This window comes from Colias croceus, chromosome 20 (assembly GCF_905220415.1).
Source record: "Colias croceus chromosome 20, ilColCroc2.1".
Lineage (NCBI taxonomy): Eukaryota > Metazoa > Arthropoda > Insecta > Lepidoptera > Pieridae > Colias > Colias croceus.
The window spans coordinates 122323-1148001 of NC_059556.1; the positions used below are offsets into that span (position 1 = coordinate 122323).

A 1025679-nucleotide genomic window follows, 5' to 3' on the forward strand; every position below is an offset into this window, starting at 1 on the left:
CGATTGATCGATTGATTAATCGATTCAATCGATTGATTGATTGATCGATTGATCGATTTATTGATTTATTGATTGATCGATTGATTGTACGATTCAATCGATTGATTGTTTGATTGATAGATTTATTGATTGATTGATCAATTTATTGGTTGATTGATTGATCGATCGATTGATAGATTCAATCGATTGATTGACTGATTGATCGATTCAATCGATTGAATGATTGATTGATCGATCGTTTGATCGATTGATTGATCGATTCAATCGATTGATTGATTGATTGATCGATTCAATCGATTGATTAATTGATTGCCTATTGATCGATTGATTGATCGCTTGATCGATTGATTGATCGATTGATCGATTGATTGATCGACTCAATCGATTGATTGATTGATCGACTCAATCGATTGATTGGTTGATCGATTGATCGATTTATTGATTTATTGGTTGATCGATTGATCGTTTATTGATCGATCGATTGATCGTTTCAATCAATCAATCGATTGAATTGATCAATCATATTGATCGATCGATTGATCGATTGATCGATTATTGATCGATTGATCGATTGATCGATTATTGAGTAACTTATTTTTGTTCGAACAATAGATGTAATAAATTCCTAATGATCAAGTTGTAAAGGCTCTAAAATAAAAAAAAGATGGCGCGTAACGCAAAAATGGTACACTAAATTTTTGTCTAACCCCGAATCCCGATAAAGAAGTTTCACTTCAATAAAAAGTGCAATTACAGCCATTGCTCAAAATGATCTCCGCGATGTTGCAGGCATGCTATTATTGAAACATGATTTGTAGATCGCCGGATCATATCCCTATCTTCTCGTAATTCGTTCCCAACTTGCATAATTTTTTTCAATTAGTTCTTCTCGCGTATTTGGCACGTCGACATACACTTTTTGTTTCATTGTACCCCACAAGAAAAAATCAAGTGGGGTTAAGTCCGGTGAACGGGGTGGCCAGGCGATTGTTCCACCACGCCCGATCCATGGAGTATAATTTTCATTTAGATAATTATGCACATTTACTGCAAAGTGTTCACTGCACCAGCGCTCCTGAGGACAAGCCGCCTCTGGAGTATTGATAATAAAATATTGCTACCTACTTTTTCATAATAAGTATATTAGGTAGTACGTAGGTAATCGAATTCAGATAGGTATAATGTTGTAAAGGAAAATTAAGTGGACGAATTTTCCTTTAAAACCTTTTAAGCCAAGATTATACTTAAAATGGCAAGTAAAGTTTGAAATATTTTTTTATATAATACGATGAAAGAGATTGAGCCCCACAACACATGTGGGGTTCATTGCGGCATATGCAACTACATTATGTATAACATTTTTGGAAACTAATAAAGAATTTTTTCATTTTCATTTTCATATAAGTAAATATTCCATTAATTGCGTATTATAATATAGTATTGTTCTATGAATGCGAATAGTGCTGCTCATATTGATTACTTACCTATTATGACAATGGATTACATACAATTATTGAAATGTTAGTAGGCGTGCAAGGTGCATCATGCATCGTTATAGGCAAGTGAGGGCGAATATTCGAGCTCAGCCCATTCAAGGCCAACCGCGCGACTTAAAATAACCAGATACGTATCTAAAAAATAGCACAAATAAAACCACGATCGGTGAAAGTGAAGGTTTCTTGTAAGGCATTTGGACTAGGGATTTGAACAACAGGAATGTGCCCTGATAATTTGACTGCAACTTCTGACTTCTAATACATTCTCATTGGTAAAAATATATAGGTAGTATAACTAAAATATACAATAATTTATATAGGTAATATTATGGCTTTTATTCATCATGAAAATGTTTTTATAAGATAGGTAGGTAACTAGGTAGGTAGTTAACCGCTATACCAGTTTGAGCTAAACAACATTAATTTATTTATTTAATTACTCGATTAAAAGAATTGGATACATTTGGGATTACAGGCCGATTAAGAAGAGCTGGAACGTAAACACATTCACACATTGCACATGTGTAGTGTCTATGAAGACGCGCGTGGCGTGACGTCATACTGCATACGCATTCGATATAGTTCTGTGATACGCATCATGAAAAGTCTGCCCATCTCTCTCGCGCGCAGATTATCATATGAGAGTGAAGGGGACAGTTATTGTTTTTATTTGCTGATGTTATTTAAAATATAAAGACATTAGGTATACTACTAACTACATTCGACGAGATAACTAGGTACTTCGCGGCACGCGGATTAGAATAGATTAGATTTTTTTACTTTACCTAGGTTAAAATTATGTAACAATTTTTATAAGTTTTGTAAACTAAATGTAAACGCAGTAAGTTAAAATTTTCATACATAGCTCAACAATACAGCTTTTATTGTAATGTAGCCTTATCTCTTACGTGCTAGGGTTTCGCTTGTATTTTATTGGGAGTGAGCGCATGTGTTATTTGTATTGTTTATATCGTTATTTAGATTAAGACATGAAATTTAATTATTATTTGATAACTGAATGATTATTATCAATACTGTATTACAATAAAATTCATTAGGTATGAGAATAAATAATTAAGTTCATCGATTGAGATACTTTTAAATAATAATTGTAATTTTACATATAAGTTAAGAGAGCTTTCATATTATCTACAACGCACCCATTTTACAATTATTCAAGTCTAGGTATACTTGAATCGCATTTATTTTTGAACATACTGTATAGTAAAATTGCATAAGTGTGAGTACTGTGAACATGCCAGCTTTCCTTAATCGACCAGTATCGTTTTAACGTCATTTTTATTATAGGTAGAACCACAGACTAATAATAATATACTACGTATACAAGTAGAACTGTGTTTAAAATATCAAAATATGTCCCGGCGGGAAGCCCTGTTCGTGTATTGTGCCATCTAGTGTGTACAGAAGATACTCAGTGTGTAGTGAAAGTTAAAGGTCGCAAACAATGGTAGTACGCGATACTACCGCAAGATGACACTCCCTTCACCACTTGGTCAACGGAAACTAACTTGGATTGTAGAAATTGGAGAAGTTCCTCCATACAGAAGTGGGCCATATGAGAAACACCTTAATTACAGCAAAAGTGAGTACCTATATATTATAGGACCTATATATATAGACCTTTTGATAAAATAAATTTCAAACAACGATGACTTGTTTAACAACTTGTCGAAGCTTACTGTAATTTAAATAAATTGAATTAATTAATAGCATAATATCCTTAATTCCTATAAAGCATGCCATCAAATTCTTTTATCATACTTAACGTATTGTAATAATATTATTATTATCATGTCCATGTATTCGTTCAGTTAATATAATATTATTTTACTAAAATAACTTAATGCTAGGTAGTATTTGTATTCTCTTTGTGTCTGTGTCTTCGTAATGATTTTGAAATATAAATGTTCTACCTTCATAACTCATAAGTCTGAAAGAATCTAAAGTTTATAGTACCCAACGTCATATCTTATAGTACCCAATTTTATAGTACCCAATTAACTTTGTTTTTTATCATTAACGCTAAGGACGGAAGAAGACAATCTATAATATAAAAATGAATCGCAAAATGTGTTGGTAAGCGCATAACTCGAGAACAACTGAACCGATTTCGTTAATTCTTTTTTTATTACATTTCTTGAAGTACGAGGATGGTTCTTATGGAGAGAAAACGTAAAAATGTACCACGGGCGGGCCGGGGTGGACCGCTAGTACTTAATAAAATCAATATTTTTAACCATGTAAAACGTTTGAACGCCGCGGCCGCGGGTCGTTTCGAGCTTCCACTTGAATCTGTGACATGAATAGATATGACGAGATATGACGTTTGTACTTTGTAATGTTATCTGTGGATAGATTTCACGAAAGAGTTCCCCTGCCGTTATGTTGGCATACCTGACTGTCAAAAACGTCAAAGAGCTTGGAAGCGTTAGAGAGTTGTCGAGGTTTTCCGAGATTTATAAATGTTTTAGAGATTTGGCATCTCATCATCTGGATTTATAAATCTCGGAAAACCTCGACAACTCTGTAACGCTTCTAAGCTCTTTGACGTTTTTGACAGTCAGGTATGCCAATATAACGGCAGGGGAACTCTTTCGTGAAACGCACTCTAGCGCCACTGACGGTGACGGCTGCGGGCCGCGGGTTTCGTGAACGGTGAATCGTGTGTCATCTAAAATCTTGTTTCGACCGACTTTTCGAGTTGTTTGTAGTTTCGTTTCGCTGCTGTCTGCGGCTCGTCCATCCGCATTTTTCTGTTTTTCGTGTACTTAATCAAACAAAAGTTCAGAAAAGTATTTGTAAAACTAGTGAAAGTGTCTAGCGCTCGCATGAAAAAGTTTTCATCGAGTGAAGTGTGACAGAAAAAGTTTTAACAAAGTTTTTAACTTGGGAGTGGCGGTGTGTGTTTGTCATGTCTCAGAAAGTTTGGATTATAACTTAAAGTTGATCGGAATTATAAGGAGAGATCGCTGGTGATTATGGAGTTGAATAGTAGCGTCGGTGAGTAAAATACGAGGGCGTAATAGCCTGAATTGGGTGGCCTCGGTGGTTATAAACATTACTTGAAGTAGACCTTGAAGTTATCGTAAGATTCAAGTAATCAAGTTGTGATGCAATTAGGTATGATGTCTAATTCTTTTTACAGGTTTTTAGGTGATTCTAGTGTGGTGTTCTCTATGTTATCTTATCTTTTGCTATGTACACAGACGTGATAAAGTTTAAAAGCAAACTTCTCGTAAATATTACGGATTATCCATTATGCGATAACACCGCATACTTTCACCGAAAAATATATTTAGAGGAGTTTGTAGGAGCTTACTTAATCAATTACTTATTCTTATTTGGGTAAATATTTAAGTTTTTTATACAATATACCTGAGTTGTCTATCTCTATAGTTAAGTAAACAAACAAATAACAAACAAACAATACCTTTATGTAGGTACCTATGTGGTTAAAAAAATATATTTAAGTAATAAAAATTAAAAAACTTTACTTTACTCATTATTAAATTTTGATCCTCAGTGATCCTATAGGAAGGATCCTACTTGGACCTAAATGTACTAAATTTTTATGAATTATTTATTTGTTGCTATTTATAGCAAAATGCAAATATAACAACATCTTGAAGTTTTTTATTTTAAAGATAAAAATATTAATGTATACTGTAAGTACAATATTCATATTATGTTTGAGGTCAATATTTAAAATTTGAATAAATGTTTCTTACTTTTTTATTTAAAATGTTTTTAAATTTATCAATTAATTAATAATTAACACATACAAAAAATAGTAATATGTATATTATAATTATAAATTATATGACAATGAATTGCTTTTGTATATGTGACATTGATATTATATTAAAAATATAATTATACTATTGTACTTACATTTTGATGAAAAGGTATCATGAAACAAAAACCTGATTAAAAATGTAAATTAAAAACTTACAATATTTATTATTTTTTAAAATCCTTTTATGGAATCTAATCACGAGCTTTGAGTGAAAACTAACATCAAATTATTACAGCACCATTTGAAATCCTTTCTAATATTTTCAAGTACGTATTAGCTAGCGACCCGTCTCTGCTTTGCACAGGTGCAATGTTGATAGTAACTTTACCACACTATATTATGCAAGTACCATACCTATAATTATTAATGATATGAATGTTTAAGTACTTCAATTGTAAATTTAGAGACAAACAGTCTGACAGCGGAAAAACAACTTTGTTTTAAATTATGGAGTCATCCATATGTGTGATTCTTTGTAACTTTTGTTTCATTTAGATATTTTATTATTTCTAGCTATGTAGCTTAAAACTAAATATGCAACATAAGTAACAGCTTCAATAATGTTTAGTCATCCAATCAACCAGCTAAGTAAATAACTTTGATCTATAGCATTGGGCTGCTTTAGATTTTGATTATGAGTCTTGCCTTAATTCAGGGTAATGTTGAAGTGTGGATTGTAAAACAATCAAAATATACCTAATTAATCTTCTGTTCTGCGTTTATTCTACGAGCCATTATTTCAGCATTAACACACATCATTTCTCACACAATCAATCGAGACGATATGAATTCACATCCACTTTTTAAATTTCATGAACATAATATATTTAATGTTGCTAATGTGGCTGATCGTTAATGAATTATCTGCGTTGATAACATGCAACACTTGCTACGTATAAATGTGTTACGCACTAATTGGCGCAAAGAAAGCTGCATGAAATCTTAGACGCTCTCGTATTTCAGTGGATCGACTCCAGCGGATTTTGATAACGTGATCTGTTTCAAGTTTCCGACACGACTTCTGCAAGTAGCAGCCAAGCTTTGAGTGTTTCGGCGAAAATATAATATGAATACGAAGGTTTTGAAAGTCATACGGCGCTTGTCATAAATGAAAACCTATAGTTATATAGGTATATATAATATTATATATACTAACTATAAGTAACAAAAATGTAAAAATGCATACTAATGATGAATGCTGTGAACTTGTGACTTGTAGTCTATGTGTGCGAATCAATTACATAGATGATGTCATGACACTAATTTCTATTGGTTTACGAGCGCGCACGCACATTCCTAATTTAGCTCTAACGCCAATTGTCTCGTAAAATAAAATTTAATCATTTAAATTTTAAAATATTCGAGTAATATCTCTGGGAAATGTTTATAATAGAATCTCTGAAAACAAGCCTTTATGACATTTTTACATCCATCAACCTCCTAAGAACATTAATAAATAACTATTATCCTACTAGTTAATATTATAAACTCGAAAGTTTGTGAGGATGGATGGATGGATGTTTGTTATTTTATCCCGGAAATCCCACAGGAACGGGAACTATGCGGGTTTTCCTTTGAAAACGCGGTCGAAGCCGTGGGCTATCTAGTTCTTATATAAAATTAAATAATTCTATATTGAAAGAAAGAAAAGAAATTTATTGCCAAAAAAAACACAGCCAAACACATTATAAAATTTTCTTACAATTACTTAATATTAAGTTACTTCATCAGTTTTTTTCAGAAAGTTCCCTTTATTAATAAAATTTAGTAACTTAATTGTTATTTTCTTTATCCACATTTTATCTACACATCACATGAAATAGTCTAGAGGTCAAGGAGGTTCAAATTACTTATTCTAAAATAAAGTACCTAAATTATCTAATTTAACAATACGGTATGATTATGAAGCAATTTACAGCTATGCGACGATGTTGAAGTCTGAAAATTACTTCTCACGTTTCTTCATTAAACTTGAGAAAATTCAATTTTGAGGATAATAATTTTATGTATCAATTTCTACTTTCAAGGAACTTGTTTAAGTAAATAGCCACATAAGCGTAATAGTTAATTGTAATTAATGAATGAATAGGATTTCAAAAAATGTTAAAAATTAGTGGTGAGACAAAATGTAAATTTATGTTGTGTACATTACCGTATTTGCCTGGTTTGACACAAAATCAATATAGGTTTATCTATAATATTAACTTGAAATTGTATAATTTAACAAATCATCATAGTGATGCATTTATATATTTTGACTTAAATTCCTGTATAAAATCTTTTTGTATGACAAAGAATACAGTGTATCTGCCATTTAGATATAAGAAAGAACTTGCTATGTTAATAGCATATAAAATTATTAACCAGTCTGGTACATGTTCTGTATCAGACCATCGATCTACTATAATTTTATGTAGTAGTAATTATATACACCAACCTAGGTTAAGTGTTGACAGAAAATTTAGCCCTAAGCTAGATTTAAACTAGTATATAAGACAACAGCTAAGCAGCCTTTTTCCATTGTACATCAAAATATTCAAGGCTTGGCTAGCAAATTATTAGAAATAGAATTATTCTTAAATCATTATAGTATTAAAGTTTTTTGTGTAACAGAACATTGGCTTAAACAATGTCAGTTGTTAATAAATGTTGATAATTATGAGTTAAAAAGTATATACTTTAGGAAACATGCTATTCATGGAGGTTCTCTTATTTTTGTACACAATAGTGTAAAATGCAAAGAACGAACTGACATTGTTAGTCTATCTGTAGAACGCACCATTGAACTGTCCTGTGTTGAACTTGAGCGTTACATTATTGTTTGCGTTTATAGGCCTCCTTCCAGTGACTATAATATGTTTGAGACAGTCATGGAAGAAATATTAAAGCGTTTGAGCAGAAGTGAAAAGAAGGTTATAGTATGTGGAGACTTTAATATTGATTTACTTTCACACACACAAACGGCAACACAAATAGTTAATTTATTTCAATCATTTAATTTACATAAACTTTTTGATGAACCCACACGAATTACACCTAGTTCTGCAACTTGTATTGATAATGTTTACTGTGATTGTAACTTTTTAGAAAAAAATATTCTCAATACACTGACTTCGGATCACTGTGGCCAGAAAGTAGTTTTTGAATGGGATTGCATACCTACATTTAAAAGAATTAATGTTAGGCCTATAACTAAAAAAGGCATTCATAAATTTAGAGATAATATTAATAATAAATTGCCTGGCCTGAATGATCAATCCTTTCATAATAATCCTTGTGAAATGTTTACAAATCTTTTTAATTTAATTCATAATGAGTTTGAAAAAATCTTTAAAGTTAAATCTTTAAGTATTACCAAGGATTTACCATTTAGCCAATGGGCAACACCTAGTATACACAGATGCAGGAACGTTTTATATGAGTTATATGGCATGAAGCAATATAACAAAGACATGTCATTTCTTAGTTATGTTAGAAATTATTCAAAAACTTTTAAAAAAGTTTGTTTCACTGCCAAGTGCTTGTATGTCAGAGATAAAATACGCAACTCTGATAACAAAGTTAAAACGGTTTGGTCAATTATTAATGGTGAAATGGGCAAAAGCCAATCAAATAGTACCATAAAACTTGTTAATGCTGGTAGGGTCATTGACAAAAGTGCTGATGTTGCGCTTGCTTTTGAAGATTTTTTTAGTAGTGTCCCTGTTAGTATTACCGAAAAATTAAATTCGTCATCAGCGCTTGCGGAGTCCTACTTGAGGGACCATGTTGCTGAGTGTAATGTATTATTTGAATTGCGACATGTGACTGCAGAGGAAATTGTTAAAACTTTTAAAACATTAAACTTAAAAAAAACATGTGATCTCTGGGGAATGTCTGTAAATTTAGTAAATAATATTATAGAAAACATTGCCAACCACTTAGCGTTTATATTTAATCAATGTTGTGACTGTGGTATATTCCCTGATTTATTAAAGTTAAGTAAAGTAATTCCTTTATTTAAAAGTGGTGACCAAGAAGACTGTAATAACTATAGGCCAATTTCCATTTTACCAACTTTGAGCAAAGTCTTCGAGAAATTAATTTTAAACCAATTATGTAGTCATTTTGTATCAAATGGTTTACTGCACGCCAAACAGTTTGGTTTCACAAAGGGGCGCTCTACTACTGATGCTGGAATAGCTCTTTTGTCACATATATATAAAGCATGGGAAAATTCAAAGAATGCTTTAGGGATATTCTGTGACCTTTCTAAGGCTTTTGACTGTGTAGAACATACCACTCTATTACGGAAACTAAATTTTTATGGTATTAAAGGTTTATCTCAGGACCTCATAGCTTCATATCTTCAGAACAGGGTACAAACCGTTGTTGTTAATGGAGAGAAATCTCGCGGTGCGCCGATTAACATAGGTGTTCCGCAGGGATCTATCTTAGGACCGTTTTTGTTCTTAGTATATATTAATGACCTACCTTATTATTTGCAGGATATGTGTGAAATAGTACTGTTTGCAGATGATACCTCATTAATATTTAATGTGGATAGACATGACTCAAACGTTGACGAAGTAAACTCTGCTCTTTTACGCATATCCAATTGGTTCACTGCTAATAATTTATTATTAAATGCAAAAAAAACAAATTGTGTAGAATTTATCCTTCCAAATGTAAAAAAGGTAAAAAGGGATATTATTTTAAACGGGGAGGTATTATACCCTGTGGATTCTACTGTTTTTCTTGGATTGACACTAGATGAGAAGTTACAATGGGGGGCCCATGTTGCCGCCACCGCTGCTAAGCTTAGTTCAGCTGCATATGCAGTTCGAAGAATAAGGCATCTCACCGATGTAGACACGGCTAGATTGGTTTATTTTAGCTACTTTCATAGCATTATGTCCTATGGAATTCTTCTATGGGGCAGGGCTGCAGATATTGAAACTATATTTATATTACAGAAAAGAGCCATACGCTCTATATATAATTTACGTGCTAGGGACTCACTAAGAGATCTCTTTAAGAATACTGGTATCCTCACTGTACCATCACAGTATATATTTAATAATATTTTATATGTACACAAAAACGCAGACTTACACACAAGAGTAGGAGATAGACACTGTTATGGCACAAGGAACAGAAATAAAATTGAAATGCCATTTTACCGGTTAGCTAAAGTTAAAAATTCATTTATGGGTCAAGGTATACTTTTTTACAACAAAATTCCTCATAGTATTAAAGAGTTTAGTAGTGCTAAATTTAAGAATTATGTAAAAAACGTCTTAGTTCAGAGAGCCTATTACAGCATTAAGGAATATATGGAAGATAAAAACCCATGGAGGGTTGTCGCGTGAGAACCGCAGGACAGTTCTTTGGCATATTATGATAATATATACGTACGGTTACTTACATATTTTGTAAAATTAAATTGTAATACTGAAATGATTTAAAAGAGCAACTATGGAGTTTCTTGCCGATTCTTCTCCATAGATACTGCTTTCCGAATCGGTGGTAAATGATAAAAATATGTATTGACGTTTCAAAAGTGCTTCTCGAAGAAGTCTAATTGAATAAATAAATGTTTGAGTTTGAGTTTGAGTTTGAGTTTGAATGCAAAACTTTTTACATTTCTAAGAAAAAATAACTATAATAACTAGATTGGTTTTAGGACTAGCAATAGGCAATAGAGACAGGTGTAAATGTGGTTGTCACGGGAAATAGTTAGCTACTATTTACGTTAAATAACAACAAAGGCCCTCATGCGTTCGTGATATTCAAAGGTATAACTATACGCCCGCACCGGTTGCTTAGCAGCCGTCATTATTTATAAAGGTGACTTCATAATTGTATAGCCTCCACGTTTTATTCGATAATACCTAATTTATTTTCATTTTAATTAAACGAGTTACTGAACTTTCATGAAAAAGAAAATCTGTTAAAAATTGGCACACGTATCGATCATGGTGTAGGTACCTATAATATGAACGAAAATACTTGAATTTTCTGTTTGATTTATTCTATTATTATTATTTTTTTTATGTGTATCTCAATCCATAATACTCGGGTACCATCATAAGGAAGATACCCGGTCCTTTGGAAGGCTTACGTGGGGACACGTATCCAACACGCAGAGGCCCTTTAGAGAACTTTACTGTGTTGTGGGACACCAGCCGCAGCCTGCCCATGACTGCACTATAGAGATACAGTCCTAGGCAGTCCGCGGCCGATGTAGGACTATTTCGAGATATGGAAAGCAAAATAAATTGGGCTATGGAATGGGATGTTAAATGGGCCGGTATTTGGGGACTATTGGAAACTATGGCACCCGCCTTTCTACTCAAAGAAAGTAAAAATATGTTGGCAGGTGGTGACTCGCCCTCTCACTGTATGGGCCCCCGAAATAAGCCGCTGCAATAGTGCGACAAGGGGGCAACATATTGTGAGCAGCTAAGGGTGGAGAGGCGTCCCTGGACTTTAAACGACGATCACGCGCTCCCTGAGGGTCCAGCATCACGTGCCCACTCGCCACTTACGCTTCGCATCCACCCTTCGAGCTAAAAGCTCTCGCGACTCCACTCTGGCCGGCCGGTTAAGGCAAGCCAGAGGTGGGGGTCCTGTCCTCGTCAGGCTTCACTCCGACCGGCCGGTGAAGGCAAGCCGGAGATGAAGACAGGGGCCTCCCCCGGGAGCACTCGGTTCCCGCGGGGTCGCTACTCCCCGACACCCCGCCACAAGGTGTCCTGCGGGTTGACTGATTGCACGGGTGGAATATCTGTTGTCACGTAGACAACAGATATTCCAACCGTGGGCGATGGGGTCGTCATATCCCTACGCCCTTATTTTTTTTATTATTATTCAGCCATGGCTGTCCCACTGCTGGGCAAAGGCCTCTCTTCCCTTCATCCACGTTTTCCTATTGTGAGCAATTTTTGTCCACTCCTTGCAATGAGAGTCCAGTTCGTCGCGCCATCTGATTTTGGGCCTTCCACGCAGCCTTTTTCCATTGTAGGGGATCCACATAGTGGTGATTTTTGCCCACAACTCTTCGGACATTCGGCAAACATGTCCAGCCCAGTTCCATTTGAGCTCGGCAGCTTTATGGGCTACGTCGACAATCTGTGTTTTTGAGCGCAGCGTTCTATTTTGTAGGTATACGATCAGAAAGCTTTACGCCCAAAATGCTGCGCTCCAGCCTCCATTGATCTTTGGCAAACCCCAAGTGCGGACTTTTGGCGATCAGTCAATGACCAAGTCTGTGCACCGTAGGTGAGGATGGGCAAGATGCACATGTCAATGAGCCTTCGTTTTATTCTAAGGATTTATTATTAAAATTTGTATGCCGTTGTGAACGCAGCATAACATATGCGGCTGCTTACATGTGGGCTGCATTTGTCGTTAACGAAAATGGAAAGTTATTTCCAAAAAGTTTCCAAATAATATGTAGATGCTTGTCCAAATACCCCCCCCCCCCCCTAAAGTGAGCGATGTGTGAGTATCGCGCAATGGGACGCTTCCTCTACAATAACAATTAGCGCCTGTTTTAGCGAGGGATGCATTGTTATTAGTTAGTTTTATTTGAGGAATAATTAACGTAGGTATCCTTTGACTCTATTTAAGAGGCCTACACCACCGAAACTAGCGCCACCGAACATTTTATTTTTTTACTCCTTAGCCAGATCAAATTTAAAAAATCTAGCTCGGTACTTTGCTAGTATATTACTTGTAGTATTTTTGGTATTACTTTTCACTATTCTAACTGTTCATTATTCTAGAGAACTTTTGATTACCGCCAAAAGTGGCCACTTTTGGCGGTAATCAAAAGTTCTCCTAATTTACCGAATGCAAAATAATGAAAAGTAATACCAAAAATACTACAAGTAATATACTAGCAAAGTACCGAGCTAGATTTTTTAAATTTGATCTGGTTTAGGAGTAAAAAAATAAAATGTTGGGGGGGCGCTAGTTTCGGTGGTGTAGTCGCCTTAAGTATTTTCTTATATAATTTGACGTTTTATTCGGTGGTTTTAATAATATGTTAGTAAGTTATGAGCGCTATCATAATTAGGGTAATTAGGCGATGATGTGCTGAGTTAAATAACTGCGGCCGTACAGGAGATTTCATGCATTCCATAAAATAAAAGAGTTCTCATAACATTTGATGGGAAGTTACATGATTCGTTCGTAAGTTACCGCAGAAAGAAGTTTCTCATGTATGTTCTGTCTACCAATTGTTTTGGTTAGCCACAAAAGTTAAATTCATGAACAAGACCAATTTTGTTTATGTGGGAAATATTCTTCGTCTGAAATTTACATTCCTTACCTACGTACAAAAAATTTCGCCACCGTTTATCGTTTGTACTGAGAAGTGTTATCGATTAGATTCACTCAACAAAGATAAGGTGAGAGTTAAAGATTAAACAAAGATTGACCTAATTTTTAATATCAACTCTCTTTTAGTACAGTTTTCTAACTCCTACGCATTGTGTCTACAAAAACACTGTTTTGAATTTAGGCAACGTTGCGGTAGTTTGTTGATTGTCTTTCTGGTGGTAGGTTAGACAAAGTAGGGTAATTGCGCTGGTTTGCCGTCCAGCTTCTGTTTTCGTCCATTTGACTGACCTGCTACAATCACGTGCGTAAAACTTGAATACAAACCTACCTTCCCGCGCAAGTTTGCACTTTTTACGGTCCATAATGTTTAAGCAACAGTACTATCAACATTAAAATTTGATTTGACAAGAAGAGAGTTCAAAAAATTAACGTAAAAGTGGCCGCTTCGCATACGTGCCTTGCAGATGTCATCGCGCGAGAGAAAAATTTGCCGGCGAGAAAAGTTCATGGTAAGGTAAATCACTGTTTTAGCTAGTTTACGTAATGTTTTTGGTACGTATGTTTATTTATAAGCATAATAAACGCAATTATAAGTGTTTATCATACATTTTTATAATACTCTTCGAAATATTAAGTGGACGGATACTAGGTTACCAAATTCTCAAAATATTTGGTTTTCGTCCAAGTGGACGGAAACTCAAACAGCTACGTGAATATTTGTTAGGGTCATTTTACTTTATCGGACCTTTAAAATACTGAATAGTTTCTCCCGAAGTGATCTTTATTGCTATTAGTTTAGTTTTTTTGGTTTCCGTCCACTGCTTTGTCAGTGCTGCCAAAATAAAAAAATATTTAAAGAAGTGGACGAAAACTAAATTTAGCTTTAAATGTTTTAGTTTTCGTCCATGAATGAGTATTGGAGTATCCAAAAATTAAATATAGCCATTCTTTTGCATTACTTTTCGTCTATTTTTACGTATTGAAAAGTTTTCTATTCAGTATCTTCCTTATAAATAATTGGTGAGGGCCAGAGTGTTGTAGGTACCTAATATTGTCATTCATTCAGTCATGTATCATTCTCCTTATGTGAAGTAGAGTCAATTATTCGTAGCATAAATGGGGGTAGGTCAGACATAATACACTGTATTTTTCTTGATTATCATTCACTTGAGTATCATCTTTTATTCTAGGTCTGTTTTGCCAATGCAGTATTTTTTTATTATACTTACTCAACGTATCCTCAGAAAGATCTTACTGTTTTTAGATGGCCTCGAAGGAGTCTAAGAAATCTAGAAAAAAAAGACGCTGCGTACACTGAAGATTCTGTAGCTAAAACTTATTATTATGGCTGTGTGTTTATAGTACGTTTCATTTGATAAACAAAGTATTAGAATGAAAATTTTTGTTGTTAGAATGAATATTTCTGTTTTTTTATGTTATTTCTTAGTCCTGTAATTATTACTTGTTTCATTTACATTGTAAGGAACGCATTCCTTTCTTTATTACGAATGATTATACAGTCATCACTAACGCCTATAAGGACTGCCAAGTGCTACATAGATCTCAGTGTTGACTAGTTATATTGATTACTAGCTGTTGCCCGCGACTTCGTCCGCGATTAGGTCGTTTTTCGTCATTCGTTGTTAAAAAAAAATACGTGACACTTTATTTTAAAATTTTCTTAATTATTGTCTCTTATAAAATTTAACTACATTAAAATTGAACACTCTGATAAGAAAATCTTAAAATCTGAAGAAAACATGAATGTGGTTTAAATTCTACATTACTTAGTATCAAATAATAATCTAAATTAAATGTAGATTAACAGTTTGAGCACACCATTATAGAATATGTACCTAGTAGTAGTATTAAATTACGTTAGTTTACATAGTAACTTTACTAAAAACACGATGACTATCTTTCGCGCTCGATACCACAAACTAAGCATGTTTGTGGTACGTGGCCCGCGTAACTTGACCCCCCGCGAGTTCCCCTCCGTTGCTATGCGAAAATACATTCGTCGCCCTACTGTAGGAAAAATTGTAATACTGTGGCCTGGGCGTTATAACACGTCCAGGGAGTTCCTGAGTGCCGATATCACCATCTTGAGGAAAAGCTTCTAATGTCGATTTAAAACTGCATACATACGAATTAACCTGTTCTAAAATTGTGAAATGAGTTCAGTTTTAAATTTGAGAAATATTGATTTCTTGTATTCCACTATTCGTTGTAGTCGAATACAAAATATATTTAAACAAACTTAGCTTGGCCTTCAGGCAAAAGGGATCCTATCAAATGGTAATCTTGACCTTGTATCTTAAAAGTAAGCATGAACGGATCTTCTGATAATTATTGAGCACCAAAGGATCATTTGAAACGCACTACTATAAGAGCGAATATTGCCTAATAACAGTTTACATTGCACCACAGAATACATAATAGTAGCTAAACGCTAATTGCACAGTATGTTCCTCTAAAAGTAGTGATTTCAAAGGTTCCGGTGTATCTTCAAACGAAAGCCGACTCGCCTTACTACACTTTAAAGCATTACAAAAAGAACATACTACGTTAATATCGCCTATACAGAAGATGATCTGTAATCAATTGTGAGGTTATAAGCAAACCCACTTTTATATTTGTCAGACCACACCACCGAATTCGTAAATTGTTTACCTCAAGACATTAAGACTATGACGAAATCTGTCTGCAGTAAGACGGGCCTCTCGCTATTCGTACGTTTCCAGAGACCGAATAGTTTCAATTCTTAATCTTTCATTAAACAAACTTATTAATCGTTCTTGTCTCATATAATTGTAATATTCGCGTCCCTACTCTAGTCATTGCTTATGCTCATGTTCATCTTATTATGATGCACCCTATCATTTGTCAAACGGTCTTCATATTGAGTAAAGTTTCAGATTCTCGAGATAAGATATGACTGTCGTGATCAGTAGTGTGACGAAATTCCCTCTCAGTGAGGGTTTCGGTCTCACGGGATAGTACAATATGCCGTTTGCGATCAGCTGTGAGACGTCATACCCTCTCAGTGAAGGTTTCGGTCTCACGGGATAGTAGGGGAGACCGGGTTTGGTTGTCTCACGGGTTGGATGTCACAGCGGTCTTAATACAAAACTGAACTAACGAATAAGTCTGTTGACCAGCGTGGCTAGAGCGATACAGTGACAACGCTGTCCCCACTTCGCGTCAGACCGCCCCGATCTGCCGTGAGGGCCTCACACGTGTTTATTGTTTTCGCACAGATTTTTTTATGATATGAGGACCGAATATGCTCCTCATAACATCACTTTTTGTGAACGAAACGACAGCGCGGTTTAATTCAATGCCAACACCATCAGAAAAAAGGATTATTTTTAATTCTGAAAAAATGTATTATGATTTACACTACATATTAACACTCTTTTAACATTTAACATAAAATATAAGTCTGTGAGTGTGTAAAAATAAATCCAGCTAATTACATATTAAACTTATGTTTATAATTTGGTATACGACATGAAAATATATTTTTGTTTTATAATTGTCAAGCAATAATAATACAGATAAATACTGAACATAAGTATAATAGATATTAAGTAGTATTAGTTAAAATATACTTTGACTACTTTGACTGTTAGTTAAAGTTTATTTTTACTAACAACATGTAAATGAAGAAGAAATAATAATTACCAACGAACTAACCTTTTCTATAATACTTAACACGGCACATTTTTCAAATTATCTTGCTCAACTCTACTAAAAAATTTGAGGGTTTTGTTGGAACTTTAATATGTAAAAACTATGATATATCTAAACTACGATACAACTTGCATGCGGAAATGCTCATTACAATTGTGAATCTAAAGAATAACTAACAACATACTGTTCAATTTTATTGAGCTGATGAATATCTTTTGCCTGGAAGAAATCAACGTCACCTAACAAAATATATAATGTGTTTTCTTATAAAACAATTACATAATTTATTTTATCTACTTAAATAATGAAAATGATATATTTATAAAATATAAAACATATTATGTAAAATGATTAAAAATAAATAAATGAAGCAACTGCGATTCAAAGAAAACATCTTTTTCAGTGTGAAAATGCTCTAAGCAATCCTGGATGATGAACTGTATATCATGTACCTACTCTGATCCCAGTACGGTCGGTACGTCGATAGCCATAACGATATATATTATAATCAGATAACCGCAAAGTCAAAATAAAAACATTACTTGTAAAGTTGTGAGTGCAAAATTTACGTTTCATTTGGCAATAACATTTTTTTCGGTACTAAAACGTAGTAGTGTGATATGTGGTTGGCTGCCCCTCCTCTCCTTCCTGAAAAGTATCCTCCAAAATTTCCCGAGATACTTCCAATGATTGAACCATTGGACGTTGGACATTAACTTCAGTCAAAAATTGACGAAGCGGATGATTACTAATTTCCACTTAATCCTCGCTGCTACTGTCTTTATCATCAAATCATCAATTTTCAAGTGGTGTAGTAAAAATATCAGCAGAAATCGTCTTCCAAAGGCGATATAATTTTATTAGCATTGAATAAAAAAATCAAAAGTTAACTGTAAATCTATAAAAAAAGCTACTTACAAATAAAATTTTATCAAAAACTTCTGTTCCCAATGCACCTCAAAATAATAAAAGAATCATTCATTTCATTTCATTTCAATAAATACCTGTAAGTAACAACTTACCTTTTGTGGGAACGCATGATGGTGAAAATTCACAAAACACGAAGATTGCATTTGATATTTTTGGTTTTATGGCATTCAATTGCTTTATAAATATCACTACATAGTATAAAAAAAGTCGCTTTCTGTGTCCCTATGTCCCTATGTCCCTTTGTATGCTTAAATCTTTAAAACTTCGCAACAGATTTTGATGCGGTTTTTTTAATAGATAGACTGATTCAAGAGGAAGGTTTTAGTACATAATTTATTAGGTTTTAGACAAAGCGGACGAAGCCGCGGGCGGTAAGCTAGTAAATTTATAAAACACGAAGATTTTAAAAATTGTAACTAATGAACACAACAATATATTATTATACTCTTTGGAACACAATCATTAGATTAACTGTAGATAATGGTGTCTATTTTTAATTAAAATAATAAACATCTAAGTACCCTCACTTTAAAAAAAATGTAGTTTATTATTTACACGAAATATATCTTATAGGGAACGGAAGATATGGGTTAAAGAGTTAAATAAATAAATAACATAATTATATTTAAATTATTAATTTTTAACATTGTGTTCAGTAGTGTTAACATGTAAATTGATTTGATTTTTACGAAATCTCATAGATGGCGCTGTTACAAAATTAACATTATACAACTTACATTCTTTAAGCTATGTTTCTCTTCCCAAGTTACTTAAATGGCATAATTTTTATAGTGTCAATCTAGATATTGTCAAACAACATTTATATATGCGTCATTTGATTATTAACTTCCAATAGTTAACGTGTAAATTGATTTGATTTTTATAACATTTAATAGATGGCGCTGTTTCTAATTTGTCTTTATACTACTAAATTCATTAAACTGTTTCTCTGCCCAAATTACGTAAATGACATAGTTTTTATTTTGTAAAGCTAGATAATAGCATGGCTTACTCGAAACCAACATTTAAACATGAGTCTTTAGATTGTACGCTGTCGTAATACACGGAATACGTAAGAAAAATAAAGGTTCACAGCTCCTCCCCCGTAGATGATAGCTTGATAATATGTAGCCTATAGCCTCACCCGACCTGTTAGTAATATTCATGCAAAATTTGAAGTCAATCTATGCAGTACTTTTCGAGATTAGCTCGGACAAACATACAGACAAACAGACAAACAGACAAACAGACAAACAGACAAACAGACAAAAATTCTAAAAACTATGTTTTTGGCTTCTATATCGATTATAGATCACGGCCCAGGTATTCTTTTAAAAAAATATTCAATGTACAGTTTTGACTTTCCTACGATTTTATTATATGTATAGATTATTAGTAAAACCACAAGTAAAACTAAACCTGGGTAGTGAGAAATTGTAATGTTAATTAAATAAACGTATATATTTACCTGTAATTGATTTTAAACTTAATAGTTGACCTACCCTCCTTTTTCTACACGGTGGTCGAAAACTAGCTTACACTAGGACGAAAACCAGTTTTTTTGGACGAAAACTAGCATTTACCCTACTTTTGCAGAAAATAATTTAAATAAAAAGATACATCAAAATGATTTATTTTCCCTTAATATTATCTTAAAGAAGACTATATAAGGACTTAAAAAAAAAATTATATGTTTAAGGTAGGGTGCTCCAAAATATTTATTTCGTATCACAAAGTTGGCAACTCCTATAATTGGACGAAAACCAGCGCAATGACCCTATTAAATGTTAAATTCAGTGTTAGTGTTAGGACATAGTTTAAGGACGAACTATAATTATTATTGCAGTATTAGTATAGAGACTTCTGAATATTTTGATAGCTCTACATTCTACCCGCGAAAATTACCTACGTTGCTTGAAAGGAAACCCTTTGAGGAGAAATCAGCGCAGCCAATAAAACAGATAATGTATGAGTAGAGTGACAAATGGGAGGCTCGGTCGCGGACGCGCGCATAAGGAAACTTGATGCGGCCAGCGCGTGTCCACATTACATCGACTGTCATCGTTTAACGAGCGAGAGCATTTATCTATATTTTCCTTGCCTATAAAATAACAGTTATAGTAAATCTTGCAGCTTGATTCTATTCAACTTAGTATATGTTACATACATTTTGATTAGGTAACTTTATTTCCAATTTAATAGCTTACAATAAGACGTGCTATTTATGGTATGTCTACAAGATAACCGTGTCTAAAACTACCTATGTAAAATTACGTCACGTACGCTATCATTTATCTATGTAGTCTGTATTCACTATTCTGTACCCAATCATTCAGATCCTATCAGCTGTTTTGTGCGATAGATTTCCTCACAATTTTTCATCAATTGAAATATATTAGTAGGTTCTCAATCTCGACACCGCTGTCGACAAATATGGCTAAGTATAATATTATTTTAAATGAGGTGAGCCTTACCTCATAACCTACAAATAAGCGTTACATCAGCTCGTCATTAGCATCAAGCTTATACTCATGGGATCAGACCTTATTCCATTGTTGTGCGTATTGCTTAGGCTGATCATTTTGTCACCCACTTTTGAAAATAACTTGCCTTTATTGTCTTATAAATATTTATTTTGGCTCTTCTGTAACTATCGAACTATATAGACTCTATATCGTACTGAGTATGCCTTACTGTAAGGCAAGGAAGTGACATTGAAGTTGATCAATGTTTGCAGTAGCAGGTGTCTATAATAATCTATACCTACCAAGCAAAAAAATATAATTGTATTATCTACTGGAGATTTAGCAGACACACATTAAATAGTTTTCATTCAAAAACCACCACTGTCAGTGCATAATGATCAATAGTACATAGGGTAATTGCGCTGGTTTGCCGTCCAGCTTCTGTTTTCGTCCATTTGACTGACCTGCTACAATCACGTGCGTAAAACTTGAATACAAACCTACCTTCACGCGCAAGTTTGCACTTTTTACGGTCCATAATGTTTAAGCAACAGTACTATCAACATTAAAATTTGATTTGACAAGAAGAGAGTTCAAAAAATTAACGTAAATGTGGCCGCTTCGCATACGTGCCTTGCAGATGTCATCGCGCGAGAGAAAAATTTGCCGGCGAGAAAAGTTCATGGTAAGGTAAATCACTGTTTTAGCTAGTTTACGTAATGTTTTTGGTACGTATGTTTATTTATAAGCATAATAAACGCAATTATAAGCGTTTATCATACATTTTTATAATACTCTTCGAAATATTAAGTGGACGGATACTAGGTTACCAAATTCTCAAAATATTTGGTTTTCGTCCAAGTGGACGGAAACTCAAACAGCTACGTGAATATTTGTTAGGGTCATTTTACTTTATCGGACCTTTAAAATACTGAATAGTTTCTCCCGAAGTGATCTTTATTGCTATTAGTTTAGTTTTTTTGGTTTCCGTCCACTGCTATGTCAGTGCTGCCAAAATAAAAAAATATTTAAAGAAGTGGACGAAAACTAAATTTAGCTTTAAATGTTTTAGTTTTCGTCCATGAATGAGTATTGGAGTATCCAAAAATTAAATATAGCCATTCTTTTGCATTACTTTTCGTCTATTTTTATGTATTGAAAAGTTTTCTATTCAGTATCTTCCTTATAAATAATTGGTGAGGGCCAGAGTGTTGTAGGTACCTAATATTGTCATTCATTCAGTCATGTATCATTCTCCTTATGTGAAGTAGAGTCAATTATTCGTAGCATAAATGGGGGTAGGTCAGACATAATACACTGTATTTTTCTTGATTATCATTCACTTGAGTATCATCTTTTATTCTAGGTCTGTTTTGCCAATGCAGTATTTTTTTATTATACTTACTCAACGTATCCTCAGAAAGATCTTACTGTTTTTAGATGGCCTCGAAGGAGTTTAAGAAATCTAGAAAAAAAAGACGCTGCGTACACTGAAGATTCTGTAGCTAAAACTTATTATTATGGCTGTGTGTTTATAGTACGTTTCATTTGATAAACAAAGTATTAGAATGAAAATTTTTGTTGTTAGAATGAATATTTCTGTTTTTTTATGTTATTTCTTAGTCCTGTAATTATTACTTGTTTCATTTACATTGTAAGGAACGCATTCCTTTCTTTATTACGAATGATTATACAGTCATCACTAACGCCTATAAGGACTGCCAAGTGCTACATAGATCTCAGTGTTGACTAGTTATATTGATTATTATTAGTAAAACCACAAGTAAAACTAAACCTGGGTAGTGAGAAATTGTAATGTTAATTAAATAAACGTATATATTTATCTGTAATTGATTTTAAACTTAATAGTTGACCTACCCTCCTTTTTCTACACGGTGGTCGAAAACTAGCTTACACTAGGACGAAAAACAGTTTTTTTGGACGAAAACTAGCATTTACCCTACTTTTGCAGAAAATAATTTAAATAAAAAGATACATCAAAATGATTTATTTTCCCTTAATATTATCTTAAAGAAGACTATATAAGGACTTAAAAAAAAATTATATGTTTAAGGTAGGGTGCTCCAAAATATTTATTTCGTATCACAAAGTTGGCAACTCCTATAATTGGACGAAAACCAGCGCAATGACCCTATACCGAGGCCGAAAGCATTGTGCCAAGGATAGTGAACAGTGCTCTGCGAACGTTTTGCGTAATGGCGGCGGTAATGATGTGTTGAATCGTTGCAATTATTGGACAACTCATGATTGTGAAAATGCTCTGAAAACGAGATACTTTACACGTAGTAACAAAGTACTTTAAATCTGTGACTTTACATAATACGGTCTAGATAACAATTTGAAATGCGTAAAGGAGTGTTCAGAGGCCGAAAGAGTTAAGTTTTAGTTAATTCATACAAATTTCAACATACCACGTCATACAAATAAACAATACAAAATATGTAGAGTTATTTTGAAAAGCGATCGGACTATAAAATATAAGCTTTCACAAATAGAATTAGATGTATCCATTAGCACCAAAGCGACAAATGATTCATCGTCACATGGTGGCTGGTGCACCGATACTGGGTCATGCAGCAATTAAGTTCAATAAGGGAGCATAGCGGCAACTTTCATGTGAGAGAAAATTACAAAAAATCGCGCGTCTGAGAAAGCTGCGCTATACATTTTTGTGTACAAATGTGAAATTTAGATTATGTTCCTGTAACTGCGGTGACAAAAGGCTACGAATTTTTATTACAAAGAACTCAAATCATCAAATATTAATTTTTTGTACATATTTTGATAGATAATATCATAATATTGTTGTTGTAGTTGTGTTATAAAAATTGTTATAGCTATTAATTATATATATGAATACGTGAAGCAAAAACTTTGCGCCCTATGAAACAAGGTAACTATCTGGTTATGAAGTTAGTGTTAGAACGTGACTGGAGGATGCTAATGATATTTTAACGTGGCTAGGTCATTTATTCCTCGTTATAATATTTATCTTGTAATCTACCTTACCTGTTTTTTATTGGATTGAAAGATAGAGGACTGCAGCGTATCGAGTCAGCAGTTAGCAGCTTTTGTTTATGTTTAAAATCATGATAAATGCGGATTAATTTTGATGCACTTGGGTAAATTTTAAGCTCTTATTTCCAAAAAAAGTCTCTAAACATTCAAAACTACATGTATAGTGTTATATTGTGTTTATATAAAGAAAAACTGGGCCTTTTATGGAGTAAATAGGATGTGAGATTTTGTAGCTGAATGATAAAGGCATTAAATTAGAGGAACTGTACGTCTATTAGCATAGCCCATTACGAGATACGGAAGGTGCATGTCAGCGTGTCGTAAGTGCGGCGGGGGCGCGTGCGCGCGTGCATCCTTGATGAGCTCCACGCCGCACGCGGCAGCCGGCAGCCCACCCAACATTGTAGCGTGGTCGATGAACCAGCCTACTGTTCGCCCATTGCTCTACTCATGTGCACGACGAATTATACTTATTGTTAAACAAATGGGAAAATATAAACCCAAAGTTAACTGAAAGTTTAACGTATTTTCTAGATTAGAAAATAATTATATTTAAACATCTTTATTTCTTGTATATATCTTACTACAATATATTTTAAAAAACAAGTTAACTACATAAAATACGAAATCGAAAGATGTAAAATTTTAATCTCGTTTGCACTGAAATAAAGCATTAATGGCTGGCAAGGAAGTTTATTATAAAGTAGAAAGCTCATATTCATTTACAATAAACTAATTTTACTCTCATAAAAAAAACTTTACGTCCTTTTGTTTATTCAAATTAAGTAATTTCGTAAGTACCAGTAATCAGAAGCTTTTGCTCGTGTTTTCTTTCAATGAGCTTTGAAATGTAGCAGATCAATGTAGTGTTATCAGGGGGTTTTTCATTCAGTAAATGAATATGTTGTAGTTATGTTACATTTCGCGTGATGATTTGATTCTTCAACCAATCAATAAAAATATATTATGTTCATTTATTTATATATTTATGTATTATTATGACAAAGGCACGATAGGCACATTATATAACGGAGTTTGTATGATGCATCCTGCAATTATGTTCACGGGTGTTGGCAGCTATCGACATTGCATTTGACGTGCTCGTGCGCTACCAACGGGTCGAGTTAACGAGCTGCCTCCACTTATATTTGTCTAATAACAAATGTGTTTGATGATTTCTTGCTTTGTCTACTTGTGAATTTCCTGAGCTACTAGCTAAAGATAATGTGTAATTGATCAATGAAACACGAGCTTTGTGTTAACTAACCAAGAACAAAAAATTGAAACAGAGTAGTTAAAGTATATAGTATATAGTAGCTACACACATAAACCCAGAAAATATGCATTTTGGACAGTCGAGTAAACGACACATAACAATGCATCCAACGTTAATTTTATGGCATAATTTGAACGCTTTAAAGAGACGCAGGCGCACAGCATCGTTTGTCAAGCACGTGTCATAACATACCCTTCCGGCTGCACTAGCACCGCCGCGTGTTCTGACACCAGGGTCAATGGAACGGGGAACATTCATGTGCCATAGTGATGTTCCAAATATGTAGTGGGATAGTGTGATTTCTGCGTTCTGCATACAATTGATTAGCTGTAATAACTATTTGCGTGGCTTTGTTGACTTTTAATTTTTTATATTCGAGTGCAAATGAGTGTAAGCAATGTTCACAACCCATGAATCAAAGAAAGAGGTTTTTTGAAGGTGTTGCCGTCTTAAAATATTCTTTTAATACTGTATTCAATATTATACAGAATCTAGTTAAATGGTTGCTCCGGTGTAACATGCTAGAGGAATTATCCACTAGACACGTTTTCGCATGTATAACACAAATATGGTTTATGAGTCATTAGTAACTACGAGTATGATATAACTAATGATAATAGTTTCTTATCTAAATGTGTAACATATTATGCATTATGCTCTTTAATGTTACAAAATTTAATATCTGATATAGGTACCTACTACCTACTAATAGTTAGTAGTTAACTATTGTTAAGAGTCTTTATATTAGAGCCAGAGCCCAGAAGCAATAACGGTGCACGGGCTTAATACTAATAAGTGCTTTATTATACTAATAACTAAGTGCTTTATTAGTGTTTGGCACCGACTTTAAACCTATTTAATAAATAGCACATCTAAATAATATAATAGTAAATTAGTAATATACAGTAGTAATTAATAATATCAAATCTTTTTTATTTTTTACTTTTCCGTTTTTGAAGTCGATTGTTTTTAACGCTGTTATTTTTATTTAATAATTTTTAGTGTATTTTTCAACACAAATCAAACGAGCCCAAACTCGATAAAGTTGAGTCAACATAGTTATTACTGAGTTCCTATGGCCACCTTCAGATTCCATCATCAAATCAGCTCTATGTCATGATAATGTTTCATCGCTATCCAATTTACTACGTATTCAGCTCAATCGGTTACCGGGAAGTGAATCAAAGTTACTTGCTACATTTCAATTAAGTCGAGTACAGACAAAAATGCTCATAAAATAAAAACTACTGAGCCTATCTGAATAAAATTTTTATAGGACCAATTCGACACCATCCCGCATCGAACAAAAAAGAATCACGTAAATCGGTTCAGAAACCTCGGAGTAATCGGTGTACATACATAAAAAAAACCGGCCGAATTGATAACCTACTCCTTTTTTTGAAGTCGGTTAAAAATGAACAGTTAAATATATTTATTTTGTTTTATTATTTTTTTCTCATATATTTAAAAGAATAGACAAGAAATATAGATTTTACGCTATTGAATAAATGATATAACTAGGTAATCTAATGTAGAGCCTGTTATAGTATGGGTACTATGTGGGTACTATAATTATTATACGCTACCGATTCCTTGCGATGTAGGTAATATTGAAGCAATGCAATAGCAATGAATATTATCACACTCATGATCCTCGAATTTGGGTGATAATTTACAAAAAAACGACCTTCACACATGACGTGCTTAGCGGCAACTTGGTTACTAGATGAAACAAGACACTTGACGTAATGAATGATATGTTATGCACAACAAATTATTTGTATTTTTTCAAATTTTTATTTTATAATATAAAAATGAATCCCAAAATGTGTTGGTAAGCGCATAACTTGAGAACGGCTTAACCGATTTCGTTAATTCTTTTTTTATAATATTCCTTGAAGTTCGAGGATGGTTCTTATGTAGAGAAAACGTGAATATGTACCACGGGCGAAGCCGGGGCGGACCGATAGTCTATAATATAAAAATGAATCGCAAAATGTGTTGGTAAGCGCATAACTCGAGAACGGCTGAACCGATTTCGATAATTCTTTTTTTATTATATTCCTTGAAGTACGAGGACGGTTCTTATGTAGAGAAAACGTAAATATGTACCACGGGCGAAGCCGGGGCGGACCGCTAGTATATAATATATATTCGAAGACTACTCATACCAAATAACAGGCAAATAACAAATTAATGTCACAAAAAAACTGACATAATAACAAATGTGAAATTCCACCTATTTTTTAGCTGTTACAAAAGATTCGACTGTAAACGAAGTCAATTTGCAAAGGTGAAACTAAAATGAGCGTAATTAACTTTGACCTTCACATTTTGAATCTTATACTGAAAGACATTTTTTACATCTCCGTTCTTGCATTACTCAGTGTTTACAAAAATGTAAGTCAGGGTATGGGGTTTCCCAAAATGTCACGTGTTGCGTCTTACATCAAGACGATAGCGCGAGATACGTCATACTTCAGAAGATCCTTTGGGAATGTATCAAAATGACAAAGTCTAAGTCTAATTGCTTGCTTTTGTACACGTACATTATGGAGTTTAAATGCAAAACGAGCAAAGTCACAGAAAGGTGCTAGTTCTTCATATGTCTTCCCAAGGTCGAACTTGGCAAGGGAGGTGCGGCGAGCATTAAACTGCTGGAGCGTGTACGGATGGTCCTGTGGAACAAATATTAGTGCATTGTAAGAAGTGATAGTGATCACAAGACGGTGGTTATCTTATTAGCGGTAATTGGCGTAGTTATAGTTTAAAGAATTTCGTAAATGTTCATGAAAAGAGCAGTCTCTTTCATTACAAAGAAAAGCTATTCAACATCCTCTGTGTTCACAATACATATAACGAAATGTAGGACTCAGTCGACTGGCACTAAACAAAAGTATATTCTTATCATTATCACGGTATAGCTAATGAAAACCATCGACTGCCAGTCACAACTCACTCATCGCTAAATACTTCTAAAGCACTATTGTCTATAAACACGCAACAATACCTATCGCTTGTGAATAAATAATTATTTTACAATAATAGTGGTTAGATCCAATACCGGTTTGCGTCTCAATGAGGTGTTCGAAATGAATAAGTGATAAGATAATGCTGACGCTGCTGAAAACGGTCGAGGCGTTTGTCGGTGCTCCTTGTGAATGTATGTATGGTTAGACATCTGAAATTGTAGTATAGAGGATGAGTGTAGGAACTCGGAAATATTGGCAGATGTAATAATTGTGTGTTTCGTCTAGATTTCTGTTTCAAACCGACATCAAAAAAGGGACGAAGTTTTACAATTTGATCGTTTGTGAGTATGGCCGCCAAAAATTGTACATTCAAGAAAAAAAAAATGTCCTTGTCATTTTATATAGCACCAGATTTTTTTATATAGTAATTATGGTAGTTTTTAAATAGTTTCAGCTTCACTATGTTATATTTATCATTATATTAATAATTTAAATTAATTTTGAGTGCCTTTAACAAGCTCAATATTTTTTTTTTTGAAATGCTTATTTTCCTTTCCATACTAAAATCATGTGTCCCACTTAGTCATCTCACACTTTGAAGTCACAAAATTATGCAAAAATCTATTGATACCTGTAAAATTTTGGTATTTCTAAATTATTCTGTAAACTTGTGGATAGTTTTAACAAGTTCTAATAAAAATAACATAAAAGAAATTAATATAAAACTCACTTAAAACTATGTCTCACTTTTTTTCACGAATGATACTTCACGCACAGTTACCATAAAATAACACCCTAAATAACTAGATATCCAAGCCACAAAAATATTTTTAAGTAGTGGCAACACCGATTTACATGTTGGCCAACCTTTAGAAAAAAAATCGCCATTTTGTTACTGTCAAAGTTAATCGAAAGGTAGTCGGCATTTTTGCTTCGCAACATTTTTATAATTTTGAGTGAGAATTATGCAAGGTAAGAATACAAATTTACTATATTATTTAAATTATGTGTGTAGCTTTAGTATTCTAGTAACAAATAAAACTATGCGGCGTCTTATTACTACAATACTTTGGCGAATAAAGGCTTTTTAGGTTATGTCCAACCATATTTTTATTCACGAATGATACCATGTGTTACTATTGTGTTACGTAACATCCGTGAGCGGCTCTTAGGGGTAGTACTCACTAGAGAATCTAAAGTTAAAAATTTACTTTTTTACATAAAGAGAACCCACTTCAAAAACTATATATGTTTCGGAAGTTAGTAACTTTTTTACTATAATAATTCGTATTCGTAATTAATATCATAAGTTGTGAATGATTCTTGCATTTGTAAGTCTTATAGAAATACAAAATTTGAGAAATAAAACTTTTTCTTTAATATTTAAATTTGTTTTATTGAGTTTTAAAGTAATTTAATCAAATAATTTAATTAACAATATAAAACAGAAATGTAAAAAAAATCTCCTGCATTATTAGTTGTAATGTACACTACGCTTAACAAAATCACGTATGTTACTATCAGTCACGTATGTTACGGTGTGTTACGATTTCACGACTGTTATTGTACAATATTTGGCGGCCATACTCTTGTATGTTTTTGAGCAGGAATCAAGCATAATTATTAAATCGATTAAATACAATAAGAATTTTTTATCGCATCATCATCATCGCAGCAATCAACTACAAAATTATCAACACCTAGAGCAATTCTCTGGGCTTTATGAAATGTAATTTTAATAAATTTATTAAGAGAATTTATTTAGAGAAGTTTTCATAAATTTATTAATTTATTGAAATGTTTTGTTAACATAACATTTTTTATCTATTTCAGATGAAAGAGAAGACGTGCAAAAGAAAACTTTCGCGAAATGGATCAATTCACAACTAGCCAAGGTGAGTGACGCAGTTTCTCCAACATACAACTAGTTTTATGTTTCATCTACTGAAATTTGTATAATACCAAAAATTTTGTTCGCGGCAAAGTTTTGGATTCATTAAAAATAAAAGTTAATTTAATAAAAAGTACAACAGTTTAGTTACACTTGTTGTCAGACAATCGGACAATAGATTTTCTTTTCGGTTTTTATATGGAATTTCAGGTAAATAAAAACTGAATATGAAGTGGCTATTGAATATAGCTGGTAAAATCTCACAGTGTTTTTATTTGACTTTAACTTGATCATTTAACGCCTCATAAATCTTATTTATCTGGGACACCCCGAAACGGAATGTTTAATAAGCAACAAATGAAAACAGATCTAGAAGTAATTAATGGAGTAGAGATAATCGTATCAGCTGAGAGTCGGAACGGCTCCGGTGAGTTATCGGCTAATTGAACTGCAACACGAAATGTTTACTGTTATCGCCTTTATTATAAACTGTTTTACATGCGTCTCAAATCCGTTCTGTTTCACTCGGTATGCGCCCGATTTGACAGCGAAACAGAAACATAACATAAACTCTATGTTCAAAATTCGTATTTATTAGTTCTGCGAGGTTTTTCTATGAAACCTTTAGAAGCGTCGCAATTGGTTATACTTGCTGCAATTACTTAATTGAATTAATACAAGTTTATTCCCAAGAACAAACATAAGAAAAATCTGTATGTACTTAATAATAATCATATGTAAATAATGGCGCATACAGAAGAATATAAAGGAGCGGCAAATTGTCTTGTCAATGATTGAGTTGCATTGATTTAAATATCCATCAATGACCAATGATATCTGATACTAATTCCAGCTGATTTATCTCCACGCTCGCAACGTATAACAGCATTTAGATCTCTACTGCGCCAGATTAAGGATCAAATTCCCCCGTTAATGACTGTTGCTTACGATGCTGTGACAGGCCATTGACCTTCGTTAATGAGAGGAGTATTTTAATTGGTGCTTAATAAGCTCTTTATCAAGTACAATGTTATGTAACTGATTAAAGATGAGTTTAAATTGTTTGAGCGTGTAGATTTTTTATGAATAAGTACGAGATTATTTTTTGTATTGGGGTCTAGTCTAGTAAATGGACCCTGTTAAAATCAACATTCGTTGGTATTGCAAATAATTTTTAGTTATCAAAATAATTAAACAAACAAATAATGAATAGTAATCAAAATTAGATTGAAGATGATATTGAATGCTCTTGTCTGTTGTATTCCAGCATGGCAAGCCGCTCGTCGAAGACCTGTTCCAGGACCTGCGGGATGGCGAGGTGCTGCTCTCCCTGCTCGAGATCCTCACCGACCAGCAGTTTGTAAGTTACTGTATAATTATTAATTACCTATTTCAGAATAGTATATTCTAATTGATGCTTCCGCATTATGGAACTACGAGATATTTTTCCAGATAAAAATGTACGTCCATCAATGGACATACATTGTCCATCTTAATATTACCTACAAATAAAATTCGTTATAGTTACTCGTATTTATGAATCCATCACTAAAAAGTATAAATTTTCAGTGCTAAATACTACATACGGTTGCATTTTGTTTTGTTTTCTTCAAGATTACCTAATGATGATTTCAATGATATTTAAATAAATAAAAAAAAATGTAAGCACGGTGGTACCTACATTGCAGAAACGCGAGCGCGGGCGCATGCGCGTGCACCACCTGAACAACGTGAACGCTGCGCTGCGTGCGCTGGCCGCGGCCGGCGTGCGGCTCGTCAACATCAGCAGCGGCGACATCGTCGACGGGAACCCCAAGCTGGTGCTAGGTGAGCTACCACTGTCATAACAGAATGGGGTTAGGGTGTAGAACATGCTTTCTGCAGAAAAAAATGAGTTCATGTGAAAAATGTTGAATTAGAGGCCCTTGTATTGAAATTAAAGTTTAGGTGAATTTGAATTTCTTTTAAAATAAATAATGAATGATTTCAGGTTTGGTGTGGAGCATAATTCTGCACTGGCAAGTACACTACCACCTCAAGGAGCTCATGTCGGAACTGCAGCAGACCAACCTCGAGAAGACGCTGCTCGCCTGGTGCCGAACGCACACACAGAAGTACGCGGGCGTGGACGTGACGAACTTCAGCAGCTCGTGGGCGGACGGGCTGGCGTTCAACGCGCTGCTGCACCGCTGGCGGCCGCAGCTGTTCGAGTGGGCGGCGCTGGCGGCGCGCCCGCCCGCGCAGCGCCTCGACCACGCCTTCCGCCTCGCGCACACGCACCTGCACATCGACCGCCTGCTCGACCCCGAGGGTCTGTGCTATTCATTACTATTTTTCATATAGCTTACAATAAAAAACAATATACATATATGTAATTCTTTTAGATCAAATTTTTTATGCCACTGACGTACAATTAACAACAATAATTCACGAACGCTTATTAAAAAATCGCCAAAAATATACAATTCAAAATATGATTAGTAAACATTTATATATTCATTAAAAGTAAAACTCTGTCCAATGTATATGTCGTGGTCATATCGTAGATTTGATCATTTCATGATATGAGTGGCCATTTCACGAAATGGTCGCATATCGTGAAATGGCCAACATAGTTTGATCAGATCGTTAAATCGTCAACGTTTCACGATTTGGTCATCCACATTTGGCCAGATCGTATAAAATATAAAGAGTCCATAAAATATTAAAAAAATTCAGAATATATTCTAAAAACTTGTTTAATGTCATTTAAGTTAGTGCCGCGGCTGCGGCCGGCGAATGCCAGAAGCGAATCGTTTTTGCAATAGAAAACAGTTAGGTTAGGTTAGGTTAGACTTTGATAAACAACGCACGAGCCGAGCGAGCAAAGCGAGCGTGCCGCGGCAGCGGCCGGCGAGTGCCTGAAGCGGATCGCTTTTATAAAAACAAACAATTATAATAATATAGTAGTAGTTTCTTAAATTATTTTATTTAAGTCGCATTTTTTCTTAAATACATATAAGATATCCACATTTTCCATAGTACTCGTACCTCTTCGTCGTAAATTCTTTGCTATGATTTTCTTCATAATATTGTTATTAAACGAATTATGAAGTTTTTAACTGCGAATAATTTAATTTTCGCCAGCGGCCGCCATCTTATCACATAAACACAGAGCTTGCAGCGCCTCTACCAACGATTAATGTAACTATTTTACGATATGATCAAATAATTTTGATCATTTCGTGAAAAAACCGTGCGTTAATTGGCCATATCGTGAAACGATTTCTTATCATTGATCTGCCCAAACCACATCATGATGTGGCCAAACTAAATTGGCCATTTCACGATATGCGACCATTTCGTGAAATGGCCACTCATATCATGAAATGATCAAATCTACGATATGACCACGACATATACGTAAACAGAGTTTTGCTTCGGACAATTTTTGTGCTCGTGCTTTTCGATTGTATGTCAAAATACACTACAGTTCTCCCAAACTAATAATGCGCATAGAAAAATTCGTCACTGTTCGGCAAATGTCATATTCCCCGAGCCTCCGAAGACGGTATCTATATAGAGTGGTTAAATGTATTTTCTTCATGCATAATTTATTAGTAACTATTAGGTATATATGATAAGTAACGAATTTTTTTTCGATAATAATTCAATGTAAGTTAATAGCGAGGATAAGCCACACGATTACGAATATATATTTGTTGTATTGATTTACTTGGAAAATTCTATACTTCGAACTATTAAAGTGTCTTACTGAAGCTGGCGTAATGATGGATGTATAGAAGGTTAAAATAACCAATGATTGAAAAAAATATTTTCAATCATTGGTTTACATTTAAATTGTAGTAATCTAATCATTATAAAATCTCAGTCCAAAGGATTTACAGAATCTGGGATTATCTCTATTTCTGATATCGTAGAATGATCAGAATTTTTACTATACTCTTATTAACTTTCACTTTCCCCACTGCTATCTGCTACCTGCGTAAATAATAATTTCATCGGAAAATTCAATTTTGAAACAAAACTAAGAAGGGTATGTAACAGCAGCTCTATATAATTCCATACAGAGATAATACGTGCGGTCACCACCAATATACAAAGACGACTGACGGATTTTTGAATTTTTTGACTGACAGGCTACCGTCACCTACCGCCTGAATTGTTCTCCATTGTATATGGCTCTTAATTGACTCCTATTTCTTTCGAACAAGGTGCAAGATGCAAGTGCATTGTTTAGGGCACTTACGATTCAATGATTCGGGGTGATTCGGGTGTTTCTGGAAATACGATAATTAGCTAAGATCTGCATGCGCATTATTAGTTTTGGAGTACAGTACATTCCTTTGTAATTTCTAATGAATATGTTGGATTATTCTTGTCGTTATTTTATAATGATAATTCGTATCAATGTAGCTAACTTGTGTATAAATTCATTTAATTTAATTTCATTTGAAAACATGGTCTTATGGAATATCGGTATAATTACAGACGTGAACACGCCGAACCCGGACAAGAAGTCGATAATGATGTACGTGATGTGCCTGTTCCAATCGCTGCCGCACGGCGAGGCAGGGGGTGAGGGGGCGGAGGGCGAGGCGGGCGAGGCGGGCGAGGGGGCGGAGGGCGAGGGGGCGGAGGGCGTGGCGTCGCGGCCGCTGTCGTGCGCCACCACGGGCTCGGCGGAGCTGGGCGCGTACGGCGGCGCGCTGGAGGAGGCGCTCACGGCGCTGCTGGACGGCGAGGAGCGCCTGGCCGCGCACCCGCTGCCCCAGCGCCACGACTACCCGCACCCGGGCGACCATCTCGCCGCGCTCAAGGAACACTTCCATACGCATGAGGTCATCATAATTTTTTCCTTTGAATTAACTTTGAATGTAATATATAATAGGGTAAAACCCTCAAATTTGCCACTCACAAAATAATACAATAAAAATTAAATCTAAATGGAAACAAATCGATAATGTTACCACTATAATAAGTTACTGTAAGATGTTATACGTTTTAAATATTGTAAATATTCTCCATTAAATTGTACTTTCCATTACAGAAATTTCTCCTAGAATTATCGGAGCAGCAGTGCCGCGTGGGCGCCGTGCTGGAAGAGGGCGCCCGGCTCATACGGGACGCCGCTCTTACCAAAGAGGAGGCCAACGAGGTCAGTTGTTTAGTTGTTAGTTATAATGTGTAATAATAACATATTCTTTATTTTTTAATAATATAAGGTTTGTAGAGAAGAACAACGCAAAACGTCGAATTGGCTTAAACAATATTTATTTATCATAATAGTTATTTAAATCAAAGCAGTACGTGCTTTGATTTTAGTTATGCGTATTTATTATGAAACAAAATTTTCTCCTACAACTTGAATGAAATGAAATAAATGAATTGTGTGCAGGTGCGGCTCCAGATGCGGCTGCTGAACGAGCGGTGGGAGGAGCTGCGCGTGGCGGCCATGAGGCGGCAGGCGGCCGGCCACAGCGAGCTCATGCGGGCGCAGCACGACCACCTGAACGCCTTCCGGTCAGTGCCGTTGACGATACATCGACCAAAAATAATAAATAAAAGTAACAAAGTTCAAAAACGGAAAAGTAAAAAATGAAAATAGATTTGATATTATTACGCTTATAAAGCTCAACCTTTATATCGACGTATGAAAAAAGCTCAACCTGTTTATCGACGTATGATAAAATCTCACTTGTATATCGACGCATAAAAAAAACCTCAACTTGTATATCGACGTATAAAAATAACTTAACCTGTATATTGAATTATGATAAAATCTCACCTGTAGAATGACGTATAAAAAAGCTCATCAATCAAACGAGCCTAAACTCGATAAAGTTGAGTCAATATATTACTGAGTTCCTATGGTCACCTTCCGATTCCATCATCAAATCAACTCTAGTCTCTATGTCATGATAATGTTTCAGCTCAATCGGTTACCGGGAAGTGAATCAAAGTTACTTGCTACATTTTAATTTTGTCATCGAGATCGGACAAAAATGCTCATAAAATAAAAACTAGCAGGCCGAATAAAATTTTTATGGGACCAATTCGACACCATTCCGCATCAAACCAAAAAAGAATCGCGAATCAATAAAAAAAAATATACCGGCCGAATAGATAACCTCCTCCTTTTTTAAATCGGTTAAAAAGAGCGTGTGTGCCCAGCACACGTGTCAGAAGTGACACTTCTTTGGCAAAATTCAAAGATATCAAAATCGTCACCTTCACTTCGTCACGTGACGGTATAGCCATGAAATTTTGCTCTGAACGCGCTTAATAAAGAAGTTTTACTTCAAAAAATTGGTCTGAATGTCTATACAGGGTGTCCCGTATCGCACATGTGGACATAAGCAAAAACAACTTGTACAATAAAGTTTGGTAGCCTGTATTTGTGTGTATAAGGAAGTGATGTAATGATGTGTGCGCACTGCGCAGGCAGTGGCTGACGGCGACGGAGGACCGCATGTCGCGCATGGAGGCGGCGCGCGAGCCGGCCGCGGAGGCGCTGCGCGGCGCGCAGGCGCTGCACGCCGACCTGCGCACGCAGCAGCCGCTCGTCGACGCGCTCGCAGACTGCGTCGTCGTCGTCGATGATGACCACGATGCGGGTGCGCACTTACTGACATGCGTATATATGTACACTTATAGTGGATTCATTAATTATAATTTACACTAAAGTAGTAGAAGTTGGCATGCTTTAAAAATAAAATAAAATAATATTTATTTGCTAAAAACATGGTACAGAGAGATGTCAAAAAATTGTAATCGTCCATCATGTTTCGCTAGTACAGAGTATGCAAATATTGTGTGAAATTAAATTAAATACAGGCCATGTTGAAATTAAATTCTATTACGATTAATTGAAATATTATTCCATATTTCCAGTCTTTTTAAATCTACACACATTTTGGTCAAAAAAATCTTTTTGGCTATAAAAACAATTTATGATCAGTTATTTCCTCAACTTATTTTAAAATACATTAAATGTTTGGTTACGTATACATTTGGGAATACGGCTAAATATTTATATGAACGTGATAAGTGCAGATTAACAAAATTAACAAAACAAATTTTATTCAACCTTCAATATATAATAACGTCAAACGACACTAATGTTATTTCCACATGTTGAATATAAAGCTTGTAATTGATATGAGGGGTACGTGTGTCAGGCGTGACGGAGATCGAGGACCAGCTGCGCGCGCTGGGCGAGCGCTGGTCGCACGCGTGCCAGTGGACGCTGGCGCGGCTGCAGCGCTTGCAGGCGCTGGCGGCGCTGCACGCGCACAGCCACTCCCTGCACAGCGCCGCCGACGAGCTCGAGCGGGAACTCAAGCAGGTGCTACTGGAACTGCGTTATTACTACAAAATATTCGCTAATAATTGCCTTTAAAAGGTCGTCAATAAATATCTGAGCGACGAGATATTTATTCAAATTAACATCGCTATCGCTAAACGCGCTGTGTGTAATTTAGGTATAGACAGACTAGCGTCCGATGTGTCTAGGTCCGATATGCACGACATGTGCGCATATTTTTTGTGCAGTTGTGCCATACTTAATAACGGACAGGGTTATTGATATTTTTTCTCTGTTCTTATTAATGGATCGATAAATTTTGACGTTTATAGTCAAATCTACTTAATAATAGACGTAGGCAGACTTTTGCTTCGGACAGTTCTTGAACGTGATTTTGAGTCCAATTGTATATTATACGTAAATGGTATTGTAATTTGTAATTCCTTCGGCAGATGGAAGCGAACCCGGTGAGCGAGATCGGGGCGGTGCTGGAGCGCATCGCGGCGCTGCAGCGCTGCAAGCACTCGATCGGCGTGCAGCGCGTGGCGCTGGGCGAGCACGTGCAGCGGCTGGAGGCGCTGCAGGCGTCGGACGGCCCGGCGGCGGACGGCGAGCTGGCCGAGCGCGCGGAGGCGCTGCACGACCGCCTCGACGCCACCGAGATGATCCTGCGCGTGCAGGTCGACCGGGTCGGTGTCGGCTTTTATTTAACTCATAAAAATATGAATTTTATATGAGCACTTTTATGTGTAAAAAATAGAAATAGGACATTCATTGTTTTGCCATCGTTCCAGATCAAAGAACTGGGTTTCGAGCTAGACATGAGCAGCACGGAGTCGTCCCCCACGCCGACGGCCGGCGACGCGCGCAGCGTGACCACCACGGTGACGGTCAGCCACAGCGCCGCACACAGCGCGAGCCACAGCAAGAAGCCGCGCCTCGACCGGCCCGGCGACTTCCAGCTCGGCTACTCCGTGTTCGAGACCTGGGCAGACGAAACCGAGCGGGTGCTAAAAGAGGTGAGCGTCATGCATGCGTGTCGAAGTTTCAACATTTTGAAGATTGTTTTATAATTTTCTCATAATAATAACAATCCGTATTGTGTGTGTGCAGTGCTCGGAGCAGCTGTCGCAGCGCGGCGGGGCGGAGGGCGGGGCGGCCCGTGCGGCCGTGCGCGGCGCCGTGCAGCGCGTGCAGAAGGAGAGCGAGGAGCAGCGCAGCGACTTCGCGCACGTCGAGGAGATACACGCGCGCCTCGCGCAGCAGCACGCGCTCAGAGGTACCGCGTTGTGTTCCACCACTCGACCCTACGATCCGCACTCACCGACTGCAACTCATAGATATTTTAACTGACATTATTATTAACAAAACAACAAAAACGAAATCAGGTTTCAATAAACGGTTTTTTCCAATTTCAGAGGAAGCCCAACGACACGCAGAGAGCATTGAAGTATTGAAACGACGGTGGGAGGGGATACAGCGCTCCCTCCTCGAGATACGGAACACGATGAACCTCCTCGAGGACAAGGAGAACTTCGATGAGAACCTCGCGGCGATACAGAGGGACATGGACGACATCCACGCGTGGAAGGACAAGATGTTGAAGGAGAAGCCCTCCAACAACCAACTGATTCACCTGCGGAACAAAATTCGACTCATGAAGCAGATCGAGATGAAACTCAAAGAACTGAACGCCCAATCGATCATTTTGCTGACGAAAGCGATACCGACGTGTCACAAGGACGACATCGAAGCTGATACGAAACGAATAAATAAAGCATTCGAAGAGCTGTTCACTCACCTCAGCGGCAAGGAGGTGGAGATCAAGCTGGCGATCAACAAGAAGCCGGTCGACAAACACGAGGACGAGTACAAAATGGTGCAGAAGAAGGTGCAAGATATGGAGAACCAAATCATCGCGGAACACGCGGTTATATCGTCTAAAGAGGATATGGAAAGAAAACTAGAAGAATTAAAGCGATTGAAGAAGGATTTCGAAGAAATACAATCGACATATGATAATGTCGTCAAAGACAGGAAACAGAATTACGAAAGAGGAAGCGTTGAGGAACTAAACTTCAGGAGTAGCGTCGAGAACTTGGTGACCAGGTTCACGGATTCGCAAGCGATCCTGGGACAGAAGATACAGAAGTTGGAGAAAGGTAGTTTATAATAATTTTCATGACTTCTTATTACATTTATATAAATAATTGCAAACTTGCGGAAAAATAAAGCTACTAACTTGCTGAATTAATTTTTATTGTACAAATGTAGCATTACAAATAGCGCAATTTTCAGGTAGTTTTCAGCTCTATAATCGTAATATTTCCTTAGGTATCGAGCTGCTAGACGCCCTGAGCTCAGAGACGCGCGAGGTGAGCACGTGGGTGCAGCGGGTGGGCGGGTTCGTGGCCGCGCGCGCTGACCTGCCGCTCGGGGACGTCGCCGCGCTCGAGGACCTGCTTATTGAGAGCAATGTGAGCGGATACAATATGTTTATAGTTCTGTCTTTATTCAATAATTTCTCCCAATATTTTAAGATTTGAATTTTTTTCGGTCTTTCTTTTTTAATTTGCAAATTTATTTGAGTCCGATTTTTTTGCAATACAAAATGAAAATTAACATAAACTGCGTTTGTTTATTCAAAATCATTTTATTTACACGAAATAATTTCGAATAACATATAATTTCATATTATGTTTTACAGAATTACGATGAAAGCAAATCAACTTACAAAGTGAAACTCGACAAAATAGAATCAATAAAGAATACGATACTGGAGGATTGCGACGAGACTTTATCGAAGCATCTCAAAGCCGAAACCAAAGAGTTGCAGAAACGTTTCAATGACGTCACCAACGCGTCGTTCAAGCTCAACGAGAACTTGCGGCGAAGCCTCGAACGGGTGGAAAATGTGATTCGACGTATAGATGAGATGGAGAAGTGGTTGGAAGAGATTGAGAATGAGATCCCGAAGGAGGAGGAGTGCGAGATCCGGGACAGCGGCGAGCTGTACCAGATGAAGACGCGCTTCCAGACGTTGAAAGATAAATGCGATGACAAGACTACGGAGTTTAGGAATTTGAACGAAGCCGGTAAGTTGAACTGTTTATTTATTTCTTAAGGTAGTTAGTTTATTATTTTTGATGTCATCAAGATTCATTTTTTGATGTATTTTTTATTGCAACGCAAGCAATGGAGCGGACGATTCACTTGATGGTAGGTGATAGTTTCCATCCATGATTATTTGCAGAATTGGGAACATCGTGAATGTATTGCCGGCGTTTGTAATTGGCTTCAGTGCCCTGATAAAAGTAGAATATAACATCATGTTGAGAAAGTGATTCACGTGGTAAATGCATTATTTATTTGTACAACAAACATGGATCACAGTATCGTTCTATATTGTGGTCCTTCGAGCCGGATCTGAATTCAACATTTATATTTTGCCTTGTATTTCCTGAAATATGTAATTTGGAATATATAATTCTGGTTACTGTTTCATTTGAAATAATAAAGTGTGTATAGATAATTATAGCGTGGCACTAAAGTGACGCGATATAAGATATGTGTCGTGTTGGCAGGGCACGACATCCTGGTGTCGGCGGAGGGCGCGTCGCAGCTGGCGCGGCGCCTCACGCAGCTCAGCGCGCACTGGACGCGCGTCACGCACTGCATCTACGAGCGATACAAGTACACAACCACACTTGTAGTATTTGCTTTTGTTCCTTTGTGGCTATAATGTTTATTATCGAGTTATTTTTGTTGTCGTTTCACTTGACAGCTAAAATTTGTTATAAATTGAAAGTTAATAATTTGGAATTGTCATTTTTGAGGCACTTTAAATTTGCTCCACTTTTGATGAAATTGTTTAAGAAAATTTTACTGTTTTTTTTATGCAACAGCATATTTACAGTGGTGGACGTTTAATTAGAAACAGTAACACAATGAAGTAGTCATCAAGTTTATTTAACATTTGTGTATTAACGTATTAGAGATTAAGCACTATTTCATATGTAATAGAACACCCGTTTATCTAGCTTTATAAGAAATTGCTTAATTTTAATCAAACGTTAGCTTAAATTAATAAAATTAAACAACTTTAAGTGCAGTCTGATTTCCGAGTATTTTCAGTCTGGACAACAAATTAGAAACAGCATGTTTCGAGTGTTCCAAAGTCAAAACCTGTTGCAATGCCGCCAATATTTTTTTCTTATACAAATATTTGCACCGTTTTTTAAACATTCTATTTAAAAGTTTCTGAAAATTAATTAACTTTGCAGCAAAAATGGATAAAAGTAAGATTTGTGACCCATCAACAAGAAAAATAATTTTATGTTTACATTTTGACAAAAACTGGAGTTACACGAAAATTGCAAATAATTTAGAGTGTTTGATAAAAAGATATTCAATGCTATAGTTTATTTCAAAGAGCATGGTACTTCTGATTAAGTGCCTAGAAAAGCTCGACCATGAAAAACTACTGCTCGCGAGGATAGGCAAATTATTCTTCTTGCAAAGATGGATCCATTTAAGGGTTCCAATTCTATTAGGAAATATGTTTTTGCAAACGTGTGACAATCTCATACAATCTAAGCCACGACGTTGTAAAGCCGTTGTTGTCTATAAAGATTATATTGTTATAAAAATAACCCCATACTATAATGTTTCCTCCGCCATGCTTAGCTGTTGATTTATTATCTAAGGTATGGTTAACTGGACGACGCGCGAATCCTTTGCCATCAGAATTGATTAAATTAATTTGTTTCGTCCCAAAATAAAACTTTATCACTGGCGGACTGTCCACAAGCAATATTTCTTAGTAAATGCAAATCGTCGTTCCCTGTACTGCCTAATAAGAAGCTGTACTTTCCTGGCGTCTCACAAACAATTTTACCTCGACTTACCACCTGCAAATCGATCTCATCGACACATGGCGTGGTTCATCTTCGGAAAAAAACTAATTTTATAACAGAATTTGAGCTTTTAAATAGATCCATCTTTGCCAAAAGAATCATTTGCCTATCCTCGTGAGCAGTGATTTTTCATGGTCGAGCTTTTCTAGGCACTTGATCAGAAATACCATGCTTTTTTAAATAGACTATAACATTGAATATCTTTTTATTGAACACTTTAAATGATTTGCAATTTTCCTGTAACTCCAGCTTTTGTCAAAATGTAAACTTAAGAGTATTTTTCTTGTTGATGGGTCACAAATCTTACTTTTACTCATTTTTATTGCAATATAATTAATTTTCAGAAACTTTTAAATAGAATGTTTAAAAAACGGTGCAAATATTTGTATAAGAAAAAAATATTGGCGGCATTGCAACAGGTTTTGACTTTGGAACACTCGAACCATGCTGTTTCTAATTTGTTGTCCAGACTGAATATACTCGGAAATTAGACTTCACTTAAAGTTGTTTAATTTTATTAATTTAAGCTAACGTTTGATTAAAATTAAGCAATTTCTTATAAAGCTAGATAAACGGGTGTTCTATTACATATGAAATAGTGCTTAATCTCTTATACGTTATCATACACAAATGTCAAATGAATTTGATGACTACTTCATTGTGTTACGTGTTTCTAATTAAACGTCCACCACTGTATATATTTTCGGTCCTTCGAGCCGCTCTACTTTCGATACCGGTATGTGAGTTGTGTCTATGTGCGTAAGGGTGCTGGCGGAGGCGTGGCACGAGTCGGGCGAGCTGCGCGCGTGGCTGGCGCAGCACACGGCGTGGCTGGACGGGCTGGCGCGGCGCCTGCGCGGCTCGCCCGCGCGCGCCGACGCCGAGGAGATCTCCGACGAGCTGTACGACCTGGAGAACTACCTCGCCAACCGCAGCACGGAGCGCGAGGCGCGCATCGACAGCATCGGCCGCGCGCTCATCGACGCGCACATCATGCCGGCCTGGATCCGCGCCGAGCTGGACCGCATCGCGCAGCGCGGCTCCGCGCTCGCCGACCAGGTGCACACACACACACACACACATGCCGGCCTGGATCCGCGCCGAGCTGGACCGCATCGCGCAGCGCGGCTCCGCGCTCGCCGACCAGGTACACACACACACACACACACATGCCGGCCTGGATCCGCGCCGAGCTGGACCGCATCGCGCAGCGCGGCTCCGCGCTCGCCGACCAGGTACACACACACACACACACACACATGCCGGCCTGGATCCGCGCCGAGCTGGACCGCATCGCGCAGCGCGGCTCCGCGCTCGCCGACCAGGTACACACACACACACACACACATGCCGGCCTGGATCCGCGCCGAGCTGGACCGCATCGCGCAGCGCGGCTCCGCGCTCGCCGACCAGGTACACACACACACACACACACATGCCGGCCTGGATCCGCGCCGAGCTGGACCGCATCGCGCAGCGCGGCTCCGCGCTCGCCGACCAGGTGGGGTCTAAACAACGTGCAAAAACACTATAACACGCAAACACACGCCATGGCAAGCATCAACACCCTATAAAACGTCACACCACGCTATAACACGCAACAACATGCCATAACACGCTTCAACATGGTATGGCAAGCAACAAAACCCTATAAGACGCAAAAATATGCAACAACACGCTATAACACGCAACAACACGCTATAACAAGTACCAACATGCTATGAAATGCTGTAACACGTAAAAATACACAATTGCAAGCAACAAAACGCTGTAACACATAAAAACACACTATGGCAAGTAACAACACGCTATAACACGCAATAACACGCTTCAACACGCTATGGCAAGGAACAAGACCATATAAGACGCAAAAATACGCAACAACACGGTTCTCCACGCAACAACATGCTATAAGAAGACACTATAAGACGCAAAAATACGTAACAACACGCTTCAACGCGCTATAACAGGACACTATAAGACGCAAAAATACGTAACAACACGCTTCAACACGATTGAACACGCAACAACACGGTATAACACGCACCAACATGCTATAACACGCAACAACACGCTATAACAAGCACCAACACGCTATAACACGCAAAAACACGCTTCAACACGCTATAACATGTAAAAACACGCTATGGCTAGCAACGAGACTCTATGCGACGCAAAAATACGCAACGACACGCTATGGTAAGCAACAACACGCCATAACACGCAATAACAGGCAACATTACACACCTTCACTACTATAATGAAAACGACACAGAACCGTCATACTTATTGTTATTTACAATAACCATAAAAATATATCAAACAGGCTGCAGCTCGCACGCGGGAGCTGGAGGCCGCGGCGCAGGAGGCGGCCAAGAGTGAGCTGTCGCTCGACAACCTGCACCAGTGGCTGCTGCGCCTGCGCACACAGCCGCCCGCACAGGATCAAGTATGGATCATTACAGTTTAAATTGTATTTTTTTTGTCATGAGTATTTTACTCATAATCCGCTTTAAAATTGTACCTAATTTGGCTTTTTGGTTGTAAAAGGGAATTATTTATAATATGACGTGTAACTATTGTATATGGTTGTTGTGTTGCGCAGGTGGAGGCGGAGTTCTCGGCGGCGCGCGAGCTGGTGCGCGAGGTGCAGGCGCAGGTGGCCGCCTACCGCAGCGCGGGCAAGCCGCACGCCGCCGACCGTCTGCAGGACCAGCTGTTGCTCGCGCAGGTATGTGTTCAAATTTGTTAATTTTTCATTTATGGTAGATTAATATAGTGTAATAAGTTTTGTTTTCTATAAACCTTATATAATTTTGCTCATTCACCTTTTTTAAATATTTCTCCTTACTCTATATGGAAGCGGTTACTGTCTAGTAGTAAGGCGGCCATTTGTACATGTTTTTTTTTCCTTTTCTGTTTGTTCGGTGCAATGACCACCGAACATCCAGAAAAGAAACTTTCTGAATTTTTGCATCTACTATATGTGTAAAAAGGTGTTGATAAGTTGCAGTTTGATTCATAATAATTTGTTGTAGTCGAAAAAAATTCCACATAAATATTGTATTGTGCAGAGCAAGTTGGAGGAAGCGGAGCGGCAGTACCTACAAACGGGCAGTGAAGCGGGCGCGGGCGGGCTGGCGGCGCGGCTGCGGCGCGCGGACGAGGCGCTGGCGGGCGTGCAGCGCGACGCGCACGAGCTGCAGCTGCGCGCCGCCGACCCCGACACCGTGCGCGCGCTGCTGCGCCGCTGTCTGGTGCGCACCCGCACACCCGCACACACGCATCCCGCCATACACTACCCACGCACATACTTCTCGTAAACACTGCACACACTTAAATTGAAATTTGAAAGTATAACTGTCTAAAAAAGTAACTACGTTAAGAACAACCGACTTCAAAAACGGAAAAGCAAAAAATAAAAAAGATTTGATCTTATTAATTACTACATATTATATAATATAAAGTTGAGTCAATATATTACTGAGTTCCTATGGCCACCTTCCGATTCGATCATCAAATTAGCTCTATGTCATGATAATGTTTCATCGCTATCCAATTTACTTACGTATACAAAATATCAGCTCAATCGGTTTCCGGGAAGTGAATCAAAGTTACTTGCTACAATTCCATTAAGTCATCGAGATTAGACAAAAATGCTCAAAAAATAAAAACTAGCAGGCCTATCCGAATATAATTTTATGGGACCAATTCCATTCCGCATCAAACAAAAAAAGAATCACGTAAATCGGTTCAGAAACCTACCGGCCGAATTGATAACCTCCTCCTTTTTTTTGTAGTCGGTTAAAAATATACATATACCGGCCGAATTGATAACCAACTTCTTTTTTGAATTCAATAATAAATTCAACCTGTTTAATGACGTATAAAAAAAACCCATCCTGTATATCGACGTATGAAAAAAATCAACCTGTATATCGACAAATAAAAAAAAGCTCAACCTGTTTATCGACGTATAACAAAAGCTCAACCTGTATATCGACGTATAAAAAAAGCTCGACCTGTATATCGACGTATAAAAAAAACTCAACCTGTATATCGACGTATGAAAAAATCAACCTGTATATCGGCATATAAAAAAAGCTCAACCTGTATATCGACGTTTAAAAAAAACTCAACCGGTATATCGACGTATAAAAAAATGCTTAACCTGTATATCGACGTATGAAAAAAAAACTCACCTGTATATCGACGTATAAAAAACACTCAGCCTGTATATCAACGTATGAAAAAAATCAACCTGTATATCGACAAATAAAAAAAAGCTCAACTTGTATATCGACGTATAAAAAAAGCTCAACAAGTATATCGGCTTATGAAAAAAACCTGAACCTGTATACCAACGCATAAAAAACAACCTCAACCTGTATATCGACGTATAAAAAAACTCAACCTGTATATCGACGTATGAAAAAAATCAACCTGTATATCGACGTATAAAAAAAGCTCAACCTCTATATCGATGTATAAAAAAAATGCTTAACCTGTATATCGACGTATGAAAAAAAACTCACCTGTTTATCGACGTATGAAAAAAGCTCAACCTGTATATCGACGTAGAAAGTAGAGTCAATATATTACTGAATTCCTATGGACACCTTCCGATTCCATCATCGAATCAGCTCTATGTCATGATAATGTTTCATCGCTATCCAATTTACAAACGTATACACAATTTTAGCTCAATCGGTTACCGGGAAGTGTATCAAAGTTACAATTTTAAATTGAAATGTAGAGATTGATTGAGATACTCTCAATTTCAGCAGAAATATTTATAACCGATCACAACTTTTAAGAATCCACATAATTAAATTTTTATCGAAACATGATTATACTCGATGTGTCTCGCTTTCAAATACACAACACAAACTATAAAATATCATGCGTAACAACACGATCAACAAAAATGTTACAATTACATAATATGACCTTATTCCCAAAAAACGGAAATTCTTTTTGAGGATGCTTTAAATGAAAAATAAACGTATGCTTTTTTTTGCTAAAAAAAAAAAAACTATTCCTATAAAACTGTCTCGGCAAAGAATTTCACGTGACAGTTGATAAGGTATTGATTCAGCGGTAGGCATATTGCAATTACGGCTTAACGTAAGAAGATAAACCGATTTGCAAGTCGCGTGTTTTGATGTCCAGTCGCCAGCCACTCGCGGTAGTGTCGCCTCAGCACATGACGATTACGGTTTTGTAACAAACACGTAAGAAAATTGATAAATATCTAAACATGTGGTATACATGATAGTGTTGTGTTTATGAGAGAAGTTAAGGCGATACTGCGGATGGGTTCCCGTCGTGTGAAGTAGAAGGTGAGGCGGGACTTAATCCCTTAATCCCTTGATCCGCTATGCGATTGTGTGAATGTTTCTGGTTACAGGATTATACACCCCTAGTGTTACGGGGAAGCATTGTTTAACTATGTAAATATGTGTTAAACGCACGTTTAGTGTGAAATGTACTGAAAAATTAATCAGTTGAAGTTAAAATGACTTTACAAATTTTGTGTGCGTGCGTCGCCTCCTCGCGTGGAGGCGGCACTTACCTATACGCGATATACCACTATAAGAAATCGATATAATAAAGACCATAAAATAACCACATTAATGATATAATTGCTTGTTCTAAACTAAAACTTGGCAAAGTTGACAATTTTCGTTACTCAGATGTCCATTTTCTTTTTAGCAGAAGGATTGGTTAAGTTGAAAGAACGTTTAAAAATATTCGTACAAATCGCACTTTTCGGCAACGAATTTTTAATCGTATGCTATTTGTATAATGTTAAAAAAAATCTGACATACCAGATATATTACAAACCCAAAATATAGTCTCAATGTCACGTTGAGATGATTCGTAAGTATATAATATTAACTGTAGCGCAATAATCTTGCGACTACACGTGAGCAATTTGACACAATGAGGGAAACATCGTGTTCAGCGAGTTGTAACGTTCAATTTCGTACAGACAATAGGTAGGTAATGGATGAATTAGACTATCGATTGTCAGTCACTATGTTACATTCAACTATAATAAAACCGAATCTGCGTATGATTTATAAAAATAAACTAAATGCATTATTTTCGATGAGTTATCATTGTAAGTTACTGGTCGGCGGTAGATTTGCACCTTTAAACTTCACTCTGTCACGTGATTTTCATTTTCTATAAAGAATTAAGTCCCTCTGACATTTTGTACGGCAAATTTTGTTTCCTTATGAAAAAAAAAAATAACTGCTCAGCCGGTTTATTTCATATTTGTTAAAAAATTGTTGCATTTTTTGTATCTATTCGTCCTTCCTAGATAAGTACACTGTACAGTTTATTCATACTTCGGCAGCGGCCGATTGATTCAGTTCTCATCGCGTGCACTCGTTAAATTACTTTCAGTTCTTTTATACATACATATAGACGCACCATGAGCAATGAACATGTTGTTTATTTCTTTGTTGTATTTTTATTTTTACTATTTAAATTTATTGTGAGTAATAGGATGTTAAAATTTTAGAATTTATCTCATAAAATAACAAAATTATAACATTTAAATGTTCTTTCCCGCAGAAATTCTATCGAACGCTCAGTGAAATCAAATCGGAAGTGGAGTCTATCATAAAGACTGGACGAAAAATGGTAGAAGAGAAATCTGTGCCGGAACCGCAAGAATTCTCCAAGAAGATCGACACGCTCAAAGAGCTGTACAACAAGCTAGGTGCACATATAACGGAGTCAAAAACGAGATTGGAAACCGCTTTACTGACAGCGCGGGAAATACAAAACGACCTGCAATCGCTCACTTCCTGGCTCCAAGGGCTCGGGAACGTCGGCAAGCAGACGCTGGAACTGGAGATGTCCAGAATGGAAGCTATCAAAGACAAGTTGAACGCAAATTACGTCGAGTTCACCAAGATCTGTGACCCCGTGCACTTGGAGAGCCTCCGCAACCAGATCGACGATATTAACGAACGCTGGGAACATTTGAAACGACACGGTTTGAAGAAGGAAACCGAGGTGGAGACTCTGCAGCGATACCTCAATGACATCGACCAGGAGCTGGATAGTCCCGAGACGATGTCAGCGGCGAAACTAAAACTGTTGAAAACTGAGGTTCGAGCTAAAGCGAGCGAGGTGGAGGCGATGGACAACAAGGCGCTCACCAAACAGTGGTCGAGAATTGTCGAAAAAATCACGGTAAGTGCACCTCTTGCATCATTGATAATATATTTACAGAAGTTTTGTTATTCCAATAATGATTCATCTTGTTATTTAATGTATATAATTTATTCTAAACAGTACAGGGATCGTTGACGAAAAATTTGTAAAGTTTATCGTGAATGAATTGGTTATTTTGCTCACTCGCTTTTGTTGTTCTATTCACTGTTTATACACAATAGCACATGGTCGCTTCGTCTCGCGGTGTTTCATGACGTAAGTTTGGTTTTTCATCCAGTGTGTGATTTTATAACCGTGTAAATACTAAAATATTAATGATTTTGACGTGTTTTCCCTCTAATGTACAAAACACTATACGTGGAAATTGAGTGACTTGTAAATAAATGATTTGGTGTTGGTGGTGTGTGGTGTGAAGAGCTTTATGTATCACGGCATAAGAACCATTTTACGTCGACACCTCGGGCTTGAGACTTGTGGGGATCATGCTTTCACTCATCGGACGCTTTGGCATCATGCTATGACCATTACATTCATCATTCAGACCGGACTGTTGACTAACACGTAAATAACAAGCGCCTAACATTAACTCGAAGCACTAAGCGGCCGGTTTGTTGCAGGCTAAAGAATCTAACGTAGATGCGGTCGTAGTTTCGTACGAGAATGTGACTGACACCATTAAGAGACGATTAGAGAGTCCGGTCAACTCGCCTGACACAGAGCGGCCTGAGTTGAAAAAATCTAAAATTCCCCTCGCGTTAAAAAGCCCTGTGCCTATAAAGAAAGAGATCAAAGAAGGCGGCAATAGAAGTAGAGGGTCTTCTTTGGAAAGAAGACAAAAGAAAGCTGATAGTCCAATGTCGGAAAGTGTAACGAGTAACATGTCTACAGATTCTATTGAAGGTTCCATATCAGTAATGAGTTCATTGCCTTCCACTCCCGGCACGCCTAAGAAAGATAGTAGCACGTTTAATTTATTAAAAGATAGCGACTTATTCACTCAAATATCTAATAACAAAATCGAAGCAAAAGCTCCTGTTGAAGTTGAAAAACCGAAAGAAGATCCGTGTCAAGTTGTAGAAGTTAAAGAGCATGAAATTATGAAGTCTAGTGTCAGTCCGATAGAGCCAATGGAAATATATCCATCAGACACAGTTGAAAGTGTTGTCGAGTTTATACCGCACACTGTGGAAACCGTGGAAATTCTCGACGATACTGAAGGTGAGTCTATGGGTGAATCAGATGATGACAAAGATGGCAAAGAGGAACAGAATGGGAAACGATCCTCAGTTGACTTGGGAACGGAGCCAAAAACATTCGTTATCGAAGTAAAGAAATTCGAGGAGCGAATGAAGCCAACTCTTGGTATATTAAAACACAGAAGTAGCAGTGAAGAAAAGAAAAAGTCTGTGACAGTAAACGATGTTCCTGATTTGATCCCCACTCATGACGTAGAAGACAATGACGTGTCGCTGAAAACGCCGCCACCAACGCCCATGGATGAGTCAGAAACTCTTGAATGTCCTCTTCTCTATGACTTGGCATTACGACAGAAGGAAGTCCAAAAAAATCTGTTGCGAGATGAAGTTAACGAGTATTTGATTCTTGATGAAGTGCCTAAAGATCAAGCGGCGCTTCCTGAACCGTCTGCTACGGAAGTGTTAGCCAGCGAAACCATAGACGTTATTTGTAATGATATACCCGTGAAGGTCGGTGTGGGTATAAGTGGGTCAACGTTGGAGAGATTGCGGCGGAAGTCTGGCAGTAGCGGAACGGAAGAGGAAGTCATTTACTCTGAAGTCGAAGATATGCCGAAGGTAACGTATGCGGTTGTTTGAGATAGGTTTTAATGGATATATAGGTAAACCAGAATCTGATGGCAATTAGGGAAATCAAAATTTAGAGTGTGCAACCCTGGGGAAAATGGACTGAACGATCTTGATACTGCTTATTTTTTATTTTGATCTCAATATAATTAGTCACATTACATAAGTGGACAATACTGTTCTTAATAATGAGATATCCACTTAATATTATGTAGGTACATACTTACATGTATAATATACAATTATACATATTACTTTTATACAGGTAATACATATTATTATTTACACATACCTATATTTGTATATTCATTACCAGTATGTCATGTGAAAATATCGATATAATGATATAATGTAGATCAAAACTGCTTATAATTTTTTATAAAATAAAATAAAACTATGTTTATTTTCGTAATTATTAACAGATACACACATTATAAAATTGACTTGGACAGCTTGGACTTGACGAATAGCCGTATTGGAAACTCCTGTAATAAGTTTTCATAAAATTATATTCTAATCAACAAACAATATTATAGTTACCTACATATAATATTTTGTAATTTAAAGTATCAAAACGGGTAAGTCCAATTTACCAATAAAATCTTCAAAATTGAAAATTGTGATGTGTTTGACCCTTCTTCATCGAATGTTTTTCTATAGACATTATAAACAAGACCTCTTGCTTGTGATCGCAGCGGCTTTTTCGACATTTTCGAAGATTTTTTAGACAAAATCCTAAAAATTATTCATCAACTGCAAAAAAGACAAATAATTTGACAAACAATTTGATAGTTGTCAAATAAGTTGCCACATGAAAATCTTTTATTTCTTAAATATAAATATGCCATCAGATTCTGGTAGACCTATAATATGTTTAGGATCATGTTCTCTTTTATGTTTAGGTAGGTTGGTAGAAGCTTTATAAGGATCTGTATTTTTCTTCATTTAGTTTTTGTTATGACAGTCATTAATTAATTATAATTAGGGAGGGAAAAACTTTGTGAACATCCGGATTAAATGAACAGGATACTTTCGGGTGTTCTATTTAAGATTAGTTATAAATCAGAAGTACATTTCCGTTAATATATTTTACATTTATAGCATATTTTATTAGTCGAGGCTAAATAATTGATGAATATGATTATTTATTTATTGAAACAGAATCATTCTTTGTACTTACAGTAATAATACCAAAGCGTAAATAGAATTTAGTAACAATATGTTAACAAAAATACAAACAAAACGGAGTTACAAACTATGTGCATCCAAGTACCTGCATCCAAGTAATGATGTCATAAATAGTAATGTACATTGACACTAGTTCATATTTTAGGTACGACTGTCGTCATCAGATTTTGATGATAGAAAGCCTACGGCCACCTCTACGCCGATCAAAGATTCAAAGCAACAAGTACAAGTCGTTGCGATGTCGCCCAAGCCGAGCCCCGAAAGCGAAGCTCTGGAGGAAGACAAGCACGTGTCGGCCAGCCCCGCGCCTGCGCACAAGTCGCACATACCCGTCAGCAAAGACAGAAGGGGCGACAAATATAACAAAATTGATGATTACGCACAGGTGAGTCGGCAGGGTAATAGTACATATTTTGAAAATTGTCGAACAGTCGACCCACTTTTTTGCACACACACATACATTTTTTTGGTACACATTGTGGTTTTTTCTTTTCGCGAAATGATAATTTTACCATGACAGGTGTGCGAGGAGAGTGAGGGCGGCGAGGTGCGTGCGGTGGGGGCAGTTAGTGCGGGGGCGGGGGCGGGGGCGGGGGCGGGGGCGGGGGCGGGCGGCGACGTGGAGCTGGCGCAGTTCGAGGGCGAGGCGCAGCGCATGTCGCGGCGCCTGCACGTGATGCTGCTCACGCTGGGCGGCGTGGCCAGCGAGCGGGACCCCGCCAAGCGGCTCGAGGTGATCCAGAGATTATAATCACACGTTTTTCACTAATACGTTACTCAAAAATAAACTTAAAAGCTTCATAATAAGTAACATATTATTTTCATCACGTGGTGACGTATCTGTACATTTGTAGATCCTGAAGAACCAGCTGGGTGCCATCGCGCCGGACGCCGCGGCGCTGATCTCGCGCGGCGACAGCCTGGTGTACGCGCGCCACAGGGACAACCCGCAGCTCGCCGAGTACATCCAGACTCACTTCCAGGACAAGCTGCGCAACAAGTGGTCGCTCGTCATGTCCGAGATCGAGCTCAAGCGCAACGCCGCCATCAAGGCCGAGGACGACATCAAGGAGCTCACCGGGCTCGTAGAGAAGCTGCAGCGCTGGGTGAAGGAATTCGAGCAGAAGATCAAGGCGGGAGACACGAAAGCGGACATCGCGGAAGGGGAGAACGAGTACGAGAGGGTGCAGGAGCTGGTGCGCGAGCTGCGCGCGCAGAAGGTGGCCTTCCCCGAGCGCGCCGCCGCCGACGTGCTCGCGGCGTTCGGCTGCGTGCGCGACGCGTACGACGCCGCGCTCGTCAAGAGGGACAAGAAGGGCAAGGTGGGTGCCTATATTGGCTAATATTTTGTAATCCTTAATTATTCCCTTTTCGTCGTATTTAATTATTTATTTTAATCTAGTATTTGAAAGCCGATTACTACGTAGTTACATTAAGTTTCGTTGTCGCGTATTAAGCCGTGGTTAACTGAGAGCAATACACCCAGCAAAGAGAAACGAATTGAAACATAATGTTTGATGGTGCAGGAAGCGGAGGGCGCGGAGGCGGTGCGGCGCGTGGGCGCGGCGCGCGCGGCGCTGGCGGCGGCCGGCGCGGGGCTGCGCGCGCAGCCGCTCAGCGGACCCGACTACCTCGACTTCCCGCTGCAGGAGGACGCGCTCGCCGTGCGTTCTTAGTTATTTACACTTATGCAGTTGTACAAGCAGGATACCTTGCTTTCAGAAAAAGACAGAATTGAACTTATTTTGTGGCTTTACCACTTTTACCAAGCGACCAGAGTGAAAGTTAACAAACAAAAATAGCACTATTAGCGAAACGAGAACAGAACAAAAAAGAATAATTAATAGCGAGAAAATAACAAGAATTATTTATCATACAATTTAAATTAATTAATTTCGAAATATAAAAACTTCTTAATATTTTTAAATAAATAATTGAATTTGATGTGTGCAGAAGATAAAAGCGCTGATGTCGGAAGCGGAGGTGCTGGTGGAAGAAGCAGAGGCAGCCCGGCGGCGCTGCGGCGCGGAGCGGGCCCGGCGCGGCGCCGCGCGCATGCGGCAGGAGTGGGCCGCGCTGCAGGCTGCCTACAGCGAGCGGCACGACAGGTTAGCCCCTTGCTTTTGCTTCAGACATAAATATTAGTGCATAGGCGGCAACACTGTTTTATAAAATACTAGCGGTCCGCCCCGGCTTCGCCCGTGGTACATGTTTACGTTTTCTCTCCATAAGAACCATCCTCGTACTTCAAGGAATATTATAAAAAAAGAATTAACGAAATCGGTTCAGCCGTTCTCGAGTTATGCGCTTACCAACACATTTTGCGATTCATTTTTATAGTATAGAAGATATAGGTCACTGGTCGAAATCCGGCTCGAAAGACCACTTAATATACGAGCCTTTGATGAATTTTAAATTTTACCTTTGAATACATTTGTACATTTTGCTTGTACAATCTGTACAGTAAAGTAATTGACATGATGTGTTTGCATAAACTCAACATGAATAATGCCATTTTCAACACTAACATGATGTACTCGTTCCAAACATTCAAAATATACTTTAAATCTGTTTAGAAACAAAATATTTATTATATGGTGTGTTCGTCCAGATGGAGCCGTTGCCAGGCGACGTGGGCGAGCCTGTACGCGGCGCTGGAGAGCGGCGGCGAGGAGCTGGACGCGCTCGAGCAGGAGTTGGTCGAGCCGCCCGCAGACCCGCAGCAGCGTAGTGAGCTGGAGCAGAGGGTACGTGGCAATGCGAGCCTGTACGTGTGAAACGTATCAGTTATTTTCGATTCACAGTCGTTCGACAACAAATGCAGAAGTGACTTTTTTGATCCAAAAACCTTTTTGACCTGCCTGCAGCATTTGACTCTGTAGATCATTTCAGTTTGTCGTGGAAGGGCATTTAATTTGAAATAAAAAGTTTAATTTAAAACCTTACAGCTTCATACGTTCAGGATATTATATAAATGTTAGTTTGCCAAGTGAAAAAGTTGTTCCGGCGCTTCGATTTACATCGGTGTTCCGCAGGGGTCTATCGCAGGTCCCACATAATATAATACAAACTGTCCGTCCGCAGGTGGTTGCCGCAGCAGCTGCGGCGGCGCGCACGCAGGCGGCGGGGCGCGGCGTGGTGCGCGCGTGCGGCGGCGCGCTGGCCCGCGACGTGCTCGACCAGCTGCACGCGCTCAGCGACCGCGCGCACGCGCTGCTGCTGCGCCTGCGCGCCGCCGACACCAGCCACGCGTTAGTGTACTGTGACTTGTTTTAGTTTCACCTGTATCGACGAGTTAAACCGATTTAGAAAGAAAGAAAGAAACATTTATTTATCAAGGACAGCACAACATACACGCACACACATAGACATAAAACATAAAGAACCGTAAAAGTTAAATAAGAAAGCACCATAACAAGAAATACTACATTACTACTACTACTATTACTCCTGTGGCGCTGAAACCCCGAAGTGGGTCTTGGCCTCCGAGACGAGAACTCTCCACCTTCCCCGGTCCTGAGCGGTCACTTGCCAGTTTTCACTGGCTTGAATCGCACTCAGGTCCCTCTCCACTTGATCGCGCCAGCGATACTTGGGTCGACCCACCGGCCGACGGCCCGAGGGACGGCCCAAGTATGCTCTCTTCAGACCTCGCTCCTCACCCATTCGCTCTACATGACCAAGCCAACGCAGGCGATGCGCTTTTATTTCCCCAAGTATATTTGGCTCGGCCATGAGTTTTTCTAATTCGGCATTCTTCCGGATTCTCCAACTTCCATCCTCTTGTCTGATAGGACCAAAGATCTTCCTAAGAAGCTTTCGTTCTGTGACTAAAAGGTTACGCTCTTCGTTCTGGGTTAGGGTCCAGGCTTCATGCTGATAACAAGAAATAGCAACAATAAAATGATAACCAGTATTTACAGACAAAAAGGAGACAGCTCAGCATATGCTGCAACGTTCATGAACATTGCCAGCGCTATTTTTCAGTGGCCCCTTTTATTATGAAGGCTTCGAGTAGGGACGAACGATTCGATTTAGACCTACTTTAAAAGACCCATATTTAATTGAAGCTAATAGTTAATAACATAGTGTATGCGATACAGGAGCGGGTCGGACGGCAGCGCGGAGCAGCTGGCGCAGTTCGGCGCGGCGCTGCAGCGCGCGGGCGAGCTGCTGCAGACCACGGCCGCCAACCCCGCCGACCGCACCAGCCTCGCCGTGCGCCTGTCGCTCGTGCGGGTCAGTGCACACACCCGCACACCCGCACACACACACACACACACACACACACACACACCCCCCCGCACACACACACGCGCACACACCCGCAAACACACGCACACGCACTCACACACAAAATAAACAAAGCCAATATCCGTCATATCGTCGACATTCTACACACCGAAACTGCATACTTAATCAAACATTCTTCAATATGTAAAACTAACACTAGAATTATTACACCACCATTATTTTTACTGAAAAACTCACGTGAATTTTTTAAGCAAAAATAAATAATATTATGTTATAAATAAAAGTATTTAAACTTGTCTGGTACATTTTACAACTAAAGCTTCGCAGTCCGTAACTTTGGCAATGAATAAGTAATATAACATTTAATAAAAATTAATGGAGGGAAATTAATTCCGACAGTCAATTTAAACTTTTTTCAAAGCACTAATTATGTAACAGAAATTAGTGTAATAACTTAAAATAAGTGTTCACAAAAGCTCGGCTCGGTGTAATATTAACGATTTAACTTAGTGACGCTAGACGAGCGGTGATACGGACCTTTAAGTTTGGCAAAATGCCAGAACGTAGACCAAGTCAAAATGGATCTTATTTCCTAATAATACGGACGAAAACTAAAAATGTTGCTTTCGTTATGAAGATGTTTGATATTTGAGTCTTATTTAGATTGCGTTAAGGTTGAATTTAGCTTGTGTTTGTTTATTTCGTTGTTTAGGTGTCAATGTCGCGTTTGGTCTTTTGGAAAGCAATTGGTTAATATCGAATTAATTTTGGATAAGTGACCTCATCTTTATTGAACTAATACTCGCATTAATTGGGTATTTTGTGAAGCTTTGAGCTGGTTTATACCGCTATGAAGCTGAAACAACTATATACCTATTTATTTAAGAGGCATATTGTTGTATACAGAGTTGAATGGTTCGAGAATTTAAATGAACGATTTTTGTTTAAATAAAAAGGTACGTAAAAATAGATATTTGAAGTTGAAATTTACAACCTCGGGAAACAGATTAGATTCACTCATGCAACATATCTGTTATTGGTTACCTGTTATAGCAGAATCTTTAACGCGGTGGCTATTGGCCGGAAGCCAAACAGACAGACAGACAGACAGACTAATGGCTGCAGCCGGCGTCGCGCAACGTCGCGGGGATTTGTTATGGGGGACACTGCTTCGGAGAAAAACGTACTGATATGATACGAAAACGATGTTGATATTTCTAGCTAAGGATTATCTTTAGTTTTGTAGAATTTCTTCTTGTCACGAAGTTCCTTCTGTTTAAGTACTTTGACGGAATAAGCTATATTAGAATTATTTTAGTAAGATTGCAGCAATCCACTCGTGAAATAATTTAAAAATACCTGCAGTATAATATGTTGCAATCAAATTTTACTACCGTTTAACAGGATACAATCTTCATCATAACTCGTTTTGTACATTCAAAAGGAAATGCACCAGGTTACATCATTTGATCGTTGATACAAATGAGTTAAAAAGCAATAAAATGAAATGCAAAACGAATCCAAATGTCGCGGATGTGTCGCCGCCGGCGGAAGGGGCAAGGGCGCGCAGACTGGGCGGGACAACTGCTCAGCGGTGATTACAGGCGATAGGGAAAAACGGACAATTATTGGCCAATCAATTACGTAGGAAATCTCTAACTACCCCAGTTAGATAATGTTATTGGAACGCTAAAGGAACTTAGTGGAAAAGATAGTAAATATTCTGCATTCTATATGTATGTACGTGATGTGTTTGTGTATTCACTACCTACCGGTCAGGCACTCACTTCAGTAGTATTATCATAAAAAAAAAATGTCACAGGTTATTTATTCCGTAAAAAGAGAATAAGATTTCAATCCCTCTCAATTTCGATATACTATTGAAAGTGAGATGAAATAAAATAGTGTAATATATATATGTAGGAAAGTTTTTTGTTGGTTTGCGTTCCCCGGGGAGCTCGGTTCGGTTTCCATCTGGCACAGTGAGCTGCTGAAGTCTGCGTTAGGACATTTCCCGCGAGAAATTTAGAAATGTTCGGAAATTTTATTTAAGAGGTGCTGAGTATGAACTATTTTTGCTAGTTTTTCAGGTTTTGATAGTAGTTTTTGAAATATTCAGTAGATTAATTTTTTAATAATACACATAAATATTGCAGCAAATTAAACCATCAAAATAACCGTATAATATTTGCATCCTGAAATAAAATTATACAACGATGAAGTAACACCGGCTTTAAATCGAATCGCAGGTCGCTAGCTGCGTTTCAAAATAAACAAATATCTTTCCCCGGCTATTAAAAGCGATCTGTATATGGAAGCAAATAGTGTGAAGTATTTAGATTTCCTCGCATTGTAGAGACACGGGCTATTTCTGGGACGTACGAATATCCCTGTCGCGTGCCGCCTGCGCAGCGCACTAACGTCATATAAACCGCACTACTGTGCTAGATCAAATACATCCTTATATCTAGCGGGATTAAATTGATATTCAAATAATCATTACTAGTTTTGGGAATTCATTCCCCGTGTTCGTAGAGACGTAAGTTTGTACACTGTAATAGGGCAAATTGGATTCTATTGCTAAAGTTTTGGGTTGAATATAGGTCTTATTGTTTCCGCGAGTAGATTTAATGAATTTTCGTTGGATAGCTTTAGTCTGTGCATCGCTTCCGTGTGTGTTTGTTTTGTGGCGATTTTCGTGAAATTCGGTTTAATTGTGTGGATTATTATCGGTTTAATGTATTATGTGTAAAATAAAATGTATTCAATTAAAAACGTTTAGTTTACCAGGTTAAAAGTGCACGTAGGTCGTATATTTTCATATGAGAGATGGTAAAATAGAGTGGATAAATCTGGATTTAATAATTTGTGTGAGCAATTTCAAAGGTGTTGAAAGTTGTTTGAATATCACGTTGAAAAGCGAGTCGAGTGTGATTGTTGACGCGTGTTATATTCACTACACATTGTTGTGGTTGAGTTTAAATTACAGTCTGGTCAAACATCATAGTGGGTAAATGTAACCAACACAAAATGTTGGATTTTGGTGATTTTGTTTAAATTTCTATATTAGTATACGTTGTGTTTTACAGTAAGGAAGTTAATTTGGTTGATAATTTTTATTAAAACTTGTTATTTTCATGATTGTAAACATCATTATAGTTTAACAACATAGCCCAAATACAAAAATTAATCTCAAAAGTAGAGTATGGAATTTAATTGTAGACACATTAATGGCTTTTTATTTTGATGATTTTATAGATTACAGTAATAGTCTACTATTGAACTTGTTTCTTTGGCCGATTTTTTTATATCATGAATGTAATAGATAATACAATTTTTTTTGTAATCGATCGATTTGCAAAAATACCAATATAGTTTTAATTTAATTCAAATCTGTTACAAAATAGCAAGTCGAGGCCAGAAATTCGAAAACTAAAAGCCGGCTAGTGTTTACGCTGTAAGGTCAACAGCGATCGAAGCCAGCCCACGTTTAACGGGCTCCGGACAAACAGACAAACGGACAAACAGTGTTTGAGTCTAATTGTGCCAGCTTTGGTAACGTTACGCACGGTTTGCTTTCATTAGCGTACCATTTTCACTTGTTAGGGAGCGTTTTTTTTTATTATTTTTGGTCGGTGTTAAATTTGTCCTTTTTGATCTTTTAATTACTACAGCATAATATAAAATGCTGGTTTTTACTTCGTATCGTGTTTCGTTGTACGAAAATCTATGTCTAGATAATTAGATGTTATTTATAATGTTCTGTTCCTCTCAGTGAGTAATTATTTTACTTATGAATTTAGTTATTATTCGAACTTATATTAAACTAGCTTCCGCCCACGACTTTGTACGTGCATCCCCGTTTTTCCCCGTTCCCGCAAGAATTTCGGGAAATCCTTTCTTAACGGATGCATACGTCCTAACATCTACCTGCATGCCAAATTTCATCCCGATACGTCCAGTGGTTTGGGCTGTGCGTTGATAGATCACTATATCAGTCACCTTTGAGTTTTATATATATATATATATAGATTATAAAATTTCATTAATTTAGATCTCGATACAACTATAATATATTTATTTGCTTGGATAAGGTAAAACTGTAAAAGTCTCAGTACACATGTAATGGCCTACGATACAGAAAATAAATTGAATAAGCCAATTAAATTGGCCGACCCGTGATGGCGAAAAAAAAAACAAAATTAACTTTTAAATGATTTATTACATAAAAATTACATTGAATAACGTCCTTCGGATTCGTTGTTAGAACCAAGAGTGGTGTTTCTTGGGCGGGGCGGGCTCCTCGGACGCAAGTCGCTGGAATCGCAGGTGTGCGCGATGTCGAAATCTGTACGCGATATAAATTATAATCCCTCACTGGGTGGCACTTTGCGCTTTTTAATAATGAATATATGTCGTATGTAGGTACTTAATAAGCCATTTAATAAAAAAATCAAAATTCAAATTCAAATTCAAAATTTATTTATTTTTTCACAATTGTTTTACATAATTTCACATAAGTTTTAAATCCCTGGTTAATAAATAATTGTGTGTGTGCAGGCGCGGCAGGAGGAGCTGAGTGCGAGCGTGTCGCGCTGCGCCGCGCTGCCGCACGCGCGCTCCGCACCACTCGCGCTCAAACTCGCTGAGGTAACCGCGCGCGCACACACACACACACACACACACACACACACACACACACACACACACACACACACACACACACACAGACACACACACACACACACACACACACACACACTGCTACACGATGCCACGCCATACCACATCGCAGCACACCACGCCACACTATATCACACCACTTTTAGCACCGTTCTTAGGGTAAAACCGGGATAGATGCCCCACTTTTTGAAATAGCCTCATAATTTAAAAAATATGAATCTTATACGAACACTTTGCATGAATATAGCTAGCTTAATTATCTATTTTGAATTGTTGTGTAGATTTTTTATCCTATCATTTATAGATAAAGTGTAATAACAATTTTTGTAGAACACCTTTTTTGGGGATAGATACCTATATAGAGTTACCCCACCATGAAAATACTAACGAGGATAGATGCCGCACTGGGACTGCCGCCTATAATTATATTCTCTACACTACGATATTTGAGGGTCCCAATCGTGAATGAAACACTTATACAGATCAAAAGTGACAGCTATAGAATTATTTTACTTATTCACAATTTAACCAATCAGAAACTCTACATATTCTCAAAATTTATATAAGTACACAAAGCTTTTATATTGAGATTATTTACAGTCTACACTTATTAGCGACAAACCACTGAAGCAAATAGGTATAATTACAGCAGTTAGCAAGTACTCGCAAACCGCACACGGTCGGCCATCGAGCTGCGGTTGCACGATACTAAGTCACTATAATATACTCCTTATGATAATATGTAAATAACTCGATACATAATATACAAGTAATTGAAGTAAACATGAGTAAAAATATTAATGCATAAATTCTTGTTTAGGATCGGAACTGTATTTTTGCTCTACCTAAGTAAATGTATCCAAAGAAATCGCGTTACGTACGTTTATTTATATGGCGTTGCATGGGATTCCGAAGCAAGTGCTTATTTATAAATTTTCAAGCAATCTTACAATTTAGTTTTAAAATTACCTAAAGTTACTAAGAATGAAGGAACATCATAATATGATTACTACATAAAAATTTGGTAGAAATATTTTAAGCTATCAGCTACGAATGAATAGTTCTGGAATTATGAGTAGAGTAAAGCTAAAATTAAACTCAAATTATAAATTAAATATCGTTTATTGCATTCGTTAATAGAACAATGGTAAGACAACAGCGCGAGCGGCTAGACGGTCGCTAGAGGGCACTTCCCCGTTGCTCGCGAGACGATATGCCGACCCCACACTTGTGGTGTTGGAAAATATGTCCCATTCGTTTTTGTACCTTTGTGTAAATGATAAACAAATGTGTTGCCTTTACGACTTTACATTAGGAAATTGTAGTCTACTTTACGTTACATTATATGTATTAAATTTGTAAAAACACAAATAAATGTTTTCAAAAAGAATAGGTAAATGTTATTAGTTGTATTATTATATTAATAGTTGTATTATTACTTCAAAAGTATCGTCGATAATGATTACCGTTTCTAATGCGCTCGCATTTCGCGTATTTGGTAACAGCGTAGACATTTTGTTGCGATGTTATTTACGAGCTAATAAATAACTCCCACGGCTATAAGTGGCTATAAGAAACAAACATAATGCGTACATAGTCATTAAATTTCACAATATCGGTGTCGAGTTCGTCTCTCAATGTTATGTTACAATTTCATGTTGCTTTACAATTGGCATTTTAAAAACAACATGCACGTATTGTATGCGTACGAGACGTTCATTCCATGTTGACATTTCATTAAACTTTATTATTACTATGAAAAATATGGAAAGTAAATAAAACATGCTGTGAATGTTCATCTCTTAAAAATACAGTCGGTAACCGCGAGCTCCGAAACAGTAAAACTTCGAGCGGTGGAAAGTTAATTATGATCAGTGTGTAGTGCGCCGGCCGGGCTGCGAGCACGCGTGTTTACGAGCGGAACTTTCCCAATATGTCTACGGGATACGGCTTATTCAAAAGCCTTTGAATTATTCCATTTTAAGGAACTTACAAAGTTGCACGAACCGAATGCGTTCCGGAGAACTTTGTTAACTTTGTATCTGAAGAAATCGTATCGTCTTTTACGATGTCGGCTGTTATGTCTCGAATAAACGTTGGATACAGCGTTTATTTTTATATACTTAAGTTTTCTTCCACATTTAGTCTAACACGCCAGACATGCGTAAAGAGACGTTTTGACAGACCTCACTATAAAAGTTCTCGCAATAAAATATTTTGTTTTTTCATTTTCTGTTCCATATCCTCGTACATAAATATAATTTTAGTAGTTCTTTTATGTCATTGAATAGGAGCAAAATATCATATTATTGATACAAAACATTATTATAATTGAATTAGAACTGACAATAACACACGACAAACGTATGTGAGGGTCCCCAGTATAGAGTATAGATACTGTATATAAGATCGCGGGGTGGTCTCGGCCGGACGCACGGCTCTAAATAACGCATCGAGTGAACCGCGCGAGACAGCCGAATGTATGGGGAGACTCGCTGTCTGGGATTGTGGGAATTGTTTTAGGTATCATTTTATGAGATTATAACGTGGTGTAGGTGTATACTTGGTTATGTAGAAATTACTGGATCGTCGAAGTTGATTACAAGGCATATTTCAACATATTTTTTAAATCAATCCGGTCGTGTATAATATCTCTTTATTAACATTATCTTACACAACTGAAATATTTGCTCCAGTCTATCTAGAGTTGATTTGATGCCATAATGAGATAAAACATCAACTTGTTACTCATATCACAATTGATCCTCCAAATGTTCATCTGTTACGTATAATGTACGTGACACGCGTTGTCTGTCAGTCTGTCAGTCTGTCACGCGCGAGGCGAGGCGCAGATCCGAGCGGTCTGACACGCCGTGACTGGCGGGACACTGTATAATGCATCGGTGCAGTGATATGAGATATGGGATAGGCTCATTACACTCTGCATGTAATCCTTAATTAATACCTAAGAATTACTCGAAAATATGGAAAAAAGAAAGTAATTCTCTCCTATTTAATACTTCGAGATATTCTGTATCATTTATTTGTTAAAAACGAACACTGTATTGTATTGTCCCTCATAAAGTATCAGTAATTCCTGAGCTCGATTCCAGTCTAGCTTTCTCTAGTGGATTGTATGAGCACAACGTTTAGTAACTAGATCGTGCACATTGGAAAACCCGTGGTACGCTTGTAGAATAAAATTTATAAATTAGAAGTTATCCTGAATCTAAGAAATTTTATCTGTTTCTTACTAAATTAAAATTGAATTTCGCTTATTTGAAGAATCTCTAGCTGAAATGTTACTTCCAAAATTATTCGAGCACAATATTGAATTTCCCTACCGGCTATGTCCCGTGTATTTTTCCCACATGGCAGACGGGATAATTCGCCATCAATCTGTATGTGATTATGCGGAGGGGATCTCACTAATTTGCAAGATAATGCGGTAACAACACATTAGTGGGGCTAGGGGGGTAGTGCGTGTGAGGGGGGAGGGAGGGACTTCATCTGTGGACAGTTAATGACGCTTTGTGTCCCCGCACCGGCCACGGCTATTAGTGCCACTTGTTATACGCATTTGAATCACGATAGAGACAATTCGATAAATATAGGTAGATCAGAGTTAGGTTAGGTTTTTTATTTCTATTCTCTATAATGGTCAATTTAAACTTAAATTAACTGTAAATATATTAGTATCTGTTTAGTTGTGTCGGAAAGACTTGCCGCAAATAAAGTTTACTTTATTATTATTTTAAAACATTTATTAACATATGTATCATAAATGTATAGATCTTTTCTTATTGTTTACATATAACAGTCCAAGACTGCTTAAATTAATTCGTTAGCAAAGTACGTTAAAGGTGTAAAAACAAACAAAATACACGCAAAGTCGGGATATTATCACACAATGGTGTATCCCTATCTTGATGTCTGTCCGGGCGCTAATCGTCGCCGACCCGCGCGAGGGCCGCACACCATTTAGGATAACTACGCATTTACCGACAGCTTACACACGTACTTATAGATGTGGACAGTTTGTTGGCTACTTTTGTACGCTTATCTGATAAGTGATTGGCCAGTTATAAGAACGTTATTTTTTTATTATAATTTTACTACCAAATTGTTGTTTATATTTTTTCCTGAAAATCAAAATTACTCTGATTACGCAATGTAATGAATTCATGTCGATGATGTATTAGCTGGTATTACATAATTTAAAAATATGCTGCTTATTAAATTCGTTTAAACTTTAAACATTACAAAACTTGATCCTTTACCCCAAAATCGTAGAAACCACTTTGGCATGTAGTTATATAATATTATAAGACGTAAATATTGGTTTAATATTTTTGTGGATGAATATTAACATTGTAACATAAAGTGTGTGTATGTGTGTGCGCAGGCGCAGACGCAGCTGTCGCAGCACGGCGAGTACGTGGAGCGGCGGCTGGCGGCGCTCGCGCGCTTCTCCGCCAGGCTCGACGCCGCGCTCCAAGCGCTTGCTGCTAACCAGGTGAACACTCATTGATATTGGTATTCAATTAAATTATAAGAAATGCAATGCAGTATTTTTTGATATTTTGATTGTTTATAGTTGTGTACCTGTAATTAAACAATGCTATCACAAGTTAAAACGCTCAAGTGTGTTGGCTATACTTGTTCGGTGCAATGACCACCGAACACCCTAGTCAGCAATACTAGGTATCGCGGGCGGCGTTTAACATAAATTTAGGTCAGTCCACAATCAACAGTCCACAAAATAACATATTACCGTCGCGACGAGTAACATTAACATTAACAGTAACATTAAACATATAACATAATATAATTAACATATAATATAACAATTAACAATAACAGTAACAATTAAGTAACAAGTGAAAGTGTAATAGCAGAGATTTTAGCAATAAATTAATTAGTGTACATTTTAGTTTGATTTTATAACAAAATCCCTCCAACACTAGCCACGCAGCCCACCACTGGGTCTATCGCCCTACAATACTAGATATTTTTAATGTATGCATCTAGATTTTAGACTAATCATAAAGTTTCGTTTCTATTAATCAAACATACCACAAACCGATTTTCCCCAGTTTAAATCCATAATGTACTATTTTAAGTGTCAACGTTATTTATCAGAAATCGGAAGAGCTAGACGTCGAGGTGGGCTCGCTGCTAGAAGAGTACGAGGCGATGGAGCGCGAGTGCAGCGGCGCGCGGCACAGCGTGGCGCCCGACGTGCGGGACCGCGTGCTGCGGCTGAGGGACCTGCGGGGGCCCGCGCGCAGGGCCCCGGGCGCAGAGGCCCCGGGGGCCACAGGGGCCCCGCCCGGTGAGCCGGCCCGCGACCAGAGCCCCGCGTCCGGTGAGTCGCATGCCGGGTGGTGGGGCTACACACGCTGGGGTTCCCGGGTTTGTGTGGACATTAGATACAGATTTGGTTGATGTTGCATTTATTGTTGTTATTTTTTCATAGGCCTATGTCCAGCAGTTGTCCTAGTAGGATGATCTAAAATATGAGATGGTTTTGGTGTGTTGTGGTGTTGGCGATGGATAGAGGAATTGAATGTTTGATTATAATTAATTAATTAAATACAGTTTTGTGAGTTCTGATTATGAAATGATTTATGAGTTGAAGGTGATAGAGTAGACGGAAATGTGTTATGAGAATAAAATTCACTAGGTACGCTAAACGAACGTCGACATGTAATTAAACTAGTTTAACCTACATTTTCTTTGTTTACATAAACATTTGTTTGTGTTACAATATTTTTCTGAATTCTATTATGCATGCAGTTTGAAGTTGAATGAGTTTTGGTAAATGGTAAAATAGAAGACTGATTTGATGCAATTATATTTTTTTACCAATTCAATTTTTTTATTTAGTATTGAAGAGTTTGTTTGTTGTCAATTTACTTATCTTTGATCTATAAATACGTTTCAGTTTTGTGTGGCAATATTTTTAACATATAGGTAATAGAAAGTTATAGAAAGGCAAGAACAGACGTCGCCTTACTACATGTAAGCTTAATATACATATACTCATAAGTACGTATATTTTCAACAGAGGCGAATTATTCTGGTCTCTGTACCACATCAGTTAGTGTGGTGAGCTTCCATCTCCTTATAAAAGTGGTAAAAATAGATTTGTTTTGTGAGAAACATAACTGGAACGAATCCACAACCTCTGGATTGTGATATTCCTTAATCCTCCCTTTATCATAAGAATAAATGTTACAAATCCGACAGGTAGTTACAGAAATTAATACAAACATACTCTTCATTATTATGTAGTTTAGTTATTTTAACAAACTCAAAGGGAACCTCAGCAGCCAAGCTATATATTATTTGTGTAAATATGTGTGTGCTGGGAACAATAAACGTGTTGGTCTCTAACGCTTGTTTTATTCGCTAACCTCTAACTGTGTGGGCTTGCTGTCACAATCATATCATTAACCAAACATTAACATTATTCACTAATAAGGCTATTTTCAAGAAAAGTGTGTAAAGCGTCTGCACAACGATCTGAAGTGTCTAGGTACGGAAGGTGTCTACAGTTCTACGGAGAAGTGTTAATTATGTACATAAAGGTTTATTGTTGGAATTTGAAATATTGTGTGTTTTATTTATGATAATAAAAAGGTACCTATGTTTTAATATTCAAAATGGATCAACAGAATATGTGACTGGTCACTAAACTTATACAAGATAAAATGTCGTTTCAATTCTAGTGAAACAAAAACTTAAAAATTATAATTCATCTCATTCTTTACTCGTAAAAACTTTACTGCTAGAAGTTGTATGGAAGTAAAAAAACTACGCTTTCATAATATAAAATGCAGAACAGTTGGATTATTATTCGACAATCCCATACATTTTCATTTAACTGCAAGGCATGACCCATATTATAGTCACTCAATGTAGATCAACTTTTAATAATATAACAAAGTTCCAGTTTTATAATAACTTTTCAAAATCTTGAGACAGAATTGAAAAACTAAAGAGTATTCACAAATATATACTTAACCATTATACATATAACTTAAAACCATTATTTTCAATGTCTTAAAAGTAATCAAAAGTGATAACAAATAAACAATGCGCTTCATCTCGAAGAGTTCCCATGGCCTAAATGTTGTCGAAATTGTGGTCTTTCACACTGCAGCCTCAATGCGCGGTATCTGGGTTCCGACCTACATCTCACTACTCGTCACTGCATTATTGATACATGGATCAACGTTACTTAACATCATTCTGCTTTTCATCTTTTAATGGATCACTTGATTACCCATTTACCATTATAGTAATGAAATTCTGTTATAACAGTAGTGGATATATGCTTGTAATATAACAATGCAATGGGATAAGACTAATAATAATCTTTGTACCAAATTTCATACAGATCCGATCAGTCATGCGCGTAAGAGGGACAAACATTATTTTATACATTCTTACAAAACTTTCGCGTTTATTACGTGTTATACTACCATTGCTATATTTTATGCCTCTAAAATTTAAGTGTTATAGCTGGTATTGCGACTATAAAAATGTATAATATGAGATTTAATATAACTGTTAAAATCTACGCAACTACGTGGTCGCCCATATCCAACCCATACGGCACATCCGATGCTTTTTCCCTAAAATAGGCTTGTGACGTTAAATTATAAAAGTCGGTATGAATTATGCAGCAAGTGAACGCTCTGTTCTAAACATCGTCTCATTGAACGTCAAAGAGCGAGTGGAGTCGGGCAAGTTAATCGCTAAATTAGCCGACAAGTTTTTTCATTAGCGCTCCGCAGTTTGGACTTTGCCCTCACGCACACACACACGCTCTTCTTATGTACACGTCTCGAAATTTTTGTGTGCACGTGTGTGTGATGGTTAGCAAAAGGGACTAAATAATTAAATTTATACGGAATTAATTATGCTAAACAACTGGTTTGTATTAACGCTATGTAAAAAAAATATTCAAATACTACGGAATACACAGATTATATACATACGTAAATTAATACCCAACCAGAAATTGATTTCATAATAATATATATATATTATAGTAATGCTATAGACCTAAGATTACACCGAACCCTTTGATAGGATGCTATCACTTACCACTGCGCTGATTATCTTGATAGCGAATGCTAATCTACATTCGTAGTAATTTTCTTAACACAATTATACGCATTACAAATACAATTAATACAAGTTAAAAATTACTTTTGGAATTTAAATTTAGTTCTTTTGCTTTGTTTTAGTTTAAAAAAGAGTATTTCAATTAATTAAAAAACATCAGCCGGCCACAGAGAATTCAGTATTTTTTTATTAAAAATGCCATCTATTTATAAAGACTACTACACGGAATTTCATCTGGAATTGCAAATAAAATGTTTTCTTTGGAAAGTTTGTTTATTTGTTCGGTATAATTTGGCAGCCGGCGCCTGCATCGCCATACATTACCGAGAGTATACCGGCAACGTGAGCCGCATGTCTATGAGCCAGCGAAATTACTGACACGCGTACATGTTGCACGAACATATACATTTCTGTAGATTTCCTATTGAAACCTAAAAATATTTATATTTTGATGAATCAAGTACCTATATTACAAAAATAATGTATATGGTAGGGTTAGAATTAACTAATATAGTATGTAAGTATGACCTTTTCCATTTATTTTCGTATACTAAATCGTTTACTGGTCGATAACTACTATGAAGTAATGCATCGATATCTTTATCATCGAGTCACACGCAAAATATGAAACCTCTGAATCGATTTTTACCGAATCGGTAATTCTGTGACGTGATTATTCAAAATACGCATTTGCGTGATGTGTTCTAATAACAAAATAGCAACGCAATCATTTCAGCCGTTAAATTGAGTTAACTGCCATAACGGAACTAATCAAAAGTTAGCCACTAACAGCGATTAATATACGTGCTACGAAATTAATACGAATATTCCTCACGCGTGGCACCCAAAAACTGCTGAGCGATATGATATCACAAGTTTTATGAGTAACTATAAACTTCTTATATTTTTGTTCCATAAATAACTATATTTTTATTTGTATTAAAACCGGAATCTCATCGGGCGGTCAACCTTTCAACTCGTGTGTCATTCGGACTTGTTGTTCGAAAGCGACCTACTTGCAGAGAAAACTGCGAGTGACAATAGAGCAGTATTGTAAAGACGAATCACAAAGCTGCTTTCTGGGCCGCGGCGATGAGCCCTAGTGCGGCGCTACGTATCGAAACCATCCAGCTTTTGTAGACACGACTAAATTAGAATTTCAGTGCCACCGTAAGAAATAGAGTGGTAGGAATGTTTTGATCAAAGCTTATTTCACAAAAATATTCCTTTAAAACATTTTCAAGAACTTAACTGAATATACCTACACTCCAAAATATTACTGTTTAATAAACCAACTGAAATACAAATTAATAAAAAATATTTTATATCATCTATGTATCGATAAATAATTTTTCTATAAATAATGATAAATACATAGTTGATATCTGTACATCCCTAGAGCGGTGGGTTGTGCGGAAGTAGGCCAATAAGAAAAGCGCAAAGCCTCAAACGGGCTTTTTTGTGCGACGCTCCATTTGCAATGTGGATCATTCGTTACATCTAGACACGCGGCAGCGTGTCAAGCCGAGTTCAAGCGAAGAGAACTGGCGAGCAGCAGCCGTGTGTATATTTACACGAACCATTTCGAGCCACTTTTCACCCCCTTATAACTCGAAAACTATTTAAGTTAAATAAACCAAATTTGGTACATATCAAGAGGACCTCAAGATAAACAAGAACCTTAAATGTCATAAATACAGATTAAACAGTTGCGTAGATATTAATATCCAAAAATCGCAATTTTTAAGACTGACTGACTTATAGACATATACAAAACCTAACCCACTTCCAGATGACCTAGAAAGTTCAAATTTTGTAATCAGCTAGGTAATAGTGAGTGTACAAAGGAAAAAATCAGAAAATACTGAATTTATTTGTATTTAATTTTTTTTTCAATGACATTAATTTTGTTTGTATGGAAAAATGGAAAAGTTTAAAAAAATAGAAAATAGTATATTCACCTTACTAGTCTTAAAAAATAGATCAAAACTAGTCAGTGGCCGAAAAAAATTTTGAAATCCATCAATAAATGACTGAGATATAGATTATTGAAGTTACATATTTTAGCGCGAAACATCTGTAGATTCGATGCGCCTCTGACATCACACTCACTCGCGCTAGTATCGCTAGGGCGGATTACTTCGATTGCATGATTTCTTTATTCAAAACTATTATTAAACGTAAAATAAAAGAAAATTGTAATAAAAATATTGCTCATACAGTTAAAAATAATATATAATTTTACAAATTCATATTTCTTTATTCTTTATTTATGAGTGTTTAGTTTATTTTTAATTTCAGTGTAATGGAAGAAGGCTTTGTCGAAGGTCGAAATGATTTAATTTGCGTAATATTAATATTAATATAAGTGAAACATCTTTAGGCGCGTTTAGAGTAAAATTTCAAAATCTCGTCATGGCAATACCGTAACGTCATGGAGTAAAGCGACGATTCTTCTACAACGATCTTTGTATCTTTGTAATAGTGTGTGTACATATTCACGCTGGATGTTTAGAAAATCATGTAATCTTTTAAACAGAAAACGAGTTTAAAAAATTGCAGATAATGACGGGGCAATGTGCGCTGACATTCATAACATACAAGAAAATATAGAAAATAATACTAAACAAACCATACAAAGAATCCGCAAGAAAAAATATAAAAAAAATCGTAAGTATATAAAAAGTATAATTATATTCATAAAGTAAATCAAATTTGCAGAGTAATTTTCTGTACAAAAAGTAATGATATCCCACCAAAAACATAAATGTAAAATTTGGAGCCGAGTTCAATCGTTGACTTAATTTGCCAAAAAAAAGAAATGAGATCTAAATGTGTGCCAAGTTCTGCAGACAGTCCAGAAATTTATTTACAAAGATGTATTAAGTTCTTAGGTTGACTGAAAACTCAATTGTTTTATTTTCCCTTAGAGAACAATGATTATTCCAAAATATAACTTTTTAAATTTGAATAATATAATTATTTTCACAAAGCAAACAACTAATGACCTATTGAACCCCATAATTTGATGAGGCTAGTTTTTAGAACCTCACAAAATATAAACAGTATGTAGAACTAGCCTCATCAAATTATGGGGTTCAATAGGTCATTAGTTGTTTGCTTTGTGAAAATAATTATATTATTAAAATTTAAAAAGTTATATTTTGGAATAAACATTGTTCTCTAAGGGAAAATAAAACAATTGAGTTTTCAGTCAACCTAAGAACTTAATACATCTTTGTAAATAAATTTCTGGACTGTCTGCAGAACTTGGCACACATTTAGATCTCATTTCTTTTTTTTGGCAAATTAAGTCAACGATTGAACTCGGCTCCAAATTTTACATTTATGTTTTTGGTGGGATTCATATAACTCATTGCGGATGCATCTAACACCATTCTAATTATATTCATTTCATCGTGTATGTTCAATTGACGTCCGTATGAAGAAATGCTATTTTGAAGTGTAACTACAGTGTTATGGTATGATATAAAGGTATAAGACCTAAATTGGTAAGTAGATTTTTCAATAATTTTAATTTGTCAATCCTATAACAAAAATATTTGCAGAAGGCTGCAAGACTAGGTAAAACGAAAAAAGTAATTCTCATTTGAATATATAGAGTTAGAATTTATTTTCATACATAGTGTAAAAAATTCTAAAATATTATGTCGCGTCAAAGATACCTAAACATAAAACTTTGTAGACAGTATTAGCTCGTATATTAAGACATGCCAGCTCCAAACCTTTGAATTGTTTCGTCATCATCGGTTGACAATTTTAAACTTTATTTCCGTTATAATATGATTCATTTTAGTAGAGTTTTAAACTCTGTGGTTAAAACTTAAAAAGTTCAGAGACGACGATGGTTATTCAACGGGTGCTTGCTACGGAGCACCGTAGCGGTGTAGCGGTGTAGCGCTACGTAGCATGCTACAGATATTATGTAGCGGAGAGTTTAAATACATAGGCTTAACCACGAAATATAGACACGTCTAGAACAGATATTTAGCACGTCATGTTCAGACTTCAGGTGACACGTGTTTAGGTATTATTAGCTTCACGATAAACCATAACAATGTGCTAATTACAAATCTACTCGATAGTCAATTAGCATTATGGTGTTTCATCTTAATTACTCAATCGATCTTGTTAATTTAATTGAACCGACCTGAATACATTTTCAACGTAACGTTTTACTTTTTAGATAAATGCGACTGCCGACTGCCATGAAGAAGTAGGCCGCTTCATCACAATTGTTTTCATTCAACATAAACATTCATAAAATCACAGAACAAAATACATTTAGATATACGTTTCAGGATTCGCATAAATAACGTGGATTAGGGAAAACGCAGGGACGCGTCGAAAATAAAATAAATGATCACCATCAGTTACCTGCGTGATGCGCCGTACATCAGCCGAACACGCCCGGTAGATAAGGGAAATCCAACTGTTTCCTTTGGAAAACTAGCCACGGATCGTTTCAGCTTAATATATTACAATTTGTCAGGCTAATGCGTCTGCGTTATTTAATAGTCGTTATATTATGAGTGCTTTGTGCTTAATGTTGATGAAATCCTTATGATTTACTTGATTTGATAATTAAATGTCTTCTACAAATTGTATTTGAATAAAATGAACTATACATATACCTACTTAGTTAAATATATGTTGCACTGACCGACATATCCTTTCACAAAATGAATACTCACACCTTCTCATCAGAATTATAATGAAACCGATTCCGAAATTCTCTCACGAACTTATTACGCTGTCTGTAATTAATATGACCCTGTTCATCTCGTTATTAAAATAAATACGTGATGGGAATGTCATAAAAAGGCTTTATATCGTGTCTCAGCTAAGCAATTAAAATATCTCTGGAATATAATATTTAAGCATATAGTTATAATGGTGTCTTATTCATATAATAAGCTAAAATAAATAAATGATATAATTAAAAGTACTGGTATTTATTTCACGTGTGGTGACGTATACCTATATATAATACTTACTCCTAATTCTAACTCTGCAAACTATGTTTTGCTTAACCTTAACCTTAACCTTAACCTTACTCTTATGATTTAGTAGTATCTATGAAAAATAGATGTCGGCCGATTCTCAGACCTACCCGATATGAAAACAATATTTCATAAAAATAGGTTGAGCCTTTTCGATGGAGTTTAGTACAAACACCACCACGACTATTTTTTCACTATTACTACATAGTATAAAACAACGTAGCTTTCCACCGTCTGTATTCTAAAATCTTTAAAACTACGCAACGGATTTTGATTTTGTTTTTTTATAGATAGAGTGATTCTCGAGGGAGGATATTTACGTATGAGGTTTTATACAAAGCGGGCGGAAAGCTGGTATAGCTAACTAACTGATACACAAACTAATGAAAGCTAGGTCACGCTTTACGATATGCTTAAAGCGTTGATGTGGGCGACATTCCGCGCCGTAAATAACAAAGTTAATAAGTTCAGTCGCAGGTCACAGCTGCGCCTGGTGCTATGTGCCGTTACTGTTACTTAATGCCTTCTCTGAGAGAAAATATTCTCAACTATTTGTTAGATTAGATAACTAAAATATCTCATTACTTTGCGACTTACGGAGGGTTTAAAATAAATTAAAGAATTTTAAATTTATTTTCAAAAATATTTTATATTTGATTTCTGTCCTAGATGGATACATCGTTAACAAGGTTAGCTTTCTTTAATGATGAAAACGCAAATAATTTTTTAGGTTCGTGATACGTCTTGTTAATCCTTTTAAATCATAATCTAGTTCGTCCCCTTTATAATAACCAGCTAGCTTTGATAAAAATGCATTAAATCAGCGTCACGGCTCCTTGCAATATGCATATGCATTATAATTAAGGATAAAATTAACACTATAAACGTGGACTTCATTCGTATTCATAAAGTGATGTTTAAACATGAATTTTTCCTGCATCATTTAACTGAGATTTAAATGAGGAAATATGCTACAGTTGTGTCAAATAACTAAACAAATACGACATCGGGGTCTAGTCGGAAATTTTTATATTGCAACGGCCGCGGCGGAATGTCGCCGTTCCCTTGGTTTAGTGGGCGTAGGGGAGAGACGTGGAATGGTCTTAATATCACTTGCTTTGCTAGTTTGAATAAAATATAAAGGGAAAGTATTTGTCGGTTTAGTCTAGGCCGATATCGCGCATGGTAGTGGAAGAACTATTTGAAACAATGGTATCAAAAGTTGCGTGTTACTTCTTTTTTAATTTATTCTCAAATAAACAACATACAACGAAATATGTGACAACTGCATTTAATAGCTACTATGTTGATCATAATGAGAAATGAATGTTTAAATCGCAAATTGATGAATTTAACACCAATATCCTAAAATAATTTAGATCGGTTATAGAAGATAGAAGCGATAAATCGTTTGGCGAATCAATTTCAATTTTGTGGGATTAGGGAAGGAGTGGGGAGGCTCGGGGAGGTGAAGCGGCAGCGCCTTGGATACTAAAACGGTTTTTATGAATATTTCGGCGCATTCCTGCAAATTGCTCCGGACTTCGACCGAACGTTCTGGAATTTAAACGCGATTTAACCTCGTCATATTCTGTTGAATTACATTATTGTTTGTTGTACATGTACAAGCAATTTAGAAGGCGTAGACCTCTGTGCAGTTAGTTTGTTTTAATTGGTAGGTCAATATATTATTTAATACAAAATAAATGATTGGAATTTTTGTGTAAGAAATTAATAGGAAAGTATTTTGTCGTAAGCAACCTTAAGGCTTTATTATCAAATGCAATTTATACAAAAAAACGAAGACAATGCTAATTATTGGCGATATACAAACGATAAATCATAATATTAAAAAGTGAACAACATATAACGTATATTTAATATCAATAAAATCTAGAAATAGAGTCGTAGCTATATTATAAAACTGGACAGAAATGCTTTTAGCTGTAGTTTGCTATAAAAGCGGCAATACATTTGTAGCACTTATCTGCAATTTCTATTCCTTCGCAAACTCAGAATTGTTTTATTGCGAAGTATTTCTGTTGCAGGAATTACAATGCTCTGATATGAACCTGGAGAATATGAGATATGCTCAAATTATCACTAAATGTAATCTTTTATCCTTAAAATAACAACTGGACCGACTTTTCTCATATTTACTGATGAGATCATAATATGTAGGTAAATTCATTAACAGAATACATTATAAATCTGATGCAAGCATTTTTAGAAACAAAAGCTTACATCACTATAACTAATAAACAAAACTATGTTAATCTCTCTCACAGCCTCACAGGTCCCCTTAATACAGGTTATACCTAGTAAGGGGGCCTGAACCCCAATCTATTGTAACATATTAATGTATGAATTCAAATAAAGATTTTATTTATTATTATTATTTAATCTGTAGAACTTAGAAGTACTACCAATTTGTCTCTCCAATATGTCTCTCCTACCAATTTCAAGTAGCAAAATATCCTTAAAATGAAAACGCTTGGCAGCTATTAAATCGAAATATTCTAAAAATAGACTCAAGATCGGATTAATTAATTCAGAATGTAACTCCACAATCACATTACATTATCTTGTTCTCTCGCTGCTTCATTACGCACTATAAGTAGGCTTACGTGTGGTTATCGTTTACAAGACATATTGTAGCCTACGGGTTTATGCAACATTGAGTACGGCATATATGACGATAATATCGTGGGTATAAAGTACCTACTACAGGGTAAATTTTGACAAAGCACGTAAAAAATTGATCGATAAACATTTTACCTATGCAAACCACATATTACAATGTGTATTGGAGAATCATAATAGGACTTAGGATTCTTAGTACATATTTGTTGGTTTGATGACAACGTGGGACTGAAGATTTCACCAACTCCGTCTGTTTTATAAAATTACAAGAGTTGTACGATTTATTTCATACATGAAATCCTACAGTTAAAAAAATTTTATATCGAAGCAAGAAGGTTTCATTTTAAATATATTTTTTTAATGAAGTATTAAAAACACCGTCACAAGTCACAGCGCTGTATAACGCCGTCCGCGTGCCGATTACACATTCAGATGTTTAATTAAAGAGCGACAAGCCGTGAATAGTCGTCATCTGTTAGCGTCGTGCCGGGGTCGTGTCGTCGCTACGATTTCATTAAACCGTCCATATTAATATTGTAAATGCGAGACTAAACTGTCGATCAAATCAAATACACATTACGTGTAAGGTACAATGTATTGGTTTTCATTGCTTGGAGAATTGGAACTTAAGCTGCTGAAATACATGTTTGAAATACAATCTTTTAGTAAATAGTCGTATAGGAGGTAGCAACGTTGACAAGTGAGCATTTTAGTATAGTTGGTTCTTTGATATGCTGTTCCTCTTGCTATTTCGGTTACAGTCCGGGCTGTCTGGCTGGCCGCAGTGGTTGCGTTTATTAGTGCGCATCTTATCTGCACAGGAAAATATCCTTAATTTAAAGTCATTTTTTAACGCGTAATTTTTAATCTTTTGCCTTTAGATAGATCCAACAGACATAAATTTTTTATTGCAAGACGTTTTATTCGTTGTTAAATAGGTGCCAGACGCGATTTTTTATTAAAAATAATTAAAATGTCATCGAAATGAGTGAAATTCTACAAAGATGAGTCCCCGTGAAGGATAAGTAATCACTGTGTTACTTATACTATATATAATATTCATTTTACTATTTACAATTTTTTTGCAACAATCTACCATGTTGCGTTCTTTTCCCAACGAACCACAAATAGGACGTTAATGTAAACTTGATAAAAACCAAATATCATCAAGAAATTAAAGACTTTTTAACGGATTTTAAATGCGATTTATTCATTGTGTTATTTTCCCGAGTCTTTAATTTCTAAATGTATAATACTCGCGTAAAATCAAACACTAGAAAATACAAATATCATCAAATTCATATTTATACCCAAAAGTGTAATAAATATGAAACCATCTATTAAAAATATGTATTAGTTTACTAATTATTCAATATAAGTATTAAAAAAGGATAATATAATATAAATAATAAAGTTATTACTTACCTTATAAGCGGACTCATGTTGATGTATTTCACTTATTTCGATGACATTTTAGTTATTTTGAAATAAAAATTGCGTATGGCACCTATTTTACAACGAAAAAAACGTCTTGCAATAAAAAATTTATGTCTGATGGATCTATCTAAAGGCAAAAGATTAAAAATTACGCATTAAAAAGTGACTTTAAATTAAGGATATTTTCCTGTGCAGATAAGATGCGCACTAATAAACGCAACCACTGCGGCCAGCCAGACAGCCCGGACTCTAACCGAAATAGCAAGAGAAACAGTATATCAAAAACCCAACTATACTAAAATGACTTTTTTTAAAACGTTGCTAGCTCCCGTACCATAGTATATTGCAAATTACTACTTAATGTCTGTGCATTACAACTTATATTTCTCCATTTTTTCTTAGAGCAATGCATCAAACTTACGTCAGAATTTTAACACCTCGTGTTGAATTTACATAAGTTTCGATTGATTGTAATAATATAAAATAGTCTAAAATTCGATACATTTGTATAAGTATGAATTGCATCTATTATTTCATACCTACTATATGATATACAGACCCTTGCTCTGCAACCTGTCACCCTCACGGATCGGAGGAGCGCACTGAACTTTTATGTTCGACTATTGACGGCATATTATATTGCAAGAACAGCATTAAGGTGAAATTGGTATCATAAAATTTACATATTTTTTGTCACACATAAAAACATCGAATCGCTTATTAGATATTTTTTAAAGATAAAAATCTGTCTGTTCTTTATTATTATTAAAATAACAGCATATGTGAGTGAATTTATATTTTAATACAATAGAAGTGACGGACAGTCACTCAATTCTTTTTAATTTCTCGTTGTTATGTGTGCAATGCACGTGCATACTATTATAAACGTTTATAATTTTCAACGTTTTCATAGAGCATAACCTTTACTCTACCTTTTCTCCATACAGGAGCGGAAAAGCTCCGATATCATTAATCATTTTGAGGATTATTTTACAAAGTCAATACTAAGGATAGATGAAAAAAGATTTTTAAACCTGCGTATAAATAACAAAGGTGGCAATTGGCATGTTTTCATAGATCATAAATGCGATATCTGCTATAATATATGTAAAGCTTTTTTTTTGTAAGCTTGAAGAAAAAAATATTTTCACTACCCTAACCAAAATTTCAAATCAGATTTTTACACACTAAACACATACTACAATCTCTATAAGAAAATATTATTCATTTTAATCGCCTTTCTCTTAATTCAATTATATTTCATCGCTTCATTCTTCAGATATTATTTACTATGTAGTCCCCTTTTTCAATGCTAGCAACCACGCACGCCTTTAGATTTTATTTTTTTTTTAATTGAGGGTATTACGACCTGACAAGTATTTGCTTGCTTTGTACGATATTCATTCCTTTTTCGTGCGCCGCAACGTACGGACGTCTTAAATAAGTGCAAGTTTCGTCATGTTGGAGAGAAATTCAAAGGAGAAAATTGATTATTATCGTATGAAGTTTGTGAAGTTGAAGAAAAAACATCGTCGCATAAAACCTATAATATCATCTTCGGAATCCGAAGACGACACAAGTAAGTACTTTGGAGTTCTTAAGTGTCTTTGTTTCGATCTGTAATACGACAAATGAAAGTTTCTTATAACTTACGAAATTGAAGCGTTGAAAAATATTCAAATATTTTTCGTTTATACCTGGAGGTTGTCCGAGATGGCATCACGAAGGTAATCATGATTTCTAGAAGTGAAATAATATTTATATATTACTCAACTTATACCGGGAGGATGTCCGCGATGGCATCACAAAGGTTATGTAATTTTTTACTTTAGAGTACATACTTATGTATCATTAATGTATTGATATACATATTTATACCGGGAGGATGTTCGAGATAGCATCACAAAGGTAATTTAATAGCTCACGATTTCTAGAAGTGAAATAATATTTATATATTACTCAACTTATACCGGGAGGATGTCCGCGATGGCATCACAAAGGTTATGTAATTTTTTACTTTAGAGTACATACTTATGTATCATTAATGTATTGATATACATATTTATACCGGGAGGATGTTCGAGATAGCATCACAAAGGTAATTTAATAGCTCACGATTTCTAGAAGTGAAATAATATTCATATATTACTCAATTTATGCCGGGAGGATGTCCGCGATGGCATCACAAAGGTTATGTAATTTTTTACTTTCGAGTACATACTACATACTTAAATATCATTAATGTATATATATATACATATTTATACCGGGAGGATGTTCGAGATAGCATCACGAAGGTTAAAATCGAAAATTTTTAATAGAATAAGAAATAAAAATAAAAGCCGGGAGGATATCCGCGATGATATCACAATGGTATTGGAAAATTATAAATCTTTATTGGTATATAATTACTTATTTAATAATTATTGCCAGCTTACCAGGAGGCTATTCGAGATAATAGCACGATGGCTTGTTAGTTGAATTTCAACTTATGTAAAAAATAAAATAACCCTAAATCATAATTTTATAAGTACCCTCGATAACAAAACTTTTTGTTACCGGATCCAGATATCCTAGTAACTGATACACCGACAAATTCTTTGCCGGGAATTATGAACAATACGGCTGATCCAGCTGTACTTCAAGCAAATGAACCAGTAACAGTTGATACCACGGCCCCTCAATCGGAGCCTGTCGACTTAGAACCTGATATCTTAGCAGCATTGGGTGAAGCTAATGATGTGATTCCAGATATGTTGAAAAAATTCACGAAAGTCTCGTCAAAATATGGTTGCCGAGCCTTAAGAAAGGGTTGATAGAGGAATCAAGGGAAAGTTTTCTAAAAACTTGTTAGATTCCCGAAAATTGCGTATTGCTCCAGGCTCTTACATAAAATCCGGAGATTCAGGCTGCTACCCTATGCTGAATCCGGTAAATTCTGGGATAAGAAAATGGCGAATTCACAGCAACAATTGGGGGCCGTTATAACAGGCGTTAATAGGGGCTTAAACGTAGTTGGCTTGCGTAGTTACAAAAATAAGATGGAGGCCAATAAGTTTATAAGGTATATATGTCGCATATTCTCGGACCTCCATCATCGACAAACTTTTTTGCAAGTTGTCGATCATTCTGAAAGGTATATTAATGCATTGTTTGGAGACAATTTATCTAATAAAAAGCTTCGAAGGTTACAAAGCAAGGTCAATAAATAAAGATAACATCCTCTACACCAAAACCTTCTAGTTCACATGCTTATGCAGCACACACATCTCGCAGTAGTTTCCAGGGAAACTGGCAGACACCTTCTCGCTTTCAGTCAAACAGAGGGGAGGGGGGAGCGAGGAGGTTACAAGAGGAACATACAGAAGACCAACCCCCTATTCGTAGCCAAAGATGACCAGCTCGAGCTAATATTGTGCACCAAAATAACAATAAAAAATTACGTTATTTTACAATTGTTGACGTAAAATTACTAATAATACAACCGTTCTTAAATGGGTTAAAGACGGTGTGGATTTACAATTTTCTAATGAAGTTTTTCAAAATTCAGTGCGTACTCAATTTTGGTCGGGGCAAGAGAAAGCTGACGTGTCTGTGGCAATAAAATATAACCTTATAGACTTGGGAGATATTGATGTTTGAAACCCAGTAAAGGGCAAATATATCTCAAATATATTCTTAGCACATAAATCAAACGGCGGTAAAAAATGCATACTTAATCTTAATAAATTTATATCAAAATATCACTTTAAAATCAAAGATCATAGGACGCAATAGACCTTAAAGAAGCCTACCTTTTAATGCCAATTGAGCCGGTATTTCGCAATTTTTTTCCGTTTTCATTTTATAAATAACAAAGGTAATAGTGTAAAACTTAAGAGTTTAAAGGTCTTTTCTATTGCGCTAAGAGTGTTTACTAAATTAATGAAGGAAGTTATAGCATTCTTAAGCCGAGGTTTTTAAGTCTGTAATTTACCTCGACGATATTTTATGTATAGGTAAAAATTATACAGAATGCCTAAATAATTTAAACGAGACAATAAAACTATTGTCTTGTTTAGGCTTTGTAATCAATATTGAAAAAACTTCATTGATTCCAAGTCAAAAATTTAAATTCCTTGGGTTTATATATGATTCATGTAACCTAACTTTCTTTGTCTGCTGATAAACGTAAAAACATTGCACATTCAGTTAATAAATTTCCAAAATTACCTATTTGTACAACCCGAGAATTTTCACACCTAATAGGTGTCTTGGTTGCTACCAAGCTGCTGCTTGTCCTGCTATTAAATAGGGTGGCTATAAACTAAGATATTAGAACGTCAAAAATATTTATTTTTAAATCATTATAACAATAATTATGATTCCAAAATTCAGTTATCAAATTATATTCTGTGTGAATTAAATTGGTGGTCACAACAGATACAAAACAAATTTTATGAAATCTCCAAAATTTACATTAGAGATTTTTTCAAATGCCTCAAGGACAGGTTGGGGTGTCGTTTGCAATAATAAACATGTTGTTTTGAGTGCATGGTTCATGGAAAAAAGGTGAAAAAATCTGTCTCATAAATTATTTAGAGCTGCCTTTTTAACTTTAAAAACATTCGCAAATACCTATTCTAATTGTGCAATATTACTGCTGTTAGTGCCTAACATAAATAGAATGGGCGGCATAAAATTTCCCCACCTTAACAAACTAACAAAGCAACTGTGGCAATGATGCGAGCATCGAAACATGGTGGTTCGCGTCTTATATTAATAATAAAGAATAAAGATAATGTCGACACTGACACAGAGCCAAGAAGAATAAATCCTCATATCGAATGTAGTTTATGCAATGAAACATATTAAAGAATTTGGAAGAGCATTTTAGGTACTAATGCTAAATACAGAAAGTAAGTGTCGTGGCATCCCGACCCTGATGCGTCATGTGTCGACGCATTCACCATAAATTAGAATAATATAAATTTTCACGCATTTCCCCATTTACTTTTATTTTGAGATGTTTACAAAAAATAGTTAATGATTAAGCGTGTGGGATACAAATTTTACCGTGGTGGCCTTCGCAGCCTCTCGTCAGAGAGTATCATCAAACATAATATACATATTTGAAAACAGATACGAATCTAACGCATTCTCATCCCAGTCACCTGTCGTGCCCACTGCACCCACATCTTACGCTGGCTGCAGCGAGGCTCTCCGTGAAGCCTTCCTATGGAGAAACACCCCATCGGAAGCTATAGAACTAATGTTGGCATCGCTTTCCAGTAACACTAAGAAGCAATATAACGTAACATATAATTTATGGTGGCAGTTTTGTCTAAATTGGAATATCTCCAATTTTGAGAGTACAGTAGCGGCTGTCATATCATTTTTAACAGAAGAGTTTAACAAACGGGCTTCGTATGGTACTTTGAACTCGCACGTCTGCCTATTTATAATATTAGGAAATAATATCGGGTCAGATGAATGCCTAAATACTCTTGGGAATACTCTTGTGACCCTAAAATTAGTTTTGAACCATATCTCAAGCTGGTTTCCTTATAGAAACGTAAATTTGGAAGAATTGAATAAAAAATTAGTAATTTTATTAGCGCTGTGTACAGCACAGCGCGTGCAGACGTTATCTCTTATAAATATTAATAATATTTATTTCTCAGATAGTGGAGCTAAAATTTTCATTACTTACCTCGTAAAAACTTCGGCTCCAGATAGAGATCAACCTCTTCTTATACTTCCATATTTCAAACAAAATATAAGTATTTGTCCACTACTGTACTGTCTGATTACATCTAGGTATGTCACAAACATTTTAGGAAGGATGAGGAAAATAGGAGGAAAATAAATGAGGTTTATTACTTACGTTAACAAAACCGAATAAACCTGCCGCAACTCAAACAATCAGTCGTTGGATCAAAAACGTGTTATCGGAAAGTGGTGTAATCATTTCAATATTTAGTTCACATAGCACAAGACACGCTTCAACTTCTGCTGTTTGTGCTAGTGGTGTATATGCGTTGATAATAATATACGTTAAACTGCTGGTTGGACAAAACATTCCAAAACCCTTGCAAGGTTCTATAAACTTAATGTAATTAATGCGAACGAATTTGCATAATCGATTTTACAGAAATAGTATTTAATTATATTTTTGTTAATTTATAAAACAAAATTAATAATATTTACGTTTTATTCTAAACTTGCACCCAAAATGGTTCTTACAAAACTTTTATCTCTTAACATCTACATAGTAAATAATATCTGAAGAATGAAGCGATGAAATATAATATATGATCAAACGAACTTCAGAGTGAAGTTCGATCATTATTATATGAATCGCTTCATTCGAAGATATTAACACCCACCACACCCTAACCCAAAGTTTTGTAAGATAATAGGCTCTAAAAATAATGAATATCGTACAAAGCAAGCAAATACTTGTCAGGTCGTAATACCCTCAATTAAAAAAAAAATAAAATCTAAAGGCGTGCGTGGTTGCTAGCATTGAAAAAGGGGACTACATAGTAAATAATATCTTCGAATGAAGCGATTCATATAATAATGATCGAACTTCACTCTGAAGTTCGTTTGATCATATATTATCGTTTATAAAGCACCATAATGACGATTCGTAAGTGCTACTAAATAGTAGTCTAATTGAATAAATGAATGTTTGAGTTTGAGTTTGAAAGTTATCAAGACAGCTCAGTCGCGTGGCAAAATAACTTTCCGGGTTCCACGACTCCGGCCATTGTTTCTGATGAAGTGGTAGCCCTATCTTAGAAATAACCAAACAGTGCGTACGATATCCCATAAGCCTAGGGTCGGCCGAGGGCCTTGTTCAGGGCTGTCAGCGACACTGAAGGGCTCGCCACTGAGGTGTCCGCCCTTGCTCTACTGCTTTTTGTGTGGAGAGCTTTTGTAGAGCACAAGTTTTATTGATGAATCAAAATATGAAAGGTAGGGATTTGAGTCATATATTGTGTATGTTAGAAGCTATGATGAGGAAAACGTGAAATAAATAATGAACGTTTAAAGTGAGAAATATATGCGAAGTTAAAACGTTACCTTAAATTATTTATTGATGACCAATTCATTGCGCAGTTTCAAAATAAGATAAATAAGTTGACTGCATAACTAACTCACTTTGAAACTGCAGTATACAAAGAGTTTTTAAAAAGTTATGAACGAAACCGTAAACATCGTAGAGCCTCTACAGCATAACGTAGAGGCCTATAAGGCTATCGTAGCGTCTACGAATGTCATATTTTCTAGATCAGAAATTAAAAAATGGAACCAAAACAAAAACGGAAGTTGCAGTTGCAAGTGCATGATCCAACCATGCTCTCGACGCAATAAGCTAAAGTCGTCGTTTTATCTTCCCACGTACGATCCATTTTCATACAGAGATAGCACCCTTCTAATCGGAAATATATTACGAAGCGACGACTCTGAAAGAAAACATCCTGTAGCAGCGTCAATGGACACATTAAAAGGCCGGGAAAGCGTAGAGCGAAAGGGAAATATACCGCTATGTACGTAGGATAGGGACGGATGCCCTAGGGGAAAAATTTCCCTCTCGTTAAAACGTTAGTCTGACCCTAACGTCTGAGGCGGGCGGACGTGGGGTGACTTTTTCTTATAATTAAAACCACGTGCTTCGATCGTAATTCTTGTGCCGTGTTGTGTGTGTGAGTTTGTGAGTTTCAGGGTGTTTTTGAGAAAGAGTTGTTAAGGTATTGTGTCTATTATCGTATTGTGTGCGTTTGACAGGAATTTCTTTGTTGTTGTGATTTATGTCGGTATCACTGCACGCTATGTGGCGGCGAATAACTTTGTTTTATGCGGAATGGCCTGAAATTCTGCCAAAATATATTGTGAGCGTGTTTTAAAGGCGTGTACGTTATTTTTATGTAGTGAATATATTTAATAAAGTAGAGACTGAGCTTGATAGAGACGAAATAATATAAATATGAATATTGTTAAATCGTTAAATGCTGCTGTCGTTCTTAACTAATTTATATTTGCCCTGTATACTAAATTGGACTCGTTTTACGACACAAGTCTGCATACCTAAGCGACGTTGACATTCATCACATTGTACAAATTCTTTGAGCCTAGAGAATTAAAGCAACGCGACTGACATTCGAGTTTTTATTTATTAATTCTTCATTACTTCTTTAACGTATTTAGAGCAAGTTACTTGTTGTTTTCTTTATTGTAATATACGTAGAGCAAGTTACTAATTACTAAGAAATAATTAAATGTAAAAAGTTTCTCATCATTAAAAGGCAAATGATGAATAAAAAAGGGAAAAGTAGAGATTGTAGAGCGAATAGAAGATAATATTATATTGTAAAAAAAAGTTATTCAAACAAGTCGATGATTATGTTATGTGCTTCTATGACATATGAGCGAAAGCATTTCCTTAAAAAAAATCACAATAAAACTTTGCCTATAAAATCGTCAACAGAAATATATAGAGCAATATTCATATTTATACAATTTAAAATCTTTATATTAATACTAGCTGCTCCGCGCGGTTTCACCCCCGTAACTCCACTCCTGTTGACCGTAGCGTGATGATATATAGCCTATAACCTTCCTCGATAAATAGGCTGTCTAACACCGAAAGAATTTTTCAAATCGGACCAGTAGTTCCCGAGATTAGCGCGTTCAAACAAACAAACAAACAAACTCTTCAGCTTTATAATATTAGTATTAATATATTGAAGTTCCAAGATGTCTCTACATGCTACATACATGTTGAATTCATAATCTTGAAGGCGGTTAAACACACTGACTTACACCGTCGTAAAGTTCGTCGTTACTTTGGATGACGTCATTACCTTATCCGCAGAAAAAGTCCAAAACTTTCACTCGATCCAGCTACAGAGCTACAGCTACAGTTTACTTCAAGTTGGAGCGAGCTGTTTGTTGTGTGGAAGTTGGCGTGTGTCCCTGACTGACAATACGCTTTGGACTTAATTAGATATAACCCTTTTGTTTTAATTTTTTTATGTAGTCTAGAGATTAGGGTTTAATTAACATACCTACACTTTATTTATTTATTTATTTATTTATTTATTTATCATTACATCAAATTACCATTACAGGCTTAACCTAATGCGGTATTGACTTACACTAAAAACTTTACACAGAAACTAAACTAATAATAAAACAACTTAAACTAACAAACTACATAGTAATTAATCTAAGGAATAAATTAACACGATAATAATTATATAATTAATAGCTAATAATATACAGAAGAACCTTTGCTAATTCACCCAACGGGCACGTAAAAATGTCCACTTTGCCATGGAGGTCATTAAGGATGCGTAGTGCTCGCACGAGAGGAGACTTCGCGAGCAGCATGGTTCGCGCCTGAGGGACGTAAAGTAGCGGCGGCCTGTGACGCTTCTCAGTGTACTTGTCCGGTACACATAATGAGAGGGATTGCAGCATTCCAGGGTTATGTGCAAATCCCCGCAATAATTTAATTAAATACAGCGCAATGGAAAATTCCCGTCGCACTCTAAGTTCATTGTACCCTACCATACCCAGTATGAATAAGGTAGGATACATTAATGGGTAAAAGGGGTATACCCCGTAAAGTTTAAAATAAAGGTGTCTTACGAATTTATTTTGAACCCGCTCTAACATCACATTATATTTTTCTTCATGTGAAGACCAAATATTGGAGTTGTGCTCCATGTGGCTGCGTATTAACGCGTTGTATAGCACTTTTACAGTTGCTACATTTGTAAAGTCCCTTACGTGCCGCAGTAGAAACCCAAGATTTTTGTAAGCCTTTTTGCAAATATTTGTGATGTGCTCACGAAACATCAGGTCCGGTGTGAAGTATACTCCTAGATCACGCACCTTATTCACCCGTTGAATAGGTACGGATCCAAGCGAGTAGTTGTAGTGTATACTCTTATTCGCGCGAGTGAAACTGACTACGGAGCATTTAGCTATATTGAAATGTAGCTTGTTTTGCTGACTCCAGCTGAAGATGTTTAGCAAGTCACTTTGTAGATGCTCACAGTCCGTCTCCTCGTTTATTCGGAGAAAAACTTTCAGGTCGTCGGCAAAAAGTAGGCACTGACTGTACTCCAGAACATCCGGTAAGTCGTTAATCATTAGAACGAACTCCAGAGGACCGAGATTGCTGCCTTGACTTACGCCAGATCTTGTAAAGAAGGGCTCGGACTGACTTTCATTGTAAGAAACATACTGCTGCCGGTCCTGCATATACGATGCCCAGAATTGCAAGAGCTTCGGTGTGCATCCTACTTCCGCCAACTTCCTCAATAAGACATCATTGTCGACGGTGTCAAATGCTTTTTGGAAGTCCAGGTATACTACGTCTACCTGCACTCCTGCATCCACCGCCGGAACTAAGTTCGCCATAAGATTGAGTAAGTTAGTGGAAGTACTACGCGCCGGCCGAAACCCATGTTGTGCATCGCACAGCTGCCCCGATACTTGCTCGTACACCCTGTGATGTATAGCGGCCTCAAAAACCTTTGCAGGCGTTGATAGTACTGCAACAGGTCTGTAATCTTGTACGCTGGTACACAATTTAGCCTTGGGCACGGGTATCACTCGCGTAGTTTTCCATAGTGTTGGAAATGTATTTACATTCAAACACGTATTGAAAATATGCAGCAGTGGCTCAGCCAGCACTCGAGCACAATCTTTAAAAATAAAGGCTGGTATACCATCCGGGCCGGCTGAACGCTTTGGCTTCAACCGTGTTAGCGCCTTCCTCACGTCGGCAATGCTAAGAACATCTAGACTTATGCGCGCGCTGCTGGCTCCGCACTGACTCGCTACCTGGGTGTCAAGAACTGGTGGCTCTTTGTTATAAACCTTTTTAAAAAAGGCTGCGAATTCTTGAGCACACTCTTCATCCGTTAGAGGTATACCTTCTTTCATAATAACATTAGCCCTATTTGATGAACCACGTCTCGACTTTATATATTGCCAAAATTGCTTGGGGTCCTTAGAAAATTGATTTTGAATTTTATTTACATGTGCTTTATAAGCATCATCAATGCTATTTTTTACTATTTTCCTATACAGTGAAAATTCTCTATAATCACAGTCTAACTTTGTTTTTTTATATTTTTTATGTAGTAGAGATTTTGTTTTAATATTTTTTATCAAGTCTACAGTGTACCAATCTGGATAATGATATTTTAAGTTGGTGCTCTTTTCTGTTTTTTTGGGAACACATTCCTCTAGTATACTGTTAATTGTAAGATAAAAATAATTTAGAATATCCTCCATATCGTGCATTTTATACAGTGCGTCCCAATTTACCGACATTAGCTTTGAGTATAACGTGTTATAGTCAGCTTTATAAAAGTTCCACCTCGGCCGCAAATCATGAGCTCTCGAATCCGTCGGGTGGCGGACAGCGGGCGCAACGGGCGCGACGTGGGCGAGGCTCACGCGCACCGCGAGCGGTGGGTGATACGCGTCCACCGGCACGAGCGTCTCGTCCGCCGCCGACACAAACACCGGCGGCTTCGTTCCCGCGTCGAAACCCGTACACAGCACCAAGTCTAACTGACGGCCTAAGCTATTCGGAACGTTACTACATTGGGTGAATTCGCAAAAGTGTATAAAATATTCAAAATAATTTTTAACATTCACTGAGCACGAATACATATTGAAATCTCCAACAATTATTACTTTCCTATACTTAGTACAAAATTCTTCCAGTATTCTAAATAAAAGTAAATAGTCCCGGTCCGGACTGTTAGGCGGAATGTATACTACACAACACAAACACAAATGATTATTATTTATAAAAATGTTTGCACAGGCCATTTCAAACTTACAAGAGTCTATAGACACGAACGGTATACATACTTGTCGCAGCTCGTACCGCGGCGCGGCCACAAGGAGCGCGCCGCCCTGCTTGCGCCCATCAGCCCTGTCGCAGCGCACTATGTGGTATCCCGCCGGTACAAGTTCCAAGTCGTGTATGGAATCAGTGCAGCCAGATTCGGTGATCGCGAACAAATCGGCATTCATCAAACCTAGGTTATTTCTAAATTCCGTTACCTTTGTTCGAAGACCCCTTGCGTTTTGATAGTATAAGTTAATAGTTCTATTTAGTGGCACCTTTTTTTGTTGATTTCCGAAACCAAGTCCACTCACTAAATTGTGCATTCATTGGCCAAATTTCCGGCTGGTTTAATTTGTTATACAGTGACTCTGGTAGACCAATTATGAACGATGCGTAGTCGCGTTGGGATTTATGAATGATTTTTTCAGTTTTAATTCCAGCATCGGAACCACATATACTTTCCACGTAAGTAGTTACGGCTTCTAGTGTTGTTTCAGGTTGCAATCTCCAAACATGTAAGTATTTCTTTCGCTCCATACCTTTTAATGCTAAACATTCCGCATTTTTCCCCACTCGTACGTTACTCAGATGCTTCAGATTAGATTTTTGTTTTTTTGGTACGGTCTTCCAGTCGTCTTTCTTGCTATGCTCCTCATTTCTGGGGCTTTCATGGTCTGGTATCGAACCCTGGGTTACATCTGTAACTGTGCTTAAATAAGGCTCCGTGCGACTTTTTGTAGCCCCTGTGAGCTTGTCTTCTTGTCTTTCTATACTGCTGTTACGTATAATATTCCTATTATTATCAGAAGATGACTTACATAACTCAGTTGATGCGATATTAGAAGTTGTTTCCATTAAATTATTGGTAGTTTTCATTTCTAAAGCGCGGACTATGTCCAATATACATCCTAAACTAGACTTTGTTTCATCAAATTGTTTTTGGAGATACTTTATTGCAGTGTCTTGGCTTTCCAAACGAGAAACGATTTCGCTACGCAGTTTATGTAATTCTTCTAACAGCATAGCATCCGTACTACTCGGAGAAGAACTTATTAATCGATTCCCGCGCTGAGTATTAACAAAAGTGGGCGAAGAGAAAGTACTCAAATTCAAGGAATCAACACATTCCGAACATACCCATTTCTTCCTATAATCTAACGTAAATGCCTTAAATAAATCGCGCTCAATGTTCAAACATTTTAAATCATATGTTTTCTTGCAATATTGTTTCGAGCATTCCATAAAACATTCATCGCTTATCGGTGATCTACAGCTGTTACATCTATTGTGACTCATCGTGACCGTTAGTTCAACCGGTTTCTTCGTGCGAATAATGTGCGTAAAGGACAAAGGTATCAAACGCTGAATAAATCGTAGCTCGTCCTTGTCCCCCGAGGTGAGGCGGAGCTTTCCTCCGCAACGTAATTAGGTCAAGGTCGCAATTAATTAGTACGAATCTTCAATTGACTTTGGTTCTTATAATCACAGGATACAATTTCCTTTAAAGGCAAAAATTGCGTGAGGTTAAACTGGGAATTTTTAAGAAACCGAAAAACACGTCCACTCTGCACAAGATACAAACAACTTTTTTTTACACAAAAAGTATCGTATGAAGCTCTCTTAGTTCAAAACTATTTGGACGCTAAAATTGCTAGAAGTTTGATGAAAATGGAACATACAAACGTATAGTACCTAGTATTTAAACATGGAGTCAATAGAAGGATTTGAATAATAGGTTAGGGCTTACACATACTTGCTTACTTTATTATAATTTTACGGCATTATGGCGGCAATTTTTGCATATTTCAACCAGATATCTATAAATAGCGTAATAGGAAATGAAATCATGTTAAAATGTACCGAATAACAACAATGAATATACATGAAATTTAAATACACTTCCATAAGAATACTTATTTTATCCTCGCGTGTAATGTAAAGGTGATTAAGTTGAGTATTCATTGTGAGTACGGGTTGAGTGGACGGCGTTCGCAAATTGCAGGAGAATACCAAGAGCCCTCACCACTCGGGGAAAAATCCCTCTTTATTTAACTAGCTTACACTCTAACTTGTATAGAAATAAAATAAATGTTAAATCGTTGTCACAAGAGCGCTCCAGCTCCAATCAGCTGTGCTTTTTGTGACGTTCCGAAGACGAAGTGACGCAATTTACACTGGAAAAGAGAATAAATAGGTATTGGAAAGTATTTGTTTTTACTTGACGCTTAAATGCTCGATACGACAGTGTTGTTTAATGTTTTCTTTGCGATGGTATTAAAGCCCCATACAAATAATAAAACAATTCCATAATTTTTTGGCAATACTGCAAACAAATATGAAATAACGGTAATGTTTTTCTTCATAGTTAACTAAAAGCTGAAAAAGGTAACACTGATTAAATTAATGTTTATATTTTTATAAGTAAATTATATGCATACGGTACATTAAAACCAATTTTATTCATTATACTAAAATAGCAGATGTTTTGAATAATTTACAACGAGAAAGAACGTGTGACGTAAATTAAAGCAACGCTGAGATTAAGGAAAATACGCCAGGATGAACTCTCTCGTACTTTCATTTTAAAATTCGTTATGTTTATAACCGTGTAAATGTTGAAAGAAAAAGAATGTACAAGTTAACATATTTTCCATCATTTCCATTATTTAAATTATGTAAAAATATTTAAAAATACCACATTTTAAACGTAATTATTAGTTGAATACGGCGTGTGTTTTAAGATGGCGGCGAAGGGACTGAACCCCTTGACTTCTATTATCCGAATATTTATGGGCAGAGTCTAGGCCTTGGGGTGCCTTTAAAATATAGCTACTGAGGTATTTCACGTAACTTCGCGAAAATTGATATTATTTTTCCCTTTGTGTGCGTTTAATGAAGTTATTTTTAGTGCAAATAAAGCGATTTATATGGACAAAAGATAAGATCTTTAATTGAATTTGTTTTCAAATTCTCAAGAAGATTTTATAGCGTAAATTAAGAAAGAGCTAATTATCTTTGAATTGCATTACAGTTTGTAATGCAATTACCGATATATTCGGAAGTTACAAAATAAATACAAAAGCTTCAACATCTTCTACTTATGACGCTAATTTGTTTTGATTGAGTTATAATTATGAAAGTAGCAAGTACCTACTACTAGAATTATTCTCACTAAATAAAAATAATTTATTGTTATAGCACAATAAATTGTCGGTAGGTGTCAATATTTTATGTATTTATTGGAGGTCCCTCCCTTTTTATTAAAATGAAATGATACAAATAAACAAACGGTTTGACCGGAAAGTATGATAATCCACAAATTTCGATTTACATATTGCTTTTTGCGGTTTCAAATAATTTGATGCAAACAGCTTTAGGCGCTTTCATTTGCATTCGACTGTTTCGAGATTATTTCTAGCAATGTTTTATATGAATAAACAATTTATATGTTTAAAAGACGTTACTTTGATAACTTACTAAACATTTTTTTATTCAAATATTACCTGACAATAATTTATCCAAAAACGTCTAGGAAATCCATATTAGTATGAAAGCGTGTTTCTAATTACTAAAATAGTAAACAACTGATTTGTGGCTGTTGTGAATATAAATTAATCATTTTAATTAAATACATTTCTCTCTCTCGCTCTGTGAAGAAAAGGGCAGCTCTCATACAACCAGTTACAAAACTTTATAATGACGGCGTTAATGAATTAGAAATCCAGCTGATATCATCTAATGGGACCACAAAATGTTCCCCGTCCCCGGGGTATGGGGTATGGGGCAGGTGCATTTCACTCTTTGATCGATGATAATGTGTGCGGGATATTCAAGTAGAATTCTAATTCTTCTAAATTATATATCTGTGGCCAGACACATGACATGTGCATATAGAGATTTATACATTTGTTTCCACCAGATTTCGTTCATAGGACCGCTCATATAACTTCCACAGGGAGCATCGCTACCTGAAACAGCACGCAAAATAAACATGCAATTGTGGCTTATCAAAGTTCAACATTAGGCTGGTTCACACAGAGCGAGCAGCCTCGCGAAGCAATGCTTCGCTGTACATAGTGTGCACGTGGTTTGGGTGAGGAAAGCGCGTATGCCATTTTCCTCGGTCGAGCCACGTCCACACTGACCTAGATACTCCTGCAGTAATAGCTGCACGAGGCTGCTCCTTCTGTGTGGAACCGCTTTATCACATGTTAACATCTGTGTAGGCTACTTCACGCAGTATTACATGTTAACTTCTGTGTAAGTTACTTCGCGCAGTTATGCTTCGCGAGGCTGCTAGCTCTGTATGGAAGAGACAATCGACCATTGGTCACTTACGGCTCACCACGACAATGCTCTCAATGACGCACAATGACAAAACGATGTATCTAGGCAGTAGTGAGTAGTGACTATATAAAAAATATTTATGATATACTGTGGCCATAAACTCGCCGTGTGCTTTTTATTGCCCTCTGCAGTCGTTTGCCAACTTTATTGCGAGGTTCGATTCCCGCTGATAGTCATTTTTGTTTGTGCATAATTTTTCGTAGTTTTGATTCTATTTTAAAGTTTATTTAGTTCTATAAAAAATCAAAATTTATAAACCTAAACTGTACCATTTAATTATATTCAACGTATTTCTATCAACGGTAGAGTTATATTGTATTCTATAAGCGACTAAAAGATCTTGATTTAGTTGTAAAATTTAATAATGAATTCATCATTTGTAATATATGAATTATAATTATCATCTTATAACATAAACCACAATGACCACTTGCATAAAAATTGAAACACCAAAATTGCGAGTCCTTCCGGGTGAAAAAAGCAAATTAAATAAAAAGAGCGAACACGCGATCACGTGACTTTCGAATAAATCATGATTAGCTTGTGGCAGTGGGTTCGATTCCGGCCAATTAAGATAACGTCGGTTCATATCAAGTGATAAGAGAAAACTTGAAGAAAACTTCACTTTGAATAATTTTTGTTGATTGAAAGTTTTTTTATCAGCGACTACAGGATCTTAATTTGCTTTCGTGTTTCGATCATTATCATTTCCTGACCCACTGGTACAAGCATTATGAAACATGAAGGTTCTATGTTCGATAATCTTTGAAAACAAAGCACAAAAAATGAACAAAACATAGGTACTGATACGTAACCGCTTCAGCAGCTTCAGAGAAACTACATTAACATCATACGTGCAAGTAATTACATTCTATTGAAATGTAATCAAGTAATTAATAATTATCTGCTCGGAATTACATATTTTTATGGATAAGGTGAATTTTTGAAAGCACTGAAGAGCCATCAACCCGTCGTGATCCCGCACAAGTGACGGCCCCTGCAATGCGGTGTTTGGGCTAATTGCGCCGATTACTGTACGAGTATTAGGAATATTTGCATTATTTTCGATAGTTTTTGCCAAAAAATGTTAAATAAATAAATTCAAATATTTCATGAACATGAACATGAAATTCATTGCGGTTGTAGAGCTGATAAACGAAGCAGTTGTATTCTAACGATAGGTAAAATATTCGCAATACCTAATAGGTAGTTTTGTTATGATGGTTTTCCATCCTTTAAGCAGTTCGGTATATATTTTCATAGAAAACAAATAATAGCAATGGCTATAATATTATGCCTGTTATATTAGTAAATTAAATATAATGAAGTCTACATCAATAACTCAGACAGCTTTTATAACATTAGTTCATTCTTGTACAATTAAAAGCTCCTGGTTCGATTCCCAGTAGAGACTTAAACTTTCAGCACATTGTGAGGCGGTTATTGAAATCTATTAGCTACGTATACTTACTAAACCTACGTTTACTTCTGTCCCAGAAGAGACGATAGTCTAGTCTAGAGTTCAAATACTGTGATATTTAGTATTTGCAGCATTCTACAGTACGATACTGTTACTGTGACACTTCCATTACATTCGACAGAAAGTACTGTTGCAATTGCATAGAAATAACGTCATATGCAATATTTAAAAAGTCCCATCATGAGGATAGGATAACCCCAAACGTTTGATACGGTTGTTATTTTCTAAAAGTTGTTGCTTCATGCCGCGGCTTTTCTTCTCGCAGAGGCTGTTTCTGGTAGTTATTACTGAGAAGTTAAAGAGAAGTTTGTTCTCTATTCAAAAATTACGTTAATCCTTTTTTCAATCACAATTAAATAATTTTGGAAATTTAAAATAACATTTTCGCATCCATAATATTAAAATAAATGAAAATGAAGACGAACATTGGAGAAGTGAACATTAAGCTCATAAAACATTTTACGTGACGTCCCGAACGAGCAGCCACTCGAGACGCCTTTTGTTCCAAGCTGAGATGTTTGATCTTATGTTAATGTAGACAGATACTGCTGCCTCGTCATACAACTAGCACTGTATGATACTAAGAATTAGGTATTCTATATAATGCCTAGGCAATGTCTGGAATACCTGCGATAGTAGAGTTGGAATGTTAAAAAATATTTATATTATGCGATTTAGGTAATCTACATAATGCGATATTGTATCTATCAGATTGCAAATGATAACTTGCTGAAATTCGTACTATAATTAATAAAAAAATATGAAATAAGTGATACGAATACGAGTAGGTATACTAATTAATAATACAAAGCTTTAAAAAGCTTAACGAAGTATATGTTCATTTTACAAGTATATTTTGTTATTATGGTAACAAATTACCCTACTTTTATAGTAGGTATAGTTTCATATTATTCGACGATTAATTATTTATGATAAATATACCCTACCTACGAACATATTTACATTACCAACCAACATTATTGATTACCTACATTTATAAACGGTACAAAATATATGCACAGTTAATAATAGGTATAAACTAATCGATTAGAAGAGGATTGGAAGGGGTAGCTCAGCTCGGAGTAATGAAGACCATTCTCTGAGGGTTTGGTCATTCAATTACCGTCAACAAGCCTTAACACTTGCTGTCGAGGGGCTTTCGTGTCTTGTTCCTGCTTTAAATGATTTAATTGTCGGAATTATAATTTAAATATTATAATGTAAAATAATTCTGATGTGTAGTTATTACTGAAATCTATACAAATATTATACAGCTGTAGAGATTGTTTGCTTAAACTCGCTAATCTCAGGAACCACGGATCCGTTTTGTCAATTATTTCACTGTTAGATATTCCATTATCGAGTAAGGATATAATATTCTAAGAAATAACACGCGAGGCCGGGTTAAATATTAGTTTGAATGTAATAAGAATGTACTGCGATTCTACACAGCTACCTAATTGATGTAGGTACCTAGTTGATAACAAAACGCAGCATATCAACGACTATTAGCAAAGTGAAGGTAGTTGGGTCGAACGTCGTATAAACAACGTCCGAGCCCCTAGGCACGATTCGTACGAATGCGCCACGAGACAAAGGAAAGCGGCTTTTTATAATATTCGACAGCTAAGCATGTTCACTTGAAATAATGACAACTATGTTGACAACTATTCATCCACAAAAATATTAAATCAAAAGTTACGTCTAACAATATATTATCATCACGCTAAGATCAAATTATAAACCTGTCATAAAGTTTACGATATGATCTGAATCCTATAATTTTAAAATGAAACCTATTCATTTATTATTTGACTATAGAATGTGTGTTTACATCACCATGTGTTATAGGTTAAGGTCAGGTGACAACACTCGGAGAACATATTATTCATATTATGCTCAAAAGAATTTAATGAATATTTAATATGTCTATGAGAAGTTTATGAAAAATCGATAACTATAAATTTGCATCCAAATATGACCTACTTTCTTAGTGTAGTCCAGCTTCATATTTTAGGAGATGCATTTTTTTAAACATTTTCTATTTTTACCTGGTATACTATTATTAGTACTTCACAAACCACCTGAACAGATTTGGTTACAGTAATAGGTAGGTACATACTTTATAATTCGCTTAAATACCTTGATTAATTGATATAAATTACAAATAGGTATATCATTACAATTACAATATACGACAATTTAATTCCATACATACCCAGATATACCTGGACGCCTAGTTATTTTACCTTTACCTTATGGAATGTGTAAGTGGTAAATACGTGAAGTGAACAGAAATTGCTAGAGATTCCGGGATAATCTCAAGATTACGACGCAATAACCCAAACGTACTGCTCTGAGTCTTTACAAGTTCGACTCAAATATTTACTTTCCCTTTTCATTTGGATGTATTCCACGAATGGAAATTAAATATTTTCGAAAAATTGTTATATTTGTGAAGGAAATGGAGCTTTTTAATGATTTGTAAATAAAAATGATAAGTTTGTGTTTCGGTATTTGATACTCGTTTGTTGAACGAATTTAAATGAAATTCGGTACCTGTCTGTTTGTGTTTAATCTGTCTCTTGGTCAAATAATAATTTGAGTGATAACTAATAACAATAAAAATAGATTGAAAAGATATCGAATACAAATTTTAATTTGAAAACAATTAGCTTTAGTAACTCATTCACCTGCCCGTGAAATTCCAAGCGCTTTTATTTATTTAATTTATATGTAACTTAGATATGTAAGTACTGACACATAAACACAGATGAGATACCTACTAGACATAATTAAATCTATTTACTATAATTTCTCACCTACTCGCGTTAAATTAAGCACAAGGGAAAATATTTTGTTTCCGTATGTATTACCTACAATTCCCTTTATGGGAACGTTATATCAAATTGGATTGCATTTAATGTCGATTTTACTAATGTGATTTATACGTTGCCTTGGCAACGGCGTCTGAATGGCGAAAATAAAACCTATTGGATTAGTGCGGTCCCTCGCTTTCAATAACCTATCGATTTCGATTGAAATATCATTTATTTTCAATATGTTTGGCGAAGTTGTGGTTTGGTAATGGTAAGGAGAAATTATTTCTTGTTTTCTTCAGTTTTAAGAATTGTGATATCCAAAAGAAGTTGTTACTTATATGTAACATAGAGCCCTAAATTGGTTTATTTTTAAAGAGCTTTTAAATAATGTGCGCTAGACTTTCAGTGTGTAGCACGGGTATGTAGTAAGTCGCTATCGACATGGGGTTTTTAATAGTTAATAATTTTCATCACAATCGGCTTAAGCATCATATAAACACTATACTATTAATATACAGGCATACGAGTAACAGTAATTAGATGGAAGATCTCATTCTGGCAGACAAAAGAAAAATTAGGTAAACATATGTACACTGCATTTGACCTACAAAGGGACAAACTACAACTATTAAGTAAAAGGAAAAGTTATAAATAAGTAATGTTACATCGTAATGTCACGAAGCGTGTTTAGCTGCCATTAGTGACGTCATCGGACACAATGACGCTGAAAGGGCGATCCAATGAAATGTCAGAACGTTATAATGCCTATAGATGGAGTTTTGCCTGAAAAGGTTGATAGCAACTTGTATAAGATTTTAATATTAGTAGGTCAATGTATTGTGAACTGGGTTAAGTGTGTTATAGGTCTACCAGAATCTGATGGCATATTTATATTTAAGAAATAAAAGATTTTCATGTGGCAATTTATTTGACAACTATCAAATTGGTTGTCAAATTATTTGTCTTTTTTGCAGTTGATGAATAATTTTTAGGATTTTGTCTAAAAAATCTTCGAAAATGTCGAAAAAGCCGCTGCGATCACAAGCAATAGGTGTTGTTTATAATATGTATAGAAAAACATTCGATGAAGAAGGGTCAAACACATCACAATTTTCAAATTTGAAGATTTTATTGGTACATTGGACTTACCCGTTTTGATACTTTAAATTAAAATAATATTATATGTAGGTAACTATAATATTGTTTGTTGATTAGAATATAATTTTATGAAAACTTATTACAGGAGTTTCCAATACGGCTAATAGTCAAGTCCAAGCTGTCCAAGTCAATTTTATAATGTGTGTATCTGTTAATACTTACGAAAATAAACATAGTTTTATTTTATTTTTTATTTTATTTTATAAAAAATTATGAGCAGTTTTGATCTACATTATGATTATATCGATATTTTCACATGGCATACTGGTACTGAATAATATACAAATATAGGTATGTGTTAATAATAATATGTATTACCTGTATAAAAGTAATATGTATAATTGTACATTATACATGTAAGTATGTGCCTACATAATATTAAGTGGATATCTCATTATTAAGTAAAGTATTGTCCATTTATGTAATGTGACTAATGATATTGAGGACAAAATAAAAAATAAGCAAAATCAAGATCGTTCAGTCCATTTTCCCTAGGGTTGCACACTCCAAATAATTTTGATTTCCCTAATTGCCATCAGATTCTGGTTTACCTATAGTTTGTTATAATGTTTGTTTGATGGGTTTTGGCTATGTTGATATTTTGATATTATGTTTGAAAAGAAACGAAAGTAGTGAAGGATTTTAAATAAGGGCTAGAAAATTAATTTTAAAGAATTGTGTAATATCGATACTTCTACAGCACATAGATATAATTAAATGCAAAATTCTGTTACTCTTAAATAAATAAGTGCAGTTCTATAAAACTCCATTTAACTGCAAACTAAACAAAGTGCATACAAATGGAACATGTAATTAAATACAAACAATAACGTTTAATACGCATGTCCTACATACATAGACCCAGACCCAGATCTAAACTAGAATAAAAGTCGACTATAGCTTTACGCAAGTTCTGAAAGAATTGAGTGCATACAAAGTTTCTCACAATGAAAATTACCATTTTCAGCTTTCATCCTTTTTATTATTGGTTTAACTGGCTTTTCATCCGCTTTTTCTAATACTATAATATTACACTATAAATTTGAAATTAAAGATTTTGACGGAATTTTATATATATATAATTATTAAATATATTAATGTTTAAAAAATATATTAAACAGACAACGGGAAGCGACTTTGTTTTATTCTATGTAGTGATAATAATTAATTGTAATAACTATGCTGCTTACGCGTCTGGGTCTGCGTCTGAGTCTTAATGACAGTAATTGCTTCTACGGGGTCGCGCTTAACGGCCACCCATCCAATCACTAACCACGCGTAACGTTGCTTAACCCACAGAACTATTAACTGCAACTCCACGATAGCTCATTTGACTAATGAATTAATATGTTCTATATATAAGCAGGATGGGGTTCTGTCACAAAGGTAGATGAGCTTGTCGGTCTGTGATGTGACGCTGAGTCGGCAAATAGGGCGTGAGTCGGCACATGTCGCCTATTTATAGAGGGAAGGGTGCTAGAGGTTGATTTTCATATGGAAATAGGCTTTCGATTATAAAATATATCGATTGTGATGATGACACAAGCTATCTTCCTTTGGTAAAACTCTATATAATGAATCTTATTAAAAAACAATGCAATTAAGGTTGTCTGACATACCTATGCATGTCTATATGCAAAATACATAGCAGGGAAGCATATCATCCAATCCTTTGCCGCAGTATATAAATAAAAATGTTTTAAAGCGTTTAATTAAAACAACAGTTTACACAGATGACAGTGGGGATATCTTAAGAGTGCTCGAATGTAACGCAGTGTGCTCGCATCCTGGAACTCGCAACTACGCCGTGATAATGCGGGATTCATTTAAATGTTTAAAGCTTGCGGCACAATGGGGAACTTTTTAAATAAATTGATTCAAAAAGATATTGTGGGCTTTAATTTAAAACATCGTTTTTGTAGATAACGGTTGCATTGTCATTTATGTGTTACTTTACAGTTGAATGAGAAAAGCTTAACTATATTATATTATGTATAATAAATTAATGTAGTGTGTTTGTAGTCGTTGTTTGTAGTCAAGTGCCTTGACTAATTTTAGCAACTGAATACGTGCTATAATAGAAACATAAATATTACTCGTGATACAGTTTACCTAGTGAAGCTCTAGCATATTTATAATAGATATACATATTTATAATAGATAGCTGGTTCTTTAAAAGTAATTAGGAACTCAGTACAGTAGAGAATGCTTTACAGAAAAGTACCTATTTAAGTGATTAAACTACTCGTAAGCTCAGTGTACCACCACCTTTACTGTTCGGTAGCAACTAGCATACTCTACATACTTTATCAGTCCGAACAATTTACGCTAAAAGCATCGCTGTTTAAACTGTCTTTTCTACTGAATTTAAATCGAACCATGTTCTGTGGAACACGTTTTATTGGATTTACAGAAAGCGAATTTTAAATATCGGTTTTCCATTTAAAATCTATAATATTATATTACCTATATTGAGTACGCAGTGGCTCGGAATATCGCGTATTTCAGGATCGGGATGATACATAAAAGGTTCGTTGTTTTGCTATTATACAAAACGGATTTGCCAAATGTATATTTCATCGCTACATGTGCATTGGAACGCAAAATGGGATTGGTACTCAAGGAAGTTGCGGTTCACCATTTGTATGATAAAGATGTACATTAGTACATTGTACACATATTATATTGTTAAGTTCAAGCTGTGGTACAAGAAAGTCGTTACTCAAGAATAGCTGAACAGATATTAATTATTATTAATTTGTAAATACTTTAAATTTTTTGAAAACTTAATAAAAAAGGTTCTTGAGGTTAAAAAAATTTGAATTGCATAAAATAAAAGTTTGTAAGTGATTCGAGTACTACCTATTTAGTTCTAGAGTATTTCCTGTTGTTGTTTATATATTATCTTCAAAACGACCTACATGCGTGTATATAACATTATAAGCCTCTACAAAGGCGTATTTTATGAAACTATTCACTACAAAATTCACAATTCCCACGTTATTAGGTGCAGTCAAAGCGCTGAGACACAATATAATGCGGACAATTTGCGGAGGTTATTAATCTTGTGGAGCGATGTCTAAGACATCTCGGGAATTTTAATCCGGCGAAAAAATGTAATAATACGAGAGTGAATTTGTTTAACGTATTGGAGATTTTGTTGTTCGGTGTGGGAAGGGCACGTGCAAGTGGAGATGAAACAATTATTGTTATTGCTTTGAAAGCGAGTATTCAGGCTAAACTCCATACTTTTGTGTTTTTTTTTTAATTCATGTTGGTACTTATGAGAAAACATCTCTAAACTTCTTATTCAAACCCACTTTGTAATTAATGTAAATTTTGACACTAAATTGTTTATGTAAGTATTTTTTTAATAGAAGCGATTTGGAAATATACTACTACTACTACCTTCAGGGATTCGTCTCAACATAAACAGATAATAAGAAGGGTCACTTTCCTTCATACTGGATTCGTTAACCTTTCACTATATTATATTTAACAATATAAAAAAGTAATTTATATACAATATGTGTATGTGGGGGTCGAGTTCTTTCGTTTTTGACGACGCTAGTTCTATTCCCCAATGATATATTTTTTATCCTTTTGGAAACTAAACAAAAAGTTAATACATTATTCCAAAATCGTCTTCAATCTGTAGGCTTAGTTCAATAAATTTTACATGAGCGAGAAACGTGAGTTACAGTATTAGGATAATAGATTTATTACATAAATGTTTATGAACAATTGCTAGGTACGTAAGTGGTATAGGAAGACCTATACGATAAATCTTAGAATTATTTAGGCAAGTTAAACAATATTCATCCATGTCTCAAGCACATTATGATTTAAAATAGTAGTGTTAATAATTATTTGTGTAATTTTAATACTAACATAGTTTTTAAGGTAAAAAGATACTAACAATTATATGGATGCAATTATCTGAAATAAATCAAATAAATAAATAAACCCAAGTTTATGTAACATTTAGAGCAGCTAGCGTGAAACTTAGCCGTGTCGAATTTCCGCACCGCTTAGTGCGAGAGCTGGTCGATGTAGTTTGTGCTTTATCAGTTTTTTTAAGAATTCGTCTATGATGAAGCGAGTTAATAGAACTACCACGCAAGTTTTAGAAACGTGTCTAAGTGTACTGTAATTATTTAAAATTAAAAAACAGCCTTACAAATAGAACAGAATAATCAGTATTATGACATATTTTTCATTTAATTAGTACAAATAAGTATTAGTAAAATAATTTAATTACTACTAGAGCATCTGACCAGTTTCTTTTTTCCAAATGATGAAATATATCTAGTATTTGGAGGAAAGTAAAGCAAGCATAAAAATGAGTTAAAGATCGAGTATAGATCGACTATAGATAAGAAAAGTTTTATACACATACGAAAGATCGTGAGCGAGCTCCTGTAGTGTAGGAGGGCATTTCGCATTTGTCTGCCGACATGCGCTAATGAGGATCGTGCCTGCGATTCCTGTGGCCTGTAGTCTTGCTTCCAAACGACTTAAAATACTTTTACATTTCATTTGTTATCTCATGTTCAGAATTTTTATAATATTTTAAATGCACTTGATTTATTGCTCGCACGTACTCCTCGTTCTTGCAAAAAATCACGCCGAATTGCATTTCATATTTTGAGTTTTTAGGTATTATTTTTCAAGTTGAAAATGTTTGAGCTTTGAACTTAAACAAGCGATGTGTCATTTAAATCGGTTCAGTGAGTTAGCTCTTAAAGTGATAATAGCAGCAGTAGCAAATATGTAGTTTTACTTAACTTTTACCTCATTATAGTATTCTTGTTGCAAGTATTCGTCATAGTAACTATATAGAAGGTAATCTGTGGTATCAGTATGTCGGTATTTCTTTATTTAATTCTTCAACAAAACAATCGATCCTTTAAATCAAAATATATGACTGATTCCACTGAATCAGAAAATTGATATATAGAGAAATATTTGGCAGCAGATTTATTTATCCTTGTCTATATTACAATTACGGTTCAAATATCTGTGTATTGATTTGAAATATTTGCATTTTCCCTTTTCGTATTTCGCATTTTAATGTTCTCGTTCTTCAACAAGAAAATTACCCAATATATTATGTGTTCTTGCAAAAGATCTTTAGGTTCGTACGTAACGAAAAACTATTTGAAATTTTCATAAGATTAAGAAATACTTACAGTTTCTTGCCGTCTCTTCTCTCGACTTGACTCGGTGGTAAAACAAATCAGTTTAAAAGCGCATGTATAAGAAGCCTTCTTATTAAATTTTCTTTTAAAAATAAAATAAATGAAATATCTTCGAATGTCAATAAGATTATGTAGATATAGCTACATTCGCGGAAGGGTTCGTCAGATTAGCGACGGCTTAACCGGAGCCTCCATAATGCTTTGCGGCTTGTCGGCTTTGTATCGCGGAGAGATTTAAAATAAACGGCTATATCAAAAAAGCTTTCGTTACTTTGATTTATAACTATATCGGACTTTTTGAACATAACTATGCAAATCTGGATTATAGATTGGTTGACAGGTTGTATAAATCCGATCAACAGCTTTTGCGTGGTTGAATAAAAATTTATAAAGAAAACATGGAGTTTTTATTCGATCGAAAAAACTAAATGTATACAGTTAAACAAAATTTATTCAATTAGATTAACCAATAATACAGTCAGTAGTATAGGGTACAATATATTCAAGTGAATTAACCTCCTGAGACCCAGGATTTTTTTTTCTTTCTTTTTTAATAAAAATTAGCTGTATCTGTTCTAATGCAATTATAGATATGCAAAAAAATGGAAAAAAAAATCTTTCGTGGAAAACTTGGATTTTCTTTATGTCATGTATATATTACAGGGGGTCCCAGTTCCAAGTGTAATAAGTTTATGAAAATGAAGAAAAACTACATGTTTTTTTAGTTATTATATATTTTTAAACTTGAATCCAAATATCTATTATTCTATCCATTGTTCTGTGTCAATTTTTTGTACCCTGGTTCAAAGATATGTATTTTTAAGGGTGAGCAACGGCCAGTTCAAGTATTTTGCACTGGCGCGGCGGTGTATTTATACTGTCACGTCCACCTCTAGGTCTTATTTCTAATCCATCCTCTCGGTCAGCCTCTTATAATACTTGGTCCACGTCATGTGCGTCCCCGAGATGGTCTGCCAACAACTGAAGATGACATACATAGTGACGATTCCATTCTGACGTGACTCATACTCATAGGACGAATGGAAGAAGAATCAATTTCTGGTTATTGGGCGGCTTCATCGGTATCATTTGGGGGATTATCTTCATCTCAAACATTTATTTATTCAATTAGACTTCTTCTAAAAGCACTTTTGAATCGTCATAACAGTAAAAACATTTACCACCGATTCGGAAAGCAGTATCTATGGAGAAGAAACGGCAAGAAACTCCATAGGTCCATCATATAGGTCAATATTTGACTCATCCAGGTGTTGGTAGATCTCAGTATCTTATAATCCTTGTAAATTATAATAATATCTGTAACATAAACTAAAGAATGTCATATAGGTAATACATGGGGTCTTTGTAACCAATACCAATTTGGCAAGAATTGAGACCAAATGTCCTACCAGTATGACATAAAAGTAAACATTCATATTTTTCACAAGTTTTAGATTTATCTTACAAAATAACTATTGCGGTTGCAGAAATCATATCTATTATAATTAGATATACAAAGATATACTGCAATATACTAATGGTTCCACTAGAAATCTAAGATTACTGACCACGTGTTTACCGTCGCACAGCCACCATCAACTTTGAAATGAGAATACTTCAAATCACTGACACTTATAAAACCAAAAACCGTTTAATATAGCGGATGACATACCACTACATCGATTTGAGGTATTATTCCCGCATATACGCAAAAGATGGCGTTCAAATATTTTTTTATTGTCTATGTAATATATATATGACCGCAGGCCCCAGGAGGTTAAGTAAGCTTCAAATATATGAATGGAAATAGCATACAAACAGGTGAAGCTAATAAAAGAGCGTTAAAATTGCGGGGAAAGTCGCGGTATGTGCGCAGTGAAATACAATATATTAGACATCACAATCGCATTAGAGGTCGAAGGGTTAATCTTGTTACCGCCTGGGAAGTACTGGTATACTTTCTGGTCATGTCCGGTTTCTATTACCTACCTCACTGTATATATTAAACAATTATTTGTATGTTTACTTGCTAATAAGGGGCTTATCGAACTGCTGATCCGAATTGAAACTTTTTATTGGAATGATATTGCATCGTTTTTTATTAAAATACACTTAATTACATATTTACCTTATATAGAAATTAATACAAGGATTATATCGATATATAGGATAAATTAAAGGATATATTAAAATATTCACTATCAATTTATTGGGAATATAATAAAGTACATGGAAAATAATAAAGTATTGAAATACATCTGCCACATAATCCCGAAGGAAAGATTAAAGATTTTAATTTTTTTGTTCCCTGTTCTACCTTTTGTTACCTTATTTGCAAGAAAACCCAATGTAAATGCTTTCTATTTAATGCATAAGTAAGTAAACTTACATTATGTAGGAAGCGAAGTACTTAACATTAAACTCTGTTTAAAGTAAACGACTATTAATTTGCATAATTCCATCGGGTTCTGTTCCGCGAGTCGCAGTCTTGGAAACTTTTGCGAATAAAACGAGAAACTATTTCTCTTTAAGACGATTTCGTTGCTTTCATTATTGCCAATAAAATTGTTTCAAAGCTTTTTAATTAAATTAGATTGCGTTTATATTAATAATTAATATACTGATAGATACTTTAAAAAATAAATAATAAATATTAATAAATAAATAAATATTATAGGACATTATTACACAAATCGACCTAGTCCCACAGTAAGCTCAATTAAGGCTTGTGTTGTGGGTACTAGGCGACGATAAATATAATATTTAATAAATACATATATAGATAATAACACCCAGACCTAAGAACAAATAATTGAGTTCATCACACAAATATTTGCCCTGACCGGGGATCGAACCCGGGACCGTCGGCTCAGTAGGCAGTTAGTTTACCACTGCGCCAACCGCGTCGTCAAAACTAACATAAAACGTCAAAATAACTCATCATTTCTTTATTTAGGTATATTGATTGATTAAAGATTCTCGATTTCTCAGAAAAGCTTTCCAATCAGTAAGAAAATATGGTTTTCCATTTTCTATTTCAAACCATTATGAAATTCTGCGAAAATAACGAGCTCTCCTAAGTGTTATTTTATATGAATGTTTTTATTATAATAACAAGTAGCTTATTTTTTTCTCGCAGAAGTATTATATTGAATACTAGCTGTGACGCGCAGTTTCACCCGCGTGGCTCCACTCCTGTTGGTCTTAGTATGATGATAAATAGCCTATAGCCTTCCTCAATAAACGGGCTATCTAAAACCGAGAGAATTTTTCAAGTCGGACCAGTAGTTTCTGAGATTAGGGCATTCAAACAAACAAACAAATTCTTCAGCTTTATAATATTAGTATAGAAAGTTAACAGAGTAAAACACAGAGTAAACAGTTTTAGGAACCTACACAGATGAGAAAATTTAGACAAAACAAACACTGGAGCCTAATTATTTTCTTACATACCCATTATTAGTCTAATCGATCTTCTATTTGACATGTTTTTGAAAACCTTATTTAACCATCATTTATAAAATTAATTGTTATTTCATGAATAATATTTTATAACTTTCGATAGTTAAGTTAGCGCATACTTGTAAGAAAATGCATGTTCATCATCATGTCACATGCGACAGTATCTACATAAATATATAATTAAAAATGATATTGCATGAGATTATTGTTATTGGCGAAGGCTTTAATAGGTAGGTATGCTAAAGACATAGGTGACTGTAGCGTTGATGGGATAGAGCTTAAATAAAACACACAATATTACAGATATTGAAATTCCAATAACGAGACCTTTTTTATCTAAATTCACACAAACATATTATAAAATAGTTTATTTTTAAACTGCCTTCCGAACGACATCACGATTCAAAAGTGCTATAATTGATTATAAACTAATTTTTTATACACCTAATGTTCATAATGTGTCTTACATACTGTTATAGAAGTCGAGTTAACAAATAAATAATTAGTCTATTGTATGTAGGTAAATAATGTATTTGTTTTTTGTTACAGATATAAGCGCGCGGGTGGGGTCGCGGCGGCGCTCGTCGCAGGGCTCGCCCGCCGCGCTGTTGGCCAACTTCGACACCAGCGTTCTGCAGGTTTGTATGAACATACTAAAATAATTATAAGTAAACAGAAAAATGTTTTAATGATAACACATAATCAACTAAACAGTGAAATATGTTTATTATAGAAGACAGGTTTTATCATATTATTTTAGAAATTAAGATATCGTAATAATTAAGAAGATGGGCTACACAAATATATTTTTATGTTTTATCACATAGAATAGTGTGTATGTTATTTGTTAAAGAAAAATGCGTTTTTCAAAATACAATATTGTACAATTTATACATTAGGTATGCATTTTACTGGACTTTGTTGTTATTGCTAATATTTTTAGTGATAGATATGTTTATTTCACAACAACAAAGTAAAAAAACAAAACTCTACACAAACGAAGCAAGTACAATACCACAATACTGTCATTCAATAATAAACTTAACTTAAAAATTCACTCGAAGAGCGCTTTATTATGGAGAAATACTTTTAGAAAAAAAAACAGAACAGTTAAAAATGTCTCTACTTTGTGGGATTTAATGAATTGATTTACAAAATTGTGGATTGTGTATTCAAAAGATAAGACGCGACGAAACGGTGCAAGTGTTACAATTCAATTGAGCGCTTCGTCAGGCGAGCCTTCGTGGTCGGCAACGGCTAGGACACACCGGGCTGAAAAGAAAAGAAATAAAAAAATATTATTAAAGTAGAAAACATGTGAATTGTAGAACATAGTAGTAATTGAAAGTCCATTTTAACAATGTTAACGTTGATATAAGTCTCGCTAGTAATAAACAGTAGATTTGAAATATTTTATTTTGAACAGGTTCTTGAGTTGCATTGATAAATTTATCGTAAATGTGAAATTCGTCTGCACAATAACAATCTGTCTGATAGACATCAGGGACATTATCAGGTAGCCGAGAAACTCGCCATTAATCTTGTAGGTAATATCTAAAATTACAAAATATATTGTATCAAAAATAAAACAATATTTATAAAAAATGCTCATTGTGCCACCAGCCCAAACAAAGGCCCAATAAAATTAATTCAATAAGCCCAAACCTGTCTTTATTCAATTCCTTAGTCTCAGATTTATTCAGTAAATGCTGGACCCGATTTAAACCCTATTTAAATTCAAGAGGGCTCTTGTAAGAGTGCCATTTTATTGATTTTAAATTTAGTACTAAGATATACGATGGTAGAGACTTGAGTACGATCACCAGACTTGTATAATAGGTAATCTTAATGTTTGAAAATTAACCTTTTGTGTAAGTTTTATAGGCGTTACAAAATTGTAGTATACTTGATTGAATTTTTAAACGGACATCGTCGTAAAATCTAATTATTAATTTAAAACACATCTGTTACAAAATAGTTTCGGGCATTATAAAAAGTCCTTAGATATAATAAATATAAAATAAACGAAAGCAACAAATATAGTCTATTTCTACCATAAACATGAATCCTACCGAAATCCATAAAAAAAACTAAAAATAATAATAATTTCCGCAAACAAACCCAGGTCACAAGCATATTCAAAGCAATGATATTACAGTAACAAAGATCTGAACAAAGACGCACCGTTATCAATATATTTTTAATCTAAACCATGAAACCTTCGAAATGGCGTAACCTTCACCCTTGAAATGGCCGCCCGAAACCATTCAGCCTGCTCATATACTTGACGTGGAAACATACGGGCGGAAAGTGGGTGCGAAAACGCGGTGGTAAATTGTGGCGGTTTATTTTAAATCTGCTAACATGATTTAAGCTGTTTTTTGTGTGGTGTTTGCTATGTTAAGGCTATGATTTACATATTCAATTTAAAAATATTAAAAATCGTCATTCAGTGACAATGTAATTTTTCTGTTTTAACCACGTTATTGCAACCACAGCTCGTAGTAGTTTAATCAATACGTGCTCAGAATAGTTTAAATTATACATTGTATTTATACAATTGTTTATCCAAAAATACAGATGTACCTTTTTAACATTTTTCACATTTTGTTTATCTTCTCAATACTAAAACCTCTTATCCTTTTCCATTACTAGCTTCGTTTACAGAATGTACCCACGTCTCAAGTCTTCCAAACAAGTGTGTTATACCCGACATAAATCTGCAGAGAATGTCACAATGCGGGGTTAGGTGTTGTGTTCCAATGAATATTGTTTCGGCCTATATTGTTACGGGAAGGTTTCGGTCAGTAAAGGGTTTATGTAGATCGAACTGTAGCGAACCGTTCTCAACCTTCGGGATTGGGTGTTATTTACTTTCATGGCTTTTGTTTCGTGTTCTAGTTATATCTGTGAATCTGTTGAATTCAAAGGTTTTAGTAAAGTATTCATAGTGAGAAGAATAGTGTGGTTTATTTTATTTTTTAAATTGAATAAATGTATGATGTAGATGCTTACATAAACTTGTAAAAAATTAAATTACGTTCGTATTTTCGTAAGAAGCGCTCTTTACATGTTAATAATTTAAATGGATGTTGCAAACAGAAATTCTAAGCTAAGTTTTAATTTTACCATGCAATTATATGAAATGTCGGTTTTCTTATGAACAGTAGGAAATAACAACTAAACACCACATGTATAAGTTGCATAATATAAGTTACCATTTATATGATTTGAAATGAGGAATCACATTATAATATGTAGTACTAATAATAAAGTCACCTTCTTTGTTGAAGAATAAAATGTGAGATAGATGGAGCTAAACACTGAACCTCGTAACCTAACTAATTTATTTCACACGCAATCCCATAACCGTAGCGTTCCCCGCAACATCTCGTAACTGTATATCACGACACCAAAAACTTGTTGTATAAATCAGTATCGGGATCCGTCCGATCGATCTGTGTGGCCGATACAGAATATTGTTCCGGCCGATATTGCCGCCGAAACTGCGGGACTCGAGGAGCCCAACTGTGGACGATTTCGCTCTTGTTGATTAAGATATTTGCGAGTTTCGTGGTTAGATTGGGACGATATTGCTGTCGATTATATTATTTTGAGTTAAAATAAAGTTTCATGGTTTTGAAAAATGAAATGAGATTTTAAAAGGATTTTGCGTATTCTCTCACTGTGGAGGAAGGAAGGTGGAATTCCTCCACAAACAATACCTTATGCTTACATGAGTAATTTCAGATCATAAACTAAATAAGATTTCGGCCGGGTTTTAAAATATTAAATCTTATTGGCTTTCTCCTTTTTTTGCTTTAAATATGTAATTACTTCGACGTAACATTTTATAGCACAGACTTTATGTACTTAAATTCAATTCCAGTCCTTTTAGTATGGTCATGAAATGAAGCTTAAAATGCAAGAATACGTGCGAATTATAGAATATTTATTATGTTCGTGGAATATTGCTTTTTCCCTGCTTCGTTCTATTCGAAATTAGAGAACATAATAATATACCTAAACATGTAACTAATTCATAATCTACATCAATAGGGTACATTGATGATTGAATTAATTTAAAAACAATTCTAGAATTTTCCTCTTCAAAATATTATTTCACTACCAAAAAGTAGAATTTGGATTTTATCTATTGTAATTTAGGTTTACACATAATATATTTACACACAGATCCGTGACTGGGTGTCCGTGGAAGTGGATATGTTGCGAGCGCAGCCGGTCGCCGTGGGCGACGTAGACGACATTCTGCAGCAGCTCGACAAACAGAAGGTTAGACTTTTTATATAGATTACTACCTTAACATACGCGACTTCTCTCGCATAGTTAGAAAATAGGAGAACTTTTAACGCTTGGGGCATGCTTTCTACCCGTGGCTGCGATTGCGTAGTCTGAAGAGTTGCGACCTTTTAACGCAGTAAAAAGTAACTTATGCCTACAGACAAAAATCATAAAATCGTGATGCGACATGCAATAAAGACAGATAACAAAACACACAAGACGTTTGTTATATAATTTGTAAACATTGCTGTGTTGTACTTTTTTATAGAGCATTATTTGAGAGGTAAAGAACGTGGTTATTATATTAGGTACTATCTATGAAAGAACTATGAAAAGAACGATGTTTTGCTTAAATAAGTTAAACAATAAACAAATTACGACTTATTGAAAATGTTCACTAAAATAAATCAGCTTAAAATATAATATTATTTTAAGGGAATAAGAAGATTATTTTCCTAAGTGTAATATTTTACGCTAGCTATAGCTTTCCGCCCGCGGATTCGCTCGAGTGCACTTCACATTATCAGGCGACAGCTATTCTCCATAAAAAAATGCATCTCATATTTTATCCTTTCACCCGCACTTTTTAACCAACTTCAAAAAAGGATGTTCTCAAATCGTCGGAATCTTTTTTTTGGTAGGTAACAAAAAGTATCTGGTATTTTTCAGTATGTTTTTTTGACGTAAATCCATTACAAACAGACAGAGAAATTTTAGTATACACAGTAAAAATACGCGTTGAAAAATATCGCAAAAAGCCAAGTGGTATCGGAAAAAAATTGGCAGTTCTATTAAAAGTAACGCAAAATAATACATTATCCCGACGACCGTAATACAAATCTTATTATTTGCGAGGGATCTCCATCGATCCTTATGAGACAGACGTGACTCGAATGGAAATTAGTGGGGTTCCGTACCACGATATGGCATTTCACACGGATACTGTACAGGTACGCTGTATTTTAACAATTTAAAGTCAACCTTAAACTTAACTTAAACTCAATCACAACAATTAAATATACAATTGAAACTAAAACCGAAACAGAAATCGATATTCACACTCACACTCAACCTTATGTCTTTTTTTTATTATATTGTATGAAAAAAAATAGGACAAGGATTTCTTTATTATATACTTAAGTTAATAAAATCCCTGCCTTTATCCTAAAGATGAACAAAAACATTTTATTTCTTCGTAATAATAAAAAACGTTCACACTTTCCATATAACAATATTATTCTTGTAATTTTTCCCTGTCTTCATCGACTCTTTGTAACAAAAGCTTTTCCGGTTCGAGTTTATATACAGCTTTTTCATCATCATTAGAAATTCTTTAGAATCCATTTTCTATGTTATACATTTTGTATTTAGGGCTGATTTGCCAATCCTCGGTTAAATCTTATCCGTCCAATAAAGTATTACTTACACAATAATATATATACAGGATATCACCTAAAAACTGTCAAAAAGTGGGCAAGTAACACATTTTTGAAATGGTTGTTTAGTACGGTATTCAATTTATGTGTGCGGCAAGAAATATATTACTCTCCGTGTGAGTAGTATATTTCTTGCTGAGCCCAATAATAGATTCTCTCGATTTATATACCAAGATGGGGGCTTTACTGCGCATGCGTGAAGAATAGTGAAGTCTTACAGTTTTATCGATACTCGTGATATTATGTAAATGAAAATGTTTATGGCAAAAACATCGATATTATCATGTTTTCATTTCTTAGATTAAATATTACTATGCAAAGATTAAATATTTTATTTTGAACATTCATTTGTTTTTTTCAAAACTTGTGGAAATTGAACGAATTAAATATTTTTAAAGTGAAACTTTTGTTACATCGTCTCAAACTTTTTGGTCTGTGTAGCGCATGTCGCGTGACGCAGGATACGTACGACAATTATCGTATAAATACGATAATTTTTAGTTAAATGTCTATAGTGTGACAAAAAGTTTCACTTTTACCGTGGTTTCATAAAACAACACAACATTTTTTTGATTTAGTTAGTTAATGCCATTTATTAATTTAGTTCCTAAATTTTCACTGATACAATACTATATGTTATACTACTAAACAATAGCCTATTATAAACAAATTTAAATGTATCATAAAAACAGAGATCTGGTTAAGAAAATCTAACACAAATATTTTTAAAGGTAACATGCATATTTTATAATTTGGTAGAAACATTATATTATTCAGAAAAAAAGTATTTTAAAATTGAAAATTTTGTTACATCATAGGCAACTATTTATCCCTACTTTGCGGCCGACCGTCGTGCGACATGCAACACAGACGAAAAAGTTCGAGACGACGTAATAAAAGTTTCACTTTATTAAGTATTATTAATAATAATAATTTGTTTTTCACGCCATATCATAAAATTCAAATTTAGATACTACATACATTTTAATTTTTAAAATATCTTATGGATTAACAGCTAGAGGAGATAGTACAATACGTATATCATTACAATATATATTACAATGTATATAGTAATGCTCAATACGTATATCATTTTTATAGATTTTATTTATAAATTTGTATATAATAAAAAATAAACATTTTTATCGACAAATTTACACTTACACATCACTACACCCCCACCACTTTCACGCATGCGCAATGCAGCTCACAGTAAGCCGGGCGGTTGCTAGGCAACCTGTAACATGACACACGCTTGTAGTACTCAATCTTGATTGTGTTGTAAATTTTTCAGTCCGCTCACGGCCACGGTTAAGGGTGGACGTGCGAAATGATTTGCGGATGTATTTACAGGAGCATCGACTTTTACAACTCGTTTTATTAACTTGGCATAATATATTATATCTCTCTCCATAATACACGGGTATCGCCGTAAGGATGATACCCGGTCCTTTGGAAGGCTTACGTGGGGTCACAGGTCCAACACGCAGAGGCCCTTTAGAGAATTTAATGTGTTGTGGGACACCAGCCGCAGCCTGCCCATGGCTGCACTATAGAGATACAGCCCTGGGCAGTCCGAAGCCAATGTAGGACTATTGCAGAAAAATGGAAATGAATAAAACTGGGTTATGGAAGGGGGTGTTAGATGGACTGGTATATTGGGTCTATGGGGACTATGGACGTCTGCCTTTCATCATTATCATCATCAGCCCATAAACGTTCCCACTGCTGGGACACGGGCCTCCTATGAGGGTACAGGCCATAATCCACCGCGCTGGCCCAGTGCGTGTTGGCGGATGACACATGTCGTCGAACTTTTTAATTCTTCGACATGTCGGTTTCCTCACGATGTTTTCCTTCACCGTTCGAGCAGTGGTGATGTTACAACATGCGCAGATAAATTGAAAAATCAATTTAATTCCTGCGCGCTCGCCTGGTCTCGAACCCCGGACTTATCGATTCGAAGTCCGAGGTCTCACCACTGAGCCAACACTGCTCTCCAACTGTCTGCCTTTTCAATATTAAAAATTGAAAATTATGGCAGACGGTGACTCGCCAGTTCGGTTGATGGGCTCTCAAAAAGGTTACCGATAATGGCAACAAGGGGGCAACATCAGCTGAACGGCTGGGGGTGTAGAGAAGTGCGGCACCGGTTTCACCATCGCGGGCCCGCGGGCCCGGAGCGGGTTTCCCCGCTATTACGCCATTAGACACTTCCACCCCCGAGCATATAGCTCTAGCGGCTCCACTCTGTACGGCCAACAAAGGCAAGCCAGAGGTAGGGGATCCTGAACCTCGTCATTGTTCACTCCGAACTGCCACCGGGACAGCCCAGAGGTGAGGACAGGGACCTCCCCCGGGAGCGCTCGGTTTCCGCGGGGTCGCTACTCCCCGACACCTCGCCACAAGGTGCCCTGCGGGGATATATTATATATTATAATATATTAAAAGTTAGGATAATTAAATATATATTGATAAAATGAAAAATGAAAAAATATCTTGCGTTGAATTTTACTTGTAAACTTCTATAATTGTATGGACAATAATTAGAACATCCTTACGGCGATACCCGTGTATTATGGAGAGAGAAATAATAATGAGCTAAGTATTTGTACTTTCTACTAATATTATAAATGCGAAAGTTTGTATGGATGTATGGATGTTTGTTACTCTTTCACGTAAAAACTACTGAACCGATTACAATGAAATTTAGCACACATATAGAAGGTAACTTGGATTAACACATAGGGTAGTTTTTATCCCGGAAATCCCACGGGAACGGGAACTATGCGGGTTTTCCTTTGCAAACGCGGGCGAAGCCGCGGGCGGAAATCTAGTTATCTTATAAAAATACAGGACAATCATTGTGGGTTCAATAGAGATATCGAATAGATATAGATTATCTATATTAGTCACTTTCTACGCTTTTACTCCGAGAGCGGAGATGCGGTCTAACTCTAACATAGGAATATTAGAATTCTCACATAGAAATTTGTTGTATACCTCCATATAATATGAATATAGTATTTCGAAACGAATGTATTGCAACAAAAAGGATTTTCAAAGAGTGCTTCGCATGTAATTTGCGGGAAATGCAGTTTGGAGTGAACAGGAAATTGTCGTCTATATGCACTATGCACGTAAGTTGAAATATATACAAGCTGTTAACCGTGACTGCGCTTGAAAATACCGATTTCAACTACTGAATTTCTTGCCGGTTCTTCTCCATAGACTGATTTCCGAATCGGTGGTAAACGGAAAACTATGTTATGACGACTCAAACGTGCTTCTAGAAGAAGTCTAATGAAATAAATAAATGTTTGAGTGTTTCCTTCACATGCAATTTATTTACAAAATGATAGGTCAGTATATAAATTAATTAATAAATATTTGAAACGTTAAGTATTGAAATACATTTTTATCAAAATAAACACAGCCAGAACATTGAAATCGTATAATTTCTTCCACTAATGGCATATTTGGAATTCATGTTGTACAGATATGTCTTTAAGTACAAAATACAGTAAGAAACGAAAATAAATAACTTGCAAGTGAGAATTAAAACAGTTTTTGTTGCATTCACGGGCAAGAGAGAGCTTTCACATCGTAACCTCATTAAGAAGAGCTTTGTTCGTAAATTAATTGAATTTTTTATAAGCTCAGTCGTAATTTTAATTTTAACCTTCTTTTACTGTGGTTAAGTGGAGTAATGTTATATGAACTATTTTTATCATTTGCTAACATAATATTACCTATAGACTGAGGCTGTAAAATGGTTTTGTTTGTTTGATGTGATGTATGGTTTTTTCTGAATAACTAAATGAGATTTCGCTGAAATATTTATGTGTAGCTAGATTAAAGTCAGGCATAGAATATAATATACTTAGTCTTTATTCATGTGAAAAACGCCCAGTGTTAAAGCTATGAGGAATGAGGATTATAAATTATGTAGATCTTTGAATTTTTTAATAAATTATGTTATTAGGTAATCAGCATCAGCATTACATCCAGCCGCTATAATTTCTTGGTTCGTTTATTATGGTGATAACTAAAAACCGGGTTGAAACATGAATTTAATACGCCTAAAATTTAGGCGTATTATTTTTATTAGGTTAATACTTAATATCTCTAGTGATGTTTATTCTTCTCATTCTTCACATATTTAAATAATATTTATCAGAAATTAAATGGGGTTTACTATACGCACAATATTAGACATGTTCCCACGCAAATAGTCGACTCTGGTATCGGGAAATTTCCAGAAATTCGCACAAGATCGACTTTATTGGGTGACTTTATTACGCGTGGTGACCGTAAGCGAGGCTTGCAATCAGCGCCTGTGAGGGCAACATGTCTTTAGATACATACATAAGATATATATTATATACTTTAGAGATACGTTGTAGTGGAGTATTTGATGTTCTGTAATTTTTTTCTCACAGAGTGTAAGGCCTGAACTGAAGCATATTCTTATATTATATTCAATCGATTAGACTACTTCTAGAAGCACTTGAATCGATATAACATTAATTTACTACTACTCGTTAACCGTTACTTCGCTTGTAGTTCGCTAAAAAAATCTGCATAAGTAATCTGTCTGCATGACTTTATTTTGACAAGACGTATTCTGTTGATTGGAAAAAAAGCTTTAAAAACCTTATGTACATAATATGTTTATTTCAACTAGATAGAGACGTTTTATATATTATATACCTACTGAAGTACATTGTTTATATTGAACTAGTATCCCTTTTAATCTCTTCAATTATCCTTTCCGAATTTTCCTTCTATCAAATAAAAGTATAAAAGTAGAACGATATAATATTTTATTAGTCCGTCCGGTCAGATCAAATATTGTTATATAAATTTTACGGTCAAATAAATTCGTTTCGTTAAAACCCGCGCAGCGCTGTTATCATTTTACTGGCGTCTGTTTGCGCACTACGGGTTTAGAAACGTTATTTGGGTAATTATTAGGCACAGAAATAATGAAATCTTCGAATTCAATCCAACTTTAAGAAAAAAAAAATCACGCAATTTTTTAGGATGTGTTTAAAAATAGTCAAATTTTATAAAGAATAATATTGTCAAAACAATGCACACTGTTAATAATATTATAATTTATAAATTAACAATATTTCATCAGATTTTAGCTTAGATGATTTCAGATTTATTTATTTAAAAAATACGCATTGAACGATAATAATTTCAGAGTACGCATCATTATTGTTTTCTTAAACCATCGACGAAAATTAATATCGATTAATCGAATCGCCGAAGACTTTCTCCGTTTCTCAAATATCTTTCTTCGTGAAGCAACAGTGCGAATGTAGGTATATCGTGTAGAAATATTCCGGAGCCCCGGAGCCTCCGGGCGATTGTTCGAGATAAGTAGGCTGTATCGATCCAAGCAAATTACTTACGAGACGGTATTTTTCCGCCAATCCAATATTATTTCTAGGAAAAGCTACCTGTGTGCTCATTTATTTTCTTACCATTTATTTATTCATGCGATGTTGATAGTTGATACAGAGAGCTACGAGAATATTTTATATTTTGTTTTGTTAAGGATATTATTAGTGTTGAAATTGCCTTATATTGGCTTTGAACGGTTGAACAAAATGTACTACTCTGTCTTCCTACTTATATAAAAATTGCAAAATTAACATATTTCAATACCTTCTTAACTCATATTAATTAAACTGAAACTAAAACTCAAATGTACGTTTAACAATATGTAGAAATAATTATTTAATTCGGAACGCAGTGTCTACAAAGTAGAGCCGTCAATATGTGAATTGACGTGACGTGACGTGACGTGATGTGATGTGATTTGACGTCACGTGACGTGACGTGACGTGACGGTATGCGTTTTGAAAACATGATTTTTAAAGATTTTGCTCGATTTTGCTAGAGCAGCATTTATTTCCGGAATCTTGAATGATGATATATTTATATTCAATTCAAGTTCATATAAAATTAAAAGAGTGGATGGGTCACAATAATAAAACAAGACGTATGTTTAAATACTACTAACTCTCAGACTTAGGTAATAGATTTTTTTATTAATTATAGTTTTAATATTAATGTCCAGGGTGTACTCCGGGAGTTGGAGCAGAAAAAACCCCAGTTGGACGAACTGCTGCACACTGCTGAGAGTCTGAAGGGCACGGAGAACAGACAGCAACTACATGGAAAAGGTACGTGTTTATTTTATAAGTGTGAGATTATGGGCACAGGAAAATTGCGAAATGAATGCTGTGTATAAGAATATTAGGTACTTTACTATTATATTATTATGGTGGTGTTAAGACGTCTATTTTGGTGTGTGCATTGGGACTTATATTATGCAATTGAGTGAACGACCAAGAGATGGCGTGTTCTATTGTAAGTTGTAACTGTCCTATAGTAGATAAGTATTTGGATTTGAAGAAGTTTCGATACTAAGAAAACATTTATTGGTGTTATGTGGGGTATTATTTGTATTTATTTATTATGCATGTACTGTGATTTAGTTTCTTTTTTATTCATATTATACAATATATTATATTTTGACAAATTTAAATTCCAATTATATTAGATTTTTTTTAAGAAAACGAAATATGAATCACATCTCATAAGCCATTATAAGATATGAACACTAGTATTAAAATGTTAAATATTACAAAATAATACATGAAAAATTAAAAAAAAAAAAAACATGCGTCCGAACACAGCAACATCACTTCGGGCATCGCGTACCAAAAGGTAGTTTTACTTTTTTGTGTCGGAAGATTGATGGAATTATAATTACCCTCGAGATTTTCGACTCGTTGACAAATTACATTTTAGACGTGAATAGTTTGGGGAATAAAGTCGAAAGCCGCTATTATGTCCTTAACCGTGGCGGTAATGAGAGCGTAATTTGGAAATGGTGTTTATGCCATTGTGAAACCTTTTTTATATTTTGATGTTGAATGGTAAGTAGGTATATGTATAACAGCTTTTTTGTGTTCTGTTTAATTCAATAAAATTTTGCGTGAATTTATCAACGTTTTTAACTATTTGAAAAATAATTTAAAGTCGTATGAAATACATGTTAAAATTGGAAGTTAAGTTTCATAACATTTTTTTCTATACTGAAAAATAATTTTTATATGATTCATCCCAAATTGTCTTTGTTTTTCTTAATTTTATAAGAAACATATCAATATACACATTTCCTTTATAAAATAACGAAAAAAAGACTAAACAGTAAAAGGGAACAAAGAGTTGCCCGTCCGTCAGCTGAACCTTAGGTACCTACATCCAATACAAGTTGCTAACTTTATTACATTTTTCTAATCTAATGAAAGGAAATCCCGTGATATTCAGCGCTTCGTAATACGGATTTGTTCAAGCAACACTGAACCTGAATGAAGGAATCTAAATAAGGCTTGCTACAGAATAAATTGAATTCGAAAGGAGACAATTATTAGGTGATTACGTGGTGATGCTGTTTACAAATATCTAGATAGGATTAGCTGTCTAAATACAAATATATTTCAGTACATATGTGAAGGATTTTACCCAGCAACTTTCATACGTACACAGAAACTTAAATAATTTCGAAAAACGTACTAATTTCAGGCATAAAATTACTCTTATTTTACGTAATAATATATCAATTTATGGACATGAAAGTCGTTCTTCACACATAGTATAAAACAAAGTCGCTTTATCTGTTCCTATGTCCCTTTGTATGCTTAAATCTTAAAAATTACGCAACGGATTTTGATGCGGTTTTTTTTATTCAAGAGGAAGGTTTAAGTATATTAATTTATTAGGTTTTAGACAAAGCGGGCGAAGCCGTGGGCGGTAAGCTAGTACTTTATATATCCGCAAAATTTACATTCCGTGTTATCTAAAAAATACCATAAATCCACAAACTGGGCATTGTATTTAAACAGTACTTTAAAAAATTAACAAACGGCCCATAAAACGTATCTGCGAGTCGGTTCCCGGGGGGTGCAATTAATCTCTTGCGTTAATCTCCGGAGTGTTGCCAATTAATTGATATCCACCATTTTGTTTTCTGTCAAAATAATTGCTTGAAGCAATGTTTATTTTCAATGGTTATTGTATGTAACACAGTTTCATTGTAAAAGCTGGTTCGGGCTTTTCATAAAAGGATGGTAATTTGGTTTTACTTTACTATTATGCATGCTTGTTTTTGTTTTATCACTACTCTATACGGTTTTACCAAACTATTACATCAGACGATATTATGTAGTTCGGATTCGTCTCAACTGAAAAATATAATGCAATGAACAAATTATTTAATAATAAACTCATTTTAAGCCCAATTTTCACCACAGACGCTTCGTTCATGTGTTGTGTGAAAACATCTGTGACTGATTTTAATTAAGCGTCTTCATCTCCTAGTTACATCTTAATCTAGCGGAAAATATGAGTTCTACTGCATTATCTTCCAACACGTCTCTGAGTTATAGCAAGTCTCTTCTGTGATCCACAGCAGGTTGGTATAAAACAGAAGTTGATAAAATAATCTTCATTGTGATACGAAAACTACCATATACATAATATATACCTATGTGTGAACTATGTGGATGAAATACAGTTAAACACGCCAGAAAATGGCCTTAATTATAAGTATAATTGTGTTTTATACGATTGTCATATAAAGAGTAAAACCGAACGTCAAAACTAGTCACACAAGAAAATTTATGGTAACGTTCAGGAATGGTAATAAAGATCAATAATGATTATATTCGTTCTTTATTTGTTTGCGTGTATGTGCATGTGTGTGGGTTTATGAATGTTTTTATGGTAAACGTTTACGAGCGGAGCGCGGGGTTTACACCTGTTGTGAAATATGGCCATGAAACTATATAACGGAGGAACTTAATATTAAAAACTGAAAAAGTATCTACAGAAAATGAACGATGGCAGGTTTGGATACAATAGACGGTTGGGTATTTTGTTTGTATTATTGTGTTTGGGTGGTGGTTGAAAAATTATTTCAATTACTATAAAAAAATGACTTAATGTTGTCATTATGTAACTCTCTTTTATGTAAAAATGTTACTAAAATTATTAAAAGTAAATGTTGAATTACTTTATAAACTCACTAAAATTGTGGTGTGGGTTGGCATGTTTTACATTTTTGTTTAGAATTCAATATTTGTTGCACAACCCAATGCGCTGTTTTCGTGGCTCCAGCCGACTAAATAAGCTGTAATGCTGCATAATGTTCTACATTCTGTGTGTATCACTTCATTTGGCAAACTGTTACAAAAATGTGCCAACTGTAGACTGTGTTCTTTGCATATCTAGTTGTTACAAGTACTGAGGTGTGGAAGGCAATGAAATTGAAAATCAAACAGTTATTTGATTTCGGGTGTGAGAAAAGTACTCTTCAATAGTACCTACTAATATTTAACAAATAACTCTACCCGTATTTTTTGTTTCTAATGTAATATCTATCTTTTTATACGGTGGAGTTATACTTAGTTTTTTTTACGTGAAGGATGCCATACTTATAATGTATTCTTTTCTATTGTATCGAAACATCTAGATCAACGACGGCTGCGTAAGTACGAACGGTGCGGAGAAATATTTCTTGTTGCTATGGTAGCGTGAGGATCAGACATAAGTAGGTACTGGCTAAAATGAATGTAAGAGAGGAAAATTTTGGTTTTTGGTATATTCGTAACTAGATTTCCGCCCGCGGCTTCGCCCGCGTTTGCAAAGGAAAACCCGCATAGTTCCCGTTCCCGTGTAATTTCCGGGATAAAAACTATCCTATGTGTTAATCCAAGTTACCCTCTATATGTGTGCTAAATTTCATTGTAATCGGTTCAGTAGTTTTTACGTGAAAGAGTAACAAACATCCATACATCCATACATCCATACAAACTTTCGCCTTTATAATATATATTATAGATTAACAAACTCAAATGTAGTGTATCGATTTTGAAATTTTTTTGAAGACTGATTTTGAAGACAAATACAGTGTTTTGATATACGAGTTAATTATGATTATAGGTATATCTGTAATTAATAAACTCAAAAGCAGTGATTTTGAAAATTGTTTCATAAGAAGACAAATACACTATTCTTGATATGTACCTTGACCTATATTTTATTTTTATCCCAGCTAAAGTCAGGGCAAGGGACTGTCTTACCTGTATAAAGGATGTAGACATAGTTGTACGTTAAGTCTCTAAAATGAATTGGGGATTATCAAGAAAGGAATAGAGGATAATACAAAACATGGCTATTTTACCATTCTCAAATCATTCATTATGCTACAGATGTTTTAATTGTGTAGTAACTAGTAAGCAGTCAAAGAATACAACAATGACAAAGTGACTTAAAAATGGGTATCGATGGTTATGTCTATTCTTCGAATGAATAGTATTTTTTTTACTTGCAAATCATTAACAATCATTGCATCATTTTTGAGTTTGAATTAGCGCTTTAATACAGCTTTAGTTTTAAGTTTAGTAACTTTCTCAATATTCCGTACAATTTCAAAATGGTACTTCAACTGCGCAAGTCATCATTTTTAACGCGTAATAAGAATTGGCCTATTCATTTTATCCTGAAGTGGCGAGTTACATAATTAAATGATTAAAGAAAACAAACGAAAATGGTCTCTATACCTCCATAAGTTAGGAAGCCAGCTCATTCCATATTCTGTCCTTTTGTCTATCTGTAGGAAAGTATTTGAATCTATTGACCGTCAAGTTATTCCCGTTTCCCTCTCAGCTCATTATTTCATGCCTCCAGGCTGGTGTTCTTCTTCGAACGTGAGTTAACATTATGTATTAATGTTTAGTTTACTGAGTTTCATGTGGAATATTCAGTTATTGAAATGTGGGATATTTACTTGTGTTTTATGGGATTAATAAATTATTGAAACGCGTGGAACAAATAAGTAAGCTATAATGAGATACATTTATGAAGAAAGTGGGCGAAAGAAGCAAGTTAAAACTTTGTTACCTACTTATTTACGTAAATTTTTCTTTGAGAAATCTAAAAAAAGTAAACGTGTGTGAATAAATCACATGAAATAATAACGCGTCAGTTTATATTACCTGTTCGTATTATACGTACTATACGTCATACAATTTCACGCTTCGTTACAATTTAATAATTTCAACGAGGAATTAAATGTAAATAATTTACAAACTATCGTGAACATTATCATAAATAATGGTTTGAATTGTACGTTTTCATCGCATTTGTGCTAAATGTATTAACACCATTTTGAAAAGTAGAAAGGTTTGTATTTTGAATTTATTGTATTTACTTATGAGTTATGACTGTAGTTGTTACAATATAATAAAAAATACATAATATTGAACTTTAAAGTATTTCAATGGGTACCAAATTCTTGGTCTCTTACAAATTCCGATAAAACTGTATACAAGAAACTATAATAGAGTTTCAAACAGGTTTAATTACACTCCACCCGTTTAATAAAGCAGCAAATAAATTAAAGAAAACCCCTTTTATCGTGCTACGAATTCGAAATATTATGCTTAGAGCGTAGCGAGTCGTAGAGGGGTCTACGGAAGGGTCGTAGAGATAACGCGTAGACGGCTACGGCGCGGCTCGAAGGGATGAGAAGTGCGTCGATAAAGTGTCATTGTTTTAAGTGATTGTTGAAATTTTGTCTCTCGACTTCAAAAAGATGGAATATATTTAAGAAATTTTGGGTAATTTAAAAAAAAAAAAAAACGCTCTCACAGACTCCGCCGCTGTTTTCACGAAAAATTTGTTTTTATTCAAATTTTAAACACGATTTTTGAAATTTCAATCATCTGCCCATAGCTTAAAATAAAATTCTAACAGCAAACGTACAAGTTTCATATTTTAGTACACTAGTTGGATATTTTCTCATGTTAAAAAAATATATTTTACTATGAATGAAAAATTGTAGAATTTTAGTGAAAATAAAGCTTAAAAAGTATTATAATTACTGTCTGTAATATTGCGGCGTGTTGCGATTGATGTTTTTCTTTTGTACAAAGTTCTGCCTTAACAAAGGCGCCATATTGTACAAGTGAAAACTGTGATTTTCATTACTATTCTATAGTTAATGCCAAAAATGCCTTTCATAAAGGAAATATATAAAATATGGAATAAGAATTTTAAAATACTGACATCGCTATAGAAAACTCACTTATAAAATTTAACCAAAACTTGAAAGAGGAATGTAAAAATAAAGCCCCAGTACGAATTTGATTTAATTTTATGAATATCGATATCTAATCGAAATAGCACATCCCTAAAGCAGGCGCGGTCGTGTCGATATGAGCAGTGGCCGCAGTGACCGTCCTTACTATTAACCACTGCTTGTAACAGAAACATTCCTATTTCATTACAAACAATATTTCTTAACACATAAGGACTAGTTTCATTTGTTACTCTAAAGATTTATAACAATTCTACATTTTGAACTTTATCACACCGCGTTAGAGATCAATTTCGGTTACAATCAAATGAACATAAGGATACAACGATTGTAAATCTTGAGTAGTTGTGACGGAGGTTTTAATGGTATAAACAGGCGGAAGAGGTTATGTATGCTCGCTATGAAATAGACTCTATTCCTTTTGAATAGAACACAAATTATTAGATTATAGATACAAAAAGTTATTTTAAGACAGTATTGGAAATCGTGTCTATTGTCTTTAATCTTTGTATCGTATCATTCCTTATTCCTTATGGTAAGTTAATACTGTTACTATTTATTTCATTTCCTGCAACCTCTACTGCGACCGTGTTGTGTCGTTTTTACGAGTTATCTGCATTTTTTTCATAATAAATACCTATCCACAGATGGCAATCCCATCTATACAGATACGTCAGTTAAGTAGATGGTACATTATAGACAGGTTATATGTCAATCCACTATTTTTTTTAATTATGTATTATCACGTGATTATCACTGACCGCGTATATAACCCAACTAATGTAAAATCATGCTTGATCGTATCTTTAAACAAATAATCCGTAGCAAGTTGAAGGCAATATTATGAATTTTACCTAAAGGAGGGATAGATAGACACTCTTCACATCATGGCTGACACAGCGCGTTGACTCTAATATTATATAACTTTACTGCATTTACATTTATGGTAATTTTCGCACATTTCGAATAGAACATGATCGATGCCTCTCAAAGCAGAGGAGTAGACATCATTACTAATTCAGACGGGTCGGCCGCGGCCTGACGTCACGTTCCAAACTTTAGCCTGTCAACATCCTAATACTAGCTTATTTTACTTCCAAATACAATCGACCAGACAGTAGCCTAAACTCTGAGCTGTATTAGGTATGTTTTCAGATGGCGATAGACCTCGTAGTTTATGGACCGCGTGGCAAAGAAAAAAATACTAAGTTCCACTGGACATATCACGTTGATTACAGATCTTATTTAATTATAATAATTATTTGTGCAATATAGCTGCAAAACATCTAAGCTTGCTTTTACTTTATTTCTAAATCATAATTTGTATTACTTAAATAACAGTACACGTAAAAGTTTGTACAAAATATTACAGTACAATTGACATCCAAATACGTAAACAGTGGTTAATATAAACTTCTTACCATGTTCATTAATTATAATACGAAATATAAATTAATTTTACTTAAAGAGGAAATGTAAGAAAGCTTATACAGAAGTCGTCATACAATAACTTACGACTATTAGGTAATTACCAAGTTTCGAGTAAATTACACTTACGAATTACCTAAATACAGTCTTAATATCATAATTATCTGAAGGATATATTAATAAGAGGCGGGAGGCTGGTTATCACGCAATCGTTAACCTATATCAGATGGGCTTGGGCGGCTAGGGCGGCTAGGGCGGGGGGCAGTAGCTCGCGCACTACGCGGCCGGCTGCACGTCGCGTCGCCACGATACATATCAACATTTAGTGTTTTAGTGTAATGTTAGTGATCTGCCTTGGAATGTTCTGTGTAAAATTACGTGTTTAGGGAATAAGCCGTGAATACAGTGTGTTCCAATTATTAGCGCTAAATTCACAGTCAAATTTGATTCGAAAATATTGAAGCGTTTCTCTTGTTGCACGCCACTGTTTGTACAATGTTTGCGCTAAAAATCTAGGTTACAAACATAGTATAGTGCGGTTATAAAAACGGAATATAAATTGAATATTGACGTTTATAGGTGAAGCGCATCCGACACTGGTTTCATTATTTTTCAAGCTTTATACATGGGTTTAGCGGCTATAAAACGATATACAGGCTATTTGGTTTTTGTTAGCTGTGCTATAGTGAATAAATGGGACAAATTGACGGATGCATTTTTACAAATATACAAAAATATAAAAACACAGGATGTGAATAGCTTTTTGAACCAACGTTCAATTTTTTTTAAGCAAGGAAAGCATTTCAACTTTTACGTCTTATTACCCTTATTTATAGTTATGGTTAATTGTTTTTGTTTCGAATGAGCTCTGAATGTTGTTATTTTTTTAATACTGAATAAAATAGATATCGATAAATCGACAATTCAAATCCAATGTAATATTTGTTATTTATTTGCTAGGGAAAACGGCTGAACCAATTTAAAACAGGTTTATAGCTTGGATAAGTAAAATTGTATCCCGTTATATTCCTATCAATGAATCGCTCGACGCCGGGGCGCTAGGTTAGTTTAAAATATTGATTAACTCAGACACAGTCGCGGCTACACGCTATGCTAGGAACAGAGGTTTCTAAAATATAATTTTAACTAGCTCTTACACTATCTGAATATATATCAAATGGGAAATATGAATTGCCGACGCGCAAATTTATATTAGGCTGTTTTTTGAATGAGCTATAAAGAGAGATTTAAGTAACTAAATACAAATTAAAAAATTAATCTATACAAATATTATTAAGCTGAGTTTGTTTGTTTATTTGAACGCGCTAATCTCAGAAACTACTGATCCGATTTGAAAAATTATTTCGGTATTAGATAGCCCATTTATCGTGGAAGGCTATAGGCTATATATTAACACAATAAGACCAATAGGAGCGGAGCAATGCGTGTAGGTACTACAAGGCACAGCTAGTGTTACATACAAGTAAAATTTTAGAATCATTATTGTTATAAAATATGAAATAAACTAGTTAAATTGCGCTTAACGTTCGTAATTTTAAGTTACAAATACCCAGCGGAGATTTTAGCTCCCAATTAGTGAAGGATTTTCTGAAATTGCATCGATAGTTTAAGAGCAGCTCGAATTTACTAACAAACTTTGATTTATTTCTCCCCACGTAATTCCCAAATTCCTGTATACATTGTGCAAAGTGCTGACCCCACTTAGCGCTAGAAGTTTAGTGTAACAAGAGTATGTATGTATAATCTATGTATTCATTTAAAACACTTGAATAACGTATTTGATACTAGATGGCGCTGTTGGTCAAGGTGTTTAAATCTATATAATAAGATAATGTTATAAAGAGGAAACATAAGTATTAATTACGTAAATTACTGGGCTGTTTTTAAAAATTCATTCACCAAAAGAAAGTTCCTTTTTCCTAAATTGCATAGGATATATTATATTTTGTGTTGTTTATTATTTATGTAAGGTCAGACGGAGCCGGGACAAGCGGCTAGTAAAATAATAGATTCACCTCTCAATTTCATATTCCGATATTTAATAAAAAGAACATTATTCAGCCAAATTCATAATGCAGACATCATATTCAGTAAATAATACTCCACTCGAGGGTTTAAGGGTCCACATGAATAATTCCAATTGTTCCGAAAGGGACGATATTTAAAAATACAAAAATTAATCCCAATAAAAATAATTGGTGGCCGTAATCTGAGTAGGGTCGGGTCATCATCAACGGTCAAGTCGTACCTTGAATTATTTCACAACAGGGTCAATGGGAAGGGTTGAATGGCTTGTCTTTTCATATTATAATAAAACTAGCCGTTACCCGCGGCTTCTTCCGCGTGAGCAAAGGTAATACCGATGTGTAATGAAATGTTTTACCGCGGTAAAAAGTATTATTCTACGCTTTAGCTACTACAAAAATTATAAAAAAAAATATCCATATGATTGTGATATGAAAGAAAGGCACACAAACGAAATTCTTCGTTTATCATATTTGGTGAGGATAGTAAGGCTTTTAAAAATAACAAACTTAAATGAAGGATTGATTTTCTTAACAATAGTTTAACTATGTGTGGGTAAATGAAGGATTGATTTTTTTAACAATAGTTTAACTTTTAAATTTGATTTAAAAATATTTGGCTCTATCTAAAACTTAGCTGAACAGAGTGAAGTTTATAAGGCGGCCTTATCACGTCTTTATAAACTCAAGCAGGGAACATTACAGTGCCTATAAATAATAACTAATAGAATGAAAACAATAAAACTTTATACCAAGTACTATCTCAGTATAAAATCTAAAACAGAACTCAAAACTAACACAAACTAGTATAATTTATAAATAAGTAGATTTTTATCTTTGATCTATTTCGTTTGTACGTAAGTACAATAAATGTTAATAAGTAGGAAAATGTTACAGAAAACAATTCATAACGTTGTTTGAACTTGCTTTTGTGTTCATAATAATTTCCTTTTATGTTCAATAATCACCCTCCATTTGAATATAATTTCTCTATCTTATTATCTAGTATAAATATTTTCAGTTATTGTTATTTCTTATTAATTAATATTGCTAAAATAGCCATTTAACGAAGAATTAAAATACTAGATAGTAACCAATGAAAGGTGTATATACAAGATTGTATATATAAATATAATTGTTTGCAAGAAGGACCAACGTTTTTCATTGATGTAATTATTATTAGTCTTAGCTAACAACGCAACGACCTATCTTAACAAGTTTATTATGAACCTTCCTTGATTAATTCCTAATATGTAAATGTATCCCTATAAACTCATATTATATTCCGCGAAATCCAAAGCGAAATAACGTTTATTTTACACAGCTAAACACACATAGATACATAGTTAAGACACACATGCTCACATCACCCCTTTTTCTTCGAGGGAAAGAATCATATAAAACTGGTGACAATGTATCGAAGGCGTGTAGTGGAGTTTGATTTTGGGAACATATTTTTCGCTGCATCGCAACATTTCGCCTTTAGCTCTGGGCGTATTCTTGATATTGTGTAGGGGTGTGCGGTTATCGATATTTTTTTCGTATTTTTGATAGTATGTTAGTGATGTTTGCGATAGTAAAAAGTATTGTTAACATAAAATGGTTTATTTTTATGAATATGACGTAGTATCTTAAAGTTAAGTAAACTTAAAGCATTCTCTGTAAAATCTGAAAATCAATTTAAGTATTAAATAAAAATTATTTTCTCATCCTCAAAAATATTTAGGTATATGTAGGTATATTTGATATGATTTATGCACACAACGTATAAGGATAGCATACAGCGCTAACAATGCCATAAATCTTTCCTGGATATTAGCTCATGACGTCACAAGTCCCGTTAACCCGCTAACTAAGCTAACTACGTAGTCTAGACAATGCGAGAGGAAGCGTTACGTTATCTCCTACTTGTGTGTAACTCGGGGAATGAAGGGAAAAATGCTTGTACGAGTGGCATTGTCACAGTTGTGAGATGATAACATTGATTAATATTGATTTGTCTGGCCAAATATTTACAAAATTAATTAAATCTTGTAAAATTTTTATTTGAAATTGTGTGACCTTTCCTTTTTTTACATTCAGATAATGAAAAATAGGGAACACTATTTCCGGAATAAAAGTTAACATGACTCTACTAAGAAGATGGTATAAAAACGCGAATCAAAAGCAAGTTTAATTTTTTGCAATATCATAAAAAAAATATTACCTAGGTACCATTCGAAATACCTTTTAGAAATTACAGTGTATTCATCAGATTTATTACCACTTCATTAATAAAGTCAATTGCCATTCCATCAAGTAGGAATCATATCATGACATAATTATTGTAATTATTAATTGGCGTAATGATACGGCGGAGGGAACGTCATTAGTTGGATGGATGAAATATCGCGGCCTTACAATTATAACTGAGTCAATTGTCATTTATTATTTTGTTTTGTTGTTCGCGGATAATGAGTGATTGAGATTTTTCAATACTTGTCCCAGTTTTGTATTGTTTTCGACCTGTTTTCTTTATTTGCGAAAGTGATTTTAAAATATAGGTTTAGTGCTGTCGTTTTTCTTGTTTACATATAATATGTGCATGGGCTATTAAGAACTTTTAATCGCAAATGCTATTTAGGGTCAGTTGATAAAAATGTTATTTCTATGAAAACTACATATAATTTATTGCATTTAAATTTAATAGAAATAAGGGCCTATATTACGAAACTGCAAAGTTCAACAAAAAAAAATAACAAAGCAAATTTTCAATATGTATTCATAGACAGAATTCATTTTGAACGACGTTGTAAAAGAAAATTATCGATAATGGCGCTTACAGCACTACGCTTGGACGGGATCCAAGCGAGCGCAGTCGGGTCAATAAATATGTATGAACGACCACTTGATGTTTTGTGTGATGCAATTATTATAGCCTATTTATAATATGCGTAGTGATTAGATATCGAAAGGATGTTTCGATTTTAGGACTATGTTTCAAGTAGATATCAAAATATAAATTTTAATGGAATGAAAAGAAAGTATGTAAATAATTAGTTTAAAGAAAGGTACATCTTTATGGTGATTTTATAAGAAGTAAATAGGCGTATTATTTCTGTGGAATTGACATCTCGCAAAAATGATCACTAAATGTAAACAAAGTCGAATACGATTGTAAGTGTAATGAAAAATAGTTATTTAATGCTCCATGCGTTATTACGCAACAAGAATGCATTTGAAAGTACTTAAATCAATGAGTCTATACTATTGTCTGTCAAATATCCGAGTATACGATACTCGATATTTAGAATTCACAGCCAGATATATTCATTTTCATTTTCAAGGTGTACGATCTCACAACACAGACAAATCCCTTATTCCCAAACCAATAGGCCATAGGCAGAAATACTAATATCTTATAGTGAAACAGGGACGAACTAAATCTATACCTTTTTATGAACACCTCTCGTTATAACTTACATTATCTATATCTCTTATTAAAATCAAACAGATTTAAACAGAAAAAAGATCTGTAAGAGTTTTAGAAATCATAATATCACCTAATTCAAAAAGGAAACTTAAAATAGTGAAAATATCTGAAGTCGTGTTTTATGTATGTTCGTTCGAGCTCATAAACGCGTGTATTTCTGTCGCGTGCCATCGTAAAACATATTTTGATTGCACATTATTTATACACGATATATATGTCACTTCCCGTCGTATTAGGTAAATCACATTTTAATGTATGTCGATTGATGTAAATACAGAAAAAAATATTGTTTATACTCGTAGCAGTGGATTATAAATGAAAAAAAAATCTGCAATGTTGAAACTATAATATAAGAAATATACATGATTTTAAACGATTATTTCCAACATGCAGCTTAAAATCTTTTTATTTAGCTGTTATTCTTTAAATAATTCATGCAAATTCAAATAAAATATATTCAGATAAAAATTTCTAGTCGATAATGATTGCAATATTATTTGCATATTTTATAAAACTCTTGTAAAACGATCGACGCAGCTCCACGCGTTCAGAATATTGAGAGAGTAAAAAATTAAATGCACCTTTGGAATATTATGCAGTTTTGATGAATAAATAATTACTAAAGTATGTATTGATTTTGATTTGTTTTGTCTCATCTTTCAACTCATATTGAGTTGAAAAGAGACTCGATAAACACTTTTTTTAATTAAATTCATTCTGAGGCCTAATCATAGTAATTCTAGGTATCATGTAATTTTATATAATAAGTAATAAGTAATACTACTACTGATTTACTACTAAGACTAGTCTTAAAGGTTCATAAGGTTTTCGCTGTGTCTCCAAGCAATTTATTGCAAATTGCAATAGCACTGCATTTTATATTTAATTAAATTAAAACATAATAAGATAAAGAAAACTGTTACTTCATGATTTTTGTTATACTTCAGTCAACACAAGCAATTCTTAAAAACACTGCCAGTTTTAAAGATTCATTCTTACCTCCGGCTACCTCTAAGAAGGTATTTCTTAATTTGTCGCTACATTACCCTTGGAGATACGGTTTTCCTTAAAAGCTTCTATAATTTAAAGCCAGTAATGAATAAATAAAACCTTTATAGTCTTGTTCAATGTTTAATGCGCCGTATCATTATATTGTACTCAAAAGTAAAATAATATCTTGTATAATTACTGTTCTCTACTAAAAATACTGATTTACAGTACTCCAAAATTAATAATGCGCATGCAAATCTTCGCTAATTGTCGTATTTCCAAAATGTATTTCATTTGCCTAAACAAATTTTACTAAATTATGCATGAAGAAAATGCATTTAACCACTCTATATACATATTGTCTTCAGACGCTCTGGGAATATGACAGTTACCGAACTGTGATGAAGAATTCTATGCGCATTATCACTTTTGGAGTACTGTAAGTGGTTTGATTGTTTTCGTCTTAAATTTTAAATTATGTATTAATCTTGGATTTATAAAAGTTACGGTGAATATACTATTATTATTTGCACAAATTACTTAATATAACGTGACTGGATTTTTGAGAATATTTAAAATAGTTGTTTGTTAAACTTTAATCAGGAATTAACTTTATAATCAATTCCAATACAATTAAAGCAGTAAATTGTTGAAAATTACACGCGCGAATACTAAACAACAAACAAAATTTATTAAAACACTCAGCAAAAAATAGAAATACAAGAAAAAACTTTTCAATTCGCTCCAAATTCGGTCTCATGGGGCATTAGCCATTATCCGATTGATTTTCTTTACAAACATTATTTATACAGAAAATAAATTAAAAGGAAGTATTATCAAAAAGTCAAGCGATAGTACTAATACTAGGTTTAGATGTCTAGGATATAGCGATAACCTGGATGAGAGCCAACATTGACCGGTTAGAACTGTCGATTAGTCGGCAAAAATGTCTGTTCTATGTAAAGTCACATAATAGATAGGTATAGTAATAAATATACTATGTAAGGGACATTCAAGGTTCATTGAAAGTTACTATTTAAAATCTCTATGTTAAATATGTAAATAAAATAACTGGAAACATATTTTGTCAGTCAGTTGGAACGGCTTGATCGACTCAATGGAATTTTTGCTGGATGAGTTAATTGTAACAATAGGAGAAATCTCTATTCTGACACAATTAAAAAACAAGGATACTTATTGCGTAAACAAAGAATATTTTATAGCAACTATTTTATTCAGTCGAGTTGCAGCACGCCTCAACGTCCTCAATGTTTTAGTTTGAGAAAGTAACATATCGGTAAAACTACCAACTCAACTAGTACCAGTACCACGTCAAACGGAACTACAGCTTAACGTAGTGCATAATAAAAACAAACCAACTTTAAATATATAAAATTCGTCAGCTTAAATCTTAATACATAATACATTTTTGTACCACAGAGTTCGTTGCCATACTCTTGAGAGTCGGCTTGACCGATTTTTATTAATCTTTATATATTCGTAGGTTTGAGATTGGGTTGTAATCTATTTTTCATACCCTTAAGTGATAAGGGTGTACAAAACAACGTTTACCGGGTCAGCTATCGATTGTATTGTATATTTATACAATCGGTTTGTTATGTTAATATTCACCTACACATTTTGTTGTTTATAGAAATGTTATTAAACATCTTACTTTAACTCAATAAACTTTGTGGCTTTTGAATGAACGCACTGTATTCAGATTTTATGAAAGTCTGTCGTCAAGTTAGTTTTCTGTTCTTTTAAAATACAAAACACACTCTGAGGCAGATCTTCTTCGAGGTAAAGCGAAGTGTTGGTGAATCAGCATTAAATAATAATGAGCTTTTTGTTTCAGTCCACACGTATACGGTTGTGATTTTCTTTCCTCTGTAACGCATTTTAAATGTGAATTAACTTAGTGTTTACTCAATTTTGATAAGCTTTGTGTAGTCAATTTGTAAGTGTATACAAACGTTTTGATGTCTATATAGAAATGTCACAAACACAGGGTTTCGCGCCAGAGAAGGCGCAAGAATTTAATCCGCGCGCTGCCCAAAATGACAAACGGGTTCAGGGCAAAGAGCCGAATCAAAACGACGCCGATAAAGCCGGCGAGAAAGCAAAGACTGAAGACAAACAGGAGGTGAACCTCCGTCAGAATGCTGACAGCAAAAATCCATTTTCACCTAACTTTTATAGAGGCAGAACGACCGGTCACTTCGAGATGGGACCGCGTGGTTTGGATTATTCTCCTCACAGGATGGGACTAGAATTTTCCAATCGTCTCCGGGAATACGGGCCGCAGAGGTCGTCATCTATTCACGGGCACGAGTTGACAGATGGTCCGCAGATGAAGCCAGAATATTTGGGACATAGAAGTCATTTCGGGAGTCAGATAGTGCCGGGTGGGATTCACCCAGACGTGGTGTATAGGCAGGAGTACTACGGGCAAGTGGGGTTCCCTCCATCTAGAACATCGAGATTTTCATCACAGGAGTACTTGAATGCGCCCGCGCAATATGGCCGGTGGCCGGACTACCGTGCGGAGTATCGACAACGACGCAGATCTCAACAGGACTTGCATTCGCTCGGTCACAGCCCTGAGTCAGGTATGAATTTGGTAAAAATTAAGCTTATTTTTAAAAATAAAGTAAAAAAAGATCCGAAGTGACTTCCGTTAAGGGAATTTACAGCAAACAATGGCCGTATTATGTGTCACATAATTGCCAGTTCTAGGGTTAACGCTATTGTTTTATTCTTGTTTATGTGTTTAATATAAGAGAAATTTTCACTCATTAAACTATTAAATAATAATGAACGATTACGTGTTGTATGAAATCGTTTATATATTACCAACAAGAACTGAAAGTAGGAAACATGAAGGATATTGTATTTCATTACATGCATTACGTACATTTTTCTTTAGATTAGAAGCTTTTAGAGATTAGACGTTACTTCCGTGTAAGCATTTCCTTTAATCCATTAATAAAGCCATATAAAAAACACACCCACTTTTAGAAGTATACTTACACACCACTTATAAAAGCAAACTCTCTCATAACAATCTTATAAAAATTTAAAAAGTCCGCGATAAAAACACTTCTAAACATTGGAATGAAACCGTCAAAATTCACACAGGCTCGTTAGAGGCAAGATTTCTCCCCAAAATGTTTACCTGAGCGCCAGCGGGGTCATTCACCCCGATCGATCCACTCAACTGAGTGTAGCGTACTACTCATTATACTATTTCCTTCGTAGTATTAGCTTGCAGCGTGACTTTCGTTGTTACCGAACGTGGTGTAGCTTGGAATAATATTGTTTTGGTTATGGGGTAGTTATGTTTAAAATCTTAAATTATAGAACGTGTAAAAAAACGAACGTTAATTTTTAACGTGTAGAGTAATATTTATTGAAATATTTTTTTCAGTGCTTTCATTTGTAAATGCATTCTGATTTTATTTCATTGTAATATTTAAGGTTAATATTCGAAAAGCTTTACATTTCATAATAAATTGCTCAAATAATGTAGTTAATATTGCAGTCGAATCAAATTATTCTAACTACCTACACGAATAACGTTTACTAAGTTATAGATGAATGAAATAAGCTTTAAAACCGTTTGATCGTAGAACTTTGACAAACAAGACACAATTGACCAATTAAGATAGTCGGTTGATAGCAAATCTCAGCTCGTCTGACTATTAACTAAGTGAGGGTAGTTTGCTCGTTTCTATTGACAATCCGCAAAGCAAACACGAATATGAAAGCAATAGGGCTGTGACATTGAAATTTAAAACGAAATACGAAATAAAAACTTGAGCGATGTCAAGGGACATCCGAATGGAACGAAGTGTTAAGTTAGAGAGAGAGACAGAGAACCACGGGCACGCCGCACGGCTTACAACTCTAGCAAAAAGTGTCGTGACAACTTTTCGTAAGAATTTTTTTCCGTCTAGCCCTCTTTCACAACGCGCGATAAGGAACTTCGTTCCAAAAATAAGAAAAAAAAATATTTTCACTGTTAATGAATAAAATAAATCTGTACGTATAAATAAATAAATTATGAACAATGGTAAGTTTCATGTTCAGTTAATTTCACTCAATTGATTAAATGTTTCGTGTGTGCTGAATTATTTAAACTCACCAATAAGGTTTAATTGTATATGTATAAAGGAAAAGTCAACCTCACAAATACGTTCAAAATGTGTTTTTGTGAGCAGCAAAGTAATCTCTTCTAGGTTAGTAATTGCTTCTAAATAAATAACGAATAATAATTGTTACATATACTTTTAAAATCTGTTAAATAGTTCCACAAAAACTTTATAATATTAACTAATTATGATAAGTAAATAAATAAATCTTTAGCTTGACTGGGACGCGGACGACATAAAATACAAACTTTCGCATTTATAAGCTGAAATATTATCGATACCTATAGGCAATAGGTATATATTATAATAATAAACCAATCAGCATAACGTTCAAAAGTTACAAATATAAAATAAAAATGTTCCTGCATATTGGAAACGCTTTCAATACAAATGTTCAATAAATGTGAAAGTGAATAATAATGATGTTACATGAAGGAAAAATGCAATAGAATTTTGTTCCGATACGGTAAGTTATAAATTCGCACGCGGTGAGAATTCTCTGGAATTGATTGAGCACTAAAAATAGTCTAACCTCAGACGGGACGGTGGCCATGATTTATCACCACCATTGTTATCGAAAAATGGGAAAAATTATTTGAATTTAGTACCTACTCATCGTAATATTTTTCGTAATCTATATAATATATAAAACTCAAAGGTGACTGATATAGTGATCTATCAACGCACAGCCCAAACTATTGGACGTATCGGGCTGAAATTTGGCATGCAGGTAGATGTTAGGACGTAGGCATCCGCTAAGAAAGGATTTCCCGAAATGCTTGCGGGAACGGGGAAAAAGGGGGATGCACGTACAAAGTCGTGGGCGGAAGCTAGTTAGTATATAAAGTTTGTGGTAGATGTAGTTTCCCAAACTAACTGTTACTTCGAACTTAACATGTAAATTTTGCCATCACTTTACATACATACATATTTTAATAAGTTCGCCGACTTATTCGCAAAAGATTTAAAAATTAACAAGCCTATAAGGTACTACACTATGTTTGCTATTTAAAGTGTTTTCCTATCGTAAACTAAACCATTAATGACTAGTAATGTGCACTGGTTAAGCAATTTAGCGCGGTCAGTCTGATGGGTGGCCGGTTTGTGGCATTAATCCTTGCATCCGTCGATACTAACGTGTATTCGCTCATGGGTGTAGATAGACATGCTTGTACTATTTGAACTTTGGCACTAAATTAGAATTAATTATCATCAACTACCTACTCTTTGGAAAAGACACAGTTCACCTAGGGAAAGATACATCGACGTATATGTAATACATAAACATAAACTGTCAAAAAAATACCAACAATTTATGACAATCACAATAGATGGGACTGTCCTACAGATTCCGGACAAATGGTCACCGAGTCGTGTATTTTTGTTTTGCATTGAGCTGCATTTCCCGGCATGTCCTATCTGTTCCGTGTACTTTGAATTGAGCTGCATTTTTGTAAAAACTGTACCATTTACGTTTGAGCTTTTGAAAGGGCTTTTATGCGTGTATAAAGCGAGTTTCTTTGTTAGTTTATGTACGAATTAAAACTATAACATTGCGATCGTACTTGCTACTTTTTATGCGTTTTATATGTTTATTATAGATGTATTATCTAGTAACTTTGTTGCTTATTTTTTCAAAAAGTTAGAATTACGTATAATAAAGTATAATCGATATTGCAAATGCGACAGATTTTTTTTTGTATGAAACTATATCATATCTTAATTATTATAGATATAAGTAGTATAAGCAGCTTATTTAAAGATAGGTAATGATTTTTTTTTAATTTCAGAAACAAGTTCATACTCTACACGATAAAAGTATGGAGGTAGTAAACTTCCTCTATATATCCCTTTACCTACACCAATGCCGCGACAAACAACTGGTTTATGAATAACAGAAATATCCCAAATGGATGTCGCTAACAATAACTTTGATAAAAGGTCGTTTGGAATTGCATCAAAGATCAAAGTATTGTCGTAAAGGGACTCGAGTTGGAATGGTACCAAGATACAGTCGAATGCGTTATTACATACGATATTTCATTATTTATTTATTTTATTTAATCCTTTAATAGTTGTACAAAATATGAAACCTTAGAACTACTTACAGATAGAACAGAGTACAACTATTTTGGCGACCTTATCACTAAATAGTGATCTCTTCCAGGCAACCACGGTAAAAGGTAAACAAGCAAAAAGAACGGGATAATAATTGATATTAGATACAACGTAATTGGCGGGACGAGGACAGAAAAAAGAATATTTTTTATAAATAACTCCAACGTTACATAGGTTTTAAAATATTAACAGACATACATCTAAATACGTATTAACGGTTTCTTATTACTTGTTTTTATAGTATAGACATACTATAATAATATATAAATAAAAAAACATATTATAATTGAAATCATGTCAAGTACAAGAATAAAAACTATTCAAAATAATATAACTATCACAATGTGATATTAAGTAATAAGTCTTCATTTTGTCTTATACTATGTTACCGATTTCAAAATTACGGGTGTAAATTTTAACAGAAATTTAATAAACGTTTAAATTGAATGCAAGCTTTGGCAGTAACAAGCTTCCCTTTAGTAGACGAATTATTTGTGAATAATGTAAAATTAACAATAAATTAAACCCTTATATTACACAGTACATGTTTATTATTTTCAGAAATAATAACAAAATATATAAAACATATTAAAAAACACAGCTTTAAAGAGATTTATCGTTACCTAACTACATAGAGAGAAAGAAGAAATAAGGCTTTGATAAGAATAATATTAAATAACATAAATTCTCAGAAAATCCTGAATAAACAGAAGTAAAAGGAAAATATCTTATATTTTCCGGGAAATGTTCAACACTAGAGATACCGTGCTTCTTCGTTTTCGAGATTAAGAAATAATTTATAATAACCAGTATAAAAAGAGCTCTCTTGTATAAAGCGGTGAATAGATATCAAAGGCCAAATATTAACTATGGTCTTTGCTATTCTTTCAAACATATTTTATTCATTCAGGTGGACTGCTTAGAAGTGCTTTTGATTCGCCATGATACATAAAAAAATATTCGAAGAAAACTAATATTATCTATAGCTTTTAGTATTTTTCTTTGTATGAGTGTTACATATATGTGTTCTGGAAAACATTAACTTCAAGAATAGTCATGTTTTTGTTACTACCACGAAAAATATACGTTTATGTTAAATTTAAACTATAATACCTAAACATATACATTTTAATCATATTTTGTACTAACTTTCCGCCTGCGCCGGAAACCCCGAATAGTTCCCGTTCCCGTGGGATTTCCTGGATAAAACCTAGCCTATGTTGGTCAGTGAAAATGCAGGTTTTTAATGGTGAAAGAATTTTTGAAATCGGTCCAGTGGTTTGCGTGAAAACCATACATACATACATACATAATTACAAACCTTTCCTCTTTATAATATTAGTATAGACAAATACGAAATAGCCAGAAATGCAATTGGTGTTATTTTATACGAATTCTACTAAGAATTCCTACCTTTGCATGAGTCTCCTAGAAAATAACATTATCTTTTCTCCTTTGAAGTATTCAGTACACCTCAAGATGAAATGAAATGAAATGAAATGAAATCATTTATTAGGTACACCACATTGACACATAAAACATAAGTAACAAAATTAAAAAAAAAAAAGAAGAAAGAACAGAACGCAAAACAGAGAAAATAATAATAAATTTGTGTGGCGACCTAAATGGTGAGGCCCTCAGCATATGTCATGCCGACATGGTCGGCATAACGCTGGTTTTCAGTGCCCCCCACAAGACAACAGGGCAGAAGCCCAAAGTGTCAAAAAAAAGATACGAGTGTTATTATGAAATGAAACCTCTATTATGTTTGCTTGTTATATTTTACTCGGTACTCGCTTCAAGTCGTCTTTTCAACTGATGTGTTTGCGAAATTTCAAACCTTCTGCGGTCAATTAGAGAGTTTCAGAATAAAAATTAATAGCAACTTATTATGAGAAAGTGTTGTTATTTTAATGGTATACAGAATTAATGTTTCTTATCGTATTATTCTTATAAAATTTATCATTTCTTATTTTCCGTCTTCTGGTTTTGCTTTTGCGACATAATATTTTAGCATGATTTTAACCTATCAAGTTCAGTGTTTTAAGGAAAGTTTGTATTTTCATCTTATTTTTTAGATCTTACTATGTGTGTATATTATTGTATTGTTTTACTGTATTTTACATATTTACCTACACAAAACGACGGAGTTCTACATAATATAGTCTAAACTAGCGGTCCGCCCCGGCTTCGCCCGTGGTATAATTAATTTCGCAATAAAAAGTAGCCTATGGTCCTTTCTCGGGTATCAAAATATCTCCATACCAAATTTCATGCAAATTGGTTCAGTAGTTTAGGCGTGATTGAGTAACAGACAGACAGACAGACAGACAGAGTTACTTTCGCATTTATAATATTAGTATGGATTAACACATACTTGAATCCCAATTCAATCCGTACTAAAGTTTGAAGCAAGTACGTGACACAAATGTCATTTGTAGGTATCATTAGTGCACAGAGATTGTCTGGTGGCGGTCGGGGACCTCCCAGTCCCAATGAAAATCAACGCAACTGATTTCCTAGAAATATTGCAGTAAATAGTTCGATCGGGCTTTGAAATAATGATGGAATAAGCGGGTTTGTTTATTCTAAAGTTGTGTTGTGAGTTGATATGAATGAAGTTTTAATTAATCTTGTTATTGCTTTAATACTCATGAACAGGTTACCGGAATAATTAAATATTTAGTGTAATTACGAGTATTAGGAGAAATCGTCAAAATTTCCACAAGAACCGCCGCTTAAAAACTAAATTTAGGTATGTTATCTATGAAAAAATCGAAGCATTAAACTCAAACTCAAACTCAAACATTCATTTATTCAATTAGACTACTATTTAGTAGCACTTTCGAATCGTCATTACATAAGTATTTTTAATATTTACCACCGATTCGGAAAGCAGTATCTATGGAGAAGAATCGGCAAGAAACTCCATAGTTGCTCTTTTAAAATCATGTCAATATTACATAATATGTAACTTATATCTAACTTATACATAATATGCCAAAGAACTGTCCTGTGGTTTTTACGCGACAACCCTCCATGGGTCTTTATCGTCCATATATTCCTGAATACTGTAGTACGCTCTCTGAACTAGTACATTTTTTATGTAAGTTTTAAATTTAGAACTACTAAACTCTTTAATATTGAGAGGAATTCTATTGTATAAGCGTATACCTTGACCCATAAATGAATTTTTAACTTTAGCTAATCGGAAAAATGGCATTTCAATTCTATTCCTGTTCCTTGTGCCATAATCGTGTCTATCTCCTACTCTTGTGTGTAAGTCGGCGTTTTTGTGAACATGCAAAATATTATTAAATATATACTGTGATGGTACAGTAAGGATACCAGTATTCTTAAAATGATCTCTTAGTGAGTCCCGAGCACGTAAATTATATATAGAGCGAATAGCTCTTTTCTGTAAGATAAATATAGTTTCTATATCTGCAGCCTTGCCCCACAATAGAATTCCATAGGACATAATGCTATGAAAGTAGCTGAAATAAACCAATCTAGCCGTATCTTCATCGGTGAGATGCCTTATTTTTCGGACTGCGTATGCAGCTGAACTGAGCTTACCTGCAGTGGTGTTGACATGGGCTCCCCACTGTAGTTTCTCATCCAATGTTAACCCTAGAAATACAGTAGACTCAGTAGGATGCAATACCTCCCCGTTCAAGGTAATATCTCTGTTCAACTTTTTTACATTAGGAAGTAAAAATTCAACACAAGTGGTTTTTTTGGCATTTAATAATAAATTATTGGCAGTAAACCATTCAGATATGTGTAAAAGAGCACTGTTCACTTCGTCAACATTTGGGTCATGCCTATCCACATTAAAAATTAATGAGGTATCATCTGCAAACAGAACTATTTCACACCTATCCTGCAAATAATAGGGAAGATCATTGATATATACCAAGAACAAGAAGGGACCTAAAATGGACCCCTGTGGAACACCAATGTTAATTGACGCACCGCTAGAACGTTCTCCATTAACAACTACAGTCTGTATCCTATCATGCAGGTATGACGCTATGAGGTTCTGGGCTTTTCCTGTAATTCCATAGTGATTAAGTTTACGTAACAAAGTACAATGTTCAACGCAGTCAAATGCCTTGGAGAGGTCACAAAATATCCCCAGAGCATTTTTTGAGTTTTCCCATGCTTTATAAATATGTGTTAGAAGTGCAACTCCAGCATCTGTGGTTGAGCGCCCCTTTGTGAAACCAAACTGTTTGGTGTGCAGTAAATTATTAGATGCAAAATGACTACTCAATTTGTTTAATATTAACTTCTCGAATACCTTACTTAATGTTGGTAAAATAGAGATAGGTCTATAATTGTTACAGTCTTCTTGATCGCCCTTCTTAAATAGAGGTATAACTTTACTAAGCTTTAGTAAATTAGGAAATGTACCATAGTCACAACACTTATTAAATATGAAAGCTAAATTTTTCGCAATATTTTCTATTATATTATTAACTAAATTTACGGACATTCCCCAAAGATCACAAGTATTTTTTAGATTAAGCGTCTTAAAGGCAGTAACAATATCACTAGCAGTTACGTGTCGTAATTCAAATAATGTACTGCACCCCGCAACATGGTCCCTCAAAAAGGTTTCTGCAAGTGCTGAAGACGAATTTAAACTATTAGTAATAGTAGCAGGGACACTACTGAAGAATTCTTCAAAAGCAAGCGCAACATCAGCACTTTTGTCAATAACCCTGTCATTATTTACAAGTTTTATGGTATTACTTGATTTGCTTTTACCCATTTCACCATTAATAATAGACCAGACTGTTTTAACTTTATTATCAGAGTCGCGTATTTTTTCTTTGATATACAAACGCTTTGCAGTAAAACAAACTTTTTTAAAAATTTTTGAGTAATTTCTAACATAACTAAGAAAAGATGGGTCTTTATTATATTGCTTCATACCATATAATTCATAAAGAATGTTCCTGCACCTATGTATACTAGCTGTCGCCCATTTACTAAATGGTAAATCCTTGGTAATATTTAAAGATTTAACTTTAAATATTTTTTCAAATTCATTATGTACTAAATTAAAAAGATTTTTAAACATTTCACAAGGACTATTAGGAAAGGATTGATCATTTAGTACGGGCAGGTTTTTATTAATATTATTCCTAAATTTATTAATGCCTTTTTTAGTTATAGGCCTAACATTAATCCTTTTAAATGTAGGTATGCAATCCCATTCAAAAACTACTTTCTGGCCACAGTGATCCGAAGTCAATGTATTGAGAATATTTTTCTCTAAACAGATGCAGTCACAGTATATATTATCAATACAGGTTGCAGAAGTAGGTGTAATTCGTGTGGGTTCGTTAAAAAGTTTATATAGATTAAATGACTGAAATAAATTAACAATTCGTGTAGCCGTTTGTGTTTGTAAAAGTAAATCAATATTAAAATCACCACATACTATAACTTTTTTTTTACTCCTGCTTAGACGCTTTAATATTTCTTCCATGACTTTCTCAAACATATTATAGTCACTGGAAGGGGGTCTATAAACGCATACAATAATATAACGCTCCAGCTCCACACAGGACAGTTCAATGGTCCGTTCTACAGAAAGACTAACAATGTCAGTTCGTTCTTTACATTTTACACTATCATGTACAAAAATAACAGAACCTCCGTGAATAGCCTGCGTCCTAAAGTATATACTTTTTAATTTGTAATTTTCAATATTTACTAACGACTGACATTGTTTAAGCCAATGTTCTGTTACACAAAATATTTTAATATTGTTATCATTCAGTAACAATTCTATTTCTAACAATTTGCTAGCCAAGCCTTGAATATTTTGATGCACAATGGAAAAAGACTGCTTAGCTGTTGTCTTATATACTAGTTTAAATCTAGCTTAGGGCTAGATTGTCTGTCAACACTTAACCTAGGTTGATGTATAATATAATTACTACTACATAAAATTATAGTAGATTGATGGTCTGATACCGAACATGTACCAGACTGGTTAATATTATATGCTATTAACATAGCAAGTTCACGCTTATATCTAGATGGCAGATACACTGTATTCCTTGTCAAAGTAAAAGATTTAATACATAAGTTAATGTCAAAGTAAATAAATGCATCACGATGATGATTTGTTAGGTTATACAATTTTAAATTCATATTATGAATTAATCTATTTTTTTCCTGTGTTAAACCAGGTAGGTATGGCAATGTACACAACATAAATTTACATTTAGTCTTACTACTAATATCTAACATTTTTTTAAATCCTACATCAATATCCTTATTATTTATATTTAAACTGTCCCCATATAATATAATTACAATATTATTCTTATTAAAGCTGAAATGATCCAGTGATTTGATTATATATTTAAATGAACTGTTAGGCGTACAAACATTAGTAACTTTAAGCCCTAAGTTGTTAAGCATAGCGCCAAATCCCTGACCAATATTATCCGACAACACAATAATTTCCTGCTTTGAAAGGTATTTAGTATTACTGGTTTGAATTGTGGTAGTGGGTTTAACACTATGTATGTCTGTGTAGTCAGACTTATGGGGCGACGGTTGCTCATTGTCACTGTTTGAACACTGACATACATATTTATTGGTCAGCGACTCAAAACGATCCATATTGTCATTGCTCAACTTAATAAGATAATCTGCCTCTTGTATATGCTCGTTAATTTGCATTTGGGCAGAAGAGTATTTCTGGTTCACATCATTTAACATTTGACTTAAGGAGTCTATCTTCTCCTTAAGTTCAGTTGTTTCTACATCATACAAGATTTTATAATATTCTAGATCCCTATGATATTTATCTAACTCCTGAACAAGGTTTTTGTTGTCTTTCTCTAGTTGAACTATATTTTTTTAACAATAGATTGCGTGCGCTTGATGAACTTACTTAATCTAAGATATTTTTTTAACTTCTTAAGCGAAGAGAAATTGATTTTTTTAAAGTTTATAGAGCCACTTAACTGTCCACATTCAATTAATTCATCATGAAGACTACTTGGTGTGTTGCATTGCCGCTTGGGATTGTCCTCTTGCACTTCCATTAAGCTACATTCCAACTCAGCGATACGGCTAAGAGCTTTCTCATGGTCACTAGAGCACTGCTGGAAGCTGTCCACAACGTCTTGTAGGGTTTTGCACTTGTCTTCACTATGAATGTATTTCATGTGTAGTTCAGCCAGCTCGGCCTTTAGAAGAGAGTTCCTTTTTATAATTTCTTGAATCTCTAATTCACTTTCATCCCGCTCTTGTATGAGTTTTTCACATAAAGATTGTGAAGCTTTTAAATCATGGAGTGTAGCTTTTAATTTATTCTCCATGTCTTTAGCTACTGCCTTGCGGGTCAGCATATTGTACTTTACATTAAAATTAAGTATCTTTATCACGCTCCAAATATCACCCTATGCAACAAAAATATCTCTTCAAAGACTTTAATTATATTTACACTCGCTTTCGTATTTCTAGAACTTACTGAAACCTGACAATATCATGACATGAAAATCACACTAAAACTAGCTGATAGCTAGAATATGAAGACATTTCTTACAGCTCCAAGCTACGACCATAACATCAATAAAAGTGATGTAAAACACTGTTTAAATTAAGCCTCAGGCCCGGCATAACTGCCAAACGGCTGTATGAAAAAGGGCCAACGCGAAATTTCCTTACGGCACTCGCGATAAAAGAAAATTAGATTTTCGCAAGCGGGAATTACTTTGAGAACTCACAAATGGTTTTCTAAGGCGTATATTGTCTATGAGCCTTTTGTCAAGGGTAGACAAAATATAAACAGAGTGAAAAATAACAGTTGTTACAGATATGCATATGGCACTAAAAAGCTTTATCGCCCGTATGCATATATAACATGGTATAAAGATTGCAGATGGGTGTTTAAAATGCGATAATTGAAATAAAGTTTTCACGGCGCAGTTTGAATGACCACTTGCCCAAAGTAGGTATATAGTTAAAATATTTGTACTTTCTACAAAATCTAGCATTCAAACAAATATGCAAAATTAAGATATATAATATTATCTATCTATGTTATGTTCGACAAAAGAAAGAACGGTGTAAGTTTTACGACTAATAACTTTTTTGCCTTAAAAATAAAAGACCACAGTATAAACTTATAAGTTTATTTGTATTTCCACAAGCTATTTGTATAAAATAAATACCTACTAACTCACAGAAAAAATAATCAGATTTTAATGCTTTTTGGTTCGTTGTTCGTTAATTTATCACCGCTTGAATTAGGCTATCAGATGTTTAATATTTGAAAAACTACAAAAAAAACACAATCAATTGATCAATTGATTTCTCAACAATACCAAGAAGTGATATAGATCTTTCTTTAAAAACTGAAGATTCCTAGAAAATGTTTACTACTCGTAAGCTTTGAGAGCACTAGTGCAGACTTTGATAAACCGTAGAGGATGGTTCATAAATGCTTGTGCTTTTCGGGAAATATTTAAAACGGAATTTCCTAAATATTCCACGCGGAATTTCCTCCTCTATTATTTCCATCTGTCAAACAACACGTGAATATATCTTCCGTGCAGTGAACAATCTAAAAATACGCGCACACACAAAAATAATGGCATCTGATTTCGTAAGTACAATAAAATTACTCGAGTATTGTTGGGAACAACGCGGTCGACGCATGAATATAACTGTTTTATAACACTCTTTTTGTTTTATGCGTTCAGAAATAGATTAAAGCTCGGCCATTGAAGGTTTCTTAATTAATGAGTTTGTGCGACTTCGAGCAACGTGACGTTCGCAATGTTTTTGTGTTTTTATTTATTTTTAACATCTGTCATTTCGATGACACCTTGATACTCTGATGAGAGCTTTTGAGAGGAATTTATTAACACTGAAAATTGGGACTCGGTAAAATAATTTGAACTGATTTATGAATATGTTGAGTTTTAACCATAATACAACGCTACCATACTTTAATTAGAAATTATGTTGATCTTCGTAGAAAGTTGTAGAATGCAATAAAATGTTCGATATATTCTAAAAAGTAAACAAAGAATGAACCAGCTACTTATCACCTCGGGATTATTCCGGGATTGGGTCGCGGTAAATAATTGGAAGTCCAAAACAAACGTAGAAAATTTCACATTAAAAGAAATCCCTTTTTCTTAAAATTTTCAGTGTCCGACTTTATATTGCTTTGTCGGTGTCGCCTTTTATTTTGATAGTTGCTTATTGTTACAGTTTGCTAAGTTTTTCTCGTTTATTTTGTGTAAAATATCTCATCGTTTTAATTTTAGACCGTTTTATTTTTTTAATATTGTGTTGGATAGCTATACTAATATAATAAAGCTGAAGAGTTTGTTTGTTTGTTTGAAGGCGCTAATCTCGGGAACTGTGATTGAATGTAATGTAGGTACTTATTGACTTAACTGTATTGTATGTGATTGAATGTAATGTAGGTATTTATTGACTTAACAGCTGTATTTTATGTGATTGAATGTAATGTAGGTATTTGAAATGAAATGAAATGAAATGAATCTATGAATTGTGCTAAATAATGTAATTTTTAATATATTTTTTTTTAACCTCAATTGTGCTGTGTATACACAATTTGGCTGGCATTTTACCGCAACATGATTGTGATTAAACTTGTGTATAATTAGTCAAAATTGTCAGCTGTGATGTGTACCTATTTAAATAAATAAATAAATAAAATAAATAAATAAACTGCTGGTCCGATTTGAAAAATTCTTTCGGTGTTAGATAGCCCTTTTATCGAGGAAAGCTACAGGCTATATATCATCTCGCTAAGACCAACAGGAGCGGAGCACTGCGAGTAAAACCGAGGAGCAAAGCTACTTCTTTTTAATATTTGTAATAAAATATACATCCAAAGCCTTCTAAATAACTAATTAACCTGATTTTGAAAGACAATAGGAAGCCCTGGAGCGTATCCAATGGTAATATTATAGTAATAATGAATTAAAACGGCAAAGTTTCGGTGTTTATCGATTAATTATAAATAAATACACACTTTACATAGCAAAAGTAATATTTGTAATGTTTGTAACATACTTATAGATAGACAGGAATGTAGTGCTCGGAAATCTTGCAAATCAAAAGCACTCACTTTAGTACTTTTTAAATATACTTTTAAATTTAAACTCAATTTCAAATTCTACCTCAAAATTAAAGCAAACTCAACAACACAAGGTCTAACTCAAATTATTATGTATAAAAATATTATGTATATTATGTATATAATTATTATGTTCGAGTTGAAGTTTGACCTTGTGTGTTTGAGTTTGCTCAAACATAATTCATAACAAGCCTTTATTAGCGCTTTATTTATTACTAGCTGTGTCCCGCGGTTTCATATGGGCATTTTAATTATAATTTCATTTTCACGGAGTACAGGGGAAACAGAACGTTATATTTTCATATTTTATGTATTTCTATTCCCTGTAAATTAAAATATTGTAAGGAATACTAGCTCTTATTTCTATTCGAGGTTTAATCTTATTCCCTGTTAAAATCAATCAATATCTGAACGACCATAACCGCAAAAAGTGAAATAAAAACTGTTAGAAATAGAGGTACTAAATATACTATAAGGATAGTTTCCATCTAGCAACATTATATTATTCCCGCGAAATTTTCTCGATTTTACTAATGGATCGTCTAATAACGGATATCGGCTTTCATTATAATATTATCTATATAATGGCCCTAATTGGATATAACCGTTTTTACACGATCATTATGCTTTCTTAGCGTTTCTTTGTTTTGTTAATCTGAATTTTGAACAGGGTCTTTGTAATAAAAGTTATGTTATTAACATAATGGGCAAGCTTTACGTTTTGGTTGTTTTTAAACTTCTTGATGTAATATATTTATATTACTCTTATTTTCTATAAGTAATATTTAGTAAATTAAAACAAATGAATAAATGCTATCAATTTGATTGAAACCTGGTTGAATGCGTAGACCATACGAAACGTAAACATTTGATGTGCTTTGTGTTGCGGTGATAAGAAGATAGAATATTCGTACGTACAAAAAAAAAACATAATATTAAAACTAGTAAAACATCTAACGTGTCTGTAACAAGCTGATTATAATAATTTATTTCTGGCATTAAATTTAACTTTCCTACATCTTTTTTGACGCACCCCCGTCACACTGTCAAAAGTCAGAACGTCAAAAAGGGAAAATGGAAAAATACGAGTCGTTTAGTGTGTTGTGAAATCAGTCACTTTTGTAACGAAATCTGTCACAATTATTATTCATACATACCGTAGTCATGTTTCATAGTTTTTTATTGTTATGTTAAAATATTTTGACATTTTAGTATGCGTGTACTGTAAGTAATACGGTAGGTTTTAGTTTTTCAGAATATGCGAGTAAAATTACAGATTAAGAAGATTTTTTATGTAGTATGGAATAGACGTAGAAGAGATTAAGATTAAAAGTATTCATCAGTTATACTACTGTACGTATTTGTACAAAGCTGGTTTTTAAGTGTAAATATTATTCTGGACTTTAATTACGATCGAACGATAGAATGAACGGTTTTAATTGCAAAATAGAACTTGTGAACACTTTAAAAAGTTATGGACACTAAATCAGTTTAATTGAAATACATTTTTTTGACATCCTTAATTCAACTCATGTAGGTAAAAAATATTTAAATTCCAATAAAAAATTTTTCTTAAAAATAAAGTTTTCGACCTAATCTTGAATGAATAAAGACGTAATTAACATTGATCAAACCTACAGAACCTTGTAATCCCATAATGTGATCACCGGGAGTCTGATTTATCGAGATCTGAAATACCTGTTGATGAGATTTTAATGTCGTTTTCCTATGTTTGAGTTTCAATTGTTACATTGAAAAAGTCTCGGTAAAATTTTTGTTACATTTTAATACATGTAAACTGTGATGTAAACTATCTATCTGATTGACCTAATACAAATTAAAATATTTTATGTTTTTAAACGATGCGATGTAAGAATGTTTTTTGAAGTGAAACTTCTTTTGCGTTGAGAGTAAAATTTCAAGGTCGCGTCATGGCAATAACGTCACGACATGGAGTAAGGCGACGATTTTGTTATCTTTGAATCTTGCCAAAGTTTCACTTCTGGCACGTGTGCTCGGCACACACACTATTTTTTATGTAGTTAATAAGTTTGTATTTGTAAAGAGAAATATTTTTTTTAAGTAAAATGAAAGCATTTTTGTTTAAATCGGTAAAAATATTCACTATCTGTTCAGTGTTTGAGATGAAATCAATCGATACGATTCAAGATAGTTTTCCGTTTATAAGTAGGTAGTCTGCGTTTACCGTTCAGCTATTCCTGGCTATGATTGATTGTTGTTGTTTTTAACTCTATAAAAATATGCCGATTCTCTTTATACACATGAAACAAACTTACAAGAATTTTATAAACTTCCGACACAGATAATGAATGAATTTGTATTTTAGTAAATAACACAAGTAAGCTACAATTACCAAACTAGAATGAGATACTTTTTGCTTTAAACAAGTGTAAAACATTTTTAGCAATACGTAAACAATATTATTCAACAGAAAAAAGACTAGTAAGTGGTCTTAGGGCCGATTTTTCAATGCCCAGATAAACAGTCTAATAACTACCCCTCGAATAGATTTATTCAATTGCTTATCTAACTCATAACGGCTCGCCTATTTTTCAATCGTGATTTATTTGATGAATAACTATCTGACCAAATATTTCCATATTGGCAGCTCTGCTCTTGGAGTGGCGAAACAAACATATTAAATTAGTCAGGTTAGAGCGGGATAGAGTCAACTTGCAATATGTCAACAACCGTCATTATGACTCACGTCAGGAGTGCATTTTAAGTTTATCTTGTGTTCTATGATTGTTGATTATTGTTTTGATTCGAGTAAAGAGTTTTGATTAAATTTGTGTTAAAATTTATATATTTTACGATGGAAACGACATAAAGGCAGCGTCCGGCAAATTTTCAATGGCATGATCATCAGTACTATCAAAAACATCAATTTCAATATGATTTTAATTGATAATTATTTTATAGAAAGAGGCTTTATTGTAAAAATTCTACGCTCTATGTTATTACATACGAAAATATCCCAAATTTGATGCGTCAGTTGTCAACTCAAACGTCTAATCGTCGAATAGCACGCTATCTGGCCGTTGGAGCAGCAGATAGATTTATTCCTCAAATAACGTAGTTATTCGATAGATAAGTCCTATTCGTCTATTGAAAAATTGAATATTTTGTTAACTGAAGAATAAAGTCTATCTAGCTGTTTATCTGGGCATTGAAAAATCGGCCCTTAATTATATAATTTTTAGCTTCACACTTTATTCAAAGAGAACTGATCATCTTCGAGAGTTCTTCTATTTATTGTATTGTTGTGTTTCTAGTACTAAATCCTAATAATATAAATGCGAAAGATTGTGAGGATGGATGTATGTGTATTGTATATGTATGTTTGTTACTCTTTCACGCAAATACTACATAACCGATTACAATGAAATTTAGCACACATATAGAGGGTAACTTGGATTAACATAGGATAGGTTTTATCCCGGAAATCCAACGGAAACGGGAGCTATGCGGGTTTTTCTTAGAAAACGCGGGCGAAGCCGCGGCCGGAAAGCTAGTATCACGTAGGTATATGAACCAGCTTCAGTGTATTTAACTTAAACACCCCGGGTTTGCTTAATATATGATAATCCTTATTTATTCCCGCAAATTTGTAATATATTTATTTATAATCAAGACGAATGGGTGGATTCATCAATCAAGGGGACTGGATTTTCATAACGCGAGTTCCATGCAATAAGACGGATTGTATCGAGACATGGAATGTGTTCTTAAGGAAATTAATTTGCTTTTATTTTGATGTGCAAGGTCATGAATTTGAGGGTTTTAATGACTATAATAAACGGGGTATGGGTTAATACGATGATTAGAATATTTTATCGATTTTTTTAATGTGAATAAAATAATCTAGTACTTATGTAACAATTAATATCGATATCTTGTTCTCTTGTGTGAAACTACAAAGATTAAGATACATTCAAGTAGAATGAAAACATGAAATCAGAATTAAACCTGAAAATTGAAAGAAAATAAAATGGTTAAACCTCCTAGCTACTAGAAGTTATATTATATTATATAGGTACTGATGGCCATGACTGATACAATTCTTCTTTTCAAAAGTATTTCGATTATAATATTTACCCCCTGTTTGTTAGTATCTATAGAGTTCAATGTGTTATTTCATTTAACTATACGAAATATATAAAGCCGCTACAAAAATAACTCAGAAATAGTCTTATTTTAACGACGATCTATTTTATGGAAACTAGATACTATCCGACACGTACCAAAGTGATTTTAAACCCTGGGATTGATATACCACTAGTTTATAGCGGAAATAATGCAATTCATTGTAAGTTATATGACTGGTATGAGGGTTGGAGTCGTTATTAACACGGTATCGCGATCTGTGAGGGTAACAACCCCGGTGTGTTCCAACTTAATGTTCTAGGTAAAGTTCTGTTTTTGATGTTAAATTTTGGGGTTTTGAGTGAAGAATTTTTCGATAAGTATATATTATGAATTGCAAAATATAATAAAAAAATGCGAGGTTTTTGAGGTTTTAAATAATAATTTTATGTTATAAATACGAAAGTAACTCTGTTTGTCTCTTACAATTTTACGAAATCATGGAATCGATTTTTATGATGTTTAGGGAGTACAGTGATAGATTAAAAATTAGAAAAGGACACAAGCAAGAAAAGGAACATATCTTTTGATACAAAAACCATACTTGAAGGGAGTAAAGTAGGGGGTGGAATTAAATGCGAAGAACGGCTGTCGCGCGACATCGTTTTTACGCGAGAGAAGCCGCGGTCACTTAAAGCAAGTTACTTTTTTACGTTTGGTATTACTTCAAACATGTAGAATCAAAAATAGTTTATAACCATATTATTATGCTCCAAGTATCTTGCAAAAGTTACAATTTTAGCTACACAATTTGCGTAGGTACTATAGCGTGAAAATTACAACCACGTAACACCGCGACCGGGGCAAGCAACTATTCATTCTATACTTTAACAATTTTATACTGATTTTTAACCGACTTTAAAAAAAGGAGGAGGTTATCAATTCGGCCGGTATATTTTTTTTTTTTTTTTTTTTTATGTATGTACACCGATTACTCCGAGGTTTCTGAACCGATTTACGTGATTCTTTTTTTGTTCGATGCGGGATGGTGTCGAATTGGTCCCATAAAAATTTTATTCGGATAGGCCCAGTAGTTTTTATTTTATGAGCATTTTTGTCTGTAGGTATTTGTAAATTTTGCAAGTGCAAGTTTGAAGTCGGTTGTTTTTAACGCAGTTATCACTTGTGAAGATAAATATTTGAGCTTGAGTAAGGCGATAGTTGTGTAATAGTAACTCAATAAGTTCTGTTACTTCTTGATTGTAATTCGGTTACGGTATTTGCTGAGCTTCCAACTTGTAACTTTTGTGCTCATGTATACTTGCTCACTTATAGTATCGTTTATTTAATCAATTTGTGATGTAAGCTGTATGCGATATAGGGAATAATATACCGGGAAGCTTGTAGACGAATGGAATTATTTAAATTTCAAAAATTTCATAAAAAAATCCGTAATCTTAAACAAAATAGAGCTTATAGCATGAAGACATATTTTGTATACATATACGTAGGAACACTATAATTGACTATTCAGATACTAGAAAAAGACAACGTATACAATCATTAATTAATGTAATGTTTCATTTCACATGAATATTATTTACGTAACTATTTCATCGCCAATTTAAATATTATGTTCAATTACCTTCAAAATAAGACTTCAGTCCAATTGGGATAGAAAATTAAACCCGAAAAGGCTATCGTAATAATATGAAACATCTGCACAAAGATAATCATATACATGTATTTATTAAAACACCACTGGTCTTATGAGTCGCAAAAATTTCGATTTTATTCCATTTCCTTATCATATTATAACTACGCCAGAAGTTTCACGCGTGTTGAATTTTAATCAGAAAATTCTCAAGTTGGAAACGTCGAAACAAGATCTATAAATTTTCATTTACAACTCTTGCTATTTGGAATGAAGTTGGGAAATTTCACATGGTTTATATTGAGGAGTGTGTATCGTCTCTAATTGTAAATTAAATTTAATTACTTATAAGGAGTTTATGAGAATATCATTTTTATGTTTTGATAAAAATCTGGAAAAACACGTGCTATTTTATTAACAACACGTTTTCTATTATGTATATTTTTTCACAAATGTTTCACCGTAAAATAACAGTGTACTGGTAGTAAAGTGAAAACGTAAAAAAAAATCAAACAGAATAAATTTATATTCAAATTTTCTGTTCAAAGAGTGAAAAATCAACAGACGTGACTAAATAGATGGTACCATCAACGCGATTTCTATCGAATCGATATAACGAACCAATCTATGAATTTAGCGAGTAAGCGAAGCCATTGGGGCGCTTAACTGTAATCTCCTATACCCATTTGCGCTACGACCGCGACAGGCATCTACTGTGCTTGCCAAAGATTAAAGTGTAGATGTGCTATTTGAGAATAGAAAAATCTATTTTAAAATTTGATCAATAAATGGTTTATTTGATATATAATTTTATATAAGTGCAATATTATTAAATAAATATGGTTGAAATTAAAAATAAATATAATTATGTAATATTTTTATTTGTTTGTTTTGTATTATTTAAATAATGAAATCCTGAATTTTCACCACTTAAATTAATTGTTATAAATTGGTAACGCCAATATAATTAAAATAGTAAATGTAGAAATTAAATGTTTATTATTTGTGGTGTATTCCTTCATCCTTCCCTACATACGAGCACAACCAATCATCGCGCGCTATTTAGCGCTCGTCACGTGACCTACCTATGTCACGAACGACAGCCAGTAGTTCTCTCCGATCTTTCGCGAGGATCGGGACTCACCGCCGGAGAGCTTCCACGAGGCTCTCTAGATCATCAGGCATTGTGCTTTTGTAACACCACCGGGGTATCCCGTGCCCCGGCCCGTGGTCGCGCTCACCGCCGCGTGTGTGTTTGTGTGGAGTGTTGGACTGGACCCGTTCTTGCCCGCCGCGAGCTGGAGGACCCTGACCGCGTGGCGGCCGCGCGTGTTCTGGACGCTACTCCCTCCGACGAGGTATGTGCCGTGTGTTCCCGTCTTTCCCCTCTTTGCTAACACCACGTTGATCTAAATACAGTCCACTTTATATCGAGAATATATTTACTTATATTTTTTTATATTGGCGCGACCATTGAGTGGTCCATTACGAACCGGATAAAACCTGATGATTCCACCGCCCTTATTAGGATACTCATTGTGTAGGCCCTAATAAGCGTATTAGTAGTATATTCAATGCGAAATACTATCTAATTTACCGCGTAGAACGACAATGCGTCTTCTACTATTCATATAAAATATATTTTAAACCCGCCCTTATTAGGATACTCATTGTAGGCCCTAATAAGTGATTTAATAGTACATTCATTGTGAAATAACTATAATATACCGCATAGATCGACATTGCGTCATCTATTATTTTCCGCTTAAAATATATTTTATTCCGCCCGTGACAATAAGTTACGCGTATATTATTCTTAAAATAGTTAATTAAAACTATATTCATATTGTTTATCCGCAGTTATAACGCTAAAATCATTATAAATCGAACATATTTCATCATATTTATCTACGGTCTACCCGCACTCGAAATTTATAACGTTATCGAGTACATTCCGCGATCCGCTGTTATAATCCGACCATATTGGAAATACATACTCTGTTCTTATTACGCTTGCGTCACTGACCTACTTTATTTGGTCGTATTACTTGTTATTGTAACTTGTTTTGTAACATTCTCTGTTTGAATATTTACTTTTGTTATTAAAAATGCCGCCTAAGAAAATGACTAAGTTACCTGATAGTGACGCTTCGGATGTTAATGATTCGGAAGATATAAACGATTCGCAGTTATCCATGTTATTGGCTAAACGCGAAGTTATATTCGAAATGGTGCAACAAATGTATGATTTGTCTTTAAACGTTCATAACAACGCCTCGCTTATGGAAAGTTTCCTTGACGAGTCCGCGCAGATAGAATCACTACGTGAAAGATTTGAAAAATGTTTAGACGAATACAATACTCGCTTATTATCGTTAACACCTACCGCGAAACCTGATTATAAAAGCCTCGTTGCATTCGAGTCTTTATATAGCAGAGTTATAAGAATTAAATCTCAATATTCGCAACCATGTCCGTCACATGGAGATATTAATAATTTGCATAAAAATAGGCCTAAATTACCGCCTATTGAATTAGTACCATTTTCGGGTGATATTCGCTCATTTCCGCTGTTTCTTTCGAATTTTGAATCAATTGTTCATAACAATCCCGGCCTTACAGATGCCGAGCGTTTATATTATTTACTAGGTAAATTAACGGGGAAGGCCACAACTGTTATAGCTGGTATAACCCCCTCCGCTGAAAATTATAATTTAATTTTACAAACTTTAAAAGATAAATATGATGATAAACGTATGTTAGTTTCCGCGTATTTAAATCAAATGTTTGATTTTAAACCTTTGCATTGTGCGTCCGCAACAAACTTTGATTTATTTACTGATAACTTTATTAGCGCAGTGCGCGCCTTACAAAATATAAAGTTAGATAATATTACAGATTTAATGATTGTTCATATCGCGTTGAAGAAGTTAGACTCAGATACTGTTCGCGCTTTCGAGACTGAGTTTGGTAGTGAAATGCCTACTTTTGATAACTTAGTTCAATTTATTCAAACTCGTGCGAAGGTATTAGAACGTATTCATCCTTCCACAAATTCGGGAATAAATAAACCGCCTCGAAAGAATAATTATAACCGCAGTTCAAATAATACTTCTTCCGCACCGCCTAAGACGTATCAGTCTTACGTAACAACAGCTGATTCCGCTTATAGTTGTCTTTGTAAAAATATTACGCATCAACATTTATATAAATGTTCGAGTTTTCATAAAATGAGTCCGCAGGAACGTTTGAAATACGTAAAGGATAGAAACGCGTGTATAAATTGTCTCAGTATAAAACATCGAGTTTCTAGTTGCTCATCTTATTCTAATTGTCGCGTTTGTAAATTAAAACATCATACAATGTTACATTTGAAACGCGAATCTTCCATACCCGCGCCTGCGTCTCATCCCCCGCCGCGCAGCACACCGCCGTTGCCTGCGCCGTCGCCGCCGTCGGGCGAGTGCGTCCGCTCTGACGTAGCGCTATTTACCGCTAGCTATACAGCTGATACTGATAACGCATTTCTATGCAACGCGCCCGCGAATAAACAATGTACTATTTTATTATCAACCGCTGAAGTCGTAGCTTATAATTGTAAAGGCGAACGGCTTATTATTCGCGCGCTTTTAGACTCCGCTTCGCAAAGTCACTTCATTACGAATGAATGTTGTGAACGCTTAGGTATTAAACCGCAGAAAACCGAACGTACTATTATTAAGGGGTTCGGTGGTTCAGAAAAAATTATAGATAGTAATTCCGTAAATATAAAATTTTATTCGCGTCTTGACAACAACATATCTTTTAATATTTCACCGCTAGTTGTTGATCATGTTACGGATTTATTACCGACCGCTGTTGTAGACACTACTGTCTTATCGCATATTTCGCATTTACCGCTCGCAGATGAGAGTTTTGGTACGCCAAATAAAATCGATTTATTAATCGGTGCTTCTCTGTTCCCTCATCTGCTTCTCCCCGACGTAGTTCATGCATCTCGTGACTCGTCGGCGCCCGCTGCATTGCGCACGGTGTTAGGCTATGTAATAATGGGTTCAGTACCCACCATACCTAACATACATAAACCGCCCTTGACGTGTTGTCACGTTCAAGAGACCGCCGCTATTGACTCATTAGTCAGGCGTTTCTGGGAGCTCGAGGAGCTTCCTACCGCACCGCCCGTTCAACATCCCGATGATGTTGAATGTGAAGAATATTATAAATTAACTACAACCCGCGACCCCGTGAGTGGCAGATATATCGTTTCGCTCCCATTTAAGGATGATTTCTACACTCTCGGTGATTCATTTAATATTGCCCGCAAACATTTCATGTGCCTTGAAAGAAAGCTACAGGCTTCACCTAAATTAAGGTTGGCATATGATGATGTCATAAAAGATTATCTAACGAAGAATTATATTTCACCCGCGCCTCCGTATGATCCGCGTGACCCTACATCTATTTATATTATACCGCATCACGCTGTTCTGCGCGAGGATAAATCGTCGACTAAGCTGCGCATGGTTTTAGATGCTAGCATGCCAACTTCTGGAAGCCAGCGTTCGTTGAATGACCTTCTGCATGTTGGGCCGAATCTACAAGGCAATTTGTTTACAATAATTTTAGGTTTTCGTCTCCACGCGATTGCCATGACCGCCGATTGCCGCCAACAAATTCTGCAGATTTTCGTGCGTGAGTTTGATCGTCGTTTTCAATGTTTTTTATATCGTTTCAGCCCGCAGGATCCGCTACTTCTTTATCAATTTAATCGAGTTTGCTTTGGCATCAAGTCTAGTCCTTATCATGCACTGCGCATGGTAAGACAGCTCGTAGAAGATGACGGCGCGAAATATCCGCTCGCGAGTAGCATTGCGTCTTCCTCGTTGTATATGGATGATATCGCCTTCTCTATTCCCACGGAGTGTGAAGCAGTTTCCGCGTCGCAGCAGCTCATCGATTTGTTTAAGGGAGCTCAGTGGGATCTAGTTAAATGGAATAGTAATAGTAGAAATGTGTTAGATAATCTTCCCGCTTCGCACAAACTTTTACCCTCCGCGGTGGAGTTTGATAAGACCGTGCAACATAAATTACTTCGTCTGCATTGGTCTACCGTTGATGATTGTTTTTATTTTAAAATTACTGCACCCGCCGATGTGACGTGCACTAAGCGCTCCATCTTGTCAATTACCGCCCGTCTGTGGGACATGATGGGCTTCGTTGCTCCCACAGTCGTGTATAACATCCCATCAGATAATTTCTACCATGTTTCTGGTATTGAAAATCCCGCTGACGTTCTTTCGCGTGGCATTACGCCACAAAATCTCGTCTCGCACCCTCTGTGGTTCAAAGGACCCCAGTGGGCTCGTACGGACCCGTCTGATTGGCCTCTTCGGGGTCTCGATGGTGAGTCTATTGCAGACATTCCCGAACGAAAATTATTAGCGCACACTGTGTGCCCGCCTATAAAGCATTGCGCTTTATACGATACCGCCCTTCGCGTCTCGTCGCGTCGTGTATTTTATATTTATAGGTTCCTTATATTATTACCCCGCCGCGGTGTTATGATGACCGTAGAGGAACCTAATTTCGCTGTAAATAAAATTATTCCCGCCCTGCAAAATAAATATTTTGCAGAGGAGTATTCTGATATACTCTATTATAAATTTTATTCGCAGGCCTTCAACCGCTTGAAGCCTTTTACTCGCAACAGACTTATCCTCATCGGACGTCTAAGCGATACCGCCCTGGAATATGCACATAAGCATCCAGTGATATTACCGCGCAATGATCACATAATTATCATGATCATTGATTATTATCATATTAAATATATGAATATTATAACGCATTTGTTTCGTGTTATTTTAATCACCGCGCTTTTATTAGCATTACCCGCGTCGCAAGTCAAATCTGATCACGTCAGTTTGCTTGATAGGCATTCGCTACTGAACAAGTTAGTCCAGTCGTTTTGGAAACGTTGGAGAATGGAATACTTACACGGTCTGCAGGTTAGGCAGAAATGGAATACGCCTTCCACACCTATTACTCCTGGAACGGTCGTGGTTGTGATAAATGATAATGCACCGCCCCTAACCTGGGCTTTAGCCGTCGTAGAGAAAGTACATCGTTCAAAGGACGACGTCGCGCGCGTTTGTACAGTTAGAACCGCCAAGGGAACTTACTTTCGCCCGGTCGTTCGTTTATGTCCGCTTCCAAGACAATAGTTATATCGCATTAATATATTACCGCAGTTAGTTAAGTTTAATTTTAAGTTTTGCACCGCTTTCGATATAATTTCTTAGTTATAAATACCGCCGTGACTTTAGGAATTTTTTATACCCCGCTCGCATTACGCGATCCTAGAGTCATAGAATTTGTTAGTTATATTTCCGCCGTGACTTTTAGGAATTTTTATTATCCCGCTCGCATTATGCGCTCCTGGAGCCATAGAATTTGTTACTTATATTACCGCCGTGGCTCTTAGGACTTTATTAACCCGCGCGCATTATGCGATCCTAGAGTCATAGTTTTTCGCTGTATCTTATGATTGGTTTTAAATGGTGACCCATTTAGGGCGGGTGGATATGGTAACGCCAATATAATTAAAATAGTAAATGTAGAAATTAAATGTTTATTATTTGTGGTGTATTCCTTCATCCTTCCCTACATACGAGCACAACCAATCATCGCGCGCTATTTAGCGCTCGTCACGTGACCTACCTATGTCACGAACGACAGCCAGTAGTTCTCTCCGATCTTTAGCGAGGATCGGGACTCACCGCCGGAGAGCTTCCACGAGGCTCTCTAGATCATCAGGCATTGTGCTTTTGTAACACCCCCGGGGCATCCCGTGCCCCGGCCCCTTGGTCGCGCTCACCGCCGCGTGTGTGTTTGTGTGGAGTGTTGGACTGGACCCGTTCTTGCCCGCCGCGAGCTGGAGGACCCTGACCGCGTGGCAGCGGCGTGTGTTCTGGACGCTACTCCCTCCGACGAGGTATGTGCCGTGTGTTCCCGTCTTTCCCCTCTTTGCTAACACCACGTTGATCAAAATACAGTCCACTTTATATCGAGAATATATTTACTTATATTTTTTTATATTGGCGCGACCATAAATAATACAATAATGCATCACATAACGTAATTAAATCAAACTAAAGCCAAACACAAATGTTGAATAATTACACTTACATTAAATGTCTAATCATGTAATTAAATGTATAATATACATTCAATGCTATGTCACATCTGCGCATCAAACTAATTAGTGTTTGATGATTTGCACTTCCCACAGCGTCAACTGATTTGAAATTTTCAATTAAAACTTGTCATCCACGATATTAATTACTCAACTAAGCTGCTAACTTTGCGATAAAATAACAAGGTATGTGTGGAAATTGGGTAATACAGAACTATTGAAAATGTAGCCATATCATTTTTAATATTTTATTTATAAATACGTTATCAGGTGATTGATTTTTTAATATGCATAGGTCATGTATTCAAAATCAAATCAAAAATATTCATTGCGTAACAAATATGTTCACAATTTTACCAGTCATTGATATACCCTTCTAGTTTTATATTTACGAGAAAAAAGAGAATACAGCTATTTATTTACAATGTTCATTGAATTCATTGAGTTTTTTGTTGTATCGTTAAAAAGCTTCGCCATGTGTGAAAAAATAATAATCACTGAATATTATTGTACGAGAAATGTTTTTTTTTTTACTTATAATTCTCTCCAATCACTACATAGTATAAAGTCGCTTTCTCTGTCCCTATTTCCCTATGTCCCTTTGTATGCTTAAATCTTTAAAACTACGCAACGGATTTTGATGCGGTTTTTTTAATAGATAGATTGATTCAAGAGGAAGGTTTTAGTATATAATTTATTAGGTTTTAGACAAAGCGGGCGAAGCCGCGGGCGGTAAGCTAGTAATATACAAAACCATGACGAATAGAAGTAAAAGCACTCGGCCAAGTGGATAATAATTATTATAAAATTACAATAATTTCCAAGATGGAACCCAAAACAATTTGAATGCAAATATTTTAAATTGAATTAAACAAAGTAATAAATTTAGCGAACGCTGGATAGAGTCTGCCATCTTTAAAGGGTTGAATCTTTGGAATTACGAGCTTTTAGAATATTACTAACTTAAAAAAACCTTTTAAATTAATTATGAGATAGTCTCTCTGATTACTCTTTTGTTCTTTGTATTTAACTGGTTGCTTACCCCGGTTCTCTCCGGGAGGTACATTTACTTTCAAGTTATAAACTAAACTACAATATATAATTAAAACAGAGGTTTGATCTTTTCGTCTATTTAATACGTAGTTCTACTGAAATAATTTATCCGATTAATTTCATTTAATAGACTATGGAATACTAAATGTAATATTTAAGTCGGTTATTGTTTGAAACGGAGTATTTCATTTGGTTGTATTAAAGTATATAATATAAAATCTCAGGTTTTACTCACAATACAGATATTCCAAAAACACGCAGACTACACACAGTTTTTATGAAAGCGCGAACAACCGTTTACAACAACAATACATTCTCGCGAGCGCCGACATACTCCCATTTATTTTGTCTGTATGTCTGCGTCTCCCTTCTTTTGTGGGTTCGTTAGGGCTGTCGATGAGGAGAAATTTTTGTGTCAATTTTATTTATTATAAATCATAAATGACATAAGAATAGCTCATGGATTAGTTATTAAATATCTAAATGACATCTATACTAATATTATAAATGCGAAAGTAACTCTGTCTGTCTGTCTGTTACTCAATCACGCCTTTACTACTGAACCAATTTGCATGAAATTTGGTACAGATATATTTTGATACCCGAGAAAGGACATAGGATAGGTTTTATCCCGGAAATCCTACGGGAACGGGTTTTTCTTTGAAAACGCGGGTGAAGCCGCGGTCGGAAAGCTAGTAGGTACCTAATATAATTATTTCTATGATAAAATTTTAACTCCATGATTAACAATTTATAGGCAAGTTACTGTCTTCATTTTATAGGATTTACTTGTTTTTTCCCATACAAAATTTTAGAATTAGGAGATAAGAATATTAGACGATGAGACGATGCCGATGTAATAAAAGTTTCACTTTAAAAAAATCTGACTCGATATTTCTATACTTTAAAATGTTTCTCAATATGTATTTCTAGAAATTGACAGCCCTATCTCAAATCACACTTTGCAAGACTTCCAAAAGGGACGCCAACAAATAAATTCCCATTTGAAGTATTAATTCAATTCAAACTTTCCGTGAGTGTTGGATATTTTCACGGCATATTGAGTAATAACGTCATAATACAAATTTATGAAAAGCAGAACATTTCTGTTTGTAGTTATAGTTTCTTAGTAGCGATGTTTACTATCTGTTTTTACCCGACTGCGGTTAAGGGGTTAATGTTTTTCGAATTGATGTATTCTGTGTATATACTGTGTGTATATTATAACTGTGTGTTCTTTTGAAAACGAATTGATATAATATTGAGAAGTGTCGTTAGATTTGTAATATTTGCGAAAGTTTTGCTATATTATTATGAAAATTAATTGGTGGATTTTTTCAACCGCCTGCCTTCATAATTTGTGTTAATCTTAATGACCTTATTATTTTGTTTCAGGTATGAATTAAAATTGATGATGGCGTAATTGGTAAGATTAATTAATATAAAACCCTTAACACATGATGAAGCCGCCATTCTACAGTTACTATAATTTAATATATAATATTTTACAATGCTACGAGGCAAGTATGAACTTAAATTATTATATTATAACTTAACGATATGACAATACAGGCCTTTGATGGATTTGGTAAGTTTATAACAGTGGCGATCGTTCATGTAGAACAAACAATATTAACAACTTTAAGTTATATGCTATTAAACTCAACAATGCTTTAAATTTAACACCTCAGTATTAAGCGATATCCAGCCAAAATTGATCTCGAAATTTGCAAGTGATTTTTATATCAAGACTGACCGGTTGGCTTGGTTGGTAGTGCCTTCCAAGCCAGAGGTCGTGGATTTGATTCCCTGGGTGGGAAATATTTGTGTGATGAACATAGGTGTTTGCTCTGTGTCTGGGAGTAAATTATCTATATAAGTATTTATTTAAAATTATATATGTATGTTTATCAGCCATCTGGTTTCCATAACACAAGCGAAAGCTTAGTATGGGATAAGATCGTGCCGTGTGTGAAAATTGTCCTGAAATATTTAGTATTTTTATATTTATATCTAGGTACATTATGTTTATAGCTGACCAATGACCATGTAAAACCTTGTTTTTTTTACACACTAATTAATTATGGCTACTATTAATGGTTTATATTCAATCATACTGAATATATAAAAACATCATAACCATCGGTCAAGTCGTTTTAAAGGAGTTTGGTTACAAATATAAGAATTTCATACCTACATGAATTTATACACACAACATTTTTTACATGGCAATTTATCATATTATGATAAGGGTAACATAATCTGTTAGTTCTGGGAACAAAAAGTGAAATTCCTTGAGAATAAAAATTGTATGATTATATTGAACCATAAATGTAAGCCAGGAGCTAGGGGTTGTTTATGATCACCCATCTTATTAGTATTCAGCTCCCGTACTATACTTTTTGGTATGCGTAATTTTCAACGTGTTTTTATTGTACCGGATCGAACGCGATTTTACGATAAATCTTTATGGACAAAATAATATGTTCCTTTAGATGTTTTTATTTTATAAATTGTATGCTTATTATTTCACTCTTAATAATCAAAGGTGTACTAAAAATAGTTTAATTTAAGCTTTTTAATCGATACATATTTTCTTTTATTGCAACTGAAATAAAAGCAAAAAAAAACCCTTACTAATACACACTTCGTCATTCATAAAATAATATAACAATTGAATAAACAATTGGACCGATATTCTGTTCAAAGATCTTCAGAACAACGAATACTGAAATTAAAGCCAAAAAAATTCCTAACAAATACATACTTCCTCATACATAAAAATATAATTGAATAGGTTCTTTATAATTATTTTCAAAGATCTTCAGAACAAAGAATAATAATGTTTTATGTACAAATGGACATGGAAATACAAATGGACTCTCATCGACATGAAAGAAGTAGAGTATCCATTATAAAGGAATTAGGGGACACTTAACAATTCCTTTGTTATCAAATCAATATAATATTGTAATTAAGAATATTCATATTGTATGTATTGTTTTCTTTTATTAGTTTTTGGGACATACCTATTCTAACAAAACATTTTCATGTAATATGTTGCCAAGACGTGACTTTGGGATTTGCACTCTTGAAAAAGTTATGATTTTTTTTTATAGGTAATTTGTAAATTTTTAGTAAATAAAAATAACTACTTAATATACCCATATTTAACCCTAAAAGGTTTTAAAGCCCTTTTGTATGTTCCGAGTTCAAGGTAAAATAACTGAAGAGTTAAAAAGGAACATTATGCATTGTTGTTACTTATTGTATAGATTAAATTGATTCTTTGAACGTGATCAAGAAATACATTAAGCTATATCAATAAAATATTATATTTTCCCCTTCGCAGTTATTTCTCTCATTATTTGAAATACAACCCAATCAACAATAAGTTGAAAATTAACACGGAAAATTTTAATTGAATTATCAATAAAGATTCGCCGTAATATAATATCAAATTTTAATATTCGTAAAGTTGATACTATCGTCAATCAAATGCCTCCATAATTCATGAGTTTCAAAGAAAATTCACCGGCACGCTGCCCGCCTGAGCGCTGTATTTAATTAGAAATTAATATTATACCGTTTAGAGTGAGATTGCAAAGATAACCGTGTTTTGAACGGAGAGAATATGTAGATACAAACGTGGTTAGACGTTTTACTGAACCATTTGTTATGAAAATGAGGAAAACATTACATTAGAGGAAAACGTGGCGCCTAAGTATTTCATCAACAGTCGTCGATTGTGTTAATGTGTGCGCGAACTAAAATATTATGTAAGAAACAAGAACCCGTTCAAAATCAGTTACACATTTTAAACAATATACGATAATATTATAAATACACGGTACTACTTAATTGATATAAAATTAATAAAAATTCCACTTACCATATTGTAACAGCCATAGAAGTACACACAAACTGATGAAACACCATAGTGAAACATTCGTATTTCGTATCAATAATCACACAGTACCATCTCTTATGAGCGCGTGAATCAACTGAAGCGTAACACGACGACACAATATAAACATATTCAAACTACCCTCAATAAAATGTATAAATTTTTCGTAAAAAAATATCTTGTTTATAGACTTAATGTAAACAAGATATTTGTAATAATCGAGAAGCAATAATATAATCAATGTTTTTTTAAGCATTTCTAAATTTTGGACATTGGACGTAGTCTTTCATCCCTTTTTAGACGAAACCTTTTCAAATCACAAAATTTGTAAAAACGAAAGTTTACACGAGCAATATAACGGATATTCATAATTTTACGATAACAACCAGCGGATATGACGTCACAAAGGTCAACGCTTTTGTTACTTACAGGAAAGTGGGAAGTGCTTCCATGACAAAAGACATTGTTTCATTAATGGTTTTTTTGTTATAATAATACTTTTTTAATCGAGATATGACATGAATAGATTGTTCTACAAGGTACAGAACAAAGGAGCGAACGATTTTTTTTCTTTCGTCTTAATTATCATATAATTATGTTATTGTATCATATTATTTAAATTTAACATTAATATAAATTTTATTTATTAAAAAAATTTAAATAAAATTAGGTAGGTATAATTATTATGTTCCAATTTTCCTCCTCAAGCACGAGTACACGAGTAATCTCAAGCAATGTTTTCAAAAGAACTACGATAAAGATTCTTATTGTGTGTTGTAATATAATATTGTATATATGTGGGGATGGTGTAAATAAAAAGCCAAAATCGCCCAATCGATTTATTTCCCAGACACCGGTTACATATCAAAAATACATTTCAACAATCCTCCATTACAATTACATCGTACCAAAAAACACAGTCAAGTCATAGACAACATAGATCGTTCTACAGTCTACAGATAACATATCCATAGATTAAATAATAGAAAAGCACAGACTAAAAATAAAAGAAGTTATGAAATACAATCTTAATTATTTATCCTATTCCCACACGGTCATCCTGCAGAATCATCTGTCCCAGATGAGTCAACAGTCGTAGATGATCAATATGGTAAGTAGACAATGGTAAATCACCTTTATCTATTACATGTAGAAATCCTTCCTTCTTTCCTCTTTTATTTGAATTAAGTATACATTCCACGCAATTATCAATGTTTGTTTTAATCTTTTCTTTTAAATTCTCCATATAATAATTTCTATTTATTAATTCCTCAGTCTTAACACAACCAAAATGTCCGTTTTCATGATGTTTTCTTATAATTTCATCTTGCATTTTCTTAGGTACAACCATTAATTTATTTCCATCCTTTTTTTTTTTTTTTTTTTTTTTTTTATTGTTTGATAGGAAAGCGCTTGACCACTATCTCGCCTGATGGAAAGCTGAGATGTGGCCTAAGATGGAGCGCGCTTTCCTAGAAGGTACCTGTTCACTCTTTTCTTGAAGACCTCCATATTGTACTCGTCGGGGAACACAGACTCAGGAAGCATGTTCCAGTCCCTCGCGGTTCGAATGAAGAATGTCGATCCGAACCGCTTTGTCCGGGTACATGGAACGTCCACCATATGGCGGTGCCTAGAGTCTGTGCGCCTCGACGAACGATGGAAAAACGGGGATGGCGGAATTAGATCGTGCAATTCCGCAGCGCACTCACCAAAGTGTATCCGATAAAATACCGATAAACTTGCCACTCTGCGACGATGGGCGAGGCTCTGGAGTTTTTTGCCTACTAGCTCATCGTCGTTTATTAGCCTCTTGGCACGCCTCTCTATCGCCTCAAGCGCCTCCAGCTGGTACTTGGCTGATCCATCCCAGAGGTGAGAACAGTATTCAATGCACGAACGGACTTGTGCTTGATAGAGATTGAGCAACTGTCCCGGACTGAAATACTGTCTCACCTTCGCCAGAATACCAAGCTTTTTTGAGGCTACTTGGGCTTTTGATTCGATGTATGAACCAAAATTAAGAGTAGGCGTTAAGGTGATACCAAGAAGCTCGAGGTGGTCAGTTATCGGCACAGATACACCTTGGAAAGACGGAGTCAGGTTGAAAGGACTCCGTTTAGCGGAAAATAGACACGCCTGGGTCTTAGTCGCATTGAACTTGACCAGATTGGCCTCGCCCCAATCGGAGACTGCCTGTAAGGACAAGTTCAAGCGATCGACCATCGCCTCCCGCAGAGACTGGATTTGTGCCGTACTAGCACGCGCGTTGGATACGTATCTCTCCACAACAGTGCTATCGTCTGCGTACCCATAGATACCGGGTTTCAGCAGATCGTTAATGTGTAGCAGGAATAGTGTTGCGGAGAGAACTGATCCCTGAGGGACCCCGGCGTTTATAGCCAATTGGTCGGACGAGCAGCCGTCGACGACTACTCGTATCGACCGGTCTCTCAGAAAATCTGTGATCCATGCGCAGAAACCAGCAGGCAGACCGTACGATGGAAGCTTGCCAATAAGGCTATCATGCCAGACCTTGTCGAAGGCTTTCGAGATATCAAGGGAGACAGCAAGTGCTTCCCCATGATTCTCTATGGCCTCGCTCCAGATATAGGTAGCACACGCTAGAAGATCCCCAGTGGACCGATTTCGGCGAAATCCGTATTGGCGGTCACTGAGTAGATCGTTCGCTTCTAGGTGTGCCATAAGCCTGCTGTTCAGTACACGTTCCATAGTCTTGCAGAGTATGGACGTGACTGAAATTGGCCTATAATTGGAGGGGTCGGCACGACTGCCTTTTTTGGGCACAGGCTGCACATTAGCAAGCTTCCACGATTTCGGTACTTTTCCAGTCGTCATCGAAAGGCGAAAGAGGCGTGTCAGAACAGGAGCGAGCTCAGGCGCACAGGTTTTTAGTACTATGGCTGGAATACCATCAGGGCCACTAGCTTTATTCACATCAAGATTCCGCAGCGTTTTAAGAACCTCAGTCTGACGGATGCGAATTTCCGGCATATTCGCCTCGCAACCAGGTAGACTGGGAGGTTTGGCGCTTGCAGGATCCAGACGCGAATTTTCTGCGAACAGAGTAGCAAATAGGTTCGCTTTCTCTGCGGCAGTGTGAGCTAGCGTCCCATCCGGTCTCAGCAGTGGAGGAAGTGAGGGGCGGCAGAAATTCGATTCAACCGACTTTGCCAGGGACCAAAACGCTTTACTACCGGAGGGGTAAGAAGCCAGTTTGTTCCCTATACGGCTAACGTGGTCAAATCGAGCTTTCCGTAGAGCTTTCTTGCAGGACTTGGCGGCCCGGTTAAAGGCTTTCTTCTTCTCTGATACGTCCTTGGCCTTGCGGTGTCGAGCATCAGTCCAAGCCAGATATGCCTCATGCTTAAGCGCTTCAGCGCGTTTGCACTCGGCTCTGAACCAGGACTGAGCTTTACTGGACGTGGCTACATCGGAGAATGGAATATAGTACTCCATTCCCTGCCGCAGCACATCTGTCACAGCATCCGCACAGGTCGAAGGGTCTTCGGAAGAAAAGCAAACAGACCGCCAAGGATAAGACGCAAAGAAGGAACGCATCTCGTCCCAATCTGCTGACTTGTATCGCCACACGCGCCGAGAGCCCCTGGGACTGGGATCGGGCGGCGAGTAGACAGATACAGACTTCACCAGACAGTGATCGGAGCTGCCAAGCGGCGCGGAAATCGCAACCGAGTAACGGTCCGGATCTGTTGTCAGCAGAAGGTCCAAGCAATTGGCTGTATGGCTCTCAACATCAGGAACCCGCGTCGCTCCTTGGACCAGCTGGGTGAGATTTAACGCTATAGCGAGCTTACGCGTCTCTCTCCCAGCGAGATCAGTGCTCTGGTACGGGAATAGCCACTCCTGGTGGTGGGCATTGAAATCCCCCAGTAGCACTAGCTGAGCGGAAGGGAATTTGTGTTGAGCAGCATCCGCCGCCTCACTTAGGTACTCTGTGAGCCTGATAGTCTCCTGGTCTCCGCTGTGCGCTCGGTAGACACAAGCATAGACAAGCTTCTCTAAGCCTGTGTCCACCAGCATCCAAAGTACAGAGAAATGGGGGTCTTCAAGAAAACGGAGACGCCGACAGCAGATGTCGTCTCGGACGTACGCGCACACACCTGATCGAGCTTTAAAATTTTGCTCCAGTGTGTAGCCGGGGTAAGTCAGGTACGCCAGATCAGACGGACACCTTATCTGCGTCTCCGTGAGGAACAAGATACAAGGATTGCTAGTCTCTAGGTGGAAGTGGACTGAAGCGAGGTTGGAGTGTAGACCTCTGATGTTAGTAAGGTCTACTTTCAGCGAGAGGGAGTGCTGCCGCTGTACAACTGTGTTCCTGTATCTTGCTTTTTTCATCATTTGTTTGGAGAGTGAAGTAGGTGTGAAGACGGCAGTGAATCGAGGCGCTTTACATCTGGACCTGAGACACACACTTAGAAGCCGCAATGACGGGGACTAGTCTGGAGACTGCGGGGACGCCCGAGCCCCCCCAAGTTGTCCATAGGGCCCCCTCATCCGGTCGCCAACCGGCACTATGGCGCAACTTGGGATTTTTCGCTGGTTGGCGGGGCAGCCTTTCACATGTGGCTAGCACGCTACTTGGGCCCCCTACTGACCAGCGGTCGGCCAGCGGTGCACCGTGCCTCGGATCCCGCTACCCTCCATGACTAGCCACCGGAAGCAGCAACGACAGTGAGCGTCAGATCGTCCTGATTGTAAAAGCGCAACTGATTCGACCCGTCTTCACTAAGGCTACATCAGCTTCTTAAATCCTTAATCTTCCATAACATTCCATTCTTCTTTTTTGCAAGCACAATTGGACTAGCATAATCAGACTTACTTGTTTTTATTATTCCTTCATCAAGCCATTCTTTAATCTGTTTGTCAACAATGTTAAGCTCCAAAGGTGACAATCGTCGTGGATTCTGATAAACTGGTACATCATCGGTTAATAATATTTTAAGTTTTACATTTGATTCTTTAGTACATCTTTTGGGGTTATATTCTGTATTTTATTCTTATATTCTTTGTTTTCAATATTTGTGATATCTTCATTTTCATTCTCTAGCATTGTAAGGTGTAATATTCTTGTTGCAGTGATAGTTCCAGATTTAAAATTGATTTCTACTTCTTTCAGTACAGGATTTCCTAATATAATGTTGACAGGGATAGCGCCATCATCAACAACATAAAATAAAGTTTCAAAATAACAATCATCAATTTCAATTTTTGCTGTGAAAGATCCTTTTGTATAAATTTCCTTTTCAGCTATTCCAGTTAAAGTTTCTGTGGTTCCTGAACTATAAGATAACAATTTTTCACCTTGAATCTTCCTAAAATAAGACATAATTATTAAATTAGCATCGCTTCCGGTATCAATCAGGGCTTCTACATCAATATTGTTTATTTTCAGCTTCTTAAAAGGTCTCACATCAATATTATTTTTAGTTGACATAATTTCCAAACTCTTCTTAACACTTTTAGAACATTCAGTTGATTTATGGCCAAACAAGTTGCATTTAAAACATTTAATGCCTTTAGTACAATTAGGCGACTCATGATCTAAATCTCCACAATTGAAACATCTCTTTACTCGTAGTGTTTTTTGAATTTTCATGCCAATGGACTTTGATACTGAATTACTTTGAATCTTATTAGGTGAATATGATTTTTTCTTAATTTCTGAATAAATGTCCAATTTCTTTCTGAATTCTTTATTGTTACAAGCGCCATATAAAATATTTTTGTTGGACTCACTGTCTTTAATACCGTCGATGACATATTCCATCAGGGCTTCATCTTCAACATTCCCAAGTACTGCAAGTTCCTTCATATGTAAAAAATATTGCTGATGAGTCTCATTCGGCTTCATCCGGCGTGTTGAAAGTCTCTTGTGAACAGTTGCACTGTTCAACTTTTTACCAAATTCCTCACGGAGCTCAGACTTAAGCTTATCCCACGTGGTGGTCCCACTTAGTGAACGTAAAAATAGCTTGGCGGTTCCCGCGAGAAGCCGCTTCGAAAATATGAGTTTTTCTATTTCGCCCCATTGCATTAAAGAGGAAACATCTTCAAAATCTTTTACGAATGTTTCGATGCCATAAGCATCATCACCCGAAAATGGCGTCATTGATTTCTCTAAGTCATTGAAGGAAATACGCGGCGATGGTTCACCACAATCATCATCATCTTTTACTCGTTTCGGCGGCATGTTGAATAATGTAAATAAAAAGTTTTATAGTCTTCAAGTCGTAATCGTATAATCATAAGCTTCTTTAAATCTTAGTCTTCGTTCGTAATTCGTAAATTCTTAATCAGGTTAAATCACCGGCATCATAGTCTTCGTCTGTTTTTTCTTTATTCCACCATCCCGTATCCCGGACGCGCCCCAAATTATGTGCGGATGGTGTAAATAAAAAGCCAAAATCGCCCAATCGATTTATTTCCCAGACACCGGTTACATATCAAAAATACATTTCAACAATCCTCCATTACAATTACATCGTACCAAAAAACACAGTCAAGTCATAGACAACATAGATCGTTCTACAGTCTACAGATAACATATCCACAGATTAAATAATAGAAAAGCACAGACTAAAAATAAAAGTAGTTATGAAATACAATCTTAATTATTTATCCTATTCCCTCATATATATTTCTCGATTTATTTTTTAAAATTTCCTGGCATGTTCCGGGCATTTCCCAGGTATTTACCGAACATTTTCTTGGCATTTCCCAGTCATTTTCCGGACATTTCCCTGGCATTTTCCGATAATTCCCAGGCATTTACCGGTCATTTTCCGGGCATTTCCCAGGTATTTTCCACGTTTTTTCCGGAAATTTTCACGCATTTTTCCGGGAATTTTCCAGGTATTTTTCAGGAATTTTCCGGGCATGTCCCTGGCGTTTTCCGGGAATTTTCCAGACATTTTCCGGACATTTCCCAGGAATTTTCGGGATTTTCCGGGCATGTCCCAGGCGTTTTCCGGAGATTTTCCGGCAATTTTCCGGGCATTTCCCAGGCATTTTCCGAGGAGTTTCCACGCTTTTTCCAGGCATTTTCCACGGTTTCCCGGTCATTTTCACGCATTTTCCCGGACATTTGGGAATTTTCCTGGTATTTCCCGGGCATTTCCCAGGTATTTTCCACGCATTTTCTGGACATTTGCACGCATTTTCCGGATATTTCTCGGGCATTTTCCGGACATTTCCCAGGATTTTCCGGGCATGTCCCAGGGGTTTTCCGGGGATTTTCCGGCAATTTTCCGGGCATTTCCCCGGCATTTAACAGGAATTTTTCAGGCATTTCCGGATTTTCCGGGAATTTTCCGGGCATTTCCCAGACATTCTACGAGAATTTTCCACGCTTTTTCCGGAAAATTTCACGCATTTTTTCGGGAATTTTCCGGTCATTTTCAGGGATTTTCCGGGCATTTTCCGGGCATTTTTCGGATATTTTCCGGGAATTTTCCGGACATTTTCACGCATTTTCCGGGCATTTCCCCGGCATTTTACAGGAATTTCCAGGCTTTTCCGGATTTTCCGGGCATTTCCCAGACATTCTACGGGGATTTTCCACGCTTTTTCCGGAAAATTTCAGAAAGAAAGAAAGAAAGAAAGAAAGAAAATACATTTAATCCAACACACTTAGAAAAAAACAGTAAAAATATAAACAATACAGAAATACAGAAAAAAAACAACAACAATGCAACATGTAACAAACAAAAAAAAACAGACAATGAAAATCACGCATTTTTCCGGGATTTTTCCTGTCATTTCCCAGACATTCTACGGGGATTTTCCACGCTTTTTCCGGAAAATGTTTCCGGAAAATTTCACGCAATTTTCCGGTCATTTTCAGGGATTTTCCGGTCATGTCCCAGGCATTTTCCGGGCATTTTCCAGGCATTTCCGGATTTTCCGGGCATTTCCCGGACATTCTACGGGGATTTTCCACGCTTTTCCCGGACATTTTCCAGGCATTTTCCACGGGTTTTCCGGAAATTTTCACGCATATTTCCGGGAATTTTCCGGTCATTTTCAGTGATTTTCCGGGAATTTTCCGGGCATTTCCCGGATATTTTCCGGGAATTTTCCTGGCATTTTCCGGACCTTTTCACGCATTTTCCGGCAATTTTCCGGGCATTTCCCCGGCATTTTCCAGGCATTTCCGGATTTTCCGGGAATTTTCCGGGCATTTCCCAGACATTCTACGGGGACTTTCCACGCTTTTTCCGGAAAATTTCACGCATTTTTGCGGGATTTTTCCGGTCATTTTCAGGGATTTTCCGGGCATGTCCCAGGAATTTTCCGAGGATTTTCCACGCTTTTTCCAGGCATTTTCCACGGTTTTTCCGGTCATTTTCACGCATTTTCCCGGTCATTTTCCGGGAATTTTCCTGGAATTTTCCAGAAATTTTCACGCATTTTCCGGATATTTTCCGGCGAATTTTACGGGGATTTTCCAGGAATTTTCCGGGGATTTTCCTCGCTTTTCCGGACATTTTCCACGGTTTTTTCCGGACATTGACAATATGAAAGATTTTAGCTTTTTCTTTCTTTTTTTGATTTTTTCCTTTAATTATTTCGCAAATTTGAAGGGAAATTCATTTAGAAACTGTAAATAGAGCGCCTCATTGTATTACACAATGAGTACGTCACTTCGAAAATCTGCTATGAATACAAAATGTGGGAAATAAATTGTATGGGAGCGTTTAATGTTACATTTTTGGATATTTTTCGTGATATTTTTAAAAAATTATTCATTTATTTATTTGGCCATTTTACTCATCAGGTTAAGTACTATCGATATCAGTTTAAAGTTTTTTGATATCTGCAATATTTACGGAATAATCGCTTGTGCACACTTAACGATTACACCCTATATACAAGATCACTACATAGTATTCAGCAAAGTAATAATAATAATAATAAGGGCGTAGGGATATGACGACCCCATCGCCCACGGTTGGAATATCTGTTGTCTACGTGACAACAGATATTCCACCCGTGCAATCAGTCAACCCGCAGGACACCTTGTGGCGGGGTGTCGGGGAGTAGCGACCCCGCGGGAACCGAGTGCTCCCGGGGGAGGCCCCTGTCTTCATCTCCGGCTTGCCTTCACCGGCCGGTCGGAGTGAAGCCTGACGAGGACAGGACCCCCACCTCTGGCTTGCCTTAACCGGCCGGCCAGAGTGGAGTCGCGAGAGCTTTTAGCTCGAAGGGTGGATGCGAAGCGTAAGTGGCGAGTGGGCACGTGATGCTGGACCCTCAGGGAGCGCGTGATCGTCGTTTAAAGTCCAGGGACGCCTCTCCACCCTTAGCTGCTCACAATATGTTGCCCCCTTGTCGCACTATTGCAGCGGCTTATTTCGGGGGCCCATACAGTGAGAGGGCGAGTCACCACCTGCCAACATATTTTTACTTTCTTTGAGTAGAAAGGCGGGTGCCATAGTTTCCAATAGTCCCCAAATACCGGCCCATTTAACATCCCATTCCATAGCCCAATTTATTTTGCTTTCCATATCTCGAAATAGTCCTACATCGGCCGCGGACTGCCTAGGACTGTATCTCTATAGTGCAGTCATGGGCAGGCTGCGGCTGGTGTCCCACAACACAGTAAAGTTCTCTAAAGGGCCTCTGCGTGTTGGATACGTGTCCCCACGTAAGCCTTCCAAAGGACCGGGTATCTTCCTTATGATGGTACCCGAGTATTATGGATTGAGATACACATAATAATAAGGACGTAGGGATGTGACGACCCCATCGCCCACGGTTGGAATATCTATCGTCTACGTGACAATAGATATTCCACCCGTGCAATCAGTCAACCCGCAGGACACCTTGTGGCGGGGTGTCGGGGAGTAGCGACCCCGCGGGAACCGAGTGCTCCCGGGGGAGGCCCCTGTCTTCATCTCCGGCTTGCCTTCACCGGCCGGTCGGAGTGAAGCCTGACGAGGACAGGACCCCCACCTCTGGCTTGCCTTAACCGGCCGGCCAGAGTGGAGTCGCGAGAGCTTTTAGCTCGAAGGGTGGATGCGAAGCGTAAGTGGCGAGTGGGCACGTGATGCTGGACCCTCAGGGAGCGCGTGATCGGAGTTTAAAGTCCAGGGACGCCTCTCCACCCTTAGCTGCTCACAATATGTTGCCCCCTTGTCGCACTATTGCAGCGACTTATTTCGGGGGCCCATACAGTGAGAGGGCGAGTCACCACCTGCCAACAATTTTTTGCTATATTTTAGTAGAAAGGCAGGTGCCATAGTCCTCCATAGTCCTAAATTCCGGTCCATTAACATCCCTTTCCATAGCCCAGTTTATTTTGTTTCCTTATCTTGCAATAGTCCTACATCGGGCGCGGACTGCCCAGGGCTGTATCTGTATAGTGCAGTCATGGGCAGGCTGCGGCTGGTGTCCCACAACACAGTAAAGTTCTCTAAAGGGCCTCTGCGTGTTGGATACGTGTCCCCACGTAAGCCTTCCAAAGGACCGGGTATCTTCCTTATGATGGTACCCAAGTATTATGGATTGAGATACACATAATAATAATAATAAACACATTTATTGTCAGAATCATAAAATGATTACAAAAATTGATTTACAAAGGAAAAACAAATAAAAGATAAATAATAAGAAGCTTATTCCTAAGAAGCAGTAGGCAATGTGGCAGTGAGTGACCTGACAAATGGAGCCAACTCAGTTTATGATGGCAAGGTGATTAATACCTTACCACCACTGATTGAAGTCGCTTTCCACCGTCTATGTCTGTATGTAGATCTTTAAAGGTAAATTGATCTTATGTGACATAATATCAAAACGATTAAAAAAAAATATCCGTCGCACTGAATAAACACTAAACATAACTAAAGTTATCCTTTTCAACAACTATTCAGAACGAAATAAATACATTTTTAACGGATTAAAAACGCGATATATCACCCCTCATTCCAAAACCATTATAAAATAACGCAACGGATTTTGATTGTGTTTTGACGTGACAACGTCTTATAATTCGATAAAGCCGGCTGCACGCACGAAAAAACATGACTCATGCGGCGTTACCTCGCTCTGACTCATCTGAGGCGTTCCATGTAAGGCTTGAAGTGCGAGCGAGAGCGCGGAACGAGCGATAAAGAAGTACAATCGGACGTTGTCACATTCAACTATCGTCAGTAACCCAACTTTACAGACAACCAATTCTTTTTAGATAGATCGAGTGATTCAAGAAGAAATGTTTAGTATATAATAATTTTAGACAGAGCAGGCAAAGCCGCGGGTGGAACCTATTACACATTAAATAAATACGTTTACGAGTTAGCTAATCCAACATAAGTAAAATACAAGCCAATTTTCGCTAACCAGTCCGTTCCTTTTTGTCCACGACATCCCAACTCCCGACGCAGCCGTAAATTGAATTCACGTTAATTGACTGAGGTTTCTTACTGTGTTAATTAGACGGCCACAATAAATGGTCTCGCCTTGTTTAGTGGTTATATGTTACGATGTTGAAATGAATTTGTCGCCCTGATGAAGGGAAGGGATGTATTGGGTTGAAGTACCTTCTAGGCAAAAAATAAAACGCCGTGATTTCTTACGGATACTACTTGAACACTTTTGATTGTCTGACGGACTTTACAAACTTAATCTACCTCCCTCTTTCATAGTAAGAAAAAAAATCAAAATACAAAATTTCGTGCTTCATTTGGTAGGTATTCTTTTCATAGTCACTCACATCAAAACACATCACATAACAATATAACACGTCACGACACGTCATTCTCGTCACGGTACGTCACGTCACGGCACGTCAAGTCACGGCACGTCACGTCACGTCACAGCACAACACATCACATCACATTACAATTTCATCAGTTTTGTGCCAAGCAATTTATATTAAACAGTCGTACAAAGAAAGCCAATCGATACAAAGGGCACAAAGATTCAATGAATAAGAAATGCGCTTTAATAAGTCGCGATCACAAAGAATATTTAATAACTTCGACAGTTGCCTGATAACCTTGTCAGTGGATCACTTGTGTTTCTCTAATGGACTCTGTGAATCGATTTGTATGGTACAATCCGATGCGACTCAATTTATATAGGTTTATTTGTATAATATTATGTAGTCGATAGACGGTTTCGTCTTGAAAGGGAAACTTAGATAGATAAATTATTATGTCAGCAAGTGCAAGTGTTCTACATGAAAAATAGTTTTTAAAATTGCCAACAATTTTTGAGTTTCAGCTAGCTTGTTCGTTAGTTTTAAATCTTTACAAATATTATAAAGCTGAAGATTTTGTTTATACACGCTAATCTCAGGAACTACTGGCCCGATTTGAAAAATTCTTTCGGTGTTAGATAGGCTATATATTATCATCATGCTAAGACTTACAGGAGCGGAGCAATGTGGGTGAAATCGCGGGGCACAGCTAGTACTTAAAAAATTGAAAGAAAAGCACCCAAAAATCTCTGCCTAGTATTTAGAGGTATTATTTTTTATTAGTCTCGTATGGGTACCGTTTTCCATACTAATGTCGAGCATTTAAACTCGTATTTTCTCATAATTATTAATGAAATGAATCCACTCGACATGCAACAACAAACGATACAATGACACAATTTGAATGCTTTGTCTCACTGAAATGTTAACTATGCCGCAGTTGTATTGGAGAAGCGATACTGTGTCAATACTAATAATTGTATTTCATTTATTGTTTCACTAGTTCTTCGCCCGCTTCTACAACCTAATCTACACTAATATTATAAAGAGGAAAACTTTGTTTGTTTGTTTGTTTGATTGATTGTAATGAATAGGCTCATAAACTACTGGACCGATTTTGATGAAATTTGGCACAGACAATCTTTAGACCCTGAGAAACAATATAGGCTACTTTTTATTGCAAAATATGTACCACGGGCGAAGCCGGGGCGGACCGCTATTGAATTATACATATAAACCTTCCTTCTTCAATCATTCTATCTATTTAAAAAACTGCATCAAAATCCGTAGCGTACTTTTAAAGATTTAATATATTTATAGGCACAGAGAAAGCGACTTTGTTTTATAGCTATGTAGTTATGAAATACGTATATTTGAAGTGAAAATCTTGTGTCCCCTTGTGGGATATAGGGCACAGGTATTTAACAAGATTCAGTGATCGATATTCTTTCCCTCATTGAGTATGCATTTAACTGTTTTGTTTTGCGGTTTTCATTAGTAGAGGTAATATTATGTGGATGTACTTATAGTGTTTGTCTTGTAAGACAAATGCATAGAGAAATTTTTTAATAAGGAACGTTTTAGAAGTGTATCTATTTTTTGGAATCAAGTTTGAAATAAATCATATGCGTTAAAATTATTTTTGAATCTTAGTAGGTACACATATTTTAGCATATTTCTATTATATTTATATCGTAACATAATACTAATTCTGTAAGACACAAAACGATCTATTTGTGTTTGATACCGAAATTTCAATTCAGAACATCCTACAAAAAAAAAGTCCCAACAAAGAAGCAAATTTTAATAAGCAACGGAAAGTCGAAATTAGTATACAAATGAACAAAAAACTCATTTTGTCTCGACGTTTATCTTATACAAGCTCCACAAGACTCTCGTCAAGGGAATCTTATACAAAACGAAGATGGTATATTATACATAATTACGAGATGGGAATGTACTAATTAATTACTCCTAGCTAATTAACTACCTATGATACCTGTATTTTCAAAGTAATTTATTAAAGCTCGCTACAAGTTTTGTTGTGTTTTAGGGTTTTCTTTGTCAGGTTTTTAGAAATCTGGTATTTTTACGTGACTGTACGTGAGTGTGCCACAAAAAAGTTAGTCAGTTCTGATATTATAAATGAGAAAGTAACTCTGTCTGTCTGTCTGTTACTCAATCACGCCTAAACTACTGAACCAATTTGTATGAAATTTGGTATGGAGATATTTTGATACCCGAGAAAGGACATAGGCTACCTTTTATTGCGAAATATGTACCACGGGCGAAGCCGGGGCGGACCTCTTGTTCTTTATAAAATATAACGAGCTAATAGAAAATACATCGTTAATTTGCTGAGGTATCGAGGAATATTGCAAGCGCTGATATAAAGGTCTTCTTGAATAGGTTTCTCTCATACTAATTTCAAGTTTATTAATATTTTCAACGAGAAAATCTAAAGAGACTATGCATGCCGTGAAATTGTATTAGATAGATGGCTCAGGGATTCTCACGTTTTGAAAATTAATATATATTGTAATAAACATTGATTTATTAATTTCTAGAAAATTGACAAACATATTATAATATTATCAGGTTAATTTGCAGTAATTGCTTTTTAACAATAATTATTTTTGTATGTGTATTATTAAAAATACTATTTCATACCTTTTTTGCTTTTATATTTCTGCTATAAATACAATAAGAACCAAATAATACTTGATTTCGTACATGCACATGTGACCTAATTTAACACAAGACATCTATACTAATATTATAAAGCTGAAGAGTTTGTTTGTTTGTTTGAACGCGCTAATCTCGGGAACTACTATCGAGGAAGGGTAAAGGCTATATATCATCACGATAAGACCAACAGGAGCGGAGCAATGCGGGTGAAACCGCGGGGAACAGCTAGTTCCTAATATACACCTTAGAATATTGGAGTAAACATCAAGCCTACAATTTCGATAGAGTTAGGTTTGAAATTTATAGTCAAGTAATTGGAATTCTGGTAAATATACCACCATGCCAACCAGGTCGTTTCGTTTAAATTGGACGAATTTCCCACTTATTATTCAAAAGCTTAACAAGAAGAGATCATTAGGAAAGACATTTTAGCAGTGTCATTTAAAGACGAATACTTGTTTGCCAAAAGTTTATCATCGTTAATTAGAAGAGGTTACACGACTTCGGACGTTTTTTGTTATTTAAATTGCTGCTTTTTTGAACTTTTGTGAAGCGTTTAGTAGGTACTTAATAGGTCTTTTAATCATTTGTGTTCTTGTGTTATGAACTTATGAGTGTTTGAAAGATGTTGTTGTTATTGAAGTAGGTGGGTGTGTCGCGTCGATCATTTAATTAGTATTTCGAGATATTTTATAGTTAGTGTAGGAATTTAAGTAATTTGCATGCCGTTGAATGAAGGCTAAACATGCTGTAATAATGTATTTTAACACCTATGTATACCATGTTTACTTGCAAATAAACGATTTATTTATTTAGGTGTAAGGGCTATATCAATATCACAATTACAACAGTATGTTATCACATATTAAAGACAGATTTGTATTTCTTTACCGATAATTCGAATTCTTACACTTTCAAGCCCAATCCATCAATAATAGCATTCATTCTTGCAAATTTTAAAAAAGAATTCACATAAAAAGGAATTTCATTGTTCCGCATAATCTCGTTTCCAATGAAAAAACATCTAAAGGTAATCTGGATGGTACGCGTCACGGTTGAGGCAAATCTTTTTTTAACGAGGCCAAATCGAGCAGGGCTTGGCAGGGCGCGACTAGGAGGGTTAACATTGATCGGTATGGGGGCTATGTGGTCATTTGGTTAGTCATTAGTAGATAAATTTTGAATGCTGGTCAGTTAAATGGTTGAGAAGGTGGGTTGGCAGAGCTTTGAGTTTATCAATAATTTTTTTTTTTATGTTTTTGTATTTTTTATAAGACGATTTGTACCAATTTAAAGTTCATACAAATGGTAAATATATATATAAAAAAAACATAATTATTCATGTTGCATGTTAATGTGTATGATTTATGTATTTTTATCTGATTGAGTAGTCATTTACGACTATATCTTAAATATAAGCCTTATAAACACGTACCTAGATATTATATTGTGTGTATTATAATATTATTTTAGAATAAAAAATTAGTACCCTTCAAGATTACCTACTGTTTGTAGATATTTAGTTTATGTATGTATATGTATATATTTTTATCTATTGCAGCTGATATTACCGGTTTTCCAGTATCAAAAACCAGTGCTCAACTATTACACTTGAGAGCACTGCTCAAAGGTTTGACGTTTATTTTAACCCTCTCACATACATTGCTTGCTATATTAGGTAACTTATTTATGCCCTCATAGTGCTTCGTATGTGTAGAGCAATGTACGTCATACATCATCATTCAACAGATTAACAAAATATAATATTATGCTTTTAAAAATAAAACGTATCATAATTTATAAATTTATAATAATCATAATTATTAAAAGTATCATAATTTACCAAGTGTTTTATTTTTATATTACAAGTAAAATTTAACAGTTTATTAACAGGTTTTATTGAAATTTATTAATAAATAAAAACAAAATAAGCAAATATCCTTATAACACACTATATTTTAATACCCTGCACTTAAAAGCTGCTTGCACTTATTGTATTAGTAGGCCAATGTGCTTGCTAGCAACAAAATTTATTATTTTATGGAAAATCATTTTTCTCCAAATAGGTAGGATTTTCTCATAAGTGAGAAAAGCACATTTTTTTTTTATTTATAGGCTGGCAAACGAGCTTGCGCGTCGCCGGACAGAAAGCGCCGCCCATGAACATCCACAGACACGGTCACAAATATAGCGAAAAATATTATATTTTTACTATCAAATTGTTCAGCTTTCATTTAATTAGATACAAAGCCTGAAAGAAAAGATACCGACATAATATTATAAATTCTATTTATATTTATCTACATCTCGTTACAAATACTTGTTACATATTCATATAAATCCAATATTTGTGTATTAGGTTCTACTTTACATTTCAAACAATTATACGCATTGTAGAAAAACAACAAATTTTGTAAACATAATATTATATTGTTACTATACAGGGCGCTCCGCCCGAGGGATTTGACAACATATTATACACAGATGGCAAGTTAGGATTGTATAACACTACAGTTAAGCAGCTATAGATATAACTAGCTTGTTTCTAAAGGTCAGTAAAGCAGTACGACACTTTAGTGTGAATTTTACCCAACACCAAGTGAAATGTCCGTTCGCATAAAGAAAATAAAGAAGAAATTAACTGGCGGCGTCAGTTAGAAATATAGGATAACGTAATAAGGATAAGATTAAACAGTTAAAACTATAGGTATTTAGACATTAAATTTAACAGGTAAATATGTAAAATTGAACTTAAATCGGCCGAAAAACTACGAAAACATTACTCTATAATTTATGAAACATAGAACTGATAACTCTACATGCTATATATTTTTATTTATCGTGTTATTCCACATTTTTTAACAAAATTACAATTTATAGCTATAGCGACGCTCTTTCATGGAACTTTACCTTATCAAGTAACTCAATATCCTCAGTTACGAGCAAAGTGAATTTTTAAAACGTCAACACACTCTCAGATAGGTTTCTTAGGTAAAAGCTACGTAAGGCTTTTGTAATACTGTTCACTTTATAATGAGAATTTTCTATTAGTTTGCATTAGACTTACATTTCTTGATAAAATGAAAAAGAAATTTCAATTTAATTAAAAGTCATGATGTACTCGTATAGTTAGTTTGTTCAAGATGTTGTAAGTTTTTCAATTGGGTTGAAAACGAATGAACTTTTTTATGAGTTAAAATTAATAGGAGAAACTAGGGTATTATAGTTTTAAAATGACTTATACTTAATTAATAATATTGATTGGGAAATAACGTGAACACCCGTTCGTTATTTATTTTAATATTTTATTACAGCTGAATAAAACGTATCGCTTGTTTTGCGCTTCAGGGCTTCTCTAAAATAAATGGATACAACGATTTTTATGTTGCGGATCCGTTTTCATTGTTTCTTTAGCGCGATATTTTTATTGGTGACTATTACACAATGAAACTACAGTTTCAAAAATTATTTGATTCATTATTTTATTGTACATGGCGTATACAATTATGAATAGCTCTAGTTACTCCACAATTACAAATAGAGTTACTGTATATAAAATTGCAAAACTCTGTTACTTTAAGCGATGCAAAACGTTCTGGCCCAAACCCAATTCTAATCTTTAAACAAAAAATAATTCTATCACCTAACCCTATAAAAAACTTTCCAGTGACAGCCCTACGCGAGCACTGGGATGATGCGAACGCGCGTGTGCTCCAGCGCAAGGCGCAACTCGACGCGATGCTCGGCGACTCGCAGCGATACGAAGCGAGGCGGCGTGACGCGGACGCTTGGCTCACGCGCATGGAGACAAGACTGGCGGCCATGACACCGCCCGGACATACCGCAGATGTACTGGAGATGCAGTTGAGGGAACAGAAGGTAGTGATATACATAGTTATATATAGTATAGGTTCTTAAAAACTTTAGAAATTTATCATGTATTAAAAGCTACGTGTCTTTGTGTACATTGAATCATTTATATAGTAAGCTTATAAGAATTCTACAACGAAAAGTGTTTAGGATATTTTAGTAGGTACTGAAATATTGTAGGCTTTTCAATGTGCGAAATTTAACACAAATCTTTAGAATTTCGTTTCCAAGGCGTAGACTGTTTTTATTTAAAATAATGTAGAGCTAATAAAAAAAGCGTATGATTTGTTCATCCTAATTATCTATAATTCTGTAGAGCAAGTCAATGTTTAAAAGAGTGTAATTTCAATTTGTTTGGTAAATATTATGTAAACAGGTTTTAAAAATCACAGGCTATGTTTTTTGTCCTAATTTTGGTAGTTAGTTACATGTTTTAAATAGAGAGAATAAAAGCCCGAAATGTCTTGAAGCAATACATCCTTCGTGCAATTAAAAGGGGTACTGTCATGAACGTAATTGGTAGAAAGTTTTGATTGAACAAGTTACGAGTTGGCTCGTAAGGACTTGGCGGAAGCTCAGTGCGGACGTCGCTAATCACCGCCTTGTAGAGACATGTTTGGGAGCTTTAAACATACCGGCCGTTTAATATAAACTTTAAATTAGTATAGTATAACTATTGCAAGGGGCAACAGCATAAATTAAAGGTGTAGGACGTGATGTCTCTACATTTTAAATATTGAAGAAAAGCTTAAAAATCTTTATCCGGCCAAAACCCAAGATTTTTTTATGATTATTTGTATGTTTGTATATTGTGTACTGTGTAAACTACGCTATTCAATAGAATCACATTTTTTTTTCGATATAATACTATGGGAGCTTAAACTATATTTCCTTTTTTGGGTGACATTAAATGTTTTATCTTTGTGCTCGGAATTAAGCACACAAATGAGAACATAATATATTTAATTATCATGTTTAAATGTTTCTAAATATTCATCTCAAATCAAATTTAAGAAAATTCAAAAGAAACGTTGTGACACTACAAAATAAACGCTCATGCATAACGTGCCTTAGCGTAAAAGCAAGGGTTGTCGCGCAACGGTAAATTTTATTTCCCGTCGCTCGTGTTTTCTCTGTATAAATATTGACAGCTGTTTGTTTTATCTGTGCCATGCTTTTTTACGTTAGGTATTTGGATTTAGTACGAAATAGTATTTTTCTTTGGCAGAATTTTTATATTCCAATAAGTCATACAGTATGCTTTAAAGTATTTTTTTATGATTTATATTTTTATGTAGGCATAAATACAAGGTGCAAATAATGCTACTTTTATATTCTGTGCAAATATTTTACCAAAAAAACAATGACAGTCCAAATCACAGTATAGACTTCCATATTATAGCAAAACATAATTCTCAAAGTTACTGCCACTACTACAAAGCTACCTTACCTAATAAACGACAATAATTGAGCTTTTAAAATACATAGCTTAAAATATACCTACTTCTTTTGTCATAATATTTTTATCGCTATCGTGTAACAAAAATGTGTGTGACATGATAGCGATAAAAATAATGTGATGGATCTTTAAAAGTTCTACAAAATTTTCGTTCACTTATTAACTTCAGCCTAAAAGTTCCCGCAACAAGATAAATATTTATTTATCATCTATCACACTTCGTTCTTGTATCGATTTTTCGACAATTTTGGGGAGACCATAAAATGTAAGAGGGTTTTCAATCTTAAAATTACTGCCATCTATATTTTTCTACTGGTCGTTAAATCGTGAAAAACCGAGATGTTTATGGTACGATTCTTGGTAGAGCCCTATTGAAAATTGCATTTAACTTATGTTAAACAAAAAGATATCCTCTCCTTGTTTACTACTATGTAGGATGAACTAATTAATATGTTGATTAAAGAATAACACAGAATAGAAAATTTTAATGTTTGAATTTACCGAAAATAATCCTACATTTACCTCTTATATTTATGTTATCAAGTGAATCATACATGAGTATCACAATCCATACATCAATTCTCGAACCCTCTGTGTTAAGCCCCCGTGACGTCACAACTAACTCACCATCTATCTTGCAGTCATTCCACGCGGAGGTCCACCAATACAAGCATCAGATCGAACTATTCGGCCAGCTGACCCAGCGGCTGATCGCGGTCTACCGTAACGATGATACCACACGCATCAAGCGAGCCACTGAGGCCATCAACCATAGATATAGTGAACTTAATAACAGGTAATAAACATAATAAAAAGGTAGTGAATTTAAAATTGGTTGGTTTAGTAGTACAGTATAAAGAGAAGCATACCTAAAAAGAATGTATGAAGATATGAACAATTTTAAGGAAAAAGAGTGAGAGCAAGGGTGGTTCTTTAAATATAAGATAATGTTTCATTAATTAAAAGAAAGCGTTCCTCTAAGAGCTAGAATACATTATAATAATGTTATATAATGTAGAAATGTCTATCTTCTTTATATACTTGTAGAAATTGCCATAAAAGACATGAATGTTACTCTAAGTTATAATAGCGTGAACTCTACACGGGATATTTTCCTTATAGCTCTAGATAGAGCTGTGTTTCTTGATTTTCGAAATATAAATAAACTAAATATGATAACGTAGATTGGTATATCCTACTTGTATTACTATTTATTATTTTATATTTAAAATCGTGTAATTTGAAAAAGTATCGCAGAATTTGATTTTGCTCAACGCAGCATCAACATTATGAGTCTTATAGATAACTTCCAAATCATTCAAATCTCTGTGAAATATTGTTCTTCCTAAAAGCCTTTCATAAAAAGAACTAACTACCATCGTATTACAGTATCATAGCTCGAGGTAAAGCGCTGCACTCAGCGGTGTCGTCGCTGCAGAATTTCGACCGTTCACTGGAGAAGTTCGTCGCGTGGCTTAGTGAAGCGGAGTCTTTGCTGGATGCTGCAGAACGGGATCCACATCTACTCAAGGTACTTATAATTTACAAAAGAATAAAAATTAAGCTTGAAATTAACAGAAAATCAGGGTAATTTTTTTTAAACGCTGTTTTGCTTTATTGTTGCAGACCAGTCAAAACGATGTTATCCATATTATAAATGCGAAAGTAATCTGTCTGCCTGTTACTCAATCGAACCAATTTTCATGAAATTTGGTATAGATATATTTTGATACTCGAGAAAGGACATAGGCTACTTTTTATCTCGGAAAATAGGGTAGGTTTTATCCCACGGGATAAAACCTACCCTAATCCCACGGGAATGGGAACTATGCTGGTTTTTCTGTGACTGCGCGGGCGAAGCTGCGGGTGGAAAGCTAGTGTATGAATAAAATAATAAAATTTAACATGAACCTGAAACCTGAAAATATAAGTAATAAATTATTATCCATGGCCTATAAGTTTATCATAGAGCATCCACTTAATATGTTACAACACCTGAGCTGTGTTTTTGTTATCATAAAGACCTATTCGTTTAGTCAATGCCATCTATATTGTGCAAAAGACAATCATAATGTTATGTACTTCTAAAGTTCTATTAAATTTCACTGGCCCAAACAAAGCAGCGCCCTCGTACATAGCTCCAAAGCAATACATATTTTATTAATATCATTATTTGAATCAGCGCCATCTATGCGAGGGCTGCGTAACAAAGATAACTATTAAACTTGTTCGGATTAATTATATAGATGGCGCTTATACAACATCCCTGAAACTAAAGATTTTACATAATTCGTCACCAGCGCCATCTATGCAAATTACAGTGTATTTCTAAAATTACACGTATTCATTTGTTACATAAATAAAATCCGTTATAGCGCCATCTATGATAGGGTGAGAGAACTTAGTTATTTTTGTGCCTCTCGTCTCAGTGCCATAATAATATGTTTAAGTAATGCCATCTGTACCAGAGTTGTTGAACGAATTTTATTTCCTAATAACATGAATGTTGAAGTACAGTCTAGAAACAGCGCCATCTATGATAGGGTTACAGAACGAACTATATTTTAATAGAGTATTCAGAGTAATTATTATGATGTTAACGCCATCTGGTCGGTCGTGGTGATACTTCAAGAAAATTTAATTTTAAATGGTTGAAAGGTCAGGCGTAGGGCCCACGAATTTTCTGAAAAACGTGGGTTCGAATCCTGCCTCATGCATATATTGTGTTTAGTGAAGGTCGATTGATTCATAGTGTAATTTTACTCGTTGTATCAAAAATTTATAAACGTCATTGCAAATCACTGAATAAAATGATATGCTTGAACTTTCGACAAATATAACTCTATCTATTAAAAAAGCGCATCAAAATCTATTCCGTAGTTTTAAAGATTTAAGCATACACAGGGATACAGGACAGAGAAAGCGATTTTGTTTTATACTATGCAGTGATATAACTTAATTCTATCTGCAAATCCCGTATATTTATCTAGACTTCCCTCGCATCCATAATGTTAACCAAAACTCTTGCATTTAACGCGAGCATAAGCGCAAAGCAGCTAATGTGTTTCACAATCAAAACTTTGTAGTTTTAAATTATCCGACTGAAAGTTGGCGCTTGTTTCGCTCGGGAATCTCGCGATTATTTGCACTTGAGAAATTATTTGTTTTGCCGTTTTTAATGCTCAACTTTGTTGCGAACTTTACTGGGTGCTTACCTGAAATTAATATTTAGTAAAAAGAGGTCATCATTTTCTAGTCTTTTGATTGTAAAATTACTTTATCATTTTTATTATGAATTTTTTATTACAACAATTGAAAAATAACTGTTGTTTTCTTTGCAGGTACGTTTGTACACCTTTTTGTCACTTACTGGTAGATAATAAAGGTAAGAACAGTTATGTGCAATGTGCATAAATCCGCATCTATCTAGACATACATATAATAAATCTGTAGAAGGGTCAATTCTGTACATTGAAAATATTGAAAAAAATAATTAATAGCACTGTGTTACTGGATTGATACCAAACCCAAATGTGATAAAAATTTTTTTTTATAAGATGTCATTGTCAGAGTTACTCAAAATGGAGTTAACAAACCATCCACGCGAAGACCGACGTCCGCGCGGACGGAGTCGCGGGTGGAAGATAGTTTTAAATATTTCTAATAAGGGGAAAATACCTCATCTCTACTTATTCTATACATTTTATATTATGAATTTTATTTTAATTTCAGGTTTATTACTTTTAGCTGATAACATATTATGGACTAAATTATTTGTTTAAAAACTTTTCTTCTTTTCGAGATACAAACGAACGATCAAGGTTACAATTATACTTTATTCTAGCAGATACGTTATAGATATTTGCTACAAGAAATTATTCAAGTCTCTCAACAGGATCCAGTTAATATCATCATATCAATAACGTCCACAGAGAAAGACGCGTGCAACCAATACCTTATAAATAATGTGCATATTCTCACGTTCATATCTTACATGTCGGTGTGAAATGGCCCTTATTGAGTTTATTAAGGACATGTTTTATTTCTTACTGTCATGTGAAGTTAATTAATCGATATTCACACTACTTGCCTTATCAATGCGTCTCTCAATTACACTTCATCATGTGATACTTAGTAGTTTGTATAGAAAAAAGGTTATAGTAGGAAGCCTCTACTGACATTTCGATGGTGTTTGCGCAAAATAAACGGATTTTGCTTTTGGGTTGATTTTGGATTTTGGATCTAAGTCATCTATATATACATTAAATAAATTTCCAATAGTTTCCATGTTTTCGAAATCAGTAGGTACATAACAAAAAAAACAGAAGCTATGTTATCATTAGTTATCATCTGTCAACGGACTGCGTAAAGTGTACAAGTACATTTTGAATGTGCTAATAATTGGCGTGTAAACAAGTCTCACAGTGATTTATCGAGTGTAATTTGTGACTAATTTTGATCCCATGTTTCGGACTTTTGAGTGAGTAAAACTTATAACACTGCTCGCACAGTATAAACCTGAAAATTAACATAGTTTCACTCTATAACACTTTCAAGAAGAGGGTAAAAACACAAGAAGAATCTTTGAACAACCTAGTTTTTCTACAACAATTAACAACTGACAATAACATCTGCAACTGTCATAACTCACTGTCAAGTGTCAACTGCCAATTCACACAAAAGTTGCCATAGATAAAAAAGTTATATGAATATTTTCTGCTAATGCTGTGTCTACACGATCATTGATTAATTATGGCTGGAGAATGTTTGGCATGTAATTTGAGCGTATTAGTGACGCATAAGAGAATCAAATGCACTAAATGTAGTGCACTTTATCATACGGAATGCGTTCTATCAACCAATTCCTCACAAGTGGCCCGCACTAATTGGGTGTGTCCCGGTTGTGTTGCTGCTTCTCGAAGGGGTGGTGACAACACGAACACTCCTATTAGGCCTTCTCCTGGTGCAGTGACGTCTCCAGTGGCTGCTTCCTCCGCGAATGCTCATTCCGCGAATTTTTCAACCATCTTGTCTGAGCTCAAATCTTTCCGTAGCGATATGCAATTGAGACTAGACAAACAAGAAGAGAAGATAGACACCTTCAGCGGGGCTCTTGATTGTTTACAATCTGAAATAATCGAAATGAAAAAGTGCTTTCAGTCACTTCGCACCGATCTAGACTCTGTAATGGAATGCAACAGTAAATTAAAAGATATAAGCAATCGTAATGAGGCCGCTCTAAAGTGTACGAAGAACTCAATTGTGGACATTAAAAACAAACTGGTTGAACATGAAAGCTCACTAGAATTTCTCTCGAAGAAGTTCGATGATATGCAAGCTGATTCCTCATCACAGACATTAACTACAACTGAACTAAAAGTCAGTACTTCTACTATTGACAATAATTTGAAAACTCTTCAAATTAAGGTTAACCAATTGGAACAAATATCCAGAAGACATAATTTTGAATTACATGGCGTACCCGAAAAAAAGGATGAGAACTTAAGTTCAATTGTGTCGAACTTGTTGGATAAAATATCTGTCTCGCTTCCCAATGATGCTGTTATTTCGTGCTACCGTGTGGCCAAACGGGTGAAAAGTACTGACCGCCCACGCACTATTTTGGTTACATTGATGACTCCTAGGCATCGCGATTTGATATTATCAGCAGTGCATCGCTACAACAAATCTAACTCCAGGAATATGTTGAACTCGCTTGACCTTGGTGTTGTAGGTGAAGTTAAACAAGTTTATGTAGCTGAAAATCTCACGCCAGAAATGAGACACATTTTCATGGAGGCTAGACAAGCTTCTAAGACACTTGATTACAAGTTCGTATGGGTTAAATTTGGGAAGGTCTATATGAGAAAAAACGAACATTCTCCAGCTGTACTCATTAATTGTCTAGATAAGATTAACAAACTGCCTTAGTCTTTACATAAATATCTTTATCTACATTTTTTTTTTTTTTTTTATTGTTTTTTAACCGCTGCATTATGCTAATATTTTACCAGAATGTAAACAGAATTAGAAGTAAGCTTCAGGATTTCTTTTTAAATGTACTAAACTGCAATTATGATATTATCTGTTTAACAGAAACTAATCTCAATCCTTCAATTAAAGATAGTGAAATATTGGATAATCGCTATAGGATTTTCAGGAGAGATCGGGATAAGTGCACTAGTCATAAAATTTCTGGTGGAGGTGTTTTAATTGCAATAAAAAAAGATTACATAGTTAATAGAGTTTTTGAATGGGAAACTAATGTGGAATGTATTTGGCTAAGCTTAATTAACTCTAAAAATAAACACATCAACAAAATTATAAAAATATGTCTGGTGTACTTACCACCGGACCTTTCCATAGATAAACTGAAAGCTTTCTATAATAATACTACTGAGATTCTGTCAAGATCCGATGATTCTTTTATTTTACTGGGTGATTTCAATACTCCTAACTTAGATTGGATTAATTGTAACGCGACGAAAACTGCTACTCCTAGACCTTTGTTTAATGACGTTAAAGTCAGCTTAATCTTAGACTTGATGACTTTTGGCAACCTTAACCAGTACAATTTTATCAAAAATAAAAATAATCGCACTCTAGATTTATTTTTTGCCCGTTTGATTCCTGTATCACTTGAACCCTCAATCGCACTTAGTAGAATAGACGTTCATCATCCACCTTATGAGGTGTGTGTGAATGACATTCACGTCCCGTCCCTCGAACCATGTAAGAATAATAAAATCTTAAATTTTAGAAAATGTGATATAAATAAATGTAAAGATGAACTTAGGAATATTGATTGGAAGGTTCTTCTTTCCTCCGCGGATATAAATGAAAATCTAACACAGTTCTATAGCACTCTAAATTTCATCATTAAAAATAATACACCTTATAAGCAACAAAGAAATTCATCAGTACCTATTTGGTTTAGTAACTCCCTAATCAAATGCCTACGGGAAAAAGAGAAATTTCATCATAAATTTAAAATGTATAAAAACCCGCGTGATTATGACACTTTCTCTCTTTTGCGTAAAAGATCTAAAAAGATGATGAAGGAGTGTTATAACAAGTATTTAAAAGATGTTGAATCGTGTCTACATAAAGGTAACATTAAATTATTCTGGAATTACGTAAAGAGTAAAAATAAATGTTCAAGTTTTCCCCAACTAGTTAAATATGATAACATTATTGCCACTAAGGGTAGTGATATCTGTCAAACATTTGCTAAATATTTCCATTCTGTATATGAAAATAATGCCATTACTGAGGATCCCGTCCACAACGATTCGCCTAATTGTCTTAACAAAGTTGTAATTGAAGTGCGTGATGTTAATAAACTTCTAAAACAATTAGATCCGAACAAGGGTCCTGGACCGGATGGTATTCCATCTCATTTTGTTAAATCTTGCTATAACGAACTCACCTTACCACTGTATATAATATTTAATAGATCTCTATCTTCTGGTATCTTTCCTGACTTTTGGAAGATCGCTCACGTAATTCCAATATTCAAATCCGGTGATAGATCGAACTGTTGTAACTATAGACCCATCTGCATACTAAATTGCTTCGCTAAAATATTTGAACGTGTTATATACAATCAAATTTACAATTTCGTTAAACCTTTACTTATTTCTGAACAACATGGATTTGTCGCACGTAAATCAACAACATCTAATTTAACTGAATACGCTGACTATCTCCTAGAAACTTTGGACAACAAAGGACAAGTGGATGTCATTTACACCGACTTTCAGAAGGCTTTCGATAAAGTCAACCATGAGCTCCTGATTAAAAAGCTGATGATCTGTGGTATACATGGGAACTTATTGCGTTGGATCATCTCGTACATTAAAAATCGCACTCAAATAGTTGCTGTCAACGGCTACCTATCTGAACCCTTTTCTGTTCCTTCCGGTGTTCCCCAAGGTTCCCATCTTGGCCCTCTTTTGTTCGCGGTTTTTATAAATGATGCACCCTTACGATTTAATATAGGTAGTAAATGTCTACTTTATGCGGATGATCTTAAACTATATAGAAAAGTCGAAAATATTGCTGACTGTCGGTTACTTCAAGAAGACTTAATTGCTCTTCATGCCTGGTGTGAGAGAAATTTAATGAAATTAAACACCTCTAAGTGTCATGTTGTCACATTTACTAATAAAGTAAACAGCATTAACTTTTCGTATCAAATTTCAAATATTATCATAGGTCGTAAAGAATCCATACGTGATCTAGGGGTGACATTCGATAAAAGCTTATCATTTATCGATCATGTCGAATCTACTGTCAAAAAAGCCAATCAAAATTTAGGTTTTATATTACGAATGTCCAGATCTTTCAAAAATAAAAATAGTGCCCTAATTCTTTATAAATCTCTGGTCCGTAGCACCCTTGAATATGGCTCATCAGTGTGGTCTCCATTCTACAAAACACATATCGACAAGCTCGAATCGGTACAAAAACGATTCCTACGTTCTCTATGCTATCGTGAACACCTTAGGAGATCCTTGCCCACCTATGACGTTCGACTTAAATATTTCAATTTGGATTCTCTTGAAATGCGACGTAAATTCATTGATTTAATTTATATGTTTAAAATTATCAATAACCTAATTCACACCGATATGCTTTCTAAATTCTCTTTGTATTGTAACGCTCGTGTCACTCGGAACCCTAAACCCTTCTATATACCCGCCACTCGCTTATGCATTTCGTACAATAACCCAGTATATAGGTTATGCCGAAGTTATAACGAAATAGTTAATAAAGATAACACAATTGACATATTTTCAAATAGTCTAGCCAGTTTTCGTCGCTTAATACTTACTGCTCTGCGTAGCAACTGAAACATGCGGATTTATGCCGAATCTTGTAAGCATTCCTTTGATTCTATTTTTCTATGTTTTATTGTTATGGTAACAGTATTTTGAAGTGCCATCTTTCATACTAAACATATTTTGTGTATCCATATAATAGGTTTATGCATAGAACTTTTTAAATTGTACTTTTATAATTTGTATGTTATATTGTTGTATAAGCTGTTTGGAAACTAATAAAATAAAATAAAAAAAAATAAAAATTCATATTATAAGTACGAAAAAATATTTTGGCACACTTATTTCACAAAAAATTCAGCAGCCAAGATGTATTACTTTATTTTCGCCAAGAAATAAAAGACTTTCAAATTAAAAACATCCTGACATTCATCCTGAGAATAAGCGGAGGAGCCATTTCAAAGGGACAGACAATGCGATGTTCGAACGTCAAAGAAAATACGTTGAAAGAAATCAAAAACAGGGGTAGGTATAAATGTGATGACGTCACCGGCCGCGCCGGGTGACATAACAAGTGTTGGTTATTATCCGGAGCCTGTGGGGCGGAAATATTGGAAAAAATGGAATTCTTTACTGTGTGACGAATAATAATGCTTTAATTATCGTTAACTACCTAGCTTGCAGCCCTGACTTTGAAAAGGGATATTTTTTTGAGATATCGTTCTATGTTAAAATAAATTCTTAGATCATGGATTTGATCTTTTAACTTGCTAGAGAAATACACTTTGAAATTTTCCCAGCCTCTTACGAAATTCCAGAAAACATACAAAGAAGCCATTTTAAAACTACAATTTTAACATATTTTGATCAGTAAGTTTTCAGTCTCTTTCACATTCAATTTATTTTAATAAAACGTCTCAACGTTGATAAGAAAATTTATGCGAAAATTTGTAAAATTTGTACCTGTACATTTTATTTAGCGCCTTGCTATTTAGTTGCTCACCCTAAAAATGCATTAATCGATTCTTGCTCAATCATGTTGACATCCCTAATTCCACACTGGAGCTCGGTAAGTGGTTGGCTATTAAACGCGGCATTTTGAATTGTCGACAATGTTTCACGTCGGGGCGGCGTTTCTGCACGAGCGCCTCACTGAAATAGTGATGGGCTTCATTGATATCGACATTTTAAAGTGGAGTATGAAACGGTTATAAAAATAGAACCCTCTCGTATAAAGCTGCAATTTAAAAGTCACGAGAAAGAAAGATCAGTGTAGAAAGAAATATTTTAGCGATTATTGACTACCTATTTTACAAAATAGGGTTATAAATGCTCTATCTAAATAATAATCTTCACAAATAGCTAGGGGGAAGTGGTTACCATTCGTACAGTTTTTAGATATTTTTTTTTTACTTTATGATTAATTGTCGAATTTATCTAGTTAATGTACCTAAGTATACCAAATATATTGTAGTTTGTTATGAAAAAGTTCTGAACTTATATGTCAAAAGGTTAAAGGGTTATAGCCATTTATCTATGATAAGATATTTGTACGAACGTACCCCACGTACGGGGTACGTTCGTACAGTAGGTGGGGTACCTTCATACGGCATGGGGTAGATTCATACAGGAAATTAAAAAGCCAATTAAAGATGTGAATTTTTTTATTATTTATTATAAAAATATTAATTTATCAAAGAACTAACTTAATAACTTGTGACTTGACTCATAGTCGATAAATTTTTCTTTAGAAAAATAACAAAAAATAAAATTGTTCATCCTTAGTTTACTTATAACGATTCTATAAGCTTTACAATCAGTCAAAATGAGGTGTTTTCAATCATTGGATAACAACGTTGTACAGTCTTTGACAATTTAAACTTAAAATGCGTTCTTTGGAACTTATTGCATATTATACATACATATTTATTTAAATTCACTGTAAAAGTAAGAATTCTAGCCATTCTGGATGTAAAGCCCGTTCGTGGTTGAGGATCAGGGAGAATCATGGCGACATCGCTGATATACACAGTATGTATGTCTTCTATATCAGGGAAAATGAAGGACCATGACAATCCCGGTTTCTTCTGAAGATAACTTATATCATCTCTGTATCCGAATAATGACAGAGAACTTTTCCGACATAATAGAAACAAGAGACAATAGAAGTCTTTTTTTCAAATTTTACCAAAACATAACAATTATCTTTGATTTTCTCTGGTGTCACATTTAAATAGTTATTGATACTACGATCATCAGTCTCTTCGTCCATTTCTAAATCAACTGGAGATGTTGAACTCTCCCGCAAGCTAAATTGCGATCCTTCAGATTCACTTGAATCATCTTTGCTTTCTATTTTCTTAGCTTTCTTTTTCTTTTGTTCTGAATTAAGTTCCTTTAAACTACGTTTCACTGCTTTGGCTCTGGCTTTCCTTTCCTGTTCTATTCTTTTAAATTCTTTACATTAATGGGAGCAAAATCTTCATCGCTGAAGGCCATTTCATTGAACGGCCATATACCTGGCTTTTCAAATCCACTTGTAATATTTTTTGCGGTGAATGATTCAAAATATGCAAGTTTTACCAGTTTAGGAATATTATAAATGTTGATTGTTTTGCCAGGATTCGACATGCGCCAATTATTCAACGCTATTTTCAACTTTGGAGCATTCGTACGCGTACGAATGTGCCCCTTGTCTGGGTGTCCGAATGCACCCCATGCCTTTACACAAAATTAAAATAAAGCTTTATACAAATTCCAATTTGTTTTTATAAATATAACAATTAAAGCTCAAAATAAACAATGTTATCATTAATGAACCATCACCATTTTATCAAAAACATAACAATTCTACTTACAATTTCCAACGAAGTTTACGTAAAAATTTTACACACCGCGTGCGAAAATGCGTCACGTCTTATCAGCTCATGCACCGTAGTATGAGTGGCGCGTCAATCCGCTAGCAACATGGCGACCGATATGTCTACGCACACAGGCAAAGGCGTGTTTGTGCGCCTTTTAATTTTTCTGTTATACTGACTGTACGAATGTGCCCCGCGTACGAATGGTGACCACTTTCCCCTAAATACAATCATGCAAACAAAAATACAATTAATATTCATACCATATTTGTACATATTATATTGGGACAATAATATGTCTAACATAAATCGACTATTATTACTTACATATTTTCCCATAATTTTTATGTTTCCCCATGTGTAAGCAAAAAAAGACCCCAGCACGTATTATTTCTTAGAAACGTGTGAACATGGATAATATGTTTTTGTATTTGTGGGAAAATCCTTATAAATAATCGTAATATTAGGTTCGTACCTAATAATATTTCGCAGTTCCAAGAATATTACATACTTAAAAATGGCGTCATTTTTTGCAGTATCATAAAACGATACGATTTTATAGCAATATGTTTTCATTTAAAGATGATTTATACAATTTTAAAGGTTATTTATTATATCAATCTCAAAGGGCGTTAATACACAATTGTTTCATCAGAAATTCTCACAGCTCGTGAATAATAAATTGCATTATCCGTTCATTTCCCTTCTTTTGAATAATCATTACGAATGTTATAATCCTTTCGGGTTTTTACTTTCGCGTGTGCAAATTAAACAATAAATACAATATGGGGATGTTTGGGGAAATAACTTTTTTTTTTAAATGTCGAAGATATACCTGTCTGTCTCGTACATTATTCTATGACGTGTATAAGACGAAAATTCTAACGACGAACTTTATAATATTTTTATGGCATTCAAATGCTTTTTATAAATATAATATTATTTTCTGTTCTTTGAAAAAAAATATATTAAAAACGAATGTCAATACATTTTATAGTCTACAGTCTGTAGGTATAGTTTCAAACATTGGTTTCAAATGTCGATCCTACTCTATTCATTTTACTCTATGTAGCGTGTCACGATTCATTATGCGCGGGCATTATGACAAATGTCGCTATTTGTTACTTGCCCTATAACATATATACCTCATATAAATCAGCAACTACAGAGTTTCTTGCTGACTGTTATGTATTGAAACTTTCCGAACCGGTGGTTAATATTTTTGACTATTTCAAAGCGCTTTTAAAGAAGTCGAGTTGTGTAAATGTTGAGTTTGAGTATTGAATTTCAATAGCGTGATGAAGGATACTATTATTTCCACACATTTTAGTATCCCTTTGATCCCCCCTTTCATTTATGATTGGGATTAAAATAAATTCCATGTGAGTGCGTGTTTGAGGAAAAACTTTCCGGCCGAAGATTGGCAGGAAATGTTATTGTGGTCTGTTTTGTGCGTTTCATTTGCTTTTATTTCTTTCTGTAGTTTTCATCTTTTTCTGTTGGACAATGATTCGTTTCGATGGTAATGATTTGTGAGGAAGTGTTGTTACTTGTTTTTTGTAGGCATGATAGAGATAGAGATGTTTGTATATTGTAATTAATAATATTCACAACCTTTTCGTTCATGTTCACCACACTTCATTGTGACACAAATACAATGTATAGTTGCTTATGTCAAGATTGTTTATAATTAAACATCATCAAAATGCATTCATCCGTTACGTAGAAGCAAATATAACCCTCCAAAAGGCACATAAAAAGTTACATGCCAAAGGAACTAGTACCGAATTCCTTCTAAGCAAGCGAGCATTCCGGCGCGAATACAAAATTGGCACAAAGCTGAATGTTTTCAGTTGGAACAGAATTCAGAGCATTTTTGAAACACGTCGAACAAAACGTGGCGTTTACGTCAAATAAAGTACAGAAAGCACAGTGTGAATGCAGATTTAATTTGAGAAAAATTGGTAGTCACCAAGTGTAAACGCAGCTTAGGATTTCTTTTATTTTTGTTACTTAAAACCAACAAAGATGAATGTAGGCAATCCTAAGCTGGAGGAAGGAAAAAATGTATGAAAAACCACTTGATTAGAAAAAAATAAAATCATATGAGCCAATAGACATAATATGTTTTAACGTTAAAAATATTGGCCAAAATCAATTTAATAAAGCTTTATAAGTTTCATAATTTAAATAAGTTAGCGCTCTACAAAAAATAAAGATAACCAACCACTTCCGAAATCAATTCTCTATTTATATGTAAATAAACTAAACATTGTAACAGAAGTAAATTGGCTGAAACTGTGAAGTGCACTAGTGGTAACACCAGGCGCCGGTCGATCCATTCACGCCCGAAATATCCAAACTTAAATGCGTTCAATGCGCGTTATTGAGGCCGTGGTTATGGAAAGAGCGGGAGCGATGTTTTATAAGCGATTTTTTATTATAAATTAACAAACTAACATTATACATTTTTAGGTTATAGATATTTATATTCGTATATTGTTAGGTATAGAAGTCATGTGACGCTACACGTGCGTTTGCTTGGTAAAATGACACCTATACATTAAGGGCGTTTGTGCACTACAAGGAATTTTACTGTCCGACATTCCGATTTTTTACGGTCCGGTATGGCACGCCATAAATGATGCGATCGAAAACATCAAACGTCGTCTTCAAAGAGCGATTGGACAAAAATAAGAAATGATTAATGCTCGATTTTCTATTAAAATCAATGCTTTATTTCTATTTGATAGAAATCAGCACATATCAGAACTTTAAATTCCATATCATTAAATTATTAAAAACTGAATAGGTACTATAAATCTTTAATTGAAATATAGCATGATACAAAATCTCACTCCAACACTAACACAAATTTTATTACTTTAAGCATATTGTATTCATTCAAGAAAATAGTTACTCAATAACAATCACGCCACACGTTTCACCAAGTAAATCGCTTCAGCACAACAACCCGCTAGCGCCCATCACAGCATACACCCGAAAAGTTCACTGCATCCAGAAGCATTGTACAGCTCTTAAATGGTCGGGTTAATATTATTCTCCATAAATAAATAACCCGGGGCGAGATAACGGGATCAATATGGTTCAAAGATACACTTGAAGAGTTAAAGTTATTTTAAACTAGCGTCACCCCCGGCGTTGCTCACGTGTTAGGAAACATGATATAGATTAACTTAAATTCAGACGAAAGTTGAACTGTTATCTTCCTAAATGTTAAAATAAGACTTAGAGTTCAAATCCAATTTTATTGAAGATTTAAAAAATAAAGAAAGGACTCTACATATTTTCAAGTCTATTTATAATAAGTCAAATAATGTTATAGGTAGTAACTTTTATAATAATAATAATTTTAAATATTCTTTAATGAAATATTATAAATAACTAGGGATGTAACGATACATGATTTTGCCGATACGATACCGATACCGATATTTGTAGTAATGTATCGGCGATACCGATACCGATACCGATATCCATGGCTTGGTAGAAAAATAAATAGTGAATTATTCATAAACAACTGTTTACTACCAACTGGTAACTACCAACATTTAACAGAGACTCAACTGTTAATCGTATTCTTTTAAATAAAAATGCCAAATTAAAAAACAACAAAACCATTTATTTTAGTATTATTATTTTACAAAGTCAAAAACTTTAAGTAATACGCATACAATCAGTACCTAATAAAAGTTTACTATTGGTAGATTTTTTCAGAAAACAAAGTGCGCACGCGCGGGCGTCCTCCCGCATCGTTCAGTGGGCGCGGTTTTTTGAATTGTTTGATATCGGTATCGATTGTTTTAATATCGGCGATACCGATATATCGGCTTACATCCCTATAAATAACTATACAATATTGAAAGAATTTAATAATTTTAAAAAGAATTAGCTCATAAATCTAAAATTATTATGTTAAAATAGCAAGCAGTTGTCTTGTTTCCATTTCCAAGTTATGATTAGTTTTGAATTAAATAGAATTGTTTGAAATGTTCGGGTTTGTTTATTTATATATATTAACAAGTTTAGCAATCTGGTAAGTGAAGAGAGGATGGGAGATATTATATTTTTGGTAATTACAAGAACAGATTATACGTACAAGGAACAAATAAAATATAATTCTATGAATCCAAATAAGAATGTTTCATATTAAATAAATAATGTATGAGACATTCATGAACTAAGCGTACTGGCGACTCTATTTCATATAGTCTTATATTGTGATGTTAAACGTGGAGCTTTTTATTAAATTTTTCCTATGGTATCGAGAAATTGTGTTAAAAGTTACTTTATCGCACAGTTTGGAATTTTTAATATCCGCGCATATATTACTTGCTCTTCTTTAAAAATAGATTGAACTTACAATTTTTAATTCAACGTACTTTTTAATAAGGGCACTATAATATATAATATACTATAATGCAGCACTAAACCTACGAAAGCGCTATAATAAAGAGAAAAATCGTAAACTCTTGATTTACGACGGCTCAATATAGACCGTGTACACCAGAAATTTATTGCACACATTGAAACCGACATTGTTTTCACATTTTAATACTTTAAGGAGTTCTCGATTCCCACCTTTGTCGCGTTTGACGCGCGGAACTTGAAATCTTCAGTTAATTACGTGAACGTGTCACTGGCTCTAACAAGTTTACGTGAAACCGACTTCACCTCAAAATTCGTGTTCCATTTACCTATGAAAGTAAACTCGACGACGCACGGCTGAACCAAAACACGGGCGCTGCAGGGGGGTAGTGCAAGCGACAGCGCGCCTCCGCCAGTCGGCCGGCGGACGCCGTGCGCGACGCACGCCTCGCGCCATGTGACCCTGCCGGCGGCGGCCGCCATGACCGAGGGGGCGGGCAGGCCGAGGCCCGCGCCGCCCCGTAAGCCGGACTCCTTGACCCTTACGTGGCCCCGCTGGGACGACCCTCCTCCGCCCGCACCAGACACCAAGCCGCCCCAACCGATAACTGACGACTTCGGCGGCTTCTCACCTTACACTCCTCCTACCCCTATCCAGCCGGACCGCCGCCCTCGGCGACCGCAGAGCGTGGTGTCGCCGCGGCAGAGCATCCCCGAAGTCACCAGGCGGCCGCACTCGCTGGGGTCGATCGAGGATGACTGGCCCGTGCCTATCCTGCAGCCCGTCCCTCGCCGGCCCGTGCCGAATGTGCCGATTCGCGCGAGTTTCTTACCGTCCTCGAGAAGTGATTATCAGTTGCAAAGACCCGCGATTATGACGAACGGTTATGGTGCTGTGCCGCCGTCGACGTCGCGTAGGTTATCTTTACCGGGTGGTGTGCAAAATAATGCGCCGAAGATGTCAGCAACTTTCCACGGCCTGTCGGGGCTGATGGGGCCGCAGCCCACGCTGGGGACCCCCATGACCCCGAGCACACCAGCGGCCGTGAGGGAAGCTGTGCGGCATCTTTTGCAGCAGCCTCGAAATGGATTTCCTATTATGGATCACAAGCTTTCCCTATTTATAGATATATTGGACGCCCAAGAGAGATTTTCACAGGTGACTTGTGATAACTTTTCACTTACCGCATGTGACTTAGGATTATAATAATAATCTTTTATTTTCCTTAGCAAAGTTTCGGAATGTTTTTATTCACATAATATTGCGAATGTTCCACGTGATGAATCTGACGATAAGCAAATCTGTGAGAACTAGAGCAATCCACAAACAAGATCTAAAATAATTAAATATAGAGCAGAGCAGGTTCACAAGTGTTTTTCCTACGTCTATATGGATACATTTCAGAGTAATAATTAAATAGTGCACAGCGTGTGCTTTTTAATTAATTTGAGCGTCTAAATTAAAGTAAACGCGTCGAACAAAGCGTATTTTCATAAGCTAAGTAGGCAAGAGCCAGCTTTGTAGGGTCGTGTTGATCGTTAGTATGTCTGTGAGTATTTAAATTCCATGTTTATTTTTCACATTTCTGAGTTAGGGTTGTTTGCGTGGGGGTTATGTCCACTTTCCGCAAATATTTGTCTTATTAAGCTTGGCTGTAGGATTTTATATACCTGAAGGTTATGAAAATATCTGTTGAAAACTGGCATTTAAATTAATATTACACAAATTAAATACAAAAGTTCAATATTAATTGTTTATCACAAATACATGCATTATTTTCATTAGTCTTTTTATGTTTTGCAAAAAAAATAGATACTCGTATTAATATATAACCAATAACTCTATAAAGAGTATATATATCTTTTTTTTAAGTTTCATCAAAAAAGTTAAAACTATTTTTCAAATGTTTACATAAAGTCATCACTTCACAGGTGAACATTGCTCCATATATCTTACTATCACAAAAAAAAAACTATAAAAAATTGTCCAGCATTTTCCGTGATATTTTGCGTGAATTTCGCATAACTGCGTGCTACAAACTACATATGTAAATAAACTGGGCCCCGCTGATCGAACGAACTGCGAAATAAATCCAACACAAGTCGGACACAGATTTATAACTAAAAATGTTTCATCTAAATTGTTTGCTCTGCAGTTATTTGTATTGTTTAAATTTTTTATCGGATTGTTATTGCACTCTGACTGACTGCGTATTGCTTGTTTAGAATATTTGAGTGAGAAAGGGGATGGGTAGTAAAATAAACAAATAAATAATTATAATTAATAATTGTTTTGAAGATATTGGGTTGACAAAATCCAGTAACGAAAGATGCATTTGCATTTGCAAGATTTTATGAATCATCACTACATAGTATAAAACAAATTCGCTTTCTCTGTCCCTATGTCCCTTTGTATGCTTAAATCTTTAAAACTATGCAACGGATTTTGATGCGGTTTTTTTTAATAGATAGAGTGATTCAAGAGTAAGGTTTTAGTATATAATTTATTAGGTTTTAGACAAAGCGGGCGAAGCCGCGCGTGGTAAGCTAGTTAATAATAAACTAATAATAGTTTAATAGTAAAAGTGAACTGGAAACTTGCATTCTTTTATTTATAAGTCGCTCTATAAATAAGAAGAAACAATGCTTTGCTTTAAATAAAACATCAAAAGATCTTGACGAACAAACAGATTGGTTTTGTTTAGTTTATGTAGACTATTATGATGTTTTTCGTATTTATTTAAATGCTTTATTGATAAGTATCGGGTTGAAATTAAAAAATTAAGTAAATAATTAATTTTATTAGTATTAACAATATTTTCATACAACATTATCTTAACATTATTATTAAAATTTGCAACTTAATATTCATAGCATCTTATTATAATTTTCTGTACAAGGATAATCTCTGCGTTAGTTGAATTTTGATACCTCTGTGGACAAAGTGAAAAAATATAGACTGAAAAGCTGTGTCGAGACTTTTAGCGTCATAATTCGTGACTCAAACTTTTATTTACTTATGATATAAAAAAGGTTTGCTGCAAGATTTTAATGCATTTCTTAAACTTTACTACCTTTTTGTTTCAAGAAATATTTTTTCCCTATACTTTTTTCCAGTATCTGTAATGCATGTTCCTATTCACTATCTCTAATTCTATATTAATCGATTTTTTTTTGCTTATTTATCAATTAAACAAGTGATACAAATACGTCATATGCAGAGAGAATTTTATTAAAACTCTTTGTGATAATCGACGCTTATCAGAAGTTAATGTCTATCTGAACTATTTATTTTCGATATACATATTATATAAACTAATTATAAAATCAACGAGAGGTTAGTACAATTGAATCAGCCAATTAATTATGTATTCCGCGGTAACAGATAAGTTTTCGCACCTGGACCGTTCCAGTTAATTTGCATTACACAGTTTATAACTTTAAAAATTCTAATTATGATAATGTAAGTTAATTTATGTGTAAATATGGGAATTCTGCGAAGTTTCAAAGTGTTAGCTGTGTGCGTCTCGCGTGGATTTTTATGTATAAACTTCTGGTTTTATTGCTTATAACTTATGCATGTGCTAGTGATGCAAATTTATAATTACTGCTTTTCGACTAGATTATGGAGCTTAAATGAAAAGATCAAAGATAACACATATGACGTTTTTCCTTCGTGCAGCATAGGTGATGTATCATGCAGCTAGTTTTATTGAATTCAGAGGAATTTAAAAAACTTAATTTTTTACTTCAAAAAATTATCATCGTTATATCAATAATGGTTCCTGATTTATAGCAGCTTCCAACGATATATGTACAATATAAATGGTTGAATATTTTTAAAACTTTTAGCATGAAAAATGAATGAAAAATGCATTTATTACGTTTTATAATAAAACATCATAAAACGGTACTCTCATTATTCCACATTACGCATAAAGAAATACTTTCTTCAGTGTAAATTAAAAAAAAAATTCAAAAAAATTAAAGTCAGAAATGAAACTGCCATTAAAAATATGATTTCACGAAGCACTTAGAGTATACACGGGTGCAGTCATGGCTGGGCGGTAGCGGGAGCGATTTATGCGAATACTATTTTATTAAGAATAACGAAATCCGTTTTTCCGATGGTAATTCAAAATTCATTTGAAAATAACTACTAATTCATTCGGATTAGTTTTGGAATACCAGTCAAGTTTACATGTGGGGATTTAAATTTGTTTAAAAACTAGTTTAACGAACACATTATAAACTAAAATAATTATGCACATTTTATACTCTTTGAAACTTATAACCTATCGCATGTACGTTTTTCCAATATTTAAAGTTCAAATCGATACTAATATTATAAGCGAAAGTAACTCTGTCTGTCTGTCTGTTACTCAATCACGCCTAAACTATTGAACCAATTTGCATGAAATTTGGTATGAAGATATTCTGATACCCGAGAAAGGACATAGGCTACTTTTTATTGCGAAATATGTACCACGGGCGAAGCCGGGGCGAACCACTAGTTTTAAATAAAAAATGGGAAATCTTTCCCCACAATAGCCTCACAGGCCCTACCGCTACAGGCACACAGGGCACACCCTTACAAGTGTTTCGACCGCAGAGGTTCAGGGACCCATTGACCCGTTTCTGAAGACTCCCCTTTGTTTCAATATGAAATATCACGGATCGTGAGAAACGTGATATTTTGTTAAATTTTCCAGTTATTATATTATTTATATTAAATGTTTGTTTATGATGCAATGTACTTCTATTGTTAAACAAATGTTATTTTAATTATATATAATTACTCACATATTTTTTTAATTTGAATAAATAAAATATAGTTTTAGTAAATTAAAATAATATCATGGTAGTACGTCACTGGTTATAGCGGTATCCAATGTCTACAACATAACGTAGCTTCGTAGCGCGGGTGCTACGCGATACGTAGCTCTGCCTACGAGCTACGCAAAGTATTTCTAAGTTACGACTTTTTCTTGTTGCTATCAGTGATATTTATATAATCTACTAGATCTTAAATAATACAATATTAGGGAAAACAGGTAACATTACAAGAATTTTACATTCAATTGAAATAAATAACTGTTTCCAAGTTGTAGTAAACCCAAATGTTCACTGTTATTACTATTGCGAAAGTGGGCTTGTATACAAAAGGTAAAAATGTTAACAGAAATTAAGAGTCGGTTCGCGATGCCTTAAAAGACTGCAATGAATCTAAATGGAGGTTGTTAGGGTTTGTTTAGAAATGTCCGCCGTAATTATGAGCTGTCTTTTAGAACCTACGATATTTTATCGTTGTGTACATGACCTATATCGTTAGCTGGATTATATAGATCTTAATCAATTGTAAAAATAATAAAAATGCTATAAAACATGTGATAAAACAAATGATAACAAAACAAAACGAATATGTATGAGAAGTTTTTCATACGAGTGTTACGATGTCATACAGGAATTTTGCTAAAAATCACATGACAAAGTTTGTTGAGAGAAATTAATTAAACCTAATATTTATCGATATTTCAAAGATGTTTATATTGTGAAAGCATTGCATTGTAAAGGAAAGAAGAACTAGTACATATTTATTCATTTTTACAATATAAAGTTTATACACTTTGTTACAATTTGGTTTGAGTTTATTTGAATAAAAATGTGAATTTTAGCTTAATAAAGCAAATGAAAATGTCGTGTCGCTTCCGTGCACTGTAAACGATGTTTTTTAACGAATCTAATTTTTTTTTACTCGAAAGCTCAAATTAGTATTCTTCGTGTTTAGCGGTATTTTTTAAATCACCGTGTATTATGTAAAAGGAAATCTTTTGTGCTGTGTGGACTCGTTATTTGCATTATTTAAATCAGACACATAATACAATAATATATTTACAATTGCTTGATAGCCCAATATTATACGTAATTCGAGATACATTTTATATTTATGAAACTGCAAATATACATATTCTTACGATTTATGTAAAATAAATGTAACTTCACATAATATTATATAAGAAAAATATTTATGTATTAACTAATATTTTCTTCCGTTTATTTTTATATGATTTTTTTACTATAAGGTTTATATAGTTTGCCAATGACCATATCCGAAGCCTTGTATCAAATATTAAAATGAATAAATCCCGCTTTAAATCCGTTATAAGGTCATTCATTTACTGCTTTCCGAATCGGTGGTAAATTTAAAGAATGTAATGACGATTCAAAAGTGCTTCTGGAAGAAGTCTAATTGAATAAATAAATGTTTGAGTTTGAGTTTGAGTTTGAATTTAAGAATAAAAATTAGGGACAACGTGTGTAAAATATGACTTAATAAAGTCTGGGTAATTTATTCAATGAAATTTTATTAAAATTTTAAAGAGAGATTTTATTCAATTATATAAAGTGATGGATCGAGGAGGCGTGCGACTTAGAGCCGAGCGGGGATCGTTAAATACGCTAGGTTTCATCTATGATGTATGCTCTCGTTTTTTATAGTTTTTAGGATAGATAGAGTCTAGGTAGAGTATTTTTTTGTAATAATTGAGTATTGCTTGAAAAAAAAAACTCTATCAAGAGAAAAGTGTCTTGGTTACCTTCGTAGAGTATCTTTCGTGATTGAGTATTGTTTAAATAATGAAAATCAAGAGGCAATTAAACTTTACCTAATAAAAATGTAATGTGATTTTTAACCGACTTCAAAAAAAAAGGAGGAGGTTATCAATTCGGCCGGTATATATATTTTTTTTTTATGTATGTACACCGATTACTCCGAGGTTTCTGAACCGATTTACGTGATTCTTTTTTTGTTCGATGCGGGATGGTGTCGAATTGGTCCCATAAAAATTTAATTCGGATAGGCCCAGTAGTTTTTATTTTATGAGCTTTTTTGTCTGTAGGTATTTGTAAATTTTGCAAGTGCAAGTTTGAAGTCGGTTGTTTTTAACGCAGTTATCACTTGTAATCTAGAGATTTTCAATACTTTGGTAAAAATAAAATCAAAGATACAGATATTAATATTTTAGTGAGACTATAAAGATTTTCGCGTGGGGATAATGGAGTGATAGAATTATCAAAAAGGGATCAGTACTTTTCCAGATAATCTCCTATAGTTATTCTTTTTTCTGTAGATACTTATATTACTAAATATATAAAGAAACATAAATGTATAAAGGCTGAATACATTATACTTCATTTGGCACATTCATGTTCTTTGTTAAAATCTGCGATGTATTACAGCCCTAAGGGCTTAATCTATCAAATTTGAGATTGAATTTCTGATATTGAATTAATTGAGAAATAAATACAATAAATAAATAAAAGCGAGTGTAATTATGGCGCCTTTCATGAAGTTAGCGATATAATTAAGGGCAGATTTCCCTCCATTTGGCGCTCGTAATTTGATTTCCGAATAAAATGCCGAATTGATTATTCAAACGCAATATTGATAAGCAAGTTGGGGCGTTATTTCTTTTTAATTAATAATTAATATGCTCTTTTATTACACACAAACATAAATTAGAAATAACATGTGTACATATTTATAAGACATAAATTTGATAACCTTATTTAGGATAAAGTTCTTATGCAACGTATATCTTTAAGTTGGTAACTGCTGCAAGCTAAAACATCTATCATCGATTTAACAATACACGAAATTATTTAATATTTAACCCATATTATTTTATAAGTTGTTAAGAGGAATAAACTTATAAATAATTCTCTCCATAATCATAATTCATGACATTTTTTTAATTATACTTTCAAACACATTTCGAACAGCGCAAACAAAACGCCGTCGCATTTCATTAAAAACAAAAGAAGGCTACGGCTAGAACATCCTTAGACAAGTTAACTCGAGCGTTGTGGAAAGAGTCATCGTAAGTATTTATTTCTAGCTGAAGCCAGTGACTTTGTTTGCGTTTTATCACCACCATACACATTATTTTAGACCACTTCTCAGCTTAACATCAGGCGAGATTGTGGTGAAGCGCTTCCCTATTCCCAATAAAAAAAATACAAAATACAAAGCTTTTCTTTGGATATAAGTAACCTGTTTCTAACAGAAATTTAAGAAAAAATCTGTTAGCAACATCGAAACTGTTTCGTAAAAACGAAAGAAATTAAGTAAGAAGTTTGGTTATAATTTATAATGCTGAATCATGGTCAAAAATGATGTCTAAATACATCTTTCAATAAAAACCTATGAAATGAAGAATGTATAGTATTTATTAACAAGAATATAAGCCTAAAGTCGGGTGTAAGACCTGGTAAATAATATTTTCTATAGCTTCACCGCCATTTGTCGGCAGAAGCGTTCAATAACACATGAAATGTATGGGCTCGCGAGTGGCCGCCGATTTAAGAAAAATAGCCAGAATTCTGGAAAAATATCGAAGGAACCGTGCGGTATTTATTTTCATAGCGTTTTGTGGAGTTTGCTTTGGGATTTACTAGGTTTTCTTCTTATTATTTGGTATTTAATGTTCGTCTTGGCAAGAATATAATGAAAAAGTTTATAGTGGTTGTGTGAAGTAAGGACGGGTTATTAAAACAATTATTATCAGTTATCATTGCGTTAATAGAGTTTATTTTATTTATTATATTACGATCAAGATTCTATAAAATCGTTTCTTTATTTGATCAGATTTTGAACAAACAAAACGCATATTCAGAAAGTATTATCTAACATATTGGTATTTTTTATCTATACTATTATTTTATAAAGAGGAAAGGTTTGTAATTATGTATGTATGTATGTATGTATGGTTTTCACTTTTCACGCATAAACTATTGGACCGATTTTGATGAAATTTGGCACAGACAATCTTTATGAGAAAGAACATTGGCAACCTTTTATTGCGTTATGTACCACGGGCGAAGCCGGGGCGGACCGCTGGTCTTTTATATGTTTAACAATGAAAACCTCAACAAGTCAACCTTTCCTGTAACTTTGATATTAAATACAACTAAGATTGTTTTGAAATAACTTCCTATTTTCATGGAAAATATCGTCGAATACCTCCGGCGACAATTCACTTCGTTCAGTAAAAATTGTATCAAATGGCGGGAAAATTAATAATATCATAGTTCCTTCGAGACGGTTCTACACTTCTCGGTTCTAGAATTTTATAAGTTGAGAAAATATTTGTTGAGATAATTTTTAGTTTCTTTTTAAACATAATTGTGTTACCTCGTGTTTTTACTGGAAAATCTTATGTGTTAATTTAGACTATCGTGTGCAAAATAAGATTTTATATATCTACGATCAATCGTTTGTACTAGAGGCAATACACCTGAAGGCTTACAAACTTTTACTTAGAATGGAAGAAAGAAAGAAATAATATTGTAGGTACATAAAAGCATATTAAAACGAGTAAAATCGATCACTAAACAGAAATTTCATCCCCCACTCACTCAGGGTCACAAATCACTTATTAAATAAGTACAAAAGAATTTACAAAAGGAGCCTTGAACACAATAAAGGTTATGAAGCTGCGTCGTTTTTTCCATTGTCAAAGCTGATCATATTCCGAGATAGAATACCATTATGCAATATTGACTCATATATCTTGTCAATAAAGTACACAGTCCTTTGAAACGCAGAAGGGTCAGGTCAGATCGGCTGAGATAAGGAGACGGCGTGTATGTTGATTTAGGGGCCGTTTCGCGTTAGCCACCGTGCATTTGATACTGCGGTACGGCTTCAGGAGTCATTATATTTTGGTGTATCAAATGTGGAGGGGGCAACGTGAGTGCTGTTTGACATAAGTTTGTAAGGTAGGATTGTAGGAAATGCCTCTCGTAACTTCTGAAATCTTCCAAGTGGGACAAATACCTAACATGCTTTTATGCGCATTTTTATTAAATAGATAGAGTGATTGTACATGTACTATATTTATCCCAAATTTCATTTTTTTTTATTACAGTTTAGAAACTAGAGTTAAATATTAACACACTTTCTAGCGTCTGATTGAAGTTTCACTCTTTACGTTATGAAAGCTTTCATGTTCTAGTGTTCAACTCAACTATCTCTATAACATCATACATCAAAATGTGCTCAGCAATTTAACCGCTATAAAGCAACAATCACAATACATAAAAATATAAAACTATTTTTTCTATTATACACATTTCAAATACAACATTACAGGTACTTTTAAAAATGCGGCATATTCAAAACTCATTAGTATCTCATTTCAAAAAAAACTCTAGTTACTCTTTATACCCATTGTGGAAGTATGCAAATTGGTCCCGGGTTCAATTACCGGCGTGTCAGTAAACTAGGTAAAAATCCAAATTTAATGAAAACACCGCTTCGTCTGAATGAATAAGCGATGGAGGTAATACTACGGTAACTCGAACGTGAAGGAAGATCGAGTTATGTTCGAGAATATTTAAGTATTATTATGCCTGTATATAAATGCATGATATATGCAATAACAAAATATGTTATGTTCCCAGTGCATTGAAGAAAATAAAGGAAAATTTTTATTCTATAAAATGAGTTGGAGTAATTGAAATTACTTCTTACTCTACGTACCTGCATCCTACAAGTACTGCAATGAAACATAATTTAATATACTTCAAGTGGGAAATCCAAAGCAGCACAAAAATCGGTGCAGTTTTTACATTTTATGAAAATTAAAGATAACAAAATGTTATTTACAAAACTAGTTAAAAAAAAACGTTAAAGTATCGTATTATACAAAACGAGCACTAAAAATAAACCGTAATAATAATTTAAACGTTTTCTTAATATCCAACATGGACGATAGCGCTGTAATTTTAAAGGTTTCATTTTTCCTTCCATAATTAGGTTGAGCGTCACGAGATTTTCATGTTTTTAATATAAAAAATATCCCATTTTATTCCTAGATTGTGGCTTTTTATATCCAGCCGTGATTTTATTAAATGTTTTAATTTGTTGTACAATATTTTGCGAGGTTTATTTGTATAGTTTGATGGAAAATGTTGTATGGAAAAAACGGTTTTTAGCTATATACAATGCGTTGCAAAATTATTGGGACGCACGTTTAATATTAATGGTTTTTAATATCGTGTGATGAAGTGACTGATGCATTTAATATTATGAATTCAAGAATTATTATTATTATCAACTACAGGTTTTTTAAGCCTATCCATATTTCTGTATTAATTTTATTAACTGGGCTGTTGAAATTAATATAAATTACATCTACCACGTAAGAAATAGCTATTAGAAAAAAAAACAAATATAACCCTCATACATGCAACACGCACTCGTTACAACATCATGCTATCGTTACCGATGCAGCAAGGCTCGATGTGCCAACTAAAGTGGCAGGCACTGTACCAATTAGTGTATTTATTAAATTTTGCGAAGTCGCGGTCGTCCCAGGTTAAGTGAACACTTGAGCAATGTTCAACGAACTTTCACCCGTAGTGGAGGGTTGATTTCATTACATTTTCACGTAATTGTCATCTTTGATAGATTCCGTAGTGCGCGCGGATAGAAAAGTGATACTTTTTATTGTTTGCACTTGTAATGGAACGAAAAGATACCTTTTATAATATACGCATGCGGATAATTTGAAAATTAATATATTTTTAAATAAAAATTCACATATTATGAAATTATATACCTACGTCTATGTTAATAATTGACATAAAGCAAAAAAAAAAACACAATAAAAAATCTCTAAAAACGATCAAGCCACATTACACATGCTTTTCACAATCAAATGAACACAATAAATCAATATAATTATACAATGACGATCCAAAAGTACTCTGGCAAGCCTAAATAAATAAATAAATGTTTGAGCTTAAAACAATTAATCAATCCGAAGCCTTATAAATCTTAGTAATCAGTGTTTAAAGTAATCACTTTTGTTTTTTTTCTTATTCATTTCAGTTAATGATATAAGATTGATCAAAAGAATCAATATTCAAGTATTTTTAGTAATACCGAATTCTCATTGCAACGTCTCATAAATTTAACAGAAATACATGTATTAAAATGTAAGCATCTGTCAGGACAATCTACCTCACCTTCTTACATGTGAAGATTTTGTGGATGTCTGTTTGTTACTCTTTTACGTTAATCCAGCTGATCAGATCTGTATGAAATTTGTAACAGAGATAGATTATAGTTTCGACTTATACGTAGGCCTGGGTAGGTTCCAGCTAATTTACAAATAGTCCTATCATTGGTTAATGGTTAACTCTTATCATACTATTCAGAAGCTTCTCCAATACTTAAACAAAAATACTTACGAATCAATTAGCACTTGAGCGATGAGTCAGCAGTTCTGTCGCGTCATTAGCTGACCCCAAATTGTGTGGAAAATTCACGCAGCCTTAATTATGCGAGATGTGTTGTTTCTACGCGTCATCCTGGGGTTTTTATAATATCTATTGATGTATGGAATTGAATTTTATTTATGCTACAATTGTTGATTTTGTAACGCTTTATGGCAAAAAGTACTCAAGTAGTCAAGTAGTTCGTCTTTTGATTGTAGTTCTTAAAACTTGTTAAAGAACATTTTTTTTAGTAACGGAAGTAAATTAAATATATTACTGATGTAAATGTATTCAGAAAAATAAGATAAAGTTATCCGAACAACATTTAATTTACTTTTGAAGCTTGCAGACTTGTCATAAATAATGTTTTTATTTGTCTCTACATTTCATGAAGATTGGCCTATACTTAACAATTATAATTCCCACTTTCAAATAAGTTAAAACAGTGCCTAAATTAACGTATTTCTGTAAAAAAATGCTCTAGTTAGACTTCAAGCATTTACAAATAGTGTAACCAAAACTATGACCTAGCCACTTATAAAATAGTGCTTCAAGATCAATAAAGTCAAGTGCTGTAAGTAGAAACTTGCTAAGTTTATTTTTCAACTCCTGAGCGCCAGTTTGTACCAATCGAAGGATTAACTTTTTCATTTCAAATTCAGTGTACTTTCTCGAAGTTTCCTCTGGATCGGACAGTTTCTTCGGCGAGTGAAACAAGTTTGTGATTTAAAATCTTGTATTTTATGTACATAATGATATTTTGTTTAATGGCAAGGCCGTGAATTGCTTGGCTAAGAAATAACTAAGTTAATAATTGTATTTTAATAATTTTTGTCAAATCCATGTAGAAGTATGAAAAAGTAAAAAACCTCTGTACTTTTATCGATAAAAACTTTTGGCTGTATTTATGCTTCTATAAATTAATTTTTAAAACATTTTTGAACGTCTCTATTTCCTAGGTGATTTTAAACAAGTTACATTATATTTTTGATTCCACTCTCAAGAACTTTTTCCAACCATAGAGCGAGGAAATTGTTCATCTTAATAATAAATAATATTACGCATTAACCTTATATTAAAGGTTACATTTTCTGTTACAATATTGCTCGAGAGAGGTTTTTCTAAACTTATATCTCACCTGCGCTTCACTTTATCGCAAGATGTATTGCTGCTGTAGGTACTTTGACACTTTTCTTGAATACGCTATTATGAACTTTTTCTTTATAAACTTTGTGAATAATTTAAGATCTAGGCTTTATTACGATGGGATAGAGTCGAGTTTATAATGATATGGAACGTTGTATGGATTTGCTTTTCATGCGTTGTAGAGACACGAGTAAAGATGTAATGTCTTTTTTAAATAAATATTTCAGATGAATATCAGTAGGTGTTATTATAATACATGCAAAAATTATAAGAAAACTGTTAAAATAATGTTATCTTCTTACTATTAAATTAAAGTATTTTGTATCAAATTCAAATTGATTTAAATTTTAATCTTTTTAACTAAAAAGTATAAACACAATAATGAACCTACTTGTAAAAAATACAAGCAAACTATTACAACAATTGTATATTACATTATAGTTGTTTAGATTATCATATGTAGAAAAGCTCAATTTGCCTAATGATGGTCGATATATCTCCGGAACCCGTTTTGGACCTACGAATAAATAATTGTCAGAGTCCACAATGGACGTGTCAGTGAGTGATGCGGAACCCTAAATTCGGATCTTTTGTCCGAATTTGAAAAGAATTTGTTTATTGTGGCATATTTTGTGTAATTTAGGGTTGCTTGTATGGGCGTTGTTATTGATATAAATGTGTTTTATTTTTTAATTGGCAATGTGGTAAAAGTGAAACTTAATGGTAATGCATTCTAAAATGTATGCGATACCAGCTATACATTTACAAGAGAAAGATGAAGTCGTCAAGTTCTTCACTTTTGAATTATTATAATATTATTTTAATTATGTGTCACAAACAGCTTTATTTAACGTAGATTTATATAAAGGAGTGATTTCTAAATAAATGAGGCACATTTATTTTGAACGAATAAAATTTCTACGAAAAATGAGAGTAAAATATACAAGAGCAACTTCAAACAAGCGAAAATATCTTTTAAAGTTGAAATGACCATTGTAAGAAGTTCCAACTAGTGAAACAAATGTATTTGTTCAAACAATTCAAACGAGTTAAGCAATTTGCTAAAAGCTATCTTATGTTCTTGTAATACGGTCGGTAATTGCAAATGGGGTGATATTAAAATTGAAATTCCGATAGTTAAAAGTTGGTGAGCAACTATTTTGGCGACAAACCAATGGGAGATTGTGAACGGGCGACTTTTCCGCGACTTTTCCACGACTTTTCGCGACTTTAGTGTTCCTGCGCTTGTCTACTTAGTGATTTTCAAGTTTGTTATAGGAAATTTGAAGTTAAATATTGGAAGCGTTTTTGTTATCAGTTTGGTGATAGATTTTCGAATGATTTATTTTTAAAAGATAGTTCGTGATTTGCACGAACTAGTAAGTTTACGTGTGCAGCCAGATTGAGCCTTTTTCTTTTGAAACACTGTACCAACTTAGTATATCTATCAATTATATTTCACATTACAAAATTGTCATAAATAAAATATAAAAAATATTATCTGTAATTGATAATCCACTGAGAACTTTTAAGTTAATTTAAAAAATCTATGTTTATTTCATAGAATTTTTAACAAAAAAGCTTCCTTCAAAATAATCGATTATAATATAGAAATAGGACATTAAAACATTTCTGTAATCAAGTTACACAATTATTTTCAATTCCACGTATTAACTTCAGCTTTGCGACGAGAGAAAAATTACAAAATTGTTGCAAGATTTCCCGGTTTCATCGTTCATTATATGAAAGCTTAATTTTTTCCCAGTAAAGTGGGGACGGGTAGGGGTGCAAAGAGAGGAGGGGGGGGTAATTAACCGCTCATTTAGCTTGTTCCATATTAAGGTCACTGCTCTTAAGGTTCAAATCTCGACGAGATTTTTAATCTTTTCGACTAATTTAATCGTCGTGGTCTTATTGTTATTAATTATTGAAAAAGTTTGTGAGAGGTTATGATGTAGATACTTATGAATTGATTTTGATTAGAAACTTTGATTAATGTAATTTTTATGAAATATTACAGAATTCAAATTGTTCTTCTATCCGTGATAAGAAATAATTATTGACTAGGAAACTAACCTGACTTTGTTCTACACATTCGTTCATCTTTTACACGAAGTATTATATTACAAAACTGAAAACACTAAGTTATTAAAATATAATTAAAAATAGTACAGTGTGTGACGTCATGTTATCACAGAGGAATGAAAATAATTTATTCATCTTCTTGCCTACACCCGAATGTCCATCCCTACGAGGTCTGATAATTAACTGGGACCCTTCAGGCATCATTATGGCCTCATTCGATTATCATCACTTTAACCAATGTTTAACTCAGGGGCTTAAACCTTTGTTAACTACTACCCTTTTTATGTGTGTTGACATTTTGTTTATATTACAATTCTGTTCCCATTATTTTGTGTGTAGGTAATATACTATTTATTCATTTAAAAAACAACTTTTCTTTTACAAGTTTCAAAGTTCATCAGAAACAGATTCTTAATAGTAATTTAAATCTATCTTATATTATGTGTAATGAAACAATAGTAAAATAACAATATCGAATGCAATAAACATTGCATATACCTAACTTTAAATATTACATCGGTAATATTTACAAAAAAACTTCCATTTTCGTATACAATAAATGAAAGCTACAGAGCAATAGTTTTTAAATAACTGCAAGTAATATCCAGTAGAAAATGTTTCAAATTTCCGTACTTCTGCTATTATCTTTATATTCCATATTTCAATAACGAAGCGCCTTCCGTCCGAACTGCATTGTAAACCCGTCAGAGAGTGTTTGCATTAATTTCTCTGCAGGCGCTTAATTTTAGCCCACAATCGATCGAGCTCCGTTGCGGGATCTAAATGTACTTTCACAGTATCAATTTGGTTTATTTTCGATGTCTCTTATATTAATTAATGTTCTAGTGAAATTTGTAGTTTGTTGACTTTAGTTATGTAAATTGGAAGTTTTGTTCTCTTAACAGTTAACTGGATATCAAACTCAATATAAACTATTTTATTTTCTCTACTATAATATATTAATTTCTCTGTAAGTAAGGATATATTTTTATTATTATGTTTCCAACTGTATTATAGTGTCGGGTTTAGTTTTACCATTTTAGTCTTACTACTTACTTTATAAAAAGTTTAATTAAAAATTCAATTTAAAAGCGCATCAATACTTATAAAGAATAGTAAAATATTGAAAAATATAATCTAAAGTGGGCGAAATATTTAATAAATCTCTTGCTGATAATAAACAACATTGTTTGGCAGGGAAAAATGTAATTTCCCCGGATAACGGGCCAACCGCACGCACAGCTGGCCAGGATTAACTCCGGTTACGCGCTAACCGCCCGATTTAACCGGGTTTAACTTTTAAACACTGTTTAGTTGAATGGTATTTAAACGGAGTTAATTGACTGTTTTATGTGGAGGCAGTATTGTAACTATTTATAAGTATCCATGTAATTATTATCCTATTGATGCAAAATTTATAAAATAATTCAATAGGTAACTTTACCTTTGATATATAATAATGTAATAATTTTCCTTTTTACAGGTAATTAACATAAAACTCTTTGAAGTTTCAAGCTTGTGGTGTAATCGGTAAGAATTTAAAATGCAGTCGTTGCTGAATAACAACTCTACATTAATTTATTACATCATTCATTTTGTATAAATCATCACTTTTTTTACCAGTGATATTCCCTTTCAATGCATTTATTTTTTTAAAGACACTTAAATGGTCTTTTCTTGTTAAAGTAGTCAATGAAATACGACAAAACGTCCCATACTAAAGTGGAACTTTCATTAGAACGAGTCGCAAGTATCCGCTAGCCAATTATCTGGAGAGTGGGAATTTAATCTTGCTGCAAAAATATCTAGAGATTCAGGATAATGAAGACTGTATTTCTTTTATCACCGACTTCAAATTCGTAGGACATTTGTATCAACCGTTGTCTGTGTATTTTTGGAAAAAATACATTTTTTTTAGTTCATCGTCTCAATCCTTTTCATCTGTGTTGTATGTCATGAGATCGGCGCTGTGAAGTGATAGAATCGATTGTTATAGGTACCCTTAATCGAACATTATTCTGAAATTGCTTAATTTAATTTTGATAATGTGAACAAAAGTTTCACTTTTACACTGGTTTCATAAAACAAAATAATACCTTTTTTTCCTTGCGGTTGGTAATTTTTTTGTAGGAAGCCGCAGGTAGAGGCTATATTTATGTATAACTAACGTGCGAGTGTGACTCATTAGTCATCAAGCGAAGAGCGTACATATAACAAGTCTAAGAAAGGTTATCTAAACACTAGCTTCCGCCCACGACTTTGTACGTGCATCCCCGTTTTTCCCTGTTCCCGCAAGAATTTCGGGAAATCCTTTCTTAGGGGACTCCTACGTTATGACATCTACCTGCATGCCAAATACGTCCTATACGTCCAGTGGTTTCGGCTGTGCGTTGATAGATCACTTATCAGTCACCTTTGAGTTTTATAATATATCAGTTTACTGTCGCGTTCCGTACGGTGAGTGAGGGGTCCGGAGGCCCACATCCCTTCCCATCCCCTACCCATCCTCTCCTACCCCATCCTCATTCCCTCCCATCCTCGCCCCTTCTACCTAACTTCTTCCAAATCCCTTTGTGGACAGCAACACATCCACTTCCCAGTGGAGCTGATGCTTATGGGCGGCGTGTATCGCTTAACACCAGGCGACGCGTCTGCTCGTTTGCTGTCCAATAGCATAAAAAAAAATATAGATATTTTATAATATATATATATATTATACTGTGATGTTATATCATACTTACATTTGGTATGTATTTTTAATTGAAACAACAACATATTTCAATGAAATACAGTAAGAAGACACATATGGGCTAATTATTATGCAAAAAAGCATGTTAATTCTAGGCTAGAAATCTTTAATTGAAACTGTGAAAAGAAGGGCAAAAATATTAATCATGTGTTTGAGTTTCAATTTAATTTTATACTAGTATATTGAACTTAATTTGCAGCTTATTCCAAATAGCTATTTGATCTAGAAACAGACGGGCTGATTAATTGCATGTAGCGAGTAGAAATTTCAATTAATTGCAGACGCTTTGTGCAAAATGCGTGTTATTTTATCCATTACACATCTAGCTGGGAATTAATTCTCTATTGAGATACAAATTAAAAGACAGCACTCTTTTAATTTCTTTCGAGTTAAAGTTAATTAATCGGGTTAATATTCGGGATTAATTATTATTATTGATAGAATATTTACTGAGAAAAATTTATTGATTTACTTGTATTTAATGACTTATTGCTATTATCATAATATTATTCTATAATATATAAACTCGTACTAATTATTGAATCCTTAATCAGCACTGAATATTATCTAATAATTTCTAAAATAATATTTACCATACGTCATATGCATAATTAATATTCATGTTACACGATAATTTCAAAACGATATGTAGAGTCATAATAATAATTAGCCGTTTCATATTATGTAACAGAGCTAATAACTTTTAGACCCTCATAAAAATACAAGTTAAACATTTTCAATCCTCTAGCATTGGATAGTCTATAAAAACTAACCCTCTCTGGCCGAACTATGATAAAATTATACGAAATATTTTGCGCATTTGACAACCCTATCCCCTCGTGGTAGACACGTGTTATGAATTTTTAAAAACGTATTTCCGTGTGCGGCCCTAATGGAGTGCCGTTAGTGACTTGTTTAGTCCTTTGTAGGGCGGGACAATGAACATTACGAATTATGTGCGAAAACATAAACGTCTAAAGATAATCGATTCTAAAATCGGAGTATTAATTATTACTTCTTACTTTACAAATTAGCGCGAAGGTGGTTGAAATGAAATCTTCTTATACTATGTACCACCACCTGCGTTTCGTATAGTTATGAAAAGTACGTTCAAAAATGTATTTAATAACGGAAACAACAATGAGTCCCATTATTTGAAGGACACTCGAAAATACGTTTGAGAAGATGAACTATTACGTTAAACCCAACTACGACTTTTTAATTGTTATCTCTATACTTTTCCTATTTTTCAAAATGCCACAGTGGCGAGCAAAAGCTCTAGTTCTAACTGAAATGCAAAGCTAGTTCGTAGCTAGGTAGTAGTTAAAACAAAACGCATTTTGAATTTTTAAAAGCATGATTTCGGTGACCGTAATGGAGTTTCGCATGCCATCCCCTTTTGTGGTCTGTTGATAGCTTTTTGTTGTTAATTTTGTGTTTTATTGTGGGATATAAATTGACAGTTTTATTTAAAACGCTTTAGAATTTATTTTATGTTTATTATTTTTTGCTAGCGACTTTTTCCGCGTATTAGGTAAATAAGTCTTTTAGAAATATTTCCGTGAAACCGTATTCTATTTAAGCTAGTAATTTTGACGTATTACATTAATAAAAAATATACAGTGTATATTAAAAATTTTTTTGAAGCTCTATTAAATGTATTAAAACCTATCAATACTGTATGATACTTGTGATGATACTATGATAATATAAGTAATTGTTCCATTGACATCAGCACTTTTATTTTCGATCTGTGATATGCTGTCTTTGTCTCCATCTTACAGAATAACTATTAAAACATTGCAAACTTTCATGACAAAAAATTACAAAGAAAATTCATAAGAAGTTTCAAAGTTCAACGGAAAGCTCAATGTTGAGACAAAATATAATAAAGTGTCTCAGGCTACATGACAAATTAAATTTTTAGCCTTCAATATAATGTAAGGCTAAGAAGTTAATTAAAGTTTTATAAATTCATATTCCTACGTCTTACCATCAAAAAGTCGTAGTACAAATAAACTTTATTGTGTACAGCAGGACGTTGCCAAGGTTTCACCTCTAATATAGTGTTTGCCAGGGTTTTGGTTGTGGCAATGAAACAACGAGACAAGGTGTTATAATGTCTACATGAATAGTGAATACTATATACTATAATATGTATATTGACTCTATAATGACTAACTTATTTTACATGCAACATTGCTTATATATACTATGCACTATGTGCTGTTACAATTTTATTTTTTAACATATTTAAGTAAAACGTGTGTTAATCTATCTACGTGACAATATTACATAAATACAAAATATATGTAGTCGCTAGATAGTTTAATAAAAATACGTAAAAAGTATAATATTCCAAGGTAAAAACTATAAAATCACATAATATTTTTTATATCCATACCTGATTTACCTAATCTTTACGATCAATCACTTGTTGCGTAGGCTCTGCTCATCTTCCATAATATTGGCAATAAAGGTACTTTATGAGGTTTCATAAATTTTAAGAGCTTTGGATAATCGTGTTAGGTTACTAGTTTTAGGATATAATATTATACACTAGCGAGCAATAAATACGACCCTTTTTTCGCAATAAAAATGAATGTTGCTGTTTTTACATATCGTACGAAAGATACAAGAACTTTCATGTTAAACTTTTGTCGAAACTGTATGTTGTGGATTATTTATTCCCGTTTTTGCAAAAATCTTCTTTGCTGCTCCTTGACTAAGTCGTCGTGTGCCTAGAGCTTAAAGCTTATCTTCGCTCTCTCATCTAAATGAACACAAAATATAATTAACTATTCGAATTCGAACCACAAGTTCCTGAGATAGGCGCGTTCAACCAAACAAATACTACTCCAGTTTTATATTTATATAGATTTAATAATAACAAAAAAAACTTTGCCAAAACTCAATTTTTTCCTGTTTGTCAAACTTCTCAACTACTGACCCCATCAATGAATTTGTCACGGCTTCACCAGTACAGCCAAAGGGTCGATAATGAAAGGTTTTTTCGGGTAAATATTTTTTACGAAGGGTCCGTATCGCTGAGTCAGCGTGTTTACATCAACGTCTTTATGCGAAGGGAGTGAAGTCATGTTGAGTGCTTCGACAGTTGCTTAATATGAGATTTAGGATGGCAAGTGAAAGATGTAGGTAAAAAAACAATAAGGGAAAATGGTTCTGAAAGTCAATATTAACTGAAGCTTTAATGCTATTTAGGGGCGATTTTTCAATCCTTGGTTAAAATTTTTCCGTCCAATAAAGTATTACACGAACATTTTAAAATGTCACCTGTAAACTGTCATATACGGACAATTAGAATACATTTTTGAAATGGTAGTTTAATACGTTATTCGATGAATAAGTTTTAACCAAGGATTGAAAAATCATCCCTTAGGGCTACGAGTATTTATAATGGAAAAATAGTCAATGATATCTATTGTAACTGTTTCTCGTAGCCATCTCGTAGCACGAAGCTTTAAGATCCTCTAGCTGGTTTTTCAAATACGAAGAAATTATGTTAGATATCTTTCATGCAAAGCTCCAAAAACCTTGCTTAAACAACAAAAAAGCAATACTGCAGATGCATTAGAGCCATTAGTAAAAATTTCACGTCAATATTAAGAAACTAAAAAGTAATTTATTCGCTCGAATTCACCAAATTTCAATTTTGCCGGAAATAATTGGGGCCAGCCAATTTTATTGTAAAAATCTTTGAAATGAGTCGCTCGAGTGAAAATTTGACTTTCCCCTTGATCCCATTCGATGTAGACTAAGAGCCAGCTATTTTTAATACTTTCTTAATTATAAATATTTATTTATGGAAATAAGTAATGTGTACAGTTTAATTTTTACTACAAGTTTTAACTTGAAGTTAATATAACAGCATGTTAACGTTTTAACTTATTTTATTGTTTCATTTTAACTTTTATATTGCTCTTTTTATTGTTACTTTTTGATTGAATTTCACAATCCTTTTGGGACATAAGTCTTGAAATTTAAAATTAAAAAACTTCATAAAGAACCCCCAAAGAAATCACAAGTATGGTAATTTTTGTTTTGAAAATTGAATTGTCTTTTATAGTTTGTCGAATTTACTACTAAATAGGACAATAATATTAAAACGTACGTGATCTGATTTTATTTTTACCACTCAGAAAAATTCAGCAATTCTTAAACTAAAAGGTGTTACAATTCTTTCAAATTATATAAATCGTTCCGTGACGAGCTGTCTGATAAGGGTGTCAAGATTTGGGGGTAAAAGGGGGGAAGGGGGAGGGATAGTGCTCTTTAACACGAATAGAATTGGGGCGGTAATCCCATATCTGATTGACATGTTAGTCTTAGAGGTTTTGTAGCCAAGTCGAAAAGTTTTCCTTATGTGAGTTTAAATTTTGTACGGTGGTTTGGAGAGTTTTTCTCGTATTTATTTGAACTAGGTAGGTATTGGTAATGTAGAGTATTGTTAATGTATAATAAAATAAATATTGTATACAGAAGTTAAGTTCGATTATTAGGATGACATTCACGACAGATAGGTGGTAACGAAATCATCACAATATTGTTATACAAGCAGTTTAAAATATAACATTATGTGTATTTTAATGATATATTTTAACATTCAACAGCGATAGTCCTGTAACAAGAGAATTTTATATGAACAGATTACGAAGGAAAACGTATTCTGTAAACGTAACGTATCTTAAAATAATTTTACGTTTTTATGCATTTGTTATGACTACGCTTTGTATCATGTCGTTTTCAAAGAGAAGTTTTATGTTATGAAAGATATTTCCTGTTTGATCGTGTAAATAGTAAACACTATTTTGTGTTTGTGTTAAATCTATCCGGTATATTTTATCCTTTCATGTTTAAAACTGCTGTCAGATTAATTTTTATTTTTAACGCATCCATAGTAATCAATGTTCTGTCATTCAATTGTTTTATTATTATATTATTGTGTTTTAAAGTATACTGATGTTGTTTTTAGTTTAAAGAAAAAATAATTGCCTTTTGAATAAAATATATTGACTGGTTTATGAATCCTCAACATACACTTTTAAAGTCGAATTCGTTCACTAACGCGTGAATTATTAGGATTTTTCAGTTTCACTGCGATAAAATGAAATACATAAGATCAAATCCAGCCTCTCTATTACTTATTTTAATGTCTGTACAGAACGTTAGAAAAATAGAAAACCAATTCCAAAATAGCACATTCAATCGCCTTCACAACAGCCATGTATATTTTCCAAACTTCTCGAAGTTTCCAGAAAACACGTTTGTAAACATTCACACCAAACTTGTCAGCACTTTGAGCTTGGACATTCAAATCGATTCAAACTCTAACACTCGGTGTCAAAGTTCAAAATGCAATGGACGGAAAAGCGCTTAAACCTCAACTTGTCGACCGAATACTCGAACGAAGTTATTCACACTACGGATCGATAGATGCGATTTTAAATCTTATTCCCATGCATTGTGTTTCATATTCCAATTAACTAAAATATAATTCGCCACTATAGGAGCTAATAAATTAAACCTGAATTCAGTTGGTATGACCTAATTAATCTCAGGAATAAGTAAGCGAATTTAGATGTGGTTTTTACGGCTTCTCGTCCTAGTTTTGCGTGGCTAACATTAAAATTTATCTTTTTTCTCCTTTTATTTAGTAGAGATAGTTTGGTTTTTATATCGTTTGGTAAACAATTCAGTTTAATCTATTATTTTGTTATAACTTGAGGGACAAATCAACTAACAACCACACCATCGCATAAATGTGTTAGAATTCTCTTTACCTAATCCGAAAAAAATATATCATAATATTTTTTTAGGTTTTGAAAATTCGTTCATCACTACATAGTATAAAACAAAGTCGCTTTCTCTGTCCCTATGTCCCTAATCTCTATGTCCCTTTGTATGCTTAAATCTTTAAAACTACGAAACGGATTTTGATGCGGTTTTTTTTAATAGAGTGATTCAAGAGGAAGGTTTTAGTATATAATTTATGAGGTTTTAGACAAAGCGGGCGAAGCCGCGGGCGGTAAGCTAGTATTGTATAAAAATACATTTCCTTAAATAAATACGAAAACGGTCAAATACCTTTATAATGAAAATAAGCGAAAATAACATATCATTGTATTGTAGGCTTTCATGGCAACAAATGGAAAGGCTCAAAAGACGAGTAATTGTGGTATATTTGTTTAGATGCCCCGTTAATGTGCGAGAATGTTCCTTTGTACGGTCGACAAGATGTAGGGTTGTAGACATACATACAATACTGAATGTATGGTTACGTTATCTACACTAATATTATAAAGAGGAAAACTTTGTTTGATTGTAATGAATAGGCTCATAAACTACTGGGCCGATTTTAAAAATTCTTTCACCATTATATAAGGCTAGGTCGGTAGACATCATATAGGCTAGGTTTTATCCAGGAAATCCCACGGGAACGGGAACTATGCGGGATTTTCATTGAAAACGCGGGCGAAGCCGCAGGCTGAAAGCTAGCAGCTTTCAAGGTCGCGTCATGACAATAATGTCACGTCATGGAATAAGGCGACGGTTTTGGTATCTTTGAATCTTGGCAAAGAAGTTTTACTTCTGACATCTGTAGGTACTCGGCACACACGCTCTATTTTTCTTAGATACTTTTTTAAATAACGATGCTGAAATAGCGAATGTTGTTTTGATTCTTGTATGAATTCTTTTAAGCTTTTATATCACATAACTTTTCCATTTTAGCTTAAAGCTCACAATATAGTACATTTATTAAACTACGAAATAAGACGATAATTGTTTGTGGTTAATTCGTGAATCTATTATATTAATATCCTAATATACACAAAAGCAATATCGTTCGTTTTACTTGATCGAAATTTATTGTAAAAGCAGTAATTGACTGAATAAATACGAATTTGAATTTGAAAAAAACGCGTTTCACCTGAGCAAATTTATCCCCGGCTGAGGTATGTCAAAATTGTATTATTTATGTCCGTTAAGTAGGTTAGGATTTTGGGGAATGCAAGCCGCAGCCCTGTGAGGGGAATTTTAATGAAGGTATATATGCGCCTTGACTCTCTCATTGTTTCGTATTTTGTGGCGCCTTTGTGATTTTCAAATGCAATAACGCTTAATGAATTTTAATTAAAAGTTGTAGGCGCTCGGTTTTGTTATGATGCAGGGATCGCGTTCCTTCCGAGTTGTTAATACTTTGGTTGTTAATGTTTTTAATTTCACCTGCCGTTTTCTTGTGAATTTTCGAAATGAATTCGTAAATGAAAATAGCTTTGTACTATGTGTTGAAAAGTTGGTCAGTTCGAAAGTTGTTATCAAATATTAATTCAAATAAATGAACTTGTCAACTAACGTATACATATTATATGAACAATGAACTTATTAGAATGTATTTACCCAAAAAGTACTTAACCCTTTTCGAAATTTCAATGTTTTTGCCAGTAGATCGCTATATGCTGGCAAAGTCTATATTATTTTAATCCCAAGCGGCTTTATCGTATAAATTCTAATCCTACAGAAATAATAAACAATTTTACATGTATGTTATTTTATGTAACCAGTCACGGAGAATGTATTTTAGGCGTACTAGAGGAATACACAAGAAAAATACGCAATAACAAGGTTCGGCCAAAACTCCGCGTGTTGTAAACATAATAAGAATGCCAAAATATTTGCACAATATGCAGGGAGAGGCTTACAGGGGAAATAATAATAATTATATAGTTTATGGTACAAGGACCAGGCCTATAAATATGGAAAATAATCACGTAATTTTCTCTTGTATTGAAACCCTCACTTGGTAAAGGTTATTTAATAAAATAAGAATAATGTACAACATGTTTGTTTAATAAGTATAGATAAGTACTATGCATTGACAATAATATTATACACTTTTATTGATATTAAAGATTAAAAATAGCTTAAAAAATCCCTACTATTATAAATGCGAAAGTAACTCTGTCTGTCTGTCTGTTACGCTTTCCCGCTTAAACCTCTCAACCGATTTTGATGAAATTTGGCACAGACAATCTTTAGACCCTGAAAAAGAACATAGGCTACCTTTTATTGCGAAATGTATACCACGGGCGAAGCCGAGGCGGACCGCTAGTTGTTATACTTATATTTTATAAAAATCCAATTTATTCAAAGTATATATAGGTATAAAGTAGGTATATGTTACAAAGAAGTATAATTATTTAAATAAAGGTATTATTTAAGATTCTCTGCACACAGAATTTCGTTTATTCCTGAGATCTAGCCATGAACCAAAAAGTAAAGAACGAATTTTCATTACAACTTATACAGAACGTATGAGAACCTCTGAAAGGGTGTGTTTTTATTTCCTTTTAAGTTCATATCTATGATAACTTTTTTGGGGTTTGAATAGCTCGTGTTATGTTGGCTTCACATTTCTATGTTGTGGTATATCTTAGATACAAAGTCGTGTCTTGCAAGCTTTTAAAAGTTTATTTTTTAACCTCCAAAGAGTTCATATAATTGGTGAAAAGACAGTGTTATTGGCTATGTGCGAAGTGGGTGGTAGGGAACGGCAAATCGACCGTAGCGCACGACGTGGCAGAAATGTGAATTAATGCTGGGCTGTCATGTGTCAAATTGCTTTATTTTCATAACTTCCTTTATAATTTTAAGTAAAAACATAAAAATTAGCGATATGGGACATAGTACATGCTGTGTCGTAAATTGTAAAAGCAATGGGAAAAACAGTTCCTACAAGTTTAATTCGTTTCCAACATCAAAGTGAACATTACAGCAAAGACAAAAATGGATAGCTGCTGTGAAGAGAAAAAATTATTTTTCACCAGGAAGAAAATAGTACATGCTGTGTCGTAAATTGTAAAAGCAATGGGAAAAACAGTTCCTACAAGTTTAATTCGTTTCCAACATCAAAGTGAACATTACAGCAAAGACAAAAATGGATAGCTGCTGTGAAGAGAAAAAATTATTTTTCACCAGGAAGAAAATCGCTAAGTATAATATACACACTCACTTTTTACACTATTTTTTTCAATTTCGTTGAAAAACTAGTCGAAAATCAATATCACAAAAATATCTTATCATCTAGTTGACATCAGTTGAAATGATTTGACAGATGACAAGTCCTGAATAGTTGCGGCCACTAGGGGCGCTGTCATCGCGCACACAACGAATACGTTAGCGATGTGAAAACATTCACATACGAAGTCATTGATATTATCTATATAATAAAAAGGAATCCCCAAATGTGTTGGTAAACCCAAAACTCGAGAACGGCTGAACCGATATCGTTAATTCTTTTTTTATAATATTCCTTGAAGTACGAGGATGGTTCTTATGGAGAGAAAACGTAAACATGTACCACGGGCGAAGCCGGGGCGGACCGCTAGTCTTAAATAAATCCGATATAAGTAATAAAACGATACGTTAATAAATTCAACATGAAATCCAAATGAAAATATACTCAATTGTAAATACGTATTTAATTCAAAGTCATGTAACCGGGAATTGTATAATTTGCACTCAAATGGGTCGCTAAAAGTTTACCAAAGGGGTATTTGCTCTGTGGCGGGAGGTGGGAGGGGGGGACTAATACCCAGTAGGATGCAATTAGCTCAGCTAATCTGTCCTGTAATGATCGAAGTTTTATGTATGAATATGATATTATTGTATTCAGTTTTAATTAATGCTTTCGTGTGTTTTTTTTTTTCGTTTTGACAGTGTAATATTATATTGGGGCAAACCCCGGTTTTTGTCTTTGTAGTGTAAATGGCAAAATACGTTGTTGTGTTCCGAGTATATCCTCCTTTATAATATTATAAATGCGAAAATTTGTGAGGATGTGTATGTTTGTATTTGTTACTCTTTCACGCAAATACTACTGAACCGGTTACAATAAAATTTAGCAGACATATAGAGGGTAACTTGGATTAACACATAGGATAGTTTTATCCCGGAAATCCCACGGGAACGGGAACTATGCGGGTTTTTCTTAGAAAACACTGGCGAAGCCGCGGGCGGAAAGCTAGTTAATATTTATTTTTAAGTCTTAAAGTATGTGAATTTCCTTTGCTTTTAAAATTGATTTAATTTTATATAACTTTACAGTGAAGTACTATAAATTCCGTGAACAATTTTGTATCGTAAGTGACGTATATTGAAATTAAAGACCCTAGAAATGTTAAAGCGTTTGATAGACTGACCAGGTTCGCTGTCGAGTACCAGAAATATTCAGTTAAAATTATATAATGAATTTCGATTTAAAATAAGATATACGACTATTTTACAACATTTAAATTAATTTAAAGAAACTCAAATCTAAAGTTTATTTCAATACTGGTACCTAAAATAAAAGCATATTTTTTTGCAATTACAAGTTTACAAATAAATAAAACGAAAAGGTAAACAATATTTCAACATTTCTTTTGTTACTACTAGCCTTAAGTGCCGGCTCTGAGGTACTGGCAAATAGAGTCTGTAACTTTAGAAATGAAGTAATTTTCAAAATCTTTTATGTCGTTTTCGCTGGTACTTCTAAATAAATCAATTTAGAGACTCGAGTTAATTCCCTCTATGTAACATTAGTATACGCTTGAATTTAATCCTTGTATGACCATCACTTGAAAACAATAGTTTCCACTGTTCACACAGAATCGTAATACTAGGAAACAGATGCAGGTAGCATGGGGTCACTAGAACTACAATGTTAGTTACCTTTGTGAAGTTTGGCTCGTTACCACGCTTTGTCTAACTCATGCTTTGAGGTTTGTTCCAGGAAATGCTAATTTGAACATTATTGTGTAATGTACAAGGTCTAAATATAGATTTTGGGAAGAGGAGAGGAGGCATTTTTTGTGAAAATGCATGATTTTCTCCTGTTTGTGATATTTTATTGCTATTCAATATTGTTCGAATGATTCCGTAAGATATTAGTATTATTATATTGACTTCTGCGAGAATTCCTTGGCTGGTTACTCAATAATTAATGGACTATATTATTTACTTTGCTTAGTTTTTGATTGTATAGCGAAATATAGATAGTAATTATTATCAATAATTATTATTACCTACATTAATTCATATTTTAATGCGTTACTCTAGCTTGCTTTAAAACTCTATTTCATAAAGCTTTTGCTATTATTTTCTATAACATTTTTTGAATAGCTGTTTCTGCGAATGAAACATAAAGCTCTAGTAATTGTTCATTTTAAAATTCATTCATTCATTCCAATGTCTGTGTACCGTCTGTTATCATTTAATTTTTGAGCATTCCTGAACCCGGGACTCTCGTCATCTCAGTTATTTTTAATAAGTAGCCTTCAAAGTGTTTCGAAACGATGCGTCTCGTAAGAAATGTTTTAGGGATGCTTTGAGTTTTTATAGCGGGACTGAAATGGAATAAATAAATACATGGAGATCTTGTATTTTGCTGGTAAAATGTCTAAGTGACCTTATCTTAATCTTGCAAGAACTAGGGTTATGTTTTGTACAGCTAAAAGGTTTTTTAGGTCTTCACCGTTGAGCTTTTTTTGTAGTGACAACATTTCTTGCTGACTCTTCTTTGTGAAGTCAAATTTTCAAATAAGTGTCTATTAATTTCTATATGATATTCATACCTTCTAGAAGGTGTCTAGTGGAGTACAAGCAAACGTTTGATTTTAGTGAAGAGATCAAGACTTCCTCCTTCTAGAGAGGGGTAATGTTACAACTCATCAAAGTTTATAGCTCTTGGATATTTTATTATGATTGATCGTGAGGTTTTACTTCAGTCATTATGGAGATGATTTTTGGTGTGCGCTCGTTTAGTTGAGTCCTTATGTGAACCACAATATAAATGTGAAAGAAACATATAAATAGATATGTAAAACACCATAAATTATATTGTAACAGACAGCACGTTTCACCGTATAATGGGTATATAAAAACGGCAAATTTGAATAAAAAAGGAATTAATCTACATTGTGTCAGGGATCTTACAAAAATGTGTGACGGCAATATGTGTAGATTGGTTAAATTTGCTTCCGCGAAGGTACCCGTAAACGCTAGCTTGGTTATGGGGTGTGTTAACGATATAGGTATTTTGAAGATACGTTTAGAAAATATAATTCTACGCACTTTTTTCACGCGCAATTTCAGTTGTAAAGAAAATGTTTAGCCAAAATTTTGGCACTTATTGTGATTGTGAGTGCGGTTTATTTTTATGACTGAACGACTGGATGGCTTTGGATAAAAATAATATATAGGTATATGGGTCGGAATAGGGAAGTAAGGGATTACTTCCATTTTGAAATGAAGCCTTAAAACGCTTTTAAAATGTGATTTATTATTATTTATTAGTCAAGAAAATACAGCGTCTCTTAAATATAAGTAATAGATTTAGCTACGTTTTATTTCCGTAATAAAACATATTTATAATGTTGAAGTGAATCACAGCTAAATAATTATACAATTCATATTTACACAAACACGTCTGGCCCATACCACTGGGAGTAACTTTTCACAATACCCAATACATAGCTATATACACATATAAAATTCCGTATTTTCAGAGTGACGTATTCAAAGTATAAAGTGAAATAGTCCCAGGGGCAAGTCTATGCCCCATTCCTCGTTCGTGACGATTCTAAAGGAATACATCTGTGTAACTGAGCGATTTATTTACTTAAATGAATTGGTGATTTGCGAATGGTTTACGTAATGGCCGCCTTTTAGCGTAAAGCGGTGGAACGGTGTGGTTGGTAAAAAATAACGTTAATGTTGGCGATAAGGTAACGATTGTTTTAATGTTAATAATGAATTAGAATAAGCAACAAATATTATGCCTACTTAATATCTTAAAGGCAGGAGGAGTCAGTGATATTTCGCAAATTTCAAATTTTATTTAGAACTAGCTTCCGCCCGCGACTCCGTCCGCGCGGATGTCGGTCTTCGCGTGGATGGTTTATTTCTCCATTTTGAGTACCTCTGACAATAACATCTTATAAATATCTATTGGACCCAATTCCCAAATACGGCTAGGCCTATAATAATACGCAACGTGTGTTCGCGGTTCTGCGGAACAACGTCTATGGATAAAACTGAAAAATTAAGATTAATTTTTTCTACGTATTTTTCCAGGATAAAAAGTATCCTATTTTACGCCCAGGATAATAAGGTATAATTATACCAAGTTTCATCGAAATCGAACCGCTAGTTTTCACGTGATGCCTTCACATACAGACAGACAGACAGACAGACAGACAAAAATTTTTTTAATCACATATTTGGGCTTGGTATCGATCCAGTAACATCCCCTGGTATTTATTTTTTCAATATTTTCAATGTACAGAATTGACCCTTCTACAGATTTATTATATGTATAGATAGAGCAAATTAATAATTTGTACAAAGCTTTTATCGCCTTGTATTTAAAGCTACGATAGAATTGCTTTAATTTGCTATATTTTTCTATGTGAAGTGTCATCATAATATTGAATACAAAGTGCTTTTTATTCTAATTTATTTAGTAAGCAATACATGAAATTAGTAAACTGATTTTGAAACAAGATTGGAAGCTGATCTTTTTTCATTTCTATATTACGCAGTTATATCTTGTTTTAGAAAGCCGTTTGCTAATATTATAATGAGTACCTATGTATTACATAACCTAAAGCAAAACATATTATTCAAAATATACATTCACGTGTGTTTTCCTTGCTTCTATTTCCAGGCTTATCAGTTGCGATCAAAATTAAATTTTATCTACAAAGCTGGAGCGAGGAAATTCGACTGCCTTGTGTAAAGTAAAAACATTTGAGCGAACCAATTAAGGAATATGGGAGTAACGTTTATGTTTACATTTTACAAGTTACTAGCTAGCTTCGGTTATAGAGTCCAACAGTCACATTGTGTTTTTGTGCAAAAGTTTATCAAAAGTCGGTCAGCAGTATTGATTTTTCCGTGTATTTATATGATGAAAATGAATCGCTAAAGCGTAGAACAGCACTATTCAATACGTGGCAGACCAACATCTACTGGGGCATCTAGTTTCACGTTAATATTTTACAAAAGCTGTACAATGTAATTTATCTTTAGAAATCTATTCTTATAAGTGTATGCGTTACTTTAAAGCCAATTAAGTGAAGTATTACCACACTAATCTCATAAAATTCTAGCCAAATGGTGCTACAAATTCACCAATTATCACGGGATAAATTCTATCAAGATCGCGTGCCAAAAAATATTTCACCAGTTGAAGGGATAAGCTTCGTCATAACGGGGCCAATTTCCAATAAAGCCTGAAGGTGTTTTAGCGAGAATTCACTACTGGAGATACTATTATTTTTGGTATAGGCTTGTGGACACTGAATCGTGTTGGTTTATGAGTATTGCTGTCCTTTTTAGTCTTTTACGTGTGGTGTTAGGAAATAGATGTATTTTTACAACGACTGTATTGATTAGAATTCTATATTAATTTCTGGTGTTATAAAGGTATAGTTTTAATAAGTAGTTGATGAAAATACTGATTGTAAAAAATAGCAATGTTATTATGTTCCTTGCGATACCTAGGTTAAGTTAACATCTTAAAATAAACAGAAAGATGCGGTGTAATTTGTTAAAATATTAAAACGTTGATGTTTACCAAAAATTCATCGAGTTTTAACCCAATGAAAATTAAGTGCCTACAGTTTAACTTTAAAATAGTTAAAAATACAATGACGAAAATGGATCCCTGACTAACTATTTTTTCTTCGCTTTAAAACTAGCGCGAATATTAGATTCACACCTAATTCCATAGACGTTCGAAATTGCTATTTCAAAAGAAATTTCCCATCGTATGATATTCCATTTTCACCTTTTATTTAATTTACGATAGTGGCATCGCGGAGTATACTGCTCGCGAATAAATCCAATATTTGGTGTTATGGCGCCGTAAAAGATATTTTACAATCTCGTTTATTCTAGAACATTTTACTATGGATATTGTGAAGGGCATAGATAATATATTGGGGTGACGCTATACGCGTAGTTTGATCTTTAAATATAGGTACCTTATAATAATAAATAGGTACTCTATCGTTAACGATGCTGTTTTCACATTCATGAAGCTATATACTTGTACTATTATAGTCAGTGACATGTTATCATGTATTTCTATTTACTATTGTGTACTGACACGTTTTTATTGATGTTATAAACTTTTACAAGAGTTAAAAACTTTTTAACATTCAATATTTTTGTACTATTTATATTGCTTATATTATATAGAGGTAGGTACTTAACCAAACAAAAAATTTACTTGAGTGAATCCAATTATTTATTTATTTTATCTGCTGGTCTTTTCTATTTGGTCTATTTCTGATTATATTAGTTCAGTCCTATTTGTAGAGTCTAGCTCGTATTCGCAATCTCGTCATGAAGTTATATTGTATAGTTTAAAACAAAATATTCATTAAATATAATATTTAGACGTAACCACTTTTACTATAATTATTATAAATGCGAAAGTAACTCTGTCAGTCTGTCTGTCTGTTACGCTTTCCCGCTTAAACCTCACAACCGCTTTTGATGAAATTTGACGAAAACAATCTTTAGACCCTGAGAAAGAACATGGAAAGAACATAGGCTACCTTTTATTGCGAAATATGTACCACGGGCGAAGCCGGGGCGGACCGCTAGTTAATTATAAAGCTCATTCTGCATACCATAGATAACTCGATCTTTTAATTTAATTTTTAATTTTTTAGACATATCTAAAAACGGACCATTTCACTTATTTCGAGAGTAATATTTGTCTCCATTCAAACCATCATAACAATCAATAACCCATAAGTTTACTTCCGTTTCCAGGACCCCGAATACATACAAAAAACTCCATTCAAATACTTTACTGTCGTTGAATATAACCCGCGTTATTCGACTAAAAAAAGGACACAATAGATCCTTTTAAAAATTTACTTAATTTGAGAAAAACCAGAGCAGTGGTGGCTCAGTGGTGAGACCTCGGACTTCGAATCGATAAGTCCGTGGTTCGAGACCAGGCGAGCGCGCAGGAAATAAATTGATTTTTCAATTTATCTGCGCATGTTGTAACATCACCACTGCTCGAACGGTGAAGGAAAACATCGTGAGGAAACCGACATGTCGAAGAATTAAAAAGTTCGACGACATGTGTCATCCGCCAACCCGCACTTGGCCAGCGTGGTGGATTATGGCCTGTACCCTCATAGGAGGCCCGTGTCCCAGCAGTGGGAACGTATATGGGCTGATGATGATGATGATGAGAAAAACCTCGCATTGTTCGAAGTTGGAAAATTTCACCATTATAAATGTACGGCCCAGTTTCGTTTCAGTTCTGTTAAGTTTATTGTTTTAATCTTTGTTTTACAATAAACAATTGTTTGTTTTTTTCGACATTTTTGAAGAGTTTTATCGATATGTAAATATGTTAGGAAAACCGGGAGATTCGTAAGTAAGTTTTTGTGAATAAAATATGTATCTTTGCTTTCTTCTTATAACCAAGTAAAAATTTTAGATAGTGTTTTCGGATTAAATGCACATTGTAGAGCGCTGTTTTTCCTATTTTATTAAGATATCTATAATATAAAAATGAATCGCAAAATGTGTTGGTAAGCGCATAACTCGAGAACAACTGAACCAATTTCGTTAATTCTTTTTTTATTACATTCCTTGAAGTACGAGGATGGTTCTTATGGAGAGAAAACGTAAAAATGTACCACGGGCGAAGCCGGGGCGGACCGCTAGTTTAAAATAAATATTTCATAAGAAAGGAGACAAATGAAAAATTATATACATAATAATTGTAACGTGTACGCCAAAAGTACGTCGTAAAATAGCTTCTTTTACGTCGAGGTCCATTTGAAAGGGCTTTGTATCTTTATTTATGTGATATGAGATATGAATACAGTATACGTCCTCCTGAAGGTTCAGTCTTTGTTAGTAAGAGTTACAATACTTTATTATATTATGGTTTATTATAATTTAACATTGTGGAATCAGATTTGCGCGTATTTTTATTAAGACTATAGAGGGACTCGTACTACTATGCGCTTGTTAATAAATTATTCTAATATTTTCACGAAATTAACCTTCATTTTATGAAAATTAAAACATCCTTTAATTTTTTTCCTTTCTATAATGAAGGTAGCCATGTCCTTTTGATAGATTGGAGTCAGTATTTCAAGTATGATTTATGAAAACTGTTGTACGTCTATTTTTTTTAATAATCATGCATATTGTACAACATGCAATTTTAATTATATTGCGAAATAAGAACAAAAAGCGACTCTTCATACATATAGCTAGCTAAAAATATTATTTTCTTATCGCAACTGCTTGCGAAATTGTTAGCAGCAGCCGGAGGGGAAATAATATTCATTTTATTAATATTATAATGCCTGGAGGATAGCCGCTTGTGCAGTAGTTACTGCTGTAGCTTTAATAATAGGTTCTAGATTCTATTGTCGAGTTTATTTACTAATTTTGCTTGCGCTTCGCGTGGTAAAAGTCTTTATACAGTACATAGGCAAATCTGCCTATGTATAAAAATAAGTAATGTTAAATCGAAGTAAATAGCTAATTCTGGTGACAAACTTCACTTAAATCGGTTCATCTGAAATTGTAAACTGAAGTTATAGTCGAGCCATTTTAATAGGCAACATTTGACGTCTATCAACTTTATCTTCGAAGAGAGGTAACCTGCTTAAAAACATCGATTAAAGTGAATTAATCGATACGGATTTGAAACATTTGTCAATCGAATTTACTAATTTATGATGATTTTTATTCACAAGTAATCAATGCATTCGATTCTAGATGTCAGATTTCGATTTTTAGAGTAACATCTCTGGTATTTAAAAAGAAAAAAGGTTTAATGACACAAAATTGTAGCGACGTCAGTTCTTCAAGTCAGAAATTGTTCATTATGTTTAGAATGGTTTATCAGTAAAATGAAATCTTAAAATTACTTCTATCGGTCATTATTATTATAAATATGTAATCGTAATTGAAAAAAGTTAAGCAAATGTGCAGATCTAACAAAACGAAATATCATGTTATTCTATGTCGTCGTTACTAGGTTACGTTTTTGAATTTAGTTGAACTGTCAAATGTTGCCTATTAAAATGGCTCTACTATAATTTATTGTAAAACATAATACAAACTAATAACTGTCATAGGAAATCATAAGTAGGTACTATAGCCCCTAGATCTCATAGATCTAAAATAATATAGATTTATGTATGTGACTTTTTTTTAAATCTATACAGTTGTTTTTTTTAGTTTATCCAATACAAAGAATCTCTTTTCTCTTTTAAGTTTGTATACATTTTTATTAAGACGTATCCCGCAGAAAGGGTAGCATTTTCAACTGTAACTGATTTGAATGTGGGTCCAATAGTTTATATGTGTGGGGCATGCCCCCGCAATCTATTTAGTGACAAAAACTGGGGACGTTGCAGCGTGTCTAATATTTATGAGGATTTCCGTATGGTGCATGCAAACGGAGATAGCGGGTTTTTATTTGTTAGCTCTATCTCTAATATTATTTGTCTAGACTTTTTATAGAAGCGCTTTGTATTCATTAGACTATAGTATTAATAGACTATACTAGTAGTCATGTTATATATTTGAGAAAAGATGAACATGATTTACATAATGAAGGCCTATAATTCAACTTTAGTATAAATTAACAGAATTAAAAACAAAAACTAGCTTATACGTATCTATTTCATAAAAAAACAGTAAAAAAAGCTAGTACAAAGACCTAGAAAAAGTTTCACCTAGACCAGACAGTATACGGGGATTAAAGTCAGGTCAAAGGTCGGAAATAAGGCTACGATAGTACACTTCACACACTTGTTCTCGAGGAGATGTTGGCAAACTGGAAGCTGGGTAATGAGATTGCTATTGATGCAAATCGTTTGATGATGGATGGACTAGTTAATTACTAGCTGTGACCCGCGGTGTTACCCGTATTGGTCCCCTCCTGTTGGTCTTAGCGTGATGATATATAGCCTTTAGCCTTCATCGATAAATGGGCTATCTAACGCAGAAAGAATTTTTCGGTGTTAGATAATCGGATCAGTAGTTCCTGAGATTAGCGCGTTCAAACAAACAAACTCTTCAGGTAGTTTTGTTTTACTTGTTAAAAAGAAAAAAACACATCTATCGCTTATTGTTTCTGAATTGAATTGACAAAACTTATGCCAAATTAAAGAAAATATATAAGCAGCACTGTTCTTAACGTCAAATTAAGTATTTTATTTTATTCAGAAACCTTAAAATTGAGTCGGGGACCGAATCGAGAAATTCCGTAAGGAAAAAACCTCACGCTCCCCACTCCGACGGGCGGAGGTGTGGCTTGAAGGCATAGCATGCAATCGCTTTACCGCGGCAGTCCCCGAGTGCCACACGTCTTTTTTATTCAAGATTTAACTATCAAAATACCTTAATAAAAAATTATTTTATTAAATAAAACAAGACAATGCTACAAAGCAATGCTAAAACTTAATTAAAATAGCTTCAGTAGCGCAGTAAGTCGCTAAAAGCAACCGGAAGGGAAAATCATATTTTTATATATTTCTACGTTTATGTACAACTATTTGCACGTGATATGAGAAATTATAAAATTTACTAAATATTATCATATTATGTATTGTTGATTTTCATTTATTCTGAAATATGGGTGATAATAAAAGTTGAAATCTATAATTTACACCTAGCATACGATATGCAAATAAACCCGTAATATATTGTAATAACTAAGTATGTACATAACAATAATAAATTTTATAGTTTATTTCAAGTATTTTTTAGAATTGACATTTACAATAATTTGTATCCTCTGGGAGCATCAATCTTCCTCTTAACTTAAACCTCAATGCGTGCCCAGGGAGCCATCATAATTCCTAAAAACATTAACAAAAATCTCTTGCAAAAGCTCATAAATATTAACTTTGGTATCTTTGTAAAAAATGACTAGATTTATTGCTGAGTAATCAAAGAATTGCTGAGGAATAAACATTTTAAAATGAGTTATTACCGCGGGCTGAAAGTTTATTTGTAACTTCAATTTGAGTTTATTTTTAAAGCAATAGGACGACTTTTTAAACAGATAATATTACTTGGCTAATTTCATATTATTATTTTTTGTCAAATAGTCGAGATATTTAACAAAAAATCATCTAGAGTCTAGGCAACTATCACATATCTGAATCTCTTTCGATATTAACTCTACCTTCGGTAGAGTTTAATAAATATTTATTTATTTATTTATTTATTTATTTATTTATTTATTTATTTATTTATTTACATCACATAGAACTTACTATCATTACAGGATTCTAACCTAATTCGACAGTGTTCTTTTATAAATTAACAAAAACAAATCTCATCTCATCAAACATCAACATCATTAAAATTAAAAATAAGTACTACTTAACAATTATAATCTCAATACAATTAACATTCCCGATAGCATAAAATATATAAGAGCACCTTTGAAAAATCACTCAAAGTACAAGAGAACACATCTATTTTATTGTGTACTTCATTAACTGTACGGAATGCACAAAAAAGAGGGGATTTGGCTAATAGATTAGTCCTCGCTACTGGAACATACAGTAAATTGGGTAAGATTCTTCTTCCTAAATAGTTGTCTGGAACCTTAAAATGCAATCTCTGTAATATTCCAGGATTGTATTCTTTGCCCCTTAAAACCTCCACCAAGTATGCCACCAGCTTAAATTCGCGCCTTACCCTTAACTCATTATATCCCACCATTCCCAGTACAAACAGTGTGGGATACATTAGAGGATAGAAGGGATACACGCCATAAAGCTTCATGTACAGGTGTCGCATGAATTTATTTTGTACTCTTTCCAACATAACCGTGTACTTTGCTTCGTGCGGTGCCCATATGACCGCACTGTGTTCCAAATAACTCCTGACAAGAGCATTGTATAACGTTTTGACTACCGTTATGTTGGTGAATCCCCGCGACTGTCTGAGTACAAAGCCCAAATTTCTATACGCTTTTTTACAAATTTGCGTAATATGTCCTCGAAACGAAAGGTCCGCCGTGACACTTATCCCCAAATCACGTACTTCTGTAACTCTTTTCAACGGCACCGCATCTACTATGTACTCATAATTTAAGGGCACGCGTGCTCGAGTAAAACTAATCATGGAACATTTAGTTACATTAAAATACAGCTTGTTACGATGACTCCACTCCACTATACTATCTATATCTTGCTGGAGTCTTTCGCTATCTGTTTTATTCTTTACCTCGAGCAGCAATTTAAGATCATCTGCAAATAATAAACATACTCCGTGCTTAACTACCTGCGGAAGATCGTTTATCATTATTATGAATTCGAGAGGTCCCAAATTACTGCCCTGGCTTACTCCCGATTGGGTATTATATGAGTCAGATAAGCAACCCTTGTAGTCAACATACTGCCGTCTATCCTTTAAGTAACTGCAAAAAAAATTTAAAAGATGTGGGGTACATCCCAATAGCGCAAGCTTCTTCAATAAAATGTCATTATCTACAGTGTCAAATGCTTTTCTAAAATCAAAGTAGGCAACATCCACCTGATGACCAGAATCTACTGCAGGCACTACATTTGACATAAAATTTAGAAGGTTAGTAGTAGTACTACGACCAGGCCAAAATCCATGTTGGGCATCAGATATCAGACTACTAATTTGCTTCTGCATGGCACGATATATTGCAGCTTCAAATACTTTTGCCGGCGTGGACAATACAGCCACTGGTCTGTAGCCACTGATATCTGATTTAACCTTTCCTTTAGGAACTGGAATGACTCTTGTGACCTTCCATTGAGCCGGAAAGGTCTCGAAGCGCATGCACGTGTTAAATATATACTGTAAAGGCTTCGCTAGTATCCTACTACAATCCCTAAAAAGAAACGCCGGTATGCCATCCGGACCAGCCGATCGTTTTGGCTTAAGAGATGCTAGTGCTTCTTTTACATCCTTTAAACTAAACTCACCAATATGCACCCTAGTGCTAGATGTTATTTCTCCTGAGGAGCTTGATACTGCCGCATCTACACTTAATTGGGGTGGTTCAATTGAGTAAACAGATTTAAAGAACTCAGCAAACTCTCTCGCACATTCCGCATTGGTCAAAAAATTACCATTTTTTAAAATAACCTCCTCCCTAGTACAACTCGACGTCGACTTACAATAACTCCAGAAAGATTTTGGATCATGTGCAAATTGATTCTGTATTTTAATTTGATAATTTTTATACGCCGTATCTATAGACTTTTTGATTCGCGATCTACAACACGAGAATTCATGATAATCGCTATCTTTTTTTGATTCTTTATATCTCTTATGAAGACTAGCTTTCAGTTTTAAATCTTTTATTATGCTATTCGTGTACCACGAGGGATATGAACGTGACGAAGATCTATGTTTTCTCCTCGGAACACATTCTTCAAAGATATTATTAAGAACAGTATAGAAATACGAAATAATTTTATCCACGTCCTTTGTCTCGTACAGGGCACTCCAATTAACTGCTGTGAATTTAGAATAAAGTGCGTGATAATTTGCTTTATAGAAATTCCATTGAGGTTTTATATTGCGTTCATAGTGTTCACTGCAGTGATGGAAACGCTCCAATGAAGAAGCGCTTACACTTACTACTAGTGGCGGGTGGTATACATCAACCGGCACAAGCGCCTCATCTGATGCAACCACTAAAACCTCTCCTCGAGAACTCAAAACTAAATCTAACTGACGATTCATACAATTAGGTACCTTGTTACTTTGAGTGAGTTTACAATAGGCTAAAAAACATTCGTAATATTGCGTAATATTCAAAGGACATGAATGTAGATTAAAATCTCCTAATACTATTATACTCGTGTATCTACAGCTTAGATCTTCAATAATTTTAAAAAGGGTCATGTAATCATTCTCCGAACTACCAGGTGGAATATAGACAACACAACATAAATACAAAAATCGATGATTCAAGTGAACCGTAGTACAGACCAATTCAAAAACACAGGAATCTACCGAAACATTGGATATTTCCACACGCCTTAATTCAATTCGCTGAGCAGCCGCTAACAGCACACCACCCTGTTTGCGACCATCCAACCTATCACAACGTATTATATGATATCCAACTGGAACTAAAAAAATACTTTAAAGCATGTGTATAAAGTTGTACGAAGTTATATTTATACGCAAGGTCGGGTTTATTAAAACATGTTGATTCAGGGCCCAGCATATTATATTTGTTGAGGCTGTGAGCTGAACATTTTTCATCTGTAACTGTATTGTTTGATTTCAACTTTTGTGATATTAAATGTTTGCTAACCTTTGACAAAGTTTAATATTTGGAATTTATTTGTATCCTGAAGGGATGAATGACTTTTAATTGTTTTTATTAAAAAATTGTTTACTGTAAAGATGATTCTCTAGAAATAGAATGCGTGGTTTCGAAGTTATGCTTTAAAAAAATAGAACTAAGAATTTGCAAAAATATTAGTTTATGTGTGTTTTTCATATTGTGTAGGTACTTATAAGATACATGTTTGTTTCAAGTAATTTTTATTTTTAATTGACCAAAATTGCATTTATGCATTTTAAAATCCTACTTTAATCAATTTATTATTTCGTTACAGGTAAGAACCCAATCTCGTACAATACGGACCATATTACATCCATGTAAGTTGTATAAATCTATTTTAAGATACAGTAATTGAAACAATATGTCTGCCATGTATAGCTCTTCAAAAATTCGCAAAAGAATCGAAGTATACCAAGCCAATATGAGACGTTTTGCTAAGGAATAAGGTTGAGTTTAGATTAGCATTCGCAAAATAAATCGTATAGAGTATTGCGGTCTCGACAAGGGATGTTTATTGAAAGCGTATTGAAAATCAGATGAGACTCGTGTCACAGATTTGGTGGACTAGATGCCGCAAACATGGAAGTGACCGTAAGTTCGTGATTTGCGCAACTTTTCTTAATCGAAGTTCGGGCATAGAATGAACTTGAACAATGGATATGACGAAATCAGAATATAAATTACTAGCTTACCGCCCGCGGCTTCGCCCGCTTTGACTAAAACCTAAATACCTTCCTCTTGAATCATCTATCTATTAAAAAAAACCGCATCAAAATCCGTTTTTAAGATTTAAGCATAGGTACAAAGGGACAGAGAAAGCGACTTTGTTTTATACTATGTAGTGATACGTAATTATTGAATACAGATGGAAGGACTATTTATATTTGTCTTTCTGTTTTTCTAAGTCCTGCCACTGAATAACGCATCGCATGATGGCTTTAGTGTTATTAAAATTAATAACTATCACTCTTAATTCCTCCTGAAGGAAATTTCTAAATTTATTTCAAGATTGAAACGTCGTAGCTTTTATTCCATGCTGCATGAACATAATCATCTTGGCATTTTTATCGAGTAAAAAATAACGAATGCTTAACTAACAAGATGTTGAAAGCTTTGAAATCTAATGTGGTTGAGGTGTGGACAGAGGCTGCGGGGTGCGGGGTGTAACCGCAGGGGTGTGTTGATTACACCCCAAATTAGGAGGTTTGTTAGGAAATTGCCATATACATTAGTGTATACTTTTTAGGAAATAAATCTGATTATGATTGCTACACGCCAATTGGGAATTTACAACACAGGATAGCTATTTTTGCGTGAAAGAATAATAAACTTACATCCACACATTCTTATAAATTTAAATTTTCGCAATTTTATCAATATGTATAAGTTCTTTGGCATATTATGATAATATATACGTACAGTTACTTACATATTTTGTAAAATTAAATTGTAATACTGAAATGATTTAAAAGAGCAACTATGGAGTTTCTTGCCGATTCTTCTCCATAGATACTGCTTTCCGAATCGGTGGTAAATGTTAAAAATATGTATTGACGTTTCAAAAGTGCTTCTCAAAGAAGTCTAATTGAATAAATAAATGTTTGAGTTTGGGTTTGAGTTTGAGTTTAAGTTTTATAATTTAGTAGGATAGTAGTAATAAAAAAGTTTGTAGAAAATTTTAAATAAAAAACAAATATTTAGGTCCCAATACTATGTTGAAGTTAATTATTGACACCAAAGCTAAAGTAACATATGAAATGTGTTAATTTAATTAAAACAGACTCAAAACCTTTAATTATTGAGTTTAAGAGTTAATAAATGAAAATATACACGAGCAACGCCACACAAAACAACTAGTATACGTTACACTATCCATACAATATATCGTGTTTTAAGATCTTTTACGTGTATGCGGAAAAGATTCAATTTTCCAGCTGATTTCGCGTCAAAGCCTTTCGCCTATCTTATATTGGTTCCGTTGACGGCACATCACGTGAATTGTAATTGACTATAGATTTACATATTACAAGATGAAACCGCGGCTTTGTCTGCTTTTTGTGGGGATAGATCAGAGAAATCTTCTTTTTTTTTTAAGCTGAGCAATCTCTACATCTTTTTAATGTAGTTTATAAGCTAGTAAATAGCATTAAAATGAATGCAGTCGTTGTGGACGTTATTATTAATGAACAAAATATACAAGTTATAAAAATAAAGTAAGTATAACAACATAATTCTGTTACAGTCGCACTATAGAATACCGAAAACTCTATGTGAAGGAACTATTCAATAAAAAAAAATCTTCTGCTATTGTACCCTCTTATGGTGTATATAAAATAAAAAGAACAATGAAAGCATTCTGAATATCAAAGTAAAATGTATCCTATAAAAAACACCTGAAATGTTACCATATTAAAGGCATCGAGACAAACAACATGTCTGCTTTACATCGATACAATTATTATTAGTCGCTTCAAAGACTATGCGGGTCTGTATTCTGTAACGACTGGAAACTGTAGGGTGTCCATTCTGTTTCAATACCTAGGATTTTTTATGTGACAACACGTTTTGGAAAATTGGGACTTTTTTATCAATTTATTTGAATGTATGCTTTATAAGTGCATGTAATTGTTATGATTACTTTCAAATTGATTTAAAAGGTTTCTTCAAATTAGTTACTTAGCTTTGATCTCATTTGTACGCCTGTACGCTCACACGGTTGTTACATATTACAAGAAAAATCAAATTACATTTAGAATTAATTTTAGCAGTATTTTTCATTGATCACATTCGTATGAAATACGAGAGAATAAGGTAAATCTGTATAGTTTTATAACCCACACGACAAATTGGTACACGGCTAAGAATTTTATAAGCCTTTTATTTCTTTGTTCATTGAATTGTGACGTCACAAACGTCCCCGCGGTAAATCTTTGCTACACATCCATTAATCGTGCGAGAGCTAGTAATTTGTCATACAATACAATGATGGCTCCAAAACGTTTTATACAACCTTATTACAACGTGATAAAGGAGCTTTTTGTTTGTTTTTCTGAGACATCGTTAAGGGGGATTATGCGCTTTATGCGCAGGGATTAGAGGAGATTTTCGTTTGAGACAGTTTTAGGGTACCTGCCATTGAAATTTTGGGGACGTTTACACGGAAATATAATTGTAGTTTTGTGAGTTACAGATGATAGTTTTGTATGTGAAGTAAACTGTACATTTTTTGTGTATTTGTTTTATAGTTCTTTGTAGACTATGTTTTAATTATTTTTAGAATGATCTTTAAGAAATTGTTGATTTTGTAGGTACCTAATGATAAATATATAATCAGAACGGAATTAGGATTTATAATCCTGTATTTTTTGTGTGCAATAAAGAATTTTTTATTCATTCATTCATCATTTTGATTTTGTGACTGACAAAAAAAGAGTTTTATTTTGAGATAAGTACTACTTATTAACCGACTTAAAAAAGGAGGAGGTTGTTTGTTTCTTGTAGTATGAATAAATGCCTCTAAAACACTACGGTACCTCTAAAATTACATCAATTCACCACATTTTTAACAAACACCGTTTCACTTAAAAAAAATGTCTATCCATACCTACAGAACCCATAGTACTTTCAGCATTGTGCTGCAGGTAAAATGCATCAGTTATACAAGTGCTTTTGCATTCCGTTAATACCAGGTGCGTCTGATGGGAGTGTAATGAGATCCTCCATAACACTCTGTTTAATTGACATTTTAGTGCAATTCTTACAAAGACACTACTCGCTACGCATCCCGGGTTTTGTTCTAGGTGAAAAAATCCTTTGAACACTATAAAACATTGAACACATAATAATATAAATCTATACTTATAGTAGAGCCATTTTAATAGGCAACATTTGACAGTTCAACAAAATTCAACAACGTAACCTAGTAACGACGACATAGAATAACATGATATTTCGTTTTGTTAGAACTGCACATTTGCTTAACTTATTTCAATAACGATTACATATTTATAATAATAATGACCGATACAAGTAATTTTAAGATTTCATTTTACTGATAAACCATCCTAAACATAATAATCAATTTCTGAATTGAAGAACTGACGTCGCTACAATTTTGTGTCAATAAACCTTTTTTCTTTTTAAATACTAGAGACGTTACTCTAAAAATCGAAATCTGACATCTAGAATCGAATGCATTGATTACTTGTGAATAAAAATCATCATAAATTAATAAATTCGATTGACAAATGTTTCAAATCCGTATCGATTAATACACTTTAATCGATGTTTTTAAGCAGGTTACCTCTCTTCGAAGATAAAATTGATAGACGTCAAATGTTGCCTATTAAATTGGCTCGACTATAATGTTATAAAGTTGAACGTTTGTTTGAACGCGCCAATCTCAGGAACTACTGGTCCGATTTGTAAAATTCTTTCGGTGTTAGATAGCCTATTTATCGAGAAAGGCTATTGTGCTATAGGCTATATAGCATATATATATATATATGTATATATATATATATATCATTACGCTAAAACCAACAGGAGCGGAGCAATGCGGGTAGAACCGCGGGGCACAGCTAGTTTTTAATTATTTTATATGATTAATGTGTGATGGTAGGATGAGTAAGGCGTCACATTAAGATTTAATTGATAAAAAAAAATAGTGAAATTCGTGATAGCCAGTCTCTCTTCAAATCAGACGAATCCAATGGAACCTCTCAATTAAAATTCCATCACGCTTACACGAAAAACAATTCCCTTTGGCATAGTCAGGTTCACATATTCACGTTAAATCAAACAAGACTGTTTTACCTACATAACGTACTATAATAATATCTCTTTTAAGTTTTATGTATATAATTTCATAGTCAGGTAAAAAATAAAACGTAAGAAATCAATACACTTTTTAATATAAATCTCAAATAGAACTAGAGCTGTCTTCAAGCGTGGAATCCTCGGTTTTGGAAGACTTGGAGGCGACTTTGTAATCGTAGAAGAAGTGCAGACCATGTGGCATCTCCCGGGTACTGTTGGCGCATCTGTTGTCGTGGATCTTGACGAACACTAGAAATTAATTACTTGTATTGTTATAATAAAGTTTAAAAAAGGGAAAATTTATGGTATAAAGTGATAGAGTTATTCTATCTGTAGTTCATCCGAAAATTACTGAACCAATTTTGACAATACTTGGCTGTGACATCACGGGTGGATTTTTTTTTAAGAATAGATGGAAACTATGTCAAATTATGGTCATTTATTACGTTCATTTATTTTTTAAAGCCTTTAATTAACTAATTTTACGAGTGTATAATTATCTTGTTGAAATAGAGCAGTAGTAGGTACATCTAAATAGTTTAATTTTAATAAGCAATTTATAAACATTTTGATGTGAAACTAAATGCGGGCTACAATCTAATAACACGATCTAATGTTTTAAAACATTTGTTTATTTTAAAGTGTGTAATTGAGTCTACTTTTATTTATAAACATAATTAAGTGGTTATAATTTTATATAACCGCTGAAAGTGCGTAGGATAATTATGGAATAATTATTTCTTTGAACCAGTTTGTTTATGTAATTTTAGAGTTGATTAATTTCTAAAAATATCCTGGAATATTTACACTCAAAATATATTTTGTCATGTGGTAAAATAATTATTGATTCAATAATTTATAAGCATCATCTTATCGTCTAAGTAGTAATAACTTAAAATACACACTTCTAACTTAAAATACATAGTGATTTATAAAATTACTTACCAGATTTTGCGCGCGGTTTATTCGCGTTATTGTTATGTAAAGTTTCATCCAAATCCGTCCAGTAGTTTTTTTTTTTTGAAAGAGATACAAACATGCGAGTTTGGATCACACAAACAGAGACACACTTTCGCATTTATAATATTAGTAGGATAAGATATAGGATTCATACTTGTCCCATCCTGGCAGTTCCTATAATGCATCATGCAGGTACTCTTAAAGGAGCGCCTGGCGCGCTGATACCCCCCGCAGATCCACATTATGGAGGGGTCGTTCCATTTCTTGACCATGTCCTCGGGGCATGTGGGACATTTTCGGTGCCATTTTCTCCTTGAAATATTGTTATTTTTAATGTGTTATGTTATGTATGATTCAATAGGCAAATTTGTTGTGAAGGATAATGGACTTTAAAAAAATATATATTGGATTTTCCGGTTAGAACATTTTTCTTCTATCTTATACCCATAATAAAAATATAGAAAACAACGTGTATAGGTTAGTACAATAATATGTATAAATTAAATGTTACCATCCTCTCCTTTCCACAGAAGATTTTGGGTGTTTCTTCTCCTCTGTAGATACATCGGAAGATGACAATAACTCTAAACTGTCGTCGACATCATCCCTACTGTCTGCTGCTAAAATCAATAAGTAATAATGTTAATTAATTTGTAATCTTGATCCTTTTAGCCAATATTGATTAATTTACCAAAGAAAGTATGCGTAATTAAGGTACAAGTCCGAGACGGGCCGCAGACTGCAACCGCAGGCGACACTGTGGCTACCGGCTGCGGTTACCGCAATGCTGCCTGCGGTCGCTATTCCAACTGCGGCTGCATGCCGTGGCTGCACAATGCACAGAACCGTGTCTAAATGATATAAACAAAAAAGACAAAGATAGTTTGTCACTTCCGCGCAGGTGGCATTTGCATACTGCAGTCTGCGGTCGCTGCGCGCCGCGGCCGCTGGCTGCGCGTTGCGTCTGCAGGCAGCAGTGTTGCCGCGCTTGGAATCAATTTCATAGATGTTCATAGAAACAAGTGGTGTCGCTTGCAGTTTGCGGTTGCAGTTTGCGGTCTGCGGTCCGTCTCGGACTTGTACCTTTAAGATCATTGTTGATACACAATACTATGGAAATTGTAGTCCAATATACTTATACGTAATGTATTGAGAAGACGTTGATCATTATTGATACACAATACTAAAGAAATTGTGGTTCAGTATGTAATATGTATTGAGAAGACGTTTTAATTTATTTTATTCATAATTTTTGAATACAACTATATATTATAAAGAAACCATTTCAGTATTATTTACAAACAATCAGTGAGTATAGTTAAGCGTTATCTAGTATATTTTCATATATGAAACTGGTAAATAAATATGATTCCAATGGTCATATAAATAAGGTTTAATCTCAAGAAATAAATGACAATATCCGTTCAGCCGAGACTGTCCTTAACTAGACACCTGACCACGTGCTGCGAATATAGTAGAAAAACGTGCAGAATCAAGAACGTCTAGTTAGCTAAAGCTTTGAGCTTTCAATGCAAAGTTTTATTGACCAAATGAGGTTTGTCTGAGTGAGAATACTGAATTCGTTTGCTGTTTGCTTGAGCTGTGGCTTCAATATTATGATTTCTATGAAATTTGAAATTTGAGTAGAGATAACTTTTTGATCACTTGAATTTAAACCGAAAATAAGATAAAGAATATCGAATTAGAATGATTGTATTATGTGCATATAAATAAAATTGTGTCGCAGGAATGTTTTCGAAGATGTGATATTACAATTTTAAATATATTACAGATTCCTATAGATTCCAGTACATATTAATTAAATAAATAAGTATTTACACAATTGAACACGAATTACCAGAAAGTCGATGCCCTGAAGAAGATGAAGTTGATCTATCCTTTCTTTTGTCTTTTATCCTTCTTCTTGTTTCTATTATTTCTTCCTCTTTGAGATCATTTTCAATATCTTTTATTGTTGTATTATCTTGTAGGGAATTTGTGAGGTGGACTGAAAATTCTAATTTTATTTAACGTTTACATAGAAACTCAAATTCACTTTTTAAACAAATGTTTTAAAATCATAACTAATGTAAATGTTGTACTAAATAATATAAAGTTAGTTAAATTTAAGAACTTAATAACCATGTTTAAATAAACCTAGATAGCAGCGCTACTAAACTAACATTTATTAGGATAATCCTGAACAAAAACAAAACACGAAAATTCAAAATAAACAACATAACGTACCGAGAATTATTAAAACGCCTATCTCAGCGCACAGCCGCATATTTTTCGATTCACTTAAAGCCCTTAAAATGTATGAAAAATCATAAATTCGCTCCATAAAGTGTTATCGATGGAAAATATATTATTTTGAGAAACACTTCCAATGCGATTTTATTGGTGCTCGCTGCCAATTCTGTTTATTGAGGCCTGTGTTGATGTTGCTAGTGTACATGTTTGATTTCATTTATATGGAAACAAGTAAAAATGCCTTTTCGATTATTAGTATTCTTAGATAAAAGTTTAAATATTGGTTAGTTTAATAAGGGCCGATTTTTCAATCCTTGGTTAAAATTTATCCGTCCAATAAAGTGTTACACGAACATTTTAAAATGTCACCTGTAAACTGTCATATACGGACCATTAGAATACATTTTTGAAATGGTAGTTTAATACGTTATTCGATGAATAAGTTTTAACCAAGGATTGAAAAATCAGCCCTAATTGTTAATTATGTAGAGTCATAAAAAATGTAGCGTCATAAGTAAATTGATGTACATCGGGTATTATTGGGGACATGATTCATCAGAACACTTACTTACCTATCACACCTGAAACATCTCTAATTAACAGCCAGACCCTTATTGTTAAAAGGATAACGTTAAAACAAATAAATTCTTCCAATTATTATGAAACATTTCACCAAAAATTCAATAATGCGTTAATCGTGTCCAACAAGAGCATGATTTAAAATGTTCCCAGCAGCAAAGTGCCAAAAATAATGGCGTCAAATTAATCGTCCTTGTTTAATTACGAACAGCCTAAACAAAGGATTTCAATTTAATCCCGTAATATCACCATTACCTACACATGGTGCTTAATAAATACAAACACGGGTTGCTATTTATCAAATATATTTGACCCATTTACTTAATACATTATATTATATTGCGTAATCTTCGAAAAGCCAATAATTAATAAGTGAAGCTGTGTTAGTTTAAGGGGTAGTTTAACCAAACAGTCTGTTAACAACGATTGTTACAATATTTACAAGACGCGTTACATTAAATTCTGTTAGTTATCCTAACTAATAATATTATAATTATGCGAAAGTAACTCTATCTGTCTGTTTGTGTCTTCTTCACGCCTTAACCACTAAACCGATATGGATGAAATTTGGTTTTGGTTTTATCACGGGAAATCCCACGGGAACGGGAACCATGCGGTTTTTTATTTGACTACGCGGGCGAAGCAGCGGGAAAGCATATTATTAAAAACACATAAATCATTCATTCATATAATATTCTTTTATTCAGAATCTATATGTATGTACCTACATTAAAGAGTTCGTAAAATTAACTGAATAGATATAAAGTTAAAATATAGAAGCTTGTAAAACTAGTTATAGTTGAAATTAGTTTAGGACAAAACTAAATTATTTGTTTAATCAAAGTTATTTAACAGGGAAAAATAAAGTTTGAAAGAAAATTAAGAAGTTTTTTGTAAATACTTAAAGAAATTGCTGAATTCGTTATCTCAGTTATTATGTAGGAGATAAATAAAAAACATTTTTCTTATAAACTTTATTAAACTCTATAAATGTAGAACCAGTGTCTCCCGTGATATGTGCTGTTCCTGCATCGCTTGTCGGATATTTTCACAAACACTAGAAAAATAAATATTGTTCTTAATTTTAAGTAATTTTGATTGAAAACGTGACCTTTCAATTCGTAGTTAAATGATACTAAAATACAAAATATAAAACCAAAATCTTATTCAAAAGGCATTACGTAGCTACTTATACACATTAATTATTTCATAAGTACCTAGCTTTCTGCTTACGGCTTTACTCGCGTAGTCGAAAACTTAAAGAAATATATACTAAAACCTTCCTTGAGAACCACGCTATGCATTGAATAAAAATCGGAGCAGTAACTTCGACTTTTATAACTAGCTGCGCTCCGCGCTTTCACCCGAGTGGCTCCGCTCCTGTTGGTCTTAAGCGTGATGATACCTTCCTCGATGAATGGGCTATCTAACACTGAAAGAATTTTTCAAATCGGACAAGTAGTTTTGAGATTAGCGCGTTCAAACAAACAAACTCTTCAGCTTTGTAATATTAGTGTAGATAATTATGTAGTGAAGAATTACTAGTTCCATCCTGACAGTTTCTATACCGCATCATGCATTCGCTCTTGAACGATCGTCTGGCACGTTGGTAAGCAGCACAAATCCACTTTATACCGAAATTAGTGTATTTTTTCATCATATCCTGGGGACATGGTGTGCATTGACGGTACGTTTTAGTCCTGAAATTAGATATTTAAATGATTATTTTCTCAAGGAATTAAGGACTAACTTTTGCCTAAGTAATTTTCTGATTGTTTTGGTCTCAATTTATACGTTTAAGATAGATTCCATCTTCAGGTAATTATGGATGTAACATTTAACCTTTGAAGTTGAATTGTGAGGGGTAATAAACGTTTGTAAACAATTAGAAACAAAGCAAAACCCTAAGATATTGATAGTTTTCATCTTCAAGGACAAAGTTTCATTAATTTTTAATATCAGTTAATGGACGCTTGGAACTACCATAATTAAACTGATTTTCACAACTCAAATATAAATGAAGGAATGTTAACAACGGACGTATTATGTTTTAATAAGAAATTATATATTAACAAGTTCATAAATGAACAATTAAAAGAAAACTTACGCTCTACGTCTTTCTTTAGTTTCAATGGAGGATGCTTCGGAAGATAAACTTGAAGACACGCTCCCTGATCCGGACGAGAGAGAACTGAAAATCGCTACTGAATATTAATATACAAAATGTTTTATCACTATTGAATAGTATATTATTAATAGTAAAGATAGTAGACATCGCGTGGAGTATAGGAATTTAAATGCGTTGGTAAGAAGTCAGTACTTTATTGAATAGGACAAGAAATATGCAGTTTTCAATGAATATTATGTTTGTCACTTTGTAGACTCGAACTCTTTACGCATATGTTTGTAAGATGGTTATCATGATAACAATAATTTTATAAATTATATGTAACGTTTTATATGCTTTATATCATTTTGACCGCCTCGTTGGTACAGGGGTTGATGCGGTAGCGTAGCGCCGTTTGATTCCCGGCGGAGACGAAGAAAAAAAATGTCTCGGTCTGGTAGGACACAGAAGGCTGATTACCTACTTTTCCCTAAAAGAAAATCGATCAGTCAAACAGATGTATAATGCATCTGCCCCTTACCCTACTAGGGTACATGGGACATGGGACATGGGAACATGGGACTTCACTTTTATATCATTTTCAAGGCCATGATTTAGTTTACTAATTGCACCATTATCAATCAGAAGAAGATATCTTTAGAATAATGTACATTTAGTGTCTCACAGACCTGCTTCGAATATCACCGCTGGACCTCTGATAGCTGCCACTCTCCCCAGAGTTCTGGCTTTCGTACGCGTACCAGTTCTGACCCCTGTGTTCAGCGTCTCCATACGCAGCCAGGTTTATATGCTCTCGGTTGGTATCATCGAATAGTGATGGGGTTAGCTGGCTTCCGACTGAAAGATGTTGATTGAATGGAAGAATGGCTTTAACTGAAGTATGAAAGGTTTAAATTTTGAATACGGTGTATGAACGGAAGGAATACTGAGCTGGTGTATCAAACACATTTATTTATTCAATAGGACTCTTCTGGAAGCAGTTTTTCTCACATAAAATAGTATTGTAGGGAGAAGAACTGAAAAGAAAATCTGTAGTTGCTCTTTTAAAATCATGTCAATTTTAGATTTTAATTTTATACTAATCTTAGTAGGATGCAGAATAGCGCTTTTCAATAATTAGAAATGTGGTCTTTGTAAAGTCAGTCAACATATTCAGCGTAGGTTTAGATAATCATTGACGATATCAAATCGGTTCCTCATTATATTTTTAATATAGCAATCCAATCAGAACGTAATAACCTTAGAGATCAATAAATGAGTCCATAATACGATAAAATCAAGCAATCGGATCACAAAAAATATACAGCAATTAAAACTGATTTCCCCAGAGAATGCAATATAACTGTGATACAGTGACTCCTGAAATATTCTAGTTTGTAAATAATCCGGCGGTCTATTGGGAAATTTTGTTATCTGAAAGTATAGTTGGAGGACTCGTTTATTAGCGTACGAGGAAACTAGCTTTTGACGTTTTTGTTTGTAAGTACATGTAATTAACAGAAATTTGGATACATTAAAAGTAACCAGCTATGTGCTTGGATTTTATATGATTTAGATGATAAATGATAAAACTTTGCTACAAACAAACCTTTATATTTAAGAAGGTTAAAATACATTTCACCACTTGAAAATGCAATAATATTACAAAATACATGTTTTAGATTAAAGAATATTATGCACACTTGAAAATGTAATATGAAAAATACAATACCGTCAATTGAAAATAATATGAAATTCCATACAACACACGCTCGGCGCTCCATTACATTTTTACGTAATGCAAAATTTAATACTGAACATTTATATATCCAATATCGGTTTATAGCTATATGAAATATTACAAGATCTTCCAATGCAAATATATTTTAGTGCATACTTTATGAAATATGTTTTAGAATGTAACATTTTGTACTTGATATTTGAATGCTGTTATCGCGCTTGAATATTTTCATTCGTGGCATTCTTTGACAATTTGTTAAGCTGATATTTTGTGTTAAATGCCTTGAGATAAAGCATGTGTAGAATACGGCTATGGATAATAGAGAATGCTATTTGATTAGTAGTAGTAGACAGTTTCAGACCTTCTAGACGTGATGAGTCTGCTTATCTATAGTATAATATGTCGGTTGTTATAAGAAACTAACTGTCCGCCCCGGCTTCGCTCGTGGTAGATGTTTACTTTTTCTCTCCAAAGGAATCATCCTCGTACTTGAAGGAATATTATAAAAAAATAATTAACGAAATCGGTTCATCCGTTCTCGAGTTTGCACTTACCAACACTTTTGGCGATTCATTTTTATTATAGGTATAGAAGATTCTTCTATATACCTAATAAAAATGAATCGCCTAGTTCTTTAAATATATATTTATAGATCATAATAATAATGAAAACAAATAACATAGGTACAAAATAATTATTATTATAGGTAATCAAAAGCTGTTAATTAGTTGAAGTTTTTCATTAACCCTACACGTTCTTCTTAACGTTCGAACATCTTTTTGACCTAGATCAAATCTAGAAATCTATCTTTCCTCTGCGAACAGAGTTGTATCTCTCGGGCTAGAATCAGAACTGCTCATTACGCGGTCTACCATATTGCAGAAGTTGTACCAAGTTTCACTGGCATTGCTAGAACTCAAAATTTAAACTTAAGCATCTAGATCTACTTAATAATCCCAGCTTTGTCTGCTTTGAATCAAAATTGAAGCATTTTTCTATGTGGTGTTATTTACTTTAATCAATAAGAATACAGTTAGATTCGGATGCAGTTTTTTCTTTACAGAAGTTTTGTCATGTTTAATACATAAACGTAAAATAGAATTTCTATACTTTAAAATGTTAAAAAAAATAGGGAAATATAGGAAAATAAAAAACCGTAACGCCTGGTAGGTATTTATTAAAATCGATACGTGCTTTGTCTTAACTTGCTACTTAAATAAGGTAATATAAAAAATTCTTAAATAATCGAATCCGTTTTCATTGCTTGTCGTTGTCGTTTGAATCTGAAATAAAAATAAATGAGCTTTTAATATTTTCTCGCAATACAATTTGTTTGGAAGAACTTCCTGTATAATAATAACGGAAATTATAAAATCTATAGAACATCATGCAGAATAAAATTCCATAAAAATGAGGGTTTTTTTTTCGTGTTTCATATTTACTCCATACCTAAGTATTAACGTTTGTTAATTTATACTTTGTAATTACTCAATTTCGCAAAAAAAAACGGCTGCAATTTTTTTTTGTAGTAATTTCACTTTTTTTACGTTAGAATCTATCTTTTATAATATAACTTGAAATCTAACCAAAAATAAGATCTTTACCATCTTTCAATGACCACATTAGATTATTACATAAAGAGCAAAGATGCAAATAGGTGTAAAAACATACCTCAAATCAATTGAAGTTATGCGCAAGGGTTTCCCAAGCAAAGGGTGAACAGACTTCCACCCCTATCCTTGAAGCAGAAGCAGGCTTGGCAGTTGTGGTGGTACTTGTCACCACTGTACTTGCAGAGACCGGGACCTGTTTATCATTATATCTATGTTAATATTATTCTGTATATGAAACGGCTGGTCAGATTCTAGTGAAATTTATATGTTGGAGAGTCAGCATATTGCCGCATATTTATGTACCTTCTGCATGTTAAAGAAATTTTGAATAGTTAGATAGATTCAAGAGCTTCATTTTTATTTATACAACAATGTATAAGATTTTTCTTATAGTTTTTTCGTATACAATATTTTCAAGGCAAAGGATTCTCAAACAAGACTCGGACAATAACGAGATTTGGAACCTTTAGGATATTGGTTAAATTTAATAATATTAGCTTCTGTTCTGAGTAATGAGAAAATATTGCTTACATAAATAATTTCTAATAATAATAAATAAATTCTTATGTTAAAGAAAATAACTACTTTCTGGTTTGGGAAATAAATAAATAAAATATGTTAGATTATATAGAAACCAGAAAAAATGGCAAGGACTGGAATTTCGAAAACTATAAACACTAAAAACTTTATATATACATAGTTTCAAAGAAATTATCTATAATTCTTTTAGGTGAGAGAAAATAATTCAGATACGAATTTCTTATTTTTACAAAACACATGTTTAAATCTATCCATGCATGCGTGTCACACATACATATGCACACAAAATACGAGTAAAGGCACAACTCTCGACAAACAGATGGGCATCCATAGGAATTCGAAACAAAACCTGTGGGACTTAAGAAGTTTGATTAAACAGAATTTGCATGAGATCCGCCATCTGTTCTATTTTTTAATTTATACCCTAAACTTTGCACCGCAGGGCATTCACTCAAAAATTATATGAAACTTGGTTATTTTTATTAAAGAATGCCTGTGTCGTCTTGAGTTGTGATTTTAACACGAAACTGTACTTAAGGACTTACCAGAACGGATCAACGGTCGACCGGATGCCGTTGAAACTTGCGCCAGGCTTTGGGCACCTAAAGAATAAGGTTATTGTATTGCTCGCCCTTTCAGAGATTTCCAGAACATTCCTTGCGCGTATAAATTGAAAAGCGATATTGTTAGTGCGGTTTTTCTATTACCTCATTTTTAACGAAATCTTACATTCAGTATTATATGCCCATTCTTGACCAGAATCTTACATTTTATTTTCAGTATTGTGGATCGTTAAGTCTGTTACCAAATAAGTTAATCATTTTTCATATAATGGGATCTATTGTCATGCTATTTACTCGCTTTTTCATTAACGTTAGAGGTTATATGGAGGTCCTTAACACCTACTTCAAGATGAAATATGATACTGAGTAGAGTTCTCACCTAAGTTCACTTTATGAGCAAGTGTATGAATAACCTTTTATGCCCTCTACACATATATTTTTATAAGTCTGTACCTTGATTCCTTTTATAAAGCTCACTTAATATGATAGAAAATTATTCACATATTCTTAATAATTTAAATTATTTTTTAATACAGCCATAACTACTTCGTACAGTGAAATACCATCGTATCGTTCAAACTATTCAAATCAAGAAATGACCACAAGTAGCAATGTTTAACCATTCCTAACAAGGTATACACTGTGTACATTTCATTCGCTGTCACGCGATGTCTCGTACCGTCTGTGCAAATGTTTTGTTTCGTTTCGTAAATAGCACCCGTCAAATATATTCAGTTAATGGAATTTCGGCGTCAACTTGCGTTATGCGATTTACTCTCTTACACGTGTTCCCGGAATGGGGGAGATGATTAAAAATGGGGTACATATTTAATATGTTCCTGGATTCAGTTGTTTATGTATGTTATGCAGCTGATACGCATGATTTATCATTTCAGCACGATTATGGATAAAAATGTTTACTTATTCTTAAGGTTCTTAAGGTTATGTTCTACCTTAATTATAAACATCCTACAACTGATATATACATCAAATCAAATGTTCTTAGTGTTCGAAAATCTTATATTTACCAGTGCATCCGCAGAAAACATCGCATGATAGATCTTTCTAATACAGAGGTAAAAAGACTCAATCGGCTACCTATCCCCTCAACCTCATCCAAATTCGCTCAACATCAATATGAATTCTTAGCAACAAAATTGTATAATTTGTTAAATAGTAAATACAACGTTAGGGTTATAAATCATAATAAAATTAAACGAGTTGTGAAAGATTGGCTAAAAGATATGGATTACGAAGAAACAGAAAAATTAATGATGGTAAATCACTAGGACGTATTCACCCACCCGCCCACATGTCATACGTACTAACATACTCACATGCTCTGCACAAACACACACATGCACAAACACATACACACACACACACACACACACACACACACACACACACACACACACACACACACACACACACACACACACACACACATATGCGAACAGATACAAGCACACAATATTTATAACGGGAATGACTTCTTAAAATTGAAATATTAACTTCAGTTTGTCCTTTTTTTTTTGTATAAACAAAGGTATATATATATTTGTTTTTCCTTTTATCTATTTTTACTGTTTAAACATAAAACTGTGAGTTTGCAGAAACATATATAATATAGATATAAAGACTGGGAAGAAACTGGCCTTCGAAACACAGTTTACCACTAGTTCGAAGGTCAGGGTCTGAACATAATGCTGTACCTGTTTCTTGAAAAATAAAATTTTTTTTATTTTTTATTTTTTTTTTTTTTTTTTATTATACGGATTCCTGTTTTGAAAATAATACGTTACTCTTCTTGTCTCGAATAAAATGCATTACATTGCAATTTATATTAAATGTACAGAATACAAAACTCTAACTTACTTGCACCGCCTCCCAATTGTCCCAGTAGTGCAGAATTGTCCCATCCAGCTATTCCAGGCTGATACAAACCTGTAACTTTGCCAAGCTGGTACTGGTATAGTGATGGGTATAACTGTGTCGCTGCAATCGCACTAGTTTGTGCCTGTGCGTTTTGGCCTAACCCAGGATATAGTTGTGATCCAGCAAAAGCATTAGACTGTGCCTGCGCGTTTTGGGCTAACCCAGAAAATAGTTGTGAACCCGCTATCGCATTAGACTGAGCCTGCGCGTTTTGTCCTAGACCAGTTAATCCAGGGTACAAGGGATAGTTACCATAAATTCCTGGGAAATAAGAACTAGTTTGCGAATTAGCCATTGCTTCAGCAGAACTATAGGACCCTGGCAATGTATAGGGGCTTTGAGTGACAGTAGGTAATGTTGGAGTATAATTGGGAACTGTAAGCGCTGGACTTTGAGGCTGAACTAATCCTGATGTGTCACCATAATAAGGATACCCATTAGTAAATGGAGAAATATTCATTAAGCTAGATTGAGCGTTAGCTGTAGATTCAGCAGAAGCGGTACTACTTCCTGGGAATACTACTCCAAAAGGATATTGATTTGTGGTACTGCTTAGACCTTCTAGAAATTGTGGGTTTGCTAGATTGGGGTTTAATTGTGACAGTGCATCCGCTATAGCGACAGCTTCAGAAGAAGCTGCGTTAGCAAATGCAGATGCTTCGCTTTCAGCTTGTGCAAATGCCGAGGATTGACCAAAACCGTATGAATTGGCCAGAGCGCTGGCACTTGCTTCGGCGCTACCATAAGATCCATAAGGTTGGATCAATGGCACATCTGAAAGTAAATAATGTATTAGATACATTTTATGTACATAAATACTTCGTTTGATATGCGAATTTGGTTAAACTGACTCGTTTGTCTAAGTTACAGTCTGTAATTAAATAACCTTATTGCAAAAAAAATCTAGCCTACAATCATTTGCATTGTAAACGTATTTTTGAAATGGGATATAAAAAATGAAATGTTCAACAATCGAAAAATCAATGAAACAGTAAAACAAATAACTAGTTAAAATAAATACCGCAGTTTGGTAGGGGAGTGCAGCGAGCGATCACGTAATTAAAAACTGGCTGACAAGAACACACGTTGCAATCTACAACGAATGGCTGATTCGGCATTCGATAACGACATTTCGGCTCTGAAAGACGTAAATTTTTAATCAGATTCGATGTTGTTTACACAGCTATTAAAACAACATTACTCATCCAATTTGTAACGCGGCAAAGCTCACCGATATACACCAGGTTGTCATAGGGGGCTGGAACTATAAAAAGGCAACGTCAGTCACTTGTACCAATAAAATATCCTATTTCACAATGAACGTTCGCTTACCCGGAGAAACCGCACCTGAAAGCAAGAGAAAGGGATCAAACACAATCGAAATTGGGCCGGTCGTAGCGTTTAGGGGCTATTTTTCTATGAATGGTCGTGAAAGCAATACACTTAGCCCGCGGTCAATGATTGAACGTTAGCGCGTTTGATTGTTACGATGATTGCTTCTCGATTTCCCGGGGCAATTCTGTTGGTTTCACCCCTCACCTAACTTAACGTGTACTTATAAATACTTTACGCAAGGGTGCGTGTGGTTTTTTTAGAACGATTTCGTGGGAATTGATGAAGTTTACATATTGTACACTTAGTTTACATAGTGTAGATAAATTTTAATGTATTGACGATGTTATTATAATATCATCCATACATTAGATAATATATTAAATTATTACATTTCAAGATTACTAATAAAAGCTTTAATTTGGATCATGAAACCAACAGATACATATTGAATAGGTATGTCTCGATAAATTTATTATATAGGCATTGATGTCGGGATGGTTAGATGATTTATCCCAGACATGTTGGAAATTAAAAGTTGTTTTGCTGCAGACCCTAAAGGTCCTTATTGACCGGTCTCTGCGAAATAACCGCTATGTTTTCGCTTTTAACGGCACCTGTGGTCCGTAATACCAGTTTTTGCAACCGTTTGTCAATTTTGACGCCTGCGTCGTGCGACGCGTCGTAAATTTTTACTTTTATTTTTTTTTTTGTTTTCACATCGTTCGTCAGTTTGATACGCAGTTTTTCTCCGAAGTATTGTTTGCTATTTCGGCACGGCCTTTCAGTTATGTTTCGATGATATTATAGGTGAAGGGTTGTGAACTGTGAACATTTAAAGGTCCCTTTTTGTGCGTAAATGGATCCGCTTTGAAGTGAAATATTACATAATCAGTTAAACTATTCGAACATTCCCAACTACACAACTTATAATTGGGTCTGCCGTGAGTGCTAATTCAACAACAAACACGATATTAGATAGATTGTTCTAATAGCTGAAGTCTTTAACAATTCTAGTTGTATTTGACCCAATTCAAAAGAACACAGACTACGAAATCTAAATTAGTTATAACAAATGGTTAGCTACTATAGAGTATAAGACGAATGGCGACAAGAAAAGCAATTTAGCAAGCGAGACACGAAATTAGAAAACTGGCAGAAAATACGAAGTCGGTACTTTGTTTCATAGATATGTCCCGCTCCATTACAAATGTAATGGAATCATTTAATTTGGTAATACTTTAATAAATAACGTTTTTATACCTCATGGGTTTGGAAATCATTTTATATTATGTTCTTTTTTAAATTGGGAAAGCTGATAATTAAATTTTCTTAAGTAATGAATTGCCTACTTAAAAAGAATTAATTTGGAATTCATGAAATATCATTAGTTAAAATCGGATATTTTATTGATATTATTTTCCATTATGACCGATGTTTGAGTTAAGACAGCTGTGTCATTTATTAGATAGGTACCTACCTACGTATTAAAATGTTTACATACGACGAGGTCATGTTATTACCGATTTGTACATTAAAATTTTAATATACTACTCTTCTTACTTCTATTCCAACTTAATATTTATGCTTTATTACACTAAATTAGTAAATTAAACTTACATTCAGGTCTCGAAGATCGTCTGCAAACGGGCGCTACGAAGACTCCAAATTGTTCGCAGGTGCAAATCTTACAAATATCCTCTGGGCTTATGAATTCTGCGCCGATAGCCTGGTATTGGCATGACTGATCTGAAATTAATTATTCACATTTTTAAGGATATTATTATCGATACTAGATTAAAATAATGAATAAATTGAACGATTGAAAGTTGAAAAATATAAAGAAATTAAAGATATAATAGAAATTATATATATTGATATTTACCTAAATATTGAAAAGGCTGTGGAACTGTAAAATAAAATTGAAATTAGTGAATTAATTAAGAATATTACATGTAGATTATTAGAAAATAAATTCAACATACTTGGCGTTGGTTCCGGTATTGGAGGGAACGGTTCGAGCGGCCAAAGCCCTTGATCTACGAAATAAAATAAAATTTCAAAATATGTGTAGACTTTCTAGTTATCTGCAGAACAAACTCTTATACTATTATAGTATTTTTATCATGTTAATTTTATGAATGCATAAGCTATTTAAATGGTGTATAATTTTTCGCTTAAGTAATTTAAAATTAAAATGTTAGGAGAATACGGGAAATGTTTAATAAAGAATTTCACTGTTCGTTATGTTATATTCAAGTTTACCTATTATCTCACTGGTATAATATAATAAGACATAAATTCTTACCCGGTATTGGTGGCAAAACTAGAAAAAAATAGAAATACCATTAGTAATATTGAAAAATAATGAAAATTTAGTTAATACGCTGACGTACTTGGCTCAGGCAACGGCTGATAGGGGAGTAGGGGGTAAGGTTCTGGTCGTGGTTCTGTAACAAAAAGTATTAGTTTGAGAAATCGAAAAAGATGACATGAAAAATTTCAATTCGAATTTGAAAAATTTCGTTCATTTATTAGTAGTTATTGTTATAGTATTTTATATATTATAAAGGACGAACGTTTGTTCCGAAACTAAAGATTGAATAATAGCTTTAATAAATCTTATTATTGTAAAAGTAAAGCGGAAAAATAAAGAGAAAGTTAATATTATTATACAAACCTGGGAATGGCAGTTCAAGGCCTGAAAAAAGAAACGTGTTCTTACATGATTTAAAGATAAAATTTTCCATAGATAACTCACATTATAGTATATTTGTCTCTAATGATAATATCGCAAAAAGCAATCACATTGAATACAACTGCTTAAAAAGAGATAATAATATTAGTTGATATAAATAAAATATTAACTTACAACAAGTTGGCTTGGTGTAACAATTGACTTCGATATTGATGACGCCAACGTCGTAGTATTCGCTGCAGACACATACTTGACACTCGTCCCATGGATGTTGGAACTGCTGGTTCGGGGGGTAGGGTCGGCATGAGCGATCTGTAAAATTATATATTATAATCATTTTTGTGTTGAGGATTTGGAACATTTAAAGAAAATTTTCCTAAATATGGTTTTGGGCATTTTTGCATTGAATGTGGCTTATAATCAAATACGTGTAATATATATTAGATAAAATGAAATTTACTATATGAACTACTGTTCGTTAAATTAAATATTTTATTCATTTATTACGAAGTAATAGAATAAAATTTGAATTAAAGATAAAAAATACTGAAATATTAGTTATTAGTGTGATTAAAATGCTCGCAGATTATAGACGATATTATATTTAAACATTCCTTTTTTGTAGCTAAGCGAATACGTACTTAATATTTCATATTATACTTACGTGGAGGTGGTCCTGGTAGCGGACTAGGTGGTAGGTCTGGTATCAACGGTGGCCAAGGAACTAAAAACCATTAAAAATAAATGTAACAACTTCTTCTCATAATATTTTTTCCTCATGACAAATTATCAAATATAACGTACTTTACGTTAGACATAAAAAAAAACATCATAAGAACTATAACTATTTGTCGAAATATACCCAATTATTTAATCAAACAGTTTGGACATGCCCTAGAATGATTTAAATAGACTATATTCAAAGGGTACGAAGCCGGCTGTGTCAGAGTTACGATCGCAATCTTGTCCGAACAAGTTGCAGGATACATGCAATGTGACTCGTGTGCTAATGCACTTCGATATTGGGAATAAACTATCCTAATAACTTAAGGGTATTAAAAGTTATGGCGGATGTCGAACTAGAGTTTTGGTTTTGAAATTTCCTTCACAGAATGAAGGAAATTTGTTAATTGAACGTCGTCTTTGAATATTTTGTTAGTCTTTTTTAGTAATATGTCAATGTTACAACTATTTTAAAAAGCGGTGTTTGTCAACTGTATTTTACTGCTATGTGGTTGCGCTCATGTTTCATGTGGATAAATTTTGATCTTGATTTTTATTTTTGTAGTACATACTCAGGTCTGAGTGACATTGAATCAAATGCTGATTTTGTTTATTTGTGTAAGACTTACGTGGCTCGGGTTCAGGCGCCGGTATCGGTAAAAGTATAGGTTCTGGTTGTGGTATCCAAGGTTCTGGTACAGGCCATTCAGGTATCGGTGGGAACGGTTCTGGCATCGGCTGTATGGGTTCTGGAATCGGCCAAGGCTCTGGTATTGGTGGGAATGGTTCTGGAATTGGTGGCAACGGCTCTGGAAGTAGTGGGAATGGCTCTGGAATCGGCTGAATAGGTTCAGGGAATGGGAACGGTTCAGGAATCGGTTGGATAAATTCGGGGAATGGGAACGGTTCAGGTATTGGTTGAATAGGTTCGGGGAATGGGAATGGTTCAGGCATAGGTGGTAGTGGCCAGGGCTCAGGCAGCGGTTCCGGGAATGGCCATGGCTCTATCGGTTCCGGGAATGGTGAAAATTCTTCTGCAAATAAATAACATTTTTATGAAGTATTTCCATTTCAGAAGGAACTAGAAATTATTTTATTAAAAATATTTTTTCGAAAAATATTGCCCTCATAACGTATAATTATTGATTATTATTAAGATTTTGAAGATGTGACATTTAGAATGTTCTTCTATAAAAGCTAATAGTTATTTACTGCCATAACAAATCAACTAGGGTTATTAATCAGAGTGATAATCTATTGATAGAAAAAATCTCATTAGCGCGTATCGGAGCTATGAAACGTAAATGCACTTGAAGTGCATACGCTAATTATTTCGTTACACTCGGTTGTATAATAAAATCGTCGTTTGTACGAAAATGTGGTGCAAATGTAATAACATTAGAGTATTATCCATACTAATATTATAAATGCGAAAGTAACTCTGTCTGTCTGTCTGTTACGCCTTAACTACTGAACCGATTTGCATGAAATTTGGTATAGAGATATTTCTATACCCGAGAAAGGACATAGGATAGGTTTTATCCCGGAAATCCTATGGGAACGGGTTTTCTTTGAAAACGCGGGCGGAAAGCTAGTTTCCTATAAACTCATTAGTATATTCTAATATTACCGAAAAAGTAGATAGAGATGATGATGAAATGTATGCATTTGTTAACATATTTTCATCATATAACTATCATACCATTTATATTTAATACCAATTTTAATATCCCGTGCATATAACAATCCAAGCGTATATCAAACTGAAATATAAAAATACGCGCACGGCTCAAACTTAAAATGAATAGCACATAATTTCAACAGCTGCAATATTTAATAAGAGATTCTCACCGCATTCAGGGCTCGGAATGCATATGATACGTTGCTCAGGTATACCGAACGACAGGAACTCGACGACACACTCGCAAATCTGGCAAGCCTCGTACGGGTGAGGGAAAGGCACATTCGGAGGGAAGTTCTCGCACAAAGGCACTGGGAATATTAAAAATCTCATAAGTGATACATTTGTGACTTTAAAACAGCGTTTGTGCCGAGCACAGTGTCAGAAGTGAAACTTCTTTGGCAAGATTCAAAGATAACAAAATCGTTGCCTTACTCCATGACGTGAATGTATTGCCATGACTTGACCTTGAAATTTTACTCTCAACACACTTAAAGAGGTTTCACTTCAAAAAAACTTATTAAAAGACATATTTCAGACGAGCCTACCTATGTTATAATTTCCACCGAGAAAATACGTTATACATGGTCCATTAGATAATGGTCTGCGATAACAGAATCAGGGTTTACAGAATTGTATTAAGCGATTGGGATTAATGATAATATTGTATGTTAATTGAAGAGACCGAGTGTAATGCGAATTAAATTAATTATTGGTGATTATTTAAATATCTGATGTTGTCGTGATTTTATTGCACCTCTTAATATTATTTCACTGACATAAATTATATGTGTACGAATTTTTTATGCAAATTAAAATTTAAATTTACTGGAGATAATAACGTTACATAATTACGCTTTTTCAACATAAATGCTGAAATGTGTTTGCGCATCCATAAAATTTTAGTAGCCGTGTGTAGGACACAGATACCCCAAAAATGTTTGGGTCAATTCGTTCATGAATATTTATCTGACCGTGCAAAATTTTTCATTAAATCAAGTGTTTATGAATTTCATACTCACTTGGTACAGGTTGTGGCGGGACAGGTATGGGCGCTGTAAAAGAATCAATGAATAAGAAATAACATTGGATACGTTTTTGCATATTTTAATATATTTGCGTAATCACTTACGTATCGGGATGATGTCGGGCGGCAGGCCTGCAACAGTGTTTTATTTTATATATCATTTTCGATCTTTTCAATTCAGGAATATTTTTCTATTTTTTGTTCCGTGTTTTGTCTATTCGATTCGATAGTTATTGAAAATTTTAGAGAGTCGCTTTGTTAAATGGTAATGGTAAATGTTAAAATATGTAATGACGTTTCAAAAGTGCTTCTAAAAGAAGTCTAATTGAATAAATAAATGTTTGAGTTTGAGTTTCAGTTTAACGTAAGTTCTTTGTCTCCATTATTTGTCTTTACTAAAAAAAATATTATCTGGTAGTTTAAAGTGAGTACGATTCGCGTTAATTAGTTTTGACCAATTAAAATATGATCAAATAGTTTAGAAACAATCTAGGAAATAAAGAATAAAAAAGCTCACCACATTGCGGAATATCCTGACATTCAATGAATACGTCAGGTTGACCAATGGGGTTGAACACCTGGCTGCAGACACACACTTGGCACGGGTTCAGCGGATTTTGAAAAGGTGTATCTTGAGGTAGCGGGGAACATGACACTGTGAAAATAATAAAAATTAGGTACCAAAATGAGAGAGAAAATTTAGTGAAATATAGAAACGAATAAAGATTGCAACGAATTGCAATTGTATGTGCTGCCTGTACCTATAGATTATAGTTTAGTTTATATAATTATATTACTTGATTGTATAGGTAAAGTATCGAATTTCCACCAGAATATGAATATGAATAACATAAATAGACATTTAACGTACATTAAATAATTAAAATAAAATCTATATGGTAATGTGAAAATTAAGTTTAATTTTCCTTTAGTCAATTATAAGTACAATCTCCTTAGATAACATATGTATGAAATCCAAAATACAGATTAAAAAATTGACTCTCACCTTGCGACTCCGGTGGTGGTAGCGGTGGTATCGGTATCGGTTCCGGTATTGGTTCAGGTATAGGCGATGCTGCGCAACTGTCGCATCCAACGCAAACCGGTACCAAATCAAAAAGCACATACTGACAAGCACAAATGAGACATTTATGGTCAATTGACCATATGCTATACATCTCACCAGGGTATGAACATTGTATATCACTTTGTCCTGAAATAAGGAGAATAATTATTGTTTAATTTTATTTTTATGACAACTCACCTGGAAGGCCTATAAATTAAAAAACCATATTACATATTCTTAAAAGCCTGGCCATATACTGGCCTTAATTTTCAATCACAAGAAACTATATAAATTTTATTCACAAGAAACTAGTTTCCCAAACAATTCCTTTAATAATTATTAATTGAATAAAGATTTTCAAATCTATATGAATCTGCAAGATTTTAAAGTTATACGATGTCATCAAAGTACACGATGAACTCCAAAGGTATCAATTAAAATTAACTATTCGAATTTTCATGAACAATCATTATTAATTCTGTTTATGGTAACAAAAAATATATAAATGACTTACCAGTTATTGAAGTAGGTATGATGAAATTTTGTGGCGATATTGGCATCACATTTTCTGAAAGATAACACTTAATAAAGAATTAAGTTTCATAAAGAAAACACACAAATGAAATAAAATCAAACCTGGACTATATAAAGCTATTGATGATGCTTGTGATTCGGCTGATGCGTAGCTTAAACCAGGATTAAAACTAAATAAAATAAAAAGTAAATAAGTATTAAAACATATTAAACTGAAACTGTAATTAATTTTGAAATCTACATTTTCCAATTATTGATAAACGATTTAACGTTTTTCATCATAAAAACCACCCATTAACGACAATTGTCGAAGTTAAAATAACTACAACATAATCTTGGAAATTGTTATTCTTATTAGAATTGAACAAAAGACGTACCCTGACCCATAGGGGTTCCAACCACCAGAATTCGCTAATGCTTGAGCGGCCGCAGATGCATAACTTGAATCACCAAGTCTGAGTAATAAGAAAGAAATAAAAAAAATCACATAATATTATTCGCATATGCCTTTATTATATAAGTACCAGATTATTTTACGACATACTTGTATTAGAACAATTAAAACCTTTTAATTCCTACAAATAAAACAATTCGATGAAGATGCTAAAATATATGGTGAAAATGAACAAAAAAGCCTTTAAATTATACAATAAATAAATAGGATAAAAAATTATATACCCAAGGTTAAATGGAGTCCATCTTCCAGCGTCGGCTTGAGCTTGAGCTTGGGCTTGAGCTTGAGCAAAAGACGACCCATAACTAAATGATTGAAATGGCCAGTCACATCACATGAAAATAAAAAAAACAAATAAGTTACATAATGCATTATATAAAAAAAACAAAAGCTCAATCTACAATGAAGCTTACCTTTATCTTTATTGTATTTACAAAAAATATTGGCACTAATTGCAATTAGTTATAGAGTTTGTTTTCCTTTTTTATAATTTAATCATATTGTAGTTTGAGTCAATGGAATATACAAAGTTTCGCATTTTGAAGTAATAGATATAATTGTAAAGGAAGTAACGCTTACCTTGAACTGTACGGACTCCATCCACCAGAATTAGCTTGTGTTAAGGCATCCGCCGCGGAAAAACTAGATCCCATGAAGGGATTTGACGGAGACATTGGTTGTGCAAACCCTGAAAATGAACTTGATCCTGTCGATGACATAGCTTGAGCGTTCCCAAAAGCTTGTGCTGAACTTGAAGCTAAATTCGGATATAATGATCCAAATGGAGATGGGTTACCAAAGTTCTGTGGTAACCCACCAGAATCTGAATGGGATATCGCTTGTGCAAAGCCATTGCCACTGGCACTTGCAAAACTAAAACCAGATTTATCTTCTATTTCATCTTCAGCATCATCGGTGGTTTTTAACTGCTCGTTACTTTCGCGTCTACTGGAAGGAGCCCCGCTACGAAGATTATGAAAGAATCCATTAGGATTTTCCTCTGAAACATTATCATTTGTGTCAGTTGCATCATCATCTTCTATTATGCTTGATCTAGCTTCAACTTTTGGAATTTGTGTTGTAGTTTCGCCGCTATTTGTAGTGACACTTGCTGCAGACTTTTCCGCCGCTACTTCGTCATTAGAATCTAAGGTTTTTTAAAGGTCACGGTTATTCTTAATTGTAACTTATATAACATTAAATGAAGCATCATAATTTAAAAGCTAACACGCGTGTGAGTCTTACCAGAAAGTGGATTTTGTGTAGTTACTAAATTTTGACCATTCGTGTTTTGGAATATCAGGAAGGCAAGGAAGCATATACTTCCGATAGCGCCTCCCCGCATTCTTAAATCTCCAAAGTCGATCCACTATATCCGACAACAGCAGCCTTTATTTCGAATATTTAGCACAACTGCGCCTATTTAGTTCTTGTACCTCATTATAAATGCATGATAACTTTCCGTGAAAATTGTCAGACATATTGATTTATAGGAAATACATATGTAATTGAAGTATCGATTAGGAACGGTGTTGCTAATTTGTTCCATCATTGTAATTTGTTATAGACGCCCAACCATAAATTGGCAGTGCCTGACCCGTGTATTAAATATGGGTGCTTTTCTTTTATTAGGATAATTAATTTATAAAGGAGGTAAAATAAAATACAATATTATATCCCACTAAATTTATTTTATGAGTATGAAGCGTACGTTTTGCCATTTTACAATGCTCTCTTAATAAATGTTTTCATTGTCCGAAGTCGCGCCATGTTCTGTGTGGAGATCACTAGGAATCAATCGTAATCTGAAATGAAAAAAGAAGTATTTGAATAGGTACATTTTTAAGAATTTTAATTTTTACGTAACAATTACTCAGTGTTTCATAAAATATTTTTTATGATGTAAAAAATAAGACTTTTATAAGTAGCTCTTTAATTTATAAATAAAAATTTCATTAATAGTTCGATTCAATAAATATTAACCCTTAATCAATTCGAAAGTCTACAAACTTATTATATGTAGAAACGTCGCTTAGTTTCAATAGAATTACCTTTATTTACTCATCAGCCTCGGCGTTCTTTCCCCACGCGCTCGCTTGCGCGAGAGCCTGAGCGGAAGCGTCGCCCCATCCGCCCAAACCACCATAACCGCCCGCAGCAGCGTTGGCTAATGCTTCAGCCGATGCTGAGGAACCTCCGTATCCTCCTAATCCACCGAGACCTCCGAGCCCTCCGAGCCCTCCGAGTCCTCCGTATCCTCCGAGTCCTCCGAGCCCTCCTAGGAGACCACCACCTCCATTAGCGTTTGCAGAAGCATCAGCGATAGCGCTTGCCCAACCGTTTCCTGAGCTGGCTGCGTTGGCTTCAGCGTTGGCATTGGCCCAACTACCTCCATAGCCTCCTAAGCCTCCCATACCGCCCATACCACCTAAACCTCCTAGTCCTCCTAGTCCTCCTAATCCTCCTAATCCTCCCATGTCGGCGTATCCTCCTGCATTTGCAATTGCGTTCGCACTTGCGTCAGCACTTGAATAGCCGCCATATCCGCCTAGGCCTCCTAAACCTCCGAGACCTCCGAGGCCACCGAGGTAACCACCGCCGCCGCCGTAAGCATTGGCAGAGGCATCAGCTTGAGCTTGAGCACTGGACCATCCGCCTCCAAGACCTCCGAGTCCTCCGTATCCTCCCATTCCTCCTAAGCCTCCTAAATCTAATCCTCCGAGTCCTCCGTAGCCGCCGCCGCCGTATGCGTTGGCAGCCGCCTCTGCGCTAGCTTGAGCATTTGACCATCCGCCGCCATACGGTCCTAGGCCACCTCCGCTATAAGCGTTAGCATTAGCTTCAGCATTAGCTTGAGCCCATCCACCGCCATAACCTCCGAGGCCACCTAATCCTCCGAGACCTCCCATACCGCCAAGGCCGCCTAATCCTCCGAGGCCACCATATCCTGGATATCCACCGCCTCCATAAGCGGCGGCATTCGCTTCGGCGTTCGCTGATGCACTTGAGCCACCTCCCCAGCTGTTGGCTGCAGCATTAGCCGCTGCGGATGCGGAAGAACCTCCGGGGAAGAGATCTGTATAAAAAATAATTAACGTTTTTATTCGCTGCATATTAAATTAATTAATAATTATTATCTTAAGATTCTTCAACTTACAGGGATAATCTGGAGTATAGGAGTTGCCTGAAAAGAATGACGCCTTAGTTAATGCATGCTTGTAAAGTTCAGTGAATATCTAACTTAAACAACAATTTAGATTATTATAAGAAAAATTCATCGTAGCAGGAAATGTAGTAGTTTGTGTATTAATTGTTTTTGTAGAAAGTTGGTTGGCAAAGAAATAGTGGAAATGTTCTGTATTTGTGTGGAATACTTACAGTTGGGCAAGGTCTGCGATTCAATGTATACATAATTGTATTTGATTCTGCAAATGTGTACGTGACAATAGTCGCCTGGGATTTGGAAGGGTACTAACGGAGCCTGTCCACGGCACATGGGTGCTGTAAAAGAAAATATAGATCAATTCATTCTTCTCTATAAAATGCAATTTTAAAAAGAATATTATGTGAAAAAACACCTCATAATTTACTGTTTTAAGAACATTGCTAACTTGACAGACGCTATATTAATTGAAACAATTGTTTAGGTATACTTATTAGTAACAAAGTTTCAACTTACACACATAAATTATCACAGGTACGGGGTAGTATTTGTTTTCTGAAAAAAAAAAACATATTATTTAATAATCTTTCAAACTATTATTGAAATAAACAAAAATTCATACAATAATCATGGAATAAACTTACGAGTAACAGGTACAGGTACAGGTACCAAACGATCAGGTCCTTGTACGGGGATGTATCTGTTGATCGGTATTGGGAAAGGTACGGGTACGGGTGGTGATGGTACTGGCACTGGTACTGGTACATCTCTAGTGGGTCCTGGTACAGGAACTGGGATAGGCACAGGTGGGGATGGAACTGGAACAGGTACTGGAATGTTCTTTTCGGGTCCTGGTACTGGAATCGGTTGCGGTACGGGTAGTGGTACAGGCAAGATTCTTGGTGGTGATGGTACCGGGTATGGTCGGTTAACTGGAAAAGGTACGGGTACAGGGCGCTCTACAGGGTATGGCCTTGGTGGACCAGGCACGTAGATCTTTTCGGGTGGGGATGGTACCGGTACGGGGACGGGGACGGGGATGGGTCTGCCTGGCACTGGGACCGGGATGGGGATTGGTCGTGGGATCACGATCGGTGGTGGGCCTGAAAATATGTGAGGTTTTATTCTGCTCATTATCATTGCTAGATGGTTTAATTTCACAATTATTATTCTACATAAGATATTTCAAACGTCTCGGTCTAATGCAAAATTTTAAAGGATTTTTTTAATTCGATTAAAATATGAACAGAATTAGATCTTTATAATATTATAATGATTTTATAAATGTTGAAATACTTACATGGGTTGATTGGTATCGGTCTCGGAATCGGCCACGGTTCAGGAATTGGCTCTGAAATGCACAAAATATAAATTAACTTCCTATTTTCTGGTTTGATTTACTTGCAATAACTAGATCTTTCAAAATTATCGTCAATGAGGAACAAAATTCTTCTGTTGTCTTTTATTTTTATATCATCCTCTTCAAGTTGCTGTCATTTTTGCCATAACTTTGATATTATGTAGCGGTTTTTAATAATAATAATTTAAGTAACTTTTTTATAATATTTGCGGCACTTTTTACCTTCAAAATAAGAGTTTGCATTTTCCCATATATGCGATGTTAGGCGCCTTAGTCTTTGGTCTGTAAAAGTGGTTTCATTTATTTCGAAACCAGAATTTTGCCATCTAGCTACTATTTTTAATAAAATATTCATTTACTTACCCTTGTTTTCACGTATTCATTTTATATTTTAGTTGGATATGTTATTTTATGTCGTGTTATAGATGGTTAGGATTGTGAAGTGAATAAATATAATTAACAGTATGTAGATGAGTTTTGATGTCATTATATGATTATAATCAAGAGTAGTGTTGCCTTGAATGTTTTGAATAGTCCTTGTAATATTATGTCTAGTTGTTCTATTTATATTTGTTGAGACACCTTTTTAAAATATACATACATAAAGTTTTACCTGATGTCTGTGAAATAAAATGGTAAAATTAACTTTAAGATGGATTGGAATAGTTACATATAAGTTGGTAGTGTTTTCCGTTTTCCTTATATGTGTGCTACGATGAATTTTCCTTCGTAAGAAGATTTTAAAAGATAGAATAGACAATGAAAAGGCGTGAAATAATTTTGTATTCCCCTTCAAAACTTACCTGGAACAGGAGGGAGATAGCCTGAAAGAGTTAGGCCGTTTATTTTAATATTAATACATATTTATAATTGGATTTGTCTGTCTGTAATATATACTTTTCTAGTGAATTTAGCTACTGCATTTTTATAAATCATTTGTGTTAAGTGTTTTACTTATGTATTTTATGCCTTTTTCTGTTATACTTTGAGTGCAGAATGTTAGAGCAAGGTTAGAGACGATAATGAGTAAGTATGTAGCTGTTTCCTCCAATGTCACAATGTAAAAATGTGTCGTGTTTTTGTGTCTTTCGTAGCGAACATGTCAAGTGCTTTACTTACACGCTTCACAGAAAGTGGTGATAGGGCTGTCAGCGAAATATTTTAATATTATGAATTCTACATCTACATGGTTAAATGTATGATGGCTTCATGTTTTTAAATTAGAACTTGCGTGTTATGGATATTGATGTAGGGTTGTCGCAAAGGCCCGGTACGTTTTACTCGTTTGCTAGGGTTGTCGCAAATTGTGCAAAGGTCGCAGATATTTCCACGTTTGGTTGCTGGGGCTGTCACAATATTTACCTCCACAGCTTTCACTGCAGGGGCGGCACCTGGTGTAAAGTGAACCGTAGGGGGTGCTGAAGCATCCGCACACGAGACAGCCACCCAGGCTGGGGACTGAGAACATGTCTCCTTCGCGGTTGCAGTTGGAGTCTGGGGAACATTATGTTGTGATATTAATGATAATACTGTACAAATATTGTGAATAATGGATTTAATAGAATGTTATCCGGCCACTTATTTAGAATCTAGATCATGGTTTAATAAATGTTCTGGTTACGAAAAATTTCCTTCGAAGTCGAGGGAGAGCAATAACCGTTAGCATAATTTTTATAAACGTAATTTTGTGTCGAGATTTTTTCACAATAACTTATTTGATTATGTTTTAACCGGATACTTAAGGAATAAGAAACACTTTCTTCACATACACATCACATTAATACCTTCTTATATACATTCATATTCATTTTATCATATCAAGATTCTTTAAACTTACAAATGGGGTTAGGGAAGTAACCTCCACCACCGCCCGCCTGCGCAAGCGCGGACGCTTGCGCGCTGGCGAAAGCGCTGCGGTCTTCTGTAAATGGGAATTAAAAAGTAAATTAAAACACACATTTCCTTAATAAAAGCAGACTTATAAGAATGATTGATTATTATTTTTTTTGTAAGTTTTGCAAAAGAAAACACGGGTTGCACTTGGACAAAAACAAAAATATTCAATAAAAAGTAATTCTAATTGAAGTTAAGTCTTTTAAATGCAATATATAACCGATATACTAGATTATTGACTAAATTTATGTAAGATATCAAAAACGAAAATCTTTTCAAGTACACACATAGATTATGCTACATCTTAACCATACTATATAAATCACATGTTTTTCTCAAATACAACACAATCACTATAAAAAAAAAATTGTAAATCTATCCATTTTCAAAATCTATTCAATCTATTCACAACCAGAAATTCTACAAGCTATTGAAAAAACATCTTACCGTCACCCCATACTGAGGCGATCAAGCAGAATACCACCAATGCTCTAACGGTCCACATCTCGGGAATCGAACTCTGGACCCTGTGAGCGGAGAGACCACCCACAAAAGATGTCATCTCCACACCATACAACTCTATTTAAACCAAACAGTTTTACGCGTTGATAGGTATGAACAATCAATTAACTTATTAAAAACCTTAATATAATAATAAACGAGCCGTGAAGATATGAATTTTAATATCGACCGAATTACATTTTTTATTGATTTCCAATATTTCATATTATGTAAAGTATCGTGATACGCGGTTGTGTGCTCTATGGTCAAGGTGGTAGGAGTGGGAACGGGGTGAAGGGTTGTGAAATTGTTTCATTGTATGTATTTATGGCATAGCAACAGTGTTTTATTAGTGTTTACTTTGGCATTTGCTTTTTCAGTTTTTTCCTAGTGACGTAAAACTTCTCCATGAAATAATCAGCCAGCTGGTTACATGTAAAATATTTTTAAGTAGATAAACATATACACGTAGAACTGCGTTTTATAAAATCGCAGAACTTGACCTTTAGTTACGCGCTATCAGCAATTTCTTCATAGTTATTTAATTAACAGCATAGAGGTCGTATAAGTGAAACAGTAAGTATAGTTAGTATGTACAGTGTTTTAGGTAATACATAAGATAGAGACGATACTCGGGACATTTTGTCCTTTATCGCAGGAATTTCAGCAGTGTGAATTTACTAATTGTTTTCTATAGGATTCGGTATACATACGAATTTTAATAAAAATATTGAAAAATTTTTGATACATGATAGTAGATATGTAAATTAACATTGATTTTACAACAATATGACCATGCGATAACTAACAGATACATAACCGTACGGAAACCCATTTCAACCCAGTAATTAATTTAAAAAAAGAAGCAAATAGGTTAAAAAGGAAAGTGACGCTAGGTGACGTTACTGGGTCGCACTTCCGGTACGTAGGTAGCGCTCGCTTCCGGCTGCGGTGCGAAGCTTCCATTGTGAAGCTTTTGTTTGAACTTTTCCCAGGTAACGTCTTGGTATATAATATTTTTAATATACTAGCTACGCTTCGCGGTTTCACCCGCGTGCCTCCGCTCCTGTTGGTCTTAGGCCATAGCGTAATGATATATAGCCCATAGCCTTCCTCGATAAATGGGCTATCTAACACTGAACTAATTTTTAAAATCGGAGTATTTCCTGAGATTAGCGCGTTCAAACAAACAAACTCTTCAGCTTATAATATTATAGTTATAAAGATCGGTATGACGAATTTCGACCTTAATCATTAACTAACATTTTAATTGCGGTAAAACCACAGAACAGTAAAAACATTGTGTGTTATAATTCTATATCTGACATTATCTGTTTGTCTGATTAGCGGCTAAGCAACATGATTTCAATAATTTGGAATGAAAAGGTTATTGGGTATAGATATTTATACGTAAATTAAACGTTGTGTCCTATTATAAGTACATATTATATATAATATTATAAAGGCTTTACTGGATAAAAACAAATAGAAAAAGTGTCAATTTTATTTATTTATTTATTTATTTCATTAAGGATCACCAACATGACATACACTGATACAGAGATAAAAGCATTAAAGTAATTACAATCGTAGACATAGTGCTGTCACAATTATAGGCAACCACCACTAACAAATACAACATTAAATTCAAATCTAAGACACACAGTCTGCAGCTAACTGCAGATTAGGTAAAAAATACACATATACATAATACATAAAACATAAATCCAATTTTGACGGCAAAATAATCAAATTAATGTTAAAAGAAAACTACATTTGATCAACTGGGTTTTGGCAAAGGTTCAATCGAGAGCAATTCCTTTTTAAATTTATGTACAGTATTTGAGAAAATGTCAATAGTCTTATTATTGCCAGAAACTATATTATTATATTCTTTGGTAAGGCGAGAAATGCCTCGTAAATTTTACTCGTACTACCTTCTTGTTCCAACTTGTAATTGCGATTAGGTACTGCAGAAAAGCATTATATTATAATAATTATAATGTTTAAAAAACTGCATTGCAATACGGAAACGACCTAAGTATATGTATCAATTAAACTTTTGAAAAAATACATCGCGAAAGATACAAACCACATTTTCTAGTAATAAAAACGTTTAGTCTTCTAATTCTCTATCTATTTCAAGTCATAAATATATTCTAGACCCATTACGATGTAACGCTCGTAAATATATGAAATAAATTCAAGAAGATACAGTAAGAGATACAGCACTTGTAATAAAGTCGCTATGTCAGGCTCTCTATCTATAAAATAATAATGTACTGCGGGTCGTGCGTGTGACAGATCAGCTTATAGGCAGGGAGGCGGCTAGCGTATTTGTTAACTATGTAGATTAATTATTATTATGCGTACAGTTTATTCCTGTGAATAAGATTAGAATCTAATAAATAAGGTAAGATTGCAAATCAATTGATTTGCATTCTTTCAAAAACGATTACTAGATGTATCAAATAAATAATAGAATATATTATTCCATGTACACGTCAATCCTATATTTTAATACTATCTATATATATCCTAGATTTTGAAAAAGATTATGTTATTAATATCAAAGGAAATTAATTTCATCAAAACAGATTTTTAATTTAAATTATATTGTATTCATGTAGTACATTTATAGCTTTTAACACATTTTTCGCTTTTACGTTTTCTTTAGGGCTCACATGCTGCTATTGTTCGTTATAAAATCCTACATTCTTCATGACAAAGTGCTGTCCACTGTCCAGTGCACTTAAGATATCACGTTACATATAAAAATGATAGTGAAAATTGAAAAATACAACAACATCAACGATAAATCACCGCCGTCTCTCGGACTACAACAGAAATGTTCTCTTAAATAAACGCGCGGGTTCCGAGACTTCGTAAATATATGAATGTGCAGTATTTATTGCTTAACTCTTTCACTTTGCTGTTTCACTTCTCTTATTTTGATTATTTATTCCATTTGCTGATAAAAGTGATATTCTATTTTATTATATAATCAATCTGATGATTTTCATTTTTCATTTGTTTTAACATTTTCTAGTTTTATTTGTTGACCGTACTTAAAAATTGCATTGTACTCATAATGTCGTATTGTGTTCGTTGTTTAATGCATATGCATATTACAATCGGGTGCATCTGCCCCCGGGCTCGAGGGAACCGTGCTCGGACAATGTACAACAACCCAGGGGACTAACTGTTTTGATTTCTTTATGTGTTTAACAGTAATGTGTTATGTTAGATTTTAATTTGTTTTAGCATTTTCTGTTATAATGTTCAGTTCTAGTTTTAATAATGTAGTTTAATCCGGACAATAAGTGTTTGTAAATCGATGGTGTATTTTAAATCGGTGCTCAGATTTGTGACAGATCAGCTTTCGAGATGTAGGTAGCTAAGAATATTTTTGAAACTATATTGTTTTGTAGTTCTTCATACCAAGCATCTATAATTGGTTATATTATACCGATGTGTTAATAATTTATATTATCTACACGTAATTTACGTACCTAAGTAAGCACCTTACTTGAACCCTAAGGTTAACTAGTTAACTACAGTGAGACAAAAAGCGGTTGGTTGCTTATTGCTTCGCTCTACCAGTAAATACTATCGAATTGATGTATTATGCAGAAGTATCTACAAATATTAAAACAAAAAAAGAGTGTGTGTACTTATGTACACGCGTTAGAAGTTATACTTCAATGGCGTATGGAAAAAATACTAGAATATACAACCTGAACATAGTTATCAATTTTCATACCACCTAGAACAAACTTCATGCTGTTAAATTTAGGTGTCGGTGTGCGCGTGCATCGTAAAAATTCACTCTCATCATTTTTCTCCATCGCGCCAAAAGAAGTATAACTTCAATGATTATTTTCCGACAGCAAACAAATTGTTTTCGGTATTCCCTAATCCAAAACACAAACGTTCACACCTACAGGCTGAGTCTATACACAACTAACTTGAAGTGGAATTTAAGTTGGTAATTAAGTTGCATACAGTCCTGCACCTGTGGCCCTGAGGGGACAAAACGTGAACACCCCAGAAACAAGATAGATGGTTGGTCTGGTCACTATCTATTTACTTAATGATTCAATTTAAATTATTTTTGTAGATAGTAAATTGGATAAGGTTTTTGTAGTAAGTATGTAGTTTTTTTTTTTATTATGACGTCAGTTTTATAAAAGTTATATAGAAGGTTTACTGAAAATTAAGCTATTGCTAGCCTCGGCTCTATACAATTTGATAAGTGATAAAAACAAAATAAGATATAGGCAATGTCATTCAGGAGCATATTTTTTTTTAATTAGTATACTTTCAAATTATAATAATCGATTATATTCACAATGGCTGTTGAATGATAGAATACAAAGTGAAATAGGTCATTTTAGAAATCTCTTACAAAAGGCCATTTCCCACACAGGTGAAAAATAGTTTATATAAAGCATAGGATACATTAAAAAATATATTCCTACACTACCAATGGGCTCTAATTAAAAAATAATCGCAATGAGAATAGCTCTCGACTTTATTTAACAAATTAATCCACGCAGACAAAGTTGCGGGCGAATTTATAACTTTTTGAAATAAATTTAAACCTCATTTACATTTTTAGGAGCTAAAAGTGTATGTGGCGGTAAACTAACACATTTTTAACTTAAATTATGACCGTTGCGGCAGTTTAAACTATGCTTTATTGCAGCGGTATAAAATTTAAAACTTCTTGCACTTATTAATTTAAATTGTACTTTGCATTTTAAACTTTATCTTGAAGGGAGAAAGGTGTTTTTTGTGTGACATGCGGTATTATTTAAACAATTTGTCGTGCTTTGTAGCGTCCGTTGTTTCCTAGTGATCTATGTTTCAGATATTTTCACGTTTCTCGTGGCGTCTGTAAATACATATACTTTTAAGGCAGCGCCATCTAGTAGCGCGTCAGCAAAACTTTTATTGTGTCCACGAACTTTTTAACAGATTGGTACGGGAGCTAGCAACGTTTAAAAAAAAAGTCATTTTAGTATAGTTGGGTTTTTGATATACTGTTTCTCTTGCTATTTCGGTTAGAGTCCGGGCTGTCTGGCTGGCCGCAGTGGTTGCGTTTATTAGTGCGCATCTTATCTGCACAGGAAAATATCCCTAATTTAAAGTCATTTTTTAACGCGTAATTTTTAATCTTTTGCCTTTAGATAGATCCATCAGACATAATTTTTTTATTGCAAGACGTTTTTTTCGTTGTAAAATAGGTGCCATACGCAATTTTTATTTCAAAATAATTAAAATGTCATCGAAATAAGTGAAATTACATCAACATGAGTCCGCTTAAAAGGTAAGTAATAACTTTATTATTTATATTATATTATCCTTTTTTAATACTTATATTGAATAATTAGTAAACTAATATTTTTAATAGATGGTTTCATATTTATTACACTTTTGGGTATAAATATGAATTTGATGATATTTGTATTTTCTAGTGTTTGATTTTACGCGAGTATTATACATTTTGAAATTAAAGACTTGGGAAAATAATACAATGAATAAATCGCGTTTAAAATCCGTTAAAAAGTCTTTAATTTCTTGATGATATTTGGTTTTTATCAAGTTTACATTAACGTCCTATTTGAGGTTCGTTGAGAAAAAGGAGGCGATACGGTAGATTGTTGCAAAAAAACTGTAAATAGTAAAATGAATATTATATATAGTATAAGTAACACAGTGATTACTTATCCTTCACTGGGACTCATGTTGATGGAATTTCACTTATTTCGATGATATTTTAATTATTTTGAAATAAAAATTGCGTCTGGCATCTATTTAACAACGAAAAACACGTCTTGCAATAAAAAATGTATGTCTAATGGATCTATCTAAAGGCAAACGATTAAAAATTATGCGTTAAAAAATGACTTTAAATTAAGGATATTTTCCTGTGCAGATAAGATGCGCACTAATAAACGCAACCACTGCGGCCAGCCAGACAGCCCGGACTGTAACCGAAATAGCAAGAGGAACAGCATATCAAAGAACCAACTATACTAAAATGCTCACTTGTCAACGTTGCTACCTCCTAGAATAGATCACTGTCTCAAATTTATTTATAATAAATAAGAAGATCTTATGCAAAGGTTATTCATATAAGTTGTTGTTGTTAAGTATATTATTCAAAAACCCACGCTATGAACTATATTTTTAACAATTTGATACGCCATTCCAACTACAACCTGTATATTTTTCACTACAGGGATTTGTATTATTTTATATTTTTTATTAATAAAATAATGAATACCTGACTAGCTGTACCAGAAGATACTCATAAAAACATAAAATAAAACTGCCCCACAAGGGGCACCGCTCACAGAGCACATTAAAAGGCCTTCGTACATTGAATCCCACCAAAACATAAATGTAAAAATTGGAGCCGAGTTCAATCGTTGACTTAATTTGCCAAAAAAAGAAATGAGATCTAAATGTGTGCCAAGTTCTGCAGACAGTCCATAAATTTATTTACAAAAATGTATTAAGTTCTTAGGTTGACTGAAAACTCAATTGTTTTATTTTCCCTTAGAGAACAATGTTTATTCCAAAATATCACTTTTTTAATTTGAATAATATAATTATTTTCACAAAGCAAACAACTAATGACCTATTGAACCCCATAATTTGATGAGGCTAGTTTTTAGAACCTCACAAAATATAAACAGTATGTAAAACTAGCCTCATCAAATTATGGGGTTCTAGGTCATTAGTTGTTCGCTTTGTGAAAATAATTATATTATTCAAATTAAAAAAGTTATATTTTGGAATAAACATTGTTCTCTAAGGGAAAATAAAACAATTGAGTCTTCAGTCAACCTAAGAACTTAATACATCTTTGTAAATAAATTTATGGACTGTCTGCAGAACTTGGCACACATTTAGATCTCATTTCTTTTTTTGGCAAATTAAGTCAACGATTGAACTCGGCTCCAATTTTTACATTTATGTTTTGGTGGGATATCATTACTTTTTGTACAGAAAATTACTCTGCAAATTTGATTTACTTTATAAATATAATACTTTTTATATACGATTTTTTTTTCTTGCGGTTTCTCTGTATGGTTTGTTTAGTATTATTTTCTATATTTTCTTGTATGTTATGAATGTCAGCGCACATTGCCCCGTCATTATCTGCAATTTTTTAAACTCGTTTTCTTTTTAAAAGATTACATGATTTTCTAAACATCCAGCGTGAATTTGTACACACACTATTACCAAGATGCAAAGATCGTTGTAGAAGAATCGTCGCCTTACTCCATGACGTTACGGTATTGCCATGACGCGTTCTTGAAATTTTACTCTAAACGCGCCTAAAGATGTTTCACTTATATTAATATTACGCAAATTAAATCATTTCGACCTTCGACGAAGCCTTCTTCCATTACCTACACCATGGTAATTATTTTTGCATGCTTGTATTGGCTGAACATGTTTGTGGTGTTTGTGCTTTATTAATATAATTATTGTATCACCATTGAATACCATGTTTAAAGCAAAATAAAGATTTTATTTATTTATTTATTTATTTACACTGAAATTAAAACTAAACTAAACACTCATAAATAAAGAATAAATAAATGTGAATATGTAAAATTATATATTATTTTTAACTGTATGAGCAATAAAGAAAATTTTTATTAAAATTTTCTTTTATTTTACGTTTAATAACAGTTTTGAATAAAGAAATCATGCAATCGAAGTAATCCGCCCAAGCGAATACTAGCGCGAGTGAGTGTGATGTCAGAGGCGCATCGAATCTACAGATGTTTCGTAATAAAATATGTAAACTTCAATAATCTATATCTCAGTCATTTATTGATGGATTTCAAAATTTTTTTCGGCCACTGATTAGTTTTGATCTATTTTTTAAGACTAGTAAGGTGAATATACTATTTTCTTTTTTTTTAAACTTTTCCATTTTTCCATACAAACAAAATTTATGTCATTGAAAAAAAAATTAAATACAAATAAATTCAGTATTTTCTGATTTTTTCCTTTGTACACTCACTATTACCTAGTTGATTACAAAATTTGAACTTTCTAGGTCATCTGGAAGTGGGTTAGGTTTTGTATATGTCTATAAGTCAGTCAGTCTTAAAAATTGCGATTTTTGGATATTAATATCTACGCAACTTTTTAATCTGTATTTATGAAATTTAAGGTTCTTGTTTATCTTGAGGTCCTCTTGATATGTACCAAATTTGGTTTATATAACTGAAATAGTTTTTGAGTTATAAGGGGGTGAAAAGTGGCTCGAAATGGTTCGTGTAAATATACACACGGCTGCTGCTCGCCAGTTCTCTTCGCTTGAACTCGGCTTGACACGCTGCCGCGTGTCTAGATACACATGACACCTCTAAAGTCAGAATATCTAAATAAGAGTTAGCTTGAGCTAGACTGGAAATGCCCGCGAGGCTTCCGTTAAGTGTTCCAAGAAGCTTTTACACAATATAGGCGCGGCGTTCACTTGACAAGACAATTTGATAGTACATATTTTATTGCAAGAAAAATAATGAAAATTGTACATTTATTAATGTACATAACACGCATGTTCTTCATTTATTTATGACGCATGCTATGGTGGGTAATGTTGGAAAAACTCAGCTTTGAAGTCGTTAAAATTAATTTCTATCATATTATTATCTAACAAAACACACGCAATCAAAATAATGAAGTAAATTTTGGTTCACGTTCACGGCCTTTAATTCAATTGTTAAAACTCGTGACTTGTAAGTGTAGATATATAAAAAAATATTATTATTATGTATTTTGTAAAGTGCATTAAAATACATGTATAGAAACATGCATAAACATAATCATACATTGAGATGATTAACTTGAACTTAACTTAATCTTAACAAGTTAAGTGTGAGTCAAACTTTACGTAGCTTTTTAGTATCTATTTCATAAAGCTCACTGAAAACTGAGGAGCCTTTCAGAATTTAGGCGAAAAGTTATATTTATGCAAGTGCAAAGTGCTTTTAAACTAAAATATGAAGTCGTAGTTTGGTAAGTTTTATCAATTTCGCAGTTTCACTTCTGCTTTTGAGAACAAACTTTAATAATACAAAAACTTGAAATATGTACTCAGTTGTTGTCAGAATGTTTGTTATATTATTAATATTATTTACTAATTATAATTTTAACTAACTTAATAAGGGAGAAGTTGTGTTGATTACCTTTTAACAACGACATTTCAATATCTTATACATATATCTAATATCTATTTAATTTACTACTGTATACTGATTGCACGTGACTTCATCGCTTGAAAAAAATACTAGGTACCTATAATAAAACCCTTACCTTCCTGAATTCTTCAAAGACGACGTTTTCGGTTTTTCAGCTATAAATCACCTTCAAATTGCATGTTCAGACGTGGTATTCGTGTACCTACAGTTGGTGAAATATTTTGAGTTTTGACTTATATACTATACACTAGCCGTGCCCGGCGGTTTTACCCACATTGCTCCGCTCCGTCTTAGCGTGATGATATATAGTACCTATATGATATATAGCCTTCCTTGATAAATGGGCTATCTAACACCGAAATAATTTTTCAAATCGGACCAGTAGTTTCTGGGATTAGCGCGTTCAAACAAACAAGCTCAACTTTATAATATTAGTATAGATAAGCCTGTTCATTTACATACAAAATAGCACACAATCCTCCATACAAAATTAATATCCAATATTTCAAACGTTATACTACAGAAATATCGTCCCATGCTAAGAGACGCCCCTTGGCCCAGCTGTAGCACACAGGTGCGACTTCCCTGAAATATTCGCTTCAGATATTGTCAACCTCACGGTTTATTTTATTCGAGAACTTTCCTATTTGATTTCTGGTTATTCTTTTTGCTGCGACAATTTATACGTGTTCTAAAGTTATTTTTTTAGGAATGTAGTCATAACAATGACGTGATTGCAATAGTTTGTGTGAGTATGTGATATATTATAATTATGTTGAATTCGAAACATGGATGGTTTGAGGTAAAAAAATTAGGAAGATTAGAATTTAAAGATAGAAAAAGGCTATGTTTTATTAAGTGAACAAAACTTTAACATAGAGGCAGGGAAGGAGCATTATTAGTTAATTTTTACATTAAAAACTTTCCGGAATCATCATATATTGTGTACATATTTTAGAGGTACCCACTATTGTTTGTAATATTGGTATCACACAATCACATCAAGATAACTTTACTTAGTACCAACATTAACAACAAATGCAATATTTAATTCCTGGAGTCGACGAATTACCAAGCAGTGCAATGTACACCACAAACATAATATTATGTCCACAAATAGGTAGTGTATTAAATCTGAAATATAACTGATTTACAGTGAAATAGCGAACTAGACCGGAGTTATTTTGGAGCGAGCTGAAACATGGAAGCAATCAGTAAAGTGGGGCATGTTTTATGTCCAGCCATTCGCGGCCTATACCCCAAATTGATGTATCGAACATATACAGTATATCTACACTAATATTGAACCGGGTTATACTCCATTTGGAGTACACCGCGATTTGGCTGGTTTGCTTTTGTAAGGCCGTTGGAAGAATTCGAATTTCTAACTGCGCTGTGATTGGTTGGTTTTTTGAGTAATTACGATATTTGAAAATTTGTTAGATCTATATTTTTGTGCAATTTGTGGAATGCCTGTATCAACAGATAATATCATATTGTATAAGGTTATTAATTATAATGCGTCAAAAAACTACTGCATAATTAATAAAACTTCAGTACCTCACTAGAAAACGAAGCCTGTTTGTGTCCATTTTGATAAAATTTTGCTCTACATCTTAAATTGCAATTTAAAATTCACAACCAAATTACTTATTTTTACGTTGACAAATTGCATTTAAATCTTAAATTACCCGTATCCTTTTCACCCAAATTTTCCGTCTCTCTCCAACATAGAGGCCACTCCTTCGCACTTACAGCAAATAGCCTCATTATCACAGACAGTATCCGTACAAACTTTCAGCTCGTTCTATCTTGTTAAGGTTTTACAAAGAACTCGTTTATGCAGTCTTGAAATTCTAAATTTCATACAATTGTCACGTTCTTGGATTCGCAATTAGTTAAGGTATTATAAAATTGGAATTTAAAATTGAAATTTCTACTTAATGCGCCTCGTGATTTTAACCACGAAAACCTCGGCAGTTCCCATGGGATTTCCGGGATAAAAACTATTCTAGATATCCTTTCTCACATCACAAACTATCTGTGTATTAAATTTCATCCAAATTCGTTCAGTGATTTAGGTGTGAAGAAGAGACAGACTACAGACATACAGTCGTAACAGATTTTAATATGCAATTAAACTTAATTTATTCAAACCAAAAAAATTATTTAACTTTGAATACACACAAAATAATTTTTTTTTTTAACTTTAAGAGAAGCATTGCATTTCAAAGATATTGAAAAACAACTTTCATTCATTGATAGGTTTTATTGTAAGTAACATAAGCTTACCTTCATACTCAACTTTGTCTACCCTCGTCTACCCTTTCAACCCTTTTTATTGAAGTGCACTGCCGTATATAGGAATAAGTATTGAGTTTATGTTTTTGTTTTTGTGATGGCAGCACATGGTACAGTGGTTATAACATAAAGAAGTATCGCGGGTTCAGGTTCTGATGAAAAGTAAATTGTATTTGCAAGAGACAAGATATAACGTGACAGTTTAAAAAATGATATAAATACAAAAGTAACTCTCTATATTGGTTTAAATATGAATGTTGGCGTCGGATATAAACTAAAAACCTTGCAGTCGCTATAAGATTACTATCTGTTTGAAAATATGCGTTGAATTCCTCGATCCATTTCAAAGAAGCGGCGGCTATCTAACGAACTTTAACATTTATAATATTTTCCAACTTTAACAACCTCGCCGACCTTTATTTTATTATAGTACCAAGAAAACGTTTCCACATTCAAATGGTACACGAGATAATTACGGCACGTCAAACACTTCATATTAATTTAGTTCACAAAAGCGCAGCGAGGCCCCAAAACAATGCCGTGTGATTGTGGACACGGCGACCCATTTCCTTGCTCTGTTCATTTGTGGAAAAGCGCGGGGAAACAAAAGGTTTTTCTAAATAGAAATGTATAGCGGAGTGAGGCATGCTTTGCTATGAATTGGGTCACGCTGAGTTATGGTTGTTAACTCGTATAATTGTATAATGACATGGTGTGCTGCGGGACCGGGGCCTCAAGTGTTAACAGGGACGGACTTAGCACGGCGCTTCATTGTTGCAGGGGCCCCGTGAAAAGATATGTAGCAAAACCTGAATAACAGATACATAACATAATATTATGTTAAACATAATTACATTTACTACACACATTTTTTTCACATTTAAGCTGCGTAGACTTAAAACATTCATTTCGACTAAAATATAGCAAAGAAAAACATATTTATCGTGCTTGAATATAGAACTTATTATTATTTGTAACTAAAAACAAACACTAAGCTCATATAATTTATTAACAATAATAATATTAGCTTAGGATTAAACAAAGTAGAATTGAAACAGATATTTATTACTCAAAATTTATTATTCCTTTATACTTTCAAAGTCAATACCTACACTATAATTACATTCATCATCCAATTATTACAGATACTATCAAGTTTAACACCTACGCCATTAGCGCAATGTTGATTGACCAAGATTTTCATTGAACCGCTTTATCGTTACTATGTTTTAAAATTTAATAACTCGAAAGAAAATCACTTATAATTATTAAGTGTGTACTAGCCTAGCGTGTACTAGATGAAAAAAAATATAGCTTATATGTCATTCTGGCCAAGAATCATGAATGTACGGTGTTTTTCGCGTAATAGAATAATTATTATTCATCCATACATTCTATAGACTTTTGTGTTTATAAAATTAGTAGAATAATGGTCTCAAACTAAAACAAAATAATAATGGTCAGGCTCACCTGACCATCAGAATTATCTGTCTCAACAGATAATTTAGACAAAACAGGAACAAGTATGAATCGGAAACTCTCTAAAATTTATTAACGACTCTACGTTAGTTACTGAATTTTATATTATGAAGTTTTCTTATATTTAAATTGTTTGATCTATTCATTGTTTTGTTAAAATGGATGTTTCTTATACATATTAAATGGCGGAGGTTTGTTTTATACTTTTATTATATTTTATAGATTGAGTATAAAAGCAAGTTTTATAGTTTCTATGAACTTGTATGAACCAAGGTCGACAATAAAACATTCTATTGTATCATTTTAATTAATTACCCATTACAGTTATGTACTTCCTAGATATTCATGTTTGGAAAAAAATGTACAAGAAATTATGTGTTATTTATTACTACTCTATTATTATTCCTCATTATAATCGAGTAATATAAATCTTTCGTGATAAATACAAATACAAGTCATTGATATATAATTATTGATAAAAGATAAGTTTCTATATTTCAATTATCATTTGGGTACTCATTATTATATTATGTACTCCTAGTTATAAAAATAATATAATTTCCCAGAACATTAAAACTAAGTATAAGACTGGTGCCTTACCTGTATACACACAACCTACTTGCATCTAAAACTCTAGCATTACTCCATTAGGGACTTTGGGATTTCTAAAAATGGAACAGCTTACCGACGTGACGTTGGCAAGTCGATTCACTTACATTCGAGAACAGATCGAGTTGCAATAGTAGGGGTAATGCATTTTCATTCACAAACACGGCCGTGGGCGATTGACGGCATACCGTTATGTATTTTAAATTCATTCGTTTGTTTATTTTGCCTAATCTTATCGATACCTGTTTTATTTCAATGTTAAGGTGCTCTTTGGCATGACTTGCGTTTTATCTTTACGAAATCACATTAATTCTTGATTATGTTGTAACGTTTAATTAAGCTTTAATGCATGTTATTTGTTGTGTACTATTTTGTGTACATGTAAGAAATCACGATTTAAATTCACTTTCAAGTGCTTTCAAGCTTACAAATGCTTTGTATAGTGTAGGTAGTTTAATTAAAAGTAAGACTGCAAATATTCCTAAAAAATAGTAACTGTTAAGCTACATGCAAATTCTTCGTATTTATAAAAGCAACGCCTAAACACCTGTACAAAAGAAATCGACATCAAAGTTTTGAGTTTGAGTGCGAACAGGTATTTTGACTAGAGATAGTAGTGTGGGTGGGTGCAGTTATTCACCCATTACAATATGTTTGGGTGGCGCATTTTTGTGTTGGAGAAAATTTGTAATTTAACCTGATGTGTGGAATCAAATTCCATTGGAAATTTATTATATTACTAGCTTCCGCCCGCGACTCCGTCCGCGCGGATGTCGGTCTTTGCGTGGATGGTTTATTTCTCCATTTTGAGTAACTCGGACAATGACATCTTATAAATATCTATCGGACCCAAATACGGCTAGGTCTATAATAATACGCAACGTGTGTTCGCGGTACCTACTACAGAACAACGTCTATGGATAACTGAAAAATTGAGATTAATTTTTTTTCTACGTATTTTTCCAGGATAAAAAGTATCCTATTTTACGCCCAGGATAATAAGGTATAATTATACCAAGTTTCATCGAAATCGAACCGGTAGTTTTCACGTGATGTCTTCACATACAGACAGACAGACAGACAGACAGACAGACAGACAAAAATTTTTTTAATCACATATTTGGGTTTGGTATCGATCCAGTAACACCCCCTGCTAGTTATTTTTTCAATATTTTCAATGTACAGAATTGACCCTTCTACAGATTTATTATATGTATAGATGTTTTGATTGTAGTGGAATTTTTTATTGTTGCTCAAGCATGTAAAAAGTGGAACATATTTGTTGCAGTGTTTTTTTTTTGTACAATGTTGATGTAAATAGTTTCTTGTATGTTGTAGACTATAATTATTCACATATCAATGCCATGTTTCAGGCTTACGATCGATTTACATGACAAATACTTCGTTTTTTGTTTTGATTAAATGCAGTGATATTTATTTACAAACGTTAAGACAAATTGTTTGCTACCAAATTAAATTAAATTACATGTTTATAGCTACGATGCTGAGCTTTTTGAGCTTCCATTCATAAAAAATACTTAAAACTAAATGGACCACTTAACATCAAAATAAAAGTAATATCAAGTGCTCACGAAATACGGCTAAGCACGAACCTGTCAACGTCTATAAGTTATCAATATGTGCCTACGCTTACGCTCGTAACGATATAATACCTAGAGTAGTGGCAGCGAAGCGAAAGCGATAATATATTCGATTGAGATTTTTATTATGACTCGAGTAAGAGATAATAATTATGTTTTTTTTTTTACTTATTTAGTTACGATCCATAAGCCTTTTAAGCCAGTTTTTTGTAAAGTCAAACAATTTATTTCTTACGCATAATATATTATGTATTTGATTACAACCTATATGCTACGGGTACATTTGACAATAATTGTCGCCCTTATCAGATGAGAGATATAGCTATTGTATAGCTTAGCATTAAGTATAAAAGGCCCTTATCTACGAGTGCAGCGGTGTGAAACCAAAGTTCTAGTGGTTCGGCTTTTATGGCGAAGGAATTTCATTGTTTTTAGCTCAGGCATTTTAATTGCGGCTTCTTGAAACGTTTACACTTAATTATACTTACCGTTGCTTACTTGGTAACTTAGTTATGTAATTGTAAGTATTTCATAATTTTCTGTTATTGTTCCGCTATGTGAGGGAAAGTTTATAACGGGTTGAAAATATTTGATAAATGGGTACTAAAATAGTAGCTTGACAACGCTGGAAAGGGCTTGCAAGCTTTCGGTTTTTTTATCAAATATTATTAAATTTTTTCACTGAACTAAAGAATTTAGAATCGTAAAATTAAGTCATCACGACGAGATTTTATAACAAGCAAGTGAAATTTGTGATAATTAGTTGAAATTTTGTTTTAAATTTACAAGAAAAAGCCATGAAATGCCTAATTAAAAATATTTCCCTGAGAACTTAAAAAGGTAAATTCACATAATTTTTTTCCCTAAAAAGACAATTACATAATTGCACCAGTCACGTGGTACAATTAAAAATGAAAAAATAATTAATTCCAATCAACGATCCCCATTCCACGAGCAGATCGTAATTATAGATTTAAATTGGTTCCGTATAATTAGTGTAACAGGGTCTTGGGTTTAAACGCTTGCTCTATCAGATATTCTTGTTAGAATCATTTTCTTAGTGCAGTATTCCTATAAGTACATAGAAAATAAGTATAAGTACAAGAAAGTATTTTTTTATTGATTGATACGTATGATATTATGAGCCTATAAAAATTGGATAACATTCTTTTTTAAGGGAGTAAAAAGTTGGAGAATTTGTACGAAACTCGGTCAGTTTTTCAACAAAACCTATAAAATATAGTTTGACGCCTATCGATGTGGGTAGGGGTCAGCTAGTTCAAATATTTCAAATAGGTTTTAGTTGGTTTGATAAAGCTATGTTTTCTAAAGCTTCAATGATAACGTACATAATATCATATTATGAATCTATAATATAAAAATTAATCGCAAAATGTGTTGGTAAGCGCTTATCTCGAAAACTGAACCGATTTCGTTAGTTCTTTTTTTATAATAATCGTTGAAGTACGAGGATGGTTCTTATGGGAAGAAAACGTAAACATGTACCACGGGCGAAGACGCGGCGGACCGCTAATATTGTATTAAAATCTATAGAAATAGGTTTGTTTATCAGATGCCATGTTTCCTCAATATTTTCTTAGTTTGGTACAAAATGCCATTAGGCAGATTTTTTATTTGTAAAGAGGACAAAATATTAATCTGATCTTGATGTTCTTTAGGCCTAGCGCGCATAGCTGCTCGTCCGTGACCTCAGAGGTCAGGGTTCGAGTCATGGCGTAGTAGGTACACAACTATAGACTCTATCGTGATTCCGAATTTGCTACGCCATGACAGTTGGCTAATGCTTAGTTTTTTAAATTACTCATCGACTTGTAATGTTTATGGTTAGTTAGTCTGGAGGTCTTTTATTCAATTGTGATTAGCTTAAAGTTTCTGCACGATATGATTTGGAAAATAGATAATTATTTTGCTTCTGAGTTCTTTTTTTTTCTTTAAGAATTAGATTTAATAACGATTTTTATGAAATTGTACCTATTAGAACGTTAAATGTTATTTATTTATTTTTTATTTATATACGCATTATGCGTATATAAAAACATGTAATTATAAGATATACTATAAAATAGTTATAGTATATTTATCCCGTTCAGAACTGTGTAACTTCAAAAAAACTTCCTAAACTCTATAATGAAAGTGCAAGATGTTAGATTTCCCTACTTAACTCTTGCTCTAACACGTGCAAAACCTCATCAAATCCATTCAGCCGTTACTAAACCACAGACATTTCTACATTCGTAAAATCACAAATTTATTCACTCGTTTACTCGCGGCTAGTTCACAGTAAGTTATGGCCAGTGACTGGGGATAGTAATGTGAGCGCGTGGGCGGTCGGCCTCAACGCGTTCAAACAATGGACCGTTTTAAAACTAATTCCGTGGACATTGCATTTGTTTTATGTTTTATTTACTAAAAGAAAATGTAATGCGCTGTGTGTTATGTAGAGTTGTTGTTGTCTTATGTTCTTTTGATGTGTATTAAGAAATTCAATAATTTGCGACAGATTGTGGCGAAGCTTCGACACTTGAAAAGGAGCTTATTAGTTATTTTATTAATTTGAAATAAATTTCGTAGTGTTTTCGCAAGTTGGTCAATTTGCGTCTTAAAATCCCAAAAGGAAGGATACTTCAACATCCCTAAGCAAAAATTGATTTTGGTACGTGACGTGTGGCACTCGGAACCTGCCGCGGTAAAGCTATTGCATGCTATGCCTTGAAGCCACACCTCCGCCCGTCGGAGTGGGGAGCGTGAGGTTTTTTCGTTACGGAATTTCTCGATTCAGTCCCGGCGCTCAAGGCCCGCGATAGAAGCTATGCAATAGCTTAATAAACTCATTTAGTATAATACTGAGGCTTTAAAATCCCGTATATAATTAAATAATAAGCAAACACTGCAAATAGCTAGTTAGAGTAATTGTTACATATTGTGTAATGAGAATGATATTCCCAATTCAGTACTGTTATTGCATTCACTATTTCATAGTTATGTTTGTAAACTTGTGAATAAAATTGTATTTTGTATTGTTAGTTGTTACGTACTTAATTTGATATGTTTATATTCATAATATTATGTTTGCGAAGGCGGGTTAGTTGCACCATTTCAAGAACGGTTGGATTACTTTTTTATTTTTGCTTGTTTATTTTGTGATATTTTTGCTCTGAAAATAGGAAAAATGTTAAGAATTTACTATGAAATAAATTTATTTTAAAATTACTTCACAAACTTAATCAAGATTATCGGAAAATTACACTTTTGAGGTCTATAAGATTCTTAAAACTCAATTATTGTAACGTAAACATTTTTGGTAGAGACAAAAAATTAGTTCTTTCTTTTTGTAAAAAGAAAAACCACCTATATCTCCACCTACACCATTTGTTTACTAATTACTCTTTCCCCAATTATTATCATCAGCATTTAATACCAATCAGTATTGTCTAGTTCACACGAAGTTACCGTTCAAACCACTCCATTCCCCGTTAACATTACGCAACGCACAGCGAGACGCACGGACGGACAGTTAGTCAACGTGCCAGCGCTCAAAACGACGCGCGCGTAGAAAAAAAAAACAAATAAAAAATAAACACGCTTTTCTTCGCGCCAGTACTGGAAAGCGCGCGAAATTTAAATTTCGAATTTCAGTGTTGTGTGTGTGGTGTGCTTTTTTTTTCTTTTTTTATCTGTGAATGGAATAGTTTTTACGGAGATGTGTCAATGGATAGTGCGTATGCGCTTGTCCATTCATAAAATTGTATTAGGTCTGTATCACTTTCAAGGATTTGTTTACGTCATTTGGCAAGGTCTTGTTGATAGAATGGGTGTTTTTGGTGAATTATGGACCTTTGATAATAGAATTACCTAATAATTGATGTTATCTAAGTATGTTTTTACAGGCTGTTTTGCGAATGCATTGAAGAGCATTTATAGAGACATGCTCTTTGATTAAATATTTAATGGTTGCATTATATTAATAAACATTTACGATTTATTTCACATAAATAATTTTATTTTTAATATACGCTCAAATCATTTTATAGAGAAATATGTTAGAAGTAGTCTGTAAGAGATCGATGAACTATAGAATAATCTATCAATAGGTACATAATCATAGTGTAAAAAGGTTTTTTGTTTGTCATCGTTTCAAGGCTATATTACTGAATCGATATAATTGAAACTTAGCGGTTTAGTAGTCCCCTATTTCATGGTAAATAGGAACATAGCTTAATTTTAATTTGAAATAAATTAGGAACATAAGTTTCTAGTGATAATTAAAAAAATTGAATGCATTATCAGCGCTTCTGAAATAAATCTACTTACATAAATCTATACTAATATTATAAAGCTGAAGAGTTTGTTTGTTTGAACGCGCTAATCTCGAGAAATACTGGTCCGATTTGAAAAATTTTATCGGTGTTAGATAGCCTATTTATCGAGGAAGGATTATAAGCTATAAATCATCTCGCTAAAACCAACAAAAGCAGAGCACTGTGGGTAAAACCGCGGAACACAGCTAGTAAATAATATTCGGTATTAAGTTATGTCTGTTTTTTTATACTTACTTGGTTCAGAAATGGATCGTGATAAACAATTTAAAATTTCATAACGTTCTCCGAAGTACGTTATAATTTTCAGCAATTTCCATACATTAGCATTCGAAATGATAATAATTACAACTAATTACCCATTATTAATGACAGTGTTCCGCTATAAGATTGTAATAATGCAACACCATTATGGAGAGACTCAGTGGTTAAATTGGCCGTAGAAGGTATGCGATTCGGTTCCCGTGGGAGACGAAAATATGAATTTGTAGTATTTCGAGTTAATTTTGTATTTTTATAACCTCCATAGACTAATTTTTTACCAAACACATATTATATAATTTGTATGATTTTAAATATCAACAAAAAGTGACAACATGAAAGCACTTGAATTTATCTGAATGCGTCAGCCTGTTGAACTTCAGGAAGTTGTTTCATAAAAATCGCATTAAAACTAGAACAGCATTTGGCATCAACAACACTCTTTAGTAGTAATCGTTTCGCAAATAAACCTCAACACAGACAGACACGCATCGGCTATTATAATAATAAATCAATATGGGGAAGTGTTTGGAAATGTAATAATAATTATTTATTGCTGTAGTAAATAAAGTTTTTATTAATAAAGAGTTGTAATTAACTACTAGGTAACGCCTGGCGTCTGTTTTGTTTTGACATTTAATTGTCTGAAACAACTTTCTATTATTTCTGTAATATTCATTAATTTTATTAATTAATCTAACTAGCTTTTCGCATCCGGTTTTCCACACATTATGACAATTCTATATTTAATATTATAAAGCTGAAGAGTATGTTTGTTTGAACGCTCTAATCTCGGGAACTACTGGTTCGATTTTAAAAAAAATTTTCCGTGATAAATAGCCCATTCATCGAGCAAGGCTATATAATATCATCTCGCTAAGACCAAAAGGAACGGAGCACTGCGGGTAAAACCGCGTAGCACAGCTAGTTATCATGATAATAGTCTATCTTTAGAGCTTAGAATTCATTAAAATCGGTTCAGGAATTTTGGCGTAAAAATCGAACACGCTATTCGAATTTATGATATACCTAAGTAAGACAGGGTTGCTGTCTAGTCTAACTTAATAAATTAATAAAAATAGATTTTTAATGATAGGTTATTAAAAAAATTTAAACTACTCAAGTTTTAATGCGAATATATAGTTTATTAGAAGTCTCTAGGAATAGATATGAAAATATTACAGCAGTTTATAATAATACATTTTTCGCAATCGGGAACCCAAAATTCCTCATGAACCAAGAAACTAGTGGTCACTCATAAATATTTTATATACAACAGGAAACAGCCACAAAATGTATTACAATAGTTTATAATTGTACTATTTCAATACTAGTTGTCCTATTTGTCTGCATTCGACATGGTCATTATAATGAGGTATGTGCCAAATAGCAGTGGTACTAGTTAATATATTATTTGTGGCAGTGGTGACTCAGCGGTTCAAACTTTAACTCAAACTCAAACTTTAAACTACCTATGTAATTCATAATTACTTTTAAAAGTCTACATGACTTTTTGAGATTGAGCTCATCTATACTTTAAGAACTGTTTATGAATAGTCATTTTTGAAACAACCACTGAAATTCACAATGGTAAGCTTCAGAAAGTTCCTAATCAAATTTTTTTCAACAGAGCATTTAGGTAACATAATATTATTATGACCACAGATATAAATCCATACTTAATATTATAAATGCGAAAGTAACTCTATCTGTTACCCAATCACGCCTTAACTACTAAACCAATTTGCATGAAATTTGGTATAGAGATATAATGATACCCGAGAAAGGACATAGGATAAGTTTTATCCCGAAAATCCCACGGGAACGGGAAATATGCGGGTTTTTCTTTGACTGCGCGGGCGATGCCGCGGGTGGAAAGCTATTATAATATATACTAGATAATATTACTATAAGTACATCAAAATCTATTTTAAACTACTTTCAACTACGGCCAATTCCAACGGAGTCTAGCCACCTAGAGATTAGCGCATATGTGTTTGTTTTCAAGTAATACTTAAAATGTTAGGGACAACTAATGCACTAAAATAAATACCTACCTTTATTAATTTTTCAATTACTTAAAACCATAAGATAAATTTCATCTAAATTAGTTCAGCGGTTTTGACGTGACTACGAAAAATAGAATACTAATCTCTACACTGCATTTGTCCCTTTCCAATTTATCAATTTAATTTAATTTCCAAAATATCAATTATCATTTGAAAAACATCAAAATGAGTTCTGCAGTTATTTAAGTTACAACTTTCCATAGGACAAACGATCTCTACTTATAGCTAGATTCGACCATTGTTTCAATTAAATCTCCTTCAAAATTTCATCAAAATGGGTTCAGCAGTTTTCTAACATAAATATTCATATTAATAATATCCCGCACAGTGATTCAAATCAATAGGGCCTTCCGTTCACACTTCACCAATTTGGCCATAAATCATACAGGATGCTCCGAGGCCGAATCTGTTAGATACAGGATGTTGTTATTGCTTCTCATACGCCTATTTGTTTTATTGGTTATTAGATTTGACTAGATTGAACACCTGGCGATGCCTGTTATTATAGTTCTATTGAATAGTTGAAATTGGTTTAAAATAGGCAGGACTTCAGATCAATTGTCATAATAATATATCATCATTCATCATCAACAGCCTTGCAAATTTTAATACTGCGAGCACCATCGCGGTGAAGAATAAAGAAATTGGCATACATTTCATCAAGTAAAAACCAGATCGAAACCTATCCAAGTAATTTTCGATAATAGCATCCACTTGCAATCTGTATCGATATGCACATTTCTCTATTTATCCCGTATTTGCCCAATTTTAATCACAAACATGAATACCGGCTGTACTCATCCGAATTTTTTGAATAACAGTAATCTGAATATGAAATTGTAAATAGTACCTACTCGTTCCGTTGGATCATACAAACACGGTTCCTGGTTTCCAAATGAAAGCGGAAAAAAATTCCCGCCTCAAAAGAGCATGTCAAAACTAATGATCACAACCTTTAAATTCTACGAAATCACTCCACGGGATTTTAACCCATATTCCATGCACATACAATCGGAAATCCCAAACCCCATTTAATGTATAGATCTGCCTTTGACTGCAACTGTTCTATAACTAGAGTTGACATGTCACGCAGAAATGAGCTTTCGAGCGCAGACGTTTTGGTTGCTTTTCGAATGGCACGAGCGGGAAAAACTAAAATAAGATAATAGAATTTCTAGTATAGAATCTGACATGCGATATTTTGACGTCAGAAGTTGGGGAAATATCCGCAGAATGATTTATGTCCGCGTAATAACTTGTATCGCCATATCAGATATTGAACAAAAATGGAAACAATTTTTGTTCAAGGAAAACTAAACACGAAACGTTCAATGTTAAAAAAATATGATCATAATTTTTTTAAATTAAAAGACAGAAAATTAGGGAAGAATTTTAATAAAATATAGTATATTTTCCCGTTTAAAATCTAGGAATATAATCATTTAAAACGAAATATAGGCTTTTAAAAAACAAAACACGTAAAACTAAATGTAGTTAAATATCTTATTACATAGATAGCGTAAAATCTGTAAAAAAGTCGCTATCATAAAAGTTATAGATAAATTCCAATATCATTTTAAAGAGCTGTTAATTAATATTGATGAAGTTGGAAGTCTAAATCTTGGAAATTCTCTAATTAATTGTTCCACAGCATTTTATGAGTTGAGTAAGAATTTAATACCTGTAACCAATTACCGAGTTTTTAATACAGTTATTAAGTTCTAAGTGTTTTTATTTGCCTTTAATCGAATGAAAGTATGAAGGTATAAGAACGTAATATAACTTCCAATCAATTAATTAATTAGAAGCATTTCTTCTATTTTATACATAAAATAGGGATCTAGGTTCAAGAATTATAATGTCCTCTCTTTACATAATGTTATTTTAACATGGATAGATCTTATGGAATTCACCTAATACTAATGTTAACTTCTTGATTTAAAAACTACTGTTTAATAGATTTTGCGTGACTGACTGACAAACATTCTCTTCCAACTAACAATACTATAAATGTGAAAGTTTGTTTATGTGTCTGTTCATTTCTAAATCATTCAATTAATTTAACTCCAGACATAATTCACTCGGTACTAAACGAAATAACATTTTGCTATTATATGTATGTATACGATGCATAAACTCCGAATTGCTGAACCAATTTTAATGAAATTAATGGCAATATAATTTTAATTTGAACAAAAAATAAATTTGCCGTTACGTAAGTAGCTATTCGAGTGTTATAGCTTTATAAGTGTGACTTTGACAGAAATTATTCTAATCGCGTGTGAATCCGCGTGTAACAACTAGTTAATTCCAAGATAAGTACAGGATCAAGTTGTTAAGATATTCGCAGTACAATAGATACAAGGTATAATTGTCGTCGGTTGTCGCGAGCATTGACCCCAATTGTTCAGTTTTTGCCGACACCACCCGCCGACAATCAGTAGGGTTGTCAACGAGAGAATCAACATAAATAAATAAATCATTTATTGCATAAAAACATTGTACCTACTAAGATATTTAGATTAAAATTATAAAACATTCATGTTTTTACTATAACTTCATAGCATACATCATAGAAAAAATAGTAGTAAGATTGACATTAATTATTGTAGTTTGAAAGAAGTATGAATAAAATTGTTTTGTGTTTTGGAATTTCTGCACATATTGTTTGGATTTCTAATGACGTGTTAATATAATGATATTTAATGGTACCATGTACATTTAATAAATTTTGATGGGTGTGTGTTCGATTCCTTTATAGACTTGTATTAATTTTATTTCTAATAATTTCGCAGCTCATTTATCAGCGAAGCTTCTTATATTATATTGCTTACTTAGTTAATACAATCTCATCACATTATATCCCTTTTATAACGACACTGATAAATTTATTGTTCTCCACCGGAGAGATATCCCAAAGTCGATGAAAAATAAAAAAATTCTAAAAAGTATTTATTTTTCAAAAGCAACAACCCTAGCTCACAAATAGTGGAGGCATTACCGCGTTCTTGTCCTGTTCATGAACTTGATTGTAATTGCCGATCGAGTGCGACTCGCGATCTTGACGACAGTGGGGCCCTAATTTTGGGGCCTCGTTTTGGGGCCTCCAATGTTTACCTGTAAAAAAAAGATTCATTAATACATAATATGAAAATTAAAAAAAAACAAGGTAATTAACAGTATTTATTTATAAAATTAGCATTAGTTATAATAAGTAGTTAACATTGTAATAAACTGTATTTTTTGTTAAAATATAACCTTTACTCGTTTATTTTATTATGAGTAAACAGTTAAAATTGCATTAAGCAGTATTAGTTTTTAAAATGACTTGCCTTGTATTTACAAGGTCTGAAAAACTTAAAGACGCAAGAAAAAAATACAATATCTAAATCATTAAAATCGATTGAGCCGTTTGCCAACCACAACACACAAACACACCAACTTAGAAACTAACATCATTACCATTAAACGAAAATTTAACAAAACACCAAGAGCCGCTTCTGTGCAAATAACTTAAATCTTTTCACGGCTTCATTTTCGACAAAAACACATCCGTAGTTAATTATTATTCTTTTAAATATAATGACGATAATGATCCTTAAATTGTTGCCTTTTTATTTAACCACCAATGGAGTCGCTTCAAATGGGACTGGGTTTTTAATACAAGCTGTTTTCCCTGACTTTGAATGTGGTAAAATTGAGATTTTCGAGTCGAGTCGAGTTTTAGAAAATGAAACAGGAACATTGTAGATTAACATTTAAAATTTTACTTCTAACCGTGCTATTTAAAAATAAGTAATTCAGGTGTGTATTAATATATGTGTATAAATTTAACTTTATGTTAAATACTGAAAATTTAAATACTTATTTGTCACTAGCTTTCCACTCGCAGCTTCGCCCGCGCAGTCAAAGAAAAACCAGCATAGTTCCCGTTCCCGTGGAATTTCCGGGATGAGACCTATCCTATTTCCCGGGGTAAAAAGTAGCCTATGTCCTTTCTCGGGTATCACAATATCTCTATACCAAATTTCATGCAAATTGGTTCAGTAGTTAAGGCGAGATTGAGTAACAGACAGACAGACAGAGTTACTTTCGCATTTATAATATTAGTATGGACTAAGGAAAAGCATAGAAATAATGAGAAAATCTTACAATAACTCCTCTATAATATAAAAAACCGCCTGAAAAAAAAAGTATCCTAGCATAAATATTGCGACAATATTTCCAAAATCTTGTTCTAAATTATCAATCATATTTCCCAACAAGATGATAAATTCCTAGCTCAGCTGTCTCTTCCTCTCTCACTATAATTAATATGTTTCATCCCTTTCGCACGCTCATTAAAATTAAGCTTGCTTATTAGATTAAGTTATGAGGTGCACTCATATCTACCGTATAATCTGCTATTAACCTAAATCCAATGGTTTTGGGTTATTTTCTTGTGAAATTTTCAGTTTTCAGTCATACCATATTTGAAAGAAATTTTTAATTCATAACTGATATTAAGATGTAATATAAATTAGCTTACATTAATAAGAAATTAAATCTTAGTTGTAACCATAGATTTTTTATATAATTAATTATAATATACAACAGTATAGAGGAATCTAACGAAAATTAGGAAATTATCTAGTTTTACAAGTATGTATAGTACTCAAAAACCATAACCCTTCTGTTGGCATAGTCGGATAGACCAAACCAATTTCTTACCTCCCGGAAGTCAGTAAAATTCTTAGTCATTAATAAATGACTCAATGCGTGACATATGTTTTATATTTGGGGTTATTAGTAACAAATATTTTAAGCAACCACTAGAAAATATACATTGATACTTATATTATTATGATTGAAGTATTTGTCTGTGATTGAAAAAATGTTTGGTTAAGAGCTTATTGGCATTTAAGTACATGACACCAGGATATACAAAGATACATTTTTTTGTACAAAGAAAAAAAATTGTGTGTACCTACAATTTTTTTGTATAAAACTTTAGAACGGTTGAATCGATTTTGATAGAACTTTCACTACTTAATAAAAAAGTTATTTAGACAAACTATAGATATTTATTTTTTCCAAAAACTACTGCGAAATTCTGAAATGCCTTAGAACATGAAGTCCACATTATCGTCAAAATACAGCTTCGTTCTTACTTCCTCATATGAAATAACTCTAAAATGAAAGAGATAGAACTCATTAAACTATCAACTATAATAATAAATGAAAATCTTCAAGGTTATATCAGTACCTTGATGTGATTCACACCTTGGTGTTAACGCTAGTGTGAAGGTCTAGTGCTGTTCACAACTTGTTGTGTTCGTGAGAAATATCGTATCTACATGTATCTATGAGTTTTGGTAAACAAATAATAGGGATTTTAAAAACGAATACTAATAGTGGTACCACGTAGTACGTAGGTTTATGTAAAAATAATTGGGATAAACTTAAAAGAATTGAAAATTGAGTCATACAAGTCTTCATTGCTTTTTGACGAAGTCATATTATATCCCATTTGTAATCTAATCTTATATCATTTCCATAAAGTACCTACAATTTAAAAACTATATTAGCTATCCGTCCACAGCTTCGACCGCTTTGTCTAAAACCTAATAAATTATATACTAAAACCTTCCTCTTGAATCACTCCATCTTTAAAATAACGCATCAAAATCCGTTGCATGGTTTGAGGACATAGAGACAGAAAAGGCGACTTTGTTTTAAACTATGTAGTGAAGTATAAACTAATATCGTATGCTCTCATTTACACAAATCTATTTCACAGTAATTAATATTCTACTAATTGGAATATAACATAAAAAAACATAATTCTATTTAGTGCTATAATCACGAATCCATTTATATTTTCCGCCGAATTACATCGCTTAATGACTTTTTACGGGACTTAATGGCGTTTCGGAGTACATAATGATCGAGTCGTTAAATATAAAAATCTTAGTTTATGGTTTTTAAATGACATTTTTACATTATACCTTGTTAAGTGTTGTTCGGATGTTGATACATATTTTGAAAACATTTATCACATTTTTTTATGGTTTGACAAGTTATTAAAACATACGTTCAAATTTTACGAGTTGCATTCTTTATTAATGACGTTTATTATGATGAATTTTTAATGCTCAATTTCAAGTAGCCTTTACACCTTAACAACATTTTAATTCAGATAACGGAAAAAAATATGAAATTTATTATGGTGATTTACACTTTGATTAATTAACACCAAGTTTTTTGCAGTTTCCAATAATTATTTATTCTAACTGAAATTCCCAAAGATATTTTTCCATTTACAATAATATTAAACAATCAAATTTTTAAAAACATACACGCGTGATGCTTGACATGATAACAACGTAGCTATTACTATAATTTGTTCACCTTTTTTCCAGTAGTTGTTATCTACCACCACATAATCAACATTACGCAAGAAACAAATAAAGAAACAGTTTATCGTGGATGTTCCAGCCCATGTACAATGTACATTGTTTTATCGTCGCACCATTTCCTCTATTCCCAATTTCCTTGTACTAATTCATAGCAATTGTTCCTAACATTAGGGTACAATGGGCGAATGTAGCGAATTTGTAAGCTTCTTGTTTGTGACTAGTGTAGTTTTTCATATCTGTTTCTTGTTTACGGTCAGTTTATTTTAAGTGGCAAAACGTTACCTTTTTGTAGTAAATACTGTGGTTGTGTGTATTTTATTCAAGCACAGATAGGACTTATCTGCTTACTAATCTGTGATGATAATAATTTATTAAAAACGTAGGTTCAAGTATTATAATGAATGAACGGCGTTTTAACAGGAATGCATTTTTTTTTACTTTTCCGTTTTATTTTCTTCTTTATTTAATTTAATTATAACGTTGGTAGATTTCAAGTGGCAGGCTTTTATTATAACTCTAACTTAAATTGCTACTCTAATAGTAATCAAAATGTATTTTGAATCAATGAATCTTTTAAATATACGATAGATCTAATAAAGCAATATGATCAATAAATTCACCACAAAAATTTTCCCTGATAGCGTTCGTACCTTGATTAGTGTTCATAGATATTTATCAGTTACCAAATTCCTAATTCAGCTACACATGACATCAGCGAAAATTTTATTGGCTCCAGTCAATAAATATTTACTCGATTGCAAACGGTTTAGTTTACACGATCGACGATCATGCGTGTATGTTTGATTGATGTCCAATCCGTAACTAGTTCAGAACCCAAATCGTGATGAAAGAGACCACTGTTTACGCGAGGTTATCAAATGCTTTAGGGAAATCTATCAAATTATAAGTGAGGAAGTAGTGGTACTTTTCTATGAGAGATGTTGTGAAAGAGTGTGTTTGGTTAAAATTTAAATTTTGTTAAATTACTGTTATAGTATTAGTACGCTTCTAAATTTCAGATCGCATGATGTCACATTTCTATGTATGGAGTATGCCGCTGAACTTTACGTAATTCTTAAAATTAACCTCAGCTTGATTGTTTGGATGATGACTACGTATAGGCATTTGAAACTTTTTCAAATGTTCATAAATAGTCATACAAATTGTCCAAACAGCCGCTAAATGAGAATACGTCTTCAATGAGCATATGAAATTGAAATTTAAATGATATGACTAGCGCTAGTAAAAGTACAGAAAATGAAATACCTATACTATTATACCAAAAATTATTGAAAAAAAAACTGCTAATTTCATAGCATAGCATATAGTTTTGGTAAGATGGTTAATAATAATTAATTATTGTGGTGTCACCCAAGGACCAAGGTACTGTCAATGGTCCACAAGATTATACATAATATTACGTAACTGGGACACCCACAATTCTCTGTAAAGTTCGAAAACTTAATCGATTCTGCTCATGTGGTTAGTCAAAGTTAGGTCAAAGGTTATCTGATCTTTGATAGAACCGATGCGGATCGTTCTAAAGCCGTCTGCGTACAATTATTACGGTAATTGCGAAGTCTGGATGGATTTCAATGGCCCTGTTTGTAAATTTAACAACTAATAATACAAGAAGTTTGTTAAGATTTGCGGCACGTTTAGTTATGAGTTCTGGAGTTATATTTTATTTATATTATGATGCCTATAAAAAGTTATTTTATAGGTTTTTCAAGAACGAGAGAGTCAAATGTTTATAAAAAAGGCATCACCATATTTTATTAGTAAAACATTATGAATATTAGATTTTATGCAATATGAATAAACAGCTTAATCTAAACATGTATTTTGGCTCCACTTCAAGATCATAAACTATATTATTAATACGAATATAATTTTCTAGTACATAATATTTAGAACTAATTTAACTGCTTTTCATAAGCTAGATGACCTACTTACCTAATTAATAAAACCTCAGCCTAATTTTTAATTTCAAATAAACTAACTTCATAGACTACCCCTTTTCTAAGTCAATCAATTAACAGGACCATTAATTATCTGTGGAAACATTTAATTGGTGAAATAACAGACGAAAGTCGAGTTCACACGCTATAAACAAATTAAGTAAAACCCTTCTATCGAGTTGGTATCGGGCCAAATATTTAAATAGCTTTCCTTGTGGGCCATTAAACACGCGTCGTGAATTCTAATGTGTCCCGTCACCCTTTGAACTCGAATTAATAACATATCGACCCATATCTCTTAGGATTGTTTATCATTGTATTAAGAATGATTGGTGATGATGCTCATTGCTTATTTCGATTGAATTATCACATTATATGACACACACATTATATTATACTATTCATTTATACAATGTATCAAAAGATGGTAATGAAAATCAATGACGAAATAAACGTTTGAATTTTCCAAATAATTCTCTAATAAGTAGACTAATAGTTAGAATTATCTTGTAATGGACATCTTAATCAGTTGGCTAAACGTAACCAATTCATTGCAGATGTTTAATATATAATATGTAAACTTTTTTGTGTATTATGACCTTATATTTCATGTCTCTTGTATCGCTTATCGTAAAAATCGCTTCAGCTTATGTTTCAAATCGCTCGTTCTCTGTCCTTCTTTGTTCTAACACCAACAACGTTGTAGTTACAAGATAATATGGCGACTGTTCTTATCTACGTTATATTGTATTAATACTTCAGCCTTAGTTGGAAACTTGCGACTTAGTGGCGATGAAAAGTTTTTGCTACAAATCTGAAGGTTTGAAGACGGTACATACATACTTTAGCATCAATTTATGTAAGGTTTAATGCTGTAATTTATTAAAAAGTATACTAACTAAATAGCCCTGACTACGTTCTTTAACTAGTGCAAATAAACGAGTGACTATTATATATTTAAACTAGCGGTCCACCCCGGCTTCGCCCGTGGTACATATTTCGCAATAAAAGGTAGCCTATGTTCTTTCTCAGGATCTAAAGATTGTCTGTGCCAAATTTCATCAAATCGGTCCAGTAGTTTATGAGCCTATTCATTACAATCAAACAATCAAACAAAGTTTTCCTCTTTATAATATTAGTTATTATTTCAAAATAAATGATAAATTCGTAACAATTCATACGTATTACAATGAAACAAGATTTTAATTGTTACGGTCGGTATTATAATTAGCATTGAATAAATTATGCAATTTCCTTTATTCTTGCACAAACAAACATGAGGTTATACATTCTAAATATAGTAATATTAAAAATCAAGTACAAGTTACCTAATATAATATTAAGGATAACAATATAAGGAATATAATTATAATGATATTGGATAATGACATGATGCAATAAGATTTTTCTACTTGTAAATCCACATCTATTTAAACTTTGAAGAAGAAAAGCAATAAAAATAATCATCAAATATAATATTATAACAAAAAACCGCAAATGACACAATATATTTACCATAATTCAAATAATTATTATCACCAACATTGATCATAATAAAACCCGCAGATGATACATAAACTTTACTCTCATAATCTTTTTTATTTAAATTTTATCAATGCTCGTTTCGTGGCCCCACTGCAAGACTACGCTAAGTCCTATACACGCTCTCAACTTGGTTATTGTGATAACGCTTAGGTGTTGCTTGTTGTGAACTTGGGAAATTCTGATCGTATTAGTTTAATGCCTTTAACATTTGGCTAAGTAGCTTAGGCAAATATTAAGAGGTTTAGATTATTAGGAATAATAAAATCAATAGATGGTAATATAAATAAGATATAAACAATATAATGTATATCATTGTTTAGAAAAGTCACCAATTAATTTTATGGTCTTTTTATTTTTGTAAATAAGGTCCAGAAAAATAGCCTAATTGATTGAGTTGATTTTGATACTTATGTTTAATTTTAGGCTGTACAAAAAATGATCTTAAAATATCATATTACAAGTTACATTAAGAAATTTTTAACAGCATTTAAGTCAGGAGGCTATTTTTGTTACAAAAACATATAAACAAAATAAATATCCATTCAAATGGAAGCGGTTTTCACACCGCTGCGAAAAGTTAGTTTTACTGCGTAAGTGTGCAACCTGCATAACTGTTTTAGTTATCAGTCGGTGAAATGCGGTCCATTGACCCTTTTTTAATGAAAAATGAAGGGCTATCTTAATTTAATTTGTGCTAAGCCAAGCTAAGTCATTTTTAGATAGCTTACTTTCGAAATTGTATACAAAATAAAAATAAAAAATAAAATAATATTTATTTGCTTAAAACAAATTTTTATAAATAACATATTCTGGTCACATATAAAATTAAGATAGCCCTTCATTTTTCATTGAAGTCATTTTTTAGATAGCTTGTATAACACAACCATATAATGCAAGCACTTATGGAAGCACTTTGGAAATTACCCAGCACATAATTCATGAAAATAATTTTTTACAAAATTATCACAATATTCATATAACACTAAATGTATGCTAAAGTTTTCATACCACCTCACCCGCTTCAGCTAAGCGTGCAAATCTTCTGATCTCATGGCCCCACAATCTAACCACTAATGCTACTAAGAGACGTGATACCGTTAATACTGTGCTGAATACTGTGCCTCCAGTGAATAAGGGAGTAAGACGAGTTATTCCCTTTGGTTTTTATTACACCATTGGATTCAGCTCGTCAAAATACACAACATATCAAAAGGACATATCTCTAGCTGCATCCTAACCCATTTTTTCGAATGACCCAAACGGTATAAGTAGGGTGTGATTAACGGTGTAAGTTACCTTATCCATCATTTTAGGCAATCGCAAAGGAACTATTCGTCTCGAGTCAAAATAACCCACGAACACAAGGACGTATGTGTAGTTATACTTTTTGAATAAAGACATAATTCATTTTGTTCCATCCGTGCTAACACTATTTTAGTATATGTTCAAGTGACGACATGAGACAGTTTCGCATTAATGCCGTATTGTAATTGGTCTATTTGAATACTGCACGGAAACAACAGACACTATTTCTTTTTGCTTAATAATATTTTTCAATCGTTTTTTCAATAAATATGCAACAGTAAATCTTTATATTTAAAAAAAAAGGTATTTATCAATCAACTTGGAATACTAATAATATTTCTATGGAAATTAACTATTTTTTGCAATAGATAAAAATACAGTTTTAATTAACACATTAAGTGCATTTAATGATATTATACTCTTTGTTTATATAAATACAGAACGATAATTGAATTGTCTAAAAAAGCCAACAAAAATGTTAAACTTATATTTTCTTCTTTTAATTGGGTAAGTTTTCTAAAAAATAACTAGTTTTTAATCTTTTTTTTTTAATTTAATCTAACCAATAATACTATAATTACCTACAGACGCATAGAAAAAAAATTATAACCAGTCTTGTAAAGTCTCTTCAAGTCGTATTTGCATCCAAGGCACCTTCAAATCTGTGCTTAATTTTTTCATAAAATCTCTGCGGCTCATTGTTTTTTCTTTATTTATCTATATTATTTTGATATTATAAGATATAGAAATTGTTAAAATTTCATAACATGCCGTAAAATATCGCCACAGACCACCTATAACTTTCCCTGTAAGGTAACTGAACATACAGGAATATGGTTTTCGAGCTTCTCTTAACTCTTTATAGTGCTTGTATCCTCAATGTATAACACATATTCGTTTATAACCACCAGACAACATCTCAGCCACCCAATCCTCTTTCTTGGAGTCCAAATCCAGCGGAGGACAACAGTCATTTACTAAAATTGAAGGTTTTTCGTCCTAGTGTTAAAGTTTTCTGGATCCTATTTTATACTCAATATATACTTAGTATATAATACTATATCATGTAAAACGTGACTTGGAAAAAAAAATATTCACATAAATCACAAAATAATTTTTTTTAAACAATCGTAAAAGTTACGAAAAGCCCAATTATACGTCAAAATGACGTACAACATCCTCTTTACTACAAAATGGCGGAATTTACCGGGAAGAGCCAACTATGTACTGCTAGGTCTCGACGGCTAATGAGTTGTTTCTGGATTTCGAAGTGATTCGATGGTAAATATAGAAAAGACAAAGATATTTCGCCGCGGTGTACATCAAATTTACGTAGATTGGACTTCTAGGGTTAAATGCATAAACACCTAAATGTTGTTTTGTTTTTATTATATCTAATAACGTTAAAAAATCCGTTGATTTCACTCGTTTTTCAAGCTACATGCATGGTTGTTCCACTAAAAGGCTTCAATTGAGTCATAAAGTACACAAAGGAGAATGCCCATTTTTGGTACTGGTTTTTCTCATGCATCAAGACAACAATACTATTAAAAAAATCTCTTCAATTTAGAGGCCTTCTGACCATCGGAAAATATATTTTGAACAGGGAATGTTTTGTAAAATCTAATAAGACATGTAATTGTTTAGATCCGTTATTATAGATTTAGTGTCCGTTTACATTTTTGGTACTTACAGGTTTTTCTTATGCAGCAAGATAAAAATACTATGTATTAAAAAAAATCTCGGCAATTTTGAGGCCTTCTTACTATCGGAAAATATATTTTGATCAGGGAATGTTTTGTAAAATCTAATAAGACATGTAATTGTTTAGATCCGTTACCATAGATTTAGTACCCATTACTGGTTACCACGGTAACCAAGCGGTAACTATTATGACATTTACTATGGTAAATAGCTAAATGTATTAATATCGATTATTGTTTTCATTGAATTACAAAAAAAATCAATTAACATAAAATCACTCTGTAAGGTATTGTTTATACACTGTAGGTTGTTTTAACATAATATATAGTGAAGTAAAATAATATAAATATATATAAAAAAATATTATTATGACATAGCTTGGTAGGTAACCAGTTATTTCTTATTTGTTTCTTTCTTCGAATATGTAGTGAAAAAATGAATCAAACAACAACAACAATATGTAAACCGAATAAAAACGCTATTGGCATTTTTTAAATATATTACTTAATATATTTACCTAGGTTTTCTTGAAATCCGTCCCGAAAGATTTCTGGTGCCTACCTACACTAGCCGATGAACAGATAGACTGTCTGAAAGCATAAGCTCTACGTATAGATTAAATATGTTAAACGAAAAATAACCTTCAGACGATAAAATACTACCTAAATCACACATAAACCTAACTAAATCGGGTTTATTTAAGTTTTGAGGTTAATTCACATTTTTCTCAATATCTTGAAAACCCCTGTTTTTATCACAAAAAAATCAATTGGTAAAAATCTTTTGAATATCGAAGAACCCTCCAAAACCACTCTGGCATTGATGCAACACTATACTGTGGTCCATACTTTCATGGGCATTCTCCTTTCAAGCATGATAAGTCGCATTATTTCTATAAAACCAAAACTGGCAATAATATAAGTCGTGTTATGCGACTATGAACATAGTGCATTAGGGCATAAGTCGTTATATTGCAAAGAGCAAAAAAAAAATTATGTGAATACATTGAGTTATTCCATGAAGTACTCGTTCATAAGGCCACAACTACAAAAAAACACGAAAAAAGTATATTTATGGGGTTGTTACAATATCTGTTCATATGTAAAAATAAAATCTAACATCATATCTTACCCATAAAAGCTTAAAAATTTGAAGTTATAAAGATTTAGTGTTGATATATAGTTTTTTGTCTCTCCTGAAAAGTGCTGTTTTTGAGTTATTCCCTTATTCACTGGAGGCACAGAATATTGAGATAATATTCAAAATGGCGCATGGATGTTGTATGGAAAATATTTAGCTTACTACTTTCAGTGGAAAATCGCCTTGATAAATTGTTTTATTAAAATTGCAATTATAATTATTTTATGTATATAAAAGTATTTAGATAAAAACTAATGATTTATTTGTATTTGTTTCAGGTATGTTCACTAATGATGCCTACTAGAGTGCAACGTAAAAGTGTAAGATAATTTTAATACCTGAAAAACGACAAAAATAATATAAATTATTATATTATTAATAATTAATAAGTAGGTATAAACCACATAAGCAAAAATGAAGTTTTTTTATCATTTCTTAAATTTTCAAATCGCTCTCATATCAATCAATGTTCATCAAATCTGTTAAACGATCCCGGTATAATATACAAATATCCCAAATTTCCTAGACTGTACCCAAAAACAAGATCAATAAGAACTTAAAAATTTTACATTAAAAGTTGAGTAGAGTAAGCTTTGTATAGAGATTAGAGATCTAGAAATTATCACATTATAATCTACGAAAATTTAATCATAGGTAGAAATGCACATTTTTTCAAAGTCGGTAAAGTGGTGTATGGATTATCGATTACATTCCGCAAATAGGCAGGTCAGTGATCGCTTGAGCTCTAGTTACGGGAATCGAACTCGCACCACAGACCACAACCGACGTGGATTGTATACTCTGTTAGAAGATACACTTTCTCTTTTAGTTTTGTTATTGATAAGTATAATAGACTAAAGTATGCATAATGTTTATTAAAATTATTAATTAGGTCATTCAGAGTGGCAAATTGTAATACGATGCATATTTTATTTGTTTCAGTAAAGTTTAATAAAAAATTCACTGTTGATCAAAATTTGACCAACAGTGAATTTTTGTTATTTAATTATAATAGGTATTTAATACCTATTTAAAAAACTATTCTAAAAATATTATCAACGAAACCATTTCATTAACGAAGCAATAAAAAATAATTTGTTGAACTCGCAACATCGTAGGACAACAATTATTATAGTTTGTTTGCGACAAATAATAATAAAACCTATTCTGGTGTACTAAAGTCCAGTTTCCCATCAGATGCTCCAATAGAACAATACTCCAAATACGGATAAGTTATTTGACACGCATGAAATATTGTCACCCGACGTATAAGGTGTAGGGAATGAGTAAAAATAACGGTGTATAATACAAGGGCCATAACGAGAATCGCATACCGCTTCTTATCAAGTATCGGGGGAAAATCCGTATAGTATAGACTAAAAATATAGATAAAATTTTTACATATTCTATTTACACCTAAATTACAATTTTTATGTTTAAATTATGAAAGAAGGGATATTATAAGTAGGTAAAAATGTATATGTGTATATTTCTTTTAATTTGTTAAGTACATATAAAACACATCAATTATTAGAAGAAATTATTATTTCGGCTTTTTGCACTTCGTGGGTCGGTCAATTTAATTAATATATTAATTTTACATTTAATCAAACAAGAAACAATAAACACGATCAACTAATCAATAATAACATAGTATTTTTAGCCGTTTGTTCCATTCCCACATGCATGCATATAATCACTCAAATTATGTATTCAGCGTATAATAATTTCACATAAAATTTAATATTTATGAAAGATAAATAAACATAATATTTTGCAACGTACACCGTGTCATTTACCACAAGTATCTATTATAATCTTTAACGATTATCGAATGTGACTGTTCAAACCTGTCAGGCAGTATCTTATAATTTTGCATATACTATCGCTTCAAGGGATTCTCGACTCTATCTCAGGTGAGTAGAGATCAATTTCATCTTGCAAGTTATTGGCCACGAAAAGCTATTTATCAATGTCGGGAGATGAATGATGAGTGTGACAAGCTTGTGTTATTAGTTTATGAAATTTGAGGGAGAAATACTGCGGTTAATAGACTGGAAGTAAAAATGTCCAAATTTATAGTTAATTTGAGGAAACAAGTTGGGTGTTCAGAAAATGTTGGTATAATAACGGGAGAATTTATTGAAGAATAATTATGATGTTACCTACATTAATATCTTTAGGGAATATTATTAATAGCTCTTTTGTAAAAGAAAACGTCTTGTTGCATTGTTAATGTGTCTGTTACTGTTAGTAGTCTAATATCAATGTTATGAAGGAAACATTGAAGCTCTTCCTATCATAATTTTTAATTGTACTTTTCCCTTGAGTCATCTGTGTAATTTTTTTGTCTTTATCAACAACAAAACCAAAACAAACAACAGCCTAAAAAATTCAACCCTTAATAAATTATGCGTCAGTCAATTAACGAGTATCATGTAGAATGTAAAATGCAGTCCCATTTACGCTTTGCGACTCATTTAGGAGACAATAAAATTTCATATTCTACCCTATATTTTCGACAAAGCGCTATATTAAGAATATTTAACGAAATTCTATCACGTCCCTATCATAACAGACACAAATCATGCGACCCCATCGAGTCCACAATAAATTTCGATATTGAATATACTATCCTACAAAATCAAATTCAACCTTCAACCAATGTCGCATGGTACAATTTTGCACATACGCAAAATTTACTCCAGCACGCAACTTTAATGAAGCCAGAATTGAAGTCTAGTTCGATTAAATGTAAATTTTAAATTCTAAAAAATAAAGTCCACATTCCGTTGATTATGTTTTGCGTTCGGATTAAAAATGTTTTGTTGCGTTTGGAGTGAGTTTTTACTTTGAGTTGTTTAGTGATAGAAATGGATTGAACTCGTTCACGGTTTAACTATGACCTATGTCATCTGTGGGATTATAGTCGCTGCGGTATTTTTATTGACAAATCCCATTCTATGGAACAAGTGCTGGCGTTTGTTTGCGATCGTCCTTTTGAAAATATTGATATGCGCTGGTATTTACATATTGTGGAATACTTAAGTGATCTGCAACTAAATTTTTCAAACATGTCGGTATGATTAAAATAATAATATTATATAATTATCATAACACGACATATCATTTAAAAAGTTTAATTTGATGAACTCCAAAAATTATTTTTAAGACTTTACAGAAGTCTTAAAAATCATTTTAAAAATCAATAAACCAACAACACAACAACACACCATACTATATGACAAAATAAATTTCTATAACTAGGTACATCGAATAATTTATGTAACACAAACAAAAAAAATTACATTATTAATGACGAAATTTCAATAATTAAATAAACAGAAATAAAATACATCAGCACGTCTGTCCGCGCCGACGTCTGTCAGCAGCACACTGCCACATATTTCTATCTACCCTCAAATCACGTCACTACGGCTTATCCTATATCCTAGTGGGATTCATAATCCCGTGATTAACACCGGCCCTTAGGGACCAAATAAGTTTCCGTAACATTTGCGGAATTGCTTGCGGTCCGGGGGCCCGGTGTTAATTTTTGTAATCACTTTCTATATTAGTTTAGGCGGGATTGGGAAATTCTTCGCGCGCTTTTGTTTATCTGAGATTCCCAGCGGGATACAACGTATTTGATACCAGATTTATTTTGGGGTTTAGCAAGAGTGTTTGTAGATGCTGTGGAGATATTTATAATTTATTGGGCGAAACGTAGTAGTGCCTATTGATTACATTCAGTTCCATTGTTTGCTAAATTAAAGCTATTTATGTCTAAAATATCATATCTGCAAAAAACAAAAGGAACAGTAGTACGACTTGCTCTACAATAACTTTGAGTTTTATTTTAAAAACTATATTATAACCTTCAGACAATAAAAGTAACAAAGTACTTACCTACTGCTTTTTCCAAAAGAGGCATTCTAGCAAACTACTAGGTACTATTTTATTCTGTTTCACAATACTATTGTAAATTACAAGGTTACATTAAATGGCCCATTATACGACCTCAGTCTAATTGTTAATTTATTTACTTAAGTGTACCGTGTAGTGGTGAGCAGTATTGATCAACCAAACGTACTAAGTAATTAGATTAACTAATGCAAATATAGAATGTAATAATATCTTAACAAATTATCCTGTAACATATTAACTGTTATCATCCGTTTTGGAATTTTTCAGAAAAAAAAACTGATAGAGCGAGAAACCTCTTATTAGTTAGCTATTATAAAGTAACAATGATGATAAATAAAAACAAACCAAAAAATATAAAAAAACAGTTCCACATTTAAAAACCGCATGTGATTATCTTTCACATCTAGTCTTTCAAATAATCAATATATCTGTTATTAAATTTTAATTAAATATGATCAAAGAAATATACCTCATTCCAATATCTCTATTATAATCCCAGTCGTAACAGCTGTTGTTACACAAGGCTGTTACTTATAAACGATGAAACTGTAGAATATTAAATTTGACTCTCGACTTTATTAAATGCTCCACAAAATAAATAACTTCGATTAATTGAAAATCACTTGGCCCAAAGCTTAAGATTTGGCGAAATAATAATCGAATGACTCTGTATGTTTCCTTTATTCTTAAAACTACTTATATTACATTGGTAAAAGAGTACGAATAGTTAAAAGTTTATTTCCAACTTCTCACGACACTGACTTTCGCGGCAAGTCAGAAGTACAATATTTTGCTATGATAGCATTACAATTACTTGTAATAGTGTATCGAGATAGCGTTTTCAGCGGTAGTCGCAAATGGTATCACAAATATTAGAAAAAAAAGCTGAGGATGTAATCTTTTAGCCGAATTGATCCTGTATTTTTCTGAAAGAACAAGAAACATTTCACATAGCACACTTATCCATCACTAATCAATACTCTACTTCAACAGTAATTAAATTCTGTGATTAAACTAAAAATGTTCACATCAATAGGATGTTCCACACATTATAATATTACCACAGATAGAGTAAATTTCGTCGGATACAACATATAGGTTATAAAATTAGGTAATGAATCCGAACTGTGCCGAGTGCTAAGCCACTCGATTTAATTAAATTAATTAACGGTTATGTTTACAACGGTTAAGTAAGGTAAGGTGTGGCGCAAAGTACTTAGCTTAGCTTTTAGAAATAATATTAGAGATTATTGTTACTTATGTTTTGTGTTTACCCTCAAGGGCATTAATGTTGACTCCTAATTATAAAATAATTACTTACTTTTGTTGCTCAAAATTAAACATCGGAAATCGTATATCGTTTTTTTCTTACAAATTGAAATTTGTTAGAAATAAAAAGGCTCCATTATAGTTTCTATCCTTTTCTTTTTTTTTCTATTAAGTAATTAAACACTTATGATATAAAACTGATTCATTTATTGAAAAATACTTAAGTATTCCTCATAGTTCAATACCATAGAAGTATTATAAACATTCAACATTTATATATAACCATCTAATATAAATGAAAGAAAGCATTTTACATACATTACTTTAAGAGATCCCGAACAATTTCTGCACGTCTTTCAGTCGTTTCATATGAAAAATCGCTTCCGCTTATAACTTGTACCACACATAACAACCCCAAACTAATCCGCCATTTATTACACGCCATGTTATGTTCCTCTGAAACGTTACAGCAATGTATAGCTGATTGATTGAGATCGCTAGAGACCTGGCCAATATCTTTGACTTATAAAGAACCAATTAAAGACACAATTACCACAGATGATAATATTATACTGTGCTATTTATTTTCATAAAGAACACGATTACTATTAAGGAATAATCTAACAAAATATAGCCGATATGTGGTTTCATCTGCAGAGGAATCAGCGGGCAATTATATTATATAATTCAGATACATAAGATACAGTGCCAAGTATGATCAAAATCCGTGCTGTGATTTTCGCGTGAAGGAGTAACAAACATACAAACATACAACCATTTTAAAAAAAATTATCCAAAAAAAAACATGTTTCTTCCTTGTTTTCGCTTATATAGACACAATCTTAAATGTATACTGTATATGCTAGGCTCTAAAAAAGTAATTAATAAAACAGACGCTTCAATTTTATTTATTATCGTTTGAAGAATAAATCACGTTTTAAATCCTTTGCGAAATCTTCAATTTCTTTACGTTTAATATAATTCATCTTTTGATTAAATAATCCCAACGTGATTCATTATAAATTAATTATTTTGGCTTTGATAATCTTCAACTTTGTTAATGTTAATCGTGTTTTAATTTTATCCATCTGTAGATTACAAAATTACTGAAAAATATTTATTTATACATATAAAAAGTAAAACAAAACAAAAAAGAGCAATACCATCGCCGCTTAACATCGTTATTAACCGCCGTTTAAATCGATCGTTTAAAATTAATTACGAGCCAACAATTAAACAGGCTCAAACATTAATCCATTGATTCGAACAAACACCGAGTACCCGCAAAATGGTTTACAATCCACTGCGGTCCCTGATAACCGAATGGCGACGCTAACAAAATAAAACGGATTTTCACTTTTACTGCAACCGTTTCATTTAAATAACGCGGTTTATCTGCCATATTATGAATGCGTTTTAAATATTCCACTTTTGATTGTTTTAACGTTAAATTTTCCGAAATATTCCGTGCACGGATTCAATTTTAACCGAATTTTGAATTGTTGGAAGCAAGAGTTTAAATGTTACACAAATGTTGCCTTATAAAGCGCTGCTTTTAGTTCGGAATACGAAATCGGCTATCGATTTGAGTAAATTATATTTAGTGTTCATTTCTTGTGTCCAAGTTACAGCTCGTTGAATGTATTTGAAGGTACATTCAGTAAGCTTATGAAAACATTTAACATGTCATGTGCACGATATCCTTCTGTACGATACTAAAACTTTTTTTAAGCTTGCTATGCTTAGTACAAAATGATTATTTTTAAATATTTAATTGAAGTCCCATGTCCCCTAGTGGGGTAAAGGGGCAGATGAATTATACCTACATCTGTTTCACTGATCGATTTTCTTTAAGGACAAGTAGGTGATCAGCCTTCTGTGTCCTGCCAGACCGAGACATTTTTTTTTCTTCGTCTCCACCGGGAATCGAACCCAGGACCCCTCGGTTCTATAACGCTCACGCGTTAACCACTGCACCAAGGAGGCGGTCTTTTAAATATTTAGCGTTTACATAATATTAAAATATCTATTAAGCAACTCACAAAATATATACACACCTCATATATTAAAATATCAATGCAGTTATTTAAAATAAACTACGAAATATAATAAAAGCTAAATACTATTATCTATCCCAAAAAAGGTTTGTTGATGATTATAAATAAAGGCCCGTTCAAAAGAGTCATTTTCCATTCGCATTACTTTTACCTCCTAAAAATGTATCCATTTCAAATTAAAATTTATTCGCCCAAACCCATAATTCTCACACCATTACAACCGCACTAAATCAAAGACTGAAATCCATTTAGCAGTCACCATCGATCGGGCCGGTGTCACCGCGGTAATCAGAGCTTAACCGTCTAATTGCTGGTGGTAATGACGCGCCGAGTCGCGCCGTCAGCGACTCGCGCGCCTACTGTCGGCTTGATTATGTCTGCATTTGGATATACTGCTGAATAGTGGATAGTGTTAATTGTTCTTGAAAAGACATGTTGTAAATGTTATTAGTACGATCGGCTGCTGAGATCAGATAGTGTGTTCTCTGTCTCTGAATCGTTATTCTGTAAAAAAATTAATGATTATTGTTCTATTCGCTATTGATCCACAAATAATGTAAAAAAGGTAACATCGTTTTTAAATTTATTGTGCTAAGTTGGTTCGGCTAAGAATAGATACAGCATATAATAATATCTATTCCATTCCATCACAATTTTATTTAAGAATAATAGGAAAAGAAAATTTCTGTCAATATTTAAATAATAAGCAGCGCAACGAAACGGTATCCAACTACTAAACTAACAAAAGCTCAAGCCATAAAAAGGTGGATTAATGAAAAGTATTTTAAAAAGTACAAAACCCCGAACTCAACCTACAAGGGGCCGAGTAAATTTTTGTTCTACAGCAGCCCGGATTAACCTGTCCGCAACCGGGACTATTTCGCTTTGACGTCGGCCCCGGATACCCGGATACCCGGATACCCGGATAGCCGCTACAAGTGTATCGTTAACGGTGTGTTTAATGTAAACGTTTTAAGTTAAACGATTTAAAGTGGACAGAAGAGATTGTCCCATGTAATTTGGAGGACCTTTTCGGATTAGGTTTATCTCCAAATAGATTTTTCCTCGCAAGATTAAGGGATTTGTTTGTTTCAGTTGAGCTTTTGAAATGTTATAATTATTTAATTTGGTATTTGTAAAGGTCGCTGTTAAATTTAATACATGTTTAATTAAATTTAACAAAATTCTGACGTTTCGGAAGCCAGGTAGTTTGTTATGCTAAAAGAGGTTTAGTGAGTCTAATTCCAGTAATTACATTTAAAGCAACGCGAAGAACTTAGAAGTCTTTGTTAGGCGGGATTTGTACCGTAAAACACAACGATCATTTATTTTCATTAGACATCTTACTTATCTGCTAAACTTCGCGGGAGATAATATATTAAAGTACAGAAATAAGCGCGTAAAGAAAATTTTCATTATTTTATTACTCAAAGTGCAATGTAATAGTAACCGAGGAGATATCATCACAACATAGTTCTATAAGCCATGAGACTCCAAGCTATTAAAATTAAGCTGCTATATCTCGATGTGTTGTCCAACATCCTAACCACTAGACTAGATAAACAAAGCAGTCAAACATGAATGTAGTAGATACTATATTGTAGAATTTCCAAGAATATATACAGGTAAGATAATCAACATAAAATCTCTATCTACGTTAAACTCATTCATAAATCAAGAAGCACATTATTAAAAAGCCACCGTAAACAGCTGGCGTCTTACAATATAATAATGGAGTAAAGTTATGTCTGGGAGAGCGTTGAGCTCCGAGACTCCGAGTGCACCATTATGTCTAAACGTGGAATATTACAATACAATTATGTCATGATGTAGGGTGCCTGCTTCAGATGCGTTCATTCCCTGTCTTGTGTACTAAATGTATTTATTATCTCAAATTTACGTATAATATAATATTATCACGTAATTATAGTGCACATTAAATTCTGCGACCGAATTCTCAAGTGACGGTTATATTGTACAAAGGCTGAAGGAGGAAAATTGGTGATTCATCACTTTCGACGTCTTTCATTTCATTGTTTAGTGGTAATCGATCGGTTCTCGTTTTTATTAAAGTTCTTATACTTTAATTTATCGTCTCATCTCTCAATTATTTTTGACAGCAAAAAATCTCCAAATAATATTATTTCATAATTATGGAAAGTTTTTTCACTATTATTTCTGAAGTTATTTCTTCAAATATATTTTTAGACAATCTAAATCTAGACAGGTAGTACGAACCTTGCTGTAGGCTGTCGCTAACATGCCTGAATGGCCTGATACCTAGCTCTAGGCATTGTGTAATTTCTACGTCAGAGACATGAATTCAGATAGGTAGGCATATTTTCATGGTGGGCTGAGCATTTACTGATTAATTACATGGCTAGTAATTAAAAGAGGTAACATATAAATATATTATTTAATACTGATGATAGAAGTACAATATTATAAATCTGTAGGTAGTATAAGATAATCAAAATTTATAGAGGAATAACAGAATGTGGTAACCACCGATGAAAATTTTTGATAATGGTGAACAGTAAACGTAAACTTTTCTACTCCTTTAAACTATCACAAAGTTATATTTATAATATGGTTAACAATAACAATGTTTCCAATTAATTAGTAAAAAGTAATAGGTGTAAGAATTTTAAAGAATTTCATAAAGTAAATAGACTGTATTCTTATTCTTCTGCCTTCAATTTAATTTGTTAGTATCTAATACATAAATATAAAATTTGTTATCAGACAGAACTTTCGCAGAATTTGCATACGAACATACCTTTTAAAACGAGTGAGTCCCACAAATGAGCAAGCGAGGTATCAAAGCCGCTAATCGCTGGCCGATAGCTCGGTAATGACGTCACTGACTTACCGGACGTTTATGATTAAACTCGGGTTAATTGTGGCAACTGCCCGATTTGATATGTAGTATTCCATATTCTACTACTAGACTAGTTTAAGGGCCGATTTTTCAATGCTTGGTTAAATCTTACCCGTCTAAAAAAGTATTACACGATAATATTAAAATGTCACTTAAAAACTGTCAAATACGGGCGATTTGAATATATTTTTGTAATGGTTGTATAATACTTTATTCGACGAATAATATTTAAGCAAGGATTGAAAAATCAGCCCTAAGTTTAATTTACGTCTGTGTAATACCTTCTAAAGTTGGCAAACTATAATATGTTGGTGTTCACGTCATAATTCTTTATTACAATCACAATGGAAGATTGATGAATTTAAAAGTAAATAAATTTTTTATCAGAAATGAACACCCTGTAGTCGCCTGGGACATTATAGGTCCAAACAACTCAATAATAATAAATTCAATTATAGGTTATTCCATTAATCTTACTTTACGAGTATTTATTGGCTCTCATCCTGTTTGTGTAACATGATTGATGGGATTTTCATGATAAATAGATGCCAATGGATGATTTATTCGATTGATTGTATGTGCGACTTTTAATCGCTGTAATTTCATTGTCTGGCTGGATGTTTAAAATATTATAAAGTTTCAGCGCATACAGGATGTTTCTTTTTCCTTTTTTTTCTAATTTGATAATAAGGGAGGCATTAGCATTGTATTTAGACGTCGTACCGGTCGACCGTTGCCGAATATAAATATTTTTTCATGATAAAAATAAGTTTTTATCGCCTAGTTTAATAAGAATTCACACAATATAGGCTCTACTACCCTATTAGTACAGGAAAAGTTATGGCGAGAAACTAGTAAACATAACATTATTATTTTAAAATTAATAACATTATACTGTAATGTAAAACACAACATAAATCAAGTACAAGAAATACGATCCGTGGTCATCTGTTAAGTGCGGGTTCGGTTCCCGACAGGGGGAGCGAACAGGAGCAACCGCTATCAATCACCCCCCCTCCCCACCTCCTCCCTGCATACAATGCGATTTGTCAATTCATCTCATAGAAGCTTTGTTTGGTTTAAATTGATTTCGAGGGTAGTTGTAAAAATGTATGTAGTGTTTGAAACGGTTTTGGACTTTATTACTTAATGGTAAAGTTGGAATTTGTCGATATTGTATTAATCACTTATTATAATTATCTACTCTAAAAATAGACATAATGTTATGTAATTTTACGATAATCTGAATACTAATGGAGTATGTAGGTAGTATTTATGTATAATAATAATTATGTATTCGCTTAGTAGGTAATTAAACCGCGATAATTCAGCTTGACAAAGAGCATAATTAATTAAAAGTACAAATTTACTGAATAATTTAAAATTGTAATTAATCAATTTATTTTGAAATCTAAATTTATTAAATTTTCACTTGCATTGTTTATTTACAATAAATCAAATTAAATTATTCTATTAATTACTAGCTGTGCCCGCGACTTCGTCCGCGTGGAATAGCGACTGCATAGTAGTTACTACTTTACATAGGTACAATTATTTAGTAAACACGTACTACCATAAACAATTCATAGAATTGTTAATAGAATTTATTACTAATCTAAGCTAAAAACTTACGTACTTTCCGGAAATCCGGGGCATTTTCCGGGGATATCCGGAAAATGCCTGTAAAATGTCTGGAAAATCTCCCGGAAAATGTGTGAAAATGTCCGGGAAATACCCGGAAAATATCCGGAAAATGCGTGAAAATGTTCGGGAAAAGCGTGGAAAATGCCTGGAAAATCTCCGGAAAATGCCAGGGAAATGTCTGGAAAATATCCGGGAAAAGCGTGGAAAATGCCTGGAAAATCCCCAGAAAATGCCTGAGAGATGCCCGGAAAATATTAAAAAAATGCGTGAAAATGTCCGGAAAAGGCGTGGAAAATGCCTGGAAAATTCCCGAAAAATGTCAGGAAAATGCCTGGAAAATCTCCGGAAAATGTTAGGGAAATGTCAGGGAAATGTTCAGAAAATGCCTGGAAAATGCCTGGAAAATATCTAGAAAATATCCGGAAAATGCGTGAAAATGTCCGGAAAAAGCGTGGAAAATGCCTGGATAATCTCCGAAAAATGTCAGGGAAATGTCAGGAAAATGCCTGGGAAATGCCTGGAAAATATCTGGAAAATATCCGGAAAATGCGTGAAATGGTCCGGAAAAGGCGTGAAATGGTCCGGAAAAGGCGTGGAAAATGCCTGGAAAATCCCCGGAAAATGCGTGAGGAATTGCCCGGAAAATATCCGGAAAATGCGTGAAAATGTCCGGAAAAAGCGTGGAAAATGCCACTTCAAATTTGCGAAGTAATTAAAGCAGACAACCAAAATAAGAAAAAGAAAGCTAAAATCTTTCATATTAAATGTATACGGGATATTATTATTATTATGTTTCTCCTCTCCATAATACTCGGGTACCACCAGAAGGACGGTACCCGGATCTTTGGAAGGCTTACGTGGGGACACGGATCCAACACGCAGAGGCCCTTTCGAGACTTTTAATGTGTTGTGGGACACCAGCCGCATTATTATTATTATATTTCATATTATGTACTTAATGTATGGGAGGTTTTAAAGATATTTTTTTTGATATTTCTCGATTTATTTAAAAAAAATGATTACGGCCATTATTAGGTTAAGTACTTTCGATATCAGTTTAAAGTTTTTTGTTATCTGTAATACTTACAAAAAAAATCGCCTGTGCACACTGAACAATTACCTACACCTTGTACATGAATGCCTTAGCAAATGTTCGCCGTGATTATTTAAAATATGATCATAATTTTTTTTATTAATGAACCAATTGACATGAATTAAACACTAAATGACAAAAAAAATTAACTACAGTTTTGGGTTCGGGATCAATTTAATAATTACACCTGCTAATATTTTTTTACATATTTTCATTGTATAAAATCGTAACATAATTTCCTTTATGTATTGTTCTATTAACACATAGATAATATCTTCCCAAGGTACTAAATTTTAATAAAAAAGTTGTTTTTGTTATTTATATCTAAAAAAGAGTATTAATATTAGACAGAAATAAACATAAAATTTTTATAAGTTTTATGGAAGCTGAATGTAATGCAAATGGGCAAATATAAAAGTAAAATTAGGTATTTAAAATAAATAAATGAAACAACTACCAATTACAGAAAAACTTCTTTTTCGGTTGAAAATTGCTGGATCATGAGTATAATTCTTTATCTCTTACCTTGGGCAGTCTGGAAGAGATCGCTAGTAAGCGATAAGACCGCCTTATGTACATACCGTGTTAATCCATTTGGTATGATTGTAAATATTTTACTTGGTGTGGTACGTATATTACCTCACCAATTGATAAATAATATGTACTCTGATCCCAGTACGATCTGTACCGCGATAGCCATAACGATAATAAAACAATCAGATGACAGTAAAGCAGGATTAAAAATCATACTTGTACAGTAGTTGTGAGTGCAATATTTACGTTTCAAAATAACATTTTTTTTGGAACTAAAACGTAGGTAGATTCTCACGCATGCACGCTGATACGTGGTTGGCTGCCCCTTTTCTCATTCCCGAAAAATATCCTCTAAAATTACCCAAGATTCTTCCAATGATTGTACCATACGTTGGAAATTAACTTTAGTCAACAATTGACCACGCGCCAGGATACTTATTTCTACTACATCCTCATGCAAATCGTTAATTTTTATGAACATTGAATCTGTAAATAAAAAAAATGAAAAGATTACTTTACCTAATTTTATTAAAAAGCTACTAACAAATAAAATTCTATCAAGAACTAAAGTGACCTTCTTTGGGCGTTTAATATAGTCTTGTAAAAGTTATACATAAAAATAAAATTTCATCATTTTCTTATTTTGTCGTAACTTCAATTCTAATTAAAAACATGAGTCTAACTATATAATTAATTAATAAAGAATAAATATAAAAGCTACAACTTACCTTTTGTGGGAACGCAAGAAGGATTTTTTAAAATGTCACAATTAACTGTTAATAGTGTCTTGTTTGACATCAAATAATAAACATCTACCCTCACTTGTAAAATTTTATTTAGTATATTCACATAAAATATAAGCACCTGAAGTGGACTCTGGGAAGACATGGGTTAAAAAGTTAAATAAATAAGTACAATTAAAAACCCCACCAACATCATATTATTTAATTTTTAATTATAAATTTGCAAGAAGCGTTAAACATGTAAATTGATTTGATTTTAATGAAGTCTCATAGATGGCGCTGTTTCAAATTTGTCTCTAAACTACTAAGATTCATTAAACTGTTTCTCTGCCAAAATTACGTATATGACGTAGTTTTTATAGTGTAAAGCTAGATAATAGCGTGGCTTACCCAAAAACAACATTTAAACATGAGTCTTTAGATTGTACGCTGTGTAATACACGGAATACGTTAGAAAAATAAAGGTTCACAGCTCCTCCCCCGGAGGTGATAGCATGATAATGTGTATATAAAGCCTCACCCGACCTGTTAGTAATATTCATGCAAAATTTGAAGTCAATCTATGCGGTACTTTTCGAGATTAGCTCGGACAAATATACAGACAAACAGACAAACAGACAAACCGACAAACAGACAAAAATTCTAAAAACTATGTTTTTGGCTTCTATATCGATTATAGATCATGGATTATGTATTCTTTTAAAAAAATATTCAATGTACAGTTTTGACTTTCCTACGATTTTATTATATGTATAGATTAAAATTAATAAAATTGATATCATAAAGAAAACAAATATTTCCTAATTATAAAACTATCCCCAAAATAACTGTACCACGAACGGTTTCGGCTAATAGATTCAACACAAATCTTGGCCCCCAGTCGAACAGTGTCAAATGGTCATCGTCCATTGCTCGCTGCGTTAACTTATGTGCCAATTTCACCCCCACTAAATCACCGATGGACTGCGCCGTCGGAATAAATTGCCCGTAAATTTTGTTATAATCTCGCCGAATTTCGCCATAGTGCAAATTCAGTTTTCGATGTGTTTGTTCGAGTGAGATATTCTAGATTTTGGGCAAAATTCATAGTCCTAAATTGTACAGTTTTACAAAAGGAAAATAACGTATTAAGTCATTTTGTGGAATCTTCACTTACCTAGTTATCTACGTGTTTTTTTTTAATAAAACAAATAAAATAAGCTTATCTAGTAAGTATCATTTTCAAAATAATGATATAAAATAGTTGAAACTTCTTTCCTTCGATATACTTAACATCTTATAAAATACAAAATACGCAGTCTATTCCTCACAACGTTCATAAAAAAATATGCCATAAAACACCCCTGTATATAAAAAAGACACACACACACACACACACACACACAAAATCAAGCTAGTACAACACTAGTGAAATTTCGGTAATCGAATCCACTGTCCATATCCGTAAAATCGTTGAACACATTTCACCACCACTAAGTGCAGCGTGGCTAACATCTTAATGTCGGGCTAGTGATGTGCTCGATGTTTGTCCAGCTATCGATGTTTGCTCAGTCGTTGGTTGTAGCGAGCGATAAGATCGAACTGTTGTTACGGTGTAGAGCTGACTTGTGTATGGTAATAATTGATGGATGCTTCTCTTCGTGTGATAGGTAGCTAATTAATTTACGGCATATATTTACGGTTGTGGTTATTAAATCCTCTTAATATTAAGCCTGTATAATGTTTATTCATAATTGATTTAGTTATTACCTTTTATACGTAGGAACCTCACCTACAAAGCTTGTAGTGGCTCCTGATGGACTGAAAATATTTATTATTTTTTCCTTATGCAGTTATATTCAGCGTAGAAAGATACTGGAAATATGTCTTCTATAATAACTTCTATTGTGTCGTGTTCTATAATAATATTCTTATATTTTTATTAATATATTTTATCGATAACGCACATCACTAGCACGGCGCTCAGATGTAGTTGCGATCAATTAGTCGATAAGCGCTGTGCGAAGAGCCGGTGTGTAGAATGCATTTTCAAGCCCAACTGCGATTTTGAGCTTTGTGCAGTTTTGTAAAGGGATGCTAGCTTCTACATCACTATTAGATAAATTTACGTAAGAAGCAAATGTCCCTTATTCAAATCACATTTAAATATATTATCACAATTAGCGCAACTTAGCAATATAAAACCATTAAAATGATTATTAACCATTACATTAACATTATGCGCTATGGCTTAATAAATATAACGATTTTACTTTGTCAGATAAATTACTGCTTTCAGCTTTGTCATACCTTAGTATAGGTAAAGACACAGTCCATACAATTTAATTCTTGCTTCCAAACACAACCAGCCCACCCAGTTAAAAATAACTTAGTTCGCAGGCCCATAATGCCTGTCAAATAACAGGAGACTCGTTCTTCAAAAAAATAATTTCATTTCGCAAATTCTGATAATCCGGCACAATCGAACGCACACACGTATTCCAAAAACTTCCAAAGATACGGATTAAGAATCCAGCATTAGAGGGATTATCAGGCTATCTCGTTTCCCATTTTTATTTCTCATCTCGACGAATCAAAATACCTACGGGGCTAAATTTATTCATGGTGACATTTTAAGAGATTATTGGAATGAGATTTTAATGGGATTGAAATTATATTCAGCAGTAATCTTGGAGATAAATCGGGTTGGGCATTTCCTGATTAAACTTTGTGATTTTGAGTGTACACAGTCTACGGGATAACCAGAACACTTAATGTTGAGTGAAATTGGGAGATTAGATAGCTTCCGATGAAAACCTCAATATTTTCGAGGCGAGACAATGGCGTTGGTAATTGAAAATGAAAATACACAAGCTTTTACACAAGTTGTAAAAGTATATTATGTACTAGTGAAAATTCCTTGCTTGTAAAATATAGACAACTGTTCTGTCCTTATATTACGACATCCATTATCATGATCACATGTCTGATCATGATTATAAAAATGATGCTTTGTTTTTACATGTTATTGTTTAAATTAAATAAAGCTTATATTGTTGTTCTATCCATACCTTCTCTAGAATATATCGATTGGTAAATACAAATTATTTTTTAGTTTAGGTATACGTATTGTATTTGCCATCGCAAAATTACCAAAAGTACTTTCATAACCTCTTCATTTGATTATTTAATATAACTCTATAACATTTTAGAAAATAACAATTATACAATATACTAAAACTATTTACAATAGTTACAACACAGTAATACGAATCTATTGTTACACAATACCAAAGACAAATGAGGTGTGGCTTATCAGTTATATCCTTGTTCGAGATGAATTAACTGTCTCAATGGTAACCCGTAACATACACGCTTTATCGCTATTCGATAATTTAATGACGTGTAAAACGATATTATGCGTACATTTTAGTAGTAAGTATTATTATTTATTATAGTATAATCATAATCATCGTCATCATCATCAGTCCACTACGTCCTTCTGGGACACAGCCTGATCCATAAATTATAAGACGCAAATAAAGAAGTAGTAGTAAGGTACAGCTTGCTTATGACAAGTGATAACTGCGTTAAAAACAACCGACTTCAAACTTGCACTTGCAAAATTTACAAATACCTACAGACAAAAATGCTCATAAAATAAAAACTACTGGGCCTATCCGAATAAAATTTTTATGGGACCAATTCGACACCATCCCGCATCGAACAAAAAAAGAATCAAGTAAATCGGTTCAGAAACCTCGGAGCAATCGGTGTACATACATAAAAAAAAAAAAAAATATACCGGCCGAATTGATAACCTCCTCCTTTTTTTTGAAGTCGGTTAAAAAATAATAAATGAACTTATTTTCTTTTAATTTACTGAAACGACATATTTAAAGAGTATTATAAAAAGTTTTATCTTGTTATATGTATATAAGATTTGGCTTACGCTTGTTATTTCTTGTTTATTCAGTTGTTAGCGAATCAGTCGTTGTTAATATAACTTACTTTCAAATGATGCCGTTTCAGCTGGTTAATTGAAAATTGTAAAGAATAATACAAACACATAAAAAGGTACTTAATATGTTGGTATAAACATAATAAGTTGTACAAGCAAGCAAGGTTTAGTTAAAAAAATGTATTACTGTCAGTGCTATTTTCTAAACAGATCCAATACCTAGAATAGTTTCAAAACAATTTATTTATTTTATTTCAAATATTTATGTGACTGCAAGGAAACATAATATTTTTTTTTTCATTTTTTATAAATTCTGATGTAGGGACACACATATTATGCAATTCGCTGATCATCAATTTGTTTGTAAAAAATTTATCGATATTCCGTCAATCGTCACATCACTAAACAGCAAAAACATCGCAAGAGTCTAATCCAGCGGAGTTAATACGAATTTGAATGGAGGCAAAACAGTTTTATTAATGCAGATAAAGCCGAATCGTAAACTTATTGGAGCGGATACGGTTACGGTTTTTACGGAACCATTTGGGTTACGAGTACTTCATATTTTAATGGTTATGTTAGATTACTCTGTTAGATGGTATTTTCGGAAAGAGTGATATCAGAGGTTTTTTAAAATCGTATTTTTATCGTGAAGAATATGCTAGATTTTATTTATTGTGAGTTGTGAAGACAATAAATATAATGTGTACATCGCATATTACAACATGAATTCTGAATAGAAATGATAAATATCTGAAATATTTTTCATCTTTCAGTTTTTCATAAAAAGAAGAAAAGATTGTTGGGTACATGAAAAGTGCGGATTTATGTTTTAATATCACTCAGATATAATAAATATGCACCTGAAACACTTTACATCTTCATAGCATAAAAGAAAGTGATTTTTCAAAAACAATTTCAATGTTTTCTATCCGCCTTACGGGAAAATATTATGAAGACGTAGTCTCTCAACATTGCATGTAAAATTTTATCAGGCGTTATTTTCTGCAGCTGTTATATGGCGTCCGCGTCGGGTGGAGTGAGCGATCGAGTTCATAAATCAAGCTAAAGCAAAGAAGAACTAAATAAAGAATAATATTAACAGTAGATTTTTTAAAATATTACAATACAGATGGGGAAATGCTTTTGTTAGGAATAGATTCAATCTTTTGACACTACTGTATGTCAGTTAAAGATTTATAATATTACTAGCTTAACGCCCGCGGCTTCGCCCGCTTTCTCTAAAATGATTTGAAATTTAAACTATCCTATCTCTCAAGTTGGATTGAACTGCACATGGTGTGCGAATTTTATTATAATCGGTTAAGTGGTTTAGGAGTCCATTGAGGACAAACATTGTGACACGAGATTTATAAAAGATAGCCCTGGTTAACCATTAAGTTCTTGGTTTCGTGACTAAAAAAACTCCCTATATAATTCTATACATATAATTTAATTCATTCATTCAGCTAGAAAGTATTTCATTCAGTAGAAAAAAACATTACTGCAACATTTGCCGACGACACTGCTATCATGGCCACAGGCATTACTTATCAGGAAGCAGGAGATAAAGTTCAAGAAGCTGTGAACCAGGTCTACGAATGGACTCGGAAATGGCGGATAAGATTGAACGAATCCAAATCCGTTCACATAAATTTTACAAACAAAAGAACACAGATTGTCCCGATACTCCTTAATGGCCAACAAATACCTTATGCTAACACGGCGAAATACCTCGGTATGACGCTTGACGCTAAGCTACGCTGGAAGGCTCACGTCAAGAAGAAGCGAGAAGAATTAGGCTTGCGCTATAAGAAATTGTATTGGCTTCTTGGAAGATACTCCCAGTTGTCGATACATAATAAGCTACTCATATACAAACAAGTCCTAATGCCAGTATGGACGTATGGTATTCAGCTGTGGGGCTGTACCAAAAAAAGCAACATTGACATTATACAACGTTTCCAAAATAAAGTACTGAGAGACATTGTAAATGCTCCATGGTACATCCGTAATGGTGACCTCCACCGTGACCTAAAAGTGGACACCGTGGACAAAATTGTTCAAAAACATGCAGAAGCTCATCAACATCGACTTCATCATCACGTGAATGTTGAGGCTATCCAGCTCCTTGACACCACGGACCTAGTGCGAAGACTAAAAAGGACTAAACCTTTTGAGTTAGTGTAGTGATAAGTGAAAAGTGAACAGTGACAATTATCTGTATACCAAAGCACACGAGCAAAGTGACTTACTTCCCCTTAACAGACACTAAGCAAGTGACAATGGACACTCTCTTAGAATAAGTTATTTAGAAATTTAGGTTAACATAAAATTACTTATTAGTCTTGTAGGCTAGATTGTAATTTGTATAAGGTGCTATTTTAATTAGCAACCTTATTTAATTAAAAAAAAAAAAAAAAAAAAATTCATTCAGCTCCTTATAGAGGTATAGTGTGTTATACAGTTGTATATACCTACAATTCCTCGACTCAACCAAACATTATTACCAAAAAATCCCATGTCATTACTTGCCTTCGCAAATGTTTTCTATCTATAAACTATAAAAACACAGGAAAGGCAACGCTGGTGATAATGATCAAACGTAACTGTCAGTCAAAGGGACGAGGGTCGGGAAGTCGCGATGGTCGTACAAATTGAGCGTATTTGTGATGTTCAAATGTTACTGTGTCTGCTGGTTACGTTAATTTTATCACGTAGGTATTCTTAACGTGGGTACTTGTTTCCTATTGACATTCTGGTTTTGGTATTTGTATGTAGTTTTCCTGACTTCAGAGGTATAATATAGTCGAGTTGAAAACTTGCTTATTTGAAGTGGGTTTAAAACAAATATATTTCTTAGTCAAGTAATCGATACTCTATTTTTAATTCTGCTCCCTGACTTACTAACTAGTACCTAGATAGCTTTAGAAATTTAGAATGACACATATAATCTCCCAAAATCTACGACAAGCATTCAGAATATGCGGACAATATACAATGACGTAAGAAAAGCGGAAACCATGACTCGGTATAACGTGTATGATATATTATCCATAACAACAGCATAAATAAAAGCTATAATAACAAATCTGCGGTTTACAAATGCGAATACAATAAATAATTGTAATTGCACTGACTCGGCTAATCAGTATCGTTTATTGCGTATTTCTATTAATATACAGGTTTTAACGCAATCAACTAATTACGGTAATGAGTTCGAAATGAAACTATGTTAACGGATTTAAGTATCGATTTAATTCAGTTTGGAAATTAGTGCGGATTTATTAATGTACTGTTTCGTAAATTGCATTGGTTGTGACGTAATAATGATATAGCTAATGTTTGTATGTGCATTTATGAGATTTAACTGTCCCTTTGTAGATTTTTGGCTTTGAAAGTTCGATTAAAATGAAGTAATATAGTAACTATCTATAAAAAAGAGAAATATCTTGTAGAAAATAGCTCCATTTATCTTTTTCCATCTCCAAACACAATACTGCATTCTGGCATCACGATTTCTAAGTAAATCAAACGATGAACTATACAAACTTTTTGATCTAACACAAAAGTAAGCATATAATATTAACGACTATATCTACAAAGTAAATAGACTATTTAAACATTTATTTAACCTGACCTAAAAATCAAGATAAACATTACCACATAAAACAATTAAACAACACGAATCACATACATCAAGCGAATGTCAGACAACGTCGGATGTGGAGCTAGTGTGTGTAGAAGAATGCGGGAGGAAGGAGGGAGTAGCGATGTTGGCGGTATTGTCGAGTCTTCGAAATAGCAGCCGGGTAATGGTCTATGTGTGGTACAAGATCAGAGAAAAGGTTTATTATAAATAACAATGTATAGTATCCTACATTATAAATGCGTTTGTATGTATGTTTATTTGTTACTACTTCACGCAAAAAATGATGAACTGATTTTCATAAAATTTGGCACACGCGTTTTATGTCAAAAATGATGCTTAGGTATCAAAGAAATATGATCGTTATCCTATTTGCCTAGGTGTTGCCTTGTGAATATTTTTCCTATACTTTCATAATAATCGATCGGCTTACCATATAAATCTAAAGATTGGAAATTCATGAAATTAACTATCTTTTACTTAATATTTTTTTTTTTATAATAAGTAGACAGTTTTATTAGATTAATAGCTGTCTTAGCAGATTTTGTTTTTGCCTTAATGCCTATCTTTCGTAAGAACCTTCCTTGTGCCTTAACAAAACAAAAATAACAGAATTGGTCGAGCCGTTCTCAAATTTTTCTTAGCACACATTTTCTTGTAATTTTTACTACATAGAATAGATAAAAAAATCCAGATAGTTCAAAACGCTTCCGCTTATAACTGAAACCGGTCGATAAACAGGAAATAGCTGGGAAGTGGATGGAAATAAGAGCTAAACGGTACGAAGACAGATTTGTTTTATTCACATTTAGGATACGTTCAGCTTTCAGTATATAAACATTGGAATTGTTGAATGCTTAAGCAAAGCCTTCCGTATTGGGGATTCAGATTTTCTCTCGCTATTACGGGAATCGGTTTAAAATTGGACCGTTTAAATTCTGTAAGATAGATTTTGGTGAATTTTTAAAGAGTAGTTTAAGCAAGCAGATTGTTTTGTTCAATAAGGAAGGTTGATGAAACTGAACACAGAAATAAAGAAATTGTCACTTTAGAAATAGGAATCGTGTCTTAGCAGTTGGACCAAAATACACTGATATTGATGATAATGATGACTGTTAAATGTTATTGTCATGACAATATTATGTTAATACCAAATTCTGGAAAAGTCACCATAATGGTTGTCGTGTTTTCTGCCTCATTGCTGATATTGTTGTTGTAAATGATTGATTAAGTTTTAAAACTTATTCACATAATATGCGTTTGCATTTCATGAATTTGTCATTCCACTGAACAAACACAACAAAATAGTACCCAAGCTGAACCGTCGCGATGAATTAGAAATACTTCATCTTAGAACAACACAACACGGGATTTAGTTACATGTGTTGAATCTTAAACTTCGGTCGGAATGCCGTTCATAACCGTCTCAGGGATTACACTCGAGTTTACACAGCATCCGGATCTTGGTATTAGTTCAGCTCCACTGTTTGATATTAGAAGCGGAATGCGATTTCAGGATTTAGTGCGGTTACGGATGTTTCATTAACAGTTACTCTTTGGTAAGGGTTTTATTGGATTTTGAGGCGCGTTTGGTACAGTGTCTTTTTTAAGAAATAGGTAGACGACCTTTCAATTTTCGAGGAAAATATATCGTCAAGTAAGTTTAGAATAATGTATCACTATCAATGAAAGAGCAATAGCTTACAAAAACAAAACAGACATCTTTCAAATTTATTTTGATGTTAACAATTCCATATTCATCCGAATTGAATTTAAAGCCTCATACAACAAAAGCCAAGTAATAAATTATATCGTAGTTTTATATGTAAATTTAGTGGCGACGAAAACGTAATAGACATTAAGGAATATGAAGGTATTTCAAATGTGATTGCCGGGCCCGGGCGTACCCCAAGGGTCTGTTATAGGCCCGCAAGTCCTAAACATTGATAGTAATGAAAGCGTCGTAAACAGTTGATGTTATTACGTGGAGTTTTACGCCGAGCTTTATATTGTAATTGCGCGAATGTAGCTCTGTCATTCCGGTCGACCTTAACGGCTAATAGTAGGAGCTGTTACTTTTATATGAGGCATTAAGTGAAATTGCGGATCACTTGTGATTATAAGACTATTATTTTTGGATGGGCATATCTGGTTTAAAGGAATTATCAGTAATTGCCTATGGAGTGAACTTTATATATCATTTATAAAATAAAGTCGCTTTCTCTGTCCCTATATCCCTATGTATTTTGATGCAATTTTTTTAAATAGATAGAGTGATTCAAGTGGAAGGTTTCAGTGTATAATTTATTAAGTTTTACACAAAGCGGGCGAAGCCCCGGGCGGAAAGCTAGTATAAAATAAAACTAACAAATTAATGTTGATTAATTTATCATATGAATTATCTAAAACAAATTATTATACTTTACGAGACTGGTAGTCCTCTGTCATTAAAACTTTAATGCAACTAATTAAACTTTAGCATAAAAATTTTACACTGAACATTCCACAGAATAAATTTGAAATCTCATATTCCACACAATAAATAGCAAACGTGATTGCGACGATTTTGTTCAAAAATATACAGAGGATATAGAACTCGCGAAAAATTCAGGAGCTGATAAATTTAGTAGGAGTGATGTCCGCTGGGAATCCGAATTTACAAGATTTTTAAATCTCACAGGACCCTTGCCGCTATTTATTTTTATTGAATGACTTTCCAGATTGCGGAATATTTGATGTGTATCAGAAACGATGGTTCCAGTTTTTTAAGCGACTTTATGATAATCGCGACCTGTGACATGATAATTTTCATTCGGTTTTTGTCGAAGTGAATGCAGATCGTTATTATTAATATTATTCACAGCATAATATTTAAGCTGTAAAAAATATCTAGGACATTAAAATTTGTATGTGTTATTCATAGTTATAACGTATCTAATCATATTTGTTTTTGTTACAGGTACACAAATATAAAACGAATTGTCGCTCAGCAAAACGTGTAGCGTATGTATATAGCTCAATATAATATGAAACATAGCTATTTGGCTATGTACATGAATAGTTATGAGTAGGTATCTCATATAATATTTTCTTCCGACAACTGTAGCGCAGGGTCTACGACTTAGCTCGTAGCAATATGATAAACTCTACACCTCTACGTAGAGCTGTGAGCTCTTCCAACGTTCGCTTATTAGTCTTTTACGTGGAAAGGTGGATTTAGATGAAATTGTGTAACTATAAAGATTATAGACTTACAACCTTGATTTAGGGAGTATACTTCACGATTTTTTTTACTTTAATCAAATTGAAATAACATATTGAATTCTATTAATAATAATACTTTTTTATTTGTTTTTTTGTCTGTTTATCACGTCGGAATAAACCATTTTTTGTCTCTGAAGATAGTTACGAGGCCATAATAATATGTCATAATTAAGCTACTTTTACTACTACTACTGGGATACTAAATATACCGCGGTAAAACATTTCCCCATCAACCCCTGGAAATTTCTTTAATTTCGCGGATGGAGATAAATCGAATACTTGTATAGAAAATAATATAATTTCACATTATTTATCTGTTTATTGTTCCCATAACTTCATCAAACTCGAGTGAACTGATCGGTTATCTGAAATCATTTTATCTTATGATTTAGCGCCGGCTTTGTCTTACATTTGAAATTCAACCAACTGTCCGCAACTTATTGTTTTGATGCATCGATTTTCTGTTTATCTAAATTGAATCAATTTTGAGATATGACTTTCGTATACCGTTCTATTTTGTGAAGACAGTTGGATGAATAGAAATCGAGAAATGTTATTTGACCTAGTTCAGTTGTTTTAGAAGCCCTTTTTACATGACGTAAACTTACCTACATTAAAACAAGTTTTTGAGTTAATCGTAACAAATTGAAAAACAAACAATGAAACAATGAAATCTTTCCTTATTATAATAATACTAGCTTACCGCCCGCGGCTTCGCCTAAAACCTAATAAATTATATACTTAAACCTTCCTCTTGAATCACTCTATCTATTAAAAAAAACGCATCAAAATCCGTTGCGTAGTTTTAAAGATTTAAGCATACAAAGGTACATAGGGAAATAAGGACAGAGAAAGCGACTTTGTTTTATACTATGTAATAATAAGTATAATAATACGTATATTTAAAACGTGATTTATTCAAACATAATGTGTCCACGCAGTAAAAGTCTTAATTTCAATAGAAAGAGGACAATAAAGTTGAAGCGACAAATGTTCGAATCTCAAGGCAAAGTTTATACGTTTTAATTCTTAAAGATTTCGAATCGCCTGTTCAGTTCATGCAAACTTTGTAACTTGGTTATAACTTGTTACTCAATTTATTGTCATTGAATAATTTTACTTTTGTTGTTTGAAGTTTAATAATAACAGTTAAATATATTACACTCGTGTTCAATAAAGAGAGATATTTTAAAGAGCATTTGAATGCTATTGTTATCTTCTTTCTCGTGGTAAATATATTTTTTTGTTTTCACTAACAAATAACGATAACAATATTCGAGATATTGTATTAAAAGCATAACGTTTGTATACTAGGAATGTGTAGGTACAATATCTTCAAACTTTAAACAAACAAGTGATAACTGCAGCTGCGTTAAAAACAACCGACTTCAAACTTGCATATTTGCAACATTTACAAATACAGACAAAAATGCTCGTAAAATAAAAACTACTGGGCCTATCCCAATAAAATTTTTATGGGACCAATTCGACACCATCCCGCATCGAACAAGAAAAGATTAATCAATCAGTGTACATACATAAAAATTAAAAAAAAACATACCGACCGAATTGATAACTTCCTCCTTTTTTTAAGTCGGTTAACAAGATAATACAAAATGAAGAACTAAAAACGTAGCAAAAGCAATCATTTTCTAAGAAACGACTGGTTGAAAATAAAAATGATTACAAACTTAAGATCAAAGTCGCCCTCTAATTTCCCAACGAAGTTTGAACTAAAAATGGCGGATTAAAATCGTGGTATTCAGTAAATTGTAGGGAGACGTCTGGTGTTTAATTAGGGCTAGATTGGTTAACCATCGGTTAAACTCCGGTCGAAAACGTAAATAAAGTAAACGCAAATTATGATCCAATTTCCGTAATTATAGGTACCTATTGAAACGTTGCTTAAAATGTATTTTAAACATTCTCTTTGCATACAACATATTCCATGTACTAACAATTTTTTTTTTAATTAAACATTTTATTATGATATCCTACTTCGATACATTTATTTATAAGATTTTTTATAAAAGAAAATAATACACATTGCCAGTGTTTTTGTTCCTACCGCACTAGTTCTTTAAACCTCTTTACTACATTACACTACAATTATTCTAACACCAGTTTTATCGTTACAAATGGACAGAGAAACAAAACCGTGGGAACATCAATAAGAACGAGTGGTTAATGTAAGAGACGGTTAATCTAGCCACGGTTCAGTTGCCACGGTTACGTCCCGCTAGTCAGCGATATCTCGGCCCAATCAATTGGTTAAACTAATGGTTAAACTGCGGTTACATTTGTTGGGATTGCCGGGCTTTTATTGCATTCAGTTTATCTTGGATTGTCGTTCGATGAATTGAGAAAATCCGTCTTGAATTCGTTTTTAGTTTTCTGTAGTTTTGAACAAATTTATAGTAAAATGGAATAAAGTGAGGAAGGTGATAGTAATTTTGAAAGCTCTCCTTTACTCGTAAAATCAAAATGAAGTAAAATATAGTTATTTGGATCTTTTATTATGCGGCTTGTAGCATATGCGTATTTAAATTTTTAACAATATCTACAACATAAGTATTTCGAAATAAATTTATAATTTATTTCAGGTGTATACCTAATAGCCGCTTAAAATCAAACCAAATAAGCCTAATACCATATTTTGATAAAACATAATTTAATTGCCCTAAACATGCCCTGTATTTGTAACTTCATTTTCAAGTTTAAAGTGTCGCCAGTCGACTGTTAGAAGTCTTAATCTAGAAAGCAATCTAGATTCGCGCCATATTTGCCGCGAAATCTACTCGAAAACATTTTCATCGTAAAATCCATTAGTTGTGAGTCCGGAGCGGACTTCTTAATTTCCGTCCGTTTGTTGACTAATATTCTTCGCTAGTCGAAAGAAATGTAAGGGCACGTTTCGACTACGATTTCGACTTATTCGTAAATCGAGGAAGTTGTTGTTCTTAGAGATTTAAATACTTTTATTCTGATTTAATAACTATGTAGTTAATTTTTTGTGTCATAAGATTGATTAAATAAATCAAAATATAAGAATTAACCAAATTATTATTAATGTACTTATGTACGTAGGTATATTTTTTTATTTCTATTTACAAATAGAAAACTAAAGTCACTAAGTCGATATTCGTAGGATTTCTATCGGAACGCACATTATTTGTTATGCGAAAATCAAATTTCCTTTCCCTTCCGTATGGGTGGGTTCATATGTGAATATATAAAAAGACCTTTATCTTAACTAGGGTTCATCCTACAGTTTTATTTTGTCGGCTTACGCAAATATCTGGACATAAACATTGTATAAAAGCTAAGAAAATGACGGTCGTGGAATTTCGTTTAGGAATATATGATATACTGTTTTTTTCAAGAAAATTAGGGTTAATAGAAAGATCTATCTATACTATTATTATAAAGCTGAAGAGTTTGTTTGTTTGAACGCGCTTATCTCAGGAACTACTGATCCGATTTGAAAAATTCTTTCAGTGTTAGATAGCCATTCATCGAGGAAGGCTATATTATATTACCATCTTGTTAAGACCAACTGCAACAGTAGCAGAGCCACGCGGGTGAAACCGCGGAGCGCAGCTAGTAGAAAATAAGAATGATGATAATTAATTAAGTGGTTGTCTTACTTCAACGACTCATCGACTAGGTATAATAAATATATTATAAAATGTAGAATCGTATATATATTTAAACAAAACTGAGATATTCTATATTTAAATGCGAAATCTAATATCTTTTTGATTTTAAATATAGAGTAGTTTAGTAGCTTACTTTAAGAAGATGGTGCCACCACATTTCACCCAATGCTAAATGCATTTGGCAAAATAAACCTAAGTAGAAGTTAATGAAGGGAACAAAAACGATATAAAAACATTACACTCGTTCTGGCGCAGTCGGGTAACAAATGAGACGTATAATATATAATAGTGAAACAAAGAGAAATGTAACAAAAACAATTCAATGATACTTAATTAACAGTTGCAGTTAAGCATACAAATCGGAAGAGCGGGGCCAGGGAAACGACTATTTTATAAGCTTTTGTTTCTGTTACTAGAAGTGTAATGTAGAATGATGCAAGGACACTATGATCTGAAAACTTACATCTTATGAATGAATGAATGAATGAAAATACTTTATTACATTGAAAATACATGAATACATATAACAAACACAAGACTACAGAAACAGCATAGGGCGGCCCTATCGCTACGTAGCGATCTCTACCAGGCAACCCAACAATCAGAAGAAATATAAAATATGATGTGGTCTTAATGTGTAATTATAGATTTTGATTATGAATAGCAGCAAATTTGGATCGTATTAGTTAAATTCAAAATAAAATACCTACAACAATAAAAAATATTATTAGTAAAAAGGTTCGTGTCCAACTATCACGCAAATATAAAACCATTTTTATCTACATTGTAAAAATCTACTTGCGTTATGAAAAAAGAAACATGATAATATTCAATTAATATTTTCTAATTTTAAAACCCGCCACTACATACTAATAAAAACTAGATATACTAATATAGTAATAATATTACCACAGAAACGCTCATTTGCTAGCCCTAGTAACAATAGTTTGACAGCGGAACCATAATTGTCGCGAGCTGGCGCACCGCCATGCATTCTGCCATCCTAGACTTGAAGCAAGGATTTAATTCTATTTTTGCAGAATAGTAATATATATATTAAATGGAGTGCTCCTTGAATTTTCTCCGTTTAAACGTTACGAGGCTATTTGGCTGGGCGTAATGGAAACCAGGGTTCGGGCTTTTAAAATGATAGTTTGGTGGTTGTACATGGTTTTTCGAAGAGGGATAATGTTTCAGGGTTTAAGTATACCAACGTGTTTAACATAAATGGCTATTGTGTTGCGGTATTTAAAAGTACTTAAAAGTAAAAAAGATTTTGGATGTTTATTAATCGTTGCTAAAACTTTTTCAATTTAGGCATCTATGAAAAAAATATATTGTAAACTTTACTGCACAGGTCATCAAACTCATGTAAATCTCTGAAAAATGAAAACAATTACCTAATTCATAATCAAAGTTCCATTTACTCTATATTCATCTTCTACGAAAAGCCTCGATAACTACAAAAAATATCTCAAACTAACGCATCACGTCACAACACGACACGTGTACACATAATGTGACGTCATAAACACAAGAAGCCCTCCGTTCGAGATCCTCTCAAAACGTCGCGCCTGACCCTCGCACTGTTGCGTTGCAGGCCACTTCTGTTTGATCTTTGGAAACTTTTAATTTATATTAAGAATGTGAAATTAACTCTATCTGTCTGTCTCCTCATCACGATGTAGTCGATGATCGTCTAATGAACCGATTTGGATAAAATTTGTTACAGCGACACGATATAGAAAAGACATAGTTAAGATTTTATCTCGGAAATCAGATAGGAACGGGATTATTGCTTTTTCTTTGAAAAAGAGGCCAAAGCCGCGGACGTAAAGCTAATATGATTATACAGGCACTTACGACTAACAAAAACTAAGGTACGCATAATGTTCATAACTATGTAGATCTGATTTGCGTCAAAACCAAAAAAATATTCTTTATAACGTTTCATTCTTCGCTCTTGCATAAGTCTTTTTATTAAAGTAAACGAAAATTTACTTCATAGTCGCTTCTTATCGTTAAATGGCACTGAAATGGATTATATGAAATTAGGAGAAAGGAATTAAACCTTTTTTGTAGTTTTAAGATAGGTATTATCTTTATCATGTAATGTGTGTTACTGGTACAATAAATACCAAATCTTTATTTCCTTCAAACGTGTTTGATATGGGAAGATAATTAATTGCCCATCATCTAATAGAATAGCAGTATCTCCAAGGCCTACAATTATTCATCTTGTATCTCGGATCCCGCTAATTACCGATTTCCTAATTAATCACAACAGTATTTGATTAATAGGACTCCGATAGCCCTTTACAAAGGGCTAAGATGACGCACAGTTTCCGCCAAAACTCTCGGATAAGATTTCCTCATAATTAATAGACAGAGATTTTGGCGGGAAACTAATTGGAAAGCTTCTTGAGAATCATTGTGGTTGGTGAAATAGGATTATGGTTGTTAATTATATTTTTTAAGTACCTAGTGACCCGGCTTCACGCGTAGCATAAAATATAATAAAAAAAATGGCTAACTGTATATCTTAACTACCGATAGCTTATTTTTGATGATATTTACATAATTTACAATACAATATATATCAATTACAATATATATCATAGTATTTAAAGTTTAAACAATATAACTTATATATAAATACTATATAACTTATATTATAAATTTAAATCAAACAATTTCTTAAATAAAAGTGATGGCATTGTTCTGTTGTTCAAATCGAGCTTACAAGTTGAGAATCACGAACCTTCGTTTACTGATGCCAACTGCACGGTTACCGTTTTGAATAGCAACATGGTCATTGTGTCGATATATAGATCCCCGTCTGTTCACAATATTGACGAGTTTTTAATATCACTGGAACGGTTGATCATATCGTACCAAAACAAGTCCATATTTATTGTTGGGGATCTCAATATCGATATAAGAAACTCCAGTTCTGATACCAGAGTCCATAAATATCTTGATCTCTTGGCTTACTATGGAATAACTTCAGGTCATAATCTGCCGACACGGGGTGACAGTTGCTTAGACCATGCTCAAATAAAAAGCCAATACTCTTGCCGGGTTGCTGTTTGTCCTTCATCAGTTTCTGACCATGACGCTGTTTTAGTGGGTGTTACTTTCAAAAATTCTGAACCATCCCCTCCTTCACAGAAATATAAAAAAATCCATTTTGATAATCTTCGCAATGATGTACAAAATATAGACTGGAAATTCTTATACAGCATCGACAACATCAATGAAGCAGTGGCAGCTTTTGTTAATCCACTTCACACAGCGATCGAAAACAATACAAGCTGTTGTACTATTCCAAATTCTAAAGCCATTAGAAAACAATGGATTACACCAGGTCTACTTCGTTGCGTTAGACGAAGAGATCGTCTCCACAATATTGCTAGGAAGCGCCCTAAGGATGTCGTACTGCAAGAAAAATACATACGTTACCGTAACTATTGTAATAATATTCTTCAAAATCTTAAAAACCTTCATGATAGTGAGAATTTAAAGAAAAATAAAGGCAATTCAAAGCGCTTATGGTCGACTGTTAAAAATATATGTTGCTTAAACTCGCCCAACTCTAATTCTGATGATTTATTAAAATGTTCTGACTCTATCGACGAGTCACTATATAACACTAATGAGTATTTTACTAGCATAGGTAAAAATCTTGCAAATAAAACACTACAAAAACTCAATACCTCTGAGAATCTTCTTGCCGATAAATTATCTATACCAAATTTTACAAAATCTTTTTTCATAACACCGACCGACGAACTCGAAATTGCCAATTTAATTAGTAGCCTCAAACCCTCTGCCAGCTGTGGATGGGATAACATTCCTAGTAAAATGATTATAATGTCAAAAACCTGCCTTGGTGCCCCGATTACTTACTTATGTAATCTCAGTATTACTACGGGTACATTCCCAGATGACTGGAAAATTGCAAATGTCATCCCAATTCATAAATCTGGTTGCAAATTAATGTTCTCTAATTATCGACCCATATCTCTTCTGCCGACGCTATCCAAAATTTTGGAAAAAGTCATTAAAAAAAGACTTCTTTCCTATCTGGAAAAAGAATCGTTACTTGCTTGCAACCAATTTGGCTTTCGCCAGAACAGGTCTACTGATGGTGCGGTTTCCTCCCTTGTTGATTGCATTAGCAACAAATTAGACTCGGGACAGAAATGCATCGCGGTATTCCTGGATCTGGCGAAAGCTTTCGATACTGTCTCGCGGCCCATTCTTTTACGTAAGATGGAACTGTACGGAGTTCGAGGCATCGCTCTGCAATGGTTCACTTCTTACCTTACTGATCGTCGTCAAAGAGTATGCATAAATAATCAACATAGCACTCTAATGAACATCCCATATGGCTTACCTCAAGGCAGCGTGCTCGCTCCTACATTATTTTTAATGTACATGAACGATCTTTGCTCCATTTCCCTTCTTTATACTAATTTATTCTCTTTTGCAGATGACACAGCTCTCGTATTTTATTCTGACTCTTGGAATGAAGTAAAAGCTGTAGCACAAAATGGTCTTTTCACTGTCGCTTCTTGGTTACAGGACAACCTTTTAACCTTGAATATTGACAAAACTAAATTCATTAGCTTCAGTATAACGAGTCGCTCTGTCCCACCTTCGCCGCTAGATCTTCGAATCCATTCGTGTACAAACTCTTCTTTTTGTGTATGTCCATCAATTGTAGAAGTTAACGAAATCAAATATTTAGGAGTCATTATTGATTCCAAACTTTCCTGGGAACCTCAGATAAACACACTGTCCTCCAGGATTAGAAAGCTTATACACATATTTAAAAAATTACGTTCAGTTGCCGATGCCCATACAATAAAACTAGTTTACAAAGCACTCTGCGAATCCATTATTTCTTATTGCATTTCAGTCTGGGGAGGCGGTGGTCTCACCCTGATGCTTAAAATTGAGCGCGCTCAACGGGCAATACTCAAAGTTGCTTACAAGAAACCTTTTCGGTACGCTACTACTGCACTATACACCGACGCAAAAGTCCTGTCAGTCCGTCAACTTTACATCCTGGCTACCGCTCAAAAGTTTCACAAAATGTCAAAGCAAACCTTTACACCAATATCAAGAGCCCCAAGACGAGTCAATTTCACGCTTCCGAAATGTAATACCCATTTTGTCAAACGTTTTTATAGTTATAGGGGCCCTTTCCTCTACAATAAGTTTATTAAAAGATTAAATGTAAATATCATAAATTCATCAATATATATTTTTAAAAAGAAATTAGAGCAACTTTTACTCAACTTAAATTATACTGAAACTGAAGCTTTGCTTGTTAGTGAAAATTAAAACACACACACACACACACACACACACACACTCACACACACACACACACACACACACACACACACACACACACACTCATACACTGGAGTTTGTTAAGTATTTTATTTTTTGTTTCTTTGTACTTCTTACACTGCAATAAATAATAGTCTTAATTTTGTAAAATCAAAATATATTTATGTAACATCGGAAGAGACTAGTTTCCCACAACACAGGGTATCCTAGTGTGGGGACTAGGGTATCTTTATTACGTGCCCATTATTTTTATACGCAATTCTTACTGTAATCAATTTTATTGTACTACACTTTGATAAAACAAATAAATGATTTATTATTTATTATTTATTATTATTATTATAACGACATTTCATTAATCTGTTCGAAGAAAATAGCATAGGTTCCAAAATATATGCAATATCGCTACTTATTCCGGTATCTTCTTATACTTTCAATTCATATCGATTACAAGAAATAATCAAAGGCAGCACATCCATTGACACATCTCTCATAGTCTGACACAGGCAATGAAAACGAACTCAAACGATAAAAGGACGCCATTGCGTGGTGCAAGATACAATTAGTAAACCGCCAGTAATCTGAATAAGTGATCTCAAAGTGGAGATGGAAGCCCACAGCTGATAGACCCAGCGAGGAGTGGAAGCTGCAAAGGACCCCCCGAGGGTCCAGGGTCGACAAAGCGGCAGGGACATGGCCTGGCCGTCCCCGGAGACATTTGGGGACGGCCAAGCAAACCTGGGAGAAGTTTATCACGAAAGGACTGTGTTACGGCTGTGGGGGTGACTACAGGTTCAGGGGGGCGCTGAAAGTGGACCTCAATAGTTCGGAGTATGCGGGTTATAGATATTATCATACGCGACCTGGATACCGCGTCAGGACCAGGCCGTGTGAGGATGCAAGATACATACATATTAGTTTTGTTCTGCTGGCCGAATTTCGACATTTCGAAAAGGTAAGTGTTTAAAAATAAGAGAGAGATCAACTACTGTAATTATTAGATATTGTTGTTAAAAAGCTGTATGCAATTCAAAAAGCTTAATTGTAAAGTGGTTAAATTATTCCTATGTGTTAATGATGCCTTTTATATGATATGTTGCTACAAATAATGGAAAAACAAAACATTTCCGCATGCACAGTATTAGTACATTGATATCAGTAAACGCACATATGAAATGCTGCTTTTATCAGCAATATTATCCCGTTGAATTTTATGCAAAACGGTCGCCATATTTAAAACTTATGATGACAATATCATGCGATTCCATCCTATCGCAGTGGACCCAGCAGATAATTCATTTTAATTTTATTTAGAGTTAACCTAAATCCTTTTTGCTTGTTTTAATAATAAATGATGTTGAATTTTCAGATGTTACTATTAGGTATTATTCTAAAATTTTTCACAATATAACCTTTGTTTCAAATGAAAATGAGAGAGAATAAAAGAATGATAATTTTATTGTTGTACGAGAAATAAGTATAATGCTATAGAGGATTTCTTCCAAATAAAATGTATTACACTATGACTCCAGAAGTTCTGAATGTGCTCACTAAACAACTTAGAAATAAATTGATTATTTTTATCATTCAACTCCTGAAATAGGTACCCGATGACTTGTTAACCAAAGCTATTCTACGTCTTCGTCTACTAAGCATTGAAAGTTGCACATACAGGGAATCAAGTTAATTAAAGAAATACATTTATTGTGTGAAAATGTCATTATTTCAGCAACAATAAATGTTTAAAATAGTTTGGAAAATCCAAAAGTGCACGCCTCATAATCTCATCCTTTACAATAAAATTGATTATTTATAAAGAGTACACTATAAATATAAAAAAGAAATAAAATAAAACAGTTGGAAAAGTAAAGAAAGCGGTACCGTAATAATTGAGCTATTTTTCTTGTGGCCCCACCTAGATGTGAAACTGCGCTGGTTTAAGGGACTGACTACCAACTTATTTTTTTAAACCTTGGCTTATAGTGTAAAGAATCGAGTTTATAATGGTGAATTTTGAGTACACTATAAATATAAAAAAATATATAAAAAATAAAGAATATATATATAGATATACTAAAATTATGGAGAACAGTCGATATTTTTTTTTGTTTATTTAATAACAATTAAACCACATCGAATCAGACCCTGAAAAATGAAAGGGTTCTATTCCTGAGCATACTCAAGCGTATGAGAAAAAAAAGACTCGATTAGTAAAGTATTTCGGTCGCTATCGTGTTAACAAGAAAATCCTCCGCACATACAGACACACGGACGTCCAAGACAGAACTTTTTTAAACTGTTTTTTAACTAGTTTAAATAACAAAAATGACATCAAAAATATCATGAATGTTAAAAATAAAGTTTTTTCTTAATATGTGTGTGTATGTATTATCTTACAAGTGTTATGTATGATACATAAAGACATTTTAAGTTTGAAAAATCCAGATGTTTTGCGCGAAGTGACAGTAGTACCCACCTCAACGCTTCGCTTATGAGGCGTGCAAAAATAAAAATCAAACAATGATAAATTAGCTACGTTCATTTGCAGTCATCATTTTTGAAATTAAATGAAATTTACATCGAAAATAGTCGAATTAAATGTAAAATTGAATTTTTAAGTCCTACCCTCAATTCCAAAACCATAATATTCGTTAAAACTCGAACAGGAAACACTTGATATTTTCCAGCTTCGCTTTTAAAGTTTAATTGAAACGATACTTGACCTAATTCGCTTTAAAACCATTTTTAAAACATTGTGAAAACAACTTAATACTGTTTATTTAGAAATAGCGAATGTTTCTGATTTCGCCCGCTTTTTAAAAGAACTTTTCGGTTACAGTATGGTCGGGAAATTAATTTCGGGGCCAAAATGTTACATTTTATTCTATACTTAACACTCTTTATGATAGTGGGACAGTATACTTAATTCTGTGCCACTGTCATAAAGTTATTAGGTACATGAAATGTAAAAAGTTGGCGTTAATTTTAGCAACTTCACGACAATTACACTTATAGCTATTGTATGAATTAAAATAATAAAATACTTACCATAAATTGGCATTAATTTCTATCACACCTCAACTAATCGACCATCACGCACCACTCTAATCAAATGAACACCTAATAACACATGCTAGTAATCCCCTTCGAATGATTAGCTCAATTTTGGCTGCCGACTGTACACTGTACAGAGTACCTAGGCACAGAGGCTAGACTGTATCACAGCCAGTGATAGGATTAAATCTATCAAATTGTCTGCCGTCAGTCGCCTCTGGGCCTTCATTTAATAAACAACTCGGTTGGTTCATCTGGGGATTCTCCTGAAGCTATTTTTTGTATTAAAATTATCTCTTTAGTGTTCCGTTTTGTGTAGCTATTTCCGTTCTTGAAAACTTTAGCACTTTTATATAGTTTTTGCTTGGATATTGCTGACAATAATAAGCCTGAATAAATTTTAAACAGAATTTAGAATGACATTATTATGTACTTTAAAAACTCATTATATTTAGTATGTTCTCTAAATGCTATCCTACAATTGTAAGAACATCAACTGCTTCAAGTGTATTTTCTAGTGCCAGTATGGATTGAATTCCAGTAAGAAAGGAAAGATAATCACCTATCAGTCAAACTGAGAATGTTCTCAGCATTTCACAGTAATCTAGACTTAGATGGATGGGCTGAGCGCTCGTGTGGAAAGCGACAAATTCGAAAATACCCGCTTTTTATTATTTGTTCGAGAATCGATTTAACTTGGCTTTATTTTACCTTCAATAACATGTTCTTGAAGTGACTCATGACTGTGTTGTTTGTGGAATACGTTTTCAAGGAAAAGAAGGAAATTGTTTAAATTGTTTTGCACATTATGCTGATAATGATGATGATGTTCTTAAAAACAAATCAACTAATTTATAAATATGATTTAACGGTTAAGTATAGGGATAGTTATTGAGGACGAGTCTACTCGTTGTCTTCTATTAACACACTGGCTTTTATTTATGTACCTTTCATGAAACTATAATAGTAACAGATATCGAAGACTTTAGTGATATAGTTAGTGATGAATGTCCGCGATTCATGCAGGACATTAACTTTTAAAAATCTGATCGACATTGTGTTCAATCTTGGACCCCGGTTAATAGTAAAGCTGTGAATACAATTGTTAATAGTGCAAAAGAGCAAAAACAATGTATGATGAGAAGTAGTTTAGATAAAACGTAAATCCTGAAATAGCAACAATAGAGCTAATAAGCCTAACCTCACTACCTATTATTACTATTGTTTGAATTAACATGACAAAAGATAGCGTTCATTCAACCTAACTACATAGTACTTAGTGTACTGTAACTAGATATCTACTACAATTATTATGCTTAGTATAATATTCAGGCAACAAACTAAATTAGAATTTATTTCAAGTAGATTGGGAGTGATACATACATGTTATGTTTAATTAAAACCAAAGGAAAGGTACACTTAGTTTAAATCACTTCATGTCATAATATTTAGATACAAAATAATAATAACTATTATATTAAAAATGAGGTAATTTAAAGGAACAATAAGGAATGTCATTCTGAAGTTTCTGATATATTCTTTGTTGCTCACAACTTATAGGACAAATACCAAATATTTACTGCTAAAAGTAACAACCATTTCTCTTCCCCTAATATATAGAAGGGTTTAAAAGTGAAACAGAGTCGCAAAAGCCAGTATACACACGGCTGTCAATAAATCTTTCCAAATCTTCAGCGGTACCAATAAGTTGGCCAAACTCCGATATAAATTCGAGTGAACCGCAAAGCCAGCTTATCGAAACAAGACGAACAAGACGCAGGTCGTTATCACAGGTGCCCGGCCCGACTATATCCACTTAGATCCGGCTAAATCCAGTTACAACCGGTTACTACGCCCGTATTACCGCCTTGATCCGCTTGTGCGCGGGTTGCACCGCAATTTATTGTTCTTTTTTTAGCTGCATATATGCATATGCAGCTCAGATTTTGGTAATTTTGTACCGTTAACATTTCTATTTGTTAACAGGATGAGATATTTTATATTTACATTTTAAATTTAGCTGCTGCGGTACGAACTATCATCCTTTCCAAGTGTACTTTCTGTTTTAGAGGCATTTTTTCAACTTTATTTCTATTCATTAACGGCGAAATCTTTGGCATATTTAAAAATGTTCCTATAATATACTTATTCAATTTTTATTCCATTAATGTTAAAAAGGTAATGGATGAAAGAGTATAACTATTAATTTATGTAACCTTCTTATATTATGTACCACCGGTTAGAAGAGGAAAATTTTATCCTCTTTTAACTGGTGGTGAGTATCATAAAACTAATTGCAGATCTAACCAAGTTATCCCAATGAAATAATCAAGCAGCCACCGAACTCGATTAGCATTTTTACCTCACTCACGTGCCTTATCAAAGAAATGACACGGCGGCCATCTTGTCCGGCCGAAACCGGCGTAATTCAGTTGGATCCAGTTTAATCCGGCCGAAACCGGTTCATTTGGTATTCACTGCACGGCTCACGTTTGACAAATGTACGATTAATTTTCAACTCCTTGTGCTACCGTCATAGGATTCTGATTTGCATAATTCATACCCCCGTCTTTGTTTGAGTTGAGGCATACTGCTGTGGTAATTTTAGCTGCCGTTGTTTTAATTTTATTACATTGTTTCAATTTGGGTTGTGAATTTTTAACTGGTTTAAACGAGATGCATATCTTAACTTAATCATGGAATCGGATAAAAATTTCGAGAATTTGTTGAAACCGAATTAATTCTCGACATTCTTTAAACTGATATCTAGGTTATATTATTTTACTTTAAAAATAATAGTCATCTGTAGTAGTGTTTGATTAGAGATCTTAAGATACCAGGAAAAAGTAGAGAAAAAGCGAACCTTAGGACTTCTTTCACGATTATTTAATTATTTTATATTTTCTTCAGTTTGTGCATATGTGTAGAGTTATTGAAACGATTTAGTTTGTATTTCTCCGAATTCTCAGTGGGTATTTATTGAAAAGTTCGAAGTATTTAAATCCGTTGCATCTTATGACGATCATAAAACGTTATATACGCGTATAGAGTAATAAAAGGGTAGTTAAACTTTTCGTTTATAGCTTTGGATAGCTTGCTGGTTTTGGGTTTGATGTCATATTGAAAAATAAACTCCGTATAGTTGACGGTTTTCCGTTCCAATTCGTTCGATTGATAGTGGAAGAGCAATTCCAATTTACAAACATATAGCTATTAAGTTCCATTTTTTTTAAATCTATTCTAATATTATAAATCTGAAGAGTTTGATGTTTGTTTGTTTGAACGCGCTAATCTCAAGAACTGCTGGTCCGATTTGAAAAATTATCCCACTATTGGTATACTAAGCGCGAAGGAACTTATAGTTTTGCATACACTGATCACGTAAAAAATACTTTGACAAAAAAATTACGTCCAAAAAATTACGTACGCAGCCGGCATATACCGCTTCTCTAATGTGAGCGTTTTGTCTATGAAAACATAATCTTAAACGATAGGTCACGTGCTGGTGGCAAAGTTGGGCAGCTCGCTTGTTATGGGTGTACACATCGTCGTTGGCCTATACGTCTATTACAGACGGTTTATGGTGCTATGCCTGAGCAATGCTTTACACACATAGAGATTTAAGAATTCATCTATTTGAAAAAAAATGCGTCTTATATTTATTATTTTTCATACTCAGCGTATGCAAAACTATAACCTCCTTTGAGCTTAGTATACCAACAGTGGAACACCCTGTATATCATTACGCTAAAAGACCAACAAGACGGAGCCACGCGGGTGAAACCGCGTATCTCAGCTAGTTGATTAATAATATATTTTTTTGTATGTTTGTATTGGATATATTCATAATCACCAATACAAAGCCACATTGACATTTTTTCCTTTTCTACCTACGATATCGGTTCTGACAGTTATAAAATCCCACTGGTGGACAGTTTTAAGCCTAGGTTCTGTTAAAATAGGTCTATTTTCAAAGCGAGCCTAAAATGTAGAGGTAATAAATTTGAAGAAGCCTCGCGATACCATTTCACGCAAACTTTAAAGGCCTAACAGATTACTGTTGGAGCGGTTACAAGTTTTTAATTAAACCAACATAATTGTTAAGGGTATTACACGCTATTTGGTAAAGGTTTTGTAAATACATTCTAAATAAGTCTATGAAAATCTATATAGTAAAAATGAATTGCTAAATGTGTTGGTAAGCGGAAAACTCGTGAACGGCCGAACCGATTTCGTTAATTCTTTTTTTTATAATAATAGTAGGCGGAGCCGAGGCGGACCGCTTGTATAATATAATAATGTTCGCAGGTTAGCCAGAATAAAAACAGAAAGAAATAATTATCATATCATAATAAAGTAAAAAAACTATTAAGCCATATTAATTTTCTTGCACAGCTAAATACTAAGGCTAAATACACCGCAATAGAAAATCATACTATGTCGTAACGGTAATACTTCTAAAGAAAAAACGCAAAAGTCAAAACTACCCTCAACGAACAAACGGGCCTTACAATTGTATTTTTAATTAGTGCCCATTGTTTAAAGTTTTCGCGGCCGATTGCGCTGTTTTCCATCAGATGAATTGTGAATGAATGAATAATTCCATTCGACCTGATACTTGTGCAATTAATATTGCTTTGTTGGGAGTGGAGCTTCAATATTGAGTTGGTAGAGCTTGTATGAAGATATTTGTTGTAATTTGCTAGTAAATGTAATTTTTGGGTATTATGGTTATCTATACTAATATTACTGTAAAGCTGAAGAGTTTGTTTGTTTGAATGCGCTAATCTCGGAAACTACTGGTCCAATTTGAAAAATTCTTTCGGTGTTAGAGAGCCCATTCATCGAGGAAGGCTATAGGCTATATATCATCTCGCTAAGACTAACAGGAGCGGAGCACTGCGGGTACAACCGCGGAACTCAGTTAGTCTGGTATAAAAGTCAATTTTTTGCCATTGCAACTAATACACCATAACTACGAAATGTGTTAAGACTAATATAAAGTCTTACAATAATCAAAAGGCAAACTAAAAATGCTCTTGAAAACTCCATAAGCATTTTATTACAATTAACCAAGCATAATTCACGACAAATCTCAAATCAGTCGTCGATTTTCTGAAACAACTTTTTATAAGAGACCGAGTTCCATTCTCGCTTTTGACGTATCATAGTTTTCTTTTCCTAAGTTCTAAATTGTTAAAAATTTACGTACCTATACACGATGCAAAAATAATAAATACCTACGTGTGTCTTATTGCAACGATAAAAAGTTTTATACTATGAGAAATGCGTAAAAGATGTAGAGAAAGAATCCCAAACATAAATTTGTTGGGTTATTCCGTGGGATCAAGTTAAGGAGCAAAGTTATTTGCTTTACGGCTAGGCTTAGTAAAGGATAACTTCAAGTATATAACAGCTAAGTCATTTATTTTCATTTATACAAAGTAGGTGGTGACAAAAACTTTACAAAACATTGATTTGTTTTACGTTTTTACTTTATTTTAACTCAAAAATTATTCAATATGTAAGTATTTTTATATGGATACTTATCAGGAACTGCAAGAAGCACGAATTTGTGTACTATTTTGATCGCTTTATAATATTACGATTTTGATCGCGATATATCCCTATAACAATAGTAGCGAAATATTTAGCCTATATTTTTCTGTGTTAACAAGTGAAGAACGATGTGTGGCATATAATCTATTTAGGCAATATAATAAATACGACCTCAATCGTAAAACCCTTCTCATAATTCGTATCTTGGTTTTGCTCAGTCGGTAGCTTTCTCTTGATCTGTATAATAATTTATGGTAGTCTGATAAAGGCATCGCACTGTAATTCTGTTTCATTATTATCTTTATGATAGACTTCTTATATATTCTATAGTCTATTGTTTATGTCTTCAATATATATAAAAATGTATATTTTATCTCTTCTTCACGCCTAAATCATTGCACCGAATTAGTTGAAAATTGCAGTTTAATCCCAGAAAACACCACAGAAACAAAAACTAGCTAAGTTTCCTTTGATAACGCGAGATAATCCGCGGATGGAAAACCAAATAGCAATAATTATTACCCATTCAATAAGTAATGATGATTAAGACAAGGAGGCCATAAAACAGAGTAACTACTGCACAATATATCATTCTCAGCAATATTCTTAAGTATCATTACAAATAAGCGCACTTATTAAACAAGTTATGAAGTATTATCGCCTTGGGCTTCTATAAAAGTAATTGTTCCCGTAAATCAGTGCGTAATAAGCCATAGTATATCAACGCAGAACCGACACACCATTCATCTTGTCGGAGTGCCCTTAAGGTTTATTACCCACCTGTATATTTTTATCGTAATACAAAGACTATGTTGCAGATGCGACAATGTAGTTGACGCATTTTATAATGTTGTGGTATAGACGTTTTATAGGATAGTTTATTGGCTTGCTTGAAGAATTGGAATTTGCTTCTTTATTCAGTTTATTCATTTTATTCACACACTTATATTTAAAATTGCTATGAGTGAATAAATTTAAATATAATTGCAACAACTGCTGCTGTTGTTATCCATTAAAATATGACCCGAACATATTTTGTAAAAAAAGTACAAATAACTAGTACTTAATAATAATAAGATTGTTTGTGATAGATATTACAAAAAAATAGATACTCAACAATTGTTTCATTAGTCGAAATCTCATGATTCCTGGATAACATAAAATATTTGTATTATTGTAAATGCAATTTAGTATGTAAATAAAATCCACGTAATAATAACTAGCTTTTAATCATTCTTCAACAACATAAATATTAACATCATTTAAAAAATTTGCAATTCAAACACATTTATCATATTTATTATTATTTATGCCTTAATCTATGGTCGGTCGCAGGTGTGTCAAAACTGAATGCTATCTTATACTCAACTACCTGAGTCCGTAGCTTACCGCACTTTACTTCACGTTTAATACTCAAAAGCACTTTGAAATAACTTAATAATGTTCAGACCTCGCAAATATATTGTTTTATTTTTTAATATTTTTATAAATATCCTAGTAATTATGGATTTATACCAGCGTAGGTTAACAGACATAATTTTAATATATTGTCTAAAATGCAACTCGAATAGAAAATTGGAAGAATCAACGGGACAAGCTTTCAAATGACAGATGAATCATCAATATCTATTCATCCAGTCGAAAGTTCTGATGTAACAAACCCAAAAGTCTGATGTATTGAGTTCCTTTTCCGTTTTTTAAGTCAGTTAAAAGGCTAACTTGCAAAAAAAAACCTTAAGCAATATGTGGCCACATCTACAGTGAAATGCTAAACCAAATAAAAATAATCAAACCATTATTATAAAAGTGATAAGTACTAAATATATCAAAGAAAGTGCATCTCCATTACACTGTATTTGCTCTTATATATTGCGTTCTCGTTATAAACATCTTCAAACAATGTCTCGAATATATTATTTGAAGTTTGAACGATCTTGAAGAAACGTGGATTTTTATTCTTAGAATTATTATGAAAATGTAAAGCTGAAGGATTAAACAAGATTTTCTAGAACGTCTGGTTTTGATGATAATAAATCGCGTTTATAAACTGCTAAAGAGTCTTTTTTTTTAATTAATAATCTGTTCCGTTATAATAATCTCTCATCCTATTACTGTAGGGAAAAAAAGTAAATTACCTACCTAATTATTTTACTTACTAAACGTTTTAAAGATGAAGAGGATCGACGTAGCGTTTATTGACTACTTATATGTGTTAATTTAATAAATTTTCAGTCGAAGCAATAACGTTTTTATTTAAATTTTATGCAAGAGTCAGTCAAAACCGTACCTATATATGTATAATATCCACAAAACGTTTATAAGCAAATCGTCCTTTCCACACGATACTCGACACATGAAGGCTCTAATATTACATTAATTATCACATAGTATATTTCCTCTATTGTATACAATAAATAACCTTAAAAACTTACTTCCAGGACCTGCAATCAGAGATAGAAACGCATCGAGATGTGTACGCCTCGCTCACGGGTACAGGGCGGCGGCTGCTCGGCTCGCTGTCGTCGCAGGAAGATGCTGTCATGCTGCAGCGGCGGCTGGATGAGATGAACCAGAGATGGCACCATCTGAAGGCTAAGAGCATGGCTATAAGGTGAGGATGAGTGACAACTAAACGCTGTGTTGTCTGGGCTGACAATATAAGTTTGGAAAACACGGCTAGGCCGTTCTGACTCTACCGCTTGGTGACTAATAAATCTGTTTATAAAGTAGAAAGTAGCAAGTAGTAGGAAGTAAAGAGGTATAGAATTGAAATTAATAAAAAATATGATTTAAGTAGGGATTTATGAAAATTCTATATGATTGAAATATGATTTTTCAAACCTTGGTTACAATTTATCCGTCCAATAAAGTATTACAGGTCAATTAAGGAAAGCTGGCATGTTCACAGTACTCACACTTATGCAATTTCACTTACAGTATGTTCAAAAATAAATGCGACTCTAGTTTCATTTTTTTGAACACTTCTCTGAGAAACACCAGTCGCCTCTGATGTCAAACCATACAAATCCTTCATTAGAGGATATCCACCATCACTTTTTTTATTATGATGCATGAAATAGTTAAAAACATTGTACACTATTTCACGAGATTGTCCTGTTAAAGTTTTGCCGGAACCAATTCCTTCTGATGACATTTTATTCTAATCTCCAAATAGATTAATAAGGACAAGCACCGCACGTCAATCACACGTAACTGTCGCTTTAAATTCAAAGACACCAAAAAATATTTGTTTTGAGAAAATATTATCTATTCTTAGGAATGCTTTTCCCTTATGTCCGAGATACAAAAAGCTAGTTTTTTATGCTATGATAGCAAGCTAGTGTCAGTCAGCTAGCAAGCTTCTGGCTTCGTGTAGACAAAACTAGATTCGTTTCTAAGCTAGAAAACTAGTTAGCTAGTTGACAAGCCAGGACAGTTTCAATAGGATTCGGTTCTATTTTTTAGGCGAACAGCCACCCCAACCACTGATTTTACTATCTTAGCTTATGTACTGTGTTTATGTGACCGATGAAGCTAGTTTTCAGTAATTGATGAGAGCGTTTAGCATATGTGGTGCAAGTTGACGCCTTTGCTGTTATTTACCAATGATTCCGGTTAGGTTTTCATCCGGATCCACGAAGAACACGAGCCGGAGAAACGCTTGAGATAGTTAGCCATCTGTGGCATCCTCAGGAGGTACATCTATATCATCACGGGAATATCATAATGTGGGTCCGGATCAGGAGTCTACTTTGGCGCATGAACCCAGCGCATTTGTTGGTTACAAAGGTAGTATAAAAACACGAGGAGGTAGTAAATTAAAGTAGTAAATTAAAAAGTATTGTCTCATACAAAGTAAAAATGGACCAGAAATTCTTACGCATGAATGATAATGTCCCTTCGCATACGACATGACAGGGAACGGCCGCTCTTCGAGACCAAAATATTCAAGTTTTAGACTGGCTTGCATATTCGCTCGGCTTTTAATTCTATTGAATATGCTTAGGATATGTCACAACTAAGCGCTCTAAAAGATTTTCCACAAAATTTAATTACGGATCAACAACTTTACGAACACTTCCAAAGAACACATACCGCAATAAGACATTGGTATTCAATTTTAAGTAAGAACAACCGATATCGTTTGTAAATTAATGTAAATGGTGATAACTCTGATTATTAATTAGTAATTTGATTTTTGAAAAAAAAAATGCCGATTTTAGTCAAAATTTATATTTTTCTAACAAGATCCTTATCATCCAAATTTCCACCTTGGTGAGAAAAATTGACATTTCTAATGAAAATTAACAAAAAATTAAATGATTTTATTAAATACTGTAAAATAGTATATAATTCTTCCATTTACTGTATCACAAAATTCTTCATAGATTTTTAGATATTCGTACTACACCAATTACATCACCCTGTATTTATAAACAATTGCAAAATATGACACATACATAGGCCGGGAGATACTGACACAAAATTTCGGGTCATTTGTAACAGAATGGCGGTTCTACAGAGGTCTTATTACGCAATGACAAGAAGAAAAATGATGGTCAGAACGCTGGTACCGGCGGACTAGTCGCGTGGGCGTAAGTCACACTCGTCGGATAAGTAAGACCCCTCTAGACCGCCATCCTGTTACAAATGACCCGAAATTTTGTGTCAGTATCTCCCGGCCTAACATGTGCAATGTGTAAATGTGTTGACGTTCCAGCTCTTCTTAATATACTTATACACGAACATTTTAAATGTCACCTGAAAACTGTCAAACACGAACAATAATACGAATCATAGATTAGAATACATTTTTGAAATGGTAGTTTAATACGTTATTCGATGAATAAGTTTTAACCAAGGATTGAAAAATCAGCCCGTGATGAATATTGATTTGATTGCGATTTCAACACAACACAACAAGATTATGTTATTTACGCGACAACACGACAAAAATCTATTTTATTATTTTTACCAATCTGTAGTTCCAGTTATTATTGTGTACTACTTTATGAATTAAAATAAGCCTTTCACGGGCATGCACATAAAATTGTTATAATATCCTTTACCTACAAATATTGTATTATCTATAGCGTATCGGTTTTGAAAAAGGAATTAAATGGCTGCCGGTGTCTGCGACTATACAATTACCACAATTAAATCCGGCTTCGATGAAGTGCTGTCAATTAGGGATAACCTAGTTAGCTTCACGTGAACGGGAAATCTTCACTTGAGACCTACGTTAGGTCTCCTGTTATTTTAAACTTCTTTTTTTTAATAGAATAATCTTAGATTAATTAAAAAAGTAAAATTGAATTTGGTGATATAACTATCTGTCTGTCAATTAGGACTAACCTAGTTACCTTCACGTGAACGGGAAATCTTCACTTGAGACCTGCGTTAGGTCTCCTGTTATTTTAAACTTCTTTTTTTTAATAGAATAATCTTAGATTAATTAAAAAAGTAAAATTGAATTTGGTGATATAACTATCTGTCTGTCAATTAGGACTAACCTAGTTACCTTCACGTGAACGGGAAATCTTCACTTGAGACCTGCGTTAGGTCTCCTGTTATTTTAAACTTCTTTTTTTAATAGAATAATCTAAGATAAATTAAAAAAGTAAAATTGAATTTGGTGATATAACTGTGTAATAATGTATTTATTTTCATTGAACGCGTTGAACGCGAACGAACAAAATATATTAAATGTTGTACAAAATAATTTTTGAATTAAAATCTTTATCACTAAATCTAAATCTTTATCTTTTTCATTTTTCTTTTGTAATTTAGGAAGATTTACTTGTAATTGCGTGCAAAACTTTCAAATGTCTACAATGTGTAGCATCTGAAAGTTTTGCTCACATTAGGAAGTTACAGTTTTTTTAATACCTAAAATGCAATCTGAAATCGATAAGAGTTTTTGCATCTTTTATAAACTACACCGTCAATCTTTGTCTGTATTATAGCTCGCCCTGTGGCGCCGGCTGCATGCCGGTGCGTTATAAATGACGTCATTTTTAACGCTTGATTAAAAATTCTTACACAACAGTGAACTTGATTAAAAGCTCGCGTAAAATCAAATATTTTGTAATTAATGATTTTCGGTGCTGCCGATATTAAACGGTTTTTTTTATGAAAATTAATTCCACACGTTGTTTAACAAAAATCTACTAAAACGGTTAAGTATATAACTGAGAAATGTACTTTTACATGTTTTATTTTATTAGAAAATACAGTGTTCATATCGCACCTTCGGTAGAACAAGGGCATAATTGTCATAAATTGCCAAAATGACTTAAATATGCAGAAATGCTTTAAAAAGGCCCTTTCAACTGGAGGGACAAAGACATTCGTTTAATTCCTACAAAAAACAGCCAGATTGAAATAGTGGCATTGTCATTTTGGCGCTATTTTGTTTCTCTCTTGGCGAGACAAAGTCTCATTGGTTAGTTGTGCCATCGGCGGGGACTGAGCTAGCTGTCACTTGGAGCGCTAACGTCGTTTATGTAAATATGCCCTATAATGTTTTTGATTTCTGGAACGACAAGGCCATATCTGTCACACTTATGCCTAGTTTACGATTTAAAAATTGGGAGGACAAAGTCGTTCAGACAATTGTGCCCTTGTCTGTCCAAGATTTGTTATACTCCATGGTCTTAAAAGTAACATTTTATTCCGATAATTGCTGTAGAGAGCAAAAAAACAAGTTAGTTTTTTAGAAATTTAAACGATAGGACTGCCAATCAAAATACAACAAACATACCCTCACACCCACAAATCTATCCTCAAAAACTTTCGAGTTTACATAATAAATAATAATATTAGTAAGATATTTATTCGTAAATAATTATTTTTCTTTTTCAAATTTGTTTTTGGAATGTATTATTTTGCTGTGAACACATTGCCTATAAAATCGATCATACATAAATTAGGGGACCCAGCATAAAGCCGATGCCGTCCATTCTGGAATGTAAAACGTGCAAAGAAAGCTGGCCCAATATCAATATGCACTCCGGCAGAATACATAAGCCTTATAAAAAATGCCACGAAAAAGGAGGAATTATTTAATGTCAATGAATTGAATTATGATTCTTTCTTGTTCTGTTATCTTAATATAATATTATTCCAATTTTTAAAGCGATTCCAAAGAATTTTGCTAGGAAACATAATAGTTTCAGATTGTTGAAGATGTGTAATGGCTGATTAGTAAGTTTTGATCTCTATTTTTGTGATAAAGTACTGCGGCTTTCTAAAGTGTTTAAGAAAATAAAACATTTATACAAAAAAACACGTTATTATCATTCCAAAATTATTAACTTAAAGCTTTAGATATGGCCATATTTACAAATTAATTTTCTTGTTGGTGGAACAAGGGCACAAATGTACACCTACTTAAGAAAAAAATATTATTAAAAAAAAACTAGCAGTTTTTAATATTTGTAAACGATACACCTAAAAGAATATAGTATATAGTTTATGTCATACAAAGCAGAACAACCATAAAAAAATTATTATCATAGCTAGACCACATTAAGTACTACAAATATCTTAAAATGGCTCTCCTGTAAAATTGCAAAAACTGTAATTGTGCCCTTGTTCTACCGAAGGTGCGATATATCTGTCACATTATTCCGGTGTAAAGAAAAAGCTGGTCCGATTCAGCTTAAATTTGGAATTCAAGTACTGCATAGATTACAGCTCATAATTACAAAAAGACTATATTTTTATAAATAGCGTACAAAATTGCTAATTAAAACTAATATTCAATTGAATCTTCACAAATACTTAGATTGTTTTCCAATATTATGTATTAAAAACAAATAAAGATATACAACAACCTAACAGATACATTGCACTCGTATATAATATATTTTATTTATTATCAGCCTTAACATTTTTACTGCTTTTATATTGCATATAAAATTCTACGTCGCGTCGTCGAGCTCTCAGCGATTTATGCTATTTGCACTAGCTTTAGCCCGTGGCTTTGCGTGATATTTACTTAAATTTACTCATTTGATTGTTTTGATAATCTGAATGGACAAATATTAATTTTTAGCCACACATACATGATATTATTACCTATGTTTATTTATTTTATCGTTTAATTACCACCCTTTTTACATTGGTGTTAAAACCTTCTCAAAACCAACACTACCCATTATATTTTAGACTGCTTACTTTCGCCCGCGTTTTCAAAGGAAAACCCGCATAGTTCCCGTTTCCGTGGAATTTTCGGGATAAAACCTATCCTATGTGTTAATCCAAGTTACCCTCTATATGTGTGCTAAATTTCATTATAATCGGTTCAGTAGTTTATGCGTGAAAACCAATATATGCATACCTCATAAAGCTAATACTATGATTTGATAGTGAAATAAAAATAGCCATAAATTTTTAACAGTCCCGTTTATATGAAAGGGAACATATATTTATATCTGAATACGATATTGAAATGGGGATTTAGATCTTTGATAACATTTTATCTACATAATATAATCTAAATATTAGATATAACATACTACTTACATAGTTTCTCGCCTCAGCTTGCCACGGTTTTCAGTTTATAAACTGTTATATTATCTGTTTAAACATTTTTATAAAATAATCGGTCTGTATGTTTAAAATAATCAAATAATAATTATATATTAAGTAGAAGAACACGTTACTCTTATTTGTATAAAAAAAAACTATAGAAAAGTAAAAGATAATATTATTAAAAATTGCGGCAAAATTAATCATGTTTCAAACCCGTTACAAAGTGTTTACTTTGCTTTATTACCGGCATGATGTAATTCGGTAGTTGTCCACAAAGTACAACGTTTGTCGGGGACTGTTTGACTTGCCGCGGTCGGCGCCAGGTGGGGTCAGGGTAGGGCTGCCAACGATATTAAATAATAATTTGTAATTAATTCAAAATATTTTAAGACAAAGTGTAGGCTATAGAATCGCAAATAAAATAATGTTCAAATACTTACTCAAATTTGATACGATATGCATCCGCTTTAAAAATTGATGTTAATTAGCATAATGGCTGGTAAAGTAGAAACGAAATTTAAATAAATCGTACCATAAAATGTATTTTAAAAAATGAAAGAAAAACCTTAAGCATAATTTTCCCACGTTGTTTTTATGAATTATGTATAATTATTTATGTTGGTAATAATACAATGTATGTTCTCATAAAACCTAAATCAAATGATTCATATTTAAAAAGTAGCGATACGGACTGATAATTATTACAAAAAAAATCATACTAAATTAATTAAAATTTCTTAGTGCCACCCCTAGGCTCTTGTAGCCGGCTTCATCGCCTTTGATGGATTCCTGCTACGCGGGGCGAAATAACTTAGGGGTATTTTTTTCGCTAAATCCTTTACACATGCTTGTGTGCTATTGTTTAATATTATGTGCTTGGGACAGCCCTTTATTTATGACGTCATTATTGTTCTTTCTTTACCATGTTTTTTTCAAGAACAGTATCAATATTTTATAATCTTATTGAACTCACAAATTAAATCCTTATTGAAATCATAATAATCAAAATATTTGGATTCTCATAGTCGGTAAAGCTTTCTAATAATATTATGCAAAGTAATATTATAATTTACTAGCTGCGTTCCGCGGTTTCACCCGCGTTGCCCCACTCCTGTTGGTCTTAGCGTGATAATATATAGCCTATATCCTTCCTTGATAAATGGGCAATCTAACACCGAAAGTATTTTTCAAATCGGACCAGTAGTTCCTGAAATTAGCGCGTACAAACAAACAAACAAACTCTTCAGCTTTTGTAATATTAACATAGATATTACGTCTCTAAAGGAAATAAATATTCCCAAGACACAGCCTAAGCAGTGTGTTCGATAGATTTAAGTTATGACTTGAGCAGAACTTTAGCTGAGCAATTAAGAAGTGTAATCCATTATAATAAGATACATTCCACTTTACGTTCACAAAGTTTAAAGTGTACGAATAAAATTCTTAGCAAATGCTGAGATTTATACGTAGTGTTGTGCAGTGCTTGTCGATAGATTTATTTGAATGTTTAATTTAACAAATCTATGAAATATTTTTCAGTAGGTGTAAGTAAAGGGTTTGATTTCAAATTAAGTCTTTATTTATTAAAATAAATTACTTCTGAATTCCTTAATAAATGATTAAATTCGAAGCTTACTAGCCAAATTATTGAAGTTATTATTTTATGCCATACTCAAGTAAGACTTTCATCTAAACACATACTTTACATTACACATATGTATTTAAATATCATATTTTCCCCCATAAGTAAGTTGAAACAATTATTAAACCTAATAGTAAACATTTTACATTTCTTTGTACCTAACTATAAAGAAATTTCACAATCGCATTATTTGCAGCTAAAATTGTTATTATAATTCTATCGATAAAACCAGCCAGACATCACTAATTTTATCTAAAGTCACCGGCTTACCATACAAAGTAGCTGCGCTCTGGCCAAATTTCAACAATTGTAGTCATCTTGGCTTTATATCGCAGCCAACTTCGAGAATTATTGTTCCGTAGCTTTATACAGTACTCACTTATTAATTACTTGAATCGTATTTAAGCACTTCTCCAAGTGTAATTACTTAATCGCGGATATGGGGGATTGAAATTTTCGTATTTACATTTTAAATGTACCTAGGATAGTAAATTAGTTTAATAGATAGTCAGTAAAAATATGGATAACTAGATACAATATTGTATGATCGGAAATTATATTTTAGACTCCTTAAGGGGGGTTAGGCGGTCAGCGAAAATTCAGCTATTCGGGCCTGAGGTAAGCGGTGAGGGGGTCCGCGTTTAGTATGGAATCAACGTGCTCGAAACTAAAAATCGTAAGCGCCATTCACATTTTTTTCAAAAAGTGTATGAAAATATTAAGTATTTTCTAAATCTAAAACAGTCACGAAATCGAGAAGGTAAATGCCTATGTACTTGTGATTTTATACAAATTATTATCGTAAAATACGGTTTTAATGAGCATTTATATGATATTTTAGAGGTAACTTCAGGATTTTTTTTTATCGAGCAAAATTTTTCCAATCGTGTTTTGGAAACAGTCATCCCATCACACATACGTTCTGTAACACATATTAGAAATTTCAGTGCGTAAAAACTTCAATATTTTCAATTATAGCTCATAGAAAACAGTCCATTTTGCCGTGTTCACCTACTAAGGGCCCTTAATAATACACCCATTTCCTTGTAAAATAGTTGGAACTACTAGTACCTACTTGACAGATTTTTATAAAATACTGGTACTCACCCCACTTAGTTCAACTTAGGGTACACTCGCACCCTAAGTTGAACTAAGAATTTTTTTAAATACAAAATAGAACGTTGAAGAAGGGATTTTAAGAACGTGGAAAAATCCACGATGCAAAAAATACTTCTAACGCAATTATGTTATCTATCCCCTCGTTGCTTGATTGGTGGGAAGCTAACTCACAAATGATTTAACTCACTCACTCATTATTTCCAGAAACCGCCTCGAGAGTAACGCAGAACACTGGTCGGCGTTGCTGCTGTCACTCAGGGAACTCACTGAGTGGGTGATCCGGAAGGAGACCGAGCTGAACGGCCTCGCGCCGCCCAGGGGAGACCTGACTGCGTTGATTAAACAACAGGTATTATAAATTTAACATGTGAGAAAAAGAGCGAAGACATAACTTCTTAATTAAAATGTTTGTAAATATACATATACATAATATACACAGTATATATTATAGGTACACGGGAAATACCTAAATACAGAAAAAATCTAAAACAAATTAACGAATTTGTGTAAAAGCTAAGTAAGTGTAATTAAACAATATAAATAATGAAATATCGTGTTCTCCTCAAACAATCTCATAAATTCAATAATATCTATCTTGTCTGTCTGTCTTGTTATTTAGACCTACTTGCTGGTTTTCACAATACGTACCTTTGGAAGACGTCTTACTGATGAGCAATAACACTTCAATGCACTACAATAACGAGTGCGTTTCTTTTCGCATTGTTAAACGTAAAACAAAAACATTTTTACCTTTATTGAACATGACGTAATAACAAATTTCTCCCGCATTTGCGTTTAAAATAGGAGATTATGAATTTAGTAATATTTTTTCCCGCTTAATTTATTACTGCGTGATAATTAATCAGGAAAATTTATTGTGGCTTATCCGGTGGTCCCTTTACATTCGTAACACCGGAGATTTAACGATTTATCACAACTGCATATCAAAATAATTTGGCAGGCATATTTAATTACATAATTCAATTTGAAGTAACGCGTGGAGAGTCATGTTCGCGCGTTAAATCAGCTGGCCACAGGCGGCCATTTTCCTTTTACACACACCACAAAATGGGGGGTTGGGCTAATTGTCGCACGAATGCATAGATTTATTAAAATTATACATTATTCATGTTCTACGATTCTATGAGCCGCGGATTAAAATTAGCAATTGTTGGTGAATTCGTCGTTTAAGACTAGATGGGTCTCAAATTTTGTTTTCAGATTAGAATATATGCAAACGCTTTATTCGTATATTTTAAAGTGCTTTACTGTCACGAATTAAATGCATAATATCTTATTTTTTTGTAATTTAAAAATAAAAACCTACGTGCAGTTGTTGTTCTCAGGCTATTCGCTATGATAGTATACGCTAGGTCTCATTTTTTCCGGTTAAAATATAATTTTATAATTCAATAATTACACAGTTTTGATCTTTGCCAAAATTGAACTGTAAGACTAATGAACAATCAAATTCTTGTTCTTTGTAATATTAGATAAGATTAAAGGCATTGGAATTTTTGTAGTTTTCAAAGTTTAATCATATTAACAAATATTATTTAGGTAAATAAAGCACCCATTTATGTGCACCGCATTTGAGCAATATTTTATTCCAAGACGACGATTAAACACATATATTGTGATTACATTTGCAATTAGTGTGCGCATATTCGATGTTCCCCACAATTTACGAGCAAACCAAGTTACCTATAATAATTTTATGACTCCATTATTGAGATACTTCTTGATTCCTTTCGCAAATTACTTTATATTCCAATACTAGCTGCGCTCCGCGATTTCACCCGCATTGCTCCGCTCCTGTTAGCTGTTAGCTCCTTAGCGTGATGATAAAATAAAGCCTTCCTCGCTAAATGGGCTATTTAACACCGAAATATTTTTTCAAATCGGGCCAGTAGTTCCTAAGATTAGCGCGTTCAAACAAACAAGCAAACAAACTCTTCAGCTTTACAATATTAAGTATAGATAATTGAGATACTTCCTCGATTACTTTTATTTGCGGAGTTGACTTCGGAAATCGCTTTTGTAAGGGATAACGGAACCTGAGAAGACGGTTTTTAATTCCTTTCGCAAATTACTTTTTATTCCAATATTAATGCATTTCGGATTTGATTTTACTTCTCTATAGATTTTATTACATTTGTATTATGAAAATAACTAAACCAGAGCATAAAAATAATGACGTTCTAAAATTGTTTGCGATTTTTAATGTTATTGATAATAATTTTCCAATAAGTATTAAAGTCTTTATAAATATTGACATATTATGATTTATATTATATTTACAATATAGGTAAAACATATTATATTTAAAAATACGTACTTACTTCATTTAATTTAATAATCACTTGTCTAATGAATTAATGCAAATTGATTAGCTAGTAATTAGTATCTATTATTATTAGTAGGTATGAATAATTATATTTTATCCTTTAATTCGTAATTCGAAATTCGAACGAGGGACTTCTTCCACCATTCATAAAATTATCTATCGCCATTCTTATCATTCCAATTAATGTTTGCCATTAGCCTATCTCTTTCTTGCACGGGTCAATGCGCCGATTCATTTCGCGCCATTCTATTAATTCTTTTAATATTATTGTGGTTTATGAATATGAAAAAAAAATAAACTATTTCTTATTTCAAATGTTTTCGTGTTCTGATGGTGATCATGTTTTTATAAGTTTAATATTAATCGCAAAATAAATATGTTGTTACTTCATAGTTCATATTAACTGTAAGTTTTGATATAATATATACCTATTTTTGAATGGAATATTATTCTTCTATTTGTAATACATAATATTATACTTAGTGGTGCGAAAAAACGTTTACATTATCCGTGGTTATTTTGTTTTATTTCGTAGAGTTAAGATTTTTATGAATGAGCATATTTTTAACAAATAGGTACCTATAATATGAAAATACACTTATATGGCGCCTAATGACATTACTGATACATTTTTAATGTTTTATAATTAATTATTTTCGCTATAATGTAACATCAAAATTCAAATTAAATAAGTTAATGACCGACTTACCTTTTTCGATTGTTCTTCTTTTAATCAGCCTTTTTTATATAATTAGCTGCTTTTGTACACACGTATTTACAATTTACATACTTCCATAATATTATTATCTTTATTGTTTTCTGTCGTCTTATATTTTACTGGCTGTGCTCCGCGGTTTTAACCCGTAGTGCTTCCGTTATCCTTGTGTCATGATTGATGATATTATATTATAGCCTTCCTCGATAAATGGGCTACCTATCTAACATTGAAATAATTTTTAAAATCGCACCAGTTCCCGAGTTTAGCGCGTTCAAACAAACAAACTCTTCAGCTTTATAAATTATAGCTAATATTAAGTATACATAATAAAATATAACTTTGTTCAAGGATGACCACCGCGCGTTCCGTCGCCAGCTGGAGGACAAGCGGCCGGTGGTGGAGAGCAACCTGCTCAGCGGGCGGCAGTATGTCGCCAACGAGCCGCCGCTCTCCGACACTAGTGATACTGAACGTATGTATAACCTGTAGTTTTTGGGAGGAAATTATTTTTGTGCTAATACAAAATAGGTATATTTTTGAAAAGTTCGAGACAAATCAAAAATAAAAGATATATCAACGCACAGACACAGATAACTAGTAAATGATAATTATTATTAAATCAGGGGAAACTAACGGCCGGTTCACACTTGTCTCCGTTTTACTGTTCCGTTTTATCGTATACGTTTTTTTTTCGTCGATGGCGTAGGTATGTAGTTGTATGAGCGTCTTCAAACATGGCACAGTTTACTGTATACAGTAAAAAATATCGTTCCGTAAAAAAATTACATTCCGTTTTGTCATCGAATACTGGACGACGGAACAGTAAAAATATACGGATACGTAGAATTTTAACGGATAGGTCCTGTATGCGTGAAGAGCGGTGTGTGCGGGGTGTAAAAGGGGGAGTGATGCGACAGATTTTGACTCGCATTTTCTATTGTACATTCAAAGAGAACGCGTGCGTGCATTGTGTGTAATAATTATTATAATCATTGATTTGTAGAATAACGCCGGTATACTGCGAGAGATTTCTGTTCACACATCGGATCCAGTAATGACGGATCCGTTGAACGTTATACGGTGCCTATGTCTGAACAGAGCATAAATTTATGACGTATCCGTTAAAAACGTACAAGTAAAACGGACTCCCATGTGTGAACGGGCCGTAAGGTAACTGACATACCTACTTATCTATGCAGAGCTAAATAGTTACTTGACACATCTTGAACCACAGAACATATAAACAGAGGACCTCTTTATATTATGTTCTGTGGGGTCTGTCTAACTAATGGGGATAAAAACTTGAAATTTTACACCATGGTCTTTTTTGCAGCGTAGATAGAGAGTAAGAAAGGATTTTGTAAGTGGGTTAGATAATATTTTTACTGGTGTAAATCTCAAATTCTAGTTATTATATTATCTTATTTTTAATTAAAAAATAGTCTGCCTAAAAGAGTGACGCGAATTAATACGAATATTAAAATTATGGATTTAGGTACCTACCTACATGTGTAAAATTAGTTTGACAAGAAATAACATATTAGGTACTGACTAGGTACTTATCTAGAGTTACTTATCCGTGTATCACTAAACCGAATCCACAAAAACAAATTGAAGCTAGGTAGTAGGTACAATCCTAATTTCGAACAGAACTTCATTTTTCAACAATCCAATAACAATCCCATACAATCATACCGGCGTCCATCAATTTGCATCATAAGAGCAACATAGCAACAGACCAATAGAAACACAGCAACATAGCGAACATTCTGGAAGGTTCGAAACGATTCAATTACAGCGCGCTGATTGGTCGGCTCCAGTCGGAATTCGCAATTAGTGATACGATTAAATGTAGCTTTTGTTTATCGGGTGGCTTGAAAGAGAATCCGGGATGTCAACGCATAGTCTGTTTTAGTGGCCATTTGTGTTGATGAAACATTGTTGTGAAATGAATTTTTGAGGGTATTTGTTTGGAAATTTTGGGATCATTGTTATGTTTGCGTAAATGTAGGTGTTATCTGGTATTCTAAATCTTAGTTCTAGTTACCAAAGATAATACAAATTACAAATACTACGTCTAGTTACTCATACATGCAGACGTAATTCTACTGTTGTCATAATATTATATTATTTCAATGTGTGCTAAATTTCATGTATATGAAGAACCAAACATATTGAAAGTTGAAACCCAGCTGTTCTTTTTGTTGTGTATGCTTTCTACGAGCATCGAACTCACACTACAAACGCAAGCTCCCTGCACAGTGCACAACTAATTAACTATGCGCATACCACTGTTTTCCCTGAATATTGATATGTGTAACGACTAACGAACTATATATGGACAGAATACAATAGATACAAACAGGCATACAATATTGATTAAATTTTAATTTTTATTACATTTAAGTAAAATTAGTGATATACCTAGGTAGTAAGTAGGTACCTTTATTTTGTATCATAAGCTTCCAGATATTACCTACACTATATACTACATAATATAATGTTGTTTTATTTGTGAGAATAAAGTGTCTGAACAAAAAATGTGTCATAAAAATAATAATTTAAAACGGCGTCCTTTTAAAAACAAGCAAAGCAAAGCTTAATGAATTCCTAGACTGACCTACATTGGGCGCGTTTGAATGAAACCGACTTTGACTAAAGAGGGTTCTCTCTCCCACTGGGTGGTTTTTGTGTTATTCAAAACTTCGGATCCGTTTGTTGAATGAATTCCTGAATAACACGGCCTGAATAGAAAAGTGCGATATAAGATTTTATGGGGCTATTCCATGTTGTAGCGAGGAATCTCGATTTAGGTTTTAGTGTCTCCTAAAGAACAGGTAAATGTAGGTGTACGGACACAGGTACTTATGTTCTTATTTGTATCCTTTGCCTATTTTGTGGTATAATAGTTTTATCGAAAATACTACTGTGTTTCTATAATGTACATGAAATAAAGTTAATTTCATAATGATAAATGCACGTCCGTAGCCGTGTGACATTTCTAGAGATATTTTGGAGTCTTGAACCTTCAAAGAAGACAAAAAAAGAAGCATCTCAATAAGGAATACGCTTTTCAATTGACATTATTAACCAGCTACGTGAAACTTCTTTAGGCGCATAGTCCGTTGCGTACCGTCACGTCATGGAGTGAGGCGACGATTTTGGCATCTTTGAATATTGCCAAAGAAGTTTCACTTCTGACACTTTCATTTTTCATCCTGTGTAAAGTATGACTTGTTACGATTATTTTTATTATTTTCCTTCATAGCGAGTCGGGAAAGCGAAGGCGACTCCCGAGGCTACCGCTCGGCGGAGGAGCAGGCCCGCGAGCTGGCCCGCTCGATCCGCCGCGAGGTGGCCAAGCTGGCTGACAAGTGGAACACGTTGGTGGACCGCAGCGACGCCTGGGGACGCTGCTTGGACGACGCAGTACAGGTATGTGTATATAGTCATCTAGTCTATACATATAGTCATATACACTATATTTATAAACTATACTAAACTATAATTATTACTGATTCCTTATAGCTAATTTTATAATAATTACATTTAATAACATAAAAGTAAGGTTACAATGTATATAACTAATTAATAAAACACTAATGAAATTCAAACGTTTTGAAGTAAATAGGAACATTTTTATTACAACGCCATCTATAGTCACTACATGTAACATCGAGAACCGATCGATTTTAATCTTGCAGTTACGCTTTAAGACAACAGATGGCGACTTAGTTCAGTTAACGTGTTTTTCATATTAACAGTCGAAATTATTAAAAAATGTTTATAAAATAATTAGGTACTTGACACATATTAAACTAATTTGAGAGAAAAAAATGCAAACGAAGAAGAAAATTCGTACCGTGAATTATTCACTTTTTTAAAATTGAATACCAATACCATTATTTCAGCATTCGATCAAATTAAAAAACTAACTGAAAATATTTCAACATATTGATACTGTTGATTTCAACAAAGCGATTTCAATAGGTCACGATATTATACTCGCATATAAGATAATAATATGTCGTCACGACCCTTTGTAGATCGACTAATACCGGATATCCGTCTTAAATCCCAACAAAAGGTTATTCTTCTTGGATGTGCGCACCCATGCGCCTGCGACGGTCAAAGATTATGTTGACAGACACTAAACAACGTATATAAACTAAATTAATATTGAGATTATAACGGTTAATTGATTTGTGTTGAACAAATATTAAAATCGCTATTTGCATAACAAGTGTGAGATTAAAATTCTTATTTGTAATAGTTAAATAACGGAGACAGAGTGAATATTGACATTGATTGATTAAAATTGGAGAGGTATTTATGCTCATAAATTAACATAAAGAATTAATGTGTACTTGGTATGGCTTTGTTACTTTAAAAAATAGCATGTTCAACAAAAAATAAGGTGTTTCTCCCGTTAGAAATTTTGTGTCCTTACTACCTACTTTGTTTCGATTTCCTTACGCAAAATTAATTGAACATAAAAGGATTAAACGTAGGTACAAAACTAAAGACAGTCGTAGCAATACATTTATTATGGGTGTTATTTAAACGGTTAGCAAAGTAATGGTATATGTGAGTAGAAATACGTTATTGGCAAGCTAAAATAATTGATACCTAGTTGGAAGTTTAAACGGAATAGGTACACAGTTAATTACTTCTCATTTATTATTGTGGATAAAATAAACTACAAAGTAGGTTGTGAGAAAAACACTTCCAAGCCTATACTCAAATCCAAAGCTCTGATGCATCATGCAAGATGAAATGAAAATTATTCTATGACGCTATGTAAGGTCTGTCGATTAATATCGATCTTAGATTCGGGATCACGCGCGTCGCTCTGAATACCACGTGTTCAATGGAGCTAGTTCAATGGTTCAGTCATAGATGTAATTATCTGTCGCGTTTGAACCTTATCATAGTTGGCTAATGAATAGTGAAGTCAATATTATGTATGTGGTATTTAAATAGTTTGGAAGTCATGAAAATGTTGGAAGTCTTCTCATAGGAATTTTAAAGTATTCCCTTCGTGTAGGTACAGTGATAAAATCGCGATGTTAGAATAAGAAGCTGTAATGTCTTCAGGAATTTTGACTATCGGATGATTCTAGTTACATAAAACAGTGTGCCTAGTGCGAGTTTTCATCGAGTACGAAACGTTACTGTCGCGTTTGCGTCACAGCCGAATTAGTATGGGAAATCGAACAGCGCCCCTAGCGGACGTATGGGGAAGCTTTGATTCTCCATACAAATTTCGCTGTGACGCAGACGCGATAGTAACGTTTCGTACTCGATGAAAACTCGCACTAGGCACACAGGTAGCAATAGAGAATGGTAACGGTCGTCATTAAAAACATTCAAAATCAGTAACTAGATATTCCAAACCCATGTATTAGTTGCATTTCCAATAAAATAATATAGCACATCAGTATGTCAGAGGGTACTCATATGGACCCATAGACATTGTTCAAAATGCAGGCGAAAATCATAAGAATACGCGTATAACCTTTTTATGTTATGTAGTACATAAACACACTACTATTTATGTATTTCCTATACCTACATATTAGATTTTCCTCTAATGAATCAAACATAAACTACGTCCCTTTTAGCTTTTCGTATTCATGACCTTTTAGGGTTTAGACCCAGATCAATAAATGGGTCCGAATCTAGATTAATTGCTTCAATTATAGTTCAATATTTATGTAACTGGGACAGGCATGAGCACTGCATGCTAAGAGATTAGTTACGTAATTGAAAGTAGGTACTGGGTTCAATACCAATTGAGAAGATTATAGGGATCTGGTAATCTGATTCGTAAGATAAAAAGTTCTACCTTCCCATGCTACTAAGCATTTATCTACAATTTCTTCTGTGTTATGTTTCGGAATAGGTATGAGTTCAACTCACGTTAGTAACGTGAGGTAACGTGACGTTACACCACTTAAAAAATAAGTATGTACTACATACTATCTTTCATTATCAATAATATAAACCTCACAAAATTCTATCACCGGTACCCTAAAACACGTCATCCAATAAACCAATTACGGTTCCGTACAAATGTATTCAAAGCTCAACTGCACAGTTGACAAAGCTCATGCAAATACTCCAATTATTATCATGATTGGATTATGGTCCTTATTGTGTTGGAATAATGACGTGTGTCGTGTGTAATATTTATATGTTGCGGTGTACTGTATAATTGGTGGAACAATTTTCTGTATTTATATTTATGAGGAGTTACGGTTCTGCAGAATGTACTTTCACTTGAAGCTGTATTTACTAGCTTTCCAATGTTTCTTTGCTCGCGTGTACAAGTTATATGGCATTAGCCAATCCCTATATCAATTTAATGCTAATTGCTAAATTGAGTACAATTTTCAACATTTATTTTTCTTCAAGATTTTCTTCAATATTGGTGAATACAGTTCATTATTTCCCTGAAAATATAAATAATGATTTTAAACTTACCTATATCAGAATAAAAATTGTGTGCTCGATAAAAATTAAGTCAACGTGAAAGTAATAATATCTTAAAATTGACTCAACTATTTTATCATCGTTCTAACCCTAATCCAAAGCCCAAGAATCCTATCCATCATTTTCATAGTGAAAATATCAAAATTAATATTATATCGAGCCTCAAATGTAGCCCATACGAATTCCGAACGATTAAGCCAATCAATATAACCATTATAACATTCCAGGCTGTGGTGAGTAGCTCCTAACTATGTTAATTATGAACCTTAGTTTGCGAACTTTGAGTCAAGGATATTATAAACTACCCGCCACTTGGTATATGTGGGTAGTTGGAAAAATAATATGTTGGAAATTGAAGATTTTAGTGACATATCTCGAATTAAAACCATTTTAATTAATAATTTTAGATTATCATACACGTAAACTGTGGTGTAAAGATTTGTAATTATGTGTACATCTAGATGTGATCTAGATTCTAGCCTAACAGTACGCTAAATTGCATCTAAATCCTTTAAGCCATTTCCGATTCAATTCGTGTGATATTTTTATTGCTCTTGTAAGTTGTAGGTACATCGATAGTATTCTTAATATTAATGTCTTACTCAAGAAATTACTATAGAAGTTATTATTGTAATAAAAAGACAAATATTTATACCATAATAATTAAACAGTATCAAAGAAATATGTTTTAAAACGATTAAAAATAAAATAATCTGAATCAGTTACGAATCGATTCGTTTGTCGACAACAATGCCGCGACTTCGTTATCGACATCGTTACGCGAGCACTTGCGATAAGTACTAGTGATGTTCGCTTGTCGATATATTTTATAACATAAATATGACATGAAGCATAACAAAACATTTATTATCTACTAAGAAATTAAAAATGAAATTGTGAAGCTTGTGTGATGAAAGAATTATAACTATAAATATTATGTACATATTGTCATTTTATTTTATTTTTAAAACTTTCCGCTCATCTGATATCCTTAAAATTATAAAAATATAATAAAAACAAATAGATATTTAATGAAACTTTATAATTGTCTATCTATTCTATATATTGTCTATATAATATTATTATATCTTGTCTATCTTATGAATATATTTCATATTTTTGTAAATTTCGATGAAAAACACACATTAAAAAGCAATTAAAATATGAATTATGATGGTATTGTAAAATTGCTAACGATCAAAACCTTTAACATTAATAATCAAAAAACAAATCGCCGCATGCACAACACAACTCAGATACGCCAGCTATTAAAAATTTTAACTGTTCGCAAAATAATAAATATCGATAAATAATAAAATATCGATAAAATAGTACGGAATATCGATAAAACGTAACCGTTTCAATGCTAACGAGCAGCTGCTTGAAACAGATCGGGTTCAGACTTTTGACCAGCACTTTATGACACGTGTTTTAATTTATCCTTTGACTGAAAGAAAATATAATAAATCCTGAATTAATTCAAGTATTTATTTTATTTTAAAATAAAAAAAGGTCAAATAGGTAGTATAGGATCTTGCCCGTTGGCTAGCTGTGGTCCTCAGTATTATTGTATGCTTGTTAGAGATTCCTTCCTTCGGAAAATATAGTTTTGATACAAATGCTGTATATTGAAGATTTGAACTATTCTTCCAACGATATTTACGCTGGTTTTCGTGCAATGTTTATTTATCCGTCTGTCTTTATCATGACTGCACATCACGCTAAAACTACGTGTCTAATGAAAAGTAGTTAAAAATAGAGCTAATTTTGTTGAAATGATAACACGAATTATGTCACAATATTGATTGTTCTAAATAATTAGGTACGATCTAGAATATTCTTATTACCTATAATTTTCATAAACAGCGCACGGTAATGCACTAAAACCAAAAATGTTAATATACCCTCAACCTGTAGTGATTTTGAAAACAAACACAGTTTGATGGGAGCGTGCAAGTGAATATATTAAGCGATGCTGTGTCGGCAGTTTTGCGGGGTCGATGACTGGCGGAGTGTTGAGATAATGAACGGTAAGGACACACCGGGCTGTGGGTTTTTGGTAGTTAGCTCTGTGTGTCCGTAACACTAATTTGAGTAGAAATAGGTAGAAAATTGTAACCTCTTTTTTAATCGATAAATTATAAGGTACGGTATACTTTTTTTCATTAAGCTTTAAAATTTAGGTTCATAGAACAAGAGCTGCTGTTCATCAGAATAGATAATTTTAAGTTCAAAATTTAACGATTTATTCAAATAAACTGGAATCATGTTCATAAGTAATATTATGATACCGGTTATAACCTTTTTCAAAAGAAGAGATATGTAATTAAAAACAAAGGAAATTAAGCGATACCAGAATGTGATAGCGAAGCCCTAGTAATGTAAAATTAATATAAAATCAGGTAACATTACCATCCCGGTTTATTTGCAACTAGGGCTGTCCAAACGACATTTTATTACATTGCAAATGCGGTAATCGGATTGACTGATTAATTAGTGCAAAATGAATTTTAAATAGGCTGCATTATTGGGAAATGTACGATGATTCTTTCAATCAAAATATTATATCAATAGCGGTAATAACTGAAGTCTGAACCCTTAATTTTGTTTTTAAAAATATGAGATAATATTATAATATTGTGTTTCGTTTTACATTCATTTAATGGAAACAATTAAACTAACATTGAAAGCCAAAGGCTTAAATCTAAAACGTCTCTTGACTACATATTGATGTAAAAAATAATAAAATGTTGTTAACGGTTTGGAACATACTTATAGTGAATAAACTGCCTAAGCAAAAAAATGTAAAATTGAATGTTAAATTATTTAATATCATTTCGTGAGTGTGACAACCCTATCGAATATAAGCCGCGGCCGCGTAGACCTGTGGTCAGTAGTGGCTACAACTATGCGAATTACCCTGTCATGTACTTATTTTATGCAAACCAATATTACATTAGGCATTATAACTGGAATTATTTAGTTAATACTTTTTCTGGTATTGTTGTATACTATAAACCGTTTAAAATCAGTACCTATATAGATCTTTTCTTTTTACGAGATGTACCTACGTAACTTTTTTTCTATAGAATTTATAGGTTTAAATTAATTATGTCGGACATTTAATTCGATGCAATCCATTACAGTGATAAACACTAGTGATGCAACGAATACGAATACGAATATTCGTATTCGCCGAATAGTAGACATTTACCGAATATTCGTATTCGGCGAATATACCAATTTTTAAAAACGAATATTTTCTTACGCAACTATTTACTACAAATTTAAAAATCACGCGAAAAAATATGACGTGTGCAGAGACTGCTGATCCACTGGCCTTTTGGCGAGAAGATGTCCAATTTCCAAGTCAGAAAAAACTCGCCCAACAATATTTTTCACTGAAGCCATGTACAGTCGCTTCGGAAAGACTTTTTTCAACGCCTGGAAACATCCAGACTGAAAAAAAAATCGCCTAAAACCAGAAAAACGTATATATATATATACAGATAAACTACGAATTTTATGTTTATTAAATAAAAATTTGCCTATTGTAAATTTTAATTATTAGAAGAGTAAACATTCATTAAATAAATAAGTCTTTTATTACCAAGGCTAGATATTCGTATTCGTATTCGTATTCGTATTCGCCGAATAGTAGGTTTGATATTCGTATTCGTATTCGTATTCGTAAAAGTAGTATTCGTTGCATCACTAATAAACACATATTGACTGAACACACAGCGGTTATTTACTCGTGGTTAATTAATATTTATTAGTCCCTAATTGGAAGCTATCATTTGTCAACTACTCCTGAAAGTTATGTGTGTGTTCATCATCTAAAAATATTAATTGAATAGATAACAATAGAGAATTAATAAATATTTTTCTTACAATTAGAAAATTAGTATCTACCTGTCTTCTATACAGTCTTCACCTTTTACTAAAAAAGGATACCATATTTAATTCCTATAACAAAATCCAACTTTAAAAATAATATACTACATATCTTCACACATTTCAGAAAATCAATCAATTTTGCGTAGGCCAATATCGATGCAGACTACTGTATAGGTATTACAATGTAATCCACATTTTAATTTATAACCCTTACAGAGTTATTTACATACATTACTGGAATTATTAATAACCGCAAACATTTCACATATTTGCTAAGAGGAACGTCGGCGCCGGGGACACGCTAAATCTTTCAATTAATGTGAAGCTTAAATTAGAAGTAGCTAAATATATAGATAGTAGGAGTAAATAATATTGAAGTGAATGTTCGTTTAAAAATAATACTGATTTCATAAAAAAGTGTGTATAAATTTTAATAGATTGACCGTTTTCCGACTTATTTTCGAAGTAAAATGGCTGACTAGTGAAAATACTAGACACTTTCCCAGTTTGTTTTAATTATTTTATTTCCTATAGAACTAATTCAAATGTTTTTGTTTCAGGTAAGACAAAAGTCAAAGAGATAATTATTATAAAACATATATTCGTTGCGGACGTAAAAGGTAAGAGTATTGTTTTCTTATACCTAATCTAGGGGGTGATTTAAAAAAATATCAGTAATTATTTTTTATAAAAAGCTTGTACGGGATGGAAAAAAATGGTAGATTAGATTATAAGCTAGTGTTCCCTGATAGAGAAAATATTCTAAACGTTATGTAGGGTAATTATAAAAATTTGGCAATTGGTGATAATAATAATATAAAGCAGCTAACAATATTATATTCTCTTATACGAAAAGAATGCAGCGCTTCTTTACTGAAACTTAATTAAAAAAATTAAGCTTTTACGAGCATCTAGTTTCTCTAGCAAATCGCCGCATGCACAACACAACTCAGATACGCCAGCTATTAAAAATTTTAACTCTTCGCAAAATAATAAATATCGATAAATAATAAAATATCGATAAAATAGTACGGAATATCGATAAAACGTAACCGTTTCAATGCTAACGAGCAGCTGCTTGAAACAGATCGGTTCAGACTTTTGACCAGCATACTTTATGACACGTGTTTTAATTTATCCTTTGACTGAAAGAAAATATAATAAATCCTGAATTAATTCAAGTATTTATTTTATTTTAAAATAAAAAAAGGTCAAATAGGTAGTATAGGATCTTGCCCGTTGGCTAGCTGTGGTCCTCATTATTATTGTGTGCTTGTTAGAGATTCCTTCGGAAAATATAGTTTTGATACAAATGCTGTAGGTATATTGAAGATTTGAACTTCAATAGAAAAATTCTTCCAACGATATTTACGCTGGTTTTCGTGAAATGTTTATTTATCCGTCTGTCTTTATCATGACTGCACATCACCCTAAAACTACGTAGTCTAATGAATAGTAGTTAAAAATAGGAGCTAATTTTGTTGAAATGATAACACGAATTATGTCACAATATTGATTGTTCTAAATAATTAGGTACGATCTAGAATATTCTAATTATATACCTATAATTTTCATAAACAGCGCACGGTAATGCACTAAAACCAAAAATGTTAATATACCCTCAACCTGTAGTGATTTTGAAAACAAACACAGTTTGATGGGAGCGTGCAAGTGAATATATTAAGCGATGCTGTGTCGGCAGTTTTGCGGGGTCGATGACTGGCGGAGTGTTGAGATAATGAACGGTAAGGACACACCGGGCTGTGGGTTTTTGGTAGTTAGCTCTGTGTGTCCGTAACACTAATTTGAGTAGAAATAGGTAGAAAATTGTAACCTCTTTTTTAATCGATAAATTATAAGGTACGGTATACTTTTTTTCATTAAGCTTTAAAATTTAGGTTCATAGAACAAGAGCTGCTGTTCATCAGAATAGATAATTTTAAGTTCAAAATTTAACGATTTATTCAAATAAACTGGAATCATGTTCATAAGTAATATTATGATACCGGTTATAACCTTTTTCAAAAGAAGAGATATGTAATTAAAAACAAAGGAAATTAAGCGATACCAGAATGTGATAGCGAAGCCCTAGTAATGTAAAATTAATATAAAATCAGGTAACATTACCATCCCGGTTTATTTGCAACTAGGGCTGTCCAAACGACATTTTATTACATTGCAAATGCGGTAATCGGATTGACTGATTAATTAGTGCAAAATGAATTTTAAATAGGCTGCATTATTGGGAAATGTACGATGATTCTTTCAATCAAAATATTATATCAATAGCGGTAATAACTGAAGTCTGAACCCTTAATTTTGTTTTTAAAAATATGAGATAATATTATAATATTGTGTTTCGTTTTACATTCATTTAATGGAAACAATTAAACTAACATTGAAAGCCAAAGGCTTAAATCTAAAACGTCTCTTGACTACATATTGATGTAAAAAATAATAAAATGTTGTTAACGGTTTGGAACATACTTATAGTGAATAAACTGCCTAAGCAAAAAAATGTAAAATTGAATGTTAAATTATTTAATATCATTTCGTGAGTGTGACAACCCTATCGAATATAAGCCGCGGCCGCGTAGACCTGTGGTCAGTAGTGGCTACAACTATGCGAATTACCCTGTCATGTACTTATTTTATGCAAACCAATATTACATTAGGCATTATAACTGGAATTATTTAGTTAATACTTTTTCTGGTATTGTTGTATACTATAAACCGTTTAAAATCAGTACCTATATAGATCTTTTCTTTTTACGAGATGTACCTACGTAACTTTTTTTCTATAGAATTTATAGGTTTAAATTAATTATGTCGGACATTTAATTCGATGCAATCCATTACAGTGATAAACACTAGTGATGCAACGAATACGAATACGAATATTCGTATTCGCCGAATAGTAGACATTTACCGAATATTCGTATTCGGCGAATATACCAATTTTTAAAAACGAATATTTTCTTACGCAACTATTTACTACAAATTTAAAAATCACGCGAAAAAATATGACGTGTGCAGAGACTGCTGATCCACTGGCCTTTTGGCGAGAAGATGTCCAATTTCCAAGTCAGAAAAAACTCGCCCAACAATATTTTTCACTGAAGCCATGTACAGTCGCTTCGGAAAGACTTTTTTCAACGCCTGGAAACATCCAGACTGAAAAAAAAATCGCCTAAAACCAGAAAAACGTATATATATATATACAGATAAACTACGAATTTTATGTTTATTAAATAAAAATTTGCCTATTGTAAATTTTAATTATTAGAAGAGTAAACATTCATTAAATAAATAAGTCTTTTATTACCAAGGCTAGATATTCGTATTCGTATTCGTATTCGTATTCGCCGAATAGTAGGTTTGATATTCGTATTCGTATTCGTATTCGTAAAAGTAGTATTCGTTGCATCACTAATAAACACATATTGACTGAACACACAGCGGTTATTTACTCGTGGTTAATTAATATTTATTAGTCCCTAATTGGAAGCTATCATTTGTCAACTACTCCTGAAAGTTATGTGTGTGTTCATCATCTAAAAATATTAATTGAATAGATAACAATAGAGAATTAATAAATATTTTTCTTACAATTAGAAAATTAGTATCTACCTGTCTTCTATACAGTCTTCACCTTTTACTAAAAAAGGATACCATATTTAATTCCTATAACAAAATCCAACTTTAAAAATAATATACTACATATCTTCACACATTTCAGAAAATCAATCAATTTTGCGTAGGCCAATATCGATGCAGACTACTGTATAGGTATTACAATGTAATCCACATTTTAATTTATAACCCTTACAGAGTTATTTACATACATTACTGGAATTATTAATAACCGCAAACATTTCACATATTTGCTAAGAGGAACGTCGGCGCCGGGGACACGCTAAATCTTTCAATTAATGTGAAGCTTAAATTAGAAGTAGCTAAATATATAGATAGTAGGAGTAAATAATATTGAAGTGAATGTTCGTTTAAAAATAATACTGATTTCATAAAAAAGTGTGTATAAATTTTAATAGATTGACCGTTTTCCGACTTATTTTCGAAGTAAAATGGCTGACTAGTGAAAATACTAGACACTTTCCCAGTTTGTTTTAATTATTTTATTTCCTATAGAACTAATTCAAATGTTTTTGTTTCAGGTAAGACAAAAGTCAAAGAGATAATTATTATAAAACATATATTCGTTGCGGACGTAAAAGGTAAGAGTATTGTTTTCTTATACCTAATCTAGGGGGTGATTTAAAAAAATATCAGTAATTATTTTTTATAAAAAGCTTGTACGGGATGGAAAAAAATGGTAGATTAGATTATAAGCTAGTGTTCCCTGATAGAGAAAATATTCTAAACGTTATGTAGGGTAATTATAAAAATTTGGCAATTGGTGATAATAATAATATAAAGCAGCTAACAATATTATATTCTCTTATACGAAAAGAATGCAGCGCTTCTTTACTGAAACTTAATTAAAAAAATTAAGCTTTTACGAGCATCTAGTTTAATTTATTCATAAAATCCCCTGCACTCGGCCATTACTGCAAAATGCAAAGCGTCTAATGTTACTGCTAATTGAATCGTGGTTCCAACGTACAGCCGATAGATGGCGGCGATAACAATTTTACGATTATTGCCAGTTTCGCGGTTTAGTACTTTTTTTAATTCTGTTTTAGTAGTGCATGTAGTTTGTGGTGTATTTCACGTTTGGAAGGAATTTATCGTATCTTTGTCTTTGGTTCGCATGATGAGTGACGTATTTGTTGGAAAATAAGAAGTGGTCATGCAGATAATATGCAGCTTTACTCTCAAATTGGACTGGGATTTCAGCCAATATCATAATATGTCTAGTGTCTGCCTGTGCCACCCATCTGTCTGATGTTAGCAATTGTTAATTCATTTTGAAGTGATATTGTTTTGCTCTCGGCTTAGAATATAAAACCGAGTGTACACCGCATTGTGCAACTATGAATACAGCAATTAAAGCCATCCAATGAACCGTAGCACTTTCCGTTGTGTTTATGGGTTAATAAATTGTATTTAAACGGTCTGTGCCCACAGGGGACAATGCAGAAACTATTTCATTGTTCAAATACACTGTGATCCATGTAATTGTAAGTATATTGAGATTTTCACCCACGTATCCTATTTAAATTATAACAACCCTAGACTTGATCCAAGAAGACATTACTCTGTCCGATCATTTATGTCAAAGACTTTAGACTTCAAGGGTGTTTAAAAATGTTGAAATTTTAATCAATCGACCCAATCGTCGAAGAAATGTTGTCATCAGACAGATATATCCCAGTAATATATGTTTGAAAACATGCTTTATATACCGTCTAAAAGAAAAAACAGACTTCTTAATAATACAGTTAATAAATGATGTCGATGATGATGTAGCATACAACTAACGATACTTCTTTAAGTTCAATATGAAAGAGAAATCTATTGTCTCTCCCTGCTATATCTACTAGCCTATTTACTAGTTATGCTCCATGGATCCGATTACATTAAATATGTCCAAATACGACGTAGGAACATCCATTATTTATTTAGCTCACAGTAAGTGGCACTTGAAACACTGTCTTAATTAACCAGAAACTGCGAGAAGAGGGCTTGCTATGTGGTCTGGCCATGGTAATGCGCGATCGCGGAAAATGACTAACTACATATTTTGTGTTATTTCATGAGTTTTGGCATTTGCGGTAATGCACTTTGTATTATTTGTTACTTTAATAATTTGAATAAAAATAATAAAAAGAGTGCGGATAAACTTTTGCAGGTGTGTATAAACGTACCTAAATAAATATTGCCTTGTCGCTTTGATGGAAGTGAGAATTAAAATGTCGCCCAATGAAAATCGTAACCTGTTTTATATAAAGAGATATTACATTCAAGTTATTACAGATATTACATTCAATTCAGTCTAGCCTTTCTGCTGACCTATTTCATACTGTAACGGAGTATGATTTTAACCTAACAGATTAACTAAATAACAAAGTTTCCTAACAAAAACTAGCAAATCTCTCCCGCTCCCGCTTCCGCCTATCACCGTCCGCACCCGAGCGCTGAGTTTGAATTTTCCACGATGTTCATAAATCCATAATTAAATAGCGAACTAGCTCCGGTTCGTTACTGAGGACTTTATTTAATTTTTCCCTCAACCCTCTCAATCGGCTTGCGGCTTAGATCCTAATAATGCGATTATGAACTATCATTAATAATTATAGCCTTGGTATTATGGAGGTAAGAATATGATAAATAGTATGCTACCAACCTATAATTTGGGCTAATAAATAATTGAAGTAGCACCAGTTGATAACTGATTGGCGTGTAAATATTACGATAAAATATATTTTTGAATTGAATATAAGTAGGTACATATTTATGTTATGATCAAAATAATAAGCTATATGTAATAATTCGCTATTATTTTGATTAAATAATCACTTAATAACAACTAGATATCGTCACTTATCATAAATCATTTTGGTGGAAATTTGAAAATCATCTAAAAATTTCTAATGCTCAGTTTTGTTTACCATAATAACTTCTGATTATAAAATTAATTTTAACAGTTTAAAATACATTTAAAAATAATAAATTCATAGTTTGAAATTCAATACCTACCTACATTGTACAATTATGAAATCTTATCTAAGTTGGGAACCTCGCAGCACTTAAGGAAGCGCTGACAAAGGTGTTAAAATTGCTAATTGCAAGATTCAGTTATCTGGCGACAGTTGAAATTTATTTTAGAATATTCTACTCATTATTAAAGTGTTTTATAGTCTGTATTGTTACTCGATAGAACTGCATTTCAAAATCTTTTTATTTGCCTGAACTAATTAACAGATTTGAATCATTTTTTGCAATTTTTCGTGAAATAAAAAAGATCCGATAGGTATAAAACGATGTTCAAAAAGTGATAATTTATAGATTCTCTCAAAAAATGTTGTAATAGAGCATTTTTTTATTTATATAGGTACTTGTTTTTCAATATAAAAATATGTACTAGCAAATAAATTATTTAAAACATAATATAACATCGATATGCGGGAAACGTCAAATTGACAGTTCAAAGAATTGGAATGAAAATGTCGCGTTGAGCACAATTTGTTTCGAAATGAAATACATTCTATTGCATTTTTCGGATATATTGTATCATTGTATGCCGAGTTTCATATTAAATTTATATAGAAAAATAGGAATAAATTCCAAACTGAATATGTGTACTTAAAGGTTATTTTTATCTGAATAAGATTATATTTATAGTATCATACTACCTAAACCATGCAACTTCGTCTGCATCATTACCATTCATTTTTTTTTCTATTGCCTTTCTCGAAAAATTAACTTTCCCACAAAAATAAAATATTTTTCAATACGAACCCTCCCTAAGATAAGCGCGTTCAACCAAAAAAACAAACAAATTCTGCTAATAACAATGGTAAGTATTCTCGTCGCATATTCATACATTTTTAAATTCATAAAGTGTGAAATGGTGAACATTACTCACCTTTCCGCAGTCGGTACGAATGCGATCTTATTTAGTTCATTAAAAAAACATTGCCGCTAGTTTATTTGTGTCTCGCGGAATCACTGCTTCTGTCTTTAGCGGCTCTTAAATAGTGATGTTGAGAGCATTGTCGATATCGATACGTTGCTATATTGTTATAAAAATTAAAAATAGTGTTACCAAATATAAATCATAAAGATGAAGTACATGTTTACAAATGATAAGGAATATTACATAGGTATGTAAAAAGATAACGGTAAAATAAACTTTTTATAGCATATTTTTAGGAAACATTTTCATATAAATACTTATTGAACTATTTCAAGCAAGATTAGCAAGGAGGTATCAGGTATCTACAGGTACATAACGGCATACAATCCATATTTGTTATTTAAACCCATTGACGCATTCGCAATTCATATTACTCTAACACAAATCTGATAAATCCGCGCTAAGTTCACCGACACCCAAACGTGATTCGCACATCACTACCCGACACGCACAGGACGACAGGACCATGATTATGTAAATACTGCGCCGGCGCAGCTAGCTTTTGCATTTTACGGCCAGTGTAATGGCCGCCGTGCGAGGAGCGCACGCGCGCTCGAGTTCCACGCAAATTCTAAATTAGAATAACCAGTTTAAAAAACGAATTCGGTTCAAATTTTGGCGGTATCCGTACATTGATTATCTGTGGTGTGTTTGACAGTTGTGTTTTTTATTTTTCAATAATTGTGCAGTGCTGTTGTGTGCGGTCTGTTGGCGATTTCTAAATCACGGTTTTAAGTTACAATGTACAAGTGCAGCTGACATGCTATACATGTATAAGATCGTGGATTATGTATCAACATGCTTGAAAATTGAGAAAATATTTCGTTTGTACAACCTCGTATTTGCTTATGACACTTGAGGAAATGAAATAATGACTTATGAGAGAGAAATGAAGAGAACTATTAAATTTTTCCAATTATATATTTCAAAGCAATTTACCGTAGACTCAAGTCCAAGTTCCTAGTTTATAAAAAGAATTTCCGAGTAGCTTATTATAAAGTTTCAAATTAATGGGTTCAAGCTTTCATAAACTTTTATTAGTGGGTAGTTAATTTATTGTTGTTTATCTACAGCTATCTATAATGTGCAAATATTGTAACCATACAAATAAATACATCCCTTTTGTGAGTGTCGGCAAAAGAAAATTACGAAATATGTATAATTAAAGGACCATTACATACCTACATCAGATTATTATTAATTAACTCTGCAGCACTTGTTGCAGAAGTTAAAATATTTTTATATAATTATTTCTTATTAGATACAAGGTACCTACTTTTATACAGTACAGCAGTAGTAGTAGTACAGTATAAAATATATTAAGTACTTAATAAAAAAATGTATAAAAAATAGGTATACACTAGTGATGCAACGAATACTACTTTTACGAATACGAATACGAATATCAAACCTATTATTCGGCGAATACGAATACGAATACGAATATCTCGCCTTGGTAATAAAAGACTTATTTATTTAATGAATGCTTACTCTTCTAATAATTAAAATTTACAATAGGCAAAATTTTATTTAAAAAACATGAAATTCGTAGATTTTCTGGTTATAGACGATTTTTTTTCAGTCTGGATGTTTCCAGCCGTTGAAAATGGTCATCTTCTCGCCAGAAAAGGCCAGTGGATCAGCAGTCTCTGCACACGTCATATTTTTACGCGCGATTTTTAAATCTGTAGTAAATAGAGTTGCGTACAAAAATATTCGTTTTTAAATATTCGTATATTCGCCGAATACGAATATTCGGTAAATGTCTACTATTCGGCGAATACGAATATCCGTATTCGTTCATCACTAGTATACACTCATTTTATTTACATGCAATTTTCATGATGCAAAGTTTGCAATTTACACAAAGATACCTAGATAGGTATCGTAAATAGGAATAGCAGAGAGATACATAAACCACAGAAAACCTTAATTAAAACATTGAGAATTATAAAATTAAACAATCCACATTATCGCTTTCGACATGTCTTCAAAGTTACGTAAAAGCGAATAATGAACGTGTTTAAAAATTAGTTTTAATTTGAGCGCGTACTATGCGTTCCTGATATACTTACTGATAAACGGCTTTACACATTAAAAAGCAATGAACTCACACAATGGGCCTGACTCATGCCCATGCGCAACTCTTTCCGGCGTGAACCTTGTTCCTCCATACTTCCATACATGCAGATTTTTATATTGCTACTGTGTTTTGAAAAAAAAAGTTGTATGGAAAATATCTCTAAAACTATGCTTATAACCTAAAGCGTATCTTTTTTGTAGCGATCTTAATGTAAAACATTAATTATTTTAGTCATGGAATTAAAACCGATAAACTTCACCTATATTCACATACATATTCAATCTTGTAGCTCACAACTCAGATAATGAATGGCAGCATATTTGCCGCAAATTGACGCATTTCCTACGATGATTGAAGGGTCCCCATGCTCATATTCCTTGCCACTCTTCGTATCATTACTCTTATCTGGATAATCTGCAATCATTTTTCAGGATGGCATCACGACCTTAAGTAATATGGGGGCGAACGATCAAACGAGTGTGTTTCATCTCTATGATATGTTAGCTGTGCCGCGCGGTTTCGCTGCTGTTGGTCTTAGCGTGACGTTAAATAACCTTATAGCCTTCCTCGATAAATGGGCTATTTAACACCGAAAGAATTGTTCAAATCAGACCAGTAGTTTCTGAGATTAGCGAGTACAAACAAACATACAAGCTCTTCAGCTTTATAATATTAGTACCTATAGATTAGAGCAAGGTTCTGTAGGTACTATACCGCTTATAGATATCCTATCATTTCAGATTAGAAAGTCTAGGGCTTGAATTTATAATCATCTCAGTCTCTCTAAAATGACGTGATCATAAGCAAGTTTCTGTATAATTTTGCAATCTAAGGACAACCATAAAGTACACAGAATTACTGCACCTTTCAAGCTTGCGCGACCGAGTGCACTTTCCCTTAAAGTTATATAATCTGTGCTTAAGTCCCTTATCGAATTTATTATCTTGAATAAACATATGTTGCGTTGCTTAAGCATTAAGTTGTCATTTATCCTGACACGCAATAATTAAGACTTTAGTTATTACAATAAAAAGAAGAAAGTTGGCTTTAATGTCCAAGTAAAATTGAGAAGAAATTAACAAATATTCTTAGTCCAACTTTCCGATTTTGTGAACGGAAGTGTCAAATGTCTGGCGCGAAACACGAAGACACACCGTAACGGCCATTATTTTCGATTTCGTTCAAGAAAATAGATTGTTTCGAGTAAACTGAGCAGAAAGTGAAATTCCCTTGAAAACGGGTGAAAATAAATCGGTCGACATTTGAAACGCGCCTGTTTGGAATAAAGATGGCCCCCGATTTGTATGCGAAAAGAGGTGATACTGGGCACTCGCGCGGGAAAAATGACAGCTCATACGCCTTTTTATCCGTGGTGTGACATTTGTTGGCGCACGTGACACTAAATTTCGGAATTTGCATATAAATATGAATAAATTAGGTTATTTAATGCGTTAAATGCTGGCTCGGATACAATTATGTTTTTGATTGCGTTATAGAAATTTGATACGCCGCCAGATGGCGAGAGGATGATGATTTGTTTATATATTTTATTATTGAGAACAATATTAGTGTTATTATGTTATAATAACACAGAGGTTCGTCGTATTAAATTAAGTTAATTATGTAGAAGTATTCTTTTCCATTCCGTGCATTATAAAGTACATGTGTAGTTAAAATCTGACAAAGATGATAATGTATCGATACTTTTAAAGAATATGGCAATAATTCAGTGCATTGTCAACCAAAAGGAATAAAAATTAATACTTCCATTAAAACAACGAAATATATTATTATTATCTTATATCCATTACCATCCATTATTTAGTATTTAACGACACATCGGTCTCACTTAAAAATGACAGCGCTGCAGTAGCAATTATTTTATTAACATCTTTCCTGTGGGCTCCATTAATTATTTAATTGTAAATTACACATTTATAATGTCCTACTGTTATCTTACAAAACCTTCGTGGAGCTGTGAAAGATCGTGTGATGTGAAAGATGTTTTGTAAAAAGTTATCCTTTTGTTTTTGGATATATTTTACTAAAATCGACACCTTAAATAAAAAAAGTAAACCTACATAGGAATTACATGTTTTTAAAGAGACATATAAAATAATAGCTTTCTGCCCGTGGCTTCGCCCGCGTTTTGAAAGAAAAATCCGCATAGTTCCCGTTCCCGTGGGATTTCCGAAATAAAACCTATCCTATGTGTTAATCTAAGTTACCCTCTATATATATGTGTGCTAAATTTCATTGTAATCGGTTCAGTAGTATTTGCGTGAAAGGGGTAACAAATACACAAACTGCACACATCCTCACAAACTTTCGCATTTATAATATTATGTTTTAGTAGCGAATGTAATGACTTATGAGTAATTAAAAATAAACATTCTTCTTTATGACAACTCATTGAGTTTGTTTATAAACAAGTAAGGTGTTGTTTCTACTACTGAATAAAATATATAAAATTATTATTTTTATCAACGTAGTTAAAACTAGGCTGCTAATGTCTATTTTAGAAAGTTTAAACAAATAAGCAAAATGTTAACATTTTCCAGACAAAAAATATAATGTAGATACTGTTCGAGTTCAACTAACACATAAACATAGTATTTTTACCATCGACTCATATATGTATATCTGGTTCACGATAAATTAAAACAGACGTGAACTAGGAAATTTATAGATTCGCAAATAAATAAACAAATCAGGTATTTGGATATTTAAAATAACCACGTGTTTACTAGTTGGAAGATAGATTATTGCGAGCAATGAACTAATAAAATGCTATTTTATTGAATACCTGGAATGAATGCACGTGAAGTATCTAATGACATATTTCATTGGTGTAGTTTAATTGTTTAGAAAGTAAAGTAGGGGATAAATAGCGACGTAAATATGTTGTAGGTTAAAACTAATTATTATAAACACAATTATAGGTGCATATTCATTGTTTGTCCTTTATTCTTTCTGTACCTAAGCGAATAACATGTTTTTTTTTTATTTAGTAAAGTTTAAGGAAGTGTAGAGTAAAGCGATATATTTATTATCTAATTGTAAGACAAAAACTTGAAATTACGTTCCTAATATATTAAGTTTAAAAAAAGAGACCGGACTTAATAATACATTTTTGAATTCCTTCATTTTTGGGTATATTAATTTTAACAAGCCGTTTTTTTATAGAAATATGTATAAATAAAACTTGCACAAAGTCAGGGCACAAGAACTAGTATGTGCAAATGTTCCAGGGCGTAAATAATAGCCTGGACTATAAGTCTGATTTACGTTCGCGACGCTAATGAAGCTATCCTTTGGCTATTTGCAGACCTAGGCTAGGCTACGCCAGGCTAGGATTATTTTAGACGCGCGACGGAAATCTAGAAATATGCTTGCATGTTTCAATGATATTATATATAGAAACAAGATGACACGTTTATGTTTTGTGCATTGTGTTTGACAGTAATTTTATTAATGTATGTTGATCCTTGTCCAAATGAATTCGCAAATTCGGAATATTTTGGTTAATAACCAAAGAATATATTATAGTCGGTACTACGTATATGACTTTATATTTTACTAGCTTCCGCCGAAAAATTAAGAAAAATTAAGATTTTTTTTTTCTACGTATTTTTCCGGGATAAAAGTATCCTATTTTATGCCCAGGATAATAAGGTATAATTATACCAAGTTTCATCGAAATCGAACCGTTAGTTTTCACGTGATGCCTGAACATACAGACAGACAGACAGACAGACAGACAGACAGACAAAATTTTTTTAATCACATATTTGGGCTTTGTATCGATCCAGTAACACCCCCTGCTATTTATTTTTTCAATATTTTCACTGTACAGAATTGACCCTTCTACAGATTTATTATATGTAAAATATAGATTTTCAATGAAGTTGTTCACGATTTAAGGAAAATTAAATTGAAATTTAGTTAGTAAGGATGTATTTACTTTCATAAACTATTACTAGTATTGATTACTGAAACTGTTCTGGACGAATTTTGATAAATAAATTGGACCGTAGTCAAGTCAAACATAAATATTTATAAACAACTGTTTACATTATGTTTAGGTACAATAATTAATGTATAAATCCAATTAAAATCGTTAATGCAATTACTAACACATGCTTAAATAATTAAGGAAGGAAAAATATACCATTGAAATAATTAAAAATGTATATAAATGGTAATTTCAATGAATAACGGCTATTTATTGACAATATTTTCTTATACGACCAATTAAGTAATACTTTTTTATAAGATCAATTCAATATCTGTACAATTCTAGGTAATGACTGCCCCTTATTTATGTATAGAATCTATCCCAACAGGACTTATCTATTTAGTCTTAGCCACGTACACACAATATAAATTCTATCCCAACAGGACTTATCTAATATCAATTTAATTCTTGATTTAGTCATAGCCACGTACATATGAGGTTGTCATACAAACGAAATATTTGAGCATAATATATACAAAGAGTAACTAAACGAATTCCTTTATAGTTTTAACAAACAAAAAATAAAAGTGAAACTATAAAAATAACTAATACAAAAAATGTGAAATCACAGTGAAATATAGCAGTGATAAATAAGAGTGGTAGCAATGATTGAACAGTTGTAACATGTGATTGACAATGCACATACAGACGGAAATCACCTGTGATATCAGCCGAAAGAGCTGTGACGTGGAAAAGGTGCAAATATCTGAGGAAGCTGAACTTCTGTACTATGAGCTGATCAGGGCTTTGGAGGAGGAGGAAACGGTAGGTTCAAATACGTGTACGATAATATGAATTGACTCGTTGGAATTGATAGGTGCTTGTAAATAGAGATAGAGAGCTTTCTACAGGTTTTGATTAGGACAATATAGTGGTACTAAGTTTACTTATTGATTATAATAATTATATACCTACTACATTAGGTAAGAAAATCTTAAAAATCATAACACCTCCTTTAAATTTATTCATTGTTTTTGAGACTTTCATGTTACTTCAAAGTTTTGTCCTACAGCATTAAAATTTAAAACATTGGATTTGAAGATATTGGGATAAATTAAGAATAATATGATCTATTTAAGATTTGTGTGATCCGTGTTTAACAAAGCGGCCGACAATCGAAAGATGTTCAGGATAATCTTATATGAAAAATGTTATTAAGTATCAATCAAGGCAAGTCCCAATATCCTCAATTTTAGCGTATAAAAAGAGCATGTGTTTTTACATGGCTATTATAATATACGGGTCTGCTCGAAGCGTGTCGAATTTCCAAAATATTCCCACACCATGACACTCGGTGTCATATGACTTGAATAGCGTTTAGCACTTCACTTGTAAACTAGCTGACGCTCCCGTCTTGGCTTGTAATATCATATTTTTTCAGGAAAACTAATAATTTTTCCAAAAAAAGCATATTAAGATACTAAGTTTTTACATAGACTTACCTTGCAGTACTCAGTAGGTACTAGGTACTGCCAATATCAACACAATCAGATACATAAAAAATAGAGTTATAACATGCAAATATTGGAAATAATATTATGTTTGTATAGTAGCCGGATTCTAATAGGTATATCGTTTGCTAAATTCTTTTTTTAATGGTATTTCCTGACATGTCCCGATATTTAAATTCATTTTTATATAAAGGCAGTGTTGAGAAATTGACAAGAAAAACAGTTAATATATTCACATAGGTACCACCTCTCTGATAATGAACTGGTCTGGTATATTTTGTTTTTTGCATCGAAATAAGATCAAAACTCGAACGGGAATCAGGAACAGGTTTTGAAGTATTCATATGGTTTGCACAGTGTACTATGTAATATAATATGTATTTTGTCGGGTATGCAATTATGTAGATTTTAATTTCACATCAATATCAGATTTTATATGTCGGTGTGTTTGTTCATAAAATCGTAACATGTGTGAGTCATTATTTAATATTATTTCACATATCTACCTAATTATAATTAATTATGGCGAGTTATGTTAGTATTAAAAAAACACACACATCATCATCATGATGATGATGTACACACATCATGAATCATGATGATGATGTGTGTGCTTGAAATTTTGGGATTAAGTTTGTGCACTCAGTCGATGACTGTTAAATATTCAATTGAAATATCGATTCAAACTGTTTTCTAATAAGAAATGTCATTAGCAAGAAAATCCATTGGTAGGAAAGCTTTTCTGCCTGAAACTTGGTTGTGAATAAATCTAAAATGTTTTAATTATATTGAAACTTACGAAATTTCAATATGACATAATATTCGACATTCTCTGGGATACATTTTATAAACTGACAAAATTTTCGCTCATAAATTAAGAATTTTAATAAATGTATAGGCACTCATATTTCGGTAGCTCTTATAAAAATTTCGAGAGTTCCTAAAAGTTATTTCTTTAATATTACAGGACTTTGCATGTGAGCTTTGAGTTGTTAGCTTTTATTTTATTTTCAACGAAGCGTAAAAGTTACAAGCAGTGGCGGATTACCATTTATTACAAATTGTACAGAATTTAAATGAAACAATATATTTCGTACAAGTTATATTGATTAGAAAACAACGCTCACTTATTTGAATTATTCTTCATCTCGAATATAGAGGTATGTATAAAAAATTAGGTTGATGAACTGAAGAAAATCAAAGATTCCGACGAATTGATAACCTTTTTTTGAAGTCGTTTAAAAAGTCGACAGTATTAAAATATCTTATTGAAAGATATACAAGAAAACGTTAAGTGCTTAATACATATTATGCAGTCGATTATTACTATTAGTTTTTCACATCACATAGACTTGATTCTATTATCCACATAGACTAATATATTTTACCTACGAACATCTACAAATTCTGCTTTTCTGCTATTCGTGTCTCTAACAGCTAAACCATTGTCTGTTCAACTTTAATAGCAACAGATCATCGCGCACACTTACATCTTACATTACTGCAGCGCTGTGAAAACAATTTGCAGCAATTTTCTGAATCGCTGCAGCGCTGCAGCGGTGAGTGTGCAACAAGGTGCTACATGCTTTCACGATGTTGCAGGGACGGATTCGAGTAGTTTGGGGCCCTATAATTTTAAAGCGGAAATATTTGCACGACTTAAAGGACCGTAGGAAAAATCGGAACGAATTTTCTTCTGATTGGTTCTGATTACAAAATTTGCATTTTGACTTTAAAGACATCATGCTTCTATATGTATATCATTAGCGCTTATGCACAACTAAAAAATTACGTGTTAATGAAATAGTTTACACATAGTTCGATAGCATCGCATTTTGGGGCCCCAAAAAGGATGGGGCCCCGCAAAGCTTTAAAAGCTCTTCAACTTGCACGTTCAAGATTTTCCATTACCTACTTATGTAGTGTGGCGTGAAAGGAGTTTCTTTTTGAAACTCGCATTGAAAGTATAACGAATAAATTCTTGAAAACTTTATAAAAGCACTGCGCAGTTGATTAAAAATTATGTTTGAAATTGCTTCACGTGTCTGTTCGTAATTAAAATGTGGTTTGAATGAGGTGCATTCTAATACCTATATGTATATAGGGCTACAAGGATGGGAACTTAATTATTTTAAAAGTAAATTTGTATAGGTATAGATTTTTATTTCACTCGATAAAAATATTCTGTGCGTGAGATTTTGCGATGATGTTACAATATTGGTAGCTGTTATTGACCTTTATGTCAAGATGAGAAAATGTAACAAATGTTACTAGCCAGTTTTACTTGCCTTTATTACGGCTCTACACTACACATCAGATGAAACTGACCGAACTAACTACCTCCCTTATGCCCAGTCGAGTTTATCCAAGAACAATGTTAAAGTAAAATGGAAACAGATATTTAAACGTGGTAACAAATGAATACATTCAGTTATGACGCCTACGTGACGGGAGTAACAAACGACGTATTGAAAATTTAAATTTTACGTGAACGTGCAGGTTTGTAAAAAGGCTATTGCGATTTTTTATGGCTTTATAACGGAATCCGTTGGATTTATTTATGCAGTCCGAGCTTTATATTTTCGTTGTCCAGTTTGGACTTTAAAAGAAGAAAATACTCATTTAAAGTTTTTTCATTACATCACTAACTACAACAGCTTGATATAGATACTGGCAAATAATTCAATAATTTGTGTTACGAACTCAAGAAAAATAGTCTATTAATAATAGAAAAATAGACAACCAACATTAAAAAATATTTCTTCTGCGGTGTAAGTCACCGCGAGTTAACTTGAGTTTTAAACAAGAGACTCGATAGTCACTCCTTGTTTATGAAACATATTTTTTCTGTCACAGACCGTTAAAGTGTTTTAAGTGATATGGTGACGGTTGTACGTTAAGCTGACGCTAATTTATTCATAATTTGATGATAATAATTATAATGGTAACGGTGTTAACTGTTAATACAGGCCGTTTTTATAATGAGACTTTTAAGACCGGCTGTTACAGTTACAGTTATTTGTATAATGGGGTTTAATTATTTGTTTTTGTGTCAGATTCCTGCATGATTTATTTTATTTATTTCTATACTGCGACGTCTGGTAGGTATGTGAGCTTGTAAAACGAGCTTACTTTCTCATTATACATTTAAAAATACTTTATGGTTTAAATTTTCATTCTTAGATCCATCCCTGTCTTTATGTTTTATTAATTGTTAAAGAGTCTAGTTTTATTTCACACAATTCTAATAAGATATTTTGAAGCTAATGTAAGTACTAAATATACACTATGTAATATTATGTATAAATTGGTATGTTATAATAATGTGTAATTTTATTTGTTACAGGTAATAATCAGATAATTTAAAATGAAAGTGGTATGTTGGATGCGGGGATAAGTCGTGGTAAGGTTAAACTAATAGTATCATTAACAAGATAGTATATAAAAGATAGATAAAAGGTAAAGTATTACGTTTTTATGGGTTCTCTTGGAATGTTTAATTATACTTTTTGAAATTTGATATTTCCGTATGAGTTTTCGAGGAAACATTTCTATATTTTATTTGTCACAGAATTTATTCGAATTGATGAAAAGTGAAGTTTAACACAATATAAAGCATTTATCAAATAATTATTTAATTGTCTGGAATTATTATTTTCCCATAAATATGTTTTCATGGTAATTTCCAAGTAAAAACACGGAAGAATAACCATCGGGGTCAAAGATATCATAAGTCATAACTTCTTGTTAAATCGATTTTACTAAAGCCAAAGATGTAGCCATAAGAATTCCAAGATTTCATCTAACATAATACCAGAATTTAATGCTCATTTAAATTGACGTATGTCATAGTGACAGCCAATAAATTATATTATTCATAGGTATCTCGAAGGCTGCCGATAAAGCGGCCGATACGCTAAGTGCGTAATACATTGCATTATAATAATAGCGTGTAATATAACTCGGTTTCAATCTTCGATAACGGCGCGCAATGTACACTAGTGTATCTGTAAATTACATTTACATCGATTTTACATGGTACAAGCGATAAAGAAAGAGCGATGCTGAAAAATAATATGAACATCTGATTTCCTTACAATATTTTAAGTATTTAAGTGTTTACTTAAATGGTTTATTTTAATTAAGCTAAAAGTTGACTTTTAGTATCATCTTGTCATGCTTCAGTACCTTTGTTGTCTGTTTTCATAATTTATTTTCATTATAAAGACTTTCTGCATGTGTTTATTTGATTTTGCGATTTTTAAAAACATTATTAATATGTGTACTTGTCGTTCATAAATAAATAGTCAGAAAATAGAATAAATCGCTTCAGCGTATCACAAGGGCTATACGCCAATCGCTAAGCTGTCGTGTTATGGTGATAAGGGGCTGTACTGTTAGATTATTTAGCGGGCTAAATAAGTCTATCTAGGTTTTGCTGAAGTTAGTATAAGCAGGCAATCGACTGTGCGTCACCTGATAAGCGGTGACCATAAGCTTTCATGATATTATTATTCTATTTCCAAACAGTTTGCATTATCCGTGTTTAAGACTAAACGACTCAAGATTAGTCTTAAACACGGAATTAAAAAAAAATATTTTAAAATACGTAGAATGATGGAGAAGGGTAAAAATTAAAATTTCCTTTAAGTCGCGAGAACAAATATTTAAACAGAAAGAAGTTAAGACATAGACTGGAAATTCTTTTGAAATGTAAATGCTAGTAGATAATACATATTTTATTATAGTTAAAAAGCTCAAAAATTATTATTAACAAAAATGTGAAGTATTCAATCCATACATATTGCAAGTATTAGCTAAAGAAAGTAAGAAAAAGTCTAAAGTATTATTTTCCTAAAGCTTCTTAAAGCTTCTATAACCTATGATCGCTAAACAATGTGGATCCAGCCAGCTAACCTTTATGTTTGACATTACAAAAATGTCAAATTAGATGTACAACGTACATGCATTGCGCAAGAGCCTGAGATATGAGATGGTGTATCGGAATACATATTTCTGAGCACGGAGGGTTTCCGGTTTTCTTTTCAATAACGAATATAAGTAGTTATTGTAATCTTGTAATAGTATTGATTAAATGAAATTTTTGATTGAATAGTTTGATGAGCCAACTGCTAAACTTAAGGCCTTATTGAAAAAATATTTTGTCTTAGATAGTTCATTTAAAAATGCTTAAATGCCTTATATAGAATATTCAAATTACATCACGTGTGTGACATTCGTATTTCACACCTTAGTCACCAGATATAAATATTTGCGAAAAAAAATCCCGCAGCGCCCGATAAAAGGCACAAAGGGATTGAGTCATCTGCTAAAAATGGTAGAGATGTAACCAACAATAACATGCTTAATCACAAGGATGTAAAGTTGAAATTATATTTACTTTACGATATAAAATTATGGCGGAATACCTACATGGTTACTTTTGAAGATTCTTTTGACGCGGTATGCGAAAATCTAATAGAGATAAATAATAATAATATTGTTATTTCTCTTGATGAAATCTTCTGGATGTCGATTTATTATATTCATATAAGTATATGTACGTAAATAATTTGACGATTCAAAAGCGCTTCTAAATAAGTCTTGTTAGATTAGAAATAGAAAATTCATTTGCGAAATTATAAAAATTCATCCGCATCCGTTTTCCAATAATGAACGGGATATTTTTTATTAAAACTTTATGCTGTTAGAAAACTAAACGGTCTGCAATACAGAATGTTGGTCTTGAACAATTGTTTAACGAAAGCAATTGAGTAATTATTATACCCCTATAGTGATGTAGGCCGAGAGCTTACGGTGTAATTCATTAACTTATCTTATACGTATGTTATAAGAAACAAACATGCATGCATGTCAGACTGCAAATTACTGATAATTATAATTAATTAAATTGAGACTTTAATTACAAACGAGAAAAAACAGATATTAAAATGTCACGTTAGTTTTTCAAATTATGTACCTACACAGATTTACTAACAAGAATAAGGTTAAAAAGTTTATTCTTCCGAACATACCGCTATCCGTTTTTCTTGTTAGAATAGTTAGAAAGTTTGGAGAGACCATCTCAAAGTAGGAAAATTCAATTTTAGTCTGGAATAGTACTTATATTATTATCTATCGAGGAAGAATTCAAAATAATAAATACATGGATTAGAAAGTTTATTTAGTTATCAATTATTATGGCATAGATAATAAGTTATAACTGGGTTAATAACACAAAATATTTGTTGAGGGTAAGTATAGATAGACACAGTCAACAGGGCATTTAATAAAAAGTGTTAGTTAAAGAAACTCAAATAATTAAAAGTTTTTTAATATTACTTTTAGTTTCACTCAAATTCACTAATTTGTGTAAACTATAAAAGTATTAAAATATTTTCTGCCCATACTTACAGTACTTTTTTAACCCGTACAGAAAAAAACACTTACCACAATATACATTATATTAGATGTCATATCAATCATAATGTAATTTAGTTTTAATATTTTATGTATTTTTTTTTCTCATTCTTTCAAAGAATTCTCGACCGTGACTCTTGTTCAAAGAGATTCCTTGCAGCTTGCTTGCAATCAAGCTGTAATGGCGAGCTCGAAACAAACAATAAAAGAAACAGCACTTAATTAATTCACTGTTTGTGTTGTCGGAGGAAGCAATTTTTATTTATTTTCATTTAACGCCACTTAACGGGAAATGTCTGGAAATATTTCATAGATTGTTCTTGTTATTTCTAGAATTTTATATTTCAGAACGGAATAATGAAAGAATATATTAATATTTTATTCCTGTTAAAACGGGATAAAAATTGTCTTATTGTTTTAATACAATTTATAAGCTAACTAGACTTTCGCCTACGACTTTACTCTTGTGAATATAGTAAACTAGCTGTGCCGCGCGGTTTCACCCGCATTGCTCCGCTGCTGTTGGTCTTAGCGTGATGATATATTGTATAGCCTATAAGCCTTCCTCGATAAATAGGCTATTTAACACCAAAAGAATTTTTCAAATCGGACCAGTAGTTCCTGAGATTAGCGCGTTCAAACAAACAAACAAACTCTTCAAATTTATAATATCTATTATATTATAGTAATAATAATAATATCATCTCTAATATTCCCTCTGGGATTGCTTTCGGAACAAAAATAGCGTTCTTTTCTAAGCTTCCATCAATCTTTTATCTTTATTCATTAAAAGCCTATTATGTTTTCTACACAAATAAGCCAACTTTGTTGTATGGTCTATTATTATTTAAGTAATAAATGAAATTCAATCAGTGCTACACATTTTCTGAAGTTAAATCAATGTTTTTCCGTGTCGTATTTATTCGGGATTTCCAAAAATGAATAGGCATTTTTTATGATAACTAACTGGCACATGAGAATACACTTATAAGGGTAAATCCTAAAGCTACTTGCATTATGAAAAATAATTAGTCCTGCCAAAAATATTAACGCCGGACAAAGTGGCGTACATTCACTAGGCTCAGATGAATCCCTAAGTATTCTGCAGTTAGGTTACATTGAACTACTCTAGTCATCTGTACCGCCCACTCGCATTCCAATGGTGAATCAGGGTTCGATTCCCGGTTTTTGAATACGAATTATCTGTTTGTTTTCTTGTTTTACGTTGCTGAATTTAGACTCTTTCATCTTTTTTGTTTTTGCTAGAAAAACTGTACAGCTATTTCTTCATTTGTATCATAGTGACAACATTTATGAAAAGCGCTACCTATGGAATTTTGAAACATCTTTGATCAATTTTTACTAGTAATTTACCAATTGATATACATAATATTATATCATTTCTAGCACTGAAGGTGATAATTGGTGTGCCATTTGTAAAAGTATCAAGTTTTTTTACAATCTGTTTAACATAAGTTCATTTTTTAATCGTCGAAAATATTTTATCTATATAAATATTATAAAGCTGAAGAGTTTGTTTGTTTGAACGCACTAATTAATCTCAGGAACAACTGGTCCGATTTGAAAAATTTTTTCGTTATTAAATAACCCATTTATCGAGGAAGGCATAGGCTATATTATATCTAGGGCATGCACCCGGGTTTACCCGGTTCCGAAAAACCCGGGTAAACCCGGGTTTTTTGATGGTCTTGAGAACCGGGTCTGAATAGTATGAAACCCGGTTCTCCCGGTTCCGACCAAAATATTAAAATATAAAGTATTATTTATATTTTGCTGCATTATTTTAACAAATTTATTCTATCTGGCAACGTCAGACTCACGTGCATTGCGAATTTTCGTGCCACGCTTCAAGCGTGGCTCTGATTGGTTGTCTAACCTTAGATGCTATAAGTTTCCTACGCGTGTATTACTAAAAAAAAATTTTTTGGCTTCGAAAATGCCAAAAATTAGGCTACTGAAATATTTTTATTAGATTTGTCGTGAATTTGAAAAGCTGTTGATTTTACTGTTTCATATAATGATCCAGTCATGTTTTTGTTTTTGGTATCGAGCTGAAATTTATATCGAATACTCAAGTCTTCGGTCCCTTGATGCTGTGAAAAAGTCAAACTCACAAGCCAACGCATCAAAAGATACAGCCATAAATGCTGAAAATTTTCGCAAATTTCGACATTCGCATGGGACTCAAAACCTACAGGGTACTTCTCATGAACACAGAGCCTTTAAATTTGGTAAAAGTAACGTCTTATAACACAGATAAGGGAAAAATTGCTAGAAACATTTACAACATTATAAAAAATAGGTTTGTTCGGAGCCCTCGGAGCGCGAGTCCGACTCGCACTTGGCCGGTTTTTTGCTTTACAGTTTGCAGTTAATGAATAAGGTTTAAGTTTATATGTGATACCTAGTGCACACTAAAAGTTTTGCGTTTCTAGCCACTCATAAATGTTTGAATTTTGAATGTTATATTTTTTTAACCTATGAAGTCTCATAAGTTGAGGAAAAAAAAATTTGGCTGGAAGCTCGTGTCAATTTTTTTTTATCTCAAGTTGAAGTCCGTTGTCCGTAGCAAAAACGGAACTAACACGAAACAATTTTAGGGCGATGATTTTTGATGATTTTAAAAGTTCGTTTTCTCCGAAAGCTTGCACTGCACGCCTTCAAAATACTTTTGGGAGGGAAGCACCTTATTTGAGCACTGTAAGGCATTGATATGCTGAATTTCATCGCGGCCGTGTTTCTCTTCATGATGAAAGTCGTGAAGGTCGACCCTCAACTGCGATCACGGAGGAAAATATGGCTACCATCAGACGACTAATTTAAGAAAATTGCCATATCACTTATTAGGAGATTCGAGGACATCTGGGGATTGGTATGAGACAAATTCAGAAAATTTTACATGAACACTTCAAAGTTAGGAAGCTTGGTTGCCGGTGAATTGCTCCCAAACTCACTCCAGAACAAAAACGACATCGAGTAGATTGGTGATAAGAAATGCAATTAAAGTACAATTACGGACATTCTAATGCCATGTATAATATCGTGACAGGACATGAAATATGTATATATGGTTATATTCCAGAAAGAAAACACCAATATTCTTTGTGGGTGTTTGAAAGTGACAGCAAACCAACCAAATTGAGGCAGGCGAGAAGGGTTGGCAAACATATGATTGCATTATTTTTCTCTTAGACGAATCCTGTCTGCACTATCCCACTTGAGTAACAAAAGACTGTTAATGCCGAGTGGTACACCACTATTTTTTGCCCAATGTCTTAGAAAAAATAAGAGAAAAGCGACCTAGAAGTCGCATCTTGTTGCACCATGACAGTGCTTCGGCGCACACCGCGAACAAAACAAAGTCATTTTTGGCTACTGAAAACATAGAGCACGTGACTCATGCCGCACGCAGTCCTAACCTAGAACCTTGCGATTTCTTCCTTTTCCCAAAAATCTATGATTCAATGAGTGGTTCGACATTTACGAGGCCAGAAGAGGCCGTGGTTGCTTTCAAACAGCACGCAGAAAACATACCCTCAGACCAATGGTCCTCATGTTTCCAGAAATGTTTTGAACGGATGAAAAAGTGTTTTAAATGTAACGGAGAATACTTTAAAAAGTAGTAAATATAATATTGGACAAATAAATTGTTTTGTTTATTAGTTACGCAAAACTTTCAGTGTGGCCCACGTACATATTATGATAACAAGGTACTTTTATAAGACTGATAAATAAAGAGAAGTCATGAAATTTTGTTTCTTTGTTAAAATAATAAAATAAGACACAAGCCGCGTAAAATAAAAGGCCCATCAGGTACTTTTACAGTGACTTTTGTTTAATTTCGTATTTTTTCCGAGGCATTATAAAAGAACCGGGTAACCCGGTTCTACCCGGTTCTGAGCTCGATTTGGAACCGGGTTTCAGAAACTTGGAACCGGACTCGGTTCTGCATGCCCTAATTATATCATCACGCTAAGACGAACAGGAGCGGAGCAATGCGGGTGAAACCGCGGGGAACACGAACTAGTATTTAATATTCTTTCCGTTCGAATCCATCCATACCTTCATAAAACGGTCTTAAACCATTACGTATATCGTAGTACAAGATAGTTTATAAGTACAAATGGATGATTACTATTTACTCGTTATCGCCTTCTAGATACACAGCGTATATGGAGATGTTGACTCGCCTTCAGAATTATAGCAGTTCTTCTGTTTTTATGTTTGTTTTTAATGCCAAGGGTAAATAACTGATAATCCGTGTGAGTAGCTGCCCGTGACTTTGTGCGTATCGGATGTTTTTAACCGACTTCAAAAAAGGAGGAGGTTCTCAATTCGACCGTATATTATATTTTTAATTTGGTTATGGTTGGTGTAAAAATCATAATATTAAAAAAATAGGTGCAAAACAATAAAGAGATGGGGCGCATAAATACTTTTTTACACGCTTTTTATTAGCTTCACCTGTATGTTTGTATGTTTGTTTGTAACCGACTTCTTTGGGCGCGATTTTGACCCACTTTAAACGGCCAGATTTCGTTTAAACTTTGTAGATTTATTGAGGACCGATGACAATACACTAATTTGATAAAATTATTCCATTTTTCTACCAACATTTTCACCCCACGCTTTTTTTTAAATAAAATACTTTTTTTTACTCACACTATTATTAATTTATATTAATTGAAATTTTTAACACTATTTTCCTTAGATCATTAAGCTATTTTCTTAATTTAAATTCATTTAAATTTATTTTCTATTTTTTAGTTCGGTTTTCTATAAAAAGCGTGTTTTTTAGTTTTTTTTTAACTATTATTTTTAATTTGTATAGTATCTTCACATTGTTATTATATCCTAACATACCGCAATCTAACGACTCTTCTCAATTTATAATTCATCAAAGCTTGGCGTGCCAAATAAATTCGCAAACCGGTTTCATCATAGTTATTGACCCATAGAAGAGATAATTTAAAATATTTAATTGAAGAACGAAAACTTGATTATAGTCTATACATATAATAAATCTGTAGAAGGGTCAATTCTGTACATTGAAAATATTGAAAAAATAAATAGCAGGGGGTGTTACTGGATCGATACCAAGCCCAAATATGTGATTAAAAAATTTTTTGTCTGTCTGTCTGTCTGTCTGTCTGTCTGTCTGTCTGTCTGTCTGTCTGTCTGTATGTTCAGGCATCACGTGAACACTAACGGTTCGATTTCGATGAAACTTGGTATAATTATACCTTATTATCCTGGGCATAAAATAGGATGCTTTTTATCCCGGAAAATACGTAGAAAAAAAAAATCGTAATCTTTCTTAATTTTTCCGCGCGGACGGAGTCGCGGGCGGAAGCTAGTTTATAATAAAGGTAATATAAATCACTACAAAGATATGGTTTAATGATAGGTACATAATATAGTAAACAAGCAACATATTTCATTTTACTTCGCATTAGATTTATTTGCAAGTAAAGACTACTGGTTATTATTCTGTAGTAAAGATAAAGTACTATAGAAGTAAGTATTAATATAGTAGGTATAATACCTATTTATAATTATGTCTTAAAAATATTTAAATCAAACATACAAACACACATAATATAAGCATTTAATATAACAGTGGTTGATCTCTAATTAGTTGATATCTTATCAGTCCCGATAGCTTTGTAGTCTTGCCTTTGATATATCGATATTGGAACTCAACACATGTGACATGTATTGGCATATTCATTTATTTTTGGACATCTTGATCATCCTAGGTTTCGATTATATTGCGACTTGAGAAAAGAAAATGTTTTGAGTTTTCATGTGATTTAAAATTTTGCACAATATTAATTCATGGTTGTAATCAAATAGGCAGAAGTATTAAGTTCGATTATCACTACATATAAAATAAATTAAGTTATGTTCGTATGCTTTCCTGCTTGCAATCGCAATTTTAAAATATTTCTGTCCGTTTCGGAGATCAGCTGGAACAAACTTTCTAAAACTTATAATAATATCTTTACTAATATGTACATAACTGAAACTCATAATATTTAGGCTTTAGAAACTAACATATACCTAATTCGATTAATTAATTATTATCGATACACATTAAGGCTGTCCTTAATTAATAAATAATTATACGTATCTGTATACGTACGATATCAATCGTCCAACACATAACAGCAAGTCAATAATGTACATCGTAAATAAACATCACATAAGCAATAATATTGTGTAGCAATCACACATAACATAACCGTTAAATTAGGGCGCTTCACACCCGTCGATCGTGTGTGTACACCTTAACAGGGCAGTGACCCCGTGACTCACGATTGATACGTAAATTATAGCCTTGTTTTAATTAGATTTCTATGGCGAAGTTCAAGTGAAAAATCTTCTAATGGATTTTCTTGTGAGTGGAGGTCATTGGATGGAGGCTTATCAATACAATGTATTTCCCAACTTGGAACATCGTATTTCTAAGTTCGATTCTTATTTCATTTTTTAATAAAGCGAACTAGACATGAAATCATACAAAAATATCAAACGTAAACGAACACCCATAGAGCATTAGTCTGAATTAAATAAAAAAAATATAATTATTATAGCATTTATGCCGTTTTTACTACAAGTCGTAGAAATATTATTTCATAAAGAGAAATAAGTAACAATTTCATAATTTTCATATTTATTATATCAATTCATGAAGCGTTACCACATTGATCCACGATTGATACCACGATCCCTGAAAACGCTTTTTGCGTAAAGTAATATTTAACGATTGACCGAAAATTGACCATAAATATTATTATTATTGTTTTACATTGATTATAACGTATGATGGAATAAAAAGACTCATAATAAATACGGATAAATAAGGCTCCATCATTTTAATTTATTAGATTTTATGTTTAAATACTATACCATTGTTTCCAGAAATAGAAACGATTAAATACTAAAATACACAATTGATTTAGTTTGGTCGTGTCTACAATCTAGATGACTCAATGTTACAGTAATTCTGCTATCGACACGTGCTTCAGCAATATCATTATAAATTATTATAATAATATTATATAAAAGAGAATGGTGAATAATAATTAAATGGTTGTGGGTTCCGTAACATAATTAAAAATTATTGATGTAGAAAATTTCGAGAAAAATGCTGTTATCGAGTTTATAAACATGGAATATGTGTAAGTAGATGGATCTGTCTATTACTCGTTCAGGAAAGAACGGCTTGTTAAATCGAGGTGAAATTTTTTACATAGATAGCTCTATTTTGAATGATCTCATAGATTAATTTTCAATCCGTTCTCACTGAACTAAAATTCTGTTTCGGCAGATTTAAATTAAAATTGTTCCCTTAGGTATATTACATATAATCCAGGAAGCACGAGATTTATTATATAAACAACAAAATATACAGATAAAAAATTCTAAGCTATCAAGTAATAAGCCAGGTTACAGGTATAGCTTATACTATGGACGCTATATTTGATAAGCAAACTTACAAACAGATTGGCGAGAAGAATATCTACTAGGTATTGATGTTAATTTATAAATAAATAATAAAACAATAATTATTATTGCACAGGGTGCCTTAATCGCTCTGAGAGATTTCTTCAATGCAAATACGTAAATAATTGGAAACATAATATTATTAACAACTTCCTGTCGTGAAAAATATATGTAGCAACCCTGAATACCTATGTTATTCCAAATTATGCAATATAACCTATAAAACTGTTTAATCACGCACTGATTAATTTCGAAATCAAAGCCCGAAGCCGGCAAGTTGTTATGAATTTATATTATTAAATTTATAAATAAACCGCGGAGAATGCAGTTTCAATTATTTTGTAAGCCTTTACCTGTTAAATGATAAAAAGACTCAAAAGAACTGAGTTTAACGACCAGTGGCTTATTTTAACCCAAATAAGGTGTATCACGCTTCATTAGGGCATGTCTAGTCGTTCCGGAGATTAACCGTCACAAACAAACGATCAGACAAATCGTTGTTTTATCATAGATCCCGTGTATTCTTACAAATATTTCATTAGTGTTACAAGTATTATTGGTGTTAGTGCTTTATCTATTGTTCTAATTAGTAAGATGTTACTACATGAATATTTTTTACATATACTTACGTTATTGTCTGAAATTTATCAACTATTGATGCGCAATTAGTATATAACAACAATATAGAAGTAGCATACCATCACTACATAGTACATAGTATAAAACAAAGTCGCTTTTTCTGTCCCTATATTCCTACTCAAACTCAAACTCAAACATTTATTTATTCAATTAGACTTCTTCGAGAAGCACTTTTGAAACGTTAATACATATTTTTACGTATGTTTAAATCTTTAAAACTACGCAACGGACTTCGATGCGTTTTTTTCAATACATTGATTCTCTAGGAAGGTTTTTAGTATATGATTTATTAGATTTTAGACAAAGCGGACAAAGCCGCGGGAGGAAAGCTAGTTCTACATAAGATAGAATCACAGTACATTTTGATTAGCATTTAATCTATGTTAGCCTAGCCCCCGATATATCGAACAATATATAAAAAAAAGCCGTGGGTTAAAAGTAATATGAAGATAAAATGGGCCGTAATGTAATATCATACGTCCCAGAAGAGGGACAAAATATCTTTGCCCCAAAATAGACAAGCGCTGATAATCCTTATTATGCGATGCGGAAAATTATTTTTACGATCGCTATATTTTATTTTGTTTTGTGCTGGATAGTTTTAGATACCTATATAGGTCTAATGTTATGATCAATTTTAAGACGTCAAAGAATAAATTAATAACGTATATTAGATAATAAATAATTTAACTAGGTAAGTAGTACTGAACTAAAAGACAATCATAGATTCAAATTCGAATTTATGAAAAGGACGTATTCATATAATAAAACATTGAGGATCAAATACCACGGGTTCAAATTTAAATATATTATATTATATTACTATATACTATAATCTATAGGTACTTCTATACTTATATTATAAAGCTGAAGAGTTTGTTTGTTTGAACGCGCTAATCTCAGGAACTACTGGTCTGATTTAAAAAATTATTTCGGTGTTAGATAGCCCATTTATCGAGGAAGGCTATAGGCTATATATCATCACGCTAAGACCAACAGGAGGGGTGCCACGCGGGTGAAATCGCGCGGCGCGGCTAGTATAGAATAAAATTTCTAATCAAGTTTCAAAAGCTCAATTAACGCTTATAAGGAAAATGTATTTGATGCGACATTATTAAATTGATAATTCGTCCAGAAAAGGTCACGCTAAGACCTGGTTTATTAATATAAAACTGTTTGATCCTTTATTATTGGAATAAAAGATCAGAGGATTGTCTAAGAGGATACTTCAATCGAATTGAAAACTATGGAGGGTTTCTACTTGGAAATCGTACAATAGATGATTTTACAAATTAACGTTAACTCAGAGCTTATGATACATAAGTTTTAATAGTATTAACTATAAACAATTTATTAAATAAGCTAAGCATAGTTATAATTAAGAATGTTATTATTATAGACTGCTTGTTATGTATAGGTTCCTTAATAATACTTAAATCGTACTTATTTATTAGGTATTAAATTTCGCAGTGGTTGCTGAATGGTTATCCCCTTTGAAAAATTAGGCAGAATTTCATACATTTTTATTTATTTTTTCACTTTTTAGGACAGTATAATTATTGTATATTCATGCATTCTCCTGCCAAATGCTCTCAATAAAAGCATTATAAATTTAACAATGAGAAAAAAACAATGTCTGGTTTTGAAGTATGCATTATGCAGTCTATTTCATTCGTTTTAATACACTTGTTATTGTAAAGACCTTTTCAACAATGAAAGGGTATGGTCTCACATCGTGACTGGTACCGTGTGGTCTGGGTATCGGAGTCGTGGATCATTTCCAAGTTCCTAGCCCTGGCTGTAGGGCTGTCACCATATATGTTATAGTGGCTTTGTGATTTCATTCTCATTTGAAATTAATTCATTCTCAGTTGACGACGCGGTTGGTGCAGTGGTAAAGTAACTGCCTACTGAGCCGACGGTCCCGGGTTCGATCCCCGGTCAGGGCAAATATTTGTGTGATGAACTCAATTATTTGTTCTTGGGTCTGGGTGTTATTATCTATATATGTATTTATTAAATATTATATTTATCGTCGCCTAGTACCCACAACACAAGCCTTAATTGAGCTTACTGTGGGACTAGGTCGATTTGTGTAATAATGTCCTATAATGTCCTATTTGTCATGACTTATGAAATAATTAGTTAATTGGTAGATAGAGTTGTTGTAAATGCTCTATATCCTTGTCAATGTTCGAGGTTTATAGCAATATTATTTTATTATGCTTAGGAGTTAGGGACGAACGATAGGGTTGTCACTATATCGGTTTTAAATGATTTAAACAATGATCTCATACAAACTTGAGATTTTTAAAATAATATAGTATGCATAATAATAAAAGATCCATTCTATAGTACACGAGCGGTCCTTTTCTATACTATTTTATGTCTATTCAACAAGACAAGGTTTTTCTCTAGGCAGGTAATGTTAATATATAAACTCAAGGCTTTACTTTCACAGATGTTGTTGGCATTTAATCAGACAGTGAAAGTTTGTATTTGCTAGGGTTTACTTTGAGTTTCCAGAACTGTTATTGTAGGTACTGTTCTTTAATTTGCTACGTAATAAACTTTAGAATAAACTTCTTGTAATGTGTTTTAGGAACTGTGTAAATACTTAATAGCTGCCGCTAGTCGTCGATAAGTCTTTATTGCGATGACTATTACAATAATGAATAAGTAATTTATTATTTATCATTATTTTTTACTTCATAGTAATAGACGTAGAAACACTTAGTATCAAGTATTAGATATTGAAGGTAATCAGACAGAAATCATAAAAAAAATTACGCAGTTTAAAATATTTTTGTTAAATTGAAATACCTATCTAATCTGTCTTCCTAATATGACATAACTGTCCCCAGCATAAATAGGGTCCATCCCGCGTGTGGCGCCCATGCGGCAGGCATGCGCATGCTGCTTGAATACCAAGCATGCTAACATAAGCATGACATACTGTGTCGATTGACGCTTTAATGGGCGCGTGATACGAATTGTGAAATAATTCTCTGAACGGCGTTAGGATTTTAATAAAAGTCACGTTCCGATACAAAATACGTTTGGTTATTGCTAATTCACGTTATTTACGAAATATTGTAGTCGTTTAGAAAATTATTTTGAAACGATTTTTGTTCATTTTCAGGGTTATTTTATAGCGTTTTGTATGAGACCTTTTCCTTTTGTACTTATTATGATGTAAAGGTAATTTTTAAAATACTTGTATGTACATATTTATACTTTTAATATAGCTGTGAGAGTGTAGGTATTCATTCCAATCTTCCTTATAAATATTAATTTTCAAACTTACATACAGTAATACATATACGTATTAAATATCCTCTGTGAACCTGAAAGTACTGGTCGTGCAAGTTATATCCAGACGACCTAGGAAACTTAAGATGTCACCCAAGGCTTGACACACAAGGTTATAATGACTTTAACCATTCTATTAATAAATAAATGTACCGAAGTCTATAAATAATTATACCTAGGTTCTACGTTGGCTAATAAAGATCTCTTCCAGGCAACTTCGGGATATAAACGATACGATTATACAGGCGCAATTCATACAAAAAAATCCAACCCTGATTATTTATTTTTATATCTTTTAATGACTCCATTAATCACAATAAATGTCGTCGGAAAATGTCGATATCTAACACATTATTTTAATAAAGGTCCTACACTAATTTATACTTAATAGCTATTAGTAATTATATTATCTTTTAATTAGGTTTTCTCTCGTGTGAAATTGTTGGTATGTTTTATTATTACCTAACGTCTAAAATCTTGAGATTAGATTTAAAAAGGCTTTCTTCCAATTTCAAATTGTACATGTATTTAATTTATTTTTTACCTTTCTAAACCAGCATTAAATCAATTAATACTTTTCGTTTGCAGCGCGTTCGTCAATTCACAACATCGCTCGATGAGCTTGCGTCCCGCGTGCAAGCGGCCGAAGCAGCTAGGGCGACATGGAGGGCGCCGGGCGACGCGCGGGATGCGAGGGCGCAGCTAGACGCCGTGTCGCGGGCCAGGGCGCAGATCCCGCCGCTGAGGAGACAGGTGGACGAGCTGAGGGCGCAGGCGCAGGCGTTGGCCAGGGATAACGTTCAATTGCCTGAACATCTTGTGGGCAGATTGGATGATTTGAATACGAGGTTTGTTGGAATACTTTATTGGTGTCAGTTTTTGACAGTAAATTTTATAAAAATACATATCTAATTGATGCTAATCTTTATTCATAATTAATATTTGTTCATAAAAAAATATATGTGATAAGTTACTTTGAATTTCCGGATGTGTGGATATTAATCAAGATTCAAGAGTCTTTCATAAAGCTAGGCTACCTACAACATTTTCTTGTCAAAACATTAACGTGAATCGAATTGAAAAAATTTAATTCACTAACAAAGACGTCTTTTACTTTTCCAAATTATCATTCTAACCTCCTCCTGAATTTCAGAAAAGGTATTTCCTCAGCTAATGACACTTCTTCAACCATACTATTTTACCTTTTCCAGGATATCAGCGCTAACCTCCGGGGGCGAGGAGCGCGCGCGGCAGTTGGCCGGCGTCGCCCGGGACGGGGGCGCGGGCGCGGCGCAGGGCTTCCTCGCCGGCTCGGTGCGCCCGCCCTGGGAGCGAGCGGTCACCCCGGCGAACGTACCTTATTATATTAAGTGAGTTTTTTTTCAAAATGTTCTAGTGAAGATTGTTTATTGAAGTCATTAATAACATTAACTTGTGAAAGTTCTTTACGTGTAATATTGTGACGATTATTGTGTCTACCATCACTATTGTTACATTCCTATCGTATTTAATAGCAGTATCATCTTTATATTTGAAAGAAATCGTATAATCGTAATTTGAAGTAGAAACATTACCTGTTTATTATAATCACTATTAACAGCATCCTAGTCATAAAAAATAACATGTTCATTCGAGTTTTTGTTATGATCATCATTATTTAATTTGTTATCATCAGCATCATTACTAACTTCATCTTTGTCATAATCGTTATGAATACCTTTATTTGCCTCATTAACTCTATTTTCTTCATCATCATTATTACAATTATTACCGTTGTTAGTACATCAGCCTGTTTTATTTCCACTACAATTAAATTAGGCTACAATGACAATACAGGCGTGCTACTTGTATTAATGACTAACTTTTATGTTTGTGTGTTTCCACAGCCATGAACTAGAAACGACTCATTGGGATCATCCCAAAATGATAGAACTAATGAATTCACTCGCCGATTTGAACGAGGTTCGATTCTCGGCGTACAGGACAGCACTCAAATTAAGAACTGTGCAGAAAGCTTTGTGCAGTAAGTATTGTGTATATAAGTGTATAAGTGAAAATATTTAATGATTTTTCTTTTTCATTTTCTTCTCATGCCCCTGCCATGATCTCTCTTGATTAGAAATTAGATTCTGAAAATAGACATTCTAGAAATTACATTTGACTTACTTTTCAAAGCCAAATTTTCAATTAATTGAAATAGATTTAAAAAAAAATAATTAATTATAGTATTTTTGGTGTCATAGCATTCAAAGCAGACGATGGAAGAAGAATTTGCAAATTTTAAATAATAAAAAAACAGCGATCAATTTAATTTTTAACCGACTTCAAAAAAAAGGAGGAGGTTATCAATTCGGCCGGTATATATTTTTTTTTTTTTTTTTTTATGTATGTACACCGATTACTCCGAGGTTTCTGAACCGATTTACGTGATTCTTTTTTTGTTCGATGCGGGATGGTGTCGAATTGGTCCCATAAAAATTTTATTCGGCTAAGCCTAGTAGTTTTTATTTTATGAGCATTTTTGTCTGTACTCGATGACTTAATTTCAATGTAGCAAGTAACTTTGATTCACTTCCCGGTAACCGATTGAGCTGAAATTTTGTATACGAATGTAAATTGGATAGCGATGAAACATTATCATGATATGGAGCTGATCTGATGATGGAATCGGAAGGTGGCCATAGGAACTCAGTAATATATTGACTCAACTTTATCGAGTTTGGGCTCGTTTGATTCGTGTTGAAAAATACACTAAAAAGTATTAAATAAAAATAACTGCGTTAAAAACAACCGACTTCAAAAACGGAAAAGTAAGAAATAAAAAAGATTTGATATTATTAATTACTACATATTATTTTTATGTGCTATTTATTAAATAGGTTTGAAGTCGGTGCCAAACACTAAGCACTTAGTATTAAGCCCATGCACCGACATCAAACCTTTTTAGTAAATAGCACATAAAAATAATATGTAGTAATTAATAATATCAAATCTTTTTTATTTCTTACTTTTCCGTTTTTGAAGTCGGTTGTTTTTAACGCAGTTATTTTTATAAAATCCATGCTTTACTCTGGCAACACCTTTTTAATATTTTATGTTGCCTTAAATGATCAAAAAATTTAATTATTTTTAAAAATTTCCCTAGTGCACATGCTCCAACTACCCGCAGCGTTAGAAGCGTTCGACTCGCACGGTCTGCGCGCGCAGAATGACCGCCTCATCGACATACCCGATATGATCACTGTGCTCACTTCTTTGTATGAGGTATGTTATTAATTGGGTTTTGGTATAGTCTGTGGATTAAGACGTGAGATTTTTTTTTGCTCGTAGCCTACGAAAACCTATGGATATTCATTCTTTAAATGTAAAATAAATATTGGAATGTTTCTCATGATATTTGTACAGAGTTTTTTTTTTTTTATATTCCGGAAGTTCCAAAATATCGCTGTCAATTAATAGTTCTATTACTCAATTTTAATAAAAAAACAAACTTTCCACCTAATTACAACATAGGTTGTTATTCGTGTACAAATATAATTCCTTAGGCAACAAACACTAAAAAGAAACAAAAATTTACACATTTTTTTTTAAGAATCACCTATCAGGTTATAATTACAGTATTCCAAATGACACATTAATCAATTTCTCCGTTCATCCAGGTGATAGCAGCAGAAAACCCGAGTCTAGTGAACGTGCCGCTGTGCCTGGACCTGTCCATCAACTGGCTGCTGAACGTGTACGACAGCCAGCGCACGGGGCAGATCCGCGTGTTGAGCTTCAAGGTGGGGCTCGTGCTGCTCGCCAAGGGGCATCTGGAGGAGAAGTACCGGTGAGTGTAGGGGCAAACTGGTTAGAGAAGTCGACGTTTTGTTTCATACTACATACTATACAAGTAACAATTTCAGTGCAAATAGCTTTTGAAACATTGAAAATTATAGTAGGATGTAGTAGAATTACACTAACTGGAAAAGGAATATTATGTAACAAAAAATGCCTGATATTTTATAAAATAATGGTATTAATGTGATAGATCAAGAAATAGACGAAAATACATATCTGGATTTTACAAAAGCATTTCACAAGGTGAGTCTTTTGCTGCTACTTAAAAAGTTGACAAATGGTAGCAATTATGGACTTACGCTATAGTTGTGTGCAACTTACTTAGACAATATAACGTTAAAAGTTATAGTTAATGACGTTGAATCATATCCCTTTGTATTAATTTGCTTGAAGCCACTTTGGGTGTTCGCCAAGGTTCGGCCCATTTTATTTTTAATTGATTGCTGATTATATCGATTTATATTTCAGGTACTTATTCCGTTTAATAGCAGACCCGTCGTGTCGCGCTGATCAAAGGAAATTGGGACTCTTGTTACATGACTGTATACAGGTAATTATTTTCACATGTCAAAATTATTAATTATTTTCAGCCTATACATATAAGATACATGTTATCGATGCATCTTTGTGATCAGTTTCTGCACATGCCAGTTTCGTGTAGATGTTTTCTTTTATTAATTATTCATGAATAAAATTTAACTGGCTTTTTTCAGTTTGAATCACCGACTATTTGTTTTTTTTTTATTCAAACCTCTTATTTAATTGACTCACAGTTCAGAATAGAATTATTATCATTAATTTTAAACCCTATCTTTACAGGTACCACGACAACTAGGTGAAGTAGCAGCATTCGGAGGGTCGAACATCGAGCCCTCCGTGCGGAGCTGCTTCGAGCAAGCCTCCGTCGCGGCCAAGGAGGGCAATAAGGGCAGCACTCTTGATAGGAAGACTGGTGAGTTCTCTTCATGGGAAAAAAAAATTGTTGGAGTATTAAGAGGTTCTATGTCATGGAGATACATCGTCGTCACAAGCTTTAAAATTTTTTCATTAGAGAATAACTTTGTTCGACCATTCCGATACTGTTTCGAGCAGCGATAAAAGTTGATCGATTGTTTCCTTTTTTCACTTTTTCGTTTTGTTCTTGTGTTTTTTTTTTGTGGTGTGTTCTTTTTCATACATTTTTTTTTATTTTTCTCCAGTGGACAAAGAAAAAGACAAAGAGAAGGAGTCACAAGAGAAGGAGCGTACCCTCGAGCGCGACGCGGACGGCCAGGTGCAGCACATAGAAGCGTTCCACTTCCTGCAGTGGCTGCAGAAGGAGCCGCAGTCCATGGTGTGGCTCCCCGTGCTGCACCGCCTCGCTGCTGCGGAGAGCGCCAAGCACCAGGCCAAGTGCAACATCTGCAAGGAGTACCCCATCGTGGGCTTCCGGTGAGCTTCCACCTGCTGCAGGAACAACACAGAAAAGGAAGGCAGCCAAGTCAAGTCTAACATGGCTATATTTAACCCCATTGAGTTCCCTAATAGAGAAAATACCAAGGGCTGACATTACTACATAATACTGACCAGACTGTCCTTTTATTTTGTTCCATAGCTCCATAAGTTCGAATTAGTAGCGCGTACACTTCCATACCAATAGAAAATTGTATTAAAATGATGTTTATTACCTACCTGTTTATCCCGTTTTCACCCGACCCGGACAAAAACAAAAGATAGCAAATTATATCACCACAAAATTCCTACTTGTTATAAAATTTTATAAATACAATATATTATACAGTATATCTATTAAAAGCAAGCTCGCCAATAATTCAACTTTCTTCTTTTTTACAAACAATAACATGCGAACACACATACACCCACACACACTCACACACACACTCACACACACACACACACATCCATTCTACCAATTTTTAGAGTATTTTTATTTTTATGTATTACCTTATTTTTTAAGCTTTCTTTTAATTGTTAATGCCTAGTAATTGTTATGGAAGAGAAGCGCCTTCTAACACAAGTGAAATTTATCACTTAAGTCTTAAATGAAGGCACTTACCTCCAACCCGAGATGAAAACTTGTTTAAAAGAAATAAACAATTTTATTATTATTTTATTTTATTTATAACTTTCATCTTTATAACATTCTCAATCTTTTTCAGATACCGCTGCCTCAAATGTTTCAACTTCGACATGTGCCAGAAGTGCTTCTTCAGCGGCAGGAAAGCAAAGAACCATAAGCTCACTCATCCCATGCAGGAATACTGCACTGCGGTAAAGATTTTTTAACAATTAATTCTTAGTTATAGCTGTTTTCCAAAAAAAATGCGCTCACATCAGCTGCAAATTACTTATGAAATGAACAAATAGAACCATATTATAGTGTCTTTCGTTCATTCATTTCTGCTTCTCTTAACGCAATATCTACGAGATCTGTGTTAACACAAGCTTTAAAGCTTAGCCTGTTAAATTAATTTGTTTCTCTTTCCAGACCACATCAGGAGAAGACGTTCGTGACTTTACCCGAGCTCTGCGCAATAAGTTCAAGTCTGCTAGATACTTCAAGAAACATCCTAGAGTTGGATATCTTCCTGTTCAAACTGTACTTGAAGGTAATTTTCAGTGATATTGTTAAATTTATACGAATCACTGTCATGATCATTATCACTTTTGCCAACACATTTTCATCAATACAATTATACTACCTTTGTCATTTACATCACTTCTATCATAATCATCATCATTGTCATGATCATCGTCCCCCTTATTGTGATTATTATTGTCATCATTTTCATCGCATTTACTGTTACCATCATCATCACCATCATCACTATCATTTCTTCCACTATGTCTACTTTTACTTTCATCACTACTTAGTAGTAGTAATAATTTACTTCTGCTATAATCTCTATCACCACTTATGATATAATTTCTTTTTCTTTTTCTTTACCGCTGTAGTGTTTATAGTGGTGATAAACACTATCGTTATCACTATTACCACTATCATCATCATTCCAGCGATCATCATCAAGAGTCACCAAAACGTAAAACCATCTCGAATAAATAAATAAAATCTATATTATAAAAATCTCTCCACAGGTGACGCATTAGAATCCCCGGCCCCCTCCCCGCAGCACGGAGCGGGCACTGCGAGTGCGGACGACATGCACTCGCGTCTCGAGCTCTACGCGACACGACTTGCGCAAGTGGAACTCGGCGCACGACCTGCTGATACACCGGATAGGTGAGATAATTAACTTTTATTTATTATCTGTGTGTCTAGTTGATAATCGTCTATCCGTGAACTATTTGTGATAGTATAGGTAGTTAAATTCATTTTTAAACTTTTGGTACTAAGTTTTTTTAATTAGTAACTGATTGAATTTTTGCCAATGATGACATTTTTTTATAATTATTGTTTAACTCAATAAATTTCCATTTATTACGTGTTAAAGTTATTTCATTAGTCAATAATTATGAAACAGTTGAATTCGAAAATTGAGTGTCAATTTTTGAATAATACCACTTGATATAATAACGAACAATACCACCATAATTACACTTTTTTCTATTCTTTATAAATTTATATTTATAAAGCATTTGAATGTCATAAAACCAAAAAATATAAATTAATACCACTTGGTCCTTCGAGCCGGATCTTACCTTTATTGTTGGTCCTTCGAGTCGGATCTGCATATTTTTTAGTTATTTAAGCTAGTCAGTCGTCTAGAATACATTCAGTTCTTCCTCTCGATGCTCGCCAGCTGATCTAATTTGATCCTTCGAGCCGTATTAAATAAAGTTGAATTTGCAGCGACGAGGAGCACCAGCTGATCGCTCAGTACTGCGCGTCGCTGAACGGTGGAGCTGACGGCGAGGAAGCCCCGCGCTCGCCCGTGCAGGTCGTCTCCATCATACACCGCGAGCAACGCCACGAGCTGGAGGCCATGATCCGGTGCGTGTTGCTCTGCAGTACTGTGGTCAATGCCAATGCTATAGTCCTTTTCAGCTATGATGATTCCTGTGACACTTCATCGTGTTCCGAATTACGTATTTTATATTTAAAACGCCAAAATAATTTTAGTGCATAATATTTTTATTTTATGGCGGCATTAATACCAAAAATATAAAAATGAGACATCTTAAGCTTATAAATCAAAAACAGTATTGTTTAGTTTAATATAATGAAAAATAAAATAAAATAACACAAAAATATAATACCTACGCAACTTGTGTACATGAAATGGATCGTTGAAAAATCATAGAGTTGGAAAATCATATAATCGGCGCCCATCTTGTGATCGTTTGTCAATCGAGTCAATCGTCTGTAGGAGTGCGTCAGCCTTGTATACAAGTTGCATTTTTATATTGATACTTTCCGTGGTATTCTGCTATTGTTACTAATTGTTATAATTGTTGACTTTTTGTTGCTGTTGTTTGCTAAGTTTCCTTAGTTAATTGATGGCGAAATGCCGAAAAAACTAATTTTGGTACATTATTCAAATCGATTTCATTTCCATATAAAATATTATCGATTATCGGAAACAATTGATATGATTTCAGTACAGACATCTCTACACGTGTCAAAAATCGATGTGTCACAGAAATCATCTTAGGTGGAAAGGACTATAGTGCAAAAATTGGACCCCCCAACCTTTAACCGCCTCCTTGGTACAGTGGTTGACGCGTGAGCGTAGCACCGAGGGGTCCTGGGTTCGATTCCCCGTGGAGACGAAGAAAAAAAATGTCTCGGTCTGGTAGGACACAGAAGGCTGATCACTTACTTGTCCCTAAAGAAAAAAATCGATCAGTGAAACAGATGTATGTATCATCTGCCCCTTACCCCACTTGGGGACACGAGACTTCACACAACCTTCGTGAGATCGCGCACTTCGCTGAAGATCATCATAACATGCAAACAAACGTTCATTTTTAGATAATATCCATCGGAGAAAGGGGCTAAGCAAACATTACACACAGATTATAGAACAATTAAATTAATGCATTCACTGTCAAACACATTTTAACAGGTTAAAGACACGACAGTATTTTTTAACCATACCACTTTAAACTTATATGACCACAAAACGTCGAAATCGAACTAAAAACATTTGTCTAAAATAAATTCTAATTCAACACCATACATTTCCAGGGAGCTAGAGGAAGAAAACGCAAGTCTGCAAGCTGAGTACGAGCGGCTGAAGGCCAAGCAGACGCCGGGCTCCACGCCTGAGGAGCAGCTCAACGTCAACGAGAATAGGAATGCACCTGTCGATCAGGTAATAAATATACATTTATGTGTACCTATAGAATTATCTATATCAAAATCAACAACGCTAACAATTAAAAAATGATTTAAGCTCGAATAAACTATCAGAAGACAGAACCATTTAACTTGACTCGAACACATCTTAAATTGTAATTGATACCAATATGAAAATTTAACTTCTCTATGCATAACTTCAGGTTGACCGTTTGATTGTACCAAACTACCATCACAATTGATTGTAATAAACTACCACCATTCCTGTACCTCCCATTTTTATCAATAATCGTTCAAAATTTATTTCACTTTTAATAAAAACTTAATCCTTATTTACACATAAATTAAATCTACCTCCAGGACATGATGGCGGAAGCTCGTCTCCTCCGTCAACACAAAGGAAGACTGGAGGCCCGAATGCAGATCCTTGAGGAACACAATAGACAACTTGAAGCGCAACTGCAAAGACTTAGACGCTTGCTTGACGAGGTACTGTGTAGAACGCTTGATGTAAATTTATTTTATATTTAATTGAATATCGTTCTATGTAGAATGAATATTGGTTTTTGATTATTTATATAGTAGTTTAAACGATAAATTGTTTACACGGTTATGATACTATGTGCTAATAAAGACATTAAATTCACTAATATTTTCCATTGATTTCTAAATTAGGAAACCATTCTTTCATTTCGATAATTGTTGTTTTTTTTTTCGTTAAATGATTCATCTGTCATTTTTTAATGTTACAGACATATACATATATATTAATCTTAAGATATTTTTTAAATTAATTACTATACTTACTTTGGTAACTAATAATAGTTGTCGCTACAATTAGTATCAGTATAAGGTGTGAATATATTATACATTTTTATTTCATCATTTTAATGTTTTTTTACCAAATTGCAGCCAACGCAAGGCTCGCCGGCGGGTCGCACGGGCACACTGCAGACGCGCTCGGTGACCGCATCACAGCTGGCCACGGACTCGCCCGCCAAAATGCACAATGGACTTTACCATGATGGACATGCTAGTATGTATTTATTTGGTTAATTTTAATTAATGTTAACCAGGGTATTATAACGGAAATTTTGTTATATAATATACACTTATTACACAGAATATATTATTAAGTACTATTTATAATAATTATATAATATATTTATAATTGATTTTATTATAATGACGTTGTGTAAAAATATTGACACATTTGTAGATAGGGTCGTTGTTAAAATCGTTAGTGAAATAATTTTAATTTTAGTATTCTGTCTTAAGTATTTCTCAGATTTATTTATTAAAGTGTCTTTTTGGATTTGTCATTAGCACAAAGAAATGTTCACATATCGACACTAACAATAGACAATAATTGTCTAATTGAAACTAATTATTAGTTATTGTCACCGTCATAAAAACACCCTATTGTCTGTCAAGAACTGACATATGCCACTGGCACAAAACAAATCCCCTCAAAAAAAAAAGCAAACTAGTTCATACCGAAAAAAACCAAATAATGAGTAACGTGTGTGTGTGTGTGTGTGCGCGGCAGACGGGGCGCGCGGGCGCGAGCGCGACGCGCTGGAGCGGCCCCCGCCGCCGCCGCACGCGCTGCACTCGCTCATGCACTGCGCAGGTGCGCCATCCCCACAGACATACAGACAGACAGACGTGTGTGCTGCTCGAATGTTCCATACTGACATACAGACGGGTGTGCTGCTCGAATGTTCCCTGTTTTTTTTTGACATTGTTAATAGTCCGGGAACCAGGTGCAAATTTGGTTAATTATTTCCTCTCGAGAGATAATTCGTCAAACGCATCAGAGTATAGTATTACAAAGCCGAGCTACCTGAAATACAAATTAACAAATAATCCCTTAACTAATTCAAAGTTCATTTTTTTTTCTTAACTTATTCAATTGTTTTTAATTTATTTTTAGCGATCGTTCATTGTCTCCCGTTTAAATAATAGCACATTGATAGTAATATCCATCATTAAACTTGTTTAAAAATCAATTAGCAAAATGTTCTTTAACCAATTTCTACACTATTCATGAGACCATTTCATTAAATTCGTTAAACGTGTAAAACACGCTTTATATTCAAAGTTTATTATTGAACTATTTCTCATGAAAAATCCAAATGTCCATTATAACGTATATTATATATAACATATAGTATATTTTTATCCTTTATTCCTTATTTAATTCCGAACTTCGAGCAGCAATCGACACTTGTTGATAGATAGTTTTTGTTGTTGTTGTGGTTTTTTTTGGTTTTCGCTTCCTCCTAGCTTAGATTGGAGTCGTTTATTTGCAGTTTTATAGATTTCACAATTATTAGTGTAGTTATTGTGTTTGCATGGAGCACGACATGTTGTTTTTATTTACGTCGTAATAAAATATTAACAGAGTTTTTATGTTCATGCTCTCAAACACAGGACGCATACCTTGAGGTAATATTATTAATAGACACTACACTACATTTTAAAACATTCATATTTTTTTGTTAATACATCTTCATACATAATCCAATAAAACATATTTGAATAATAAGCTGATCGTTTTGTTTACTATTTTAAATCATATAAATTATTCATCTTTATTTTCATCATTTATAATAATAGAATCACATTGATTAAATCATTATTTAACTGAGTTACTCTAGAATTTCATCCGTTATCTATTCTGTAAAAACTACTTACAGAATCGTCATACTACATAGCAAATTTTTTTTAAATTTCAATAATTCAAATAAAAAAATAAATATTAATCTATAAATATTATTTACAGATGATCTTGGTAAAGCGGTAGAAGAACTAGTGTCAGTGATGACGGAAGATCAGCAAAACGCACCCCCACAATACACCAACGGGAAACCTGAAGAAAACCATAAATAAACTAATATATTCTATGGTTAATAAATAAGACCATCGACAACGCGCTATGGTGCTCGCTAATGTTGCCAATTAGCACGGTTTCCCTTGTACAGCTCTGGCAGCACTGTTGCAACTTGGACCAAAGACAGTTCCACTTTTTTATATCAATCAACACAATAATATTTTATATTCACAGTTCCTACTAATTTTCGACTCATCACTAACAATGCCTGCACACTGAACCTTTACTGTGCGAAACAAATAAAAATAGGAAAGACGTGTTTATCAATTTCGTGATAAATGTGATTTGAAAAATCATTTTTGCATGTCAAAACGGATTACTTTATTTTTCCTGACATAAACAAAATTAAATACAAACGTTATTACTCTACTTAGATTATTAACGTCAATGTCAACGTCAACGACGTCACAAGATGGCGCCGAGTCGATCCTATTCTTATTTGAATCGTCGTTATACAAAAGCTAATCTCACAACATTCCACAACCGAACCGAGCTTTCCACCGCTTTGGGCATTTGATCCTTACGGGATCGGTCGCAGGTCGATCAGGCGCTTCCTGATTATTTGGCGATAGCGAGGGTTCGTACAAACGATTATCGTATGCAACGCTTATTGTATTAATAAGGGCATCCCGTTGTTGCAGTACGTGTCGTGATTGAGTCATTTTCCTCTTTACCTTTTTATTTCACAAAAAACTTATGCCTCGTGCCAACAGCGCTGCCAGAGCGAGCGTAAACAACGAAAAAGACATTTGTACGGAGCATTTATACATTTAAAATTGTACCAAATTTTTCATAACTTGTTAAAAATATTATCGTTTAAGTACATATCTAGTAGTACAATCTTCATTGTATAATCATATCACTTCTTGTAAATTGTCATATCATTTTTGCTGTGTAAACACCGGCGCGTATTGTGTAATCGTGTGACACGTGAAACGGAACGCATTCGACATCGATGTCGGCGCGAAACTTCGCGTCGCCGTCGACAGAGAGCTAAGCTTTAATATAATCACAATTTTAGCTTTAAATAACCAGTTTTGAGACATTTTGACGCGGACCGGTAGAAACCGGTCGAGGGCCTAACGCATCGGAAGCGAATCGTTATAGTTACACCGTTTTCTGCGTATATTATGCCACCGGTCACCGGAGTGCGGCCGTAGTTAATGAATTCGTTAAAGTTTTCGCAGTAGTTATAGATGTAGCCAAATGAATATGGAGCATGTTAAGCGCATATTATTGTGTACGTTATCATATATCGGAAATATGTATTTAGATGATGAAATATGAATAATCCAGCTTGTAATTAGAGGATTGGTTTGTCCCGTAGTGCCGCGTGACGTCACGCGCCCTTCCTAGCGCCGCTCGCCCTTGTGTCTCCGGACCTTTTATATCGTGTGTCTATATTTAAGATGACGCCTACCTTTTTAGATAAGATTATATTGGAGAGATGACTTTTATACGAATGTTAAGTGACTGTTAAAACTAATTTTACAATAAGGACTTCCGATTTTACCATATCACGATTGTTGTTTTGAATTTTTCGTATTTGTGTAATGGCAGGAACGAAATGGCTTCTGTTACGGATTGTAAATTCTTTTATAATTAATCAGAATGTATCGTGGCGTTTACAATATTGTACCCTTTGTATCGCCGCCGTTTCTCTGACGCCATTACCGTTTGTTTATCGATGCCGAGTTTTGGCAGCTCTTTGTTTCGACTGGCAACTATGAAATTTCCGTTCCATTTTACGAAAGTTTAGTGATTTAATTTGGCTAATATAGATTTTAAGAGAACGAAAAGCACAATTTATTATTACTTAACAAACGAAAAATATTAAATCTACACTAATATATTGTTAATAATTTTATTATATTTGTTTAACATAAAGGACGATTAGTGTCCCCTTTCGTTATGAGAAAATTTAACTCTTTGGCAATTATATAAAGTACTACTACTTTCGCATTTATTTGTATATTTTACTGTGTTTATAATGTTTTAGATGTTAAATCCAAATAAACATTCTGCATAGTGAATACTGTCTTTTTATTTTCACCCAAACCTACTCATTTAAATCAGAAAAACTTTATTTGATTATAGCACCAAGAGCATCTGTCTAGATAATATTACATATTTTAAAAAGATTAAATTAATCGTTACACCACTAAATTAATAACTCAAACAAGAACGGCTGAACAGATTTTAGTAGTACTATGCTTGTGTCCGTTTGATTAGGGTATTTTTTGTAAATGTTTTTATATTGCAAACTAAATAAGCAGAGCGGGGCAAGCAATTACTACAATACAATATAGACAGTACTTACAATATAGACAGTACTCTAAAACGAAGGACAACGCCACCTGTCGGTGTTAATAACTACATACCTAACAATTCGTGTTTTTCAACAAGATTATATTTTGTGTATGTTCGTAGTTACATGGATTTATTGTACGTGTGACTTTCTACAGCAAAACATATTTAAAAAAATAACAAATTATGATAAATAAAAGAAAAAATACCGTAGCCTCCAAAACATACAATTCGTGACGATTCTATTAATTTTTATAAAAAGTTACCTGCTGACTGTCTGTGCGTCTGCTCGCAAAAAACTCAAAAAGCCTTGCTTGCTTGGACATAATTATTATAAAGCGCGTCACACACGGTGAACCGTGAAGATACTATAATATTTTATGTTAAGATTCTCTAATATAAAACGTTATAATTATAAGTAGTATCTTAAGGTATCCGGTAGGTATCAGCGTTCTGACCATCATTTTTCTTTTTGTCATTGCGTACCCCTGTAGAACCGCCATCCTGTTACAAATGACCCGAAATTTTGTGGGTCATTTGTAACAGGATGGCTGGATTGGATAAAATATTATAGTATCTTCACCGTGTGTGACGCGCTTAATACTATGTACAACCCTCCCTCCGTCGTTGCCTTGCTATTTTTACCATGTTCAAACTTTTTATTCCAACCCACGTAGGAACCATGGGAAGATGCAATAATTATGATGCGTCTTGATGCATTTTTAAACACAAACATTTTTTTATAAATTCTAATAGATGGCGCTGTTATTGTTTGCATGTTATGCGTTTTATCACGCGGCTGTGGCCTGTGGGGCAAAACGCAATGCAATTTTTATATTAATTTTCCTACGTAAAAGCAATATAAGTTATCGTTATCAGCAGAAACCAGTATCTTTATATTCTATGAATTAACCCTTGTTCGTTATTGCAAGGAGTCCTTAATTTTCATATCTGGTTTCTCGTCTAGTGGAAATTTAGGCCACAATTAAGATAATATAAAAATCGAAATATTAAAAAATAGGCAATAAATCCATATCCGCTTCATTGATAATATCATTTTTTTTAAATTCAATAGATGTAAGCTTCGTAAGCGGTAAGGTAAATTAAGATCGCTCGGCAAAAGCAATTTTGCTAATTTTTTGTTGAATGATCGAACAAAACATGCATTACTCTGTATTGATCCTACTTCATAATTAATTAATATCTATATAGGTGAAACTCATTAAGATAAGGGATAAATGGATAAATGAATAAATAAAAAAGAAAAAGTATTTTTAGTTATTGGTTTATTGATAAAGCTTTACAATACAAAATTCTTTGGGTATCAATATCTTGTTTTGAAAAACTTAATAGACTACCTACGTTGAACATTTAACTTGTAAATAAAATATACAATATTAATTCACAACTTATTAAATATTATTTTCAGTAGCTAGTACATAAATCACAAGTTGCATGCAGCTTAATCAAGGCACTAGGCATTTTGTTGTATTACATTGATTTAACAATATGATCACATCTACCAAAGTACATACATAGTGATAAGAGAAAAGTTATTATGGCATTACCGAGTATAGAATATAAAAATGAATACCTATCATATTATACAATAAAAGTAAATGCAAAATTCAATTACAATTTATCAAAGAATATAAAACACAGGAGGAAATATTATAATAATGCCGTTTTTTTAGGCCAAATGTGTACTGTAATAAAAATTATTCTGCAATACTTAGATAAAAAAATGTTTTGAATTGAGAAAAATTCTAAAAATTCAAAAATTGTTTTTAGGAATGTCATAAAAACAGAACTAAATTAATGTGTAGGTAATAAAATATAAGAAATCAGTAACACTCTCTTGTGTTTTATATTCCATGAATCTCTAATAACCATCAATAAAAATAAACAATTTGTACTAGTACAAAGCCAAAATCAATCATTTTCATTTAGATAATGTCCATATTTACTATTATATATACAATATATCTAGAAGCCTAATAACATAATAATTTTTGACAAATAAAAATTATAATGATGTTATATTTATGTACAAATAGTACTAAATTCTTTTTCACTAAATTAAATTAATATATTATGTCAGTGCATTTAGACCAAACAAACATAAGAGGAGCTAGAGCAAGAGAATTCTTTCGTGATCTTTTAGTGTAAACGAAAACGCGTATTCAGTGTTCTTCAGTATTAGAACATTGCTTAGACTTTTGTCTTTTCGAATGCTCTAAGAACAACGAAATAATGCTCTACACCTGTTTACACTAAAAGAATTTGACATAGCAGGGTTAGAATGAGAATTTGCTCATTTAATCTAAATGCCCCGTCAGACACCAATAGCATATTAGAATATTAAATGCCACATTTTAATAGAGATTTTTAAGACTCTGTTTCAGTAATATCACCTGTGAATGTGAATATTACTGAAACAGAGTCCTGTTATATTTCAGTTTGAAACTACTCAACATTAAGAATAAAAATAATATACATAGATAGTAACTGCTTACTGTTTGTACATTATTAAAATGATTACAATTATTAAAAATTAATTTACATTTGTTAAAAATTCACCAATTTAGCTTGATTAAAATTTGAATCATAACAGTTATCTTCTAAAATAACAGCAATTAAGTATACAGTAGGCTTGTTAACTTTCTTTGCAATACATTTAGTATAATATACATCTATCTAAAGTAACTTGTTATACAAAACATTATAAATATTTTCATTGCTCCAACGCAGAAACATAACAATGAATATTTTAACATACAACTAACCAGTCATTTTTCTTAGTATTTCAGTAAGTTAATTAATTATAATTTCGATTAATAAATCCAATAGTTTATGAAACAAGACAACATCTGTTGCTTTTTCACTAAAATATTATCTTAATGGCTCAAAAGGCCATAGGCTGAAGTCACATGTTGAAGTCATGTTGTTTAAAGTTTAAACATTGTCTTTTTTCCTTGAGGAACTTCCCAGTAGCTTCTTGTCAATGATTTTCTTCACAAATATGTACAAATATGTACTTGATTATACATTATACATTGTTATATTATACATTGTTTTGTAACCCAAATTTTGACTTATTGGTCTATTCATTTAGTTAAAGAACAACATATTTTTACTGTACAAAACTTTGAATTTACAACTTAGATTAAGCAGTATGACCACAATCATAACAAACAACTTTTAAAGAATGCAATATGACTGGACAATAAATAATAAATTATTTCTAATCATACTCGTACTGTGGAACTAGTATTAGAATCTAAGCCGTTGACTGGAGCAGGTATATCACTTCTGGGTCTCCTAAAGAGTAGGACGTGAGGTTCAGGGTTGTGCACCATGAAGTGGAGCCAGCCAGGGCTCTGCTGGACACCGAGATTCCGCCATTCTGTCTCCGTCATGAGGTGGGATTTGGGAACTAGGCGGGCGATGTCTGGAGGCAGAATTACATGCCTGGAACACAAATATTAAAAATGTAATTAGAAATTTTATTGGCTAGGTTAAAAATTTAGTTTTTGAGTTGAGACCACTAAGGATATTAATTTTTTCAGCTATTGTGCCCCTATGTTCTAACGAGTAGGTACAGTTAATTAAGGAAGGAGTTAAGAAATGTTTTAAACATCTTAGATGAACTTCAATATTGCATGGATTAATTACATAACTAAATGTATGCGTGAAAACCTCATCAAATAGGTGCAAATAGATATTACAATAATTGTAACATATGTTGTAATGAGTATTTCACGCTTTTAATATGCCATAAGATTTAAAGAATTCGAGAAAATGTTTCCTATAGTTGAGGGTTGCGATATAGCCTAATCGGAAACCCATACTTATGTAATCATTAATTACATTAACTTATAATCACATATAACGTATTTTAATTGAATAAACTCATTTTTCTTACCTATATTCATAGATGTCATCGCTGTACCTTTCTGAATATTGTATTTGATCCACAGGCATTTTGAATGAATTCTATTAAAATTTACTATGAATGTTCACTTATGAAATACGTTATTATCTCAATATTTACTCAACGTTAAGAAATAAAAGCACAAATCAAGAAATACAAGCAAGAACGGCGAAAAATCGAAGTCGACAGAAGGACAGAATCAAAAATTAAATCATGATTAAATCCAACTGTCAGAAATCAAAATTAAAATGTCAAATGTCAACCGCCAAATTTTCGTTCGTAAACCAAATTTTATTTCGATCAAGAATATTCAGCCTAGTTAATATATATACATATAAATTTATCTTGTACATTATTTTTTTAATTTAAGATGTATTTAATAAGTATTTCTTTCAATATCACGATAAAATTTGTGATACTTATACATTTTCATTCCCAATTCAAACTAATTTGCGTCCAAACTGGTACAAACCATCTTTAATAATTGTATTTGGATACTAATTGAAACAATAATTTAAAAATGAATTAATTTTCATAGTTACATAAATATCACTAAGCAGTAAGCATGTTAAAATCAGATCGGATTTAATTTTTAGATTATAGTATTCCAATTTTAAATGTTATCTTATAAGATTATTGTATTTTTTATATAATTTCATCATTAATAAAAAAAAACGCAGAAGTTGCTCATTTAACCACGTTACCTATGTACCTAATAAATAAGTAACAATATATGACAATCTACGACGAAGAATTACTTTTAATAATTACACTTACTCTACATAATTAACAATTATTAGCGTCGAATTCGAATTTACACTGAATTTGTATTCAAAATTACTACGAATCTTCAAAAAACTAACAAACATGATAAAAATATTAAAAGATATGCTGTGCATTGTTGTACTTCTTATTTATACAGTGTTACATAAGCGCATATATTTACCCATGCATCGCAACTATACACCCGACTCATTATCCAATATACGGACCCCACTGCCTGTTGCAATTCAATAATATAATATATAACCCCATGTTTAGAGTAGCCATGATTCGGTTACTTCTCATGGACTATTGGGATTTGGGTCTATAAAAGCATTCCAAATTTTTTTATTGTTGATAGAATTATGTACTTAACTTGATGAACAATTTAATCAATCTTTACTTAATCACCTATTTAATTTATTTTATATTATAATATTATGTCAATAGATACACATATTTTATTGAAATATGTTTTAAGAGTGACATAATATTTAACATTTATTACAAAGTTTGAATTATGATGTTGATTTAATCACAGGAAAATGCAACATGCATTTATTTTAGTAGGTATTACCTAGTATATTATTATTAGTCTGTGGTATTACATTAGGTTAAGAATTATCGTATTTTAATCTTAATAATTAATCACTGTATCAATAATGAGTCAATTTACTGTACATTACTTAGTACTTACTACTTGACGACAAAGTCTTATTATTCAGTTATATGGGGGGACGGCGCGTACGCAGTCCCCACTACCAAAAATTACGCGTCCGAGTTATCCACATTAGGGATAATCGCAGAGGTCAACCCCGCCGCAGTGCAATGGCGGGGCCTCGCTCTGGGGGAACCGCCTTCCTGATCACGGTGTCCCCTACGCCAGGTAAGTATGCTTTCGGCAGCGCTCCAGGGGGTTGTCATTCTTTGGGAAAAAATTTCTATAGCGCGAACTACAAACCCTATTTACACTCTTAGTGACATCTATTTTTTGCAAAAGAATTAATTTGTGCACGCCATCTATATTGTATACAACGATATCTATCGATCGTTCCGTCGATCAACTGGAGCTTAAAACGTAGAATGAAGGAATCTATACAAGGGAAACAAAATTTGAAAAAATGGTCAACACCACGTCAACACTGTCTCGTTTGTATTAATAATACGGTTGATTGTCGTTGTTTATGAAACTACGAATTATTTACATAAATATATCATGGTCTAAGATCCCGCGCTGACAGACCTTAGTTAAATAATAAAAGCTGTTTATAAGTCCCCTGCCCAGTGCCCTCTATGCCAGGTAACAACAATCCTGGGCTAAAAACTTCGAACGCGTAGGACTATGTAATAAACGAAATACTTTAAAACTAACTATGATACTTAAGATTCGATTTAAAATAAATTCAACAATGTTGATTTGTACATACAAAAACTATACAAAACATCTTTAAACGAGTAAAAATACAAGAAAAAAATAATAATTAAATAAAATTCCCACAAAAAATCACTACATTAAAAAGCGTAGATTCCCTACTCCCCTATCACTGCCGAACAATGATTATATCAGTAAAAATCATTACAATCAGAGCCGATTCCCTAGGCAGTAGTCGATGTCCTAGAAACAGCCGATATGTCAACGATCACACTACCATTCCTACAGGATTTACTGAAAGCAGAGTACCCTGATGTCTCTATTGAAGAGTATGAAGTAAGTAAAATTTATTATTCAATAAATTATAATATTTCATACTGTATATATAATAACTTTATAGTTTTCCGTTCATGTGTAATATTTATTCTGACTTTTTATTAATTAATTTAATATCATCTACATCATTGTTGTATCAGTGTAATTATAAATAATTTTCTTTGAAAATATGATTTTTAAGCAAAATTTATCGTGATTTTTTTCGTTTTGCATTTTGAATAAAATAATTATTGAAGATGTGATCTTATTTTTTGTTTATTATTTTAAATTATTTAAAACATATATTTTTTATCGTTTTCGACTGAGCCATATTTGAATGAACGAATGAATAATTATATAATAATTATTGAAACAAACTAGAGTGCGATCCATGAATTAAATTTAACTACTTATTATAATAAAACGGTCTAACCCATTTTAGTTTTGCAAAAAATAGATGTCGTTATGAGTGTAAATAGGGTGTATAGTTCGCGCTATAGAAATTTTTTCCCAAAGAATGACAACCCCCTGGAGCGCTGTCGAAAGCATACTTACCTGGCGTAGGGGACACCGTGATCAGGAAGGCGGTTCCCCCAGAGCGAGGCCCCGCCATTGCACTGCGGCGGGGTTGACCTCTGCGATTATCCCTAATGTGGATAACTCGGACGCGTAATTTTTGGTAGTGGGGACTGCGTACGCGCCGTCCCCATAAATAAATAGTTAATATTTCTAGGAATATGAGACTTGTATTAGTAAACTGATCAATTCAATCAATTCATTAGTTTTTTACACGCTTAGCTAATATTGTCTACTTAAGTACTTGATACGCTGATTTTCATTCATAAGTTATCGTAACTTACAGATAATCTAAACTGCACGTACATCAGGAAGCAACGGGCCTTAAAAATAATTTTCTATATATATATCCCCTAATTTATTTTCCCAGGGAGCCCCCGGATCAAAACGGGGTGACAACTATACTTCAATGGTATATCGGATCACTCTAAAGGGCCACAGAAACCCAGACACCGAAGAAAAACAACCGTGGACCGGCTCCATCATCTACAAATGCCTGCCAGAAAGTATTTTACGTCGAGAAGCGTTCAAAAGCGACGAGCTTTTCTGCAACGAAGTGGCATTTTACAACAAAATATGGCCTTCCCTTTCTGCATTTCAAGATCAATGGAATCTAGCGCATCCGTTCAAAGCTATACCTAAGTGTTTTTTGGCACAGAACGATCTAGTAATCCTAAAAGACCTAAAGGAACTAGGTTTTGTGATGCCGGACAGGAGACAGGGTCTGACGGTAGAACAATGCTATTTTGTTCTGAAGCATTTATCCCATTTCCACGCTTTGTCTCTCGCTATGAAGTGTTACAATCCCGAGGGTTTTTATGAGCTGTTGAACATACAGGATGGGATTTCAGAAGGTGAGATTGATTTAATTAACTATCTGGTGAATGGTGATAAAATATACCAGTTTACATAACGAAGCATTGATTAGTTGTTGTTTTTATGGAGTATTCACTAGTTTTCAAGTAGGCGAATTCTTTTAAAAACCATTAAAATAAAATATATTAATTATAATTTCTATGGATAAATAGCGTGTGCGCTTATCTTACGGATTACAATTTTTCGGAAGTTTGCAAATTCGCGAGTCAGATTAAAAACAAACGGTTTTGCACGCCTCTTAAGCGAAGCGTTGAGGTGGGTACTACTGTCACTTCGCGCAAAACATCTGATTTTTCAAACTTAAAATGTCTTTAGGTATGTATCATACATTGCACTTGTAAGCTAATACATACACACACATATTAAGAAAAAACACTATTTTTAACATTCATGATATTTTTGATGTCATTTTTGTTATTTAAACTAGTTAAAAAACAGTTTAAAAAAGTTCTGTCTTGGACGTCCGTGTGTCTGTATGTGCGGAGGATTTTCTTGTTAACACGATAGCGACCGAAATACTTTACTAATCGAGTCTTTTTTTTTCTCTTACGCTTGAGTATGCTCAGGAATAGAACCCTTTCATTTTTCAGGGTCTGATTCGATGTGGTTTAATTGTTATTAAATAAACAAGAAAAAAAAATATCGACTGTTCTCCATAATTTTAGTATATCTATATATTATATTCTTTATTTTATTTTTATTTTATTTTTATATTTTTAGTGTACTCAAAATTCACCATTATAAACTCGATTCTTTATACTATAAGCCAAGGTTTAAAAAAATAAAGTTGGTAAGTAGTCAGTCCCTTAAACCTGCGCAGTTTCACATCTAGGTGGGGCCACAAGAAAAATAGCTCAATTATAACGGTACCGCTTTCTTTACTTTTCCAAATGTTTTATTTTATTTCTTTTTTATATTTATAGTGTACTCTTTATAAATAATCAATTTTATTGTAAAGGATGAGATTATGAGGCGTGCACTTTTGGATTTTCCAAACTATTTCTAACTCTCGGCGACACGCACCTTTTAACTATTCGCAATATTCATTCTAAACCGCTTAATTTTGATCAACAAAAACCCGTCGATTACTTACAGTATTCTTCCTATCCGAAAACGAAGAATACTACAGAAGCTATTACACCGAAGCCATTCAGAACGCCATAGCCATGGTAGAACAGGAGCTGCAGGACTGCCCTGACAGAGAGAAGTACCTGGCCAGGTTCAAGAGCTTCTGCAGCGAAGACACCTTCTTCCAGACCATGGTTGACATGGTGGCGCCACGAGAACCGCTGGCTGTCATCTGCCATGGCGACTGCTGGACTAATAATTTGCTGTTCCGATATGTTAATGGCGATATTGCTGAAGTAAGTATGGGTTCGGAAAATGACAGGCTCTATCCCATAGTGGAAATAATACTGCTTAAAAATTAAAACACCATGGTAAACCCGCCGATTTTGTTAAAACAAGGTATTTTTTATTACTTATTTTATTCACAACAAGGTATTTTTTATAACTTATATTATGATTTAATTATAAAAGTTGGTTATTTAAGTTTGAAAGATAAATAAAATACGATCTGAAATACCAGACCTAACCGTATCAAAACCGTAACTTAACCGTAAAACCGTAACCGTAAAATACGCATATCGTTCCTTTTGACGAATAACCAACTACCACTACAATTTCACAGATGTACATAGTAGACTTCCAGCTGGCCCGCTACTCGTCCCCCGCCCTGGACCTGGCCTTCCTCCTGTATCTGTGCCTGGACCGTCAGCAGCGGGCAGAGCACATGACGTCACTGCTGGAGTACTACACGGAGGAGCTGCACGCTAGAGTAACGGAGATGAGCGGGGAACATGCCCTGGATAGAGATACGCTTGCGTCTATGTGAGTATTTTTGAATATATTTTAAAGGTACAAGTAAAAACGTTTGTATATGTGATAAAACACGTAGTATGTTAAAAGTGTATAAGTGTGTATCTATGTCGCAGTCGCCGTTGAAAAAAAGTACACTAGGTAAGTACTTTTTTTCAACGTACCTAAACGGATTATAATAAATGTTTATAATTATTACAATCCGCTAACTAGTTAGACGTTGAATGACGCTTATTAATTCAACGTTCGGCCTAGTCATTCAATTAAATCAAAAAGCAAATTCAATCATTTTTTTAGCTACATACTAAACATTGTAGGTAATTATTAACATTTGAACTGTTTAATTTTATAGGATCCAAGAAGAGTTCCGAGAGAGCAGTCGCTTCGGTCTCGGCATTGCGTTGGATATGTATCCCATTATGACTTGCGATAGTGATGAGGCACCCAACTTATATCAAGCCAAGGTAATTTTAAAATTTTAAGGCATTAGGCAACATTATGTTTTAGTGTTTTAAGTGAAGTAGGTACATATTATATCGCACCTTCGGTAGAACAAGGGCATAATTGTCATAAATTGCCAAAATGACTTAAATATGCAGAAATGCTTTAAAAAGGCCCTTTCAACTGGAGGGACAAAGACATTCGTTTAATTCCTACAAAAAACAGCCAGATTGAAATACTGGCGTTGTCATTTTGGCGCTATTTTGTTTCTCTCTTGGCGAGACAAAGTCTCATTGGTTAGTTGTGCCATCGGCGGGGACTGAGCTAGCTGTCACTTGGAGCGCTAACGTCGTTTATGTAAATATGCCCTATAATGTTTTTGATTTCTGGAACGACAAGGCCATATCTGTCACACTTATGCCTAGTTTACGATTTAAAAATTGGGAGGACAAAGTCGTTCAGACAATTGTGCCCTTGTCTGTCCAAGATTTGTTATACTCCATGGTCTTAAAAGTAACATTTTATTCCGATAATTGCTGTAGAGAGCAAAAAAACAAGTTAGTTTTTCAGAAATTTAAACGATAGGACTGCCAATCAAAATACAACAAACATACCCTCACACCCACAAATCTATCCTCAAAAACTTTCGAGTTTACATAATAAATAATAATATTAGTAAGATATTTATTCGTAAATAATTATTTTTCTTTTTCAAATTTGTTTTTGGAATGTATTATTTTGCTGTGAACATATTGCCTATAAAATCGATCATACATAAATTAGGGGACCCAGCATAAAGCCGATGCCGTCCATTCTGGAATGTAAAACGTGCAAAAAAAGCTGGCCCAATATCAATATGCACTCCGGCAGAATACATAAGCCTTATAAAAAATGCCACGAAAAAGGAGGAATTATTTAATGTCAAGGAATTGAATTATGATTCTTTCTTGTTCTGTTATCTTAATATAATATTATTCCAATTTTTAAAGCGATTCCAAAGAATTTTGCTAGGAAACATAATAGTTTCAGATTGTTGAAGATGTGTAATGGCTGATTAGTAAGTTTTGATCTCTATTTTTGTGATAAAGTACTGCGGCTTTCTAAAGTGTTTAAGAAAATAAAACATTTATACAAAAAAACACGTTATTATCATTCCAAAATTATTAACTTAAAGCTTTAGATATGGCCATATTTACAAATTAATTTTCTTGTTGGTGGAACAAGGGCACAAATGTACACCTACTTAAGAAAAAAATATTATTAAAAAAAAACTAGCAGTTTTTAATATTTGTAAACGATACACCTAAAAGAATATAGTATATAGTTTATGTCATACAAAGCAGAACAACCATAAAAAAATTATTATCATAGCTAGACCACATTAAGTACTACAAATATCTTAAAATGGCTCTCCTGTAAAATTGCAAAAACTGTAATTGTGCCCTTGTTCTACCGAAGGTGCGATATGTATCGATTATCAAATTTTGTAATAAATAGGTAGCATTTGTGTAAATAGGTACAATCTGCAAAATCAAATAAGTTTTTAAATAAATTCTATATACCTAACCATAATTCTACTTTTCATCAAAATTATGTGTTGTAAGAAAATCGGCTCTTAATCCAAAATAGAGTTTTTATAGGATTCCTGAATACTTTATTAATTAGGTAATATTTGTCTTTTTCGACCTACTATCCTAATATTTTTCTAGGAGAGTGAAATAACTCCATCTCACGAATGTGTCAAGCCAGTGTGGACTTCAAACGCGGCGTGCAGAAAGAAAATGGCCGACCTTGTTATAGAGCTAGTTGATGAAGGATTGTTATGAAAATAGATGTTAATTGGAATATTATATGCGAATTTATTATCGTAGTTTTAATTTAAGTTTATGTGACTATTTTTATCCAATTTAAAGTTGATTGTGTTTAAAAATTATAGTTTTCATATTGATTCTAAATTCTTTACATGTAAAGTTATTTGCGTGTGTTATGTTTGAATGTCGAATGCATTTGTTGTGATTATCATATAATAGTGTAAAAACACTAATGTTTATTTTTGAGAATGGATGAAACTATTATAATAAAATGATTGAGATTTTAGTATGGTTGAAATGAAACAAAAATAGTCGTATATAAACTTTATTGTATCAAGTTAAAACACATACAATAAATTTGTGTTAATCTTACATTTATTTTATTAGAACCTTTGTAACCTGTGTGATAACATTTACCATTTCAAAGTCATGCTATCTCTTTTCATGCCTATATTTTATACAAGTTAGAGTGAGATGCACAACTGTAATTCTTGCATTTGTCAAAATTATTGCATAAATGTATCACACAGATTCGATTTTTGTGACGTATTTTAAGATATACCTAGTTATCAGATCGTGTGTGTTTGTGCGTATATGGGAAATATAAAAACGTGAATAATAATAGAAAATTTTGAAATTCCGTGGACGGAGGTGTAGAAGCATATGCTGAAGGCACGTTTTATTTTAATTTAAATGGTAATCGATTATTGTAAAAAAATACGTTTTATTTTTATTTATTTTTGTCAATAAATTATTAAATCGACTTCCGCGGAAATGCTGATTAGATTTTGTTGTATAATAAAATATTATTACTGGAAAATTGTATTTTTTAACTAAGAAATAAAAATACCAATATTGCTCTCAATAAAACGTATTTTTCTTTTCCCCCTCCAAAATTATATTTTGGGAATCATTTTTCCAAAATAAATTCACTGGTTTTTCTATGCTATACCCGTACTATAACCGTGGCACAATAATTCATATAAAATATTTTTTGGATTACACATGGAAGAAAGTATGACACAAAATTTAGGAGTCAGTAAAATAAAATATTTTGTCTTTATCGTGAAAGTAAACAGTATTATCGTCTATAAAAAATAAGAAAGACTCCATAATAGACGTCGATACACATTTCCTCATGATTTAATTTAATAATACAAAATATAAACCGTACGGGATCGATTAAAAACAGATCTTAGTTAAACTTAAACTAATATATCAGTCATTGAAACCTTCAGATGATCGTTGAGATTCGTAGCACCATATATCTGAAGCCTCCAATAATAATGGTTAATCTAAAATACTAATAATGCCAAAATGGCGGGTCGATGTCCAACTCAACATATTTTTTATCTGTTCGCCGCGACGAACTTGGAAAAAATATTTGTGTAACACCATAAGTCTTTGTCATTCGAACGCGTTATTTTACGTTTTTAACGTTCGGTTGGGGGGTGGAGCCCCTGATTTTAGATGCCTGGGTTGGTCGCATGAAATTCGATGTTCTATTTGGAGTTTTTACTGGGGGCCTGGATGCGATCGAACTGCCACTAGAAGAAGATCTGGAAGCTGGCATTCGTGATATCGGCTTTGTGATCGGTTTCGGTACTGGTTTAGGAGCTACTGGTGCTCTCTTCACAGTCGCTACTGAAGCAGAACTATTTAAAGAACTCCTGGAGCTCCTTAATGATGCTCTCGATGTAGACCTCTCGACGCGCAGGGAACTGGCTCGGTTCGAAAACGACCGATTCAACGGCGTCCGGGGCGGAATTTTAACATCTTTGGCTGGGATTTTCTTTGGAATGTCCGGCGATTTCTTGGGGATCGGCGATTCGCACTCAAGGTTACAGCCGGAGGACGCGCCCTGTGATGCGCTCTCTGAATTTAAACTCTGCGTTTCTTCAAAACCTTCATCGTTCAGTTCGTGCTCGCTTTTCACTTTTGGTATCCGTGGAGATGTTGTTCGTTCTTCTTTTTTCGTTTCGACTTTAGCGTTCATCGATCTTCTGTACGCGTTTCTCGACCAAACACCGGTTGGACTTTCTGTTGGGGATTTTAACTCCCGTATCGCCTTTTGCACGTCCTCTTGGTTGATTGAAGTTTGCCGCCTCATTCTAGAGTACGGGAGCTTCTCTTTAACCGGCGTTTTGTCTGTGCTTTGGTTTTTTAATCTATCTTGCCACCGTTTCAGCCGGCTTTCCTTTTCATCTTTAACTACTTGTTCGACTGGTTTTGCTACTTCTTTGGGAGTTTCAATTGCGTATGAGGTTTGCACTTCTAGTTTAGAAGGACGTATAACTTGCGTCTCCGCGACTAGTTCGCCAACAACTTCCTTCTTCTCTTCCTCAGGCGAGCTCGCTTCTGTGCTTCGTTTATATCTCCTCGTTCTTCTCGCTGCTGAAAATCTGTCAAATTGTCCATCACCCAATATTTCTTGACACAGATCTTTCATTTCTGTGTTTTTCTCGATTATTTTAGGTGTCTGGAGGCGTCTGCAGGGTTCTTTCTCTTGCGGTGGGTTGAATAGCTTTCTATGGACGGGCGGCGTCTCTATATTGTCCGAGTCGATTTCAATTCTATCATTTTTGTCGAGTTTCGCGTCGGTCACGGTGATGTCTGGTAACTTTCGTTTCTCTTCTTCGGAGATGGAGACTAGCGGTTGGGGAGATTCTATCTGCGGCCGCGATCGTTGCCTTCTGAGCCGTCTCATCTCTTCGTTCTCTTCTGTCTTCCTCCACGGCACTCTGTCTTTCGCTGGGGGTTGCACGTCTGAAAATAACATTAATTTGGTCATTTATAATTATTTTTCTCATATGCGTTGAAAAGTTTACAATGCACATAGGATTTATGTTTATAGCAGTGTCACTTGAACAAACAAACGCTATTTTATTATTTTTCAATTTATAATAGACCTAGGAAATATATCACCGAGCTAGGAGTGGTATAGTTGCACTACTTGTTAGATTATTGGGCTCATTATCGGTAAATATATAAAGCAGTGAAAGCATCCAGAATAAATGAAACCATCCCTTTGAGTTTTATAAACATATACTAGCTGGTGCGTTGTGCGCGGGCTGCAAGCAGCCCGCGAGCCCCTTTTGCCCCTGGGTTGAAGCAATAGGGCAGTCATTAGAAAATGTGTTAGAATTCCCAGTCCATTTGTAATTTTCTGATAACAGCGATTCCACAGTCAATCGGAAGTGCTTATAAATTCCCAATTCAAATATTTTCTATTCTGGAATGCTGTCGACCTTCGAGGGTGCGTTGTGCGCGGGCTGCAAGCAACCCGCGAGCCTCTTTTGCCCCTGAGTTGAAGCAAAAGGGCAGTCATTTGAAAATAAATTCGAATTTTCTGTCCATTTGTTACATCTGCTAACAGCGATTCTACAGTCAGTCGGTAATGCTTATAAATTCCCCATTCAAGTATTTTCTATTCCGGGGGGCGGTTCACCTTCGAGGGTGCGTGGTGCGCGAGCTGCAAGCAGCTCGCGGCTCATCCCAGGGCAGAAATCTTCAGTCATTTGAAAATGCATTCGAATTTCCTTTCCATTTGTAACATCTGCTAACAGCGATTCTACAGTCAGTCGAAACTGCTTATAAATTCCCCATTCAAATATTTTCTATTCCGGGGGGCTATCCACCATCGAGGGTGCGTGGTGCGCGGGCTGCAAGCAGCCCGCGGTACATCCCAGGGACAAAAATCTTCAGTCATTAGAAAATGCGTTAAAATTCCCCGTCAATCTGCTAACAGCGATTCCACAGTAAATCGTAAGTACTTATAAATTCCCCATTAAAATATTTTCTCTTCCGGGGGGCTGTCCACCTTCGAGGGTGCGTGGTGCGCGAGCTGCAAGCAGCTCGCGGCTCATCCCAGGGCAGAAATCTTAAGTCATTTTAAAATTCATTCGAATTTCCTTTCCATTTGTAACATCTGCTAACAGCGATTCTACAGTCAGTCGAAACTGCTTATAAATTACTTATTCAAATGTTGTTAAATTTTTGAAACGTCTTATCGATAGCGGGCAGTGACTTTTCATAATAAACTGTTCAAGAGTTAACCTAACACGCTCGTCGCTTCGCTCCTCGCTACCTATTTGAATATTTAGGCCGGCCGCTGCCGCGACTCGCTCGCTTCGCTCGCTTGGCTCGTGCGATAGGTAGTTCAAAAGTTAACCAAACACGCTCGTCGCTTCGCTCCTCGCTACCTATTTGAATATTTAGGCCGGCCGCTGTCGTGACTCGCTCGCTTCGCTCGCATGGCTCGTGTGGTAGTTCAAAAGTTAACCTTACACGCTCGTCGCTTCGCTCCACGCTACCTAAACTGCTTATAAATTACTTATTTAAATATTGGTAAAATTTTTGAAACGTCTTATCGATAGCGGGCAGTGACTTTTCATAATAAACTGTTCAAGAGTTAACCTAACACGCTCGTCGCTTCGCTCCTCGCTACCTATTTGAATATTTAGGCCGGCCGCTGCCGCAACTCGCTCGCTTCGCTCGCTTGGCTCGTGCGATAGGTAGTTCATAAGTTAACCTAACACGCTCGTCGCTTCGCTCCTCGCTACCTATTTGAATATTTAGGCCGGCCGCTGCCGCAACTCGCTCGCTTCGCTCGCTTGGCTCGTGCGATAGGTAGTTCATAAGTTAACCTAACACGCTCGTCGCTTCGCTCCTCGCTACCTATTTGAATATTTAGGCCGGCCGTTGACGCGACTCGCTCGCTTCGCTCGCTTGGCTCGTGCGGTAAGTAGTTCAAAAGTTAACCTAACACGCTCGTCGCTCCGCTCCTCGCTACCTATTTGAATATTTACGCTGGCCGCTGCCGTGACTCGCTCGCTTCGCTCGACTGGCTCGTGCGGTAGTTCAAAAGTTAATAAATATTTTCTACTCCGGGAGGCTGTCAACCCTCGAAGTAGTGCGGTGCGCGGGCAGCAAGCAGCCCGCGGCGCCGTTCTTTGCCGTTGCTTTTCAATCACCCTTCCTACTATGGAAATTTCCATACAAAATTTTCGAAAAAAAAAATTTCGCTTTTTAGCAAAAATTGTTATATGCCTGGAAGCGGACCAAGTTTTTAAACATTTTTTACTTCGGTGACCCCAACCTAGGTGCCACCAGTTCAGAGAGCCGTTGAATTTCGTGATGTATGGAAAATGGAAACCGGGGGTCGGAGAGAAATTCTGAGTATGCAGTTTTGTAAATCTGGCCGATCAAAGCACAGAAGTCAATTTTTAGACCGATCGTAAAGTAACCGGCGCCACCATCTTGCCTCGAAAAATCGACCATTTTTGAAAAAAAAATTACGTCCAATTTAAAATTTCTCCATTGCCCTGGTAGCGCCCCATCTTCCTGATCATATTTTAGTTCTACACCCCCCACCTATCTTGCGCCGTTTCGGAGAGCCGTCGAATTTCCCGTTGTATGAAACTCGGAAACCAGCGGTGGAAACTCAAGAATGAGTATGCCAACTTAATTTGCGGCTCGATTAAAGCCCCTGTGCCAAGTTTCAGCGCGATCGGACCAGCGATGGCCGTTTTAGAATTTGTATGGCGGCGGCCATTTTTTCCGCCATTTTGAATTTTTTTCGCACTCTGTGGTAATTGCTCGAGGTCTACTACAAGTTTAGTTCGATCACCCCAGATGTAGCTGCTACCGTTTGCGCGGGCCGTTGACCGTCTCCGCGGGCTGTGAGAAAGTTCAAGATTTCGGATTTTTCTGGATATCCTGGGAGCTGGGCGAGTACAAACGTGGTGAGAGTGTGTTTCCGCGTTGCGCCACCTCGGCTAAATTTACGTTTTTATGTTTGCGCCAAAAATGGAAAAATTCCAAAATCGAGCGTCCCACTACGGCTCCCTGGTAGCGTCCCAGGGTGGTGATCATTATTAGTTCCGGGACCCCCCACCCAACTCGCACCGTTTCCGCGGGCCGTTGGAGTTTACGTTGTATGGAAGTTGGAAACGGGGGCCCGGAGCCACTCGAACGGGGCACCGATCGATTCGCCGGCTCGAATAGAGCACGTGTGCCAAATTTGAGACGTAAGGATTCATAAACGGCGATTTTGGCAAAGTACGGCGGCCATCTTGTTTTCGCGAAAATCCCCATTTTTCCACCTCCCCTGGTAATCGCCACCAGTTCTGAGCATTTTTTGTTCAGACACCCCCCCTCCAGGTATCACCGTTTTTGCGCACCTCCAGGGGTCCACTCTCTTGTCCAGGGTGTTGGAGATGTCAATATTTTTCCGGTGGTCACTCGGCGCACCTCTACACGATCACGTCGAAATCCCCCCAACTTTCCGCGTAGTTTCCGAGAAACCCGATGTCAGTGAGTGGTAGTGTAGCTTTATAGTATATAAAAATAAAAATAAAAATAAAAATAAAATAAAACTAGCTGGTGCGTTGTGCGCGGGCTGCAAGCAGCCCGCGGGCCCCTTTTGCCCCTGGGTTGAAGCAATAGGGCAGTCATTAGAAAATGTGTTAGAATTCCCAGTCCATTTGTAATTTTCTGCTAACAGCGATCTCACAGTCAGTCGGTATTGCTTATAAATTCCCCATTCAAGTATTTTCCACTCCGGGAGGCTGTCCACCTTCGAGAGAGCGTAGTGCGCGGGCTGCAAGCAGCCCGCGAAGCATCCCAGGACAGAAATCTTCAGTCATTTGAAAATGCATTAAAATTCCCCGTCAATTTGCTTTTATCTGCTAACAGCGATTCTACAGTCAGTCGTTAATGATTATAAATTCCCCATTCAAGTATTTTACACTCCGGGAGGCTGTCCACCTTCGAGGGAGCGTAGTGCGCGGGCTGCAAGCAGCCCGCGAAGCATCCCAGGGCAGAAATCTTCAGTCATTTGAAAATGCATTCGAATTTCCTATCCATTTGTTACATCTCCTAACAGCGATTCTACAGTCAGTCGGTAATGCTTATAAATTCCCCATTCAAATATTTTCTATTCCGGGGGGCTGTCCACCTTCGAGGTTGCGTGGTGCGCGAGCTGCAAGCAGCTCGCGGCTCATCCCAGGGCAGAAATCTTCAGTCATTTGAAAATGCATTCGAATTTCCTTTCCATTTGTAACATCTGCTAACAGCGATTCTACAGTCAGTCGAAACTGCTTATAAATTACTTATTCAAATGTTGTTAAATTTTTGAAACGTCTTATCGATAGCGGGCAGTGACTTTTCATAATAAACTGTTCAAGAGTTAACCTAACACGCTCGTCGCTTCGCTCCTCGCTACCTATTTGAATATTTAGGCCGGCCGCTGCCGCAACTCGCTCGCTTCGCTCGCTTGGCTCGTGCGGTAGGTAGTTCATAAGTTAACCTAACACGCTCGTCGCTTCGCTCCTCGCTACCTATTTGAATATTTAGGCCGGCCGTTGACGCGACTCGCTCGCTTCGCTCGCTTGGCTCGTGCGGTAAGTAGTTCAAAAGTTAACCTAACACGCTCGTCGCTTCGCTCCTCGCTACCTATTTGAATATTTACGCTGGCCGCTGCCGTGACTCGCTCGCTTCGCTCGCTTGGCTCGTGCGGTAGTTCAAAAGTTAATAAATATTTTCTACTCCGGGAGGCTGTCAACCCTCGAAGTTGCGCGGTGCGCGGGCAGCAAGCAGCCCGCGGTGCCGTCTTTTGCCGATGCTATTCAATTACCCTTCCTACTATGGAAATTTCCATACAAAATTTTCGAAAAAAAAAATTTCGCTTTTTAGCAAAAATTTTTATGTGCCTGGAAGCGGAACAAGTTTGTAAACATTTTTTACCTTGGTGACCCCAACCTAAGTGCCACCAGTTCAGAGAGCCGTTGAATTTCGTGATGTATGGAAAATGAAAACCGGGGGTCGGAGAGAAATTCTGAGTATGCAGTTTTGTAAATCTGACCAATCAGAGCACAGAAGTCAATTTTCAGACCGATCGTGACGGAACCGGCGCCACCATCTTGCTTTGAAAAATTGGCCATTTTTTGAAAAAAAATTGCGTCCAATTTGAAATTTCTCGATTGCCCTGGTAGCACCCCATCTTCCTGATCATTTTTTAGTTCTACACCCCCCACCTATCTCGCGCCGTTTCAGAGAGCCGTCGAATTTTGCGTTGTATGAAACTCGGAAACCAGCGATGGAAACTCGATTATGAGTATGCCAACTTAATATGCGACTCGATTAAAGCCCCTGTGCCAAGTTTCAGCGTGATCGGACCAGCGATGGCCGTTTTAGAATTTGTATGGCGGCGGCCATTTTTTCCGCCATTTTGAATTTTTTTCACTATCTGTGGTAATTGCTCGAGGTCTACTACAAGTTTAGTTTGAGCACCCCAGATGCAGCTGCTACCGTTTGCGCGGGCCGTTGACCGTCTTCGCGAGATGTGGGAAAGTTTAAGATTTCGGATTTTTCTGGATATCCTGGGAGCTGGGCGAGTACGAACATGGTGTGAGTGTATTTCCGCGACGCGCCACCTCGTCTAAATTTACGTTTTTATGCTTGCGCCAAAAATGGAAAAATTCCAAAACCGAGCGACCCACTATGGCTCCCTGGTAGCGTCCCAGGGTGGTGATCATTTTTAGTTCCGGGACCCCCCACCCAACTCGCACCGTTTCCGCGGGCCGTTGGATTTTACGTTGTATGAAAGTTGGAAACTGGGGCCCGGAGCCACTCGAACGGGGCACCGATCGATTCGCCGGCTCGAACAGAACACGTGTGCCAAATTTGAGACGTAAGGATTCATAAACGGCGATTTTGGCAAAGTACGGCGGCCATCTTGTTTTCGCGAAAATCCCCATTTTTCCACCTCCCCTGGTAATCGCCACCAGTTCTGAGCATTTTTTGTTCAGACACCCCCCCTCCAGGTACCACCGTTTTTGCGCACCTCCAGGGGTCCACTTGGTTTTCGAAGATGATCGAGATCGCTATATTTTTCCGGTGGTCACTGGGAGCACCTCTACACGATCACGTCGAAATCCCCCCAACTTTCCCCGTAGTTTCCGAGAAACCCGATGTCAGTGAGTGGTAGTGTAGCTTTATAGTATATAAATAAAATAAAACTAGCTGGTGCGTTGTGCGCGGGCTGCAAGCAGCATTATGATAATAATAATAATAATAGATAGACTAGATTTCCGCCCGCGGCTTCGCCCGCAGTCAAAGAAAAACCCGCATAGTTCCCGTTCCCGTGGGATTTCCTTGATAAAACCTAGCCTTTATTACTTGTGGATAATGTAGCTTTCGAATGGTGAAAGAATTTTTAAAATCGGTCCAGTAGTTTATGAGCCTTCGTTTATATCGCCTCGTACAATCAAACAAACAAAGTTTTCCTCTTTATAATATTAGTGTAGATGACATATTGTTTAAAGTACATCCTACTAATTACCTTCGACCGCCTCGATGGCCCGCACGACGTCGGTGTCCCGCAGCACGTGGGGGCGCCACTCCGCGCGGCTCTCCGGCAGCGTGTCCAGCGCCGCTCCGCGCTCGCTCTCTGACATTGTATTATATTATTATCATGGACGTATAAAAAAAAGACGGACGGTATATCGCCTAAACATTGAGTGAAGCCTAGTAATGGCGGCGAAACATCCATGTGTGTGTGCCATGTTGCCATGGCAACAGCTGTCCTGATGACAATGGCGGCTGTATTTTTTTCTATAAATTTTGCCGTAATAATTTTGTCATTAAAACATAAAAGAAATAACTTGCTTCCCTGTGGAATGTAATCCCTTGTGTTTTGTTATTTAAAATTGTACTGTTGCGACACCATTTAACCACGCAAGACGGCATTTTAAATATTTTTTGTGAAACAGTGACGCAGTTAATCAATCGGTAGTTCACGACGTAATGGCGGCCGACTAGCTTACTATGGTGAGAGTGTGTGCGTGTTTATTGTCTTTACACGATCGCTAGCTTACTATGGTGGCTTCACGTTGTTTGTTCGTAATACGGCGTCCGTCTTTTTTTATACGTCCATGATTATTATGTTAATAATAATTTTCTGCAATAGTCCTACATTGGCCGCGGACTGCCCAGGGCTGTATCTCTATAGTGCAGCCATGGGCAGGCTGCGGCTGGTGTCCCACAACACATTAAATTCACGATCACGAGATCACTCTTAAATGATAAGGCCGCCTTCTGTGCTAGACTAGTTTTAAGTTTTAATTTTAAGAATTTATTTGTATGCCAGCACAATAAAGTGTTAATAAATAAATAAATAAAATAAATAAATAAATTCTCTAAAGGGCCTCTGCGTGTTGGACCTGTGTCCCCACGTAAGCCTTCCAAAGGACCGGGTATCTTCCTTACGGCGATACCCGTGTATTATGGAGAGAGATATAATAATAAATAAATACACTTTATTCAGCACCAAGTATATACATGTAAAAAAAAACAGACAATATTTTATAAAGCTAAAAAGGCGGCCTTATCACTACTAAGCGATTTCTACCAGGGAACATATGGGTAGGATTTTTAATTATAAGAAAGACGTGAAAAACAATAGGTGGTGCAGCAATGAAAATAAATTACACTCTGTGATTACACTATATTTAAACCATATAACTACTCATATTATAAATACAAAATACAGTTAATAGATAGTATAATATGCAAATATACAAGATAAATAGTAATAAATAAATAGAAATAGTATAAATAGAATTATTTATCGCTATCTGGGATGTGAATGGAAAGAAGGAAAGATTTGTTTTATATAGACACGCAACAAATTATAAAAAGACGTAAAATTCAAACGCTTATATGTGGATATATTTTCTTAGAATGGAACCTAGACCCTTACTAACAGTACTATAAACAATATTCACAATTGAATTTAATATTTTTGGTTTTATGGCATTCAAATGCTACAAATTAAAACATTCACAATTGCCTATAAGATAGTCAAAAATGAATAAGCAGAGTGTAACATTCATTCACACATTCATTAAAACCTTATTTCGTGGCAGTAATGTCCAAATTCGAATCGCTTGAAAAAACTATGTCAAATGAATGCGTAGGCAGACCTTTATTTTGGACAATTTTGAGCATGTTTGCGAGTCCAGTTATTTTTGTACGTTAATTAATAATATTGTTATAAGATATTTATTTTTATTTTATTTATTTATACTACATATAGATAGTATGATAAAGAAAAAAAAATATTGTATACACACACGCAACAAATATTAAAAGTATGTAAAAAGATAACACAAGTATGCATGAAAATTAAAGGATTCAAAAAATAACACTGTATATAAAAAAAAACAGCAAATAATTACCGGAGTCGTTTTCCAAGGAGCGTCGATGCGCGAGTCGGCGCGTGCGCAGCTCGGCGTCGCGTTTCTCTTCCTGGCTGTTGGCGCGCAACCACGACTCGATCTTTTGCCGCCATTCCCTGCAAGTTATTTCATTTTTAGTTACACCACACCCCGGACACTCCATACAAAATTATTGTTTTGACCTTAGGTTTTGACAGTCACACTGTAGAGACTGCAAATGTGTGTGTTAACGCTTTATGGTTGGCACATTTGTGACTAGCGTAAAAAAAAAATTCGCGTCTTTCTGATGAAATACATCCGTAAACAGCACAATATTTAACCATTTTCTACGAAAAACGATAATCACAAATCCAAAATAATAAAATTCGTCTTATAAATTAAATATCGTCCTTGCGGGAAATGGGTACCATAACATGTCTGATCGTGCGGGGTGAGGTAAGTGTTTAATTTTGGCGGGAGGCGGAGAGTGTCCGTTCTGTAGCGTTTAGCTACTACATATTATGTATTCTGTGGTTACATAGAGTAAAGACGGTACATAGATATATAATAATGTAAATGTAAGGAAAGAGGCAACGTTTTCGTTGTTAGCTGGGACTTCAGTGTCTGGACTGAACTGGAGTGTCTTTTTATATATGTAAATAATAATGTTAAACAAATAATCATGCTTCTTTACGATTCCCTTATTTGTTTAAACTTGTTTAAACGTTGTTGGTTATCTGTCTGATGAAATATTTCATTAAAAGTAACTTATAGTACAGTATTAAAAGATATGAAATACAGTCAAATTCAATTAAAATAACGCCTATACCAAGAGAATTAATTGATATTGTGGGAATGAGCATTCGCTCGTTTGATGTAAATGTACTGTTCAAAAAACTTTTCAAATTAGTTATGTATGAAATTATCTAGGTATTTTCTTTAATATTTAAGTGGCAATGTAACTTGTTGTATTTTGATTAAATATAATTACATAAAAAAACAAGTGCATACTTAGGTTTATCACTAGTGTCCTGCGGTGCGGGTGAGGGCGGTGCGCGGGGCGAGGGGGCTCGCTCTCGCTCCGGGATCTCTAGCTTTGCACGAACTGCACCACGACGGGACCAGGAACGGTCTGAAGGTAGTAACATTATATATTTATTACTACACTAGCTTCCGCCCGCGACTCCGTCCGCGCGGAAAAATTAAGATTTTTTTTTCTACGTATTTTTCCGGGATAAAAAGTATCCTATTTTAAGCCCAGGTTAATAAGGTATAATTATACCAAGTTTCATCGAAATCGAACCGTTAGTTTTCACGTGATGCCTGAACATACAGACAGACAGACAAAAATTTTTTAATCACGTATTTGTGCTTGGTATCGATCCAGTAACACCCCCTGCTATTTATTTTTTCAATATTTTCAATGTACAGAATTGACCCTTCTACAGATTTATTATACTTATGTATAGATATTTAGTAGTGATTTTAAGAAATTATTTCGAGATAAAAAAATACTTTGATGAGACGGGATTCGATCCCGTCTCTTTTGTCTTACGATAGTGACCGAGACGGAGTGATTATTGGGTCGGATGATTAAATGTTATTATACACAGTGATAAAACAAATTATAGTTATAATGACACATTTTCAGATATTGGACACACTAAATAAATAAAATTCAATACAAAACACAGCATACGAACAAAAAAACATTTAAACATAAAATGTTTCATAATCAGAATACATCGTATACATAAATCTATATGATCAACTAGCTTTCCGCCCGCGGCTTCGCCCGCGTTTTCATAGAAAACCCCGCATAGAACCTATCCTATCTCTCAAGTTGGATCAAACTGCACATGGAATTTTATTATAATCGGTTAAGTGGTTTAGGAGTCCATTGAGGACAAACATTGTGACACGAGATTTATATATATTAAAGAAGAAGATGTAAAAATTACTAACCCAAACTACCCCAAGCGCTTCGCTCGCGCAGATCAGCGGCCGCGGGCGAAGCGTGGCGAAGGAACTCTAACAGACCCTCCTCGTCTTCCCCCGGACTTGCTCTACTGCGTCTCCGCAAACTACCCGTGGGGGTCACATCTGGGAAATAGGAGAAAATGTTAAGAATGCCTAAATCGATGTTGTTTTAGTCCCTTTATCTGGAATAAAGGAAAAACGAAGGACGTTTCATGGTAGTTTTTAACCGACTTCAAAAAAAAGGAGGAGGTTATCAATTCGGCCGGTATGATTTTTTTTTATGTATGTACACCGATTACTCCGAGGTTTCTGAACCGATTTACGTGATTCTTTTTTTGTTCGATGCGGGATGGTGTCGAATTGGTCCCATAAAAATTTTATTCGAATAGGCCCAGTAGTTTTTATTTTATGAGCATTTTTGTCTGTATTTGTCAATGTTGCAAGTGCAAGTTTGAAGTCGGTTGTTCTTAACGCAGTTATCACTTGTTTTAAATATCTTAGTTTGTATGCAAAGAATTTTGCCTTATGAACGTATAGTTAGAGTTTGTGTGCAAAAAATCTTAGATTGCATGTTTGCACAATACAAGGATATGAAATAATAACTGAAGGCTAGGAAACATGGGTTGATATGAATTTTATAAAGTTTTAGATTAGTGTAAATCTGGTCAGTTTATCATACAATCACAATCACAAATGCATTTATTAAAATTAACAACTTATTTCACCCGTAAGTTAAAGACATACTTTTACTATTTATTATTATACCTGGTGAAGGAGAAGGATCCCTAGACTGCTTTCTCAATGACCGTCTGCCTAGGCCGTTCCTTATATCCAGTAATAGAGTCTCCATTAGCGACTCGGACTCGGACACCGGCGTACTGCACATACTGCCTCCTGCTATAAAATGATATATGATTAATAAAAAAAAATATAGAGGTTTTACTAGAACTAGATAAAAAGTCATTTAGTTGATCGCCTGCGACGAGACAAAAACATGAGTTGATAAATAAGAGTGTTGTTTGACTGTTTGTTATAATTTCACGTCTAAACCACAGCTTAATAAATATATAGTTAGTTATCATTTTGTTTTTTGTACGTGTTTTTTTATGTTATTAATTTAAGTGATTGCCTATTTTGTTGTTACTTTCTTGTTGTTGGAGAGCAGTGGTGGCTCAGTGGTGAGACCTCGGACTTCGAATCGATAAGTCCGTGGTTCGAGACCAGGCGAGCGCGCAGGAAATAAATTGATTTTTCAATTTATCTGCGCATGTTGTAACATCACCACTGCTCGAACGGTGAAGGAAAACATCGTGAGGAAACCGACATGTCGAAGAATTAAAAAAGTTCGACGACATGTGTCATCCGCCAACCCGCATTTGGCCAGCGCGGTGGATTATGGCCTGTACCCTCATAGGAGGCCCGTGTCCCAGCAGTGGGAACGTATATGGGCTGATGATGATGATGATGATGATTTCTTGTTGTGGTGTTTTAACTTTTACGTTTTTATGTCTATGTATGTTGTGTGTGTGTTGTGCTGTCCTTGATAAATAAATGTTTCTTTCTTTGTTCTTCCAATAAGTTGTCTCACCAGTCTTAACCCTGTTAGCAACAGCGGCATCCCTGGCCCTCCGTCGCAGCGCGGCCTGCTCCTCGTGCGCGCGGCGCCGCTCGTTGTCCTGCACGGCTGAGCGGAACTTGCTGCAGAATGACGCGAACGTCTGCGGGGATTTTATAGATTTATAATACAGTGAAACCTGGTTAAGTGAGACATCAAGGGACCTGCAATGTCGTTTCACTTATAGAGGTATTCCACTTACCCAGTGTCTCAGATATACAGGTATAAATAAATATCTGTCTCATTTACAGAGGGTTCCATTAATAGAGGTGAGAATACAGTTTCATAAACGGATATTAACTTCAGTTTTTCACGTAATGATAACGATTGTAGCTTTCGTTTTGACATTTTTCAAATAAACATCTGTATGATAGTAAAGCGAAACTAAAACTGAAGGTAATTGAAGCTCAAAATTTGTATGTACTTACGTACTTGTAATTACGTGTGGAATTTGTAAGTAGAATAAGAATGAGTAAACAAACATGTTATCTCAGTTACAGAGATTTATGCATATAAAATTTACTCGCTGTCTCAGTTATAGAGGTAACTATGATGATAAATCGAAAGAACAAATCCCAGATATAGAGGTTTACCTCGTCCCACTAACAGAGGTAATTCAGTGCCAAAGTGTTGGGACCTCAACATGAGTTCCAGTTATGGAGGTTTCTTATCCAGGTCCCACTTAACCAAGTTTCACTGTAGTTGGATTTATATTTTTTTGGTTTTTATGGCATTCAAATGCTTTATAAATATAAATTTATAAGGAATAGAAAATTTATAGTTTGAAATTATGTGTGTTAAATATATGATGAATGTATGACAAATTCTTTATTGTACAACTAGCTACGCTTCGCGGTTTCATCCGCTTGGTTCCGCTTCTGATGGTCTTAGCGTGATGATAATTTTGTATATAGCCTTCCTCGATAAATGGGCTATCTAACACCGAAAGAATTTTTCAAATCGGACTAGTTCCTGAGATTAGCGGGATAAACAAACAAACTCTTCAGCTTTATAATATTAGTTTATATATAACACTAGCATTCCGCCCGCGGCTTCGCCCGCGTTTAAAAAAACCCGCATAGTTCCCGTTCCTGTGGGATTTCCGGGATATACATATATGTTTATCCAAGTTACCCTCTATATATGTATACTAAATTTCAATGTAATCTTCAGTAGTATTTGCGTGAAAGAGTGAGTAGGTACATCCATCCTCACAAACTTTCGCATTTATTATAAGTATTACATTTCCCAACGTGTAGAATCAACAAAGCTAAAAACAGTGTAATATTTATGGCTATTAAAATATTATATAATATTAAATAATACATCATTTATTTTGATAAGGGTTAATACCAAGGTACAAATAAAGAGCTTTTTGTAGCGGTGGTATTTTAATTTCTTTTTTTCAATAAAAAAACGCTTATTGTGACATGACTGTAATAGTTAGAGATATGCTGCCGCTGATTTTTTGTAGACAATGGTGTGTTCTAAAAAAATGTAGTATATCATTTTGTTCTATCATCAACAGTTTTCGCAGCGCACGCGATGTAAGGTAGTTTTTTGATATTTTTTTCACACCTTGGATTACGTTATCGTAATTTTAGTAAGGATGCCTATTTTTTTTGAAAATGAAATATAGCCTATGTCACTCAGAAATGATGTAGCTTTCCAACAGTGAAAGAATTTTTCAAATCTGCCAAGTAGTTTCGGAGCCTATTCAATTCATACAAACAAACAAACAAAAAATCAAACCTTTCCTCTTTATAATATTTGTATAGATAAGAATAAGAATTTGAAACCTTGTAGGAAACAATTTAAAAAAATCACATATAGGTGACTCGGATATGAGAAAATTAATTCGTGAATCTGTAAATACGTTTTAAAGCTTTCAACTGAACATCGCGTGGCCTAATTTCTATGTCTTTATGCTAATTATTATAATTTGTACCTAACTAACTACTGTACTGTTATTTTTATTTCAATACTAATGGTTGTTTGAAATAAGACGCAATTTTAATGGACACATCGAAAGAGAAAGTAATAAATAGCACCTATTAAGCTATGAACTATCTATAAAAGTTTATAAAAAAATTACTGTATGTTTATAATTTACCTTAAAGCACTCTTCCAGTTTAAATGAAACAGGATCCTCACAGAAGAACTCAGCGAGCTGCTTCCGCATGCTCTCCACCTCATCCATGTCCTTGTTCAACGCTGATATCTCTCTTTCTGCTACCTGAAATGTTTGTACATTACTATGTTAGCATTTATGAAAAGTTTAAAAGATCTTTGAACCTCAAAATATACAATTATTCGATATATATAACTTCTTTATTGGCGACATTCATAAAGTTTTTTATTTAGGAAAGAAGTAGATTTTTATGCTTGGTTGGTGATTCTACATGGAACTCAAAATACCAGACGTCATTTTTTGTCTTTAGAACATGAAAATAATATACCATTTCAACCATTCCTATTAGCCCTTTTGATACCTTATCGTAATATTAATTGACCTTGTATTTTTAACCGACTTCAAAAAAAAGGAGGAGGTTATAAATTCGGCCGGTATGTTTTTTTTATGTATGTACACCGATTACTCCGAGGTTTCTGAACCGATTTACGTGATTCTTTTTTTGTTCGATGCGGGATGGTGTCGAGTTGGTCCCACAAAAATTTTATTCGGGTAGGCCTAGTAGTTTTTATTTTATGAGCATTTTTGTCTGTATTTGTAAATGTTGCAAGTGCAAGTTTGAAGTCGGTTGTTTTTTAACGCAGTTATCACTTGTCTGATATCTTCTATACCACCTGTACGGGCTAGCCGTACATCCTGACTCAGCGCTTTACACGATCCTATTTCATTACGGTGACAAGAACATCGTCACCCAGTCAGTCTGCGCTCGCGGCTCGTGTAAAGCGCTCGGGGTGTATGCGCTATATCATCTATCAATATCATTATCAACTATCAATTAATATCATCAACTATCAAATATCATTAATCATTTATATCATCATTAGTTTAGAGTATCAATCAACAATAAAGTAGTGATCAAAAGCTATATCTGGTTTTACATCATCCTATCAAACTATCAATCTATCAACTTATCAAATAAAGGAGTGTATGGGATATCATATCATATCAACTCAGCAGCCCATACATCTCTCTTTTTGGTCCTTCGAGAGAAAAATCATCATTTAATCATCATAAGGATCTCTCTTTTTGGTCCTTCGTAGCCTTGGACCTCGCGTGTGGACAAATTGTGTGTGTGATCAGTGTTGTGCTAGTGTTCACAAGTGAGGATTGAATCAAGGAAGTATCAGTATCAAGCAGTGAGTCTTTAAATATATATATTTATCATGTCTAACGCCGAAGATTTCGCCTCTCAATCATCTTCTAAGGTACTAACTGATCAAAAAATTAGTAGCAAAACGGACGAAATGATTCGGAGACAGATAAGTTACTTTAAAGCCTTTGATCATACCATATCCAATATCATTTTAGATGATATTAACGAAAAGTGGGAATTTGATCATTTGTTAAAATCGATACAGTCGCGCTGGTCTCTAATAGACTCTCTCCATTGGGAGTTGGACAGTGAGCTTGGGGGTAGAAACTCGGAATACGAGAATACCTTTATATCATACGAACAGAAATATAACAATATCACCAAATCGCTTAACAAAAAATTATGGTCTATATCACACAGAGAACAGTCCACACCACATATAGAAATACCAGTATTTAGTGGTAACTATCATCAGTGGTGCTCTTTTAAAGATGTATTTAAAGAAACAATTCATGAAAATCCATCATTATCATCGGCGCAAAAAATGCAGTTCTTGAAAACAAAAGTTAGAGGAGAAGCGGAAAGGCTCATTCAGCATCTACCAATAACCTCGGATAATTATTTAATATGCTGGGATATACTCAATAATCGCTATAATAACAAGTCATTAATTTTCCGTTCGCATATTGATATTTTATTAAATATACCTGTCGCTCAGCAAACATCATTAAATCATATCAAACGGATACATGATACGACCATAGAAACTATCAATGCTATCAAAAACTTAGGTGTCGACGTAGGATCGTGGGATCCATTAATCGTACATTTAATCGCCCAGAAATTGGACTCCGAGACGCATAACGCATATATCAATGCCTTAAAACAGCCTCGAGAATTAGCAACATTAAATGAGTTTTTAACATTTTTGGAGAATAAATTTACATCATTAGAATCATTAAAAAAGAAACCTGAGATCAAGAATTCATATCAACCAATTTATAAGTTAAACAAAAATTACAACAAGCAATCTTTTCCCACAAGTTCGTTTATTTCCCACCAAAATAGCAAACAGGCAGATATTAGTTCGCAGAAACATTATAAATGCGAACTCTGTAAAACCAACGAGCATTGTCTATTTTACTGCAATAAGTTTTTGAATATGACACCACCTACAAGACGCTGCACAGTTACAAGATTAGGTGTGTGCAAAAATTGTCTTTATTCACATCATGGTAAGCCATGTTTTTCTGAAAAAAGATGTGTGAAATGCCATGAGAAGCATAACACCATTTTACACGAGGCGTATGAGATATCAAATCACAGTTCTTCGAAAACAGCAAGCAAACAGTTTCTGAAACATGAGTCGCCGCAGGTGCAAAGTAATTCACACGTTTCGTTGCAACGTGACATATCAGAGATTATCTTAGCGACAGCCATATTAAAAGTAAAAGCAAAAGATGGATCATTTATCAAAATGCGTGCTTTAATTGATCAAGGTTCTCAAACCTCACTTATCACAGAACATGCCGCTCAAATTTTAGGACAACCTCGACAACAATGTCGTGGTGTAATATCAGGTATAGGTATCAAGGAGAGCAATTGCAAAGGAGTCATATCAATCACATGTGCATCAATCAATAATAATTTTCAATTTGAAACGGAAGCATACATCATGAAAAACCTAGTTAATAACCTGCCTAATAGCACTTTTTCGAAGCCAAGTTGGCCGTATATCAATAATATCAAATTAGCCGATCCTGACTTCAATGTAAGTCGCCCCGTGGACTTGCTATTGGGGGCAGACATTTATTCATTAATTGTTATGGAAGGGATTTGTAAAGGTAACAATAATATGCCTATAGCACAAAACACACAGCTAGGTTGGATTTTGATAGGTAGCGTGAAAACTTTACAATGTAACGTCGTCATCAATAATTTGGAAGAAATTCAAAAATTTTGGGAAATCGAGGATATCATTGAGGAGTCGCAATTATCAACCGAAGATCAGCAATGTATCAACTACTACAAAAATACAACAACAAGGCGAGAAGACGGCCGTTACGAGGTCCGTCTTCCAATGCACAACAATTTTTCGGAAAAATTAGGTGAATCAAAATTCAAGGCTGTAGCACAATTTAAATCGTTAGAAAAGAGATTTATCAAAAACAATAACATACATACACAATATAAATTATTTATGCAAGATTATCATTCAATGGGTCATATGATACCGGCTTCTAATACGTCTAAGCCGGAGTGTTTCAATACTCATCATTGCGTGCGCACAGATAGCGACGTAAATTCGAAATTTCGAGTTGTTTTCAATGCATCATGTAAAACTTCATCAGGATATAGTTTGAATGACCTTATGAAAACAGGCCCGAATCTTCAGCAAGATTTACAGTCTTTAATCATTAAATGGAGACAATATCAATTTGCTTTTACAGCGGACATAGAAAAAATGTTTCGCCAAATTTGGCTACACCCAGACGATCAGAACTTATTAAAAATAGTATGGCGGGACTCTAATTCGGACCCTATTCGTGAATATCAACTCACGACGGTTACTTATGGTACGAAAGCAGCTCCATTCCTAGCTATGATGACCTTAAAACAGCTGGCTAGTGATGAGAGAAATAATTATTTACATAGCTCCGCAATCGAAGTCTTAGAGAACTCATTTTATATGGATGACGTCATACACGGTTGTCATTCCATAGAGGAAGCTAAGATATTACAAAGCGATTTAATTAAGTTATTGCAATCAAGTGGCTTTAACTTACGTAAGTGGAAATCAAATACTACGGAATTATCACAAAATATAAAAGAATCCAATAACAATTCTAGTGATTTTAATTTTAAACAATCAGAAACAACAAAAACTTTAGGATTAGGGTGGAATCCCGAAGAAGATATTTTTACATTTCATTCGCAACTAGAACCCTTGAAATCATCAAAAATAACAAAAAGAATGCTTTTATCAGATATATCAAAGTTATTCGACCCTATCGGATGGCTATCACCGTTATCAACAAAATTAAAAATTATTTTTCAACAAGTGTGGGCGGCGCATATAGAATGGGATGATCAAATACCAGAAGAAATATATAAGGAATGGATCAAAGTTAGAAATGATATTAGCATGATCAAAGATATAAAATTACCACGCTGGATTCACACCCGTAATTGCCATAGTATTGAGTTACATGGGTTCTGTGACTCGTCTATGAAAGCTTATGCATGTGTTATATATTGCCGAGTAAATAAAGGTGAAGATTCACATAATATAACATTATTGGTTGGAAAAACGAGACTTGTGCCGACTAGCAAGGTCGTTACATTGCCTAGATTAGAACTGAGTGGAGCATTACTTTTATCAAAATTAATGAATAAGGTTAAGGAATGCCTTAAATGTAATGATATCAAAATGTATGGATGGGCTGACAGTACAGTAGTTTTAGGTTGGTTACAAGGGAATGCAGCAAGATGGAAAACGTTCGTGGCAAACAGAGTGCAGCAAATAACAAAGGTCATGCCTCCAGATTGTTGGCGGTATGTCAAATCAGAAGAAAATCCTGCCGACTGTGCAAGTCGAGGTTTATCAGCATCACAATTGAAGGATCATTCTTTGTGGTGGCAAGGCCCCAAGTGGCTATCAACATTTAGTGATCAAACAAAAAAGGTCACATATTCAACAGATCAAGAGTTGAAAGTATCAAAACAAGTTACCGCCACGGTAACAAATCATCGAAATAATTCTATCATAATAGATATATTATCAAAACACAGCACATTCCGTAAGGCTGTGCGAATTGTTGCATGGATGTGTAGATTCACCAACAACAAGAAGAAATATCAAAGTTATTTATCAGTGGAGGAATTGAAACATGCAACATTGCTTATTATCAGAAATATTCAACAGTTATCATTTGAAAAGGAAATATCAGATTTAAGAAGTGGTAATAATATACATAGGAAAAGTAAATTGTGTGAGTTAAATCCTTATATCGATCAACAACAAATTATCAGAGTAGGAGGAAGACTGCGACATGCTTCCCTTGACCCTGACATGAAAAATCCTATCATCATACCGAATAACAGTCGTCTCTCGGAATTATTAATTAATGAAGCACACCAATCTACTTATCATGGAGGTGCAAGGCTAACATCATCATATTTAAGGCAGAAGTATTGGATTATGGGTGGCTATAGGGCTGTTAAAAAGATAGTACGGCAGTGTATCAAATGTAGGAGGCATAATCCCAGCAAGCATCATCAAATTATGGGAGATTTACCAGCGGCTAGAGTAAACCCATCAAGATCCTTTTACAATGTGGGAGTCGACTATACAGGTCATGTATTTATCAAATCAAGCGCTGGAAGAGGTATCAAGACAACAAAAGGTTACATTGCAGTATTTACTTGTATGGCCACCAAGGCTGTACACCTGGAACTGGTATCAGATTTATCAAGTGCAAGTTTTATATCAGCCCTGCGTAGAATGTCAGCTCGCAGGGGTAAGCCTGGTCACATCTACAGTGATAACGGCACTAATTTTATAGGAGCAAATAAAATATTACAACAAGAATACGATGAAATACTTAAAATATTTAACACACAATTTCAATCAGAGGTGGCGGATATGGGTATAACATGGCATTTTAATGCCCCATCTTGGCCTTCAGCGAGCGGTCTTAGTGAAGCAGCCGTCAAAAGTCTCAAATTTCACCTTAAGAGGGTGGTTGGCGAGCAACGATTAACATACGAGGAATATAGTACAATACTAGCTCAGCTGGAGGCTTGCTTAAATTCAAGGCCACTTTGTGCTTTAACAGAAGACTCAGAGGAGCTCGATTATTTGACACCATCACATTTCCTAGCTAGCGGTCCAGTATTATCAATATTTGAAACAGAAAGAGATCTACGAACAAGATTACATTTAGCACAAAAAATATTTCAAGACATATGGAAGAGGTGGCAACATGAATATTTAACAAATTTATCAACGAGAAGCAAGTGGAGACAATCAAAAGATAATATCAAATTAAATGACATTGTAATCATTCATGACAGCAATCTTCCCGCAGGAAAATGGCCTCTAGGGCGAGTGGTGGAGTTGCATCCTGGTAGTGATGGCTACGTGCGTGTGGTCACATTAAAAACTAAAAATGGATATATCAAAAGACCTATCATAAAATTATCAATTTTACCCGTCCATCAAGAAGAAACAGTATCAAACAATCATACAACCACGAGAAGGACAAATCAAAAATACAATTTTGCAACCGTCGCAACAACAATTCTTCTATTTTTTATGACATTATTTACAAACACAACCGCCTCATATACTATCACTCCGCTACAAAATAATACTAGTTTAGTTTTCGACGACATTGCAAAAATGCATTTAATAGCAGATGACTGGAGACTCATTGTTTACTACGACATGAACCCGTATTGGCATGGCGACATGGCGTCTCGCAAGTATTTAGAATACTTAGAAACCATCTGTGTTAAGATAAAACAACATTCACATTGCGAAGGTGTCATGTATCAATTAAATCACGAGTACTCCGAGCTACAACATTACAATAGATTGTTGCTAGATCAGCGTCTGGACGGGCACGCGCGCAGACGGCGCGGCCTTATCAACGGTGTAGGTTACGTCGCTAATCAGTTGTTTGGGATACTCGATAGTAACTTTGCCGAACAGTACGAGAAAGATATCGAATTAATTAAAGTAAATCAGCGACACATGGCTAGTTTATGGAAAAATCAAACTTCCATTGTAGAAGCGGAATTTAATCTTATCAAAAGAATTGAATCAGTTATGCAAAATCATCATAAAACCGTTACCAAAAAGTTAAATGAAATCGACATTGCAATGGGCGTATTGCAGTCGGAGATGCAAAACAACACCTATATCAGCGAGTTTACGATGACAGCGCTAATCGTTAATAATATTTTAATTAAACTAAAAAGCATTCAAGGTTATCTATTAGAAACTATTACAAATATATTTAATGGGAAATACAACATACACTTTTTAACCCCCAAGCAACTGCAGGAAGAGTTGAACATAATATCATCCCAATTATCAAAAGATTTATCATTACCCACTGACCCCACGAATCCTTCAAGTATTTACAAATTGCTAAAGATCAAAGCTAGACTATCAAAAAAGTTCCTTATATTTGAAATATCAATACCTCTAGTTACTAGAGATACATATGATTTACTCAAGGTCATTACTATACCAAAACAATTTGGAAAAAATATGATCAGTATAGTACCTGTTAGCGAATACCTGGCGCTAAATATCAAGAAAGACTCATTCATAATGCTATCAGAGATCGAATTACATGTTTGTGAGAATCAAAACATAGATACAATGTTGTGTCGCATTAACAAGCCTATTTATCATTTTAATAATGAAAAAGATTTATGTAAGAAAGCAGAAAACTCCAACAGCTGTCTAACTGTTGTGAATAAATGCAAGAATATTTTAGTATCAATTAACAATCCCAATAAATACTTTTATTTTTGCTGCAACAGTTGCCAGTACAAGATATTATGTGAACAAAAACTTATGGCCATCCAATTAAATAACACCGGAATCATATCGATTGATCAAAATTGTTTGATAAAATCATCTGAATTTTATATTCAAACTTATAGAAAGAAGAACAATATATTACAAATAACACCTGATATGAACACTTCATTAATATCACCTATCAATAATTTAATAAATTTATCATTAACGGACCTGCCAGCCGATGAGAGTACAAATAATATCACATCAAATATTATCAAGATTGAAGAGCAAATTAACAACATCAAAAATATTGATCCAGTCATCGATGGTATATCATATCACGATATTCATCACTATGCGATGATTTATCTCGCCATGGTCACTATGCTGGTGATCGGTGGCATCTTATTCTGGCGGGCAAGGCGGCGAGCACAGGGCTCACCGTCTCAACAACAGCAGCAGGGGTCTCCCGCGCGAGCTAGAGGCTCGCCACTTCAGCAGTCGCCGGTGTCGTCGGTGCGAGCCAGAGGCTCGCCCCTTCAGCGGCCGCTGGGGCCGGTGGCGCGAGCTAAGGGCTCGCCATTGCAGCATCAAGTGTTAGTGAAAAGTGATAGTGAAAGTGCAAAGAGCAAAAAGTGTGATCGGTCCACTTCCCCAGTTAACACTCTATCAATTTTCAATGTATAGTATTCCCCTGTGTTTAGCATTTAAGATCATAATATATTGTTATATCACCATCATTAGATATAAGTTCTTATTGTTTATCACCTTGTTTAGTTTTAGATCATTATCATATTATCATCAATATCATCTTTTTGGCCTGGGAGCATGTACGGGCTAGCCGTACATCCTGACTCAGCGCTTTACACGATCCTATTTCATTACGGTGACAAGAACATCGTCACCCAGTCAGTCTGCGCTCGCGGCTCGTGTAAAGCGCTCGGGGTGTATGCGCTATATCATCTATCAATATCATTATCAACTATCAATTAATATCATCAACTATCAAATATCATTAATCATTTATATCATCATTAGTTTAGAGTATCAATCAACAATAAAGTAGTGATCAAAAGCTATATCTGGTTTTACATCATCCTATCAAACTATCAATCTATCAACTTATCAAATAAAGGAGTGTATGGGATATCATATCATATCAACTCAGCAGCCCATACACCACCTATAACATGTTTTAGCAGTAGTTTCTCTATTATTAAAAAAAATTGCACTCATTCCCCATATAAAAACCTACAATTCATAAACACTTGCCTGCAAGAAATCCCCCATTTGCTCCTTAATATCATGCTGTGTAGTTAATTGTATATCTTTTTTCAAAGTATTGATCCTTGTTGCTAAGGTTTTGATCTCATTGGTTAGTTGTTCGACACTAGCTTTAGCGGCCTCTTCTAACACTCGTATATCGTCAGCGAAGTGTATCAGTTCTTTGTTTTTGCGTTCTGCTTGCTGAAATTAAACATAAAAGCATTTTACAATGATTTTGTTGAGTACTAAGAAATTGCTAAAAGTAATGTTTTTAAAGAATGAATATTTAGTCACAAGGCATGATTTGAGCCCGCGTTTTTTGCCAAAAATTTATATTACGTTAACATTACACCTTTTTGAAATATTATTATCAATAAAATCAAATGAAATAATATAAAATACTGCTCAGCGATTCGGCTGGCCGTAAATGCTGTTAAAAGTGTATTAACAATTATTAATTGAATTAGTATGAAACCTGTAGTTTATTTTTATTGAATATTATTTCGTCTAGTAAAATAAAATATAGCTTAAGCGACTCGGTAAAGATGCAGCTTTCAACCTTGCAAACTTATCAAACAGAATCTTTCCTTGTTACTAATTATAGCAGCTCTATACAATAATTATATTAATCTAATGCAATTTTTAAAGTGAAACTTCTTTAGGCGCGTTGAGAGTAAAATTTCAAGGTCGCATCATGGCAATATGGTCACGTCATGGAGTAAGGCAACGATCTTTGATTTTTGCCAAAGAAATTTCACCTCTGACGCGTGTGCTCGGCACATACGCTCTTTTTTATAAGCATTGTTTGGATGTATAGTATATTTTCTAATTAAATAATAATATTGTTAATAACTTACCATAGCGACATAATGCATAAGATTCATCCCGGGTTTGTTCGCTCTTATATCAGCAAGTTTCTGCAGCGAAGCTAGCTTCACTCCCGCGGCTCCGCCTGCGTACCCGCCCGCGTTCAGGAAGTTGCCAGCTATTAGTGCTATGTATAGCACTTCCTGTGGAATAAATTATTTTAATGTAGTAGGTTATTTTGTCATTTTCATTTTATAAATTTTAAGTGTTACTTTCATTAAAAATATTAATGTTAAAGTTATACAACTACAGGTAAGGGAGAAATGGTGATTTTGAAAGATTGACAAAAATAAAATGCTTTCTGAACATAAATAACCCTAAAAATGATCAAAATTATATTCGTTAATAATTTTTCATCGTTCGTTTAAAAATAAAAAAATTCGACTTCTAAACAATTTGAATCTGAATTCACAGTTAACACTATTTTTCTCATGAATTTCACATACTTATAAACTTAATGAAAAAAAAACTTAAAAACAATGTATTTTTTCTATCTATCTTATATAAAAGTTACCTGTATAGCTCTAGAAGACATAAGATCATCTCCAGCAACCAATATCGCATTGATGGCGCTCTCCAAGTAGCCCGCAGTAGACGCCCATTCTTCCTTTAGTAGCATGCACTCGATTCGTAACTTGTAACTGGGAAATACAATAGTTGCTATTACAAATCTATACATATAATAAATCTGTAGAAGGGTCAATTCTGTACATTGAAAATATTAAAAAAATAAATAGCAGGGGGCGTTACTGGATCGATACCAAACCCAAATATGTGATTAAAAAAATTTTTGTCTGTCTGTCTGTCTGTCTGTCTGTCTGTCTGTCTGTATGTGAAGACATCACGTGAAAACTACCGGTTCGATTTCGATGAAACTTGGTATAATTATACCTTATTATCCTGGGCGTAAAATAGGATACTTTTTATCCTGGAAAAATACGTAGAAAAAAAATAATCTTAATTTTTCAGTTTTATCCATAGACGTTGTTCCGTAGAACCGCGAACACACGTTGCGTATTATTATAGACCTAGCCGTATTTGGGTCCAATAGATATTTATAAGATATCATTTTCAGAGTTACTCAAAATGGAGAAAATATAAACCATCCACGCGAAGACCGACATCCGCGCGGACGGAGTCGCGGGCGGAAGCTAGTTACAAATATTATAAAAGTATAAGTAAAATATGGAAAATAGTGTTAGTTTGTATGTCTTTCACGACATAACGGGGTACCGGGGTAATATACCTATTTGTTTTTTTATTTTTTTTTATTTGCTGATGGACAGGAGGCTTGTATATAAACATCTCTTTCTCATGGAAATTTCTTTTGACTACGCGGGTGAAAAACAAGGAACTCATAAGAATTAACTAAATTCAGCGACGAATTAATGATTCTCTTACAATATATTATGCCAAAATACACAATATTATTACCTAATGAACTTTAAAAAAAAGCAAAAACAATTTGATTCTGAATTGTCTGATTAATAAAGGTTTTTATTACATCATGTCAGATAATAAATATAATTATTTCAGAAACACAGACCTCTCTAATTTTACTTGATAACTTAAGCCACTAAGACATAACTGTTCCCATTTTTAATTTAGTTTAGTTCATAACTTAACTTACTTAGGCAGCTGTATAAGTTGCAACAGAAACTTCTCAGCATTTCCCAGTTTGTTGACGTCCCCAGAATACGCTTTCAGCATTTCACATTCATCTATTTCTGGTAATATTTTGAGAAGACCACGTAATTTCTCCGTGCCGATATCGTCGTGGGCACCTTCGCGAATTAGTTGGATTATGTCGTCGTTTGAACTGAAAGTAATTGGAAAGACATTTTAATAAATATAAAGAGCTTGTGAGACTTTTAATCAATTAAATATTCACAAAAAATCTAGATATTTCTTTGAATGTTTAGCAGAAATTAACAAGTACCTAGGTAGCATGTTTAGTGTGAAACTCGATTATTATTTATTACTTGGACAGCAATGAAATTGAGTTTTAACTAGTTATAAAAGTCAGTGATACCACAAATAGGGTTTATTCATGTTTTTCGTAAATGCATAGGTAATAAAAAAATAAAAATTCGAACAAATCTTTAACTTGTAAGATTTCATGCTAATAACTATTAACTAGGCGAAAAAAGTAGAAACTTATGCATATCAAAAATAAGTAAAATATAAACTATTCTCTCACCTCCGGAATTGCTTCAAGAATATATTAACATTTAAGCTCCGCTTTCCATCTAGCAGGGTGATTTCAGAGGGCTCCTTCCTTTGTTTCCTTTCGCCGGAACTATCACAGATAGGGCTTCGTCCTAAACGGGGAGATGAACCTGCTGACCCTGGCGGCTGTACCTAAAAGAGTGAAGTTTTTAATTATTGATAGGCTGGATTTGATTTAAAGCACAATGAACTGCAATATTTTATGGTTAAATCAAGGGAATTGTTATGATGCTCATTGCTTATAACTTTTTCGGTATTTTTCCTCTTCTTTCTTCTTTATTTTTCTCATAAAGGTAATAGAAATTTTCTATGAAACTCGAAGAGATCGTCAAATAAATTATAATCTAACTAGGATCGTAGCTTAACAAAGTAAAAAACTTACTTGTTGACAAAATAGATTTTCTATTTCGCTCCAATCCAACTCAGCTTTTGGTGAGTGTTGGTGACTTGATGCGACCAACGACCAGATGTTGTTTTGTCCCACTACCTGAAGAATTAAAGAAATAAAATAAATTAAATGAATTTACTGTCTCTTCCATTATAATTTAAAGTAGTCAGACACTAGTAGATGCCAAAATTCGTAATTTAGTAGACTGCCTGTAACTGTACATGCTATACAATTATGTTGCAATATTATCTTAATTACTGTGTCATATTATGTGCCTATTTCTAGCACACTTTTTATCAATATGTATTAGTTTTTGAGTGCAATTTAAAAAGTGTTAAGAAAAACTTTTCGACTTCACACAATAATTATACTTATTTTAATCTTGGGAAGAATCTCCGTTAACATCAGAAAGTGGAAGCAGAAGAAGGAACAAGTATAAATTAAATAAAAGACGTGTGTCACTCGGGGACTGCCGCGGTTGCGCTATTGCATGCTATGCCTTCAAGCCACACCTCCGCCCGTCCCCGTGGGGAGCGTGAGGTTTTTTCGTTACGGAATTTCTGGATTCGGTCTCCGCGCTTAAGGCCTGCGATAGAAGCTACGCAATAGCTTAAAAAAACTTCGTCAACTTACTTTACTATTCGGTATTTTGTTCCAATTGATCGTTTTCATCTTAGTCTTGGGCAGCGGTGTCTCCTGTTGGGGCAGTTTAATGTTCTCTATGTTGTGTCCGCTGCGGGGTGCGGGGGGCGCGCCGGGGGGTGGCGCGGGGGGAGGGGCGGCCAGCGGGGGCGGGGGAGGGGGGCCGCGCGGCGCGGGGGGAGGCGCGGGCGGTGCGGGGGGGAGCGGCGCCGCTGGGGAAGGAATAAATAACAGTTAAATAGAGAACATTTTTCTGAATTGTTTATTGTTCAATAAAAATTATATTTAAACAATTAGCTGCGTTCTCTGTCACTATGTATCTTTTTGAATTTTTTTTTTATAAGTACTTATTTATAACTATCTTATTTATGAATTTCATTATCATATTTTATGTCGCTACATTAAATCGAAAAGCGAATAAAAAATTTGTTTCTTTAAAAATGCAGTATTGAATTACTTTTTGTCATTAAAAATTGTCAAATCTCATTTTATACAAATGTTTATCAACTTACCAGGTGGTGGTACAGGGGCAGGCGGTGGTGGGGGAGGGGATAGTGCGCGCTGTAGACTCTGCTTGCGAGCATTGCCTGATAGGTCCCTGTGTTGGCAGGTACACCCGACTTTCGCCTGGAAGATGTTGAAATATACGAATTTTAGCTGAGTTACTCTATCCTACTAATATTATACAGGCGAAAGTTTGTAAGTATGGATGTTTGTTACTCTTTCACGTAAAAACTACTGAATGGATTTGAATGAAACTTTACCACAATATAGCTTATACATCAGAATAACACATAGGATAGGTTTTATCCCGGAAATCCCACGGGAACGGGAACTATGCGGGTTTTCCTTTGAAAACGCGGGCGAAGCCGCGGGCGGAAATCTAGTACTTAATATACTTAATAAAGCTGAAGAGTTTGTCTGTTTGAACTCGCTAGTCTCAGGAACCACTAGTCCGATTTTAAAAATTCTTTCGGTGTTAGATAGCCCATTAATCGAGGAAGGTTATAGGCTATATATCATCACGCTAAGACCATCAGGAGCGGAGCAACGCGGGTGAAACCGCGGAGCACAGCTAGTAAGTAATAGACAAAATAGTAATTATAGTAATTAAATATTTTTAACATGAGTACACGAGTAAAATATAAAGAAGAGCCAGACTGCTAATTTATGTAGCTCATATCTCTTTATTAGCTGTAGGTCGTATCAAAGAAATTTAATAAATATAGTACATACGTCATACATAAGTACATATGTACCCGAAAAACATAAGATTACCTACTTCGTTCGGTGTCGGGTAAAAATAATTGAATAATGTTGTTAATGGACAGTTTCACTATTATCTTGCCTATAAAATATCCGATATCAGTGTTGTATATTTAAATAAAGTTAATGATGCCTTACCTGAACACTAGGCGCTCTCAACAATTTAGCTGCATCTTCCCTGGTCTCCAGAAGCGTGGCTCTATGGACCAGCGTCTCCGCGGTGTCCCACACGATGTCACTGACAGCTTCCTTGGGGTCTATCCTGAGGAGATGCTGCAGAATGCTGAGGAACGGGATCTCTTGGGGGGTGTCGGATACCTGGAATATAAATAATGTTTTCATAGACATAGACATTTCATTTTCTTGTTGTAAATAGCGTATCAAAATGGAAAGGTGGTAGAAAGTTGTATATGCTTATCTGTACTAATATTATAAAGCTGAAGAGTTTGTTTGTTTGAAAGCGCTAATTACAAGAACTACTGGTCCGATTTGAAAAATTATTTCGGTGTTAGATAGTCCATTTATCAAGGAAGGCTATAGGCTATATTATTATATCATTTCGCTAAGACCAACAGAAGCGGAACCACGCGGGTGAAACCGCGGAGTGCAGCTAGAGTGTAATAGCTCGTAAGTTGCAATTGTAGACACTGATATAGATATTGTTGTATTATATATTACATTAAAAATTCAGATACCTACGGATGTAAAAACACAGTACTTAGCTATGTTGTTATAATACTCTATTACTACTGAATCATGATAAATATTTAAAGACACCGAAAGAAATATTTGATTTATATAATGAATTGTGTTCATAATTGTAATTTGTACAATAAGACAAACACTGAAATATATTAAATATTGATCCGTTGGTCGATTTGATGTGCTCTTAAAATGGATACGTTCAACATCATCGCTTAATATCTCGCTTCTAAGTATTTTCATTTATTTTATTTTATTTATTTTTTTATTTATATCAGGCAGCATTGCCCATATATTGTTACTAGTACTTATTCTAGTGTTAGTAAAACTACATATACTTTATCCTCTTACCTGTTTAAGAATAGCATAAAAAACATCCAAATGTGAGTTCAAGTTGATCCCTCCAGGGCCCTGTGCCTCGTCGCTCTCTCGCTGCTCTTCGAAGACATCCAGCTGGACTCCAAGATCTGGATGATTTGCTGCTTCATGTCTAAAAGTAGAGTTTATAAGAGCATTAAGCATATGTAGCAGTATATTATAATGATGAAAATCAATTTAATTGATTTATAACTACCTTTACGTAATTAATTATTATGTATAATATTGTGTATAATAACTATTTTTTGTGTATAATTGAAATTTTGTAAAATTCGGTATTGTATGTCTATGTTGCCTGAATAAAAAACTATTACTTTAAAGCAAACTGCTTTATATTGTGAAGATAGCTTGTAACATGACGAAACGAGACACAATTATGTTTTCTGTGATTGTATCAACACAATGTATACAGGGTTAGTTTTCAATGACCAGCCAAAATTTAAAATTAAGATCTAGATATTAAACCAAAGGTACATTTGATACATTATTGTCGAATAAAATAAAATAAAAATAATAAGCATTCATTAAAAAATGTCTTAAAAATTTCCCAAATCATAAACACCGCCAGAATCAATGCATTTGTGTGCGTGCGCCAATCGCCAAATTTATGTGTGTGCTAACTTCTACCAGCTACCTATCTAGGTTGTTGAACTGAATTGTGCTTTTGTAATGTCCACACGTTCGCTTTTTAGTGGCGGACACTTTTTTCATTAGATCTAAAATGTTATCGATTATGAACCATTTCTTAAAATTTGGCCAGTCATTGAAAACTAACACTGTATATTATATATTAAATAATTTCGATTGACAGCGCAATTTTGTTGTGAAGACTAGACATACTTACAATATGTTTTCTAAAATGTATAAGCACAGTGTATACATTAGAAATAATTAGGATTAGTGAATGCGCCCGGCGCGCGCCAACGTTTCAAGCTTTTTCTACACGCTTTATATTAGCTTCACCTGTATGTTTGTATGTTTGTAACCGACTTCTTTGGGCGCGATTTTGACCCACTTTAAACGGCCAGATTTCGTTCAAACTTTGTAGATTTATTGAGGACCGATGACAATACACTAATTTGATAAAATTTTCCTTTTTTTAGTTCGGTTTTCTATAAAAAGCGTGTTTTTTAGTTTTTTTAAAGTATTATTATTTACTATTCAAACTACTGCATGTTTTTGTTATTTCTTACTTTAGTGATTCGTCTGTTCTTATTTGGTAGGTTTAAGCATGCATTGTATTACAAATTACAATGCTTTTATAATATTATATAAACTTTATATTCAAAATATGTGATATCTGCAAAAGCGCTAAATTTATTGATGTGTACTAAATGTACACTCATAAAACAACTAAACAAGACTGTTATACAAACAAGTGTTAATGTTTAGCAACATGTCGTTCAGTAACGCTATAATTTAAATCTATAAATAACTACAATATAAAACGGACGTTGTTTACGTATTAATCATAATCGAGTGAACCATTCGCGGCGCCTACGCATGCCTTTTTAGTCGTTTTCTACTGGCGAGTTTGAGTGAATAATATCGCTGAATTTGTATTGCTTCTGTGTAGCTAACTGTATAATATCATCTTGGGATTATTAATAGATTTACATGACATTTAAAGGGTTGTTTCCTTTGTTTGTTTCCTGAGTCTTTAGCGTCTAAATATTCCAGATTATAATATAGACCATGACAATGTTTATGAAGTTTTGTTCTATGTAAGTAGTTTTTTGGCTGTAATTTTTTTGGAATTTAAGAATATCACTTATGTAGATGGAAGAGGTCATCCCCCAACTCTTATACAACTAAATATTATAATGTAGGTACTCTTGTAAATTTTAAATATACCTACAGCCGAGTTAAGAGGCATTGTCCACCTTATTCTGTAAACTAGTTTGTTGTTAGCACCAAAATGCGTAAATTTTTGGTAAGTGAATCGCATTTGTCAATTTTTAGATGTTATATTGTTATGGGCTTGTTATGGGTGATGTTATAAGTCTACTACAAAAAAATATGCGTAAACATGACAGTTTTCTAATATGTAGGTGTTTCCAAGTCACACATACATAATGTATTTATAAATTTAAAATGTTTTCTTGCGCCACAGTTTTGCTTGGTTTGAAATAAGTTGTAATGTCTGATATTATTTATGTATTCGAGCGAGTTTGGGCATAATTGGGACTTTATAACGTACCTACAGTAGTTAATGACTGTAAAACGTAATAGTTAATTTTGAAAATATAAATACGGTTCAGTGAAAAGATTTGAAGTCACACAGCACACTCCTATAAAAGACTTGAAAATAAAATATTGTGTATCCATGATTTTATTTTATTTAAAACATAGAACATAGTATTGGAAGCCCAGATACAGATTACAGAATGAAGTTAAGAAAATTGAAGTTAAAATTAGGTACCTAGTTCTCTATAGGTAAAAGTGCTCTTAGATTTGATTTGGTATTCAAGCTTTTTGATGTACTCTGTGATCTTAGCTATGCCCTACAGTTTACAATGTACGATGTTATGTGTGATCGATCTTTTAGTTATTCTACAATCGATAATTATTTACCTCTTAAAAATGTGGGTAATTAAATACAATACAGGTGTTATTTATTGTCCAATAAAATGCAAATGTCGCAACATAAGGACAGGTTGTTGAACAAATTGTCGATTAATGCGATCTCGATCTATGCCTAAATTAAAATGTAGTTGCTGTTGACAGCTCGCTCAACCGCTTCGCAGACTAGTTGTGGCAGCCGGATTTTAATGAGATTGTGGGCGTGAGGTTTTGTAAATGAATGCTATTAGACGTAGACATATTTACGAACGATTTTAAGCACTTAATAGGGTTTGAGACTTCAGTATTCGTTAAGTAATGTCCATATAAGTGTTCAAGAGTCAAGACCCACCACGTTGCGTCTTTATTTAGCAAATTCTTGTGTCCTTTTGTTTTTTGAGAGGGGTGCGGTTTTAAATATTTCGGGAACCGAGTTATTGAATGTAAAAATATATTTTGGATGATGTGTCCATCTTTCTTCATTCTTTATTCCTAACTAAGTAGTCTTGGAAAACTTTCACTTATACAATTTATAATGATTTTTTTTAGACTATCTATTTGAATATCCTTGATCGTAATTCATAATATAGTATGTTTCTCACCTTAAGTTACTCAACGTCGATAGCAGGCCCAATCCTGAAAATAAAATTATTATATATCATTTATTGTAAGCTCTTATATTGAACTATACATGAATAAAATTGTTACAGATAAAAAAAGAGTGTGTGCACTTATGTACACGCGTTAGAAGTTATACTTCTTTGGCGTATGGAAAAAAAAGACTAGAATATACAACTTGAACGTAGTTATCAATTTTCATATCACCTTGAACTAACTTCATGCTGTTAAATTTAGGTGTCGGTGTGCGCGCGCATCGTAAAAATTCACTCTCATCATTTTTTCTCCATCGCGCCAAAAGAAGTATAACTTCAATATATATCTTACCAATGAATTCGTTCCTAACTCGAATTCTATCTGGCAATCTTGGAGCGGATATTATCAGGCAGTTTATAAATGCTACTAATGCCGTTTTGTAGTCGATTGTGGTTGCATTCTTCAGTTCCTCCACCACCACGCTGAGACGGTATCTGTCGTTTTTTAGCGTCTGTAATTATAACAGGTAATAAATGTTAAATGTATATTGGAATGTGTTTGAGAGAAGTGGTTGGACCAAGAGGGTCCTTTTTTCAGGATTTTTTGTCACAACCGTCAGTATGGAAAGCTCATATTTAAATTTATATGACTAATGAATATTCGGTTAATAGATATCATTTATTAGGTAAAAAAAGTATTTATAGAATTACAAATATTAAAGCATCAATATATTATCTTCCGTCTTGTTACAGGTTACAACCTATTTCTATTGTAAGTAAATTAGCTTGGAAATTTAGCTTTCCAAAAAACTGTAGAACATTAAAGGGAAATATACTAATCAATAAATTGATAAGCCATCAATTTGTAACATAACAATTAGGTCACAAATTGTTGACTTCACCTTGACACCCTAACCCTTCTAGACCTATTGGTTATTACATACCTTGTATCGATCTAACGTGTCAACCGCCCTTGCGTAGCCATCTGCATTGTACACACAAAGGGCTGACAGAAGCTCGAATACCTGCATAAGGGATTAAGTTATTAATACTACTAGAAATATAACATGTAAAACTGAAAATTCATTTAGAAGTCGTCGGTTAAGTATCTATGTTTAAATCATCTGTATGTTTGTAAAATAATCCGAAATGTTTTATTATAATCTAGTTATCATTCATTTAAATAGTAGATCACGAAGATGAAATCCACACTGCTATTTGAAATTAATTTTATACAAATGAGTTAAATTGATTCATTTTAATTAATCATCTAAATATATTAGGGGTGCCGCAAGGATACTAGCTTGGGCACACGTTATTCTTTATTTACACGAATGATAAATTTAAAAATAAATAAATTTAAATTACAGAAAATGGTTTTTACTTGTTTCTTAACTGCAGCAGTAGGTGAAGTGAGGGCCGCTGCGAGCTTGCTCGCGTATTCCGCATGCTCCACGATATAGTCCAAGCCCACGCGACTCTCCATTGTCATTCTGTGAACAATATTTATAATGTAATTTGATACGAAATTTTGTAAGTTACGTTGTTTGAATATTGCATGATGAGTGTTTAGTTGCGCCATGTTTTATCGTAGATATATTCAGATGTACATGAATCACATAGGTAGTTTTTTATTTATCTCTGAAAGGGAAAAAGTTTTATAATCCGCTTCATATATAGAACTAAGGCTATTTTGTAAGTAAGAAGAAATATTAAATTCTTAATTAATTTGAATAAAAATTGAATATAAGACAGGAAGACATTTAATTATACAAAGTTCTGAATGAAGACGTAAATATCGTAAAAGAAAACGAGTTTTCTTTAAACTATTTTTAATCTTTAATCAAGATATTTATCGGCACACGAATTACTGATTAAACGAATTTATAGCTTGTTGCACTCAATTATATGAATAATTAAAATAATTGATTTGATAAATACAACTCAATTAATGTTAAAAGTGATGAAACTTTTAAGTTTCGTGTGTTTTTAGGTATATTTAAACGTAGGTATAATTTAGTTCAAGGATGAAAATACCATATAAAAATTTACAATAACTACATAACTTTAGTATGTACATATTAAAAATTGTAAGTTTCATTAATTTTCTTCAAAGAAAACAATGGAAATTTCTTTAATAACAATAATTTTTCAGCAAAAATACAACACAATCTTCAAAAATATCTAATTTATATATTGCGTGGTAAAATTTCGTTTACAATATCTAAGTAAACATTTAACCAATTTTTAACAGCCTACTGGTCAACACGCACCAACTTGGTTTAACCCCTTCACTTTCAAAGCTCCTGAAATATTTATCACTACTACTTATACGTAGTATATTATTATTAGTCTGTGCTACTACCGATTACCTGCACGCACGCTATGTTTTGTTCCATTAGGGTAAAATTTAGGGTTCCGTATAAAAGCAGTATTTAAATATTTCGGAGAAAAACTTAAAAATTAAGCTCGCTTAAACAATGGAAAACCAAAGATAGCTCTACATACCTCTACTACTTTGCATAATCTTGAAAAAAAGTCTTTGTCTTTAAAAAGATCTCAGTTTCAGTCACTTTTCAGAGGCCCGATTAAGTTCTATCGAATTTTATATACAATTGTTTATAAGTATGGCCGGCTCTACCTTTAGCTTCACAAGTCAATTTCATAGTTTAATATATAACTCAAAGGCGTAACAATAACGTCTTCAGGATCGTAATTTTATTCACAAAGTTACATAACCTGCATTCCGGGCAAACCCGGGGCGGTTGTATTGTATAATAAAACTATCGTGACTCAGCATTATTTCTTGTATTTATTACAAAGGGCCGTAATTACATCATGTATTGTTATTGACATTGAACTTTCGGAATGAGGCCGAGCTTTTTAGCCGACTTCGAAAAATGCGGTTGTTATTATAACAAGTAATGTTATTATTGGAACTTCTTTACATCTACGTAAAAATTAAATAATGACCTATCGAATTTATAACGTATTTTCTAACAATTAAACAAAAATGGAATATTGTATAAAACAACCGAGTTCATATGCCTATCTAAACACCTCGCCAGTTCTAAATATATTGAATTAAAAGTATCTACTAGTGTTCCATAGTATTTAAAAATATGTTGTGTGCAAAATATGTAATAATCGAATCTTATAAGTTAAAACAACGCAAGTATAAAAGGTTCATATTTCAATAAAGGAGAAAAGAAACAGCAAATGCCAATCTTTCAACAGCATTAAACAATTGGAGCCAGCAACTAAATTTCATACCAACATTTCTATGAAGAAAATAAACAATACCATTCCATCAGCATTAATACTTATGAAACCTAGATTGAGATATCATCAAACGATTCTTGTTTACGCTAAGATGTTCTAGGAATACTAAATCAGCATCTAGTTGAGTGCTTACATGTAATTAAGAGTAAGTACTTGTCACATGATAGGTGTACATTATGAACAACTAGCTGTGCCCCGCAGTTTTACCCGTGGAAAAAGGACAAATTTTCGAAGAGCAACTTCTTTAGGCGCGTTGAGAGTAAAATTTCAAGGTCATGGCAATAGTGTCACGTCATGGAGTAAGGCGACGATTTTTGTATCTTTGAATCTTTCCAAAGAATTTACACTTCTGACACGTGTGCTTTTTATTTTGAAAATAGATGAAAACACAGGTTTTCATCTTTTTTCATACCAATTATCATCGAAATCTGTGTCGTGATTTAGCAGTGAAAGAGTATCAGACAGACAGTCACATTTATGATAAATATTTATGTTAATAATTCGATGAAGATTGTCGTAATGCAGTATACAGACAGAAATTGATACTCACTTAAGGTTTTTAATCAATCTTTTCGGAGAATAATTTATTTATGTCTTATATTAGAGTTGAGTCATATTTCACTTTGAATGAATGTGACTGTTCTTAAGTTACAATTATTGAGAGTAGATAAAGTGTATTGTACTTAATGAAACTATTTTGCGGAAAAATAGCAAATGCTATTGTTAAAGAAATGTTGAGGGATCTGGATGATTTTCTCATATGGTAAATGACATAATATTATGAGACCTAAATACCCTATTCTGCATAAGTATATAATATTACACAGTAGCAATCTACCTGAGAAGGTAGGTACATACTTGACTAGCACTAACAAAGAATTAATTTGTCGCAAAAAACTGTTTTTCCAATAGTCGCATGGCGTTATTAATTATAACATAACAACACAAAATAAATAATAAAAACGTAATCTCGTTAATTGCATTAGACAAATTCCATATATGGTCTAGGAGCTAGTCGATAAGTCAGCATTCCTACATAATTACTGTGTACTTGGCTAGAATTCCAACTTATTCCGGGAAATGTAAATCTGCACCTGGCCTGTGTCAAACTTATGGCATAGATTGCTAAGTTATTCTAACTTATGTGTGGTCGTGACTTAAATACAATTATGTAACAACTTTAAAGTAGAGTATAGGGAAGATATTCCATAACTATTTCAGTGATTCTGATCTTCTTCTACGAATCACTTATTTCCTTCTAAATCACATATGAAAATACTTTACAAAATTTTGTCATGTGGGTAGGTATGTACAACTTCTCTTCTACCTATCTGCGGTTTTTGCGAATCTATACTATAATAAAATATTATAAAGCTGAAGAGTTTGTTTGTTTGAACACGCTCATCTCAGGAACTACTTATCCGATTTGAAAAATTCTTTTGGTGTTAGATAGCCCATTTATCGAGGAAGGCTATATAGTATAAATCATTACGCTAAGACCAACAGGAGCGGAGCCACGCGGATGAAACCGCGAAGCGCAGCTAATATTTTTTATACGAATAATATAAAGAGGTAAGCTGTTTTAAAGCTTATTTTCCTGCACATATTATACATATATTGAATTTCTGCCTTAAGATGCTTTACCAATTATGAAAACATTAATTGGTGTATAATATCAATTTTGATTTTGTTTTTATCGCGTTTCAATCGTTTGCCTATTCTCATGTACATGTAAATATGGTGCATATAGGCCTATAGTAGTGTAATACGTCCAATGGCCCAATAGTCAGTTCGTGAGTGACAATTATTACCCAGTGACCTTTCGAAGCATGGCTCTTTTGTTACTCGCCTGTTACGCCTACCTTTTAACCTTGGCTGGTTTAACATTTCTTAGTATTCGTAATATGCTAATGTTTTTAATGGGAAGATAAGTCTTGTTTTTAAGTTACGATCAAGTTGGATCGAACTGCACATGGTGTGCGAATTTTATTATAATCGGTTATGTGGTTTAGGAGTCCATTGAAGACAAACATTGTGACACGAGATTTATATATATTAAGATTAAGATAACATAAGATGTCATAAAGATCTTTTTCTTTATACCGATTCCTATGTCCTATTATTTATAATATACTTATGGCATTAAATAAAACATAATATTATAGTACATAGCCACAGAGGAAAGTTGGTATTACATATATATTACAGCAACGAATAATTTAACTAGATACATATATAAATGTTGTACTTTTCTTTTGCAAAATTATAAAATCATAATGTTTGTTCTGCGCTTGAACCCGTCTATTTTTAAATATTAGCAAAATTAATGACATTTTTAGTAATATAACATTGAATGCACATAATCCATCATTTATAATATTATAATTTATAAAATATAGATCTAATTTCATGATGACTCACAAATGGCACTTAATTTTAGACTTGACCTTTCAAGCTTGGCTAAATTATTTTTGTCGTGTAAAATTAATATTCGATAAGTTATTTAAGATTTTACTGTCTAATACCACAAAAAACTTTAGACAGGGTTTAACTTTAAGCGCGCGGGTTCTCTTTAATCTGGTTTTGTCATTCACATACATTGTTTTATGGACCAATATATTTTTAAAAATTCCACATAATGAAAATTTTATTCACACGTTATTTTACATTTGTCCTACAATAAAAATCGATAAAAGGGAATGGAGATAAAAACATGCAAATAGCAGCTAATAAAATCCCAAATAGGTTTGGGGCCGGCATGCAGATATAATTAAAGAAATATAATTAACACAGTTAATTAATACCATGAGTCAGTGTCAGGTTATGCGTTAAAAATCTCACTTGTGTCGACCCTGTGTGTGTCCTAGGGCTGTGATCATAGTGATAAGCGGTAGCGACAAGCGTAATTTAGCGCTATATCTTGTTGGCTCCTGTATGTGTAAATATATTTGTTTAAAGATCAATTTTTTGCGGATTGAAATCGCGACTGGTTATTTATTACAGTCTATATTTAGGCGAAAATTAAGGAGAAGATGTCTTAAAATGGAAATTGAAACGTTTTGCTCTCCAACAAGAAGAGCAGCTGTTAAATTGTCATCAAATCATCCCCACAAATTTTGAATTAAACTTGTGCATATATTAATGTTTGAGTTTTTTTTTCTAACCTTTCTCATTTTAAAATACAATATGTTACAATGAACACACTTATTAGGTGCTTAATCCACTTTAAGATATTATGTTTTATATTCGCCCCGCTACCGCTTATACTAAAATCGCGTCCGACCTTTCGACAAGGCCCTCCCGATTTGGTCAGGTCGCCCGGTCGGCCCTACACGGCTGAGAACTTACGGAAATAAATGCTGTAGGAAGCGTTAAAACTGGATGATAGAAATACTTTATTGAATTGTAACGTTTTATTTTCTATAATAAAATTCTAGTGGAATAGTGTTTATAATCAAACTGCTCCAAAGCATAGTAATTTTTTATTTTTATGACATTATTATAATCAGGTTTTCTGTATATGAATTACTTTGTATGCCTTGAGGTCTTACCACCATGCAATTCAAAGCCGTGCGCTTGGATCTGTGTCTGTCTGTCTCTAACTTAACACATCGTTCCATCCGGATGTCCCTTGACATCGCTGAAGTTTTTTTATATATTTTAGATGTCTTGTATTCTACTCTACTACGACCATTCTAATCAGAACAATGTTTACCGGGTCAGCTAGTATAAAATGTAACTTATAAGTGGAGATGGAGTAAACCTGCGAGGTTAAAGCTTTGATGTACATTTTCATTATTAAATTAGAAGCAACAAAAAGAAGAAAAACATGTTAGAAATCACGCCACCATTATTTACTATTTTTACTAACAAAGAAGGATTAAATAAACGCAACAAGTCATAGAGCGTGTAACTTTTATGACTTTTCACTTGACCCGTTTATGTTAATTACATAAGATAATATGATAAAGATGCTGATAGCGAGATAAACGCTACTTACACAAGCGCAGGATGTTATCCAATGTATCCTTTGTAAATTACAATACTATATTATGATGAAATTTTAAAGGCAAATATTCCTATGCCTAGTTATAAGGGGGTAGTTCGTAGTATACTGATAAAAAGGGGTCCCATTATTTTGGGCATGTTCGCGTGTCACAGCTGCAGCGTAGTTCTGCGTTTATGTGCTATTACATGCTTTTTCAGCCCCCCTAGCCAAGTGCCTAGCCTAGATACGTTTATCTACAGCTTACGTCAACCTCATACATTCGTAGTCTATTCTATTGAACGCTACGCTAACAGAAAGCCACTTGGCTGATCTTTTAAGCACACGTACTTATTTAACATCCCTGGTTAAAGATTTGTGTGATTTTTAAAAGTCAATATTTAGCCACGATGCCTTTTCGGTTATAAATCTTACAGCTGGCTTCTGATATAACTTACTTATCTTGTGAAATGATTTTATCAAAGAAACGGTTTTAAAACGTAAAATGAAAGAGAATATTAACCATACTCTAGTACTTTTTAGTATTATTCTCTTTCATTTTTATAGATTTTTTTTTTTCATAGTATTAAAATTGACATATCTTCAAACTAAATAAGATATCAATCCAAATACAATCATAGAGTAGTTATAGGGCATCCAGGAGTGTAGGTCGTTGTTTCCGGTGAACGCGAGTCGCATGCAAGTGCAGATTTCCGGTGGAGCAGGGCTGCTGATTGGATGCTTTTGTGAGGGTGTGGGAATTTGAGATACGCAAAATGTAAGGAAGAATAGATTAAAATTGAAATAAAAATTTGGGTCTTCATTATTACTTGCAGTTTATGAAATAAATAAAAAAAATACTTATAATGTACTAGCGGTCCGCCCCGGCTTCGCCCGTGGTACATATTTCGCAATAAAAAGTAGCCTATGTCCTTTCTCGGGTATCAAAATATCTCCATACCAAATTTCATGCAAATTGGTTCAGTAGTTTAGGCGTGATTGAGTAACAGACAGACAGACAGACAGAGTTACTTTCGCATTTATAATATTAGTATGGATGAACTGAATTCTAAATTGAACACAAATCTACCTAGTTAAATTTTGTAAAAATGATACACATACATATATTTCGTTGTGTGTAAGTATATAATGTTGTCGATACAAACAGAATTAGTAGAATTATTAACAGGTTCACTATGAAGTGCAACCCTATAATAAAACCAAATAAAACTAAATCTCGGCGTTTTAAATAACGATAGACTATTATTTTTTTCTATGAATTCGTTATTGTCAAAATCTCTATATTTCATCATAATATATTATGTTAATGTAATTTTTCATATTCAATAAAAAAACGGAAGCCTATTTGGATCTTTTATTTTTATATTTAACCATTAGTGGCAGCCCTAGCTTCCTTAGAAAGTACGTGATTGAAACAATAGGCCCTATCCGTAAGTGTAAGTATAGTTCTGTGAGTGTAAGAACCGTTAGCTTGGTGCCCACTGCACGGGGTTAGAGTATACCTATACTGTATAATTGTATACTATGTGTATACTATGCGCTAACATTATAACAAGAACATAATTTAACTTTTTTTAAAACATGACATTTATATTGTTGTTTAATAATGATTTCTGTTTCTTACTTACTACTTACTTATTTAGGTTATAAATAATAAAGGCGATTTTTTGTTACATATCAAATGTCTTGTTGTTTAAAAATGATTCCTGTTTTATTATACATACGGTTATGTTTTAAAGAAAATAAAGTTGCAATTTTCATAATTACAAAGACGACAAACAAATGCAAGTCCTATAATTAAAATAAAGATATAAGATGTAAGTTTAATTTAATGATTCTTTAAAACATTCAATGTTTAAGAATTTGACAACAACAATGAATGTCTAAGCCATAATTTATTCATACACTTGTGTACAATAATTACTAGTTTTTATACATTATTCTAACAAACATACTAACAGCGCATACCTACGTCACCTACGTGATGGAAGCGCGTGCGCACAAAAACTCGTACCTCAGTGGCAGTGACCTTGAGATCTTATGCAATCAGACTTGCAGTTTTGTGATTAAAGTTATGAATCTATACTAATATTATAAAGCTGAAGAATTTGTTTGTTTATTTGAACGCGCTAATCTCAGGAACTACTGATCCGATTTAAAAAATTCTTTAGGTGTTTGATAGCCCATTTATCAAAGAAGGCTATATATCATCACGCTAAGACTTACAGGAACAGAGAAATGCGGGTAAAACCGCGGGGCATAGCTAGTGAATATATAAATAACACAGTTTCATTAGATTTACAATTTATGCTAACTAACTAGCTAACTAGCTATGCACCGCCAATAAATGGGCTATCTAACACCGAAATAATTTTTCAAATCGGACCAGTAGTTCCTGAGATTAGCGCGTTCAAACAAACAAACTCTTCATCTTAATACGATAGATTTCCACGAGACCACTTTAAAGATCACCACTTTTAATAAATAAACTTTATCGGGATATCGGGCATAAAAGCTATATTTTTATCCTTGGAACAAATCAAGCGAAGACGGGACAAGCGGTTAGTAGATGTTTTTTCCATCTTTAATCGTAAGTTTTAACTTTAACTTGTATGTACCTATGTATTACAGTATTAGACAGTTTGGATCCATAGAAGATAAGCTCGGCCTCTATTTTGCATGGGCTGCTATACAATAGAGAGTTCTAACTTAACTGGTTCAAAATATTTATTTAATCATATTTTAATTTTTAAACTTCGCAAGAAAAGCGCATAACTTCAACATTTTGAAATTAAATACTTAGTTTAAAACTGATTTATTGTTACTATAGTTTACGAACATTTATATCCAGATACCTACGTTAGAAAAATGTACCTAATGCATAGTTTGCTATTTTATACAACACTATCAGAACTACACCATAAGCAAGGTGTTTTATTTTAAAGTGTACCTAGGTACTCTAGACAAATGCACCTACTATAGAAATCTTATCGTAAATACATAAGTATTTAATTTTTGAATAATTGTTATCATTCAAAATCCTGCTTTCTTCTACTATTCGGTGAAAAGTGAAAACGCGCTTGAAATTCAAATATTAAGTTTTGACACAGATAGAGTTAGAGATCAGAATATTCATTAACATCGATGCTATTTTTTCTTTTTATCCCTGTATTTTCTCAAGTTATTTCGTTTTCCTTACAATAAAAATAACGTAAATTTTCCTTCAATGGTACTTATGCATTGTTTAAACTTTAAAGATATCTTTAATTAAACATTCGATTTTTTGCATGTGATATCTTTGTTAAAAACTTGAAAACTACGGAACCGATTTTGAAAATTCTTTCACCAGAAGACAGCTACATTATTAATCTCTCCCATAGGTTATATTTTAATTATTTTATCCCGGATTAATCTGGAAAAAGGGCTAATTTATAAGAAGTACTTCTCCCTACGCATGTGCAACCCACTATACTAAATGGACAGACAGACGTATCGGATAACATTAATATACAGGCCGTTACACTTAGGAAATGGCTTGTTGAAGCGAAACATACATATATAAACATATATATTATATATCATTACTATTGTATTTGTTACAATTTTAACGGAAATAAGGAATGCTAACAACGTAATAACCTAATTATTTTAACAAATTTAACTTAGCATATTAATAGGACACAAGTAATTGAAGGCTCTTTAATTAATTTTAACCGCGATTTTTTAATGTTTATCTCAACGGCGACGATTTGAACACTATACTGTGACCCGGTAATAAATTTAATAAATCGTGTGTAAAATGCTATCCTATGATATTCTACTATAAATGCGAAAGTTTGTGAGGATGGATAGGTATGTGTATGTATGTTTGTAACTCTTTCCGGCAAATACTACTGAACCGATTACAATGAAATTTAGCACATACATAGAGAGTAACTTGGATTAACACATAGGATAGGGTTTATCCCGGAAATCCGACGAGAACGGGAACTATGCGGGTTTTCCTTTGAAAACGCGGGCGAAGCTGCGGGCGGAAAGCTAGTTCATCATAAATCTTTCATTTCAAAATGACGTAAATCAAACAAGGAAATACTTATTACGTTTCAAAAATAATTGATGTTATATTCTAACATATAGCTCTATTCTCTAAAAAAAGTGTATTTAAATGTAACTACATAGATAATATTATTATGAACACTTTATTGTTTGTATTATTTATGTTAAGCACATAACTTAAATATTTATTGCAAGTATAAGTAATGGTATGAATTTTATGCAAGGCTTACAAACTTGAATATTTAGCAGGCATAAACAAATCGATCACTAGCTCTAGCACACGGCTTTACGCGTGTTAAACGGTTAAGAAAAGCCTTTATTATGTTTTAAAATTTAATTTATTTTGTTGATTTCATCCAAACTTGTACAAGAATTCAGGTATAACTATAACATAAAAATTACCTACTGATTTGTCATTTACGAAAAATTCATTCAATTTAGAAATATGTAATTCCGAAACACGTTTTAATCCATACTAATATTATAAAGCTTGTTTGTTTGTTTTTTTGAACGCGCTAATCTCAGGAACTACTTGTCCGATTTAAAAAATTATTTCGGTGTTAGATAGCCCATTCATCGAGGAAGGTATAGGCTATATGTCTATTGTCTATATATCATTACGCTAAGACCAACAGGAGCGGAGCCACGCGGGTGAAACCGCGGAGCGCAGCTAGTTGGAGATATAGAGAACTTTTCAGGACCACATGCAAAGCTGTTATAACCTTCTGGTAGTTCAATCATATAATCAGTCCAATAATCTTTGTCAAAATCAGTAAAACACACATAAAGACAAACGTATCACGTAATTATTAATATCGATCAACACATATAAATCAGTCGCCCCTGAATCATGCGCCGGCGCCGATTCGTGCTTCATGGTCAAGCGTATGTCGCCTTAATAGGGCTGTTTCACACGAGATGATATTTTTTGTTTTTTTATGTTGATAATTAGGGTTGTCAGTGCAAACCAAGTGTTTGTTAGGTTTGTATATGCGTGCCATAATATTATATTTAAAATGTTAGATGTGAAGATTAATTTAGTGGCAAGCCTTATAACAATTTATAACGAGTTTATACTAATATGCAATGTCAACATGTTTATTTACATTTTTAGAACAGTTATTTTATAATTCTATAATGAATAAATCAATAAACTAAAAATTTTATTTAATAGTAGACTAGACAATAGACATGCTTTACCTTAGATAATGTTCATATATTTTTTAATTGGTCCATGTAACAAGGATGGTATGGATAAAAAAAGCTTTTTGTAACCATTATGTATAGTGATTTCAACATTGTTTCAACGGATGATCGACAATCATTAAATAATAGATGTAATTGTGGATGTAAAGAAAAAAGTTCTATGTCAAGGATTCTGTGATTTCAATTGTTTTATAATTTTGTGAGTATGTTTTTTCTATTCGGTAACGAATTTAAAACGTTATTTTATGAAAATGTGACATGATATCTTCTCAGATATCTACTTGAATAAACTCAAACTAAAACATAGCAAATTGCAGCCACGCATACCTCAACGCAAAAATAAAGTATTTTAACACTTGTAGTTACTTTTAACACTATATACAGAACAGATACATAGATATATAGGAAATACTTTTTAAGGAGCGGTATGTAAGCCTTCCGTGTCTCGAGGTATGCGCAAATCTCCTCTTTTGTACATTTATTAATTATTTTTTTAAAAGGCAATGTTACTTACAATTATGGGCTATGATACTGCATCTGAAACAATATAATATATTTAATAAGTAAAGAATGTGTGATATATATAATGAGGAAGGATTATTAAGAAAATATGTAAGACACTTATTATTATGTACCCTTATTACTTGTGTAACTGAGATAAACACTTAATTAAATAATATAATTGAAATGAATAACATAGTTTTATTTACTTTGTTTATTATCGCATAGATTCTGTGATTTTTATCAATTAATTATATGATTTTATCTTATTGAAATATGAAAGTAAACTTAAATAATTATACCACAAAACATCGGAAGCATAAATTGTATTCAAAACTAATAATAGTTTAAATAAGCTGTATAAAACCACTGGGACAAATTTACAGAGAAAATTGTGTCCGTTCCATTTTTGTAACTCCCCAAGAAATAGTATTGCTTATAATATATTTGTATAGTAGTATTTTATTATATTAATTCAAATTATTAATTGTATGCCAATTTAATATACCTACAAAGCCTTATATGTTTCAAGCCTTACTGTACCGAACCCAGGTCCTCCACATTACAAACATCAACCACTGCACCACGGGCCCATTTCCCAATCCACTCTTCCTGATACGGTGTAGAGAAAGTATTGTTATCACCAAGTTTGGAGCTGCCCTTTGAACGGGATTGCATCGTGACTAGGTTCAATTTACCGACTTCGAAAAGGGAGGAACTGTTTTGAAATAGTTCCTAGGTAGGAGGCAATAGTCAGTAAGTTAAGAGATTTCGATATTGAAAAATGAATATAAAAAATAGATTTACTAGGTAATGCTGAATTGTTTTTCTAAATTATTTTCGAAGTAGGAATCACAACACTGCGTACTTACGAAAACGGATATGTATATATATATATATGTTTTATTTGTATGTGGATATTTTTATATGTTATATGATAGGTATATCTCGTTTTAACGTTCGTAAGCAATACAATAAATTATTTTAAGACATATAGAGCTAGACATGTTTTGTAATTTCTTTTACACTAAAAACTAATTAGCAGTGTAAAACACTATCACAAAAGATAAAGCCACTCGGCACTCCTTACAGTTTTAAGGTTAGTGACAAACATACGGAAGTGTGTAAATTTATCTAACCTTAACGTTTTCGCACATTAGCTATCAAACAAAAATGTCACGTAACTAAAATAAAAAGAATCGATGTTAACGAAAATACCCACATTTAAATGCTACAATATACCTGAACTGATTTGATAAATGCTTATGTAGATGCCGTGGTCAATTTATGGATGGGTGACCGGTAAGTGAAAGAAGAAGCCTTCTTACTGTATAGCTTATGTGAGTAGGATTACTTTATAGATATCAAGAGTAAAGAAAGAAAGAAAAAAAATTATAATCAACCTTCCCTGATTTGCCCTTAATCGTCTAAAAGCAAAAAAAAATTCGTGCCATCATTATGAATTATTATTATAGTATAGTAATATTTAAAGTTATACAAATTAACTGCAATGTCCTTTAACGTCCGTGCCGAGAGCGTCTAAATATTACAGCTAGTGTAAACATGGACGAGCTGTTACACACTATAAGCTATGATATATTTTCTTAAGCAGGAAAAAAGTTAACAACCACATATTTAGTCAAATTTCTTTTATATCCACAAGATTTTGTCTTCAATATAAAGTTTCTGAGTCTTTACTTCGAGTTCTATCAAAGAAACGTTGTTTTTCTTGTTTTATAATCTGTATTATTAAGTTATTTTCAGAATTACTGAAGTCAAGGTATTTTCTTTGGAGGTAATAATAATTATTATTTTTGTTATTCTTTAACAAACACGACTATAAAAAATAAGTTAATAAATAAAAAATATTCGTGATATCTTCGGATAGCCGTCATAATAATGCTATTTAATTTTTGATATTATAGCTCGCACTGAGAATCGAACCTGCGTCCGTTAGCAAACAGATGTGTTTAAATGGGTCAAAAACGTATCTCATGGCCGACTCCTGCGACTTAAACGATTTTGTTACTTGTACAATAAGTACATACATACATACAAACATACATCTATAGGTATGTACACAACATGGATAAAATAGTTGAGTTTGAGTTGAGGATTTTCAGTATAATTTCTTGCACTTTGATTAAGTATTGATATAAGATAAAATACACGCAATCCTTGCAAATACGTCCCTGCCCAAACTTTAAAAAAATTACCCTTATCAGCACCACACTCATTACAAATAATCCGTACTTGACAATTTTGCAATTTTGTTAAAATTCAACATTAAACCGATGACCTTGTCGTGACGTCCAAAACATTTGCCTATCTCGACGGCTACGTAAGGTCACTTCCTCTGTCTTGGCGACAAATGACAATTTTCCTTTCCTGAATAGATACTTTCTTATAAAAATGTGTAACGCCTTTGTTAACTGACCTTCAGGGTTATTTTTAAAGTATGAATAATTATAACATGAAAACGAATTTTTTATCTTTTGCCTTCATGTTTATATAGAAATGACAAATACATTAGTACCAACTGATTAGAAACTTTCGCTTTTATGGAAGTCTTTTTAAAAATAAACCAAAAAGTTGCTAATACATATTTGATAGTATTGTACCCAGATGCAGTTATAAAACAGGAATAAAATACGTTTAAAAAACGTAAATAATACTTAAACGAGTATGTTTATAACAATGATAAATCTTAAATTAACGGAGAGAACATAATATTATGTCACGTTGTTTCTTATCTTATTACGCTTACTTTTAACTATATTTTCAAAATTTCCTCATTACATAATGTGTAGTTAAGTAATAAGTTCGTTGCCCGGATCATATCTTTATCAAACACTGATAAGAGATTATAGCCTCATTACATCTATGAAACACTAGCTTCTAATGCGTATAAAATAGGTATCTGTGTACAGATTTTCAAGCAGAGAGTGTTTTTATATAATAAATTTATCGACATTGGTATTGTATTATCACTACATAGTATAAAACAAAGTCGCTTTCTCTATCCCTATGTCTCTTTGTATGCTTAAATCTTTAAAACTACGCGACGGATTTTGATGCGGTTTTTTTAATAGATAGAGTAATTCAAGAGGAAGGTTTCAGTATATAATTTATTAGGTTTTAGACAAAGTAAGCTAGGAGTTTTCTATTTGTTTGCTGTAAATTCATAACATACTACTGTAACTGAAAAACGTATTGTTACAATATTCTTCCAATAATCGAAACATTGGAATAAAAAATCTTTTAAACCAACATTCCTTAATAAGGGTGTGGTTTTCTCACCTATGACAGAAACTACAGTTAATAATTATGGCCAATTATCGCATTTCTGTAAATATTTGCCCAATATCTATAGAGACCATAGAGTCCATGTAAAGTGGACCAATATGTATGATTAACATTCCAATATTTGTTTACACCTACGCGTGAGTGATGTCCCACGGTACTTATCGGTACATTCTAATACAGAAAAATGTAACGAAAGCGTCTTAAATTTGAAATGAATGAATTGGTTTAAATCGATCAAAATAAAAGAGGAAATTTGACCATTTCAAATAAGTTGGGGTGAAATTGCGTAACAGTTTCTGATGAAGCTACATGCAATTTCATTTTTTAAAATCAAAAAGCAAAATGTTAATTCTAATTCAGATAATAATTCTTTTAAATAATTACCTAACTTATATTCTTTACCCTGCAATGTTTTATTTTTAGAAATTAAAGACTTTTTAACGGATTTTAAACGCGATTTAATCATTATATTATTTTCCCGGCGTTTCGAACACTTTACAGCGAGCGTGGTCACGGGGAGACAGTTGTCTCCCTGTAAAGTGTTCGAAACGCCGGGAAAATAATATAATGATTAAATCGCGTTTAAAATCCGTTAAAAAGTCTTTAATTTCTAAATGTATAATACTCGCGTAAAATCAAACCCTAGAAAATACTATGTTTTATTTTGTCAAATAAATTTAGTATAATATGAAAACTCAAATTACAATACACTTATGAATATGTAATATTTCGTATTATGTATGTACACAAATTAATTCTAGCATAAAGATAAATTTAAAGGAAATGTTTATCTCAAAATGTCTGTAATTACCGTCTCTATGAAATCGTTTGATTGTAGCTTTTGTCAAACATGGCCGCTGGCAAAATGTATTGAACGATGAATTTGCGTCGCAAATAAATTTCTAATTAATTAAACATACTTTCTAGTAAAACGTTCTTTTGTAATTCAATTTAAATACTTTCAATTTTAATTATAATTTGGCTATAGGCTATATTTTTTTTCTATTTTGCTAAAGAGTCACAGAGGCTCGAACTTATTCTAAACAGCTAGGTAGTTATTAGCTATAGTTATTTAAATTAGATCTAGATTTTAATGTTTGTTTTCGTATAATTCTTTTAAACTTAAAATAGTCTTAGGCTGGTTGCTTAGGATGGTCGGTCGAGCTCTGCAACCAGCCTTAGTCTTCCTCTATTGTTTCTTTTATTTTAAATCCAAATTCATCAATTATTTCTATTCGGTAGTTCCTATGTGATAATGTATTAACAGACATACAGAAATATTGTCGCATTTAAAATGAAAGAAGATTAAAATATGTATAGGTAAGTATGTAGGAACGAATCTCAGCAACTCATAAATCATAATCATTTAAAATCTAAATAGGAACTATACGCACGTCATATAAAATATTTGTATGCTCATTAGCACACAATATACAGACAGACGTACATACAAAACAGGTTGACAATAATGAATAAATTGATAACTATTTTGGCAAAACAATTGTAGAGCTGGTTGTAATGTGACGAGCGACGCCAGGTGATAAAACTTGTATTTGTCTGTTTGTCACGCTTTCATGTTATAAAATATAAAGCTGAAAAGTATAGCTGATAAAAATATGATTTTCTCACTTACAAAATTTATGGAGCTTTTTGATTTTAAAATCAATGCAAAAATGAAACCTAACGAAAAACAGTTTGAATGAAAAATAGTGAAAAACTATAAATCAATTTGCTTAACAGTTCAAATATAAGTTTGGGTATATATTTTTAACGTAGTACATTATAGAGAAAATCAATGTATAATTGAAAAGCAGACAATGTCGCGGTCAATCAATATATCAGTGTAAATCAAAGCCAACATTTGTTTAAGCAAATCGTTTTTATATTGTTTTATGGTGCTCGTAAAATTCGAGGCCAGTGGGATAGGGTCATGTACACTATGGTAACACATAATCAATTTGAATGACCGATGAGTCCATGGAATTGAACTATAAAATAGAGCCATGTTTATTTAGTGTACTAGATCATTCTTGTCTTCACTCTTCACCCAAAAGGTTTTTGCCATTCTATTACAGTCTTCCTCGATAAATTCATTATTTTACTGCTTAAAACCTGTAGAATTAGTCAATTTAATCGATCTTTTCAGCTTCAGCGAAGACGAAAAGTAAGTTATATATTTTCTTAGCTTTAGCTTTCCGCCCGCGGCTTCGCACGCTTTATTTAAAACCTAATAAGTTATATACTAAAACCTTCGTCTTGAATCACTCTATCTATTTAAAAAAATCGCATCAAAATCCGTTGCGTAGTTTTGAAGATTTAAGCATACAACACGGACATAGGCACAGAGAAAGCGACTTTGTTTTATACAATGCAGTGATAGGGACTACATACAAGCTTTTCTGATTTTACGAGTACGCGTGTTTTTATTTTTTCTTTTGTAAATTGTCTATGTTATTCCTTTTTTAAAACAATTATCACCTAATGGTAAACTTGATGGTACGCCCTTCCCTGTTTACTTGGCCATTATCTACAATATTATAAAACACATCAAAAGATAATTGTTTAATGACGTCAAAGCATTGTGCATGATTCAATAGAAAGTCGTGGGTGTGCTGTCAATGAGGGTCGTCACTGTTCACTAGTTATTGATATACTTAATGCATCAGTTTAATGCGTTTTTAATGAGCTGTACAAATGTTAATGTTTTCTTTTATATTGCAAGGATATCGGGACAGAGGAAGCGGATTTTTGACTAGCGTTATTTCGTTATTCCGCTCGTTATTCCCGCGTTATTCCGCTCCTATTGGTCTTAGCGTGACATAAATAGCATTATTCCTTGTTAAATGGACTATCGGACACTGGAATAATTTTTCAAATCGGACCCATAGTTCCTGATTAGTACGTTCAAGCAAACAAATAAATTCTTCTGATTTGTAATTTTCTCGGCGCACGGCCTGTCCCCCGCGCGGTGTTGTTTGAATCAAGCTTTTACAGAGAAAATTTAAAGTTTCACTAGTATTACGTATTTATAATTTTTTTGGTCTAATTTATAGAGGATTGAATACACAGGGTCGTCGTGCCTGATCAGTCACTTGACCATCCGGGATGTAACCCCACACCACGGTCATTGACTGCTCTCAAAGCTCCATTCATAGTTTTTGTGTACTATGTATCGTACTACATGCTTGGATTATGTTTGATTTGACCTGATTTTATTGGGTTTGACGATGACTTTATCATTCATAGAAAACTTATAAACACTTATTTTACTTATAAATTAATCACGTCTCTTTTAATTTTTCCAATTGAATTGTCTATTAATTTCACCTAATAATAAACCTAAATGCTGTCTCCTCAGTGTTTTTCGGGAATTAATTAATTTATTTTTTCTAGATAAGTCCTTTTTATTAGCAATCTTTGTAAAAATAAGTCTTTCTTCCTTCTTTAAAACACGAATTCTGAAGGGATAGATTTTTAATTAATAACTTATCTACTGTACTCTTACAGTTTAAAAATTAGAACGCGAAAATATCGATATTGTTAATATTTTGTTAGTATATAATATTTCGCAAATATTTATGAATGCCTGCTAATTGATAGGCATACCTATTTAGTGTGTACTCGCATATATGCATACCCTATAATTTATGGATTTCATCACATTCAGTCCAAAGGTCATTGGAGTCACTTTCTCACAATCGGACCCTTGACACAAGACAAATAGAAACGCAAGAAAACACTTGATTGTGTCAGCCATTTGGCATCGAGATTCTTCTATACGTATTTGCCGCGGCTTCGCTCAGATTGGCGTAAAAATACATAATCTGGGATAATATAAACTACTGGTGGAATTACCTATTTGTAGTGATTAATCTTTCTTCAATTACAACAAACAGTATTATATTTATTTCTTGGTTTTGTTGTCGCCGAAACTCGTTTATATAATCGAATGACAGAGATGCTGTTTTTTTAAAATTCAAAATATGTACGTTTATTTATAGCAAAGAAAATGTAATAATATTTCATATTCATACTATGTATTGTTATTAACAATACATAGTATGAATATACACATGTTTTACAAGGCAACTGCGCAGCACGATGTTTTGCACAAAGATTGCAATTTACATGAAAACAATAGCTGGAGAATCACTTTCCCCTTTAAAGCGTTTCAAAAACACTCCTGTATGAGTTGTTTGCTAATATTTTAGGAATATTATGAACGACCTTTTAAACTAAAAATAAATAACTTCATTTAATTGAAAATATCTATTTAAACAGAGATTAATAAGGTTTTTATTATCTTGAAGAAGGTATGAAAGAATACTGCTAATCAATGAATCTTCAAAATTGTACAATATTATGATTTACAACTACATATATTTTGTAATCTACATTCTGGGCAATCCATATATTTCACAAATGCTAAAAAATAAAAGTAACTGTTTGTATGCATTTTACGTTTTGAAGCGTGAACGGTTAAACGGATTCCGATAATCCTACTTCTTCAGAAGGGCAACGGCTTCTTATTGTCTCGCAATTGTACTTGAAGGTGATAGAGATCTGAGAAAGGTTATAGCACTAAAAGAATGGAGAAAATAGTTTATTTATTTGTTTATTTCCTCAGTTGCTTCATATTGTACAAGTTAAATTGGTTGTTTAATTATTATAGGACATGGATAGAGTGAAAGCTGGAGCGAAGCTTGTTTTATATAAGTTTTAAATACATGTGATATTGATTTACTTTTTATTTTTAGCAATTACTATTGACTACAGATTAAAGAACTTGTTAACTAGGGAATAAATCAAGGACTTGTGAAATTTGCGACCTTAAATTACCATTAACAAATACGGAAATTTCAGTAGTTAATTAACATCGTGGCGTTAGACACGCTCGTGACTAAACGGCCTTAAATAGTGATAACACTTGCTAAAGCGTGAGAAAACTTCATTTGATATCGAAAATGTATACATTATAATTGATGTACGGTATGCGTGGTTTTGTAACATGAATATTAATTACTTTTGAAATGACTAGGAATTTATTTATTTGTTTTTAAATAACAGAAACTGTCTTCTCATAGAAATTGTGTTTTCCCACTTATTATTTTTAGATAGATAGATAGATAATTCTTTACCTATTGCACACACACAAGATTTACAATAAACACAGAAAAAGACAAATATCCTTAGGCAGTTTCAAAAACTGTTTGTTCTATTCACAGCTATTTCTGTGTTTTATTTAAATCTCGTGTGTGTGCAATAAAGTATTATCTAATCTATCTATCTTTCTAAAAAGACAAATAGATGCAAGCATGATGCAAGTATGTACAAATGGCGGCCATATCGCCAGGCAGCGATCTCTTCCAGACAACCATTAATATTAACAGGGAAACACATTTAAAGGAGGTGGGTGAGCGAAAATTATTTTTTTACTTGTATAAATACGAAACATTCTATCATTTTTTCATTTCAATTCGTCACTTTTCCATAAGAACAAACATATATTTTTATCTTTCTTTCTATCTTAACACAATGAATACTGGTCCCCTTCGCCACACGATCTAATTATCTGAACAACGAGCATTTAATATATTCCATCTTGAAATACCATCCAACGTCCTCACTTTCAAAGGTTTTGTAACAGAACCGGATACGCAGGATATTTGAAACATATGTTTGTAAATCTAAAACATATGCGACATATTGGCTAGATGATAAAGCAGATAAACATATGAAATTGTCCGATCGGAAACCTTATGATCGATTCTTATGATTTTAGGTAGGTTTGGTGATAAGTCGTTAAAACTGTTTATACCATCGCATCCTACTAATATTGTAAATGCGAAAGTTTGTGAATATGGATGTATGTGTATGTGTATTTGTTAGGTACTCTTTTACGCAAATACTACTGTGCCGATTACAATGATATTTGGCACACTTATAGATAGTCACTTTGATTAACACATATAGGATAGATATATCCTGGAAATCTCGCGGGCTCGGGAACTATAGGTACTTTGAAAACGCAGGCGAAGCGGAAAGCTAGTTCGAGATAAAGATATCCTCTCAGTATTTGACTTCTGCCATCACTAGTAACTATGTATCTTATTGTATATTATATCGAACAGTTTGATTGTATGTGTGTTGCTTTGCTTTATAGAACGACGTAAACTAATTTTATGTAAAAAAAAATGTGAGAAAATAAACTCTGTTTTATTTTCTCACATTGTTTGTTACATATGTGTATGTGTAAAAACTATTTTTTTCCTCTCAAAAATTCGAACCTGCACCCTTTTTCAGAAACAGGGTATATCCAATGTTGATAGCAACGCAATATCCATGTACCAAGTGTTTCAATTACTCACACTAATTAATAACATCGATAAGTGATGATTCACTTAACTTCATACAACTTTATCACACGATACGTAAGACGTTATTGTTCCTAAAAAACAAAAATCGACTGCTAATCTCACAACCGTGTTTATTCATACCTACTAGGTATAACCACGATTCACGAATAACTATTATGGTCTGCTGCTGAAAATTCGAATTCGTCGATCGTTTTTCACAAGCCTCTTTATTATCTAACTACTAGCGGTCCGCCCCGGCTTCGCTCCTGGTACATTTTTACGTTTTCTCTCCATAAGAACCATCCTCCTACTTCAAGAAATGTAATAAAAAAAGAATTAACGAAATCGGTTCAGTTGTTCTCGAGTTATGCGCTTACCAACACATTTTGCGATTCATTTTTATATATAAGATTTATGTATATATCTGAATAATATTCTACAGATCAAATATATTCGCCCCGTTTTATTAATATTTTAGTAAGATCTACTATTGAGTTTTGTACGTTAATTTCAAGATTCATAACAACGTAAATAAAAATCGATAACTCGATCTCGAATCGATAAATCGAATCACGTAAAAAGGCTGTACAAAATTTTTTTAGCATTCCGATGCTTGAATAGTTGCAATTTTTTTATTTAATTACATTATTGTTTAACGCATTCTGATCCGGCAAATAAATAATTAATTAGTGAACAAGGATGTAATTGCATCGCTAATCGATGCATTGTGATTAATATTTATCATTTAGATTTATCTTATCAGGATTATTTGAATTAACGTCATGAATTGCACAGTATTTTATAGTATACTAGCTTCCGCCCACGACTTTGTACGTGCATCCCCGTTTTTCCCCGTTCCCGCAAGAATTTCGGGAAATCCTTTCTTAGGGGACGCCTACGTTATGACATCTACCTGCATGCCAAATTTCAGCCCGATACGTCCAGTGGTTTGGGCTGTGCGTTGATAGATCACTATATCAGTCACCTTTGAGTTTTATATATATATATATAGATTTTAGATCTACCAAACTTATTTTAATTTTAAAATCTATAGGTAATTCCTTTGGTAACATCTACAAACAATAGCCAGTTAGTAATAATAAATAATAATCCTTATCTAGTACCTATAATAAATCCTATTAGGTATCTTTAAATAAAAAATACCTACGTGTTTGGATAAAACTAAACTGAAAAATATGAAATTAAGGATGCAATATGTAATGCATTATAATCTTTATAACGAAACATAATCTTTAAAATAGACGCGATGAACATCCATTGCCGATAATACTAGCATTCCACCTGCGGCTTCGCCCGCTTTTTCAAAGAAAAACCCGCATAGTTCCCGTTTCTGTGGGATTTTCGGGATAAAACCTATCCTATGTGTTAATCCAATTACCCTCTATATGTGTTCTAAATTTCATTGTAATCGGTTTAGTAGTATTTGCGTAAAAGAGTAACAAACATACACACACATCTATCCTCACAAACTTTCGTATTTATAATATTAGTAGGACATAGGAAGGATAGGATAAAACGTATTTTCTCTCAACAGACCAGTAGGTATAAAGGTACATACATACTTTAAATCAAAACGATCCTATAATAGACATATTATGATTTATGATAAGCAATCACTGATAATAGATAACAGACGACCTTCCCACACATTCTTGATAACGTGGTATCTTTAGGAAATAATTCGCATTTCTATATAATATTTTGTATATTGGAAAGCCAGTATAGATCGTCCTCTAAGTTATATGGTGACTAGCTGCTCCGCGCGGTTTCACCCCCGTGGCTCCACTCCTGTTAGTGGTAGCGTGATGATATATAGCCTATAGCCTTCCTCGATAAATGAGCTATCTAACACCGAAAGAATTTTTCAAATCGGACCTGTAAGTTCCCGAGATTAGCGCGTTCAAACAAACAAACAAACTCTTCAGCTTTATAATATTAGTATAGATGTGGAAGTAAGAAGGATCAAGATAGTCTAGTGAATCGTGTATAACTGTATACCTACATATAATATTAAATATTAATGTGTTACCTAATTGGTTTATTTATTTAAAGAATGCAGTTTAATACGTATGTATTAAACTGTATACTTTCGTTAATATATTATATAATTGTTAATTATAGACTAACATAACATCGTTCTTTCTCTTGATCATATTTACCGATACTACAATAAATTAAAAACGATTCTGTTTTCACTTCTCATATTTCGCAATAAAAGGTAGCCTGATATTCTTTCTCAGGGTCTAAAGATTGTCTGTGCCAAATTTCATCAAAATCGGTTGTGAGGTAAAGCGTAACAGACAGACAGAGTTACTTTCGCATTTTTAATATTAGAAGGGAATAGGGAATTCCGTACCATAGTTGTCATGTCAGATATTATATCAATTATATGTACATATACCTACCATAAGAAACTGAAGTGAAATATAAGAAGTTAATTATCATATAATTTTTAGCAGTACGTTCGACAAATTCAATCAATTCGATCATCGAACCTACGATGAACGATCTACACATAAACTATAGTCTTACCACTGCACTATCGATTATATTATTCGGTATATTATTAACTTATTATGCAGGTATTTCATAAAGTGATCTACTGCCATTGAACCATAAACTACAAACTACTTTGTAGTCGACAGAGCGTCACAGGAAAATTGGTAGCGGGTAAGTGAGAGAACATGTCACTTTGTATTTTGCCTAGACTAGCAAATATTATTAGGTTGCAGGAAACTTCCTGATATACCTATAACTATATAGAATGTCATTTTGAATTAAATGGTTATATTACTAACATTCCTATGCAGGTATATTAATATTATGTAAGTAGGTACGTTATAATCACGATTGGCTTGGCGAGGTAAGATTTTTGAAGATATTACTAATTCGAGAATATTTTCCATATTAAAATAAGCCTTTTGGCTAGTGTTTCTTTTAAAATTAATTATCTGCCAGTATGCATATCCCATTGAAGCTTGTATTTTTTTTTTTAAGAATCAGTTGAATATTAAACCATCTATATGTACATATAATATGATATAAATAATTTTCAGTAAAAGCTTTAAATATACCTATATTACAGGCTAAAAACAAAAATATAGATTTCACACAATACCTACAACGCATTGACTAGAACCTGACCTAAATGTAAGCACTAAAATAAATTGAATGAATATTCAGGTTCAACGACCTGTATTTATTTCGACTCATATCCCAAATGCTTCATCCATACTATTATTATAAATGCGAAAGTAACTGTCTGTCTGTCTGTCTGCTACTCAATCACGCCTAAACTACTGAACCAATTTTCATGAAATTTGGTATGGAGATATTTTGATAGGTACCCGAGAAAGGACATAGGGAACTTTTTATCCCGGGTAAATGACGCAATCCCGGAAATCCCACGGGAACGGGAAATATGCGGGTTTTTATTTGACTGCGCGGCCGAAGCCGCGGGCGGAAATCTAGTACATAATATAATAAGTCTAGCATACATAATAATAACTCAGAGTAACCAATCTGAGCACTCTCATTGTTATCTTCATAATAATAATTAATAATTGTTACAAAACTAAAGAAAACCATGAAAAACTATTCCTTGAATATTCAAAAAAAAAAATATTATTCTCTAATGATCTTGTCGCACTTCCTATGTTTCCAAAAAAATTGACGCAAACATAATTTATTTTGAAATAACCTTAATATTACATTCATGGAGTAACTATGTAATTTTGAATCAAAAATATTTTAAATTTGATTTTTTTATCAATAATTGTAAAAACTATGTTGTAAATATAATTGACTCATAGCTACTGAAATAAATTATCGAGATTCATTTTAATTACTTCGAAAATCATTTTTATTACACGAAAATAAAAAGCATTTTCATCATATTATCATTATAAAACATATTTTTGTATGTTGAAATTATTGACCTATGGAAAAAACTAAAAAGTTAATTTCATCCAAATCTGTACAGCCTTTTATTGTGTTTAAGCAATAAAATGAAAGAACATGGCAGAAAGACATTTCTTCCACACAAGGTACTTTAAAACTTTGGTTGTAAATTACATACCTTTAATAATATGTAATATACTATAATATTACGCAAGTCAGCATTACATCTGCGGGCATGATCTCTCAAACGAGTAGAGGATTATCAGCCTGGATACAATTCGTCAAGCTATTATTAACAACGGACGTAAATTAAGCCGTCTGTTCGGACATAGATTATTACGTAGATGTGGCAATTTATATATATTTAACTAAAATATTTACGTTACAAATTAATAAATTAACTAAATATTAATTATTTATTTTAATATTAATTAACCAATAAAAATACCTTCAAAAATATCTTCGTTTTTGAGCATCCTTCCTTCATCTTTACAATAATTCAAAGACTAAAATTCTCATAAAGTAAATAGTTACATCAAGTCTCAGATTTCACAATTATAACCGTAATGACGCATCTACCACAATTGCTCTTTGCATACACATGAGATATTTAAATGCAATGGCCGAATCGATTTGGGCCGAAACGACCTTAATTACCAGTGTACTTGGGGCCAATTTTGCATGGCCGGATAAAACCACTTCCTCTACTTGTGTCTGCTCTTAAAATTTGAGTTAGATTAATATATTTAATGATTCAGCTTTACTTGTAATCTCTATTATTATGAATCTGTAAGCGCATGCTATGCAATTGATCGTTTTGAAACCTATCATTCTGTTTTAAATTGATAGAAGCTGTCTTTTTATAATAAATGGAAAAAATACATTAGAAGTATGGTTTAAATTCCGAATATTAGGTATGTTATTTCTCTATGATATTTACATAATACTTTCCTATTCAAGAGCTCAGTTTAGTTTATTTTTAACAATATTTTAACAAATCTCAATAAAACGGCAAAAACAAATAAATACCTATTAAAATAAAGCAACATACACTAAAACCATACTCTCTTTTTAATCAACGTTTAACTTCTTAAGCAAAATTACGCGTTTAAACACACAACAGACATGATTTATAGCTCCAGTTAACCGATCGATAAAACGGTCACACTCAGAGCGTTTTCACATTGTCCGGTCCGATATCGGATATCGGGCGCCGATAGCCGATATCCGATATCGGAGGCTAAGTAAAATGTATGATTTAGGTACCTGTCTTTCACATTGTCCGGTCCGATATCGGATATCGGAGCCAACACCGATATTCCCGTGAACTATCGGACGATAATGTTCAGTGTTACCAACTCAATTTTCGAAAAGGTAGTATACCAACAGCAAAAAAAGCACGTGTTTGTGTATTTTCAGTCATTTCTAGGCGCTAATTAATGTAAAAAAATCCTTTCATTTACTTTAAACCTTTTTATTAAGAAAACATTCATTTAAGTATTTAAAGGCATTAAAAATACTATTTTTACGGGAGCTATTTTAATACCGTCCTATAATATACGGCAATTGGCTGAGCTGAAGTAAACAAAAATATATTGCGTTCTTAAATTCAACCGTATCTTCGAAATATTAGTGTCTTTTATCTTTATTTACTCATTCTGCCTCGCTCCTCCTCCTACTTGGACTACTGTTGTGCTGTAAGCTGTTTATTGTATTGTTGTCATTGAGTCACAGATTTAGTGCTTTGTTTTAGCGCCGATATCAAACCTGTATAATAAATAGCACATCTAAATAATATTAAGTAATTACTTAATAATATCAAATCTTTTTTATATTTTACTTTTCCAGCTGTTTTTGAAGTCGGTTTCTTTTTTGTAGTTATTTTTACTGTATGTACAACTACGATCTATCAGTTGATTTTTTTTAAATCAAACCCTTTTTATTGAAAAGAAAATTTACAATACGGCAATTTTGTTTAGTTTTCTCTAAAATTTCAGAATTAGAATGCGGCGACCTTACATTTTGTCAATAACGCGCGGTGACTTTTGAGCTTGTTTGGCTTGTTTACTATTCTGGTTGTCATTGCTCGTATGGCTATATTATTATTAGTCTGTGGTACTACGTAGATAATTTACTGTTCTGTGGTAGGTAACAGCACCTACATTTGTAAATGTAATTTGAATTTATATATTTTGCCAGTTTCGTCGCTTTAATACTGAGTTGAATTTTATTTGTATAAGAACATAACAGTCGTACATGATTTAATATAAAAAAGTTCTAAAATTCACTACGACCACACAACATGTTCTATTATTAAAAAAAGAAAAACAGCATATAAAAAAAACAAGCCTCATAATGAAATTGAATATTGAAACTAGATTCTGACTCTGCAGAGGGTACAAATCCAAACTCCGCAGTCAGCAGATTAAACCGGTTTGAAAAACATAGTTTATTTATTACTATTTATTTTATTTAAAATAAAGTTTATTTTTTGTAACATAAATGCATCCACAGTTTTTTTTTAATTCTCCATATATCTACTTTTCCAGTTTCTGGCAACACTCATGATATCGGGACGATATTATCGGATAATGTGAAAGGGCAAATTGTGTCCGATATCGGATATCGGCTATCGGCTTCCGATATCCGATATCGGACCGGATAATGTGAAAACGCTCTCAGGGTATGGAAGTATTTGTCATTGTTACTGTAATGTCTTTGTTTAACGTGCGATTCAATGGATCATGCTTAATATAAACTGTGATATAAACGTAGTTTAAGCAAAGGGTTCAAAGTAAGATTAATATCAAATGTGTGTAAATAGTATCAATATTTAAAATTAATAACAAATTAGACTGAAATCAAAAGATTATGCAGATTTTATATGCAAAATTTGATTACCATCGCTTCATCAATTTTTGCGTGAAAGAGTAACAAACATCCACACAACGCCATAAACTTTTAATATACCTATTATAGCAAATAGTATTAACATGAGAATTTACTGCAAAAATAATATGAGACACAATATACAAAATCATGAATAATGCCTAGTAATAAATACAAGACAATTCTTCAGCATATTCCAAAGATTTACGATTGCAAAACACGAAACAGTAAAAGTTAACAATGTCCGGTCAACTATTATCCAATTATATCAATGGCTCGCTGTCAAATAAATCTCAATATGTTGTGATGGCCCTTATGTCTTTCGGCCCTATGGCGAGCGAAGCGAGAGCGGGCGAGAGCGAAGCGATTTATGCTCTAGGTGCGCTAAATTGAAAAGATCTTTACACAGGGTTAAGTTCAAAAAGTTACTTAGGTTTGTTGAATGCGACGGTTTTTAAATCCAAAATGCTAAATCAATATTGATGAATTTTATTTTTTGTAAAGATGGAATTATTGTTTTAGAAAGATGAAAAAGGTTCATATTATTGCAAATATTAATTCGATAACAACAATGCAATTCCTTTAATAATTGGTCCGTTTCCAAGGTTAGGCGGCATAAGTCACACAAACAAAAAAAAGTAGTTTTATAGTATCGTGGAAAAATCTGTTATTGTGAAATTCCATAATTACAGACAATCCAATTGAATTAAATTGTAAACTGTTTTAATTCGCATTTGACATTGACTAAGTAGATGTTATGAAATATTTTTATTGTTCCGCGCAAGTCGAAATATGTACATATTATTAGGTATAAATATGTACCGTATTTGTAATGTTTTAATAATTTTATTATCATTATGATCAATTTTGCAATACTATAATTACAATCTATTTGTTTGCAAAACTACATTCATTCGTACATTTAGAAAGAATTGGTTTGCCTGTGAAAATGGCTGCATTATTTGAATAATGCCGCCATTTTCACAGTTAATTCAGATTAAAATAACGAAAATCGGTATAATACCTACAGAAACAGAATATATAATAGTACTACCTACAGATATAATTGTAGAAAAAAAACTAATTTATTTTTATCAATACGAGTATTTAATGCAAATTAAAAATAAACCCAGACTTTATTATAATATTATCTGTGCCCAGACTCTTGTTATCATAAGTTATTGAATTATGATAAAACTACACTTGACATTACATTAAGTTACGATAAGTTATACCTGTTTGCTGAAGTGCCTTAAGGCTTCATAGACCGGATTATCAAGTGTTATATATTTATATTATTACCTATACTTATATAAAAAATATGTATGTACCTACCTATATAAAAAAAGACAAAACCGACTAAAATTTGGCTATATAAAAATATTTTATGCGATACAATTACATTTGCATAAAATCTTAAATGTATGAATGCCACAGATCATGAAAGAAGGAATTATAAAAAAAAAATGATTAAATATATTAGGTTATGAACGAAGGTTAGTTCATAGTTGCACCAATAAATTAGGTTAGGACTTAGGAACGTAATTGAAATAAAGAGACATACCTAATATTAAAACAAATCTTATAAGAGTACCTCTTGGAGTACCTAGTAAGCATTAGTATTGACATTGACGTATTAATTGACAATTGTCATTGTAACAATACAAATAAATAGAAAAAATACTTAAAAAGTTTCAATTAAAATAATATTGTCACTGAATACACTACCTACCTACACTATGGTATTGCTAAGAACAATTCGAAGAAACAACATATTATATTACAAAACAAGATCCAATCTGTTGAACAAGGCCTTAACAATAAAAACGAATTCGAATAAAACTTTTGTTAAAGTTACAGCGATAAATAGCGACCATTAATTTTGGCGAAACCGGTTTTTGCTTTTAAATATATTCACGACTGTTACGATCCTAGTATATTTTAAAATTTAACTTGAAAAACAAAGTTATCAGTAGGTATTTCTTTAAAATTACAAAATATGGTAAATACTATGGGTAATAAAAACATTTCATGTTTGATTAAACTTTAACTTGACATCTTTTATTCGTAAGATTAAAAAACTTCCTATTCCCTTGATATTTTCATTAAAATCATTAATTCAATAATCAATACTTACCAGTATAAAATTCAAAATGACGCCCCAGCCTCCAACACACACTCCAACAGAAAAGTCGCTATTCACGAATTCCAAACACAAACTTCAGTCATAAAATCCCGCCAAAAAAAAGTGACAGCAAAAATGGCGCGCCGCTTGACAGGTGCGTTCTAACCGTCGGAACGCAGGCACGCGCGCTATTTCCGATCTTCTTATTTTAGACGAATTTAACACTACCACCCATTCAGCGTTGACACTTGCCCCATCAAATTGTTGCATAGAATGCAGATAGACAAATGTTTTAATTATCTGTGACGCGACCACACTCGGTGGCGGGAAATTTATTATCTGCGCAACGTTATGAAGCATATCTTTTAAAAATGTAGACATTCGATTTTTAAAAGGAGGTTTTATATCATTAAGGATTTTCTATTTTAAAAAGAATGTAATATTTTGAGCAAAGATAGAAACATTTTAATTTAATTTTTGTTACACCAGTTTTTTAATGTTTGTTAAAAATAAGTGTATTGTTACCGAAATGATTCTACAAATTACAATGTTCACGATATAATAATTTGGGTAAGTAGGTACGTTTCTTGTTCCAAGCATAAAATATATCAGAATTTAGTATTAAAGTGGTGGAAAAATTTAGGTTTATAAAAAATAAGGAAAAAAGTTATCAGTTTTTTATTGACATATCATATTTGTCCTTTTAAACCAGTATTTAATTTTTACCATATATCAGCAAAATAAATATGTAAGGACTAATTATTCTATAGGTATACAATTTCGAAATATATTTTTAAATTACTTTTAATATATAAATTGCCATATAAAAATGGAAATTAATATGGAATATTGAAGTAAAATATTAAATTTCACGAAATATCAAATGGCCGGACCGTTAGTGTTGTTGACCTTAGAGCTCGGATGTTTTAACTATTTAAAATTATATCGAAATTTATATGCAAATAGTTGTTATGTAACTAAAAGCTGTAGGTTTTGAATATACGTTATTTATTAATTATGTAATATGTAGTAGGTTATTTCCAGACATTTTAGGAGGAATTTAAAGTATTATCTATGAAATGGATATTCTATAACAAATGTTATAAGTGTAATATTATATTATATTTAATAGATCGCTATCTAGCGATAAGGCCACCGTTTGTACACATTATTTTCCTCTTATCTGTACTTTATGTGTCTCTATTTCTTTTGTGTGTGCAATAAATAATTAAATAATAAAATAAAATAAATATAATATTTAGATGGAACTACACGTTATGTCAACCCGCACTTGGCCAGCGTGGTGGACTATGGCCTGTACCCTCATAGGAGGCCCGTGTCCCAGCAGTGGGAACGTATATGGGCTGATGATGATGATGATGACACTGATATAAAGATCTACTAGCTATGCCTATGCCGCCTGGTTCCACCGGCGGCGTGAAAAATCAGGTAGGTATTTCTATATATATTAGTAATTTTATGTTATTTATTATAGGTTATTCTGACGTATAACTTAACTAACTACCTGTAAGGCTTCATCCAAATCCGTACAGGAGTTTTGACGTGAAAGAGTAACAAACATCCATCCATACTTACAAACTTTCGCGTTTATAATATTAGTATTATCGTCAGAATTGAAATGTATATTATATAAAGACTTAAATAACATTATTATACATTCTACGTGTATCGGTTATAATCTATTGTCTCGACCAAGGACACCCACTTCGCTGATCCGACATCAGTTGAGTTTGAGTTAGGTTCTCGTCCCGAGTTAAATACTTATTGTTTTAAATTACATCATCGATGGTTTACCCGACCGCGTTATGAAGGGTAATGTTTATTGTGTGTATGTTTGCTTGGCATGCTCTAGTCGAAAGAGCTTGAAACATTTTAGCGTGAGAAATGGTTGATTCGACTCAGTTATTAAAAGAGCTTACTATAATATGGTGAAGGTATCAAAATTTTGTTTTTAAAAATCGCCAAATTACCAAATAACATATCTACGAAATTATTTTAAAGTAAACTACTATTTACTTTTGAGATTTTTTAAAGTTTATAAGATCACTGTAATGACTAGTAAAAACATAGGTAATATATTAAATTATATCACACGAATAACATAATACCACAGACTAAACAATACTATGTAACCGATCTCATAATATAACAAAAAATGTCTCAGCATTCCTGAGTCATCAATATGCAAGGCACAATTGTTATTCTCAGAATTACACGTCTGAATTCTTATTCTATGAGCTGTTCCGATTATTGATAAATTGATAATATTTATGGTGTTGCTATAATAAATATTTTAATCAGCTCCTTGGTTTAAAGAGGGCGTAAATCCAAGGCAAATCTTGTAAGTTATAACGACTTTTATGTAAAATAAATGTTAATAATAAATAACATAGCTTCGATTTTCACACGTGAGAGGATATGTATTTATTTATTTAGTACATAAAATAAATCACTGAGATATTTTTTTATATTATGATCCTGGACAACTTAGTACATCCATTATCCATACTAATATTATAAATGCGAAAGTAACTCTGTCTGTCTGTCTGCAGTCTGTTACTCAATCACGCCTTTACTACTGAACTAATTTGCATGAAATTTGATAAAGAGATATTTTGATACCCGAGAAAGGAAATAGGCTACCTTTTATTGCGAAATATGTACCACGGGCGAAGCCGGGGCGGACCGCTAGTGTAGTGTGTAAATGTTTTTAAGTACATATAGTACTTAAACATTTTATCGCAACACCAATCCGGGTCCTCAAACATAATGACGTCACAATTACAAAATACCAAAAGTTTCGGGTCAAACTTAGTTCGATACTCAAGTTCAATGACATTACCAAAATAATTCCATACAATTGAAACTGCAACACATGCCATCTCTGTCCCTCTTTTGCATTTGAATATAACCATCCCTCTCTTTCGTCGTAAAAGGAAGATAATCCAGTAATCTTGTTTTATTGAAAACAGGAGTTGGGATAGGTCGGGGATTTACCAAAAATATATTTAGATTTTAGTGGCATATTCTGTAAATCCTGTCCTTAAATATCTTATTTTTGTCTCTGCTGTATAATTTTATTTCTTTTTTTAACTTAACGCATGTGTTATTTATTATATCTTTATGAAATGTGAAAATACCTTAACGAGGTAATTTCATAGAACATAGAAATCAAATAAAAAAATCACTAAAAATTTGGATTATAACAACATTTGCTAAAAACATAACCAAAACGTGACGTCACAATCAGCTGATCACCACAATTACGAATTTCTTCTTCATAGAAATAATTCGCAAATTCATAATTCATTCATTCATAATTCACAAATATATGATTGTGTTAAATGGAGCATAACCGAAAAGTATTTACTAGGTCCGTCGGCGTGCGTGATGCGTGATTAACTAACAAACATACAAATGCTCAGAATTTCAGATTTATTACATTAGGAGTAACTATGAAAGGCCAAAATCTAATCACACTCACTAAAAACTTATTGAGCCAATGAGAAGAAACAAACTTTAAATTAATTACTTCAAAGCATCAAGTCTTTTGAAATAATTTGAGAATTGGATTGAGAAATGCTCATTTCAACGTAAATATATAATTTTGTACACATTAGGACTTGCCGAAATTCGACCTTCTCATTCCAAAGGCTTCTAAAGAATAAAAAAAATTGTAACTATCTCTATTTCTCAAGTAACTGGAGTACTTACAAAAGTTACATACCTACTTATTTTTAACGAAAACATCGAATATGCTATTTCGTCCTAAATACTGTTCATTATGAAAAATGCCCCTATTTATATAGATTACTAGATTTCCGCCCGCGGCTTCGCCCGCGTTTTCAAAGGAAAACCCGCATAGTTCCCGTTCTCGTGGGATTTCCGGGATAAAACCTATCCTATGTGTTAATCCAGGTTACCCTCTATATGTGTGCTAAATTTCATTGTAATCGGTTCAGTAGTATTTGCGTGAAAGAGTAAGAAACACACACACATCCTCACAAACTTTCGCATTTATAATATTAGTAGGATTACTTAATTCAATAGATACAGACGGACAAACAGTCACGTATCTCTTATAAAATAAGCCGGGCAATCGGAGTGTTAGATTAACAATCACACCGCGAATTGTTCATGTGTTTGTTGGTAATATAGACAATCAACAGCTAGACTGATTAATGTTATGAATTAGGATGTATTTCTATCTAGTTTAGGTGTTTATTATACACTAGCTTACCGCCCGCGGCTTCGCCCGCTTTGTCTAAAACCTAATAAATTATATACTAAAAACTTGCTCTTGAATCACTCTATCTATTAAAAAAACCGCATCAAAATCCGTTGCGTAGTTTTAAAGATTTAAGCATACAAAAGGGACATAGGGACAGAGAAAGCGACTTTGTTTTATACTATGTACCTAGTGATGAGTATTGAGTATAATGATTTGAAAATTGTATTATCTGTGATAATGTTACTCTTTGGCTCTTAAACGGTATCGTATTTAATTTATTATTTCATATCTATACTTACTTATATTATAAAGCTGAAGAGTTTATTTGTTTGATCGCGCTAATCTCAGAAACCACTGTTGACAAATTCTTTCGGTATTAGATAGCCCATTTATCGAGGAAAGCTATATATCATCACGCTAAGATCAACAGGAGCGAAGCCACGCAGGTGAAACCGCGAAGCGCAGCTAGTTATGTAATATAGTTACTCGAATTCATCTAGATTGTTCAGCCAGCCTGTATTATAATGTCAGTGATCATAACTATCTTCTTTTCTTACTTCTGAAGACAATCGTAAAGTACAGAAGTATATTATGCTCTAAAATCTGGACCAACTTATCTTTACCGCCTTTGCTTAACCCAGATCAGAGTTGGTCAGTAAAACCCCGAAACCGTCAATATTTGTTTAGGTTTTACGGATGTTTGCGCGGCCAGTTTCCGTTTCTAATACGTAACCAGTTGCATGGGTGCCTTAGATATTTTCTGAATTTAAAAATTCCTTAATAAACAAATATGATCTCGTGGAAAAGTTATGTTAAATTCAAGAGCAAAAGACATCTGTGACCTAAATCTGACGAGTGTTTAAGATGAAAAAAACGATTAAAGATAATTATATTAATTTTCTTGAAGATCCTAATTCTCTCTAATACACACAAGACCAAAATTTCATACAACATTCGATCCTACTACCAACCTTTGATAAAATATACGTGGTCATTCCATTCCAGTAACCATCACGCATTTGACACACAAAGCAGCCAACATAAACAATGTGCCATTGTAGCATCAAATGCGCTCACCTTACGCAGATCCTCAGTGACTTGGTACGTTCCAAGATTTATATTTACATCGAAATAATCAGCGATGAATGATAAATATCCGCGTACGTAAGGTCAGGCCGTTCGCCATGACCCGTTTCACCATATCTGGCGAGCACCTTAACATTCTCAAACATCTGGTTGCAAGGCTGCTGCCTACAGGTTTAGAGCACGTATTGAACTGCCTTTAGCCTGGAAAATTTTGCCCGGGAGTAGACAATTTGCAATCCTTTAAGGAATCTTTGCACTGTTCAGGAAAAACACCGGGGTAGTGTAGTGTTGTCGCTTTAATTTTGTATCAGATTGGCATGGCCTTTATCTTGGCAGATTGGGTTCAGAAGTAAGAAACCCTAAATCTTTTGAAGAATCTGTTTAACATGCAGGTGTACTAACGATAAAGTGTTTGTTGGTCTTTTACTTTATGTAGAATGTCAAGCAGGTCAAAAGGTCAACTGCATAGACTGATATTCAAAATTACCTATAGCTTCGCGGTTTCACCCGCGTGGTTCCGCTCCTGTTGGTCTTATAGCGAAATGATATCGTAGCGTAACGATAAATGGGCTATCTAACACCGAGATAATTTTTCAAATCGGACCAGTAGTTCCTTAGATTAGCGCGTTCAAACTAACAAACAAACTCTTCAGCTTTATAATAATAGCATAGATTAGTATAAACGAACACAAGTTTTTGTATTGGACACTGAGCTAGAAAAGACGGCAACTCAAAGGCTTGTTAGGAATACCTTTATTTGCTTATGTTGTTATTGCTAATGACGTGATATTGAGGTCTTATATGTTAACCTTGACAGTAAACAATTATTGAACCATGTTCTTAAATTATAATAAGATGACCTGAATAGATAGAGATAACTATCCTTATATTGTTTTAAATATGCCATATTATAAAGAGTAGAGCCCCAAATTCTAAAACATCAAAGATGATTTATAAAACGGGATTCCTTACAAATACATGTTACCCGTAATTTATATCCGATATTAAAATCGTAATATTGAAATACACATTGCGATAAAAATACGCGGAGATGGAATTTTTGATTCATGAACATTTCAACAACAAATGAACTATGAAAGGTACGGTAAAAGATACAGGGATTGTTAAACTTTACTTGTTTTTTTGGTTCGTTTTAAATAAATAAAATAATGAATAATATTATTAATAATATACAGTCCTATACTTTACAGTGTATCAAAATGTACGAAGACGGCATGCTATTGCGATCTTTGCCGGACAAAAATTTTTGAAAAACTATTTTATCATATCATAGGTATACATACCTACGTACTATTATTAAACTAGGTCTTTACAACAAAGGCCCAGTTGCATCCAATTGAAACAATCGCGAAACGTCGAGCAATAACTCAATTTGTGTGCGACAGCTCGTTTCATCAACCATTAGCGCTCTGCTCTAGGTACTCAAGTTATAAGCTAGACGCGATGTAGATCTAGATTATATATATGTAATTACGGCTATGGCTATTTATTACATTGATTATATGAACATCAAAATCATATTTGCACTATCGAAGATAAGACAGTAGAAAATGATAAAAATCATACTTTTTATAAATTCACCTACTTAAATGTGTAAATTGGAAAGTTAATAAAAATTGATATTTTACTATAGAATACAATTAAAATATAACCAAGTAATTTTTATTATTCATAGCATGATTGTCATGACTATTATTACACTTACATTGTGAGAATATAAGTACATAAGTAAAATTAGTAATTCAGTAAAAACCTTTATTATGAAAAAGCCAAAAATAGAGAATGACTAAAATTTTCAAGAATTAATACACCACCGAAAATTCCAAATACATCATATGATCTGACTCTACATGACTCTACAGTCTACATTTATTATAAACCCTATTGCAAATTTTACTTCACAAGCAAAATGTTTAAGCTTTTGCCCGTAGGCATGTTATACATATGTTTCAGGATTTTTTAAGTGCACCTAGTTAATGTACCGATCTTCTCGAAAAAGCGCGAACCGTTCTTGAGATCACGATCAATCAAGCGGAGAGAGAACAGGTACCTTCTAGGGAAGCGCGTACCATCTTAGACCACATCTCAGCTTAACATCAGGCGAGATTGTTGTCAAGCGCTTCCCTATTCTCAATAAAAAAATTCAAACACTTATCAATATTAGTAGTTTATTTCGCAGTCGGTTAAACCGCGTATCTCACATCTTGCACCACACCCAAGAGCGTAGTGCTAAGTGACGGCAATTGTGTAATTCCTATCAATCGGGACGAGGTTCGATCCCCGCGTGTTTACTATTCTGCTGACGATGTTGGTAGGTCAATGGCGATTGCGATTTAGATGTGAATTGCATCTTTTTCGGTTTAGTTTTGGAACGTTTATGTGAATGAAATCGACTTGATTATTTTTCCTTTCACGTGAATTATAAACATTTAATGTACCTACGTAAAGATGGACGAATGGATTCTTATCACTCTCACGTAAAAACTGCTGAATGAATTTCGATGAAAGTCGATACAGAAGAAGATTTAATATAGATTCTACATGAGAAGTATTTTCTCCGTGTAAAATGCGAATAAAGCCGCGTGATCGAACTAGTGCATATGTAATTCACATAACCGCACGAACAATAGCCAATTCATAATATTTGCGAACAGCTGCAATAATTATGTTAATAACATGTAAACAAGTGCTTTAAACAAGTTCTGTAAGAAATTAAAAAAAAATACCTACTAGATATTAGTAACGTTTTTCAAAACTTTACCTCTAAATCTTTATCTAAAATATGATGAATTTATTAATTTCAACTAAAGACAAAATGGGCTACAAATATAGCCTATGTGCAAGTGAAGTATCTAAGTGCCAAATTTCATCGAAATATTCACATCTGTTTCGACATGTGTGCGCAACAAATATGAACACTTTTTCGCTTACAAAAATAGTACGATTTATATATGTATTGTTTCATTGACATTTGGATGGTACATAATAATAATTAAAATTAAAAAAAATCAAATTGGTAAATCATCATTATTTAAATTAAATTAACATTTTATGGTTTTAATTTATAACAAAATTCATTTTATTCCCTAATAATTTTTAAAAAGTGAAACTTACCTATACCAGCCGCATTACTATCTAAAACCATCACTATCACTAACACTGCACTTAACAAAAGTCACACATAGTCAGAATTCACTGCACTAATGAAGTCCCGCGGTGCGACCTGCAACACAAAACATATATTCAGGAATAAATAATAAAAATTAATAATCATCATTTTACCTTTTAAATAAAAAATATGAAAAATCACATTTTTTACAAATAAAAAACACCGTTTAGTTACCTAAAATAAAACCTAAAAAACCAAATAAAAATCTGTATGTACGTCTGTATAGGCACGTGTTACCGCGGCAACCGAAAATTCTAACTAGGCTAGGTCGTCCACTAAATTGAGTCATAGATAGATTATAGAGAAACCTGCTAGTAACAAATAACAATATGTGTCATTTACATTTATACTAATATTATAAAAAGAAATCCTTTTTTGGTTGCTTGTAATAAATTCGAAAACTACTGGCTCAATTTTAAGTATCTATGCCTTTACCGTGAAGCCAGACTATATTTTTATAACCTTTGATGATAGAGAAAAACATTTCCCCTCTATAAAGAATTTTATCAATGTCTCTATCCATACTAGGTATATTAATAATATAAATGCGAAAGTAACTCTGTCTGTCTGTTACTCAATCACGCCTTAAATACTGAACCAATTTGCATGAAATTTGGTATAGAGATATTTTGATACCCGAGAAAGGACATAGGCTACTTTTTACCCCGGGACATACCTATTATAGGTTTTATCCCGGAAATCCCACGGGAACGGAAACTATGCGGGTTTTTCTTTGAAAACGCGAGTGAAGCCGCGGGCGGAAAGCTAGTATTAAATAAGTACTACGTATGTAGATAGTATATTATATACCTACGTACGTATATTATTATGATCAAATAATTTCACATACAAAAATCCCTCTGCCGTTTAAGTAACTAACTATAATACACATACTCAAAAACTATTTTAACCACAATTTAAACGGCCCAACTACTTCTAATTTTTCTTAAAAACCGTCATCTTTCTCTATCTTTTATCTTTTTCGCGTAAGTTATCAAACGTGCGTTGGCGTCAAGGTGCCGCGTAGGCCGGGCGCACCTTTGAGTATAACCAGTATTTTAGTAAAATTCCCTAATTGACCTTCAAGATTTTTTGGAGAAATTTTATGGTCCATAATTAAGTGAATTGTCCATAGTCCATAATTAAGTGAAATTAAGTGTGCCGTGTGGTGCCGGCCTGTGCCGTGTGGTGCCGGCCTAGAATAGCACTACCCCATCTCTACCCGTGGGTGTCGTAAAAGGCGACTAAGGGTTAACTACATGCAAACGGGCAGCAGCGTTATGCATGATCTCCCCCACCATCAACTGCGCTCGCCAACCCGCCTGCCAAGCGTGGCGAGTATTGGCATTCTTTCCCCCCAAAAAGATACACATAAAAATACATGAATAGTGCAACAACAACCAGGCCCCTAGTACCCGGCAGCTCCGCTATTCCTGGCTACGGTAGCGGCCATGGTAACGGCGGGGCAAGGGGTGCTAAGAATCACCGGAAGCGATCCGGCTACCACTCCCGACGACCCCTGGCCCTGGTAACATACAACGCACGCACGTTGAGGACGGACGAAAAGATTGTTGAGCTGGAAGAAGAATTGAGTAAGTTACGCTGGGATGTCATAGGGTTATCAGAAGTCCGAAGACAGGGGGAGGACACGATAACGTTGACATCCGGTAATTTATTCTTCTACCGGGAGGGCGACCAACAGTCCCAAGGTGGAATAGGGTTTATCGTTCGCAGACCCCTCATTAACAACATCATATCCATCGAAAGTGTGTCGAGCAGGGTAGCGTACCTGATCCTCAAAATATCTGATAGATATTCTTTAAAGGTGATTCAGGTCTACGCTCCGACCTCGGCACACTCAGATGAAGATGTGGAGGTAATGTATGAGGACATCAGTAAAGCCATACACACCTCGAAAACACATTTCAATGTTGTGATGGGGGATTTCAACGCGAAACTGGGCAAAAGAGGCGATGATGAGTTGAGAGTGGGGCAATTTGGATTTGGGCAGCGCAACCCGAGGGGCCAGAGGCTCGCTGAGTTTCTGGAGAAAGAAGGACTCTTCATGATGAATTCCTTTTTCCAGAAATCTCCGCATAGGAAGTGGACCTGGATAAGCCCCGACGGTAAAACGAGGAATGAGATTGACTTTATCATGACTACAAAGAGACATATATTCAATGATGTTTCTGTGATCAAAAGGGGCAAAACCGGCAGCGATCACCGTATGGTAAGAGGCACATTGAATATAGATGTGAAACTCGAAAGGTCTCGCTTGATTAAGTCAACTCTTCGACCGTTCCGCACCCTAATTCAGAACCCCGAAGGCTTTCAACTCGAGCTCCAAAATCGCTTCGCTTGCCTAGGCGATGACGTATCTGTGGACGATATGAACAACAGGCTTATCGAAACGATTCGTACGGTAGGGTTGCATCACTGCAAGATTCCCCGTAAGAATCGAACACAAAAACTTTCCGACCATACCCTCAAGCTCCTGGCAGAGCGACGCTCTTTGCTACTGAATACTTCCGATGAAGCGAAGTCATATAGGCAGCTCAATAGACGAATTACAAAGTCCTTGCGACACGATATCCGCTCCTTCAATACGAAAAACATTGAAGAAGCGATACAGCGAAATAAAGGCTCAAAAGTGTTCGCAAGAGATGGATCTATTGGGCAAAGCCGGTTGACTAAGCTGAAGACGGATAGTGGCAAAATTGTGTCGTCTCAACCGGAATTACTAGGCGAGGTCGAGAAGTTTTATGGACGCCTTTACACCTCCATTGCTAAGCCTGTTGCGAGTCCGGCGAAAGATCCTAGAGCCCGACTAACCCGACATTACACCGAAGATATCCCGGACATCAGCCTGTACGAGATTAGAATGGCTCTCAAACAGCTTAAGAACAACAAGGCGCCGGGTGAGGATGGAATCACATCTGAGCTTCTGAGAGCGGGTGGCACACCAATCCTCAGAGTGCTACAGAGGTTATTCACTTCCACCTTACTCGAGGGCACTGCGCCAAAAGCATGGAGCAGCAGTATGGTTGTCCTCTTCTTCAAAAAGGGAGACAAAACCCTGTTGAAGAACTACAGGCCAATATCACTGCTGAGCCATGTTTATAAGCTGTTTTCGAGAGTCATTACGAATCGTCTCGAACGCAGGCTTGATGACTTCCAGCCTCCCGAACAAGCCGGTTTCCGAAGAGGCTTTAGCACCATGGACCACATACATACGCTGCGGCAGATTATACAGAAGACGGAGGAGTATAATCTGCCATTATGCTTGGCGTTTGTGGACTATGAAAAAGCCTTTGATTCGATCGAGACTTGGGCCGTATTGAGGTCTCTTCAGCGTTGCCGCATTGACTATCGGTATATCGAAGTGTTGAGAAGTTTGTATGAAAACGCCACTATGTCAGTCCGGGTTCAGGAGCATTGCACAAAGGCAATTCCTCTGCAGCGCGGGGTCCGACAAGGAGATGTTATTTCTCCGAAACTGTTTACCGCTGCTTTGGAAGATGTCTTCAAGCTCCTGGACTGGCAAGAACTTGGCATCAATGTTAATGGCGAGTACATCTCTCACCTTCGATTTGCCGACGATATCGTAGTCATGGCAGAATCCCTGGAAGACCTCAATACAATGCTCGGTGGCCTCTACAGAGTTTCACAACAAGTGGGCCTTAGCATGAACATGGATAAGACGAAAATCATGTCAAATGTCCATGTTGTGCCCACTCCGGTATCAGTTGGAAACTCTATTCTCGAAGTTGTTGACGAATACGTTTACCTGGGACAAAGCGTCCAATTGGGTAAGTCCAATTTCGGGAAAGAGGTCAATCGTCGAATCCGACTCGGCTGGGCAGCGTTCGGGAAACTACGCAACATCTTTTCGTCCAAAATCCCTCAGTGCCTGAAGACGAAAGTCTTCGAGCAGTGTGTGTTACCGGTGTTGACTTATGGATCTGAGACGTGGTCGCTAACCGCGGGCATGGTGCACAAGCTTCGCGTTGCTCAACGAGCTATGGAACGGGCTATGCTCGGGGTTTCTTTGCGTGATCGAATCAGAAATGAGGAGATCCGCAAAAGAACTAAAGTCACCGACATAGCCCACCGTATTAGTAAGTTGAAGTGGCGCTGGGCTGGGCATATAGCCCGCAGAACCGATGGCCGCTGGGGCAAAAAGGTTCTAGAGTGGCGACCACCTGTACGTGGTCGCCACTCTAGAACCTTTTTGCCCGTGAACGTCGCAGTGTGGGACGGCCTTCAACGAGGTGGACAGACGACCTGATCAAAGTGGCGGGGAGCCGCTGGATTCAGGCCGCTGGTGATCGGTCGTTTTGGAAATCTTTGGGGGAGGCCTATGTCCTGCAGTGGACGTCTTGAAAGGCTGGAATGATGAATTAAGTGAATGTGGATCTGTGCTTTAAGCAGTAATGGGTTCGAATCCGGTGGGATATTAGTACTGCGTGTAGGTACCTACGTGAAAATAAAAGTCAAATTATAGAAATATATTATATCCCGAAGGCTTATTAAGGGATAAGATGAACAAACTAGATAATGATTTTCCTATGATGAATTAAACAAAAGAAAAATGTTTAAATTTTGCCGATGTGCGACCTTCCTAAATACAACGGAGTAATTTGTGTATTTCTATAAAATAAAATAAAAAATAATAATCGTGAGGATGGTCTGCTTGATGGCCTTTATTTTTCACGTATCAAATATAGGATTCCATAGAAATAACTGTATAAAAATGCTATAAAACTAATAAACTAAAATTTAAAACATATATCGCTTATGTTACACCACTAAACGGCAATCTCAATAGGTGGTCTATAATAATTTTAAAAGAAATGTAAATTATCTTAGGTCAGTGACATTTCAAAAACTTACTAATTGGAGCAAAGATAAAATATCAGATAGAACTGAGCAATATATCACGGATTTTGTAAGAAATAGTAGGACTAAAGGGAACGAGTCATCTGAGGCATTATTTCAATGTTTATTTGATTGGAATGTAATAGACACAGATATTCCTATTAATTAATCAAATCTGAAAAAAAAATTGGTTGTCTGTAAAGTCGGTTTACTGACGATAGTTGAACGTGACAACGATTGTGCTTCTTTGTCGCTCGTTCCGCGCCCTTGCTTGCACTTCAAGCCTTACGGAACGCCTCAGAGCGAGGTAACGCCGCATGAGTCATGTTTTTTCGGGCGTGCAGCCGGCTCTATCGAATTATAAGACGTTGTCACGTCAAAAATTTTATACAACGTTGTTACGTCTAAAAGGCTAAACCAATGGAGCTTCGAATATAAATAAGATGAAAGACAATAATGTCACAAAATATGGCACATCAGAGCATCTATATGAAAGAGTCGTAAAAGCAAATCTGCCCCTTTGCCCACATAGAGGGACTTTTTATTTCGAGATTACATTAACTTTGTCATTAAAAAGTCGTTAACCTAACAGTTACATTAGCTAGTTTTAAAGTTATTTAAACGTGTTATATTACTTTAATTTATACATTATAATAAAATATCCATATGTGATTTTTAAATAACTGTCTAATACATAATCAACCGTTTTTTTTTCGAAGTGTTTCCAGAGTAATTTTTAGAGCCTTTTTTAAAGAACTTTCAGCAAATAACAAATGGGCTAATTACTTTTTAGATCTACATTTTGTTAATAATAATTTGTAACGAGAAATATTCGTATATTTTAAATATGATTACCAGATATCTAGTGGAGGTATAGACTATAAACCTAGTATATGGTGGAAAAAAAAATAATAAAAACATTGATTTATTCCTCATTGAACCCAGTGTGATGACGTGGATACTCCTATGTACTTACACCGAAATAATTATTCATCATATTATACTATTTTCAAGAAAAAACCTCTATCTCTACATACATCGCATTTGATAAAAGTGAATCTTAAAAAGGAAAGGTATTGCTAATCAGTGAAATTTTAACTGCAACACGCGTTAATCAGTAAGTCACATAGAACACTTTCATTTATTTTACTTTTGTTTTCCCATCAGTATAGATAACTTTACAAACTACATATTAGAAAACTTATCACAGTCTGTGTTTATACAATCTATTATGTTTTTAAAACATTCAATTCATACAGATATTTTTAATATTAATTTAGATTCTGTTTTTCAAAACTCTCTGTAATTTTCATGTATTTTTAACCTATGAATAATTTTTCGAGGCATGTTACATAACCTGACTTTTACAAGACCTTCCATATGTAAACCATTGTATATTATGTTAGGTTTAAAATATATTTTGGTCTAGTTCCACACCAAGGATATATAACAATGTCGAAAATAGCAAATACGGAATCAAGATTAGAAGAGAAATTAAACTTAAACAGTAGTTTAGGGTTGTCACGTGAGCACTTATCTATCAATGCTTTATACTCTATAGATATCTATTGTCTATTATTATCGCAAATATTGTGTTTTATTTGGGAAATAATTAAAAACATTAAATAAAACAGAAATGAAATTGTTTTAGCGAAACAAGAATTTGTTTCTCTACATATTTAACGAAGAATTTGCTGCGAACACAGGCAGTTAACAATCAGTGAAGTTGATATGTAGATTAATAGCATTCAAATGCTTTATAAATGACAATTTCTGAAAATCAGAAATTAATTAATTTAAAAATTTCTCAACCACAAAAAAATATTTTTTCATAAAGTTGACAGCCCTGCAGTTTGCCGACATAAGGTTGTCATTTATCGTATATGGAGTGCGACCGTGAGTCAAAATGCGCTGTGACTAATGCTGAGGTTCTGACCTTAGCTCGTGTATACTTTTACTACTATAAAATTATTTTTAAACAGTGTCCTGCGTCCTTTAGATGTCCTATATGTATGGGGTAGATGCACTATAAGCTTTTAGTTGATTGACCTTTGGACCGGTTAGTTTGTTGTATGTTAAATATAAAATACTAGCGGTCCGCCCCGGCTTCGCCCGTGGTACATATTTACGTTTTCTCTACATAAGAACCATCCTCGTACTTCAAGGAATATAATAAAAGAAGAATTATCGAAATCGGTCCACCCGTTCACGCGTGATGCCGTGACAACGCGAAACGGGTTTCATTTTTATATATATAAAATAATTATTATGTATAAGGCTGGTGTTTGTAGGGATTTCATACTGGACTCAGTACTATGTTTTTGTTTACTTTCATATTATACTTAAACTAATATACCATTTAAAATTGGAGAAGGATTTCTTAGGCTTACATTTTAACAAAATCTGATACATTATGAAAAATAAAATATATTATATACACCAAGAAATTTGCGCCTGGTTAAATAATACACCGTCTTTTAAGTATAACGGATGTTGTATCAACCCTAATGTAGGGTTGGCAATTTATAATCTTGACAATCGTCACAAACAAATAATTATTAACTTATCATTTTCTTAAACCTCGTTAACTTATAACTCTTAGCACGTTCACATCCGTTCTAAAAACTACCGCTACGTAGTTCACATAAAAATAAACTTTATTAATATGCAATGAAGATTCATAACTGCATTTTAATCTATTTAAAATAATTATAAATTCCTGTATTGTAAAATGATTCTTATTTTCTATGATATTTGGTTGAAATTAGCTTCAGTTAAAATGATTTTATTAATAAAATATGAATGGTGAAGTTCTTTGATTTACCTGTGCTTCTTGCGGCTTGTTATGTATTTGATTTTGATTATTGTTTGTATGCATGTCCGGTTATCGATTACTCTTTTTGAATTTCACAAAGTACCTAACTAATTTTTATAATTAATTTTAGTTAGAACTCAAGAGTCGATTCTCTTTTATTGGTTAAGGTACGGTAAATATCTTGCATTTTTCGTATATTATTTCTCGCTCCATAATATAAATAATTATTGTTTTAAAAATCATAAAATTGCACACACATTCATTCATCAAATGACTAATTCTTTTAAGTGGAAAAATAAAACCCGCGGTCACTTATTTATTCTGAATATTAAAGATCTCTTAACATTTTAATATAAACAGTAATAAAATCCAAGATGGCGCCTCACCTCAGCTAACCTCAAGACATATTAAGAGCAATCATGGTAAAAATTGATATTCGGCTCGAACCAACCGTTTGATCTATTTTCTGACGAGGAAGCGATAGCTCTTGGTGCAGTGTTTGTCAAAGTTTTTACTTATAAATATGCGCCGGCTTTGTCTGCGTTGACCCTGGATGAGAAATAGCCTATCTACTAAGTTCGTCTTCAGTAGATAAATCATATTCACGCTTAGGTATAGAGAAAATCCACTACCAAAAAAAGTTGACCCATAAAAATCTATAGGTACTTAATATTATAAAACTGAAGAGTTTATTTGTTTGAAAGCGCTAATCTCCCTACTGGTCCGATTTGAAAAATTGTTTAGGTGTTAGATAGCCCATTTATCGAGGAAGGCTCGAAGACTATACAGGGTTACTTGTAAAACACCAGCAACCTCGCAGGACAAGATAGCTAACATCATAAGTTTGTTTACAACATTACGACTTTTGGCATAACGCAATAAATTATTTATAAATGATTTTTTAAGCTTTTATTGTACTCTCCTAACATTTGTAAGTCTATGTTCTATTCATTATCGAAATGACGACGCGACGCCCCCTTCCCCCTCTCGTTCGCTTCTTGTTTACGTAAATTTTAGATGCGCGTAGAGTTTATAATCATCATCATCATCAGCCCATATACGTTCCCACTGCTGGGACACGGGCCTCCTATGAGGGTACAGGCCATAATCCACCACGCTGGCCAAGTGCGGGTTGGCGGATGACACATGTCGTCGAACTTTTTAATTCTTCGACATGTCGGTTTCCTCACGATGTTTTCCTTCACCGTTCGAGCAGTGGTGATGTTACAACATGCGCAGATAAATTGAAAAATCAATTTATTTCCTGCGCGCTCGCCTGGTCTCGAACCACGGACTTATCGATTCGAAGTCCGAGGTCTCACCACTGAGCCACCACTGCACCGCGAGTTTATAATATTCAAACGGAAAATTAAATGAATATTTATTTTTGTATGAAAATTAAATCTAACATATTATCAAAAGTCGTAGAACAAATGTTGTTACTTATGATGTTAGCTATCTTGTCCTGCGAGGTTGCTGGTGTTTTACAAGTAACCCTGTATATCATCCCGCTAAGACCAACAGCAGCCGCCGGGCACACCTAGTTAAAAATAAATGCAACATTGGAACATAAAATATTCAAAAGATAATTATCTTTTTGAAATTAATTTGTGATAAATGTAATTAAGCATGTAAGTGTTTGCATTAATGCAAACAATGTGGTACCAATGAAAAACAGATGTCGTATGGTGACACAAAAACTACTAGGTATTAATATCTCTTATGATTTTAAATACTTATTAGTGAAAAAGTGTTTGTAATAAATTTAAAGATTTTTCTCAGATATATAATTTCTATTATAGTATATCTGAGAAAAAATAAATAAAATATGTAAGTCTGGCCCATATCGTCTCGTGTTGGGAGTCGCGGCTCAACCCAATATGATGTTATTTTTAGAATGGGTCGCGAAACCCGTGGACATCCTCGGACAAACTTCCGTCATTTCAACATTCCCGCTATGTTAAAGGAATTTTAACAAATGTAACAATTAATGATGCCGGATTATTGAACATTTTAAACAAGTTTAAAAAATCGTCAATAAGTTTTAGCACGTAATTTCGTCGAAAATCGATGTAAAACTTTGATTCCTACTAGCACAATCGGGTAACAATAAACAGACGAATATTATAATAATTCCAATGCAATATTTTAACTCTGTAAATCTAAAAATGGAGATTTATTTTATCGTCAATACATAGTTTGCTATATTGCGAATATCTCAACACTAATTCAAGACATTCAAAATAACAATCCATCCTCGGTAATCAACATACCTACCAAAGATAATACTATATTTATATCAAGAAAGAAAGAAACTATGTAATATTATACGGCCCTAAACTTTACCCCACTTTTCCATAATCTCACAATTTTACAACCATCCCATTTTTGGACATAGACATACTAACATAAAATAGATTGAAACCCTATAATATAATATGTATATGGGACAATTTTATCTCATTTCTTGTTAGGCCACTGCGTAACAGAAAGCGTTTCGGATTTCACGGGAAGTCAACTAAAGTTGATGTGTATTTCCGACTTTGTTTGTACTAAATATAGAGTTGATTTTTGTAAAATCTAGAATTGCAGAAAATCTACTGTAAGTTTAGTACCGACACAAAAGGTAATTTTAAATATAGGTAGACTAATTATTATAAGGTTGTAGATTACATAATATCGATAATATATGTAGATACATACACAGGACATTATTCAAGTATGAGATTGTATTTGTAACCAAAGGGTGAAAGATTACAAAAATATATAATATTTGGCACGTCAACATATAAATTACTGCAATCATTAAAAAAATCAAACCTTTATTAAATTTTTGAATAATTTGAATTTGAATTTATAACTTATCCTATAAGTCTATAAAGGTTCTAACAGACTTTAACTATTTTTACTAGGAAATCAAAACGCATCGGTTCGCAGTCTGTCAGACCTTATCAAATGGTGTAAACTACAAACCAGTCTGAACAAGGGCACGGGTCGGCCCTGCTTCATTTGTGACCTTACATTTCTAGTTTCGATTTCTATAAACAAATTTAAAATGCATCTTGGCCTGGTTTTGTTACAATCGAAGTATTATCTTTATGTGTTTTATAACTGTTTTATACATTTTGAATGAATGAATGAATGAAAGCGCTGTATTGTATGAAATTACAAATAGGACAAACAGACGTATATATATATTATTACTAGCTGTGCCCCGCGGTTTTACCCGCAGTGCTCCGCTCTTGTTGGTCTTAGCGTGATGATATACAATAAGCCTTGATACTTATAGCCTTCCTCGATAAATGGGCTATCTTATATCTTAACACTGAAAGAATTTTTCAAATCGGACCAGTAGATCCTGAGATTAACGCGTACAAACAAACAAACTCTTCAGCTTATACAAAAAGAGACATGATCAAATGGCGGCCTTGTGGCCACTGAGCCATCTCACCCAGGCAACTATAAGATAGATTAAAACATATGACATTTTATATTTTTTACGCGTTGATAAGAAAATGCTAAACAAAAGTATTGGATTGGATAGTATTCGAAAAGGTACTGTAGAGTGTAGAGATAGTGAATTTAACTAATGTACACGTTTAATTGGGAAATATTTTCAAACAAGATTAGGTTACTTGTACCGTAAATAAATAGGATATCAGCGGTCATTGCTAGTTCTTAATTATTTACTTTTGTAAAAAGAATACCTATATTATAAAGAAAAATTTCTTACATACCTACATGTAATATAGAGTGGAAATAAGTCATCTTTAATATGTATATTTTTATTGTTTTTTTACATTTCTTTAATGCTGAATCTTTTTAATGCAACCAGCACAATATAAAATTCACAGCATGCGCCAAAAGGCATAAAATATATAACATAAAAAGCACTCCATAAAGTTAATTTAAAAACCTTTTTGTACGAACTACATCATTACTTATCCCGCCATAAAACATAGCTTAACTAACTTAACAAGTAACAAAAAGTTAAGTTAATTAACTTGCTCAGTGGGTGTTCAAGTTACAGTCATTGACAACCTTCCTTCCTACGTTATGCCTTTGGGCAAGATAACTAGATTATAACTATTAGAACTTTGGTTTTGTAATCTTTTAGGTGCAGACTTCTAGTTTTTCTCCTTTTTCCATTATCAGATTTTCTAATCAATTCTGTAGTTTAGAGTTCTTTCTGCATGAATATTTTACGATTGTTTAAAGGACAATATACAGACAAACATTCATTTCTTGCAGTTTATTGTTTAACACTTATAGATGTGTGAAAAAAATTAAAAAGTCGAAAATTATACTTCAATAATAAATGGAAAAAACTGAAGATTACAAATTGATAAATACTTGACCTTAACCTCAATTGAATAGTAATATTATGACTTCCGATAATAATATTACAAAATTCTATTTAAAACTGATAAACCACGTGAATTTGCACATTCATGAAATAAATAATAAACTGATGCGTGCTAAAACAATGCTTGTAAGTCTAGATAAAGACAATTTCCTCTATTACTTGCGATAGTGTATACATCAAAATTAATAAATTTTACACGGGACAGAAACAAATACCTATCTATTTTATATTTTATACTACTTTAAGACTGTAGCTTTCTGTTGAGAATTTTCAAAATTACTTATTAAGCAGCTACGAAGCTTTTTGGCACAAAGTAAACCTTTCGTCATCTCTGTACACAGTTACATAGTTTATCCGTAATTCCAAATCATAATCTATCTGCATAATTTCAGCTGAATCCATACAATACTTTTTGCATGAAAAAGCAAACAGCCACACAAAAAAAACAACAACAAAATTCGAATATCTTCAAAAAATCGAACAAAGTTTCAACATATTTTTCTTATATTTCTTGAATAAGCGAGTACACAATAATTATTCATTTTCTTTTTTACTTTTATCCGACAATTTATCAACTTGCAAAAACGTGCAAATAATTTTCATTACAATAATTTTGTCTCGCTTGCAGTTTATATGTGTGCAATAAACGTCCATTTTAATAAACGAATCCATATGAATAATCATATAATGATCGCAATTATTTTATCAATTTTAATTCGTGACCCTGGACCGTCATCGTAGTGACCTAATTCATTTCATATAAGTTTGGAATTTTAATGCATTTCCCAATAAGAAATTTTAAATTTTAACGGTTTCGAAAAGAAAAAAATACCATAATTTTGGTACCTTTCCATAATTATACTCTACTAGCTTTCCACCCGCGGCTTCGCCCGCGCTGTCATAGAAAAACCCGCATAGTTCCCGTTCCCGTGGGATTTCCGGGATAAAACCTATCTTATTTCCCTGGGTAAAAAGTAGCCTATGTCCTTTCTCGGGTATCAAAATATCTCTATACCAAATTTTATGCAAATTGGTTCAGTTGTTAAGGCGTGATTGAGTAACAGACAGACAGACATAGTTACTTTCACATTTATAATAGAATATATTAATAAGTAGGGACTATCTAATATTGTTTTATTTCAGTCATAGTTCCTAACCCATAAAGCTGAGTTTGGGTTAAAAAAATATCTGAAAAAGCTCTACCGATCAAAATTCCCGATAACACGCATGCTACGGTGAAGACGGCACAGCCCAAAGCATGTTTATCTGTTCAAATATTCAGATTTATTATATCAAATAGCTATTTCTAGTACTTTTTATTTCAAAGCATTTTAACAATTAATAGCTTTTTCTAGTACTTTTTTATTTCAAAACATTTACAGTGATTTTGATTATTGAATTCAGGAAGTTCTTACTCATTCAATCGACGCGGAGGACTTAAAGGGAGGAGATTCTTAATTTGGCTGTATTTTTTTACATTTAAATTAAGTAGATACAGCTAATAAAAAATATATCATAGCTTTCTCGTCATAACAAACAAAATCTACTAAATATATTCCGTGCCAATTACTAAGTAATATCTAGTAATTACCTATACTCTCCTATTTTCAGGGACTCGAATAAATCCAAAATCAGATTTTATATGCCTTATCTATTGATAAAGCATTTGTCGTTTATCTTGATTATTACAGATAAACCAATTTGTTTAATTAGGAGCTAGCGCGCAAGAGCAACTTTTGTCTCCGCAACTATTTTGCCTCTCCCATCGACTCTATAGGAAGTTGCGTCGATACGTGAGACAAAATAGTTGCGGAGACAAAAGTTGCTCTTGCGCGCTAGCTCTTAATCTACATCTGTATTCTCAACGTTGCTTGTTGTCCTATCAATTTTAAAAATATTACTTTCAAATACCTACGTTGGTAAAAGGATGATCTTCTTTGTGTCTCATTTAACAAAATTTCGAGCATCTTTTGTATATCAAACATTTCACTAACTTCTTATCTATGATAGTGCGAGTTGTCATTACATAATTAAGATCATTGAAAAACTCTTTATCAAAAGATTATCTTCGAATCGTCACTATTCAAAATATTAGTCACTGATTGAGTTTTATACACGTGTGACGTGATACCTAGCCTTCCATTTTCCATACCACATGAGTTTTTCAAGCCTCTACAAGAGATAACCTAAACATTTTTTAGCCTTTAAACTGCAATATTAAAAAACTAATCAATAGATCAACAAGTGAAAAGACGAGAAAAGTATTGCTTAATACTTCCCTGAAACATTTAAAACTTAAACGATCTGAATTCTGAACTAATTGCTGGAAAACCGGAAATCCACATCATTTTTTCACGTTATCAATGGCGTATGAAATAAATAATCGCACAATAAACTTATATTATTTTGTTTTATCTGATGAATTCGAGTAGCTATTAAAATAATTGACTCCGCAAATTGTAGTAGTTTTATTACGTAAATAAATCTGTACAAATAAATATAATATTTAATATTTAAACGGTTATGCCATTGACAAAATGCAGACTAGGCTGGACAAGCTAGGTTAAATATCTAGGAAGTATTTCTTCAAGGGTGCAGTAATAAGCCATGTTTGAATAAGTATATCTAATTTATAATATGTTAAAATAAAATGTATGAACCTAAAACCTACTTAGATAATGTTGGATCGATATTTTATTTAGTGCTTTCGCGTTCTTTTTTTCCTTCACTCTGCAGTTTCTAAACTTGTTTTTCTAATATCGTAAAACGTAGGTAGTTAGTGTTTTTTAATTGAATAACTAGGTACCGTTAATTGATTAAAGTTTAAAGTGGTTTAATGCTCTACAACAAACGGAAAATAAATTATTGCCCATAGAGTTGGTTTATCTGTTGACTTTGTTTATTCTAAACAAATATTTGCCTTGAGAAATTAGTATCGTAAAATAATCATCAACAACTGATGACCTAATATATCGAATTATCGAATTTCTTCGTAAAAGAGTGCGTTGTACAACAAAAATAAGTCGACGACGAAAAATCGATTAGGTATCTTATGATAAAGTTTATTACAAACACGATTACCTTTCTCACGTACACAAAATATAAACATATATACAAACTGAAATCACATCAGATATAGGGAGAAAAAGCTTTTTGCGACCAAGTCCAAAGAACATTAGTCAAGGATAATTATTATAAAGCAAATAATTTATTCACTCGCGTAAAAACATTAGCGACGGTTACGTTTTAAAATCACAAACTTCCGTAATATTGGACCGTTAACGTATTGTGTAATAACAAACAAAACATGACATACTTAAATCGGTGTTCGTTTCATTCAGTTTCACGAATTGTTTCCGATGAAAATTCACTATTAGCGAGTGCGGTTGGCGGACCGCGACACGTCCTCTCACCACGAGAGTCGAAAGCACACTAGCGCTAGCCGCTAGCTATAAGCTATGTCCTTCTGTGCAGCGCTGTACTTTCACGACTCTATGGTGATACAAAGTTTATGGAAATCGTGCAGGATCGAGGCGTGGCTAGGATTCCTAGCTTTTGTTACTGTTATGTTTATTGCTTGAAATAAACGATAAGATTTACTTAGCGGTTTACTTGCGTATCGCTTTAGTGCTCCTTTTTGTAAGAAGGTAGAGCCATTAATTTAAGATTTATATTTTCAGGAAAAAGTAAATTTTTTGTGGGTAAAAAGTATTCTCTCCCCGTAGATTATACATAAAGACACCCTGTTTTGAACTTTTAAACTTAAATAACCAAGAAGTTTTAGAAATAACTAATGCTCTATCTTTTTAAAACATTCGCTAACTGTAAATTTTTAACACATTATCACAACAAATTGCTTACATATAAACTTTGCTGCGATTATAATTCTTTCGTATCTTGCTTAATATTGCTGAAAGAAGAAAATAAAATTTCTCTACCATTTAAATAAATCGAGTGAATATTACTATTCATTGTATTACAATTTGAGTTTTTTTACATAAATACCCCGGTTTCTCCTTCTTCACAAATAAAGCAAAAAGAATAATGTAAAACTATCCGGAATCTGGTCTTACGTTCTACGTACCTACTCTTTATGTGTCTTTATGCTGTGACTGTGACATAAGTCCAACACGCAGAGTACCTTGTAAGAATTTCAATGTGTTGTGGGACACCAGCCATAGCCTGCCCATGATTACACTATATTTTAATAATGTTATGATCTGTTATGATATTATTGTGTAGTATGTCACTTTTATTGTTATGCCTTTCCTAATACTGATTATTTTCTGCATTAGTCTACTTAAGTAAGTTTATGATTATAATGTTATTTCAATTGGAATTGTGCTTCACAATTTTTGGTATTTTTATCCTTAGTGCAACATCTTTGGAAGGTATTTTAATTACATATTTAAAAGAAAATTCTTGTTATACAAATATGTAATTATCGAAGTGCCATCTGTCTAGGAAAATTAATTGTTAGGTATTTAGGTCTCCGCTCTCCGGATATCTCCTTATTTATCTATATCTCAGTCGAAGTACCAGGAATATTATTAACCGAGTCACGTCGGGTGACACAACATGTTTACGAGTCTCTGCATCTATTTGCCTTAAGCAGCCGTATCTGATGTTATTTGCATATTCTTTTATCTTCCGATCTCTGTTTATTCCATTCAATTACAATATTACTGTTAGCTTTTGTGGTAGTGGCTGATTCTAACATTCTAGCAATTTTAAGAGAGATTCAATGATTGTAAAACTAGCTTTCCATCCGCCGTCCGCGGCATCGCGCGGGCGATCAAGAAAGAGTCAAAGAAAAACCCGCATAGTTCCCGTTCCCGTGGGATTTCCGGAATAAAACCTATCCTATGTCCCGGGGTAAAAAGTAGCATATGTCCTCCCTCGGGTATCAAAATATCTCTATACCAAATTTCATGCAAATTGGTTCAGTAGTTAAGGCGTGTTTGACAGATTGAGTAACAGACAGACAGACAGAGTTACTTTCGCATTTATAATATTAAGAATAATATTAAGAATGGATTAGTTTTTGTAGCTTCTGTAAAATTATAAACTTGGAAGTTTCATAGAACGCCACCTAACCTATATTAAGCTTAATAATTAAAAGGGTAAATATTATAAATACTTTTGCCCTGAAGTACCTACGGATATTACAAAATATGTACACATAATTATGTATTATGTAGGTACGTATTTACGGAGCAGTCAACAGAAAAAAAATCAAATCTTTCGCGAAAGTGGTCAAGCAGAAGACAAATAAAAATATAACAAAGAAACATATTGTTTATTGCTTCCAAAGGTGAATCTTACATAATAAATGTTAAGTTCTATAATATTTTCAACTGCTGGATGCTGGATGCGTGCTATTTGAGTTTTGTTCATCATAATACTAAAATACATTAATATCATTATTTAGTTCTTTCTATGATTGATTTAAAAGAGCAACTATGGAGTTTCTTGCCGATTCTTCTCCATAGATACTGCTTTCCGAATCGGTGGTAAATGTTAAAAATATGTATTGACGTTTCAAAAGTGCTTCTCGAAGAAGTCTAATTGAATAAATAAATGTTTGAGTTTGAGTTTTTGAGTTTATGGGGTACGTAATAATGTATTCTTCAATATTATAAAAATAGATTATATTTCGTGTCCAGAATCACAACGACGAAGGAAAGATAACACTTAAGGGTTAGCACTTAGCTCTTGTAGCTTATAACTACCTAAATAATAAAAGCTAACAAAGACAATTTCAATAATTGTTAATAAACTTAACACTAGCTTGATTTTCTAGTTAAGAATAATTTATAAAGACTCTCCCGGTCTCAATTTAATAATTTCTGGCTTGTTTGGATCCCCATTACCTCTAACTACATAAACTGTCACATATCCATCATTGCCTTTATTATAATTATTATATTTATTGCTTGATATGTATTTTTGTGTATTGTAATTATATTTATTCATATTGGTATTATAATCATTCACTTTATTTTCATTTACAGAATTATCATCAGCCCCTTGACCATAATAATTTGTATAATAATTGATATTATTTGGAAACACAAAACCTCTGGTTTTTCTGGTATATTCTTGAACATAATTTGTATTTGTTTCTGGAAATTTTAATGTTTTACTTTCTCTAGTATCTTTAACAGTATTAAAATCATCTTCAGATTCTTCAAAATCGTCTTTATCTGGAAAGCTCCATTTACCGTTATTATTACTTGGATATTCATCATTTTCAATACTATTTGGCTTATTCTGGATCCTCTTTTGTATTTTATAACCTTTTTTAAGTCTATCATTATATGGATATGCAAAACCGTACTTGTTTTCATTATTCAAATAAGGATTAGGATTTTGAAAACCATAACCAGAATTTATATTATTTTGCTGTTCGTTTCCATAACTTTGTTGTTGATATAGCCCATAGCCAAAATTCTGATTTAGCTGTCCATTATCACCAGAAAATTGTTGTGTATTTTGTGGATCGAGCTGATAGTTTTGTAAGTGATTGTAAAACTGTTGTATATTCTGTTGACCTTGTTGTGGCGAGTTAAAGAATCGAAAGAAGCCTCCGTTATGGTTGTTGAGGTAGTGGACCAGTTGTTCAGGGTCGGAGGGACACTGGGGGTAGGCGTAGCGACAGGCAGAGGGGTTTTCTTTGGATGACACTCCGAGGAGAACTGCTCTGCCGAAGACGAAGAGCGGATTGGAGCTGATCCCACCGTAGGCTGATAAAAGACTGGAAAATGATGATGTAATTAGTGTGGAAATTAAGCATCGCAAATTGAATAACATACTATGGTCAGGTAGATGCTCAGTTAATACACTGTTAACGTAAATATTAATAGGTGCCTGACATTGTAATTTGCTGTTACGTCATAGACAAAACATATATTAATCAGTTTCGGCAAAGAAAAGCACTCGATTAGCTCTTCTTTTTCTTTTCTCCTCTTCGAGTTCTAACCAGTTTTTTAATTAAATTTGAAAAGTGAAACTAGTAAATTGCCTTTAAGAATATCAAACTTCCACAAAGTGATCGTAGCGAAAAACAAAGATACATTACGTAAGCAATGGTTGTAGTCCCGTAGGCAAAGCACTACCACTGCCTAGGGCTCCGCCCCCCGCTTCGCATAACAACCGCGGCACGCACTGGTAGTCGTCGTACAGCGCTATGGAGGTTAGGGCTTCGGTCAGCCGCGATAGGGCTTCGGAGGCGAATGACGGACGTTCTGAGGATGTGATTAATTCGATTTAAATATAATGATAATTTATTTCTATTAAGCTATTGTATAGCTTCTATCGCGGGCCTTGAGCGCGGGGACCGAATCGAGAAATTCCGTAACGAAAAAACCTCACGCTCTCCACTCCGACGGGCGGAGGTATGGCTTGAAGGCATAGCATGCAATAGCTTTACCGCGGCAGTCCCCGAGTGCCACACGTCGTTTTTTTACATGGACAGCTCAATGTTGCATTTGATTCTATGTTTTTAGGTCGGTTAAAATAAATTTAAAATAATAAAGTAAATAGGCTTGAATAAGATTATCTCGATAAATTATTGTATTTTAACCTAAGTGTACAAAGTTTGAATAAAATTTGTCTGTTTAAAGTGGGTCAAAATCGAGTCTAAAGGACTCGGCTACATACAAATATACAAGTGAAAAATGAAAGCGTGTTAATAATATTCAACTATTACCATAAAAATGTCCTCCATTACCAGGATAAGGATACGGGGATGGATACGGGGCCCCAAAATCGGCGGGATATCTCTGTCTTCTCTTTTTTTTTCTCCCTATAGCACGACCCTCCACTTGAGGTAAATCTCGAGATTTATCTTGAGCTATATCTTGAGAATCATCTGGAGATACATCATAAGATGCGTTTGCTTCTCTTACTGGATTAGAATGATATACTTGAAGTTGGTTATCGCCAAAGCGAAATATTTTTCTGAAAATACACATTTTGGATATTATCGAAATAATTAATGAAATTTAACACGCACGAACACGTTAAATAAATATTCAATAATTGTTTGATATAAGTAATTTAATAAAACAACTTTTATAATTATATCAATAACTTACGATAAAAGTTCAGTGGCGCTGTATGTTGAATTTTCTTCCGCACTCACATTTATTATTGTGAAAATAAACAAAATTTTACTACAAAATCTCAAAGCCATTATGAGTCAAACCCTGGAAATAAAAATAAATAATATTAGAAACTTTTATACCAAGAAACATTATTAATAAGAATACCTAAATCTTTTGTAGAGCATTTAATATACCCAGTAAATTGTTAATAAAAATGTTAAAATATGAAATATGAAACAATTTAAAGAACACATTTCACAAATAAATAATTTGTTACAATACTTACATATTACAAAAATATGTCTACACACAGAAAGCTCCGAAACGCAAATAACATTTTGCGTGGTAAGCTGCGCTCTTGGTGATATCATACCAAATTTCTAGCGCCCTACAAGGATAGCGGATATGTTAAAAAGGTAAATCAGTGAAAGTTTCTATTATATAAAACCTTATAAAACAATATATTACACAAAATAGTAGGTTTTATAAAGGGTGTAGGTAGAAAGATTTCTACTATTAGGTATAATGTATGAATGGATGGCAGTTTGTCACTCTATACACCTAGGCTCGTCTGATCTGCATGAAATTTGGCAAATACATAGGTTATAATCGGCATCGGTACATAAGCTCTCCAAATGAAATAGCTAATTTTTTTACGGGCTCTTTTTACAATACTGCGGATTTTAAGCTATTGCATAGCTTCTATCGGGGGCCTTGAGCGCGGGGACCGAATCGAGAAATTCCGTAACGAAAAAACCTCACGCTCCCCACTCCGACGGGCTCGGAGGTGTGGCTTGAAGCCATGCTATGCAATAGCTTTACCGCGGCAGTCCCCGAGTGCCACACGTCTTTTTTTTAAATGGGTCAAATACATATAATAATAATTAGCAATATAATCATTTGGATCAAAAGGATCGTTAATTCATATTTCAGTTTTCATTATAATTCATGTGAAAATAAGGTAGAGCCTCAATGATTACGCTCTCTCCTAAAAATACAAAATGCCGAGGCTTCGCATTCGTTTAAAAATTTGATAGTTTTTTTTTTCAGTTTCTAGTTTTAGTCATGTACAATCGATATTATAGAAAAAAGTGAAGAAACTGGCATGTCAAAAAATATTAAAATCTCACTAATCCAATAATCAGAAAGTCCAATAATCAAAAAGTTTCAGCATATAAAATCTACCAACCCATCACACTTGGCCAGCATATTTTAGTGGAATGTGTCTGTAGTCGCAAGAGGCAATAGTGATGTAGTGATGTTCATCCATATTCAATCCATCCACCGGTCAGTTATTTCGAAATCAATCAAATACAGATGATATCTAAGCCCAAACATTGACCTTGAAAACGGGTTTATTTCGCCACTATGTCAGTTGCACAGAGTAAGTTGTTAATCTGTTGTCACGTGTGGCTGACACTTTGACACGCGTTGCCATGACTACCGAGCTGTTTTGACAGCGCTAAGAAGAGAGCCGTGACCGAGTGACAGTGGGTAAATAGGCTTTTCTTGAAGGAAGGTTAGGTTTGTCATCATATGATCATCCTAGAGATCAAGCCATGATCATACAAACTCTTATTGCAATAACAAAATCTACCTACTGTCCCAATGCAATGTATTAATAACTAGCATTCCGCCCGCGGCTTCGCCCGCGTTTAAAAAAACCCGCATAGTTCCCGTTCCTGTGGGATTTCCGGGATATACATATATGTTTATCCAAGTTACCCTCTATATATGTATACTAAATTTCAATGTAATCTTCAGTAGTATTTGCGTGAAAGAGTGAGTAGGTACATCCATCCTCACAAACTTTCGCATTTATTATAAGTATTACATTTCCCAACGTGTAGAATCAACAAAGCTAAAAACAGTGTAATATTTATGGCTATTAAAATATTATATAATATTAAATAATACATCATTTATTTTGATAAGGGTTAATACCAAGGTACAAATAAAGAGCTTTTTGTAGCGGTGGTATTTTAATTTCTTTTTTTCAATAAAAAAACGCTTATTGTGACATGACTGTAATAGTTAGAGATATGCTGCCGCTGATTTTTTGTAAACAATGGTGTGTTCTAAAAAAATGTAGTATATCATTTTGTTCTATCATCAACAGTTTTCGCAGCGCACGCGATGTAAGGTAGTTTTTTGATATTTTTTTCACACCTTGGATTACGTTATCGTAATTTTAGTAAGGATGCCCATTTTTTTTGAAAATGAAATATAGCCTATGTCACTCAGAAATGATGTAGCTTTCCAACAGTGAAAGAATTTTTCAAATCTGCCAAGTAGTTTCGGAGCCTATTCAATTCATACAAACAAACAAACAAAAAATCAAACCTTTCCTCTTTATAATATTTGTATAGATTAGTTTTGAGATCACGTCATTTAAGTAGGTACTTAGTATAAGTAGTAGTAGTTGTATTATAAGTACTCAGGTAGTAGTTAAATAAATTGACAATGTTTCATTTCGTTTATCACTTAGATGTTTATCATTTAACTTTTTCTATCTTTTATAGGTAAGTGCAATAACTATTAACTAATAAATAAAGAAAAGTTATACTTTCATATTCTGTGCTCTACCTTTGTTCGTCTGTTTGAATTATAAATTACTAGCTTCCACCCGCGGCTTCGCCCGCGCAGTCAAAGAAAAACCCGCATAGTTCTCGTTCCCGTGGGATTTCCAGGATAAAACCTATCCTATGTCCCGGGATAAAAAATAGCCTATGTCCTTTCCCGGGTATCAAAATATCTCTATACCAAATTTCATGCAAATTGGTTCAGTAGTTAAGGCGTGATTGAGTAACAAACAGACAGACAGAGTTACTTTCGCATTTATAATATTTCCTACGAGCATAACAATATTCACTGTCGACGTTAGTTTTTGTGCGCCTGCAAAAAATAATACAAGTTACTCTTTACCACGTAAACTTGTTTCTTTCCCAACTTAGAATAAATCACATCTATTTATTAAACATTGCTGAATCAATATAAATTTTGTGTATAAATTGAGTATTTTTTGACTTAAATCTAATCATAACTAGGTAATTGTAACACATTGTAACTTCAACTAGGTATTGCAAATATGGAAAAAGGTTCAATTCTCACTATGTAGGTATGTATTATAATTTATAATAATAAAATTATTATGCATAAGGTGTATGTGTTTTTATTTTAGTTAGTTCGTATAGTTTACTTCATATATTTAAAGTATTGATATTTTAAATTCCTACAGAAATGTCCATAACAGCAGCTGTCTTTTTAATAATAATTATTCATTTACTGAAACATTGCTTGGTTTGTCACTAGATGGCGTAAGATGAACTGTCGGAAGTCGGAATACTCAATACATAATTAATATGTATTTGTTTATATTCATAAATCATAATTCATAACATACATTTTGTTTTATTACTTACTTACTGGAGATGGTCACTCTAATCTAATTTACGCCCAACTGCCCCATGAATATTTTAATTCACTTTTTAACAACTTTTTTTTGGATCAATGTCTAATCCTCCAAGTTCCAAATATTGTTTTTATTTCCAAATATATTTATCCAGATCCTTTATTTGAAGATCTGTGTTTGAGATAATTGTCGCAACTTGCTACAGGTTATCGATATTTTTTATCAAATCGCTAGAAATATGGAAAATAATATGTTATACTTATAGGTACCTACCTAATATGCATAAGTAATAAATTTTTCATATTGGTCTATCCTTATGGTAGGTAATCACGTATAAGCGCTTTTTCAAACTCAAACATTTATTAGACTTCTTCTAGAAGCAAACTTTTAATTGATATTGCTGTTTCTATTTTGTTCTACATATCCATATGTATGTTATGCCTATTCTCCGTTTTTTCTTAATCTCGATATGGTAAAGATGTACACACTATAAGACGTTAACTACGTTATACTTACGTAGTGATTATTGACAAATCGCTGTTTATTCGGTCTTCATCTAATTTAGAAAGTTAATTAAAGTTCTGTAGAAAAACAAACTAATATAAGCAGACGTCATCTAGTATGTAGCATCTATTTAAATTAATATGAACATAGGTAACTATAATTAAATTAAAAGTCATTCACTAAAGTTTTAATAGGTACCAACTCACACCACACTCACCCCATCAAACTTTGTATAATCCTATATGTACCACAAAGCCAATTTCACTCCTTGCTGATAATGTTCCTGATAGCATATTTAGTATTTACCACTTGTGAAACCTGCCGATATCATTACCGAAAAAATATTTGTACTTAATAAAAAAAATGACATAAATCTATACTTAATACTAATAGCACAGACTAATAATAATATACTACGTAATAGGTATTATAAAGCTGAAGAGTTTGTTTGTTTGAACGCGCTAATCTCGGGAACTAAGTACTGCTCCGATTTGAAAAATTCTTTCGGTGGTAGATAGCCCATTCATCGAGGAAGGCTATAGAGTATAGGCTATAGATAATATGTATTATAATCTCGCTAAGACCAACAGGAGCGGAGCACTGCGTGTAAAACCGCGGAGCACAGCTAGTTGATAATAAGATTTTATCCCTTTATCCCCGAACAAAGAAATGAACCAGAAAAAAAATTGCTAATCAACATTTTATCAGCCAGTCTCACGACCTCTTTCATCGTTAATCATTTCTCCAAATTCGCGAAGATAAGCTACTTTCTAAATATGACTTTTTAAACTGTGTTATCATATTTGCGTTAAAATTTTAAAACATAAATTAGACTAACAATTTTTAAGACGTAGGTATTTGTACCGTTTTATTTAATTTTATATACTTATGCAAAAATTTGTTACTCAATCATGCAAAAACTACCGAACTGATATAACTGAGATTATGACCTAAAATAATAGATCATTAGAAGGTATTATTTCCGGGTGTCATACATACGGAGCATTGACTGGATTTACTTTTCCTATCGACTCGGATCTCCTTTTATTTATTTATTTTTACATTGTAGACTGTGTTAGTAATGTGTGGCGTTTTTAAGCTATTGCATAGCTTCTATCGCGGGCCTTGAGCGCGGGGACCGAATCCAGAAATTGCGTAACGAAAAACCTCACGCTCCCCACTCCGACGGGCTCGGAGGTGTGGCTTGAAGGCATGCTATGCAGTAGCTTTACCGCGGCAGTCCCCGAGTGCCACACGTCTTTTTTTTTTCTATGTATTAGAGGGCGCCTTATCGAATTTAACATGAAACTATGTGAACTTTATTCAGAAGCTTCTTATTTTAATAAAATAAATAAATTTAGGAATAAACCTATAGAAATAGGGAAATTATTAATTCTGCTAAATTATTATGTGTAGTAGGTATATTATTATTCTAAAATATGTGTACAAACCTATACTCACATAGGTAGGTACATGCTGCCAAACTCAAAGTAAGGTTATTTCTTATTTCAGAAATCCCCTAACGGTTAGGTGCAGATTTCTGAAATAAAATGGATTAGGTTACCCATAATTATGTATTTTGATAATATACCTACCTAGTCTCCATATCTTCTTTGATGCTCTGATAGCAGGAATGATTTCTATATCAAAATTTTAAAGGTCAATAAGGAACATTTGTTTACCTGTAATACTAAACAGGAAAATTTGTTTTATCAGCAGCTGTACATTGATGTAAATATTTCAATTGTCATTCAAAGTAGGTACGTCGTTAATTCGAAGATAAATAATACATTATTATCATCAGCCCATATTTGTTTCCATTGCAGGAAGACATAGCTTTCGTGTAGTACTATTAGGTACCTATAATATATTCTGTGCTATAGTGTAACAAGATGACCAAGTGTGTGTTGATAGACCATAGTCATAATTATTATGTCGTTGAAGATTCTTAGAAAAATACATTATCAATTCATCCACGATATCTCCCAGTTTGCCTTAGGTACCTAGGATAAAGAAAAATATAAATCTTTCTTAATTGTTGCTTTGAAAGTGAAGCAAGGCTGTACAACTAGTTAATTTTAAGTGCTGCTCTTTAACAAGGTCATAGCATTTACATAAATTTGATAATTGTCAAGTGTTCGTGTAATTTTAGCAGATTTTGTTCTAAAATTCAAATTAAAAATAATAGCCTCAACCAGTATGAAACTATCAGTTATCACCGAAACAAAATCCATGTTTATTTAGTACTTTCAAAGTTGATTATGTCAGTAGACAGAAAAATATACAAAACTTGTAAATCTGGCAAATCTAAAAGATACACAGTGAAGATTTTATTACCCTTCATAACGTTTATTATACCGGCTTGTTACAATACATCTTTATATTTTATTTTATGTAGGTACCTTTATCCATTGTATTGAATTTTGATGTCTACAATTCGTTATGTAAAATACGAAAAATACAATAATAAAAAGTGTTTTTATTTTTTCAGATTTAACATTTTTAAATGGTATAGATAACTATTATGTTGATAATATTATATACTTTGTAATAAAAATATTAATTCGGGATAAACTAGCTCTATATCTAGATCTATCAGTCTCAAACCTCCCGAAACATAGGTATTTTTTTGTAAAATTGGTTCAAACCGTTTCGGATGAGTTTGATTACAAACACTGACATGAGATTTTTATTATTAGATAGGTATCAAAATATACTATTATCTCAAGTCGAACGGTAAGATTTCAAGTTATTTACTATCAAAATGTTTCAGTGATTATCAAGCCTTCGCGCGAGGCACACGCATCGATCTTTTTTTATTTTGTTTTAAACAATGTCATATTATATTAATTTGTTGTGATAATAAGTGAAGTAAGTGAATTTATATATTTTGTAAGTATTTTTTTTTACTTATTTTTTTTTTGACATCCACTAGACAACGGAGGAAGTGTTTTGTTGTTTTTTGTGTACCTATTTGAAGACGAAGTATATATTAATAAATTGATGTCTATAAAAAGTGATCGATTATTAAATAAAATTCCTCTTACCTTTTTTCAAAATATTTATAATTTCAATATAAAAATAGAAATATTCTAATTAAGTACCTATCTAGGTAATTAAAATGGTAATTTTTTTTTCTTTTCATTTGCAACTTGACGTATCGTTTAAAAATAGGTACCTAATAAGGCATTTAAACATATTAATTAATTATTAGTAAACCTGTTTTTACATAATTTAAAAACATTTAAAATAGTCACAATTTACATTATACCTACTTGTTTCCAATATTACCTAAATATGTTTATTGTTGTAGTATGAAATATGTATTATATTTACGTTAAATTACTGAACCGATTTTGAATAGATTTTGTATGTGGATAGGATCATAGAATATACCTACCTAGCATGGCAAAGTATTTTATTCAGTCAGGTAGGTACCTAGTACCCGTTTAGGTTGTCGAGCGAAATCGCAGGTTGAAATTAGTTTTGGTGAGAAAAGTAGTAATGTAGTGTATCTTTTGTTTCGTGTTTTCTCTTATTGTGTATTAAACTTATGCTTGCAATTAATCTTATTTTGATTTGAAAAGTCCATAAAAATACATTCTACGCGAAAGATTAGCCGTCAGCTCTTAGTCTAAAATCTAAAGTGAACAGACCAGATATTTAAATAATTAAATTTTTATTTGCAAATAATAATAACTAGTGGAAGTTTAAAATACTGACTTTTACAAACAAAATGCAAAAGTTTTCTAAGGAAAACTCAGAAAAAATTTCCTTAGAAAGTTTTCTAAGTTTTTCTTTGAATCGAGGCATTCCTATTGAATTGATACCTATTGAAAAGTATAATGAACGCTTGGAGTATTTCAATGACAAACATACATGTTCAATGTTTTTACCAATTTCACACACAATACTTACATTGTATCGAACGATCTATTGTTTAAGAAAGGTTTAAGAATTATCCTCTATTGTTATGCTTTTAAAATTCTCGTCTCAGTGTTTGTAATCTACTCTGAAACGGTTTGATCGATGATTAGGTATTAAATATTTAGTGTAGGGTGTATCTATACTCAGAGGTCTGAGAATAAGTCATACATTACTTATAAGACCTGCTTAGCCTACAAGAAAATAATTAATATAGGTAGGTACATAGTTTAAAAACTCATAAAATTACTGTTTTATCACCGATCCTTGATAAATTTTCAAATTTTTTAATGAAGTCTGTCCGTATAAAGGTCAAAATCGAGTCTAAAAGGAGTCGTATACATGTCGTGGCCATATGTCATATGATGATTTGCTCATTTCATGAAATGATTGATCATTTCATGAAATGATTGATCATTTCATGAAATGGTCGCATTTCATGATGTGGTCAACTAAGTTTGACCAGATCATTAAATCGTTGCTCGTCGAGCAAATCTACGATATGGCCACGACATACATACAAACATACAGGTGAAGCTAATAAAAGCGTGTTAAAAAAAAAATAAAAAAAAATATCTTTATTGAGTACAAAAATTAATACAGTACAATTACAGTGTGGCTCTGTCTTCCTAGCTAGGAAAATCCTGTGTTAAGGAAGACAGTTCCTTCCCATAGAACATGTTCAGTACAAAACAAAGATTACATTAAAAAAAAAATCAGAGAAAGTAAAAAAAAACATATAATAAATACAGCTGCGCGTTTACAAGCTTTTACAAGTAAAGTGTGTGAGTTTGTTAGTGTGTGTGTGTGTGTGTGTGTGTGTGTGTGTGTGTGCGTTTGTTAATGTGTGTGCTTGTGCATGTGAATGTTGTGTGTTTGTGTATGTTATATTATTGACATCTATCCATTATTAATTATGAGCTGCTCTATTTCATCATAGTCATAATTGTCAAGCCATTTAATGACCACTTTTTTAAATAAACTGTTATTTAAAGTCCTAACTTTTTGGGTCCTACTTATAATATTGTAAAACTTAGGGGCAGCAAAATGAAAAAACCTTTTAGCAAACCTACTATTAGTACGCGGCATAGGGAATCGGTCTCTTCTTTTATTAACACTCAGTAAGGCTGGTACTGTCTGTGTATGGTATCGTCGTAGGATTTCCTTTAAATATATTTTCCGTACGCTTAATAAGTTTGAATCCTTAAATAGATTTGTAGTGGGATATCTGAATGGTAATTTTAGTGCTACTTTAATAATTGCCCTCTGAACTCGTTCGACATGAATAAGGTGGGACTTAGCCATGCCTCCCCATGCACATATGCAATAGTTTAAGAGGCTTTCTATTAGTGCCTTGTATTTTAGTAAAACGGTATTTTTATTTACTACTGCTCTTAGATTTTTAAATATATAGATCATCCTTCGTAATCGCGTTACTAAATAAGAGGCCTGATTCCTGAACATCCCATTTTAAGTGGCTGTCTACCTGTAAAAAACTTTTCTTTTTATCATATTAGTTTATACATAAGTCGCGATCCATATATTATACAGAAAGGACATTGACAATTAAGGATAAACTAGTCTACAAACATTACCTTGGACGGGATCGAACGTGTGACCTCATAAATACGTCAAGGCGTTTGATAAGCACAGATTTTACAATTATGTATTAAGTTCGTTGACCCTCTGGAGAAAGACAGGAAACAAAGAAAGAAAGATAATAAAGTAGGTATTTGTTGGGTAAAATTATAATTATGGAATATACTTATGTTAGTTGATTTTAAGATTAATTAATCAATATTATTAGAACATAATTTTGCTTTAACTGAACTAATCTATACTAATATTATAAAGCTGAAGAGTTTGTTTGTTTGTTTATTTGAACGCGCTAATCACGAGAACTACTGGACCGATTTGAAAAATTCTTTCGGTGATAGATAGCTCATTTATCGAGGAAGGCTATAATAGGCTATACATATATCATCACGCTAACGACCAACAGGAGTGGAGCCACGGGGGTGAAACCGCGCGGAGCAGCTAGTAAATAATTGTCATACTATATCATTGAGCCTACTATTACTATTTCCTACGTAGTAATAATAGCTCAATGTAATGTATCGTATTTTTTTATTTGTTTGCGACTATTTTACACGAAATTAGCTAGCCGCATTTGTAATTTGGATTGATAATGAATTCGAAATAAGGATAGTTCTGTTTATAACAAAGGCTATTATTAAAAACTAAATGTTACTAACAGCAATGTTTTATGCTTGAAAATGTACAAAAAAGTGAAAAAAATATATTTTTCTTAGTTAGCCTTATATTCAAATTTCAAGCAAAATGAAGGTAAAGGGAAAAGTGTAAAGCAGGAAGATGTAGGCATGTTTATTACTGTATTTTTATCAAGTCAAGGATTTTATTAATTCATGTATTTCCTCCGCTTTTAATAAGCATTTTTGAGTTTTGACCATCTGGATACATAGAAAAATAAATAAATCGCGTTTAAAATTTAAATGAAGTTAAAATATATTTAATTTCTATATTGATATATGAATATAATCTTCCTAAACATTAAACACAAAAAAAAATATACCGGCCGAATTGATAACCTCCTCCTTTTTTTGGTAGTCGGTTAAAAATATACTTATCATTTTTGTTGAGGATTAAAAAATAATATAGTGCATATATTTATTTGTCAAGATACGAATGAAACCACGTGTGCAAGCGTGTAAATAATACAGTTTCGTCATTTGTTTTATCAGAAACGGTGTATCCACAGATAAGAGAACAAACATAAGAAATATGCACTAAGAGCATTCTTATCTAAATCCAATCGACTTTTCTTAGTTTATCATACTATTATTACATCATAATACTTATATATATTATATCTTATATGACAAAAATGAAAAAAAATACGATATTTATGTTTTATTTTACCCGACTGCACCAGAACTGGTTATGGATTTCGAATATATTATTAACTATGAAATGATTTACTTTTCATTTTTTGTAAAATTATTAGTCCTAGCAATTACCTAGTTATCTACATAGTTTCATAAATATATCTATTGGCGTAGTTAGTTACTTTATGCGAAAATTTCAACAATAGAATATTATCATTCTGTGTGTTTTGGCTCTTTCGGAAAGAGCTAAACAAAAATATCTTATCTATGGTACTATAAGTTATTTTTATTTAGGAAAAAACGCGACAATTTTCTTCAACAACCACTTAAAAGGTAAATCGAATATCATATTATAGGTATCTATGCGTCAGTATCTTTCATATTATGTCAATATTTATACATTTCACGTGACATTTAAATGTTGTATTGTAATTAATTACAATTTATATCTTCATTTACTTTAAATCCGTTTGGAAATAATTTATTTTCCAATTTTTCAAGTATCGACATTACCAAAATTAATTACTTTGTAACAGCAATAGCTATCTATATATCTATTCCTAATTACTTTTCTACAGTTGTCAAAAATACTTTTTTTGTGTTTTAGACAACTTTTATCTATACTGAAACCACTGTGAATACTGTGAATATGTCACATTATTCACCACTAATTTTCTTCATATGTATTATTTATTAAATTTTTGCCATAATGCTTAATAATATAAATCAAAGGGTGTAAAATCACATAAAATATAGGATTAAAATATGTAGGTATGGAAAAAAGCTCTCGCGATTACGTGAAATGCACGCAAGCGGAGTCACGGACGCAAAGCTACTCAAAAACTACTTTCTAGTAATAACCAAGTTTTATGGAAGTAGAAATGTAAAATATTAAATCGATAATTCTAATGACTATTCGTGTATTTAAAGATAATTTAACAATTAACATCTTGATATTTTTACAATCGGTTTTATCGGAGAAAATAAAACGTGTTGCAAAATTACAGGTTTGGTTTTATAAACCTGTCTGCAACATAAGCAGAATCTGATTACGAGAATAACTTCTGACATTCTATGATGAGAAATATATAAAGCAGAAAGAAGCTACCAATTTCTATTATATTCTATACTAGCTTTCCACCCGCGGCTGCGCCCGCTTTGACTAAAATCTAATAAATGATATTATGATATACTAAAACATTCCTATTCAATAAATCTATCTATTAAAAAAAACACATCAAAATCCGTTGCATAGTTTTAAACATTTAAGCATACATACGGACATATTATGATAGGGACAGAGGAAGCGACTTTGTTTTATACTACTAGTTCAGGAAACATCGCCCATTTTTGCAAGTGACTACTATCAAGCTAATTTTCCGTTTGTAGCTTTATTTTGATGAGACACCCAATAATTTCGTGTACGAAAGTCTCGATTGTGGTAGCTAACAGAGATAACAAGGATAAAAATTTTTGATTTGATGGTTCTCAAATATTTATTACTAACTGAATTAATTTTTTTTGTTCAATCTCAAGATAATTACCTAAATTATTCGAAAAAATATTTGTCCTACAAAATCTATGGTTTGTTCAAAGAGTCCCCCTTTCCAAAGTGTATCGATAACGAGGTCATCATAAATGATTACTAACAAGCTGATTTTTTTGTTTTCACTTAGTTAATGTTTATATAATTCAACAGCCATATTGTCCTACAAATTGCGTAATAAATATTTGAGAACCATCAAATCAAAAAATTTTATCCTTGTTCTCTCTGTTAACTACCACAATCGAGAGTTTCGTACACGAAATTATTCGGTGTCTCATCAAAATAAAGCTACAAACGGAAAATTAGCTTGATAGTAGTCACTTGCAAAAATGGGCGATGGCGGGCCTAGCACGATAAAATAATTTTTCGCAGTTACAACACTAAGTTCTTCATAATTCATAGATTTTGCACACGTAGATTACAAAAACATTAACTTTATTGCAAAAATACTTATTTGCATGCTAATTTGCGATCTAAAAAAATATAAACATGAGGAATTAGATTGTATTCGTTAATTTCATAAATTTACTTTCTCCAATCCTTACATGATAGGTACATCACGTAAGCAAAGCTTTAACAATTTAGAGATATTATACAAATGCATAAGTTAGAACGCTTAGTCTAAGAATATGATTGATATTAATTAGTTTTTTTTCTCACGTAATCGAAGCAAGTGGCATTTCTGAAGTATATATTTATTTCTTTTCGGGTATATAGGTAATCAACTTTCTGAAACTAAACAAGATAAGTCTGTTGTTGTAGTCTAGGTACCGTGAATATAAAATTTCGATCAAAACTGTTCCTAAGTTTTTGCATATGAAACCAATAAACATTTTTACACATAGCGTGTATAAAAAATCATATTCATGAACAAAACGTCAGCATCAAAGTTCATATAATTTGCGGCTTTAATCGAAGTTTATCTGTATACTTCAAGGTAAATAACAATTTAATAATATTATGATCACTTTATCAATATTAAGGTGCATAGCCTCCAAACAGGTCTAAGCCATAAGCTGCCTCGAAACATCGTAAAATTTAACTATTAAGTTATCGTGAATGTTAAAATCACCTTCACCCACATAATATTATTTATTTACATCACGTTTTTACACACGTGATGATATTAATCGACTAACTTTATCCCTTGACTCTTCCTACCTACTTACTCCTTTAATTAAAATTTTACGAATTATTTCATGAATTCACGAATATTGACAATATTCATTTATTTATTAAGGAAGGCCAAAAATTGTTTTCGTCGACACAAAACTGTTTGCCGTAAAAAGTAAAAATTAAATTCTTTTTATTTCAACTGATAACAGAAAGTATATAGTTTATATAAACAAAACAAGTATATAGTTTTATAGGTATCATGTAAATATATATCTAGTTGTTCTTGGACCCATTTAACACGTATTTAACAGCAGTCTATCTATAGAAGCAAATCTTTTCTAAATAGTTTATTCTTTTTAAATATCAAGGACAAATCACAAAGGTAATATATTAACATACTAAATTTTCGCCCGCGGCTTCGCCCGCGTTTTCAAAGAAAAACTCGCATAGTTCCCGTTCCCGTTGGTTTCCGGGATAAAACCTATCCTATGTGTTAATCCAAGTTACCCTCTATATGTGTGCTAAATTTCATTGTAATCGGTTCAGTAGTATTTGCGTGGGTAACAAACACACACACACACACACATCCTCAAAACTTTCGCATTTATAATATTAATAGGACTAAAATTAACAGTCACTATTTAACATACCTATACCTTAACACAATTTACAAGGAAATTATTTCAAATCATTTAGCATTTGAGATCTTCGATAAATTAATCACTAAACCAATCAATTCATTAAATTTATACGCAATAAAACGTGTTCTGGTTTTGATAGATACATTAATAGCTTGCTTCTAACCTTTAGGTTTTAATATATTATATGTCATAGAAGATTTATAAATAGGGACAGTTTTCATAAAACCAGATATCTAGTAATAGATATCTAATTATTATGCATAATGAAATTACTCTCAAAACGCTGATTTAACACGTTCACTGCGGCACAGAAATATCTGTACTTTCCATTACTGCGTTACGGGTCGTTTTAAACCTTGTCCTATACCAGAGATTGTGGCGGCACGAGGCATATTAAACCCCACCGCCCGTAGTAGACCAAAATCGTTTTTTTGGCGCCAAATAAGACAAAGTGTGTGGCTTTTGTCGTGATTATTATTAACAATGAGTTCATTAACCTAAATCTACCGTCGCCCGTGGTTAGATTAGTTAGTTTAGATTCTAGGGGTAAAATAAAATGTGGGGTCTGATGTACCCCATATCGCACTGAACAATAGCAATTTTTCATATAATTTAGTGATGGGAAAAGAAATATCGATTTTATTTAATTGTATTTATTTATCAAACTTATGGATGTTTTTCATTAAAACAGGCCAAACAATAGGTAAAATATTGTTTGCAACCAGTGCATTCTGTGAGAATTTTCTTTACTTTTTTGTCAGCCTCACGACTTGTTAAGAAGGTGCGGAGTTTTTAGTAACATCCTACACGTCTCCTCTTCTTTGATCCCTTTAAGAGATGATGTGCCTTGTTTGTTGGCTTGTTGACTTGGGCAAGAATTAAATTTTGATGAGCCATACACCGATTGCCGGGTGTTTTGGATTTGCCGCTAGTTGATTCAATGAACAAACACACTAATAGTAATCATGATTATCAACCTATTTGAAGAAAGTTACTCAACATGTCACATTCACGTTTCTATTAACGATATTTATTATAACGAGTAGTTAGGATGTTTGTAAATTACCTGTATCTACATTCAAGTCATTCTTTGTAAAAGCTTCAATAAGTTGTTCCACAAATAGTCTCGAATGCGTTGCACAACACTAACCGCGTGAGCTAGCTTAGGGTGCGGTACGAGGTGCGCGGTGGTACGAGGTGTTCGCAACCTCGTTCCGCACTGTGTTAGATTTTTTATTTGTTCAGTGCGGCACGAGGTCTAAGAAACCCGGTATTAAGGTCGGTATACCATTGAACTAGGAATCAATAGCACATCTCAGATATATAGATATCACTTTCCTACACTGAACCAGATGGAAGTTATGCCTCCCGCACGACAGAGAAGTTTACGTTTTTTCCTACCGCTATAACGACGAGACACGGACAGGGTGTTTCAAGCCCTGTTTCGCAGCTAACGTGTTAATAGATATATGGTTGTCACTCGGAAATAATTATTGAAGTCAAAATATTCACTTATAATTATTTTGGTTTTATATATTTCATTCATACGATTCATAAATAAATACAGAAATATTGACATGAACCAAATCGCGGGAAAAGCTTGTACCAAAATGTATTTCTTATCTGTATCTATTAATCTTTCGCATTGTTATACCACAGGTTATACGCAATACGGATGTAAATAATACTATTAATAATTTATTTGCCCAGACCCTAAGGCCCAGACAAGACAGTGATATATTAATTACAGTTTATAAATAGGTACTATATATGTACTAAAAGGTACTAATTTAGTATATTTCTTATACATATATGTTTGTAGGTAAAGCAGAAGTATTAATTCCGCAATGTAATACATATTATCATTATATTATCTGTGATGTTATATACAAAATGCCTTAACAAATTATGATATTTGTTATATAATTAGGTGCTCAATCATCGCTGAAAGTCAGCGCTGTTTTTGTGCAGCATTTTGCTGAGGCTGTGTCCATTTGCCTCATATTTTAATTTTTAGGATACATTTTGTAATGAAATGAAATGAAATGAAATAATTTATTTGCAGGAATTGTGGTCTACAAGGTTTTACAATATATTACATTAAAGTCCGCACAATTCTTTCTTTCTTTACTTAATACTAGGGTTACATACAAACAAATATTCATGTGAATAATATATTAAGTAATAATCTATTTTTTTCGGTCGGTTAATAAACTCGGCCGAGTTCATTAACATTACGCATTAATTTTCGCATTTTTCTCAATTGTATAATATTTCAATGTTGCAAAAATTTGCAAAACTCATAATATGCAATGTTTCGTTGCGGTTGTTTCGATTATGGTTATAAATTATAAGTGTACCACATTTCGGCGAATTTTAGTTATATAATAAACGTGTTGCAAGCGGAAGTGTACACGTTTTTATAAGCTAGCTAATTATTGCTTTTGAAATATTACAGCCTGAATATTAAGCTTAGACATGATACCTATAGCTCCTATACGATTATAATCCCTACTATAATATTATAAATGCGAAAGTAACTCTGCCTGTCTGTCTGTCTATTAACCGATTTTGATGAAATTTGGCACAGACAATCTTTAGACCCTGAGAAAGAACATAGGCTACCTTTTATTGCGAAATATGTACCACGGGCGAAGCCGGGGCGGACCGCTAGTACCTAATAAAAGTTGAACTACAGCAGTCCGACCGGTTTCAAAAACAATTTCACTGCTGCCGATATAGTTACATGATTACTAAGTGTAAAATTAAAAAATAATAATTGGTTGTTCCAGATTACCAAAAACACATCAAAAATGGTTCAACGGATCGCGACCCAGATAACGGGCCCGAAAAAAGAAGACGGCCTTGCAAACCTCATCGGTCAATTCGGGAGATGGCAATTCATAATTTTCGCTACTGTTTCTTTAGTCAAGCTATCATCAGGATGGGTGCAAATGGCGATATTGTTTTTGACTCCAAAACTGACGTTTTGGTGTGCAGAATTTACTAATTCTAGTACTGTAAAAATAGTGGATAATTCTACGTGTTATGCTGATTGTGTGAAGTATGAATATGATGCTTCACCGTTTAATAATACAATAGTTACTGAGTGGGGTCTCGTCTGTGAGAGAAGATGGCTGGCCAGCTTTACACAAATGGTGTTGCAGTTTGGTGTGCTTTTGGGCAGTATTGTTATGGGCTTCTTGTCTGATAGGTAAGCTGTTTATTTTTTTTAGATATGTTGGTTGTTTCGTTTTTTTTTTTGGGAAAAATCGGTACTTAGGTATTTTCTGAAAATATCGATTTTTTGTGGAAAGTCGCTTTTTTGTTGGTTCAATGGTCAGTAAATATAGTACCTAGTAATTAAAAAAAAATCTTTCCTTTAATTAAAAATTGCAATAAGTAATAGATAATAAAACACATTCAAATATAGAACATTTATTTTCAGATATGGCCGAAAGAACACATTCCTCTTTTCCACCACCACGCTGATCCTACTTGGATTCGCTATTCCTTTCTCACCAGACTACATTACCTTCACGGTGCTTCGCTTTTTCCTCGGCGTCGCAACATCAGGAACTATGGTCATCTCTTTCGTCATCGTCATGGAAACGGTCGGAACAGAGTACAGAGAGATGCTAGGCTGTCTCTTTCAGATTCCATTTATCATTGGACATATGACTGTCCCGCTCTTTGCGTATTACTTTAGGAATTGGGATACATATAGCTTGGCAATGGCTGTTCCTCCCTTGATATATTTGATGTACTTCTTTTCATTGACTGAGTCTCCACGATGGTTGCTCAGTGTTGGTAGAGTGGACGATGCAGCCAAGATTGTTAAACGCGCTGCTGAATTGTAAGTAGAATTTTTATTTCTTGTATGACTAAAATATATAATAGAGAAGGACTTTTTGTTTGCAATGAAAAGCTATTAAATCTATTTTTCATAATTGTATAACTAGTAGACATAAAGCTACTTGATATAAAAACACCGAATTTCTACTGTAATAATAAACATAGAGAAGTTTAAAATAGAATATAAAAAATGGTTCGCAATTCTCAACAACCCTTAACCCTTGCAGCAACGGGCTTCCCACCACCAAAATAGACGACACCTTAAAACAAATATCTGAAGAAATTCGCGAAAAATCTCAAACCACTCGCGCGAACTACACCGACCTGATGCGTCCGTGTCTCCGGGTGAAGACGGTCTGCTGTTGCTTCATGTGGACCATCGTGGGGCTGACCTTCTACGGCATCAACCAGTACATCAGCCAGACGAGCCCCGATCCGTTCGTGACGGTCGCTGCTGCGGGGGCTATACAGGTATACCGTATAGTCAACATATCCTACTTCCTACTAGGTATTATAAATGCGAAAGTTTGTTAGGATGTGTATGTATTGTGTATATGTGTGTTTGTTACTCTTTCACGCAAATACTACTGAACCGATTACAATGAAATTTAGCACACATATAAAGGGTAACTTGGATTTACCCATAGGATAGGTTTTATCCAGGAAATCCCATGGGAACTGGAACTATGCGGGTTTTTCTTTGAAAACGCGGGCGAAGCTGCGGGCGGAAAGCTAGTTCACAATATTCACACCCTTCATTATAGGTAGTAGGTATCGTTTTAATCATTGTTTTTATGAAATAGCTCAGTTGAGCGTGATTAACTAAAAGTATGATTGCCAGATTTCATGGAAATCAGTAGTTTATACGTAAGAAACCTGTCTTGCACATAAGTGCAATCTATAAAGATAGATAGTCTTTGATTTATTTATTTATTTATTATTATAGAATTTCCAACAAAGGACACAGTTCACGTTTATTACATCTTATTAAAATACATAATCTACTGTACCTTTAATTACAGGAAATTACAGCGTTCAATGTTCATTACAATTCAATTACAATTTGTGATTTTATTAAAAAATATTAGGTATATAACAATAATAATTAAAGAGCCATTATATAAATCAATTCTATTATATTTATATTTATATATTACGCAATTTGTAGGACAATATGTCTGTTGAATTATATAAACATTAACTAAGTGAAAACAAAAAAATCAGCTTGTTAGTAATCATTTATGATGACCTCGTTATCGATACACTTTGGAAAGGGGGACTCTTTGAACCAACCATAGATTTTGTAGGACAAATATTTTTTCGAATAATTTAGGTAATTATCTTGAGATTGAACAAAAAAAAATTCAGTTAGTAATAAATATTTGAGAACCATCAAATCAAAAATTTTTATCCTTGTTATCTCTGTTAGCTACCACAATCGAGACTTTCGTACACGAAATTATTGGGCGTCTCATCAAAATAAAGCTACAAACGGAAAATTAGCTTGATAGTAGTCACTTGCAAAAATGGGCGATGTCTTTCGATATCAGTTTTAAGTTTTTTTGATATCTGCAATATTTACGGAACAATCACTTGTACACCCTGTATAGCCTATAAGCCTTCCTCGATAAATGGGCTATCTAACACCGAAAGAATTTTTGGTCTCAGGACTTATTTGTTTCGTTGTATCACTATATTATAAAAGTTCAATACAAAAACAAAAACAATGCGGCCTTTTGAGATTTGATAAACATGATGATTTTTTTAATTAACTTCCGCAAAAAGTATGGAGGTTATTCGTATCAGATTTTTTGTAGGTGTGGTATACTTTTTGTTTATATATTTTTTGTATTTACCACCATAACACAACTATAGTAGATAAATAAGTATGATTGTGATGGGAAACCCTGATTGTTATTGTGATTTGTCTTGTTTTACATAAGGAAAACATTTATATCGAATCATTTAAATATCGCCGTAGGTTACAGCCAATAATAATTATGTTATTTTTGTGTTACCGCACCAACTCTAATAATAATTTGTCTTGATTCGAAAATTGCTTGGATATCTTTTAATGTATGAAATGGGAATCGAGCCACATGGATGTTTAATTGTGTGAATTCTAAATGCTAATAATAGATTAAACTAGACTAGATTTCAGCTGGTCATAATTATTAGCTTAGCTTAGCTTAGCCCGCGTTTTCAAAGAAAAAACCCGCATAGTTCCCGTTCATGTTGTATTTTCGGGATAAAAAGTAGCTGTCTTATCTTATATATATCTTAGCGGTCTTCAGCTACCTACATACCACATTTCATTGTAATCGGTTCAGTAGTATTTGTGTGAAAGAGTCACAAAAATCCATCATCACAAACTTTCGCGTTTATAATATTAGTAGTAAGGATAAGGTAGATTTTTTTAAATTATTTACAGAAACAATTTTCTACATGCATCGCTCTCAAATAAAATTTTCAATCATCAGTCAATTATTTAAAAAAACAATTATTATTCAATTATTTATTAGAATGCTTGTACTAGTTAAGTTTTCCATAAAATAAAATGTTTATAGTTTTACTATGTCGTATTTGATGTTAATTATTACAAACCTTGTAAAACCAATAACGGAAATCATTCCAGATCCCATCAAACCTGCTGGCGATCTGTTTCATAAAGTACTTCGGAAGGAAGCTGACCATCGCCATCGCCTTCACCCTCGGAGGTCTCTGCGTGCTGCTCCTCGGGGTCCTCCCCAACACGTACACCATATCCCTGACCCTCGGAACTTTGGGAGTCAGCTGTGTAGCCATCGTAGCCGCCTCTATATACATCTATACATCAGAATTATACCCCACAGTGGTCAGAAATATGTCAATGGGTGCGTGTTCGATGTGCATGCGCATCGGTTCCATGATTGCACCGTTTATTTCGAATTCTTCGGCGGCGTTGCCATGGTTACCGACGGCCATTTTTGGACTTACACCTATAGCGGCGAGTCTTATGTGTATATTCTTGCCTGAGACAAAGGGAACAACGCTGCCAGATAGTTTGGAAGATGTGGACAAGGAATGATCTGTTATTTATGCTTAGCTGAGGCTATAGACTATTTATATACATTAATTGTTTTGAAGTAATCGAGTTTAAAAAAAAAGTTTATATAGGTAAGATGTTGTACAAACCGTCGAATTTAATATTGAAGTATAAACAGTGATAATTTTGGTGATGAATAGTTTATAGTTAAAACTATACTATAATTAGATAGATACCTATGTTATATATGTAAGTATTAAATGTTTGTACAATTTTATTTAGTTAAGTAATAATTTTAATTTTATTCAGTGTGTGTGTGTGACAATATAATTAACAATTTAGAACGTTTTTTGATAAGCCGCGTTTTAAACCTACCTTTAAATTTATTTGAGCAGTTAGGTACCGATTGCACTATGGGGGCGTCCATAAATTACATGAATCTAATCCAACCTTACGTTAGGGAAAAAGGGTCTCGACAAATATCACGCATTTTTTTCTGATTAAAACAAAAGAAATTATACACTTTTGGTCCAAGATTAAAAAAATGAAAAAAAAACACCTCATGTAATTTATGGACGCCCCCTAACTAAATTTTGCATTAAGTGTACATTGTATAAAATGAAAATTATATTTTTATAGACTATAATATATAGGTATAACTGGAATTAATAAAGTGCCAAAATGTACATTGTAAATGTAATGTAGATTTAATTTAAATTTATCTAATTTTGTAAATCACAAGAAAATGTGATGCATATCTGAGAAAATTTATGTATTACTAGCGGTCCGCCCCGGCTTCGCCCGTGGTACATATTAACGTTTTCTCTACATAAGAACCATCCTCGTACTTCAAGGAATATAATAAAAAAAGAATTATCGAAATCGGTTCAGCCGTTCTCGAGTTATGGAATTACAACGAAAAGTGGCATTGATTTTTATATATTAGATATTAGAAAAATATATTAATAAAGCATTTAACTACGTGATTTACTTTTATTTTATTTTAAACTAGCTTTCCACCCGCGGCTTCGTCCGCGCAGTCAAAGAAAAACCCGCATAGTTCCCGTTCCCGTGGGATTTCCGGGATAAAACCTATCCTATGGCCCGGGGTAATAAGTAGCCTATGTCCTTTCTCGGGTATCAAAATATCTCTAGGTATACCAAATTTTATGCAAATTGGTTCAGTAGTTAAGGCGTGATTGAGTTACAGACAGACAGACAGAGTTACTTTCGCATTTATAATATTAGTATGGATTACCGTTATGTTGAGAAGATATTTTCCAATGTACAAAAGAATGACAAAAGAATAACCCATTTCCCATATACCTAATGTGGAATCAAAGTTCAAACATTGATTTCTTTTAAAATACCTACAAAATGAGAAGCATCATTATATATTTTGAAAGACCTAATATTTGTTTGAGACATTAATTATGGTTTATATTGAGCAGCATTTTATCATAAAATGTTTCGAATAGAATGAGAGCACAAATGAGAGGTTGAAGTTACAGTTCAACTTCAGTTTCGCACTAGTCCAACATTATCTTTAAAAAAAACGTGACAATTATAGTGTTGTAGAATATCTTTTTGACAGTTATTATAATATGTGAAACTGCCCTACTAGGGACAATAACATTCAATAATTGTCTTTAGGTAATTAAAATGTAGGTACCTAACTACCTAGTCACTAGTCAGTTATATTATTTGTACAAAAAATCATGGTTTATATTATATTCATAATAAGAAATTTTAGGGGGGACGGCGCGTACGCAGTCCCCACTACCAAAAATTACGCGTCCGAGTTATCCACATTAGGGATAATCGCAGAGGTCAACCCCGCCGCAGTGCAATGGCGGGGCCTCGCTCTGGGGGAACCGCCTTCCTGATCACGGTGTCCCCTACGCCAGGTAAGTATGATTTAGGCTCGCTCGTCGGGTCTTCCACGCAAGCCTTCACAGGCCTCGGGGTAACTGTTCGGGGCGACGGCCCCTTTCAGTGGTAGCAACGCCGCCTGCAACTACAGGCGGGGCACTGGGTGGGACCTAAGGTCCGAGGTGTCGAATCCGGGAGGTGTCCTGCTGCAGTGCGATCGAGCCCGCGTAGGTATCGCGGGCGATCTGCGAGCTGCAGCGGGTAAGAATGTCCGTGGGTGCTTCACCGCCGCTTAGCGAGGTCGAGCCCGCCGGCAGGGTGCCGGGGGGCGCCCATCAGCCAGCGGCGGGGAAGCGGTCGTGTCCTAGGAGACTAGGTCACGTGGTAGGCCTCTTATGTCCGGCGGTCGTCGATGGTATGGCGCGATGCCCTGCAAATGCTGGGATCGTGCTCCGTCGGCGCGCGCGAACATAGAGGAACTCAGGCGACGAACGAAGTCGTCCAGGCTCTCCATGCGCAGGTCCCTGGAGATGACCTGATTCCGTACGAAGCGTGGTGCTCCGGAGATGGTGCGGAGCGTTAGCGACTGCTGCGCTCGCAGAGACTTGCGGTCCGTCTCGTTGGTCAACGCGAACCACGCAGGGGCCGCATAGGTGAGTCGCGTGCGAACGTACGCCTTGTAGATGCACAGCTTCGTACGGAGAGGCAGGTGAGACGCCAGCATGGGGCGGAGTATGTTCCGCACGGCGCGCGTCTGGGCGACCACGTTTTTCACATGGGGCCGCATCGAGAGGGTCTTGTCTATGGTCACACCGAGGTACTTGGCCTTCGGTGACCACTCGACGTTCTCGCCCATGAGAGACACCGGGGGTGGCAAAATGCGCGCCCTACCGATGGAAATCGCCTGAGTTTTACCCACGTTGACCTTGAGTCTCCAGTCCTCCAGCCATGAGGGAAGTGCGTCCAGTGCTCGCTGCATCTTTACAGATGCATGTTTGGCGTTCAGCGAGGTGGTGATAAAAGCTGCGTCATCTGCGTACAGCGCCAAAATGGCACCGCCTTCGACTGGAATGTCGTCCGTATATCTGCTATAGCAGACGGGCGATAGGCAGCTTCCCTGGGGCACACCGGCTCGGATGGGGCGCTCGGTGGACAGTGCATCTTCAACCGCCACTTGAAAACGCCTGTCTTGCAGGAAGGTGGCCACAGTCTTAACTACTCGACGCGGAGTAGTAGACGTGGACAGCTTGTAGATGAGTCCGGTGTGCCAGACGCGGTCGAATGCTTTCTCCATATCGAGAAATACTGCGACCGACTGTTCTCGCTTGTTGTAGGCGGTAGCGAGGTGGTGCAGAACTCTCGTCACTTGTAAAGTGGTGGAGTGTTCGGCACGGAAACCGAACTGTTCGTCGCGTGGCTGAAGGTGAGGCGTAATGTGCAGCAGCAGTAGCTTTTCGAAGACTTTCGAGGTAGATGACAGAAGAGTGATGGGTCGGTAGCTCTCAGGTAGCATTATATTCTTGCCTGGCTTGGGAATCAGGATGACTCGGCCGAGCTTCCACGGAGATGGAAAGTGCCCGGTACGGAGGATTCCGTTGAAGAGCCGCGTCAGCGTCGCGATGGCTCGCGGAGGAAGGTGACGCAGCGCTTCATTGGTGACCCGATCGGGACCGGGGGCTTTGCGTAGTTTGGTTCGTCGAATCATCCTTTGAACGCGTCCAGGAGAGAACACGACGGGGTCTTCTGTCGGCGGGATCGGCGGTTCGAAGTAATCCTTCACATGTCGCTCGATGGTTTCTACGTGCTGCACATTCGTAGTCGGGTTAGGCATGAACTGCGTCTCCAGGTGGTCTGCAAATATCTCCGCTCGATCCTCAGCGCGGTAACGTGGGGTTCCGTCACCGGCCATGAGGGGTCTAATCGGAGACGGTTTCCCCGAGAGCAGGCGGCAAAGGCGGTGCATGCCGGACCAGTCGTCACCGGCTCGCTCGATGGCGGTGTGCCAAGATTCGACTGCTACCGTTTCCAGTGCGTCTGAGATCTTGGCTGCCAGAGCGTTCAGCCGCGTCTTCATGGTCGGACATCTCAGGTTTTGCCACAGTCTACGCAGCTTCCTCTTCTCCTCTAACATCGCTTGTATGTAGGCAGGAAGCTGAGGTTTCTTCCGGGTAGATGCAGCGTCGAGTCTGGACTCTCGAAGCGCATTAGACATGACTGCGCTGGGGTCCGTAGCGAGTCGGTCGACGTCTGCAGGGCTCTCCACTTTGAAGGACGGCGAGTGTTCAGCCATGTATTCAGCGAAGTGTCGCCAGTCCTGGCGATGTTTCGGAGAAGGCAGTGATGTTGTCATCGGGGTCATTTTCAGCGTCAAGAGGACGGCTTGGTGGTCGGAGATGAGGTGGTCATCCAGGACGTCAAGCGACGGTGCGGCGACGAGGCCTCGAGCAACTGCTATATCGATGACGTCCGGAGTGTGGGCTGTACAGTACGGGTAGTGCGTTGGGACCTCTGGTCCTAGCACCTCGTAGCCGTGGCGGTCTGCATCGTCCAGGAGGCGTCTGCCGTCCGGGGTCACGATGTTAGAGTTCCACGCCGTGTGTTTAGCGTTGAAGTCGCCAGCGAGGATCGTGGGCAGCGGCGAGTCCAGCAAGGTTCGGACATCAGCCACTGCGAGTCGATTCTGCGGCGGCTTATAAAAAGCGAACACGCGGGTGGGCTGGCGGTCAATACAGATTTCCACGCCGAGGGCGTACGACGACTGCAGCTGTGGTACTGGTAGCAGTTGGTGGATGAGATTCCGACGGACCAGGACTGCTAATCCCCTGTAAGCAGTCCCGATCGGCGAGGTGTGGTCCTCCCGGTAGACATAGTATCCGGAAACCTTCAACTTGTCTACTGGTCTGAGGTGTGTCTCGTTTACCAGGCCGATGTCCACTTGACGCTGGGAGAGCAGGGTTTTTAAGAGACGGGCTTTTTGCGCTGAGAGCCCGTCGGCGTTCCAAAAGACGATGCGAAGCTCAGCCATAAGAGGCGCAGAGCTCCGCGATACAGCCCAAGATCAGCGGTATTGGGTCACGCTGCTCTTGGATAGAAATCAGCACCTGATTAAGGGTGCTGATTACTTTGGTCAGTCGGGGGTCCAGCGGCATCACTCGCTTCGCCTTCGTCCCCCGTGCAGGGGCGGCGACCACGGTGGGCTTGGACGTCTTACTACGCTGGGTAGGTTGCGGCGCGATCGGCGGCGCGGAGCGCGGCCTGGAGGTAGATGCTGCAGGTGGCATACTAGGCGGTGCGGTGACTGGTACTGGTACTGCAGTGAGCGGCGCGGTAGGCTGTGCAGTAGGCTGTGCAGCTAGTGGCCGCGTTTTGGTGCGTTTGCCACGTTTGCGGCGGCGTTTACCCGTCGGCCCTGGCTGGTTAGCTGCCGCCATGAGCGAACCGGGTGCATCGGTTTCAGTTGTGCGCGCGCGCGTGCTTGTAGCAGTGCGCGCGACGGTGCCTGCTCGGTGGTTGCGCGTCTCCTTCCGGAAGATCGGACAAGTCGCATTGTTTGCCGTGTGCGCGCCACCACAGTTGGCGCACGTTGGAGGTTCCTCGCGCGGACGTTGGCACTCCTTAGCCGGGTGGTTCCCACCGCACCGCACACAGGCTATTGGTCGGTGACAGTTTTGGGAGGAGTGCCTAAATTGCTGGCAGCGATGGCATTGCGCTGGTCCCTTTCTGCCGCGCCATGCTTCTATTGTGATCCCGGGCATACAGAGCAGTTCGCTCACCTCGTAAATGCCTGGGATGAGGTCTGGAGTACGCTGCAATTGCGCGAACATCAAACAACCCGGCCTACCCGGGCGAGCTGGGATTGCGCGCACGTGCTCCGGGGTGAACCCGAGCTCGCGCAGCTCTGCCTCCACTAGTGCCGGTTCTGTGTTAGCCGGCAGACCACGGATCGCTACTTTCACGCTTCTCTCAGCGGGCAGCGAGTAGCAGAACCAAGAGATTCCGGTGTTGCTCTCCAGCTGCGTTAGATAGCGCTGGATGAGTCGGAACTCCTGGTCTGTCTTTGGTATAAAACGGACACCCTTGCCAAATGGACGTCCATTAGGAGTGTGCCCGAGGACCTTTTTTAGCTCCCTAAAGTGGGTCGGCCAGTCGGGCAGTGTCTCCACTATAAGAGGGGGGTAGCGGTTGGGCTGTTTGGTAGGTGGCGCGGCGCTTGCAGTGCCGGCAGCAGCAGAGGGGGATACAGAAGCAACAGTGTCGGTCGCAGTCATAGTCTTGCTGGTCGCGGCGGGCGCAACGGCGGCGGAGTAGGTGGAGGGTGCGGGCGCTGGAGATTTAGGAGACGCGGCCATGGCCGCGTATGAGGGCCCAGTTGTCCCGGTCTCCATAGGAGAGACCGGTGACATTGTCGGTATATTCAGCGGAGGCGGGGGCGTGGACGCTGCGATAGTTTTCTCTCCTACTCTATGTGGAGGGGAGGGAAAGCGTCCCACGGGAATACCCGGTAAAGAGGCGGGGAAGCGCGGAGTACGCGGTAGTGGTGCCTGTGCGGGGCGCTTCAAAGTGCCCGGATTTGGTGTGGCGGCGCCTACCGAGGCCTGTCGACGACTCGGTGTGAGCGAGCGAGTAATCGACGATACGGATTCGGTGGATTGAGCCGGCGACAACGTCAGGGGACTCGCCAGAAACGATTCATCGCCGGCACCTGACAGAGGTTCCGATACCAACGCAGGAAGCCGGCCGGTTGCTGTTGAGCGGGCCACGATTGCAGCCTGGCCGGAAGCGGCAATGGCGTCCAGGCCCATTTCAAGTGCGGCAACCGACCGACTATAGACCCTGCGGCCCAGTGCGCGCGGACGAGTCGCGCGTCGCTGCGGCAGCAGCGGCACGCTCGGCGGCGGCATGATCGCAGGATGTGTTTATTCACATCTGGCCGCAATAAAATTTTAACAACTCAGAAATAAACAGAATATTTATGAGTTATCAATTTATTTAGTTAATTAATTAATTAATTTTGATTAATTAATTAATCAATCGATTCATTGATCAGCGGGCAGAACGCTGAGAACGAGACCAAACGACCAAGAACAAACAACAAACAACCAACGAATTCCTGAAAAGAGTCTAAGTGAAACTCACGCCATGATTTAGGCAGCGCTCCAAGAGGTTGTCATTCTTTGGGAAAAAATGTCTATAGCGCGAACTACAAACCCTACTTACGCTCATAGCGACATCCTATTACCTATATTTTAAAAACTCAAACAGAAACTTTGGTAAGTTCTTAGTTCCAGTGATTGTTCACAGATGGCGCTTTAACAATTATTATATTAGTAATTTCTGATTTTTACTAATAATAATAACATTTATCTAAGTAATAATAAGTTAGTACTATTAAGTATTTTATGCTATTAGGTACTTTTTTTAAATCTTACCTTTAACTACTTTGTTTTTCGTTGTTTCTTTCAACTAGGTATAATACAAAAATTAGTAAAACTAGTCTGTGGTAAAACAACTTTAATGTTCAAAATCAAAATGTTAATAGGTATTGTACTATTGTCAAATAAAATACATCATAGAAAGAGAGAAAGAAGAATTTATTGTCGTTAACACGACCACCACACATAAATCAGTAACAAAGAAAAAACAAAATTTAATAACTAAAGAAACAGCTAATTTACAAAATTTACGTACAGAATCAGAAAACTGTGCAGCTCGTTAGTTGTACTACTCAATACTGGGTTTCAGCAACCCCTTGAATATTTCCCATGTAATTTTTAATAATTGTTCATTTATTTTAAAATTTGTATTAGGTATTACAAGTAGATTTCAATAAAGGAGATGGCATTTTTTATACAAGAACTAGCATACTCAAATACGTAATAGTTGTATACCTACGTAGTATATTATTATTAGTCTGTGGTAATAGGTATGACAATATTAAAATGACATAAATAGGTTTTTATTTACACAGTACACAGTCGGTATACACATTCCTACTTTTATAATATTGCGTTACTTTCTAGAGGATCGTCATCGTTCTCCATTTTTACACGTTTAATAATAATTGGATCTTCCTCTATTTTAAAGTCATTGTCATTATCCTTTTCTGCAGTATCAATAGCCTCTGTTGTACTTTCGATCTCAGCTAATTCCGCTTCAGAAAATACCTGAGCCATTTGTAACTTTATCATACACTGACTTCTTAGTGAAAATGTTTTAAATGTACACGCGTAACTGGTGAATAAGTAGTCTATGGCATCTAATTCGTTTTTGTCAACAAACTCTTCATCAACAGCAACAACATTTTCTTTCGGCGTTTGTTTGGATTTGTCCGTCGAGCCCTTTTTAGGAATAATCTTTCTTATCTCATAATTATCGAGGAACTTCAAGTTTTCGCTCCAACACCAGCTGTGCCACGATTTATTATTCGGTGCAACTCCACATTTGAACTTTTTATATTTTCTGTATCCATCTTTAAGGCCTTTCCATTTTATTCTTAAAACTTCACCTGAAACTAAAGGTAACGCTTAAATAATATTATATTGCACAGGTACGAATATGCTATAAATCTAATTTCCTTCGCGCCCGCACGGTGAAAATGTTGCCGAGCCCTAGCTAACTTAAATATTTATTGTAAAACCATCGAAATCAACAAGATGGCGCTGCAGCTGCTATTTAATACACATACTATATCTTTCTAAGCGACCTATTTCTAGTCGATACTCGCTAAAATCGTAACTTTGTTTGACATGATTTAAAATTATACTTCACATAGGTAGTAAGAATGGGTATATGTACTAAAGTGAGACTAAAGTATAACCAATAAAATGTATGAATAAAAAAGTAACTTACTGCCGTCATTCAGTTCTTTGGCAACTTGTTTCCACGTTTGAGTCTTCATGGTGAAATTATTGTACTGTATGTGTCGCGTGTCATATAACATGGGATACCGTTTCACGATCTCGATGAGCCTTTCTATATCAATTGTATTCATGTCTGAAATGAAAAACTTGTAATCGATATTATAAATTTAGGTTAAACTAGCGTTCGTTTCGCGTTCGCATCTGCGTGGCGGCGTATAATGTATATCGCCTCACAATTCCCACTAGCGACTGCTTAGTGCTTGTAAACGCCTATCTCGCTCTCGCTTCGCGTCGCCGTAACGCCATTTTGAACCAATAGGTGACGTCATGTAGTTGCCGACCGTGATATAATATATTTTTTCCGCTTCGCTGTTCGCCTCTGTTCGCCCATCGCGATCGCCGCGCCGCGTGCCAAAGACTCACAGAGTAGGTACTTCTTAGATTTAATAATATTCTTTGCATTGTTTTTTTTTGTGTACCTAATACATTTATTTATAGGTACCTATAGGTGAGGTAATATAAACACATATAAGTATATTATACATATTTTACCCACTACTTTAATAATAGTGTCTGTTTTTTTTTATATTGAAATAGGTAACTGATTTTTACTAAATTAAAATGGATGTACATACAACTGTAGGTACAAATACCAAAATAGAAAATAGTAATTTATAATAATAAATTATTGCCTGTCTGTTTGTTCCGGCTAATCTCAAGAACGGCTTGACTGATTTTGACGGAACTTTTACTGGTAGATAGCTGCTGTTGTTGTTATAAGGAGTAACTTGGGATATTTTTTATACCGATATTCCCACAACTGGTATGGAAAAAAGGAAAAACTCATACCTACACGCGCGTATTATTATGTACTTACGAATATTTAGCTACTTAGACCATTGCATTGTATTAAGTAAACAAGCTCATTATTTTCATATTGAGTTAACTGCAATAACAGAGCCTATAAAATGCGACATAGAAAAAAAACCAATAATAAATCATTCAAAGCGGAGCTCACTGCTTTCTTCCGAATTAAATCACAAGTTCGCGTTCACAAAATGGCGACGAACGCCGAGCGCGGCCGGCGGCGATGCGAAGCGTCCAGCGAGAGCGAGAGGCCCGCGTGCCGCGTCCGAGCGACGCGACACGCTTCCCCCGTCATCTCTCAGTGGCACGCCACGGCCACGCCGACACGCCGTGCAGGCGCGAACACGACACGAAGCGGCAAGCGCTCTACATAATTCATCATTTATCGATTATTATCACCATGACCAAGGTGAACATTGAAAATTTCATAGAATGCGTAAAAGGCTACCCCATACTGTACAATAGACGACACAAAGACTATAACAGTATCGAGAAAAAAACACTAGCATGGGAACTCATTAGCAAGGAAATGAACGAGTCGAGTAAGTTGAACAACTTTCTTGTTATTTGTAGAACGAGAGGCAGCTTATTATTATGCTAGCGTGCCATACAATATCATTAGGTCAAAGCTGTGTCATGATTCGTTTTAAGCTCAGCGCCGCGCCACCTTGTATAATCGATAGTAGTTATAAATAAAATATATATTATCTTATATATTATATAGTCAATGTCGCATTACTTTATAGGTAATAGAGTTTATCTTTTCTATAGGTACCTAAGTATACTAATACATATTATAAAGAGGAAAGGTTTGTATGTATGTATGTGTGGTTTTCACGCATAAACTACTGGACCGATTTTGATGAAATTTGGCACAGACAATCTTTAGACCCTGAGAAAGAACATAGGCGAAATTTAATGCGAAATATGTACAACAGGCGAAGCCGGGGCGGACCGCTAGTATTTTATATTTATAATGATTTTTTTTTTGCAGGCGAGATTTTAAAAAATAAATGGAAAGGCCTAAAGGACGGTTACACAAAATATAAAAGATTTCTATCTGGAGTCGCACCATCCAACAAATCGTACCACAGCTGGTGTTGGAGCAAAAACTTAAAGTTCCTAGACAATTATATGATATACAAAAAGTATTCTAAATACAAGAAAGCGCAGACTTCGGGGACGTCATCGCCGTCACCTCCGCGACAATCTCCAACTCCGAGCGCCGATGAGAAAGATTTACGCGAAAACATAGAATCCGAACCATGGACAGTTAGCCCAGCGACACAGTACGAGTCGCAAGGAAGCCGCAGATCATTGTCCGTAACAGATGAAGAATTTGAGCCAAAACACCAGAAATTATTAGATCCAGTAGATCATTTGTTCACAAGTTACGCGGGAACATTTAGAAGGCTTTCCCTTAAAAGTCAGTGTATGATAAAGGTTAAAATGGCTAGAATATTCGCTGAAGCTGAACTAGCTGAATTTGGTAGTGTGACTACTAATGGATCAGAGGTCATCAATGTTAGTAATGATAACTCTATAGATCGTTCACATATTACGACTATTAAAATGGAAAGAATCTGATGATTTTTAACGGAAACACAGTAAGGTATTATTGAAAAGTTACATTTCCTTGAAACATTAGGACTTAGGAGTGATAACTTTCTTGTAAGTTATAATAATTGTACATATTACATTATATTGTACCTATAGTCTTAGCCTATAGTATTGTAGATAAATTAATATTAAATTATCTTAATAATTTATGGTCTTTTATTTTAGCTTCGTTCGAAGTGATATAATTGTACGTCTATTGTATAATATCTGTATTAGTAATATATTATTTGTATATAACATAACATTCAGTCATATGCCTTAATATATAAAAATAGAGAAAAAAAGTTATTAAATTCATAATGACCACATTTAACATAATATTCTATTAGGGTCATCTCATCTAATGTTGACTGCTGAATACTTTGAATTGCGGATGTCAGGGTTGTTTCATTTATTTTCTATTTTTATTTTTGTCTTCCTTCATGTTGTCTAAAATAAAAAAATAACTCACTTAATTATGTGATAAAAAAAATAACGGACTTTTTTAAAAGGTTTTTTTAAAGCTTGAAAGCGATCCTACTTTTTTACCTGAGTAAAAATATTTTCTGACTTAACTACTAACTGCCCTATTATACATTATACTCTTTGCTACTAACGTATAACGTACTGAAAACAATTATTTATACACAAATTGAAAATAATAAAAGTTTGCTTGGTTAATCCGGTGACACTGTTTTGAGTTGCAATCTTGAGAATCGTTAACTTTATCATGAACACACCTTTTCTATTTAAAATTAATTAAACAATGACAGCACAGTTGCACGCTACCGGTGAAACGTCAAATATGGCGGGCGCAGTCGCAGTGACAAATCCCGTGATTGTTATTATCTCACTCGCAAAAAAATTTGTACACGAAAAGAAGCTTTATTACCATACTATAGGGTTAATTTTAATGTATTGGATTTTACTCCTATAACGCTGTAAAAGAGTCCAAACGTTGTATCTCCGAATTAAGTGAGTCACATAATTAGGCGAGTTTACCCTACTAAAAAACAACACAAAGAATAAAAAGATTCACGCAAATGAATTATACTATTTAATTTAATTTTAGAATTTAGAATTTTATGTGATTTGTATAATTTATTATTTTATTTGCTCCAATCCAATTGGAGCAAAATTGCTCAAAATAGGGAGAAATGGATTGAGAGAAGAGAGGCCTTTGCTCAGCAGTGGGACAGCCATGGCTCCTAATAATAATAAAAAATAAAATAATTATTTTATTAAAAATCCATACTAATATTATTATAAATGCGAAAGTAACTCTGTCTGTCTATCTGTTACTCAATCACGCCTTAACTACTGAACCAATTTGCATGAAATTTGGTATAGAGATATTTTGATACCCGAGAAAGGCTACTTTTTACCCCGGGACATAGGATAGGTTTTATCCCGGAAATCCCACGGGAACGGGAACTATGCGGGTTTTTCTTTGACCGCGCTCACTATGCCGCGGGTGGAAAGCTAGTATGCTAGTATTAAATAGTTCTAACATTATTTATCTTTTTCTATGTTTAATAAAGCGCCATCTATGTATTGGTCATTAAATTATAACAGACACAAAATAATTTTACACGTACGATTTAGTTATTACAAAATGTCCCGAGATGTCGCTAGTTACTTTTTACTATATTTAAATCGCGCTATAGAAATTTTTTCCCAAAGAGTTAGGTCCCCCTGGAGCGCTGCCGAACTCATACTTACCTGGCGTAGGGGACACCGTGATCAGGAAGGCGGTTCCCCCAGAGCGAGGCCCCGCCATTGCACTGCGGCGGGGTTGACCTCTGCGATTATCCCTAATGTGGATAACTCGGACGCGTAATTTTTGGTAGTGGGGACTGCGTACGCGCCGTCCCCCCATACAAACGTTGAAGACAATATTGATAATAGCAGTTAGCACGGACTATAATAGTATTATTAAATTTTACATTCAAAATGCAGATTAAATGGTTAAAAACAGTCAAATAATTTTGAAAATCGGACCCGTGGCTCCTGAGAATAGTGCGTTCTAGCAAACAAACAGATTTTCAGCTTTATATTACCCATGTAAATGTAAATAAATTGGGGCTTCAGACAATGTACCTTGTTTTTTTATTATTTTTTGGTGTGTTTGGAATTATTAGTTTTGTTACAACAGCAATGGTGTTTTATTTCTAAATTCTAGAATAATGATTTTTGATTTGATATACATAGTCATAGTTGTGGTCTTGGTTGTGGTCATAGTGTATGTACGCAGTGACATTTACAATATGTATTGCGATTCATATAGTCCATTGAAAAGTTACATTTGGGGTTGCATTTCTTAGAGGACCCAATTTTATTTTTTTGATGTATAGAGGGGGCTAGTGTGAAGCTATCAGCAAGTTTGTGGGGTCACCACCCTTGTCCCTCGGCCGCCATCTTGAAAATAGTGGTTGAAATGGTTTTTACGATATATCTCTTAACCCCTTACCGCATACAAAGCCATATATGGACGACGAAGTTTATGAATTTTTTATAGGCTAACTATAAACAATATCTAAAAAAACTACCTTACATCTTAAACAGTATTTCATCGAGAATTGGAATGTAATTTATTTATACAGTGTAAATATTATCCATCAGATATATTATAGATTTAGTCTAGCGCGTGCGTCGGTTTGGGTGCGCGGAAAAAACTGTGATTTTCAAATTAAGATTTCAATATCAAAAAGGTGAGTAAAGCCATGAAAAAAAATATTACTTCATTCTTTAGTCTTTCTAAAATAAGGTAAAACATTTGGTTAGGTTGTTTTTTTGCTTTAATCATGTTTTTTTGTACTTTTCCAAGTCTGTCATATTTGGCTTCGTATGCATTCCGTCCAAAATATATTATGTCACATGTGGCTTGGTATGCATTCGAGGATACTTTCACTGATTGTTCCAATATCGATCCTGGACACTTTTATCTCACTGCTAAGCATATATAACATGGTCATATCATCATAAATAAATACAGACTCATGCTATATGCCACTGTATGATATTTAATTAGCCGTTTCAGAGCAAATGCGAAAGTCAGGGAAATATCATACTACCAAAAGACGTGGTCGTCTCTCAAAAACTTAGAAACATCGGCATCTCTGAAGTCTCCTCAGTATTCCTGACTCGCCAATTGCCGCAAAAAAGCTACGAAAAACTCCTGCAAGACATCTAGATTTTCCTTTGATTCTATGCGATCTGATGGGATTAGTCATTACCGAATTTGAAAGAAAAACACCCGTCAGCTATGCCTATATTGTTCCAATTTCGTTCTTTCACGTTATGTGAAAAATATAACGTGTTTTTACCCGACTGCCAAAGAAGGAGGGTAATGTTTTTCGAGTGTATGTAAGTATGTATGTATGTCTTTTCCTTTGTGACCACCTGTAGCCTAAACGGCTTGATGGATTTTGATGTATGAGGTATCGTTAGATTTGTCTTGATTACGGGAGTGTCATAGGATACATTTTATCCTAAAAGTCCCACGGGATAAAGACATAATAATATTTTTTCTAAATTTCCCTTTAAAAAAATATGTATGCGGTATCATTAGATTCATTTCAATCACTCTTTTTTTAGTGTGCAGTCGGGTATTTTGTTTTTTTAATAATAATTTTTACTTGTTATGTTATAATGACAAACGTAATTGTTTTAAGCAATTTCACGAAGTGTAAGTTGGCTGTGATTCTGGGTGTTATTTAGGTATCCATATAAAGTAATAACATTTTGCTCGTGGCCTCACCCGCGTTTTCAAAGAAAACCCCGCATAGTTCCCGTTCCCGTGGGATTTTCGGGATAAAACCTATCCTATGTGTTAGTCCAAGTTACCCTCTATATTATGTGTGCTAAATTTCATAGAAGTCGGTTCAGTAGTATTTGCGTGAAAGAGTAACAAACAAACACATAGACATACATCCACCCTCACAAACTTTCGCATTTATAATATTAGTAGGATAGGATTTATGTAAAGTATATGTAGCATATCAGTTGACTTAGCATTCAGGATACAAGCCTAAGTTTAGTTTGGCGCTTAGCAACCGTGTGTGTGAAATTAGTCCGGAATATGTTTTTATTTTATTAATTAGTTACTTTTTTCTAATTGCATACGAAGCCATATATGACAGAAAAAATACAACAAACATTGCATACGAGTCCATATATGGCGCCGTTATATATTTTCTATAATATAAGTAAATAATTTTTTTTCTCAATTTGATCTCATAGTGTAAGGTCTAATAAACACTTTTTTGCAAAAAAATAATTTTTATTTCATCTCCTTAATAATTCATGCAATAAGGGGTTCTATTTATCTGATAAAAAAAATTTTTTAACATTATTTGTTGCAAATTAAATTCTCTACAACTTTGGTCCAGTAACTTTTTGTCGTAGAACTATAAACAAAAAATTTACAAGCGAAAATGTTCAGAAATTAGAGCTATTTAAATGTTTCGATAAAATTGTTTTTTATCATTTTACGAAGAAATGATATCAGACCATTTTTGTAGATTGTTTTTCGAGGAACAACTTTTACATACATCATTTTTTCATTACGTCAATAGCTAAGGTTTTAAAGCGCTCCGAAATTAGTACTATTTTTCAGTACTCTTAGCTATCCGTTATACATATATTATGTGTGTACTAATAATTATTTGTCATCAGTAATTGTTTTTTTTTTGTTATTATAATATTTTTAATAATTAATTTTGCAATATTATTAATAATTAATTATTGACTCTTTTCCCCACCACCCAGGAGGTAGAGTCTGGAAGCACGTTTTTTTTACGTCGAACAGCAGGGCTGAAATGTTCTGTTCTTGCAGTGCTGCATGGGAAAAGAGCCAATAGCCAATATATGTATAGTTAAGAGTACTGAATAATAGTACTCACTTCAGAGCGCTGTAAAACCTTAGCTATTGACGTAATGAAAAAATGATGTATGTAAAAGTTGTTCCTCGAAAAACAATCTACAAAAATGGTCTGATATCATTTCTTCGTAAAATGATCAAAAACAATTTTATCGAAAAATTTAAATAGCTCTAATTTCTGAACATTTTCGCTTGTAATTTTTTTATTTATAGTTCTACGACAAAACTGTATATTGTGCCACGTATCACCAAGGGGGAGGGGGGATCAAAAAATGCCAAAAAAAAAACATCACGTGATTAATGGAAGGCCCCTAACTAGGTTGAGAAATCAACTATCCTATCTTTCAAATTGGATATATTGTAATTATGATATACAGCCTCAGCGTAAACAAACTAGCGTAAATAAACTATTATTTATTGTGTTCTTGGTGGTATAGTATAGATCTGAATTGTACTCAAAAAAATTATAAATCATTTGAATGCCATAAAACCAAAAATATCAATTTCAACAAAAGAATCATCAAAATCGATTCTTCCAGTAGATAGTTCTGAGTTAACCAATCCCAGTTCTTACGTCACTAGACCATTGGACAAATGGACAATACTTAGGCCGGAGCGAGAAGCTAGATTATACACGAAGCATCTATGTCTTGTTTCTTTTAATGTTTAAATTATTAAAAGTATGGCTTCATTTTATTGGTAAAATCATCTTATGAATAACTAGCTTGCATAATTTCCATTCCAGTGGAATTTCTTGGATAAAACATGTCCTTTCTCAAGTATCAAAGTATCCAAGGTTCAGTGGATGCGGCGTGAGGTAGAGACATACAGACAGAATAATATATAATAATATAATAATAAAATAATAATATTCGTTACGATTCCTGAAGTATTTCTGGGGTATAAATAAAAAACAAAATATACAACGAAAACTTTATTCATAGGAATGTTTACAAACACATATAATTTACAATAACCTTAATAATAGAATTAAATAATTTAAAATGCTAAAGTCTATATACAACATAAAATAATATCCGATATTTATAACATAACTTATTATAATAATTATAATATTTATCTTTTTATATTGAATGTTCAGCGACTTCAATTATTTAGTTTGAATTTAGATCGATGTTTAGGTTTTACTATATGTTTTTACTTTTTATTATATATCTATAGTGTTGATACAAGTAACATTTTCATTTCTTTCGCAGGTCTCCATGAATTTCTATATTTTCATAATAATCAAATTAAATGAAAGCTAGGTACTTAGTAGAAAAGTTTGAAAACAAAAATAAGCAACTTAATTACAATTATTATGCATAATTTTTCCTTAATAAGTAACATGTGAAGAAAAGTTAGCCTATATTTTTAAAACCTTAAAAACCAAGCAAGATATTATATTTTTTGACAGCTGAGCAATCTAATCCTATTTATTTATAATAATTATCTATTAGGTATTATTCCATCTCTATATTAAATCTATCTCATAAGATGACCTAGGTCAGTTAACAGTTTTTATTGTTCCGTAGTCCGACAAGGAACGTCAGTCCGTCCGTCCTAGTTTTTATTAATATATTATGTAGCGGAAAATTTAACGAATTAAAAAAAATCTCTGTTTCTACTGAAGTTTCATTTATTTTGTGAAAAATATTTTTTTTTTTATATTTACATAATAATTATAATAACACATGACATTTTAATGACTATAAAAATTTATTCACCAGTTTTATTTTAGCGACTGTATGATTACAGCTGCAGACAGATTTAATATAGAAAGTTATTTTTTTTTTGTATAAGTAATTGAATTATAATAGACATGAATTACAGTAAGGTATATTGAACTTCTTTATTACAAATGCTAAAGTTCATTTGTTTGTCCTTGCACAGGAAAAATTAAGCAACAGATCTTAAGGAAATAAAAATACATCACTATATTTCTAGGGAAGTCAATTTTTGTTGTTTTTAAAATTAGTGACCGTTATTCATTCGCTTAGAAATGGAATGTTGTTATTTTAACTTTAACACATCTTTCGGGACATTTTCTCAAGAACAGCTGTGAATTATTTCTTTGAATAAATGTTATTTTTTATGAATACTTGAACTAATGATCGAAAGAAATATTTTTTCCTACAATTTTTTTGATTACACATTTTACACAATTACATCACTGATCTTTTTTTCAAATTTGAACCTTATCCAATACCAAATGAATGTCTATACCCCATTGTCCTATATTACTTGCTCTGTGCCCATTGTCAATTATTAATCAAAATATAAAAATATGATTGAATGAACTGCTGAACGAATGAAATAGCCTTAGACTAGTATTTTTTCGAATTTCAACCGTATGCGACAGTATTACGACCGAAATTCACAAAACACAACAGGGTCTACTTTAGATTGAATGAATGAAATAGCCAAAGACTTATATTTTTTCAAATTTCAACCGTATTTCAACAGTACCACGACCGAAAATCGAACTATTTACTAGGATCTCTACTTAAGATCGACCTCCCCCAGCAGATCCTCGCACTCCCTCTCCCACTTATCATCTCCCGTCTTGTCGGCGACCACCTCGTACTCCTTCAGCTCTGCCTCTAGCTCCTTCTCCCATTGTTCTGCAATGTTTACGTGTTTGTTAATTTGTTTGTGTGTTTCTAAGGAGTTTCAATTAGTAGCCAACTTTTTGTAATATTTAAGAACATTTTTACTACGAATACACTTTTTTTACTTATAAAAGTTTGATTAAAATAATCCTGTTACAAAGTGAAGTACTCAATCATTTTCATTCAATTTTGCAAACTTATTGATATTTTTAATAAAAAATGCCTCACATCAATAATGGTGACTGCACTATTCTAGCAACAAATATTATTCCATCAATCCATCTAGTTCTTGACAAATATTCAAGATTACAAGACTTCTAAGTAGAAAGTAAAATTTGATCAATTACTAAAAATTGGCTACTCAATTGATTTAAATTTGAAATAAACATCAATATACCTTTTATGAGCTATTTTGTCTTCTTCGACGTCGTCGTTGTTTGTTAAATCTAATTTATCTTTAGAATTTTATCTAACTTAAAGGTTATGTATAAAATGACAACACCAATTATTTTAGAATAATATAATTATTTCAATTCATAATAACTAACTATAAATGCCGTTAATAACTATAATATTATAATTTCACTAAACATTTTTCAAGTATTGACATTAGAAGTAACATCTATACTGACGCTAGGTTTTACATGGAAACAGTACAAAAAGACAATAAACAATAATATTAAATTAAAGTTAATAATAATACTGATAGGGGACGTCGAAAATTTACGAGAGCGGTGTTAAATAAAAGAAATAACTCATGTAATATTGTCAGCAAGTGAGAAAGGGAATTTTATAGAGATTAGCGACGGAAAATATCTACTAGAAGGTAACTAGGCCTGTACGATATCACCTGTCGATGCCTTGACCATCAGCTAATTCTACGCAACATTATAAACATTGGATTAAGTACATGGCTCACGTAAGTAACGGTACACACGCGACATTATGCTTGACAAGCTTGCATGATGTTTTGCGCAAACTTTCTGGTTCTCGCATGTTTGTTGTTTGAGCTCGTTTACGTGATATGCATTTTTAAATAATAGAAAAAATTCTATCACAAGGCGGGATTCGAACCCGCACCCGCGTCTTTTTCTTTACCGGACCGACTGACCTCTCGGCCATCCGTGATCCGCCAGAGCAATCGAATTTATTCTACTCTTTCGGTTTTATGTGTTAAATGTTGTTTGCATGATGTTCCATGCATGTGTCAAGTTAGTTACGTGTGTATCGAGCATTACGGAGCCGAAGGGAATGTGTTGTCAGCGGATAAAACCTAAGAACGGCAGTAAGTGTGAATAATATTTAATTGACTGTCACCCATAAGTGATATGTCGCGGCTATATCAGATATTTCAAAGAGACGAGACAAATATTTGAGTGCGGTTCGTACGTTTTAACGTGGCAAAATGGGCTTGAAAAATCTTCAATTTCTCTTTTATTTAGTAACCCTGGAATGTTTCATTAGGAATTATAGAAAATAATACTGTCCCTCCTTTACTGACATACCTATATTCAAGCTATTAGCCCCCCCCCCCCCCCTTTCCTCTAAACTTATTACTTTATGTTACAAATATTAATGCAACAAATTCTCTAGACTTAATTCTGTTAATAATACTTTATTGCCACGTCACAACGCAAAAACCACATCATTTCTTGTACTCTTGTTCAGTATGTGGTGATCGTAAATTCCAACTGCTGTTTCACTAGCGATATTCATTAGAAACATTAAATATATAAATCTGACAACACGTAATGTAAAAGTTTCAACATTGCTACGCGTTCATTCGGTTATAGATCGGAACCAACTTTGAGAAACATGAAAGCGTGTTAAATAATACAAATGCGGTATAAAATCAAGCTGTAATATTGACGAGAAGCGAGTACAAAATAAACGTAAAAGGTAGCAATGTTCAAACCACGAGACAGTTACATTTAAACACTAAGAAGTGACGTGAATCTATTTACTCATATACTTATACACATATATAACATTCAGTTTATATAATTACCATCGAGATTATTTGAAATAGACACTGTGACTAACAGACTTGACCTCAATAGAGACAAATAAAAACTACTCCAAATTCAACATTTCGCTAAGAGTCAACTTCTGTGACGTAATATGAACGATGATTAGACAAGCCTTATCTGTGATCAAAGCTATTCAAAATTGAAACATTTACTGACGGAATTTATATGAATCTATTTATATACATTCATATAAAGGACATGAAGCTATATTGTCATATATTATTAACACCAATCTTATAAACGACACACAATACTATATAACAACAAGTATTAAGATATGACGCTGCGGTGATATATAAACTTTGGATTCGTAAACGGAACAATGGTTTGCGAACAGCCATTATATATTATTTTATATATAGTAAATAACGCTCAAAAAATAATGTGAGATCAACAGTGATAGATTTTAATATAATAACGCCAAATATACTAGCGATAGATCTATGTAACGTAATATATAATCATTTTATTGAGTCGAAAACAAGTCGTAAATCATATTTATTATTTGAACAACAAATATTTAATAATTATCTTTAAAAACAAATTATAAAATGCTTTTTAATTTAAAAACAACATAGTTTTAGCGTTATTATACCAATTGGAAATAACATTTTCACAAGAGAGAAACGTCGGTAATAGCAAAGAGTTGGCTTTACAAGTTCACGTTATGGGAAGCTTCATATACCATCCATTTTAATGCTAAAACTGCCACAGAACATAAAAACTATGTCTTAAATAATATTATTATATTATATGAGCGTAGTGAAGGGACAGTATAGTGAAGCTACCTAGTTGTTACAAATAACAGTGATTTTTAAATACTCCATGTTGTCCGTGTCTCGTTTAAGCTGCATTCCAAGAATATAGAAAAAAAAAATTTTTATGAATATTTTTTGTCATTTTTTGTCAAAAAATTATACAAGTTTAGATTAGTGGGGATTATTACATGTGAAAATGTAAAAAGCATGCGATAAAAGCGTATGAAAATCACACATTTCTCAAAGTTGGTTATGATTGATTGGATTGTACGACTTTCTAGATCTAAGTATATTCGATGAATGAAGTAGAGCGTCGAAAACAACACAAATGAGAAGACAAAATAACTCATATTTAAATAATAACTCCTTGTCATAAATAAAAAGACAATATAAACAAAAAAAAAAATTAAAATTGCAATTAACTGAAGAAAAGAACAATTATAATAATCATTGTTGATTGTACCAATTTTTGGATATTACTTAATTTTATCCGGATTTTTTTAAATATTTTTCAAACAAATTTAAAAAATCTTACCATCATCATTATCTCTATCGACTTTCAACGACTTAATCCTCTTTTTGACGTCATCTATCGATGCTTGCGATGACTTTTCGCTAGCTATGAGACCTTCGCTCGCGGTTTTACTATCTAAATAATGTGAAATAAACAAAAAATGGGCAAATGAATAAAACAAATAAACAAAAATTAAAAAGGGAAACACAAAAAACTAAACATAATAGCTCTAATGAACCGGATCTAGCATTTAATGATGTTAAAATGGATCAGTATGTCTGAAAATCTATATTCAGTATTTGAATAACAATAGAATATATTGCGTATATTTTCATATAATTTTTATTTATACCGGTTCAATAGATTTTTCATAACGAGGCTATTTATAAAATATTGATTTATGGTCAAATTAATGGCCTGCCTAATTTCCACTTGCCATAGAAAGTGTGACCACGCGAATTAATACTTACTCTCTTATGTTATAGAATTATTTAGCCGAAAGACTCTCTGGGACTCTTTATTATTACTCTGCTTACTTAATGAAGGTAGTCTGTAATCAAACGATGCTGACTCGTATATTCGACTTTCTCGTCCGATTTAGAACCTTATTCGCTGTACATTAGATACTTACTTGGAATTACTTTCGTCACGCGCGACGGTGTCTGTTTCGTTGTCCTGGCTGGCAATCAAGCGCAACAATCGACCTTATAACCACGTACATAAGGCCCTCCTAATCACCTATCTGTCTAGATGAATTATAGAACTTATCCCTATATGCATAAGGTGTACATTGCCACTCACCTTACAGATCAGACAGCATCAGCCTCACTCGCAGCTCCAGCTAATATCGACCTTATCCCCATTGCATAAGGTGCATCCTATACACCTAACCTAACTACTACCGAAGTCCACGAAATCACCTGTATCTCCCAATCAATTCTGAACCTTATTCTCATATACACAAGGTGCATATCCCCACTCACCCTGCCAGCAGCGCTAGCCTGGCGCTAGACCACTCCATCCTCATTGAATAGAACAAGTATCGACCTTATCCCCTTATACATAAGGCCCACCTAATCACCTGTCCCTCTAGATCAATTATCGACCTTATTCCCATACACACAAGGTGCATATTCACTCACCCTGCGAGTCGTCAGCGCTAGCCTGGCGCTAGACCACTCCATCCTCATTGAATAGAACAAGTATCGACCTTATCCCCTTATACATAAGGCCCACCTAATCACCTGTCCCTCTAGATCAATTATCGACCTTATTCCCATACACACAAGGTGCATATTCACTCACCCTGCGAGTCGTCAGCGCTGGCCTGGCGCTCGACAGCGTCAGCCTCGTTGGCCTGGCAGATGAGTGACACGCGGTAGAAGTAGTTCCGCCAGAAGTTCTCTTCTGTGATACTGGAATGTTATAAATAATAAAGTTATTAATAAATTTTTATTTTGCTTTAAACATGATATTAAAAATTATGATAAAATAGTTGTTGTTTTACAATTAATTTTAGGATATTTATCAACAGCATATAAAATGTATTTAGAAGAAAGATGATATTACTGGAAAACTACGGAGAAAAATCGACAGACATCACTTATGTGGCAAAGCCCACCACCTCGTACTGACTGACTGGTACCTATTTGGAGCTGATGACATCTTAATCATCTGTCACAAGTAACTATACAGAGCTATTAAAACCATCCACCTCATAAAATATGCCTAGATATAGCTATAATCACTGTATACTCCATACAGTGTTTATAGCTATATCTAGGTTATATACGATAACATCTATTATTATCCGTCATAAGTAACTATATAGAGTTATTAAAACCAAACACAGAGCTGCTTAAACCAATAACTATATAGAGCTGCCAAAACCACTCACACTTTGGGCACCAGGTCGAAGCGCATCTTCTCGAGGTTGGGATCCTCGGCCATGATGGCGACGGCCACCGGGTACATCTTGTCATAGTCGAAGTCGAACTCCACGCCCGCCGGTGGCGCGCGCACGAAGTTCCGCCGGTCCTGTGGTACAACAAACATACATATTGTAGAACAACATATATTTACATTATGCATGTATATATGTTTCTACACCATATGTAACCATTTTTCTTGCAATCACACTTACAGTTTACGTGAATATAAAACAAAAATCTTCTTTTTCATACAAGCCTCAATATCCTAATTGCTAGTTAACACCATCTATAAAATCGTAAATTCAACAACTATGTAATATGTTCCAACTTACAGTAGACAGCGATAGGCACTCCTCCTTGAGCGAGGCCTCATTGGGAGCGCCGATCCACGGCGCGGCCGCTGCACCGCCTCCCTTCTCCTGGCCTTTGATGAAGGCATCTTGCTCGCGGTTGAACTCGCCCAGGATGCTCTGTAAAAACGACAAATGTAATGCCATGGTTGTCAGCAATTGAGGTAATGTGAGGATAATGTGCATAATGTGCAGACAATAAATAAATCACGTGGTAGTTTTAAATTGCGTGGAGACTCCGAGGATGCTCTGTAAAGAAGATTTAATGCATCCATCCTCGTTCAAAAAAAATGTCTCGGTCTGGCAGTACAAAGAAGGCTGATCACCTACTTATCCCTAAAGAAATTCGATCAGTGAAACAGATGTATGCATAATGCATCTGCGTCTTAACCCACTAGGGAACATCCTACACACAGGTCAGTTTCCTTACGATCAGTTCCTTAAACGATTAGATCCTTAAAGATATCTGCAGACAATTTATATATCACGAGGTATTCTTAAATTGTAATAAATATTCACTTCTGTACCTCTGAACCACCCTAATCATTACCACAACCATCTTTATTATAGAGCAAGCAAACCCACGTCATTCCATTGAAGCTTACAAATTAATTGAACATTCATAACGCCACACACTAACGCGTAACCTACAAATCAGCTTCCATTTAACGCACTCAACTAATTACGCCAAACAAACTTCAACAAAGCAATTATCGGCAAAAACAGTTCACTTGTTACTTGATAACAAAACGATACCATTTAATGTTTCGCAGTTGAGACGTAATGGCGCAAGTTTCGCGTCTGAGAAATTTCCATCATTAACAACGTTAACGTTATTATTTATCAACATTAATCTGTCTAAAGTAGCCTGGTTAATCTGTTTAAGATCATTTTGACATTAACATTACTAGAATTAGCCTAGTTACCACCCGAGACTTATAACGGCAGAAAGCTCATCAAAATATCCAACAGTAAATCTCTATAATGTAGCAAATATTCAACGAAAAGTGAGATAAATCATCTTGAGACCGGATCCTTGTTCTTTGTGGTAAAACTTCAAGAATATTCAACAAAAATAAAATGCTGCGTTAGCATAATGTATTACCCAGCAAGACACTTTCCAGGCACTTAAAGGGACACCGTTATGTCCTGAAAATAATGCCCGAGCTATTTCTGCTCAGTTCCATTAGTTATTGTTGAGGGCGGCTAATGAATAAGCCACGGTCATATTTCATAATGATATTATATTGCTACATCTCTGTTTTCATGATAATGCACGGGAAAATGTCGGGTCTTTAAATTATGCGATCGTTAAATTTGAATTTTATTGTTGGGTAAATAAATTTTATGTGAAGGTCGATAAGATAATGTCGTCACAAAAGGTGGGTTGGTCACAAAATGTTTGGGCTTAATGTGACAAGACAGATTTAAGGTAAAGACAAAGGTTTGGTACCTCATATCTTTTTAGATATAGAAAGGTAATCCTTACAAATCGTGGTATTTTTAGTATTTGTTTATGTATAATGTAAATGGTTGTAAAACAACATGAGAAGTACACCATTTTTTCTTTATTACAAAGATGTATTTCAATGTTATAGAATCTAATCTATATTTATTAATTTTTTTATGTCAATCTCCATGAATCGAATTAACTAGATTCTTAAAGAACTTTGTAACAATAACATACCTTTATCCTTTACGTATTTCGATGAATAAAATGGCCAAAAAGGGAGATGTAATAATCACATCAATTAAACAGGACAATGCCCCGTGGGCGCGCATTTATCTCCTAAATCTTATTATCCCTGGCTCGATAAATTGCCCCAGACGGATTATCAGCGCTGAATTTGTTGGACACGCCAATAAAACCTAGCCCTTTACGAGTAAAACGAATTGACATAAAGAAAAGTGGAGTTAGTGCCGTAAATTATTGAAAAATCTATACTAATATTATAAAGCTGAAGAGTTTATTTGTTTGAACGCGCTAATCTCAGGAACTATTGGCCCGATTTGAAATATTCTTTCGGTGTTAGATAGCCCATTTATCGAGGAAGGCTTATAGGTTATGAATCATCACGCTAAGACCGGAACGGAGCAACGTAGGTAAAGACGCGGAGCGCAGCTAGTTTTACGATAAAAGGATTCATATAAATTAGTTCAATTTTATTTTAACCAGAACTATGAAGTGTCCTCTCAAAGTAAATTTTGATAATCTAATGATATTTACACAAAACATATGTTAAATTTAGCCACAAACTTTTACTGTCGACCCGTATAATCCGTCCTATGATTGATTTGGACATAATCCCATTGGTCCCTCGCTGTTATCACTTACACATTATCCCTAATACTTTAAGTTTCGCAAAATAATTTAGGAGTGTTCAAAATTTATCCAATAAGTGAGCATTGATTATTTTCACATCCTTCTTTGAAAATCTTGAAAAATCAGGTCGAGTGTTCGCGGCCGAGAAAACATAATACATGTTTTCTCAATTTCTGATTTCTCCGTAGACTTGATCTTGAATATGCCAAGTGTTTTTATGATTTCCGATTCTTTGCTATGAGTCGTATCACGTAAACACCTATTCATTAGTGCAAAAACCAAAACGATAAGGCTGAATAAATGTATGATTAAAATAGTCATTTAAATAAAATATTATAAGTATTTTTTTTTTTGAAACATTAAAACGTTTGGCGGTTGTAGTTCAACTGACTGCTTAACAATATTGAATATCATTTCAATACATCTTGATGCCCATTTAAAAGAAAATACATCATCTGTGCGTACTGGTCTCACACTCTAACATCATATCTAGTTACAATCAATCCCTCTTTTATGACACGTCTACTTCCCCTTTACGTAACAAACCCATTACGCCAGGTCCTTTTAACTACTCCAGTTCGCAGCGGCCATTAAATGCAATGCTCCTGCATCGACCACGTGCCAACTCTCTGTAGCGCTTTCCGGCTTTATTTCGCATTTCTCCTTTATATTATAGCGTTAACTGAAAACTTCCCCTTTTATTGTGTTTATTTTTATCACGCTTGTAGATGAGATTTAGTTTAGTTCATTTTTTGCTTTCTCAAGTTTTCGTTATTGCATTGTTTTATTTAATTTAAAAATAATAACTACTTTTATTTGCATAGTAAGTTAATTGGTACATCAACCTTTATCTCGTAGGGTTTTAAATTTTGGTAAATGAAAAATATTTTTGTGGAATGAATTTAAAAAATGTAACCTGCAATATTCTGTATCAATCCATCACCATTGTTTTTTGATTTACAGTACATGTGAGTGTGGAACCATTTCATTTAATATATTTATTGGATTACCATAAATCTGGATTAATTGTTAGTAAAAACAAAAGACAAAGTATTGGTAAACAGATTTATTCGTTATGCAACACTTCATACGCTGAAAATAATCCGACTTTTCAAATAAACGAGATTAAAGCCGTGACCGAATCAAATTAACGAGGCGCAAATCCTTTTTTTTGCATTGCGATGCGGCATTTTTTGAGAAAATTCCAAGTTTTAATTAACATCTGCAATCTTCGTGGGACTTTTTCAGGGCGTTTATTAATTCCGACGTTGAAAGTATTGGAATCTTTCTTCTGAGACTTATAATCAGGAACAATTTCCAGTATCTACCATAGATCCTGATTTTCCTTTTCCAGAAAACCATTCTATAGAAAAGGTTACCATACCTTCAGATTCGAAGACAAGCCAGCATTTCGAAACGATAAAAAATATAAACTGTCACACAAGTAGATATCGTAAAGACTGTGTTATGACTGGCCACGTCTGCGTTAACAATAAAACCTTAACGCGCAATGAAAGCTCCCGTAGGCTCATAAATGGGGAACTAGTGTCTTGTAACAACGCATTTTATGTTGCTTTTCCAACAGAGATGAGCGAGGATGTGTTTTAAAGAAACAATCCTGTCGCTTTATTTACCTTTATGATCTGTCAGCACAGCTCTGGTGGAAGCAACACTATTGGTTCTTTATCACATCCTCGCACATCTAGTGGAAATGCACCCTTATATTTGATAGGGCGGAAAGAATAGTCTTGATAGCGTAAGCAAGGTGAGCGACACACCCCATACAAACGCATTAACAAGTCAATAAGATGCAGATGTGTTGCTAGCTTATATGGATCGTATAATTTAGAGGAAAAGAGAGCAACGATGTCTCTGCGCCCTTTATGTCTGGTACATTATGCAAAACGCAATACATATTTTGTATAAGTTTATGTTGGATGTTCAACTGTTTTGAAAAGGAATCAGCTTTACAACAGTCTGATACAGGCTTGTTTTAGAGAAGAAGAATTTTGTGAGGTCACCCACGTATTTACAAAAAAGAGCGTATGTGAGCACACGTGTCAGAAGTGAAACTTTTTTGGCAAGAACAAAGATAATACAATCACGAGGCAAGATCCAAAGATATCAAAATCGTCGCCTTACTCCATGACGTGACGGTATTGTTATGACGCGAACTTGAAATTTTACTCTCAACGCGCATAAAGAAGTTTCACTTTAAAATTCTTTTACATTTTTTTCTTGAAGTTTTAAATTAATCATCGATAGATTACCATCCGACAGATAAACATACCAAATACGCAATAAGCATTAAGCTTCAGCATTAGCGGATACGATGCATATTGACGCATCAGATTTCGAGCCCGCAAACAAAATCCAATAATCGCATTTGCTGCGGCTTTGTCGCGTTCTATGAACTATAGAATGCGTATTAAAATATTATACGATGTAGCTATCGATTACTTTGGTTATTAATATTACAATATTCTGTACAGATTTCAGGTACAAAGTTAATCATGAAAAAGTTTAACGTATTTTAGTTAGTAAGTTAAGTAGTGCCGTGAACGCAATGGACTGCATTTGGACGATATTATTTTTAAGAAATAAATTTCCATATTATGCACTTTAATAATTAATAAACATTTTTTCAATACACCGCTTACTTTTTTTTTTATTCATCCACAAAATATAAACTTTCTTTTGAGACACCCTGTATTTCTCCGCAAAATATCAGTTTGAATTAAAAGAGTTGAGAAACTATGTACATCAATTCATTTATGAACAAAATATCATACTATATGTAAAATTCTTATTCTGTAGATAGTAAATGAAAAAAAAAAAATTAAGAAAGTGCTGTTTAATGGAAGAAATCAGTCAACAAGAGAACAAAGAGCATAACTACTTAAACCTGAAGAAAAAACGAATCACTGCAAAGCCCCTTTTAACCTTAACTTTAATAGAAAACAAAAGCACCATGCCGTCTGTGGATCCTGCATAAAGGCACTCTCAGCTCAGAATAAACATCGTTAGCGTGCCTAACGATACAGCACTCAAGTCGAGTATTTCTCTAGAATCTGATATCAATATAGTGGATTGCAACCTGATACCTTTGTTAGGATTTCTTCTGCAGTATACTTGAAGGAAAATGGTCCTTTAGAAATAGTATCATTGAGTTTAAAGGCTTCAATGTAGTGCTTCGTGAAAATGATATTTGCGGAAGGATAAGTAAAATCCTAATTGAGAGAAGACTTTCACATAAAAGCGTAGAATTTAATATTGATACAGATAACGAACGTAAAACAGTAACAGTTACGGAAACGTATAAAAGATGACCATAGACATAAAATAGAACAGATAACCACAAACTATAGAACAACATCCTGCTGTAAAAGAGACAACTGCGCAGTAACTAACAACACTCTCATATCACTGTCACAGTATATTCTAATGCCAGTGTATTTCCCAGCTTGCAAATAAAACGCAATTTACGTCATGTCAATCCTTCAGACATCAGCTTTATTGAAAGTAATATGTAATAGATATGAATTCCTTTGATGTGAGAAATGGATATGTCTATTCGTTGAATAGATCTACAGGGTTACTTGTATAAAACACCAGCAACCTCGCAGGACAAGATAGCTAACATCATAAGTAACAACATTTGTTCTACGACTTTTGATAATTTGTTAGATTTTATTTTCATACAAAAATTAATATTCATTTAATTTTCCGTTTGAATATTATAAACTCTACGCGCATCTCAAAAATTACGTAAACAAGAAGCGAACGAGAGGGGGAAGAAGCGTGCGCGGGCATCGCATCGTCCTTTTGATAATGAATAGAACATAGACTTACAAATGTTAGGAGAGTACACTAAAAGCTTAAAAAATCATTTAAAAATAATTTATTGCGTTATGCCAAAAGTCGTAGAACAAATGTTGTTACTTATGATGTTAGCTATCTTGTCCTGCGAGGTTGCTAGTGTTTTACAAGTAACCCTGTATAGATATGAATTTTCCACTTTATCTAGGGTTACTGCGCATGAATAGAAAAATGTAAACGACATAGATGAATAAAAACAGTATACATATAGCTACTTCTTACTCCACGTCCGAAATATACGTTTGAGGCTATTGAATGATAGAACACCGAAGTATTTAGATAAAATACCGTACACCATAATGAAACTTGCAATACAGCAGAGTCTTAATTAACAAAAATACACACACGTATCGTATCAAAAATCAACAATCAAGAAACAAAAATAAACAATCTAGTGTAATCCATAAATCATTCCAATACTGATGAATAAAATAACCGTTTACGAAAATCCAACGGCAAATATACGCGCTAATATTTTCATGGAGATAATAACAAGTTTGCTACAATAAATAAAAATATAAACGGGACGCCTACGCCTACGCCTACGCCTACAACGGAGTTAACTCCGTTGTAGGCGTAGGCGCTCAAAATATTACACAAAGGGCCCAAAATATACTTTATTACGATTTACAACCCTGCTTCCTACCAAATTTACTATATGGTGCTAAATTATATGTGAGGGTAAGTCAAATAAAACCTTATATTTACTGATCTGATTATGACTATAATTTAAGTGTGAAGAAAAGTATAATTTATGCAATGTAATAAGGGAGCAAATAGACTTTTCGTAAATAATATGTGAGAACTAGAAAATCTATAAAACTAATTTCAGGATCTGCTAGCTGTCTTTATTCTATTACCTCCACCCGTAAAACGCTAAAAGTCAATAAAAGGTTTTGTTTGATCCCTAATTATTAAATTTCCACATATTGACAATGTTGCCCGAGTCGGTAGTCACAATCATGTTATTCACGCTCTATTTGCGAAACCGAAAGGTCAGATCTAATCAACAGATACACAGAGAAACAGTTGATTTCAATTTTGTGAGCGAACAATGACGACACTATTTCACTAATTGGGGACACATAACGATTCCCTCCTGAATATTAGATTGAAGATGAATTTCCCTACAAAGTGGTCAGACAAAGTACCTTTCATAACTGTGAAACACCGTGCAATTGCAAAAGTGGAACTCGACCGAGAGATGTTTAAGTCATGAGGGCTCGCTATAAAAGAGGAATAAACGAATTTGAAACACAATGAATTTTTAACCCGACGCTTGCGTTTTGAACTTTATAGCGAGCGTGGTTAAAGGCACACGTTGTTAATTAATAAGTCTTATATCGACAATTTTGAATGGTTGGAAAAAAAATCATGACAAAACATCTGAGACTAAATTATACCTTCATCCTTAATGAAAGTTAAAATTGCATGCTGACTTAGCAGAATTTTTACGTTTCCTTTTTAAACAGAAAATTACCTTGAAGTCAAAATTAATCAAACAGAGCCCCTCTCTGAAGAAATGGAGAGTAAAAGCAATATCTGGTTATAAAACAATTTTAAACTGGATTAATAATCTTGATTAGGTTTAAGTGAAATTGCTGTTCAACCGCTTTAAAAATATATTCTAAGTTGAGAATCATTCAAGCATAGATAACAAACGTAACGTAAAAACTGAGGTAGAAGATATTTTTTTCCTTTTTAATTCCAGAGAAACCGTTGGAGTGTAATGAGATAGCAATAAGGGAAATTAATATTGTACCTACGCCCTGTTGTCGGGCCGCTAAATAAATATCTGAAAACGAATCTCGTAATTATTATGCCATCCATTTTGTAGAGGTGTGGTTACACCAGGATCATACATCTATATGAGACTGACTTTTCGAATAAAGTAAAAGTTTTTAACACCACTATTTCAATTAGCCTATGAGAAACGTACATGGCAAAAGGGGATCACATAATTGTATACGAAATAGAATCGATAGAAGAAACAAAGGCGGGTATTTATAATCAGCAGCATTGGTCGACACGGGACTACATTCACGCGTGACATGCGCTGTATTTTATATAACCTATATGATGAGATGTTATACAGAATTTTATGTGTTTAATCATAACTTTCTTCAGAAACAGAGCTATGCTTAATAAGATGACGTCGTTCTTCAATAAAGACATATTGTGCATTATTCAGAAGTAAGAACACCCTCTTCTACTGCAGAATTTTTCTAAGAAATATTAAATAATAAGAAGATCACGAAAAAATGCCAGGTAGGATCGCACCTTAATACCGCATTAAGAAATGGAAAACCGAAGGGGATCGTAATCAGATAGCTTTTAAATATATCAGCACGAGTAAGCTGAAAGATCTTACGTAAGAATTTATTGTGGTAAATAAGTGTACCCACAGCAAGATTATCATAATTTATTCCACATTGTGATGTGATGAATAAACAAAATTTTTCGCGGGTAGGCGCACAAAAGAACATAACGTATTTTTGCTGTCTCTGATATTCTAAATTCGATTTTTATTTATTTTAAAAGTTTTCTTTATATTTTAATGTGCTAGTTTAAGGCCTTTACCTGCCAGTGTCCTCTCCATATATTTATTTCACCTCTCTATCACTTAAATTTCACCATCACTTGATTTCACTTCACTATGGACTCTGTTCAACACTCCATGATGGAAATGACTGCTACATTTAATAAGAAAATGGCTGAGTTTCAACGGGATCTGCAGAATTTAAGCAGCAATAATTCACAACCTGCCTCTAATAGCCCAACATCCAAATTAGCAGCTGAATTCAACGCATTCCAGTCCTTTGTGCTATCATCCCTCAAGACCTTACAAACTCAAATTACATTTTTATCAAACCAGTTTAATAAACTGGAGATGCGGAGTCGTAGAAAAATACTATTGATCCACGGTGTGCCTGAAGATAGCAAGGAGCTTCCTTCCAAACTGGCTATTAAAATCTTGACGGATCATCTAAAAAATCTAGATTTGACAGAAGATGCTATATCACGGTGTCATCGCTTAGGTGTTTCAAAGAAAGATAAGCCAAGACCTATAGTCATCAAATTCAAAGATGCTGTTATGAGAAATAGCATTTGGTATGCTAAAACTGATTTAAAAGGCAGCGGTTTCACTTTATCCGAGTTCCTAACCAAAGATAGGCATGATGTTTTTGTGGCAGCAAGGGCTCGCTTTGGTATTACTAACTGCTGGACCAAAGAAGGATTCATCTTTGTTCAACTTGCTGACGGTGCTAAGCAAAGGATCTCTGTGATGGCTGATCTGGATAATATTCCTTCCATCCATGCAAGTTCGTCCCCAGGTGCGACTGGATCCACTTCCAACACTCATAAGGGGTCCAAATTGGCGCAGAATGTTAGACCGAAGAGACCTGGCCGAGCTAAGTAATCGCTGTACCAAATTTTCATGTATTTTGTTTTTACTTCAATCTTAATTTCCCTTGTAGTATCATATTTATACAATATATACCTAATGTATTTTTCATTTCTCTTCCGTGGCTAATATCTAAATTGTTATATGTTGTAACTAAATAATTAGTCTACTTGGTAGGTAGTTTGTAAACAGTAATTGTAGGTATTAATAATAGTATAGTACTCGATTATTTTTATTCTATCACGTCACTATCACAATAATTCTGACTGTAATAATATTATGACAAGTGATAGCAATGTCAAATGTCAACGCAATGTCTTTGTGAATTATTGTTGTTTGTAATTTTCTAGTTTTGGATACTTGTCTTTTGGTTTCGATTACTTTTGTAGCAAATTTAAGTGTCTCACGTTTTACGAAACTGGTGGTAATGGAGTGTTTACTGGTCACGCTTATTTTATTTTATTTTTCTTGTATATTTATGTATTTTATTATTTTATTCATATATTTGTAGTATTTTATATTTTATATTTTATTTATTTAATTTTTTCTAAAAATGTCTTTAGACATCAGCATTTCTAGCGACACATTTGTTTCAGTTTCGTCGATCGAAGAGCAATCAGGTGAAGACAGTTTTCACAGTACATCATCTCCTTTAAATGTCCCCTCCCTTTTCGACAATGGTCTTAAGAACTTTAACGTTGTTCACATCAATGCTCAAAGTATCCCGGCTCACTTTCCCGAACTATTAGCTTCTTTTGATTGTAATTCTCTTCATGCCATTTTAATTTCGGAATCCTGGCTAAAACCTTGCTTACCTTCTTTATCTTATACTCTCCCAGGGTTCCAATTAATTCGCAATGACCGCATTGGTAGGACCGGGGGTGGAGTAGCTATCTATTTACGTTCGCATATTCCTTTTTCCATAATTAGTAGCTCTCCTCAACCACCACCTGCTGATGCGGCTGAGCACCTTTTACTTGAGGTATCCTTATCCAACACGAAAATTCTTCTTGGTGTTTTCTACTCTCCCAATTTAACCGTTAACTACTTTTCGTCTTTTGACCACCTCCTTGATATTCATACCCCTGCCTATAAACATATAATATTTATGGGCGACTTCAACACCTGCCTTCTCAAGGATGATCTACGTAGCAAAAAGTTAACGTCTATCGTTGATTCCTTTAACCTAAAAATCCTTCCTCTCAGCGCTACCCATTCCCTTCCCAACTGTACTCCTTCTCTTCTTGACCTTATCATAGTTTCCTCTCCTGAACTTGTCGCTAAGCATGGTCAGTGCTCAGCTGATTTGTTCTCCTTCCACGATTTAATCTTCCTTTCCTATAAATTAAAGCCTCCTAAAGCCAAGCCTAGAATTATTATGCGGCGCAATTTTGGTAAAATCGATGTAGATCGTCTTTGTGACGATGCCGCTGATACCGACTGGTCGGCCATTTATTCTGCTGGTTCCATTGACGAGAAGGTTGCGTTATTTAACTCTTTACTTCTGAACCTATTTGACAAACATGCTCCCTTGCGCCCAGTCAAGTTGAAGCATTTGCCCGCGCCTTGGATGACGGCTGAACTGAAATCACTTTTAAAAAAGAAAGCCCGTGCGAAAACTAAATTAAAGATGCATGATTCTGATGTTAACAGGGAAAAGTATCAGAGTATTCGAAATCGCTGCAATACATTATGTAGGGATGCACAACGACGTCACATTTCTACATCGGTCGAAAACGGCGACCCAAGCAAAACGTGGAAATTTCTCAAATCCCTCGGTATTGGAAAGGCTGCGCAAAATTCCATTCCAGACACAGTTACTATCGATGAACTAAATTCTCACTTTTCTAATCCTCTCTTGGATTTTAACACAAATTCTAAAGCTCGCACCTTAAGTTTTCTAAATTCTTTATCTTCTTCTGGCTATCCTCCGTTTATTCTAAGTCAATTTTCCGAGTGTGGTGTTAAGAAGAGCATATTGTCTATAACTTCGAAGGCTGTTGGTAGTGATTGCATTGGTCGGAGCATGATTATTCCTATTTTATCCATCGTTAATCCTGTCATCACACACATCCTAAACTTTTCTATTTCCTCGAGTACATTTCCTGTTATTTGGAAAGATGCTCATATCTTACCTCTTCCTAAAACCTTGAATCCTGTCTCTGCTTCTGACTTCCGCCCCATTGCTATTCTTCCTTTCCTGTCGAAAGTGTTAGAACGGCTGGTGCAGGAGCAGTTAAGTCGCTTCCTTAATTCCCATAATCTCCTTAACCCCTATCAATCTGGATTCCGCCCAGGTCATAGCACAACCACTGCACTTATTAAAATCACTGATGACATACGCCTGGGTTTTGACAATAAGCAGTTAACAATCCTTTCATTGCTTGACTTTAGCAATGCTTTTAACACCGTCGACCATGAGGTATTGTTGGCCATGCTACGCTCTATTAACATATCTCCAACGGCTATTGACTGGTTTCAAAGTTACTTGCAGGGACGTCGGCAGCGTGTTCTGGTGGAGAACCTAACCTCTTCCTGGAGCAATGTTCATGCCGGGGTTCCGCAAGGTGGCGTGTTGTCTCCTCTCTTATTCTCAATCTTTATTAACTCTATCTCCAATAACATTACTTCTCCTTATCATATGTACGCAGACGATTTCCAACTATATTCGCACGTGGCCCTGCCTGAACTTTCTGAAGCGATTTTTCGTACTAACACTGAACTCGCAGCCATCGTCAATTGGAGCAAGGAACATGGTTTAAAGGTAAACCCCTCAAAAACTAAAGTCATTATAATTGGTAGCAAGCCGCTTATGAGCAAAGTTAATTGGGATTGTTTGCCGGATGTAGTGGTCGATGGTACTCGCATCCCCATCTGCAAATCCGTTAAAAGTCTTGGATTGCACCTCGACCAGCACTTATCCTGGACAGAACACATCAAGCAAATTCGGAAAAAAGTGTTTGCTACTGCATCCTATTTGCGCCGTTTGCGAAACTTTCTGCCGATTTCCACCAAAATTGCGTTAGCCCAATCCCTTCTACTTCCTTTCCTTGACTATGCCGATTCCTCATTTCCCGATCTTTTTGAGTATCAGCTAGACATCCTTGAGAGGGTGCAAAATTTCTGCATCAGATTTATTTTTGGCTTACGTAAATTTGATCATGTCACCGAATTTCGCAAAAAACTTAATTGGCTTCCCATCCGTCTTCGCCGGGATGCCCACATACTTAACCTTCTGTACTGTGTTCTGTTTGATCCTAAAACGCCAGGGTATCTTAAAACTCAATTTAATTACCTTAGTTCAAATAACTCACTCTCTCTTCGCTCTTCTAATCTTCTGCTTCTTTCTACACCGGTTCGCCGCACTAATTTCTATGGATCTTCATTTACTGCTCGCTCTATTCAACTTTGGAACGCTCTGCCTGAATCCATTAGGCGGGCGCAAAATGTCAAAAGTTTTAAAGCTCTTGTCAAAAATTATTTCCTGTCTTTATAATGTGTTGCTTATATTTATTTTATATTATATAATAGTTTGTCTGTTTTTTTTTTTCCATACTGTATTTTTGTAGTGTATTTAGTGGGTTATGTACTATTATGTGTATGTATATTTATAGAATATGTAAGTATATATTATATTTATATAAATATATATTATATATGTATATTATTGTATATATATCATTTTTATTATTTATATTGTATGTAATGCTTAATTTATTTATAGAATTGGCGCCAAGTCGCGTTCTAGCATACATTCCTTACCAATCAGGGTTGCCTGGAAGAGATTGCTTTTGAGCAATAAGGCCGCCTTTTAGTACGTATTTGCCGTGTGTTTTCATTGTATTTAATTTTAGTTTAGCTTATTTATGTTGGTATATTATGTACAATAAAGAATAAAATAAATAAAATAAATAAATAATAAAATATCTCCTATCGTTAGGTAAGATTTTTATTAAGTCTACCTATTGCAAATATTCTAATGCTCATTCTTTTTTTAATTTTCCACACAAATTAATAAAATTATAATAAAAGTCGAATTTATTCGTGACAAAGCAATTCCATAAATATTTCAGTGTATTAAGTATTAACCCATCAATCTATTTAAGCGTCAGATTATAAACAAAGGTTACAATTCACTAAAGCTATTTCGGGTCGTTTACACCCAGCACTATACATTTGTGCGTGCTAGGCTCTTAGGCGCCGTCTACTTACGTAACGTCGCGTATTGATCGGGCTTACCCCACCCCGCCCGCGCATCCGCAGCGGCCACCAATCAGAAGCGTCGGTTTAATTTTAATTCGATAACCGTTGGCAGCGCGCGCCGCGGATTCGTCAAATCGTTACGTATACGTACACGGATAAATCTATGTGTGCGTATTCTATTCATTAATTCCTGTCCCTGTGGTCGCTTTTAGCACTAATTGATTTTGGCTTTTCGATTTAAACGGAGCTTTAAATTTATAGCATTATTTTCTCCTGTGAATATAAATAATGTATTGTTATGCGACATGAGATATCCATTGAAAACGAATTTCTGTATTTCAATAATATGAAAAGAGGATTAATTGTTTCAATTCGACATATACGTTATCTCATTAAACGATTTCTGAAAACAATTCATTATTACTTTTACGATTCTCATATTTACGTAATATCCAATATATATAATATACAATTTAAAATGAATATCTACAGGGTAAGTAATCATGTGACGGCAAATCTATACATCATTATCATGCAATGAATAAATTTCTCGACTTTGGGTCCATAATCACAAATGGCATAAATCTCATATTCATCAATTACGCACCGATGAAGCCGAGGATATAAATGATCACATCATAAATCAAATGCTTGCGAGCCGAGCTGAACGTCGGGAGTTAATATCCGAGGTAGGCTGAAATCATTTCGCCATAAAGATATTGTGTGAAGTCAAACTGGAACGCGACAACTATATTGAAGTTAATTTCATAAGTGCACCTTTGGGATCAATTAGTATTTCGATTAAGCACAAATAGCTGTTCGAATTATTGGTACTTATACTGAATTAAATTTCAAAGGTATATTTAAACACAATTAGTAATTTAGTTGTACATTTTACAAAACCAATTCAAATTATCACCTAAATATATCAAAGCTAGATCTGAAGATAACTAAGCTTTCGTTCTAGTACACAGACTACCTATTACATAAAACTTGGTAATACACTATATAAAATAAACGCAATAAAAGAAACCAATTTTACCGTATTATCGGATGTTTTACATTCCGTCTCTACAATAGTACCGTATTTCAATATTCCCTTTGTACAAGAAAACTCCGTCTAGGACAATATACAATATTCATCTATGTCAGTATTGTAGACTTTCAAAAGCAGACTGTTCGACGGGTTTGGTAATGAAATATCTTTCTATAGAAATATGTAAATCTTTAGTTAAGTAAGTAGAGGATATATAGTAAGGAACCTTTACATTTTCATAGTACAATAGGACAGAAGTAGACGTGCTTACTCTGGAGTGTTACACAAACAAAATGGTGTTAAAGTTATTTGTGATTTTTTTATATCTGATCTGGAATTCGAATTAAGACCTTCTTATTCCAACACGTCTACCAAAACCACCCTATCTCTAGTACAGTTCAGAATTATATACTCAAATTGTTGTGATGATTTAATAGAAGCACAAAAGACCTGTTGAATATTCAATCACACACACACCCGATGCTTCACAAAGACGCAGTGTCACCTCGACACAACCCTATCCATTTACGTCTTAAACTCTTCTCCATTATTTGCTAAATCCTTTATCTTGGATGGCGTATTTGGAGCAATATTTACACGACCCTCTCATGAATAAGCGATGCCTGTATCTGTTTGAGCAACGCTAAAAGCCCTGTAACGGTATAGTGCCGTATCACAAAGATGGTAGACAGCGAGTTAATCAGGACAGTTCTATGCAAAGCTATAAGATTCCAATACATTGTTAGTAGGACTTAGGAGACTTGGCTATTTAAATTTTTCTATACAAGCTACCTCTGGTATATGTGACCTTGACGATTATGCTATTTGCAACTAGATGGCGTTATACGTTTACGAATACCTATTCTATTATTTATGTTTGATTCAACCTATGAAAATATTTCCAGTATTTTCTATCTCAATAAAGGTTTCTCGGCTTTTAAAAATATATACTGTGAAAATTTAATAAAGGTAAACTTTAAGGCGGATCGAATACATATCGATAAGTTCTATTCAGGCTACTTACATTCATGATATATCATTAATATTGCATCATACAGAATATAGATAAATCTGCCATGTCCAATATAAAGTACAAAGTATTTTTCCCTGAAACTCCCGGGGATAGGACGTAAAATATAATTTTCCAGGATGATAAATTGACGTAGGCACGGTGAAATTACTTGCGTGCCATGTCCGAGCGTGTTTATATTAAGTTTTTAAATACGTTTCTGTGTAAATAATTCAACGTTTCTGCCTTTTACGCCTTTGTTTTGGAAGGACACTTAATTCTAAGCATTATCCTAAACGCCGGGGACAATTATTGATTAGAATAATTTTAGTTTTTTCAACTGGACATTACATTGGAATAAAAGAAATAAATAATCTAGGCCTATTTGCCTTCCTTAGCTCAGACTATTTGTAGGTGTCTACATAACCCCGTCCAGCCTAGTTTCGATTGATTTCTTGGAGAGTGTTCAAGTCAGGTCCTAGGTTTCCGAAAATGTTGTTTCTAAATATGTATATCATTTGATCGTAAATATCAGCACCTCCAGAAAGCAGTTTCGGTTATATAAGGTCCTTAAAGTAAAAATTACATTTCGGTCAATCAATCTTATAAACTTTCATTTATAAAAACCTATTAAATTATTAATCTGTTACTAAACATTCTTTCAACAATAATCATTTTAAAATATTAAAGTCCAGTGCAGAACCACCTTTATTCCATTCGGTTACATTAGATTTAAAACCTAGAATTTAATTATCTTCTCTACTTCAGATTAAATTAATACGCGAATGTGGTAATCGATTTTTCTAGAAGCTCCTCTCGACAGGAGGGCTCTCAGAGCGCAGCGCTCGTAAATGTATTACTTAGTGGTAATACATTTAGTGGGAAAATTGATTCCGATTTAATATTGGATTCTGGGCAATAAAAAGAGAGTAATTTAGACAGATTGTGAATATTTTATTAGAGAACTTTATATTTTGTTTGGTAATTTTTACGCCTCTCTTCTTTCTGCGTCATCATTAGCAACAATATTTTCGACGTTCCCAAAACCTTTTTTATTTCTCTATATTATATTCAGTTTATTTTTATTTCAAGAATGACGTAATACCACCTGCGTCGTCACACATTCATTGTGCCATTTTTCTAGATGGGCGTAGTCTAGGTCTAAGATGGGGAATACGAGTCCCGTGTCGTCCATTTGATCCTTTTACTATTACTGTTTCATCCAATTTTGTTCTAGGTCTCAACAATACACTATACGTATTCTATTTTGACACGCCATTGTATTTCATCAATTTGAGTACCTAGTAGTAAGTAAAAGTATGGACTTATGTTCTATAAATAAATTAGGAAATCTTTATTTAATGACTCTTTCAGCGATAATACACATTCAGCTTATGAAGAAAACGATATAGGTATGTATATTGTCCATTTCCTCCATACATTTCCTTTCCCATCACGTTGCCTGGTAGAGATTGCTGCTTAGCAATAAGGCCGCCTCTTGTACAAATGTTATTTTTGTCATAATTTAGTTTATTTATAACACTTTATAAAGTGTTATAAATAAATAAATAAATTGTTTAATCGTGGTATGTCGAGATAACACTACAAAGAAATGCGGTCGAGAAGACGACCCACTGCGTAAAAATATGTGAGATAAAAAGAGCTATTAAGTATGTTGGATGGAAATATTACCTTGAACGGGGAGGTATTACACCCTACAGAATCGACTGTATTTCTTGGGTTAACATTGGACGAGAAACTACAGTGGGGAGCCCATGTCAACACCGCTGCAGGTAAGCTCAGTTCAGCAGCATATGCAGTCCGAAAGGTAAGGCATCTCACCGATGAAGATACAGCTAGATTGGTATATTTCAGCTACTTTCATAGTATTATGTCCTATGGAATTCTACTATGGGGCAGGGCAGCAGATATAGAAACTATATTTATCTTACAGAAAAGAGCCATTCGCTCTATATATAATTTACGTGCTCGGGACTCACTAAGAGATCTCTTTAAGAATACTGGTATACTTACTCTACCATCACAGTATATATTTAATAATATTTTGCATGTACACAAAAACGCCGACTTACACACAAGAGTAGGAGATAGACACTGTTATGGCACAAGGAACAGAAATAGAATTGAAATGCCATTTTTCCGATTAGCTAAAGTTAAAAATTCATTTATGGGTCAAGGTATACGCTTTTACAATAGAATTCCTCATAATATTAGAGAGTTTAGTAGTTCTAAATTTAAAACTTATATAAAAAATGTACTAGTTCAGAGAGCGTACTACAGTATTCAGGAATATATGGACGATAAAAACCCATGGAGGGTTGTCGCGTAAAAACCACAGGACAGTTCTTTGTATATTATGATATATTATGTATTTAGATATAATTTACATATTATGTAATATCGACATGATTTTAAAAGAGCAACTATGGAGTTTCTTGCCGATTCTTCTCCATAGATCACTGCTTTCCGAATCGGTGGTAAATGTTAAAATAATTATGTAATGACGATTCGAAAGTGCTACTAAATAGTAGTCTAATTGAATAAATGAATGTTTGAGTTTGAGTTTGAGTTTGATGGGCAATAAACATCCTATCTTGGATTCGATCAGTCTAAAATACCATTGAAACGTTGCTAAATGTTCAGCTTGACTTCCAAATTACCTTTTTACTAAAATCTTCCACCATTTAAATTAAATCGTACACATATTATATAAATAAAATAAAAAAGAGCGTGTGTTCCGAGCACACGTGTTCGAAGTGAAACTTCCTTGGCAGAATCATCACTTTACTCCATGACGTGCCGGTAATGCTATAACGCGATCTTGAAATTTTACTCTCAACGCGCCTAAAGAAGTTTCACTTCAATGATCTAATCTATAAGTCTATATATAAGACTATGTTCCACTTGTAATCTGAACAAGATTACAAGACAAAGAAAAGTAAAATAAAGACAACTCTGCAGACAATTAGAAGACTAATTACAGGACATCCAAGTTAGTATTCAGGGCGAAGACGACATTTGTTTTACGAATGGCATTTGAAAGACGAAACAAGTTTCAAGTATAAAAGGATAAAAGGTTATATCGGATATTACTTCTGAAGTACTCTTTTGTACGAAGATTGAAGTAGAGATCAAATAATAATAGGTAGTGCCTTTAATGTGGATCAGATTTAAGGTTCCTCAGCTTAATACGTAAATAAGCCATAAATAACGGGCTTTTTTAAGAGATCAGCGATCCTTTATCGTATCGCTTTAGAGAATGTTGATAAGTCAAATCTTAATCGGTACTCTAAATAGCAATTAGAGGTATAAGTTTGATCATGGTATAAGACTTTATAATTAAATTGGTACCAACCCAGAATACAAACTATACCTCTATCAAATCAGTCCACACACCACCTAATTCATTCAGAATGGCCATAATACCGAAATCTTAAAAACCCCATTATAAAATATATCAGCGCATTAGAACCACTACTTAACCCGGTTGCGAATAACCGCTTGGAGCAAGGTCGGCACAAGGGCCAACTTACAGCTGAGGTAAGTCTGAAGTATTAACTTGGGAAAACTACCTATCTCCAACTCTAAGAGACTTGTTTAAATGCGTTATAGTATAGTGGAACGATGCAATTAAAGGTAATTCGATATAGAAGATGGATCTTGATTCAGAAATATTCTTTACGTAAGAAACATCAGAGTAGAGTATCTAAATCCTACTATCCTATTAATATTTGAAGCGAATTACTGTAAGATTATTCAGATGTTTGTTACTCTTTCTCGCCGAAATAGCTGATCGTTCCTGTATGAAATTTAGTACAGGGAAAGCCTCGGGATCCAAGTATACGTGTTTTAGAAGGCAAATTCCAAAATTGTCATACAATTAAGCCAAACGACATATAAATATAAGAGTCCACAATGATGTAACGATCAGACGGAATTTATTGATTTTAAACACTAATTCCATCAGACCATCGAAAGGTTTCATATCAATCTATAAATAAGTAATCGGATAAACGGATGTAAAATTTCTATCTTTCCTATTTTATACGAACCAAACTTTACCAGTTATGAAAAAGTAGAACAATGCACAAAGGAATCTACATATTAACCTATTATTAAAAATAAATAGAACTCGCTTCACTTATAAATAAAACACCAAGCTTCAACAAATTGTAACTGTACTGTTATCAGCTACAAAATAATTCCAAGCGAGCATAACTCACGCTATAAACCATAAAGTGCGACGTAGCCGCGTAATTTATATTCCCATATTTTGCTATTAATAAATCTTGTTGCATGTTCTCTGAGAAGTAATTTAACTTTAGATGTAGTTGTAAGTTCTGATTCTTGAAGTATTATTCGTCTTTGTACTTCATAATTTTCATAAAGTATTTTTCTGACAACATACTGGTCTGCGGTCAAAGCACGAAAGTGATCCCGGAACCAAGTCTAATTGTAACCTTTTTCAGACAGCACAGAGCTTATTTTTAACCGACTTCAAAAAAAAGGAGGAGGTTATCAATTCGGCCGGTATATTTTTTTTTTTTTTTTTTTTTTTATGTATGTACACCGATTACTCCGAGGTTTCTGAACCGATTTACGTGATTCTTTTTTTGTTCCATGCAGGATGGTGTCGAATTGGTCCCATAAAAATTTTATTCGGCTAGGCCCAGTAGTTTTTATTTTATGAGCATTTTTGTCTGTACTCGATGACTTAATTGGAATGTAGCAAGTAACTTTGATTCACTTCCCGGTAACCGATTGAGCTGAAATTTTGTATAAGTGTGTAAATTGGATAGCGATGAAACATTATTATGACATAGAGCTGATTTGATGATGGAATCGGAAGGTGGCCATAGGAACTCAGTAATATATTGACTCAACTTTATCGAGTTTGGGCTCGTTTGATTCGTGTTGAAAATTACACTAAAAAGTATTAAATAAAATTAACTGCGTTAAAAACAACCGACTTCAAAAACGGAAAAGTAAAAAATAAAAAAGATTTGATATTATTAATTACTACATATTATTTAGATGTGCTATTTATTAAATAGGTTTGAAGTCGGTGCCAAACACTAAGCACTTAGTATTAAGCCCGTGCACCGACATCAAACCTATTTAATAAATAGCACATCTAAATAATATGTAGTAATTAATAATATCAAATCTTTTTTATTTTTTACTTTTCCGTTTTTGAAGTCGGTTGTTTTTAACGCAGTTAATTTTATTGAATTAACATTATCTACAATTCTACAGCTAAAAAGTCAGCAACATCTTTCATCATTTTGCTACATGACTGCAATAATCGAAAATTTTCAATTTTCCCAGTACGTAGATTGAAACGAAATTCTAGTCTTGCAGCAATTCAACTGAGCAAAATCCCGCAAACGACATCACACGGCTCAGTGGATGCGAAAGGTCAAAGTTCAGCCCGCATTACAAAGTCATACTGTAGCAGCTCTAAATAAACATAGTTCCTTTGTACTGGAACTTAGTAATAATATCGCGAGTATGGATCTTTAGAATCAGTAAAACCTTTCATGCCAATAACTTTGCCAATCCATTTATTCCTTTGCAAACTTCGAACAAAAGCTACGATAATGTAAGAGAATTTCTTTGTAATCATATTATTTTGTAGCTTATATATGGTAGGGTTATTTATTAATGTAATAGACTAGTCTCTAATTCCATTTCAATAATATGCTACACTGCTCGTATATCAACTTGAGAGGCAAGGGAGTAATCGAGTTACCAAACGGTAAGTACTATACCAAACTATACCTATCTGGTTTGGCATATGGATTTTGCTTACAGTTGAAATAGATTTGAAGATTTACGGGAAAACAAAGAAAGCTGTTACAGCATGTACACTTTCATTCCTACCGACATTATGATATGTTTACGAAAGGTAATAACATTCTGGTCTGGTAAGGTAGGAAAAAGTAACAACAGGTCTGTAATAACATTAATTTCTGACTTCTAGATTTGTAGAAATACCTTTAAACCCTCGTGGTTAAACTCGTTCCCAATATTAACTATTATTTTAAGTTTGTTACTAAATTAATCAAGTAACCATAACGCGTCTAGACAGCAATTCCACATTTATAAAAAATGATCTGAAAATGTAACGGAATGACAACGAAAGCATAAATTTAACTCTGAAAGGTCAGCAGGGACACAAAATTGGGTCAATGCGAACCAATAGCCGGAAAGACCTGCAGCATATTAATTGAAAACTTCTTTTTCCCCTTTTTGATATTACGACCCACATCCGACGGGACTTATCTTTCAATCTGCGGAATTAGCCGCGGTGAAAAGCTTAATGTGGAACTACTGAGGGTAGTTTTTATTGCGAAAATAAACTGCTGTGTGCTATTTTTATCGCATCGAACTTGACTTGGTAATGCGTCATGTTGGGTTAAATATAGGCTTATTTTCTATACTAGCTTCCGCCCGCGACTCCGTCCGCGCGGATGTCGGTCTTCGCGTGGATGGTTATTTCTCCATTTTGAGTACCTCTGTCAATAACATCTTATAAATATCTATTGGACCCAATTCCCAAATACGGCTAGGCCTATAATAATAGGCAACGTGTGTTCGCGGTTCTACGGAACAACGTCTATGGATAAAACTGAAAAATTAAGATTAATTTTTTTCTACGTATTTTTTTTTTATCGTTAAAGCGGGCAAACGAGCAGGCGGGTCACCTGATGGAAAATGATGCCCGCCGCCCATAAGCATTCGCGATGTTAGGGTCACCGCGAATGTGTTGCCGGCCTTTATTATTTTTCCAGGATAAAAAGTATCCTATTTTACGCCCAGGATAATAAGGTATAATTATACCAAGTTTCATCGAAATCGAACCACTAGTTTTCACGTGATGCCTTCACATACAGACAGACAGACAGACAGACAGACAGACAAAAATTTTTTTAATCACATATTTGGGTTTGGTATCGATCCAGTAACACCCCCTGCTATTTATTTTTTCAATATTTTCAATGTACAGAATTGACCCTTCTACAGATTTATTATATGTATAGATTAATTTGTAATATTTTCTACTATCATCATCAGCCTAAACGTTTCCACTGCTGGGACACTCCCTTTATTATTTTTGGTGTTCATTTTCTGACTGGTCCTGATACACGTAAGCATACATGCATAAAATGTATTATTATTCTAAGGACTTCCAGTTTCCGTAATTCCTTGAATAACTTTTTAAATATTCTTTTGAAAAACCTGCTTCTTTATTGCAAATTTACTTGCGATACATATGCGAAAAGCTCAACCCATAATACATAGCTGTGAATAGACCCGACTAGGAGATAGGAGAGACCTTAAAAATCGATTTGGCGATAACGTGCGACAGAGACGGCGCGAGAAATCACCGTGTACACAAAAGGGACGAGCAGACAATACAGAATGCCACTTTCAAAGTTAAAATTACTGGCTCCACTCAATACAGAGATGCAATCAAGTCAAGTACTAGATTAACTTTGCTGAAAGGACGCCAATCGAGTTTGCACCGGAAGCGGGGAGTTCTCGTTTCGCTTCGAGAATATAGGTTAGATATCCATTTTACATTTGCGGGAATAAATCTGATCACGAAGTTATTGGGAGCCCGCGCTTGGGTGGAATTTTCGAGAAATTTTACGTAATTCGGTAGTGCAAAGTAATGGAAATATCTACAATTGTTTAGCACATAGGAAATCTGGAATCTAAATGCATTTATTTCTATAAAGTAATGTTCGAGAATAAACAGAATATATAAATGCGAAGTACACTTCTTCTAGACTAATAATAACGCTCTTCAAACGGTAAAACTTGCCCCTCTCTAGAAACTTATTTGTTTCAATACAATTTTAAATTTCTCGTTCAGTTTTCCCTTTGAATGCAGATAAATCTGTGTAACATTTAAAGTGATAATGAAAGAAATAAAATCTTTACAATTTCACAATTTTTCAATAGAATCCAATCAAATCCACCCCGTTTCGATCTGAACAGCTGGCGATTTGCCAGAACTTAGCTGCAAATAGCTAAAGCTGCTTTCTCTGCATTTCAATACTTCAGGAAAATTGTACAATAACATCATATATAAGTCAATGTCGACGGGATTTTATGAAATCTTCAGAATATAAATTTATAAAGAATAGAAAAAATTCGATCACGAGGCGGGACTTGAACCCGCATCCTTCGCGCCATTCCGGGGCGGATGCCTAACCAACTCAGCCACTCGTGACCCGCCTGAGCAATCGAATTTATTCTATCCTTTCAGTTTTATGTGTCTTAAGGGACACACCGCGCGCCATCTATTGAGATGATTTAACAACCATTTCAACCAATATGAAGCACTTTTCAGTGAATACAATATTGAAACGATGGAACACGACCTTTCTTGAATTTATATTTTTTGGTTTTTATGGCATTCAAATGCTTTATAAATATAAATTTATAAAGAATAGAAAAAATTCGATCACGAGGCGGGACTTGAACCCGCATCCTTCGCGCCATTCCGGGGCGGATGCCTAACCAACTCAGCCACTCGTGACCCGCCTGAGCAATCGAATTTATTCTATCCTTTCAGTTTTATGTGTCTTAAGGGACACACCGCGCGCCATCTATTGAGATGATTTAACAACCATTTCAACCAATATGAAGCACTTTTCAGTGAATACAATATTGTAACGATGGAACACGACCTTTCTTGAATTTATATTTTTTGGTTTTTATGGCATTCAAATGCTTTATAAATATAAATTTATAAAGAATAGAAAAAATTCGATCACGAGGCGGGACTTGAACCCGCATCCTTCGCGCCATTCCGGGGCGGATGCCTAACCAACTCAGCCACTCGTGACCCGCCTGAGCAATCGAATTTATTCTATCCTTTCAGTTTTATGTGTCTTAAGGGACACACCGCGCGCCATCTATTGAGATGATTTAACAACCATTTCAACCAATATGAAGCACTTTTCAGTGAATACAATATTGAAACGATGGAACACGACCTTTCTTGAATTTATATTGGTTATGGTTGTTAAATCATCTCAATAGATGGCGCGCGGTGTGTCCCTTAAGACACATAAAACTGAAAGGATAGAATAAATTCGATTGCTCAGGCGGGTCACGAGTGGCTGAGTTGGTTAGGCATCCGCCCCGGAATGGCGCGAAGGATGCGGGTTCAAGTCCCGCCTCGTGATCGAATTTTTTCTATTCTTTATAAATTTATATTTATAAAGCATTTGAATGCCATAAAAACCAAAAAATATAAATTCAAGAAAGGTCGTGTTCCATCGTTTCAATATTGTATTCACTGAAAAGTGCTTCATATTGGTTGAAATGGTTGTTAAATCATCTCAATAGATGGCGCGCGGTGTGTCCCTTAAGACACATAAAACTGAAAGGATAGAATAAATTCGATTGCTCAGGCGGGTCACGAGTGGCTGAGTTGGTTAGGCATCCGCCCCGGAATGGCGCGAAGGATGCGGGTTCAAGTCCCGCCTCGTGATCGAATTTTTTCTATTCTTTATAAATTTATATTTATAAAGCATTTGAATGCCATAAAAACCAAAAAATATAAATTCAAGAAAGGTCGTGTTCCATCGTTTCAATATTGTATTCACTGAAAAGTGCTTCATATTGGTTGAAATGGTTGTTAAATCATCTCAATAGATGGCGCGCGGTGTGTCCCTTAAGACACATAAAACTGAAAGGATAGAATAAATTCGATTGCTCAGGCGGGTCACGAGTGGCTGAGTTGGTTAGGCATCCGCCCCGGAATGGCGCGAAGGATGCGGGTTCAAGTCCCGCCTCGTGATCGAATTTTTTCTATTCTTTATAAATTTATATTTATAAAGCATTTGAATGCCATAAAAACCAAAAAATATAAATTCAAGAAAGGTCGTGTTCCATCGTTTCAATATTGTATTCACTGAAAAGTGCTTCATATTGGTTGAAATGGTTGTTAAATCATCTCAATAGATGGCGCGCGGTGTGTCCCTTAAGACACATAAAACTGAAAGGATAGAATAAATTCGATTGCTCAGGCGGGTCACGAGTGGCTGAGTTGGTTAGGCATCCGCCCCGGAATGGCGCGAAGGATGCGGGTTCAAGTCCCGCCTCGTGATCGAATTTTTTCTATTCTTTATAAATTTATATTTATAAAGCATTTGAATGCCATAAAAACCAAAAAATATATCTTCAGAATAGTAATTTTTTAAAGAACGGTTCTTATGTAGATAATCATTAGAGCCACGGTTCAGTAATTGCTACCTTAATTACTTTGCTAAAAATGTCGATTCTGTCTCCACTATTGGTGTATTTGCGTGCTCATATTTCATCTAGTATACATGTGATTTTACGAAAAGGAATGTAAAATTGTGTCGTTTATTTAAGTCTTAACATAGCAAATGACATAATTTAAAAACTTGTTTACAAGAACGCGAAAAAAATCCATCTGTGCAAATGAAATAAAGCCAAATGTTTTTGAGACAAAAAATGGATCTCAAAAACGCCATTCCAAAAGTACATAAGAACGTATAACACCTTAAACATGACATAAGTACGCGACTAAAACGTCTCCAGAGCCGTAAACGTAATCAAAGGAATCCAACTTTATATTTCTGCACGAAAATACACAATCCCTTGGGGTGAGTTGGAAACTCGTTCCAAGTTATCGTCCACGCTCCTTAATCAAAGTTATCGGACGACTTCGCGACTAATTGGGGAGCTATGCGACCTTCCCGGCTATTTGTTCACTGCTACCCTTGAGAAATGGTGTTTCTTTTCATTTCGGGAATTCGCTTTATTTTTTCTGATTATGGAATTAAAAATTATGAATACAGGTATATGGAGTTTCACTTTTTTAGGATTTCGTGTTTTTTTTTTTTTTTTTTATATTTTACAATAATAAATCATGAATACATAACCAAACCTTCTTGTCACGTATATTGCTTTTTAAGATAAGATTTGTCAAAGAAATAAATATATGACACGGAATTATAATTTTTATTACAGCCTTTCAGCACTACCTAAAACACCGAATTTTATCAGTAAAATGACTCAGGAATGTCGCCAATTTGTAAATTCATGTTCTGAATAAAGGAAACACCCAAAAATTAACAGGCTAGAGACCCTACTCAATGTACCCAAACTTTTAAATCATTAAATGCGACATAGCGATGTACGACCCTTAGTCGGGTGTTACGAAGCTATTTCAGGGAACTTTCGCGAAATGTTTTCAGATACGGTAGAAGTATAGATAAAAGCAATTGTATTTATTACTAGCGGTCCGCCCCGGCTTCGCCCGTAGTAAATATTCACGTTTTCTCTACATAAGAACCATCCTCGAACTTCAAGGAATATTATAAAAAAAGAATTAACGAAATCGGTTAAGCCGTTCTCAAGTTATGCGCTTACCAACACATTTTGGGATTCATGAATGGATTGAAGAATGGATTGATTTGACCTCCAAAAAGTCATTAATGGTTCTAAATACAATAATGACCTTTTTATGTTTCCGTCAATTAATTTTATGAACCTCAATGGTTGATAAAGTGGAAAAGATAATTCAATATTCCTCTGTCCACCTAAGCTATTATTGGGTGAGATTTAGAAATTTTAAACGGAGTATAAGAATTAACAGCTCCATATTTGTAAAACTCTAAAGTAATAATTTCATTTCACTTCTACATTGTATATCTGACCGAAAGGTCAGGGTTAAAAATAAATACGGACTTTTAGTATTAACGAGTACACGCACTATTTGCCCATCGTAAAGTCCTATTTTATTCCTAGTTTTTGTCCATCCCCTGAAAGACCGAAAATTTGAAGATAATTCGTCCAACTACCGTCTAACTGCCAATATGTGCATTTATCAACGTATATCTAACTAAACATACATACTAGACGATATCGAGTTAATTCTCTAATCGACAACACAATGAACAAACCACGGGTATTCCATTACAGGCGACTAACGCTGACTTGGCGACAAAATCACTTCACATTCAGTTCATTTGGTAGCTAACGTCGCGCAATAAAATCGAATGCGGCGACGCGTTACGAGTGTAGCCAGATGAATAAATTTTAGTAGTAAAGTAGTAAATTTCTAGAGAAGTGCTATTTCTATTTTTATTTTTTATTGTATTAATCATGCTTGCATATAAAAAGAGATTAAAAATTAAAACTTATAAGTAGACCAGCTCAGAGGACGGCTTTGTCACTCTGCCTCTTCGAGGCAGCAAAAATCGTTTTGTAAAAGGTATATATTCTACTAGGTATCCGCCCGCGGCTTCGCCCGCGCAGTCAAAGAAAAACCCGCATAGTTCCAGTTCCCTTGGGATTTCCGGGATTGCGTCATTTTCCCGGGATAAAAAGTAGCCTATGTCCTTTCTCGGGTATCAAAATATCTCTATACCAAATTTCATGAAAATTGGTTCAGTAGTTTAGGCGTCATTGAGTAACAGACAGACAGACAGAGTTACTTTCGCATTTATAATATTATAGTATGGATGTGTCCGTACAATTTATTATCTATCACCTGAAATAAATGCAATAAAAAAATAAAATCTAATTTTTAACGGTTTTGCGCCCATAATGCCTGTGGTAAACTAAAATAGATCTCTATATAACATAAACTATTTCGTTCCTTATCCTTCCCTTGTTCCCTGTAAGTCAAATAGATATACAGAATACAGATACAGTTCAAGATAGGGTTGCCTTTATATTGTTCTTAGCCGTAATCTCGAAGCATAAAGCTCTTAGCGCTAAAACGTGACCGGAAAAACGATGCGAGGCACTACTACTTCTATACAATTCGGAGGTCTCATTAACTAAATTAGAGTTCAACCTGCCAGGAATAAAAACACCGTAACACCGCAAAACAACGAAACGCAAACTTTTTCAATATCCTATTCTCAAGGGATTATATCTACGTCGAGTTCATCGCTGCTCCCAAAAGCATAAAACTAATTCCGTTGAAACCGTTGCTACGAGATGGGGGCAAAATTGTTATTTATGCCCCACGTCCAGGGAAATCGTCTGTTTCAGTGACGGTACAGATTTCCCCGGCATTTTGGGTCAACGATCCATTAGGGTGAGTTCGAGGGAACAATGCTTTGCCATGTGGGATTGCTGGATAAAAGGTATGAGTTGTACGCATTTCTTGTTACGCCTCGTTAGTCTGACGTTTCGTATAAATAACGGTGTTAAAACGCATTGCTATCATTTATAACTAAAGGTTTGATAACTTAAGAATATGTCATTTTCCTGGCTTTTACGTTACAGGATACACTTATAGTCCTGTGTCTAAAACGAACAAAACTATACATATTTAATAACCCAATATTTTAGCAAACGAACGGATAAATCTTCTCGTCTTCTGAAAAATAAATTCTATACTACGACTTACGTTTTCCTCGACGGTCTTCTTGATCTTGGCGCTCGCTTCGCTCACTTTAGCGCCCGCCTTGTTCACGGCGGAGTACAGGAAGTTGCCGAGCGACTTGGCGCCGGCCACTGCTTTCGTGGTCACTGTTAAATACAATATCCAGTGTTTATTATGTCCGCACGTGTTTGGCATTATGTAGAATCCGCGATTACATTATTTTTATTAAGATTTACTACAGGTTAAGTTTTCAAGTATGACAGAAATTCTGCAGAAAAATGTGAAACCGTGGAAATGAGCATGCGTTGATTGATAAACTTAAATAAAAAAGTGGCAATAACAAATTAATAGCAAAAAAATAATAAATTATAATATTTAGCTTTCCAATAGAAGTAAAAAGACTCATCGTTTACACCAATTTATAAGCATTAAGTGAGATTTAACTGTTTCAAACTGTTTCAAAACAAAAATGTTAATCGAAGAATTAATGATTTCAATATCAAGATATATACAATGTTCTTGGTTATTTGCAAAAGTTTATCTCGCAACAAATAATAAATCAACCAATCATTCCATCAAAACACGTACCTACGCAAACTTTCAGCTCAATTACTTTTCAAATTCAGTTACAAAATATCACCTCCTCGTTATGATTTAAAACAAGGTAGTGTTCAAATTATCAAGTCTATAAAAGACAATAAAATAGTAAATTAAATTGATTAGACATATTTGTTGCCAGTTGGCATTATACTTGGCACAAATTGGACACTTGGCAAATGTCGATACACTTCGTCGATTATGCCTATTCGTTGCCAAGTCATCTCTTACAATATCGATTTTGTTAAAGAGACAACCTATTTCCTTAGAATTTGAACATAACTCAATTTAGCATCATTTATAGGGTCAACATATTTTAATTTTTAAATGAAATGAAGTACAAGTTTTGTTGAAAAATGGCATTTTTTATTCTGGCATCTTGTCAGATCGGCTTGGCAGAGACCTGATACTATAAAATGGATGCCAATGAACTATTACCTATGGCAATGATATCTATTCTTTGCCAAGTTGCCAATACGACTATAAAACTGACTCGTATCGTATATCATTGTATCTTATTAAAATGAACGCTAGGTAACATTAAAAATGGATATGTTACAGCCACAAAAACGCATATAATAATGTAACAATAATTATTTAGTTGTAATGTTCAGTTTATTACATATTATTTTTCAATAAATTCAAATCTTAGAATTAATTCAAGTATATACATATAGGGTATTAAATGCTAATATACTTTAAATAGTGTCATTCATCGGGTAACATATCCAAGTGGCTATGACATAAGTGTCCATATCTTCATCCACTGGCATATAAGCCACTCTTGGCACGAATTAGTCAAAAGTATCGACAGATTGCCAGTAAAACCTATCCGTTGCCAAGTAGGTGTCTAACCTCTATCGATTAATCAAAATTGTGAGCCAAATATGTTTTTCCAACAACCATTCATATTCTGCATCATTGGATACTTTTATTACGCAACTAGAAGACCGTTAGCGAATTATTTTTACTATTTTTCAATCAACGTTCCTCTCCTAATACAAATTGCACATGCAAATACGTTATTTTTAGCAAGCGGATTAATTTATATTTTTAATAGAGATATTGCATGAAAAATAATGGTATAACAAACAAAAAACAGGCATATAAAATAAAAAAATAAACACAATACTAACATTCTTGCATATGGGGCACGTCTATGGCGTCTACCGAGAAAATCTTTTTACTGTGTGATGAACCTGAAAATGTGCAGAAAACAAAGAACACTACAAATAGCAACTACAAAATAAATAAATAAATGTAGATGAATGGGCATCTAATATGATAGAGGTGCATGTAGATTGCATTGAATTTCATCAATATATGACAAAATTTAGCATTTTGGAAGTCCGTGATGAATATGTGGTCAAAAATTCTAGCAAAAGTCTAGTTAGATCATCATATTGCACGATACACGATTTGAAATCGAAATTTAGGTAATGGTAGGTAAAATGATAATTATTAGCCAATTACTAACTGAACAAGAGAATGCATCTAATTTTGCCTTGAATTTGCATCCCTTTGTTACACATGCCTTCCTTTAAAATAATTTCACAATTATCTGACTTAATGTAAGATAACTAGTTGCGTAATTCATTCTTACAATAGACAAAAACTATGAAAATAGATGAAACATAAAATGATAAACAAAATGAGAAGCTCTGTGGTTTGTCAGAACTTCAGTTAAAGCAACTTTCTCTCTGCCTCATATTACAAAGAGCGACCGCGACGTATCACAAAATGTGACCCAATTCCTTGTGCAAAATGCTAGAAAAAATGAAATTAAATTCTACCTATATGCACCTAAACGTTTGATTTAGGGGTAATACCTACTTCATTAATATCTATTAAATTGAAGAAGCAAAACGAAAACCTGTCCCTTATAAACAAAATGGGAAAATTCTTATCGTGTTACTTCTTCCAAAATATAAGGATAACTACAAGGTAAAGTGAAGAGATATTTACTAGAAAAAATTTAATCGTAAAAAGGCACCTAGCAGTCCATATGAAAAAGCTCTAATCATGGTTTTAAGACTTTTCGTAAGAATTCATATTTATTAGCTAGCTTCTGCCCGCTGCTTCGTTCCTTTGGTAATAGGATAAATAATAACCACTCTTGGTTCATAACTTCGGTTTTTTCTTATAATGCATCAAAATTATGTACTTGTTCTAAACCATGAATATCACGTACTTACTTACGTAATTTCAATTTTTCATCAATATTACAATATTGCTGAAAAATTTGATTTGAAAAGATTTGATCGATCAATGATACATTCAGAATGTTACAAATACAATATTCACAGACAATTTTTTATAACTCAAATTTCCTTTAAAACATTTTATCAAAGTCTTGCTACTACTACAAATGTAATATATAGAAGAAAAAAAAATAGACTTTTCATAAAAAAATACACAATCACAAACAAAATCCGCTCACCGTTCCCAACGCCCGCGGGCTGCTCGTCAGTGGGCGTGCCGCCCGTGGAGCCCGGCCGGCTGTCCGCGCCGCCCGTCGCGCTGCAAGTACGCTATGTTATGTATGCACGTACTTACATGTTATATTATGGTCTATATGGTGTCAAAAGGACTTGTATCCCGTGGTGGATTTTGTGAAAAAAAATGTTTTGATTGTTAAAAAAAACTATAGTTGTCACAAAGAATTAAGGTCCTACTTTTGAAAATTTACAAAAGAATTTTAAAGAGTCCGTCTTTTTAATATTTAAAAGAGTAGATAAGAAAAACATTCGAAGAGAAATTAAGCATCATTTAATTCTTCCCTGATTGTATTATAAAAACTATTGAAGAACTTTATCAGAAAATAACATTTTATTTCATTTTCATGTAAATTATACTGGTACAGAATTACGAAAACAGTCACTTATTTACTGTAAAAGCGACCAAATTAATAAACGAATTTTCCCTTTATGCTCTTAATCTAATAAGATTTGTATGCATATCACCTAGATTATTACATAAAACGTCGCTGCCAAAGCTATCATCAAAGCCTCCGTTTTACATGTATCCCCTCAAGAAATATGACTGATATGCCGAATATTTGACTGTAGTTAGCTCATAAAGCTAACATGTAAGATTTTGTAAAAAATTTTTTTATTAATGTTTGAATTTTGAAATTATTTAAATAATGTTATTTTAATAAGTGGGTGTGGTTACCTAATCACAATTAGACATAAAATCTTGCAACAATATAATATGTTATGATTTAGCTATAACTCATAAATTAATATAAGGATTATTCATTGAACAAATGTAATTTCATAGTATTTCTTAGCTTTTGCAAGGAGGAAAATGAACATAAAAAATTATAGGACCAACCCTATTGAAAAAATCCTAACCACACCCTGTTTTTTTATTTATAATATTGATTTTGATATTGCAGATTTTCATACATTTTTTCAGTTATATGAGAAGTTAAGTATATGCCCATTGTTCCCAAAGTTTAATGTTCACATTGACAAGTTTTTGTGCAATTTATAAGCTTTTAAATATTTTAACTAACACTTTTTATGAGAATCAGTCAAAATTCAACCTTTAATAATTTTCACAACACTACTAACAATGGTGATAAAAAATGGGGTTTCAGCAGAAAAAATGAGTTTACATTATTAAAACTAACAATGTTTCTTTATTTGATAAATTCAAAGAACATGATATTTTACCGAGTAAATTATGTAATAACAATATGTTAAAAATGTTGAAATAAGTGCTTTAAGTTACCATTGTTATACAATTTTGATGTAAATGAAATAACATGCATCTCTGAAACAGTGCCAAGATATATCCAATTATGTTACATAATCTGTGCTTATTCTACCAATTTTTAATCTATATGAAGTATAGTGTCATAATGAAAAGCTTGGTGAGCAAAAATTAATTTTGAAAAAATAATTTTTATGGCATGCAATTTCTGGCCAGATATTTTTAAATTTCGAAAGCACAGATAATAAATGACACACCAAGAAGCTCTGGACAGCAAACTCATTCAATCTGCAAACCCCGCATACCTAATGTACCTAGAATTGTCATCGTCCTCTTTTGCCTCAGGCTTGGGCTCGGCCACTTCAGCGGTTTCCACCGGAGCAGCTTCAGGAACTTCGGAGGGTGCGGCTTCATTTTTCCGGAGACCAGGGATGGGGATTCCGGAGCCGAGCCAACCGGTCATTTGAGACTTCACATTGGTGATGAGGTCCAGCTTGCCTCCCTTAGTTGGACTGCAAGAAAATTTTATGTAAATTTTTGATAAAATTTCAATTAGAAATGTCTGGAAGCAAATTTATTAGTTAAATAACTGTATAAAAGGTATTCCTAAATGATTCCAATAAGAATAAAAGAGCAAACAGCCCAAATATTCATTGACCCCATTACAATGTGGATCAATATTTCATATTATGCAACATAAGAATAATCCACGAATTTTAATTATTCGTGTCGCAATTTCGTTATAATTTTATTGTACTGCGCAGGTTTCTAATTACCGAAACATGCAGTGCACTGTGAATAAAATTTTCGGTCCCTCCCTTAACATGTTCAGCCTTTGACGGTTTTCATATCTATTATCAAGTTAAACGATTCTCATTTTGTCCATTCCAAGCCTCCTTCGACGCCTTTACAATTTTAAAAAGAATTTTATATGATCAAAGAAAAATGTAAACAAAGAATATACCTTTGTTTGTCCCCTTCTGCCGTAGTCTCTACAGTCGCGTCCTTGGTTGGGGTGGGTACCTCTTCATCTTGGGGCTCGCCTTTAGCTGCTCCCATCCACGAACTGACCTGATTTGTGAGTCCTGAAAACATTTTCACTGCCACTAGATAGCTACACGACACAAGCACTCGATTCTAACTACGCTGCGAGAGATTCGCACATGACACACGCGTCGACTGTGAAGCGCCCGATGAAAGCGTGATCAGCTGAAAAACTAAATGGAACACCGCAATCGACCAGCAGAATCAAGGAAGTTTTCATTGCGCATGAAAACTTGCGCACCTTGGGCTATTGTGTTTGTAATTTTTTAACATACGTCAAAGTTACATTCTCGACAGTTCCATTTACAAGATTTTATAAATTAAAATGCAAGATTATTTCAAAATATATAAAACTACAATTACAAAATCATTTAACATTAAACAGTGTAGTTTTTTAAATATTTTAACATATTGAATGTTTTTCAATATTGTACTTGAAAAGATCCAAAATACAGTACTCCAGCCTATGGCTCGAATAAAAAAAAAAACATTTTGAAGTTTGAACGACAGAACGAATGACGTTCGAACTTCGAAACTTTGAACAAATGAACGACAAAATGTCAAATTGAGATTAATTATTTTTAATCCGTAGAATTTTTGTTTGTCTCTAATAAAAGTTTGCAACATTCCCAGTGTTTTCGTTTTAGATATCAAATGTAATTCCAAACGTCCTAGTGACTTTATATTCACTTATTTTCTTCCGTATCATCGTTGATACCAATTTCTAAATATGACGGAGACGCGTCGTTTACAACTCCATTTGGGGAAGTGTATAGAAGATTTAGACAAATTACACAATGTACCCGACTTAAAATCAAAAAGAGCAGCTTTGTAAGTATCTAATTAACAATAATTTACACATTTGAATACTTTTATAGTATCATAATTTTACCATGTATGTGCAGGCTATGCAAGACAGCCCAAAAGCTCTTTGAAAACGCTGAAGAAGCCCGTGCAAAGGGTGACGAGGAGTACTCGTACGTCTACTTTATGAAATACCTCCGTGTAATCGCATATATCAGTAAGGATAAAGAATATCTAAAGGACAAAACATACTTCAACAATATGCTCGGAGCTAAGAACCCAAACAAGGCTATAGATGCTGCTGAAAAGTTGAAAATGAGCCTGATTGAAAGGTGTGTAATAAAACCAATATTTAATAATATTGTGTGTAAACTATTGCATCATTGTATAAAATTTGATAACTGCACTCTATCAAAGAAACATGCACAAACCTTAAAATCTCATAATATTTTTCATATCTTCATCACATTATTTCTTTGTTAAGGTATGCTAAAGAGCAGAAAAACAAACGCCTGATGGATATACAGGAGAATGAACTGATCAAGCAGAAGATTGACGAAAATCGCAAGAAAGCTATGGACATCGCTACTGAGCCACCTCCACTTTTGGGTCTACCTGGTAATTACTTATATTTATACACATAATATTAAAAATTTATAAATATTGTATAATTTTCAGGTCAGCCAGATTTTTTAAGCAAAAAAAAAATGTAGAATTTTGAATTTGAGATAGAAACTTAATTTGCTACCAAAAGTATTGTTTGCACTTATAAAAATTTGTATAAAAGTGTGTAATCAATAAAATGTCACCAGCATCCTTGCCTCCAATTAAAAAAAATAAGAAATATAATATTGTAATAAATCATGTATTATTTTTAATCCATTGGAAAATCATTTATGCAAATTTATAATAATTCTATTGAAATATTTTCAGGTCCCGATGAAGTGACAATCAAAAGTGATCAACTGTATCAAATACTGAAGAATGGCAAGCTGAAGGTTATGATATTGGACGCAAGACCTGGCAATGATTACATTGAGTCGCATATTAATCACCCTGCTTGTATTAGTGTGCCGGAGGAGAGGATTTCACCTGGGTAAGTTTTATAATATGTAAGCATTATGGATAAGGAAAAATATGCAATAATCTTATGATTTTCATTGGAAACATTGTAATATAACATGTGTTACAACTAAAATATTTTATTGATTATATTGAAATACAAAATACATAATGTGCATGATTCCACAATGCAGCCAAACACCTTTTTTGCATGAAGAAAAATTAATATTCGAACTCAAACATTTATTTAATCAACTAGACTTTTAAATTTTGAAATCATCAAAATACAGAAAAAAAATAATTTACCACCCGTTTAGAGAGCATTTATTCATTATTATTGTAATATTCAAATTCAAAATAATTATATTTTTTTTATAGGCAATCAGCTAACGTACTAGAACAAAATCTACCTGCCGCGTCTCGGCCAGTCTGGGCTGAGCGAGCAAGTATGGATCTAATTGTTATGCTCGATTGGAGTAGCACCACTGTGATACCGGGGAAACCGCTGCATCTACTGAAGACTATTCTGCTTAAGGTATAACTTAGTGATGGAAATAATTAATTTTTAACTAGCATTCTTGCTTTTAAAAATTGTCAGGAAAAAAAGTAAATCTATACTAATATTATAAAGCTGAAGAGTTTGTTTGTTTGTTTGAACGCACTAATCTCGGGAACTACTGGTCCGATTTGAAAAATTCTTTCAGTATTAGATAGCTCATTTATCGAGGAAGGTTATAGGCTATATTTCATCACGCTACGGGCAACAGGAGTGGAGCCACGGGGGTGAAACCGCGCGGAGCAGCTAGTAAATTATATTTGAAATCAGCTGTAAGCCTGCAGCTTCGCCCGGATTATTTCTAATGCTTAGCAAATTCTGTATTATAATATTTGTTGACTATCTGCTTTTATATTATGTCTAATGAAAGTGTTCAATTGAATTATAATATTGGTAGTTGTTTTTAAATATATCACAAAAACGACAGACATAACAGTAGACTAGTACAATAAACAAAAGCACGAAGGGCGGCCTTATCACTATGCAGTGATTTCTGCCAGGCAACCACGGAGTTTTATATTCTGTATTGTCCATATATAATTGTTGCATTCTTCTGAAAGTTTTCTTTAAATTGTATCAAGTAAAAGACAATATCAATATTAATTTGTCATTTAATCAAATAAATTTACCCTCTATTCTCCCAGTGGGATATAAAAGTCCAATACGCAAGACAGCCTGTAGCGCTATGGGGAGGCTATGAAGACTGGCTGCTCAAATACCCAGCTTTTACCAGCAACCCGCAGGCCGTGCCACCGTCACAGGAGATCATGTTGGATGATATGCTGGGTAGGTATCTGATTAATTATTCGTGAAAAGGCCTAATTTTAGAGCCTATTTTAAATTATTTTGAAGTTTATTTCGTCGATATCCATACTAATATTATGAATGCGAAAGTAACTCTGTCTGTCTGTTACTCAATCACGCCTTAACTACTGAATCAATTTGCATGAAATTTGGTATTGAGATATTTTGATACCCGAGAAAGGACATAGGATAGGTTTTATCACGGAAATCCCACTATAAGGAGAACTATGCGGGTTTTTCTTTGACTGCGCGGGCGATGCCGCGGGTGGAAAGCTAGTAAGTGATAAAAAGATTATAGGCTATGCATTAAACACTAGCAGTAAGGGAAACTACAGTACTCCAAAAGTGATAATGCGCATAGAAATCTTCGTCACAATTCGGTAACTGTCATATTCCCGCAGCGTCCGAAGACATTATGTATATAGAGTGGTTAAATGCATTTTCTTCATGCATAATTTAGTAAAATTTGTTTAGTCAAAGGAAATACATTTTGGAAATACGATAATTAGCAAAGATTTGCATGCGCATTATTAATTTTGAAGTACTGTAAATCAGGTGATATTAGTGTTGCTCGCCAAAAAACACATTTAACGAATTAACAAGCGTGTTATTAAGGTACCAATAGCCATCAAGCTTTAAACCTTAAGATACCTATTAGTTAATTTCTTTTATATTATCTATGTCCCAATTTAAAAAAAACAAATTCGTTGACTTAATTATTGTGATGACCACCTGAGATGTTTTTCTTTTTTTCATATTATATACATTATATGGGGAAGGAACTGTCATCTTTAATACAGGTTACCTTCTCGGTAACCTAGCAAAGATGCCAGTCTTGAACCGATGATTGATACATACCTATCACTAAACATAATATGTACAACACCTAATGTATTTAGCTCTAAGGTTAGGTTAAGTTTGTTTGAATAAACGAATTTGAATTTGAATTTGAATTTGAAACCTGTGTAAATATTTTTCAAAAGATACAATTGAAAATGTTATTTTATTATTTTCAGGTGAAATAGATTATCCAAACTTGTCGGATTTGAATCCACCTACTCCAGTGACCCGACCCAAGCCTGGCGAGCCAGTTGTGGATAGGTCTAGTAAGGTACATAAATTATATTTTATTAAAGTACTGTATAATTTTTTTTTTATTGTGTGATAGGGAAGCGCTTGACCAAAATCTCGCCTGATGGTAAGCTGAGATGTGGCCTAAGATGGAGCGCGCTTCCCTAGAAGGTACCCGTTCACTCTTCGCTTGAAGGCCCCCATATTGTACTCGTCGGGGAACACATACTCAGGAAGCATGTTCCAGTCCCTCATAGTTCAGATGAAGAATGTCGATCCGAACCGCTTTGTCCGGGTACATGGAACGTCCACCATATGGCGATGCCTAGAGTCTGTGCGCCTCGACGATCGATGGAAGAACGGAATAATTAAGAAAAATAATTAATTAAATAATAATAATTAAGAGCATAATAATTTCCTTTAAAATTTTTTCAAAAGTTTGTCATGAATGTCTTATACGGCCATTGCTATGCAACTTCTTGTATTTATCTTCCGTTTTCATGTTGCTCGATTAATTCACTCTTTAAGAATAATTCTTTTTAATCTTGTTTCAATCTTTAAGAATAATTCTTGAACTTTAGATTTTTAGAATAAATTAAATAAAACGTAAGCAGTCATAAACTCTATAAAAGTGAAAACTTACTACTTTTTGTATTTTCACATTCTTGATTTTACGCAAGTACACATTATACATTTAGAAACTAAACTCACGGGAATCGGAAGACCGACTGTCTCTCACAGCAATTTAATTTCCATTGGAAATTATTCAATTTCCACGTTTCACGTTTTCACTTCAAAACAATTTTTTGTATAGCTCTGTTTCCCTCAGGTAATACAAAATGTTGTATTTTATAGACTGCGGCAGTAGAATTATACGCGGAACGAGCCCGCAACGTGCAGTCCATACTGGAGCAGCAGCAGATGATCGCAGACACGTCGCTCACGCTCGAGATGCAGCGGATCGAGGCGGAGCAGGTGACACTTACACTTACACTTTCACTTACACTTCACTTACACTTATAAGTTATAACTATAGCAAGGTATAACTATAGTTATAACTTATAAGTGTACTTAGAGTTAAAGTTACAATTACACTTAAGTTCTGTACTTAAACTTATACCTTTCTACACTTGCGCTTGCACTTACAGTGTCACTTGCACTTATAGTTACAATTACGCATAAAAATAGTTTGATTTACACTTACACCACATTAACACTTTCTCTGCATGTTCACTTATACTTACACTTTACATCGATAATTATAACTAACACAAACACCTACACATACTCAACATAAAAATCGGGATCAAATCTTACCAGATGATTCATGAAAATAGCAACAACAAATTCCATGTAAAAATAACATTATTTTACTAACATTTTGGTTATTTTCGCTACAGGACTGGGAGAAAACCCGTCAACAAAGCGAGACGGAAAATCGGGACGAGTTACGCGCAATGTACCAGCTGCGCGAACAAGAGATCATATCGCAACTGATGCAGTTGGAGAACAAGCAGTATGATATGGTGAGATACTTGTGCTTATCGAGATTTGTGAAGCCGTTTTTACGTAAATTAACACAGAAATCTGTACCAATTTTTAATTTAAAATACTAGCAGAGCGCTAGGTAACTGACTCGGCAGATGTAAAATTTTTAAGTGTCATAACTGCACAAAGTAATATTTGTTGCCATAATATGTTGAATTTGATTTATTATGCATATTTTTAACTTATATACGGATTGCATATTAAAAATATAATTATTATCGTATGAATTGCTTTAGTAGTAGCAAATCAGTGACAAATATTTACCATTTTACCAAAAACATGATTGCTCAGTTGTTATTCATTTCTTTTTTTTTATTTGTACAAGCAATTTAAATGTATTTTTTATCCAGGAACAAGAGAACCAATCCCTCCGTGAAAAACTAGAAGAGTACCAGCGTAGGGAACGGGAGGAAGCAGCCAAACTCGCTGAGAACATCACCAAAGTGCAGCAGCCGCCTGATGCTGATGTCGAAGGTATTATTATTATAGATTATAAATAAATAATAAATAACTTTATTGACATACAGACAGACAGATGCTAGATTTTTAGGTTTTAATTTAGTTTTTAAAAATATTGTGTATAACTCTGTTTTATAATGAAAGGGATTGAAAATTAGCGGCACTTTTAAGTGTATCTCGTTCGCTCGTTCTATTTTTTTTTTTTTTTGTTAAAAAAACAGTTGACAGACAGATAATCGACCCTATTTTTAACCTCATTCTTTAACGGACTGAGTAATAGTGAATTATATTCCATAAGAATATTGGTTTCTATATTATTAGGATATGTAAACGGTTTATGTATTCCTGGAATTTTGCAACGGCTGAACAAATTTAAATGCGAAACGACAATTTTTTTAAGACTTGTATGTCTTGTCTAAAAATTTTTAATCTTTATAAAGTTTCTTAGCGTAAATTATAGATATGTTTTTAAAAACATACACATATTATTTTATCCATATACATTTTCTTATCTTATATATAAAAATGAATCGCAAAATGTGTTGGTAAGCGCATAACTCAAGAACGGCTGAACCGATTTCGATAATTCTTTTTTTATTATATTCCTTGAAGTACGAGGATGGTTCTTATGTAGAGAAAACGTGAATATGTACCACGGGCGAAGCCGGGGCGGACCGCTAGTGATTTCATAAATTTCTAATGTATAACGTATGTTCATACGCAGCCGTCAAGCAAGCAGCAGCCCGTGAAGTGGAAGCGAAGCGGGCTCGCATTGCAGCAGTCACTGCTCAACGCCGTTCTCTTGACCGACAGAGAGAGCTGCTTGAAGCAGAGCGGAAGAGGAAGCTGGCTGATGCGAGGGATAAGAGGAAACCGCAGTTCAAGGTGACACATATTTTTTTTTTTTTTATAATGAATAGGCAGACGTTTGACCACGATCCCACCTGATGGGAAGCGGCGATGTGGTCTACTTGGATGCACGTCTGCCTAGAAGAAGCCTGTTCGCCCTCGCTTTGAAAAGGTCCAGATTGTATTGTGCGGGGAATATGGAGCTAGGGAGAGAGTTCCATTCCTTAGCCGTTTTCATTAAGAAAGATGACTCGAAGCGACGTGTTCTAATAGGAGGGATATCTACAACAAAAGGATGGAATCCCTCGCCACGTCTCGAAGTGCGGTCGAGGAATGGAGATGAAGGGATAAGGTTGACACCGAAAGACATGCCACCTCACGACGATGCTCAAGGCTCAAGAGACGAGACTCGACATATACACAAACATAACTCACGATATTTTGCCAGGGGCTATACACATGCACACACACGCATTTAATGCCCCACTAACAACCTATAAACTGCGAGGGGGGTTATGACTTATCTACACGTCCGCCTACAGCTCGCCATAATACGTGAGGAAATACAGTTGATACAAGCGAACACACGTATTCCCCATGTTGTCACACGTGTTGTATACACAACAGGAGCGCACTATAACGAGTAGTGCCAGGTGACAAGCATACATCGATGACTATAGCGTGTCACACGCGTATTATACACATACACTTGTCAGTAGCTCTCGTTCTAGGAGTGAAAATGCAAAACATCTAAACAAAACTATACACTATCTGCGATTATACAGGGTGTCCCACTGTTGGTATACTAAGCTCAAAGGAGGTTGTAGTTTTGCATACGCTGAGCACGTACAAAATACTTATAAAATTCCAGACGCATTTTTTTTTTTCAAATAGATGAATTCTTAAAACTATGTGTACACTGTACACCCATAACAAGCAACCCGCCCAACTTTGCCACCAGCACGTGAGCTATCGTTTAAGATTGTTTTAATAGACAAAATACTCACATTAGAGATGCGGTATATGCCGGCTGCGCGAAGCTAGAGAAGACATGTATTTTCAGGAAAAATTTTGCAAAAAATTTTTGACGTAATTTTGTTGTATAAGTATTTTTACGTGATCAGTGTATGCAAAACTACAAGTCTCTTCGCGCTTAGTATACCAATAGTGGGACACCCTGCATAAAAATTAAAAATAATTAATGTAACACATATTTTCTGCAGAACAAACTTTACCATTTTAATAATTCTTAATGTTTGAATGCAGGAAGAAGACACAGAATCGTTCGGTTCGGGCACTGACAGTAATTCGGCGCTCAATCGTTCGCAATCCTCGCCAAATATTGCTAAGGTAATTTCATTGTTATAAACTCTATTATTATTTATTATTATTATGAGCCATGGCTGTCCCACTGCTGAGCGAAGGCCTCTCTTCCCTCAATCCATTTCTCCCTATTTTGAGCAATTTTGCTCCAATCTGCTAAATGGGAATCAAGCTCGTCCCGCATCTTGTCCTGGGCCTGCCACGCAGCCTTTTGTCCTTGTTGGGGATCCACAAAGTGGTAATTTTTGTCCATAACTCCTCCGACATTCGGCAAACATGGCCAGCCCAGTTCCATTTCAGCTCAGCAGCTTTATGAGCTACATCGATGATATCTAAGAAATCTGAAATTCTTGTTAGCATTTCTTCATTGTTTTATTTTTATTGGAATTCATAAGATTGATCAGTTTATAATATTTAGATTTTTTATGAACGCTATCTCTATATTCAAATTCACAAATCTATATAAATAAAATGTATAAGTACGTTGGTAATGGCATAACTCAAGATTAACGGGCCCAATTCGGCTTATTTTATTTTTGTATGTTCGGTAAGGTCTACAAAACGTTTTAATAACTATTAAAGAAACTGATTACGACGCAAACAGCCAGTAATTAGTATATTTTCTATATGTATAGCTATCATCAGACGAAGAAGAACCAGCACCTCGGTTCGACCGCAGCACGAAGCCGGCCAAAATGGCGCCGCTCGCTAAAGCGAGGGACTTTCAGCCCGTGTGGGGGGATGTGGTGAGTGTTGCACTTACACTTAGAGTTACACTTACACTGACACTTACACTTGGAGTTAAAATTATACATATACCTACAGTTGTATTTGCATTTACACTAACTTGCAGTTATACTTGTAGTTGTGTACACTTGAGCTGTACTTGTAGTTACAGTTGCACTTATACTGACACTTGCAAAAACTAGGTGTTTTCAGCCTGTGTGAGGCGATGTGACTAATGTGTTTACACTTATACTTACATTTACACTTGGGTTATAGTAATATGTACTTGAGTAATACTACACTTACAGTTACACTTAAGTTATTTTGTTATATTTTATACACTTTCAGTTAAACTTGCTATAAGTATAGCTTACAATAACTTTTAAACACTTACACTAATACCGCATGAACACTTATAATTATATTTATTTTATACTAGCGGTCCGCCCCGGCTTCGCCCGTGGTACATATTAACGTTTTCTCTACATAAGAACCATCCTCGTACTTCAAGGAATATAATAAAAAAAGAATTATCGAAATCGGTTCAGCCGTTCTCGAGTTATGGAATTACAACGAAAAGTGGCATTGATTTTTATATATTAGATTTAATTATACATGAATTATACGACACTTAAAAACGTGAAAATTGCAATAACAGTTACACTAATATGACTGACACTTGCATTAAAAAGTTACATATTTATACTTACATTTGTAACACGCACTTACACTTATATCTACACTTTGACTTAATTACATCTGCATCTACATTTACATTTTCATATTAATTTACACTTTGAGCGTTAATAATCGTGTATTTTCATTGAACAATTTAATCCTATTTGTGTGTGCGTATTTGACAGCTGTTCGCCTTGAAATTATTAATTATGAAAGACAAAAACTTATGGAAAAATGTCGTTCTACATATTTCTATAACAAGATGTATGGTTAAGCTGTTTATCATATCTATACTAATATTATAAAGCTGAAGAGTTAGTTTGTTTGTTTGAACGCGCTAATCTCGCGAACTACAGGTCCCATTTGAAAAATTCTTTCGGTGTTAGATAGCCCATTTACTATTTACCTACTTATTAAAAGTTTAAAAATTTACCTACCGGCCGAATTGAAAACCTTCCTTTTTTTGAAGTCGGTTAAAAAGACACTAAACTTTTAAAAAAATATTATTCCAACCTATTCGAGTATCCAACGTATCGTGATTTACTCACAGACAAATACCTTTTTCTCATACATTTTACGTGGGAGTAATACACACGTGTCCAAAGCAATTGGTGAAATTTTGACGAAATCTCAAATCTCATTAACACGCTCCGACGCACGTGTCGTGTGATTGCTACAATAAAATTCGGTTTTGACACCTTTGTATGGTAAATTCACGTGTTCGGTATTTATTTGGTGGCAATCTATACTAATATTATAAAGCTGAAGAGTTTGTTTGAACACGCTAATATCAGGAACTACTGGTCCGATTTGAAAAATTATTTCGGTGTTAGATAGCCCATTTATCGAGAAAGGCTATCTATCATCACGCTAAGACCAGTAGGAGTGGAGCCACGCGGGTGAAACCGCAGGCCACAGCTAGTAAATGAGAATGAGTACTCGGGGACTGCCGCGGTAAAGCTATTGCATGCGTAGACTGAGAAACTAATAGACAAAGGTACTCTGTAACCGCGACTGAGACAAAGATAGTTTGTCAATGTATAAGTTGAATGTTGCCACAGTATCCGAGCTCCCGGATGTTTTGGCAAGGGTAAATATTTTTAGGAGCAATTAAATAAAACCAGTTATGAGATTTTTCTTTTGTCTTTATAATCAACTAGCGGTCCGCCCCGGCTTCGCCCGTGGTACATGTTTACGTTTTCTCTACATAAGAACCATCCTCGTACTTCAAGGAATATAATAAAAAAAGAATTATCGAAATCGGTTCAGCCGTTCTCGAGTTATGGAATTACAACGAAAAGTGGCATTGATTTTTATATATTAGATTTAGTAGATACTTACAAAAAATATAAGCAGATTGATTATTGATGACGAAACACATTTCTTACTTTTTCATTGGCTTGTTCATATTTTACAATATTTTGTGAGAATCCAATCTTTTCTACCACTTCGATCCATTAATTACGTAGGTCTGGATCATCTGGAAACAAATCGATAAACATAGGTTAATAATAATTAATGCTCGCAGGTAGTTCAGGTTCTCTAAAATTATAAGTGTAATTTTATGTCAATCACAATTATTACTATGAGAAATAATAAATTAAAATATGTTTTCGATGCCGAAGTCTTCCCGAAACACTGGGTTATTATGGGATTTTATATTCATTTACCTTCGAGTTTCGCCATATTGTCAAATCAATATTTTTTTATTGATGATCGGGGTATTATTTTTCCCGACACTGGCAACACTTACTTGTTGATGTTTATAGGTTATTGAATGTAAAAATCGATATTACGCTAATATTTTCCTTGTTTTAACGCGACTTGTTGTTACTTTAGGCTAAAGTATAAATAATCATCACTGAGAAACTATAAATAAGGACAATAAACTCGTACTTACGCGTGAAAAGACACAACGGCAATTTTCTTCTCACTATCGCTTATACATGCAATAACACGACAACGCACCATTCTATTTACTTCGATGTCTATATTAAGATAATTTCACCGTCTTTTCAATGTACTCGTATCGATTTTTTACTAAATAATATCCAAAATTCGAACACCAAGCACGATGAAGGCACGAACTGTCAAAGTTTGTTTCGCAACTCAAGTTGCGGATCTTGAAAAACAGGTTACACACTAAGGGACAAAAAATTGGGTATTTGTGTCTTTGTCTTATGCATTTGTTATGGTATTTTCGCTCTCTTTCTTGTGTAAGTGAGAAAGGTATCGTCATTGGGTCTATTAGTTACTCTGTCTACGATTGCATGCTATGCCTTCAAGCCACACCTCCGCCCGTCGGAGTGGGGAGCGTGAGGTTTTTTCGTTACGGAATTTCTCGATTCGGTCCCCGCGCTCAAGACCCGCAATAGAAGCTATGCAATAACTAAATAAATAGTAAAATGCAATATAAAATAACTACAATGTTCTTACCTTAACTGAATTACAATATAGTGGAAATTGATGAAGTTTTTTTTTTTAATTCAATCAATCTATTATCAGCTTGTAACGATATTTATGTCAGATAGGAATAAAGCACAAAGTAACGACCATATTAACGCGTTTATTGGATTACAAGTACGCACTCAGTGAGCATCACGTTTGATGGTCACATGTGATCTGTTTGATATTATTTATACCAAATTTTCTGTGTTATGTATGTTTGTTGATTTTCATAAAGTAGGGTTGAAAGAAATGAACGTTTTCAGTTTGAGTTTAGCATCCTTAAATGTGTGTGGTTGTAAATCACAGAACTTGACAGTACACTGAATACTGAATTCAGCATACTTAATACTGAATTCAGCATACTGAATACTGAATTCAGCTGAATCGATTATTTTTAAAGCTACTGCTTGACAACTTTGTTTATTAAGAGATTTACGTGTTCTTAGAACAATCATATAAACTCAGTTTATTTCATAGAAAACATACAATGTGGGAACAAATTAGTTCTGAGGATTTAATATACGATTCCATAGCACACGTGATATAAATCGGAATTACAATGTGTTTACGAAGCGCTATATTATGAAAACGTGCGATAAATTTCCGGTGATCGTCACAATATGTCCCTTTGGTGAAACCCTGAAAGTAAATTATTGGATTGTAGTCTGATCACTAATGAAGTCTTAAAATTAATTGTTTCTGTTAAATTTCATATTAATATATTATCTATAAATCGTTCAAATAGAATAATAACAATTCAATTTATTATTTTAAAGTGTAAACAATTGTGGGTGAAGAGAATCTAAAAGAATCAAAGTCACAGAGGAATAAAAATGCAATAAATTCATATTAATCTTACATATTATTATGTGGAATATTGCTTTGCGGCGACACTAATCCTAATCCGTGCTGGACAAGCTCATGTGTCAATTATAAATTACCAACGATCATCATTGGACTAGAAGCGTCTAGAAATTACTTAATATTCATATTATTCAGTCATATTGAAATATTTTTCAAGTATTTAAATACATACTATTATTATAAATGCGAAAGTAACTCTGTCTGTCTGTCTGTTACTCAATCACGCCTTAACTACTGTACCAATTTGCATGAATGATTTGGTAGAGATATTTCGATACCAGAGAATGGACATAGGTTAGGTTTTATCCCGGAAATCCCACGGGAACGGGAACTATGCGGGTTTTTATTTGACTGCGCGGGCAATGCCGCGGGTGGAAAGCTAGTTTAAATATATTTTTAAAAATTTTCTGGCAACTAGACAAAGTAAAATAAGTTACAAAATTTAGCTTGCTGTTTTGGAGTTTCTTTTCTGCTATGTTTAAACGGTTTTGTTTTCAATTTTTATATTTTTACAGTTAATTAAAGCATGACTTGCTCAGTCAATTGAATCTGATTTGTATTTTGAAATCTAAATTATTCATAAAGATATATCCACTGTACCACAGCGCAGATAATTAAAATAGGTACTGTAGGCGCATAGCAATCTCACCGCAACACACGTGACTTTGATTGTGCTAATACGCTTAGCTCAACATTGTGATTTGTCGGGTTTCATACGATTTTCGGATGTTCTCTCACTTCGTGTTCCTTATTTGGGAAAATTGAGATAGGACACTTTTATTGAATCACGTAAGAAATTCCTCTTTTTTTGGTGAGCTTAGGAGGTCGTTGCTTTCTTGACTTACACTTCTTACTTCTTATTACTCCTAATCAAACTCAAACATTTACTCATTCAATTAGACTTCTTTTAGAAGCACTTTTGAATTGCCATAACATAGTTTTACCAATTACCACCGATTCGGAATTATATTGCAACATTACCATTATTATTTTTCAACGACGGAACATACATCTCTATCTAAATTATGCATTACAAATTTTGTTTCTAACTTTCCAATTGTAGGATTATTTTCTGGTTCGTAAAAAGTACTAAAACAAGTTCATATATCAATGTTATATTGATACATCATCTCTAAATTTCCATACACGATCTACAAGTCATCAATCTTTTCTTACTATCCTGTTGTTAAGGAATACAATACATGCAAAGTGTATACCAACTTCAAAGGAACGTACGTATGGTCCTCTTAAGGGTCCGTTCACACAGATCGGCTCGGGGAGGAGAGCAGATTCTGATCACGTTGAAAACAGAGTTTTACTATTTGTGATTATGATTATTGTTCCTTTAACTCCTCGAGAAGCAAAGGGCCACTTAACTATTTGTAGTAAGGTATATTTTTTGCATGTGCATTGCTTTTGTCATTAAGAATGTTTGATCGCGCTCGGTGTGAAATACGCTCAGCTATTTGGCTCTAAAAAGCGTATACGATCCGGTCTGTGTGAAAAGAAAAATAGGCGCCGCGTCGATGCTCTCCCGGTCTGTGTGAACTGACCCTTATAACTGCCCGTCACCCCTCGTCATCGACATATCCACTTGATCACGTAATACTTGGTACAGGGGAAATCCGATTTTCTTCAATGAAAGGTTCTTGAAGTCTCCCGTGCACTTTTAAAGTCAAGGAAACGGTTAAGGGCTGGTCTATAGGTTTATAAGAAGTTGTTATATGAAATGATGATTAGGATGTAGGTAGATTCATAAGTGGTCAAGCTAAAGTTGTATTTTGTTTTCTTATTCTTAAGTAAAATTTCACCACAACGCTATAGATGACAGCAGCTATGATTGTCAAAACAGAAATGCATTAATAGCATTTCTGTCAATAAATATATATTTTTACTAAATAAAAATAAAAAAAACAAAGTTATAAAATGTTACATGTATTGCATAAGAAAATTAAATCTAAAATGCCTCTTAAGTCTTAACTGATGAACTGGCATACAATATTAATTAATTTTCGTTGGCTTCTTATGGCCATCCATAGACTTATAGGATTATTAATTTATTATATATTTTATCTTTGGATAGAGGAAAATTGGTAAGTACGTAATAGCAATTGATGACAACATTTTAATTTTTAACACAAATTATCTATATTCTTTCTTGTATCCTAATCTAATTGATTTTTAATGTGTGCATTGTCTTGCTTGTTATGGGATACAGAATTAAATTTGAAAATGATTTATGAAAACTATATGGTAAACCAATAAAATAATTTTAAATAAAGTAAAAAAGCCATTTTCTACATATTACTGTGACAACAAACAATGTAAATAAATCACTTTTCAATGCCACCTTCTAAGAAGTATACAATTATGCGATTTCAATGTCTCGTTATTTAATTTTTAGCTATATGCATTTTTTTAATCGCGTTCATGGAATAAAAGCAAAATTATAAGCGTTATAAAGGTCAGGAACAAAATATTCGATGGCCACAATCAATGATGGATAGCCTAGAAGTTGGCGTAGCTAGATTCAGATAAGCAACACCTTGACCTCTAGCTATCCAGCTATTTGCTATTATTAGCTGTTTTACGGAAAGCGTGCGTGCTAACTTGCACTATGGCTGGTTTTGACAGAAAGCTAAAGCCATAACGTATATACTATAGGTCATTTGGAATTGCCTATAGGTAATAGTGTTAATTGGTCGCCGAAGTGGGGTATGTCACGAATGCTGAATTGCTTCTGATATTGTTAATCGATCTAACGAAAAGATAGACGACAATTTGTGTAAATTGCCACCGATATTGTAATACTCCTTGACTTCTTATAATATAAAGGCGTCGATCACTTTACTTACTGTACGTTTTTTGCTACAGCAAACATTAACTAAATTAAAATGATAGTAATTTTTTTTTAACTTTCGATTATGTTACTATGATATTTGTGCAGTATATAACCGCAAAAAAATGTCCTGAAGATTCTTTTGAACCAAAAAATTTTAGTGATGATTACATTTTTTAGGATGAAAAAAGCCGAAATTTAAAAATGCGCACAAAAACGAATGTCAAACAGAAGCTTTTCGCATCAGTGGGTTTGGGTAGGTAATCGTAACGAAATGTAAATATTGTCCGCTCAGCGCGGGGTGAGGGGTGAGGCGCGTCTCAGTTCGCAAACATGTGAAGTAACGCACCAATCACTTGCTGTAGGGTGACGGGCGTTTCGGGTTTTGGGGGATAAGGACATGTAGTTATAGGGGGATGATTTTGAGGACTGTGTAAAAAGTTTAAGTAGGAAGTTGTTTTTGTTTCTCTGAATTGTGGACGTTAGATTTGGGTTTTATACTCATAAAGTGGTAACGAATTGTCTATCCTTCAGAATTAGGCTGTTTAGACGTTTTTCTTCTGTAATTTAAGTAATAATGATAAAATATATATATTTGTGATACTTTAATTTCACGTGATTTATCCACAATTATGTATCCACACTTGTTAATTAAATTGTATCAGTCTGTACGCAACAATTTCACGCAAAAAAAATGCTAGGCCAATCCAGAACTAATGCCATTCAATATTTGTACGATCAGAGTACTAATACGGCTTAACAATCGTATGACGTGCTCACCCCAGCCAACCCCAGCGAGGGAGGTGGGCACAACAAGACATCCCTTCAGTCCTATCACAACTATGCTCACGGAACAACGTCTTACGATCACGCACACAAACAAACGTGTCCGGAGAAAAGTTAAATTATTGCCACTGTAGCTTTAACAAGTTTTTATTAAAATTTAATATAGTACTAATTATCGATAATTCATAAATGTTGCCGAATGTACTGGCTATGGTATTTATGTTATATTTAATTGTGCTACTCGTATTGGTCTTTCCTCTATCAAAGTACAGGACGGTGTTTTAAAACTCGGTATTTAAAAATGTAAGTAACTTTTAACTTTTAAGTTGTATTTTTTTATGAAAGTATTAACAATTACATTAATTTAGACATTGGTGCCTTGTGGGGTATTACAAACGTGGGGGTCATTTCTAAATATGATATTATTCAGTGTTATGAATTTTGTATAAAACAAGTTGCGGTTTTAAACGCCTAAGAAAATATGTAGGTACTCCCATTCTACACGTGGATACTAAAGGTATCCATAGTTAAAATATCATTATTTGTTTTGGCAGTTTTTCCATTTATACGACTACAAAGTATTTTTTTACTGTGTATTTTAAAACTATGTGACTTCAAGTACATAATATACAAAACATAACACATTTTTAGAAATACCCCTTTTACCCTACGGCACTTTATTTTAAATCTAAACATTACTTAAGCTAAAATACAGTCATGTTATTAAATCGAAATGAATATTATAATAATTAACAATGGATTTTGCGAACCATGCAGCCATGCATGCGGCTGGACCCACTTAGCATGGTGTACAAAGTGAAGGTCAGGCTAAAGCATTCGCATAGCATCATATGGCTCTTCAAACGTGTAAGTAAATATTTATTTTACTATCAAATAAAAGTGAAAAAAAATCTAAGTTTTAGTTTTGTTATGTAGAAAAGCAATCACAAATAGAAACTGTAAAAGAAAATATGCTGATGTACTGTGAAAACTATACGTTAAATAAATGCATTAGGTCTCATTTCAGACACTATTTAGTGCCCAATATACTTTTATTACCTTTTAAACAAGACTTTTCGTACGAATAAATCTTTGTTATTGAGTTGAAAATTACACTGGAGCAATTTGAATAATTTCACGATATCAAACTCTTCATAGTCATACATGTTTTGACATAACTTCACTAGTTGGGGCTCTGAGAATAAATAATGCAAGGCTCTGCCAATGTCCCCTTGTAATTAGTGTGACGGTCTTGTTTACATTTTGTCTGGCAGTTAGTTTCACTTTTGTTTTTTCTTCCCTATTCAATTTTTCAGTTCTACTTGTGAGTATTTCGCTATTTTTGTGATTTTTTTGCTATTGGTTATTTTTTAATTATATTTCAAAATTTTATGTATTCTGAAAGCAGTAAGACAGTAACAAGTCATAAAAGTATTTCACTAAACTTATTTAACAAGATAGACCGCGGGTAAAACCTAGTGATTTATAATGCGATACATACAGTACGACAAGGCAGCAGGTAGGCGGTGGATGTAAATCAGTTTACACTGCAAAGGTTAAGGTCGAGCTAAAGTACGTGTAATCATATAAGGTTTTATTAGAGACGGCTTTTCACGGCGACTGTACGTGTACACTCGATATGTAAAGATATGTTTATTCAACTTGTATTTCATTTTTCTATTCGACTGTACCTTACTTATGTTTGTTAGATTGATACATATAAAGATAATACGTCGTTGTGGTGATGTAGGGTGGCCAAAATTCTAAAAAGAATAAGTTACATAGAATTTCACAATATGTATTTAGTTCGCAACCGTACTTCATATAAATTTAGTATTGTAATGAAAATTGATTAATCGGCTTAATGTGATATAAGTTTAATTGTATCACGATACTTTGAAAAGGTTTATTTCATTACAATTTGAACTTGAACGGCTGATCAAATACGTACACACTACTAAAAAGCATATAAATAATATTCTTGGATCTCATATTTTTTTTCTTGTTATCATAGTCTATTATTTTGTTCGACATATAGGTATGTATAAATTATATATATTGACTGATTTATTTCAATCAAACATAGATACTATTGAACAGTTAATATATTTCACTACTAATTAATCAACTTTAAAATAACTCAATCAAACAAAAAAGCCGCACACACAAAATGACATGTACACAGAAGTACAATGACACGCATAATCACTTATCTTTTTTAATAATTTTAATATGTTCGAATGGGAGTAATATCGTTAATATTGCAGGGTCGTGGTCTAACTGGCCTCAAGAACCTCGGTAACACATGCTATATGAACTCAATAATACAGTGTTTGAACAACACGGCAATTTTAGTAACGTACTTCTGCAATGGACAGTACTTGGAGCACGTTAATAGGTGAGTGTGATAGTATAGAATAGTAGATATTATCTAGATGTGCAGTTCTTTCCTTGAGTCTTAAGGGGTAACCCGTTTTGCAGATCCAAATACTAACAACGTTACTACGTGTAGTTTAAACCTTTCTAAAATTAGTAACTTTTCGAGCTACATATCCCTAGTACATAATTAATAGTTAATTAGTAGAATAAATCTCAAAAAATGTAAGTTTTTCCAATTTGTGTCAGATCGCATAGCACGCGTGGGGCGATCGCGGAGGAGTTAGCGGCCGTAGTCCGCGCGCTCTGGTCGGGACAGTATAGATTCATCGCGACTAAGGATCTACGGGTGAGTGGCAGTTTTTTTTATTGTTGTCTTATATTTTTTTTACGTAGGTATGGAAAATTTATTCATGTCATCCGGTAAATTTGCTATGGAAAAAACATTGCTTAGTGCATATGCAGTATATATGAAGGAATGGTGTATGTTCAATTGGTTTCTTAATTTCTTTTTCATTAAAAATTATTCTTGACGCGTCCAAAAAAAATGTAACTTAAATTTTTTTTTTGAAGTTACTCGCAATTTTTTGTAATTTTTTCACATTTTTCACGTATTTCTCTTTCACAGAACGAGGTGGGCAAGCACCAGCGCACGTTCCGCGGCAGCGAGCAGCAGGACTCGCACGAGTTCCTCACCATACTGATGGACTGGCTGCACCTCGACCTGCAGTTCACCATCAAGCCGCCGCTCAAGGTATTAGAATATGTTGTGTTTTTTTTTTAGGTTTTTGGTGTTTTATAGGTTTGTGGGTGGTTCGTTAGAAGTTGGAAAGGATTGCAGGATTCTATGTGATTGTTTTTTACTTGTAAGATATTTTTTTGAAATTACATATGTGGATGATTTGTTCGTATGTTGGAAGCGATTGAAGATGTGTTTTTTGTGATTGTGTATTTTAACTTTTTTTTCATTTGTTTGGAAGATATGGAAGAGAAAATTTGAAATTTGAAGGTGTTAATTTTGTGTTTTTATTTCAGTTTCACAGTTTCTTTTTACAAAGTTTGAACATATGAGGATGATTTGTTTGAATGTAATTAGGTTGTAGATGACGTGATGGTTATCTGATGAAATATGTAGTTTATAACTTTTTTTTTAATTTTTTTTTGTTTGTTTGTGTGTCAGGAGAGCCTGGGTGCGTCGGAGCGCGCGTGGCACGAGTACACGCGGTCCCGCGAGAGCCTCGTGCTGCGGCTCTTCTACGGACAGATCCGCTCCACCGTGCGCTGCACCGTGTGCGCCGCCAGCTCCGCTACCTATGACTCGTTCTCCAACCTGTCGCTGGAGCTGCCGCCGCACGCGGCGCGCTGCGAGCTCGCGGTACGAGTGACACGACACGTGGCACGACACGTGACACGACACTTGACACGACACGTGACACGACACGTGACACGACACGTGACACGCTGTGGAACAACGTGCCACAACATGTTATACATCGCTACACAATTACGTGCCACAACATGTTATACATCGCTGCACAATAACGTGCTACAATATGTTATACACCGCTGCACAATAACGTGCCACAATATGTTATACATCGCTGCACAATAACGTGCCACAACATGTTATACATCGCTGCACAATAACGTGCCACAACATGTTATACATCGCTGCACAATAACGTGCCACAACATGTTATACATCGCTGCACAATAACGTGCCACAACATGTTATACATCGCTGCACAATAACGTGCCACAACATGTTATACATCGCTGCACAATAACGTGCCACAACATGTTATACATCGCTACACAATTACGTGCCACAACATGTTATACATCGCTGCACAATAACGTGCCACACTATGCTCAGCCACGCTGCGCAATAACGAGTCACAATATGTTATACCACACTGCACAATAACGTGCCATAACATGTTATGCTACGCTGCACAATAACGTGCCACAATATGTTATACCACACTGCGCAATGACGTGTCACAATATGTTATACATACCTTTTTTTTTATAGTGGGGAAATCTTCCAAAGATACCCACGGCCCCCGGGGAAGGAGCCGTGGGTTATGTCGGATTCTTACCGACTAAAACCCCACTGTGTTCCGTCGAGCCGCTTTAATGAGGGGGCCGCGGGTATTTGTTAGAATTCTTCCGCAACATGTTATACATACCTGCACAGTAACGTGCCACACTATACACCGCCATGCTTTATCAATCCATAACATGTTATGCCACGCTGTGAAATTTCGTGCCACGTTGCACTACACCGTGCCACGTTGACATGCCAAAAAAAATTGCTTCATGCCACGAAATTATGTGTTCAGTTTGTTTTTGAACTATTGTCTGAATCTTCTAATTTTTTAAACTAATTTCATACCAAATTTCATGAAAATGTATACTGTAATTCACATGAAAGCCTAACATACACATTCATATTTAAAATATCCATACGAATTAAACTATCACTCCCTATTTCCCCCACAGGACTGCCTCAAACTCTACCTGAACGGGGAGACCATCCCCGGTTGGAACTGCCCCACGTGCAAGGAAAAACGCGACGCCGTCAAAAAACTAGACATATCTCGCCTCCCGCCTGTACTCGTGATACATTTCAAGCGGTTCTACCTAGATGCCAAGGATTATATGTGCAATGCGTATAGAAAAAGACAAACATACATAGATTTTCCTCTGGAAGGGCTGGATATGGGCCAATTGGCGCTAAATTGTCCGACGAATGGATACAATTTGTACGCCGTGTCGAATCACTATGGGTCCATGGAGGGGGGACATTATACGGCGTATTGTAAGAGCAGCGTGTACGGCAAGTGAGTGATTTTTTTTTAATGATTCATGGTATTAAAATAAAAATAGTGAGACAGTGCAATAAAATAATAAACTTGGGTAGTCTTATTAATGTGACAATAAAAAAGGGTAGTGTTAATGTTATTGATATAGCATTGATATTAATAACATCAACACTACCCTTTTATTGTCAGTAGTGTGTAAGTACATAATATAGGTTATTTCATTTACTGGTCATCTAGAAGTAGTAGTAGCCACCTGCAGCATATTAATACGTATTTAATATTGGGTCAACATTAATAATATCCTAACAACACAACGCCATCTAGCTATTATGGTTGCCAAATTTTAGGTTTCACATTTAAAATCTCTGATAATATTATGAATAAATTCTTCATTCCAGATGGTACAAATACGACGACCATCTTGTCACGGAGATATCGCCAAGTGAAGTGAAGTCTAGCGCCGCATACATACTGTTCTACACGTCGTGCGACCGCACGTGAGCACACGTGTGTACACGCCCTTATAACGCGCAGGCGGGAAACTATTGTGGTCTGCTGTGAACGCGCCCTTATATAACTAAAGTGGGGAAACTAGTGTGTACGCTCCTTAATGTGGAGTGCTCGCGCGTGTGTACACAGCTTTGAAATATAGAATGATTAGACTGAATGTTGTGTGTGAACACGCCCTAATTTTAAAAACAAGCGTCTGTGTACGTTCTATTGAAAATAATGATTAGGTGTGCGAAAGGTATGTGAACAGGCTCTTATGTTAATAGCACACGCGCGTGTGCACTCTTTTGTATAATAGGAAATTTAAAATTTAAAATTATTTTAAATGTACAACGCTTGCGCTTCAAACAACGTATGTGAACACCTCTCAATGTCAAAAACGCGCGTGTGTGTGTCTTCTTAAAAAATATAACGCTTAAACCTATGTGTACGTGTCCTTATGTCGAATGAACGCGTATAGACGCGAAGACCACGTGGGTACACTTCCTTATTTAAAGTACACACGCGCGTGTGAAAAGTATAACGCTTAGATTGCAAACAATGTTTATAAAAGCCTTTATTGGGTACGAGCATAGTGTGTGCTAACCTTTATGGGTAAATCACGCTTCGCCTTAAGTGTATTAATGTGTATTATATTTGAAAACTATGAGTCGTCTATACACTCCAAATATCACGATATTATTAAGAGTGAACGTGTTGTGTGAACGCGCCCTTATTCGTAATGAACATGTGTCCAAACCAGTTATACCTTTAAATATACCCTAAGAGCTCTAAGCAAATGTGTACACAGCTTTATTTATAAAGTACGCATCGTGTATAGACCTTTATTTAAAAAAATAATTGTCCTGAAAATTGTTCGAATTAATATCAATTATCCAATCATAATAATTATAACTTTGAAAGTAGTAAATCTCTTCCATATTTAATTCTAAATAAACTACAAATCTAGAAAAGGAATTGCTTGTATTTGGTATCTATACATACACCCTTATGGACCATTATAGCTGAAAACCCGCTTAAGTAATAAACATAAATAAAATTTAAACATTCTATAAATAGAAAAATATTTTTTCAACAGATTTTTTAAATGCAGACTTTTTTTTTCATTTTATTAATGCTAGTTGCTCATCGTATATAAATAAAAAAATCTATTACTTATTTTTATGGCATTCAAATAAGCATATTAAATTCCTGATTCAAGATTCACTTTGTATGGATTTAAATATATTAGTACAAAATAGGAAAATACCACCTGTCATATTTACATTAACAAAATAAATAAATGTATTACACATGGCGTCTTCCTCACAGAGTCAAATTGCTTTCAAGATAATTTCGATTAAGGAAGTTGTGACTATATTAATTAATTTTAAATAACACATAGCTTTGGTCAATTGTGTTGAAATCGTCTTTTTCACTAAAAATTATAGTTTTAATTATAATAAAAATAATAGATATTGTCTAAAGGCTATTTGGGTCAATCAATTTTTAAAGGTCCCGATCATAATTTTCTCGTATTTTTTTTTTTACTTAATTTTCAGCATTTTACTGTTTCATTTAGAAGATAATTCTTCGTAGATTAAGATTATATAAGCAGCAGTGATGTTGATTAAATACATTTGTGGATTTAACTTCACGAACCGATCTATTCACGGGAAATAATGTCCTTTGGACAACTTACACAATAGTACTTTTTAAATGTTAAATTCCCTTAAGAATTAAAACAAATTCTTCTAATATTAAATAATAAATAATATTTTGATATTTGTTCTATTTACAACCAAAATACGAAATATTTTTATTAAAATTGAAACGAATGATGTCTTTTGAACAACCAAATAATGTTTCATATATAAAAAAGTTTCAGTAAAGCGGAAATAGTGATATTTTTTACAAAAAAACTATTAAGGCGAGGTTGTTACGTATCGTATTATTGATTTTACTTAATTAAAATGAACTGATTCTCGATAAAACTGAATGAATGAAGTATAATGTGATTTTCATATGGGGACATCTTAGTTGTAGTAGTAGCGTCTTGATTTTTGAAATGTTAAAATTACAATTAAACTAGACATAAAATCGCGTAATAAAAATGTGTTCCCGAAACAGCCGAGTAATAAACAAAACATGAACTATTTAACTGTTAAAGTATAAGTTTTATATAATTATTGTCCTAGGGACAACCAAATTGTCCATGGTACAACCACTTTGGTTGACCAAGTGACTGGTTGTCCGCGGGACATTTTTTAAATTTTGTGCCGCCAAGCAAATACTATTGTTATTTTATATATTAATCTCAGCTCACACTAAAATATAGACGAAAGCGCATCTCGTGTAGTATAATTGATAACAATGCATCAAGTACTTACGTTTTAATCACAGTTGTCTGACGGACTGACAAAAAAGCCACCCCACACTCACCAACAACGCTCGGACGACTGTTGCCGTGATTTTATGCAAATCAAAGTGGCGTTTGAGCCCGACAGTTAATTATTGTGTTTAGCTTGTTGTTTAGGAATCTACCGCGCCATATGTGTTTTGGTTTCATAACTAAATTACGGTTGTCTGTGAGACCTGTGTCATGTAGGTGATTTATGGGGACAAAAGTAAAATGCCTGAAAATCGTATTATATCCAATAAAAAAAAATGATTTGTATGTTTGGATGTCAATAATTATGTACTGAAACAAGGAGTGTATTTGGTATTTATGGTCGTGATAGTATGTGTTCGTGATGCGAAGTTTGTTAATGCATTGTGGCATGGGGACAAATGTGATAGTACTGGAAAATTGCATTTAGTCCCTCGACAACCATGAAACAACGCACAAATTAATAAAACAAGTAAAATATTGTTCGCAATAATGCTAGAAAATATTAAAAGGAATATTATTAAAACGAATTTAACTCTTTATGATTTCATGTTTATTAATTATCCTTCAGGGACATGATCCGTACACGTCGGACCAATAAAAGTTGATCGACCCATTTACAAATTATTTGTGATAAATTCATAGGTACAAAGGCTAATAATCAAAATCAAAAATCTATATTTCTTACTAACCGTGTTTAATAAAATTTATATGTGCGCCATATTGATTCCATAAACTATAGTGACACAAAACTATAGTGAAAAACTATAGTGAAAAAACTTAGTGTCAAAGACGATTTCATAAAATTTTACAGTGCCACAAACTTATCTGACCCGGTGGCAAAAACTGGAACTACGTGCCGCCATTTTGAAATGCCACATTTTCACACTTTTCATACAAAATATTATTTTGTTTAAATAAAAAGAAATCGACATCAGTGACACCGTCACGGGTCAGATAAGTTTGTGGCACTATACGTGTAAATATCGCTGTAAAATGCTTTTTCCGGTTCAAAAATTGAATGTAAAAAAAGTATTTATTTTTCAAATGATTTAGATATGAATGGTTTTGGAAAGACTGAATACATGGTAATGTTTAGGTTTTGAGGGCTCTAGAATCTACAAGTTTGTTACATAATATTCATAATGAAGACTAATGTTTAGTTTATTTGGAGATTGTTATCATTATTTATACGCGGACGAATGCATTAGACTTAAATAATTAATATAGTACGTAATTCACATTATAACGTATGTGTAAAGATAATTAATTCCATAAAATCGTTCTTGATGATAAATGTTTAAACCTCATCAATATTTATAATTCACGGTTGAAAGGAAAGCGGAGCAAATTATTTGATTTCTTTATAGCCGCATTTTTCTGTAGTTGTTACCCTATTTCTAAACGTAAATTATATGAATATTTTATTTTTATGTTTAAATTTTTTAAGTTAACGTTGACTCGAAATAGTTTGTCTGTAAGCGACGTTTAGTTCAAAGATTGTTGTGTTAAGCCTTAGCTAGTTTTATTTTAAAATTTGATTTCCAAACGGGTGTTGCGATATTTTTATTGGCAACACTATTATTTGCGCATGGTAACATTGGTGCCATCTATCGGGAAACGAATGATATTTTTGTAAATGTTTCGTTTGTATGACCCATTTGTAAATAGCATTACATAATAACTATTGTGTATACTTAAGAGGAAAATTTATTAAATTCTTTGTTAATACGCTGTTTTTTTATTTTACCTCCCTTGCTATAGATTTATCTAGAATTTAGAACTTATCCTATATGGCCCGTGAGCCAGGTGCAAATTTGGTTCAATAATTCCTCTCAAGAGATAATTCGTCAGACGCATCAGAGTATAGTATTATAAAGCCTCGTGAACGTCAGCTGGCGCTCGGTTGGGGGGGTGAGCGGTTGTAGCCTCCCACTCACGTAGGAAAAAAAATACATTCATTCATTTCCTCTCAGCTAAAACTTTGTCAAATTGTAGCTAACCCAATATAGAGCAGGCTCCAAGATGTTCGTTTGCAAAAATAGCGGACCTAAATCTGACTTCTGATATATATTGTATAGATCCCAGACATCCTATAGACAGATGTTACCAACCAGTTTTGTGGTCCCCCTCCCCCCACCCCGGTAATTAAATATGGCATACAAAGAAAAAAATAAAAATTTCCAAAACATGCCGTGTGGGGTATCAAATGAAAGAGCTTATTGAGTAGATCACGAATATATAGCATACTATAACATTTCTTACACTTTCTCTAAGATTTTTTAGAAAATTTACGAAAATGCTCCATTTTTGAACTTTAAACCACTATAGATTGAAAACTCATGAATATATTTTTTAAATTCTTATTTTAAATAATTAACAATAGTCCATTGTTTACAATTCAATAGTTCGTAATATAATATAAGTGAGCTATATGTATGTGGTGGATTTGATGACCCCCCAAAATGTTTTAAATTGCAAGGCGCAACTTTCATCACACAGAGGCTGATTCAATAATGTTCTGCCATATTTTTGATTCTGTCAAACACAACGACAGTGCAGAGATAATTATTCTAAGCCCTGACACCGATATTTTTGTATTAGGCCTTTATTTCTGGCATAAACTTGAAAATATACTCGCCATCTTTGAATTCTCCCCCCACTCCCCCATGCAACTATTTCACTGTACGAACTATTGAATCGTAAACAATGGACTATTGCTAATTATTTAAAATAAGAATTTAAAAAATATATTCATGAGTTTTCAATTTATAGTGGTTTAAAGTAAACTCAAAAATGGAGCATTTTCGTAAATTTTCTAATAAATCTTAGAGAAAGTGTAAGAAATGTTATAGTATGTTATATATTCGTGATCTACTCAATAAGCTCTTTCATTTGATACCCCACACGGCATGTTTTGGAAATTTTTATTTTTTTCTTTGTATGCCATATTTAATTACCGGGGTGGGGTGAGAGGGACCACAAAACTGGTTGGCAACATCTGTCTATAGGATGTCTGGGATCTATAAAATATATATCAGAAGTCAGATTTAGGTCCGCTATTTTTGCAAACGAAACTCCACTGAGAGTCCGGTCTAATATCTCAACGAAAAAAAATAATCAGCTGGTTACAACATGGTGTAAACGTTAAAGTAAAAAATAAAAAAGATTCGATAATATTATTTATGTGTGCTATTTAAATAGGTTTGAAGTCGGTGCCTGCTGTGGTGCCAAGGCAGTGTTAAAACTTAGCAGCTTACACGGGCTTAATACTAAGTGCTTAGTGCTTAGTTAGCAATATACTCGTCGGGGGACAGGCGAAAACGCACGTGATTAACGCGAGGACCACATTCACGTTCACGGTTGTGTATGGAGCTTCAATACTACATAATAATATATTGTTCCAAACAAGAAGCTTATTCCAAACTTGTTATACAATGACGTCGTTAGTTAGGTATATAGCTATGAACCACGAACGCATCTTTTGTTCGTTTTGACTTTTGAATTTTGACATTGCTCTTGACGTTTTCCCGTTCCCGGATGACATTAGTTGGATTGTCATTTGTCATTTGATAAGGTCATTTGTCATGAAAATTGTAAACATCAAGTAAACATACAAAAAATAACATTAGAAATATGTATCTTTAATTGTTGAACAAATACCTACCTATCAAATAGGAATCGCTTTGGTTTGCGTTGGATTAACAGAACAAAGTAACTATTTCAATTATGAGTCGAATGTCGGCACACAAATTACAAAAGCAAATCGCTGAAGAAACACAGTTATTAGCCGAAGAGAAATGGCTTATAAAAACGTTAAATATTATTAAAAAGGAACGAAACGGTCTACAGGTATAGTTTTATAATCAATGGTTAGATTTTTCATTGTTTCGCATGACTTTAACAAACAATTCAGCATAAACACCTTGCTATATCTTACTACTCAAAGAACTATAAAAATCTACTTAATACTATGTAGTTTAAGTATGATAGATATCTAATATCTATCATTGTACATAATATATGAAACTACTTATTATTGTAGACCTACATTATAATATGAATTGAAAATTTTTAGATAGAAAGACTCCAATTAGAAAGTATAAAAATGCAGGCCCAAGGTCTACAACCAAAAACATCGAATGTAGAGGCAGAACCGTCCACATCAGCAGTCAATTTAATGCAAACCACAAAAGGAATTAGTAGCAGTGAGAAATTAGCTTTTGAGGAAGAACCTGAATATGCAAATAATGTGGCTTGTAACGAAGAGTCCTTGAATTTAAATATTACTGATTCAGTGTTTGGTAAGTTTCTAGTCACTGTGTGTGTTTTTATACACTAAACTTTTTGTATAAAGAATCCTTTCGATTATGGACCATTAAGTATCATAGAGGTTTCTGTTTCTAATTCTGTATGTACTTAGTATACATGTATTATACTGTAGTGTTTTTCATATTTTTTATTTAGAGTGAAATATGTGATCATAAGAATATTTTTACAGTCTTATGTAATTTATTTTTAAATTGTTATGTTTTAATTATTTTGACAAACATAATTCCAGATAAAATTAACGATGACTTTAACATGGAAGAGGATGAAGATGATGATGATGATGTTATTATTGATATGAACATGTTAATGAATGCACAAAATATGTGAACTAAAGAACTTGAAATTTGGATCATAACCAATTCATTATTATAATCAAATTGAAAAGATATACTGATGATCTCTTTTTAAAAATGATAACAAGAAGATTAAAATATTATATGGAAATAAATGATAGTTTTGTAATATAACTAATAAGAGAATCATCCCAATAGAAATTGAACAGTCAGAATGAATTACAACATCACCTAAATAATATCCTTCCTGTATCCTGGATAAAAAAAATTAGTAACTACCAGTTAGTATTGTAATAATTTTTAACTGTTACTTTCATATTCCATTTTTCAGAACTTGTTCCTATAAAATCTGGGGGCACGGCAGTGCCCCCGCCAAGTCGAGCAAAAAAAAAGCGGCACGGCCGTACCATCCTTTTCTCGAAGCAATTCGGGCCTTTTTCGACCCCCTATAATTCGGTTGTGGATAAAGCAAGAAACCTGAATCTTCAGTAACTAATCCGGCATTGTATAAACACGGAATATTTAAAATTTCAGTCAATTTGAACCAGTAGTTTAAGAATGACAACTTGTTAAAGTTTCTAAATTTTGTCACTCACTGACTCACCGATCATCAAAAGTCCAAGGCACTTCTAGCAGACTTAGAAGCTTCATATTTGGAATACATATAGAGTTTAGTGTCTTAATCATGGGAAAACTTAAATATTTTGTAATTTCGGTCCAGTTTTCCAAATACACCAACTGCATCAATAACTTTGTAATCCCATATAAATATATGGGATTACAAAGTTATTTATGCAGTTGGTGGTTGGTGGTGGTTATAAATTTAACAGGTGTAGATAGGTATACCTACCATATGAGGCAAGGGAGGGGGTATAGGGTGGGTAAGGGTGTGTTTAGCCCATGAAACTGAACAACATTATTACTTGTAAAATGGTCGACGTAATGAAAAACACATGATTGGACATGTCTTGAAGTACGAAAATCTAATAAAACAATATATTAACATTGGTCTTAGAGTTTTATCTAGTAGAGAGTGCGGTTCTTTGGAAGCCAGTGACACTCTACTAGGTATTTCTTTGTACGGCACAGATCCTTCCACAACTATTCGATGGCTGGACGTCAACATCTTTCGTAACCGGCGTGTTAAATCTAAGTCTGATATGATGATACTAGAACCGGAGTCCACCGATATTTATTACGAGTCATGGATCGATGACCACTATCCTAAACGGCCCAAAGAACTAGAGGCTACTAACTTATACAGTTTCGCTCAAAATTACGATATTGTGAAAACACGCCCAGTCTCCTCTGAAGTGGAGTGTTACGAGATAAATGACAGTAAAAGGTTCCTGAAACGAAGAGCTAACCCATATTTAATCAATCACTATTTCTACGACCCAGAACAGGTACCAGAAAAATACTTTTTCTCTTTACTTCTTTTATTCAAGCCATGGCGTTCCTCAGATGAGCTTAAAATAGGGTGTGAAACTTACACGGAGGCGTTTAATTTGGTGAAAGAAGAATTAAAAGAAGGAGACAATTATGGCAATTCAATGATAGAGTCAAGATATAAAATACAAAAGGCATTTGAAATGATAGAGTCTAAAGTTGCTGAGATAAATGAAGATAGGGAAATGGTTGATGATGACGATGGTCCTGAAAAAAGCTGCAAATGCCATGGACGACTTTCAGAGAATCAATATCGCTGAAGAAGAAGAGACTGATCTTCACAGTATGATCGCAAAACTGAATGTAGATCAAAAAAGAGTCTTTGATATGATCATAAATAAAATGGACACTACTGATAATAGCGCTGACGTTTTACGCTGTTTCGTCAGCGGAACTGGTGGCACTGGTAAGAGCTTTTTAATAAAAACCCTAAAGGTTTGGGTTAAGACGCATTTAAACAAAAAAGTGGCAGTTAGTGCTCCAACAGGCATAGCTGCCTTCAATGTAAATGGATTGACAATACATAGACTATTACAGCTGCCTGTGGAACACAAGCAAACACCAAAGTACAAACCACTTTCTGATGAAGTACTCCAGGTTTTGAGATCAGATTTGAAAGAAGTAGTGTTGTTTATCATAGACGAAGTGTCGATGATATCCAATCTGGGGGCACGGTAGTGCCCCCGCCAAGACGAGCCAAGCGAAAGTGAAGCGCACAGGCACTACCTACCTTTTCTCGAAGCGCTTCGACGTTTTTTTGTACCCTCATAACTTGGGTTTGGATTATGCTAAATCAACAAAATTTTCGGGATATATTGTCAATAGCGGACTTATTGAACATATTAAGTTTTAATTACATTAGCTTTTATACTTCAGATTTTATTTATATCTAAAAAACGCTAATTTCGTCACTGACTCACTGATGATCATCAAAATTCTTAAGGTATTTCCTAATGTCCTAGAAAGCTGAAATTTTGTATGTAAGCTAGTATTAGCACATAAACAACAAAAAAATTATAAAACATGTAACTTTCATCCCCCAACCCCTTAAACTAGGGGATGGGAGTTTGTATGAGACCTGAAATTTTAAATTAAATTTTGATGACGCTAGAGGTCTAATCTAATAATCTAAAACTTGGTTCCCCTAGAAATATATATGTATAGGTAATCCTTGTTAAAAAAAATTAATCGACATATTATATTGAGACATATACTTCAGATCAGATCATATTATAAATATGAATGAATAGAAGTGTTGCGAACGTCTCCTGCCTCTTAAGTCCACACAGTAGCTAAAAATAAAAAAAATTGTCCTTGACAAAAGAGTGGGCTATAAAAAAGGCGTATCTGATGTGCTAGAAATACGCCACAACAACTTACAAAAAGAAATGAAATCCCACCAAAAACATTTTCATGTAAAATGTTGCCAAGACGAGCCCATATGACTCGCACTGTCAAAAAGTTATCAGATGTCATGTAGAGCCAAGCTTCTAACACTACACGCCCTAACTCTACAAGGCCTAACTTCACAAACTCTACACCTTAGTCAAAATATGTGGCTTGGCCGTTCGTTACTACAAGAACTATTGTATAACACAAAAGTAATGAACAGTGAATTAATTTTTCACCTTACGCCGATGTGAAAGTAGCGAAATGGCCAAGCCACATATTTTGACTAAGGTGTAGAGTTTGTGAAGTTAGGCCTTGTAGAGTTAGGGCGTGTAGTGTTAGAAGCTTGGCTCTACATGACATCTGATAACTTTTTGACAGTGCGAGTCATATGGGCTCGTCTTGGCAACATTTTACATGAAAATGTTTTTGGTGGGATGTTACTTTAATATATTATATTCATTTACGTTTGTCTGAGATATTCGACACAAGTGACGATCAGAACGGGTGGTTTGGAAAGAAACATCTTGTAGTTTTCGGGGATCTCTTACAACTTCCACCGGTAAAAGTCACCTTTTGAAAAATTGACAAATACTGAAACTAACAAATTGCTAGGTTCCCTCAGTATGCCCAATCTGTGGATTGAACTGTTCACATACGATGAACTTACAATTAACATGCGGCAGATTAATGATTCTGACTTTGTTGATATGCTAAATAGAATTAGATTAGGTGTGACTACAAAAAAAGACCGCGAGTTACTCTCGACTAGATTATTAACTCTCAAGTCCGATTCAAATGAAAACTGATTAACTGAAATAATTAAACACCTCTCGAAACTTCCTGATGATACCGTTTGCTTATTGCCTACAAAAAATATGTGTCAACAATTAAATACTGCAATGCTAAGATCTCTCCCACATCCTGAAATAAATCTTATAGCTATAGATAGCATTGATTGTCCCAGGTACCTAACAAAAAGAGCTCGTGAATGTATAAAAAATATGAAGACGATGCTTCTATGACTGCAGGTCTAGAAAAGAACATAATTATAAAAATAGGCGCAAAAGTCATGTTAAGGCGAAACATTGACGAGAGTCTCGGTTTAGTTAATGGATCTATCGGGATAGTGCGAAAAGTAAAAGTTGATCCTGAAAATTCAAAAATAATTAAGAGAATATATATCACATTTAATAATGAACCTAATGCATACGAGCTTGGTCCGGTCAAAACATAAATTTGAAATTATTAATAGAGCTTATGTTCATCGCGAACAATTTCCCATATGTATAGCCTATGCTATAACTATACATAAAAGTCAGGGCCTAAGCCTAAGTAATGCGCTGATGGATATAAGTTCTGCAGTGTTCACATCCGGTCAAGCTTACGTGGCACTTTCGAGAGTTACAAGTCTGGGCGGTTTACATCTCATTAATGTCGACTTTGGAAGTATTAAAGCGCAGGAATCATCAATTTGTGAATACAACAGATTAAGAAGTATTTACCGTCCAGACTTGTCAAAAATTGAGACATCAAAGCCTCCGAGAAAAGCCCATAGAGACAGGGAGTGGGCTTTGAGAAAAACTGTGGCTGAAGCTCAAGAAGTAGTACCGGAAAAGAAAAAGAGGAAGACTACATATAAAAATAAGAAAATATCATAAGACCTTTAACAAAATTCGTTAGAAGTAGATGGTATCAAAAAGAAAGGCTCTACAAAAAGAAGTGAGATCCCATCAAAAACATCCTGTAAAAAACCCAAGTCTCGCAGCTCAGTCTTTCTACCGTCAAAAGTTGTGAGATCCATGTAATACCAAGTCGGTTAATCTATTTAGTGTCTACTTGAAGGACCTTCTGTCTTAAGTTATTACATAAGTTATTATCATGCCAATATAAAAATATTTAACGTTTTAAACAAATAGATCGACTTGGACATCGCTTGATTTGATTATTAGTATGTATCACACTACACAGCACGACGGGCCAGCGACCAACAGGAACGAGAGTTTCAATCGCGTGAGGCGCGAGAGACTAAAGAATCTAATATAATATTGTAATATTCATTTTGTTTTCATGCGATGTCCAAGTCGATCTATTTGTTTAAAACGTTAAATATTTTTATATTGGCATGATAATAACTTATGTAATAACTTAAGACAGAAGGTCCTTCAAGTAGACACTAAATAGATTAACCGACTTGGTATTACATGGATCTCACAACTTTTGACGGTAGAAAGACTGAGCTGCGAGACTTGGGTTTTTTACAGGATGTTTTTGATGGGATATTTATTCTCTTGATTACCAAGCCAAGTGTATAAAACAATTGTTAAATAAAAGACTATGTTGACATATGAATTCATTTATTTCTTTCAATTATTACATCTCGATTAAATTACATATTTATTAAAGATTAATATAGAATTAGAGCGCAGTAGAAAATGGAAAAATCATAAATAGAAATAAAAGATTATCCAATGATAAGAAATAGAAGAATAGGAAAGAATAAAAATAATGGAAAATACATTTCTTATTTTATATTGTCTGCTTAGTGTCATATTCAAATTGTTAATTTTCTTATTAAATCATATCATATTATTACTTTAAGTCACACATATCACAGACATTTTACTCTATCACAATTATTATTATTATGTCGATTTCATTACGTTTTAATTATAATCAAACATATTCAAATAAATTAATTCATCTTAAAACAATTACATAGCAGTCAAACTGGATACAATTTTCTTGCCAAGCAAGTCAGTCGCGACCTGCATAATGACCATTGCGAGCTGAGCGCTGCCTCCAGACTGCTGTGTGAGGAACTTGGCGGCTTTTCTGTAGTCATCCAAACCCATGCCAGCTAGGTAATCGTACACTATTTCGAAAAGCTCAGATAGTTTTCCTTTTATATCTTGCCAGATCTCTCGCATCGTGACCGCTGAAAAGGGTTAGTGATTAGAATAGTAGTTAATATTGTAACCAAAAAAAAAATCCTACCCTATGTATTTAATATTTTATTACAAGAGGGGGAAATCCGCAAGTCCGCATGTAGCTACTTTCACAAAAAATATTTATTAGGTATTTTGTCTCATAAATTTTAACGTTAATTTCAAATGTACAAAAGTACCTAATAATTTCTAAAACCGGGGTCAGTTAAACGATCTTTTGGTTGCACACGTGGTTCCTGGGACGATAATTTAATATTTTACGGGATGATTTCAAAAATATATCTCTGTCTAACATCCAAAATTACAGTTGAATATGTTATTTTACAATGTCTTACCAACTACTCCTAGGCCGCAAACGCCGCCAACGGCTCCGCCGACGGCCGCGCCAACTTTCCCGCCATAATGTCTCCCGATTAGAGCTCCCGCTAAAGTTAGACCTGTCGTAATCATTACTGCACTTCTTGCTCTTCCATCGTTTAAAATAACTCGGAAATTGAATTGATCCGATATTGAAAGAATTACTTTTTCTATAGACGAAGGGTCAAAAGGCAATGCGTTTCCGCTCGATATTCCACATGAACCTTGCGTACAGCAGACTTCGTAATCTTCATTTTCAGAATCAGAAAAATCCGAATCGGAAGACATTTTTTCTTCTTAATCACAAAATCGATGGGAGCCACAAATAGGAGCGCACGTGCTCACGTTGCGTCGGAATCTAATTAACGTTCATAAGACTTCATACTACCCTCAATCCTCATTCATTGAACAATTACTGGATCTTTTAATTGTGATATGGATACCCTTCATTTGGGAATATACGTGTAAAGAACATAATCTAAATATTATAATAATGAATATTTTAAATGAAAAAAATCAATTAATTTATGGGAAAAAATCCATTAGTGTTAAAATTACCTTTTATTATAGGTTGTTCTCATTGTTCTAGTGGTGACTACTGCAGAGATTAGTGATGATGACTATGGTGATGACTTCTACAGTTATTTTTAAATCATAAATAAATAATATTAAAGCGTTATCCAGAAAAGAAGAAACGCGAAACGATCATTTTCATTTTACGCAAGTTTTACGCAGATGGCGTACGTCTAACGTCATCGTATTGTCATAATATTATTATGTCAATATCAATGTCAGTTAATTTTAACAACAAATCCCCGTCTTCAGAATGAAATGTTTATTTTTTTCTGCGCTATTTGCTATTTTCATAGTAACGTAGTTTGTTAACGTAATTGATTTTTATTTTACTTTCTTATGTTTTAAATATTTGAAATGGCTTTAGTCCAACCATATGCGAGAAACGAGATCAATTTTGATCAAAATTGGATTGATAGAATAATTTTAGAACTCGGTATGTTTTGTAACATATTATTTATCCTTGAATGTGTGTAGAAAATATTAAATAACACTATTGTAGGGAAATGCATTCACCTCTTACTCCTATTGCCTGTTAATTTTAAGTTTTATGCCTCTGATTTTAAATACATATTATTGTTTTATTGTTTACTTTAATTAAGGATCCCAACATTTTTTCTATGAAGTTGTATGTATACAAAATTATAATCATTAATACCTATTATATACTGCTTAAACTTTGCCGATTAATTAACAATATTTATTTTGCAGCGGACGCCTTTAACATCAGAGTTGTATGGGACAGGGATACTGCCAGGGGGGGGACACTTAGAACAAACTGACATTTATTAAAGAAAGCCACGCGATCTATACTTTGGCGAGTAAAAACTTATTTAAATAAGTTTATATTAAATCCCCAAAAGATGGCATCGCACTTTCCGAAGTTTTTGCAAAGTGAATAAAGATATTTAAATAAATGGAAATTATTCTTTAAACATTGTTTTATTTTAATAGATCGAATGCATGTCTTACTTTTTTTCAAATTCCAATAAATAATTTTGCGATTTCAATCGCTTCTTATGGTATCAAATTAATAAACTTGCAACATCTTCTGAAAGCTTCTCAGTGTTGTCCTATATGAAATCAATGCAGTAAAATAAGGCAAATGAAAACCTTTCTTTATTCAAAGTTTAAATGAATTAGAACAATAATCTCAGATTTTTAATTCAGTACCTATCTTATCTAGAACTATAATTATTCAGGAAAATATTTTACATAAAAAAATAGTGCGTCTAACTAAATAAAATACTGAAAACGTCTTATTTAATTTACATGAAAAGTGTTAAATATGATTTATTAATTGGTAACATTGACTAACTTTTTTTTTGTAATTTGTATTTGATAATTCTGTCATAAAATGGCGGCGACTATACGTGAACGGTGAAGTTTATTTACGTTAAAATTACTTAATTAGTTCATTTTGTTGATAATCGTGTGAAGTTTATAGTTCTCGTGAAAGTGTGGTGAAAGTGCGTTGAATCGAGCCCTACGTTCAGGCTTTCAAAACGTTTTACTGAAAATTATGTGCACGGACAGTTTTGTTTTAGATAAGTACTTAAAAATATGTAATATTACAATATGTGAAAGCATTTAAAAAATAAAGAACTAATTTCTTTTATTGTCGTTTTCTTCATTATCCTTAGTAAGTACTTCAATTTGTTTTAAGAAATTTGACTGAATTATACCTATTTAGCACTTCCAAATATCTCATTTTTAAAGACTCCGTATTTATATTCATATAATGAAACTAATATATATACTAATTATATAAGCTAATTATCTTGTAATTATTACAACTGAAAAGTTTTTTTTTAAATCACCTAAATCTTTAAAAACCATCCATTTTGTAATCATTTAGATCTTAGTCTTATTTCTAAAATGTTGAAAATAAATGATAATAAATCAGTTGTAGGTATTCTCTGAAACAATATCGCTCTCCTATTTCAATAACGACGCAAATATAATATGTGAGCATTTATTCCAGGCACATATTATTTTTGCCTGAAATGATTATTCAAATTAAATTGCGTCGTTATTTATAGAAGACATAGAATACAATTACTCCTAGCGGAGAAGAACAACAACTACATACAACGCAAAATCAATCCTGCCATCTAGTTTATTACCAAGTCAACACGTGTGAGCGCGCGAAAATTTGAACCGCAGTTTATGAATCTAAAAATAAAATAATGTTTGAGATTGGCATTTTCACTTGCATGAAAACTCAGTAGACTTCAGAAACATAATACTGAGTTTTCTTGCAAGTGAAAATGCACGTGGATGAAAAATAAAACAGTAAGTACATTTTTTACATATTATATTACAATAATAAGAGATTAATCTAAGACATTGACATAAATACCAACAAACTTAAACTACTTGTGTAATATTACATCCATTTTTTTTTGCAACTTTGTCGCAGAAGCTTCTTCAGCAAAGGCTCTATTTTTGATTGTACAAAATCTTTTTGTGCAAATCACAAATACTGATTTAACAATTATATTTACATTTTCTTCTTTGTGATTTGCACATGTTATAAAATCAAAATTAGCGGAGTTTTTTACATTTTCAATTACAGTTTGTTTTAAAAATGTTATATGAGCCTTTTCCTTTAAAAAGTTGTTCACTACTGTGGCACAAAATTCCACACAAGCTATTAATTCATTAGTAGCATAATTAAGGCTTTTTTTTAAATCATTATATTCTTTAAAATCAATGAATATGTGACTTCTTTGCACTGTTTGAGCAACAAATGTCTCTGAACATGTTTCGCAATCATTAATTGGCAACTGTTTTAACAAAAACCCACAGACGTAAGCACAAGCTTGTATTTCAGCAGTATTTTCATTGAGTGCTTCTTCGATTTCAAATGGTAAAAGATCTGAAGAAGAACTTAATGAAAATACTGCCGAATCAGACTTGGTTTCACTTTCTGTGGGCTGTGTTTTCTGCTGGGACAATAATGTTTGAAAATTATCAATAATGACATTATTGTCCAGTTCACAGTTACCAGTTGTGCCTATGTGGGATAGGTTGCTCAAAATGGCAGTTTTTAAGCCAGCCACAAACTGTCCACTTGTGGGATTAGTGTTAGATCCACAATTTCCACGAATAACACCAAAAAGGTTCTCAAGGGGATCTTGTTGAATCCTTCTAGTGGCTAAACTACGGATGCTCCATTTTTGTTGGAGGTTTCGCCACAATCTCTCCATTGCATTTAAGTTCCAAACCCACCCTTCTTGGGATGGAGGCTTTCTATGGATCCCAATGAATTTCAGAGTGTTGAAAAATTCTTTCATTTTTGAAAAAAATGTTATGTGTAGACTTGTTGCTGTTAAATTGGTAGCATGTGGCTTCCCTCTTCTTAAGTCAGCAGAATCACTGTTTAGCGAATCAAATAATTTGTCCATGTCTGCAACAACATTAGCCGTAACTGCAGCTTCTGTAGTTAATGTTCCTGTAAAATAACATTAAACTGTGAATAAATAGTGCTCACTACGTTACGTAAAGAACTTACATACAAAATTTCAGGCTTATAGGTTTAGCAGTTTGGGCTGTGCGTTGATATCTGTATATCTCACTCAGTAAGTCACCTTCCCCTTTTATATATAATTTATTTTCAATAATAAAATGTTAATTAGACACCTACATCTTTTTTTTCACAAGTCTGACATATTTACAATGTGAATGAAGTCTATCTTTCATACTATTAATTCAACATTTTGACAAATATTTTAAAATGTTGATGTTTCCCATCTAGTTTAGCTTCTAAATAATGAGAAATTGGCAATTCAATGCATGCTTTGCTTACATACCATCAGCAATTTTGGCGAACATACCAGCTGCAACCGAGTGACTCAGCACTTGAGCAGCAAGATTCACCTTCATCTTTTGCTTAGTGTTGGGATTCAGATGATCTTTTTTCAAAGATGGTGCAAACACAAAATTTGGATTTATGCTGTCAACTTCATAAAATTCAGTAATGTGGCTCCATTTAGCTACTCCTGAAAGTAAAATATTTAAATATATTAATTTCAGATTTCTGGAGAATTTGTATGTGAGTACTAAAACTAAAATTAGCTATTAAATGATTTCTTACCTCTGCCTATTTTGTCACCGCAATGAATATTTGTGGTACATTCCAGATCATATTTTAAAAACAAATTTCTAAAACATTTTAATAGATGAGGAGTGTCATAAAATGTGACTACATCTCTTTTTTCAAACGATATGTATGGGTGCTCTTTTGTTGCACCCAATATATATAGGGCCCTCCTATTTACTCCATCCATATCGCAAACAGTTGCAGCTATATTTATTCCTGCTTCAAAGCATTGATGCAGAACCTGAAATATACAAGAACATAGTAAAGTGTGAGAATATGGTCATTATAAACATAAACGTATGTAAACAGTAATTGCACATTTATTACTTATAGCATGTCTAACTAAGAGCAAATAAAATTATTTATGAATAATTTTATAAATAATGACAATCAGTTCAAAATTGGCACAAAAATACAAATTATGAGGGAAGAGATCAACATCCATACCCTCATTCATGCATACAGGTCAAAATCATAACCCTCCTTTTTGTTTCGCTGTAGTAGGGTAAAAAAGGACCATACAGTCAAACTGAAAGCCTTATTTTTTTGTTGTTTCAAAAAAAAAAAAAATCATATATTTACCTCCTTGATGAGAACAGCAAGTCTATCTGCTGTACTGAATCCACTTGAAAAGTAATGTGCTACCGGCTGCTTCACTCGTTTCCGGATCCCACTGATCATGAAAACCAAAGCATATCCAGCTAATTGTTCTGATCTTCCTTGTGTCCCATGATCTTGGAAACCTTCTATCATGTCATCCTTCTGATTATATTGCAGGTGCTTTTTTAATGACATTTCGTCAAACATCAAAACATACTCATTGTCTTGGGGATGTTGGGTTTTTACAAATTTCTTTAAGACTTCAAGCACTGACGTATTGCATCCAACATCCATTAAAACTTTGTTAAGCAGATTCTTTAAAGTACTTGCCGATGGTAAACAAAATAGCCTTCGCAGTAAGCGGTAACAGCTTGGTGATCTTTTGTAAATTCTTAAGGCTATAATTTTTTCCTCTTTGGACCACCTCTTTCCTGTTAATTTTCTTTTTGAATTTCTTATTTGCCCCTGCAGGAGCAGTGAAAATGCAGGCGTTATATTCTTGGATAATTTCTCCACAGCCTTATCTTCTGCAAGAACTTTTAATACAGAATTGGCTTTTAATCTTTTTATTGTATTTTGCAATGTGCAAATTCTGCTCATGAACTTGGTACATTTTTTGTATAAAATTGTCTCTTGTTCAGTCATTTTCCCTTTTTTTGGCAGTTGACTCTGGCAAGTACCTGAGGTACCGGGTTCCATGTTCACATCAATATTTGAAAGGGGAATGCGTTCAGTTGGTCTTGATGGTTCATTAGAATAAGATGGAGCCAAAGCATGCTCAACCTGAAAGTGAAAAATTTAATAATATTAGTATGAGCATCAGCTTCAGTCAGCTCATGGATAGAAGACTATTTAGTTTAACTAGAGCATGATATTTTTCTTTGATAAATTACGTTTTACTAGAAGATTGGCTAACTAAAAAAAGAAACAGACAAAATGTGAACCACAGAGTTTGTCTAGAAGAGAACCTTTTATCGACTGGCCTGTTGGTCAAGTGGTTAGAGATCTTGACTGCTAAGCTGTTTGTGGGTTTGATTCCCACCCAGGACAATTATTAGTTACTTCTACTACACCGATTGCAACCATGAAATAATTAGGTAATGTTATACTTACATCACAAGGCACAGCATTATGTGCTAATCTCTTCCTGGAATCATTTGAAATGTCCTCAGGTTTAAAGTGTCTCTCACACAAAACTCTGTGCTCATTATATAATTTCCTTTGAAATTGTATAGAGCTGTAGTCTCCCTCAGGAAACATGTACTTTGCCCACAATTCACACCTGTAATAAAATCATGCATTTTGGTTAAATAAAAATAGCCAAGATTAGATTAGCTTTTTTGTTTGTTAGTATTGAATTGAAAAAATCAAATCAAAATAATTTATTAAATTTCATTTGTACATAATTATGAACTAATCAAATGTTATTTTTGACGCCAATGGTAGGGAAGCCTTAAACATACCGAAGCAAATTCCTTGTACCGGGCTTAGAAAATCGGTACAATTTAACATCATCTTCAGCAGGTGAAGCTCCGCATTTAAAGCACTTCCTTCTGTTTTCTTTTTCAGCCATAATTGAACTAAAAGAGTTACTTTCTAACAAAACAGCACAAATAATGGAGTCAACATCTCATACAATATAACACAGTTTTAAAGGTTTCGAGGAACAGAAGCTCAACTCGATGTTTCGTCTGACGACAAAGAGTCACTTATCTCACTGCACAAACGAATAACAATATTGATAAACGCTATCAGAAAACGAAGAAGTAGAAAGAAATATGATGCGCAGACACAAACAGACGCCATTTTCATGACGCTTTATTTTGACAGCAAACCACACCAGTGTTACCACATTATAAAACTGAAACTACTATATAATATAGGAATTCCTTCATATAATTTTTTTACTTTGAGAATTCTACATTATTTTAAATCATTTTGAAAGTTCTTTACTCAATGTACAAAAGGCAAAATATTTTGTAATAAATTTTTGACATTATTTTGTAGAATTGACCTACTATAATAGTAGAGGATATTGTTATTTGCAGGTGGACACCCTAAAATTAATACCCCGTAGGTATCTAAAAGTTCCCATTGAAGTTGACGGGGGCTGATAGAAGAGTAGTGATAAAAAAAATATACCTACTACCTATGTATATTAACGTATATATGTATGTAGGTATATGGAATTAGTTCTAACCCCAAAATCCAGAGGGCTCATTGTCGCCAGTCAAAGTCAAATAGGTTGGCCTTCATATGCTTCAAGAGGGCTCTCTATGCCCTATTATACATTATACTCTTTGGATACTGCTATATTAGGAGGGGCATTTGCTCTAGCGGGGGGATTGGTGGGGGGTTACGCAGGCGGCCGGCTTGGGGCAGCATTAGGAGCAGGGCTCGGAGGGGCAGCTGGTGTTGGAGTCAGGAGTTAGTATTAACATCTTTTATGTACAGTTTATCTAGTAGAAAAACTTTTTTTAAGTAATAGAACTAAAAATATGACTGTGCGTTATGGTAATAAAATGTTTGATGCACATTGTTATCTTCAAAAATTTTTTTTGTTTCAAACATTTTTTATATTAAAGTTAAAGTAGCATGACTATAATATACTCTTTGTGAGAAGCAGTAATTTTATTTATCTTTTACTTTTTAAACTAACACAATAATAAATTTACTTTTCAGCCGTAATAAGTCTCCGTGAACTGTGGTCAACTGTCAAAGAGAAGCTAAAGGAACTCATCTACATAGTGTTTAACTTTTTACGACGTCTCGATCCTGTCGACTATATAAGGGCATTTGATATCCTTATGGCGTGTACCGCGAGTCGGCGTGAACTAGTGTTCACTATTCTTGATTTTGTCGCTGAAAAACTTGGTAGAGAAGTGCTATCTAGTATAACGGCTGCTTAAATATAGTATTGAGGCTTTAGGATTTTTAGAAAATAGTAAACTAGATTTATAAAAGTTTTATAGAAGTGTAAGACATTTCTGTTACAACTACAATATTCAATGATGGATTGGATTTAGGAAACAATGTTATATTTAGAATTATCTTACTACACTTTCTATTCAAAATTTATAACTATGATCTTTGAGCTTCACATTAATTTAGAACTTTGAATATGCCTTGGTTGCTAACACTTATTATAGGTATATATAGGAAAAGATGAATTTGTTAAATTAAATATGCGCTTATAGTGTAGTAGAATTGTAGAATAGTGATATCTCGCTCATTCACGTGAAGATCTGCACAGTTAGTCTCTCTTCATCAACCTGCTTTCCTTTGTTTTTGTTTTATCTTGGAAAAACTAAATGAAATTTAACTTTTCATTCATTTAAATTATTGACATAGGTACATACATAAAATAGATTTTTTTATTAGTTTCCAGAGAAAAAAACTGATACAAATGTTCAAAATTATTGATTGATAATGGTAATGATTTTAAATTGTCTTTACTTGAATCTCCTATTTTATTATCTTTTACCAAAAAATTATTATTTAAGATATTTTATTCTACTACATACCTACTATTCTCTATCTGTAACATTAGGTATTCTTTTTTAAAAATGTTACTCCAAAATTGTTTTCGCATTGTGTTGTGATTTATTAGTTATTTAGTAATATTTTTTGTATGAAATTTGTCTTTGAAAAGATAGTTTTTTAGTGTTAACGATGTAAAAAAATCGCTTATAAATTTCTTATAAGTGGGATATGACTTATTCGTAAATTTGATTTTTATGTAGTAAGCATAGCATTCAATACTTTAATTATTATGAAAAGTTCCTATAATTTCGTATAGGAAATAATTAATAAGAATTTCATTTTCATAAATAAATGTGAATAATACGATGAAAAATACAAGTGATAACTGCGTTAAAAACAACCGACTTCAAACTTGCACTTGCAAAATTTACAAATACCTACAGACAAAAATGCTCATAAAATAAAAACTACTGGGCCTATCCGAATAAAATTTTTATGGGACCAATTCGACACCATCCCGCATCGAACAAAAAAAGAATCACGTAAATCGGTTCAGAAACCTCGGAGTAATCGGTGTACATACATAAAAAAAAAAAAAAAAATATATACCGGCCGAATTGATAACCTCCTCCTTTTTTTTGAAGTCGGTTAAAGATCATATCCCCCATTATAAACTATAAGCGACGTATTATTCTAGCTCAATACAGGAAAGAATCCATCCATAAATGTTATATATTTTTTGATAATTAACATAGAAATTGGTGAATTGTGTGATATTTTTTTAAGGCTAATAAATAAATATCATTAGAAAAATGGGTTTTATTTATTTTACCACATACCTAAGTAAAAAGTAAAACCCCATCTGGGTTTTACTTTTCTCTTTGATACAAATTGAGCATGTAAAAAAATAAAGTATTTTTTTTATATTTGTATGAGTGGTAGGCCATTTGTATATTTCTTATATATATATTTTCATTTGTATATTCTGTGGTGGTAGCCCGCCAATCACGCAAGCCATGAAGTTTATCGTTATGTACTTTAAACGATTAATATTTTTCACACACGCAATAATAGGTAGTATTTTTTTTTTCTAGGCCTCTGGCCTAAGCTTAAAAGGTTAAAGAATAAAGGAAATAAATCTAATACTTAGTTTAGGATGCAAAGTACTAAACTTAATATAAATTTGATATGTTCGGTTATTAATAGTAGTAAAAAATTGTAATTTATTGAAGACCATCCTAATACAAATTAGTTGCCATAGGAGACACGAAATAAAACACACAAGCACATTATAATTATTTATTCATGAACCATGATAAAAATGATCATTCCACCTATAACACCTATTGTTACCCTTCACTTGGTAAAGAGTAAAATAAATTAATTTGTAAAATATATTCCACACCGTATTTTAGGAATCTGTTCTCACTAACCGTTACATTATTTCTAATAGGAATGTCTATATTTCTAGTGCGTTGTATGTTAATTTTCACATTTGTCTACATTTTTTCGAAAATAGATAAATTATTATAGGTCTGTGGTAATTTTGAATTTTCTATCCGTTAACTTATAAGTTATCGGATTTTTTTATAGTGATAGGTACTTGGATACCAATTAATTTATCTCACTATATATTATATTATGTGCGTTTTCGAGTAACACAATCAGCTATAAAGACATAAATATCAAACTCAGCTCTCCTTTAGGTACTAAAAATTGTAATTCATTATTATTCAAATGTGAAAATTAATAAACTTATTACTAGTACGAATTTCCACTATTCTAGTAGACTATTTTGCGGATAAATAAGAGAACTTTCATGTCACACACTATTTTAAAATACAATAAGTAATTTACATATTTGAATATGCTGAATAATCTAAATATGATCAAATTACATACATTTTTAGAACTTTGTTATCCATTTCAAGACATACGTTTTTACTGGATTAATGAAAACTTTAGAACACACATATTTATTAATTTAAATTAAATAGTTGTTTCAAGTGGCAACATTCGTGCAATTTATACTTAGAGTATAATAAAACTTACCTAAAAATTTTAAAAGTAAATAAGTACATATAACTTAAATTACTAAAATTATTTATAATTAAAATAAATAAGCAGTTTATTGTAAAATTGTCATGCACTTAAGTTGAGATTTCTTCGTGTTGGAATGATGGACTGCTTTTGTATAGTCATTTAAATAAATAGTTTTTTCGAATAATAAAATAAATAATACACTGGAAAATAAACAAAATTGTCACGTTTAGGGATTCGTCTCTCAAGAAAAAAACGGAACACTTAATTCTTTTGTTTTTACATTTCCTTGCTATTTCTACAAACTATATTTGTACTCTGTTACAATTAAGTACTACGTGACTAAACTAAAACTTAAACTACAATAAATATAACCATTAACCAAAAAAAAAAACAACAAAAAAATGAGAATCAACAGAGAAAGGAACTATTTTCATGGGCGATTTTTTTAAAGCGTCTATAGTCTATATACTCTATGCAATAAAGCGTAGGGAAATAAAGATATAAAAAAATTATAAATATTGAAAAGTTTTTTTTGTGTATAATTCTTTTGTGACCTATAAACTGTAAATATTACTTTTGAACTATCCAGTGCTGTCATTTCAATACCTATTGTATTTTGTAGGTCTATCTAAAGAACAAAATCATTGATGCCAAAAAAAAATTAGAAAAGCTACTATGGTATCTATTTTTCTATATGTGCCAGAAAACATATTTTTTAAAAGCCTTGTAAAGTCAAAACAAAATCGCCTATTGCGAGCTTCAAAATACTTTCAAAGCTATTTGCTTATATTATTATTTCTAAATAGAAGACGGAGTAATGCAAAACATATTTGTCTCTTTTACTCAATATTCATAACTAAGGATGGATTATGTTCAATTGGAAGGTTTTTGTTAGTGGCCTATAAGTTATTGGTCTTCCATAGCATTTTTGAGTTCCATGGCCAGTTTGTAGCCCAGCTCTGGCCGTCTGTCACGACCCTCCACCATTGCTAGCACCTGGTAAATATTATTTTGAGTTAGATTTCATTCTTGTGTCTGGCAGTGATGTGTGCTTGTGTCTGGCAGTATTGTGTGCTTGTGTCTGGCAGCGTTGAATGCTTATGTATGGCAATATTATGTGCTTATGTCTAAAAGGGCTGATAGACGTACGAACTTTAAAGTCGCGGTTTTAAAGTTCGCGTACTTACTCGGCTCGACGTCGGTGACACACGTAGAGCTTGGTCAGTAGCTTCTCGCGTGTCACCGATATCGAATGTCTCTATGTCATCAACAGAGGGAATTTTATGTTATTCAGGAATTAAATATAGACAGTTTAATTAACCAGCACTTATTTTTAAATAAATAGCATTCTAACAAAATAAATGTTCAAAAATTGAAGGATATTTTCTTTTTTACTATTATATTTTGAGGGTACTTTACAAAAAAAGAGCGTCTGCGCCGAGTCCACGCGTCAGGAGTGAAACTTCCTTGGCGTGATTCAAAGATACCTTCGCCAATATTCAATTATATTATATTCATTCATATTATTTATATTAAATTATTTTCATAAAATAAAACTAAAAGAGAAAACGAAATCAGAAAAAGTGGGTGAAAAACTGGCTATAAAAAGAGAGCGTTTATCCCACGTAACTTTGGTGAAGGAGCTACGATGTAGAAGGAAGACTTGCGTAATAATTTAAGGATGCCTGAGCCATTATATGATGAACTTTTGCACTTAGTAACACCTTTTATATCTAGACAGGCTAGGCTCGCGGCTCGCGGCTCGCGGCGGTGACAGACGTGCAAGCCAAGGCGGGCTTCGAGTAAAATTTCAAACATGTTGGATCGTCAACGAACTTACTCGACGGTTTTTAAGTACGCGTACTTGGGGTGACACACGAGCGAAAAAGGTCGTCGAGCCACAAGTTCGCGTACTTACTCGTACGTCTGTCACCCCTTTAACAGTATTGTGCGCTTGTGCCAGTCAGTATTTTATGCTTGTGTCTGGCAGTGTTGTGTGCTTATGTCTTATGTCTGGCAGCGAGCAGGGATGTGTTTGTGTATCGAGCTGTGTCTGCGTATACTCAAAGAGCATTGTTGTGTGTTTGTGTGCGCGTTTGTGTCTGTCACACTGTACTGGTGGGTGGGGCAATTGTTATTACTGCCCATTGTGTATGTATCAAGCAGTGTGGATGTTTGTATCAAGCAGAGTGTTATGTTCTGTGTGTGGCAGTGTGGGTGTTTGTATCAAGCAGAGTTGAATTGTGTGTATATTTAAATAATAATTAGACTAATCAACTTTCTGTTTAATATTTGCACACCCAATCAATGGGTAGAATTTATTAGCCACATATATTTAAACATCTATAATTTGTACTACATTCTTGCAAATAAATAAAATTTGAATTTGAATTTTGAGTGTTATGGTCTGTGTATCAAGCAGTGTATTTTCATGTGTATGTATGTATATGTATACTCACGTCCTGCGAGCTAACAATCAGCCCGTTGCCCGCAAGTATAGCGCTCTTAGTACGCTGCATGTCTGCGATATCAACACCGCGACACGCGTCCTCAACAAGCACCGCGCGGTAACCGATACCGAGCGCATCGGCTATTGTTGCACCTTTATTATATGAACCAATATTATAAAAAATACATTTTTGAAGTGAAACTTCTTTAGGCACGCCGAGAATTAAATTTCAAGGTCACGTCATTGCAATACCGTCACGTCATGGAGGAGGCAACGATTTTGGTATTTTTGAATCTTGCCAAATAAGGGCGTCCGATTGACCTTCAAATATGCCGCATCTGATTTGGAATTTGGTTAAAAAGAGTTGAGAGTTATGATCATCCGGATGGATTTAAGTTTCATCAAAAAATCAATTTCATCCAATACGAAGAAAAATAAAAAGATACTACAATAATCATTACAACATAAAAAAAATAAAATTATCTGTGCTAAAATTCATAAAATCACACACACACAGTGCCACTCACCCACACACACATCGTACGCGATGCCGCATATGTATATATCGGTAGCGCCGCGCACGCGCAGCTGCGTGCTGAGACTAGTCTCGGTGAGCTTCTTGTTGTCCCAGAACACGGAGTACGAGTCGACCTCCGGGTTGGTACCTTTGTACACTTTTATCGCGTTTTCTACTATCTGTAAGGGAATTATTTTATTTTAAATTATATTTTTAATAAATTAATATTAATTATTTTTTAATTATATATAATATGTTAAAGCGTGGTTGTATTACGTAATTAAATACTGATATAATATTTCTTAGACATCTTTACTCGACCAAAGTCAAGACAAGAATGACTCGCAACTGCAGACGACCGTTATTTATAGGACGATCACAACAACTATTCGAGTGGCGTGACAGTGTGAGTCAGCGCAGGTGTTATTTGTGTTGTTTTGATCGTTATTTTGAATACGACATGAAATATTATTATTACTCGATAATTAAATGATTGTTAATACTTTTATCCAATTGGTTATTGTTAAAATAATTAATGAAGTTAATCAATTGATTTACTTTTAAAATATAATTTTATCTTTAAATTAAACGCGCTAACACGGCCATTCTGAAAAAAGCTCGTGCTCTGAGCGTTAATTCAAAACTCAAAATATCAATGATATAATTCACAGTTGTTGGAATGATATAGTTCGCGCTGGTGACATTCAGACTTGTTTTAAGTATTCAAATTATTTGTTTCTTTGTCCAGTTGTCAGACAAGTGACAATCAGGTTATTATTATTTCCCGCCCGGTTGTAACAATCCGTGCAATTGGCATTTGATTGTATTATTATCTGCCCAGTTGTAAGACTAAGTCACAGAAGACCCGTACAGACAAGTGGCATTCGATTGTATTATTATCTGCCCAGTTGTAAGACTAAGTCACAGAAGACCCGTACAGACAAGTGGCATTCGATTGTATTATTATCTGCCCAGTTGTCAGACTAAGTCACAGAAGACCCGTACAGACAAGTGGCATTCAATTGTATTATTATCTGCCCAGTTGTCAGACTAAGTCACAGAAGACCCGTACAGACAAGTGGCATTCGATTGTCATAATAAGTTTCCATTACCGCTAACACGGTCATCTAAATTCTGCTTTGGTACTATTCTTACACGTACATAGGACACAATAGCAGTTTAGCAATTGCTTTTACTTTTCGCTTCATAGCAATCATTGTCTAGTATTATTGTGATTTGATGATATTTACATATGATTCGATAGCTTAACGAATTCTGTCAGCTGCGAACAGCGGCTTCTGTATCTCATCTGTATCTCAACTCTCAAGCGATAATCGTAAGCCCTGGAACATAATTAAAAGTTAAAACACAATTTATATCTGGCTTGGCCATAGTAAAACAATAACGTCCTCGTACGTTCATTTGAAATGAGTACGGTAATTTATCTTGTTGTATCAAAAGTCAAAACAGTGTATTAACACAAACATAACCGCTCGGCCAAACTGACCTTAGAGAACACCAGTGACATTCACATGATGAACTCAAATTCAAATATTGATTTATTTAACTGGACTTTAAGTAGAAGCGCTTTTCAATCGTCAAAATACAGAAAAATAATAATTTACCACCACAATAGCTTACACTGGGCGCCATCGAAGGCACCACATTGGATTCAAATTCCCTGGGATCAATAACTTATTGTTTGCGACTTATGCACGTCGTTCGCTTACCACAATTAAAGGCTCAAATATCCTGGACAACCGCCCGGATTGCACATCACATTAAAATATTGATGAACTACATTACCGTTACAATATTCCACACCACGAACATTTACTTCAAACAACACACAAGAAAACACTCATTGTGCGAGTTCCTTCATCCTTGTTTACTTGAAGTCAATTCAATTCAATTTTTTCGAAGGTTGAAGTCCACAGTGGTATACTGTCATGATGGTGACAGTGACAGTTGCACACTGTCACATAGTATGATGGAAGAATTTGTGCCAGCCTGCCAGGATTCCGAGTAAGGGCTGGTTCATCTTCTACTTCTGATGTTAAAGCGTGGTTGTATTACGTAATTAAATACTGATATAATATTTCTTAGACATCTTTACTCGACCAAAGTCAAGACAAGAATGACTCGCAACTGCAGACGACCGTTATTTATAGGACGATCACAACAACTATTCGAGTGGCGTGACAGTGTGAGTCAGCGCAGGTGTTATTTGTGTTGTTTTGATCGTTATTTTGAATACGACATGAAATATTATTATTACTCGATAATTAAATGATTGTTAATACTTTTATCCAATTGGTTATTGTTAAAATAATTAATGAAGTTAATCAATTGATTTACTTTTAAAATATAATTTTATCTTTAAATTAAACGCGCTAACATATATAATTAAAAAATAGGTACTTATCGATTTGACGTATTTTTTTATTTTCGTCTTTTGATACAGCGAAGTTATACTGTCTAAAGTTAAAAATGTTACATGTCTTTCATCATGTGAGTTATCGGTTATTTAGGTATAAATTCAATGTTTTCTTTTTCCCGAATATCTAAATTTGATTTTGTTAGTACATATTGCAACAATTCCTTAATAAAAACTTAGCTTCACTCTTATTATTTTTTGCACTAGTTATTGATAAGCTTCGCTCATTATTTAAGCAAACAACAAATTTTCAAAAGTATTTTTTAACTTCTCTAGATTTAATGAAATAAACTGTTTATTTTAATGAAATAAACTGTTTATGTTTAATGAAATAAACTGTTAGTTATATTTTTTGGTTTTTATGGCATTCAAATGCTTTATAAATATAAATTTATAAAGAATAGAAAAAATTCGATCACGAGGCGGGACTCGAACCCGCATCCTTCGCGCCATTCCGGGGCGGATGCCTAACCAACTCAGCCACTCGTGACCCGCCTGAGCAATCGAATTTATTCTATTCTTTCAGTTTTATGTGTCTTAAGGGACACACCGCGCGCCATCTATTGAGATGATTTAACAACCATCTCAACCAATATGAAACACTTTTCAGTGAATACAATATTGTAACGATGGAACACGACCTTTTCTTGAATTTATATTTATAAATTTATATAACTGTTAGTTAGATAGTTATTATAAACTTCAATTAGTTCCCCAAACCTTAAGATCCTTATGCAACTCTGCACCCCACGAGTCTTGCACGCAGTGTCTCGGCCACAAGCGTTGTTTCATCGGCGGCGGTCCAGCGAACACCACCGTATCGTATGCCTGGGCTTTGTCCGCTGATACCTTTAATTTTAAATTTATAATTAATAAAGTTATCATAGATAATTGAAGTCAAACTTCTTTAGGCATGTTGAGAGTAAAATTTCAAGGTCGCATTAGACAATTCCGTCACGTCATGGAGTAAGGCGACGTTGGTATCTTTGAATCTGGCCAAAGAAGTTTCACTTCTGACACGTGCGCTCGGCACACGCTTTTTTTTATTAAGCAAAAATTTCGGACTAACAAACTATGGCGCAAGCTTGCGCTTTGAGCTTTAATATCATTTTTAACAGTACAGTTTATAGTTTTTATCACCATAATTAAAAATTTAATCAGTATCAATTCTATTGTCCTCATAATCATCATCAATGATATAAACATTATTACCAAAACAATCAACATCTTCATAATTACCACCACAGAAATAAGCATAAAAATTATTTCATTCCAAAGAAACCATTCTATAGTAAACTACTAGTAAGTACTAAATATACTAACTTAAATTAAATTTCTACCTAATTCTAAATTACAATGATTTTACAAAATTTTAAACCAATTACTTAATTCGATTATTAGAAATAGGTACATAAAGGTCAGCAAATCTATTTATAAATCATAATGTAGTGAATGAATAGACAATTCTATTGTTTGCTTACAGGAAACTAGTAAATTGCTTGAAACATGATACACATTGTATAGCTGATACCTTTTACGGTAATAAATTAGATGCCATTATTAACAAATCAAACATCATTTCATTTCATTATTAACGTTGCATTATTTAATCCATTAAATGATAAATCTTTCATGTTATATTTAATATTTTTTATTATATTCTAGCAACACTGTTAGGTATACAAAACTAATACAAACAAAAACGAATAAATTTAAATTTCATCATGTACCTTTATGAAAAAATTGCTTCCTACACTATCCAATCGATTTTTTTTATTTGTAAAATTCTTGAACACTGAACCAGAAATTGATTTTTCTCCCTCCCAACTACCCCAAGCGAACACAATCAGTGACATTCATAAGATATTTTGGCCTTAAATAAATTATTAAGCTATTGCATAGCTTCTATCGCGGGCCTTGAGCGCGGGGACCGAATCCAGAAATTGCGTAACGAAAAACCTCACGCTCCCCACTCCGACAGGCACGGAGGTATGGCTTGAAGGCATGCTATGCAATAGCTTTACCGCGGCAGTCGCTGAGTGCCACACGTCTTTTTTTATTATTAATAACTCACCGGGCTAGACGGATCCAACTCTCGCAAATGCACGTTATCGATAAACGATACATGGTCTGGTGGATGCCAGTCCAGCGAGTAGAACACGCAGTCAAACGGCACGGAGTCCAGGAGACGGTTTATTGGTTCTACCACCTGGGGAGAATATACTGCCTGATTGAAAATGGAGATAAAATTTATATAAAGTAAAAAAAATAAAAATAAAAAATAGTTTACTTGGAAACAATACATAAATACAAAAGAAATTAGACACGACGATCGCCTTAACTAGGACTTACTGTGCTAGAGACGATTGATGCCTGCCTCTCCAGACTTAAAAGTCGTTGATGATTCAAAATAGAGCTAAATTTAACATTTGGATGGATGATTCAAAATGGAGCTTAACTTAAATAAACATAACTTGACGACCATCTGAATGGATAGTCCTTAGACCTTATGCTACTTACTAGTCGCTAGTTTAGTTTCTTAAACTAAATCAGTAAAACAAGGAACCGCAGATGGGATACTTAGAAATCTAGCTCAATAAGAGGCGTTTAAGTATTAACTTCGTACAGAAAGAAAGGGCCTAACTCTCTATAAACTCGTACAGAGTTTATAGTTTAGTCCTATTTTTAGATATCTGAGGCTAATGAATTTGTACAACAGGCTTCCGATACATTTCCAATAATTACGAGATACCTAGTAAAATATAAATATAGACCAATAACGTATAAACAATTACATTTATTTTGGACAGTCGTATCAGCATGCAACATACATACCAAATTCTGGAAATGTAGTCCTAAGGCAAATTATTTACTTAACACATACAAATCGGGATCGTTCAATTCTAAATAGGTGATATGTTATCCAGATCACAAGGTATAGTTTATTATTTACTACACTAAAATGAGCCAGCCAGTAAAATAGATCATAACAATGACAAACTGATTCCCATTACGACATAGAATAAGATCAAATGGAGCGTAAACACAAAGGAATTGTTTACAAAGCCACTGACTTGCATTTAGTATGTTAATCTATCGTGTTTTTGTCAGTAAGGTAAAGAGAATATTATTAGCTTTCCACCCGCGGCATCGCCCACGCAGTCAAAGAAAAACCCGCATAGTTCCCGTTCCCGTGGGATTTCCGGGATAAAACTTATCCTATGTCCTTTCTCGGGTATCAAAATATCTCTATACCAAATTTCATGCAAATTGGTTCAGTAGTTAAGGCGTGATTGAGTAACAGACAGACAGAGTTACTTTCGCATTTATAATATTAAGTATGGATTTGCTTAGAAGTAACCGTATGTCCAAGTTAGAAACTTGTTAAATAACTTTTTTCAGTATTCCAGCCAGCTTGAGCTATCAAGCCGTACATAGCGTATTAACTTAAACAATAACTTGATATACTTAACATACGAGATGGATTGCAAAAAAATATATTTTTTCATCACAAAAAGTAAACATTCTCTGTTGTGGACAAACTATTTCCAATAATTGCGATAATTTTTAACGTTATTAAAAGCAGAATTTATTGAAATTGCTTCGTGTCTCGTGAGAACTGATTTCTTGCATTCATTTATTTTTAGAATAGTTATGTAGTAATGAAAGCTCTAATGTCAAGGTTACTGGTAACGTCTTTGTAACATCTAGATTTTATTTTTATTTAGATTTTAGGTTTAAACTGGGCCCTTTTCTTTTAAAACTAACAGAATGTTCAATTTCTCACCATTACAGTTTCTCCTTGAGATAACTGCGTTTTAGATAGATACAATTATTATGATACTCATAATCATACATGTACTTGAACCAATTGAAGTGATTGTTATAATTTGTTCTTATCCTCATATAAGTACCTTGTTCAATAAATCTGTATATTAAGGGCAGATTTATATTGTTAAAGAACCTTAATGTGAACAAAAAACTTCAAGGATATTCAATTTGTCAAAGCTTCGAATTTTCTATTATGTTTAAAATGTACGTTAATCCTATAAAATCCTATGTCATTTATCATCCTGAATACACCCAGATTACTCCAAATCCTTTACAATGCTTTGCAACGACCAATCGTGTACGTTCTGTCGAACCAATAAACAGTTTGAAATATTCTCAACCAATCACATTTTGGCACACACACCCAGCAACCAATCAGGGGACGCGGAAAGTGTTCCGAAAATAAATCTCATTATAGCAACCGACTGAAATCGTATAGTTTCCGTGCCTGGCACCGCGTTAATTGCCTCCAATGGAGTGAGAATGTCAAGCCATCAACACTTACACCGTTAACTTTAACCAAAAGCTGTCATTGTTTAATTCGCGATCCAACTTTCGCGTAAACCGTTTAATTTGATTACTTCAGAGGAAATTAGTTATCCAACTTGTAAGTTTGTAGACGATGCCGAATTATGTAATGAGGGTTTATTCTTGAAACTATTTTCCAAGTTTTCGGAATTGTTTGACGTAACGTTGTTATAAAGATTGTCATTGCGGTTTTTACCACTGCACTGGAAGGAAGTTTATGTGTTTTAATATACGTATGTCGTATATTATGCTTCTGACATTATCCTGTACAATGGGACTTAAGCTGAGGTCTATATTCGTCTTAATAGAGACTCTTTGAATTAATGTCAATTATACAAAATAAATGATAAATAATCACCATAGATAGACGACTTTATTGCAAAGATCGCTTATAGCCTGTTGTGATGATTGAGCCTACAAAACATTTGATAAACAACGTGAAGGGCTATCTGATTTGAACCTCCCAATCTATTCTGATAAGTTACCATTTCAATCAAGCCAAAATCATCCTTGCTGATAAGAAGTAACGATTCAATTCTTTATGCCCTACTGTCCTACACTACTTTGACCTTTGCCGCTTTAAAAACAATCAATATAACTTTGGATACGATCCAAAAATCATCCCGTTCAATTGGTACAAAGTTACCGTTTAACCTAATGCAGGTAACTACTAACTTCTTTCATGCAAGCTTCACCAATTTTCATTTGGAAATTACTGTCATACTTCAATGTTACGAGCCACGGGATTATTTATTGGTATTTTAAGTGCTATTTGAGTCGTTTTTTGCGGTAGAATACTGCAATATAAAGGGCACAAAATAACACTTTATTGAGTGGTAAATTTGGAATTATTGACCTAAAAGGTGATTTGCTTGACATTTTTGGAAGGTGGGATCAAATTTGGAAAACGATTTGCATTTAATAGCTTCTATCGTCAGAAAAGATGTAGCTTATTTTGAAACGTGTAAGTGAGGAATACCTCGGATAAAACTCTAACATGTTTAAAAGTTACATGATGACAAAACCACTTTATTATGTTATGAGCAGGCAGTGTGAGGAGGTTGGCGGGTGAAACCACAAAGCACGTGTGTGTTTTAGCGTCTAAACGTGACATTTGAGTGCTAAGAATGGAGACATCGAGAGAGTATGCAACATGTTAACATAATCGCGTCAAAAATAAAATCATATTGAATTTATGAAGAAGACAGCCAAATTAGTATGGTACTTTAAAATCCAAAAATTGAAGTAAGGGCGCAATGTTTAACATCTTTTTTTTTGGAAATACTACATCTAAATATTATAATCTATTTAAATAGCAGGGTCTGCATCTACTCTCTCCGTTAAATTAGTCAGAGTCTGTAACCACTGCGCCAAACAAATTCGATTTATAAGGTACCTAATAGAAATCAACCGCATACTACTACCACCGCCTACAGTCAGCAACGAAAGTTTCTATTTCGTAGGTATATACGTGGTTAATACCGATTTATACTAATCTACTACTATCTAAAATACTAATCGTAGAATATAATTTTTCTCTATTCTTTAAAAATGTATTTTTATAAAGCATTTCAATGCCAAAAAACCAAAATATCAGAATCGTAGAATTTCAATGCGAATCTTTGAAGCCAAATAGAAATTGCGAAGGAAAACTACTTTTTCAATGGAGACATGAACTAAACGGCTAGTTAGATTTAATATAATTAAGTGCCTATTATCTAATACTTAATTCTAGTTTAAGGGTTCACCCTTCAGAAATTGTGTAAACAATACCTTGCCTATTATCTAAAACCTATTTCAAGTTTTAGCCGACTATTTTGCCGACCGTACCGTACAAGGGCCATGTGATAACGATTGCTACGTGCAATCGATCAAACACGCGTCCTTTGATAACACATACAAAACAAGCCACATCAATACATCCTACTTTAATGAAATGTTTGAAGCTTTCAGGTTATGAGGTTTTGGAAATAAAATTATTTGAGCCTTTATTATGTAGTTGGAATTTCGATTCAAACTTTTACTAATTTTAATCAATTTCTTTGAATTGTATATTATACGCTAATAAATTATATACTAAAACCTTCCTCTGAATCAATCTATCTTTTTAAAAAAAACCGCATCAAATCTGCGTAGTTTTATCCCTTTTCGCGTATCGAAAATTACATGTGAATGGAATAAATTGACCCGGAAATTTCGCAAAGACAAACTTCTAATATAGAGCCTCCATAATCTTCAGGAACTTATAAAATGAAGCGACACAGATATTATTGAATATGTCGTGTCGGCAGCCAATTTGAGTTGCATTAGCATACGACGTGGGACCGCAGTACTGCTTATATTTAGAACGAATATGTCGGATCCATGAAATAGGCAGATCTTTGTTTATCATTGTTTATTCTTTGGTTATTTGCGGGTAGTTATACTTAAGTTTTTTGGGCTGCTTTTACTAATAATTAATGTCCCAGATAGCCTATTTAACACTTTTTCAGACATTAATTGTCGTTTTTACTCAACAACACAGATGATATCCAGAAGATATGAAACCATGGTTATTGATTATTATGTATAAAATATGACGTTTCTAATTAAGAAATATGACGATTTTAATTAAACTGTATTGGCTTACGTATCCATAAATTTTTATATCATAGCGAAGGTCGTCACAATCACACATTTTAAACAAAATCTACGTTTAAACAAGAAGTTTAAAATATACTAGATGTGTGAAACAGGAATGATAAACCATATGCCTACAAGCATACCCTTCAAGGAAACTCTCAGTATAATTATGTAGGTACAATTTCTATTGAAATTAACTCACCTCACTGCCATCCTGCTGAGCGTTGCATTTGCTGATATTCAGGGTTCCCGAAATGAAGTCATTTTGCACATCTACTATGAGGAAAGCGCTGACCGGCCGCACTATCTGTGAAGTCAATTTTGGTTTAGACTATTTAAGAAAATTGAACTCCGGCCTATATTTGACAGGTAGAGTATATTTTCTCTCCTACTGATGTGTCATGACTTGATCATGAAAAAAAAAACTGAACCTAAAACTTAGGTAGGTATGTAAATAAAAATCTGATTTTGCTGAAACCTCGCACTAGTTACAATGCGAGATAAAAATATTTCCTTATAGCCTATACCCACACGCGTATGTACCTAGTTCGTTACAGACTTGAATAAAAAACCGTACCCAAAAATGGAATCAACAAATAAACACACATATTTAACATAGAATACCTTTTTATTGGATCATACCATCAAAGGTTATAAGTTAATCTAGATACATCAGCAACCATTTACTTCAATTGATCCGGGACTTTACCTTTTCCCTAATAACAATGTGTAAGAGCAATTCTTCTCGAGATACATGTGACATCATTCTAATATTTGTCATTGCTTTGATTTGAATTGAGAGGATATAAATTATCCAGTTTAATTTTTACTATTTTACCTATAGCTGTTAAAAGGGTAAATGAGAATACACAAAAATACGTAACCTGCACTATTAGGAAAACCTATTGGCTTAGCTATCTTTACATAGCTTAGATAAAATATGATCTAGTTTTTAAGTCGTTTGATTGTGATTAGGTTCGCGTTGTGATAATACATGACGTATTCTCATTAATCATCCTGGTAAAGGAAATCCATTTACACTTGACTGACTAGTCACTCCTACACTTTAGTATCAAATATTTATTCATGCACATCACACTCTTTTCAAATATCCTAAACCTATAATGTATGTATTTAATGAAATTATATGTATGTAAGAACATATTTATTTGAGTGTAACTACAAATTAGACTTATGATAGAACCGCAACTTTAGTGACGTCGAAATGCTCCTAAAAACATATTATACGGTAGAGGATGATGCTGCAATGGTTTTCCTCGTAACTCCTTACATCGTCAATTCAATACCGAGATTAATATAAAGTACTCACCACTTTAATCCAATGGTTCCAGCAAAACGTGAACTCTTCTTTATCAATGAAGCCATCTCCATTCTTATCAAACACTTGGAAGATGTGCCGCGCTTTTTCTTCGGATAGGGGGTAGATGTGACCCTTGTCGTTACGGAATAACGCCTTGCAGATCAGCCGGAACTCTTCTAGATTCAACTGCCCATCCCTGTGTGGAAAAATTGAAATAATGATCTAACTCAAGTTGTTCAGAAATTTTAAAGAAATAGAAAACATTCGATCACGACCGGAATTTGAACCCGCGTATTTTGCTGTACAGTAGCAATACCTTATGACCTATCCCACATCGGCAATCGATTGTCTTCTACTTTTTCGGATTTCTGAGCGTAAGGGACACTCCAAGAGTATAGTTATTGGCAATGAAGTTAGTCTAGCAGTGCACAGATAATTTTTAGTTAAATTTGATCAATAAATTAGATATATGGATAGAGATACGGATAATAGAGCTTTCTTATAAATACTGTATTTTAAAGATACTTTAAAGTTTAAAGGGCATATAGCTTTCAATTAAAAGATAAAAACAAATATGAAGTTTCAGTAACGTTCTGTTTTCAGTTTTTCAGTACACAACTATCTAAACGTAATAATACCTTAATTGTTAGACACGATAGAGAGAACAAGGTTATCGTATTTTACTACGTTGTGTAAGGTATAATCAATGTAATTTATTTGCTTACTATTGTTCAGTGTACCTGCTACAATAGAAAAATATTAATCAATTTAATCAATTCATTATTCATGAGTTTGCGTGGCATGAGACGCGCTGAGGTAAAATTAAAATCTAACTTTCTCTATATTTTTGGTTATTCGTAACAGTACCTAGATCTCTCTCTCTCTACCAAGCACCATAATCCATACTAATATTATAAAATATGCGAAAGTATCCATACTTAATATTATAAATGCGAAAGTAATTCTGTCTGTCTGTCTGTTACTCAATCACGCCCTAACTACTGAACCAATTGGCATGAAATTTGGTATAGAGATATTTTGATTCCCGAGAAAGGACATAGGATAGGTTTTATCCCGAAAATCCCACGGGAACGGGAACTACGCAGGTTTTTCTTTGACTGCGCGGGCGATGCCGCGGGTGGAAAGCTAGTATAAAATATGCGAAAGTAACTCTGTCTGTTACTCAATCACACCTTAACTATTGAACCAATTTGCATGAAATTTGGTATAGAGATATTTTGATACCCGAGAAAGGACATAGGCTACTTTTTACTCCGGGAAATAGGATAGGTTTTATCCCCGGAAATCCCACAGAAACGGGAACTATGCGGGTTTATCTTTGACTGCGCGGGCGAAGCGGCGGGTGGAAAGCTAGTATATAATAGTTTGTTTGGTTTCTAGGAACTGATCCTACTATTTTTTATCTTATCTTGCTAATATTATAAACGCGAAAGTTCGTTTTCACTATTTTATGCGAAAATCAATGTACGGATTTGATGATACTCGACAATGATGTAGCTTATGTACCATTAAAAGCTATAGAAATACATTCTTGTGTCAGAGGGTTCGTCTACGGGTGAAACTGCGCGGTACAACCCACCGGGTACCACAAAACCTACTCTCCTAGGTTTTACCGCGTATTAGTATCTCCCCCAGTATGTACCTATCATGTACAAAAAATCTGCCGTTTAGTAGTCTAATCTAATATAACATAATATGTTATGTTATGTACTGGTGTTTTGGGAGTATGAACTGATGTAAAACGTCTTTGTTGAGAAATAGGTTATACCTACGCGTATCTATACTAATATTATAAAGCTGAAGAGTTTGTTTGTTTGTTTGTTTGAATTCGCTAATCTCAGGAACTACTGGTCCGATTTAAAAAATTCTTTCGGTGTTAGATAGCTCATTTATCTAGGAAGGCTATAGGCTATATATCATCACGCTACGACCAACGGGACGGGAGCCACGGGGGTGAAACCGCGCGGAGCAGCTAGTTATAAATATAAAGTTGCGAGTGTCTGTAAAGTGTACATGTTATTTAATATATAATTAAGTATTTTTAATTAGTCATTATGTAATATATTCTTTGTTATGTAAGTTACAATATACATATAATGGTATTTTTATCCATACTATTTATAATATCTCGTGTTTTGTCACAGTAACCTTGACATGCCGATTTGTTACAAGCAAATAATTCTTCTTTGTTATTTGATTATTATTAAATAATACTTACTGTAAACTTATAGTTATTGTCTATTTAAGAATTGCACGAGGTTCTAACATATTTACGTAAAAAATTAAATGGAACTATAAACTTATACTAATATTATAAACCTGAAGAGTTTGTTTGTTTGAATGCGCTAATCTCAGGAACTACTGGTCCGATTTGAAAAATTATTGCGGTTATAGGCTATATATCATCACCCTAAGACCAACAGGAGCGGAGCAATGCGGGTGAAACCGCGGGGCACAGCAAGTACCTAATTAATATAGTTAACAAAACAACTCATGAAATTATTGTTTTGTCACCAAAGGATCCTTTTGATACAAAGTAAATTAAATGTTTAAAGTGGATCCGAAATCGAGTGTGAAGGAGTCGTACATACAAACATACACAGACGAATAATGAAAGTATGTTAAAACTAGCTTCCGCCCGCGACTCCGTCCGCGCGGATGTCGGTCTTCGCGTGGATGGTTTATTTCTCCATTTTGAGTAACTCTGACTATGACATCTTATAAATATCTATTGGACCCAAATACGGCTAGGCCTATAATAATACGCAACGTGTGTTCGCGGTTCTACAGAACAACGTCTATGGATAAAACTGAAAAATTAAGATTAATTTTTTTTCTACGTATTTTTCCAGGATAAAAAGTATCCTATTTTACGCCCAGGATAATCTTCTTTATAAAAATGAATCGCAAAATGTGTTGGTAAGCGCATAACTCGAGAACGGCTGAACCAATTTCGATAATTCTTTTTTTATTATATTTCTTGAAGTACGAGGATGGTTCTTATGTAGAGAAAACGTAAACATGTACCACGGGCGAATCCGGGGCGGACCGCTAGTAAGGTATAATTATACCAAGTTTCATTGAAATCGAACCGTTAGTTTTCACGTGATGTCTTCACATACAGACAGACAGACAGACAAAAATTTTATTAATCACATATTTGGGTTTGGTATCAATCCAGCAACACCCCCTGCTATTTATTTTTTCAATATTTGCTATGTACAGAATTGACCCTTCTACAGATTTATTATATGTATGTATAGATTCGGCAAGTATCTATGCTTTTCAACGCGTCACTAATTAATTAAAAAAATATCCATACTTATTTTTCAAATAAAGAAATTAGGGTCTAAAGTCTAAACTAATAAATAAAACTAGTCTCAATATAAATGCAAAGTATAGCTTTATATGTCTGTAACGTTATCACCTGTGAATCTCTGAATTGGTTTGAATGAATTTTATTTACAAAAGTATTAACATATTATTAAACTTCAGAGATAAACAAAATGTACTTTTCGCGAGTCGCGAGTGGAATTTATAAGTTGTCGAGTCGTGAAGTTTACACCAGCTAAGCCGGCACAATTAAATTTAATAAAAACATATTGTTGTTATAGGTAAACCAGAATCTGATGGCAATTAGGGAAATCAAAATTTTGAGTGTGCAACCCTGGGGAAAATGGACTGAACGATCTTGATACTGCTTATTTTTTATTTTGTCCTCAATATCATTAGTCACATTACATAAGTGGACAATACTGTACTTAATAATGAGATATCCACTTAATATTTTAAAGGTACATACTTACATGTATAGTATACAATTTAAATTTAAATTACTTTTATACAGGTAATACATATTATTAATTACACATACCTATATTTGTATATTCATTACCAGTATGCCATGTGAAAATATCGATATAATGTTAATGTAGATCATAACTGCTTATAATTTTTTATAAAATAAAATAAAAATAAAATAAAACTATGTTTATTTTCGTAAGTATTAACTTATACACACATTATAAAATTGACTTGGACAGCTTGGATTTGACGAATAGCCGTATTGGAAACTCCTTTAATAAGTTTTCATAAAATTATATTCTAATCAACAAACAATATTATAGTTACCTAAATATTATAATCTTTTTTAATTTAAAGTATCAAAACGGGTAAGTCCAATTTACCAATAAAATCTTCAAAATTGAAAATTGTGATGTGTTTGACCCTTCTTCATCGAATGTTTTTCTATACACATTATAAACAACACCTCTTGCTTGTGATCGCAGCGGCTTTTTCGACATTTTCGAAGAATTTTTAGGCAAAATCCTAAAAATTATTCATCAACTGCAAAAAAGACAAATAATTTGACAACCATTTTGATAGTTGTCAAATAAGTTGCCACATGAAAATCTTATATTTCTTAAATATAAATATGCCATCAGATTCTGGTAGACCTATAGCTTGTAAGTTGTAATTATAATTGGTTTACACCACTTGACTTTGTTGGTAAGATTTTTTTTTTAAATTTTTTTTCATAACATAATTCATATCATCACATAACACAATTTATGGAAACTTGTGTTAGGACATTGTCCATGAAACATGAATATAAAAGAAACCTAAAATCGTATTTATTTAATAATTATTAATTACTATTGCATATTTTTACCAAATCAATTCAGAATTAATGGGGATCATGCACTCTAAACACCTCTTAAACTTTATCAACCGCATTTATTATAAAACTATAAAATTTAATTATAAACTTCTTAACGTTGCACTTACGAAAACATCTAGTATTTTATTTAAGCTGCTGCACACCCTTCTCAAAAACGTACCTATTAAAATTTGTATGTAATTTGTAAACAAATCATCCATTAAAATTAAGTTTTAAACATAAATAAACTTAGAAAAACTTAATTTAAAATTGTTGAATAAATGTTTTTAGTAAGAGCATCTTAACGCTTTAATTTAAAATCAAAGGCTTCTGTAGTTAATTAAAACTGAATAAACTTTCAACAAACCCTTTTTTTTAAGAGGAAATAAATAGAAAAACAAAATCAAAATATTGCCATAACTTAAACATAATTTTCACTTAGGTGCTAAGACAGACTAAGTAGGCATTTGCGCGCAAAAATAGCCAAAAATCGATAAGTCTAGGATGATGTTAAAGTATAATTGTGAAACAATTTTTAATTGATGAATCATGACAAACTTTGAAACATACCCATCCTTGTCGAATGTTTCATAACAGGCGTCCATATCGAAAAAGGTCTCTTTTTCAACTGGGGTTCCGTTAGCAACCTCCGACATCGTTGGTTGGATCGAAATGAGGCGGTCATCGCAACCGCGGCTGTTTATAAGGCAATCTAACATCTTGCGTGATGTACTAACCTAACCACAGGCAGACTAATTTTCACAGTATTTCGCTTACAAACGAAGAGGTTTGCTTCATTTTAACCACATTATGCAGATAAACTGGGAAAAGACACGTTTTTAACTCATAAATATATTAAAATAACTGTAAATAAATAAATATACACAAGACCGGATCAGCTGGCATTTAAATATGTTTTTGACAGTGACATTGGTTAATTAATATTAAATGTTGCCCTGACACATGATTTGTTTCTTTACACGCTTCGTAAAATTGCTTCATTACACACACAAAATTTTAAGGTGCGTCGTGCGCTTATACGTGCAACTAAAATTGCTCAATTCCAGTCAATATTCGACCATTATGACGTCACGACTACATCATGCAATACGGCAGCGGCAACAAGTACCTATCAATGTTGCGCAATACAATATTAGATAGGGAGGCGAGGTAGCTAAATGGCGTAATTCAACGAAAGATAAAATAATTTCGAAAAGAAAAGCTTCTATGGTAAAAACCATTTTAGCGGTGGGTTTGGCGTGTACGGATTTTCAAAAATGTAAAAAAAACAGTTACTTGGGCATTCTCGAGCGCGTCAGATATTCATACTGCGTATGCCCCAAGTGCCTCTGATAACAACGGTATACTAATCTGATCGTCTATCCTAGGCGCGCGTAGTGACGCGATGTAGTGACATATAGAGCTAAATAGTAAACAAGGTTGTTCTATTAGGTCTAAGGTATCTCTCATATCTTAATCTGCCACGCTCGAGTATTGCAGAAAATTCCCCTATTAGCCTCCCTATCTATATGGAGCAATACGGCGCAACTTCGACAACTAGGCAATACTAGCATACACGAGCAATAGGGAATATGCATGAAACTCGAATTAGTCTCAAATATTTTTTAATAAACTTTATTACTTCTTAGAGAAGCTCCTGTAAATATATTTTGATATAATTTAAAATACATTGAGAAATTAATTTTTAAAAAGTCCTAAAAAAGTCTGGGAAATCCAAATATAGTATAAAACGCGCCACCATTGATCAGAGCAAACTACGGAGCAAACCTTATGACCAGCAGGCAGCATTCACAAGCGCGCCCATCCGCCGGATTTGTAGCTGGCGACAAGTCCGCGGACAAAATATCTGCGTGTGTATCGGTATCGGTGTGCGCGGCCGCACCGCACCCAAGCAGCGCCGGACAAATCCATACGTGTGTGTCATTGAGATGATATTACTACGTATGGAGGAGACACCACGAACAAAATCTGTGCGCCATTTTTTTGCTCTAAGTTTAAAAAATTATTATCTAGTTAGGTACTTACCGATGAAAATTATTCCTTGGTACTTTTTATTTGTGCAATATCGTAACACACACGAAGGCATATTTGATGCGTTTCACTTTAAAACAAATAAAAAATGAGCGTGCAGTTAAGCCATACGGTTTATGGTGAGCGGAACATAAGTGATGTAGGCGGTGTCGTCTCCATATGTATATCTCAATGGTGTGTGTGCGTCCGTGAACTTGTCAGTCATTCGCCAAAATGCGTGTCTAATTTTAATAATTCCATGAAGGTTTAGTATTTCATTCTTAAGTAATTAACAAAATCAGGTGGTTCACAGGACTGAATGCATTGCAGCAATTTCATAAGTGTATATTTTTTTCGTTGTTTTAGCCATTCCTCTGCCCACACGCGCTTTTAATTTTTGTTCTAGGGTATTGCACCGACTACTTAGAACCACTTTTTTGCGTTTTGAAAGCATCGGTACTTGTCGTTAACTTAAAGCAAGTAATATTATGGTCATGAACTGTGACGTCGCACGAAACGCGCCAACTGGCCGCGTCGTTTGAATTCTCGATTTGAATTGGGTTTTTGGCTACGAAATTTTTTTCCCTTGTTTATATTAATGTTGTAAACTGTTGGATAAAAAAGAAAATCATGCATATTTCATATTGAGTATTCGCTCGCCTCCCCCCCTGAGTATATAATTATTATGTTCTGTGCTCTCCCCACAGAAGCAAGACGGCAAGCCACAAAGCAAACAAGTGCAAGCAAGATAGATATAAAAATTGCCTGGAATTTCCAAGCCCAATGAATATTTTCAGCCATTGTAATTTTCACCTGATTAGCAGAAATTAACCGAGTGAGTATTCCAAATTATAAATAAAAAATTATATCGTTTTATGAAAAAAGCCACAAAAAAAGCTTAAATCTTGAAATAGGTACTTTTATTTTATTTTTTTGCTATTTGGCTTTGTACCCAAGAAGCTTATATCTAATACACTGGAGATTGCACTATGACCAATAACTTGTAACAAGAAAATATGATCTAGAATGACGTCAGTCATGTTTTTTGTCTCTTTCTGTTGAGTGACCACGCTGGTTTGTAAATTCAGGATTTTTCAAAATAGAAAAACTAAAAATCATGGTCTATAAATAATAACGACAAAGGTATATTTTTAACAGTATTTATATTATAATATTATGGTCATACTTTATAGGTACATACAATTTTAATTGGTATAGAATGATAGTTTTAAACAACTTTTGGCTACAAAGCTTGGATATGAACCGATATATAGCATTAGCATCCTTTGTAAATAGAGGAAAGTTGTGATTTGCATCAGATGCTGTTTACCAAATTGTAAGCTACTCAGATCTTCTTTTGAAACGCGTTGCTTCGACTGGTCAATTTCAAGCCAAAATCATCAAAGAAAAACTGTTTAGCGGCCTTGCACAAATTTCAGCTAACATTACAAAGTTTATTTTTCAAAAGGTATTTTTTTCTGGGTCGTAATCCTCAGTAACCTTGATGGGCACATATATTTCTTTTTATTTTACTTTTTGGAAAGCTGAAATACGTAAAACAAAAAAAAATAAGGTAAGTTAAAAAAGTATAAATTTCAATGTAAAAACGAACAATCTCATAACTACATGTGAGTGCAATACCGATGTCGTGTGTTGTTTCATTACTAGTAACAATCTTTAAAATGGTGTTCTAAATTTTCATCATAATATTGTTATTACAATATATTCTCCTCGCTATCCATAAAAACTCGTCATCATGGTTACCTTACTTGTTAAATTTGTTTATTGAAAACTTGTTGAAAAATGATAAAGTATTGGGGAAATAACAAATTTAACATGACTGCTTACTAAAATGATGCTAAATTAGGCAATTTTTGCCATTGAAATGATTCTAAACAGGTAAATGCAGGAGTATTGAGGAATATTGTAAATAACGTAAATATACACTTGCCTGTGAAATTCTATGCCAGAATTCGGTGTCCAAACGCTTCTGCAATTTTGCACAATACAATGCATTCTTTATATTCGGAAAATATTCATTAAATAAGCAACAATATTAACTTAAATATTCGAAGCGACGCAATTTTTTTGACACACATGCCATATTGACAAAGTGAGAGTTGCTACAATTTTATTATGGTGACTACCCATAATCAGGGAGTATCGCTTTTTAATAATTGGTTCAGATACTTATTTTATTTAGCATAAATAATAATTGTCTCATCCAACAATGCTTCTGAATGACGTTTTTGGCAATTTATCAACAAACTCATGTACAAAAACTAACCTTTTGCACAGAATATTACAGCATACATAGTAGCCTTGGGAAAACTTCGTATTAACAGTGGCAATACCAAGTTAGGTGTGAAAGTGATAAAAAACATGAACTGGGCAATATTTTCTTGTTACACGTCAATGTTCATACCGAAATCTCCAGTGTATTAGATATAAGCTTCTTGTTTGTACCTAACCTAAGCTCTAAACTATCATCTGTGAATGTTAACCCGAAAAAATTCGAATGTCAAATTGACATTTTTAAAATGGCGTGACAATTGACATTTACGCGGCGTTATTGGTTATAAAGTTTTGCTATTTTTGCAGTTTTTTCCAGAAAATATAGAAACATCAAAATATTCATGATACGTTTGATGTATTTGTAGTTTGCTGTGCCTTACATTTTTTATGTACACTCATTATTTAGTAAAATAGGAGTATTTTAGTTTCGGCGCTTCTACCAAAATGTTGATCGAAACTTTGCATGGTCTGCATGCTACAAGCATAACACTGAACGAAAGGTTCACTCTACTGGCCCAAGCGCCTCCTCCACGCGTTATAAGACCAAAACGAAGATCTGTATCTCAATCCTATTCAAATAAAGGATTTAATTATGGTAACCAAAACCTCTTAGAAAAAATTGTTCAGCAGTTGGAACAAGCAAATCGAGTAAGTTGTAATTACTTTTTATTTATTATGAAAACGGTTAAAAAATCTCTATAGATCTAAGTGTGTAATATAACTAATAAAAAATTGATGAGGAACATCTTGTTTTTGATATCTTTGCACACCATAATGTAAAGAACTTTCTATAGTATATTCAACAGTTTATTAAATTTAACATTCTTTAGTCTAGTCTATAGTAGTAGCTACATTTTGAAGCTTATCATCATCGACTAGCAATTTCTACAAATTATTAATACTTATTTCAGAAAGTAGTCAAGCAGCGACTAGGACTTAGACGTTATGGCAGTGAAGGCAATTTGAACAAACTTCAGAGATCAAATAGCACAAGTAACCTTTCCCAATTTGGTGTAAAAAGCCGGCTTTCATGGAGACAGTCTAATGGAAACCTTAGGTAAGTAATTTTATGGGTAAAATATATGTTTACCAAAAAGTTAAAAATTGGGAGCATGTTGCAATTTCATTTGGTACATCCTGCACATTGGTGTTTGCTATTCACCTTGTGACTGGATAAATATTTGAAGAAACAGTATATCACTTTCGACTCCCAAAATATGATATTTCCAAGTAACTGCTGTATGAAATGATAATGTATAAAATCTCAAGACGAATAGCAGTTGCATTGCTTAAATATTGTACAAATTTTTAAAGAACAGAAAAAATTCACATGGCAGGTCTTGTGATCGAATCCTAATTTGAACCTGCGTTTTTCGAAAGAGTAGAATAAATTCGATTACTGGCATATCACAGGTGGCCGAGAAGTTGAAGGAGATGCCCGGGAGTGACGAAGGATGTGGGTTCGATTCCTGTGTCATGATGGAATTTTTCCATTCTTTAAAAATTTGTAAATTACCAAGTTGTTAAATTAAGTCTCTTTTGTCTGGAAGAGATAGCTGTTTGAGCAATAAGTCCGCCTGTTGTGCGTTGACTTATTGTTTATTCTCTTTTGTAATTTTCTCCTATTATTTTTGAATTTTTATATAACCATTATTTTGACAGCAGGTCATCAGCATTTAACAATCAGTTTGGATGGCGAGGCCGTGCGTTTGTGCGGCGCGGTACAAGAATAGGACTTACGAGAGGCAGAGTCAGGTAATATTTCTAAGTTTTTTAATATTAATACTTAAAATGAAAATAAGGATGATGTTTTATATTATTTCATGGCACTTAAATAATCTTTATATATAAAAATGAATCGCAAAATGTGTTGGTAAGCGCATAACTCGAGAACGGCTGAACCGATTTCAATAATTCTTTTTTTATTATATTCCTTGAAGTACTAGGATGGTTCTTATGTAGAGAAAACGTAAACATGTACCACGGGCGAAGCCGGGGCGGACCGCTAGTAACTAATAAATTTAAAAATCGGTGTGAGTGACATTGTGTACTGCATATTAATCAATTACTTAAATGTTTTTTATTTTTTTGTAACATACAGAAGAAATACAGAGCTATTAAAAAAATCTAAACATAATATTAACTTCATAATTCCTGTTTTAAAAATATTATTCTAAGATTTTAAATATATTATGTGTGATCTACTTCTGTATCTGTTCTTAAAGATCTAACCAAGCAGACACACAGATGGCGTTTTATGCTATGTACTAATTTTAAAAATTCTCCCCAGGGGTAGAGGCGGCCGTCAACAGTTAGGCAGGTTGCAGAACCAACGCCGCACTGTGGGCCAGAATGCGCGCGGTCGGGGCCGGGGACGAGTGCGGGGACGCGGACGGGGACAGGGACGGGGAAACAATAGAGGTGAATATGATGTACTAGCAAGTTTGATTGCTTCCATAAGGCATTTTTGGAGCTTGTTTTGATGCAGTGCTTCTATTAGTTGTGTGTGATGTTGTAGAGCTTATATTCCTAAGGGCGGCCGTACACGGACCACTTCAATCAGTTGAGACCGACGGTTAGAAGCCGCGACATTCATTCGTACACGGACTGCTCGAGCAGTCGCGACAGCTTCAAGCCGTCAACTGCGCGGTTAGAAGCGACAGCTCGAGCAGTTAACGACCGACCGCTTGAGCCGTCCGTGTACGTCGCTCAGCCGTTAACTGCTCGAGCTGCCCGTGTACGGCCGCTCTAAAACCTACTTACTAATCTAGGACGATCTCTAAGACCTACTTACTATAATAACGCTAGTGTGTGCTAACTCGCAGCAAAATCTCTTGCCTTGTCATCCTAGTCTACGTAGGCTTTTAGTCTTTCTTGATAGATTGACTATCCAAAAAAAAAATAATATTTATAACTTAAAATTTAAATCAATACTTCTTGAGATAAGCTTGTAATTTGAAACATTGTTATGTTTATACTGTTAGAAAAATAACTCACCTAAAAATTCCTCCATTCCATGTTTACGCGTTTACCTTTTTACAAGCAAACAGCGCTCAATTAAGCAATTTATTTTCCAGCGACAACTCCAAATGCAAAGAAGACGGTGCCCACTAAGGAAGAGCTAGATCTTCAGCTCGACCAGTACATGGCCAGCACCAAGTCAGCATTGGATAGACAACTCGATGCCTACATGGAGAGTGCTGTGAGAACAGAATAAGAGAAAAGAAGAAAAATATGAGATAAGAAGAGTAAAGAAGAGAGTGATTAGTGATTATTTTCTTTAACATCTAAAGTGGAAGTGAAGTGATTTATTAATTTTTTTATTTGCTTAACATTTTTAATAGTTAGTGTACATAGCAATTGTACATGTTATAAAGTCGGGCGTAATGGTAAGAGCATTTGTTGTCTTTAGTAACCAATTTGATTTCAAGACAAGTAATTTTTGACATGTTGACAATGATCCCACTTTTGCAATGCAATGGCTTTAAATACAGTGTCCATAAATGATAACAAATGAAAAATTTAGACTCATCTAATATATAAAAATCAATGCCACTTTTCGTTGTAATTCCATAACTCGAGAACGGCTGAACCGATTTCGATAATTCTTTTTTTATTATATTCCTTGAAGTACGAGGATGGTTCTTATGTAGAGAAAACGTGAATATGTACCACGGGCGAAGCCGGGGCGGACCGCTAGTTTAATATAAGTTATTAGATAGATTTGTTTACATAAAATATTATTTTTTATTGTATCTGCCATTTTTCTTAAAACAACACAGCGCAAATGTAATATTTAAATGTATGTACATTGCCTTGGATTGTTGGTTTAAAAAATGATTGGTTAAGAAATCATCTATTTTTATGGTAATAAAAAGTGGTTTAGTCATTTTGTAATGTTCATAAATTGCCTTTGAAAGTTTAATTTCTAGGTATTAATACTTGCGAAATATCACACTCATTATTATTCCATACAAATAGTTGTATTCATTTCCCAATATTTTTTACTTCAATTACTCGCATACACACGCAACTGTGCTTGAAGTTAATTCGTACAAAAAAACTGCTTTATCATCTGCTTGATTTATGATTTAGTGTTGAGATAGATGTATTGTTATAAAAAATAGTCTTAATTTCCAAAAAAAGAGCGTGTGTGCCGAGCACACGAGTCAGAAGTGGAACTTCTTGGGTATGATTCAAAGATACCTAAATCGTCGTCTTACTCCATGACGTGACGGTATTGCCACGACGCGACCTTGAAATTTTACTCTCAACGCACGCGACAAGCAGTTTGCCGCAATTCTTTCTCAGTAAATTTATTTTTTATAAGTCTTTCATATATTTAAATGTTATTGTATTACTTAATCCAAGCGAAAATATATCCAACAAACCAAATAACATTTCAACTATCAATTTAAATACATTAAGTAGCTTGTAGTGCTCATATGTACATGCTTGAAATTCACATACTTTATTTTTCTAACACAAAACTTACTTGAGATGTTAAATTTTGTGTAAACCTGTTCGTTATAATAAAGTCAAGAATATAATATGTATTATATATTTTTAAAATATTTTTTGTATAGTAAATAAGAAATAATGGAAAAATGTTTTACTGAAATAGTGGAATTGTCAAAGCTTTAGAGCTAGTGCACAAGAGCAACTTTTGTCTCCGCAACTATTTTGTCTCTCCCATCAATTATATGGGGAGTTGCGTCGCTACGTGCGCGCACTTTCATACTAGCCCATGGGTGGGAGAGACAAAATAGTTGCGGAGACAAAGTTGCTCATGCGCGCTACCTCTAAGTATATATAAACTCAAATGTCGAAAATGTTGCAATTTATATTTAAAAAACCAAGAAAAATAACAACTGTTGAGCTTTTAGCACATAACTTTAGTTATTAAGGTGAATTAGAAGAAGTGAGTTATTTCAAATTGTGTTGATTTAGTTATATTTCTTCCAAAAGTCAGCGCATATCTATACTAATATTATAAAGCTGAAGAGTTTGTTTATTTGTTTAAACGCGCTAATCTCAGGAACTACTGGTCCGATTTGAAAAATTCTTTCGGTCTTTCCCATTTATCGAGGAAGGCTATAGGCTATAAATCATCACGCTAAGATCAACAGGAGCGCAGCAATGCGGGTGAAACCGCGGAGCACAGCTAGTACATAATATATCTTTATGTTAATATTAAGGTTTACTATTTTTTGTTTATAGTTTCTCTTTTTTTCTTTGTAACTAAATACTTGTTTCTTTTTAGGTTAATTAAAATCTTGACAATGTAAATAGGTTAGTAGATGTAAGGAATAAAAGTTGGATTTTGTAAGAGGCTCTTTTTTATTACTTAAATTGCAAATAAGTATTGGTAAGTAGGTAGTAGTAGTAATATCTAGGTTAACTTAAAAGCTAAAGCCACCACTAAATACTTAGTGGATGTAAATATAGGGATTGTATAAAAAATAACACTTTTTATAAAATCTTTTATTAGAAAACAGACTAAAGTACATTTTACAATGTGCTACCATAGACTACATCCACTCTTAGATAAAAACTAAGCCTGAATAACAAATATCTATTTACACATCTTAAAATTACTCAAGTACAAATAAATACCTCTCTTTAGTATATCGAAGAAAATTGTGCGTAAAATGTTTTATTTTATATTTCCTGGAATTTATTTTTGAGTATAAATATTTTTTAGATAATGTCCCAAACATGAAAATAAATAGTTTTAAAGTGGAGAGTAACTAAAAACTTACAGTAATTATTATTCTATAATAAATAAATTAACCTATAATTAGGAATAAAATCGTATTTACATTATTTTCTTAGAAAATAAAATATAAATAGAGGAATAAATGCGTTTTTTTTTAATTTTGTGGGATCATTGCCCACAGAGTAGGTAATATTATGAACACAATGATTATTAATTATTATTATTGATTAAAAAAAGTAAACAATTTAAAAGATTCAGATTCCTATTAACAATAACATATTATAGCACCTTTAACGTAATATTTAAGGCAATGAAAAATATAAATGCACACTGGTTACTATCATACGAATTTTTGTGTAGTTCCGTTCCAAATTAAATGCAATGATAAATAAAATTAAGGTTTAGATTAAAATATAATCGATTATGAAGTAAATAATTGGTCGAAAGCTGGGATTTGAATTGGTCATGAATTGCAAAAAAAACTATTTACCTGTAAGAGTTCACACATCATGATTTTACCGACACAGATTTATTTTATCATGTAAAAGATACCACTTAAAAAATAAACCGAACGAAATAATACGTAAGTAGGTACCATATCTACAAATAAAATTGATTTTTTCTTTTGCTTAAACTAAAATTTTAGTTTCGCGCGCAATTCTTTATGGTACGGGAGGTACAGATGACATATTTCATAGATTACAGATTATTAACGGATATGATTTGATTGATCCAGCCAATAAACGAGGACACCTTAACGTAAACTCCTGGCACGTCTTTTCGTCCACAACCGAAGCCCCATGATACGAGACCTACTAATTCGTAAAAACCATCGTCTTGACATACTAGAGGGCCGCCTCCGTCTCCCTGTAAGTGAAAAAATAATTTTATAATCATATTGCTTATGATTTTTAAAGCTATTTAAAATAACGAATATTAAATTCAAATTAAAATTACTACTGAGATAATTTGTGATAATACGCAATAGGTAATGTTTATTGTACATACAGGTTGTGCTTCTAAAGTTTATTCTATCCTGATATAGAATATTTTAGATAGCAATGAACAATTTTTCATAAATTTATGAACTGATCTAAAAAAGAAAACTCACCTGGCACGCGTCATTTCCTTCCTCACCTCCCGCGCAGAACGAACTGGCGGGAAGAATGAATATCTTTTCGGTCACTGCGTTCACTTTTCGAATGCATTCCGCGTCACTCACTATGGGTAACTCGGCTTCTCGGACTCGAAGCGGTATGGGACCGCCTATAAATAATATTTTTTTTTATTTAATACAAATTTTAGAAATGTGGATAAATTAAACACAGAACAATTGTGGTTTAATTAATTAATTAGGTTTAATGCTGATACTATTAATTTAAAGATTTGTTTTGGTTTATTTGATTACACTTACTTTCTCCCATGTAACCGTATCCGGTGACAGTACAACGTTTTCCCGCGGCGTGGCTCACTCCGCGAGCCGGCAAGCACACCAGGCATACACCTTGAAGTATACAATTTTATTCATTCGTAATATTGAAATAATAATAAATATTGAAGTGATTATTTCATTGAAAATACATAATCTGTTTGAGATCTGTTAGAATTCGTACACATTTGGCTTATGTGTTGAATTTCGGTTTATAAAAAACACAGGTGTATGATTAGGATCAAGATATTTTGAAGAAATTAAGTATTCATTATAAATTATGTCTACCTCCAAAAATATTACTTCAGTCATTGTTTAAAGTCACATCGCACACAATACAATAAATCAACCAACCTTCCTTGAGCTCCGCTTTCCCATGCAGCTTCAGCAGCGCGATATCGTTATCAAGGGTCTGGCTATTGTGGTTGTGGTGGATGTATGTGGTGGCCACGCGGAGGGTCTGCGCGCCGGGCGAGCCGTACTTGCGCGTCAGGTCGTGGTCGCCCACGCGGACGTACATGGCGTCGCCGGAGCGGACGATGCTGGGGTATTAATGAATAATTTTTAAGTTTTGGAATGGTTTTTATTATGATATCACTATATTGTATGAAAAAAAAAAAACAATTTAGAAAAAAATATAGAGCATTATTTTTACTAAGTACTAGTTTCTTTTTTTGAAATATGTCTGAACAACAAAGTTCATTATAATAATTTGTAACTTCAAGTACTTTGGTTTTGAGTTTGAATGATTATTATTTTGTAGTTTTATTCTTAGTAAAATACGAATATTAGTATTCAATATAATAATAAAAAAATATATAAACTGTCTAATGTTAATGGTTATTCTATCTTTTATCACAGAAGATACGACAGTTGCCAGATTTGCCAGTGTAAAATATTACCTACTACATAAAAACCATTCACTCATTCATTTATTCACTCACTTGGTAACACAATGGGCAGCCGTAAGCACCCACTGCGTGCCAACCAGCGCGGCTCCACAGATGTACTGGTTCAAGCTGTTGATCAGCGCTGTCTGCCAGCACCATTCACCGCGCTCGCCGTCCTCGCCGCCCATCACGCGGCCCGCGCGGGATGATGTGCCTGACCATAGACAAGAGGATGTAGAGTTGAGCTTTTTTATGAGACCATAGATATGAGATAATAGATAATGTAGAGTTGAACTGTGGTTGAACCAAGGGTTAAACCTGTGGGTTGAACATTCAAATTTAAAATAAAAAAAGTTCGTTCGTCAACGAATCTTTCACGTCTTTATAAGATGCTTTTGCGCGATGCGATAATGTCGCCAACTGCAACGTAATAATCTAATAATGGTATGTAGTTTGCCGTATTTTAATGTAAAGGAAACATCGTATAATTTGTAAAAACAAGATAGAAAAGAGTTTATTACCTTTAACTCCACAGACGTATTTGTTGTATTTTTCGGGCGCTCGTAATGACGTCGCGTAATTCGGTTCGTATGCTGAAAAATAATAAAATCGTCATATATAGGTAATCTATGTTTTAACTTTTTTCAGAACAATTGTGAATTTCATGAACCTGTTTCATGTAATTTTATATACAAAAAAACTACTTTATTTCTTTATTCGCATCAACATAGTTGTTTTATCTTATGAACATATTTTTATCAGGTATAACCGTAACCTGTCTAAAATGGTGATAAGCTACATTACAAAAAATAACCAGATTAAAATTGATTTTTTTTTTTAATAAAGTAAAAAACCTACGCATAGGCGTTGTATGTGGTGGTGTGTAAGTCGGAGCGGGCGTGTACGTATACGGGGTCACGTATGTGTGCGGCGGGTGAGTGACCGCGAGCGGGAACGAGTCGTTCCTGTTGATACCCATCGCTTCTAGAACTTTCGATTTTGGCGCGCAACACTGCGTTCCCGCCTTTTTGCATTTGAACACGTCTGTCATTTCTGCGTTGCCTATGAAAAAATAAATGAATTTGATTAAATAAAAAGTGCCTTGTTTAGATTCAAACACAGTCAAATGATTAAAATAAACTGTGAAAGTAGATCTGTGACTGTGAAGCATTCTGTTTATGATCGTGTCAGATAATTACACTGATTTAAGGAAGTAAATCGATCAATGAAAAATAACGATATTATTTAGTCTTCTGTGCTTTATAATAAACATTTTGCTCGTTAATAAAGTTCTCACAATAAAGTCCTATAATTTCATACATATAAAAATGTCATCAATCATAATTTTATATTAATACTTACGGAAACAAGTGAAAGACAGCAAGGACACGATGCATGAGCCAGGGCAGTCAGGCCGCGGGTCCACAGGCGCGGGCGTCGTGGTCGTAGTGGTCGTGGTGGTCCGGGGCGTTGTGCGCGGTGGTAGCCTTAAGATATCAAATTGTTTATTTACTAATTTATGTACAGGCGAAGATTATATTAAACTGTTTTACTGGTAGACTGGTTGCTCCCTTAAGAATAAGTAGGTTGTTGTATTTTGTACGACTCTTTTTAATGTATCGACTATCGATAATCCAAATAATTGCTTAATTTTAATATTTGCTGTACTTAAGAAGATACTTCTTCTTCATTTTTTCACTTACATTATTTTTTGCGTATCTTAGATACGACTTGTATGTTATTTTGATCATAAATACTGCCTACTTGAATTCTTGTTTTAAAATTCAAAAGGTTTTGAGGCGATTTATTTATTTCTTAACTGTATACTTATATCTTTTTAAAATATAAGTATACAGTTAAGAAATAAAGACCATCAATAAGCACGAACCTAGTATTATCACAGCAGATGGAGCCACTAAGCTTACAGTTGGTGTGTGACAGGAGCACGGCGGGTCGCTCACAGAAGGCAGCCATTATGTTCAGCAGGCAGTAACCAGGGCAACGGGGGAGAGGAGCCTGGAATATGGAATGTATTACAGAGTGTGTTTTTCGTAAGTGTAGTGTGTATTGTTTGTGTGATTGTATGTTCGTACAATCACACAAAAATTACACGTTCGAATATACTATAATATGATAACTGAGAGTACATGCGTAGATTATGTTTTTGAGTTTCAGTTATTTTATTTATGTACCTAATTTTAGTTTAATTTCTCTGTGCAGTAAATAGTATTTAGTAGTACTTAGGTATTAAATAAAAGAGCGTTGAAGAGTCATAGTCAATACAAAAAAAGTTTAAATTACGTGTTAAATCATAACAACAAGTTCAAAAGTCTTCAAAAGCTAAGAATTCGGTGTATACTTTATTATGATTACATACATAAATTGGTTCTTTTTCACTCTCAAATACATACATACCTATAAAATTAGATACATACCACAGCTTGCAATTCTAAGTACAAAAACAACTTACCGGAGTAGTAGGCCTCGGTGTGGTACTTGTAGTGGGTCGCCTGGTTGTAGTATCGCCACCATCCGTGAGACAGCACGTGCCTTCTGACGGACAGACTGCATCTTCATCCACATGGTCGCATAGCAACGCGAACAGACCGCTTATACAGTCTCCACGGCACTTGCGACCTGGCCTTCTGGGTGCTTGTGTTGTTGTGAGCTAATGAAAAGAAAGAAAATAAATTTATAGCCAAAACAAAAAAATCTCTTAAAATTAAATGAGGCAAACGGACACAGCCTCAGCAAAATGCTGCGCACAAACAGCGCTGATTTACAGGCTGTACCGGTGATTGAGGTTCGTCTTAATATTATAAAAATGATAATGATATTTGTATGTATGTAATACAATATATATAGCAGGATAAAAATTGAATAAATATTATCTAAATCTATACAGAGAGATTTGACTGGCTATAGATATGAGCTAGCTCTACCACGCTCTACAAGACATGTGTGAAATTATTAGATTGATAAAATTACTTATATCAATAAATATTGTATGATTTGCAAAATTCTGTATTTCTTTTGTTAATTTAAAAATAATGCACCCAATATCATACATAAGTCTTATGTATTTTTCCTGTAGAACGTATGTATTTTAAAATTCATTATCAAATCATTTTAAAACTTTTCGAGTTTAAAAAAAAACACTATAATAAACGTTTAGCAAAACAGTTAATAAATTTCCTAGTATATTTCTTACCGCAGTAGTAGGCCGTTTAGTTGAATGCTTCTTCTCATTAGGCACCACCAGGTCTGATGGTCTACGGTCCCCATACCCATCCTTGGAGACACAGCAAAGCCTACCGGATACGCACAGTCCACCCGAAGTCAGGTAGGCTTCACAGTACTGCGTTAATCGGGACTCTACGCAAACGCCTGGGCAGGCTATGTTACCTGTAAAATGTATTTTTTAATATGGTAATAATGGGATATCTATTTCAGCTCTTATGTATAACAAATATAATTATTACATTATAGAAATAAACGAATGATAAAGTAAGTACCTACATAAAGTCATGTATTAGAATGCAATACCACATAAATAAACAATATTTATATTGTAACTAGCGGTCCGCCCCGGCTTCGCCCGTGGTACATATTAACGTTTTCTCTACATAAGAACCATCCTCGTACTTCAAGGAATATAATAAAAAAAGAATTATCGAAATCGGTTCAGCCGTTCTCGAGTTATGGAATTACAACGAAAAGTGGCATTGATTTTTATATATTAGATTATATCTTTTGAAATTTTTGATCTCAAATATAATTTATTCATTTTGTTTCTGTCTTGTTTGACTGTGCTTTCTTGCGTTGTATTCTGATTTATTTTATATAATGATGTTACTTTTTTTGTTATTTATTGCTGATAAAATTTTTGCTGAACTTTTTGCTTCTATATAACATGTATTATCTTCAATCTACATGTAACATAAAAATAATTGTTCACTCTTTCGATTTCCAAAAATACAGTTATATCTCTATTTTTTCTAATCTGCACAACGAATCTACATACGAATCCTAATACTAAATAGGGTGTACCTAATAATTACCACTGTCTTTATATTTGTCTGTTTGTCTGGTTGTGGGGTCCTCGTCGTCGTAGTTCTCCGTGGTGGTGTACCGGGTGGTGAACGGTCGTCTGGTGGTCACCATTGTGTCGTTGCCTGGAATAGTGATATAATTGTAGTTGTAATAGTGGTACGTTATTAAAGTGGGAAGTGTAAACGGTGCTTTATTTGAAAAAATCTTTTGTATCATTGAAACTTTTTTTGAAAAACCAGATTTGTAATAGAAAAAAATACAGAATAATTTATAATGCGTTTACAGGAAAAGGATAACTTGCTCTATGTTTCTGAAAAATGTTAGCTCTTGGTTTTAATAACCATTGCTGCAACCTAAAAATCAAACCTAAAGATATTTTTTGTAACACTAGCAATAAACCTTAGGTAGTGTAGTTTTCTATAAGAACAAGATTTAAAAAAAAGAGTGTGTGCCGAGCAAACGTGTCAGAAGTGAAGAGCTTTTATGTTGTAATAAACCTCTCTTGTTTATAATATTATTAGGTATATATAAGAAGTATTAAGGATTAATAAATAAATAACTAAGTATTAGTAAAGTAAATGATGAAGGGGAATGAATTTAAACAAATATTATGTAGAGGAATAAAGAATTAATCCTCACCTAGCGGTTCATCAATACAGCATTTCATGGACGGCTTCGGGCACTCCACCTCCTCCAGCACGTTGGAGCAGATGAGCGACGTCAGCGCGTGCATGCACACCCCGGGACAGTTCTTCGCGTCCACCTGGGTGTCCAGCGTGTCCAGGAGCCCTGGAAATTGGACACAAATAATTAATTACCTAGTTTTTTTTTTTAAGTATAAAAATCTTTATTGAAAAAGTATAAAATAATACATTTGAAATTTGGGGAAACTAAAGCCTGTGTTAGTTGGAAACTGTGTTACACGCTTTAGAATCCCTTCACAATTTTTGTAGATGGGTTGCCTTTTCCAAATTCCAACTTAAAATATAATTAAATTACAATTTAAACAAAAAAAAAAAAAGATTTCATGTATGTATGTTTATGTGTGGGTGGGTGTGTGTGGGTCTGTGTGTGGGTGTGTGTGTGTTTATGTGTGTATGTGATAATCATAATTCATTAATTAGACTAATTAGTTTAAAGTAATGGGTCCTTTACACAATGGGCAGCGTTGGGCGAGTAGAGGCAATCACGAAAGTGTAGAGGGCCTAAATGTCTATGATCGGCCATTATTGTAGATTATTTTATATTTATAATCACCGTAATGGCGGCAAATTTCGACGAGCATATTTTGTTTTATTTAATAATAAGATTCGTCCCTTTAGTTTCTGTGATCTGTGGATTCGTCAAATGTCGCATAGATATTAGATGTCGTTCTTTAAATTATTAGTAGTTAGTTACCTATCTAGAATTTTTTTAACTAAAAATTAGAAAAGAAAGAAAGGGAAAGTATTTATTGCCAAACTATGAAGTGAATACATTATCGAAGCCTCGGCTAAATGCTGCATGGAACACGTTCGAATTACTTAATTAAATAAAAACGATGCGTGATAAGTACAGACCAAGATTCTATAAGATTTCTTCTATATTTCAACTAGGTATATTTAGAAGTTGAAACTTGAAAGTTCAATAAAATATATTAATAAATATTCAATAAATAATATTATTCTAATAAATATTCAATAAATAATATTAATTCTATAAATATTTGTGAAATAACATAATATATAAAATAGCGCGCCTAAATAAGTACAGTTAAAACTACAACCTTATTGCCATGGCTGTAAAAGCTTCATCCTACCATTATACTTGACATGCATGCATGCAACTTAAGCTTATTATCAGATAAAGCTTCTACCATCTTTTTATCCTACAATAATTACAAATAACAAGATGCGCAAACATTTTCACCAAACCATTGATAACATGACGCATCCATTCAACTTTTACTAGCTCAATGTTTAGCATGCTGCGGCCGGCGCCCGCGCCGCTTTTCAACTAAACGTAAACGAGCAACTAGTTAGGTACTAGCTGGATAGCTTTCACGATCACAATAATTATATGTGCTATATGGCGATATACGTTTTATTTGATTTACGTCTGGCGGAAAAGTGGTTTACCTGAAAAGCTTTGATTATTCATATTGATAATTGATCAAAAGTGTGCGCGAATGTTTTAGCACTTAGCAGTCAATCTTTTTTTTATTATTTTCTTCCTACATATTGAGATATCTATAGCTCAATATACAGGTGACAATCAATAGTGAAGTGAATGAGAAATGCATCACACCGTTAGAGTTTATAATGCAACGATAAATAATCGTCACCAATGTCAAGGATAATAATACCTATGTTGGAGGGTGTAATAAAAAGCACATAAGTCCAAGATTATCAACAACATAATAGATCAGAAAACAATAAACTAACACCAAAGCCTTGCCCAATGTCATTGGCAAGTTTCCACATTCCAGAACAAGTAAACAGTTGATCGGAGATTGACTATTACCTAACGGTTATCCTAACCCAAAAACCGGACCGCATTCCACGTACTGTTACCTCCTTCGGTAAAAAAGGAAATGGCCTCTGACATAACTTAAAAGAAGAAGCGAGCTGTGTATTGTATTATTTCTAGTGTAGTTTATCGAATATATTCTAAAGATTATTATAATGTATGGAATTGTAAATTAACTTGATTTCCAAAGTCATGACAATTCAAACATTAACTTGCTATTTATTAGGGACTCATATGTAATAGGTATTATAAGATTATCCTATAACATCGCGTGTCTTATGTTCTCTTATCATTAATCAACTACGTATGTGAAACGAATGGTAATGTGATCAAAATTCGTGTGAAAGTTTGTTATTTTTATTCGTAGACATCTAGACAGGTTGATGTAATTATATAAATTTTTAATAGCTAGGTACTAATAATTATGACGCTAAGAAATATAAACTTTAAGTAAATTTATGATTTATTGAAATTTAACAAAAGCACCGCATAATATTTATCCATTACTTATTTTCCGATGTATGTTTCGATAAACAAGTTTATTATCGAACAAAATAAACCACTCACACCATAAAATATTATATTCAATGAAACACACGTAAAATATCATTATTTCCAATAACAATTACGCGTAAACTTGTGTCTTGAATCGTAAACGAGTGCCGTTAGCCGATGACCTAAGAGGAGAAATCGTATGCCGAAAATGAAAGTACATGCAAGTGACTTTAGTACTAGCGGTTGCCATGGTTTCCGTCTGAAGCGAGTCCTTATTCCTTGCTATTGTTGTATGTAATATAAGTTTATAAATCTATACTTAAAACTGTTAATGCCCTTACATATTATATATTTAAACACATTAATAAATAAACAGATAATACTATAGGACTTCAAATTAAAACGTCTCTTGTTTTATTTATCGTTTAAGAGCATCCGGAGACCTCGGTCATTCAGTGGGCCACAGATAAGCACCTTTTAATTTTTATACCTAAGTTTTTAACTAAATATCTATCGAATGTTGACATGTTGTATCACAAATGGGTCTTATTAACTAGGTAATTATTTGACTGAATTTAGTACATACAATTGCACTAAATTCTAATTAGGTAACGGTTCTTCATTACGTATCAAAAGATACAATAAAAACTCTACTTAAAATATAACAAAAAATATATAGGTAACTTTTAAGTACAAAAACAACATCATAGCTCAGTAAACTGTAAAATAACATATAGCTGTCATCGTCTTGATGTAATTAGAACATTAGAGTATACTAACAGTGTAGAACTGGTCTAATAGCTATTGTAGAAAGTGCCGGTTGGATCTTGACCGGTTTGCAGACGTCCTAACGACTTCAGAGTTATTACGAAATGAAAGTAATAATGTAATACGCTTTTTGTGTGAAATATATGTTTTGATACAAAAATGTTACTTGCAACATTTTTCGCTTCAACCCTGCCGCCTGCGTCATCTTCAAAAGAATGATAAACGGACGATAAATTGGCTTCATAATGTATGTTTGTTTGGTTTCTTTTATAATGAAACAAGCGACGATTGACATGATTTTCTTTGTAGAGATGGATAGTAGAGAATATGAAGTGTTTGATATTACGATTCAACCTTTTACAGGAGCTTATACAATTTTCATTCTTGAACCTAATACCACAGACTAATAATAATATACTACGTATACAACTAATACCTACTCAATTGCCATAGCTAGCTGTGCTCCGCGGTTTCACCCGCGTGGCTTCGCTTCTGTTGGCCTTACAGTGTTGATATATAGCCTTTCTCGATAAATGGGCTATCAAACACCGAAATAATTTTTTAAATCGGGTCAGTAGTTCTTGAGATTAGCGCGTTCAAACAAACAAACTTCAGTTTTATAATATTAGTAAAGATTTCAATATCTCAATTATCAAAGGCATTTCTAAACGCTAACATATATACATATATCTATACTCTTCAAGGAATTATATTATTTTATCCGCATTGTTAAAGATATGAAATTATTGGTCGATGAATTGGAGCGTTTTCCTCAATTCAAATGAACCGAACCAAAATTACAAGGAAATTATACACAGTAATGTTTATATATAAATTAATACTAATATTATTATTATAATTGTGAAAGTAACTCTGTCTGTTTGTCTGTTACTCAATCACGCCTAAACTATCTACTGAAGTACTGAACCAATTTTCATGAAATTTGGTATGGAGATATTTTGATACCCGAGAAATATAGGCTACTTTTTATCCCGGGAAAATGACGTAATCCCGTAAATCTGACGGGAACGGGAACTATGGGGGTTTTTCTTTGACTGCGCGGGCGAAGCCGCGGGCGGAAACCTAGTCTTATATAACAATATCAATCGAAACTAACGTCCATCTGTCTAAGACACTATTAATTAATTATTAGCCGCTGTCTGTGGGCGGTCATTCACCGGCGAGAAATCGACTGACAAACGACCAGCGTATGTTGATCTCTCCTAGTATTCAGTCCACGTGGATTTTTATAAATATTATTAAAACTTCAGTCATGAAGACATATTAAGTTTTCATTGTGTGGGAGCTAATTTTTTATCTAAGTGAGCAATAACTGATAAGAGACAGCAATTTCCTTCGAGAATAAAATATTAAAAGAAGTTATTTTTGCTGAAACAAACACTAAATTTCTACAATAAAATCCTATCATAAATATCTTGGAATAAAACTCCATTCCTCAAAATTATAAGAAATTCTGTAATCTGAAAAATGCTGTAAGGTCCATCAATCAAATACAATTTTTTTGTGTTTTGTTACATAATAAAACCACAAGATGAAATATAAATTTATAATGTTTCACAAGACTTCACATACCAAGTTGTCATCCATATTGTTATATATTTTAAAACGACTCTACAACATTGTCATTCAAAAATTAAAAATAAATTACAATCAATGTAACATTATGAACAATTTAATTACTTGATAATGAACAAATTATTTAATAATTATTGTTATTTGTACAATAATGAGATTGCACTTCCTATATTTTACGTGTGTCACGAAATAAATGTCAAACGGTAATTTTTTTTCATTAAATAAGTGTGTGTCATTGAAATCAAGAGTCGTCACTAGAATTATTTAACCTGTGTAATTTTAATTACATGAATTTGTTCTTAATTTCTAGAGATATTTTTATATGTGCAGTAATTTTCTATAGTTTTACCTTCGTTGAACTATATAATATGTACCTAGTCTATTGATAGGTACTCTAGAGTCGAGTGTATGATTTTACCGATTACAAGATTCGAAGCCGCTTCATCAAAATGGCTTCTTAGATATTCTGCAGCCTCTATGGGATAGATGGCTACATAGAATTTACAATTCGTACAAAAATGAGTAATATACAGATGTACCTATAAAGCTTTGTGTAACTTTTGTATGTTTTATTTATTTTTATTTTTGTTTAAATTGAGGCACAAAACATTTGTTATATCGGCTCTACAATCTGCATTACGTTTACTTCGAAAGTTATCACGTGTTCATTATTTAAAGCTGTTTAAAAATACTAATAGTAGTGGTAAAACCTTAAACAGAGCCTACTACGTATCATCTATAATTAAATTAGATGTCTCCAGAGGACTGTGTTTTTGATAGAGTTTAAAGTGTAGTTGCGTCAATAGCAGAGGTTGTAACTTGTGACGTCGGCACTTTCTCTGTACCCCTTTCCCTCGAGTCCTTGTGACAGAGACGGTAACAAATCATACGACAAACTTTTGATAAGTTAATCATGTTGATCAGACTTGCACCAAAGAGACTGTCATTTTAGATTGATACCTTTACAGCTAAGCTCTTCTTGTGGGATTTAAATATGAAATATTGTCTAACATAAATAACATACTTTTATTTCGTCTGATTTAGTAAGTAATAGAAGAAGATTATTATTTCATAAATCGTATACGCTCTATACGTTGCATGCACTCTATCTTGACGATTTACTCAGTCGCGTCGTCGTATGCTTTTTAGACACTGTTGAAAATCAATTATTTATTTTCAATAAAAAAGCTATAAGTAAAATAAATTTGGTCAACATCATTGACGTAACTATTGCGATTAACAATATATATTTTACAGTAAATAAGTTTGTAATAAGCTTAGGTAATAAGCAATTGAAAAAGAAAAGATTAAAATTGATTCGAATTCGAACTAGCGTGTCGTGGATTCGAATCTACATCGCGCGTAATTATTTCAACTGACAAACGAGGCGTCAAATAACAATTAATGATATAATTATATTAATTTTGTTTAACTTCAATATTGTTCAGTATTTGCGTGAGAATGTATACAAGGAAACATTTAAAAACTTTAAATACAATTCTAAATGCTTTGTATATTGTAATATAGTTGTTAAATAAGTAAAAGTGATCACTTTAATTTAATTTTACGATCATGCATTTAAGTTTAGGACAGCCTCTTTGGTACAGTGGTGGACGCGTGAGCGTAAAACCGAGGGATATATTGTGTTCGATTCCCGGTGGAGACGAAGAAAAAAAAATCTCGGTCTGGCAGGACACAGAAGGCTGATCACCAACTTGTCCCTAAATAAAATCGATCAGTGAAACATATGTATAATATTGTATAATAAATAAATAAATAAAATAAAATTGTTTTATTTCAGGACATGTGTTCCCATATGGAAGTTAAAGTATACAAAATCAAGATAAAAATTAAAAACAAAACAAACATCATGCATATTCCCTTGACTTCATAGATCTAATAACATAATGTGATGCATGAACATTGTACCAGTAAAGAAGTAAAGGATAAGGATATAATGCCTTCCCCACTACGGGACATGGGACTTCACTTTTATATAAGTTTAGAGTAGACATCTTTTTATTTGGTATGTGTATAATTACAGGTAAATTATAGACACGATAATAGTATTATAATAATACTAATAGTAATAGTATTATTACCGTGTGATAATGACAAAGGCAAAATTCAATTTACACATATAATATATAATAGACAGGAAAATAGACGAGACTAAAACAGCCCACGAATTAGGATAAAACAAAATTTTACATAACAACAATAGGTACAGTAGGTTTTGTGTATGTTTTTGATTGGGTTTCATCAAAGTCTAGTCACCTTTCAAAATATATTCAGCTAAACCTATAAACATTTATTTTCCTTATACGAAATACCTTAAGTATACTAAACAAATCTTTCACAAATCAATTTTCAAATCAAAACATAGTTTGATTGTTATTTAAAGCGACATCGCGTGCGAATAATTTGAGATCATGGCTCTATCGTGAGAGAAACCAATTTGTCAATTTATTTTGTTTATCAACTATGTAGTATAAAATACACTACATAGTATAAAACAAAGTCGCTTTCTCTGTCTCTATGTCCCTTTGTATGCTTAAATCTTTAAAACTACGCAACGGATTTTGATGCGGTTTTTTTTAAATAGATAGAGTGATTAAGAGGAAGGTTTTAGTATGTAATTTATTAGGTTTTGACAAAGCGAGCGAAGCCGCGGGTGGTAAGCTAGTAATTTTATAACAATAAACCAATCTTCGCTTCGTTAAATGATGTTTCATAGACCATTATGTTAATTGACTTTATTTGTTGATTCAATTACTTTCATGCAGATATTAAATTATAATTTTCCATAACTTCAGCTCAAATTATGAAACCTGTATAGATCCATGGACCCAAATGATAGATCTATCATTGATTAAATGTTAGCGCTTGTAATTAGCGGATATAATAGCTCGCTATATGAATAGTAACTTTCTAAAACATTTACTAGATATTATTTCAAATTATTGGTTTATGTTGTTGTATAAAATTATATTAGTCTAAAGTTTTTACATCAATGTGTATCATTTATCATTTATATTAATCAACACGATCATTATCTTGTAGAGTTGTACATCATAAGCGTAGAGCCCTACACTCGTTGATGTCTTTTCAAAGGCACGTTATTGTCGTAATTTTCCTTAATCTCAGCTATAATAATTATGAATATTATGTTTAAAATAGGTTATTTTTTAGGAAAACGATGTCGTGGTCTTCTAGTGTAGAACTGTAGAATAAATTATCACATAACGTGCTTAACGGCGTACGCACCGTTATCACGACCTCTTACTATCTACTCGCGAATTAATAGTCATTATATCTTATTAAATAATAAATTGATTCTATTCTATATTCGTAAATATATGTGTATCATTAAGACTGTTATCTAATTGTTGTAGACTTTTCGTGCTTTCCTATAGCTTTCTTTCTTATGGAAAAAACAAACTTGATTCCATGATTTTTTTTTTATTTTTTTTATGCTATAGGATAGCAACCGAGCAGACGTGTCGCCTGGTGTTGCGATACACGCCGCCCATAAGCATCCACTCAACTAGGAAGTGGATGTGTTGCTATCCTCAAAGGAATTTGGAAGGATTTAGGGAGAAGGGGGCGAGGATGGGAGGGAATGAGGATAGGAAAGGAGAGGATGGGTAGGGATGGGAAGGGATGTGGGCCTCCGGACCCCTCACTCACCGTACGGAACGCGACAGTAAACTGTCACTATGGCGCCGATATTCTGTGAGGGTGTGGTACCTTCCCCGGTGCGAGCGTGGCCCAATTCGTGCCGAAGCATGCTCGACTCCTACTTTCGTTAATTGTTAGTTATATAATTGTTAGTTATATTAATTTTCGTTCGTTTTTAGTTCGATAATTGTTAGTTATATTAATTATCTCTACCCAGATAGAGATTATGAAGAGTATGAATTATTAATAAGTTGATTCTTATTTGTTTTGGGAATAACTTATACTTAGGTCGTTTGTATTCCATTGTATTTGATTTCTACGCGTTCCTAATTTTTATAGACGGAAGCATGGTTGGATAAATTATAATTCATTAAATTTTCGCTAAAATAAAGATGTATGTACCTATTGATGATGTATGTATTTCGATTATAATAACTTATTAGTTTTTTCCTAGTAACAATATTTTAGAACGTTTTTCAAGTGTTTGTAAAAAATAAGTGAGTATGAAGTTATTTGGATCTATTGGAAAACATATTTACAATCGGATTTAAAACAAGATTGTCCCTTGGAAATATTTTTTTGATCGAGATCGACATTCATTTTAGTTTATTCTGGATTTTGATCAAGGGACAACCTGTTATTGGATATAATATAGTTTACAAGTTTTCTTTTGTTCTATTTGTGTTATCTGTAGACTAATAACAATTCGTGCTTGTAAATTTACACGTTAGACATTACTTTCTTCTTTTTCTTGCTTTCTGACCACTGCTCGCGTGTACTTCAAGTTATCACGCACTACCTCCTATGCCCTAATTAACCCCCCTAAAAACATGTCGATGTTTATTTCTGAAGTATTCTTTCATGCACTTTATATAGGTATGTCATATTTATAAGCTGCATCATTGCGTACACTGTTTTGTTCGTATAAATGTTTATAGGTATAGTAAATAGTATTATAAGTACATAGTAAATCTTTGTTGATATTTAAAATCATCATTAAAATCATAATTGATCGATGTCTGTTAGGATAATATCAATAATCACTACAAATCAAAAGAAATCGCTCGCATTCATGAATAATTTATGTCAGAAACCGTTTTTTCTCTGCAATAGAGATCATTACGGTTATAACACGATTTTGATAGAGTCATAAATCATTTTAGGAGTCATTTAAATAAATATTAATTGAAGATTCATCCGATTTCCTATCATCTGCGAGCCGTTTCGCATCAACACACATAAATTCTTAGATGTATTTCTCTGAGCAAGAGACAATACGCTGTTGTGCGACGGTCAGAAACAGATTCCCCGTTACTAGTCAGGTGGTAACGGTATATCTCGCCAAATTAGTCCGGAATTTATTCATTACTCGTTTGACCCTGTTATTTATGTATGTAGGTTACTCATTTGGCCCGACGTTGTGTGAAAACTATGAGTTTAACTGTAATTACAATTACAATTAACGTGTACTTAATGCATAAAATTTAGAAGAGTACAGTTAACAAAATTACCGTTAATTATTTTACTCTATCAATAAATGTATTTTTTAATAAAAAAATAGAGCTAGGTACCTGACAGGAAAGAGCTCGCGAAGGATTCATCCTGAGAGCGAGAGAAAGGCAGAGCCAGTAGTAATGCCACAATAATCACTTTCATGGTGCACGTCACTGGGTCAGGAGCGCGTGCGCATGGCGTGCGGGCGCCGCTTCGCGTTACCGTACACTAGCCGTAGTGCCCGGAGCCGCTGTGGTTGCCAATAGCGACGGAACTCGGCCGCAGAGTAAGGTATGCGAGCGATCGGTAGAACTGTTACCCACTTTCTGCCTTCCTGTTGCCGTTTCCGACGATACAATGTCAATGCAACTTACAGGGTCAGTGATGGTTTTTAGATCGTGGGATGTTTGAATGTGCTTTATGTGTGATAGAGAAATATGTATATTGGTCTTTGAGTTATTGATTTTGGATCAACATCGATCACATTGCGAATAGACTTTATTAAATATATAATTAAAATGTTCGAATGATGAATGTACCACTAGACAGTAAGTAGAATCTGTTTCACTAAAGGAATGTTACAATCCTAAATTTGTCATTATAAATTTGTAAATTTTTATAGAGCATTAATATCTATAAAAATATACACCGTCTTATAATTCGTTTAAGATAATATAATTTTCAATCATTCAAAACTATATAGAGTTTAAGAGAATTAAGTCTCTACATTTTAAAGTTTTCTCTACAATAGTTCGATTCCACCAATGAAATTAGTACAAGACGCATTTTTATGATTTTCAATATATTAATTACGGAAAAAAACAATGACCATAATTTGAATATAAATAAGGGATGACCATCTTCTAGGCAAAGTTTATTCACAAAATGCCGCATCTGCGTTCTCTACTCTATGGCAAGTAGCAAGTCCAAGTGACTGGAGCCAGCGGACACTCGCTCGTCACACCGACGTGGTAATGAATGGATACCGTACCATTGATTAACATCTCGAATAATCAAGAACAAATTGATAATATCACTGATTAAACACGTTACGACTCATTTAAAACGAAGAACGAACTTAAAACGATTTTATTTATGATCGCAAACGTAAGATTCGAATGGTAGAGTTAAATGAAAATGAAATAATTTTGTTGAAAGTTATCAGTTTCTAATTCAAATACTTACACTAAAACCAATCTCTAGAAGCAGATAATTATTGAATCTTGAATCTCTTAAATATTATAATTGGAATGAAAGCGTAGTGTAGATTATGAGAGATTTCTAAAAAAAAAACTATTTTTTTTCTAGACTGTAAAAATATAATGAATAGTAAGTACTTCATATATTAGGTACTACTATAGGTAATGCAACAACGTAGCTTCTTTTATTGTTTAAAAAAGTACATGTTAAGTATATAAATTATAATTAATTAGGACTTGCTGTTCCGCGCAGCTTCACCCGTGGCAAAAAGAATTACTTATTTCAATGTGTGTTATATAGGTAGGTACATATGCTACATTCTGCCAAGTATGATCAAAATTCGTTCAGTGGTTTTCGCGTGAAAGAGCACATTTTGCATTCATACAAACTTTCGCGTTTATTATATTAGTAGGAAGAATTCCACGAAATTTTAGTCAATCCGTTTCGAAGAGGAAATTGTCGGAATTACTAACTTTCTTAATATGAGTCAACTATTTTACACGACATGAGATTTTAGATTAACATTTACAAGATTAATTATTACCTCTACCACTACTTACCAATAAAAAAATAGGTACATACTGATTTATATAATTTCTGATATATCTCTTTCTTTATATATTTTTAGTCTGTGAATTATTTTGTATGTAACCGATATGATTGTATAGTGTAGGTATACAGTACCTATCCGACTCCTTTATACTATATTATGACCCATTTAAATTCAAACTTATCAAGGATGTGACAGAAAAAAAAAATCATAAGTTTGAGCGTGTTCTTGTTAAGTTTTTGAACTTACAAAGTTTGCAACAATGTTTGCAAAATACTTACACAGACTGACGCCATACATCGAAATCCTGCTGCCTATGTAGTAATTCTTAATATATTATATAAATCTCGTGTCACAATGTTTGTCCTCAATGGACTCCTAAACCACTTAACCGATTATAATAAAATTCGCACACCATGTGCAGTTTGATCCAACTTGAGAGATAGGATAGGTTTTATCCTGGAAATCCTTCGGGAACGGGAACTATGCGGGTTTTTCTTTGAAAACGCGGGCGAAGCCGCGGGCGGAAAGCTAGTAATAATAAATAGATTTTTGTCAAGTATTCAACAGGGATTCATTCGTATCAATAACTTATTAGCTTTACTTTTAATAGACATCATATTTTGTTCCTGTTTGCTTGAACGCGCTTATCTCAGGAACCATAGGTCCATGTAAAGTAAAAATTATTAGGCTTGTAACTTTTCGATGCTAGTTTAATGTGATAGATATTAATAATTTACCTAGCTGTTGGATTGAATGGCAGAATAAAATTTAAGCATATAATAAACTAGTGGTTCGCCCCGGCTTCGCCCGTGGTACATATTTCGCAATAAAAAGTAGCCTATGTCCATTCTCGGGTATCAATTAATTATCTCCATACCAAATTTCATGCAAATTGGTTCAGTAGTTTAGGCGTGATTGAGTAACAGACAGACAGACAGACAGAGTTACTTTCGCATTTATAATATTAGTATGGATAGATGGTTGCGACATTTACGCAAAAATAGGATGAAAAATTTAATATAAAATGTGTGTGTGTGTGCTGCCAAAAAATTCAGAGGAATACTTCTTTCGGCTCTAGACAAGGGTCGGCGAATGGTTGATAAGGTTATAAAAAATAAAACAATAATTCAATATCATATTTTATTTATAATTCAATCATAATGTCGTATAAATAAAAAGCTATGTTCGCAGATGTTTTCACTACAGTAACAACTACACATTGAAAACTAAAACACTGCATTACAACGAAATGCCAATACGATAGATATGTCGCAGGCAAATTTTATAATCTCGTCGTTTACAAAAGCTCGGCATTTTGTAATATGTCGAGAATTCGTAATCAGAAATTTTTCGTTTGGATAAAGGGGTGGGCTAGGTTAGGTTCGTGTTTTTAAAACAACACAGATATAGGAGCCCCGCGATGTGGGGCTCCGTCGTCTTTTTGTAGAATTTTGTAAAAAAGTAAATCCTCAGCATTTAACAAAATGCCGAGCATTTGTAAACGGCGAAATAATACAATTTGCCTGCGACGGATACATCATTATAATTATCTTATATCTAATTAGGAAAAATATTTTTGCTATCGGTGGTCAATTTCACTTGACAGAGAATACGTCTCTTACCAATACATATATTATATTCTAAAAATTTGAATTAATTAATCGTGGTGTTTGTTTTTATTTCAACATAAGGTATTTCGTTTTATTTCAAAGTTAAATTTAATATTATTTTGGGAATACTGATAGCTATCAAATGCAATGGAAAATCACATGAGATGAATTAAAACTTACAGATGAGAAAAGAAGTGGGTATTTTACTTAATATTGTATTTAAACGTATTTATACTCATGTGCACATAATAATTATTTTAGATTTTTATAAACGTTATGTTGGGAACACTGTTCATTATTTTATTTTTTTACAGATAAAGCGCGTCTGTCAAAATGCAAATGTCAACAGTTACGCGGGAAAACTACTGCATCGCTATTGGTCAAACGTTTCAGCCATTTTTAAAAGCTGTCAGATTGCACTGCAATCCATTTTGGACTTTATTAACAAAAATAAACTTTGCGAATAGCGATCATGATTTGTCTTTTATAAATGAATATTCCGTGAAATAATAAAATTTGTGGATTTTATAGTAGTATCTTTTTAATTTTTATTTAAAAAATAACTGAAATCTCTACATTACTTTTCGTATTAGTGCTGATTTACACAGGGTCACTGACTTCAAATCTGTTTACACAGGGTTTTTTTTCGGGTCAGCACTGATTTGCCTCGAATTTGTAGTCAGTTACTGACCCTGTGTAAACCAGCACTTAGTTATAATATTAAAAGAATTCCTGAAAATATACTTACCGAACTCAAATAACCATGTTTTTAGAAACAAGAACCATATTTCCTTCTAATATATTTTTATTAATTTTTAAATATACATAAGCACTTAAATATATAGAAAATTAATCTAAAATATATAATAATAATTAAATTTAGTAATTACAGCTATTAATATTGTAATTCATGAAGTTGGTTCAATTTACGTAATAAAAATATTTTTTAATTACTTTTGCTTTGAGCCTAGATGTTGTGTCAATTTTTACTTTTTATATCACTTCAAAGAAATTTCAGTCCCATTTTTAAATTAATATAAAAATCATAATTATAAGGTTACTTTTAAATTCAAGATTGTAACAAAACACCAGAACTATTTTTCATACATTTCTATTTAAAATAGTTTTTACAGTCAACAAGTTTTCGTCAGTTTCTTTCAGCGAGGGGTTTTTTCGCAGAAAATGAGGGTAATTTCGAAGGTTTCTTGAATGATGACGATCTATTTATAATGCTGTTTTCCTTGCATTGATCTTGGTGTCTCTGGAATATAAAATATTTATTTAAATATCTTTCTACGACAATATTAAAAATGAGGAAAGATTTTGTTTGTTTGTATTGAATAGGCTCCAAAAGTACAGGACCGATTTTAATGATTTTTTCATTAATAGAAAGCTACAATATAAGGAAGTAACACAGGTTATTGAAGTGAAACTTCTCGGGGTTGGAAAAAAATTTAGTGTAACATTTTTTCGTTACGCGTGACATTTTTCCGTTACGCGCCATCTTTTTCTTATCCGTACCACGCGTGATTGGACGTATTTCTGTAAAGTTGCATATAGTAAATTATTTTTTGAAAAAGAAGTTTCATTTCTTACGTGTGTACACTAGTACACGCACATTCTTTTTTTATTACATATTATTGGGGCGGAGCCGGGACGAACGGCTTGTATTATTTAAAATGTAACAGAACAAATTATGTATGTATATTGACGATATCTAGATGGAAATTATGGAACGCACGGATACATACACAATATGACAAACTTGTATATTTCGTGCTCTTTCCTTGACATTTTTTTATTAGGAAAAAATTGATTTTCAACGATTTATAAAACTATCAAACATAACATTTTCAATTTACTACATCTATTAAGATAGTGATTATATAATTTTTAATTTAAATAACATTTAATATTTACCCTTTGTTCTCCGTCAATATCAACTTCAGGCGCTTTCGGTGAAGGCTCCACCGCAGAGTCCTCTGACTCGTTCGTTTTGTCCGTTATATCTGATGCACTCTGAAACAATTAGATTTCTTTACAATATAGTTATTAATTGTATTTCTATAGAAAGCTATAGCTTATGTTATTTTTATTGCTACTGAGGTGGCATAACTCATCAAAATCGGTTCAGTGGTTTTCGCGTGATATCGTTAAATAATATCTAATTGGTGTGATAGAGTTATGAATTCTATGTATAAATCTATACTTATAATATAAAGCTGAAGAGTTTATTTGTTTGAACGCGCTAATCTCAGGAACTACTGATCCGATTTGAAAAATTATTTCGGTGTTAGATAGCCCAATTACCCAAGAAAGCTATAGGCTATATAATATACTAGCTTACCGCAAGCGGCTTCGCCCGCTTTGTCTAAAACCTAATAAATTATAACCTTCCTCTTGAATCACTCTATCTATTAAAAAAAAAACCGCATCATAATCCCTTGTGTAGTTTTAAAGATTTAGGCATACATAGGGACAGAGAAAGCGACTTTGTTTTATACTATGTAGTGATATCATCCCGCTGAGACCAACAGGAGCAGAGCCACGCGGGTAAAACCGCGGAGCACAGCTAGTCCTACTAATATTATAAATGCGAAAGTTTGTATGGATGTATGGATGTATGGATGTATGGATGAATGGATGTATGGATGTTTGTTACTCTTTCACGTAAAAACTACTGAACCGATTACAATGAAATTTAGCACACATATAGAGGGTAACTTGGATTAACACATAGGATAGTTTTTATCCCGGAAATCCCTCGGGAACGGGAACTATGCGGGTTTTCCTTTGCAAACGCGGGCGAAGCCGCGGGCGGAAATCTAGTATTAAATAAATAAACTCACATCTTCATTCTGTTCCCTCATGGCCCTGAAGCGAGCTATGATCCGCTCGTGTGGGGAAGTGGCCGCCAAGTTCCTGGGGAAATTGTACTGTCTGCGGGCTGGCGTTTGTCCTGTGAAATATATATTTTAAGTGAACTATTGTTTTTAACTGACTTCAAAAAAAAGGAGGAGGTTATCAATTCGGCCGGTATATATTTTTTTTTTTATGTATGTACACCGATTACTCCGAGGTTTCTGAACCGATTTACGTGATTCTTTTTTTGTTCGATGCGGGATGGTGTCGAATTGGTCCCATAAAAATTTTATTCGGATAGGCCCAGTAGTTTTTATTTTATGAGCATTTTTGTCTGTAGGTATTTGTAAATTTTGCAAGTGCAAGTTTGAAGTCGGTTGTTTTTAACGCAGTTATCACTTGTATGAGTACACAATAAAGTCTTTATACCTAAAAATAAGTAATATTTTTATTCAGGTATATATCCCTTTTCTAATGAAGTGAAACTTCTTTAAGGGCGTTGAGAGTAAATTTTCAAGGTTGCGTCACGGCTATGCCGTCACGTCATGGAGTAAGGGGACGATTTATATAATCATCAGTATTACTTATTAGTATTAGTCATATTCATATATAGTATCTATGAATCTTGCCAAAGAAGTTTCAGTTCTGACACGTGTGCTCGGCGGAAACACTCTTTTTTAACTTAGAAGTTAAAAGTTAATGGAAAGAATAAGTTAACAAGATAAATAGTTTCCAAAACGTAATTGACAAAAATTATTTTTTTACAAGAAAAATATATCAAATAAAACCAAATGAATATTCCATTTATTTATTATTATAAATTACTAGCGGTCCGCCCCGGCTTCGCCCGTGTTACATATGAAAAATAGATGTTGGCCGATTCTCAGACTTACCCGATATGCACAGAAAATTTAATGAGAATCGGTCCAGCCGTTTCGGAGGAGTATGGCAACGAAAACTGTGACACGAGAATTTTATATATTAGATAAATAAGTTAATTCACTTACCAGTAGGCGAATAAACAACATATTGTTCATTAAGACACTTGCTCTCCAACTGTTCCAAATTTCCAATCTCCTCATTTACGCAGTCGGTCAAATGTTCCGTTTCACTGTTGAGATCTTTCAGTATTTCCGTTTGTTTTACTTGTTGTTCTCTTGTGTTTGTTATTATCGCGTCCACTTGCGGCTTGAGTAACGAAATCTCTGACATTGTGTGCGATGCTGAGTTCTGAAATATGTAAGAATTTATTTTCACATAAAAAAAAAATACAAATTAAAGTGACCCAGACTCCTAAGAATGTAAGAACTGTTTTTCAGGTGCCTGAAATACATTGATAATTAAAATCTTTTATGTCAATACATATTTATATGTATTAGATACACCATTTTCATATGTAAATGTAACTAGGTATCTATACTAATATTATAAAGCTGAAGAGTTTGTTTGAACGCGCTAATCTCGGGAACTACTGGTCCGATTTGATAAATTCTTTCGGTGTTAAGTAGCGCATTCATTGAGGAAGGCTATAGGCTATAAATCATCTCGCTAAGACCAACAGGAGCGTAGCACTGCGGGTAAAACCGCGGAGCACAGCTAGTTATTAATATTAATTTATTATTAAATAGGTTTCCGCCCGCGTTTTAAAGAAAAACCCGCATAGTTCCCGTTCCAGTGGGATTTTCGGGATAAAACCTATGTGTCAATCCTAGTTACCCTCTATACATGTGCTAAATTTCATTGTAATTGGATCAGTAGTGTTTGCGTGGAAGAGTAACAAACATACACACCTACACATAATTCCATCCTCACAAACTTTCGTATTTATAATATTAGTAGGATTATTTTACCTTCATCTCTTGCGCCAGACTGATGACAGCCTGCTGACAGTTGAGAGCCAGCGAGTCCATACAATTGTCCACTTGTGAAGTCAATTCCAACATCTTCTCTTTGTTCGTCTCCATTGCTTTTGTTGTTTCTTTCTGTTAATTAGATTATTGAATATTATTTATACAGAAATTCATATTTTTTAAAGGAAAGAACTAATTTGAATTGTATAGTAGTTATAAATTTATTTAGAACTAGCTGTGCCGCGCGGTTTCACCCGCGTGGCTCCGCTGTTGTTGGTCTTAGCGTGATAATATATAGCCTATATTACTTGTGGATAATGTAGCTTTCGAATGGTGAAAGAATTTTTAAAATCGGTCCAGTAGTTTATGAGCCTATTCATTACAATCAAACAAACAAACAAAGTTTTCTTCTTTATAATATTAGTGCAGATAGAAAAAATTCGATCACTCAGCGGGATTCGAACCCGCATCCTTTCGCGCCACTCCGGGGCGGATGCCTGACCAACTCAGCCACTCGTGACCCGCCTGAGCGATCGAATTTATTCTATTCTTTCAGTTTTATGTGTCTAAGGGCCGATTTTTCTCTGGTTAAAACGTACCCGTCCAATACAGTATTACACGATAATATTAAAATTTCACTTGTAAACTGTCAATTGCATGCAATAAGAATACATTTTGAAATGGTAGTTTAATACCTTATTCGGCGAATAAGTTTTAACCGAGGATTGAAAAATCAGCCCTAAGGGACACACCACGCGTGTAGTTGTTGCTTATAATACGACTTCTTTAATACATTTAAAATTAAAAGCATCTCCATATTTTTCGAAAGATTTGTTTTGTCCTCTTTAATTAATTATTATATACCATAACGCAAAGGGCCTTACTAATAAAAAGTTAAACGATGGATAAATTTCTACCATTCTCTACCATAGCTGTGTCCTGCTCTTGCTCACATGAAACATCAACCATGAAAACAAGACAGGTTATTGCAATAACTAATGCATTGCATAGCGAATGGGTAACATTTTATAAGCAAGACCGTTAAATTAAAACAAATTTTTAACAACATTTGAATAATTTAATATTCAAATTGTATTTTTTTTTTGCATAATACAATCTAATCTCTATTTCTTTTCTTAGTGAAATAAATTTAAATTGCAAGAAAGTGGTCAAACTCATTAATTACAAGTTCAATTCATAACATGTAACTATAATAATTTCCTATTTTTCTTCATAAATTCTTACCTGTACATATCCCTGTGTATCTTGCAGCGATGTGACCAATTCTTTCTTCACATGTCGAACAATTTCCAAAGCGTTCCCTCCCAGTTCATTGCAAGCGTTGGACACTGATGTATTGCCTACAAGAATTTATTTATCATCACTACATAGTATAAAACAAAGTCGCATTCACTGTCCCTATGTCTCTTTGTATGCTTAAATCTTTAAAACTACGCAACGGACTTTGATGCGGTTTTTTTTTTAATAGATAGAGCGATTCAAGAGGAAGGTTTTAGTATATTATTTATTAGGTTTAAGTGAAAGCGGGCGAAGCCGCGGGCGGTAAGTTAGTATTTATTATATTATTGTTTAATGAAAAAAAACAATATTATGTGCTTAGAAAAAGTTTAGACTGGATGTATATTGTTATTTTTTGTTGAATGAATAATTTATTTGCCATGAATAAAAAACATACCATAGATATAACAAATATTATAAACAAAAATTATACAACTATAATAATTATTTAGGTATGTATAGAGTATAGACCTGTATAAAATGTTATCTATACTGAACACACTTTTTTACAAATCAAAAACTAGCTTTCCGTCCGCGGCTTCGCTCGCATTTTCAAAGAAAAACCCGCATAGTTCCCGTTCTTGTAGGATGTCCGGGATAAAAACTATCCTATGTGTTAGTCCAAGTTACCCTCTATATGTATGCTAAATTTGATTGTAATTGGTTCAGTAGTATTTACGCGAAAGAGTAACAAACATACATACAAACACATCAATCCTCACAAGCTTTCGCATTTAAAAACTTATATTTCACTATAAAACAAACACAATTGCGTTGAGAAACTTCTTTTAACATTCCTACTTAAAACACATTCTTTACAACAAGACAAAGGTTATTTTTCTTACCTTTACTTTTATACAAAAATAAAAATAAGTTATTACCAACCTTTCCCACAATCCACGTACAAAGCGTCCACAACCCGCTTGTGTCTATCCATCTCTTTCCCACTCGTTTCCAACCGGCTCACGATATCTTGCGTCTCTCTCGCACTACTCTCTCTTACATTATTCAACCACTCTATGTGCTCGTTGATTCTCTTCTCGAACTCTCTATCTCTGTTTATCTCTTGCATTCTCCTCTCGTGTCTCTCTTGTTGACATTTCCTCTGCTCTTGAATGTATTTTAATAATTGGTCCTCGAGTTTCTCCTGTTGTATTTTGTCTTGTTCCAAATGACACAATTGCTCGGTTATACGTTGTTCCGTCGCTTGCTTGTCCGCTGTGAAAATCTGCACGAAATTTGTGTTCTATTGTAAATTATTACATAAATTATATTATGTGTATAAGTATAGCTTGTAAAATAATTATATTGGGAAATTAAAGCGGATTAAAATATAGGATAATTATTATTTTATTTATTTAGAACAGGCTTAGCTTAGGCCTGTATGATTACGAACATATTATGGCACACAAAAAATATTATCCCAAAGGGCGGCCGAACACGGACTGCTCGAGCAGTTAACGGCTGAGCAACGTACACGGACTGCTCGAGCAGTTAACGGCTGAGCAACGTACACGGACTGCTCGAGCAGTTAACGGCTGAGCAACGTACACGGACTGCTCGAGCAGTTAACGGCTGAGCAACGTACACGGACTGCTCGAGCAGTTAACGGCTGAGCAACGTACACGGACTGCTCGAGCAGTTAACGGCTGAGCAACGTACACGGACTGCTCGAGCAGTTAACGGCTGAGCAACGTACACGGACTGCTCGAGCAGTTAACGGCTGAGCAACGTACACGGACTGCTCGAGCAGTTAACGGCTGAGCAACGTACACGGACTGCTCGAGCAGTTAACGGCTGAGCAACGTACACGGACTGCTCGAGCAGTTAACGGCTGAGCAACGTACACGGACTGCTCAAGCAGTTAACGGCTGAGCAACGTACACGGACTGCTCGAGCGGTCGGTTGTTGACTGCTCGAGCTGTCCCTACCAACCGCGCTGTTGACGGCTTGAAGCAGTCGCGACTGCTCGAGCAGTCCGTGTACGGCAGTGAATGAATGTCTATAGTTCACCACGCGGTCGCGGCTTCAAGCCGTCGGTCTCAACTGCTTGAATCGGTCCGGCCGCGCTAAACTCCCTTAATACTTAATATGTATCTAAAAATAGCTGATAAAGATTTTATATATTTATTTATACTTACAGCGAGTCTCTCTTGCAGTCGTTCATCGAAGATTGCTCTCTTGTGTTGCAATTGGTCCATCATTTGTTGCGTGAATGTTTCGTGTTGCTCGAACAACTCTTTGAACTCCAGCGCCCACCGGGAATGAAGCTGGGACACTGATGTTATACGGCTTGTCGTGTCACTGTGCTGTGGGAATTAAATATATTAATAACTAGCGGTCCGCCCCGGCTTCGCCCGTAGTACATGATAACGTTTTCTCTACATAAGAACCATCCTCGTACTTCAAGGAATATAATAAAAAAATAATTATCGAAATCGGCCCACCCGTTCACGCGTGATGCCGTGACAACGCGAAACGGGTTTCATTTTTATATGTAACTAGCGGTCCGCCCCGGCTTCGCCCGTCGTACATGTTTACGTTTTCTCTACATAAGATCCATCCTCGTACTTCAAGAAATATAATAAAAAAAGAATTATCGAAATCGGTTCAGCCGTTCTCGAGTTATGCGCTTACCAACACATTTTGCGATTCATTTTTATATATAAGATATATAATATATAGACATTAGCTTATTACTCCACACAGTAGGTTGTCTGGAAGAGATCACTTTTAAGCGATATGGCCGCCTTCTGTACTGGACCAGTTATAAGTTTTAATTTTAAGGATTTATTTGTATGCCAGCACAATAAAGTGACAATAAAATAAAAAGCTTTCCGCCCGCTGCTTCGCTCGTTTACAAAAAAAACCCGCATAGTTCTCGTTCCTCAGGGATTTCCGGGATAAAACCTATCCCATGTACCAAGGATAATATGCTATCTATGTAGTGAAGTAGGATAATAAGCTATCTATGTAGTGAAGTAGGATAATAAGCTATCTATGTAGTGAAGTAGGATAATAAGCTATCTATGTAGTGAAGTAGGATAATAAGCTATCTATGTAGTGAAGTAGGATAATAAGCTATCTATGTAGTGAAGTAGGATAATAAGCTATCTATGTAGTGAAGTAGGATAATAAGCTATCTTTGTAGTGAAGTAGGATAATAAGCTATCTATGTAGTGAAGTAGGATAATAAGCTATCTTTGTAGTGAAGTAGGATAATAAGCTATCTATGTAGTGAAGTAGGATAATAAGCTATCTATGTAGTGAAGTAGGATATTATACTATTTATAAACTCACCCAATACTGCAAGAACTTATCGAGATCGCTGCACACATCAGTTTCCGTAGCTCGTTGCAGACATACAGACAAACACTTCGCAACATTCTGTACTACGTTGTTCACTTGCTCCATTTGTGTAGTTAGCGTTGTGTGCACTTGTTGTCTGTTCGTCGATGCGTGTGACGATATTGTGGAGTGTAATTCTATGGGGAGGGATGATAGCTGAAAACAAAAAAAAAAATAATTATTGAAATAATTAGATTTTGATGTTTTTTCTGTAAATTTTCGTTGAGAATTAAATCTGGAACATCTAAAGTCCTTGTGAGCAGCGATGAGATAAGCATAAAATATATCGTAACTAGCATTTTTGACTGACCGGTTGGCTCGGTTGGTAGTGGCCCTGCCTTCCAAGCCAGAGGTCGTGGGTTCGATTCCCACCCGGGGAAAATATTTGTGTGATGACAAACAAAGAAGCTCTGTGTCTGGGTGTTAATTATCTATATTAAGTATATATATTTTATTTTTATATATGTATGTTTATCAGCCATCTGGTTTCCATAACCAACATTCCAATTAGTATGGGATCAGATCGTGCCGTGTGTGAAAATTGTAAAAAAAAAAATAAGTTTATAAACCAATATAAATAATTAAAATCATACCTTTTCCAAAGTTTCCTTCGCCATATGTATCAATTCGTTAAACTTCTGTTTGTTCTGCATTAAAGTCTGTATATTCTCCTCTGTGTATTGTTCTGTGAATAATATATAATAAGATATATACATTACATTAATACATATAATATAGCACGCGTCATGGTATTTCTTCATAACCAGAACGCGTTATGATCGAGTTACCGGTAGTAAATTGCAATTTTTCTGTATTACGACGATTTAAAAGCACTTCAAAACGAATTCTAGTTGATTAAATAAATGTATAAAATTGTGCATTAATAACTCAGCCCCCGGAACCACAGACACAATAGAAAATCTATTGTGTCGTGGACCGATCGGGCCGCTGGGGGCTCATAAAATCGCTTGGTTAAACATAATATTTTAAAAATAATACTTGGGCGTATTTGTCTGTTTGTATGTATGTTCGGGCTAAACTAAAAAAAGTATTACATGTATTTATTTTAAATTTTGCATGAATGTTACTAACAGGTCGGAGCAACATTTAAGCTATATATCATCACGCTAAGACCAACAGGAGCGGAGTTATGTGGGTAAAACCGCGGGGCACAAATAGTATATAATATAAATACTAGGGGTGCATCCGATACCGATACCGATATATCGGCGATACTTCGGATTAGTCGGTATATCGGTATCGACGATATTTTTATGACCGATTCAACGATGCTTTTTAATTTATACCCAAACTCAAAAAAAAATTGCGCAAAAGTACTTTAGTTTCCAAATGAGTTCTGTTGCATCTGAGAGACTATTTTCCAGCGAAGGTCTTATTCAAACAGACTTGCGAAATCGCCTTTCTCTGCAAAACTTAAGATTACTTTGTTTTTTAAACAAAAATCTTATCAATGTTAATTTTAATTACTAAAATTTTTAATTGCCTAATCCTATGTCTCTACTTTTTATATTAATAAAAGAAAAATCTGACTTGTGATTTATTTATTATACCTTCATTTTTGAATTCACAGTAAGCGTATCGGTATCGGGATCGTATCGGCGAAAAGCCGTATCGATGCATCCCTTATATGGGAAGGGATACCTTTTTCTTCTCTTTAAAAAAAATATATTAAATAAAATGAATATAATATATACCTCCCAACGCCACCAGTCGATGTGTGTGTCGTTCCACATGTTGTCTGTGTGTTGCAGTACGGTGCGATATCGATGTGCGGTGTGTACTAGACGATGTGCGGTATGCGCGAGTTATTTCCAAGTTCGACGATTCTACGGACCTGTATAAAAAGGTTAAATATTGGTATAATACGATAATTAAGTATTTATAAATTAATGATTTTTTAACGGATTTCAAACACGATTCATTTTTAGAACACTTTACAGCGAGCGTGGTCACGGGGAGTCACGTTTAAAATCCGTTAAAAAGTCTTTAATTTCTAAATAAAGAGGGGTCCTGGGTTCGATTCCAGGTGGAGACGAAGAAAAAAACATGTCTCGGTCTGGCAGGACACAGAAGGCTGTGTCTGAAATCGATCAGTGAAACAGATGATGCATCTGCCCCTTACCCAACTACAGGTCCGATTTGAAAAATTCTTTCGGTGTTAGATGGCCCATTTATCGAGGAAGGCTTATAAGTTATAGGCTTTATGCACGCTATTTTATCATCACGCTAAGACCAACAGGAGCGGAGCCCACGCGGGTGAAACCGCGGAGCTCAACTAGTTAAATATAATATTAAATACTCACTTGCGTTTATCAACAACATTGTGCAAGCAAGTAGCATCGTTGGTCGCTAGATCAGCAACTTGCAACAACTGTTTAGCCTGGTTCGACAACACTTGCTCCGTTTCCTCCTGTTTCTGCACAATGTATCGCTGCTCTTCCGCGTGTTGCTGTGTTTCTTGCAGTTGCTGAATGATTATAAAAGATAAAATAAATAGATATGTTGATTTTATTAATTAATTTGTAGTTTTATTTTTTAATTTATAAATCTTATGAATGAAAAATTGATTGATGTAGCACATAATCCGGGCGGGAAATATAAACTTTATTTATTTATTTCTAATTCTTCATTGTACAAACAAGTATATTTATTGTGTACTAATAAATAAATAAACAAGATAGAATAAAGCAGAAAATGAACAATATAACAATAAGGCATCATTTGTGCAACAGGCGGCCTTATTGCTGAATAGCAATCTCTACGAGGCAACCTGGTAGGAAACATTAAAAATTTCATTCAAATTAACATATTTCATTGTTAGTGACAGTGTTGAAAGTCTAAATAAACCGCCCACTATAAAACTGCCTTATATAAATATTATAGGAAATTATTACACAAATCGACCTAGTCCCACAGTAAGCTCAATTAAGGCTTGTGTTGTAGGTACTAGGCGACGATAAATATAATATTTAATAAATACATATATAGATAATAACACCCAGACCCAAGAACAAATAATTGAGTTCATCACACAAATATTTGCCCTGACCGGGGATCGAACCCGGGACCGTCGGCTCAGTAGGCAGTTACTTTACCACTGCGCCAACCGCGTCGTCAAATATATATATAGTGCAGGCAGACTTACTTCGGACTTTTTTTTTGCGTGATTGTTCGTCTAATTCTATTGTTCATTGCACTTCAATGTTAGTTAAGAAACTTAATCCAAGAACGATAATACGTGGGCCACTCTGAAAGTTTTGCGTAATTTATAAATAAAACAATTTATTTTTATAATATTATATTTACTGCTTTTCAAAGTATTCTCCGTTACATTTTAAACACTTTTTCATTCGTTCAAACCATTTCTGGAAACATGAGGACCATTGGTCCGATGGTATGTTTTCTACATGATGTTTGAAAGCAATCACTGCCTCTTCTGGCCCCGTAAATGTCGAACCTCTCATTAAATCTTTAATTTTTGGGAATACAAAGAAATCGCACGGTGCTAGGTCAGGACTGTGTGCTGGATGGGTCACGAGCGCTATGTTTTCAGAAGCCAAAAATGACTTTGTTTTCTTCGCGGTGTGCGCCGAAGCATTGTCATGGTGCAACAAGATGCGACATCTAGGTCGTTTTTCCCTTATTTTTTCAAAGACATTGGGCAAACAAATAGTGGTGTACCACTCAGCATTAACGGTCTTTTGTTGCTCAAGTGGGATAGTGCAGACAGGACCCGTCTTGGAGAAAAAAAACGCAATCATTTGTTTGCCGACGCTTCTCGCCTGCCTCAATTTTGTTGGTTTGCTGTCACTTTCAAACACCCATACAGAAGATTGCTGTTTTTTTTCTGGAGAATAACAATATATCCATGTTTCATCTCCTGTCACGATGTCATACACAGCATTAGAACGTCCGTGATTGTACTTTAATAGCATTTCCTTACACCAATCTACTCGATGCCGTTTTTGTTCTGGAGTGAGTTCGTGAGGGATCCACCGACAACAAAGCTTCCTAACTTTTAAATGTTCTTGTAAAATTTTCCGAATTTGGCTCATACCAATCCCCAAATGTCCTCGAATCTCCTCATAAGTGATACGGCGATTTTCTTCAATTAGTTGTCTGACGGTAGCCAAATTTTTCTCCGTGATCGCAGTTGTGGGTCGACCTTCACGAATTTCATCATAGAGAGAAACACGGCCGCGATGAAATTCAGCATACCAACGCCTTACAGTGCTCAAATGTGGTGCTTCCCTCCCAAAAGCATTTTGAAGGCGAGCAGTGCAATCTTGTGGAGAAAGCGAACTTTTAAAATCATAAAAAATCATCGCCCTAAAATCTTTTCGTGTAAGTTCCATTTTTGCTACGGACAACGAACTTCAACTTGGGATAAAAAACAATTGACAAGCGCTTCCCGCCAAAATTTTTTTTTCTTCTACTAATGAGACTTCATATGTTAAAAAAAAATAACATTCGAAATTCAAACATTTATGGGTGGCCAGTAACGCAAAACTTTTAGAGTGAACTAGGTATAACCATTCTTCGGTTATCAATTCGGCCGGTATGTTTTTTTTTATGTATGTACACCGATTACTCCGAGGTTTCTGAACCGATTTACGTGATTCTTTTTTTGTTCGATGCGGGATGGTGTCAAATTGGTCCCAATAATTAGGCCCAGTAGTTTTTATTTTATGAGCATTTTTGTCTGTATTTGTAAATGTTGTAAGTGCAAGTTTGAAGTCGATTGTTTTTAACGCAGTTATCACTTGTGTGTATTTTATGTTATCCCTACCAACAACTTTAACGTTATATTCCTTTATAAGGCTAGATTACAACTTTACATTAAATGTTATTTTTATGTCAAAATAAATAACAAATACTTACATATCGCGTATTCGCCAATCTATCTTCGACTCCACATAGTTGATTGAATGTCTCAGCACAGCGCTGTCTCTCAGCTTGAAGAGCTCCATTTAGATCACCAAATACCTATAATTATTATAATGAAAAGAGTTCTTCTTTATAGAGCCAAAGTCAAATTGATTTTTGAAAACGTTAAGTGAAACAATTTTTCAATCCAACAGTTTTGGGTAAATGTGGAATTCATGGTTATATTTATCATTTTTTGAATTTATTAGAGGACTAGCTAACTAATATTATAAAGCTGAAGAGTTTGTTTGTTTATTTGCTTGAACGCGCTAATCTCAGGAACTACTTGTCCGATTTGAAAAATCTTTCAGTTTTGGATCTTCATTTATCGGGGAATGTTATAGGCTATATATCATCACGCTACGACCAACAGGGGTGGGGCTACGGGGGTGCAACCGCGCGGAGCAGCTAGTATAATATATATTTTTTAATGAAAAATAGAATTACCTTCTCCAATCTTTCCTTTTCTTCTTCAAGAGCTCTCTTCTTAAGGAGAAGTTCTTGAATCTCTTTCCTCTGTTCCTCTTGTTTGAATGTGATTTCTGCATATGTATCACTTGCGAGATACACACCTGGGAATTATTTATTAACTTTTTAATATTTTTTATTTAATTGTGAATTATACACTACAAATATTCAATGAATTAAAGCACACAACTAATCAACAATGGTGGTAAATGTATAAAATAATATGTAATGACGATTCAAAAGTGCTTCTAGAAGAAGTCTAATTGAATAAATAAATGTTTGAGTTTGAGCACATTGCATACATTTTTAAATTGAGTGCTATGACGACTACGAATACGATAACAAAAATACGAAAACAAATTAAAAAATTTTGGAGATTTTTCTTTCAACTATAAAAATAATTCACGTTTTTTCTATAACAATGTAATGCAAGCAAACGAAGTAATAATTTCACTGTTTACAATATTTTTAACATACTTCAAAAAAAGGAGGTTCTCAATTTGGCCGGTATATTTTTTTTTTACTTTTCTGTTTTTGAAGTCAGTTTTTTTTTACATAGTTATTTTTATTTATAAATGGTAAAATCGAACCGAATACTCTGCAATAACACTAAAAAGTAGTAAGTAAATTGTGAACTTTAATCCTTCCATTACAAATAACATACCATTTTTATCCCTAGCAGCTTGCAAATCCCGTTTCAACCTATCTATCTCTTCCACAAATTCCTTGAGCATCGCTTTCTTGGTCATCTTCTGATTCACTTCTGGCTTATTCTGTATATTCTTAGCCCTGTTCGCGTATTCCAGAGTACTCATAGTTTCCTCTAGATCCTTGTGTCCGGGGGAAATGGTTGCTATGATGGAGGTTTTCGTTCGACCACCTAGCGACTCTTGTAAGATACGGGTTAGTTTTGATTCTCTGAAATATAAGGATAGTGAATAAATTCAGGATATGTTTTATTAAAAAAAATGTGTCCGGGTACTAGTGTACACGTAAGAAGTGAAACTTCTTTATGACCTTATTTTTCAAAAAATAAATAATGTTTATATGCAACTTTACAGAAATACGTCAATTACGCGTGGTAGGGATAAGAAAAAGATGGCGCGTAACGGAAAAATGTCACGCGTTACGAAAAAATGGTAAACTAAATTTTTTTCCAACGCCGATAAAGAAGTTTCACTTCAAAAACATATTTTAAACTGTTTTATGTAACGTGCCCTGTTTGGGTTAATTTAGTAATTGAAGAAAGAATTGTAAATTGTGTTGGTAAATGTTAAAATATGTAATGACGTTTTAAAGTGCTTCTAGAAGAAGTCTAATTGAATAAATAAATGCTCAAACATTTGAGTTTGAATTAGGTTCACACATAATAATAATTATATTGAATAGGGATCAGGCCTACTTGTAATTAAATGAAAATAGTAAATAGTCAGCAAATATTAGTCTAGTATAAACCTATTTCCAATAACTTTATAAATTATAGACTGTTATGTTGGAATAAGGTTTAAGGTTTAAAGACATTTATTCCCATTAAGACATAAAGTCACTTACATGAGAAACTTAAATTTTAAACATAGGTATTTATAAAAAATATCATTCGTTAGATAAAAATTTAGAGTAAGTTACATACTATAAACATAAGTTTAGGTTAGGTACTCATTCATTGCATTCAAAGTTTGAGCGTGTGGTCTTCCAGGATGTGTTTCGCTAATTGTTTTTTGAATACAATGAATGAGTTTACACTTTTTAATTTGCTTGGCAATCCGTTATAGAAACGTGCTCCCTCGTATGTTGCCGTTCGCCTTCCATAATTCGTTCGGATCTTCGGGAGGGCAAGATAGCTAGCTCGTCTATTAGGATAGTGGCGATTTGATGTTGAGAATATTATATTTGTATTTATGTTTTTATGTAGCGCTTTGTGGATGAACATACACGTATTATAAAAGTATAATTGTTTTAAATTCATTATTTTAGTATCGTCGTAGATTTTATTTGTAGAAGTTAAAAAAGGATATTTAAAAATGGTTTTAATAATTTTATTTTGTAAAATTTGTAGTGGCGCTAATTTATTTTTGTAAGCGCTACCCCATACTTCTATTAAATACATTAGGTGAGGTTTGACTAACGTGTTGTAGATGGTGTGGCGTAATTTATGAGGAATGCAAGAAGTGATATTACGCAGAGATCTAAGAAGTGCTGATAATTTATTTTTTAGGTGGTCGATGTGATAATTCCATTTTAGAGAGCTGTCGATTCGCAAACCTAGGTATTTCTCGTGGGTTTTATGTTCTAATACAACACCATTAATTTTAAGTGGAGCGTGTGGTGGAATAATTTTGTTCTGAGCTTTGAATTTAATATAACACGTTTTAGATATATTTATTGTTAGTAGATTGTATTGAAACCATTTATTTAATTTATTTAAATCATTTTGTGCTTGCTTTATCATGTCATGTATAGAGGGATCAAAATAAAACAGACAGGTGTCATCCGCATAAAGTGTTAGATGACCATTTAGTTTTAAATCTTGTAAATTATTAATATAAATTAAAAAAAGCAATGGGCCTAAAATCGAACCTTGTGGTATGCCACACGTAATTCGTAAGGGAATGCTATTGTAGTTGTCTATTTTAACGATTTGTGATCGATTTTTTAAATATGATTTCAGCATGTCTAGTGCTTTACCAGTAATGTTAATGGATGCTAATTTCTTTATTAAAAGTTCGTGAGAAACGGTATCGAAGGCCTTTTGTAGGTCAATAAATACTCCTAAAACTAAATTTTTTGCGTCAATGTTCTGTTTTATTTTAGTAGTCAGGTCTATAGTCGCTGACAGAGTGTTACTTTTTGGCTTAAAACCGTATTGACGCACTGAAATAAAATTAAATGAGTCTAAATATTTTTCTAATCTCGTGTGTATAATTTTCTCTAATATTTTTGACAACACTGGCAACACCGAAATTGGCCTATAGTTACCAGGTTCAAATTTTGAACCACTCTTATAGATAGGAGTTACCTTCGCTATTTTCAACGAATCCGGAAAACGTCCTTGACTTATAGCTTGGTTGAAACAATCGCTTAAGGTATGATTTAATTTTTCTTTAATGCATTTAATTGCTTTTGTGGTAATACCATCAAGACCTGTACTACAGTTTGAATTAAGGTTATTTATAATTTTTAAAATTTCATTAGGTGTACACGGATCAAAAGTGGATAATTCGTACTTTTTTGATGGTGATTTAGGTAAGGTTGAGGAAGAGTTGGTTTGATATTGTAGGGGTATTAAATTTGCTAGACGAGATCCTATTGTAGAAAAATATTGATTAAATATCTGGCATATTTCATTTGGCTCGGTAATATATTCAGAATTTATAAGTAATTTAGTAGGTAAAGTACATTTTACAGTTTTGTTATTAGCTAATTTATTTACTAAAGTCCATAATTTCTTGGGTTTTTTTATATTCCTTGTAAATTCTTGGTAATAGTAAGAATCATACATAAGGAATGGGTGAACTAATTATAGTACATACTTCTAATGCTTACAAAAATAGTAAAGAAACACACAATTCACTAATTCCACTTTATTTAGATTGTTATTAAAATAAACTACCTATCTAGTTTATTGTAATAAAAATCTGTTTGTGTGTTTCTTTACTATGTATCTTTGCTATGCAGTTATATCAAGATGTAACAATACAAAGTAAATGGTTTAAAAAAAGTTTTTTTTTCTTTTCTACCCTATACACTTCACTTAGTACATTTTCCTCACCTGTAAGGTATATGTGGGTGCCGTTCCACAAGAGCCGTGATCACCCTGCCGAGAGTCAACAGCGACTGATTGATGTTCACACACTCCCTTGCCCTCTCCTTCTTAGCGGGGTTGTCTGAGCCCGCCTTACTGATGTTCTCCGAACCGGCTAGATCGACCAGGTTCAGTTTACCGATCTTTAGTAGCTCTTCACCCTCCGGACTGTTCTCCTTCATGTGCACTACTATTGTGAATACTGTGTGTGAGCGACTGAAAACGAAATGTAAAATTATTATAAGGATTAACACATATTATAAAAAAAAGCGCGCGTCTGTCTGTCTGTTAGCGAAAAACTCAAAAACATGTGCAATAATTCTTTAATTGTTTTCAACAATGGTAAGACTGCTTTTTGAGGAAGGTTTAAATGTAATTAAGTTGACAACGCAGCCAAGGGCGGAGAGCTAGTAAGTATATTATAATAAATAAATGATAAATGTATGTATTTATGTTTATGTTATTAATAAGTTTATATTAATTTTTATAAATAAGTTTTTGTTGATATATTGATTTTATTTACTATTTTTTTTTACAATTGTGTTTTTGTGTTGTGTGCAACTGAAAACGGAAAATTACTACAAAATAAAATGTACTACAGTTTTATCTACTGTAATAAGTTCTGTACTTACAGAACATTTGCCTTGTTTTGATTTTGTTGGCTGCAATATTAAAAATGAAACTCAGTGCAACCAATTTAGGACAGATTTGAAATATGACTATTGACATTTTATATTACAATTTAAAACAAAAATTAATAACAATATAATAAGACAAAGGAAATAAATTTACAGTGATTCAATTACAATTTTATCTAAGCGATATGTGTTCAATTCTGAAATTAATAAATTTTTACCTCGACTGTGCATTCATGAGAGTGGACGCAACTTTTTTTCTCTCCTGCCCCTGGGCCATTATCTTGTAGACTTCATTTTTGTTGTATACCTGTTAGGAAGAGGAATTAAAATTTATAATCACTACATAGTATAAAACAAAGTCACTTTCTTTGTCCCTATGTCCCTTTGTATGCTTAAATCTTTAAAACTACGCAACGGATTTTGGTGCGGTTTTTTTTAATAGATAGAGTGATTCAAGATGGAGGTTTTAGTGTATAATTTATTGGGTTTTAGACAAAGCGGGCGAAGCCGCGGGCGGTAAACTAGTTAATACTATAATTGAAAAATTTAAACCAATTTAAACTTGTAAGAATCTTAAAATCAATCTTTTACGTAATTTTTTTTTCTGTCGTATTTTTTTTGCAATGTGGAACAAATTCTATTTCATATTCAATAAGATATGCAATTGCTAGTTTGTTATATTCTATTGCTATGTTATTTTTTATGTTAAGATTTACATACCCAATTTAGCCCGAAATGTCTTATTTAAGCACATTCGAATATATTACGTAATAGAACTCGTAAATCGTAAATAACTTTTATTTTGTTATTTTTAGTAAAACGATCTTATGAAAAAAAAAACGGTGTAAAGACAGGTCACCTAGTATAGTATTTATATGGCATCATATTTAAGATGTTATATCTATCAATTCTATAAAAAACTTATAAACTCACTGTAATCTCTTCCAATCCATTCACAATATTAGATCCCTTGCGAGTCACATCTTCATATATCCTTAGTTTAGAGTTATCTTCAGAAGTGGATAGCAGATCGAATAGTTCCTCATTATACAGTTCTAAGTAGGACACACGGACAGTATACTCTGTGTTTGTTAGACGTAGTTCGTCAAATAGTTGACTGAGCGCTCGGGGGATTATACCAGCTTGTGGATCCTGAAAAAAGTATAATTATATTGTACAGTAAGTAAAATCAAAGCGATTCATTAAAATAATATTGGAGGCTGATATAATTATTCAATCACTACATAGTATAAAACAAAATCGCTTTCTCTGTCCCTATGTGCGCTTCTTCTCTAAAACTGCTGATAGATAGATAGAAGAATAGCCTTACGATTCTGGTAAACACGCTTGCTTGTGTGTTCGACTGTTATGTATGAAGTTTCCCTACTGGTTGTATCTGTTTACTGTGTCAATATGAACGATCAAATTTTTTTTTGTGAAAAAAAAAAAGTTACTTACATTCTGCCAAGACACTTCATTAGACGAGGCCTCCCCCACCATAGTATGCGTCTTGCCCGTGCCAGTCTGCCCGTATGCGAACACGGTGCAATTGTAACCCGCTAGAACCTCCTCAATGAGTGGGCTCACCACCTCTTGGTATACTTCCACCTGGACAGGAAAGAACATTAAGAACAATGAAAGAAATATTAAAGAAACATTTTTTAAATCTTCATTCATTCACACATTAAGACATGGCCATTTGATACAGGGAACTGAAATAAAGCAAGCAATAGCATTTGGACGAGTGAAAGAATTTTCAAAGAAAAACCCGCATAGTTTTCGTTCGCGTGCGTATGGTCAGTCTAGCTATGTTTTATGAATTTCCATACATATGACAAGCGCGACTGACGTACGCACTGATGGTCGGTGAAGCTCTGCAACTGGCCTAAACAAACTTATTCTTCTACCTGTTTGCTATGTGGTGGGAAAGCTCGGTCAAATGTGAACTTCTTAGTGTGAGCGCTCTGGTTGGACTGGCGGACGGTCACTTCACGACCATTTACCACTTCTACAACTCCGAGTGACCTGATGTCTTTCTCTCGCTGGTTTAGCGGTCTGGAATTCAGAGAAGGAAGACTGAAATGTTTGCTTTTTACAACGGTTAAGGTCCTAATGACAATGAAAATAAAATGAGGATCTAAACATATATAAATTAAACTCAAAGTATTTAGGTAAATAAATATAACCTAATCGGTCCTAAGCAACTAACTCACCCATTGCAAGAATTTGTAAAACTGTAAACGACTACAGTGAGTTGTTTGATATTTTCAAAGATTCCCCCAACAAACTCCGCAAAATTTTTAATTAACTTTTTAACGATTAGAATAGATAAGTGCATAATATATATTATAATTTTTCATTGTTTAAGATACTTAATAGTTAATTCATTAATTGAATATGTACTTTTAAACTTACTTTATGCATGCTGTGTTACCTATAAGTGTTTTTTTACATTGATCGTATAAAATTGTATTTTAACTTTTATGTTTTATCTGTGATGTAAATAAACGTTGGTAAACCAAATAAATAACCGAATCTACCCCAGTCCCATTTAATTTGGATAATCAGCGTTCTAGTTACTGTAGTAAAAGAAAAACATTTTTGTCTTATTTAAAATAAAATCACCATGTAGAAAATATGCTTAATGTGCCTGAGCCTCCTATACATACACTATCTAAATAAAAATAAACAATAAAATAAAGTAGATATCAATTAAAAATATGCCTACCATTTTGATTCATAAATAACATTTTCTATTGAAATAAATTAAACCACCTTATCTGTTTTGGTAATCATTCAATTTTTATTAATATTTATATATTATATAGCATTTAGAAACTATGGCTAAAAACTAAGAGCTTATAAAAATTACTTTCCGGGTGAGTGGGTTTAATTTGATTTAAAAACAATGATGTAAATCATCCATCAAAATGTTATTAATCATCTTAAACATGAAATTAATTTCGATAGGTAACAAAGGTTCCTACGACAAATATTAAATCAAGGGTGCTATGATTCATGGAAATAATATTTTATGAAAATATTTGTACCCAAGGTACTATACAATTATGATATTAATTTATACCTTACACACTGCGAAGTGCCACAGAATTTCTTCTGTCTAAAAACAAATATCTTATATTAGGATTGTTAGAAAATAAAATTGATTATTGAATTGATCTTTACCTCAATCTAACGAACACTTGGATGTTTTGGTTTTTGTCTTTTCTGCTTCCCTTTTCTGACGCCATCTCGACACAATACGTATAAAACACTTGGTCACGTTTATTATCAATAAAAGTTATACAAAGTTATTAAAAACACTATACCACTCTATAAAAATTGAAAATACTCGTCACACAAATAGGGAGTCGTCGTTACTAAAATATTCGTTGGAACCAAATTCAAATTTGGGCAATGTCGTCGCGTCAAGCGTCAATTCAGTGTTGCCATTTCAGATATCATTTATCATTTCAAATAATAATAAAAATACAACGTAAATCAAACCATTTTAAATTTACTTAATTAATATACGTAGCTACATAAGTTTATTCAAAAACATAATATAGTTAATTAAATTTATTATGGTAAAATTTTTTATAATAGTGTCAAATATATAACATAGATGGCGCTGTATAAAATCTTGACATCACTTTCATTAATAGATCCTAGATGGCGCTGTTCTCAAAAATAAAAAAATCGCATATCTAGAACGTGTAGGTATTATTAATTTTTCAAAATATAGCTTCCTAATTCCTGTGAACATTAATAAAATTATAATATTATGTGTAATGTCGACTTCATCATCATTATTTTTGTTCCTATTTCTATTTTCGAAATATGAGTGATTAATAATAATTACTGTGTTGGATTATAATATTTTTAGGATTAAATAAAGGGACAATGCTGTTACACTTTTTCTTTGTTTCAAACAAATCAAGAAAGTAGTTCGGCTTTTCATTTTGTAGCAGCGGCTTGCATCATCTTCCAGTATCTACCTTCTGTCCCAGTTCGGACAATGACTCTATCACTGCCTCTTCAATATAACAGCTAGGTACTAGTCCGTTGGGACCGTTCGGCTATCGATTTTTTGAAGTGGAACTTTAGGTTCCTTCGTTTGGAGTAAAATGTCAAGGTAACGTCATGGCAATGGCGTCATGGAATTTTGTCAAAGAAGTTTCACTTCTGACAAGTGTGCTCGGCACACACGCTCTACGTATGCACAAAAGTTTCCGAAAATATTCTCAATCTAAATCTTTTTTCAATGAAACTTTTAATAAAGAAACAGCAATTTTCCAATTACATAATAATTATTAATTGGTAGGTACTACCAATTGGTAGTTATTAACAAGTGTATATTTTGCGTGTTCTCTAAGAAAGAGCGAATTTATTTTCTTTGAAAACTAAGTTATTGTGGTGCTTTGGCATGTCTGTAAGCCACATGTTCTATAATTAAATAAATAAATAAATAAATAAATGTGTAGAAAAACTTCTTTTATAAATTTAATTTGGTTCGAGGTGACTAATAAGAGGATTTCTTCCTATCTAAGGCTTAGATTATAGTCTAAGCATACTGGCACAGGTAAACCAATTAATTACGAATGTTAAATTTGAAATATAAATTAAATTATTTTTGTTGTTAAATAAGTATTTACAAAACAGCGACAGTTATGTGTTTTAAGACACATAAACATCCCATCGAGACCTTTTACGAAAGAAATATTCGTAAAGCAAAATGCCAACATTCATTCCAGTTCCATACTCTTAAGTTTTATAAAAAAGATCATTAATTAGCAAGCAAGCGTTATGAAAACACCTCAGTGCATATAGAGCTTTCATTAAAATTAAGTAAAACGTTATGCACGGATAATTTAGATGCATTGTAATTATCCACGTTTAACTCGTAGACGCGTCGACAATGCATGCCTCACACTTTTGAAATTTAATGTTGCCAGCGACAAAAACAGATAACACAAAACTGGATAAATGAGCGGTCATTATTTTTTGTTGGCAACACTCATTACACCATTTCCCGCGCTTTCTTGAAAATTAAAGAGTCGCCGCATTAATTCTATCTGTACGTCGCGATGTTTTTGCGTCGGTTTGCCAGCGTTATGGCGGAGTGTTTTTGTGGACGCTACATCGCGTTTCCCAGACTCCATCCCGCGGCAAAAACTAGACGTCCCGAGAAGGGAATTTAGAGCAAAAACCATAAGGTTTAGTCTTGGCATAACACACTGTGCTGTGAAAGCAGCTATACACTATAATGATGTAGGTAGTATCACCGTGTAGAAATTAAATAACTTCAGTTTTAAGTTCTGAATACTGTTATATAAATTAAGTAATTACTTAACAAGCATGTACAACAATTTTGGCAATAGGTAGTGTATCCTAAGTGTTTGTGATTATGTAAAATAACTTTTTATTGAAAAGGCAAGTGAAAGCGAAGCGCTTAATTCCTATACTGTCATGTACCTATACAGTAAACTTGTAATAAAACTATGGGAAAACCCATGAGGATCAACATAATATTATTATTATATCCCTTTATATAAAATACTGAAACGTTTCAATGTTACAGCTAAATGCCATGAAAAACAAAGTATTGTAAATTTTTACGTAAAACCAATAATTTATCTTTGCTTATTTTCATGTAATTTCAAACGCTGGAAGTGTCAGCTGCTGTGACGTAATCATTTAACTTGGCAACTTTATTGGTAACCATGAAAATTCCTCGAAGCTAAGCGTGAAAGATATTTTCAGGAATGATACACGTGTGAATGTCTTCAGTGTGAACCAGGCCTAAGCTCGCTCGATATCTGGCGACGTCGATGAAATACTATGAGTTCCTTTAAGTTTTTACCGCGTTGCCGCTTTTTCAGCGCCATTTGCATCGTTCGCGGCCATATTGTAGTTTTTCCCGCGCGTCCGAAACGATGGCCCGTTCTGAATACAGCCGTGTAAAAAGCTTCGGCCAAATTCTTGTTTTATTAATGCACATTTATGTGTAAATCTTTAATGGAATTAATTAAATTTACATTACGACATGCATTTGAAAGGTTTCCACTAACTTTGTTTTTGTATTTGAACGTCGTATTTGAAATTATTTTCTTATAGGAATAATTTAACTGAAATTTCTTATGAGAATCTTTCGAGTATCTTTTATGATACTAATAACAAATTTATTTGTTTTATATGTGTAAAAATGTATTGTAGTGTGAACTATTCTTTTTATTATAGTTACTAGTTAGTTAGTCAGATTAAAAAAATATTAAGTAAGTACATTATCTATAAAGTTAAACGCTAAATTTTAAAATGTTACCTACTAAAAAACGACAATAAGAATCGATAACATGTCGTCGTTTAATTTTTTTTTTTACCTACATGTTAATCAATGTATAATCATTTGGATAAATATTTAAGAGAAACAAGCAAAACTGTTCTCGTTGTGTGCGCATTTTCAATAATTTTCCACGAAATTTTTGCCTCAAATTATTTACTTAGAATATTCATAACCCATCAAAGTTTCCGAACGAAATTTCAGTTCTCGCGTTACAGGTTGCTTTGTTCCAGTCGCAGCCCGAAGTCGTTATGAGATTGAAGAAAATGTTTAATGGGAGGCTTGGCTGAGCGTGAGAAAATACGGATTGGAGAGTCTGCTACCGCGTTGCGGCTCCGAAAATGGCGGCTTTATGTAATACTCATGTTGCCAGTATTATATTAGCGCAGAAATACTGATTAAATTCTTGTAACGTTGTTGTTCTATTTGATTATATAAACATTTTTAAGTATTTTTCTTTTATTTATTCCTCCTGTCAAATTTAAAAGATCAGAATACATCGCCCATTTTTGCAAGTGACTACTATCAAGCTAATTTTCCGTTTGTAGCTTTATTTTGATGAGACGCCCAATAATTTCGTGTACGAAAGTCTCGATTGTGGTAGCTAACAGAGATAACAAGGATAAAATTTTTTGATTTGATGGTTCTCAAATATTTATTACTAACTGAATTTTTTTTTTCAATCTCAAGATAATTACCTAAATTATTCGAAAAAATATTTGTCCTACAAAATCTATGGTTGGTTCAAAGAGTCCCCCTTTCCAAGGTGTATCGATAACGAGGTCATCATAAATGATTACTAACAAGCTGATTTTTTTTTTATTTTCACTTAGTTAATGTTTATATAATTCAACAGACATATTGTCAAATTTTTGACAAATTGCGTAATAAATATTTGAGAACCATCAAATCAAAAAATTTTATCCTTGTTATCTCTGTTAGCTACCACAATCGAGAGTTTCGTACACGAAATTATTCGGTGACTCATCAAAATAAAGCTACAAACGGAAAATCAGCTTGATAGTAGTCACTTGCAAAAATGGGCGATGTATCCTGAACTAATATGGATAGTATAAATAAATGTTTGAAACCTTAGATATGCATCAAAAATATATACATATTATGTACTTAATGAATGTATGTTATTTGTACCTACGTGCTGATTTGATAATGCCCAGACACATATTATTAGATCCTACCAAACAGGCGTGTTATCAATTTTTGTTTGTATGTATTACATAATATTTCTATCTATTTAGTATTTACACATGTCAGTGTTAGAAACAGCTTAACCGATTTTAATGTAATTTCCACTAGACATAAAATCTTTTTTATAATAAAAATAAGCTATAATAAAATATCTTAAAGCGTGAAGTGGCGAGAGTGGTAGCAAATCTGAAAACCTGTCAAATAATATACTATAGTACACTATTATCCGTAATTTGACTTTTTCAAAAACGATTGTAAGCACTAAAGTAAAGACCGTTCGTCGCTCAACCGCCAATCGCCACTTTCCTGGCCTCAGTTTTTCTGTAAATAATATCTAAGGGACTATTAAGGCAGTGTAGGTTTTTCCTCGGCCGGTGAAAGGTTGTAGTGACGCTTGATAGTTGGAAATATGTCGATATGATAAACCTACCTGTACTGTGGGAAACCTTTTTGTGAAAACAACGGAAAAAAATTATGAGAACCGTTTTAGAAAATTCGCGCGCGCTTTTCTTTTTCTATGATATCTGTATTGGAGGATGGCTTTGTAGATCTGTGTTTTTGACGAATAATATTTTTTGGTAAAATACATGGTAAAATATTAACATTTTTAATAATCACAATTTTAGAAAGAAGGCTTGCAATTGTGATTAAGTAATGGGTTTTTGAAATAGGTACAACATTTTAGGGATATAATTTTTCATAAAATTAATATCTAGATACCTATTATGAAATTTAATTTATTTTGGCAACATTATAGTAATTATAGTATTCTTATTAAAGCCGGTTTAGACCTTATATTTGATCCATCTTAATTTACAAAATAAACCTTACCAAAATTGTTAAACCAAAAAAAAGGAAATCAATAAAAAATAGGTCGGGTTAACTCGTTCGTGGCGGAATCAAATTAAAAAATGATAATCAATTGCAAAAGCTTAATTCTCGATTGGCCCCAAAAGTGTTTCTTGGAAAAGGTAAAAAACTTATGAAGTGGCCGTGCCGACAACGGTATGGCTTGATTTGCAAAAACAATGTTTTAAAAATATAGGTTATGCGTTCGCGCGCTTTCTTTTATGATGATTTTTAATTTTATCTGTGGACTTTAAATTGTAACTGCCTCGCTTGTATATTCGTGAAATATTTTTTGTAAAATTAATTAAGTAGGTATATAATGTAATTGTAATGTGTGTGTAACCAAATTTTGAAAATAAGTAACTAGGTAAGTATGTACATATTATTTTAATTTAAAACTATTATAGTTAAGTAAATCGTCCTGAACTTTTTAATTAAAATTGAAAAAGTGGGGTTTTAAAAAAATTCACGAGAAAACTGCGTACGAATAATTAAGAATACCCATTTTTTAAATTCTGATATAAACTTAGAAACTTAGTTAAAAGAAAAGCGAAAGTGGAGATAAATAAATCGTTATATTTATATTTACAACCTTTACCTGTAGGATGGAGCGATATAAATACTTACTTGAAGTACGGTCTACTTTCATAAATTTTGAAAAAAACTTTTTTTATTTAACTGAATACTTCCCTTGTTTTATCTAAACTACAGTTATTCGTCTGTACTTCGTAGGTATAGATGATTTGTGATGACGATTCAAAAGTGCTTCTAGAAGAAGTCTAATTGAATAAAGAAAATATTATATTTGAGTTCAGACTTAAGTACTTTGAGGACTTATTTGTTCTATTATCTATAGCATACCTAGCTTAGATACAAAGTTTAAACTCAAAGGTAATGAATTTCACTACAAAGAAAAATAATAGAGGAAAATAATCGTTAATTTCTTATTTGCTGTGTTTCTTCAGAGAAATCTACATTTAACTAAAATTTTAGAAAACGTATCACTTGCACTCTTGGTAAACTAACTGCAGAAAAGCTATGTCATAAATGGTGGAAAATGTAGGCAAAATTCCATAAGTGAAACACTTGAACGGAATAAATAATTTTTAGTTAGATATAAGGTGTTTTTTGGAGTGAAACCTTTTAAGATCGCGTCATGGCAATACCGTCTTAAGTCTTACCAATGAAGTTTCACTTCTGATCCGTGTGTTCGTTTCATCAGGAAACGCTGTACCTATAGAGGAACCATCTGCTTGATAGTTATTTTGAGTATTAGACAAATGTAGGTTAAATTAAAAATGATGTAGGATTACCGTTATTACCTACGCGAAAAGTCTCTTATCTCTCAAAGTTGCGCTGCGTCATAAACTAGTGGTCTGAAAATTACTACAAATATGATAACAAAGTATCTAGGTATCATTATATTATAACCATTTCATAGTGATCCTCAACTTACATTTAATTTACCTAGGTAAAAGTCGTAAATATATGTATATAGTGTTAAAGTAATAGCAATAAAAGTGTATCGTCGATAGAAGCGTATAATTCCTTGAACCGTCTCGCGATCAATAAATGCGATTAAAAAATTTCAAAGCGACCCTCATGCAAACCCTTTCCGTCCCTTCACATAAAGACACACCGTACATTCATAGAAATTCGGTTATATCCTTTTTTATGTGAAAGTGTGGGTCGCCTGGAGGGGCTGTGGGGTGCTGGGCGGGGCGTTGCAGCTGCACCGTAGGGCTCCGCCAGCGACCCGCAGCCTTCAGTCGCGCGTTCGCTTCGACAAGTTAACGTTGCTGCGACTATCCGAACGCATCCCGCGCGCGCCAAATTCAATTACGAATTACGAACGCGGATTACATTTCACATTTATATTTCCAATTTTAAATTTGTTTTTATTTATTTATTTTTATATTATATTTTTAAGCTGTGTTTTGATATTATGTCAAGTTGACAGAAAATAGTTGTAAAGTTTGGCGGGTTAATGTGTGCGAGTGAGAAGGGGGATATGGAGAGCCCGGGCGAGGAAACGGGACGGCCTGCGCACCCCCCCGCCCAGCAGCCCAACGGCTCCAATAAGATAATCGGAAGAAACGTGAATGGGACCAGTAAGTCACAATTACTTTTTAACAAGCTTTTTTGATGCCCAAAAATAGCCTTGCATAATTAATTTGTGAAACATTTTAATATCCGATGCCATTTCTGTAGCAGATAATTATTGTTACAAAGTTGTGTTTCGTAGAATCGACGGTGATTAATAAAATTGGTACTTCATAAAATGCAACACCTAAATTTTAAAAGAAAATAATTAATGTTTACTTTTATATTTTACTTGGCTTAACTGTGTAAATAAAGTAAGTACTGCTATTTCTTTTATAATTATTAATTAAAAATGATGGTATTATGTAGTTTGTTATTTAAATTACATGCAAAGTACAGAGTAGGTAGGTAATTAATAAGTAAACTGAATTAACAATTTTATATTCAAACGTAACATAATAGGACGCACAGGGTCTATTGAAACCATAAATAATATTCAATAATAATTCGTCGTAAAACATTAGTAATGCATGTATCAAATATGGATACCTACATGAGTTCTTATAAAATATATTTAGGACGTATCGAAATGATAAATATTCATTTTCATTGCCGGTTAAAACTTAAAAGGAGAACAGCTTGATCTCAAAAAACTCGACTCACCGAGTGTTTCATTAAAACAATTGTAGTTTTTGCGCTACATCTTTACAATTTCTTATATTTGTTGTTAGTTTTAATTGTGCTCTTGAACACTAATGATAAATAAATTAACAATTATTATTTTAATTTCTACGCAAATATGTGTTCAATAACATTAATTATGCACACATACCCAATTAGGAGAGATTTCTTTTGATAAATTATATAGATATATAGAAATAAGATTAACTTAAAATAACTTATAGTCTAGGTTGGGTCTAGGTTACATTTCAGTCGTATAAATATGTAAATAAATACGATGCGGAAAAGTATATTTTGTCAATTATTTCACAAATAGCACAGAATACTTAGTAGTAATGCATTTTACTAAGTACTTATTTTCAGATTACGGTCAGTTTTTTTATTTACTGTTTATTGTGTACACAACTTTATCATTATTATCCAAACCCAGCAGCCCCCGGAATCACAGACACAATAGAAAATCTATTGTGTCGCGGTCTCATTGGGCCGCTCGTCGGTCAAATTCAAATGTAAAATCCATCTATGTTCTAATGCACAAACATTAGATTAACTTTAGGAAATGTAATTTATACTGTAACTGAAAATATGTTCAGTTTTTCAGATGCGACATTTTTTTTTATTTTCACCATGTCTGAGTACCTAGGCAGGTATAAGCACAGAATACATAATAGTAGCTAAAGTAACATAGAGGATTCATAATTATAAGGTATTTATTTGGTAACCCATTCATAGATATTCGGACTATTTTATATTTTCTATTTTATGAGTACCTACTTGGTATGTATTATCTATTAACTGCAATAAGGGAAATAATTTTTTTTAGTTAGGAACTTCGTTTTTTTGAATATTCAGGTGATAAAATCAAATTCACATACTATGCAATTATTGAAATATACGTTATTAATTAGTCGTTATAATTCTAAATTAAAATAAAACAAAGCTATCATAAATATTTATTTAACAAACATCAATTAATCCATTCTTTATCTTATAAATGCGAAAGTAACTCTGTCTGTCTGTCTGTTACGCAATCACGCCTAAACTACTGAACCAATTTGCATGAAAGTTGTTATGGAGATATTTTGATACCCGAGAAAGGACATAGGCTACTTTTTATTGCGAAATATGTACCACGGGCGAAGCCGGGGCGGACCGCTAGTAAGAAAATAAAACATTTTAATTAACGTACACTGCGTTCATAAAAATCAAATATGGCTACACCAAACGCAGTTGACGTTTATATGAATAGCGCATTACGGCGGGAAACTCACAAGAAAATATTACATACGAATCGCTCTCATCGCAAACGTACAATCTTTTTGCATCTGTGTACAAAAACGCATCGATTCAAAGAAACTGACGATGGGATTGGAAGCCGTTACCGCCGTAATTTGCGTTTTTACTCAACCGCCGGGGCCCGCTTTGTCTTCGCGATGGCGGTTTTTGTTCGCGCCTTAATGGTGTGCGCGGGAAAACCTTTATGATACTTGATAGTGATTGCATTTATGAAGTATGGTACATCATCAGAGCAGATCATTGCTTGGATACAGTTAATTGTAGAGTTATTATCTAATGAATAGGTAAACTGTAGTGCGAGCGTTGCATGGAATTTTGAGAACGCGTTTCATTGAGTTTAGCGAATAGATAAGAATTTACAAAGATCATAGAAAAATTAAACAATTTTATTCGTTTCAGGGTTTATTTAGTCATTTGTAAAATAATTGGAAGGATCAATATGCATTTTTTTATATAAAAGAACCGAAAGAATGAATGAATAAGAATAATTTACCAAATACCTACTATCCGATTTAATAAAAATAAATTCCCGGATTTAGAATAGCCATTGTGTAGCTCTTATTAATTATAATTTATAATAGTCAAGAGAAAGCTAAAAATAATGATAATTCTATATTTTAATCAAAAAATACTTTTAAAGTATCAAGACGTGTTGAGAGATGCATTGACGACAAAAACTGCATCTAACGTATAGAGTGTGATATAAAAACTGAGCTAGAAAGGAGGAAAACAGCACTACAACAATATAATGTTTTATTCTTGATGACTTGTTACTATATTGGCTGTGCTATAGCTTGCTGAAGAAATAACGATTTTGATACTTAAATGTTTTTGTGAAATTAAAAGTATAATATGTATAGAAAAAAAACTGATTGTGCGGATGGATTTTAAGAATATAATATGCATTGGATTGCTTTGAAAATAACAATAATACACAAAGTAACTACGTTTTTATAGTTGATTTTTCAATTAGGTACGACATGCACACATATTATAAATACATAATATATTGCATCTCATAGTTTATTATATATTTCATGAGAATTAAAATAAAAAAAAACCCATCCTTTTTATAATCAAACACGTTATAAAATCATAAAGAAAGGATATTATATTAAATAATAATATGTGAAACAAAACAAAATATTTTATTGAAAATTACAAATATAATAAAAATATTTCAGTCATGTTTTTAACCTACATAACCTAGAATTATAAAATGAACAATGAAGTATATCGACTAATATGTTTAATATAAAAACAACAAAACGCATTAACTTGGTAGAGTGAAGGAAAAACCGTGGAAATGCGGGAAAAACAACGCTCACATGCAGTTCACAAAAACTCACTATTGTGTACTGCACTCATTGTGCCACTGAAAAAAAAAACAATAGACAATTTATGGTATTGCTAATTGGCATAGACTATAACGGTGTTTCTGTCTTCTAGTATCTATGACATGAAAATAATTAAATAAATAAATAAAACGTAACTATATAAATTAATAACATGAATATTTACGTAATACATTGTGTTTAAGTTATATGATTATATTTTTTAAACACGGCTGAAAACATTTTATTTCATTAATGCACGCTATGAAAAGAAATTATGAAGGGTCTCAAGAAAAATAAATACTTTAAGTAATGTATTTAAATTTAAAATATTCTCATGTACCACTTTAAATTATTAAAAACAACGTTCCAGCTTCGTTCAAAAATGTATAAAACGTTTCTTTACAAGCGGAATTTATATATTTTGAATGCAAACCCTCATACAGCTGACCTACAGAATAAAAACATCTTTTATGCAAATATTTGAATAAAATGCAAACGTAAAAACATATCTTGAACGTACTCAGCTGATAATAACCTGTGCCATAACTACGTAGAGCGTCTGAAAAACGGAGCGGAATAAAAATGGCGGCGAGAAAAAGCGCGCGGAAATTCACGTTCGGTTCTGTAGTTTTTAAATGTTTTACAAGCATTATTGCAGCACTATAATTGTTATACAGTCATTAATAGTTGAATAATCATTTTAATTAGCGCTTATTTTATAAAAATAGCGTATTATTAATACGTATACATATCAACTAAAAACAATAATGTATTTCTTCAAATAACAAAAAATGTATATCATAAAAACAAAAACACTTTTAACATTCGTAAAAAATTACATGTTTAATTTCCTTTCCAAGGATCTCCAATTAAGTCTGTACATTCATTCTATACAGTTTTTTAGCCTCCCAGACGGGCCGGAGCCCGCAAAGACTTTTATGAGGGACGTATACAAAGTAGCTTGGAGGAAAATTCAATTTAATTCACAAAATAGTTCGTAGTATCCGCAGCATAAGTAACTTAATGAAATGTTCATTTAATTGACTATACTTTGCATTTGTTCTCACACCTAACGTTATTATTTCCGTAATTATTTTATACTAAGTATCTGCTCCGCGCGGTTTCACCCCCGTGGCTCAATCCTCTTCTGTTGGTCGTAGCGTGATGATATATTATATTCTATAGCCTTCCTAGATAAATTAGATAAAAAGGATATCTTGCCGATGAATAATGAAAAACAATGTGATTGGCAAACAGTGAAAAATCCCTTTCAAACATCCTTTTAAATTAATAATTTTTATTCCACATACTTAAGGCGCAGTAGTTTCATTTTTTACATAACTTCCTTGTTGACTTTGCTTTAAAATAAAAAACCAACCTTTAGATATTATACAAGTTGACAAACATTTGCTTTCCTATCAAAAACGCTTTAGCCACAAAGACTGGTTTTTTCAGTCTATCCGTTTAAAAAATCCTTTCTCCGTTTCAACAATACACGGTACGTATGCAAATATCTTTGTCTTTTTTAATCTATGGTAGCCATGAGGCATCTGTCATATCGCATCTTTACGCGCGAAAGAAACCGAATGACTTGTTTTTTTTAATTGTCTGTGGTTCGAATAAAGAATTGTTAATGTTTAGAGATGTTATAGTCGAGCCAATTTAATAGGCAACATTTGACGTCTATCAATTTTATCTTCAAAGAGAGGTAACCTGCTTAAAAACATCGATTAAAGTTTATTAATCGATACGGATTTGAAACATTTGTCAATCGAATTTATTAATTTATGATGATTTTTATTCACAAGTAATCAATGCATTCGATTCTAGATGTCAGATTTCGATTTTTAGAGTAACGTCTCTAGTATTTAAAAAGAAAAAAGGTTTATTGACACAAAATTGTAGCGACGTCAGTTCTTCAATTCAGAAATTGATTATTATGTTTAGGATGGTTTATCAGTAAAATGAAATCTTAAAATTACTTGTATCGGTCATTATTATTATAAATATGTAATCGTAATTGAAATAAGTTAAGCAAATGTGCAGTTCTAACAAAACGAAATATCATGTTATTCTATGTCGTCGTTACTAGGTTACGTTGTTGAATTTTGTTGAACTGTCAAATGTTGCCTATTAAAATGGCTCTACTATAGAGGCACAAGAAATTGAGATTAGCATTTTATGTTTGACAATGGTATTTGTTTCATTGATCATTGGAATGAATTGAGAAGGGTTTTAATGATGTAGCCCAATTCGAGTAGGTAATATTAAAGCTTAAAGTGATAATAAACTAAAAAAAAAACGTTTTCTAGAACTTAATAAGTGTTAAGTAATTGATTTGACAATTGTGTGAAATTGAAAATTCACAAAAGAAATATTTAGTAGAGTTGGGTAGAGTTGGATCTAGACACGGATGATAAGGGATATATAATTATTATAAAGTAAATTATATAATTATGTACATAAGTAAACTATGTTAACATTTCTAAAAAAACTAAACATACACAAAATACAGAACGCCCAAACGAAATCTGCTAAAATACAAAATCTTTTGTAAGATTGTGAGGAAATTTTAATTTAAGTTGCATTCGGCTATATAATTTAGTGTACAGCAAACAATAAAATTAATAGATTGCTTTTTGTCCACATTCACAACCTGCCTCGCTTCTTTTGATAATGAAATGTATAAATGTTTTTTCTCGTCTTGAATTTTCATGAGCACAATATTTATAGAGTCGCAATTATGTGGTCCCTCGCGCCCTCGCCATACACAATATTATCGCAAAAAATGTCAGCATATTCTCCTATCGAATTTGTGTTTTTATACTGTTAATTCCTCAGATAATGGCTGGAGTCAGATGATGGTAAGAAATCTCGGAATTTTAGCGGGCTCGAGTCACATTTTTTGGGGGTCCGTTTGAATTTCAGATTTTATCTGTGTAATTTTTTAACGTGTTTTGGGTAAGAAGTAGAATTCAATGTTTTAAAAGAGGTTCGATTTACAATTTGTTATTTTTTTGGATGTAACCATGGCTTGAAGATCCTACAACTGAATTAGAATTTGCTTTATCTGAAGGTACCTGGATGAAATACTTACTATAAATATAAATCAGAATAGTAAAAGTTCACTACATTAGCTTAGATATTATTGAATATGTTTAGTGGCAGTTAAGGCGTCATTATACTCGTAGAGTATTTTAAATAAAAGTGAAGAGAAAAAGTTAATTGTATTCTACAGAACCTTAAAAGCGCGAATCAAATTCACGCTTAAGTCTTATTTTTTATTTATCGCCCGGAACGCGGCGATTTTGGACGTTTTTGCAAACCCCATGAAAACCATAATGGCATTTTATCGTGTATAATTCTGTGTCGTTTATTATTAATAATGAACCCCAATTTTAATAGGTTGTAAAAAATATAGATTTGCTTATTAATGACATGATTTAAATAAAAATTAGCAGATTTTAATTAATTTAATGTAATTAAAATTAACAACGTAACGTGGTTATCTAAATTTTAAAATTTAAAATATATTTAATATAAAGTAAACACAATATAAAGTAATAAAATAATATTAATTTATTTGAACGGACCACATGCTACTTTTTCATTGGATTTTGCGTTAAATTTTTTCAGACCTTTATCATTATGAAGTTTACATTGTATAGAGTAGAGACTTTTGTCCATTTATTTTCAGGTTCAAACGTACAGTGATTGGGCTGAAAATTAAAATTATATGATATATTCTTGCACCGAATAAAGTCATGTAACATCAAGAGAACCTTTTCGTCGCACGACATGTCTTACAAAAACGTCAAATAAATATGTACATTCATTTAAAACAGTCGTCAAATTGCACATGCATCTGCAATTTGGAGGGAATTTTTTTGCAACAAAATGTTTTTTTTAATCATACAAGATTGTTAATAGACTGGAAGTGGGTCGCGTCAATCATTAACGCGGGAAAAAAATTAATGGCGCTTATGTTATAGCTGTTTCCATGTATGGTTTAGACTCTAGTGTGAACAAAAAATATTATTGCTTTTTATGATTTCACAATTATGTCTGTCTTGAAATGAAAATTGTTAATTCTGTTTGTATACTCGTTTGTGAAGAATGCGTTTTTGTGTGCAGTTCGTTTTTTAGCAACAATGTGGTATAATTTGTAATCAATTAAAGAATAAGGATGGCTTGGAATTAAGGGTAGGTACCTTTTTTTTAAGTGGGGAAATCTTCCAAAGATACCCACGGCATGACGGCACCCGGGGAAGGAGTCGTGGGTTATGTCGGATTCTTACCGACCAAAACCCCACTGTGTTCCGTCCGTTTTAAAGATGACCGAACCAACCGACCGAATTAAGGATACCTATGAAAGTATTTAGAAAATTCAAATTCACTTGTTTCATTTTAGTCTCGAAAAATAATAATATTAGCAGAGCTTATTTTTCAATGTTATATCCACCATTTAGCAATACTGATGCTGTAAACAGCGAAGCAACCACTTCAGAAATTTTCTGGACAAATAACTTCCTTTTAATTACAATAATTAGAATGGAAATAAAACATTTACGTCAAAATACATGCAGTTATTACACAGATATGGTTATGATGTGCAAGGAACTCGAGCATTTAACACTTAACCTGGTATGGTGTTGTCAACTGCAGAATATGGTGAAGTAATCAGTGGCAACTGGCAACATTTGAGTGATAGATTACTGATTCTTTAATACTGGATAAATGTAGCATAAGTTTATTCGAACATGAGCGGTTTTGTCGGCTATGAACTATGAAGCTTTTTTCAGGAAAGAATGTGCGATTTCATAGTGTAGAAATAAAAGAAAAATTAAAATCTAAGCCAATGTAATTTAGAAGAAGAACAAACTTAAAAATTATTACGAATAATATTTATTTTTTTCTATTATGCACTTAATCTTAATGTAACGGTAGGTACCAGAAAAATAATTATGGAAAGTGAGTATCATAACGTTCATTTTATTAGAGTAGAAAAGATGAAATAATTTTTTTACCACAAAATATCTTCTCTCTCTGCCTTTGCTCCATGTTTGATTTAAAAAGTACAAAATTGGCGCCAATTTCGCATGACTGTTCTGCCTTTACATATTAAAGAGTAAAGACGTATAAAAAACTGAACCCTTCCGCGTCCACCGTGATTTGAAGGAACGGACAAGTCCGATCTAATCTCGGCAGCTGCTGGGCAGATGTTCCTCACCTTTGACGGACAAACGAAATGACAGACCCACATTTATGCCCCATACAAAATTATACCCACACTACGTAAAACTACGATCCAATTTTGATTGTACACGCCTTGAAGATAACTATTCCTTAAGGGTGAAACTAAATGCTATTCAAAAATGGAATTTATTGCGTAATAGAAAGATTTGTTTAATGTTGTCTGTGGAAAGGTCAAAGACCTTTGATACAGATACAACCATTGTTTACTTTTTTGACAGGTGTTGACAATTGATTTTTGACAGATTTGAGTTATTACTGGGTCATTTAAGAATATTGGAGATTATTTTTTTGGCTATGATCAAATATAATAATATTTTTACACTTGTACTGAAGTAGTAAATGTATTTTTCATTTCCTAATCTATTCATATTTCTTTTAGGTAATAAAAAATACCCATTGTTAGAAACCACTCGAGTTTTCATAAAGGTTGTTTATTACTAAGTTACGATACATAAATTTAAATGAAACTCAATAAAAAGTTGATAAATAGTTATGCAAGTAGAAGGGTTAACTTTCAATTTCTTCATTAATTAATTAACGACCACAGCACATGTTTTGACTGTCCATTTTCTACGCTTTCTCCAAGCTCTAAGAATACGCATACATTAGTCAAGTTAACCCTTTGCCACCTGTTGCATTAAAAAAGCGTCAGTTGTATTTTCCCGCTCTTTTTTGACACCGACGACCATAGAGATTTGTTTTATTCCTTTTTAATTGTCAATTTGAGTTGTGGGTGAGGATGTGTTTTTTACGGGTTAAATGATTTTAACGAATCGGAAATAACATGTGTCTCTCGAATTCATTTGTCATTAAAGATAATTTTATTGTGAGGGTTAGTAATTCGATTTTGATAGATTTTTATTTTTATGACGCATTAAATCCAGGAAATGCTTCAATGCTCAGATTGGTAGCTCGATTAAAAAACATACAATTGTGATTCCATTCATTTAAAGTTATTTGTCTTTTAAGAACAAACACCATTCATTTTTTAAAACATAGATTTAGGTTGCCTATTCTAGCAAAGAATATATTAACATTGTATGTACCCTGCCCTACAATATTACTTGATTTAAGGTATATAGTTGCAGTAAATAAAATTACTGTCAGTTCGCCAATTAATTATTTATAAATTCACACGCGTGCGAACAGGGCGCAGTGGACGAGGGAATACCTAGCATTCCTGCGTAGGTCTTGTTATATGATGTAAAGACTGCCTTGCCTTGTTAGCCTAGTGGTTAGCATGTGTATTTAGGGTAGAAAAAAAAATAAGAATAGACATTTTTTGAGTTTTAATGATTTATCAACAAGTACTTTTTGGTTTTATAAATGCAATGTAAGTAACATTGCATTTATAAGTTTTAATGAGTTTATATGAGTTTTAATGATTTGTCAACAGGTAGTCAGTATTTTGTTGGTTTTATAAATGCAACTAGATTTCCGCCCGCGGCTTCGCCCGCGTTTGCAAAGGAAAACCCGCATAGTTCCCGTTCCCGTGGGATTTCCGGAATAAAAACTATCCTATGTGTTAATCCGAGTTACCCTTTATATGTGTTCTGAATTTCATTGTAATCGGTTCAGTAGTTTTTACGTGAAAGAGTAACAAACATCCATACATCCATACATCCATACAAACTTTCGCATTTATAATACTTATTAGTAGGATGTAAGTAATATAAGTTTGGTTAAGACAAAAATATTTTATTAAAATAACAATATTTTAATTAACAACATATGCAAGTACATACAGGTCATGACATACATAAAAATATAAAAAGTACCGTGAGAACGCAGCTACGACCATTGTTTTGTGTCTGTTTTTTTCCTCCGTCACCTGTACGAGGGACACAGGGAGGCGAGAGGGCAACGTAAAAAACTTAATGATTCACAGTGATTTGAAAAAAGATCATTATTCCGTTTTATAGTCTGTGGTTATTTCAATCGAATAAGATTAATTTTTACGTTAATATATTTTTAGTAGATTAAAAAAGAATTCTCACAATTTTTTGTGTGTACAAGGTTTCTACGTAACTTTTTTTTATTATCAAAAATGAAGATTTTTCATATTTAGATAATTAGGAAACAGTTTATGTTTAAATCAGTTTAAAAAGTCGTTTATATTATATGGGTTTATGGTATATTTTATGTATGCAAGGCTACTAACAATTTAATGGACCATTCCACCCATTAACAACACCACCTTTACTTCATCAGATAATCCCTTTTTATCGAGGATCGGGGCTATTTATTATTCATACTTGAGCAATATCTCTTTTTGTGAAGACAACTGTCCACTCGCGACCCCATTTTATAATTTTTTACGAGACCTCCATACAGTCCTCTTTTTGTCTATGGTCATGTTTGATGTTCTCACGGAAGAGGTTGGAATCAGATTGAATGGACGCGAAGAAAAAATACGGAAGGGTTGCCAGTATTAAAATTATAAGTTTGTTTTAACCGTAAGGTGCCGTCTGTGGGAATAAATGACCCCAGTATTTTGACTTCCGGGAAGATGTATAAATGGCCCTAATGAGAGGATGTGGATGGATAAAAAGCGAGTGGACCATACGTCAGAATGGTTAAGTAATTGAAAGGTAAATTCTTTATGTCGTACAATGTGTCGATGTGCCGGTATTTAACTTGTGGCAGAATACCGAGACAAATACTAAGAACTTTGTATGAATGCGTAAAAAACTACAGATGTAGGAAACTAGTTCATCCGAAAGATGATAAAGATAAGACTAGTTTTTGTACACAGTCTAGAATCTAAATGCATTTAATTGACTTTCAGCTCGATGTTTCCAAATCGAAAATAAATTAAACTTTTTTGTCATTTTGCGATCAAGTATTAACTCCATTTATACGTAATTTCATCGAAAAAAATAGTTATTTACAGGTACTAAGTAGTACTAAAATGTAATTAATATGATGATGATTAAATTCTGTGTTAATTAGAAAACGAGACAATTAAAATAAACTGCTATTTGTAATTGTATAACGCAGCCAAGTGCCGGTATGTAAACATACTGTGCCGGAGTGACCGAGGGGTGCAACCCTATGACTGACAGATGCCGCGGCAGGGATAGGGTTGGAATGTTCTAGATCTCAGTAGCGTCACTGAGAGGGTTTTGTTTATTTCAATTTCATTGAAACTATTAAAAAAAATCTTAGATTACAAAATAAAGTACAGATGGAGCATGACAACCGCCCGTCGCCCTTGTCAAAGAAAATACGAAATCAAAAACAAATACGTCGCTGCACCAGTGCTATAGCGCATAAAGTGTCATGCAATACGTCAAAAAGGGTTTGCAATTTTAGTAAAAAAATGCCGTCTTGTGATAATAAAACGCTGTAAAATTTGTTCCCGAAAACAAAAAATAAGATAAAACATCGTTTCACAGGTTTTCTGTAGATTATTTGGCTGATTTATTTCTTTAATAAGTACGAATTATAATTTTACAGATATGAAGGAATACAAAACTTCAACGTATGTTGCCAGTATTTTGAAAATGAATTTGCCATTTTTATTGGTAAAACGGTAAAATGGTTAAAAGATCTTCAGGGTAATGCTGTTGGATTTTTCGATCGTGAATGTGATTATTTGTATAGTGCACTAAAGGTTCATGATAATTATTAGATTATTTAAATAAGCATAATACATTATTTTGTTACTTTTATAAAGCTTAAAAACGTCATAGTCGTTTTCGCTAGCGATTTAATTTATGTGAACTCCATGATGGATATGATGAAAATAAAATGTCCCGTATTCTCGACTAAAAACTACCGCTATTCGTATTCATATAATTATTATGAAAAATAAAAAATAATATAATTATTATAGTTAATATTAAAACTTTTTTTATGTAATTTATTTAATAAAAAATTGAATACAATTATTTTGTCCATATATAACTTTAGTAGGCAGGTACTTTATGTAATAAAAGAATTTAAATAAAAATTAAAACTTGACTTCTCATTTATGTATATATAGCCTACGTCACTACCGCCACTAACATAATAATTCAGATCATTGCAATGAAACCTCACAACTCAAAATCGGTCCAACGGTTTATACTGCAGGGCGTGTCAAAGAAATATTATACATACATACATAAACTCGAAAAACATAACCCTCTTTTTTCCGTAGTCGGGGAAAAATTTGGGAAATTTTTCAATATCTGGCAACATTACACGCACACAGAAGCACCGTGTACGTACAGTGCAGCGGCGAAATGACAGCACACATAGCTTTATTGAAAATGACGATAAATTATTCGGTTTAGTTCGGCAACGCTCCATCTGTCTTTTATTTTGTAATCTAAGAAAAAAATATAATGATATGGCTTGGTTTTATTATTTCGACTTCTTTATTGCGCTTATTGCTAAGATTAACATTTTAAGCTTATAAGTTGTTACAACTAATATTATGCTAGTTTTGATATTAGGTTCTTTAGGGTTCTTATATTAGTTATGATCTATTATAAATAAATAAAAAAAAACTGTAAATAATTTAATAGGTAATACTAATACTCAACGAAATATGACAATAATACAAATAGATACTTATATAAATTAATTCCATTAATAATTATTCTTATTTTTGAAAATTAATCACACACTACGTTACATCACTATAAAATCGGACGATTTAAATTTCATTTTCAATGATTAAAATTGTCGCCTTACAACGAATGCTTATAATAAACCATTGACAGCCCTAACCCTTCCAAAGCCGTAGGGTGGTCAAAACAGCCCCACGCAATTTACCCACAGTTATTCAATAAAAAGTGATGCGTAGGTGAGGTGCTAACGACAGAAACGGTCTGAAAGGTGGCAATTAGACAATTTTTATAATAATGAAACATGTGTAAAGGTTCTAAGTGGCGCTCCGGGCGAAATTATAAATGGTTTCTTTTAGCACTTACCTTCGGTTATCGGTTTTTTGTGGGGTTGAGCTTTCTTTGTAGAAAAATATGGTATACGCTCCTTACAGTCGTTATGATTGACAGAATATACTATGATAAAAAAACACAGCATTTTGTACGAAATCATTATCGTTAATAAATTACTATTCATAAATGATTAATAACAAACATAAAAAAAAAATATTCGATACATTCATTTATTAATTATCAACATTCCTTACTAAGAATGAAAACACTATTTTACTGTGTAAAAATCGTACAATCGTTTTTTCTGCGTTTTTATACGAGGTCGCAGAGAGATAACTATAGCAAGTTCACTAGTTCAAATGAACTGGGGTCGGGGCTGACCGGGCGCCTTTGTTTATTTAGGGCTTCCACTAATCTTTTCTTTAATAAATTTATTAAATTTGTTAGTATTTCTATTCTATACTATTTAAGATTTCATAAATAAATTAATAACAAAGACATTCAAGTGCTTACCTGGGTTATTAATTTTAATTATTTATAGAATATGAGTTATTTATAGAAAGGAAAAATATAGATTCAATAACAATTCAAGTATTAAGTATAAAAATAACTGACAAATCTTGGATTGTTTCAAACTGCACCTGTAATTTGTTATTGAGATACTGGGTAGATATTTTTAGTATAAAAAAAGAATTCCAAATTAACAATGTATTTTGCGGCAACCCTATGTTTTTGAATGTCAGGGGAGCAAGAAGGGCTCGGCTTTTTGCTGACCCTGTGAGGGCCAACTGATTGAAACTTGTAAGCTTTGAGGAAAAAGCTTCTAGACGGTAGTTATAACTAATACGTATCACTACGTACTTTATTGTTTTAAATTGTATAGTACATATTTTTAAATTCTTGTATTTGCTCGATATTATTTAAAGAACTATTTAGAACTAGCGGTCCGCCCCGGCTTCGCCCGTGGTACATATTTCGCAATAAAAGGTACCCTATGTTCTTTCTCGGGTATCAAAATATCTCCATACCAAATTTCTGTATTTTAGGCGTGATTGAGTAACAGACAGACAGAGTTACTTTCGCATTTATAATATTAGTAGGGATTGTTAAAACTATTACCTTCTCGGTATTATTTAAATAACTATTTGAATTTGTTACAATAAAAACTTTCTGAGTGAAAATTTTATAAAAAGAGTTGTCTATTCTCATGTGTTTTAGTTTGTTTTCTTCGATAATTTTCGCATCGCTTTGTTTTAGTACTACAAAAGAATTTTGTATGTATCATGATATCTGCGGAAATAGATATAAGAAGAGAATAATATAAGAACCACAGTCCGATTTTAATAAATGAGATTCTATCACGGTGAATTTAAATAGATATTCATAACATAATTAGTAGAAATATTGTAGAATTATAATTATCACAATACTTATATGACTTTAAAACAACATTTTTTGCTTAGATTACAAGATTGTTTGTATTTCGAATTTATGATCTGCACTCAGCAGCTCTCCTTATTACACTATAACATGTGTATTTAAACACCTATTTTGCAATTAAATACAATATAGTATAGGTTAAAAATTAAAACGTAACTTAAATAGAAAATGTGTTCTATTCTTTCGTATTAAAATCATTATTAGTCTATAATCTATATTATAATCATAATATATATAAATCTCGTGTCACAATGTTTTTCCTCAATGGACTCCTAAACCACTGAACCGATTATAATAAAATTCGCACACCATGTGCAGTTCGATCCAACTTGAGAGATAGGATAGGTTTTATCCCGGAAATCCCACGGGAAAGGGAACTATGCGGGGTTTTCTCTGAAAACGCGGGCGAAGCCGCGGGCGGAAAGCTAGTTACTATATAAAATATAATTGCATAATTACACTACATTCGAAAACACATGTCCATCAGAAACTAATTTCTTTATTATGTTTGATTAGCCCTTCGCTCCATAATTACAAAACAGATGCAACACTGATTAATTATTAGAAAAAGTGTTGCCACCTGCCGAAATATCACTTTCGATCGCATAGAAAAAATATAAAGAGCGCCGAAAGTTTTTGTGGGTCAATTTGGTATGTAAATCGGACAGTCACTACGATACGGATGTTATAAGAAACAAAGGGTTGTATTAGTAGCTATGGGATAAAAAATGTGAGCCAAATATTCAGGAGACTGTAAGAGGACTATAATAGGAGAGTACACACTGACTTACATAATGTTCTTAGTCAAGAGTTTACGGTAGAGTGTAAAGTTTTTCACCAATTATAATAATTAATAATTATTAGTTAATATAAAACAAACAAGAACTGTTTTATCAATGGTTAAGCATGTCACGTAATATTTTAATTGAAATATTGCAGTGATGTTACAAAATTGATTCTTTTCTCATCATCATTAACGATGTTGCCTGGGAGATACTTCTTTTGAGTAACAAGTCTGCTTTCTGTAACTTCCAATGTTATAAAATGGTAAATGGTAATATTTTTTTAGCATCAAATCTTCAAAAAATAATTCTTCACACGAAAGACAACCCTTTCATTCACTGTACGTTAGAAAACCTGTAACCATTAATATTCATAAAACGTATTACGCATATCAATCACCGCAAGTGATAATCACTTAATCAAATGCATGATCACATCCGCCATCTTATTCAAAACGTCACTGTCATTAGCGGTTTTTTTGCAATGGCAACTCACTATTCAAATTTCGAATAATAGTGTTTTGTTTTTTTTTGTTTATCTGTGAAATGACGTAGCGTGAATGAGATCTTATGCGCGGGCATAGACAAGGGGAGCGGGTTTTTTCTAAGACAGGAAGATGGGGCCTAATTACTATCGTATTTGTATGGTTTTTGAATTAGCTGCGTTTCGCACGGTATCGTAATGCACGTGTGTTTGATATGATGCGGTAACAAGATAGGTAATTACTTTTGTAATTCTAATTTTTTCCTCATTGAGCGCGTTGATGAGGAACTGCAAACTTGTTATCATTTACAACGGATTATGAATTGTACGGGCGTTTATTTTTAAAATTCATTGTAATATGAAACTAGAATTTTCGGTCTAGTGACTTATGCTAAACAATAAAAAATATTTTTAAACTGAAGAGTAAAAAATTCTTAACGCCCCAAAATAGATAATAATTATATTGGTTATGAAATATTTGTATTACAATGTATATGTTACCGGAAATGTATGAAATCAAGGAATTGTATACAAATCCTAGGAAATGTGTACAATTCCGATACCATTTAGGAAATGTATAAAATATTGTTTAATAAACTATTTAATGCATAGATATCCTAGGAAATGTATAATCTCCCTAGGAATTGTATACAATTCCAACATCGTATTAGGAAATGTATAAAATAAATGATTTCTGTAATAAAACACTGTATCGGGTAACAGTCTTACCGTAAAATAATAAAAATATGTTCATATTATCTACTTAACACACAGAATTTACATTTCTTAAATCAACTTATATTCAATCAAATCAAATTTTCATTTCGTTAGTAATCAGTCCCCTCGTCCCGCTGTCCCCTTATACACGTCCCAGTCGGATTGTAAAATCCGCCGTATTACAAACGGCCGGCATTTTGTAATATGCCGAAATTCGTCTTTTTCCTATATTCTACAAAAAGAGGTCGCGAGCCGACGAACTTTTTTTATCTAGTTTTAAAAAACACGAACCTAACATAACCCACCCCCTTATCCAAACCAAAAATTCTGATTACGAATTTTCGGCCCTCCCCCATCGACCCGCGTACCTTCCAATATCTTAGATGTTTTACATTTCCGATTGCTATTTAGGAAATGTATAGATTTCCTAGGCAATGTGTATAAAATAATTTATTTCACACATTTCCGTGCGATTTTAGGAATTACATGCATTTCCTAGGAATTGTATACAATGAAGGATTACATACATTTCCGGTAACATAATATATATAAATGAACTTAGTACTTAGTACTTACATCATTATTATTAACATAATTCATCTATATAACATTTTTGGAAAAATTTAAATAACAATTTGTATTCAAATTCATTCTTACCAAAAATTAGATAAAATGCAACAAATGAAAATAATTTTAATAAGAATAGAGTTTTAGACAACCCACTTATCCTACTATACGCGATAGCAAAATTTTACTATTTTTAATCTGATGCAGCGAGCGTGACTCATTTATTGCAGAAGCATGCAGCTTTAATAGAGATAAATTTATGTATATTATATGCTTTACTTATATTAATAAGTCATTAACTTCGCAATTAATTAATTTAAACATTAGGTGCGTGTAACGTCTAGTGTTATATTTAGTGAGTTTCAGATTGAGCGTTGTTAAGCTGAACATGATTTTGAACCACATTAAACTTTAATAAAAATTAAAAACCATTGTTTTATAGCACTAATAAGATTCTATATGATTTTTCTTTATTGAGAGATAAAACTAAAATACTGCAAAATATCTATAATATTATATTAATTTTGTATGCACATTGCACACACATTTATACAATAACTCATTTTAATTAAGATTTTTTAAAACATAAACATCATTAGAATCTACGTTTTTCGTCTAGAATAATTCCTCTGAATAAATTCCATTGTTAAATTCGAGTTCTTAAAAAGAGTTCTCAAAATTTTGTAAAAAAAAACAGTCGTAAAAACATTATTTACATACGTGCAACATCTTCAAGACAACAGAAGTTGTTATCAACAAAAAATTAAGAGATACCGTGAGACATGCATAAAATTATTTTTTTTGTGTCAAATTATTAAAAGCCGAACACGAAAGACTACGTGAGTAATTTTTTAAGAGTACAAAATTAAAAAAAAAGACAATAGAGTTGCCATGTGGTCGCTTCACACCCCTTCATCTATTTAAAATATTATTTGCATATTGGATCGCAGTGGCGACTTTTTATGCAAAAAGATTATGCAAATGTGTTTTTTGGACATCGCGGCGTAGTGAGAACTGTTTTTTTTCGTTTGAGAACACTTTCTTTGGATAAAAAAAGTGAGGAATAATATTTTGGGTTTTTTATCGTTACATTTTAATCACTTGGGAAAAATGTTGCCGTTTTGTTAACGTCTGGTTTTTCAATAAAATGTAATTCATGAATAGAAGAATTTTGTAAGAAACTTTTTTATACTAATATTATAAAGAGGAAAGGTTTGTATGTATGTACTATCAGTATATGTATGGTTTTCACGCATAAACTACTGGACCGAATTTGATGAAATTTGGCACAGACAGTCTTTAAACCCTGATTTCGATAAGAACATAGGCTACCTTTTATTGCGAAATATGTACCACGGGCGAAGCCGAGGCGGACCGCTAGTAATAAATATAAAAGTTCGCGTGGTATCGTGCATAATAGAAAAAATATAGTTAAACAATAATGAAGTAAATATGAATGTTTTATTAATATCTACGTACGCACTGACAATCGTATTAAAATGATATTTATCTATTTATATAAATTGCACAATATCTTCTATGTACACAATGGACACCTACTGCAAAAACATGTAACGGATCAATACTAGATACATATCTATAAAAACTATTTATTATTTTTTAATTGTATATACCTGCTGGGGTACAGCGTCACACCCCACATTTTTTTCTATCCACAAAAACCAATAGTGTGCGAGGGTTAGTTTTTGGGGTGGCAACATTTTTTATGTCATCTCTATGATCGATATTTTTCCGTCGCATTGGCGGGAACGCAACCAGTTTTAACAAAAGGGATCTTATGTATTCTTATTCATTTTTTCGTATCGTAACGGTTGAAACGATTCTTTTCGGTAATGCGAGGGTTGATAATAAAAGGGGTGTTTTTTTGTGCCGCACGCGATTTGAGGCAGAACGAAAATTATTCTTTGCACGCACAGCGTCTGGGTTTATTTTGAACGATTTTGAATCGATTTTAACATGGCTGTCATTTTTTAAATGAAATGTTTGAATTTGTATGATTGGGCAATTTATGTATTAATGATATGATTTATATTTTATTTATTATCTTGTTCGTTAACTGTATTTTTGTAATATTTTTTCGTTTTGTACCTATATAAAATACCTTAATCAACTTCTTAGAGGTACTAATTAGGTGGTATAAGGGAACCAAGCCTTATTCTTAATAATTTACCTGTAATAAAACCAAAATTAAAGAGGGCAAGAGTTACATTTTCTGTAGAAAATGTTTTTGAATAGGTAACTACCTTGATTTATAAAACTCGAGACCCTATTGCAAAATTATCGGGAGAATTCAATCTATTACGATAATTTGGCAATTTGTGTCATAATACAACATGAAAACAGATATCTTTTGTGAAAAATAACTATAATTTAAAATATGTTTTTCTATAATTTTTCAGTGGTAGTCACATCAGCGCCGTCAAACGAAGCCGAGTTACAACTATATAGAGTCATGCAACGCGCCAGTCTGCTCGCCTACTACGATACTTTGCTAGAAATGGGTAACTAAGTATTACAATATAATTATTAAAATTGAATGAAAAATACTTGCTAACACAATCAATAAAAAAATACTATATTATATAGTACTAGCTTTCAGCCCCCGACTTCGCCCGCTTCGTATAAAGCTTAACAATTTATAGAGACACAGACGGCGCAAAGCGACTTTGTTTTATATAGGTAGGTAGTGATAGCACGAATATAAATATAGGAACAGTAACAACTAAATACCTAAGTTAGTTGTAAAGTTATAGAAGTACCTAGTACCTTATTCCCGTGGTTAGATCCGGGAGTGAAACCGCGGTACATAGCTAGTTATGCATACAATAATTTAATAATTTCATAATCCTCTGCTTTACACGGTATAAAAATAATCAGTACACTTTGATTATTCATAATAATTAAATAAAAATAATTCATTATTATCCTAAGTAGATTGCAAACAATAATTTTTAAAATTATAATTTTCAGCTTACTAGATTTAACACATCCCTATAACTTAGGTCGAATTATTTTCATTCTAATCTACTGCGAGAACATTAACAGGAAAAAGAATAAAATATTTTTATATTTCTGCTTACTAACTAGTTCTTGAAAACGAATCAGACACCGCTTTCTTCATTCGCAAAGCTATAAAAACAAAAACTCAAACATCGTAGGAACACAGAAAAAAATCGCTTCCCATCATCTTCGGAGAAAGAAATCAAAAAATTTATTTCCATAAGCGAAAAAACTGCACTGGTAACTCATGCAAATTCGTTTTTTACGTTTTCTCTATAATGCTGGCAATTATCTAAGAAAAAAAAGTTAAGCAAGGGTTCGGCCGGCGGTCTTGGCTCTTTTGTTTTTTTTTTCTCTCGAAAGATGGTCACAATATATTTGCATAATCAAACGAAATAATGTAATCGTGACAATGGGTACGAAACGAACCTGCACCGACACACGCTTTGCATATTAATGTCGTTAAGGAGATTAAAAAAGTGTTCTAAGATAGAGGATAATGTTACTATGAAATATTTGTAGGAAGCTTTTTATAATTAAAGTCATGTTCCCATGACGTAGCAAGATACTGTTATGTATAAGAATACTGTATATTTATTAATTTAGTTTGATGTTGAAGAACTATTTCCACTTGTCGACAGTTATGTACAGAATTTGATATCTACTTTTAAATTGCTATTATTTAAGGGGGGTTAGGCGGTCAGCGAAAATTCAGCTATTCGGGCCTGAGGTAAGCGGTGAGGGGGGCGGTTTAGTATGGAATCAACGTGCTCGAAACTAAAAATCGTAAGCGCCATTTACATTTTTATATGAAAGTGAATGAAAATATTTAGTATTTTCTAAATCTAAAACAGTCACGAAATCGAGAAGGTAAATACCTATGTATTTATGATTTTATACGAATTATTATCGTAAAATACGGTTGTAATGAGCATTTATTTTAGAGGTAACTTCAGGATTTTTTATGATCGAGCAAAATTTTTCCAATCGTGTTTTGGAAACAGTCATCCCATCACACATACGTTCTGTAATACATATTAGAAATTTCAGTGCGAAAAAACTTCAATATTTTTAATTATAGCTCATAGAAAACAGTCCATTTTGCCGTGTTCACCTACTAAGGGCCCTTAAGTAACAAAACTGTTATTATAAGAACGAAGTTTATATTCATGTAATGCAATATATATAATTTTATTGGGTATCGATCTCTTATTTTACACATATATTAACATTAATTTGATAATTCATACCTGGGAACAATTTTTGTTTATCTGAGAACGAAAATATTTCGTGGTGATAGATCTACTTATTAGGTGATACAACTTAATGACAAATATAAATTTTGGTGATAGAAAATATAGTTCCCATAAATAATCAACGTGAATTTTATCTAAAATTAATTTAACTAAAATAATTTAACTATCTTTTTTAGGTGGGGATGATGTCCAACAGCTATGCGACGCTGGCGAAGAAGAATTCCTAGAAATAATGGCCCTCGTTGGCATGGCATCAAAGCCGCTTCATGTCAGACGCCTGCAAAAAGCGCTGCAAGAATGGGTCAACAACCCCGCGCTCTTCCAAATACCAATCGTCCCAAATATCTGTCCCACCGAAAACCCCTTCATCCAATGCAACCAAAGACTTCTCAATATGCCTACAATCCCCAATTTACCTCGTACTGTAGCGTCTCCAGATAACAATCGACCTATGTACAGTCCCTCACCAGGTGCGCCAGAAAACAGTTGTGGTTCAACTGCATCTGCTGCGAACGCGAGTCCCGTCCACCAAACTACCACGTTCACTAAAATAGTTCTACCTTCTTCTCCCGCAGCAAGCGCTACCACTCCCGTACCTCCCACTAGATCTTTTTCACCACAATCTGTGCCACCAGCTTCATCAGGATCTAGTCCTAGTTCTGTATCCCCTCTTTTAACTCCAGTACTTTTAGACGTTCATGTGCAGAAGTTAGCGGCAGCAGCTGAGAAGTTAAGCAAGCATCTACCACAGTTAGAGCCGAAGCCACAGAACACGAAAAAGAAGATGTGCAAAGACTTGGAGCTAGTGATGATGATGCCAGAGTCAGATCCGAGGAGGATGGAAGAAATAAGGAAATACGCGGCGATCTACGGTCGATTCGATTGTAAGAGGAAGCCGGAAAAACCGTTGACATTACATGAGGTGATTATTAAATAAGATTAGAATCTCTTTCTGATTGAAATTCAATCTTACTATTTTATTACAATGAGTGTCACGTCCGTTTCACTGCACGTATCACAATAAAACTTTGGTAAAATGTTATTTTGGTACAGGGAAATATAATACGTACATGAAAAGATGCACTTTATATTTACAAAAATGTGTAGAATATTATGTACCTACGTAATGTATGATACACATACTTTTGAAGGAATGCTTTAAAGTTTAAAAAGTTTATTGGATTAGTGGACTCGTTCCCGAGCATTATTCATTACTTTGGTCCAATTGAGTGCAACGAAAAAAACTTTTACAACAATTATTTGCCGTTACTAATTTTCACAATAACTTATTTAATTTTTGGAGTAGGTATTTGAGTTATAATTCTATCGTTTTTTTGTAACTCTATTAGAATTATAAAATAAGAGAATAAAATCAAATTATATAAATGCTCATAAATACCTACTCATAAAATCTTCTAATAAAATAAATTGCAGTTAAACAATTAGATGACTGAAGCGAAATTCCGCTATATCACAGTGATCTAATTATATTGTCGACAGGTGGACATTAATTGCTCCAATTTATGTTATAAAATAAGCAATTACTATTGTCCGATTCGATTAAAGATTGAGATAATGAAATATAAATAAATCCCTTTGTTATAACTTCATCAAGATTGTTTCTATCAATCTTAAACTCAAATATTAGATAATTTTTTCAATTAGAATTATTCTAGAAGCACTTTTGAATCGTCATTACATATATCTTTTTAATTTTTATCTCGCAAGGTTTCACAGGTACAGGATAAAATGTTTTATCAGATTTTTTTTTCATCTGTCAAGTGGCAAATTATATCGAAATCTCCCTAAATGTAAACTCAAACTCAAACTCAAACATTCATTTATTCAATTAGACTACTATTTAGTAGCACTTTCGAATCGTCATTACATAATTATTTTAACATTTACCACCGATAAGGCTGGTTGCAGAGCTTGACCGACCATCAGTGCGTACCGTCGGTCCTGACGATACGCATCAACAATGTGTATGAATATGACACTTAATACGCATGACAAAATAGGCGTGCGAATGGTCGGTCTAGCTATGAACGGTTTTATGAATTTCCATACATATGACAAGCGCGACTGACGTACCTACGCACTGATGGTCGGTCAAGCTCTGCAACCAGCCTTATATTATTCTATCAGTGGCATTAATAGCAAATGGCATCAATGATCCCAAATATTAAATACATGAAAGGAAAGATGATAATTTCGTGCCTATTTGATACAAAGCAGCTACAGCAGCTGCAGTGTATCTGCAAGCAGCTGATACTGATATATTCCTATGTACTTAGAAAAGAAAATAATCAAGTAAAAGTGAAAACGAATCTTTTTAATTTATAAGCTTGTTATAAGCCACACATGCTACGGTAGATACACCTGACAGGTCCACCTGTACAGGTACATCGTAACGTGTATGCGAGTTGACCTGTGCAGTTTTTTGAACCTGTACAGGCGACTGAAGCAAGATCAAAAATCAATTCTTTTAAGTGTCAGTACGTACGTTCGTACGGTACGTACGGTTTACTTGAACGTCTCAACACAATATGTCAGGCGACCTGCGCAGACATAACTGTATGGCTTACATACGATACTAGTTGTGCTCCGCGGTTTTACCCGCAGCGCTCCACTCCTGTTTGTCTTAGCGAGATGTTATATAGCCTATAGCCTTCCTCGATAAATGGGCTTTCTAATACCGAAAGAATTTTTCAAATCGGACCAGTAGTTCCCGAGATTAGCGTATTAAAACAAACAAACTCTTCAGCTTTATAATATTAGTATAGATATATTTAAGTAAAAGAAAAACAAAAGCAACAGAAAAGCAAAGTTAACTAAATATACCCACAGGTGATGGTAAACGAAGCAGCAGCGCAGATGTGCCGCTGCGTGCCCGCGCTGCTCACGCGCCGCGACGAGCTGTTCCCGCTCGCGAGGCAGCTCGTGAGGCGAGCTGGCCTGCATTACTCCAAACACGGGTCAGTATCACTACATAGTATAAAACAAAGTCGCTTTTTCTGTCCCTATGTCCCTTTGTATGCTTAAATCTTTAAAACTACGCAGCTGATTTAGATGCGGTTTTTTTAATAGATATAGCAATTCAAGAGGAAGGTTTTAGTAGATATCTATTTAACCCTTAATTTGGTATAGTCCGGTGTGACGGACACTTACTTAAAATAAATCCTGTCAAGTTTTTATTTCATGTTCATCGATTTTTAATCGATTAAATGTTTATTTATACCATAAACAAATAGTAAAAAATTAAGCAATGATTGTGACAACATTGCATATGTCAGTTGGGACGCAAAATGTCTGCGAAAAGGCGGCCACCTGTTTTGCTCAAAGTATTTATAATTATTTTTCTTATTTTTTGTCGAAAAACGAATTGAATTTTATATTTATTTATCAGATCATAAACATTTCAATCATTATTTACAAAAACATACACACTTTATTACATTTTTATGGTGTTTATTTGTAACCGAAATGTTTTGTCCGTCACAGCGGACATTGCTAATTGTATAGAAAAGTACCACTTTATTAATATGTCCGCTGCGGCGGACACCGTCAAAATGTGTGTGTGTGAGTTTGGATTTTTTTTCATTGCCAACAGCCTAATCGCGCAAGTATAATTATTGCTTTAGTGCCAAATGAACATACACCTTCCCATGCTAGCGAAATATCAGATTCGGAAACTCAATTGCATGAAGCACGTACTAATTCATCCACCCCCCTGTTTTCTCCTGCACCATCTGCACCACTTTCCCTTGCTAACGTAACAATAGATACATCCGTCGATGAAGAATTACACTCCGAATATTCTGATAGACCTGCTGATGACCAGATTCTTTCGTGCGTGAAATTGGCGAGTCCATTTTTGAAAATGTTCAGTCCCTATCTGCTATTCCTTGATTGCCTGCAACGCCTATAACACCAATAGCTTCTTGATTAGCACCCCGAAAAATAAGATCTAGGAAACCACCTACACTCAAAGCCAAAAGACCAAAAAAACAAAAAAATTCAGCTGACTTACAATTATTGGAGAGTAACTCAATTCCGTCACCAAGCGACAATAGAAGAAGGTGAGGAGGATGATTACATAGACATGCCAGAAGATGATTCACCTTTGAGTTTCCTTCACCTTTTTTTCTCTAGATATTTTACTAGTATCGTAGAGCAGACAAACTCATATTCAGTTAAAAAAACCGGCAATTCAATTCAACTAACAGAAGTAGAATTTAGAGACTTTTTTTTTAAATTTCATACAAAATAAACTTGAATTGGTTTTTTTTTTAATTTCATACAAAATAAACTGTACTTCGGTATCAAATAGTTCTAAAATTTTCATTTGTGTATTTTTCTTTAGTAAAAAAACATAAAAATAGCTGTGGTTTTTATTTTCCGTAATTTGGCAGTGTCCGCTGTGACGGACACAGGTTTTCCCAGCAGTGGGCTATGGTAGATTTTTTTTTTCATTTTTCGAGAACTTTATGACATACTCCTAAAACCACAAAATTGTCAAATTCATATATTTTGAATATTTTTATCGGTGCCAAATTAAGGGTTAATTACGTTTTAGACAAAGCGAAGCCGCGAACGGGTTTACTATTACTGAGGAAAGTAATGAGAGTTGAATGATGCATATAAACGTGGGTTATGAGAAAATCTGTTTTAAGATATGTATAAGAGGCTGGTGGTGCGATAAATATACAACGTTAAAAGGTACTGAGAAAAAAAATAATTGGAAAGTGTGTGCTTTAGGCAAAGTATAGTCCAGCAGTGGATATAAATACAATGAAAATACATACACATACATACAGTCTATCTATCATCTTGTGTCTTAAAATTTACTTACCAGTGATGAAAATATGGCGTGCAATATGAAACTGTACAAAATAATAAATATACTTACATTATCTGACTTACCTGTAATTAATTGTGTTTTAATATAAATATTTTTATCTTCCAGGTTACCCCCCACCCCTTCAGATGACCGCGACGAGGACGAGACGCCCACAAAACGACCGCGACAGGTCACCACACATGTAGACCTCACCGCTGTATCTGACTAGAGCTTCCAATTCTTAGTGGCTCGTCTATTGGAACTAACCCGTCTTAGGGGCCATCCATAAAGTACGTCACACGTAAAGAGGGGGGGAGGGGGTCGACAAAGTGTGACATGGTGTGACAAGGGGTGGGAGGGGTCCTAAGTTTCGTGACATCACATTTCAAAATCTAGAGGTACTAATCGCGTAATTTGAAATATAAATTAAACTAAAAAATATGTCCAATTCTATCTTTAGGGCAATACGGTTTAAATTGTTTTGTGGACAATTTATATTTATTAATTAGTTTATTTTTTTGTTATTGTTTCAAATATTTGATATTATGTTGATTTCATAAAAAAGTACTTAATTTAAATGGAAATAAAACTATTTTGAAACTGCTGTTTTAATTTAATAATTTTGATGTTAAATTGCAAAACATGTGACGTCACACTAGGGAGGGGGGGTCTTAGAAATGTGACCACCTGTGACAAGGACGGGGGGGTGCTCAAAAACTCATGAAATTAGTGTGACGTACTTTATGGATGGCCCCTTATTAGAACTTCCTTCCTACTAGATTCCTTTTAATACTGGTGGAATATTATAGAGCTTTTAGATTTAGTTATTATATACTATATTTAAAACTCATAATATTATGTATTAGTCAAAAAATATCATTAACGAATTATATTCTAATTGGACGTGATTAAATGTTGATACATCAATTTGATAAAAAATTTCAAGTAAATAACTTTAATATATCAACTGTGGGTGATCATAATTTATACAGTTCACTTATAGTTTCCCCTTTTGATATATTTAATTTAATTTACTGGTACAAGAACTGCTCCTTGTGGAACGCCAAATGCAAGACTGAACATAACTACTAATTTGACTTAATTTTATATCGGAATATATTAACAAATTAATGTAAATTGCCTTTTTATAGAAGTTGTAATTAATTAAATCATATATTTTATTAATAACACGCGGTAAGGCATGTGACACTTTATAAAACGCTTTCTTAAATTCTTATGCAATATTTTACTTTCCAACTAACCGGTATTGGTATTTCAGCTGCGGTAAGTAGATCCTTTGCACTTTAATTTTTATTTTCTTGCATGTTTAATTTATTAATTTTATTTTATAAACCGAAATGTCTGTAATTCTTACAAACAGACACAAAGTACAAATTTCTCTGTATGCAAGAAATACAATCATTTTGTTATACTTTATATATGTTGTAGTGCTAAATTTTCGATAAAATTTTCAGTCAATGTTTGCCTTTAAAATTGTGAATTGACTTATTCCAAAAGAGATATTTTGATAATAAAAGTGATAATATTGTGACATACTGAAAAACTTACATTATAATTTGAATTTCAAACAAAATTTTTACAGGAAGGGGAGGAAGGTGTCCGAGCCAGTCCTGACGCAGCGCGAAACGCATCAAACCACGGGTAAATATTAAGACAAAAGAACATTTATTATTCTTGTTGAATTCTCTTAAAATTCGAGCATACCTACATATAACAGACCAATATTTAGTATGTTTCCAATTTATTGTTTTTTAATATATTTTTAAAAGCAATGTGTATTTGTAGATTGAGTTTCATAAAAATTGTTTTAGCACAAACGATGCTTGAACGTAGACCTTTTGTTTGATCTCGTGTCTACAGTTTGTGTACATTCTTTCAAATAGAAAAATACTAAATTAATTAGAAATTATTTCCTTTCTTTTTTGTGTCATATACCTAATATGCTATAATTTAATTCTAATAAATGTTCCAGCTGGTGGGGCATGAAGACGGAAAGTGATGATGCAGACTCCAGGTGTTCGTATTCCAGCACAAGTACTCCACCACCGGTATGATTATTTTGTTGTGTTATGTATAAGTAATATATCGATAATTCGAAACATTCTTGCCATTAAATCAATATAAAATAACGGTAAAAACAGTTTAATATTGATTTTATTTTAAATTTCTTATCTCTTCTTATGCGATCTGTTCATTACCTATATATACATGCCCTTTTCATCCTCCAATAATTCGATCGTCGATCCATTTAAACTACTATTAATCAAAGGCACTAATTTTAGAATTGTCTTACATTGACCACCGAGCGGCCCGATCGGGCCACGACACAATAGATTTTCTATTGTGTCTGTGTTTCCGGGGGCTGAGGGCTTAAAACAGCATCTCTTCCTATCTTCTTAACTTGACTAAATCTTTCTAGATTGACCGGTAGGCTTGGTTGGTAGTGGCCCTGCCTTCCAAGTCAGAGGTCGTGGGTTCGATTCCTACCCGAGGCGAATATTTGTGTGAAGAACATAGATGTTTGCTCTGTGTCTGGGTGTTAATCTATATATTATATAGAACTCAAAGGTGACTGATATAGTGATCTATCAACGCACAGCCCAAACCTCTGGACGTATCGGGTTGAAATTTGGCATGCAGGTAGATGTTAGGACGTAGGCATCCGCTAAGAAAGGATTTCCCGAAATTCTTGCGGGAACGGGAAAAAACGCACGTACGAAGTCGTGGGTGGAAGCTAGTTATCTATATAAGTATTAGCTTAGTATGAGATCAGATCGTGCCGTGTGTGAAAATTGCCCTGAAATATTTATTTATTTCGTCTATTAATTTCATAACCCGAATAAATTTCTTGTATCGTTCTTTTTGTAATTTATTTATTTATATAAGGCACAGTTACAGGATATAATCCAAAAACATTTACATAAACTTACTAAATTAATTAATATTAAAATTACATCCCACCACAATTAAAACTGCACACAACATTTAAATCAATACAATTACATAAACAGTGAATACAGAATACATTATTCCATCATTAATTATTAAGTCAAATGTTTTATCAACATATCACACAAAAAAGTACTCATTGAAATAACAAAAATAATTTTAATTAATAAAAACAAATTGAAATTTATTCATCATTTAAATTAATATCTATTTTATTTTTTTTTTCTAAATTGATCTTATATTTTTGTGTGCAATAAAGATTTTTTCATTTCATTCATTCAAATTTCAAGTGTCTAATACCTAGATTAGACCGCCTCCTTGGTACAGTGGTTGACGCGTGCGCGTAGAACCGAGGGGTCCTGGGTTCGATTCCCGGTGGAGACGAAGAAAAAAAATGTCTCGGTCTGGCAGGACACAGAAGGCTGATCACCTACTTGTCCTTAAAGAAAATCGATCAGTGAAACAGATGTATAATGTATCTGCCCCTTACCCCACTTGGGGACATGGGACTTCACTTAATACCTAGATTAACTTATATGTGCAGGACACAGAGGAGTCCCGCCCGCAGGTGGTGGCGGCGCGGGGGGACAGCATCATCGCCGTCGCCAACCCCGCGCTGCAGCCGCTACCCCCGCCACACCCCGCTAGGAACCATTCCAATTGACTTGCCGTTCATTTTGATGTGGAACTCGTGAAGTTGATAATTGTACTTGTGGTCAAAGTGAAAGATGAAGTAAATATAAAAGTTAAAGTCAAAGTTGATGTAAAAGTTGAAGTCACAATTAAAGTTGAAGTGAAGTCAAAGTTGAAGTCACGGTAAAAGTTGAAGTGGAAGTCAAAGTTGAAGTCACGGTAAAAGTTGAAGTAGAAGTCAAAATTAAAGTCACGGTAAAAGTCGAAGTAGAAGTCAAAATTAAAGTCACGGTAAAAGTCGAAGTAGAAGTCAAAATTAAAGTCACGGTAAAAGTCGAAGTAGAAGTCAAAATTAAAGTCACGGTAAAAGTTGAAGTAGAAGTCAAAATTAAAGTCACAGTAAAAGTTAAAGTGGGACAAAGATACGCGCAAATAACGACATACACAGTAAATACTAAGGAAAAAAAAATCAAAGTGAAGACACAATATCTACCGATCCAAAAGATCCAGGTAGTAAAGTAAAATAAAAAGTAAAAGTGGGGGGAAATAAAATATCCAAGGCAAATTGATTTTTAATACACTTCCAATACAAAATTCTAAATAGATATACAAAGTACGTTTGTATATCTATCTAAAATTTGAACGCAAAGTTAAAGTGAAAGCGTTTAGAAAAAAACAAAGTTCAAGTCGAAGTCAAAATCAAAGTGAAATTAAATATTATGTACATAAGTAAAGTGCCTGAGGATAATTCCAAAATTACGATTTTTCTCTAATGGCTATGATGATCCTTTTTCATATAATATTACTATTGGAATATATTTATTCAACCCTAAATTTATATCAAAAAATTTCACACTATTTATGTTTTACATACAATACTTCAATATCTATTTCAAAGATATTTTTCAATTACTTCAATAGGTATCTTTTTTCAAAGAAAGAACATAAAAATACAATGCCAGTATAATAATCGTATTTAAAAAGTATTACTTAATTGGTGTGATTTATTTATTATGATCATCATGAATACGTACAAATAAGTTCACGTTCAAATCAAGTTCATGAATTCTAACATTTTCTGAGAAAAAATATTCTCCCAGTAATTTAATGTACCACGTTAATTTTGTAATATTAAAGGAAAATATTAGAACAATTTTATTAAGCAGGATTCATCAATACAAGAACTTAATTATTTATTTTCTATATTTTGCCCGTTTTTAATTCAATCTATCTATATAATCTTTAATTGACCGACAAGTTTTTAAATGAAGTCTTCAATTGTAAGCCGACAAAGAACCAAAAAAACTTAATTGACCGACAGGCCGAATTGATACTAATTCTTTGACGAATCAATTTTTAGATAGGTACTTAGATTGAATAACTGTTTAATAAAAATATAAAATCTTGCATTCAGTAAACTTTTTTTAATTTATTTAAATAAGGTTTATATGCTACAGCTTTTAAACGAGTAGGTAGTTTAAAAACTATAACATACCTATAAGCCAATAGATACCTACATATCTACAATTTACAAATTATAAACCGAAATGAAATCTATGTAGCTATTAGATTTTTAGAAACAAAAATCGTCTGTAGTTGTTATGAAAAATTGTTTACAAATGAATTTTCATTCATAACTCAAACGATTGTAATAATATATCAATTCTTTTTTCTTTAATATAATAATCATGTTCACTTAATTAAAATATCGATTTGAAAGTATTAAAAATGTTATTAATTTCTATAGATACTGATAAAGATTGATAAAATTATTATCAATTCGTTCTGATATTTGATCATCTCTTGAAATATTTTATATTACATATCTATTTAATTTTTTTCTAATAATTATTATTCCCAATATATTATTTATTTCTGCATAATAATGCGAATTAAAACATATTTGATATGTACCGAGTGATAGATAATATTATTCAACTTAAAATTAAAAAATGTAATACAGTCCTCCTGTTTATGTAACTACATATTCGTAAAACATAAAAATAATTATCCGTTGACTTTTTTTTTCAAATTTTCTAAAGCTTAACTATGTTGACATTAATAACGTAAATGTTGTATTTATACATATATTTATTTTGGAACAAAAGGAAATCCATTTAAAAGCCTTAGCATTAAAGTCTATAATAAAAAAAAATAACACAAAAAAACATCCTCAGAGGTGTAATATTTTTTATTTTTCGGTACAGATCATTATAATGTTGATCTACATCTGCATATATTTGAAATGTAAATAATCAATTTAATTGTAAATATAATAATTAATTTTAAGAAAGCCATAGTATGCCTTTTAGTCATAAACTTAAGTTATATTATTGTAAGTACCTAATCATAAGGAAATAAATTATGTATAGTATTTTTTTTAACATTTTTGTTTTATTTCATTTCCCACGATAACTTAATTGAACAGAGAATTATACATAAGTATTACAGACTCTATCTCTACAGACTCTATCATCTCCCCAGACCACAGTATAAAGGAAGTCAGTAAAGTCAGGGTTATGTAATACTAACTGTGCTCCGCGGTTTCACTCGCATTGCTCCACTCCTAACGGTCTTAGGGTGATGATATAATATAATATAGCTATAGCTTAATGCGACTTAAAATTTAAAAAACTTACTTTTAAAATACGCTTACAACTATATAAGAAGGTATAAAAGGTATTTTGCTACATGCAAGTTAATCAGTAGGACAGGTGAATTAAATTTATTAAAATCTAAAGAACATTTATATTATATGTCCTTTTACCAATTAATTAAACGGTACAAAGCAAGATCTCGAACTTTTATAGAAAGAAGCAGAAATAAATTGAAAAATATGTATTACTAATATTAATTATGTACTAGTGTTAATACCCATGTTCTTCACAATTAAGCTATTAAACGCCCATACATGTAATTACCAATGTTTATCCAATGAATAAATATTGATCTACTTACTACATTACACAAGCCGACCTCAACATTATTAATGACTCAATAGGAACTAACAAGTAATAGAAATTATTACCTTGAATCTGTAGAACTAAATTAGCACATTGACATGTGTTAGTAATGTATGTCCTGGTAACTTCCGTTAGTGATTAAGATTTATTTAGCAACTAGCTTCCGCCCGCGACTCCGTCCGCGCGGTAAAATTAAGAAAAATTAAGATTTATTTTTTTCTACGTATTTTTCCGGGATAAAAAGTATCCTATTTTATGCCCAGGATAATAAGGTATAATTATACCAAGTTTCATCGAAATTGAACCGTTAGTTTTCACGTGATGCCTTCACATACAGACAGACAGACAAAAATTTCTTTAATCACATATTTGGGTTTGGTATCGATCCAGTAACACCCCCTGCTATTTATTTTTTCAATATTTTCAATGTGCAGAATTGACCCTTCTACAGATTTATTATATGTAATAGATAAGACAATGGTTAGGACACTAGTTTTACGACGGGTATTTCAGTACATCACGATATCTATCCAAGTTTATACCTACTAACTTCCGTACCTTATTCATTACTAGATAAGTTTTGTTCTTGAAAAAAAAAAAGTCAAGATGCTTCTCTACTGTTAAAATTGAAATCTATTCAATTGTTTTAACTTTTAGCGTTAAGTCGAGTAGTATAGGCCACTCTCTACGCTCTCTAGTGAGTTCAATATTAAATAGGCCTTAGTTACTCATATCTGCGCTTCGCGGTTTCACCTCCGTAGCTCCGCTCCTGTTGGTCTTAGCGTAATGATGTATTATTATGCCTGTAAAGCCTTCCTCTATAAATGGGCTATTTACCTAACACCGAATTTTTTTTCCAAATCGGACCTGAGATTAGCGCGTTCAAACAAACAAAATTTTCAGCTTTATAATATTAAGTATAGGTAGCTACTACTAGTTTTTATTCTGTGGTATAGATTAGTATAGATTCTTTAGTGATTTATCAGATCTTAACTCAGTCCAAATCAAAGAACGTTTCACTAAGCGGAAGTTAGTGCTTCTAGTCATTTCCTTTAATATTAAATACATAATGATTATTATTTTTTATCTACCTACTTACCTTTGTAATTACAAGCTTGTGACATAAATCGCTGAGAAATCTGATATGTGGTTTGCAATTTATTTAAATAATTAATGATGAAATTATCCTGTTTGTTGTTACAAAGGTTAATTAATGTTAATTTTTTAACCTTTCCTGTTTTAACTATTTTATAATGGAAGTTACGTATACCTAGTAAGAATACAATAATTAGGTCAAGGAAGCATCGACCACAAAAGTAAAATGTAGGTAATATATAAACTTCTAGAATTATAACAAAATGCATAAATATGTCAGTTAAGTCAGGATTAACTATACTAATATTATAAAGCTGAAGAGTTAGTTTTTTTGTTTGAACGCGCTAATCTCAGGAACTACTGGTCCGATTTGAAAAATTCTTTCAGTGTTAGATAGCCCTTTTATCGAGAAAAGCTATAATATCATCACGCTAAAACAAACAGGAGCGGAGCAATGCGGGTAAAACCGCGGGGTAGAGTTAGTCTAATATAATATGACCTCTATAAGGTCTCATAAGTGACGTATATAGTACGTAAGTGCAAGCACACACACACACACACACAAACTGATTCTTTTGATAACTTCTTATTAAATACACTGAGATTTTGTGAATGCAGATCACGGTCAGATGCGTAATGCTTCGTCTCTAGTGTTGGAATTACACAAGACAGCCCTTGAGTCGGTTCTGAGAAATGTTCGGGATGTAAAATGTATCGTTACTACCTTGGTTACTGTTACTACCGATATTATAGAAGAATTCCGAATTTGTCATTATGATTAATAAAGGAAAGGGTCAATGAATAATTAAAATTCTCTGTCGTGCGCTCGGTTTTAACTTTTAAGTTTGATGATTTTTTTGTTGGAAATTTGGCGGAAAACACAGTAACATAACATAGGTTTTTTTACAATAGGTATATAAGAAAATAACTATAATATTCTAGATGGATTATACTTAGTATAATAATAATAATATAAATATTATTCGTTCTTACATTACATAATTTCTAGTAGAGGCAAAGAGCGATTTACTCCGAGACTAAAAAAAGTTTTTTTAATGGATATTTCAGTGATGGTGATGATGATAAAAAGAGACAAGTTTTTGTAAACGCAGTAGTTCCTATAGTAATAGGTAAAAGTAATAGATAGGTAATAGTAAATAGTAATATATACCACAGATAATTTAGTACTACACTAGTTTAACGTATAACGTAGTTATGCTAACTAGGTGAAAGTAGCTAACAGTATGTGCAGGGTCAAATGCAGCTAAAACCTAACCAATCAATTCACATTTAAGATTAAGCAATATTTATGAATCATGATGCAATTTACGTAATGCTTAAATATCTATTATTAACTGGACCGATTTATGCAAAAATGATCCAACCCACAATCTCGACAATTTCGAGTTTTTGTGACTTATGTACTCTAAATAAGGTATATTTTAACATATCAAAGACTCGGAACTCTATGTTAATAATTGACGAAAATCCGTATGGTCCAAACCACAACTGTCATAGCGAACATCATTTTTTCATAATGCATAAAATGTTTCAAGCTATTAGAATCATTTTTGCATTTTCTTGGTTGCCCTGATATAGGATTTTTGTTTTTTGCTATAATGATTCAAACTACTTGGAACAATAATGCTTTTTATACAATATGGAAAATATTATAAAAATCATTCTGCTTAAATGTTCCAATAACCTTGAATCATTTTAACTCAATTCCAAATAACATTCGACTACAGAAGTATACTGATTCAGACCACATGACTATTCTATTTAATTAAAGAAAAACGAAAAATTCAATTCTTAAAAAACGATTCACGGTTAAATATAAAATTATCATTAATATCTCGGCTAAAAAGTAAACAAAATATTATTTTTATACCGAAAACTTTAATGAAATACGTATATAACTATTTAAACCTTCTATCTTTTATTGCATTTTTTTGTACCTGCAATAAAATTGTATGTTTTGCATGAAATTTATTCTATTTTTTTAGAATAATGTGGTCATGTAGACAAACTTATTGAAGATCATTTTTGCATATTTCTAAACCAACCATTTCAAATGCGCTAAAGTTTTTAAAGCTAAAGTAAGAAAGCAAAAAGAAACGAAGTTACGTTACATTATGCTCCCCGTCGAAGAGGAAACCTCGCGAATTTATTCGCACGTATACACTTGGCAATATACCTGTTTGTCGAGACATGTTTTGTAGAACTCTGCAAATAACACCTCAAAAAGTTACTGTCAGTCTTCGAAAAAAACGCAATGACAGAGAAATAAAAGAAGAAAAGTTAAAAGAGGAGAAACAGCAGGCGGATGGAATAAAACGCCACAAAGACATATTGAGCTTATTATCGATGTTATCAAAAGGTTGCCAAAATACGAGTCACATTATCGTAGAGAAAAGAACAGCGATGCTTTAATATCTGCAGCCAGGAATGACGGTACCAATAATCTACGAATTGTTCAAAATAGAATTCGAAAAAGAATTTGGAAAAGATGAAAAAATGTCCATCCTTCAATGTTGTTAGACATATTTTTGTACAAAAATTCAGATTGAGGTGCAAGAGCCTTAAGAAAGACACGTGTAACAAATGTGATCTTTATGAAATGACATTGAAAAATTCTACTACCTCAGCTGCAAGAGCAAATGCCCAAAGAGAAAAAGAAGAACACCAAAAAATTGCCGAAGATTTAAGGAAGAAGCTGAAGGAAGATTTTGAACAGGCTAAAACTTGTGAAGAAACTGAATGTCTGACTTACGATTTGGAGAAAACCTTGCCTTTACCTAGAATACCGACCAATATAGTTTTCTACAAAAGGCAGTTATGGGTATACAACTGCGGTATACACTCGGCTTCCAACGGTGTTGGGAATTGTTTTGTTTGGGCTGAAGGCGAGGCAGGCAGAGGGGCCCAAGAAGTGGGTTCATGTTTGAGGAAATATATTAAGTGCGTGCTACCTCCTACAGTAAAAAAATTGATTTTGTGGAGTGACTGTTGCGGAGGGCAAAACAGGAATATCAAAATCGTTTTGATTTTAAAGGCTTTATTAAATAGACACCCCACTCTCGAGACAATCAGCTTCCGTTACCTAGAATCAGGACACACTTTCCTACCAAATGACGACTTCGCTAAAATTGAGACTCAACTCAAGCAATATGAAAGGATATACTCCGTGGATGATTATATTGCCATTATGAAACAATGCAAAAACAAAAATCCTTTACAGGTCCATAAAATGGAAAGTTGTGATTTTGTTGGATCTCAAATTCTAGAAAAGAAAATAGTTAATAGAAAAATATTTAATGATAAGGGCAAAGTAAACTGGCTCAAAACAAAAGAAATTTTAATCACAAAAAAGACTCAACATTCTTTGTTCATGAGAACTTCCTTTAATGAGGACTACAAAGAACTGAATATTAAAAAGAAATTAAAAGGCGTTGATTTGGGTGTCATAGAAGAAGATTTGCAAGAATTATGGCCTTCAGGAAAACAGATTAACAAAAAGAAGTTAAACGATTTGAAATCGTTATTCCATCTCATACCAAATGATTGCATTGGTTATTATAAAAAACTGAAGGGAGACGATGCAATAATAGACGATATAGATGGTTATTGTGATGAACCCGACTTTGATTTGGATGAGGAGTAGGGTAACATTTGTGTTTTTTTAAATAAAATAAAAATAATAAACATTTTTAAGCTTTTATTTTTGTCATAGTTTGGAACATTTTTGCATTTTTCTTTCCGCAGCCTACACAGCTAATTCCATACAAAATGTATTATGTAATAATGATCCACGCGCAAGTTTTCTTGAATATCTACGAAACTATTAAAATTTATTTACTAAATACATGCATATAAATTAGTTTAGAACACTTAGAATAACATAAAATTAAAAACATAACATTTAGAACTACAAAGCCAGAGAAATACCGAAATAAACTTTAAACTCTATTATCTCGAAATGAGGTTAGTGTGGACTGAATCATTTTTGCTTAAATCGGTCCAACTTATCAATTTAAATCATCAATTTTCTTTCGTATGGAAAATTCATTCATAAATATAAATAATTGTATTGAATGGAAACATAATTACAAAGATTTTGCAACTCTATTTAAATTGTGTGACAACATCAATGTTTTACACAATTTCAATTTAGAAAGTGTCAGATAATATCACAATTAGTTAAATGACTATGATGCGATCTGTTTAATAATATAATTTTGTATTTCGACAAACATTTGGATCAAGGGAAATCAGAATAGTTTGTGTCCAAAATTCAGTGAAAACGCACCTCTATTAATTTTACAAAATTTACATTATTTTCTTTTGTTTACGTTTTCTTTGTTCTTATTAAGGGAATTTAACATAATCTTCATTGTTATATTGTCTCTGTAAAACAGAAATGACGATAGACGGTAAAACAATATGCAATCTGATACAATCGTTTCCCGTATTACTAATCCTGGCCCAAAATAATAATAAATGCTTAAAAACTCCCTTCATATACAAGCCTCCCTCCCCCACCCACCCTCCTGATTACTACGAAGCCTACGATGCACTAATCCAAAATCTTTTTGGTCACGATTGTTACTATACCAAAAAGTTCCTTCATCATACAAAACCTACTTGTTATGACGACCATAGCTACGGGCACGAAACGCCTGTCTATGGTCACGGTTACGGTTATCCTTACGGATATCCTAGCCACGGTTATGGTTACGGTCACGAACACCAAAGCGGTTACCCCGGCGTGCTTTTATCTGACGGTCATCTTGGTATTAGTCGTAAGGGAATTATAGGGAACGGTAGCATGGACTACAAAAGCAATTACGCGCCCAAACAAATGTACAACGTGAAAAGGCGGGTTAAGGTCGTCGTGAAGAACAAAGGAGAGAAGAAAAAACGATCTCAACAATTGAAAACAAGTTAGTGCTTTTTTCTATTATATATTGATTTTATCACACTGCACGCCTACCTCAACTACAGGTTCTCAGCCTCAGGCCTTTTCAGAAAATCTTTGTTTGTAAACGGTTGAGCAGATTTATCTGAATTTTGTTAGAACCCGGAACACCCCTCTGTCTCTGTAAAATTTTACTTTGTTGACTGCAGATAAACTTAATACTATTTCATTTTTCATTTACTCTCATTCTTTTCCTATCATCTCTAACGTTAGAAACTGAACTAACCAAAAATATCTTCTTAAATGTTTCCCGGTTGCGTCATTTTAACCTCGTAGGTAGGTATATTGTCCATCTAAACACTTGATATATTCAGATATGTTTTGCCTGCTTTAGGAATACATATTATATAGATCATCAATATTCTAAATGCTTGTTTCTTATATCACGGCTAAATGTAGATGTGATTCGTTACTTCATTGATGCATCTCAAATGGTTCCTTGATTTATATGAATGTGTTACATTTTATGCACCTTGCTGTGAATATGTTTAACCGATTTGAAAAAAAGCATGCGTCTGACTAAAAATTATGAGTGACTTATGTTTAATATTATTAATTGTATTTCTAATAAATAACATGCGTATGTCGTCTAGAAACAATCTGAAACGTTGATGTTTGTAATCCCAAATTTGCAACTTACCACTTTTGACAATGTGCTTTTGAAAAATAAAATATTTGTCTTTTATATTGTTATTACAAGAAGCAGCGATATCGCTTGACAAAACGCTCTTGAAGATACTATAACTTAGTATCTCATAAATATAGATGATTTCAGTAGAAGCCCTACTGTACTTTTATTCCGGATGCTATTTATTCAATTTTGATACAGATGTGACTAAGTTTAGGGAAATTCATTAAATTCCAAGGGGTTTACGTGTGACGTAATGGATTTATAAAGGCCATACAAGATATAGGAGTTAAGATTTTCGCGTCAGTGTTACCGAGTCTCGCGAAGTGCGTACGCGCCGGTCAGAATGGCGCGCAATATTTTATTCGTTTTTTGTGTTTGTTTTTGTGTTCAATATGTTTTTTGTCAGTTTGGTGAGTTGATTTTATGGTACAAGTTTAATATGGTGTGTTAAGTTTCTCTTGTGTTTTGTATTTTATTATGTTGGTACTAAATTCGTAATTTATAGACATTGACAGTGTTTTGTTTTTCTATTTTGATGGTGCGGGTCTTATTTATCTTCAACTAAACATAATAATGATCTTTTTATATATCTATCTTTTTATGTGTAACATATTAACTATCATATAATATATTATCACAATAAACACATGTCGTAATATTTATTAGATTGCTCTCGAAAGATTTATGAAACGTCCAAATAGAGTTGTAGAGAAGTAGAATTATGTAGAGATATGAAAGAAGTTATTTCACGGAAAATCAACTGAATATCAATAGTAATTTTAGAAGAAAATAAACCTATACAGGATTTATGTTTTAATATAAATTTTATAAATAGGTTAAGAAGTCTATGTGACTTGTAAAGCTCCGTCCTTTTGGCATCATCGGCAAAAAGGTGGAAAAATAGTGGCAACTCTAAAACGAATTAAACAACACATTTCTATGTGTTAAAAATAAGAATTAGATTTACAGAAACCTGTTGGCACATTAATATTCATTTAAAATAAAATTAGCAAAATTGTAAACAGCAAAGAATAAACCGGTATTAAAAAGCTTTTTTCTGCCTTACCTGCCAAAAATCTTAATAGTGAATAGATTTTACCCGCATCTTCATAAATAATATGCTTGATATTATTTATATTGCTGAACCATTTTATTCTGCTCTTTTAGTTAAAAAATAAAAATATATTTATTAAGAGCTAGTGCGCAAGAGCAACTTTTGTCTCCGCAACTATTTTGTCTCTCCCATCAACTCTATGGGCTAGTAATAAAGTGCGCGCACGTAGCGACGCAACTTCCTATAGAGTTGATAGAAGAGACAAAATAGTTGCGGAGACAAAAGTTGCTCTTGCGAAGGTGCCAATAGTTGAAAATCCGTCTTGAATTCATTTTGTAATAATCAATTTCTTTGCATAATAACAGGTTTATTTCGTGATTGCATGATAAATTTATCTGTATGCTTTCGCGTTTACATATAACTATAAACATTTAATACAATACAATACAATACAAAAAGATTTATTGCAACCAAACAACACAATGATAAACTTATACATTCTAAGACACCGTCAAAAAAAATTAATAAATAGAAATGAGAACACATAAGAGAAATTATTTTTATATAGGTACGTATTTTATCAAATATCGGAAAACTTACCTTTAAACTTCCGTTTGAAGTAAAGATAGTCTTAAACGATTAAACTCTATCTTCAAGGTACATTTATGTCCTTAAATTGGAATTATCTTACAATGGCAGTAATTAGTCGTTTCGATACGTTTTATTTACATAATTACGTATTCATTTATTGCATTTTTATTGCCTTGATTAGCATATTATATGAGCTTTTCTAGGACTGATTTTATGAGTCTAGGCTCTACTTTTAAAGCATTAATCTTCTATATGATTGACAGAGGCACGACAGAGGCAATAAAAAAGACGTGTGGCACTCGGGGACTGCCGCGGTAAAGCTATTGCATAGCATGCCTTCAATCCACGCCTCCGCCCGTCGGAGTGGGGAGCGTGAGGTTTTTTCGTTACGGGATTTCTCGATTCGGTCCCCACGCTCAAGGCCCGCGATAGAAGCTATGCAATAGCTTAAAAAAATACAGACTAAAAATATTTTGTTGAATCCGACGGCAGTGTAAACACCAAATTGTTTATTATGGCAACTATGTACCTTATTATGATAAAAATAGAGCAAATTTATGAAAATTGTTATGAAAATACTAGTGGACCGCCCCGGCTTCGCCCGTGGTACATATTTCGCAATAAAAGGTAGCCTATGTCCTTTCTCGGATATGAAAATATCTCCATACCAAATTTCATGCAAATTGGATCAGTAGTTTAGTCGTGATTGAGTAACAGACAGACAGACAGAGTTACTTTCGCATTTATAATATTAGTATGGATAGTTTCTAAATCTAACATGCATTCAAAACACAATAAATACTGTTTTACCGAACATCTAATCGGAATGTAACATGCAGATAAATGAATCAGAAGTAATTATTGGTAATTACTAAATATGAAGTTAATACGTAGCTACGAGACCTATGTATGTATTTACAAATTCTTACAGTGCACGCGTAACGAAGGAGGTTAAAAATCATACTAAAAACTTTACTATATATTTGACATAAAATCTTTATTAATATTATGAAATCGAATAATTTGTTTGTTTGTTTGAATGCGCTAATCTCAGGAACCATGTGTCCGATTTGATAAAATATTTCACTGTTAGAAAGGCATAAAAGCACAGATAAAAGGCTATAATATTTCGCACAAAGACCAATAGGAGCGGGCAATGCGGAAACCAGAAGGCACACTAGCTAGTCTTTTATATACTTTTCCTTACCAGATAATTACAGGTTAAAAACTTAAAAGTGGTCATAATTTCGTAAGTATGTTATTTATTGGTTAATTACTAGGTAACGTTGGCAGATTAATTATGACGTTATTATTCTAAAGCCCTAATAATATTTTATCCGAATTATATATTTTAATTCTGGCTTTTAAATTTGGTTTCTTATGTTAATTACAAACAGATTAGGTGTTATTTTCTTTACAGATTACGGGCAATTTTTTTTTATTAATATTTAGAATTAGGTAGAGTTTTTGAGCTTTTTCTCATATTATTTATAATTCTCGTTTAGATATATTATCTGTGGCGAAATCCATTTTAAATTGGTATCAAATTGTCGACACGAACGTAACAAATATTATAATAATCTGTAATAAAAAACACTTGGTCAGGAAATAAACTCGACCGTGACTAAAGTGGACATTACTTATTCATTCATCGTGTGTTTTGCACCAAATCGGGTTTTTTGACTGTGACATTGAAATAATATATAATATGTACACCTATACCTGCACAGAGTTGAATATAAACAATTTTAAAGGAGTTTTTTTATTAAAATAATCATATTCAACAAATATTTACTATTACTTTCTAAAATATTGAAGCATCCTGAATCAGTCGTAATAATATGATACAAATTAATTAAGGCGGTATTTTATTTAAAAAGTAATCATTAAAATCCTATCAAAATATTAACGAAATCGATAAAATAACCTAAAAATGTAGAGTTCACAAAAAATAAGGGTTAAATAAAATAAGAAAGTAACAAGTTTAGATATTATATTCTATTAGATTTAGACTTTAGTCAGAAGTCTAAGTACCTAGTGGAATTGCTCAATTTGATAAATTTTCCATTTCAATATTTTTTACGATTAATTTAACTGCCAATGTCCAACTTCATGAATTGAAGGTTAATTTAGGTTATTTGTATGCAGCTACATGACGTAATGTATCTTATTGGTGTTAAGTTGATTTGCACAGCAATCAGCATAAACCAGTAAACAGTTTAAAATAATTTGTTATAATTAAAATATGGTATTTTCTGTCTTTTCTAAAATATTTTGCGCGCTCTACAAAATGCTCTCACATAATTTTTGACGGGCAAAACCATTCTTTAGAATCAAGTTTAATAATAATATGATACATAAAGATGTTAAAGTATATAATAATAATTATAATATTATTCAGAAGCTTATCACAATTCTGTTATCTATAAGAAAAGTTTAAGGTCACTCAATGTTTACATTCGTGTAGTGGGTTTTATGTTAAGGGGATTTTAAATATTGAATTAAATCAAAACAGATGTTAAGCACTTTGTTATCCATACTAATATTATAAATGCGAAAGTCTGTCTGTCTGTTACTCAATCACGCCTTAACTACTGAACCAATTTGCATGAAATTTGGTACAGAGATATTTTGATACCCGAGAAAGGACATAGGATAGGTTTTATCCCGCAAATACCACGGGAACGGGAACTATGCGGGTTTTTCTTTGACTGCGCGGGCGATGCCGCGGGTGGAAAGCTAGTTAAACATAAAAATCGGATGAAGAACACGAGACACTTTATATTTTCATTGGAATAATTATGATAATAAAATTGAAATTGTCTCGTTTATTGCATATTATCTTGTTATGAATCTAAACGACTTATTATTACAATTCTTTATATTCTACTCACGTGTAATTACAGACATATATATTAATGAAAGGAAAAATTGTTTATTTAAATTATAAAGAATAAATTGAAGATTCATACGACGGAATGTAGAGAAATATACATAATAAATAGGTACCTAGTTAAATTGTAATGATGATGTGAATACTCAACACATTCCTAATTCTCATCATGATATGATAAATATCGTTGATGTTATTATGCTTGCATTTAATGAAAAATAAGAATAGCCAATAAATATTCTAATGTAGGCTGTAGGTAGGTATGTACTTACAGTTTATTACGTAGGTACTATAAATCATATTATACCCACTAATAGATATACATTTCCATGTAAACTTTTTATAACAAGACTAACGTAACTAAATTCTTCCAAAACTCCTTCTAATATCATTTATTTTATATAGGTTTCTTCCCCAATGAACGCCATCAGCAGCAGTCGTTTTTCCAACAATTCCCAACCCCGAGGAGAATCAACCAACGATTAAGTTCCTTGCTACATCTACAACGTGAGACTCCAAGCAGCAACCAAGAACATATATATCCATTCAACAATGGACAAATTAGTAATCAATATGACGATTCGTACCGCAGACGTCCAAATCGAGTTAGATTCCCTAATCAATATACCGAAGTACCACAAGACTATGTTAACTTTGATAACGATAGACCAACAGAGAATTACCTGAACAATCAGAATAATCCGAACTTTATACAAACAAATGAAAATCAAGCAGAAAACCCCATAAGAGATAACAATAACAATGCCAATTCTAATGGCTTGAGTTTTCAAGATTTCATAACTGGCATGAATTCTAACAATCCAACGTTTGGAGATTCCTTATCTAACAATGTTAAGGAAGTAAACAATGGAAATTATGAAGGAGATTCTAATGCACAAGTTGAATTGAATACAAACAAAACTGAAGTTGATAATACACCAGAGCCTGTTATACCTTCAAGCGAAGCGCCAGTACCTACTGAAGCAGAATTTGAGGGGAATACAAAAGCACCATTTAATGATGAAAATGCTAAACCAGATGAAGTTGTGAATGGTGGAGTAAACATGGTCTCTTTTGGTGATAGAGCCGGCGAAATTAGCAGTACACCTCGAGCTATCTTGACTCCAGTACCACCGTCGCTAAACAGGAATAACGGATTTTCCAACTTTAGTAAATATACATTTTTTATAATAATTAATTAACAGTAAATTAACTATAAACTAAACTAAACTTTTTTATAATAATTAATAAATGTGGTAATAGCATGTTGGGTGCTGCAAGCATTGTATTATTTTAATCGATTAATACGGAATTAATTCCATTTATTTCATAGTTGATTACGTTTCTAACACTGAATTGGTTATTAATAAGAAATATGGCTTAGTTAAACTATAACATGAGTAATTGATTATTTACAAGCATGTTGGGTTTATAAATTAACAAGAATTGAAGATGGACTTCATGTTATGATTTTTTATGGGTACAAAATAATATGACATAGCGGTTATTATAAAAGTACTTGCCTTTAATTACTCAATTATAAACGGATTATAGTAATTGAATGACTAAGCGAGGTATGATTGATTTATTTTCTACTAGATTTACGCCCGCAGCTTCGCCCGTGTTTTCAAAGAAAAACCCGCATAGTTCCCGTTGCCGTGGGATTTCCGGGATAAAACCTATCCTATGTGTTAATACTAGTTACCTTCTATATGTGTGCTAAATTTCATTGAAATCGCTTCAGTAGTATTTGCGTAAAAGAGTAACAAACATACATACACATACATCCATCCTCACAAACATTCGCAATTAAGTATAATATTATTAGTATTAGAATCTATAGAATTGATTCAATGTTCGTGAGTTTTATTTTGCATGCTTTAGCATTTAATGGTCGGATGTTCACGAGGTTAATGACCAGACAAGATAAATTTTTTTTTAATTTAAAGTTTTTATTAATATTTCGAGGTTAGGTTTTTGAGGTTACGTTTTTTTTCAAAATGGAAAACTTTAACGAAGGAAATTTGTGATATAGCAAGGAACTATTAACTCATTTCAATAAATTTATTAAAATGTAGTTTTCACATTTTAAGAGTATGTTCAATGGGGTAGCTTTTATTAATTTCTGTTCATGGTGGTGATTAATAAATACGTAAAGTGATAAATACCATATAGATAAATCTTCATACTACTAATTATTTATTTTCCGTACATGTAAACCTAAGTATCTATATTTCTTCCATTAATGGACATACAATTAATAAAACACTATTTACTGAACGCTAAATACAATTAACAGTCATGTATTATAACTGCAAATATTACAAATTACAATGATGTCATACAATATTAACGAGTATCATTTTAAAGTTACCGACTAGGTATTATCGGAATATAGTTATATAGGGTTTTATTTATCCGGCTAAAAAAAGCCAAAGTCACAGAATATATTATAATAGTAGGTACTACGTACCAAAGCTATGTAACCTAAAGCACTGGGCTAACCTAGTTACTCTTGTATATGCCTTATAAGGTTCTACTCACCGTTTACTTCTCAATTAACATCAAATAAACACAGCTATGACGTCCAATACTGAGAAAATACTTGAATTTGCGCAAGATTTGTTGGCTCTAACAAAAATTATTGAAATAGGTAGCTGTTCAAATTCAAGGAATAATTTTAAAATTACTTAGTGTAAGTTATATTTAAGTGTTTGTATTTCTTGTTTTGTTATCTTAAAGTGCAATAAAGTATTTATAAACATAGATAAATAAATAAAATTTTCAATGAATAAAAAGTTGATATCTTTGATTACAATAATGAAATGTTATTTACTGAATATTTTATTAAAATTAAAACTGTTTTCGCCTATAGCAGCTATGGCATCTATATTTTTGCCGTAATGTGGTAGTTCAGTTATCAAGTTAAAACTTAAAGTATTTCATAACGCGCAATAAAACAACACGCGTTTCTTTCTCTATATTTTATTAGTAATAAATAATGTGATCATCAATAGTACGAAATTTATCAATAATCTACTATATCCTACCATCGTATGTACTACAGACTACATCCTAAAACACATTTTTCCTTACTGTTAGAGTCGATAAATACACTCGAAGGCCAAACAGTGGTCACGTCAGGTCAAACGCTATTTACATAGTAACGAGTTAAGCACAAGAGTAAAATATTGAGAATCGACGAAATATATTATTTACTAATAAACTTGGTTTTACCGAAAATGGAATTACTTGAGATGAGAAAAAGAGGTTATATAAATAAATGAGTCGAATTAGAAATCTATACTTACTCGTAATATTATAAAGCTGAAGCGTTTGTTTGTTTGAACGCGCTAATCTCAGGAACTACTGGTTGGATTTGAAAAAATATTTCCGTGTTAGATAGCCCAGTTATCGAGGAAGTCTATCCAATGGGAGTCAATCCTGGGTAATGCAACAGGAGCGGAGCACTGCGGGTTAAACTGCGGGGCACAGCTAGTAATTACTAATCCCACCAAAAACATAAATGTAAAATTTGGAGCCGAGTTCAATCGTTGACTTAATTTGCCAAAAAAAGGAATGAGATCTAAATGTGTGCCAAGTTCTGCAGACAGTCCAGAAATTTATTTACAAAGATGTATTAAGTTCTTAGGTTGACTGAAAACTCAATTGTTTTATTTTCCCTTAGAGAACAATGTTTATTCCAAAATATAACTTTTTAAATTTGAATAATATAATTATTTTCACAAAGCAAACAACTAATGACCTATTGAACCCCATAATTTGATGAGGCTAGTTTTTAGAACCTCACAAAATATAAACAGTACCAATGTAAAACTAGCCTCATCAAATTATGGGGTTCAATAGGTCATTAGTTGTTTGCTTTGTGAAAATAATTATATTATTCAAATTTAAAAAGTTATATTTTGGAATAAACATTGTTCTCTAAGGGAAAATAAAACAATTGAGTTTTCAGTCAACCTAAGAACTTAATACATCTTTGTAAATAAATTTCTGGACTGTCTGCAGAACTTGGCACACATTTAGATCTCATTCCTTTTTTTGGCAAATTAAGTCAACGATTGAACTCGGCTCCAAATTTTACATTTATGTTTTTGGTGGGATATCATTACTTTTTGTACAGAAAATTACTCTGCAAATTTGATTTACTTTATGAATATAATACTTTTTATATACGATTTTTTTATTTTTTCTTGCGGTTTCTCTGTATGGTTTTTTTAGTATTATTTTATATATTTTCTTATATTTTATGAATATCAGCGCACATTGCCCCGTCATTATCTGCAATTTTTTAAACTCGTTTCCTGTTTAAAAGATTACTTACATGATTTTCTAAACATCCAGCGTGAATTTGTACACACACTATTACCAAGATGCAAAGATCGTTGTAGAAGAATCGTCGCCTTACTCCATGACGTTACGGTATTGCCATGACGCGATCTTAAAATTTTACTCTAAACGCGCCTAAAGATGTTTCACTCATATTAATATTACGCAAATTAAATCATTTCGACCTTCGACGACGCCTTCTTCCATTACACCATTTATGGTAATTATTTTTGCATGCTTGTATTGGCTGAACATGTTTGTGCTTTATTAATATAATTGTATCACCATTCACCATTGAATACCATGTTTAAAGTAAAATAAAGATTTTATTTATTTATTTACACTGAAATTAAAACTAAACTAAACAGTAAACACTCATAAATAAAGAATAAATAAATGTGAATATGTAAAATTATTTATTATTTTTAACTGTATGAGCAATATTTTTATTACAATTTTATTTTATTTTACGTTTAATAACAGTTTTGAATAAAGAAATCATGCAATCGAAGTAATCTGCCCTAGCGATACTAGCGCGAGTGAGTGTGATGTCAGAGGCGCTTCGAATCTACAGATGTTTCGTCCTAAAATATGGAAACTTCAATAATCTATATCTCAGTCATTTATTGATGGATTTCAAAATTTTTTTCGGCCACTGATTAGTTTTGATCTATTTTTTAAGACTAGTAAGGTGAATATACTATTTTCTATTTTTTTAAACTTTTCCATTTTTCCATACAAACAAAATTAATGTCATTGAAAAAAAAAATTAAATACAGATAAATTCAGTATTTTCTGATTTTTTCCTTTGTACACTCACTATTACCTAGCTGATTACAAAATTTGAACTTTCTAGGTCATCTGGAAGTGGGTTAGGTTTTGTATATGTCTATAAGTCAGTCAGTCTTAAAAATTGCGATTTTTGGATATTAATATCTACGCAACTGTTTAATCTGTATTTATGAAATTTAAGCTTCTTGTTTATCTTGAGGTCCTCTTGATATGTACCAAATTTGGTTTATTTAACTTAAATAGTTTTCGAGTTATAAGGGGGTGAAAAGTGACTCGAAATGGTTCGTGTAAATATACACACGGCAGCTGCTCGCCAGTTCTCTTCGCTTGAACTCGGCTTGACACGCTGCCGCGTGTCTAGATATAGGACAAATCTAAGCAATATTGGACGAAATTGCATAATTTCCTTAATAGGTACCTACATACTTTGCAATTTAAAATGTGAAACTGTCTATTACTGATTTCAATTTCCGATGATGTATTTTTATAAATTTAAAGCGATTATTCTAAATGGTATGCCCTTGATTAAATACGTAGGTATTTGCGTATAATAATATATACTATTTACGTATAATAATATATACTCAAACATCATAATTATTATGTGTGTATGTTTCTGTTCCCATATAGCACTAGCCGTTCCCCGCGGTTTCATCCGCATTCCTCTGTTCCTGTTGGTTGTAGTATGATGATATATATATTATATAGCCTATAGCCTTCCTCTATAAATGGGCTATCTAACACCGAAAGAATTTTTCAAATCGGACCAGTAGTTCCCGAGATTAGGGCGTTCAAACAAACTCTTCAGCTTTATGAGTATAGATTAGACTTTTTGCTTGCTTTTAATTTCACAGATTATCTCACTTTTCATATAGTCAAACTCAAACTCAAACATTTATTTATTCAATTAGACTTCTCCCAGAAGCACTTGTATCGCAATAACATAGTTTTATCGTTTACGGTTTACCACAAAATACACTACGCGTTTTTTTTAGTCCTATGTGTGTACTTGCGTTGTCTTTATGTTATTTACAATGCTCTATAAAGTATCACTACATAGTATAAAACAAAGTCGCTTTATCTGTCCCTATATCCCTTTCCTTGAATCATTAAAACTACGCAACGGATTTTGGTGCGGTTTTTTTTAATAGATAGAGTGATTCAAGAGGTACCTAGGTTTCAGAACATAATTTATAAGGTTTGAGACAAAGCGGCCGAAGCCGCGGGCGGAAAGCTAGTAAACTATAATCTCTTTTTAACAATCAGATGTAAGTATCTGTGAAATCATCACACGGTTGAAGCATTGTGTACTGAATTTTACGATGCATCTTGATGGAATTGTGATGCATACGTAATTTGTCTGGTTTTAATGTATGTCCGCGTCTGCACTAATATGTATAGGTAGATTGCTTTGTTCATGATGGGTAAATGAACCAATAGGTATATATTAATAAAGAATAAACACAATTATCATCTATTATATTACATAGGTAGTATCAATAATCTAGTAAATAGTATTAATTACATAGGTAGTGTTCAACCCCTCAACGTTTTTAAGTTTATCTGATGGAGAAAATAATTTTGTTTATTTTATATACTAATATTAAACAGCAATAGAATTACTTTCATGCTTTTCTTCTCTTCTTCTCACCACAATCTCTCTCTTTTCATGCATGTTTTTATTTCACAAAATCTCTCATATTATGCTTTAATTAAACTTAAATATTTTTATTTATTTACTTGTTACACTTGACACAAAATTTCACACATTTTCATCGTTATGGGGATAATTAGTGTATCTTATAATTAGTCCTAATGAGTGTGTGTGTCTAACATTGCATGAAAAATGCATTAAACGCATATCATGAAAAAATAATAAAAATAAATAAAGGAAAAATATACTATCTAAAAATCACTTAGAAATCAATAGTCTATTTCATATTTTTATAGATAGGTACATATATAAAAAAAACTGTTGATCTGGTCTGTATGAAATTTTGTACAGAGAAAGATATCTATTTATACAGGGTTACTTGTAAAACACCAGCATCCTCGCAGGAAAAGATAGCTAACATCATAAGTAACAACATTTGTTCTACGACTTTTTTTATTTTCATACAAAAATAAATATGCATCTAATTTTCTGTTTGAATAAGTATTATAAACTCTACGCGCATCCCAAAAATTACGTAAACAAGAAGCGAACGAGAGTGGGAAGGGGGCGTCGCGTCGTCCTTTCGATAATGAATAGAACATAGACTTACAAATTTTAGGAGAGTACAATAAAAGCTTAAAAATCATTTAAAAATAACTTATTGCGTTATGACAAAAGTCGTAGAACAAATGTTGTTACTTATGATGTTAGCTATGTTGTCCTGCGAGGTTGCTGGTGTTTTACAAGTAACCCTGTATTTTACCCTTCTGGATTAACAGTCAGTCTAAAGATATAAAATACAAGATTCAGGGCATCGCTCCGGCAAGGCGAAAGACCCAGGTTAGAAACGAATTTTTAAAGAATTTTTTTTTCTATTCTTTAAAAATTCTCATTTACAAAACATTTGAATGTTATAAAACTAAAAATAAATTCAAGATTATTAACAAATATTTGATTCGTTACAGGAGAGAGATGTACTACAGTGGAAGGAGGCTCCGGGTCTTGCATCAGCATAAAAGCGTGCGAACCGTTCGTCAAGTTGTTGCAAACACCTAAAAACAGCAGAGTTGTCGATATCTTGAGACGGTCGCAATGCGGCTTCGAAAATGACATCCCCAAGGTATTATTTTAAGGGCTGATTTTTCAATCCTTGGTTAAAACTTATTCATCGAATAACGTATTTAACTACCATTTCAAAAATGTATTCTAATTGTCCGTTTATGACAGTTTACAGGTGACATTTTAATATGTTCGTGTAATACTTTATTGGACGGATAAATTTTAACCAAGGTTTGAAAATCGGCGCTAAATCAACTGATTACATTCAAACACCAGGTGACTAGTTAAACATTCATTTTGAAACGAAGAAGTTCTCAGTTTGACTCTTTTTTTTTGGTACTTACTTTCGAGTGGGTTTAAGAGATTTTGATAATTCTTTTTTTATTTGCAAGCTAGTGCCTTCCCATTGGTCATTCTGCCCATTTGCAAGGGGTTAAGATTTTTGTTAAAAATAATTAGCCAAAGTTCACACGTTGTTCGAAATAATTTAGATTTTTTTCGTTGTGTGTGTTGAATATCGATGAGGCCACGTCATTATGTGTGCAAATTAACAAACGTCTAATAAAACAGAGGGCCATCGGTAACTGGTCTCATCGTCTTCAAATGTTTTCCTTTGAATGTCAAGGTCAATTGCTTTTGTATACATGCGAATAACCAATTTTTATTTATTTTCATTATTTAGTAATATGAGTTATATTATATTGTGTCAATTTGTTAATTTTGAAGATGTCTGACGGAATTACAATATTATGAACCGATTTTGATGAAATTGTATTGTGTTGATGAATGATGTTTTATTCGTTTTCACACAAAAACGGCGGATCTGAGCGAATTATGGCACAAAGATAGATTATTCCATAGTCGTATTTATACAGTTAGTTCCATTTTATACAGGATATTTTATATAGACGAGTTACGAGTGAACTCAATCGATACAGACAATTAAAATAAATGTAAAATTTAATTCAAGGTACCTATGTCATAATATTTTATGACTGTAATTTGTTTGATGGTCCCATAAAATAAAACTCAATGGATTATAGTCTCCATACAATTTTAAAAGTTGATGTGAATTCATAATATTGTCTTGGAATTTTGGAAAAAAAATGGTGTTTAAAGATTTTGACAAAACTATGCGTAAATGATTCTTTTTTTAAGTATCTAAGTATAGTTTTGTCAAATTTATTTTTCTGACAAAAACTTGATATAGGATTGATATATCCAATCGTAAATATTTAATAGACTTTATTGAGTAATTCACACTGTCTTATTTGCATACTGATCTACGGGTCCACTCAGTAGCCTCGCGAAGTATTTTCTTGGGTAAACTGAGTGCTCGGTGTCTGTGTGAATATGAATATATTTAATCATAAATCTCTGCATTAAAAGTTTTCATCTTCCCGTAATAAGCTCCTATCTATACTATTAATATTAAAACGCTGAAGTTTGTTTGAACGCGCTAATCTTAGGAACTACTGGTCCGATTTGAAAAGTTCTTTCGGTGTTAGATAGCCCCTTCTTCGAGGAAAGCTACAGGCTATATATCTCTAATCTCTCTCATGACCTCTCGCTAAGACCAAGAGGAGCGGAGTACTGCGAGTAAAACCGCGGAGCACAGCTCTAATATTATATCAATCTACAGGTGTGCTGTCCTCTCCCTGGCATTCCAAACACGCCACCAACCGCTCCCCCTACCGCGCCACCAACCACTGCCCCCACCGCTCCCCCCACAGCTCCCCCTCCCGTGACGTCATCAGAAACCGCAGCAGGGAAGTCAGCGATGACGTCAGACGTGGCAGCCATTACTGCTCTACCAGAGCCTCCAGTGTGCGGTGTTAGTAATGCGTCTTTCAGTCGCGTCGTGAATGGGATACCAGCTAAACTTGGTGAGTATTAGAAACTGAAACATTTACTTCTGCTAGAAGTACTTCTGAATCATAACATAGTTAAGAATAAAATTAACCATGAGAACGCGACGCAAGTGCCGTAAGAGTGTTGCACAGTGCACTGTGAATAGCAATCCTACAGGATACAATATTTGCTTCATGCAAGGTACAATTTTCATAGGTATATATAGAGGTTGGAGGTAGTAAGTAGGTTAAAAAATTCTGAATTGTAGAAACTAGGATTTACATAAACTAAAATAATTTAAGATATGTGAAAAGCAAATTGCTATTCGGTAATTGGCTAGCGCAGCAGATTTCGGTCTAGTCTCGTCAATTAAAAGCTTGGGAGCTTTGGGAAAAAAAATGATTTTATGCTGATGACGTCATGTAGATGAACATAATATATACCGACATAGGTATAGTGTAAAATATTCAAGAAATTGATTTTTAATTCTAAGAAAAATAGAACACAGAAGTATGTATTAAACCATTAAAATAATATAATAACAACTGTGCATAAAGATGATTCATATTTCATCTCCTTATGAGTAAATGAGTATCATTAAAAATAATACATAAGTAACGACATGATTGCTGGCTATTAGTCGTATTTACTTACTTGTGTTTTGAGTTAAGTGTCCATTAAACACTACGTAATATATAATAACGTAGCATAATATTGACAGACACTTATATTGCAAATATATTGTAGGTTATCATAATATGAATACGCCAATGGTAATTCACAGCTTCAAGATAATATGTTCTGTTTAGTTTATCTGTCAGTTAAAATTAGAAAATACTTATGTATTAAACAACCACTAGACACAATAAAAAAATATGAGCACACGGGAGGGACCTTTCAAATGAAATAAGAATCCTCAAACTTGGTTTATCCAGACGTAAGTTTTGAGGTAACAAACAAAAAGAATACAGAATCGAGAACCTCTTCCTTTTTTTGAATTCCTTTGAAAATAATGGGCAAAAGAATGGTAAAAATGTTAATAGGCAATGGGAAACTATTAGTAATGGTGAAACCATCCCTAAGTATTGTGATGGAATTCTGCTGATAATAATTATTAATCCTAGTACCTATTTTCTTGACGTACTAGAAGCAATAATTAATCATCGTTTATGTATACAAATTAAAACATGTTTATAAATCCGTCAATTCGATCGAATCGTAATGTTATGCATAAAATGTTAGTTTATAGTTATCTTTATATTTTATATGCACAAAGTGCATGTAACATACTTATCTACATTAGGTATAGTAATATCAGCGGACCAATAAGATTTTTGTCTGCATAAAATATCGAATTTATTTGAACGATTCACAGTTGCCAAGTTACAAAATCTAATGATAAAATATCCGTTTCGGAATCTATATATGTATATAAAACTCAAAGGTGACTGATATAGTGATCTATCAACGCACAGCCTGAACCACTGGACGTATCGGGCTGAAATTTGGCATGCAGGTAGATGTTAGGACGTAGGCATCCGCTAAGGATTTCCCGAAATTCTTGCGGGAACGGGGTAAAACGGGGATGCACGTACAAAGTCGTGGGCGGAAGCTAGTACTATATAAATAGTCAAACCTATATAAAATTAAAACTAAACAAATAATAAAATGAAATATCGCGTACATATTCACTAGAAGAATACCTTTTTTTCTAATATTCCCACGGTATATTATGTATGAATTGACATGCTCATTAGGCTCTTCGAAAAAGTGGAGTATTAGCGGAAAAACCAACTAAAAACATATGGAAATGTGCATTTGTATATAAATAAATTGAGAAATAATTGTATCAAAATTTTTAACTCATTCGGGTATTCCCCTGTACTCATTAAAATGTAATAAATAATAAGTTATTCAAGGAAGAAAAATTCGTATTTTTCACATCATAATACTTTTTCTATTGTTGTGCAATTGATGACTGAAGCCTGTGCAATTCAAAAGTTTCCTACGAGAAAAAAAATCTCGAACATCAGGTATTTTTCTAGCAGGCTTATTATAAAATTGTTTGTATGAAAATTTTCCTGTTTGTATGATTCTCTATAATTGCGTCTTTTTTGTAACATTTTAATGGCATTAATATGATAATTTTATTGCCTTGTGGTATGAAACAGGCATGAAAATTTATGATCGATTCATTCTTCCAGGCCTTATTATGTGCATACAAAAATTAGAAAAAATAAATTTTGTGCATGAAACTTGTATTTCACGCTTTTAAATCGTAATTTTACATAGATATTAAAAAATATATTTACCAAGTCAGAAAGCATTTTCCACGGAGTCGACAAATAACATATTCTAGGACTCTAGGTACTCTTTCAAAATGAAATATTTATCATCGTGCATTAAACTTAAATCTATACTTGTCTTTACTAATATTATAAAGCTGAAGAGTTTGTTTGTTTGTTTGTTTGAACGCGCTAACCTCAGGAACTACTATTCCGATTTAAAAAATTATGTTGGTGTTGGATAGCCTATTTATCGAGGAAGGCTATATATCATCACGCTAAGACCAACAGGCTTTAACTGCGGGTAAAACCGCGAGGAACAGCTAGTTGTTTATTAAAATGACGATCTAGTAAAACAAAATTTCAAGCATTTTTTGCTTGGTATATAAACTAATCATGTATGTTTCCAGGTGACTTCCCCTGGATGGCGTTGCTAGGTTACAGAAGCCGTGGGTCCACCAGTTGGAAATGTGGGGGATCCCTCATCACCTCGCACCATGTTCTTACGGCTGCTCATTGCATACATAATCGGGAAAATGACTTGTAAGTTTTAAATGATTATTTAAGAAGATAGAGCTAATAATGCAAGAATTCAAAAGCTTCCTCTTTTAATAGTTGGATACTCCAATCATTCTTTGTTGTAAGTACTATGTCTAGGTTAGGAAGCTATAGATATTCATTTTAAAACCTACCCACGGTTTGGGTTTATAATTTATAATGAACTAGCGGTCCGCCCCGGCTTCGCCCGTGGTACATATTAACGTTTTCTCTACATAAGAACCATCCTCGTACTTCAAGGAATATAATAAAAAAAGAATTATCGAAATCGGTTCAGCCGTTCTCGAGTTATGGAATTACAACGAAAAGTGGCATTGATTTTTATATATTAGATAATTTGCAATTTTGCTCTAACGACGAATAAATGCGAATCTGTTTTTATTTGCAAAATTATTAATATTTTAATTGTAGTTGTAAATACGTTTATATTATCACTACATACTATAAAACAAAGTCGCTTTCTCTGTCCCTATGTCCCTTTGTATGCTTAAACCTTTAAAACTACGCAACGGATTTAGATGCGGTTTTATTTAATAGATAGAGTGATTCAAGAGGAAGGTTTGAGTATATATAATTTATTAGGTTTTAGACAAAGCGGGCGAAGCCGCGGGCGGTAAGCTAGTGTTTTATAAACGGAAACCTATGAATTATTTTGTTAATCAGTTGTTCAGTTTGCACAATAAATTTTTGTTCAACTTTTCTAAACTAGACATAATAATAAGCCAACATTAAAATTTTCAAAAAAACCTGTTCTATATCATTTAGGTACATAACCAAAACCCAACATCCGCATATTAAAAGTTACGACATCACAATTTGTAGGATTAATATATGACTGTAATAGAGGCGATAAATCCATAGTATAATGATACGGCCAATTAGATCTTATGTATGGGCCTGTTTACTACACTTTGTATGTTCCATCGATTATAGGAAAGACTAGGCTTATGTAAAACACGTTTATACTGCAAACACGTGATTTTATAAGGTTGAAAGACATTTATTCTCATTAAGGCATATAAAGTCACACAATTAACTTAATTATAAACATAAGTATAAGTTAGTAATTCAGAAACATTCGTTTAATTATTGTACATTACTTTTAGGTAAGATTATTTGCAAAATCCTTACGTTATATATTAATATATTTAAAAAAATCTTGAATGAATTAATGAATGAAAACTTCTTTCATCATCATCATCAAACAGTATCACCAATTTTATACACGGCTCTAACAACAAATATTTAGTAGGTAGCAATGCTAAAAATATTGGTTTTGCAGGTGCTATAAAAATAATTTTTGCTCTTATTTCCAGATACGTAGTGCGTCTAGGCGAGCTAGATCTAGCTAGAGAGGACGACGGAGCGACACCCGTGGACGTTCTTATCAAAAGCCTTATCAAGCATGAGCTGTACAACCCGCAGGCATTCACAGATGATATTGGCATTCTTGTCTTGGAGAAGGATGTTCCGTTTTCAAGTGAGTTTTCAGTGCTGTTATAACTGAATTTTAATAAAAAATATAAATAAAAATGAAAATTTTCGATATTTAAGACTAGTGTATTCAAAGGTTGAGGGTATAAAATATCATAAAATACATTAAAAATTAATTAAATGTGTATTCTTTGTCCGAAGATTACATTACATTTTATTTTTATGTTTAAAAAATTGTGAGGATGGATGAACCTGTAGGTACGTTAACATGCTGTTATTCTTTCCCACGAAAACCACTGGACGGATTTTGATGATACTTGGCCAATACCAACAAAAGAGGCATCAATATGTCGCTTCTGTTAAAATAACACATACTTAATAATTAAATTAAATTTTTAACACAGTTATAAAAAATACTATAAATGTAATGATTTAATGTTTCAGGTCTCATCCGGCCGATCTGCATTCCGCAGGACGAGAAACTCCGCGCTCAAACATATGAGAAGTACAATCCTCTCATAGCTGGCTGGGGAGATGTGGCTTATCGTAAGTTCATTTCATTATTTAACTCTTTAATAGAACTGTATAAAATTCGACACTAGAGAAAAAGAGTATCCATTTTCTCCATTTTGTTGATGGCGCTATGTTGTGAAATGTATTACAATCACTGTTAATTTTATTTGCCCACGTGAGCGAAGTTGCGAGTGGAAATCTAGTAAGCTATATTTTATATTTTTGTATCCCGGGTGATTCCGGGTCAAATGGCTAATATTGTCACTAATAGAAGTTTTGTTGTTCATTGTAACTAATAAAACTAATATCAATCTACAGGGGGTCCCAAAGCCAGCCACTTACAAGTGGCCCAATTGCCCGTAGTAACCAACACAGCGTGTGCAACTGCGTACAGCATGTACAAGCAGCAAGTGATCGACGCGCGCGTGCTGTGCGCCGGCCACAAGGACGGCCGCATGGATGCCTGCCAGGGCGACAGCGGCGGCCCGCTCATGCAGCCTATCGTGAGTACTAGCCTTGTGATGGTTGCCCCTAGCAACGAGCGCTTACAGCATGTAAAAGCAGCAGGCCACAAGGACGCCTACCACTAGCCTTGTGACGGTTGCCCCTAGCAACGGGCGCGTACAGCATGTACAAGCAGCAGGCCACAAGGACGCCTACCACTAGCCTTGTGACGGTTGCCCCTAGCAACGGGCGCGTACAGCATGTACAAGCAGCAGGCCACAAGGACGCCTACCACTAGCCTTGTGACGGTTGCCCCTAGCAACGGGCGCGTACAGCATGTACAAGCAGCAGGCCACAAGGACGCCTACCACTAGCCTTGTGACGGTTGCCCCTAGCAACGAGCGCTTACAGCATGTACAAGCAGCAGGCCACAAGGACGCCTACCACTAGCCTTGTGACGGTTGCCCCTAGCAACGAGCGCTTACAGCATGTACAAGCAGCAGGCCACAAGGACGCCTACCACTAGCCTTGTGACACGGTTGCCCGTAGCAACGGACGTAGTTGCGTTTTCTTCTCTGCGTGCTGTCCAGAAGAAAGAAAACTGCATATATGCCTGCCACACCTGGAAATCGAACTGACTAAAATCAGTCTAAATTATTTCTTATTCTTAGGGTCAATTATAAGGATGAAATCTGTATAAAAAACTTGATAAATCAAATGAAAGAAGAACATGCAAGTTTCCATGAATCTTTTAATGTAATCCAATCTTCTTTCTTGTCTAAATTAATGCATTGTTTTTTTTTTTAATTTTCTATCTCCAGTATTAAGAGTACTTTCCTTTGTGACGTTACACAATTTCACCCTGTAGGTATAGCATAACTAATATAAATCTTTTTTTCCAGTGGAACCCTCAAACATACACCACCTTCTTCTTCCAAATCGGCGTAGTTTCATACGGGAAGAAGTGCGCAGAGCCTGGTTTCCCGGGCGTGTATACAAGAGTCACCCACTTCGTGCCCTGGATACAACAGAACGTTATTGGATCATAAGAAAAAAACGATGCCTTATTTATCAGTCGCTGATAATTTATGTTTAGTTCTTAATCGTAGTAAGTAGGTAATTTAAAATATATAGTAGGGGTAAGGAGAATGGTCTCTAAAGATATGCATTAGGTAGAATGTATTACTATAGCTTTGGCTTTGAAAAGGAATAAATTTAAACTTGTAGACGTAGTGAAGTAATCTGCATTAAAAAGTATTACCGTAAAAAACAAAACTTCAAGTATGTATTTCTGACACGTTCACAAATTTGGATAGAGAAATTAAATTCCCTTTGGAAATTGTTCTTTGCCTCCAACAACGGTATATTCATTAAACGCTTATTAATTGATATCAATTTAAAAAGAGACGGTTCTCCTTAACTATACACATTATAATAATACTACGGACCAACATTTCGTAATCAAAACCTTTAAAAGTTCAGTTCGCATATAAAAAGAGACTATTTGTCGGACATAAATGTCTTAAAGTTGGCCCGGTTTTTATGTATTACTATTCACTACACTAACTACTAAGTCACGATATTCATTTTAATAAATACTCTTCTATATTATAGCAATTAGTTATATTGAAACCACAATTAAAACATTACCATATAAAATACGAACTAATCAGCAACTCGCGGTTGATTTGTTCCTTGGTGGGTTACCAATTATATAATACTAGCTTACCGTCCGCGGCTTCGCCCGCTTTGACTAAAACCTAATAAATTATATACTTACAAAAACCTTCCTTGAGAACCACTCTATCTATTTAAAAAAACTGCATCAAAATCCGTTGCGTAGTTTTAAAGATTTAAGCATACAAAGGGACAAGGGACAGAGAAAGTGACTTTGTTTTACTATACGTGACGTTGTTTACTATCTAGTGATTTCAACTGATACTAAATTTCGAATCTCAAGTATGGATAACAATGATGATGACACATATGAATGAATATAATATAAAAATATGTAATCGCAACAAAGTTGTTTATTTTACATTATTTAACAAAGTTGTTTATTTATATATAATTACACTGCATTATGTATAATATGTTTTAGGTAGACGTTTTGGTTTTATAGCGTTTATGATCATTGTGTGTCACATATTTAGTTAATTATTAAAGATATATAGAGATAATAGTAATGTATTTCTTTTAAAACATAAATCACACAAATGTGAATAGAAAGTTTGAATTTTATACGTTTTTATTGTATAGATTTAAGCTCACAAGGTTGTGATATTTTTTTATTTATATCAAATGTTCAAATAATAGATTAAAATATTTATATACATAATAGTAGAGCCCTTTTGTGTATCAATGTATTATGTATTTTCATATCTTTAGTACTTTGTTAGTTTATATACCAAGTAAAAGTTTATTTATTATCTTTTTACTTTGCTCTCTTTATGTTTATGTGTAAAATAAGAGTCTCACTTTCCTTGTGATTATACATATGTAAGAATAGAAAAGGTGTTTTTTTTTTAAATGTAAGTACGAGTAAATATAAGTAAAGTTAGTAAGTTACCTAATGAAAACAGAAGTTTTAAATTTAAAAGCAAGAAGTGAACTTATCGATATAATAAACGATATTCATCGTGTATGATTGTTTTATTTTTTATTCCGCCATTTATACTAGACTAGCTTACCACCCCCGGCTTCGCCCGCTTTGTCTAAAACCTAATAAAATAAATATTTAAAACTTCCTCTTGAATCACTCTATCTATTGAAAAAACCGCATAAAATTCCGTTGCGTAGTTTTGAAGATTTAAGCATTTAAGCATACAAAGGGACATAGGGACAGAGAAAGCGACTTTGTTTTATACTATGTATAAAACAAAATAAAAAATAAATATATATTTTATTACATGATAATAATATGCTCATTCCATAAGTAAGTACATAATAATATTTATTCTCAGAACGATTTATTTCTAGTGAATGTAAATTTAATAAAAATATAATTCTGTAATTCTTAATATAGGGTGTTAATAAGTGCAAATCTGCATTTGAATTATTTTATCTGTCTTCTTTGTATCTTGACAGCATATCACACTGCAAGTACTTAACCGATTTATATGATACTTTGTATGATTACCTACCCTTTTAGGTTGATGGTATAACGTTTAATATAAAACTACTTATATATTTTTTTTTTACATTTACCTTTTATTATTTCTTGATGCACAATAAATTATTTTTATTTATCTGTTTGTTGTATGCATATTGCATAGATGTAAATTAATAAAGCTTTCAGAATCGATATGTAATAAGTTATATTAAAAAAGTAGTAATCTATTTGAATAAATAAATTGAGTTTGTTGTATTTTTTTCCTGCCCCTCGGTTTCACTAAGTAGCTCATAAGATACCTACAGCGTTTATATTTTTGATAATTGTGATTTCAGATATAAGGCAAATTATCGAATAGGAAGAGATATCTGCTTTAGCGATAGAAAAGATAACGTTAATGGTTTATTTGATAAATAGTCAGTTTTGGCAATTATTCCTGTGTACATGAACGTTCAACGCTCTTTATAATGTTTACGAACATGTTTTATTTACTGTGTTTATATTAGTTTATATGTTTCAATTATTTGGCTATTGTTTGTGTAAACAGTTAGTAAAGTTTAGTTCATTTTAGTGATAGTAATCATGATAGGTAAGTTTAATAACACGTTCATTTGTTAAATAAATTTTAAGAAATATTTTTGATTTTTAAATATGTATTAAAATCAATGTGGAGAGGTATATCTCTAAAGCAGCGGACCGCTAGAGTCTAAAGTATTACATTTTCTAATCACAATTCACAATCCATATAATAGGTAGTTACTAATATTGCAAATTGTTATGATTATTTATTGTGTGAAATAATCTCTCAAATTATCATTATTAAGGTAATTACTCCTAATTAACATAGTTTTATTGATAAAATATTTTGTCTTAGGTAATACATAATATTATTTAGATTAATGTTATCCTGAGTTACGCAAAATGCTCTCCTTTGCATTTTTAGTAAAATGTTAACATTTTCTCAAATTCTGGACAGAGTCACTGATAGTCTATCGAACACGTTTTTATATATGCTTTAATACATTTTTTTTTTTATTTTAACTGGCAAAAAAACTGAATAGACCATATCCCGAAGTTGTAGAAATTACGATAGGGTAAGTAAATATGGAAAAAACTTAAAAATAAATGAAAAATATAACTTTGTTTTAACGTGACGATTTCGTTATACGTATTCATACCGATCGATTTGATATATTATTTTTAATACATTAGCTTGGCTTTGTAATTAGATATACCTATTTAGTACGTTTATGTTTACTATAATAATGCCGTTTGTCAAACTTAATTTATATTAAGTTCGACAAACGGCATTATTATATAACTTATGTTATCTAACGAATTCCTATGTTTATTCAGTAGCTCTTAAGCTACGTACATATTACTAAAATTTTCATCCAAATCTGTCCAGTTTTTACGTGACAGAGTAACAGACATACAAACGACAAACTTTCGTATTTATAATATTAGTAGGATATGGTAATTTAGTATAGATTTATTGCTGGTAAAACTTTCGATGTAAACTTGGCAGTTTATAACATATTGTAAGTACATACTAATTTTAGGATGTTACAAAAATATTATAGGTATTCAATGAACGTTTTGCTATTATAATTTACTAGCGGTCCGCCCCGGCTTCGCCCGTGGTACATATTTCGCAATAAAAGGTAGCCTATGTCCTTTCTCGGGTATCAAAATATCTCCATCCCAAATTTCATGCAAATTGGTTCAGTAGTTTAGGCGACTAGGCGTGATTGAGTAACAGACAGACAGACAGAGTTACTTTCGCATTTATAATATTAGTATGGATTTTATTTTCCGAAGCTCTTTGTGACTTGACATTTTTATTCAAAGGTTTTCCAACTTTCATTTTTTTCATTCACAATGAGCGGAAATAAATTAAAAGTGGACATCAATTCTTGAATTTACGGGTGCCATTATTCACATTGCACTTGTAATTTCTGTAATTGTGTTGCAAAAGGAAATTTTAATTTAAATATTTATCTTAATAATAATTAATACAGATTAGTCAGCAATATGTACATACTTACAATGAAAACAATGCAAGATTAGGTGTATAAACGGTAAAGTATTTCTTCTCTACCACTCTATATTTTTTCTCTACCTTATGTACTTATGGATTATTTCTGGCTTTTACAACTTATTTTACATTTTTTTTAAATATTGTATTGCCAAGCATACTTATATAACTTTAATTCATACTAATATTATAAATAAGAAAATTTGTCTGTTTACGCTAACAATGCTTAACCGATTTGGTTGAAATTTCGAATGGGAATAGTGTCGTACCTAGGCCAGAAGTTGGATGAAAGATGTGTTGATTTTTAACAATATAAGCATATTAGCTTCACCGGTATGTTTAAAGTTTTCATGGAACCGGCTCATGAGTTTTGAAAATAAAAATGCAATCAGCTACAGGGACGCGCGGGCGAAAACCGCTTCGTGAGTCCTTAACCTTAGAAAACTTAGACTCGATTTTGAACCACAAGGAGACATCATTGCACACTTATAGAGGATCGGTTATCTAAATAAAACGCGTTCTTTTAATTTTTAAACTGTATTTATTTTTACAGTATTAATGAAAGGCTGGGGCTTCCTAAGGAAGTACATTTTGACGCTGCAACGCTTTGACCTCTTCCTCCAGGGGGCACTGTTGATCGTGATCTTCTTGGAGAGTAATGTCTACCTGCTTCTGCGCAGGAACGATGCGAGCGGTTTCATGCCTACTGTAAATGAAGGTATGCTTTGAAATGAACTAAAAAATGTTTATTTAATAAGTTTGTAAAGTGAAAAAGTATTTACCTACCTTTATTTGGTTAAATAATATTTTATGAGTGGTACACCTAACTAAAACCTAATAATTTAATAAATTATATACTCTTGAATCACTACATTATCTATTAAAAAAACCGCATCAAAACCCGTTGCGTAGTTTTAAAGATTTAAGCATACAAAGGGACATAGGGACAGAGAGAGCGACTTTGTTTTATACTATCTAGTGATTCTCGTAATATATTATATAATACACTTACTCTACTCTTTACTTCTTGCTCACTATATCTATACTATATCGAGAATATTGGAAGAATTCGCTCACGAGCGATAAAGCCGCTCTTTGTAAGCTTAAATCTTAACTATGTAATTACATTAATTACTGTGTGTGTACACAGAATATGTGTGTACACATAATAAGTGTGTGTATAAAGAATATTTCATTCATTTTATTTCATTACTTTCATAATCTTTTAAATTACAGAATGGGTAAAAATCGGTGTTGGTTGCGCGGAATTCCTCCTAGGCGCGCTTGTGGCTTGGCAGGGAAAAGCCTGGAGGAATTTCACCCTGTCCTTCTGGCTTGGAGCAACGGCTGTGTGTGGACTGATTGTTCTGGCCTTCCCCTTCCCTGAAGCGAAGCGGCCTGAAGTCGGTAAGACATTGTAAAATTCTTTCAGTTTTATGTGTCTTAAGGGGCTACTTACTGCCAATTGCCTGTTTTCTTCGTCTAACTACTCTTCGGATAGTGAATATAAATGTCCAAAAAAAATATATGTTACTCATTAGACCTTAAACTTTAATTTGAACGTTTGAAATAATTCTATCTATAAAAATAATGTCCGAAAAAATATTCCAAAGTGGAGCATTTCTTGTTTGAATTTTCGTAACTACGTCTAAACGGTATGGAGTTTTGCTATTTTTCTTTCACAATAATATTTTAAAAGGTGTTTGTCATAAATTGTACGTTTGACGAGACAAAGCAAGTTCTTATTGAGCTACAAATAATCATTCACTGTTTTCTAAATGAAATGAAATGAGCGGGTCCGTGCGCGGGCGACGGGCGGCACTCTAACTCGAACTGTCGGACGAGGAGGTTGTGCTGCTCATTCTCTAAAATTGTATTTTGCCTGATTGTGGATGGCAATTTTGTACAATTTTTCTTTCGACAATTTTGTGCGTGCGCGTGGTTTCACATAAGTTTTCTTTTAACTATGTTTGCGAATGTGTGCCCGCCTGCTACTAAGTTTTCTATTAGAAATCTTTTTTTGAATTTGTTTTTTTCTCAGTCGGGTTTTTTAACAACTTTTTTATTTTATGCTTTTTATTGCACATTGATAACCTTAGTAGGTCAAAGCCCTACACCAACTACCCGTTACGTCAAGATGGCGCGACTTCCTCAGGCATTTTGAAAATTATGTACCTATAATTTAGTGCAAAATTAGTAGGTACTATTTTATACTTTCGTAAAAAACTTCTACTCTAACAGGATTTCAAGATATTCTTTAAACAAAGTGGTCCCGCCATTCTGACGTCAAAACAATAAATATGTGTAACAAAAATAAGATGTAGTAACTTTCTACACTTATTTTCCGATTTTCAAAAATTCGTAACTCAAAAACTAAAAGTATCCTCAAAGTGAAATTTCAGATTTGGGTTCCATAGGACAATAGCTAACCACAAAAAAATTTACGAATCTCAACTCCACGCCCTATAAAGTACAATTTTAGCTTTTTAAACTATTAAAATACTTAGTAAATTCAATATAAAAAAGTAAAATAAAGTTTTTTAATAGCGCCTGAAAAAATTACAATGTTAATAAAGTTGCATTTCTTTCAGGCGCTTTTCTCTTAAAATTTCGTTCACAAATATGTACCTATCATCACTGATTTCATTTCACAAAAATAAATCTATGTTGTTTTATTATTGTAGGTAATATAAGCATGATACACTTTTTTGGAATCCTTATTATGATACCTTTAATTTGATACCCATATTGCAGAAAAAGATTTTTTTTGTATTTTAGTCTAGCACCCCACATTTTCCTTTTTTTTTCACCTATCTAACAAAACTTGGGCTAATACGACGAACCTAACGATACCCTAATTAAAGAAATCCATCCAGTGGTTCGGAAGATATCAGAGTATAAAGAATATTAGATACATACAAAGTTAGGCGCGAAAAACATAACCCTTCTTTTTAGTCGGGCAATAAAAATGCCCGAGCTGCTGCGGAACGCGACGCGAGCGATTAGTTGCGATAGCGCGGATCACGCTCTGCGCACGTAAAAATGAAGCGGGGGTGCTTGGCTAGCGCGGGGAGAACGTCCAAATCCTCAAAGTCGTTTCACTGTTACAACAACCTTAAGGGACACACCGCCGTGATCGATTTTTTTCTATTCTTTATAAATTTATATTTATAAAGCATTTGAATGCCATAAAACCAAAAAAATATAAATACATTATAAAATGTTAACACTGAATACGAGTTTTCGTTTACACGAAAATATCACAAAATGATGCTCTAGCTCTATGTTTGTTTGATGTAAATGCACCGTTACAATAATTATTGTATTCATTGAAAACGCGCCTCGTAATCAATTTTTTTCTAGTCTTTAAAAAATTCTCAATTATACAAATCTCTTACATAATTTTAAATACTTTTTTGATTATATTATCTACGATTATTATAATGATAAGCAAACATTTCCTTAATGTTTTTTCCATCAAGGAAAATGCAGTTTTTTTTTTATCTATGATTAAACCATGATTCAACATTGTCTTAACCGTAGGGAATAAATCTTCAGAAAGTGTGTAGAAAGTGTGATAATAATTTGAATGCCGATTTTAAAAATTAAATCTCATGCATCAATCATTAATGATGATTAAACTTTATCACTCTACATAACCATAGATGATAAAATAATACAATACTTATTTGGCCATCGCGTTAAAATATTAAGATTTAAAAAGAATTAATTAAAAAGATTTAAATAATAAAACATCTAAGGAAAATATTATCATCCTGACTTTCAGTCTATTATTTCCTGAATTTGTCCGTTTATGATTATTTGTTTGCAAAAAATATTATTATACTATCTGGCCCTATAGCCGCGGCGTCGCACGCGTTTTCAAAGAAATTCTCGCATAGTACCCGTTCCTGAGGTATTTCCGGAATAAAAACTATCAAATATGTTAATCATATTCCCTCTATGCGTTAAAATTTCATCAAAATCGGTTCAGCAGTTTTTGCGTGAAACTTATGTTGTCAAATATAATATTAGTAAAATAGTAAGATAGTCTTTCTTCTAATTTTAATGTTTCTCAGTATTATTGTTTAACTAGCTTACCGCCCTCGGCGTCGCCCGCTTTGTCTAAAACCAAATAAATTATATACTAAAACCTTCCTCTTGAATCACTCCATCTATTAAAAAAAACCGCATCAAAATTCGTTGCATAGTTTTAAAGATTTAAGCATACAAACAGACATAGGAACAGAAAAAGTGACTTTGTTTTATACTATGCAGTGATAACAACGACATAATATTAAGAAACTTATTACAAGTTGTGATATTTAAAAGACCTCTGCGGCGGCTCCACCATCTCCGTGTATTCCGAAGTCGAGGATCCCCACCGCACCCCCCGGGGCGTGTTCCTGGTGATCACGGCAGTGATGTGCGCGCTCACCAGGATCAGCGTGTGGGCGCACGGCATTACCTACCTGGATGATCACCAGCCGGAGAATGGACCGTATTTTTATGGTAAGTAATATTTTTTTCACATATTTTCTTTTTAATTATCCTAAACACAATGGGAGACAAACCAAACAAACTAAAATTAATCCAATCCGTTGTTTTACTTACCAAAGTGGTAAGATTTAATGCCTAATAATTTAGGTAAAATTAATAAATAAATAAATATTTTCGGGACAATTTTCACACACGGCACGATCTAATCCCATACTAAGCTTTCGCTTGTGTTATGGAAACCAGATGGCTGATAAACATACATATATAATTAGTGATGCAACGAATACGAATACGAATATTCGTATTCGCCGAATAGTAGACATTTACCGAATATTCGTATTCGGCGAATATACGAATATTTAAAAACAAATATTTTTGTACACAACTCTATTTACTACAGACTTAAAAATCGCGCGTAAAAATATGACGTGTGTAGAGACTGCTGATCCACTGGCCTTTTGGCGAGAAGATGTCCATTTTCCAAGTCAGAAAAAACTCGCCCAAAAATATTTTTCACTGAAGCCATGTACAGTCGCTTCGGAAAGACTTTTTTTAACGGCTGGAAACATCCAGACTGAAAAAAATCGCCTAAAACCAGAAAATCTACGAATTTTATATTTTTTAAATAAAAATTTGCCCATTGTTAATTTTAATTATTAGAAGAGTAAACATTCATTAAATAAATAAGTCTTTTATTACCAAGGCGAGATATTCGTATTCGTATTCGTATTCGCCGAATAGTAGGTTTGATATTCGTATTCGTAAAAGTAGTATTCGTTGCATCACTATATATAATTTTAAATAAATACTTATAATTAACACCCAGACACAGAGCAAACATCTATGTTCATCACACAAATATTTGCCCCGGGTGGGGATCGAACCCATGACCTCTGGCTTGGAAGGCAGGGCCACTACCAACCAAGCTAAATGGCCAGTCGGATTCTGTGCTCTTAATATCTATTCAATCAATTCCAGGTATCCTAATCTCCATCCGTCTATCAGTCGGCATGAGCAGTTCCAACTGGCTCCGCGCAGCATCCATCAGGGATGACTGGTGGGAGATACATCTCTCGCTAGCGATGCTGACGCTCATGTTCTCTATATTGTTCACATTGTTCCCACGGCAAATGCCCGATTATAAGGAAGTCGATACGCTGGAAAGGACCTGTTAGTGTAACTTCAATGTTATAATTTGTACTAGTGTTAAATGCGAAATGTAATGGTGTGTGTGTTTGTCTGTTTCTCTGGTCGCAATGAAGCGATTAAATAATAAGAGTGTGAAATAGTCTATCAGGGATATTATCAGCAAGTGGAGGGAACGACTCTACACACAACCTTTATTTTCTACTAGCTGTGCCCCGCGGTTTTACCCGCAATGTTTCGCTCCCGTTAGTCTTAGCGTGATGATATATAGCCTATAGCCTTCCTCGGTAAATGGGCTATCTAACACCGAAAGAATTTTTCAAATCGGACCAGTAGTTCCTGAAATTAGCGCGTTCAAACAAACAAACTCTTCAGCTTTATAATATTAGTATAAACGAAGACAAGTTAGGGATAGATTGTTTTGTAGTATAAGCTTAAAAAATTAGGTATATACTTATATAATTATTTTTTAGGTATTTTAGAACCCTTAGGGCGAGTATTCCGCAATAAGTCGCTGATGTTGCAAGCCGTGGCACTTTCGTTCCTCAGTGCAGCGATATTTGGATACAATTCATTTGAGACGTATCTATTACAGGTAAGATCATGGAATTAGCTCAATAATTGTTGCGTTTTATTAAATAAAAACCTCTCGTAATAGCGAAGGAAAATATCATATTTTAACGAACAATAATAATGACGTAATAAAATAATAAAATTACATATCTACCGTAAAATAAGTAGAATTCGTACTTTATGATCAATAAAAATATAATAAACGAATGAAGTGATTAGTAATTGCTAATAGTTGACGCAATGTTTATATTACAGGCTAAATTCCAAGTGGAAACTATACATGAGGACCTGAGAACTTCACGCGTCATCACCGACATCTTCAGATCTTTAGTTATTATTTTCTTTGTAACGGTGAGTTTCCAGAATATTCTAGAAGTGTTTAAAATTTAAATTGAATTGTTTATGAATAGCAGATAATGTTTATACGACCGCGACGTCTGCCCTTGTCCATTGTATAATTTTGATAAGCTTTTGCTTTTTTTTAAAGCTTGCATGAAATCTTTTTATATTTTGATTTTCAATCGAAATCCTTGTAGCATTTAGATAGGTACTTCTTATATTTTCATAACAGTGGTAGAATACTATCTAAACTGTTACTTCCATGTTACTTTTCCACGCATTTAGTATCTACGCACGCGCACGCACCTCGCATTATAGTAGTTTATAGCAGTACTAGCTTACCGCGCCCGCATTGTTGAAAACTCTACATCTTCTTCTATATAAAATTCCCCTGTCACAATGTTAGTTACCATACTCCTCCAAAACGGCTGGACCGATTCTCATGATATTTTGTGTGCATATCGGGTAGGTCTGAGCATCGGCTAACATCTATTTTTCCCACCCCTAAATGATGAAGAGTAAGGCAGAACAACGTTTGCCGGGACAGCTAGTAATAATTTAATATACTCATGCAATTCTTCTTCAAGAGCCACTCTACTAAAAAATCCTCCCAGTATCTATTAAAAAAATCCAATTAAATATTAACTTGCGTAATTTTAAAGATCTTAGCATACACACAGACGGCGAAAATAGACCTTGTTTTATACTACATATTATAATTACTTAATTTATTTTATAAATTTATAAAGAATAGAAAAAATTCGATCACGAGGCGGGACTCGAACCCGCATCCTTTCGCGCCAAACCGGGGCGGATGCCTGACCTTTATTTTACTTGTATGAAAACCCAGATATTCCGCACACGCTTTTCCGCGCGCCGGAGCGACGGCGTCAAGGCCACCACGGCGTCCAGAGTGGGTGGCGTGGTCACAATATTCGTGGCGGTTGTGTTTGCTGTGCTAGCGGGGTTGGGTTGTACCACTGATGCCATAGAGGGGATGGGTGTAGGGAGGGGGGCGTATACGCAGCCAGCGTGTAGCCAGGAATGCGGGTACGTTGATAATAGTATTTGAAATGATTTTGGTGTTTTTGAATACGTTGAAAAATAGAGATTGTGTTCTGTTTTTTTAATATAAAATTTGATGTAAAGTAACGTGCAGCCTAAATGAAGTAAGTAATAAAGAGAAAAAACGAAAGCTCTAAATTGAGAACTTTTCAGCCTTTTGTTAGACAGATAAAAATATACCTAATACAAACAGTAGATTGCAAATGAACTACCCAGAGATTTTGTAGTGAGATTTTCAAACCTCCTATTTTCTCAGTGTTTCCATTTCAAAAGGAATCATAGAGCATAATATTTCAAATTTCGAACTCCAGTATTTCACCCCAAAATGTATCAGTTTCAAGCTAAGGTTTCAACAGACAAACAAAAACTCTATTTTTACCTGTAATATTAATAATAATTTAAACTAAATAATATAACAGATGCGGTGAAACAACGTATGGTTTCGCGCCAGTATGTACCCTGGACACCATGACGACATACCTGTCACCGTGCCACGCTGGCTGCCAGGAGTATGAGGATCTTAATGGCTTGTTGTGAGTGTACATTTTGCTAAAATATTTATTCGTATAATATAGGAAGGATACATGCCGTAGATTGCACGAAACACGGTTACAAATGTATTTCCATATTTAAAGGGATTGTGCTTAAATTAATAGTAACACAAAATTTCCATAATAAATTTAAAATTAAAATAAATATTTTACACTTTTTACCATAACTTAAGTTCGTGTAAATATTTTTTCATGTGGTTGATAAATTTTTAAAGAACAGAAAAAATCATTCACCCGCGTCTTCCTCCTCATTCTTTAAAAATGTATCATTATGAATGCTATAAAACTAAATATCAATTTACAGGTTTAGAAATTAAAGATTTTAACAGATTTATTCATTATTACCGACGTTTCGCACACTTTGCAGCGAGCGTGGTCACGGGCAGTCTCCCCGTCAATAATATAATGAATAAATCGCGTTTAAAATCAGTTAAAATCGTTAATTTCTAAATTTATAATACTCGCGTAAACACTAGAAAATTTACAGGTTGCTTCACAATTGCACATGTGGTGTGGGCACGCAGCGGGCGGTGCGAGGCAGCTGCTCTCTACCGTCATGCGCAATTATTTATAACATCTATCTCGTGTTCTTCACGCTTATGCTGGCGATTGGAGGTAATACTGCTGAAATTATAGGCTACTAGCTGAGCCTCGCGGCTTCACCCGCGAAATCGGACCAGTAGTTCCTGAGATTAACGCGTTCAAACTAACTCTTCAGTTTTATAATAATAAGTATAGATTAAATTTTATGAAAGAAAGAAGAAGGAATGAGATTTATTAATTTTATGCAGTTTGTGTGCAATTGAACTTCATGGCAATTAAATATTTGAATAACCAATTTACTTTGCATTATTTTGAGAACTGCATTTCACTAAAAAAATGAGTGAACAAAACTTTCGTAAGTTTGGATCTTACAATCATTTCCTTGCTATTGCTGAACTATGTATAAGAACAGTTTCATTTCATCAAACAAAAAAACACCATTTCAGCGTCGGGTCTCCTAATGCAAAGCATGTCAGTCCTCCGTGCCACCCGACGGATTGACAAGCCACTCGCCATTGGAGTGACGTCAGCTTTCCTGGGCCTCATAGCGAACGCGCTGGGACACTTCTTGTATATGGTTATTAATTGTGAGTATCTGTATTATTATTCTATGACAATAATTTACACAACTTGTTTTTGAAGTGAAACTTCTTTATGCGTATTGAGATTTGAATTTCAAGGTCGCGTCATGGCAATACCGTCCCAACTCCCAATATGGAGAAAGGCGGCTTTTAATCTTGCTAAAGAAGTTTCACTTCTGACACGTGTGCTACACACGTTATTTTTTTAACAGGCTAAAATAAGCTTAATTTCGAATATCAAGGAATGTTCTTGGAATGTTGTACTGAGCTGAATACATAATAAAGTACACAGTAAACATAATACTTATTTATTAAATAATGAATTAGGTAACGTTTTCTAGTCTTAAATATACTGTCATAAATATCATTTACACGTTTATTTATCGACTTTTTCAGATCTAACATGTGCATACGAAGTGAACAACGTGTGCATTATCCACAAGGACAGCGTACTAGCGATGCCGGCGGTCAGCTCCGTGCTGTGTCTTCTGTCTGCGGCACACAGCCTGGCTGCCAGTCGCAAGAGCCAGGGGAAAGCTGTTGTTAGTAGCTGACGATTTGAATAGGGTTATTTTAAGCTGGCGTGACTTTAAATTGGGTTATTTTAAATCGGGGATTACTTGGGGCACATTCATACGTACATACGCATATATAGGTACACAGCATTTAATTGATCATTTCTAAGTAATCTAATCTTACGAATGTTCGACGTTTTGTTCGGAATAATGCTCACGTTTATCGGTACCATTTTGTTGTAGTGCACTCACGATTGATTTAAATGAAACCTACGGCATGTGATACTTGCTACGCGTTGGCTTTTCTGTAAAATATCATTAAAGGAATAGACCTTAAGAATACAGTTCTGCATGTACGCAAGATATGTATCTGCGTAAACACAAAATTTTACGGATTTTTTTATGCTATTTATAATTGTTGGGACTCGGAGGTGTATAGTGTATACTGTGAACTACTATGAATTACTTACACGTTGTGTAAGGGCTGATTTTTCAATCCTTGGTTAAAACTTATTAAACCACCATTCTAAAAATGTATTCTAATTGTCCGTACATATGACAGTTTACAGGTGACATTTTAAAATGTTCGTGTATTACTTTATTGGACGGATTAATTTTAACCAAGGATTGAAAAATCGCCCCTAAATAAAATAAGTATAGATTTAAAGCTAAATGTGAAAAATTAATAATACTGTAAATAGGTAGGTATGGTGTTTAGTTATTATGTATACTAATTAAATGTATTTTTCTTTGAATCTTGTTTTATTTATTATCTTCTTGAACACAATGTTACGCACAATGGTTGAAAATAATACCTAGGTAATAGGTATGTATACAGGGTTACTTGTAAAACACCGGCAACCTCGCAGGACAAGATAGCCAACATCATAAGTAACAACATTTGTTCTACGACTTTTGATAATTTGTTAGATTTTATTTTCATACAAAAATAAATATTCACTTAATTTTCCGTTTGAATATTATAAACTCTACGCGCATTCCAAACATTACGTAAACAAGAAGCGAACGGGAGGGGAAAGGGGGCGTCGCGTCGTCCTTTCGATAATGAATAGAACATAGACTTACAAATGTTAGGAGAGTACAATAAAAGCTTAAAAAATCATTTAAAAATAATTTATTGCGTTATGCCAAAAGTCGTAGAACAAATGTTGTTACTTATGATGTTAGCTATCTTGTCCTGCGGGGTTGCCGGTGTTTTACAAATAACCCTGTATTTTAAAGAAACAGGTAAGGAATTGGTAATAAAAATTATGCTTATTGTAGATTTTTTTTTGCACAATTTCATTCAGTAAAAAACTCATAAGAAGTATTAAGAATAAACAAAATAAATATTTGTTTTTCTCAATCCAATTGTGATCAATGGAAATAGGGACTTTTTTTCTTATAATAATATAAAGTACACAAAGTTAAACAACAAAATAATTTTTCAATGTTTTATTAATAAATGGCACTTAATCGTAACAACTTATCAAAAACATGTAGTTTTATAAAAGAATATCCCTACGTAGAAATAGCTGCATGTGAGAATTATAAAATTACAATACCTACTTTATAAGTACTAAAATATAAGAGTTTGTTACATAATATTCATGATTTAACCATTGAGCTATTATTACTACGTATAGAGGAGACACCACGAACAAAATCTGTGCTGCAAGCGCGGCGCTGCGTGGCGGCATACGTAGTTTATTAGTATATCAATGGATTACTACGTATAGAGGAGACACCACGAACAGAATATGTGGGACAAGCGCGGCCGCCGCGGGGCGGCATACGTAGTTTATTAGTATATCAATGGATTACTACGTATAGAGGAGACACCACGAACAGAATATGTGGGACAAGCGCGGCCGCCGCGGGGCGGCATAGTATCTCATTGGATTTTACTTATTTTTTTTTTTGTAATTAAAAAATTATAACAAAAACGACGTGTGTCACTCGGGGACTGCCGCGGTAAAGCTATTGCATGCTATGCCTTCAAGCCACACCTCCGCCCATCGGAGTGGGGAGCGTGAGGTTTTTTCATTACGGAATTTCTCGATTCGGTCCCCGCGCTCAAGGCCCGCGATAGAAGCTATGCAATAGCTTAAAAATTTCTACATTAATAAATTCCTTTAGCATGATTGATTTCATCGTATTACATAAAGAGTATGCAATTATTTGAAATCATTCTTTTTTGAAGTATATCAATAAAAATAATACTCAAAACTTATTATGTAACAAAACCTTTTGATATTTTGTGCATAGCCACAAAAGAAAATCTCATAAATTGATTTCTTAAAGTTCAAAAAGTTCTCAATAATATTAAGGGCTGATTTTTCAATCCTTGTTTAAAACTCATCGAATAACGTATTAAACTACCATTTCAAAAATGTATTCTAATTCTCCGTATTTGACAGTTTACAGGTGACATTTTACAATGTTCGTGTAATACTTTATTGGACGAACATTTTAAAATGTCACCTGTAAACTGAATGCAATTTTAACCAAGAATTGAAAAATCGGCGCTAAGACTAATATTGTACTCATACAAATTTCTAACTAATCTATGGAAATGTATGAACTATTCTATTAACAGCGGCATTTAATAAAAAAAAAATATTCAGAATTTTTTTTTATATATTTTTAATTTATCTGTATTCCCAAGATAATAATAACCAGTACAATATACAGATAATAATCTTGTACATTTCATTTACACTTATAAATAAAATAATTTAATATAAAGAAAATAAAAATTCTATTTAGCGACGTTTTACATTGACTAAAACAATCACACAATTATTTAAAAGATAATATATTAAATTAATTTCAACAACGAATTGATTAATTTATCCCCTGATTAAAAATAACAGTAATATTTCGTAAAATTTTTATTAAACTTATTTTTTAGGTATTTTTAGGAATTATCTAAGAGCCGTATGTAAATATATTTATATAATTAATGATCCAATATACGCAGATTTCCTGAAACAATCTTGTTTTCGAGCACCGCACCTGAGGGTATGTCGATTCTGTCTCCGTGATTCGCTATGACTATAACCGTTCCCTGTAAAGTGAAATTACAGTTTAATGTAGATAGAATAGAACAAAATTTAGGCAAATTAATAAATGTTTTAAAAATAAAATTTATTTTTATTTAAAAATTTCCGCTACTGTTTTTCATGTAGAAACTATTTTAATTGTCATAATTACGAATAATTCATTATCTTTGATGTGACGCACAGATAAAAAAAGATATAAAATAAAAAGATCAATCATCAATATGACTGTACACATATTATTTATCATGAAACACAAAGAATAGATATTTTTTATACTTTAGATCTTATCAATATATTTAGCAGTAACTTCTTGTAACTCTTAACATATTTCAGAAGCAAATACGAACCTTCAAAGAGACACCCCTTCCAAATGTGACATCTCCAGACACCGTCAAGTGATCCAACTCAATCAAATCAGGTATAGTCGCGAATCTATTCAAAAACTCCTTTACTTTGGCAAAGTTTTTATCTCCCAACTTCACTAAAGGAGTAGACGGGAACATCCTCTGTGGGGACATCACTAGCGATCCATGGGATAGGCTGTATAAGTTGGACATCACTAGCAAAAGATCGGAAGTTTTCTTCACAGGTAAGAATCGACTTCTAGGCACATTTACCCCTATGCCTCCTTCGAAACACTTCATGGCTGCGCCTACAGCTGTTTCCAACTGTATTACGTTAAGACCATCAGCTAACGTCTTATTATTCACAATTATCTCCATATTCAACGACCCCTGTTCAACAACTCTCTGTATTGCGTCCAATTTGGCCCATAGATTGTTCGTATTGAAGAATTTAAACTGACTGACTGACTTGAAGTCGTCTACATGTTCCTTTGGCACTTGGGCTATTTCGAGCAATCTTAATTTATCTTCGTATTGGATTAAAGTTCCTCCTTTGACATCTGCCCTTGTTTTGTCTGTGACTTCCATTACGAATTCGGATCTTTTGGCATCTGCGTTTAGTAAAAGGCTGAGGATGTTTAGATCGACTGTGGCTCCGAGATTGTCAATGTTGCTGATGAAGCAGTATGTTCTGCCTTCTTTGATGAACTTTTGTAAGAGGCCCGAGTTGTAGAAAGACTCGTAGAAATCACCGTGACCTGGTGGGTACCATCTGGAAAATAATGTGTTTTTAAGCTATTGAATAATATGTTTTTAAATCTTACAACTATATTATTGCAAAAAATATCACGAAATTAATTGACTTCATATTTCATATACGTATAAATAGAAGTGATAATAAATCTTGCTTTTATTCAATAGCACCAAAATATATTAATTTTTTTGAGCGTGCTTTAATATTCGATCATTAATAACGTGTAGTAGTCAGTGAGCAACAAAAAACGTCCTTACTAAAACTCTACCCAAATCTCTGTTTGCTGCTTTGTTAATGTGATTTTAATTCTTCAGAATAAGTTTATTTTGGTGAATATTGACCATCTTTAAGTAATTTGAATAAGCTTTATTTTGTTTCTTTCAAATAGATTTTACAAATTTGTTGATCGCTTTTTCGTTAACTTACTTCAAAAAAGGAAGAGGTTCTCAATTTGATCTTATTCTTGTATAAAGTTGAGAATCTAATTGCTATTAATGACCGAAAGTATGTTAAAGGTTCAATAACTGTTCAATAGTTTGTTGAAATTTTGTTACAAATATACACAAAACGCAGTATGTATAGTTTATGAGGCGGCCTTATCACTTAGCAGTGATCTCTTTCAGGCAATCGGGGCAAAACTTAACCAGCTCAATATTACTAAATTGTTTTTTTTTGCTCTTTATTTATACTTACGCCTCAATATCCGAGTGCACATCACCATTTTTCGGTATAGGCAGCAACGACTCGCGGTTGATCCGTGGATGACAGGACTGGTTGAATGTATGTATGTCCAACTTCAGACCCTTGTACTTGCGGATCACTTTTTGAGTATCCTCGTCCGTATTGAAAGAGTTCATGAGCACCAGCGGCACGTTGCATTTGTATGTTTTGTTTAGGTGCTGTAGAAAAAATGGGTAGATGTAGTAATGTGATCGTTTAAAAAATTGCTTATTTAAAATGCCTTGACAAACAAAAATAGATGTGTTTACGAAAAAATGTTACCGAGGGCTAAAGATTTTTTTACAATTTTAGTACATATTATTGTAGTGTAAATAAAGTATAATAATTAACAATTACATAATGACCACTATTTTTCTGATAATAAACTATATCATTTCGAAGTTTCGGGATGTTTCGTTTAATTCCATAGATATAACTTAATTCTGATAACATAGATGTAGATTTTTCCTCAATACAATGTATTTGGACAGTTGTACCGAGTTATGTATACAACAAAAGTAAATATCTTACATTTAAAACCTGTACCATAACCAAAATAATACCTATTTCAGAACATATAATATGTAACTACTCACCTCAATTTGCTGTACAGTCAGATCGAGGAAAGTCAGCTCATTGCGCACTTGTATCACGGACTTAGGTCCCTTGCAACCCATTGATGTGCCAAGACCACCGTTCAGTTTGACCACCACTAGCTTATCCAGCATGTGGTGGATGTTATCTGTGGTCGGTGTCTCTAGAGACGAGTAGTCTATGACTGCACCTTCTGGCAGTTTCTGTATCTTCTCCCATGTCACTGATGGACCCTCTGTAAGGTTTTTAGTTGGCTATTTATTATGGCGGTCAAAGTTTGGCTGGAATTGTAGTATACTAGGTATCGTTATGCTACCTATGGCATTCTTCATTAATATCTAATAGTGATGAGTAATATTCTTCAGTGATAAACTCAATACAGACAAAATTCAAACAATATCGATCTACCGACGCCACATACATTCAACACAAAATCCCTACTAATATTAATATAAATGCGAAAGTAACTCTGTCTTGTCTGTCTGTTACGCTTTCCCGCTTAAACCTCAACCGATTTTTATGAAATTTGGCACAATCCGTAGACCCTGAGAAAGAACATAGGCCTTTTATTGCGAAATATGTGCCACGGGGCGGACCGCTCGTAATATATAAAAGAGTACTTTTATACACGATATTTTTATATTTCTACTACAAAAATTCCACGGATCTTATGAACCAAAACTCTAATTAGTTTTTGTGCTTCTAGAACTCTTCTACCCTAATATTAGTCATTCTGAACTTAGGAAGCAGATTAAATCGAAAATAGACAACATATTTTCCCCATTGTTTTATCTAATCCGAAAAAAAACACAAAATATCCATTTGATAATAATGTGTCGCACTTAATATTCATGCCTAGAGTGTATTTTGATAACAACTAATACACAATATGTTAAATTACGAGATTATTTTTACTATCTATCTCTTGAAGATGAAGTATGATATACATATATATATAGGTATCATTTCACGAAGCGACAGTCAAAACATGTATAACAAGCTAACATTAGTTCTTTAGGTAATCTCTAAACTTTACAGCTACAACTTTCTGATAAACTTACTATATTTTTACATATCAGTCTTATATTTTCATACTATGTATTTATCACCTTACCTGATAAACATAATCAGAAGCTGTTAAGCTGATTTTAATATACTATAATATAATATTGCCTAAAAACATTTATCGAACATGCTTCAGTCACGTAAGCCTTTATTTGAAAACTAGCGATCCGCCCCGGTTTCGCCCGTGGTACATATGAAAAATAGATGTTGGCCAATTCTCAGACTTACCCGATATGCACAGAAAATTTCATGAGAATCGGTCCAGCCGTTTCGGAGGAGTATGGCAACGAAAAGTGTGACACGAGAATTTTATATATTAGATTGACATCTGTAGTGACTTACGCTCCGCCAAGAATCTGCTGAACAAGTTCTTAAAGCCCTGGAACTCCTTCTCGACCATCGGCCGCTTGTTGGCCGGGAGGGAGGCGAGCAGCTTCTCCAGATCGACCTCCAGGCGAGCGAGCGCATCTCGCTTTGTGGCTTCCTTGAAGTCGCGGGACCCTGATGGCGTCCGTTGGTGACTTCTTATCTGAAATTACATTGTGATGGTGTTTTATTAAATATTGTAGTTCTTTTTAGTTTGTCCTATTGACGTTCTATAACAGAATATCTAATAGTACTAACAATGTGTGTAATAAATGTGAGTCTATAATATAATGCAGAACGTACTTTTTTTATTTAGTGTGTACTATTTATATAGGTGAAATAGTATCTTATAAATGTAAAAGATGTAAATTCTAATTAAAAGGTAAGAGTTTTTAAATACCTCTGAAATGTGTGAAGATACCTATATTATGTTTGTTTGTGGAAAATAATAATGGAAAATAAATCAGCCTTGTGCTACATGCATAAAGTAACTATCATAACATTCTTTACAATTTGTCAAGTGTATATTTTACTTATTACTATAATTAATCTATAAATAAAAAAAAAACATACGTATATATATAAGTTATTTTATGGTATAAGAAAACAAAGAATACAGAAAATTAGGGATCGGAGGAAGAGCTTGGTATATACCTACAACAATATATTATGTTAAAAAATCTTACTAAAAATACGTTTTTTTTATAGATTTAGCGTAACCGCTGACATTGGACTAACTCGCATGAATGTTTGATAAACGTTCGCGCCGAGGTCAGATCGGTCAAAAGGTTATCAGTGTTCAATGCTGAGATTAGGTACTACTGTAAATTTCGTTTCGGTTTAATGAAAGCAAATATGATATCTACTAAATACACTTAAATGAAGTAATTACAAAAAAATCCATACTAATATTATAAATGCGAAAGTATCTCTGTCTGTCTGTCTGTTACTCAATCACGCCTTAACTACTGAACCAATTTGCATGAAATTTGGTATAGAGATATTTTGATACCCGAGAAAGGACATAGGCTACTTTTTACCCAGGGACATATGATAGGTTTTATCCCGGAAATCCCACGGGAACGGGAACTATGCGGGTTTTTCTTTGTCTGCGCGGGCGAAGCCGCGGGCGGAAAGCTAGTAACTAAATAAACAGGCCAATACTTCAGTAGGTACAGAACACTCAATGGTACACCTTATGTAGTAAGATTTACCTACTATGCTATTTATTTGCAGTTAAAAATTCGAGAACAGCTCTACCAATTCGACAAGGTTTTTGTGAAGGCACAAGGAAGGTTCTTATTTAGGGAAAACGCGAAACAGGGGCAATAGCGATGAACAACATCTGCCGGGGCAGCTAGATGTGTAAGAAGATCATGAAATGACAAACATATATCACATAATAATTATCAGTATTTCGCGATATGTAGACGAAAAACTACAAAAAACATACTCAGCGTTGTTTTCTATAGATAAGGCCAATAAATTTTTAGGTATATTGTTTAGTTTACGGAAGGATACTATAAGATCTTTACAAAGCATGACGATGCATTTATTTCATATATCATGATGAATCGTTAATATCTTGGTAATTTTCTTTATGTAATACGTGCAGTAAATATATAGTTTTTAGTTAAATACAGTGGTGCCGTCATTGTATGACCTTGTGTACTGAAGGACAATGCAAAACATCGATGATTACTGTATTTATTCTGTTTTTTTAGTTATGCACTGTGTAGTGTGTACAGACTAATTTTGATTGAATTGTTTATTCAGAAATTTTATCGAAGCAGGTTTATCTTAAACTATACCGAGATTTGTAACAATTGGATATTTTTATACTGAGCATTCCATATCCATACTAATATTATAAATGCGAAAGTAACTGTGTCTGTCTGTCTGTTAGGTACTCAATCACGCCTAAACTAGGTATGGAACCAATTTTCATGAAATTTGGTATGGAGATATTTTGATACCCGAGAAAGGACATAGGCTACTTTTTATCCCGGGAAAATGACGCAATCCCAGAAATCCCACGGGAACGGGAACTATGCGGGTTTTTCTTTGACTGGGCGGGCGAAGCCGCGGGCGGAAAACTTTATAAATAAGTAATTAAAAAAAATCTCTATTGACATAATGTTGACATTACCATCTGAAAAGTCTTTTTACACAATAGTACCTATTTCAAAAGGCTGAAGCTATTTTCATTATCTTTGCTAGATTTATATTTCTTTGCGACTAGCTGTGCCCGCGACTTCGTCCGCGTGGAATAGTGACTGCATAGTAGTTACTACTTATCTTAAATTATTGAGTAAACACAGACTACTATAAATAATTAAAAGAACTGTAAGTAAAATTTATTACTAAACTGAGCTAAACAATACAAAAAATGCCTTTTTAATTTTCTACGTAAAATTTCTTTTAAATTATGTCATATTATTTTTAGGCACCAGGGGGGAGGAGAGCAAATTTATTTTCCTTCCTTCCTTGTATGGATGTTTTTAACTATGTATCGTGCAGCAACTGATCAGCTTAATCGATACTCAGTTTTTATCAAATCCAGCACAAAATCCAAATCAGATCTTTCCTGAATCCTGTCTCACGGCTGTAGTAACTAAACCGTTTAGACCGTGCAATAAAAATTAAATTAAAAAAAAAAACAGCGCTACGAAGAAAAGTGCATAGAAAAAGGAATAAATAATTTCACAAACTTCCCGAAGATTTTTAAAAATAAATACCATTTTAAATATTTATAAAAAAAAAACAAAGTCGTCGGGGCTGCCATGCCAACATCATCATAATATACCTCATTATCAAAATATATGGTACTTAATTTTAAAGATCTTCGGGAAGTTTGTAAAATAATTATTTATTCCTTTCGGTTTCTTATTTTCATGTAATATTTTCAAGTGAGCGAGACCTACCTCTACCTCCATATTACATTCCTACATCATATTGATATCTATAAGTTTGTTGCTCCTTGACATCTTTTAAGTTGGGCCGTAACCGTGCACAAATTGTAATGGACCACAGTGGCAAAAGAAGTGGTATAAATAGGAAAAAATATTGCCAAGGGCCAGGCCTATGTAGCTTTGAGTAGAGTTCAAAATTTCCAGGGTGTGGCTATCCTCTCGCTCCCGTATCCCCTCTTCTTTCACAGACTTTCAACCCTTCCCTTTCCATCCCTAGTAAATGGCAGAACCGATTTTGATGTAAACCATATCGAATTGTACCTATATGTACACGTCATATCCTGTAGTTTGATGCTCCATTTGGTTTATTTATCCCCACTGTCACCCCTAAAAAGCCCTAAATGTAATAAACGGATGAACCGATTTCGATAAAATATGACTAGGTAATTGTACTTCACCCGTTATGCACTTTTATTTGATATGTCACTTGGGTATATTTGACATTCGTTTTTTTTCATTCCCACTTTTACCCATAAAAAGGTATAATAAATGGATGAACCGATTTTGATAAAATATGTCTAATTAAACTTTACTCGTCATGCCCTTTCATTTGATATGTCACTTGAGTATATTTTTGACAAATTCATTTTTTTATTACCACTTTTATACCTATATCAAATAAATGGATGAACCGATTTGTTACTGATAGGTCGTTCACTTTCATTTAATATATCACTTAGGTACTTATATTTGACAACTTTCGTTTTTTTCATTCCCACATTTACCCCTATAATACCTAGGTATAATAAATGTATGAACCGATTTTGATACACTTTATCTAAGAACCAGCGTCGGAAAATATGCTGCCTAACTAAAAAAACCGCATCTAATTCGGATTACCTGTTAGCGAGCTACGGTGGCACAAACAGACACACACACACAGACACACATAGCGGTCAAACACTTATCACCCATCTTTTTGCGTCGGGGGTTAAAATATAATACGACATAATTTAAAGGACATTTTATGTATAAAATTTACCTAGAAGTAAGAATAATTCTAATTTGACCATTTGTAGAAAGATAAACATACTCGGCCTTCAACGTGACACGAGTTTATAAACAGACGCGCAAATACCTCAATGAGACACGGAATTGCTGTACCTATCTATTTCGATGATTTGGTGGTAAAAAATAAACATTAATTTCTTTTAGTAATTTTTCTGATTAAATATAAATGGAGGAATTGCATATCTATTTCGATGTTAGTGGTAAAAATTGTGAATAAATGAAACGTTTTTCTTTAGTAATTTTGTTTTTGAAATGATTTGTGTTAAAGAGAATGAAACATTGTTTTTGTTGTTAAATGTACAAGTATTAGCAAATTCATTTCACAATAAATGTATAGTGATTATCTTTTTATCAGCCTTTTCTATCAATTTAGAAAAGAAATGACAACATTTAGTATTTATAATAGCAGCAATATTCATTGCTGCTAATGTAGATAGATTGATAGATAATACTTTATTGCACACACAAGATTTACATAAAACACAGAAAAATAACAAACAGATGCAAGTATGTACAAATGGCGGCCTTATCGCTAGGCAGCGATCTCTTCCAGACTACCATTAATTTGAACAGTTTATGGTGGATCTATCATAAACAGAAATAACATGTACTAATACATTTATACGTACCCAAGATCTAAGATTGAAATCTGTGTCGCACACCATGTCTATTAACTTTACGACTTCACTATTTTCAAAATTTTATATTCTACAAAGTAACGTCCAGTTTTTATCTGGTTTTATCAACTATCATGAGATGCAAACAAACAATTTATACAATTAATTGATATTTTAAGGTTTAAAAAACTTTAAACTGCACTTAAACAATTATTTGTAACCTCTAGACAAGACCACAAATAAAAAATCAAATTAAACTAGGTACGTGCACATGGCACGATGCGCGTAACATACTAAAAAACATTGGCATTGTTATTTTAATTGACTAGCCGCTTCACTTGGTTTCATTTGATTTGCACCCGGGATTAAAAAGGCATATGTTACACAGAAAACACATTTTTCATCAAGCCAAATATGCACATATTATGTAAGTAGGTACATATATGTTTCATGGGTCAAGTTTTTTTTAAGTGAAATCGTAACAACCGAACAATCTATAATATAATATAATTAGTATTATATATGTCACAGGGAAATGAGGATATCAGAAATTTCAAGAAATGCCTAGAGTAGGTTTACCACGGAAGATCGGACAAGTGTGTGACTTATACATCTAATGATCTATATACTTACATTGTAAGTACCTACATATTATAGCGATGTACAATCGTCGAGATGTTATAAGCAATCTAGAATTTCGTCTCAATAGGAGTCAATTGAACGAATTGTGGGTGTTCAGATATACAATATACATATAATATATATGAAATCATTAGGATGCACATTGTGCGAATGAAGCTTGGAGGCCGAATATATATGAAAATAGAAGTACAAAGGTCGATTTTATGTGACAAGTCCTTAGTGATAAAATTTACTTAATACCAAGGTATGAAGTATATAATAAAATTGATTTAATATAAAATAAGATATAACTGTGTTTACAGTTTACACTACTGCAGAGTTTCTTACCTCTCTGCTGAAACAGAACCCACGGCAATATTTATCTATGTATCATGACGATTCAAAGGCACTTCTTAAAAAAATCTAATTCAATAAACAAGATAACGTTTGAGTTTATGTTTATGTTTATAAGAAATATCAATATTATAGTATACATAAGTAAATAGTTATGATAATAGCATAGATCTACGTGTTAATGGCCACATAATGTGGTAGTGTTTATTACTCTATATCTTACGTTTTAATGACTCATGACTGCTATTAGAACAAGAAAATATTGAACAAGAAAATATATATTATACTAGCGGTCCGCCCCGGCTTCGCCCGTGGTACATATGAAAAATAGATGTTGGCCGATTCTCAGACTTACCCGATATGCACAGAAAATTTCATGAGAATCGGTCCAGCCGTTTCGGAGGAGTATGCAGACTAACATTGTGACACGAGAATTTTATATATAAGATAAACATGACATTTCGATTTTCCATTATTAAATAAAATATAGGTACGTAATAAATAAAGATTAAAAAATTACTACTGCTGCTTAGAAGTCAATTTAACTTGAAGTATATCATGATTCATGATGACTTGTCGTGTCTATTTCGGTTAAGTCTATGAATAGATAAATAAATATAGGTAGGTAAACATTATTGATAAGTGTCAACAGTAACGTCTACATTATTGTTAAATGTCAACAGTAACGTCTTTAACGCGATAAAAATGTATAGGTATGTACCATGTATGTACCAATTTATTATCTCGAAGTATCTGTGTACCTACTTCGTTTATCGTAATTGTTTTATAATATGTTAATTACAAGAAAGAAAAACTGATAAACTAAGCAAAACATTGGTGATAAAATAACTTCTTTTCGTAGCAGTGAAGCTTAGTAGCTTACAAATATTATGTTTGGGATCACGAAATTTTTAGCAACAAAAAATAACTTAAAAAAACGTCGACCACGGTCACATAAAATAGAAGCTAATTGTAGTATTCAAAACAAAATATTTATGTTATCCGTTTACTATATTCGTTTGTTGATGCAAAATTATTTTCACGAATCAAGTACTTAGGTACCTATATTAATAATTGTCCGCGGGTCTTAAACTATTTTCTTTTTAAATATATGTATCATCTAAATAGATATAACAGACAGACTCTCAGACTTTTCCGTTTACAGTTAATGAAAGGATAATATTATAAAGTTATAAACTTCAAATCGATGAGTCGGTTTGAGACCAGGTGAGCGTGCAGGAAATAAATATATTTTTCAGTTTATCTGCGCATGTTATAACATCACCACTGCTCTAAGAGCCAGCGCGCACGAGCAACTTTGTCTCCGCAACTATTTTGTCTCTCCCATGGGCTAGTATGAAAGTGCGCGCACGTAGCGACGCTAAAGTTGCTCTTGCGCGCTAGCTCTTACGGTGAAGGAAAACATTTTCAGGAAACTGACACGTCGAAGAATCAAAAGTTCAACGACATATTGTGACATCTGACAACCCGCACAGCCATCATGGCCAGCGTGGGGAGGCCCGTGTCCCAGCAGTGGGAATAAAATATATGGGCTGATGATGAGTTGACTACATCTTACATTTGATTTTCTATCTTATCGATAGCAATCAAGCGTAAATAAAACAATATCATACATACAATTGGCTATAGGATTACATCCCTAACCTTGTCGATATATAACTAAAGATAGAGGCGAGATATAATATTATATTACGGTAATAAGATCATTTTAATCGGTATAGCTAGCTTTGAGTAGCTAGATACGCGCCATTCCGGGGCGGATGCCTAACCAACTCAGCCACTCGTGACCCGCCAAAGCAATCGAATTTATTCTATCCTTTCAGTTTTATGTGTCTAAAGCCTTGTTTCCACTTGAGCATGCTCAGGCGAATGAGCGGCTCATTTGGCCGAGCCGCTCAAGTGGAGACGTCTGAGCACGCGCGGCCCGAGCATGCTCAGGCGTCTCCACTTGAGCAGCTCGGCCAAATGAGCCGCTCATTCGCCTGAGCATGCTCAAGTGGAAACAAGGCTAGGGACACACCGCGCGCCATCTATTCAATTTGAATTTATTCTATTTGGTACCACAAAAACCATACTAACTATATTAATGTTATAAATGCGAAATAAACGTTTGTCTGTTGGTCTGTCTGTCTCACCTTCTCACGTAAATAAATGAACGGATTTGGATAAATTTGGTTCAGAGATAGTTTGAGTCATCTCCTTATAAAATTATGTCCTTCCATGCTCTCGTGAGAAAGGAAGGACATAATACTATATAGGATAGGTTTCCCTTTCCAGAAATCCCACGGGAAATCGAACTGTGCGGGTTTTCCTTTCAATACACGGTTGAAGCCGCGGGCGGAAAGCTAACATATTACTTATTATATAATATTGTATTCAAGTTATCGGTTATCCCTACTAATATTATAAATGCGAAAGTAACTCTGTCTGTCTGTCTGTCTGTCTTTTACGCTTTCCCGCTTAAACCTCTCAACTGATTTTGATGAAATTTGGCACATACAATCTTTAGACCCTGAGAATGGACATAGGGCTGCCTTTTATTGCGAAATATGTACCACGGGCGAAGCCGGGGCGGACTAGTATAAAATAAATCATTGTAACCAAAACATAATAAGTATTGGAATTATAAAGCAAAGTTCAATTACTTGTCGTAGACCTATCTAATCGTGAAGTGTTATCTACATGACATCGTGCATAGTAAATATCTTTATTACTGTTATTCTATTATAATAGAGATAATTTTAGTTGATATTGTGTGTGTTGTGAATTATAGATATTATTTTGAATTACCTAATTCCAATAATTATTGAGTAATTGGATGCTATCACACGCTTTTCCGTATGTTTATTCAATTAATTAATATATTTAGTAAAAAAAAAAAAATATGAAATTATTCTATGGTCACCAAAGTTTATAGTTCAGGATACATCGCCCATTTTTGCAAGTGACTACTAGGGTTGTTGAGGAAGTGCTTATGAGGAAGAGGAGGAGGAAGAGGAATTTTCACACGCAAATTTAGGGGATGCGGATGAGGATGAGGATATTTTTTTGAGGAAGAGGATGCGGAAGAGGAAGCGGAAGAGGAAGTGGATGAGGACGAGGATGATAGAAAATTATAATCAAAATTAAAAACTAAAACCTTTAAAATTATAAATTAAAACAAGACACGAAAACACTCTCCTGTCTGTACATATTGATATTTTTACTACGTGAAATATGCCAATATTGCCCCCAAAAATACCTTCATACTTTGGCATAATATGGCTTTACACTTAGTAATTAGTATTTGGTGTAAAATAGGTAATACGTCTGACAACACTGCCTCTTGTGTGTGTCGCTTAATTAAATCAGCAACTTGTTGTATCTCGTCGAATATCATGTGTGATTTCGCGGGCAAAAAATGGTGAAAATTCAAGTGATGGTGAAGACTCTACTCTACTAGGTTTTGTTCGTATGTAATGTTTGAAAATATCTCGACAAAAGCTTATCCATTTAGGACACTTCTTTACTGGGATAGATTAGGTTTTGTTGAGTAATATGTATAAACAAAAGCTCATCTATAAGAGTACGACTCGTGACACAAATAGTATACCTACATATAATACCGTGAAATATGCCAACATTGCCCACAAGGTTATCTTTGCCCCAAGATCAATTCATAAGAAAATTTTTAAATTGCAAAATACCTTAATACTTTGGCAACATTAATAGTATTTGGTGTAAAACAGGTTATATGTCTGACAACACTGCCTATTGTTTGTGTCGCTAACTTAAATTAGCAACTTACCGTAACTCGTCGAATATCATGTGTGATTTCGCGGGCAAAAAATGGTGAAAATTCAAGTGATAGTTTGTGCATGATGGCTAAAACACAGAATATTTTTACTCATAATATGTTATAAAATAACTTTTGAAGAGTATTTTAATTAATGCTATTATTACCACGGAAGGTTGTTTTAAACAAAAGTTACAATGGTGGGCAAAATTACCCAATACTCTAGCGATCTCTATTTGACAACATTGCCCACCATCGAAAAAAGCTTAGGGTTTGCTACAACAATATATGCACACGATCTAAGAAAAACATATGCTAAGATAAAATACTAACGTTTCTATAGAACATTTTTTAGAAAATTGAAATTATTCTAAAAAAGTGGCAATGTTGGCATATTTCACGGTATATATAGGCTTTGTAAATTCGCCGCCCGATCGGATCGGCCCGCATCGCGCTGCAGCGAGTGCGTTGCCGTAGATACAGCATCCTCATAAATTTCCTCTAAATTTTGAGGAAGCGATAGCGGAAGAGGAATTTTTTCTTTTAATTTTTGAGGATGCGGTAACGGTTGAGGAACCCAAAATATTGCGGAACTTCCGCATTATGAGGAAGCGGAAGAGGAATCCTCAACAACCCTAGTGACTACTATCAAGCTAATTTTCCGTTAGTAGCTTTATTTTGATGAGACGCCCAATAATTTCGTGTACGAAAGTCTCGATTGTGGTAGCTAACAGAGATAACAAGGATAAAATTTTTTGATTTGATGGTTCTCAAATATTTATTACTAACTGATTTTTTTTTTGTTCAATCTCAAGATAATTACCTTAAATTATTCGAAAAAATATTTGTCCTACAAAATCTATGGTTTGTTCAAAGAGTCCCCCTTTCCAAAGTGTATAGATAACGAGGTCATCATAAATGATTACTAACAAGCTGATTTTTTTGTTTTCACTTAGTTAATGTTTATATAATTCAACAGACATATTATCCTACAAATTGCGTAATAAATATTTGAGAACCATCAAATCAAAAAATTGTATCCTTGTTATCTCTGTTAGCTACCACAATCGAGAGTTTCGTACACGAAATTATTCGGTGTCTCATCAAAATAAAGCTACAAACGGAAAATCAGCTTGATAGTAGTCACTTGCAAAAATGGGCGATGTATCCTGAACTATTAATAAGTGTACAAAGTTTGAATTAAAGTGTCAAAATCGAAATAAAGGAGTCTGTTACATAGGTACATACAAATATACAGGTGCAGCTACAAATAACAGCGTGTTAAAAACGAAAATTCAGAAAATTATGAAAATGTTACAATAAATACGAAAAAACAAGTAAGTATAAATAAAAAATATGTAGGTAGGTACTATTAAAAATATGTAGGTACATACTATTTTTGAACCCAATTAATTTTTTCTAAAAAGTTACAATAGATATTGTGTACAGAATAATAAACATTCGTTCATATCATAAAGGACTACAAAACAATTAAAAAATCATTACATAACAACTACAGTTGCAAAAATATTAAAACACAGATAATTAACAACAGGGCGATAAACCTTGATAAAAATATACCTAATGAAAACTTTGAAAGAACGCTCTTTTATTCATTAATATTATGCATTTACCTTATTTAACACATCCATTGTATTTGCCACACTCTTTTAGAGAAATTAAAAAAAAATTGCACTTGACACTCGCGATATGTCAAAAATTGGCGGGAGCGGCTGTCAAACGCGATGGCGCGGGCTTCTATCAGCGTGCGCAATTTAACAACTGACATAAATATGAGTTTAAATTGTTTATCAACGGAAGTTTGCTAGCCAGTTGATTATCAAAAGAAGTTGTGCTAGGCAGTGATGCCAGCTCGGGAGATTTTCCTTAATTTTAGGGAACTTATACAGGGAGTTCTTTTTTAATTTAAGATTTTCTAGGTGGTGGAATAGTTGGGAGATATTTATATTTAAATGATTTTCTACGTAGGAATATCAACATTATTGTAATATCGTGTATTTTTATTCTTGTAAAAGAAACTTCAATACGTAAATATCAATTAGGTACATATTATTAACTGATTATAACAACTGTTCATATACTATAGGTACTTATTTATTTAATCATGCCTTTTGTAATGAGTGTTATTTGTTGAATAATGATAAAAAGCCAAGTAGGTATATCACCTACTTGGCTTTTTATCATTTTAGGGGGAACGTTTTTAAATTTTATGGTTAGCAACACTGAATAAGATGCTCAATGAATGACCAACTTATGCCGGTGATACACGAGACATCTTTATTCTTTACTAAAAATAAATTGTGTAGGTACTTAAGTATTTAGAAATAGACTAACGGATTACGCGATTCATATTGTTGACAGAAGTGTCGTTTTAGGATTTAGTTACCTACCCGCTTTGTTTATTTTAACTTTTTATATTTATGTGAAAATAATTCTTATATTTTACATTACTAATATTAATTACCTACTAGTTTATTTTGTTACTTCTAATTCATCATTTGTTGTCTTACAAATTGTACATGTTTTTCAACATTGTATGTAAAATTTACACACGTATGGTAAAGCCATAAAATCATAATTTACTTTACGTTTATAAGTTTTATTATTTACTTAATAGCTTATTTATGTATTGCAAAATGCATAAGATATGAGTGGGTATAATTAATAACATAGATATCAGATTAATCACATTACCTTTTCATAGTTAAGACAAATAAGTGGACTGAATTCACACAGGATAACTTAGAAAATTAAATTACCTTTTTATTGCATAAACACTTGCATTAACTCTATAAAAAATAAAATTTCTTAGGTAAAGTTTAACTTACTATCACTACCTACGAAGCAGTACCTTAACAATACAAAAAAAAAAATGAAAAATTCGTAGTTCTATATTTCAACAAGTGATAACTGCGTTAAAAACAACCGACTTCAAACTTGCACTTGCAAAATTTACAAATACCTACAGACAAAAATGCTCATAAAATAAAAACTACTGGGCCTATTCGAATAAAATTTTTATGGGACCAATTCGACACCATCCCGCATCGAACAAAAAAAGAATCACGTAAATCGGTTCAGAAACCTCGGAGTAATCGGTGTACATACATAAAAAAAAAAAAAATATATATATACCGGCCGAATTGATAACCTCCTCCTTTTTTTTGAAGTCGGTTAAAAATAGAACCAAAAAACACAGACCACCAACAATATTTACCACAGACAGCAAATCCATTTCCAAATTCAAATGTCACTTCGATTAGCGGCCAACTAGGTACGTCACGGGCGCTAAAAAACGCGGGAGATGTCAAACGAAGGTCGCGTACAGACTAAACAATAACGCGTCTACAATAATTTATAACGAGCAGATAGTTTATCGGAAGGTCCCAATTGATTAGGATAACACTCCTTGCTTAATCACTCAAGTATGGTTGGTAAACAAATATCTGTATGGACATACAACAATAATTAAGAGATAAACCTTGCTTTGGGCATAGATTGGAACGAATAAAGACTACGTATAAAGGTGGTGAGGAAGATTTGGAATGATTCTTACAATTACCTCAAAATGCAACCTATGTAGGTATGAACTAATGACTAAGGTAATTAAATTACTTTCCTACTTTCTCTAGATTTGAAGCGACTTGATTGGAAATTACCCGCTGTTTTTGAATGACTTCTTGGCTGTTAGCTTTTTTATCGACGTCAATACAAAAAACTTATATCCCCTATTTTTTAACTCTTTCGGAAAAAAATTAGAATCTTTGACTGTTGTATAATGTATTTATTTATGTCTAAGCAAAAGCCTGAAAACAAGGTTTAAAATTCTAATGTTTAAATCACATTATTTCCATACAAACTTTCATCCTCTATTTCAGCATCATTACATTAATACCGCAGCCCTAATTTAATTCAAATAATTTCATTTCATTTCATTTGGACCCATCCTCCACAATCTACATACAGGTTTATATCAATATGGGGTATCAGGACAACTAAAAATACCTACAGTTGATACAATTTTCTTAAATGCTAACTAATATACATGCTTGTGAATAAATTTCTAAATCATATTCTCGTCGTGAATCTACATAAATCATAAAATGAACCATTTTAAGAGATCGTTGATATTTATCGCATATTTATCAAGTTGTTAATAAGATAATAACTTACCACATAATTTTAAATGAAGATCAATTACGCAAACATAATTGTCACCATTTTTTATTACAACTATACTAATAATTTGTGATGAAATAAAAATAAATAAATAATGATCACTATATCATTATTTTCCCAGTTTATAACAGATATGTGCATGTTTCGTGGTATCAAATCATTTTTATTTCAGTAATATGATAAAAAGGTTATCTTTACACATCTTCGTTGGCACATTTCTTAACGTGAGCGTAGAACCGAGGATTCCTAGGTCTTGCAGGCGCAGAAGATTGATCTCCAGAAGAAAATAAATGAAATGCTAGAAGAATGGACTTAACGAATGCGCAAGCATTTTCGCGATATAATTGTTTTCCACAGATTAGGTACATAGGATATCCTAGATAAGTACAGTGATGCGAAGACCATTCTCAGAGAGGTAAAGACATCAACTTGACCTGAAAGCTAACGGAATATCCATTTTGATGGAAGCTTACCTTTTACTAGCGCTTACCATACTACAACCCAAGTTGCATAATCTGGGATCGTTCATATCTGTATAGTGTACAGTCCTGTAAACTGGACATACACAGAGGTAATTTCACATTTATTTAAAGAAGGCGTGGCTGGTACGGGCCCTTGTTTTAATACATAAATATTCATGACATCAGCAGCACAGCTTAGTGATAAAAAATACCAACTCATTCTTATCTTGCAAATAATATATTATTCTGTCCAATAGCTAATACTTAAGATAACACGTACCTAATCTTAGCAAATCTGAAAAAAAAAGTTCTGAGTCATATTCTCGTAAACTGAATTACGCAAAGACCCTATCGCATTACTTTCATAATCCAAAGCAAGACTGATACAATCTATATTATATAAAACTCAAAGGTAGAAAGATATAGTGATCTATCAACGCACAGCCCAAACCACTGGACGTATCGGGCTGAAATTTGGCATGCAGGTAGATGTCATAACGTAGGCGTCCCCTAAGAAAGGATTTCCCGAAATGCTTGCGGGAACGTTGAAAAACGGGGATGCACGTACAAAGTCGTGGGCGGAAGCTAGTCACAGATAAAACTCAAAAATGGATAAGAGCATTACGAGGCATTACGTGCTTTACGAAGCGCGGAGGGGTGTGTCGCCGAAAACTTCCTGTCCAAGATATGAGAGCAAATTGAAGACCAAATACAATACTCTTCTTATGTTGTAACATGGGAAGTGGGGTGTTTTCAAAACTGGCATACTTTCTGACTTGAGATTTGTTGAGAGATGTTGATGTTAAGTCGAAATTTGAGAAATATAAAAAGACCTAACCTTGACAACCGGGTCAAGGTTAGGTCTCGTGATCAAATACGCAAAAAACCAGAGTTAAAAATCGTTAGCACTTAATGCCAAGTTAAAGCAATATTTTCGGGAATTTGAATCCTACAGGCAATGTTTTTGAAGTGAAACTTCTTTATCAGGGTTGGAAAAATATTTAGTGTAACATTTTTTCGTTACGCGTGACATTTTAACGTTACGCGCCATCTTTTTCTTATCCCTACCACGTGTGATTCGACGTATTTCTGTAAAGTTGCATATATAGTAAATTATTTTTTGAAAAATAAGGTCATAAAGAAGTTTCATTTCTTACGTGTGCACGATATTAGACGCACACATTTTTATAAAAGAAAAGAGTTTTCAATGAATCAAATAAACAGAACTGACATGTAGTGACTAGTGTACTAATTTATATTATTTACACAATAAACAAATACTTTGATGATAAAAAGTTTAAAATCTACAACAGGACCTAATAGACAAGGAATCTTTAAAAGAGCAACTAACTTGCTGATCCTTCGTTGTTTATGATGGTCTCATCCAAATCATGGCAAAAAAGTTGAGTTTGAGTTAATGATACATCACCTTTAAGTTAGCAAGTCATTGCATTGGGAATATAATATGAATGTATATCTATAATCTATATATACTTATATTGAAAAGCTGAAGAGTTTGTTTGCTTGAACATGCTAATCTCAGGAACTAATGGTCCAATTCGAAAAATTATATTATCATCATGCTTATGCGCACTTACGCATCATCAATGCGGGTGAAACCGCGGGGCACATCTAGTAATATTACATATTGAGTGCAAATAAACTTATGTTGTGTGACATAGAATTAGGGTCACTCTTATTGTTTAATATAATTAAGATTACTATAATTACTTAAAACACTGATGACCTTTTAACAGTATCATTATTAAACAGTTTATATACATAAAACATATATCTTGTTTGCAGTTAACATAAATGCATAAATAATGGTAAATACAACTGAATGATGTATGTACATATAAAGCTAGCTGTGTCTTGCGGTTTTACCTGTGGCTCCGCTCCTATTGGTCTTAGCGTGATGATATAAAGCGTTCCTCGATAAATGGGCTATCTAACACAAAATAATTTTTGAAATTGGATCAGTAGTTCCTGAGATTAGCGTTCAAACAAACAAAAACCTACAGCTTTATAATATAAGTATATGTAGACAACCTATGTAAAACTGACTGATTATTATGTGAATATTCAATAGGTCTGAAAACATACTGTAAAGTAAAAATATTCTTGCCAGATTGTCGAGTCAAAAAATATAATATTAACAGAAATTTCGTATAATATTAACACAAAACATACACATATCAAGTTAGCACTCTTCGCCTACCTACTCTAATAAACAAACAAAAAATATGAATGACCAAAACCAATATTGTTATTAACAAAAAACTTTATCTACATGAACCTTACCGCCGGTTTCAGCCTGTTGTCATTGGTCTGTAATTTTGAATTTTGTTTTCATTAATATATAGCATATTAGCATACTTATTATTTTTTTGTCAGTATATTATACCTATTAAGTATATTAAGTGTAATATCATTAGTTCAATAGACAGGCCTATAGCCATAAGAGAGATATCTCTCTTCGATCGATTCTATCGAATAATTATCATTGACACAAGAAATTTTAAGGGTTGATTTAACAGCTTAAAGGATGAACTATAAAAAGGCTTTCCCTCCAGTATTTTAAAATATTATGGTGTTTACGTATTAATTACCCTATGATATAATTCGATTCTTTAAGTACCTACATCAAAAGCTATTTAAAAAACTTCGAACAACTTTACGTAATTAAAGGAAGCAATGTTATTCTGCCCATTATTTGTTTTTAGACTTAAAAAATGTTCAATAAATAATTGTGTGCAATAACTACGCATTGTTTTATTTATAAGGAAACCATTACCTATATTTATTTAGGGTCTAACCTGACCTTTAGAATAGGCAAGGTCACGGATAGACAAAATATATTAGTTGATTGTAACTACAAATACGACCGTACTCCAATGATATGCGTATATAATATATCTTACCTTCGTATCACTATCACCCATGTTTATTATTTTTGTATAAACGATAAACACTTAATTACGCTTATCAGAAACGCGGGACGACCGCACACAACTTTGACAATCAGGTGATCGAATTGACACTTGACAAGTTGACAGTTAAACAATGACGGTTGACGTTTATGACAGCAATATTAAAACGATCCGTTTCAAGCAATACTGTTAATACGATTTATTCAAATAAAATGTATTATGATTTAAAGTATGAAATATAAATAGTTTATACTTTTTTACCTTTAAATTTCTCAATAATGTTCTATGTGAATAAGAAATTACCATTACACAAAAGTGAAGGATCATATTATTAGAAAAAATTAATAAATAGAAACGCCTGATGAAACCATGAAACCACGATGAAACCGATAAGTTCTTGAATTTTTGATACCTACTCAACTATAGGCGTTGCAAAAATATATAATTTTATTTATCTGCAACGCCTTATACTTAAGTGGTGCCAGTTTGGAAATTACGATGATGAAATTAAAATACTATGCTATTATGATTAAACTACGTAAGTACTACAATTATTACTACTAGTTTAATTTTAAAATATACACTTATTTCTGCCTTTTGCTCTGTGCTGAAAATTTGCTCTTCGAATTACCCAAGGAATTACCTATCATCATTTCGAATTTCAAGTTTCGAATTATATCAATGATGTTCAAACTAAGGTTCAAACTTAACCGTGTACGCTCAAAAATTAATTGTAATAGTCCACAGAGTTGTTAATTTCAAATTTCACTGAGATGCTGTATTGTAAACGAAATTAATGGACTTGCATTAAAATGTAATCAGAATATTATTAAAACTATTGAAACTGTGATTGAAACACTGAATGTAGTATGGAAAACCGCATTTTCCTTTCATAGCTTGATGCTGGAGAAAAACGGTATATTGAGAAAAATGGAGATAAACGGCAAGTTAATCTAGTAAGTAATTTGAAAAACAAATCACGCGCTAATCGTACGCCGTACTTATAAAAAAGTTTAACTGTCAATGAAACAAATATTTAAAAAGTACTTAGTTGACAACAAAGAATAAAGTGTTATTGATATGATTTTTTGTTTAGCAATGAACGGTAAAAAGATAACCTAGTTAGCTTAGATAAAGGGTTCAATACATTAGATAATAAAGTAAATAGTATAATATAATAGTTTTTATATTTAACTATTAAAAAATATTCCGATTCGATTCCGATATCGCTTTTTTTATTAACTACTTAATTCAATTACCTATAAGTTTATATGCTGAAAAGCATATAATTTATTAGTTATTGTAGTTAAACAAAATACAAATTCTAGTTTTAGTAGACCGTACCTATATTTAGAGTAAGTACCTAAGTTATAAGTATTTAGATTAAAGTCATCTGGATGTAGGGCGCTGGATTCTTCATCAGCTTGTGAAAAAAAAAAGTAATTTTACCGCCCTTAAAAACAGATTGACCCATGAATAATATTATATCAAATCGGTCCGTTCTCGTTGGCTTGCAGAAATTGTAGGTACATGTAATATTATGTTAATCTGTAGTAAGCTATACATTTGCGATCGTATGATTACGGTAACACTCATTACTTTTTAGGATATAGAAGCAATAACTGTACATAAGACTCATTTTCTCTACAATAGTTTTTAAACTGTTTTGTCAAATAAAAAATGTCTTTACATAAAGTCAATAAATAGCTCTTGATAATAACTATGATTGTACTAGTTAGTCTAATGAAGTTTTAGATATTATTTACTTAAAATACAACATACATACCTACTAGTTACCTACTTAAATAAATAATTATTGTTTATAATCGCGTTGTCCAAGTCAATAATGAATTATAATAAATAAATAAATGTCTCAAGAAATCCGCATTTATACATATTCTTATCGTTTATATTGTGATAGTGATTATTATTAGAATCATTTTAACAATTCCTTTCTAAATATAGCTGCGATCTAATGAGTCTGTATTTTGGTTTATTTGATTATTTTTTATCGCTACGTGTTTCAATGAACACAGGAATCACTATAATATGTAACATTTATTAGAATTTTGTGCGATTCATTTAGAACGAATCACGTAAATTCGTATAATTTTAAAAATTTATGAATCATATAATTCATGTTACAGGAAATTCTATGGTATTCGCTAAACGTTCAAAGATTCAGGCTCTATGCTGAGGTCTAAAGAACTTATGGCATCCTATCTACGTATAGGTACAGTTTACAGTACCTAAGTAATATACCAACGAAAGAAAGCATCAGGATGAACAAACGCGAAGAATGCAGCAAATTATATGGAAATAATATAATATAATAAATATTTCGGGACAATTTTCACACACGGCACGATTTGATCCCATACTAAGCTTTCGCTTGTGTTATGGAAACCAAATGGCTGATAAACATACATAAATAATTTTAAATAAATACTTATATAGATAATTAACACCCAGACACAGAGCAAACATCTATGTTCATCACACAAATATTTGCCCCGGGTGGGGATCGAACCCACAACCTCTGGCTTGGAAGGCAGGGCCACTATCAACCAAGCCAACCGGCCAGTCAGTTGTGTTAATTTAATTTAAAGCTAAGATTATCTCTAAGGTAATCTCAGGAATATAGGAGCTGAGTTATGAAAATATAAATGGAATCTATCTTTTAAAAAAACCCTAAAAACCGCATCAAAATCCGTTGCGTAGTTTTAAAGATTTAAACATACAAAGGGAAATAGGGACAGAGAAAGCGACTTTGTTTTTTACTATGTAGTGATGATGACGAGGATGATGATCACATCTATTCTTAGCTTGGATTTAGATAAATTTTATTACGTCCTGCATAAACAAAAATACCAAGTACTTAATTGTGTGTGTTTTATCAATAAGATTAGGTTCGTAGAACGGGCGATATCCAAAAATTTGTGATGTAAAAGAAAGGAAACTCGGGCACACCTATAGATAGCGTATCTATAGAAACGACTATACCAACGAGATATTCAAATTTTTGTAGTATACAACAAGTGATAAACGCGAAAACACGTGTGTTTGTAGTTTACAAAGTGTGGTGAGTGGTAAACCGCTAAATTATTTTGGCACGAAAAGTACGAGATGTATTTAGATTAATTAAGTTGTAGGTACATTTCAAGCATTTTTACCCGACTGTAACTTTAGATTCCAATTCCAAACCTTTTTCTGGGACGACCTCTGTAGGGTGATTTTGTTAACTCAAACTCATTTTTTTTGTTAAATTAGACCTCTGCTTGTCATATTATATTTAAGAAAGAAAGAAGAAAGAAAGAAACATTTATTTATCAGGGACAGCACAATGTATAAGGTACGATGGGATTGTCATCGTCCTTTAGGACAAAAATCCTCAAATAAAAAAAGATTTAAAAAAAAAGGGACAGCACAACATACACACATACATAGACATAAAACATAGAACCGTAAAGGTTGAATAAGAAAACACCACACAATATTTACCATTTACCATACTGCTATAATTATTATTAGATTTGTCTTCTAGAAGTTTGTAAATAAATTGGCAGTTTTCCAAATAATTTATTCGTCCGAAGAAAGAAAAACTCTGCTCTATACAGTATAGATATATTACTTATAAAAAGTAAGGTATCAAAACGATATAATTTTGTACAATAAAACATATTTTTATTGACGGAGAAAATTTACAATATGACAGCCTTTTTTTGTTGATACAATTAACAATATCATTATTGTAAGATCATTGAGTTTCCTCGTAAATATTGATCAATGACGTCATTCCCAATTGTACCTACATATTATTTACCTATGTGTCTAGTAAATACTTAGTAAATAATACTAAATACCTACTGAAAATTGATTATGCCATTGTTTTCTATCTTGACAAAAGAAGAATTAAACATTTTTGTTTTTATTTTATGTTATAAAAATATCTTATTTAATTTGATGATAAGTTTTATAGTAATTATAAATACTGTTAATTGAATAAAGCATAATTTAAAAATTTTACTATAGAAAAGCATATCGAAGAATTAGAAAAGGTCAAGCCAGTTTCGTCACTTAGCTACTGATAAAGTCGCTGATAGCCTATTTAAAATAATCTGTAATTTTAACTGAAAGATATTTTTTTTTATTTAGATTTTTTGTTAACTGTATTGATTAAGAATAACTTTAGATAATTTGAATTAGGTAATCGATGAATGGACTATCCAGCACAAAAATATTAACCACCTCGAACCAGGAGTTCCTGAGAAGGGTTTCAGCAATCTCAGCAACATTTGTACTTATAATAATCTTAATATATATAAATCTCGTGTCACAATGTTTGTCCTCAATGGACTCCTAAACCACTAAACAGATTATAATAAAATTCGCACACCAGTGTGCAGTTCGATCCAACTTGAGATAGGATAGGATAGGAGATAGATAGGATAGGATCCTTCGAGATAGGATAGTTTAAACATGTAGGTACCACGGGCGAAGCCGGGGCGGACCACTAGTTTAACAATATTATTTCATACAGCGCGCAGCGTAGAGGTAGATTAATTATCTATCGTTACTTTGAGGCCAAGAAGTTTGGCGGGCGCTATTCTCATTCATTTATGTTACAAACTTATCGTGTTAGGCAATTTAAAATGATAATCTACCAAAAGTATTTTAATTTTTAAAGAAAAACGCGCGATTGTATTGATTGCTATCTTATCAAAATAATCTAAACTTTTATGTGCCTACACATATTTATTTATATCGATTTCATAGCGCTATAATACGTTTGATATGTTATCAACAGACTAGGTTTCCGCCCGCGGCTTCGCCCGCGCAGTCAAAGAAAAACCCGCATAGTTCCCGTTCCCGTGGGATTTCCGGGATTGCGTCATTTTCCCGGGATAAAAAGTAGCCTATGTCCTTTCTCGGGTATTAAAATATCTCCCTACCAAATTTCATGAAAATTGGTTCAGTAGTTTAGGCATGATTGAGTAACAGACAGACAGACAGACAGAGTTACTTTCGCATTTATAATATTACTAGCTGTGCCCGCGACTTCGTCCGCGTGGAATAGCGACTGCATAGTAGTTACTACTTTACATACAATTATTTAGTAAACACGTACTACCATAAACAATTCATAGAATTGTTAATAGAATTTATTACTAATCTAAGCTAAAAAACTTACGTACTTTCCGGAAATCCGGGGCATTTTCCGGGGATATCCGGAAAATGCCTGTAAAATATCTGGAAAATCCCCCGGAAAATGTGTGAAAATGTCCGGGAAATACCCGGAAAATATCCGGAAAATGCGTGAAAATGTTCGGGAAAAGCGTGGAAAATGCCTGAAAAATCTCCGGAAAATTCCAGGGAAATGTCTGGAAAATATCCGGAAAAAGCGTGGAAAATGCCTGGAAAATCCCCGGAAAATGCCTGAGAGATGTCCAGAAAATGCCCGGAAAATATTCAAAAAATGCGTGAAAATGTCCGGAAAAGGCGTGGAAAATGCCTGGAAAATTCCCGGAAAATGTCAGGCAAATGTCAGGAAAATGTCTGGAAAATGCCTGGAAAACGCGTGAAAATGTCCGGAAAAGCGTGGAAAATGCCTTGATAATCTCCGGAAAATGTCAGGGAAATGTCAGGAAAATGCCTGGGAAATGCCTGGAAAATATCTGGAAAATATCCGGAAAATGCGTGAAAATGTCCGGAAAAAGCGTGGAAAATGCCACTTCAAATTTGCGAAGTAATTAAAGCAGACAACCAAAAAAAGAAAAAGACAGCTAAAATCTTTCATATTAAATGTATATGGGATATTCATATTTCATATTATGTACTTAAAGTATGGGAGGGTTTAAAGATATTTTTTTTTTGATATTTCTCGATTTATTTAAAAAAATGATTACGGCCATTATTAGGTTAAGTACTTTCGATATCAGTTTAAAGTTTTTTGTTATCTGTAATACTTACAAAAAAAAATCGCCTGTGCACACTGAACGATTACACCTTGTACATGAATGCCTTAGCAAATGTTCGCCGTGATTATTTAAATGATCATAATTTTTTTTATTAATGAACCAATTGACATGAATTAAACACTAAATGACAAAAAAATTAACTACAGTTTTGGATTCGGGATCAATTTAATAATTACACCTGCTAATATTTTTTTACATATTTTCATTGTATAAAATCGTAACATAATTTCCTTTATGTATTGTTCTATTAACACATAGATAATATCTTCCCAAGGTACTAAATTTTAATAAAAAAAGTTGTTTTTGTTATTTATATCTAAAAAAGAGTATTTATATTAGACAGCTGAAATAAACATAAAATTTTTATAAGTTTTATGGAAGCTGAATGTAATACAAATGGGCAAATATAAAAGTAAAATTAGGTATTTAAAATAAATAAATGAAACAACTACCAATTACAGAAAAACTTCTTTTTCGGTTGAAAATTGCTGGATCATGAGTATAATTCTTTATCTCTTACCTTGGGCAGTCTGGAAGAGATCGCTAGTAAGCGATAAGACCGCCTTATGTACATACCGTGTTAATCCATTTGGTATGATTGTAAATATTTTACTTGGTGTGGTACGTATATTACCACACCAATTGATAAATAATATGTACTCTGATCCCAGTACGATCTGTACCGCGATAGCCATAACGATAATAAAACAATCAGATGACAGTAAAGCACGATTAAAAATCATACTTGTACAGTAGTTGTGAGTGCAATATTTACGTTTCAAAATAACATTTTTTTTGGTACTCAAACGTAGGTAGATTCTCACGCACGCACGCTGATACGTGGTTGGCTGCCCCTTTTCTCATTCCCGAAAAATATCCTCTAAAATTACCCAAGATTCTTCCAATGATTGTACCATACGTTGGAAATTAACTTTAGTCAACAATTGACCACGCGCCAGGATACTTATTTCTACTACATCCTCATGCAAATCGTTAATTTTTATGAACATTGAATCTGTAAATAAAAAAAAAATGAAAAGATTACTTTACCTAATTTTATTAAAAAGCTACTAACAAATAAAATTCTATCAAGAACTAAAGTGACCTTCTTTGGGCGTTTAATATAGTCTTGTAAAAGTTATACATAAAAATAAAATTTCATCATTTTCTTATTTTGTCGTAACTTCAATTCTAATTATAAACATGAGTCTAACTATATAATTAATTAATAAAGAATAAATATAAAAGCTACAACTTACCTTTTGTGGGAACTCAAGAAGGATTTTTAAAATGTCACAATTAACTGTTAATAGTGTCTTGTTTGACATCAAGTGGACTCTGGGAAGACATGGGTTAAAAAGTTAAATAAATAAGTACAATTAAAAACCCCACCAATATCATATTATTTAATTTTTAATTATAAATTTGCAAGAAGCGTTAAACATGTAAATTGATTTGATTTTAATGAAGTCTCATAGATGGCGCTGTTTCAAATTTGTCTTTATACTACTAAGATTCATTAAACTGTTTCTCTGCCAAAATTACGTAAATGACGTAGTTTTTATAGTGTAAAGCTAGATAATAGCGTGGCTTACCCAAAAACAACATTTAAATATGAGTCTTTAGATTGTACGCTGTGTAATACACGGAATACGTTAGAAAAATAAAGGTTCACAGCTCCTCCCCCGGAGGTGATAGCATGATAATGTGTATATAAAAGCCTCACCCGACCTGTTAGTAATATTCATGCAAAATTTGAAGTCAATCTATGCGGTACTTTTCGAGATTAGCTCGGACAAATATACAGACAAACAGACAAACAGACAAACCGACAAACAGACAAACAGACAAAAATTCTAAAAACTATGTTTTTGGCTTCTATATCGATTATAGATCATGGATTATGTATTCTTTTAAAAAAATATTCAATGTACAGTTTTGACTTTCCTACGATTTTATTATATGTATAGATACTTATTATATGAATTGACTATACAGGGTAGAAGTAATGTCATATCTTAAATAGGTGCCTAGCTGTCCGCCCCGTCAGTTTTCTATCCATAAGGACCATCCTCGTTCTTCAAGGAATGTTATAAAAAAAGAGTTATCGAAATCGGTCCACCCGTTCACGCGTGATGCCGTGACCAAGGGAAATACTTGAAACTTGGAAGATTATATTATGTTTTGTGGTTCAATTATCACCTCTTAAGTCGACTCAAAATTTCGAAATAATTCATTTTTTTCACACACACGTATTTAACAAAGAGTGAAAACAAACATTAAAAAAAAAATTAAATGCACATTCATCATGACAGGAATATTAAAAAATACATATATAATCTTCACTGCCCTCACTTCTTGCAGAGGTGTATATCTATTGATAAATATTACAAGATAAAATAGACCTTTGAGACCATGGTCTGGCATGACAACACACATTCACCTCAATCATTTGAATTTGAAAATAGTTACAATATGTCGACTGCTTTGATGATATAATTATTAAAGGTACTGCTACAATTAATATGCACCTATATGAGTAGTAACAGAAAGCATGGTCAAATGTCAATAGCAGGATTAGGATAATCATCTAATAAATCGCGTATTAAAACGGTTTAATTGCTTAATACGTTTTTATACAATGTTTTTCTTTAACGTAGTATTCACTATCTTTAATTTAACATGTTTTAGACGAACAAAAGAAGTAAATAATCATGAAAACGGATTCAAACGTGTACCATTTTTATATTACTCCTAATCGTGACTACTTTTTTACAGATACCTGCAACATGAACAACGGCCAAACCTATAAATGAAATAATTTTAAAATTCTGCTATTAGTTAAATTGTAATAAAATCGTCATGGACCGTTTAAGGAGTGTGTGGGGAACAGGTAAGTTTAAAAGTTTATTCCAGTTTTGTTTTTATACCTTTTTACTAGTTAATTTTACAATAAATTGCACATAACCAAAATCGATCTCCTGATTATCTTGATAAAGTAATCGATATCCATTACTAAACTTATCGTCGGCTAACGCAAGTTATACACGCTACGGTCAACATACAGGTAATACCTGCGAAGGCCAATAGCTATACACGCTACGGTCAACCGTACAGGTATACCTACGTAGGTCAATAGCTATACACGGTACGGTCAACCGTACGGGATTACTGAACAGGTATACCTGCGTATGTCAACCGATTATAGGTGGGTACAAAATGCACATTGCACAGGTCTATTTACAAACAGGTCTACTACTACCTGTGCAAGAATACCTTTCCAGTTGGATCTGCCAGGTGTAGCGTGTGTGGCAGCCAACCCAGCGTTAAATGCTAACAACTGAGGTTAAGGGCGTGTTTTTCGAGCACACGTGTCAGAAGTGAAACTTCTTTGGCAAGACTTTGAAACTTAACTCTCAACGCGCCTAAATAACTTTCGGTTAAAAAATTCAAATTAGTATGTGTTGAGGTACCTACAACACATGACAAATTTAACCTTTCTGGTCTGATTCATAAAGCTCAAAATTGTCTGTATTGCAGTGGTAACAAAAGTGAAGTCATGGGAGAAAACAGAGCTAAATGCAAGCCAGATTAGAGATCCAGTGTTCGGCAACCTGCTGACCATCACCATAGCTGAAGTAGCAGCCTATAGAATTATTACACAAGATGTCAGGGTGGGAGCTTTACCGTCTTATATGCCTTGTAAGTATAATCGTGAAGGTTACACTACTTAAGAAATAATTAAGAAATCTGAAATGAAATGAAAAAAATCTGTGTTATTTTATAATGTAAGTAGCCTTTTTTATTTTTGGTAAAAAGGCTTATTTCGTGCACACTTAGATTCCAACTGAAAATAGAAGTTAAAGAGAATATTCCATACTAATTAGTCATTTGTTCCACAAAAACTTTTGGGAATCATTACTCCATAAGCATATTATTTAGCTCAGTTTGATTTAAACGGGAGATTTTTAATTTACCGACTTGCACATTAGTTTTGTAGCGATAGACGTAGCAACCTAACTCTATCTTTTCACCTTCTAAGGGGAATTTCTACATTTACAGACTTTCTTCTCTATAGCCATTTTAAAATATAGGGTCGAATGCACCTGGTGCCGCACTGAATTTCAGAAATTTTGAATTTTGAGTTTCTTCTTACAGATTTACTTATCACTCTAGTGGCGATGGTCGAAGCAATATTAGCTCCAATCGTATCCTGGTTTGGCTATAGAACACGCAAGAAGATGTTACTCGCGTGGTCGCTTGCGTTGATTCTGACTTCGTTTGTGTGGTTCGTGTTACCCAGACCTGACAGTATCGAGGAGTCAGGTAATATCATAATTATGTATTTTAATATTGTTAGTGTTTTGGTGTTCTATCGAGATATTGTATTTTCTTCAATGTTTTTTGAATCTTTTTACGCAGTTTTAAATACTTATGGGTGCTATGTGTCTTTTGAAATTAAGATAATAACAAAAAACTCGGATACTATTTTAACTGTTAAGTAAATAAAATTTTACTGTTATTTGATTTCTGCTATTTCTTGTAAACAACTTATCATTTTCACATCTTCTCCTTGATTGCAAGATTCCATTTAACAAAAACTTCCCTGACCTTACCTACAACAAAAAAAAAAAATGTTTTCCTTACAATTAAATTAATCTTCCAGAATTCTGCAACAGATTTGTACGGAATCCCACAATAACGTACACAGGCCTGTCAGCACGTACAGCTGTCAGACTGCTCGTTACCATAGTAGCGGCGATCGGCTTCTGCCTGTCGAGAGCAGCCACGTGGAGTCACTATATCGCGTATAGTGATGAATATGCGCCGCAGCGTACTAGCGTTCATTTTGGTAAGGTTTTTTAGGTCAATCTGTTAAATGAATTGTTATCCGTGCTAAGGTGCTGGAAATATAAAGTGTTTATTTATTTACTTATCCAACAGGTGTTACATTTAATGAATCACATCGAGTACAATAACATATTACAAATAGGTAGCAATGCACACCTTTATCAGGCACACAACATACGTTTAGATTACAGAATTGAAAAAAAAAAAAACAAATAGATACAATTATACAGATCCAGCAGCAAAAAGCATTACAATCCATACTAATATTATAAATGCGAAAGTAACTCAGCTGCCTGTCTGTCTGTTACTCAATCACGCCTTAACTTCTTTTACCCCGGGACATAGGATAGGTTTTATTCCGGAAATCCCACGGGAACGGGAACTATGCGGGTTTTTCCTTGACTGCGCGGGCGATGTCGCGGGTTGAAAGCTAGTGTTATATAATATACAACATATCTAATAATAGACAAACTTAGAATATTAAAACGCGGAAGACAAAAGTTTGTTGGGTTATTTGAATATGCTCCGGAACTGCTGGTTGGAATTGAAAAATTATTTTGTATTGGACCTGTCGACCGATTGGAGCGAAGCCGCAATAGATAATGTTACCAAAGGTTATTTTTGAGAGCAGACAGTTGCGTGGTTCTGCTAGTAATCTTAACTTGTACTGAAAATACTTTCCATCAAAAGTGGCTCATAATTTTAATGTAATATTATACTATTTCAAAAGCATTTCTAAAAGTAATTAGTAAACGAATAAATCTAATATCTAATATATATATTATAAAGGCGAAAGTTTGCAAGTATGGATGTATGGATGTATGGATGTTTGTTACTCTTTCACGTAAAAACTACTGAACCGATTAGAATGAAATTTAGCACACATATAGAGGGTAACTTGGATTAACACATAGGATAGTTTTTATCCCGGAAATCCCACGGGAACGGGAACTATGCGGGTTTTCCTTTGCAAACGCGGGCGAAGCCGCGGGCGGAAATCTAGTTACTTAAATAAATTTCCTTTCCAGGTATCCTTGTAATAAGTAGAGTCATACCGCTCATGTTCGGTTACAAAATGTTGACATTGATCGTGGAACAGACGGTGCTATTAAAAATTTTGATAATAACAATAAGTACGGTAGTCAATGGACTACGGATACACTTTTCTGTACCAAAAGGCATCCCAAAAGTAGCGGAGGGGGTCAATGTGCCATCTATGGTCGATAGAGGTTAGTTTCTACTGTTTTTTTAACAAAATTATTTGGCTAATAAGCTATTGCATAGCTTCTATCGCGGGCCTTGAGCGCGGGGACCGAATCGAGAAATTCCGTAACGAAAAAACCTCACGTTCCCCACTCCGACGGGCGGAGGTGTGGCTTGAAGGCATAACATGCAATAGCTTTACCGCGGCAGTCCCCGAGTGCCACACGTCGTTTTTTTTTACTTAGAGCCAGCGCGCTCGAGCAACTTTGTCTCCGCAACTATTTTGTCTCTCCCACCCATGGGCTAGTATGAAAGTGCGCGCACGTAGCGACGCAGCTCCCCATACAATTGATGGGAGAGACAAAATAGTTGCGGAGACAAAGTTGCTCGTGCGCGCTGGCTCTTACAGTTCGATTCAAGTTCGGAAGTTATCTGCGAGTGCGTGCAGGTACAAAGTTGACAATGTACCCAAAATTGCGTATTGTGCATCGGAATGTATGATGTTCCGAGCCGCCATTAAGTTTGAATCGTACTGTACGCGCTTTGATAATCATAGAGATAACATTGCCAAATTCATGTCGTGGTTTATAATTATATTATGCTTTTCGACCGCGACGAGTTCTGGAAATGAAGAAAAGTCATAACGCGATTAATTGTTTTACAGTCAATAATGCATCACAACACACAGCATTATTAATTGGATCTGTATTTCATATACATATTTGTTTTCCTATTGAAATTCATTTGTACGAGGAAAATAATCATAAAGCTTTATACTCTAAGTTTTAACGTCTTGGAATTAGTTTTCTTGGCCATAGCATGAGATTTAAGTAAAATAGGTGTAATTTTACAGGTTTCTTTCAAAGTCTGACTCGGGTGCTTTGCAATCTGGTTGCCATGACGCAGATGATGGCGATGGGACTTTTAACAGCCGCGTTCTGGGGTTTTGGTTATCATGAAGAGGAAGTTGCTAAGGTAATGCTTCGAATTTTAGTATGTTTTTGTACTAGATGGCGATCGGAGGGTATCTAGGATAAATATGATAATGACAATCATTCCCAAAAAGTAACGTGCTTTCATAACAACGATGCAATTTTGTTACCATGGTTCTGTCACTGTCTGCCTTTATTTTTTAAGCTATTGCATAGCTTCTATCACGGGCCTTGAGCGCGGGGACCAAATCGAGAAATTCCGTAACGAAAAAACCTCACGCTCTCCACTCCGACGGGCGGAGGTGTGGCTTGAAGGCATAGCATGCAATAGCGCAACCGCGGCAGTCCCCGAGTGCCACACGTCCTTTTATTTTTCTAAATAATATGTTTTTGATTTTGTTGCCTCCGAGCTTTCGATTGGGCGAACCGATTTTGATGATTCTTTCAAATTCAAATTATATTTATTTGCAAGAATGTAGTTACAAATTATAGATGTTTTAATAACAATATTATGGGGCTAATACATTCTACCCATCGATTGTGTGTGCAGTGTGAATGATATAACAATCTTCCATATTTCAGGACAATTTTCTGGATGATCTGATCCCATACTAAACTTTCACTTGTGTTATGGAAACCAGATGGCTGATAAACATACACATATAATTTTAAATAAATACTTATATAGATAATTAACACCCAGACACAGAGCAAACATCATCACACAAATATTTGCCCCGGGTGGGAATTGAACCCACGACCTCTGTCTTGGAAGGCAGGGCCACTGCCAACCAAGCCAACCGGTTAGTCAAAGAGGCAAATGGATCTGCGATATCCGAATTCTACGCTAAATAAAATAAATACTTAATATGTTATATTCCAGACAAACTACAACGTGTTGCCCGTAGCATCAAACGTGAACAATCACACGGAATATTTCCGTTACTTCCTGGCTATCGTTTCGGTTGTGGTAAGTTTCATCAAGTCTTTTTTTAATATTCGTAAACTCTAGAATATTATATTCGGTAAAGCAGAGGTGTTTGTTTGTTTAAACGCGCTAATCTCGGGAACTACTTGTCCGATTTGAAAAATTATTTCGGTGTTAGATAGCCCATTTATCGAGGAAGGCAGGAGCGGAGCACTGCGAGTATCCATATATTGTGTCGTCTATTTTTTTATGAGTAAGGCAGAACAACGGTTCCCGGAATAGCTAGAATGTTTCCTACTATACTTAACTAATATCTACTTTTTGACGGTCCTACATTTTCGAAACAGCAAATATAGTGTTATCTAAGAAAATGAACCGCCAAATGTGTTGCTAAGAAGACTCAAGAACGGCTCAACCAATTCGGCTAACTTTTTATATTTTTTAAGGCCCAAAGTAGATTTTTGTAAGAAAAATGAGTAGCACAGAACAATGTCTGCTGGGGTAGTAAGTGTAACCTAAAAATTAAAAAACTTTCAGTACGTAGGAGTAAAACACTCCGAACCCATACGCAAAGAGTACGAAATACAACGAGGTCTGAAGCAAGTGATAAAAATGACGATCATAGCAGCTGTGATGTATATCATTATTGTGATGGTCCCGCCATGCAAGAAAGGGCAGGTTGCTGGCTTTGAGAATAGTAATAGATATGTACATCCAACTTGCAGTTTGCCTTGTGGGTAAGTGTAAAGATACAGGCAAGATATAAAAATAATTGATTATTTTCAATATAGATTTAGGAGAAAGTTATCAATTTGGCTCATCTATTTCATCTCTCGATAGTGTAAATGTTTGTTATTACTTATTACAATATTCTTAGGGATTTTAAATTCAAGGAAGAATGGTTTTATTTCTAACAAAATGATTTTATATTCTGTCAAATTTTTCAACAATAAAATAATAATCGACTCTAAATAATTATTAACACAACTAAGCACAACAAAAACGACCGTTACGTCCGAAAGCCAAATGCAAGTGTGTCAAATCAGCTGTTCAACTTATATTTATAACCACCCCCTCGGTTTGGGTTGCCAGTTGGGGATTTGTTTCTAACAATATTAATATTATAAAGTATACAGTCGATAAAAGAAAATTCCCTTATAAGTTCAAGTGAACATAATATCAATTTCATAAATCTACGATATTGAATTTTATTAGTGGAATTCCTTTTAATTGGCGTATTTGTTATTATGCAATTATTGTAAGGAATCAGAAATAAAGATTTTTATTCATTATTTATTGTTATTTTTTCAGTTGCGTTCCAAGATGGCGCGAGTTTTCCCCCGTGTGTGTGGTGGATACAATGACGACATACATGTCACCATGCGAGGCGGGATGTGTGGGAACTGATAATATCGCTAATTTGCAGTAAGAACTATTAAAGTACCTACTTATATCTACAGGGTGTCCCACTGTTGGTATACTAAGCTCAAAGGAGGTTATAGTTTTGCATACGCTGAGTACGTAAAAAATACTTATAAAATTCTAGACGCATTTTTTTTTCAAATAGATGAATTCTTAAAACTCTATGTGTACACCCATAACAATTAACAAGCAACCCGCCCACTTTGCCACGAGCACGTGAGCTATCGATTAAGATTATGTTTTCATAGACAAAATGCTCACATTAAGAAGCGGTATATGCCGGCTGCGCGTAGCTAGAGAAAAAAACATTGATTTTCAGGAAAAATTTAGCAAAAAATTTTGACGTAATTTTGTTGTTTAAGTATTTTTTACGTGATCAGTGTATGCAAAACTACAAGTCCCTTCGCGCTTAGCATACCAATAGTGGGACACTGTATATTCATAGTTGAAAATTTTACGTACTATTACAACAAAATGCTTCTTATAAATATGCACATAATTTAGTCCGTAATCACCATTTCTCCTTAAAAAAGAGCGTGTGTCCGAGGTCACGTGTCAGAAGTAAAACTTCTTTTGCAAGATTGAAAGATACCAAAAATCGTCTCCTTTCTCCACGACGTGACTGTATTGCCATGATGCGACCTTGAAATTTTACTCTCAACGCGCCTAAAGAAATTATACTTCAAAAAGTTTGGAAAATCCAAAAGTGCATGCCTCTCACGCTCATTGTGTTACAAATTGAAATTTGACCAATAATTTAGACCAGAAAAAAAGAGTGTGTGTACTTAAGTACAAGCGATAGAGGTTAATTATTTAAATAAATTTGATTTATATAAATTATTTATCTGGGGGCACGGTAGTGCCCCCGCCAAGACGAGCCAAGCGAACAAGCGAAGCCCACGGGCACTACCTACCTTTTCTCGAAGCGCTTCGACGTTTTTTTGAACCCTCATAACTTGGGTTTGGATTATGCTAGATCAACAAAATTTTCGGGATATATTGCCAATAGCGGATTTATTGAAAATATTAAGTTTTAATTACATTAGCTTTTATACTTCAGATTTTATTTATATCTAAAAAACGCTAATTTCGTCACTGACTCACTGATGATCATCAAAATTCTTCAGGTATTTCCTAATGTCCTAGAAAGCTGGTATTTTGTATGTAAGCTAGTATTTATAGCACTATAATATTAGCACATATCTATATTAGCACACAAACAACAAAAAAATTATAAAACTTGTAACTTTCATCCCCCAACCCCTTAAACTAGGGGATGGGAGTTTGTATGAGACCTGTAATTTTAAATTAAATTTTGATGACGCTAGAGAGGTCTAATCTAATAATCTAAAACTTGGTTCCGCTAGATATACTTATATATGCGTAGGTACTCCTTGTTAAAAAAAATAAAAATTTAATCGACATATAAAATTTTGTTACAAACAACTTACAAAAAGAAATGAAATCCCACCAAAAACATTTTCATGTAAAATGTTGCCAAGACGAGCCCATATGACTCGCACTGTGAAAAAGTTATCAGATCTCATGTAGAGCCAAGCTTCTAACACTACACGCCCTAACTCTACAAGGCCTAACTTCACAAACTCTACACCTTAGTCAAAATATGTGGCTTGGCCGTTCGTTACTACAAGAACTATTGTATAACACAAAAGTAATGAACAGTGAATTAATTAATTTTTCACCTTACGCCGATGTGAATGTAGCGAAATGGCCAAGCTACATATTTTGACTAAGGTGTAGAGTTTGTGAAGTTAGGCCTTGTAGAGTTAGGGCGTGTAGTGTTAGAAGCTTGGCTCTACTTGAGATCTGATAACTTTTTTACAGTGCGAGTCATATGGGCTCGTCTTGGCAACATTTTACATGAAAATGTTTTTGGTGGGATTTTTTATATAAATTATTTAAATAAATTTGATTTGATTTGATTTAATAAATACAGGGTGTACACAAACTGTAGCTGCTCAGTATTGGGGCGGGCAGTGCCGGGCGCCTGCAGCGACTACAACTGCTCGCACGGATATAACTTCCATCTCGCTGTGTACACCATTATTATTACTGTTTCTGGTAAGTCCTTTGATAAAGTGTGTATTTGAAAATAAATATGATTTATATTACACAGTGATTTTTTATCAAAACACTAGATGCTCTTCGCGGTTTCACCAGCGTGGCTCCGCTCCTGTTGGTCTTAACGTAATGATAGCCTATAAGCCTTCCTCGATAAATGGGCTATCTTATACAAAAATAATTATTCAAATCGGACCAGTAGTTCCTGAGATTAGCGCGTTCAAAAAAAAAACTACACAAAACAAACAAAACTCTTCAGCTTTATAATATTAAGTAGAGAGAATAATTTTATTTTTTTACATTTTCAGTGCTAGCATTCCAATCACAAGGCATGGTGATACTAAAGTCCGTGGACCCGCGCGACAAGTCCGTGGCGATGGGCGTCATGTGGTCCGTCATAGCTATAGTGGCGTTTGTGTTTGGGCATAATATCTACTATTTTATTGCACGTGAGTTTTTCTATGGAGATATATAGGTACACTAGCTGTTGCCCGCAGCTTCACCTGCGTGGAAAAGATAAATAAAGATGATACAAATTTTCATCCCCTATTTTATCCCCTTGGGGGTAGAATTGATAAAAATCCTTTCTTAGGGTCGCCTCCGTCCTAACATCTACATGCATGCCAAATTTCAGCCCGATTCGTCTAGTGGTATGATGTGCGTTGATAGATCACTATATCAGTCACCTTTGAGTTTTAAATACTACTAGCGGTCCACACCGGCTTCGCCCGTGCTACATGTTTACGTTTTCTCTACATAAGAACCATCCTCGTACTTCAAGGAATATAATAAAAAAAGAATTATCGAAATCGGTTCAGCCGTTCTCGAGTTATGCGCTTACCAACACATTTTGCGATTCATTTTTATATATACTATAGAGATATATATAGATTTCTCAATAAAAAAAAATAAATTAACACAACAATCATAGATGGACCTTCTAAATAGTGTCGTTGGCTCGTTGCCGACTGAGGAAACGCATGATTTTTTTCCGCAGTGCGGATATATACTTAGCCATACTTACTACTACACAAAATATTCGGGCGGAAATAATTCGCATCGCTTTGCGTTCACTTTGCAAATAAATTACAGAATAATTTTCCGCACGAATTTTTTTATCGTCAGTGCGTATAGAAAATATACATAATATCATCTAAGATCTAATTAGTATACCTTAAGTTCATAAGATTCAATGTGTTACAGAATTGCGGGAAAAAATCCGCGCGTTAAAAACCGCTATAGATTTTCCCCGATTTTACCGAATCTACTATAATCATTATTTACTTTCGACATCCGCGCGGTAAAAAAACCGCTGTATGAACACAGCCTTATATTTTCCCGATTTTACTGAATCTACTATAATCATGATTTATTTTAAACTAATGTGTTCAATTTATCAACTAACGTTTTCTTGTTTTTTTTTTTCAGTGAAATCCTGCGCCTGGCTGACTGGTGAAAGGTGTCAAGTGTTCAATGATCGCTTCCCGTACTTTGTTGGATATACCAGCGCCATCTTGGCCTTTATATCTGTGTCCGTTAATTTTATAACAAAAGGGTATATACGATTTAAAGAAAAACATAGTGTGCCACAAAGTGACGAGGAATAATTGTTATTTATATATTAATGTAGTTAAGTATGTGTCTGTGATTTTGTAACCAAATATTTAAGTACATTTTTTATATAATATTTTTTGTATTTAAATCGAAATATGGAGATTGTTATTGACAATTTTATACCAGCATTATTAAGTTACGCATAATTTTACTACTAAGTAATAGAAAATGTTGTTTTTGTAATTTTTACATCTACTTTTTAAGATAGGATCTTAACAGGTACTTACTTTATAGTACCTATTATTGTTATTTGTTTCTGTGCTTACGTTATATTTATAACTAGGTGTTCCCCGCGGTTTCACTCGCATTGCTCCGCTCCTGTTGGTCTTAGGGTCAACTCACACCAAAAGAGCGGCGAAGCGCGGAGTAGCGGATGCCCGCGACTTCTCGAGCATTCCAGCGACTTCTCGAGCAGTCGCGGGAATCCGCGCGCCTTCCCGCGATGAATTCACGGGTCGCTCTTTGCGCAGTTCGAATGCTCGCGCGCACAGACGCGTGCGGGGAGCGGGCGCGAGGGGCGGGATATTGCCAGCGGCCGCTCGCGAATGCTCGAGCATTCTCTGGAATTCCCGCGACTTCTCGCGCAGTCGCACGGTCCGTCCGCTCGGCGCCGCGGGCATCCGCGCGACTCGTTCGAGCTTCTCATGCGATAATGAGTATTATAGTAATGAAAATAAAGTTAAAATTCATATGACACGGAAACTGCGCTCCGCTTCGCCGCGCTTCGACGCTCTTTTGGTGTGAGTTGACCCTTAGTGTGATGATATAATATAGCCTTCCTCGATAAATAGGCTATCTAACACCGAAATAATTTTTCAAATCAGACCAGTAGTTCCTGAGATTAGCGCGTTCAAACAAACAAACAAACTCTTCAGCTTTATAATATTAGTATTAGTATACCTATATTAAGTATGTAGTAAAAACCAGTGACTGTTTGCAAAAATCAAATATTCCATAGATGTATTAACTATTCAGTGTATTTATGTCTAAGATTTATGTAGATGTATTACCTAATTATACATAGATATTAAAAGTTATAGCAAAAATAGTTTAAATTTATTTTATTTATTGATAAACATTCCACAACTTACAGATCATGAAAATTTAGGTAAGCGTGACGTAGATGTATGAATAATTTTTTAAAGTGAAACTTTAAAAAACACGAACACGAACACGAACACGAACACGAACACGGGCCCATAATGCTTAGAGCATAATTTAATGCTCTAAGATTCTAAGAGCGCAATATGTCTTAATATACAGTGGTGGACGTTTAATTAGAAACACGTAACAGGATGAAGTAGTCATCAAATTTATTTACTTTTGTGTATTAACGTATTAGAGATTAAGCATTATTTCATATGTAATAGAACACCCGTTTATCTAGTTTTATAAGAAATTGCTTAATTTTAATCAAACGTTAGCTTAAATTAATAAAATTAAACAACTATAAGTGAAGTCTGATTTCCGAGTATTTTCAGTCTGGACAACAAATTAGAAACAGCATGGTTCGAGTGTTCCAAAGTCAAAACCTGTTGAAATGCCGCCAATATTTTTTTCTTCTACAAATATTTGCACCGTTTTTTAAACATTCCATCTAAAAGTTTCTAAAAATTAATTTTCAATAATACTCGGAAAATACTTAACATACATTACATATGAAATAATACTTAATCTCTAATACGTTAATACATAAATGTTAAATGAATTTGATGACTACTTCATCGTGTTACGAGTTTCTAATTAAACGTCCACCACTGTATATGATGGGTTTTGGGCAGGAAAAAGCAAAGATTGTTAAATAAACTTAAGATTCTTTATTAGACGATGCGCGTAGTACGAAGGGTAAAGACGGAAGAGAGAAATTATAAGATGACACATAGGTATTTGACATACACATTTGTTTATACAAACTCTTTTCACCAACACTGGCCCTTAAACAAATGTGTAGGTACATAATTATTGTACAACATTAAACAAGTTTAGTTTTTACAATTTAAGAATTTAACAAATTTATTGTAAACCTAAACACGTTACAAACTTATAATGCTTTTCTTTAGTAAGTGGTTTTGTTAAAATATCGGCAGTCATTTCAGAAGTACACAAATAATTCAAATTAACAATATTATCTTTTACAACTTCTCTTATAAAATGATGCCGCACATCTATATGTTTCGTACGAGCATGATACATAGGATTCTTACACAATTTTTGTGCTGATTGGTTATCATTAAAAATCGTAACAGAACAATGCCTACCTAACAATTCATACAACAGAGTTCTTATGAATAACGCTTCTTTACAAGAATCTGATAGAGCCATATATTCTGCTTCTGTGCTAGAAAGAGTGACTGTTCGCTGTTTTCTACTTTCCCACGATACAGAACAGTTCCCAATTTGAAACACAAACCCAGTGTACGACCTACGATCGACCTCACACGAAGCCCAGTCAGCATCAATATACCCATTGATGTCTAGACCACTTCTACTAAAAACAAGTTTGTAGTTTACAGTACCCTTTAAATACCGTAGCACGCGTTTCGCGGCCTTCCAATGACGCTGATCATAACAATCATTATACTGGCTCAGCATGCTTACCGCGTGAGCGATGTCTGGCCTGGAGCTAACTGAAATATAATTTAAACAACCAATTAAATTTCTATATTCCAAATTCTCCTCCTTTTTATCAGCCTTTACAAGTTTCAATCCCGATTCCATTGGAGTTTGAGCTGGCTTACAGTCAGTCATATGAAAACGGTCTAAAACATTCTTTATGTAACTAGACTGATCAAGATAGATATTATCTTGGTTTCTTGTGATGCGCATACCAAGTATATGGCTGGCTGGCCCTAAATCCTTCATTTCGAATTCTTGTATGAGTTTCTTCTTTATTTCAACTTTCATTTGTGAATTTCTGGTTGAAAATAATAATATATCGTCCACATACAACCCAATGATGACTAATTCTTCACCATTTGATTTAAAATACACGCAGGGCTCTGAAGACAGTCTTCTGAAACAAAGTTTTGTAACCAACACATGGTTTATCTTTTCATACCAAGACTTCGAAGCTTGCTTTAGGCCATAAATTGCTTTATGCAATTTATATACTTTATGCTCACAGCCTTTTACTTTATAACCTTCCGGTTGTTCCATGAAAACTTTTTCTTGCAAATCTCCATTTAGAAAAGCAGTTCTTACATCCAAATGATCGATATCCATCTGCTTTTCAGCTGCTAAAGCCAATAATATGCGAATAGTGGAATATCGAACCACTGGAGAAAAAGTTTCCTCGTAATCAATTCCATAGCGCTGTGTAAAACCTTTAGCTACCAATCTGGCTTTATACTGCTTTAGATTTCCATCAAGATCTTTCTTTTTCTTAAAAACCCACTTGCACTTAATCGGTTTTTGATCTTTAGGTGGATCAGTTAATGTCTAACATTTATTTTTAATAAATGATTGATACTCATCAGCCATTGCTTTCTTCCAGTGAACAGCTTCAGCCCCTCCTAGAGCTTCTTGAACTGTCTCTGGTTCATCTCCAATGCAGGTCAGCATTGCAGTACACGCACTGTCATATTCCGATGTATCCATCGGAATGTAAGTGACATCGGAAGGATCAACAGAACTACTGCTGTCAGAGTCATCTAACTCAAAAATACACTGTCTTCTGGGATTAGTTACAATCTCATTTTCTTCCCCTTTTTCTGGTGATAGTGAATTTTCAGACTGTGCCACTTCAACATGAGAATCATTTGAGTTTAAATTCTCAGTCTGTAAATTATTTATCATCATGAAAAAATCACCATTTTCACATTTTTCAGTGTTTTTTGTATAGAATTTGTTTTCAAAGAAAGCAACATCCCTTGATTTAATAATTTTGCTGAGATTCTCTGGATCAATCAATCTATAACCCTTACTATTTTCACAATATCCTACAAAAATGTAAGGTTTACATTTTGAATCTAATTTCTTACGATTCTGTGTCAAGGCATAAACCACACAACCAAATATACGTAAATGGCTAAGATTCACCTTCTCATTAGTCCATTTTTCCTCTGGCGTGCTACCGTAGACTGCTTTTGTAGGGGACCGGTTCTTCAAATAAACAGCGGTATTGACCGCTTCTGCCCAGAACTGCCCATCTAAGCCTGCGTCTCGTAACATGCTACGAGCCTTCTCGACGATTGTCCTGTTGGCCCGCTCAGCAACACCGTTCTGCTGAGGTGAGTGCGGTATGGTAGTCTGGTGAATGATGCCGTTATCCTTCAAATATTCCTGGAATATAGAATTGACATATTCGCCTCCATTATCCGTCCTCAAAAATTTTATTTTTCTATTGGTTTGGTTCTCCACCATTGCCTTGAAATGTTTGAAGTTATCGAAAACTTCACTCTTATTTTTCAGAAAATAAATCCATGTTTTCCTACTACAATCATCAATAAACGTGAGGAAGTAACTAGCACCACCGAAAGATTTCACTGGCATAGGCCCGCATAAATCACTGTGTACAACACCTAACAGTTCATTTGACCTACTTTGTGCCTTCTTAGGAAAAGGTAATTTGCTAAGCTTCCCCTTAACACAAGCTACACATTGACTGAACTGTGATTTATCATAAGTAATACCACTAGCCATACCTTTCATTAACAAATGCATACTCCTCATATTGAGATGTCCTAGTCTCCTGTGCCATGTCTCCTGCGTAACAGAGTTAGCAGCCGCCTGGAAACTCAGCTCAGTTTCTTTCTTACAGCTCTCAGATGCTTTCTTCTGCATTAAATCTTGAGCTTCTGTATTTACCTTGGTAGTCGCAGATTCTACACTATTCCCTGAAAACATAGAACAGCCACCACATCCTACCACACACAGATCACGCTCTCTAACAGATTCTGCAGTTTCTAATTGATAAACACCATTTTTATGTACAGCTGTAGCTGCTAGCTTTTTACCATAGAATATATTACAACATTTTTCATTAAAAATAACTCTAAAACCCTTCCTAGTTAACGCACTGACTGACAACAAGTTTGTAGCTAAGTTCGGTACATGATAAACTTCACTGATTGTTTTGATGCCTAATTTCAAATTTACTTTTACATCACCACGACCAGCAGTAAATAGTTTTTCACCGTTAGCCACCTTGACTTCAGACACATAACCAGGAACAAAGTTATTTAGTATATTCTTGTCATGACACATATGACTACTCGCACCAGAGTCTATTAACCATATATCATTCTGCACACAAGCTGATAATGCTGTCAATAGTAACTGGTTTGTTGAGCTCTCCGCCTTAACTGGTTTCACAGATTTACAGTTCCTCGAGAAGTGACCAAGCTTCTTGCACTTAAAGCATTTGATTTTCTTACGTGCCGCCACCAACGCTGTTGAACTCGTGTCACCTTTTTCATCACGTCGATGCTTCTCCTGCATGAGCTTCGCTTTGACCACTTCACTCGACAACTTGATATTAGAATTTTCAAGTGCCATTATGAGTGGATCAAAGTCTTGAGACAAGCCACTCAGTAAGAGAACTGCAACGAAATCGTCTTCCAGAGGTGAACCAATATCGTTCAGCTGTTGACTTAGGTCGCTAATCTTCGCAACGTAAGCTTCCATGCTTTCACATTCGCATAATTTTGTTGCAAACAAAAGACGAAGCAAACTCAGTCTCCTTGACAACCCCTTGTCTTCGTACGCCTTTTGCAAATTAATCCATGCATCCCGCGCCGTCTCTGCGTTCCTTACATGCGTAAAAACCGAGGGCTTTACTGACAAACAGATCTTAGCAAGAGCTTTCTGAGATCTCTTCATATAAGCCGCATCTTTGACATCTTCAGTTTTATCTTCCGAAACGACGTCCCATAAGTCCTCGTGAATGAGTAGCATTTTCAGTTGGAACTTCCAATTACTGTAGTTTTCCATGCCGCTCAACTTCTCCACAGGAGCTAAAGTCGAAACCGATGTCGATGTCGCCATTTTTACATGTATGGACGGGCGTTTTAGTTTATTTATAAAATTACTTTTATTCTGCCAAAACTCAAAAATAATTATATACAGAGCAAAGATAACGTCCTGGGCCCATAACCTGATGGGTTTTGGGCAGGAAAAAGCAAAGATTGTTAAATAAACTTAAGATTCTTTATTAGACGATGCGCGTAGTACGAAGGGTAAAGACGGAAGAGAGAAATTATAAGATGACACATAGGTATTTGACATACACATTTGTTTATACAAACTCTTTTCACCAACAGTATATAAATCTCGTGTCACAATGTTTGTCCTCAATGGACTCTTAAACCACTTAACCGATTATAATAAAATTCGCACACCATGTGCAGTTCGATCCAACTTGAGAGATAGGATAGTTTAAACATGTAGGTACCACGGGCGAAGCCGGGGCGGACCGCTAGTAGGTATATAAAAGTAAAAAAATAATTAAAGAAATCGGTTCAGCTGTTCTAAAGTTATGCGCTTACCAACACATTTTGGGATTCATTTTTATATTATAGATAATATGTTTTACGTAAGGATGTATGAAATAAATGCAGCTTCAATTAATTAGGTACATATATTTTTTTATATACAAAGCCGTGTCACATTTTACAAATTTTACAAGTGTGTTTCAAGTCGAACTATCTTACATTAAATTACAAATACAAAACTTAACAAGAGAAAATACAAAGAAGTCCCATAAGAATAATTCCTCTTTACTCTCTTCTTGCATTTGTTTTTAAACAGACATGTTTAATAAGAACTAATTACAATAACTATGTAAATAAATCTAATTAAACAGGTAATAATAGTGGCCTTTTGTTGAATTTTTTTTATTTTATGGTTTGATACAACAACGTTAAACCATTACGTATTTTTATGCTGACAATTTCGTTCAATAATAACAATAAGATTCACAATTAGAGTAAAAAAAAAACATCTTCACCCAATCTATCCAATCTGAGATTTAGGCACTTGTAGTTAAATTGTATTCGAATTCTCAAAATGTGATCGTGCTCGTTTAAAAATGCATAAATAAGGATGATGTAGGTCGCTAAAGTAAGATGGAATTTCATTCTTACGGAAAGTACTTTTCTAAACCAATATAAAATTTTTTTTTTTTCTTTTTTTTTTTTTTTTTTTTTTTTTTTTTCGAGGGTAGGAGCAAAAAAGACACACGTTTTTTCGTAAGCTGTTATATTTAAAATTTGATTTTTCATACAAACTCATAGTATTAATTTACCTATATGTGTTAATTTTTGTGCCTTCACCTACCAGTTAAATCTCCATATATAAATATCCAACAATTACACACTAAAACTATTACTTCACTTTGAAACCACACAATGGAATCTGTCAAACAATCTATGACTGACATGGCAGCCTTGTTCAATGCAAAAATGGCTGAATTTCAGCGGGACCTGCACAATGTTCATAACACCAATAATTCCCAACCTGCTTCTACTAGCCCCACTTCAAAATTAGCAGCAGAGTTCAACACCTTCCGCTCTTTTGTTGTATCTTCTCTGCATACTTTGCAATCGCAGATTGAGTTCCTCTCAAATCAGTATATTAGATGGGAGATGAGAAGTCGGAGGAAAATGTTATTATTGCATGGAATACCAGAAGCTTCAAAAGAGAATTCTGCAGAGTTGGTGTCAAAAGTGGTGACGGATCACTTAAAAGTTTCTCAATTTCAAAAGGAATCTATTTCCCGGTGCCATCGTTTGGGTTCAGCAAAGTCAGATAAGCCCAGGCCCATTATAATTAAATTTAAAGATGTTTCTTTAAGAGATACCATCTGGTTTTCTAAGACTGCTCTGAAGGGTACGGGATACACACTGTCGGAATTTCTTATGAAGGAAAGACATGATGTTTTTATTTCTGCAAGAACCCGCTTCGGTATAGCCAATTGTTGGACCAAAGATGGTTATATCATTGTTCAAGCTTCTGACGGCTCAAGACATAAGGTCACAACGATGGCTGAACTTGAAACCATTCCTTCAACTGCCGGGACGTGCTCAGCTTCAACTTCCACTAATTTGCCACAACAAGCCAATAACTCAAAGCCGGTGTCAAATGTTAGACCCAAGAGGCTCGGCAAAGTTAAGTAATGCATGTTTATTTCAATTGTATGTTTTGCCCATAAATGAATTAGTAATTTAGTTTCCTGTCATATGAGTTATCACTGTGTATCTCTTCTCTCAATTACTTTGCTGCTTTATATTTTTAAGTATTGTCAGTTTTTATTCTAAACTCAATTGTAGTTTTATATTTTATCTTTTCACTTTATATATAGTTAATTTTAGTTGATACTACCCTTTTATTTTATTGCTATTTGCTAGTTATTTAGATACCCGATATAACGATCATACTTTGGTCTTTGACAAATTGCCAACTGTCAAACAGTGTGACCAGATTATATTTTACAAAAATACCGAGACACCTCAAAAAAATACTGAAATATACCGACTTACATAGGACAGATATACCAATAAAAATACTGATTTTCTTAACACGTTTTATTTATTCATTCTCACAATAAATGTTAAAGTTATATTTTAACATCCTTTTCGAAGGATTAAAATTTATACAACCTCCTTCAACAATAACTTCAACTACTTCTATAACACCTTGCTTTGTTTTTAAAATTGCTGACACATTTTTGTTTATAAATCTGTTTCTTTGGTCCGTTTTTATTGAATTTATCTATGAAAATATGCGCTCGCATGCAACATTCGACACCGGATGCAACTAAGTTAATAAAAACAACGAAAATCGCGTTCTATTTATATGATGACTAGCTGTGCCGCGCGGTTTCACCCGCTTGGCTCCGCTCCTGTTGGTCGCGTGATAATATATAGCCTACTAGATTTCCGCCCGCGGCTTCGCCCGCGTTTGCAAACTAAAACCCGCATAGTTCCCGTTCCCGTGGGATTTCCGGTATAAAAACTATCCTATGTGTTAATCCAAGTTACCCTCTATATGTGTGCTAAATTTCATTGTAATCGGTTCAGTAGTTTTTACGTGAAAGAGTAACAAACATCCATACATCCATACAAACTTTCGCCTTTATAATATATATTAGATAGATATTAGATATTACTCGTGGATAATGTAGCTTTCGAATGGCGAAAGAATTTTTAAAATCGGTCCATTAGTTTTTGAGCCTATTCATTACAATCAAACAAACAAAGTTTTCCTCTTTATAATATGTATTAGTGTAGACAAAAACATCTCCTATTTTGGGGAAATTCCCGAATTATCGAAAGAAAGTCCTCAAAGATTAAGTCGAGTGCAGCAGAGACAATCATTTCACTTGAACCGTATTAGACTATTTTATACCAGTAATAAAATATCTTATATGTTTAACTACTACCTATTCATCCAACTGAAAACTTAAAAACTAGACGTTGTTTTGAAAATTATAGATAAACTAGCGATCCGTCCCGAATTCGTCCGGGTAAACTGATATTCATGAAACACAACGGATTTCAATGTATGCAATCTGGAAATTACGCTCTATCTAATGGTGCAAACCGCATTAAAATCGGTCCAGCAATTGTAAAGTTAGGCGAACATACATTCTGCAACACTGATATTTTATACTATGTAGGTATTAATTGATAATTGTATAGGTAGTATGACAATACTACAACGCCGGCGACGGCCGTCTTTCTTGTCATATCTGTAACTTACTCATCTTTGCTCATAGATAACATTTATAAATCCGGAAAAGTCCCCAATGTTCGCGTTCCGGGGAATTCCGCAAACATTGTCGCAAAGACGATCACTCACGACGGTGTTGCCATAACGTCAACCAAAATATACCCAAAAATACTGACTTCCAGCAATATACCTGAAAATATACTGATGTTCGGAAAAATCGATGAAATATACTGAAAAAGTATTAAAATACTGAATCTGGTCACACTGCTGTCAAATGTCAAATTTATTTATATATTTTTTTTTTTTTTTTATATAATATAATAGTGTCATTTGTGTGGATACTAGCATATTTGAAATGTCACAGATAATTTTGTGTTCTATGTTGTAATTTTAATTTTCTTTTTTTATTTAAATGGAACTGGTGGTAAAGGTAATGTTTGAGCGTTACATATTTTTATTTTTTATTAGTAGCTAATTAAATATATTTTCGTAGTATATTTATTATATATTATATATTTTATATTATGACTTTAAATTGTAGCACAGACAATGAAAGTTTCATTACATTAAATTCAAACAATGATTTCTCAGATGACGACAGTTTCCATAGTTTAACCTGTTCTCCTTCTCCTTGCTTTTCTTCTCTTTTTTCTAATTTTAAAAACAACTTAAATATAGTACATATTAATGCGCAGAGTATTCCGGCACACTATCCTGATCTCCTTGCTACTTTCGACTCCAACCCTGTTCACGCTATTTTAGTATCCGAGTCCTGGTTAAAGCCCTGTCTCCCTTCCTCTTCTTATAGTCTTCCAGGATTTAATCTGATAAGAAATGATCGGATCGGCCGAACGGGGGGAGGGGTGGCTATATACTTGCGTTCACAAATTCCTTACTCCATTATTAGCCTATCTCCTCAGCCCCCGCCTGGTGATGCTGCCGAACATCTTCTTATTGAGATTACTTCCTCGAATACTAAAATCCTTCTTGGTGTCTTCTATTCCCCTAACCTTACAGTCAATTATTTCCAGTCCTTTGATCACATCCTTGAATCCTTTTCGCCACTTTATAAGCATATCATCTTTTTAGGAGACTTTAACACTTGCTTACTCAAGGGTGATCATCGCAGTAAAAGGCTATTATCTATTGTAGATTCTTATAATCTAAAAGTCCTTCCTTCACAAGCTACTCATACAGCTCCTAACTGTATTCCTTCCCTCCTTGACCTGGCCATTGTTTCCTCTCCTGAGCATGTCACCGAGCACGGACAGTGTTCGGCTGATATGTTTTCCTTACATGACCTTATTTTCCTTTCGTATAAGATAAAGCCCCCTAAGTTAAAACCAAAAATTGCCATGCATCGTAATTTTGCTAAAATGAATACTGAGCTACTTTGCGAAGACGCAAGTAACATTGACTGGTCGGTTGTTTTCTCTGCCGATACTATCGATGAGAAAGTGTCTTTATTTAATTCTTTGATTATTCAACTTTACGATGCACATGCCCCACTCCGTCCTGTTAAGTTAAAACACTTACCAGCCCCGTGGATGACAGATGATCTTAAAAAACTGTTACGAAAGAAGGCGCGGGCAAAGTCTAAATTAAAATTGTCAAATTCGGATTCCAATCGGGAAAAATTTATTATGATTCGAAATCGCTGCAATACGCTATGTAGGGATGCACAACGTCAGTACTTTGCCAAATCTATTGACAACGGTGACCCGTCGAAAATGTGGAAATTCTTCCGATCCCTTGGACTTGGCAAATCTCCCCTTACTTCTGTTCCTAGTACAGTCCATGTCAATGACCTTATTACTCACTTTTCTAATCCCTCTTCTGATTTCCTTCCAACCTTAAAATCTAGTACCCTAAGCTATCTTAACACCTTACCTCTCTCCAGCTCTCCTTCTTTCGTATTCCGTCAGTTCACCGAGTGCAGTGTTAAGAAGAGCGTGTTGTCAATTACCTCGAAGGCTGTTGGTAGTGACTGTATTGGTCGAAGCATGATCATCCCAATCCTTCCTATCATTAATCCTGTCATTACCCATATCCTTAATTCTTCCATTTCTACAGGAAAGTTTCCTAGTGATTGGAAAAATGCCCATATTCTCCCTCTCCCTAAAAATCCGAATCCTTCGACCCCGTCCGATTTCCGCCCCATTGCTATCCTCCCTTTCCTATCCAAGGTTCTCGAGTGGCTGGTTCAAGAACAACTGAGCATTTTCCTAAATCATCACCAACTCCTAAATCCTTTCCAGTCTGGCTTTCGACCAGGGCACAGCACGACCACTGCCTTAATCAAAATTACTGACGACATCCGACGAGGTTTCGACAACAAAAAGCTCACCATACTCACGCTGATCGATTTCAGTAACGCGTTCAATAGCGTCGATCATGACGTACTGCTGGCAGTGCTGCGCTCTCTTAACTTATCCTCCTCGGCTACTGACTGGTTACAAAGCTACTTAGAGGGACGTCGGCAGCGTGTACTAATTGAGGAAGTTTCTTCAACATGGTGCAATGTTTCTACTGGCGTTCCTCAAGGTGGTGTATTGTCTCCCCTCCTTTTTTCCATTTTTATAAACTCCATTTCCAAGGATATTGTGTCATCTTACCATATGTATGCGGACGATTTCCAATTATATAATCACGCGTCACTTCTTGAACTGCCTGAAGCGATTTTCCAAGTTAACGCTGACCTCGCAGCAGTAGTCAGATGGAGCAAGAGTCATGGTTTAACAGTTAATCCAATTAAAACCAAGGTTATCATATTCGGAAGTAGGCAATTAGTCTCAAAAATTGACTGGACCAATTTACCGAACGTTGTCGTTGATGGTGTTCTCATCCCTTATAGTACTCAGGTAATAAATCTTGGTCTAACTCTGGATCAAACTTTTTCCTGGGATGAACAAATAAAGCAGGTACAAAAACGGGTTTTTTCTTCTGCCTTTTCCTTACGGCGCTTGCGCAACTTTCTTCCAGTCCCATCCAAAATTACTTTAGCTCAATCCCTTCTCCTTCCTCTCCTTGATTTTTCCGACTCCTGTTATCCTGATATTCGCCAATATCAACTTGACACCCTTGAGAAGCTCCAAAATTTCTGTATCAGATTCATATTCGGTCTTCGTAAATTTGACCATGTTTCTGAATACAGGAAAAGGCTTAAGTGGCTTCCTATCCGTTATCGCCGGGATACCCATCTGCTGCATCTTCTATACTGTATTCTGTTTAGCCCTAAGACACCTTCTTACTTAAAGGATAACTTCGACTATTTAAGCTCTAGTAATACTCTCTCTCTTCGTTCTTCCAACTTGTTATTGCTTAGCACCCCTTTCCATCATTCTAAATTTTTTAACAATTCTTTCACAGTCCGGGCTATTCAACTATGGAATACTTTACCAGAAAGTATTAGACGTGCTCAAACGCTCAGCTCTTTTAAAGTGTTGCTAAAAGACCACTACCTTTCCTTGCTATAGATTTTATTATTATCATTCTTTTTTTTTTCCTTACTTTTTGTTTTGCTTGCTGACGTCATCAAACATTGTTTTTTTTGTATAAATTTATTGTCTTTGTGCTATAATATTATATTTATGTTTATGTATTCTATTTATATAATAATATGTATGTATAGTTTATAACATTATCATATGTATGTATATATTATGTATTTTATTTATTTGTATTATAATTTATGCATTTATATAGTAGGTATCTTTGATACTTAAATAATTTTATTTATTTATTAGGTATAATTATTATCATTATTTTTTTTTCTCTTCTCTTTGCACTATCCCATTAACTTCATACATTTCCTTTCCCATCAGGTTGCCTGGTAGAGATTGCTGCTCAGCAATAAGGCCGCCTCTTGTACAAACTTTGCCTTTTTTTGTATTTTAATGTTATTTTGTCCTAATTTTTGTTTGTGCAATAAAGTGTTATAAATAAATAAATAAATAAATAATTATTATTATTCTTATATTATAAATACTGATATTTCGCCAAGAAAGCAAATTGAATTTTTCATAAATATTTAGCAAGCAGATACTTACACCTTTAGTACCTAATGCAATTAAGCTTGATTTTGTTTTAACGTTTATTTCTTTCGACTAGAGTTTTAACAATCACATATTTTCAGAACAGTTTTGCGTAGGTAAATCTTTGTATCGGACTGTACGATTTACTACCTACTTAATTGTTACTTATGATCGAAGATCGACAACAATAAGAATAAGTAGGTATATTATAATATCATCTATACAATTATTACTATTAACTATCCATAAATTCCGAACTAAAAAATATAATAACTTTTTACAATATTGTAGCAAGCTTATACTTTTAGTCCATACACAGAATTTCTATCACACACAACTTTAAATCAAAGTTGGGTGATATGACACTTCGATCGCTATTCACCTATTAAATTTAAATAAACATACTTAACTAATTTTGTAGACAAATATTCATAATAACATCAAACAATTGTACCTACCAAAAGCTACCAATTCATATCATCATAATCTTACAGATAATAGATAAATAATTAAAATTAAGCATTTGGTTCATCCGTGACGTCATCTTTTCGTTTCGTTCGCAAATATCTACGCGCTGTGGCGTTGATAATCAAGGCTGTGAAGGTGAAGATGATGCAGGCAATTCCAATGGCATACGGGAACCAGTCGCTGTGGAGCTGACATCTCTGGCCGGTATACCAGCTGCAGGTGTTGACTGGAAAGAAAAATATTTTATATCATCATCTACTGCTATTTCTTGTAAAGGTATCAGAAAAAAGCGTGTGCCGAGCACACGTGTCAGAAGTGAAATTTCTTTGGCAAGATTCAAAGATACCAAAATCGTCGCCTTCTTCCATGACGTGACAGTATTGCCATGACGCGACCTTGAAATTTTACTCTCAACGCACCCAAAAAAGTTTCACTTTACAAAAAGGAAGCAATATTTCTCGTAATACGTCACAACGTTTCGTTATCATTCGGTATATATTATGTATTTATATTAATTAGACCATCTCTTTTAAAATGCGAATAACAAGCAGACAAATATTATTTTTTATGGGCACTTTTACAAATATTATATAACATACAAATCATACTTACGGCCAATAGCATAAAAGACGTTATTTCCGACCACGAAAGTCATTACAGCGATGACAGACCACATCAGACCCATGGCGATGGACTTGTCTCGTGGGTCCACTGACCTCAAGATAGACATGCTATGAGCTTGGAACGCCACCACTGAAAGAATAATCATTTTTAACTCTATATTATAATGATGGCCGATAAAGTAGGTCTTGGAAAGCTATGCATAATACCTATGCTATAGCAAAGTCGACGATGACGATGTTATACAAGTCGCTGAAAACAGTTATATTTGGACAGATTGGATAGCTATTTGGTTCGACTGTAAATTATCTATTCTTACTTCTATTTTTAAGTTTATTCTAATTAAAGAAGCGCTCTGAAATCTGCGAACAATTTGTATTCTTAAACATAAAAGTACCTGATTAAAATTCATTCAAAAATACTTTTCTGTCGATTTATAGGCAAAAGTTAGGCACCCTATGCTACTTGATTAAGAAATTTCAAAATCTTTTCAAGACTTACAATCATATAAACAAACAAACTTACTTATTTTTAAATACAATAAGTAAAGAAAACTTACGAGACACAGTCAATATCAAGCTAAACAGCACTCCATGGAAGTTAAATCCAATTTGACAGTTGTAGTCGCTGCAGGCGCCCGGAGTCGCGTGTCCAGTTGAGGCACAACTACAGTTTGTATACACCCTGTATAAAGAAAATTAATACAGATACAGAATGTATACAAACGTTAATAATTAACGATTGTTTACATTCTGTATAATAAAAATTAAGGAGAATATAATTACATATTATTATACTGATTCTTAAAACGTATTTATAAAGAATCGTCATATATAGACAGATATTAGATAATACAATATGATTAATCACGTGTATATTTATAGAATAATGATTTGAACTTTGAAATATATTTTATAATAGTTACCTTTAAAAATAAAATATGATTTGTTTTATAAATTATCATTAATTTTAGATGGTAACAAAATAGACGATCACATGCGATTAGAGAAAAAAATTAAAATTATATTTATCGGCAAGAATGTAGTTAATTAAATATTGTAGTAAATTAATTGTTAAAAAGTTAGGACAAATATAACACTACTTTACGCCAATTTATTTAAGTTTTATGATTATGAGTTGAAGAAATACTTACTGTAAGTTATTGATGCTTTGTAGCCCTGTACAGCCAGCTTCACACGGCGACACATATGTCGTCATGGTGTCCACCACACACACTGGTGAAAATTCCTTCCATCTTGGAACGCATCTGGAATTATTTAAAGGGCGATTATCATTAATATTATTATTTATTAAGTACATGAAAAGGTAAGTTAAGGTAAACTAGCATTCCACCCAAGGCTCTTCCCACTGCAGGAGTAGTGCGATGGTAGTTTTTTTTGCTATAACCAACATTTTGAATGAAATGAAATGTTAAATCCTTTATTGCACACTTAATACAGGATTATAAGTAATAACATGTACAGAGGGCGGTTTTATCGCTGTAAGCGATTTCTGCCATACAACCCGAAAATTTAGAAGGATTTCATTTATGGTGGTGATGCATTACAGACTTAAAATTTTATGTATATTTATAATTAGGAGAATATAATATATCGACTGGGTTGCCACTCAAAATTTGGCCGCGATACCTAAATGATAAATCAAATACTTACTAATAAAAACTTTTAGGTACTTACCCACAAGACAAGCTACACTGGGGATTAGCATAATCCTGACCATTTTCCAACCCAGCGACATGTCCCTTAGAACAAGGCGGGATTGTTATAATAAATACATATAGGAACATTGCAAAGAGCGTCATCTTGAAGGACACAGCCAATGCCTTTGTCATGTCGAATTTTGGCCTTATCGGAGCTGATTGCTTTACTCCCATGTACTGCAAGTAAATAATTGGTTATTTATAAGCACATTTAATTAAGTGTGATGGTTTTTATTCATTTGTTGACTATCTTATCTAGACACGCGGCAGCGTGTCTAGCCAAGTTCAAGCGAAGAGAACTGGCGAGCAGCCTGTAGCCGTGTGTAACATGAACCATTTGGAGCCACTTTTCACCGCCTTATAACTCGAAAACTATTTAACTTAAACAAACCAAATTTGCTACATAATATATAGAGAAGATAAAAAATATCCAAAAATCGCAATTTTGCTCATAGATATTATATACAAAACCTAACCCACTTCCAGGTGACCTAAAAAGTTCAAATTTTGTAACCAGCTAGGTAATAGTGTGTATACAAAGGAAAAAATAAAAAACAGTAAATACATACATATAATATAGATAATTAACACCCAGACACAGAGCAAACATGTGTGTTCATCACACAAATAATTGCCCCAGTTGGGAATCGAATCCACGACCTCAGGCTTGGAAGGCAGGGCCACTACCAACTAAGCCAATGCAACGGGTCAGTCAGAACTCAAATCAAATGTAAAAATCACAGACATATTATGTGGTAAAAATAGTCATGACTTACCGCAACTGCAAGTATCAATACAATGTACCGAAAGAATTTGGTGTGTTCATTGATAATGTCTCCAGTTATTGGCAACATATTGTAATTTGTCTGAAAAAGAAAATACAATTTAACGAAACATAAAATTTTAAGTTGCAGGTTATACTTACCTGAAAAATAAATTATTTTTTTAAAAAGGAAATTAAAAAAAAATACAGAAATTAAAAAAGATATACCTACCTTAATAATTTCGTTTTCATTATAACCGAAGCCCCAGAGAGCAGCTGCTACCAACCCCATGGATATCATTTGTGACATAGCAACGAAGTTAAACAACACTCTCTTTAAGCTTCTAAAATAACCTGAAAATAATTAAAAAATTACCATAGTATTTATACAAGTTTGTAAAGAAAAATCGATCACGTGTCATAAGCGTTTTAATATTAATTGTTGAAAAACCAATAATGAAGAGGATCCTCAAAGAAAAAAAATGTGTGCGTGTACTAGTGTACACACGTAAGAAGCGAAACTTCTTTACGAACTTATTTTTCAAAAAATGTCTCTGTCTTAAACAGAAAGAAGTTACATTTTCGATATATTGTCTTTGATTTTTCTAATACATATCTTTCGTTTTATTAGAAATAGAAATAGAAATAGTTTTATTTGCCACCATGTAACTCTTAGTAATTAATACACAAAACAGAGAAAAAAAAAGATAGCAATGGAGGCAAAAAGGACTCCCCGTCAGCAAAGCAACAACCATTATTTAAAATGTATTGCTGCACTGATTTTCAAAGGAGACCACGTGACTGTACAGATGCAATGATTCAGTATTAAATGATACATATAATTATGAAAGTGTGTTTATGTAGCATAGGTAGAGAAAAAATATAATGTTTATTACGTTGTATTTCAAATTAGAAAAATTGCCAGCAATCTAACAAAATTTATAGCCTCAACCCCTTCGCAGCCTGGTGCAAACAGGTATGATTTCAATCCATTTATACGTTCATAACGCACATTTATGAAATTATCAAACTAAAGCTATTTTAACTTAATTTAATTATCATATTTGGTTGCCTAATTAAATCCAGCCGCAAATGAGGGTTACTGGCTGTTTAAAGATGATGAATATTAATAAAAAATGCTTGCGGCCAAATTTTGACTGGAAATCTAGTCGATAATATATTATATTCTCCTAATTATAAATATACATACAATTTTGGTTTCATCAAAACAACTACGAACGAAGTAAGTGGGATCTTAGACTATCAATAGAATAAGTTTCTGTTTAGTTGTAACAAAGAGTAAAATAAATAAATAAATTATATAAAAAAATAGTGTGTGTACTTATGTACACTCGTTAGAAGTTATACTTCTTTGGAGTATGGAATAAATACTAGAATATACTATCAATTTTCATACCACCTAGAACTAACTTCATGCTGTTAAATTTAGGTGTCGGTGTGCGCGCGCATCGTAAAAATTCACTCTCAAAATTTTTCTCCATCGCGCCAAAAGAAGTACTTATAACTTCAATAAGTCTCCTGATTAATTTCGTGTTAATTTCCAAACTATTAGATTAACTTCCAACCGGCAGTAAAGTAAACAAATTCTTCCTTTTTGAGGACAGCAACACACACTTCCCAGTGGAGTGGATGCTTATGGGCGGCGTGTTTCGCTTAACACCAGGCGACGTGTCTGCTCGTTTGCCATCCTATAGCATAAAAAAAGAGTGTGTGTACTTATGTACACGCGTTAGAAGTTATACTTCTATACAACTTGAACATAGTTATCAATTTTCATACCACCTAGAACTAACTTCATGATGTTAAATTTAGGTGTCGGTGTGCGCGCGCATCGTAAAAATTCACTCTCATCATTTTTCACCATCGCGCCAAAAGAAGTATAACTTCAAAAACTATTCAAATATTGAAGTTTTACAATATAAGTTACCTCTATCATTCATCGGTATGGCCTTCAAATCACCCGTGTCCTGTGTGACCTTAGGTAACCCAAAATACATCTTCAAGGTATTCAAAAGCGTAAAAACAGTTATAAGTCCTAAAGTGATGAAGATCGTCGTATCTACGCCTTGTGATAAAAAGCTGTAGAATATTAAAGTTATTATCCTGGAAAATATGAGAATACCTGAAAATAATGGAAATTATAAAGATTATTTATTTATAATACTTTATCGTACAAACAAGATAGTACAGAGCAGAAAATGAACAATTTTACAAAAACGCATCATTTGTGCAACATGCATGGCCCCTTATTGCTTATCAGAAATTCTTTGCAACAAGCAAGGCGACCAAGCTTCCCGGTAGGGCGGTAGCAAGGAATGATATATAATAAGATATCTATCTCATAACAAGACTACATTGACAAATCTTTAATCATGTATTACAGAAGAGAAAAAGATGACAATCATAAATGAAAATCTAATGGCTTTGCCACATAGAACGCGTTCTTAGCGCGCGTCAAAGCGCTAACCAGAATGACGCCGCGCTATGACGCCGCTATGTATTGTATAACGCGCTATTGGTCAGGTAGAACATCTTAGCGCGCGACATGTTTTGACAGTATATTATCTCTTTGACGTGCGCTAAGAACGCATTCTATGTGGCAGACACAGCGTATTTTTATAAATTATTGTATCTTGATTCTATCTTATCTATCAACAACCAGCATGAATTTCACGTGTTCGCTTAGCTTCACGTGTTTACGTTGACACGTTTATTCCTTTCTAAACTAAAATATGGGAGAAAATCCGTTACTTTATTTGTTAGGGGCAAAAAATCCTCTCCACCGTATATTCCGTTTACAAGACATATACTTACTTATAGGTAAACGCAATTAAAAAGGACCTATCCACAAATGTCCTTTAGAAATTAAGGCAGTACCTATCAAGATAAAAAAAATATATTTAAATTCAACGTACCAATATGCACGCTCATTCTATCCGGTGCATTATCGTCAATATAAGCCACAACATGACTCCACGAAGCCACCTTCGTCAAGGCGAAGCAGATGGCCATTCCTACAGTCATCACCAGTCTGAAAGTCGTCCTCATTGATAGTTCCGTAAACTCTATGTCCTGATTTATAATTGTACTGTTGCAGAATTCTGTAAAACAAGAATAATTGTAGTTGAAGTATGAACAAGGTTTAAAATGCGGAATAACTCAGTCTGAATTAACGACTAAATTACATAAAGTTATAACAAAAAGGCTACCCATATTATCTCAAATATACAGCATTATGTCATTACCAGTTTCCTGGAACTGTGTTGGCGAAGGCAAAAACAACCAGAGGGAAGATATAATCATTATTGCCAGAGACCATAAGATGATCGTTGTCCTTCGTGTTTTATAGCCCAGCCACGCTACCAGTGGGGCTAACAGGGCTTCCGTCATTGCTACCACTGGCATAAGCAAATCTGCATAAAAAAAGAGTGTGTGTACTTATGTACACGCGTTAGAAGTTATACTTCTTTGGCGTATGGAAAAAATACTAGAATATACAACTTGAACATAGTTATCAATTTTCATACCACCTAGAACTAACTTCATGCTGTTAAATTTAGGTGTCGGTGTGCGCGCGCATCGTAAAAATTCACTCGCATCATTTTTCTCCATCGCGCCAAAAGAAGTACTTATAACTTCAAAAATGTTGTTTTGAAAAATTACTGTAAAATTTTGATGACTAACTCGTAACTTATTTTTGTGTTTTGGCATGTTAAAGCGGTGTCTGCCGACAAAATTTAAATAAGCATAATATTTCTCTCAAAGCATATGATTATTGAAAGTTATTGGTCAAAGCAATATTACTTAGATTAACTTTAATATACAGGGTGTCCTACTATTGGTATACTAAGACTGGTTGCAGAGCTTGACCGACCATCAGTGCGTACGTCAGTCGCGCTTGTCATATGTATGGAAATTCATAAAACTGTTCATAGCTAGACCGACCATACGCACGCGTATTGTCATGAGCAGTCATAGTCATACAATAATTGTTGATGCGTATCGTCTGGACCGACGGTACGCACTGACGGTCGGTCAAGCTCTGCAACCAGCCTAAGCGCGAAGGGACTTGTAGTTTTACATACACTGATCACGTAAAAAATACTTAAACAACAAAATTACGTCAAAAATTTTTTGCTCAATTTTTCTTGAAAATCCATGTTTTCTTCTCTAACTTCGCGTAGCCGGCATATACCATATTTACCCGACTACGGCAAAGCAAAAGGAGGGTTATGATTTTGACAGGCTATGTATGTATGTATGTATGTTCATCTGTTCCCTCGTAACGTCTAAACTACTTATCAGAATTTGACAAATGACATATCATTAGAAGCGTCTTAATTGTCCGCTGGTTATAGGCTATATGGGGTTTCACAAAATCTAATGTGGCGTCCTCTATCGGACCAAACATACAAAGTAAAAAAATAAAGTTAAGATAAATATCCCGTGTTGAAGTGCTACGGTAGATAGGTATATTATGTAACGTGTGACTACGCCTTTCCAAACATGAAAATTTATCTCTACATAGTGGAATATTGCATACTTCAGAATAGTATTGTATGACATTATTGTCAATTTACAACGAAGGCATCTTGGTAGAGTCTACTGTGTCCATTTACTTGCAACTACATTAGCAACTCTGTTCAGTTCAGTATTCTGAAATCTTGTTTTATACTTTTTCAGCGCCGGTTATTGTCGTAGTTGGATTTTAGTTTTTTCACTTTATATTATTTATAAGTATTTTTTACGTACTCAGCGTATGCAAAACTATAAAACCTCCTTTGAGCTTAGTATACCAACAGTGGGACACGCTGTATAATAATTTGTATATAATAGTTTGTTTTTTTTACGCGCTAATCTCAGGAACTACTTTCCCGATTTGAAAAATTATTTCTGTGTTAAATTTCTCATTTAACGACGAAGGCCCTATCTAAGCTTACGCTATATATTATCATCACGCCAAGACCAACAGGAGCGGAGCAACGCGGGCGAAACCACGGGGCACAGCTCGTGTCATATATTATACCAACTACATACTTTAAAAAGTACATCTTACAATTTACTTACACAGTGAATAACCAGGTAAAGCGCCAGCTTCAACATCCTGTGATATAATCCTGTGCAGGCAATTTTCTGCTAATGTTAAATTGATCATGTTTCCCATAGCGAGACTTCGAATATCCTTCGGTACCATCTCCATTTTGTGCCATGATTGCACTTTTGATTTTGCTATGGAAAATTGAAAAAAGGGCTTTAAAAACCTAATTACAATGTGAATTGAGTCTTGAAGTTAGCTGATTCAATAACAGATTTTTTATAAAATAGCTAATGTTCATAGGTATTGTATTTATTACTATATTCTGAGAATATAATTATTATTATGTTCGAAATATTTAAACGCTTACACTATCGAATCGAAACGAATGAAAAATATTACATACAAACTGAACTTTTCTTTTAAATAAAAGCGATTCCAATAAAAAGCATCATTGATTTAATTACTATTGTATACTAATAATATAAATATGGTTGAATATTTAGATGTAAATTGTAATATAAATTCTAATTTACCTTTGCTGTAGAGACTCATGTTTAATTTTGTAAGATGTTTTTCGTCTTCAATCTGTTTTTTATGTTTATTTTGTTAGATCTACACTCTCATTTTGTGTGTAACTGCAAAAAAAGGAAATTATAAATGATATTCTCTTTGTTTAAAGATTTAAAGATATTCAATGACTTTGGAATTCTGTAATCTGGATAAGAACCTCAAGAAACTTAAAACACACAATATAAATTTTGTATCACTATACAGGGTGTAATCGTTAAGTATGCACAGGCGATTATACCGTAACTATTGCAGATATCAAAAAACTTTAAACTGATGTCGAAAGTACTTAACCTAACGAGGAAAACCGGTGCACACTTAACGATTACACCCTGTATAAAGTTATTTCAATTTAAGTTCTTCCAAGAAAGTTATCTACTTATTTAAATTATGTAATTATGAATGTCCTGATATTTTCTGATATGTGTAATAGTATTTATTTTATTTATTTACTAGCTTACAACCCGCGGCTTCCCTCGCTTTGTCTAAAACCTAATAAAGTATATACTAAAACCTTCCTCTTGAATCACTCTATCTATTAAAAAAAACCACATCAATCCATTGCGTAGTTTTAAAGATTTAAGCATATAAAGGGACATAGGGACAGAGAAAGCGACTTTGTTTTATAATAGAGCTAGAGGTATGTGATTTGATTATCATAATAACAGATAGCGATGGGTGACAATTCTTATATTGTAGGTATAACATCGTTTCGGTGCACTTTCGGTGTATCTTTTATCGCATACGTATTATATAAAGGCTTATATATCAGATACCATAGATATAAAACTTGACAAACTTCCGATTTGTCTATGAATTCAAGATCTTATCGTTTCCAATAATTTAGATGTCTGTGTTTTACGTGTTAGATTTTTAGATATACCTATATCGTAAATTATAATATAATACTAGCTTTCTGCCCGCGTCTTCGCTCGCGTTTTCAAAGAAAAACCGGCATATTTCCCGTTCCCGTGGGGTATCCGGGATAAAACCTGTCCTATGTGTTAATCCAGTTACCCTATTAGTGTGCTAAATTTAGAAATATTTAAATGAAATTTCATTGTAATCGGTTCAGTAGTAGGTATTTGCGTGAAAGAGTCAATCACACACACATCCCGTTTTGGTAGTAAAATTTGTACATAATTTACCATCATTTTTTTAAAAGTTATCTACTATTATTATTAAAACAAAAAACCATGGAAATACATAAACCTCCTTCTTTCGCATTCGGGTGAAAAATAAGGCACAGGAATAAATTATCTCTTTTTCTAAATTAAACTTTAATAAAGTCTGTTTTATTAATAACTAGATTTCCGCCCGCAGCTTCGCCCGCGCAGTCAAAGAAAAACCCACATAGTTCCCGTTCCCGTGGGATTTCCGAGATTGCGTCATTTTCCCGGGATGAAAAGTAGCCTATGTCCTTTCTCGGGTATCAAAATATCTCCATACCAAAATTCATGAAAATTGGTTCAGTAGTTTAGGCGTGATTGAGTAACAGACAGACAGACAGACAGAGTTACTTTCGCATTTATAATATTAGTATGGATTAACACGCTTTTAATAGCTTTACCTGTATATTTGTATGTAACGATAGTATGTAACCGACTCCTTTAGACTCGATTTTGACCCACTTTAAACCGACAGATTAAATTTTTTGTATACTTATAAAAACCCGGTAACAATAGAATAATTTCATGAATTTATCTTATTATCCTGATAAGGATGGCCAGGATTTAATATTTCCTTACGTTAAGTAACCGACTTCTTTACACACGATTTAAACCTACAGATTTAATTCAAATTTTGTACAGTTATCAAGGACTGGTGACTATACAATACCTAATTCATGAGTTTTTCGAATGAAGATACTTATCTATTATACAATCAGCTCATGAAAAGCGCTCCACGCTTTTTTCATAAAAATATGTACCTACTATGTAACTATTGGTTATTGCTTGATGCCTAGATTAAGAATTACTTTCTACTTTTTAGTTGTAAGCATCTATCTTGAAAGCATGTTTTTTAGTTTTTCAAACTATATTTATTTTTAATATGAGTTATCATGTAAAGTGGTAACGGAGTCTGGTTCGCCTCTTGAAAGATAATCAGAATGACAGTGCGTATTCACAAAATATTGATAAATTGTCACTACAACTGGTTATAGTGTAATCCTTATGCCTTTTTAAATATCTTTTATATTAGATTGTCAAAGTATTTAGGTAGTCCAATAAAAAGTTACATTTGGAGTTGCGTTTTTTAGAGGACGCAATTTAATTTTTTAGACGTGTAGGCCGTAGGGGTCAGTGTGAAGCTATCACCAAGTTTGTAGGGTCGCCACCTTTGTCCCACGCCCGCCATCTTGAAAATAGCAGTTGAAATGGTTTTTAATATATATACAGGATGTCCCACTGTTGGTATACTAAGCTTAAAGGAGGTTTTAGTTTTGCATACGCTAAGTACGTAAAAAAATACTTATAAAATTCCAGACGCAGTTTTTTTTTTCAAATGTTTGAATTCTTAAAACTCTATGTGTACACCCCTAACAAGAACCCCGCCTAGCTTTTTCTTATCGTTTAAGATTATGTTTTGATAGTAGACAAATTTCTCACATTAGCGAAGCGGTATATGCCGGCTGAGTTCGCTCAGCCGGCATATACTAGAGAAGAAAACATGGATTTTCAGAAAAAAATTAGCAAAATGTAATTTTGTTGTTTAAGTATTTTTTACGTGATCAGTGTATGCAAAACTAGTATACCAATAGTGGGACACCCTGAATATCTCTTAAACTATTTGATTAAAAAAATGTTAACATTATTTGTTACAAATTAAATTCTCTACAACTTTGGTCCAGTAATTTTGTATCGTAGAACTATAAATGAAAAAATTAGTATATAATATGTATAGTATCTACATATCAAAAAAAATAAAATTGCGTCCTCTAAAAAACGCAAGGTTAGGCCTAAAAAGGTTCTCTAAAGGTCACAGGTGCAGGGGAGTCACTGAAAACCGGCGCCAAGTTCACTAGTTGATGCTGTGTGGCTTGCCCCTTTTCAGTGGCACGCTGCAAATCTCTCATTAATAATTTACGGTTTAAGACATTTATTTCTCAAAAAGATTACATTTGAATCACTTACAGAGAAATAATAATAAAAATTATAAACATGTTTGCTCGCTTATCGCGTACCTATGTAGTAAGTAGTTTGTTAACACAAATAGAATACAACAAGAAATAACAAAAAAATGGGCGGTAATTTTATTAATAATTTTAGTATCCCATTGTACCTACTTTTTTTTGTATGTGTGCAATGAAAATAAATGTTTTTTCTTTCTTTTATTTCTATTATTTGAATACTAAGTAGAATATGAAATTCGATAAACATTGTAACATCACTTACATTCATTGTGTCATCAGTTTCTTTTTTTTTTCTTTTTTACTTGAAATGTAAACTATAGTCCTTTTCACGTAGGATGATTCCTGTGACACTTCGTCGTGTTCCGAATTACGTATTTTATGTTTAAAACGCCAAAATAATTTTAGTGCATAGTATTTTTATTTTATGGCGGCATTATTACCAAAAATATAAAAATGAAACATCTTAAGCTTATAAATCAAAAACAGTATTGTTTAGTTTATTATAATGAAAAATAAAATAAAATAACACAAAAATATAATACCTACGCAATTCGTGTACATGAAATGGATCGTTGAAAAATCATAGAGTTGGAAAACATATAATCGGCGCCCATCTTGTGATCGTTTGTCAATCGAGTCAATCGTCTGTACGAGTGCGTCAGCCTTGTATACAAGTTGCATTTTTATATTGATATTTTACGTGGTATTCTGTTATTGTTACTAATAATTGTTATTGTTGACTTTTTTTTTGCTGTTGTTTGCTAAGTTTCCTTAGTTAATTGTTGGCGAAATGCCGAAAAAACTAATTTTGGTACTTTATTCAAATCGATTTCATTTCCGTACAAAATATTATCGATTATCGGAAATAACTGATTCGATTTCAATAAAGACATCTCTACACGTGTCAAAAATCGATGTGTCACAGAAATCATCTTAGGTGGAAAGGACTATAATTCATAAACTCCAGTCAGTCAAGACAATCAATTCACAATAATTCCAAAAGTTTTCAAACTTCGTTCAAGTGAATGGTTCATTGGGACGACAATAAATCTCATTTTGCAACCTTGTCCGCAGTCCGGAACATTGTTAAAATTGCAAATATATTATTTTTTTGCTGTATGGTCGTGAAAAAAATTCCAAAAGTTCTGCAAACTTGGGAAAGTTTTCGATACAATATTTCATATCACGTATTAAATTTGCAACCAATCTCAGTGCACATTACATTGCATAGTAAGTATACTATGGAATTATAATAATATACATAATGAATTGTTTAATATTGCAATTAATTTAGATAAAATACTTGTTATTTTAATTAGCTCTATCTATGTTAATAATTTATGTTGTTAATTAGTGTACATTTTTTTAGGTTAATTGTTGGCTTTTCTAAATTGATAAAAAAGATTACACTTAATTCCAATAAGTAGTTATTTCTAGATTTATATATTTATTTTTAGCTATCAGTTAAGATATTTTTTTATTTCCTTTACATAAAAATTCAAATTGTAACAAAAACACTATCCAGGTTCCACTATTAAACCCTCAACGAAATTACTTCAAGGCAATACATACCACAATATGAATGGATTCCCCCACTCCAATAACTTCAAAGTTTTCCGCAACTTTTTTTAAACAAAACGGTATTTAATTTATTAATTTTATTGCACTTTACAGAGATGTATGTTTATTCGAATCTCCTGAAACACTGATGCGATACAGTATCATTTGTGTAAAAATAATCTATCCATACATATTATCTATCTGTACAAATAATCTTTCTTAGTTCCTATAAAATTCGCGAATAGCTTCAAGCATAATATTATGTAGGTAGACCAATTTGGTTAAAAATAAAAAAATTGTTTTTCTTTCGTATATAAGTTTATTATATAAGTTTTATTATACAGGTGTCCCACTATTGGTATACTAAGCGCGAAGGGACTTGTAGTTTTGCATACACTGATCACGTAAAAAATACTTAGACAACAAAATTACATCAATAAATTTTTGCTAATTTTTTCCTGAAAATCCATGTTTTCGTCTCTAGCTTCGCGTAGCCGGCATATACCGCTTCTCTAATGAGAGCATTTTGTCTATGAACACATAATCTTAAACGATAGGTCACGTGCTGGTGGCAAAGTTGGGCGGGTTGCTTGTTATGGGTGTACACATAGAGTTTTAAGAATTCATCTATTTGAAAAATAATGCGTCTGGAATTTTATAAGTATTTTTTACGTTCTCAGCGTATGCAAAACTATAACTTCCTTTGAGCTTAGTATACCAACAGTGGGACACCCTGTAACCAGGTAAGTTAAAGGTATAAGTAATTTTGAATATAACTTTAAGAGAGAACCTATGTCAGGAGAACCCGCTCTTCTTTAACTAAGAATGGCTTATCTACAAAAAAAAACATATTTACTGCAATGACCTATTATACTAGATTAAAATGTAAAAAGAACGTCCAGCCACGACGCTGAATGGTGCGTGACTAAGTGAAACTCGGGCACTTAGCTGAGTTTTTTCTTGCCAAAATTGAGAGCGGGTAACGTAAGCTTTTTTATATATTATCATAGATTTACTTATTATGAATTTTAATTAGTTAGTAGGTGATACGAAGTTTATAGGAAAATAAATGTAAACAATTGATTCTACGGTAATTTAGGTACCTTATTATAATGCTATTATTATTATATTGTACTAGATTTCTGCCCGCGGCTTCGCCCGCGTTTGCTAAGGAAAACCCGCATAGTTCCCGTTCCCGTGGGATTTCCGGGATAAAAACTATCCTATGTGTTAATCCAAGTTACCCTCTATATGTATGTTAAATTTCATTGTAATCGGTTCAGTAGTTTTTACGTGAAAGAGTAACATCAAAACATCAATACATCCATACAAACTTTGGCATTTATAATATTAGTAGGATGCGGCCTTATTAATAAGGCCCTCACCTAAAAAACCTGTTTCTTGAGTTGCTAATGCAAAAAAATTCTTGAATCCTTCAAAAGGGTATTGAACTGTGTATGTATGTAGTTGATAACGCCGCACTGGATACACTTACCTATCAATACAAAATTATTGGAAGTTAAAACCATTAGGCCGTTTTTTTTTTTTTTTTTTTTTACTACGATAGTAAGTTTTAATTTATCGTAACATCGATCCATTTATATAATCTTGAATGAAACGAAAAAACAACCGGATATTCATTGTCGATACTCAAATTTTTGTTTTTCCATTCTTAAGTACTTTTCCGAGAAGTTGAATGGATTTGAACATTTAAATTTGATAATATTATCGAAAGATAATGTCCCATATCAACTCAAGAGGATAACCAATATTTATTTGTGTACAGTTCTTTTCTACGCGATTGTCTCTCGTTATTGGCAGGCTACGCGGACTTCTTGGCCGCTTAGCTAGGCACACATGCTTGAGTATCGCTTCTTGTCGCATTAGATATGTAATCATATTATATATTATGTTATATGCTACTATCAAGTTTTCTGTGCTCAAGGAACCCGTAATCCCGCTAGAACAATCTTATTCTACTCTTTAAGTTTCATGGCAAAGGAACACGCCACGCCATCTATTGAGATGATTAAACAACCTATCTAATCTAAACCCTTATGAATCATTATTTCAATTATATATTACAAATTGTAACGATGGAACGCGACCATTTGATATTTTGGTTTAACCTACAGTATTCAAATGCTTAACAATATATACTTTTTTAAATAGAAAAATTTCTACACAAGACTTCTTTTTATTTTCATCTTGGCCTCATATACTAATGGATTCTTTTTCGACTATATCAATCATCAAAATAAGTAGTAAGTACCTAGATATTTTCGTAGACGCATTAATTCAATATTACTTAGGTCAACACGCTCGAGTCTGCATAGAACTAAAAATCATCATCAATAATAATAGTTTAAAAAAACTAAAAAACACGCTTTTTATAGAAAACTGAACTAAAAAATAGAAAATTTTATCAAATTAGTGTATTGTCATCGGTCCTCAATAAATCTACAAAGTTTGAACGAAATCTGGTCGTTTAAAGTGGGTCAAAATCGCGCCCAAAGAAGTCAGTTACAAACATACAAACATACAAACATACAGGTGAAGCTAATATAAAGCGTGTAAAAATAGCGGTGAGTCTGTGACTCACTAACCGCCTCGCGCCGCCGCGCTTGCAGCAAAGATTTTGTGCGTTGTGTCTCCTCTATACGTAGTAATATTACTCAATGGATTTGACAGGGATTTTTTGACGCTGAGTGGCCACTTGGTAATATTTTACCGTACAGAGGAAGTGAATCTAATTGATTGATCAAAGTTATCGGTACAATATACGCAGTGTTTCAAGTAAATTTTTTAAATGTTTCACTATATAACTACTTCGTTATATAAAAAAAATGTTATTATTGTCATTTTACTCATTAGATTAAGTACTTTGGATAACAATTTAAAGTTTTTTTATATCTTCAAAAGTTACGGATTACACCCTGTATGTAAACAAAACTATTATATAAAAAAAACTAGCTTATCGCCCGCGGCTTCGCCCGCTTTGTCTAAAACCTAATAAATTATATACTAAAACCTTCCTCTTGAATCACTCTATCTATTAAAAAAACCGCATCAAAATCCGTTGCGCAGTTTTAAAGATTTAAGCATACAAAGGGACATAGGGACAGAGAAAGCGACTTTGTTTTATACTATGTAGTGATATATAAACGTCACGCTTAAATCTTTATGATATTCAAGTCTTCAAGCGTCTTGTATTAAAATTCAATATTTAAGTTTTTTGTATGTAAATAAAATACATAAACTATTTTTGCTGTAAATTTTAATATACATAATTAGGTAATACATCTACATAATTATAGACTTTTATAGTTAGTACATCTATGCAATAGGTGGTAGGTATTTGATTTTTGCAAATAGTCACTGGTTTTATTACTTAATTTTAAGAAAAAATTAGCAATAATAGGTGCTTTAACACACTAGAAGTCGTAACTCGTAAGCACGCGTGACCTTGTCGCCACTCAGGTGACTTTTAAGTCACCAGTGCGTTCGTTGCTATTCAGTTGCTCTCGAGTCGTGCGTGTGTAAACATAAAGGAATAACATTTAATCGGTAATTATTTTTCTTTATAAATAATGCCGTGTTTCCTTAAAATTAAGGAATATTTACAAGTAATACGAATGTCACCATAGTAATCTAAATAACAATGAATGACACAGTCTACACGTTACACGTTCTTATTATCACGTTTCACACAAATTTCAACCTTATTCAAAGTTATATATATTGAAAATTAACGCCCTCTGTTGTAGAAAAGCCGATTTTTTTCGAATTTGTATTTTTATGAGCAAAAAGAAACAAAACGTCTCATGAAACCTGAGGATGTTCTTCGAAAATAAGCCGTAAAACGGTGCCTTAGGGTACATAATGCTGTATTTATTTTTTAAAGTTTTTTTCACTAAAATGAAGCTGTCCAATAAAAGGCGTAGTTTACTTGTGTGTACTGTTTAGCTGTCGGTTTAAATGTGTTGATTTTGGCGACAGTGGTTTTCACTCTAAATATGACAATATAGCACTTCTATAGTGTCTTGTTATTTAGATTTCTATGACTATAACGTAACCCTGCAAATATCCTAGTCTAAAAAGTAGTTGTAAAAAATTACAAAAACAATATTTTCTATTACTTAGTACTTAAGTAGTAAAATTATTCTTAACTTAATGCTCGTATAAAATTGTTCATAACAATCTCTCTATTTTGATTTAAATATGAAAAATATTATACAAATTAAAATAATGAACTTTAATATTTTATTAAAAAATCACAGACACATCCTTAACTACAATATAAATAACAATAATTATTCTTCATTACTTTGTAGCACGCTATTTTTTTCTTTAATGACAAAAAAACTATTTCAAGTCTTAAATCACAAGCAAACTTATTTTAACGAACTTCAATGAGCAACAAACGTGTTCACAAACGTCGAGAGATGATGACAAAATTAATAGAAAAACGAAATTCACAATTCTGTCTAAAAGCTATGCTAATAACATTCCTATTAACCCTTTATAACTTACTAGCTGCGCTCCGCTGTTTCACCCGCGTAGCTCCGCTCCTGTTGGTCTTAGCGTGATGATAGCGTGATAGCTTATAGCCTCCCCCAATAATTGGGCTATCTAACACAGATAGATAGAGAGATTAGCGCGTTCAATCAAACGAATTGGCACTGAGTATTGATTATACAGCTAATAAATAAATAATTATAATTAAGCATTTGGTTCATCTGTGACGTCATTTTTTCGTTTCGTTCGCAAATATCTGCGCGCTGTGCCGTTGATAATCAAGGCTGCGAAGGTGAAGATGATGCAGGCAATTCCAATGGTATACGGGAACCAGTCGCTGTGGAGCTGACATCTCTGGCCGGTATACCAGCTGCAGGTGTTGACTGGAAAGAAAAATATTTTATATCGTCATCATCTACTGCTATTTCTTGTTACTGCGAGGGTAAAGGTATCAGAAAAAAGCGTGTGCCGAGCACACGACTCAGAAGTGAAACTTCTTTGGCAAGTTTCAAAGATACCAAAATCGTCGCATTATTCCATGACGACCTTGAAATTTTACTGTCAACGCGCCGAAAAAAGTTTCACTTCACAAAAGAGGATAGGAGGAAACAGGAGGAATATTTCTCGTAATACGTCATAAATTTAAGTTATCATTCATCATATAGGTAGGTATATGTATATTAATTAGACCATCGCTTTTAAAATGCGAATAACACACAGACAAATATTATTTTTTATTGGCACTACAAATATTAACATTCAAATCATACTTACGATCAATAGCATAAAAGACGTTATTTCCGACCACGAAAGTCATTACAGCGATGACAGACCACATCAGACCCATGGCGATGGATTTGTCTCGAGGGTCCACTGACCTCAAGATGGACATGCTATGAGCTTGGAAGGCCACGACTGAAAGAATAATCATATTTAACTCTATATTATAATGATGGCCGATAAAGTAGATCTTGGGAAGCATAGGTATTATTTATTATATAAGTCGCTGAAAACAGTTATATTTGGGCAGATTGGATAGCTATTTGGTTCGACTGTAAATGATTATCTATTCTGACTTCTATTTTTAAGTTTATTGTAATTAAAGAAGCGCTCTGAAATCTGCGAACAGTATGTATTCTTTAACAGAAAAGTACCTGAAATGCCTGATTAAAATTCAATCAAAAATACTTTTCTGTCGCTTTATAGACAAACGTTTGGCACCCTATGCTACTTGATCAAGAAATTTCAAAATCAAGACTTTCAATCATAGAAACACACAAGCTTACTTATCTTTAAATAAAATAAGTAAATAAAACTTACGAGAAACAGTCAATATCAAGCTAAACAGCACTCCATGGAAATTAAATCCAATTTGACAGTTGTAGTCGCTGCAGGCGCCCGGAGTCGCGTGTCCAGTTGAGGCACAACTACAGTTTGTATACACCCTGTATGAAGAAAATTAACGTTTGTATACATTCTGTATAAATCAAATTAATGTTTGTATACATTCTGTACAAATAAAATTAACGTTTGTATACATTCTGTATAAATAAAATTAACGTTTGTATATGTACATTCTGTATACTTAAATGAAATTAAAATACAGCCTGTATAAAAAAAAATAATGAGAATAGATTAACATACAGATTCTTAACGTATTTCTTAAGAATCGTCAGATATAGACAGATATTAGATAATACGTAATTAATCACGTGTAAATTTATAGAATATTGATTTGAAAGATATTTTATTATATCTAAAAATAAAATATGATTTCTTTTAGAAATTAGATTAATATCATTAATTTGAACGAAAGTAAAGGTGCGTATCACGTGCGATAATTAGATAATTTTTTTATATATAAAATTGGGTTTGTCCCAAAATTAAATCTAAATTATCCGATATATATAAAGATTATTACTAATTAATCATGTAAATCTTTATAGAATAATGAAAATGAAATGAAAGATATTTTATTATCTCTATAAAAACATATTAAATAAAATTTAATGTGTTTCAGAAATTATAATTAATTTTAGATGGTAACAAAACAAAATATTACTATGCGATTATTAGGAAAATTATTTTTCACAATGTTGGGACACCTTTAACTGTAAACTATGTATATTGTCTTTTATGATTATGATTCGAAGAGAAACTTACTGCAAGTTATTGATGCTTTGAAGCCCTGTACAGCCAGCTTCACACGGCGACACATATGTCGTCATGGTATCAACCACACACACTGGTGAAAATTCCTTCCATCTTGGAACACATCTGAAATTATTTTAAAACCTATTAACATTTATAGAAGAACTTGAAATTAATAAAATGTAATAAACTAGCATTGCACCCAAGGCTCTGTTTGCGTAAACATATATCAGCTGATTATTTACTCTCTATACAAATGTTCATTTTCATTTTCATTGATTGATTTCCATTTCATCAAACTTTTTGCGTCCATTATGTTTTAGTTTGTGTTTGAAATAAAAAAAAGACGTGTGGCACTCGGGGACTGTCGCGGTAAAGCTATTGCCTAGCATGCCTTCAAGCCACACCTCCGCCCGTCGGAACGGGGAGCGTGAGGTTTTTTCGTTACGGAATTTCTCGATTCGGTCCCCGCGCTCAAGGCCCGCAATAGAAGCTATGCAATAGCTTAAAAAAGATATGTTCTGTGTTTACAACTGCTTGTCGAATTAAATTATAGTAGGAAAATACTAATTTGGGTAATTTCAATATCACCAAGTTCTAATAGTTAGTACGGATTGACCTGTGATATTTATGTAACAACAGTAGTAGTAGTAGTAGGTATGTATCATCACTACATAGTATAAAACAAAGGCGCTTTCTCTGTCCCTATGTCCCTTTGTATGCTTAAATCTTTAAAACTACGCAACGGATTTTGATGCGGTTTTTTTAATAGATAAAGTGATTCAAGAGGAAGGTTTTAGTATATAATTTATTAGGTTTTAGACAAAGCGGGCGAAGCCGCGGGCGGTAAACTAGTGATACTAATATAAACTTTGACTTACCCACAAGACAAGCTACACTGGGGATTAGCATAATCCTGACCATTTTCCAACCCAGCGACATGTCCCTTAGAACATGGCGGGATTGTTATAATAAATACATATAGGAACATTGCAAAGAGCGTCATCTTGAAGGAGACAGCCAATGCCTTTGTCATGTCGAATTTTGGCCTTATCGGAGCTGATTGCTTTACTCCCATGTACTGAAAGTAAATATGTAATTGATTATTTATAACTGCGCGACCACACACTCGACGAGTGGTATGGGAAGTAACGAGGAAAGTAGGCAGAGACATAGTGTGGACACGTTACTCGTCATGCCACTCGTCGTGCTCATCGTCCTGCTCACTGCTCCCTATTTTCGGTATTTGCGCGCGAGTCAAAGGACCGGCAATACGAGTGCGAAATGAGGAGCGTCACGATTAATCGCGCGAGTAGAGTGTGGCCAGAGGGCAATGTCGCGGTGAATAACGACAGCGCGATGAGCAGAGCGATGAGCAGCACGAGGAGCATAGAGTGGCGGCGACATAAGCAAATTTAATTAAGAGTGTTTTCAATCGATAGTTTAAACCTAAAATTTCATGAAAACAACTCTAGAATATAGGATAATAAAACCTAAAGAGGAGATTCAGTTTATTTCGTACAAAATATAAGTTAAAGTCTATTCACCTTATTTTACACTTTTCAATATTATTATACCATTTTTCAGTATAATCTACTGATCAAAATTATTTTATTTAGAATATCTATACTGAAATACAAAAGATAAACTGCTGAAAATGTAAAAATAGTCATGATCACTTACCACAACTGCAAGGATCAAAACAATGTATCTAAAGAATTTGGTGTAGTCATTGATAATGTCTCCAGTTATTGGCAACATATTGTAATTTGTCTGAAAAAGAAAATACAATGTAACGAAATATAAAATTAAAAAATAAATAATTTTATGTCTACTACTATTTGCCTTAGAAATTTTGACGATTTGTTTCTGATGTATCTTAATTTTAATGTACTTACTTAGTAAATTTTATTTTTTTTTCAATTTCGGTAAATTTGTTTCCTTAAAAAACTTTCATCTTTTACATGAAAAAATCAAAGATATGACGAAATTCAGATTGCAAAAGAGCATTTCAAATTAATAACTCTTACAGTCATTTAAGTGAACTTGTCTGAAAAATATTTTACAGAAATTACCTTAATAATTTCGTGTTCATAATAACCGAAGCCCCAGAGAGCAGCTGCTACCAACCCCATGGATATCATTTGTGACATAGCGACGAAGTTAACTAACACTCTCTTTAAGCTTCTAAAGTAACCTGAAAATAAGAATAGGTTTAAAAATAATATTTGAGAGGATCCATAAAGGATAAATAATTTAACTGCGGTTAATTAATTTAGAATGTTTGGTATTCTATCTATCTTTGTAATTCTACATTTTTCTGTGTTAAAATCAAAGAATTTCCTTCCTTGATTATATTTTTCATTTTATTACATGTTTGATGTAACACACAAACACAAAATGTGTGCGTGTACTTCTTTATGACCTTATTTTTCAAAAAATAAATTTCTATGTGCAACTTTACAGAAATACGTCGAATCAGAAATACGTCGACAGTAAGGATAAGAAAAAGATGGCGCGTAACGGAAAAATGTCACGCGTAACGAAAAAATGTTACACTAAATTTTCTTCCAACCCCGATAATGAAGTTTCACTTAAATAAATATTAAAATTTACCAATACATATTTTATTCATCCAACATCTTAAAAATGTCAATAAACTAATTATTCACCTGATTAATTTCCAAAATTTTCAAATATTAACGTTTTACAATATAATAGTTACCTCTATCATTCATCGGTACGACCTTCAAATCATCCGTGTCCTGTGTGACCTTAGGTAACTCAAAATACAGCCTCAAGGTATTAAAAAGCGTAAAACCAGATATAAGTCCCAAAGTGATGAACATCGTCTTATCTACGCCTTGTGATAATAAGTTATTGAATACCAGAGGTATTATCCTGGAAAATATGAGAATACCTGAAAATAATGGAAATTATAAAGATTATTTTATTTATAATACTTTATCATACACACAAGAAAGTACAGAGCAGAAAATGAACAATTTTATAAAAAGGCATCATTTGTACAACATGCATGGGCCCTTATTGCTTAACAGAAATTCTTTTCTACCAGGCAACCATAACCAAGGCAACCAGGCTACCCGGTAGCAAAGAATGTTATATAATATGATATCTCATACCAAGACTTTATTGACAAATCTTTAATCATGTATTACGGAAGAAAATAAGATGATAATCATATGGAAATCTAATGGCTTGGTCACATAGAACGCGTTCTTAGCGCGCGTCAAAGCGCTAGTACCTGGACGCGGACTCCGCGCTATGACACCGCTATCTAGAGTATATTGGTCCATGGTTATAATACGCGCTATAATAATTGGTCAGGTAGAACATGTACTTAGTGCGCGACATGTTTTGACAGTATATTATCGCTTTGACGTGCGCTAAGATCGCATTCTATGTGGCAGACACAGCCTATTTTTATAAATGATTGGTATTTTCATCTATCATCAACCAACATCAAGTTCACGTGTTCGCTTATCTTCACGTGTTCACGTTTACACGTTTATTCCTTTCTAAACTACGATTTGGGAGAAAATCTGTAACATCATTTGCTGTAAGCAAAAATATAGACATTGAATTGTTTAAGTGTTTGACCTTGTCATCTTCTAGCTACTTATTTCTTAAAATTAACTATAGGTACATATTACTTTTTTATTATAATAGCTCAATAAAAAGGAAATATAACCGCGAATTTCCTTTAGAAATTAAGACAGTATCCAGATGACAAAATATTTAAATTCAACGTACTTACCAACATGCACGCTCATTCTATCCGGCGCAATATCGTCAGTGTAAGCTACAACATGGCTCCACGAAGCAACCCTTGTCAAGGCGAAGCAGATGGCCATTCCTACAGTTATCACCAATCTGAAAGTCGTCCTCAATGATAGATGTGTAAACTCTATGTCCTGATTTGTTATTGTGCTGTTGCAGAATTCTGTAAAACAAGAATCATTGTAGGTAGTTGAAGTATGAACAAATTATCGCTCATAATTTATGATTCAATCTATACTTAATATTATAAAGCTGAAGAGTTTGTTAATTTTTTAAACGCGTTATTTTTAATAACTACATACTGGTCCGATTTGAAAAATTATTTCGAAGTTAGATAGTCTATTTATCGAGGAAGGCTATATATCATTACGCTAAGACCAACAGAAGTGGAGCCATGCGGGTGAAACCGCGAAGTGCAGCTAGAATTTAAAAAATGTGTACGTGTACTAGTGTACACACGTAAGATGTGAAACTTCTTTATGACCTTATTTTTCAAAAAAATAATTTACTATATGCAACTTTACAGAAATACGTCGAATCACGCATAGTAGGGATAAGAAAGACATAGCGCGTAACGGAAAAAAGTCACGCGTAACGAAAAAATGTTACTCTAAATTTTTTTCCAACCCCAATAAAGAAGTTTCACTTCAATAAAGACGGATCAGATTACCTCAATCTGAATTAACGACTAAATAACATCAAATTATAACAAAAAGGCTACCTTTATTATTTCAAATATATAGCATTATATCATTACCTGTTTCCTGGAACTGTGTCGGCGAAGGCAAAAACAACCAGAGGGAAGTAATAATCATAATTCCCAGAGACCACATGAGGATCGTGGTCCTTCGTGTTCTATAGCCCAGCCACGCTACTAATGGGGCTAACAGGGCTTCCATCATTGCAACCACTGGCATAAGCAAATCTGGATAATAGAATTAAAATTGTTTTGAAAAATTACTGAACAATTTTGATGACTAACTCGTTAAATTTTGCTTATTTTTGTGTTTCTGTTTGTCGCCAGATACGGGTATGTTTTTCTTCTCAACGCATATTATTAAAAGTTATTGGTCATAACAACTGTTTACCGCGGGGCTCAGCTAGTGTCATAAATTCAAATTCAAACTAAAATTACATATTTTATTTGCAAGAATGCAATACTAACATTCTACCCACTATCTGGGTCTGCAAATATTTTGCCAACTACGTACGTCCTTATTAAAAAGTACATCTTCATACAATTTACTTACACAGTGAATAACCAGGCAAAGCGCCAACTTTAACATCCTGCAAGATAATCCTGTGCAAGCAACATTCTGCTACTGTTATATTGATCATGTTTCCCATGGTGAGACCACGAATATCCTTCGGTACTATCTCCATTTTGTGCCATGATTGGACTTTAGCTTTTGCTATGGAAAAGAAAACATCTCATGTAGGTACGTGTTCTATCAATAAATTAATTAATTAAAAACAATATAGGATTTAAAAACTTAATAACAATGTGAATTAAGAGTGTTTTGAAGTTAGCCGATATAATTATATTTTTATAGAATGGGTCATATTTATAGCAAACCCCATCCTGAGAATAGTAATGTTCAAAAAATTCATGTATTAGGTATATAAGGGTATATGAAACTCTGCTGTTTACATTTAAACAAAAGCGATTCCAATAAAAGCCTCCTTGGTTTAACTGCTATTGCAAATCTATACAATATAATAAATCTATAGAAGGGTTAATTCTGTACATTGAAAATATTGAAAAACTAAATAGCAAGGGGTGTTATTGGATCGATACCAAATCCAAATTAAGAGCGGATTTACCTTTGCCGTAGATACCCATGTTTAATTTTGTATGATGTTTTTCGCCTTCAATCTTTTTTTTTATGTTTGTTGTTTGCTCTACACTCTCATTTTGTGTGTAACTGCAAAAAAGAAGTAAGTTATCACTACATAGTATAAAACAAAGTCGCTTTCTCTGTCCCAATATCCCTATGTCCCTTTGTATGCTTAAATCATTAAAACTACGCAACGGATCTTGATGCGGTTTTTTTTTAATAGATAGAGTGATTCAAGAGGAAGATTTAAAAATATAATTTATTAGGTTTTAGACAAAGCGGGCGAAGCCGGTAAGCTAGAAAATTATAAACTATATTTGTATATAGATATTAAGTAATTCTGGAATTCAGAAATCTGGATGTAAATAACCTTAAGAAAATGTAGAGAACTTTACATACACAATTTAAATTTTTAATCGCTATTTCTATTTAAGTTTTTCCATGAATGTTATCTACTGATTTTTATAGATAACTTCAAAACTTCCAATCACCACTATCTATAATCCTGGATTTGCTTATCTTAATTTAATTATATGTAATTATGAAAGTCTTTATATTTTCTTATTTTATTTCTTTATTTGATTATCATAATTCATAATAATAGATAGTGATGATTGACAATTCTTATATATAACATCGTTTCGGTGTATCTTTTATCGCATACTTATTAAATAAAGGCATATATATAAGATACCATAGATATAAAACTTGACAAACTTCCGATGTTTATTCACGATCTTTATCGTTTCCAATAATTTAGATATCTGTGTTTTACGTATAAGATATTTTTCGTAGATTATCTCTTCTTATTTTTTATTATTACTACTATATAATCATTATTACTTACTACTAAGTATATAAAAAATAAGTCGGGTTTTCTTTCCTGACGCTGAACCGATTTTAGGTGTAACTATACTACTACGTGTAACTACATAACCTATACTATTAAACGAGCTATATTTGCATATTTATATATTTGTTTGTATATATACAGTGTGAAATTTTCGATGTGCCCTGGAAGGAAAGTACTTGAAATACTAGAGATAGCAATTAGCAAATATTGCTGAAAGGAAACATTCCTTTATTAAAAAAATAGATTTTCTAAAATTCACTTGCTTCGACCGGGAATCGACTTATTAAAAATAAAAAAAATCTCATTTTATTTTTCAAATCGACACAAATAATATTAAAAATAATAATTAATTGTTAATATATTTGCTCTTAGAAATAAAAATATCATGGAATCGAACATTTTTATTGTAGCATCAACATCATAAAGAACGCTACTGGTTTATTGATCTATTTAATAAATAAATTGTTCAAAATGAGACTTTCGTTCTGGATATATTAATTTATTTTCTTCTGAAAATATTGGTAATATTTAATTAAAAGTAAAACAAAATAAAAAGGCAAAAAAGTAATCAAATTTTGTAAATTGCGGTCTTGCACCGCAAACATGTTTCACGTCCTACTTCTTTAAATTTCAGTCAAAAAGAAACGTCTAAGAAAGAAAATATGTGCATTAAATTAATATTATTAATTAATGACCAATGCAACTATTTTCTTATCTATAATTCATGTCACACATCTTCGGGTATTAATTTCATTGACTCATAAGAAAATTGTAACTTCACACTTGACAGACGGACAACTTTTCGTAGATGTTGATCAAGGCCCATGTGTTTCAATAATAAAGATTTAATATTTTACGGATAATATTATTATGTTGTAGAAAATAGACCTATCCGTTTTGATTTTAAGAATAAAATAGAAAATTTTATTTTTTTTTTACATTTTTAGTTCCTTCGTTTCCCGGTCGAAGAATGTGAATTTTTGAACATCTTTGAATGCAGTTCTATTTCTTTTAAAAAAATAAAGCAATGTTTCCTATCATCAAAAATCAATTTGCTATCTCCAGTATTTCTAGTACTTTTCATCCATCGAAAATTTTCACACTGTATACAAACAAATATATAAATACATATTATGTAAATATTGCTCGTTTTATAGTATAGAATAAGCAGTTAATTTTTTTACAACAAAATTCCTAGCATAGTTAATAAAATCAAACAACTGATTTATTTATACTGTGGCGTGCTCGCCGTTGTAGTCGCCGCTCGGTTCTAATACGCGAGCAGCGACTACAACGTGGTTGGGAGCAAAACTAGCACAGGTCTTTCCTCGATGACGTCTGGCTGGACTCTGGCGTCACTGGCGTGATTCGCGCGAGTCAAATAAGGGCCAAATTATAAATTTATCCAATAATATCCCTGTTAAACCTGATTAGTAAATGAAATGTAAAATTTTCAAAAAATAGCGTTCCCCTAATTCTCATAAAAATGAAAATGCTTTCAAAATCGATTTTACTTCTGATTTTTTTGTATCGAGTTAAATGTTTAATATTGTGTTTTTGTCCAAAAAAGTCACTAGATCAATCGTTAATCTGAACTATATATTTATTTTAAAGATTTTAAATAAGACGATTTCTCTGAAAACAACACGATTTTGAAACATAAATTTGGGAAAAGGGGCCCTTAACCGAAACTTAAAATAAAATTTTTCTCTTATCAAAAAAAACTATTAAGGCGAAATGGGACCAAAAGGCCAAAAGGTTTCAAGCGCACGGAGAATACATTTTTTTCTTCAAAAACTACCGATTTAAATTTTTTTAATTAACGATTTATTTAATTAATGAGATTGTCAAAATTTTCCTCGATTGCCGGCTTGACAGTTTGGTACGCAGCTAGTCGGGAGTCGGCTGATATAAATCGCATAGTAAGTATACTATGGAATTATAATGATAATACTATAATTATTATCGGCCGATTTTTAAAATAAGAGGAGATTGCCAATTCGATTGTAATTTTTTGTAACCTCTGAACCTTTGACTGCGTGAACCGCTAATTAAAATATGTAATTCTTATTTTATTTTAAAACTAGTGCCTGCCTTTTGATTTATGGCTAAAATAAATAAATATAATACCTACATGTATATACGTAAATGCGTTACTTACATGGTTTAAACTGTACAGTTTTTCCACAATGAATTGTTAATAATTATAACAATTGTTTTAGATAAAAAACCTTGTTATTTTAGTTAGCTCTATCTATGTTAATAATTTATATTGTAAATTAGCGTATCTATTTGTTTCTAGGTTAATTGTTGGCTTTTATGAAAAAAAAAATACTTACACTTAAATTTAATTAATATTTCTTTATTAATATATTTTTTTTTTTAATTTTTACCTATCAGTTTTTTAATTCACATACTGATTTAATTTTAAACGATATTTTTTCTATTTTCTTTACAGAAAAATTTATTCAAATTGTAACAAAAACAGGTTATCCAGGTTCTACTATATTAACCCTCGACGAAATTACTTCAGGGAAATACATACCACAATATGAATGGATTCCCCCACTCCAATAACTTCAAAGTTTTCCGAACTTTGATTGAACAAAACAGTGTTTAATTTATTAATTTTATTGCACTTTACAGAGATGTATGTTTATTCGAATCTCCTCAAACACTGATGCGATACAGTATCATTTCTGTAGGAAGATAAATCACTATATAAATCTATCTATACATATTATATATCAGTACATATTATTATCTATCTGTACAAATAATCTTTCTTTGTTGCGATAAAATTCGCGAATAGCTTTGAGCATTATGTAGGTAGACCAATTTGGTTAATAAATAAATAAAAAAGTAGTTTTTTTCGTATATAAGTTTATTATATGTTTTATTTTATTGGTAAGTTATAGGAATAAGTTTTTAATAAATTAAAGAGAAAATCTATGTCAGGAGGACCCGCTCTTCTTTAACTAAGAATGGCTTATCTACAAAAAAAAACATATTTAATTATTATGATTTATTTTTATTAAATTAATTAAAAAAGTTTGAGAAGCAAAAAATTTACAATGGAAAATCTTAATATATACAATGAATAATCTACAACATATTATTTAGATGTGCTATTTATTAAAAAGGTTTGATATCGGTGCACGCGCTTAAGAGGAGGCTCCCTAACATAATTTCTGGCACTGAGAGACCGGTTAGACCGCTACGGTGCTAGACGCTAACACAACCGTAACAAAGTTGAACACATCGTTCAATTGAGATAATCGTGACGTCCCCACTTTGTCAAGCACTAGCCTGACAAATTTTTTTCTTTTTACATCTAAATTAACAAAAAGGTTTGTATGCTCTTAAAATAATTATATTAATTTATTTTTGCATATTTGTTTTTACGAATTTGATTTAATTTTTCGCTTTAAAAAATAACATTTTACATAATATAAATTCTATTGTAAATACCTACTGGTTAAAAATAATATTTGAATATAAGTAAAAATATGGAGCTGAAACAATTGGTACTTACTCTAAATAGGCAAATAGCGTTCTGCGTATTTTTCTTAAATTTCTTTTATAAATTTGTAGCTATTTTACTCATAATTATGATATTTTATTTGATTTTGCAGAGACAGAAACAAGTAATACTGATATTGATGATGATGACTTAGACACTCAATACAAATATTGGCTGGATGACGAAAATTAAAAACTTAAATATAATTATTATTAAGAAAGTAATTCATCTTAAATAATTTTTTTTATAATATTTTTTGTACATATTTCTCTATATTTTGTAGAAAAATACAAATAAATATTTTTACCTACAGGATAAAATGCTAGTAAAAAATAATAATTTTTTAGTTACTTTTCGTACGAACCTTTCCACTCATAACTAAATATCACACTGAAATTTATAGTCTGTAATTGGGCACTAAAATATGGTTTAATTATTATTAACTGAACCATATTTTAGTGTATAAATTTACAAGACTGAACTAAAACATAAATTCAATGGGCCTGTGATATAAAACCGCAAAAACATTATGTGCGCGTTAATACTCATGACGAGATTTTAAATATGTCTGGGGGATATTTGGCCCCTAGGATATGTCCTGCATAGAAATTCTAAGATATCATAATATATAAAAATCAAGACTCGGACTGTAAGTAAACTTACGTTATTTTTTGCAGACTTTAAAGCGTCTGGCGGTAATTACCGCCGATGAAAACTATTTACAAACTACACTTGTTAAGTTACAGTTGTAACTACAGTTTGTTAGTTACAACTGTTTAATTTATACAAACCTGGGTTGACTGGGAAAATCCTGGAAAGGATATTTTTTAATCAATTATTAAAAAATCTTTTATTTTCATTTTTTATTAATTGCAGTTTCGAGATAATAAAACAATTTTGTAATAAAACAGCGCTGTCATAATAGTAAATATTAAATATATTAGTAAATATTAGAAAACGACTATGACTGCACATTCTGTAGGTTTCATACTTTAAGTCTATTATAATTTAATTTTAAGTGATACTTGCATAGTATAGAATTGTTACAATAATCAGGTATATCATTTGTATCAACGGACGGATAAATGTCTCCTGTAACACAGGACATTCCCTAGTATAGGAGACATTGTTTAAATAGCGCAATTAACCTACGGTTTATGTTTTAATTATATGTAAGTTATCCCAAAATCTAATTGCATATGTACACATGTATTTCTGTTGTCAAATAAAGAATTTATTATTATATTATTATTATTATTTTTTATTATTATCTTGATACTGCAATTAATTAAAAATAAATGTTTTTTTTAATTCATTAAAAATGTCCTGTCCAGGATTTTCCCAGTCAACCCATTTTTAATACATTTTTTAGTACTCTAAATCTATTATAAAATTGGTCTCATTCTATTATCACGCCGCGCCGTTGCAGGTCGACTTATATTCTTATATTCACGACTTATATTCACTGTATGTAAACTAAACTTATAAAAAATATACAAACATTACGCTCATATCTTTATGATATTCAAGTCTTCAAGCGTCTTGTATTAAAAGTGAATGTTTAAGTTTTTTATAGGTAAATAAAATACATAAACTATATGTTTGCTATTAATTTTAATAAACATAATTAGGTAATAACATCTACATAAAATATAGACTTATAGTATCTATGCAATAGGTACTTAGTAGGAATTTGATTAATGCAAATAGTCACTGGTTTTTATTACTTAATTATAAGGAAAAAATAACAATAAGTATTAGGTACTAAGTATAACGTAACCCTGCAAATATCCTATTCTAAAAAGTAGTGGTAAAAAACTACAAAAACAACATTTTATATTAAGTACCTACTTAACTAGATTATTCTTAACTTAATGCTGGTATAAAATTGTAAATAACAATCCCTCTATTTAGATTTAAATATGAAAAATATTACACAAAAAATAATAAACTTAAATATTTTGTTACAAAATCACAGACACATACTTAACTACAATATAAATAACAATGAATTATTCTTCATCACTTTGTGGCACGCTATTTTTTTCTTTAAAGCCATGACAAAAAAAATCTATATCAAGTCTTAAATCACGTTCCTCGATAATTGGGCTATCTAACACCGAAAGAATTATTCAAATCGGACCAGTAGTTCCTGAGATTAGCCCGTTCAAACAAACGTATTAGCTCTGAGTATTGATTATACAACTAATAAATAAATAATTATAATTAAGCATTTGGTTCATCTGTGACGTCATATGCTCGTTTCGTTCGCAAATATAAATATCTGCGCACTGTGCCGTTGATAATCAAGGCTGTGAAGGTGAAGATGGTGCAAGCAATTCCAACGGCATACGGGAACCAGTCGCTATGGAGCTGACATCTCTGGCCGGTATACCAGCTGCAGGTGTGGACTGGAAAGAAAAATATTTTATATCATCATCTACTGCTATTTCTTCAGAAAAAAACGTGTGCTGAGCCCACGTGTCAGAAGTGAAACTTCTTTGGCAAGATTCAAAGATAACAAAATCGTCGCCTTATTTCATGACGACCTTGAAATTTTACTCTCAACGCGCGCAAAGAAGTTTCACTACACAAAAGAGGAACCAATATATTTCTCGTAATGCGTCATAACGTTTAAATGTTTAGTTATCATTCGGTAGGTATGTTAGTATAGGTATATTAATTAGACCATCGCTTTTTAAATTCGAATAACAAGCAGACAAATAGTATTATTTATTGGCACTTTTACAAATATTATATAACATGCAAATCATACTTACGGTCAATAGCATAAAAGACGTTATTTCCGACCACGAAAGTCATTATAGCGATGACAGACCACATCAGACCCATGGCGATGGACTTGTCTCGAGGGTCCACTGACCTCAAGATAGACATGCTATGAGCTTGGAACGCCACCACTAAAAGATTAATCATATTTAACTTTATATTATAATGTTGGCCGATAAAGTAGTTCTTGGAAAGCTATAGCTAATGCCTATGTAACTTGATCAAGAAATTTCAAAATCTTTTCAAGACTTTCAAACACACTAGTTTATTTATCTTTAAATAAAATAAGTAAAGAAAACGTACGAGACACCGTCAGTATCAAGCTAAACAGCGCTCCATGTAAATTAAATCCAATTTGACAGTTATAGTCGCTGCAGGCGCCCGGAGTCGCGTGTCCAGTTGAGGCACAACTACAGTTTGTATACACCCTGTATAAAGAAAATTAACGTTTGTATACATTCTGTATAAATAAAATTAACGTTTGTATAAATTCTGTATAAATAAAATTAATATTTGTGTACAGCCTGTATAAATAAAATTAATGAGAATAGATTACCATACTGATTCTTAACGTATTTCTAAAGAATCGTCAGATATAGACAGATATTAGATAAAAGATAATTAATCACGTGTACATTAATTATAGAATATCTATTGATTTGAAAGATATTTTATTATCTCTAAAAATAAAATATGATTTGTTTTAGAAAATAGATTAATATCATTAATTTGAACGAAATTAATGATCGCGTGTGATAATTAGATTTTTTTTTATATAAAAAGTCGGGTTTGTCCAAAAATTAAATCTAAATTCTTAACGAATTTTTAAAGAATTATCCGATAATTACTAACTAATCATGTGAATCTTTATAGCATAATAAAAAATGAAATGAAAGATATTTTATTATCACTATAGGTTCTACTTAAATAAATTCAGAATGTGTTTCAGAAATTATCATTAATTTTAGATGGTAACAAAATAGATCACGTGTGATTAGAAAAATAAATTGTTAAAAAGTTGGGAAAAAATAATTATTTATGGTATTTGTTTGCGTTTTATGATTATGATTTGAAGAAAAACTTACTGTAAGTTATTGATACTTTGTCTAAACGCTAAATTATGTTATATCTTTTTTATAATAATAATTATGTGTTCAAGAAATACTTACTGTAAGTTATTGATGCTTTGTAGTTCTGTACAGCCAGCTTCACACGGCGACACATATGTCGTCATGGTATCAACCACACACACTGGTGAAAATTCCTTATATCTTGGAACACATCTGGAATTATTTTTAAAGCGATTACAACTAATTTAAGTGCATGAATTTGATATTTAGCGTTTTATGGCATTCAAATTATTAAAAAATAGAATATCCCGCCTCGTTATCTATTTTTTTCAATTCTTTAATAAGTTTTATATAAGAGCATGAAATTACTAATAATATGTAGAAAACGAGCTTTCCACCTAAGGTTTTGTATGCGTGCATATTTTATAGAAAATAAATTTCAATAAAATTTTCATATTCATTTTTTTTTGTTTTTGCGTCCGGTCATGTTTAAGTTTGAAAAATTAAAAAAATTGAAAAGGTACGTTACGAGGGCATTCTGTGTTATTATAGTCTAAGATCCGGGATTAAAAAAATATACCCTCATCTGTTATTTAGATGAAAAATGAATAAATTGACCATTACAGAATTCAGCTGCTTGTCGAATTTGAGTGATTTCATTATCACTAAGTTCTAATAGTAAGTACGGATTGACCTGCGACTTTTATGCAACAACCTAGGAAGTAGGTATGTATGATATTAAAAAAAAATCTTTGACTTACCCACAAGACAAGCTACACTGGGGATTAGCATAATCCTGACCTTTTTCCAGCCCAGCGACATGTCCCTTAGAACAAGGCGGGGCTACGATAATAAATGCATATAGGATTATCGCAAAGAGCGTCATCTTGAAGGACACAGCCAATGCCTTTGTCATGTCGAATTTTGGCCTTATCGGAGCTGATTGCTTTACTCCCATGTACTGAAAGTAAATACTTGATTATTTATAAGCAAATTTAATTATGAGTGGTTTCAACCGAAAGTAAATATTTGTCTAAAATTTTATGAAAATCGAATCACTCTATCTATTAAAAAAAACCGCATCAAAATCCGTTGCGTAGTTTTGAAGATTTAAGCATACAAAGGGACATAGGGACATAGAAAGCGACTTTGTTTTATACTATGTAGTGATATCTACACTGAAATACAAAGGATAAACTGCTGTAAATGTAAAAATAGTCATGATCACTTACCACAACTGCAAAAATAAATACAATGTATCTCGTGAATTTTGTGACGTAATTTTCATTGTTTCCAATTATTGGCATAATATTGAAGTTTGTCTGAAAAAGAAAGTACAATTTAACGAAACATAAAAATGATGACGTGTCTTAATTTAAATGTCGTGAATGTTTATTTTTTTTTTTTCAATATTTATGATAAATAACTTGTATTCCTGACAAACTTTCATTCCATACATTAAAAAAAAAACTAATGAAAAAATTCAGATGGCAAAACGGCTCTCTAAATTAATAATCTTAACTGTTTTAGTGAACTTGTTGTTTTTGTGAAAATATTTTACAGAAAGTAAAAAATATATAAATACCTTAATAATTTCGTATTCATTATAACCGAAGCCCCAGAGAGCAGCTGCTACCAACCCCATGGATATCATTTGTGACATAGCGACGAAGTTAACTAACACTCTCTTTAAGCTTCTAAAGTAGCCTGAAAATAAGAAAATTATCAAAAAAAATCAACATTACCTAATAACAACCTGCGATCTAATGAGAACCTAATGCTTACTATTCCAATTCACTCTTCCAAATTTTACCACGCCTCTTTCAGTGTAAAAGCTGTGCAACTTTGGAATGCTTTACCCACTAGTATTCGAAAAGCACAAACGCTGGAGTCTTTTAAAAAATTGGTAAAGGATCATTATTTGCAAAGCTGCTAATCATCACTGTTATTATTATTATTTTTTTCTTTGTTTTGTTTTTGTTTTTATCTGCTTTTATTTTTCTTTTAAATGCACTCACCTTTATAATTGTGTGTGTGTGTGTGTGTTTTGTTTTTATTATCTTTGCCTCTATTTATGTGTGTTTTTTTTTGTAATTATTGTTATCTTTTTTCCTTTTAACCTATTACGCTGATATGTTGTCTTCTTTTTTTGTTTATGTGTACACTATCTTCCCAATTTTAAAATTGTATTAACTTTCTGCTTTTATTTTTTGGTTGCTTGGAAGAAATTGCTGATAAGCAATAAAGCCGCCAATTGCTTAGTATAATTTCCTGATTTTGTCAAACTTTGTGTATGCAATAAAGAGTATATAAATAAATAAATAAATAAATAAACATTTGACATAGCGCTTAGTTACCTAATTTTTAAAATTCCTTGTTGAAAAAAAAACAAATAAATTAGAGGATCCATACAGAAAAAATATATTTAAATTAGAGTAAATTATGATTATGATTAATAAGCGCCGGCCTAGCTATGAACGGTTTTATGAATTTCCATACATATAACAAGCGCGACTGACGTACGCACCGATGGACGGTCAAGCTCTGCTACCGGCCTTAGAATAGTTTTCGTGTTTTACATGCTTGTTTTTCAAATAAAAAAATTGCCTCTATAAATATTTTATTCATCCAACATCTTGAAAATGTCAATAAAGTAATTATTCTCCTGATTAATTGCCAAACTTTTCAAATATTAACGATTTACAATATAAGTTACCTCTATCATTCATCGGTATGACCTTCAAATCACCTGTGTCCTGTGTGACCTTAGGTAATCCAAAATACAGCCTCAAGGTGTTCACAATCGTAAAAACAGTTATCATTCCTAAAGTAATGAGGATAGTCTTATCTAAACCTTGCGCTAATAAGTTATTGAATATCAGAACTATTATCCTGGAACATATGAGAATTCCTGAAAATAATGGAAATTATAAAGATTATTTATTTATAATACTTTATCAATACAAGAAAGTACAGCCCCCCTAGCCAAGTGGCTTTCTGTTAGCGTAGCGTTCAATAGAATAGACTACGAATGTATGAGATTGACGTAAGCTGTAGATAAACGTATCTAGATTACGTCAATCCCATACATTCGTAGTCTATTCTATTGAACGCTACGCTAACAGAAAGCCACTTGGCTAGGGGGGCAGAGCAGAAAATGAACAATTTTACAAAAAGGCATCAATACAACATGCTTGATTACCTATTGCTTTTTTTATGGGGAATAGGGAAGCGCTTGACCACAATCTCGCCTGATGTTAAGCTGAGATGTGGTCTAAGAACGTGTCTAAGAATGCTTAACAGAAATTCTTTGCAACAGGCAACCAAGGCGACCAGGCTACAAGGTAGCAAAGAATGTTATATAATAAGATATCTATACTGTTATCTCATACAAAGACTACGACTGCGTTCTAAGCGCGCGTTAAAGCGCTTACTTGAATGACGCCGCTATCTATAGTACTACGCGCTATTGGTTAGGTAGAACACGAACTGCGCGTGACATGTTTTGACAGTATGTTATTAAGATTAAGAACGCGTTCTATGTGACAGACACAGCCTATTTTTATAAATGATTGAATCTTGATTGTATCTTCATCTATTAACAACCAACATGAATTTCACGTGCTCGCTTATCTTCATGTGTTCACGTTGACACGTTTATTCCTTTCTAAACTAAAATATGGAAGAAAATCTGTAACTTTATTTGTTAGGGGCAAAAAATCCTTTCCACCGTATATTCCGTTTACAAGACATAGAATTTTTGCCCTTTTAAAGTGAAACTTTTTTTATCTATTAGCTACTAATTTTTTGAACCTGCCTATAGGTTTACCTATAAGTAGAATTACTTATAGGTTAACACAATTACTATAATATCCACAAATAAATGAAATTAGGACAGTATCGAGATGACAAAATGTTTAAATTCAACGTACCAACATGCACGCTCATTCTATCCGGTGCAATATCGTCAGTATAAGCTACAACATGGCTCCACAAAGCCACTCTCGTCAAGGCGAAGCAGATGGCCATTCCTACAGTTATCACCAATCTGAAAGTCGTCCTCAATGATAGATGTGTAAACTCTATGTCCTGATTTATTATTGTGCTGTTGCAGAATTCTGTAAAACAAGAATCATTGTAGTTGAAGTATGAACAAATTATCCTTAGATAATTATCACTAGTAATTTATAAAAGTAGACATAAATGTATAAGAACCATGATTTTTTGTACATAAAATGCGGAATAACTCAATCTGAATTTAACGACTAAATAACATAAAATTATAACAAAAAGGCTACCTTTATTATCTCAAATATATAGCATTATGTCATTACCTGTTTCCTGGATCTGTGGCGGCGAAGGCAAAAACAACCAGAGGGAAGTAATAATCATAATTCCCAGAGACCACATGAGGATCGTGGTCCTCCTTGTTCTATAGCCCAGCCACGCTACCAACGGGGCTAACAGGGCTTCCATCAGTGAAACCACTGGTATAAGCAAATCTGGACAAAAGAAATATTGTTTTAAAAAAATTACTGTAAAATTTTAATGACTAACTCGATGATTAAAAGCGGTGTTCAGCGGCAAATGAATAGCCAAATATTTCTCTCAAAGTTTATTATTAAAATATTTATTTATAAATATTATTTTCTCTGTTTGTTAATACATTAACTATTTCTGCTATATCTGTAAAATGTGTTTTATTTCACATTTCAAATCTAGCTTTAAATGTCATATATTTTGTCAACTACATCTTCATACAATATCTTACTTACACATTGAATACCCAGGTAAAGTGCCAGCTTTAACATCCTGCATGATAATCTTGTACAAGCAAGTTTCTGCTATTGTTATATTGATCATGTTTCCCATGGTGACACCACGGATATCCTTCGGTACTATCTCCATTTTGTGCCATGATTGGACTTTTGCTTTTGCTATGGAAAATTGAAAATAGGACTTTAAAAAACTTAATTGTAACATGTATGTGGAATAAGAGTGGTTTGAAGTAAGTTGTTTTAATTTAAGGTTTTTTTTAGAATGGGCAATGTTTATCCCTATTCTGAGAATATTTGTTCAAAATATCTCAATGCTTGCGCTAAAGGATGAAAAATATTATAGGAAGATTATAGATAGGTATAAACTCTACCTTTCTTTTTAATATTAATAATCTATGACTATAATATACTATTGCATATTAATAATATAAATATAATTGAATGCTTAGTTATAATATTTATTTACCTTTTCCATATAGACCCATGTTTAATTTGTTTGATGTTTATCGTCCAATCTTTTTTTATGTTTTTTATTGTTAACTCTACACTCTCATTTTGTGTGTTACTGCAAAAAAAGTAAATTAGAAATTTTATACTCTTTTTTCTAAACATTTAAAGATATTCAATCATTTTGGAATCTGAAATCTGGATAAGAACCTGAAGAAACTTTAAACACAAGGGGAACTTAGTTTTCAATGACCAGCCAAAATTTAAAATTAAGATCTAGATATTAAACCAAAGGTACATTTGAAATATTATTGTCGAATAAAATAAAATAAAATAATAGCATTAATTTGAAAATGTCTTAAAAATTTCCTAAATCGTAAACACGCGATTATCAATGCACTTGTGTGCGTGCGCGCATCGCCAAATTTATGTGTGTGCTAACTTCTACCTATCTAGGTTGTTGAACTGAATTGTGCTTTAATAATGTCCACACGTTCGCTTTTTAGTGGCGGACAGGAATGAAATCTAATTAAAAAAAATAGTTCTTTTCTTCATTAGATCTAAAATGTTATCGATTCTGAACCATTTCTGAAAATTTGGCCGGTCATTGAAAACTAACCCTGTATAAATTTTTAATCGCTATATAAAGTTATTTCAATTTAAGTTCTTCCATGAATGTTATCTATTGATTTTTATAGATAACTTCAAAACTTCCAATCACCACTATCTATAATCCTGGATTTGCTTATCTTAATTTAATTATATGTAATTATGAAAGTCCTGATATTTTATAATATGTGTAATGGGATTTATTAAGTATTTATTTTATTTATTTATTTGATTATCATCATAACAGATAGCGATGATTGGTAATTCTTATGTATAACACCGTTTCGGTGTATTTTTTATCGCATACTTATTAAGCTATTGCATAGCTTCTATCGCGGGCCTTGAGCGCGGGGACCGAATCCAGAAATTGCGTAACGAAAAACCTCACGCTCCCTACTCCGACAGGCACGGAGGTGTGGCTTGAAGGCATGCTATGTAATAGGTGCTTTACCGCGGCAGTCCCCAAGTGCCACACGTATTTTTATATGTATAAAGGCTTATACCGTAGATATAAAATTTGACAAACTTCCTGTGTCTATTTAATCACGATCTTTATCGTTTCCAATAATTTAGATATCCGTGTTTTACGTATCAAAGATTTTTACATAATATCGTAGATTATAATTATATTATGATGCTTATATGCTAAGAGGATTAATAATTAATTATAAACACGTGACTCAAGGGCGGCCGTACACGGACCGCTTCAAGCAGTTGAGACCGACCGCTTGAAGCCGCGACCGCGCGGTGAACTATAGGCATTCATTCACCGCCGTACACGTGACGGCTCGAGCCGTCGCGACCGCTTCAAGCCGTCAACTGCATGATGAAATTCCATCGTGCCGTTGACGGCTCGCGAGCGGTCGTGAGGCATACACTGACTGCTCGAGCCGTTGATTGCGCTAGAGCCGTCGACGGCTTCCTCTCCCCCTGAAAATCAATGACGCGACTAGTCAAAAAATCAACGGCTCGAGCGGTTGGTAGCGACGGCTCGAGCAGTCAAGAACCGACGGCTCGAGCCGTCAACGACCGACCGCTCGAGCCGTCCGTGTACGTCGCTCAGCCGTTAACTGCTCGAGCGGTCCGTGTACGGCCGCCCTTATAGGAAAGATTTTTGCTTTAACAATTACTTTTTATGTGGAAGATGTTGAAAAAAAATGTGTTGGTCATAAAATTTGTACAGAACTAATTATCATTTTTTAAAATTTATCTACCTACTATTATTATTATTAAAACAAAAAACCATGGAAAAATATAAACCTCCTTCTTTCGCATAATAAATAAGGCACAGGCATACTTAAATTATCTCTTTTTCTAAATTAAACTTTACTATAATAGGTACTCTGTTTTATTTTTACATGAGTCATATAATGTAAAGTGGTAACGGAGTCTGGTTCGCCTCTTGAAAGATATCAGATAAATTTATCACTACAACTGGTTATAGTGTAATCTTTTTGTTTTTACGTAAATCCCTTGAACTTGATTTTACATAATAATAGAATAGGTATTTGCGTAATAATTAGAAAAATATGGGGAAGACCTATTGACAAATGACTTTTTAATTAGATTGTCAAAGTATTTAGATATATTATATTTCCACCAAAGGTCACAGGGGAGTCACTGAAAACCGGCGCTATGCTCACTAGTTGATGCTGTGTGGCTTTGGCCTTTTCAGTGGCACCCTGTAAATCTCTCATTAATATATTTAGTTTCCCATTGTTATTCTTTTTTGTGTGCGTTGAAAATAAATGTTTTTTCTTTTTTACTTTTCTTTCTATTATTTGAATACTAACAAGAATATGAAATTCCATAAACATTATAACATCCTTGTAACATCACTTACAGTGTTTTTTTTTTTTAATTTTTATTTGAAATGTAATCTAATTAAGTACCTACAATACATAGAACTACAATAGATAGAAATAACTACAACAATTATAGTTTAATTACATTATTTTGTTCATACCTTTATCATAACTAATGTAATGAGAAACTAAACGGCTTTTACTATCTATAATAGTGTAGTGTAAAATGTGTACAGTAATTACCTACGCGTTTTACTTTTGAGCCCAAAAACTAGGTAGGTATATGAAACCTTTAGATTTGAATTTGGTCTGTTTAGTCAGTATTTTTTTAAATGTTTTTTAAATAATGATTTTGTTAATAATATTGCCTTATATTTGAATTAACCAATGAACGTCATAACTTATAAGTAGGTACTATAAATTTAGCCGTAAGATATGAGTGTGCTATCACTACTCAAACTCGAGAGCAAGTCAAGTGCCAATTAAATAATTATCTTAAGGGCACACTTAATTATGTTATAAATACAAATGATACTATTTAAAATTAATAACAACTATGTAATTGACATGTGTAATAAACAAACTTCGTAGTAAATTATTACATCAATAATTCAATAGTAATCTTTAATATTAATTATATGTTAGACACTTGTGTATCAATATTCATATTCACTATTACTATGTCTCTCTCCATAATACACGGGTACCGCCATAAGGAAGATACCCGGTCCTTTGGAAGGCTTACGTGGGGACACAGGTCCAACACGCAGAGGCCCTTTAGAGATTTTTAATGTGTTGTGGGACACCAGCCACAGCCTGCCCATGACTGCACTATAGAGATACAGCCCTGGGCAGTCCGCGGCCGTATATGTAAGACTATTGCAAAAACAATGGACAGGAGAATCAATTTTTTTCTTCAAAAACTACCGATTTCAATTTTTATATTTAACGATTTATTTAATTAAAGAGATTGTTTAGTGACCTTTGGGACCCGAAACACGATTGACAAAATTTTCCTCGATTGCCGGCTTGAGGCCGGTTGCAGAGCTTCACCGACCATCAGTGCGTACGTCAGTCGCGCTTGTCATAATTTGTATGGAAATACGCGTGCTTATGGTCGGTCTAGCTATGAACGGTTTTATGAATTTCCATACATATGACATTTCCATACATACTTCTGAATTAGCAGTTCACGCAGTCAAAGGTAACTGCGTAAACCGCTAATTAAAATATGTAAGTAATACTTATTTTATTTTATAGCTGGTGCCTGCCTTTTGATTTATGGCTAAAATAAATAAATATAATACCTACATGTATAAATGCGTTTCTTATGGTTTAAACTGTACAGTTTTTACATAATGAATTGTTTAATATTGCAATTGTTTTAGATTTATTGTTATTTTAATAAGCTCTATCTATGTTAATAATTTATGTTGTTAATTAGTGTATTTGTTTAGGTTAATTGTTGGCTTTTCTAAATTGATAAAAATTACACTGAAAGGGCTGACAAGACCCAATTTTGTTAACATTGAATTCATTTGAGTAGTTTTTAAGAAAAAGTATTTATTCTAGCCCATCAAAAAAAAAATATATATGTATTCATCATATTTCGAAGACCGTGGACGACCTCGATATCGGACGAAATCGACTCGATAGAAAATAATTGCAAAGATTGGTCTTAAAATCATCAACGATTCTATGTCTACGTATCTTTTTGACGTACGGGTCTGCAATTTAAAACACGAAGTTAACATATTGTACTTATAACTAAATTATACCTGAACCTCTAACGAGTCATATTTCGCATATGACCTACACTTTTCTTTAAATCATATATTTTCTTATTATTTTCTTCTACGACGGCCCCGCCCAGTAACAGTGATTGCGCTCTCGTTCTCGCATACTGTCTAATTGTATGGGAGTAAACGAGAGCGCAATCACTGACTGTTACTGGTTACAAAATTGGGTCTTGTCAGCCTCCTTATTCCAATATGTAATTCTATCATATTTATTTTTTTTTTAAGTGAAAACTTCTTTAGCGGCGTTGGGTATAAAATCTTAAACTCGCGTCAGGACACGTGGCCTGATCGAAAAAGCGTAAGACGGATTTTTTTTTAGCCCTTATATTCCATGCGTAAGACGGATACCATTCCAAAATATCAAACATGCTGAACGTTAATAATCAAGTTTTCACTTCTGCCGGCACTCCCGGAGTGCAACCCGTCTATTTTTTTTTTTTTGTTATCAGTTTTAGAATTCACATACTGATTTAATTTTTCAACGATTTTTTTTTTATTTCCTTTACAGAAAAGTCTATTCAAATTGTAACAGAAACACTATCCAGTTTCCACTGCAACTGTATTTACTATTAACCCTCGACGAAATTACTTCAAGGCAATACATACAACAATATGAATGGATTCCCCCACTCCAATAACTTCAAAAATTTTCGAACTTTGATTAAAGAAAACTGTGTTTAATTTGTTAATTTTATTGCACTTTACAGAGATGTATGTTTATATGAATCACCTCAAACACTGATGCACTACCTACAGTATAATTTGTGTAGGAAGATATATCACTAAACAAATAAACTATCTACACATATTATATATCAGTACATAATATCTATCTGTACAATTAATCTTTCTATGTACATAAAAATCACGAGATACGAAGTTTATAGGAAAACTAGATTTCCGCCTGCGGCTTCGCCCGCGTTTTCAAAGGAAAACCCGCATAGTTCCCATTCCCGTCGGATTTCCGGTATAAAACTTATCTTATGTGTTAATCCAAGTTACCCTCAATATGTGTGCTAAATTTCATTGTAATCGGTTCAGTAGTTTATGCGTGAAAACCATACATACATATATACTTACATACATACATACATACAAACAAACCTTTCCTCTTTATAATATTAGTATATTATAATATTAGTATAGATAATAATTAATGTAAACAATTGATTTTACGGTAATTTGATAACATACCTACTTATTCAAATTTCAGTGATTAGTAATCTGTAATTGTTAATTTAAAAATACGTAATTCAAGCATGATTCACGCTACACCGGGGTACGACCAAACATTGTTGTTTACTTTTTGTATAGGGCTACGTACTAGGGCATTTACATTACAACGACGTACCCCGTGTACGTAGTTGAAATGTATATGAATATTAATTCATTTCTTTCTGGCTCCGGCACAGCCTGGCTACGGCACGGTCTATCATGAAGTACTCCATGATACACGGGTATGGTACCCAGAAGGAAAATACCCTTTGGAAGGATTACGTGGGTACACAGATCCAACACGCAGAGGCCCTTTAGAGAATTTAAATGTGTTGTGGGACGCCAATAATACCATAATTATTACGTATTATCTATGTACATAATCTACCTTAATTTTCTTTTTCTTTTTTCAATACATTGGTTGCTCGGGTTGCTTGGAAGAAATTGCTTGAAGCAATAAAGCCGCCCTTTGCATAAAATGTCCTGTCTGTGTGTGTGTGTGAAATTTGTATTTATGTTTGTGTATGCAATAAAGATTTTAAATAAATAAATAAATACCTACCAATATTATAAATACGAAAGTTTGTGAGGATAGATTAATTTTTGTTACTCTTCTAAGAATAAACTTCTGGAATGATTTTACAGTAGGTACTATAGTTACCTCAGATACATCAGAATGGGTGGTAAATGTTAAAAATACGCTATGACGATTCAAAACTGCTTCTAGAAGAAGTCTCATTGAATAAATATTTGAGTTTGAATAACACATGAACTAGGAATAGAAACTACGAATTTGTCTACGGTACTGTGAAGTCCGACCGAAATATGGGGCGGATGCACTATGCATACATCTGTTTCACTGATCGATTTTCTTTAGTTCAAGTAGGTGATCTGCCAGAGAAATCAGAGCAGATCAGAGAAATTTTAATCTCCACTGGGAATCGAACCCAGGACCTTCTCGGCTCTACGCTCATGCGTTATCCGCGCGGTACAGCTAGAGTTAAATAAAATTAATAGTAGATGTCTATTAAGATGTTTATTTCGCAAATTACAGTACAAATACTATTAAGCTTAAATGGGATACTTTATTAAATTTAACCGATGAAATCCAAGATATATGTATTAATAGAAATATAGAGTCATATCTAAATAATTAAAATTCCACGATGTATTTTAAAACTGAATATTTTTAGTTATTTATTCTAAAGATCAAAATCTTTTAGCATTTTAGCCAAGTTCCAGATATCATTTAATCATATCTTTACGTATGTTATGACTCAGACAGATTATAAAAGAAAGACGGGTTGCACTCTGGGAGTGCCGGCAGAAGTGAAAACTTGATTATTAACGTTCAGCATGTTTGATATTTTGGAATGGTATCCGTCTTACGCATGGAATATAAGGGCTAAAAAGAAAAAAAAATCCGTCTTACGCTTTTTCGATCAGGCCACGTGTCCTGACGCGAGTTTAAGATTTTGTACCCAACGCCGCTAAAGAAGTTTTCACTTCAAAAACTAAGTTACTGCTCATGAGTTATTCACAAACCACTTTCTGATAAGAAAGGAAATTTTGAAAACAATAAAAGAGGACTTAAAGGTTATAATCAATCCATACTAATATTATAAATGCGAAAGTAACTCTGTCTGTCTGTTACTCAATCACGCCTAAACTACTGAACCAATTTTCATGAAATTTGGTATGCAGATATTTTGATACCCGAGAAAGGACATAGGCTACCTTTTATTGCGAAATATGTACCACGGGCGATGCCGGGGTGGACCACTAGTTTTATATAAGTGTAGATTTCTATTGGGGTATTTTAATAATATATCTACTAGGACAGCATTTCCCAACCTTTTCCTATCGTCACCTTACCATGATTCGCGTTCCCCGAAAAAAAACTTATTCGTGAGTGAATCTATATTATTTTAAAAATTGATTGATATCTTGTAGTGTCTTTGTATGAAATAGCTTAGCCACCCATAACTTGACAGATTATTCCATCTTAAAAGTGAAAAATAATATAAAGTCCAGTCGTCAGAATAGTCTGGTCACTAAGGCTTTCGTAATTATTTTCTTGATTTGTCAGCGGAGCGTACCCCTCGGGATATGCTCGCGGACCCCAGGTTGGGAAACGCTGTACTAGGATACTAAATTCTTACAGTTCCGTCGAAGAATTATCCTCAAAAACACCCTTACACAATTACACATGCACGACACGAATTTGAACTCAACACTCAAGTGCACTCAAGTACCTAGTTAGGCGGCATTACTTATACCTATAGAGTTATAGACGATATTTATACTAGTTATTATTTTGTGCCTATAGTGCCATCACCTAAAAAGCCTGTTTCTTGAGTTGCTAATGCAAAAAAATTCGGCGCTCATTTCTGTAATAGCATTAATCATCTGAGCATAATGAACTTTTTGAATCCTTCAATTCATTCATTCTTCAATTCAATTAGATTTCTTCGAGAAGCACTTTCGAAACGTCATATTTTTACATATTTTAAACATTTACCACCGATTCGGAAAGCAGTATCTATGGAGAAGAACCGGCAAGAAACTCGATAGTTGCACTTTTTAATAATGTCAGTATTACAATTTAATTACAAAATATGTAACCGTATATTATCATAATATGCCAAAGAACTGTCCTGTAGTTTTTACGCGACAACCCTCCATGCGTTTTTATCTTCCTTAAATTATAGGCTTTCTGAACTATGTAAGTAATACGTTTTTTTACATAATTTTTAAATTTAGCTCTACTAAACTCTTTAATACTATGAGGAATTCTGTTGTAAAAAACGTATAAATAAATTTTTAACTTTTCTAACCGGTAAAATGGCATTTCAATTTTATTTCTGTTCCTTGTGCCATAACAGTGTCTATCTTCTTTAAAAGGTTATTAAACTTTATAGTTGATAACGCCGCGCTTGATACACTTCCTATCAATACAAAATTATTGGAAGTTTAAACCATAAGGCCGTTTTAAAAACTACGATAATAAGTTTTAATTTATCGTAACATCAATCCATTTATATAATCTTGAATGAAACAAAAAATCAACCTGATGTTCATTGTCGATACTCAAATTTTGGTTTTTCCATACTTTATAAGAATAAAGTAATCGTAATTAAGTACTTTTCCGAGAAGTTAGTTGAATGGATTTGAGCATTTAAATTTGATAATACTATCGAAAGATAATATACTTATGCCTCATATCGACTCAAGAGGATACTAAATTTTTATTTGTCTCTCGTTATTCGCAGGCGACGTGGACTTCTTGGCCGCTTAGCACTACGTACTATGAACACATGCTTGAGTATCGCTTCTTGTCGCGTTAGATATGTAATCATATACAGGGTGTCCCACTATTAGTATACTAAGCGCGAAGGGACTTGTAGTTTTACATACACTGATCACGTAAAAAATACATAGTTACTTAAACAACAAAATTACGTCAAAAATTTTTTGCTAAATTATTTCACTGTAGTTTCTCGTCAAATGTTAACACTAGAAATACAGTAGACTCTGTAGGATGCAATACCTCCTCGTTCAAGGTAATATCTCTGTTCAACTTTTTTATGTTAGGAAGTAAAAATTCAAAACAAGTGGTTTTTTTGGCATTTAATAATTAATTATTGGCAGTAAACCATTCAGATATGTGTAAAAGAGCACTGTTCACTTCGTCAACATTTGGGTCATGCCTATCCACATTAAAAATTAATGAGGTATCATCTGCAAACAGAACTATTTCACACCTATCCTGCAAATAATAGGGAAGATCATTGATATATACCAAGAACAAGAAGGGACCTAAAATTGACCCCTGTGGAACACCAATGTTAATTGACGCACGCTTAGAACGTTCTCCATTAACAACTACAGTCTGAAGCCTATCATGCAGGTATGACGCTATGAGGTTCTGGGCTTTTCCTTTAATTCCATAGTGATTAAGTTTACGCAATAAAGTACAATGTTCAACGCAGTCAAATGCCTTGGAGAAGTCACAAAATGTCCCCAGAGCATTTTTTGAGTTTTCCCATGCTCTATTATTATATATGTATATGTGCTAGAAGTGCAACTACAGCATTTGTGGTTGAGCGCCCCTTTGTGAAACCAAACTGTTTGGTGTGCAGTAAATTATTAGATGCAAAATGACTAGTCAATTGGTTTAATATTAACTCGAATACCTTACTTAATGTTGGTAAAATAGAGATAGGTCTATAATTGTTACAGTCTTCTTGATCGCCCTTCTTAAATAGAGGTATAACTTTACTAAGCTTTAGTAAATTAGGAAATGTACCACAGTCACAACACGTATTAAATATGATAGCTAAATTTTTCGCAATATTTTCTATTATATTATTAACTAAATTTACGGACATTCCCCAAAGATCACGAGTATTTTTTAGATTAAGCGTCTTAAAGGCAGTAACAATATCACTAGCAATTACGTGTCGTAATTCAAATAATGTACTGCACCCCGCAACATGGTCCCTCAAAAAGGTTTCTGTAAGTGCTGAAGATGAATTTAAACTATTAGTAATAGTAGCAGGGACACTACCGAAAAATTCTTCAAAAGCAAGTCAGTTGTGTTTTTGCAGTTATCATTTTATTCTCCGGGGACGGTGTTGTATTAAAAGTGAATGTTTAAGTTTTTTATGAGTAAATAAAATACATAAGCTATTTTGCTATAAATTTTAATATACATAATTAGGTAATCCATCTACATAAATATAGACTTTTAGTTAATACATCTATGCAATAGGTAGTGGGTATTTAATTTATGCAAATAGTCACTGGTTTTTATTACTTAATTATAAGAAAAACATAATAATAATGTGTAGGTACTATAACGTAACCCTGCAAATATCCGATTCTAAAAAGTAGTTGTAAAAAATTACAAAACAATATTTTCTATTACTTAGTATTAAAATTATTCTTAACTTAATGCTCGTATAAAATTATTGTAAATATTAATCTCTCTATTTCGATTTAAATATGAAAAATATTATACAAAAAATAATTTACTTAAATATTTTGTTACAAAATCACAGACACATACTTATCTACAATACAAATAACAATTATTCTTCATCACTTTGTGGCACGCTATTTTTTCTTTAAAGCCATGACAAAAAAACCTGATGATAGCGTGATAGCCTATAGCCTTCCTCGATAATTGGGCTATCTAACACCCAAAGAATTTTTCAAATCGGACCAGTAGTTCCTGAGAATAGCCCGTTCAAACAAACGCATTGGCTCTGAGTATTGATTATACAACTAATAAATCTTAGTAATTAATAAATAATTATAATTATAGGTAAACCAGAATCTGATGGCAATTAGGGAAATCAAAATTTTGAGTGTGCAACCTTAGGGAAAATGGACTGAACGATCTTGATACTGCTTATTTTTTATTTTGTCCTCAATATCATTAGTCACATTACATAAGTGGACAATATAGTGTACTAAATAATGAGATATCCACTTAATATTATGTAGGTACATAATTACATGTATAATATACATATTACTTTTATATGTATAGGTAATACATATTATTATTTACACATACCTATATTTGTATATTCATTATAATTATGTCATGTGAAAATATGTATGTAATGATAATGCAGATCAAAACTAGATTGCTTATAATTTTTTATAAAATAAAATAAAACTATGTTTATTTTCGTGAGTATTAACAGATACACACATTATAAAATTGACTTGGACAGCTTAGACTTGACGAATAGCCGTATTGGAAACTCCTATAATAAGTTTTCATAAAATTATATTGTAACTAGCGGTCCGCCCCGGCTTCGCCCGTGGTACATATGAAAAATAGATGTTGGCCGATTCTCAGACTTACCCGATATGCACAGAAAATTTCATGAGAATCGGTCCAGTCGTTTCGGAGGAGTATGCAGACTAACATTGTGACACGAGAATTTTATATATAAGATCAACAAACAATATTATGGTTACCTACTTATAATATATTTAATTTAAAGTATCAAAACGGGTAAGTCCAATTTACCAATAAAATCTTCAAAATTGAAAATTGTGATGTGTTTGACCCTTCTTCATCGAATATTTTTAATACATCGCAGCGGCTTTTTCGACATTTTCGAAGATTTTTTAAGACAGAATCTTAAAAATTATTCATCAACTGCAAAGAAGACAAATAATAAAGTTGCCACATGAAAATATTTTATTTCTTAAATATAAATATGCCATCAGATTCTGGTAGACGTACAAGCATTTGGTTCATCTGTGACGTCATCTTTTCGTTTCGTTCGCAAATATCTGCACGCTGCGCCATTGATAATCAAGGCTGTGAGGGTGAAGTTGACACAGGTAATTCCAACGGCATACGGGAACCAGTCGCTGTGGAGCTGACATCTCTGGCCGGTATACCAGCTGCAGGTGTTTACTGGAAAGAAAAATATTTCATATCATCACTGCTATTTCTTGTTACTGCGAGGTATCAGAAAAAGCGTGTGCCGAGCACACGTGTCAGAAGTGAAACTTCTTTGGCAAGACTCAAAGATACTAAAATCGTCGCCTTATTCCATGACGACCTTGAAATTTTGCTCTCAACGCGCCCAAAGAAGTTTTACTTCACAAAATAGGAACCAATATTTCTCGTAATACGTCATAACGTTTAGTTATCATTCGGTATTTGAGTTTATATTAATTAGACCATCTCTTTTAAAATGCGAATGACAAGCAGATGACATATTATTATTTTTTTATTGGCACTTTTACAAATACATATTATATAACATGCAAATCATACTTACGGTCAATAGCATAAAAGATGTTATTTCCGACCACGAAAGTCATTACAGCGATGACAGACCACATCAGACCTATGGCGATGGACTTGTCTCGAGGGTCCACTGACTTCAAGATAGACATGCTATGAGCTTGGAACGCCACGACTGAAAGAATATTTAACTCTATATTATAATGATGGCCGATAAAGTAGGTCTTGGAAATTATTATTCAATTCGCGGAAAACAGTTATATTTGGACAGATTGGATAGCTATTTGGTTCGACTGTAAATTATCTATTCTTACTTCTATTTTTAGTTTATTTTAATTAAAGAAGCACTCTGAAATCTGCGAACGGTTTGTATTCTTAAACAGAAAATTATCTAAAATGCCTGATTAAAATTCATTCAAAAATACTTTTCTATCGATTTATAGGCAAAAGTTAGGCACCGTATGCAACTTGATTAAGAAATTCCAATATCTTTTCAAGACTTTCAATCATACAAACACACAAGCTTATTTATCTTTAAATAAAATAAGTAAAGAAAACTTACGAGACACCGTCAATATCATGCTAAACAGGGCTCCATGGTAATTAAATCCAATTTGACAGTTATAGTCGCTGCAGGCGCCCGGAATTGCGTGTCCAGTTGAGGCACAACTACAGTTTGTATACACCCTGTATAAAGAAAATTAACGCTTTTATACATTCTGTATAAATAAAGTTAACGTTTGTATACATTCTGTATAAATGAAATTAATGTTTGTGTACATCTTGTATAAAAAAAGATAATGTTTGTGAACAACCTGTATAAAGAAAATTAACGAGAATAGATACTGATTCTTAACGTATTTCTAAAGAATCGTCAGATATTAGACAGATAAATCATAATTAATCACGTGTACATTTAAACGTATAGAATATTGATTTGAAAGATATTTTTTTATCTCTTAAAATAAAATATGATTTGTTTTAGAAATTAGATTAAGATTTGAAATCTAAATTCGTAACGTATTTTTAAAGTATTATCTGATATAGATAAAGATAATTTACAAATTAATCATGTGAATCTTTATAGAATAATGAAAAATGAAATGAAACATATTTTACTATCGTTATATATATTTTTTATGTGTTTCAGAAATTATCATTGACCCATTGAGCACCGAGCGGCCCGATCCGACCACGACACAATAGATTTTCTATTGTGTCTGTGATTCCGGGGGCTGAGTTATTAATTTTAGATGGTAACAAAATAGATCATGTACGATTAGAAAATTTAATTGTTAAAAGTTGGGACAAAATATATAACACGCTTATGTATTTATTTACGTTTTATGATTATGATTTGTAGAGAAACTTACCGTAAGTTATTGATACTTTGTTGTTCTGTACAGCCAGCTTCACACGGCGACACATATGTCGTCATGGTATCAACCACACACACTGGTGAAAATTCCTTAAATCTTGGAACACATCTGGAATTATTTTAAAAGCGATTACAATTAATTTAAGTGCACGAATTTGATATTTAGCGTTTTATGGCATTCAAATTTTTAAAGAACTAGCGGTCCGCCCCGGCTTCGCCCGTGGTACATATTCACGTTTTCTCTACATAAGAACCATCCTCGAACTTCAAAGAATATTAGGTATAAAAAAAGAATTAACGAAATCGGTTAAGCCGTTCTCAAGTTATGCGCTTACCAACACATTTTGGGATTCATTTTTATATTATAGATAGAATATCCCGCCTCGTTGTCTAATTTTTTCAATTCTCTAATAAGTTTTAATAAGAGCATAAAATTGCCTAAGGTTTTGTATGCGTGCACATTTTATAGAAAATGAAGAGTACATCATTCATCTATACTAATATTATAAATGCGGAATTAACTCTGTCTGTCTGTCTGTTACTCAATCAAGCCTTAACTACTGAACCAATTTGCATGAAATTAGGTATAGAGATATTTTGATACCCGAGAAAGGACATAGGATAGGTTTTATCCCGGAAATCTCACGGGAACAGGAACTTTGCGGGTTTTTCTTTGACTGCGCGGGCGATGCCTCATGCCGCGGGTGGAAAGCTAGTTTTCTATAAAATTTAAATTTAAATTTTGTCGAATTAAATTACAGAGATAATAGCAAATAATAATTTGAGTGATATCAATATCACTAAGTTCTTAATAAGTACGGATTGACCTGCGACTTTTATGCAACAACCTAGGAAGTAGGTATGTATTATACCTATTATAAAAAACTTTGACTTACCCACAAGGCAAGCTACACTGGGGACTAGCATAATCCTGACCATTTTCCAACCCAGCGACATGTCCCTTAGAACAAGGCGGGGCTGCGACTATAAGTATATATAGTATTATCACAAAGAACGTCATCTTGAAGGAGATAGACAATGCCTTTGTCATGTCGAATTTTGGCCTTATCGGAGCTGATTGCTTTACTCCCATGTACTGCAAGTAAATAATTGATTATTTATAAGCAAATTTAATTATGAGTGGTTTCAACTGATAGTTAGTATTTGCCTAAAAATTTATTAAAAAAAATCTAAAACACAGGATAATAAAACAAAAGAGGAGATTCAGTTTATTACGTACAAAATATAAGTAAGGCCTTGTTAAACAATTTTCAGTATTATTACACCATTTTTCAGTATAATATGCTGATCAAAACTATTTTATTTAGAATATCTATACTGAAATACAAAGGATAAACTGCTGTAAATGTAAAAAAATAGTCATGATCACTTACCACAACTGCAAAAATAAATACAACGTTTATCAAGAATTTGGTGCTGTCATTGATATTGTTTCCAATTATTGGCATAATATTGAAGTTTGTCTGAAAAACAAAGTACAATATTTAACGAAACATAAAAATTATTTTGCTACTCATTTTTGCTTCAAAAATAAATTTGGGTCTTAATTATTTAAATTTATTTTTTTTTTCAATATTTATGATAAATAACTTGACATACTTTCATTCCATACATTAAAAAAAAACTATATAATGATGAAATTCAGAATATGTAAAAACGGCTTTCTAAATTAATAATCTTAACTGTTTTAGTGAACTTGTTGTTTTTGTGAAAAATATTTTACAGAAAGTAAAAAAGATTAGGTATGTACCTTAATAATTTCGTGTTCATAATAACCGAAGCCCCAGAGAGCAGCTGCTACCAACCCCATGGATATCATTTGTGACATAGCTACGAAGTTAAACAGTACTCTCTTTAAGCTTCTAAAGTAACCTGAAAATAAGAAAATTATCAAAAAAATCAATATTTTGAACGCCAAATTTTTCAAATATAAACGTTTTACAATATAAGTTACCTCTATCATTCATCGGTATGAGCTTCAAATCACCCGTGTCCTGTGTGACCTTAGGTAATCCAAAAAACAGCCTCAAGGTATTCAAAAGCGTAAAAATAGTTAGCATTCCTAACGTAATGAGGATCGTCCTATCTAAACCTTGCACTAATAAGTTATTGAATAACAGAACTATTATCCTGGCACATATGAGAATACCTGTAAATAATGGAAATTATAAAGATTATTTATTTATAATACTTTATCATACAAACAAAAAGTAAAAACGTGTGGTTTTATGAAACCACGGTAAAAGTGAAACTTACGATAATTATCGTATTTGTACGATAATAATTATCATTCGTCACGCGACATGCGCTACTGTCTACACAGACCAAAAAGTTTGAGATATGTAATAAAAGTTTCACTTTAAAAAGTACAGAACAGGAAATGAACAATTTTACAAAAACGCATCATTTGTGCAACATGCATGGCCCCTTATTGCTTAACAGAAATTCTTTGCAACAGGCAACCAAGTCAACCAAGCTACCCGGTAGGGCGGTAGCAAAAAATTTTATATAATAAGATATCTATACTGCTATCTCATACCAAGACTACATTGACAAATCTTTAATCTTGTCTTACGGAAATAAAATAAAATCATAATCGTATGAAAATCTAATGGCTTTGCCACATAGAACGCGTTCTGAACGCGCGTCAGAGCGCTTACCTGAATGACGCCGCGCTACGGTCGGTAGAACATGTACTTAGCGCGCGACATGTTTTGACAGAACGCGTTCTATGTAATGTGGCAGACATAGTCTATTTTTATAAAGGTACAATTCCGAGACGGGCCGCAGACTGAAAACTGCAACAGCAAACTGCAAGCGACAACACTTGTTTCTATGAACATCTATGAATCGCTGCGCGTTGCGTCTGCAGGCAGCAGTGTCGCCGCGCTTAGGCTGGTTGCAGAGCTTAACCGACCATCAGTGCGTACGTCAGTCGCGCTTGTCATATGTATGGAAATTCATAAAACCTTTCATAGCTAGACCGACCATACGCACGCGTATTGTCATGCGCATTAGTGTCATAGTCATACAATTGTTGATGCGTATCGTCAGGACCGACGGTACGCACTGACGGTCGGTCAAGCTCTGCAACCAGCCTTAGAATCAATTTCATAGATGTTCATAGAAGCAAGTGGTGTCGCTTGCAGTTTGCGGTCTGCGGCCCGTCTCGGACTTGTACCTTTAATGATTGTATCTTCATCTATCAACAACCAGCACGAGTTTCACGTGTTCGCTTTTCTTCACGTGTTTACGTTGACGCGTTTATTCCTTTCTAAACCAAAATATGGGCGAAAATCCGTTACTTTATTTGTTAGGGGCAAAAAATCCTCTCCACCGTATATTCCGTTTACCTACAAGACATTGAATTTTTGCCCTTTTTATCTATTAGCTACTAATTTTTTTTTGAACTTGTCTATAGGTTTACCTGTAAGTAGAATTACTTATAATAAGACAGTATCAAGATGACAAAATATTTAAATTCAACGTACCCACATGCACGCTCATTCTATCCGGTGCAATATCGTCCATATAAGCTACAACATGGCTCCACGAAGCCACCCTTGCCAAGGCGAAGCAGATGGCCATTCCTACAGTTATCACCAGTCTGAAAGTCGTCCTCAATGATAGATGTGTAAACTCTATATCCTGATTTATTATTGTGCTGTTGCAGAATTCTGTAAAACAATCATAATTGCAGTTAAAGCATGAAAAAATTATAACCAGTGAACTAAGTATCAATATAGTTAGAAAAAAAAATTATACACAAAATACGAAATAAATCAATCTGAATTAATGACTAAATAACACAAAATTATAACAAAAAATGCTACCTTTATTATCTCAAATATATAGCATTATGTCATTACCTGTTTCCTGGATCCGTGGCGGCGAAGGCAAAAACACCCAGAGGGAAGAAATAATCATTATTCCCAGAGACCACCTGAGAATCGTGGTCCTCCGTGTTTTATAGCCCAGCCACGCTACCAAGGGGGCTAAAAGGGCTTCCATTATTGAAACCACTGGTATAAGCAAATCTGGATAAAAGAAATATTGTTTTGAAAAATTACTGTAAAATTATTTTAATGACCTCGATGATTACCTAAAGCGGTGTTTAGCGAGAAATTGATAGCCAAATATTTATCTCAAAGTTTATTATTAAAAGTTGTTGGTCGTAACAACAATAGATTAACTTATTTCCTTTTTCTCTCTGTTTGTTAATACATTAACTGTTTCTGTTATGTCTGTAAAATGTGTTTTATTTAAAATTTTAAATATAGCTTTAAATCTATACTAATATTATAAAGCTGAAGAGTTTGTTTGTTTGTTTATTTGAACGCACTAATCTCAGGAACAACTGGTCCGATTTGAAAAATTCTTTCGGTATTAGATAGCCCATTTATCGAGGAAGGTTATGGGCTATACATTATATCATCACGCTACGGCAAACAGGAGTAGAGCTACGGTGAAACTGCGCGGAGCGGCTAGTGTTATTTTGCCAACTACATCTTCATACAATATCTTACTTACACATTGAATACCCAGGTAAAGTGCCAGCTTTAACATCCTGCATGATAATCTTGAACAAGCAACATTCTGCTACTGTTATATTCATAATGTTTCCCATGGTGATACCACGGATATCCTTCGGTACTATCTCCACTTTGTGCCATGATTGGACTTTTGCTTTTGCTATGGAAAATTGAAAATAGGACTTTTTAATTTAATTGTATGCAGTGCCGGCGTTAGGGGGTGGCTTCAGGGGGGCCCAGGGTGACAAATTCTGGGGGGCGCCAAGGTCTGAAGTTGGTTAACCTATCACTTGATATTGCTTCCCTCAAGTGGGCGCCACAATATTTTCGCCCGGGGTAACAGTGGCCCTTACGCCGGCACTGATTGTATGTGGAATAAGAGTGGTTTGAAGTAAGCTGTTTTAATTTAATAAGGTTTTTCTAGAATGGGCAATGTTTATCCCTATTCTGAGAATATTTGTTCAAAATGTTTAAATGCTTGCGCTAAAGGATGAAAAATATTAAATAAACTCTACTTTTCTTTTTAATATTATTAATGTAGTATACCAACAGTGGGACACCCTGTATACTATTGCATTATAAATGTAATTAAATGCTTATAATATTTATTTACCTTTTCCATATAGAACCATGTTTAATTTTGTTTGGTGTTTTTCGTCTTCAATATTTTTTATTTTGTTGTTTGCTCTACACTCTCATTTTGTGTGTAACTGCAAAAAAAGGAAATTATAAATTATACATTCTGTATTTTTGTAGATTTAAAGATATTTCAATGATTTTGGAAATCTGAAATCTGAATTTAAAGAACCCAAAGAAAATGTAGGGAATTTTAAATACACAATTTAAAATTTTAATCACTATTTAAGTTCTTCCTTGAATGTTATCTTCTGATTTTTATAAACAACTTAAACAAAACTTAAGCTTAAACTTCCAATCACCACTATCTATAAGCCTTTTTTTTAGTGTATCTTCCAAAGATACCCACGGCCCCCGGGGAAGGAGTCGTGGGTTATGTCGGATTCTTACCGACTAAAACCCCACTGTGTTCCGTTGAGCCGCTTTAACGATGGGGCCGCGGGTATTGGTTGGAACTCTTCCGCGACCACTATCTATAATCCTGGATTTGCTTATCTTATTTTTATTATATGTAATTATTCAGAAAGTCTTGATATTTTCTGATATGGGTAATGGGATTCATTAAGTATTTATTTAATTTATTGACATGATTATCATCATAACAGATAGCGATGATTGATAATTCTTATATTTAACATCGCTTTGCTGTATCTTTTATCGCACACTTATTATATTATGTATAAAGGCTTATACCATAGATCCTTACATAGATCATATAACAAACTTCCTATGTGTCTATTTATTCACGATATTTATCGTTTCCAATAATTTAGATATCCGTGTTTTACGTATCAAAGAATTTTAGATATATCGTATTATGATTTTAGTCATTATTTTTTTAATAATGTTGCCTTATATTTGAATTAACCAATCAACGTCATAACTTTTAAGTAGGTCGTAATACATTGTCGCGGAAGAATTCCAACCAATACCCGCGGCCCCATCATTAAAGCGGCTCGACGGAACACAGTGGGGCTTTAGTCGGTAAGAATCCGACATAACCCACGGCTCCTTCCCCGGGGGCCGTGGGTATCTTTGGAAGATTTCCCCACTATAATAAAAAAAAGGTATTATACATTTAGCCGTAAGATATGAGTGTGCTATCACTACTCAAACTTCTCCATAGATACCTACTGCTTTCCGAATCGGTGGTAAATGTTAAAAATATGTAATAACGATTTCAAAGTGCTTCTAAAAGAGGTCTAATTGAATAAATAAATGTTTGAGTTTGAGCTTTTATTGGGTCCATGGTTTGAGTACGTAGACGGTAGAGCTAGTCGGGAGTTGGCTGATATAAATTGCATTGTAATGAATTATCTAATATATATTATAAAGGCGAAAGTTTGTAAGTTTGTGTGTATGGATGTATGGATGTTTGTTACTCTTTCACGTAAAAACTACTGAACCGATTACAATGAAATTTAGCACACATTTGGATTAACACATAGGATAGCTTTTATCCCGGAAATCCCACGGGAACGGGAACTATGCGGGTTTTCCTTTGCAAAAGCGGGCGAAGCCGCGGGCGGAAATCTAGTAATAATATACTTACGAGGTATGCAATTAATATCAGCCGACTTCAAAATAAGAGAGATTGCCAATTCGATTGTAATTTTTTTGTTAGTTACCTCTGAACCTTTGACTGCGTGAACCGCTAATTAAAATATGTAATTCTTATTTTATTTTAAAACTGGTGCCTTTTGACTTATGGCTAAAATAAATAAATATATATACTTAATATCTAAAAAACTTGAAAAAATTATTAATAATTTAAATTCGAATAAATCGCCTGGATAGAAAATTTAAAAAATACACTGAGTCCTGGCATTGTTTATAAATGTGTAGACAAGGGGCTGTATGCTGTATCAGACCTATTATCACTACATAGTATCTAGATATTTATTGGGTCCATGATAGTATAAAACAAAGTCGCTTTCTCTGTTCCTATGTATGCTTAAATCTTTAAAACTACGCAACGGATTTTGATGTGGTTTTTTTTAATATATAGAGTGGTTCTCGAGGAAGGTTTTAGTATATAATTTATAAGGTTTTAGACAAAGCGGGCGAAGCCGCGTGCAGAAAGCTAGTATATGTATATAAAATATATTGTCGGACAGATTATACCGGGCCGAAGCACGCAGACGCTTCTGGCACGATTCAGGGATGAAGTTAATGAGGTCCTAGACCAGCAGAAGCAGGTGGTAGTGGTTTTTATAGAATTCAAAAAAGCTTTTTACACTTTTGATCACCACCAGCTGCTTCAGGCAATGATAGAGCGTGGGGTCGCAGGGAGCGTTAGTAAATGGCTCCAGGCATACCTTGGGATCCGTATTCGGATTCGTAACCGGATCCGTATTCGGACCCGTCGAATACATAATGCATGTGAACAGTATGTGCAACGTAGTACGTGATTGCAGTATATATATGTATGCGGACGATACATGTCTACTTTATGCGCATAAAGATAAAATACAAAATGAATTTACAAATATAATAAAATGGGCGCACGATCATAATTAATATAAGTAAAACAGAATGTATACATATTGGCTCACCTTATTGTAAGATTACAAATTCGTCAAAAATATTAGGTTATTATTATGAATGTCTACATAATATTGCAAAGAAATGTAATTGTGAAAATATTGAATTAGTGGAAGAATATAAATACTTGGGGTTAGTTATTGACCTTTCATGAAAATCTCATATTCTTAATCTTTTTGATAAGCTGAGGGCAGTTCTTGTAAAATTTCTTAGACTAGTTTTAGCTTATATTAGACTAGGCTTCCGCCCGCTCCAGGTGGGCGGTGCGTCCATCAGCGTTGGTCCCACGTTGCGCTATCTGGGCATCGTGTTGGACAGCAGCTGGACATTCGTGGAGCACTTCCGCCGCCTAGCCCCCCGGCTTGTTGGGGTGGCCGGGGCACTTGGAAGTCTGCTCCCGAATCTTAGAGGGGCTGGGGGTGCGTGCCGTCGTCTTTACACCGGCGTCATTCGCTCCATGGCCCTCTATGGTGCGCCCATTTGGGCTGACTCTTTGAGCGCCCGTACCAGACCCCTATTGCGTAGACCGCAGCGGGTCATGGCGCTCAGAATCGTGAGGGCATATCGCACGGTGTCCTTCGAGGCCGCGTGCTTAATGGCGGGGACGCCCCCGTGGGACCTGGACGCCGAAATGCTGGCGGACGTTTATCGCCGCATCGCCGCGTCTAGATCGCATGGGATCAACCCATATCTGGAGCAGGTCCAGCAATGGAGGGCTGATGCTCTCGAGCGGCGTTTCATTGAGTGGAAACGTCGGCTCGAAGAGCCCAGCGCAGGAGTAAGGACGGTCGAAGCAATCCGACCGGTCCTACGTGAGTGGTGCGACAGGCGGCATGGGGCCATCACCTTCCGCCTGACACAGGTACTGTCCGGACACGGTTGTTTCGGGCGGTACCTGTGCAAAGTCGCCAGACGGGAGCCGCAAATGGCTTGTCATTGGTGCGACTGTCCGGAGGACACGGCAGACCACACTCTCGCCGTGTGCCCCGCGTGGTCAGAGCCCCGTGCTCGCCTAGTCGCAGTCGTCGGCCCTGATCTCTCCCTGCCTTCCATAGTTCGCGAAATGGTTGGCGGCGACAGATCGTGGTCCGCGGCTATCACATTCTGCGAGTATGTGATGTCGCAGAAGGAGGAGGCAGAGCGGGTCCGCGAGAGAAACCCTTCCTCGGATCCGATTCGGCGTCGTCGTCCTATTGGGCGTCGTCGCCGTGTCGCGGCCGCTTTACACGGTCGCGACCTGCCTCCCTGATGATGGGCACCGGATGGTGGAACGGGGATATAATCCATCATCCGGTGCGGAGAGACGGCGTGAGAAGTGTTCCACTCACGCCGCCCCCCTAGGAAGGTAGACCTGGCGGCCTCCCGCCACATTCGCGTTGGGCCTGGAGATAGGCTGCCGCTGACGGGTCTGCGGACGCGGTTCTACCGAATACCCGCGGCCCCGTCTATAAAGCGGCACGGCGGAACACAGTGGAGTTTAGTCGGTAGGTCCCTGCACTCAGCAGGGTGAGTCCGACATAACCCAGGGCTCTTTCCCCGAGTGCCCTGGGTATGCTTAAATGCATTCTCCACTATAAAAAAAAAAAAAAAAAAAAAAAAAAGGCTTCCGCCCGCGGCTTCGCCCGCGCAGTCAAAGAAAACCTGATAAAACATTACCCTCAATTATAATTAGTTCACATATTGATTTTTTTTATTTCCTTTACAGAAAAAATATTCAAATTGTAACAAAAACACTATCCAGGTTTTCTGTAGGTATTAACCCTCGACGAAATTACTTCATGGCAATAGTCAATACATACCACAATATGAATGGATTCCCCCAATCCAATAACTTCGAAGTCTTCTGAACTTTGATTAAGCAAAACTGTGTTTAATTTATTAATTTTGTTTCACTTTACAGAGATGTATGTTTATATGAATCACCTCAAACACTGATGCGCTACGCATTTGTGTAGGATGATATATCACTATACAAATAATCTATCTACACATATTATATATCTGTAGAAATAATCTTTGTATATATATAAAAATCAGGAAAATAAACAATTGATTTTAAGGTAATATGATAACATACTTAAATTTCTGTGATTAGTAATCTGTAATTGTTAATTTAAAAATACGTAATTCAAGCATGATTCACGCTATATCGGGGCACGACCAAACATTGTTGTTTACTTTTTGTATGAAGTGATTCATGCCTGGCCACGGCCATGATAAGGTACTAGGTAGGTATTTAGGCCAAAAATACCTACCTAGTACCTTATAATATGCAATACTATCTTCCATAATACTCGGGTGCCATCATAAGGAAGGTACCCGGCCCTTTGGAAGGCTTACTTTTATTTTTTTTAAGTCCACCATAGGACACTCTACGCGTAGACAAGTCGCTTTGATGCAACAAGTGTACGCACAAAGTGTCCCATGATGGGCGCACTTACATCCTCCGCAATGGTCCTTATAATACTGTTGGAACTGCCCCGCACTCTCGAATGACGGCCCAGAAATCCGATGTGTGTGCTTGAGAGAACATCCCAGAGGCGCTGCAGAAGCGTGGCAGTTTCAACAGCATTCGGAAGGCATTATTGTACAGGACACGAAGAGCATTTAGCGATCGATCCGCATAGTTGGCCCATAGACCGCTCGTATAGAGATTCTGACAGAAAGCCTTAAAAAGCATTATTTTTACGTCGTTACTACAGCGAGCAAATCTACGAGCCAACATATTGGCTCTAACCGCCAACGCCCGTGGCTCCCGCTCAATGTCTAAATTGTCTCGGAGGTCATCGGTAAGCATGTGCCCAAGGTATTTAAATTGTTTAACTCTTTCTGTCTATGTATGTTACGTGGGGACACGGATCCAACACGCAGAGGCCCTTTCGAGAACTTTAATGTTGTGTGGGACACCAGCCGCAGCCTGCCCATGACTGCACTATAGAGATACAGCCCTGGGCAGTCCGCGGCCGATGTTTGTAGGACTATTGCAAGAAAAGGAAACAAAATAAACTGGTCTATGGAATGGGATGTTAATGGACCAGTATTAAGGACAATGGAAGACTAGGTATAATCTTAAATGTAGCAAAAAATTGTTGGCAAGCGGTGACTCGCCCTCTCACTTGATGGGCCCCCGAAGTAAGTCACCCACCAATATTATATAATATGCAAAAGTTTGTGAGGATGGATGTTTGTTACTCTTCCACGAAACTACTGGAAGGATTTGGATGAATAAAAAATATTATAAACAAAAAACTTAAAAATATTATATTATGATGATCCAAAAGTGATTCTAGAAGAAGTCTAATTGAATAAATAAATGTTTGAGTTTGAGTTGAAATAACACATGAACTATAGAAATTGACGAATTTGTCTGCAGGTGACAAAATACAACATTAAGTATTTCTTCATCTCCACTGGGAAGAACCAATCCAGGAATAGATAATAGATACTATTTATAGGTAATAGGTTATAGGACCCTATAGCGCAGTACAGCTAGAACTAAATAATTGTCGGAGGGCTAAATAAATAACTGTGGGTCCTTATGCCACTATAGTAAGAAGATATTATGTAAGTAAGGATCATATAATATGTCAAGCATGAAGTAAGCCGCCCACTTCACTGTAGCGACGGTGCTGGCACCACACGGAACTCGTGATTCGAGTCGTTTTACATCCGTGCTATTGACCGACCTATTATACTTAATATATTTAATTTAACCGATGAAACCCAAGATATAACTAGGTACTAATAGAAATATAGAGTCATATTATTTAAAAATAATAATAAAAATAACTAGTTACTCACGTTAAAAAAACCGACTTCAAAAACGGAAAAGTCATAAATAAAAAAGATTTGATATTAAGTATTAATTAAGTACTACTTAATATTTAGATGTGCTATTTATTAAATACGTTTGATGTCGGTGCCAAGCCAATGTAAAACTTACCAGCTTACACGGGTTTAATACTAAGTTCTTAGTGCTTGTCACCGACTTCAAACCAATACACAGACAAGGTGTTATACAATAATGAGGTCCAGCCATATCCTACCCGTCAAGACATAATAATACCTATGGAATTAAAATTAATAATTTTATCCTAAATTTCAATATTATTATTAAATTATCAAATTCATTAATAAAAAAATACACATTAATAAGTCATAAGTTATACAATACGTAATACGTATATATTAAATGTCAAGTGATTTATCATTAATATAATATAGTCTCTTTCACAATAATAACATTAGTTATTTTAATTTAGATTGAAATATAACTACTATTGAATATTTCCTACCAAGATTTCCTATTTCTGTCATGGCCTAAGGTAATAATTATACAATATTGGACTCATTCCAAATAATTACTGAGTTCCTATGGCCACCTTCCGATTCCATCATCAAATCAGCTCTATGTCATGATAATATCGTTTCATTGCTATTCAATTTACATATTATGGACTAACTTTCCGCCCGCGGCTTCACCCGCGTTTTCAAAGTCCTATGTCCTTTCTCGGGTCCTTTTTCGGGTATCAAAACATGTCTATACCAAATTTCATGCAAATTGGTTCAATAGTTAAGGCGTGATTGAGTAACAGACAGACAGACAGAGTTACTTTCGCATTTATAATATTAGTATGGATACAAAATTTAGGTAAGCTCAATCGGTAATCGGGAAGTGAATCAAAGTTACTTTCTAGATTTTCAATTAAGTCATCGAGATCAGACAAAAATGCTCATAAAATAAAAACCTACCCGAATGAAATTTTTATGGGACCATTTCGAAACAATTCCGCATCAAACAAAAAAAGAATCATGTAAATCGGTTCAGGAACCTTGGCGTAATCGGTGTAGGTACATAGGTACACAAAAAAGGCCGGCCGAATCGATAACGTCCTCCTTTTTTTTTGAAGTCGGTTAAAAATTCCACGATGTATTTTTAAACGGAATAGTTATTTATTCTAAAGCTCAAAATCATATCTACCCAAGTTCCAGATATCAATCATATTATCATAATATTATCTTTGGGTATGTTATGACTCAGACAGATTATAAAAACAAGTAAGTTACTGCTCATGAGTTATTAACAAACCACTTTCTGATAAGAAAGGATTATGGAAAATTTGATAACAATAAAAGAGGACTCATATTCAATCCCTACTGTATTATTATCATTGTTTTATTGTATTGTTATCCCTACTTAATATTATAAATGAGAAAGTAACGCTGTCTGTCTGTCTGTCTGTCTGTCTGTTACGCTTTCCCGCTGAAACCTCTCAACCGATTTTGATGAAATTTGGCACAGACAATCTTTAGACCCTGAGAAAGAACATACCTTTTATTACTATATTGTATATGTACTATACCTTTTATTGCAAAATATGTACCACGAGCGAAGCCGGGGCGGACTGCTAGTTTTATATAAATGTACACATTTCTATTGGGGTATTTTAATATATCTACATCTACTAGAAAACATCTATCTATCTATTTAATATATCTACTAGAATACTAAATTCTTAAAGTTCCGTCGAAGAATGATCCTCAAAAACATACTTAACGTGCATTCAGGTGCACTCAGGATGGGCCATTGCTATTAATTTCTACAGAAGCTGTACTAGTACTAAAGATATCTATAATCTATAATATATATAAAACTCAAAGGTGACTGATATAGTGATCTATCAACGCACAGCCCAAACCACTGGACGGATCGGGCTGAAATTTGGCATGCAGGTAGATGTTAGGACGGAGGCGTCCCCTAAGAAAGGGTTTTGATCAATTCTACCCCCAAGGGGATAAAATAGGGGATGAAAATTTGTATCATGTTTATTTACCTATCCTTTTCACGCAGGCGAAGCTGCGGGCAACAGCTAGTTTTGTATATAAAGGTGGATGTACGTCGGTTTTATATTTTGTTGTTTGAGGGATGTGAATATGGCATTGTGTTTCAGGCTATCGAATGCTTTTGAATAATCAACGAAGGTCAGGTAAAGGGGGAGGTTGAATTCATGGCTTTTTTCTAAAATTTGGTTTATCGAATGCAAATGGTCTGTAGTGGAGAGTCCACCGCGAAATCCTGCTTGTTCTGGGGGCTGTTGTTTATCCAGATCTCGTATGCGATTTCCAATGATTTTTATAATAATAAATAATAAATAAATAAAATAAAAAGTTTATTTATTTGCCTTCACAACTTAAACTATTACAATGGAACAAAATACGTAAACGTGTAGCATTTAGGTACGTAATACTAGTAACGGTAAGACTAGTGTCTGAAATAGGTCTGTGAAAGACCTGTAGTACAGATCACTAGCCCCCTCGCGGATAACACTACTCAAGTACATTTGTAACTTAACATAACAATAAACAAACGAATGGCAAGAAGAGAAAAAACAAAACAATAGACTAAACTTAATATCTACTTCTACTTAAAATAATATAGACCTATTAATACGTGACCAGAGTATGTGTAGTGTTTGTCTGCATGTATGTGTGCGCGTGTAATATGTATGTTTGTATGTGTGGGTGTGTGAATGTGTGAGTTTGTGTGTGTGTGTGCGTCCATGCGTGCGTTTTTGCGTTTGTGCGTGTGTGTGTCATACATAGAAAGATGTAAGTATAAAGACATAATGGCTTTATATACCTAGGTGCGAGATGAGGCTGATAGAACGATAATTTTCTATGTCTGATCTATTTCCCTTTTTGTGGAGTAGGATTATATTAGAATGGCAGACACTTTTTGGAAATATACTTGTTACTTAAAATGGCAAGTATAGTTTGAAATATTTTTTATGTAATACCATGAAAGAGATTGAGCCCCACAACACAGGGGATCCTAGTTTGGGGTTCAATGCAGCATATGTAACTATGATATTATGTATAACATTTTTGGAAACTAATAAAGAAATTTCTCTTTTTTTTCATACCCATTCGTAATATGTTATTGAATAGTTGAGTTATGAAATGAAATGAATTTAATCGCAAGAAAAGTGGTAATACATTGGTGTTATGAGTGAACATGTTCTACACAAATCGCCAGTCTCAGCTGGCATGCGAACATGAACATGAACTTAATTTATTTTTTCTTATTTAGTTATATAGGGAATAAGAACTGGTTCGCCAATTTTAATGGATTCGGTTGTGATCCCATCTTCACCTCGACTTTTGTTGTATTTCATACTCTTTATGGCTAAATGGACATCTTCAATTGTGATTGGATTTACTACTTCTGAACGTACATAGTTTTTATCGGTTATACAATAACATGAGTCATCAGAATACATGTTTGTATGCTTTTGCCTTTGTATGCTTAAATCTTTAAAACTACGCAACGGATTTTGATGCGGTTTTTTTTAATAGATAGTGATTCAAGAGGAAGATTTTAGTATATAATTTATTAGGTTTTAGACAAAGCGGGATAAACCGCGGGCGGTAAGCTAGTTTCCTATAAAATTAAAAGAAAGAAAGAAAGAAAATACATTTAATCACAAATACAACATTTTAGCTTACAACTATAAAAATAAAAATAAAATACATCGGATATATTCTAGTATTTGGTCAGTATTTGTGGTAAGGTGGACTACTCAGCATTTGCCTCTCCGCATTAGTAGAGAGGCGCCGGTTTTCAAAAGTCCCCTCGACTTGCTACGCTTGGAGCACCAGAACGTTTTTTTTTGGGTGGTAAAATAAATAGCATAAACTTTATTATAATTTTGAGTTGTTAAAGAATTAGTAAGTTATAATTAAAAGAAAAAAAGAACTATTGTTACTTTAACTATTTTTTCTTTTAATATATTTATTATATCCCCTTTCCCCGGAGAATAAAATGATAACTGCCTAATTTTTTAAGCTCTTATTATGTTTCAAAATAAGTAGTTTTAATAACTTTATCAGAACTGAAAATAATTAAAATTTAAAAAGTTAGTAACATTTAGTAGTCATGTAAATTTACTAATTCACAATTATCATTTTATTCTCGTTCATATTGGACATATGCATTAATGGATAATATCCAATGAAATTTTATTCGGGGGTTTTCTACAGAAAAACTAACTATACCTATAAGAGTAGATAACAACTATTATAACATGTTTACGAGAATAAAATTATAATAGGCGTTCGTCATTATTTTGCCGATTCGTTTTTCCGAGAATATTATTGTAAAAGTTATTATCACAGTTAGTATTATCATATTCAAGTACCTACGAATATGTTCTGGGAAAAAGCAGTGAATAATATTATTGTAATATCTTATAACTTGGTGGAATACAGGAGAAAAATTATAAAAAAAAATGTATAGATGTATTAGGCTACGTAGGCTTCAAATATGGCATAACAAACTACTTATCTGACCCGGTGACGGTGTCACTGATGTCGATTTCTTTTTATTTAAACCAAGAAGCTTATATCTAATACTCTGGAGATTTCGGTATGAACATTTGACGTGTAACAAGAAAATTGTTGTGTTTTATCACTTTCACACCTAACTTGGTATTGCCACTGTTAATACGAAGTTTTCTCAAGGCTACCTACTATGTATGCCGTAATATTCTGTGCAAAAGGTTAGTTTTTGTACATGAGTTTGTTGATAAATTGCCAACAACGTCATTCAGAAGCATTGTTGGATGAGACAATTATTATTTATGCTAAATAAAATAAGTATCTGGACCAATTATTAAAAAGCGATACTCCCTGATTATGGGTAGTTACCATAATAAAATTGTAGCAACTCTCACTTTGACAATATGGCATAAGTGTCAAAAAAATTGCGTCGCTTCGAATATTTAAGTTAATATTGTTGCGTATTTAATAAATATTTTCCGAATATAAATAATGTATTGCATTGAGAAAAATTGCAGAAGTGTTTGGACACCAAATTCTGGCATAGAATTTCACAGGCAAGTGTATATTTACGTTATTTACAATATTCCTCAATACTCCTGCATTTACCTGTTTAGAATCATTTCAATGGCAAAAATTGTAAAATTTTGCATCATTTTAGAAAGCAGTCATGTTAAATTTGTTATTTTCCTAATACTTTATCATTTTTCAACAAGTTTTCAATAAACAAAATTAACAAGTAAGGTAACCATGATGACGAGTTTTTATGGATAGTGAAGAGAATATATTGTAATAACAATATTATGATGAAATTTAGAACACCATTTTCAAGATTTTTACTAGTAATGAAACAACACTCGACATCGGTATTGCACTCACATGTAGTTATAAGATTGTTCGTTTTTACATTGAAATTTATACTTTTTTAACTTACCTCATATTTTTTGTTTTAGGTATTTCAGCTTTCCAAAAAGTAAAATAAAAAGAAATATATGTGCCCATCAAGGGTAAAATTACTGAGGATTACGACCCAGAAAAAAATACCTTTTGAAAAATAATCTTTGTAAAGTTAGCTGAAATTTGTGCAAGGCGTTTATTATAAACAGTTTTTCTTTGATGATTTTGGCTTGAAATTGACCCGTCGAAGCAACGCGTTTAAAAAGAAGATCTGAGTAGCTTACAATTTGGTAAACAGCATCTGATGCAAAACACAACTTTCCTCAATTTACAAAGTTAATGCTATATATCGGTTCATATCCAGGCTTTGTAGCCAAGAGTTATTTAAAACTATCATTCTATACCAATTAAAATTGTATGTACCTATAAAGTATGGCCAGTAATATTATAATATAATTAATACTGTTAAAAATATATGTCGTTATTATTTATAGACCATGATTTTTAGTTTTTTCTATTTCGAAAAATCCTGAATATAGAAACCAGTGTGGTCACCCACAGAAAGAGACAAAAAACAACACTGACGTCATTCAAGGTTATATTTTCTTGTGACAAGTCAATGGTCATAGTGCAATCTCCAGTGTATTAGATATAAGCTTCTTGATTTAAACAAAATATTCCGCAATATTCCGTCAGAAAAGTCTGTGAAAATGTGACATTTCAAAATGGCGGCACGTAGTTCCAGTTTTTGCGACTGGGTCAGTATAAGTTTGTGGCCTGTGTTTGTGGCACTGTAATGGCGATTAGTCCCACTGTTAGTATACCTACTAAGCTCAAAGGAGGTTATAGTTTTTCATACGCTGATCACGTAAAAAATACTTAAACAACATAATTACGTCAAAATTATTTTTCTAAATTTTTCCTGAAAATTCATGTTTTCTTCCCTAGCTTCACGCTGCCGGCATAGGTATACCTGTGGCTTCTCTAATGTGAGCATTTTGTCTATGAAAACATAATCTTAAACGATAGCTCACGTGCTGGTGGCAAAGTTGGGCAGGTTGCTTGTTATGGGTGTACAGTGTACACATAGAGTTTTAAGAATTCATCTATTTGAAAAAAAAATGCTTCTGGAATTTTTTAAGTATTTTTTACGTGATCAGTGTATGCAAAACTACAAGTCCCTTCGCGCTTAGTATACCGATACTGGGACACCCTGTATTTATATAAATACGAAATGTACATACCTACACATATAAATACATAATTATATGAGCATTTAGCGCTATTAGGGCTGGTTGAGAAATTCAGCAAGTACCTGCCTACAACTTTTCTGTCTTTTAATGATAAAATTAATGGTTTGCTTGGTTGTGTAAGCAAATTCTAATAATTAAATAGATGAATGCTATTACACTGTGTAATGGACTTTTTGAATCCTTCAATACGGTATTAAACTTTAAAGTACAATGTAACGCCGCGCTTGATACACTTACCTATCAATACAAACTACGATAGTAACTTTTAATTTATCGTAACATTTATATAATACTAGTTAGTGGTCCGCCCCGGCTTCGCCCGTGGTACATATTTCGCAATAAAAGGTAGCCTATGTCCTTTCTCGGGTATCAAAATATCTCCATACCAAATTTCATGCAATTTGGTTCAGTAGTTCGCATTTATAATATTAGTATGGACTAGCTTTCCACCCGCAGCTTCGCCCGCGCAGACAAAGAAAAACCCGCATAGTTCCCGTTCCCGTGGGATTTCCGGGACAAAACCTATCCTATTTCCCGGGGTAAAAAGTAGCCTATGTCCTTTCTCGGGTATCAAAATATCTCTATACTAATTTTCATGCAAATTGGTTTAGTAGTTAAGGCGTGATTGAGTAACAGACAGACAGACAGAGTTACTTTCGCATTTATAATATTAGTATAATATTGAATTAAACGAAAAAAAAACAAACCTGATATTATAGCCGATACTCAATTTTTTTCAGCCGGCAAATACATTGCCGGTAACATAATTTGTATGATAATAATTCTTAAAAAAGTATTTTTAATCCCGTCTGTAGGTATTTATGCTCTACAAAAGGTGGCGTAGAAAATGTTTTGAAACAATATTGTTTAGGTATGAAAGGTTAATAAAAATCCAAGTTTTCGACCTTGACGGACCCAGGCGCTAGCCGCCATCTTGAATTAAAGGTGCTAAAATTAGGTATATTTTAAATAACTTCTCATTAGTTCACGAGTGGCGCTCGCACGGTTTATTCAGCTCCGTTAAAGTTAAATCTTAAAAATATTTATTGTGTAATTCCATCGACATAAGTTTTTTAAACGTAAAGTGCTTTAAGTAAATTAACCCTCGAACTGTGTTCATGGACCAAAATAAGTGTATGATTATATAAAGTCATCAAAATAAGTTAATTACTAAAAGTGTTTTTTGTTAAAGAATATAAGTATACAAAAATACTTAGTGTACTATGTGAATCAACATTTCAAAACATCGTATAAAAGTGATTAACAAACATAACAAGTTCTAAAATTAGTTAATACACAAGTGCAAATTATCATTAAACTTTTTCTTTGTTCGTTATAATTGTGCAATGACACTTCGACCTTGAATTTTATAACGGTCTTTTTCAAGCTAAAGCAGATACATTTTTTCAAGCCTACTCTTAAATGTCGTGCTAGCTTTACGGTATCGCCACCGGACAGCGTATCAAGACCTCAGAAGCCCCGAGATCAAATCTCAGACATCATTTCATGTGTTTTTTTTTTTTTTTTATCTTTTGATTGTTGTAATTCTGCCAACTGAACTTAAATCGAATAGAGAAGGAAAAAGAAAAAAAAAATAAATAAAATAAAATGCAGCGCACCCCGCCTGAAAATAAAATTCACAGCTTATGTAATTCTGATTCGGAAACCTTTAAGCATCAGAATGCCATTGACAAGAAAAAGGGTGCTTTTTCCAAACGACAAAAACGTCGGCGCGCGTCACAGGAAGAGGACAGTTGCAAATCTAATGAAGAACGTTCACAGTCTAAAGATGAAATCTTGTCAATAATCAATGCTTGGAAAAAAGAGCAAGAGTGTGTTCTAAAAAAACTTAGTGATGATATTAATGAGGTAAAAAAACAAAATGCTAACATACAAAAAACAAATATAGAAATTCGTAATGTAAACAGTGAAATTGAAAAATCTTTTAACTTTTTATCGCAAAAATACGAAGATTTAAAAACATTGGTAGGTGAAATGCAAAAAGACAGGAAGAAAACTCTAGAATATGTTAAAACATTAGAAGACCAAATTGAAACAATTCAAAGAACACAGAAATCAAATATGATTGAACTACGAAACATCCCTTCTAAAGCCATCGAAACGAACCCGGACCTCACATCAATAGTCACTAAAACGTGCAAATCTTTGGACGTGCCCATACAACGAGCAGACATAAAGGAAACCGTGAGAATCCACAATAAACATAACCCCCAATCAGCTATGCTTACTGTACTCGTTGATTTTTCCTCGTCTTCAATAAAAAACAATCTCCTAGCTAAGGTCAAGGATTATAATAAAAAGAACCCAAATAATAAATTCAGTTCTCATAATCTTGATTTCCCTGGTCCGAACGTGCCCATCTACATAACAGAAAGTCTCACACCGAAATCAAGAAAATTATTTTATTTAACTCGGATTTTTGCAAAAAATCGCAACTACAAATTTTGTTGGACTTCGAATGGTAGAATCTTCCTCAGAAAGACCGATGGCGCTCAACACATTCTTATCAAGGATGAAGCCCAGCTACGAGGGATGAACGATGCCCCCCTATGACTAGCAAATCTCGTAAATTTTGTTTCTGATTTGTACAATATTAGAATTTTAACTTTATATACTTTTAACCATGTCTTTAAATGTAATTGTAATAATATATTATATTCAACACAATTATTATTGTTACTATACACTCTAATACACATACATGCTACAAAATCAAATAAATTTAAGCACATTAATCACTCATTTACCCTTCATACATATCCGTTCAGAGAAGAGAGCCAACTGTTCCAATATGTGAACATTATGTTTTTCCATTGCATCATAGTTCATTGGCCAAGTTTGTTGTGTGGTACCTTTACAAATGAATATGCAGGTCTTTTGAAATGTGACAACCTACTGTCCGTTTTTCAAATTCGACTCTTTAAATAATAATATAATTTTATCTGATTTGGATGAAATTTGTGAAATAGAATGTCATCACCTATCCAGTCCAACTGAATATACGGACAAATTTAATGCTAGTTTTACTAAAAATTCCCTGGTTGTACTGACGGTTAACATACGAAGTATCACTAAAAATTTTGATATTCTTGTATTCTTCATGTCATGTCTAAACGCCCATATTGATATTGTTGTACTGACTGAGTGTTGGATAGATAAAAACAGTATCATACCATCTATTGATTCGTATTCCTCTATCCAAACACAAAGAAGCCATAACCAAAATGACGGTGTAATTGTATATATCAAGGATAATCTTAATTACTCTTTCTCTGAACCAATAGTGGATGGTGGCTCGTGTTTAAGCGTAACTCTTGGCCAGGTTGGAAAATTCGGGAGTAAGAGGTGTTCCTCTTGACTGGTTCCGAGACTATCTATCTAATAGATCTCAAGTTGTTCGTTTGGAAGGCTACTTAAGTACGGAAGAACATTGCTTGTATGGAGTCCCCCAGGGAAGTACATTAGGACCTACGCTTTTTCTTATCTATGTAAACGAATTATGTAAGCTCAAACTAAACGGCGGCGAAATCACAATGTTTGCCGATGACACAGTCATAATATTTAAGGCCAATACGTGGAAACAACTATTTGAAGGTACAGAATGTGGTCTCGGTGAAGTAACGGCATGGCTTGAAGATAGCCTCTTAAGTCTTAACTGCGCTAAAACTAATTACCTCTGCTTTAGCAAAACTTCCGCTTTAGAACCAGTAAATAAGTCGCTCAAATTACATGTGTTTCCCTGCAATCGTAGTTCTCATAGTTTCCAATCGCAATGCATGTGTCCATCCATAAGCAGAGCTACGCAGATTAAGTACTTAGGAATAATTCTCGATGACAAGCTTAATTGGAAGTTCCAAATAGCGCACGTGTCAATGAGAATCCGGCGGTTGCTGTTTGTTTTTAAGACATTGAGGACTTTTGCTAACTCCAACCTAATTTTGCAGATTTATAAGGCCTTAGGTGAATCTCTATTATTCTATTGTTTAACTGCTTGGGGTGGAGCTGCAAAAAGCCATTTCATAGAAATTGAACGAGCTCAGAGGGCTTTGCTGAAAGTAGCCATCAAAGAATCGTTTCGCTACCCAACCGCCCTCTTGTATGAGAGGACTATGGTTCTTAGTGCTAGGAAATTGTTTATTTATAAATGTATTAGACGTTTCCATCGACAATGCCCATTTAACAGCATCAATAAATCCAACAGGAGAATAGTCGTCCCTGTACCGATGGCTAAGAGTAAATTTGGTAACAGACAGTATAAACATTTGGCTCCTAAAATGTACAATGCCCTTAATAATTACCAGAATGTAACTAGGTGTACAAATTACCAAATAAAATCGAAAATTAAAAACTGGCTCTCACGTTTTGATTATGTAAATACTGAACGTTTACTCTCTTAACTAGGACAGTTCTTTTCTACTAAAGTCATTCACACACTACACTCTAACACTACACTCTCACACAATACTCTCACACCTACACACCACATCATGTCTTACGTCCACACACTAGGGTTAACCAAGTGGATTATTAACTATTTTTATTTTTTTTATTTTTAATGCATGCATAATTATTAAATAGGTAATACAATAGTCAATAATAATGTATAATTTGAAATGTAACAAATAATATTATAATAAATTATGTCTAATATGCTGAATAAATTCGTGTATACGCCATTATAACAGTGATAATAAATTAGTGTGAACACAGGCTCCTGAAAAACAGTTTATAACTATATTAGGAGCCTGGGTCATTAAATCTTTGTAACTTAAAATGGTGTAAATAAATGATTTATTTATTTATTTATTTAATTGTTTACTAAATCACAAAAGTGTCTATGAGGGGTTCAAAGAAGACAAAATTACCTACATTTTTTTCATACATGATTATTCTGTAAGTCTTAAAGGTAAAAAGTTACAAGCGACGGAAATAATAATATTTACAGAAATCATATAATTTTAATTTTGTTTAAAAATTGTGCAGCTATCATTTTTTAATTCTCTTTGATGGCCCGGGCTGGTTAATGGTGGCTTCTTCATTATCTTCGCTGAAATTTTCTGTTTCATTGTCTGTATTTTTAGTTTCCAACCATGAAATTTCGTCGTCGTTCGTGTATTTATTTGTGAACAGTTCTTTTCTACGTGATTTTGTTGTCTCTCGTGATTCCCCGGCCACGCGGACGCCTTGACTTCTCGGGCACTCGTGATTCCACCAGAGAAATTAAACGTATATTAATGGATTTTTATTAACTCTTTAGGTTTGATAGCGTTATCTACTATTAAGTATTCTGTGGTCTAAAGGACTCCGCGCGCTGATGGCGATTGAGATTATTATACTACCATATCAACCAATTAGAATCATTATTTCAATTATTACAATATTGTAACATGATTGTAACGATGCGATGGAACGCGGGCATTTTGTTGAATTTGATATTTTAGTTTTATTGCATTCAAACACAAAATATATAGACTGAAGAGATTTTGAAATTGGAAGTATAGAGCACTATCTAAATTACTCACACACACACCCACACACACCCACACACGCACCCACACACACAAACACACATACACACGCATGTTTAAGAGTGATTTATTTAATTTGTATTGTATAAATTATTATTTTTTTTTTTGTAAAATTTTTACGCAAATGGAAGAAACTTGTTCCCACGACACAGGGAATCCTAGTGTGGGAACAAGGATTCTTATGTATCATATTATTTTGGATAATAAAATTATTGAATTATTTTGGATTTTGGATAATAATTTTTTTTAATAGAAAAAAATCGATCACTAGGCGGAATTCGATCCCGCGTCTTTCAATGAAACCATTTAACCAAAAAAATATTCAAACGCCCCTGTTTTTGCACTGATGAAAAACCAACCAACAAGAAAGGCTCCGCAGGACCTTATATTATGACGTCTGGGCCATTAGGCATTATTATTGGTTTTCGACTTTAGCAGTTAATTATCAAAATAATAAATAGGTAAGTGTATTCGTAGACGCAATAAGTCCATTAGGTCAATACGCTCTAGTCTGCATAGAACTAAAAATAATTCAAAAATAAAATACCTAATCTATAACGTCATCACGCTAAAACCAACAGGATGAAACCACGGAGCACAGCTACCAGCTACTGATATAAGATTTCTGAGAAGAGGTTTAGGGCAGTAGGTTTAGGTATTAAAAAAATCAAATATTTGCACAACATTTATTATAAATACGGTTACACAATATTAACAATTATTATGAAAATATTTATAGTATAATAACATTTTATTGGTAGGAATAGTAACATTGGTCGAAATTCGTAGACAATTCAAGATTCAGGGACCATAATTTGGTCATAATAATTAGGAATAGGTTAGGCGTCAATAGGAGACATTATAGTCAAATAATTCATAGTTTTCATAAGATAGTTTTGTAGAATATATAGAGATTAGAGACGGCGCGCGCACCGCGCAAGCTAGGTTCTAATTTAATGAAATGATATATTTATCATACATAGGTATGTATTGGTAGAGTTCGATTCAAATGTAATGGCGGTCAGAAGTTAGCTGCGAGTGCACGTTCACGCAAGGGTATCTGCGTGAACGTGCATTGTGCAACATTCCCTCAATTGTCTCACTGATATCTAAAATTTGTTTTCTGCGCATCGGATCGTACAATATTCTGAGCCGCCGTTAAGTTTCAATCGTACTGTACTACCTTAAGAAACATCAAGAAAGCCTCCAAGAATAAAAGGAAAGGGCGCCAAAATAAATTTGCACCCGTTTGTAAGTATGAATTGTAATTCCAAGGCTCCGCTAAAGAGATTATTATTTAGGAAATTCGAGATGTAGGTACGTTCGCTATATGTATTGATAAAATATCTAAATCTAACAATTTAACAATATTCGAATAGGCTTATTCAGCGAAGCAACTTTTTACAGAAATATTTCATAATAACAACACATATTAAACATTTGAAGAACATGAACGTCTCTGGGCTAATAAAATTATGAGTGTTATCGATATTTTTCATTTAAAACTTATGATCAAATAAATATTGGCTATATTCTACATCTTGGAAAAAATCTTGATTAAACATAGCATACGTTCACAAAAGTTTCAGTCCAACTTATAGGGCTGACTTATCTTAGAAACACATTAGAAAGAAGCATCTAACTTAAGGATCGCCCGTTTTGTGAAAACCATTTCCGACGTAACTCTACAAATATAGGCCACTTAATGTTATGCAGAATTATGATTTTTGAAGAATTATTACATTTAACTATTTCAGTTTCGATTAAATGAGTTTATCATTGATATCCACTACAATTAATAAACTATTTTACTTATAGACATCTACGTGCGAAAGTCGATATATTATATCGACCATGAGTGTGCAAGTGAGACAACAAATAGGTGGCCATTTCTTATTTCTATATTGGCGCGAAAATCGAAATTTACGATAGATACTCAGTGAAAATAACTCGCAATATTATGGTTTTTCCTGTTTCGTATTCGATTATATTTATTTTTCTTTGTAACAATGAAATCAATATTAATTGCAGAACCTTTGCAACGCCAAAATTTTTGAATAAAATACCGGAGTCATTTATCTACTATAGCGTGATTTTTATTATCACAATATGTTACTGATAATAAAATCTTACATAACCAATACATAACGTTGTCCGCAATCTACTTCCTGAATTCTCGTAATATAATTATAATATAATGAATATAAAAATATACCAATATACAATTTAAAAAGCTAATCAATACACAATTTAAATTTACACGAAGCCTTTAGAAGAAATCTATAGCGCCATAAATCTATAATATTGATTGACATCTTTGATATAATATGACAAGTGCCATTTTGCCGATAAGTAGCCAAAATATCTCTAGCGTCGAGTCTAGATTGATTCGAGGAAATGCTCATGGCCTATTATTCGTTGTGTGCGCGATGACAGCGCCCCTAGTGGCCGCAACTATTCAGGATTTGTCATCTGTCAAATCATGTCAACTACCTAGATATTAAGATATTTTTGTGATATTGATTTTCGACTAGTTTTTCAACGAAATTGAAAAAAATAGTGTAAAAAGTGAGTGTGTATATTATACTTAGCGATTTTCTTCCTCGTGAAAAATAATTTTTTCTCTTCACAGCAGCTATCCATTTTTGTCTTTGCTGTAATGTCCACTTTGATGTTGGAAACGAATTAAACTTGCAGGAACTGTTTTTACCCGACTGCCAAAGAAGGAGGGTAATGTTTTTCGAGTGTATGTAAGTATGTATGTATGTCTTTTCCTTTGTGACCACCTGTAGCCTAAACGGCTTGATGGATTTTGATGTATGAGGTATCGTTAGATTTGTCTTGATTACGGGAGTGTCATAGGATACATTTTATCCTAAAAGTCCCACGGGATAAAGACATAATAATATTTTTTCTAAATTTCCCTTTAAAAAAATATGTATGCGGTATCATTAGATTCATTTCAATCACGGGAGTAATTAATATAGGATTTTTACTCTTTTTTTAGTGTGCAGTCGGGTATTTTGTTTTTTTAATAATTATCAACACTTGTTCTCATTGTTTTTAAAATTTACGACACAGCATGTACTATGACCCATATCGCTAATTTTTACGTTTTTACTTAAAATTATAAAGGAAGTTATGAAAATAAAGCAATTTGACACATGACAGCCCAGAAATAATTCACATTTCTGCCACGTCATGCGCTACGGTCGATTTGCCGTTCCCCACCACCCACTTCGCACATAGCCAATAAAGCAAAAATATAGGCCTATTATACCGGTAATAATAAAAAAAGTATTCCATGTATATATTCCATCATTAGATACCTTCAGAAAATTAGTCTTCAGAAAATGTAAAAACTTAGCAAAAAGTCCACGCAAGCAAAAATATATCTTCTTCAAATTTTCAGCATTTCAAATAATAAACTATGGCGTCTTAAGAATAAAAATTTAATACATCTAGAATCAAGATTGATTATTTCTTGTTATTATTTGTTCGATTAGATATGTTATTAAAATAATCCATGATAATTATAATTATCATAAAATCGGATAAAGTATTTGATTGGACAGATTATAATTATATTATGTACTTATCTAATTATAGGATCGTCTTTTATTCTTTGTATTCAATACAGATAAAGTTCAGGTAAATATTAAGTGTAAGACATTGAGCTATTATTACTGCGTATAGCGGAGACACCACGAACAAAATCTGTGCAGTCATAGATTAAGCGATGTCATGTACTCACCGCTGTAGAGGCGAAACTTTGTAAATATTCTGCCTATTACCTATTTACTAATCAATAAAGAACAATCAATGTAACAAAAAAATTGATACAGGTAATTTACTTTCATCTTTCATGATTTAACATTTTTTTCAAATAATATCCACTTTTCTAAATGTGTAAAATTATTATTTTCCACTATAAAAATTTACGTCATGTAATATTAATAACTAAACATCTTGCTCATACCCAATGCCATTTCTTAAATTTTTAATCTATGACAAAACAAACAAGACATGAACGCGACCATCGCGCTAAGGCGACTGAGTGCATTGTGGCCGGTTGACATGTAGGCGGTGTCTTCTCCATACGTAGTAATAGTATCTCAATGGAGTAAGAATGTCCGATTTCCTTCATTTTTTTTTGAACATTATTTTGATGAAATAATACTTATAAATATAATAATTACCAGTTTGATCGCATTTGATTCATTTTAATTTAGCACAGTGCACACACAATCACATGACTTTGTTGGTAAAATATTAACACTTATACTTTATAGACATTAAACAAAAAACTTTAGACAGGGTTTAACTTTAAGCGCGGGTTCTCTTTAATCTGGTTTTGTCGTATACATAGTCAACTATTAAAGTGACAGATCCTTGGTTTAAAGTTAGACTGTGTTTAAATTGTTTTGCGATAAGACCATAAGATATTGCTCACATTATAATTTAAAATACCTGATATTATTTGGATATAATATTTATTGACTACTTTCTACTAAAAGCTACTTGGTCAATATCTAGGTGTTACATGTATAGTTGCCGTCTAATTATACACTACTATTTAAAAAAATCTTATATAATACATAAAATTGCATCCGAAATATACAAAAAACAACGAAACCTACATACAGCTTAATAATAGGTACTATAAATACAGAAAAAAAAACAAACTCTTAATCTTTAATAACAATCAACGCAAGAAAAATCGTGAATAATTATAATTTAAAAACACTAATGCCCGTTTTCACCAACAACCCGTAAAATTTAAGTGTCACCTAAGTCACTTTAGGGGATACCTAACGTAAAATTTGCTTTCACCGACGGATAAGTGTCACTTATATCGTTAGGTAGCCCTTAAAATTTAGGGGGTGAATATTCGATCCCCTAACGTTTAAGTGACAGATATTTATCCTATTTAACGTATTAAAAATGGATAGCGACGACGATACAAATATTTAGAAGCAATTGAAGTTATAGAATTATAAAATAACCGAGTTTTGTTAAGGCGAACGCGAATTTACTGCGAAAGATCAAAAGGATTAAAAAAAAATGATGACAGATAAATTTTGTACACGTTTTCTCTTTTCTGCCATTATTCTTTATACCTAATATAATTACAAACACCAAAGAAAAAAAACACGAATCAAACAATGAATGCAACCGGCAACAAAATAAAAAAACCTAAATAATTTCACGAAGCAACTTGAGTCACGCGATGACATTGTCATTTGTCATTAAAAATGTCACTGTGAAGTTTGATTTTAGACAAAATATAAAAAGTTGTGTTTTTTATGGTTTTATATATTTTTAAGGTAACAAACTCAATATTTACACATAAACTAAGTAAAATCAAGTGATTTTTCAACTAAATATCAATAGAATCCTATAGTCGATACACTTTTCGACTAACATTGCGTAGCATCCCCACACTAAACGTCACTTAACTAGGGCTCTCTTATTTAGGTGACCCTTAGGATGGTGAAACAGAATTTAGGTTAGGTAGTGATTTGAAGGGTCCCTTAAAATAAGGAACCCTTACTTAGGAGACTGTTTAGGGGTCACTGGTGAAATCGGGCATAACACACCTTACAACAACGTTTAACTTAATTCATAAGACCTTATTCATAATATACATAAATAAATTAACTAGATAGCTTATTATACAGAAACATCGAAAGAGTTATAGAAAATGTGTAGTGATGGGATTGTAAAGAATGGAATCCAAAAATCGGTAAGCTCATAGACGATAGCATAGACAATAGACATTTATAGACATTATTGTTTGTGGTCGGTCCACAGATAACTAAGAATCTCAGTTCTTGTATTTATATTTCTCATTTGGTGTCTGGCTGCTGGTGCCTTGGGCCTGATCTCATTCAGCCGACCACTGTAAAAAAACATATAATATAATTTATACTTATTGTTAAATATAATATATAAAAATATCTGACAAGTATATTAGATGGAAAAAAAAGTAAAACATATACATCGAGTTTTTGAATACAGAATTGATTTTATTATGGTCTGAGAAAACTTAGTCACATAAAAAAAATGTTTAAGCATCATTTTAAGTATGGTTTGAGACAGTTTTAGACACAACTTCTAATGCTCAATACCTTCTCTATAATATTTCTGGCCGATAATCTACTTTTTGAAATACCAGCAATATACACATCCACTATTCTAAAGATAGTGTTTATTAAATGTTTGAGAGAACTTATTAAAACTAATTTGAATTTTAAATTATTTTCAACAATGCTATTTTGTGATATCGACCGAAAAAAAAAATCTATGAAGAATTCTGTGATACTGTGAATGGAAGAATTGCAGCTCAATTTAAGGTCTTTAATAAAAATTTTAAAAAATTCCTATTTTTTTACTTCAAAATGCAAAGCTTTCTCTCGAAAATAATACAAGGAGGTAGAAAATAGTATGATTGTTCCACACAAATTGCAAATGGGCCAGAAATTTCTACTCATTATTAGGCACGACAGGTGACAGCCACTATTCAAGTTTTAGGTTGGCTTGCACACTCCCTCGTCTATTATTCCATCAATCATGGATACGTCACAATAAAGATTTCTGAGAGATTTTCCGCATAATTTAACTACGGATCAACAAATTCACGAACATTTTAAGAATACAGGAGACATCATGCCGCAATAAGACATTTTAGTAAGAACAACCGACATCGTTGATAAATTAATGTAAATGCTGACTACACAGATTATATTTTATAATTAGATTTTTGGAAAAAATATTGCCAAAAGCCTTTATCATCCAAGTTTCCACCTTGGTGAGAAAAATTAACATTTTTAATGAAAATCAAAAACTTTTTCAAATCATTTATGGATTTTTAGATATTTGATGCTTTACCAAATATCCATCGACTTTGTAGTCCATTGAATGAGTCCCTCCAAGAGGGGTCTAGAGTGCGTTAGTTAGTAACGTAAGATGTTTCTTCGGAAACATGTCAAGAGTCCCTAGGTAATAAACATACTAAAACCCCGGGACACTAGGAGGAGCCCCGGAGTGGGAGGAGGGGGGAAAAGGTCATTTTTTTTCATTTTTCGCTTAAATCTCAAAAACGGTACATTTAAGAGAAAAACTTTCAAGGAAAAGTTGAAAGGCCATAAAATTATCTACAAGTTGTACCTAAATCATTTTTTTCTATTCGCAGCCGTTTTCGAGCTACTCCCATGAAATGTGAAAAATTCGAAAGCTTTTTATTTTACCTAACTACTCTAATAAATTCAATACCTCCTTGAGTTTTTTGGGAGAAAAAAAAAGGTCAAATTCAGTAACTCAAACTACCCTAATATAATATTTTGACAATCGATTCCTCCTAAAGGCTTCCATGGAGGAATGTGTTTATTTTACCAATCATAGACCTAATTAAGAGCAATCTATCAGCACCAGTCACAAGTTGCACATTTGAGTTTTTTGGAAGAAAAAAAAAAAAGTTCAAGTATCGTAACTACCCTAATAAAATTCAATTTCCCGTAAAGGCCTCCGGGGTGGATTCTGGTATTTTTATTAATGATAGACCTAATTATAAGCAATCTATATGTACCGGTCAAAAGTTGCACTTTTGAGTTTTTTGGAAGAAAAAAATAAAAAGATCATGTTCAGTAACTCAAACTACCCTAATATAATATTTTGACAATCGATTCCTCCTAAAGGCTTCCATGGAGGAATGTGTTTATTTTACCAATTACAGGCCTAATTAAGAGCAATCTATCAGTACCGGTCACAAGTTGCACATTTGAGTTTTTTGGAAGAAAAAAAATAAAAAGTTCAAGTATCGTAACTACCCTAATAAAATTCAATTCCCCGTAAAGGCCTCCGGGGTGGATTCTGGTATTTTTATTAATGATAGACCTAATTATAAGCAATCTATATGTACCGGTCAAAAGTTGCACTTTTGAGTTTTTTGGAAGAAAAAAATAAAAAGATCATGTTCAGTAACTCAAACTACCCTAATATAATATTTTAACAATCGATTCCTCCTAAAGTCTTCCATGGAGGAATGTGTTTATTTTACCAATTATAGACCTAATTAAAAGCAATCTATCAGTACCGGTCACAAGTTGCACATTTGAGTTTTTTTGGAAGAAAGAAATATTTTTTGATCGTATGGGGAAATTGTTTGAGCCAAAATCATTTTTAACTGCATGTAACTCAGAAACTTGGATATAGGAAAAAATGATTTAGTTACAACTTGTAGATAATTTTATGGCCTTTCAACTTTTCCTTGAAAGTTTTTCTCTAACATGTACCGTTTTTGAGATTTAAGCGAAAAATGAAAAAAAAATACCTTTTCCCCCCTCCCCCCACTCCGGGGCTCTTCCTAGTGTGCCGGGGTTTTAGTATGTTTATTACCTAGGGACTCTTGAGATGTTTCCGAAGAAACATCTTACGTTACTAACTCACGCACTCTAGAACCTTTTATTCAATGGACTATTGTTGAAGGATGTATAAAACCACAAAAACAAAGTCGCTTGGCGCCATCTGTGATCTTTAAAATTACGCAAAAGATTTCGATGGGGTTTTTATTTCATTAGATTTTCAAGGTAAGTTTTAGCACATAATTTATTAGGTTTAAGACAAAGCGGGCGAAGCCGCGGGCGGAAAGCTAGTTTTTATAAGAACTGACATAAACTTGATAATAATCAATAACGAGCAGACTGACGTATAATCACGTTATTTATATCTTAATATTCATTCTATTTTCGTTTAATTATACTTTATCTATTTAAGTAAATATTCTTAGAATCTGGGCAATTTGTTAAGTGTCTACGTGTTGCTGTTATCAATATTGCGGATTTTTTTTTTTTTTACTTACTAGCTGAGTGTTGACCCGACAGACGCTGTTCCGTCCTCACGCGAAATTATCTAAGATTTTTTTCATAACATCCTTCTGACAATAACGAACACAACAAAAAAAGAATTATCTTAATCGGTGGAGCCGTTAACGGGTGCTGCCGTGACCAAGGGAAATAGGATTCATTTTTTAATATATGGAGTTTGAGAGCCCCCCTTCAATATTTATTTCATTCTTATTTTTTATATTTTTTGATACAGCAGATCTCTCCTTTAAAGTAGCTCAAAATCGAGTTTAAAGAAGTTGTTAAAATATTGTTTTAATTACATACCAGATAATTTTTTTATTATTATTTTTTTATGAAACCCTCACCTTCAGAGTAGCTCCGCCCTGCTTGGCGAGCTCCTGTTCCCGCTGTTCCATCTCTTCAGCTCGCTGCTGCATGCGTTTAACTCGCTCAGGGTCCTTCACGCCTCGGGCGGCTTCTTGCGCCCGACGACGTTCAGCCGCTTCCACCTGCTGGCGACGTCTGGTCTCCTGGTAGTTTCATTTTTTTAAAGGTTATTTTGGATTAATTATGCAAAAAATTAAAGCAGTCGCTTTCCGCGTCTATCTGTATGTATGTATGCGACTATCTTTACGACTTGAACGGATTTTGATACAGTTGTTTTTATAGATAGAGTGCAACGCAATAGTTAGAGCAACTATGGAGTTTCTTGTCGGTTCTTCTCCAGTGCAGTATCTATACTGCTTTCCGAATTGTTAGTTGTTAAAAATGTTATGACGATTCAAAAGTGCTTTTATAAGAAGTCTAATTGAGTAAATAAATGTTTGAGTGATTCAGGAGGAAGATTTTAGTAAATAATTAGGTTTTAGACAAAGCGGGCGAAGCCGCGGGTGGAAAGCTTTATTTATAAAAGCTTTTTACCTATATAAAAGTGTAACTTTTATTGCATCGTATCAAACTTTTTCATCTGTGTGTTGCATGTCGCGTTACTGTCGGCTGCGGAGGGGGGATAATGTTGAAGGTGTACCATTTCTCTATAAAGGTCCGACTGCACTATGCGTAACTGAGCGACACGACACGGCGCGACGCTTTTACCGGTTGTTCAAATGCGGCCGTGTCGCGTAGTGCGTTATACCTTATATAATTTCTTGGAAAGAATATTAGGGTGTAGCGTCGCATTGCTTACGCCTAGTGTGGCCAGACCTTAATGGGAATATGTTTAATTTTTAACGTGATTTTATACAACCACGCAATACTTTTATTTTATTATCGTTATACCATAGACAATATATTAAAAACATTTTCTTTATCAAAATTACGGCTTTATCAATTAATATACCTACTTAAAGGCAATTGACTTTTTAATACTTTTGTTAACCTCGATTATTGATACTAACTATGCTATTGCTATAAGCAAGTTATTATTAGTCAATAGGCCACATAGAGCGAGCAGCCTCGCGAAGTATTTTACGCGAGAGGAATGTCGGTCATTGTAACCATGGCTTTGCCGAGGAAAGTGCGTAAGCCACTATTTTCCACGGTCCAAGCTGCTGAGCAACGGCTGCATAAATACAATGACTCAAAGCAGCCAATGCTTCAATCTCTTATATCATTATTGAATCCTCAAGTAAATGTGTATGTATGTGTTAAGCATGCATCTGTTGTCAGTTTCTTGTGAAAGAGATGTGAAATTCACATAGGAACTAGGAAGATTTGAATTGATTCAATTGAAATTCAAATTTATTGCATACCAATACATTTTTACGTACATATTTAGCAACCTTATGCAGGTATTGCAATAGAAATATTAGAAGACTTTCATAGATAGATTAGAAGGCTTTATAGAGATAATTAAACTTGGAGAGTGCTAGTAGCTACATATTTATACAGGATGTCCCTCTGTTGGTATACTAAGCTCAAAGGTTGTAGTTTTACATACGCTGAGTATGTAAATAATATGTACTTATAAAATTCCAGACGCATTTTTTTTCAAATAGATGAATTCTTAAAACTCTATGTGTCCACCCATAACAAGCAACCTGCCCACTTTGCCACCAGCATGTGAGCTATTGTTTAAGATTATGTTTTTATAGACAAAATGTTCACATTAGAGAAGTGGTAAATGCCATGCCGGTTGCCCGAATCAAGAGAAGAAATCATGGATTTTCAGGAACAGTTTAGCAAAAAATTTTTAACATAATTTTGTTGTTTAAGTATTTTTTACGTGATCAGTGTAGGTATGCAAAACTACAAGTCCTTTCGCACTTAGCATACCAATGGGACACACTGTATATCAAACAACACAGCTAGATAGCAAATCTTTAACCCATTGAGCCCCAAGCGGCCCGATTGGTCCCAGAGACAATAGACAAAATATCTAAGCGTACAACAGAACAACCAGGGATACAAAGCATTTTTTTTAAATTATTCTTTTGCGTTACATATCTTGCCATCAAATCTTGTGCGACTAATTTATTTCTACTTATGCTAATCTAATCTAAATAAAGATAGTATTGAAATTTAAAAATTAAAGACACCTGACACCTGTGGACATGCAACAGCTGTTACACTGTTTTATTTTTGTGATAAAAAGTAGCCTATGACAATGCAATGTAAAAATATATATACAATTGATATTTTTGGTTTTATGGCATTCAAATGCTTTATAAATATAAATTTATAAAGAATAGAAATAATTTGACCAACTCGCCCACTTGTGACTCGTGAATATTGATACACTTAATGATATATGGAAATTTTTAATACCTACCCATTAAATTCGATTTACTTCTTTTCCGTTAAAAGGCTGTCTTTATTTACTGTATAATTATGGATATGATAAAGGATAATGATTAATGATGTTAATAATAGATAAAATTACAGGATTAAGCATGTGTCACGTATCACTGAATTACGTATTAATTGAAATTAATAATATAAATATTAGCAACAGACAACAAAAGTATTATAATTTACACTCACCTTATAATACCTTCCTATCTTGTTAAATCAAGTTAGATAGGTAGGTACTGGTTTTCATTTAATCTAATCTAATCTAAACCAGAACGTGTTATTAAAACACAAGTATTGACCAGAAAACCAGTAAACCTACATGCAAATTTGTTTTACGTAAATATTACAACAAAAATAGTTTGGTAGTCCTAATAATTTCGCATACCATCCACAAAAAAGTATTAATTAAAGAACTAAACACACTTACTGTGTCTGGAGTTAGCACATCTGAGGCTGATGGCTTACAACAGGACGTAATAATCCCCATATTTTCGTATAAAATAAGTATTATTTCTTGTTTGAAAACTTCGTAAACACATTAGAGGTACATTACATTCTTCCAATATGTACAACAATAATGTCGATTGTCGAAACTCAATTTGACATTTAGCGTTACGTCGTAAAATACTCGCAATAATCGATTTTTTTCAGTTATGTTTAATTTATTTTTTATATAATTTAGCGCTTTAAAATAAAAACACATAGAAGCAAATTACAGAAAGAGATTAGGAAATGAAAATAAAACCAAATAAATTACACAGTAACTATAAAGTATATTCGGTTGCAACATTGTTGCAACGACTAACCATCATCTTCCATATATTATTAATATTTGCCATTTTCCTTTTGTTTATCAAAGAGAATTATTATTATTATAATGAGTTTTTACCACTAGAATTATTAGCCACTCAAGGAAAAGTATTGAGATACAATTTCGCACAAATGGATCAATAAAGCTCAATTTGTTGCCAGATATGTGAAAGTTTTATACTTTTTGTAACCACTATTTTTTTACAGTAATGACTATAATTTAAAGTCTATATTTAAATTGAATAATATAATATTCTTTTTCTAATGTGTTAAAAGTGCCGAGTAAACATTTTTTTTTATTTATCGATAATCTTCAACTACACCCAACACTTATATGTCAATATTATAAAAATATCCGATTTTAGTTTGCGGTTTACGAACATCACTAATGCAAAGTACTATTCTGTGGGGACTGTCGGAAAATTAAATTTTAAAGACTAAAATACGCTTTAAATATGCTATCTCGCGTGGCTTTGCGTTCAGGTATGTATTTCAATTTAACTTAAATTTATGGAGTCATAGAATACATAAAAATGAAAATTAACCTTGGTGTTCGGGTGGTTTCAGGTTTATGTAATCGTCTGTTTGACAAGTGCCTACCGTGTTTTAAAAAGTTAATGTTCTTTTTTTGAAAGATAATTAAATTATTAAAACTTCACACAACGGTGACTTCTTACGAAATTAAAATAGTTAATTAATGTAACATAACATTTAAAAATAATGGCAAAAGTAACCTTTAAAATCTCACTGATAAGCGAAAAAATTAAAACAAATTTGCAATCAAGTTACTTATTTGTTCGATGTTCATATCCCTACAGATATTATATCTCTATATTTTTCATACGATAGTTTGTAATACAAGTAGCATTAGGTAATAGACATTATTTTGATTGGTTGCTATTAAATATTCTCAGTATTGGCCCGGCAGTCCACTCCAACAGCCCTCGTAGCTCGTACCTCCAGCTCCGAGGTCTCTGGAGTGCGAGATGAGAAGAACTTCCCCAGACCAGTCAGGGGTGAACCTGGCAAAGTCAGACTCGGATTCATTCCAGAAGAATGGTAATGTTCAATAATTATATATCTGTCAAAATACTATACACCTATATCTCTTATATTTTTATCTTATAGAAAGAATACCTATTGTATTGTTCAGAAATTAATTAGAACTGATATTTATATGCCTTGTAAAACATTTATGACTATAACTATAATAATAATAAATATTATTTCTATGTCTGCTAAGCTAACTAAAGGTATTTTGCTTTAAATGATGCTTGATGAATGACGAAATAAAAACTTCAATTACATTTTCTTTGCAACTTATACAATAGCTTACCGCCCGCGGCTTCGCCCGCTTAGTCTTAAACCTAATAAATTATATACCTACTAAAACCTTCCTCTTGAATCACTCTGTCTATTAAAAAAACTGCATCAAAATCCGTTGCGTAGTTTTAAAGATTTAAGCATACAAAGGGACATAGGGACAGAGAAAGTGACTTTGTTTTATACTATGTAGTCATAATTACACAATATTTTAATCTTGTAACTACTCATTCCAGGTTCCAATTCTTCCACTCAAAGACCGGTGTGACTGGACCGTACACATTCGGTGTTGGTCTGATGACCTATCTCTTCAGCAAGGAGATCTACGTCATGGAGCATGAGTACTACACCGGTCTGTCTATCTTGCTGATGGTGTACTATGGTACCACCAGGATGGGCCCCAAGATCGCTGCTTGGTTGGACAAGGAAGTTGACGTAAGTTAAAATGTATAACTTATTGAAATATGATGGGAAACCAGCTGCTCTTAACTATATGTTAATACTAGCTGTGCCCTGCAGTTTAACCCGCGTTGCTCCACTTCTATTGGTCTTAGCATGACGATATCTATAGCCTTCCTCGATAAATGGGCTAACTAACACCGAAGGAATTTTCCAAATCGGATCAGCAGTTCCTGAGATTAGTGCGTTCAAACAAACAAACAAACTCTTCAGCTTATAATATTAGTATAGATTTAAGATTCATGCTTTTTAATTCATTTTACGAAACCTTTTCCTGGTATAAGGTATGGTTTGATTTAATCTTAATGGCGAAAGTTATCTGCGATAGCACATACACCCAGTAGAATTCAAATTGGTTGACTTAACTGATTTCTGCACATCGTTACGATGTTCCGAGCCGCCATTAAATTTGATTCATACTGTACAGTGTTTTGAATAAAATTATTTGAATAAAAATAACACTTAAAAATATTCACATAATATCCATTTGTGCAAGATTATAAACAACTATTGAAACTTTTTAATTACATTGAATTCATTAATCAACATTCCAGAAAATTGAATCCGACCTGAACCAAGGGCGCGTAGACAGCCTTAAGCACTTGGAAGAAGCCATTGAAACAGAGAAGGATGCGCAGTGGAGGGCCCAGGGTCAGGAGCTGCTCATCCAGGCTAAGAAGGAGAATGTTCTGCTGCAGCTGGAAGCCGCGTACAGGGAACGTCTCATGAACACCTACCAGGAGGTAATGTTGTCCTGCTTATGCCTAAAATTAGAATAATGAAGGAACAACATAAAACGTTAATTTGTGGAACAAACTACGTTTTTTAGATATAATATATACCAGTCTAAATAAATGTTGCATCAAATTTTGATACAACAATTATTTTTATTTCCATTTATTAAATATTTAATTTAATGATAGATTTGGGGTCAAATCAAATTTCTGCTGTTGCCATTTAAAAATATTTTTAAAACTTATGTTCGCAGTAAACATAATATCAAATATCTTTTTTCAACAGGTCAAGCGCCGTTTAGACTTCCAACTCGAAAAGGCAGTCCTAGAACGTCGCTTCGAACAGAAGCACCTCGTTGACTGGGTGGTAACCAACGTAACCAAGGCCATCACACCGGACCAGGAGAAGCAGACCCTGGACCGCTGCATTGCAGACCTCGCTGCTCTTGCTAATAAGTGAATAGAATGTTGTAAAATAAATATTTAATCGTGATAGTTTATTGCTGTTTTATTGGATTAAAATGTTTTTTTTTACTCAAAACTTTTCTTAAATTTCCTCCTCTTGAAACCTCTAGTTTGTACTAGATAGTGGCCTTGTATGTTTTAGCCACAAATAAATATTTTGTACAGAGACATTATACTTCTAACTAGACTTCCCACCATGGCGTAAAAAACGTTCCAAGTGAGAGCGTTCTTGTTTCCAACTTAGGTGACCATGGCTTAACGAAATAAGGGACAAGCTAGTAAATGTCCTGTACAGTGTAATATAATATTGATGATGAAAAGTCAACATCATAAGTTGTAATTTCCACATAACAAGCTGAATACAGCTACCTATGTAGTTATGGAAATTACAATACAGTATTATTATACAATTTTTATCGTAATGTCGCCCTATTTCTTACGTGCTAGGGGTTTGCTTTTAACTTTTAAGTCGAAAATTAAAAAAAAAATATCGATACATACATAATTTGTGAGATAGTGCAAAGACAAAAAAAATTCATGGTCACCCCGACTACCATTTCTACAAACATCAATTATAATAATCTTGTTGTCAAAACGGACAAGATCCATTTACCTCGCTCGGACCATTTTTGGTAAGGAAAAAGCAACCCTGAGCATACCTAGTAATAGATTATATTTTACCAAAACAAATATTTTTGGTGAACAGTCTAACTAATAGCACAGAATACATAATAGTAGCTAAACGCTACAGAACGGACACTCTCCGCCTCCCGCCAAAATTAAACACTTACCTCACCCCGCACGATCAGACATGGGTACCCATTTCCCCGCAAGGACGATACCAACGACGTCTTAGACGAAACGCAACGAAGATTGACAACATTTATCAAATTGACTTATAGTAATTTTATTATTTTGGATTTGTGATTATCGTTTTTCGTAGAAAATGGTTAAATATTGTGCTGTTTACGGATGTATTTCATCAGAAAAACGCGAATTTTTTTTTACGCTAGTCACAAATGTGCCAACCATAAAGCGTTAACACACACATTTGCAGTCTCTACAGTGTGACTGTCAAAACAATCATTTTGTATGGAGTGTCCGGGGTGTGCTAATAGTATAATGTGTTTGCTCAGAAAGAATATTTATTTTCAGTCATATGTTTCAGGCGTTCAAGACAGCCATAAATAAAAAATATTCATCATGAAGTAATTTGAACACATTGTTATAATATGAACAAATAAGGGTCTAAAACTAAAGGATAACTAAGGAAACTGTAATAAAAAAACCAATACATTTTCATGTTACTTTATTTACGCTACAATATTACCTTAACAACAGTTTAGTCAGGCTCCAGTGCCTTAGGTTAAAGCTCTTTCATTATACCATAATAAAATACGTACAAAGTTCATACATAAATAAAACACTGCCAATACATAAATATAAATTTCACAATTTAGTTCTTCTTCAAGTCAAAGACGAAAATTTTTATGCTTCTTGCTCGAGTTCTTGTACCTACGTCCAATTTTTTATTCAGGTAAAAACCTGGTTTACTTGTAATTTCAGCTGATGTTTTAAATATTTATCAGCATTATCTATGAAATACCTACTTATATCTAATTTAATTTTCCACATCAAAAAATTTACCATAGACAACTTCTTTAATTTTATTGATGTATTGACCAAAATGGGTAAATATAGGTACATTGGTATGTATATTTATTATTAAAACAGATTTTCCATGGTACTTGACATTATGTGATACTTTATTCTACCCATTTATTGGATCACTGAAATGTAATAACAACGGCTTTAAATACATTTCAATGACAACTACAGAACAATATCAAAAGGTATAATGTATAAGACTGTAAACATTATAAATTACATTATTTACAATGATATAAAAACGACATTGTAAAAAATATTACACAAAACAAGGCATGCAAATAAATTTACATTATCTGTGTAGTTAAACGGTGGAAAAAAAATTGCCGCCAAAATTGGCACTATGTAAAGCTTAAAAATATTGTAAACGTTTATCAAAATCTGTGCACATAAACTTGTGATTTCGCAAAAAAATTCGTACAAACAAAATATAATAATAATATAAAAATATATATTCATTACACTAATGCCTTAACTATTTATAATATTGTAATTAAGGTTATTGGTTTAAACTTGTGTTAAGTTACAATAATTCGTCAATGCTAGAAAATTGTGAACATACAAAATATGGAGTGTAGAGTGTAGAAGTAAATCTCTAATCACCAGGATCTTTATAAATATTTATAAAGTCAGCAATGGTAAGGATAAAAAAATCTTGTGAAAAGTTGTCCAAGAATCAGAATTCTACAAAATAACGTACAAAGAGCAAAATTTACCACATGTAGGTAATCCATTTTTCCATATTATTATGTAAATTACCTTTACTCTACCTGTACCACCTGTACACTCATTATTCAAATCAACCTCTTTTGCATTGTATTTTAATGTAAAAAAAAGCAAATTATTTGCAGGTGCAAACGTTAAGACTACAAAACTGGAATTTCTAGTTCTTCACTTTAACAAATAGTAACAAATAGTAACAGGTAGTTCATGAATGGATGCCGTATAAAATAAATACGTGTGGCACTCGAGGACTGCCGCGGTAAAGCTATTGCATAGCACACATAGCATCGCTGTGCCGGTTGGAGTGGGGGGCGTTAGGTTTTTTCGTTGCGGAATTTTTACATTCGGTCGCCGCGCTCAAGGCCCACGATAGAAGCTAAGCAATAGCTTAAAAATCTTAACGTGAATGAAAACTTTATTTATATCCATAATCTCACAATGGCATGAACTCAAAGTTCTATATAACATTGACGTAATAATATAAACAACGACCATGACAATACCTAATACATTTAGATACAAAAACTTATACTAGTTAGTTACGTTTATTACCTCGCAGTTTAAAAGGTACTTTGATTTCTAAACGAAACGCACTTTGGTATTAATAAATTGCTAAAGAGTACATATTATATTTGTTATGCGAGTTACGATATTTTACCGATTTTAAATCGCAATTTTACTATACAAAAGCACTTTTTGGCCATACATGTTACGTAAAATCCGTTGGTATTAATTTCGAGCAGTAAAACGGCAATATCCTTTTTGATTGGCATCAATTTTAGAGGAGCCATTTACTTTGTAATGAATCGAAATTCTTTGGTGAACACAAAACAACATTTTTAGTACTTATTAAAATTTTTTTAGAAAAAGCAAAATATAACCTTACCTATTTTTTTTTTGTATTTTTTTTTTTAATTTAGCGACGCTATTCAGTTTAATAACTGACCATATTCAATTAAGACTAGATTCAACGGATTTCCTGACATGGTGTGTGGCATGAAAATAATAACAAAGATACATCTATGCAAATTAATTTCCGACTACGTGACATCAATTAAAAGCACGTGTACTAATTAAAAGTTAATATATTATGATGGCAACATAAAGGATATAATATATAACATCAAAATATAATTCATGTTTAGGTTTTTTTTTAAACTTTTTCCATTGATTTATTTGTATATTGTTCAAATCGAATTAGCTCGTTAGACTTTCATTGCACTCAAATTTATTAGGAAAATTATGTACTTAAAATAATATTTCTGTGCGATAAAGAGATTGTAATCTTAAAACGATAACTATAGCACGTAACTGCGTACCTAATAGTGCGTATTTTACTTAAAAAATAAACTGTTATATCCACAAATACATACATAGAAGTAAGGTTCATGTGTTATAAAAACATACATATTATGACCAAGTTCACAGTTTATTGTTTCAACACAATAAGTTTGAATGTATAAAATAAACCTGTTATTGCATCATAATGCCTAAAACTTATTATCCATCTTGTGCGACATTAGCACCATGATCTGTGCTTGAAATATTGAATATTATGTGATGTATTCATAAACAAATAAATATACAATAAAAAAATACGCCCATCTAAAGTAAAGCTTATGTGTATGAATTAATAAAACTAATGTGACAGCTGCTCTGGTGTACCTACTTAACGAAAACGAAATTCGTATAAATATTTTTTTTTTTTTTATATTTTGATGGCAATATCTAAGTATATATTGCCAGTTCGAAGTTGAAAACACTTTATAATAAATTGATAAATAATAGAGTAGAACTAGAACGAATTTATATGGCTTAATATTTTTAAATTGAAATTATTTTTATAAAGTAGACAGAAATATAGACATAATTATAAATAAACCAAAATAGCTGTCACAAGTTCATAAATATTATAACTTACGCTATGGGACAATAAATAACAAAAAATGCTCTTCGCGTGGTCACAAACAACCTATACAGAACTAAAAATAAACATCCGTTTTATTTGTGTATAATAGCAGGTAACATTTGTAAGAATTTGTCAAAAAAAACCTTAATAATTTTTTTTCATATTCATGTCAAATACAACGCGTATGCAGTTGGAAGACTAGCAAAGTAAAAACTGTATAACTTTATATAAGCAAAAAATGTTATAAAACTAAATTTTTATCCAAATAGCAAAACTGAAAATTATTTCATTCAGTATGCGATTCATAAGGGCTTCTAAACGAAAAGTCTAGGTGAATAAAAATTTTTTTCTCATGTTAGACAGTACAAATTACCCTTAAAATCTCAAACAGTCGACAGCTAACATACAGCTGCCTTTACACAACTACAATTTTAGTATAAAACATTAATTTCTTTAACCTTGTAATTTATATCCATACAAAAATGCCGTTACAAAAATCGCCTTTATTACCTGCCATTGTCAAACCAAGTCAGTCCGTTACAAAATAGTGCATTTCTTCTTTTTGTTCCTGTGTTCAGATTTAATATGGATCCTCTCAGCTTCTTGGAAGCGTCTCACAAGACGAACAAGCTCGTGGAAGGCTTGGTCTACGTTCATTCTCGCTTTGGCACTGCATTCAATGTATGGGATCTTGAGTTGGCGGGAGAGGGCTTGTGCTTCGTCTAGTGTTACCTGAAATGAACATTGCGGAATTAATATTAAGTGCACGTTATTCCAATTACGTATGTGAAAAATTTCAAGATTAGAGATGTCCTTTGCCTATCTTTCGCTTATACCTCAGCGATCATACATTCTAGTCTTTTTATCAGTTTTTACGTGTATCAGTCTATAGCTTTACATTCATTGTTCATCATGGTCGGTCACAAATCTCAACAAATATGAAATATTATTTTCATGATTATCACATAATTATTGTATCAATGTATCTTAATTATTTTTTTCAGAATATTTTAAACTGTTCATTTAAATTATCCTCTACTATAATTAAATTGAATGTGACAAAAGAACTTAATCACCTAATAGCCTTGCCACAATTCTAAATATGCAAAAAAAAACTAACCACTCTCTGATGCTCCAAATCAGCCTTATTTCCGACCATCAGCATGGGGAACTCATCTCGATCCTTAACCCTGAGTATCTGCTTGTGGAACTTGAAGAGCTCGTCGAAGCTCGCATGGTCAGCCACGGAGAACACGAGAAGGAAACCTTCACCGGAACGCATGTATTGTTCGCGCATAGCACTGAATTCCTCTTGCCCGGCTGTGTCGAGGACTGTGGAAGGTATTGTCTATTTAGAATTTTTTTAGAATAGTTACTTATTTGTTAGCTTCGCTTTAACGTGAAATGCGAAAATCTTGGCTGATTGACATAATATGTGATAGTTTTACTAAAATTTTGTGTTGGTCAAATTGTTGGTTGGAGACGTGAGTAACATTGTGCTTGAAAGGTAAGTAAAAATCTATGTATCTATAAATCACAACTAGCTGTAACCTCCGACTTTTTCCGCGTACGTCGACGAAAGGTTTTATACCTTATTTCATATGTATTTCAGATTTATGATAAGATGAAGCAATAACAGATACACCCAGTCTTCGCATTTCAACATGCCACATATTTAATAAAGAAACAAGTCATAAATCAATGTTTACTTCATTTGGAATTGATAAATACAACAATATTATCATTCTATTAACCAGAAACTTGCTTTTCCTTTACCATAGAAGGCGTCATGTTTTCCTCATGTATCAAATAACTATAAATGAATCAATGTGTTGCGCGCTTAAATAATAAGAACTTACTATCAAGTTTAGCTGGAATATCGTCAATGACGCATTGTTTGGTGTAGCTGTCTTCAATGGTGGGGTCGTAATCCGTTACGAAATAACTCTGAAAATACATCAATTAGTATTCATTAGTGTTTCATTTATTTCTTTTTGTTTAATAACTCAGGCCCCGGAACCACAGGCACAATAGAAAATCTATTGTGTCTGGGACCGATCGGGCCGCTTGGGGCTCAATGGGTTAAGACTTTAAGAGGTTTTGTAGCAAGATGGTGTAGGATAAATTGAGATGGGCAAGATAAATTTATGTATAACATTCTCATGTCATAGATATTTTCCTTCACTAACAAGTTAAAAATATATAATAATCAGTTAGATTAGTCAGGTATTATATTTATTGTGTATATTCAATAGAGATTGTAATTTTCTCAGTGTCCTGTTGCAGTTGATGCATTTTATTCATTGTTTCATCATTCAGTGCAATTCATTCATCAAAACTGATGTGAACACCAAAAAAAAATAACAAACACATTAAGGATTAAAAACCAATGGATGTTAAGAATATTTTTGTTTAAATTAAGATATTGTTAAAAAAAACATTTTTAATGCAATATAAAAAAGCTTGGAAAATAATAGTAATCAACAAATAACATTATATAGAGAATCAGATCTATGAAATTGTTTAATTCAGCATAATGATGTCATACCTAATAAAAACAAAGACAAATATATTATCTTTGTTTATTTAGGATAATTTTTAGGAAAGAAGTGATCATGATCAATAATTTTAGGTTTAAATTAATTTTATATGTAATAAATAAAAATGAATCGCAAAATGTGTTGGTAAGCGCATAAATCGAGAACGGCTGAACCGATTTCGATAATTCTTTTTTTATTATATTTCTTGAAGTACGAGGATGGATCTTATGTAGAGAAAACGTAAACATGAACCACGGGCGAAGCCGGGGCGGACCGCTAGTATGTAATAAATTTGGTTTAGAAATATGTTCTCAATGCATTATAAAGTATTTAATTTAGTTTAGGAATATTTTATCAAAGCACCAAAGACATTTATTAGCTCAAAGGTAAGTAGTATGTTATTACAATAGTTGTACATGTGTGGAGATAATAAAAATTAAGGAAGAATTCATGACATGAAATACACAGTGGGCGGCGTCTTCAATGCTATCACCTTGGCATAACATCAGCAGCACTATTTATATACATGATACTATACATGTGAAAACGCCATTAACAAACTTGCAGTATTACAAAGAAACATTTCAGTTTTCAAAATAGCTCTCGGTAAGTTCTAGGTAAAGCCAAACATACGTCTCGTAGGCGTAGACTTTACAAATACGGAAAAATACCTGTATAAACTGAATTGTTATAGCACTTTTTCCAACTCCACCGCCGCCAACCACTACAAGCTTGTATGTTTGAGCTTGGTTTGGTCTATCTCCTGGTCGCGACATTGTAAAAATATATAATTTCGCTAAAAACTACCGAAATTCACGAAATTTATCTAATTTCCGACTTGACGGTCACGGACACGGATGACGGCACGATGACGGATGATTCACAGATTCAATTACAATTTACAAGTCAATTCCGGTTCACGCAACATACAAACTGTCAGTTGTCAGAGAACTGCCGAGTACCGCCGAGTACTTAAGGCCGAGTAGCGACTGATTAGAATTCAGAGACTCAAAAATTTATAAAATCCAATAAAATCACAGATGACTCATTGATATTGTAGAGGGGTTCTTCTCTACAGTTGGTGACCCCGACGGAGCAAAAAGAAAACATGGAAGAAAAAGACTAACTACACCATGAAGAAAAGCACTGCGAGCTGGCCCCCGTCTCCATCCAGTCCAGGCTGCTACCATCCTTTACAGAGACTGCCTACCGAACCAAGCTCATCTACAAAATGATTAACAAGTATCTACACAATAAAAAGAAGAACGACTAAACGCCTATCGAATGGACTACTGCAGCAATTGAAGCTTTTGAGAAATGCCGACAAAGCATCACAGAAGCGACAACATTATGTTTTCCCATTCCTGGCTGCTCCCTTGCCATCATGACTGACGCCTCGGATCATAGTCTCGGCGCTGTACTTCAACAAAAGATTGATGGAAACCGCTAGCCTTTTTCTCTAAAGCTATGAGTGCTACGCAATGTCGCTACAGCGTGTATTTTCGCGAATTATTAGCAATATACGCGGCTGTATTACATAAGTCAATTCTGTTCGAGTATCAAGTACATCAAAGGAGGAGAGAACACAGTCGCCGACGCGTTGTCACGCATCGAAGAGATCCAATGCCCTAATGTAATCGACTACAAGCAGTTAGCCATCGACCAAAGTAACGACGAAGAGCTCAGAAAATTAAAAACTCAAACAAATTTAACGTTCGGTGAAGTCACGCTACCCGGACTCGATCGACCAATCACGTGCGAGCTATCAAGCGCATCGCCCCGTCCCTTTCTACCGAAGGCATACCGTTATATGGCATTTAACGCTCAACACGGACTATGCCACCCTGGTGAGCTACTCGGAAGCTAATAACATCGAAGTTTTTCTGGCCAGCAATGAATAAAGACGCTACGTTATGGGCCAAGTCTTGTATCAGCTGTCAACGAGGTAAAGTTCACCGGCACGTGAAGTAATCTAAGTTCCCTTATGAAGTACTGAAGCGCTACGACAAGTACTACCAAATACAGTTACCACTTCGGACTACAGTAGTATCAATTGACAGACTCAAGCCTGCATACATATTAAGCGAAGAGGTTGAAGGTATGGCAAGCACAGCAGTAGCATCTACACCTACACCTACGAGTGCTACGTCGTCAGTTCCTGCTACAGACTACAACACGGACAAGGCACGTCCCTACACTACAAGAAGTGGACGCGTCGTCAAGAAAAATGTTCGCTTCGCTTGAGGGGGGACACTATGGGAGACATGCATAGAGTTTATATATATCATATTGTGTACAGGCCGGCGCATTCTTTTTCATAATCAGAGCGCATTCTAAATTTCAATTTCAAAATTAGAATTCTGATTGGTTTTGTTTTTGGTCAATTTTTGTATAAATACGGATATTGTGTGCAAAATAAAATCATTACGATCAGTATCGTCTTTGAGTTCACAACCCCTCTACAATATAAAGTTACCAAAACACACTCAATAAAATAAGTTATTTCAAAGAGAGTAAAAGTGGGTTAAAAGTTAACTATAACCCGCTGTGAAAAGTAACCAGTTAATAAATTAATAATTTTAGTATATTTTGTCAAATAATTGTAACACGCAGAATCTCTTATTGCCACAGAATCTCTCGCTTTTGTTTTTTGACAAAAACAGTATTATTAGTTATTATTTTTTTATTTTCAGAAATAAATTAGTTTTCCTTAGTAGTTTTCTGATGATGATTTTATTTTGTGGTACTATGTTTATCTTTTTCGCTGAAGGTAACACTTTTTCAATACTGTCAAAACTAGGTCAAAACAAGCAGACTCGATGTCATTGTCATGTGTCATCGTTGAATTTAAAAACGACGACGAACTGTGAGATGTATCTCGTAACTTTGTAATATTTAATTGTTGACTACATTATAATCTTCATCAGAATGTTCTCAACAAGCTCACAAAGACAATTTTGGACATTCAGTGACGAAAATGAGCTAGCATGCCATCGGGAAAAACACAACGTCGTATTCATTTCAAAACATGGACAGCATATAGATGAACATCAAAGGTTCAATTATTTTCTATCTCCTGAAGAAGAAAGACTATTATTGAAACAATATGAGCTTCATTTGAAAGAGTTTTGTAAGAGATTTCAACCTCCTATGCCAAAAGGAGTTATCGGTACAGCATTTCACTATTTCAAACGATTTTATTTATACAACTCATCTATGGATTATCATCCAAAAGAAATTCTGGCTACGTGTGTTTATTTGGCGTGTAAAGTTGAAGAATTTAATGTGTCTATCGGCCAGTTTGTCGCAAACATTAAAGGTGACAGAGAAAAAGCTTCAGACATTATACTAAACAATGAATTGCTGTTAATGCAGCAACTGAACTATCATTTGACTATTCATAATCCTTTTAGACCGGTTGAAGGGTTCTTGATTGATATTAAAACAAGGTGTTCACTTGCCAATCCAGAGCGTTTAAGATCCGGAATTGACGAATTCCTCGAAAAAGTATTTTTGACTGATGCCTGTCTCTTGTACGCGCCATCTCAAATAGCATTAGCTGCAGTGCTCCACGCAGCGAGCAAGGAACAAGAAAATTTGGATAGTTATGTGACAGATATGTTATTCAGAGACGCAGGGCCTGATAAATTAGCAATACTTATAGAAGCTGTCCGTAAAATTAGGTCTATGGTGAAGATGGTCGAGAGTCCCGCGCGGGAACGTGTTCGAGCTATAGAGAAGAAGTTGGATAGGTGCCGTAATCAAGAGAACAATCCGGATAGTGAGATTTATAAGCGACGGATGAGAGAAGCGTTGGACGAAGATGATGTGCAATACACTGGCTCCACAAGAATGTCGCTAGACACAAGTGGTATCAGCCAAGTGCTGTCTCCGTCAGCTTCTTAAATCACTATGTACTTGGCATTCTAAATATTGGTTTATATGTATGGGGATATTTTGCACAAATAGCATTTTATAAAAGATTTAGGTTGAGTATTTTTTTAAGATTATGTAACCATCAAATAAATTAAGTTTTGAAAAAAAGGTTAATGTCATGCTGGTACATGGAAAAGAGAAACATATCAAATCATAGATACACACTATGTATCAAATTATTGTAACATAGTTTATTAAACTTATAGTAGGTTTGATTTGGATATTGGTCTCAATTATGTTACATTGCTACTCTGCTGAAAATTTGAAGAGGAATTTTATTCTCTATTTATTTGCTATTATGCAGTTTTTTGAGTGTATAAACTATAAACCAATATTTAGAATGTTAATAACTTTAATAGGCTAATTAAAAATTGACTAAAAAAAACAAAAATGTATTAGTATTTGGATTAAAAAATAAATAAGTATATTATATTTGACAAAAGTATGACCATATTTTAAAGTTTTATTTTTGTCCCTATAACCACGTATATATCTGTCAACTAATAACATTGCCAGACAGATTGACTCCCCCAAACTTTATATATAAAGGATTTTTAAAAAATAACTGCCCAATTCAAAATTTATTCTAATAATTTTTTCAATAGTAAGAATCTTTCAACAATAAAAACAAATGTATAAGTAAGTAAAATAAAAAGTAGTAATTGGTGCATCTGGTTAAGTATATTATTCCCGCCAGACGCCGGCTGTGACCAAGCTGATAATATATTCATGTTTTAAATTTTATAAATGGATATTCAAAGAAAAGCTGCATAATTCAATGGTCATTTTTAAGCTATTGCATAGCTTCTATCGCGGGCCTTGAGCGCGGGGACCGAATCCAAAAATTCCGTAACGAAAAAACCTCACGCTCTCCACTCCGACGGGCACGGAAGTGTGGCTTGAAGGCATGCTTGATGCTATGCAATAGCTTTACCGCGGCAATCCCCGGAGTGCCACACGTCTTTTTTCTTTTGAGGAGCTTTTTCTTTAGCTTTGCTCTAGTTATTTACTGCTAATTGTAGTTGTGTTAACATTACAAACTATATATTTTATTTTAACGAATCCTTATTTTCTTTTTCTAGAAATATTCTACGAATTATTCTAAGCAAGCTTTTGTGATTGTAATGTTTATAAATACAGAAATTTAAAAAAAAACACAGGCTTAAAAACGTCACGAAACGGGATTCGATTTTTGCCAAGCAACACCTATCTATGTAGCCTCTCGGCGGTGATCTAATTTGTGCTATTCTTTAAAAAAAATCTCATTTACAAAGCATTTTAATTCTATAAAACTAAATATTAAATTCAACAAAGGCCGTGTTTATCAATTTCATATTTTTGTACCTATACAGCAATTTTATCAATACCTAGGTACCTACCTAATAGATTTTGTATGTGGAATAAATTTGGATTTATGTTTGAATGGCGGAGAGATAGGTATATAGCTTAGGTATATAACTGTATAGTTATCAAAATCATTTTTTATTCATATAAATTTTTACGAGTGTGTGTAGTCACAGTCAAAGAATAATAACTACCTAGTAGCTAGTAGATAGGGAGGCGAGGTAGCTAAATGGCGTAATTCAACGGCGTCGTCGAGACTTATCGAAATCGAAAGATAAAATAATTTCGAAAAGAAAAGTTTCTATGGTAAAAACCATTTTAGCGGTGGGTTTGGCGTGTACGGATTTTCAAAAATGTAAAACAAACAGTTACTTGGGCATTCTCGAGCGCGTCAGATATTCATACTACGTATGCCCAAAGTGCCTCTGATAACAACGGTATGCTAATCTGCCAGTTTGCGTGGTGGGGCTAGGCATATAAATTCGTCAAAAATTCACAGAAAAAAAATTTACTCGAGCGCGTCAGATTTTCGGAAGGGGTGTTGAGTAGGCCCCAAGGAAGCTCCCCTTAAAAAAAACTGACGATTACGGCGTGACGATAAGTTACGATGAATTTTTGAAAATGCAGAAAAAAAAGTCCTTTTGAAATACTCGAGCGCATCAGATTTTCATAGGGGAGGTTTATCTCGGTATCCTGAAAGCATATTTTCTTAATCTGACAAAAATGTTTGTGGGTTCTCTTAATCTGAACGAAAAAGGTTTTTGGGTTTCTTTTTTTTAATCATCGTTATTTCGTATCAATTTTTCTTAACACCCTCAGTTTTAGAGATATACTCAAAAAACCGGGAGTTTGAGTTTTTATGAAGCTTCAAGTAAAAAAAGTTTTAACTTTGGACAAAAATGAAAAGAGACCTTTTTTTGTAAAATAAAATTACCTTTTTTGTTTATTTAAACATTTTTTTTGGAAAAAGTAAAGTTCGCGACTTATATGCTGCAACGCGTTTTTAGGAAGACGAAATGGCTCCCCCGGACTTCCGGTCATGCGGAAACCGGCAGATTTTGTATTTTTAGTAAGTTTTAGATTATATTCTTCAAAATAAAAATAAAATAAATCGCGCTCGAGAATGCCGGATTAACGTTTTTTTTTTACAAGTTCGCGACCCTATAACTCGGCGGCGTCAAGGACTTATCGTCAGATTAGTTAAATTTAGTCTTAAAACACTAAAATCAACCCCCAATATCTTAATCTGACGCGCTCGAGTATTTCAGACTATCGGTTTTTTTTTTACTAATCTGATCGTCTATCCTAGGCGCGCGTCACTACATATGGAGCTAAATAGTTAACAAGGTTGTTCTATTAGGTCTAAGGTATCTCTCATATCTTTAACTGCCACGCTCGAGTATTACAGAAAATTCCCCTATTCGCCTCCCTATCTATAGTGTAGTGTAGAATAGTTTCTAACAAAGGAAATCGTTTTCGAATTGAAAATTATTATTTTAAAAAGATGATCAAATTTGTCGACATAATTTAAGTCGACAAATTTTTCACGCAATAGTAACCAATATAGTAACCAAGGAGTTCTATAAAATTTTTACAGTACCTACCTATCTACTTATCTATTAATGACTTATAAATACAGATTTTATAAAAACTAGTAGGTACCTAACTAGGTCCTAGTAGACTAGGTACTGTCTACTGAGGTTTTATGATAAAAATTTAGATCAATTGAGAGGCTGTAGCACACTGCACAGGTAAATAAAAAAAAATCAACTTTTAAAATATAATTTTTATTCAATAATTTAAGAACATTGCCATTTATATTTATTTATGATATTAAAATGCATAACATAGGTAACATAATTATAATGAAAATCCTATTTCCTTTGAACAAATTATGCCGTAACGTGGGAACATCAAACGAATTAAGATGAAATCCTTCAAGGCTTTTGGCACAGCAATAATCTCTCTGCTTCGTTCTGAAAATAATAAAAACAACAATATTAGGTATGATCTTGTTTTCATAAGTGGGAGCTGTAAAGTAGGTTCCTAAGTAAGTACCTACCTTATAATCTAGAAGCATCTTTAAACGGTAAAAACTATCTATTAGATTAGTATAGTATCTAATAATATTGGACATATAGATTATCTACGAATTAAACTTTAATTAGTAGGACCTAAGTACCTACTTACTTCCGAAAAAATACAACGAGATTTAAAAAAAGAATCATCCCGCATCCTCTAAAAGGGGTGACAGACGTACGAGTAAGTACGCGAACTTGTGGCTCGACGACCTTTTTCGCTCGTATGTCACCACAAGTACGCGTACTTAAAAACCGTCGAGTAAGTTCGTTGACGATCCAACATGTTTGAAATTTTACTCGAAGCCCGCCTTGGCTCGCACGTCTGTCACCGCCGCGAGCCGAGTAAGTACGCGAACTTTAAAACCGCGACTTTAAAGTTCGTACGTCTATCAGCCCTTTAATAATTCAAAAATTACTCGCCAGTATTAACTAATAACTCATATTTGAAAAATAGATAATAAAATGTTACCAGTTTAATAACTTACCTGAATTAATCTGTAAACATTAGCAATCGCATCTTCATTTCTGCAAGGCATTGGTCCCATTGATCGTTTGCCGCCCCAGCTTGAAGTAAATGTCAACTGTGCATGCACAAAGGACAAGCAGGCCACTAACACGAAGAAGAAGATGATTTTGTACATTTTGATTTAGTTATTTTTATCTGTTTCACAAATGAAAACAAGATGCAATGTGATGCTGGGGACAAGGAAGACAGGGCTTTTATAGTCAGAGGCGAATGAAAGAAGCCTTAGTTTTTAATTTGTCCAGATAATTATGCGAGGGAAATTAGTTTGTGTTAGTGGAAAGTTTTGTTAGTTGAAGGTTGTGTTATTTAGTTTACCTATGAAAGGAATTAATTTTAAAAGGTCGTTAGTGGGTTTTGCTGCCGTCAATTTTCATTTAATCAAGGAATTATACCTACATTATCATATAAACTAGTTGAATGTAAGAAAGAAACGAGAAAGCATTGTCATTTCGGCAATGCGTATTGCTCTATGGGACAATAGGCACTTAACTAAAATAAAAGAAAGTTACAAGGTAACTTAAATGTTTCTCGCACATTTTTCAATAAATATACTTAGTTTAAAAATACACAGAGCCAAAAACTGTTCTAAAGCTTTTTATATTGATATCTAAAACCCGTTATTTGAACCTCTAATTTATAATGTTTATTACTAATTATTGTTTGATGAGTTTCGTTCATATGTGAATATTACCTATTTATTTAACATGACACACACCTATGACATCTACTGAAAATAATAATATGAGAACAACGGATAAATTTAAAGCCTTACCTACCGTAAATACATAACAGTAGCTAAACGCTAACCGTAGTATATTACTAGTCTGTGACTATACCAATATAAAATGTTATGAGGGTACATAGTACAATATCTTCCTACATATTTCTCTTCAACCACACGAATTAAATCTACACTAGAAATAGAGGCAATATTATAGATACTACCTATCTGTTTGAATATAAAATTCGTTCCAAAATGTTTGTACATACGACCTAGATACCTATTGCCTTTTTCATTCTACGTACCAGTTAACTTCCCAAAACTTGAATAAAACTTAAATTAATTGATTCTAAGAGCTCTTATTTATTTTGTCTATAGAATTGTGTTTACTGAGCTAGGAACATATTAAAGACTAGCTGTTCCCCGCGGTTTCACCCGCATTGTTCCGCTCCTGTTGGTCTTAGCGTGATGATATATAGCCTATAGCCTTCCTCTATAAATGGGCTATCTAACACCGAAAGAATTTTTCAAATCGGACCAGCAGTTCCCGAGATTAGCGCGTTCAAACAAACAAACAAACTCTTCAGCTTTATAATATTAGTATAGATATTATGTAGGAAACACGTAGTGCTATTATGGTTGTATTATCGTTACATTCATATACACTATTATTATTTATTCAAGTCATGTCTCACAAGAAAACTGTTCACCTATTTGCCCGTTAAGAAAAATCTATCTGTAAAAAGTGTCCTACGTGTACCTACATAGTACATTTGTCGAATAGGTAGGTATCTACCATAAACCTCATGATTTCTTTTTTATTACCATATAATGTAGGTAACTACACCTATTATATCCTTAAAGTTCATTTTGAGTAGGTACATACAGTGAGATACGTAAACATCCAGAAAACTAAAACTTCGCGAATAAAAATTCCAAATTAATTGTCAACCATTCTTTCAGAGGTTTCATCTAATTTGTCTTTGAAATATAGGTACACATTAAACAAAAAAACATCTTCTGCATTTCACATAGCGTTTAAATTTGCTAAGCGTACAAAAGTAGGGTAAAATACGACTTAGGAGTATAAAAAGCAAGGAACACAGAGATGAGCATCATTCTCTTCAATGGCATCGTTCAACCGTATTCTCAAGCGTGCGGCGATCATCCTCCTGCTTGCCGCAAATCTCTTAGCGGCTGCCAACGGTCAACTCACGTTTTCCTCCGGGTGGGGAAAACGTTCTGGGAACGATGACGAAATCACTATAAACCTGGACGATCAGCTGCAGTAAGGATGAGGTAAGTTCTTACCTACTTTTAGTAAGTAAAGATAAGGGCAAGGCAAGGGAGTAAAAGCGTAGTAAAAGAGAATTACAAAAATAAGGTTTATTTAATAAGGTATATTTACTCTATATTTTGTCTGCAATAGAACATTTTGGTTTTATTGTAATGCACATGCTTGTCCTGATCTCAAGCGGTAGACCTTATCAAAAAAGAGAATAAAAGTAAATAGGTAGGTATAGGCTAGTGCAATCGGAAACAACGTAGTTTTCTACTGCTGCTAGAGTGTTTGAGATTGTTTCGTCTCTATAATATTATTTGAGCTATACAGAACAATCCTCTCAACAAGCAGTCTCAATAATTTCCAAAAATAATTGATAGATTAGTAGTTCAATTTCGCATTCATTTTTTGTTGTTTCGAGGGTCATTTTATTAAGAAAGCACAATGACTAACTACATTTTATAAAATCAGTGTACCAATTCGCCAATAAAAATATTGAAACTGCATAAGAAACTCAAATATTTTGTTAATCGGACCGCAGTGAAGTGGTTTCTCATGTTCAATCAAACTAACCAACAAAGCCTTCATCTTTAAATATTGACTAGTGGTCCGCCCCGGCTTCGCCCGTGGTACCTACGTGTTTAAACTATCCTATCTCTCAAGTTGGATCGAACTGCACATGGTGTGCGAATTTTATTATAATCGGTTAAGTGGTTTAGGAGTCCATTGAAGACAAACATTGTGACACGAGATTTATATATATTAAGATATTAATATTAGTAAAGATAGATTTAAATTATTATCAAAATAACTACATTGGTAAAAACGATAGCGAAACATATTGGGTATTTTATGAAATAAAACATCAAAGACATAGTATAATTTTATTAAAAGTCCTTCCATCAATTTCTTATTACAACAGTCCATTTAAACATAGCTAAATGATTAGGGATGAAATAGTAAATCTAGAGTGCTTAAATTTTCCTATTATAGCAGAAACATTGTGAAATGGCAACACTTAATATAAATGGTAGATTTTATTTAATTTTCATAAATTCACAGTAAATAATTGTCGCCTGTTAAAAAGATATGTGAGATGGATTTTTACAAATGACTAATTGACATTATTTTTTTTCAGATCCCCGACGACAATGGCCGAACGTAAACTACCAAAAAAAATTTATGTTGCCAGTATATTGTTTGATTTTATTTTCATGGAAGTATTGGTGATGTAGAAACTTTATTTTATCTAGCTTCATCACAGCCCAAGAATCTATAATAGGGACATATGTAATAATATCTAAAACAATGAAATCTGTAATGCATTTTAAAATCTACGAAAAGCTATGGTTGATTTTATTCATGTCATTTAATCGCACTATTTATTTAATCTAAATATTATTTTGGAGTTATTAATTGAATTGTTTTTGTGTGTCAGATAATCGTGCATAAGATAATGTTGGTGCATTTGTGTCATTCCATCGCTTGTTCGTATTTTTAATACATTTTTGAAGTAAATATTCTAAACTACAAAATATGAATCTGGATAACAACCCAAATACAGAGAACCAAAGGACGGAGATAAAATGAGCAAGATTTAAAATCAATATGACTGTTACTTGATGGATAATATGTTATGTTTACAATACGACGTAGTTGAATAGATATTGAAAACAGCTACCTACATTGAGACATGTAGATTGTAGATTAAAATATATGAGCATCGCAGCATTTTGTTTCATTTATTCCTTATAATTATTAAGTATTACACTCACATTTTAATTTGTTACATTAAAATCAAATTAATCGTGAAATATACAGAATAAATAATTATCCGAAAATATTACAATTTGCTTATAAAACTAATGCCAGTTTCTATACTACCTAGTTACCTACTACATTTTTTATTAGGAAATATGGATATATCCACGTTGTATGTAAAATATTCGAAATGTGATAATGGAAGAGCTGCAAGACATTAACTAACGAGACCACCATAACCATACAATCATACATGTTCTAATATGTTGCATACAACGTGAACATTGTACAATAATTATCTCTATTTATAGTGCATAAATTCTACACTTTTCTTATTTATTATTATTTACAATAATTATATTCTAATTACAAATTTTTGGTTCGCCTGCTCTTTGGTTTCTCCGCGGTTTCCCGCCACGTGTTAACGTGAAAGAGATGAATTATTTACACATAATTAAATAAAAATTGTAACTCAATCATTTATTTCTATATATGAACTTATTTATTACGCTGATCCGTTCACACGCTGACACCTTAAAAATTTACTATAAACTAAACTTCATCAGACATTTTACATGAGCCATCTCAGGATTCCATATAATAATTTATTTTGAATTGTTTCTGTCAAATTTTCGTGTAAAGAAAACATTTATTTTGGTCAGTGTATTGTTTTGATATTCACTTTAATAGGTTCTAATGTCGAATCTGCTTTAAAATACACTGCACTATAATCAGTATGTGTTTGTACTTATCATATGGTTTCAAGAGACTTAAAATGTCTGAGAATAGTATAAATTTTAGACACCCTTATACAATACTGAGTCACTACAATACGGTTGTACGTAGTGTTCAATTAATAAATCCAATTGCATGATTGGAATTATTAATTGTTAAATAAGTACACTTAGAATCATGTAGAACATGATTCCAAGCGTACCTATGTACATTCTCAAGGCATACACAAACAAGGTCTTACCCTAATCTAAGGAAGTCTGTAGTAGGTATGTAAATGTCTATTATTTTGCAAAGTTAGAAACGGATTAGGAAATGAATAAAATTGAATTTTAGCAAATTATACCGAACGGAGGTATCACGAAGTAATATTGGTAAAAAAAAATATTTAATATAGAACATAACGCCTCCCCAAAAGCAACTTGGTAGATATGGCAACCTTTACACTGGTTTTCGTTCTCGCCTTTGCCTGTGGTTTACCACAGACAAATAGTTTAACGAAAAACCTAAATTAAAAGTAAATAAAATGCACACTCTAACTTTTTACAACCGAGAAGCGTTTTATGGATACCATACCAGACATAGTATCTTTTGGGGGAGTAAAACGATTTTGAATATTTTATTAAAGTTTCCGTTTCCAACTAGGCAACGCTTAAAATAACTTAACTATATCTACATTTATGTTAAGGATATTTGTACTTGTACGACTAATCCGAAAACCTTCTTAATACTTTTACCAATGTATATTTATCACTTTGAAAATAAAAGAAAAACACAATCGAAGGCTATTCACAATCTTAGAACCGGTAAGATAAGATTAAAAAATATCACAATTCTTAAATATAAAGGCACTTTATCATAACATATAAATTAAAGGATGAAACTGAATGAACAGAAACTTGAAATTTGAAGAAAATAAAGAACACAAAGAAAGAAAGTGACAAATATACTACGTTGCGTCCCGCGTGTTAGATCATGCCAAGATGGCGCCCCTGGATTTTGGTATCTTTCAACAGGGGGGTGGTAGCTTGCCATGCGGGTCCCACGACCCTCCCACCGTCGGATTTAGTCGCCTCTTACGACACCCATCTAGTCCGACTGGGATTGGGGATTGTATTCTACTCCGCCCCAATACGGAGACTTACAATAAAAATATCTAGATACTATCATCAATTTAATATTCTATCCCTACTTTGACTTGTCAAGCAAAATCCTCTGCTGTGACGTCACTAATCGTTATAACTAATTTGTGACACGCGGCCGCCTTATTTCTCGATTTACAAAAAGAGAATATCTAGACTCATCCATTCTAAACTCAATCACTCCGTCTCCTTCATTATATTTACATGGAGGTTCTTCAGCATTCACACAAACTACGTTATCTAATCCGATTCTGTGTGCACACGGTTCTTATAATTTACATAATCCTAATTTAGGTATTTGAGAGATTTTCATTCACATCAAATATTAAAATCCAAAATAAAACGCCGATATTCCACGTGTCTATAATTAAATATACATAATATTTGTTTATTATTTCAATTCTATTTATGGCTACGTTTATCGTAGACGGTGCTACGTAAGTGCTACGAATGAAATAGTAACTCTATAAATCAATTAGAATTTACCGAATACCTATAAAGTTTTTAGGAAATAATTTAACAACCAAAAAAATAATTTTATCCCTACAATGTTTTGTTTGATACAATGAGTAATATATAAGTACTTAATTAATCTACTCGATTGGCGGCATGTCGTCCGGTTTTAATACAATATATTTTTTAACAGTTGGCAGGACCATGTAGCCTGAATTTAGCAGTTGGTATTAATAATATATAGTATTAAGAGACAAGCAAATTACTGCTACATTGATACTACTAAAGTAGTATTTTGCTTACCTAATTTGTGACTTAGTTTAACGGGCAGTGAATACATTTTCCTATATTTAAACCATTAACTTGAAGTAATAAGAAACTGTCATTAGTTTATTTATTTGTTTATACAAAATACAACGTGAACATCGCATAATTAAATTAAATAAGGTTCTTTTTTTAACCAACTTCAAAAAAAAGGAGGAGATTATCAATTCGGCCGGTATGTTTTTAATTCAGAATATACCTTGTAACATTAATTAAATAAAAAGGTCAAAACATGTCATAAATGCAACCAAATGCTACGATGCGTTAATTTAAGATAACAGTAAGTATATTATATATACATAGTGACAGTGATCGAGTGAAATGTCAATATTAGCTTACATTTAATATTTTATAAGTATCTGTACACTGAGCGACACAGGTGTAAAGTCTCATATATACAATCCTTCCTACATGCAAAAATATTAGCTTTTCAAATATTGAGAAGGTTGTAGCTTCCGTTGAATCGTAGTCAACTTAACTGTTTCATTTGAAAAGTTAATATTTTTGTCATTCACAATTATTAAGTCTAGATACGCTACTTTAAATTTTTATTTTATAAATTCCTTTAGTCTCATCAGAGATTTTTTATACATGATACCTAATGACCTAACTATAATCTAATTCTAACATTTATAGTCTTACTTGTATACTATGTTGATTATTTTGAGCTAATTGTTATAACTAAGATGCAACCAGCAAAAGTTGTGGCAATTCACAATGATAAGACTTAAACAACTACTGATCTAATTGTATTAAAATATGATAGTTTAAGACGTAAAATACTGTTGGTTATAATTGTTATACTATATAATAATATCTAGACTATCTAAAAGGTACCTAAACTAGAATGAAAAAATCCTTTTAAATACACCAAGAACGTACATAGAAAGTAATATATGTGCGTTTGTTATTTACATAATCGGTTTTCTACACTTGGACAATTTTCCTACGTATTTGTTATATACTTTCATATGACGGGAGGCTTCTTGAGCGTATACAAAGGATTTTTCCAGTGTGTTTCGTATCTATATGTTATGTGATGATATTACTAAGTATATACCATTTATTGTACTTTACATCTGCCCAATTACATTACGCCGAGGTTTAGTAAAAATATCAAAAAATCTTAAAAAAACAAACATCGGCTTCCCTTAACTTATGTGTTAGTGTTCTTTAATTCGTCTATCGTTTAATATATTCCAACTTATAGTGTGCATGAATGAACAAAGCATTAATAGTTAATAATATCATTCAATATATAATTTATAAGAGTTAGTCACAGCCAAAATAGAAACGCATGAAATGTAGGATGAGATGAGCTCTTGAGAGATCAAAATATACATACACAATGAATATTTTAAATATATATATATTGATTAAAATCAAATTATGTTAATAAGGATTCTTGGCTTATAATACAACGGCGATTTTATTTGACAATTCGACGAACTATTTTATACCAAAAGCATTTATGCTATTCCAAATAAATTACATTCTAGGCAGTCATTGGACTGTTCTAAATACAGCCTTCACTAGTGTATTTTAATTTTTATAACATGTAATCCATGGCTGCATAATATATCTATATCATTTATAAATTACTTAATGTTAAATTATTAAATACTGATCTTCATATTAATATCTTTATTATTTATATTTCTAGTAGAAGATTACCTCTCTGTCGATTAAGCGACTTATTAGATTAGAATATGATGGTAAAATCGATTTTAAGAATCGTGCATGAAAAATCGGGAAAGTCCTATTCGAAAATCTTGTCGAGATCCGATTGAACACTCGGAACCAAATTAATCGATGTTTTGACAATTTGAGCATCGATTATTTTGATCGAGTTTAATGTATGGCCGATGAAGTAATTTGCGAATGGCAATTATTTTAGTTTTTCTGGGTGCGTGGCTACGTATGGATGCAAATGGATGTGTTGATAATGTGCATGTTACTAATTTATAATGAAATGATGTGAAAAGCTATGGAAAAAAAATAACATGGCATTGACAAAGAATATCTTAATATACACTGTCTCTTTTTCCCTTGTTTAAACTAAACAAGTGTTTATGATGTAGGTATCACTCATGCAAAAGGATAAATTGATAAGTCCTTTTTTATGCATCGTATATGTTTAGTTAGAGACAAGAGAAAAAAGGGTACATTACATTAAAAAAAAAAATATTAACATAAGAACGCAATTCCTTTGTAGACACTAGGTTATCGGATGTAAACCGGTAAATAGATGAGTCTGCTGGCCATTACCTAGTCCGCTAAAAAGGTTGTTGTTTCACAGAAATATCATAAAGGAATTGCGTTGCACATAAATATATAATAACGAATAGGTAGAGAACAAATCAGATTGACGCGATGTTATCAGAATTAAAAAACAATGTAAGGAAAAATACAATTTTCAACAAATTAGAAACAAAATTAAGAAATATCTGCGAATTAATAATAAATAAAAATAACCAAAAAATGAAATATATTTTATTACGAATGAAAATAAAAAACAAAACTTTATTTGTAAGAAAGTATACAAATTCAAAAGGAACCGCATCGCGTGCTGAATCGCAAATCATTAAACACATTTATATACGAAACGATTAAACTAAACAACCAATCAAAACAACCCATATACAATTGCAGCAAAAACAACAATCAAAACAACATTAGCACAGTAAACAGATACGAACAGTAGCGTTACTCGCTTCAAAACGTTTGAAACTCACACACACAAACAAACGCATTGACGAGTTGAGCTGAGTTCATAACCCAGTTTCGTTGATACGTTTGTATGCGTGATTGAACGTGTTCTTGGTATTTTCCGTACTACACCTACCATGAGTTCACAGTTGTACTTGCTAGTGACTGCGTAAAAATATTGTATCGATATTGACTACAGCACCTCTAGCGATAACTTAGAAAACTAATTTCGGTCGGTTAGTAATCTATCGAAATAGTAATTTCGGTAGTCTGAGCCTTAAAAACCAAGCGAAATAGTCTTGAATGCATCGCTATCGAATGCAGTAAGCGTTTCGAATACTGACTCCTTAGAATACATATATTAACTGACGTACAGCGTTATGTGAGAACAAACTAGCAGTATGCCGCTTCTATCTCAGGTTATATGTAGGTATCCTAAGACTAACTTATGGAAGACTTTCTATCGCAGTTTACTCGCTATCGAATGCAGTAAAACTTTCTACTAACACATGGCGAGGATATTGCTGCCATTGCTAACTCATGTTAGTACTGTAAACGTAAGATTCGAACTCATGGCTATGGTATTGCTATCTGTTCGTTGCTAACTCATGGCTAGAGTATTGCCGTCCCTTCATTGCTAATGGTAATGTTCGTTGCTCACGGTACTGTTCGTTGCTAACGGTACTGTTCGTTGCTAACGGTACTGTGCATTGCTAACGGTGCTGTTCGTTGCTAACGGTACTGTTCATTGCTAACGGTACTGTTCATTGCTAACGGTACTGTTCGTTACTAACGGTACTGTTCGTTGCTAACGGTACTGTTCGTATCCATTACATGTACTCATGTAACATCTGTTCGTATGTATGACGTAGTGTAGCAACAGAACCCATCTATATCCTCGCGTGGGGCGCGGCGCGGCGGCGCGGCGGCGGGGGCGCGCGCAGGCACAGCGCGTACACCGCGGCGAACACGGCGTACGGCGACAGCACCGCGCCCGCCAGCTGCGCCGCCTGCCCCGCGCCCCCACCCGACCGCGAGAATCACTTTTGTTCCTCCTCGTCGCGGAATAGGTACGTCGACCTGTCGAGGGACGACAGGTTAATAAAGCACTATACATATTGGCCATAAATGGGCAATATCACATCATATCATAAGCAACTTCACCGTTTGACCATAAATGGATACTGTGTATAGTGCAGACATTGGCGTACTATAAACAATTAGACTCGTTCAAAAATTGTCCGAAGAAAAACTCTATTAGATAGAGTTTTCTAATGACCGATTTAATAACTGTTAACTGATCATTACTGCTACGAAAAAAGTGTTAATTTCGCTCGAATTGACGACCTTTCAGTCGATGTTTGTATGTCTAGTTGTTTATAATATGTAGTTGGTCAAACATTTAGGCATGAAATATATTATGTCCAGAAGAGTTAATGTCTTTTGATTTTGAACTAGTATTACAACTTGTTTTTATCTCAAAACTTTAATTTCCTAAAAATGTGTCTGAACGTTTGATATTGAAAGAAAACTATTTCATTACAAGTAGGATATATTTATAATTAATGGAAAATCTAACAATTAATCGCAAGTAAACTCACCAGTAAGCCAAGTTGAAGAGCGCGAACACGAGCGGGAACGTGATGCGCGAGATGACATCTATCCGCTTGGAGCGCGTCGGGAACTTGGACATCCAGATCCTGCAGCAGTTCTTCTTGGGCGGGCTCATGTGGATCTCGCACTGCCGCATCTTGTCGGAGGCGCCGCGCATCAGCGGTTTCTGTCAGTTGCAGACCGTCAGGCGGGACGGACACACGCCACTGCCAGCGCGCTTGCTGACGCTCTTTCCGTGGGCTCGACCATTGATCGCGAGAATAGCTCTTGTTATACCCCCCTAAACTACCAGTCTACACTTCCTCTTTTAGGTATTATACAATCAAAAGCCTTCGAACTTGTTTTCATCCCTTCTTGTTATTCCCTCTAACTGCTAGCGTTTCTCTGATTAGCCAAAAAAACTGTGTAATACTCTTTAATCCCTCTTTAGTGATATTTTATAGGATTTAGGCTACACAGCAACATCTGTCTTTTTCTATTTCCACTGCAAGCAAGGCTCGATTTAAAGCCGATGCCCGGTCTGTTTGCTGGTTGGATGATATAATAAGTTCTTGTCGCTTTTCAAATTAGACATTGGGCATTTAAAAAACAGATACACACCTTGTTCTAACATTTGATTAACTCTTATAATTTTTTATGACAGTCTAAAGGCCCTCCCAGTTTTGAGCTCCTCGTGATCAATGGACGATCCCTTTGGTATTGAGAAGAATAGCCAATTCGATGTTTTTGTATTTGATTTTAATTTCAAAATGTTCAAAGTAACTTTATATGTAGTTACAATTGAAATAACAATGACTTTATAGAACATTTGTATATATTTAGGATTTAGATCATAGAGTTTATGAAATGTGTTTGTAATTTTGAAAAATTCCCTATTTGTGATTTTGTGTGTACCATTTTTCATATAACATCGATCTATTATTACATAAAACAATACGTTCAGTAGAATCTATCCAAAACATTCGATGCATTCAATAAAATAAATTGTATTGAACATCAATACATTTAGTACACTAGTTGACAAACTCAAAAATTAACTACAACAATCTCAATCCTGCCAAAAGTATCATAAAGTAACTGAAATTTCCAAAATGTTCCCATAATCTTACTATTTACCAAGTCAAAGCTATCTACTCGTCTACATTCCCATACTATTTCTTCTAAATACCAAATAAAGAAAGAAGCATCTAAATACTGGTGGGGTCGAACAGGTTAAAAGTGACTTTTCAGGACATATTAAATTATTAAGTGGATACCAATAAAGATTATCTAGCATGATTACTTCTGACATTCATATAAATGTTTTTATGTTAAAGCTTCAAGATTAAGAGCGTTTAGCTACTATTATATATTCTGTGACTTAGGCAAAATTAACGATGTCAAATTTTTGTACTGACTCAAAATTTATCAAACCATGCAAAAACAAAGGACCATTTACTACAACGTATAAAAACTCAAAGTCCCAAGGGCAACAAACTTCGGATATTATTATTTCAATTACAAAAACAATTCCTAACACACATTAAAAAAAACCTTTACTGTAACCACTTAAAAATTGAATACGCAACAACCAAAATTAACCTGCGACCCCACAACCAAATCGCCTACGAGCTCACCATAGCGAACGTAGTATTACTGTCCGTGTCCAACAAATCAGACGCGGCATCCATACTCGCGGCAGCTTCCATCTCCCGTCTCGTTTTCTTCATATTCTCCCGGTGCATGTCAGAGCGGGACGCATAGTTCACGAGCGCGAACTCGAGCAGCGCACCGAACACGAATGTTAGACACACGCCCGTCCAGACGTCGATCGCTTTTGTGTAGGATACGGGTGGTAGAGACGCGTTTATACCGGACGATTGAGTCGCCATGGTTAGGAGTGTTGTTACTCCTGGAAATTTTGAAAGTTATTTATTAGAAAGTTCTCTTCTCTTCTTTCCCTCTTTGTTCATGTTCTCAGTCGCAATTTAGTGAGTAGATAGTATTGCCCTTAACCTTATTTTTGTTAATCAGTTCAGTTGTTTAAAATGTTGTTACTAAGGAAATTGTATGGAACAATCACTCACGTAGTTGTTTAGAACTAGATACAAATTACGGTTAATATCGTGAAAAGCAAAACTCTATTTATGGAACAATCATTGACGTAAAATTAGACTCACAATTATGTACGTTGAAAAATTGTGAAAAGCAAGACTACCTACGCTTGTATCATTTCTATTGAGCGATACAATAGGCATTAAACATAACTACCGCGAAATAAGGTTTTTTATACAACCTAGCTCGGAGAAATTTTGTACGAGCGCATGTTGCAATCCCAGTAATATTATCCCACATAAAACATTACGTTACAACTATACATACAAACAGACATACAGAAATACATACCCAATGAAACTCTAGCAGGAACGGCTCCCTGGTCCAGCCAGAAAGAAACCCAGGACACAATGACAAGCATGCAGCAGGGGATGTAGATCTGGATGAGGTAGTAACTGAACTCTCTCTTGAACAAGAGGTCCACTTTCAGGCAACTGTATTCACCTGTAGAGAGGGTATAGTTAATGATATTGAAGTAATATGTGGTATTTCGTTGGTCTAAATTAATTGGAAGAAAATTTGGTTGCCTGAAAAATTTTTATTTTCTACTGAAATTAATTCTGCTGATATAACATGATAAAATATAGATACGAAAACGTTCAAAAGTTCAAAAGTTAATTATTACTCTAACTTTAATAAAAACGCAGTTTTTCATGTTCGATATTATTAAAAAAAGAACGCAAACAATTTTTAAAAAACAAAAATACCTTATTTGTAAACGTAACAACTATGTAAAATTAGGAAATCTAATCCTAAATCTTCACACAGTTTGAAGAGAAAATTACCTGTATTAGTCTTGCTGTTACAGTAATCAGTTAAAAACTTCTCGAGGGTAAAGCGAGGCAGATGTAGGTTCTTCACAACCTGGACTGGGTCACCTTCCTTCCACAGGAACACGAGGTCGTCAGTCGTCCACCCATCTATTGGGATAAATTAATTTTGTTGCAATAACAATAATGTTATTATTTGGTACATTATAAGCATTACCAGATAAGTCAATTATTAGAATTATAGAGAGAATTCCAGATTCTTTAATATGTGTGCTGTTGAAAAAATATTGTCAATATCACATTGAAAATAGAACAAACAATATTTATTAGATCATGCGAAGTAACGGAAAGAAAATATAGTTGTCTTGGTATATTGTCGTATAGAAGTTACCTAAACCGCGTTTTTTAATATATTATGTATAGATAGTGCACTAAAGCTTTATTTTGTACTATGTATGTATTTTCTTTAACAATGCGATTTCTTTTAGCGACTATAAATTTTTTATACCACGCAGATAAGAGTTCTAGACACAATTTATACACTATTTTGACATTTTAAAGCTCGTCTAATTACATACATCTACTCCGCCACCTACACTAAAATAACGTTGTTTTAGCTACAACAATTTCGTGCTCAAATTGCAGCTAACAATGTGTCTACGTCTAGCCGTCAACAGGAACGTTTATTTTTACGAAAATACCCAAGGCAAGCGGCTGTTTACTTAAACCAAATGTTAAATATTGGCGATTAAACTGCTCATTTTTTCAAGTCAATTATAACCGACATTGTTTTGTAATTGATTTTCCATTATTATTTCCACACAAGTAAAAACAAAATTGAATTGATTTTTTTTATATTATTATACGTATCTATTGATGAAATTGTATTTGGCTATTAGATATTGTTCAAACAGTAGGTAGTATACATCTCAATAATAGTAACTCGCATCATAAAAATAAGCTAATTTTGATACAAGGGTATAGAAATTATATCCTTAAACATAGTCTCATCACCCCGATACAGCTCGAAAATTAGCGTGCTGCAAGTCTGCAACTAGTCAGGCGGGCAAAAACTAAAAAACGATGAAGATGATTAAATTTTATATGTTTTTATTACTAGTATTGTACAATAAGTGTCATAAATAAATAAATAAATGATCTAAATACTCACAACTAGCCATCCTCAAGGAACAGGTCTGTTTATCCAGCGGGTACAACTTCAAGTTCATAGGACAGGACAGAGTCAGGGAGATTCGGATGCTGTATAGCACGTTGCCGTTGGGGAATATCCTGATGTACACGTTCGGCATGATGATGTTGTGGAAGTGGCCTTCCTTCTCGTTGGAGAAGAATAGATCCGGCATCCATACTCGGTTCGCTTCTGTTAGCGTGAGGTATTTCAAGCGACCTGTTGAAAGGGTCAAGGGACCAAGTTAGTTTTGTAACTATGCATTTAATAAGCTGTGTGAAATAAAGAATAAGAAGAATGATGTTACTGGACAATTTAAAAATGTCGCTTTCTTAAGCATTCAGAACTCTACAGTATCGTTTTTTTACATGTAGTCAAGTTTGTATAATTGTAGGTAAATGATTCTTCAGTTGCGTCGGGATTTGGATTACACAACAGATAATTAAGGTGATTCCAAGCAAGATTTGAGCTCACATTTCGACAGTTTCTTGCCTTTCGATAATGATTTGATACGTATAACCTATCAATTAATGTATATAATATGAAATGCAACTGCCCATAAAGAATATTACAGAGAGACTACTTACATAAACATTCTAGCACATTGTTTTGCCCAATACATCTTCTGTTATTAATACATAAATCAAACACCATTAGCTTCAATCTTATAACATCAAAGCTTCTATCGCGAGTATATCAGTGTTAAAATATCTATTAATAACTTCAAACAGATTGTACAATTGAGTGAACTAAAATATACTTCTAAATGATTAATGCACATAAGTCCTGAGTGCTAAGCTTTTTTTACTTCATCTTTCATTTAATGCTAACAAGATAATACACAATGTTCTTAAATTTTAAGTACTTCGTCTAAAATAGTCTGAAAGGGTTGTTTAATTTTATTGAATACGAAAATCTTTGAAATTTACTTATGTAATTCAAAGCAAGCAATTTTAGAGTTCCTGACGTACATAATATTAATAAAAACATTCCAATGTAACGTATTTTGTAACAAACTAATTTGAAATTTATTTTATCCGTTAACTTACCTCCTAAATTGTTAAACTTCAAACGTTCATCCAGCCACTGTTCCCTGAACGTCAATTGAACGGAATATTCCTGTAAACACACAATTTCATTAACTAAAGTTCTCTCAAATTATATATCTTGAGATATAATCACATATGAATTATTATCCTGCTATAGAATGCCAATTGGCACGAAAAACTCTTAAAAGAGTTAGATTTAATTCGAAGAACCTGATGTAATAGATAAAGAATTTAGACAAGAGAACAGTTGATTATATCTCAAATAATTCAAACCTTTACAAGATTGTCTACTAAGCTCTCGGGGATTATTAGGAAGTCTATGTGATTCATTATTGTGCCCGGGGACTATTTATATATGAAAATGTATCTAACTATAGGCACATTTATTTAGTGTAAGATGGTTGTGTCGGTGTAATTAAGTGCATATAATACATCAACATTTACATCACACATATAACATACTATGATGTCGAAGGTAATTTTAAATTGACTCAATAACAAATAATCGATCCCTCGACACCAAAACAGCAAGTCAAATGAATTGTTTTAACGAAAAAAGCTTACATTAAGTTCCTACACGTTTGTCGATTCCGAAACGGTTTAATGGTCTTCAATTACCATGTATTTGCTTTTAAGAGCCAATCGATTCTGTATATTTTTTACCGATAATCGCGTAAAGTTTTAATAATACACGTTTTTGTTTATATCCTTATTTCAGTAGGTACGTAGAATACTCATAGGATTAAATAGGCTATAGAAGTATAGTATGTTTCTGATTTAATCAGGATCATATTCATGTTTTAATGACAATATAGGAACAAAGGTTTTGAAGAGTATCTTATAATACCAATAAAGCCGTTTCAGTAACGACAGGTGCTAGGCAACAAGTGCATCTACATTATACGTGACTTCCTAATTTATAATAAAAACATTGTCTTTAAAAGTTTTGGCGCCAATTCAAGATTAAGTATACAGGCCAAACTTCTTGTTAAAAACTACGTAATCAAGCTAGTGATACAAATAGGAGAAAACTATGAAAAGGTTAGAGACCAAATAATAAAATATAATGTAGATACACCAGAACTGCGCATGCCAAAGAGTGCCGAATTAAAAATATGACAATTATCAGCTCTCGTTGTAGGAAGTGAGGAGTGGGTAAGTAATAAAAATTCGGAGCAATGCTATAGCTATGCCAAGGTATTCTTATTACAGTTGAAAATTAGCTTTTGGAACTTCAAGAATTGTTTGATCACGAAGACAACGGCAAACAGTTATACATTAAAAATTAATAATTATCTCATTAAAAGTTTTATTTAAAAAACTAAATTATAAAGGTGTATTAGATAATGATAATGGTAACAAATAGCAGATTAAATTGACGATAATAGTTATTGTAAAGTTGCAATAACGAAATACCAAACTTAGTACCAAATATTCTACGATCATCTACCAAAATAAATAAAATAAAAAAAATAAAAATAAAAGATCCATCCTACCTGACTGGCTTTTAACAAAAAAGGAAAGTAAAGTGAACAGTTACTATTCTGGTAAAATTATCGCAGTATCAGTTAACTATTTAACCAAACTCAGTATAGAAACTGAAATGAGAATATAGAATGTAATTTTTTTTACGACTATTATAAAAAAATTATATTACATTAGGTAATAGATATAGATATATATACCTAGATATAGATACATAGATCAATTACTATATCACAGATTAAATTACATGGAAGAGGCCTTTTATAACATCGATAATCTTTTATGAACGAATGAAACCCACACAGAGGAATATAATGCTGTAATAACAAGATCATCCAATCTATAAAAAGAAAAAGCCATGTTTCTTCGGAAGTAAAACTGAAGTTAATTGATATTATGATACCCCAATTGACATTGATGGATGAAACTAATATCATGAATGATTACTATGTTGGATCACTGCCAGATCTCGGCTACTATCGGCTCATATGGCGTGGGTCAATAAAAATTTAATGTGTGGACCATATTTACAACAAGCTGCGCTTCGCGGTTTCACCCGCGTGGCTCCGCTCCTGTTGGTCTAAGCGTAATGATATATAAGCCTTTAGCCTTCCTAGATAAATGGGCTATCTAACACCGAAATAATTTTTCAAATCGGCCAATAGTTCCTGTGATTAGCGCATTCAAACAAACAAACTCTTCAGCTTTATAATATGAGTATAGGTAAATAGTATTAGTAAGTTGTAACTTGTACCAATACTAGTAAGTATCTATACTACCTAAGTATACTACCAACGTAATATCCGATCTTCAAAAACGGCACACTAAACGCACACATGATAAGACGTCAAAGTAAGATGGCATGATTCAACTATCGTTATTAGCAAAAAGAGAAGATGTAGCTAATGAGCCACATCGCGACGTGCCACTTCATGATTCCTAATAACTTCCTAATCTACACCTTTTTACTTGTAAATTATAATATTATTTAGCGTACATATTTAGCGTAGGTATATTTTTTTTTTCAGTTGTTGGTTCTATATTTAGTTGATTTTCTAAGGATCTTACGAGGGCTATATTAGAGATGAATACAGGATTATATGGGTATTAGGGCCGAATTAGGGCAGGATCCTAAGTGGGCCTAATTCGGAATCTTTTTAGAAATATATTTGAGTATATTGGGCATTTTCCCAATTAAGTACGATAAAATGAAATTCAAACCAATTACTAAGTGACCCAATTACGAAGGATATAAAATTAGAGACGGAAATTTTAATATTATAAAAGTACTTTTTTATATACGTAATTGAATTATTTTTATTTGACTTGTGATTTAAAGTGGGTCTTAAAGATGAAATAAAAAACATCGAGGATTTGATATTTATTTTTATAGCATTCAAATGCTTTATAAATGAGAAATTTTAATAGAATAGAAAATATAAGCGAGAGACGCAGGTTCGATTTCCGCTACGTGATCGAATTTTGTTCTATTATTTAGAAATTTCTTAACTTTGAGGATTATTATATACGTTTATATGCTAATACATATGTACTTATTACATTATTAAATATTTGATCATAAATAATTGTTAAATATAGCATGTGTTGTCTGTTTGTTTTAGTCTTTTTTTGTTTAATATAACGAAAAAATCAAAACTGCCTAAGGAATCGCTAGCGCGAAAAGGCATACCTACATAGTTTGGAGATAACAAAAAGTAACGAATAAAACATAGGTAAAACTATTCTCAGTTTAACTAGTTCTGTTGTCTTTATTGGATACAATAAAATATACTTCCCTTAATAGCAGTGTTTATGAACAAACTTATACATTAACACACTATTAATGTCTTGTCTGTTATCACCAACGCACTGAATTCACTATAAAGATATTTTTATGAATTTTTCTCGGGATTTTACTATTCTAACGATATTTCAAACGAAACTAAAAATTAAGGGTGACTCTACACTTCTAATCAATCATTAATATTATTTAGTACTAGCGGTCCGCCCCGGCTTCGCCCGTGGTATATATTTATGTTTTCTCTACATAAGAACCATCCTCGTACTTCGAGGAATATAATAAAAAAAGAATTTTCGAAATCGGTTCAGCCGTTCTCGAGTTATGCGCTTACCAACACATTTTGCGATTCATTTTTATATATAAGATTTACATAATTGACCCTTTGATAAATTAAAAAAAGTAATCCTGCCATGGGTCTCTTCTCTGCCGCACTTACATTATAAAGACAAAAATAATTTGGGCCAATATTAATAGTAGCTTCGTCATTGTGCGATTCATAATTATTATACATGTCAAATTATGTCACCAATTTAATGCTAATGTTCTGTTTTGATAAACGACTCTCAGTGGGTGTGGTATTTTGGTACGCACATATTTTTGTGTTACAATGCAATTTGTATAATGTACGGGTGCCTTAATAACTAATTTTAGTAATGTACATAGAGTCGACAGCCACAATAGATCTATTTTATGTTACATAAAAATGGCATAACTACTATGCGCAATGTCACGTCGCGTTGGTCTTAAAATATGCTTTTAATAATTTCTACTAGTTTTCATATAAAAAGTACACTCTTCCTCCATTTATATACTAATATTATAAAGCAGAAGAATTTGTTTGTTTGAACGCGCTAAGCTCAGGAACTACTGGTCCGATTTGAAAAATTCTTTCGGTGTTAGATAGGCCATTTATCGAGGAAGCGGAACAGGAGCGGAGCCACGCGGGTGAAACCGCGGAGCGCAGCTAGTACATACATACTTACTAGTTGTTTGCTAACTCTATATTGTAGAGTACGTTGAGAAAACGTCAAAAGAATGTATTTTGATTGATATTATGTTATAAATTTTTAAAGAATAGAGAAAAAATAGATCACGATAGTTTGTTTTCTATAATAGATGATAAATATAATCTCTATAAGATTGAACGTGAAATTTTACCAGCACAGTTTAATCGTTAAGCTCCACTAGTTGCGTTTGTGAAATTGAAACCAAATGGTATGTCAAAGAAATTTCACTTGCGCGATTTAGAAACAGGGTCACTAGTCACTACATTAATTCTATACTGTTTTATTTCAATAAAATTGAACTCGTGATCTCTTTATATGCAAATTGAAGTGGGATGTAATTTGTTTGGCCAAATACAGCGTGGGTTATAGTGTATATATACAGTATGTTTTATTTTAGGATGGATTATAAGATTTATTTTTGGCTCAATTTAAATATAGATGGGTAAGGTTATAATTAGAACGGTCCAAAATGTAAATGAAAAGATGGCGCGTTTTAACGTTTAATTTTTTGATTGGTTTGTCAATGGATTAATTAATTTTAACAAATTTTATCATAAGTTAAATAAAACACAAAATTTTCAAAACCTTGATAAATAGATTGCTTCATTGCGTCGCGGTCGTCTCTCTTGAAAAGCTATAAGAAACAAAAAACAAAAAAAAAACAAAAAAAAAACAATAAAAAAACAAACAAAAAACAATCGGTATAAAAAAAATCTATGTGTGTATCTTATAAAACAATTGGTATAACTTAGGTATATATAAATATTTTAATTTTAATAAATACTTCAATATGTACACTTCATATATAATACAGTATCCAAAAGCTAATTTTCAAATATCGATATAAATTGAACATGACCATAAAAAACCAAAAATTATTTCTTTATCAAGCAATAATTCGATTTTATATCGATATAGGCCAAGCAAACACCATGCCTGGTATCTATGAAGCGTTACCATAAACTCACCACAGCATTCGTCGAAGGAATGCTTGAGCTGTCGCTCATGCAGGCAGACCGGTACAACTAGAGCTACGGTTTAGTATATCTAGCCTTATGGCGGGGGTCACATATTGCGGTCGGGTGGTCAGCCACCGAAGCGCCAAGGGCGTGTGCGGACGCGGCGGTTAACCCAAACTTTACAACACAAATTCACATGAACAAGACAAAAATCACAGTCAACGTACACGACCAAAATAGTTTTTACGATCATAATCGTTAAATGCATGACAAATAAAGCATGAATGGTAAATAAATAATGAGGTGCGGGCCGCGGGCATCCCCCTGTCTATCGCTTGTGCCAATCTAGTTCACATTAGGTTTACCTACGTGCTCACTTCGACGATTACGGTTCTGAATATTTAACAGCGCTGTGATTGAAAGTAAAACAAAAAATAATCTCCAAAATAAAAGTTGTAAGGTTATATTTACAATGGGAAGTCGTCGAAAGGGGACCGCGGCGCCGCATGTAAGGTAAAACTCAATCCAGAAATTAAAACAAGGATTCAAAATGCAACGGAAAGTTAACTCAAAATAAAGGAAACAAACATAACAAGAACAGACATCCAATTGTTACGACAGCATAACGTAGCAGAGTGCAACTTGACAATGGAGTACCTACAGCCAATTTTATTGAAAGGAAAGCTTCTCATTTGGAAATATGGAATCTTTGCTTTGCGATAAAAGTGGCAGAGGACTCCGATGGGCACTTGAGCCTCAGTGCATCCTCACTCACCATCTTGTAATCATCTATTTTGCTGATAGATCGTAGATACATGTTGACGTGAACAAACGTTGGCGCATCGCCTTAATGACAGAAAAAAAATCATTTAAATAACCTTCAACTGAACTCCACAGAATCGGTGGCTTTCCACAGCCACGATTCTTAATGCTGAGATGATAAAACTCTAATGTAATGATTCTATATGACATCCTATGTCTGTAGCATACCGTAAATGAGCCAGTCTAGATGGAATGTATTAGAAGATCTAGATAAATAAAGTAAAATCACCTGCCGTGACTCTTATGAACCAGCTAACTGTCGATAGTAACGACCGATAACCGCGCGCGAAAAACGATTTTGGTCGTCAACACCAAAGAGGAAAATTAAAAAAATAAAATAAAAAACAAAACTCGATCGGGTAAATCTCTCCTTCGTAAGTTGCGGAGCGAATTGCCCATTCATTTGACTTGTTAAGAAGAATCGAGCAACCGTTTTAAGGAAAATATTTATCTCATAGTGTCTTAAGCTAGTCCTGTCGACTTACCATCGTGACGTCATCGATTTTTGATATACTTCGCACAAATATATTGACGCTCACAACGGCTGGCCCATCTAAGTACCAAGCAAAATATACGGTTGATAATAATATATACAAAATAAATAAAACTAAACCCTAAGGGATTTAATTTGTATCTCGCGACGAACTCGGAGCACGTGTAGTACTCACCTTTAGACCTGAAAAACTTACGAATTCCTTATGCTTATTTATTACCGAATTTGTTAACATGACTGTGAAATAAATAAAAATAAAAATAATGCGAAAACCCTACTTGTTTAAACGAATTATTGTTAAACCTCTGAATTTTATAATACGATGAGCAAATTTGATAATTTAGATATTTGATTTAGGTAAATAATAAAAAGAAAACGAAAAGCGAAAATAAACTTTGAATATGACGGAACTGAAACAAAAATGATAGCTTCATGATTTGAGAACCTAGCATAGAAACGTTCTTAAATAATAAAATTACCTTTAAATAATTTACTTATATAAAATAACCATATACCATACAGCTCTTTAACCTTTGGGTGCATTTTAATCGACCTTAAATTAATAAAAAAAAATTCATACTGAAAACGACGTAATTAAAATAATTGTTATCATTAATCTACACTACACTAGACTTATCTTATCATAGATCACAATTTTAAAATAGCGTGTCAAACTATTGATTTTTATTTGTTCTATTTAAATTGTTCTGGTTAAAATTTATTTTTTATCATTTAACGATATCCATTTAAATTCTAGGACAGCAATTTCATTCAAGTTAAAAGCTCTAATAATAATCTAATCTTTAAATATACCCACGCCCGCACCCATAAAAAAATAAAAAAAAATGTCATAACCACCGGGCCGTAATATGAGCTTTGATTAAACGACTTTCTAGACATAGATATTTTATACTTTAAATGTATGTCTCGGAAGTCGAATAAATTCAAGTTAAAGCAAAGGGATTTGAAATGAAATACGGATTTGACAGTCCCTTACCATTGCGTTAAAAATATCAGCAAAATCATATTTAAAATTGTCTAAAATTTTGATATTCGCTGTGTGATCTTTTTTGACGCCTCCAATAAAACATTTCATAGTAAAATCTGTCCGCTCTTAATCCTTCGTAGCGTATTGTACCCAATATTGTCTAATCACCAGTATATTTAACGTTCTCATGGTAAGGGATAGAATGATACTAACACTTGCTATCTCACTTTATTGCCGTTTTCAAAAAAATTCCAAAATCCATTGACAACAAAGTGAGATTCAAAACTAGTTTACAAAGAGGAACCAGGACATTCCTCACCACCTCGGTTACTAACCATCTTTATGTCGCTTATTGTTGTTATACTTCTGACGAACAGGTTTATATTAACTACTGCAGGTCCATCTGTCGAGATACAAATTCAAACAACAAAAAACCCATAATGACAACAATTATATCTTCAGCATGTTGCTTTTAATGTAGCATATCGCTCCCTTTTGTTTTTTCTTACTACAGCTATGACACTAACGCTTACAAGACATTGGATTTCAATAAACGCTTATGTACAAACGGCAAATGAAAAATATTTCTTTCGTTTAAACGTAATTGTATCATGTAAAACACTATGATTTTATTACGCTAAGTTTAAAAGCCCGGTGTTATTGAACTACAAGATCAATATCAAACCTAAAGAATAACGCAATTTTGTTATTGTTCGATCACCGCCGCTATTATTCAGTTTCTTTTGTGAATGAAAAAAACAGTTCCATTAAATGAATGAACGAAAATTATATTAGAACTTCGAAAAAGCTTTTGTAAATAGTTATATGCTTCATAAAATATATATACTTTGGAAAATATGCTCTTCTTAACACTACGCTTGCGTGATTAATCATATTACATTGTAGTGTAAAAGGATAAGTTCATAAGGAAAACTAATGATTTGAATCTTGCGTTAGTCGCAACTCGGGTCACTCAGGTAGCATTACTGAGACCACTTTTGTATTATACTGATGTCGTTAATGACTCTATAGTTATCCAATAAATAAATGATTCTACCACAATAATACATTAACTTCTGTTAGTTAAGATTAAGTTTGATAGTTATTTAACAAGTGTTAGACTTAAATTAGATTATTTACTAACCAGTGCCATTGATACCGGAGGGTCTGATGCGAGCGTCGTATCTGCCTGGACCCAAAATCTGATCCAGGATTTGTTTCTCTTTTTCTCTGAAGTTGATCTTGGCGTTCGTACATCTATGGAAAAAAAACAGATACAATAATAAATTCTATACCTAATAAATTTTATATACTGCTACACATATATACTTGATTTTCATAATAATTGCATTATGAAGCGAATAAGCAAGTATTAAACAAGTATTTATAGCAGAAATAAGCTTTTAGTCGTAAATAGGACTTATTTGCGAATGTTCTTATTTTAGTACGAAGTACACACACAGAATGAGAAACAGATGTAAATACCTACATCTTATGATATCAAATTATTATCATATATTTATTGCAATGTTTTTCCCATATTATGTATATATTTTTAATGCTTTATTTAAAATGTATATTTACAAAGTATTTATGTTCCAATTATTGTTCTTTCACAAAAAACACAGCCACTTCGGATGTGCATTGCAATTAATAATAATATGTATAAGCTATAATACAGAAACGCTGATTAATATTTTCAATACAAATGAAGATGAAGAATTCGTGATAATGATAACCAATCTATTCTAAAAATTTCGGATATAATTCACTCTTCCTTGATAAGCTCATAATGTTTGAAATAAACAACAATGTTACAGAAAACAAAACAATCGTAGAAACAACAAAGAATCCGTCGTATTGTAACATTAATAACAGCTGCCAAAATTAATACCGTCTCGAATCCCATGACGGTTGGCGCCCATCTTTTAATTTATCATTGTCATAGCTTCTTCATTTCAAACATTTTGTTTTTTTATTAGTATTTAGGGCAAAGTAAACAATGGAATGAAGGTATTGGAAATGAAATTCCATACATAACGAGCGAAATTATTCAAATTTTTCTTGTTAGAATTTTGCGCTTTCAAAATTAAAATTAGTTTGTAGGTTAGAATTTTAAAGAATGTTGACATTTTTAACATGCGATAGCGTATGTAGTCTTTTTATTGAAGATAATAATTTATAAGACGTTTTCGCAGAGTAGTCTCGTCGCGTAAATTGTTCTTAAAATAAACGCATGTTTTTATGTAGGAATGCGGTTGTAGTACACGCACTCAGCGGTAGAGAAATAGAACAATGTGCAAGGTAAAAGTTGATTCTTCCGATTAACTGTTATAAAAACATATAAAATTAATTGAAAAAGTATTAATTGTTCTCTGGAAGATAGAGTAGGTAATGGTTTACGACTATGGTGACAAACAAAATTAACTAAATATTATTACTCAAATTAAAACTTCAGCAATGAATATATTATAGAGTTTGTTATATTTTTTTTATTTTTTTTAAAAGAGAGAGTGTTGTTGTCTATAAATTAGCTGGTAAAATATTTCGAATTTATACAAGTGTGTAGGAATCTCCGTAATTAATCATGTCTGTTGTGTTTGTGTTATGCTTAACACAACAGATTATTATATATAATATATTTTTTTAATAACAGATATATTATATATTTTTATTTTATTTTATATGTAACTGTACATCGATTTTAATAAATATCGTCAGTGATGTCTCTGTCTAAGAGAGACGGCATTTTCACAATCTCCTATTAAATGCTGGTGGAAAATAATATATTGTCCTAAATGAAATATGGTGACCCCATCTCTACAATGAATAAGTACCTATGTTTTTCTAGTACTCTGTACTCATGCTGTGGAATATGGACTAGGAAAACATATTGTTGACGTAGAAAGTAAGTTGATATTCATATTTTGGCAGTGTGTCACATAATTGTCGCAAATGATTGCATTCATAATTTATTTAGGTCATTTAGGTAAGAAATAACGCCAATGTATTTTCACCCAGTAAATTAATTTCGCTTTGCGTAATGTATTTGAAATGGTTAAACTTTTTACTGTTTTTGCAACACAAATACACGATTAATTTTGCATAAAATTTTGAAAGGTACTCGTACCATGTGCTATTCATTTATGATCAGCCACCCTAGCCTAGTGGCTTTCTGTTAGCGTAGCGTTCAATAGAATAGACTACGAATTTAGTCTATGCTTTCATAGACAAACCCTCCGATCAATTTTCAGTTGTCTATGGTAGGTATAACTTTTTTTTCTTAGTAGAAAAAAAATGTATAATATGTCTATGGTACTTACTGTGCGAGGTGTGTTAAATAGAAAACGAGAAGAGCAAGGAGGGCGCATATTGGCCGAGAGTAGTCCATCCTCTCTCTGAAACAAAGATGTGTATAAGTACATAGAAATACAATAGAAAATTAGAAATGTTTGAACAAAATCTCTTCTATAAAGACGGCATTTTAAAGATTAAATAATAACTTAGTAGTTTACCTACATTATTTTTTATTTAAATAAATGAAAATATCGGGATAATACAAATTCGGGCTCAAACAAAAATATTTGTAGTTACATATTTATTTTTCGTTTACGTACTGGCCGCTAGCAATTTTTAAGCTATTGCATAGCTTCTATCGCGTGCCTTGAGCGCAGGGACCGAATCGAGAAATTCCGTAACGAAAAATCCTCACGCTCCCCACTCTGACGGGCGGAGGTGTGGCTTAAAGGCATAGCATGCAATAGCTTTACCGCGGCAGTCCCCGAGTGCCACACGTCGTTTTTTTTTATAATAATGAAAACTGGAAACAGTTGAACTTTTTGTTTTTCTATACAACACGAAAACACTACCGTTTTTTTCATATAACAATTTAACTTATTAAAATCCATTTCCCACCATATTCAACAAGTACCTACCTACAAAGAAAGTTTAATTGGCACTAAGGTAATTACGTTTGTCGTATAACACTGCATAATTATAACAATTAGCTCCTTTTCGCTTTGTGGAAAACTTCAAGGGTTTTTCACTTTGACAGTATAATTTTCAGGGAAAGAGGTGAGTGATTTTCAGTAGGAAATTGTAGGTACTAATTAAGGTTATGGAGGAAATACATGGAATTATGTTTGGATATAAGGGAAATATTAGAGTGATGTTAATTATTCGTTATAGTAAATATTTATGCCAATTTTGATAATTTTTATGTGTGTTAATGATTGCTAAATTTGATGTAGAGTTAAATGAATTAATTACAATTAAGTATATTATATTTATTTACTTTTAAGTATTATTATTTTACTAGTCACAATAATATTATATGCTTTATTTATAATTTTATATGAATATCCAAAAAATATATTGGATACAGTAATTTAACAATGAATATTGTGAAAACTGAAATGTGCCTAATTTTAGCCGTAATGTTTTACAGATTATGTCATTTACAACTGGGACACGCGAAACTTGAATCCATTTCTGTCAGCCTGTTACAGCTATATCTAAATATTTTTGTAAAATTTATTGAAAAGGAATGGCGAAGAACAGTAGGTATTATAAACATAAATAAAAATACAGTTAAATATAAAAAATATTACAATTTCCTATTTATTTCGCCTCTCTTTTGCAATTTTTTATCATTTCTGACTTTTTATCACATTTATTTTTATTCATTTTCATAGATAATAATTTTAAAAAGAATTTATTTTGTATAATTCATTGAACCCATTGATTTTGGCTTTAATAGATAAAACGTGTGAATGTTTTGTCACTTGGATTATAGCCAATATTGATGTTAACTAGCGAAGGTGTTTTAAAAATGGTGATTACTATTTAAAAATAAATACTAATTAGAATAGTTAGTATTGTGTTACAGTTTCATTACAACAGCTTTCAAGAAATTTTTGTTAATAAAAAAATCTGTTATATAACCTTTTTCCCTATTTAAAAAATAAAGCATTTTAATTATAAAAATATATCACCAGTTAGCAGTTACTCCAAAATTCGAAATTTAAACTGTGGAATTCGCGCGCCAAATCACGGCACGGCTTATAAATAATCGGAACGCATAACGCCAGCCAAACGCACCATTAAATGTCACAGAAAATTAATTCAAACACTTTCAATTTATCTTTCATACACGTAAATATTAGTTTAAGTCTACAGAGAATTCAGTACTGAATCCGTAGACTGTGTCTCGAATACTGGCATACTGACAATATGTGATGCGCGAACGTTCATTGTTTGAAATTGCATCTGCGCATTCGGCTCTTTGCGCTGTGACCTTTGACCGCAAACAAATGTCACTGTGACAGAAGCTTTTTAGGCGGGAAATGGTTCAATATGGCGCTCCCTCGTGTGTAAATAAATTATCTTCTAACCATTGTGTAGGTATTGGAAAGTTCAGTTCATTTCTGATAATGTCACATTTGCATAATTGTTTACACGTGAAGGCGAGATTTAATCAGATTTCACTCAGTTTAACATTTTCAGTGTTCATATTACGCACGTGGTATTTATAGATATGAATAATGAAACTTTTCCGATACAATTGACATGTCTTAATTTTTTTATATAATTTCACTAATACCTAATAACTAAATAGTAGTAAGAGTTACTGTAATATCGACATGGAATTTTTGTCATCTTTTTAGACGATCTAAATTGAGCTTTTAAAGCTCTACTAAATGATATGCTGCGTATTATAAATTTGCTACGAACATTTTTATTACAGACCCAATGCAAGTAACACATTATTCGGCCATTACTTCTGCCTTTCCAACCTTAAACACAATATTTAGGAATAAACTGCGCTCAGCAACACGAAAATACGTTACTAATTCTACTTGCAATGCAAACATTCTAAACAAACGTGTTTTAACAACGCCCAATTATAGTTAGGCATTATTTTTAGACATCGTTATCACGTAGAAGGAACAATGCAGAGTTTACATCTTTCATATTGTGCCTTGTGGACCCTTGACCGGCATTGTTAGGAATGACTATGTTGTTATGTTGTTTAATAAGAGTGGACAGTGTTTCATGTAATGTAAATGGGGCTTAATTCGAATGCGAAATATATTGTATGATTTTTACTATTTTACGGGTGGCAATATTTTATAGGATTACTAGCTTACCACCTGCGGCCTCACCCGCTTTCTCTAAAACAATTTGAGATTTAAACTATCCTATCTCTCAAGTTGGATCAAACTTCATATGGTGTGCGAATTTTATTATAATCAGTTAAGTGGTTTAGGAGTCCATTGAGGACAAACATTGTGACACGAGATTTATATATATTAAGATAATGATTAAAGATTAAAATAATATATTTTTTATACGTTACCACATATTATAATGTTTTTGAAGTAAAACTATCTTTGTCTTTAATAACCTGCCACTAAAATTGATGAGAATAAGGAAACATGGAATCATTATCTCGATTCATTCAAATAGTATCAAGTGGCCAACTAGTTGTCAATCAAAGGCCTTCGCCTTGGTCTAATGACTTCTGGTGTCCGGAAACTTTTTCCTGCTCTCCCGAGGAGCGCTCAATTGAAATATGAGCAATACCTAATGTGTTGTTATGCGGGATAATCTACGGAAATTTTATCCATAACTATCCTAATCATCCTTTCTCAAACAATGTTGTTGATAATAATAAATATATATAGTCATGGAAAAGCCTAATTTCTGACTGATATTCATACGCAGTATTATAGCAAAAAAAATACATTAAATTTTACACTTTGCTTCCGTACATTTGAGCACCAAGAAAATAAATGCGGAAGTATTTTTTAAGTATGAAAGAAAAAATGTAATTTTTAAAAGAATAGAATAAATTCGAACACGAAGCCGAATTCGAACCCGCGTCATTCCATTAGATAAAAATGGTCCATATAACTTCAAAAATTTTGAAGTTCGCGAACGCATTCGCGCACACTGCATTCGCAAACGCAAACAAATTCGCGAAGAGATCACGTTGCATTATAGTCAAAAACAATAGCTACTGTGCAATTGGAGATAAATAACTAAAATCATCATATTCCTATCAGCCTTTTTAAAGATTTAATTGATAACTAAACCTCCAGAACTCAACCTCTTTAATTTATACAAAGCATCCAAATTTTCTGTCATATAGTGTTCACGTTCAGCCCAAGGTTCAGCCCATTAATTAACAACTGAATCAAAGTCGTTAATCAATTTTTAAATCCATGACATTTGAACAGAGTATAAAACAGTACCACAGATATAATATTATAGCAATACAATATAATAATAATAAAAGTTTTTATTGCCATAGAGCATAAAACTAAAACGTTGACGTCATTAAATTTCCAGAGACAAGCCGTTTCTGACCCGGCATGTTCCGCGAATGTGCATTGCCTCTTGACCGGGATATACGTTATTGTCCCGGATGAGAGCTGGCAAAATATACCCGGCGATTGCGGATATTGAGTTTTTTGATGACGCTTCTCGAAACTTCGAGATTAGATGGGCTGTTACTTGTTACTAGGGTTTACAACATTGGGCAAACCGCTGATTAATATTAAAATTGTAGAAAATCTCTCAAAAGGTATTAATGTAATAGTGTTACATGTCCGTTTTCTTTGTTAAACTAAAATAGGAACAATTAGATTTTTTGTTTGTTACGATTTAACTCTAAAATTACTCAAGCGTTCTAAAAAAATTGTTTACTATTAGTAACATATATATTTTTCTTTTCTAGAGTTAACCCGGGCAAACCCGGTGAAGTGGCTAGTTTATACTCTTACGTTTTTTCGTACTGCAAATGACAATGAAACATAATAAAAGAAAACATACAATGATAATAATACATACAGTATCATTTTAACAATGAATGAAAAGTGTTCTTATGCGCTAATGATTAAACTTTTTTTACTTGAAAAGGAGGGCAAGGAACATATTAGCTTTTATTGTTAATTACGGAATCATATTTAATTATTCATTATCTTTTATTCAAGGTGCTTAAACTTATTGGTTTTTATCGATATCTACGGAAACTTATAAAAGGTTTCTTTTCAAATGAGCAATACATTTTTAAATTTATTGTCTCTTCTTAATATTTTCAATCTTTTTTTATCCTCTCATTCTCACTTAATAGTCCGTCTCCGTTGTTCATGATGATAATCATATCATTATGACTAACAATAAAAACTTTTTTGATATAAGTAGATACGAATAAAATCAAAAAGCAATACATAATTAAAATTAGATTTTAGTCCCCACCATAACATAATTTACATACCTATACAAAAACATAATTAGGCCCGACGATCCCCTCATGGGGAGTTAGGGTACAGACGAGATTTATAAATTTAATTGAAGAGTTTAACGCCCTAGGCCCAAATCAATATCTGATATCAATATTCTATAAGTATAAAAAGATAGCGTGACTACAAATGTTAAATTGACGATTTGAAAAATTAATTTTAGAAAATAACAAAGAAGTAGCAACCCTACTTTAAATTTTTTATTACAAACTCATAAGCTGACATCAGCGTCTTTGTTCAAGTTAATTTTTCTTTTATTAAAGTTACAGTCCTTTCAACAAGTGTCGTCAAAGTGGGTCAAATTGAAAAAATATTATACAAAAAATTTAATAATGACTTCATAGTTGATAAAATAATAGGTACCTTAAGAACTTTCATAAAATGTAAATGTAGGTATTAGAATTTTCCTATGATCAGAACAAATAAATTGTAAAAAATTAAAGTCGCCAAAGCTCATTGTCATTGCGGCTCGACTTCTCGACTTCGACATAAAAAACTGTATTTAATTTATTTTATTATATTTATGAAATCGCTATAATTATCTAGCTAGCTTAGCATATAAATATTAAAAATTATAGATATCAAATCAAATTTAAATATTATCTACTAATTAATAAACTTTATAAGATATTCGTATCCGGGTCTTTCTAAGTTCAGAACAATGAATCTTTAACCTAAAAGACCCGACAATCATCTCAACAATTTACCTCTCAATTCGCAAAACACTTTTCAAAAAAGTTCCGAAGATCACCCTGGACAAACACACAAAAAAGTCACACACCCGACACAGGACTATTTCCACCAGTTGGCAGCCCTAGACAACTGAGTTTCATCCTGTATCGACGAAAGCGCATGGGGAGAAAGGGGAGGGGGTGGTTGCACTAGACACGCCCAGGACTAAAAGAGGGGGTTCCCACCCCACAAATGCACCTGTATGGATTTTCCTCCCTGAATATATATAGTTGAATGTATAGCTATACATCATGTAGGTACATAATTTAAATAATAATTTTATATAAGCGATTTTTTAGCCCATTTCTTTGTTGTAGGTTCACCTATTTTTCCGATTAACTGGTTTTTGCGAAGAAATTATATTAGCGACAAAATCATAATTAATACAAGGTTATGAAAGTAAATAATCTGGTCTTTAATTTGGTTTCACTTATCCGTATTAATTGCCAGTCATAATAATTGAGCTCTGTACAAACTAATTTGAGCTAAGTCCGAAATAGACGAAGCAATGACGTCATGAGCGAAAGAGACAGCAATGGTTCCCTATATTTCGAAAATTCTGGAAAAATATGATATTTTTTGCAATTTTTTCATTCTTTGTGCGCAACAGTTATTTGATATTATTATTTTAAGTTTTAATTAGTAGAAAAGGATCGATAGAACAATAGTGCTAAATATAATTTCAGTCCACTGCACTTGCGTGAACTGCATTTTCCTAGGGCGAGGCCCGGTTTGATTTTACACAACTAGAGGGCGCCTTTGTCTACATAATTACATTTATAGACGAGCTTTAAAAAGTTGTTAGGTTAACCGTTATATATTTTAACATTTCCTATAAGAAACCCGTTCGCTAATAACTAAAAAATTAACTAAAAATAGATTAAACCATTACAAAAAAATGAAAACTCTTTTTTTCAGACTAACATTTTTTTATTGAAACGAACGAGCGCTACAACAGGTAGAGCTTAAAATCAAAAGAATAGATAGAGAGATAACGACATAAAAAAAAGTTACTAAAAATAGAACAATAAAAATCCAAAAAAATGAACTTACCGTCAGCAATATGCCATCTCCAGAGATATCCGGAGCGATACTAAGTAAAAACCTATGATAAAGGGTGTTAAAAAAGCACAGATAATAAAAAGTATAAAATGGCGCGTGCTAGGTAGTGCGGCCGCGGGCAGACTGGACCGGGAGGCTGTATCGATTGTAGCTCCGCGCAGACTCCGCGCGGAGGTTGGTTGGGCGGGCGGAACGATCATGTCCTACTGTGTACGTTACATTGCTGCTTTTTTATATAATTTGTTAAGCAATTAGCAGATTTCGTTTGTGTTTTGCTTTTTAGATTAACGGTAATATTATAAAGCTAAAGAGTTTGTTTGTTTGTTTGTTTGAACGCGCTAATCTCGGGAACTACTGGCCCGATTTGAAAAATTCTTTCGGTGTATCTAACACCATGGGCTATCTGCCCATTTATCGAGGAAGGCTATAGGCTATAATATATCATCACGCTAAGACCAACAGGAGCGGAGCAATGCGGATGAAACCGCGGGAACAGCTAGTTTTGCATATAAATAGAGCCTTGACGTGATGTGAATAGGAAGTGCTCAAAATAACGGCTTTTTGTGTTTTTGAAAATGAGTCATTAACTATGAGCCATTTTATGAGATCTTATGAAGTCTTATATTTTTAACTTTATTAATGTCCAAAATGTTCATGCCTTTAGCATGTATGGATGCTTTATATCATAATATTTATTTAGTTACATCTCACTGAAAACTCGTACTGCAATCTACATAAAGAATGCAGGATATAGAAGTGTATCAAATCATCATCCGATATATCAAGGCCTCCAAACTCTTAATGCTGAATCGCCCCTTACATTTATAGAGAGTAGGAAAATTCCATAAGAAAAATCAATAAGATCTTAAATATTCCATAACAAATTATTATCAAAATGCGAAACAAATTGAGCAATGGAAACCAAACTATGATTTCCAATCGACAGACGTCCAGGTTGTACCTTTGACGTCGTTCACGTGGATAAAGGATCTAAATACCTGCTACAAATTTAGATACACATTTATATTATTAACTACTAACTGCCCACGGCTCCGTCTGGTTGATTTATTTAGTGGGGAAAGATTCAATATTATTACGGGCGGGTTGATGACAGTCGGATTTGTCGTTATTTTTAAATGGTTTGGTATTGACAACCATCTCATCTTAAAACAAAGAAAATTCGAACAGTTTGCCATAAATATCAATGAGCAAATAATAAGTCAATTATAGCTTTATCGTTCATAACCTAATGTAAACCTATCCAGAGTATAAATTTTATTTGAACCTATCGAAGGCACCAATATAAAATTACCGACGCAAAATAATATTAAAAAGAATTCCAAATATCGGAAATAGGAAGAGAATTCAATCAGAAACATAGCTTGGGCTTATTTTCAGATCCACATTATTTGACATCTGAAATTTGTTTATCTTTCATTTGCTTTGTGACAACAAATCCGTATCATACTATTATGATTCATAACTTTGCCTTTGTCTCCGTATCTCTATATTTTATTACCACTACACCGTATTTAGGGTGTAACTTCTCAAGTGTAAATGAAGGAAACTTTGCCAAGTCACATTTCTGCAGCTATAATGACTTCAGAATACAGAAAAGTAAGAAGAAGTTGACCTTCTGAGAGCGGTCAATAATACGTCACTATTTACGACATCTTCCCAACGTATGAACTTTTTATGACAGGCACTAAAAGCTCGTGGTCTTGACCCAGAAAGTTGTTCAGATTTGATATATAGATAATGGTTTGGGAGTGTAGAAAGGGGGAGTGAAAGTTTGAAGGTTTTTATCTCCGTGTGATATATGGAGATGTGTTTGAAATTGGTTGGTCTAAAGTTTTCTTTGTGGATAGGATCAGCCTTCAGTCCTGCGTTATTAGTATCTACAGTAGATTGAACAAAATTAAGTTTCAATTAATGCTTTAAAGTTTAGAGAGCAATATCAGCCATATTATCCTCTCAGGTTTTTACGTCTTTCTGTAACAAACATACTACACACAACATACACTTCATAATGAAAGTATATTCATCTATATTTGTATGATACATGCTTATGAACCCAGCTAGGAGGAAAACACAATTATCCCGTTCTATTTTCAGTTCTGGGAATCCAGCTCACACACTCAGAAGGTGTGTGTGTGCGTTTTCAAAATGCTGTAAAAGAAGGGCGGAGCTTTTCAATATATATTTATGTAAATATATTACGGTTCCATATTGCCTTTCCAACATACACGCTTCCACAACTATCATGGCCGACAAAGGTATCCCATGTGTGTATTGCACTATGAATTTGTGTGCAGTAATTAAACAAGCATGGCGTCGATTTACGAAATATATCGATCAGAGGCTGTGGGGGCAGACAGGGCAGGGGTGCAAATTGAATTTTGCCCGGGCTGTGGTAACGTACATACAAACATAGCTACAGCTCTGTCCGGAAATTAATACGGATGCAATGTTGTTGCTAGGCGTTGTAACCTAGCCTGACCACTGGTTTAATGAAAATTTGAAAATCATTTTTACATCACTTTATTTCCAGGATGCTATATTCGTTGTTTCATCATCATCATCATCATCGCGTATAAGCTTTGAATATTTTTTCTATTTCACATGCTTTAAAAATCTATCTCTATTAGTTATATTAAACAAAGAATAATTTTAATTTAAACCTTATTTTTTAAACATAACCTGTAATATTTTTCCTACAGTAAACTAAGAGCCAACCTCAACTTTTAACGACATCTTAATAGAAAAATTGCCTAAAACAGTCGACCTCGCAACGCTCAAACGATAATTGGATTCAAATGGGTTCCCAAATTTACGTAACCGAAGCGGAAATATCAATTTATTAAGAAGATTTCATGTCATCCAGAGTATGGATTGAAGGTAAGTGGAGCCGTGGACGAACCCACGGGAAATATCTGGTATTTTTATAGATGATGATGACCTTTATAACTGTAAAGTTTCATCCAAATCTATCAAGTAGTTTTTCGTGAAAGAGTAACAAACAAAAATACAAACTTTTACATTTATTTAGTAGGACTAAAAATGATTGATCTCATGAATTACGTCCATATCCAACGGTGAAATATTTGTAATTGGTTTAGTAGTTCCTGAGATTGGCCCATTTAAATAAACAGACAACACAACAACAACTTCAGATTTATGTTGAAGTGAAACTTCTTTATCGGGGTTGGAAAAAAATTTAGTGTAACATTTTCGTTACGCGTGACATTTTTCCGTTACGCGCCATCTTTTTCTTATCCCTAGTCCCTACCACGCGTGATTCGACGTATTTAATTTCTGTAAAGTTGCATATAGTAAATTATTTTTTGAAAAATAAGGTCATAAAGAAGTTTAACTTCTTACGTGTGTACACTAGTAGGTACACGCACACATTTTTATTTATTAGTATTGATTTGCGTTTCCCCGCTCATCGAATCTTACCTATTGGGCGTGGCACTTCCCGGGACGAACCTGTCTCGATTCATGCTTACATCGATTTTATTTATGAGATATAAAGGCTAATTACTGATGATACAACATTTTTGGTAAAAGATATTCTAAAGTGTCTGAGAGCTTCATTTACACGCAAAAATACATTTCATATTTTAATGTATTTCAACTTATTTTTATATTACTAGCGGTCCGCCCCGGCTTCAGCCGTGGTACATATTTCGCAATAAAAGGTAGCCTATGTTCTTTCTCAGGGTCTAAAGATTGTCTGTGCCAAATTTCCTCAAAATCGGTCCAGTAGTTTATGCGTGAAAACCATACATACATACATAATTACAAACCTTTCCTCTTTATAATATTAGTATAGATATACATTTAGTTTTATAATGCATTCGATGTTTTATAAATGAGATTTTGTTTAAAGAATAGAAACTATCAGGAGGCAGGATTAAAACGCGTGTTTTTTTCCGTTGTCCCGGTTTTTCAGAAAGACGCGGACTCGAGACCCGCCGTATGGTCCATTTTTATCTATTGTTAAAAAATATAATAGATCTTATATCACGAGCGAAGGTAATATGTGTAAGTGTGAATATGTCCTTTTATGAGGAAAAATTTCCATCAGAGCAACCAATATAATATATTTTTGTATTTGGAATGGCGGAATATTCCACTAGGGACATAGGTGTTTAATCCTTGTAGCGCAGGTAAATTGGCAAATATTAAATACCTAGTCAGTAATATATATTTGAAAATAAATAAATAAATCATTTATTGTATAAACATGGTACTTACAAAGATATTTAGATTAAAATTATAGAACATTTTACTTTATGGCAAAGACATAACTCTTAAATATAATTTCATGATGATAAAAAGCTTCTTAGAGCTAGCGCGCAAGAGTATCTTTTGTCTCCGCAACTATTTTGTCTCTCCCATCAACTCTAGGGGCTTAGCTATGGGGAGTTGCATCGCTACGTGCGCGCACTTCCTTACTAGCCCATGGAGGTGATGGGAGAGACAAAATAGTTATGAAACATGATAATTAATTTTTAAATTTACTACCGATAAAATGCCTGGAATATGATATAATCCTCCGTGTTGGAATATCTATAAGTTTTAATCTTTAGGATCAGTTTGTATACCAGCATAATAAAGTACCTATAATAAATAAAAATAAATTGATATATCAATTTAATATATTTATTTTATCAGAGGAAAATGTCCCTATATTACCAACTAGCTGCTCCGCGCGGTTTTACCCCCGTGGCTCCACTCCTGCTGCCCGTAGCGTGATGAAATATAGCCTATAACCTTCCTCGATAAATGGGCTATCTAACACCGAAAGAATTTTTCAAATCGGACCAGTAGTTCCCGAGATTAGTGCGTTCAAACAAACAAACAAACTCTTCAGCTTTATAATATTAGTATAGTATTACCAATTACTATACCTACATCTGTCTGTTTATATAAAACAACACAGATTTGTTTCCAATTTGTCTCACAAAACACACACAGAAAACAGAAGTGCAGGCAATCCGTCACAAAACCCTCTGTGTACTTAAATAAAGAAATAAATTTCTAGGCCAAACGTATTCTTGATGCAGAGAAAATAGGTTTCAGCGAAGGCTGCGTCAATTCATGTGAGCGAGGTCACGCGACACTACTAGTGTAGGGCTGGCTTGAAATAGATAAATTGGGTGCTCGGGAATTATATTTTGTGAAAATAAACAATTGTCTCAATGTTATTCATTGATATTTTATTTAGATTTTGAGGAGGTGTTATTTTTTTGGTACAAAAATCTTACAAAGTTAAGCGAGTATTTTTTTAACGAATACTTAGTAAATATTTTCCATTAGGTTATATGTATTTATATAGTTTACAAACCATATATTTATTGATAAATTTTCATTAGGTTAGACGCGGCAGGTCGAAGCTCGGTAAGGTAATCTCTATTAAACATAACCGCATCAAAATCTGTTGCGTGGTTGCGTAGTTTTATACTACGTAGTGATGATATTATTTCTTAGTTCTCAGTTCTTTTCTAGTTATTACTAGATTTTCCCCGCGGTTTCACCCGCATTGCTACGTTCCTGTTGGTCTTAGCGTGATGATAATTATATAGCCTATAGCCTTCCTCAATAAATGGGAAAGAACCTACACCTAACACCGAAAGAATTTTTCAAATCGGACCAGTAGTTCCCGTTCAAACAAACAAACAAACAAACAAACAAACTCTTCAGCTTTATAATATTAGTATAGATATTATCAAACCTTGGCTATTTTATATAAATACATGAAACACGTGTCTTGGATTTTCCGTGGAAACTGGTTAAGCTTTTTAACAAACACTAAGTATTCCTGGTAAACGATGAGGCCCTTTGTTCTTTTTATTTCTAGAAGATTCGAGATGTCTTCGTATACAGACTTGAGCAATAAATACAAAGAAAATAAATAAATTTTTATACTGAAAAGCACTTACAAAGATTACTTCCGTTTCTCATCAGAACTCTACCTCGTTATTCGATGAAGTACCTATATTTGTTTTTTATAACCTAACTAGTTTTTAAACGATGGAAAATATTGTCTGTGTTAACCGACTTAAAAAAAGGAGTAGGTTATTTTCAAATGGACTATATTTTTTTGGATTTGTTACCTCAGAGCTTTCGACTGGGGGGTGAACCGATTTTGATAATTGTTTTTTTTTTTAATTATTTTAAAGCTGCTGCTTGCCATGTGGTACCCACTATTTAGTTATTTACATTTAATTCAATTTGTATGAGTACTGGGTGTCTGAGTATCTATAATTGCATTATATAATACGAAGTAGGGAATTTCGTATTTATAATTTGAAACAAACTGTCTTTAAATAATCTTATAACTTTATTCGTTCTTAAACATACATTTATTTATTTATTAATACTTTATTGCTCTTAGAATTATTACAATAATACTTAATCTAAGAATACATTCAAACAATTGGCGGTCTTATCGCTATAATGCAGCGATTTCTTCCAGACAACCGGACGCACGGAGAGAAATTAAATTAGAGGAAAGGTGAACGGTAGAGCATAAATATATATTTATAAAAGAAATAAAACAAATAAATATAAGACTAAACAAATTACCTGCGTAAAGATATATCCATATACATACACATACATATTATACATATTACTAGATTTCCGCCCGCGGCTTCGCCCGCGTTTGCAAAGGAAAACCCGCATAGTTCCTGTTCCCGTGGGATTTCCGGGATAAAAACTATCCTATGTGTTAATCCAAGTTACCCTCTATATGAGTGCTAAATTTAATTGTAATCGGTTCAGTAGTTTTTACGTGAAAGAGTAACAAACATCCATACATCCATACAAACTTTCGCATTAATAATATTAGTAGGATTATCATCGATATTCAATAGATTATTTCAAATGTTCGTCACATCTCAGATACCATAACATGACTAACATCGTAACATGAGATTTTTAATAAGATAAAAAGGTACATATGAGAAAGAAAAATCATGATACGCATCGGGCTTATAAGCAACCTTCCATCATATTCCGACCTTAGCAATATATTACATCAAATATATCTAGAAAGTAATTTAAAAATGTCTGAAGTTGAACGAAGTCGTGATTGAATCAAGTCGCGTTTTATTCAATCAAAACTTGTTCCCGTTTGTTATTCCCTGTTTTATCTATTTACATCGCTATTTCAGGTTTGAATATTTATGTAACATTATTTTATATTCATGTCCCGGGAGATTTACGTTTTTTTCTTTTCTTTTTTTGTAAAAGCGGGCAAAGGAACATGGGAAGTTACTGTTGAAGTTCATGTAGGTCATCAATTAAAATAGCCATTTATAATGGCTGAATCTATAGTAATATTATAAAGCTGAAGAGTGTGTTTGTTTGTTTATTTGAGCGCGCTAATCTCGGGAACTACTGGTCCGATTTTAATAATTATTTCAGTGTTAGATAGCCCATTTATCAATATTATTATGTATATAATATCATCACGCTAAGACCAACAGGAGCGGAGGATAAAACCGCGGAACACAGCTAGTATATTATATCAGTTAAAAAGTCGTAAAATGTTACATTCATTAAATATAGGGAAAACATAAGGATTGTTATTTTCACCTAATTATAAATTATAATAGCCAATTTTTCAATAGCAGTAAAGAAAATAAGATTTCATTTCTTCAATATCTTCACGGAACGTTAAACTTCAAACGTAATAAACTTTTCTTTTTTCACTAATTGAAAAATTTTCCTCAGAAGGGTGAGCAAGCTACTACATATTCTTATTTCATTTTTCGTTATAACAGTCAATTTAATAATACATACTAATATTATAAATGCGAAAGTAACTCTGTCTGTCTGTCTGTTACTCAATCACGTCTTAACTACTGAACCAATTTGCAGGAAATTTGATATAGAGATATTTCGATACCCGAGAAAGGGCATAGGATAGGTTTTATCCCGGAAATCCCACGGGAACGGGAACTATGCGGCATTTCTATGAAAACGCGGGCTAAGCCGCAGGCAGAAAGCTAGTAATTAATTAATTATAGTTTATGTATAGTCTATGGTCTATATCAACTGCAATAATTTGCATACATGAAAATGGTTATCATTTTCCATATAAGTAGGTATGTTATTGTTATAATATTCTGTCATTCCTTCATTATAAACCCCAAGACTCTGTATAAATAGTAAAAATCGGATATTATGTTAGTTTTATCATAATATCGCGAATACACTATTTTTCAAAATTTTATTCATAAAAAGGATATATTTCCATAAATCCATAGTATACATGTATCCCAACATATGTAACTAAAATTTCACAAAAATATGCAAAAAGTGTTCAATCATTAAGCTTAGTCTACGGTAAGTACAAAAGTTCATAAATTAATAAACCCAGTCCACAATTAAAAAACAATTTTAGTACAAGGAAAACCCATCGTGTGGTAACGAATCGCGTGGAGCCACGAGAAACGAGGGCAGTCGCTAGTGACAAGTTTGACACGAGTCGAAGCGAGGAAATAGACTTCGTGGCCCAAGTGTAGAGCGCAAGAAGTAGAGCGTAAGCGGGAGCGGAAATGTGGTCAAATATAAATTATTTATGTTTGTAGAGTCTTGATAGAGTCTGGATAGACAGTAGTCAGTAAAAAGAACAGATTTAGGTGAAATGAATTAAGTTTCATGTATACGCTCCTGGTAATTGAGTTGAAATTTAAATTTACATTACCACGCATCTGACATTATATCTGGTGTTTCATACATAGGCAACTAAAATTTAAAAAATGGCCTATATTGTCAATGAACTAATAATGATGGCTAGATGGTTTACTAGGTGCTTATTGCTTTTTTATGTGGTGTGAATATGTGTATACTCTATATATATAACACGAGAAATACTGATCGTGTTTAATGACACCAAACAAATATTTTTTATAATTAAAATATAATAAAAGAAAGAACAAGATGAAGACATCAACTTAATATAATTAAAATTAACCAAAAAAATCGCTTCTCGTTTATAAATTCAACCACTTCCAGAAGCCATAAGCGCCCCAGTTGTGATCGTGAACATCGAACTTGAATGTAACTTGATAGAAATTTCTTTTTAAACTTCAATAGAAAGCTCTTTTTGTCGAAAAGGGCAAATAGTTCACGAGTTATTGAACAAATGCGTGACTGAATGCAGGAAATATGAACTCTATTTCAAACTTGAATAAAATCTTTTTACCTGAATTGTCAGATGTTTAAGAATTGTATTATCAGTGCTAATCTTAAAAGAAACTTATCGGGATAAACTACACGATATAAATATCTACGTGCTTATTTGCTGTGTAAAAAAAAAGTAACTAAACGAAACAAAATGTGTGTGTTTACTAGTGTACACACGTAAGAAGTGAAACTTCTTTATGACCTTATTTTTCAAAAAATAATTTACTATATGCAACTTTACAGAAATACGTCGAATCACGCGTGGTAAGGATAAGAAAAAGATGGCTCATAACGGAAAAATGTCAAGCTTAACGAAAAAATGTTACACTAAATTTTGTTCGAACCCCGATAAAGAAGTTTCACTTCAAAAAAATGTTAACTAACCAACATTTTCACGATTACACGAATACTATTAATATCATACAAGTATTGATTTATATTTAAACCAAGCCTGACTATATCATATTACGAACCTACGTCAATTTAAAATCACATTCAATTATGTCTCCCTGTAACAAGGTTGTTTACATAAAATGTTCATAGGAGCACTAGGTACTGGAAACATAAATAACTCAATTACTCTGCACTCAGAGCTGTATCAAAGCGGATGTACTCTCCAAGAGGACCTTAATTAGGTTTCCTCTTCCTCTATAATGAAACGCGATGTTAGAAATATTATTTTACAAGTAATGTAGGTCTTTTAGTCAATATGAAAGTTCGTAGGTCGGTTTTAGATTTCCGTTGGAGTTAGATTATCCCTTATTACTTACTCAACAACGAATGTATGCTACGTGTTTACATCTCCATGTGAAGTCCATGTGTTTTTAGTTTTAGTTAAGACATTTCAAATGACACATTTATAAATAAACTAGCTTACCTTCCGCGGCTTCGCCCGCTTTCTCTAAAACGATTTGATTTTAAACTATCCTATCTCTCAAGTTGGATCGAGCTGCACATGGTGTGCGAATTTTATTATAATCGGTTACTTAAGTGGTTTAAGAGTCCAGTGTGACACGAGATTTATATAATATATTAAGATACACATAATATATTGTGAAATAAAAGTTAGCCTGAAATAGGTACCTAGGTAACTGCAACACTATGTAGTCACTGTGTATAATTAAAAAAATTGTAATGGAAATATATATCGTTGAACAGCACATAAATAATGGTTATTTCCTTTAATATTAACGTTTAACGCAGGATACTAAAATATTCACGCCTACATAATAACATACAGGGTGTAATCGTTAAGTGTTTATTCATGCGTTTATTCCGTAACTATTGCAGATATCAAAAAACGTTAAACTGATTTCGAAAATATGACAATAATAACTTTTTAAAAATAAAACGAGAAATATCCATAAATGTTACAAGCCTGTTATGTATGTGTATATGTTGCGTCAAACGACGTTTGCTTTGAATAATATGGGAGGCGCGCACATATAAATTGCAGAACATTTTTATCACAAAAATGTACCACATCAATTTGAACCAAAAGATAAAACACAAACGTTACCTGCTTTTAAATTATGTATGATGTTTTTGTACAAAGATTTATAAATAGGGAAGGTAGTATCACTTATTTTTAAAACAGACTAGCTGCGCTCCGCGGATTCACCCGCTCCGTGGCTCCGCTTCTGTTGGTCTTAGCGTGAT

At 33.7% G+C, this 1025679-nt stretch overlaps 36 protein-coding genes, 2 long non-coding RNA genes and 4 other non-coding genes across 65 annotated transcripts; 18 read left to right on the top strand and 24 right to left on the bottom strand.

Moving 5' to 3' along the window:
- Positions 1-1745: 1745 nt before the first annotated feature.
- On the top strand, positions 1746-66840 carry LOC123701007 (dystrophin, isoforms A/C/F/G/H-like). Its single transcript, XM_045648413.1, has 35 exons — positions 1746-1782; positions 2805-3099; positions 29853-29914; positions 31178-31270; positions 31599-31737; positions 31901-32221; positions 34402-34751; positions 34961-35068; positions 35309-35433; positions 36355-36527; positions 37092-37258; positions 37669-37905; positions 38011-38235; positions 38330-38495; positions 38635-39378; positions 39551-39693; positions 39924-40311; positions 40801-40909; positions 42897-43191; positions 44459-44581; positions 44738-44863; positions 45207-45389; positions 48721-49347; positions 49947-51143; positions 52486-52725; positions 52861-53073; positions 53195-53662; positions 53867-54004; positions 54294-54448; positions 54952-55087; positions 55425-55591; positions 56444-56579; positions 61155-61244; positions 65683-65793; positions 66420-66840. Exons 2-35 carry the CDS (start codon positions 2988-2990, stop codon positions 66723-66725), a joined length of 8373 nt encoding a protein of 2790 aa, XP_045504369.1. The 5' UTR covers positions 1746-1782; positions 2805-2987; the 3' UTR covers positions 66726-66840.
- Positions 66841-94669: 27829 nt separating this feature from the next.
- Positions 94670-430502, top strand: LOC123701008 (dystrophin-like). Its single transcript, XM_045648414.1, has 28 exons — positions 94670-94787; positions 109409-109497; positions 113054-113152; positions 120692-120797; positions 185056-185124; positions 187162-187373; positions 189465-189619; positions 190213-190354; positions 361100-361272; positions 370165-370309; positions 373374-373497; positions 376294-376460; positions 417062-417321; positions 417685-417843; positions 418360-418496; positions 419619-419737; positions 420133-420302; positions 420782-420863; positions 421133-421265; positions 421513-421744; positions 422473-422584; positions 422802-422922; positions 423410-423554; positions 424125-424265; positions 425463-425589; positions 425934-426062; positions 426486-426609; positions 428362-430502. Exons 1-28 carry the CDS (start codon positions 94670-94672, stop codon positions 428466-428468), a joined length of 3897 nt encoding a protein of 1298 aa, XP_045504370.1. The 3' UTR covers positions 428469-430502.
- Positions 252826-254219, bottom strand: LOC123700680. Its single transcript, XR_006752636.1, has 2 exons — positions 254174-254219; positions 252826-252932 (listed from the first exon to the last, which is right to left on the bottom strand). It is a non-coding gene; the product is annotated as an uncharacterized LOC123700680 (long non-coding RNA).
- LOC123700679 lies at positions 256114-259093 on the bottom strand. 2 transcript variants are annotated; one of them, XM_045647960.1, is made up of 5 exons: positions 258987-259093; positions 257944-258112; positions 257255-257338; positions 256690-256847; positions 256114-256204 (listed from the first exon to the last, which is right to left on the bottom strand). In XM_045647960.1, exons 1-5 carry the CDS (start codon positions 259036-259038, stop codon positions 256125-256127), a joined length of 543 nt encoding a protein of 180 aa, XP_045503916.1. In that variant the 5' UTR covers positions 259039-259093; the 3' UTR covers positions 256114-256124. The 2 variants fall into 2 exon arrangements, with proteins under 2 accessions (XP_045503916.1, XP_045503917.1); XM_045647961.1 differs by lacking the exon at positions 258987-259093 and having other exon boundaries at positions 257255-257348; positions 257944-258103.
- On the bottom strand, positions 274836-280157 carry LOC123700677 (translation initiation factor IF-2-like). 4 transcript variants are annotated; one of them, XM_045647956.1, is made up of 12 exons: positions 280028-280157; positions 279525-279608; positions 279050-279181; positions 278491-278511; positions 277910-277969; positions 277628-277678; positions 276972-277430; positions 276844-276882; positions 276543-276665; positions 276322-276348; positions 275216-276240; positions 274836-274969 (listed from the first exon to the last, which is right to left on the bottom strand). In XM_045647956.1, exons 1-11 carry the CDS (start codon positions 280140-280142, stop codon positions 275222-275224), a joined length of 2130 nt encoding a protein of 709 aa, XP_045503912.1. In that variant the 5' UTR covers positions 280143-280157; the 3' UTR covers positions 274836-274969; positions 275216-275221. The 4 variants fall into 4 exon arrangements, with proteins under 4 accessions (XP_045503912.1, XP_045503913.1, XP_045503914.1 ...); XM_045647957.1 differs by lacking the exon at positions 278491-278511; XM_045647958.1 differs by lacking the exon at positions 277910-277969.
- A 3341-nt stretch (positions 430503-433843) lies between the features above and the next one.
- On the bottom strand, positions 433844-434889 carry LOC123700948 (cyclin-dependent kinases regulatory subunit-like). The gene is made up of 2 exons (XM_045648330.1): positions 434702-434889; positions 433844-434247 (listed from the first exon to the last, which is right to left on the bottom strand). Exons 1-2 carry the CDS (start codon positions 434758-434760, stop codon positions 434025-434027), a joined length of 282 nt encoding a protein of 93 aa, XP_045504286.1. The 5' UTR covers positions 434761-434889; the 3' UTR covers positions 433844-434024.
- A 1315-nt stretch (positions 434890-436204) lies between these two features.
- Positions 436205-436366, bottom strand: LOC123701110. Its single transcript, XR_006752684.1, has one exon. It is a non-coding gene; the product is annotated as a U1 spliceosomal RNA (small nuclear RNA).
- Positions 436367-437052: 686 nt separating this feature from the next.
- Positions 437053-443113, top strand: LOC123700942. The gene is made up of 6 exons (XM_045648323.1): positions 437053-437180; positions 438106-438589; positions 439707-439975; positions 440302-440501; positions 440842-440953; positions 442640-443113. The coding sequence occupies exons 1-6, from the start codon at positions 437103-437105 to the stop codon at positions 442754-442756; spliced, it is 1260 nt and encodes a 419-aa protein (XP_045504279.1). The 5' UTR covers positions 437053-437102; the 3' UTR covers positions 442757-443113.
- Positions 437707-437869, top strand: LOC123701109. Its single transcript, XR_006752683.1, has one exon. It is a non-coding gene; the product is annotated as a U1 spliceosomal RNA (small nuclear RNA).
- On the bottom strand, positions 443053-533951 carry LOC123700941 (inverted formin-2). 2 transcript variants are annotated; one of them, XM_045648321.1, is made up of 25 exons: positions 533825-533951; positions 518395-518503; positions 491338-491360; positions 479658-479766; positions 479218-479298; positions 478626-478785; positions 478283-478316; positions 475092-475230; positions 474177-474356; positions 473285-473399; positions 472764-472984; positions 472125-472229; positions 471714-471874; positions 471144-471332; positions 470028-470154; positions 469504-469656; positions 468653-468847; positions 459669-459791; positions 457529-457658; positions 456706-456837; positions 455926-456063; positions 454972-455092; positions 453982-454097; positions 452085-452192; positions 443053-445507 (listed from the first exon to the last, which is right to left on the bottom strand). In XM_045648321.1, exons 4-25 carry the CDS (start codon positions 479763-479765, stop codon positions 444162-444164), a joined length of 4182 nt encoding a protein of 1393 aa, XP_045504277.1. In that variant the 5' UTR covers position 479766; positions 491338-491360; positions 518395-518503; positions 533825-533951; the 3' UTR covers positions 443053-444161. The 2 variants fall into 2 exon arrangements, with proteins under 2 accessions (XP_045504277.1, XP_045504278.1); XM_045648322.1 differs by lacking the exon at positions 491338-491360.
- Positions 533952-536124: 2173 nt separating this feature from the next.
- Positions 536125-538705, bottom strand: LOC123701009. Its single transcript, XM_045648416.1, has 4 exons — positions 538608-538705; positions 538220-538470; positions 537590-537755; positions 536125-537265 (listed from the first exon to the last, which is right to left on the bottom strand). The coding sequence occupies exons 1-4, from the start codon at positions 538703-538705 to the stop codon at positions 536323-536325; spliced, it is 1458 nt and encodes a 485-aa protein (XP_045504372.1). The 3' UTR covers positions 536125-536322.
- A 6621-nt stretch (positions 538706-545326) lies between these two features.
- On the top strand, positions 545327-560317 carry LOC123700874 (organic cation transporter-like protein). Of its 2 annotated transcripts, XM_045648237.1 has the most exons (6): positions 545327-545424; positions 555458-555879; positions 556114-556521; positions 556748-556991; positions 559156-559621; positions 559655-560317. In XM_045648237.1, the coding sequence occupies exons 2-5, from the start codon at positions 555479-555481 to the stop codon at positions 559585-559587; spliced, it is 1485 nt and encodes a 494-aa protein (XP_045504193.1). In that variant the 5' UTR covers positions 545327-545424; positions 555458-555478; the 3' UTR covers positions 559588-559621; positions 559655-560317. The 2 variants fall into 2 exon arrangements, with proteins under 2 accessions (XP_045504193.1, XP_045504192.1); XM_045648236.1 differs by lacking the exon at positions 559655-560317 and having other exon boundaries at positions 559156-559624.
- A 981-nt stretch (positions 560318-561298) lies between these two features.
- LOC123701111 lies at positions 561299-561460 on the bottom strand. The gene has a single exon (XR_006752685.1). It is a non-coding gene; the product is annotated as a U1 spliceosomal RNA (small nuclear RNA).
- A 5907-nt stretch (positions 561461-567367) lies between these two features.
- LOC123700877 lies at positions 567368-568616 on the bottom strand. Its single transcript, XM_045648241.1, has 2 exons — positions 568267-568616; positions 567368-567928 (listed from the first exon to the last, which is right to left on the bottom strand). The coding sequence occupies exons 1-2, from the start codon at positions 568406-568408 to the stop codon at positions 567414-567416; spliced, it is 657 nt and encodes a 218-aa protein (XP_045504197.1). The 5' UTR covers positions 568409-568616; the 3' UTR covers positions 567368-567413.
- Positions 568617-569455: 839 nt separating this feature from the next.
- LOC123700876 (transcription factor Adf-1-like) lies at positions 569456-570911 on the top strand. The gene is made up of 2 exons (XM_045648240.1): positions 569456-569686; positions 570139-570911. Exons 1-2 carry the CDS (start codon positions 569545-569547, stop codon positions 570729-570731), a joined length of 735 nt encoding a protein of 244 aa, XP_045504196.1. The 5' UTR covers positions 569456-569544; the 3' UTR covers positions 570732-570911.
- Positions 570912-572457: 1546 nt separating this feature from the next.
- LOC123701112 lies at positions 572458-572619 on the top strand. Its single transcript, XR_006752686.1, has one exon. It is a non-coding gene; the product is annotated as a U1 spliceosomal RNA (small nuclear RNA).
- A 3925-nt stretch (positions 572620-576544) lies between these two features.
- LOC123700899 (synapse-associated protein of 47 kDa) lies at positions 576545-618726 on the bottom strand. 6 transcript variants are annotated; one of them, XM_045648267.1, is made up of 10 exons: positions 618369-618726; positions 617710-617916; positions 616125-616204; positions 614821-614883; positions 613112-613233; positions 583803-583940; positions 583437-583576; positions 582845-582954; positions 581561-581674; positions 576545-578249 (listed from the first exon to the last, which is right to left on the bottom strand). In XM_045648267.1, exons 1-10 carry the CDS (start codon positions 618497-618499, stop codon positions 578128-578130), a joined length of 1227 nt encoding a protein of 408 aa, XP_045504223.1. In that variant the 5' UTR covers positions 618500-618726; the 3' UTR covers positions 576545-578127. The 6 variants fall into 6 exon arrangements, with proteins under 6 accessions (XP_045504223.1, XP_045504224.1, XP_045504226.1 ...); XM_045648268.1 differs by having other exon boundaries at positions 617719-617916; positions 618369-618725; XM_045648271.1 differs by lacking the exon at positions 576545-578249 and adding an exon at positions 578743-581115.
- On the top strand, positions 592500-593870 carry LOC123700901. The gene has a single exon (XM_045648273.1). The coding sequence runs from the start codon at positions 592679-592681 to the stop codon at positions 593441-593443; it is 765 nt and encodes a 254-aa protein (XP_045504229.1). The 5' UTR covers positions 592500-592678; the 3' UTR covers positions 593444-593870.
- A 238-nt stretch (positions 618727-618964) lies between the features above and the next one.
- On the top strand, positions 618965-642018 carry LOC123700902 (ubiquitin carboxyl-terminal hydrolase 8). Of its 2 annotated transcripts, XM_045648275.1 has the most exons (19): positions 618965-619279; positions 619354-619584; positions 619737-619870; positions 620186-620348; positions 620693-620849; positions 621515-621656; positions 622691-622785; positions 623601-623720; positions 624146-624271; positions 624644-624767; positions 625477-625637; positions 626868-626951; positions 627560-627670; positions 637533-637663; positions 637891-637990; positions 638270-638395; positions 638822-639016; positions 640147-640487; positions 640868-642018. In XM_045648275.1, the coding sequence occupies exons 1-19, from the start codon at positions 619179-619181 to the stop codon at positions 640968-640970; spliced, it is 2745 nt and encodes a 914-aa protein (XP_045504231.1). In that variant the 5' UTR covers positions 618965-619178; the 3' UTR covers positions 640971-642018. The 2 variants fall into 2 exon arrangements, with proteins under 2 accessions (XP_045504231.1, XP_045504230.1); XM_045648274.1 differs by lacking the exons at positions 618965-619279; positions 619354-619584; positions 619737-619870; ... (8 more) ...; positions 626868-626951; positions 627560-627670 and adding exons at positions 635256-635568; positions 636043-636132.
- A 4893-nt stretch (positions 642019-646911) lies between these two features.
- LOC123700639 lies at positions 646912-648315 on the top strand. The gene is made up of 3 exons (XM_045647885.1): positions 646912-647199; positions 647426-647651; positions 647909-648315. Exons 1-3 carry the CDS (start codon positions 647077-647079, stop codon positions 648004-648006), a joined length of 447 nt encoding a protein of 148 aa, XP_045503841.1. The 5' UTR covers positions 646912-647076; the 3' UTR covers positions 648007-648315.
- Positions 648316-653488: 5173 nt separating this feature from the next.
- LOC123700640 lies at positions 653489-654791 on the bottom strand. The gene is made up of 3 exons (XM_045647886.1): positions 654674-654791; positions 654094-654559; positions 653489-653748 (listed from the first exon to the last, which is right to left on the bottom strand). Exons 2-3 carry the CDS (start codon positions 654401-654403, stop codon positions 653525-653527), a joined length of 534 nt encoding a protein of 177 aa, XP_045503842.1. The 5' UTR covers positions 654404-654559; positions 654674-654791; the 3' UTR covers positions 653489-653524.
- A 127-nt stretch (positions 654792-654918) lies between these two features.
- LOC123700642 lies at positions 654919-662535 on the top strand. The gene is made up of 4 exons (XM_045647889.1): positions 654919-655124; positions 655400-655433; positions 661696-661820; positions 662076-662535. Exons 1-4 carry the CDS (start codon positions 655046-655048, stop codon positions 662300-662302), a joined length of 465 nt encoding a protein of 154 aa, XP_045503845.1. The 5' UTR covers positions 654919-655045; the 3' UTR covers positions 662303-662535.
- On the bottom strand, positions 656989-661239 carry LOC123700641. The gene is made up of 6 exons (XM_045647887.1): positions 660857-661239; positions 660507-660675; positions 659376-660176; positions 658788-659034; positions 658504-658692; positions 656989-658145 (listed from the first exon to the last, which is right to left on the bottom strand). The coding sequence occupies exons 1-6, from the start codon at positions 660964-660966 to the stop codon at positions 657064-657066; spliced, it is 2598 nt and encodes an 865-aa protein (XP_045503843.1). The 5' UTR covers positions 660967-661239; the 3' UTR covers positions 656989-657063.
- Positions 662536-664161: 1626 nt separating the features above from the next.
- Positions 664162-684211, bottom strand: LOC123700643. The gene is made up of 8 exons (XM_045647890.1): positions 683876-684211; positions 678634-678820; positions 677506-677610; positions 672397-672531; positions 671043-671171; positions 667896-668064; positions 667379-667521; positions 664162-665915 (listed from the first exon to the last, which is right to left on the bottom strand). Exons 1-8 carry the CDS (start codon positions 684022-684024, stop codon positions 665826-665828), a joined length of 1107 nt encoding a protein of 368 aa, XP_045503846.1. The 5' UTR covers positions 684025-684211; the 3' UTR covers positions 664162-665825.
- A 3666-nt stretch (positions 684212-687877) lies between these two features.
- LOC123700903 (chromatin target of PRMT1 protein-like) lies at positions 687878-691162 on the top strand. 2 transcript variants are annotated; one of them, XM_045648276.1, is made up of 5 exons: positions 687878-688279; positions 688543-688688; positions 689294-689386; positions 689922-690052; positions 690709-691162. In XM_045648276.1, the coding sequence occupies exons 1-5, from the start codon at positions 688076-688078 to the stop codon at positions 690846-690848; spliced, it is 714 nt and encodes a 237-aa protein (XP_045504232.1). In that variant the 5' UTR covers positions 687878-688075; the 3' UTR covers positions 690849-691162. The 2 variants fall into 2 exon arrangements, with proteins under 2 accessions (XP_045504232.1, XP_045504233.1); XM_045648277.1 differs by having other exon boundaries at positions 689297-689386.
- Positions 691163-693569: 2407 nt separating this feature from the next.
- On the bottom strand, positions 693570-710560 carry LOC123700925 (protein masquerade). The gene is made up of 14 exons (XM_045648301.1): positions 710342-710560; positions 700362-700511; positions 699731-699844; positions 698881-699074; positions 698140-698337; positions 697558-697685; positions 697032-697156; positions 696528-696731; positions 696191-696262; positions 695724-695883; positions 695134-695321; positions 694765-694854; positions 694462-694616; positions 693570-694217 (listed from the first exon to the last, which is right to left on the bottom strand). The coding sequence occupies exons 1-14, from the start codon at positions 710424-710426 to the stop codon at positions 694050-694052; spliced, it is 2031 nt and encodes a 676-aa protein (XP_045504257.1). The 5' UTR covers positions 710427-710560; the 3' UTR covers positions 693570-694049.
- A 3777-nt stretch (positions 710561-714337) lies between these two features.
- LOC123700828 (kinesin-like protein Klp61F) lies at positions 714338-736227 on the bottom strand. Its single transcript, XM_045648171.1, has 21 exons — positions 736028-736227; positions 734749-734896; positions 734300-734449; positions 733775-733993; positions 733060-733148; positions 732171-732419; positions 729066-729319; positions 728381-728505; positions 727889-727993; positions 725311-725474; positions 724702-724841; positions 723580-723671; positions 722939-723142; positions 721780-721947; positions 720524-720866; positions 719585-719700; positions 718340-718471; positions 717497-717719; positions 716477-716586; positions 715548-715646; positions 714338-714888 (listed from the first exon to the last, which is right to left on the bottom strand). The coding sequence occupies exons 1-21, from the start codon at positions 736090-736092 to the stop codon at positions 714775-714777; spliced, it is 3309 nt and encodes a 1102-aa protein (XP_045504127.1). The 5' UTR covers positions 736093-736227; the 3' UTR covers positions 714338-714774.
- Positions 736228-743025: 6798 nt separating this feature from the next.
- On the top strand, positions 743026-773493 carry LOC123700954 (NGFI-A-binding protein homolog). The gene is made up of 8 exons (XM_045648337.1): positions 743026-743350; positions 763152-763253; positions 765185-765930; positions 767859-767986; positions 769978-770041; positions 771455-771513; positions 771845-771920; positions 773366-773493. Exons 1-8 carry the CDS (start codon positions 743227-743229, stop codon positions 773483-773485), a joined length of 1419 nt encoding a protein of 472 aa, XP_045504293.1. The 5' UTR covers positions 743026-743226; the 3' UTR covers positions 773486-773493.
- Positions 773494-783402: 9909 nt separating this feature from the next.
- Positions 783403-805241, top strand: LOC123700686 (venom protease-like). Of its 2 annotated transcripts, XM_045647968.1 has the most exons (9): positions 783403-783531; positions 788065-788829; positions 795421-795575; positions 797157-797400; positions 800061-800193; positions 801525-801688; positions 802087-802188; positions 802474-802658; positions 803502-805241. In XM_045647968.1, exons 1-9 carry the CDS (start codon positions 783465-783467, stop codon positions 803646-803648), a joined length of 1962 nt encoding a protein of 653 aa, XP_045503924.1. In that variant the 5' UTR covers positions 783403-783464; the 3' UTR covers positions 803649-805241. The 2 variants fall into 2 exon arrangements, with proteins under 2 accessions (XP_045503924.1, XP_045503925.1); XM_045647969.1 differs by lacking the exon at positions 788065-788829 and having other exon boundaries at positions 783410-783531.
- Positions 805242-806293: 1052 nt separating this feature from the next.
- On the top strand, positions 806294-818073 carry LOC123701010 (solute carrier organic anion transporter family member 2A1-like). The gene is made up of 12 exons (XM_045648417.1): positions 806294-806300; positions 808303-808467; positions 808986-809156; positions 812082-812261; positions 813228-813419; positions 813869-813990; positions 814224-814319; positions 815158-815357; positions 815792-815905; positions 816411-816538; positions 816913-817053; positions 817444-818073. The coding sequence occupies exons 1-12, from the start codon at positions 806294-806296 to the stop codon at positions 817599-817601; spliced, it is 1674 nt and encodes a 557-aa protein (XP_045504373.1). The 3' UTR covers positions 817602-818073.
- A 2368-nt stretch (positions 818074-820441) lies between these two features.
- LOC123700688 (UTP--glucose-1-phosphate uridylyltransferase) lies at positions 820442-841540 on the bottom strand. 5 transcript variants are annotated; one of them, XM_045647972.1, is made up of 7 exons: positions 841427-841540; positions 840807-840833; positions 824447-824633; positions 823042-823274; positions 822419-822624; positions 820975-821743; positions 820442-820632 (listed from the first exon to the last, which is right to left on the bottom strand). In XM_045647972.1, the coding sequence occupies exons 1-7, from the start codon at positions 841445-841447 to the stop codon at positions 820525-820527; spliced, it is 1551 nt and encodes a 516-aa protein (XP_045503928.1). In that variant the 5' UTR covers positions 841448-841540; the 3' UTR covers positions 820442-820524. The 5 variants fall into 5 exon arrangements, with proteins under 5 accessions (XP_045503928.1, XP_045503930.1, XP_045503932.1 ...); XM_045647974.1 differs by lacking the exon at positions 840807-840833 and having other exon boundaries at positions 841427-841529; XM_045647976.1 differs by lacking the exons at positions 840807-840833; positions 841427-841540 and adding an exon at positions 837080-837138.
- Positions 841541-842306: 766 nt separating this feature from the next.
- On the top strand, positions 842307-860438 carry LOC123701011 (solute carrier organic anion transporter family member 1C1-like). The gene is made up of 13 exons (XM_045648419.1): positions 842307-842391; positions 850192-850306; positions 850954-851115; positions 851572-851739; positions 852080-852265; positions 853293-853493; positions 854321-854442; positions 855283-855369; positions 855865-856064; positions 856639-856752; positions 858707-858831; positions 859140-859280; positions 860260-860438. Exons 2-13 carry the CDS (start codon positions 850276-850278, stop codon positions 860436-860438), a joined length of 1716 nt encoding a protein of 571 aa, XP_045504375.1. The 5' UTR covers positions 842307-842391; positions 850192-850275.
- A 14177-nt stretch (positions 860439-874615) lies between these two features.
- On the bottom strand, positions 874616-877103 carry LOC123700928 (solute carrier organic anion transporter family member 2B1-like). The gene is made up of 5 exons (XM_045648304.1): positions 876935-877103; positions 876391-876504; positions 875797-875921; positions 875229-875369; positions 874616-874842 (listed from the first exon to the last, which is right to left on the bottom strand). The coding sequence occupies exons 1-5, from the start codon at positions 877087-877089 to the stop codon at positions 874664-874666; spliced, it is 714 nt and encodes a 237-aa protein (XP_045504260.1). The 5' UTR covers positions 877090-877103; the 3' UTR covers positions 874616-874663.
- Positions 877104-891307: 14204 nt separating this feature from the next.
- On the bottom strand, positions 891308-900371 carry LOC123700906 (solute carrier organic anion transporter family member 1B2-like). Its single transcript, XM_045648280.1, has 12 exons — positions 900334-900371; positions 899760-899921; positions 899267-899434; positions 898487-898672; positions 897434-897628; positions 896784-896905; positions 896392-896481; positions 895590-895789; positions 894721-894834; positions 893878-894002; positions 893332-893472; positions 891308-892940 (listed from the first exon to the last, which is right to left on the bottom strand). Exons 1-12 carry the CDS (start codon positions 900350-900352, stop codon positions 892762-892764), a joined length of 1701 nt encoding a protein of 566 aa, XP_045504236.1. The 5' UTR covers positions 900353-900371; the 3' UTR covers positions 891308-892761.
- Positions 900372-900398: 27 nt separating this feature from the next.
- LOC123700907 lies at positions 900399-903864 on the bottom strand. The gene is made up of 2 exons (XR_006752661.1): positions 903746-903864; positions 900399-900434 (listed from the first exon to the last, which is right to left on the bottom strand). It is a non-coding gene; the product is annotated as an uncharacterized LOC123700907 (long non-coding RNA).
- Positions 903865-906566: 2702 nt separating this feature from the next.
- LOC123700905 lies at positions 906567-913967 on the bottom strand. The gene is made up of 12 exons (XM_045648279.1): positions 913828-913967; positions 913359-913520; positions 912918-913085; positions 912516-912701; positions 911300-911494; positions 910169-910290; positions 909816-909905; positions 909345-909544; positions 908683-908796; positions 907817-907941; positions 907504-907644; positions 906567-907134 (listed from the first exon to the last, which is right to left on the bottom strand). Exons 1-12 carry the CDS (start codon positions 913844-913846, stop codon positions 906950-906952), a joined length of 1707 nt encoding a protein of 568 aa, XP_045504235.1. The 5' UTR covers positions 913847-913967; the 3' UTR covers positions 906567-906949.
- An 11474-nt stretch (positions 913968-925441) lies between these two features.
- Positions 925442-932595, bottom strand: LOC123700904 (solute carrier organic anion transporter family member 4C1-like). The gene is made up of 12 exons (XM_045648278.1): positions 932562-932595; positions 931947-932108; positions 931286-931453; positions 930908-931093; positions 929371-929565; positions 929167-929288; positions 928790-928879; positions 928292-928491; positions 927391-927504; positions 926580-926704; positions 926052-926192; positions 925442-925681 (listed from the first exon to the last, which is right to left on the bottom strand). The coding sequence occupies exons 1-12, from the start codon at positions 932578-932580 to the stop codon at positions 925485-925487; spliced, it is 1719 nt and encodes a 572-aa protein (XP_045504234.1). The 5' UTR covers positions 932581-932595; the 3' UTR covers positions 925442-925484.
- A 24167-nt stretch (positions 932596-956762) lies between these two features.
- On the bottom strand, positions 956763-963701 carry LOC123700989 (small VCP/p97-interacting protein). Its single transcript, XM_045648389.1, has 4 exons — positions 963386-963701; positions 963231-963350; positions 960376-960540; positions 956763-957066 (listed from the first exon to the last, which is right to left on the bottom strand). Exons 2-4 carry the CDS (start codon positions 963288-963290, stop codon positions 957052-957054), a joined length of 240 nt encoding a protein of 79 aa, XP_045504345.1. The 5' UTR covers positions 963291-963350; positions 963386-963701; the 3' UTR covers positions 956763-957051.
- A 239-nt stretch (positions 963702-963940) lies between these two features.
- Positions 963941-966662, top strand: LOC123700990 (ATP synthase subunit b, mitochondrial). Its single transcript, XM_045648390.1, has 5 exons — positions 963941-964096; positions 964528-964672; positions 965173-965371; positions 965950-966138; positions 966416-966662. The coding sequence occupies exons 1-5, from the start codon at positions 964069-964071 to the stop codon at positions 966587-966589; spliced, it is 735 nt and encodes a 244-aa protein (XP_045504346.1). The 5' UTR covers positions 963941-964068; the 3' UTR covers positions 966590-966662.
- A 4573-nt stretch (positions 966663-971235) lies between these two features.
- On the bottom strand, positions 971236-974321 carry LOC123700991 (ras-like protein 2). Its single transcript, XM_045648391.1, has 4 exons — positions 974106-974321; positions 972754-972841; positions 972015-972226; positions 971236-971626 (listed from the first exon to the last, which is right to left on the bottom strand). The coding sequence occupies exons 1-4, from the start codon at positions 974208-974210 to the stop codon at positions 971432-971434; spliced, it is 600 nt and encodes a 199-aa protein (XP_045504347.1). The 5' UTR covers positions 974211-974321; the 3' UTR covers positions 971236-971431.
- Positions 974322-976257: 1936 nt separating this feature from the next.
- LOC123700993 (cyclin-H) lies at positions 976258-977823 on the top strand. The gene has a single exon (XM_045648392.1). It carries the CDS (start codon positions 976363-976365, stop codon positions 977338-977340), a length of 978 nt encoding a protein of 325 aa, XP_045504348.1. The 5' UTR covers positions 976258-976362; the 3' UTR covers positions 977341-977823.
- A 6371-nt stretch (positions 977824-984194) lies between these two features.
- Positions 984195-1014934, bottom strand: LOC123700697 (glutamate-gated chloride channel). Of its 6 annotated transcripts, none has more exons than XM_045647996.1 (11): positions 1014808-1014934; positions 1008040-1008114; positions 1005861-1005973; positions 1003189-1003259; positions 997162-997231; positions 996095-996331; positions 994939-995073; positions 994445-994597; positions 993676-993950; positions 992047-992225; positions 984195-991525 (listed from the first exon to the last, which is right to left on the bottom strand). In XM_045647996.1, exons 2-11 carry the CDS (start codon positions 1008105-1008107, stop codon positions 991486-991488), a joined length of 1341 nt encoding a protein of 446 aa, XP_045503952.1. In that variant the 5' UTR covers positions 1008108-1008114; positions 1014808-1014934; the 3' UTR covers positions 984195-991485. The 6 variants fall into 6 exon arrangements, with proteins under 6 accessions (XP_045503952.1, XP_045503954.1, XP_045503951.1 ...); XM_045647998.1 differs by lacking the exon at positions 1014808-1014934 and adding an exon at positions 1009711-1009916 and having other exon boundaries at positions 992047-992195; XM_045647995.1 differs by lacking the exon at positions 1014808-1014934 and adding an exon at positions 1009711-1009916.
- Positions 1014935-1025679: the final 10745 nt, after the last annotated feature.

Coding starts and splice junctions, on each gene's coding strand:
- LOC123700899 (XM_045648267.1), bottom strand. CDS start 618,499: ATGTTTTCAGGACTCACAAATCAGGTCAGTTCGTGGATGGGAGCAGCT. Junction 613,234..614,820: donor CGTGCCCCATATGCAAGAAT/GTTAGTATTGTG, acceptor TGTATTTAACAG/TGACCACGAAAGCAGTGGCC. Junction 582,955..583,436: donor TTCGACCTGGTGCCCAAAGT/GTGAGTGGTTTT, acceptor ATAACATTCCAG/TATCACAGAAGAGAACTTCT.
- LOC123700954 (XM_045648337.1), top strand. CDS start 743,227: ATGTGTGCGAGTGAGAAGGGGGATATGGAGAGCCCGGGCGAGGAAACG. Junction 743,351..763,151: donor AAGAAACGTGAATGGGACCA/GTAAGTCACAAT, acceptor ATAATTTTTCAG/TGGTAGTCACATCAGCGCCG. Junction 770,042..771,454: donor CCACAAAACGACCGCGACAG/GTCACCACACAT, acceptor AAATTTTTACAG/GAAGGGGAGGAAGGTGTCCG.
- LOC123700925 (XM_045648301.1), bottom strand. CDS start 710,426: ATGAAAGTGATTATTGTGGCATTACTACTGGCTCTGCCTTTCTCTCGC. Junction 698,338..698,880: donor CTAAACGGCCTACTACTGCG/GTAAGAAATATA, acceptor TCTTTTCATTAG/CTCACAACAACACAAGCACC. Junction 697,157..697,557: donor ATCTGCTGTGATAATACTAG/GTTCGTGCTTAT, acceptor TGATATCTTAAG/GCTACCACCGCGCACAACGC.
- LOC123700874 (XM_045648237.1), top strand. CDS start 555,479: ATGGTTCAACGGATCGCGACCCAGATAACGGGCCCGAAAAAAGAAGAC. Junction 555,880..556,113: donor ATGGGCTTCTTGTCTGATAG/GTAAGCTGTTTA, acceptor ATTTATTTTCAG/ATATGGCCGAAAGAACACAT. Junction 556,992..559,155: donor CTGCTGCGGGGGCTATACAG/GTATACCGTATA, acceptor AAATCATTCCAG/ATCCCATCAAACCTGCTGGC.
- LOC123700643 (XM_045647890.1), bottom strand. CDS start 684,024: ATGTTAGATTGCCTTATAAACAGCCGCGGTTGCGATGACCGCCTCATT. Junction 678,821..683,875: donor GAAACATTCGACAAGGATGG/GTATGTTTCAAA, acceptor TTTTCCACACAG/GGATGGGCAGTTGAATCTAG. Junction 667,522..667,895: donor CGCGTACGATGTGTGTGTGG/GTGAGTGGCACT, acceptor CATATAATAAAG/GTGCAACAATAGCCGATGCG.
- LOC123700688 (XM_045647972.1), bottom strand. CDS start 841,447: ATGGGTGATAGTGATACGAAG. Junction 824,634..840,806: donor ACAACAGGCTGAAACCGGCG/GTAAGGTTCATG, acceptor ATGTAATTTCAG/ATAAGAAGTCACCAACGGAC. Junction 821,744..822,418: donor GTGCACTCGGATATTGAGGC/GTAAGTATAAAT, acceptor ATTATTTTCCAG/ATGGTACCCACCAGGTCACG.
- LOC123700902 (XM_045648275.1), top strand. CDS start 619,179: ATGACGGAGACGCGTCGTTTACAACTCCATTTGGGGAAGTGTATAGAA. Junction 622,786..623,600: donor TTGTGGATAGGTCTAGTAAG/GTACATAAATTA, acceptor TGTATTTTATAG/ACTGCGGCAGTAGAATTATA. Junction 638,396..638,821: donor CCATCAAGCCGCCGCTCAAG/GTATTAGAATAT, acceptor TTTGTGTGTCAG/GAGAGCCTGGGTGCGTCGGA.
- LOC123701009 (XM_045648416.1), bottom strand. CDS start 538,705: ATGGCTTTGAGATTTTGTAGTAAAATTTTGTTTATTTTCACAATAATA. Junction 537,756..538,219: donor TAATGGAGGACATTTTTATG/GTAATAGTTGAA, acceptor TCACATCCTCAG/AACGTCCGTCATTCGCCTCC. Junction 537,266..537,589: donor GGACTACAACCATTGCTTAC/GTAATGTATCTT, acceptor ATCATTTTCCAG/TCTTTTATCAGCCTACGGTG.
- LOC123700639 (XM_045647885.1), top strand. CDS start 647,077: ATGAGTCGAATGTCGGCACACAAATTACAAAAGCAAATCGCTGAAGAA. Junction 647,200..647,425: donor AGGAACGAAACGGTCTACAG/GTATAGTTTTAT, acceptor GAAAATTTTTAG/ATAGAAAGACTCCAATTAGA. Junction 647,652..647,908: donor TATTACTGATTCAGTGTTTG/GTAAGTTTCTAG, acceptor ACATAATTCCAG/ATAAAATTAACGATGACTTT.
- LOC123700904 (XM_045648278.1), bottom strand. Junction 929,566..930,907: donor TAGAATGAGCGTGCATGTGG/GTACGTTGAATT, acceptor CATTATTTACAG/GTATTCTCATATGTGCCAGG. Junction 929,289..929,370: donor CATACCGATGAATGATAGAG/GTAACTTATATT, acceptor TCTTATTTTCAG/GTTACTTTAGAAGCTTAAAG.
- LOC123700941 (XM_045648322.1), bottom strand. CDS start 479,765: ATGACAATGGAGAGTCGCGTGGGCTTGGACTATATCGTGGAGCATGCG. Junction 456,838..457,528: donor TGCTAACAGGGTTAAGACTG/GTGAGACAACTT, acceptor ATCATTTTATAG/CAGGAGGCAGTATGTGCAGT. Junction 455,093..455,925: donor AAGCGCTTGGGGTAGTTTGG/GTTAGTAATTTT, acceptor TACTACCTTCAG/ACCGTTCCTGGTCCCGTCGT.
- LOC123701007 (XM_045648413.1), top strand. CDS start 2,988: ATGACACTCCCTTCACCACTTGGTCAACGGAAACTAACTTGGATTGTA. Junction 34,752..34,960: donor AACACTTCCATACGCATGAG/GTCATCATAATT, acceptor TTTCCATTACAG/AAATTTCTCCTAGAATTATC. Junction 53,074..53,194: donor ACCCCGCCAAGCGGCTCGAG/GTGATCCAGAGA, acceptor GTACATTTGTAG/ATCCTGAAGAACCAGCTGGG.
- LOC123700991 (XM_045648391.1), bottom strand. CDS start 974,210: ATGTCGCGACCAGGAGATAGACCAAACCAAGCTCAAACATACAAGCTT. Junction 972,842..974,105: donor TAACAATTCAGTTTATACAG/GTATTTTTCCGT, acceptor ATGTATTTTCAG/AGTTATTTCGTAACGGATTA. Junction 972,227..972,753: donor TATTCCAGCTAAACTTGATA/GTAAGTTCTTAT, acceptor TACCTTCCACAG/TCCTCGACACAGCCGGGCAA.
- LOC123701008 (XM_045648414.1), top strand. CDS start 94,670: ATGCTTCGCGAGGCTGCTAGCTCTGTATGGAAGAGACAATCGACCATT. Junction 361,273..370,164: donor GCTAAGAGCATGGCTATAAG/GTGAGGATGAGT, acceptor CATTATTTCCAG/AAACCGCCTCGAGAGTAACG. Junction 425,590..425,933: donor GGAATGCACCTGTCGATCAG/GTAATAAATATA, acceptor ATCTACCTCCAG/GACATGATGGCGGAAGCTCG.
- LOC123700640 (XM_045647886.1), bottom strand. CDS start 654,403: ATGTCTTCCGATTCGGATTTTTCTGATTCTGAAAATGAAGATTACGAA. Junction 653,749..654,093: donor TTGCGGCCTAGGAGTAGTTG/GTAAGACATTGT, acceptor AACCCTTTTCAG/CGGTCACGATGCGAGAGATC.
- LOC123700641 (XM_045647887.1), bottom strand. CDS start 660,966: ATGGCTGAAAAAGAAAACAGAAGGAAGTGCTTTAAATGCGGAGCTTCA. Junction 659,035..659,375: donor TTGCTGTTCTCATCAAGGAG/GTAAATATATGA, acceptor TGTATATTTCAG/GTTCTGCATCAATGCTTTGA. Junction 658,693..658,787: donor CGGTGACAAAATAGGCAGAG/GTAAGAAATCAT, acceptor TTTTACTTTCAG/GAGTAGCTAAATGGAGCCAC.
- LOC123700876 (XM_045648240.1), top strand. CDS start 569,545: ATGACCAAGGTGAACATTGAAAATTTCATAGAATGCGTAAAAGGCTAC. Junction 569,687..570,138: donor CAAGGAAATGAACGAGTCGA/GTAAGTTGAACA, acceptor TTTTTTTTGCAG/GCGAGATTTTAAAAAATAAA.
- LOC123700679 (XM_045647960.1), bottom strand. CDS start 259,038: ATGGAGCGCCGAGCGTGTGTTGTATGGAATTTCATATTATTTTCAATT. Junction 258,113..258,986: donor CATATTATTTTCAATTGACG/GTATTGTATTTT, acceptor AACATCTTTCAG/TCGGAAGCCAGCTAACCCCA. Junction 257,339..257,943: donor AGCGGTGATATTCGAAGCAG/GTCTGTGAGACA, acceptor AGCGATTTTCAG/TTCTCTCTCGTCCGGATCAG.
- LOC123700906 (XM_045648280.1), bottom strand. Junction 896,906..897,433: donor CGTACCGATGAATGATAGAG/GTAACTATTATA, acceptor TCTTATTTTCAG/GTTACTTTAGAAGCTTAAAG. Junction 894,003..894,720: donor CAAAGCATCAATAACTTGCA/GTAAGTTTCTCT, acceptor TTCTTCATACAG/GGTGTATACAAACTGTAGTT.
- LOC123700942 (XM_045648323.1), top strand. CDS start 437,103: ATGTCAACGATCACACTACCATTCCTACAGGATTTACTGAAAGCAGAG. Junction 438,590..439,706: donor ACAGGATGGGATTTCAGAAG/GTGAGATTGATT, acceptor GATTACTTACAG/TATTCTTCCTATCCGAAAAC. Junction 439,976..440,301: donor TTAATGGCGATATTGCTGAA/GTAAGTATGGGT, acceptor ACAATTTCACAG/ATGTACATAGTAGACTTCCA.
- LOC123700993 (XM_045648392.1), top strand. CDS start 976,363: ATGTTCTCAACAAGCTCACAAAGACAATTTTGGACATTCAGTGACGAA.
- LOC123700677 (XM_045647956.1), bottom strand. CDS start 280,142: ATGACATCTTTTGTGGGTGGTCTCTCCGCTCACAGGGTCCAGAGTTCG. Junction 278,512..279,049: donor CTGCAGTGAAAGCTGTGGAG/GTAAATATTGTG, acceptor TAACTCTTTCAG/GCTATCTCCCTCCTGTTCCA. Junction 276,241..276,321: donor CTATACTCCAGATTATCCCT/GTAAGTTGAAGA, acceptor TTTTTTATACAG/ATCTCTTCCCCGGAGGTTCT.
- LOC123701011 (XM_045648419.1), top strand. CDS start 850,276: ATGGACCGTTTAAGGAGTGTGTGGGGAACAG. Junction 852,266..853,292: donor GCGTACTAGCGTTCATTTTG/GTAAGGTTTTTT, acceptor TTTCCTTTCCAG/GTATCCTTGTAATAAGTAGA. Junction 854,443..855,282: donor ATGAAGAGGAAGTTGCTAAG/GTAATGCTTCGA, acceptor GTTATATTCCAG/ACAAACTACAACGTGTTGCC.
- LOC123700686 (XM_045647968.1), top strand. CDS start 783,465: ATGGCGCGCAATATTTTATTCGTTTTTTGTGTTTGTTTTTGTGTTCAA. Junction 802,189..802,473: donor CTGGGGAGATGTGGCTTATC/GTAAGTTCATTT, acceptor ATCAATCTACAG/GGGGTCCCAAAGCCAGCCAC. Junction 802,659..803,501: donor GCCCGCTCATGCAGCCTATC/GTGAGTACTAGC, acceptor CTTTTTTTCCAG/TGGAACCCTCAAACATACAC.
- LOC123700642 (XM_045647889.1), top strand. CDS start 655,046: ATGGCTTTAGTCCAACCATATGCGAGAAACGAGATCAATTTTGATCAA. Junction 655,434..661,695: donor ATCAGAGTTGTATGGGACAG/GGATACTGCCAG, acceptor ATTATACTCTTT/GGATACTGCTATATTAGGAG. Junction 661,821..662,075: donor AGCTGGTGTTGGAGTCAGGA/GTTAGTATTAAC, acceptor TTTACTTTTCAG/CCGTAATAAGTCTCCGTGAA.
- LOC123701010 (XM_045648417.1), top strand. Junction 808,468..808,985: donor CATGCCTACTGTAAATGAAG/GTATGCTTTGAA, acceptor TTTAAATTACAG/AATGGGTAAAAATCGGTGTT. Junction 817,054..817,443: donor CTTGTATATGGTTATTAATT/GTGAGTATCTGT, acceptor CGACTTTTTCAG/ATCTAACATGTGCATACGAA.
- LOC123700697 (XM_045647996.1), bottom strand. CDS start 1,008,107: ATGGACTACTCTCGGCCAATATGCGCCCTCCTTGCTCTTCTCGTTTTC. Junction 997,232..1,003,188: donor AAATAGATGATTACAAGATG/GTGAGTGAGGAT, acceptor GTGTGTTTACAG/GAATATTCCGTTCAATTGAC. Junction 991,526..992,046: donor CTCTTCAACTTGGCTTACTG/GTGAGTTTACTT, acceptor GTCCCTCGACAG/GTCGACGTACCTATTCCGCG.
- LOC123700928 (XM_045648304.1), bottom strand. CDS start 877,089: ATGACAAAGGCATTGGCTGTGTCCTTCAAGATGACGCTCTTTGCAATG. Junction 876,505..876,934: donor CAGTGTAGCTTGTCTTGTGG/GTAAGTACCTAA, acceptor AAATAATTCCAG/ATGCGTTCCAAGATGGAAGG. Junction 874,843..875,228: donor CGTCTTTTATGCTATTGGCC/GTAAGTATGATT, acceptor TTTTCTTTCCAG/TCAACACCTGCAGCTGGTAT.
- LOC123700989 (XM_045648389.1), bottom strand. CDS start 963,290: ATGGGGATTATTACGTCCTGTTGTAAGCCATCAGCCTCAGATGTGCTA. Junction 960,541..963,230: donor ATGTGCTAACTCCAGACACA/GTAAGTGTGTTT, acceptor TGAAACTACCAG/GAGACCAGACGTCGCCAGCA.
- LOC123700877 (XM_045648241.1), bottom strand. CDS start 568,408: ATGAATACAATTGATATAGAAAGGCTCATCGAGATCGTGAAACGGTAT. Junction 567,929..568,266: donor CAAAGAACTGAATGACGGCA/GTAAGTTACTTT, acceptor CGTTACCTTTAG/TTTCAGGTGAAGTTTTAAGA.
- LOC123700901 (XM_045648273.1), top strand. CDS start 592,679: ATGGACTCTGTTCAACACTCCATGATGGAAATGACTGCTACATTTAAT.
- LOC123700990 (XM_045648390.1), top strand. CDS start 964,069: ATGCTATCTCGCGTGGCTTTGCGTTCAG. Junction 964,097..964,527: donor TCGCGTGGCTTTGCGTTCAG/GTATGTATTTCA, acceptor AAATATTCTCAG/TATTGGCCCGGCAGTCCACT. Junction 965,372..965,949: donor GGTTGGACAAGGAAGTTGAC/GTAAGTTAAAAT, acceptor TCAACATTCCAG/AAAATTGAATCCGACCTGAA.
- LOC123700948 (XM_045648330.1), bottom strand. CDS start 434,760: ATGCCTGTGGATCAAATACAATATTCAGAAAGGTACAGCGATGACATC. Junction 434,248..434,701: donor GATGACATCTATGAATATAG/GTAAGAAAAATG, acceptor TTTGTGTTCCAG/GCATGTAATTCTGCCTCCAG.
- LOC123700828 (XM_045648171.1), bottom strand. CDS start 736,092: ATGGCGTCAGAAAAGGGAAGCAGAAAAGACAAAAACCAAAACATCCAA. Junction 733,149..733,774: donor ATGGATTGGAAGAGATTACA/GTGAGTTTATAA, acceptor TCTTCCTAACAG/GTATACAACAAAAATGAAGT. Junction 723,143..723,579: donor CGAAGGAAACTTTGGAAAAG/GTATGATTTTAA, acceptor TTTTGTTTTCAG/CTATCATCCCTCCCCATAGA.
- LOC123700905 (XM_045648279.1), bottom strand. Junction 912,702..912,917: donor GCCACAGATCCAGGAAACAG/GTAATGACATAA, acceptor CTTGTTTTACAG/AATTCTGCAACAGCACAATA. Junction 910,291..911,299: donor CATACCGATGAATGATAGAG/GTAACTTATATT, acceptor TCTTATTTTCAG/GCTACTTTAGAAGCTTAAAG.
- LOC123700903 (XM_045648276.1), top strand. CDS start 688,076: ATGTTGATCGAAACTTTGCATGGTCTGCATGCTACAAGCATAACACTG. Junction 688,280..688,542: donor AGTTGGAACAAGCAAATCGA/GTAAGTTGTAAT, acceptor TACTTATTTCAG/AAAGTAGTCAAGCAGCGACT. Junction 690,053..690,708: donor GGGACGGGGAAACAATAGAG/GTGAATATGATG, acceptor TTTATTTTCCAG/CGACAACTCCAAATGCAAAG.